Source organism: Neopsephotus bourkii, unplaced genomic scaffold, assembly GCF_033783945.1.
Source record: "Neopsephotus bourkii isolate Nb327-2 ecotype Australia unplaced genomic scaffold, CSIRO-AGI_Nbou_v1 NB_1052, whole genome shotgun sequence".
Taxonomy (NCBI): domain Eukaryota; kingdom Metazoa; phylum Chordata; class Aves; order Psittaciformes; family Psittacidae; genus Neopsephotus; species Neopsephotus bourkii.
The window spans coordinates 3,673-1,033,817 of NW_026901541.1; the positions used below are offsets into that span (position 1 = coordinate 3,673).

At 40.7% G+C, this 1,030,145-nt stretch overlaps 12 protein-coding genes and 1 long non-coding RNA gene across 47 annotated transcripts; 8 read left to right on the top strand and 5 right to left on the bottom strand.

Annotated features, from left to right (window-relative positions):
• Positions 1-1,286: 1,286 nt before the first annotated feature.
• Positions 1,287-69,041, bottom strand: UBAC2 (UBA domain containing 2). Its single transcript, XM_061361054.1, has 7 exons — positions 68,844-69,041; positions 59,806-59,933; positions 57,389-57,508; positions 56,852-56,958; positions 12,803-12,926; positions 10,929-10,976; positions 1,287-1,597 (listed from the first exon to the last, which is right to left on the bottom strand). Exons 1-7 carry the CDS (start codon positions 68,872-68,874, stop codon positions 1,331-1,333), a joined length of 825 nt encoding a protein of 274 aa, XP_061217038.1. The 5' UTR covers positions 68,875-69,041; the 3' UTR covers positions 1,287-1,330.
• GPR183 (G protein-coupled receptor 183) lies at positions 22,084-32,592 on the top strand. The gene is made up of 2 exons (XM_061361051.1): positions 22,084-22,212; positions 29,645-32,592. The coding sequence occupies exons 1-2, from the start codon at positions 22,172-22,174 to the stop codon at positions 30,747-30,749; spliced, it is 1,146 nt and encodes a 381-aa protein (XP_061217035.1). The 5' UTR covers positions 22,084-22,171; the 3' UTR covers positions 30,750-32,592.
• GPR18 (G protein-coupled receptor 18) lies at positions 50,909-55,677 on the top strand. The gene is made up of 2 exons (XM_061361052.1): positions 50,909-51,066; positions 54,393-55,677. The coding sequence occupies exon 2, from the start codon at positions 54,437-54,439 to the stop codon at positions 55,400-55,402; it is 966 nt and encodes a 321-aa protein (XP_061217036.1). The 5' UTR covers positions 50,909-51,066; positions 54,393-54,436; the 3' UTR covers positions 55,403-55,677.
• Positions 69,042-101,637: 32,596 nt separating the features above from the next.
• DOCK9 (dedicator of cytokinesis 9) lies at positions 101,638-215,112 on the top strand. Of its 19 annotated transcripts, XM_061361074.1 has the most exons (55): positions 101,638-101,899; positions 136,049-136,165; positions 140,624-140,713; positions 142,315-142,397; positions 143,519-143,588; positions 147,552-147,647; positions 148,433-148,567; positions 150,048-150,222; positions 151,489-151,556; positions 154,966-155,040; positions 155,137-155,277; positions 155,662-155,859; positions 155,997-156,119; positions 158,873-158,955; positions 159,401-159,523; positions 161,551-161,630; positions 161,712-161,899; positions 162,016-162,081; positions 163,019-163,111; positions 163,390-163,513; positions 163,886-164,007; positions 165,373-165,459; positions 166,099-166,188; positions 169,178-169,293; positions 169,422-169,491; positions 169,591-169,716; positions 169,839-169,910; positions 174,485-174,631; positions 175,300-175,383; positions 176,013-176,124; positions 179,376-179,554; positions 180,270-180,386; positions 181,201-181,321; positions 182,178-182,311; positions 185,332-185,446; positions 186,934-187,000; positions 189,097-189,144; positions 191,039-191,106; positions 195,311-195,426; positions 196,952-197,089; positions 197,384-197,566; positions 198,208-198,321; positions 198,460-198,675; positions 200,409-200,466; positions 201,242-201,348; positions 205,627-205,749; positions 206,150-206,263; positions 206,526-206,531; positions 206,924-206,959; positions 207,773-207,919; positions 210,114-210,324; positions 210,755-210,945; positions 211,880-211,980; positions 212,143-212,281; positions 213,880-215,112. In XM_061361074.1, exons 1-55 carry the CDS (start codon positions 101,786-101,788, stop codon positions 214,000-214,002), a joined length of 6,240 nt encoding a protein of 2,079 aa, XP_061217058.1. In that variant the 5' UTR covers positions 101,638-101,785; the 3' UTR covers positions 214,003-215,112. The 19 variants fall into 19 exon arrangements, with proteins under 19 accessions (XP_061217058.1, XP_061217040.1, XP_061217046.1 ...); XM_061361056.1 differs by lacking the exons at positions 206,526-206,531; positions 206,924-206,959 and adding an exon at positions 182,945-183,118 and having other exon boundaries at positions 190,970-191,106; XM_061361055.1 differs by lacking the exons at positions 101,638-101,899; positions 206,526-206,531; positions 206,924-206,959 and adding exons at positions 117,558-118,159; positions 182,945-183,118 and having other exon boundaries at positions 190,970-191,106.
• A 19,398-nt stretch (positions 215,113-234,510) lies between these two features.
• On the top strand, positions 234,511-260,674 carry SLC15A1 (solute carrier family 15 member 1). The gene is made up of 23 exons (XM_061361121.1): positions 234,511-234,533; positions 237,807-237,829; positions 240,586-240,670; positions 240,759-240,900; positions 243,684-243,803; positions 243,984-244,083; positions 244,320-244,410; positions 246,341-246,424; positions 247,024-247,106; positions 248,220-248,306; positions 249,309-249,398; positions 250,659-250,703; positions 250,820-250,852; positions 250,980-251,068; positions 252,235-252,316; positions 253,761-253,886; positions 255,312-255,461; positions 255,889-255,938; positions 256,527-256,634; positions 256,762-256,858; positions 257,424-257,570; positions 258,404-258,511; positions 259,823-260,674. Exons 1-23 carry the CDS (start codon positions 234,530-234,532, stop codon positions 260,009-260,011), a joined length of 2,133 nt encoding a protein of 710 aa, XP_061217105.1. The 5' UTR covers positions 234,511-234,529; the 3' UTR covers positions 260,012-260,674.
• A 15,952-nt stretch (positions 260,675-276,626) lies between these two features.
• Positions 276,627-328,466, top strand: STK24 (serine/threonine kinase 24). 4 transcript variants are annotated; one of them, XM_061361092.1, is made up of 11 exons: positions 276,627-277,210; positions 291,223-291,453; positions 315,550-315,606; positions 316,841-316,949; positions 317,063-317,220; positions 321,194-321,379; positions 321,645-321,790; positions 323,977-324,100; positions 324,979-325,047; positions 326,846-326,982; positions 327,387-328,466. In XM_061361092.1, exons 1-11 carry the CDS (start codon positions 276,968-276,970, stop codon positions 327,421-327,423), a joined length of 1,497 nt encoding a protein of 498 aa, XP_061217076.1. In that variant the 5' UTR covers positions 276,627-276,967; the 3' UTR covers positions 327,424-328,466. The 4 variants fall into 4 exon arrangements, with proteins under 4 accessions (XP_061217076.1, XP_061217078.1, XP_061217079.1 ...); XM_061361094.1 differs by lacking the exon at positions 276,627-277,210 and adding an exon at positions 277,373-277,720; XM_061361095.1 differs by lacking the exon at positions 276,627-277,210 and adding an exon at positions 303,787-303,924 and having other exon boundaries at positions 291,254-291,271.
• Positions 328,467-334,157: 5,691 nt separating this feature from the next.
• FARP1 (FERM, ARH/RhoGEF and pleckstrin domain protein 1) lies at positions 334,158-554,728 on the bottom strand. 6 transcript variants are annotated; one of them, XM_061361089.1, is made up of 27 exons: positions 554,402-554,728; positions 512,306-512,501; positions 409,345-409,449; positions 400,310-400,352; positions 399,304-399,382; positions 397,623-397,720; positions 393,220-393,334; positions 391,868-392,015; positions 389,245-389,340; positions 388,580-388,743; positions 386,997-387,065; positions 386,183-386,258; positions 383,794-384,034; positions 369,808-369,998; positions 367,672-367,761; positions 365,389-365,522; positions 352,924-353,005; positions 349,970-350,207; positions 347,517-347,647; positions 344,657-344,725; positions 342,699-342,788; positions 341,531-341,613; positions 340,865-340,977; positions 340,215-340,378; positions 337,656-337,763; positions 336,223-336,374; positions 334,158-335,117 (listed from the first exon to the last, which is right to left on the bottom strand). In XM_061361089.1, exons 2-27 carry the CDS (start codon positions 512,474-512,476, stop codon positions 335,036-335,038), a joined length of 3,132 nt encoding a protein of 1,043 aa, XP_061217073.1. In that variant the 5' UTR covers positions 512,477-512,501; positions 554,402-554,728; the 3' UTR covers positions 334,158-335,035. The 6 variants fall into 6 exon arrangements, with proteins under 6 accessions (XP_061217073.1, XP_061217072.1, XP_061217071.1 ...); XM_061361088.1 differs by lacking the exon at positions 554,402-554,728 and adding an exon at positions 541,288-541,374 and having other exon boundaries at positions 369,808-369,995; positions 386,195-386,258; XM_061361087.1 differs by lacking the exon at positions 554,402-554,728 and adding an exon at positions 541,288-541,373 and having other exon boundaries at positions 386,195-386,258.
• Positions 554,729-572,119: 17,391 nt separating this feature from the next.
• On the bottom strand, positions 572,120-615,094 carry IPO5 (importin 5). The gene is made up of 26 exons (XM_061361075.1): positions 614,818-615,094; positions 610,147-610,227; positions 604,157-604,349; positions 603,558-603,660; positions 603,179-603,275; positions 601,982-602,086; positions 598,648-598,770; positions 598,436-598,556; positions 594,732-594,819; positions 591,161-591,267; positions 589,788-589,912; positions 589,612-589,701; positions 589,353-589,526; positions 588,926-589,144; positions 587,475-587,558; positions 586,551-586,683; positions 586,340-586,461; positions 585,725-585,821; positions 585,063-585,235; positions 584,517-584,628; positions 583,911-583,966; positions 580,069-580,191; positions 579,564-579,783; positions 576,723-576,951; positions 575,053-575,194; positions 572,120-572,265 (listed from the first exon to the last, which is right to left on the bottom strand). Exons 1-26 carry the CDS (start codon positions 615,082-615,084, stop codon positions 572,179-572,181), a joined length of 3,471 nt encoding a protein of 1,156 aa, XP_061217059.1. The 5' UTR covers positions 615,085-615,094; the 3' UTR covers positions 572,120-572,178.
• Positions 615,095-615,426: 332 nt separating this feature from the next.
• LOC133216433 (uncharacterized) lies at positions 615,427-622,557 on the top strand. The gene is made up of 3 exons (XR_009726635.1): positions 615,427-615,518; positions 619,028-619,179; positions 620,667-622,557. It is a non-coding gene; the product is annotated as an uncharacterized LOC133216433 (long non-coding RNA).
• A 118,045-nt stretch (positions 622,558-740,602) lies between these two features.
• On the bottom strand, positions 740,603-773,097 carry RAP2A (RAP2A, member of RAS oncogene family). The gene is made up of 2 exons (XM_061361111.1): positions 772,494-773,097; positions 740,603-744,597 (listed from the first exon to the last, which is right to left on the bottom strand). The coding sequence occupies exons 1-2, from the start codon at positions 772,805-772,807 to the stop codon at positions 744,360-744,362; spliced, it is 552 nt and encodes a 183-aa protein (XP_061217095.1). The 5' UTR covers positions 772,808-773,097; the 3' UTR covers positions 740,603-744,359.
• An 18,727-nt stretch (positions 773,098-791,824) lies between these two features.
• On the bottom strand, positions 791,825-888,160 carry MBNL2 (muscleblind like splicing regulator 2). Of its 9 annotated transcripts, none has more exons than XM_061361106.1 (9): positions 887,904-888,160; positions 828,465-828,629; positions 825,289-825,489; positions 823,851-824,114; positions 816,364-816,417; positions 815,534-815,684; positions 812,061-812,096; positions 810,587-810,681; positions 791,825-794,801 (listed from the first exon to the last, which is right to left on the bottom strand). In XM_061361106.1, exons 2-9 carry the CDS (start codon positions 828,516-828,518, stop codon positions 794,787-794,789), a joined length of 870 nt encoding a protein of 289 aa, XP_061217090.1. In that variant the 5' UTR covers positions 828,519-828,629; positions 887,904-888,160; the 3' UTR covers positions 791,825-794,786. The 9 variants fall into 9 exon arrangements, with proteins under 9 accessions (XP_061217090.1, XP_061217083.1, XP_061217085.1 ...); XM_061361099.1 differs by lacking the exon at positions 887,904-888,160 and adding an exon at positions 864,924-865,230; XM_061361101.1 differs by lacking the exons at positions 812,061-812,096; positions 887,904-888,160 and adding an exon at positions 864,924-865,230.
• A 79,133-nt stretch (positions 888,161-967,293) lies between these two features.
• Positions 967,294-972,825, top strand: LOC133216434 (2-oxoglutarate receptor 1-like). Its single transcript, XM_061361123.1, has 2 exons — positions 967,294-968,007; positions 970,714-972,825. Exons 1-2 carry the CDS (start codon positions 967,972-967,974, stop codon positions 971,758-971,760), a joined length of 1,083 nt encoding a protein of 360 aa, XP_061217107.1. The 5' UTR covers positions 967,294-967,971; the 3' UTR covers positions 971,761-972,825.
• A 19,225-nt stretch (positions 972,826-992,050) lies between these two features.
• Positions 992,051-993,510, top strand: LOC133216435 (2-oxoglutarate receptor 1-like). Its single transcript, XM_061361124.1, has one exon. The coding sequence runs from the start codon at positions 992,471-992,473 to the stop codon at positions 993,440-993,442; it is 972 nt and encodes a 323-aa protein (XP_061217108.1). The 5' UTR covers positions 992,051-992,470; the 3' UTR covers positions 993,443-993,510.
• The last annotated feature ends 36,635 nt before the right edge of the window (positions 993,511-1,030,145 follow it).

Consider the following 1,030,145-nt stretch of genomic DNA (forward strand, 5'->3'; position numbering starts at 1 on the left):
ACCCCTCCACCTCTAAGAACTTTATTTGAAGGCAAATATGAAAAAGTATTTTCCACTTTCATTGCTCCTAGCCTAAGAAAAGGAAGAGAAAAAAATGTCACCAACTCCTCTTTTATCATTTACTGTTCTGAACTTATTTACTGCTTTTTGCAATTAAAGGTATATTATAAAGATTGTCCTTCATAACTGGAAATGGCTTCTTCTTCCTAACTGAAGAAACCTGACTGCAGTCCTTCCAGCAGCTTGTAGCCCAAGAGTTCAAGTATTAAGTAATTTCTAGTTCAACTTTTATGTTAAAACTCATTAACATTCTAATGGGAACAGAGAGAAGTAGATTACGATCTTTCCACCTGAGGAACAATTTCATCAGTCTTAAAGGTTAAAAAAATCATGGAAAACGGAATTATGTTATCAGGGACTGGAAACAAAGATCCATACTCCAGTTGCTGTCTTTATGCCATCACACCTCTAATTCTGGCAACAATAACTGTTAACATAGCTATACCTACTTGCACTACAGTACCTTGAACACAACAAGAACCTGTGCATCAGGACAGAGCTGCATTTCAGGCAGAGAAAACTCAGTAAAGACCTCAAACTGCTATGCTGTAATTAAATTATGAGCAATATATGTTCACATAAAGCTATGCAAGGCCTACGTTGTCTGCTAGGTTTGATAAAGTAGTAATACATTTAAGACACAGGAGAAAGTAACTTGAGACACCTTGTTTTACTGCAAAGTATGTGAATATCTGCATTTGCTGGTTTGACTAAACCGGAGAAAATAAAAGGCTCTGCTGTTCTATTCAATAAGGAAATAAACCAAGAGTATTAAAAGTGGCGAAGTCAAAACAAACAGAAAGTCGGTTGACCTTTGTAGGAAAGCTACAGAATTTAATTTCTGCATCTGCTTAAAAAACAAGCCTTGATCAAAGTACATCTGCAAACAGAAGAGTTTTGTAGACAATTTTCAACCTCTCTGACATGGTTACTAACAATACAAATATTCAGAAGAGTCAGAAGCATTTTGATTTCCTAACTTTCCCCAATGGCTCTTACTAAAGACTACTGAAAGGCAATCACTTTACCCTTCAGCCTCTTTTTTGGTGAAAGAATGCCAGAAGTACTGTTATCCTCACAGGATTGTCTAACATTCTGCTTACATCTTGTGAAGCAGTTTTAACATACACATATACAATGACTATTAGCAGTACAACAGTGTATGACCGACTGATGGAGGAGAATAAAGAAATACATTCTTTTTAAGAAACAGGAACCACAAAAGATACATGAACCAAAAATGCATTTTTCTGATAACTTAGTACAATCCTTACAGAACATGTATCAATACCTGCTGCTGCCTTTGCCTCCTCATTTGGGCAACTTGAGACATCATGATTTGACGATCCAGTAACTCCATTCTCTGCTGCCTCTGGATGTCAACTGTTGCTCCCATTCCCACACGAACTTCATTTGTTGGTTCCGCAGATGAGAAGATTGGTTCAAGAGTCCAAGAAAATATCTTTGCTACCCAGCTGGGCACACAAAGAATTCTATGAACTTTTAATACACTACTATTGTAACAAATCCCAGAAACCTAAAATGAAAAATGAAATGTTAAAAAAAAAAAAACAAAATCAAAACAACAACAACAAGAAAAAAAACCATCACAAAACCAAAAAGCTTAAATACACCAAATTTACTTTGTATTTCGCTGCAGATAGCAGTTGGTCTTTCTGTTTCTAAAGCACTCATTATTGCGTTTACCCAGAGTTCTCAGACAAGAATCAGAGAAAGAATAGGGGATTTCTTTACCTCCAACTTCCCCACAACTACAGATTATTACTTCTAAAAATCTGTGTACTGCACTGCCAGTGACTCAGAAAGCTGCCTGGGGTTTTTTGTTTGCTTCAGAATTTGAGCCCAAACCAAGCAACCCTTTCTCAAAGAGGTCAAAATTCAAACAAAATTTTCATTTCTAGTAAAGGAACTTGTCCGGGTACGCTGCATGCTGACCTGAGAAGATTGAGGCTACCCTTAAGGATGCTGAAGCATTGTAAACAATGCTTCCTAAAAAGCTGACCCCTTTTTTGGCTGCTGCCCTCAGCACCTAAGTCTCCCCTTCGAGTAAGAACAAAATCAAACCAGCAGATTTGAAGGTAAATTTAAGAGTATGCGCAAACTTATTCCAAAAGGATCCCATCTACCTTCTAGGAGACAAAAAAATATTCAAACCCCAGTTCATTAAAAAATGACATCGAAAAGGCCAGTTCTTGTGATGCCCTTCTCCCACCTGTAAAAAAAAATACCCATTTCCTGTGTTCACATTCACGCTTGCCTTGGGGCTTGATTTTATCTCAGATTCAGAAATCCATGTGCCCCATAAATGATACACAGTTCCTACTCAGCCATCATTTTAAATCCCATTACAAAGCCCTACCACTTGAGCCCAAAATGGTCCAGCAGGAAGGACAAAGCTCTTGCACAAACTCTCTGCATTCTCCTTTACGTCACGCTTCAGTACTTGTGACTATTTATTGTCTGTTATGCCCCACGAATTATGCTATGACAACAGAGTGAAAAGAACAGGAAGAGACATGAACCCCCCCCCCCCCCAAATCTGTAATCATACCTAAGCAATGCAATTATGCTAGAACAAATGCAGAAACTACATCTGGGCTGCTTATTGGAGGATATGCATTTTTATCTCACTTTTGCATAAACATACCTGCTGCATATACAAAGGGAGCCAGTGTAGGAAAATTGTATTTTCTTTGGGAAGAGGACATTCTTTGGGAGGGGGATAGTTTTCAGATTATTTACAAGGTTATTGTTAATTATCTAGGGAGATAATTAGACTTTTAGGAAAAATATATTCTGCTTTGGCAAACACTAATTTTCATTTTATTCTACTTTCATTTTTATGACTGCTGTCAGTCATAAAGGTGTAAGACCAAACACCATTCTAAAATGAGAGAGAACAGTTTTAAATTGCCCTTAACCCCCTCAATCTTTCCTTGCTATGAGGAAGGAGGTTAATAGGATAGGATAAGAGGAAGGCCACAAACTCTCGCATCATAGTGAAGGCTGCCTTCAACAAAAATTTTCTGTACTCAAAGAAAGGTCCTCATTGGACTCCAGAATGACAGGACACTGTAACAGAAGCTGCTTTGTGACCTCAGAAATTCTTTCCTCAGCTCCAGTGAAACTGTTCCAGATGACTGTAAGCCCATGACAAAAACTTGTGCACATCAACTGGGAAATAAGAATTAAATTACCAAACAGCAAGAGGAGGAAAATTCCTATCACTTCTGCCATTTATCTACTTTTGGTATGTAGTACTTGAGGTATCTATCTAGCAAGAAGGTCCCTTGGAAGCTAACCAGTAGGTTGCAATGGGGTTATATAAATAAGTTCTTCACTCATGAAAACCTAGCTTGTAGGGCTACCATACCAGGAATATAATTTTTTTTGGAAGCAAGCATTACTGAACCAGGTTGCAAATATTATGTATATATTTAATCTGATGATTTATTTCTTAGATGCAAAATGCGTAAGCAGCAACAGAACTGACAAATTATCTTCCTTCCTCCCATCTCATGTTGTTAGGCTGAGCCAGATCTCTCCTTCGGTCCCACATTCCTGGTTGCAGAGGTGTTAACCAGGCAGGGAAAACTGCCTGTTACAGAAACAAAATACCTTGTCCAACATCACACCAGCATTCTTTCACTTCTTCCAAATGCCCCTCCCAGCTACTGATCTCTGCTCATTCATATCAACTACCATACATTGTTGAGGTCTAATGATTTCAAGGCACCTTAAATCCTGAACGGGTTCAAAAAGTCACAAGAACAAAACAAAGCAAGTGGTGATAGGAAAATCTACATCTCCCTGAATGTATGACAAATCTTGACACGTGTCTGAACACACTAACCACAAACATAATCAGTCTCTTATCAACTCAAGATAGAAAATACAACAGATAGCAAACAGCATGTCTTTACTATCAGTACTTTGGGACTTGTTTGCCTCAGAAGGGGAAGTGTACTGCACGCACCCACTAATAGCGGCATCAGTAAAAGCACTCTCATATATTTTTAAGTAGAGACAGCTAGTCATAGCATCATAGAATCATGTAAGTTAGAAAAGACTCTTAAGATCATAAAGTCCAACTGTTAATGTAATGCTGCCAAGTCCACCACTAAACCATGCTCCTAAGCCTCACATCTACACGTCTTTTAAGTATCACTAGGGGTGGTGACTCCACCACTTCCCTGGGCAGCCTGTTCCAGTACTTGACAACCCTTTTGGGGAAGAATTATTTCCTAATTTCCAATCTTAATCTCCCCTGGCACAACTTGAAGCCATTGCCTCCTGTACTATTTGGACAAGACGCCCACCTTGTTACAACCTCCTTTCAGGTAGCTGTAGAGAGCAAGTAATTCCAGAGTATTTGCTCAGAAGAAGAGGCTTTATAAGGCTAAAAGTTCATGGACATTGCTAAAATGAAGAACGGTGCTTAGCACGGCATGTGAGACACATGGCTCCCATCTGCCTTCCTAGCTTTACTAAGCTCACTGGAGTAGCATGCCTGGTCTATAGTCAATGTACCAGTAGGCTGTCTTCTCTCTCCTTCCTGCTCCTCAACAGCACACTTGTGTCTTGGCCCCTCCTTGTTCTGCCTGAGACAGAAATTCACTGCATAACCCAAGTCTGTGGACTTCAGTCCTCACAAAGAAGGAAGTTGGTAAGTCTGACAATATAAAGTTCACAGTAAAATCTAAAACAAAAAGCACCTGGTGAGAGAACAAGACAAAGCTGTGGCATTAGCAGAAGTGTATCTTCTACATCTTCTACTGCCAAGAAACTTACTTTGGATCAGTAATTGTTCAGAAAAATGGTGTGAGACAGCAATACTTCGTAAGTATAAATGGATGGAAGGACAGACTCACTGGTGAACAGCAGCAAGTACACATGGCAATCCACCTTCTTATCTCCATATAGAACCATACAATAGTTAGGGTTGGAAAGGAACTTAAGATCATCTAGTTTCAACCCCACACCATTTAGGATTTCAGGGCCACTCCTCTTCCTCTCTCTCCCTTGATTTCCTACTCCAATTATAAAACTATTAGATGGAAGCATATGAAACCTTAAATGCTGTGCTCAGTTATAAGAGATTTTCAAGAAGTTTTATCTAGTGAGGAAGAGATACCAATTTGCATATTTTCAATAACTGAGAATGAGGACACTTGTAGTTAAAATGTATCTTGTGATTCAGTCTGGTTTAGTGCCATACACTCATCTTAATGTCAACTGTTTCCAAAGAACTTCCTCTTCAGTTGGTTCATATGCAGAACTTCATATATAATTTTAAAAACACCCAAGCTTTGACAAAGTATAACATAACTTTTTACACCTTTTTATTTTTTACAGACATGTAGTGAATTTCTAGTGTTTAAGAAAGTAAACAAACTTTGTTTATTCAATGAAGGTGATCTCAGGATATCCCAATTTAGCACTGTACATCAATCAGATTGAAGGGCTACTTCCCCATACAGATGAACCTCCAGAGCATTTTAGGCTCTGAAGGGTTACCACAGAAAGATGTTGCAGTTGATTACATTGTTAAAATGGAGAATTATTGGCTGACAACACAAAATGCATTTAGTTATCATAACCTACAACCTCATCCACCATATTGTATGAAGCACAATGCTAAGCAGAGAAAATGGAGCACACTGGAAATTGGCATAGGGCAGAAAAACTGTGCTTGCAATTTTTCAGTTTCTTAACTTATCCTACTAGTAGTAATCTTGGCTTACTACTGGTCCTTCACATGGAATTTCCTAACCTCTTCCCTCCCCTGTATGAAGCCAAAAACTCCATCCCCTTCCCTCATATCCCTCTGAAGTTGTACACGTTTCAGAAAAAGGAAGCACCTGTAGTTTCTCTTTTGCATTAGGTAAACCTAACACAGAAGCTCTCCAGTATTTTACATGACAAAGATATATGCTCCATTACTGAAATATCTAAAATCACCGTACTTGATTAAAGCTAAAAAAGGGAATCAAACGGGAGAAACAGTAGACAGATCGGTGCAGACAATGATGTTGAAAATTATTTTGCCTAATGGTTAGAACTTGACTGAAAATACTTAATTTGTTTTGAGTAATTTAAGCATATTAATCACATGTATTCAAGACTGCTATTTTTCAGAGAGCAACAAATTGAAAACAAAGAGCTTTTTATACCTACTTTATCTGCTTTATCCTTAGTATGTTCTGAATGCTATAAAACTAGACTCAAAACAAGGGGTTAAAGCTTGTGTCTAGATTCTGTATTTTACCTTGATTAGAGAAACACATTTGTCAAGAGAGAACTTGTGAAAACCACCCACCAAATAAAACCGTTGCATATGTTATTTTCAACTTGTACTTATAACCTGCAATATAACACAACAGATTGTTACGCTTGAGTTTCCTCTGCGGAAACAGTCACTAAGAGTATAAACACCCTTTTGTATTAGTTAGCTTGACAGAAAAATAAGATCATAATAATGATAAACTAATTATATTTCCTTTCAAGTTGACCAGGCTCATAAATCTCCCAGATACCTTGGATTTTTTTTCCTTCAGGGTCCACCAATGCTATCTTCATTGGTCAGGTGCAATCCTTACCAGATCTCACGCATTCTTTGTGTTCAAGCTGCCATTTCAGCACATATCTTCTTAACTTGTACTTCTGACCTAAGGATAGGCTCCTCAGGTCTCTGCTAGAGTTCTGCAGGTGATTGTCATTACACTGTTAACCAAACCTCTTTACATAAAAAGTAATGATTGGACTTATCTGCCCCAACGTACACATCTGTAATTTAAAAGCCTACTTGCGAGCTGGTTATTTAAAGTTGCTTTCAGAGTTAACAGCAAGGAACAGGCACTGTTAAGATGCAATTCATCCTATGGCAGATTATCTCCAAAGGACAGACACAGCTGAATTACTCTGAAAGATTCCCTCTCTAAACAATGGCAACAATGCAACCATGATGGTGTACATGTACAGGCTAGAAATACTTCATAGAAGCTATCTACCTATTACTGAACCAGTTGGCACAGTTGACAAGGTAGACCAAATTCTGGGCACAGAACCTTTCCTCAGATCTGAGGGAGAAACTGAAAACTTAGGAGTGAAATACAAACTGAAAAGTAAAATCCATTTATCTATAGTATCTTGGAAGCCAAAGATAGAAAAGAGAAAGTACCTTATATGACACATTATTACCCTCTATCCTCCTTTCCCACTACTTTCTCCTTCTAGAATTGGAATTATCTGCATCTCCCTTGATCCAAAACAATTAGAACTTCCTTCCACCTTAACGTTTCCTCTGCGCCATATGGATCAACCACTTTCCTCCTCAGATGCTTTAGCTGATGCAGGAGTAAATGTCATCTTAGTTATAATGTGTTTACATGTAGCCACCTAGACAGGAGCAAGGTGTCTAAACATCCACCACAGATGGGGTTAAGTCAATACAGTCAGTAGAATGTAGAGACAACTCATCTCAAAATTAAGTTACCTACAGTCACTCAACTGCATACTGACCATTCAAACTCAGTATATTAGACTTTCTTCTGTGTCACCAAAGCACTACCACAAGACATTTAACTAGATGTAAGTAGACTTACCTGAATCACCATATATAATTACAGGATGACAAAGAATTCAAAGGATATCATACTTTGACATTGACCAAAGATCTGCATATGACTAAATGTGGATGCCTGGAGGATGTCCAGACTAACTGGTGAATGAGGGATGCATGGCAGTACATGTTTGTGGACGTAACTACATTAGTCAAATGGAAATAGATTGTGTGACTTTCATGATGTATCTGCATCTCTAATATGAAGTTTCCTAATTTTATGACATAAGCCCCAGCCGCCCAGTCATTAAACCAAATCTGGACTGTATGTAGCAAGTATTGTATATTCTTGGCAGAACGCAATAAACTAAATTAGCTTCAGAAATTATGGGAGTGACAACATCACAGGTTACTGATTACATTAGATTTGTGAATTCCTTCACAGTCTACTTCTTAAAGTCTCTCTTTCTTTGTAAATGAGCATCATGTATTTAAACAGCACATTTTACACAACATACCAGCAACTGAAATTACCAGGCCCATACTGACATACCAAATAATTGGGAGGTATTCTGGTTTTATGTAGAGAGTAAATAAGTTGCCTTTAAGAGTGTATCCCTATGTTGATTCAAAATTAGAGATAATTTGAAAACAAGAAGCTCAAGGCGGTACAATCCTGAGTTTGTCTACACCCTGCCTGGAATACACAGGGAAGTCTAAAAGCATTAGCAAAGATGAATAAGGAAATCAGCCTCAGCGCCACATCTTGTACCTGGAAAGTCAGATCCCAGATCCCATTTAGTCTAAGAGTGTTCATTACATGTTAAAATATGCATTGTGATTATTTAAATAAATCTAAACTCAGAACATGGTGAAGAGAAAGCGGAAACTGACAACAACCCAAACATCATGCCGGCATCACCCATTTTAATACTGACATAAGCAGAAGTGCAACGAAAGCTAAATTGCAGAACAGAATCATATATAGTCATATGAATGTCGAAGTGATATTTAGAGCTAAAAATACACACAGTGAAATGTCTAACAGGCAGTGAATGAGCTGACTTGGTGTTCATGCATTTACTCAGGCTTTTTGTACAAATACATGTGAATTACATTCCAAAAGATACAGTATGTTAGAAAATGTCAAGAGCAGTAAGAATTACAAAAATACATAGGCTGTTGGCATGATTTAACTTTAATTTGACAATCTATGTATTTCTGTAATTGTACGTATACATATATATACATATATATGGGGAAGAAATGTTTTACTCTAAGGGTGGTGAGACACTGGTATAGGTTGCCCAAAGAGGTGCTGAATACTCCACCCCTGGAAACATTCAGGGTCAGACTGGACTGGGTTGGACTGAGCAACCTGGTGTAGTTAGGGAAGTCCCAGCTCATGGCATGTGAGGGGCTAGATGATCTTTAAAGGTCCTTTCCAACCCAAACTATTCTATGATCTGTATGTTATCAAGTACCTACGCTTGTAGTGTTACAAGGTGCCTTTGTAGTGTTTCATATCCCTCTTCAGATTATTTAATATACTGTGAAACTTTACTCCTTTGTCAAGTTTTCTCAAAGGATGACAAACTATCATTTGTAACAGAGGAGGAAAAGAGACTTCTCATTCACAAAAGTCTGACAGATGTGCTGCGCAAAAAATGGCTGAAATTCATAACATGAACTTCTTTCCACACTGTAGCAGTTATTACAAAACCGTAAAGTGCAGCTTTTGCTGCAGAAAAGGAAATGAGACTGAAAACACATCACTGTGTTTGTAACAAATTTGTCATGAATTAAGTCTCTGATGATGACTTAACTCGTGCTGACTGAAGCAATATGAAAACTTCAAATGATAGAGAAAGCTCTATTTATTCCTATGGACTTATACCTATGTATACTATCAATCTGCTATTAAAAAAATAGGTCATTTATGAAGAAGAATCCTAAGAAAGTTGCATTATACAGCTAAATAAAACTGTACATTAAAAGGGTATTAAGATAGGAATTGCATAATATATTATAAAAAATATTTGAGCCATTCTTTAAAAGTCTGTATAACAAAGTACACATACAGCTCGTGCCACTAGGAAAGAGGGAGTTCAAACGCCTTTCCTTTTCTTTTCTTTCCTCTCTAACGAACACCTGTTCAAAAGGAAGGGCTATTAAAAGAGTCAGAAGATAACAGGAAGGGTACTGTGTTCAGAGGAAGTCACAGATCCGTAGGCAGGCACAGAAGCTTAAGCTGATCTCCATGAGAGAGAAATTTTGGCTTGTTAGCTGCACTGTTTTCACTGGTATTTATGGTATGACCAAACTGCTGAGCAGACTTCACTATTTACTGCTTTGTCACTCCTCTTAGCTATACTGCAAGCTCATAGAGTATTTTGGAACCGTCAATGTAAATGGTAAGACAGCAAACTACTGAGTTATAGCAGCAATACGTGACGCATCCACAGACATTTTCAGTCTGAGCTCACTGCAGATTCAAATTAGTAGGTTCTAAAATAGCAAGGGCACAATTTAAGTCCTTCTTCAGATTGCATCAACTATTCTTTGGAAGCAGTGGCACTTTCAGTGTTTGAAAGCAGACAGTATTTTGGGCTAAGAAATCAGAGCCTGAGCTCCTAATTTCTAAGTTTGTAAAATTTTAAAAGAGGCCGTCATATCTAACAATCTGGAGGATTCAGTACAATCTGTTTTAGCACGAAGTGGCTTCTGTACTAAGAACAGTGCTGGGAAGGAAAAAGACAGACCACACTAACTTTATCTGACTGGTGTGAAGAAAGTGATTTCACACCCTGACTGCTGTTATCACAGTGAGAAATGGCTATACTACAGATCTGCTAGAACAGCAAGACATGAAAAATCCTCACAGCACAGATGTTAAAAGCTGCTTTTGGGACTAAAAGCTTGAGACCTTTTGAAAATAAAAATAAATAAACAATAAGGTAAACATTTCTACCCTTTCCTCAATAGTCTCATTTATATTTGTGGGTCTCAAACTATAGCCATGGCAGCAAAACTAATTTTAGTGGGTCAGATAGCAGTGGCACCCTGCAAATATTAACCAGCTCATTTGTTTGTCTGTCAGTTTAACACCAGACAGACAGTGCTTTACACCTTCAGAAGCTAAAGACAAAAACCTTCTACTTACCATCACAAATAAAAAACATTACTCAGTAATTTCTATTCTTTGTGAGCCTAAAAATACTGCACTGATTGTACACATGGCAGAGTGTTTTAAGCAACTCATGGTTTTTAAAACAGCGAAACTTACCAGTCCACTTAAGGCTAATATCCAGATGTAGGAACCAGAGGTTAAGAGCTAAAAGACAAAAGCAGTGATTTAAAATTTTGATTTTACAAAGAACTACTCTGTTGCATATTATACAGCCTATGTACTTATCATGACAATGGGAGAAGTCAAAGACATTTATCTTGGTGAAAATTCAGTTTAACATTAAAAAAGGATGTATTCCAGAAGCAGCAGAAGTGGAAAAAATCACATGGATCCAACAATTGTTCTCCTTCTCCAGAACAATACATTTTATTTTCATATAGCATACTAAGTATAACAGGATGTCAGTTATAGGCTGCACAGAAAAACAACTCTGAAAGATAGACTGATGCAAAGGAAATGACTCAGCAGCAACAGGAGAAGAGCTCCAAGCAGGGCAGACAGTGCAAGTGAAGCTCTGAGATGTACAGTTACGGAGAAACTAAGCATAAGCATTAAAATTAAAGAAATAAAGGTCTCACCCAGTGACATATTTGTCAACATGAAATCACAGAAATAGGCTGGAGTGAATCCTGATGAGCGAACAGGGCAGCCCATTGTTTCTAGTAAAGTATGTGATTAATCACCTGGAGAAGGTTACTACTAACCTTACTACTAACCACAAAAATGGGCTGAAAATTAGACTGATACTGGTTACTAAAATAGTTCTGCATGATGCAAATTGAATCATGAGAACACCTGCCCTCTAGATTTCTGACGACAGAGTGACTTGAGATAATGGCACAGTTTACAAATGATCTTTCCCTTAGCCTCTGTGTGACGGCAGCAACGGTTGTATATGCAGCAGGGAAACGTGACCTGGGCTGGAGGTGGTGTGTGTATGAAAGCAAATGGCAAAGGAAATGATGGAGAAGAGCTCAGACAGCACCATGGCTTTCCCAAAGACTGGAATAATAGTGGTACTGATGTGTTTGGAAGAGATGAAAAAAGATTTATGAAAGATCAAGAAAATAAGGTGCTGGCAGAGAAGTTGAAGGTATCCAAAGGCTGAACAGCAAGAGTGATGAATGAAATGTACATATGGAGCACAACTCAATATTCTGAAACTGACCATTCATTCTAAAATACTCTCTACCAGACTTCACATAAACATGGTGCTTTCTGTTGCTAGTACTACAGCTATTTGTAAGTCCCTGGAATCTATAAAAATGAGTATACTTTCTCGTAAGTTTGCACATCTCCTGTTTCATAATTCAGTGTCTGACATGAGTGTCCATTCATTTCTAGGCTGCTGGAGGTTTTATTTTGAACAACTACTGCCTTTCTGTATCAATATAATACCTATATTTTCCATTCATATTTAACATAATACTACATGATATTGCTACACTCTATGTTACACTATTATAAATTATCTGTCGCATGGTAATGATTGGTATACAAATAATACTATTTTATATAAAAGTGGAATTCAGTCAAAACCTTTATTATTTACTGACAGTTTTACTGTATTTTATAGCTTTGTCTGTTTCCTCAGACAAGAGGAAAATAAATAAAATTAAGAAATAAAATAAGCAAATTAGAAAGGTGAAAGAGACATAAGCCTTAGCATCAGGTTCTGTTTTCATTTATTTTCATCTAGTTAATTTTGTTGACCCCAAGAAAAATAAACTGTAGGACTGCCTATTATGTTTTCCTGCACAAGACAATGAAGACAGAAGGCAATGGAAGAACTGCTCACCACTTTGGTATGTAGAAATGCAACACATGTTCTTCAATACTTCAGTTGATGGGACAGTCACTAGCTAAGCATATGCAGAATCATACATGTGGAAGCATCGAAATTCAGAGAGTAACATACAGAAATACAAACTACTACATTGGTAAGAACAATATGCAAGTACATACCATACCTGTAAACCCAGTATGTAGACCAGTGTCTTGTTTGTGATGGAAAAGTAGCCTAATACTTGTGTTACCTGCACTCTTGGAATGGAGGAATAAAATGGTACAAACAGTGCAAATACAGGACCCAAGCTGCAAAAAGAAAGACACAGATGGTTAATAAGAATGCTATCAGCAACAGTAGTGTAGAACAATCAAAAGTAATTAATCCTAAGTGCATAATAATTAAAATGTAACACCACCTTGCAAAAGAAAGTTCTTCCTTAAGAACCAATGATTAGATAACTTGCACCATTGAGAACAACAGATTTACGAGCAAATAAGAAGAACAGGTGACAAAAACTATCTGATTTCCAAATATTTACAACTGGAGGCAGCAGAGAAGGCAACAAATTTAGTCTAGTAGCAGACTGTCTCTATAAATTACAGCACACAAAAAGAACATCAGTGGTCTTCTGCATCAGATGAAACATCTTTAATTCAAATGCACAGATGCTAAGGATTATACCTTGCCCAAAAGGTTATGGAAATCGCTTCAAGTATGATATTAGCTCCTATTATTTACCTAGACTTAAGGTGCTAGAGGATTTCCAATAGACTGCAGTCTGTAAGATGAAAATTTCAACAGTTCGATTTAACTTTCCTTTGCCTATGGCCCTACAAATAACTTTCTTGAGGTCTTCACCGTAATCACAGCACAAGATGCATATCAAGTTCTGAAACCATCATTGGAAGCAGTTTCAGAGAATTTATGACTCAAGCACCTTTTAAAATGACCAAATACTTAGGTTGAAGTTGTGAACATAAACTAGGGCATTTCATCCATCTACTCAGATACAAAGCCTATGTTCCTCAGGATAAAACACCCAGAAAATGAACCCATGTATTAAAGCTGACAAGAAAGGCCACAGCAGAACCAATGGCAACGGCATGGACATGAGAGATTCTAGAAAAAAAAGATATTTCCTATGGTAGAGAAGGCAAAGGAAAAAAGGTCACTTTGGGTAGACACAACCTGCTCCACTGGTGGAGCTGCATTGGTGTCGACCTCCAGGCAGCAAGCTGCAGGCAGGGGAGGCTATCAGCAAAGTGCATGTCTCCCCAGCCAAATCCTTGCGTGCAGTTCCATGCTGTCTTGCATCTGACAGGCGTGGGAGGCTGCACTGGGTGATTTTTTACTGCTCGCTAGCTTATCAAAACTTTCAAGAGTTGCAGTTTCCACAGGCCACAGTTTACATCAAAGGGGTGTTATACTCGGTAGGTATTCTTCAAACTGCACGAACCAGACCCTAAATAATTTGATGTGTTCACTTGAAAATACATTTCCCTTCTGGAGGAACTACTGATAGGAGTAATACTATGTGAAACAGTGGTCTGAATATTAAGACTTACATTTCCTGAATAACTGCTAAATGCAACACCCGCAGCTATGAAAAAAACCACCCTTTCAAATATTATTTTTGCTCATTTAATAAGCTATGGCTTAAGAGCATCTTGTTATCATTTTTTACATATTTGAAGTTCAGCTTGCTGAAAAATGTCCTGTCTCAGAACTTAATACAGTGTAATTATAGAAACATTTTTAGTACCATCTGTTTAACAACAGTCAGATGCACTTTAATGTATAGAAAATGCTAACTCGGGAATTAATAAAAATGATCACTTTTGCACGTAATCCTTCTTACATAATCAATGAAATGTCTGTATGTCAAACATTACATATCTGCATAAATACACACAACATTCTTAAAATTAATTCAAATTACTTAAGTTGGGGGAGTCAATTGGCACCGCTGTAAGAGTGCAACAGACAAAATAATTTATCAGAAGTGCTTCCACTGTAGACAATATTCACTAAATCAGGTTTTATAATTGAAGAGAGAAAAAAAAAAAAAAGAAGAAAGGTATTTTCCCTTCTTAGAAAATTTCAAATTATCTCTTTCTATGCTTACCAAACAACCTGGAGGACTACCAAAATTGTGGCATGCCTTTCAGGTTTTATTCCTCCTGTGACAAACAGTGACTCAGACACAAACATTTCACATGCAAGACTGCACTCAATCATAAGATGGGAAAGTACAAAAAGGAATTTCCCATATTTGCAAGTGTATTTTAAAAGGAGATTAGAGAATTTTGAAAGGTTCCTTATATGTTAGTATTCACCATTAACGTCAACAGAGACCACAGAAAGCACCACCCCATTCAGAAGAGTGATCTGTGCAATTCAAAATCCAGTGCCTGACATCACTCAGTACCTGACAGTTCAGAGGAGCTAGAGGAAGCCTAGTGATGGACCTTTCCTCCTAAACCAGTAAGTTTCCAAGCACATCAGATATGCCTCTAAGGTTATCCCTTTTGGGTTTTTAGACAAGGTTCACATTTATTGTAAGTAGGTATTACCCAAATATCTATTCAGGAATCTTTTTAAAAACGTCAAACCTAGTGCCCTTCAAAATGCTTTGTGAAACTCATTGGTACAGGTGACTTCACTGTGTGAAAATTTATTCCAATTAATATTAAACTTTTGCCCCCAACTTTCATTATATAATTCTGTACTTCTACTTTGAAAATTTCAGTTCATTTTTTCTGTTGCCTTCAGAATTTTCTATGCATTACTCATGCCTTGTTTTTAATCTATATGGAGATGCAGGTCTGTCACAGAAGTTATCTATGTAACAATACTAGAATATGACTGACATAGTAAGGGACAACAAAAGGATGGCTAATGAAAATGTGGACCAACTGCCTGGTGGAAAAAGGGACGTAGTGACAGAAGACATGAGAAAAGCCAAAGTACTCGATGCTTTTTCCTACCTCAGTTTTCACTGGTTAGTTTTGCCCTCAGGCCTCCCGGGTCCCTGAGCTTCCTGTGGGACTGGAGCAACATCTACTGCAAAAGAGACAGCTAGAAAGCTCTTGAGCCTATCCGGCCATCGAGAAGTCAACAAGACAGGATGGGATGTACCTCAGGGCACTGAGGATGATGGCCAACATTGCTACTGAAACATTGTGGTGGTCAGGGCAGGTTCCTGATGACTGGAAAAATGCAAATGTCACACCCATCTTCAAGTAAGGCAAGAAGAGGATTCAGGTAGTCACAAGTCTCACCTCTGTCCCTGGGAAAGTTACAGAACAAATCTGGAAGTCACTGCCAGCCACATAATGGACAAGGTGATTGGTAATATCTTGGATGGATTTAGCTAGGATGACTCTGGTGCTGTGGTCAAGGAATGGGAAGGCAGCAAATGTTGTAACTTGTGGACTTTTGGATGGCCTTTGACTCAGCCTCCTCTTGTGCCCTTGGAAGAAAAACCAGGGAGATACGGACTGGATAAGCAGATCTGACGGAAACTGACTGCACTGTGTGACTCAAAGGGTTCTGACCAGCAGTACAAAGTCCAAGCAGCAGCCAGTTACTAGCAGCTCCCTTCAGGGATCTACACTCCAGCCAACACTATTTGTTGTCTTTATTAACAACCTGGATGATGGGACAGAGTGCACTTGCAGCACACTGATGAATGATATCAAATTGGAGGGAGCAGGACCACGTTCCTTGATGAGCTCGAGAAATGGACTGACAAACACCTTACGGAGTTCAACAAGAGCAACTGTGGAGTCTTCCACCTCGTTTGGAACAACCCTGTACAATAGTACAGTCTGGCTAGAAAACAAATTTGCAGACAAGGAGCTGGAAAATCCTTTGAATGTTAATCAGCAGTTCACCCTTGCAGAAAAGCTCAATTTTAAACAGGGATGCATTAACAAAAGCATAGTTATCAGGCCAAAAGAAGTGACTGCTCAGCACTTCTGAGCCTGAACCTCAATCACTGTCCACTTTTGGGCTCCTTGCTTCAACAGAGACATTTAAGAGTGAGTCCAGCTGTGGTAATGATGGCTCAGTACTGTACTAGGTTGCCTGGAGCTGGGACATCCATCCTCAGAGACACACAGCCCCACATGACACAAAGACATACTTTGAACCTAGTGTCAAACTAGATGACCAACAGAGGTCCTGTCAAACCTAAGCCACCCTATTAGTCTGTGAATAATCAAAGCCTTCTTCCTGAAGCTCATCATCACTGGTGGGATTTCTTTTCCTGTGTTTCACTAGACAGGTACAAATATCTGTCCATGTACTGTAAATAAAAGGACTGGTTCTTAGTTATGTTAATTAATTGTTTGGTAACATAGATTCAATGTCTACAAGTGCAAAACACTCTTTTTGAAGGACTATTTCAATTCTCTCTTCCCCTTCATTTTTTTATTCTCCTCTTGTTTTAATTTTTCCTTTCATTCCTTTTACTCTCCTTTCCTCGACTTTCTCTCCTTTTCCAGAGACCTTTGTCCTGGCCCTTTGTTTATTATACTATGAGAATATCAAGAACATCCTTTCAAGTGCCATGATTAACTTCTAGAAAATTGAGATGCCTGTGTGCAAAGAAAGGTAATAAACACAAATACTTGCTGTCTCTAAACTGAGTTCAGGCCCGCTTCATGTTTAGGAAGTTCATTTCAGTCATGCGGGTTAGAAAATAAAATGTTCAAACAAAACATAAAACTCTTAACTCTGAAAGATTAAATTCTAGAGTTTGAATACTCTCTATTGACACCATTTTCATCCCAAAGGTGTCCTGTAATAGCAGGCTCTACAACAGTGTTATTCTAATTTCGAAGAGCATGTTGATTTTCAACATTTGCAATGGAAAAGAAACACAGCAGACCAGATGGGAACATTCTACATCATGTGTCATAATGATACGGGTTTTGATAAGGAATAAAAACCACAAATGTGAAGAAACAATAACCTTGAAAAAATAAACCAGAGATGTAGAAACTACTGGCAGAGAAAGAATCAGGCTGAATACTTCTCGTAAGAGAAACATGCTACTTAAAGTTTAGAAGGGTAAATATTAAATGTAGATTAAAATAAAACATTTTAACATTAGTAAATATATGCACCAAATACACAAAAAATGGTTCTGAAATGTATGAACAAACGGCTAGAAAGCTTAAAGTTACTTCTGCAAAAATACCTGCTACTGTCATTCAAAGTTCTGCGGTACTAAACTTGCAGAAAGAGCCTGTATTTGATTCAGGATGACTCACTACACTTACTAACTGCGGTGCTGTATTTTTTCTTCATCTAAATTCTTCATAAAAACATTAACCTGACAAACTCACAACCATGTGGCTTTCTGACGAAAAAAATATCAGTTATAAAAGCAGCTGCAGAAAATACACAGCATGTAAACTGTGTTTGTAATTTAAATTACTGAATTACTTCAGAGCTCTGCGTTCCTGCAGGCTCATTGGACACTGCCGTATTACACTTACGTTGCCAGCCTTCATTCTGAAAATGGTAAACATTCTCAATAACATTCCTTAAAATCAGTTAAATCCCCACAACATGATCACCCTTGATAGGTGGGATTCTCTGGTCGATGGAGCCCAGGACTAAAAGGAACCATCTACTGCACGGAACCCTTTCACTACACATGAGCAGGACACCCCAGTACCCTGAAGCCTCTCAACAGCAGCAAAAGGATTAGGGTATGTTACCCATATTAATGTATATAACTGCCAATATTTCACAAGAATGCAGGAAGAAAGTGGAAAAAATAAGACAGAACAAAGTTGTGCATCTTAGAGGAAAGAAAGTTTCCTCCTGTCCATGGATAACTCAGCAGAATTACTGCAACTTTGGGTTCATTAAATACGAGACCAACCACTCACTTTACAATCACCTAATGAGTCAGACACCTACCTCTCCTAACAAAAAGCTTTAGTTTTTAGTACCAAGGCTATCCAACAATATATTCTTGTAAACTGCTCAGCTCCACTGTAAACCAGTTTCAAGTTCCTATCCCTTCCCATTGGTGAGTGAATCCAGACCTTTCCTCTTCTGTTGCTAGAATCTTTCTTCCAATTTCAGTTTTAATTTAATCATCAGTAATAAGATGCTAACATACGTTAGCTTTTTCTAAAAAGATTAATTAATCCTATCTCCCCTCAAACTCTGTTGTGCAAAGCTGGTTTATGGTACTTGACCATTTCCATTCTACCAGCCTGCTGCAATATAAAACATAAAATGTCTTTAGTCAGGCATTCACAACATACTGCCTTCAGGCAAGCAAGTACTGCAGACCGTCAAAGAATCATTTAGTTTATAGCATCTGAAGATGATTTTTCCTTTTTAATTTTAGGCCTCTGTCCTTTATTTAATATATGATTAGCATGCTGCCATTTATGTGAAGGCTGAAGTATGGATATACAGATGAAACCAATGGAGTGGTATAGGAACGGCTGGCCAAATCCTGCTCTACAAATGAGTAGACAACTCAGAAGGACAACTATTTATCCTTAACTGGTAAGTTATTAACATTTAGTAGGTGTTACAGAGCTAGTTACCCACACTCACCCACTGACAGTTGCTGCTCTGTAGCAAATGCCTGCAGCAAGTGATTGATGGTGACAGCTTACCAGGTAGTTTTTTGCTTTCATAACTGATCATATTAACCAAAGCAGAGAGGAGCTTTCACCTTTCTAAGAGGCAGGGGATTCCAGTGAATCCCATACTTTGCTAAATCTGGCACAGAAACTGGAGCTGGGCAGAAGACATATGAAGGCATGAGGAAACATTGCAGGGACTTAGACGGAAGAGTATTTTGTTGAGGACACACAGTTCAGCAGCTGTATTGAAATTTTTAGTGTCCTAAATTAATCTGCGATTAGGTGCTTAATTTATTCTTCTTCATCCAGATTAATGTAATACATTTTATTTGGCCTCTGCAGTTACCATGACTCACTGGTGAGTCATCATTTACTGTTCCTCTAACTCAAGCTGCTTGAGAAATCATGCTTGTCCACAAAAAAAAACCATACAGGATTCAGCTACAGGTTAGTTCTTGACACCTGACCTGTCTTTCAGGAAACCAAAGCAGTTCCTTTTGGAAAAACAGGCAGTTTTGCAGTTCAGAAAGAGGCTGGCTGGATTCATGTGCTGCTTGATCCACCTGTGTAATTCAGAAGTTATTTCTTCTGCTGGGTAAGTAGCTCTCTAGACATGAAATTTCAAAGCTAAACCCAGAACTCAGCTAGAGTAGGGACTAAGTAAGCAGACAGAAGATACACCAACACAGGCATCATAACATACTGGTCATAATATTAACTGCACATCTCTGAAAGTAACAAATTAGTATATTAATTTACATGTTACTCTCCTTGCCTGCCAAAGCAAAATAGTAACCTTTTGTACACAAATGGTAAACTCAAACATATATCACACCTGTTGATACACACCATTTCTTGATTTAAATGTTCAAATCAATCAGATACTGGAGAAACAGCAGCTGTGTAAGAATAGAAAACAAATAGCCAGATGAATAAATAGTGAGTGAAACACTGCAGCCTGTATCACTTAGCTTGAGCAATTAACATCACATCATGCTAGGCTGGATTGGTAGCTAATACATCAGTGTGACTCAAAGGGTATAGTCTAGTAATGTATCTTCATCAAAGGCAGGCAATATTTTATCAGATCAGAGCAGGAAACACATACTGGCATTATTTCATAAGGGTAAGACCATTTTGAAACAAACACTTCCTTTAATATGAAGCTGTGGTACTAATGTGAACCACCCTTGAGCGAAGACTACTACATGCTTGCATATCTCAAAATTTCCTATTTCTACTACTTTTTTTTGCTGCTGGTCGAGGAATCACATTGCAGTACTGCTTCATGTGTGTATGAAGCAAGTTCCCTGTGCAATTAACCTTCAATCTGTCTCTTATTCTCATTACTTCATTTAAAGAGATTCTACTCTGTGATGAAGCTGAATAGTTAAAAACTAATTCCAAAACAAGACAAGAAAAAGTCCAGAATACGACCAGGAAGTTCACTCAAAGGCTTTCTGAATCTGCTGTTAAAAAATAAATGCCCCATAAAAACTGAGGAGCTGAAATCCCTAGATTGAGCCCTTCAGATCCCTGCCATCTAAGGGACTCAAGCCATGTCTGCCCTGGGAGCTCAGCACAATAAAAATCAGTGTATAGGGCCAAGCAAATGCTCCAAGTAGGCACAAGAGGAGCTCACAAGGCTCTACTTCATTCTGTATAGCAAAATCATTTTCCATAAGACAAGGTACATTTAGTAAACTTTAGCTTTGTCATTAGATTTGCATTTAGGCTTTCTGATGAGATGGACACATTAGTCAAGACTGTATCCCTGCACACCTCCAACACTACAATATCAGCAAACACTTGTGCCGTGAGCACAACCCTAATGTTTCCAAAGAGGCATTCCACCGTCTGCATGGGTTGGACATGCCAAAAATAACACCATCGTGCCTACTTGCTGGTTCTTTAAAATCAGGCCACTAAATGAGGTCACTTCAAAGATAAAGTCCTTTGCAGTTATGAACTATCAGTATGAGGTTTTGGGGAAAATCCCAGGTAACTCTCAACCACAGCCTCTAACAGCAAGTGACAGGATTTTCCCCTCTATCGCTGATCTCCAAAACCCTCTTAACTGACACATATTTTAACTCTTAGATCTATGTCCTTTACTCAGAAACAAGGTTATTTCAAGTAACAACAGGTTACTTCACAGTTTGATATCCCATCCCTTCCTTATGCCCTAGCTTACCGTTCTTATCAAGATGATTTTATGGGAACAAGATTTGTGTTTAAAAAGCTTTTATTTTTAATGTATTTAGCTTTCATGTGTAGTATTATCCTTGTTCAAAATGCATTAAACAGCTTACAAAGGCACACAGCCTCATTAATCTCTCAAACCAACAGATTTCTTCAACTCCCTCATGTATTTGCAAAGGGCATTTCTGTAAAGCCTCATCATTATGATACTAAGTGTTGGGAATGTACATGGGCTGTACATGACATCTGCTTTTACACAGCATCTCAGTATGCCTCAGTTTTGAGGTTTTCTTGTGCTGTGTCAGATCTAATCAGTAAGAAGCAGTTTTAAAAGCGTGTAGTGATCCTACAGCTCTTTGCCACAAACTAAATTTAAGTTATTTTAAAATGCAAACAGCATGTAAACAAAATTTTCACTTGGGGACTTTAGTCCATAAACCTCTGGGTAAAGTCCCTTGTATGAAAGTCAGTAACGTGTAACTTCAGGGAGAAGACCGGAGGGCTGTTTCCAATTACTCTCTTTGAACTGACTAATTGTAAAAGGATTAAAAATAGATGCTTTCACATCCCATAAAACTGTAGGCAGCAAATCAACACCAGCATACAAACAAGGGGGTTTTTTTTAAGCACTTGAAAAAACCTACCCCTCCCACTGAAGAGATTCACGTAATCACTCTTGAAAACAATGTGCAAGGGCAAACTTTCGCAGTCAAGCCATCCTGTTAATGCCCTCAGCTGCTCAGAGGATCCAAGAAGCTACAGATATGTAAGTACAGAAAAGAATTAACTTTTATTTTCAATTATTTTTTTACTGAAGTATTTTAATGTAGTAGGAAGAATAAATGCTCTTTGGAGGGGAGAGACAAAGCTTGTGGAAGAAAAACCGTAATATTTAAGTTCAGGTATTAACATGCTGCCAGTTAATTTTAATTTAAAGGATCCGCTCACCCACAGCATCAACAAGTTATTTCTAGGCCTTTGTTATAATACAGCCTTTTGATGGTCACAGGGAAACATTTGATACTGCACTGGCTTTTAGCAATAGAGATTTAAATTATGCAGAAATAACTGCTGTACAAGTACTAAGGGAAGTGCTGCAGTTCTTAAGTCATTCACTGAACATCGCAAATACTTTAATAGTAGGAGAGAGCCTTAAAACAAATCCATACTCTGTTATTGCTTAGCTTCCTCTTTGTCTATGAAACAGATTTTATTTTCAGCTCAAGAACTCCTCAGTCACTCTTCTCATGTCTAAACATTGCAACAAAATATTTTAAGAATTCCATGTTTTATGAGCCAATTCCTTTTACCTTCTGACATGCACTGCTTTCAAAGTTTTTTAGAAGGAATTCTTTTTCTGAATCATAATCACCGAATATCTTTCTCCTTACCATTGATCCTCATGCCACAAATCTAAAGAAATACTACAAGTGATACGGTATTTATACCCCTTCCCAACTGAAAAGGATCAATTTTTCCTATTCTCCTGACAAAACAAGATAGGTGGTTCAACAGACAACAACTATCATTTATCTTAAAAAACAGAGATGGCACGCATGCCTTTGAGCACAGAACACATTTTAAGTGTGGAATAACATTTTCATGGCTCCTCCTGAAGATACAAGGGAGCTGAATACCTACCTGGCAAAGAGCTCAAATCTCATCCCTTTCTGTTTGAAAGACCAAAGACTATGTATACATGTGATGAATAATAAATTTATGATACAGTTCTGAAGTTATAATCCCCAAAATTAAAGACTGTACCTGTACATGTTCCATATCACCCAGAAAAAAATAGAAAAAAAGCCAACCAAAAAACATGTAAGAGGTGTGCATGTGTTCCAGTACTAAGATGTAAATTGTTACCTGACCCCTTTCTCCTTCCACTTGCAGAAATATAATTGGCAGTGGCTCAGGTTTTTATTTTGTTTATTTGCTGTATTTTAGGCTCCCTCCTTTTAACATTTAGTATACTTAGGCAAGTAAACTGAAGGGAGATTAATCGTCTCAGCATCAGCACAGCTCTTCACATTAACATGCATCTTTGGCAGAGATGATTTATGTTAGATAGCACACTTTTCATAAAATGCACCACAACTGGAAAAAGAGATCCAACAGATAAGAGCAAGATGCACATTTCAAACTCTTCAACTTCTTTAACCAGTTATGCAGCATTTCAACTCAACTTCTTCCATTTCACTTACTCTATTTTCTATTAGTCTTGAGTGCCAAATATAACCATCATAGAACTTTGCAAAACCTGTAGCAATAGACAAAAGCAGGGCCATGAAGATCCCACAGTGTTTGTATCTGCATATTCTGTTAAGCACTTAAAGAATATCATAATTATTCACAGCCATCATTAAGACAATTTCACTCATGAAATGCATACTTGGGATTCTTTGACACATGGCTTAACAAATTTGCCTTTAGTATTCCAACATATTTGTGTCTATACCAATAATCATAGAATCATAGAATGGTTTGGGTTGGAAGGGATTCAGACTCAGCAAATGGTTTGGTTTGGATTTGACCATTAAGACAATCTAGTTCCAAACCCTCTACCAAGGGCAGGGGCACCTCCCACTAGACCAGGTTGCTCCGAGCCCCATCCAACCTGGCCTTGAACACTTGAAAGAAAGAGTAAAAGCACCTGAGCACCTGCCTGGAAACTATCTCACCAAAATCAGTTGTGACTTGTGACCCAAGGATTTGGTCTTAAGGTCACCAGGCCTACTCATTGTCATTTAAAACAAAAAATTCAACAGCTTTTGAAAAGAAAAAAGTAAATTAACAAAATGCACTATAAGTGTTAAAGTATTAGAAAGACCATTCCTTTTAAATAATTTACATTCTATGCATATATAAACAGCATTATTCTCCAATACTGTTTGTTAAAGGAATATTGTCCATCTCAAAGGGACTAAACCATACTCTGTGTATGTCAGTGTAGTCAGTGTAGTCAGAATACTCTGTGTAGTCAGAGAGATCTTTCTAATGATCTGATATGCCTTTCCAAGAATTTAATTAGTATCCCTCTCAAAATAGGTACTGGGACAGATGGACCAAGGATTCATCTCTAAAGAATGAAAATTATGAAGAGAGACAGACAAATCACACATTAGATTACAAAACACAGTTAAGGCCTTCTACGTGTGCCTTGTTCTGCTGAAAACAGATGGTGCTCCTTCAGCAAAAGCAGGAGATGAGAACAAGAAAACTCATTTATAACATACAGAGAGAGCTTTGCATCACTGCTTGCACATAATCCAAACCTGTGTAATCTAAAATGGCAACACTGCAATTGCTGGCTCATAGCCTAAGTCTATGCTTGTTAATAGTTATATGCATGTAATGTTACAATACTACATATAAAGCTCATCATACATGAGCACCAATATGAAGCAGGATTTTGGATTATGTAGTACTTCCAGACTGGAGTTACCACAAACACTTTTTGCAGTGGTTCTTGTGTACTGCAGTATAATGAAAACAAATGAATAATGCTGGTCAAACATTTTCACAGAAAACCAGTCTCCTAAATCAACTTATTTTCCTTCTTTGATGAGATTATGGCATTGGTTTAGAAAGACACCTGCACAGATTTCAGACATGCTAGATTCTGTAAGCAGCTTGACATGGTACTGTGATTTTTCCCGAGTGGGTATTTTTTGAGTTGGAAAGGACTCAGATTCATACCCCTACTGCTGTGAAACACCAAGAAAGCACACAGGATAGATGAAAAGGTGCCTAAGTAACAAATCTCATAAGGTAATTGGATGAAGAAAACCTTTTTTTCCACTGGTGGTCAGAAAGCAGATACAATGCTAAGACTTCAAAACTGCAAGTGAGAGAACAATACAGAACAAGCTTCACCGGTTGTAAGCCCAGGCATAACATTAAAATTAATTTTAAACTCTCTGAGGCACAAGGTCTACCCAGGTAGAAGGAGAGAGCAATGGCCATGCCATTAGACTGGAGACATCCTAGGACACAGTAAATCCGAGAGGTACTCTGGGATCACAGTGAACTAACTTCACAAGTTCCCAGTGCAATGCCATACTATTCTATTTTGATAACCAATCAACTGAGCAGAAAAAGCAGGTAGTGAGTAAGCTTCCAGGCACACCGATACGAAAAGGCACCTGGAACCCCATTTCGTGTGTGGGACTAAGGTGGGGTTAGAACAGACATCACAGCACTTGTGGTGAGACATTTGAAAAGTTCACCTTAAATTGCCAAACCCACAAGACTGTATAAAGGGGAAAGGCTCAACAAAACCAGCAACTGCAGATTGATTTTAAACAAATTCAAATCAGACACCCACATTTTTTAACAGAGAGGTTGACTGACCAAAACAGTACAAATGGCTAATACGCTTTCCCTTCAGTTCTCCAACTCAAGACCAAACAGCATTTCAGAAAACATGCTTTAAATGAAAAGTCAGTAGAATCCATACACAAATAAACAAAACAACAACATAACTTGGATTATCCAGGAGGTCACATTAAATGAGTAAGTGGCCTGTGTCCTATCATGTATTTGCAGATTCAGGAAACATGAAAACCTGAACAACCTTCTTTACAATACAAAATAAAGGCAGGAATCTTAAATACCTCATGCCTTCAAATTTTGCCTCTATGCCAAAAACTGTAGCAATGTTTTCTAAATAATTAAATTGGTAAGGTAAATTAATTTCAAGTATATATTTCAAAACATCATTAATAAACTCAGAAAGCCACTGGGGAGGGTTATTTAATCCAACAACTTAGAAAAACAAACATTTTGTTATGGATTCTAGAGGCCAGCTTCAATGGTGCATGCGGATTAGGGATAGTAAATGTCCATGTTTTTGTAAGGTATTCAGGCACACAGCTCATTAAACCCAACTCCAGCTAGACTGAGATTTGGAGCAATATGGAGGTAACATTCTCCATTTTTCTTCCAAGAATGCAAAACCCACAGAAAGGAGGCAAAATGGGCCTGTTGTTGCTTCTTCAGAAACATTCCACGGAACATGTCATATGCTGTCTATATAACAAGCTGATCACTAAGGATTGCTGCCAAGAAATGAACAGTAGCCTGACACAAGGAATAGGGTTAAAGAAAAATAATAATCTTGACATACTTAATAGTCTAGACCGCTTTCAGGCAGAAGTTTTTTCAATCCAGTCCTGCTCAAGATTGGGAAGAAAAGGTGAAATACCTGCTGAGCTCAATGAAATTCATCCAACAGTAACAGCTCAGATATACAAAGAAGTTACCATAGCTTGGGTGATGCACATTAGGTTGTGAGTTGGTAGCAACTTTATTATCCGTTTGGGCCCCAAACCAGATAGAGTATTTCAGTGGGGGACGTGTTTTAAATTAAATATATTCAGGTAATGTAACACCTAGACACCACGGTGACTGCTCAAAATGCACAAAATTAGCTACATATAGAGAAAATAATAAGGTATTATAAAATGTGCTCCTTACATTAACAGTCAAAATATTTGGGGGATAACAGAGGATCAAAAAGAAGACTTTTCTCATCCAGGGCTGACTCCAACAGCAGGCAAAAGAGCCTGCTGACATCCCCTGTCAAGGAGCACAGCTTAGCAGACATGCATGCTGCCCTGGAAAGCCTATGAGCTACGGTCCTCCAGCTTGCTTCTTATCTGTGGCCAATTTGTCCTGCCATGGAACTGCTTCCCATGTATATCCACACTATCACTCTGGATAGACAAACTCAATCACACCTAAGACTCCTTCTCAATACAGCCATGGTTTTATGCAAGGGTGAATATCCTATTTTGAGCAACAAGTTCTAGGTTAATTTATTACATTAAAGATCTGACTCATAGTAACATGCATTCTACAACATTCTACTCTTGATGTAAAAAAAAAAATATATATATTTCACTGAAATTATGTAATTTTCCCTGAATCAGAGTTAAACAAGTTTGTACAATAATAAATATTGTACATTTTACAAGCATTTATAGAAAGACCTATGAATGGCTGTGACAATTACGCACATTATCTATGGACCGAAACTATTAAAACTTTACAATGAAAATAAAATTATGCAGTTAATATGCTGTAGCTAGTCACTGCAATAGACCTGTTTATAGTAAATCTTGGATTATTTCTTCCTCACATATGTTTAAGTTTAATTTTACCTAAATTTCAAGGAAGAAATGAGTAGAAGATAGATGTCATGCTGGGAGCGTGAACAAGTAGTCAGAAGCATTTAAATAAGAGAAACAAAACAAAATACCTCACTGACTTATCCAGGTGCCTACAGAAACCCACACCATTTTCTGCAAAAAAAGCAGTCTGTTACACTTATGTAAAGCAAGAGCCATTCCACGCACTTCTATAAGGGAAAAGCAAAACCTGGAGAAAAGTATACCAGAACTATCCTCAGGGTAATAACTACTGTATTAACCAATTGTCAAACACACTAACACCAAGAAACTGAGAACGATGCAGAAATAACTAATCTAAAATTACAGACATTCTTAAATCTGCACTAGGGCTGGACCTGCTATTTACCAGCTTAATTCCATTATTCAAACCACAAAACTCCCACTTCAGATTTGACTTCCAATGCTGAATGCAGTTTTTCCACCTCTCGACACATGGTACATCCTTTATAGGTTTCTAAGAATCAGAACACTGTACATCAGCCAGAAATCACCCGTCTTTCCTACTGCCTGTGCAACCACAGCAAACACAGGCTTAATATACTCTCTGGATGCTAATTTATTATTTCAACGTATGTAAGATAACTCATTTATATTAATATAACTCATTTATGTATTTTAGTACCCAACATCCACTATCTGCAGTTTTACTGTTTACAGAGGACCTTATTCAGCCCTACTAACCTAACCAGAAGCCTGATCAGACTGGTTTATAATACTGCATGTGCTGGAGATACATAAATTGTGAACCAGAAATAAGCAGGACAACCTCCTCAAAACATGAAAGAAGATACTAGACTTATAATGCTTTCAAATAAAAGGATAATTAATATTTTCTAAAATGCATAGCTTAAACCCCTTAAAATGGAGAGGCATTTTCCAGAAAGATTATTTTAAGGTAGAACAGGCAATGTTGTTACAGTTCGTAAGTATCATGTGTTGAAAGGCAGATCCTCAGAAATAACCTAGACATTTCAGTTAAAGGTACCAGACAGACTTAAAACTCAGGTTACGACAGCTTTTATCTCCAGACAGTATTCTACATTAAAGCAGAAGCAATCTTGTTCTGACTGCTGTTTTGATACATAAATGATGCCTAAAAGAGGCACCATTTTGCAGAACAGCTGCTAGAGAAGTAATGTTAGATGCCCCCTCCTTTCTGACGTTTATACTTAGACTATGCAATTGTCAGGTAACAACACACCACCTACAAGATGGAGTCCTTCCCATTTCTGAAATTCTGCTGGATCATTTTTAAGTCCCCTAAATCACTGACCCTCTGCAGCTCTTCCACGCTACTCCCGACTGTGTAGGTTAAGCAATTTCTAAAATCTACTAAATTGGCAATGTGTAAAATATTTCAGTGGGTTGTCTCTCTTTTGCAGAACCACTGAAGAGTGACTAAAATACTAGTCTTAAGAATTTATGCAACAATATTTGAATTAGCTTCCAAAAGCCAATCCTTAAAACTAGTATAAAACAAGCTGAATAATTATAATGCTGATACGATAACAATGCTGAAAAAAATCAGTTTCTCTAAACAAGTTAAACTGTGACAGTACGATTTGTTAGAAAGAAAAAATCCCTAAAAGTGAACTGAAATGTATTTAGAATGTCTGACCCTTGGGAACTTTGTATGACCCTTTATCACATGGTCTCTTCAGACACCTTTTTCTCCTGAGATTGCTTTTAACAGTTTCTCACCTTCCTGACCATCTATAAACTTCACTTTCCAAAAACATTACATCCCTAGTTTATTATTGTGCCTCCTGTCTGTTTTTTTTCAAGAGAGGAGAAATTGGGATCAAAACAGAAGAGCCATCTTTTTCTTTACTTTTTTTTTTTTTGGAAGAAGGCTTGAAAAGTATTTCATCATAATGAAGTTTCATTTCCGTTTTCTCCAATCTTGCTTTTTGCAACAGAAGTTGGCCATTGTTATGCAGAATAAATTTATCTACATTTATTACAAAATGATCCCTTTTCTCTTTTTTTCCTTTTTTATGTTAGGTCTACTGAGCTTCCTGGAACAACAGTGGTTACAGAAATGGACACTTTCACAGTTTCTCAGACAAGCAATTCCACTTGTGATTTATACGAGCACAAAGACACTGCACGGATACTACTGTCTGTCTTCTACAGCTCCATCTTAATTCTTGGGGTGCTTGGAAATGCCATTGCCCTCACTGTAATTTTTAAAAACAGAAAGAAGATCAACTCTACAACCCTCTATTCAACAAACCTCGTCTTCTCTGATCTCCTGTTCTGTATTGCCTTGCCCACAAGGATAGCCTACTATGCCCTGGGATTTCACTGGCCATTTGGAGAAGCATTATGTCGAATAACTGCTCTCTTGTTCTACGTCAACACTTATGCAGGTGTAAACTTTATGACATGTTTGAGCATTGACAGGTTTTTTGCTGTTGTCCACCCCTTCCGATACAAGATCAGAAGGATTAAATATGCCAAGGGCATTTGTGTCTTTATCTGGTTTCTTGTATTTAGTCAAACTTTCCCATTACTGATACAACCCATGTCACAGGAAGAAAAAGAAAGGACTACGTGTATGGAATATCCAAACTTTGAAAAAATAGCACATCTACCATTTATACTTCTTGCTGCCTGTTTAGTAGGGTACCTTATTCCCCTGGGGATTATACTATTCTGTTACTCTCAGATTAGCTGCAAACTGTTTCAAACAGCCAAGGAAAATCCTCTGACTGAAAAATCAGGGATAAACAAAAAAGCCATCAATACAATCATATTTGTAATTATAGTGTTCATCATCTGCTTTACCCCTTATCATGTTGCAATCATACAACACATGATTAAGAAGCTTCAGAAAGAACCCTCGTGTACTGAAAATAAAATTTTCCAGAAGTCCCTCCATTATACCGTGTTTCTGATGAATTTTAACTGCTGCCTAGATCCTTTCATCTATTTCTTTGCATGCAAAGGATACAAGAGAACTGTACTGAAAATACTGAGACGGCAAGTCAGTGTATCAATTTCAAGTGCTGTCAGGTCACACCACGAAGAAAGCTCACGTGACATGGGAGAAACACAAATGATGGTACTTGCAAAATCTTCCAATGGAAAGCTACCAGAAAAATAAAGCCTGTACTGCAGCGGAGCAAGCTGAAAAAAAATAGGGTAAAACCCACTGTAAAAACTGTTAGTGCTCCCTGTACAGCATCTTAAGTAAGATTCTGTTTCTCAGGATGTCAGGAAATCAAGGAGTGACGCTGGACTGGGAAAGAACTGTCACAGGACAGCAGGGAAACTCAGCATTATAATTTCCTAGCTGTATCATTTTGACTGATCTTATTTTTTCCAGGAAATATGCACTCCTGTGAATGTTCAAATTCCATACTGCACATATGTATGTCTGGATGTTACTAACTCAAGCAAAGACTCAATTCACAGTTTGGGTGTCTGAGGATGGTTTAAACACAAATAGCTTACAATTCAGACTGACTACAACCAGATCACCTGAAAATTGCAAGAGCTCTACCTGAGCTCCACTTACAGCAGTGGTTTTGTTACCCAAGTCACATAACCAACGGAAACCAAACTTTGAGATAAAATGGCCGATTTCTGTGTATGTCTGACTATCACAAATGCTTAAGTTGGAGGTGACACTGATCTTCTCGTATCTGGAGCACTGTCTTACTGGACAATTCACATAGATAACATTGTCAGATGTAATACATGAAAAATTAATGAGCTGCTTGGTTTTCTCCAACACTGAATATCTCCCATATGTTAAATCACTCATCTTTGCAAGGTGTATTATCTTTTTATTCCTTTTCCTTAAGGAGAACATTTCTTTTAGTATGTATTATAAAAAGTCTCTACTCTGGTTGTATATAAGTTATTTATAATCACAAAAGATAAGTTGAGGCAAGAGACTGTACTATGAAAACTGCTGTTTCAGTTAAAAGAGCAGTGATAAAGGGTTCTTCAGAACTTCTACTCAAGTCAGACATGGACACAAGACAAACTCTTTAGAAACAGAAATGTTCAGTTGAAGCCAACAAAAAGTAAATGAATGTGTTAATTCTGATGATGTGAGATGGTCACCTCTCAATAAATGAGAACAGCAGGGACCAGCTGGGAAAGAACAAGCTTTCTCATCACGCTTTCATACAGCATATCTGGGATCCCTTTGGGCACACTGAAATTGGGCCAAGAAAGACACCAAATGACTTAAACATATCCTGCTGAAATAGCCTCAATACCAATTGAGTATCCAGGATGCAAGCCCTGGGTTCCTGCTATCGTGCCCTTCCGTCACGTCTCCGTTTCCTTCCCTACATTATTGCTGGCCCTCTGTCTTTTCTTTTGATTTCTATCTTTATTTAATATGCCTTCACCTGCCAACACAACTTGGTAATTGCGCCATGAGGTTGTGATGGAAAAGGAAAATTAAAGAGTGCCTGGTAATTACTGGTAAAAGCTCTGCCAGATGTCAGAATAAATGTTATTTATTGCAGCTGTATCTCTCTGGCATCAAGGCTATACTGGAAGTCAAACAAACATAGTTACATTTGTCATCTTTGTGACTCCTTCCTTCCTCACATGTTGACCTCCGCCTACCTGCAAACATGGAAGGGTCATATCTGAACAGCAGTAAGGAAACATTCAATTAACAATTACTTTCTTATGGGAAAGAAAATGCAAAAGACCCTATATTTCATGCCACTTTGTCAAAATTCAGTTTCGAGTTAAAAAAGACACTATGCAGCTACAGGTAAACGATTTTTAACAGGAGTTAATTCTGTATGCTATATCAGTTCTGTTCTTGCCAGCTTTTTTAATAAACTATTTTTAAATATTATTTAAGAATTTGTTCCTATCAGACTAAGCAAATCATAACCTGATAAAGCCAAAGATAGACCATTCATTAATACCTAGAAGCTATAAAAATAAAAATACGTGTATTATTAACATCACAACAGTACAGGTTCATTTTATTTTACTAATGTCTGGGTTTTTTTAAAGTTTTGGTATGTGTTTCCTCTAACTGTGATTACAAAACCTGAAAGGCAAGAAGACTTTTCTACATACATATTACAGCACCACATAATGAAGATATCTATTCTCTTCCAAGAGGAAACAAAGTGAAGATCTGTATTGAAAATCTTTCTCCCCATTTTCTCAGATTAGCAATTCTGTTATTTTTAAACTTAGACATTCTTTCTAAATCACATCAACATTCTCGAACGTCTAACTTTACATCAAAACACTGCTCTGCTCTAATAAGCTTTAGAGTGTTGGTCCAGTTAGGTTTGAGAAAGGCTATTTTTTTCCCTCTTTATCTTAGTATTTCTCAAATGCTGAAGAAGCCAATAAAATAAAAGTTTTAAAGGCTAAGATAAGCTCCTGACAAGTGTCCTGAAGCCACAGACAGACAGTGACAATTTATAGCTGTGGCAGCTGATGCTACTGCTTCCCCTCACTACTTGTCAGCACAGGCTGACAGCTCATGCACACTCGTATCAATGAGGAGACTCTTTTACTGTGTGCTTATCTGAAACTGCCCAAAGTAGCAGTGGTGGTTTCAGCTGGCCTAGGACACTGCACTGAAGCTGTTTAGATAGCACCTGTCCTGTGTTCTTCTCCCAGCTGTGCAGCGGGGCTGGTGGCCATCAGCAGAGAGATGGTAACAAGCTGCTCTGCTGGAGCAAGGAAGAGCAGTAACGCTGAAAACTTAAAAGCTGTTCTCAAACGTCCGGTTTACTTCCAGATGCCCATTCCATTTATCCTTCTGACACTCTCCCCCCAGTACTGTTTGTTTGTTGGAATAGTTTTACAATGGCAGTTATCTGTAATGGCACACACCAGGTCTCTCTCCTCCTGCTGCACAGGCATGAATAAGGCGGATAGTATACACATACCTGGTATCTCTTTTCCTCTCCACCACTGAATATATATAATAGATGTGTCTGCCTTGAAAGACATAAGCATGCCATGCCATGCAACATGTGCCTGAATCAGTATTAGCTTTGCAGAAGAAAATAAGCTTTTGCTTTGGTAAAAGCTTTTGATGCATTCTAGGAAATGCCCCCTTCTAAGTGAAAGGCTGGGAAATGCTCATACAGATCTGCAGCTCACTTGACTCTTTTCACATATAAATAAAGCAGCTGACAAGTAGCAGCAGCTTCAAATGGCTTGATCATTACAAGGATCCGACTGAAGTTCTTTGGAGAAACTGGATCTCTATTTGGAAGGTGAAATCCAGTCAGGATCTTAAAAAGCTGTGCTTGTGATGAAACAATAGAATATCTTCACTCCAAAGTTCAGAGTGTAGGGCTAGGGCAGATGCTAAGAAGACTCCAACTAGACTACGTGTCCACTGCTGACATATCCGGTAGGGAATGTGACAGAGCACATAGAAATAAAAATGATGATTTACTGCCTTCACGTTTTCTTTTGATGCAAATGCAAAACTAAGGACTCAGATGTGTTCCTTCAGCCACCTTGGGCTTAAAGATATCAAAGCCTACCTGAAAGCGGTAACATGCTACCACAAATAACAGGATTCCTGGAGGCAGTTAATGACTTAAACCATCCTTCCATCCTCTTAAACCAGCAAGATCATTAGCATTAGGGGTCTGTATTTTTAAAACAGGTGTTGCATTAAAGACTAATGTTGTTCTGAAATTCAGAAGTTTTCAGGTATGCAGGGAATGAATAGACTCCAAGGAAAAAATCAGACAGCCTGCAACATAAGAAAAATAAATAGGGTGCAGCTGAACAGAAAGAGAAGCTTTGCCTTACATGACCAGTTTTGGGAGAAACTGAAAAGCAGCAATGTACTCTGTCCCTTCTATGCCCATGGTCTGTAGTACAGAACAGGGGAAGAACTTAAGAAAAACTAAGGTTTGTATCTTAGCAGTATCCCACTGTGCTGGCACAGCACAAAGTCAATGGACGTAAAGAATCACTAGAAAAATATCAAATAAATTGGAGTGAATTATTTCCTAATACATTCTTGGCCAAGTTGCAAGCTAAGGCTCTGGAACAAAACCACCTCAGGCAAGCTGCAATCCTTTTCTGAATTAAAACAGGAGAATTGCTGCTTGTGTAGTAAATGGTCATACATATTTCCTCAATTTTTTTCCCCTCAGAATACTCTCTTGGCTTCCTGCAATGTCTAACTTCAGACTTCCTGAGGCAGATGTCTCATGTCTGAACATTACAGTTCTCAACCAATTTGTCTTCCATCAGCCCATGTGGTCCCTTTTTGAACTCAAATTAAACGTCTGTGCTTGTAACACCCTGCAGTAAGAAGTTCCACAGACTAACTACTCATGGTGTCTGCAGCCATTTTCTTTAGCTTGTGACACCTGCTAGTTTCATTTGAAGCCCCCTGTTTCTTGTACCAGAAATGAGTGAACACAGCAACTGCCTATTTAATCTGTCCACATCACTCATGATTTTACACACCTGTGTTAAATCCCCTTCAAGTCATCTAGTCTTTTTTCCTATGAACAATCAGATCAAAGCTGTTCACCACTTTATCCAAATGATGGAGGAAGGAAAGAATGCAAGTACAAAGAATGGAAATCCAACTGTGATCGAGCTGGGCTGCAGAGCAGAACAAGTCATCTCTATACACAGGGAGATCAACAGCATACTGATCTCCTCTTCCTACCATAGGAGCATACAGCTAAGTCTCAAAAGTAGGATCTTGCCCCATGACTGCCAAATTTGCATTACCTCACTCAGATGCATTAAAGAAGAACAGGTTCTCAGTGGGCTTGAAAAATGAGCTCACAGGAACATCATGAAGTTCAGCAAGCCAAATGCAAAGTCCTGCATTGAAGATTGAATAACCCCACGCAACCCCACAGGCTAGTTACCACCTGGTTTGAAAGCAGGTTGGCAAAAAAATCCAGGTTCCTGGTGGACAACAAGTTAGATAGGAGTCAGTGCGACCTCATGGCCAAACATATACAGGACCACGTTCAAAAGAACGCTGAGGGAAGCAATCTTTCCCCTCTATTTGTGATATCATACCTGGAGTCCTGTACCCAGCTTTGGGCTTCCCAGTATAAGAAAGATACTGACACACTGGAACGAGTTCAGCAGAGGACCACCAAATATGATGACAGGATTACAGGAGGAGAGGCTGAGAGAGGTGAGATGGTTCAGCTTGTAGAGGGAAAACTGAGGAGTTGTTACTGCTGTCTCCAACTGCCCACTGGGGAGGCATACAGAAAAGATGGCAGCACCCAGTAACAGGCACAAGTTGCAGCAAGGAACAATTAAACATCAGGAAGCACTTTTTCATCATGAGCTTAGTCAGACATCAGCAAGGTTGCACAGAAAGCCTACGAAATCTCTACCCTTAGTGATACTTAAAACTTGACTGGACACAGCCCTGACTGAATTGGCACTACCAGGGTTGGACAACACGATCTCCAGAGGCTCCTTTCAATCTGCATCCTTCTACAATTAACAGATTTGGTCAAAACTTGTTAGACAAGATGCAACATGAAACTCACTGGCCTTGCAGGAAAGTTAGCAAATTATGTAACTTCAAAATCTTCTAGTGTATTCCTCTATTTAAGCCTTTATCAAAATGCTGTCATTAGCATCCTCCTAAAATAAAGAAAGGTCAAGACACAGCCTGTATTTCTTTCCAAAAAGCTGAATTCATTTTTCCTCACTGCAAAAATATGAGTTTATCCTCTTCCTCTTTTCTTTTCCTCAGTTGTGACATATGTTGTGCAAAGGGCTAAACTAAAAAAGCAAGTTTTGCACCTGTTCTGAAGGCAGCAACATTTGTGGTTATCCTAGCCCCTCCAGAAAAGTATACACTGTCTTATACCATGCACCACCAGAGCTGTGTTCCTCTCTCTAATAAGCTAGGCTTAGCAATTTCATCCTTCCTGTGGCATGTAATTTTCGAGGGAAGTTGTGGTCAGTTAACAGAAGACTCTCCGAGGCAGCCTACTTTAAATATAGCGATGCTGAAAACTGATTATTCTCAACTTACTAGCCTCCAAAGCAGCCAGATAGTGTTTTATCAGCAGCTGCTGGTATGAAGGGGCTAAGAACTTGATGAAACCTTAATATCACAGCCTCTAAGTGTGGAAAGTTACAGCAATTCTGTCTAGAAGTAATAAAGTTAGATTATTGTCCCCCATTGGACAGGAAGAGATGAAGCACCCTTGCCAGCTGCATGTGTGAGGCATTTTTGACAAAAAGAAACAGCTGAAGAATCCTGACAAGTTACCAGACTATAAAAGCAACTCTGGGGCAATTCTCTTTTTTTGCTCTTCAAAAAATAAATACAGGGACTTCACAATGCCAGTTATTCAAAACATCCCAAAAACCCATCAGAACCTTAGTCCTTCATTCACCCAGATGGAGGCAAACCAACTATTTTAAATGTGTCAGGGCTAGCTGCTAGGACAGGTACGTAGTAATGTTACTGATGCTAAAAGAAGGCTAGAGAGCAAAGCTTCACATCCATGTCCCCAAAATTTAATACAATCTCATGATCTCTCCTAGTTGCTTTACTCCAAACAAAAACTGACACAAATGATCAGACAGGACACCTGTAAAGAGGCTGCAAGAAGATAACACACTGTATGCCAGTATAAAATGTGTGACCTGGAAGAAAACATTTCAGTTCTGTGGAGAGAAAAAAAATACAAACAATCAAGTCATCTGAAATTAGTGACTTAACAGATTGTATTGTATTAATTTCACTAAACGAAGGATCTTTCCTCTTTAACTCTTAACTCACAAGCTAGAGCAAAAGCTCTAGGAAAAAAAAAAAAGAAAAAGGGAAATTTTAAAAAAAAGGAAAAAAAAGAGGAAAAAATGGGAAAAAAAGTAGTATTTCTCTTTAATTGGCTCTTCTAAGACTGAGCAAACCCTTATTACATCTTCTGTCAAAATAGCTATGATTAGCATTGTATAAAGATGGAGCTTGAATTCTGAATTACTTCCCAGAAATCTGATTCTAATGCTCTTTCACAGGGTGCCACTTTCTAGTCACCACCAGAAACAGGAAACACGTGTACCTCACTGACCACAGACACATTGGTGGAAGAAGGTTTTGCTACTCTCTTTTCATACTTTCATCCAATTTGAGAGGTCTAAGGAAGTAAGAAACACAATTTACTCTATATAACCTGACAATATAACTTGACTGCTCACAACAGGGCTCTTCCACACACAGGTGGATGACAGCTGTGGCCAAGTGGGAGGGGAAGAATGTCAGGGCATACCAGGAAGACACATGAACTGCAGAGCACTCGAGAACTATAAAGAAAATTTTACCTTAGTTATGTGACCTTTGCTTAGACAAGCAATACTTCTTTTATCAATAAGAAATCATAAAATCAGGAGTACTTTGAACCAAAATGCAGCTGCATAAGTAACCTTATCAATAATGATGTTTACCTACTGTAGTAGCCAGTGATGGATGACTACTCTGTGAATAGTGATTCAGAAACCACTAATGTGTGCCTCTGTAGTCTAGATACTGAATGATACTTAAGCAAGGCATATCTAATAAATAGTTTAATTAATCAATGTATGCATTATCTAATCAATAGTATAATTAATCAATGTATGCACAATCAATACATAATTACTCTGGGTAATAAATGCACATTCAATCTTAAGTATATGTACAGTGTATTGTTTCATTCATGTGAATTGTTATATGCAACAGTTCTTGGACTGCAGCTGTATTAAAGAGATAAGAAAGTGTATTGACCGAGAGTCTTGATTTGGTCAGTGACCGCAGATAGACTTCACATCCCAACTGCAATGCAGAGGTAAGTATCCAAATTATTGTGAAAATACAGCATTGTCCTATTTCAAAAACACCCTCAAAATCCTCAGCAAATCGTGATACCAGTTAAGAAATAGCTCATTATCCTTTTGTTATTATAGTCTGATGTCTCAGATGGCACAGCCTTGTATACAGGGCAGAGCTTGTGACTGTTCTTACAGTTACTAAAATCAGGGCTTGGTGTGATAAAACTGGACAACCCCAGGTCAGAGCTTATGGTCTCCTGCCCCATCTGCCCCCTTCCTCTAGCAAAGGCTACCAACTCTACAGAAAGCATGTTTTAACCTCAAGCACCCAAACCTGGGCTGAAGCAATGAACTGTGAATCCTGTGGTACAGAGGGATGAAAGAAGAAAGTCCCTTCCAGCTGTATGTTCCCATTGCTTTCCTCACTCTGGTGTTGGCATCCATCCACCCAGAAGTGAGCAGATTTAGAAACTTAAGCCAGTGGGAAGTGATTCCTGCAAAAATATATACATATGTATACATGTTTTAAATATTATTTTATCTCGCTATAACCACTGCCTGTAGGAAGTCAGATGACCTGCACTGCAAGTGGTAGATAGGAAAGTACAGGCTGGGGCCAAACACTTGGTCTGCAAACAGCAGCCTGTGCTTGAATTGGCTCAGCCCTACTATAAAATCGCACCTTCAGCAGGTGAAACAAAGCCACATGTTTATTCTTGTTGCCCTTTATGGAAGGCTGTGATAGAGTAGTGGAGAATACAGCTGGGGAAGCCACGTCTATGTTTTCAACTAGCATAGCTCTTTCCATCAGCAGAACACGTCAGAGCCCTCAGTTCAGATTACAGGTGCCTCAAGCTCCTTACACTGATCAAGTGTCACTTTGCATTTAAGAGTATTTTTTTTATCTACCATTATGCCATCTCTCCTGCCCCACATATTAAGATCTTCATAGTTCCCTCAAGATCTAGATTTAGGTTAGACATTAGGAAGAAGTTTTTTACTGTGATGGTGGTGAGGTACAAGAACAGGTTGCCCAGAGAAGTTGTGCCTGCCCCATCCCTGGCTGTGCTCAAGGCCAGGTTGGATGGGTCTTTGAGAAACCCGGACTAGTGGAAGGTATCCCTGCCCATGGCAGGGGATTGGAACTAGATGAGCTTTAAGGGCCCTTCCAACCCAAAGCATTCTATGCTTAATTCCAAGAATCTCAATACACTAGCTCTCATTTTCCGATCCTGTTCCCTTACTCTTAATTTTTTTTCCACAATCACTACTATATTAAGCAGGTATTATTTTATTTTAGTTTACTCATGCACATATTTGACCTAAGATCTTTTGGAGATCGGATAAATTATAACAGTCTGGAAGTGCATCATGTAAGCACTTAAGGGCAGACTTTTAGTTTAAGAGTACTGGTAAAGTGGACTGTCTACTCCCCTTGTTGATTGAACATTGTGTGGAAGGAGCAAAGCACACCCTGTCTCTTCCATCTGCCCATCTCACAACACAAATAAGGGGTTAAGAACAAGATGATGGAAATATGCATATAGATGGCACCTCCCAAGCTCCAGTTATAAGTACACAGTCCTTCTTTTCCTTTGAATGAATATTTGTATGAACATTCACTGGGATTAATGCAAACGCCTCTCTCAACTGCAGCCCAAAGAAGTTACTCGGAAGAATGAACACAGTGCTCAGGGTAAGAGATGGGACTGCACAACAGCTACTGCAAAAGCTGTCTCAGTCCTGTAGCCAAAGCACCACTTTCACTAAGGTGTAAATAAAACTCCAGGGTTTATTTCTGCAATGGAAACAGTCCTTAATGATCCCACTGTGGACAATAGGGCTTATGCCTTTGCACCCAGCTCCCTTGCTTCACAGCCTGCTGTTCACCCTGCCAGTCTGTACAGAGACAGCTACTGCACTGAAGAAAAAAGAAACATTACTGAATGACCTTTATAAATGTAAAAAAAAGAAAGTGTGTTTGATGTACAAGAGGTACAGAGATGCCCCAGTTCTAGAAATATGGGAGATCAGAAGAAACACCAGCAGGCTGATTTTCTGACAAGGGATGTAGGAATCTGGGATGAATTCTGAGGAGAATCCTAAAAAGAGAAGAGGGAAAGCACAAGATGTTAGAACAAGATGTTTCACCCACATGGACCTGAATCTTACACACTTCTGGAAGAACACACAGCTATCAAAATACTATCTTCATCGAAAGCTGAAAAAAGCTGGTGACCACTGGCTCAGAGCCATACTGTGAGGAAAGACAACACCAAATTAACCAAAAAAGGATATTAATAATATCCCACTGTGCAAAATGATCATTAACTGAAGGGAAAACAAACAAACAAAACTGGCTGTCTCGTCAAGCTACTGATAAAACTCACAGTAACAAGGGTCAGAAAAGCTCTCCACAAAAAAAACACAATTCATTGCTGAGTATCCCCCCCCACCACTTATTTTCTTAAGTGTACACACAAGCAAACACATTAACAAAATGAACAAAGTTTTAAAACACAGAAAGGTATTTTGTCTCACACCACAGAGAAAATGGGTTCACTTAAGAACTGCAAGAGAGTAAGTGTTTCTTCTCAACTGATGTTTCTCCTCGACTGGGTTTCTTACCAGGTTTTACTGGATGTACTTTACCAGTCCTAAAAGCTATGCCCAGTTTGGAACACAATGACAAAAAAGCTAAGAACCAGATGTGGGATGCCTGCATTGTTAGTTGAGATAGTCTTGAATGAAAGCTGCCTCTCAGATGGAGTGGTGCCATCACAACTAATCCATCTGCATCCTGACCAAACTCTTCGTATCGACAGAAAACTGGAAGAGGTGGCCTCATGTCTGACTGGCTCCGGAATAGAGGAAAACATTTTTGAAAATAGCTCTCGGAAATCATCTCAGGTTTCCTGCTCATGACACACCTGACTTAAGCACTCAAAATCCCATTCAGTAATATGCCAATACGTAAAGTTCCACCAAATGACTAACATCCCTAACCAAAGCAAGAGAGTGATGTGTCACTCTTCATGTCTGCATAATACACCACGGTACTGTCGGCTGTCACTGTTTGGGTAAGTTGAACCTTGATGGACAAAGCCCACACAGTCCAAAGCTACTGTATGTCTGGTACACAGACAAGGAAACTGAAGGTCTCTCTCTCCCTCCAAAGGTATTAGAGAAGGTTCCTGGCTCAGGTAATAGAAATCTGTGACTACAAAATCGGTAACGCTTGAAGACAAAAGGCTATAATCCTGTGGGTGCATGTCTTACCACCACTTTACACTCTCAAACTATGCCTACATGCAAGGTGAGCAGTGAGCAAAGCACCATGGATGGGCATACTGCCAAGCGTCTCACTGAAGCTACTCCACAAGTCCAGAGGGACATGGGGGCATACATCCCAGCCTAGATGAAGTGCCTTCTAAGCCTGGACAGGTATAGCCTGGAAACAATCAAACTCGTTTCTATGAGGGTCAGCTGATCCTTTTACAGTCTTCAAGAATCTAAACAGTAAAGAGCTTCCTAGCAGTTGTTAAGGATCTTGACACTTTATCTGGTAAGCTGCCATTTGCGAGACACTCTACAGAACCAAGCAAATGGGCAACTTCATTTAAGATGGGTGCTTACTTCAAGAGGCCCTTGAGACACACATAACCTCAGAAGTAGAACCTTATACTGAGAATGGTCCAATTTGTAATGGGGATGGCTTTTACTCAGCATTGAATAAATACATTTTCATTCCGCCAACTTCTTGCCTTGATAGAGTTGATACACTTGATCAGTAGTCATCCAGGAACCTGTTATGCTGTGAGCCTAAATTCAAATAGTTATGATTTCAGTTGGTTTTGAACACCATTAGTTTCATAGCCATTCCTACTTCATCCGAGAAATACTTTCTTCACAAAGTGAGCACTTCCTACATGAACTTGCAGCTCCTAGAACTTCACCTATTTCATGTTTCTGCTGTTAAGGAAGGGCAAAGAGAGGCACAGTACAGTATCAGCCACACAGAACCATTTGGATGGACAAGTTTGGCTATGTGATAACTGTTTGTGCTGGGGGGAGGTGGGCACCACATGCAAATAACAGCTTCAGCTTTTCCTACGAGCTTCTGACATCTGACCCTTCACTGTGCTATAAGTTTCCACATTCTCTCACAGAAACCCTGCTTCTCTCCACCCTTATGCTCCCACATATGTAGCACATCACCCAGTCCACACTTAAGCAACTCAAGGGCACTCTTCATTATGTGATGGGTTGCAGAGAGTCTTCACTCCCCGCTCCCTGCTGATTAAAGCACTAAATGATGATCTTTTATTAGGACCTGTGTTTCACATAAAGCTTGGACAGAACAGAGCCAAAGGATGGCAATTTATGATGACCCAGGATGCAAAGTACCTAAGGTATTTTTGACTCATTTATTACGACCTATTTTCATGGTAGAAACAGTAAGTTGGAACTAACTACCAAAACGCGGCTCGTATCTGCTGTTCAAGATTTTGAGTGCAATTCTGTAGAAGTCTAGTAATTGGCTACCCCTTGGTCTTCTTCTACAGTAAATATAATTCACTGTTTTTTCACTGAGCCATTTTTAAAGTACTTCTGAATTTTCAGTAAATAATAATAAAAAGATTTCTAGCCATAACTTACCTCATTATAATTAGCATATTGTAATGGACACCACAGCATGTCTTCAAAGGCTAAAGACTAGTAAAAAGAGGGTTTAATGTTCATCTTATTCATACAGTTTGGTTTACTTCATAATACTTGAAAAATTAAAATGCTTCCCACAATCTTTTTTTTTTCAAGACACCATTCTCCTTTTGATTCACGGCTGCAACTCTTCTTTTTCCAAAGAGGGCTCTGTAAGTATTCTGAGGCCCAAATTGTTCGGAGGAAATTGTTTAGCTTGTTCATGACAAAACAGAAACAAAATAGAAAGCTGTAGCAGAGAAGTGATTTCTTTGCAAAAATACTTCCCCATTAAGACCACCATATAACCCTTTTTCACAGCTACAGACCAAGGTGTCTGAAGCAAAGCGATGACTAAACAAAATGAGAGTATTCGGTAAGCATAAAATAAAAGCAAAGAGGAAATTTTAAAAGAAGGTCAACCAAAGAAATTTGCTATTCTGAATAGTCCTTTAACTCTGAAAAAGAGCCGTTCTAGTTTCTTAACTCTTTACTGAAGCAACCATGTTAAGTTTTTTTCTAACTATACGCACTGTCTTCTGTCTCATGCATACTTGCTTTTTAAAGTTTCAATCACTGCCTACTCAGAAAACCACTGAATTTACTGAATCAACTTCTGTCCATTACTTTTGTAAATCAAGAGGAGTTTCTTTAAAGCATCAGTCACTGCAAGACCTCCTTTGTGAAGTTACTCCATTACCCTCCTTCTCTTTGGCCTAGCACAGCAACCGTACACTCTTTATTTTGCAAAAAGACATGACAGAAACAGTACCTCCTCACATTAGTAACATCTCCAACTGCTTCAAAGAATTACCCATCCATTTTTCTTCCTTTTTCCTCTACCCCAATCAAATAGTTAACTACCCTACATATATGAGGAGAAGGAAGAGAGGTAGAGCATCACTGGAATGGAGGCAGTTCATTCCATGATGGAGAGGGAACATTTTATCCATTATATGAAAGGACATCAGATCCTTACAATAAAAATGTTGTAGAATCTATGCTCATAGCAGAAATTCTACAGACAGGAGACAAATGATGCTTCTAGGATGTAGTTACAGATTGTTTTTCTTCAGATCAAGTAACATGGGGCACTGCCAACAGCAACCCAATTTGGAAACAATAGCCAAAACTCATTTGTACAGAATTGTTTGGTACAGACATCTACAATTAGATGCAGGATTTCCTTTTAAATTCCAAAGGGACTTCCACATCCCTGTCTTCCTTTACTATGGCTGAACACGAGGAACAAACAAGGTCTTCCTACTTCCTGAAGGAGGAAGAGAAGGGCAAAAAACACAAGCTGCCAATAAAGGCAGAAAGAAAACCTAATTTTCTTAGGGTTGATCATCCCCACGTAGACTGAAAATAACTCTCAAGGGTCAACTATTAAGGTAAAAAGGAGGTCCCCTATTCCCACATAGGAAAGAAGGCATTGCTTATTTTCATGAAATAATTCAATCATAAAACTTTTAGAACACAAACACCCACTTCTTCAGAAGTGGTGAGAAAATTGTTGATGTTGTGTCTTATTTTGATAGAGCCATATGAGACAAATAAAACAACAACACTGGGAGGTAAGTAGCTTTTAAAACACAGGTTTGCTTAGTGTTTTATTTTAGATTTTATCCTTGTATTATATCATAAAGCCAGAAGAATGGTCAATGTTGCCTGCAGTCCTTTTCCTCTTTCCCCCACTAGGTGTCTTCTAGTTCTTCATTTTCTCAGGATAAATTGAAACTATACACAGTAAGGAAGTCTTTACTTACAACTCATTCTCAAAATTGTATCTTATTTTTCAAAAAGAAACACAAGGAGAGACCCATATGAAATGCAACTCCTTGAGCAACAATAGAATTGTCAGTTCTACAACCTTACAAATGATCAAAGCTGCCATGCCATATGGTACCTCCCATCCATAGGAGAGTCCAAGTGGTTTTCACTCTTCATAATCAGTTTTCCTGCACAATTGGAAATGAAGGTGTATAAAGGAATGATGCCATTATATCCATTTTCTGCTCTTCCAAAGATCTGTTGCTATGCTAGCTAAAGATCCGTAGATGGCAGCATTGATGCAGTAATTAATCTTCAACACAGCAGAGGTCAAAACACGTTTCACAAAACTTTATCGGCTAAGCCCAATTTTCAAATGTCAGAAATCTTAGCACCAGGCAGTAGAAGCATTGGGCCAGGAACTGTCAGGCAGTAAAGAGAAGCCATATCCAGGATCACTACTAAAAAATAACTACGTCAAGCACTCACCCAGTAACTATAGGTTAACTCAGTTTAGGCCCCATCACCTTTAAATAAATACCATCTAAACAGTAATGAACACTGTGAGCCACAGGTTGCTGGTATAGTTCTTCTGGTTACCTACATACGCTGTCAAATTAGAAAGAAGGCATACAGAGATGTCCAACATTCTGCTGCCTTTACTGTCCTTTTTTTCTCTACCTTGTTCAAAACAAGTTTTACACTCCCTCTCATTTCTGCTGTTTGAGTAAGTGCTACGGATTTGGTGGCCCATATCACCACACACCACACAGCTCAGTTACAAGCAAATAAAAGCAATGTCCCAGATGTTCTAGGACAAAAATTAAACACAGTGACAGGCAGTAAGCTTTGGAGGCAAAGGATGAAAGAGAATACGAGAAAAGGGTGGCAGAGATACAAGATACATTAAGTCCCAGCTCAGTTTCACTGGCCCATCCTCTTTTAAAGCCATCTTTACTACCATGGTCCCTGCACAAGGAAGACTGCTGCTTAAATTATTGAACTTAAATCTGCTCTGGCTGATTTTGCTAGGCTTCTTGACATGATAAAGCTCAGGGTTTTCAGCTCATTTCCTTTAAAGTGCATGTGTCTGCGTGTAAGCCACATTTTTCTTGCGGCTGAATAGTCAGAAAGTATAGAGTCCTTTGAGAGGACTCAGCTCTGTACAGTCAGTTTCTCTAACATAATCTACCCATAGCCAGCTTTTCTGTCTTGCCAGCTCACAGAATCAGCTGGCCTTATCCCAGCATTCAGGTGCACTAAGCATACTCACACCCAAATTCTCCTCCCATTCCCTCCAAGGACAGTGCTATGCCTACACACCAAGAAACCCTGCCCTGCAGAGTTCCTAACGAACCAGATTCACTGCTGTGTGGCTGGACCTGAGCTGCTTTGTCCCTGTTTGGATTATGCCAGCCCCTTTACCACCCTGAATGCTCCCTCTCGTGTCAGATCAGCTCCCGTGCAGTACACCAAGCTTCACAACTTCAACACATTATGTGTTTGTTAATCTGTGCCAGAGACAGGTAGCACAGGCTGAACAACATTAGAAGACTGTCACTTCATAGTAGCAAGCCACCTGCCAGGGCTGGGCAGCACAAACAGGAGCACAACACACACCAAAGTGCCCTTGAGTTTGAAGGACAGCACTTTCTCTAATTCAAATGCTTGCACAGCTCACTCTCATTTCAGGTACTTTTGATTAAACACTTCACTGGCACGCTAAAGCATATGTAGTAATCTTTAATTATTTCATTTCTGGTTACATATACTCAGGCTAGTAACTAAGCAGAAGTTGCTCAAACACCTCAATTCCAGAGAAGTCAAAATGGTTTTCCCTACTTCTGCACTTGACTTCATCAAAAGAATCTGAGTAGAAGCAGCTCCCAGTAAAGACATTTCTCTTGAAATATTAACTCTATCCCTGGGAGGCATACCAAGTTTCAGAACAGTACTCCTACACACCTGAGACTTTTAAGAGCAGTTTAATAGTAAAAATACCACGTACCACATACTCTGTAAGGAAAGAGTATTTGAAAAAGCTCTCCTAGAGACTTCCAAGCTGGAACAACTAACTCATTGCATAGCTCCTGACACTGCATGCAGATTTAAAAAAAGAAAAAAAAAAAAATGAGTACTCAAACAGGTTTCAAACAACCATGAAATATTAGCCATGAGAAATCTGCAAGTTTGGGGAAAGTAAAGCTGCTTCCCAACACAGCAGAACAGACACAGCAGTTTAAGTCTACCAAAGGCATTGTGGGTCCATCAAGCATGGAGCTGTGCTGGTATTTGCCATGAGCTAATAACAGACACATACATTCTGAGATTGCTGCTGCATAACAAACCACTGCCTTGCCTCTAGTCCACTATCCCACTCTCAGACATCTTAGAGATTCAACTTCCACCTCGACTGATTTTTGAAGTATTGCTTCTTTCAAAGGCTGATGCTGCTGAACAGCTGAACTGCAGGCCAGATACACTGTATATTTTTAGGGTATTTAGTGACAGACAGTGGGTCTGGCTGTACAAGAGAAGGAGGTGGGGAAAAAAAAAAAAAAGAAACATGGAATGTCAATTTCAATACTGATTTTTCCTTTAAAAGAAAAAAAATCAGGAACTCCTTCCTCAAACCATACTGAATTCTAACCCAATGAGAAAGCAAAATGTGACAGTGATTAGGACATGCCAGACCTAGCTAACTAGGCTGTAATTCTCTTAAGCTGCACTGTTTCCCATTCCTTCAGCTCTGCTGCATATAGCATTCACACTCACTCCCAGGTTGAGGAGTGGGAGAGGAGGGACAGCTATGCCATGACACAGCCTCTGAGTAACACACAAACGGCAAAACTGGAAACATCTCCAGTAAGTTTATGCATTCAGTGCCATGGCAACTTTTAACCAGTAGTCTATTCTTAAACCTTCATTATGGTACAACATCACATGGGAATAAAAAATGAAGCACAATTTCATCAAGGTTGAGAACAGTAATCCAAAACCGCATGTGAACTCACCCACAACAGCAAGCTGGTAAGTTAAACAAACTGGCACATGGGAGAGTTGCTTCCTGTACCACTGGTGCACTGAACCGTGCAAAAAGCTTCAGCTCTTTCTTTTCAATAGGTTCAAAACATCAAAAGTTCAAAACGAGAAAGAGAACACAAGCTCAAGCTTGCTTCTTACCAAACTGAAGCCAAGGGTGATCCTTCTCCCCCTCTGCCTGCAGAATTTCTCTATCAGCTGGACAAAGCTTATGTTAAATGGTAAAGGGCCAGGAAAAAAAGACTTTTCTGTATGAAAGACCCAGCAGTAGGTTACTCCTGCAAACCAACAGCACGAAGACAATCCTTTCAGTGTTGCACTTTCATGTCATTGCAGGTGATCAAGCTCATGTATTCTGAAGCTTACTGCAAGTTAATGAAGGCACTGTAACACACCACATGTGCACCCTGCCTTATCCTCAGACATGAAGTACATAGGCTTAGCTTTAAGTACTAAAAATGGCTTTAGAACAACATAACACAAACAGAATTATCTTCTTTACTCCAGAAACTTCAAAATAGCGAAAAAGACCCTGGAGGGAACTAAGCACTTATTTCAGTAAAAGCTGGAGCAGTGGAAGTAGTCACCCATCTGAGAGAAACCAATGCAACACACTCATCTCTAGCTGATAAAACAGTACAGAAGAAGAAAACAAAAATAGAGTCAGGTGCTTCCTACACCAGAAACCAAAGCAAGAGGGGAATGTGGCACAGCAGAGCGGTCCACTGCCTCTCACAAACCACAGGTACTGCAACTTTTCACTTTGGTGTTCACATCCAAATGTTTATTAACCCTGCAGCTGCAACCAGCCTGAGCTGCAGGAGGAGCACACATTGCTGGTGGTACAAAACATGTATTTTCAGAACACTGCTGCCAAACAGACCTGCTCCTCCATGCTCAGGGGGAGCCTTCCAGCCTGTCAGCAGCAGAGCAGTTTGGCAGCCTCCTCTCCGCCAGGCAGACTTGTGAAAAGCCTGAGTGAAAGCAGAACACGGAATGACATGTACATGCTAGGGCAAACCAGCTGGATGACTAACCTGCCAGTAAATTCAACAGAGCTGCTGCTATCCACCTGTGCAAACTGTTGAGCTGCAAGTGTGACTTGATTCCAGTTGCCCTCCTGAGGCACATCCTTCCTTCTAGGGTTAAGGCGTCAGCCACCCTCTTTGGACAAGATGAGACACAGATAAAATGTCACCCTTCTGATCCTCCCCCAAGAAGTCTGCAAGCCAAGAGGCAGTTCACAGCATGCAGCTTTCCTCAGCCTCAACATCTGCCTGGGTTCCATCCAAATCCAGTGTTACTTTTGCACTCTTTAGCTAACGGGGACACTGGCTATCTACTTGCTTGTATCGGTACATTTATAATATAGTTCATGTTGGAAGCAACCTTCAGGCTTCTGCACATTATTTTTCTCAAAATACAGTAGCCTTGCCTAGGAGAGGTCAGAAACCTAGTTATTGTCTTCTAGGAGCCACACACCCTTTTTTAAACCCTTTAAAAATATGCATGTCACTGAATTTCCGTATGTTTTCACTAAATTTGAAAACAGTATGACTGACTCATCCTGCTGAAGCATGCTCCAGAGTTGTTCTGTGAACGATAAAGCCACTGAAAGAGTTTTCAACACTGGTTACTCCTTAATCCTAAAATATTAAGTCCTTTTCAATAGACTTATATTTCTATTGGATGGTCTGGGTAGGATTTGCAGCTCATTCCATTTAAGGGGTTTCTGAATGATTAAAAAAATATTAAGTTTGGTATTAGTTTCCCTAAAAGGAAAGACCAAGTATATAAAGATATTATTATTCTACACACTGAAAACCATACCCAGGTCCTTCCCTATGATTACTTCACCCATCACACTGACCTATGCAAATAAGCTAAACACTATCACAAACCCACTCAGCTGAGATGAATTACATAACTCCAGCAGAGAGGGTATTTTTCCCAAAAGCTATCTTTAGCAGTAAGTAAGGATCACCTACCTACCTTACTTTTACAGTAACAAACCTGATCCTGGCTACATCTAACTGCAGGACTTTGTTGCTTCTGGCAACATGTGCATATCCTGGCAAATTCTTGACTGCATGCCAGGAGGAGAGTGAAGCACTGCTGCTCCCTTCCTCAGCACACATCTTTCTGGTTCATTTGGGAGGAAAAAAAGGAGGGCACAAAGTTGCCAAACTCTCTGTTATTGTGCTTCAATATCCCAAAGACTGCCAGTCAGAGACTTGGAGCTAGCAAGTGCTCTGCAGGGAATATGGAATGATCTCCTTCTCTGAATGGCTCTTTCAAATGTTGGATTTATTTTTGAGTTGACAAAGAGAAAATGTAGGAAATTACTCTCTTTTACCTATTAGCCTTTTGAATACTCTCATCCGACCAAAGATGTTTGTTGCAGTGACACTGTTCAGAGATTTTTCTCCATTTTAACAAAGGCTAAAACCTTTCTTCATACTGCATTTTTCTGCAAAACTCTTAAAATGGCATGTTATTATTTTAGACAGCAAATAACACAGAGAAACGTTGCTGTTGTATTAGTAAAATATGGTAAGTACAAGCATAAATGAAGCTGTGTATTCAAGCGAATCAAACTTCTCATTTCAAATGTAGCAAGTTTCTGTCACTTTCAGGCTGACTACTGTCCAAGGCAATATAAGTAAAATGGGGATTTCCACAAAACACAGACTATACAGAAATCACATTTACATTGTGCTGATTAGAAACATCTGCATAACTAAGATACGCATTCTTGTGGATACATTTGCATGTAAATGTTAACCAAAAATATGCTTTCATTACACCACAAACATTTAAAATTGTATTTTAAAAAGATGCATGGTACAACACCCCAGTTTGGTCACACTGGAAATATTATAAAAGCTTGTCTGTCAAAAGGTACTAGAAATATCAGTTCACAGACACCACACGTATGCAAAACACTCACTTTTAAGTATGGCCAATAGAAGAGCTTAGAACTGGCTAGACTACGTCATTGTTTCCTGCCTGTGAAGAGGACCTATTTTAGCTAAGTGAAGCTGATCAGAGAAGAGGAAGTCTAAACTTTCTACAGATTTGGGACTAGGAAAGGAGGGTCTCCGAAGAAACTCTGTACTGCACAAAAGGTCAGTAACATTCCCTTATCCTATGCTAACAAAGTGACTTGGATGTTTATGTAAATTGCTAAAATGGACTTCTATCTTCAGAAGCTGAACACAGGCATTAATTCTAGAACTTAGGAGATGATATTTAATTCTTTAAGGCACTTTCAAAGTATCAGCATTCTATCAATAACATTTGAAGCAAAACCATTGCATTTGGAAAAGCGTAGTACTGTAAATACTGTTGGTTGGGATTTTTAAAATAAACTTTAAAATATACAGTAACTAAAAGCATTGGTACCGGTACATTACCTCTAAAGGAAGGATGCTTGTTTTTATTAAACTAAAACTAGGAGAAGATCTTGTTGCTTGGTCTCTCTATTCTTCACTGAAAGCCATGTCTTCCTCAGGGAAATGTGAGCAAATATGAGGGTCAGCCAAAGCAAAAAAAGGGGATTGGGAACAGAGGTGCACACACATACTTTAGATGTTGTCACCACTGCTTAACTTGCCATGTAAATCTGGAGGAAAAGATTTAATTCTGGTTTTCTTCTGAAGGCCTTGGTTCTCATACACAGCACCTAGATGGGCTTCACAATCCACACTAGACATTCAGGACCTCAGCTATCATCAAAAAATTAAAACATATTGATAAAACATACAGACAAACATCAGAATTTCATTTAGAACTAGCACAGACTTCCAGAAAACAGTTACTCCAGGGGCTCTTCAGCAACTGCTTTAATCAATACCAGTAAGTAAGTGTTTCCATTATGAAAAACAGCAAATAGGGCAAAACTGTCCACCAAGAGACATCCAAACATCTACTTGGGCTAACCTGCAATGTATCAGCCTGAACTCCACTGATGAAAAAGCAGGATATTTGCATCCATGTATAAATGCAGACAGGTGACTACATGATTTACAAAAATCTCATTATTTCTTAGCTACATAAATGTTAAGCTTTAGATTCTTAAAAATTAAAACCTAGGAGAAATACCTAATTGTAACATTGAGATGCATTTAAACCTGTATAGTTTGGAAGCAACATCTTCACAAACTAAACAAAAAAATCCCCTTTTTGTTTCAGTAAGCCATTCTTTGCTATATCTCAAAACTGGCATAAACTTGAAATAACCATCAAACAAGGCATGAAACAGCAGATTTTCCTGATAGAAGTTCATGCCAGATTCAGCTTCCCCTCTTCCTGTCAACACTGGCTTGCTGGTTGTTCAGAAATAACTTAGTAACTACAAGTCCAAAGGAGAGAAGAATAAAAATAAAACGAAAACTCATGCTATTTATTAACATTCATCCATAAAAAGTGAATTCTTCCACCTATCCTATACGTGGCTACTCAATTCACCTGCTAGATCAGTCAGGATCTTGAGACAGGTAATCATGCACTATGTTATACACAATCACTGGCAAGAGAGAAAAACAAACAGAACAAAAGATAAAAAACACTTTAAAATGGATGTGTGCGTGCATGTTAAGCAATATTTGGACATCTTTATGCAACAGTTAATGGAAGTGGGGCAGTATGCCAGGCAATATTTCAACTGTGCTATAAGCATGGAATACAAAATTTTCTTTCAAGCATATGCCATCTACCTTTCATGTGGTCTGCTATTGCTCTTTAATTCTTTTACATTTATTGCTATTCACACAATGAGGTATTTTATTCATGCAGATGCCCTCCAAATGTTTTGTCAGTATTATATGCATACCTTTTCCCATACAAAACAAATTGTTACATTTCCTAGAGACCTCATCTGATCAGAAAACGCGTTTTTGTTTTGTACAGCTAAAAAAAAAATAACCTTTGAGATGAAAGTTCAGGGTTAGGTACTTGTATGCATTATTTTTTTTATATATCTGTAAACTGGGGGATTGTAAGAAAATCAGAAGTCCAAACATTGTATTGCAAGGCAAAAGCTAACCTGCAGAAAGATGTAATAGATCATACTGTAGTTAGCTACTTCATGGATAGTCTTCTCAAAAGCAGTTGATGATTGCCAGTGTCAAACCAGCATGCTATATTAATAAACACTGGTTCAATCCCCTACATATTCCTATACCACTGAAAAAAGTACATTTTTTCATTAAAGTACATTTTTTCAAAAAAGTACATTTTCACATTAAAGTGAAAGCATAAACAATAAGCTTTTGGGTTTTTTTTTAGTGCACTGTCAAGTTTTGGAGATAGAACACACATGAAGTATGCACTCTTCTGCTCTTAAGAACAGTTTTGGTGCCTGATACATATACAGAACTTACATGGCTGTCTGTCACAAGTGGGAAGATAAGACAAACAACTAACTCTTTCCTCCCCTTCACGAAGCTGCCACAGGGCTGGGTAAAAGGCCAAACAAGAGGAATCCTTCCATGCAAGGTCATGGAACTCTGACCACAGGAAGAGCCAGGAAAGCATGGGATGTAGGTTAACCAAGGCACCCATGCAAACATCAGGTAAGGTTTGCCATCCTCAAATGGCTCCAGAGTAAACCAGGGGATGATCTCGTTCAGCTCTCATTACCTGAGTTTGCATAATGACACTTCAGATGTCCAACTCCAACAATCACAAAGATGAGAGAAGCAACACAACTGTGCTTTGGAGCAGCTGGCTACCAGCCAGCAACTTATCCCCCCCCCAACAAATACTGTTCACACAGGGCATGGTCAGAGCCTGCACCACTTCCCATCTTTTTACTTTTTTAAATAGGAAGCCTATCATTATATTAATCTTAGTCATATGTCAGGTGGTTGGTTCGGATGACCTGGGATTAAATACTCTGTTAGAAGCTACGTAGCTATTAAGATAGCTTTTTAGTGTCTTTTATGAGCAACAGCATGTACCTATTCTTTTGGGAGCTAAGTAGTTCCTACACAGATAAAATGTGAAGTCAGTACTTCACTTTGCATATCCAAATGTCAGTACATGCGATGGTCTCTTATTTCTTTCCATAACTAGTTTTAGTCTTTAATTTTTCAACAGGGACAACTTGAAGAAGTACTTTCTTTAGAAAACAGCTCTCTTACCTCAATTACAGCTGTTTCAATCTAATCACTTACTGAAGCACACTTAAAGTAGCTGATCAATTTTGACTTTTTGATTCCTTATATAAGAAATATCTTAAGTAATTAAAATATTCCATTAAAACTACCATATGAATACTATTTCTCTTCCTTCATAGCACAATAATGTATTTGTAGTCAGAAAACACAACAAAGCTAGCACATTTTCACAGCTAAACAATACAATCTCATCACTAAACCCCACCCCACAACAATCTTCTTTGTTTTAAAGAAAGCTTTTATTTCACTATTCATATTTTATCTATTTGTAGGGTATTTATGGAGGGCAACAACTATTCCTAAACTCAACTGAAATATGAAGCCTGGAAATCACCACCCTGAAGAATACAGGATTGCATCACTGGTCTTCTACAGTTTTGTATTCATAGTGGGATTGTTGGTGAATGCCACTGCACTATGGGTTTTCAGCTGCACTACCAAGAAGAGAACAACTATAACTGTATACATGATGAATGTGGCATTACTTGACATAATTTTTATATTTTCCTTGCCTTTTCGGATAATCTACCATGGGAGAGAAATGTGGCCTTTTGGGGATACATTCTGTCGGATTATCAGCGCTTTCACTGTATTTTATCCAGCCATTGCTCTGTGGTTACTCACTTTTATAAGTGTAGACAGATTTATGGCTATTGTCCAGCCCAAACATATCAAAGAACTGAAAAATACAAAAAAAGCCATGCTAGCTTGCACTGGAATCTGGGTAATGACACTCGCAACAACGTCCCCATTGCTGTTTTTACAGTCTGATCCAGACAAACACTTTAACTTCACCACCTGCATGAAATCGCTGGATATCATCCATTTAAAGGAAGTAAATACATTGAACTTTTCTCGCTTGATTTTTTTCTTTTTGATTCCCTTGTTTATCATGATAGGGTGTTACCTAGTTATTATTTACAACTTCATTCACGGCAAGACTTCCAAACTGAAGCCTAAGGCCAAAGAGAGATCCATAAGAATTATAGTAACTCTGATTGCTCAAGTACTCATCTGCTTTGTACCCTTCCACATTTGCTTTGCCCTTCTGATGCTGCAACATGAAAATACAACTTACAACCCCTGGGCAGCCTTCACCACCTTCCTCATGAATCTCAGTACGTGCTTGGATGTTATATTGTACTATATTGTTTCTAAACAATTTCAGGCGAGAGTCATCAGTGTAATCCTCTATCGCAATTACCTTCGCAGTGTGCGCAGGAAAAGTTTTCGAACTGGAAGTGTAAGATCACTCAGTAATATGAACAGTGAACTGATATAAAAAGAGATTAAAAAAAAGTAAGGGGACTTTTATAATGTGAACAAGTGATTCTATTTCTGAATTGTAGCATTTTTGACTACACTGAAGAATGTTCTAGTGCCAGAAGTAACAGATATATTTGTTGCAACTTTTCATATTTGCTCAACTGCCTTTGCAAATCTGAAATAAATGAAAACCTTGTATAAGTGTTAAACTTTCCAATGCTTTTGTCATCTCAAAAGACTGTGAATATTGCCAGACATAACTATAATAAACCATACAACACTGAAAAATTATGATACAACACATACTTATCTTTTATATTTGCACAACCAAATGCTCCTGAAACTACTGTATATGCCACACTTCTAAAATTAGCTTCATTCTCTCTAGATCAGTGTTAGCATGACTCAGAGAGGAGCAGCCTGTTCCTGAAGGACTGCACCCCATGGAGGGGACCTACAGAGCTGATTACAACCGCCATTTCCCACCCCCTTGTGCTGCTGGCAGGGAGGAGGTAGAGAAATCATGAGTGAATTTGAGGCCAGGAAGAAGGAAGGGTTGGCTGAAGATGCTTTAAGATTTGGTTTTATTTCTAATTACCCTAATCTGATTTGATTGGTAATGAATTAAACTGATTTCACCAAGTCGAGCCTGTTTTGCCTGTGAGGGTAACCAGTGAGTGATGTCTCCCTGTCCAATTGGTGAGTGATCTCTCCCTGCCCTTATACCAATGCACAAGCCTTTTGTTACATGTTCTCTCCCCGGTCCAGCTGAGGAGGGCAGTGATACAGTGACTTTGGTGGGCACCTGGCATCCAGCCAGTGTAAACCCACCACAAAGAGACATACTAAAAACATAGAAAGAAAAGCATCTAATATGGTGTTTAATATTGAAACTCTCACTCCAAGAGCTTTTAGTATTACATCAGAGTGTGCAACACATGGAAACTCAAGTCTGTATGAAGCTCTAAGGTTCTACTGTAACATGGACATCTATCTCTTATTAAGCGTAGAAATCTCAACTATAGGTTATGCAAAACTGAACCACTGAACACCTTAAAGCTTTAAAAACTTCAGATGCAAACACTAAATGGAATAACATGCTCGAGTACTCCATTTTTAGAACACATACATACTACCAGTAGGAAATGCACACAGCTGCATATGTATGCAGTGCAAGCCCAGTCATGCTTCAATCATGCTGACAGTGGAAACGGGGATAAGAGAATGAAAAATTAATCATTATACAAATAAATTATAAATTAATTAACCACAGATCACAACTAGGAAACAAATGTTTGAACACATAATAGCTGCGCCAAGAAACTCTACACTGTCTTCAGAAGAGGATTAAATTTAATTTAAAGGGTTGCATGAAGAAAGTGGTTTGGGCTTTTTCATTAAAAATTGTGCAAAATAATCCCTTGAAACTATATCTAAAATAAGCAATACATTAGGAGCTACTTACAAACCAGAAGGCAAGCTGTTGATGGTGATGCCAAATATATACTGAGTGATTTCTACAAGAAGAAGATCAAACAAAGCTGAGAGCATCCAGGCACCCAGTAAAAAGGACTGAAAAGAAAAAAAGTTTAATTATAATTAATTCAAAAGTTTAAAAATAATGTATCTACAAATAAAAGAAAACCCAAGAAAACCACTACACTAGTTCATACAAGAAAAATAAAATATTTAGGACAACGCAATTCCACATCTAAGTCTAGATACCAACATGAAGAGTTAAAATTTGTTATCAAAATTAAATTCCATGGGTCTGGTAACTTTCAACTGATAACAGCTGCAAACTTTGATTAGGATAATACACTGACTAGAAGATATATCAACAAATTTATGGAAACCAAATATTCTTTAAAGCCCTTTAACATATATTTCTATGCAAAATGTTAGTAATAAACTGCAATATTAATCCAAGACTGCAAGATTCTAAACAGCGTAGAAAAAAGTTTCTGTTAACAAAAAATAATATTAAATAACTGTAACTTACTGAAAATTTTCTGCTGCCATATCTTCTCTCAAATATTCTAAAGTTGTAAATGAGCAGACTGCTGCAGAATGTGTCTTTCAAATCAAGACATATAGTTCTCCCACATACAAGTCTCCAAATCTAAAAGGTTAAAGATCACAATGTTAAGCCTCTCTTCCTTCAAAGAAATTTTTACAGAATCTGTGCTCAGAGAGAATGTAATACTGAAATCAGTTAAGAGAAATGCAGTGCATTTAAAGAGAGAAATAAAAAGAGTAGCATGTTATAGAATTCAAGAAGTCTTTAAAGTAAGAGGTTTACCTGTTAAAAATAAATCTACAATTCAAATGAAATCAAATACATTTACATGTCCATATTTTACATTTACAAATCCATATGGAAATTACGATCCTAGTAAACTGCAGAATTACATAAGAAAAAATGTTTTTGAAGCGGTCTCCAGACATCAACTAGTCTAGTGTACTGCTATAAGCAGATCTAATTAGGTCAGCTTGCCTGGGGCCATGTCAAGCTGAGTCTTGAACACCTACTAGGATGGAGATTCCACAACCTCTTTGGGCAACCTGTGCCTACATTTGAACACTCCATGGTTTAAAAAACTAAATCAAATCTAACATCTAGGCAGAATTTCCCATAAAAGATATAGGTCTAATGTAATCAAGATCTTCAATTTGCACAGAGCATCTTCACTGCTCTTCGGGGTCCCTTAATGGAGACAAAGATCTTTTCATTTTAGACAGTTCATATTTTGCCTTCCAAATCAAATGTACTCTTCTTCAACTGCATGCTTTATTTCCAATGCTTTCTAACGGTTTTAACTAGGGTTAATACGCAACACCCAAACTGTCTGTTCAGCCCCTGAAAAAAAGAATCCACTCAACTAACCCTGTAAATGAATTTACTCTAAACAGATTTTCTTTGCAGTGTTTTCATTTAAATATTAGCATCAGACAGGAGTTAAATGATCTGCTCTCTCTGATCTCAGAGGTACACAATTATATAATATATAGCTTACTCCAAAGGCTATGACAGTACATGAAATAACTTCAAGAAACAAAACATCCAAACCCACAAATTCTCTAAAGCACCACAATAGAAGTATCACAGCTTCTACAGAAATTCACAAATGTTTATGCTTAAAACACAGTAAAGACAGTTTATTTGAATAAAGCACAGCTACTACTGGCTTTCAGCAGATTAAACACATAGAGAGGAGTTTTCTAATGAAAAACTGCAAACCAAACAAATAAGCAAACAAACCCCAAACCCACTAGATTTCCATTTAAAACTTTGAATAGTTTCTCAGCTTTTCCTCCGGAAACAGTTGTCTGTAATATTTTTAAAAGGCAGATATTAATTTATGTATTCCTGCCGCACAGCATTAGCAAGACACTTGGAAAATATCATCAGCGCTCTTGCAGAGTTGTAATACACATTATTTTAACAAAGCTCTTGTTCTTGACAAGAAAAATCACAGACGGTGCAACACCAAAGTGTATCACTTTTAAGGCTTATAGGCTACAGTTGGCATCCTCAAAGACATTAAGTTGACTACATGCTTATTTTTTAATGTAACTGTAAAACATATGGAGTGAGATAATTAGAGGCATTTGTTGACCTCTCTGCTGAGCAGTAGATTGCCATTTCCAAAGCTGAAAAAAAACAACAAAAAACAACAAATCCCCACAAAACTTACCTAATCACTTCTAAGTGCATTATTTTGACAGTTACAATTTGAGGATTCTTAATCAAACTGAGAACAAAGCTATATAAAATGCACTACCTAGAAGATAAAGGATATCAGTTTGAAGTAGGAATGAGCAAAAAATGCCTGGCAAGATAATTAATTCAGCAGATAACTGAGCATAAGGAGCATGACAAACTCCCCCATAATTTAGAATCATCAAGTTAGAAGCAGCAGTTCTAATCAACAGGCAAATTTTAGTTTCCCATAGCTCACTAAAACAGAAGTTAGAAAGTGAAAGTTACAGCCAATGTTGTTAAAATCAAGCTTATAGAATCAGACTACCTGATCACAATAGCCCTCTTCAGCCTCAAAATCAAAGCATAATAAGATACTGACATTCATACCAAACTACTTTTATTATTACACAGCTGAAAACACCATTCACAGCAAGCTTCCAAATGCCAGTGGCTGGAAGGAAAAACAATACAAATCAATCATTTCCCAGACAGAAGAAAGAAGTGAAAAGCTATGTTGATTGTTTCGGATCACTTTTTCTCACTTCTTCTGAAAAGCAGCATATTGGGGTAAAATTCTAGAGAGCTAAGAACAAGCTGTTCTACAACAGTGAACAAAGGGAAAGAACCAGAGGAGAAACAGAGTGAGGAAGGGGGAATCACACAGAAAAGCACAGTTTGTAGTCTCTCTCCACACAAAATGAACTGACTCTTACCTGAAAATCCTCTTTTATAGCTTGTAGGTTATATGCAAAGAACTTCTGATAATGTTGGAAGAGCAGAGTCAAGAGAATCGAGATGGCACTTGGGACTAGTAACAGACTCTTCGACAAAGGTGCTTTATCTTAAAGACAAAAACCAACCAAACAAAAAAGCCATTTTAGAGAAAAGTCTCTCACATTTAAAAAGTAACATATTTAAACAGATGATTGAAAAATATAATAGCAGTGGTATCACCTGGACTTCTTATCTCAACAGCTTCTCAAGGTCTCAAAAACTTATAGGAAAAACACACCCACAAAAGGAAGTCATTAGTACTTATAATAATATTTAGTATATTAATGGCAGTTGAATGCTCATCATTTTGTTTTCAACATTCTCTCATGAAATTAATTGTTTGGCTATAATTAAACCTAAGCTCTCTGCCTACAGAGGTCATGCCCTCTTATGCAGCCCTCCTAAGGCCCAATCATGTTTTGGGAAATGAAACAATCTCTTCTTTGCAAAAGCAAAATACACACACATCTAGTAAAAATAAATACCTTTGTTTCCTTTGCATCAGGGGTTAAGATTAGCTTTGTTTTCTAGAGGCTATGAAAAGCAGGAATCACCTGAACAAATGTCCTGAACAAATCGACTTTCTCTTCACCACACTTGGATCCACCATTCAAGGAAACATATCTAAATTCATTTACATGATATTCATCTTCCTTCCATTCATTCATTACAATCATTAACAAAGAAATTAATAAAATCAGGACATCTGTGAAATCAGAACTTCTTTTCCCCTAGTAAATGACTTTCAGAAAGGACACTGAAGAAAGCAGCAGAGAACAGAGACATCTGCAGCATGCATTTACTAAAAACTGCCAAGTGGAACACCCAGCAGGACTGTAAACTGTTGATGAAGTTGACACAACAGAAACAAACTCCTGCCCAACAGTCCAAGCCAATACAGAAACTCTGAAATATTATTTCTTCTATGATTTTTCTCCTTTTCACACATGCAACCTGAATTGCATTTAATTCTTTCCCACACATTCCAGTTACAGCATGGAATCTGCTGATTTTCAGAAGATTATGAAATCCATGGCTCTGTTGTCACTGTTCTTGGATAACAAAAGGAGCAATAAGACTACTTTAAAAGTACTAATGGGAAGTAAAAAGCAGGCCAAAGGAAGAAAAACACTGCATTTAAAAAGTGTAATATAGGGAACACTTAGTACCTATCCAGATATACTCACTACACAAATGATTCCATCCACATCTGCTGCACATTTGAAGAATTAACTGCTAGAATAGGAAGATGGTAATAGGCACAATAGCCAAGATTTTAATAATGGCACAATCCCACTCAAAAATACAGTTCTTATTACATAATATACGCATATTCCTCATCCGACTACCAACCAATGACATCAAGAGCAGCTTTGATGGGCACTGTTAGCTGTTCTCAGCTCACACCACCCTGAAGTCTGCACTCTTCTGATGTTCTGATGGTTATACGAAAACAACCCTTCCTACATGAATCCTAACATAAACTTGTACTTAAAACTTTTCTTTCAGTCCACAACCGTGTATCTGAGTTCATTATTTACAGACACACCTTACTACATTTAAGCAATTAATGCCTTGAAGAACTATCCTTTTCCAGAAATTAGGCAGTCACCTGGATTGACATAGGTTGCTGTTACTCTGACAACCATAAGCTCTACATTTATGATTGGATTTTTTGTGAAAGTCATATCAAGAAGGCAGAAAGCCTGGCTAATTTTTCTTTTAATGCAAGAAAACTATCCACCTTTCAATTTAATATCTTTCTTTGGATATTTTTTCACTAAAAAAAATAAAATCTATAGTCTTTAGATATAAATTTTCTAAATTATTCATTCCTCTCATTTAGGTGGATGCTTCAAAAAAGTCTGAAGCCAGAGTACTGTAGAACACTGGCGTTAAAAATAAGCTAGAGCTGCCTGAAAGTTACTGTGCACACGATGCATATACGTGTTCACTGGAAACATCAGGAAATGCTCCCTAAGTTAACCTAACTCAGTTAAATTAAGATTCCTTCATGTGAAAAGGACAGTTTTATAATGAGACTAAAACAGATATTTGAAAGTACAGACAAAATCAGAACATTAGTAGCAGTTACCACAGTAGATGCTTCTGAGCCAAAATTTTATCAAACATGTTATTTTATTATCAAATACATTTCTGTTATTTCATGAGTTTAAATAGACTTTTTTTTCCAGAACACATCAATCCTATAATACTTTTCACATGAGGATCACATTACCAGAAAAAATATGACAAGCAAATCACTAGATTTCCATCTGTGACTATTTCTATACAGGTTTAATATTTAGATTTCACTGCAATTTTCATATAATTATTTTTACATTACAGGTAATACTTGAAATATGTTATCTTGTCAAGTTCATTCCTAATTTGAATGCATTCTAAAATAACCAATCAACAAAACCTAATATGTTTTCTCCAAAAGTGTGAACTTGCATTTTTATTATGAACCTCCTTTTAGCTTTCAGCTTAGATGCTTTAAACCTTGTTATAGAGGAAAAGTACTTATTTTTAATAATGTCATCAAGTGAAAAACCACAGAAGTAACTAATCCATTAATGTGACAGTCACCCCCAGAGATCATCATGTGAGTAACGGAAACTTCTACTCTCAAGTTTCTCAATGTGTCATCATGGTTGATGAGTTTATCCTTATCCAGTAAGCTCAGAAAGATAAACTCTTTCAGAGAAATAATGTACCTCCTGAAGTGTTTCTTTCCAAGTGTTTCACTGAACAATGTAGTAGCTTGCTTTATCCCTCTACAGCATATAGATCCTTATCAAGGGCTGCTGTCACCAGTGAAGAAGCAACCCTCCCGCTGCTGTGGAATCCCTTGATCAATAAGCCCAAAAATTACTAACAATCCCAAATACTGCACAGTCAGGCATTCTGACATCCAAGTCAAATTCCTTACTTGGAACATGAAGGTAATATCTAGAAAGAAAAATTCTAGTCCAATGGCTTTGCAACTGTGTGCAGAATGGAAATGTATACTACAACCTACTGGGCTATCAGTGCCTGCTGGTAGCAGCAACATTAATGTGCACAAGGAGGGCCTCTATACCACATAAAGAAAACAGAATGAAAGGATAAACTCTCATTTTGACCATGAAGAGTTAAAATATATAAAACACTATCTTCAGACCTTGGAATAAATTTGCAATGTACTCCTTAAGTGGCAATTCTTTCAAAGAACCGGCAGAAATAGCACTGGTGCTGCAACACACATACTTGAGCTTCCATCCTTAGATGAAAGATGAACAGAGAAATTTTGTAATAACCAGCTGAATATGCCATGCTGTGAAGAAGGCCAACAAACTAGCTTTCACTACAGGTCTTTGCTTTCCCTGATGCAACAGAGTTCTCCCCAAAACTGCCCTCATAAATTCACACGCAAGTGTCCCAACCACTTTGTGCTAACACTGCACAATGTGAAGCTGGTCCTAAAATGTGACAAGAATGAGAAAACCACCTTGAAGTCATAGAATCACAGTTTGGGTTGAAATGGACTTCAATGATCGTCTAGTTCCAAACCCCTTGGCATGGGCAGGGTCACTTTCCTCAAGACCAGGTTGCTCAAAGCTCCATCCAACCTGGCTCCACATTCCACCCCTGAACTCATTACAAAGCCCATAAATTCAGGGGAAGATGGCTTTAAACTGAAAGAGGGTAGATTTGGATTGGCTATTAGGTAGAAGTTCCTACTGTGAAGGTCCTGAGACACTGTAACAAGTTGCACAAAGATGCTCTGAAAGTGTTCAAGGCCAGGCTGGACCAGGCTTTGAGCAACCTGGTCTAGTGAAAGGTGTCCCTGCCCATGGGCTTCGAGCTAGATGATCTTTAAGGTCCCAACTTAAGTAATTTTATGATTCTTCCACAAGCTACTACTATTCTGGCTGACAGTACCACTTTCAGAGTGCAGAATGTTAAGGAAAGGATGTGTCCGTCTGTCACAAACGGAGAGGGAGGTTTACAGTAAACTGCTCAGGCAGCTGCAGCTTCAGAATCCACCACTACACTAAGGAGAAGAATATGAAAGTTGTGGTAGCAGCAACAGCTACAGTTTTTAAATTATTTCCTGTTCCCTGCCTGCTCACCACTCACAGGTGAAGAAAGATAGCAGATGAACATGTCAAAACAGGCAGTCAGACCAAGCTACTGTTTCAGAAGGGCTTTTCAGGCCACAACTTCACCCCCTGGACAGTTATTCCAGGCCTGAGACTCAAGTGTTGACTTGGGAGAGGACCCTGTTGCCAAAGCCAGCTGATGAGCAGTAGCTGAAAAGCTCAAATTAGTTCAGCACATTTTTGTGGGTGTCTCTACTGAGCTTATACCACACCTGCAGACAAAACATGCTGTGCAACAGCTTTTTCTAACATTGTCATCTGCATACTCCCCAAACCCAGCTGCTATGAGGCAGATACACCACTTTCAGACATTCAATAAACTGCTGGGGGCTACTGCTACAGTGGCATGAAACACGCATGAACCATTTTTAATGCTGATACACAAGATCTGTGAGTCTTTAAAGCCACAACTGACGCACATCTGAATGCACAGTACTTCCCAAATGCACTAATGGAATGTGCGTTTTAGGTGGTTGTTTCTCTCGCATGAAGCCATCATGCAGATATTCACCTACTTCATTCCAAAATCTGCCCAAGAACCTGCAGCAGGTTCACCAACAGTTACATTTCAAAATGACGTTTCAATACAGACTCTTGCTTACTATTTTCACTTCAGATGCAAGTTTGCTACAGATTAAATGGCAGCATGAAAACCTCCTCCTTGGAAATCTTGTTCGTCCTTTATTGTAATGGTTGATGAAACCAGATATGCAAATTGGAATTTAGTGACAAATTGGAAATTAGTGCTTCCAGTGTGTGCCTTTGGGAGATAGGAGCAATCTTACTAGACCTGAGGAGTAAAAGCTTGCCTGTATTATAACCACATGCTGAGTCCTGAACAGTAGCCAAGAACAAATGACAGCATGCCATGGAGGGAGGATGGTAAGAAATACAGACACACGTAATACTGCTTGAGGAATCTCGAAGACAGCAGAAGACTGTATGCAAACTGGCAGGGTGAAATTTAACCATATTATGTTTTTATAAAGTTTGCTCAATTCAGTGTAATTGGAAATAGATGATCTTAAGGTCCTTTGCAACCCTATTCTGTGACATGACTGCACCCTTTGGGAAAAACATGCAGTACAAGAGGACCCTGCAAAAGCAGTTGAATTCCTGCTTCCTGAAAATCTTACATAAAGTATTCTGTGTCAGGAAAGCAGCTCTTGCCCTGGGTCTAGGCACAGACTCAGGAACTCAGGAACCCTGTGTTCAGATTGTCACTTCATAGCATACTCTAGTGGTTAGCCATCATGATGCCAGCAAGTGAGTACAGTAAGAGTATCACCGCAGGAACGGAATTTTATCAAATGCTTATAAACATACTGCAGAAGCTAAGAGGTGAATAATGTTAGTATATATATCAAGAAAATTTATAAAGAAACCAACTATTATCATGCTTTAAATCTTTTTTTAAAAGGTGCTGGTAAGCAGTCAAAGCAGTTACCTATACATTTACTGTTTAGAAACCAAACCTAGGTCACAAACTACAGAAGAGTGAGATGCTACAAAAATAAAAGGGAAGGGAAAAAAAAGGAAGAAAATTTTTGTTTCTAAGAGGAACGTTTGAAAAGAAATAGAAAGTGAAACAGGTTGAAGTTAACAAATACACCCACCTGGTTGAGCAGCCTTTTCTTCCTCCCAACCACAGAGCATATTACCATACTACTATTCGTATACACTGCCAGGAATATCAGGTATGGCTACACCACACCACCACACAGAGATCCCCAACGCTCGCTTGAGATGATCTAGCTCTGCAACAGCAGCAGAATAGCCACATTTTTGTGGTGTTCAATGCATGGCTAATTGAACTGATGTGGCTATGCTGATCCCAGGACTCAAGCAAATATTTTGAACCAGGCTGCACTGTGGCATACTATGTACAAGTTAATTTGTTCTCCCATACAGTAGTGTTCTATTGTTATGCACAGAGGTCTGATATATTCAATACAGACTTGGTTTCTCCTCCAGTGGTACCACAAAGCATAAGCTTACATCCTTTTATTATTTTCCTGAGGCCCACATACAGCACAGTTCAGTCTTGTAGGTTATGCAAGCAGAGAAGCACAGTGTTCCCTTCTTGCCTTGGGGACCTGTAACAAATTGCTAGCACTGCACTACAAGGTTCACACACAGGTGAAAGCGTAAGTTGCATTAGCAGAAATGCTTGCACTGAAGTTCAAAGGACTCTACTCCATACTACTACAAGAAGTAGCTTGTGTGCAGTAGGCAAAATAGTCAAATATTTTCCAGATGTAGGAAGTGGCTTTAAAACATAGACTCAAATTTTACACACAAAAAAATACTGGGAGGGGATATTACAATGTCTGCAGAAAAGTTAGGTGCTGGTCTTACAGGTTTAAGTTGCTGGAAAGGCCTTGGTGTCTTATAAAAAAAGCCTTCTGTGTATCATTGTTGCTGGGTGAACAAGCACCAAACACAGCTAAGCAGTATTACAGTAAATCAAACAGCCAGCCCAGCATCAGTCTTCATGCACTCACACTAGCCTTTGCAGAACCACTGAAGTGTTTCAGCAGCATTCTTCTTAGGACTCAGGTTGCTGGCAGACTGCAACGCAAGAACCCATTCTGGGCTCAGCACCACAACTCACCTCTCAAGCCCTTCCTTCCCTTAAGGCAGGTGCTGCAGCATGCTTTCTGAACATGCTGCAATGCTGTTTCACAAGCCAACTCAACCTTCATTAACTGCCTAAACCACCAGATCCTGCATATCAGTGACTGAATCCTACAAACCTGCTGCTACTGCAGCAGATGCTTCAGCTACAGAGGTGGAAACAAAAGTATGAGGGCACATCTTACACTGCCAGACTGTGCACTAAATGAGCATATGTCACTGCCACTTAAAACTGTGCCTCTACTAGAGTTTGTCAGTGCACCTGAATCAGTCAAGTCTTACTGTGAAAAATCACTGTAGATCAAGAGGTAAGTACAGTAAGAGTGACAGGACAAGGGGTAATGTTTTTAAACTGAAAAAGGGTAGATTTAGATTAGATACTGGTGAAAAAAATTTCACTGTAAGGGTGGTGAGACACCGGAACAGGCTGCCCAGAGCAGCTGTGGATGTCGTATCCCTGGAAGTGTTCAAGGCTAGGTCGGATGAGGCTTTGCACAACCTGGTATAGTGGAAGGTGTTCCCATGGCAGAGGGGTTGAAACAAGATGATGTCTGAGGGTCTCTTCCAACCCAAACCATCCTGTGATTCTATGAGGAAAAAAAGTTAAAATATTTACTTTTTGAAGAATGGCGTCTTGCCTAGTTTATTCTCCTAGCACAAATATATTTCTTATGACTGCAATTTTCCACTCATGCTTCTGATGGACCTATTTTGGGAAAACTTTTCAATACTGACTGTCACTTTCCACCCATTCAGCCAAACAAGGTTATTTTCCTTCTTTCTCATAGAATTATACAGGCATATGGCACCAAAAGGCTGTTGTTCTATAGTACCTACTGTTGGGGTGAAAAAATGAAAAAAATCAGGAACTGTGACTCAAGTACAGTGCTAGCATCTGCAAAAATACTCTCCCCTCTTTAGATGCCTTACAGAGCTACAGCTACAACTAATACCCCTTCTGAAATGCCAGCTCTATTCATCCCTAGTCTGAGGTGCTTTCACACTCAGGTTTGGACTTTTGCGTGAAGCATGCAGTTAGTAAGCAAAGTTTTGACTTATCATTTGTCCCAGCCTGCTCTGAGGGCTGTAGAGCCAAAGTCCACAGTGCAGCTGGTTCGGTTCTTCATCGCCATCTCTAAAAGTGGCAGATTCTTTGTCCTGCAAGCAAGCTCAGAAGCAACCCTCCAAGCTTTCCAGGTTTGTTCAGGCAGCACTGGGATATGAAATGATTTATATGTGGTGAATGTAAACCTAAAGTTCAATACAGCTAGGAATGCATTTGTCCTTAAACCTGTCTCATCAATAAACTGGTTTAAACAATGATTTTCTTTTCACATAAAAAAAAAAGTTATATCTCTCTGATATGTACCTAGGCATGTAGAGCTGTATGTAGATGTGTATATGTATATGTAGATACATTTACCAAAAAACAGCTCTCTTAACACTAAGAGCTATTTCTCCTGTGCAATGCATACCTAGTCACGTAGATCTGTATGTGTGTAGACACATACATATACCCACACATACACGGCAGGAAGGTGGTCCTGGTACCACTATGTCCAGGCACAGCCCCTTGAATCACAGAATCATGGAATCAATTAGGTTGGAAAAAACCTTTAAGATCATCGAGATCAACCTTTACTCCAGCACTGCCAAGCCCATCACTAAACCATGTTACTAAGGGCCTCATCTACATGTACTCTGAACACTTCCAGGGACGGTGATTCTACCACTGCCCTGGGCAACCTGTTCCAATTCCTGACCACCCTCTCGGTGAAGGAATTTTTCCTAATATCTAATCTAAACCGTTATCTCTTACCCTATCACTTGTTACTTGGGAGACCTCCCCAAATTCTTGCCACCAGCCGGCCGGACGACGGAGCGCTGCCCGTAAAGCGGAGCCCTCAAAGGTCTCCTCCTGCTGCAGTACCGCCGGGGGCGGCTCCTCCTAGTGGGACACGCGGTAAACCCCGAGTTTAAAAGTGAAACATAGGGCAGGCGGCCTGTGACAGGAACGGGGAGAGGCTCCCCCGGGGGAGGCGGCAGCGGCAGCACCGCGCCCAGACTGGGCGCCCCTCCCCGGCAGCTCGACCCCGTCCCCGGCGGAGGGGGCCGGGCCACCCGCCGCGGGGGAGACGCCGACACACCCCTCACCGCCTCCCTCCCCCAGCTCCGTCCTCCCCGGTACTCACAGAGCCCGTTAGAGCCGGTGCTGGTGAACATGGCGGCAGGGCCCGTCCCAGCCTGGTTCAGCCGCGGCCGGCGCCGCTGGCCGAACCCCAGAGGCCGGGCAGACCCCGAGGAACCGCGCCGGGACGGGGACGGAGGCCGCGAGGGGACAAACGCAGTAGTCAGGCGAGCGGACGGCGCCCCCTGCCGGGCCCGCCGGGAGGCGCTCCGCTATCCTCCCGTCGCCTCATCGTCCCCCCCCACAGCCCGCCCCCTCGGCGGCCCCACTGTCACCTCACCTCAGCGCCGCAGGACGAAGCCTGTAGGAGACCATGTAGAGCGAATATATTCCCTTAATTAAGTGAAGGTAAGGCTGGGGCAGCTCCTGTGTGCCAGTCCCTGAGGCGGAGGGAAGGGTGCTTCAAAGCTGAGGTGTAGCTGGGCAGGGATGAAGTATGCTTTAGTTGACATGTATCATAGGTAATTGCTTCTATCCCTATAAATACTGTTTAAATGTGAAATTTGTAGGTGCCTAAGGGAAGGCTGACTCTTCATGCTGTGGAAAACTGGCACTCAAGGCTCACCCTAACTTTGGGAGTCTGTGAGGTAAGTGCCTGCTTAGGAGCTGTGAGTGAGTTGTCATTACAGCTAATGGGAATGTGGTCAATAACAGTAGAGTCTGCAGAGTTTCACATATGATTGTAGAATCGTAGAATCATAAAATCGTTTGGGTTGGGAGGGACCTTAAAGGTCATCCAGTAAAGTCATCCAGTTCCAACCCCCTGTGATAGGCAGGGACACCTTCCACTAGATCAGGTTGCTCAGAGCCCCATCCAACCTGGCCTTGAACACTGCCAGGGATTGGGCAGCCACAGCTTCTCTGGGCAACCTGTGCCAGGGCCTCACCACCCTCATGGTGAAGAATTTCCTCCTAATATATAACCTAAATATCCTCTCTTTCAGTTTAAAGCCATGCCTGCTTGTCCTGTAACTACATGCCCTTGTAAAAAGTCTCCCTCCAGATTTCTTGTAGGCCCCTTTTAGGCACTGGAAGGCTGCTATAAGGTCACCCCTGAGCCTTTTTCAGCCCACCTTTCTCAGGCTGTTTTCCTAGGAGAGGTGTTGCACCCCTCTGACCATTTTCATGGCTGCCTCTGGACTCATGCCAACAGGTCCACCTCCCCCTTGAGAGGCGGAGCAGCACTGAACGCAGCACTGCTGGTGGGGTCTCACAAGAGCGGAGGGGGAGAATCACCTCTCCCAGCCTGCTGGTCATGCTTATTTTGATGCAACCCGGCACACGGTTGGCTCTCTGGGTGACATCAAAAGGTGATACGATCAAATGAAGGTGCCTATAATGAAATTAATTGCTCTCTAGGCTCCCCCTACTGTACTGAACTGATCACCACCAGCTATAATGGTACATTAGACACCTAGCTCTCTACCAGTGTGGTAGACACCTAATACAAAGTGAGACAAATTCCCAGTTTCATACAGATGTGGTATAATAAGACTGAAATTATTCTGGCACCAAATTTTAATGATACTTTCAAGTCCATGTAGAAATCAGTTTACTGAAATAAGTCATGCTAGGAATTTAAAAGGTGATGATGGTTTGCTCTGCATCACAGATGTGAAGGTCAGGAAGAAGCAGGATGAGCAAATGTCACTCTGGAACTGGAAAATGTGACTTCTCAACAGGGCAACAAGTTTTAAACAGACATTCAATAGCAAAACAATTTTAAGCAAGTCATAAATTTCCTAGATTCTGTAGTTTTTTTTTAATGTACCACAAAAAATAAAATGCCTTTTAATATTTACGTTCAACTGCAACTATTACATAGCACATGTAAATGTGAAGATCCTGAATCTTTGTAACCAAAATCTCTTAACACTTCCAAGGGGACATAAGAAGACCATATGCTTGGGTCCACAAAGGCTTCAGCAAAGTTTAAGATGTCAGCATGTCATTTTAAAATGTTGAGCTCCCAGGACTGATTTCAGATTTGTGTCCCTCACTTGCTTTCCCTGAACACGGCCTGCAGTGAGGCAGGTAGGAATGGGATTCACAGTCACCTCACAGGCAGGAGATAGTCTAAACTTGCTAGAAGGGAGAAACAAAGAGATGGTGCATTAGAAATCCTCTCTCCCAAGCTGAGGTTTTTTGTCAGCAAAGAATCTCAGTTGGATTCACAGCACTAAACCCATCACGTACCATACCTTGTGCCTTTGGCTACAAACAACTGGCTTACTCTTCGCTGTTAAAGCCCAGCTGGAAGAAGTGATTTGCTACAAAAATTCTCTCTTTCAAATGCAAATGGCTCTGGCTGCTGTTGTTACACATGCAGATTCTCTCTTGCCAGTATGCTGAATATGCATAACTGTACATGTCACTGGCCACCCTCATTTATAAGGAAAGGGAAGGTAAATAATGAGGTGCAAAGCTTGTGTAAGCTTGCTCGGTGTGAAACCTCATTGGGAAAAGCTTGGGTGCCTCCTGAAGCCTTAGGATTAATTAATCACCATTTTGACTCACCTCCATTTAAAATAAGTAAGCCTTTTTGTGGATCTGGTGTTCATATAGGTGAGGATAAAACCTGAAAAGTTTTTCAGCATTGCCTGCATAATAGGCTTAGGATTGCTTGTTTGGTGCTGAAGATAAAGCTTGCTTTTATTTCTTTTCACAGTCACACAGAAAGGAGTGACAGAACAATCATTAATTTAGAGGTTTAGAGTCCTGATAACCAAGGCCTAGTGTTCTTGTTTTATAAGCTCAGTTTGGAAGATTTCCCTTGATTTATGTCCTACAAGGTAATCGCATTAGAGGGATTCTCCTCTGTAATGTTGAGTACTGGAATTGGATTGAAGTCAGAACCTCTGAACATAGTGGAGATTTATGCATATATTCTGCTGAATAAGGAGGCATTCAGGCAGACATTTAAGATCTTTTTTGAAAATAGCTTTGTGGACTTGTTATCACTTGTAATTGGCAGATACAGCAAAAACTGAATGAGTAGCAATAGTTGGCAAGATTCTCCAAACAACCTACCAAATTACTTGCAGATTTGTCAGTACTGCTGGGACACGAGCTGGCTCTGAATTCATTTGCCAATATCTCACTTAAGTCTACAAATATCTTACAGAGCCTATGAACCATCTAATGATATCCTTTGTTTAAAAAAAGATTAAATCATTTTTTTCTGGGATTAGATCAGGTGAGATGCACTGTGTGTTTCTGAGAAAACTACATGCCCCATGCTGCTAATCATGGTTTCCCATACTGATTGAATGGTAGAGGAAAAGCAGATTTTGCCCTCAGATACAGTGACAAGCAGAGAGGTTTTTATATCCCAACACCATCAGCATCAACTGGTAGCCTGTTGTAAGTATTACACAAATGATTTGCGTTATTGAAATATAGAGTGTTTGTCCATCTTGGAGTTAAATAAAATCATCAGTCCTCATGCTTGCCTTGGAACATATCCCAGAATAGGAATGCTAGCACTTATCTACTAATCCACTCAGAACAAGCTTAGAAGGCTTTGACACTGCTCAAATGTCAGCTTAAATATCTCCATTTGTTTATTACATCTAGTTAATGGGGTCAGTTTGGTATGTTCAAAATAGAGTTATTTAAACTTCCTGCTCAAAGGAAAATCCCAGGAGGCTGGAATTTATATTTCTCACTATTTTCTAACATGAGTAGGTTGCTTTCTTCTCTGAACTTGTGATGGTTTTGAACCACCTCTTAATTACTAATTAATCTCAAAATCAGGTGCTCCCCTGACATATTGAATGAAGGAGAGCATCAGAGTAAACCAGGGTGGAAACATAACACGTCACTAGGGAATTTTCTGGCTTAACTCTGTGCAGGTTAATGATTCTGCAAGTTAATGGCAGGTGGTCTGTCTCTTTGACATCCGGGGTTTCCATAGGATTCATAATAGTACCTGCAGTTACTACAGTTACCTGAAATATTAGCAGATACCTGAAAAGAGGTTAATGTTAAGCTTAATGATTTCAGTAACTTCTCCCTACAGTTTCCAACCCTTGTCTTCAGTTACTGTGAGGAAGAAAGCCATGCACCATACATGCTCTACAGAAGAGACCTCTGTGGCAGTGCGGCTTGCTGATAACAGCTTGCAGGAGAACAGGAGGAAGGGCAGGAGGCAGAAATTCACTGGGCTGAAATCAGACTGATTGGTTCTGTGCCTTTCCAAAATTAGACAGTTTCTCTCACTCCCCCAGAAGTGAATAAAGCTTCATACTGCAGCAGACCTGCTGTCCTCTTAAGCTGCAGTGGGCTCATTTATTACAGACTTGTTTAATTTTTAACTGCAGCTGGGACATACAGAACGTTTTCTAGATTAATTCTTTCCATGTGGACCAGGTAGGCTTACAGTTAATGTAAGGAGCAATGGCATGGCTAAAGGAGGAACTTTCAGGCATTTCTTAAGTTCTGAAGAGTGTGCAAAGGAAGGTAATCTAGTGGGAAAAATGGCAAGAGTACTGGGTTTTGTCTGGATTTTTTTCAGTTGATTTTGCATCACACTATTATAAAAAATATGAAGAGTGCTCAAAGTTTTCCATTTGTTACAGTTCTAGCCATTTTAATGAGATTTTTTGCAGAACTTTAAACTCCATGATAAACCTGAGCTCCATGTCGATGTCTAGTAAGACAGATATGTGGGTAACTACTGGTTCAATAACTCAAGTCACCAGCTGGTGGCCACCAGCAGCCACCAGCTCACACTGCATCTCCATTTGTCTCCATTTTGTCCCAGCAAGTCACCAGAAACATGCTGCATCTGCCACCTTTTGGATTCATGCCATGCCCCTCAAATGTAAGGGAGAGGAGAACAGTGATGAAGTGCATCCAGCATAGATGCATGGAGGAAGCACAAGAAGAGAAGTGCTTGCCTGGACCTATGGGGCAAACTTGCTTTCTTCATGCTGTGTCTTAATTGAAGATGCTCAGAGGGTTGGAGCACCTCTCCCATGAAGACAGACTGAGTGAGTTGTGGTTGTTCAGTGTGGAGAAGGCTCCGAGGAGACCTTAGAGCAGCTTCCAGTACCTAAAAGGGATCTACAAGAAATCTGGAGAGGGACTTTTTACAAGGGTAGGTAGTGACAGGACAAGGGGGAATGGATTCAAGCTGAAAGAAGGTAGATTTAGATTAGCTACTAGGAAGAAAATCTTTACTGTGAGGGTGGTGAGACACTGAAACAAGTTGCCCAGAGAAGTGGTGGCTGGAATTGTTAAAGGTCAGGTTGGATGAGGCTTTGAGCAACCTGGTCTAGTGGAAGGTGTTTCCATGGCAGGGGGGTGGAACTAGATGATCTTTAAGATCCCTTGCAATCCAAACTATTCTGTGATTCTATGATTTGTGGACTGAACATGCATACTGACAATTTTACACTGGAAGTCTTAACTATCACTTCTCTTTAAACAGTGAACTATGTAATCTTAAGCACGGACACGGACACCACATGCACCCACATTTTGGCATCTCTGTGTTCGGGGGGGGCACCAAACATGTGATTAGCAGCTTTGTCTCTGAATACTTGTAAACACTCCCTTAAGGATGTCCTCCTTAAATTCTGGGTCACAGAAGCCAGGCTATTTATTTCAATGAAGTTTGAGATCATGTGGAAAACAAGAGCATGCATGGTAGTGTAATCAGAAACTGGATCCTAATGTGAACGTATTAGGGAGATAAGTTTAAGATAGGCAAATTGATTCTGATGTTTCTTAATTGTTGATTTTTATCTCAGGTTTTACATTTAATGTTCTGTGTTCCATTTGACTTTAAGTGAGACCTCGTTCTTGTGAATTAGAAGTACACTGGCTGAGCAGCTGTCACTGGATTTTACAGACTCATCAGAAGGGTATTAATTTACTACAAGGTAAATTGCAAAACATCAAAAAGCATTATTAAAATTATGAGATTTAAACATAGTGCTCAGAATACCCAATTAAGGAATCCATTAGGAGGGGAAAATATGGATAGCATTGCATAATGCAACATACTTTGCACATTTGTACTCTTTTATGCTTATTAGACACCAAGCACTAGCCATCTATTTCAGACTGAATTTATGTCAAAGAGTACCTTTGTGATCCAGAATATATGATGAATTACCCACAATAACTTTCAGAGACGGCAGAAAACTTAAGTCTTTAAGAAGCAGAAAACAAGGTGCATTGTTCCATATAGGTATGGCTGTACTGAAATAGCCTGTTTGGAAAGTCAGATTTTAGAAGATATTTATAAGAGTACTCAAGGGATTTTTTTCCTCCCTGATACCTATCCATATTTCTCAGATTTCCTCCTCCTCTTGCTTCACATTGCTGTGTATGTCCACACAGTGCAAAGGTTATTAAACGCCCATATTTACACTCGGAGGCAAGTCTGTGTTTAAGACACTACATGGCCACCCACACCATGATGTTATCAGGCCTATAGCATAACACTGCTTAGAGATCAAAAAAAAAAAAAGTGTTTTAATCAGTTCTTCTCTCCAAATGTCATTATCTTCTTTGTATTTGATTTAAATTTGAGCATGAAGGAACAGTCTTATCTTTTTTTTTCCCTCACTCTAATTACCCATACCAGAGGATGTTTGTGTTCATATTATTTTAGTGAAATATAATGACCCTGCAGAGGAACCTGCAAAAAGTTAAAGTATGTTCACCCCAGAAACATACTTGAGTGATATTTGCAATAGAAGTATGTATGCCTCCAGGAAATAAGCATTCCCAGGGTTGCTGTTTTTCTGCCATAAATGTTAGTAATGGCAAAGTTAGGTGCCAAAAATATGTATCATACAAAAGTGTAAAAGTTTGCTGAGTTGTAACCTTTAAATTGCCATCAGAAAACTGCTTTTCATATCAGAAAGAGGAGCTATTGTAAAAAAAATAAAAATAAATCAGTGTATTAATAACTCACATTTAAACACAGTGGAGTTATCAGAAACACAAAAAGTACAGCTTATTGCAATTATTCTTGATCCTGTGCTGCATTTTTCCAGTGTGGGCCATTTTCTGTCTACAAGCACCTGCTGGAGACATTTCTAAACCTGAGGATTAGATCTAGTCTAAAACAGAAATATGAAGCTAATTAAATGCAAAAGCCAGCATTCTTACTGTTCCTTTAGCTCCCTTCTCTGCATGAAGTATTTCTTGTTTTTCTTGCTGAGCACAATTTAATATAGTTTAATATTGTTTTTAAATACTTCCAGTACTTTATAAATTGTGGTTGGGGGCACTACAAAAATCTGTGTTCTTGGAGCTGGTTGTAGCAGAAATTGCCACCTGAAATCTGTGGCAAAGAAATCTTCCTTGGCATGAAGATGATGTTCCGGACCTGCTCTCAACTGCTATTTTGGCTTCCTTGCCTCACCCAGGAGGTGGGATGGTGCCATTTTCTGGTTAGCCAGCATAACAGCAAGGGTGGTTTTACACTGAGCTCTCAGGGAAGACTTGCCTAGGGTGTTAAACCAGAGAAACAAGAGACAATGTTTTTGTGCCACTGTAATTATTGAAGCAAACCCCAAAATGCCTGAATAAAGAAGCTTCTGGGGGACTTTCCAGGCTAGCCTGGACTCCATGTCCTCATGATCTCAGGTGGTCTGGTGGTTTCTCTCCAACAAATATGGCTGCACCCAGGGGAAGTGAGACAGTAAGTGGGAATTCATTGGGAGAGGAGGAACTGGAAGGCCTTATTTGAAGGGGTGTGTAAACCACTACAATAATCTTTTCTATTGTCACACACACATGCTGGAGCTCTTGCCACAGACTTTTCCGGGGCATGGGCAACCGGCTGCACCAGGCATCTGGAGCCCAGTGACCTCTTACCTGCTCATTTACTGATCTGGCAGTTGTGCTAAAGGTTGTGTTAAGGCCATTTTTGGCACTTAAGTCAAGAAATAATGATGGAATACTAAATCAGCTCATACTAAAACTCAAGTTTATTAGCTTGTCCCTAAGTTAGCAAGCTTTTTTAAGCAGGAGGAAAATAAGTGAAGTCAATAAGCTCCTTCGTACATGCAAGATACGCATTTGCTGCAACATTTGTTCCTTAAATACATGTGTGGTCTCTATGTACATACAGTTATAAGTATATATTTACAACACAAGTCATGTTACACGTGTCAAAAAAGTATTAGTACAAATATTGGTTTAATTCATGAATACTGGACAGGACATTTGAACAGGACATTTGGACAGAGCAACTTGGTCTAGTGGAAGGTGCCCCTGCCCATGGTGAGGGGTTGGAACTAGATGAGCTTTAAGGTCCCTTCCAACCGAAACTGTTCTATGATTTTATGTCACTACTGTTGATTAATTTTATATATGAATGTATATTGAGAAGAAAGTATTTCCAGCCATTTTTCTAAGGGTTTGATTACAGATTTCAGTGTGGTTAGTGCTTCCACAACAGCATGGTTGGGGTCTCATTAACAAATCATTTGAACATATTATCCAGTCGATATGAGTGAGAACTTCGTATGTTTGCATATACAGGAGAAGCAGCTTGCGAGATGAATGCAGTGTCAGTGATCTTCCTTGCAACATATACATTTGGGGGCAAAAATTAGCCTAGGCTGCATTTCAATGTCACATAAACCCCAGAAACTATTTTTATCTGCAGGTTGCTGTGTAAAGAAATAGACACTATGTCCAGGAAAAGCACCAGTCTGTGGCTTAGGTACCTGCATTTGATGCAACACTTGAGATGTGTCAGTACATTACACTGTAAAACAGGAAAGAAAAACACTCCCACTGAAATAGAGCGTGTCGGCCTCAGATGATTTATGGCCTGATTCAAAGCGCCCTGAATTCAACAGTGTGAGTCCTGCTGTTTTTTCAGCAGGGTTTGGCTCAGATGGGTGCACTTTAAACTTCCAAACCACAGTCAGTACAGCAGTGAGCTAGGCCAGATGGAAAGTGTCCGTCACAGCCAGGATGATTCAGGGAGCAGATGGGCTCTGCAGCCCTCCTGCTTTGTTTTGAGAGGGGAGCGGGAGGACACATAGCTGATGTTGGGTGGGAGGCCACTGCTGCTCTGAGTGGGTGGTGAAGGCATGAAAGAAGATATTAAGGCAAGGAGAAAAAGAGCGAGGAAGGGAGTGGTCAGAGGGGAAGGCTGGGTGGAATGTGTGGAATTAGCACGGGGTGGAGCAAGAGACAGGGGAAAAACAGAGGCACGCTTGGGGTTATGCAACTTGGCAGGTCTTAAACCTGACACTGACAGAGGAGGAATCCATAAAAAGCTCTGAGGAGAAGATGTGGCAAGGGGATTGACAAGAAAGGTAACACCAATGGGATGGAGCCCAGGTGATCTGTGCATGGTAGAATGAGGACGTAAAAGAAAGAAAAAATGAAAGAGATAATGAGATAAAAAAAAGTAAAAGAAGAGTTGCTGAACTACCCTGAAGAATTCTCTTTGCCTTGTATGTTGTATCCATAGAGTTTCTTTTCTGTAAGTTCATGCAATGAAAGGATTTTCTGAGCTGCACTGTTTCAGGACTAGCTTTTCCTCTATCCTGGATATGCTAGTCCACATGTTCCACACAAGAGGTGCAAAAAGTGTCCTAACTCTATAAAATCCAAATGTTATAGGACCATCTGGGGGACCGTTGGGGGGGGGGCAACACACAGCAAAACCCTCCAAATGATGTGCAGGTAAATAACTTTTCTTGGGGGGTGCTTGTCAATAAATAGTACTTGAGCAAAAGATATTGCGCATAAGGAACCACAATACATACAATTCGTAATCTGTGAGATAAACTAAGGAGGTGCTGGGAGGCAGCTAAAGAGTTTGGGGTACTCTTCAGAGAAAAAAAACCACCACAGATAAAAAAGTAATTTTGTCTAATATCGACGCTTTTGTCATGGAAAGTGCTCAATGGAAACCTGAACTGATCATCAGGTGGCTCTTTCATAGCAGTCAGAAGTAATGACACATGCAAAAAGGCCCCATTAGCAGCTTCAGCATACAAGAATGAGCCCTTGCCTGCTACCAACTGAAAATGGGAAGGGATCTAATTGTGCTATGTTGGAACAAATCCCAGTAGAATTTAAACTTGATCACACAGACTTTGAACTAAAATTTGATGACTCACTAGTGTTTTTGCGATTACTACGAGCACTTTTCAGGAGGTTTCAAGGTTGTTTGCAAGTGAGAAGCTAATGCCTTCTAAACCTAGGGAGTACACAACCTGGCTTCTCCCTTCCCTGAAAGAAGCTCAAGGAAGAAAACGAGTAAATGGATCATTTCATTCACTGACATTGCGTAACCACCTATGGTAAGAATTTAGGGTGAGGCCTGAGAAACACTTTATCGAGATGGAAAATTGTAAAAGGTGTGTGTCTTTCATCACATATTTCTTCAGTTTGTCTTGCTGATATAGTAGCAACCAAGATGATCTTCTCAGACATAGCCATAATTAACAAAGTATTGGCCTGGATTCAAGATAAGAATGTTTCAGACCTTTAAGAACAGAACTGAGATCCAAATGGGTAGTAGATTACTCACTGCTGAAAGAAGACCTTCAAGGATTTAATTAGTGTGTGGAAAAAAATCAGGTAACTTTCACAGTGGGCAGAGGGAAATGTGGAGCTGGAGGATTCTCTCTTTTCCTGGGCTGTCACATCCAGCAGGAAAGCTGAATTCATGAGAACCAACAGACGATGCTGTCAAAACCCAGGCGCTAATGCTGTCTTGGCTAGACTGCAGCAATTATGAGCCCTCTGTCAGCACCCTGTCTGGCTTTCCCACGGGTCCGAGGAATGAAGGAGATTTGAATACATTTACAAATAACAATTTAGTCAAGACAGAAAAAAGAAGTATGTTTGAAAGGAACTCTAGATGTAAGCCTGTCTATTTGAGGCCGTGATTAAACCACAGATGTTCCTGTCTCCTACAAAGCTTTATGAACCAATAACTGTACCCTCTTAAATCACAGTGTACAAATGAACGTCTGGTCTTTTATTCACAGTATTATAAAAAAGGGGGTAGTCTGTCTGACAAATCACTTATGTGCCTAGGAATATTTGATGACATACATACTGCTTTCATAACCAAACTGTCTCCTGACCCAGCAAGGGATTATTTTGCCTCTTTCTTACGGTGAGAGTGCTCAAAATTTGATGGAGTGATTCCACATATTCCCACTGCCCAAGCATGAGGAAGCTGGCTCCTTCTATGGCTCTGCCACAATTTCTTTGCACAGGTATCTAGTCTTTCCATCAGCCATGCTGCTTCATGGCAAGAGAGGAGCCTAAATTATGTGGACTCAAGAATGAAAATGGAGGTGCAGCCTCATATGCTCATACCACTTGGACGCACACAACTCTCTGGGATCCAGATGGGATCCACCCAAGGGTACTGAAGGATCTGGTGGAAGTGCTCACTGAGCCGCTTTCCATCGCTTACCAGCAGCTTTGGCTAAATGGCGAGGTCTCAGCTGGCTTTAAGTTGGCAAATGTGATGCCCATTTACAAGAAGAGTTGGAAGGAGGATCCAGGCAACTCCAGGCTTGTCAGTCTGACCTCAGTGTTGGGGAAGGTTATGGAGGAGATCATCTTGAGTGCCATCATAGGACATGTACAGAACAACCAGGTGATCAGTCACAGTCAGCCTGGGTTTATGAAAGGCAGGTGCTGCTTGACTGACCTGGTCTTCTTCTATGACAGTGTGACCTACTTAGTGGATAAGGGTAGGAAGGCTCTACAGAGTGATGTGGAGAGGCTGCATAAATGGGCAGAGGCCAATGGTATGAGGTTCCAGGCTAAGTGCTGGGTCATGCACTTGGACCACAACAACCCCATGCAACACTATAGGCTTGTGGAAGAGTGGCTGGAAAGCTGACCAGTGGAAAAGGACCTGGGGGTGCTGATTGGTGTAGCTGAACATGAGCCAATTGTGCCCAGGCAACCAAGAAGGCCAACAGAATCCTGGCCTGTATCAGCAATAGCGTAGCCAGTGGAAATGTGGAAATGATCATCACCTGTGCTTGGCACTGCTGAGGCTGCACCTCAAATCTTGTGTTCAGTTCTGGGCCCCTCACTACAAGAAAGACATTGAGGTGCTGGAGCAGGTCCAGAAAAGGGCAATAAAGCTGCTGAAGGGTCTGGAGCACAAGTCTGATGAGGAACAGCTAAGGGAACTGGGGTGTTTAGTCTGGAGAAAAGGAGGCTCAGCAGAGACATTATCACCCTCTACAAATACCTGAAAGGAGGTTGTTGCAAGGTGGGGGTCAGTCTCTTCCCCAAGTATGAAGGAATAGGACAAGACGAAACAGTCTTAAGTTGTGCCAGAGGGGGTTTAGGTTGGCTATGAGGGAAAATGTCTTCTTCAAAAGGGCTGTCAAGCATTGGAACAGGCTGCCCAGGGAAGTGATGGAGTCACCATCCCTGGAGGTACTGTGTTGATGTGGCACTTAGGGACATGGTTTAGTGGTGGACTTGACAGTGCTAGGTTAACGGTTGAACTCAATGAGCTTAAAGGTCTTTTCCAAACTAAGTGATTCTATGAGTCTATGCTGTGTGACAAAAGTGCCAAGGACCAAATGCCTCATACACCCTCTTCCTATGTCAAGTGACCTTTCCTTAAGGCTTGTCTACATGCAGAAAGTCTTGTGCAATAGGTGTGAGACACAATTAGAGTTTTACAACTACTTATTATCTGCCCTTTGCGTGGACTTTCCTATTTGCAAGAAAAGCTATCTCAAGGTGTAGTGTAACCCAGCTCAGAATAGCTTGTGCACACAAAACACCAGAAAGAGACTCTGTCACTTGGTACACAGCATCTTTTTAGCACTTGTTTTTTCAGGCTTTTCCTTTATGTAAACATGTTTGGTGGAATTTTTCATAACCTGTGCTCACCAACCAGCAATATTTATTTCTCTCAGATACTTGTGGTCAACCTAACTAGAATGTATGCTACAGCGGTAGATGAACAGTCTCAAACACATGATTTATAGTCTCACTAGATCACTCATAAACAGAGAACGAGTTATACAGGGACTGAGAAAAAATAAATTCAATAATGACTGAATCAAGATCATGATGTCCATTTTAGGAAGGATTTTGAGGTCTTACATTAACTAAAGATTTGGTATTCTCCCAGATAAAAAAAAAGGGGGGGGATCAATTCTGCTCACTGTTTCAAAGGACCCTTCCTTAGAGGAGAAACAGTGCAGAAATCCCAGACAGCAGTTTTTTTAAGCCTCAAAACCAAGGTGCCAGGAAAAATGCCCTGTATGAAGGGGAATTGAAGCCTAACAATGTAGTATGTTGGGCATTATGCTAACAAATCAGCTCCTAGGTAGTGTTGTGGTATTAACAAGAATTATGGAGTACTCACTCACCTACTCCATTACATTCACCAATATTATCTCCTTGAGAAGCATGGCCTTATATGAGAGACATGCTAAGGTGCTGTACTGCTCAGCTATTTCCTCTTTCTCACACAGCCCCACACACCCCTGACCAGTGAATGCAGTGCTCAGAAGGGACTATTTCTGCACACCAGGTCAACACCTTGGATGGTTATATGGAAATTTCTCCTTGTCTGTAAACCCCATGACAAGGTTATGTGCTGACTTATTTCCTTTGTGTTTGACCATTCCTTGTTCAGACAAGTACTCAAAAATTATGCAAAAGGGAAGGTTTGATTCTTCTTTCACATTCCGGTGAAATGAGAATAAAATTACATATATACACACATGCATGTATATACACATATATATTCTACTCATCATGACTTATAGCCCTGGAGCACAGAATTATTTGTCTGGAGTACATGTATGAGCAAGTTGGTAGTGTGTGTTTCAGTAACTGCCTTTGCCAGTGTGCCTCAGCACTGGAGAAACTGCAAGATGAAAAGGTAACCTAGGTGTATTACAGCATCTTACAGTTCTGAGACTTACTATATTTTGTGGTCTTCTAACCCCAGGGACTGAAATCCAAGTATTTCCTAAGAATCCCTGTGTTGATTTTTCCAAAGGAAAAGCTTTGAGACCTTGACACTGTAAAGAAAGATTTTAAAAACATGATGCAAGTTTGCCACTTAATTATCTGTGGAGGCTGACTCCTGTGTTTTGGGAAATGCAATTTGCAGCATCATGTAGAGCCACCTCTGCCCTACTTCACCTATGCAACCACTTCTACCAAAAACCCAATTGTAAAACTGCTCTTACTTTGTAATAAGCTCTGCTCTCTGACACAGACTAGCTATGCAATGGATAGAACAGTGGTTCCGTTGTGTTTTCTTGAACTTCTTGAGCAAGACTACTGGTGATCTTAAAGCACAGATAGCCAATATGGTGCTTCTCTGGGGAGATCAGAAGAAGCCAGGGGCAGCAGGTCAGAAAGTGATTAACCTGGGGAAATGGATTGCACTTCTATACATTCAGAATAGTTGAAAGTGTACAAAACCTATTTGCTCAGATTTTATGTTCATATCTGTAGGTATTCTGGGGAGTATCATCTAGCATTGTCTTGGTGTGCACAGCCTCTTGTTGTTTGCCCCTTCTTCAACAGAGGTAGAAAGGCAAGAATACTTAGAAACAGTGAAGCAATTCAGATTGAATAAACTGTCAAAAGGATGAGGTATTTTTAAACAAACCGAGCAACACCATCTGATAAAATACTGCATGACTGGAATGGAGAGCAGAACTGATCAATGAAAAAGGAAATCAAGCTATGCAGCAGATTAACAAAGTTGGAGAAAGGTTTCTGTAACGTATAAGCAAGACTGCTTTCAGCACAGCCATTCTCTCTCCACCTGTCAAAATGGATTTCAGAGTCAAAAGTCTCACAAGTTTCATGGTTATGAGTTACAGGAAAAAATTGATGCAGATCCTTAGATGGATTAAGTTAATCTAGCTCTATTCATTCCATCCCTTGAACCCAAATCAGCTTGTTGCAGCTGAGGATCTGGTTTCTTCCTCCTCCACAACTGAGCACAGATACAGCTTCCTCTTACCACTTTATATAAAAGAATCTTGTAAAATGTGTGAGCTTTTTTTCTACTGTGTTAAAGTTCATTTTGTTTAAGCATACAGTTCTCTTGCTTGAACACAAATAATAAGCGCAGCTATAATTTTCTTTGTGACTAATTTGCCTTCATAGTTGTGGCTGATTAAATAGCTTTGCCTTACTTGGTTGGCAGAGAGGTAAGCACCTTTAAATATATTGTAATTGGGCTTTGATTTTTTTTTTTGTCTAGCCTTGTTAAAAGCGTAGTTAACACCTTTCTTGGAGCTGACTTCATGAACACACAAATGAAAAACTTCTCTGAGCTGTTTTGTAAAGCACAGCTAATTAATGCAGTTAAGTACAACTGAGTTAAGTAGGAGAATCACAGATTGTAAATAAAGATAAGAAAATTATAAGAGGTGTGACTGATACGTGTGTAATTACCTGCCTGGGAGACAGCCTGATCTGGAAGAACCAGAAGAGATTTGGGAGGCAGGAAATCCTGTGTTGCAATCCTCATTCCACCCATGACTCCTGCTGCTGTAGGGGAGTTGTCCTGCCTCTCCTTCCCCAAGTGGCAGTCACTCAATGAAAGAGTGATGTACGCATTTATTAATAGAATAGGCAAAGCATCAGAAACACTTAAAGTGTGATTTTGGTACCTGTGAATATCACACAGAACAGATACTGTCCCAGATTAAAATTTTCTTGCACCGTCCTCCATATCCTGTTCAGAAGTGAGGAAATAGAGACTTATCACTTCTCAGTAGTTCCTTCTTGAGACAAATCTGATTTTTGGTACTTAAGAGTTCTTTAGATTACACAGCAGATTGTTAGAAGGGAGTTATCACAGTAAGGTGCATGACCCTGAAGAGAGTGCTGCCAAAGGGCTGCTGATAGCACAGGATCAAGATTTTGTGTCTCCTTCAACCAGGAATAAGAAATCAGTGTCAATCCTAAAAAGATCACAACAACCACAAAAAAGGCTCAGTTATTGACAATTAATAAACGATAAATCTGATGTTATAACTCCACATTAATTCAGAATTGTACTCAAAAGCAATGTTTAGAAAAGGATCTCAAGTCCTGTTTTGTAACAAGTTACAGCTACAATAGGCAGAGGAAACAAAATCTGAAGATGGGGAAATCCGAGAGGAAGTAAACTGAGGGCTGAGTAAACACTAACCTTGCAGTCAGAGGGCAGACGTGAAATCCTAAAACGCGCACAGTCTTCTCCAGCGAGTGTTGCTGATCCAGATCCAGATGATTTAGACAGTGGAGATTCTAGTCATCTCAATATTCAAGTCCCCCTTTGTATGAGTCTCCTTACAAACACAGCTGGAACATCCATGTTTTCCCATGTGACACAGCAACTGCCAAATTGTAATACAGGCTTGTTTATATGGTCTCACTTAGTAAGATATAAGCTGTACATCTGAACTTATTTACCTACCTTGAGACTGCACAAATCACCTTTCTAACCTGTTTGAGTTTAGCATGGGTCTGGGGGGAGGATTCCTGCATGAGTTCCTTCCAGGTTATTGCCACCAAGGCACAGGCTTTTAGGGCAAAGAAAGAGGAGCAAACCCATTTCAGGATCCTCCTAGCATAGTCTGTAAATCTGTGTACTCTTTTCAGTGTATGTAATTCAAGAAATTCTTACCTCCACTCAATTAATGTAATTAATTTAGGCCGAGTCACCTCCCATACGTGCTAGACCATGGCATTGTGGCTTCTCTTGCCTCTATACCTCTGTAACATCCATTCACAAAGAAGTGTTGAATTTTCTGTTGGGGTGGATAACTACATCTCAGAAACAAATAAACTGACCTCTTTCATACTTCTCTGTTCTGAGTCATCGTCGAGCAAAAAAACCCACACCACTATTGTGAAGAACAGAAACTAAGAATATGTCTGAGAAGGATAGTTGAGTTGCACTTTGGTTCACTAGCACTGAATATGTCAGGAAATGCAGAGGATAAGCAGAGATGGTTCTGACCTTCATCTGGAAGGAAAAATCAGAGAGGTGCCAGTAAAATGTCAGGCTAATGAAAAGTATTTTGTGTTGTTTTGTTCCAAAATCTATTTCGCCTGGGTTCTTGGAAGATAATGACTATAACAATACTACAACTGCAGCAAAATGGAAACCAGCCAGGTCCTAGCTTTGTTTCTGCCAAGGAGCTGAAGCTCTTAATGCCTTTGATGCTGTTTCATGAAACCAGGCAGATGAATCATGAAAGAGTAGTACAGAATGTGAAAATGCAAAAATGAATTGAATCATAAAGAAAGCTGTTCTCATCACAAGGTAGGCAAAGTGGGTAAAACACTGGAGATGGTTGACTGATCTCAGACTGACTGTTTTGAATAGTTGGCTTGAATGAGGCAAGACTCTTTGGATCAAGAACATACGATTGGAAAGCTGGAAGACTTGGCTTAAATGTTAACAAAACAACTAGAATCTGTGAAACAGAGGAAGTCACCTAGCCCAGCTGGAAAGTACAAGAGGAAGGACAATAGCCTTGCAGAAGTGCCAACACAGAGATTTCAGAGCTCTCCAACAGAAAATCCCAGAAGCAGAAAGAAAAGTACGGCTCAAATTTTAAATCCTCTGGAAAAAATAAAACAATATTAAGGAGCTGTACACATTGTAATAAACAACATGAGCCAATACAATGTCTGGCATTGGGATGGTGGTGTAAAATCTGCACAGGATTACATCACTCTGCAGAAGCTTGCCAGCAGTAGCAGGTTGCTCACAGCAGGCTCTGAGGGATGACAGCAGCCCTGCCAGCTCAGAGGAATGCTTTGTACAAGCATGGGCTGCACAGCACACCAGGGGAACGAATGAGTGAGCGAAGCAAGGAGGGAAAGAAGGAAGCATTGTTGGGAGAACGAATGGGATATTTGCGCTCAGGTGTGCAAGCCAGCCTGATGCCAAAGGCCACTGGCGCTCGGGAAAATCTCCAGCAGTAGGAGGCTGGCAAAGCAAAATTCTGCCTAGCTTAGCTGAGCATTAGTAACAGGGTGCACTGTCTTCAGGAGAGTGATCTGGCAGAGACTGGGGCAGGACTATGGGATGGTTGCAAGGAATCTGAAGTCCCTCACTGTGAAACAAGGACTGCAAACACTGGAAGGCTTTAGGCCAGAGACTTAACAGTGTGTCTTTTGTTCTTTGCTGTTTGCTCTGTCTCTAGGTGAACTGGGAGCTGAGCTAGTTGAAGGGAAATGTTCAGTCACCTTAGTAAGATTCTGGCCACGGATTTCTGGAGAGAAGTATTTAACACAACCCGCTGCAGGTGGCTTTGCAAGCATCTGCAAAGCTGGGGGTGGGCAAGAGGGCTGGTATCCAGGGACTGAATCCAAAACTGGTACAAATATAGGATTACCTCTGGCAAGAGCAGAATGCGTACAAACCTGCCATGAGAAAGGTGCCTTTGTCAAGGTGTGTGAGGCTACAGAAACAGAGCCCAGTGTGTGACTGGCCAGGGCTGGGATTGCTGCAGACTGTACAGGGCCCCATGTAGTAGTAGCTACTACTTTCATAGTAGCTGGCCAGTCGTGGGGACTGTCAGCAAGCAGCTTCTGCATGTAAATAGATACACTGCAGACAGGCCATACCTCCACTATGGTATTTGCATTGCACATCCAAACTGTGCAGGTGCTGCACTGTGGCCACACTGGTTCTCCATTCTACTGTGCTCAGTTGTCCAGACTCGGTCTTCACGCATACTGTGTAGACAATCCACATAAGATACAAGGCCTTCACTACAGTGCCTCTAGGCTTCAAAACCTTTATGAGAGACATGAGTGCAAAGCTCAGCTCACACCATGTTCTTGGTGGTGAAAAATAAGAGGTTTTCATCTAGTTCTGGAATTTTCACTTTCTAGTGAAAGTCAAGGCTTGTTCCTCAGGAAGTGTAGTACTGTGAGGGGCTGTGAAAACTTAACAGATGCCACTCAGCCCACATCATGTCACCTTTCACTAGTTCTGGACTTTGGGGGGGGGGGTTAAAGTATGTTAGTGGAATGAATTTCAACAAAGGTTGCCTTTCTGGTAACTATTATGTTGTCTTGGAGGACAGAGAAGATCCAGGGTCGCATGACAGCATTTCAGCATGCAGTCTTTGCAATATTTCACTCAACCCAGCGTACCCCTATTTTCAGTTGTATTGAAGTTCCACTCCCTTCCATATCTTGACTTATTTTCCTACACTTTGCCTCACCCCAGAAAAATAGACTACAAGTACATTCTACAAGGGTTTTCAGTTGAGACAGAAGAAAAACGGTTCAAAGCTATTATATTTTATTATATTAAACATATTATATTAAATAGTCAGAAATATTATCATTTGGTACTATTCCCAGAAGGACAGAAGAGGAAACTTTAAGAGGTTAACCTTTGATAACCTGATGCCAAGCTGAGGCATTTTATGGCAGAGCCTCTAGGAGCACAGGCAGAACTCCATGTGCCCTTCCAGGTTTTGCCACCAGCCTGAATTTGTAAAGCAGGTGGGAGGACTCTTGACACCTACTTACCAGACATTAGTCCTTAGCAAAGACTCTCATGTCAGAAGCCAGTGCTGCTTTGGGAACATCCACAGTCTTTACTTGGCTATGTTATTCAAGGACAAACCATTAGATAACTGCATTACCACCAGGAACAGAACATTTCTGTTAACGTTTCCTCTTAATGGAGAAAAAAGTAGCGGTAACATTTTGAGAAATGACACCCACAGGAAGATGACAATCCCCATTTCTCTGCCAGTGCCACAGATTCCTGCAGCTATGGAATCCTTTACTGTAGGGGATGCCAAATGATGATTCAGTCTGTTCCATGTACTGGTATTGTTCAGGGTGGGAGTGGAAGCCCCAGCTAACACTGTCAGTGAGTTCACGTGCACCCCAAGAATGGAATCTGTGTGAGAGTTTTTGAGAAACCCACAGATGTTGCAAGAAAAATAAAATAACTTTTTCCTGACCACATCTGTATCCAGATGTGTTCAGCCTGGTTCTGTCCTCATGTTGCCTGAAACAAAATCATTTGTCCCATGAAGCGCTGTTTAAACTCATGCTATCCCAAGTACGACAGCAAACATTCTAAAAAAGAGTTATTTTCATTACTGTGACATGCCCTTGGACTCAGCTGCTGACAGAGTCAAGGACCTGACACCAGCCTGAGGGTGGGCTTTTTCTTTTCCCTTTTTACTATTTTAGTCACCTACAAGTATCTGAGCTGCAAGCCAAAGCAGATGCAATTATCTCAGCTGTCACTGGGAGGGAAGTGGCATTGAAAATAGATAGGATTCAGACCACAAAGCACTTTAAAGATCCAATTGCAACATGCTGATATACAAATAGTGACAAATAGGAAACCACTGCAACCTTTCAAGCATCAATGCAAAGCTTTCAGAGGGACTACCACCATTGTCAGCTATTTCATTCATACCTCTGAGTAGCATCTTACATAGAGTGTGCTGCAAAAACTCCTCAAAGCTGCATGTTCAGCTTTAATGAGAAAAGGAAATGGTAGGCAGAAATAAAGTAATTGAACTGCCACAGTTATGGCAACCCTAAGAGCAGCTGAATCAATGTGAAAAGTATATTATGGGTGACTTACAAATGGAAGAACATTACTGAGAAGGGCAAGGTTAGAAAATCACCATCAAAACTAGATGTAAAGGTGTAAGCAAATACTCAGACCGAAAGAAACTATCTTCACAGAGTTAAGAATATACTTAACTGGATTTCTAAAGCAGCTTACACTTAAACAGTTTTCCAGTATGAGTAGTAGCTGTTCTTAACAAAGCAGATGTTCTCTGACATTTTGTGTCAGCATCCTTTGTACGTAAAGCAATCTGTCTATGGAAACCAGGTTTTTTTTTAGAGATCGTAGGGCTTTTAATATGTAGAACAATTAAATAAAACATACATTTTGCTAATCTTTGTATATTTATAGGTGCCTGTATAGGTACCACAGCACATAATCTATAGCTAAAACAGTGCCTGAATGGCTAACTAATTTTATATTTGCAGATATAGTATCATTAAGTGAAATTAATTCTGCTAGAATTCTAATACCCTAACTTTGCATTATTTATGATTCTGACTATATTTTCCAATACATATTTTCATTTCAAGGGGGATTTTCAGGGACAAAGGTGCTTCTTGGTATGAGTAGAGCTGGCAACACTTTTAAAGTAGACTTTAATCATAATCAAATCAATGATTTTGCTAGACTTCTCTGGATATCATACGACATTTGATTTATTTATGTCATAGCTTGTAGGAATTTATTTTTACATGTTCTGTTCAAAACTGTAAGTTTAAGTCCCACTAAGAACCCGAATTAGTTATGAATAGAGATAAGTCACTCTCTGACAATTCCACTGAAAGATTATCAGCAACAAGTCATTATATAAACTCCCAAGTTTCATTTTACCAGCTGAATAATTGAAGTCCATGTAATATACTTCAGAACCTAGTGTTACCGAACTGTATAAAATCTGTTCAGAATCCACAGAATTCTATCAGTACAAATACTACCATAGATAATTTTCCTTCCTTTTTTCCCCCTCTCCTTTTGAAAAGCATATCAAATCCAGACATCTGATCTAAGGAACTCCAACAACTTCATGGCAATGATGTTTTGTACAAGCGTATTTCTAAGGTAGAAGAAGGTTTATTCCATTCTACATCTCTGAATGAAGAGTACAGTCAAATGCATTTGGAAGTGCCAAAGGAAATTACTACTTGAGAAGTGCTCAGATCAAAATCCTGGCTGCAGCTTGAGAGAGAATCTCACACAAGACAACTGGGGAGGAAAGTAAGGTATCTAAAAGGTGGTTATCCATAACCTAACAGTTGCATTATACTTTAGTGCTGATGGTCAGAAAGAGGTACCTCCAGGGAGCAATTCGTCTCACTCTAAGTTAAGTGGCTGAAATAGATCAAATGAACTGCCCTCTGGAGATATGTGTTGCTACCCTTTTAGTGGGGTTTAGGCAACTATTTAGGTGGTGAGATGTACCCAAACTTCAATGTCTGTGCTGTTTTGAAAACAGAAATGAGCCATTTAAGCCATTTTCCGAGAGGAAAATATTCACAATGAGAATGATCAGCCATTAGAATAATTTCCCCAGCATTGGACACTTTTAAGATTCAGCTGGACAGCACTGGGCCGTCTAGTTTAGACTGTGCTTCTGCCAAGAAAAGTTGGACTAGATGATCCTTGAGATCCCTTCCAACCTGGTATTCTGTGATTCCATGATGTAGTCCTTCACCATGTTGGAGCTGCACTCAATGCCTTTGGTGGGACCCCCAAAGTTACCAGAAATTTGCAGCAGTACCTCTTTATAACGTAGTGGAACCCCAAACAACCTGACACCCCATCTAATGTACATCTCCACGCTACTGCTGTAGCCAAAATGGTCTCTGTGCTTAAGGAAAGGTGACAGGGGCTAGAAATTCTGGCTGGAAATGACACACTGCAATGGGAACTGGTGGCAAAGGATAATTGGTGGGAATGGTGTTGCTATAGGGCAGCCCTAGAGCAGTGCTCAAGCCTGTTTTCAGGGAGCTAACCACTAGGTTTCCTTATCTTCTTTGGCTGCCAGAACAAAACAGTCTTTTGAGTGGAAAGGGACAGGCTCAGTTTTCTAGGACACCCGCTTATTCCACTCCTTAAACCAGTTATTCACCCTTTTCAGTCTAAACCAGTATAGACTTGTGGGAAAGGGAACAGTTAATTTTTGAAGGAGAAGGAACACAGGACAGTAGTTTTTCACAGACCTGATTAAAACAAAATTATATTATTTTCTTTTGATGAATTTGCTTTTTTAAGCTCATAGTTATAGGCACTATACCCATTTACCTTGGTTCACTGCAGCTTTATAACATCCCGTGTGATACACTTTAAAAAATGGACTAAAATCAGATTTCAGGTTCATTTTAAGAGTAAGTAAAATGTTTGGATTGCAAAACCTGCCTTTCTGTAGGCTGAATGCATTTCCGTGCTAGCAGCTTCCAGGAAACTCTTGGGTTACAATTACAAGAAGTTAAAACTGCAGCAGCAGAATTGTTAACTGGAAGTCAGAATTTCCTTTCCACCATTCCTCTTCTGTTTGGCCCTAACAGGCCAGCTTAAATACTTTGTTTCTTTTATTTTTCTATTACATTATTTTGGTATTTTTGTGGCTTTTTTTCCTTTCTAATCCTAACCTCTAATTCTTTGTTCTTAGGTCTGTTTTTTTTACCTTATACTGGATTATCTTCTTAGAGCAGCGTTTTCTAACAACCCTTCCCAGTTATAGGACTCTCTCCTTTAAATTTATTATGGATGTGTCCAATTCTTAAAACAGGTTAAAGACCTTTTTTTTTGTGTTCTTTTCCAGGCTTCCTAGTTACGTGGTCAGTAATACAAAGAAGAATGTAAGCTGGGAAGTCTGTGATAAGAACAATAAAAACAGCGTTTGCTCCAAGGAGCAAAACTGAAGCAGACTTCACAAACTATAGAAGAGAAGGAAAGAAGGTAATGCGTGTATTCAGTTGGACGCAGGGATTTTTCTTAAAACAGTAATTTAGACAAGTAACTACGTATGGAGATAACTAAAGCATAATAGAAAACCTGAAGAAAGAAATGGAAACGTGATTTAGAAAGGCTCAGCAAGCAGCACATCTAAAGATGATACTGCAAGACAGATGGTACCCTGAACAGATCTGTGCTCTGAAAACTCAGATGACCCCATTTCTTTAGATTACCATGCAAGGAGATGACCCTGAAAAAGTGAGAAAGTACAGGGTTGGAATGCTAGCTGAGTGAGCCCCAGGGACAGCAGACAGTTTGATCCTAGCTGTCTGTTATTTGAACACAGATCTGAAAGAAGATAAGGACAAAGATCCGCTTTTCACTGCCCAACATATTATAGACGTCTTTGCAAAATAAATGCAAAGCTTGTTGAAAGCAGTAGCAATTACATTTACTTGGATTTTACTCACTGTTATTTTAGGATTGAGCAACCATGCTGAGAAATGAAAACAAAAGTTACGTCAGAAGAAATGACACATAAGGCTTTGTGTTTACTTACTTATTTTTATATGTGTAAAATATAAAAATAACATGTATGTTTATATGGTTGGTTGTATAGGAAATGTGAGGTTTACAGACCATTTGTCACTGCTGCAGCCACTGGAATGTGGCAGCAAATTTGTGCCCTGTGTCTCCTTACAGCTGCTTTTTATATTTGGAGTATAAACATTGTTAGCTTCTGAAGGATTTATCAGTTTAGAGGACAGCTGTGGAGTGTTTAGGAGAGGACCTAAGGACAACATAGCTCCAAAATAAATACGTGTTTGGCTACTCCATCTTCTGACATGTGAGATACTTCTACAGAGAAAAGACTTCCAAGAAAGTAGACAGCCTTCCAGAGATCTCCTGCAATTACTTCCTCACTCAACACCACAGGCTTTGAAGGCTTCTTTCTGTGAATTTTTCTTCTCTAACAGAAAAAAAGAAGATATGTGGATGAATGAATGGATGGAATATGTACAATTAAAAAAACGTTCAAAACATTCCAGGAGACACACTTTTTCCATGAGAAAAAAGCCACATGAAAATTCCATGAAAAGTCACATTGTTTAATAAGCTCCTGGAAGGCTCTCAGTTGTTAGAGTTGCTACAGCTAACACCACACAGAACAGCATAGCTACAGCTTGCAAATAGACAAAAACCTGATCATTTTGTTGACAACTTATTTTGTTCACACATGCAGTTAAAATTAAATGTAAGGACTGTCTGGTAGTTTTTGGAAGACAGAAGAATAACATCTAAGCGATGGAAAACCTCTGTAGCAAGCAAGACCAGTTCTGAATGTAAATTTATTTTCCATTTGTGGATTTTTTTTTTTTTTACACAACATAAATACGTACAAAACAGTACATAAGGAAAACTCAGGAAATCATGCTTAATATGACCTTTTTGCCCCTTTGTCCTTACAAAGGAAGGCTGACAAATGCTCATGAGCTTCCCATCCAATAGGAGACAGTAGGCATCTTAAGCTGGTCTGTATGGATTCAGACACAGGGATCTTCCTCCAACACTCTTGTGCTTAACAGCTAAGAAAATTCCAACTGCCCTTCTAAGAAATCTGAGTTTTATCTGAGGGCACATTGGTCATATCTGAAAGTTTTAAAATAAATGTCAAAGTCTGTTGTATAGTCCAGGATCAATTATGACGTATTTATTTCTTGGAAAGGTGTCTGACTTTCGCCCTTTCATTCTGTAGTAGTCACAATCATTTCAGCATTCTATTTGACGATTTTCTTATTTACAGCACATCCACAAACTCACTCTTGCAGCTGTTCCTCATGTGATTATTTCTAGTAGTTGCATTGTGGTTACCCATATGAATAAGGCTTATTGTTGTGGTATACCATCAGAGGCTACAAATATGCAAAAATTATAAAGGGACAGGAAACTTTCAAACCCTTTAAATAATTTCTTCTGGGCTTGGACAAGCATTCTTTTGGGGTTTGCCTGGACTTTTGTTTCATTTTGTTTAAAGATTGCCCTGCAGCTATTTCACAAAGTTTAAAACTACCACTGATTTACTTTCAAGTCAGTTAATCACAGGAGAGCAAGCAGTTTCAAAATCTGTCAAACCCTTAGCCAGTAGAAATTAGCAATTATGCAGTTATTTTTATTAGCTGCATATTGCATAAAGATGTAAGCATCTGTACTTGTTATATTGTACAGATTATTTCATGACAGTATATGACATTTATTTGTGGTAGTGTAACTGCTATGATTATTTTGACTGACAGCCAGATGACTGGCAAGGAAGAAAACATAGTAACCAAAGTCGAGTATTTTTGAATATATATTTATTCTGGAGAAACAAGCTCCTAAATACATGACTGCAATGAATACTGGACAAGCATGCACTATAAAAAAAAATAAATTGTGTTTTCCTTTTCTTGTCAACAGCACATAGCAACAACTGTTTCCTAGTACCAGCAAAGATCTCTGCTGCATCAGTTACTCTGCCATGGAGGTTAGAACTATGAGCTTTTGGACTCACATACAGCGTAAACAATCACCACTTGATTGCTCTGCTGAATACAGCTCGTATCCTATTACTTATTTCCCATCTCGTGTCTTGGAACTGACTCTAAACTAAATCTAAAACAAGGAACGCTTATCCAAATTCTTTGTGTATGAAGAAGTTACCTACTCAGATGAAAAATGTGAGCTATGCCAAGTTAAGGGAATGAGCAGGCAAGTCAATAATGAGGGATTTGTAGTCATAAAGACTACTCTGCATTACAGTGTCTGCAGGAGACTTGTCAGTACTTTCATGTGCTAGGTTATGAGCCATTCTCTCCATGCTGCTCTTAGTTTCAAGTAGCTGGAGAGTCACAAATACAACCACTGTAAAAAATGTATTACTGGCTTGTGTAGTAAGGGATAATAATAAATATTGTACCTGAACACTGAAGAACTGAAGTACCAGAATAATTCTGTGCTTTTAATGGGAACATCTTTGACAACATCAAGAAAGACTGATTACAGATAAGAAATCCAGGAATCAGCATATGGTCTGGCTTAGGTGGAAATCTCTATCACTACTGAGCAGAAAAATCCTCTTCTAAAGGCTACAACAACCCTTAATGCTGATCATAAAAAAAAAAAGATGTGTCCCATGGTGTGCACTTAAGCAGCTGCTGGTGGTTATGACAGGGGGCATCTCTTAAGAGTACACAGCATTTCAGTGAAAACTGAGGAAATAAACATTTTAAATTGTAGAAGTTAAACTCATAATCATTTAATAATCTGAGTAAATTGGTACAAAATCTTATGCATCCGTTTTTCTTTTGTTAAATGTAGCCCTCATTACCTCAGTTTAACACAAATTGGCTAAATTGAGTTTAGACAAACCTAAATAATTGAAACCACAATCAGAGCAGCCACTCTGCATCAATTTACTATCATGTTTAAAAATCACACATTTGTTGTACTCCATTGAAAACAGAAGAAAATGATGTGGCATTCTGCTCACATTACATGACTGATTTCCTAAAAGATGTTACTAATATTCAGTGTTAGTTATAAGAATTTAACCATGAAGAAGGAATATTTTCCCAGAAGCCTGAATGAAACTGATTAATTCACTGATAAACTGAAAGAAGTGTCATAATTGTCTTATGAGTCAGTGGAAAAGGCAGGAAATGAATTATTCTGCATCCTCCCAAACTTGCATAGGAATTTATTTAAAGGGAACTACAATTACCCTAGTTGGAGTTTAGCCAGGGCATGAGAGGTAACACCCCTTCTGCTTTTAAGACAAAACCCACCCAAAACAACACAAAAAAAGCTATATTTATGCCATGCCTCAGTGCAGAAAAAGATTTAGTTGCTTATATTAATCCTGCAATACCTCTGCTCAACGTGAGAAGTATAAATGGAAGAATAAGCTTTTACAGTTGCAGCTGAATGGGAAGAAAGACCACAAAGCATTTACCTGGTCCTTCCTCAAGTTTCTATTGGCAAGGTTGCAATAATTAAGCCTAAAACAGTTACACTGAAACTGATGACATCATGCCTCAGAGCAGGTAATGCATGGAGTTTTATGAAGAGTGACATGCTGGAAGTTACTGAGAAACTTCCACTAAATGCTTCTGCCCTTCACCACATGACATACCCAGGTTTCCAGGTAAGGAATAAAATAATTTCCATTTATGAGCCAGGCACACATACACATGTATGCTCTTTCTTACTAATATAATCAAAATAAACAAGATTGAAGCAACTTATGGTGTATCTGCTCAGTGGAAATACCCATTTTCTCTAAATAGACAGTTTCAGGTATTTAAATTTAAAATGAATAAAGGACACCACCTGCTAAAAAGTTATGTCACCTTAAGAGTGCATACTGTGGATTTCATGGTGTATTATCAGTGTGGTATAATCAAACCAATCTGTAAATGTTTGCACATTCCTGTACATAAGCTTTGGCATACTGTTATATTCCACTGAGAAAATAATAAATAAATAAAAAGAACTAAAAGCTGCTATTCAGAAATATCTGTGTGCACTGTTTGCATAATATTAGGAAGGATAGATTAGCTGTGTCTGCAAAAAAGTCAGTCTTGGCCAGATGCAGAAAAACCATTCCATTACTCTTTACAGGCACTGGGAGAATTTTAAAAGGGATCTCAAATGAACCTACTTCAGCTCATCACTGAATGGGTTACTATTAATTTACCATTAACTTGGTTTTTAAAATTATACAGAACCAGTAGCTCTTTTTACATTAAAATGCTGATAGAATGTTATCAAAACTTTCAGAGTGCAAAACAAGGAATGTCCCTTATCTGGATTTTAAGATCCAGTTCCAAGTTATTTATTATCTGTAAAACCTCCATACTGTCTGTGTATTTAATACTTAGCACTTCCCCGCCTCCTCTGTTCTTTTAGCACCTATTGCAACCACATCATTTGTTATGATTTGGTGGCCATTGCTCACCTGCTCTTCACTGAACAGATTTGCAGGCCAGAAGGGTTATGATGATCACCAAGCTTGACCCCTATAGCAACATCAGCCAAGAAATTTTATAATGTGAACTTTGCTTTGAGTCCCTAATTTGAGGGATGACTTGAAGCACAAGATTTAAAAAATACACTGAATCCTAATCTAGAACTTGGGAGGAAAGAATTTAGTGGCTCCTCAAGGATATTATACCAAGCAACTCCTCCTGTGTCTAAAATAAAAGGATCTTGTGCTTATTTTAAATTAGTATAATTGTAGCTGCAAGTTAGTTGTTCTCACTGTCACCTCACCTGGCAGATTAAAGAGACTTAATATTTGAAATTTTCTTCTCTTGCAAATCCTAGTACTTTATGATCAAGCTTTTGTATGAGCTAAAGAGTTGGGGGGTTTTTAGTATCATAGCAAGGCAGATTTTCTTGGCTTTTCCAGTTTATTAGTTGTGTTAAAATACAATACCACTATTTTTGTGATAGATTGATAAATGCTATATATAACTTTATTACTCTTCTTAATATTCCTTTGCTTCCACATGCAAGATTTGTACCATAAGCATGAATCTTTGAGTTGTTCACACTATAATGCCTCTATAATTTGATTTAAAAAATTTTTTACTTAGATGCTTTTTTACTAATCTGTATTCAAATACACAATCCAGTAAGATCCATTCTACCTGCCCTGCAAAAAAAAGCAAGCTCTGCTTCAGTAGTAACATCTCTCTACATATATTTACAGATGCATCTATGATATTAATGATTATTTTACTGTGAGGGTGGTAAGGCACTGGAACAGGCTGCCCAGAGCAGTTGTGGCTGCCCCATCCCTGGCAGTGTTCCAGGCCAGTTTGGACAGGGTTTGGAGCAACCTGGCATAATGAAAGGTGTCCCTGCCCATGGCAGGGGTTTGGAACTAGATGATGTTTAAGGTCCCTTTCAACCCAAACCATTCTATGAGTCTATGATTTTATATTTTCTTTACATAAGTTAATAAAGATTATGAATAGGTTGGGGATACAATGAGGATTTGGTTTAATTTTGCTAAACAGGTCTCTCTTCAATGATGATTTTCAAGATAGAATTACTTTTCAGATCTGCTGGGTAATTTTTTTTTGTTTAGATAAATGTATGTTGCAAGTTTTGTATAAAAATATTTTTAAAGAGAATATTTGCACTAAACAGAATATGGCATAATGTCTTAATAGAAGATCAATATTATACATTTAGCTTTGCCAGGTGAAATGCTAATCCCATTAAAAAGCACCAAATTCCAACAATTCCAGGAAAACCTGCTGATACTAGAAATTCAGTAAATATTTAATTCCTATATGTGATTTACTTTCATGATTTTTCCAAAGGTTCTTGTCATGTTATTTTAGCTCAAATATCCTTTTGGTTTTCATTTCTCATGGCACCAAATCAGTTTCTTGCTTTCATTTCTGGAACAAACATACACAGGTTGATTATTACCATGAATGACTCAGAATTGCATAAAATTCCAGGCCATTACTTAGTTGGTCCTGAAAGTTTAAATGTCTTTTACCTTTACCTGTTGGTATTTAGCACCCTTACTAAGTAATGATTGAATAAAACATTTGCAATTATACCCATGCAGCATTACTGCATTATCCATGTTTCTATTAAATAAATTCTTTTATACATCATCTCTGTTACTGAAAAATGTATATGGGAAACCATACCACTGTCTAATTGTTTTCTTCCTTGATCCTGACATTTAAAAAGAAAATGTAGTGCCTTTGTCCTTTAGGCAATGAGCCAAGACTTTTCATTCATATATTTAGCTATTATTATTCATTCTCATTGTTTGACAACTGCTAGCTTACCATTTCTGCTTATCAGCTTCCAAGTTTTTCCTTTGATTTTACACAATATTATTTGTTGCTTTCATGTTCTTTCTTTAACTGAATGCATTCAGCTGAAGAGAAGCTTTGATGATCTTAAGGTCCTTTCAAACCCTAACTATTCTATGATTCTATGACTGTGGTAACATCATCTTATGGGCATCCTATACAGTCTTCCTAAATAAACTACCATTTACCTATTTGGTGTATTTTTCTTACACATACAGGTATCATTTAGAGTTTTCTCCAGGCTTGGAAAACTGTCCCTTTTCCAGCAAAGTTGCATAATATATATGGGAAATATTTATACACAGTAAATATGGTTAAATTGTCCCATTTTACATTCAAGCAACTATAAAATCAGTAGGCTAGACAATTTTTTTTTTTCGGCCAAAATTGTTGGAACTCAAAGCACCCGAATGCTCCAAAAATAACGTGTGATCTTATTTTAGAAAATGCTAATCTATTATTTATATAAAATGTAGGACATGTTTACTTGTGGAGGCTTGACATCTAGACATATCCTACAGATGAAGAGAAAAAAATAAAATATGACCCTAAGATACCTCATTCTACTTACTCCAGCTACATATTTACATTGCTACTCATCCAGCTCTGTGTTCAGACAATCTGTCTCACCAGTATCTAATTTTCTGACTTACTAGCCTAAACATTGATTCATAACCACACCAGGTCTTGGATTTGTGAAATCAGGAACTCTACTTTAATGAGCCTGATCAGCCCCTGTTCCTGCACATTCTTTCCCAAAGAAAGTATAAACTAATAGGAACACTCAAATTGTGACAGATGTCTAAAAGAGCCATAGTTCAACATTTAAGTAAATCAGGCTTTGATACAGGTCTGCAAAGTACCCGTTGAAAGATCCTTCATCAAAAAAAACTCCCCCCTTGTAAGCAACACATTTGTGTATTTGAACTTTTTAACCTCTGTCATTCTATAAGAATTGCCTTAATTATTTCGAATGTTATTAGTTACACATTTATCTGTGAAGCATCCAAAAAAAGCAGGCCTTTTCTCTGCCAGTCGTTTTTTGAGTACACCACCTCAGATACAATCACTTTGTGACCTTCTTTTTCCACCTGAAAACCATCCCCGCCTTGTCCACAGCACTCAGTTGCTCCCTCCACCAGTGGTAAACTATATTCAGTGTAGGAAAGTGGGTTTGGTTTATACGAAGGGATGCCTAAGAAGGTAAAGGCATACAAGCCCTAACGCTCTCAAATGCTCTTAAGCATTTAAAAGATTTAATCACAGAATCACCTGGGTTGGAAAAGTCCATCCGTTCCCCTAGCACTGCCAAGTCCAGCACTAAACCATGTCACTGAGGGCCTCATCTACACGGTTTTGAACACTCCTAGGGACAGTGATTCCACCAGTTCCCTGGGCATCCTGTTCCAATCCCTGAGCACCCTGTCTGTGAAGAATTTTTTCCTAATATCCAGTCTAAACCTCCCGTGGCACAGCTTGAGGCCGTTTCCTCTTGCCCTGTTACTTGTTACTTGAGAGACCAGCCACTTCCTTGCTCAATCCTCCTTTCAGGTATTTGTAGGCAGAGATAAGGCTCCCCCCAACGCAGTCATAAAGTGACTAATGCCTGCGCACCTTCGGAGACGGGCACTACATCTAACCAGTCTCTCAGAGGGGATTCACAGCAATTAAAAAAGCTACAGCCAGGTCCACTTTGATGCAACTCCACCTAAACCCAGAAGCCGTTTGTGAGAAGAAAACCGCACAAGGGGAGGGAAACTCTCTAAACTGAAGCCTCATTAGGACGTACGAGCAGCGCTACGGACACCGAACACACCAACCTTTCTAACTTCCTACTACACTACGGGACACACAGACGCATGTACGAGTGTGTACGTACAGGTGCAGGTACAAACACGAGCAGAAGCCGCCAGCACAGAGCCCGAGCAGACGGCACGGCCACCGCCGCTATTCCCGGGGCGTATTCCCGGCCCTCAAAGGCCACAGCGGCCACTCCGGCAGCGCTATGCCACCGACTCTTGTTGCTCGGAACCGCGTTCGCCGCCACACGCTGGGGTCCGGGGAAAGCACAGCTCCTCACCCCGGGACCCGCCACCAACACCCAGCCACGACCGCCGCCACAGCCACTACCTCTTTCCACAAGCCCCCCTGCGAGGGCGGGGCCTGCCCGGCAAAGGCGGCAACTTCCGGCTCCAACCGACCCCGCCCCTCACCTTGGCCTTCGGGTCCGAGCTAAGCCAATGAGGGAGGGGAGCCGCAGCCGGGCAGGTAACCAGAAGCCCAATCAGAAAAGCGCCTCGGGAACAGGTGGGGGCGGGGCTTCGGGGTGCCGCGCGCGCGGTCCCGCCCCGCCCCTTTCGGTCCCCTCGCTGCCGCGCCAATCGCCCTCCGCGGCGGCAGCGACTGCGGTGTGAGGGAGGAGGGGGGCGGTGCGCATCGGCTCCTCCGGGGGAGGGGCTGCCCGGCGGGAGCGGCACCGGCTGCGGCGGCCGCCGGCGGGGCTCGTGCCCTTCCCGCCTCCCGCCGCCGCGTGAGGGGCCGGCCGTGCCGGGAGGGCAGCGGGCGGCCATGGCCCTGGTGGCACCGGAGACTCGGAAGTTCACGCGGGCGCTGAGCAAGCCCGGCACGGCGGCCGAGTTGCGGCAGAGCGTCTCCGAGGTGGTGCGCGGCTCCGTCCTGCTGGTGAGTGCTGCGGCGGATCGTGAGCGGCCCGGGCGATGCTCCGGCCGCCTCTGCGGCCTCTTGAGGAGGGCTGGTTCTGGAGGGGGATACGGGCCCTTTGATCCCGCCCGTGTTGGGAGGGGGGGATCTCTGCGACGGCTGCGGGGCGGGTGCGGAGCGGTGCCGGTGCCGCCGCAGGCGGGGTGAGGACGCGCCCAGCGGCAGCGGCGCAGAGGGCGCCATGGGACGCTGCGCCCCGCGGGCACGGTTGGGCGCTCCTGTCCTCCCGCTGCAAACTTGTGTGGGGCGGGAGGCGGTGCGGGGCGGCGGGGCAAGCGGATCTCACCGGGAAGCGCCCGGCTCCCTCCCCTTGTCCTTCGGTCAGGCGAGGGGCCTGCGTGCCTCCCGGCTTCTCCACCTGTAGAGCGGGTACAGCTCTCGCCCCTGTGCAACTGAAGCGCTTCTGTCTTCTGTGCGTGTGAAAAGAGCGGTGCAGAAGTGATGTTTCATCTTACTACTGTCCCCACGCTTTACAGCTAAACCACGGGTTTGTTGGTTTTTTTTTTTGCTGCGTCCTACGGTATGAAAGATGAGTGCTGGCAAGTGTAATAGGGATGTTTGAATGCTATTTGTCACTGTGCTAGCACATGGAGGTTGATCTTGCCAGTTCACAGTCAGGCTTATTAATTTAATTGAAACTGATGAGAGTACATTTGTCTGAAGGTGTTAGTGAACTGAGGCAGCTGAGACAGAGGTATGGGTTTTGGCCTGGCTGTGCCCAGGTGACGACATCTTAAACAGCCTCAGCAAGATTCTTCTCTCTTGGGGCTCTAATTCATGGTATATGAATATATTCCATGTGGTTTTGTTATCTCCAAGGGGAATGTTTTAGTAAGTGCTTAACCCTGTGTAAGTAAAGACTTTCTGCTGCTGGGGTTCCTGATGCTGGAAGGTGATCTGTAGTTTGTTGTTCACCCTTGCTGTTGCTAAGTATGGGCTTCTCTAACTTTTTTAAACTGCTTGCCGGAAGACTGTTTGTCCTGTGGTAGTGATGTGTGTGAGAGTAACAAATGCTGTAGCTGTAATTCAGGGGCATTTCTATGTATATTTAGTCTTCTATTAGATACATTTTGTTTCCCACAGTTCTTTAATAAAACAGTAGCTCTAATGTTAAATTATTCTTTATTTAACTGTGGGATATGGAATATACAATAGAAGACTTAATACCCATAGTTCAGGGTCCACCTGAATACCACCAGTTTTCCACAAGACAGTAGTGCCTATGTGTGTAATGAACATCTAATATATGTTAGCAGTATTCCAGGGATCAAGTGTTTCTGAGGAATATATATATATATTTCATATTGAGGGAGCAGTAAAGGGATTTATGTATTTTCATGACACAAAGAAATGTTTCTTTTGCAGTAATTGGCGATTCTGCCCTCCCGCCTTCCACCCTTTAGATGGTTTTCTTCTTAGTTCACTTATGACTAATGTCACTGAGATGAGTTAGAACACTTCTGATTCTTTAACTCATGCAGGTTGACCAGAGACATGATAGGATGGTATTCACTAAAAAATCCAGGTATTTTTGCAGAATTTAAAGGAGATGAAAGAAGTGATGGTGTAAAGTAGTGTACTGTCTGAGTTTGGTTCTGGATAAGGTCTTCCATCACTATTTTAGAAAGCAAAAATAGTGACTTACCATTGATAGCACCTTCAGGTTCATGTCAGGGTTGTAATCTTTCTTTGTTAGCTTGATGCATGGAGTAAAACCCTCATCTCTCTTCCATGCAGACTTGTGCTGAAGTTCATCTTCCTGTTTCAGCCACATTTTGCCCCTGCTATTACGTCTTTCCTACTGTCATAAATGCTGTTCATTTTGTCACTGAACTCCCATGTTCCTGCTCACATGCTGTTTGTTCATGAATGCAAAGGCAAGTGATCACAGGTTTACCTTTACCTTCTTACTATTTCTTCCTCCTTTGAATGTGCTGTCAGTCTTTTTTTGAGCATTGTGATGTTTGGAATGAAAGTATCTGTTTAAAGGAAGAGTTTAGGTAGGATAGTATTTGGCTGTAAAATACTTCTAAAAACATATTTACTTCTATAAGCTTGACCTGTTTCTTAGCTGTTGGAGTGTCTGGGCTGTATTATCTGAAAGCTCTCAGACTGACCTAGTGAACATAGGATTCTTCCCAGTATTATAATAGTTGTGGAATACTCCAGCCAGGTGTATGGCTTTAAAGGTAAGAAGACCCACTTTCTTTCCTGAGCTGTCTCTCAAAGCTCTGATAGAGCATCTCCCCAGGATGTTTTTAACTGGGTCATCAACAAACTGTCTTGCTTAAAACATTGTTCAACACTGGTAACTAATGGGATCTGTCTGTCATTACTTGCTCATGAACAGATGCTGAGTTTTCCAATATTGAAAAAACACTGAAGCTGTTTTCCATTGGCTGGGCTTGAGGTGTAGAATTTTGGGGTAGGAAAGAATGAATTCAAACTAGCAGTTCTTGGTGGGTGATCTGTCCAGCTACTTACAACCAAATACCACTTCTGACTGTACATCTCTGCAGCACAATGTACTGGCTAGTGATGCAGATCATTCAGTCATTACTTGCAGTAGCAGATAAAAGTGAACTGCTAATACCTGTGAAGTGGTACAGATTCTCTAACTTGTATTTGTGGCTACTGTTTAACAGTGCCATTTATTTTTTTCCATCAACAGTGTATTGCTATACTTTAAAAAAACACCACCACAACCAAAATCATTCCCATCCTTAAATGAGGTTTATTAGATCATATTTCTAACTTCAGCTTGTCTTTTCTGCTGTATAAATGTTCTTAGGATCGTATGAAAGAGGACTGAAAGCAGCATGCCAGTAGGATGGCATGGTATATCTTACATTTTTGGGTTGCTCTATATTGCATCTGAAAGTCAGGGGTTTTCAGCCAACTGACAGGCTAAATAGGTTGGTTGAGTTGTAAAAAAACATTAAGCAGATGTGGTTAGTCAAGCTAGTTTTCATTACAGAATGAAGCAAGCTGTCTTGTCAGCATTTGACATCTCATATGTTCTTTCTGGTATTTAATTTGCTGAACCAACACGTACAGTTTGGTTGGCTGAACTTGAAACTTATTTAGCAATCAGCTTTCTACTGTGGTAAGGTGCATAATATATTACCTTGATTATTTGGGTTCAGGTTTTGCCATTTTCTGCTCAAAAGTAGCATCCTTGCTGAATATATAGCCTTGTGCATTGTTGATGTTGTTTGACTTCAGACCAGACACGTGACTTAATGTGATGCCTCTGGCCACCCAAATACATTTCTGTCAGGGGAGGAAGGCTGTGGGGATGACAATCCTGTTTCTTAAACCAGCAATCTTGCCCAGAGCAGTTTTCAGTGCAACTTTAGTATTACACATAATTTGAAGTGGTACCTTTAAGTGGTGGTAAGTTACTCAATGCATGTTGCAGTAGGACTTCAGGAAGAGTAGGTGTTGTCTTGGTGTGTTACTGATAAATTATCTCAGTGGCAAATCAATACGTTCTATCCTATATTAAATTAAGCTGACACTTAAGGATAATAAGCAGTTAAGAGAATGTTTGGCATGCCAGATTTGGTTTGCTTCTGCCTAGCTGTCAACAAAACATGCTTATTAAATATGCAGTTAATGAAAATGTTTATATATACCAAATCATGCATTAAAAGTTGTTTCCCTTATGTTGAAATTAACACTGTACAGAAGAAACTTAAGATATGGAAAAACAGGATGAAATCTGAGCGATTCATAGATTGTTCTGTGCAGTTCTCCTTCTTGATTTTACTTATAAAATAGGTTCAAATATTTGAAGGCTGATATCATGTCTTAATACATATCACATCTTGTGTTTTATGTGTTAACTTAAAGTACCTGATAGAGCTCTTGCCTTCAAAAAGTTGCAGAAATTCAGTTTTGCAGATGTGGAGGAAAATCAGTACATCTTAAAGACAGTGCTTGCATCTCCTAATGAGTCTTTGATCTCAAACTCACTGATCTTTTTTTTGTTAGGTTTGTTTGTTTGTTTGTTTAAAGAATACTTGTTCTTGATTTTTACACCGTGTCACCTTTGTCTTTCCAGTCCTGATCTCTGCTTTCTGTGAATCTCAAGTCCATGAAAAAAGATCAATAGGTGCGCTCTGTGCTATGTTTTTACAATGTTTTTACCGTAGTTTTTCCAAGAATATAGCTCCTGGAAGGACCATGTAGTATTCATTTTGGGCTGGTATTTTCCTTTCTGATTTGTGTATCCTTTCATATGCCCTGTGTACAGAGGGCTTGTGTGCTTTTCTGCAAAGTGGCTTCTCTGTGTACAATGAATGGAGTATTTGGAACCTCATTAACTATGAGATTTCTGTTGCAGTGTTTGTGTAGAAAGAGATAGTTGATGGCTTGCTTCAGGAAATTTAGGAATTCAAAAGTGGTATGTACTGCTGAAAGGATGAGGGGGGCTGGGATCTTTTATAGCTGATGCGTACAGAAAAACTGGAAACATGGATAAAGGTGAATTTTCTGTAAATGGAATGTGAAATTGTATGCATAAGGAATTTGGAAGAAGCAAATTGTGATGGATGGATGAGTGAAAGCAGGGATATGAGAACTGGCACTCAAGATTTGAAAGGAAGAATTGTTGCTGACAGTAAACGTCATCCTAACACATCTCACCTTGGAGGAACTCAGTGGGAATGGTAATGCTTACTCACTCTCTGAACTGTTGAACTTTACTTGGGGGAAGAAAAAACCTGATACTTAACCCTGAAGAAGTTACTTAGCTTATGGTATGTGCCACTTACCTTTCCTAAAGGAAATAAAAATTGGCAGAGAATAAGATCTTGTTGATGAAGCTGCTGGTTTTATTTTAGCAAAGTGCATATCAAAACCTTTTTGACTGTATACAAGATACTACTAAGAAAACTAGCTGTTATTTCTGGCAAGTTGATACTGCTAAGAAGGCTTACTCTGGGTATGACAGACATTTCTGTGGTTGTGAAGATTTGGAGGCTGGACTATAGTACTACAGTTTCTTTTAATAAATACCGTTAAACTTATTTGAATTTTAAATGTTCATCAGCTTCTGGTTCAGAAAGGGAATTTGAGGGGAAAAATGCGGAACAGCTGAATTTCTGTGTGAGCAAAATTACATTTAACCATTAAACAACATTAGATCATTTTTGTTCGTGGTACCTTATTTATTATTCTCTGGAACTTTTTCTGTCCTGCTAGATAACAATAATTATGTTTAAAATAGAGGAATAAATACTTTAAAAATAGTTGTTTCTAATACAGCAAATGTCAGGTATAGGGTGAAGCTGGGTGGTTTTTCAGTGTATGGTGGCAGTAGCTCATGCAGAGTGGAATAATACCACAGTATACCTTCTCTTTCCTCTCTTCCCCTGCTCATGCCCTTTAATACTCAATCAGGTTGACATATTTGTATCTCAATGGAAGCAGAACTCCTTGCATGTGAATTTAAACCTGAGAATTTCACAACTCCATGGTTGGTTTTTTTCCCATATTGAAGATCTTGGGCAATAAACTGAAACTGTATATCCTGCTTCAAGTCATTTGGCTGTGCTGCATTGTGCTTCTATGAAAATGTTTCAAAAGGGTCTGCAATTACTTATTTTGAAAACTAGACCTCTAATGCCAACTAGTTTTCCTGTTGCATAGGCGTAGATGTTCAAGTTACTTTTAAGTATATATGGTTGTTGGACTGAGTTGTCACTTGTGAGTAGTGTGTGCCTTAGATAACCATCAGATATATGCATGTATATGCAAGCTCAACAATTTGTGAATTCGGCAGTTTAACCAGAGATATGTATTTTTGAGGTAGTTGTAAGATTCTGCCAAATTTATGTGTGTTTAAAAAGAGTGATGAAAATTACTGACAAATCATCAAAGCAAATAGGGGAGTTCAGTTTTCCATATAGCAACAAACTTGATTGTGTCCTCCTGAGAAATGCATTGCCTATATTGCTTTTATTTAAGAACTTCTGTAACTGTTAGAGGTGATTTGGTGCCAGTGGTCTTTTATGGATATAAAGAAAAGGTGTAACATCTTCAGTGGTGTTGTCCAGGAAGCTCTTATTTAGACCTGAAATTTCTGATTGTGTTTGAAAACCTAACTAGTGGAGTGATCTTAAAAAGTATTATGTATTAAAAATGTACATAAAACTTGCTTCCTTAGCTAGTGGCTATTTTTGATTTTTGAGTGATTTCAAGTACTTAACTTAGATACTGAAGGCAAAACTCCTTCATCTGGAAGAGGGAAAAGACAAATTCATTCTCCCCCCCCCCCCCATCTTAGGTTGTCTGTGTCCATGAAAAGCATTAGTTATGCAAACCAAAAAAGGCATAAAGTTGCACAAGTAGGCCATGTATTACACAATGCCTCTCATGTAAATGTTTTTGAAATAAATTATATCTAAAAATGAGAAGATACTCTAATAATTATGACCATGTAACTTATTTTAGGCCTTCATTTAAAGGACAGATAGGTTTGTGCAGGCATGCTTACATTCTGTCTTAGTCCAGAGGCACTCATGTACTGGAGTATCTTAAATTTAATAATCTATGAAATAGTGGTAGGTAAAAAACCTACCTGGTTAATGTTATGGACAAGATTTTTCTGTACCAAGCAGAGGCCAGAATTTAATTGGTTCAATGGACTCTGCTTTGGAAAACAGTTTACTAAGACATCTAAAGGTGCTCAGAAAGTTGAGCAGAAGCTCTGAAGGGGGTTTTATAGAGAAAACTGTTCTGGAGCATAAATGTTTAATCAAAGAAATCCAGCATCCGTAGCTGCGGTTGTCTTGCTACAATCCCATTGTGATCTGTTGATGTGCAGGGGTGGGGAATGTGATTCTTTGTTAGTGTAAGGATGAAGTACTGTGTCTCTTAGAACAGTTTGTCATCTTCTCATTTGTGCCCAATGAATCAGATGTAAGAGGAGGAATGAGGAATCCAGATATTGTCTTCTATATTATCCTGCTGTGTCCAGAGATTGCTTCCTGGTTTGGAGACTCTGGCAGTTCAAGTGAGGGGAAAACGAGAAGAAATCAAAAGGCTTGGTTAAAACCTCTGTCCAGATCTGGCACCTCAGACTAGTGAAACCACTCCATTCCGAATAGTGCTTTATTTAAGTTAGTGGTAGTGGTGTTGCCTTGGGGCTGCTGGTAAATACCTGTAATGATGATGATTCAAAAAAAAACCCAACAACAACCCAGCCCCCCCCCGCCCGCCCCCCCCCCCAAAAAAAAACCACACCACCCCAAAACAGCAGGAGAGCTCTCTCCGAGGGAAGTGGTGCAGAGGGGTGCCATGGTTCTTTTACATAGTCACAGGCTGACTGAGGTTGGTCATCTGGTCCAACTTTTCTGTCAAGCAGGGCCACTTGTAACTGGTTGCCTCGGATCATGCCCAGGCTGGTTTTGACTATCGCCAAGGATGGAGATTCCACAGTCTCCTTGGGTAACCTGTGCCAGTGTTCAGTCATGCTCACAGTGAAAAAGTGTTTCCTGATGTTCAGAGGGAACCTCCTGTGTTTCAGATTGTGCCCATTGCCTCTTGACCTGTCACTGGGCACCAATGAGCAGAGCCTGGCTCTGTCTTCTTTAAACCCTTCCTTCAAGTATTTATATACATTGACAGGAGCTCCCTGAGTCTTCTCCAGGCTGAACAGTCCCAGCTCTCTCAGCCTTTCCTCATAGGAGGGATGCTCCAGTCCCCTCAACTTTGTGGCCTGTTGCTGGATCCTCTCCAGTACATCCATGGCTCTCTTGTGCTGGGGAGCCTAAAATCAGAGTCTTCTGTGTACTTGTTCTGTGAGGTGTTAGTTTGCTTTTTAAGAACAAAGTAATTTTAGCTCTGTGTGCTGAGGAAGCAAGCAGATCACAGTCTAATTCAGACTGGAGTACTTGCTGGTGCCAGTGTAAATCAAGGTCTTATCTGAAATTCTAGTTCTAAGCCTCTGGGCTCAGGTCAGGCTTTGGTTTGGGGCCCTCTCTGAGTAAGAAGGCCTATTCCTATTAAAAAAGCTAGAATTTCTTTCTGCTCACCAGCTGAAGGAAGGGATGTCAGGTGGCTTAAGAAGGAAATTGCAGCCCCTGGAATTGTAGTGCCAAAAAAGAACATGAAAGTTCTGGATCATTTTTCTATCTTGAGACAATGAGGAGGGAGAAGTCAGCTGGGGCTGAACATTTCCAAAGACTGTGATTCAGATTTTTCAGGCAAGGTTAGCTGTAAAGCAGACCTTGCTTTATTTGTCAATGCTGTTAGTTCTGTAAGAAATGTCAACTTTGTAACTCTGAGCAAATCAAGGAAACATGGTTTAGGATGTCTTTGTCTTTCTCCTAACTGCTTCTGTAGTACTGTTGAAAAGTTTCTTTTAGGGATGACATTAGGAAAGAAATCTAAAGCAACAAAACCATTCACTTCTCAAAGCGATACCTTGCTCTTCTAAACTTATTTGAAATTCTCAGGGACAAATGAGTTTGTGCATAAACAATGTTTCAGTCGCTACAAGTTGAAACTGAGTAGTCCCTTTTGAAGTTTCTTCTACGAAGAAATGTAGTTGTTCATGCAGTGGGAATATCAGGTGACCTCACATAAAATTAACTAAGCAATCAAAATGTGCTTTAAAACACAACTTTTCTGCAAACCCAAAGAAAACAAGAAAAACAAAGTTCCCCCAATGATTAGAAAAGAAAAAGTAAGATTTAAATTTAGTCACAACAAAGTTGAAAAGGAGTAATGCTGATCCAGAGATGCTAGAATACAGGGAAGGCTGTAATTTAGATCCATCGGTGTAAATAAATAATCCTTAGCTGCTGCATTGTGTACTTCTGGGAGCTTTTTGATACTCGGGTTTAACTATTGACTTAGAAAGAGGTGGCATCTTGACAGATACTGATCTAGGTTTGGAAATATGAAGCATGGGCTAAACTGCTTTTGTACTTTCAGGTACTCTGTGGGTGGGAAGGAGTTTGAATTCAGAGATAAGATGTATTTATATTTTTGCTAATATAAAACTGATTCCCCAACAAAGAGTGACTGTGCATTATACTCAGAATGGATAACAATTGCATAATTGTAAGTAGGGAAAGTATTCTGGTTACATCAGTGCAGGATGCAATACATAGCAATTTTTGTGTTACCATAAGTGAAATATAGTTAATTTCAGGAGCCTGTAATTCAATGTACCTGAGTTTGTAACCATTTAATTTGGTTTCAGCTTACAAGTCCAGAGCCTCCACTGCCTTTAGATGTTTTGACATTAAGATATGTGATCTTGCTACCTTAGTGGTTACCCAATGCACAGTGCTGGTCGTATGCTGAAAGGAGTACTGAAACATACATGAATAGAAAAAATAGGAGTTCCACAGAAACAGCTGGGTGTTTTCAGTGGGAGAGGCAAAGGCTGGTAAGATAGCTGTTGGTCTTATTTTAACAGGTTTGTGAAGAAATCAAAGTCAAAAGGAGATGCTGGCTAGCATTGTGCATTTTAACATGGTTTTAAGGTGATGGAAAGGTATTAACCCATTCTCCATTTTGATTGCATCACCAATGCTATTTTATGCTCTTTGCTTTTTTATGTTGTATAATGGTCTTTATATCCTTTGGTTTTATAAGTACTGTTCTTCCCACGGGTGCTGGTACTGATGGAGAATCTGCTTGCACATCTCTTCATGCCTTTCTAGGCTTGCGTATAGGCATGGTTGTGACTGTAGCCAGGCAACAAAATAATACAGAACTGAAGCTTTGTGAAAATAAGATTGAAAGTCACCTCATTTAGCCCATTCATCTCTTGCCCTCGTACAGTGATAAGTGGTATTTCAGACCTCTTTCTGCCAGGCATATTTGCACCCACTTGTACTGGCACTAACAGTTGTGCAATGTAAGTCATCTGATTTAGTAGGTGGTTTAGCTGAAAATCATATTTGCCTTTAAGGAATGTTCAAGGAGGCTTCACACTTAGTATTTGCTAGTCCAAGAGGGATTTTAAATTCGTGTTGGACCTCAAACGTCAGTGAGTTTAAAAAGATCATTCAGGTTAATGAAAAGATGACACACATCATAGGTATTTGAAGGATGTTATTCTAGTTTCCTTTCAGAAATCGTCTTGGGATTCTTGCTTGCCAGGCTTGTTATCACCGTGGAGTTATTTGCCTGGTATTGTATGTGGCCTCAGATGGCTCAGTAGTGTTGCAGCCACCGCATACATCATGATCCAGTAAGTTTTTCCTCTCATGAAATATGAGGTTTCTAACAGGGAAAAACCAAAACAAAACCTAAAAATCCCTGCTGTGTACAGTCTTGCTGGTAAAGTTCAGGGACAGTACTTCCAGCATAGTATTTTGGCAGCTAATGGTCTGCTGGAGGAGAAGTTGGAACTTGTTCCTGACTGAACTAGGAACAAAGGAAAGAAGGACCTGAAGCAGAATAAACTCTGTAGAGGTATTAAAAGTATGTATGAGCCCTGAAGTTTCTGCTGGTTTTCCCTGAACACAGTCAGGCAGTCAGGTTGCTCAAAACCTGGCTTTTAATATATGTTTGTTTTTTTTTAGTCTGCTGTACTGTTGAGCATTATTTATTCTGGCATGGTTTCATCAGGGTTTCTGAAATTAATATTCTATAAGTAGCAACTTCTTCTGTAGCTCTCTTAACCACAACAGAAATTTATTATTATTATTAACTTATCAGCTACTTAAAAGTCCAGAATAATCACTTCAAAAAGCTGAAAGTTATGTGACCACTAGATGGAGTTCAGTGAGCGTATTTCAATACTAGAAATCAGTGTTAGGGCTTGAAATGTAAAGGGCTAGCTGTTTTGTGTCTCATGCTTAACGATAAATGTTTATTTGTCCAAGTCAATCTAAACTGAACAACTTCCTAAAGTTCTTTGGGTTATTCTTGGTGCTCAAGTTGTACTTAAGTTGAACTTAAGGCACATGCTTTACTGGCAGCGCCCAGTGCTCAGCTATGGCTGAAAATGTATTGTTACTCATGTAAGAATGGATTTGAGAAGACTAACCTTTCTGCAGCTATCAAGTATGCAACCTAAAACTATTAGCTAAGATATTTAGCGTTTTGTAACTAGCAGGGTTTTAAATTCATGTGCATCTCTCCATCAGCACATGCATAATACCGTGCATGGAAGATGTGGAATGGCATGTCTTCAGTTGCATCATTTACACCTCCTCCTGATTTCTCTAAATGTATGACAGCATAACAGACACAAATATTCCCTTGTTTGTCAATTATAAGTCTTGCTTCAATTAGTGTGGGGTTTTCTTTTACTTTTGATATGGTCTTCAATATTAGGGGAATCTTACAAATGATCAACCACTGTAGTTTTCAGCCTGGTGGTATTTCTGACTTAGTATTTCTAATGTCACATTTTTGGTGACATTTTTGTTTTTGTCAGATGCAGATCTTTTCTTAGGGCATTGTTGAGTGTGCAGGTTCTCGGTCAAAATTACATAGGAATCCGAGCATGCTATTCTCAAGATGACCTCCTGGAGTAATCATACCAGCTTTCTCCTGAAGAACAGAATTTTCTCTTTCTCTGTCTCTGTGGTTAGTGTGTGGCTACCCTGTGTAATGCCACAGAATCATGAAAATGTACAGGTTGAAAGGAGAATCTCTGGAAGTCACCTACAGCAATCCCCTGCTCAAAATAGATCTGGTTAGAGCAGGTTGCTCAGAGACTATGCCAGTCTGGTTTTAATATCCACAGAGATGGAAAACACTTTAACCCCAGTAGCTGACAACCCTCATGGTTATGAAAAAAAAAATAATAAATATCCTTTTATGCAAATGGAATATTCTGTGTTTGTTGCCTCTTTTTCTATGACTCCGAGAAGAGTCTGGCTCTATCCTCTGTTTCCCATGAAGTGGTTGCAAATAGCAATAAGAGCTCCTTTAGCTTTCCCTTAAGGCTGAATTATCCAAGGTCTCTTAGATTTTTCTCATATCATATGCTGCCGCTCATAAACCATCATGATGGCTCTCCATTAGACGCAGTGCAATATGTCAATATCTTTTTTGTACTGAAAAGCCTACTCAGCATGTTCAACTTGCTGTCCAACAGGATGTCATTGTTGTCCACTCATTCAGACCACATCTGTCTAATTTGACTACAATAATGCTGAGGAAGACTGCCAGAAGCTTGTTTTATTAACATTATTCAATGTCTGTTGCTATCTCCTTGCACACAGAACCAAGGATCACAGAAGGCAAACAGGTTGGTCAGGCATAATTTGTCCTTGATGTCTACTTGGTACTAGCCTCTTATTCTTTATCTGTTGGGAAATGGCTTCCAGGAGGGTTTGCGTCATGATCTACATGGAGATTGGAGTGAATCTGATAAGCCTGTAGTTCGCTGTATCCTCCTTGCCATTCTGGAAAGTGGATATGAGGGTAACTCAGAATAATTCATATCCAGACACTCTACACTAGTTTCAATAAATCAAGTGCTGAAAAGTTTTAAGACAGAGTAGTAGTCATTGTTGTGGCCAAAAGCAGCTTCTGGACTAGTTCCTTCTTTCTGAAGAAATAAGGGTTCTTGAGAATTACCTGGCAAAGCTCTTCTTTGAAGTTTGCATGAAGCAATCATTGCAGAAGCAGTTATTGCAATAGGAACCAGCATTTTCTTCTTCCTCTTCTCTAGGAAGAATTAAGTGTTGTATATACACTTCTATTCCCTCTTACAGGGCTATTGGATCTTCAGTTCTTTGCTGCAGAATAGCTTTATCAAGCAGAAGTGAGTACCTTGGCTTTGATACATTATCATCATGTTGTTACAGCACTCCAAAGAGTTCTAGGCAATGTTGGTTTTAATCCTTTGGGCTGAGGAGGGTTTAGGCTTGCATCTATAGCTTTCTGTGCCAGTATACAGGCAGCTGCCAGATGGAAGGTAGTGCTCCACCTACAAATACTGTCACGTTTTTGTGAAAAGCTGAATTCAGTCAGGATGTGTTAAGATCTGTAAGGAACCAGCTGTTCGCTCCTGTCAAGATGGCAGCAGTTTGGGCATGTTAAATATCAAAGGGGACTTTGTACGTAAAAATGTAAGTACCTACTTTAAATGTTTTAAGAGATAAAGGGTATTTTTGTGGCTCTTACGCTAGGACCTAGATGCTTGAATCCTGCCTGAAGTATGCTCTCTTGCAGATATGGGCCTGTGTTTTATGAAATATTTTGCTTTAGAGAGGGCACGCCTGAAAAGAGAACGCTGATGTTTTGTGGTAACACATTTGATTGCAAGGCCTCCCTAGTTTCATCTGTATTCTCTCAACTGTTCCATTTCTACCTAGGTTTATCTAAGTTCTCATTTTGTTAATAAGAATTCTATAGCATCTCCTGAAGATTTTGTATCAATCCACGTAATGATTCCCTAAAGACTTCTACCTTCCTAAATGTTAACCAGTGTCAAACAGAAGCTTGTAAACATTCATTAGAACTGTACGATTTCAAGCACATGTGTTTACTTTGACCTTTCTCATAATATTAATATAAGCGTCTGGTTAAGTTCCTCCTCCCTGTGGATTCTTCCCACCCTTCATGTCCCATATTTATCTTCCAGGCTCTATTTGGAAGGCTTTTTATGTTATTGTTGTTACCATTATGTTGACCCAAGTAAGTTTCAGTTGCCTTTTCTAAAATGGTACAAAAATGTGAGACTAAATTGATTTGAGATATAGTTGGAATTAAATTTGCTCTTATTTGAGTTTGAATTAAATGCCTCCCACGGTCACTTCCAATCTGACTTAGGCTACAATTCTGTCAACATGTTTGTCTTTCCAAAGAAGATCTTTTTTGTCTACCTGTTCTTCAACATCCTACCCAGTGCTTTAAAAGTGAGGTCATTTTCTAGGTATTTGAAAGAACTGTCCAGTGCATGATAATTTGTTGTAACTACCTTTTTACTCATACTCTCCTAAGACGTAAGTTGCTTTTCTTTTTCCCCTTCTCGTAGAAACATTTCCTATTATGAAGTTGCTGAAATTGCATGGAAAACCACCTAAACAGTGCTTTCTTTTAATGATCTATTTACTTTTGGTATTTTGTTTGAAATCTGAACTTGGACAGGTGTCTGTAATTCTACATTCCATATGGGAATGAAGTGGGCTTCTGCGCTACAGACAGTTAATTTGAATTTATCTTTGGGAGGTGCCTTCTGTGGTAACTCCTATGACTGTTTTCCCCCATGTGTTTGCAAGGATGTCTTTATCCAGCATTAGTGGATTGAGCAGAACATTTCCTTCACTGACCTGCTGCTTGTTTTCCAAGAGGGTAGAAGTAGAGAGATAGAAGGTAGAAAGACATTGCTGTTCAACGTCCATGGTGATGTAAGAAGTATCTTTGCCCTTCAGAGTAGAATTTATGCCACGTTTTTCACCATTACCTTCTTTATTCTGTCCTCCTCCTCCTCCCCACCCCCCCCCCCCACAAAAAAGCTATTTCTTAGTAAGAGAACTGCCTCAACACAATTCTACTTCTTACAATATGTGGAATGTTCTAACTGCTGCCTTTGAGAGTATGGCACTGGCAGGAACTACTTGGATCACTGTCAAATATTGATTTTTTTTTTTAATTTCATTTTTCAAATCAATGTGAGTGCATGTTGTTATGTTGTATTTAAGGTAGAAACTTAATGAGAAGCATACTGAGATGTATTAACTAGCCAGTTGTTAGAGAAACATACAAATCTTAAATATTTCTCCTGAATGTCTCATTGTAACATGCAAGTATTTTCTTGAGATAGTTAGCTTGCATGGAGGCAAATGTGTAGCTGACATTAATCTGTTTATTCCCGCCTTTCATGCTTCACTTAAGTCCTTTTAATGTAGCTTGTTTTAACTCCACTGTGACAGTCTTGAGTTTTCAAGTTCACTCTTTCACCCAGTTTTACAATTTAGTAAGTAAATAAGTAAATACATCTCAGTGCTTTCAATTTAGCAGAAATATAAAACTGACCAGCAATCTCTGACAAAGTGATGCTGTTATGGTGTGGATCAGGACAGCTGGTTTTGCAATTTTTTTTGTCTTTAGAAGTAGTTTAAGAAACTTAACACTTCTCAGTGTCAGTTAAAGGTATTTACAGATATGTACAACAGATACCAGTATGTTATGTGGAGAAGAATCCTGTAGTAATAACTTCAGTCAGTACAGGTGTGATTCACTATAAATCCAACAAATTTATGTATTATAAACTTCAATTGGTATTTTTGTTCTAGATGTGGATGTTGATCTGAGGTAGATAGTCAGTTGTGTTCTTTTTTCCCCTTTTTAAATGACTATTGATTATTTGCAGTCAAGGACAAGATAAAGTTGGTTTCTGGCAGGTGGGAATTGACTGATCACTTTGCATGCGAGAAAGAAAGGAAAAAGTAAAGACAGCCTTAAGCTCCCTTGTGGTTTGCCTGAACTGCTGATAGCGTGCTGATAACACACAGATTTTATTGAAGTGGGTTTATACAACATGCTGACTTTTTTCTGTAGCTGCAGTGAGTTAAGAATTTTCTCCTCATATATTGAGCTTTCTGTCTTAAACACTAAAAAGCACATATAGGTCAAGCAAAGAAATGTTTGCCAGTACGAACTCTGTGCTAAGCATTCTGGGAGAGTGCTTTTCTTGCAGCAGATGAGAATTCTTTGTGGCTGGCAGCAGAAACTGCAGCAGTATCTTTGCAGTTTCCTTTCATCTTTCATTATGTTCTGAGGATCTCTGAAACATAGGAGCTCTTTCCCTGATCCCCTGGAATATCTTTTCATCTCTGTTGCGGAGCATAGCACATGCTGAGCACCTCCTATCCTCTACAGCTGAGGTATCTTTTGCTTTTCATCATCTGCGGCTGGATTTTTGGCAGTGTTTGGCTTAAGCAAATAGGATTACATTTCAGTAGCTGATGGTTTCTAGTCAACGATCACACTAAATGTCGGACGTAATGAAGATTCTACAAGGAAATATTTCTGTGAAGCCCAGGAAAATTATCCGAGTCGAGCAAAGGAAGAAGGCATTCTACAAATGCAATCAGGGCTGCTAGAAATGCAAAATTCAACAGATTTGGAATGGGTTGCACTACAAGTGTGGTTCTGTTTAAAGGCATTCGTACAGTTTTTGAGAGAAACTGTGGTTATATTTGCAAACAGCAAGGGGAAAACAATGCCCTTGAATACACAGCGTTCAGCTTGCCAAATGAAGATTCAGGAATATTGATTCATTCATCCCTGGTAAATACAAACTTGTTTCATTAACAATTTTGTCTGCTAATTGAAAGTTGAACTAAAACCAGGATGCTGTGTTTATTTAACATCTATGTACAGCCATGAATATGCTTTGTCCTGATTTTGTAGGATGTTAGTGCATGTATGTGGCATGTAATACACGTGTGCGTGCAGCTGTAATGTTAAAACTGAGGATTCATACTCGTGATACCATTTAGATTTGTACTGACAGCTCTGAAGAATTTGTGCTACATGAACAGGATTGTTATAGAAGATGGCCTGCTGTTAAATCTTTCTAAACATGCTTTTGGAATGTATTTGGCACTTGAGTTGAAGAACAACAGATGATTCCGTTATTTGGAAAAGCTGAGGAATGCATTGTTGGAAAACAGTAACATAGGATTTAAGGTTTATTTTTTTCAGATGAATTTGATTACATTTTTTCCCCTTTTTTCTCTGAAACTGTTCTATTTCTGTTTAACTTGCTGAAAGGGAGGCAGGAGCATTCTAGAAGAAAAAAATGGTTAAAGGGAGTAATAACTATTTTCTGAATCTGCTTTGCTCTTGAAGGCTTTTTTAGGTGTTGCCTGATGCAAAGAAAACAGGCTTTAAAGTGAGAGTGACATCTTTGTACCCCCAGGTTAATGACGCATTTGTGCGTCAGATGTATTGCATTTAGGCTTGAGGGGGTGGAATTGCAATACCTAATGTGCACTGCTTGCCTTAGAATTGGGCTAGCTAAGGTTTTAAATACTTATTTAAAATCATTTGGGGTTACTTGTTAATTGCTTTGTCACTAGCTAGCTAGTTCGAATAAGAGGGGTGTGGTACATGGAAATAGCTGGACAGCTTTTGACAAGCCTGTAGTGCCTGCTGGCGTACCCACGCTGTGCAACTGCATTTAGGGAAAGCCTTTAACAATTTCACTAAGCTTTCCTGTCTTTATGATGGTCAGGTCCTTTCTAGTTGAACTCAAATACAAGAAAATAAAGGTGCGTGTATGGATGTACCTGTATGTGTGTACATATATATATATATATATACACACGTGTGTGTGTCTGTGTATATATATATATATATGCACACACACACACATATATGCATGTTTATGTACATGGATACACATACATAAGCTTCCAGGAAAAAAAATTGAGAATAATCTGAACTGTCTTCAGATGCTTAAAATAACTTACAGTATGTTTATTATATCATGAAGTATTGCTTTTTCTTAGTATGTTTGATAATGAAATAAAATGGCTTCCTCTAGGTATTAGAAGCCTTTTTACACTGTTAGCCATTTTTTAAGTTAGCCTCATACAGATGGTTATTAGACATTTCTTAAACTCTGGACAATGAATACTTTCAGTAACTTTGTACTCCATTGGATTTAAGATCTAACACCTTTACTGGTCTGAAACCCTACATTTAGTTAGATGAGTGAATTAAGAAATACTTTATTTAAATATGTTTTTTTTTTCCTCTGTTTCATGTGGTATTGTTCCAGCAATAATTCCTTTGTAATTTAGCCATTTTGGCTTGCAAACTGGCAAGATTAAGCACAAAGCGTGCTTAGTAAGCACTTTACAACTGAAGTCCCACATCTGCCACTTAGGACTTTTTTTTTTTTTTCCCCAGCTCCAAAATTTCTAGATGCTTTTAAAGAATGATACTGTTTTTTTGTTTGTTTGTTTGTTTTGTTTGTTTTTTAATTTATTTCCTGTCTGGCTTTGTCAGCTTGGTTTAACTGGAAGTAGTGGATCAAGACAAGTTTCTTCCTGGGGTAAATACCTGAAGGTTAGTGTGGGAGAGTGCATGGAATTGAGAGGTCAGAATGTCTCATGCTTGTTACACAGTCTAGTGTAGAATCAGAATTTTACAAGTTAAGTGGGACTTCATTAAAAGGCCATACTCTTGATAACCAGAGCTGGCACTGGCTGTTGCTGTCTGAGGTTGGGGGAGCAGTTGCTACTGACTCACCCTGAAGAGTGGCAAGCAGGATTCTCTGAAAAGTGGGAAGAGTGGGAAAGATACTTTAGTCCTGGCAACAATGGCAAGTGATTTTGTGAAACTCTGTATACACAGAACTGTTAAATTACATAATTTTTGTACTCTTTGCTATAAAAGCTAATTTGGCCAGCTCTTCCTCCTCTGAAGGGGTGGCTTTCAGGAGGAGAAATCACCTTGCTTCTCACTGAGAAGCCATACAGGCAGGTGAAGACTTACAGGAATCCTCTGAAGAGAAACTGTATGGTCAAGACCAAAAAGGAGTGGCAATGTGTCACTTCCCTGTGTTTTCTTTTTCACCTGTTTGTCCTCTCTGAAACACATACTCGAGCTGCAACTTCTTACCTCTGCCTTTTTGGCTGTACCTGCTATGCGGTCTTTTTGGCTATTTTGGGTCAAGTATCTCCTGGTACAGAACTGTTATCAGAATACCACTGAATTTTCAGCCTTTTTGGCTGTACCTGCTATGTGGTCTTTTTGGCTGTTTTGGATCAAGTATCTCCTGGTACAGAACTGTTATCAGAACACCACTGAATTTCAGGGAGCCCTTTAACACAGTGAATACATTCCGCTTGCAAAATCGGTTCTGAAAACCTGTGAAAATTTCCTGTGATCAGAAAGCTCTTGGGAAGTAACTGTCATGGGAGGAAAAGTCTCCTGAGGAGAAATAAGGAAACAGAAGTGGTTGAGTTAGCATACTGTTTTCTTATTTAACCCTGTAATCCAGAGGTCAGGAGGTTATAGCTAAAGTCTAATTAAATATAATTAAAGATTTTATATTAAGCAGGCCTGCTTTTGATTGCTTGAAGGAAAGATAGAATGAAGCCTGGGTGAGAATGTCTTTTTGGAATAAAGCAGTTTATTTCTATCCATCTGATGTCATTCAAACTTGCAATAGAGATGCTGCATCTTATCTTTGGGAATGTTTCTAGCCTGTCACATACACTTTATCTTGCTAGAACACAGGATCTTCTAGAGTCTTTAGGTCCACATAGATAAAAATAAATGTTCTAGTAAAATGTCATGAATTTAGTTTGAGCAGTATTAAATGTTGCTTCAATATTAATGAAAATATGTTTTCCCTAAATGTCCACTAGGGCATATTTATTCTGTGCAAATACAACAAAACATTCTGTTTAATTTTGTAGTAAATTCAAGAATACGGTTTCAGAATACTAGCTTGTGTGCTTAATCAACATTACTTGGTTTGTTTTGTTTTTCCTATCTTATTAAATTCTCAAAGGGATATTATACATTATTTCTGCTGTGTTGTAGCATTTTAGAGTTAGGAGGGGTTTTTCTTGTAGCCTTTACTTTCACATTAAAATTCCATTTTTTGGGTAATCATTGTATAGCCAATGGCTATCAACAGTGAAATGTTACTGTACGGTTTTCAGCCTAAACCAGCTGTTTCAGATGGTAGACAAGGATGGAAAATGAGCAAGGAAGAATAATGTGGTAGATATAAAACAACATTGTTAAAGCTCTTGATAATAAGCCCCTTGAAGCATTTGAAGGAAAATGCTAGGTGAGTCTGCTAGCAATGCCAGTGGAGGAGCTAGAAAATTGTGAAGTAAGACAAGCTGGACTAAAGGACACTGACTTTGTTGTTGTTTTTTATTTTTGGACAAATATAACAAAAACAACTTGCTTTTTTCCCAGCTTGCAATGTTTTCTTCTCAGTTTGCTTCTAATGGCCTGTTCAACACTGCCATTTCTGTCATTGAACTTTAGAACCTTGTAGTTTGGTAAATCTAGTTAAGGTAGTTTTGTAGCTGTCAAGTGTGCAAGATGTGGCCTAATAATTTTAAGTAGCCATTTGATTTACTGCCTGATGGGAAAAGTAGCCTTAATTTGAGTAACTGTTACTTAATTTGTGCTTACACAATTTCTGAGAAGATATGCAGGGCATTTTGAAATAGTGGATGTCCAGCTTTTAATGGGATAGATTTATGTATTTGCTGGGAAAAGAACTACTAACTTTGTATTTTAGTAACTGCAGTTTCTTACTCCGTGTCACCTGTCAACTTGACAGCCATGTCACCATTAGGTGTTACTGAGGTGCTGTGTGACTGCTCTGTGCTGCTGGTGAGTCATTTGGTTTATTAATAAACTGTGAAACTGTGACATCTTCAAGATGGTGCATGCAGGAAGATTGACTAATGACAGCAGTGAGCTATGTCATTCTGGAAATAACTTCACAGGAGACACTCAAGTTCCAAATATTTTGATTTCAGAATAATAAATTATATGAGTGATTAAAAAAAAAAGGCTTCTGTTGATGTGATGTGTTGAAAAAAAACCTTTAAACATTCATTTATTTAAAGCCCTTATATTAAGGCCTGTTCTTGCTGTCTGAATTAACAAATTATTATCAACTTGTTTGTCTACTAAACTTTTCTACTTTAAATAAAGGAGGAATATATAAAAGAGTTCTAAGGAAGTAATTCTGCTGAGTAAGTGGAATTTATTTTGGCTTTTTTTTTTAATGGGCTTTAACAGCTTATGCAGCAATTCTCCAATGGGGTGCGGATAATTTGTATGGCTTAGTCTGTTATTTCACTCATAACTTGCTTCAGCTTGTAACTGTATTACAAGTGGCTTTTATTCATCAGCAACTGGATCATTGGACCTCATTAAGCCTCTTAATAAAGAAGAAACAGTCATGTATGAGAACAGCATCTAACTGTTGCATAGTTTTTCATGGGTCAGTGGAATGAGAGCAGTTCTTTTATCTCCTTTCATCTTACTGCTTTGGTTGAATAAAAACCTGGTGTCCTACATGCTGTCTTGTAGTTTGGCTAAATCTCCTGATGGTTTCTTACAGACTTTTTTTGTTGTGACCTTTAATTAGACTCCTTTGGGAAGAATGCTCAAATGTCCATCTCTAGGTTCCCTCTGCCGTCTCAGCAGGGGAAACAGCAGCACAAACTGACCAAATGTGTATTTCCTTTAGCAAATGTCCTTCTTGGAAAGATTCATGGGAGAGGAATATTAGACCTAGGTTGGTAGGCACTCAGTGCACTGGCATGCAAATGGTGAGATAAACCACCGTATCTTCAGGGGAAGAAATATTTAAGACTGAGGATAAAATCTGAGGGTAGTTGGTCAAATCAACATGCATAAGTCATTGCTCATCCTTGACAACATAGGTTGGATCAGCACAGAAAGATATCTGACCCCAAAAGTACAGCATTACGTTGCATACAGATAGAAAACGTTCTCTTTGAATGCAGCAGCAGGGAATCTTGGGGAAGCTAGATACCCAGCTTTGAAAGCAAACAGCACAACCTCAAGTAACCAAAAAACCGCCTCCAACAACTAAACAACCCCTTCCCCAAAAAACTTGAAAGCCTTACATGATCTTGAGGAATGAGAAGACATCTGTGGTAGAGAAGCTGCATGGGTAGTGCTTTCAAGACTGGACACACAGAAAGGAGGTTAACTTCTCTTCCTGATTAACACTTACTTCCACCTGCTTTAAGAACAGCTCAAAATACTCATCTGAATTATCTACAGTTTCAGGTGTTCTATTCTGTCGTGAAATGAAATGCAGTTAAAGCTGGGACCCAGCCTATAACTCTTGGAATGTTCTTGTTTCTTAGAACTCTGAATTGTGAAGTTCAAGACAGGTTTGTGTTCTAGTTTAGAGGCAAACCAAGATTGCTCTTACTTCAGTTTAAGGACAGAGGTGAATTAACAGTTTCCTCAAGGAGCAAATTGCGCCCTGATAAAGTCTTCTAAGATTGGTGTTACTCAGTGGGAAGACTCCTGCCTCAGGCTTGCTTGGCGCAGAACTGTTTCAGTTTGAGATATCTACAGATTTGGGGTTTTGACTTGTTTTTTGTATTTGGGTTGATGCTTGTGCTGTCCTGTTAGTTTCTGATAATTGTGAGGTATTGTCCAGCGAGGAAAAAAGCCATCTTTACTCTAGTACTGTTCTCACAGACTGTCAGTTTGCTTGTATGTGTCCTTTCTATAAGGAGATATGTCAGAACAATAATTAAATCCTGGAGCAAAAGTGTGGGTTTAATCTTGAAGTTTTTAATCCTGACTAAATTACACTGATTTGGTGGTTTTTTTTCTTCTTTTTCTTTCTTTCCCCTGGGACCATAAGGAAGTCAGGTTTTCTCTGGTAGCAGAAAGATGTCTGCTAAGATGGTATGAAATGAATTGGTCTCCAGCTAGTCAAGCAAGTGCAGCTTAAGTTAATACTTCATAGATAACAGTATGCAAAAGTATGACATGGACAAGATTTAAGTTAATCTGTATTTTGCTTAGCTCTGCTGTGATTTAAAACTTATTTTAGTTTAGACACTAAGAGTGTCCAGACTAAGGTCCTGTATCTTATCTGACAGATAGCAATGTCCTAGCTATTCCAGAGCATGCTTAATTCTTGCTTTACTGTGGAAAGTCAGTGCTGCCATGGAAATGGGAGCTACCGGCTGGCTGAGCCTTTCTCTTGAACTTGTGAATATATTCTTTCAGGGCAAGCACATATCTGTTGGTCACGTATGAAACTTGGCAGTATTAGGATGTATACCTGCAATGCTGGATCTTCCATTGACATGTGAGATGTTTTGTGCCTTTAATACAGCTGTAAGGCAGGCTGCCAAGTGTAGGAAGGCAGTGCTGGCACTAGAGTATCTTTTACTAATACAGAGGAGAGCCAGACGTATCGGCTTTCAATGGTGCTTGTCAGTCTGCTAAAGTGGGCCTGAATTTTCATATGAGGTACTGCCTTAAAACCCCAGCCCAAACCAAAACCCAATCAAAAACCCCACTCCACAAACCCCCAACAAAACAAAGCATCAAAACTTCTTCATTCATCCATCCTTCCAATTTTTGAAAGTTATTTGTCAAGAAATGCAGTAAGTTGCCAGGCAATTTAAAGAGCCACAAAGGAGTAAAGGTGTAGGGTTTTAAATTATGATGTCAAATCCTTGTTTTCACGTATACAGGACTTGCGAACCTACAGCAAGATTATTCCTTCTTCCCTTCCTACCCCCATTTGCTACAGGTTAAGCAACAGTTCTTTTGCTGTAACAGCTAAGAGACACAAGTTTGATGGTTGTAATTACAGCTGGTAGATTTAGTGAATGCTGATATTGGCCATTCAATGGAGTTTAGTGATATTGGTGCAGACTGTAAGTGGACCTTGGAGCAAAAGAAGTGCCATTAAACCAAACTGCTCAGTTTTTTTCTTGTTCCTACAGCAAACCTGGTTAGTTATCCTTTCTTCCATCAGAGTTCAGAGGAAATTCTCATATGCTGCCTGTTCCCTTGCTGTTGCTTACTCTTCATTATGTGGTATTGCGCATTTGAAGCAAGGTTTTGGAGTGAAAAGTGATTTGAAGGAATAAGAGTGTATATTGGGCACTTGTCTTTTGGGCAGCAAATTTGCTGAATGAATCACTGAGGCATGCTGGGAATACTGAGAACTTTTCTACCTATGTAATTTTGTAATTACATAGGTAATTCCTTAAGCGTACATGGTGCAAGAAGAGAGACAACTATTTGGCTATTGAAAGTAATATGAAAAGTACTGCTATTAAAAGTACCATGGGAAGTCCTTCAAGCCACTGTAAAAAGGTGAAATGTATTGTTTCCATAATGACCTGAGTTATTTTGCAGGCAGGTCCCTAATTAGGTAGCAATTTCCTGCGATTTTGGGATCCATGTTGGAAATGCAGTCAAATAACTTTTGTACAGGGACTTCTTTTTTATGTACATTGTTAACCTGTTGATCTTTATTCAGATAACTGCCTGATTTGATGCAGTAAATTATATCTTTTTTTCTTTAATTAAAGTTAAATGGTTTAAAACTCCAGGTCATGTAGCAAGATGGTGAATTTTCAGCCTGTGCTAACACTGTGTTTTTTCTTCTTTCAATTTTTGAATGACAATGCATTATTGGCAAAAACTTTAAATATACCTCTTTGTTAAAGTAGCTTACCTCTTTTGTGTGGTGCCTCGGTAAGCAGTTTCACATGTTTCTTTGTTGGTTTTAATTCACAAAAAGGAAAAAAAAGTATTTTTTTGAGAATTAAATTATTGAGATAATCACTAAGTTCTCAGCAGAAAATAAATGTTGAAAATACACATCAGTTTAGCAATTGAGGTCTATTTCACGCAGGATGTAGCTCCAGAAGTTTGTTGCTGTTAAATAAAAGAACCTGCTCTAAAGGTGTATGTTAATGAAATGCAAGCCACAAATTACATTAACCATTCAGTAGGAAGAAATAACTTCTATATCTTTAAGCGGACGTTATAAAAACATAGGCTTTTTTTTTGTGTGCGTCTCTCGTCATGTTTTGAAAAATAGGGAGAATGATGGGGAAAGAAAATCACATTTCTACTGAATTAAAGTAGTCCAGATGCATTCAAGAGAAGTACCTGACCAGGATAAAACAATGTTGCAGCTTGAAAGTCAAATTCTTTGTTAAATTAACCAGAGAAATGCTATTTAAAGTGTTTATTAGTGTGAGTGTTTGTAAGTGCCTAATAAGGTTGTGCGTTTCTGGCTGCAGTTAAGTATAATTGCAGCCCATCTCAATGAAAGAAATTCCTGTTTGGCAGCTGCATCCTCAAGTAATGATACAATGTAGTCTAAACTATTCTGAACTTCCGTTTTCTGCAAACAAAGGGGGCTGGTGCAAAATAAAAGTAAAGTGTAACTAAATGTTCTTGAACTATTGTCTACCTTGATTTACACAGGAAGATCTGGTTTTGTAAATTTGACTAAACTCCTAGTTTCCTTGTTAACTCTTCATAAAACTTTATAGAGTATGGTTTTCTATATTGTCTATATATTAAAGAGACTGCTTAAAAAGTAAATGCACTGAACTTGCTTTCCTAGAGAAAAAGACTGAAACTTAGTAAATCATTATTTTCTCTGATAGTTAATTTTGTTGTTTCTTTCAGTCCACTCATAAGACGTATGCTTGCATTGTGGATGGGATAGGCAAACTCTTCATCAGATTCAATGTCATGATTGCAGTAAGCTGAAATAACTGCCTTATGCAGGCATGAGAGCAGAGAGAAGGAGAAGAGAAAGGGATATTAACATCTTATGTTAGGTCTGAAAGGTAATAAACCTGTGCCTGAGTTTATGCCTTTTTAAAAACACTAGCAACTAAAGAAGTGTATTTGTGCTTCTCCACAGCTTGTTCTGCTTTCTGCAGATTAAGGTGACTTTCTGTTTTATTATAGAATAGGCAAAAATTCATGTCAGGTTAAATTTAGGATGTCATATATATTGAAGTGAGATAATTAACTGTCCAAAGAAATGGAGCAGAGTGGAGAATTGAATGAAGGTGGTGGCTTAGTTTTTGCAGCTGTCTTGTTGCCCTAGTGGACAGGGAGTCTAAAATAGGGATGTGCTTCCTTGGGGAGTTGCACTTTCTGTCAGATATATTTTTACTTGGTAAATGCAGCCGCTGAGGTTTGTGTGCTTTGAGGTTGCAACTCATCAGTGTAAAAAAGAAACAAACGGAAAACCAAAATACCCCTCTCAAAGCCTGGATGAAACTGCTTATCATAGTTCACTTTTTAGGAGGAATTTAGCATGCAGCCGTACGTTAGAACTACTGCATGGGGGAGCTAGGTCAGTCAAACCTTCAAAATTACCAAAATGTCAGCTAGATTGTTTGCAACATTGCTTTGTGCTACACTGAAGAATTGTACAGAAACGATCCTGTTCTTGTGAGACCCCACCTGCAGTACCGCATTCAGCTCTGGCATCCCAACACAAGACGGACATGGGCCTGTTGGAGTGAGTCCAGAGGGGCTCACAAAGGTGCTCAGAGGGCTGGAGCACCTCTCCTATGGCTGAGAGAGTTAAGCTTGTTCAGCCTGGAGAAGGATCAGGGGAGACCTCAGAGCAGCTTTTCAGTACCTTAAGGGGCCTACAGGAGATCTGGAAAGGGACCTTTTACAATGGCATGTAGTGACAGGACAAGGGTGAACGGGTTTAAGCTCAAAGCAGAGATTTTGATTAGACATTAGGAAAACATTCTTTACTCTAAGGATGTTGAGACACTGGCACAGGTTGTCCAGAGAAGTTGTGGCTGCCATGGGCTCAGAGCAACCTGGTCTAGTGGAAGATGTGTCCCCCTAGTTGCAGGGGGGTTGAAACTGGATGATCTTCTGAGGTCCCTTCCAACCCAAACCATTCCATGATTCTATAAAAAATTGCTGCCTCTTATTTTGCCAGTGTGTGTGTGCTGAACAGTGTCTGTAAATAATGCTATAGTACGAGAGTAGACTGGATTGTGGAAGCAAACTTGAAGCATGACTTGAGTTTATAAAGACAGGAGTGGAAGGTTCTAACCACCAAAGCATTGTGTAGTTTTTGAACCAAAATGTGCGAGGATTTTGTTGCATTGTCTTCTCAGGGTTTGGTTTTTGGTTTTTTTTTAAGGGTTCTGAGGAGCGAGGAGTGAGCTGATAATGGTGAGCATTAATAATGTGCAAGGCAGGAGTGAACTGGCTATAGCAAGGAAAAAGGCTGAGGGAGACTGTCAGTTTACTTGAGAGTTAAGTGCTTAAAAGTTGAAAGTATAAAGAGTTGGGGGGGGTATTTTTGAATTAGTACATTTGTAGAGTATATAAGAATTTTACTGTGAAGATAATTTTTTTGTTAAAGTAAACTTTTAATATGAATTTAGCACTAAGATTAAAAAGAGCATCCCCACCCTACCCCCCCAGAAGAGCAGCATACCTGTGTGATGCATTGATCCTCGAGAATGTACTTGCTTAGTGGCTGGTTGTTGATAGTACCTGAATAAGTGATACAAATGTTAAAAAAAGTAATGCTTAGGGTTTTATACTGCTAAAGAGGCCACATGTCAATAAGTGGGTAATTTTTACAATAAGAATATTTTGTAATACTGAAGCCTTAATTTTCTAAATGCTGTGAAAGACTATTGACTGTTTTATATGGTCATTTCAGAAATGCATCTTCTCTTTTGCATTTGACTCATAACCTTAAGGAATTAAAATGGATCCACCTTTTTTTTTTTTTTTTCCAGAGGAATACAACATGCTTAGGGGCTGGCCTTTGTCTGTCATACATTCCCAACCATGACAGATTTAGCAAACTGCAGCTGAGAAGTTAGACTAGTTTGTACTTTCTGCTGCTTGTGCCAGGGAAAAGGCTATTGTTTTCACTGGAGCACTGGGATGTTCATTACTTTGATTCCAAAAAGCATACGCGTTTGCTGCTGCTTGTATTTTCAGTCAAAGAATGCAGGCAAGAACAAACAGAAATCCCAAGAAAGAGCGTGCTGTAGATTCTCTGCAGTGCAAAGATGCAGGTCCTTCTGAAGTGGAAGCGGAGAGTCCGGTGGTAGTGCTGGTAAGAACTGTTTAAACAAGTTATCTCTTCTCTTTAGTAATTCCAGTTCTGTCTGCCAGTGGAAAACGGCTTTATCTGACACTAGTGAGAAGTTCCAGCATTTGTGAAGAAGGTGTGTTTAAGATTTAGGTTTGATTCTTTCTGTGTTGTCTGCCTTTTTAGTTAAGTTTTGCTGTTCTGTTTTACCAAATCCTTGGTTCTCTCTGGGAGTGACTTTGGCATTTGGTTTTCGTACTAGCTGCTTTTCAGTGTCTGTTCTATCTAGCATAGTTGTACAGCTCATTGGAGCTAGCATGAAAACTATTTACGCTGTAAAATACATTCTAGCACCTCTATTTTTTTAACTGCCAGCATATCTTTCAATTAAAATATATTTGAACTCTCTAAAGACTGTGTGTGTAACAGTTAAATTTTACTTAAATGTTCTAAGAACTGTCTAAATAATTCAGGTGTACTTCTGTTAAAGGATCTATTTTTCAATGCCTTAAATGCACATTATTTAGATATTTAAAGTAGCTTCCAGTGAGGGAAAAGGGAATTATTTCTGTATGTGGGGGAAGTAATTAAATAACAACTTTTTTGGGTTTGTTTTTGTTATTGCTACACACTTAGTTCTGTTGGAATTCTAATAGTACAGTGAGAGAACATAATAAGCAAGCTGTAATGAATCCACCAACTCTCTCAAGCTAGGACAATAAACTCTTTTCAAATAACAGAGGAGGATTGTTAAACTAATAACTTTTATATCAGTAGAAGGAAGTACTTTGATAGTTCTTACTAGAACTCCAGTTTTACTTAGTAGTATCTCAATTGCTTCATTAAAGGATGACTGTGTCCTCTTTATTCCTCTGGCTGTGGTTGAAGCTGGTGGGAGCTGGGATCCTCAAATTATGCTTCCCCCTTTTATTACACCTTCATGTTATGCATTTCAGAATCAAATTAAACCATTTTGTCTGTATTGAGTAATACACATCTGTAACTTTATGGGAATTGTTACTGATTATAGCTGAAAGTTTACATTTGTGTTAGTAAGACAGATTTTCTTTTCCTTTACACTGTTTTCTTTAGTCCTGTTCTATTCAGAGCAGTTGTTAGTGAAATGTGTTTTGGCTTTTTTTTTTTTTTTTTGTATGGGTGTGTTCTGATTTCTGGTCCAGATTTTCATCAGTACAATATGAGCTAATCTTATGTGTGCTTTCCTGCCTTTGGAATGTTTAACTTTATTTAGAACTGTTTTTATTCCCCCATGAATACTCAGAGAGGATATTAGTGTTTCTGCAGATACTTTGAGTACTGTGGTTGATCAGCAAGCACTGCACTTAAATAAAAACAAACCCAGCTGTAAAACATTACTGTGTTTAACTATAACCATTTATAAAGTACATCCTTATAATTTTCCAGGTGCTACTCCATTTCATGTTCACAGATTAATATACCCCCAGTATTTACCCTCCCTTTTTTTCATTTTCAGATGAAGAGGGTGTGCTAAAAGGTCAATATTTGAAGGGAAGAACATTTAGGTTCTACGTAGGTCACATTAAAAAAAAAAGTCTTCATTGTCATTTCAGTTGCTATTTTGGTCTTAATCTGTTACATATATAGGCAAGTGTATATATGGCATATAATTATAGACTGTATAATATCCATTATTGCATCTGCTTTTGTCTGGTTTATTGAGGAAAAATAGATGAAGGACACTTTCCATCAAGTGTACTGCCAGGTGCAAAGGAAAAAGTAGGGTGCTATGTTCCACTTTTAACACTGATGTTTGGATCCATTTTGATTTCATTCGGTGGAAAATAGATAGTGAAAATAGATATTTTCTCATTGGTATAGGGTGTACTGAGGTAATAAGACTGATAGTGTTGCTAGTTGGTGTAACAAATGTAAACAACAGAACTTCTTGAAATGTTATAATTGTATTGGATAGCAATCCTCAAAAACATTTGTAACAGGAGGCTTCTTGCTTACTCTAGTAATACTTTTCATCAGCTATTGCCTAAAACATGTTTGGGTGTAGATGTACCCCTTTTGTAAGGGTGTGAAAGACTTTTGAGTTTTCTTTATGGAGATGAGAAAGAATCAGCTGTCAGGACTTGAAGGAAGCAACAGGTTTTTGTGATACTCATTTAGTTCTTTTAAATGTAGTTCACAGTCTGCTTAGACTGTTGAGGGAACTGAGTATTTGTAGCTGTAAATACCCCATGTGATCCTAGAACAGTGTTCTAGTTTCATGGAGCACTGTGCCTGAGTTAACTTTTCCTGGAGAGGTGGGTAGGTTCACAAGAGGAGTCATCTGCTGTTTTCAGTGCCAGTGTGTATTACGTGTGTTCTCTTGTTTTCCTGCGATTTGAATTAGATGTGTCATAACTTTGCTTTTGAGGTTAGCAAGAAAGGAGAGCCCATGGAAAAAGCATTTAGATTTTCCACATGATGCCTCAAAACCTTACTTGGGATGAAATGCTGTTGTGCTAGCTGTTTTAGAAGTTACCAAATCAGTACACATGCTGTCTGGTTGCATTTTGGTGATCAGAAGTAGTACCTGCTTAGCAACTCAGATGTTTCTGGGAAGCTGGAACTTCTGGAGGCCATCTTTCTGCTTGGACACACACTGGCAGTGTAAAATGTAAGACAACTGAGCTGCTTCTCTGTCCAGCAGCACATTGCTCAAGTCTGATTCTAGTATTAGAAGCTTCTGTGCTGATAAGAGGACTTTATAGGACACAGCATGCTACTTTGGTAAAACAAATCACAGAGGAGGCTTAAAATTAAGTGCAGCTGCATCCATATTAACAACCTGAGGTAGATACTAGCAATACAGGTCTTATCAAAATGTTTAAGCTCTGAAGAGTGTTCTTGTGTTTAAATGGACCTTCACCATCAACAAAATACTTCTTATAAAGAAAAGCATAATGCTTTGTAATTTAGACTGCATTCACTGAGTTTTGGAAACCTCAGTTCTCTTCTGTCACAGCCCCTGAAGGCCTGGGTGAACAATAGAACAACACTGTTCAGGCTTTCAGGTTAAACTCGAGTGGGAAAAAAAGTTAATTACTGTTTTCTAAAAAAACCCAAAGAAACAGTGTACAAAAAAAGCCTTGTAACTGTCTGCTCCTGGTACTGGTTTGCTCTGTGTCTGTCGCCCCAATAAGCACTTCTGATCTGTTTCTGTAAGCATGAGAACAGGTGACTTAATGCATTTAATTCTTTCACGTTCTAGCGACTTAAAAGTTTTGGAGTTGTGAGTGAAAGCATGTTTTTGCTAAATGTATGCATAATGGTAGGGATTTTTACATAAGCCTATAGCAGCTTATTTGCTCCCACTGCCCCACAGTTTACATCACAAAGTTAACCATACCTAAGAAAGGGAATAATGAGTATTGTAATATTTAAGAACAAACTATAGGATAGGTATAATATTTGGATGGATTTTTAAGTTGAATAAAAGAATAACCCAACCTGGGCAGTTTGAGTTTATTGTGATTGTCGGATAATAAGATACAAGGAGTTGTTACCCATGTTTAGATTAAATAGTCATATTCTTTGTCTAAAGTGGGTCGCCTCATGCCAATGTTGAGAAATAGGTAATACCATATATTCATCAATTTATATGCTCTCTTGCTGCTAGTGCTTGTAGCTCCATTCTTCTCTTTATGGGCATTTGTTAATTTGCAGGTGCATGTACTTTTTCATAAGGTAAATGATGTTCTGTAACACAAGGCTAACAATACCCACTGTGCTTAACCTGACCATCCTTTGTTTTGTGAGTAAGCAACAGGAAGATAACATTTCTCTTAATTTAAACGTACAAGAAAAAAAGACTATATTATCTTTTTCTGTAATATATAATGTACACAGTCATTAAAATCCTGACTGAAAATTCCTTTCATCGGATGGCTTTTGACACGGCTTGTCCAAATATATAAACTGTGTTCTGGCAGTTTAAAATGGTTAGCATGTGGGTGTCATGATTGCTGTTTTGAAATGCTTCTTACTTCCGCAAGTTTCCATATCTGTAACACACCAGCAAAACCCAAAGTGATGCAGCAGATACTTTAATGTTTTATCTTTTTATAAATATGGCATTGGCCAGCTCGAGTGCTGGACCCCATGAAGCCCTATGCTCTTAGCATTTTCTTAGATATGGAAATAAAAATGTTGTTGTTTGCACGTTAATAGGAAAACTTGAGCCTTGTTTTAAAGACAGACTTAGTGCCTCTACACTTGCTTGTGCAGTTTTGACTGGGCTGAGTTTTATCTGTATCAGCTGGTCCATAAATCATATTCAATAACACCGTGACTACACAACGTCTTCTTTTATATTATGTTAAATAATAGACCGGAAAAGTATTTTTTTTTTTCTGAAGAAGAGCTTGAGAGAAATCTGCTTCCTTGTGCTGTTGTGGGTTTGGCCAACTGCCAGTATCAGTGTGCTGTTTATTGTTTTCTTTTTTCATATCTGATTCAAACTGATAAAACATCCTGTTCCCTTTGAATCTGACATACGACTTCAGAAAGACATGACTAATGCTTTGGAGAAACCTGAGGAGACAAATTCTTCATGAATTTTTACAGAAATTGTATTTCTGCAAATCAGATACTTTACTGATTAAATAGGAAATGCTGTCATTTTCTGGTACCACCAGCCACCTCTGTGTTCTGTTGACCTAGAGGAGAGGTGTATGTAAAGGACTTCAGCCCCAGACAGCTTTTGATTCTTTAAAAGCCTCAAACAAAGGAGGATTCCATTTTAATTTGTGTTTGCAGCATGTAAGCAAAATGTAAGCAAAGCACATTTCTGTTACGATTCTCTTTTGCCCATTTTATATTTGTGACTTTAGGATAGAGTTACAGTTTTGTGACTGCAGGATAGAGTAAGTTAAATGGTCCACTCACTTCAGCTGCAGATGACTCATGAAAACAAACTTAAGCCTTTTCTGATGGACGTTGGTGTAAGTTTTTGGCTTTGTGATAAGGCATGTTCATGAATGAGAGAAGATGATGTAGCAGCAGCTGTGGTTCAGGTGCTAAGCTCTCAAAATGTGTTGGTGTATAATATACAGTGACCTGAAGAGCCGTTCTCCATCTTCTCTGAGGAGAAAGATGACAAGCTCAGCATAAGCATTTTTCACTGTGGCTCCTAGCTGTATTGGTCTGTGCTGAGCATGTCCAGTGTGACTGTAAATAGTAGGCATTTTTTTTGACAAACCTACATTTCATTCATCATTTTTTTGTAGATTTGTTTTCCAGATTTTGCTCTTTTGGCCTTTTCAGTTGTTATGCTCTGTTATGTTCTTGCATCTTTCTTAACAGTAAAATTGGTGTGTAATGGATATGAAGGAATCTGAAGTAACTTCTGAATAGCCTGTGAACAAAGCTTGAGAACTTTGGTAATTTTCTCTAACTAAAGCTTTCTCATTCCTTGAAAAAACAGATATGTTTGATTGACTTTTGGGTTAAGAAAATGTTTCCTGTAATGTTTCTCATTAATACTATTAATATACTAATGATTGATAGCAGTTACTGCTAGATATAAAGATATTTCTTCTGTGTAGTACAGCTGGAACATGAAAGGTTATTAACGTAAGTTGTGCACAGATACATACAAATCAGATATTCTCTGATTACCTGTAATGATGGCATAATTTGGCCTTGATGCTGCTATTATGTTTAATGTATCTCTCTTGGAGATCAGTATCACTGATCTTAAGAAAGTATCAATTAGAAGGTCTCTTGTAATTGCTATGTGTGAAAACAGGAAAAGGTAATTTCATGTCTGATTCTGTGATGCTCAGTTTAAGCTGCAGGAAGTGCAAGCCTGATCATAACTTCAGTTCTGCATTAGTTTGCACTCTCGAGGCAGTGCTGCCTGATTGAGAGCTCTCTCTAGATGTGCTTTGCCAGCTGACCACTTAACAGAATGCTTGGCAGGGTGAAGGTTTTTCTCTGCCTGATTGTATACAGCCAGCTGTAATGCCTTGACAGTAGTATAAGCTTTAATGTTGAATCAGTGCATAATAACTGAAGAAAGCTACTTGAACAATTAAGAGGAAGCAGATGGCCTGTGGGAATTTTTATCAAACAGAGGAGGAATGTCAATTAGCCTACCCCTACTGCAGGCTACTACTGAATTAAAACAAAGCTCAGTCTTAGCTTTAAGCTAAGATTGTTTCAATCGCTGCTTTAATCCCAGATCGGAGCTTTCCGGGCAGTATAAAGCAAAGGTAACCACCAGTGTAAGAGACTAGTCGTTTCTTTCTATTTATTTTTTTTTTGGCAGTGAGAATGCATATGTGATTATTCTGATATGCTCTTAGTATGTTTTGTAAAATAGTTCTGTCTCTTCCTTCTGAACCAACTAGCATGCTTGTTTCTGTAATTATCAGTTGCACTTATCCATATGCCATAGTGTGACATAAAAGCTACATTTTGAGTACTGTATTCTGCCAATTTTTTAAGAGTAATTTCTGAAAATGAGTCAGCAATTGGAATTTTTCCTCAATATACCTGATTTTTTTTTATTTTCCCCCTAGGCAAAACCAAAGCTCATAGAACCAATAGACTATGAAAATGTCATCGTGCAGAGGAAAACACAGATTTTGAATGATGCTTTACGTGAGATGCTACTGTTCCCTTATGATGACTTTCAGGTAATTTAATCCCCTCCCCTCTCCCCCCCAGCACCTCCCCCCCCCCTTTTTTCTTTTCTGTGTGTGTGGCTTGTTTGTTTTTGTTGTAAAAGATTTTTAGCAGTAGCAATCATGAGATGATAACTTCCCATTTCTTTGTTTCTTAACTGTCTTTAACTACAAACCACCATCCCCCTACTCTTTGTCATGAGTCCCTTTACACTGCTCAGTTTATTCTATTGGGTTACATAGAAAGAAATAGGACAATTTCTTCATCTGTCCAGATTATGAGGTCTGTCTCTGCAACTCAGCAGTCTTACTGCATTTTGAAATAGGCAATCAGTCATTTTTAGACATTCCCGCCTCTTCCTGACCTAGGAAATAGTGTTAAGTTTGCTGAAAAAAAAAAAAACAAAACAAAAGCATCTGCTTTTTGTCATGCATTAATTCCTAAATTGATTTTCTCCCCATTATTAACAGTGAAGGGCATGAACCTTTTCAAATCAAAGCTGTTACTCTCAGCCACATGTTATCAGCCAAAATTGAGTTTTGGCAAAATACCCATTGCGTAACAGGGCTTTGACTTGATTAAGCCAGACTTCTTCAAAATTTGTTATCGTCTTGATGTATTTCTGTAAAATATACGTGTTTATCTAAATAAATAGTTTATTTAAGTACAGGTGGTTTTGAATCTTGTCATAGATCCAGTTAGAACAACGACCAAACATTTTACAGACTGGAGTTGCTGTAAATAGTGAGGAAAGTCTCTCGTACACATGCCCATACCTGCAGTCAGAGTATCTATATTTGAAAAGTATGCAGCCATCTGAGCTGCCTATAAATTAACTACTTCTGGGTACTGTATCATAGTTGAATACCTTAGAATTATTCTTTAGAAACCTACCTGAAAACTGATTATTTAGCCAAATAGTTGAAGCTAAGTTTATGTTTATAATGGGAAAAGTTGGTGATGAGTTGGTGTATTTCTACAGAAGGACATATAAAGTCCCATAAAAGTCATATGTTGAGTTTTTCATTAATTCCGTTTGTTCTATTAAGGTATTTACCTGAGTGCACCTGGACTCTGTTTTTAATACAGACTGTGTAGTTCATTTTCACTCATTCTTACAGGAATAACTACTAGTAGCCTTCCCACTCTGAGCTAGAATTTTTGGTTTTGCAAGCTGCAGATATTTAGAGAGTAGTTTAGGCTTCATGTGTTCTCAGCCACATGTGAAAGTGTGAAGGACTGCAAGTAAGACTCCTTATGAAAGGAAGTTGTACTGCCTATGAACATTATGTAATTATAATAGTGTTCAAATACTAGATCACTCATGATGATACCCTACACCAAGGTGTTGGCTTGGGCCTGAAGAGCTATCCCACCCAGATCCCCTTCTACAGTGTCACTCTTCAGTATCACAGATCAAGAGGTATCAAGGATACTTCTGCCAAGTATACTTCTCACCTAATTGACTGGTTCACTTACTGGGGGTCCTTCTGGTGAATAGCTCTGAGTTACCAATGGGGAAGAAACAATGGAGAAGAAGAAAACCTATCAAGAATATCCCCAGGCATTTTGTTTGAGCAGTCTGGGGGATGCCTCTTCTGCAACTCTTAAACTCATGCCTATATGAATGAAGGTAGTCCATAGTTATCAGTCTGCTCCTTTAAAGGGAATAACTGAATTATGTTTATAAATTGTAATGCCTTTTGTCATCCTTTGTTTGGATTCCATGGTCAGATTTACATCGTGGCTGTCATTAAAGTATGTATTACATCAGAGGACTTCCTTCAGGTAACCATAATTTTGGAGTAGTCAGATTTCCCGTTTCTTTATCCCTTATCACTGTAAGACCTGAACACACTTTCTGGTTTTCTCCTATATAGTGAGCTAGAGCATTTACAACTACCTGTATATGAGCTTTGAACAGACTATAGGTGGAAAGTCCTGCCATTGTGTAAAAACCTATTCAAGCCATTTTCTCTTATTCAGTTTTTATTTTCACAGTGTTTTTTTAAGTTAAATTCGTTGCCATCTCAAAAACCCTTGCCTAAAAGGGAAGCCAAGCCTTGTTAATTTATGGTCTCAGCAGTTCTGGGGTAATGGTACTTAATGACCTTAAAGGTCTTTTCCAATCTAGTTGATTCTATGATTCTATGAAGACATTAAGAGTAAGGCTATGAAGTTGCTAAGCCACTGTCCATCCTATTTGAAAAATCATGGCAGTCAGATGAAGCTCCTGAGACTGGAAAAAGGGAAATATAACCCCCATTTTCAAGAAGGGGAAAATGGATGACCCGGGGAACTACAGAGCAGTCAGTCTCACCTCTGTGCCTGACAGAATCTTGGAGCAGATTCTCCTGGAAGGCATGCTAAGGCACATGAAAAACAACAAGGTGCTTGGTGACAGCCAGCATGGCTTCACTAAGAGGAAGTCCTTCCTGACCTATTTGGTAGCTTTCTATGATGGGGCTACGGAACTGATGGACAGGGGTAGAGCTGTTGATGTCATCTGCCTGGACTTGTGCAAAGCGTTCGACACTGTCCCACACGACATCCTTGTCTCTAAATTGGAGAGACATCAATTTGATGGATCGACCACTCGGTGGATAAAGAACTGGCTGGATGTCCACATGCAAAGAGTTGTGGTCAATGGCTCTGTGTCCAGTTGGAGACTGGTAACGAGTGGTGTCCCTCAGGGATCTGTTTGGGTCTGATATTGTTCAACATCTTCGTTGCTGACATGGACAGTGGGATTGAGTGCGCCCTCAGCAAGTTTGCCGATGACACCAAGCTGTGTGGTGTCACACAAATTTGCTGATGACACCAAGCTGTGTGGCAAAAACTTGCCAGGTAAACCCAATGCAGTCTTGATAGAACTGAAGGTTGATTTTGTTGATTCACACTTCGCAGCATTGACTTCTGTATAAACTGTGACCTGGAAAAAAGACCCACAATAGCAACACATGTATACATTTATTCTAAATGCTTAAGTACACATTGTGCTAGGACTTCCCACTACAAAATATGTGGCTGTCTCTAGGCAGTTCTTTAGTGTCACCTACAAGCGTGTTTGCCTTAACAAGATCCCTGCCCATCTTGCTGTTACTTTGTTCTAAAGCATGGGGGAGGGGGAGTAACACGACTCAGCAAATTGCATGCCAGATTTTAACATTGGTGAAATACATTATTTTCTAACCTCAGAAACAGCCATTTGCTAAAACTATCAAGAATTTGAAAACAACTTCTAACCTGAGATAAGTAAAATGGGAAATTTAATTTCAAACAAGTTACGCATTCCCAGAATTTAAGTAATGCTAGGTCTCACTAGCAAACACAGCTTTGTGACAGAAAGACTGGAAATCCTAAACTGTCTCCATTACAGTCTGCACTGGTTGTGGACAGATTCGCTTTCCCTATTCCATCAGGTTTTGATTAGCAAGTACTCCTTGGCTGTGAGACTTGGTGAAATGTCCTTTCTGCTGTGACTTTCTTTGAAGTTTCAGCGCTTAGAGCTACAATCCTAAATACCTGGAATTTGCTCAGGAAGTAGTATAAATAAAAGAATCTGTAAATTGTATGCCTTAGTAGTGCATGTGAATCCTGGCTAGTGTTTAAAGCAGTCTTTCATAGGTTGACAGCACAGTAATTTAAAGCTTGGGGAGTTTTGCATTTAATCTTCTTTGAGAGCATGAGACAGTTTGTAGTTCCCGATGCTTCTGTAAATCACATGGTAGCTCAAATCCAGAGAGTTGAAACAGTTCAACCAGTGTAGCTGTGAAGAAAGTTTGTAGAGAAGACAATCCTTCCTGATTTTTCTCTTGGAATATGATGTAGAAATTTAAAGTAGCCCAGGGCTTGCTTCAGCACTGGTCTGAGAAGCAGAATTTCATGGTCAAAGAGAGATTTCCTGCTCTGTGGTAGCCTTTTGATGCCTCCCTGAACTCTGGCGTAAGATAGGAGTAAATTCTGACTTGATGGGCTGAAGCGTATACTTCAGTGATCTAGGCCTTCTTAGGAAATCATCAGTTTAATAGTGCAAGTCCTGTATTTTTGTTGCTGGCTGAGATCTGCAGGTGAAATACTCTTCTTATTATGGTGAGGGTTTGTTACTTTTCTTGAGTAATAGCTTTTATATGTAGTAATAACACTACCTTAATGCCTGTCTTCAAAATATTTGAGTTATGTTGTCAGGGTGGAATTATTTTGCCAGTGTTTTCTTGCCCGTGTTAATAAAACAGAGGAAAACACTTTTCTATGGCATCTCTTTCTTACTGATTCCAATCTTGCCCTTGGTGTGAAAAAACATGTTGCTGGCCTTTGGGTGAAAGCAAATCCTCATTAGTTCTGAAATAACGTATCACAGGATGTTTTCTGCTGAGCTTCTGTCTCAGTTATAGTGATATAACTGATGTTATAATGTGTCGTATTTCCTTTAATTGCAAGTTTCATTAGTTGTTTTTGTTGTTTTTCAGACAGCATTATTGAAGCGGCAGAGTCGATATGTTCGTTCAACAGTTCCTGAAAATGCAGAGAAGGAAGCTCAAAGCTTATTTGTAACTGAGGTAACATTGGAATTGTACTTGGCTCTGTGTAATAACAATATTGTACCTGAATTGTTTTTCTTCTACTTCACTTACCATTTAAGACACAGGGGAAAAACCCCTGAAAAATAATTAAATATTTATTGCTATTTACTTGTCAGTGACTTAAAGGGAAAATTCCTTGGAAAACCTAGTGTTTTTTCTATTGGTGGCTGGAAACGAAGTATTGCAGGATAGCTGTGAAGAATTTTGTTTATGTAGTTGGCTTTTGCAGATTCTTCTCCCCCACCTTCTTTATGCTTTTGGCTTTTCCAGATGAACGTGTGATTTCCATACATAATACTGGGAGCAATAGTGAATCTGGAATGAATCATTGTGATTTGTTTTTCCTGATAAAGTGTTTCACCTCAGTTCTTTATTTGTAATAATCTTACATGGTTTGCTGGAACAGAGGTATTCTTAACTGTAACACTTATAGAGGCCAAAATTCATTTTGACTGCTCAATCTGTATAATATATGTAGAAGAAACTTCTTCAAATCTGAAGTTTCTCACAACTACTGTCTTGTGTTGGCATTCTCTTGGTTCTGACTGTGATGTGTTAAAATTTTTGTCTTTTTTATATTATCTACTGGTTTTCTACTGACGTGCTTTAAGCTGATATCTTAAGATCTAAACCAAGTAAATGTCTTGTATGTCTTGTAATTCCAAGAAGACTGAAGGAGCTCCAAATAGCTGAATATACCTCAAACCTCAGAGTGATTTATCCACAATGATACATATCCTTAATACCTGACCTAAACAATTCTAAGATAAATATGAAGCAGGTAAACAAGGAGGGAGGAGTGTTGTTGGTAATTCATACAGTTTAATGAGTTTCTGTAGAAACAATAGCTTGGCAAATACTGATTTTCGTATTTTGAAATATAAAGAAAATATTTTGAATTAGTAGATATCATGTAACATATAAAATTTTGTATTATATGGTTTCTGGCAGCAGACGTTGTCAGTTTTATCTTACTTCAGTCAAAGCCAAGACAAATCAGTACTTTTATGTTGTAGCAATAAGGGTGGAGTAAAATGGTATTTCCTGTGATCTGGACCAGAGCATAATGACATAATTGCTTTTCAACAGCTGCAACCATGCAGTGTAAATTTAAATATTAATTTAATTGCACTAGAGGTATCAATATAAGGAAAAGATCTTTTTAGTTTCTGTGTAGCAGTACACATGAAATGGGGTATTTTATTTTCATAAGGTATCTGTATGTCATTGCTGACTTTCTAAAGGTTCAGTCATGTTTTCAGCTGCAGCGAAATGCTACTTCAACTTTTCAGACAAATGAAGATGGTTAATCCAGATGATGAGTTTATTCACCATTTTCTGGTTTTGTAATATACACATCTAGAAGATGTTAACATCCTACTGAAATATAACACTTGTTGCAAAAAGCTGTATTGCGCTAGAGTATTGCAAAAGAAGTACACAGAAGTTTCAGAGATCGACATTTAACCATTGTAGCTCATAAAAAGCCATATCTGAAGAGGTTTTTGTGTGTGTGTGTAGGGAATGCTGTTAATTCTCTTCCAAATAATATTGGTATTTGGTTTTCATTAAAACAGTGCATTAAAACCTACAATTCGGACTGGCATGTTGTTAACTATAGATACGAAGATTACTCAGGAGAGTTTCGACAGCTTCCAAAGTAAGTTATTTAGTGGTATAATAAAAGATTCTGCATTTGTGAAGGAACTTTAACTGTGTTTAATATAAATGTGTTTACAACAGAAGTGTATGAATACATGTAATATGTATGTTAAAGTATGTTATACCAGTGTTTAGTAGTCTGTAGAGATGATAAAGATTTTTTTTGGATAGAATTAATATGAATGAACTTTAGAGTGTAAGATCTTGTTAAACCATTTTCTGGAAAGATACTGTAATAATAAGTACTGCCTTATTAATAGACAGGTCAAACCAAGAAATTGTATGGTTGACAATGTGAAATGTAAACATGAAAACTAAAACAGGCTAATGTTTACATGAAACTAAAATGGTGATATCCTGTTTTTGTAGCTTCAAAGGCAGCTTTTGGAACTCCTTCTAGGAGGTTAGGTAATGGAACCTAACTGAGATGGTCAGAGCAAGTGTATGAACTCGTGCAGATTTTCACAGGATGATTCAAAGCAAAACCTAATCTACATCTTTTGCAGACTTTCTAAGCCATCTGCTAGAGAAATCTTTTCCAACATTTTAAAAATTTCATAGTGACATTATAGAGATTGGAGCCTTAACTTGAAATATCTGCGAGCAGTTGTATACTCTGAATCCCACAACTCTTGAATATCTGTATCTTCCCTACCTCTTCTCCTGCCTCTGTCAGTTAAGAAATAGCTTTCTTTCCCCATGAAAAATGCCGATATACTCACAGGTTTTGTAAAAGTCAGTACAAGGTTTTTATTACCAGAACAGAAATCAAGATAGTCAGTAGAAATTTAAGTAAACACATTGTTTTAAAAAGAGACAATGGTTCCAGGTATGAATTGTTGCTCCTAAGATACTAGGAGTGCAGTAAATGAGAAGGTAATAGGTTCTCTTCAGATACACAGGACAGTGAGAAGCAGAATAATAGAAAGACTCTGGGCAAATGTGCAAATTAGGTATATTGCTGGCAAAGAAATGCATTTCATGAAAAATACATGCTTTTACTCAGTTATTTGTGTGCTTTTTCCCCTTCAATTAAGATAACAAGTTCTTTTTTTTCATAGCTGTAAGGTATTTAACATCACAAAATTTCTAGTATTTTAGAAGCTTTTTCTTTCCTAGTAAAGGGACAAAATCGGAGAAGCTTCCAGTTCATTTATATGAAGTGGATGAAGAAGCAGATAAAGATGAGGTGAGATAACAGTAATTCCTTACTTTCTATTGCTTTCAGTAAAGAATGTTGTGTAAGGAGAGGTTACAAATTGGGATGAGTTTTGATATCAGTAAGTGAAAACAGAGATTAGCTTGAACAGCAAATACGGTTATTTTACTTCTCTCCTTTCTCCTTGTATTCTTGAGATCTGTCACGTGAGTAGAACAAGTTTTGGCAGATGGTGAAATTGAAGTTTTAGTACTTGATAAAAAATAGCTTTCATAAAATCTGTCATGTTTTACACTGCTTCTGTGTAGACGGGCATATAGATAGAAATGTTTCATGCAGTTTAATCACGAAGATGAGTAAAATCTTAGGTCAGTCTGTTCCAGCATGACAGTACACACACTTAAGCATATGTGACAATAGGATACAGTCACAAATTAGCTTGTCACAAATTTGAGTATAGGGTAAGAGATCCATCATGGAAACAAAAGGTAAAGTAATTGAATAAAACTCTAGGGTATTTTCTTTTTTGTCACTGGCTTAGGGAGACCAGAAATCATAGCCTCAAGCAATTTTCAAGTATGTTTCCAGTGTCAAAGACCTTTTTCAGTAACTGCTTCTGTTATTTTTGTGATTTAATTAATTTTTATCACACCCTGTTTCAAAACAGTGTTTGAATGCCAGTGTTTTCTTTTCTTATGAGTACTTGAACTCTTGCATCACAGAAAAGAATTAAAACAAAAAGCAACTGTTATTTTTTTTGTGGTTTTCACCTTTTGACAAGTTACTTTGCTTCTGAAGCACTGCTGCATATGAAATAGAAGTTTGTTACAAGTTTTTCTGGATTAAATGTGAAAAAGTAGTTTAGGGAGTGCATCTGAGTAGGTAGATTCCTGAACAGATAGTCTTAGGATACTGTTTCTTCAGCACTGTTATTAAACTGCACTGTGATATTCAGACAAATAATTTCATGCATCTGTATCCGCATCTTCCTATTTGCAAGATGGGAATAATTATGATTTCTATTATGCTGAAATTAAAAAGACTTGTCATTACGTAGTGTGACAACAATGTTTTAGAAAGCAGTTAAGCATCAGAAAAGAAGGTGATATGATAGACTAGGATTGGTCTAGGAAAAAGGCTTAAGGGTAGAGTTAGTTAAACACTGAAAAACTGTAGCTTGCCTGTTACCAGGTGCTGTGTGTTTTACTAGGAAGTATAAGTGGAGAGGACTTCCTGTTTCCTTCTACCCAGTTTCCTGTTAGAGTAGGCAGGACTGTGTTATCTTTTAGAGGTACAGTCACTGGAGAAGAGGTTTGCTGCTCTTTGAGGAACTTAAAATATAAATACAAGAGAAAAGCATATTAGGAAAAAAAGAAAGCTTATTGGGAATAGGGAACATACATACCACATAAATCCTTTCCTCAAGGGAAGCATTAATGCAAGAGGTTTTTCTTTCAAACATCAACATTTTTGTATGCCAAAAAGCATACATGCAAATCTTACACTAAAAGTTGTTTGGTCTTCATTTTGTTTAGCTTTTGTTTGTGATCGGGTTTTTTCTTTCTTTGGGTTTTTTTTGTTTTGTTTGCTTGTTTTTGTAAGAAAGCTGGTTTGTTAAGAGAATGATATAAAACAAAAGGCTACGAGTGATTAAAAATTGAAGGAAAACCAGATAACGATTAGTTTAATCTTGTATTGTTAAAAATGAGAGAATTACCTTTCCAAACCTAATCAGGCCATCAGGTTGTTGTTTGGAAATGGAATTTTTAACTCAGCCTGGTGTATGTGATCAAGATATGGAATTGTTTTTGTTGAAACAGTCGCTGTTGAAGTAAATTTTGGAGCTGAGTTTGTGGGAAAGATCATTAAAAAAAGTGAAGCACAGTGTGCAGCAGTAAAAATAAAAGTGAGGAAATTAACTTAGCAGTTGGAAACAGGAAATATGTTTTCAATGTAAAATTTGTGTGTTAACAACTGGGTTCTGGGTTCCTTTGTATTAACAGATGGTCAGCTGGAAATGTTCAGTAGTTTTTTGGCTCTGTAGGCAGGAATTCTGCCTGAGAGAAAGAAACGGTGTAACTAGAGACACTCAAATGGCAAGCAGGTTTTTTGTTAGAAAACCGCATGCAGCTCAACATAGTTGGGAAACAGTGCACTTCCAGGATGTGGGGTTGGGTAAAAGAGCCTTAATAGAGCTAAATCTTGTTAACACAGGTAATGAAGGAATTCTTGTCAGGTGATCCTATGTATGGTTTGTGAAACTACAGAAAAGCATTGGTTGTTTCATGCCATGTTTTGATGATAACTCGTCATCTACTCATCATCTTCCGCTCCTAAAGGTGGTTTTAAGCCATCTTTTCCTTGGGGATAACTCCCACCAGCAGAGTTGGAGAATTATAGTTGGAAATCCAGTGTGTTAAGTTGCTGTCTATGTATACTGTATAAGGAAAAATGTTGTCTAGTTAATAGAGCAGGGATGGGGGCTAATGACTTGAAAATGTGAAGCAAGTAGAGTGTATGGTTTGGACAGCAAGACTCACTGGGGCATGTGAAAATTTACTGTTTCTGTGCTTGTGCTTCTGGGGCATTATGTCAGATTCTCTGATAGTTGGTGACCATGTCATCCTTACTGGGCCTAACTTCCACAGTATCAAGCTGACTAGAATTTTGTAGGGAACAGATTGTTGCAGCTTTGGCCTTCTGTTTGCAGTTTATGGAAGTTCACATGTGCATATGAATATGCAAGCTAGACAGACTAAATAGGCTGTAGATAAACTAACTAGTAACATTTTACAGGATGTTCCTTGAATTAGTTCCAGAAATTTATTCATATTATTGCAAAATTTGGTTTTAATGTTCAGTTGTTGAACTAATGACTCTGTCCGTCACCATGTAATCATTTTTTGTTGTATGTTCTCTTAATAGCTGAGAAAAGGAGTTATAAAAAGTAGTTGAGGCACTTGAAGAAGTTTTTTGGTTTTGTCTTCAACTAGATACTCAGCTAATTTTGAATGTTTGGATAATAATTCATCAGGAATATTTCTACTCTAGATGGTTGAAAATCTTCCCACATGTTTAATTCATTAGGGGTGTTTTTTGTGTCAAAATGGGTTACATCAGCGAAAACAATGGTAAAGGCAGTTTGGTGCTATTCTAAAAGATTACTTGAAATGAGGACTTAATACTTATTCTGTGGCACTTACAAGTCTGACATTTTGTTTGGTTTTGATAGTAGAGTACTGCTTTTTGGTAGATGTTAACATCCTGTGGGTATTGATACAGGTACTGAGTTCCACCAGCTGGCATATGGAAGTGGTATGCCGGCAGTGTCAGTGGGTGTGATGCGTGATGCATGCATTGGATCTGCTGTTTGTGAACTTGCCATTACTGCCAAGTTTGGTCTTGCTCTCTATAGAAAGTTTCTGATTCTGAGCTCCAATTGAAAAATTCAAGGCTTAGTTCTCTGTAACTTCCTAAATAATGTTGTTGAAATACTGCATATAAAGCAAAATGGTTTGAGAAATCTCAATTGAAGTTTTGGATAAGCATGAGTTTACATTGTTCTTTTTGGTAATAGAAATTGGTAAAAAGTACTGGAAGATTAGAATATATGAAAAACTTAAAAAGTAAATGTAATAAACGTTTTGAGTTTTTCCACTTTCTGCTGTTTCAGTGGGATTTATCTTGACTAATATTCAGCTGTCTAGAAAGTGGATCATTCTGCTAGCCATAGAGAAAACCTATATAAGTGGCCAGGTTACCCATTAAAGGTTAGCAGTCTCATCCCTGATTTTAAAATAAAATAAATCAGAATTGCAAAGCTATAGAATTTTAGCAGGGATAATAGTGCATTATAGTCACTACATTATGAGCATAGCTATTCTGTCTTTTAAAAATGACTTCTGAAAATTTTGATAAATACAGCAGTTTCACACTGTGATGCAAAACTACTCTTCTACCTTCCACCCCATCTCCCTTTTTTTTTATCTGCAGGATGCAGCATCTCTTGGGTCTCAAAAGGGTGGAATAACAAAACAAGGATGGCTGTACAAAGGCAACATGAATAGTGCAATCAGTGTGACAATGAGAGTAAGTTTAAGCATGTCTTACGTGTGATAAAAACTGACCATTTTACCATGCCGCTGTGCCTTTGTGAAGTAAATTTTATGTGGATTACTTCTATAAAAAATAATAGTGTGGGATGAGAGAGGGAAGCTTGTATGTAATTTATATTTCTGAGATCTTAGTTTTCTTTTATTCTACTTAAATCAACAAAAGAAAATGTATCTGGTGGGAGAAGTCCAGTGTTTTAAAGATTTTTTTTTTTTTAACCTGGACCCTCTTTTGTTATTAGTTGAAATAACTTGCCCAGGGAAGTTGTGAATGCTCTGTCCCTGGCAGTGTTCAAGGCCAGGTTGGACAGAGCCTTGGGTGGCATGGTTTAGTGGGAGGTGTCCCTGCCCATGGCAGGGGGGTTGGAACTAGATGATCTTAAGGTCCTTTCCAGCCCTAACTATTCTGATTCTATGAAAAGGGACTATGTAATACAAGGTTTTATTTGTATTGCTTCTTTACTTAGAAACAAACAAGTTATTTTCATGGTTATCTCAACAAATATCTAATATTGTAGAGTCAGTTTTCAGTGGGTCAAAAATTCATTCAGTACAATGTTGCTGCGGGTTTTTAATTTAGTTTTTTCATTTGTTATAATTAATGATTTCTGATTTATTTTCTGAGAATACTGAATAGACTATGTGTAAATAAAAGCTTTTTTCTAAAACCTATTATGTAAATAGCACTTAAGGGTTTTGTAATGTGAAGCTGATTAATGCCAGTGTTGTAATTGTTTTTCTTTCCTCCTTTCTTTTCACAAGTCATTTAAAAGAAGATTTTTCCACTTAATCCAGCTTGGTGATGGATCCTATAACCTCAATTTCTACAAAGATGAAAAAATATCAAAAGAACCTAAAGGATCAATATTTCTAGACTCATGCATGGGAGTGGTTCAGGTAATTATAATTTTTCTGCCTGTTCTCTGGTTAATTCTGGTTTTGATAGAAAAGGATTTTTTTTTAAAAGACAGGTAACTTGTGTCAGATGTAGGTAAGTATCTACTCTGCAGAGGAACAATTAGACACTGCATTTTGCAGAAACAGTGAATGAATCTTTAAAGGGCAGGAGGCCGAGTTTTAAAAGTCTTTCTGAAAAGGAGAGAAATTACTGATTGATTTCAAGAATTTATCAAAAATATCAAACGAAGTATTAAGGCGAACACACACAAATCCCCGATCTTAAATCAGGACAATTAACAACAGCATAAAATTAAAATTTGTTTCTGTTACATTTTGTACTTACATGAGCTGTAAGATGTTTTTGCATAGCTTCTTGTGTGGGATTTTTGTTGTGGGAATTGTATCAAATTCAGTCACCCTTCCAGATGCTTTCATTTGACCTTTATAACACTGCTTTTATGTGCTTTTCTTTATTTTAAAAAGTTGAGGGCTTTGGTGAAATGTTTGTCAGTAGCAAGTGCCGAAGAAAAGATTATTTTTCTTTCCTTGTGATTCTGTTACGTATTTACAGTACAGCATGTAACTCTTCTGTTGGGCATAGTATACCTGGAAAAAACACCTGGGCTTTAGGGGTTTGTTAGCATGGGTACTTTAATGAAAATGTACTTCTTGTGTAATAGTGGGGGTTTTGTTTAGCATTAAATTGTTGGAAGATTTATGCAGAGAGATACAACAGCCTTACAGAGGATTATTTTTTTCCAAATATTGCAATGATGTTTTCGGATACACATTTAATAGGTACTTTGCATGGAAGGTCTTTAACTGTAATAAATGTAGTCATATTGCAAGTTCTATATGCAGATTTACGCAGATTGTTTTGCCTTAGGTGTACAATTCTGGCCAACTTTGATTTGTCTTTTTAGAACAAATCAGCAAAAAGTGTTGCAGACTTCATCTTGCACTTAAGATGTCTCTTTCCTTTTGTTCCTCAGCTTCCTCTGCTTTGGTGCCCCTCTCGCTGCTCATATGTACTGTCCATCTTCTGGCCCCTTTTGTTTCCCACTTAGATAGTGGGTTGTTTCTGGTTCTCAGCCTGTGGCTCTGTTACAGACCATTGTGGACAGACACTACACCATTAGTTTACATCATCAGAAAACACTGAGATTTTCAGAAGTTAGAAATGAAAGAGAGGCACTGGAAGAGAGCAAGCCCAGACACCAGTATCACAGGGCAGGCTACCCAGCTGGAAAGCAGTTGGCAGAAAAAGATGGGAAACTGGAAAATGTGCTTTTACCTTTCATACTTCCACTTGTTGCAGAGGTACAAATAACTTCAAAAGGTGAAATGTCAGAGAGAAAAAGTGTAATTATAATACACTTGTTCAAAATATCAAACTGTATATTTTTGCTAAGAGATCTGCAATACATGGACTACTTTGTGAGTAGGCAGTATATAAAGATCTTTCATTTTCCTACAGAACAATAAAGTCAGACGTTTCGCATTTGAGCTCAAGATGCAAGACAAGAGTAGTTACCTTTTAGCGGCAGATAGTGAACTTGAAATGGAAGAATGGATAAACACTCTGAACAAAATCCTCCAGCTTAACTTTGAGGCTGCAATGCAAGAAAAAAGAAATGGAGAGTCTCATGAAGGTAAGCAGGGTTTCTGTCAGTGCTCATAGTTATGTGACAACATTTACATGCATGCATTTGAAAAGAAAGGCTTCATTGCAGCTAAATGTTTTTGTTTTCTTTGGTCATAAAAATTACAGGCCTTTTCACTGTTTGAACTAATTAGGGTTTTGACCTTTTGGCATTAAAATAACACTGTTCTATATTGATTCCCATTGAATTAAGTCCAGAAGAGAACAAGACTGATCAGAAGTCTAGAAAAATAGAACTCACAACGAAAAATCAGGTCTGAAACAGTTCAAGGAAAAGAGAAAATTTACAAGGCACTTGCTTTGAAACATGTAACATGCTGCTCAAAATGGAATAATCTGTTATGTGATCACTGTAGGTAGAAGAATAAGAAATTGTGGTTGCAGTAAGGGGCTTTAAACTTAGATGTAACTCCCTTGACCACAAAATTTTCCCCAAAGTACTGAAATAGATTGTTTGAGTTTTGAGTCTTTTCTGTTGGAGCACTTTAAGAATGGGTATAGTAGCTATCTGTAATGTGATGTTAGTATAGTTTGGTGGCAAAAGGGTAGTCCAGTATTCCTCTTGTACATTTTTCCTCTTGACAGTGGATGGAGAGGGCAGCTGGTATGAAACCAAGTGTATCCAGAAGAACCTGAAAGATGTTATAGAAGGTTGTTCTGCTTATAAATAGCACGGTATACCAAAAGGGATCATTAGAGTTTAAAATGAGATATCACAGTCTTAGGCTAAGATTGCTGGAATTCAACAAGATGTTTGAAACAAAAGCAGACTGGAAAAAAGAGAAGCCTGTAGCTCTGTGAAAGACATTTTAGTCAGCAGTCCCCAGCTGACCTTAGAACCATAAGATGCTTATAGCTACCTGAATAGTTGCTTTGTAAGTCCAGTAAATCCAGGAGGGTAGAGCTGGGGACCTAAGGAACAGAGGGAACTTGTTTTGAAATCACTTGACAATGCATAGTGGAAAGAGTAATGTAAATTTGTGCATTGAGTATCCCCTTTCCCCAGACAGATATCAAAATTAATATTAAAGCTGTTTTTTAGGTAAGATTCAAAATAGCTGCTACTTTACCAATTTATGTAACTGGTCACTGCATCAGAGTTAAGTGATGGAGCTGTCTACAACCCGTTTATGTTAAGCATTGTCAATTTTTGAGGGGGTAGGGGTTAAAAAAAACTTAATCAGAAATACTTTTTGCTACAGAGTCTTGTGAGTAGTTTGGGGAGTTTATTATTTTTAATGTGTTTTTATTTCAGATGATGAACAAAGCAAACTGGAAAGCTCATCAAGTAGTTTTGATAACTACTATCCTGAAATTGCCAAGGTAATATATATTGTAAATACCAACTCAGGATATAAAGTACTAAACATAAGTTAAGACACATGAACTTTCAATAAAGGTAAGGTATTGGCTTCTAGCTACCAGTCAGTTTGTGGTGCTTTGAAAGCTTAGAAGCTCTTTTGTGTGTAGATGCGGTTATTGAGCTCCTTCATTTTCTGCTTTTAGAGGCAAACTAGCTACTGTCTTAAAGTTGCTTATATGAATCTTGACATGATGTTTAAAAGCAGCACGGTTTATATTTTATTAGTTTATTGTATTTTGCATCTTTTATATTGTTTTATTGCAGGCAGGTAAGTGCTAAAAGTATTTCTATAGAAATGTAGTTAATACTAAAGTCAGGTTTTATTGTCATAGTTAAAGTCCAGCAGAGTTTAATAGCATCTTAATAGAAATGATTCTATCTATTACAAAAGCTAACATATCAAAAGATCCAGTCAGAATAGATTGTCAGACTTTTAGCACCCAAATTGGTTGGCTGACTTAATTCCTTCTGTGACTGTTTTGTAATCAATTTAGCACATGTACACAAAAAGCTGTTATGTGATAATCTAACTTACAGTATTTGGAAATTAATTGGGATTGTGGTGCATGCAGTCAAGTTTTCCTTGTAAGTATGCTGTTTGATGCTTAAAGCTCTTCCATGAGGCTATGAAAATTTATTTCAGAAACAAATATAAAATTGGATGCTCTTATTGTATAGAATATTTTTCTTTCTTTATAGCCAGAGTTTTGCAATGTTTAGGTTCCACATGACTTCCAGAGGGGACTTTTATTTAGGGCTGCAGCACCTGCATACAGTTTTAGTACTACAACTGCTGCTTCCTGTTTCCGTAACCTTCTGGTCAAGAGGTTGTGGGTCAGCTCTTCAAGCTGGGTATTTTTCTAGCATGTTATTTTTCTCAGCTCTTTAAGCACTGGCTTTTTTAATTCCATGGTTAGAACCCATTTAAATTTCTGTTTCCTTCAAAATAACTTTTTTTGTTTTCCCGTTCTATTTCATCTTTACTAAACAGAATAATCTTTACTTTTCAAAATAATTTAATGTGCTTTTCTAGCCTTTTTTCCTTGTGAAGTACAGGGGAAAAATCTGACCATTTACATTAGTACACTGTGCCTTCACTGATTACTTTATATAAATGCCGGTTTTTATGAGGATTTTTTCATCCCGTGTTCTTTCTTGCACTGTCTTTTCAGCTGTGGTTTGGGTTTGGCTCTTTTTTTCCCAGTGGAAGACTTGCAAGTCATTGAGCCTTCTTTTAGAAGAGTTTATATCTGCTCTATTATTTTTCTTGGTTCTAGAAGGAGATTTTCACAATAGCTGACCTCATATCCGTATGAGGAGAGAGAAATTCCTTCAGGGGTGATTGTAGAGCACCTGACAATAGGGGAAAAAACAGTCTTCCTAGGAAAGGTTTAACCCTTGTGAGTACATCTCTAGGCCTTCATTTTTCTATCAACCAGTGTTAGTTTATAACATAAACTAAATACGATGGTATTGTGCTCTTCAGTGCACAGATGTGCACACATATATAGCTATCTGTCCGTCCTGCCTGCTTCATGTTTCTTATATCTCTAACTTATCTATAACTTAAGTACCAAGAGGGAACGCAGGAGGTTTGTTGGTTTGTTGTTTGTGTTTGTTTGGGTATTTTTTCAGTCTCAAGAGGAAAACAAACTAGACCTCTATCTTAAATAACTATGTGGCTGTCATGTAAGTGTGCTTAAATACCTCCTTAACCATTATGAGTCCAAGTATTCCTTGAGGTAGGAAAACGTGACTGTTTTTCAGATGAGGAAATGGAATTATAATCACTGCTGTGCTATAGACAGGGTTGATGACCACATACATTTTAAGTTCTTGACTTCTGACTGACTGCCCCTGCATATTCTTATCATCTCTTTAGCTCATAAACCACCATCTAAAACTATTCAAGATGCTTTAGCTGAAACAGTTTCTGTATTGTTCCTATGACAAGATCATCTTCCTCTTCAGTTCTTGCCAGTGAACATTCCCTTTCTAAAACATGCATGCAACCTTCGTGCCATCTTTAAACTTCTTCACGATTTAGTCTTGTATTTCTCAATCATACTGGCTGTTGAACAAGCAAAGTCTTGTCAATACTCTACTGATACCAAGTATCTGGGTCATGTCTTTCATAGCAACTCATGGTCTTTTCTCCTGTGTTAAAGATAACAAAGTAAAGTAAATGAAATCCATTAAGGCATCTGTACTCAAAATCACACCTCAGAAGTTTCTCCTTGTAATACATCCTTTAAGTCAAATAAAATACATTTTTTTTCTTTTAATAATATTATCAACCTAAAATAGAATTTTGAGCTGTTAAGAGTTGATTTTGGTTTGGTTTGTTTTTTTTTCTTTTTTTCTTGAGACAAAGTGGGAGCTTCTTTAGCCTCCAGATGTAGACAGTAGATCACTACCAGCCCATGGTCCATGATGAGAATTTTGGGTTGGTAACTTCTTTTAATATATACAGGCTGATCCAAAAATAGACAGCTGTCTGTAATGTAATACTTTGTATCCCTGTTTAGCCAGCTACTACTTTGGGAATGGCAACTCTCCTACCTGGGTAATTTTGATGCATGTATTATGTCTATTTGTCATGTTCTGTGACTTTAAAAATCATAGAATACTGTTTAAATCATACTTTTTGGGGTTTTTTTTGTTTGTTTTTTTTTTTTTTTTCAAAAGTAATGTGTGTGTAACATCAGTTTTCACATTTTTTTGTTCCGTTTTACTTTTGGTGTACTATTAATAGGTAGGTATCCACAGATCACAGGCAGGATCAGTGTACCTTCTACTCTGCTAGGTAACGTTTATATAGAGGGGTTTAACTTTTGGAAGTTTCAGGGGTTTCCATCTACCCACAGAAAAATGCTTCTTTGGCAGTAGAGTTCAAGAAGAGAAAAGGGAGAAAAAAAGAGAAAAAAGAAAATGAGCTATGATGGTGTTCCTTAATTTAGGTGTCCTGTTGTTTCCTGAGCAATCTCATGGTCTCAGGATAGCTCTGAGCATCAACCTACATTCATACTTCTTCTAAAGTAGTGTTATGAAAGTTACTATTTAAGGAGGCGAAGTGCTGTATGAGCTACACTGGAGTGTACTTCCCATAAGCTTGGAAGGTTACATGTTGCTGATGTAAGTTTTTGTGTTTCTAGGCCTGGAAATGCTTTTAGAGGAGAAGAGTCTTCTTTCACATTTTACTTGGACCCGATACAGCAATTTAATTTAAGGAGCTGAGTTAGGGAGAGAAGAATGCATGAATCAGAAACATGTAGAGCTTTGAACATCACAGAAAAAGGAATAAAATTGCAAGTTGCTTTGAAATAGTGTGATACTAAGGTTTGGTTTTTTTTTTCTAATTTTGAACAGAGTACCAGAGAAGCAGAAATCAAGTTGAAAAGTGAAAGCAGAGTTAAACTTTTTGCCTTGGATCCAGATGCACAGGTTAGAGTTTTTACAAGGAAGCATGTTATTTTATTTTATGTTGATCCTTTTGAGATAAAAACCCCTGACCTAAATTTTTCTTTTCTCTCTTTAAAGAAACTTGATTTTTCTGGTATTGAACCAGAAGTGAAGCCATTTGAAGAAAAATTTGGAAAAAAAATTCTTGTGAAGTGTAATGACTTATCTTTTAATTTGCAAAGCTGCGTTGCAGAAAATGAAGAAGGACCAACAACAAATGTAAATAATTCATCTAATTATTTTTTGTTAACATGATAATGAATGTCTTCATATTGTGTTGGCACTATTCTTAATGGCAGGAATTCCTTGCTATGATTGAGAAACTTACATTGTGGGCTTTTTTCTACTCCTTTATAATAAGAATAAGAATCTAAATCCAGTGAGGAGTAATTTGGCTACTAATCTTTACATTGTGTTGTAGAAGGTGGAATTTTTCTTTTACTATCTTTTTACATGCTGACAGTAGAGTGATGGACATGTGTACTCATCTTCCTTTCATGCACTTGTTACACATATGAATGTTAACTCATCTTCCCTTCATATACTTTTTACAGTAATGTCAGATGCCAGCAATGACGCTTGATTCTTCTTTTTAATGTGTAGGTAGAACCTTTCTTTGTCACATTATCATTATTTGATATTAAAAACAACCGGAAGATTTCAGCAGATTTCCATGTTGATTTGAACCACGCTTCAGTAAGGCACATGATACCCAATACATCTCAACAGATGGTGAATGGCAGTGGTGATAGCATACATGGAATTCAAGAGAATGAAACTGTATTACAATATCCAAAGCAGGTAAGAATGAGTAACCTAAAAAATTAGCAGGATTTTGGATCCAAGTAGAGAGTTCTCCTACATACTTTGTATGGCTTTCTGTTATGTGATGTAAAATGTGTGTGCGTTTTCCTTTTATTTTTCTCTCTTATTTCTAGGGAATATTCTCAGTCACATGTCCTCATACTGACATTTTCCTTGTGGCTAGAATAGAAAAAGTATTACAAGGAAGTATTGCACATTGTGCTGAACCATATATGAAAAGTTCAGATTCTTCAAAGGTATGTTACCTTCTGTGGTGTGTAAAAAGTGCTGGGGTGGGACAGGTTGATTTCACATCAGTAAATATCAACCAAAAGCGTAGTTCAGATAACTGGATGATTTGACTCGGTAAGTTGTATTATTACTAGTAATTTATCAATTGAAACATTATAGATAAAGTCTAACATATTATTGGGAAATATTTGTCTAACTTTTTATAATTGTGATGCAATTACAATTTTTTTAATGGGTTTAAACAAACTGATTTGACAAAAGAGTATTGGAATTCAAAGCTTGGAGAAGAGGTGACTGAGGGGTGACCTCATCAATGTTTACAAATATGTAAAGGGTGAGTGTCAGGATGATGGAGCTAGGTTTTTTTCAGTGATGTCCAGTGATAGGACAAGGGGCAATGGGTGTACACTGGAGCATAGGAGGTTCCATGTGAACATCAGGAAAAAATTCTTCACTGTGAGAGTGACAGAGCACTGGAACAGGTTGCCCAGGGGGGTTGTGGAGTCTCCTACGTTGGAGATATTCAGGGCCCGCCTGGACAAGTTCCTGTGTGATGTACTCTAGGTTACCCTGCTCTTGCAGGGGGGTTGGACCAGATGATCTTTTGAGGTCCCTTCCAACCCTTGGGATTCTGTGATTCTGTAATGTGAAAGTTGAGTTGAAAATTGTTGAACAATGAAACTTTTGATGTAGGTCACAAATTAACTGTATGTTTCTTAGTTAATTTGTCTTATTTACTGTATCATTGTTGCTGACTTCCTTTGTCTCACTTTTTGGTGACCACAGTTTACTGTGATGTTGTCTGCACTCTTGTGGGGTTTTTATCCTTCAGAATCATTGAGATCATTAAATCCCTATTTTAACGTTTAAAATGCTTGCAGATTTGGTGTAACTCCAGATCACTTTTGGAAATAAGCCACTGAAACATCCGAAGTTTGCAGGAGTCCAGGATGACATAACATTTGAATGTTTTCTGAAACATATCTAGAAAAAGCTTTGTCACTTGCTGCTTCTTGTTTGTAGCTGAAGAAAGTTTTAATGTGTTGACTTACAGTTGTGCTTAAATATGACCAGGATGGCAGGAGAAAATATTTTTGTAAGCGGTGTCAGCTACTATTAACATTCTTCCTGTTTTCAGCTAGTGAAAGCGAAGAAGGAATGGTTAACTTTCAGTCTCTGCAGAGGAACAGTGTTCTTTCCTACTGATTTAATGCTGGCTAAGATACACATAAAATAACTGTATTTTTCTCTTGGTCTTAATATAGATCAGACTACTGATTTGCTTTTCCAGGAATACTTGAGAATTTTTTTCAGTTATTGTTGGAAAACAGCAGCTTTGTATTTCAGGAGTCTGTTTTTGAAGTATATGCTGACTGTTCCTCAGTTAAAACAATCCTAAACTGAGTAACTGATTTTCGTGGTCTTAGGTCTGAGACACATGGGAAGGTTAAGTAAGCCCAAGTGTTCCCGAGTTTGACTCTGAGTGTTAGACTTCTGTCACTCTACACTACAGGAGTAGCCAACAGGAACATCTATGGCTATATTAACTTATGCTGTGCATTTCTGGTATTCATTTGTTTATAATTTTATACAGTTGAACACTTAGTTTGATTTTTTTTCCCCTCCTGCTCTTGTTCTTGGGGATTACAATGTCCTAAATTGAAACAACACAGTGGTGCACCTCTTTAGGCCTCCATGTGTGTCAGTACAATGAGCAAGTTCCAGTTCCCTAGAGAATTACAACTATGAACAATAAAAAAAAAAAAAACAATGAAAAACTGGAAGCAGCAAATTCTGTAGCCACAAGATCATTTGTTCTCCCCTTAAATATTGATTATGGTGAATTAGTGATCATTACTTGCCAAGGTTCTATGCTTCTGAGTGACATTTCCCCCTTTTTACAGAGAGTTGGTTCAAACAACACAATAAACAGCTCTTCGTAATCTCAACAGTATAGATCAGGGATAATATTCAGAATAAGATTCAGGGATAATATTCAGGTTTACCCCATGGGGCTTTTTTGACTCTGGCAAATAGTTTTGCTCTGTGTAGGCATATAAGAAAAGATGATTTCTGGAAAAGAGAAGGCCATTGCTCTGTCAGGAGGTTCTGCTTTAGATCAAGTGGTTCAGCTCTTGTGTTGAACGTCTCACACTAGTGGGTTTCTAGCTCTGTTACACATGTTAGTTCTGTGTAATGGAATTGTTTGTTCGCTTGGAAGGTAGCAAAACAAAAAAAATTAAAGTTTTAGTGAAAACAATGTTGCAATGTCCATACATGGAATTGTCCCTGTGATATTCATACAACTCGTCTGTGTGTACATATCATACAAGTATTGCAAAGTGTTTTACTGTTTACTCTGAAGGAATGTGTTCTGGTACATAGAGTGGGTGGTAAATAGGGAAGCAAGGGGGAAGGGGGCATTTTTATCTGGAGTCACAATTTTGTCTTTGATTTTTGCTCTTTTGTGTGGGATTTGTTTATAATATTTTTTCTTGCTTAATTAAATGTGTCATCAGGAGTGTTAAATGGGTTTGTGTTTTAAGCCATGAAATGCTGTCAAATCGGCAAGTCCTGCTTAACCTGACATGAATTGTTAACAGGTATTTTTGTTCCTTTAGCTCACATACTTAGGTTTGATCTTGTAAAGAAGATTTTTCCAGTTCACATCGGTGTCAACATGTGGGGCTTTCCTTGTGTACTAATGGTACAAAAAAGGTAGCTTTTAAAATGCGGCTATTTCTTATGTTCCTTGCAGGTTGCACAGAAAGTTTTGAAGAACGCTAAGCAGGCATGCCAGAGATTAGGTCAATATAGGATGCCTTTTGCCTGGGCAGCTAGGTAAGGACAGATGTTGCCAAGCTATATTTTTTCCTGACTTTTCTTTAACACTATTTTCTGCTTCTCATTTTTTGTAAAACTTCATGTGCTGTTTAAATTATTTCTTGTTTTATTTTACTTTTGACCAAAAATTTCTGACAATCAAATTTATACTTCAGCTTGGTAGTAGGGGATAAAAGTTATAAACATTAATTGTATTCTTATTCAAACAATTGAATATTGCCAACTGCTTTCTATTGTCAATAGTTTTTATTTTACTGTGAATCAAAGGGTTCACACTTGATTTGTTATACCAAGCTATTTATATGTTAAAACTCACCTTACAATGACAAGAGTAGTAAATGCCTAATATGAAGGGTGATGCAGTATGTTCTAATTTGTAGTAAAGAAATTTTCTGAAGTTAATTTCAACACTTTCAGCTGAAAGCAAGATTTTGACTTTCAGGACATTGTTTAAAGATGTCTCAGGAACCCTGGACAAAAATGCAAGATTTTCTCCTCTCTTCAGACAAGACAGTAATAAACTTTCAAATGAAGACATGCTGAAATTGTTAGCAGATTTCAGGAAGTAAGTCTAATTTCCCCACTTTAAAAACCAGAACCCTAACAAGTCACCTTTTTTGTTATGGTCTTGAACTGGAGCATCTGGTGTTTTGATAGATGTATTTGTATGTTTTTCATTTCAAATACAGAAGTTGTATAAATATTACCAAGACCTCCATACAAGTTCCGAATCTTTTCTTTGCAGTGTTTGGTGGCTATAAGCAGGACTGAAGTATTAAGCCATGTCTAACATGTAATAAGCATCATATCCTGAAGTAGCCCTATGTTAGGAGTTATGCTTGCACAACACAGTCTTCCAGTTCTCAAAGGAAAACAAGTGTGAACATCATATGTTCACTGACCTTGGACAGAAAACGCTAGCTCTCAGGGAAAGGGATTCCAGCCAGTATCCAGTCCACCTTTCTTGGGAGTGCATGTGGCTCAGGATGCTTAAATAACATTGGTCATTCTTTCTTACAAAGTATTCTTAAAGACTGCAACAGTTTGTGTTCAAGGCTTAAGAATCTCCTACTGACAGATGATCCTATTAACTAATAGTTTTAGTACCCTTTCTTATTAAGTAGGATCTTGACATGGTTTAAGTGCAGTCAGTAACCCACGGAGCCCGCTTGCTCACTCCCTCACTTTCTCCCCCCGGAGGGACGGGGAGGAGCAGCGGGATGGTCAGGTACAAGTCCACGGCCACATCTATCCTGCCCTGCTCCCAGAGTAACTAAAAACATCGGTGTTATCAGCACTGTTCCCAGGCTGAAAGTCAAAACCACAGTACTGCACCAGCTACTAAGAAGGAGAAAAAATGACTGCTACTGCTGAACCCAGGACAGTAATAAAATTATAGAGCAGTCTTTGCTGCTTTGCAAAAATATTTCCAATTCTGTTCTGGTACAGTTAGCTGGAGTTTTATTAATATGAATAATTGCTAATCGCAAAAAGCCTGGGCTATAGTTTATTTTATTCATGCTTACCAAATCTGATAGGAGATGAGGTTTGTAGCAGGCATTTTAATTCCATTTTAACAAGCTGGTTAAAGTTTCATTGGAGTTTACATAGCAGTGAAATAGCTGTCTACTGATACTCCTTGCCATAAACAGTATTATTGAAACTGAAACTAGTCTAGTAAATTAGCTTGCAACATCACTTTACTTTCTGAATTAAGGAAATGCTTTTGGTTATTTCAGCATCCTGCTTGTGGAATCATGTAGAGTATGTCACAGGAATTTTATTAGTATATTGTAATGTCTAAGGCTTAGCTATTGAAATTAGAATCTAAACTCCAATCAGAAAAAGTTGTTTGCTTCACAGCATGAGATTGCATTTTGGGAAAATACTGTGTCCACTTCCTCTGTAATAATTTAAAAAAAATTATGCTTCTGACTATCATTACTAATAAAAGGTTCTGCGTGCATGTGTTAACATGGAAAATACGCCTACTTCAAATTATACTTCTGAATTAGCTTCATGATAACATCTAAGAAATGTCATTGAAGGGTAGTTAATAGTAAATGTTTTTCAGGGTGAGTTATTACTTTAGAAAAAGGCTGAGGTAGGGAAAAAAGTTACTGAGTAGAAGACACATTTTGTTAACTTTCTGCTTTCTCTCCCCTTCTGCTCATCTCCTAAGTTTACTCCATTACCATACAGGCTTAGCACTGGCCATTGAGATTTTAAAAAGCTTTACTTAGATGTCCTCTCTTTGCTGCAAATTATAATGAGTTATTATGTGCTAACATACTTATCTTTAACAAAGTTTTCCATTTTGATTTAAAGAAAAACATGATGCTTTTTCTTAACCTTTTCCACACTTGTTAACAAAGCCATCCCCTTTTTTTTTTTTTAATCATAATTTAAAGAAGAAAAGCTGTGAATCTAGGCAAAAAGCCAGACCAGATCAGTCATCCACCCCCAAACTACCTTTCCTCTCATATTCCTATTTCAGGATATTACTTTTGCTTCTGTTTCCTATTTCTGTTTTCTCTGGCATCTGATAGTTTTGCATTTGGCCTGACTGAATTTTTTTTTTCCTTCCTATAGACCTGAAAAGATGGCCAAACTTCCTGTTATTTTAGGAAATCTGGATGTTACAATTGATAATGTGTCACCAGATTTTCCAAGTGAGTATTAATAAACACTGTTAAATAAGACATTCCGGCTTTTTCTCTTCAGTTTTTTATTGGGTTTTTATGTATTTTCAGATTATGTTAACTCATCATACATTCCCATGAAACAGTTTGAAAGCAGTACCAAGACAATAATAACTTTTGAGATAGAGGAATTTGTTCCTTGTATACCTAAACATACTCAGCCTTTCACCATCTACAACAATCATCTTTATGTTTATCCAAAGTACTTGAAATATGACAGTCAAAAGTCCTTTGCAAAGGTGAGTAGAGGAAAACTATATGTTCTTGTTTCTCAGGCTTAGTTAAGATTGTTTATATTTCTGTGATGATCCAAACAATTAACTGTTTGGGGTTTTGTTTTTTAATACTGCTTTAGGCTAGAAATATTGCAATATGCATTGAGTTCAAGGATTCTGATGAAGAGGATTCTTTGCCCTTAAAGGTCAGCCTTTCGATTTTTGTGACTGATAAAATAGTGAACAGTTAACTAAGTAACACAGTAGTATTGGATTAATTTATCTAGTTTGGGATGGCAGCTTTCTTCCTCCTTTGCATTTGGCATATGAGTAACTTCTAGATAACTTGCTTAGCTTTGATATGACAGATTTCTAAAGAAGCCTCAGAGCATTTAATTTCCTTATATCAATGAAAATTCCAAAAATAAACTTGTTGCAAACAAGGGTGGCTTATGCCTACTCCACAGGAAGAATTCTTTAAAATTATATTTTAAAGCTTCAGATCAACTGCAGAGTCGAGCTCTGTGTTTGTTTATGAGCTACCACAGTGTAGAAGAGGTGCCTGGAAGAAGAGAAATAGAAAAATACATAGGAAATCTGAGGTGAAATCATAGTGTCAGCATTACTGCACAGCAGGCAATCCACAGATCATGTGAGCCCCTGTCTGTGCAAAGGAGCCAAGTGAAATATTTTTCCAATATCTGAAGGGGGCCTATAAGGATGCCATGGAGGGACTCTTCATCAGGAATTGTAGCAATAAGACAAGGGGTGATGGGTTCAAACTTAAGCAGGGGAATTCAGGTTGGATATAAGGAAGAAGTTCTTTACTTTGAGGGTGGTGAGGCACTGGAATGGGTTGCCCAGGGAAGCTGTGAATGCTCCATCCCTGGCGGTGTTCAAGGCCAGGTTCAACAGAGTCTTGTGTGACATGGTTTAGTGTGAGCTTTCCCTGCCCATGGCAGGGGGGGGTTCGAAATAGATGATCTTAAGGTCCTTTCCAACCCTAACTGTTCTATGATTCTATAAACAGAAGGTTAAAATATTTCAAATTCTAGATGAAGTAGATTCTAAGCTGAGAGTGGAAAATGTTCACAGGTTTTTTGTTTTTTTTTTTTTTTTGTTCTTTCTTTTTTTGATTATTAGTGTATCTATGGTAGGCCAGGTGGACCAGTGTTTACTAGAAGTGCATTTGCTGCTGTTCTGCATCACCATCAAAATCCAGAGTTTTATGATGAGGTAAGCTGCCTTTCTAAGGTAATGTTTAATGATTTAAGTATTATGTTAGTTTCAAAAATACAATAAAAAATTTGAAGATTGCAGAATTCTTGATCATGATTTCAGTTAAATCAGCTTCCCTTTTCACTGAAGTACGTTTGTAAGTTTTGTGTATATAATTCTTGATTTTGCTTCAGATAACACATACTCTGGAATTGCTTTTTAAGTGTGAAATCAGTAAAGCACGTCACTGCTCTTGCTAAAGAGTTCTACAAAGGTTGTGATTTCTTGCCTTTCAGATTAAAATAGAATTACCCACTCAGTTACATGAAAAGCACCATTTGTTGTTCACCTTTTACCATGTCAGCTGTGATAATTCAAGCAAAGGGAGTACAAAGAAGAAAGATGTTGTTGAAACACAAGGTGTGTACACTAATGGTTTACTTTCAGTTATTACTGGAGAGATTTTGAGGTATGATTATACAGTAACCTGTGATTTTTGTGATCCAAATAATGCTTTCTAATTACGTTATCCTGACTGATTTCATTAATTATTTATTTTAATTCAAATGTTTCAAATGTTTTAAAATGGTTATCAAATATATGTTTTTTTTTCAAGCATGGTGACAATTGATTTGCCTTTGTAATGATTTCTAATTGTTTGAGTTCAAATCATTTGACCTTTACAGTAATGTTTTCTGGCTTATGAATTACATATCAGAAGTAAGAGTTTTGTAAGGGTTTATGTCCAGATTCATAACACACTTTAAACTACTTGCCTTTCATGTTCTGTAGTCGGGTATTCTTGGCTCCCTCTAATAAAGGATGGAAGAGTGGTGACCAATGAGCAAAACATCCCAGTGTCGGCAAATCTTCCATCAGGATATCTTAATTATCAAGAAGTGGGGGTTGGAAAGGTATGTTATATAAAATTAATATTAAAAAAAAAAATAAAGCCATGGAGAGAAGGTTTGAATGTAATTCCCCAGTCTGATAAGATTGAAGTAATTTTCTAGTAGATTTTTTTTCTTTTATAGTTGAAATGGAGTTCTTTGTAAAACTGACATCTAATTTAAAGGAAACAATCAAACACAAGCAGAAATGGAGACAAAACATGATTAAATTCTGACTGTTACAAGAATTTGAATCAACCTATCTGAATATAGTTTTTCATTTAGATTTTTAAGTACTTCTGTTATTTAACTGATGTGCTTGGGAAATGTTTAATTTTTTCTAGTAATAATTAACTAGAAGTTACAGTAATTTTAGAATATATTAAGCTTTTTTTTCAGTTTATGAAGATTTGCAAATAATCTGAAGTCCTGTACTAAATTTTTTTTAGCATTTCATGCTGTCTCCTTTCAGTAAGTCCTTTATTCCTGAAAAAGTCTTATTCTCACATCTTGATTTTTGTGATCTTTCTATTCCACGAGTGAAATTTGTGGTTGCACTTTTCAAAGCAGAAAGCTTGCAAAGTTGTAGTAATAAAAACGATACCAAGGAGGATATAAAACATAAAATGTGATAGGCAATTTGACTAAGAGAATGAAATGCAGAGATGAAATTGACTCATTTTGGAGGAAGAGGCCTAAAATCAGCAGCAAGAGGTGCTGCTCTCCTCCTGTTCTACCACCATTTCTTTTTTAAAATCTGCTGTAAGCTTTCCAACCATTGTCTCCTTCACGTCTCATCTTTTCACATTGTAGGTGTATTCTTTATGCCTCTGCTGTTTGTCTCTGCTCATGCCCACGGGTAGAAGGTTAGGACCAATATGACTAGTTGTAGATCTAGCAGTAAAATCTCTCCCTAACTGGTCAGGAAAGACAGCTGAGTGTTCCCATTCTTAGTTCTTTGGATATGGGATGGGAAGGAAGCACTGGCTGCTACCTGTTGGTAACCTCTGTTAAGGTTTAAACTCAGTCAGTATCTGTGGAAATTCTTATTTTTTCTTCTCAGAAAACTAGTAGACTTCTCTCTAGTCAGAAGTTTCTTTGCAGTTGTAGGTGAAACATGAAATCTGTGACTTATAGAAAAGCAGTTTTGTTAGCCAGTGAGGAAACCTCTGTGGGACTTACAAAAAAACCCAAAACATTTTAAGCTTCATAAGTGCTTTTGATAATACTGCCTGCATAATTTTCCTTTTTTTATGACTTTATTCATTGCATACATTTCTTCAACCTGTTTAAGAAAAATATAAAAATTGTTGTTTATGATTAAACAAATTGTTTTATTCTAGTATACTGCTACATTATTTTACTTTTCTTCTGCACATGTGCATGCAGCATTCCGGTCCTGAAATCAAATGGGTAGATGGGGGCAAGCAACTTTTGAAAATATCCACGCATCTGGTGTCAACCGTGTATACACAGGTGAGTTACGAAACAAATTAAATTAGAGAAGGTTTTAGGAATAATGTATGTTTGTTATATGTATATAGAATATATGGGAAATTTCTTAAAGTCAGTATGTTGATCTCTTACTTCTTTGTCTCTTGGATACTCTGCATGGTATCTCTTACATCAGCTGTGAAAAGCAACAGATCTTACATGGAAGCTGTTAAAAATGTGAGCCTTTTTTCTAACACTATCATCCATTCCAGTCTGAATTTCACTGTTAGATGAGAGGTCATAGTTGTCTGGAAGCTATCTACTGGTATGTCTACAAAGCAATGAGTCCTGTTATAGCTACTTATAAAATATATATTATAATTGGTTGGGATAATTAATGTTAAGTATACTATTTTCTGCATGTCAGTTGGTTTGAAACAAATACAGGTGGTGTTTTGTATTCAGAAATCACTGAAAATTTATTATGTGCATTGAAAAAATAAACATTACATGTAGACTAACTTAGTCTTTGGAATAGTGAACTTCAGTTATTTTTGAAAATTTAATCTGTGGGCACCTATATGGATTTCTACATATAACTATTTTTAATGTGTTCTGCTTTGGCTTATGGATAGCAACGTTGGATATGGTTTAATTTGTTGTTCTTTTTGTCTTTGACAGGACCAGCACTTGCATAATTTTTTTCAGTACTGTCAGAAAACTGAGTCTGGAGCTCATGCACTAGGAACTGATCTTGTGAAGTATCTTAAGGTATAAAATGGCAATGAATAACAGATCATTTATTTATTTATACTTATGCAAAACCTTAGAGCTTCAGACATTTTCTTGATCTCATTAATGGAATAATCAGTATAAGAAAGAGCAAAAAGATACTTCCTAGCTTAGGTAAATTTACATTTGCAGTGGAAGAGGAAACCGTGAGGAAATGAGACAGCATTGGTCAGCCTTAGGAGTGATAATTTTGAAACACTGATGGCTTATTTTGTCAAAATAACCAAATTGAGTTGCACAGGGGAATAGCAAGGAATGATGACTCCTGATTTTCAAAAATGTTTCTTAGGAGGTCATAATTGTCATGTTTACAGTTTTCTTTCAGGATTAGGTCAATAGAGTGCATGGTTTCCATAGCAATTTTGTCTTAACCAAGTGGGCTATATTTTTAATGTGAAGCCCAAAATTCAGTCACCTTAAAATCTATGTAAGGTATCACAAGTAACTGTTTTTTTGAGCACAACAGGATTTATAGTTGTAATTGAATACCATCAGTTAATAAAACTGGACTGTCTATTCAGGACATTTAAGTAAGAGCTTGACTATTACATGTGGCACACTTCTAAACTGGACTTGCTTTGGGACCCAGGTTATGTCAGAACCATGGCTCTGAGTCTCCTTCCTTGCCCCGAGATTTCTGTGATCAACTTTGATACAAAGCAGGACACGTTACATTAGCAGCAGAATAATGAATAAGTCTGTTTGGAAATAGGGTGTTGGTTTTTTTATTATTACCATTTTTTACTCACAGACCTGTTTCTCCATCTTCTATTTGTCCTTATCATTCTGAAATTTTGCAATCCTAAAACATGCTGGCAAAGCATATCATAATCATGCACCCCCTTAGAAGGTGTTCTGGCTATTGTAGCCTCACATCAAAAGGATAAAAGAAAGAACAAATAATTTTGTAGCTAAACTTCATCGTCCCCCATGGTTATTTAGAATGTGTCACTAGAGTTGCCTGTCACTTGGGTTTCTGCTACTGACATTCTTGTTTTGAGATGTCATTTCTCTGCGTTTCTCACTTGAACTGTTTCAAGTTCCTCGATGATTTTTTTAGATCTGGAGCCATCCTGATTTCCACTGCTTTCTGCTGCAGTAATTGTACCAGACAGTCCCCACTTAGATGACGCTAGCACTAAGCCTGGTAGTGTTTGGCTTTAGAAGTCATTACTCTGCAGTACTGAGGTCCTGCTGAAGCAAGAAACAGCTTATGTGCAGAATCCCTCCCTGTACCACACTTGCAAATCCTGTCATCGTTACACTTTTCAAAATGGTCTTTCTGTGTATATGTGAGAACCTCTTTACCTGTTGCTTCCTACTGTTTGTACTGGATTAACACATCATATTGTCTTTATTGCCTTCCTTCATGGTAACAGAAAACAAATGCTTTCTTCTATGTCAATTACAACTTATGGCTATTTTCAGTTGCATTTGGCCGAATTCCTGTCTAGCGTGGTCTCACAGTTCCCAAATACTTTTTACTACTCCTGTATTGAGAGGTTGCATCTGTGTGTCAGCTTATACCTACCTGTGCCAGATTTGGCAGCCTGAGTGCTAAATGCTCCTTAAAGATCAATTGTTTTAGCTCACTGATGACAGTTTGCCTGCAGGTTATGTTTATGGTACAATAACACATTTAAATACTTAGGATTTAATTTTCTTCACAGTCAGTGTGCTACTGGCAGAGGAACTTGGGTTGCTGAACTTCTCTTCTTTCTGCTCTTGCTCTCCCTAACAGGATTTTGTGAAAGCACCATCTGACACTTCTAATTAAAGGTTTTCTGAGACTCACCTGATTATGCTCTCCTTCATGTTTCATGAGTCCAAACATCACTTAGCATCTCATAAGTTGAGGAATCTGCTTGTAGTTACTTCCATTGCTGCCTGAGAGATCAAAGGGCACAGCTACTTCTGGCAGTCTGAGTCTAATTGAATACTCAAAGGCATCAGAAGTTGGGTCACAAGTCCACTTCAGAGTCCTACTTCAAACAGCACCTTTACCAAAAAATGTTTGCATCCTGGAAAGAAGTGTGAGCTGAAGTTCCACTTGCATGTTTACCCAATGCTCTGATATTCCAGGCTTATAGCAAAGATGCTGTAGCTTATGACTGATGTTTCCAAGAAGAATCACAGATCATGTAGGAAGGAAGACTATTTAAAGTTCTGAATAGTGTGAATGTGCATACAGGCAAACATTTAAGCACAAGACAGCTACCTAACACTAAACAGAAATGTTGAAATTTGTTGTCTATATGCATGTTCAGCAAATAGACACTTTTCTTGTCCAGCTTATTTTGTCCAATCGCCCTGCTCCAGGGGATTTTATGGCATAAAGCAATGTAGGATGAGATGCCATATACTGCCTTTTATGTCAAGGTGGTTATGTCTGTAAAATCTTTTGCATGTGGTGGAATGCAAAGGCATTTCATGAAGAAGCTGAGAGGTTAGTAATACGCTGTCTCCAATTTCCATCAGTAGGTAGTTAGGGATTTTAGTTCATTGTGGTTTTTAACATATTAGTTTGTTGTTTTGCAGTAACTACTGTAACTGGTATTGCACTTATCAAATGTAATCAACCTGTATGTTTTTGTGGAACTTCTGTTTGCTAAATGTCTGCACTGGTGGAGAAAATAGCAAGCTATACAAGGGTGTCAGTGTCTGGTTGCTGTGGTGTGCACATTACCTAGAATGCATTTCAATGGAAAAGTACAAATAACTATTTCTAAAATGCTTTGAATAAAACTTAATTTTTATCCCTAATTTACCCAAATGTAGAAAATATTTACCAAATATTTATGTTGGAAACTATTCTCAGTTGCTTCCTGTGCAGTATTTCTTCAGGAAGCAGTGCGAGTAGTGTGTAAGACTTTTTGGAAAAAGACTTGCCCTACATTTTATCATTGCAGAACTTGTGATTTAAATGCCATTGTTTTAAGGGAGTAACAGTATTACTGCTTTCTTTTAGAGCCTTCATGCTATGGAAGGCCATGTGATGATAGCTTTCCTGCCAACTGTTCTAAACCAGTTGTTTAGAGTTCTCACTAGAGCAACTCAAGAGGAAGTTGCAGTCAATGTGACAAGGTAAAGAATTTTAAGTGCTTTATAGAGTTTAAGTGGTGACTGGGTTATCACACAAATCTGTAACTGAGTAGCATTTTTGCTATTGCTGTCATAGCTTTTTTGTAGGCTTATTTCTGACTTCTGTTTAGGGTCATTATCCATATTGTTGCTCAGTGTCATGAAGAAGGCTTGGATAGCTACTTGAGATCTTATGTCAAGGTAGGTAAAAGTAATTTAAATGTTTCCTTTGTCTGTTTCTCTAAAAAGAGTAAATTTAGTTGCATCTGTTTAATTTCAATTCTGGTTTTCCTCCCTAAGTATGGTTATAAAGCTGAACCCTATGTTGCTTCTGAATATAAGACAGTACATGAAGAACTGACAAAGTCCATGACAACAATTTTAAAGCCATCTGCTGACTTTCTTACAAGCAACAAGCTGCTTAAGGTACGTATTGAACCATACTTTTTATTTTATATTCTTACCTGGTCATAACTGAAGAATAACTGCATTGAAATAGCAGTTGAATGCATGTGGCGATTTTACAGAATGTTTTCTTTTCTCTGCAGTATTCATGGTTTTTCTTTGAAGTTCTGATAAAATCAATGGCTCAGCATTTGATAGAAAACTCTAAAGTGAAGGTATGTCAACTTTTGCAAAAAAATGTTATTCTAAACAAAATTCGTGTAGTCTCTGCTTTCTCTAATCACATATTTTTATTGCATATTAGAAGAAAGAGTACTTTATACACATGGTTATGATTTATATATAATTACTTGATTTGTAAGAAAGGGGAGGAAAGATCAAAGCAGCAGGAGAAATCAACTGAAATAGTAGATAGGAAAACTAGAGGGCTAGATTCAACATTACTGTAAAAGATTAGAAACCCCTTAAAATCCATACAGCAGAGGTGTCTGTGTAAATCTGCAGATTCTAGTGAGATCTCTTAATAGTTATGGTACAGTGAGGCTAGAAGCAATAGGTAACACTGTGGACTTTGATGTAAGCATTACCTAGAAATATGTGGGCTTTTTCCTGAGCAGCACAATAGCTGTGATATAAAATGACTCTGAGAACAGTGAATTGCACACTTTGTAGAAATGGGAGGAATTCTATTTAATTAATTTTAAACAATCAGAATTCAATAAGGAAAAAATCTGTTACACACAGCTGTTCTTCCCATTCCTCTGGAATGCAGGAGAAGCTCAGTTAGTTTGTCAGGCTCCTCATTTAGTACCAAAATCAGTTGTGTATTTTAAGCTAAACCTCCCACCACCTCAGTCTGCCCAGCTGTGTTCTATTCTGACTTTGTTTTCTATGAGTAGCTAAAATAAGCAAAGAATGCCTGACTCCATCCTGTTATTTTGCATTTGAAGAGGGGAGCTCATGAAGGGCAGGTGGGAAGGGAGTTTGTGAGGGGCAGACATGAGGGGTGCTTGTGAGTGGAGGTCTTGAGGGGAGGTCATGATGGGAGCTCGTGAGGGGTGCTCATGAGGGTCTGGTGTGAGAGGAGCAGGTGCCAGGGGTAGTTGTGAGGGAAGCTTGTGAGGGGAGCTCGAGAGGGGCAGGTGTGAGGGGTGATTCTGAGGGGCAGTTTTGAGGTGAGAGGAGGGATGGGCATGAGGGTTGAGGGGGGATCATGAAAGGAGAGCAGGGCAGCCATGGGCCGTGAGGGTGGCCATGAGGGGAGATCTTAAGAGGAGATGAGGGGGTGGCTGTGAGGGGTAGGAGAAGCAGCCATAGAGAGTAGGCCACTATGGGAGGTAGAGGAGGGATGGCTGTGAGGGGAGATCATGAGGGGAGATGTTGAGGGGCGAGGAAGTGTGATGATGAGTGACTCTGAGTGGAGGACATGAATGACAGCCATGAGAGGAGATTCAGTTTGCCCTTAGCGATATGGATTAGTGGTGGACTTGGCAGTCCTGGGTAATGGTTGGACTCAATGATCTTAGAGGTCTTTTCCAACCTAGTTAATTCAATGTTTCTGATTCTGTGTTTCAAACTTTTGCTTGTAGTGTTGTGAGATGCTGGCTGTTGTGTTGACGTTTCATATAAGGAAAAGGATTTGTCTCCATTTAAATACAGAGTCACAAAATGGTCTGGGTGGGGAGGGATCTTAAAGATCATTTAGTTCCAACCCCCCTGCCATGGTCAGGGACACCTTCCACTAGACCAGGTTGCTCAAAGCCTCGTCCAACCTGGCCTTGGACACTGAGAACGATGCAGTTTTTCTAATTACAGAATGTGGTGCTTCTGGACAAGGTTTTCAAAACATTGTGTATGTGAAATTTGTATAGCTTGAGGAAGGTTTCTATTGGATTTGGTAGGTGATGCTCTGAAAACAACAGCATGCTGGTTTTGCTTGGCTAAACAAAGTTTATCTAATTTTTCTGATTTTAACAAACTTGCGGAAGTCCTCAGAAGTTAGGAAACACTGTATTGGTTTAAAAAAAAAACCTTCAAAGAAACCACTAACTTGCTGTCATGCAAACCCATTTCCTTAATTTAATTATTACTTCCTTACAATAGGAATTGTATTTTTAAATTGAGATCAGAAGATGAATTACAAAAACACAGTAGAATACAATATTTTTAAAGCATGAATCTGTAAGCAAACAAAAAACGAATGCAGTTTACTTTTCAGAAAGTGTTCATGTTTTCAGTATCCTTGCCAATGTAATCTACATCTCTTGTTTCATATGGCATACTACCATTGGGGAGCATTCACATTATTACTAGCTCTTAATATGTATTTTTTCCATTTTTTATAGTTATTTCTTTCCTCTACAAGTACTCTGCTGCCTCATTTGCTCAGAGCTAGTATGTCTTTACTGACCCATGTAATTCTAATAATAAATTAATATTTGGAAAGCCCCAGCAAGGAACAAGACTTTCATTTTAAGGAAAAGGAAGTTGGTAAGGAAATAATGTGTCAGTTACAGGTGCCTGAAACTGATTTTATTACCTGATGTTACAGAATTACAGTGTTAATTGGGGTAGGCATAACCATGATTATTACTCAGGAAGACCTCCGTCTCTTTAAGTCTAGGTGACCTAAGTAACTATAAGGGAAGGCACTGATTATTTTCTTCTGTCAGTAGTAAGAACCAGTAGCTGAATTCCAATGGCCTCAGGTTTGCTGTAATTGAAAGACTAAGCAGTTCATTTTGTGATTTACTGTATGCTATAAATTACATGCTATGGTCTTTTGTGGTCTTCTGAGATAGATTCCTAAGAGTTATTATAAGTACGCCTGGGTTTTTCATTAAAATGCACCAAAAGATGTAGGCAGGAGACAAATCAGTGTATGTTTATATTTCTGAAGACTGGTCTAGGAATTATGACCTTATTGAAGTGGCGTTGTGCATCCACTTGTTGCATCAAATTTTGTCTTATTATTTGGGGTTACATGATCATATAAATTTTGAAAAATTTGGTCATTTTAAGTAATCTTTCTGCCATACAAAATTTTTTAGGTAGGTTAAAAACTTATTTCATTTTAATAGCATAGTTGTAAACACACATTTTGTAGAAAGTACCAATTGGGAGTTTCAGGTTAATGTTTTTTTGTTGTTTTTTTTTAACAGTATCTTCAAAATCAACTCCCAAATACAAGAAATTCTTTTAACAGGCACCTTTAGATTCTAGTACTTTGCTGCATATCACCTTGAATTGCTGGTTTTTGTCATTCTTCCCTGCAATAACATGAAGTAAGGATAATAGCTTACAAACTACTGGAGTGATTTTTGTTGTTGCCTCCACATTTCATGTTAAAAAAGACATCTCCAGTTTTAGAACTAACCTCATTGTCATCTTACTTGTGACATGAAAGAAATATGAGCAGGGCTTACCTCTTGTTTGCATGTATCCTTGTTCCTGAGCATCGCTTCTTGGTTTACAAGCCCTTTTAATATCAAATAAAGTGTTTTGCTAGCTTTTTTCTGTCTTACTGGGTGAAGTAGTAAATGGAACATGCATTCAGGCATTTCCTACATAGGATATGTGATTAAAAGACGATTTTCTGGGTGCAGCAAAATTGTTTCTATAGCAAGAATTTTGTAATATTTTAAAAATTAATTCCTGTCCAACAAAGACTTAACTTACAAGAATATGACAGGACATTGACTGGCATACTCACCAACAAAATTTTTAATTTTTTATTGTTATGTCATAATGACATACTAATGACATGTGTTGATATTTATACAGGGATGTTTTTCAGTCTTAATATCTACTTTTTGAAAAATAGAGCTAGGGATTTTGGAGCACAGTTCAAACACAAAGAGCAAATGATGTAATCATAGATTTATGCAATGTCTTGACAATGACTTGTTCTGCCTAGGAATATTGCATTCAATGCTGTTAAAAAAAATATTAAGTAACAAAGTGTTCGGAGAACTTGGATGTTTTAATTTTCAGTTTTCGGAAAGAAAAGACATAGTGAGTGTACAGTTGAAACAGTTCTTGTCAGTATCAAGTTCTTGAGCTTCACATCACCAGTCATTAAGTCCCTTCAGACAAAACCCAGAATCTTTATTAAAGATTGTAAGATACAGGTAAATGTAAGAGGCTCTGCAGTGCCAAAAAGCTGAATATAGATGGTGAGTGGAAAGGAAAAATTGTGAATCTTCTAAGCCAATTGGCGAACTACCAAAAAACAAGGGAGACCAGTTCTAATTGTGGAAAATTAAAACCATAGAAAGTAAGATTCTGAACCTTGGGTTTTGGGGTGGGTTTGTTGTTTTTTTTTTTGTTAAGTCAGAATATAGGGTCTGATATGCAGTTACTATATGTGAACTAGATGATATCTTCTTTGGAAAGAAAAGTAGGTAATATGGAAGGATTCCTTTTTATTCATAGCTTCTGTCATCAGGTTTACTGCAGTCTAGAAAAATATTAATGCATTACACTTAGCTTTTATACATGTGTTTTTGTATAGTATTCAAAGGCTGCTTTGGTTGAAGCTTGGTTACAAATGTCAGTGCACGTAGTAATATTGTCTTTTAACCCAATGCTCTTTTTCCCCCTTCAGTCTAGAAAGTTTAGGAAAATCTTGTATCTAAAGGAAACGTTACTTTAAATAACAAATGAGAAAAATTGAAAACTTTGTCTCCCCTCTCCCTGTCAGGGTATCTGTGTCTAATCTAAATGAAATTTTCTAATCTATTTTAGTGTTATAAACCATATTAAGTATTGTATCTGAATTTGTTTCTAGCTGTTGCGAAACCAGAGATTTTCAGCTTCCTTCCACCATGCAGTTGAAACAGTTGTTAATATGCTGATGCCACACATCACTCAGAAGTACAGAGACAATCCAGAGGCTTCAAAGAATGCAAACCATAGCCTTGCTACCTTTATAAAAGTAGGTACACAAGCGACTTAGTCTCTCTGGTTACTTTTTTCAGTAATACTGCTTCTTCATGGATTTTAAAGAATCTTAAACCCAACTCATATAAAACTGAGTGCACATAATTCTTTATAAATATAATTCTATGTCCAAGTTAAAATGCACTGAATTATAATTTGCATCTTCTATAATGAGGAAGACCGTTGTTCAGAAGTTTGATAGTTTTAAAAATGAACTTACATTTTATCAAAAAGTGTATTTTGGGGTATTTTACTTTAGAATTATAATCTAGGTTATCTTCTCAAGTAGTGTTTTATTTGCATGTATTTTATATAGACAGACTTGCAGTGTCTTTCCTTTTTAAGCCAATAAGATCCAGTAGGGAGAAAAAAGGATGGGAAATATTTTCTTTTAAGGAGCTGCTAGTGGTATGTCATTTTTGTTTCTGTCAAGATAGAGGCATTTTCATTTGCAATTTGTTTACATTCTGCTGTCTTAAGGGAAAATTTTGTATTTGTATATGTATAAATTTATTTAGCTTCCTTGTTTTATTGTTTCTTATATTCAAACTGAAATACCAATAATGTGTTTAGAAGATAAACTTATTGAATACAAAAATATAATTGCTGAGCACTGCGACAGTACTAAATCGATTGTATCTTGGTTTTGCTTGGTTTTCTCAGAGGTGTTTTACTTTTATGGATAGAGGCTTTGTTTTCAAGCAGATCAATAACTACATCAGCTGCTTTGCCCCAGGAGATCCAAAGGTACTTAGTGTTTTTAAACAAACTATTTTTAGGAGTTGCCTCTTGATGCATGTGGGTAGAGTACTGCATTAACTCCTCAGACTTCTTCCCAGTTGCGTTAGAAATCCCTGTACTGTGCCTAGAGTGTGGGGTTTTTCCATCAAATCACTTTTCATATTTTGGTTTCCATCTTCAGGTGCAACTTCACCACCCTAGACTGTGTGTACTGTGAAAGGGGGGAGGGTGTGCAACGCTAAGCAGAAATTTTAAACATGAATGTGAGAAAGGCTAAAGTTGGAAGGGTTGATAATCTGCTAAATTTCTGTACATTTACTGTAGTGGTGAAAGCAAGTACCAGGTATTCAAAGACTTTCTTCTGTGGGTTCAAACTTTTCTTTTATCAATATGTAATGTCCTAGTAAACTTAAATAACTTCAGAGAATGGGAATAGTAAATAGAACTATATTGAGTTGTCAAGTATGAACTGTGCTGGAATTATTTTATACTGACATGTCGAACTTTGAGAGTTCTGTATCCCTCATACTGCAAGGATGAGGGAAATCACCCTGTTGTGTTAAAAAGCTGTTTTTAATGTGTTATTCCAATCACTGCATAAGATATTTAATTTATACCTTAAATTCTTTTTGCAGACTCTTTTTGAATTCAAATTTGAATTTCTCCGTGTAGTCTGCAATCATGAGCACTATATACCTTTGAATCTACCAATGCCATTTGGAAAAGGCAGAGTTCAGAGATACCAAGGTAAATTCTTCTGTAGTAGTATATGGTACATTTCTTAATTGTCATCTTTTTATTATTATAATTGTAGATATTGTAACTTAAGGTCTGTGAGATTTTGGAAACCTTGAAACTGTTAGATTAAAGCATAATGTTGTAATCATTTCATTTAAACTTAAAGGAATAGTTTACGTAGCAGAGTAATCTAGCCAAAGAATCTAGTCATTGAAAGATATATTGAACTACATCCTTGACTCCGCCTCCCTTTTCTGCTATGATTGTTTGCTTTTTTCATGAGTTAGCTTTTAATTCACTAGCTGCAGAAGCCTGCAACACTCCCATAGGTTTGGTGGTTTGGTGTAGTTTTTACTTCTTCTTTCATATACCTATTCAAATGAAAAGGGACTTCAAGAGGTCTATAGTGCAACCTCCTGTTCAGGTCACATCAGGCCTTCCCTTCTCCAGCTGGAACAAGCTCAGTTCCCTCAGTTTCTCCTGATAGGACATGTGCTCCAACCCTGTAACTACCTTGGTGGTCCTTTACTGAGCTCCTTCAATACAGGTTAGTCAAGCATGGTTTACCCTGGGCAAATCTGTCCTGACTGTTTGTGGTCACACTCTTCCTCTTTACTTGTTGAAAAATGGCTTCCAAGAGGACTTGCTCCAAGGACCAAAGGGAAGCCTGTAATTCCCTGAATTCTTCTTGCCCTTTTTTAAAGATATGTGCAATGTCTAGCTTCAGTCATCGCAGGGTCCCAATTACGGGATGCTCCTGATCGCTATGGCCTAACAAAGGTGAAAGTGAGCGATCTTCCAATGTTATCAGATAGCACTCTCAGTATCTCATCTGGTGCTGTGGATTTGCATGACTGGAGGTCTTGCAAGAGATCCCTGACCTGATCTTCATCCACTGTGGATATTTCTATTTCTTGAAGCTGGTCCTAGACTCTTAAGGCCTGAGTACCGTATCAGTGAAGGATTAGGTAATGAAGGTATGCAGCACTTCAGCCTTATCCAAGTCCACTGTCTTACCACAGTCCAGTGTCTTACCACAGTCTCCATTTAGTAAATATCCCTTGTTTTTCTTATTGAGGCTTTTAATGCTAATGTAATGGTACAAGCTGTTCTTTTTTCCTTTGATGTCTATTATAAGTTTCATCTATAGCTGAGCTTTGGCTTTTCTGACACTATTCCTGCATAGGACAACACCTCTATACTTGGTCAATGCTTCTATGTTCCTCCTGTTGCTTATTCTTGCTTCCACCTCTTGATTTTTTTTATTTTATTCTTTTTCTCCCCACTGGAGCTCAGTCAGGAATGCCCTCTTTAGCCCAGCTGGGCTCCTGATACCTCTAGCTTTGTGCCAAAACAAATAATATATTAACTATTGCATTTGTGGCTGTGAAGACCTTAATTTCTTCCAGGCATTGAACTATATCAGACATCAGTGAGCAGAGATGATGAAAGTGCTTTTAGAGGTGCAAGTAAACATGCCTAACATTTATAGTATTGTAGGTTATGTTATTTTTTTCTGAAATATTTATTCAGTAGACTGCTGGCTTAGTGAAGTTGAGTATAACTAATTAATGCTTTCACCATGGTGGTAGAACAAGATTTGGGACTAAGAGCTAGATGGCTGCATAGTACTTGTTTCTGTCTGTCTTTTCCAGCCTTTAGGAGTGTCTTTAATAATTGTGGCATTAAGTGTCTTTGATTCACTGCATGAATCTGTACATTCACTGCATTTCTGTACAAAAGGAACTATGAGTTGAAAAGAGCAAAACTAGAGAAAATAGTGTTTCTGATTACACAATAAAGAACAATTTAAAATGCTGCTCCCTGGTGTACTAGGAGTTTAGCCAGAAAAGGAAACCTTTATCAGGAGTGTTTCTGGCTCTGTTTTGCTGTCTCAGGCAAAAGAGATCTTGGATCAAGTGGTTGGCTCTTAAGTGCATCCTGTAGAATGTCTGTGCTGTCTTATCTATTTTTCTTTCTGAGTTAATGGATTCCCTTGCTGCAAGAGTTCTTTGAAAAATGGAAGTGCTTTGAGATTAGCATCTCTTTTTTGATCACTGCATTAAACAATGACAGTGAATGAGAAACTCTTGAATACCTCCTCAGCTGAAATCTGAAACTCATACGCATTCTAATAAGTAAGGCCTTCAAGCTGAAGTTGCTCTTAAGCTGTCATATATCCAGTACATAAATGAGCTGTATTATGTTATTACACAAAACCAGACTTCTAAAGGGGAACACTTTGACTTTGTTGTGTCAAATGTGCTGGGGTTTTGTATATGTCCATGTAATATTTAAATACTGTATGGGCCTTAGTAAAGATTTACAGTTAATTACAGTTAGAAATACTTTATAAAATAAAATTATATTGCAGTGGTTTAAACACAAATGTTAAAATATTCTTTAATTAAATTCTATTGCAATTAAAGCTGAATATATAAATATTCCTGCAAAATACAGTATTGTTTAATTGTAGCAAAGTTGCCGACTATATTATCATGAAGGTCAAATTTGCATAGATTCATATAAGTTATCTTGTTTAAATATTAATGTGTACTTTTGTGTTCTGATATATTGAGAAGAAATGGCTTAATTTGGACACCTGTGTTGCAAATGCAGTTTCTTTGTTACACTTCTATATACTGCAAGTTTTTGGGGGCCGTTGTCTTAAAGAATATCAATTAACAAAGATCACAGCTTTATAGTCTATATTCACAACAGATACATGTGTAAGATAACCAAGAAGGAACCTAAAAGTGCAGTACAGAATCTAAAACCTCTTAATCCATGTTTCACTTGCAGTCCTTCAAATTTACTAACCTGGGACTCAACCACAGACTGAAATTTAAATTTTATTTCCATCATACAACTAAATTCCTGAAAAATGGACAATGCAAAACCTTTATTCACTGAGTGTGTTTTCAGTGCCTGAATATAGATACAGAATTTGAATTTGGAGCTATTAAGATGCTGGTCAAGGTAAATTTAAAAGGAACACTTTTGAGTAATGGGCAGTGTTTAAAATATTTTTTTTTAATACTTATAATTTTCTCCAGCATCTTTTGATTGAATATACATACATCGTCATTGCCTGTTTAATAAATGCATCATTATGGTGAATTGGGCTAGGGATATATGAATAACTGTGATTACATATTATTGTCAGTAATGCTGGAAACGTTTTACTTCAGCCTTAAGTTAACTGATAAATTGACTTAAATAATACCATGCCTTACATTGAACTTGTACTTTACTTCCAGACCTTCACCTGGACTATTCATTAACTGATGAGTTCTGTAAAAATCACTTCTTAGTGGGTCTGCTTCTAAGGGAGGTGGGCAATGCATTACAAGAGTTCAGAGATGTGCGGCAGATTGCTATTAGTGTGCTGAAGAATTTGATGATAAAACATTCTTTTGATGATAGATACGCCTCCAGGGTAAGTGGATTGCTGTGCTATTTCTGTGCAGTCTGTGATGAAAATAAATATGGAAATTTTATCAGAACCAATTTGCAAATCACGTATTTTTACCAAAAGAAAGCACAAAGCACCTGTGAACATAATTACACGCGTTTATTACATTTTAGCACAATGTAATAAAACTGCTGTTCTTAAAGTAATCAGAGTTTTACAAATTTTTTTAGATCTTTTATTTTCAAGATAGATCTTGATATTTGGCAGCTGTCCTTTCATCATCTGTTATTCATAAAATGAGTATAAGAAAGCTACAAATGTTGAGTATATTTTTATTTTTTTTATTTTCTTGGCCTTTTTTAACATGAGTTGTGCTGTGGAGAAGCCATAAAATTTCAATAGAAGATATCATTAATTTATCAGGCTAGCCTAATATTAATTTACTTGGCTAGCCTTAACTAAAATCACATTAATTTTTAGCTAAAATCACATTAATTTAGAGGGTTTTTTCTGCATTATGTTGAAACTGTTAATTTACTGACCTTTTGTATATTAGACTGAAATACAGTGATTTGTGAAATACAGCTATTTGTGAACATATTGAATGTGGGGTCTGGTTTGGCAAATATTTATTAAATGCTCTTTTGGTTTTTTTGTAATTCAGGATTGAATAGCTTTAAAAAAATCATGAGTAAAAAATAAATCTGTAATTGTTAATGAACTGTTAAACTCTATTTAGAGTCACCAAGCAAGAATAGCCACTATGTATTTGCCGCTCTTTGGACTGCTCATAGAAAATGTTCAGCGGATCAATGTTAAAGATGTGTGTCCATTTCCTGTCAACCCTTCCAGCAATGTGAGTGACCATTTCTGTTTGATAGCTTGAATTATTTTCATTCTAACTTATGGGCAATGCGTGTATGGAGCCCTGCATGCTTTTGTCTGACAGAGATTCATAAGCTCCAGAATTCTGTGAGATTTTTCACCCTGCTTTTTCTGAGCTTAAAAGCTTAGTTAACCTTAGTTAACCTTTATGGTTTTGGTTGCAGTTTCTCTTGTCCAGCTAAGTTATGCCTAACATGATAATCAGCTAGTTTGGTCCTACATACAGGTTCCAGTGTCCTTATTGATCTCTGCTTATCTGAAGATTTCTGGAGAGCACTAGGGCACACAGATTGCCACAGCATCATTCTAATGCCACATGGTTATACTGCTATGTAACATCGTGCTTTTTTGGTATCTCTGGTGCATGTGCCTCTGTTTCAGTACAAACTGTAGACCACACAGGACTGGATCCGCTGCATCTTTTTGAGTGCTAAGAAGAGCAGACAAAGAAGCTGAAGAAACGGTGTATTGAAAATAAAAAATATCAGTTGTTTTTGCAATTTAACAGCCTTCCATTTGTATCCAATACCCATTTTTGATACAATTTCTGTGAGAGGAGTTTTCATTAAATTGTCTGATTTTTACTCAAAAGTCACTTATCCCTTGAGTCTGCCTGCCAGTTGGTGTCAACGGTTACCTCTGTTCTTGTAGATCCTTGCATATTTAATAGAAATCCAAATTTAAGAAAGAAATATGTAACAAATGCTGCTCTAGAAAATTAAGCATGTCACTAAGTCCATAATGTTGGAAAACAGTAATCACATTTTCCTCTCTTTTCCAAACAGAGTGCAAAAGATGAAGCCCTTAATTTGCCAACTGCAAGTCAGCTGGTAACACCGCAAAAATCAGGGAACACATTGGATAACAACCTTCCTAAGGATCTATTTGGTGTTATCTCTGGCATTGGTAAGCACTTTAAAATAAAATAATTTAAAAAGGAACTAGTTTCCTCTTTCACTTGTTATCAGAAATAATTGTTCTCCAATTTTGATTGCTTTCACATATATATTGAATATTACTGATGGTTTCATCAACAGAACCCTAATGCAATCAGCTGTTCAGTGTGGGTCAGAATTGATGACATGAAATCTTTCATTTGAGAATTTTTTGGTTTTGCTTTTCTATTTGAAACTAAAGCTATTTCCTGGAAAATGCTGCTTTTTCCCCTTTCACAGGTGATGTTTCCTGTCTTGCTGCAGAGAAATGGGAGACAAAGACTAGCCTTAAGTAATTATGGCAGAAGTGTCATAATCCACAATTTTATATATGATGTTAGAGACCACCTCTAAGTGGAGTGCTGCTGCTGCACATGTGTGGGCATCCTCCTGTTTCTTGTTTTAGTGTGTTTTACTGTTTCTGCTGTTTGCTGTGATTACTTGTGTCACTTTCTAGTCAGAAAAAAAAATACTAAAAATGGGGAAGGAGATTTTTTTTTTTTAAATACACATGCTTTGTCATGTAAGTGTGTATTGATTTCTCCATCTGGCTTTTACATCTGTGTGGATGTATTTGTACAGAAGCCTGGGTGTATATATGCAGTTGGGTTTTTTTTCAGAGATAGGCAGTAGATTAAGTGGATTGAGTGTATACATACATACTTTGCTGAAACTGTAGAATAAGTTTGTCTTCCTTAAAAGTAAATGGAATTAATTATTATATATACGTATATGGTGGCTTTAGAAGTCCAACTAAACAATGGTGTTACTTTTTTCAGTATATGTATTGTTTCAGATTTTTATATTGTTTGGAATTTTTGTTGTAGCTTCCCCATACACTGCATCAACGCCAAATGTTAATAGTGTGAGAAGTGCGGACTCAAGAGGCTCTCTTATAAGTACAGACTCAGGAAACAGTCTCCCAGACAGACAAAGCGACAAGAGCAATTCTCTTGACAAGGTAAAAAAAAACAACAAAAAACAAAAACCCGAAGTGCATTCCTGAAACTTTATCTTAATTCTCATTGGAGTTAATTTCCCTAATCTCCATTGGGAATGAGCTTTCTAGAGTAACTGTAGAGCAGTATCTTACGTAAGTTGTTCTTTTGCAAAATTATTATAGTATGAACTCTTTTTGCATTGCATTTAAGATGTTTTGTGGAAAATACAAGATTTTCAATGTAGAGACATATTGAGCAGTTGGGGGTTTTGTCAGAGAAAGGCACTAGATTAAGTGTATTGATTTGCACTGGGGAGAATTGAATTTCAGTTAGGATAGCTGGTTTGGTTTTGTGGAGACCTTCACTCCATCCTGTTCTATACACACTATGTGTAGCTTTCTTAACATGTTGAAAAAACAGTTGCTGTGCTTTCTCTGGGTAATTTATTTTGTGTTAGCTTAACTTTTCTAAATCATTTCATTTCAAAGCTGTTACAAATTAGGAGCTCTGGCTGCAGTAGCTTTGAGGTATTCAGTCATGTCTTTCTAGAGCTTGTGTTGATACTGATCACATTTAATTTTCTTAGATCTTGTTGTGCAAGTCACAACATGTTAACTTTTTCCCCTTGACTCTGACATGCCTTCGTGTGGCAGAGAGAGAAGCTTCTCAGAAGGCACTCTGCTCATGCTATGCGCCCTAATGGAGAAGAAGAAGAAAATTCTCACCCTGCAAAGAAAAACCGTGTTACTATGGATTTTTCACTTCTGACAATTCCAGCTTTGCCAGAGAACATTTTGCATGCTGCTTTCTCTCTTCAATTACAAGAAGTATTTGGTTTTTGTGCTTGGCATAGTTAAGCTTCTGAGTGAAGTGTGTGATCAGTAGTTTTGCCACTTCTTTGCAACAGTTGAATCTCAAGCCAAATATCTACAATGTAACCATGTCAAATCCCTTTAAATGACAAACCTGGAATGGTTCCTTTACATGATTTAATTTCAGCACAAAAATTCAATCAGCTTAAGTAGCAGCAGAATTTTGAGTCTTAGGGTCTTTAATATAAATAGAACTAGAAAATCTTCTTTGACATTGACAGAATAAAGCAATATTTTGTACATACACTGTTGCTAAATGGCAATGCTGTCATCTCTATTACTTAGTTGTCATGCTGTTAATTACTAATGTGTAGTGTTTTTACCAAGTAAAAGGGTTTTCAAAGGCATCATCATCCTTTGAAAATTCTACTCTGGTCTGCCGATTTTGGCAGTACAGGATTTATGTTTTGCATGCTGTTAATATTTTCCTTGAATAATACTTAATCCTGGCTTCTCATTTGTTGCTTCTCAAACTTTCTTTCTGGTAGATCAGTTGTTGAGTGCACGTTATCTTTGAGTTTTTGCTCATTGCTTGATATCATACCGAAGAGCCATGTTTTTGTTCTAATTTTCTTTCAGAATAATCTGTAAACTATACTTGTGGAATCAAAATTGGCTGGAAGCATATCAGTTTCTATATTAATATGTTCATACTTTATAGGGTTTTGATGTAATTTTAAACTAATCTTGGGGGTAGCTTATAGTCCTAGTTTTATCCATATATATGCTCAACTATTTTAGAGAGAATATTATCTAGCACTCTGGACAGTATCTGAAAGTCTAGGAAACGCAAATTCTGTTTCTACTCTGCCCCCCATTAATTACCTGCTCTATTTCAGTATCCATAAAGCTGTATAGTAGCACCTCCTTGTTCACCAGAGATATGTCAAATATAACAGTTTGCGAGGTCATTAGAATCTGCAATAATCAGGCTTATATAGGTGTCTGTCTCCCAAATTACAGTAAGTTCTTGCTAGGTGCTTGAGGTACTGGCACTTCTCATTTTGTTTGTGAAACCAAGTGCTTTTCTCCCTGTACACTACTTTTTAATTCTGATATGAAGGATTTTTTTCTAAAACTTCTATGTGTCCTTAAAATGGTCATGGAGCCAATATGATCCAGCATTCTTGCAGAAACCAGAGTTGCATTGGCTTAGCAGAAGACTTGCAAAAAACGTCTGGTTTGTTTTCCATTTCCTTAAGTGGCCTCATATTGGAAGTGAGAATCAGGCACTAAAAAGGGCATAATTTATGCTTTAAGTAAATATTTATATAGTATATCTGTGAAAGCCTCAGACTGAGGATTTTGTAACACCTGACTGTGTGGAAATTACTCTTTTGCAGATAAAGAGAAGTCTCTGCCTGAAGTTCAAGGTTTTGGGTTTTTTTGCTTGTTTGTGTGTTTGTTTTGTTGTGGTTTTTTTTGTAGCATGCATTTTTGAAATATCAGTTATGAGTTGGTTTTTTTTTCTTTTTGTACAGACTTCAGTACTGAGCATTGCTTATTAACTTCCCACACGCATAGGAATTGTATAAATGAATCAGGGAGAAAGATTTAAAAAAACAAAACCCAAACAACAAAACAACTTAATTTAGTTATTAGTTATTTTGAGGCAAGTGCAAGTTACTTACCCGTACTTAATCTTCCAGAATGCAGATTCTTACCATTCATGTACATTTTCCTTTCAGTTCTTACATCTTTATATGGAAAGAATATTGTAGAGGCAGGTCTGTCTCCAGCTCAGCATAAAGTCTCTTCAAAAGCCAAGGAGCATATGTGTATCATCTAACAGTAGCATTTATTTTTAAAGTATTTCATCTAAGCAGAAAGGGCATGCCTGATCTCTACAATGTGGGTATCTATGTATAATTAACTTCATTATTAATCATCATTAGGTGACTTTTCCTCTTACTCCTCCCTCAGGGAGGGGAGGGGGGCAAAAGAATCATACAAAGGAGGAAAAAAAAATAAACAAAGGTAAAGAGGCCTGATTTGGTATACTTCATGTGTGTAATGTGTGTTTTAGTGACCTGTCTCTACATGAAACATTTTTGTCTCCATTCTGAGATCCTTTTTCTGTTGCAGGAATTAATAAAGCAATTTAAAATGTTATAGTTTCTTATCAGTTTAAGAACTCTTCAACCAAAATATATCTCTTTTCTTGTCAGAATCATCAGAGCAGCACTTTAGGAAGCTCTGTAGTTCGATACGACAAACTTGACCAAGCAGAGATCAAAAGTCTGCTTATGTGTTTCCTTCATATTTTGAGAAATATGTCAGAAGGTATGTAATTCCACCTTTTTTTTTTTTTTCATAATTTTGAAATCATGTATTGGATTTATGCCTGTGATTTTAATACTTTTTCAAAATCAGCAGAATTTTTTGAGTTTAGGTGCCATGTTGTTTTGTGTTTTACAAATATGTGTGATCGATCAAATTAAACTTGAATTAAACTTTGTAAGCATTAAATGCATATTATTTCTTCAAAGTGTGAGGCTAACTAAAGGACTTGTTAAGAAATTGACTATTTGTGTTTGACTATACAGTCCGGTCTGGAAAATGGAGGTGAACAATAGTTCATTGGTCACTGGAATAGTCTTGGACTAGTCCATTCCTTCCATTCCCTATATGACATGAAGCCAAATTATTTTATCACTGTGTGTATTTCTGTTTCTAGAATGGGGATATTAATGCTTCTTCATTCTCCTGGGATGTTTGTGAGATGATCCATACTATCCTGGAGAAGGTTTACTATGTTTCATAGAACTCAATCATCCCTATCCATGATCAATATTTAAAAAAGAGGGCAAACCTCTTTTGTTGAAAGCATTGAACTTTTCAGTTTGTGCTAAACATATCAGAAGTAGTTAATTTGTTTTTGTGCCTATTTTGATAATAATTTCTAAATATCAAGTTTATGTGGTTCTTTAATTTATTACCTTGATTTATCAAGAATGAGAATTGAAAGGTTCATTTAGTATCCAGTCACACCATTACATTTATATGTAATTACATCAATATTATTTTACGTATTTTAATTGCAAAGAATAATAAAACTAAAAAATATAATTTTCACTATTTCACAGTTTGGAATATATAAAAATTGGTAAGAAATTCTAGGAAATCCAAGTTAAAACTTACATAAGCACAGTGGCATTTTTTTGGTCTCAGTACTCCTGGAAAATAACAAGTGTCTAATCAACTTTGCCACACACCTTTGTAATAATTTTGAATTTGTTAGCTAATTTTGAACATTTTTGGTGAAAGTGACTAGGTTTTGGCAGTGTAACTACAAGCTTTGTAAGAAATAGTCGCTTTTGAAATCTGTGCAAGTAAAGAAAATCTGAAACCTGCACTGAAAATGCATCTGTAGTAAAACATCGTAAATGAAAAAGAAGAAATAATAAATTCTAATTTTAAAAGATGTTGAGACCTATCTATAAAGCAAGTTATAGGACTAACACAGTATTCTGTAGTTTTACAGGTTTAGAACGTTGGAGTCTCTACTGACTACACAATTATTACTAATTGAAATATGAAATTGTATGGGAATATGGATTAATTAAAAGCTTTTTGTAGAAACTCATTTGGAGATTTGATACGTTCATTCGTATAATGAGCTTCAAGAGAAATTTTAAATTGTAATAATTACCTGTACCCCACAAGCCATTTTTAGATTATCTGAATCCTCATTATCTGAAAACTAAGAACTTAAGATTTTTGTGTGCTTGCTGCCTTTGTCTTGTTTTTAATATTTTTCATTTTCCTAGATGCATTGTTTACATATTGGAACAAGGCTACAAAATCTGAACTGATGGACTTTTTCACGATTACAGAGTAAGAGTTTTGTTGAGCTTGTCATAAAATCACACATTTCATTATGTTGTTAAAAACATGAGTTGGGATATAAATGTGTATTATATACATTTTTATTTATTTGTTTGAAAAAATCATGCCATCTTGGTCTATTTAGCAGTCCTCAACTTGAGGTGCACAATTGCATGTCTGTCTGATTGCATGATAGTTTCTGGAATTAGGCTAAACAGAAGTGATCTTGGAAAGTTCCTAAAGAGTGAGTAGTGCTCAGAATATTGCTATGCTCATAGAATAGGAGAGGAACCATCTTGTACCCTGTCTGCATCAAAAAGCATCTGGTAACATGAACTGGATGAAATTATATGGTTGCATATCAAAATTAGTTGAATTAAGTAACTTCAGAACCAAAGGGATATGAACCGTCCTCCTAGCATTCCCCTTGTGTCCTCTGCCATTCTGTAAAGAAAAAGATACGGGATAAGTCCATTATTTGTTATCAATGGCAGCACTCCATCCTTGTGCACACTTAACTTGTTTCTTCATAGAAATCGACTGGTACATAAGTAAAAAGTTAAGAAGGCACTGTTTGCTTGAAGTTGTGCACTACAGAAGCCCTTAAAGCTTACTTTGCTTATTTATAGAATCATAGAATAGTTAGGGTTGGAAAGGACCTTAAGATCATCCAGTTCCAACCCATCTGCCATGGGCAGGGACACCTCCCACTAAACCATGTCACCCAGGGCTCTGTCCAGCCTAGCCTTAAACAACACTAGGGATGGAGTGTTCACAACTTCCTTGGGCAACCCATTCCGGTGCCCGACCACCCTCATCACAGTAAAGCACTTCTTCCTTATATCTAATCTAAAGTTCCCCTGTTTAAGTTTGAACCCTTTACCCCTTGTCCTGCCACTACAGTCCCTAATGAAGAGTCCATCCCCAGCACCCTTATAGACCCCTTCAGATACTAGAAGGCTTCTATGAGGTCTCCACACACCCTTCTCTTCTCCAGGCTGAACAGCCGTAACTTTCTCAGCCTGTTTTCCTATGGGAGGTGCTCTAGTCCTCCATCACGAGGAGGTCTCGTGGTCCTCCTCTGGACTTGTTCCAACAGTTCCATGTCCTTTTTATGTTGAGGACACCAGAACTGTACACAGTACTCCAGGTGAGGTCTCATGAGAGCAGAGCAGAAGGGCACACTTCTTTTGATGCAGCCCAGGATGCGGTTGGAATTCTGGGCTGCGAGCGCACACTGCCGGCTCACATTCAGTTTCTCAACAGCCAACACCCCCAAAGTCCATCTCTGCAGGGCTGCTCTGACTTTCTTCTCTGCCCAGTCTGTAGCTGGGCCTGGGATTGCCCCAATCCAAGTGTAGGACCTTGCCTTTGGCTTGGTTAAACTTCATGAGGTTGGCATTGGGCCACCTCACAAGTGTGTCATGGTCTCTCTGGTTTCAGTGGTAGCTGAAGTAGCAGAAGCTCAATCAATGTGATATCAGTTATTAATTGTGTTATGGATTGATCTACTCAAGGTCTATTTTAGGAATGTTTTGTAGGTATTATTTCAACTCATCCTTTGAGTACATCTGGCATGATACTGATTGTACCAGAGATAGAACTGAACAAGTAAATGAGCCTACATAGTACACTCTCTAAAGCCTGAGCTGTAAAGTGTACAGCATCGGTGAGGAACAGTATTTTGCCATTAGATACTTACTTAAGGGCCAGATAGGATTGGTTTGTGATCAAATCAGTAGTCTCAAATTACTAATTATCAAAGAAGATTTACATCACAAAAGCAATATATGGAATAAAAAATAAGATTTCCATCTTGTTAGTGCAGTGGGTGATCTCACGTTTCCTTGGACAAGAACAGGAACAAGACTCGTAAAAGCCTACCTCTTCCAATTCTAGAAGTAGTTTGTCAATTCAATTAACCTGACTGATTTCAGAAGAGTTATATTTAGGTTTTTTTGGCTTGGGAACTGGAAGGGAATTTTAAAGGTGGGAGAAATAAAGAAGTTTTATGATGTAAGAGTTTAAAGTTAAATAATAGTTGAATAATTCCAATGTGCATAAATGTTAAAGAAATGCTTCTCTGACTTGTGTGTTCTCTGCAGAGTATGCTTACACCAGTTCCAGTACATGGGAAAACGATACATAGCCAGGTACTGTGTGGAATTTAAATTTCACTGTCTTGTTCACTAAGAATAATAGTGTGTACAATATGCCTTGAATCTCTTTATTACAAATACATTGCATGAGTAGAACAGTTATTGTGAAATGATACCTAACAGTTTGAAGTAAGGAACCGGTTACTATATAACAAATCTGTATCCTGTCTGAAAGGCTGGTATGTGTTTAAGAATGATGTGTGTTGTGTATATTATCAATTACTTGAAAATCCACCCCTTAAATGCTATCTTTTACAGCACGTTTTTCCTTGCATTAGGAAGAATTTTTATTATTTGTTTTGTTTATTCACTTGGCCATAAAATCATGCCCGTTGAAATGTTTTAGAAACTTTATATATAGTGTTTTTACTGACAGGTGACTGGTGAACATTCCAATGCTGCTGGTTTTCATTTTGAAGTTCAAAGTACCATTAGATAAGTGTATATTCCAAAGGCTGTTTAGGAGAAAATCTATGGGAGTCAGAAACGTGCACTAAATTATTTGAGTATCTTTGCTTTAATGTGGTTTTTAATGCAAAGTAGTTTTTTAAAAAAGATACAGCAACTTGTTTAGGCCTTACACTGTGGCTGATATAATAAACCTGTTATAATTAAACTTGTGAGGTTGAAATACTGGTTCTCTTGAACTCAGTGAGAAAGTCATTGCTGAATTCAGGTAGGAAAGCATTCTAACTAAAATGTTCACTGTTTTGTTAGTAATTTAAATTTAATAGCATTAAATATATATATTAATATAATAATGTAATAATTAATACCTCTTTGTACAGACAACAGACTTGACTGTCTCCTTCAAGATTTTTCAAGAAAAAAAATTTCTTCTCTGTTCACATACCCCAAAGGAAAAATTAAAGGCCAAAATAAATCTGACTTTCTTAAGGTTTTGATTGTAGCCTTTGTGTTTAAGTGTACTTCAAACTCTGGATGTATAGGAGTAAAATTTTCAGACTTTTTGTAAAAATTCTTCAAATTAGTTTGTAGAGCAGACTACAACACTTTCTTTTTTAGTCACTGATCACCTAGTCTGTGTACTTCATGTTACAATGAATAAAAAGCTATAGAAATCATCTGGTGTTCTGCAGAGAAATCGCATTTTCCTGGTAAAGGTAGCTTTCTGGTCTTTCACATTGTCATTACAGTGAAGTGTATCACAATCAATGCATGTATTTTTAAAATACACAAATGAGAGAGAATGGAAGGGAACAGGGAATTCTGTAATTCAAGCACTGGTTTTCATTTTTCATCAGCTCTGGTGGTGGTACTCAATAGGAAGTTAGCCTGTACTGATTGCTAACACAGATCACTTTTCTGTTTTCTTCACTTGGTTGCTGCAAGTTTAACAAAGTATATGGCTCTTCTCCCTTCCTGCTTGGGTAAGACGTACATAATACCTCAGTTAATTCCTGCACTCCTGTTGCATGTCTGCTTTCTAATTTTACCACTGTGTGTCCTAACTTTTTTCTCAAATTTTTACAATTAAAATAGAGGATTTGGTTCTGAGTTCTGAATATTTTCAGAATATTTATGTCCTCAAATACTTATATTTTCAAAAATTCTGAAGTAAATTTAGTATTTCAAGAGCAAGTGCTTGTGTGCTTTTGCTTTCATGCTTTGAACTTTTCAGAAAGAGTTTGCTGTGGTGCTTTTTTAAGCTACCTATTTTTGTTTTATAAATAAAACACTAAATAGGTTGCATTATAGTTCTTTCTCTAAAATTGCTTATGCTTAACTAACACTTCCTTTCTTGCTGCAGTTTGACATGTCTAACTTTTGCTTCTATCCCATTTCACCCATCTTGCAGGAACCAGGAGGGGTTGGGATCCATAGTTCATGATCGAAAATCTCAGACATTGCCTGTTTCCCGTAACAGAACAGGGATGATGCATGCCAGATTACAGCAGCTGAGCAGCCTGGATAACTCTCTCACTTTTAACCACAGTAAGTCTCATGACATGGTAACATTCATCATCCTTAACCAGTACCACAACACCAGAGACAGGTCCCAGAGCGACACCAGTGCACTTTGATGACTTTTATTGTTCTAGGTCAAAGGAATAACTGGATGGTCTGTTCCTTGCCGTATGATAGAACAGTCAGTGCTGACTGATGCCATAACATGGAGCATGGTTAACTAAAGCATATTTTCAAATTGTATTGGGGTTTTTTGTTGTTTGGAGTTTTTTTGGTTGTTTTGGTTTGGTTTTTGTTTTGGGGTGGTTTTTTGTTTTTTGGTTTGGTTTTTTTAAATTACATGCACCTCAACTTTGTGCTGCACATACTTAGAAAATTTACTTATCTTTTTTTATTTGCTTTAGTAAGATTTACTTTTGCCTCCCATTTGGTCTTAAAAATGATTGGTCTAAAATCATACGCACTCTGACCGTATCTCCATGTTTTGACATCCTCTAAGGAGAAATAAGTTTTTTTAGAATTTCTGCAGAGTTTGTGAAGCCCTTAACTTGGTTTGTCTGGAAGTGAAAAAGCGTCCAATAATGAAGTGATTTTTCTGTTTTCAGTGTGAGAAAGATATCAAGTATTCTTGGGATTTCTGTAGACAATGGTAAGATTTAATCAGGTTGAAGTCAGCTTGTATAAGACTGCTGTATTGAAAACTAAATCTGCTTCTGGCCTATCTTTTTAAACATGCTGCTCTTAAATTGCAAAATAAACTGTATGCCCATTATTCTGAAGCACCATTTTTCAATTTTCAGCTTCAAAACCCAATGAAACTGGTTGACTAATCCAGTAAAACACAACACTGATACTGAAAAGAATTATGTGCAGTAAAGCCATTATTTAACTGTATGTTCACTGTGTCCATTCTTTTATTTCCCAAAGCATATCTAACTATCCATTAAAATCTTTTAGCTCATCGTCCGTAATAAAAAGCAACTATTAGCCTAATGGCACCAGACTCACCAGATAGTGTAGTGAAAAACTGAAAAACAAAATATCCCACCAGACCTTTGTTTGTAAGTGCATTCTCATGCTGTTAAATAGAAGAAATGCAACTCTTTGAATTTAAAAATGTCAGAAAACTTTAGAAATGTGCAAAATGCTTTTTTCCTTGTAATCAGTCTGCTGCTGCTGCATCATGATAATTTCTAGATGTTTTTTGATAGCAAACAAAACAGCTTTTACGCTGTATGACAACATATTCAGTAAGGTAAAATACTTTGTAGATGAAGACTGTAAAAAAATAAATCTCTGGGAAATAAGTAACACTGCTATTCCTAGGCCCTGTGCAAAGAGATTTCATACTTTCAGAACTTCACAAAGTTTACTGACTTTTAGAAACAGTGAGCTGAAAGATTTTAATAAATGCATGCTTCTGTAAAAATAAACTTTCCATTCTTTCCCACCTGAAGGAAATGAACAAAGGAAGGTGTCTCATTCAGATAACTTTGCATAAAGTGATAATAGGGTGGGTTTTTTAATGTTGGGCATTTAATAAGTGTCAGAATATTACATCTTGTATTGACCGAGGTTTTACAAAGTGAAATTATGTTTCTGTAAAAACCATGTCAAATGTGAAATTGAAATTTTTTATCTTTGGTCTTGTTGTCTAATTTTTAGTTTTGTTTAGTTGTCAGTCTGCCTGTATCTTGGATCCAGAGTTGTTTTCAGAGCTTGAATAAAACTTGTAGGCATCATCACTGGGATACATACAGGAAGGATGTAACTGGTGGAAGTAGTTGCTTTACTTACTTCTAAAATCATGATTCTTTCCAATAATGTAACTTGTAAACTTAAAATTTCTCCCTTTCTAAACATTTGAACAAGGAATAGAATTGAAGTCATAGTGTGATATTTCATGTCTGAGGAATTTTTTGTGCCTAAGTATGAAAATAATAGGCCCTTTGTTCAAATTTCTAAAGCGTCTCAATACAAACTACAAGAATGTAGATTTATGTGTATTGCTTGGGTGGGAGGAGAGGAGGATGCTCAGTTGAATAGTGACATGCAAATGTAGTAAAATACAGGAGATATACCCTGATCTGTAATACCTGTATTTGATCATTGTCAAGCTTTAGTCATTAGATATTATCTCATTTTCAGTGTTCTTAAATAGTTCTAAATTCAGTTACTCTGCAGTAGTGTGAATGTGAGGGGGCACAATCATGTGTGTGTCCAGGCAGATAGAATCATAGAATAGTTAGGGTTGGAAAGGACCTTAAGATCATCAAGTTCCAACCCCCCTGCCATGGGCAGGGACACCTCGCTCTTCTTGTTCCAACAGTTCCATGTCCTTTTTATGTTGAGGACACCAGAACTGCACACAATACTCCAAGTGAGGTCTCACGAGAGCAGAGTAAAGGGGCAGGATCACCTCCTTCGACCTGCTGGTCATGCTCCTTTTGATGCAGCCCAGGATACGGTTGGCTTTCTGGGCTGCAAGCACACACTGCCAGCTCATGTTCATTTTCTTATCGACCAGCACCCCCAAGTCCTTCTCCACAGGGCTGCTCTGAATCTCTTCTGAGATTGTCCATACTATATGGGGTAATTTTAGTTCCATAGCTTTTTTTTTTTTTTTTTAAGTTACATGTGAAAAATAGATTCCACTATGTTAGTTATACATGAAGAATACAAAATCATTTTCTCTAGAATAGTAATGAATTGAACAAGAATAGTTTTTTATTATGTGCTTGGCAAAAGCACTCCTAAATCAGTCTTTTAACTCAATGGAAATGAGTGTTCCTTTACGCTTACGTCCTGCATAAAACTTCTAGCTCTAGTAATAGTGCAGAGTAATCCATATTACCTCTTTGTTCTAAATTATGTGAAGAAAAAAAAAATTGAACTCTGTGGAATTCTGTGCATTGACTACAGTTTTTACTTGGTGTTTATAATAAACTTCGCACCTCCTGAACTGGAAGAAGAAACTATTTCTTTAAGGAACATGTCCTCTGTCCTCAACACATTTCTCAAAATACTTGTCATCTTTTGGTGTCCTTAATGTTATTGAAACCACTAGCTAACTTAAGGATTTCAGGCTACCCAAAGGTGATTTTAATGAAGAAGGATTTCTCTTTTAATTTATTTAAGGAAAAGAACACTTCAGATAAAAGAGAATATGTGGCAAACAGTTGCTATTTGCTTTCAAATGCTGGTTGTTCCTCTCTGTCACTAGAGAGGTGAAAATGTAGTTAGATTGAAAGCACAAAGTAAATGGGAGGAGGAAGAGGTGGACACAGGGAGAACACACACACACACAAAAAGGAACAATTAAGTATACAGAAAGAATATATAAATCCAAAGAAACTGATGGTTATGGGTATGCATGCATATTTCAGCCAGGGAAGCAAGGAAGTGCAGAAGGAAGTGGCCAGGTGTCATTATGAAAGAATATATAATTTCTTCTGTTCTTTTTTTCATCTGTACAAGTTTGTCATGCTTGCCATTGATTTCGTAATGCCAGGTTGACTGTAGAACTAAAATACATACACAATCCAGACCAAATTTTTGTGAAGCAGCTAGGGCACATTTGTCAGTCTGGTTCTTAAAGATTAATGTTAGGGAATATAAATGGCATATCCTGCTTCAGTACAGCTTATAATATGTTTTTTAAATTATTTAAATACAGTATGCAGCTAGAAGCAATGCAATGTTTTTATTAAATATGGAGTTATTGCATGGTATTCTACAGAGCACAGATAATTATTTGGGTCCTCAGTTGCATATACGTACACAATTATATTCCTTCAATTCTTAGTGTTTTGTATTTTTACAATGGTGGACTTATGGTTGACTTTGAGATTCTTATAACATTGCTAACTTACCAACACACATTTTTAGCTGTAACTCCATTCTACTGCAATTCTTATTTTAAGATTATATGTGTGTGTATAACCTGTACATTTATATTTATATACACATATATATGAACATCAGACATTTACTGTTTAAACTGCTATTTAATGCTTTTATTGTTGAAATTAGTTCTTAATATATTTTATGATCTTTTGCAAATTATGTTAGAATAATCATATGCACTTGTGGATTCTTTTTCTGTATTGAGTACTAACTTCTGTCAGGCTTTTTACTTCTTAATCTTTCCCTAGTTTGGCAAGTCTTTTGGAAATAAGAAACATCTAAATTAGTATATCCAGCACTTACACTTCATTTGGAATTTCTGTAGGCTATGGCCATTCAGATGCAGATGTTCTTCACCAGTCTTTACTTGAAGCAAATATTGCCACTGAAGTTTGCCTTACGATTCTGGATACTCTGTCATTATTCACAATGGCTTTTAAGGTTTGTTCTTCTCTTACTGTTAATATCTCCCATAATTATCTTTTAGGAAAAAACTCAAATATTTTTAAAATTATATTTTATAGTCTAGTAATATAGCATTGTATTTTTAGCACTTCTAGCATTGTGCTTCATTACTGTGTCATGTAAAAGCTGTTAACCTCTTGCAGCAAAACGTTTTCACTTCACTTACTCATTACACACAGGCTTCTTACTGATCAGCAGTAACCTCTGCAAGCGTTTGTATCTTCATACACAGAGCTTGAAACTGTACTGAGTTACGGTCTGCAAGCCTCCTTCAATTTTTTAGTATTGAGGAATACCCAAAATGACTATGACTATCTGGAAGTTCTTTAGCATGGAGAATATTTTGCATCATCCTGAATAGAAAAGGGGACATCTGCAGTTACACACCTCTTCCATGTTTGAGAGAGCTTAAGACAAGCTACAAGAGTCCAGATCTGTAGTGGGCCTCAAGAATCTTATTTAAAAATCTGTTAAACTAGATTGTTTGAGTTAATATTGACGTAAAATTTACTTGAAACAGTAATGGAGCTGCCTTGCAGCATACCATTTGGATACTTGTATATATCAATGACATGGAAGAGTGGAGTGTGCAAAGGAGTTGCAGAAGGTGCAGGACCTAGTAGAATCATGTTGTAGGGCCAGTGGAGTCAAGAGGGAGCAAGATTTAACATGATCCTCTCAGTTCTGGACTCCCTTGACTGGATTGAGCAGTCCCTGGATTGATTAACCTATTATGATGTTTTGTAAGAGGAGAGACCTCACTGTTTCATCCTCTAGTCCCGTAGGAACCTATTGCATGTACTCAGTGGACAAAGGGAGAAAACAGGTCCTCAGAGCAAAACAGAAGTAATATGAGTTGATAAAAGGAGATGCACAGCCAGGACCTGTGCTAGAGAAATTGGAGGAGGCCAGATTTAAAAGAAAGCTTGGATGGAAGGCAGTTGATGATACAGAAATCAGGTGTGACCTTGTGTATTTTGTGCCTCAGAATGAGCTTTGGAATATTGATGCAGGTAAAACTCTGAAAAGTAACTAATATATTTGTTCTTAAGAGGCCTTTCAGTTTCAATTCTATTACAGTATTGAAAGATGGTTAGTGGTTTTGGGGGAGTTTGAGAGCATTGCTATCAGCAAATTCCACTGCTATGAGAAAATTCATCTGTGTGAGCTGCCAAATCCAGTGTAACCAAAGTGTGTTAGTACTTTGAGAGTGCTTCTCAAAGAACTGTTAATCGTAATTGATTTAATTAACAGCTGTTTCAAACAGTTGTGTTCTATTAGCCTATTTAGAAGCTGACTGTTTATAAGCAGTACTAATGAAATGTTAGAAATGTATAATTAAGGTATGGTATTAATCATCTTGGGCATACTGTGCAGATAGTTTATTGTTCTTACCATTTTTATTAAATACTTCCTTCTTTTGGATGATCTGTATGTTCTTAGAATAGTATAAATGTAACACTGAACAAAACTCTACATTCTCTCTTTCAATTTAATAAAGAATCAACTACTGACTGATCATGGGCATAATCCACTGATGAAGAAAGTATTTGATGTATACCTCTGCTTCCTTCAAAAGAATCAGTCTGAAACAGCACTGAAAAATGTCTTCATTGCTTTAAGGGCACTTATTTTTAAGGTAAGAAGTTTAAAAATAGTTAATCTTCAAGTATTTATCCATTTCTTTAGTCAACAATACATTATGCAAAAAATTAAGAACTAAAATACCAAATTAGTATTGGTTATTGAGGACTGATCTGATCCCAGCAGTGTCCTTTGAATTGCTGTAAAAGTCGTATTGTCTTGTGAACTACTATGTCTATTTTTTTCACCATTTGGGATTATTAATATATTTGTATTTTTCTTGATATCCTTATAAAGAACTGAAGCTAGTGTTAATGAATAATTTCTTTCTTTTCTACTTTTTCCTCAGTTTCCTTCTACATTTTATGAAGGTAGAGCTGATATGTGTTCTGCACTGTGCTATGAAATTCTGAAATACTGTAATTCCAAACTGAGTTCGATTCGTACTGAAGCATCACAGCTACTGTACTTCTTAATGAGAAATAATTTTGATTACACAGGGAAGAAGTCTTTTGTTAGGACACATCTGCAAGTTAGTATACGTCCTTTATTTTTCTCTTTTGGTTTTAAATATTGTATTTGTGGATGTGCAGAGGCAAAGCTCTGTCCAGTAAAGACATAAAAGAAATTATTTTGTGTTCAAGACTGGTACTATTCTAAGAGTAAAAAGGTGGCAATAAAAGCATGTTCAGTACAAGGAAATACAAACAATTTCATGGCCCTGTGTTTCACAGGAAATAATTTTTATTTGTCCTTTGCAGATGTTCTGTTTTGTAGATGTTAATTGTTGACTGGCATACCCTGTTGCATCTGAAAAAGGAAAAGAATGCAGTTACAATCAAGTTAAAGTCTAAAGTAAATCAAATACATAGAAAATTGTGTGTTCTGTCAAAGCTGGGAACAATAGTTTACTAGGTTTATGACCTCTGGCTAGTTCACTTGGCAGTCAGTCTTTAGAGCAGAGAATGCATGTGCATTAAACTTATACAAGCCTGTTTTTTCTTGCCTACATTATTGTACAAGTAACTTTGGAAAAAAAACCAAAACAAATATAATTGAACTGAAGACAGTCATCTTTCAATTAAAATTCCAGTTCCTTTGCAGTTACTTCATAGGTGCATCGCAAGGGTATTTCATTAAATATGCACTAACAAGACACTTGTTTATGTCAAGGTTATTATTTCAGTAAGCCAGTTGATTGCGGATGTTGTTGGAATTGGAGGAACTAGATTTCAGCAGTCCCTTTCCATCATCAACAATTGTGCCAATAATGACAGAATTATAAAGGTCTGGTTTTATTCTTCTTTCCATACTGTAAAAAGATGCTTGAAAACTCTATCATAGCATCTTTTGTAATTGTTTCAACTTTTTATTATTCAGATAATAGAAAAATATAGTAATTAACCTGACATCTCTGTGTTTTAGCACACTACATTCCCTTCTGATGTTAAGGATTTAACAAAACGTATTCGTACAGTACTGATGGCTACAGCTCAGATGAAAGAGCATGAGAATGATCCAGAAATGCTTGTAGACCTCCAGTACAGTTTGGCAAAGTCTTATGCTAGTACGCCTGAGCTAAGGAAGACATGGTTAGACAGCATGGCAAGGATCCATGTTAAAAACGGAGATCTGTCAGAGGTAAGAGAAAAAAAATCACACTAGTTTTAGCTTTCTAAAAGCTTCAGCTTATCTTTCTTGAAATTTAATGTACTGTATGTAGTTGTTAGTGTGTAATATAATAAGCACTTTTAATAATTTTTGAATTATTAGTAGATTAGTTTGAATGGCTGATAAGTTTATGCCCCACTCTGTTTGCTAATATAAAGTATATGTTTAACAACTGTAGCTGATACAGTGCTAAACCAGGAATGCTCAATGCAAATCATGGAAGACACAGACCTTCTATTTAGAAATATCCTTGTTATCAGTTGCTGAAACACTTCAAGCCACTCCTTAAATTTCTCTCTACTTGCCTTTACAGAATCAGCTTGATTCTGTCCCAGCTTATTAAGAAACTCCTTGTGTTCTTAAAATTGAGAAATCACAATTTTTTTTGTTTGGAAAAAAGTCATCTGATTTCACTGTGCTGTTAAAATATTTCTTTACACAACAACAGTTGGGAGTGGGGATTTTTATGTCTTGATGTAAGTATTTTGTCAGCATACAGAATGCATTTTGTCTCTTTCTGAAAGTTTGCTTCATCTGAAAGTAAATCACGTTACAAGACATCACTGAATTTCATAAACATGTCTGTTAAACTTAGAATCATGTAAATGAGTAAATCTCTTCAAGAAATAGTAGCTGCTATCTCACTCATGTCTTAGTACTACAATTCTTTTCTAGTATATGGTAGCAACACAGAAGACATATCCAAAATACTCTGTTACTAGCTTCTATTTTGAAGGAAGCAACTCTCACTCTCTCAGAAGAAAAGCTCTTGTAGTCCTCTTCCTTTTCAGGTCTGGTTTGTTGCTTGTTTGGTTTTGGTTGGGTTTTTTGGTTTTTTTTTTTCAAATTTGACTCTCTGACTGCAACTACATGAGGACCTCTGGAAATCACCAAGCCCAACCCCATAGAAAGTATGAATTAGAGAGAATTTTCAACACACACTTACTTTTTTCCTTCACCTCCATTTTCTGAAATTCTGCAACCTCCATATGTAAACTGTTCAACTGAGAATTACAGTTAGAGTTAACACTTTGCTGTAAGCCTAAAACTTTTTAGTAAAGGAAGAATCTTGTATCTTTATTTTTTTGTCCTTTCTGCGGAGAAAAAATATCAATGTCAATTTCATAAAGCATCTCAAATACTTGAAGACTGTGCTGTCCCTCTTCTCTTTCTTCTGTTTTCTGGACTACAGCAACCAAATTCCTTCAAATTCCATTCACTGGTGAAGCTTCTCCTTTTTTTCTTTTGCTGCTTTCAAATGGTTTGTCACCAGATTTTATTCCATTATTCTTGGTCTGGAGCAAAGAAAGACAAAACAGATTAGCAGAAGAACCATCAAAGGCTGAGTAGAATAATTAATAGATCTTTCGTTTCACATAACACTTAAAATATACCCCCTCAAAAAAAACCAACTTGTTTTTATTTTAGTTTGATGTTCCTACCTTGTAATTCATGATCCCTGGTCACTCAGGTTGTCCATGCTACACAATGCTCTGGTAAAGAGTGAGTGCTCTTGCACCGGTACTCTTTTGCATAAATGAGGTGGAGAATTCTTAAACCAATCACAGGACATCTCCTGCAAAGCAGCAAAAAGGAAAACCAAAGAAATTATCTCAGCCTGTGGCTCTTACATACCTTAGGTTTAATACTTCCATTATAATTATAATTGTAATTTACGAGATTGTTATATATTTCTGTTTTAGGCTGCAATGTGCTATGTCCACGTAGCAGCACTGGTTGCAGAATATCTCACACGAAAAGGTATGATTTTGAAATCTTACTATAATGTTTATATTTTTTTCAATACAGTTTAGGGTAAGCAATGGTTTCCCTGAGGAAGTTGTAGGCATTTAATTGTTATGAAGGAAAAAATTCTGATCTAACCAGATAGTATACTTATGTATTTAAGAGTATACTTGCATATCTAAGAGGCAGCATTTCAGATAAAGGGGAAGTAAAATTTTTAGGGAAAGAAAAAAACCCGCTTATTTTACACCAGAGCTGTGAACAGCTGAAGTCAGACCCTTGCCAAAGCAAACTCACCAGTGAATATTCTTGTTCCGCAAGTAATCTCTCACTGCATTTAGGAAAATCTGTCATTGCCAGAGAAGTCAAAATAAATTCATAGAAATTTTTAAATGCTGAGTCAGTGATAACAGTGTCCTATAAATGTTACTTCTTCTCAGTAATATAGAGAGTCAGACTTCTTTCTACCTGTGGTGTTTCCAGGAGCAAGAAAAATGCATTTGAGGTAGTCATTCAATAAAACCTTTGGTGGTCAGACTCGCATCTGGTCAGAAAGAATCTTTTTAGGAATGAGCTAGGAAACAAACATGCTTCTGTAGTATAGTGAAAATAAGTGTGAAATAAATATGTGTTTTTGTCGTATTTACTGGTTGCTTTTGAGGCTTTAATTAGTATGTGTAATGTTAAGTATTTTTAAATATGTCTTCTGCTTTATCCAGCATCACAAAATGGCCTAACATTATCCTGGTGGAGAAAAAATAACTTATCTATTTTGCTTTTTCTATGACAGGGATGTTTAGGCAAGGCTGCACTGCTTTCAGAGTAATCACGCCTAATATTGATGAAGAGGCTTCAATGATGGAGGATGTTGGAATGCAAGATGTTCACTTCAATGAAGTAAGTAAACATAATAGTGTTAGAAATGATGCACGTTGAAGTGCTGGCAGTTTTTTCCAAGTTTTCTGTTTCAGTCTGGAGGCTGGCTAATGTGATGGATATTACAATTATTTTCTTAGCTGCTCTTCTAATCCTAAAACTGAAATAGAATACTTCTGTGACCTGTCTCGGCTTTAGAGAATTTATTATATAGATTTATATTAAATAAAGCACTAGCGCATCATCTCAACACCACTACTGGAGTAAAAGTAAGCAAAATTTTCAAACTTAAACAGGGGATATTTAGGCTAGACATAAAGAAGAAATTGTTTACTGTGACAGTGGTGAGGTACTGGAACAGGTTGCCCAAGGAAGTTGTGGCTGCCCCATCCCTGGCAGCGTTCCAGGCCAGGTTGGACAGGGCCTTGAGCAACCTTGGCTAGTGTGAGGTGTCCCTGCCCATGGCAGGGGGGTTGGAACTAAATAATCTTTAAGGTCCTTTCCAACACTAACCATTTGTGATTCTGTAATTTCAAAAATAAGATTTTAAGCTAGTTGACAGGATGGACACTATTGTGGCTTATTAGAGTTAGTAAGATGGTTTTTTTTTGTTTTTTTTTTTTTGTTTGGGTTTTGGTTTTGGTTTGTTTTGGGTTTTTTTGTTTGGTTTGGGTTTTTTATTTTTCCCCTAAACTGACTTTGATTTAGAATGTTACTGCACCAGCAATCATGAAAATGTGTTTAGTGGTTTGTTATTGGTTTACGGTTTCCTTGAGCAAATCCACCGTAACAATGGAAATAGTTTAACCAACACCAGACTTACATCAGTGTTGATTTTTTTTCTGGCTTAAGTTTCTCTCCTTGTGTCTTCACTGATCCATCTGTGCTCTACAGTAAATTTTACTATTAAGAAGCCCGTGTAAAAAGAAAATGAATAATCTTTTTTCTGAAGAGCTACATCTGCACTATGTATTAGTCAGGATAGGTGGCAGAGGGAGGGACAGACTGCCTGTTTATATATACATATACATATACATATACATATACATATACATATATATATAATATATAATATATAATATATATATTTTGTTTTAGTTTGTTATATGGCAAAGGTGTATGACTATTATTTGACTCTGCAAATTGTGCCTATGCTAACAGATTTAGGAGGAACAGATGAAAGACTTGGGGATTTAAGCCTGGGTTTAGGCCTAGTGTACCTGTGTTTTACTCCTAAGTTCTGGTTGTGCTTTGTTCTGTAGTTTTAAGGCAAAATTTGTTGACTTGCCTTTTTCTGGGAAGGCAGAAATTGAAATTAACTTGAAATGATGAAATTCGGTGGTTTTTCTTTCCAAGGACACTCAATACCAGATAGCTTTGTTTGTTTGTTTTAATTTATGTGCTGTAGTCTTTAAACCACTGATTTTCCTGATCCAGCATGAAATTCAGTATGTTACTCAAAAAAAAAGTAAGCTGCTGTAAGTGAGCCAAGAGTTGGGTTACTAGTGACTAATGCTGATGGAAACTTTTGTTAGAAATTCTTGTCAGTATCTACCTGACAAGCCATTTGACAGGCATAAATTCTTTTTATTTTTAAATTGAAAGATATAAAAAAATATTCTTTTTCTCATTAGTCAGTGCCTGCAAAAGGAATATACTGCTTTGTCTGGGACATTGAACCCTACACAAATTTATTTCCATTTCTCGGTATTTCCATGGAATGAAAGTAAGCCAAGAGCGAAATTATAAGTCTGTGAGCCTGCAAAAGCATCAGACCTTGCCAAATTTAATTTTTCTCTGCATGCAACCCTTTTTAAACTTAACCATGTGGTACTCTGACTCACTGAGTATTGAAAAAAGTTGCTATTTCTCAGATAACTTCTTACAGTTTGCCCCAAGAAGAGTAATAATAGGGAAGAACTGTGTGGTTTTTAGTAGGCTAAAAATCATGGATAAATTTGCGTGACTAGTATTTTACAAAAGTACTTCAGAGCAGGTAGTCTAGTTGCTTCATGAATAGAAACATATTCATATATGGGCTGTTTCCTCAGTGTGTTCTTATGTGAGCAAAACTGTACTAGTCTGAAAAAAAGAAAATCATATTTTTTGAGCAGCACAAGTCAAATTCTTCTTGCAATACTAAAAAAACAAAAACGCCAAACTTCTGAGTGTCGGAAATAGGAAGGTAAAAGGCTGGAATCTGGTATCCTTTCCGTGCTAGACTTTGCTGTAAGCATTCTATCAGTGAGAGATCTGAGCTACGGCTAACAGGCCTGTGGCAGGTGCCAGTTTCCGTGCAGATGAAGTTTGGAAACAGTTTAATTCAGAGATTTTGGGTTTTTTCCCCAAATAAGTTTTGCCAGAATACAGCTACATCACAGATACTGAGTCAATCTCCACCTCCCTGTTTGGGTTTGGGGTTTTTTGGGGGTTTTTTTTTGTCTCTTATTTAGCTATGACTTTCCATGGGAGGATTTTCTCTAACTTGCAGATTGGTAAATGAAAGCGCTTCGAAGGTCACATGATATTGTAAGTGATCAACATCCAGTGTAATTCAGTATACCAAAGCACTTTATGAAAAGCAGAAATAGGTACTTACCCAAACACATAAGATGCCTGAAGTATGGTGGTTACAAATGAAACTCTGATTGGGTATATGGGGAAAAAACCCTTTTCCCATGAGAACGGATAAACACTGAGAAAAGTGGCCCAGAAATGTTGTGTCCTTTTCCTCCCTCCTATCACCTCTCCACACATCTTTTGCTTTTTATGTGTTTTTCGTGTATGCAAGCAAAATTTTGCTGCTTTCCTGTATTTGGATTCCCTCTGGTGTCTGAGTTAAGACTTGACGTAAAACAGAGTTTGTGGGTAGTCTTGAGGGCCAGCAGTGACACTGGGCTTTCTGTTGTCACCACCTAATCATTGAGGGTGGTGATATTGGGGAGTCTATACAGCCTAATAATGACTGGGGGAAAGGAAGAGATGTTTTGGGGACCATTGCAGCATATGGATAAGGGTAGCATTTTTCGGTCTCTTTGCAATCAGTATTAAAGTAGGCTTTTTCTTAGTAATCTGTTCATGCTGTCTCAGTCCCCTACCGAAGGGAGGAGGGCAATAAAATAGCACTGGATCCCTTCTAAGGATAATATGTTATTTCCAGCTTCTGGCTTCACCACTACAATGCAAGAATGGTACCAGAAAGTCTCAAGTAGAAATGTCATGTCTTCTGACACTCCTCAGTCTCAGACTTGGATTCTCTTGGAGGTTCTTGGAGCTCCAGACATGATTGAAGAGGACAGATTTATGATAGGGTTTGTGGAAGCAAATGAGCTTCTTCACAGAAATTCTTTTGCACTCAAACCATGACCAAGTATATGACAGCTTTCTCACAGGAGCTGTAACCTTTCTCTGGTATCTGTAACATTGTTTGTTGTAAATGAGTTAATGGACTTAGCCAAGTAATTTCAAATTTATGAAACCCAGAGGAAACTATTGTTATCTTAGTTTTGTGCTGACTGAAGCAGAAGAAATCATGGAAAATAAAGAATTATGACAAACTGAAGGGACTTTATAGTTATGATGTAACTGCTCTAATGCAGATTTCATGCTTCCATTCTAACATACTGAAAATCATAGTTCTTATTTAACCTTAAATGACTGGGGTTTTTGAAATAAGGATATTAGACTCAAACCTGACAAATCCAGGGTGGTTTCTTGCTTGTGACTCTGTTTTTGACCCTTCAGGACTTCTGAGCTTCTTTCACTTTATAGCTTAATCCTGGACCAATTATTCCAGATTCCACAGTTATATCTTAGTAGCTACTCTGAGTACAGATTTGGTATTGTATCCTTTTGTTTTATTGTTAATGTCATGTGATACTTTCCTTCAGAACTGTTAGTCAAGTGTTTGTATAGCTATCTTTTTAAAATTATGTTCTTTGTGCAAAACAAACAAAAAAAAAAACAAACCCACAACCCAAGGAAACAAACTTCGAAAAAAAAAACAAAAACAAACAACACCAAACCAAAAAAAAGCACCACAAAAAACCAACCAACCTGTTACAAGGTAAGACAAGGATCTCAAGTTAAGACCCACGGTCCTCACACAGGTGTCGTTTGTAGACCTAAGAGGTCAGAGGTATCTAGACGAAAAGAATATGAATGCAGACTCAAACCATTCTGTTTTGTTTTGAGGCAAGATCTCTCTTTTCATTGGAAAGAACTTTAGTTATGATTATTTGCTGTGCTTTTCATGAGTACTCAATACTTTTCCTTTTTCAAATGTGTATCCAAATCTAGGATGTGCTGATGGAATTGTTGGAGCAGTGTGCTGATGGACTCTGGAAGGCAGAACGCTACGAACTCATTGCCGACATATATAAACTTATAATTCCTATTTATGAAAAACGGAGAGATTTTGAGGTAGTAAATTCATCATAAGTAAATTCAAGTGAGGAAAAAAAAAGTCCTGATTTTTCTCTTCTTATCTGCATGATGCATTGGACATCACAGAACAAGAATATTTAAATTGTAAATGAAATATGAATGTGTTGAAATTTTTGTTTTAATTTTAAATAATTTTTTTTTTCCTTAAATAATTAAAAATCAATAGTGTGTTCTTCCACACAAGTTTTATATTATTGTATGTATTATTATATATTAATTTATATTATTCTATACAATAGGTTTGTATTCAAAACATTACTACTGTTCAATGAAATAATGGTTTTAGTTATTATTAACTACAAGGACGTAAGTTGTTGTTTTAAGATAGGAAAGTTCTAGTTTATTCCTTTACCCCATGACTGTTTCTTATTTTTAGAGGCTTGCTCATTTATATGACACTCTTCATCGAGCATACAGTAAAGTAACAGAAGTTATGCATACGGGCAGGAGACTGCTGGGAACTTATTTCAGGGTAGCATTCTTTGGACAGGTGAGTTTTGTTTGTTTCATTTGTAAAATAAATTCAGGTTCTTCTTACTGCATAGAGCAGACAGTGTTTACTCTTTCATCCTCTGTATTGACACCATGATATAAAAAGTACAAGAAATGTGTTCTGTAAGAAATAATTAAACACCATCTGTAATTGATTTTAAAACTTGCAGCAATACCCAATATAGTTTCTTTCTTCTTTTTCTCAGTAAATTTTTTGCCTTTTTTTCCTTTTTTTTTTTTCTTTGATTTACTACCTTAAGGCAGCGGTAAGTTTTCTATAATGTCAGTTCTTAGCAATGTATTGACTTAATGTCTGTAGTGCTACAGTGTGGTTTGCAAGGCTGCTTCTTAGATTGGTATGCATTAATGGCCATTGCGATTCAAAAAACAACATCAAGTTCCATTAGAGAACAAATCACTCTTTTTCTATGCATCAGTATTGCATGCTTTGAACAAAAGTTCTGGCTCTGTATTGGGCAGCTTCACATCCTCTAATATGTGTCTAGAATGCGTATGTATGGTATCACGCAGTATCAAGTATTACACTTTCTACATGCAATAGCCCAGTTGCTTATTGTTCAGCTGAGCATGGAGAATTGTAAAATGCTCTAAGCAGTATAACTTTACATGTATTCTGTTGTTTTTTATAACTTTATAGCAATACCAGTTTACAGACAGTGAAACAGATTCTGAGGTAATTACAGTAACTGCTTAAAAAGCAAGCAATGCAGTAAAAATTACTGCATTTCACTTCAGTTTGATGTGGGTATTTTTGTCAATCTAGCCTGTGTTTATACATGATATGTTGTGCTTTTCTATTTTGTCTGTTCTGTTTATGACAAAAATATTTGTTTTCTGGTTTCAAACATGAACTCTGACATGGCTTGTTGTTTTAAACCAATGACCTGTTTCACTTCCCATGTAATCTGTTTTGCTTTTAGTTGCGATTTTAAAACAAATGCTTTATGTAATAAAAAGAAAGAAGTATATGCCAATCCAGTACAACATATAATTAAGATAATTACAATTAAATTTCATTTTATATAATTTTTAATTACTACATAAAGAAAATTTCCAGAGTATTTTTATGTAAGCTGTTGCCAAAATACTCACTTGTGAATCAGATAGTCCTGTTAGGCAACACGATTTCTGTTTTGGCAAGTGAAACAGTGCTGAAAATTCACTTTTGAATAAAAGTGAAGAAAAGTTATCTCGAAGGCTTGGCACACCATAAAATTACAACAAAACTTTAAAATTGTAACTGTGTTTCCATTATCTTTCACTCATTCTGTAGTAGACAAGTACATTTTTCTGTTTGTTGTTTTGTCTGGGGTTTTATCCTCTTAGGAAACCTTTTTTACTTAGATTTTAATTTCTCTTTATTTATGTTTGCTTGAATTCTGGTGTTAAATGTTTATATTTGCTTTGAACCATGCACATTATGTTCATCTTAATCATTGTGCTATGTGTTTTTTCCCCAAGATTTTGATTACTTTGTTTTTTACAGGGATTCTTTGAGGATGAAGATGGAAAGGAATATATCTACAAAGAGCCCAAACTCACGCCTCTTTCAGAAATTTCCCAAAGACTTCAAAAACTCTACTCTGACAAATTTGGATCTGAAAATGTCAAAATGATTCAGGATTCTGGCAAAGTATGATCTTTATTCACTCTAAAAAATTCTAATATATTACTTCACTAATCCACTTGAAATGCTGTGGTTTCACTGTCTGTTACTTGACACATAAATACATGTGTTGAAAAACTCTACTGGTTGAAGTACATGAGAGAACTATTATCTCATAGTAAGTTTGCTTTTAAGAACAACCAAAAAGCTTCATTACCATAGTGTTACCTCTCAAAATAATAATTGCATTGTGAAACAAATTTGGATTATGATCATATTCTGTGTTACCTTTAACTGTATTTCTTGCCAGTTCACGCACAGTCACTCTTTGGAAGTTTTTCCCCTTTTCTGCCCCTCAATAGCAGTGTCCAAACTTTATTCTGAAGTAAGAAACAGGCACCTCTTCTGAGGAAAGCAGCAAAAGTAAATAACATTTTCATTCTGTATCACCTGTTCTTCTTATCCTTTGCTGTCTGTGAGCCTGTTCAATTTTATAAATGTTTAAGCTGTAGAAAAAATATTCTCACACAGAGTCATCTGGTTATATCTATATTTGTCATGGGAAATGCTTTCCTTTGTAATTGAAGGCTCCAAAACTGGTGAACTGAAGAGGGCTACAGTGTCCTGTATGCTGAGAAGAGCAAATACTGCACAAGATGCATTCATATATTCCTTTTATTCCCTTCCCCAGGCAATTTTTATCTTTTAGTTGGCTTCAGACTTTATGGTGATCTTTTCTTATAATTTCCTGTCTTCTATTCCTTGATTCCACCAGTAAGATCACAAAGTTCTGAGCTTCTTGACCTGAAAGTGCAGCAATGGTGGGCTTTTCAATACTGGAACTTTAAAAGAAGAGGAGGATGTAGACAAGGGCTAGATTTCATGCTGTGGATGGCGAGGGATTTACATTGTAATCTCAGTTTTTCACAGCTCTTCCAGTTTACTGAATTTTTTACAGTTAATTATAATGCATTTGTCAAAATCACCACTTAAGTTCCAGTCTAATCAACTTAAAAAAAAAAACTGATTAAAAAATAATTAAGCAGCATGTTCCAATGCAAAAAGGATAACAGCAGGGAGACCTTAGCTGTGTTCCCACTTCACTCCATGGCTTAACTGATGACTTCATGTGGGTATTATCCTTCACTATGAGGGGTGGTGAGGCACTGGAACAGGTTGCCCAGAGAAGTTGTGGCTGCCCCATCCCTAGCAGTGTTCAAGGCCAGGCTGGATGGGGCTTCGAGCAACCTGGTCTAGTGGAAGGTGTCCCTGCCCAGTGCAGGGGGTTGGAACTGGATGATCCCTATGGTCACTTCCATCCCAAACCATTCCGTCAGTCTATTTGTATTGTTTTTCCCACTTCGTTTATACAAGTGAAATGGCTCAGAGACAGACAGAGGTAATGTGAGTGTTTGACATGGGACTAAAATGGTAGGCAACAACTTTCAGAAAGATGCACAGGTTTAGGGTGCCTTCTTTATCCCATGGTTGGGGGAATTCACAAAATAAAATAAATCCTTGGTCCCTTTAGGCACCCTGTTTGGTGAAGACTTAGGAGGCCTTATCTGTTGGTACTGGAGACAGTTGCTCCTTTTGCCAAATTAAAGATCTGCTAGTTCATGAAGCCCTCACTCATCCAGTCCTAGAAGCAAAATGAACTGAATAGTGAAGCCTTCAATTTGCTCTGCTCTCACCACTGTATTCTTTGGGACCTTCACAGGGTGTCAGAATTGAGACAGGCAGGTTGGGAGGAGTGCCTTCTGGAGGTGATATCTGAACTATATATGATGTAGGGTTTTATTTTTAATTATTAATGGTTTTTTATCACTAGCAATTTTACATCTCCAGTCTACAATTGTATCAGCTTTATGGGAGACAGATATTTGTTTCTGAGTTTTCTCTACCTGTGCCTTCCACTATTAATCATGGGTATAACTTGGTAATATGTTTTTGTTTGTGGTTCTGCATACAGCAGTTATCAATGAGTATTTAAATAACATAACTAAAAAAAATCCACAGTATGTTGTAAAACGGCATTTTATGTTCCTTCCGAGTAGTTAGAGAGCAGATAAGTCCTGTGAGGGCATTCATGTTTCTTGTGTTTTCAATAATGTAAGGGTTAAGAGACCAAATTTAATTTGCAAAAGTTGTGTAACTTCAATTAAATCCACTTTAATCACGATTTCAGCTATTTGATTATTTTTTGTTACCATTTTTAAAGGTAAATCCTAAGGATTTAGATTCAAAATACGCATATATTCAAGTTACACATGTAATTCCATACTTTGAAGAAAAAGAGCTGCAAGAAAGAAAAACAGATTTTGAAAGGACTCATAACATTCGTCGCTTTATGTTTGAGATGCCTTTCACTCAAGCTGGTAAAAGACAAGGAGGAGTAGAAGAACAGTGTAAAAGGCGGACTATTTTAACAGGTACTGATTGAATGCAAATTTCCTTTAAAAGAAAACTTATTTTGGGGGGGAGGGTTGTACTTAATTCTTGATACTAATTTTCTCTATATGTTGTGTATTTTGTCAGGAAAAATCCTTTAGTAGATTTCACATGACTGTTGGAGGTGACAGTTGCAAAGTATACTAAAATACTGTTAAAAAAACTACCTTTTAAAATCAGTAGTTATTGGCAGTAATGTCGGTGATCTTTCTTTGCTGTAATCCATGTAAAGCTATGCATGTTTACATTTTCAATATTTTGTTTCCCTGTACATTTGGTAGTATTTCTGTTATACAGTATGTTATTAAATTGGGCAACTGATTACTTCAAAATGAGAATTTAGCATAAAATTCTGTCAAAACACACCTTATTGAAATACTTTAACTATATGAAACTTTTTTCCATCCATAGCTATACATTGTTTCCCATATGTGAAGAAGCGCATTCCAGTAATGTACCAGCACCACACTGATTTAAATCCAATTGAAGTAGCCATTGATGAAATGAGTAAAAAAGTTGCAGAACTGAGGCAGCTTTGCTCTTCAGCTGAAGTAGATATGATCAAATTGCAGCTGAAGCTACAAGGAAGTGTCAGTGTTCAGGTAAGACCATATGTTTGCCATCCAGCTTGAAATTCCACTTGCTTCTGTCCTTGAACAAGTGTGTAAGTAGTGTTTTATCATTTGTTTCTATTCTGTATATTCAAGAGTGTCCTAGATTAGAAATACCATCACTGTTTGCAGCTATTTTCAGAATAGAAAAAGCAACAAAAGTTTTTCAGGTTAATACTGATCAGGGACAACTACATTGAAAGGATTAAGATTCATCCCTGGAATTTACGGTGGTCTGAGTCACACCAGGTTTTGGTTTATAGTTGAAACTACCATACAGTGGTGACTTCCCATATGAGAATGAATGAGCACATTTTGCCTAGGTCTTTCACAGTAGGTTCAACATGGTCATTACTTTTGTATTTTGGTAAGATCCCTATGGAGGTGAAGAAGTGACAAAATATCGGAGTGGGGTATTAGCAGAAACTTTCACTGTCAAACATTTTTGTTTTGCCTAAGGCTAGCAAGAACTGAATGTGTTAAAAAGAAAAATCAATCAAAAATCATAAAGATTCAGCAAAATAATTTATATGAAGCAACTGTAGCCTATACAAATCAGTATGGTAAGAGTCTTAATTAACAAGTGGTAGGACAAGAGCTAATGGCCCCAGACTGCGCCAGGGGCGGTTTAGGCTGGATGTTAGAAAAAATTTCTTCACTGAAAAGGTGCTCAGGCATTGGAACAGGCTGCCCAGGGCAGTGGTGGAATCACCGTCCCTGGAAGTGTTCAAAAACCGTGCAGATGAGGCCATCAGTGGCACGGTTTAATGCTTCAACTCCAGCAGTTACCTTCTGAAATAAGTCTAGCTTTTTTGAAATCCATGTGTTCTCCTAAGACAAACAAATAAGACACCTGCAGTAGGTTTTATTGCTAAGACAGAATGTCAGCGAACTGACTTTATTTTGTAATTCTTATTCTTTTTAGGTTAATGCTGGTCCATTAGCGTATGCAAGAGCTTTCTTAGATGATACAAACACCAAAAGATATCCAGACAATAAAGTAAAGCTACTAAAGGAAGTTTTTAGGTATGTTTTTTGGGAAGGGGAATGACTTTATCAAGACTTAAAGAATTATTTTAACACTTTAGTGTTCTGACTGCCTTAAAAACATGCTGTAAGCTGGTATTTTGAATTAACCTTTTGGATTTTATATTCCTGATTGAGATCTTCTTTTATTATCTAAACCAGGCAATTTGTTGAAGCTTGTGGGCACGCTCTGGGTGTAAATGAACGACTTATAAAGGAAGATCAATTGGAATATCAAGAAGAAATGAAGGCCAACTACAGAGAAATGGCGAAAGAGCTTTCTGAAATAATGCATGAACAAGTATGTGCTGAAATTAATTTTACATACCAGCATTTAAAATGTAGCTGTAATGTGAACGCATGGGTAAAAGCGTATATAATGCTTTATGCAAAAGGGTCGTTTCAGGGGTTTTCTGTATTTTTGTCTAGTGGAGTATAAGCATATCATGGAATTGTGGAACATAATTTTTTTTCTGTTGGTGAATTTTCTGCCGATGCTTCATTAAGAAAGTAATTCCAGTTGGCACCAGCCTTTTTCTTTGTAGGAGAGGAAGACTACAGTAAAGACAAAACATTTAATGACAAGAATATATATGTTGTCTATATTTCATATGTGTTCATATTACAGGGGTCTCTATTGAGTGACCCAAAGACCTTAGTCTGTACTTCCTGGTAACTAAGGGGGATTTAATCTGCAAAGAGCCCTTTTTCTTTGTATTTTGGAGGTATGAGCTTTTACTTCTGCAACGGAGAGTTACCTATCTTTCGGGAGGTATTCCAACGTGTTTCACTATAGGCAAGCTGGACATATAGGGGAAGGAAAAACAGAGCTCTTATGGAGTGAGATGTAGGCCCTTGCATCTGGGATCTATGGTAGAAATGTTTCCTGACTTCAAAGGCAAATAAATTATTTCCAGGAGGACAGGAAGAGCTGAAGATTCATGCTTGATCCCTGCCTTCTTCATGTCTTTATTTATCTCATATTAATCACTTCAGGTTCCTTTTCTTTCCTCCACTCTTATTTGTATAATATTTTTCCCAGAGCTGTAGAGCGGCTCATGGTTCTTAACTCTTAATATCATGCGGTGTTCTTGGGGTATATTTTTTTTTCCAGATTAGATTGATCGCTCCCCTCATGGCTCAGAATCATGAGGTTATTCGCTGAAACCTTTAAAAATGTTACCTTTATGTGCTTGCCTGTTGCTGTATTTGGAAAAATAGCTTCTCACAATGCTTGTTCTAATGTCATTGAAGAAACCATTAGCTGTCTTATAAGAGCATGGGTTGTAAATAACTGCAAAATTTTTGTTATGGAAAATGCAGAAAAGAATCTAAATAGTTTTTTTTTCTTTTTTTCCTCCTCTGCTGCTTGCCAATATGATCAGATGGGATGGTAATTAGTTTTGTTTATTTCTGCTTTTAGTTTGTCTGAGCTTTGTAACATTCCTTTTTCCCCAGAATTTCTGATCTTAGCATCAGTAAATTTATAGCTGTTAAGAATGAAGTCTTTTTTGGTGCTCTGGTAGGTTTTCATAAGAAATGCTGAAATCATCCCTCTAAATTTAAAAAAAAAAAAGGAGGGGCAAAACCCAAGCCTGTTGTCATTGTTGAAACTCTTGAAAGTTAACACAAGAAATGAGAGAAGCTATCCAAGCTTCCTCTGCAGAGGAAAGTATAATACCTAAATTAGAACTGATATTGGAGAAATAACTAATGGCCTCCTAAATGTAGTAGAGAATGGCTGAAAAGAGTAACCATCCTCAGAAAGATGTCCCCTGCTCATGAGAACATCCTGGAAAGTTGAGTGGGTGAGAAGCAAGTTACAAAATTGGCTAGCTGTTTTATAAATGTTTGTGTCATTTTGCAATATTTTGGTAAATACGTGTTTTCCATTTTAAGATTACTCCTGTTGAAGAAAAGGCCAGCGTTATGCCGAATTCACTACACATTTTCAACGCCATAAGTGGAACTCCAACAAGCACAACAGTTCATGGGATGCCCAGTTCTTCTTCAGTTGCATGATTGTTTTGTAAAGGAAAGTCTGTTTGTTTTTTTTAAAGTATGAGGATTTGCTTCATTGATGTGCGAACTCAGGATGATTTGGAAGCTAAATGTTCGGCACGTGCAAGCTGTATAATCCATACGAATGTCTGAGCACACTTAGCAAATAGCAGTTACTGGTTAATAATCTTTTAGAGTAAGGGAGGCACACATATATATTTTTAAATCTTACTGGTAACATTTAAAAGTATTAACAATGTCACTGCAGAAGTGTGTGTTGGAAAACTATAAAGTTGAAGTTAATTTCTCTTTTGCATTAGAAAGTATTATCAAGATGAATTGCACATTACAAAAAAGTGTTGTGGGATGTAATTTTGCAGATGTAACGTTCAAGTGTTCTTTTTGTGTATGGCACATAGAGATTGATTCCAAGTACAAGAACTATTTTGAGGCTAGACAGAGACACTAGTTTTTTGGGTTTAATGGAACTGACAATAGTAGTTTTTGTACCATTTGGCAAATTGTTGTGCTTTATTTTATACCTTGTTGCATTTTGGAGGTATGTGAGCTTAGATCTTATTAAACAACTAAATACAACCAAAGGTCTGTATTAATGAACACTGACTTATACTAAAATATCAATAGTAGTAAATTGTTATGTACATATTGTTTGTTAATACAGTCCGTACAGTCTGTACATAAATGTATTACATTTCTAAGCATTTTTTAATATTCATACCAGCTGTTATCCTTCTGCTTTCAGTTTATTGTGAAAATCCGCTCATTCCAAGTATATGCAGACTTCACAGTTCATTATTCCTGTATATAAATAAGTGCAATATAAAGATGTATACAGTCTTTGCTATGTTAGGTTTATATGCAGTTATTAAAAGAAGAAAACTTTTTTGCCAAAGCAATGGAGTATGTAATTGGTAATCATGGTTACTGTGGTAAATGGTGGTATAATTTAAAGCTTTTTCCATGTTCTTATTCTTTTAAGACATTAATTTAGTAATTTTATATTTGGGGGAAATAAAGGTTTTTAATTTTATTTAACTGGAAGCACTGTTCTGCTGTAATTAAACATTCCGTACTACATCTATATTAAAAGGAAAAAGGTAGTTACTTTTCTCACTGTGTGCTCTGGTTTTTATTTTAGATGTGTCCCTGGAAGCTTGATAAGGAAAAAAAAAACAAACTGGCTTTTTGCAGCTTAAGTATGAGATAAGATGCAGGCACTTCTGGGGTTTATTTTGTGTTCCGTGTCAATGAAGGGAATTTGGTTATTAGTTAAGACATTGTTTTTGGATCCATCACATTTGACTCAAATTACATGTTGCAATAGCTAAAAATTGTTACTAACCAGTATAGTTAATATTTGGAAGTCTTTGAAACTTTACATCACATGACAGTAGAAATCATCTTTTCCTTATGATCTTCTGGAAGGTAGGTCTGTGGAGAGGAACCTGGGCTGTCCCTCTCCCTGTGCTCTTGTGACCAAGAAAGCCAATGGCATCCTGGGCCAGCAGGTCCAAGGAGGTGATTCTCCCTCTCTACTCAGCCTCGGTGAGGCCACGCCTGGAGTACCGTGTCCAGTTCTGGGCTCCCCAGTACAACAGAGAAATGGAGCTCCAATAGCAAGTCCAGCAAAGGCTACTAGAATGATTAAGGGTCTGGATCATCTCGTACATGAGGAAAGGCTGAGGAAAGCCTGCAGACGAAAAGGCTCAGGGGGATCTGATCAATATGTATAAGTACCTGAAGCGAGGGTGTCAAGAGGATGGGCCAGACTCTTCTTGGTGGTGCCAGGCAATGGAACTAGAGGCATTGAGCATAAACTAGAACACAGGAAGCTCCACCTGAACGTGAGGAACTTCTTTACTGTAAGGACGACTTAGCTTTGAAATAGTTGCCCAGAGAGGTTGCAGAGTCTCCTTCCAAGAGCCATCTGGACACAGTCCTGAGGAATGGGCTCTAGATAACCCTGCCTGAGCAGGAAGGTTGGACTTGGTGAGCTCTGGTGATCTCTTCCAACCTCAGCCATTCTGTGAATCTGTGATATGGTTTACTGTCATTTTCTGCAGGTAGCATGAAACTCATCTGTTGCCATTACTCATAGAAGGTTTTTCCAGAACAGCTTATCCTGGCAGTGGAAGCCTGGATAACTTTGCTTTGTCCAATTATATTTCTAGAAAAAAAAAATTCTGTTTGTGTAAAATCCTTTTCCTTAAAGGGAAAAAAAAAAACCAAACAAAAACAACCAACAACAAACCAAAAGCAACAACAAAAAAACCTAACCAAAAACTGGACAAATGCTTCCAAGGAGTGAACCCACCATGCTGTGTTAAAAGAAGTCCCTTTTCTCCCCTCTACCCTATACCCTTTTACTTTTTCGTTCATTTTTGGAAACAGGTGTAAAAATACTTTGTTATCTACCAATGTAGTCATTTTCAAGGTATTTCATTATTAGAAAAAGATGTCCTCTAGAGTTGTTTTGCGATATGAATAGGTCAGTATAAATATATTAATAGAAGTTGCAGCCATCATGGTGACTTCTTGCAATGACCCCATTTTTTCTAACTTGCCCTTTGCCCTGGGAGCAGAACTGACAGTTTCCTACAGTTGTACACCACCTTTTCCACAGAGACCTGACAAAATCATATGTGCTTACCAACCTATAAATGTAGTACGTATTTGTAATTCAGCATGTTATCTATGTGTGTTTACATACACCTACAGAAGTGTTAACTGTTGTCTTACTAAAAGTTGGCCTATGAAAAATAGTGAAATGTAGTTGATAGTTAATGATTATCATGTGTTTAAACCTAGATACTTTGTTTATAATCTGAGATGATGCATTTTTGTGAGAACACACACCCTCTAGTGTTCTGTTTTGATTTTACATATGCTAAGATTATAATTATTGGGGTTTACCTCTGAATAGTTCATTCTCTACCAGCCTCCCTTTTCTGCTGTTACTTCTGCAACATGTATGTTAAGGATCTAATATGGGTTATTTTATTTACAAAGACTTGGGCTTTGTAGTGGTTTTGGCTGGAATAAAGTTCCTTTTCTTCGCAGTAGGTGGCATGGGGCTATGTTTTGGATTCGTGCTGGAAAGTGTTGATAACCCGGGCATGTTTTGGCTGTTGCTGAGCAGTGCTTGCACAGTGTCAAGGCCTCTTCTGTTTCTCACCACCCCACCAGCAAGCAGGCTGGGGGGGGCGGGGGGGGATGACACGCACAAGGAGTTAAACCACAACAGTCCTTTTCGCCTTGCTGTGCAGGGTAGCACTTGTGTTTTGCCTGGGAGAACTATAAAAGCACTGGCCTTGAGCCTAATCTGGTGTTTGGGCCCTGCACGGTTACTGTCCCTGTAGTTAAGGTCTCATGAAGACTGTTAACCATTACACTTTTTCCCTTTTCTTCACCAAAAACCAATTGGTGGATGAAACAGAGAATGGCACCATCCCCTTCTTTTCCTGTGGGGTAGATGTTTTCTCCCGTTTTACAGTAACTCTTCAGTATCTTGAACATCCTCAGGCAACCAAAATACTTTCATGGCAAGAATGTTTCCAGCTTTTCCTAAAGTTAACCAACTGTTCAGGAATATCACACAGGGATATGTCCCACAGCAGCCATCTGGTTATGGGAAGCAAGGCACGTGGGAGACTATGGGTGCATAACAAATGTAACAATGATGTTATAAATATTTTTTAAAGTAATATTTAATGAAGTGGAAGGATTTCAAATAAAGCTGTATTTAGAAGAGCCTGGCTGTCAATGAAAATACCTAGTCTAGTAAGCCAATAAGTGTGTTTTCTGATACCCACTTTCATCTTTTTGTTTTCTTTGTGGGAAGACTCCAGTGAACAGAAGACGTGTAAGTCACCGTCTCTCAGAAGGCTCTCTGCTGAAGTTTGGCAAGACTGGAGTGCTATGTTTTTTGTGAACTGCTCAGATGAGGGGTCCCGGTGCTTCTTGGGCTAAGGGGAAGACATGGAAACTTCCGGCAGATAACAACTGATTTCAGTTCTCTCTCTGATATTTATAGAAGTGACCATTTTAACACCTTTAAAATATTTTGATGGTGGCTTTTGCCTTTCTCTGAAGTTTTATATATATCATATATATTATATATATGAATGTATAATAAGTTAGAATCATAGAATAGAATCATAGAATAGTTAGGGTTGGAAAGGACCTCAAGATCATCAAGCTCCAACCCCCCTGCCATGGGCAGGGACACCTCACTCTAAAGTTATTTAAAAGCCATTTAGTTTCTAAATATCTTTTGGTCTTGACACAATTTATATAGAGAGATTAGGCAGTGTTTCTCTTTCAAGCCAATAGTAGTAGATATTAGGGGATTTTTTATAGCATTTTCTGTTTGAGGAGGAGTTCTGTAATTTCTGCTCTTGATGCACAACTTGCAGTGCTTGCTTGGTTCTTTTTGAACTTTGTCTTTCTCTGTCCCATAAGATCCGTTGATACTGGGTACTGAAAGCACATGTAGCTTCTTGGGGTGGTGGATTTTGTATCTAGTGCTCTATAATCTTTCTATGTTTGTCACTGTGATATCAGACTCCAAAAAATGTGAACATTTGACTTGACAAGTTAAGATAGGGGACATGAAAATAGTGAACAAAATTGACAGAACTGCAACTGAGATTTTTAATACACAATAAATGTTCTTTTAAATGAGTTAGGTTTCCATTTAATGTTTGAAGAATTGGCATAAGGTTCAACCAGCTTTACACAGACACAACTTTCAAATTAATGAAAGGAGACATCAGGGTTTTTTTCAAATATATGAGGAAAACCAGATGTCTTCCACTCCAGAACAGACACCAGACCATACACAAAAAATTGCTGGTAACCGCTGAATAAGTGCGCTCGAGGTGGCTTTTAGGGTTTGGATAATGGGATCTGAAGCCTGGAAGGAACCTGAACAGATTTTGCTCTAGTCAACGCTGTTAGCACAACTACCAGGAGACCTGAAGCTGCTTGGTTGAGCTGTTGAGTAATGTGATTTTTTTTTAATGGCATGATCTGTAAATGGGAGAGATAAGAAGTTCCCAGGGACATACAGATAACTGTAGGAAAAGGCCCTTAGTGGAGCAGAACTGTCCAGTTCATTGCTCGTTCTGTAACTGAAAACTGCAAAGAAACCTTCGGGAGAGACAAGTCCACAGCTACATTTCATTTAATAAAGCTGTAGCAGCCACCTTAACCATAGGGATCAATAACAAGGCATGTAAGTGTGACGAACGCCTTTTATAATACATCTAATGAAATGAAAGAATTGTCAACATGACTATTTAGACTTTTAAAAGGCCTGTGAGAAGAAAGAACACCTCTGTTCCTCCATCAGCAGCCTGCTGAGGGTTTTGGGTTTTTTTCAGATGGCTTAAAACAATTTTTTCATCATCAGTGGTGATGAGTCCTAGTTCTGCACCCATAATTTGAAATAGCAGAATATTTTCTCATCACAGTGCATATAAATGCATAACAAAGCCTTGAAACAATTTATTTAACTATAGAGGAGGTGACATCCTACACTAAAACTGTTGCCTGTTCTGGAGGCACTGATAAGTCCAAACCACAGGAGCAGAAGTAGAAATGAGGGAGTGCACCGTCTGGTAAAGCCTGAGGCAGCAACATGTTGGCTGAGAGCTGTGTTGTTAAAGCTCAGGACTGGATGATTAACTTGCTGTGCACATCTGCCAGGGAAGATGACTCACAGCCAGTAGTAAAATATGCTTATCACAATAAGCTTGTATTAAACCACTGTAGCCAACAATACACAGCCAGCTTGGATTATAGGTTACTGTAATTAAATAATTGCCACACTGGATTTTGGTGCTTGTCCAGGAGCCAATGATCAAAACTTGAAACTATTTGTTACCAATTGGCAGAGGTAACCCTGCAATTACTTTTTACATTTTATTCCAAAAGAAGTGAATCTGTTTAGCTTGGTAATTAAATAAGTGGGTGGCAACCAGAAGCTTTGACTGGATGGTTCAAAGCTGTGACAGCAAGAGAGGAAACACTTCTGCTTTGTGACAAACTGAGGATAGCAATGAAATACACTTATAAATCGAATATTTAAGTGTTAAAAAGAGGAAATGGAAATCAAAGTGCAGACAATTGCTAAGGAATTTAGGATGTTGATTGGAACAATTTTCCTCAGGCGGATGAAGATATTAAGGTATTTTGCCAAAATACTTGCTAGCTGCAATAGCCTCATTACTAGTAGGTGGTCAAAGGTTAAACTGTGAAGCGTGGGTATGTTCAGAGTGGTTATGTTCTATTGTTAGAAACAGTAACCAAAATGTAGTGTGTGGTGTCCCTGCTCATGGCAGTACATAAGAGTTGACCAAAAGGTGCTGGCCTGCTAATATTCCTTCGAAAGAGATGTCTGAGCACAGGAATTTGGGAATAATGTTCACATTGTCCTGTTATTCAGAGAAAGCATGTGGGATGGTGATCTGCTGGTTGCCATGGTGCTGGTGTGAAACACCTCACTGGGAGGTCTATTAACAGAGAGGTAGAATAGGCTTACACAGAAAAGAGGTCTGGTCAAAGAGCTATACTCCTTTGCAGACTGTAGAGGCTATTTTGTAGTTCATTGACTGTGTGCAGTAGGAAATTAATGTGACAAAATTCAACTCGAGACCAGAAGGAAAGGGAAGGCAGCATTTATTTTAAACAAAACAAATCTCAGTCACTCACGTTGACTCATGAATTTCACCCAATCCTATTCTCACACCCATATGCTCATGAGCACCAAGAAGCCCATGTCCAAGCAGCCAGGCCAGGCAGGCTGAGATCCCCATGAAAGACAAGGAATGGTGGCTTTTGACTAAACATCGTGTCATGGTGGGTCTTCTTTCACAGTCAAAACCTTCTTCAGTGTGCTGGTTTTGGCTTGTATAGAGTTGATTTTCTTCACAGTAGCTGGCATGGGGCTATGTTTTGGATTTGTGCTGGCAATGGTGTTGATAGCACAGGGATGTTTAGCTGTTGCTGAGCAGTGCTTGCACAGAGTCAAGGCCTTTTCTGCCTCTCACCCCACCCCACCAGCGAGCAGGTTGGGGGTGCACAAGAGGCTGGGAGGGGACACAGCCAGGACAGCTGACCCCAACTGACCCAAGGGATATTCCACACCATATGGTGCCGTGGTCAGCATATACAGCTGGAGTGAGAGTGGTTGGCCAGGGCAGCAGTTACTCAGGGACTGGCTGGGTGTCTGTCAGGTGATGGTGTGCAATTAGGCTTTTGGCAGCAGTGGGGTTTTGGGGTTTGGGTTTTTTGTTATTTACTTTTTCTTTTCGGGGGTGGGGAGATGGATTATTTTGGCTTGGTTTCTGTTTTAATTAATAAACTATCTTTACCTCAACCCACGAGTTACCACATTTCTACTCTTCTGCTTCTCTCCCCTATCATACTGGGAGTGGGATGAGTCAGCAGCTGTGTGGGGCTGAGCTACTGGCCAGGGTTAAACCGTAACAGTCACCCCAGTATTTATAACCTTCAGCTATTACAATCTGATTTTCCATCATAACCTTGTTTACCTCTCCCCCCCCCCACCAAGATGTAGGGATGGTTGCTACCTGTTTTTTGTGTTTCCTCACTGGGCTATCTTCATGGCTACAGCCTTTCTTCCTGCTGGGATAACAAGCGGTGGACTGGCATACAATGTGTGCTGCAACCCTGCTGCCATCCTCCTGTTACTGGACCTAGGGTCTCCTGCTGTAGCATTACCGAGCTTAGGCCTCCTGCTCTTGATGTAAACACCATGTCTCTCAGTATTCACCAGTTTAACTGCTGTTAATCACATCCTTGGTTATCAATTCATGCTGTTCCTTCAATCCTTGCTTCTTCTCACGCTTTCATATAAATTATTCTCACTCGTATTTCATTCAAGCCATTCTTAACATTTCTGTTTCAGCGCCCTTCAGCACCACAAGTTAGTTCAATGTGAGTCGGCCATTATGGCCAGATGCTCAAATGCAGCCTGGCAAATGCCATTAGAAAAACAAATGGAGCTGCTTTCTAGAAGACTTTGCAAAAGTATTGGTGGTACTATTCAGCATTTTCACTGGTATTGCAGAAACAAGTGTTTTAAACAAACTGCCAATTTAAATTGCATGAAAACAAAGGTCGATCTCTTGATTTGATTTGCTCCAAACTAGGACTTTTAAACATAGTATGCTAGTGTTATCACCTACAAAGTCATACTTATAGGAACAAGAAATGGTGGTTCTATCCCCTACCCTACAGTGAAACCACTGTGAAACTACTCTGCTACTGGGTAGATACTGGGGCTGAGGTTTTAAAATGTTGACATGAAGAATTTATAAAAGATTCAGAAAAGCCTAGGTTTGAGGAACAGAGGAAATTCTTATATGGTAGGAGACCTGGGGGAGAGCATTTCAACTTACCAAGTAGAAAATTGGGAAGGGTGTACAATACAAGAGGATAGTGGATGCTGCAAGGCTTTTTTAATGTGGCTAAGGATGATAGAACAGAGATTGAATGCTGAAGCCAGGCAAATTCATTAATCAGGCTCTCGATTCAAATCAGGCTGTTAATCCCCATTAACCACTACATTGAACACTACTAATAGTGCTGAACTCCAAAGGTGTGGGTGCCTTCTGTCTGATATTCTTCACAGTAAGGGGGTGTTATTTATTTAATTACTTTTTTCAGGTATAGGAAACCTGTGGTACACAGCCCAAGCTCTGTGCATTAGTTCAGAGCAAATGGTCCTTGTTAGGTCTGAATGCTGTAGCCAGGATTTGAAAAAGTAGGAAATCACCAGAAACCTGGAGAGGGACTTTTTACAAGTGACAGGGACAAGAGGAAGTGACTTTAAACTGAAAGAGGAGAGATTCAGATTAGATATTAGGAAGAAGTTCTTTACTATGAGCGTGCTGAGGCACTGGCACAGGTTCCCCGGAGAAGCTGTGGCTGCCCCATCCCTGGCAGTGTTCAAGGCCAGGTTGGACGGGGCTTTGAGCAACCTGGTCTAGTGGAAGGTGTCCCTGCCCATGGCAGGGGGTTGGAACTGGATGAGCTTTAAAGTCCCTTCCAACCCAAACCATTCTGTGATTCTGTGACACAAGAAAGGAAAATCTTGAGTTAAGTTAGTGTCATCCAGCTTTGTGACCTTCCTTCAGGCCTAGCTCCTCCCTTACTGTAATCTTGATTCTTGAGAGCATCTTCACTAGGAGAGCTGAGCCACTAAATTAAAAAATGTTTTTATTTTATCATCTTTATTCCTTCTGTATGTCCTGATTACAAAATATGTCAGATGGCTGTAAAAAAAACCCCAAAACATATAGTTGCAACAATAGAAATTAAATAGCAGGTTAAAAAGTGTCTCTCACTTCATATGATTCCAACTTCACCCTGATAGAAAATGCAGCAACACCTGTTAGGAGGATGTGGCAATGGTTTCATAATGTACAACCATATTGCATAACAGCCAGAGTGAAAAATACATGTTTGATCTTGAGAATGGAAGAGATAAGCCAAGTGCAGTATATCCTTTCTGCCTGGACTGACCTTTCAACCTGAGTTTTGTGCCAGTTAATTTCAGCTGTTGGACTGCTGAGATACTGCTGGTGCTTGGTTCTGTCTGTACAATAGCGTACCTTAGATAAGGTCGCCCTTGTGGGATTCTGCTCACTGGTTTTTGTCCTCATCAGTCCTTCTGCAAGCCCCAGTCTCTGAATGCTCTTCTTTGGCTGTCCTCCTTTTTCTTCAGGTATCACAGTATCACAGTATCACAGTAGGTTAGAGATTGGAAGGGACCTCAAAAGATCATCTAGTCCAATCCCCCTGCCGGAGCAGGAACACCTAGATAAGGTTACACAGGAACGTGTCCAGGCGGGTTTTGAATGTCTCCAAAGAAGGAGATTCCACAACCTCCCTGGGCAGCCTGTTCCAGTGTTCCGTCACCCTCACTGAGAAGAAGTTTCTTCTCAGGTTTAAGTGGAACCTCTTGTGCTCCAATTTGTATCCATTACCCCTTGTCCTTTCATTGTTTGCCACTGAGAAGAGCCTGGCTCCATCCTCGTGACACTCCCCTTTATATATTTATATACACTAATAAGGTCACCCCTCAATCTCCTCTTCTCCAAACTATAGAGACCCAGCTCCCTCAGTCTTTCCTCATAAGGGAGATGCTCCACTCCCTTAATCATCTTAGTTGCCAGGTCCAGTGGCTTTGTTCTGGCCAAACAAATAATAGTCGATTTCCCTGAAAATAAGCCATTTAGCCAAAGCCCTGTGCTGTGTTCAGCTCCTCTTTTGTTTGTTTTCTGAGCCTGAATGTTCACTGCTGCTGTGACGGGTGCTTTTAGAAGATACTGGATTTCTTCTGTAGTAGGCCATGATTGCCCTGTGAAACATCTGTGGTCTCAGCTGAGTGCAATGAAACACCTTTTCTGGAAGGTTTTGCAAGGCTCCAGATAAGCTCAGCAAGGGTTACTGGTGGGAGTAACTCTTCAAGTCTTGGGCAGGTACCCACCATCAGCTGTTCTCAAGTTAACCATAAAGGAAAATTCAGTTTGAGTATTAACGAAACCAGCTATAGCAGAGAGGCCTCGTTGGGAGTCTGTGTTATCTGATAACAGACAGAAAAGGAAGTTGTTCTAATGGGACGCAAAACCAGGAACTGCTTGTTGTCTCCAGAACTGTAAGTGAATGAATGTGGGAGTGAGACAATGGTACCTTGTTCTTAGACCACGTTTCCTTTTAGAACATGTTCTCAAAAAGATAATGAAAATAATCTTTTTCAATATGAGGATGAATATATTTGTGGATACCTCCTATTGGGACACACCAATAAGTATCAGCAAGGTGGCAACAAATAAGCAACTTGATTTTATTAGAAAGGAGGTCACAAAGTACAAAGCTACCCCATACATATACCCTAATGAAACAGGTATCCCTGTTTCTTAAAGAGAAGATGCAGATAAATCTTTTCTGCTTGGACAGACTTGATTTTTCACTATAAACAAAAGACAGGTATTACTGCAGCAGTAGCAATACTTGGTAAAGAAAGCATTTCTTATCAGTACTACCTTCATAAAAAGGAGGGTTAATAGTGTAGTAAAAATTGGTGTTAATAAAGAACTGCTTTGTAATAACAGTATACAAGCTTAACTTACATGCTTTGAAGTTACATATAGAAGTTTAACTCCAGTCTTGAGCAGATAAATGTGGGCTCCGTTGTAGTACTTCCTTCATCTGAAGCATCTGCAATTCTAGAGGGATAAGCCTGGGTTAACTTCTGACACACAGACTGATCCTCAGCCACTCCAGTTCAAGTGATTTGTGTCGCTTATGCTGCATTTGTTTGCTGGAAGATGATTTTATAGCCTGATACTAAAATGCTCAAATGTCTTGTGGACTTTCCATAATAATGAGCGCTTCCATTTTAGGCTATTTCCTTATAGAGCTTTTACCTATAATTAGGAGTGTTTAAAAGAGCTTTGCTCTCAACCAGACATAATTGCTTGTTTATGTAAGAAAGCAGTATATTGCAGGCTAGTCTCTTCTGCATCCGTTTCCAAACAAACAAAAAAAACCTGAGTAATTCATTCTGCTTGTGTGCCCATTCCCTTTTAGGGTTTATTCTTTTTCTTTCTTTTCAACAAAGATGGCTGCTCTACATTGGGTTTGCATCCTGAGGGCCCGTTTCCATTATAGAGAACATTTTCTGTGTAGTGTATCTGTCATATAGTGTATCTTTTCAAAGAAAGATTTTCCTGTAGTATGTGTGTGGGATCACAGGACTTACAATGTGCTGACTCCATGATCTCACTATAAGAAGACTTAGACAATTCTGTATGCAAGGTATCATCATATTATACAGCATTTTTAGGGTAAAGAAGTAGAAAATTATCTGTGTGAAAATCTGATCAATATCTGCAAAAGTTTATAACTTCTGGTTTTATGAACGGAAAAAATAGGTTATTCACTGAAGTTTCAGTGGGTAAATAGACCCCTCACTACAAGAGATACTGAGTTGCTGGAGTGGGTCTAGAAAAGGGCAACAAAGCTTGTGAAGGGTCTGGAGCACAAGCTTCATGAAGAACAGCTGAGGGAACTGGGGTTTTTTAGTCTGGAGAAAAGGAGGCTCAGGGGGAATCTTATCACTCTCTACAACTACCTGAAAGGAGGATGGGAAGTGGAAGTGGTTGGTCTCTTCTCCCAAGTAACAAGCATTAGGACAAGAGGTAATGGCCTCAAGCTGCACCAGGGGAGGTTTAGACTGAATATTAGGGAAAATTTCTTCATCAAAAGGGTGGTCAGGCATTGGAGGCATTCTCCTTGAGAGGAGGAAGCAAAGAAGATTAAAGTCCCGCTGATGGAAAAGGACCCATCTACTAGCGTTTACTGTTCTTTAAAACATTAGTTCAGATGCAGCTATCAAAGATGTTTTCTGTCTAGAGCTGCTAGAAAGCGAGTCTTTTCGTTCACTCTTTGCAGGACAGCTTTCAGTACTGAAATTGCAGGCAATTTAATTACAGAATGAAAATCTCTGCATTCTGATGCTACTTCTCTGATAAGGACAGTGCTAGAAGGCGATGGACAATCCTTTTTGTCTTTCTTTAAGTCTTCTCAACTGTCTTTCATTCAGTTGTTGAGATGTCCAGGACAGAGATTGTTGCTTCTGACAAATTAAATATGTTCAACACATAGGAGTAACGTGTACTTAAAGAAACAGCTGGGTGCATTCCAACAAGGAGTGTATCCAGAGCAGGAAAAACTCCTGCCATTTGGAGTGGGCACCTGTTAAGCTCCCGGGTTTTGCTTTTGGTCTGACCTGAAATTATTCTAGACTCCCTGTGTTCCTACAGGGTGCATTTGAGAGGCTGTGCTTTCCCTCCCAATTCACACTCCAAAGCTTCCCCACAACCTTGTGTTAAGAAATAAATTAATCTGACTATAGTTATAACATTATCTGCAGGTAGAGGTTGCAGAGTCTGTTGGTACTTTCTGGGCCCTGAAAACTGTGTCCCCATGAAAACTATTGTTAAAATACCTAAAATGATCGCATTTCACTTCATCTTCAGGAGCGTGAATCTTTCCAGCAAAATTCTTCATGGTTTTCTAAAAAAACTTTTTCTTGTCATTAGGTAGGTTCCATGTAATTCTGGTTCCTCTTGAAGGCTGTCTCCTGCTTCTTGGAAAACTCATTACGCTGAGGGAAGCAGCGAGTAACCCAGCAGGACAACCTGACACGCAGGACTAGGTTATTTATGTGCTGTAGTTTCAGTTTATGAAACATGTTATGTAATTTCAGGTGGTTTATATACATGGCATTGTAACCTTACCTTTGTATTGAATGCATTTTACTCAGGTGTCTTTGCAAGAAGCAAAAAGCTGTTGCTGGTTTGTTTCTGATGTCGATTTTCGGTGAGGTTTTGTGGTTGGTTTTCTTCTTTCTTTTCAAAATCTCCCCCTCCCTTAAGGGGAAAATGGGTGGAGCTATTAGCAGGAAGTGTAAGCAGATCCAAGTAATAGCAAATACTGAGCTTTCTGAGCATGAGAAGGGAAGGGGGCACCCCTGTTTTAGAAGCTGAAAAAGGAAGTGATTGAGTTGTCTTGTGTTGCTTATGGGGAATCAAACACCCAAGAGAGTGCCAAGAACAAGAAAATGAGAACAGAACTGCACAGGCCAATAACAACATCTCTTTTCTTTTTTAATTTGGACAAGTATTAAAAAATCAGGAGGCCAAATAGAGAAGGGTAAAGGTGCTACTGGAAAAGGCCAAAGAGAAGCAGAGAGACAGGTAAGCCCTTAGGAATGCTGCAGTGTGCCCGTGATGCTTCTGTTGCTTCATGGGTGAATCCGTATTGTCCAGTGCCGTCTCAGTATTTCTTGTTGCCATAGACCAAACTCCATTTTGCAGGAGCTGGGGTCCAAATGAAGGCCTGAAAGTGCAAATGGCAGAGCAGGAAGGGTGAAAGGGATTTGTAGGCTGGGGATGCTTCACAACGGAAGATGATGGGGAGGGTTTGGGGTGGGTGTTCACAGATGATGAAGGACCTGGCATGATGAATTTCATTGATGCTGTAGCAACAAGAGGTTCTCTTTTTAAGCACCACTTACTCAGATTAGTGAGCTAGAGATGATCCTGTTACTCTCTTCGGGCCCTGTTCCCCTTCAGTGTGGGATCCCCACCACCTCTTCTAGCCCTTTCGTCCATTACACTGTTCCTTCCACCCAAACTTCCCTCCCACTGACCCCTTTAAACACAGTATGCTGCCATAATCCAGTTGAGCCCTGGGTGTTTGGATCTTTCCATAGTCACAAAACTGACCAAGATTTCTAAGATTAAATACAAAAACTCACTTTCTAGTGACTTCACAAGACAGTAGTGAAATAAATTAATCTATTGAAATTTATTTGCATATTAAATTCTGTCAGGTAATGCTGATAAAGTTTTCATTTAATCTGAATGAGATACAGTAGAACTATAAGCAATAGAAAGAAGGAAGCTTTGTAAACTATGGTGAAAATATCACTCTTCAGTTCCTAAATACTGGGTCAGTTTAACTCTAGTCTTTAAACGTGCTTGAGTCAAAGCAGAGATTGGTCAAGAGATGACACTTGAACATGCGTTGTGCAGTCAACAACGTGATTCATTTTGTAGGGCTGGTTGCACAAGCTGACAAGATAATCCAACCAGCCCTAGCAGCTGCTGTGCTGCTGACACTCAGAGATACTGTCCTTAGGAAAAAAGTGTAGTTAAATATAAAGTTAAGCACAGTTTGTCTGAAAACATAGAATCACAGAATAGTTAGGGTTGGAAAGGACCTTAAGATCATCAAGTTCCAACCTGCCTGCCATAGGCAGGGCACACAATGCAACAAAAAGCTAAAAGATTCACTCGAAAAGTCAGGTCTCATAACATGAATCTGAAGTTTCTGAAAGGCAATATCAGTGTGGAGGTACAAAGAAAACAAATTGGTGATGGAATGGTTAGATGGTTTCAATATGCTTTGAACAACATCCAGCAAACTTGCTGCATTGCCTTAGGAGAGAGAGGGTGATATTGTGGGTCAGGTAAATTCAAATGTAATATGAAGAAAGGCAGAGGTATGTAATTCAAAATAAAACTTCCACCACCCAATGAAAGGCCTGAATCTTTATTTATACCTTTGTTTTTATCTTTTCTTCTTTAATACAGTTACATGCTTCGAAGGTGTGTATTTCTCTGCAGTAGGAAGGAATACATAAAGTGTTTGAATTCTGTCCTATTTCCCCTACCAGCTGCCCTTAATACTTACACTAACTCTTCTGTTTGTCTACCCCACATACTTGCTGGGAGTGCCCTTTCTTGGCAGGCGAGAATCTCCCAGCCTCAGAGATGGATTGCACAAGGTCTGACAGTAACTCATCACCAAAACTAGGATTCCTCTGTGTGTTTCTGTTCCCCCAGTCTCATGGCCTGATGCGTTGCACAGGTACAACACAATGTGTGCACTCTGTATTTGACTGTGACGCATAGTACAAAGGTTAAGGCTGAAGGCTGGACCCACCAAGGCACTTCAAGGGAAGTCTGATCTCTAAGTCCAAAATCAAGATTTATAACACCTCCTTGCAACTGTCAGCTAACGCTGGTTTCCATACAGACCTGCGCTTCCAGAACTGAAGTTTTCTGTTAAATCAAGGCTTTGCTCTAAACACTGTCCCTTCAGATTCCCCAAGGGAGAAACTGTGGAGGAAAAGAGCAGCAAAGGTGTTGCCATGATGGAGATAGATACAAAGAGGAAGTGGACAATCCCAGCTCAGTGGGGACATTCCTTGCTTCTCCTGATGGATTGCATCTACTTTTGATAGATGTCTGTGTGAGGCTTCTTCCCCTTGCTGGTAATTCACCCTGTGCTCTCCTTGTCAATAAAAATACAAGTGAATGTAGCTGGCTCTACAGAGAATACAGTGTTATCAGAGTAAACAAACTGGAAATAAAACGCTCTGAATTATTGACCTCAAGTTATGTTTTCAACCAAAATAAAAAATCCAAGCCCACTTTTTTGGCAGAAGTAACTTTACATTATATTGTATACCATTAACTCGTTGGGTCTACCTCTGCTATGTTATCTTTGCATGTTGCTGCAGGCTCCGCTAAAGGAGCCAAAGGTTTTTGGCATCAGTCTGGGGCAGCTCCAGGTAAATACAGTTGATGTAGTAATTACTTTATTTATGTGCAAGTCTCTGTTCTAGCTCCTGCTTCCCCCTCCACCCACACCTTCAGTGTGTGTACAGACAGACCTGCCAGAGAACCCAAGTCCCTCCTGGGCCACAGAGCATGAACTCTTCCCCTTTTTCTGGGGAGGAATAGCTGCCAGATGCTGCAGAGCTGGGCTGGCAGGCTGGGTTGGTAGAAACTCCCCTTTCTCTGCACAGTTTAGCAAACTTCTGAAGTAGCAAGTCTATATGTTTTGGGGCCAAAGTTACTCTCTGCATGGAAATTGAACATCTCAAATACCAAACCTGGTGTCACTATGGAAATCCACAGCACCTGGCAGCCGCATTGCTGGTGGCTGAATGCGGTTGAACTGCTACAGACCTCTTCTCAGAGACCCCTGGTACCCTCCTTCCCTGTGGTGCCCATCTCTTCCCGACCGTCCCACCAGTCATTTGCTCCACTGGCAAACCATGTCTCCAAGAAATAAAATAAGACACATTGCAATGAGAAAGGTCACAGCAAACAAATCCTGTTTTCTTTGTTATTTGAACGTTCATGGATTTAGTGGGATGCTTCAGTTCCATCAGAAAGTGCAGGTCGTCTCTGGAAGCCTTTTGTATACACCAGTCAATTCACTAACCACCTTTTTTCTCAGATTCCCTATTTGGAACGTGGGGATAAACTTTTCTTGGAAGGATACATTGTCTTGGGAGAGGTAGTTACTGGAAATCACTAGCGCTTAGCTTCTACCATCGTGAAAGCCAAATAAGTTGTAGTTATAGAGCAAAATGCATTAATCTTTATTCTTAATGGAATTAATGCACTACCTAAATCAGTTTTCAGCATCCCACCCAATACTGGCTATTCTGCAACAAACTGCACACTGTTGCAGTTTCTATGCTTCTTATAATTTTTCCAACCTAAAATACTGAGTCAAAAACTTTAATTAAGATTTATAAAATACACATATTATAAACAAATAGTAATTTGTCTATGTGTACCTAAAGATACTTCCATCTTAATTCAGGCTACTATCCTTAAATAACAAATAGTTGTTATCAGCTATTTTATACTATGGATTGATGTCACCAGTGTCCCTGAAATGATTGTGTTCTTCCTACCTACAAAAGACAAGGAAACAATCCTACTGACTTCCCTACTTTAACTGAGTGATGTTTTGTGGCATTTAACTAATAACAGAGCAAGGTACCCAGCAATTAAATTTCCCACCCATAGAGCCTAACAGTTGGTGCTAGGATATGGTCTTGGTGTCGTGGTTTAAGCCCAGCCGGCAACCCAGAACCATGCAGTCTCTCTCTCACTCCCCCCGCTTTTCTCCTGCCCCCCCACTCCTGGAGGGATGGGAAGGAGAATCGAAAGAATGGGTTGAGATAAGAACAGCCCAGTAACTAAGGTATAACACAAACCACTACTGATGCCACCAATAATAATAATGATAAGGGAAATAACAAGGGAAGAGAATACAACTGCTCATCACCCACCGACCGATACCCAGCCCAACTCGAGCAGTAATCTAGCCCTTCTGGGTAACTGCCCCCAGTTTATATACTGGGCATGACGTGCTGTGGTATGGAATACCTCTTTGGTCAGTTTGGGTCAGGTGTCCTGTCTCTGCTTCCTCCCAGCTTCCCCTCCTCCCTGGCACAGCATGAGACTCACAAAGTCCTTGGTCAGAGTAAACATTACTGAGCAGCAACTAAAAACATCGGTGTTATCAGCGCTGTTCCCAGGCCGAAAGTCAAAACGCAGCACTGCACCAGCTACTAGGAAGGAGAAAAATGACTGCTACTGCTGAACCCAGGACACTTGGAATAATGTGAGGGTTTAATCTGCACAGTTTACAGAAATCACATACTAATGTACTTTCTAATCACCAGCTGTGGTTTATACTTAAGTATTTGAAGTTATGTTCCCCAAGTTCTCAATTGTACCTTGAAAATGCACTCTGGTGAGTTCAGAGCTTTGTAAAAGAAAGCAGCATTACACCTTCGTCTTCACTCACTGAATATTTGACAGTCCTGTTGTGTTCTGAGCTCTCCTAGAAACTGAGCCTCTCTAGGGAACTCAAGTCCTCTGAGAACAAATTCTGTCCCTCCAATGACTACAGCCACAAAATAGTCCCACAGAGGTCAACCTCATGGCATGGGCTTACTGAATGAAAGCAGATTCCAATCCATTGCAGAAGTAGCTGTGAAGCAATTGTGTGGACTTTTATCTCTCTCTGTTGGGCTAATTAAAACACTGGTACTCAGTAGGGTAAATTCCTTACTAGTACTGCTAGGAGATTTCTGGGTTTGAGGTTTTTTCATTTGTGGTTTAAGATAGATCTTGAATATTGAAAGGCAGCATGAGTGGAAGCCAGGATGACCCAACTAGTCCATTTATCTCAAGTTGCTGAGAAAATAAGTTTTATCTTAATTTCTGCTTCCCACTGTACACCTATAGGGAAAACATCAGAGGCCTACTCTTCATTTCCACCAAATGCATGGGGAAATAAAGCATAGAAGGTGTGCTTGGGAGCAACTTGGAATTCCCATTCAACACTGTTGTTTGCGCAAGAGGAAGAGACTGAATGTTCAGGGAAGAAATGTCACCTTTAATTTCCTATTTTAACAGCTCAGAAATGGTAGTAGTATCTAATTATTTCTGCACATGAATGAGCTGTCAGTGATTTCAGGATTCTCTGCTGCACTACAGACTCCTTGTTTTGCTGGAGTAACCATAATAGAGAAACGCAACACTGCCTGCACTGTGTGGCCATACATCTCACAGAGCAGTGACATATGACTGGCATCAGCTGTGGCAGTGCAGCTTATACAGCAAGATTTGTGTTTCTTACAGGAGTATGTGCTATAAATATAGCTATGACCACCAGCTTGTTCTTCACCTTAAGAATTTATTCATGAATCTTAACAGTCAAGAGTATGGGTAACTACTTAAGAGGTCCTTTGAGCACATTTCTCCCATATAGACACAGTTTAAGAAATCCAGGTTCCTCTATAGCTATGCATCTCAGGTCAGAGCAGCCTTCTTTAGCGCCTGAAGTGCTGACAGCAGATATTCCACATTGCAGTATATTGCAATGCCTGTTTGATTTGTACCTCAGAAGAAATCAACCTGTTTGACAGCTAGGTGATTGTGAAGCGCATGCTGTGGGAGATGCCATTGGATTGATTGCATAAAACATAGGCCAGTGTAACACAGTATCAGGAAGCCTTGAAAAAGGATTTTATTCTTCTTTTTCCTGGCAATATCTACTAGTATTTTGCTGTTTCCATTACCTGAGTACATTCAAGTCTTGCTATTGTGCAGCTTCCTGAATCTGCTTTCCTTGCTGGCCTTGTACTCTGGCCATTCTCATGCTAAACTTCTCATCCATTTCTTTCATCCATATGGTTCAATAAGGTGCATGCATGAAATATACATCGTATTGTATTGATCAGTCTTCTACCGGCTTGCCCTGTAGTTTGGAGGCACATATGGCATGCAGGAGAGATGGAAGTGGGCTATAGAAACATAGACTCGCAGAATGGGTTGGGTTGGAAGGTACCTTAAAGCTCACCCAGTTCCACCCCCCCCTGCCACAGGCAGGGACACCTTCCACTAGCCCAGGTTGCTCCAAGCCCTATCCAGCCTGGCCTTGAGCACTGCCAGGGATGGGGCAGGCACAGCTTCTCTGAGCACCTTCTCAGGAGCGCTGGTTCATGTTATACACAGGTTGGTCATCATCAGAAAGCAAGTATCAGCTGGCCAGCTTGTGCTTTCTCTTCTGTTTGGCAGCAACAGTCGGGAAAATCTCTGTCTCCCTGGCTCGAAAGGAAGGAAACGAGGCAGAAAGCCCCCCTCTGTACACGATGTAGCCAGCTTACTCAGTAAGTTTTGCATCACGCTGTTGACATCCAAGGGATGACGCGTGGCGTTCGCACTGCCGACAGCATCGCCCCTGCGCTTTCTCACAGCCACAGAAACAAAGCCCCGGGCAGAAAGTTCACTCCCCTGTGTACAAGCCGGAGGGGGAGAGGGCGGCGGCAGGGCTGGGACGGGCTGTCACACACACAGACCTCCCCCCCACCGGTGCAGCACGGCTCGAACCCGGCGGGTCAAGGGCGGGTGAGCCCCGAGCAGCTCCCCAGGAGATCAAACTCCCCCACGGCCGCCTCCAGCCACCTGCGCTGCCTGCCCGACACCGCCCCGGAGCAGCGGGGACGGGCGGGGCCCCCGGGCCGCCCTTAAAGCCTCTGCTGTCGGCAGTATTGTCCTTCTTTCCTTCCTTTCTGCTCCGGCTGCTCCGCCGGGACCGCGCCGCTGACATGGGTAGGGCTGGGGGGCGGGATGGGGCGGTGGTGGTGGTGGTGGGGAAACACGGGGATGTCGCCTCCCGGCTGGGCACCGACGGTTCCTTCAGCTGCCTTCTCTGACCCGGGTGGCTATGGGCAGCCCACGAGGAGCTTGTAGCATGAACAAGGGCTGCATTTGTATCATGGTGTGATGTCTGAGGGAATCTTCAGGTGCTTTGTGTCTCTCTGGGTCGTCCCCATCTATTGCTTCTTCATAGAATCATAGAACAGTTAGTGTCGGAAAGGACCTTAAGATCATCAAGTTACAAACCCCCTGCCATGGGCAGGGACACCTCACACTAAACCATGTCTGCTTTTTTCCTCTGGCAAGGCTGTAGTCAAGCTGGTATGAACCTGCCTTGAAGCCATAGTGAAAGCCAAGTAACTCTGCCTTAGCCTCTGCAAGCTCTCTGAGCTGAATGCTTAGCTGGTAAGCTTTGTCTTCAACTTTTAAGGCATGTGGAGTTTAAAACTCCTAGCTCAAGTTAAATGTGCTGTTAAATAACTGCTTTTTCACAAGTTGTTACCTAGGCTTGGTAAACCAGTGGTTTTGAAACACAGCTGGAAGATTCAGACAAGGGCAGAGCCCATTTAACTACTTAATCCTGAACACTTGTTGCTGTCTAACCCAGAACATAGAGCAGTAAAGGCAAAAATTATGCTTTTCTGTGTTGTAGTTCTGCATTACCCTTCACCAGACCCTTGGTCTTGCAGTGCCTGAGTGTGTTGGTGTACCTCTCGTAGCAAGCAGTTTCTCAGCTTGGGAAACTTTCTCTTGTTTAGGGGAGGAACCTGAGATGCCCAAAACATGAGCATTTTATCTTCGGCAAACAAATCTGTGCTCTGGGGATAGGCAGCTGGAGTGACGACCAGGCAGAGCTCAGCAGTGCCTCTGCCAGGTGGGACTCTGGGGTCTTACTGGAGCTGGGGAAATGGTGGCTCTGGGAAGAGGGAGAAACCTGTGTCATGTAATATCAGGTTTGCTGTGTTATAGGTTTGCTTTGATGGCTTTTGTGTCAGTGTCCTTCTGGAAGATCAAGGTGTGAAGCAGAGACTCTCGGAGTTACTTGTTCTGATGGGAGCAGCATTCCTGAATAGATGCTGTAAGGCTGCTCCAAGGAGCAGAGGAAACGGGCTTGGCTCTGCCATGCATCAGGTAGCAGGAGAGCAGGCTTGCTCTGGAGCCAGGAGCATCCCAGATGACAGTATGGGTGTGTACAGATCTAGCCTGGCCATAGACATGAGGTATTCCAGCCATCAATTTGCTATTATGGGATTGCATTGCCTTGCTCCATATGGCTGTCCTGGGATGTGGACCATGAGTCTCAGGAGCTGCAGCATCCCCCAGTGTCTCTGTGACTGCAGGGAATCAAGGTACTAGGAGCTGCTGGGGAAGGGCTCAGAGCCATAAGCCTTCCCCCATGTTGCCTGCAAGTGTGGTTAGGAGAGAGTGACCCACTGATAAATAACTACTGAGATTCAGTGCTCAAGCCAAGAATTGAGTGGCTTCTGTCTTTATATTGCTTTAAAAATATGTAACATCTTAAGGGACTACAAAGTGTGTGTTTGGAGCTTTGGTTTGAAAAATGCAAAGCTCTTCAGTGTTCTGTGGAATAATGTAACATTTCTGCTGATCATTATGCTTCTAACCTTGAAAGCTGCCTGACGGTGGAATTCCTCAGTCACTTCTGGTGCCTATGTTGACATGTTGGCTTTAATATCATTGGGAGTTTCCCGACTGTTGTTGTAAAAGGAGAACAGAGGAGTAAAGTCGAAATGGTTGAGAAATAAGAGTGTCTGTCTCTGGAGTCAGTCAATAATGTCTGAAAAAAATAGTGCCCCTTCTGGTAGGGTTTCTTGCAGAGGTGATGTTTTTCCTCTCTGGAAATGAAAACCCCAACCAAATACAAGTTCTTTGGTGCCTTTTTCTTAAGGCTTAGCTAACAGACAGGGCTGAGCTACTCTGCACACAGCTGGTGTTCTCTGCACACATGATGGAACACTGGCAGTAAGATGTATATATGCTTGGGAAGGCCACCAAGTGGAAATAATATAAAGGTAGTCTGTTAATGCTTTGGTATCTTTCAGAATATCTGCTCATATGAATTATGTAAGGAACATTACTGGTAACTTTAATGACTTGGATATCTGCATGTGCCCTGAACATCTGCATGTGCCCTGCAGTCACATGCACATCACTTGCTTGTTTTCTAGGAAAATACCTTCTTGAATGATCTGTATAATACTACTGTCCCTGATTTAAAGGTAGCTGTCCATGGCTGTGAAGGGAAGAATCAGATTAACTTAATAATAATTGAAAGTGCCTTTATTTAGTATTTTGTCAAACACTGGTGTTGGTGTCAGCTGTTTTCATCGGTTGTGAACTATGGACTAAATAGTGATCTTGGGAAACATATTTTTCTTGGAGATCTGTTATGGGCATGTTTCATCTGCAGAGAGGGATTTCAAAGTTCATGTCTTGTACTTGGTCTTATCTTAATGATAATGGCCTTGCTCATGTGGCTTTATAGGAAATGCTGACATCTACAATGTGGGCACGTGGCCTTTATATGAAATAATGCAAGCTCAGCCTTCGTGCCTGTCTCCTGAGTGAGCTCTGCGGGACACTGCTCAGAGAGCTGCTGGGGTAGCAAACCTGCCATGAGCAGCTGGAAGTGACTTCAGGATCTCCGTGGGACCCCTCTATGCTTTCAAGGCTTCCTAGGTTAATCTCCAGGTTATGGGAATGCCTGCTAACATGGATTACTCTGTTGGGTCATGTATTCAACCCTGCTTGAGACTGAGCTGTGGGAAGTTTGCCCTTTTTCAGGACTTGACATCCACCCCTGGCAGGGCATCTTGCGTCTTCTGTACTCGTGACTTGCCTTCAAGGTAACATCCCTGAGTGTAAATTGAAATAGGATTCATCTTCTCTGCATGGTAGGGTAGTCTACCACCACCTGGAATGGTGTGTGGTGAGCTTGGGCTTGTCAGTCCTGTTTGGGTGTATGTGAATCTGCCCAAGCTCTAAGAACCAGAAGGCCGTCAAGTGAAGTTTTTCCTAATAACCTTGTACAGTGAAAAGTCCCCTTTAACAAACTGAAAATGTGCTCATCCTGAACAGTACTGAGTTTGTTTTAGGACTTATTTTGATCTGAACTTTTCCCATGTCTTCCACTAGTTTTAAAAGAATGTTACTTAGTATTTTCTGTTAACTTGTGTTTGATTATTATTTTTTTTCCTTCCACAGCTGCTAAGAGCAAGGGCAAGTCGGTAAGTATTTCCTCTTATAAAAAGCTGCCATATTGTTTGGGCAACTTCAGCAGAGCACAAAATTTCGTTCATCCTATAAATGTTAAAGGTAACACCCACCATACCCACCATGAACACATAACCACCTGTACACATTAAAATAACAATGAATTATTGGCCAACGTGCACAAAGCAGCCTGGTTGTTTTTTGAATCCCAGCTAAGCATTAGTGTGTGCTCACCACCCTGGTAAAATGCCTGAAGAGCCTTTGCTGACTGAGCTGATTGGCTGTGAGGAGAAGGGTCCCTGGAGCCCATCCTTCATGTGGTTGAGCTGTCATCACTCGCTGACTCTCCCTTAGGACACTCAGATTGCAGTGTTAGCTCTTCCTCTTGAATCTTTGTACTGTTAATGATACCTCCCTCAGGAGCCCTATCTCTGCTTTTGCTTTTCTTATCTCCCAAGGTTTTACTCTGCAAACTTTCCCCACAGCTTAGTAGCTTCCTCAGCAGCCGAAGTCTAAGCTGTGCAGCAGGGTGGTGGCATCCCCAGGGCAGGGGGAGGTGAGAGAGCATTATAAAACGTGACCTTCAGGTTACCTCTTCAGTGGTGCATCCAGTGCTTCCTGGCCAATGAGGATCACAACAGAAAACGTTTTGATAAAATCGTGTATGTGCATATTTATAATGCAATAGAGGTTTAATAAGACAGCATATAATGCAGAACAAGAACAGTGTAGGTCATATAGTATCAGGACATAACTGCATGTTAACTTCTTGCTTGTAGCATCTTGGCAAAGCAGAAGGTGGTCTGTTCTTGGGGAAAGTCCTGTAGCTTTCTCCTGCATGTCCCCCTGTTCATGCTCAGCCCCAGTTGTGACTTGGGAGATGTTCACTGATTCAGGGCAGCCAGTAAAAAACCCACCAGTGGCTGCTTGGCATCTGAATGCAAGCAGTCTCTGCCAGACACATAAGTTCTAGCAGCTTAAAAACATAAACCCAACCTCAGTGGAAGCTTGTTACCTCCCAGATCAGCATGTAACACCCACTTAAAAAACCATTTGTGAAAATGGTGTAACACTGGGGAGGTTTGGGAGACCCCAAGGTCAGAAAGAGTTTAGTTAGGTTTTTGTGAACTTATGGTGGGGATGGGTCCCACCAACCTCTGCACCAGGGCTACCCTGTCACTTTATTTCTGTAGGCAGCCCAGATGTGAGAGAAGCTTTGTTCTGCTTCAGATGAGGACATTCTTTCTTCCCTAGTTGAGTTACACCCTATGACACTGGCAGAAACCAGTTGTGCAGTTTAGGTTACTGTGCTAGAGCCTAACCTGACATTAGGTGAAATCATACACCCAAAAGGTTTTCCAGCGGGTGCTGAGCCCAACTTTCATGATGTGGTTCTCCATCCATCTCCTTGGGAACCTGAACGTTTGCATGGCTTTGGGGGATGGTGCACAGACAGGGATGGGTAACAGTCCCCTGTATGATCTCTGTCCAACAAAATCTGTGTCCAAGTGGGGGTAGTCACCTACAGCTCCTGCTCTCTTCAGCTGAGGGAAGTAGGCACCTTCTAGTGAATTTTATCTAATGATGGGATACATGTGGATGGTCTCTCTGAAGAGACACCTCTTTCTGCTCAGAGGATGTAATAAATCCAGAGTGTCAAATTTCTGTTTAGTCCTTTAAGTTTGGTTGCTTTAAAACTAAATGATTCCCACCTGGCACTCACCTCAGCTGAAGGCAGGTTCACGTGGAATGAAAATTGGTTTAACTCCTGAACCCTCACAACATAAAGACAAACAATGCCTTTATTTTTTTTCTTGTCTGTTCTTAAGTTTCATAACTGTTTTATTTCTGGCATGTTCTGAGGCTTGTTAAAAATATCGTTTCTGTAACTTTCAGAATTAAACCCATAAAAAAGGTAAAAAGAGAGGATTATGTTCAATCTGCATTCCTAGTAGTTTTAATAGAAATGATATCATGTGTACATCCACTAAGAAAAGTAGAGAATCAGAAGTTAAAATTAAATTTCCAGTTATGCTCATGCCAGATCTGTACTTGATGTATGCTTTTACCCTTTGTCTCAATGGCAAAAGCCATGTCACAGGCTGCTTGGTGGTGACCATGGAGATGCCTATTGCAGCAGCTGGAGACTCAGTAAATAGAGCAGTCACTACCATGCCGTTTTGGATTAGCAGTAAAGTCAGTTCTATCAGCAAGTCTGAAGAAATGAAGGATTCTTCATCAAGCAGAGTATTTGTAAGAATAGGGAGCTTTCCAGAGAAAGCTGTTGGATAAAATGTTTAAATGCTTATTTGTCTCAACTGGAGGGATTTGATAATTTTCCAGGATTCTAAATGTGGTGTGCTATGGGGGTTTACATGGTGGGGGTTGTTTTTCTTGGGTTTGGGTTTTTATTTTCTAAAAACAGAGGAGTTCGGGTATTTTTAGGTACCAGTGAAGATTGTTCTAAGGATTAGGTGCTGAAGACTGCAAATGTGCACAATGAAATGCTTGAAGAGCAAATATGGCATTACTAAAGATCTCTTGCACTAGGCAGATGGGATATCTATGGAGGTTTGGGAGCCATGAGGGGAAAGCCAGAATTGTCTCTTGGCTCATGTAAATGAGTGTCATTCCACAGAAGTCCATGCACCCTCTTAACCCCTGAGTACTTACCCACTCCCACTGAGTCTGTATTGAGCTGTGAGCTGCAGTGAGAGATGCTAGCCTGTGTTGCACAGCTCTGAGTTTATGCTCTGTCTCTTGCTTCCAGCCAAGCTGCTTTGGCTACCCCTTGAGCATCTTCTTCATTGTTATCAATGAGTTCTGCGAGCGGTTCTCCTACTATGGCATGCGAGGTATGTCCCATGTCCTGTATCTGCTGACCATTACTTACTTAGCCCTGACTTTGGTTTGTAACCTGTTGTTTTGGTGTTCTTCCTGCAGCGGTGCTTGTTCTGTATTTCAAGTATTTCCTGCATTGGGATGACAACTTGTCTACAGCCATCTACCACACTTTCGTTGCTCTGTGCTACTTGATGCCGATCCTTGGAGCACTTATTGCAGACTCTTGGCTGGGAAAGTTTAAGTGAGTGCTTCCTCAGAAAACATCATGAAAACATACCTGAGATCAGTGTTACCTAAGCGCTTAAATAATCTAAAGCAGCAGCTCAGAACAGCTTCACAGCTGGTGTTGGCTCCTCCAGGATTGCTTCTGGGTTTTCTTTTCTTTCTTCAAAGGTTAAGGTTTTAATTGATTCAGGTCAGACCTGAAACTGTTCTATGAATTAACAACTGTTACAGTTCTGCTAATCACTTAAGGGCAGTAGCTTGCTCTCAGTTTTTCCTCTCATGTGGACAAAATTTAAGCTAAATTGAGGAAAGCATTCACTAAGTTGTGAAAATAGATACTGGTGATTGTAATTCCATTGGACTGCCCCTTTACTTGTTCCAGGTGGCTGATGAAGTAGTGAAATGCTGTGTTATCTGGTATTAAATGGGACTTTGAGTATGTTCTAAAATATTCTTTTATTTCAGTATTAACTTGACAGCTTAGTGGGAGGCTTTGCTGAGTTGCAGTTCCTTCTTTAAATGATGTATTCTGGGGTTTCATGTGTGCTGTTTGCTCAGGAAAGCAATTCTGAAGGTAGTGCTTTGAAACTTATACAGATTATTTCCAGCAGCCTGATCTTGCTCTACTTTACACTGTCATGATTCTAATAGTGTTTACTTTGCTAAAAAAGGCCCCATTAAGATTTTATGGAGCAATATGAGCCAGGCATGTTGGCTGACTTGTCAAAGGTCTCCCAGAGACTAGAGATGAAGCTGGCCGTGCAGTCAGTTTGCTGAAGGCTGCACCATATTCTGCTGTGTTGACACCCTCTGGGAGCCCAGGGCTGCGACCACTGTCAAGGGGTGCTTTCTGTAGCTGGTCTGATCAGGATGAACTCATTGCAAGTAGCTGGGTATCTTGCAGATTGCAGCCGAAATATATTGTGTGCTCAGTACTTGAGATGGTGTGGTTTATTTCTTTGATCTATTTTGGCTTTTAGCTGTTTTAGCAAGATGAAGCTTTGCAGACTTTGCATCCCTTCTCCTTCGGTACTTATGTATACCAGTGCTACAGCTGCAAGCCCCTCCCAACCAGACCCTTAACAGGAGGTCGGTAGGATGGCTCAGGACTTAAAACTAGAACTCTAAGCTTGATAAGAAAGAAACCATGCTTTTGGAAAAACATGGCTTTAATGTACAAATGCCCTAAAATACAGAAAGGTGCCATGAGGAAGGCTGAAGTGTTAATTTGTTCAAAAAACCAAAAAGTCTATAATGACCAGGGAAAAGGGAGGCTACCAAAGAACTCTTAAACACTCTTATAGGAGAGTCTCAAACCTTCCACAGTCCACGCACTTTATGCAATGTCTGCCAAGGAGCATGCTGGGACCTGATAACATATTGTTAAATGTGAAGTTCTTGGGGAAAATAGTGCAGAAATCACAATTATTGTACTTGGCTACCATCTTTGCAGTGCCAGTTGTGTAAGTGTTGTCTTCACAGCATGGCCATGAGCCTTGCGAATAACTCAGGATTCTCTCCTGGTCAGCTCAGGTTTAACTTCAATTGGAAACTTTCCCCAAACTTGTTAAGCAATCAAAGTAATTATATGGAAGTAGTATTAAAAACAAAACAAACCTTCAAATTTATTTACTAAATTCCAATAAATAGCAGATTCACTGTTGTACCACTTTAGCAAGTTAAAAACCTCTACAAAAGGAAGAGCATTTGAAGTCAGAGAAACCTTGTTCTAAAATGAGAAGAATTGGTCTTCTTACTTTTGTGTGATACTCATGGTGTGGGTGATGCTTTCTCTGTCCCTCTAGTATCAGGGTGCTCCAAGCTTGCTGTGAGGGTCTCTTAACTTTGTCAAATAGATTTGGATTGTTCTTGGTTCTTGAGCCTTGCCCTTCATTGTCATGGGCTGCACTGGGTTTGGGATGGCAAACTAGAGTTTTAAATCATTTTTTATCACTGCATCCTTTTTATCCTGTTTATTCTCCAAACTGGAGACCTGGGTCTGTGGCTTTCAAGCAGAGCTCCAAACAAGGAAGTGGATGAACATGGATTGAACTATAGTCATGTACTTAAGCTCCAACAAAGTTAAAACTGAACATGCTCTTACATACAAGAAAGAGGAATAGACCCTTAAAGGCATCGTGGTACGGGCTGGTGTTCTGTAATATTTTCCTAGGCTCCTCCTAGCAGAGGAAAATCAGGCTGAAACCCTGCATCCTGCATGCTTCACTGCTGCTCTCCAATTTGAGTTTCAAGATGTTGGTACACTTACAACTGAGAGAGTGGGGTAATAGAGTTGTTTTTCACAGCAGTATTTTGGGGGAGTTTCCATGTTTAAAGTAGATTTAAATTTTCATTTTTTATTCCTTGCAGCTAAAATATATTAAAATAATGTTTATACAGTCCTAAAATCATTGCAAATCATAATCCAATGTCAAAGAATAGTTCACTTGAACTTCACCATATATAAAATATGATAATGGCATTCTCAAGTTTGTTATTCAGAGGCAAACAGTGAAGATACTTAAATAGCTCCTGTGACCTGGTGATATCTAAAGAATCAGCTTGCCTTGTTTAATTAAACAAAGCTAGCCAAAGTATTAATAATAAAAAATAGAAAATAATTATTGTGAGGTGTGTGTACATTTATAGAGTAACTTGTGATAAGTTGAGTCTGTAAGTTGACTTATCTGTTACTTACGCTTCTTTATTAAGCATCTTTGCAATGAGCAGAAGTCTGTATTATTTGTGTGTGTAATTGTATTAACATATCTAAAAATGTATCTTCTCTCTGTACAACAGGACCATAGTCTCCCTGTCCATTGTCTATACGATTGGGCAGGCAGTCATATCTGTGAGCTCCATAAATGACCTGACAGATCACAACCGGGATGGCTCTCCTGATAATGTATCGGTGCACATGTGAGTCATCTTGTACATGTTGGGTTGGGTTTTTTTTTCCCCCAGGTTGATGAAGGGTGGTGTAACATGTCTCAAATTTAATGTAATTGAATTTCGGCTGTTTTGAAATCACTCTCTTATGTGCATTTTAAATAAGAAAGCAAAATGACATGTTTTTTCCTTTTTAATTCATTGTCTCAGTGCTCTGTCCATGATTGGCTTGATCCTGATTGCACTTGGTACTGGTGGGATCAAGCCTTGTGTGTCAGCTTTTGGTGGAGATCAGTTTGAAGACGATCAGGTAACAATGTCTTTCAGATTTTCAGTCATACAAATGCTGATGTTTGACTATTGCAATATTCTAATAATGCACATATTTAGAGACGTGCATTACTGTAGTGTTTCCTGAGTAGCTGAAGAAGGAGCTAGACAGGTATTCATCTTGGGAGTATGCAAACACAGATGCTGGTGGTTCAGTCTAGGCTGGTCAGTGTGGTTCTGGCTCAGACTTTCTAAACATCTCTGTTTTTACTGTAGGAAAAACAAAGAACCAGATTCTTCTCTATCTTTTATTTATCCATTAATGCTGGAAGTCTCATATCTACTATAGTCACCCCAATTCTCAGAGGTAAGGCCATACATTTGTTTGCAAAGTAGTTAAGTGTCAGTAAAGGATGAGTGTCGGGTTGCAGTCTACTTAAGTTTAAATGAACAGTCTGTTCTCTGACTCTTTGTGGAGTCATCTGGCACATAGTCTTCAAGTTTACATGTATGTCATCCAGCTTCTCGCAGGTGAGGTACTGTCAAAGACAAGCCGGCCTGAGATCTGAATTGCCTTTAAGGTTGGAAGTACTGGATCTGAAGAGGCATGCTGAAGTCATCAAATTGTATGCCTAATGCATGTTTTAATTCCATGGAGGTACAAATGTGGCACCTCTTCTTCCAATGCCTTTAAAAACCATCACACAAAGAGCTGTACTGTTTGCTTGGAAGAGAATAGGGAAGAGAACCCTCTACTCTGGAAGCAGAGGTTATTCTCAAGTGCACCCATGCAAAGTACCGAAGCATCTACGTGCATAGGAACACACTTATCCATATGGCAAGATATATAATTTTTCATACCATTAAAGGAGAAAGTTATTTTCTCTTCTGCTTATAATGAATAGCATGTTCCTAAATACAAAGCAAACAATTCACTTCTCCATATACATATGGATTTTTGTGGCAAGCTGGCACAGATGGTGCTGTGTGGATGTGCTTGGCAGGAGTCTGAGGAAGGCTGTTTTTCTCAAAAGAAAGACTCTCATGTGGGTTCTGGAATAACCCTAAAGCACTGAGCTGAAATTCAGGCCTTTGGATTTCTTGACTGGAGCAGATTGCATAGAAGGATTTTAGATACTTGCTTAATGCAAATCCTATTCTTTCCCCAAAATGAAAGGAGATATGGCACAACATGCATTTTGCTTCCATGCTAATACAGTGTGCAAACTACCTTGGAAAAATGAACAAATGCAGCTGAGGAACATGATACTATTATGCCATGTAAAGGTTTAACAGAAAGGCCGATGCAACTAAATCAAGACACTAATTAGCTGTAAGCTCATTGTTTTATTTTTTTTTTCCCAAAGCCAACTCCAATTTCCCTGTTAGAAGCAGTATGGGGGAAAAGATGGTAATTTTGTTTGGTCTTTTACTTTTCCATGTTAGTAGCTATAACCACACTCTTGGCATTGTTTCAGGAGGTATGCATGAAGTTTATAAAGTCAAATCACTGACTACTGCTGAGGTGGGTGGAGGGTGGTGTTTGAGCATCTTTTCAACAAGCTACATTTATTATGAGAGTCACATATTTATTTATGAACTTGTCCCAGAATTTTTGTAATAGAGTTCCTTTCTCACCAAGAGCATGCCCTTGACCGTTCTAGTAGGATTCCTCACTTCTCAGTGTAAAACTAAATGTAAATTTCCTATGAGGAAAGGCTGGGAGAGCTGGGATTGCTCAGCCTAGAGAAGAGGAGGCTTGGGGGGATTTCACGATGTATACAAATACTGGAAGGGAGGGTACAAAGAGGGAACAGCCACATTCTGCTCAGAGGTGCCCAGTGACAGGTCAAGAGGCAATATGCACAACCTGAAACACAGGAGGTTCCCTCTGAACATCAGGAAACACTTTTTCATTGTGAGGGTGACCAAGCACTGGCACAGGTTTCCCAGAGAGGTTGAGCCTCCATCCTTGGTGATACTCCAAACCAGCCTGGACATGGTCATGGGCAACCAGTTCCAGGTGGCCCTGCTTGAGCAGGGGGTTTAAACCAGTTGACCTCCAGAGGTCCCTTCCAACCTCAGACAGTCTGTGATTATTTTTCTTGTGATACAAGATTCCCCTTTTCTGTAATGAAAGATAAACTGGATACTGATCATCCACTCTGTCAATATTGTCAGTAGAAACTCCTCTCCTCCTGCTTCTGAGTTAACCAGAAATGCAAAGAACAGAAACACTCTGTAAAATACTGGCAGTGCTGACTGGGATTGTTACTTAAAGTTACTTTGCATTTCAGCTCAAAGTTGTGGCATTCATAGCAAACAACGCTGTTACCCACTAGCTTTTGGAGTTCCTGCTGCCCTTATGGCTGTCTCCTTGGGTAAGTGGAACTGTTTCCATCTTGGTCCTTCAGTTATAGATATGATCTTGGAATAATGGTCCTGAGCAGGTGCCCACATAGGGTGGGCCTCCAGCTCCTGATGACCCCATCTTGCCCAACAGAGGTCTGGTGGTGGCTGTGGGGGTTGGACTGTGTCCTGCCCTGCACATGGGAGGGTGAGGCTGGGGAATGTGCTGGGTGTGGGAGCTAAGGACACCTTGGTGAGTCCTGCAGATCGGGGAGAGCCTCACATGTCCCTGTGTGACACAAGCTGCAGCGTCCTGGACTCCTGAGAGGGAGCCCATAAAGCTGTCCTAATCTGGTACAGCAAGGCCAGAGCCAAGATCCTAAATGGTCCTTGTTTTGACAACACCTCAAGTAAGCTAATGTCTCACTGAGGACTTACCCTGAGAGTTTCCAGGTTTAGATGTTTGTCTTTAAATAGAAGCAATCTCTGGTGTTTTACTGCATGATAACATGCCAGTAGGCAATTTCATTGCTCTTAAATCAGGGTGGGAATAAGCCTTAAACCTCTTGACTGTTATGGTTTGATGCTATTTCCAATTAATCCTGAGTTGGTTTTGGTTTGTGTATTGTAGCTGTGTTTGTAATTGGAAGTGGAATGTACAAGAAAGTTCAGCCTCAAGGAAATGTAATGATTCAAGTTTTCAAATGCATTGGAGTGAGTATTACTTTTATTACCCCACATCCCGGCAGCAGTTTTAGAAACTGTTCAGTAAAGTTGCCCAAAGCAGGAATCTGTCATACTGTGGAGAAAGATTTATTATTTTTTACTTTTTTTTTTTCAATCTTATGGAAGGCTTCTTATTGACCAATTTAGACTGCCCTTTTATTTATCTGTATCCTGATTTGTATGTCAATTTAAACACAAAGGAAACAATGTAAGATGTCAGTGATATGTAAAAGCTTATCCCAACTTCTGGGAATCTTTGCTTCCTCATCTGTGCACCTTTATACAGCCCTGTAGGAAGAGATAAACATGCCTTGACCTGACTCAACAGCAGAGCTACAAAGTTTATCTTATCAGCAAAATTGTATTGCCTATGAAAAGAAAGCTATTTACAAGGTGGGGGTATACTGATCCCCACTATATTAGGGAGGATGGCAGGGTTATGTGTCAGTGCAAGCCTACAAGGAAGGGAGCTAAATCTGCACGTCCCAAGTTTTGCAGTGCCTCAGCATTTCTCACTTATGGGCTTCTTCATTCTCTGTGCAGATCTGGCAGTTTGTTACTTAGCTTGTCTTGTAAGCACTGTCATACCTAAATCTCTATAGGTGACTTTGGCCACTGCTTAGAGTCCTACCCTTAGGCTCTGCTCAGCCTCTGTTATTCCATGCAGAAAGTCTTATAAGTTCTTCAGGACTATATTTGTGTACATCCAATGTAAAGGTATGAGGAGCCTGTATCTAAAAGATGCAGTTTCTCATCATGAAATATACTCTCGGAGCCGTTCAGCTCTGAAAACATGTGCATATGACCTCCTACTTATTGTTCTATAAGTAAGTCTGAGGTAGGCAGGTCTTCAAGTTCCTAACAGCAGCCTGTGTTGACAGATATTACTGAGCTGTTTGGTTCATCTAATCCCAGCTGCACACTCCACTGGATATGCAGTGCAAAGCCTTAAAGGCAATATTCTCTTCAATGCTTAGAGCAATTAACAGAACTAAGTCACCTTTAGCACCCTCTAAACACTGGAAGCAGGAGTGTCACCTTTCATGACAAAACACCTTATAAATACTTGTAACACCATTAAACAAAACTCTGTCTCTACAGTTTGCAATCAAAAACAGGTTCCAGCATCGCAGCAAGGAGTTCCCCAAGAGAGAGCACTGGCTAGACTGGGCAAGTGAGAAATATGATGTAAGTATTCCATGAGCGCTCTTGTGCTGTGACACCCTCTGACCCTCAGCTTCTCTGCTGTCTGCTCTGATCCCTTGCAAATAGCTTTGAGCTGCTTGATCATTTATAAACTAATAGTCTGGCCAAACCGTGGTGCTCCCCTGGGATGTAGGTGATTGCCCCAGCTCTTGTGGAATAAAGTAGAGCTGTGTGAGTTGACTATCCCTGTGATCATTGGCTGCTCAGGGAAATCCAAGGGACATGAGGAAGAGACTGTTTCCTTTGTTGAACAAATACAAGCACAAATTAATTTTTGAGTTGGTAAAATAGCAAGGATTATCCTTGCCAGCTTTGTTTCTCTCAGTAAACTGGCTTCAGGTGCAAATATGCTGGTTTAATGACTGCAGAAGGGAAAAATGGGCATGGTGTTGATTATCATGGTTAATGTGCAGGGCCATAACACTTGGGATCAAACTGTGGGAGTATGCTTATGAATTTCAGAATAAACAGATAAACACTGCATCCCCCTGGCCTCAGTATAAGCTCCTTACCATGACTCTCAAAGCCTTGTGTCCCACGGTCCCCAACCACATCCCTTGCCTTCTACCTACACTGCCCTGTTGCCAGTAGTAGTACAAACCTGGGCTTGTCCCTTTCTTTTCCTTTGCCTAGATACATTTTTTATATGTGAAGTGTGTTCCTCGGTCACCTGTTGCCTAAATGAAGTAACACAGCAGCAAGTGCTTAATCTCATGCTGCCGTCAGTGCACATGCCAAGAGGCACAGGCCTCTGACATCCATGTCACCTTTAACCAGCAGCCCTTCCACATCCACCGCAGACCTTGTGCTTTTTACAAGCAAGCAGAACTAACCACAAACATACAAAGTTTAGAACATGGATAAACATAACATGATGTGTATTTACCTCTTCACTTGTTGCTGTGCTGCTAATAGCAGTTTGCAGCTGTTGTCTCTTATGTTTTTCTTGACCAATTCCTCTTGTGTAATTCTCATTTGCTGCAGAAACGGCTGATTGCTCAGACTAAGATGGTGTTGAAGGTGCTTTTCCTTTACATCCCTCTCCCCATGTTCTGGGCACTTTTTGACCAGCAGGTAAAGGAGAGATTGTTTGGCTTGGCAATTAGAGCTGTACCATGTCATTCTGTGTACTCTGAGGTCACCAGACATAAAAGATATCTATGGGAGGGTGGAAAAGAATTATTGGCAAATTCTTTAACCTGGTTCTAATATGAAGGGTTAGTTGTTGAATCATGTTAGTACAGAATGTTCTGCAGACAGGCGAAGAAACTCAGTTTACCTGGATATGCCCAGGACTGATGCAGTGACTGAGGCTTCTCCAGATCTTCTGTCAGCCAGGACTCAGAAGATGAAACAGTAATTTAAAGCTTTCTTAGTTCTAATGTTCCTTCCACTATCAGCTGTGAGGTGAAATGTAGGGTCCTAGTGTAAATGCTCTGGAGATTCAGGGCTGAAATGACTTGGATGCCAGTTTGCTTAAAACCACTCACATTTATTATAAATACCTTCCACCTTCAAGCACAAGTACAAGCCTGTAATTCCCATTCACTTGGTGGACTATATGCTTAAGACTCATCAAAGTAGGCTTTCATATTTAAGTATTGAACTATGGATTTAGGAAGGTGTTCTCTGAGAGCTTTATCCAAGTCAGACTGTAAAGAAGTTTGATCCAGACTGCCTTGAATGTGCTGCTTTAGTCTAGTACCAGTGAGCTGTAGCTACCCATGTGATCTATTACAAAAAGGCAACCCTGCTATGAAATTCAGAGGTAAATACTCATTACATGAGTAATGACCTGTATCTCTCAGTGCTACATTGTGGGTGGTTAAATGCTCTTGCCACAGATGCAGTGATGAATGTTCTGTCTCCCCCTGGGCTCAAGCTGAAAGTCAGCCCTGCTTGACCTGGCTATAGGCAGGTTTTCTGGGCAGAAGGCTCAGGGCAGGTCTAGCCCTGGCTTGGCCACTTGCTGCTGGGCTGTGTGAGGGAAGGATGGACATGTCAGTAGCATGGGGTTCTCGGGCAGTAGTAGGCACAAAGGCAGTTGGATGATCTCTGTGCACAGCACACTGCAGAGCTTGGTACAGGATGTCCCTGCAGTATCTCCAGCTAATCACTCCGTTTCATGAAACCAGGAACTGAAGTGAAATAGGCCCCAAGGATCACTTTGTTCAAATGTTTACGCTGCAGAATAAGAATACTGCTGTAGCAAGCTAGCTTTATTTCTTTGTTGTATTGCATGTCTTCCCCAGCACTTTAATAATGAAATAATTCAAGAAGAACTTTTCAAGGTTGATTTACCTGTGGCATTTAACATTCTCTTCTTTTGCTAAGGGGTCAAGATGGACACTGCAAGCCACAACAATGGATGGGAACTTTGTAGGTTACTTTTATTACTTTTTTTTTCTTGACTTTTACTTTTCAGATCAATTTTATTTTTTGTCATAATATTAAAAACCTTTTTCCTTTTTCTTTTTCTTTTTTTTTTCCATCAGGGATCCATTCAGATTCAGCCAGACCAAATGCAGGTACAGTAATCTTCTGTCTGCCAATTCTAAGTACTTCACAAAGATCTATATTTTTAATTGCCCTAAATATAAAAGGAACTTTGAAAAGTACTTAATTTTTTCCTCTTCTCATGTTTATCTTCAACAGACTGTGAATCCAATACTGATTATAATAATGGTGCCAGTTGTAGATGCTGTGATTTATCCTTTAATCAAGAAATGCAAGATCAATTTTACGTAAGTTGATGTACTTGCCTGACTTCAACAGAGGTTCATGTTGGTGATTTCTTCAAAACTGCTCTTCCAGCCCTAATGTAACAAGAGCAAGTATTCAGCTAAGGTGCATATAAAGTGGTGTTAATATTTTGAAGAAATGAAAACTGAAAGATATAGAAGTTGTGCATACAGGCACTGGAGACTAGAGGGAGAGAATCTAACAGCAAAGTAACAATACCTTGCAGTTAAGGGATTTCCAGTTAAGGGCAGAATGTTTTGATTGCAAGAGAGACACTGTTTAGTTTTCCACTTCCCCCGTGCCTACCCCTTCTCTCTGCTGAAGTACAAGAAGTAGGAATGAAGCACATGTCCTTAGCATGTGTCATGTCTCGGGTAGTTTTAAGTCCAAAAGAAGACGTTTCATCTTCAGCCCCAGTGAGGGGTCTGGCTCACTGGGTACTTCTAGGTGCAACTTCAAGGGCATGGCACATTATATCTAATGTTGGTCATGAAGTTGCTAGCATTTGCAAGTTAGGGAGGCAGAGGAGAAAACAGTTCTTAAACCAGTTTCTGTAGGGCTAAGATGTAATGCTGTCTTTTCATCTAATTATGAAAAATTTGGGGGGAGGAGGGGTGTTGTGCTGGGAACACTGTCATTCATTTGTGGACACTCTACATCTGACAAATGATGCCGTGAATCAAGTATCTACCTTGAACTTACCTTACAGCTTACCTGAATGTGAGTAGAATTCACCTAATTTAACATTAAATTTCCCTGACTTCTTTTGTTCAATATTTTAAGCATATTAATATAGACACAAGTTGCTATTCTTTTTTTAAAAGACAACTTCTTGCATTTGTCATTTTTTTAAAGCTAACAAATGTACTGGATTGGGTTTTCTCTTCCTGCAGTTCAGAATTTTCCAGAAACTTAATACTTACGTTCAGTCGATGTTTAAGCCCAGTAGATGCAGTTAAGATGCTGTTGGAAAGATGTATTTCCTGGTAGTGTAACTAGGAATTGAGAGGTACCCAGCTTAGTAGAACACTTCCTATAACAAAATCAGCCCTTCAAATGGTGATAACGTGCTAGTTGTTGCCATTTGAGTTTCCCCTCTGTGGAAAAAAGACAACTGCTGAAGCATTGAGTTAATGTCTTAACTCATGTATGTGTTTTGTTATACTAGGCCCCTGAGGAAGATCACTGTTGGTATGTTCCTTGCATCTTTGGCTTTTGTTGCTGCTGCCCTTGTGCAAGTGCAAATAGATGTAAGTCCAGACATATGCAAGTATTTGCTACTAATATTTACTTAATACAAAAAGAAGTGTGTTTAAAGGAAAATGAGCCAAGACTCCATAATTCAGAATGAAGCATAAGAGCACAGAAGTAGCGGAAGGGGAAATATTAATGTATATTGCAATATGTGACTAGCGTAATAAAACTAACTGGCTATGAACATGATCCATCATCTGTCATTAACATAAATCATGCATTAAAGGCAACCTCAGGTCTGTAAACTGACACTAAAGTCTGAAAACCAGCTGAAAATCCCCCTACCAGGGGGCTGCTTTGTATCTCTGTTTCTTCTCATATTTAGACTGGTGATGAAGTATACTAGTCTGGAAAGTATCAGTATAGCACAGGCAAAGATGATACCTGCTGAAGGCAGGACTCATCACACCTAACTTTCCTTGCTGCAGAGAGCTGTCATGGCTGAATCAGATGAAGGTTTCCCCTGTAGCTGGGGTGCCTCTGGGAGGTAATCCATTGCATTCCAAGATCCAGGTAGCTAGCTAGAGGTGCCTGTCTGTTCTCATGCATTTTCAAGGCTAGATGCTCAACTCTTAAATAACTTCAGTTAGAATAAGGGATTTTCTCCATAATGCCTGGGTATAGCAGCAAAGCAAGCTTTATATTCAACTCTTCCTCTTGAAGTTGGAAGTAAAGGGTCTGGCCTTCAACTGATGTAGACACATCCAGGCTGTCTTCCTTACTACCCTGTTCAGAAGGCCAGAGCTGAGCACACACATGTACTGGTGTTGACCAGGAGCTTCATCAAAGCTGGTAACTCCCTAATGATGCACTAGAATCTCCTGTAGAAAGGTAAAGATGGACCTGTTAACTGCTGTGTGATGTACCTAAAGAGACTGGAGCAAACAAAAGTATGGGAAGGGAGGAAAAGTTGAGACACAGCTCTTGCAGCTTTTGATGCTCTGCAGGAGCAGAAAGTATTTACTTTTAGATCTGGTTGGAAGCGGAACGTCCAAAAGTCCAGTTTCTCTGGGCTATCACGCCAGACAGTGTCCATACATGCTTCTGTCCAGTTCAACAGCATGAGGGCTAGGGGAAAATGCATTGGAACACAATACAAAGAAATTCAGGAACCCAGGCAGTCATAGGATGTGGGAAAAGCCTACTCCTTGAACAGCAGAATAGCCTGGTAATGGCAGCAGGCTGCAGGACATAATAGGAACCAGATCTGGCCATGAAGGCATTAGTGTGGATGAGAGAGTTTTTTTCCTGAAGCAGCCATAAGGCAGCTTGAGACCAGTTACAAATCCCATTATTCAAGTTGCATCCCTCTGACAATCACAGATCATCAGGCAGATGTTTATCTTCATCAGGAGGTAATTAAGATCACAGCCATTATAGTACTTTTTTCTATGTGACTTTGGATAGGGCACTGATTTTTCTTTTTTTTCTGTCCTACAGAAAACTCTTCCAGTTTTCCCTGCAGCTGGGCAATCCCAAATCAAAGTAATAAACCTAGGTACAGATAATGTAAGAGTTCGGTTTGAACCTCAGCTTCAGAATGTGACTGTAACACCTATGGAGTCAGTAAGTAAGGGGACATGGTGAATAGCAAGTAAAAAAATCCTCAAAAGAACTAATGGAGTAAGTCAAAGTGGTTCTTAATTAATGGTTCAAAATGGATTATTTTCTAGGGGGTTTTTATCTATTCATTGTAAAGATTGTGAAGAAGGAATTGTAACTATAGAGCATTATTCTAAGTAGTACTTGGTAAGAGTTTCTTTTCCCAAGAAACTTACTAGTGATTTTGAAATAACTGAAAATTTCACCTTTGCTATAAAGGTGCCACTTCTTAAGAGCATGAACACCCCTTTCTTCAGTAAAGTCCATTAAGCTCTAATAAGTCGCTGTTCCTACTGTGAGTGACCACTTACTTGAATAGGGAGACTTTGTGTGGCTACATTATATGTAAGCTTCAGATTTTGCTGTCAAAGAACTTTCTAGGTTCTACTACAGCAAAATGTTCATAATCCTATTGTCAACAAAATGTGATGGAGCTGATGGACATTATTAAAAGTGGATGTTAGGAAGGGTATTCTCTGATAGCCTGTTTCCATATAAGAAAACCTATTACGTCCTCTTCCAAATTAGCATCGCTGTGAAGAAAAGGCACCCAAATTGTATACTGATGTGGAATCGATATAACTATAGTGCATCTCTGAAAAGGAAGGGTGTGAAATGCTCCACTCCCTACTATAGATATCGCTGGTTTAACTCCAGCCACCAACTAAGTACCATGCAGATGCTCGCTCACTGCCTCACCCCCCCACTATGGGATGAGGAGGTGAATTAGAAAAAAGGTAAAACCTGTGGATTGAGAGAACAACAGTTTAATAATTGAAATAAAATATTATAATAATAATTGAAATGGGAGATGACAAAGATATAAAAAGAACCCAAGAAGAAGAGATGCACAATACCATCGCTCACCACCTGCTGACTGTTTGAAGTATTTTATGCTGATGAAATGTATTTCAAATATTTAAAACATGTCTTGGTAATAGTCATTCCTATTATGTTCAAAACAGTAAAGATACAGCTTGCATTTGCATCTTAGGAGGTGTTGTTATTCGTAAAATGCTGCATCGTAACTTACACTATTGCTGCCTCTGTAGCTAAACAGAATTTTACTTGATGGTAAACTTGAATTATCTGGAGCAAAAAACACACAGGAAAATCTAACAGCTATTCCATAATGCTTGTGGGAAGCTCATATTACTTTGAAGCTTGTATAATGACAGAAATCAATAAAAGAAAATAATGATCAAATGAAATTAGTGCTTGATGCAGAAAACCTAACTAAAATGAAAGTTAGGAGATGCCCACAATCGCTGGTGCTTCAGAAGTAACACGTGTAAACTTCTGATGCCCTGAAGTCTGTAACTCTCCCTCAAAAGTGTAGACAAATATGCAGTTGTATGGAAATTCACCACAATTCATTTGTTTTTGCAGACTGACTACATGACATTTGAGACTTCTCAGTTGCAATCACTAAACATAACTTCTGGAAACAAAACTAAGTATGAAATTATCACGTTCCCAGGGGGAAATCGTCACACTCTTGGAATTAAAGCTACTGCAACAGAAATTATTGCTAAATGGGTAAGTCTGCTTAATTCTGAAGATACACATTAATGCCCTAACAGCTTTCTGTGTGGAATGAGTGAAGCTGAAAGGATAAGCTCTGGGGTAGCTTTTGCCTTTGTCTTTTCTCTCTCCCCTTCTCTGCTGTACCAGTGAGACTGGTGAGCTGTAGAGAGAAAGGCAAGATGTTTTTATATTTATTTTTTTTAAGTAGTTTTAAAATTACCAACTTAAATATTTACCTTGATGATTACCCTTCGTTCACAGAGACATTAATGTGTAGTCATGTAGTGTTCCCTAGTAGATACGTATCCTAGTAGGATCCTAAAAGAGGTCTGAAATCTTGCTCTGAAGCCCCTGTTAATTCTCACTGCTATGTAATAGTGCATATTTAAACTGTTCACTGATGCCAACAAAGCATCTTGATAATGGTCTCTTCCACCAGCTGTTTGACAATGTCACATCAAAACCAGAAGAAGGAAATAATCTCATCAGGTAGAGTTTGTTTTGCTCTTAAGTTTTGGCAATAGTGTGACTGTCTCTTCAGTCAACCTCTTGGGTGGACTCCTCTTGCTCAACATAAATTTCTGTACTGTAGGAACTCTCCACTTGCTGAACACTTTGCTCAACGTGTAGGGGGTATAGGACCTTTTGGGGCACAATTCATCTAAGCTATCTTGCACATCTACTCTGGGGATAATTTAGCTAAACTTTAAATTGTATATTTTGCTTCATTGTCTAGACATGTTTTTGTAGACAAGAAGCACCTCCTTCTTATTCTTGGGTCAGAAATATCCTACTGCTTCTCTGCTTTTTTTCTACATCTTCCATTTGCAGATATGTTTATTACTGATTGTAATAGAGGCTTTCTTTTGATGTTCTCCTAAGCAAGTAGTGAGCTGATGTGGGTCTAGCTTGCTTTTTGCATTAGCCACACTTTAATGCTTTTGAAAGAACTCTGAGAAAAATGAAAGGGGAAGACTTGATGCTTGTTGTGCTGCCACTATGTAATTAAGAGTAAAACCTTTGTTCTTTGACTTGTGCATATTTTGTTTAGTATTTCATCACTCTTGCATTTTAAAGGTTCATAAACAATTTGCCTGATGATATCAACATCACTATGGAAGACACTTCTTTCGGAACAGTGATGTCTCTTTCTGCCAGTAATTATTCCTCCTTTTCAGGAGGAAGGTAAGCATTTTCCTTTACAGTAGTCTAACCACTTGTGCTTGGGAAAAGGACATAAAACTATTTTCATTTTAATGGTACACACAATTGTATATACCTGTGGTCTGAAATGTGGTTTTTTCTTTTTCAGAAAAGATAAAATTAAAGCTACTAGAAATTCAAGCACTTGTTCAGTTACTTCGAAGGTATTTGGATTTGGCAGTGCCTATACTATTATCATTAATGAGGTGAGCTGCCAGTGCTGTTGGATGTACAATACAAAATTATGTTTTGTGTCATTATTTCCTTATTAAAAAAAACCTAAACCAAACTCCACATGTAGAATTATCCTTCTTGCCCTTAATTTTACATATGATAGAATTCTGCTATATTAAACAGAACACAAAATCATTGTTTACTATAATTATGGGTATGATAATGATATAGTGCAAGAATTCATGTTCCTGATTACTCACGTGAAATCTTTAGACACTAAGGTTTTGCATGAAGTCTTCTGCAAAATAGCTACTACTTTATAACCAGGTATGCAGTACTTTGTATATAGTATTTATTGCCTAGAACTTTGTGTATTTATGTTTCTAGAGATTGTAGAATTGTAGAATGGTAGGGGTTGGAACCGACATTAAAGATCATCTAGTCCCAGTCCCCTTGCCACAGGCAGGGACACCTTCCACTAGATGGTGAGTTGATACAGAATTGCTAGATGACCTAGAACTAGTTGATATAGAACTGCCTAGAGTGCCTTTAGTATACAGACTTCCACTGTTTGTAATGTGCTGTCTTAATTTCCAGTGCACTAGTGATAACCTTGGCATATTGTATTCTGAAGATATAGCACCCAATACAGTCCATATGGCTTGGCAGATCCCTCAGTATTTTATTCTTACATGTGCCGAAGTAGTCTTCTCTGTCACTGGGCTGGAGTTTTCATACTCACAGGTAGGTTTTGCTCATCAGAACTCTTACTTTCCTAAGAGTCAGTACAAAGAAAGATCATCTATGCTGTGTTGGTTTTGGGTGGTAGTTCTGTATTGCTGCTTTCTTTGAATGGTTATGTCCTTTAGAGCTTTTAGCAGGACTATGGGCTGGTGCAAGTTGGCCTTCTTCCACTAGCATTCAGCATTTTCCATAAAGATATACTGAATTACATCATTTGAAGACTTGACTACCAGTCCCCAAATATTCTTTTCACATGCTGACTTTCCATTGAAAAGAACTGGAACTGTGCTGCTGCTGTAAAACCAAACTGGAGGGTACTTGAATGAGTACTGACACATTATTGCCATACCAATTTCCTCCACACAGTCTTTAGCAGCAGTTGAATTATGCACTCTTAATTCCTTGTCTTCCAACACCAGTTTTAGCTGTGTGTATTTCTTCCCTTAATTCTGAGTCTTTAAACTGCTGTGATGGGAACACTGTAACATGTGGCTTGCTAGGCAGTGGTGTGTACCTTGTGTTGGAGATGTAAAATGTGCTTGTTAGTTACTCAGCGTGTACAAAGTAAAAAGTGCTTATAGCTAGTACCAGTAACCTCTGTCTCCTCAAACCCTTCTCCCGGTGTGTTTTAGTTCTCTAGCAGCTTTTAATAAAAAATAAAACAAAAAATAAAAACTCCCACAAAACCTGAGCCAACCAAACAAAAAAAAAAAAAACCAAGAAATTCTCCTCCCCCAGAGAACCAGTGTCTACTATAATGCAAAGAATGCAATAAACATTAGAAAGTACAAGATAGCAACATGTGACTAAACCCTTGGGTCTTACTTCTATAGGCTCCATCTAACATGAAGGCAGTGCTGCAGGCAGGATGGCTGCTGACGGTGGCTGTCGGTAACATAATTGTCCTTATTGTGGCTGGAGCATCCAAACTCAGTGAGCAGGTAAGCACACAAACAAGTGGCACGCTATTATGTTACATTATGAGAAAAGTTTAGTCCAGGTGAGAGTCATGGCTGGTGTAATCTTCAACCACAACTTTTGAAATGGGAATTATGGTGGATTTGCATTTATAATTGGAATACAGGAGGTTAGTGTTAGCTACAAGAGTGTAACAGTTGTAGAATGAGTGCTTGACTGAATAGTCTCATTACAGTGTATAAGTAACAGAGTTATAAACCTTTAACTTTGCTTATAAACCAGTGTAAAAGACTGCAACAACAGAGTGGTACCTTGTCTCCTATAGCCTCTTCTAAAGTTTCTATAGAATTTTTTTCCCCAGCACTTCCTCCAAATGTGTACACATACACAAACCTCTAAACAACTCTAACAGATACTTCAGCAAAGGTTTCTACCTCTTTTTCTTGCTTGCTACTCTTAGCTCTTGTTCTGTCAGGCACCTTTGCTTGCAAGTAGCAGTTTCTAGCATCTCTAAAATAAATTGTTTCTCAGTGAGGAAAGGCTGTGAACTTCTGGGCTAAAATTCTAGATTGAGATTAAAACCTACCAAAACTCTGTTCATAACTAATGAACCTTCACCTGCATACCTCAGCCTTGCCATAGCCCATTTCTGGCTTTGTTGGTTTCAAACCTCTTTGGGGTGTGAAAGCTGGGGCTTACCAAGGGAAGAGCACTTGGACAAGACTTTCTCAGACTGCCAGTGTCACTCCCTAGTGAACAAAAAGGGGTATCTGAAAGAGGGAAGAGCCTGTTGTTGAAGTAAATGGGTCTGGCAGCCTTGGTTTCACCTAAAAACCAGGAAGAACATGAAAAAGCTGTTGAGGCTTTTCAGGTGGAGGTAGCATTTTGAAACCAGAGTTCCTGGTCTTCATCTCCACTCAGATGTGTGGTCAGGTGCAAGTTTTTACTGCTGACCTAAGTGGAACCAGGGTCACTGCCAGCCTGCTTTAAAATGAGATTATTCAACTAAAAGGAGGGGCTGAGTTTTCAGTCTTTTGGTCCATTCCCATGAATACCCCCTCCAGGAAGAGGCTATTGTAGAACTTCTTGGCATTCACAGAACTTCTGCCTCTTCAGTGAAGACAGAACTGCTGAAAAGGCTTCAGTTCTGAGTTGCTTTAGTACGTATTATATACATTTAATACTTAGCACTTCAAGCCATATGATACTTGTTATGTACGCTCAGTTTCACAGTGAATTAATTTCATTTGTAGCAGACAGTAAAATAGTGCAATTCTTTTGCGGAACTAACATTGGATAAATTATGTATTTTCTGTTGGTTTTATTTTTTGCAGTGGGCAGAGTATGTGCTGTTTGCTGCCTTGCTGTTGGCAGTTTGCGTCATTTTTGCTGTCATGGCTTATTTTTATACCTATACTGATCCAAATGAGGTTGAAGCCCAACTTGATGAGGAAGAAAAGGAACAAGTCAAAAAGGATCAACATATCTATGAAAACCAAGCTGAAGTTGTGTCTCGGATGTAAAAAGTGTATTGAAGGGTGTTTCAATTGTGGTGTCCCATTAACCATCACTGCCGTCAGGGGAATCAGGGTATCAGTAACACCTCTGGATAATGTCTCATGGGAGAGGTTAAGAAAAACTTTTAACTGAAGATGCAGCCTGCCTTAGGAAGCAAGAGAAAAAGATTATTCTCTCTTCTACTGAATACGGTATCCTGAAGAAACTCAAGCAGAATTTGCACTCAGTGTACCTCAAGCTTAAATATCACAGCACTGAAATACTGAAATTGCACTTGGCACTATTGGACGCTGTGAAAAGATGTATTTTTATACTGCATTTCAATTTTATATCACAAAAGAAACAAATATTAACATGAAATAGTAATTGAAGCTAAGCTGTTTGTATGATCCCTCTAGCCTCACTGTTACTTGAAAGAAGCAGGTCACATGTGCCTTAAATTCTTTTATACTTCTCTATGGTAATGGGAGCAAAGCTTTGGCATTGCTCAGATTAAAATGCTGTCTGTCTGCTCCACATGGCAGAAACTTGGATGTGCACTGTAATGTAATGTTTTATGTGCCTGTTAACTACCCATTTTAAATAATATTAATAAGGTGTCTACTCAGGTAAACAGACAAGGGCAAATGATGTTGGGAATAAGCAACAGCAATAAAACTTGTAACAACGATGGAAATGACGTATGAGTACGACTTACAATTGCATGTTAACAGAACTTGATACCACCTCTCATCTGTGCTCCATCACTTGAAGCTAATGGACCAGTATCAGTCTTCTCTATCTTAATATGCCTGTAACACTTATCAAATTTATAACAGGGAAGACTAAATTTTTCTGCTTAACAGGGTTCTGTAGCCCTGTGGACAATGTTACGGAATGCTAGTGGTCTTTGTATAGTTTTGGAAGCTGTGTTTGGATCCTGTTCTGGTTGCTGGCACTTAAACTTCTACGCATACAGCAAATAGAGTCACTCATCCATGAAAACAGTGTGAAATGGAGTTTAGTAAGGCAAGTCCAAGGTGCTCTTCACCTGCATCCCAGTTAGTCCTGTACCCTGTAGGCAGTAACCACTTTTGGTCTCTAAAGTCACCCAGGTAGAGCCTTTCCCATGCCTGTGTCTCTCCAGCCCATGGGGCTGAGGGTATCCTGCGACAGCCAACTGCTTCAGCAGGAGCTGGGTACCTGTCATCCTCTCAGGAGCTAAGGGGGTTTTGCACCAGCTTTAGTTGTGGTAGACTTAGACAGCCTTTCTCTTGCCATACAAAATAAACGGTCTCTTAACTGTATCCCTACAGGATAGTATCTTTTGTCTACTATTTTGCTCATACAAGGTGAAATGTTTATTTAGCATTTTAACTTTTCCTTTGGAATGCAGGTCATGTCTATTTTCCTGTCATAAGCTGTTGGAAGTTAGCACTTTAGCAAGCCCACTAACTTGTCTACCACTTGGATGAATGTGTTTTGTGGGTAGAAAGCCACTAATGCTGAATTAGATGGGAAAGCTTTCTGTCAAAGAGAAAACAAACTCCCCTGTCTTTTCAACCCCTCAAGGTAGTATGGGGACAGTCATATGTGAGACAACTTTTTTATCTCATTTTCAACTGGGATTGGAGTAACTACAGTTAAAATATCCATGTGCCTTCTCCAAAATTAGATGTGAAAAAAATCAGGGAGCCTTGTATAGACACCTGGGCAGCTCTTGTCAGCATTGATTTGATTCTGTCTAGAAGCTACGTGAAGGGAATTGGTCTTTGGGCTGCAATAAAGTGTTTTCAGTCCCTTAGTTTTGAGGAATAAAGAGGTAATTAAAATTAACTCTTAAATCTGACTTCTGAGTTTTAGATGTTGCTGTCTAGACTACCAGCCTGCTGAGAGGGTCTGTTGCATATCTTTTCCTGTTACAGAGAAGGCACCCTGATATAATTCAGACTAACAGTTGATCATTCTAAGCTCAGTTCTTGTTGAAAATAAGAACTTATTAAAAAGAAAAAACAAGGCAATAGTAGTGAATTATGGCAGCCTGTTCTAGCACTCAAATCTGCACTCATGTCTGGCCTGGTGGATGCAGAAAGGTGTATGTGTGCCTACTAATATTACAAATATACTGTTCAGCTTCCATGTTTTTCCTACTGTTGGTTAGCTCAACCTAATGACGCTTGACTTAAAACTGTTCATAGTCAGATTCTCTGAACTAAATCACTCCAGTCTCTGCCATTTGCTCTTCTTGAAAATGGGCCTACAAGCAGCACAATCCTTTCAAAGATGTCCTATAGTTTCAGGCAAATGTCTATACAAAGTTGGTCCTTTAAATTCCTGGAGCAATTGCAAGCCACCTATGCATACTGATACTCTACAGCTTACTTTTACATTTTTCATTCATACCTTGGACTTGATCAGAGTGTTGATGGTAAAATAACTGTATCGTGCCTTGAAGAGTGAAAGAGAGACAAATTATCCAAGGGGAAGTAACAACTGAAACCATCCTACTCCACTAGGAGGTGGTTCAGGGCAATCAGTGATCCCCAGCCTTGTTCAGTCATTGCTGTTACTCCTAGAGACACCACCACAGGACACAATTTTGTGGTGTTTAGCACAGAACAAAGCTAATGTTGAGAGCCTTCACTTCAGTAAATCTCCACTTTCCCATGCTCATTCCTAATCTGAGTCAAAACACTGTATAAACTACCTACTGCCTGGAGGTGTATAACCATTCTGTGGCACAGGGAGCTATCTGATCACACATGGGGGAGGCAGAGAAGAGGAAAATGAGCAAAACAGAACCTGTGTTTTTCAGAGAGTAGCTATGTGCTTACCTGAGTTGGTTCAAATCACAAGTACATTTTAAGAGGCTTATGTGAAGACCAGCGGCCACCTGCTATTGGCACTGACCCCACCACTTGGAAGCTCTCAGAAGGCATAGTTTTCCCTTGTGCAGCTTCCAGGACTGCGTTCTTGGGTAGCAACTGGGCTGGACGTAGCAAAGCCACTTGTGCTTTTGTAGAGGGTCTTCTTTAATGAGCTGCTGAGCCCAAAGCCTTTGGCAATGGGATGCCTTGTAGAAACTACGCCATCGTTTCCTTCATACTGACATACCCAACACTGATCTGGTGATCCAAACCAGTGTTACAGTTGTCACTGACCACATCCTAAAGGAATCCTATTTACTACAGATGCTAATTAGATAAGTTTACCTTTGCCAGCAGATGTACTGGAAAGAAAAAGCTGGCTTTCTCTGCAATGCCAAAATGGCCACAAGGCCTTCTGAAACACTCATAAGGAGGCTATCTGTGGTGAAAGTGGCTGCCTCTGCAATGCCATTGTTGTATTTCAGAGGTGATGGGGAAATAAAAATTGAAGCTGTGGAAGCTGCATATTTAGATAAAAAATGAATCAAAATTATGCAAGAGCTAGGCATGAAATAGAGAGAGGCACTTTCACAGCACTTGCTCCCAAGCTGCTGCAGCGCCTTCTGCGTTAGTGATAAATGAAACCTTCATGAAATTAAGATGTCCATTTATGTGAAACTGTTTTTGGCATCTTCTTGTGAGACTCAGCTGATGGCAGCGTATATCCTTGTCAAAGCGTCCTTCCATCAGAGCCCATTTAGGGCATTTTTACTCCCAGGTGAACACAGTCCTTACAGATGGGGAAAATATTTTATTCAAATCTGATAAACTTAAAAATAAATGAAAAAAAATATAAAAAAATCGATGCTCCTGAAGCCATCCCATGCTTGCTTGGTAGTAAACATTGGAAATGTCTTCTGCTTAGACGGCAGGCCTATTTTCTAAACAGAAAATGTTTCAAGTAAAGGTTAATTCAGTTGGCACATCTCCTTCAGGCTGGCACTTTACAGAGTTCCTGAGATCAATTCTATAACCACCTAACTGAATTCATGCTCTTGAATGCATTTTTACTGAAATCTGATCCCAAATGTGTGAGCGCAGGAGAGCAACACTGCTGCGTGACTTTACTAAAGTTAGCACTGTGTATGTCCCATGCTGGCAGGGCCTGGCTGAGTGCTGAACCTATGGTTCATGAACTATGGGGAGGTGGGAACTGCACTTGAGAAACTGAGTGTGGAAGTGAGGGTGGAGGAGAATACCGCAAGGCCCTCTATGTCAGCACCCTGGATTTCTGCTGCTCTGCAGGGAGCAGGAGTATGAGAGTGATGGTCATGCTATTCTCTGTTGCAGCAGGGCAAGATTTTACTGTCACAGGCCGTCACTTCCCAGTGTTTGGGATCAGGCCGCAGTCATTCACCATCCCATTCCTGGTTGAGCTATGGAAACCCTGGGGTTTGGGGTTGGTTTTTTGGTTTTGGCTCTTTATTTCATGCATTCATTGCAAGTGTGACTCATCACTTCTCTATTGCATCATCTTCAGAGCAGACGGCTGCCCCAGCACCCAGTGACTTTAGGCATGGTGCATACAGCTGATAAACTTGCTTCCTCCCCTACCTTACTGCTACCCTGGCAGTGGGAGGCAGCCCCAGGGGCCTGCTTTATGCCACCTGTTTCCAGCTCAGGGAGCCTGTCAGAACCAGGAGGAATCAGAGAAGCCCTGAGCCACATCCAACCTGCCTTGAGGCAGCTTGCAGAACAGGAGGGGTTTATTTGCTTTGCCCAGATAGAGCTTTTTGCAACGAAGCACCAGTCTGTAGCTACAGATTCTAGGTAATATTAACAGGGATAAAACACACCACCCTCTCCTATGCTTATTTAAGCCCTTTTTTCCCCAGCTCCATGCTCCTTGATCAGGCAAAGCTTCCTTCAGGTTCATCCCGAGGGTCATTTCCTACCACGAGGTGGCGGAAAAACACATCAGAGAGTCAGGAAAAGAAGAGGGGGATGCTCCCAGAACAGCCTCACGCATCTTCGCCTTAATGATTTTTCACTCGCAGTTATCACAAGCTTCAGGTTATCCTATGAAATACCTCGTGGATAGATCGGCATGGCCTTTGGAGACCGTAGGGCTGCTGTGTGTTCAGGAAAATGAAAATGTCTGAATGGGTTTAAGGGAGAGATGGTCCCTGGCTGGTGGAAGTCATTTCTGCTTGAAAACTTTCAAAAACTTGTTCAAACTGCAAAATCCTACATGGCATTATAAAAAGAGGCTTTAGTACTGAACAATAGCAAAGAACATGAATAAAACCAACTGTGTGCACCCAATGCTCTTCCTCTAAAAGATTATAAAATCACTGGGTTGCACTTCATTCAATTTAACTGCAGGACTTAAACCCCAGGCATGAAACCCTGCCCTAAGGAGCAAAGCCACAAACAGGTTTTGTAACTGAGCAAGTCAGTCAGACAAAGCAAAATTGGCTCCTGTGGGCACAGCAGACTCATCCCCAGAGAAAACGTCACCATGTTAAATGCAGGGATGGATGTATAGACACTTCAGCAGAAGATGATTTTTAAGTGGATGCAGACTTTGGGCTGATCTATGCACAGTCCTGACAGACTAAGCATGCAGTGATTTCAGATTCTTGCCTCATGGCTGACTTCTCGAGCTGTTAGTCTGTTGTACTACTGCCCAGTCCAGCCTCGGTCTTTAAAAAGAAAGCCGCAATCACCACAGTTGTTTGGAGCACCAGGTTTCTGAAATGGTGCTTTTTGTGGCCATGTCAGCTAGATACATTCCATCCACAGGGTCTTTTTATGAGGGCATGTAGTGATAGGGCAAGGGAGAATGTCTTTAAACCAAAAGAGGGGAGATTCAGATTAGACATTAGGAAGCAATTCTTCCCTGTGAGGGTGGTGAGGCACTGGCACAGGTTGCCCAGAGAAGCTGTGGCTGCCTCATCCCTGGTAGTGTTCAGGGCCAGGCTGGATGGGGCTTTGAGAACTTGATCTAGTGGAAGGTGTCCCTGCCCATGGCAGAGGGTTGGAACTGGATGATCTTTAATGTCCCTTTCAACCCAAAACATTTTGTTACTCCATGATTCTACGAGTCTGGTTTGCTGGAAGAGCATCTCATTCCTGAATGACATTGTTTGACGTCTCTCCTAAACACTGCTGTTTTTCCACACTGACACCTTCTCAAGCATATACTGAACAGGTGTGGAGCTATCCCACAAACTTTAGAGTGAAACTCAGAAATGCTTAGGAGAGAGCTTTGCATGTAGGGCAGTGGCTGCTGCTGTTGCAAGGGCTGAGAGGATTGTGAGCAGGGTCAGTATGGTCCCTCAGGCAACTGCTCTTGAGGAGGTCTTCAAAGCAGAAGAGATTTGCAGTGAGTTGTGACTGGGATGGGAGAACTTTGGGAGGCAGGACTGCTGAAACAGTTTGGGAAGGGCTGACATGGGAGAGTTTGAAATGCCAGGTGCCAAAGCTTTGGGATGGAAGGAGTTAGGAATGTCACTGAATGGCAACTCTCCAGACACATCTAACTAGGCCTTCAGGCCAGGGCCAAGGACCTGTGTGCAAGCAGTGCTGCATCCTGATCCTTACCCCTGGAGCTGCTTCCCCTTGCTCTGACTTCTACTGTGTCTGACCTATGGAAAGCAGAGGAAACTTCAGCTCAGGATGGCTGTAGTGAAGTGTGGTTTCCAGCTCAGATTAAGTTAGCATGAAATGGTGCCAGTGCTGAAGGAGTAGGTGGTTGCTGAGAGGGACAGTCCTTAGGCAGTTAAAACCCTTAATGACACTGTACCCTCATGCTCACATGAGCTGCTTGGAAGCCTGGAAATTTTAAAGGTGAACTGAAATGCTTTAAAACTAATCTCTACAGAAGTTGGTTAATCACCTGAATCATAAATACAAACACTTTCTGTGTGTAAAAATCACAGAAACACATACTTTGAAAGTGCTTCTTTCTTTAACAGACAGAACATAACTACACAGTCTTGTGTTTCTGCTGGAAGAATGACATAAAACACATGGTAAAAACTTGAGCTGTAATAAGGAACAGGTTAGAAACTTTAATATTCTTTCATAAATGCAAACACAGAACTGCATTACATTCTTTGAGAAAATTGCTCACAGAAATAAGTCAATGGCTGTAGTGTCAGCCTCTATAGAGGTGTGAAAGGAAGATGGGCTGAGGAGCCTATGAACTGCCTACAAACAGCAGAAATCCAAAGTCCAGTGGAATTGATGAGAATCTTTTCACTGATAGTGATATGCTTTGTCTGAGCCCCTCAGTGCACATAACTACAGCACCTTTCCATGCCTGATCCAGGCGGGTGGCATGTTGGCACTGGTGAGCTTTTCAGGAGAAGCGTGGGGAAGGTCATGGTTTGCACCAAGGGAGTTTGGGAGGAAGGTGCAGTTGGGGGCAGGATATATTCTAGATGAAAGAATGAGCAGAGCTGGGAGTAGATGTGTTAGACGGGGGCCATATTAAGAAACTACAACCTGATCCAGGAAGAACAGACTGTCCAGATGAGTTCTGCACACTCTGTGTAGCTGAAATTTGCATTTAGCCCAAGTAAGTCTGCACATGAAGTGTCTAGTGGGCTTGTCTCTGTATTTTGTGCTGTACGCAGAAGATAGAGATTCACTACAGATAATTCTTGGTACCAGATTCAGGGGCTTACCTGTGTATTTCTCACTTATGTCTCATCAGAAAATAAATGCAGGTTTGTGGCCTCCTGCAGTTCCCTCAGATTGCTTCTACCAGCAGCCACAGCACAGGCAAATCCCTCTGGTAACAGGAGACATTGGGATGGGAAGTCTGTGCAGCTCTGGTACTCTACTGCAGTGTTAATATGAGCTTACAGCCTGTAACTCCCCCTGTAAATTTACTTATGAGCAGGAAAGAATACCAGTGCTGATGTGGAGCAGTAAAACCCGCCCTTCCTTCCAAGTAAAGCATCAGGTATACACTATCTCGGTTGGAAGAAGAGATATGCTCAGTCCAAAATCCCCAGGAAATCTGCTGTCATAAAGAAGATGGAAGGAAAACTGAGCTGGCAACTGTAAATGTCGAAGGAGTGCGAGGCTTTGGGATCTTGCCAAAGGTCAGGTGCAAGTGGGAGGTTGTGGCAGATTTTTGTGAATGAAAGGAGGTCTGCAGGAGGAGGTGGAAGATGGCTGGAGTGTGTCAGAGCACCGTGGGCACTGGAGGAACTTACTGGGTAACTACATTTAGAAGGCTGTGGGATGGGAACGATGGGGAGTGTGGGAAGGCACATGCACAGGACCTGCATTTTTGTGGTGGCACAGTTATTACAGGCTGTAACTGTCCCACACACATATTTAGCGGGGATGATGGTAGGTTCAAATGTTAGAAAACAGCTTACAGCATGTAATTTATTTTCCTAATAGAAACCCTCATAAAATCACAAACTCACAGCCTTGGGGATATCTGTGATTTCAGGCTTTTCACTCTTGAGTGTTACATTTTGGGGCTGAGAAGGTTGTAGGGTAGTGTTCCTGAGTCCTGAGCTTCTGACCATACACAGCTCTGGGCTTAAAACATGGGCGGGAGCATTTATTGCTGCAAGCTGAGAAGGTGGATTTTGTGGTATGAAAGACCTGGAGCCACCATCCTACTCCATACAGGACATTCTGGATGGAGTTTCACCTTCGACTTCATCTGAGCTAACTGCAGGCTACCAGTGAACGAGATGTGCTGGACTCCCTCCCTACCTCACCCATTTTCCCTTGTTGCATGACACCTAAAGACTGCTGCCGCAGGAGACTAACCCAGCAGGATGTGAATGCGTTTCCTGTGTGATCAGTGAACTGATTCAAGCCACCATGTGGGCATGTGATTACTAATGCAAGGAAGGGAGCCAGGGCTGTGAGAAAGGAAGAGCAGGATCAGCACTTTGGCAGCAGACCGCAGTTAAATGGGATTAAGCGCAACATGAAGCTGTACCCTAAAAAACCTTCCACATCATAATGATTTTCATTTGCTACCAAAACCCTAGACTGACAGCTGAAACTTGTAGAAATCCACATGCTTTTGTGTTCAACTAATGAATGCAATACACTTTTACCAGTAGAAGAATTTTCACGTAGCTTCTGGCACATCACAAGATTAATGAAGGGTAAAATGGGATAACTCTTGAATTAAAATACTGAATAGTGCACTTGATTGTAAGACCACTACTTATCAGCTATCAGCTAGATATACTACAGCTTTTTCTGCAGGGACAACTGTAGCCTGCAAGCAACCATTTTAGATCTGTGATGACGTGCAATGTCTAGGGACACAGTTATAGGTTAGGGCATCATCATGATTACAGGGTCGCCCTTAATGGATCCATCTAGTCTGGAAGTTTTGCTAGTCTGCTGTTTACACAGACATTAATCTGAGATAAGAACTGATGTCTCTATTATAAAATGTGAAATGTGAGAAGAAGATAGGGAAGGTATGTTTTCTTCTGTTTGCATATGTTTGCTTGGTGTGACAAGGTGCTAAGAGAAAGGTTTATAAAAAGCAGGATTTAGTGAAATGATGCTCTTTGGGGGCAGAGGCACAGTGCAGTATAATCATCTCATGTTTCTTACTGAGCTCTAGGTCCCCATCTAATTTTAATTGCCTGCCTGGAATACTAAAATACTTTCAGGCACTTACATTCTGCTCATTATTAATAAAGGGTGTACAACCTTGAGACATTTCTTTCATATCCTGCCTCATCCCAGCTTATGCATTATGATTCTCAGTACTCCAAGAAAGTGAACTTTCTCCTCTAATATGAATCCCAAACCCTGCAATTTTTTATGAATGCTATGAAGTACATCACTGCAGAAAGTGAAATATATAGAGAACAGCATGTTTTATACAAACATAGCATGCTTCTTTGAGGAGCAGAATTTAACAGTTTTCCCTTCAGCATTTGTGAAACTTAAAGCAGAATGTCATTGTCTGAACTTCAAACTCTGCTTCTATAACAGAAACAACCATTTTCTGATGAGATCACTTCTTGAACCACAACTTAAATATACAGTTAAATCCAGCTGTAGAAAGAAATCTGTCCTTTTGAAGCTACATAAGCTTCCTCTGCTGGCATAAATACATTGCCACAGGGGTGGTTACCCATAGCCTGTTCAGGGGAAGAATGGCTCCATAATGAAATCTGTAGGGGGGACCCCTTTCAACAAAACAATTGAAACCCCAAATTTTCAAATTTTGGTGGAAACACAGAAACACAAATGTTTTTTAGGGGTATGATGCCCACATAGTTTGAAAGTTCACTAGGAACTAATCTTGTAGAGAAAACACAGATAAAGATAAGAAAAACATTAGTCCTCGACAACACAATGATTTTTTTTGTTATTAACAGGGAAATATGCATTTCTGCTTCGCCACAGTAGAATAATGTCAGAATGTGGGTATTGCAAATATTCTTAATGAGGACCTACAGAAAAGAAGCTTTCTGGACAAACTTTATGAACATGAAGTAGCTAAATCAGTGAATGAAAACCCACAGATACAATTATAGTTCATTTCTGCCCACTGAGTCATCCTGACTATGGGTTCTCATTTCAGATCAATGCCCAGCCCTTTCTGCTTTCCTTTGTGAGAGGTCTGCTCAAACAGGATTGTTCTTCCACGGATGAGCCAGGCTGTAGGAGAGGGGTGAGGAGAAGCCTCACACCAGGGCTCTGTTACCTCGTTGGCCTCCCAGGAGGGTCAAAGCTGCTCAAAGTTATCGGTGGCTAAGCTCTACATACTGTTCCAGCAGAAGGTGACTCCCTGGGCCTGTGGGGTTTAGCTGTTCACTTTTGGATAGCTCTCTTGCAGCCTGTACACCCAGCCTTGTAGCTTACAGATTCTACTGCACTGTTCCCTATCAGCCCTCTGTCACTGAATAAAATCCCTTCAGCTGTGTCCTGTTTAACCAAGAGGAAATTAGAACCCAAATAAAAATCTTCACTGACAGACACACAGCATTTCTACCCATTGTCTAATTCAGAAATTGCTGAACATATTTTTTTCTGAACTGTAGGTAGCTAAACCTTTAGCATGCAAATATATATTATTTAAGCCTTTAAAAAAGTTTCTAAATGGTAATATGCCAGTTCAGTCATGATAGTCCAGTTTAATCATTTCCTCATGTAAGTCAAAAGAATGGATTCTGATAGCTTGTTTCTTCTCATTCATTCTATTCCTGATGTCGATATAAAACCACATGAAAAGGGATGGGACTCAGCTGGCTATATGGGTAAGCTATTTGATTGTTTCAATGTTAACGTACTGTACATGAAGCTTAAAGCCTGACTTTCCATCTCTTGATTTTCATTACTCCTACTCTCCAGAGTTGTGCCATTTTTATTCTCTTCTAGTACTCTGATTTATCAAGACTTAATACTCTTTTTAATTTGTTCTAGTAAAGACCATAAAGTGACAATGGGAAGCTAGGAACGAGTTATTTCTAACATACTGCTGTTGTGCAAACAATTCTTCCATGAATTGGTCAATTTTTTAAATTTAAAAATATTATTTTTTTGCCCCCTACTACATCTCAGGGCAGTGACCTCTATTTGTGTTGTTACCTGCCTTTCTGTATTTTAAAGTTTCTGTCTGATAGCTCTTGTTATGAGAAAAAGTGTACAATCACTCCCTTGTCACCATCTACAGGCCATCCATGAGTTTACAGAACTCTACTATGCTCAAAAGTCTCTTTCCCAAGCTGAGGGGTCACAATGTCTATAATTTCTCCACCTACAGAATTTTTTGCCAGGTCTTTGAAAATAACAGTGTTCCCTCACCAATTCTTTATTCCTTTCTTAATAACTCCCAACGTAGTTTTATCTTTTGACTGTTTTGAACTCAGTGACAGCCAAGATTTCCTTCTTGGGTGGTAGGAACTCTGGTGTGTAAAGCTGAATTCTTTTCCCATATGCTTTCCTCCTGTACAGTTATCAATACTGAACTCCCATCTGCTGGTATGTCACTCAGCAGTCACTCATTCTGAGATTCTTCTGCAACTCCTTGTGCTTCAGTTTAGTTTTTACCTTGTGATACTTGGCAACATGAGTCTATTTCATCATTTCTCTTTAGTTGCTTTTCTAGGTCATTCATGGATATGTTAAGCAAGACTGGTCCCAGATGGATTCCTGTGACAGTCTACTGGTAACAGCCTCTCCTATGAAATGTTTTTATTTTTTTTCTTTCTTCTCTATCATCACTTACAGACAGATATGAGGACCTCCCTTTTTACCTCAGGAGCAGTTAAATTCTTTAAGGTCTGTTTGTGAAAAGCCTTGTTAAAGCTACTTTGCATTATATAATACAGGCAAGTGTCATACATTTCACATGTTGGTATTCAAAATGGAGCCTTAGTGGCAAACTGTTGAGAGTTTATTTCTGAGTACATCACACATCAGGCTATTAACAGGGTAGTTTAAAAAAAAGGATAAAACTAGGAACCTAATATATACAGCTAAGAGAAGAAATGACACATTTTCACATAGGTTGTTAAAAAGAATTTACTATGAAACCGGTAAGTCAAGAAAGCATAGAAAAAGGAAACAGGAAAGACAAGAGATAATGCTGGATAAAGATGGTAAGGAAGCTAGAAAAAAATCCAGTCACAAGCTGCGCAGTGAACAGTATGGCGCTGTGATGATTCAGTTAATTCTACAGCCATCAGGCCATGGATGGCAGGATACCCCTGCTGCCATGCAAGATGGACAAACTCAACCCTATCTGTGGGGAGTCTCCATAATCCCATTGCCACCTTACTTACAATACTACAGTATTGTCACATGTTCAGCCCTCTCATTCTTTTCTCTTCCCCAGGTAAATTTGGTGCCTGCTACTTATTCACTACTACATTTCTCACATGCTATATTTTGTGGATAAATGCCCCATTAGTTACAATCCACAGTGCTTTTTCTCTAGTGTGTTTATGTTAGTATAGGATTATTTACTTACATATGGCATATTAAAAATTCTGAAACAGCTTATTTGGAAGTTTCAATCTTAGCAAGGAAAATGTTTCTTTTCTTCAGGGGTAGTTTATGAACAGAAGTTCACAGTTATGCTATTATATTTTCCTTTTGTAACTTTTTTCTTATATAACTATCACAGCAGAAAATCTCTGCGTGTTCAAAGTATCATTTTAAATTAAAGCAAACCAGGCATTGAAAAGTCTACACATAAAATAAATTGAACCTCTGCATGCTGAAAACATCTGGCTTCAAAAAGATACAACAGAGAAATGTCTTAATGATAAGAACTGTTTATTTTTGAAGTCTTTGTCATTGGTAGCTTAGCATAACACGTAATCATTCTATTTTTAATAACAATTTCTGCAAGAGTAGCCTGAGAGATTAAAAACAGCCTTTTCTTTGAAGTATAATACACAAAATCCTCTTTTCTCAGGAAAAGTTCCGAAAATGAGAGAAAATTTGCAAGGCTTCTACTATTTTGTCTGTAAGAGCAGAGATGAAAATTACACTGAAAGATTAGCATTTACAGAACTAATAGCACACGCATTATTTTAAGATTACATTCAAAACCATTTTGGTATAAATTTCTTCAGGTCCAGGGGAGAAATTTGAAGGGTATCAGAACATAAGATACAGTACAAAATACAGAAGCTGACAGAAATTTGACATTCTAATATATTATTCTGACTTTGTTAAAACTTAACTTGGCCTGGTGTCTGGTATATGACACAGTTTTGAATCTGCTCCTTTGTTTTCCCACATTTAACAAGCTCATAAAGCTTATTCCACTGGCTCAAACGATCATTTTTAGGCAGTCTCTTGTTGAACATGTAATGCAGAACTTTGAAACCATGAGATGAAATAAATCCATGATCTTTATGCCATCAGTAATGGCATATGAGTGAGAAAAAGAGCTCACAGTGGCCCAGGGCTATGAGCTTACATGGGGAAAATTACATCAGACCAGCTAGACCATGGGAAGATTTTTATGTGCTGTGCACACATAAATTGTGTGACATCTACTTAAATAAGACAAAGGTTATGGTTTGGGACTTCTTATTATGTAGAAGAGAGAGGAAGAGAGCTTAGTTCTGAGGGTTATAATTAAATTGCCTAAATCACAGGACTATCTTTTTCTGTGGTATGATTCCTCCTCCTCATCTCCCAAACTAAATATAGAAAGGGAATTAGCAAGATAGAACATAAATAACTCTAGCAAATAAAGTATATGTTTCTTGTGGGAATTATTTAAGTCCCAAAGAATATACTCACAGACAGAAAATTACAGCTTTATACCTTTTGTAATGCAAAAGATAAAACTTAGTTTTATCTTGTTCAACATCTTCGTTGTTGACATGGACAGTGGGATTGAGTGTGCCCTCAGCAAGTTTGCCGATGACACCAAGCTGTGTGGTTTGGTTGATACGCTGGAGGGAAGGAATGCCATCCAGAGGGACCTTGACACACTTGTGAGGTGGGCTGATGCCAACCTTATGAAGTTTAACCATGCCAAGTACAAGGTCCTACACCTGGGTCGGAGCAATCCCAGGCACAACTACAGGCTGGGCAGAGAAGAGATTCAGAGCAGCCCTGTGGAGAAGGACTTGGGGGTGTTGGTCGATGAGAAAATGAACATGAGCTGGCCTCAAGTGTGCACTCACAGCCCAGAAAGCAAAGGGTATCCTGGGCTGCATCAAAAGGAGCGTGACCAGCAGGTCGAAGAAGGTGATCCTGCCCCTCTACTCTGCTCTCGTGAGACCTCACTTGGAGTATTGTGTGCAGTTCTGGTGTCCTCAGCATAAAAAGGACACGATTTTGTTGGAACAAGTCCAGAGGAGGACCACGAGGATGATCAGGGGACTGGAGCATCTCCTGTGTGAAAACAGGCTGAGAAAGTTGGGGCTGTTCAGCTTGGAGAAGAGAAGACTGCGTGGAGACCTCATAGCAGCCTTCCAGTATCTGAAGGGGGCCTATAAGGGTGCTGGGGAGGGACTCTTCATTAGGGACTGTAGTGACGGGACAAGGGGTAACAGATTAAAACTTAAACAGGGGAAGTTTAGATTTGATATAAGGAAGAAGTTCTTTACTGTGAGGGTGCTGAGGCACTGGAATGGGTTGCTCAGGGAAGCTGTGCATGTTCCATCCCTGGTGGTGTTCAAGGCCAGGTTGGAAAGAGCCTTGGGTGACATTGTTTAGTGGGAGGTGTTCCTGCCCATGGCATGAGGATTGGAACTAGATGATCTTAAGGTCCTTTCCAACCCTAACTATTCTATGATTCTATGATTCTATTATACTATGTATAACTGCAGAAAAAAAGTAAAGAAACTGATAAAGTTGGCATCATAATGACTATATAGAAAAGAGCAAAATAAAGCTGCACAGGCAAAGGTAAGCCTGACATTTTCTCAAGAAGGATTTTTAATATTACGTAAGGTAGGGAAAGCTCAATAGTGCTCATGGGACAAAGGAAAAGGTTGAATTTCTCTCTAGCAAGTGAAAAAAAAAGCTACTATGGACAGTGGAGCAGCCATTGAGATGCTAAAGCTCTACCTTTTTTAGCAAAAGACGACTAAAATTGCTTTAGAAAACAAATAGAAAGTTTTGATATGGGTTGTTGTGACTGTTTTTGTCTTTTGACTGAGGTAAAACTCAATGGAAAGCTTCAACATTTCTGAGAAAATTACATACCAGTGAACAGTAGGAACATTTTCATATTTCCTGAAGTTAAAACACCCATAATTGAAATTCCTTTCCAGCATTAAGGCAACTAGCAACTCCTTCATGAACAACTTCTCAAGGAATTCCAATGGTTCAATTTTCTACACAATTTTTACCCATGATCCTTTCTGTGTTTCACTGTACTCAAGAGCTGGTATATTTAATGCAATTTATAGGGGAAACAATCAATGTGTGAGTATGTAGACAAATAAGGCTGTTTGTTATCTAATTTTATTTGAGTTTGACTGAGTAGTAGAAATCTAGAGACATTTATGTTTCTACAGGTTTCAGGAAAACAAGACTGTGTAGCATTAGCTCAGACCATATTAGGTAAGAATACCATAACTATAGGAAAAACTTCAGTGGGAATTCTAACCAAGTATTATATACATATATATATATAAAAGACTATTTTACATTTCATAGAATGATAGAATAGTTTGGGTTGGAAAGGACTTTAACATCATCCAGTTCCATCCCCATGCCATGGGCAAGGGCATCTTCCACTAGACCAGGTTGCTCAAAGCCCCGTCCAACCTGGCCTTGAACACTGCCAGGGATGGGGCAGCCACAGCTTCTCTGGGCAACCTGTGCCAGTGGCTCACCACCCTCATAGTGAAGAATTTCTTCCTAATATCTAACCTAAATCCCCCTATGTAAGCTTAAACCCATTACTCCTTGTCCTATCACAACAGTCCCCGATGAAGAGTCCCTCTCTGGCATCCTTGTAGGCTCCCCTCTGCTTCTGGAAGGCTGCTGTGTTTCCTGCAGGTAAGATACTTGTACAAACTTTCTAGTGAATTACCTACCAAAAAGCAATTTATGCTGTGGTGGATGCTGAGCCCTTTCTTTAATGCAGTTAAAAAGATGGTAAACTGTTGTCCTGTGGGTCCCAGACCCACTGGCTGACAGACTTCAGTAATTGTAATACTCATGAGATTATGCAGCTTTTTTGTGGGTAAAAAAAGGTGAGAATCTTTAGCAGTCCATAGTGCATTGGAAATTGTGTGATGGAACTCTTTACTCTCATCTTAAATAAGCCAAGTAAAGGGAATACATCATTGTCAGGTTCTGGAGGGTTGTGCTTGGGCTCAGGGTTTCTCTTGTGTGTGGAAGACCTGCCTGCTGACCCATTCTTCTTCCATGGAGGAAGTGGTGTGGAAGCACGACTGTCATTTGGTTTGCTGCTTTTGCAACTTCAGACAGGAAGTCAAGTGCTTCCTGAAACCATATACCTCAGCACAGAGATAGCGTTACCCTGACCTTTCTTGGAGCGTCCAAGTGAAAGGGAGGCAGGAAAAGGACATACCACAGAATGTCTAGGGTTTCTGCCGTCTCGATCTACCGCCTCACCCCGGCTGTCTTCTTTTAAGCGAGCAGCCTCCGAGCCTGATGCTCGCCTGCTTCACCTGTGCTGCCTCACCGGCAGCCGGCAGGCCGCCCTTCGCCGGCGCGGCGGCAGAGGACAAGCGGCTCTTCAGCTGCGGGCTGGCTCCACCGAAACCGCGAAGGACGAGACACAGCAAATCCCACAAGGCCGCTGCCCGGGTGCCTGTGGCCCCGGGGACGATGCAAGCCCGGCGCAGGGGGACAGGAACCGCCAGAGCCGCTCAGGCCGGGTCTCCGTACCCCGCGGTAGGTACGGTCGGGGGGCGCTCTCGAACCCCTTCGTCCTCTCGCTCCCCTTCACCGTTAGGCGATGGCGGCGGGAGGGGGGACGACGAGGCGGGCACCGGGCGGGGCCGCGCGGGCAGGTACCCGGGTGGCAGGGGCGGGGCGGGCGCGCGCGCATGCTGCCGTAGCCCCCCCCAGGTTTGTCATCGTGTCGCCGGCCGGAGGAGGAAGAGGAAGGGGAGGGAGAGAGAGAGAATGCAAAAAGGGATGAAGCGCCTGCTGGCGTTTGCATCCGTGACGGGGGCCTGAGGAGCTCCGTGCTTGGGACGGCCCCTTTCCCACCACAGGCACCGTTCGCTCGGGGGAAGGGCTGTGTGTGAACGTGGAGATGAGCTAAGCCCTGTCCCCTGGAGCGGCCTGAGCAGACCGGGCTTCCTTCCTCCCTTTCTCCTTCCCTTCTCCTGCCCCTTCCCTGCCGCCGCCGCCGCCATGGCTCACTCCCCCGTGCAGACGGGCCTGCCGGGGATGCAGGTGAGGATCATCCCCTGGGCGAAGGGAGCGGCGAACCTCAAGGGCAGGACCTTCGCCGCCTCCCCCCGCGACTGAAGATGGGGGGAACGGTGTGATGGGGCGCTGAGCGAGCCGGTATCGGGATTCTCTGGGTTGGAGGGGGGACAAGGGGAGAGGGACTCGGCCCCGGGGTCTGGGTTGGGGGGCATGAGCGAGATCTCGTAACCCGTGGAAACGAACCGTGCTGTCAGCACTTCGCGTAATGCCTAAATAAGTCCCTCCGCCTGGTGAATCCTTCCTCTCTCCTTCCTCAGTATCCTGTTTTGCTGCGCGGCTGCGGAGCGGAGGGGTACGCGGTTTGTCTTCCCCTCCTCCCGTCCAGTAATTCTCGGTGTTTTAATTCGTGAAGCAAAGCGTGCCTTGATGGGAGACTCTCGGTGCCGTTATTTTGACGTGATTAAGGGGAACGTACGTAAAAACGGGGAATGAAAACGTTGACCTTCAGCGCATGCTGCAGTGCCCATCTCTGTGGTGCTGGCTAGTGGGAGTGATGTCTTGAGGTGGGCGTCCAGGGATTGTGTTTGGCTCCTGGGAGCCAAACCGGGAGTTGGTTAGTTGCTGTTGTTATACGTTGGAATTTGCTCGTTCTGTATTATAACTATATTTTGAAACAAGTGGTATGGCTTTCTGGTAACTGAGACGCCTTTTCTCCGCTTGTTTTTCTTAGTTCAGATGCAATCTACTGCCAGAGAAACATTAAGGTCACTGGTATCTGTGTGTTGTTATTCTAGTGTGTCCAACATCTTATTAGAAACTTCTCTGTCCCCACCTCCAAAAGGAAAACTTATTAACAGCAAGTAAAGTTTTTCTGAATTTATCTCCTGCATTGAAAATTTTTGTGCTTAATTTGGTTTAAGTATTGATTTACTCGGGTTTGTTTTTCCACGAGTCAAGATTCAAAGTCACGAATCTGTTTTCTTTACATAACCCGAGGATTTGAATTTAAAATGTTACATGCTTAGGCATAGCACGAATTCTATGCTCAGGCATAGTACTGGATGCCAAGTAGAGTACGTAGGCCCTCACTCTGAACTGATTAATTTATTGCTCTGCAGGTACTGCTGTTGAGTGCTCAAGTTCACCTTCCAAATGTGAGCAGTTTGCCAGTTGCCAGAGACATAGAATAAGGGTTTCTTGCTTTAGCTAGGGCTAGGTTAATGTTGCATTTTTTAATCCTTTTTAGGCATGTTAGAACCAAGATAATGACCTATTTACTTTAAAACAGAATCTGTAATGTTTTAGAATTAAGAAGTCAGATTTGTAGCTGCTCAGAAGTGAGAGGATAAAGATAATATGCAATATGCATATACTGCTTATGTGTGTCATTGCCTGATCTCTCTGAGGAGATGTGGTTTTTATTGACTTGATTTGTTATTTAGTTTGTGGTACTGTTAGCTGTACTAAACGGGTAGATATTCAGGGTTTTTGTTAGATCATATAATTTTAGAGTTTACTTCTAATTCTTTTTATTCAGGGCAGTGTTATTTTTCTTATGAATTTTTGTTGTTATTTTATGAGAGTTTCTCAAGTGTGAATTTTACCACTGTAAAAGCAAACAAATCCAAACAAACTTCAAAGTAAAGACTTGCTGATACGTAGAGGCATGTAATCTGTCATCAATGTCAATACTACTTGCTAATTTTCTGACCCTGGTTCAAGATGTCTATATCCATTTCCATTCTGTCAGAGTATATAGCAGTCTTTTGGTGGTCTGTTTTCAGTACATGATTCTCTGTGCTTGTACTTGCAGATAATGTTCAAAGAGGAAGGCACATACAATGTGTGACGTCTACTTATATAAGACAAAAGTTATGGTTTGGGACTTATAATGTAGAAGAGAGAGGAAGTTATAATGTAGAAGAGAGAGCTTAGTTCTCAGTGTTATAATTAAATTGCCTAAATCACGGGACTGTCTTTTTCTGTGGTGTGATCTCTCCTGCTCATCTACCAGCTTCTGCAACAAACTGTATAATCAGTGTCAGTGACAAGTTATGCAGCTTTTTTTCTACATTCTTTGCTGTACTTACACAAGAGAGCAGTCAGTATCCTAGCTGTGAACAAGAGTAACTTCTTGACCTCCAAAAATCACATGCAGGGACAAAGCTTTATTAATGCTGTTTGGTGTAAACCGAGTACTGTGTAAATAGAGCAGAGGAACGAAGGATTAATGTGTTTGTCTCTGAACAACATCTCTGATCGATGTTTGAAGAGTGGTGCATAAGAAGTGAGTGGGTAGAAAGTGAGCCAAAGGAATGAAAAACTGTGGAGGAAATGTAGGATGGTGCTGGAAGGTTGTCAAAACCTGAGATTTGCTGTCTGCTATGAAGTGGCCATGTTGTAACCTGAATAAAACTGAGCTGGGTTTTGACCTAAATTTCTATGCGTGCAGATAAGTTTGGACCCAGAGATTATGCTGTCCTTGGTTTTAAGGGCCCTGTGTAGGTACGTATTTGAGTGTGTGCCGTGAAGGTGCATCATTACTAAACTGAGATTATGTTGTCTTCCTTACTTGTGCTTTATAGAAGTTGTCCGGGGAAGATCCTTGTTTGTCTGTAATGCCTGAGATTTCTGCAAGGCTGGCTTGGAGTAAGTGTGTATGACCTTGATTTCCAGACTGGCCTGCGTTCCAAGGCTGTGATAAGCTTCTATAGCTTGTTTATGGAAGCTATACTTTAAATAATAAAGTACTGTGTTTATACATTTATAGTAAGTGTGCTTGGTGAACCATAACATGTTTTGGAGTATGTTGGACCAAAATGCTTGGGAAATGTAGGCTGGCAGAGAAAACCTTAGTGGATGAAGTTGCAGAGCGCAGTGCCGCAGTACATCGAGCTGTTGGATACCAGGCAGTAGCCAGTTTGAAGGTAACTTTTAACAATAGAATGCTAAAATAAATAGTGATTAAATGTCTTTCTTCTCTCTTTTCCCACTTAAAAAGTTTTGAGGTTAAGCTGTATCTGGTTTGCTTGTATTTTTCTTTGTTTCTGAAGTTTGAGAACCAGAAAACCAGTTAGATTGTGGGTGTGGGGATTTTTTTGTTTAGTTTTTCTGTAGTTTTCTTTTTTGTTTGTTAGGGTTTTTTTTTGTTTTGTCTTTTTCTGCTTGTTTGGTTTGGTTTGTTTTTTGTTTTTTTTTTGGCTTTTTTACCTTAGCTTTTCTATGTACTTCTAATTGTATGGCATAATTGTATGGAACAGTTTTTATTAACCTACTTTAAAATGAGCCCTATGTTGTGGTAAGACATAATGGTAAACAATAAGAATACTTTAAACTGCTATTGAGGAAATATAAATGGCTCCATCAGTTTCAGATCCTAGAGAAGTGAGAAAACCCCACAGGTGGTTTATCTCTGAGTTCCCTGTGTTCAGGTGATAAAGTAAATGCTACAGTTTAAAATGGATCTAAGTTTGACTTCTAGTTGTAATTCTAGGTGCTTCCACAGTAAAAGTAATTTCAGGTGAATAAGAGTTTCAAATACACTTCTGTGGCATAATGAACACGGGTACGGATTAGAAATAATTATTGTCACCTTTTCTCCTGTTTCAGTCTCCTAAACCAGGCAAGGAGAAGAACAGCTGAAAACACCAAACCCTTGCTCCTCCAAATGCCCTGAAGCCCTGAACTTTTTTGGTTTTGGGGTTTTTTTTGTTTGTTTGTTTGTTGGTTGGTTTTTTTCTTCCAAAATAATTATTTCCTGAGAAGCTTTATTTGTATTTTTAGGTGTGCCCATATATCAGCTTCATAAAATTCCAGAGGTACTTTAATCTTTTTTGGTCCAGAGAAGCTTGACCATGAGTATAGCAACTTCATTTTGACAAAGTTGCTAACTCACGCTGATGTGTTTGGGTTATGTGCCTAATTGAGTGTTGAGCCATGATCAATACAAGGTGATGACAGCATTCACAAGTTCATTTATGTGAAAAATCTCTTTGTTTTCCCAGTCTTGTTTTAAGCTTTAGTGTATTCATAGAATCAGAATAGTTAGGGTTGGAAAGGACCCTAAGTTCATCTAGTTCCAATCCCCTGCCATGGGCAGAGACACCTCACTCTAAAGCATATCACCCAAGGCCTCGTCCAACCTGGCTTTGAACACTGCCAGGGATGGAGCATTCACAACCTCCCTGGGCAGCCCATTAGAGTGCCTCACCACCCTAACAGGAAAGAATTTCTTCCTTATATCCAATCTAAACTTCCCCTGTTTAAGTTTTAACCCATTACCCCTTGTCCTATCACTACAGTCCCTAATGAAGAGTCCCTCCCCAGCGTCCCTATAGGCCCCCTTCAGATACTGGAAGGCTGCTATGAGGTCTCCACGCAGCCTTCTCTTCTCCAGGCTGAACAGCCTCAACTTACTCAGCCCATCCTCATATGGGAAGTGCTCCAGTCCCCTGATGATCCTCGTGGCCTTCCTCTGGACTTGTTCCAACAGATCCATGTCCTTTTTATGCTGAGGACACCAGAACTGCACACAGTACTCCAAGTGAGGTCTCACGAGAGCAGAATAAAGGGGCAGGATCACCTCCTTCAACCTGCTGGTCACTCTCCTTTTGATGCGGCCCAGGATACGGTTGGCTTTCCTTGCTTCTACTTTCTATAAGACACTTTTTTCATTTGAATTTTTCTCAGCAGCTCCTTGTCCATCCAAGGAGGTCTCCTGGCCCTCCTGCTGCACTTCCTTCTAGTTAGGATGCAACACTCCTGAGCTTGTAGCAGGTGATCCTTGAAGACCAACCAAGAATCTTGGGCCCCCCTTCCCTTTAGGGCTATATCCAATGGAACCTTACTAAGCAGGTTCCTGAAGAGGCCAAAGTCTGCTCTTTTGAAGTCTATGGCAGTGAGCTTGCTGCACACTCTTCTCACTGTCCTAAGGATCTCAAATTCAACTATCTCATGGTCGCTGCATCCAAGGCTGCCCTGGAGTGCCACATTTCCAAGGAGCCCTTCCCTGTTGGTGAGCACGAGGTCAAGCATGGCACCTCTCCTTGTCGGTTCCTCTATTGCTTGCAGAAGGAAGTTGTCTTCCACATAATCGAGGAACCTCCTGGATTGCTTGTGCCAGGCGTACCGTCATTCCAACAGATGTCAGGGTGGTTGAAGTCACCCATGAGAACGAGGGCCTGTGAGCGTGAGGCTTTTCCTATCTGCCTATAGAGTGCTTTATCCACAGATTCCTCTTGATCAGGTGGTCTGTAACATATCCCCACAGTAATGTCTCCCATCACTGTTTTCCCTTTAACCCTGACCCACAAACTCTCTGTTACCTGCTCATCTGTCCCCAGACAGAGTTCCATATTCTCCAGCCTATCCCTAACATAAAGGGCAACTCCCCCTCCACGCTTGCCAGGCCTGTCTTTAACCTGTCTGTAATCTTCCATTCCAACACTCCAGTCATAGGAGCCATCCCACCATGTTTCTGCAATGCCTATTATATCATACCCCCGTAGACGAGCACACATCTCTAATTCCTCTTGTTTGTTCCCCATGCTATGGGCATTTGTATAGAGGCATCTGAGCTGAGCTCCAAATGAAACCGGCTCTTTGGCTGGAGCAGCTGGCATATCTCTGCATTGCTCCGAGCACTTATTATAGGTGCTGGCAACTGACTGGGTGTGTTGGGATGGAATGATGGCCCCTCCCCCAACTCATCTAGTTTAAAGCCTCCTTGACCAGTCTGGCAAGTCTCCTACCAAAATGACCAGCTCCATCAGCCCCCGCTAGACCTGGCCTACAAACTTGGGTCCCATGTTCAAGACACCCAAACCCCTGACTGTGACACCACCCTTTTAACCGTTTATTAACCTGGCTAATCCTCCTAGCTTTTTTTAGGTCCTCCCCTGCATCCTGGAGAATAGATGAAAAGACTATCTGAGCTCCAGAGCCCTTAACCACCTCTCCCAGGGCTCTGTAGTCCTTCTTTATGTTCCCCAGGCTACTACTATCTATATCCCTAGCACTCACATGTATCACCAGAAGTGGGTAATAGTCTGTGGGACTTACTAGAGCAGGCAGCCTCTCTGCCACATCTCTGATCCGTGCCGCTGGTAGGCAACACACCTGCCTTGAGACCGGGTCAGGCCGACAGACAAGTGATTCTGTCCCTTTCAAAGCAGAATTTCCTACTATTACAACTCACCGCTTTTTCCTGGCAGCACCAGTACAGATCTTCTTTACTAGTGCACCAGCTGGCTGTTTCTGGCGCGAGCCCCCTGCAGGACAGCAAAGCGGTTCTGCATGGGGACAACAGATTTAGGAGGAAGCCCCTTTTAATTGTCCTTTTCCTCCTTTATTTGTTTTTTTTTGTCTGTTTGTTTGTTTGTTTTGTCACCAATTCCCAGCTTCGAAGGTTAACAACCTTCTTCTTTCCTCCATGCGCTACAGGGGAAGCTTGAGGACTCTGCACAGTTTGGGCCTGGAGCAAGCATTCTTGCTTCCTCTCAGCTACCCTGACATCTTGTAGCCTATTAATAGCTTCCCGCAGCTCAGTCACCTGCTGCAGGAGAACCTCCACCAGGGAGCACCCAGTGCAGTCCTGCCCATTGTGTACCTTTCCCTCACCAGACCAGTGCAGCCACTCCCTACACCCCGAAGTCTGCACTGCAGCCTCCCCTCTCATCGGCTCGCTCTGGGTGCCTACGGTGGCCACCGCCGGGGCAGCCAGAGCAGAGCTCCCAGACCAGGCCCTGGTCATAACGCGACTCCTCACCATCCGGCTCGCCTGCCCGCGCAAACTGCCTCGAGCCGCTCTGGTCACCACGCTCCCTGGGGCAGGTTTTTACCCAATCAGGGCTGGTGCCGCTCCTCCTGGCTCCGCCCCCTGTGAGTCCCTGCTCGCGTCAGCTGAGCTGCCGGCTCCTGGGCAGGTCCTGTCGAGGGCTTGAGGCTCCCTCGGTGGCTCTGCTCTTGTCGCTCTGAGTTGAGGCTCCTGGACGCTGATCTCCCCCGCTCCGGTGTTCAAGGCGTCCTCTCTCGAGCTACTCACCTCAGCAATTCATTATTTATTATTATTATTATTACCAGAAACCAAACTCCTGGATGTGCTCAGGATGTGTAGTTCCCAAATTAGATCAATGTAGTTTGCTTTTTTGAAGAGTTATATTGAACAGGCAGTCCTTTTTAGTGAAACTGGTTTCATAAGCCAATAAATGCTTTGTTTTTTAGAAGTATCTATGCATGGAATTGTTCCTTCTTAGTCGACAAGAGCAGATCTGAAAGAAACATTAAGGTTGCACAAGCATCGAACTCTTCCATGTGTTGATTCTACCTTGTTATAGAACTAAGAGCCTTCTGTGGTGTAACTCTATAGAAACTGAGGCATGAAACAGGGAAATTTTGGAAATACTTTTACTTCCCTATTGTTTTTGTAGTTGCACTCTTCAGCAGCTTCTTAAGAGACATACATTTGAATTTTATTGTCAGATGATAGAATGAGTGAAAGAAGAGATTCACCTCAAATTATTAGGTTGCTGTAGATCCTAAAACTCATTATTTTTCTTTTTTTTTGCTGAGTTAGTATTAATGAAGCATAAATTTCTAATGGATAGATCAACACAATCGGTTAAGCTGCTTGCCAGAATGGTGGGAATTTCCAGAAAGAGCCACTACTTTCTGTTTGGTCTTTTTTTGTTGTTGTTTTGTTGTGTTTTTTTTTTTTTTTTATCACTAGCTTAGATAATTAAGAATAATTTTTACCATGTTGGAACTTTTTAGCAAGTGGAAACAAGTGAGAGACATTCTAAAATATTTGGGTTTTTTTTTGGGGGGAGGGCTCTCTTCTTCAGTTGTCTTTCTCTTGGTGTCTAAAACCACTTTGGGTTTCACTGCTAGGCCATGTCTGCTGTTGTTTTCATTGTGTGCTCAAGGCATGGAGAGATTTTTCAGTTGCAGTCATTTACATTTTAAAAGTGTAATGCATGGAGGAGGGGAAGTCAGTTACAGGTTATGAAAGTTTTTAGTGATGTTATATTAAAAAGAAACTTGAGAAACTTAAGCATATTTAATTGGAATTTATTCTTTCTAACACAGGGGAAGTTCAAGTTAGATATAAATAAGAAGCTCTCTACTGTGAGGGTGATGAGGCACTGGAACAGGTTGCCTAAGCAAACTGTGAGTGCTCCATCCCTGGCAGTGTTCAAGGCCAGGCTGGACACAGCCTTGGGAAACACTGTCTGGTGTGAGGTGTTTTTGCCTATGGCAGGGAATTGGAACTAGATGATCTTAAGGTCCTTTCCAACCCTAACCATTCTATGATTCTGTAATTTCCTTATGGTAGTGTGTCTAATTACTGGAGATGGAAAATGAGAAATATGGAATGTGTGTATGTGAATAATAAAAAAGAACAATCATGTGCATTTTCTTTCGTATGTACAAATTCTCAGTGAAACAGCTAGATCTTAATTTTACACCTAGTTAATGCAGGTAAACACTTTCATTCTAGCTCTTGTACCTTTCATTATATGTTTTGCTGACTAGTCTTCTAAGAAGAAAAAAAATCAGTTGTTGCTATTCATGATAATTATGTCTATCCTAGTTCAGCTGATTTTACTTTATTATCAATAGATAAAATTAAGAGATAGCTCCCTTTGTTTCAAATTTTAAGGCTTCTTAAAATTTTCTTTCATTGTTTTATTTTTGTTTAGATAAGTCCAAGGCTATAAATCAAAATACTTCTAATATTTGGCTGCTCTTTGAAAATACAAGTAGGGCTTCATGCAATGCAATAAAGTTGAGCAATTTATTTTCTGCTTACTGCATCCATTTTATTTTAGTTTCCCCTCAATTGCAGGAAATGATCTTGTGTATTGTATCAGTTATTCAGATATGGTGTGTATGTGTTGCTGAAAGCAAAACCTTGTATACTTTTCAGAAAGGCGAGATGCTGGGTTGCAAACTCTAAAGCTTCTTGTTCATAGAGGAAGATTTTCCTGATGTGAAACCATCTTGTATGGGTGTTTTGTGGAGATGTGTTTTCTTTTTAATTTTTTTTTTTTTTTTTGCAGTACAGATTTGTGCTTTCTCTGCTGCCTCTTGTGCAACTCGCTCTGTGGGGGGAAAACCAAAAATAAAAGCTGCTTTATACTGGTCTGTGGTGAGGTGAATAGGCTTTGGATGATCTGCTTCAAAAGAGCAGACATAGAGAAATAAGAGCAAGTAAAATCAGTTGCCCAGATAAGCTTGAGAACTTTAATATAGATATGACTTGTAATTCTTGTAAGTTAAAGAGAAAAATAGGGATTTAACCCTTTCCTACAATATCTGGATGAATAACCCTTCATAAAAAGAGGTTAGAAATAAGAACTGGAATGAGATGCAGAAAAAGACTCAGTTAAAGCTGTATGTTAGGTCAGAATGGTTGTAGATAAAGTTTGATCTAACTAGTTTGAATTTCAGTAACACTTTCTGTTGAGCTGTACAAGCAGTTAGTGTAGATGAGATGAGTAGTATTCTCATCTACAGTTAGATAAGAATTAGAGATTCATAAAAATAAATGCATTGTAAGACCTGTGTAGCCCTTGCTATGAGGAGAGTACTAGAGAAGTGATACTAGAACAGATGATACTGCTGGTTTCTCCAGGATTGTTCTTGACGGTTGGTGACTGAGAATTGACCTTAGCATAAAAAAGGGCAATGCATGCTGACAAAATGTGCTGATGTATTGGACTATCTTTATTCTTATATGTGGGTGACAGTGATGTTAGATACTGAGAAGAGATAATTTTAAGTGCAGTATGTTTTTTCTGTCTGATTAAGGTCAAAAGTAATGAATCCAATGTGGAACAAGTACAGAGAAATTACCTAAGCTCCAGCTTATGGTGAAAAGAAAGGACTTTGGTCTGCATGGCTAGATGATCTGGAGACTGAGACAGGATGGTTGCAATTGGTGTTTGGAAATGTGAAAAAATATTCAAAACAAAACCCAAGCTAATTCAAGTGGTTATGGAAGCGGAAAGTTCTGTCATCATTCTATCTAAGTGTTCCAGAATTTGTTTTTGATTTGCCACAATGTATTCTGTGACACAGTTTGAAGGAAATATTTGAATAGTAGAGATCTATCTCCCTATCAAAACAGGTGATTAGCTTTATCCTTTTGCAGCAGATACTGCTGTTCTGTTCTGTGGTTTCTAGCAATGTTTGGTGTGCCCAGTTACATGAAGGCTCTTTTATTGGTTCCCTTTAATATTAGTAGGAAAAAGCTGTAGGCTAAGTGTAAAAGCTTGTGAAGAGTAAAGTCAGCAAAATTGTAGTAACACAATCTCTGGAAGACATTTTATCTATTCAGTCATATAGAGAGGATATTTATAAAGCTGTTTGTTTATTTTGGCTCTGTTGAAGTATTTACAAAAAGAAACAAAAATATGGAGAGAATCCTTTCCAGATGTGATCTTGGAAAAATGTACGGGAATTGGCTGCTCGTATCTATTCAAATTCAAGCAGTTCATTATGTATCTGAAGGCCTAATCTCTCCATTTTTTAAATAGAGCAGGTTATTAAAAAGAGTCCAACTGGCTGTTGTCATTAAACAAAGGTTGCCAGTAGTTTAAGGTTCTCACTTCAAACACGTGGCCTCCTGAGAAGAAAATTCAGACTTTCTTACAGGGCAAGAGACCTTATTCAGGAATGTCAGCTTTTAAATTTTAAAACTTTAGAAAATAATTTACAAAAGTTCTGATTTGGGAAGGAAAAGGGGTGGGTGTTTTTTTTTTTTATAGAAGAAGCGATTTCACAAGGAACTTGGAATAGGAGCTATTGGTAATAATTTTAATTATATTAATTCCAGCTGTTATTGAAAAATGAACATTTCAAAATGGCTGCAAAATTTTGATTGCAAAAAAAAAAAAAATCAAAGAGGAACAATTCCTCTCTGCTTCTCAAGAATTCCAGGAACCATTCTCTTCCTGCTTTTGTGGAATTATTAGCATGAAATATCTGGTACAGTGTTCTTTTGCATTGTTTTGTAAAACTGCAAAAGCCTAATATCGGACTCCCAAGATCCTGACACTGTAAAAATGAAGCTGTGAGGGATCTGAAAGTCTAAGGAAACTGTGGTGCCATGATGTAATTAACTTTAATATACAATTGTGATAGAGGTTTGAGGGGAAAAGGAACAATAGGGGGTGAATACATAAAGCCAACAGATCTCAAAGAGCTGCTGGCAAATAGCCTCTGTTTTTCTCCATATAAACAACTAAAGTACACTGTGACTTTGTCTTTGGAGGTGAAACACAGAATTCTTTTAGGCTGCTAAAACTGGGATTGGTTTGTGATTTACTCAAATGTTTTTGTAATGATGTAATGCTTAGATTCCTGTGGCTAGTGAATGGAACTAAAAGGCTTGTTTGGATTGATTAGGCATGCACAGCACTACAGCGTGTTACCTCAAACTGTTAACACAGTAGGTATGAAAACATAGACTGATAATTGTCTCCCACAAGGAAAAATACCTGATGCAAGTGTTAAGGTTATTTTTATTCATGAAGAACTCTCAGAGAAGACTGTTCTTAAATATTGACCAAAGAGCATTCTGTGGGGCATGAGGAGAATCACTACAGCATGATTTGGTCCCCAGTTTTGTTATTTCTTATAAATGTTGTCCTTAGAAGCATTGGTAAGGGCTACTCTGTGGCTAAAGGGTAACTACACTTTCTGGAAAACATGAAGTACCCTGGTCTGGTTTCCAAGTGGGATATACATTGGCATATTATGTATGTAATATTTAATAGTGTGTAATAGTGTGTAGTAGTATATAATTCTCATTACATTGAAATTAAAAGCTTCTTTGTGTGGAAAAGAGCTTGCATCTCCTGCTGTGTTCCTTTTAATGGTGAAAGAGTGCCGAAACCCAGTGTCCTTCTGTTTGTTTCCTGAAGCTGACTTTGGATAGATAAATGAATGTAAATTGGGGAAATTCTTGGGACTGGTGAAGTCCTGCATTATACTTGGAAGAGTATTTTTTCTTTGGACTGATCATGCCAGTGATCAGTTCCTGGGATGATCTGAAAACTGTATGTCTGATAGCTTTCTTTAAAGTATTAGAAACAATAGTGTACTCAAAATTTGCCCCATAGGATGGTAGAATCCAAACTGCTCCACAAACACACTGCCCAGAGAATTGGGTAGGTTTCTCGCAAAACTCCTAATTCAGCTGTGAAATTCAAATGCCACCAAACTAAAGTATCTTCTAGACTATCTTCCCCTAGGGGCAGCATGGGTTAATTATGTAGCCTTTGAGATGTGAGAGCAGAATTAGAAGTATAGGTGGGAGATGCTGTATAAGCTAAATTGAATTGTTAAAGAGAAAATGTTGGCTCAGTGCTTGCCAGTGGTAACTTAGAAATATTTATTCCCTGTCTTTATGCTTCTACAAGGTTTGGCTAAATATAAACTGTGTGGTTTTATGCTTATTTATGCATGAGCCTTTTTCTGTATCAACAATGTATTTTCACTTAGCACGAACCTTATCCTTTTAAGAACAATGACAAATCTTTTGAAGGGTTTGTTTTATTTCTTAAGGGAAAGAGTTGAAGTAATCTTATCCTATTTTTCTTCATTTTATGCCTATTCCCTCTACCTATGACTATTCCAGTTTAATTGTGATTTATATATATTTTTGTTAGCTATAATGGCTCCTTGGTGTTAGATTAAGAAGGTACACAGTGGAGCTTACCTTACATGCCCTGGAAGTGACAAGTCTAAGAGCATCAATATCTAACTGAGAACTTGACAGTGAAGAATAAACAAATGTGGCAAAACAATCCACCTAGGTCCTAGTCATACATTTAGCTGAGCCTTCACATTTTTCAGTGACTGTTCAAATCCAGTGACAAGACAGCTGGAAACCGGATGTTTTTAGGAGCGAACGAGTTTACCCAACTGAGAGAAGAATAAAAATAGAAATCCTGCTTGAGAAAACCTTGGGATCAGAAATTAGGAAGAAGCATGGCAGTTCATGCATGTAGTTTCTTAGTAGGAGAAAACTGAAGAGGTTTGCTTGCCACATCTATCAAAAGGAAACGGTAGTCTGCACACTGGCAAGTGGGAGGAAGATCCTTAAGAGGCTGAGATGTGAAAAATTCAAGACAGTAGGACCTGTGGGTTCTGGGGAACAGCTAATTTCAAGAGAAGAGGGTAGACAAAAAGTTTACTTTTATTGGTAGTGGTATTTGATATATTTTGGCTTTAATAGAAACTGAATCTTTGTTAAGGATCTTTCATTCTTCATGCCTGGGCATGGTTTTTGGCAAAGAAAAAAAACTTGAGGTAACAGCACTTTCTGATGCCAGATAAAACCCTGTCAGGGGGTGGTGTGACACTTGTACTATATATACGGGAATATAAGGGATGTAAGAAGAAGACATTAGTTGTGGAGATAGGAATATGTAGAATTTGAAGTATTTGTTGCCTTTAAAAATGTCACATTTTGTTTTAATGTTACAAATACTGAGTAACTTTTCTTTTGCTTTTAACAGACTCTGAAGGCAGATCCAGAAGAATTGTTTACAAAACTGGAGAAAATTGGTAAGGGTTCTTTTGGTGAAGTTTTTAAAGGAATTGACAATCGGACTCAGAAAGTGGTTGCTATAAAAATTATTGACCTGGAAGAGGCAGAAGATGAAATAGAAGACATCCAACAAGAAATCACAGTGCTGAGTCAGTGTGACAGTCCATACGTAACTAAATATTACGGATCCTATTTAAAGGTAAGATGCCTACAAATGGTAGTGGTTTGATTTTGTAAGTAATTCTTTCCCAAGTTATCCAGTCATGCCTGTTTTCATTGGCAAGGTTTCAGTCAGACCTCAGTTGAAGAAAATGTATTTTTGTCCTTTCAATTTTACAGAAAGAATGAGATACTGTATTTTGTGAATGTATTTTGTGAAGTATGTGACAGAACTTAATAGAAACAAAAGAAAAAAAGGCATGTGTCCTTTGCTGTTTCTGTACAAAAAGAAATTAAATAACATCTGTTAGTTAAGCTCTAGAGTAATCTGTTTATATTCTCTTAATATTAGGAGAATGTTACTCTAACTATTGTTTAAATTCAGAAAACATAACCTAAGTCTGCATTTGCTTTGAACTGTCAAAACCATTGAAAAACAATGTAGTATCAGCTGTTTTGTGAATCTCAAAGTTTTCATCAAGGCTTGATCAGTGGCAAAGCTTAGGTTGCTTTTCAAAGGAGAATGAACCGAGCCTTGATTTGAGTGATGTAAAAATAAATATCTAAAAGTTAATTTATTTGCACATTTGCAAACAGCACATTAGCTGTAAGTGAAGCTAATAGGAGTTTCCATTAACTGCCTTCTGAATCTGTTTCCCTTCCCTCCCCCTGCCGTATTATTTAATTTCAGGGCTCAGTTTTAAGGATGCTAGATAGATATGTATTGTGGTTTTTTTGTTTGTTTTTAATTGGATGGGTATAGTGATTTATTACATCTGGAGGGTATTGAAAATATCTGGAAGCTTTTGGTACTACTTTATTTCTTTGGTCAGACTGTCGCCATCTGGATAGCTCTTTCTGCTATGACAGTGAGATGGCAATCTAGATAAGAGATTGTTCTCATGATAGGGTTTGAAGTTACAAGTAACCTGAAAATATTTTAACTTTCAGTCTGCTTTTGCAGCAGCATTCTGTTCATCAGCAAATCCATGAAGGTTTTGAAAGGTTCCCTATTTTATCTCTGGATTTCTGAGATTGCCAGTTAGTTTCCAAGTTAAAAAAGGACTTTGTTTTTCTGAATCCAGGAGATGTATTAGTGAAAGGACGTATAGTTTTTCCTTTCTTTGTTGTGCTCTGAAACATTTTGTCTCTGAAGGCTTTGTGATTATCAGCACTGGACTTAGAAGTTTATAGCCTAGTTTTCAGAAGCATCAGGAAGCACATACTTGAGCACAGTAAATTGAATAAATTTTTCATCATGGCTTTTATTACTGCCTTTGAAATTTCTCAGTCTAGGTTGGTAGTTAAATATGGAAAAAAAGCAAAAGTGGATTTCTCTCATAGACTGTGTCTCTGCTTCAAATCTGTTCCTTTTAGAGGGGAAACAGTAAGAACTTGTAGGATAAGTGAAATAGAAAAAAGTTTAACGGGAAGGCCACTTGTTTTTAAAATGTATAATAGCAATATAATCTTAAAATCATAGAATAGGGTTTACACTTAAACAAGGGAAGTTCAGGTTAGATATGAGGAAGAAGTTCATTATTGTGAGGGTGGCAAGACACTGCATCAGGTTGCGCAAAGAAGTGGTAAATGCTCCAGCCCTGGCAGTGTTCAAGGCCGGGCTGGACAGAGCCTTGGGCAACAGGGTCTAGTCTGGGGCATCCTGCCCATGGCAGGGGGGTTGGAACTAGATGAACTTAAGGTCCTTTCCAGACCCATTCTATGATTCTAGGATAATATCATTGAAAAAGAGAATCCAGTGTCCAAATTTGAACTGAGTGAATGTGAACAAGTTGTGAACGTAGTATGGCAAATGTTGTTTTTCCTTATTGAAGGAGAGTGGTGACTGTAGGACTTGGTAGCATGTATGGGTTTGGCTGGATGGAAGTGATAGTGATATTTGTGATTATTGTGAGGAGGACCTTCTGAAAATGCTTGTGCCTTTCACATCCCTTCAGTCAAGTGCCTGTGAATTTTCCAATCTGTGTCAGTTTTCTGAGGTATTGCACTAACAGTGGCTGTGTAGGACTCATACTTCTGGTGAAAGTACAGCTCTTTATAGCTAGTAGAACGTACAGCTACTCATGTTTACTTATTACTTCAGTTCTTTGTGGATGTATGTTGTTTTGCAAGACACTTTGTACTACAGAACTTCTGCTCTTCAAAACAAAAAACTCGTTTCTTTATGCTGTTAAAAATTAATGTGTGCTGGTTATTAGGTCATGCTGAAGTGACAGAATCTTTGCCAGGGAAACATTTTGCAGGTCTCTTAGCTTTCTAAAGAGTTAGGTCTTGTGATTGGATAGTAATAATGTGTCATTATATATATACATATATATATACACTCACACTTAAAAGGGCAATATTAATGTTTAATTGGTTAATATTCTTGGCTAGGAATCTAGGTTTATTTCCTGCAGATCCTTGTTGTATTTGCAAGCCAGGACTGCCATAAGGGCCTGAGGGCTTCTGAGGACCTGACTGTTGTTTAACTCTTTCTGACAGTGTGATAATCCATCACCAAGAATGTTCAACAGATTAATTTTCCACATCCTGAGAGATAAGGAGGCATTATTTCTTCCATAATTGGACAGCTTAGCACTAATTACAAGAATGATATTTATATTTCCTCACAGAATGAACTTCTTTGAAGTAAGCAAGGGGGAAAATGGTAGGATCTTAGGTTATATTGCCAGCCACTGCAGTGATGATTGATTATTCTCTAAAGCCTGTGCAGTGTGATGTGTGCTGTCCATGTGTCTGGTGGATCTTAGATAGAAAAAAGTTTCTGTTTATAGAGAACTCTTATATTGATTTTCTTTACATATTTTTGGCAGACAAATAGCAATTCCAATAACAATTTCAATTGCTCTGATTTTTTTTTTTTTCTTTCTGGCTCTAGATCAGTCTTTTTCCCTAGGTTTCCTGCATATCCTTTTGTGAGCTGAAGAGGTGTCTGTTACTATGTGATAACTTTTCTGTACATATTCCCATGTCAGTTGTGAAGTAGGAGTATCTTTTATGAGACCTTTTTGGTATTTATTTGCTATAACAAGTTTCAAGGTGCTGGAAAAGAAAAATATCTCATTTGGGATACTGCAGGCCTGATGATTAATACTTCATGTCCCTTTTGAGAACAAGTTCATGTAATTGCTGAATACTTGCTCTGGTGTCCTTTAAAATAATTGTCAGGCTTTAGGAGGCATTCTGTATTTTCAGCAAAGGTGGTTAATAGGCATTGCCAAGAAGACGTTTGTATCTTTGAAGATCTTTTAGGTAGCCAGAATGTTTTGTGGTAGATTTATTTTTTCCTTTTTTTTTTTTTTTAAACACCTGAATCATCTGTCTCTGATAAATCTTTGTATTGTTCTTCATTCTTTGTTTTTTCATACCTGTTTCAATTAAGCTATGAGATTATACATACCTGTGTGTTAAGGGACATGTTGCTGGAAATGTTAGAATGCTTATATAATACTGCTGTACTTGCCTGAGGCCTCTCACTGTCTTCAGGTGATGTTCATGAGAACAGCTTGTCAAGCTCTTGGTGTCTACTCCATGATATGGAAGTACAACTTGAAATGAGCATTATCATTTGATGGGTTAATGCATTTACTTTATCCTAGAAATTTACATTAAAAAAAAAAAGAAATACTCTCAGTAGCTAAAAATTAGAGTGCTATACCCAAAAGCCGTGTAAATTTTTTTACACTAAAATTTTATGTATATCCTGACTTAATTAATTCAGAATTATTATTATTTTTTTTTTTTTAATTTTCAGAGACTAAGCCTTATCTATTACTGCTTTAACACAGTGTGTCTTGAATAAAAAACAGGTTATTGCTCACATAAATCAAGCCTTTCATTCCCTTTGGACTTCGTTCTTTGCAACTTTTGTTGAAGATGTGTGGGCAATTGCTGTGGTCAGAGCTAATTCAAATAGAGTAATGAGCAGTAGTGAAGTGAGTACCAATTTAGGAAGTTGAGGTTGTCATTCTGAATATAAATCAATTTGCAGAACATGTTTTTGTCAGAAACCCAAATAACTATATAAGACAGAAATGCAACTTCTCCTTTCTAAAGCCACATTTTTAAACATGACGCTCTCATGTTCTCATTCTATTGGGCCAAAGGACTTTTGTATACTGTAGGAGATAGTAAGTAGCCAGAATGTTACTCTTAAGGTATATTGCAGTGACATGGTTTATGTGGGTGCATATCTAGAGGAATTGCTCTTCCTTATCTGTGATGGTGTGTTAAAAACCTCTATCAGTGTTCCTTAATGAAGTAAGCTTAACAAAATAGGTAGTAACTCTGTTATCTCTGTGCTCTGAGAATCATCTTATCCATGCTGTCTTCCAAATGAAAGGTTTATCTGTTCCATCTGTGATCTGTTTAAATGCTTCATCGATAGGCGAATTAGAACTCTTTTCAGATCCTTACGAAATTTGTTAATGAAATTTCTCTGGATCTGTTTACTGCTTTAGGTTTTTAGGTAACAGCATCCAATGCCTCTTTTATAATGGAACAGGGATTCTTTGAGATTCTTCTTAGATTTTTTTTTTTTTTAATTATAAAATTATCTGAAGTCTTTTTCTGTCTCGTCTGAGTTTTGCCATTCTGTAACTCTTTAAAAAAAATACTGCTATGCTGCCTATTCCAAGAGGTTTTCTGTCTAGGAGCTTGTCAGCTCTTTTTGCATTTTTTTTTCTGCTTTACCAATTTTTCAAGAGCTTCATTAGACTTGGTTCTGAAGTTGTTACTCTTGTCCTCTTTAGGTCAAGCTGTTTGGAATCTGGTTTGTTTTAAAGTTTTGGGGTTTTTTTCCCAGTTTTGTTAATAAGTTTAATTACTGTTTTATTATAGCTTCATAACATTTTAATTTCTTTGATCTTTTATTACTATTTAGAAATAGATGAGGAAATTAATTTGTCTTTCAGTGGTTGAAGAACAAATTTCTTGGCTTTTTTATGTATATAAATGCCATGACATACATATGAAGAATAAAGGATCTTGACTTTTTGCATACATGTATATGTATGTCACTCAAAGCTGAGGTATATGGACAGAAGGTGAGATTAATGTGTTTTTTTAATGTATGCATACATTAAAGTCTTAAAATTCCCTTAGACTTCTATACATATGAATATAATGGTAGAGCAAATGTTCACTAAGTAGTTTCAACGCCCAATATAAGTAGCTACAAGTGATATTGTATTGAACTGGTATTGAGCTAGTCTTGTGCTTAGTAATATTTTTTAAAACACGTACTACATGTTTCTTCATCCTTCAGGTGTATTTTTCTAGCACGCTTTGTAGATTTTGGGATACCCGGTTTTGAACTATTTAAACTTCTTGACCCAATGAGAATCAGACATCTGGTTTATTTTCCCCAGTTTTTAACCAGACAACTTCCCATTATATAAAAGTATTTTAAGACTTCTTAAACAGAAAAAAAAAACCACCCAAAAGAAGCCACAATAGAAAGAAAGCAAACCCATCCCCCCTCCCCCTAAAAACCCCACCCAAACAACAAAAAGAAAACCAACAAAAAAACCAACCCCAACAAACTTAAGAAGTACTGATGGCAGTCAGTTTGTAAATAATAGCTGCTATAATTTTCATTTTAGTCTTTACACCTGTATGGGGTTTTATTTAATGCCTTGGATATAACATACATACTGCTGTAAGACAAGTTGCTATATAGACTGCAAACCCCCCAGAAAATAGCTTCTGGTTACATTTTATGAATGACACAACATATGCTAATGAAAAAAACCATGCCACTTCTATGAAGCTTGATTAACTGAGCCTGTAGAACAAAGAGTTCAGGTAAATGAAGTCTAGAAATAAAGATCTGGTTTTGAAAAGCAGTGATTCTGGAAGTAATCTGTGGTTTATTTTGGGTAATGAGACTTCTGTGTACATGGCATCAGTGAGACCATTCTTGGAATAATGCAGCCAGTTCACAGTGTGGCTGAAAAACTTTAAGGTATTTAGTAAAGAGCTTCAGAAACAGTTTAAGGTTTGGAAAGCCTGTATTCCAGAGAAATGCTGAAGTTTGGGCTTGATTTTGTTTATCTAAAGGAAGGTGTGGAAGTGACTCTGTGTATCTATGAAAGCTTTCCCATGTTTAAGTGCCGATAGTTTAGTCCTATTTTGGCCTAACAGATTAGAAAGCACAAGATGTAATTGCTGAGTGGTCAAGCTAAGCGAATTTCATCTGGCAATCATACACTTTTTTTTAAAGGGAAGATAGCTTAAATATTGGAAAAGTTTATATGAGGTGTATTTTATGTCACTTGCAGTTACTTTTCTTAAAATCGGTACTTGTTGAATTTAAAGAAGCCTAAGCTTGTGTGCTTTAGGACTCAAGGACTTTAATGTGGATATGTTGAATGTTCTTGCCACAGCAATCTAGGTGGTATAACTTTGAATGTGGGTGTTTATGACTTCAATAAGTTTTAAGTCTATGTTCTTTTGCTGTACAGGTTTAACTGGTTTCCTTTAACATTTATAAGCATCTCTGAACTGGTGTGACCTCAAATATATGCTGTGGGTCAGTCAGAAGTTAATGGACTTGATGCATTCTGTCCTCATTTGGTAGGCAGCCTGTGCAGGTTACGTCACGCTTGTCAGGATGGGACAGCAGAGCAGAGATTTTCCTGCTTAACATTAACTGCAACAGCATGGATTTTCAGCACAGGGAGAAGTGAAACAGTTTCTTGATGTCAAATCATTTGTGTTGTGTGCCCAGCCCCACAGCAGCAGCTAGTGCCCTTTCACACTTGATTTTCAGAAGCCACAGTCACTGAATTTTAAATGGGGGGTGGGTACACTTAACTGAAAAATAACCATAATTGTCTCTCATTTTGCCTACTACAGTTCTTGTCATAATTGTATTTTGTAAGGGGCTGAGATGATGGAGCGCCTTCTCTGTTCTCTTGACCTCAAAGCCAGCTGGAATTGACTTAACTCTGTAGGACGTCCTCCATCTGAATCAAGAGGGGACTTGGATTGTGAATTCCCTCTTCCGGTGATGGTATTGGGAACAAAATGGAGCACAGCTTCCTGTGAAGCTGTCTCTGTTAGGGTCTGCTTACTTTTCTTCTGAAGCCCCTGGTAACCTTCTCTGTTCTCATCAGGCAGGACTATATCCTTCAGAAGAGTTGAACAGGTGTTGCCTTCATTTGTCCATAGTCAATGTGAAACTGACTTCTGGCTGGACAGCCAAGAAAGAGGTAGCAAAAGAGTTTCTGTAATGGTTCTGGTAGGCTTTAAGATATAGTTTGTCTACTGTTTTAAAGAACAAGTTGAAAACTTCCCCGGATACAGACACTAAAGGCTATGAATAAGGCAAAGGCAGAAGGGTGTGAAGGAACCCATGAACGCCGTCTGTCTGTAGCCCAGGTGGTTTTGCTGTGAGGCCCTGATTTCATATTTAAAATAGTTTGGTCCCTTCATATTTCAGAAATGGCTACTTTGCAACTCTGAACCCTTGTTGCCCGTAGTTTTTACTACTTTTGACCTTTCTATCATAGTTCAACCCCAGCTGGCAACTAAGTACCACGCAGCTGTTTGCTCACTCATCCCCCCTCCCAAAGTGGGATGGGGAAGAGACTTGGAGAAAAAGTAAAACCCATGGGTTGAGATAAGACTAGTTCAATAATTAGAATAATATACAAAATACTACTAATAATAATGAAAAGGGAAATAACAAGGACAGACATACAAAAAAACCCAACCCGAAACCTAACAAACAACAGTGATACACAATGCCACTTCTTGCCACCTGCTGACTGATACCCAGCCTGACCCGAGCAGTGATTGGTGCTTCCTGGCCAACTCCCCCCAGTTTATATACTGGGCATCATGTGCTGTGGTATGGAATACTCTTTTGGCTACTTTGGGTCAGGTGTCCTGTCTTTGCTTCCTCCCGGCTTCTTGTGCTCCTCCTCACTGGCAGAGCATGAGACTGAAAAAGGCCTTAATTGGGGTAAGTGCTACTTAGCAACAACTAAAACATCAGTGTGTTACCAGCATTATTCTCAGACTAAAACCAAAACACAGCACTGTGCCAGCTACTAGGAAGAAAATTAACTCTATCCCAGTGGAAATCAGGACACTTGCCTAAGGTCATTTGTGGTGCTGTTAATGAGGATAGTCCCTTGTTTGCAGTGTCTTTATTCAAAGATATTGTACTGAATTGTAATTTTTAGAAACTTTTTATTTCACTACTTACCTTTAGCAGTCCAGTGATTATTACTACTTTCCGGAATCTGCATCATATAGTCCTGTTTTTCTAAATCTCTGGAAAAATCTACCTAGTAAGCAGTGGCAATTTCAAGATTTTTTCTGTTTGCCAGTGTAATCAGTTCTGCACTGTTAATCTTTTATGGCTAAATAATTTTACTGTACAAATGTATCAATGTTGGGAAGCATCACTAGTATATCTCAAGGAAAACAGAGTTTTTAATAACTGTATTTTGTGTTACCCGGTATTAAAGTACTTAACTGTCTCATGTTACTCTGATCTTGCTATAAGTCAAAATTCAGAAAACTCAGTCTAAAATATAATTTCTTGAAAATAACATCTCTGTGTTGTGCTTGTGATGGCCTTAAAAGCTGCCTCTGTACTGCTCTGGTTGCTGACTTTGGTATGGTATGAAATCCTCTGTGCATAATTTCACATGATGATACCTGCCTTTAGGCAGATCTGTCAGGTAGCTGCTGCTGAAATAGGCAACAACAGAATCCTGTTCCCCATCCCGATTTCATGTTCCTGCCATTTTACTTGCATTGGATCTGTTGACTGCAGAATGACTTGGATCACCTGGGAAGCAAGTTTTCCCCAATGTCTTCTCCTGCCCCTTCTCCAGAATAACCTGATTCTTGGAAAGAACAAACCCCAAACCCTTTCAAATTAGCCAGTTCAGACCTGTGGCTTCAGAATTGCTAGGTCTGGTACCAAAAAAAAAAAAGAAATAAAAGAAAAAAATAGAAAAAATGGTGGAATTGGGAGATTAGAAAGAGAGAAGGACCATGGGTTTTGGTAACAGTTTGCTTCTAGGTTAGCTGTAACGTGAGGACTTGTATTTAGTTTGGCCATTCAGATCAGGATGACATAGCATTGCTTTCTAGCAATACATAGTACTGTTTATGTCAAATGTCCTTCTGTGTGTTAACTGATACCCTTGGTGCTGTGGGGTACCTGAAAAGGGAGTACTGCTGTGACATCTAGGTGCAAGGATTTTTCTGCTGCTGCCTTGCCACAGCCCGCTTCTTCATCATTACTGGAGGGGCTGTTTAGACTCTCAGTTAAGGATGCGGGGAATTGTACACTGATGGCTTAGACCGGTCTAAAGCTTTTTGGGACCACACTGCCAGATTATTTTTATAAAACTCAATCAGCTAACAGTCCTGCTGAAAATAGTGCATGTGTGTGTCTATTTGTGCCCAGGTTTAGCTGAAGTAGTTCTTGGGCTGGTTCCCCATCTTGTTGCCCAAATAGGCTTCCTGAAACAAGGCTTTTCAGGTACAGTGTGACCAACGACATTGTCAGGTAGCTGCCAGTCTATTGATCTGATGTTCTCGTCAACATCTCAAACATTTGCTGTTTCAGTTGAAAACTCCTCTCTTTATATACCTCTGTCATAACCATGTTCTCTTACATAGTTTGTGTGATACCTTTATTGTGAACGCCAGGCAGTTTGTAATTGGTCAGTTAGCTTGCTTTTGCTTCAGTGTAGTTCCGCCATGGGTCTTTGGGTCAAATGAATTCTTCTAGGTCTTCACGTGGTCTGTATGGAGATAGTTGTACAAAAGCAGAAAAGTCACATCCTTTACACAAATAAGACAATATTATGGCATGTTACAGAGCATGTTAATAAACATATAAAAATGGTTGAATGTTGAACTCTCAGAAACTTTTTTGGAAACTCAAAAGTACTGAACTTCAAATGGAAAGTTCCATGGTGGATAGGTTTATGGACTGTATTTAGCTCTAAAGTATCACAGTTCCTTATTCAGGGGCCAGTTATTTCAGCTGAATTCTTAAGGTTTTTTCCATCTAATTTTTTCATTATACTACCTAATTTGTTAGCTGTTGCCTGACAGTTGGGATAAAAATAATCATTTGGAGATTTCTCCTTCTCTGTTTTCTTTAATAGTTCATTGAAAAAGCAATTTGTAAGAAGGAAACAAAAATATAGGGGAGGAAGACAGAATGGAAATGATGGATGTGAATAGAGGTGGTTTTAGCAGTAATTAGAGGTTAGAGAAGAGTTGTAAAGAGAAAAAGTGGAAAATAATAAGGGGTTTCTGGAAAAATTACGTGTTTTGCAAGGATTGAAGCAATGAGCTTGGCAGAAGTCTGAGTGGAAGGTCCTGGGTAGTTCTTGGGCTGATACATACAGCTTCAGTAGTAGTAAAAGTTTTGAAGGATTGGCTTGTGAATATCTTGTAAAGGAAGCAGTGGGATTTCATAGCAATGTCAATGCAAAAGGTGAAGGGAAAAGGAGTAAATATTTACAGGCTGCAGAGCAGGAATCTTGCAAACTATACACGAGTGGTGAAAAGGGATGAAACTGATGAGTGGATTCATATTTATGTGAAGAAGTAAATTTGAGTTCTACTTTTCCTTTGAATTTAATTTGATGTAATGGGTAAACAGGAACAGATACAAACATCAGAGCGGTTTGAGTTTTGGACAGTGGAGGTGGGGGGGTTCCTGTGCCTCATATTTTCTGTTGTAATTTTGTTTCTGGTGTAGAGAGGGGAGTGTAAATAATAAAACTCCTGAGTGTTACTGACGTGAACTACTCTAGTGAAATAAGCTCAGTGATTATTTTTGTTTCCAATTTCCCATTTTGGGACGTTGTACATTAATAACAATTTGATGTACCTCAGTAAAATTCAGTTCCATATGGATCTTTGCATATGGGTTACAGTTTTGTGTTTCTGGCCTTCTTAGTGACTCTGTGTAAGAGGTGAATAGACAAAATGATGGAATTGTTATAGAACTGTGTAAATCGCGCATTAATCTTTGTGTGCCTCTTTAAATGGACTGCCTGGTGTGTACCCTAACCCTAACCCTCCCCTACTCCCCACCCCCCCAAGGTAATGACTGGGTAGGCAATTATGAAGTAATTATTTGCCAGGTGGACAGGTGGGGGAATGACTATTATCAGCCCCACCAGGTATTAAATAAATTAAAGTTAAAAGAAAAATGGTTGTAAGGGACAGGTGTTTTGCTTTGTGGTTTTTTTTGGTTGGTTGGTTGGGGTTTTTTGTCTTGCTCTGCTTGGTTGTTGCAGTGAGAAAAGGGAAAATGGCTGTAGGTAGAGGGAAGAGGAAGAGTATTGACTCGTGTCCCCTTGGTGTTCCTAAGAAGCGGTTACCCACTCCTCTAGGATGTGAAATGTGTGTAGTTCTTCAGTTATATAAGTTTCTTGTGTTTACTAGCTGAAACTTGTTTTGCAGCCAATACGAGAAATAGGCATCTATTTACTTCTAGAGTAATATACTTTGGTAGGAGAGTTAAAAACCAAGACTGCCTATTAGTTTGAAACTTTAGGAAATCATATGCTTAGTATGACATGCCTAGGCTTGTGACAGCTGGGCTATAAAGATTCATTTCTGGGGCTGGATGGCATGTGTCCAGGAAATGTGCCAGAGAGGCTGTGGATATGGACACTGTTAGAGATGACTCACGCAAAGAAAAACATGGAGCTTGTGGCTCTAGCATGTTGGCATGCAAAGACAGAAGTCCGCTAAATGTTCTGCAGAAGGAATCTTTTATCAGTAGTGTGACAGAACTTTCATTGTTTGCTTGTTTGTTTGCTTTTTTTCCTAGCAAATGGCTCTGCAAGCTCTGTTATAACCAGGTTATGGCAAAAAGAATGCATTTGAGGATTGATTGTAGACTGCTGTGGTAATTGCAAGAGGTAATTGTTGAATAAGAACGACTGCTGCATTAGATTGTAGAATTCATTGACTAGTATATATACTTAGAAATGAAAATGTGATTATTTTTTCTTGAGATCTGAAGAAGGCAGGCATTTGAGTGTCATAAAATGATTCCAAAGGCAAATAGCTTTTTTTTTTTTTTATACATATATACATGTATAAAATACTGTATACTGAGGTGGTTCTACTTAGTCTGAAAAATCACACTGTCTGTGTTTTCTGTGGACTTGATAGCATCCAAACTGGAATGAACGATTCTTCTCTTTCCTTAGTCTCTGTTCTGCATTGGCTACCCAGCAGATGCATTTATTTTTTCCTTTGTGGTTGAACACATTAGATGGCTGACAAACCTTGATTAAAGGACATAAATGCGCCACATGCAAAACCACAATGATTTCTTTGATTGCAGGGACCTTTTGGCCAGCTTGCAGTAAGGACTTGTGTTTAGAAGAGAACCTTTGGGCTCATCTGTATCTCCCTCCCCTCAAAGGGATGGCAGCCCGAGGACAGCTAGCATTCATCCTGACGCCAAGAGACTTCAAAGGAGGTAAGCACCTCAGAAACGCTCCCCAGACAAAAAACATCTCATCAGTCCAGCACCCCAGTGTGGTCAGATTCTTTAGTAGAGTATTACCAGCTCCTACAGGCTTCTGTTCGTGGCTTCTTCATGAAAATATTTTGACAACTCTGTGAGGCCTCATCAGCTCCTTGCTGATGATCCCTTAAAATTCATGGAGTTGTCTGCTGCTGTCAGTCGTCCTTATCCATTTTAGTAAGAATGTGCCCCCACTGTAAGGGAAAAACATTTTTTCTGGGTTTGTACATAGACATGTTCTCCCATCCTTCCCCTATTTGGGTCTTCATGTTTTGGATGAGGTTTAGAAGAGCTTTTCTCAAGTCATGATCCTTAAGGTTAAAGGCTGAGGGGAAAACAACGAACCAATCAACCAACCTCATTCGCCAAAATACAAAGCCTGCTTTGCTCCACACAGTTTTAAAAGGATTAAAAAAACCCCACCCCCAGAAAAAAACAAAGACAAGCCAAGAAATCATCTCCAATTCCTTAATGTCCAGATGATTTCCACCTAATTCTTTGTGTGTCTAAACTTCTAGTGAGCATTATCCCAGGAAAGTTATGTAGGAACAAATTATTGCATTTCATTCTCCTGGAGAGAAATAAATCCTTAGGATGGCACACAGCTGCTCATGTCTTCTAAATACCTATGAAATGAATATTTAGTAGAAGGGAAATTTAAAATCAACAGAAGTTTACCTTGACATCAGAAGGATAAACACAAAAATCCCTTGTTAGCTTTTTGAATTTATTTATTTTTTTAATAAAATCAGGGTTTTCGGGGTGATTTCCACCCCTTTAAGCCATCTACCATCAGGTCAATGGTATAAACACTCAGCTGTAGATGTTTGGGGTTTTTTTGTGTTTTTTTTTGTTTGTTTGTTTGTTTTTCCTTATTGCAGTAAGCATTGTATGAGACAAAATAAGAATATGATTGAAATCATAAGGCAAAACTTTCTTGGGTTTTGTTATTTCTTTTTAATGGGAATCTTTGGGTGTGTAGTAGACCATTAGTAAATACGAATTATGTTTGCTGAATGTTTGGGGTTGTTTTGCTTGTTTTTTTGGGGGGTAGCTTTCTTGGGGTCATTTTTGGGAGGGGCCGGGGGAGGGGTGTTTTGTTGGTTGTTTGGGGGTTTTGTGTGGTTTTTTTTTTTTTTTTTCCCTTTCTACTGGTGTGGATTTGGAGAGCATGGCTGGCACTCGGATCACTTAACCTGTATCTGTTATTAAGTCCTGTCCTTGTTTTTTCCGTTTATGATGAGGGTATATTGTTTAGCTGTTAGACTTACTTAAACCCAAGTAAGAGTTTTTTGATTATGTAGGGTACTTTTAATAATTGCTGCCTTCTTCTTGGGCTCTACTATATAAATACAAAAGTTCTGTAGATTGTAACTTAAATATGTTAAGGTAGTAAAGAAGTGGATTGCCCTGTGAAATAATACCCCACCTAATTATACACTTACACAGCTTTGGAAGAGATTTACCTATGGATATTGTGAACAGCTTGCAGATCCCCCAGACCTAAAATATTTCAGGTCCTGGCTACGTGGATAGATTAAATTAGCTTGGGTTTGCTTGGTGTGTTGAAATGTTTAGTGGCTGTTGCTGGTTTTTACAGGCTTGAGGGTTTTTGTTCATCTCTATACTTGGTTTTGGTTCCCTTCCCTCTTTTCCCTTCCCTCCTTCAAATGCTGCTTTTATAGTAGTCAGTTTCCTTAGTTTAATTGGAAAATTTTCTTTTGCAGTCTTCTATGTAGTGTTGTTCAACTGTAGGTTTTTTTTTCTTTTCTATACTGACTTTCCACAATGTGTTGTTTCTATAGCCCTTCTTCTGGTGTTTAGAGACAAAATAAATACACAAATTCAAAGCAGGACACTTTTAGAAAGCCACAAATATTTTTCTTGGAATCATTCTAACACTTCAGTAGTACCTTGTAGAGATTAAAAAAAAAAATGGGCCAAAATGAGCAGTATCACACTCCAGTTTGTGTAAATCTTGCCAGGTTCGTTCTGTTCCTGTAAGACAAACTGTATCATAAATATAGTTTATTTTTATTAAAGGGTTGTCATCCCCTGTGAGCAGATGAGAAAGAAACAAAGGCACCTTTTATTTCTTTCCTTTTAGTGTTGGTGAAAGTGAAGATGGTTTTGTTCATTTGGTCTTATGTCTACTTCTCTAGGAATTCAGCAAGGAAGAATAGAAACATGGCAGGAAATTGCTAGAATGCTTTCTAGTCTAAAGTAAAATACCTGTTGGTGTACATAAATTCTGATAAAATGAGAGACCTAGCAGTAGGTGGGAAGTGTAGTGTTATTTGGAGGCTCTGAAATTCATCAAATAGTTAAAGAAATCCTTTCAAAAGTAAATGTAGTTATTGATTCATGCATTTTTCCTGGAGAGAATCAATTATTCAAAGCGATATTTTTTTCTCTTTGGAGCTTTTCATATTGATAGTGAAATTCAGTCAGTCATTTAAGAAGAAAAAAAAATTTTAAGTGTTTTCTTCAGTAGTCTGAAGGGTGATCTACTGCAGCATGGCTAGATTTTTGTTCATACTTCCTTGATGACTACGTTAACTTAATCTGTATTTCATAGCATCTGCTTTTGTTCTTCTTACACTCCAAAACCCCAAAGGAGGATATTAATTTCCAAGGTTAAAAATGGCTAATTCACTGCAGCTGTTGGTGTTCCAGTTACTTTTCACCTTTCTAAGACCACTGGACAGTACTTCAAGACTCTGTTCTAAAACATAGACTGTTTTTATGGTAGATGGGGGAGGGAGAGGACAATTTATCCAGAGGATATCTTTGTTGGCTGAGGCAACCTCGATGTCTTTAGTTTTGTCTCAGAAAATAGTTAACTCTTGTTCTTCAAAGCTAACAGTTGTTCCTCTGTACCATCTGATTTTCAGGTGTTCTGAAACAAGTGTCTTTAGGAAATACTAGTTTGTTTTTATTTAATGAAAGCTGTAATGACATAAACAACTTCCCCCTTTAAAAAATGCTACACCAATCTGCATAAGCTTGCGTTGTAGTAGTAGGTGGAAATAAATGGAAGAACATTAGTAGATGAATAGATTGTCAAAGAAAAGTTCACATCAAGGATTAACTGTGTGATAAACTCAAAATGCTTCCTAGGAACTGTTGAAATGATGGTGGCATACTTTATTCCTTGTAATGAGGCTGGAGAATTTTTTGTTCATCAGATATGGAATAATAGTAGTAGTAGTAGTAGTACTTACTGAGATTGTCTTTTAGAACAAACTGTACTCTCTTAGAAAGGTGGTGTGAATTTGCACTGAAAGATATATGCATATGTATATTTCCTGTCTTCTGTGAAGACAGTTCCTAAAGCTTGTAAAAACATAGACTTTCTTAATAGCTGTTAAACAGTCATAGGACCCTGAATATAGAGTGGTAAAATCAGTTTGTCCTTTCAATGGAAAGAGCTTGATTTTTTACTACTTACACTAACAGAATTAGGTACCCATGGTGTTCTGCAGTGTAAATAACTTTCCTTTGCGATTAGTAATTCTATCCTTTGTCACATCCTTTCCGTCTTTCAAATGTTATTATAGGACATTGAGCAGTCTAGCTGGCATCTGGATAGGCTGTTTGAAGTTTTGGGTGCATTGCTTACCTTTCCTGTCCAGAGATTGTGTACTGTAAAGAATGGAGTGAAAGCAGATAGCAGTGTGCTTGTCATTCTGCACTGTTGATACATGGCAGCACTGGACCTAGTTCTGATTAGATTGAAATAGAAGCAATAGTGCAAATAGATAATATTTATAACTAGACAAGAACTGATAGCATGAGGTAGGGCTGTATGTATTCCTTGCCAAATCCATGCATTTGCTGAATAACAGTAATAGCCACCTTGTACTATTAATACAACTTTTGGCAAAGGTTACCTGTTCCAATACTAATCTGTGTGTCTAAAAATTGAACAGTCAGCTAGCAACTGGAAAGTTTGGAGCTCCTGATGCATTTCAAGGATCTAACAGCAATACATCAACTCACAGGTGCCATCTCTTTAAAGTCTGAAGTAATTTTCTTGTATACGTAGTCATCTTTTATGAAAGCTTAAGCTCCGGGGAAAGGGCATTTAAAATAGTTTGGAGGTCTTGATACATGTTTTCAGACTCGGCAACATTTGGTGGTGGTGTGGAAAGGTTTGAGCTTGTCTAAGAGGTGCAGGAACCGCAAATACATAAATGCCATCTCCTGTCACTGCCTCAATGCATCATTTATGACATTGTACAAAACAGTCTTTTCTGATCAATCTGTACCTTACCTCTGCATATAAGTTCACAGATGTCCCTGCGAGTTAATAAATATTGAGGACTCAAATGCCATGGTGTGCCTGCTCTTCATTCAGTATAAGAAGACAGGGACGACTGTTATGACCTGATGTTGAAAGATAGTGAATGAATAAAATGGTGCCTGAAGCTGAACTTGAGGATTGTGAGGAAAGGAAAGCATTTTGAGGAATTGATACATGAGTGATCATATTCTTAAAGGTGCATTTCTCTTTGGTTAATAATTTCTTCCTCTTTTTTGTGAAGAGTGTCAGAGTGATAAATGTTTTCAGATTCATTTTGAACAGGTGGTTTTGTTCTGTCTACGGTGGTTTGCATAGCTTCTTTTGGGGCCCTTCTTTGTTGGGCCCTTGGTGAGAGACAGTCTTTGGTATGTATGATGTGATTCTGCCACCTGGTGGCTTCGGCTAGCAGCATGAGTTTCAGATGCATTAAACGCATAAACGTGAGGAAATCCTGGAGAGGAAGAAAAATCCTTCCACGAAAGGAAACCTGTGGGCAAGGTTGCTTAAAATAGCTATAGAAGACAAGTTCTGTGATGTTCCATCATGTTTTTGAAGTCTGTCATCCAAGTATCATTGTGCGAGTGTTTGGTTCTGGTTGCTACAGTGTCAAAACTTGCCTGTGTGTTAACAAAAGTTAACAAAAAACCAGATCCGGTGATGAATGGTAATGACCTATAGCAGAAACTACTGTAGCAGTAACATGGTGAGGTTACCCTGTTGCACATGTTGTCTATCTCAACCTTCTTTTAGTATGGTTTCTTATGCTGAAGAATCAGTATGATTATTAATATTAAAATTATACCAGTATTGAAATACAAGTTTGTTTTTTTTTCTGGCCTGTATTGCTTTGGCATATATATACCAATTAAATTGAATTTTTTATTAAACAAAATATCACATCACATTGTGCAATACATATCAATTTTGGAATTAGTATGTTCATTTCAAATTAGCTGAGGTTCTGTCCAAGGTGTTCTGTTTGTGGTTTTCAATACTGTAGGTTTTTCTACTAATCCAGAGGTGGTGAAATGTTTAGTATATAGATCAACTTAACGCTAGTTCTTTTGTGTTATTTCAGTCAAGTATGTTAATTTCTAGCTTGTGAATGCTGACAAAGTGTTTGTAAATATAAGTTCTAAGCGGAATTTGGGGATGGCTTGTTTACAGAAAGCCTTTTATATGTATTTGTAAAACCCCTCTTCTGCTGCTAATTGTGAACCATAAGTTTATGGTGGGAAATACCCTTTCTCACAATAAATTTAAGGTGGGGAATTCGCTTTCTCACAATAAGATGGGAGGATTTTATTTCCTTTAGAAATAAACGTGCTCACTGTTGTACTACTGTTTTCAAAGTGCATTAGTTCACTTCCTTGATTTCAGACCTTTAGGTAAATTTTAAATTACTGTACAGGTCACTTGGTGCTTTACTGCTAAGCCCTTCTAGTCCTTCTTTTTTATGGCTGTGTGTTATGCTTTCTCCTGCTACCTCTCCTTCAGTCAAGAAAGGTGATTTAAGAACATTTTAATCCATATATACAGTGGATTGACTGCTTTAGGTCAATCTTTTCTGTATAATATCACAGGGCTAAGAGATGTGTATGTTTGTCATGTTAAAAAATAAGTAAATAAAGATACATATAGGTCTGTCCATGTTTTAGATGTATAACTTTGTAAGGACTTATAAACAAACATTTTAATCTTGATTAGTTATTTCTGTATGTGACTTCTATGCTACTCCAATTTCAGTTACAATGTACTTCTGAGACTCTAGGGGAGTGTTTTGGTGGCTGGCCTTTTTTGTTCAGTGCATAGTCCTTCATTTATACATGTTAGGGAAAGTTCTTTACTTGCTGTAACTGTACTCTTTTACAAATACTTTTGTGGTATCACACTGACACTAATGTAAAATACTTCATTAGAGGTAAAGCTCATCTTGTAAGGCTTTTGTGTAGTTTCAGAGTTAAAACCAGATGTCAGATCTCAAGAAGAACAAACTGATTTGGAAAGGGTTTATGAAGACTCTACCTGTCTGTAACAGGAGCTTCTTCTGGTTTCCAAAGTTGTTCCTTTCCTCAGTTTTATGGCATGAGAGGAAATTCTCTTGTTCCTGCTGTGAAAAAGGAAATGTTCCCTGTGCCCTTATTAATGTGCTCATCTATGTTTATAAAGAAATAATAATCCTAAATTTAGATTGGTGACTCACCATGGCTTTGCTGTATTTGGAAGAAAAATCAGTGCTGTGTGGTGGCTGATGCTTAGAAGAAGAAAACTGGTCTTATTTCACATCTTATACTGGAGCACTGAATGTTGATAGTCTCAGTATGTAAGTGTAGTATCTTCTTGAAAATGTGATTATGTGTAATATGTAATTACTAATCTAGGTCATGGAAGAAAATTTAGTGCTTTCAGTGTTTTACTTGAGAGGGAAAGTGAGGAATATATAAAGAATGGGATAAGTACAAGGAAAAAAAAGAACTTGTGCAGATTTAAAAAGGAAAGTGGCAGTAGGTGTTAAGGAATGTGACACATGCCAGAGATACTTGGAAAGGAAGGACAGAAGGAGGCACCTCTCTCTGGTGATGCCAAAGTCAGTTGATAGTAGTGTTCTATTTGCCTTGTGCTGTTGTTAAAAGGCACTGTATTGTGCTTGTATGGCAAGGTTTTGGTAGCAGAGGGGCTACAAGGGCCCTTCTGGGCCTCCCCTTCTGGGAGAAGCTTCTAGAAGCTTCCTGTGTGTATGACAGAGCCAGTGCCATCTGGCTCCAAGATGGACCCGCCGCTAGTCAAGACTGAGCCTATCAGTGACAGTGGTAGTGCCTCTGGGATAATGTATTTAAGAAGGGTGGGAAACTACTGTGCAATAGCAGCTGCAGCTGGAGAGAGGAGCGAGAGCATGTGAGAAAAACATCCCTGCAGCCACCAAAGTTCAGTGCAAAAGGAGGAAGGAGGTGCTCCAGAGCGGATTCCCGTGCAGCCTGTGGTGCAGCCCTTGGTGAGGCAGGCTGTGCCCCTGCAGCCTGTGGAGGACCATGGTGGAGCCTCCACCTGCAGCCTGGGGAGGACCCCATACTGGAGCAGAGGGATGCCCAAAGGAGGTTGTGACCCATGGGAAGCCTGTGCTGGCGAAAGCTCCTGGCAGGACCTGTGTCCATGGAGAGAGGAGCCCTCGCTGGTGCAGGTGCTGGCAGCATATGTGACCCCATGAGGACCCATGCTGGAGAGTTCCCTGCTCCCACACTGGAGCGGTTACTGGAGAGCTGTAGCTTGTGGGAAGGATTCATATTGGAGAAGTTAATGGAGAATTGGCTTTACTTCTCATTACCCTACTATAATTTGATTAGAGTACTCGATTAGGTAATAAACTGTTTTCCCCAAGTCTGTTTTGCCCCTGAGAGTAATTGGTGGGTGATCTCTCCTTGTCCTATCTTGATCCATGAGCCTTTCATTATATTTTCTCTCCTGCATCCAGTTGAGGACAGGGAGTGATGGAGTAGATGTGGTGGGCACCTGGCATTCAGCCAGGGTCAACCCACCTGTTGTGGTTTAAACCCAGTCAGCCATAAATCATACAGTTGCTCTCTCACTCCCGCCACCCCCTTTTCTTCCCCCCCACTCCTGGAGGGATGGGAAGGAGAATCGAAAGGATGCAACTCCCACGGGTTGAGAGAAGGACAGCCCGGGAACTAAGGTATAGCACAGACCACTACTGCTACCACCAATGATAACAATGATAAGGGAAATAACAAGGGAAGAGAATACAACTGCTCACCACCTGCTGACCAATAATACCCAGCCCAACCGAGCACCAAGTGATACCTCGTCCAACTCCACAGTGATCCAGCCTTTCCAGGTAACTCCCCAGTTACATCCTGGGCATGACGTGCTGTGGTATGGAATACCTCTTTGGTCAGTTTGGGTCAGGTGTCCTGTCTCTGCTTCCTCCCAGCTTCCCCTCCTCCCTGTCAGAGCACGAGGCTCAGAAAGTCCTTGGCCAGACCAAAGATTTGAGCAGTAACTAAAAACATCAGTGTTATCAGCACTGTTCCCAGGCTGAAAGTCAAAAACACAGCACTGCACCAGCTACTAAGGAGGAGAAAAAATAACTGCTACTGCTGAACACACGACACCACCATAGGCATAAGGTAGAATATGTATTAAGCAAATAATTAAAACTGTCCAAAAGCATTTGTGTTTTCTTGCTAAGCAATGTATGCAGATTTTAAATTAAGAAAGCTAAGAAAAAAAAGTTCCAGCAAGAATTAGTTAATGGTGATAGTAAGTTTCATTAGAATAGCAATTACATCTGTTGAGATACTTCCTATGAATGATGTGAGTAATATTTCTCTGGCAAAGGGGAGGGGGAACCATAGGGAATTAAAAGTCACTTTGAATCTAGGGCTACAGATGTAAAGATGCCATAATTGTAATAGATTGCTATTACTTAGCTTCGTACTGGGATACAGTCCTTAACTGCATTTCCATACTTGTAAACCCAGCAATCCTATGTTTTAAAACAGGTCATTGGCTTTTATATTGTAAGTTCAGACATGTGGCTCCAAGCAATTACTGATGAAAGTTTCAGGAGCAAAGACTAAGCAGACCAAGAAAAGAATTAAAAGGATTATTGATGATCTTGAAAGACGATGACTTTGTATAATTTGTAGGTGTGGCATGATTGTATAGCTATGCAGTTAACATTATATTCTTAAATATTTCTCTTTAGATATTTTCTGCTGCCTCTAATTTCTAATTTTCAGCTGGAGAATTTAGTAGCTGGTTTTATGGAGAATTTCTCTTTTTGGACATTGTATCTTGAAATTATTAGCTCTTTAAATTCATGAGGTAGTCAAGATGATATAAAAGGGAAGATGCATCTCTTATTGACTTCTTGTCAAGGTTTTTTTTCTTCTGTTTTTGCAAGGATCGAGGGGTTTGTTTATCCTACCATATTCTTTCCCACTCAGGCATTTCATTGAAATAAAAAGTAGTGATACAGTTGACATGTTTATGTTTAAATTACTATTAAAATTTAATGTAAGTATTGCAGGCACATAAAATTTGAACATTAGGGGGATTTCTTGCAGCTTTGAAAGACCTTATCGGGCTGAAGCAAAGTACGTATGTGAAATTTTGGTCAAGTTAAGGAAGACTTCTGAAGATGAAAAGACTTTTGCTATAAGACACTTCTCAGAAGCATACTTATTCTGGAACATTAGGACCTGGATCCTTGAAGGGACAGTCAAAATCTGAGAAACTCAGCAGCAGAATAAGTATTTCAGTACTTTAAGGGACTCTCTCAAGATGGGCTGTAATTCTTGGAGTATCTGTGGTGTCTGCAGAGAGTAAGCTTTGTCAGATTGCTGTATTTAGATACTAAGATTATATTTTTAAATTACTTTTTCTCCCTAAAAATGCGTTCTGGCTCTTTTAAAATATTTTTAACAAGACTGTGTTTGTCAAATAGTATTAGTTTATTCCTGAAGAAAGGTATCTAAATTTAGCTGTATCTGTGTGTTAAAAATAGTGGCTGATGAAGAAACTCCAATCCAGGGTCTTAACTAAAAATAGTGATTTGTGTAACTGAAGGTAGGTGGGGAGGGCTGTGTGTATTTACCTGCACAAGGTGCATTCTGAGGCCAGATAGAAAAAGTTGTTCTGCAGTACATGTATCGCTTTTCTAAAAGCTTTACTCTGTCTTCATAGATAGGTATTCAGAGTCTTACATGCCCTTGCTGTGAGCTGTTATACTTACATGAAGTTTTATTTTGCAGGCTAATGAATATTGTTGCTGTTTGTGCTCCTTGCTCTGAGAAACTCCTGTATTTTTATGCTAGAAGTCTTGTGCATTTTTAGTACATAGAGTTAAAAATAACAAACTATAATACAACTTGATAATCATAAAAAACTAAACCAAAACACGCCATATGTTTGATGCAGCAGTCTTATATGAATATGTAACTGGTATATTTATGGCTTTGCATTAAAAGATGTTTCAAGGCTGGTACTACAAGGAAATATGGACTAGCTGCTCCTTGTGGAGTATTTGGGAATAACATGCTACAAACAGCAGAAAGAAAGGATTTGGGTCTGCTCTTTGTATATCTTATATTGTATATCTTGTGTATTATACGAATGTTTAACATGCTATTCCTTGAGAATATAGTAGCTTGTTTTTGTTGCTGTTTTTATTTTACTAGCTAAAGTTAGCAAATAGGTATAGTCACCTTAAATAATATTTATTGCTAGTTTGTTTCATCTTTCCTGAGCACAATTGTCTAAAATTCTGTACCATATATCAGATGAATAAGCATTAATGAAGAAATGTACTGGTATTCTTCCTTAGGTCAGAGACAATTGGCTGTTCAAGAAAATGAAACACAGAGGTGCAAAGAACAAATATAAAATTCAACCCACATGGGAGTCAGGCTTATTAAAAAATACATTTTGAAGCATCTGTACAAATAGAGATAACTGACAAAACTAAGACACTTTTTCTAAGGAAATGGCGTTTTATGTAACGTAATTATTACTTAGTATGTTGAATGTCTATAATTAAGAGGTTTTTAAATGTAAGTATATTCTCCTCCATCTTCATTGAGTGGCCCCCATCAGTCTCTTGTCTCAGAATACACTTCTGCAAACTGTACTAAGGAGTATGGTGAGAACACATAGGGGGATGGCTTTGGGGAGTTAATATGCTGGTGAACTCAGGCTCAGAATGCTTGCCCAGTTTAGCTGGTATAAAGGCAAGAGATTTCTTTCTGCTGCTTCACTCTTTGGTATGGATTGAAGAGATTTATTTTTTTCTTTTTTCCCCTGGATACTGCCTATATTCTTACATTATTATTATTGGTACAAAGAAGAGGTACCATGAAATGAGCTGGAGTGCGACATTAAGAGTATGCATCAATTATTTGGAAGTAACAAACTTCTAATCTGTGCTTTTACCCATTGGTAAATGTGAAGTAGTTTTCCTCTTCTTCATATAGAGGAGCAGAATTAAACTTTCTTGTACACAGACACACACACACACACACACACAGGTGTAAATAGCTTGTGACAGCCTAAATTAATTCCTGATCAGATGGGACTAAAAAAATAATCTATCTTCAAAATGTCTTTGGCTTTTTTGAGGAATAGTGAAACATTAGTGCTGTTTCAAAACTGGAGAGTCTTTCTTCAGTAAAAAGTGTTGAACAAGTCCCATTAACTTAAAAACATCATTCTTAAAAGAACTTACTACTTTTTTATTGTTGTTTTTTGTTTTTCAGGATACAAAATTATGGATAATAATGGAATATCTCGGTGGAGGCTCTGCCCTTGATCTAGTAAGTAAATTATGTATGGGTTTTGTTATTTTACCTCACTTAATTATTTTACTGTCTTTTATTTCTGGAAACTGTAATATATCATTTGATTATGGCAATGTTTGCTTCCAGTAAAGAAGAAAATGTATGTCAATGCCAGAAAAATGTTATTTCCATGAGACAAGACTGATTATTTGTATAGATGGAGCTAAGCAAGATAATATTGAAAACAGGATATAAACATCTAATCTTCAGTCAATCAGAGATCACTAGTGGCTGACAATAGTTTGGGGTATTTTTTCCGCTCTCTTAATTCTGCCACCACAACTCCTCTTAGTATGCATTTTAATGCATTTTCCCCCCACCCCATCCCTAGAGTCTCCCTGTTTGAAGTCTCATTGGACTCTAAATAGACAGAAACACAATTTAGTCTGGTATTAAACAACTGTGTTTCTAAGAAATAGGTGGAGCCATGGACTCCCTCAAGGGTAGACAGGCCTTACAGAGGGACCTGGATAGACCAGAGACCTGGGCGATCACCAGCTGTATGAAGTTCAGCAAGAGCAAGTGCCGCATTCTGCACCTGGGATGGATGGGGTTCCCAGTTTTGAATCGTAATTTTAAAAGCTCAGTGTAGGTTGTGTTTTCTGTGAGTGGATGCTGTTCATTCACTTTAACTACTAAGAAACCCTAAGCAAACCCCACTGCTCTATCAGCCTAGCAGTTTGCATTGTGGTTTAGAAGGTTTCACAAAATCCCATGCAGTACATAGTAATAGGATGTTATTGATATGGTACTTTATATGCCTCAGTTTCTTGAACAGACTTTGAGATTCGAGTCCATATAAGACCTGTAGAGTTGCACATCAAAGTTCAGTGTAATGTTAATAATCAGATTACAATATTGATGCTTTTCAAAGGCAGTGTGCATATCTGTGATGTGATCACAAAGCAATAACTTGAAACTGTGTCTTTATGGAGCTTTTAACAAACTTTGAAAAATGTTTTAGGTAAACAAAGTATTTATTTTCCAGTTGTTCATAAGACCACTTAGTTTAGAACTATGTCTTTTTAAAAAGAGCATTCTGGGTTGTATCTCATATTACCAAGTCAGCAGATTGGAATTTTTGAGGTATGACAGAAGGAGTAATTTCTTTTTATGGTCACAGTGTTATTTCTGTTCTCTGTTTTTCCTTTTTTCATATATATGTACACATATATATATATGTGTCTCAAATATCTCTTGTGTCTCCTAGTTAGAACCTGGCTCACTTGATGAAACCCAGATTGCTACAATATTGAGGGAAATACTCAAAGGACTTGATTACTTGCATTCAGAAAAGAAAATCCACAGAGATATTAAAGGTAAATAGTTTTTTGTTTGTATTGTAAGAATATTAGAAGAGCTTATGCAGTATAAACGAACACCCTTACAGTGTCAAATGTCTTAATTTCCTGTTTGCCCTTCTTTATTCCAGCTGCTAATGTACTGCTGTCTGAACAAGGAGAAGTAAAGCTAGCAGATTTTGGAGTAGCTGGACAGCTAACAGATACACAGATAAAGAGGAACACCTTTGTGGGAACACCATTTTGGATGGCACCTGAAGTAATAAAGCAATCAGCATATGATTCAAAGGTAAGGTATTTCAAGGCATGGCCAAAGTCCCTTCCTTTTTTAACTGGAGTTACATGGGTTGGTCTTCAGAATGTAGCTAAATGAGTTTGGCTGCATCTGGACAGGTGTATGTTTAGATGATACCTAGCAGCTAAAAGCTTTTGGTGAGAGAAGCTTTCCTGATTTGTATCCAAACCTTAAGTTTCCTAGTGTATTAAGCCTATCCAGATGGCAAGAAATGTTGACAAGTACATCCCGTCACCTTTTATCCCACCCTACAGATGAGTATTTTTGGTAGTTGTTTAAAAGTAGAGGAGAGAAAATATATACAAAATGTTCATATGTTTCCACTTGCTTTTAGAAAAAAATAGCAACATTGTTGAATATGGATTTGAGAGTGTGAAGGGGTTGTTTGAAAGTGGTGGTATTCAGCTGTGGAAGAATGTACTGTGTAGGGTCTGTGCTGCTCTATGACCATGTTCTCTTAGATATGCCATACAGGGAGGGTTTAATGTTTAATATCAAATTTACTTATTAGTAGATATTTACATTACACAGGATTTTGATTTAGCAGAGTGGTACAGCAGCATACTGAAATCACAGGACAAACATGGTATGTATTGTAATTTACAGTTGGATCACAGTAGGAATGTGATTACTGTTATGGGTCTCCATGTGCTTACCAGCGTGACACTTGGGTGTTCCCAGTTGTCAGGAAGGAGTAGATACACTGAAGACAACTGAAGCCTATTGTTCTGTCAAGTTTTTTTTTTACTTATTTGGGTTTTATACTTGTGTTATGGTGAGCTGCATAAACCCCTCCTTGCTGTCCCCTCCCCTCCCTTCCCTTTCCCTGACGCTGGTCTGACTCAGTAAGACATTGTTCTGCTGGTTATATGTGAAAGAGTGGGCTTCAAAGTCAGTCTAAATTTTACTCATTAGAATGGCAGTATTGCAGAAAATAGTAGCTATTGAATCACTTGCTGACTGTCCTGTGAACATGGATGAATAATTTTTGTTCAAGATTTGAAACTGCAGAAGTCACAACATGTGGTAAAACTTAATGATTATACAGTATCAGCACTTCTTAAGGTCATGCTTCTCCCTCCCTGTTTGGAGGACTAATTTGCACTTGTTCTGGAGTTCCATTGTCACAGACAAGTGCGTTCTAGAAATGCCTAGTTGGGTACACATGCAGTTGGTACTTATATCCCTGTTTGAGATCCTTTATCTCTGAAAGGAGAGGTTTCAGTTCTAGAGGAATCGGGGGGTTGGGGGTGGCGGTTATTTTTGATGCTTCCAGCAGGAATGGGCTTCCAAACCCCATCTTGGACTTCATGTTCAGCGTGCAGCTGGGGCGTGTTGGACTTTTTAGCTCAATTTTTGTTGAGGAAGGTCAGTAGCAGCAGAAAGCTACAAATATGGGCGGGGGGGGAATGATGTATATATATTTGTGTGTGCATGTGGATGTCTATGCACGTGTACACATACAAGTTTGATTTTTATATTTATATATACATATGCTCCATCTGTGGCTGAAAGTCTGACAGAAGAAAAAATCTATCCATTTGTTTTTTTAACACATTCCTCTTGAGAAACTGGAATTCAGAATAAATTGGGAATACTGATGCTCAGTTGTTAACAGACTCATCTTCACAGGTGACATTGTTCTTTCATAACCAAGAAAACCTTTCCTTCTAGAGGGAAGTAAATCACAATTATACTCAGACATCAGGAGAGCTTAGCTGATAATGCTGTTATTAAGATAAATGAAATTTAGAGCTCATATACATATGTAATCCTCTGTGCTCAGCGTGAGATGCCAGTTCTGTAATATGGGTTAACAAAACGTCATTTCATAAATTGGAAGGTATGTTAATTGTCTCAATTTTTTCCCCCATACTTTCTTACAAAATTAAGCAGCTAAGCTCTTAGCAATAGAATACTGTCTGAGCAAGGAAGGAGGAGCTGGCTTTTAGTCAGGCAATGTAGCTATGATAGTGGAGTGGTTGCAGCCTGTAGTCTTGTATGAGTTCATCAAAGATACCCTAGCATATCAACTAAGCAGACGCAGATAGATTAGGGGGACACTTTGTAAGGACAGCAGTGGTAAACAAAATCTCTCCTCTGTCCAGTACCTGGAAATAGATCTGTTTACAACATAAGGAGGTTCCAAATGCTCTGTTTGGGAGTAAAATCAGATACCTCACTTCACATCTTTTCTGTTTTCCTAAGTCTTGGTTCTGCCTTGACTTTGAAAGAAACAGAAAAACCCCAAACATTAATATTTTTAATTAATGTTTTGTCCTTTGGAACAGATATTTCTGTGATGATTTTATTTTCCTCTTTCTGATGGGTTTATTTATCCATTCTTTTGACCTTTCGATCTGTTATGTCAGCAAAGCATAGAGAATTCTGATGCATTACCTCACATTACCTCAGGCAGATTTGGCAATAAGACTTGGATCTAGGGAGACAGTTTTCTGTAAAAAGAGTAACACATTTTGATGATTAAAACCTATGAAACAAGTACATTTAAATATTATCTTCCCTAAAAGAAACCAATATGCATATTGTGGCATCAGTATCAATGTGAATCCAACTCCTCAACTAAATTAAATGGTGGCACTGGTTTCTGCTGCATGACTTGATTTGTCCCTCTAACTTGGCAGTGAGCCATTTGATCTGCATTCACATGTGCATGACTTGGAGTATTTTGATTTAGATCAGGCCTTCTTGGCCTACAGGACATGACTTACAGGAGAAGCGTATCAGGTGGAATAGTGCTGTCAATATTTCAGAAGCTACCTGGACCAAATACTTAACTGGTTGAAATCTTGGGTTGAAAATGGTGGATAACACTGTTCCAGACTGCATTTCTCTAGTCGGTGGATAAGAATGATGTATAAGACAGTGTTAAACCCCAGGAAAATTATATTCTAATGTATTAATTTCTGATAGTTGTACTAACTGATGCTTATTGAGGAAAATCTTGTGCATGTTATAGCATTTCCCTTTATGCCAATATTTGAGCTCTTGCCCCGTATTTACATAGCGTACTTGAATGAGGTGGATAAAAGGCTATTTATAATAACTCTAGCATTACTTTTTAAGAATATTTGTGTTTCGAGATCAGTTATAACTGCTGGTGCAGTTTTGCAAGTCTAGTAAGAATGAAAGGACTGCTTTATGCTGCAGAGTAAAAACAACCAAGGAACTCTGTACTGGTTAATCGCATAAATCAGGCCATGATAATAAGAACAATTTAGATACAAAATTATTTACAGTAAAGTTTTAAAATATGCCTTTGCAAGTGTGCTGGTTTTGGCTGGGATAGAGTTAATTTTCTTCACAGTAGTTGACATGGGGCTGTGTTTTGGATTTGTGCTGGCAATGGTGTTGATAGCACAGGGATGTTTTTAACTGTTGCTGAGCAGTGCTTGCACAGTGTCAAAGCCTTTTTTGCTCCTTACCCCACCCCACCAGCCAGCAGGCTGGGGGTGCACAAAGTGTTGGGAGGAGCCACAGCCAGGACTGCTGGCCCTAACTGACAGAAGGGGTATTCTGAACCTTGCCTTGGGTAATATGGTTTAGAGCAAGGTGTCCGTGCCCATGGCAGGGGGGTTGGAACTTGATGATCTTAAGGTCCTTTCCAACCCTAACTATTCTATGATTCTATGGCTTTGTGCTCAGCAATAAAACAGAGAAAGGTGGGCTGGGCAGTTACTGCTCACAGAATGGCTGGGCAGTGGGCAGTTGGTGATGAGCAGTTGTTTTTATTTGCATCACTTGTCTTTCTTGGGTCTTACTTCTCTCTCTATTGTTTTCCTTTTTGTTACACATTATATTATTATTACTACTGTTACTGTTTATGAAACTGTTCTTAACCCATGAGTTTCCTCACTTTTACACTTCCAGTTCTCTTTCCCCCATCCCACTGAGGGGAGAGCAAGTGATTCTCCAAACTAATCTTAAAAGCCTTTTTTTCTTACAGGCAGATATCTGGTCATTAGGCATAACAGCCATAGAACTTGCAAAAGGAGAGCCACCTCATTCAGAATTGCATCCAATGAAGGTTTTGTTCCTCATTCCGAAGAACAATCCCCCGACGCTGGAAGGGAACTTCAGTAAATCCCTCAAGGAATTTGTTGAGGCCTGCTTAAACAAGGACCCAAGCTTTGTGAGTTTCATCTGTTTGTCAGTGTATAGTAGGGAACCTGACTGGTTTACATGAATAAAAGGGAAAAACGCAGTTCACTTTTTCTAATATGGGGCAATGTATCAGCAGCGTTGTGGTTTGGTTTTTTTCTTTTTGTTTTTGATACCTTATTTAAAACCTTATTTCTGTCATGACAGAAACTTGGATTGCTGAATCTTTTTGTAGGGAGTCACTTGGCACTCTCAAGTGCAGTAAAGAAATATTATTTTGTTTTTCTCTTTCTAAGAGACCCACTGCAAAAGAGCTCTTAAAACACAAATTTATTTTACGCAACTCAAAGAAAACTTCCTATCTGACGGACCTTATCGATAGGCATAAGAGGTGGAAAGCTGAACAAAGTCACGACGACTCCAGTTCTGATGACTCGGATACGTAAGTCTGAGTTTTTAAAATATCCTTAGTAAATATAGGAGCCAAGTAGTTATTTCTAGCACATTTCTGTCTTTTGTTATTTACACATTTTCAGCTTAAGAGCCTTGGTGAACTAATGAAATCTTGATTTTGGTATTGCATGGGGTTTCATGCAAGTCACAGTCACTGAGAGCAATTCTGTCCCATATTCTATAATACCTTCTCTTTTATTTAGGGTCTAGGGTCCTTCCTAGACATAAGGCCAACTGTTCCTCCTGTTGTGCAGAAGGTGGGCCTTGCCCTGCATGGCCCAGCAGCAGTGTGCACATACACTGCGCTGTGTGTGCCAGTGGTCACCTAAGGAAGGGAGTTGTCTCTGTGGTGGCAGGTTGTCCCTCATGTTGGCTATCTCAGTAAAGAGGCAGAAGTGTATCCTTGCATATAAGAGGGAATTAGTGGACAGTGCTTCCCTGATAAATGGGGTTTTAGAGTACAAACCATATTACCTAGGTTTTTCAATGAGAGGTTTCTGGTGACCTTCTAGGAAGGTTGGGCAGTTGCAGCACATAGTCATGAAATGTCAAATTATTTTTTGAACAAGGAGAAATGTTGTAAATATTTCCAGATTTTTTCCTTTGCAATTTTCCCTTCTCTCCATCAAATTTTGATGGACATGTTCAATAGATTCATGTGCTTCCTTAGGAAACCAAGTTACAAATAATGACGATTTGGTTAACTTTTAACTTTATGGGTCTAAGAGTAATTTTTAAGACAGTGACCATCATCAGATTGCATACTTCTGAAAATCAAGTGAAGGGATTGCTACAGTTTACTCACAAGTGGGTTAAATTTCTCGTAATAAAGAAAACACAACTACTCTCTGCAGTTCCAGCCTGTGTGCTAATGGCAGGCATCAGCCTGGTCATGATTTCTTGGCTGCTATTACAGCTGTGTATTTGTCCTACATTAATAATGGCTTCATGCCTTCCAGTGGTCACAGTTTCAGCCCCAAACCATGTCTGAGTTGAAAGGTAAATTACTAGTCCTAAAACCGATTTCAGATCAGTTACTAACTGAACTTTGAGGTTGCAGTTCATGTTCTGTGGGATATTAGCTTTTATAGCTTGTCATAGGAGAGTAGTAGAACTAGAATGGTTATTAAGTGCTTATGAGGCAATTTAATACTATGTCTAAGCCTGCTTTCCCCCCCCTGTTTCCACAGCAGCTCTTGTATTAGGTATTACAAAAGAGTGAGTTGATTTGGCATGCTGGAATGCTAACTTTCCAAGCTGGTAAATATTTTTCTGTTGGATCAAGTTATTAGAGCTAATGTATACAAGAAAGGTACAGTGACAGCCAGAAGTTATGTGTGACTTCCAGCAGGAACCTTGGAGAGTTTTCTTACACTGAGTACATGCTTTTTGACTTGGTAGCTTTTTGTACAACCCTTTTAATTGGCAGTTTTCTTGCAGATCATTTTTAATTCACAGGTCAGACAGCAATGAGCTTAGAGAAGGGCATTTACGGTAATGAGAGGAGGAGAAATGTAATGCAGTGATTGATTAGTGTCAGCGTAAATGTTTCTGTTCTTTTAGCTTAGCATAAGTTACAGGAAAAAAACCTACTATGTTAGCCCCAAAATTGAGGCAAAAGATTAATTTTTTATGGTGATCTAGTTTAAAGCCATGACATACCTGTACTTTTTGGGGCATTTTTGGTTTTGTTGTGGGAAATTTACTGCTAATGGGCATGAACTCTCTTCCTCAAAGGTATTCTGAGCTAGAGTCTGCCCTTGATTTTTAGGCAAAAAAGGGAATTAAATCTTCTAATTTTAATCCCCTTCCCTAATGATTTGAGATACTCCGCTAAAGACAGTTTTCAGATAGCAATAGAACACTTCCTGTTAGTTGGTTTATGTAACTTGGGAAAATGCTTTAAATCTGTAACACCCCTTTTTTAACTTGAAGTTAATTTCACTTCTAGTGAAGTATCTTTGGTTGGGGTTTTGGTTTTTTGTTTGTTTTTCTGTTTTGTTTCCCCAAAAGACCAGTTACTTTTCATACTTGTCTTTATACTTACTGGCCTGTGCAATTGAATCCTGATTTTGGTCTTGACTGTAGTTTATATGTTTAGCGTGTATATTGAATGTAAACGGACGGTAAGGTGTAGGTAATAAAACATTTGTATTTGTTTTCCCCCCCTTGAAGTGAACAAGACGGCCAGGCTTCAGGTGGGAGTGATGCAGGAGAGTGGATCTTTACAATAAGGGAAAAGAACCCCAAGAATCTAGAGAATGGAGCAGCCCAACCTCTGGAGTTGCAAAGAAATAAGGTGCTCAAAATATTGACTATATTATACCGGGAAATAATTCTTGCTTTAATAATATAGTGAAGTGATTTTTATTTTACACCTTGAAAAGCGTTTAAATTGTAAAACTTTCAGAAGTTTTGTTAAAAGTGCATGTTTCTTTGGCAGTTGCCTTTCACAAAATGTTTTGAGTAAGTCCTGATGTTCGGGTGTTCTGTCAATGTGCCCTGTTTCTGTAGCTTGTGAAATGTTAGCACTGGAGGAAGAGAGGCTTTATTAAGAATACTTTATTCTTAAAATCTTCCTTTTGTAAAGTAAAGTTAAACCAGTGCAGTACAAAGATAGGGGTTTTGGGGAGGCCGTCTGGTCTCTTAGGAAAAAAGACTGCACCATAGCAAAAATAGGATGTGCATGTATCCAAAACCAAAATAACCAAACCTAAACCAACCATAAAAAACCCCAACAAAACCCACCAACAGGCCCCACAAAAAAAAACAACCCACAACCCAAAATAGACCACAAGCCAGACTAAGGGATGTTTAGGAGCTGCTCCATCGTATTTTCTGTAGCCTGTGTAACTAGGACAGGTGGTTGCTACCGCAGCTGTGAAAATTCTGTGTGTGTGCTCTTATCAGAACTGGAGAAGTACAAGGAAAATGCTGTACGATATGGGAGGATCCTAGTACATGTCAGCATGTCTGTGATTTAGTACCTGCTCAGTAGGATTGGGTGTATGGGTGTTAGGTTTTGTCTTTTCAGTGTTGAGCTTACATGTGTTTGAGGTGCTGTAGCCTCAGATAACTGTAGCATGTTGGAACTACTTTTTTATTTAATTAGTAACAATATAATGATGATGCTTTTCTCTAGAAATAAAATTGATCACAATTTTGTCTTCTTTAAAGGAAAAGGATATCTCAAAGAGGCCTCTGTCCCAGTGTCTGTCTGCAGTTATATCGCCTTTATTTGCAGAAGTAAGTTATTGCGTTAAAATTTAACAAGTCCAGGATTTATGTTTCTGAAAAATAGAAAAATACAATGAGTGACACCTAAGGTTTCTACAACCTGTTTGGAACATAATGTGTTACAGCTTTAGCTGTACCCTTTGCTTTCATGCATGCCTGCTGTTAAGGTCTTTGTTCTGCTTCTAATAGTACTTCATGTGCATGGTAGCAGCATCAACCGTGGTAGCCTAAAGCAATGACCACAAGAAATACTCAGTACAATAAAGCAATTAGAATTATTTAAAGGGGATGTCCTCTGTACTGGTTAGTCAGGCTCCAGTGTTAAGTCAGCCTGACATTCTCCTGCATAGAGTGGAGGAACACTTTAAATGGGGATATATTTTTTTTCTGGCATTCTCCATTGCAGTTCTTTATGTATTATCCACTTGATTCCCTCTGTTTGTGAATTTTCTTTCAATTCTCTACCCTTCCATCTTCTGCACATTTTTCTGGTTGCTATGTGTCTCCTTTAGGTCTTCCTTCTCCTTTTCCAATACCAAGCATGATACAGGTCCTGCACCCAGTGTCATCCACACTCCATCTTCTATTTTCATTCATTCTTTGTTTTTCATTTTCTCATTACCATGCCCTTTATTGCATTATTTCTAGAAATCCCTGCTCTGAGTTCTTCCTTCCCATGATATTACTAACTAATTGCTGTCAGTCTTTACCTTTCTTGCTTCCTATCTTTATTTTCAGTGTCATTCTTCTAATCGCCATTTGCTGATCCCTGTGAGTATATGATTACCCCAGCACTGTTGTAGCAACAGAAATATTTTTCACTACAGTCCTTATTCAAATTGTCATTTATTTTTATCTCTGTAACATGTAGAGGCTACAGAAGGTTTTTTCCTCACATACTTGTATCTTTTCATGCTGTATGAGAAGACTCTTGGTCTGGTATCTGCTGTTTAGTTCATACTTCAGACTGCTCTTCCATGCAGCTTCTGGAGGATAGCCACAACTTTCCCAAACTGTTCTGGAATTTTGTTTCAGGGTTTCCTTTTTCTTATGAGCATGGTCACTGTCTCTGCTCTCTGGGGGAAGCCTTATGTTACATTTTCAGTGTTCCATTTATTTAGCATTCAAACCACAGGTATCTGCACCATCAGGAATTATTGCAAGTTAGTGAGTTGCTCTATGGATCTCCTCAAGAAAGAACAAAGCTGCCCATTCAAGCTTTTTGTCATCATGGCGGTGTCAAAGCTATTGGCACAGAAAACCAACTACTCTCCCTAAGTAATCTTAGTGAGGCACTGAGACCTTCCCTCTCAGCCCTCAGTTCCTGGCTGACTGTGGGATCCTTTGCTTTGGGGGCTGGGGGGAAAATGAGAGTACTCGGGTTACCATGTTAATAGAGGTGATAGGGTGCATTTTCCATCACAAGTGCACCTGCAGTGTATACGTATAGGTGTAAAAGTATGTATACTATAGTGAGTATGTATAAGCAGCACATCTTGAAATTAAACAGCTACAGGTAAATAGTGCATGTAAATAGCGCATCTTTCTTGGAATACATTGTAATTTTTCAATTGAAAAGGATATGTGAATGATGGAATACTTGTGAAGATGAATGACGTCCTGATAATTACTGCAAGGACTAACTTCAGGGTGAAAAAGGCCTTCAGGATGTGAAGGTGTATAAAGAAAGTCAAATCCTGGCATTGTGAACACTGTTGGTCACTTCCTTACAAGGTTTTGCTTTATATTGTTTATAGAAATATTTATGAATCTGTTATTAATGTATCTCTTCCTGGTTTTCTTTCAGCTGAAAGAGAAGAGTGAAGTGTGTGGTGGTAACACAGATTCCATAGAAGAACTGAGAAAGGCTATTTATTTAGCTGAAGAGGCTTGTCCAGGCATTGCAGATAATTTGGTGTCGCACCTTGTGCAGAGGCTTCAGAGGTAATGAAATTATTTTCCTAAAGGTTACAGAAAAGTGCAGATTTGATTATGCAAATATTTGGCTAGTGTTAATTTGAAATAATTAATTTCTATTCAAAGAAAGTTAAGTGCTTGCTTCCACTATGAGGGTGGTGAGACACCGGCACAGGTTGCCCAGAGAAGCAGTGTTCAAGGCCAAGTTGGACAGGGCTTTGAGCAACCTGGTCTAGTGGAAGGTGTCCCTGCCCATGGCAGGGGGGTTGGCACCAGATCGTCTTCCAGGTCCCTTCTCACCCAAACCATTCTGTGGTTCTATGAGAAAGGCTGGAACTTCAGCAGCATAAAATGGAGTAACTTCTAGTTGCCGGTTGTTGCAGAACTCCTTTCTGAAAATCACATCAAGAACTATTTCTTTTCTCCTTCAGATACTCGCTAGCTGGAGGAAGTACTTCATCCTACTGACCCACTGTTCCCGATTTTTCTAAGACAACTGAAATTCCACAGTGTCTGCAGTGAAGGCGTACACCCTAATGTTGTTCTGCTCCTCTGTCATTGGAATGTCCTTTGGTGGCAGGACATTTCCTAAACATACAAGAGTGAGAAGGAAGTCTCTCGGATGGAGGCAGACCTTTTCATCAACTTAAAGCTATAATTTTTTAAAAAGTGTTAATGCACATATTCCAGGGAGGTGACTTTTTGTAAAATCTGAAATGTATATTTAGGTTTGTGATAGAGAAATTGAAGATATTGAGAAACCTCAGGTATCTTGCTTTAAGAATTCCACTGGGAGATGGCATACGTTGGAATTGTGTACAGATATGTATATAATGTCTTTTTTAACTGAAAGCCTTTCAACGTGGATAAGGAATCACTGTGTACAAAATGGTAAAGTGCTTTTGTAGATAATGTTAGTGGGGTAAATATTTGACAGGCCATAACTGAGTATTGCCTTGCCTTTATTACATGTACATTTTGAACTCTGTGATAAGTGACTCTTGGTTTGATTTTCGTATGTGAAGGATTTGCCATTGAAAGAGTTAATCCTGTATCATGGAACCTTCTACTAGTACCTCAGCAAAGACACAACTTCATTTCTCCAGTATTTCTTTCTTGATCTATATTCTGAGTGTGACTTTCTAATTATGGTACTATTTCTGGTTGTTTTAATTCACCTGGTCTCTCAACTTTAAGTTTAAATTACTGTTTTCCTAAAGAATAAGCTCTTTTAGTTCTTCAGTTTTAAATTGTGCCAATGCAAATTCTGAACACTGTCTATTGTTCAATTTTAGTAATAGGTGTTTGTGAAGCTTATAGTGAAATTCAGATACAATGTTTTTTTCACCTGACCATGTTTGAATGCTCATGCAAATGAACTATTACCTTCCTTTATTCTGAAACATTTCCATCAGATGTTGGCTCTGAGCTCTGAGACAGTGGCATGAATTTCATCCTCAGGCCTATTCTTATCATTAAAATGAATGTCTTGCAGTGTCAAAGAAAAATTATCCACAGACTCAGTATTCGGTCTTGCTGCCTAAATCTATGTGTCTCTTTACTGAAAGTGAGGGCTGTTGGACAGGAAGGCTGCAGAGCTGAGCCTGAGTGATTGGTGTATACCAGTGTCCTATTACTTGTCTCCCCAGAAAAAAGCCCAAATTTTGAGATTTCCACTGTTCTCAGTGCTCTTAGTAGCTGACTTAACATTTTATAATGACTGGAAGCAGTAACATTAGTGACATGCACCACTGATTGGGCAGCATTTTGGTTTTTCATGCTATTACTCTAGGTTCATCTTGGTTTTTTTCACCAAGGCTATATTCAGGTGCTGCTTATTCGTGTAGCTAGGAGAGCTCTTTTGCCTTGTTTTAATGAGGAAATCGATGATTTTATGTTTTGCATGACAGTGAAGTAACTTACCTGTTTAATTAAAAAAAATATATGAATTTTGGAACAGAAAGGATTACAGCTTTTTCAAAGTACAGGTACATCTACCTGCCTTGGTACGAAAAGACCCAGGTTATCTGAGCAGTCTGGAAGCTGGTGAGGTGTCCTTGCAGAACTTCGTATCACCCTCATTCTATGCATATCAATTGCCTTAATTATTAATGTAATAATTTCACAGTACGAGGACACTGGAGCTATGAATTTCTGACCTGGTTGAAACAAGTTTGAAGAAATGAGTGGACATACGCTTGTTCTCTAACCAGTGTTCTTACACACAAGATGGTTGCAAGCATAATGAGGTAGTGGTTTTCCTTTATGGCTGCATGGATTTAAGGTGCATTGAACAATGCCAAAGTCTGAGCAATGGTTTATAATTCCTCTTTTATTAATATCTTTAAATACGTTGGCTTGTGTGCTCTTAAACATTAAGGCTAGGCTTACCCTTGACGAAGCAAATCTAGCTCTGCTATTGCAAAATGCACCCCTGAATACAGTGCCATGGGAAACTTACCTGTGACCTCTCAGTAACAGAACATGCAGCCCTTCAGTAAATATGTGCTGTTACAGCATACAGAAACAAATTGATGTGTTTGTGTTTGAAATACAGATAGATTAACAGCAGCTTTTCTCCCGTCATCTGTTCATGTAAGGATTTTAAATTAAAGTGAGTGCACTTGGGGATGCACAGAGCTCAGAGATTTAGTGGGGAAATTAGATTTATGGTGCTGGCTGAAACCTCCAGAATTTCTCAATCAGAAAATTGAATGAAATTGCAAGGTATGCTCCTTTCGAACAATCATTTAAAAAGTTATACACACATTTATATTTTGAGTTGCATTTCAGTTGTGTTCCAGGACTGTATGCTGAGGAAATACTTCTTGTGGCAGAATTTGCATAGTGAACGTGTCCTTTGGTTTGGGAACTTAAGATGCATAAGAACTACAGCCAGGGCAATTGGCCAGAAGGCTGGGATGTTTAGGAAAAGACAAGACCTCATTCATGGTAGAGATGTGTATTTTTGTATGTGATATATAGGTTATTTAAATATAGACTATCTTAAACTGAGATTCACTGCAAAACAAGTGTGCTTTATCTTGAATGTAAAATTACAATCATTTGCTTTGGAAAGTATGGATGCTTTAAAAACCGGATCTGTATTGGTAACAGAAGGGGGGCTTTGTTTGAAAGAAGCTTGTCCTCCGTTTCTGAGAGAAAAAGCAGCGTGTTGATATTTTAAGAGGTTATCTTATGCTAAAATCATGTCTGTGTTATAATGTTGCACTGACGATTTTTCTGTGCAGGTAGTACTTCACTTAGTCTTGAATATACTAAGCGACAAGCTAGCCCTATTTATGCAAACATTTAAGTTAGTGGAACTGCGTATTTGTCAGGGATTTCAAGATTAGGCATTAAATAAACTCACTGTGTAAAGAAAACAAAATCAGTCATTTGAACTGAAGGCTTGCTTTTTGTAAGTATCAGATGTGTAATCTATTTTTTTAACTTAATTTTCCGTGCAGTTGCACTTTGTTGATCACCAGTTTACTAAAGGACGATGGCATGATCGCCGTCATTCTGAATGCTTTTGGTGTGCTAACAGAGCAGCTCTTCCTCAGAAGAGCCATGGTTCCTTTGCAGCTCAGAACGTTTTGTGTACATCCACATCAGTATGGGCAGATCAACCAGTTACTGCGGAATGATTTACCTGTGGTGTTGCACCCACATGGAACAGGGGGAAGGTAAGAGCGTGTGCATTGGCACTTACCTGCAAAGCAGTTACTACTGTGACTTCATTCCTCCTCTGGCCACTGGAACTCCTTCATCTGCCTCGACTTTCAGTGTGCTTGTGAAATGTTTAGCTCTTACTACTTCATGTGGCATTCTGTGGTTTCTTTTAAACATCATGCTATCAGTTTGTAACAGTTTTACATTAGCCTTACTTTTAAGGAAGTGTATTTTGCCTTCAAATATGTCACTGCAGGAACATTACCAGACTTGCTAAGCAGCATGGGGATAACACAAGGATCAGTACAATCGCAGGTTACTTTTCTGAGTTGCTGGGGAGGAGCTTGAAGTATAGCACAAACCTGCAAGCTTGCTCTTTAACTGTAGCTTGCAGATGTGTGAGCATCTGCAGTGGACAAAGTGTCTGCAATGGTTTCCTGCCTTCTTGGAAAGCATGATTACAGAGGACGATTCCAGTGTGTATGTGGTTTTCTGTAACATTGCTGTCTGTTTATAACTGTGTATTTAAGTTTTACTTTTGTCACTCTACACCAACATAATAAAACTTGTAAACTACGTGACCTAGAAATAAAGAAGGAAAAGTTTAATGGAATTTTGCCATCTGAGTGGTCAGTAAGATGAGATTTGGGGCTCTCCTCCCAGAAGGCTGTGCTCCTGTGGGGTTCTACCTCAGCTATTGTCCCTGTGTTGGTACTGGTAAGCAGAAAGGTGATAAATTGGTGATTAGGTTTTAGTTGTAATTTGTACAAGACAAAACTCCTGCATAAACTCAAATGCTTTCTGAACACTGAGAATGTTTTTTGCTGTTGGGATATTTAATAAGCTCATTTCTGACAGATGGTCTAATCATGTGGGAAGTTTAGTTCTTTTCTTGATTAAAGTGGATTTTTATCTCCACACGAGCGATTGCTAGTGTACTGTCTTGGTTAAATATGTGCAGCTCTGTATTACAGTTTGCCCTATAGCAAGACAGTGTGCATTTACAGAGGGCAGTGATTTAAAACCTGCTTTGTATTCCCCATCCTGCCAGCCCAGTGACACCGATGAAGAGCTTGCATCAAATTGCATTAATGGAACCCCAAATATTGCATCCATAAGTGCTCATGTAACCTGTGACAAACCATATGACAGCTGCACTCCTGTAATTACATTTCATTAACATCTGCTATTAAAAACCATGTGTGCTGTGGGTTTAACTCCACCAACTTTCCTGTGTCCCTGGTGGAGAGGTGGGGAGGGGCGTATCTGTGCTGTAGCAACTGCTGAGTCCCTGTATGGCCATCCCTATGGTTTGAGGGAGAAGACCACATAATTGGTCCTCTATAAAAAGGAAAAAATGCTCAAAATGGGGTTTTTCAGGTTGTGCTTGTCTCTGTTTTGCTCTTGGCTGTCAGAATAGTAGGATAGTGCACCTGGTTTTGCCTCTTTCCTTGCAAGCTCTTTTCTCTCTAGTCAAGAGACCTTTATCCAGATTCCTGCAATCACGGCAACTTTAGCTTTGCCTGCTCCCTTGCCTTTCAGTCTGCCATTTTCAGCAAGCTTCAGCTGAATTTACAAAGGCACTCACTTCTCAACAGTGTTTAGTTAAAATTTTGTGACAAGGTATAGTGATAAACAGTTGTGTCTTAATGGAGGTTAAGTTGGACAGCAAAGAAATGATGGAGCTGTTCAGTCTTGTGGAAGAAAATCCCCAGGAGCCCACTGTATGTGCTGCAACTTCCTAAGGTAATAAGGCTCCTGTTTTATTTGTTATTTGAAGAAGTAACTGGTTATTCATGGTGAGTAATAACAGCACCAAGAGTAAATCTTTTGGTGACCATTTTGAGGTTTTCCCACTGCTGCAACAGCAAAACTGTAGTCATGGCTGCTCCCCAGGGACACGCTGTCACCTGCCTTTCTTTGTGCCCCACTGGATGGGATGACCAGCAGCATGCTGTGAAATGGGGTTAGAAGCAACCGCTTAAGTCTGACAGCTTTCTAGTAAACTGCAAGTTTTATCTATACACATAGACTTCAACTGATTGTAAGATACGACTATCATCAAGAGAGTCGCCTTTATTCTCTTACTGTTCCCTTTCAGTTTGGAGTTAACCTTAGGAATAAAGAACTAGGAAATGCTGAAAAATGAGGGCAGTTCAACTGGTTCCATTAAAGAAGAAAAGGGATTACTCTGGTAGAGAAGGAAGAAGAAGATAATCTATCTTATTGAAAACTTCTTATTTTCTATAGGAAAAAAAACTAATACAAAAAGGTGAAACTCCTGGATCAGGTGCATCCTATGAAATTGCAGCCACAGACTACCTCTGCTCTCTGCCTGCGCAATACTGTCAGGTTGTTAATCTATCTCTGCTGTGAGCTGTCCCTGTCTCATCCCTATATAGCATCCTCTTCACCTTCCCAGTCAGTGCTGAAGTGCTCGTTCCTGGATGTTGTTGGTATGCTGAGGCTGTTGTATTCACTTGCTCTGGCCCTACAGAACAAGGTTGCAGCCTTGGAATGGACAAGATACTGGCACCTGACACCGGCACAAAAGGTCTTCAGATCTTTTTCTACCTACTTGCTAAGTTTGTCCTTCATGTCATAGACAGAGGTGATGCCAGAGGGTAGATGTGATCATTATATCAGTATTGATCAGGGGAAACAGCTAAGGAGAAGAGCAACCGCAACAAGTTACCTGTCCAGGAGTGGGAAGGTTTCCAAACAGCTAAAGGAAGTATGCAGAAATCCTCGTTTCCTTGTGCTGGGGAAGTTGGCCATGGGGTCTGCTGCTTGTCATAAGGGGTTAGGAGCCTTCCCTCTCCTTGGATGGGCGTCTGCATGTACCTTTGTTTGGGGGATATGAGGGACACAAAGAAGGTTTTGCTGTCTCGAAACAGGAAGAGTATGATCATATTGTGAGGTATTTTATTCCCTTTTGTTGCAAGCAAAGCTGTCAGCCATTTTATACATTGCACATCATAGCTAAGCCATTAACAAAGTGAAGAGCTAGATAAAGAGAAACTAGGGGTAGAATAGTACCAGCTTTTTTTTTCTCATATCCAGGCCACTCTGCCTAGCTCTGTCTCCTCAGAGGTTCTTAAGGGGGATAGGTGTATTTCCAGCATGTTGAACTTGCGTTCGTGGGAGTTTTAAATGACCCTCATGACAAAGTGTTTCTTTAAACATAAGGCAAAGCATCTAAGCATAGCAGACTTAGTGCTGCCAACCTTCTGAGAGGGGCAACAGCTTATCCAAACTAGGGTGTTACCCAGTGGTAAAGCTGGGTATGTGAAATGGGTGGAACTGCTGCTCTCTCTGCATACTGAGCATGTGAGAAGAGAGGGAGAGACTGAAACTCCAACCAGAAACTTACAAGTCACGCCAGGAGGTGTAGTAGGCAGGATAAGAACCTGGGGCTTCAGGCGTACCCCCAGCTGACAGCAACTGCATTACCAAAACACTCTCCAAATCACTCTCAAATAGCTGCAGGTCCCATAGCATATGGGTTTTCTTTCACACAAACAGCAGAATGTCACCACAGCCTTTAATTTCTTCTTGTACATACCATTCACAGTACATTATCAGCCCAAATAATATTGCACTGGAAGTTTTCATCTTGCAAGTAGTATTCACTTTTCAAAGCCCACAGATGAACAGTTTGGTCAACTTGCACCAAGAAAAGGGTTAGATAAGAATCCTATACTTTATTTATACCACATGGATTTGTAACCCCAAAGGGAGATGAGAGTGAGCTGTAAACTCTCTCAAACTTAACCTTGTTAAACATAGAAAATTAGTAATCCCTTGCTGATTAAATGTAGAAAGACTGGGGGAAAAGATGAAATCTGCAAGTTATCTATCTCATTCCTGTTAGACTGCTTGCTGTATATATAATTATATTCTATACTGTGAAAGTCCATCTACATTTAAAAACCCAGCAGTCTACAGATTAACATGGTAAAAAAAAATAATATATTTTTATGAAAAGAGAAGAAATAGCGTTTGCCTCAGAGGAGAAAGTGTTCAGATTGTGAAGTCATCTTTTCTTTTTGTTTTAGGTGCAATCTTTGAGGCAACAAAATGTCTTTTGGCATTTGGCACTCTAATAAGGACAATATTTTAATACTGGCACAAGCTAAAAACAGCACAGAATGACAAAATACAAGACATGAAACAAACCGCAGCCACTGGGATGGTGGTATGTTAGCCTGAATGTATGGAGAGCTTGCTTACTTAACAGTTTTGCTGAGGAATTGCAACGGTCTCTGCAAAACCACACTGATTCTTGTTTCTTTGCTTTTACCAAAGTGTAAGTTTTCCTAAGCCTGGAAGGAGACAAGAGTTTCAAATGTCCTCTAAAAAATCAGCAGCTGCTGGACAATCAATGTGGCGGCTTCTTTAGCCGTCAATAGGCGTGAGGCTCTTTATGACTCAGAGCTCGGGTGCGAGAGGCAGAGCTGGTGGCACTTCGGATCACTTCCATCCATCTGGGAGGAGGCAGGAGGAGACACAAGCAAAAGAATGGTCAATTCCTAAGGATAGATTTCTTAAAAGGTACAGTCTGCACTGCCAGTTGTACAGAGTTTTATTTCCTGTGCCTACAGAAGCATCTCTAATTCACTGCTAAGTCTAGCCAAAGGCAAGAGGATCTAGATCCAGGTGACTGACAAATGCATATACAAAAGGAAGTTTAAAACCCCCGAAATTCATGAACTTAGGGTTTTACTCATTCTGCAGACACCCAGTCTCCTTTACTTTTTTTCTGGATGGGCCAAGTGATGACCAGTCATGACCAACCACTCTGAATTCTAGAGTGAAAAAATGTCATTCAGCTGCAGTTCCTACTACTTTTTCCTAGAACTGAGAAGGGGCTTTTGTGCTTTTCCCTGTTCTACTCATTATCTCTTTCCCACAGTTTGCCTAATTTATACTTTTAAACTGATATGGCTAAAACTTCAAAATAGCTTTCTTCAATAAGAGATGACATTAAGATTTTTGACGTTAAATGTGTCATATAAAAGAGTTACATTAGTTCTCAGTAGGAACAACCTCAAACTGCCATTTAGGAGAAGCAAAATTTGGTTCCTGGCTTTCCATGCATCTGAAATTCAGTGGGAGGTATAAAAATTCCATGCTGAAGTGGCATAAACACATAGTAAGAGTTTTATTTCAGGTGTGGATTTTCCATTCAGTTGCACCAGAGGGAGTGAAGTTATTCTGAAGAGTCCTGTGATCTGTTTATGTGCTTGCTGAAGTGTGAGACACAGAGCCAACCTGATCCGTTTTGACTGGGTAATTCCTGTTTTATAGTGATTACTACACTAATCAGTAGTGTAGTAGACTGATTAGTGTGACACTAATCAGTCACAGCCACCACATCATCAAACCCAACCACTTGGTTCTAAAGTTGTCAGATTGAAAACGTCTTCTGAATTTTAAAGGGTTTTTTCCCTCATTGTTCTGAACTATGTGCCTGTATTACTGAATCAATTTACTCAAACTTCCATTCTACTTACCTTCTTTGGAATCTACTAACCATCTACTAACCTCCTGGAATTCTACCAACTTCCCTCTCACAGCAGACCGACTTACCTTTCAAATGTGTATTCACTTTCAGCCCTGAAGTAGTACACGTGGGACTTGAAATGTAGCTTGAACACATAATCTTTGTGAATGTTTTCAGATTCAGAAGGGATGGTAAGTGAATATCCCAATAAAGGAAGGCTGGCTAAAGGATGATTGTCCTGAAAAGAAATAATAAAAAACGTTCTATGGTAAATGCTCTTAAGTAAAGAGAGCCCGTAAAATGGAAGACACATACTCATTCGAAGTTCATAGTGTTTTTTCTCACATGCATGAAAAAATACCAACTTTATACAATCACACTGAGCTTAACTGTCTTGTAGTTTCAGCTTGCCTATCTTTATAGACCCTTCTCACAAGGATCTGCTGCAGGCTGATCCCATCACTATTTCCTCATGAGAAACTTGTCTGAAATCTTGACCATTCACTACTTTCAAGCTGACAAACATAAAGCCCCATCATTTGGCATCAGCAGGCACAGCACACATGTTCACTGGAACTGGGAAGTGAAAAATTTCTTCCTAATGTCTAATCTAAATCTTCCCTCTTTCAGTTTAAAGCCATTACCCCTTGTCCTATCCCTACATGCCCTTATAAAAAAAATCCATCCACAGCTTTCTTTTAGGCCCCCTTTAGGTACTGGAAGGTCTTCCCAGAGCTTTCTCCATGCTGAACAAGCCCAGCTCTCTCAGCCTGTCTCCATAGGAGAGGTGCTCCAGCCCTCTGAGCACCTTTGTGGGCTTTCTCTGGACTTGCTCCAACAGGTCCACATCTCTCTTGTGCTGGGGGCCCTGGAACTGCACACAGTATTGCAGGTGGGGCCTCATGAGAGTGGAAGCAGAGGGGGAGAATCTATTCCATGAGGTGTTTTTTTTTTAGTGCAGAAACTATCAGTAAGGATTTCTATAGCAATGAAAGTATGAGGTAGCAACTTGAATTATTTTGTGTTTATGTCCTCCTTGAATACAAAGCTTCAAATGTCCAGCAGATTACAGACTTTTGCAGTGGAATGTTTGCTAATATGGATTAATCATTGGCCACTGTTCTCTCTTGTTTGACTTAAGCGTCCATAATGGTAAACTAAATTGGTAAGTCACTATCAGGTCTTTAATTGTAATAATCTCAGAATCTCTATGCAAGCAAACTCTTGTTAAAATCCACACCACAGTTTCTGAGCAGCAGTGGTATCTGTTGTGCTTTTAGGGATGACACAGACTGTAACTGATGAAAGTTCCAGGGAAGAAGTATGTGTTCTTCAACTGCCAAGCAAGCAGATAGAGAAAAGGCTCTGCTCCACGGTCCACCCACTACTCAGCCATGACCAGTGCACCTGCTTCTCTCACCTACAGCACCCCTGACTGATGGATGCTTTTCTCTCCCTCCTTTTTGAAAACACAAAAGGTCTTTTCCAGCCCTCCACACACACTTGTGCAGTCTGTTACCTGGTGCGATTTATAGAAGAACATACAGAAGTTGGTGAACACCACCCAAAGCTTCTGCCACCCGTTGCTGTTCTTGAACTTCCTAAGGAGATTTCCAGACAGCTGGTTCTGAAACAGATCAGAAGGAGCCAAATAAAACAGTGAAGGGTACCTGCAGTTTGGCTATTGTAAGAAAAATTATCTGCCTTTATCTGGTTGTACGTGACCTTGTTGTATGTGAAAATGTCTTGGTTGAAGGGATATATATTTCTTCTGCATTGTTCTGAGTAGTATTTTATCTAATATATATTGTTTGTAGCTGGGTACTTCCAAAAACTTCAAGCTACTATACTCATTATTTTTGTTTTAATTGAGCTGGCTTTTCAGTATTACACTACTAAACATCACTCTTGTTATTCTAGTCTGTCTTTGCTCTTTTTAAAATGATACTTAGAATGGAAACAGAAAGTCTGACATGAGTTTGTGATGTAAAGGAAAATTATGACATACTTTAGAATCACAGATAGAGATTGAGCTCTCAGTACCCAGTGAGTTCACATGGTAACTTTTCAAAGATTTCAAAACCAAGGACTGTTAACCTTAGTCTTAGCTGAATTCTGGATGTTTTAAGAAAAAGGAGGAGGAAGCCGTAACCAAGTACAAGTATTTAACGGCTGGCTGACTCAACTCTCTCCACATTGTGACAATGAGAAGTCCAGTATCATTGTGCCTTGCAAATCAAGGGGAATTCTCAGTGAATTAATTCCTTCCCATTCCTTGCTGACTGTAAGGGCTCTCATGTGGATCAAAATAGCTGTTTACATCATTCTCTATATATAATGCAGAAGCTAACAACTTCATTTGTAAAGCTTAACAGTCAAAGTCTGGTGGTCCTGATGTACCTACTTCAAATGAAATATTCTTGAAAATGTTCTGTTTTCACCAGTCTTGGACATACAATAAAGCCTTTGCTTTAAAATCATCCCCTTCTCTGATATCTGGACTGGTGCCTCCTTGCCCTAAGTTACAGGCGTACTCCTTAGTTTTCTGTTACCTCATTACTCTGGAGGATATCATAAAAGGACACGCTTTGCATTCGGTACCAGCAGACATATGAAATGGGAACAGGCCGCTGATCACTGATCAGTCCAGCAGGTAGGGAAGTACAGTCACTGACAGAGAGAGGATCTTCTACCATGAGAGAGACAGAAAGGAGGGAGAGACACAAAGAAAATAAACGATAATGCTGAAGTGAGAGCCACCAACAGAATGATGTGAGCATGAGCGTAACCTGCCACGCATGGAACAGCAGTGGAGCTGAAGATGTTTTCACAGAACAATGTATGTCTCCGGGGTGTGTTTGGTCTTCGCTGCTTTGTTTGCATTCATTTGAGGAATGAAAATAAGGAACAATGAGCACTGATCTCAGACCAGAATATTTGCCTCACTAAATGTTTAATTGTTAGAATTGGTCACTGGTTTCTGTTTCATATCTGTTTATAATAAGCCCTCTGCTTTAGGGAAAAATATGAGACCTTGGTCCATGCTGAACTATTCCTCCCTTGCAGGACATCAGGGTACACAGAGCAGAAAGTCCACCTGCATGGGACTGACATCAGACTCTACAGTCAGCGTTTTCTAGTAGGGAATGATTTTCTCTGCCATATTTCAGCAACAAACTCTCCTTCTGTTTAGAAACCAAGGCAGTCACACAAACTATAAATATGTCTGTCCTTGCATCTCTACGTTCTGCATCAGTAATTCGTTTTCTCTAGGCCCATGGTAGCCTGATGTCTGAGGGCAGCCCAGTGAGCGCAAGTCCACTCTCAGTTTTAAGATTCCTTTTACCATTTCCATTTGTTGAGAACTGTGATAAAGTACTCAGAGCCCCCTGGAGACTCCCTTGAGTGAAGGAAGAACACCTAAGCTGGCTTACCACCTCATCCTATAACCTATACTGAATGGGAAGTCTTTAATTTTAATCTTTGAAAAGTCAAAGCCTGCATCTCGTCTGTTGAGTACAGAATTAAGGAATGCGTATCAAATTGGCTTAGCTGTGACTGGGGAGGGGAAAAAGGATTTTCATTTTGAGGTGGAAAACGCAAATAAAGAAAAAGCAGATGAGACTGAGCAATGAGACAAGGTTCCAGAAAAGATGGCTAGGTAAAGAAAGTATGTTTGTTAGTAATACATGTAAGTAAAACTGGCTGCAGCAGCTAAAGACAATATCCTTTCAGCTCAAGCAATGACTTAATGCCTCTATAACAGAGCATTAAGCAGTTCAACCTGCTTTAAATTTTAAAGGGCATCAGCATTGTTTTGGACAGTTACTTCTATGAAAATTACTGCTCTAACTGAAATTATGAAGATGCACTAAGGAGTGGATACGTGTTTCTTGACTGATGGTTTATGCCATCTTTTGCGGATAATTAAATAGATGTGCCTGGAACTTCCCCAGGAGGAGACAACGGAACAGGGAGGAGACAACGGAATAGTGCACTTATTAAGGAGGAGCAAAAAGGAAATTGTCATTCAAGAGCGAATCTGGAGCTGCAGTTCAGATCGTTCTGAGGTAGATACCTCCACAGCAATACTAAAGTCGATCATTGAAACACTGGTATTTCTGTGCCAGCAGACGTGCACCGTAGTGTTGCCACGGTGTGGTGACTGACGTTCGAGTGAGGTGCGGGATGCACTGAGGTCGTCCTCAGATTCCTGGTCTACAGTAGTTTCATCAGGAGACTCTATGAAATGCAGGGAAAAAGCATCTTTCTTCCTCTATGCAACAACATATATAATTGGAAAAAATAAACAAATCAATTCTGTCCACAATACTGTGAACTAAAACACACTTTTAAAAGTAATTTTGTGCAGATGTTAAATAGATCATATCTTTTTACGGGTTTCTGGTTTATGTGTTAGAATCAAAGGCTAGCTACCATGCTTTGTTGCTGCTTTTAATACCTTCCAAGGACAGGCACTGCCCAGATCTTGTTAAATAGTTCCTGGAATCTTTATGCTTAAGTCATTTCTCTATTCAGTGAAACTTTCTGCTAACATCAACAAGAACATTAAAATGGCACATATATAAATATATACATATATATAAAAATCAGCTCCAAATATATCAGTTTGACCTGTGGCCAGCATTTTTCACCATTTTACTTAGAAGCAATTACCAATCATACTTGATAAAAATGAACAAAGCCTCCTGTCCAGCATTTACTTACTGTTGTCAGGTGGGCTGCTAGCCAGTAACTCTGGAGCAGGGCCACTGCTTTTCTCTGCCAGGTCTATTGCCATCTGAATGTCTTCAGTCCACTTGTCCATTTCAGAGCGGGAACTAAAAATGAAAATTCAGGTTTTATTCAATTTCATACATGCTGGAAGCAAACACTAAAAACTAGTCACAATCTGAGCTTACTTTTATTTCAAATAAATGAATTACAGAATCATGGAATGGCTTGGGTTGGAAGGAACCTTAAAGATCATCCAGTTCCAACCCCCCTGCCATGGGCAGGGCCACCTTCCACTAGATCAGGTTGCTCAAAGCTCATCCAACCTGGCCTTGAACACTGGCAGGGATAGGGCAGCCACAGCTTCTCTGGGCAACCTGTGCCAGTGCCTCATCACCCTCACAGGGAAGAATTCAGACACAAAATGCTAGGCTTTTTCTCCTAATAACTTAGGTTTGGTTCTAACTTGCCCAGTTACCACTCTATTCTGCCCATTCACATTTTTTGTTTTTTAACAGGTGGCTTTCACAAAACAATACGCTTTTGAAACTGTTTTAAGAGAAAATCCAAACAAAATGCTGCCTCTGCTTTTTTACCTCTACCGCTGTGAAAGCTGGGGAGATACATGGTTTACACATGTATGTTTTCCTCTTGAATTACCTTGCAGCAACAACGATGGACTGGTGTTGACCTCGCAGTGTTAGACAATGAGGAACCCCCCATTCCTCTTCACTTTCTTCTATCTGAGATATAAAAGGCCAAATGCAGTCAGATTGCAGAAGTACATATTTCTTAAGGTGAAACAGTGAACTGAACAAGCTCTTGCCATTGGGGAAAACTAAGAGAAATGCTCATAAACAACAATTCTAAACGAGGTATTGCGAAAAAAAAAAGGGTGGCTTGAAGTTGGAAAAAAAGTAAGTTCTGCAATAACCTCTTACACCAAAAGCATGGCTTTGTCTGCTTAGTGTCCAAAACCAGAAGGAAATAGTGACGTTTTTATCAGAAGAGTGATTAATCATGCAAAAGGATATGTCAAATGCTGGACACTGCAGCATAACGCAGTTGTGTTGTGAACAAGTCCATGCCAAGTGGACTACCAATAGAGTGGATTTCTAGAAACCCTAGATAAAACTTGAAGCCTTGCAGGTGTTCAGAGTAGTTCAGTTGCAGCGGTAGTGATTACCTAACTCACTTCTCAGGAACACAGTACTGAGTAGAAACAAACCCATGAGAAGTTCCAATGAAAATCACGGGGGTGATTCAAGTGTTTTGAAACTAGCAAAAATATTTCTGAACTTGTGTAAGAAGAGGAGGTAACAAGGTGCTATTGGCTTCAGTTCACTGCTTCCCACAGGAATTGTAACAAGAGCTCCAACACATTGCTGCAGCTTTAAGGTACAGCGCTGAAAACACTAGGAAATGTTTTTTCCTGGAAACTAGACTGTCACTCCTATTTACTTGCATAGCACAGCGTGTCTATAAACAATTGTTGATGAAATATTTGTAAGAATCACAGACAAATTTGTGGTTTAAAAAGAACCCATCTCACAAGAAATTTGCATCATCAGGAAGCTGCCCCCACAAATGCCTTTTTTTCTCCACTTCTGCTAGATAATCACCTTTGTGTAGAATACTGCATGAACACACACCAAACCCAACACAGCCCCATCAGGCTCTGGAAAACGTAGGCACAACTCCTCTGAATCAGAGAACAGCCCCTTGGCTGCTGTTTTCAGTCCAGCAGAAATTCATCAAGCAATGCAGATGGGATGACGAATGGCCATTTATGCACATATCCCTTAAATTAAATTCTCATGATACTTACTGTCATGCCATACAGTGGGAGATGCCCATGGACTTTAAACTGATTTGATGCTGTCAGGCCTCTACTTGTGTACAACAAGATATCATTAAACTAAAAAGCAAGAATAAGCATTATCAGGATGATGTTGGCATGTACGTATGTAGAAAAAAAATATGGTGAATGAATGGTAAATATGGGAAAGCTTCTCAGTACTGGCTATTTATATGGCAGTCCTAATGCTTGAATCCAAACTATTGGCTTCCTCAATATTTCAGTAGCTAGGTTTAGCACCAGTAATTTCCTGCCTTCCTTCCCAGCTGGTCTCAGACACATTCCCACAATTTTCCACGATATCTTATGTTGCCTTCTAATGCTCCCTTCATGATCTTGGGGTCAGAACTAACAAGCCACAGCAGCAGTGAAACCAAGTAATAAGTTCTGCACTCTCCCACACTTTGAAGCTATGGAAGATAAGGGTGTTTCACCAATGTTTTCTTCTGATTTGTGTGGAAAGATAAGTAAGCACAACCGAGAGGTGTGCCCAACGCAATTTTGAAGTAAGTGGCTATCTGTTACTCCCCATATTCAGAAGGAGAGGTACAGATGGCTTTAGGTTAGAAATACCAAGGTGAAGAGACTTAGTATCTCAATTTGTAGAGCTTCCTGCATGTAACAGCAGTTGTCAAAAGCATGTCAAATGACCACCTGCATTTTGTTGCTATAAAATGAATGACATATTTCCACTGTGCCACCCGGGTCAAAGGATTTCTGTCTCAAACCAGACAGTTGCAGCAAGAAAATCACACTCTGTGGTGTGAAGCTGAGCTCTCACCACAGACATCTACAACCCAATAGCAGTAACTCTTAAGCTTTGTGGATCAGCCACTAGAGGGGGATTTAATTTTGCTAATGATTACACGTGCATTCAGAGTCCCAGAATACTGACCTGGGATTTTACCTCCAAAAAGATTCTGGTGCTTGAGACAGACCAAAGACCTTTTTGACAGCACAAGAAACTGACTTTAAATGTTTTATACAGGTATAATACAGAGGCATCATCTGGTAACAAGAATTGTGGTACGCAAGAAAATGTGCACCATATGCACTAGTCTTCTTCTTTAGTGCTTTTAAAAGCAGAGGATAATCCTACCCAGGTAGATTCAGCTGATCTATCTTTGGCTCATTTGAAAGATTAAATGTCAAACATCCTGTAAAGCCTAGCACACTCGCAAGCTGCTTCTACACACCCAGAGTCTTCACCTTCTGCATAAGAGAAGACAAGGAAGCATTTTCCTGGACTAGAACTGTAACCCTGGACTAAAAAAATCTATGCACTCAACTGGGCATCCCGCTGGTGCCCTGGCACCAAGGGCTCAGCAGCAGCAACAGGATGCAGAGCTTGGGAGCAAGCCAGCTGGCTGGGAAGAAGGAGGAATCACCTTTGCAGTTCTTGTGGATCAGAGACTGATCCACATAACCTGAAAATGGTGCAAGCGATGGTGGGAGGAGATCACCGTTCCTCACGTGAGAGCCGCAAAATGTATCTCCAGGTAAAGGCAGGTCCAACAACACACTGGGAGAGTTTGTGGGCTGAACCCTGGATACACTTGGTTCTGTAATGTGCCCTGAGAATGTGGATTATTGTTCATACCACCAGGAGCTACTCTTTATCTTCCTTTCTGGATATGATCGCTAACCCCGGTGCCACAATTTTATCATTATATTCACAGTGTCATATAAAAATTGCTTTATCTTCTTTAAGAAGCAGTTACACACAGAATATTAGGTTTGGACAGAAGTGTAAGTTCTTAACAACCAGCTACAAAGGTTGATTATAAATTAATATATAAACTTATGTTAACTTAAATAGGGCTGTTTAAAAATACTTGCTGTAATTCACTATTCAAGTCTACCAGTATGTCTAATAGTTGCTTGTAGTAACATTTAATTATGTAAAGAAAAACTGTCTTCTCGCTTACCAGAAAGAACATCCGTTGCTGTAAACCTTTTCCAGACAACTTACTGAGGCTGCCCAGTCGAATGAACTCCTGCGGGAAACGAATGCAAAACAAATATGTACCTTCAGAAATAAAGATTACCATTATTACTATGCAAACAGAAATATGACTACTTGGTCATGGGACTGACTTGACTATCAGTCACCAACACATTTTCTTTTCTCTATTATATGTGTTAAAAATCTTATTTATAGGACAATTTCTTTCGATTCGTAACTGTCTTTAGGATAAACTCCTCCACAGTCTTTCATTCACTTTCAGAAAATTCAGCTAAGCAAAATTTTCTTTACCTAACAGTGGTTCCTTCAGACAGCTCCTTCTTTCTGTTTTAAGCATTTTTTATGGTACAAATGATGTAAAAACTAACTATAAGTTGGCCTGTATGTTACTGCTTAGTCACTGGTAAGCTCCTGCTGTGTGTATGGCACACATAGCTCTTCACCGAGATGCAAAAATCAGCTACACAAATCAACATCACCATCAGGAACGAAGGAAATTTGTCTGGCAGTGTGAGTTGTGGCTACTATCCATGTCATATCATACAGTACATTAAATCAGATCAAACTGCTAAAGAATATTTAGCAATGGAATTACAGGAAAAGTAGCACATTTGAAACTTTCAAAATGCTGGATTTCCTGGGATTACTGTAAACCAGACTGCAACTCTCCCTTTCACTTACCTGAAACCCACCAAAATACCATTTTCCAGTCACTCTCTCCAGCTTCTGCCAATAGGTTTATATTTATTTATTACAGTCTTTCTAAGGTCATTCTACTTCTAATTGTGAATGTAAAAGTCATATAAAGCATGAGAATCACCTGCACCTTAGACATAAACTCTAAGATTAATCAGTTCAGAGAGACACTCTGGTCACCTTAGGGCTGCTGTGATGTGTTCTTCTACCTGCATTGTGTAAGGGCTAAGGGGTGGAAGGAGTGTCCTAGGTGGTTATCCCTATCTCACAGTAGGCTCATGTTATCAGAGCAGCCATTAGTAGCTGTTGCTGGCCACCAAATAATATTAATCTTGATTAAAATGTACATGGTACCACCTAATAGGCACTTGCAGGCTTAGCACCACCATGGCAAGTGCTGTGCAAAGACGTGAATCAAGAGCTGTAGGTCACTACAATCTGCAGGCACAATCGACCATGGGATGTATTAACATCCAATAGAGTAACCAGCTCACTGGCAGTGGAGACCCCACTCTGGGATAACTGGAAAAGGATGGTTACCTACAGCCTCCTTTAGGACAGATGAATCACCAGCCTGATGTGGGACTTCTCCTCTGAGATGTGAAATTCAGCCACCTTAGAGTAAACACAGCTGTGGATGATAGTGGCATTTGCCTGCCAGCCTGGCCTGCACTGGGGCAGGGACTTCACTTGGAGCCAGATAAGCTGCCAAAGGGCTGGAAGCAGCAACATCTTGGGCATGTGCCAGAGTATAGTGGCCAATGCTTTCTGCCTTGGCAGGCAAAGAACTTCTGCACCCCGCCTGCCTTCTTCTTGAACTTCCTATGACAAGAAGGCTTTAAATAGAACAGGGTAGCAGAAACACCCGATGACAGCATTTAATTTCATGTGATAGAGAGATGCACGGGCTGTGAAGAGCTTGCCAAGGAAGTGTCTGTGGATGACTGGAAGGAGTCATGAGCCATGACAGATTCTTGGGAGACAAGGAAGAGGCAAAGTGAGGGAGTGGGGAACGACCACAAATCCAGAAATGCCTGTGCCCGGCACTGCCTTCACAATGGCACATCAACTTCAAACCCCTTTTTTACACGTTTGAATCCTTAAATGAGCTGGACCCTAAAGAGCTCAGCAAGCTGTCTCCCTGCCACAACCCTACTGTGGAGCTAAACACGGACACAGCACAGCAAGCAGAGCAGCTATCCTGTGGGATCTACCAGGGCCAGATGGACATGCTACAGGGCAAGTTCAAGGGCTGCTGTATTTGCAGTTCAATGCAAAATTCTTCTTTTCCCAAGCTGTTTCCCAGAAATACATAAGGGGTGAGAACAGTCTAACAATGCATTTTACCCACCATTTCAGCTGCTGCAAGTACTGTTTTTGTTTATTACACACAAAAGTCAGGGAGTAGGGGGACATTACTTCAACAACAGACAACTCTCAGGTTTGCATGTACAGATACATGCACCTAGAAAAGTAAAAAAGGCTAAAATATTACACTGAGGCTTCTTATTTCTGAATTAAGCCTCTGTTTTTAAAAAAGCCTTGTCAAGTGAGAAGAAGATGTTGGTATTTTATAACATAATTAAAAGTGTTTACTTAAGGCAACACTGTCTCAAAAAGTACTGCTTAATGTTACAGGTAGATTAAACAGACTGCTTGTTCCTCAGGCCCTGAGTTTCAAAGCTAGGTATCATAAAAGGGCTGAATGTCCTCCAGAACGAGTATCTTTTCCTTTTATCTGCCATGCTCTAGCACTGAGGGTTGGAAAAAAACAAAAATTAAGGGCAGAAGGAAATCAGGAAAGGTGCAACTGCTCAAGCTTTGAACAATGTGATAAATATTACTTTTTTACCACCTGTGATGTAATAAGTGTTTGGAATTGCCTAAACCACCCAAATCTACACATAAGATAAACCTAATAAAATCAGTAAAATGGTAATAAAGATGATTGCTTCTTCCCACTTTAAAGGCTGCTGTTTTCTATGGCATTATGATGTTTACTGGTGAGGGAAAAAAGGTTAATATGAGGAAAGGCAGTTTCACAGCTGCTCCTAAAAAATAGGTTTCTAATATATACCTAATGCTTTGAAATTGTATCAGACCTTGACCATAACTCTGGTACTTACCCTTCCTGGGATCACCAGATTGTCTATGCCTATCAAGTCTTTCTTGAGTTCGTGCAGCTTCTGGAAGTTCTCCATCTTTATCATATTGCCATGGAGCTGAGCCACCATTTCAGAAACCTCAGCCAAAGCAGCTAGATTAGATGGACAAAACCATAAAATGCTTAACAAAAATTTACAAGACCATTCAAAAACAAAGATGGTTTTTGTCTGCAGCGCCCAGCTCATGAACCTCACCGTTCTTGTGTTGCCCTTCTCCTTCACAGTGTAAAGCTACTCAGCCTGACTGAAACCCACACAAACTCTGGACATCATCCTATGGAGTGGAGGGGAGAGGGTGGAGTGTTGTAATGAAGAGACCTATTTCCTCAACCAAAAGTCTGCTCTACTTTAGTCAGAGGAACTTTGTTAGGAATACTCCAGTCAATTAGGTGCAACAACAAACAGGTTCTCCTAAAGGGCATCTCCAATGAATCTACGGATCTTCTCTATGCTTGAAAAAATACTCATTTTCCCCCTGCTTGCAGCACACTGGCCCAGGTCCATATCTGAAAACTCCAGGAAATGAGCAGTGTCATTTATTGTATCATTTCAGATAGCAAACAGTAATTCTGGGGTTTGTCCTCAGTCCCAGCAATGAGAACAACTAAAAGAACTGCATTCTGCTGACTTGCATCACATTCTACTTCATACTCTCCAAAGACACTGCAAACAACAAGTGACCTAACACTTGGGAGTGACCTTCCTAAGGAAAATCTCCAATGTTGAAGGGGATTTTTGCTGTATGAAGAAGGATTGGGTAGGATACAGGAGGAAGCAGGCACTGTGAAGTCCCACTGTGGCAGCAGAAGCCAAATCCAGCACTCAGAAGACCAGAAATGGCAGAAGCCAAATTGGGTGCAGGCTGCTGCCGATCTGCTTCCTGTGTCTTTCTTGTATTTTTGCTGTGCCAACAATGCAGTAAGTCAGCTCAGAGAACTAAGCTGAAAATCACCATTTGATCTTTCGCAGGCAATCAGCTCAGGGACTTACTCCCTGCACCATCATGCATGTGAGCACCAACCTTGATACACCAGGATGGAAGGGCAGTCTTTGAATGAGCTAAACCCACTTTAATGACTGATTTTAGCACTAGGAAGAGCAGTTGGAGTCAGTTAAAAAACAGTCAAGGGAACAGTAACAGTGCTTTTTTCTGCCCTCTTACATCATTGCTCAGTGCACAGTTCATCCATCTGTTAGTGGGAGACCTGTGCTCTCTGGTGGGATTCAGATCCACATTTCCCTTTAACAGAAATCTGCAAACACCTTAGTAAGAGACTGACCCCACAGCAATGGTGTCTTTGAGTCACTCTGTCCTTCTCATGCTCTCTTATTTTCACCATCCATTTCAAAAGTGGAGCTGGAAATAAACCTTGATAGGCACTGCACTCTGTGGGGAGGTGGGATCAGAAACATCATCCTCATGACCTAGCCTTGGCTAAAAGAAATGCAGGCACTACTTGCTGCATTCCATAAGATCATTCAGGCTGTAGCTACATCCAGGCAAACATCCGCGTCACACAGCACTTCAGTGCCACAGACCTCTGTGGCACTTCCTATTGCTACAGGTCAAGTTACTTCTGCGCTTTGTGTATTGTCTGCTGTGGATCTCATCATACAGCATCTAAGGAAACTTAGGCAGCTAATACCTTACAGCTGAGAGCAGTCATATTGAGCTCTGCTCCCCGCCCAAGTGCTTCCATGGATGTGCACTGAGTGCTAGCTGCATAGATAACATACAGTTATCTTTAAATAGCAATAGGACTATATCTAGTAGTACTACAGTAGATAGCTTGCAATAGGGGTGAGGGACTGGGGTGAGAAAAGAGGAAAACAAATCATCAGAAAGAAACATCAGGCAGCAAGTTCAGGCTACAGGAGGAAAATTTCTTCACATTTAGAGAAAAACATGTTGGCAACTTTGAGTTCCTGAAACAAATCATGGGAATGGGAATAGAGAAAACTGTATGTCTGGAAAGAAAAGTGACAACACTTAAAGAAATAATAGCAGCCATACTGAGTCAGACCAAGGGCTCACCTGGGCCAATATTCTGTGTTCCTAGTGGATCTGTAGGGAAATCCAGAAACAAGACAAGCACATATGGTATGTTCCCTGCCCTCTCTCCCAACCCCTCAACTGTTTTCAGTTCGAGTAACTTCCTGAACTGCATGTCATTTCTGTTGTTTAATAACCCCCAGCAGATTTCTCTTCCAAGTACTTGTCCAGGCTGTGACATAACATGTATACGAGAGCAGTCTTAATCCTACCATTTCTGGTCTTCTGAGCGCTGGATTTTCAAACTCAATCTTCTTTCAATGTAGGCTTAAAAAAATATTATTTCATCCCACCAGGCACCTGTAATGGATTTGGATGCCATTCCCCAGCTCCAGGAATTGGAATCTTTTCTCTTACTTACCTCTTGAATCCCTGAAGTCTATGTGGTTTGGTGGGTAGTGTTTGCAAAGCCTCTCCATTATCTGCTTGTAGTGCATCAGCCTGTGTAAAGGCCTGAGAAGGAAGGTGTTGAGAGGCAAGTAGCACACTTTCTGTAGCTCAAAATCTCTGCAAAAGGTCTCCAGCTTGCGAGAGTTCTTGATCCCGTTCTCCAACTCCATTAAAATCTCATTGTGCTTCCACAGGTGAATTGCCAGTTGCTTACATGAACAAAGAAAAGAGCATGTGGTAGAGCTCTTAGCGATTACTGTGAGACATGACTCAGCTCAAACCCATTCCAATAAAAATCCAACTAGCACAGCATTTGGGATTTTGCAAAACAAATCACTGTACAACACAATGGCTCTGATATTCACTTGAAAGGCAGAAATGACATTACTCATTTAAGTGTACCCCCCATTCTCCCTGCATTCCCTGTAAAACAAAAGTATGTGAGCAAACAAAACTAAGTCTCACATCAGTAAGAAATCTAAAGGCAAGATGATGACAAGAACATAGCTCATGCAAGTAGGTGCAACAGGGAGGCAGCCAGACAATGTGAATACAGAGCTAAGAAACAAAATGCGATTTTCTAGGAGGATGAAGGGATTTGGGTGCCTCAGCTCATTTAGGTGCTTTTGGGGAACTGAGATTCAGGCAAATGGACTTCTAGCTCTGCTTCCCTGTTATTATTGAGAAGTTGCATCTCTTGGGAATCTGAACAAACCCAAAAATGGAGGCACTGTCTGAAAGAAATGTCAGATAGATCTTCGTCCTTGGATTACATTCTCTTCTGCTTAGTACAGTTTCAAAGATGATTGCACTGGCAGGAGGGGAGTTAAGCATGAACAAGTGAATTAGCTTTGCATGAAATAACTTCATTTAGGTCTCAGTGTCACAGGCATTCACAGGTCCTATTTAAAACAATTCAGCAGTGTGTTTTCTCATAATTATCATGGGGTCTTAATTTGTATTTTGCAAAAGGTAAACTGGTTCTTCAGGATGCACAGAGCTTCTCTGAGCAGCTAAATAAAGTCTCCTGTTACTAGGTGAAATATTAATGAGCAACAAAAAGAAACTGAATGTGTATGTTGAAAGGACTTGAGAAGAGAGTTTAGCTTAATGTAATGCTTGTGCTTTTTGACACATTTCCAATCAACTCCCTCTCTTCTGTGATTTGTGACTCCTTTACCAGAAACACACCTTCCCTACAGCCAAACTGATTCCTCCATAAAATGCATATTCATTTTATGAGCCTGTATCTCAGGCAAAGACACAGAAGACCCTCTAGACTGCTGCAGAGGCTACCCATTAATTACTTGCTCTTAACTTCTTTCCTATATTAATTAAATGAGCAGTGTCAGTTTTCAGACCTTTTAACAGGTCTCCAGATAAATATGCAGAGTTTTAACTATCTTCATTGTTTCCTGTGCAGTTCTTTAGGTCGAGATGGGTTTTGCCTCTTTTCTCTACATATCTGTGCTTGTAAGTGGTGGTGGATCTCAAAGCAAAGGCAGAAAATCCTCTAACAGGAAAGGGAGAGCGGCAAAGGGGAAAGCACATTGACAGGCCTCACTACCTTTAGAACAGTGCCACAGAAGGTCCTGCAGACAGTGAAGGACAGACAATTTAATGTTGTAAGGTACCAAAAGCAGAAGCAGAGTCTGTCAGAAGCTCTCCTGGATTCCCAAAACTGTTTGTGAAAAGTGGATACTTGTTGAGAGCAGGGATGGAGGTAGAAAAGTCCCCTCTGTGTTTCTTCTGATGCAACTGAACTATGTCTTGAGGGGAAAAGGCAGTTCCTGCTAAGTATACTGCAGAAAGGGTAAGACTGCCTTATTGCTGAGAAAGCTGTCTATGCTGAGGACTGTAAGTTAAGATTCCCATGTTCTCTTTTTCTGATTTGTTGTATATATGTGTGTATGACCTGCATGTCATTTAACTTCTCTGCATCCCTCTGTCCTCCTGAAAGATAAGCCTAGCACTAACGAACACCTCAGGAGAGCTGTAGAGATTAAACTGCCTTTTCCTCCAGCCAAGGACTCAAGGCCACTCCAGTTAACGCTAAAGTGGCAATCACCTAGGAAAGATTTACCAGATGGTTTCAAATGGGCTTTGAGATGCACGTGCCCAAGGTGCAGTGCCATGTTTTGCCACACACTGACCTGGATGCATAAGCTACATTACAATAAGTAAAGCTGTTATCCATCTGCATTGTAGAAGTCCGTAGAGTTTTCCCAGGTTCCTGTGCCTGCCTTCCAAGCTTTGTGTTCAGTAACACAGAGCATGAAAAATACTACTCCAGACAGACTAAGAAACAGATGCGAAGTCTGCAGAATGCTGGAATTAGATGATCTTAAGGTCCTTTCCAACCCTAACTATTCTATGATTCTATGATTTACGGTTCATATATGTTTCTTTGCTTTCAGATTTAAAGGGATCAAAGGCAATTATCCACATTTATTCAAATACTTTTCATCTACCTTGGCATGATAGTGCACAAATTCAAATTTCCCAAATCAAAACAATATCCAGATTACAGTCACTAACCCTGCAGTATCTTAACACTTATATTTGCATGAATAAGTAGGCACACTTGGCGTTTGAACAGTCTCTTCAGCCATATAAATTCCTCTTTCGCCTTCTTATTTGAAAGAAAAAAAGAACTGGAAATGAAATGTTCCTAAACTTTTGTGTTCGTTGTTCCTGTATTTGGAGAATGGAATGAGGAAAGAGGCTGGACAATTTAAAATCACCTTACAATTCTGAAATCTCAGGGCTCACCAAATGCTTGCTACTTCATCAAAGGGAACTTCTACTGCATAAGCCTTGATTACAATTGTCAAAGATCAGCAAAAGAGGCAACATCATATGAAAATTAAAAGCACACTGATGTTAATCCGTGTCGAAGCTTAATAGTTATAGGATCATTCCTACCTTCATACTCTGAATGTTCTTTAGCATAACATCTCCAATTCTTTGGTAATCTCCTTTAATGTGAGCATTAGAGCGGCCTTCCCTGTCAGCAACAGAAGTATCACATTTAGTCATGCAATAAACCTGCATAATCACTTACAAGCACAGAAAGGGACTCAATAACTCATTTCTTTTAAAATCCTGACCCCCATGCTCCTTTGCTGGGGAGTGTGTGAGGAATCTTCCTGATGAACATGTAATTCCCAGGTACAGGACACCTTTCACCCAGCCTGGCTTGCACTCCTGGCAACAGAGAGGGCAGGCATTTATCAGAAGAATTAGACTTTTAAAGACAGTTGTTAGTGTTTTTAAACACACCAGAGAAGGCTGGAAATGGCTGGAAGGAAAGGAAGACAGCAAAATGCCATGACAATATGTAGGCCTATGACAGAAAGGTAATCGTGTTTAGAAATGAGGACTGTGTCCCAGAACAGGACCCGCAGGTGCTCCTCCTCTGAAAAGCTTTCTGCTTGTACAAGGGAGGGTGGGATAAAAAAACCCAAATCCATCCAGCATCTGGGATTGACTCATAAATGTTGCATACTGGCAGGAATTTTCTTTCAGCGTGTCACTTCTGGTATTAAAAATGCAAACTGCTCCTTCCCACCCAGCCAGCTGCACTTGGGTGAGTGCTCCATTTTGGTGAAACCCAGCTCCTGATGAAAAAGATATTCCTGCTTCTAAACCCACGTGTGAGACAGGCAGGGATACCACACACTGACTGAATCTAAACATGTATCCTAGAAAACAGGAGTGAAAATCATGAACGTAAGAACCCACCAAAGATCTGTTCCAACCAAGTCAGGTTTTCAAAAGAAATTCACTACAGGGGTGTGGGGAGAAGCACTGTCCTGCTGCTCCTTCCAGTTTCTAATACTGCATCCAAGTTTCCTGCAGCGTGGCTTTTTACATGCTGCCCTTCAGCTCCCACATCAGCATTGGAATACAGATTCAGTCCTGATGTGAGCAACCGCAATTCAGCCAAGGAAATGCACTACCTTGGTAGTGGGTAGAAATAGAATGGAGCTGTAAATGAACCCAAGGTTAACAGAACCTTTGTTTTGGGTTTCACCCACTTGCAGTAGTTCACACTTTAAAGAAAATTCTATGTGTAATGAAGAGGTAAGTGGACAACCAGGTGGCAAATCTCTGCAATTTAGTCAGAGAGGTCCCACACTCAACAAATCACAGAGGATGCAGCTATGTTAGGAATACACGTTCACTGGTAAAACACATAGAATTTATTTCTTCTTTAAATATATATAATTTAAATCTATATTAATTACATTAATAGATGCATATTCAGAAATATATTTTCTTTTGTAGAGTTAAACATGGTTATGTCCACGCTGGACAATCTCTCTGCGTGCTTTTCTAACTGGGAAGTGTGGAGGGCACAACTTACAGACACTACACAGTAACATCTCCTATTTTATCCTTCAACAAAGAGACTCAGTTGATAAACAGGGATTGCTCCATGTTCATTTGAACACTATCCAGTTTCATAGGCTGTCTTTAATTATTTCCTATTGTGTTAAGTCTCCCAGGCATTCACATGCCTATTTAAACAAGAAAAATACAGTGCTCAAGATTTTTTAAGTGTTTTCTTTTTTAATGAACCCAAAGGTTACACTGGGGTGAGAAGTCGTTTTGTGTCAATGGTACTTTAATTAGCATCACCAGCTTTGCAAAAGCACTATATTATATAAACACTGCCATAGTTAAAGTGTGCCCCAAGAAATGTTCTATACTGCAAGGAACAGCAGAGGTATGTACAGACATTACAAGACTACCATCTCCACACAAACTAAGGATAAAAGTCCAATTTCTCTCTCTAGGAAGCCTCTGCCTGTCAAATCATCTCCTCTCTATGCTGCTCTCTGCCTTTCCCTTCCCCCATGTCCTACCCATTCAACAGCTCTCCCCACTGAGATTTCCTCTGAGAGGCTGTAAATAAAACTTCCCAGCCCTTAAAGCTCTGCTCAAAGTGGTGTGTATCAAAGTGCCCCCGACTGAAAACCGCAACCATTTGAGGTCCAAGGCAGTAGCACTGCACAGGCAGGGAGCAAGGGGAAGTCGCCCTCCACCCATGCAGCGAGTGTGCAGCATCTCATCCCAAACAGTTCACACTGTGCCACACAATCCCAGAAATGTCAAAGGCAGATGAACTTGTGCTACTTTCAGTAACAACGTAGTATTTGGTAATTATCTCTAGAAGAATTCTTGCTTTATGTGTTATTCTCTAACGCTTTGGCACTACCTGGACCCTTTTTTATGTCTCTACCTTTAATTTAATCTAATGGACTTCAGTTTGATACCTTTCTGATTTACTGACAAGATAAATATGTCATTACAGACTGATACTTCTAATCAGAAATTGCTATTCTGATCTCAAGGCTACAATACAGGTTGGCTTGAATACTTGTTGCTAATTTCTTTCCTACTAGCTGGCTACTCGATGGCTGACCACAAGCCTATTGAAGTCCTAGTGAGTGCTTCCATTGACCTTGTGAGCTTCAGCTAGTAATCAGTGCAGTTGCTCACTGAACAGTCAGGTCCTTATTTCCTAGAAGCTGCCCCCCTTTTCAGCACAGCCAGCACTGGCTTCTTGCATGGCATCATCACATCAGTCACACAAAAAGCATCAGAGACATTCCCCTTCGTTGGTTTAGGACACAGACTGGTCTGAAGGGTGTTTTTGAAACAGTCTGAGGGCTTTCAGATCTTCCTCTGCATCTTGGCAGAGTGACAAAGAGGGAGAGAAGGGGGTTCCTCAAAAGCAAGAGCCTCTCTCCAGCTGCTGGCTGAACAGTAAACTGCTGAACTGTTACCACAGCCCTCAGCCCAGGCCAGCAGAGATAACCTGTGCTGCAGGCAGATGCATACCACTGGAACAAATAAAACCATAGGAAAACCCAGAAATGTGATGGCTGAGTATTCCTCTTTGTTCCAGCCATTCTCCTTGCTTTGGTTATTTATCTCCATGCAAACACTGTCTGTTGCAACAGAGATGATTTTCCCACTGGGGATGGTGCATACGTATGTGGGCTGTGATGTGGAGCAGAGGAGCAAGGAAAGCTGAGGACAGGCATGAGGGAACATGATGACTTCACATCTGCCTCCTAAACCCCATCCTCCACTCTGCCCCAGTTCTCTGCTGGGACTCCATAGCAATCCCTACACTACACCGCCCTCTTCCCCAGCTACTCAATGGTGCAAATCGCAAGTTAACAAGAAGAAAAGAAACCCCAAGAAAAGAGCATCCAAGCACACAGAATATTAAAATAAAACCCAAACACACAACCCATCAGATGGTGTCTTACTGCTGCAACAGCCAGAAGCACAGCAGTGGAGAAGAGAGCTCTCCCTGTGTGTATGTTTGGAATAACAACACTCATTGCACTGGAGGGGGAAGAAGCTGCTCATTTGTTGTGCATTAATGGCTAAATTGTTCTTCTTACTCGTTGTTTCACAGGCACTGTTTGGACATGGTATCTACCTGCCAGTGACAAAGGACAGGGCTCAGGGACTAGGTTCTTACAGATTTTTATCAGGAGCTGATTATGACCTGACACTGAACACAGGATGTAGGAGCCGCCTTCCCCACACATAACGTGCCTTCATTGCACTGACAATACACAAAACACATAGGACAAACACTGCCCAAACTGCCCCCTTCATCCCTCTTCACCAGACATGCAGAACCAGCTGAGCAGTCAGTGCTCATGCATTTATGAAGTCAAAGATAAGGGCTGCTGCCTTGTTTATATGAACTGTTTATCGGAATGTTCTTCAGGACCACAGGTATCACAGTATGTTAGAGATTGGAAGGGACCTCAAAAGATCATCTAGTCCAATCCCCCTGCCGGAGCAGGAACACCTAGATAAGGTTACACAGGAACGTGTCCAGGCGGGTCTTGAATGTCTCCAAACAAGGAGATTCCACAACCTCCGCAGCCTCCAGTGTTCCGTCACCCTCACTGAGAAGAAGTTTCTTCTCAGGTTTAGTGGAACCTCTTGTGCTCCAATTTGTACCCATTACCCCTTGTCCTTTCATTGTTTGCCACTGAGAAGAGCCTGGCTCCATCCTCGTGACACTCCCCCTTTATATATTTATATACACTAATAAGGTCACCCCTCAATCTCCTCCAAACTATAGACCCAGCTCCCTCAGTCTTTCCTCATAAGGGAGATGTTCCACTCCCTTAATCATCTTAGTTGCCCTGCGTGGACTCTCTCCAGCAGGTCCCTGTCCTTTTAAACTGAGGGGCCCAGAACTGGACACAATATTCCAGATGAGGTCTCACCAGGGCGAGTAGAGGGGAAGGAGGACCTCTCTGACCTACTAACCACCCCCCTTCTAATACACCCAGGATGCCATTGGCCTTCTTGGCCACAAGGGCACAGTGTTGGCTCATGGTCACCCTGTCGTCCACCAGGACCCCCAGGTCCCTCTCCCCTACACTGCTCTCTAACAGGTCGTTCCCCACCTATATTGGAACCTGGGGTTGTTCCTGCCCAGATGCAGGACTCTACACTTTCCCTTGTTATATTTCATCAAGTTATTCCCCGCCCAGCTCTCCAGCCTGTCCAGGTCCCTCTGGATGGCAGCACAGCCTTCTGGCGTGTCGGCCACCCCTCCCAGCTTAGTGTCATCAGCAAACTTGCTGATAGTACACTCAATTCCCTCATCTAAATCGTTGATGAATATATTAAATAATATGGTCCCAGTACCGACCCTTGAGGCACTCCACTAGATACAGGCCTCCAACTAGACTCCGCCCCATAGACTACAACTCTCTGGCTTCTCTCCTTCAGCCAGTTCACAGTCCACCTCACTACCCGATCATCCAGACCACACTTCCTCAATTTGCGAGGATGCTGTGGGAGACGTGTCAAACGCTTTGCTGAAGTCGAGGTAGACCACATCCACGCTCTGCCATCATCCATCCACGTGTTATTTCCTCATAAAGGCTACGAGATTGGTCAAGCAGACTTCCCCTTGGTGAAGCCATGTTGACTGCCCCTCATAACCCTCTTATCCTTGATATGCCTTAAGATGGCACCAAGGATAAGGTGTTCCATCACTTTCCCAGGAATGGAGGTGAGGCTACCGGTCTATAGTTACCCGGGTCCTCCTTCTTGCCTTTTTGAAGACAGGAGTGACATTTGCTTTCCTCCAGTCCTCAGGCACCTCTCCTGTTTCCCAAGACTTGGTAAAGATGATGGAGAGCGGTCTAGCAATGACCTCCGCCAGTTCCTAGCACCCGCGGGTGCATCCCATCTGGACCCATGGATTTATGGATTCCAGATTGCTCAACTGGTCTTTAACCCATTCCTCATCGACTATGGCAGACCGCTCCGTTGACCTGACTTCATCGAGGTCTCAGCGGTACAGGGCTCTTCAGGACTGCCTCCGGCAGAGTAGACAGAGACAAAGAAGGCATTCAGTAACTGCCATCTCTGTATCTTCTGTCACCAGGGCACCCGTCCTGTTCATCAGCGGGCCTACATTGCCTCTGGTGTTAGTTTTACCTGCCATGTATTTGAAAAAGCTCTTTCTGCTGTCCTTGACCCCTCTCGCCAGCTTTAATTCCAAGGAGGCCTTAGTCATCCTAGCAGCTTTCCTACATCCTCTAGCAGCAGCCTTATATTCTTCCCAAGTGGCCAGCCCCTCCTTCTATGACCTGTAAACTCCCCTCTTCCACTTGAGCATACCGAGCAATTCCCTATTTAGCCACGCAGGTCTCCTGACCCTCTTCCTCGACTTCCTACGTGTCGGGATGCTCTGATCTTGAGCTCGGAAAAAGCAGTCCTTGAACGTCAACCAACTATCTTGGGCCCCTTTCCCTTCAAGCAGCCTAGCCCACGGGATTTCCCCTAGCAATCGCTTGAAGAGGCCAAAGTTTGCCCTGCTAAAGTCCAGGGTTGCGATTCTACTTGCTATTCTACTGACCCTACCACACAAGATCCTGAATTCTACCATCTCGTGGTCACTGCAACCAAGGCAGCCCTCAACCTTCACTCCTTCAACCAGACCCTCCTTGTTAGTGAGGATGAGATCCAGCAGCGCACCTCTCCTGGTTGGCTCATCCACCATTTGCATGAGGAAGTTATCATCCATACACTGGGGGAACCTCCTGGACTGCGGCTGGGTTGCCGAGTAGTCCTTCCAGCAAACATCAGGGAAGTTAAAATCCCCCACGACAACCACGGCCTGTGACTGTGAGGCCGCTCTCAGCTGCCTGTAGAAGGCCTCGTCGACTTCCTCACCCTGATCCGGTGGCCTGTAACAGACCCCCACAACAGTATCGCCCCTGCCAGCCTGCCCCTTAATTCTCACCCACAGACTCTCGACTCGCTCATCATCTGTCCCCGGACAGAACTCAACGCATTGTAGCTGCTCTCGCGCATAAAGAGCAACCCCACCACCCCGCCTGGCTGGCCTGTCTTTCCTGAAAAGGACATAGCCTTCCATGACTATATTCCAGTCATGTGAGCTGTAACTCAGGTACTACTTCCCAAACAAAAAATGGTTAATAAATCAACATTTTAGCTCATCCTCCTACACCTCTCTGCGTGCTTTTTATTACAGGTTTTAAAACTGGCTTCCATGAATCCTGATGAAGGCTTCTCCTTTCATATGCTAAGATCTAAGAGTTTTTTTCTTACAAATCACCAGCCACACATTTCTCAGCCACATCTGGTCATACTGAATAACAGCTTGCCTCAGAACTGACTGTGAACCGGGAGTCAAACTACTGGCTTTTCTGGGAGAAGATGAGCCTGACTGCATTTCTGCAACACACATAGTGCTTTTTCTTCCAAGCCCATGTATAAGGCACAAAATGCAGATTTGTACTAACTGATAGTGCTTCTTAAGGCAGAAATGACTATTCTGGCTTGCCGCAGCATTGCTCTCTGCAATGCTGAGTGGTCAACCAAGGAGGGAAACTTACAATTCTGCCATCTTCTGTCAGAATTTACAGAAACCAGTATGTAAATTTGTAATACAAACACTTAAAGGGGTGTGGGAAGATTAGCTCAATTATTTTTGGCTGGAAATGGTGTTTGGGGCCCAAATGAATAGCCTATTAAACAGCTTAGATAAATAAAGGAGTAAAACCTAAGTGACTTCTCAGATTCAACCAGCCAGATGCGAATGGAGCACATCACACTTTGCCTGCGCTGCCCACAGTGCATAATGTCCTTGCCTTAACATCTCTCAGGATATGGTGTCCTCAACATAAAAAGAACATGGAACTGTTGGAACAAATCCAGGGGAGACCGTGAGGATGATCAGGGGGCTGAAGCTCCTCCCCTGTGAAGACAGGCTGAGAAAGTTGGGCTTGTTCAGCCTGGAGGAGAGAAGGCTGCATGGAGACCTCATAGCAGCCTTCCAGGATCTGAAGGGGGCCTATAGGGATGCTGGGGAGGGACTCTTCATTAGGGACTGTACTGGTAGGACAAGGGGTAATGGGTTAAAACTTAAACAGGGGAAGTTTAGATTGGATATAAGGAAGAAATTCTCTATTGTAAAGGTGGTGAGGCAGTGGAATGGGTTGCCCAGGGAAGTCGTGCATGTTCCATCCCTGGTGGTGTTCAAGGCCAGGTTGGACAGAGCCCTGGGTGACATGGTTTAGTGTGAGGTGTCCCCACCCATGGCAGGAGGGTTGGAACTAGATGATCTTAAGGTCCTTTCCAACCCTAACTATTCTATGATTCTATGGGAAACAGGAGCTGAGATACGCCATTGCTGAGATATCCAGGACTAGGACCTGGATGCCTGTGTGCAGGACACAGCTCTCCTGGCACTTGCTAACAGAACAGCCTGATGTGCATTGTTCCCTGTCCCACATCAGGCAGCTTCCTGCTCTTTTCCCTCCTCCTCTCTTGCTGCTCAAGAGGGCAGAGCCCCATGCATGTCTGCATCCCCTAAAGTTTGCCCTTCCTCTCCTCAAACCCCAGGGCCTCTAATGGGGTATTTTCACTTGGTCCCTGGAACATGGACAGTCTTGTGTAGAAAGGGTTCAGCACAGCTGGGGTAACTGGAATGATCCATGGGCTGCTTCACTGGCCCTGCAACAGCACAACCCAGGTAGAAAACATTGCCCAGAGCAAGGTATGACTGATCTTAGGATACGTAATAAACCCACCAGGAATCTGCTCAGTTTCATGGCCAGAAAGAAACTCTAGCTGTGAAAAAAGCAGCAACTTTCTATATTCTGCAGTTAGCTACTGGTGTCAGCATCAATTCACATCTTGTTAAAAACTTTATCACTATGAACTAGACCAACATGTGATACTCTTAGGAAATGCAGTACTAAAGAGAAAAATGAGTGAATTGTGTAAAGAAACAAATTGGGCCTGCCAGGATCTATAACTGGGTCAAAAGGATACCAGCCCTTAAGATGTTCAGTAGCAAACAGCCTGCCTCTGACAGCAGATTCAAACAGTTCAGAGACCCTTGAGCAAGCCAGAAACGCTTTTAATAATGCACAAAACCTGAGCTTCTTTGAGCCAAATACTGAGCCTATAGATGTTTTAACAAATTCAAAGTGGAGAGCCACCTAACAATTGTAACGTGCAATCCTCCCCTGGCCTTGCTCTCTTCACAGCTCTTTGAGCTGCTTGGATCAGAGCTTCAATGTAATCGAAGTCCTGTATGAGCACCCAACACGTGAAGGTTTGAAACAAACCTTAGACAAACACACTGATGCAAGCAGGCTGAACTGCGCTTGAAGTTGATAAAACCCAGCATCCTACTTGCTAGGGCAACGCAGATGACTGGTTGTAGGAGGCTCTTCTCTGAAACAAGGTGCCACAGCACACCTGGGTAGCTAGGGGCTTTCCAGTAGCTTGATGAAGTCCACAGTCCTTTCATTGAAAGGCTCTTTTTTCACAGACTAGTAGAATGGTTTGGGTAGGAAGGGATCATTCAGTTCCAACCTCCCTGATGTAGGCAGGGACACCTTCCACTAGACCAGGTTGCTCAAAACCCTGTCCAACCTGGCCTTGAACACTTTTTTGTGGTGGGGGGGTTGGGTTTGGGGGGTTTTTGGGTTTTTGTGGGGTGGGTGGGGTGGGGGGGTTGTGGTTTTTTTGGGTTGGTGGGTTTGTGTTTTTGGTGTTTGTGGGGGGGTTGGTGTGTTTTTGGGTTTTTTTGTGTTGTGTTGTGTTACCAGGGATGGGGCAGCCGCAGCTTCTCTGGGCAACCTGTGCCAGGGCCTCACTACCCACAGAATGAAGAATTTCTTCCTTATATCTAATCTAAATCTCCCCCCTTTCAATTTAAAGGCATTCCCCCTTGTCCTATACCTACTTGCTCTTATGAAAAGTCCCTTACCAGCTTTATTGTGGGCCCATTTTAGGCACTGGAAGGCTGCTAGAAGGTTTCTGTAGAACATGCCACCCCCCTCTGACTAATGCAGAGCATGCTCATGTCTCGACACGCGCATCCCACCTTCCTTTCTGCTCCACTTGAAGAGAAATTTAGAAAAGCTGACATAAAGGGTCAGATTTAAACAATCCCGTTTGAACCCTGCCCATCCCTGCCTGCATCAGTGCTGCTGGCTCAGCCAGGCCAATGAGGAGCTATGCAGCTGACATAAGAGTCTGGGCAGTGCTCTGCACAGCAGTGACGAACACTGCCAAAGCCCACTGGCTTAAAACTACCCGCAGCCAAAGCCAAAGGCACAATCATGGCAATATGGACATTGAGCTAAGTGACCTTGACCACACTGCTGAAGATATTCCCTTCCCCACTGCCACTACCTGCTTCTTCTACATGCTGAGGGGCTGTTCATTTTTTGCCACTCACCACTTAAATTAAACAGTAATTTCTACAGGACAGATCTTATTGCCTGCAGCTTATCTTGGCATCTATGGCATTTTGCAAAGGCACCATCTCCAAAATAACACCAGCCAGCAAATCCACCTCTCTTCCTAAGGCAAGTATTCAAATCTTCCAGAACTTTACATAACAAACACCATCATCAATAGTGGTATTATGCTAGGTAAACTCCTGCTGTTGGTTGCAAACTGGATGCAGACCAGAGGGAGGAATGTGATTACTGTCAAGTGAATGAGAGCAGCCGTCAGAGAATTCCCAGTGGCTTTACATTAGCTGTGGAAGAACATGTAATAGCTGAGCTGACAAAGTCAGAATGAGGTGCCCAGCTGGGACAAAGTTACCTCAGCAGAATAATTTTGAACAAATTTGTATTGCAAAGTCACTTCACTGCAGATCAGCACTTCGTATCACAGGGTAACTGCAGTTTAAATATGGTATTAGGAGCCTTAAACTCAGGTTTACCACTCTGTGAAACCATAGCCTTAGGACAGAAGTAAAAGCTGGAGAACAAAAGGCTTACCCAGCCCTAAAAGAAGCTAACTGAAAAGGAGAAACAAAATAAATCCGTGGAAAGTCTAAAGCCTGAATATTCCTTTCCTTTCCTTTCCTTTCCTTTCCTTTCCTTTCCTTTCCTTTCCTTTCCTTTCCTTTCCTTTCCTTTCCTTTCCTTTCCTTTCCTTTCCTTTCCCCTTCTTTCCCCTTCCCTTCCCTTCCCTTCCCTTCCCTTCCCTTCCCTTCCCTTCCCTTCCCTTCCCTTCCCCTTCCCTTCCCTTCCCTTCCCTTCCCTTCCCTTCCCCTTCCCTTCCCTTCCCTTCCCTTCCCTTCCCTTCCCTTCCCTTCCCTTCCCTTCCCTTCCCTTCCCTTCCCTTCAGCTCCCCACACTTCCTACAATGCCACCTTTCCACAGCAGTCTGTTATTGCAGCATCTTCCAATTTTTGAAAAACATCGCACCTGGACAGAAGGTTGGCACCCACCTGTAGTGCTACCAGCAACCAGAAGGATATAGGGGAAATCTCTGTTTCAACATGTGCCCAAGCAATTAGTACCCAGATGACTCAATAGATTATACTGCTCTGATAGACAGCAGAACTTGGCCCTTTACTGACTGCATAATTATTTATTTTCTTATCACAAACCCTGAACGCCAACTAGTTGGGGATTATCCCTAACCAGTTGTTAATCCTACACCATGGCTGGAGAAACAACCACTATTTTATAACATTTGATAGTGCCTTATTGGAGTACCTGCAATAAATGTTCCTTACTGGAAAGCAACACCAGTAAAAATCCTGACTGGATTACACCAGTAGCAGCCCAGTGAAAAAAGGGGAATACTGGCAGAGTTGCTGTGCAGCACTCTGCCTTAAGAGTGACCTTATGTCGAGCATCAACCATGGACCCCCCTGCAGAGAATGTGAGCTCTAAGAGGCAGTATCATGTTCCCCTCGTCCCAGAAAATACCTGCTAATTCTGGAACTATGCAGGGTGGGTTTGGATAGCGCTAGTCTGCAATGTGTTGCGCTCTTATTCAATGATCATGCCCTTCACAGCACAAGAGCTGAACTCACACACTCTAAGACTGTGTTTTGCTTTTGTTTTGATTAATTAGTTAAAGAGGCATTAAACCGATTAGCACTCATCAGGACTGCCTGCTCTGCTTTCACATGGTTTTCCATTGTCACTTTTCTAACCACAAAGCAAAAGTTGGGCTCCCAGCACCAAAGATAAACTACCAAAAAAAAACATCTACACCCAGCAAGACAATGTAGTCCAGACAAGGTCTAGCCAGAGCAAGAAGAAGGCTTCTGTGCTGCCTCTGCTCAGATATCAGCGGTCAAATGAACTAAGAGTCCTCACAGAAAAGAATTACTCCATAGCTATTTCACAAAAATGCCATGTTTTACTGTCACTATTATGCTAAGGGTAGATAATTTTAAAGTCCAGTGCCCTCCTCCAACACTCTGTCAATTCGTAGAGTGCGCTGCAGACTGTGAGAGTGTCAAAAATATGGTGCCTGCAGAATGGTCTCTGAAAACCTACACCTATTTGACAGAATTCCTCTTTATCACTGGTAAGCCTGCTTGCAACATGTTTTTCAGAAGATCTGCCATATAGAAACATTGACATTTGGCAAAAGAAAGCTTCATCCAGAATTATTACCTCATTTGCATATGTCTGTACCCAAGATATCCAAACAACAGAGTTTGTCGAGTAAACACGAACAAAGCATGATTCAATATACCCAGTTTGTTAATAACTGTCCTGGGTTTAGCAGTAGCAGTCAATTTTTCTCCTTCTTGGTAGCTGGTGCAGCTCTGTGTTTTGACTTTCAGCCTGGGAACAGTGCTGATAACACTGATGTTTTTAGTTGTTGCTGAGTAATGTTTACCTTGACCAAGGACTTTTGCGAGTGAACGAGCTGTCTGGCTGGGTTTAAACTATGACAATAACCAACAGCTGTAACTTTCACAAACCTGCCACTACCATAGAGCACAACAAGATAGCCAAAAGGGAATGCAAAAACACTCAACTGCATGAAATAACACAGCTAAATAACAAACAACAGTCTTACCACAGAGCAAGTCTCTGCTCAATTTCCTTGAGAAAAACAGCGTGAAATTTGTGCAAAGGTTCAAAGTTGGAGAAAATGAGATTTTTCAGTGTTTCGGGCATGCAATCCTCTTGACTCACTGCACTCTGAAACCACTACAAACAAAAAAGAAGCAAAATTATCAGGGGGTGAAATGCAGCAGGTATGATAATTTGTTGTCTTTATACACCTAACCCAGTAAGGACCTCATTTAGCTGGTGCTAGGGATACAACCCAGGCTTCCCCTGGCACTCCTGCATGCTGAACTGGTAGTCCTATATGTGCTTAGTTATAAAAGAAACTCCCTTCCCCTTTGCCATCCCTCATCAAATCGTGAAAATTCTTTTCACGCCCAAACTGGTTGGTCAATACAAACTGAAGCTGCAAATGCTGTAGGTGCAAGAGAAAGTGCATTGCAACGCAACAAAAAATATGCTCTGCTTTTTGCTGAGTTCTGTCTGAAATCCCTTGCACAGGAGTAAACACTCAAGCCCCTGCTGCTGTGTGCAGCTAGAGAACATCATGAACTTTGCCCAGTGAACAAGTAGAAGGATGGTACTTTGCACTTGCAAGACAAGACAGTAGGAGCAGAAAATAGGAGCGTCAGTTCCAAACACTGTTAAGACTGCAGCAGGTTCCTGCTCAGTTTTGTTCCATGTTCTCTTTATTTCACCCTAAGAGACCTATGGGGGATGTAAAGCCATAGGACTAGGGGTCCTGCCGAAGTGGCAAAGTCTCTAATCTTCAACATGATAACACTACTACCTCCTGGCTGCCCTGAGGGATTCTATCTACAGTTGACTTCCAGCAGTGCCTAGAAGGCTGTTGTGACCATAGAAGGCTGTTACAGCAGTCTTGATTGGCACTGACTCAGATGGAGCTGATCCAGCCCTGAGATAAAGAGAGATCCCTCCCAAGCCTCCTTCTCTCTTGCTTTGTTTCTACACTGAGCAGAGCTGAGGTTGAAGAACTGCATGCTTACCAAGTCATGCATGACACTTGTTCCTTCTACCTTTTCTAATGACACTGGCTACTCTCAGTGGCCTTCTGGGCCAGCCATCTGTGGAGCACAGCTGGTGGACCTGGTGATTAGCGAAGAGCCACCTGTATGCCTCTTGGTGGCAGAGCAAATATAAATTTGCCTACCACAAGAATAAAGACCATGGTGGGAAATGAGGTTTAATTCTGAAGACCTAAAACTTTCTGTTTCTGCAGCCACTGAGGGAAACAGAAGACGAAAAAAGTGTATCTACTATTGAAACGGCAGCAGTGACCACCGTCCCACAGAACCTGTCCTTCTCCTTTGTTGCCCCAGCTTCACAGGAAGCCAAGGTAAACAAGCAGTGGGACCACAGCTGCCTGCAACAGTCATGCTGCTGTAGCCCACACTGGCTATATCCAAGCTGGCATCAGAGCAACTGCATCTGCCACGTGGGCTCCTGAAACAAATGAGAAGTTGGGAAGAAGGTGTCTGTGTTTCCCAGCTGGTATCAATGGAGTCTTCTCTGCAGCACGTCCTCTTTACCACAACACTCAGTGCAGGACATGGCCACGCACCTCACAGTTTCACACACTGGATTATTAAAGGGCTAGTTGATCTGGAGCTGGCAGCCCTGCTGAAATACCATGAGGGGTTTTGGATCCAGTGCCCTTTTACAGACAATTGTTATTTAAGGCCAAATCTTGCACACATTACACTTGGAAGTTAAACAAGACTATTGGTGTGTGTGCAAAGAAGACAACGTATTTGCCTTGGTGATTTTAACAATTGCACCCTGATCAGATGCTATGGATTAGTGACTCATTTAACAAACAGCTTCACTGACTGAAAAGTCAGAATCATTCAGACAGGTACTCCATAATATTTTATATTAAATGGAGAGCATTTAATCCAGCAGAAAAAATTTACATGTCACCCTAGAGAGCTACTTCAGTTTTAAGAGAAGTCATTGAAAACCCACAGGCATTTTTAGTAATTATGACCACAAAGTATGAGAGCAAGAAAAAAAATACCTCAGCTATGTCTCAAGTTCCTCAACCTAATATAGTTTTGTAGTGCATGTTACTAACCACAGTGCAAATCTCTACTCTCTGCTTTTTGTGTTATTTCCTCCTGAGAGCTGTACTCCTGTGCACTGCAGAGAGTACCTACAATGCAGAATATGAAAGTAGCATGGAACAGCTAAAATGTTAAATGGAGCAGATGAAATACTACTGCTGACTAGAGATTCACATGTTTCATGAGTAATGCTCAAGTAAACATACCGATGTGATGACTTCAAGGTCCTTCAGGTATGTTCGTTCTGTGGTTGCCGCTTCTTTAGCAATGAAGTAAGCTTTCTCAGTTGGGAATCTCTGCAAATTGCAAACACATTAGGTTCTCATCTGCTTTCACAAAGCTGCTTTCTGTAGGAAAAAAACTGCAGACAACAATTGCCAAGAGAGTTACAAACTAGTGACCCTTGCTTGTGGTTACTGTGACTCATGCTTGAATGCTCCTAAGCCCTGAAGCCCTGAAAACAATCCTTCATCGCAAACACAAGAGAACAAGCACTTTCTATGGGTTCTTGAAAGACTTTTTTTCTGCCAAGGTGATTGCTACAGGTCTGTGGTGCTGAGGTTCCTTTTAGGTTATTCCACACATCCAGAGCAGGATGTATTCTTAAGTTCACAAAGAAATCCTTTGCAGGATAAATAACCATTTGAATCAAATTTGACAAAATGCCAATAATTACTGTCTGATTATTATAAATTTCATCATCATTCATCATTCTGGATAAGAATCCACAGTAAAAATACTCTTAAAAAAGTAAAATCTGTAAGCTTTTCCCATTGTGGCTTGACAATAGTGGGAGAGGGTTAGGGTCTTAGGGTAAATTATAGATTTCAAATTTCAGGAAAAAAACAAAACTAAAACAACAAACCAAACAAAATCTTGTGTTACCCAAGAGGTAAAAGTCACAGAATCACAGACTCACAGAATACCAGGTTGGAAGGTACCTCGAGAATCATCTGGTCCAACCTTTCTAGGCAAAGCATGACCTAGACTGGACGTCCCAGCACCCTGTCCAGCTGAATCTTGCAAGTGGTCAGTGTTGGGGAATCCACCACTTCCCTGGGGAGATTATTCCAATGGCTGATTGTTCTCATTGTGAAAAATTGTCCTCTTGTGTTCAAGTGGCTTTGATCTCTTAATTCTAAAAGGTCAAAGGACCCCAACTGATCTGCTCTTTGTTGCTCAGGAAGCAGAGAGGAAGAGCAAAACACCCCTAGATCTTTTGCTTCTACATTTCCACCCTGAAGATCAATGATACAGAGGATGTGCTAGAAAGGGATGCAAAGTAGATTGTGGGTATTTCCTAGCCATTCCATAGGAATCATCATCAGCTGGTATACACAGCAGTCACTGCCTGTTGTAACTTCGACTGACATAAAGAATCATGAGGCCATTAACTGATTCTTGTTTATTTTTCTTTTCAAATTTCTCTCATATCTTGCTAACTCTGAACAGTGGGAAAAAGAGATCTTTCTTATGTATGCTCCCCTTTTCCAACAAAGCCATCTGAGTTCCTACCCTCTTCCTATTGAGATGCTCAGGCAACAGAAGGCCAAGATCAACCCCCTTGCCCGGCAGTACAGAGAAGCCAGCAGGCATCCAGAATAACCTGGCACAGACAGAATCATTTCTGTCTTCTAAAAGCAGTGCTGGATGTGATGCTCCCGTATGGCTTTGCTACAATGACAGGGCTGAGCCAACTCTTCCTGCTGAACACTTCAGGCTGTGGCTCAAAGAGAGCATTTTCAACTCCTATGATCAAATGCTCAAAGTGGTGGTCCCAGTAGAGACAGACTGTAAAGCCTGGGTTGGACACTTCTGCTCAACGCCCTGTCTTTTCCCTCTGTCACCTGGATATTTTCTCTCCAATAACACACTGTTTTGTTACGACAAACTACCAAACTCCACTCCTTAAAAACAAGCTGGATTTACAGCAGACCCTGTCAAAACATGCTTTAAAAGTTCCAAGCAATAGGACTGACCCAGATTTATCCTACGCTAAACTTAGGGACACAGAGTTACCTATCTATCTTCTCTCTCCTGCTTAAAAAGGAGCTGGGGCCCTAATTCCTTCACCTCTGCTCAGGAGAATGAATCCAGGGCACTGAGCCCTCAGCTAAAGCACTGCTGTGTTTCTGGCCTGACCTGCTCCAAACTGTGAATTTGGCCTCAGGAGCACAGGGATGCTCTTAGACACACCATGGCTAAGGACAACAGATACTAAGTCACCCAATTTGGTTTATCTGTGTGAATCCTATAGCTGCAGGGGTCTAGATATTAGTCACTTCAACCAACAGCAGTAGCCACAACACAACATGAAGAAGAAACCCAAGGCTCTGCCTTACCTTTCTCTTGACCTCTTCCTCATCGTCAGTCCTGATGCATGATGGGTCATTCAGCAAAGGGCTGATCAAGGGAGATGGCTGCTTGGCATCAGGGCTCAAGTTTGGAGATAAAGACATGTTTGCTACCGATGGGCCTCCTTGGGAATTGATGGAGAGCTCTGAAAGGTGAGGGCTGCCAGTCAGAGAACCTGCTAAAAAAAGGGTAAAAGAGAAATCAGTTAGGACAAGTTCTCTCTAGAAAGTACCAAAAGGAATTACAACCTTAAGTTGCAGTATGTGAAATTACACTAGCCATTAGGGTCCTCAAACTAGTTCAAATGAACTTGAAGCCAGAGAATGTGCATCCACTTGTATTAACCAAGGGACTGGAGCATTTGTTTTAGCTGATAAAACTGGCTGAAATTAGTGCCTCTGTAGGGAAGGGATCAAGGCATACATGACTGGCTGCAATATTTATTGCTAAACATCAAATTAGTATCAAAATTTTCACTACTGTAATCCACTCTATGAAAAAGAATAAATACAACAATAAGGGAGTCACTCTAGGAGTGCCATTCTTTCTAACAAAGTAGAACTGCAAGGACTCAGATCATTATTTCATATGGAGCTACAGGACACAAATTAGAACAAAATTATCTAATGGAAGTCTAGAGAAAAAGAAACTATGACTTTCTATAGCAGTGTTGCTGCTAAAACCAGTCTGATCTAACATGAAAGAAGAAAACTACTAGTTCCCCAGTTTCTACACACAACACAAGTATGTATATTATACCTTGTAGGTCTTTCCATGCTCCTCTGATTGTTTGGGATGGAAATGCTAGCATTACATTTACATAAGAAAAGCAATAGTTTTAATGCACAAAGAATTACATCTTCAGATTATCACAGATATAAAGTCCCATTTAATTTTGGATTAAAAATATTAAAGAATCAGACAATTAATTACACTTCCATGGATTTATATACACTACATAAAATATAACTGAAATTAGCATTTTGTCTTCTGGGAGGCAGCCAGACTACTGACTGCACAAAGGGAAGAGTTTGCCAAAAAATGCCCAATGCTTTCCCAGTTATCCCCTCCTCCAAACCTCTGAAAATCTAAACCTGTTTTAGAAGATGGATCTGTCATGTGGAAGAACGTTTACAGTCTGTAGCGTTTTGGCATCATACATCAAAATCCAACCCCCAAAAATGTGACAGGTTCCTGATTACCTCAGCTAATAGGCTGTCTAGGATTAAACGTAAACCACATACGTTGCCATATATAATTACAGTCACACACATTTTACTATTATGCGTTTATGCCCTCCCTAGATTATGATAAGTAAGTGTTCCTGCAGCTCCAACACAGCTGAGGTACTCTAGTATACATAGGCACCAATAAATGTAATTAGGCCAGTAATAAGACCTATTTATTTTATGGAAGAACTCAATAGTTATTCCTAGAACATGAATGCTTTCAAATTCCAAACCAGATCATGTTTATATATCATTCCTTTGAGAAAGAGAAGGAAAAAAAACAATACAGTTATCAGTTTATGTAATCATGACAGTTATGTAGCCTATTATAAATCAAAGTCAGAGCAGTACTTGTCTGAAATAAATGTCTGTATTACAGCTAGCAAGAAAGGATTTCCCAACAGTTTCACACTAAATCAATGTTCAGTGAAATCTGAGAAAATGCCACAGCTTGTTACACAAATGTCAATTTTATTGACACTAGCACACAACTGTATACAGTGTTTTCAAAAGAAATGGAATTCATCATTGAGAAATAGTGAAACAGATTAATAGCAAGGTTGTAAAGTTTAAAGTACTTAACTACATTACAAAAGACATAAGAAAAGTTGTATCACCTCAAACGTGGAAACAAAGAAATTCTGGCACTATGTCTGTCATATGACAGTGAATAAATGATTTGCACCTCTGTGAGAAGTTCACAGGCATTATAGTCTAGAAGTTAAGTAGCACCTATCTGTGATAGATAGATATAGATATATTGACATATCTATCTACCTATTTAATAATCCTAGATCTGACTTCTAATGTACTGGAATTTTTATCAGTACAACTCAAGTATTTCAAACTACAAAATATCAAATGGATGATGGATTAAAAAGATTTCCTAACCTACTCTTGGAAGACATGACTTGGGAAAAGTATAATGGAAAGTATCACAAAAAGTGTGCCTGGTGGCTTACAGCATTGAATATACACCCCACTGATTAAAGACTTGCACATCAATACATCACTGACATTCTCAAAGTTATTTTGCAGCAAGTTGAAATGCTACATCCTCCTTTCTGGTATCAATATGGACATGAGCAGTGACCAAAGCAAACCACCAGCACCTGCAAGCAAGCACTCAGTTAGACCCCATCTGCCAATATGCTGAACAAGTGAAAATTAAAGCTAGGTATAACCAAGCGGCCTCAAAATGCTGTTACATTAGTACATTCTAGGGTTGAATTACAACCTACATATCCAAAAAGATTAACACATTGGATGTTGTCCTGGTAAAGGTGGGAAAAAACATTCTGCTTTGAGAAAGTAAGTCAGGCAGAAATGAAAATGGAAGGTCTTCTCTCCCCCATCACAAATCAATCAGGACAAGTGTCATGCTGATGGGTCATAGCAATGCTGCAAAGTGACATTCTCTTTTTCATGGAGGAACAAATAACCTGCATTAACCAAATGGTCTTTTCTCAGAGTTTCATCTGACCTCCTGTCACGTAAGAGTATATTTATATATGCTCTACTCATCAATTACATACACTTCAGAATATAAGCAGAAGCAGAAGGGAGACCAATCTTATTTACAAGGTACTGAAATGTCTCGCATTTTACCCTAAAGGGTTCATTGACTGACAGACAATTATTAGCAATGTCAGTTGCCAGATTCAAGTGGTACTGCACAACACATTGGAGGCGTAAAAGGTCTGCAGCTAGTAACATGGAATTGTCATTGCTTGTACATGATTTTATTTAGTTTCAAACCTGGGCCATCTTTCAAATATAATGGAGCCAGCTATATACACACAAACCAAGAGACAAGTACAAAAGGATGTTTACCAAAGGATTGCTTAAGCACATGCTAAAATTATAACGTTGGTGGAGTGGGTAGGAACTAAGCACGTGCTTTAATTCTTATCTGAGTTTGGGATTAGGGAGGGAAACAAACAGTGGTTGATGACTGGCAAATAATGAGATACACTTTATCACAGTATGGCAGATTAGCCCATTAATGCCAAAGTACCTGGAGCAGTCCTTAGTTCCACTGAGCTAGTTTACTCTCCAGGCACTGGGAAAAGTGCTACAGCAGGTAAGGTGACAGAAAAAAGTAAACCTTGATTGAAAGCTAACTTGAAAAACAAAAAGAGAACAATGGCATTTTACATGGCCATGAAACTATGGGTTATTGTCCTACCTTTACACGTGCCTCATCCCTCTCCATCAACATACGTGTTCCATGTGCTAAGTAAAATGAATCCAGTGGCTAAAATCAAACACGTAATAGCTATGCCTCTGTCAAAACACACATTACAGTTACATGCTACAATTTGGTTGAGCGCTGAAGTGGGGCGCCCAGCCAGAGAGGGACAAGCTAAACTCTGTGCCTGGCTGGCCAACTATGATCCATCCCACTAGCACTATGTGCTTTACTCTAGGCTTGCACCATGCACAGATGTTAACCTATAGGAACCTGTGCTGAGGTCCGTGCCTACAGAGCCTTGGGCTGGCTGAGCGATACTGCTTTAAAACACAGCTAATACCAGGAAAAAAGAGTTCAAATCAGTACTTTCCTGTTGATGAAGAAAGTCAGTTCAAATCATAGGTAAACTGAATTGTCTCCTGCTTTGTTGATTACATTGACAGCATAAGATGATCTGAAATCCCTGTTGATGACTTTGATCTAACATGGGTGGGCTCCCCTCTTTGTCAGGAAGACAAATGGGACTCTGTATCCTGAAGATACTCCTCTTCTATGCCTTTTCTTCTGAAACTGCTGAATAACAAACTACAGACACTTAGTGTTCTGAATCTGCTTCAAAAGTTCCTATTCCCTACACAGTTTTAACAGTGAGGAAGAGTACAGCAGTGTTAAGATGCTCCTGGGTATGTTCCTCCTCTACGGAGTCCCAAGAAGTAAAAATGACTCAATTATTGGAACTGAGAGGAAGCATCAACCATTGCTGAAGATGACTGAGATTCTGCTGGAAAACTTTATGTACAGCTACAGTGTTCACTAACTCAACTGTTAAGGTTTATATTGCTCTTAAGGTTTATAGGTTTATTATTACAAATTTAAACATATTAAGAGCCAGAAAAGCACCTTTCCTAATACCTGGAATGCTGCAGGGCTTGCTCTCTCTTAAGCCTGCTCCACAACCTGCTCTGCAGTCAGGGGAAGCCTGTGACATCCAGATCCCCATTACTCTGCTTTAATGGCAGTGTTTTCTAAACTCCAGTCTGAAAGATGAAACCCAAGTTGTTGCCCTTTCATGTTTTGCATTACTGAGCATACCACTTATGAAGGCTCTTTAATAGGAAAGTATCTGACAGAGCTGCTGCTGCTGTGACCACACAAATTTAGCTTAATTTTCCATCGTCACAGTGGCTGCATGTCTCTAATTTCTATCTAAAAAGTTCTGGTCAGAGAAAGATGCATAGTACAAAATGACATGGGGGACAGACAGCACCAGATGAAGCGGCAGAAATTTTCATATGTACTTCACCAATGACTGAAGTACCTTAGATTGGAGAAGAGTTTAATAAGGGTGTCTATCCCTTCTCTCCCCAGCTGTGAACCAGGCACAGCTGTGCTGCTGAGCTAACATAGTTACTGGATGAAGATTCTGCATTGCTCTCCCACAATACAAGAACAAAATCCACTGACTGCCATGAAAGCTTGAGGGGGACTAGTTCATCAAGCTGCACTCTTCCCCATTATACAGAACAAGCTGGAGTGCTGGATACAGATTGTTAGAATTAAAGATCTTGAAAAGTAATTATACATCAGCCGTAAATATATGTACAAATACCCCTGTATGCAGTACCAAAGAATCTGAGGAAGAACGCAAATTAAAAACAACTCGGGAAGAGAGTTTCATGTCACACATAACCAGTAACTCTGCCTGGCTTGAAGAGGAACATGACTGGGAGAAAGGTTTGTATTTGACTTCACAGCTTCAAAAAGCATGCCTATGGCAGGAGTAGCAGGGATTTGGGAGAATGGTGCCCTCTCTCAATGAACCAATTCCCTCATATTTAGGACAAAGCATCAGCCAGCAAATGGACAGAACAATTAAACCAGTGACAGTTTTACAGCAAAATACCAGTTAGAATGAGTAAAAGCCTTCAGTACAGGTAAAACTAAAAATAATAATTAAAATTAATTCCATGCATACACAGTTAAACGGCTTGACATGCTTATAGTCTCATCAAGCTTGGTGTTGGTTTAGTAGCCAGCAACCTCCCCAGTTGGTAAAGGTCCATGCTTTATTGGTATACTGCAGTTTTAGACAGTGGTGAGTGTGAAATCAGACAGTAACTGCTGTTGGCCTACATCAGGGTATACTTGCATCTTAAGAACAAAGAGTGAACAGTACAGCCTGGGAAGAATACAAGGTCACTGGGCATCAATCCTTTGTCTAGCCTTGATCCTTCCAGACAGAAATAGAGCAACCTATAGGATTCCCTGATGCACCCAGAGCTAGGGCTGGTTTGCTTTTGTTTGTTTGCCTTTAAACCAACTTGACATAGTGCTACAAAAGAACTGAAAATGTTAAGCCCCCATGTAAGCTTACGCCACAGATACTGTCCATTTCATCAAGACATCTCCCCAAGACTGCAGTGATCCTGCTTACATGAGCTATGGCAGACGCCATCATCACTGGGTGCAGCCTTCATTAGGAAATGAAGGGCAATCCGGCTGTGCTCAATGGAGCTCAAATGCCCAGGAAAACAGACTTTCTTTCCCCCTCCCTCCACTCTTCTGCTCCTTAACAATGTGTTGTTTCTCAATTTGAGACTCACAACCTGGTGGGGGTTTTCTCCAGTTTTGAGGTGAGAAGTGCTCTATAAAACAGGATTACTGTAATAAGAGGAATTAGGTACTCCCAATACAAATAGGTATTTCTGCAGTAAAAGGACATTGAGACAGTGCTGCAAACAATGCAAGGAACAGAAGATACACCATGCTTTGAGGATAGACAGAACATTGAAAAGGCTTTTTCTCCCAGAGAGGTACATGCTGACAAAACAGTGCATACAATGAAACAAAAAATGTTTCTCTTTAAACGGTATTAAACAAATGACAAAAATGAGAATGAAGTCCCCAGCATTTTCAATTTTAAAAATTAATTTTAACTTTTGAGATTTATTTTAAAAAATCTATGCATGTGCACACATAGAAATCAGGAAAGGGCTGGATAAGTGAAACACTGCCAAGCTTATGAACTTTGTTAGTGGGCCCAAGTGAGTTTCTTAGCAGGAAAAGGGAAAAATATGGATTCAGCTAATCAAAGATTTTTAAGTGCTTTATGGAAAGGCAACAGTCATGAGCTCTACCATTCACTGAACTGAACAGAAAGACCTACCTCTGATCTTGCTGTAAACCATCAAAGGGAAAAAACTGTTTTCTTCTCAAAACAGGATTTGCAGCATTTTAAAGCAAGCATCTAATATAATTTTACAAGCCTGAAAGCCCTCGAATAAGAAAGCATTCATTTTCTTTCAACCTTCCATACTCAGTCCATGACAGATGTATCATTACTGTCTTTAGAATTAATTTTTACCAGTAGGAACTCTGGGTTTTTATGGCTCTCAGGAGCCAAAACTTTACCAAAACCCCATCAATTATACTTTAGAACTCTAATGATTGTAGAGCAAACTAAGTATTTTCCATCATGTCATGTAGATTCATGATTCTAAGGGCTTTACCCCCCTTACTGTAATAACACCATCTCTTATTGTGAAAAAACATGCCTGTGAATACACAGCTCAGCCAGGCACACAGGCTTTAAAGATCTCTCAACATTTAAAACAAAGTGCTCACTGCTTTTAATGACAGACAAGATAAAACAAGCTTATTCTACACGCTCCTTATAGACCACAGAATTAGAAGACAAAATATAAAGAACTGCTATATGTCACCCAAACAAGGCTTCTTATTCGTATAAAGCCTTTGAGTTTTAAGTAGAAATTCTGCATTTTAAAATGTCAATGGCACCACACAGCCTACCACACGGAGGAATGCAGAAGATGCCTTTGCTCAGGATCCACACGTTGCACAAGAATTATTTTCCTTATAAATGTAAGTAAATAAGATACATGCCCTTGCCTAGGCTTATTTCAGCAACTAAAGAAGTTACTGAAGTAGAGGAGGAAAGATTTTGTAAATTGATTTCCTAAGATTTAAACTTCCTTTCTAGAAGCTGACAGCATGGCCAAAACTGTCTTGTAAAGTAGCTTGACTGAAACCAGAGTCTGCTGCTACACACACTTGAGAAAGGCTACACATCACTCTAATCTTTGGTGCCTCCTGACATTAACACCGTGTATCAGACATGAAACCCCAAAACCTTCATCATCAAGTAGGAGACACCAACAAACAACTGGGTTTCTGACAAAAGGACTGCTGGCCTACCATTTGTGTCTCACAGCAGGGTAACAGAAGAAAGGTGTACATATAAAAAAACTGTTCCAGAAGATTCGCTTTCCTTCCTATATTTAGGGTCTCTCTTATTTGGTATGGAGAAAAGGATTGATCCCCTAAAAACATTACAAGTTGAATTGCAGCAATTAAAATTTCATTCTTAAGTCACCTCCGCCAGCAGCCTAATGCCTCACTATGACAAATAAGTCTCTTTAAACAAACATGGTATTTGACAGAATTCACAGATCAGAAACCCTTTCTTCTGCTGAAGAACTGTTCCAGAAATAGCCACAATTCATGCTAATTGCACATAAATCATACTGATGAGATCTGAATCACTGTTATCAATATTCAAAATCAGGTCTACTACCAGAGCTCAACTGACCAACACAGTTCTTGCTCTCCGTACCCTATGGAACTACTAGGGCTTTAAACTCTCAGGAAAAGGATGGAAAGCATGCTATGCCAAAGGGAACTGTAAATAAATATGGCTAGACATTTTCAGTGTGCTTAAGGTATTTCCTGTTCTCTTTTATTTTATCTTCCCAACCCTGGAGCCCTCCAGAAGAAACTTCAGTTATGGAGATAATATGTGTGTGTTTATTGTGGGACAGAAGACAACAGAATTGAAAACATTTCTGCTTCTTTAGCGAAGAAAACGAGAAGCTATAAACAGGTCTTAGATCTGTCTAACCCATTTTCCATTTGACTTTCTCTGGTCACCACCAAATAATTGCATGCGCATCTGTACATATAATTTGTACCTGCATAAGAGGCCAGATAAGAACTTCTGGTGTGAATGTTACCGCTTCAGAATGAACACAGCTGCTCCAACTAATAAAAGCTTCTCCAAAAACAACTGTGCAAACAGAAACCAGCCCTACAAATATTCAAGAAGGTCCTAAATAACTCTGGTGTAATAATACTCTTCTCACTAACTGAACTAATTTGCAAACCACTGTTTTTTCACTGTTTGCTAAGCCCTAATGATTAGGTTCAGCATTGCTAATGTTCCTGTCAAGAAAATTCTGTCTGATTTTGCATGCCCTTTAATCTTGAAGCAAACTGGTAGATTGATTTATTTTTTCAAATTATTATCATGCAACTCTGATAATGCTTGGGCAACATGGTCTAGTGTGAGGCGTCCCTGCCCCTGGCATTGGGGTTGGAATTAGATGATCTTAAGGTCCTTTCCAACCAGCCTATGATTCTGTGCTCATCTATTTACTCTACAACTGATCTCAACTCCCCTAGCTCCCACAATGTACACTCAAATACAGCAAACCTAAAAAGCTTCAGCTACATATTGACATTTTTTAGCTACAGAAATGTCTCTTCCAGTTTTTCTTCAATGTAATTTGTATATAGTGTGCACTGCAATGGTTAATGGGTTAACTAGGCACTAGGCATTTGCAGCACTCAGTACAATCATCTTCAGAGAACACCCCTCTCCATTATGCACAAGGAAAACAATGTAGTCTAGGCCATTCAGATATCAGTTACTCAAATCTCCATACCTGCAATATCCTATGTACTTCCTAGCTCCTACATCAACTTGCCACTATCCACATTTCCTTCACTTAGCCAAATTTATTGTCAAATTTTACATCTCAGGTCACTGAGGAAAACTAGTTTCTAGGAAAGGCTGATATGAAAAACAAAACCCCTCCAACAAGAAGATCCCAACAGGACATAGCAAGTTTGAGGTGCTGCTGGGTTGGAATAAACTTAGAATTGTCTGACACAACTTTTCTACTGTCATTGCAGAACATGACTGAAAGTTATCAGGTAGTTGGAATAGCAAAGAAAGAATCAAGAGTGCCTTTTATCCATAGACTAACTACACCTACACACTATCTTGGGACAAACCCATAAACTGCCTTTGCAACTAATTTCCACATTCATCCAACTGCATGGACAGAGTTGGCTCAGCACAACGATAAGCCATCTAGGCAGCCCACCAACAGGCTTCCTCCACATCCTCTGGGAAGACAGGAGGTGGGCAGCTCAGCACTACTCATCCACAGCAGACATAGCTGCTTGATCTTACTGGGATTCGGCTCCCTCATTTGTAGCAACTACTTAAGGATATCTGGGCATTGATGAGTATGGGATTTAAACATTAATTATTGAGAATAAAAGATTTAGAACAGTGAATCAGAAGTACTATCAGCCACACTCCAAAATCTACTGGAATTAGTGGGAGAATCAAATCTTTTACTTAGTCTATAACTACCTCTGTTACACTTGAGACACAGGTATGCTTAGACCACTGCTGTTGACCCGTGTATGTAGATTAATCAATGCTTGCAATGACTAAGTTGAATTGACTGGCTCCTCTTCCCATCTCATCGTTAGTTCATTGTGAACTATCTCATCTGTAGTCCTTCCCCAAAGGTTTCTGTTCTTTCCTGCAAGGTCTTTCTGTATTTGTCCTACAGAAACAAACTACCAGATGGGTTCTAAGGGACCTAATCCTATGTGAAAACATCAGTTTAAAACTGCTCTCACTTACAATTCTTGGCAAGCACTCAGACACGAACCACATGCCTGGTGGAGGAATTTGGCCCACAGATTGTTTTTAATTAAATACTTGTCAACTGATATTAGATGGAACTTCAGTGGCATAAGAATGCTGCAGAAATGATTCATCCTCAATGAAATTATTTCCTATGTAATTTACAAACTTCATTTCTTCAAACTGGAAGAATTTCACATGTGTTGAAACAACAACCACTTAAACAGTTAAAGTTGAAAAAATGCCAGATGACAGAAAACAGTGAGAGAAAAATCCTCGTATTTCATTTTTGAGGATAGTATTCAAACGGGAAAGTAATAAAAGCTATTGAGGTACTTCATTAGAAACTAGGCTAACTCCAGCTACCAGCAAGTCTGTTCTTGTAAAATTATAAATCCATTATTTTTGTAGGCATATGAGACAAAAAATCAGGCCTGAAAACAGTATCTGAAAGGATGCAAAATAGTAAACAACACTTTCATATTCACTTAAATCCAAACAATATGAAACCTATTCACTTTTCCTAAGTAGCAGAAACGACTGCAAATCCTTTTTGCTGAAAATCCATTATCTGAACTGTAATTTTACTGGTTAACAAAGCAATTAAACCATCTGTCCAGACTGTTAGTACTTTACTATACAACTACTGGTACTTTTGCTACACAGGCAGCAAAATAAACCCACAACCCAAATCAATAGAAGACTCATGCACCCACTCCCCAACCTCATGCTATCTGCCAATGCAGGCTTCAACTACTTATATTTCATCTTAAATATTGAGAAGTTCAAGGCAATTATTTTACAGCTGTACTAAATCCAAAACACAAACCATCTTCTTTTAGAATAACATACAAGTAAGCTTATTCCTAATTACCAATCTCGCTGTTCCTTGATTCATGCTTTAAACTACAGGAACAAACAAGAGCATTCCCTGTCACCGAAATATCACTGTCTAAAGAGATGCTTTACATCTTCCAGTTCAAAAATGAGGTATCTAATCTTTAAAAAACCTAACATGCTAAAGGAGATGAGCAGGTTAGAACTTATATTTACACAAAGTATATTTTACTGCAAAAAAGTAAGGTATACAACAAGACATGCCTAACTACTGTAGGTATCTTTTTAAATATCCTTCACTCAGATTAAACTCTTAAAGTGTGCATAGACCAAGGCAGTAGAAAAATCAAAAAGAAATCTTATTTTATTATTTTTGTAAAAAACAATCTTCAAAATTTTATATGTCCTAGATTTATGAATTCCTGTAACTTATTCATCAGTTCTTATGTGGGTAGACCATTATCGCTGCATGCATGCACCGTATGATGCAGATCACTGCAAGCAACCTGCATTTCAGTCAATGCTTTTGTTCATCACTTAAAATTCACAGATTTGGTTCCACTCCCCCACAAGAAAAATATATGAAAGTTGAAATTAAGGCCAGTGTTACAGAGAACATCTTGTCTCCCAGCTCTAATAACTGCAGGACACTTTCCATACAGGAGACCTTCTATCTGGATTTTCTTCATTAACTCAAGAAACTATAATCAGATTTTATTAGGATACAGCCTTAATTCTCAATACTTTGAGCACATGAATTTGAAGTTTATAGAGAATTATTCACTCTTTCTGCACATGGGCCAAAATCTCACTACGCTATGTACAGTAAAGCCTGGACCACAGTTAGTGCCATCTTTTTCTGTGTCAGGGGATGAAAAATTTATGAGGCGGCACTGTAAAAAAAAAATTTGCCTACGACAGACTAATTGGATCCTGTACAGAGAAAGACTTTTCATGATCAAAGAAAAAATAAAATTAAACAGCCACCATCTCCAAACCCCCACCAAAAATCGCCCACCACAAAACTTTGATGTCTCCATAATAATTTCACTGAAAGAATAAGGGAGGAGGAAAAATCCCTTGCAATTAATCTTTATACCACACTGACAAAGGGTATAAAGGATTGCTTTGCAAGTAATACTCATACCACTCTTTGTTAGAGCTATTTCAATCTAAGTGTTCTGTTCACTTGAATTATCTTTTTCATCTTGTTCTCTTTCTTGCCCAAGGAAGAGTCTGGAGTTTCAAAATCTCCATCACCAAATCAGCCTGTTGAACCCACTGAAGAAAAAGCTTATAATTGTTTTGTCATTGTTCCTGTATACATGCCTGATTTGTACCCTCAGTTCATCAGTTAAGATTATAAAACGGGTTATGAAGATGAGTAGACCAAACACATTCTTGCTGTGAAAAGATTTTCCAGTATATTTCAGGATTCCAACAAGACTTGGTCCTGAATATCGAGCTGCCTGCATTTGGCTGCAAGTTTTTAACTCTAACTCTGTTGAGGCACTCATTAGTTGTTCTCCTTATACAGGAGAGGAAAGAAAAAGTAACAGAAATACAAAAGAGCACAACGTACCTACTTAATTTCATTTTTGTTTGTTTTGTCAAAATAACTAGTCAAGTGTCAAAGTAGCTACAATATATACCTAAAATATGACTTCATACAAAGAATTGGTGAGTGTCTAAAGTCTTACAAAGGTACCTCAATGAGTAATAATTTTCCAGTCCTCCTGCCTTTCAGAGGAGATGTGTTTCTGTTAAGCTTCACTGAGACTTACTATTGTATGTCCAGCATCCCTTCCCTCTGGCTGGTCAGTATAATGATAAGTCTTTGAAATAGCCCATACACTGAAATTATTACGAGCCACTCTTCATGAACACCAGAAGATACAACCACTTTGAGCAATCACAGTATCCACTGGTCTTATACTCCCTGGTCCTTAGCAGCTGAACACCTGCACACCATCTTCATCACTGAGACGAACAGACACATCTTCCTCTACCTCCTCCTCAAGCTGAAGGCTTCCCAATGAATACTTATTTCTAGGCATGGGAGAGGAACTCAGCACAATGGGATTTCCAAACACCAGAGGGTGAGTGAAGGGGTTAATGATTTCTGAATCAGAATCACTTGATTCTGTCCCACTGCTGGTGGAGCCCTCCATCATCTGGACTGCAGCCATGTGATCCACCATGCCACTGCCATGCAGTGACTGTATGACTGGGCTATGCTTTGATTGTGCCCCAGCTGGCATACCATTGGCCATCATTTTGCCTTCTGGAAAAGACACCTTAGCCATCCCACTTCCTTTACAATACCTCTCTGATCTACACTCTTGTCCAGGGGTTGAGGATATCTGACTTAGGATAAATGGATCTGTAACTGATTTATTGCAGAGATCTGCTTTTTTCTGTGCACGAGACTGTTGAGAACCTGGAGAATATCTGCAATACCCATGGCAGCTGCCGTCATGGCTATCTTCCTCCCCAGTCCTCACCTTGCAGTCATGCCCATTTTCTGAGACATAACCCTGAGAGCCAGTTCTACTCAGGCTCATGTTAGGGCTTGACCCTTTGCTGCTGGGAGGCAATGGAGTGGCCAGTGGACTCCGACTCCCTGGCCCTCTAAACATTTCGTCAACCAGTGAGCTGTGTCTTGGCATCCTGGGGCTTCCCCCAGTGTAGAAGGAGATATTAGCTGGGTTATCATCATCAAGGTACTCTTCAGAGAGATACTGGGAAGACTTTAGAGAAGCTGAGGAATCCCTGTATCTAGTTCTATTGCAATTTTCATCTCTGTAGTGAATATAGGCACCACTGGTCAAATCACCCTCATAATTGTCATTTGTTTGGGAATATGACCGGGTTATTTGTCCTCTGAGCAGATCATACTCGCTATCTACATCACTGCAGTCAATGAAAGGAATGGAGGTGCTGCTGCCATGAGCAGCCCTGGAAGCTGGACCTGTGCTTGGTTGCTGTGATTGAGGTCTGTTCTGCTGCATCCTGTCCTTAGCAGCCTCCTCTTCTTCCTCCACTGTTGACACCACTGCTCCATCCACCTTTTTGCCTTCCTTTGGGCTCTTCTTTAAGGAATGGCTCTTGTGCTGTCCAGTGTCTTTTGGTGACGCTTTCATTTCCTTTCCTTGCCGGCAGCTCTGCACTGCTGCAGTATCATTATCGTCTCCATAGGCAAAGCTAGAGCTCTGGAAAGATAAAAAAAGGGAAGGCAAGGGGGAGACAAAGGGGGAAGGAAAGGGGGTAGGGAGAGGTTTGGGAGGGAAGAGAGTCAGAGGGAAAAGGGTACGTGTAATTACGCACCAGAATTTTGCATGGTACAACATAGGAATCTCTTGAAAGCAGAAGAGGTAACCCAAGCTTCAAAACAAATACAATTAAAAAAAAGAGGTCTCTGATCTTAAATAACAGAAAAATATATAAGCTAAGCAAGGGAAGGCAGACAATGTGGTGGTATTTGAGGTCCTTGTGTGCCCTAAGGCAGCCATCAACACTCTGGAGCATCAACCTGTTCACACTACTCTGAGGAGGTGGAGGTAAAGATAAACACATGAGACAAATTCTGCACAGCCTACTTATATACACTAAAAAAGCCATGTGTGGGCTTTTGAGCACCCCATATTCACTCCCTGGAGCATACCTGCCACTAGTTCATGGGCTGACTTTTCTGTATATATAAATATGTCGCATTTGGCCCTGTAGCTACGGTCTACCTACCTGAGCTTGTCTTTCTTATTTTAAAATGCTAACAGATAGTTCAAATGGGCTGCATTTGTAATAGAATTCTCTGAAGTTCTTAGATTTGCAGAAATGAGAGATACTCTGAACATCAAAAGGAAGCAATGCAATGAAGGTGAAGGTTCGGGTAGCATTCTTAGATACACTAACCTAGTAGCTTGATCCTGTCATTTAAGTTTTATCTAACATAAAGTTATGTCATTAAAGGTTTGCCTCAACAAACACAGATGAGCACAGAAAAATACTGGCAGGTGGAGGAACCCCAATATCCTAGTCAGGAAAATGGAGCTCCCTGACCTGGCTCCTCTGGATGCTGTCCCAGGAGAGCCATCACCCCATGGTCTGGGTATGTCTGGGATAGCAGCAACTGGAGAGACCACAGCAACAGACCTGGCTGGGTAGGTAGGTCAATGCGTAATTGTTAGTGAGCATTCAACTGGACTAGTTGGTAAGAAGCATAAGAGTTGGAAGCCATACACTGGAGCAGCTATAAGTCAGGCCAGCCAGATGCTGGAAAGACCATTGGGTCTGGGAGTCAATTACTAGTAATGTCTGAAGTCTGTACCAGCTATCGGAGAGATATCTTTTATGTGTTTTTCTCTGTGGCTGAGGTAACCGGGAACCTGAGAATCCAAGTGTCAGTTACTGGAGAGACTGTCTAAGATGAATTACTGGAGAAACCCATACATGTGTGCGTCTGTATGTCTGAGCAACAGTAATTGGAGTGGGGCTGTGAGCCTTGCAGGATTGTATGTCCAGCCACTGGGAGACCTAGGGATCCAGGGGCCACTACTGGATAGACGAGTGTCTAAGAGCAGTTGTGGGAAGGATCCATACTGTATATACCTATGCATATTTTTCACTAATGAACTTGCAACCTGATCAGCCAAAGAATGTAACAGGGTGAGGCTACTGGCACTGTTCTTGTGGGAGGTGCTGTTTTCTGTTTGCTTTTACGTATGTGACTGGCTTGTGTATATACACTGTATATTTGCATTTATGTGGGTGTCTATAGGGAATACATTCACAGCCTTACTACTAGCTGGACCTGGGAAAATGCAGCTGGTGCAACCTCGCTGCTGTTGGATTTGCAAACTCCTAATGCATAGCAGCTAATAACGTAAGACAAACACTTTAGGTATCTACCAGAGATAATGACTATAATGCTCAGAGCTGTAATTTTTCTAAGGAAATAATTCTTCTTCTCCCTGGCTAATACAACAAACACCTTGTCATGGACAACTAAGACTTCTCAGTGAAGGAAAAGAATTAAACTTTTCCCAGATACAATAACCAAATAGAACCCAGGACCCTAGCAATAACACTGCGGACTGCAGCTTTTTCAGATGGTCATTAGTACAGCTCAGATAAGCTCTGTATTTATATTTGTCTGGTTGTCTGGAAGTAACACTATTCCAGAGTGAAAATGAATCTGTCCTACTTGAAGAACCTAAAACTTATGACACCCAGGGCTCCTCGGCTCCCAGGTAAATGGTGAGCAGAAATCTATGCTCCTAGAAATTCAAAACCAGTAATCAGGGTAATCTAACAAGAAATGTCTAAAAGGCATAAGCCAGGGTTTCATCAACATCACTGACTTGTTTTGGCACCTCTGTATGCTGTTCTGAAGGCTGTGCATTCAGACTCCTGATGGACTGAATCTTGCTGTGTTTCCTGGAGATAAAATGAAAATCACGGTAAGAAGCCATTTCATTGCTTTTTTTCCCCCCTACAAATAGCAATCAAGAGAAATGCCTTTTAAAATTAAACCTCTCAATAGCAGCTTTCACGAAAGTTTGCTCCCAACCACATTAACATTCCTCCTTTTTGTAAAATTTCAATGCACTATGTGCTGCAAACACATCACTGTAAGAAAAGGGAGTGGCACTGAAGCAAAACCGGTCTATCATATGAACATGACTCATAAGCAAGGAACTGTTGTCACGGCCTTTGTGGCATCTTGGCCATTACTTTCAGTTCATCACGAAAAAGATGAGCTCAGACAGAACTGGCTCTATCAGGTTGGAAAATTTCCCTGGAGACTCTCACTTGAGGTTGGCTATGCCTATTTCTGTTACTTTCAGTATTATTATGAGCTGAATATCCCTGTTCCTATACATTAATGACAACCCACCAAAGAGAGTGCAAATCAATACAGGAAGAAGTTACCTGTGATGGTTAAGACATTCACTGCTGAAAAACACACTGAAAAATACTCACTTTAAGAAAACCATGGGTTATAACAACTGCCACCAAAATATTCAGGACCAAATCGGAATTGGACCAAACCAGCAAAGAAGGATTTGTTTTTTAAACTTGGTCTGGTGCCAAGATCTTAGAATATAACTACCTGGAAATTGTTACTTTTGTTTGATTAACAAAAAATTGAACAGGTTACTTATTTCCTCTCACCTTTCAAACTGCACTTTTTTGTGCCCTCCTTCTTTAACATAGTCAAGAACTTGCTTCTGAGTCCGACCACTGGAATTAAAACACAGAAATAAACACATATTTTTATCAACTTGCACATTACTTGCCTCTTTTTTTTTTTTTTCACTATGGAACTACTTTTGGATGCCATTTCAGAGCTGCTTAAATTCTGTTGTGTGCCCTTTATGGGGTACTACATTATTGGGAAGTCACCACAATAAAAAGCAAAGCAGGGTTTAAGTTTTCCTCTCATGGAAAAAAAAATATTCTTGAATCATTTTGGGTCAAATACCAGCCTTCCCTAGTATGAGTAAACCATGGAACCAAGATGAAAAGAGCAGAAATACATTTCATGACTCAGTTGCTACTACGAAAAATGTCAACTAAGCTTATACATATTTCCTGCAGAAATGTAGGCTAGAAATCCCTTTCACCCTTTTTGCTACAGGCTGTGAAAAAGTAGTGAGAAATCCCAGCAATTCTTATTGTGCAAAGTTATAAATTCCAAAGGAAACTGGGACCAGTAAAGGAAACCCACACCTTGAGAATGCTCAACAGAGAACCAAATTCCTCCCATTCATTAGAAGCTTTCAACCAACTGAATTACCATAAGGTCTGGAAAAAGTTACTGAATTTATTTAGCACAGACCACACTGAGTGGAAGACATAGCCAAAACCTGCTCTCTAAAGCAGAAGGTAAGTTGAATGGACCTACAGTCTTTTATTACTCAGGCAGACTCTAACACAGGTCCTCCCATCTTGATTAATTTACTTTGCAGGCAAGAAAAAAAGTGGAAAGAGAGACTGAATGGCTGTATCTGCTGCGTTCTTGTGCAAGACAACTGGAGTGTACAGCTTATCTCAGCAAAGAGGGTTTCTAGCTGTTCAGTTTATATCAGCTTTACAAACAAAATAAACTGTATGAATGAAAGGATTTCCCTCCTCCCCCCCCGCATATGCAATGCAATACAGTATCTACAATGAGGCTTCTGTCAGTGTAAGGAAAAAACCACATTAACCCAACTATTAAAAACTTTTCTACAGCTTTAACAACATCGCAGGTAGATTTGGTCTCAGCATAAGGGGTCATCTCACATGAATCCTTTGCAAGCATAAAGGTCTCACCATGAAGACAAGCCATTGTTTCTTACTGCACAGAAACGGGTTGACCACAGCAACATGCAATGGAAATAAAAATATCTACTCTCTTACACAGGAAAGATCCCATGCTAGAAGCAGAGGATCCAAAGTGTGCCAAAAAGTTGCCAGCTAGTGTTGTTTAGGACACACGTGGATTTTCTTATGTGAAAACAGCTGGAATCTATACACATTATATCATACCTCCAGAAAGCTACATTGCAACACCTAATACAAAATTAATGCAGGCTTTTTCCCTACAGTGTTCTTTGCACTGTTCTTGCTGAGAAGATGCAATGGAAAATATAAAGAAGCAAACTACAATGTAAATAAAGGAAGGTGAAAATAATAGGTTTAATCTTAGATCATTATGGATGTGATTTTGAAATGGGGAGGTAACAAAGGTGGAAGAAGAATGCAGTTCTTACCTGAACCTAAATGATGAACCTCTAGAAAAAAGAACAGGTTTAGGCTTTGGTTTAGGTTCCTCAAAAAGCCTGAAAAAGGCATGATGCTCCACACAGATCTTCCAGAAAGACTTGCAAAAATCTCTACTGGCCATAAGGAATTCCAGGGTGTCCTGGAATGAACTCTGCAAACAGATAGAACTTGCAATGTAAAGAAGCATGCAACATGTATTACAAAGATTTACACTGACACAGAGGTGCTATTCTACAAAAAAAATAAAGCTTTTTTCACTGCCCTTTAGGCTTAACAGGCCCCACCTTTCCCACTCTGAGACAACAATCTGACTGACAGCATCACAGCTATTGCTCTAACTTCCCTTCACTGACAAATATGACAGAGACAAAATTAATGGCAAGAGGTGGTTTACATGCTACAACTTAAGAACTGATAATATAGTACCAGAGTCACAGCCAGAAGACAAATCTGTGACATTCAGTTAACATTTCCTTTGCTAGAACTCTCACCTGAGATGCCAGGTTGATGCATACAGTACCAAGAGTGAACATAACAAATCAATTTAAATAAAGAAATCTTCTTGAGGTGACAAAACCATATGTTTGATCTGTGAGTAGAAAGTTACCAAATAACCTTTTGTCAACTTCATCAATTCTCGACAAGAACTTACATTCACATCAGGACGTAGTTTGATAAGGAAACGTTTCCTTTTGAAGCTCAGCTTTCGAACCTTAGCCCAGTTGAAGGCATTGATCTTGGTGTGACCCTAAAGAGAAAAAAGACAGCAGAGTTTAAGTATTCCAGATCTGAATGGAGAAACCTAAACCACTAGAGTAAATTTGTCATAAATAAATCTACTCACTTCACTTGAAATTGTTTTTTCTTATCATTCATTCTCTGATAACACAAACTATAAGGCAACTGGTGCTGTGAGTGGAAGCAGATACTTATAATTAAACTCTTGCACCTAGGACTAGGTATACTGAGTTGACTCAGTACCAACTGCACAAAACAGGGCGGTCCAGTTTTTGCCCAGATGATGTTCCACTATGCTGACTCCGATTTTCAGTGGACCAAGTTACTTCCCGGAGGTGCCTCCTCCTTTTACCAGCTACCGGGAATCCAAACACATAATGTGTCACCTCACTTTTGGGGGGGTAGATTTCCTCCCTCTTAGTCTTTCTACAGGGCAAAATAAACACCCTTTTAAATAATACTTAACTGAGGGAAATAGAGCAACCGAACTAGAAGTATTCTGAGCTTTTATCATAGGGAGCAATGGAAGTAAATGAAACTTAAATAAGTTGTCTCTAACGAGTCATAAAATGCTTTTCCCCAAAAAGCAATCAAAACCCTGAAGCAAACAGCAAGCCTGAAAGAAATTATCTTCAAAACAGTACAATTCCCAGACACTGCATCATTAGCCCATACCCCCCCCGAAGTCTCAATCTTACCTATGTTTAAAAGTATTTGATGTATTATTTTAAAATACTCATTAACAGCAGTTTGTTCAGTAAAGACTTAGTACAAACATGTTTACAGCGCAAAATTCTGAGAGCTACTATAGGATTGCTAAATGCAGAAACCCATGCTGATTTGGGTGCTGTCACCAGACGCCGTAGGAGTAATGACAGTGTGAAGATCTCTGCTAAGTCAACCTGCTGTCTAAGAATCCCATAATTAACCTCCCTTAGAATATTCAGCAGCACTGACACTGATTTCTAAATAAATGACAGGCTTTAAAATAAGTCTGACTACTGCTTATGTAATTTGTGAGTGAACCTTTACTTTTCTCCTAATGAGGTTTTCATAGTTCAGTATTTACCAGTTATATCCAAACTAAAGAGATGAACTTAAGGCTCTTGCCCTGTGAAGTGCTTAAAGGAAGCCTTAAGCTTACTGCCAGACACCAATTGCTGGACACATTCCAGCAGGTTAGAACCTGACTTCTTTTTTAGCATTCAGTCTTGGAGCTTGACCCAGCAAAACCTCAAGCATTTCTGAAAGTTCATAAAAGATGTGTTTTGAAAGTCCCTAACACATCAGGACATGGAGAGATGACTGAATTTTAGAGCTTTACCAATCAGGCCAGTGAGGTCTATGCTGTTTTATGTGAACATGTACTTTCAGATGAAAGACAGTCTCAATTTATAAGGCTTTGCAATTCAGTAATTCAGCTGATGAAAATACTGTGGGGGAGAAGGGGATGGGTGTGAACATACAATTAGTTATGTGCATTTCTAACATCACTGTGGTGTTCTGATGCTTCAGTTTTGGGGTTTTACTAGCTGCACATTTAGTTATTTGGGGCTTATATATATTTCTGGTTTTGTTGTTTTTTGTTTTTTTTAATGTCTATTTCAGAGCATCTGGGTCAGAGTATTCTGGGTTTGTTGCTGTTTTTCTTCATAAAAAGTCTCAGAGCACTTTATAAAGTTAGAAACATTAGTATTTTAACTACAGTCAAACAATTAAAATGAATAATCAATTACAAGTGTAAAATTGTGTATTTTAAAGAACAGTTAACTTTTTTTAACACAGAGTGAGGTAAATATGATTTTGGATGCTAGCAGACGCAATTCCATCTGAGGTGAAAGCGGTTTATACCAGCTGACTACCTGTACCTTCACAACTGTAAAAGCCCAATTTGTTACTTACCTAAAGGGAGCTGCAGAACAAGAATTTGATAAATCTACTAATGACGTTTCACAAACATTTGCTAGGCTGACTGGGGTAGGAGAGAAGAGGAAAGAAATCTAAGGAAAATACTTTGGATCTTTCAGGGAAAGAAGTAAGATTCATGTATTCAGCAAAAGTAGAATGGCCAAGACTGGTTAAGAAAATTGCAAAAACTCTGACAAAGTAATGCTGCAGAGATTATATTCACTATCTATGTCCTTCTCCATGTACTCCCATTGTCTGCTGTTTAAATTTGTCCCTGCTTCACATCCATTTAGTATGCACCACACCTGCAATACCTACCTTCTGGTATATGTAGGAGGTATCAGCATGACTAGCTTGCAAATTGTAAGCTATGGATCAGTTTGCATCTTGAACAGCACATTGTAGCCGTAAATGGAGTTTTACCCTGTGCAAGCAAATAAGGCAAGAGTCCCTGGAAGTGAAGTACCTAATGCAGCTATAAAAGGTTTAAGGTCATTGTTAGAAAAAATGTGGAAGTTCCTGAATTTTCCCAACCAAATTCTTTCAGACATGGCTCAGGTCCTAAATTCTCATCACTGTAAATATCTGTGCTTTATGAAGTACAAAGTCATGTCCTGAGCAGCTCTAACCTGAAACACGAGAATGCCTGTGTTGGCAACAGCCAGGTTGATTTTTGTCCCTTCCCTGTCCTTGGCTGGATGTAAGCGTATTCCATACATCTCCAGCCGGCGAGCAATCTCTAAAAGCTGGAAGTCTGACTCTGCTGGTGTCTGCCCCCTTGAGAAAGAAAACAGAGAAGACACACAAATCCATCACACATTTTAATAGAGATTAACAGGTCCTTCAGAGAACAAAGAGACATTTCATCAGAGAGACTGAAACCTGTCAGAGGTGTATGATCTGTATGGTTTTATTATGTTCCCAGAATTATATCAGCTAGAACAACAGCTTTATCTTAGTCTAAATCAGTATCAAAGAATCCACAGATTTTACAGTCTATTTGAAATTTTGAGTGCTCCAATTCTGAAGCATGTGATACAGCCAGATTTTGAACCATTAACTAACATAATTCACTACCTCTCTTTGTATTTCCCATCAGAAAAACATGCTGTATTCCTAAAAAATAATAATAATAAAAAAGTCAAAACAAAACAAAAAAACAGAAACATGTATGGACATTGCTCATTGTAAAAGTAAATGCAATACCAAAATTAAAACAGAAGACATTAAAACCTTAACATAAAAGTTGGGGACCATTGAGCACTAAATTAATCATGACAGAATTATGCAGAAGTTCTGATTATTACTGCTATAGAACTCCCTACCATTCGTATCTAATCCAATCTAGCTCAAAATGAAACTATTCAGGTCTTGAAAGTGTTCTCAACAGCATAAAACCCCTAACTGTTCTATGCCATATTTGTAATTCTTTTAACCATCTTCTTACCACTAGTCTTTTCTCCAGGCCTTAGGATACCGATGTGCATCATCATCTTGAATTCTATTCCCCTAAATCCCTAATCCTGCAAGCAGTATGTGCTTTTCCTGGAACTATTGCTAAACTCGCTCACTCATCTCTAGATGAGTGGTGAAAAAGATGGAAAGCTGAAAAGGCAACATTTGATGTCCTTGAAATAAAAAAGACTGTTTTCAGAAGTGCCTGGCTGATCAGTCATAATTTGCAATCATACCTGCATGCAGAAAATCAGCAGTGAAGCATTTTGTATGAAATAGACTGTAAAATCATGACATGCTTGAATGAATATTAAAATCAATTGCTCTTTAAACATCTTGTTATGATGATGAGAAAAAGGCAGAAGTAACCTTCAGGAAACTCATAGGCTTGAACATTTTTTAAGAAGCAACCTCTGAGAAACTCAAGAGGTCCATATCTCTTTTGCACTTATGATGTAGCACATATTTACAGTTAGAATTACTCTAAAGGAAAAGATGACCATTAACAAGAACAAAGAAGACTTACGTGTGGCTACGGTGAAATTCCATGATTTTGTCTTCTAGTGCTTCTTGCTGAGGTATATACTTGTTCTTTGCCAAGTGTTCACGATCTATGGTTTCATCAAAATCCCCAATCTCAGCTATGGAGAATTTTAAGAAATGTCTATTAAAACACTGTATTAAATCTCAATTATCTGTGCAATCCAAAAGGTGCAGACAGCTGGGAAGAGGACAAAGAATCAGTTTCTTGCAAGCTGTGTCATGGTTTTACAATTCAGATTCCCACTGAGTTATCTTCCAGACATTCCTCTCTTCTCCCGTTAGCATGTGATATGCAAAAGAAGCCCAAGGTTTCCTCCCATCTAATTAGCTGTTGGATGTCAACTGAAAAAATGAAGACATCACAGTGCCACCCTGACTTGTGTGCGGGATAAGTGTGGGGGTGACAGGGAGGACAGCACTAATTCAGCAGAACTCATCTGCCTCTGTCACACACATCATGGTGCTCAGGTGCCTTTCCGCGGAGCAGCCAAGCACAAGCTTACTCCCCAGGCCCATGCCCCATGCTGTAATCTTGGAGGGAAATCTGAAAGATGACTTTTGTTTGCTTGTTTGAACGCAGGCATGTATCCCACCTCATGGGGTTATGAAACATTCGTCTTCCTCTAATTTTGCAGCAGTTTGAGACACATTCTGTCTCCCTCCTCCTCAAAGTTGCTCCCATCTGCTGCAGTTATTCAGTACCGTGTGTGCAACAGTATGTCACACCCACCTTCCATTTTGCAGCCCATTGAGTGAGATTTCCTCGTTTTTGGGGGTTTGGGGAATGGGAAGGAGGCAGTTTATGTGTGGGTGCCAGATTACTATCTTGTTGCCTGCTATTCTTGGAATGCCTCTGAAAATCTTGCCATTAGCTTTTTTACTGAGCAGCCAGAGTAGCAGCTCCTGCCAGCAAACCTGCTGCAGTAGCAGCAATATCACTACAACAAAGGCTGCTACGTTAATAATGCCAGTGAAATTAAAATGCAGCACCCTCAAATTACATCCAGATTGCAGTCACATACATTGTGCAGTTGACCTAGTGTATCATGGACCCAAGCTCAGATATTTGCCTCAGTTCTGCTCACGTAAATGAACCCGTAATCCAATTCTGTCCAAAATAAGTTTGTTTAGAAAAAATAGATGTTTTAGATGATGTTTATCTGCAAATGTGGATGAGGAGGTAATAGCCTTGTGTAAGCAGGGAAGATGAGGACCAAAGCATCTATGAATGACAGAGCAAGTATCACAAATCTTTAGGATCTCCTTTTAACCCTAATTCAAATAAAAGACAAATTTCTCTTCTTTAATGAAGCTGTAAGCCTGTGTAGGTTTGCAACACCTCAAATAACATGAGTCTTGATTCTTTAAAATGCAGTTCATACTCTATACGTCCTTGTACATAGATGGATTTCAGCCACCTTCTGTAAGGCTTTCTTCAGAGCCAAGAGTACAGAAGCCTCTTACTTCACTTTTACATGGTTTCTATAATGCTCTCTGCATTTGTCAGCTGCAAATCCATTATCCAAATTGTCCTCCTGGCTTTCAAGTTACTTCTGAATTTGTTCTCTCTGACTTCATACTCAATTGCTTTTACTTGTCTCCTTAGCCCTCCTTTTCCCTATTAAGTGCCTTCCTACTAGCATTCCCCCTAAAATGAGAGGGAGTTGTATTTTGAACATTGTCAGCATCACTTACAACTCTTCTCTAAAATCTTCTCATGTGTTTTAACCAAAGACTGATTTTCATCGATGCTTTCTTTTCTCTTATTTACACGTGCATTGTATCATGCTGCATTCTGTCTGCATTAGCACTGATATGTCTAATGCTTTGTATTTCAGCTCTTTTAATCAGTCCATCTTCTTACTTCACATTCACATTACTGCATCATTTCCAGTATCAAAGTTTCCTCACACTTTTAATAATTTCTACAATGCTTTTAAGGTGTTTTTAAATAGCATGTTCCAAATATAAATTTTATTCTCTAATATAAATGCTAATTTAACAGAAACCTATTTGCTGTCATGTTTTCATATAAATAACAGTCTCTAGTATTGACATAAGCTTGCATACATAATATAAAGGTCTCCTGGAATCAGATATCTCCTATGGAAAACGCTGGTAGGCACAGCACTGATAAGACATACAATCCCTAACCTGCATTCTCAAGCTTTCCACTTTGGTATCATTACTCTTATCAGCTGTCTAGTTTTATTTCTGTTGCAGACAAACACATAATACGTGTGGGTTTGGTTTTTTTTTGCTACTGAATAATAATCTAGAGAGAAAATAAATATAAAAGACAGCCATGGGGGTGAGGTACATCTATAGATAACTCAGACCAGAGAAAATTTTCACAGACAAATGTTAATGAGACAAGAAGACAGATAAATGAATGAGAGAGCTGCAAACTTCTACCAGAGGTTTCTAGCAAACATTGTTACACAAAAAAAAGGGAGAAGGGAAAAATCATAAACAGCAAACAAAAGGTCCATCTTGCAGTCAGGAGATGGCAGATGCACCATGAGGCACAACATCCCTCTGCCCAAAATGGCAGTTCAGATTCTGTGAATACTCTCTCACTTCTGCATGACAAATCTCTCACCTCTCTCCTTCTGACAAAGGGAAAAAAATCTCATTTTTGAGTACAGAAGTCTCTTACCTTACTCACCCTATAACGAAAGTACTACTTGATTACTAAAATCCCAGTTCAGAATCACTCCGCATCTCCAGCTCAGAGGGGAAAGGGACAAAAAAATAGAAATATTTCAAATGCATCATGCCAGCAACTGAAGAGAATTATTTAATCCAACAGTATAATTCACCTCAGCAGCATAAAAGCAATGGTGGTGATTTGCCATTTTTGCACACTTTCGAAAGAAAGCGTCTTGCCAGTCTGCATAGATGTGTCTAGGGGAATGGCGAGGAGTATAATGGGGGAATTGAAAAAACACTGAGATATATTTGACTGCACAGAGGAGGGAAAGGGACAGTTTGTAAATGTGAAAGGACATCCTGTATTTTACTCTCTTACGCTGCTGCTTTAGAAAAACAAGTTAACAGTTGCTCTCTGAGCAGTTCAGACACCAGAGATGTAGGTGGTCCAGTGAAGAACTTCACTGAGTAAACAATAAAAGATAAGTAAGACATGAAAAAGGATCTAAGTAGAAATCATTCATATGAAGTATAAGAGCTCAAGAAAGGATAATCATGGAGCAATACCTCAAATGAAGAGAGGCACAAGCATTAGGGTGTCTTCTCCCCAGCACCTTTCCTTGGTGCACAGGCATTTAGTAGGAAAACTCACCCTGCTAGAATGCAATGTAACAAATGAAAATCAATTCTCCCCAAATGATCAAGACTTTTTTTCCTGAGGTGAAAGTAAGAACTAGCTTAACCAAGGAAAGAACCACCGTTGGCACGATAAACACTGTAACAGGATAAAATGAAAGACATTAAAAGCTCACTAGCCAAGAGTCTCAGTTTTAAAATGGTACGAGAAATACAGAATTTCAGAGAGGCTGTTGCACACCTTATAGTTTCATTACTCGGTCACACTGGGCAATGACGACCATGGCAAATAGAAAACTGTGCAATACCTGCCTTTCCAACAGCAATTGATGAGAAACTGCCATAACACTCAGAGTATAACAAACGTCTCTGTTGACTGTAATTTCCACACAACAGCATTTCAATGGAAATATGCAATACTGAATCACACAATGACCATTGAAAACAATGGTCTATTATGACCATTATGCAAGCTACTAAACGTTTTTTACTAACATTATAATCAAGATGAGTAACCATAAAATCCTGAAATGAAAAACATACATTGCCTTTCAAGTGATCTGAAAGCTAAAACAAGTTTTGATTTGGTTAAGAAAATTAATGTACAATTCCACTGAACAGTGTTATTGTGCATACTTTGCAATTAAAGAAAAAAAAAAGCTTAAAATCTGTTGGTTTTTACTTCCCTATCAGTTTCCTCTTAGGACTGTGATTCAGTCTGGCATTCTAAGCATGTTTGTTTACTACATTCTCTAGACAGCATACAGATTTCCAGGAATTTGACTGCTCTGCTGACATGATACAAAGTATAATTAAACAGGAATTTAGAAGAATTCAACCTGTTTGCCACTGCCTGCAAAGTTTGCTTTTTAAATGATCCTAGGCAGACTATCAAGTGCAGCGCCTTAAAAATGCAAGTCGTGTCTCCAGGAGCTCTTCATTATTTGAAAGAGTAAATTATCTGTATTTGAATGCCGTTATACAGAAACACATTCAAAGGTCCATATGGCTTGAACCTGTCCCTAGAGCAGCTACTAACAGCACATCCAACCAATCGTCCTGTTTATCCTGCTAGAAAGAAGAGAAAAGGGAACTTACACTGTACTATGTGTGAGATTAAGAGGGCAGTGCTGGTATCATTACATGTTAGCCTTCCCTGTGCCAGGTCCTGCTTCACTTGCAATGCAAATAGGTACCTGCGAAACCAAAGGGAACAAAGGATTACACAAAGCATAAGGGAAAGAGGGGAAAGTATTTCAACCCCAGCTCCTTTTTTGACTCCATGTTCCTTTAACTTCTTGGAATCTACAGAAGTGATCTGCATTTCCCAAGTTTAGAGGGTAAGTAAAGCATAACAGGTACTGTATTACAGCCATTGCAGTCTTACATGGTGGCTGCTTTGCAGAACCAAAGTATCTCTCTTTTTCTCTCTCTTTCCCTCCCTTGGAACCACACCAATGAGATATGACTGGAAGCAAATGTGACAGCTATTAAGTGCTCAGCAACCGCACGGCAAGTAGCACTAGATAATGGAGCTGCTTGTAACTACGAAGAAATGCCAGATAAACCAGTGATTTACAGTTATCAGTTAGTTCTTGCGGAATACAAGAACTCTACCACCTCTGCACTCACCTGGAAACAAGGAGCAAGGTCTTGATTAAACAACTCTACCTAGCTCTGGTACTTCTGCAGTCCCATTACCTGCACTGCCTATGCATCAGCCATTTTTAACACTGCCTCCATTTCAGCCACATAGGACAATTCTACATTAACAGTTTAAGTGCAGGGACAACAGGTCTGTAACATTATTTCAACATTTAAATTTCTTTAAGCTTCAACAGGAATTTAAATTGCTTAATTTCACTCAGCATACTAGTAGAAGAATATAGCACAAAAGTGTTGTATTCTCTACTTTTTCAAGTGATGAGGCTGTTCCCTGTGGATACGCTTTCACATCCTACACACTGCTCTGTACACATATTCGTTACCTACCATGCACATTTAAAATCTAACCAAGAAAGTCATTAGGATTCAGAGACACATCTTCAGGTGCAGAAAGCAATCAACAAAAATCATTTTACAGTTCACATACTAAGCAACTGTTACGTAGATTATCTATTTAGAAACAGAAATGTTCCATTACCAACATCAATCACATTGTGAGTTTTCATTCATCCATTTTATTGTTTTTACTTAGTCTTTCCAGTAAATATTCCCTGTTCCTACCCCACTCTTTCACTTTTCTCTGTCGAGGCCAGTGGGAGATATCAATAATTTCTTTTTTTTCCATTCTATTGCTTTATTACCAAAATAAAGCGAGACAGAGACAAACACAGAATATCACAGAGGTGGGCTTGTTCTTTATAAAGCAAGTCATACGAAGACCAGAGTTCTTTGTAAAACAGAACTTCCTTGTGTTGGAAGACTGAAACCAAAAACTAATACTCAAAATACTGAATCAGAATGGAAAATTGTAATTAAAACTAATAATATTACAGATCAGAAAAGAAGTTGAAAAATTGCAGTGAAGAAATACTGCATCAGAACAATGTTTCTCACCATAAAGGAAGGACCTATTCACAAGGAAGAACCTTAATAGATCCTTCATATACATACAGTATCAGGTTGGAAGGGACCTCAAGGTCTGAACTTGAAGCTAATACCAAAAGGCAGCCATTGGTGCTCTTCCAGTCAATCCTCACCCAGTCATTTCAAATTCCATGTTCTCCCTGTGTCCACTAGAGATTTAGTAAGAAAAAATAGCCATGTAGCTACTAACCTTGTCAGTTCCTCCTGCAGCTGAGCGTGGTCAGGTGGGAAGAATTTTACTACAAATTTTACAACAACATGCTTCGGTCCTATGGGAAATGTCAAAGGAAGTTAATGAACAGCAGTAATGTGCTGACCAAATTTTATTACACAGAATGATGTACAAAGGACGATTCTCGGAACCTGCAGTGCATACATACAAGCTGACCTCCTTTCTTTGTTATTCAGGTTATTTAGAGACTGCACAATAAAATTTACACAGATAAAAGAGTACCTTGGTTGTGGGATACTCTGGCAAAATGGACTCTGGTTTTAGTAATTACATCAGTTGATCCAATAAAATGCATGTGTCTATTTCCCTTGCTTCAGAACAGGAGGGAGCTAAATTACAATCTATTTTTCAAGTCCACTAGCAAATTACAATTCCTGTTTTAATAGCAGCACATTTGTTCTTACAAGTATGACCACAGACAGAACCAACAGATCTCTCTTTTGTGAAAAGGAGAGGCTCCAGATGATACACTCAGAAAATTATGACCAGAGAGTCACCTATGAAACCTTGATCTCAATGGCAAAGCTCAATAGATGAAGCTGGTTCCAAGTTCAGCAGGAATGTCCCTCACTGTTGTGATACATTTGCTAGCGCCTTCCCAGTAATTATGTCTTCCTGCTCCTTTTCTTTTATCCTTATTACCGCTAGCTGTTGACAGTGTATGCTTCCTCAAATACTTATTTTATTGCACTCTTTTTTCTCTACAAAATAGTTTCCTCCATTGCCACCACTACCTCTTAAACTGACTGGCTAAACCTCAGCCTCCTACTGGATCAGTCCCTTCATATGTTCATGTGGCACAATTTCACAGCACATCCAGTACATATTTTAAGGACAGACCAGAAATAAAAAATAAATAAATACATTTAGTGAAGAAAGTTGAGAAGATCCCAACTGATGGAGTCCTAATTTATTCAAGTACTCGCAGAATGACAAAAGTAAATGACAGCAAGGAAATACTTACTTCTAATCTGTTTCGTAACAGGCTTCAAAAGATCAAGCCACACCTGAAAACAAAAGAAGGTGGCGTTATCATCTCTGAACAAACTACCACTCACAGAGGAACATTTTTCATTGCACTGCTTAGATTACCAATTACTTATTTATTTTTTTCCAGTGTGGTCATCATTATTATGATGACCTCCCTAATTATACGTAGTGGGTATTCTCCCCAGAACTGTGGAAGACACTCAGGAAACAGCATTGTTAAGGAGCTGTCACTGTGGTACAACTTTTGAAGCAGCACAGATTCAGAAAGCTGGGGAACAGTGAGGAAATCTCTCCCTCACACGTCTCAGACACTGGGAACCAAACTAATTTTGTGGAAAGAACAACTGAAACAAGGAGTTTAGAGTAAGACAGTCCTGTACTGTTACTGTGGTCTTCACCCCAATTAATCTTGAGAAAGGCAAGTGAAAGGGGCTGGTGCTTGCTTTTGAGCTAAGAACACTGGACAAATGGATAAACAAGAAGGTGGCAACCTCCTGGTTTTGGGTGGCCAAGAGGAATCCCACTGTGAGGCTTAAGCATAAAGGTGGAGCTCCTTTGCTTAGCCAATAAAGTCTTACCACCACCACCTGGGGGAGGAATGTCCTCTCAGGTCAAGGGTGTGAGGCTCACAACAGTGTGAAGTGTGGGTGGGAAGAAGCTTACTTTTGGGCTGTGAAACATTCTTCTATAAAACTGGGAAGCTCAGGCCTAGGTTTTCTCCTGGGGGCAGTGCAATTTCTGCAGATAGTTTACTTTCATCCATTTCTTAATAACCCGGTTTTCAGGATGGCATGTGGGTTTCTTCTTCAGCTTTCAAAAGAGCAGCTATGGGTAGAAATACAGTTTTCAGAGCTCAAACCCCTGTTCTGAAGGACCCAAGGAAAATGTTATGGAAAGCCAAGGGACAAGTGCACATAAGGTAAAAGCTAGACTTGTAGAACCCAGAGAACTATGACAGTTCAGAATCCTCAGCTGGTAACTACCTATTGCTCAAGCTTTATATTTTGTTATCTCACTAAAAAGAGTATGTATGGAAATTAATACATCTTAGACCTTTAGTAATTTTAGATTATGCAGAGCCTGAAACACTCAAAATATTCACTACAGAAAATCACCTGTGAAACCAGGCAGGAACAGGCCTGTATTGCTATTATCACTGTCCAATGTTTGCTATTTTCATCATTACTAACGTAAGTGCTTCCAATTAGCAAAGACCTCACATTACTGCCCTTTCACACCCATGTTTCTCAATGGAATTCTTTTTATGTTTCTCAGCCTCTGCAGGTTTGTGGGTTTTTTTTCCTCCTGAAGGGTTAAAGAAACTTAGTTATCCAAGAATGAGAACACTGCTCTTATCAAACATCAAACTGGTTCTGATGCTTTCTGCCATTTCAGTAACTTAAAACTGAAAGTTCTGAAAGTTGACATGTACATAATCTGCAACGATGGTCAGGGACTTTGCCAAGTTTAATGGGAGAAAAAAAATTAATCTTGAATATGAAACAATCAGTTTATGGGAATAATGTATTTTACCTGGCACCAAAAAATAAAAATCTCTCTCTCCAAAGGGAGTTTATGATACAGCATGAGCACACAAATGACACAAGTCATTCCGTTCACTTTCTCAATCATCCTACAAGCAAGTAACAATATCTTTGACCAGACTACTGGATATCAGAAACAGAATCACAGAATCATAGGATAGTTTGGGTTGTAAGGAACCTTCAAAGGTCTTCTAGTCCAACCACCTTGCAATAAGGACCTTCAATGCAGACACCTCCAATGGGATCAGGTTGCCCAGAACCACATCCAGCCTGGCCTTGAATGTCTCCAGGGACAGTACATCCACCACCTCTCTGGCCAACCTGTGATTTACCACCTCCATTGTAAAACATTTCTTCCTCGCATCCCTCCTGAATCTCCCCTCTGTTAGTTTAAAACCATTAGCCCTCATCCTATTGCAACAGTCTTGTCTTCTCCAGGCTGAACAACCCCAACTCTCTCAGCCTTCCCTCACAGGAGAGGTGCTAGAGCCCTCTGATCATTTTTGTGGGCCTCCTCTGGACCCTCTCCAACAGGTCCATATCTTTCCTGTACTGACTCCAGAGCTGGATGCAGTACTCCAGATGGCGTCTCAGAAGAGCAAAGGAGACTTGCTGGCCACGTGTGGAGGAAGAGAGGGAGGGCAAAACAAAGACCTTACCATTATCACCAAACCTGAGCAATGAAAACTTACACATGTGTAACTCCCACACTGTATCTAAACATAGCCAATCTGAGACCAATTTATAAACTGGAAATTAAAAATAATGTGAGGATTCAATTAAGATTCATGTTTTCCATTTTCTGCGGAACTACAAAGGCTAGATTAATTTTTAAACAAAGTCTGGCATGCCCTCATAGTGACTGGATGTCAGCAGCTGGAGAACTGAGCAAACATCAAGTGTGATGAAACTCCATGAAACCCCAGGCTTGGCCACAATGCCTCATTTCTCCTTGTCCCAACAGGAAGTGCAGCCCTCAGACCCTCCGCGTTCATCTCCTATGCAGATTTTCTCTGCTACAAACACAGCACAGTTGAATGCATACAGCTGCCAACTGACATCAATACGTCAGATATGAGCTCTGGAGCCTTGCACGTTGAAACAAACACAGCTGAACTGTAAATACATGACTTCAGGTACATATGATTACATCCAAACAAATATGCTCTAAATATTTATTTTTCCTTTTACATTGCACTCTGCATTGGAAAAGCAGCTCATTCTCTTTAGATGATATGAATGCAAAATATACACGCCTGGTTTATTTCTCAGACACACCATTAACTGCAATTTTTTTTTAATTTGCACAGTGCTTGAGTTCTACATTATGGCCATTATGAAGCTCACAAAGTTTTAAATCCCACAGGCACATTCACCTCAACTGCATCATATAAACTCGTTACTATAATTTAAGTGTAAATATTACTCTCAGTGTTGCTTTGCATAGAAACAACGATTCACAGAATCACAGAATAGTTAGGGTTGTAAAGGACCTTAAGATGATTGTGTTCCAATCCCCCTGCCATGGGCAGGGACACCTCCCACTAAACCATGTCACCAAAGACCCCATCCAACCTGGCCTTGAACAGTGCCAGGGATGGGGATTTCACAACATCCCTGGGCAACCTATTCCAGTGCCTCACCACCCTTAGAGTAAAGAACTTCTTCATTATATCTAACCTAAACTTCCCCTGTTTAAGTTTGAACTTGTTATCCCTTGTTCTATCACTACAGTCCCTAATGAAGAGTCCCTCTCCAGCACCCTTGGAGGCCCCATTCAGACACTGGACGACCAACCACCTTGCTGTTCTTCATATGCCTTAGCATGCTTTCCAGGAGAATCTGCCCCAAGATTTTGCCAGGCACAGAGGTGAGACTGACTGGTCTGTAGTTCCCTGGATCTTACATATTCCCTTTCTCGAAAATGGGGGCTATATTTTCTTTTTTCCAGTCATCAGGAACTTCACCTGACTGCCATGATTTTTCAAATATGGACAGTAGCTTAGCAGAAGCTTAGCTTCATTTGCCAGCTCCTTCAGGATCCACAGATGAATTTCATTAGGTCCCATGGACTTGTGCACATTCACATTCTTAAGATGATCTCAAATGTGATCCTCTCCTACAGTGGGCCTAAAGCCTTCATTCTCACAGCCCCTCCCTGTGTGGGGTAAACCCCCAGACTAGACACATGAATGTTAATAAACACAAGGAAGTATCTAAACACCCTGTGTAACAAAAGCAGATTTCTTAAATTATTCCTCTTTACAAGAAGAAGACTTCTTTTTTCCAGGAAGAAAACCTCACCATAAACACCATAGTATCAAACGCCCCTTGGTGTACTGATAAGGAATGGTGAGGAAATCCTGTATGCTCTCTATGTTTCTGTGAAGTTCATGCAGAGGGAACCAAAACCCCTTTCTTTCACCTCTGCGATCGCAACAGTCAAATGACTGTATGTGGTATAAATGCCTTTATTGATACAATCTGAACACACAGATTAATTTACAGGGACACCCAGCAGCAGTGCCCAGTGTGTGGCCACCATGGGCAAACATATTCCCCTGGGCCTCCTGGGCACAGGCGCTGCCTCAGGGCCAGCAGCCCAAAGGCCTTTCTCTAAGGGATGCTGGGCAAAGGGGCAGCAGCAGCAGGGCTGCGGTGGGAAGGGCTGTGGAGGCCCCATCACCCCCGTGTCACAGGGCCACCACCCACCAACGCAGCATCGCAGTGCTCTGGAGCAGTGTAAGGCAGCATCCTTCCGGCTCCCACTGCCAGAGTACCCGGCGCTGCCACCAGGACAGAGCTGGAAGCCTGAAGGCACCCGAGGGGAATTCCTTAAGGCACCTGTGGAATTACTTGGAGGGGCAGAGGGTGGAAGACTGCCCGAAGCTGTGGGAAGTTTTCTTTCTTCAGTAAACTAAACTAACCTAAACTAACGTAACCCAACCTAACTTTACTTATAAATAAATAAAATACTCCTTCCACCTGTAACTTTTCTGATTTGTGTCTTTGAAAGTGTTTTTGGTGCTGAAAACCGCTTGGCATTTCAGGTAAATAATGGTCTCATACAAGTCATTGTGAGTGCAGGGAATGGAATGGAATGGGATGGGATGGAAAGGAACAGATGGAACAGCATAGCTCAGAACAGCTATGCTATGTTATGCATATAGTTCTGCATGACAAGCTCTGACTTAGGTCTGAGGGGCCATCTACAGTGCAGATACCAAAGGAGGCTAGTCCCAGGCACTGAGGCCTATGTAAACCCTCTGGACCCTGACAGAAGTAGACCTGTGATAGTAAAAATTCACTAAAAGAAGCTATATACAAAGACAAGGAAGCTTTAAGAAAAAGCATGAAATTGTAAGGTCAGCTAATTAATTAAGCAACTTTGTTACTGCTTGTCTAGGCCTAAGCCAATAGCGACTGCTTGTGTGCTAAAGATGTATACCCGTCAGGAGTACTTCGGTGGTTTGGGAAACTGCCATGAAAGTACTGCACATACTCCAAGAAAAAAGGTAAAAAGTTCAATCTAGAGGAAGACTTTGAGCCTTCATCCTCACGATCACCATCAACCACCATCAGAGGACAGCATGCATGCTCAAGGAGGAGTGGCAGAGTTCCAAGAAGTACCCTTCCTTTTCTCAGAAATCTTATCTGTATCTACTAACAGGAATTTGTGACAAGCTGGACAGTGAGTGCACGTGTTAGGAAGAGTGATACTCCACACGCCCATCACTGAATAAACATGTACTTAATAGTTATATTGACAATATATTGAGTTTCTTCATAGTGCTTTTCTCATCTGCACTCCTCATCTACTCTCCTTTAGACATGTATGGGGTGCCACAGGAGAGAGAATACTGGGCCAAATGGACTCCTGATGGAGCGCTGTTTTTCTCAGGCTCTTGTGTTTTGGTCTGTTTCTCCAAAAGAAACAACACAGGCATTTTTACAAACCAGGATTTGGGGGAGGGGTGGGGATGGGAGTGGGTGGAAATCACAAGGAAATGAGCAGGTCTTGCCCACATGAACAAGATTTGCAGCCACTCAGTTCAGGAGCATGTCCTGTTTCAGGCTGAGGGCTTGATCTTTGAGCTTCGCTGATGTCAGAGATGTGGTCCTTTGCTATGCCGTGGAAACCCAAACAAACTGGATGAACAGAGAAGAGTTTAACAAACCAGTTCACACGTGTTTTTCATAAATCTGTTCAGATGCTCAAATGATCCAGAGACAATCAACATCTCTCACCCCCATCAGAAGGCACAGGCCTCCTTCCCACAGAGTGCCACAGCCAATGCCTATGATGAGTCATGATACCCATTCAAGTCCATTCTGCTAGTGGGAAGAAATGTCATCCAGTATTTCCTCAGCATGTACTGTTATGGAAAGAAATAGGGAAAAAAAAATGGAAGTTGGAAGAGACCTACAATGATCAAGTTCAACTGCTTGACCACTACAGGGCTAGCCAAAAGGTAAAGCATGTTATTAAGGGTGCTGTCCAAATGCCTCTGAAACACTGATGGGCACAGGGCATTGGTCACCTCTCTAGGACAGCTGTTCCAGTGTTTGGCCACCCTCTAGGTAAAGAAATGCTTCCTAATGTCTAGTCTAAACCACCCCAGGTGCAGCTTTGAAGCATCCCCACATGTCCTATCAATGGATCCCAGCAAGAAGAGATCAGAACCTTCCTCTCCATTTCCCCTCCTCGGGAAGAGCTGTAGAGAGCAATGAGGTCCCCCCTCAGCCTTCTTTTCTCTGAACTAGACTAACCCAGTGTCCTCAGCTACTCCTCACAGAACATGACTTCCAACCCTGTCAACAAATTTGCTCCCCTCCTCTGGATGCATTCAAGGACCTTAATGTATCTTGTTCAATGGTGGGGCCTAGAACTGCACCCAGTACTCAAGGTGAGCCTGCACCAGTGCTGATTACAGCAGGACAATCACCTCTTCTTCCTATCTTGTGTTTTCTTTTGTTACCCGCTCCCAGCTTCCTGTATTAATATCCTCCTCCTCTTCTGTATGCGCTATGGTGGATGCTTGTGTTCCCTGCACAGTCTGGGCCTGGGCCAAGCTGTCCAGCTCCCTTTCAGCTCCCCTGACACCTTTCAGCTACAGACAGTGCCCGCAGCTCAGCCCCTCTTGCAGGAGGGCCTCCACCAGGGAGCACCGAGTGCAGCGCTGCCCATTGTGCACCCTCCCCTCAGGAGACCGGTGCAGGCCCTCTCTGCACCCCGCGCTCCGCCCTGCAGCCTCCCCTCCCACCGGCTCTGTCTGGTGCCGACGCTGCCACCGCCGGGGCAGCCAGAGCAGAGCTCCGGAACCGGGCCCTGGCCCTGACCCGAGCCCTCCCACTCCCGCTGCCCCCTCGCGCTGCCGTCGTCAACCGCCGCACCACGCCCTGACAGCTGCGCCATGCGCTGCTCCCGCGCTCCACGCTCAGGGCGGGGCCGTCCCTCCCGCCACCGCCCCCTGTGAGTCCCTGCTCGCCTCAGTGGAGCTGCGGCTCCTGGGCAAGGCCTGGGGGCTCCCTCTGTTCATAAGTGAGGCTCCTGCCTGCGGGGTTTCGCCTCGCTCCGGGGCTGGAGCCTCCTCTCTGGAGGTACCTCTGCAAATGATTCATAATCAGATCTGCTGTGGAATTTCTGTGAGTTGCTTTTAGGTGGTCAACAGCACTACTTCCACTGAATCTCACCAGGCTTGGGGCACAGCTGACTCGATGCGGGCAATACGTGGGCACCTTTTCAAAAGCAAAGACTGGAACCGCCAGCAGGAAGACGGACCGTCACTCTCAGATAATTGGCTGTATTTCCCTTTGCAACAGTAGGGGCCAGGTGAGTTTTACCATGCTCTATACATGGAGGCATTTTCCTTCAGGTCAAACTGGCAATAGCCTGAAGGCTTGCTTCATCAGAGCTATGGCTGACCCGCTGTGATTGTCTGGACATATTTCTAGCCAGTCCTTGCCACTGCGAGGGCCTCAGGCACTGGCAGCACCTCGGTCTCTCCTGTGTTCTGCCTGAAGCAAATAAACCATTTTGTTTTCACAAGACTGAAAATTGTTAGTTTACTTAAGGTTTCTGAGCAAAACACAGAGGGTCATCTATTTGACACTTAAATGACCTGTGAAGTACAGAAGGTTGATCAAATGACCTTCTCTGTTTTCTAGAAAACTAAAAAGGAACTGTATATACAAGAGACAAGAGGATTTGTTTCAGCTTTACATCCATTCATCCATCAGGAATGTCAGGCTGTCATTATTAACATGGCTACATGGGCCCTCTGTTGCAACAGTACTGTACAGTTGCCCTGTTTGAAGAATTACGTTAAGTTCTCAAGTTACCTAAAGCATTAGCCAAGGATATCTGGCAGAATGTGAAACTTTCTAGTAAAATGTGTTTCATGTAAATCCAGGAGCAAACTGTGAAGCAGATCACTTTTAAAGACCGATGCCCATGTTTTTACAATGTCTTCTTTAATTATAGTTAGCCTAAAACATTCTGACCATGAGTTTTTGGTTTTAGCGTCTATGTAAGCCTGTACTAAGGCATGGCAACTGATTACTGTGGCAGCAGATAAATTCTTTTCTTCCTTTTGTTAATAAATACTCCTTGCAGAAATTTATGTACATGGACAGAAAATAGATTCTTTTTAATTTATTTTTTTTTAATTCCCCAAAGTAATCTCTTTTATGTCAGCCAGGACACTGATGCAGAATTCACTAACAAACAAGAAATTCAGTACACACCCAAAGGTACTGGTCTAGCAATCCAGATGACTAGCACACATACCGCTGGGTCACACAGTAAGTCTAAGTAAAATAAACTTCATGAAAAAAAGCATTAGAGGCTGAGAAGTCATTAGCCTTCGGCTTTCTCTGCTACCTGATACTCTTTCCACCCTAGAAGTATTAGTGTAATGCCTGAATGTTTCTGGCAGCTCTTCTCAGAGTTGTGTCAGGACCAGAACACCTCTCAATTCTCCAAACAGGTCTTTCACCAGTTTGTGTTTTTTGATTTTGCCATCCTTTTTTTAATCTTACTGTATTTTATCTATCCATTTCCTTGCCCCATGGTGGTTTTTATGCAACTGTGTCACAATCATGGCAACTTCTCTGTCTGTGGAAAAGATTTTCACACTCTAAATTAAGCAGGACTGTAAAATCAGAGTTGAGATGCTGTAACAGTCTCGCCTTTGGCTTCTTTACAGCAACTGATTATGATAAAATGCTTTTCCAACTTGTGTCTGAATTGGCTGTTACTTTCAACAGAAATGAAATCTGACAGGAGTAATCAGGTTTTAAAAACACTTCTTCAACATTAGCAGGCAAGAATATTTTTTTTTAAGTCCTTTTTTCATGTGAAGATTGAGGATTAAACGTACTGTATAAGTAAGGAGCAGAATGAGAGAATAATACAGTGTGTATGTAGATGGAAACCAGATGAAAAATTAATCCTTTTACATACCATCATCTTTTTATGATCTGGAAATTCAAGGCCAAAATAGTCGCCTTCAACAAGGTTCAGGTGGTTGCAAACAGCATCATGCAAAACCTTCCCTGGAGCTCTTTGCTGGAGAAGAAAACAAAGACTAGGGTTACAAAGATGTTTTTAATTAGCGGCAGAAAAATTATTATGCTAAGAAATTGTCCAGCAAACAACACTGTCAGAACAGTTTGCAAAATCAGTGGATATTCCAACCATACCCACAGGGCAGCTGACAATTATTACATTAGTTTTAAAGCTACAGAAAACATTCATCCATCTCTCTGGATCGCACCTGAGAATCCATCTTTAGTGTATTTTTATATTTGAGGGAAAAATACCACAAAACAAAAGAGGTAGAAGAAGGGAACTTGTGATACAGTTTTCTTATGTCTGCCAAGGATAATTTCTAATGTGAGTTTTGCAAGGTAGCTATTTCATCCCATGGCCCTTCAAGCTATGTGAGGTGCTGCTATGTACATCTGCATATGACATACTAAAACCAAAATGTTCATTAACAGACCTATCATACAAAACACAAGGTACTGAGGGTTTGTTGAACACTGCATGATACAAGCTTAAGTCTTGGGTTCTTACTTCATATGGGCTTATCCCTAGCCTCCTGCTGTGAGGCACTGAGGCTGGTCAAAGCCCATCTGTGCTACCCTAGCAGAGTTGTTGGGTAATTTGGAGGAGTCAAGAGCAAGCATTTCCTTCCATACTAACTTCCAGACTGAAAGTCTTCCTTCTATAAAAACCAGATGTTCTTGTTCAATTATTAGCTCCCAGAGCTGCTGCTTTGCTGATCGTAAGGATTCATCTCATCAGCACGTCAATTAAATCCACACCTGCAGCAAATACTGTAAATTACAGCTCACCAGCAAGTCTTCAGCAAAATAATAGTGTTTCTGTATAAAAAAAAGCCAATCACTGAAATAAAATATTTTTGTTCCTTGGACAAACACACCTATTTTAACTCAAGAGGCCCTGAAACACAGATGCTCACTCACTTCAGAACAAATAATAATCCATTAAACTGCACAAACTCCACTGTTACAAGAAACACACCATATCCCAGACAAATGCTCTTGTACTCAGCCTACAGACTGGCCCTTTCCCTTTGTGCCCAGTAAATACTTACTAGAGCAAAATAAAACAGCAGTAACTGAGGGTAGAACAGAAAACCATTATAGGTGGGCAGTTCAGCCAGCCTGGCTCAGATCTGAGCCTGAGCCCAGGTCCTGATACTTCCAGGCAGTGCTTTGCACAAACAGGCTACTTGTGAGTGGGCAGCTGCTCAATCCCACCTCCTCCCAGATCCATCACTGCTCAGTTTGGTCTCTGTTTCACTGGGATACTAAAAAATAAATCCCCATTTTTTTTTCCACCTAGGGTAACACCTGGTTTTCAGCCACAACTTCAAGTACAAAGCATCTTTACAAAAGCAATTTATCTAACATTGTTTAATACGATTTGTCAAAAGTAACTGCCCAGTAGTGAGGCTTACACCAGAGATATTAAATGAATGATGTTTTCGTGGGGAAAGCATAGGATATACTTGCCACCACAGCAGTGCTGTCACTCAGGTGATGGAGGACACAATGACTGAATCCTTGATGCTGACTGGTTTTAAAAGTCAGAAGGGAAAGGCCAAGTTCATCTGCCCCGGAACTTGCTGAGCAGGTTTTTGCCCAACATACTTTCATTGCCTCTAACAGACCTATGCCACCGGGAAGCAATGCTCACTTAGATTATCTGTTTTATTAACTGTTTGAGGGGAGATTCAGGATGGAAGTGAGGAAGAAATATTTTACAATGAGGGAGGGTAAAAGACTGGCACAGGTTTCCCAAAGAGATGGTGGATGCACCATCGAGGCATTCAAGGCCAGGCTGGATGTGATTCTGGGCAACCTGATATCATTGAAGATGTCCCTGCTCGTTGCAGAGGGGTTGGACTAGATGACCTTTGAAGGTCCCTTTCAACCCAAACTATTCTATGATCCTACAATTTTATAATATTGTCAGAAAGCACATAAAGAACAATGGCAGACAGAAGTACTAATTTATTTATTTTTTTTAGCATTTGTCATAACCAACCTTGCAGTAACTAAGACAGTTCATAACAAAATGCTAAATAAGAGATACAGAGAAGAAGATAAGGAAAAAAAAAGACATCTATTTTTCTGTACTGAACATTTTTTATCTGACGCAATGCTATCTACAATAAATCTGAAGTGCAAATATATTTGAACACACTGACTTCATATTCTCCACCTTCATTAATCCAAAAGCATCCCCAGTGACCACCACCCAAGCTTTGCCAGCCATCACAACCTGTGTGTCAGTTGTAGCAGAAAACCTCCCACATTTTCCACTTCGTCTATCCCTGTATATAGGCACATCCAAACATACATCGTCTTTTAATGAAAGAGATTCCTGGTAAGTGCATTTCATTGGAGGCAAGAGAGTAACATTAAAAAGACATTAGATGGAATGTAATAATGGTATTAGTTTAGTGCTCTGAAAATACATCTATAAAGGATTTAGAAACTTCAGACAAATGCTCCTGTTCCCAGACTAGTCTCAGGCCTCCACAGTTTGGCTGAGGCTGTGGAAGGATGTATTTATCAGCCACCCTTTCAGCAAGATACTTGCTTTCATCCTCATGCACAAACAGAAAAATGGAAACGTGCCTATGCTTATGTATGTGTCTTACTAAAGTAACTGATGGATTCTACCTGACAAAGACCAAACTTCATCAATCCTCCCAGGAAAAAAAGGCGTACCTTGGAGCAGGGAGATTTTTGACTAACAGGAGAAAAGGCAGAGAGCCCACCAGTGTTACTACACTGCCCAAGGTTAGCTGAGGAGAGCAAGCCTGTCTGCTATCAGCCCATGAGTAAAAGCATCTGATTAAAACCTGCTAAGTGTTTTCATGGAGGTTTTTTTCTTACAGGCATTTAGACAATGGAACAGCAGTCTTGTAGCATTTATGTCACTCAGCATTTTCTCTGGAGTGTGCCTCAGTAACATGAAATGCTTCTTACTCAAGTATTAGTAAATAAGATCATTATTCCAAACTCAGCTTTGATCAGTCTACCTCAGAATAAAATCTGTCAGTTTATTCAAGTGAAACACTGTGCATATGAAATCTACTGAGATTCAGAGCCTGATGGCACTCCAGTCTTGCAGGACCAGAAGTACTACAACATCCACAAAAGCAGGAACTCTCAGGTCTCACAGAGATGTTGATTCAGTGCAGTTCCATGACATCCCTACTAAAAAATTTAAACACAATAAATTAAAATCTCTGTCTGCTGGGTATGGAAGCAAACCAGCAGTCATTCAGGGCACAGCAAATAGGAGCTGACAGAGGAAGCATTCAGGAATGAGTGCACCACACGGATGACATCATCTGTAGCCAGCAGTCGTGTCATGTGGTTACAAGGCCTATGAGGCCACACAAATTTTCCACAGAGCTTGGAAGGCATTTTTCAGCCATCAAGTATGGCCCTGCTGCCATACTTTAGACAACAAGTACTAGGCAAACTTGTCAGCTCGTGCCCCACAGCCCTGCGGCTGCATCCATCTTCCATGAGCTTGGCTGCTTTCCCTGCTTCACACTAGTACTGTTCTCATCCATGGGGGCTCCATGAGTCCCCCAGAATAGCTGTGCATTACATGACCATAACAAAAGCCTCATACACTGGACTGAAAAAGGCCAAATGTGAAAGACATTAGAAAGGAGAGCCAGAAGACCTATCTCTGCTCTCCCTGAGCATCATGGAATGAGAGCTCACATGAGGGAAGGAAAGAAGTGATCCCAGGGTGAAGATCAAAGGAAGAGGATGAGGCACAGAAGTGGGACATTGATATGGAAGCTGCCACAATGAAGGCTGATGGCAAGACTGTACCTCCAGATCATTTGCTACCACAGATGCCACTCTGTAAGGTAGTGAGAGAAAGGAAATGTGTGTACTGGTGCAATACAACTTGTAGCAACATTTGGAAGCTGGAAAGCAGCTGTAGTGGGTGGCGGTCCCCTGTCCCTGTTCCTCTTGACAATCAGGTTCTTTGTATGAGGAAATACCTCAGCTCCAGAGAGCAATTCTTTCTACCCCAAAAAAGCCACCTGAGCACATTGGAAATGAACTTGTCCTTAGCAGTACAGTTGTACTTTTTTAGTGTCAATGACAAAGAACCCAAACACCTGTGTTACAGGGTTCCTTTTAGGTGAGGTGGATCCCAGCCATCATGCCAGCAGGAAATTACTGTTATTCTTGCAAGGTGGTACTTAGTTACAAAAACCCCCCAACATTATAAATTTACTGCAGTGAAAGGAAGCTCACTGATTTCCAGCTACACATCCTTACTGCTTTATCCATTTTGAACTGGCCTTTCATTTAGCTCTGTGAAATCACATTTTAAAAGTCACTTTACATTTTCAGGCAACATCAAGCCACTAAGTTGTAAATTATGAATAATGCACATCACCATGTTTAGCTGCAAGCTGTGAAGGTACCTGGTCAAAGTAGCCTGCTTTACACATTATTCATTTGCTGTCTGCTCATTTTTTCAGCCCTACGCAATTCATCCTCCCTCTACTTTCACCAAAATCCAAAACAGTACGCTGCTTATGATATTCCAATACTAAATATTTTAACAGGTTCACCAGTTCTTTCATGTTCTAGCAATCAATAATCATTAAAAAAGAATCTACTTACTTGCTTAGGCCATTCTTTGGCACAAACTGCAATACAGAATTCTTTAAAAGGAGAAAGTGCACAGCAGTATCTGGAAGATGTCCAGGACACATTCCCCCACCTCCCAGTTCATTTAGCAATTATTTCACTAACCATTTACCAGGGGAAAAAAAAAAAAAAAGTACTACCTGTTTAGGATCAAATAGTGATACTACCATTTCCATCAATCCAAAAGTGAGATTTCAACTTTTGATTGAATGGTTTTTGTTTATTTTATTACATTTGCTTGTGCATTAGTAACAGCTAATAAGGACAGAGTCCCTTTATGTTCATCTAAAAGAAGGTGGTACATTCATCATTAACACCTGCCACAATATAAAGACAGCCATTTCTTCCACTAATGCCCTGTGTTCCCATCATATTCTGGGTGCTCAACAATGAGATGTCACAATTTGGTCATGCTAAATATTTTACAAATACTTATGAATTATACTGTGAAAAGTTTAAACACAAAGTTCAAGATTTTGTTTGTTCTTTTGTGGGTAATCATCCAGAAAGCCCCTCGTACTTCAGCTCAGTCGGATTCTCAAATTATTTTTATACTTCAGTTTAACAACTGCACTGAAATGACAGCGAAAACTTCATCCAGTGTTTTCATTACTATTTATGAAGTCAGATACAGTCGTAACCAATACTAAAAATAACCACTCCAAATTCTGAACAGCATAAATTTTCTCAGTAAATTAAAGCTGTTAAAAATTATATATGTATCTACAGCTTTGAAAGGGAAGAAAACCAACCAACAAGTGTTCATGATAGGCAACCTGTATGAAAATAACCTTAAAGATGATATTGAGCAACAGGGTTCTTAAACAAATAACCCTGCCAGAAATTTATACTTCAAAAGAGGCTTGAAAACTACTCACAGGAGAACAACGCTGTCAGCATCCAAAGACAAATTTCTGTTTCAAACAGTTCTCCTTTCTGGCGTAAAATGAAATGTATATTTCATATTTAGGAAAAGTCTATTGCTTGAAGGGTGGGATTAAACTCAAGAAGCAGTAGTCCAAGTGTTGTTGCTCTGGACCTAACATTGCCAAGACACTTGGAGTTCTTCTGCCCTTTTCCTCTTCTCCTCCCTTTTAAAGTGTAGGTGTTAATCCTATAGGAAGGATTAGATGACCATAAAAATAGCTTTAGACCATAAAGATAGCTCTCGCACCTGGGCTTACTAGTTTTTACTTTGCTGTTCAGCTTACACAGCGTAGTTAGGAAGTGTTGGAAGAAGTGTGATTCATCACCCCTACATACTAGGGCAAAGCAAAGAGAAGTGACACATTTAAACTGAGCAGCCACACTCTCCCACACTGCTTTTAAGTTTCCTGATCTCCACTTTGTGCCTCCAGCCACCAGGTATGCACCCAATTTGCAGGGAGGGTGTAGAAGAGGCAAATTTTCATGATAACCTAATGGCACCTCATTCCTTTGAAGATATTTTCCATGTGAATGTAGTTGAAAGCTCCACTCCTGGCACATATCCCACATGCTTTTGCACAGACTAAGCACATACCATCAAAGGCAGGATAGAGGCCAAATGCAGTAACAGAATAAGTCTCTTATACTGCCTTAAAAACAGGCGATTGATCATCTGCTGTGTATGTACAATAAGACTATTTAGTGCTCCTTTCTTTCAAGATTTTAGTGGACTGCTTTCCCACTTTATGCTCACCAAATAAGCTGAATTCCCTTTAATGCAGGCGCTTGCCTTCCATTATCTTTGATGTACAGTTTTATCCCTCAGTCGATTTTGATGGTGGTGTCTTTTTTTTAAACAGTGGGATTTACTTTAGGTGTGCTTTACTCCAAATACCTGCCCTTAAAATGAAACACAGCAGCAAAGTTACACTTTTTGCCCCCGCTTTTTAGCTGTGGCAAACCAGACGACTTCATAAATTACTATTTTAGGTATGCGATTACTAGCCAAAAATCAACACTGTAATTAACGAAGTGAAAATACACAGAGAAAGATTTTAATAACAGTCTCATTCCTTGGCATTTCTAGTATGGTCTCCAAAAGAAACTTGCCATTTTCTACATTTGAAGATACACAGATTTGTTATTGTAACCATGGATTTGGATTTCTGAGCATGACAAACTGGCTTATGTCAAAATATTTTCTAAAATAGGCAAAGGTAGCAGGATTGCTCTGCTAGACTTTAAACTCTCTTCCAGTGCCCCAAATCAATTAGTGGAAATACCCAGCAGTAAAATTCAGGTGAAAATTAAATATTTATCAGGAAAAGTAGTAACTAAACAATCTTCTTTAATTAACTATTAAACAGTGTGGAAGTTAAAAAATTAAAGTTGTCTAGGAAAGCTAATGCAAAGTTTTATGACAAGGCTATTTTCAGTAGTTCTTGGTTAAAACTTCTTACAGCAGAGTTAGATTAATACAAATTTCAGCTGCAGCAAATCCTCAGGTAGCTGTACATCTCCATAATTGCAAGTTCAGCAAAGCTGCTGGAACTGGAGGCTCTGCTTGGTCTCTTTTCACTAAGCTAATAAAATCATAGCTGTATAACGTAACGGGCAAATGCCACCCATGCTGTATTATATATGCTATTTCAGTGTGCAAGTCAGGAAATACAAAAGAAGAGATGACATGGGCACCCACAGATATGGGCCTTTCATTCCACAGACCAACCTGTCATCTTCACATGTAAAGATCCAATAATTTAATTTCCTTGCAGTTCTTACAAATGCAAACTGATATTAATACTGATTTTATTTCCCACCTTTAAATTTCTCGTTGATAAGAGTTTGCTACTGCAAAGCCAGCAGCAACCACCACAAAACTAGCAGAGCCCTTTGTAAAGAAGAAGAAAGGGGAAGAAAGGCAGATTCTTGTAGCTCAGAGAACTTCCTCCTCAGGTAGCTGTAGGGACAGAATCCTAAAGAAGAATTTATTTTGCACACCCATCCCACTGTCATCAATGCCAAGCAGCTAACACCACAAACCCTATAGACCAGAAAACATTCAGCCTTTGGTCACTAGTCAAAGTACCCATCTGTTTATTACAAAATGTTATTCATGGTGAAAAGCATTAACAAAACACTTCATGATTAGTTTCCCGGTTCACTGGTTCCTTTAGCTGTATTTACAGCATTTTAACTAGGTGACATCTAACCCTCAGTTAGAAAGTTCAGCTGACCTTTAACAGCCTTAACGTCTCTGTACTGATGAAAAAAAAATACATTTGACACATATGCACTTAAAAAACACTTTATCAACTTGAAAGGGATGCTCTGATCCCATCTGCTAATTAATTCAGCTGGAAAATTTCACTGTTATCTGCCTAACACTCCTCTAAAAATTGTCCTGATGAGGTCATTCATGCCTTCACATGAAATGCGCATGGTAATCTTGGTACCTCCCAAAAAGCCTCAAACTGCAACAACAGGTCACTGCACAAGCTAATCAGTCTTCCTGAAAAAATATCCAAACAACCCCAAACCTTGTTTCTTGTAGCACAGCCATTACTGCTAACTTTCTTCAGATACATGTAAAATACTTGTGGGAAACCAGTATTGGCAGAGCAAGACTTTTAAGTAACTGTTCAAGGCCGCAGAATTTCACACACCAGCCATTCAGTTCTTGGACACTTCCATCTGGAAGCTCTGCCAGAGCCACTGTTACTAGACCAAAATTACTTTCCTTGAACATTGTTTCAAATGCACAGTGTGGACAAGAAAAATGAGGCATTAAGAGAACGAGAACATTTACTAAAAATATGTCATCTTACTCCCTAAATTATCTCTGCAAATGCTGAGTCATCTCCACCTAATTTTATTAGTAAAACTAAAAAGTGGTTTGTGGCTGTTCCTTAATCCATTAGCAGAGTGAAGAGACCATTTTCCCCTTCTGAAGAGTATAATTGGCACAATGTATTGCAGCTTCAGGGCCTTGAGGCTGAATGGTGATGACTTGCAAGAACCAGTGCCAGCCCACCGTGAATTTCAGATCCTGGAGTAAGTTGCAGAGCAGATGCGTTAAGTGCTTGAGGTGCTTTCCTCATGACCTAAAACACTACTTTGCAAATCAGCACATAAGAAAAATAAGAAGGCAACACCACTTTTGCGCTACTTTGTGCTAAACCCAGGTGCATGCTAAAAAAGCTTCCCTGAAAAGCTATGTCTTGCTGAGAGGTGCAAGAAGGGAAGGAGTCACCCCAAAGCCATCACAACTATGACACCAAACCCCTTGGTAGAGACCCAGAGATGCCAGCAGGCACCTCTCTGGCAAAGGTTACCTCTGAATTATCTATGTTTAATTGGCAGCCAGGGGGGTAATTGGGCAGATGCCCCCATCTGGCAGCAGCTGCACATCCACCAGCAGCCTCTGCCTGCAGAGGTGTGCCTGATGGGCAAAGGCACAGCGACTGCAGCGGGATGCCTATAGCACAAGTCCAGCCTGTGCACTGTGGGCAACGGCTTTGGAAAACACATCACAAGGCTCATTTTCAGAAACTAGGAGTTTGATTCAAAGCTGATAGAACCTCATTTTTCAGGACGTTTTCTATATGGAAAGCTGTTTTAAGCTTAACTCTGGAAGCAAGTTTATATCTGTCAAATAAATGTTGATACTACTTCCCCTCCCTGTGAACAAAAAACTGAATGAGTTTAACCCTCAGTCTAGGCACTATTTAGCAGCACACTGTGCTCCTTGTTTCTTGGGAAGAGCTGCAACTGAGGCTCAAAACACTCATTAAAAATACCTCAGATTGAATTTCATAGCCCACAACTTTTGAAAAGGAATATAATGGCACCATTCAGTGCTTTCAGTGTAATGCAGCAGCGCAGCAGCCAGTGCGTAATTGGGGATGGAAACCCCAATCTCTGTGACACCCCCACCCCCTGCATCCCACTTCACCACTCCTCTCTGTTTCAAGGCAAAAATCATCTAACCACCTTCTCAAGCTCTTTTTTTCACACTGAGTAGTGCTTGAGAAGAAAATAAAATCGTTCTATTATCCTGAACATTTTCTTCTCCTGTTTTCTTTGCCTGCTCATTTTTTGTCATTATCTTTAGCCCTAAGCAAATACTACTAGAATGCAGCAGTAGGCAATTCTGAAGTCATCAGATACAAAAACAGAACCCTTATATGAGGCTGGAAACATGAGAATATGGAATGTTATGACTATACAGGAGTTACTAACCACAAAACCAGATTGAGCTGCGAAGTGTTTATTTACTGTTTTTATTTAGATATATTTTATCTTAGACATTATTCTAGTAAAAACCTTGGAAGAAATCATTTAAATGTATGAACTCTGAGACCTGAAAAAAACCCAAACCAACCAATAAACCCCAAACAAAAAAAAACCCCAAAACAACAAACACACAAAAATCAACCAACCAAATGAAAAAAAGAGAGATGTTCAGGCAAAATATTAAATCTTAAACCTAAAGCAAAATCAAATGTAACAGGAAAAAGCTTCTGATAATCCCTCTTTAGTCCTGCATCAGTCACAACATGACTATTTAGCTGAGCGCGAGCTGGTACCACCCAGGACTGTATGTATTTTACCTTTCACTTTACTAGAAGGAAAGCACGTTTTAACAATAGGATACAAAACTTTTTAAGACCAGACTGCCAACTTGAAAGGACATCCTTAGATGAAGCCTTTAGGCTGTGGCCACTGCTAACCTATAATGTACCCAGGTTACACCCTTGTCTTCAGCCAGGCTCCATCTGGATCTAGTGCTCCTATAGCCACAATGTGAGGCAGGATAAGGAAGGCAACCTTGAATGAAACTTGGAATGTCTTTAGGATCTGCTTGATACCAGCCTGTCTTGCAAAACTGATGTGGACCACCTAAGGAAAAGCTCGCTACAGCATTCTACAATTACTCCAGAGTGGATGTAACCCTCTATTTTATGTGTGAAATTGAAACAGAGATGGTCCTGAGTTCATGTCTCAGTGAATAAAAATCATACCCACAAAATGTCTCCATAGAACAGAAACATCCAAGTGCAAACCATAAGTCTCAAAGGCTATCTCCTCTTTTAAATATCCAAAAGGCAGAACTTTTGGGTTGGTTTTTTTGCCAGTCAAGTTCCCGATACTCATAAGCTTCTTATCATGCAAGGTCATGCAAGATCTGCCACCAACCTGACAGACTGAAAACACCTTGGTAACCTTTGTACCATGGATATATAGAGAACATATTCAACATTTCCCTAAGCAGCCTTAAAGGACCTTAAGACTGAATTCACAGGGAGCCTGAACTGTCTCTTAGACATGCAAAGAAAGATGCAGGAGAAAAAGTGAGAACCATCTATACACTTATGGGATTTGCAAGGGAAGGCACAAGCTCTCTGTTTTGTGCATCACTGTAAAGTACTCCCTTTGGTGGGACTCAAACCAGAGCTGAAAGAAGAGCAAGGGGAACTGGTGTAGTGGGCGTTAAAATAATGGATGCTTCTACCAACAGATTTCAGAGACACCTCATAATGATGCAGTCAATTCACATTTTCAAGAAAAGATAAAAAATAACCACCTCCCCTTTTAACAGAGCTGTGGTTTTCCAGAATGATCCTCAGGAGCTTTTCCACTCGTTCCTTGCAGTCTGTCTGCCACTTGCAGTCTCCTAACACTGCAGACACTTTGAACAACCCACCCATGAGTCATACTAGGTCAAAGATGAAACTGCCTCTGGATTGTGGAAGTCTGATGAATGGTTATGTTAGCAAACAACACATAACTGTAGCAATCATTGGGGAACACAAACAGAGGAGTGGTGCGGGTGTACGCTGGGAGAAACAGTGACTTAGCCTCCAGTCACTTCAAAATTCAAAGCTGCTGGGACTGCCCCATATATTAAATTTAGCATTAAATATAAAAGCAGCAGGCAGAGCAGAGATCTGCCTACACATTTGTGGCAAACGAGGAAAAGTAGGGATTTGTGCTTGTATCTCTGGGGCAGGGTGAAGTGGAGGGAAGAAAGGCCAGCAGCACCTTCTAAGGTGCACCTGATGTTTGTGAGCTGGGATAAAAGCCTCTCATCAGTCTTCAGACTGCTTCCTCCTGATTACAAACAAGGTTTTACTCTTACCTGTGTTGAACTGGGGACGTTCAACTTTCACCTATTTGCCATCACTTCTTCTGCATGTGTGTGTGCTGCCAGTGTGTACCTTACAGAATTGCCTGTACCTACAGCTTCTCCTTCATTGCTCATTTAACCATACAAAATGTTCAAACTAAGGAGATTCCTAAGAGATCTGCTTTCTGTCACTGAGAGAGAGGCCTCAAATATCAAAGGAAAAGCATCATCATGTTATCATCACAAGTACATTAACACAGTCTCTGAAATACAACTTTTATGGCTTCTATTTTGTTTTAACGTGCAATACTGTTTTCTTTTATACTCTGTTTAAAAACATGTGTTGTACAGACTTAGTTACTGTGATCTGGGCTTCGGACAGAATTGTTAAAACAAATCTTTAAGCACAGCAAAGTTAAAAGGCAAGTGAGCCACTTTACTGTTTTTTCTTAAGGTCAGAATACAGCAGTACTGTAATAGATACCACTTTGATACAAATGAGCTTTATCAGCAACAACAGGCTTCGTGGGAAACAAGCCTTCTCTGTTCAGGATACGTCAAAGTGAAGTCTTTGGGGATGTACTATCAAAAGTCAAACATCAGGCTGACACAATGTGACTTTTTTGACCACATTTTCAGTCTTAGGTTGAACTCCTTCAGAAATAAAAATTTTAATTCATTTAACCTTAAGAATAATGTGGTAAAGGAAAAGGATTTGATTTCACCTAATTGGCAGGAGTTTTTTCTCTTTGTGCTGAAAATCAAGTCCTTATGCGCTTAAGAGATGGCATGCATCTCATTTTAAATTTACATTTACAAATATGTTTTATTTCATGTTAATATTCAGGTAATTGCCAGATTCCTGAGCTATGCAAGAGCAATACTTCTATTTACAACACAACTGGATGCTACAAGTGATTATTACCTAGATGCCATTTCAGTATATCAATAAAGATTACCATGGAGTTACTATCTGTCAGGGGTTTAGCAGCTTGTCAGGAACAAACTTCTCCACCTTCTGATGTGCACACAACAATCTAAATTAATCCCACCTAACCCTAAGCATTTAGCTGACATGCCTAAGACAGAAGAGGAATTTTCGCAGATTCCTGTCTGAGCAGCAGAGGAGAAATAAGCACTTTCAAGGCTACCTGTCAGTCAGCCTAAAATCTGAATCATCTGGGAGGTGGCCCCTCTTCCTCCACTTTTTTATAAACTAGAGTAACTACAGCTGGCATAAATGTCTTGCTGAAAGACAGTTTTTCATGGATATATATTCTTTACAATATTTAAGTTTAAAAAGAAAAAAAAAAAAGAAACTTGTAGAAAATAAAAGATGTTCATGCTTATTTAGAACAGAATTTTGGCTCCTACAAGAAACCATTTCAGAAAATGACCAAAATAAAAGCAGATTGTTATCACTCCTTTCTTTGATGGGCTTCAAAACTCCCCAACAGAAAGCAATGGGAGAAACAACTATGCAAATCCACGTGCAAAGAGAGTGGACCATTTGCTGAAGGTGCCTCCATATGGATATCGAGCATGTGGAAGGATGGCTGCACTCTGAACAGCCAGAATTCAATGCCATCAGCTGTCGGTTACCTGAGAGCAGCTGTCTTTTCCCATCCAGGCACATAACCAAAATAGGCAGTGGGTTCCTACAAAACAACAGGACCCCACCTACCCAGCACTGCACTGGTGAGATCACATTTGCCAAAGCACTGAGAAGGACATCATCATTTTTTTCTAGAAGCAGTTTTAACAAGAGATAGAAATCTTATGATAAACCTCAGGTATGAACAGCTACTCCTGTTAAATGTCAGTTGTTCAAAAGACCACAAATATCTGGAGACAAAAGCCAGCAGAAAGTTGCTTAGAATTTACTACTGATCATCTATTATATTAATAACTCATCAGAATGTTGCTCCAATTTTTTTTTCCAAATTATAAGACTTTTTTTGTACCTAATATGAGACTTAATAAATATCCTTCATCTTTGCCTATTTAGAACATGTTTAGGTTATTCATGTTCTCACCAGCCCTCAAGTGAAGTTCTGGGCTAGCATATACACATACTTCAGTCATTGCCATCAAAACTGACTTGCTACCAGCTTCGTCTTTAGAAATTACCTTTCTCCATCATAATTTACTTAGAGAAGTCAGGCAACCCTGTCAGGCTCAGAATATATTTACATAGGGAAAGAACTTCAGCATACAGAAGACCACAATGGCATTGAACCAGTATTACTGCTTGCACACTTCCTTTACTGACCCTTTACTCATTTTTAAACATAATGTCTCCTAATGCTTGACAAAGAACACGCTGTGATTAAAACGGGGAGAGCCATAACCCTAATTTGGCATTAAGGAGCCAATATTATCAGCTCTTGCTTTTTTTACACTGTAAATATTTCTTCAATTGTTGATACCTTCATTTTAGCCTTCATCTCACTGCTACTCTTCTTCTCCCTCTGGATTAAGCAATCTTTAATATGGTATGCTTACTCCTCGTTATCATTAACATTCATGAGGTATTTTGTCTACTGTGCCATTAGGAAACAGGTAAGTGCTTACACAAAAGGTATTACACTTATTAACTGACATCATAAGTGTATTTTAAACAGTCTTCCCAAACTGAATTCAAAAGACCGAACTACTGAAGACAAACATTTCCCAATAAAAGATGTAATTCATACCCATTAAGCACCAACCAGCTATTTCAGGATATCCTGATCTTCAGTGAAATAGTTAAGGAAGGGTTTACATTTCTTTTTGAGCAATGCTGAATATATCTGGATACATTCCCTTGCTGGAGATTTATAATTAAGGTTAGCATTACACTGGGCAATTTTAAAAGCTTGAGAAATCACAAGATCTGTTGAGGTCATTTCTCTGACATCACATGTGGATCCAATAACGAACATAAAATTTCCACAGACCACATGTTTGCTGATGTGCAAAAAGCTATTAATCCTGAAAGCAGTGGAGACGTGAACTTGCCCCGCCAATTGCACTTTGACAAAAGCACGATCACCTCTCTTCCACTCCCCATAATTATGAGCATGAGAGGGCACTATAAAAATTCATTAAACTCCTCGTAACTGCTGGCGACAGTGTCCCCAAATTTTCCTAAATATGCTTTTAACTAAGGCAGTGAATGCATTAAAAGCAGCAGATTTCTGTCAGGGCTAGGCTGTGGGCTCATGCAGAGCGCTCCCACAGCTGCACCGGTGGCCACTGTGGAACTCACCCAACTTCAGCTGTCTAGAAATTATGTGTTTAGTCTAAGCTCATTGTCCAGACAAGAGAGAAGTCCATGCAGTCAGAGAAGAGAGAAGTACTGTGAGAGAAAATTAATCCCATCTGGAGACAGATGTGTCACACACCCAGGGTGAACTGCCTGCTGGGGCACCTCTCATTCCAACTGCGGGAGCCTTTCCCACTCCCTGTGAATCCAGTGTTCAAGCAACTAAAATCAAGTGAGATCAATCTTACTCTGAAACTTCAGCACAGGTAAGATTTTATTGCCTGGTACACTTTTTCCTTGCAATATTCCCATAAGCCTGAGATACAATACACATGGCATTTTTGCTCTGCGGGACAAAGGGCAAACAGAAGAAAGATAAATTCTTATAAAGCTGTATATTTGTTTTAAGCAAGATAAGTCTCAAAAGGGCTAAGAAGACAACAGCAGACAAAGCAGAAATAGAGTAGCATTGAGAATGTATTACGAAAAGAAGAGGTCCCCAAAGCTGACCTACTACAAAGGCTGAGTAACAGCAAAATCCTCCATTTTCTAAATCTGTTGCCCAATACTTACGAACCAGAACTAGAAACAAAATGTAAGTCACGTTGTTTTCTCACAGTAAAAATAACTGCTTCCATTCGGTATCATGTTGAGGCCTATATTGAAAAGGAGGTCCAGTAAATTAGTTACCTAAACAAGAACACTGAGCAGTTTTCTACATCTAGAGCTCTGATGAAACTCAAGACTCAACAACACAACATTCAATAGCACTATCTTGATCAAAAAGAAGGAACTCTGTCTTCTTTCATTCTTCAAGTGATGGTTTTAAGGAGATTCAGAGTCCAACAGTAACCTACTGAACAAGGATTAAATTTTGATGTAGCAGACCCATCCCATTAGGTGTTGAGTTCCTGTGCTGAGGCCCTGTATGTAAGTGGTGATGCTCTTCAGGAACTGAGCATCTTGCAAGGCCAGCTGGCTGGAATGGTTCACAGTATTTCCCAGAGCACATGTGACCCCACAGGCAAAAATTTTGCTAGCAGAAAATTGCTCAGCAACGGTCTTCAAGAGCAATGAAGAAACTCATTTAGGAAAAATGTAAATAAAGTGCTTTATGTGTAGGCTGATGCTTAAGGTCTTAAAATAGATGCCAAAGAATGGAACAACATGCCTGTCTACCAGCCATACTTTTCTAGGTATGAAGAGCTGGCATTATCAATTAAAAGAAACAGTTAAGTAACTGATATACTCAGTCTCTGATTCCAGTATCTCCACACTAATCGATCAATAGGTGATTTGGAATAATACAACTTCTAAAAGCCATTAGCTAGCTATATATTTATATAGTTATATTGAAAATACATGTATGCATGTGTTTTTTTCCTTCACTACTTTGAGTAATAGATTGAAAAATACCACACAGACAACACATGCAGTTATACAAGGAGCAATTTATAGCCCTTTTTTAATGACTGCGTTTGCCAAAGGTAAAGATCTGCTTACTGTGATTTCTAGCAATAGTATACTTTACTAAACAGCCAGTCTTGTATAAGAAAAAAATCCCAGCATAAAACATACACTAACCTTTTATGCTGCTGCTAAGTGGTTTGTGAAATCTGGTTTTGTGATTATATTCAAGATGTTTTGTGCAGTCACTATTAGCCAAATATCCTACAGAGGGGCAGGAGGCACCTTTAAAGTATTCACAATACACTTGAAATGCTACACTGTAAATCATGGTTCCAAGCATCACAGAAGTCCATACATCATAAGCAGATAAATAAGGAAAATCAAGCAAAACCAAGGCTTTGCTTTCTTTGTTAAGAATGTCTGAAGGTGGCCAAAGTTGACAATAAAAACAACCTACATATTCAGATTCATACAGCAGTATGTCTTTAATAAAACTGCACCTCTAAACTCTTATGTATTAATAGAAATAACACTCTAATAACATAATAACACAGTTGCATGCTATGATACCAACAATAATGCTTTAGAAAGAAAAATATCATTCACTGAAATTTTCAACAGGTGTCATAAAAAAGAGACGTGATCCTGCAGTTACACCAATCACTGTGATACTCTGTATAGATCATATACTAATATTTCTGATGGCTTTTACGTGGAAACAATAGGCACTACTCATATAGAATCACAAACCACTGCTACAACACCAAGTATTACATCTTCAAACTATCAATCATCTATACAAAGAGTGATGGAAAATTTCAACCAAAATACTGTGCTCCAACTTGCCTCCAGTACTTACCATTCTGCTTTACTTTTCTGAAGAGTTCCACTTCTATTAAAAAACAGCCCAAAAGTAGACACTGGTCCCTTACAATCATGCACCTTGAACCAGAAACTCTTCATGTCTTCACAATTTCTCATTAGTGATGCAAGAGGATGACTGAGTTGGAATCAATTTGTGAGTGGTTTTCAGCAAACAGTGGGTTGCTCACACTCAGCTACATGCTCTCCTCTCTTGTTTTCCTTTTTTGTAATAATTGCCCTGGTCAGTACACAGCTGGTTTTTAAACATGTGGTCTCTGGCCACAAAGGCAGGAGGTCACTTTGTCCATACCTGGAAGGCTAACCTAAGGTGGCTGTTGCAACCCCAGCTACTGCTCTTCCAACACACGAATGCCCATGAGACAGCACACACATGTGCTCACCAGTCAGGCTGGGGAAAGCCTGTGCCTGTGGCATCAATAGGTAAGGGGCACCAGCCTTCACATCAAAACTCTGCCCAGAAGTTACTTCCTGCTACTGCAAAGCTGTTTTGTGTCCTTAAACCAAGAACAAGCACGGGGAAGGCAAGAGGGTGAGGTTCCTAAGATCCACTGGGGCTTGATGGCAGCCCTCTCCTTGGAAATGCCCCCTATGATCTCACAAGGCCAGGGAAAGGGCCAAAAACATAACTGGAAATGGGTGTTGCACTTCACTTCTGATATGTGTATGTTTTACCTGTAGTCAATGTCATTATAGAAAGGCATATACTATCACAGACAAGCACATTTCAAAATCACACAGAGATAGAAGAGGCAGCTCCTCCCACCCCATAACCCTTTATTTGCAGTTAAAAGTTCATGTCCGGTAGAATAAAAATTAACCTCTATGTCAGGACTGAAACCATACATATTAGATTTCCTCAGCCTCAGAAGCCTATCTTATTGCTTTCTTGACCTTTGTTTATATGGTTAAAACAAACAATAAAACCCTCAACCTTTTAGCCAAGTACCATAACAAAGAGAGAGGACAGCTAAAGCAACAGCTGCTCTGAGTTGAACCAGAGTTTGCCTAATGTGTTTTCCTCTCAAAAATCTGAATGCCTGCAACAACAACAATAAAGCAACTTACTGTAGATTCCCCAGGAGGTGAACAGAAGTCCAAGCAGGAGCTCTGATGAGGAATGCGAGCTAATTTACACTGGTCAGTTTCTGAGCTACCTTCACTTTTTTTGTCTCACAAGAAGGTGAAGCCTAAAAGCAGAGCTCACCACAGGCGTGGCAATAAGCTTTCTAACTAATCCCTGGTGCCCAGACTTATGTAGGTGATAAATTATTTGAAGTGCTGCTGGGTTGTAAGTGGATGTCACCTTGCCGTCCTTTCCCACTTGGGCTGGCAAATCTCAATAGCAGAAGCACCTGAAACTCCTTTCTCTACAGGGTCTAGTGATTCCTACATACCACAGCCTCGTGAAAGTAATGATGTCCCTTCACTGAAAGTGGTGGGGAGAGAAGGAAGCATAAGTGCATTTCAGAGACCCATGCTGAACAAGAGCAGGGAGCTGAACACCAAACAAACTGTATTTGGTGGGAGGCAAAAGAAACAAAATAAAACCAAACATGAACAGTATATTTGAACATTCCTTAGTTTGCCACTCTGTCTTCAAAGCAGTGAGTATTTCAAGGAGGTTGATGTCCCAAAATAAGTTTAAAAAACCCTTGTACCTTTTTGAACAAAACTTCAAATGGACTGCTATTTCCATCCTCTATGGGCAATTCAAAATAGAAGAAACTCACCCAAAAGTAAAACAAATTCTTACAGAAATAATTCAAAATCTGGTAGCCAGTGAGACCAAGATATCCCAAATTAACATATTTCTGACAGAACCAGCAGGACGCTTCCAGAAATGCGGATGAAATCCAGCATGTGGAGCATGTACTACTGTCATTACATAGAGTGATAATCATCCAGAGAAACAAAGCAACACCCCTCCCCACTATTGTTACAGGGTTTTTTGTAAAAACTCAGCAAATCAGTTCCAGAAAATCTGGTACTGTGAACTGGCATGCAATTAACCTAGGTAGAGTCAAACTACACCAGACCGGTGAGCATGGAAAAGCATTCATTTATGTATTGAAATGAATTATCTGTGTAAGATATGACTCTCTAAAACCTTGCAATTACCATTTAGAAAAGTGGTAACACAAGCATCAACTGGTCATCTGGACTTGATGATCTTAAGGGTCTTTTCCAACCTGAATGATTCTATGATTATATTCTATTATCTTTCTTCATTTTGTCATTTTAAACTTGTGCCTTGAAAGTCTTTCACTGTGGGCATTTTATCTGCCAACCACTAGCAATCATAATCCTTTAGGAACCAGATTATCAAAAGGTTGTTTATTAACAGAGAACAAATAACCATGGAAAAGGTATCTCACAGTCAGGCATCTCACCTTCCTTAACCAAAACTGAATTTGAGCCACAGAGGTGAAAGTCTGAGATGGAAGTAAAAGTTTCCATCGAGCTAATCTAGAAACCTAACTGCAAAGAATCAGACATAATGTCCCGTATGTCCACAGACTTTGCTTTAAGTGCATCAAACAAGCCCAGGACACTGAAAAGTTCTAAAGGAAATCTTAGGCAATTGAAGTGCAGGTTTTCAGCATACAAATCACCACCAAGCACCCGAAAATGTCAGCAGAATTTTCTTGTTCTTAGTATACAAGTTTGACAAGTGTGTTCTCAAAGTAAGCCTGAAATTTGAGGTAATATAATCTGCAGTGATCAGCTGGGACAATCTCCAGAAAATGCCTATTCTGTGTGGGCATTTACATCATTTCCACTAACTTTCCATATATCACCAGTTAAACTAGTTACATACTACGTTAGACTATACCAACTAGGAGGTAAGCAGTATACTTTCCCCACTTTATTGTCATACTACCTACCATTAAATCACTTTGCATATTCACTTCTACCTAATCATTAGGATGAGCTGTTACTCAAAAGCATATGCATACTTTTGATTACACTGCGGTGTAACCTTATCTCATTCTAAACTATTCTACTTTTACTTTAAACGAGTCAACATCTAAGCATTACATATAAATACACAAAATCCCTAAAATTTGCTCACATCCAAGATGTGAAAGACAGGCCACTGTATACTGGGGATGGTTTACAAGCTTAAGATAGTTGGAGGCTATACTGATTTAGCACAGTTTCTGTCAGTTTGCAATGATGAAGATGATGTGACCACACCAGCTGGCTGTTGGGAAAGAGAGCAAATAGAGAAATAATACTCAAGAAACATTATACACTCATATCAGGGGAAGCACAATGTTCACACAAGAAGACGTGAGTATTACCCTGGCTATGAATAAGTTTAGACTAGGAATTAGATGAAATTTTATGACCAGTTGATTAATGAGGTTCTGTAAGAGTTTTCCATAGGAAATATACAGGGCAGTAAATGTACATACATTTAAGATGGAGTCAAAATAAATTTTGGATGGAACTCTATGATACAGCTGTTTGAAGTAAGAGAGGACCGTGCTCAGTAACCCAGAAAACCAAGTCCGATCCTATACTCCCAAAGATGACCTCAAGGAAGCAAGCAATGCCAACTCATAGAATCATAGAATCATAGAATAGTTAGGGTTGGAAAGGACCTTAAGATCATCAAGTTCCAACCCCCCCTGCCATGGGTGGGGACACCTCGCTCTAAACCATAGTACCCAAGGCCTTGTCTAACCTGGCCTTGAACACTGCCAGGGATGGAGCATTCACAGCTTCCTTGGGCAACCCATTCCAGTGCCTCACCACCCTCACAGGAAAGAATTTCCTCCTTATATCCAATCTAAACTTCCCCTGTTTAAGTTTTAACCCATTACCCCTTGTCCTATCACTACAGTCCCTAATGAAGAGTCCATCCAAAGCATCCCTATAGGCCCCCTTCAGATGCTGGAAGGCTGCTATGAGGTCTCCACGCAGCCTTCTCCTCTCCAGGCTGAACAGCCCCCAACTTTCTCAGCCTATCACAGTATCACAGTATGTTAGAGATTGGAAGGGACCTCAAAAGATCATCTAGTCCAATCCCCCTGCCGGAGCAGGAACACCTAGATAAGGTTATCTTCATATGGGAGGTGCTCCAGTCCCCTGATCATTCTGGTGGCCCTCCTCTGGACTTGTTCCAACAGATCCATGTCCTTTTTATGTTGAGGACACCAGAACTGGACACAATGCTCCAAGTGAGGTCTCATGAAAGCAGAATAAAGGGGCAGGATCACCTCCTTCGCCCTGCTGGTCATGCTCCTTTTGATGCAGCCCAGGATACGGTTGGCTTTCTGGGCTGCAAGCGAACACTGCCGGCTCATGTTCATTTTCTCATGAACCAACACCCCCAAGTCCTTCTCCGCAGGGCTGCTCTGAATCTCTTCCCTGCCCAGCCTGTAGCTGTGTCTGGGATTGCCCTGACCCAGGTGTAGGATCTTGCACTTGGCATGGTTAAACTTCATGAGGCTGGCATCAGCCCACCTCACAAGCATGTCAAGGTCCCTCTGGATGGCATTCCTTTCCTCCAGCGTATCAACCGAACCACACAGCTTGGTGTCATCGGCAAACTTGCTGAGGGCGTACTCAATCCCACTGGCCATGTCAGCGATGAAGATGTTAAACAAGACCGGTCCCAACACTGATCCCTGAGGGACACCACTCGCTACTGGTCTCCAAATGGACATTGAGCCATTGACCACAACTCTTTGTGTGCGGCCATCCAGCCAGTTCTTTATCCACCAAGTGGTCCATTCATCAAATTGATGTCTCTCCAATTTAGAGACAAGGATGTCATGTGGGACAGTGTTGAATGCTTTACACAAATCCACGTAGATGACACCAACTGCTCTACCGCTGTCCATCAGTTCTGTAGCCCCATCATAGAAGGCCACCAAATTGGTCAGACAGGATTTCCCCTTAGTGAAGCCATGCTGGCTGTCACCAAGCACCTTGTTGTTTTTCATGTGCCTTAGCATGCCTTCCAGGAGAATCTGCTCCAAGATTTTGCCAGGCACAGAGGTGAGACTGACTGGTCTGTAGTTCCCTGGGTCATCCATTTTCCCCTTCTTGAAAATGGGGGTTATATTTCCCTTTTTCCAGTCGTCGGGAACTTCACCTGACTGCCATGATTTTTCAAATATGATGGCCAGCGGCTTAGCAACTTCATTTGCCAGCTCCTTCAGGACCCACGGATGGATTTCATCAGGACCCATGACCTTGTGCACGTTCAGATTTTTAAGATGGTCTTGAACCAGATCCTCTCCTACAGTGGGCCCAAGGTCTTAATTCTTACAGTCCCTGCATCTGCCTTCCAAGACTTGGGTGGTGCAGTCAGAGCCTTTGCCAGTGAAGACCAAGGTAAAGAAATCAATCAGAACCTCAGCCTTCTCCAAATTCTGTGTAGATAGTTCTCCCGAGAGCTTCCTGAGGGGGCCTACGTTCTCCCTAGTCTGTTTTTTATTTGCTATGTACCTGTAGAATCCCTTCCTGTTATCCTTAATATCCCTAGCCAAGTTTAATTCTAACTGGGCCTTAGCTTTCCTAACCTGGTCCCTAGCTTCCCGGACAACATCCCTGTACTCTTCCCAGGCCGCCTGTCCTTGCTTCCACTTTCTATAAGACTCTTTTTTCATTTGAATTTTCCTCAGCAGCTCCTTATCCATCCAAGGAGGTCTCCTGGCCCTCCTGCTGCACTTCCTTCTAGTTGGGATGCAACACTCCTGAGCTTGTAGCAGGTGATCCTTGAAGACCAACCAAGAGTCTTGAGCCCCCCTGCCCTCTAGGGCTATATCCCATGGAACCTTACTAAGCAGGCTCCTGAAGAGGCCAAAGTCTGCTCTCTTGAAGTCTAGGGCAGTGAGCTTGCCGCACACTCTTCTCACTGCCCTAAGGATCTCAAATTCAACCATCTCATGATCGCTGCGTCCAAGGTTTCCCTGGAGTGCCACATTTCCAAGGAGCCCTTCCCTGTTGGTGAGCACGAGGTCAAGCATGGCACCTCTCCTTGTCGGTTCCTCTATTACTTGCAGAAGGAAGTTGTCTTCCACACAATCGAGGAACCTCCTGGATTTTGCCATGAGCATGGAATTTTTCTTCTTTAAGCCCCCATTACTGAGGTTGATGGGGAAATCTGTTTTAAATTTGAAGAGTGAATAAATAAACTGTTAGCCTGGGATTCGAGGAAAAATGCTTTTAAAATATGATCTCTACAAGCTCAAAAACCAGAAGGCAAATAAAAAGAACAAAACATCTGTTACTTCTTAAAATCTTATGGTTTCTAAGCCACTGGGGGCAGGGGGAAGCTGATTCATGATTTCTGAATGCTTAGGTTGACAATTCAAAGAAGTGAAGTGTGAAGGAGTCCAAAACTTAGCACACAAAAGCACTAAGATGCCTAAAAATGGAAGAGTCTAGATGCCTAATTTAAACACTCAACTTCCAAATGAGACTTCTTGAGCTCCACTGCTGCTGCCTTTGAGCAGGAAGCTGCTCTGAGCTTTGACCACAGCCCTCTCTGGTTGCTCAAGAGCACTCCCGCAGCCTGTTGCCCTGGCCACAGTGTTTTTTGTTTTTCAGATAGTTTGAAATCTTACCCCTTGGTTTTGTCCTGACTCATTGCCAGCCACAGTTCCTCCTCCTCTAGAAGCTGGTCATTTCTAAGCAAAAGTCAATGGACCTATTAAGAAAAACCTTTAAAAATGATGCTGATATATGAGGCAAACCATGGACTCGATCCTGTTACTAACAGACTTGTAAAACTACTCATTTTAAAAGCTCCAGCACTTCTCAGGTTTAGGATTGCTTCTTCATCTCAGTTTTTAAAAGACAACCTACCTCTCAAATGTTTACTCACATTGTTTCTGCATATCTGCACTCAAATGATACCAATGTACCACAGTAATATTAAAAATAATTACTTGTTACAATTATAAAATTAATTTTTATTATCACCAGCAGGCTTCTGAAAGCAACTGGTTCAACCTTCACGGCAGGATCAAACACAAGTATAAGGTAGAGGTAGTAAGGATGACTGAGAGTCCTCATTTGCTTTTCAAGAGTCTCAAGCACAGATGGCGGGTCACTGAAGAACTCCTTTCTCCCATTTGCTGTTCTGTCTGCAGTACTTCCATAGCTGCTGTGGCTCTCTGGTCTCATCCCTTCACATTTTTCTGATATTTTTCCAGCTTTAACTGCTCTGACACTTTACATCATCTGCTACCTTTGGCATGACACGTCAAAGAAGCAGGGATCTCTTTTCTAGGGTACAACATCAGGACACAGTTAGACCTTGCCACCACCTTGACAGCCTGAACAAAGGGCACTACTACACTAGCAGCAGCAAGCCCTGCATTATCTACTGATCCAAAGTGCTTTAACAGCTGATAAGATACCTGATGGGAAGTTCAAACCTCCAAACCTCTCTCTCATGACAATGAAATTATGGGTTGAATTTCATGCAATACAGGTGCCACACTGTAAGGTTTGCAGTCAACTCATATTTGGTGAGTTTGGAGGCACTTTGGACTTATATGTGCATAACTGCGTAAGCAAGCACCCCATTACTGTCCAAAGAGAATGTCTGTCTAAATAAGAACAGCAGGTCAGGTACTGACACCAAGCATAGGAACACATGTACTCCAAAAAGAAAAATCAGGTAAGATATTTCAAGCAGCTTTGATAAACAGAGGGAATTAGAAAATACCTTTAAGAAATGGGTTACATACAAGATAACACTTCAATGTGTCCATAGTGAAATAAGCAGCTCTCGTTCTATGCTTCTTTTCAAAGCTGCCAAACCATACCTAAACTCTTCCATCTTTTCCCTATCTTGTGTTAATAGGCAATATGTGTAAGGAGGTAATGAATATCAACCTCTAAACCCTTTCACAAATAACATTCCACTCGGGCACAACCCTGGGCTGTGATCTTCTTCATACCAACGCTAAGTACACTTTATATCAAATTCAGGTTTAGTGAGAAAATACATCCATAACCTCTGGAGCAGGGAGATGAGCTCTTGACTGCAACTGAAGCATTTTCGTCAGCAAGGCCCAGGGCCAAGCCCCCTAACCCTGCTCTCCCTGAGGCCACAAAACCACAGATGAGCATCTAAAAATCTGTTCTGCTGGCTGGTTGCAGCATCCCCAGTCAGCACAAGAAATGACACTTCACTAAAGTACTCTGCTCTTGCTGGTCAACATTTCACATGGCTAACTCCTGAATATTTATCCCTCTCCAGGTGCCTAATCCTCAGCAGGGCAAACCCAAAGCTTCTCAATGAATCTGTAATGCAAAGTTTTTACCTAGAGAAGCAGTAATGAACAGTATCATGTCCGTGAACATAAAGATTTACACATTTATGTTCACCTTTCAGCTCCCCTCTGTATTTTAGATCGTTATAAAAACAGAAAACAAGACTATTTTTCAAATTCTTGTTAGTTAGTGTTTGCTGCTCACTGCTTGTGCATTAGCAAAAGATGCCCATTAGGAACAGTCTGAGACATCTGTTTCCCTCAAGCACTGTGACTGCTATAGCAGAATTGCTGATTTGGACCTTGGAAGCAGTTTCTGACCTTGAATTTACATGAAAAGGTTAAATATTTTAGTGGTAACACAACAATGTTCTATGAGTAATTGTTTTCTATTACCCCAAGGGCCATGATTTTGTTTATAATTACTCAGAAATAACTTTTTCATAACATAAACTCTCTTACTTGAGCACATCTCTACAGCTGCATTAGCCTCTTGTGCCTGCAATCCAGAAGATGAGAATTTTCAAATCACTTTCTGTATTTTTTAAACATTGTTTCTGAATGCACAGTTGGAAGAACTTTACACAAGCAGAACCCCGTCTGTCCTCCTTCCGATCCAAACAGCAAACTACAATACAGCTAGTAGAAGAGATATCTGCTAACATCTTCAAGAAATCCTTAATCTATAATTAATGTCAACAACTGTTAAAGTCTGTAATTCTTGCATCTCACATTCATATTTTAAAGGTACAGTAGTTCTGAGACGCTGGGTATGGAGACAGTTTAAAAATTCATGAAATAGCATTATATTTAACAGCAATATAAATAGCATTGTTTTTCATAAGCTAGAAACTCATTTTTTCTCTAAAATTAAGTAAAAAATTCTTAAGCACTGCTTGCTAAAGTTACAATATCTAACCTTTGAGTTTTACTTCTCTGCTAATCTATGATTGTAATAGTTTCCTTGCTAGTGTTCCTCAACCCACCACAGGCACTGGATGATGCTGTGAATTAATCTTTCTCCATCAAACCTTATATCCAGTAACACATTGATGCACCATGAATTTTAAATGCATGCTATGACTTCCCAAGTCATGCCCACTCACTTTAAAAGGATGCAGTCACATTTAAAAGCAATCGGTTTAGTGCATTTCAATAAATATTCAACTTGCCACTGGCCACTCTTTCAAGCAATGGCAAGTAAAACCTACAGCTCACAAAAATGTTGCTTTGGTTATTAAACCATCACTTTTTCTCCACCTCATCAATTTTCTCCTGATCTCTGCTCAGAATTATGTTGTATATGTAAAATGTCTGCAACTCAAAGTTCTTCAGTAAAGTAATCTTTCTGTCCCTATATGAATCTGTCTACTTCCAATGAAGGCACTCGGATTTACTCACAATGCTTGCAGGACTCAAACTTCTTACAAGAATATCCTGTCACTGACCTCAGATCTCTCCTGCCATCAGTTAAGAGAAGGCAGACACTACAACTCTGCTATGGACAGGGATGCATGAGGAGAGGAATACTCAAATCTCAGTAAAATACAGCTTCTGCACTGAGGTAAGACACACAAAAGGAAAGCACTATATTCCAATAGAAGAGATATCAACATTGTAGCATTTGCTGTTAAACCATCAGAACTGGAAAAATCAACTGGATAAGGCCAGCAGCAGGAAGATTTTTTTACTCTTTAAAATACTCCATCAAAAAAATTTGGAGACAGCAACTCTAGGTAGGCACTATGACTAAGGGAGACTGGGGACAGATGAAAAGGGTCAAGTGTTAGCTTTTCAGTTTGGATTCAGTTTGAATGCAACCATGCTTGCAAGCAAATGCGTAACTAGCACGTACGCAAGCCGTAAAGCCTCCAAACACTCCTACATTTATTTGGATAACTTAAAATATTTTAAGTAGAGAGCACCTCAAAAACATGCCCTGTGCCATAGAAGTAGGTAGTGCCATCTACAGCTGTGTTTGCCAGGCTATTTCCATTGGTAAACACTGTTTTCAGTAACTTAAATTTTTGGTAGGTCATCTTCAACACTAAGTGGATTTTCTTAGGAAAGTTTCAACCCCAGCAGTTTAGGCAAACTACTATAAATGAGATGAGGGAAAAATCTACCTTTTCCTCATCTGAACCAGTCTTGTAAGTATTCCTTTGCAGAGGTTCAGCTGGTATCATGCTTCTAAGAAAGGGATTAAAATCTGAACGAGGAATAGCATGGAACCATGCCAGGAAGAAGCATACTGTTTTAGAAAGTGTAACTGATGGCATAATACACCTGTATCAGAACCTGAATAAGACTGCAGCCTAGGTCCTAGAATGTTCTTATGTTTGAAAGCTCAAGTTAACAACAGGAATATTCTTTGTTCCATTAAAAGTCATCTCAGTCACAGAGAAACTTGCATTAGTAATTCCCAACAGGGACTGCAGTCTGTTGGTATATCCTCTCCTGAACGCCCAGGAGAACTGTACTGGGATGCCCAACACCTGAACAGCTCCACACGACAACTGAAGATCTTTGTGGTAGACAGGCACTCTGAAATTGCTTCTAAAAGCAGAAAAAGACATGAGTTGAAAACTTCCTTATACAATCTGAACACAGAGAGTGCAGTGAACATCATTTCTTTAGCAATATGAGAAAAGAAGACCAAAGTTAACCTTAGCTGTACTGCAGATCAGACCAGGAGGTTTTCCCTTTGTATCCCCCAAGCCCTGTCAGCTCTTAGGCTAGTCTGAAGTCCTGAGGCTTGCTGACCCTGAGGAGAACACATTTTATAAAAAATGCCTTCCTGGGTTCATCTTCATTCAAATCTTCTGCTCCTCTGGACATCAAGAATATTAATTAAACATTATTTTCCTGACAGATTACATCCTGCCCTCAACTTGTAGAAATGTTAATGCTCTTCAGATAGGATTAAATCATCTAGTCGTTTCTTCAGAGTAAACCGATCAAGGTAGTATCTGCCTGCTGTTTGACCAAGATGAAACGATCTCTCAGGAGGAAGATGTTCCTCTCCCTTTGGCAAGATGGCATTCAAATCTGAAGGTGAAACCTTTTCCTGTGCTGAAATACATCTCAAGCATTGGCACTTGACAAGTGTACTCCATCAGAGGGAACAAAGAGCATTACTGACTGCATGCAGTTCATTGCTAGTACTTCTCTGAGAGCAAGCAATGATCATAACTTTGCAGACTCAGAAAATGTGATCCCCAGCACTGGCCTGTGGGGAAACAAAATGGCACACACTACTTGGCAGAACCAAAGCAAAGCAGAAAACGTAGAGGTTCTGAAATGGGCCTCAAGGTTTGCTGTGTTCTTACACCCATGCTGGCGGCAGCATCTCTGAGGAATAGCTGTATTTGTGGCCACTATTACCCCCAGCTTCTTCTCCAGACTGCCTCGATGCACAGTGCCTGTCCATGGTGCACCCAACTGGGCTTGCTGTATGTAACAAGCAAGCTTTCTTCAAATGAGTTGCCCTTTTAACCATGTTATACTGATTTCTTTCTGGTGAAAGAACCCTGCTGCCTTGTGGTGGGGTGACACCATCTGGTAGGTAAACCCCAAACTGGTCACTCTCACCTGAAGACAGGAAGAGATTTATTCATTTATTTCTTAGGCTAGTACTTGGAGTTAAAGATAGAAACATGCAGAGATATAAGACTGGTTTATGTATTAAACTCCCCTTGCTTTTGGAGCAAAGAACAATCTCCAGAAATCTGCAGTATCTTGTATTTGCTGGAAACACAGACCCATATTTCTCTTACATCAAAAGTCCTAAGAATAAGCAAGGTACAGGCCTGTTCAGTCTCATACTCATAGCACGAAAGCTGCAGTTGGCCTCCTGCAGCTCCCCAAGCCATGCTTTTTACACAACAGCAAAACCACGGTTTTCCTTCTTTTCTGCATGGCTGTAGTTTGGACTGTGGCTCCTTCACTGGAAGAGATGCTTTCCAAACAGCATACTCTGTGTTGCCATGTGAAGCTTTTCTTCTGCAATCTCAGTGTGCCCAACACCCTCCCCTGCCTTACTGTATGACTCTCTGACCTGGCTTCTCTCAAACTGCACTTTAGGCAAGTTCATCAGTCTGAAGGGACACTCCAGTGGAGCCCAGAAAAATAATTACAAGCATTCACTTATACTTCAGCTGTGTTTGAAGCACTGCTGCCAAAGTACAGCATCATGATATTTACCACACAAAACCAACTGCATATTCAACTGTGAAAATGTATGACATTTCTGCAGCATTACATGCTACTTCATGAAAGTACATATTTTGCTATGAAGACTGTACTTACAATGGATTCACAAGACATTTTTCCTCCTTTCCCTACTGTTAAAAAAAAAAAAAGGAAGAAAAAAAATCTGCAAAATCTTCATCAACACAAATTCAGCTGATAGGGACTGTAAATTGCTAAATAATCTGAGGACTGCATCTTCTTTCCCTGTTGTTTGTCAACCACACACAGCATAGTATCTGCTTGCACTTCTATTAATTCATCAAGAAAGCTACCACACAAGAGAAACAACTTTCCCATGTTGAAAGCTTGATCATCCATATTCTACAATTACAGGAGGAGGGAAACTGGCAAGGAGCGGCACTTATGATTCTTTGGGCACTGAGCCCTTAAGTGTTCACTAGCGAGCTTTGTGGTATTCAGAATCAAGGAAGCACTTACAGGTTTATTTTCCTTTCCCTTTCAGGCAATCACAGGGTCCCACCATGCCAAGAACAGAATCAGGCACAAGAAGAAAAATCTCATATTCACCTTTATCAATCTCCCATGAATCTTTCTAATGATAAATTTAGCATAACGAACGAGATTTACTTCTTATTCCTCACTCGGCTGTCAAGAGAAAAAAAATTACAGTTCCTGTCAAGTACCTCACTAAGATGTATGAAGGTCACTCAGGTAGGGTGCAAAGAAGCTCATATGCCATGTTATACAAGCAGAAATGAAGAAGATTGACTGGGAAGACTTCCGAGCCCCGATTATGCTGGACTTTTCCTCCCCATAAAAGTACTCAGTACTCCGTATGGCAAAGATGCATAAATATTTAACAAAATTTTGTGAACAGCACATCAGGAGCACTGAAATCTCACCTTCCTTTTGCCTCTGAAAAAAAGGAAGAAGTAACATGTTCCAGAAGGTCACCTGAGTTCATTTCCTTGTAATCTACACCTTTAAAATCAAGAGAATTCTGCTACATCGAATACAAAATTCAGAGTTCAGTCATACCCAGTTTAACCATTTCTTTCTCCATGCTGTTTGAAAAAAAAACACATTAAAATGCACTATTCATTTTAGGGACTGTAAAACGTTGCCAAACACCCCTACTGCCAGCACCCTGGTTCTCCCCTTTCTATCTCACCACCTGATCTCACAACAGCTCGTTAGAGAACCTTCCTCCAGGTTCCCTGGTAGAGGCTGGGAAGAGAGACACAAACACAAGGAAATTCTCCTTTATTATGGCTTAAATACACTTAAGATTGTTCGAGGGGTTGTTTTGAAACCGACACAATAAAAATCAGATTAAAGTAAGAATGAAGGGCTAGTTTAAAGAGACAATTTGGGGGAAATGGAGATGCATACTTTTCACAATTTAAAGCAGACAAGGCTTTTTCAGGTAAGCTCCAGGGATAAAAAGGAAAGTGAATGCCACACACCTGTGGCAAATACTTTCCTTCTGTGTGCTTTGATCAGTCTGCCGGCCTCCCTTGCTGCCCAGCAACTACCACTTCTTTTCTCCTTAATCAAGCCATCAGGGGACAGCTGCCAAGCCCCAGTTCCCCTTCTTCAGTCAAGGGCAGGCACTGCCATTCTCCAGGGGACATTTCTCTGGGCACATCTGCTCTCTGAAGGGACAAAATGACATACACATACACCAGCTTTGCATCCACTTGGTTTTTTTTCTGCTGCACTATTCTTTTGAAACTGGTAAATCGGCATTTTCCACTGCTCCTCAACACCTTCAGCTCTTCTGAAACAGCCGAGACAAAGCACATGGTCTTCCACCCCAGCTGAAAGCTTGGCATCCCCCTTTGGTAAAGTATACCAAGGCCACATCTGAAGTACTGCACCCAGTTCTGGGCTCCCCAGTACAAGAAAAACATGGAGGTGCTGGAGAGGGCCCAGCAGAGGGCCACAAAGGTGATCAGGGGTTTGGAGCATCTCTCTTAGGAGAGGTTGCAGGAGCTGGGGCTGTTTAGACTGGAGAAAACTGAGAGAGGATCTCATTATTATGTATCAGTATCTCAAAGGCAGGTGCCAAGAGGATGGTGCCAGACTTTTTGGTGGTGCCCAGCGTCAGGACAAGGAGCCGTGGGCATAACTAAAACACCTGAATTTTCACCTCACCATGAGGAAGAACTTCTTTACTGTGAGGGTGGCAGAGCACGGAGCAGGCTGCCCAGGAGGGCTGTGGAGCCTCCCTCTCTGAATACATTAAAAACCCACCTGGATGTGTTCCTGTGTGACCCAGTCTAGGTGGCCCTGCCCTGGCGGGGGGGTTGGACTGGACAATCTCTCCAGAGGTCCCTTCCATCCCTAAGGATTCTGTGATTTTCCCTTTCCCCTCAGCTGGCTGGAGCAAAGGCCCCGCAGACACAGTTAAATCAACAACCTGTGCTTACATGCTGTGACCAGCAGCAGCAGCTCCAACTCAAGGACAAGTCACACTTCTCACAACAGTAAGTTAGCAAAGATCAAAAGATGATAAAGAGTTTAACTTTGCCACACTTGTTCTTGCTCACTGAAGCTCATAAGAAGTTACTAAATTATTTATTTGAGAATAAAAAATACCCTTTACATCTGAAGGTGGTAAATGGCCTCATTTCCAATGCTGTTCATTCAATACCCTAATCAGCATCTCAGAGAAATGTATTTATTACCCATTTATTAAAATGAGGTTTCACAGATTTTCCTTCTCAGCTGAGTATTATTCCCACTATGGGGGATTAAGGCACTATTACCCTTTCTTTTCCCACCCTAAAAGCTCTTGCAATTCATTAAACTCCTTATAACTTAATTTGAAAACATAATCATACCTCTTAATTTTGTTCCATCTTTTTTCCCTTCCTGGTTTTACTGCACCTTCTTTCCAGCTAGTGTACCATATTTTTCTGAATGGCTTTGTATTTTCCATTACCCCTGTCCTCCACTACTGCTGCATCTTTTCCACAGCTTGTGCATTTCTATCAATACCGTGGTTTCTGCCCCTTTCTATGTGTTCCCTCTGCAGATCCACCAGGAGACTCTCCCCCACTTCCCCTCTCTTCCCCACATCTCAGCAGGCACAATCCTGATCCATTTGCACTTTCTGAGAAGCAGATAATGCAGGCAACCTAGTGGCTATTCCTACAAAGCAGGCAGCTCCCAGGCAGGATGTTTACCTCTCTCAAAAGCAGCTCTGTGCACATTCCCAGATGGTGTGGATGTCTGGAGGATAAGGTAGCAGAGTGCAGCGCTGACAAGCAGGGGCTGAAGCTTTTGGAAAATCCTGGACCAAAGGATGAGGCAGCACTAGGCCAACCAAAGGACCGCAGCAAGGACATCATATGGCAACAGAAAGATACAGTAAAGGCAAGCCATAAGATCACACAAATCCTGGACCACCCGAGACCTGTGGTGGCCCTCATGGACCTTTCCATGTGAACCCTTCCATGTTCACAACAGCTGAACTCACCAACTCATCCAGCATCACCCCAGCCTCACAGATGCCTTCTCCAGCTGTCTGAAGGAATGCTAAAATCAAGGGCCTAATGGCAATCTAGGTCAGGAGGGCTCTAAGGAAATCCAGTGTAACCTCTGCAAAAACACCACACTGTTCCTGGCAGTGATCTCCTCCACTTTTCTCCTCCTTGATTCTCTCAATAGATTCACACCCAGGTAAGTGAGAACACATACAGTCTTCCTCACACAGTATTTGCCCTTCAGAAACACTGAAAAATACCAGGACATCTACAAAAGAAGGGGTGTAAATTCATAGTTATCCACCATCCAAGATAGTAACAGAAGAAAGCAGCCATGCCTCTCCTCCTCACTTAAAGGAATCACTACAGGGATCCCCTCTGGTGAGCTCTGCCAACTCTTATCCTTTAAAACATATGTCCCAGTGATTTTCATAAAACTATAGAATCTGGAATCATGTACCTAATGCATTGATATTACATTTGGAAATAGAACAGAGTCTAACTTTCACGGTTTCATGGGAAAGATTAAAAGACCAATCCACACACAATCTAAAGATCTCCACAAAAACAGATAAAAAGGAAATTACTTTTCCAGCTTTTTAAGTTTTTAAAGCTTATTTTCCAATGTTTGAATATAGCAGTATCATGTCCTTGAACAGACCATGGGAACCCTGTCTTGCATGCCCTATGACATGCACATACCTGGTCAGGAGTTTCTCTCCACCAGTGCTCAATCATTCCATGTTCCCTACAAGCTCTCTGAAGAAAGAAAGGTCACTCTTTTCACATTTGCTGTAATTCACTCTAGATTTGTCTTCTGAAAAGGATAAGAGTAATAAAGCATGACATACCAGGCTCTTTCCTCACTATCCTCCTCCCACCCTGACTGACTTGCATGTTCTTCATCCATAAACGGATGCCTCTCTTTCACTTTGGGTAGGATCTTACATCTTGGTAAGAGTGAACAGGAAGCTTTCACATGGTGAAACAGAACAGAATTTCTTCCCTAGCCCTTTTCAAACACTGGTTGGACAAAAATGTTTTAGAACGTCCCCTGATTGCTCTTCCCCATAAAATGCACATCAGGTGCAAGCCAGCAGACTGGGAAAAGTCTTTGGTTATCCTACATTAGCTGCACCAGCTCTGAAACTTTCCAACACAATTCAATTTGAATTAAGCCTCAAGATTAAAACCAGTTTCATTGTGCCCTTCAGCACTTGGCCAAGATTTATGCAGAAGCAGAGATAGAGTGGGATGGCACCTTTCAGAATGAGACCTTACTAGGTTCAAACTTTGGTGAACCCTGTTCACATGAGCTAGGCTCAAGCAGCCCAGGAGCTGTGCTGAGACACAATAGCAGCACTGTGTTTTACAGTTCTTAAGCTCCTGTCCACATTTTATACTGCAGCCATTTGATTAATCTTTTGATTTCATAAAGGCATTTCAAAATCTAAGTACTGGACATACACAAGAGTTTACCACAGATCACCTATATATTGCATAATATAACATTATGAATCTGCATTATCTGTCATGGCAAAGTTCCTGCATAAACTCACTGCATATATGCTGGTTTTGATCCAACAAGGAAACAAAGTTAAATAGCCAGGCCAAAGAAAAACTGGGAAGCCTAAACAACACATCTTAAAATCAATAATTACCAAGTGAAACAGCTGCTGCCAAGAAAAGGCTGGGAGGGAGGGTGGCAGGATTCTTTCTTTCCTTGTCCTTTTTTTTATTAACAAGGAAAGAAAAAAACCCTGCTTAGAAAACTGACACCTACATGCAAACGCTGCTTCAAAGCTTTTCGCACAATCTCCCAGGGCAGAACAATAGCAGCTCTGTGCTCATAACCAGCTCAAGCTGTTCCAGGCAGGAAGAGGGTGCCCTCGCCTTTTACAACAAATGTAATTCTCTCTGATGCTTGGGTCAATGAAACTGGGCTCAAGCTCTTGCAAATTCATAGTCCCCAAAACAGGACAATGGGCAGCAAGGAGATGTACCTCCAGTGACAGTGCAGTTAGATGCTTTTAGCAACGTTTGCCTACCCTGGTCCTGCTCAGTTTCTCCAGTACTCAGGCTGGGAAAGAGGCAGAACCACATTTAGAGATAAGGCTGAATTTCAAACCACCCCCTGCTCCTCCAATGTCCTTACTGTGCCTGCAAGCGAGCAGAAGGGCAACAGGTACTCCTTTGTCTTGCTAAGAGGAAGGCATGGACCTGGCATGAGAACTGCCTACCTGTTATAATCCTATAAAAATCAGCTGTCTGCTGTCAGGTCTATTAAAAAAAAAACCTTGAAGTAGGCCAGAGGGTTGGCTTATTCCGTGCAGGCAGCTGGCACAGGATTTAACACACTGCTCACCACAGGCTGCCCCAAGGAGGACTAACCTAAATAAGAACTTATCAGATGCCCCAAGATCAGCATCGATCCATTCAGGACTTTAAGCACCACTCTTGAGCTCTGGGCTCATCTCAGCAACAGAAGTCAAAAAAATCAAACATGCTTCTGTGAAAACCAGTGTGTGTCAACCAGGAAAATAAAGAGGGCAGGGACAACAGCTACAGCAAAGAGCTGAAGGCATTTCTTGTGGTGAACCAGGCGAGCTGCTGTGGCTTCTGCCTGGTTTTATGGCATGACTGGAGAGGTGCTGGTTACCTGACTTGCATGTGGCCAACACTATCACACATCATCAAAATCATGCAAGCATCCCTCTGTGCACCTTGGCAAGTATATTCCCATCCCAGGACTTCTGGTGGAAAAAGGCCAGGGAGAAGACTGCAGGAGTCCATAGTGCCACAGCTATAAAAGTCTTCCAGGACTGTTCCTGTACTACAGTGTAAAGAGAACCGGTGAGAGAAACATACATTCAGAATATTTTTATACAACTTTTGCATTACTGTACAAGTAAAAGAGGTGTAACACTTAATACATGAGGGTCCATGACTTGCATGTTGAAATAGAAAAACTTGCTGAAGGGACAAAAATATCACCAAAATTCTTCTTCCCTAATCTGAAACCCTCAGGGGAACAGAAGAGCTAGGTCAAGTAAATGATTCTAGACACATACCTCTACATCCTGCAATGTAAGTGGAGAATTACAGAGTGACACGAACTGTGAATTACGGTGTGACACTGTCTATGGTAAGGGCTCCTTAAGGGATGTAAGTTTTGACTACCATTTACAGAAAGTGTAAAATGATACAGAAAAAGGGGAAAAAAAAAACCCAACCCCCCCCCCAAACCCCCAAACCAACAACAACAAAACCCAAACAAAAACAAACAAAAAACACCAACAGAAATAATAATGGTTTACCAGAAATATTCTGAAATTACCTCTTCGTCAAAAATCTTGACATCTTCTTTTAGTATGAAAGTAATGAAATCCACTGAATTTGTCACTAAATTTAAAACATTTGCTCCTGACTTACACTCATGCTGCCTACTCTCCATTGGGGTGCTCCTTGCCTCCATATCTCAGGAACAGCAACTGGCAGAAGGGGAAGCAATTCAGCTAAAAACCTAATGGAAAGAAGAAAAAACACCCCACAGGTTGGGCTGCCTGCCAAACGCTCGTGGCTTCTCAGGACAACTAAGCAAACAGCCCTGTTTCTGTTAGGACACCTGCAACAGCAGAAATGTTGTCAAATCCATAAACAGTTACTGACCTGCCAGAACAAATGTCATAAAACAAAATTAAGGCCCATCGTCCAGTTAAAAGGATTTCTGAGAGCAATTTACAATGGCAATCTATACGCTGTTACCCGGGGCAGTGTGTGATTAGCACTGCTCTGTCACAGCTGATCTGGCATCTTACAGTCCTCATCCTGCCTAGGGCTTTATGGGGTGGGGAGCACTTCCACAGGGGGAAGAACCTGTACTCCTGTTAATAAATACCAACTTCCATTTCAAACTCCAACTTCAAAGCGCTGCTTACATCTCCTCGGAAAGAAAAGCTGAGTGATTTCCCTTCAACCGTGCTCATCTGAGGCAAATTTTGCTATCAGTAAGTCAATGTGTAATTACAGTCATCCATCCATAAAAGCTGGGGGTTGAAAGAAAAAAAGGAACATGCCTTATTTCTCAGGCATTAAGTAGAGGACTGGGGATTTTCCAGGAATCCAGAAACCAGAATACAAGACCCATCGAAAACTTCTGGCTGTCATTTCTTCCAGTATGTGTCTGGATCATACATACACATGTGCACGGTACACCACAGCTTTAAACAGTAACAGGGAATTACCAGATCAAGATGACCTTCGCTTCAGTGCTTGCACCACGAGAGGCATGTCAAGTGGTGTGGTTTGGAGTGGGTTCCATTTTTTGGTCTACTTACTCAGGCAGGATCAGCTACTGGATAAACATCAGAGAGATGTTTATCACAGGGACTACTACCTCACTCCTTCAATGGAAAATCAGTTGCCTGAAAACACCAGCAGTTTAGGAAGCAAGACTTCCCTCTTCCTTTGCATTTTAGAGAACCATACCCCTGGCAAACAGTAGCCCTGCTGAAGGCTGATATCCTATTTAGCCAGCCCAGAAACCTGTAAGCAAACCACAAAGGTGAGTAATTAGCTTGTCAGTGTCAAAAAAATCCAAAGGCTACGACCCAGAGAAGATTTCCAGAGGAAGTGACTTCCCAGACATTTACATCACGTGCAGTCCACCGTCACAGCAAAAGCTGCAAAATAAAGGCTGTAAGGCTGAAGTGAGGGAAATTAAAATAAAGAAGAATAGTTTACAACAGAAGTGCCATGAAAAATGTGAGATAGAAGTTGGCCAAGTTTTAATAATTTGAATGTGATAAAGGTAATACTACAAATTATTATTTAACAGGTTGCCCAAAAAAGTGGTAAGTGCTCCAACCCTGGCAGTTCAAGGCCAGGTTGGATGGAGTCTTGGGTGACATGGTTTAGTGTGTGGTGCCCTTGCCCTTGGCAGGGGGGTTGGAACTAGATGATCTTAAGGTCCTTTCCAACCCAAACCATTCTATGATTATTCTGAATTTACCAACAGATAATAAAATCTTCCTATTTCTAAAAGTATTTTCTCTCAGCATGGTAAAAGAAAATATGTGGCCCACCAAGCAAACACCGAGTCATCCAGACTTCTCCAGACTGGAAAAGTGTTTGAGGATGATCTGTACAAAACGTGAAATTCAAGTACATTGATTGATCCCCTGCAGATTTCAACAAAAAAGAAGGGAAAAGCTGAACCAGGAAAGTGAAAACACCTTTATCTTGAATTGAAGAAGCAATTCAAACCAAGTACAAAATCTAATAAAAGCTATTAACAAAATAGAAGGTTTTGTTGTCCAATAGTGACAACAAATGCAAACAAACTGTAAAAGCAGAGCAGATTATTTTAACCATTCACCACATGGGAACTTCCCTAGCATCAGGGGTGAAGGAATATGTGCATCAATTAAATTTCCCCTTATGCTATCAGCCAAGAGCTTGTGATTTCTATTTTCACACAAATCAGAACTTTTCTAGCAGAGAATGTGAAGGAGTCATGACAAGAGAAAGATCAGAGGTACTGGCAGAAATGCAGCCAGAAGGAAAAGAAGATCTCAGAGGCAGATGAAGCAATGGTTGTAAACGGGTGGCATTCTCACCACCATCTCATCTGAAACAACTGCTTACAATTCAGTAATACCCAAACAGCATTCCTGGGAGAGGTGGTGGTATGGGAAAGCCATACACATCACTTCCTTGGCATCTTTTACACCCAATCTACCCTGTGTACGCTTGAAGGTGTTTTGGCTGCTCATCTGGGGAAAACAGTACAGTCTTTACATTAGGGCTCTTTTTAACCCTGCCCAGCATAGCCAGTAATAACAATATTATTTAAAAACCTTGGGTTTCACATAGACTTTGCAAAGTGCTTAGCTCTTTGAAGAGTAAAGTTCACTCACCGAGCCATACTAAGAAAAATAAGAAGCAGCTTAAGAGAATGTCAGCTTGCAAGCTTTAGTAATGCTTGCCGAAGCTGCCATAGGACAGCCTGTCCAGCACTGTAGTTGGGCTTTAAATATTCAAAGCTACATAATTCCAAAGGAAGACAAAATTCCAGGTATCAAACAGCATCGTATCTCAACTGTAAAACTTTCTTTCCTAACATGGAGTCTAGAAAGGACAAAGTAAAACATCCCCTCCAATACAGAAAATTGGTTCTTATCCAAGAGATGGGGTATCTGAGAGATCAAAAGGAAATCTCCCAACGTAAAACATGATCTGCAGACCATGCCACCAGGGCGTATGTAAGTAATGACTTCTTCTGCACACTTTGCATACAGAGAACAAGAACCTGTCCTCAGAAAAGTGTTCCACAGTAACTACATACACAAACTCCTTTACAAACCATGACCTGGAAGCTGAGCGAGGGGAGAGGGAACAACTTCAATACAGAAGTGGAAGAGGTAGCAATATTCTACACTTCCCTCCAAAAGAAACAAAAGCCACTGGAGTGAAGGGGTGGGAGATGGGAAATATTAAAACATGGTACACAGTGCTGGGAAAAGGTGAGAAAACCCTGCTGATTAAAGCCAGGCCCTTTGCAAGGGGCAGTGCAGCTCTCTTCTCCCACCACAACCATTTGAAGCAGTCATGCTATGAGGAGAATGTTTTCCACATCCCATTCCTGTTCTCACAAGCTCTGGGAAGTTCAGCAAACACTTAACTGCTCCAGGTAAACATAAAATAAAACTGATACAGGATTTGTTTGCTTTTTGCTCTGACCAGCAGCATCAATTAGCAGTGAAGTACAGAAATAGTTGGGCCACCTCTGTTTATTTTTCCATGTTAATTAGCAGTAGAGGTCAACACAAAAAATCTCTCATTAAGGATACAAACTCATGTGGTCTGACCCACTCTGGATGCAGTTATCTATGTGCTTTCACTGGTGACAAAAATCAATCTCTCCCCTCACATGCATGGCCCGTCACCATACTCCCCAGGCTGAGTCTCATAAAAAGAGGAGAATGCAGCTCACCCCAACCTCCCATGGAAAGGAGTAGGCTCATCCCAGCTGGCACCAGCCTAACTGAAAGGGACCTTATGGGCAGAAAAAGTGGGGAGGAATTAGTTTTTAGCCTGACCAATTCTCTGATCAATAGGAACAGCAACCAATTTACAGAATGTGCACACTGGTAACTGGCCCATGTAAATGAAGGGGAGAGAGGGGGAAAAATACCCAGAAGGGAACAAAAATAGCTCAAACAGGCTGCAGCACTAAATACTGCATCAGTTGCAAGCAATCATCAGTGGCTTGAATTCATACGGCACGCTTTCAGCCAGTGGGCATGATCTGCAGAAGTTTTGGAAATGTTTTGGGTTTGGCTTTTTTGTTAATTAGACCAAACGATACAGTTAGGGAGGATGACGGGAGAGAAAGCATGGCTTCCCTGCCTTGGTGGGGTGGCTGTGATAGCAGGGGCTAAACAGCAGGGGTGAGAGGGGTGGAAACATCAGTGGAACTGCAGCCTCACTCATTTTTCATGTGTGTATGTGACCTCAAGTCACAGCCTCAGATCTCAAACAAAAAAAAAGCCCTTCTTACACGGTCTTCTGCAAACCACCATAACCACACTGTTACAGTTTTGATGTAACAGTTCAACCCCTGTGCAACAAAATGATGTGGAATAGAACATAATCGAATCATAGAACAGTTTGGGTTGGAAGGGATCTTCAAAGCTCATCTAGTCCAACCCCCCTGCAATGAGCAGGGACATCCTCAACTAGATCCGCTTGCCCAGAAGTACATCCAGCCCGGTCCTGAATGTCTACAGGGATGGTTTATCCACCACCTATCTGGGCAACCTGCGCAGTGTTTTACTACCCTCATTGTAAAACATTTTTTCTTTACATCCAGCCTGAGTCTCCCCTCTTTTAGTTTAAAACCATCACCCCTTCATCCTATCACAACAGGCCCTGATAAAGAGTCTCAATGGCTCAATGCCCAGCTGGAGACCAGTAACGAGTGGTGTACCTCAGGGATCGGTGTTGGGACCGGTCTTGTTTAACATCTTTGTCGCTGACATGGACAATGGGATTGAGTGCGTCCTCAGCAAGTTTGCCAATGACACCAAGCTGTGTGGTTCCGTTGATACGCTGGAGGGAAGGAATGCCATCCAGAGGGACCTTGACATGATTGTGAGGTGGGCTGATGCCAACCTCATGAAGTTTAACCATGACAAGGGCAAGGTCCTACACCTGGGTGGGAGCAATTCCAGACACAGCTACAGGCTGGGCAGAGAAGAGATTCAGAGCAGCCCTGTGGAGAAGGTCTTGGGGGTGTTGGTCGATGAGAAAATGAACATGAGCCGGCTTCAGTGTGCGATTGCAGCCCAGAAAGCCAACCATATCCTGGGCTGCATCAAAAGGAGCGTGACCAGCAGGTTGAAGGAGGTGATCCTGCCCCTCTACTCTGCTCTCCTGAGACCTCACTTGGAGTATTGTGTGCAGTTCTGGTGTCCTCAACATAAAAAGTACAGGGAACTGTTGGAACAAGTCCAGAGGAGGGCCATGAGAATGATCAGGGGACTGGAGCACCTCCCGTATGAAGATCGGCTGAGAAAGTTGGGGCTGTTCAGCCTGGAGAAGAGAAGGCTGCGTGGAGACCCCATAGCAGCCTTCCAGTATCTGAAGGGGGCATATAGGGATGCTGGGGATGGACTCTTCATTAGGGACTGTGGTGATAGGACAAGGGGTAATGGGTTAAAACTTAAACAGGGGAAGATTAAATTGGATATAAGGAGGAAATTCTTTCCTGTTAGGGTGGTGAGGCACTGGAATAGGTTGCCTAGGGAGTTTGTGAATGCTCCATCCCTGGCTGTGTTCAAGGCCAGGTTGGATGAGGCCTTGAGTGACATGGTTTAGTGTGAGGTGTCCCTGCCCATGGCAGGAGGGTTGAAACTTGATGACCTTAAGGTCCTTTCCAACCCTAACTATTCTATGATTCTATGATTCTATCTTTCTTATAGGCCCCTTTTAAGTACTGAAAGGCCACAACAAGGACTCACCAGAGTCTTCTCTTCTCCAGGCTGAACAACCCCAACCCTCCCAGCTGCTCCTCATAGGAGAGGTGCTCCATCCTGATCATCTTTGTGGCCCTTCTCTGGACCCTCTCCAACAGGTCCATATCTTTCCTGTACTGAGGACTCTAGAGCTGGACACAGTACTCCCCGTGGGGTCTCACGGTTATATGATGCTACAAGGCACCAAAGCCCAGCAAAACTGTGCCTGGACTGTATGCCCATTAGCTTGTAGAAACTCAGGGCTGCAATGGTGCTAAAAATGCCGGCTATTCTACAGCATGACTCACCCACCAGCCACGCAAGGAGCTGGGCTCATTTGTGCTCCCACTCTCCTGGGGAGCAGGTTCCTGGCATATCCCAGCAATGTTTCTGCTCACAAGGTCAGAGCTGGCATACCAAACCAACGCGCACACCTCAAACCATACAGTAACCTAGGCCTGCTTTTCCAGTCCCTAGAACACCAGGTATTTTCACCTGTTCCTGCAAATCCCTACATGGCCTGCAGCTGACAAAGCATGTGGATCCCTTCACCTCCTCCCCCGGGCAGGGTCCTGCTTACAATACATATACTTACATATCATGTCTTGAATCTTCCACCAAGAGTGCAAATCCAAAGAGTAATTTGTTAAATATGTGCTTAAACTTACCAGGTATCGACTGCACTGGGGGATGCCGGCAAAAGGAATCATATTCCACCTAATGACCTTGTAACAGACTCACACGTTATCATTAACCTGTGGAGCCTTCATTAGGTCTTTAGACAATTTTCAGCAGCAGAGTAATCTGATATTAAAACAACCTAAATATACCTGATAAATTCTGATCCACTCTGGTGCGCTTGCTTACTGCTCTGCAGCTTCCATAGTATTGTTAAGGCATAGCCTTGCTTCACTCTTGTAAGGCTGCATATCACTCTCTGATAAAGTAATCTTTAGATTTATTCTAAGCACATTTTATTTGTGACTAGAACGAAAGTCAGCAGCTAAGCTAGCAAAAGATATATCACACCAGCTCTATAACTGATCCACTGGCTGAGCTCAAAGTCCTGCCTTCCACTTGGAATAACATAAGAGATGGTAAAAATCACTTGTAAATGTGCAGCAGAGCAGCAACTATCTAAATGCCAACTATGTGAGATTACCTGTACTACCAGTTATTTTCTGCTGAACAGTGTTTGCATGATCAGTTTTTACTGTTGCAGATCACGCTGGCATTGCTCTGACAGAAACCACTCAATGTGCAAGGGAATTCAACTCACCAGGAACATCTGAGAGGCTTTGCATGCTGTGTGTGTGGACCTAATGCACGCATTTCTACAAACCCTAGGATTTCTCTTGGTTTCTCATAGCTGCAAAAATACCACCACAGATAGTCAACCAAGGATATACCAGTGCAATGCCATGTTCCAGAGTCTGAGGTAAATTGAATGCTTTGAGACTTAGTTACGTTTTGTTAAGAAGCTACAGGATGGAATTACCCAAACACCAAGTATCACAGCTGCTGCTGTGCCAGCAACTTGGTCAAAACCTAACCAGTTGGGTGTTAGGTCCACCTAACACTGATAGCTGTGTGACAGAAGTAACAGCAGCCACAGTAAGTGGCAAGACACTGCTACAGGGGGAAGAACCTAGCATGCGAGTGAGAAGAAAACCAGAAGTCCTGCTGTCCCACTCAACAATAAGGAAACAGAGACAGCAGCTAGAGGGGAGTAGAGCTTCAAATTTATCAGAAGCCTACCAGAAGAGAAGGAAGATGCCATTTCACCATCATCTTCCAAATCTACCAGTATCTAACAGTTTCATTCTATGAAACTTCATAAATCTGAACTGCTGTTTTGCAGTATGTTATGTATGTATACTGTGGCATTAGAGCTGTATTGCCAAATAGAGTTCATAGAAGGGTGGGGAGCCTTTTTGAAACCATCAGATTATTAGGTTCTGATACATGAGTTGGGTGTAAAATAAGCAGGTGCTTGACATCAGATATTTTTGGGAAGTTCAGAAATATGTTTCCAAGGAAGACTTGCATTCACAGCAATAGAGTACTACTTTTAATGAACCAAGTAATTAGCAACTCAATAAAAAGGAGGGTATCCCTGAGTGTTCAACATCAAAAGCACTACATTCATTTGCAATTTAAAGGCCAGAATTGGCAAGATCCTGTGGACTCTCTGCTCCCATTTGGAGGCAGTGAAACTGAAGGGTGCATAACACCTTTCAGGGTGAGATCCAAAGGAAGAAGCATTCATCTGACTTACATTAGGATTTTACTTGGAGAAACACTTAAGCCTCAGAAATGACAGAAGGAAAACCAATACTGAATTCATTGCAGAACTCCTCATTTTCAGGAAAGGTGCTCTGGGAACATAAAGTGAAGTGCCATAAAAAAGCTCCTCTATTTCCAACATGCTGCTGTAAACTGCAAGTTCTTGTGGAATGAAAGGGAAATCTTGGAAGTTCTGAAGAACTATGAAGATTGTCTGCTGAGCTCCTACAGTTCAAATATAAATTACATACCTTATTACTGATGCGGGTCCATTATTAATTCCATCCACAAGATTCCATATGCTGATCTCTTTCAACTTCTGCTCTACCCTTTCCATTTTAATTCATGCAGACAGTGCCCACCTTTCCCAAGTTTCCAGAATGACCATTTTCATCATAGTATCCATGCAAAAAGCAAGTCAAAGACATATATTTTTAACTTCTTAATAAGCTAAAAACTTCACACCAGCAAGTCAGGACCCCTTCTCTCTGTTCGGAATACATATTTATATCTGACCTATTTTAACTGTGATTAAAATCAGACTGCAAAGTCTTACATGGCCTTACCTGTTTTGGGAGAAGCTTGGCACACCTTTCTGCACTATAAAAGGTAACAAAAAGTATATGAGTGCCTTGTATATCAACTCTGATCCTGATGTTGTGCAATGATCCTAATGATTCTAATGTTGTGGAATACCACCAGGAATATTTCTTCAATGTGGAAGTAAGATGCAAGTAGATACAGTCAGAAAAAACGTGAAGAATAGCGAAGCAACAATTCAGTCTTTGTACAAGCTCATGAAACAGTAAAAGAAGGAGCTAGGATGGTGCAGGTCAGCGGGTTCTCCATTACACCTTTCCACACTACAGGGAGGAACAAACCAGACGGCAGAAGTTTTATTTTAGAAGACTTTTACTGACAATTAGGGTACATCCTGTATTCCAAAAGGAAAGGGTCCAGCTTTTCAAAGAGTCAAATTGCCAGAAAGACGACCCAACAACACTTCAACTCTGAAAGGATTTGTCCTGTTTCCATCATTAGCATTCCACCCCTTCCTTCAAAGACCTCAGGGGTGGCAGAACAACTTGTGACACTCGCAGCCTGCCACTGAACTGCTAGGTTTGGATTCATGCCTTAGAGGATCAGGACTGGCATAACTGCAGCTTCACATTTATATTCAGTGGTACGTTGAAATTCAGTTGCAAACCTGGAATGTGTGATGAATGACCTATGCAGAGTCTACAGACCTCTCATTCCTTACAGTCTTCACCTTTACACTGAGTTATTGTTTGCATGGAGACCAGCAGTAATGAAAAAAAGCTTACAGAACAAGCTAGCGACATCAAGAATTTCTGTTATTGATTGGATATTTGTCCCCTCTTTTTTACCCTAGTTTCTGAAGCCAATCTATCTTGGTGAAGCCAATCTGACTTGGGATCTCACATGTCAGGTTGCCTGGCAAAGTTAATGGAAAAACTTATTTCCCATCGTGCAAACTTCATTGATTCCCCTCTGCTTCTCACAAGAACATCTGGAAAGCAGCACCATAGAAGAGATTTGCTCGAGGGTAGGAGGGCATGAGAAGGAAAAAATCCTTCTGAATATTTGTGCTATATTTAAACTCCAGACCAAAGCTAAGGCTTGGAGTGAAAGTGTCTCTGCTGTAGGAATGCAGAATTCCAAGCACTGAACAAGGATGTGCTAAGCTGTTCACAACATGCCTCTAAGCAATGGCATTACTGCAAGCTTGTAGAAATTGGAAGTACAGTGCCTGTATCTTCCATTGCAGTTGTTGAAGAGACAGAAAAAGAGGGAGCAAAAGAAAATTTCAACAGTGAACGGGGGGGGGGGGGGAATGGGGTCGTGGTGGAATCTCAATTTTCAGCATCTAAAGCTCAACTGTTTTGCAGAAATATCTCCTGAAAAGAAGGTGCAGGGAGAATGCTGTAAAATCAGAGCAACTGAGACAAAATTTCAGAAGAAGGTGTCTTGGCTTGGAATTCAAAATTCACATAAAATTGGAGCAGTATCAGAATCAACTGTCAGTGAAGGTGATGGGAGCTACAGATACTTAACCAAGTTGGGGAAGGAACACCTAGGACATGCTGTTGTATTAATTTTACTGTTTAGGTCCATAAATCTAGCAACTATGTTTTAAAAAATAAACTAGCTTAATTTTCTTAATACCATCTGACCCCAACATATTATATGTGCAAGGTGTTGTTTCCCTCCCACAGCCTAGCAGGAGCAAAGTGGCATATAGGAAGGGTCCAGACACATACAGGAGGACTGCACAGAAATCTGTCTTTCTGAGGAAACATTTCTAAGATGAGTAGTTGATGTAGCCAAATCCTGGTGGGGACTAGTCACTACATCTGAAGTCATTAATAAAAAAAAACTAAGTCATCAATAGAAGAACAAAAAGCTTCTCAGTCTGAACTGCCAGTGCTATACATAGCATTTGAGACTAACAGCAGCCTGTTCACATGAAATATAAAAGAAGTTAATGCAGCTTATTATGTGAATAGGTAGGAGCTACACTGACTCTCAGGGTTAAGGACCCTGTAGCAGTGAACCACTAACTTACCACTGGAGTTAATTGCCTGCATATTTTCCTGTATGATGGGGAGAGAGTGACTTTAGTCATTACCAGTTCAAGATAAAGATATGTCTATGTGACACCTACATGATACCCCAGCTAACTATGCTACCAGAAGAGATGTACCACTGGGAACACAGAGGTGTGGGCTGATGTTCTCTACTGAGGAGGATAAATCCTTTTTCACAGAATTCCCCACTGCCACAGTCATAGCGCTATTGCTATTTTCACATCTAACTAGGCTACACTATGCTGTCAGATGCAGCAGAGACATGCTCTTATTCATATCAAGATGACTATCCTTAGAGTAACACAAAAAGTATTTAAAAATGACAGATATCCTTCATGCACCAGAACTTACACTGTGGAAAGTGATAACAGCAGATTCTTCTACTTTCTTTTGCCTCTTGTGTTTTTCCAGTATTTCAACTGGTGGCTAATCTGTAGCACTGAGGTCAGAAGGCTTAATATGCAAGTTCGTAAGTACAGGCAGTGCTTCTAAAATGCATAATGGATAACGGGGGAATTCCAGGATAAAACTGTACAGTTTGAAACACCACACGTTCTTCTCCCTTTACTACTTTTTACATCAGCAAACAATGATTACAAAATTATGGTTACATCTTACACTTGGTGTATATTCGTTATAGCCCATTATTAATTTAAAAATTCTTTCTCTTCCTAATTTACAGGACTTTACTCTTGCCCAAACTTGTAAACACCTGATTACCTTCCAAATCAAAATCCTGGTTTCTACAATGACCCTAGTGGTGTCTACAGAATCACTCATTCACCTCCCTCTCTTGGACTTCAGCTGGTCTATTTTTACTGAAAGTAGAAAAGGGGACGAGTAAGAAAGTCAATTTTTCAGATACTGTGGTCAAGGCGAAAAGGGTTTACTGGACAGAAAGGCTGGAGCCTTGCTAAATTTTTGGGGCTTACAGGAGGAATTTCAATCATCTCTATAAGTTTGCCCAGGTTGAAACACAAACTGTCCTGGAAGACATATCCTGCTGGCTTAGTCCACTTCTACAGCTGGCTGAATAAGCCCTTCAGTGGTCATAAGACTGCAGTTTTCCAGTATATGAAAAGCTGACTACAAGGTGGCTTCTCCTCAGTCTCTAGGTACACTACACATGCAAATAATAGTTTTCATCTCACATCCACTTATACCGGCACATAAAGACTCAACAATGTTGATTAAGGTGGAAGTTCTTTACTGTGAGAGTGGTGAGGCACTGGACCAGGTTGCCCAGAGAAGCAGTAAATGCCCCATCCCTGTCAGTGTTCAAGGCCACATGTTGGATGGGGCTTTGAGCAACCTGGTCTACTGGAAGGTGCCTCTGCCCATGGCAGGGGGGTTGGAACTGGAGGATGTTAAGGTCCTTTCCAGCAATAACCATTCTATGATTACACTGGACAGTTTATACCATGGGATCTAACTTCTACTAGAATTTTCTTCCAGTGAACCACGTCTTTCAGAGCATTGCTAGGTGAGCCACACACTAAACTATTAGCAGTTTAAGTTTTCCTAGCGTATCAGAGTTTTAATTAAAACCTGCCTTTCTGCTCCTTCCTCCATTGGTAAGGTATATGCTATCTTACTGCAAAATCTAGTGACAGGAAATGAAAAAAGAACTTCTATTTGTTTTCTGTATGTAATGAGAGAGAAACCACAACTGCTATTCAAGATTATTACTGCAATAACAGGATGCAATGAATTAAGTTGGCTGCATTTTGTTCATTCTTTAAAAGTAACACCATTGACTAACTTACTACAGAGGTAACTAAATTACCATATTTATTTCCCTATTTAGTAAAATAAGTACTGGAACATATCGTGTCATTTATAGCTGGATTTCATGATGTTTAGAAATTTAAGGAAAGGATTCACCTATATGTGGAAGATTAGCTTGCATTAAGATTGGCCTGAGTTTAAAACACGTTAGTTATGAGTACTGAGTCAAAAAAACCCAGAATTCCTAAATGTCGCTAGATTAATAAGGGCCACCAAAAAATAAAAGCTAGAGAGATATCTGTTATTTTGTTAAAGTTTTCCTCTACACTTAGCTTCTCTAGAGCTGGAGAGGTTTATGAACGATGAAGGTGAACACGTCCTTGATATCCTCCTTGATCCAGCTTTAAAAACAGTGCACCAGAGCAGAGGCATCCCATTCTGCTTCAGAGATGTTTTTAACCTGGACCGTTGCACAGACAGGCTAACACATTTACATCTCAGACAGTGGAAAAAAAAATACATACAATACATAAAATGCTTCTGTGGCAAAGTCACAGGGGAGGCACCAATAAAACACAACCTCCTCCCTACCTCCCCTGCCAATGGAGAGGAAGTTAAACAAAACAAAAATATGTCAGCAATTTAGTGTCAAGTACCTGAAGCAGAAAGAATTTGGAATGGCTGCACCAAAACATACGCTTCCCCTCACCCTCAGATTTAACTGACCTTACTATTTTATGCATTTTTTTTTATTTGTTAACAATCTGCATGGGCCTGTATGATACCAAAAAGTCCATAGTAGGGTGCGATTTGACAGTACGCTGACATGCACACTGTACTGTGAGTAGGACACAGCAGTTTACCAAATCATCTTCTGACAAAGAAAAAAACATGTCCACCAAGAATGGTCTCCAAAACCAACAGCTAAAAGCAGTTTTCAGAGGGACAATCACCATCTGCTTCCAGCCAATATGGCCAACAATAATTCACATCATTCTGCAGACTGCGTAGACTCAGCTACTTTTACAGCATTCTGATTTTTTATTTGATTTTTTTTAAAGTGATGGATTTTGACTCATTTTGCCCCTCTAGTTTATCTTCTCTGAGATGTTCAAAGTTTGACAAAAAAGGGAAAGTGGAACAACATACATGGAATTAGAAAGGACCTACATATATGGAAGAATGGACATGAGAAGAAATACCACCACAGAGGTTTCAGCTGCCAAGCTTCTACCGTAGTACTTTCCTTTATTTCTCCTCTGCATGGTGAGCAGATGGATTCACACTTCAGTATCTTGTAGTTTAAAAATCAGTGTATCTCAGCTTAACTGAAATCTTGGAAGCAAGAAACCAATTAATTATTTTAAGCTTGCAGAAGCCAGACAACCCAGAGGAGTTCTGCCAAGCCAAGATGGAAGAGAATTTATGGATGTAATTGTGAACTTCTGATAAACTGACACTGGTTGGAAAAAGTATGGCTCATTTCAGAGTGATGGGAACAGGTTTCCAGCAAATTTAAGAAAAATTGTGATGGATGGCTGGAATAACATCCAGTTCCAGCTTCTTTCTACAGATGTCTCAAATCCTCAGTACCTCTGATCTTGCTGTTAAGTAATCCTTGTGCAACACTTAGGGCATGCTCACCTGCTGCTTGTACTTCAGCTGCACCCCAGCACTTTGTCTCCTTCACCGCAGTATAATGCTTCACACTGTGTTGTTTCCTCTATCACCATAACCCAAACATCACTTCGATGACCTCCCGTTTTCCACAGTGAGCTTTTTTTTTATCTCTTCCCTTTATTCACTCTTGCAGCTAACCATCTATCTTCTTCCAAGTTGTGCACCAAAACCAGCCACAACATTACAATGGTATGTCTCTAATGCTAAATACAGACGTAATACAACCTTACAAGACCTGCCTGGCATTTTCCTGGTGGTGGATCGATGGAGTACATTAGGTGTCATGATGGGTGAAGCTCCTCATCTGACTAGCAACCACAATCCTGCATCATGTCGCGTTGGCTTTTTGTTTTCTACAGACTGCAGTGGTGGTAAGGGTAACTCAGCATAGAAGCAACACAGCAGTAAAAAGCCTGCAGGAAGCCTGAAAGCAAGGGGTTTTCCCCAAGTTTTTGTCTGAAGTGTATGTAAACAGATTCTCAAGTTGAGAAATGAGCTGTCATTGCTTTCCCTCCTCCCACTACGCAGGTACACATATTGTTTCACACTGCACCCATTTAAAAAGGCATTTACCAACATCCCTGCTTACACACTACAGAGCGAAGACCCATGGAATGAGATAGCAGATTCCTGCAAAACAGTGGGCCAACTACTCTGCACTTTCTGTGCAACAGTAGGGACAACTGACCAACCAGTAGACAAAGCTAAAGATAAAACCAGTTTGATGATTTACAGATTCCCAAACCCAAACCTGATAAGGGCCCATAATGATTAACAGCCAGCCGCAACAGAATCGCAACGGTCTATAGTTCGGAAGTACTGAAAACACAGAGCTTCTTCAATGGAAGAGCACAGCAGTGAACAACAGCTACCACATGCTCAACTACAAGCAACTTGTGCAGAGACAGAAACCCCAAGTCCTCCCTCAATGGAGCTGGCTAATTACAGCTCATTTCTATTATCTGTGCTTTTGCAGTCCTTGCCTTTACCCTGTCAAGGAGATGAATTTGCTGATGTCAGGGCCTAAAATGCCCTTTTCTATCTTTTCCCTCATTTCATTTCATTCTGTTGTCGATCAGCTTCCCCTTTATAAAAGTCAGAAAATACAAAAATGTTTTGTAAAGAAAAAGCCAGGGGACTAAGCAATAATTTCCTTATGTAACTCTAGCATCACGAAACAAACTCCCCCTGAACTCCTGTTTATACATTTCAAACCTTTTCTGTGGGCTCTTCCTGAGATTGCTTCTGCACCTTCCCAGCAGGAGATTTAACTAATACCCATAGAAAGTGTGCTTTCATATGTTGTAGCCCCCAACAGTACTAGTCTCATCTGGAGCAGTTTAATGGTTGTGTTTCTCATGGGGAAGACATCAAAGGAGAGAGTTCACCTCTTGCAGGTACAAATTCCATACCTGTCAAAGCAGCTATTTTAGAAACTTACTCTTACAAACTACAAGCCTTTTGCAAGTTTATGCATCTTACACAGAGACAAGAGACATGAAATTCTGTGCATTAATGGAATGAAAATGCAGCTTCACAGAAGTCACTACTTGTAGGTCCTAACAGATAGAATTCACATAAAAAGTAAGGACATCAATATTACAGAGCTTTGGTTCTCTCCCTGTATATTACCGGCAGGCATCATGGGTTTGCTGCAATAGTATTTTTAAATGTTTAAGGCCCCATTGCCAAACTGCTTTTCTTTCTAGCAGTTTAGTCCAAGAAGAAAGCCTAAAAAATATTTGCTTTGTTTTTGCACAAAATAAAGATTTTCCTGTAAGCTATTTGGAACACTGATTTGTACCTGCAGACAAAAGCCTGTAACATACCATAATTCTATGTGTAATGGTGGTGCTGGTTTGCTCAATAAACTGTCCTCCTTATGAGTGTCCAGTTCAAACGTTAGTGGCACAGCTCCTGAAGAACGCCAGAATGGATGCCCTTTTTATATGGAGAAGTTAATGGGAAAAGGTATTGAAAAATAAACTGCATTGGAATGGCTCCTCTCCCTGCAGACACACTGATCTGAAATAAAAGTCACTTTATTCTGAAAATAATTATTTCCCTCACAAAGCTCAGCAGTAAATCTGGCCTTGGAAGAACTGACTCTTTTCAGCTCAGGACACAAAGAATCACAGAATATGAATTTCATGTAAATAACTCACTCAAAGAAAAACTAAAAAGTTGCTTGCCTTGGTAGACAGGCAGTAAAAATAAATAACAGCAAAAGGGCTGTTTTTTATCAAAACGTTGACCTGGACCGTAATTTGTGTTCTTCAACCAATGAGCCACTCAATCCTTTCAAGACTAATTTCTTTTCTGAAACCTTAGGAGGTTAAAGCCATATTTTAAATTTATCATATGATCAGAAGGTCTATAAAGAACTGGTCTAGTGGAAGGTGTCCCTGCCCATGACAGAGGTGTTGGAACTAGATGACCTTTAAGGTCCCTTCCAACTCAAACCATTCTATGATTCCATGAAGACTGATTTTGGTATGGTGGGCTTCTGAACAAGAGCTGTAAGTAGCCCCTTTCTGCTCCCTGCTGGACCACAAGTATGTGGGGACGAGGGCACAAGCCTCCTAGAACAGGTAGCTGGAGAACAGCTACAGTTTAGAACCGAGCAAGAACTGGAAAAAAAACTAAGTAGAAGCAGTTTACTGGCAACAAGTTACTAAAAACCCTGAAAAAAAGAGGAGTAAATGCTGGCTCCCTATGCACAGTCCATTCCTTGGGAGTCCTGTGAGGTTGCTCAGCAACATACCACAATTACTGTGGGTCAAGTCCTTGGGACATAATGTAGCCTATTGACTTTAATTCAACTACCTCTGGCACAAGGTACTGCCAAGCATGAGCAAGAAGGAAACACAAGCATTGCAGACTGGAGAGCTCTCAGAAGATGCTGAGAGGAAATTTCACAGTTTCCAAATGTTGTATCCAAACTGTTCTGATCTGCTCAATTCAAAATCTGTGTTCTACGGACAATCTTTGAAAGAAGTACTTTCAATTTAATAGGCAATCGAAACCCAAACTCTACTGATGCAGTGAGACATTTCTGAGTTCCAGTACTCGGATCCCTGCTACAGGTACTCTCTCAAAAAAAACAACCTAATGCCTGAGATCCTGGTGAAGCATTTTTAATAAAAATACCCTCCAGTCTGTCAGGCATCGTTGTTCATGATAAGCTTGACCAGAAAGTCACCTTCACCTCTTGTTCATAACTCAACCCTCCCATTCAGCTTAATACATTATTGGGAAACTTCACTCTAAGTCACAGCTTGAATACATCACACATGACTCTCCAACCTTTCAAGAAGACAGAACTGCTTTGAGATGTTTGTATGTGTATATATATATACATACACATATGCTTTTTTAGGAAACAACTTCTACGAATAGGAAATGAGACCTTGGGATGGCATAAAGTTCCACCAAGTGTTTGCCTTTCATATGCAAAACACACACTGTGCATGGTGCAAGCAGTAGCAGTCAACAATCCTTCTGCACAAGCCTTCCTGGAAGAGTCCCGAAAGTATTAGATTTACTAAAAGAGAAACATCATATAGGCTGGAGGAAAAGAGAACCCTTCAGAAAGCACTGTGTCTCACAGGAACTGCAGCATGACTCTTAACCCCAGGTTTGTATGGAATAGTAGTCCACCTACTGCAATCCAAGTATCACTGGGGGCTGGTCCCCCTCTGAGGAATCCTTAAGTGAATTTTAAACCTATTATTTTTATTACAAGTTCACTCTGAAATATGCAAAGTTTGTTAAATACCTTTGTTTGGGATGAAATCTGGGCTTGAAGTTCTCTGAACTACTCACAAGAATGATGGTCACAGAGGAAGCAAACTCACCACCTTACTGCATTAAACAATGCATGTAGTTGTGGGTTTAGGGCTTCTGATGGATACAGGTTTAAAACTGATGACTTAAAAGCTTAAGTAATCCTAGACTCTGCTATTTTACACTGGCATATGTAATAAAGATGCCCAGTGCAGTCCCCTGGACCTGATAGCACATGGGCACTGCACCCCAGCCTGCTTATCAACAGTAGTACACTGCCATATGGCTGCTCCCTACCAAACCTCAGTTAATTACTAAATGACATTTCATTTCTTTAATGGAGATGATTTTAGCAGAAACCAGTAGAAGCCACAGAGAAAACTCTGAGTATAAACTTATAGCAGGATGCACAGACACACAACTGTAAATGCACATATGTACAAGTGCAAACACACCTATTTCAGCCTTGCCCTGCAGGGAAGAGCCACAGACATGTAAAATGCAAACTTTGAAGCACAAATCAAGTGAAGAAAGCAGCATTCTGTTTGTATCATTATTAATACAGGCATCTAAATATCCAAACTAGTGTTTCTGGGAGGCTAGATTGCAGTTCTAAGTATACTCCTTTCAAAACATATTTGTGGTCTTTCTGTGAAGGCTAATGATAATTTTATCTCTTCTGAGCCTTGCAGTAATAAATGTTGACAGCCCCAGATGCCAGGTCCTTCGTGAGGGCATCTGTTTGTTTATTCAGGATTAAGTTAAACTACTTAGCCGCCATTACAGTAAATCCACCTCTCCTACAGAACTTCTTAAGAGTACTGAAGACAATAATGAAAAACCACATACTGTTGTGAGATCAATCACGTTCAGAAGGCTGAGAAATCTGTGACAATTTATTCTCTGCATGGAGGGGTGAGGAACAGACTGCACCAAACATCAAATGCTGCTTGAGTAACACAGAATCTCCTCCCCAAAAAAGGAAGAGAAAGGCAGTGTGAGCTGCTCTTTGTCTTGATTTCATCACATCGCACCTTGATACTGCAGCAGACTTTCAATGAGGGACAGTAAAGCTTGATCCTGCAGTCTTTCTCCAGCAAGGAAAGGGTTCAGATTACTAGGTAATTATGCTCAGTTACATGAAAAAAGGACTGGATGCCTCTTCCCCCCCCCCCCGAAGCAATTCACAATACACCTTTACCATCTTTCAATATTTTAATTTCCTCTTCCTTAAGGTTGCAAAGGGATGTTATGCTCTTACTGACAGGGACACAATTTGAGACTCCAAATTACCAGACACATAACACAGATGCCATTGCTTCACACTGGCAAAATATTCTCATATACCATATAAAACTCTAAAGCTGTCAGTGCATCAACATGTAGTAAGACTACAGGATACCTATTAAGTGGTCAAACAGCAAAGAATGCATTTGAAGAGGGGATTTTGAAGGCATGCTGCCCTGCAGTCTATTTAATTAATGAAAAACTCTGAAGATGGCAGAGTTAGCTTCCATTTTGCCATTTAAGGCAGCTGTAAGATTAGCCTTTAATTACTACACAATGGTGCAAAAGCATGAGACAGCTCCTGCTAACCAGCTGTTTCTGCAGCACAAGCAAAAACAATCTCTGGGTACACCTCAGAGTATCGGGGGGGCAGGAGTGAGTAACTGCATGCTACTGGGCTGGAGTGATTTTAATTGTACAAGTAGGATTTCGGAGGCTTTTATTCTCATGAATAGGCAATGGGATGTTTTATAGATACAGTAGCATTGGCTGCAGGATTAAGAGAAGTTGAGTTTGTTAAGACTGCAGCCTAAGACCTTGGCTGAGACACTCAGGGTCCCCTGACAGTATGGGTATCTCTCTGGATTACGGTCCTTGCCCTGTGCTACCAGTGTTTCTCCACTCTGAGCTGGAGCTGATGTGCAAAGGGTGGCTAGCAGCTTGTCATAACACCAAACACTCAGCTAGAAGTGGGTGGCAAGACCACCAGAGGCTGCATTGCTGTGGTTGGGAACTCAATCCTTAGCTCTCCATATCAAAAGGGAGAAGCTGCTACACTGATACTGCTCAGCGAGCAGCTAACAGCTAAAAACCTCCTGGGCTGCAAAGAGACTGAGCAGACTGTGTGCATCCTAAGGCAGAAGCTACATCAGCCCAATGTGATCGGTCCCCAGAGTAAGAGCTCTGCAGTGGGAAAACATAGGAAGCGGGCTGGGGACGGACTGACAGGAGACTCTCCGAGGTCAGGGCAGCAAGTGAACAGCTTCCTCTCCGCAAGATGCTACACAGCGCTTCCCCCACAAGTTCGGGGAGCAAAAAATGATTGCAGCAGGAAAAGCATATGACATTTGGTAACACAAGTTGACAAGTTCTCAGCAAGAATGAAACTTATTTTTTCCACTTTGTTTCTTTATATAAATAGTGTATGCTTTTTAATGTGAAAAAGACTGACAGTGCACAAAGCAGAAAATAGATAGTCATCTCCGTAAACCAGGATGGCTGTTATCAGATTGGCAACGTAAGAGGCCATTGTTTGAGCTAAAATTACCTCTCAGGTCTGGCAATATGCTCCATCAAAGGACACAGTGTCCCACTGCAAAGACACACTGCCTACATGGACATCCACTACAGGGCCCAGGAGACAAAGGTCCAGGAGAAGTGGAGACTGGACAAGGTTGGCTCATTCTCAAGAGGCTGGATTTGCACTCCAAACATGCAGCAAACATTCAGGAGAGAAAGAAATGCTGAATACTTCTGAATTTAACTATGCTCATGAAACACAGGTTGTTGACACCCTCCGATGTTCAGTCACCAAGTATGGCCTTGAAATACTTGGTGGTTGAAAGCTTGAATTACCTGCAAGCTTTTATTCCAACGAGTAAATGAGCATCAGTGAGGATGCCACCCACTATCCCTCTGATTTTCAAAGTACTACTCATTTTTCTACTGAAGGACAGGGAAGGTGGTTAGCACTTTCTGCATATCTAATCTGGTAATCACTTCTTTTTCTGCATCATTATTCATGACTTTTCCTGTAGGCCCAGAAAACTGTTTCTTTGGTACTTGTCTCACATACATTTTTGAATAGCACGTAATCTTCCCTGACACTTCCTTTGTCAGCCTAGCTTGACACACCCCCATCCACTGGAGTACCCAAGGTCTGCTGTAATACCACTGGAGTACCCAAGGTATGCCGTAATACACAAGGCCTACTGTTTCAGGATAAAAACAAAAGCTTAAACAACTTTATTTTGGTGAGTTTGCCTTTGAAGGAAGAACACTGGAAATTACATTTTAAAAGTAGATAATATCTAACCTGGCCTGAAAACAGCTGGCAAAAAAACTTATGACTCCTTAAGGACAACCTGAGAAAGAATTGTTGCTTATCCCACGCACTGATAGCTGGGCAATGGGAGCAATAGAAAATACACCAAGGAAAACCATTTCAAATACAGTTTGCAAAGCAGTACTGACAAACAGCATTATATGACCCATTTCTAGGCCAAGAGCCAGCAGTGGGCAGTGGACAGGGCAGAGCTAGGATCACCGTGACAGCAGCAAGAAGCAAAGATGGGATGGAAAGAACAGGATGCGCTGAAGAAACCTGGGAATCTGAGCTCCTAAAGGGATACTGCTACTGAGGGGATGTGAAGATGGGGGTGAGGGACTGCTGTCTGTGGGAATGGCAGCTATGGCTCACACACACGAACAGTTATCATTAATAACAGAAGGCTCCCAGGCACAAGTAAAATTTACTACATAAATCTCACGCACAGCAAAGTGTGTGTTCCTTATGCAGGGATCTTATGGATGCATTATGCCCTGCAGGGAGGCAAAAGGCAGACAGCTCTATAGAGGGGATCTAGTCTCATGGCAATTTAACCGATAAGTGCATTATTTGTGGCCAAAATGGTCATTATTCCTATTCCCATAGACTGAACAACAAGGAAGACAGAAAGATTTGCAATGAGGTGGTCACTCATCACACCTCTTGTTCATTACTTGTTTGGATTATGTCACACCACAGTTTTTAAATATACAATATTGTAGCACATGTTACACATAATTTTTTGTTATTCAGAATTTGTTAAGTTTTGGCAATAGAAAAGATAGAAAAAAGAAGTATGAATAAGTGGTTTATTGAAGATACCAGTGTAGGAAGTAACTTATTTAATGAGCACAATCAGCTCTGATTAGCAGCAGGCAGTAATGCTCATAGAAGTCACTGATTTCTTTCAATTAGCTTTATCTGAGATCCACAAAGCCTTAGTTTTTCCACGCAGGAAATGTAAGTATTTTACTCGGGTTTAAATCTGTTATCAATAAACTCTGTATTTACTGCAGCACATCTTCAGTAATTAAGTCTCTTAAAAGTTCTCTTTGTTCTGCTAGGGACTGAAAGCCAGTGAATGAGTTTTCATTTAAAGCATGAGGGGGAGGTGAGCAGAGGAGGAGAAAGATAACTTTTTGCTGAAGGTTAGGGGGGAGGATTAGGCAGAAATGGCTCAGGAGAAAGTCAGACACTGACTCAGAGCAATTGAACAGAGCTGGAGTGGGGCTCCTGGCACTGAAAGCACTGTCTGACAGCAGAAAACAACCTCAATCCCTCCTACTTCCACCATGCATTAAAGAAGGAAAATGGTAACAGCTTCTTCATCAGCACTTGAGAGATGTAGCAGTGAGAAATGCCTGGAAGAAGTCAGTGGTGAGGCTGCAGATGGCACACCAAAGGAGCAGCCAGCTCCACTGTCCCCTGTCCCCCTTCAAGCTGTGGACAAGCCTGCCTTTGCTCTTCTTCCCATGCATAAGAGCAAGGTGTACCCCTAGGCTTTGTGCTGCATCTTGCTTATGAAATCTTTCTTGCTCTGCAAATGAACAGCAGTCTGGTTTGAAGACAACTCATGGTTTCACAGTGTCAAAGAGCAGCACTGCCTGGTTGTGGGTTGGGACACCAGGAGAAGCGGTAGTTCCCCATGGCGTGGCAGAAGGACTGACATGGTGTCATGGGCCATGAGCAAGGACAGGCAGGCCTGGCAGTGCCCTCAGGGGCCTGGCACGCAGGCAGAAAGCAAGCACCCCTGACCTGCAGGGACAGCCAGGTCTACGAGATGGTGAGGCTGCAGAGCATGGCTCAGGTGGGGAGGGAAGAGCTACAGTATGCCTCCCAGCACCCGGAACATGCGCAAGGCTCGGGATGCTACTTGGGCTAACAAGGGCAGGACAGAGCGGCCCTGTAGCCACAGCAAACCAAGCCTGATGCTTCTCCAATTTGCACCCAAAGAGAATGGGTTGATTTTTAAAATTAAAAGTCAGCTGTATTCATTTCAGAACAACCTTTTCCCTGGCCCCGGATCCAGCAAGGCCTGTCTCTAACATCAGAGGCCTCTGCAACCCACACTAGTGGAAGGTGTCCCTGCCCATGGCAGGGGGTTGGAAATAGATGACCTATAGGTCCCTTCCAACGCAACCCATTCTTATGCTTCCATGATTTTATGGAGCTACGAACGTGGCCACATTTACAGACACGTGTTACCACATGCAGCACAGCACCAGCATTTAAGAAAGCTTGTGATATGAATACTACACTACATAATTATTTAAATATATAGTAAACCAGGTCTCGCATATGTAAGGAAACACTGTAGATGAAATACGCCTCCTTCCTGTCAAAGGTAGCAAATTTTCATGACTGATTTAAGATAATGCATTTAAAAGATGTGGTTTGCCGCATAAACAGAACATACCCATGGACAATGTAGTTTTTAACCGCCCAACATCTTTCCTCAGTTAATAGCAGGTCGAAGGACAAACTTTCCTGAATGTTAATGATGAGAAAAACTAACAGTCACTGTCCTGCCTCAAGATGTCCCCTCCTCCAGCTGGCCATGAAGCAAGCAGAAATTCCAGATCAGGAGGCGATTATTTATATACCTGTCTCCTTCTAATCTCTCCCCCTGCCAAACCTTAAGTTTGCTTCTGACTAAGTGTGAATTAATCCTGCCTGGAACACTCTAAACACTGTTCTATACCAAGGCCAATGCCAGTTTTTGCTTCAGTCAGGCTTGAGAGATTTTGTGCCCATATTCCTAGCAAATTTAATGTTATTGTGCTTGAGAGAAAACAATTCTTCAGTTTTGGGGTATGCTTTTTTTAAACGCACCACCACACTCCAACCAGAAGTCATATTCCTGCCTACTACAACCTGCTGTGCAAGTTAAAAATTCTTTCATGCTTTTAAAAAGACATTTTTTGTTACTAACCATTGAAAAAAACAAATTCACAAGTACAAGAAAATGCCATTTTTACTTTAGGCTCTGGCTCAGTTCTCCAAGAGAAAAGGATCTCACTAACAGGCATTCACTATCACATTTTCCCCCTCAAGTCATTTTTTTGGATAAACAACAACAAAAGTCACATAATCTACTGAGTAGATCTTATACTTTTGGATGAAATAAATGCTCCTTTTCTTGTGTAATGGATTAAGAAAGACTGAAAAAAAAAATCTCCTCTTAATTCGTTTCCCTTGTTGATTCAGAACAATTCTTCATTTCATGCGGAAAATGTTTCTCCAAGTGATCCAACTTCAGATCAGAACAAAGTATCATCTTTTCATCCAGCTCTTGAGAAAGGCTTCAGTATGTGCAGTAAGTAACATTGGAAACAAACAATACTTAGCCAACAGTGAGTCTGTTCCAACATAGGTTTTTAAAAAAAATCTAATTGGGGCTTTAATCTGAAAATAACTCTTTTTGACTGGTGGTTTTGCAGAAGAGAAACATCTCTTACACCTGTGAACATGAGGCATTCAAATGCTATTAAGTGATCTATACATAACATCAAGACACTGTAAATCACTGCTGAAATACCTACCTACTGCAGTTGCATCCCTGAGGAGCTATAACACACAACGTGCAGACAACAAGAGAGGCTGCTTATAAAGGGTGCAGTGTATCTTACTAGCATTGAGTAGAACTCCCAGAGGAATCCTCAAGCACAGACACAAAGCAAAGCTCATGAAGGCAGCCATTAAGTGAATCTAAATAATCAAGAGCTATGATCTGAGCAGGGCAATACAGGTGAGCAGTGCCAGACTACTCTGAATTAGCATTTTTAAAGACGGACAATAGAAGATGAAAGTTGCCCCCTGTGCTCAGCCCAGCAGAGCAGTGTGAATGCTTATAGGGCAGATGTGGATGATGATTTCCTGGGGTTGTATGGTCAAGTTGGACAAGACTTGGCCCATCAACAAAACAACTTGCCCAAAAGACAAAAAATGTCAGACCGACAGCAGCTGTAGGAACTGGTAGGCATCAGGCAGGAGCTAAGACAGACATAAACTTCAAAATACCACACTGGATCTGAAAAGGAAGCTCTCAAGAGATGGTAGGTACAGAGCACCCTTTGCTCTGTGACATGCCCAGTGACACCAGTCATGACACCAGTCACGACACCAGTCACCTCAAATAAATTATTTATATGAAAAAGGCAGGTAGTTTTGGGGGGGTTGTTTTTCAGTTATCTGAGGTAAATGCACATGTAGAGTCATATCTGGGACAATCCACAGACTGTGACAATTGCAATTTTCCCACGTTTCTACACACTTTTACCACAGGGCAGGAGCCACAAGCAGACACCTTCACTTCTACAGCGCAGATTCTTGTTCTAATACAAGCAGAACTGTCACTGCAGATTTCACCCTCCTCCCTAAAACCATCCAATCTAGTGGGCATGATCTGTGCCTCATTTACCGTGTCTAAAGATGGTAAATCTATTCAACCAACCCTACTTGCTAGAAAAATTATCATGATAACACAAACAGCTTTGCCTTGGAGCATCATTGCCATTCTTTCTTTTTCAGTGTTAAACAACTCAGTTGTGCTCCCGTTTGCCTCAATGGTGCTTCAGTATTCAGCTGCCAGTTTATGTAGGCTAACAACGTATGTGAAGGTCTTTCTAGCTTTTCAAGACAGGACCTACTGCTTTAGTGTGTATCAAAACCTGCAGCTAGACAAAGAAGTATAAAGAACTTAAGGGAAATGGAACAAATTTGCAATATATAAATCATGTGAAAACTGGCTTTCAATGAACTGAGTCAAGAGAGATTTAAATATAGACAGAATAAGGACCCTGCAGAGATACTGCATTATGCATATGAGTTTTGAATGAAATGGAAGAAAAGCTAATAAATGGATAGGAATAAGCAAAACTGAGAATGAGACTAAAGAGAGCCTGCAAGAAAGACTGGGGGAAAAAAAGGATGGTAACAGAACCTCTTTATTGTATTTTGTTTTTTGTCTAATGTCTGAAAATTAAATGCTCTGTAAGACAAGGCAGCAGAAGCAGAAAGGAAGCACATACACAAAGGCAGCAGATGCAGAAAGGCATTACTGGTAACTTAGTCCTTCCCCTCTACACTGCTAGCATTTGGTTCTTAAAAAAAAAAAAAAACAAAACAAAAACAAAAAACCAACCACCCCCCCCAAAAAAACAACAAAACTTTCATAATAACACAATTCTTTTCCCTTGTCAGGAATGAGCTGTAATGTCTGGAAATCTGGCTTTTAAACATCCCCTGACTAAGAGCACTTTGCTCAGTTTTGTGACCCTGTCCTCTGGTAAAGTAAGTCACATGCAAACAAGAACATAATGCTGAGTAATCAAAGCATTTAAGGTTGTTGTATGCAATCCCTTCCTTTCCGTGACAACCTATGCCTTTTGATTTTATCTCTATATTCTGTTTATTTCTATATCACTTCCTGATATGCTATAGGCTACCTCTTCCTCTTTTCGTGACTAGGTATAACAAAAGCAGCTGCTGGAAGCCTATTATCTAATTATCTTGTTAGATCCTGCAAGGACTGTGGTGCTCCTATAAGCAGATCACATGTGCTTTGGCCTCTCAGATCACTCTTTCTTATCTAGCACACAGAACATATTGTCATAAGTTCTCTAAACTAGAGGGTGTTCAAGTGAGTTTTCAGAAAAGCCTTTTGTCACTGTCATCACCTGGGTTGTTTTCAGCCAGAAGTTATCTTCCAATTCAGCTGTAGGGTTAGAATGCCTCACCTAGAGAGCAGGGCCAAGCCCTGTATCTCAGCAGTCCTTCCAGATGCCAGTGGCCTAATGACACCAGGATGAAACAGCTGGTTTCCAATGCTGGAGCTGACAAGGCATGTCCATTTCTACTGGTGGTCACTTGCTCCTGTGTCTTCAGCTTAGGTTCTTGCTATGAGCCTCAAGAGTCAGATTGCTCCAGATTACCATTTGAAAAGCACATCTGAATTTGGTCAGTGAACGCCTGTCAGAAGGCAGAAGGAAAACTGCACCCAGCACACAGTGGTGCTGCTCCTGCATGCATGGACAGAAAACAGAGAAGCAGTCCATATAGAAGAGTTGTCACTGGTGAAGAACTACTTATAATCATTCCAGGGTGCTCTGCCCCTGAAACTGTGACAACATGGGCAGCATGAATAACACACTCAGGGTCGTTACCAGATCGAACTGCTCTCCTATTGCTCTGCCAACTCCAGCTTGCTTTGCCATGGTGATATTCTTTGAATTACTGAACTAGATGAAGCTGAGCAGTGTAAGGTAGCTGAAAGAAACAGTCTTATCTCTAAACTCTATGAACATGCCAGGTCCTGGATTTCTTTTGAAATCAACTCCAAAAATAGTTCTAAAAACTCTGACTGCATTGAATCAGTTTCTAAAGCTCTAATCAGCAATTTATATTCTCTCCAGGAGGAAGAACTAAGGAACAGCAAGGGTGGGTTTTGGTTGGGGTTTTTTTTCCCAGAAAGCAATACAATGTGCTATTATTTTCTCCCTTCCATGTACCTCATCTACTTTCCAACGCAAAAGAATAAGCTTCAAACACTTCAAATGTATCTATTCAACCTTTATGTTGATTCTGTTCTTAATTTTCAGAAATACTTGGAAAATACTTCTGAAACATCCTGATGCAAATTCTGACCTGAACAGATCCTTGTTGCAGATAACAATAAAAATTACACTTTTGGACTGTGCTTCTCATGAAATAGAAGCTATTCTTAACTATTGCACTATATATAAGCTAATCTATATTTCAATACACCCTTCGTGTCCTGTCTGCCTGCTTCTAATAGGCTAGAAGAGAAGTACACAGTTGAAAGCATGATCCACTACGGCAAATCCTATCAACAGTCAATCCATTACAATGCCCTGCCTCTGACATGACCTGGCAGAGGAGAGCAAAGTCTTTAGTCAGTTCCCAGGTAGTTATGAACAACCAAGCCTGGGATCCAAGAGATCGCAGATTTCTTCTCAGCCTCCTTAATACAACTACTTTATACTCTGGTTCATTTCGACTAGATTTTGATTTTTATTACAATTACCTTATCAAACACAGCTAGATATGATGAAAAAATTACCTAGCTCTTAAAAAATGATCAGAGATACTTTATTTTGTATCTTCCTGTAGCAGCAAGTATTGTAATGGAAAAAACACCATCAAATTTGTCAGTTGAGCTTTTGATTGACTAAAGGATATTTTTAAAGCCTAGAAAAGAGGGTAAAGATTTGAATAATTACATTAAATGTAAGTAACAGCTATTGATAGCTTCAAAACTTCCTATTTATATTGCACTACTCTGCTAACTACCTCTCCAACTTCAGAGCAGCAGAAATCAGTACGAAGAAATGCAAAGGTGTCAAATATATGAGATGTATTTGTTAAAGAAATGCAATTCACTTCTAGATTATATTTATTTTTCAGCTTTGACAGTAGCTGTGGCCTTCAAATAGGAATTGTAGACCAAATTACAGCTTAGGCAAATGCATCAACAGAATTTCAGTGCAATGGATTCCATGCATATCAATACTGAAAATACACAAGGCTCCTTTGCGAACCAATGTAATGACGGTATGCTTAGACACTTAACCAGAGGAAGTGTCAAGCTCAGACCATTAAACTTCCACACTTGTCATCCTTCTTTCTGCTCATTTTTGTGTTAAGTGTTAATGTGTATAGCCTATGTACATTACTGACATGACGCCTAGCTTTGTGGCAAATGCACTGCTACTGTCAGTATACACTTAGCACTTGGTTCTCAGCAAGCCTTTAGATAACATTTTCTGCCCATGCACCTGTGAGTCAGTACACACAACTGTTGTTATACAGAACTGCCAATATATTTGCACATAACCATTATTTATCCTCTTGCAGTAATATTTATCTGACAAAAACATGAAAAATGCTTTTGTAAGTTCTACATGTAATCAAGCAGCCCAGGAAATACTCAGCGTATTCAATTTCCTTTAAGAAATAAAGTTGGTAATTTGATCAATGAACTCACAAACAGGCACTTCAATGTAAGTTTCAGTTAACTGAGCTTTCACAAGTGAATGGCAGGAGAATTTCTGTTATTAATACAATATGGAATTTTTTAAGACCCATTGGTAAGGAAAGTTGTTTTAAAGTGGCACAAGGCAAAAGCAAAAAGCCCAGACTCATCCCTTTAGTTTAAGCTATCATCTACATTGAAAAAGCCATTTTTGTGGAGCAGAAGTACATCTGACATAGGTTTGCACTAGCCAACAGTCTTCACATGGGACATTCTGATTTAACACTTTGTCTGATATTCCCCTGCTTTCCCATTTCTCCACAATAATCCTCCTATCCTGCCTGGTGCCCTCATTCCTTCTGCTACATTCAGTACTGTCAAGACTTGCAGCATGGCTGTACCAGACAGTAACCGTCAGGAACAAGTTTCATGGGTTTCTCTGAACTTAAACCCACAAACAGGACACGACTGAAAGCACAGCATACTGTATTTTTAAGATAGGAGAAAGAAGGAACAAAAGCAGTATGATAGCTATTAATTAACATTTCCTGCTCTTCTTATGCTCTATTCCACAGCTGAGCTCTTCATCCACACAGGCAATGAGGATCACAGCCTCTTCCCTCACCGCTCAGCCACTTGTCCTTTATCCCACTGGGTCCTGCCAGCCTACTGACTACAGCAGAAAGGGAAACCACAGCACATGGATGCAGAAGTGCTGCTCTAACCAAAACACAGCACCACAACAGCGGTCTGACCCTCTAACAGCCCATGCATAACCTCATTCTGAACTTTCAGCACCTGTGCCTCCCTTTCCTCTGGAAAAGCAGCCAGACACTTCCAGGTTAGGCAGTTGCCTCCCAAAGCTCTGCTACCTTGACCCTGCACCCCTTTCCTTTCTGCTGTTGCTGCTCTCCCAGGCAGGTCAGTAACAACCTCCAGGCCCAGCAGAAGGACAGTTAGATGGACAGGAAACCAGGAGAGACCTTCCAAGCAGAACTATATTCCAGCAATAAACAGTTCACTCAGCAAGTCATCCTATGCAATGGCAGAACAAACTCTTAGCGATTAGAGGACAAACAGCCAAGCCTACACCTCCCAGGCTCCTGGAGCCCACTTCTCACTAATCCTGAAATTTCAACATTGCAGATTAGCCTCACTCACTTTACAAAGATGACAGAAATTCTCTGGCTGGCAAAGCAATCCAGGAAACTGAGTCAGTTATAACAATAGCTGAAAGAGAAAGAAAGAGAAAAGGAGAGAAGGGGCATTATTATTGGGCTGGATTAAACCCTGATCTCTCTGGCAAAACAGCTTTGCTAGCACAACAAAATAAATAAGAGACTCTAGAAACTGGCACATCAAATCCATAGCTCCTAATATACTGTCACTACAAAAAATGACAAGCTTTTCCATAATACAAGCTCACAAATGACAGATCTTTACTGTAGACAAATGTGTAAAGCATGCTGTTTTGTTAATATTTTAGAGAATCTGTGTTTATACATAAGGTACACATAAAGGTCAATTAGGATAAATATCCCAAATATGACTGTAGAAATAAGCAGTAAAATAAAAGAACTAATAAAAACTCTGAATGCTTGAAACTATACATGCATTGGATTTTACTAATGTATATCAGCACTACAACCAGGAAATGCAGAATCAACTCTAGGTCAAAAAACATGACCCCATTTTCTGCATTCCAGCTGACTACTGCGTGATCTCTAAGTTTCTGTTAGAAATTATCCAGCTCCTCTTAGAGCTGAATGGATATACAAGCCGACTTAAGGCTTTTAAGCAGGGGTTTTCATTTGGCTTCTGAAAATTGAAGAGGTAATCAGCTTTAAAGAAGAGAAACTGAAACCAATTTTTGTTTTGTTTTTCTAGTTTGTTATAACCAACATCTGTGTTTCCTCTTCCTATTAACATGATTTATGCAAAGTAAACCAAAATTTACCAAACCAGATTGAAACACAGAGCACTTACCTACTATGGAAGCTTCTCTAAAAGCTTATCTGTAGTTAGACAGATAAATGCATACATGCTTAATACAGGAGAAGCAGACAGAAAAATGCAGTGTAACATTCTAGATCTCTGTCGCGCTTTTTGTTCATAGGTATTCATCTAACTATAAGGCAGTGAAAAGCCCAAGAACATCTTTTGGAGATTTAAAGCTGAACAGATTTTTCTGGTAACGCAGCTTATGAAACACAGTATCACAGCTGACAGGCATTTCAACAAGACTCATGTTCTGTATTTCACCATAAGCACAATTGCAGAGGCCACGTGATGATTCTTAGTCCTAATCCTCTCTCCATAGCAGCACGTGGAACTTAATTTGCTTTTCCATGTTCTTCTTTAACAAGTATCACACCTATTGACTCTTTACATGCTGAGCTTCTCAAGAATTGTTTACATATCAAGGAAAAGAAGGTGAACTCCTTTTGAAAAATTAAAATCTCTGCTTTATTTTAGTGCATAAATACTTTAAGTTCAGTCACTGAAGCCAGAGAACTGTCTTCTGGCAGTAAACTCTCTTGGCACAGCTTTTGCTAGGAAACTTTTTTAGAATCACCACCACTAGGCATAGTGTCTTTGAGAGCTAACTTCCAGAGATCAGCTCAGAGCTCGTCTCCACAATCACATTATCATTCATAACCAAAATTCTGAGTCTCATTTCTTCCCTTGTTCACAGTTTCCCCAAAAGAAATAAATCCTAACTTCATTTATATAGGAACTAGGGAGAAACAAAGCCCAACTTGTTTCTGAAGGACTTTGAGATCATTTGTTTAGTAGGTGCAAATTCTCCATATAAAAGCCTGTGTGCTGTGTCCAAGAATCCTCTCCCAACATGAAGAATAAGCTATATGTTTTTACAGGCTTCCAGGAATACGAATACTGTCCATACAATAACCTCCCTTGTTAAAGGCAAGCAGTTTTCAGAGCAATAAAACTGATGCCCTACAGACGTCTTGCTACATACACATTCTCCTCACTGCAAGAACACAGAGTCCTTGTCTGTAATCTCCACTCATCCTCCCAACTGTGATAATCCACAGCCTAAATACCCACTTCCCCACCCAGCCACAGCAACCTCAGCTCTCACTCACGTTCTCTCACCACCCCATGACTGAGAAGCACCACTTGAGTCCTGGCTAAACTGATTTCCTACCAAACCACACCCAGCACAAATGCTGAACATATCTTACACCTTTTCCCTTAGGTGGGGTAGTTATTTGTGTGCGCCTCCTCTACTAAACCAAAGCTATTAATACAACTTACCAAAGCTTAACAGCATCAGGCCACACTCCACCAAGTTGGGATAGTTGATTATTGGCTTCGAAAAGCTCAGTGGAAGACAGATGGATAGATACAGCCATCCTATAAACTTCCGTTCCTCAGGAAACCAGGCTAAAAATAGCTGATCTCAAAAACTCAGTGAACAAATCGAACTCAAATTAACATAAATACCAACTGGAATGTTAAAATGTGTTGGCTCTTAAATATTATCTTAAAAGAAATGTTGTCTCAAAGGGTCAAAATTAAAACTGTAATTACATATAGCAACAGAAAAGCATTAACTGACTTACAAGTCCACAACCAGAAAAGGTTATAGTCTAGGGTGACATCAGTGCAGATGAATGTACATTTATATGACGTGACTGAGCCGGGATGTTCAGTACTTCTGCTCATTAGCTTGTCGGAGTGGGTACAGAAAACATCCAGACTTCAGCTCCCTTTAAACAAAAGTGGGTGCTTTCTTATTTTATCACTGGCTTCCTAGATTTCCAGCTGGTTTTAAAACTTCCTTCAGTCCAAAATGTTAGAACCTATGACCTTCAACCATAACAAATTTTGGCAGAGATCCTTCAGAGTTATGCATGAGGCTGAATTTATATTAAACACAAAACATTTCACAGGCAAAGATGATCTGCGAGTTAATATTTGCCCAACATGGGGCCTCGTTTTCTTATTGACAGTGGATGACTCCAGATAACCCTCGAGATTCTTAGTGTGGGGAATACCAAACAGATCTTATGCAAACTGATGCTTCTTTGTGAAGACTTCTCATGGCAACGTTAGTACCTACTGCTTCCCGAACACACTAATTTCATCTCTCCTACTAGGATAATTTCAGATGAAGTAATTCTAGAATCCACATGCCAAAACTTTCTTTCCTTCTCCTGTCTCAAGAATAAAATAGAGCAAGCCTATGCAAAGTCCTTACAATCCCCTCCTCCAGGCACCTCATTAATTCTGATACTATTTCCTATCAAAACAAAATAATAAGCATATTGGTCTAAGTCTGATGAAACACTAATAGTCCTAACTTTCTACCAAGATGAGTAGAAAATTAGGACTTCAAATACTTCTTTCTATCCTAGTCATTTACAGCCAGTCCTCAGACAGACCAACACAAATCCAAAGTATCAGTAGGTATCCCGATCTGGACTGGCTAAGAGTGGGTCAGACCTGGGGTGTTCTGGATTAAAAAAAAACATTTCATGCTTTTGACTCGATAAATGCAATGTTTCCAAAATTTTCCTTTGCAAAATTTCCCATCTAATCAAATAGCTAGATAACTGAAAGTGAGAACTGCACACAAGCAAAACTCTAATATTACTGCTGAAGACTTCATGGATTCAGAGAATAATATTATGGGGAACTTGAGAAGAACTGTATTTCATATTAAATTAGGCTCCTCTGAGAATAAATATGCCTTTTCCCATCTTTTTCAGACTCAAGTAAACTGAACGCAACTTATTATCTAGAACTGATTTTCACAGGTTAGACATTCAAAGTGGGATCAACCCAACTGCGCTGAGGAAGGGAAAAAAAAGTGGTGAAGAAGCAGCTTTGTAATTCTGCTATGCTCCCCCATTAAAGTTAAGTTACAATAAAAATTGAGGAGAGTTTGGTTTGCGGCATCTTCAGCAAAGGAAGCACTGTAGTGCCTTTCTACCTGCTGAAAAGGAACCGCAGTTATAACTCAAGTGATTGTGTCTTGGAGAATCATAAAGAGTGAATTCTTCCAAAGAGTTTTAACAATTCACAGGGGAAAAGATAAAAATGCATTGTCCACTAGAAAGGAAAAGAGTGACTTGGAACATTATTTGGCACAGCTTAAACAATAGAAAGCAGAAAAGAAACTGCATAACATTGAAGATGACACTGGAGTAAACTGTATATTTTTAATCTAAATACATTCAACACATGGGAAAATCCTTATTGAACTATAAGCCACAGAAACATGTGTTTTGATTTAGTTTGTGTTGCAGCAAACAAACATGAAAGACCATTGCCTGTATTTTCCCCTGGGTTTATTTTTTTTTTTTTGAAAAGGAGTGCTGTTTATAACATTTGTGCTACAATCAGAGAATTACAGAATAACTTAGGTTGGATAGAAGCTCTGAAGATCATCTGGTTCAGCCGTCTTCCCACCCCATCAAAGCAAGGCCAACTTCAAAGTTAGATCCAATTTCAAAGATGGGTCGGGTTACTTAGGGCCCTGTTCAATTAAAGCTTTGAATATCTCCTCCAAAAATGGAGATATCACAGCCTGTCTGGGTGACCTGTTCTAGTGTTTGACTACCTTCACAGGGAAACAGCTTTTTCTCTGTCACAGTGATGTATCACTGACTCAGGTTCAACCTGTTGTTCACCAGGACACCCAGGGCCTTTTCTGCAAACCTGCTTTCCAGTTGGTCCATGCCCAGTTTGTACTGGCGTGCAGAGTTATTCCTCACAGGGGCAGGACTTTGCCTTTGATGAACTCCATGAGATTCCCATTGGCCCATTTCTTAAACTGTCAAAGTCCATCTAAATGGCAGCAAAAGCAATGGGTGTATTAAATACCACATCCAATTTTGGATCAGCTGCAGATCTGTTAAGGGCATGCCATACTCCATTATATCATCTGGTCAATGAGAAAATGAACACGAGCCGGCTTCAGTGTGCACTTGCAGCCCAGAAAGCCAACTGTATCCTGGGGTGCATCAAAAGGAGTGTGACCAGCAGGTCAAAGGAGGTTATCCTGAACCCTCTACTCTGCTCTTATGAGACCCTACCTGGAGTATTGTGTGCAGTTCTGGTGTCCTCAACATAAAAAGGACAGGGAACTGTTGGAACCCGTCCAGAGGAGGGCCACGAGGATGATCAGGGGGCTGAAGCACCTCCCATATGAAGAGAGGCTGAGAAAGTTGGGGTTGTTCAGCCTGGAGAAGAGAAGGCTGCATGAAGACCTCATAGCAGCCTTCCAGTATCTGAAGGGGGCCTACAGGGATACTGGGGAGGGGCTCTTCATTAGGGACTGTAGTGATAGGACAAGGGGTAATGGGTTCAAACTTAAACAGGGGAAGTTTAGATTGGATATAAGGAGGAAATTCTTTCCTGTGAGGGTGGTGAGGCACTGGGATGGGTTGCCCAGGGAGGTTGTGAATGCTCCATCCCTGGCAGTGTTCAAGGCCAGGTTGGACGAAGCCTTGGGTGAGATGGTTTAGTGTGAGGTGTCCCCACCCATGGCAGGGTGGTTGGAACTAGATGATCTTAAGGTCCTTTCCAACCCTAACTATTCTATGATTCTATATCTGATTAACGCATATTAAGGGCATGTCATACCCCATTATGCAGGTCTTTAAAAGTGATGTTCAGCAGGACTGATTTCAGTGTCAAACAGTGATTTGCCTCTAGCTGACCTTTGTGCTGCTGATCTTTGAGCACTTCTGAGCCCCAGCTTTCAGTCCTTCGAGTCCACCCTACCGTCGACTTACCTAACTCACACTTCACCAGTGTCTATGAGAACATTATGGGAGGCAGTATGAAAAAGTTGAGTTAAACATCATCTGTGACTTCCCGCTCATCCAACTTGTCAGTCATCTCACTGCAGAAGGCTATCACAGAACAGTTAAGGTTGGAAAGGACCTTAGGATCATCAAATTCCAAACCCCCTGCCATGGCCAGGGACACCTCACACTAAACCACGTCACTCAAGACTCCATCCAACCTGGCCTAGAACACTGCCAGAGGTGGAGCATGCACAACTTCTTTGGGTAACCTGTTCCAGTGCCTCACCACCCTCACAGTAAAGAACTTCTTTCTTACATCTAACCTAAACTTCCCTTGTTTAAGTTTGAACCCATTACCCCATGTCCTATCTGGTTGGTCCAGCTTAATTTCTCCTTTATAAATCCATGCTGACTACTCCGAATCACCTTCCTGCCCAGTTCAGAACTGTGGATTCCATTCTCTCTGCTGCTTAATTTGATTTGGGGGATGTGGGTTTTTTTTTTGGTGTTGGTGTTCTTTGGTGTTGGTGACATAAGGATGCATTAGCTAGTGCTTGTGAAACAGCAGAGTCAACCTGCTACCCAAAATGTGTGCCCCTCCATTCACAAATTTCAAGAGTCTCTGCTCTAGAACACTGTGATCAACAAAAAAGGGTTAACAGGCACAGCAAAACTTTTTCTCCAGCTCGCAACTCAGAACTAGTATCTCAGCACAACCAAAAAAATAACAATAAAATGTCTTAGCTTAAAATTCACTGAGACCTCTCTATTTATGTCGTATTTGCTGAGAACCAAGAAGATGAACAAGAACATGATTAAGATGATGCACAGCACCTCATAACTTAATTGAATTTCTGTAACTTCATGAACTGTTATTGTTGAAAAAAAAAATGCAGAGACAAATTCAGGGTCAGCCAAACACCCAGAATGAAAGGCACAGTGCATATTTTATAAAACCCGTACACTAACACATGAATTAAAATCATATCATTGTGTGAAAATATATGAAACTTCAGTAATAGGTGGAACAAACTTCTCATTTCTATCACCATACATCATCACTCTGTGCAGGCACTCTTTGAGAGTAGCGAGGCACTGGCACAGGTTGCCCAGAGAAGCTGCGGCTGCCCCATCCCTGGCAGTGCTCAAGGTCAGGCTGGATAGGGCTTTGAGCAACCTGGTCTAGTGGAAGGTGTCCCTGACTGTGGCAGGGGGTTGGAACTGGATGATTTTTAAGGTACCTTCCAACCCAAACCATTCTGTGATTCTATGATTTTCTTTGCTCTACATCACCCAGCAAGGGAGTAAAGAAAAAACAACCAGAATGTAATAGGATTTTGATCTACTTGCCTAAGAGGTACAGCGTAAACACTCACCATGTAATCAGGGTAGCTTTCCCATGCCAACCACTTCCAAAGTAGACACAATTCTGAACTCTGTAACAGTAACCTGAACTACTTCTCACCTACCATGTGGGAGGAAAAGAGTCAGCCCAGAAACAACTCCTTTCACAGGCAGAGGCAGAGAGATGCCATCACTTCTGGGACCCTTGACAAGATAGGGAAGGCACCTGAATGTTGCTTATGTGCTGCAAGTTTTTCAATTTGTAACTGTCACACATGCATTGCCAGAGAAGTCAGAGAAAGTTTAAACGCTCAAAGAAGGTACATTTTCATAAACATAATGCCAACAGGATTCTCGGGTCTTTCCAAGTGGATGTTTAAACTTTTGGGTTTGGCAAATCTGAGAATATTTCTGAAAATGTCGTTTCCCCCCCCCCCCCCCTTTAAACTTGTAACTTGAAGAAGCAACAACAAACTGCATTTTTTTTAATTACTGTGGTTTCCATTTTCCCTTTCTGCTTCCTTTTGCATGTGATTTTAATATATGAATGGTTTTAACAACTATTCAGTCCCAATGCCACAAGCTGCTCCGTGAGCAGCTATGCAGAATCCCACTGGCATCTGCCTGCCCAAGATCAGCTGCAGAACACGATCTTTGCTTAAATGATACTCATATGCCTTTCCTTAGATCCAAGGTCCTCATGTGGTTAACATACAATTAACAGGTAAAGAGTTCTCAAGGTTTTCTATTTCTTTCTTATGTTGAGCAGTGAAATCCAGGTGAACCTCTGGAAAAATATATTGCACAATACAGACACAGAGGGAACGAAATCCCTCGTGCAGTATGACATGGGAAAGTAATGACAGACTATACTGCTGACGTGTCCACAGTAGGAGTTTATTACTTTAAATCATACAAATCTCATGAACAAAACCTAAGCTTGAATGCTCATTATTATTCTAAGTTAACATTTAGAGTTGGAAGCCCTAAACGTGGCCTAAAATTCATACCAAACTCAGAAGAAGAGTAAGGCGGCTTGACCAATGGCACATTTTAATCAGTAAGTGGGCTCCTTACTGGAACTTTCATGGTTTGTTTTTTGGTTGGTTGAATAGGACCCTTCTGCTTTGCAAAGCCCATTGTATGGCTTGGGTTAGCATAATTCAGTTCTTATAAAAGCTTTCAGAAGCTGTTTGTTGGTGAGCAGTTACAAGAACACACAAAAAGCAGGGGCTGTATGCCTGCAGTTGCAGTTTACTCGGGGCTCAACATGTAAAAGTTTCCCTTCCTAAAGCATTTAGTTGGCAGGCTCAGCAAACGAGGAATCCAATGTGCTATTGAGTTGCTGCCATTACCAATATGGTGTTTAGCACAGACGGCTTGCTGAAAGGTTGGCAAGCCTCTGCACAAGAACCATGTTAGCTTTGAGCTCTGCCCATGGTGAAACCAGGGACATGCAAGCCTTTACACTGTCCTTCTGAATAGTAACTGAATTCCTTCTGCTCCACTGACTACAAGATACTGAGTATTAGCTGTGATTTTCTGTAGAGCGCTCTGACTCTGAGATGAACCTACTGTTTCTACTCCTGACAGCCATTCTAATAACACTACCCATACCAACTACTGGGTTCAGAAGACAAATCGCTCTGAACAGTCACTGAAACACTTTTCACTTATTTTACCAAGAAGACATACTGGTAAAGCAGATTTTCACTAAGAAGTAATACTTTCTCCACACAGCTTTCAGAGACAGTGTGGTGGAGGAGCATACAGTCACAGTTAAAACACACCCACTTTCATAGAATCATAGAATACTTAGTGTTGGAAAGGACCTTAAGATCATCAAATTCCAGCCCCCTGCCATAGGCAGGGACACCTCACACTAAACCATGTCACCCAAGGCCTCGTCCAACCTGGCCTTGAACACTGCCAGGGATGGAGCATCACAACCTCCCTGGGCAACCTATTCCAGTGCCTCACCACCCTTACAGTAAAGAATTTCTTCCTTATATCCAATCTAAACTTCCCCTGTTTAAGTTTTAACCCATTACCCCTTGTCCTATCACTACAGTCCCTAATGAAGTGTCTCCCCCCAGCACACCTATAGGCCCCCTTCAGATACTGGAAGGCTGCTATGAGGTCTCCACGCAGCCTTCTCCAGGCTGAACAGCCCCAACTTTCTCAGGCTGTCTTCATATGGGAGGTGCTCCAGTCCCCTGATCATTCTCGTGGCCCTCCTCTGGACTTGTTCCAACAGTTCCATGTCCTTTTTATGCAGAGGACACCAGAACTGCACACAATACTCCAGGTGAGGTCTCACAAGAGCAGAGTAAAGGGGCAGGATCACCTCCTTCGACCTCCTGGTCACGCTCCTTTTGATGCAGCCCAGGATACGGTTGGCTTTCTGGGCTGCAAACGCACACTGCCGGCTAATGCTCATTTTCTCATTGACCAACGCCCCCAAGTCCTGCTCCACAGGGCTGCTCTGAATCTCTTCTCTGCCCAGCCTGTAGCTGTGTCTGGGATTGCTCCCACCCAGGTGTAGGACCTTGCACTTGGCATGGTTAAACTTCATCAGCCCACCTCACAAGCGTGTCGAGGTCCCTCTGGATGGCATTCCTTCCCTCCAGCGTATCAACCGAACCACACAGCTTGGTGTCATCGGCAAACTTGCTGAGGGCGCACTCAATCCCACTGTCCATGTCAGCGATGAAGATGTTAAGACTGGTCTTAACACTGATCCCCGAGGGACACCACTCGCTACTGGTCTCCAGCTGGACACTGAGCCATTGACCACAACTCTTTGCATGCAGCCATCCAGCCAGTTCTTTATCCATCGAGTGGTCCATTTATCAAATTGACGTCTCTCCAATTTAGAGATGTCATGCGGGACAGTGTCAAACACAGTAACTTTCCTTTAATAACTTTTTTCGTTTTGTTTTCCTTTTTCCTTTTTTTTTATTTTAATGAGTTGGTAGTCTAAATTTTATAATCTCTTTTGCTGAAGGCTAAGAAGCTATAAGAAAATAATCCATTATCAGGTACAACCTTCTGGTAGCTTGCTGTAGCAACATTTTGCCCAGACACTGGCTATACTGGCTGACAAGTTCCTGTATCTAATGTGAAAGAAAGAAAACCAAAACAAATACAACCAGAAATGTCTAACTAGAATATTCTTACAGGTTTGTACCACGTAGAACAAAGATTACTTTGTATTTTAAAGTATTAAGAGTCTTTTCTGATGACAAGCTGTGAGAGCTCCAATTCAGATTGCATTTTTAAAGCAAATCTCATATCAAGTGATATTCTGGCCTTTGGGCACCACAGTCAGTTCATCTAATTAATAGGCTAAATTGATTTTTCTTCTTAAAAGGACACTTGTTTTGATTGATTTGGAAGAAAAAAAAAAGTGACATTGCTGACAGCATTAGTAGGGTGAAATTTTAGTTTTGGGAGAGAAACAACATGGTGGTGTACTAGAAAAAGCAGGGCTTTTTTATTGCTGTGTTGAATGCATTTTTACTTAGTACATCTGCTAAACTTTTTCATCAGTTAGAAGCTTTTCTAAGTCACAGTGGTGGCAGTAAAAGAGAACAACTCCAACAACAATGCAAGGATTCAGAACTGCTCCATTCACGCGTTGTTTCCTAGACAGGTGCACTGCAATGAAACGTTCACGTAATAGCCGCCAAAAAAAGATCAGAAAAGTGCTTTCCGCCTTGATATTTAGCTTCCTGATTAGAAACAAAATTAGACTTAGCTAATAAGAAGTAGGCCATTTAGCCTTTAATTGGTGTGCAAACAATTGATGTCTTTTACAGGGAGCTGCCTAGGGTCACTCCTCAGTTTCAGGAACACATATTTTTTCCCGGTCTGTTTTCCCTTCCCAAAGCATATGAATTAGCTAGAAAACAGTAAGAATACAGAAGCACTTATAAATACGGATTTCATAGATATCTATTAGAAAATATCTGTATTACTTCTTACACTTACAGAATTGTATCTTTATTTGAAGTCTACTGTGGAAGCCTTCCCCTGCCCCAGCCCCATCATGTATTTTGTTAAGTTGGAAGAAAACCAAAACTGACTGCGCTGAGTAACATAATTCTGCTCTGTGCATGTTTTATATTGTACTCCATTTTCAGACCTTTGTTTAGTATGTCCTGCATACACTCTCATGCATAAAAAGGGAAGATAGGGACTAGTGGCATTCCTGCAGAGACCAGAAGAATCAAAATGAACCTCGGGAATTGCAGAGAACATATTCATTTAAACTCATGCATACTCCCCGAGAAGTCACTTTACTAAATGTGACATCAGAAAAAGATGATGGCTACAGAACCACTTAAGGCAGTGTCTAACTTTACAGAACTTGTTCTAGCCAGGAGTGATGCTGCAGCTGTGCAAGGGGGCAGAGGGAAGGAAGGAGTAGACAAAGTAAGGAGCTCCTTACTTGTAACCTTCCCACTGAATGAGAAGGCCATGCCAGGGTCACGTTTGCCATTCAATACTGCCGACCTCCTGGGGAATGGGACTGAAGCTTGTGGACAGACAACGTGCTGATATAGTCCCATTTCCATCACCAAATGAACTTTCTCCATCCCTTCTGCCCTACAGCAGCCTCAGCTCTGGTCTCATTACACGTACTGTAACTAATCTAGCTCTCCTGATTATGGCCTTCCTTGTACATCAGACAATGCCAGGAAAATACAAAGAACAACTCCTCTATGCTCTTTTGCACCACACAGTTTTCAAGGCTGGTGTCAGCAGTAGCTGCACTACACCCATAGTAAGCCATCAGGAGCCCTGAGGGATGCCAACCAAGGATTGTGCCTCTTAATTCCACATCTTCTGTAGAAGAAACAACCATATCCTGGCAGCTAACTTCTGCACACACGCTCTCCACTAAGGGAGGGGACTAAGTCTCAGGCAGGGCACTAAGTCTAAGGCAGGGCAGGGTACTGTTCTTCATGGAGAGAAAATGCAGAGAGGCCCAAAATCAGCACAACTGAGAATCACTGAGGTTTGGCTGCTGTCAGAAGCACAAACAAATTAAACCTCTAATCTAATTATTTCTCTGACATATGTAGTTCTTTCCATTGCCACAATATAGACATATTCACTACAGAAATAACTGTTATTCTTAATAAAAGTTTCTTCTAAGGTACTTTCTCTGTTTATATGCTGTGGCATAAGAAAGCACCACCACCATTACGAAATCACTCCTGTGGAAATTATTTAATTCAAGGAAGACACAGCAGTAGGTGAATGAGCAACAAAGATACTGATTGCATTCAAATACAGCAATTTGCAGAAGGAAAACCAGAACACACTACAATGTTGTATAAATCAAATACATGTCAGACGTTCTCCATGAGATTACAGAAAGTCTGATGGGTATTCTCAAAGTCATTTGTACCATTTATCAACATGTATCTTGTACACGCATTGCAGGGAAAAAAGTCATCCTGGTGTTTCCATATCAAAACAATGATACAGTTTCCTTTCTCCTTACCACTTAAGAGAATAAAACTGCATGAGTTTTCCTCTTTGGTGTATATTGACTCAAGATAGAAGAGAATATCCTGATTGAGACTGATCTGGAAAACACATTTCAACATAGATGCTGCCCCTCAGACACAAGGGATTACAACAATATTCCTTGTACATATATTAGTCACTAGATAAGAAGAATTTGTAAAATCAATATAGCAAAGAAGAAATCAACAGAACACTTTCTAAAAAAGGTATTTTCTAATCCTCTAGCTATGCACACTCTTACTACTAAAAATGCTGAACTATCTGCACATATTCAAATTCACTGCCTGCATACTTCTTTGCAAACAAACTATGCAGTTATTTACTAACACTTCAGAAACTTCTGATTTCCAAGCATGTTGTCATCTTGAAAAAGGCAGGGTTTGTTTAGAGACTGGTACTAAAAATAATGCCCCCTAACCAGTGAATTCCCAGTACAAGTCTTCAAGAGGGAAGCAAGCCTAGTTTCAATGCAACCCCTCGCAAGAGAAAAAAAAATAAAATAAAAAAAAATAGGAGTCTGCTGTCACTATCATCCTAAATCCCATCTTGTCCAAAAATCAGAAACTGATCTCAGTGTTAGGAAGCGTATCACCCATATCCTACCAAAAGCAACCTCGGGAACAGGTACTTCTTGTAGCAGAGAGGCAGAGATTTCATGAGTCACAACTACCCAGTCCATTTAGTTGCTGTTTAGTTACAAGAATGGCTAAGTATTACAGCTAAGACTAGCATCATGGGGACATGCCTAACTGAGGCGTAATATAATCCTAAAGAATTTGCCAGTGGAGTTTTTAGTTGCCTTTATAATCTTCCAAGCTTGTCACTTTCTCCAGTTATTGCTATGAAATTTTCTCAGCCTGCACAAACACAAATCAAAGCTTGAGACAAAAAATTTACATTTCCCTTTAACCTTCAATCTTAGTGCAACAGAGGAGATAAAATGCAACTTCTGTTTGCAATTAAGTAAGCTTCCTCTTACAAGAAGCAACCCAGTTTGAAGAAAATATATTGGGTAAAGTGCTTAATATCCAACAGAAGCAAACTTAAAAACTTTTTAATTTCTTTGCTCCATGTAATATGCAGCTCAGGACTAAGCCCATTTCTTCCTTGAGCCAAGAATTTTGAATATTCATTGCAGAAGACACACATAAAAAGCACAACCCTGCTAAGTATGAATTTGCAGCTTAGTAACAGCCTTTGCAAGTTATCTATAAAGTCTCCACTCTCCTTCAAAAGGGGTTGTCTAAGATACTGTCTGGATATTTTGTGAGTTCTTATTGTTGGTGAAATGGGATCCACAGGATAAAAGAGCAATAAGTTGTTAGATTTTCATCTTCAGTGAAATTCTAAAAGTAAGTCAGATCTAAAAATCATGTATAGTATGCCTTAAGATACTCTAGTTACAGTATATTGTATAATTGTATTCCTTCATCCTGGTCACGCCTGAAATCATGAACAGAAATGAGGGAAATTCAAGCTGGAGTTTTCAACCATACAATGCTGTATTTCCCAACTGCATTTACTGAGTTTTCCCATCCTGCAGTTGCATTTTGCTGGCTTTTCACATCCAGTGGATAATAAAAGATGTAACCACAACCACCTGGTTACATATTCAAATTAATTCAATCCAGATATAAATAGCCTCAATGTAAAAACATGAATTCGTGTACTGCTGAGAATACAGTATCTTAGTTCACTGCTGGGATTAATTTCTTTTCAACAGACTGGTTGTCTGGAGAATACCCATAATGCAGTAAATGAAAACACGTGTGTTACTGCCAGCAGTGAGAATTCATGAAATTGTAACTGATAGATATGCAAAAACCAGAACCGTGGTGGGAAACCAATGGTTTGGCACTCACTGGAACAAGAATGATAAAAGATTCCCATTCGTGGCTCTCACTTAGAAATGAAATAAACTTTATCTTGTATGGAGATTAATCAGCAGGGTATTCCAGATACCAGAACCTGAAGATTCAGATTTTTGTGCAGCTGAAAAAAATGGACAGTATATAAACTATAAGGAAAACACTTCCCTGTCCCTTTAATATAAAGAAAAAGTATATCTCAGTGCTCAGAACATAAACACTTTGGGGCACTTTTGAAAATGACAGAAGCAGTCCAGTTTTACATTACCAAGTTCTACAGATACCTCAAAAGAATTACATTTGAAATTTTTAATACTTTTAACAGTAAATTATTCAGGTAGAGGGATACAGGATGCTTTATTAACACTTAACTTTGAATAACTTCTCTGACAGAAGCTGACTTATAGTCAGCTGCTTATAGTATCAAGTTATACAGATAATTTGCCTTGGCTCTGCAGTTTGGGTTCCTTTCCCTTATAAGGCACTTAAGTATGATCTCCATTTCCTAAGTTTGTGCATGCATATTTTTGACTGTCACAGTGCACCTGCCATTCAAGAATTTAGGTCTGAAAAAGACAGCAGGTACCAAAGTGAAACAGAAGAATGTGACTACAGTCAGAGAATGCAAAATCACACAATAGGTGCTGACGCCAGCTATGGTTCTGCTTGCATTCAAAATAGCAACTACTGCCTGCTTTAGTAGTTCAAGGTTAATGTGACAAAAATAATCAATGAAGTTAGTAACCTAGGACTTACTAAAATAGTTATTTGGAGAGTTTGCAACAAAACCCTTGGGCCTGGGCTACTCTGGAGACTTAGAAGAGAATTTCTGCAGTGAAGGGGCACTTAAATCCCTATATAGCACTACGTTCTTGCTGGCTGAGGGAAAAAGAAAACAAGAGAAAACATAAAGGCACATTAAACAGAGTGGATCTGATTAAATGTTATGATTAATCAGAGACAGTTTATTGAATAAAAGCTTCCCAAATAAATGGCACATGAGATAAACACAAGCTTAGTATGACTCTCGGGAACAAAGTCACAACCAAGCCTAAATATCTACTTATTAGATGGTTTTGCAGCTTATGAAGCCTCATCCCATGGGATTACACTAGATAGCCTTAACTGATAGAAATGAATGTAAATCCTTAATCTTTGAAAAAAGGACTGTGTTTAAATATCTGTAATGTCTCATATTAGAGAAAATGGTTATTTTGTTATTACTGCACTCAGTTCTGAGAAATCACTTTCTTCTTCCACAGTTGTTGCGCAAAACGCTTGTGTCACCCCTCAAATCATATCCCTTAATCTCTGTTCTTCTGCAAAGGATAAATGGAAGGAGAGACAGAGCAATTATCTCTCCTCTCCATAGATTACAAATCTATCCCTGACTTTAGCAAGTGTGTCTAACACCACTAGTTAGTGTATTCCAGGTTGTATGATATGTATTATTGATAAACTAAAAAAAGCAAATAATTTCCAATGCTAACCCATTTATGTCAGAATACATTTTGTAAAGCTTTTCATTTGTAATAGCAGGAACACTGAAAGCTGTGCTAGTTGAATTATCAACCTTCCTTCCAAGCAGTTTACAAATGCAAAACCTAACATTAATTTCTCCAATGACTAACATCAAGTCCTGTAACAAAACCACCGCTCAAAAGTGAAAACAGAAGACACCTTTAAGACACATAAGTCTGTAAAGACTACTGGTGGTAGTTCTGTTTTGTTTCAAAACGCATGCATGGCATCCGGTCCGCTGGTTCATGTGTCAAAGGTTTTACTATGGCGAGGGGTGAGGCGCTGGCACAGGTTGCCCAGAGAAGCTGTGGATACCCCATCCCTGGCAGTGCTCAAGGCCAGGTTGGACAGGGCTTTGAGCAACCTGGTCTAGTGGAAGGTGTCCCTGCCTGTGGCGTGGGGTTGGAACTGAATGATCTATAAGGCCCCTTACAATCCAAACCAGATTACCTAACTGTATGAGAAAAATTGGGCATTTTAATAATCTTCGGTTTTATTTTGCCTATTAACTACATTCTAGAAATGCAACCCACAGAGCTACATGTGTTGCAGAAGTCTATAGCAGAGCCACCACCCTCTCAAAAACAAGGAACGCTTTTAGCTCCTGTGCCCAGTGATGAATGAGTGCTTCTTCAGGTTTGTGTGTTCCTTCACCCCTGTGCAGAAACGAACAAAACAGAATAAGGCCAAGATTTTTCTCTCTGCTCTTGAACTTTTCCCATGTGGGTAGCTAGAGGCTGAGATAAACTGGCAACATTCCTCCTCTGCTTCAAGTAGCTGCCCTGTTGTGAGAAAGAGCCACTGCACAAAAGAAGAGACGGAACTGGGATTCCAGCTTTATTTCCTTTTTCAGCTGGAGACATTAGAAGTCTAACAACACACAGTCAAAAACAGGAGACATTTAAGTGCTCTCAGTGCTTGGACCAGAAGTACAAACAAGCAATTAATGATTCCCATTTTCCTCCAAATAAAACTAGAGGTCTGTGGGATTATTTTTTTTATTATCCTCTCTCCTTATATTCAGTTCTTCAATGTATGACTAATTCTTTAAAATGCTCCCCTTACAGTACATTACACACAGATTTCTCAGTAACAAAATAACTGATTAAATTTTGTAACCAAATATGTACTAGTTTTCTTGAAGTAAAACCAAAAAATAGCTTTTTAAATTAGATTTTTACAAAGTTGAATATACAATCAATATCCTACTGAACCGAGGACTTTATGATGCATTACCTGTTTCTGAGAGCACCGAAAGCTTGTGTTTTGAATATCCCCCCCTGTTACTGCAGATGTTTTCTTACAGCTGGGGTTTCAAACCTTATATTTATGCTAACATAAGATTAGGACTGTTACATATTCCTGCTTCCCTCTTCTCTCTTTCCCACATACACAGCTTTGAAGCCTCAAGCAGTTGTTAGTCTAAAAACAAGGGCTGAAATTTCATCAACTTGCTAAGAGAAACCTGAGCTGTATTCATTCCCTCTTCTCTGAACAACTGAAAAAGCACAATAAATTCCCAACTGTCCTCTCAACCTTTGCCCATGGAGCTCTAGTAGTAGCTGGAGCATGTTTGCAACCTGCAAAACAAATCTGCAAGCAAAGACTACACAGTATGCTTGACAAAGAGTCAAAGTTACTCTCAATGTCTCAGTAGTTACATCTACATTAGACACAAAGTATTCCTGTACTGTTAATTAATTCCAGCGTGACTGTGATTGCTGCTAACGGAAGTTAAGGAAAAACAAGCTTCAGATGGATGTACAACACAGCTCACCCACCTCTGTATGGTTCTGCTATTTTTGAGGCAGCTTGGTTATTTGCATCAAATGGTGCCAGATAATCTTCAGTCTTGCGAAGAGGACAAACAGTGACTAAGCGCTAAAACCAGCACCTATTGTTAACAACCTATAATCTTAAACCAGAGCCCTCACCACTTCCTTCATTAGCAGTCAAAAGTTTGTTTGTTTTTTTAACATCTGATTTACTGTGAATTTGCACAAAAGCATCAGAGCTTACTTTAATTTTGTCAGTTTGGGAGGGGACAGTAAAGTGATACCAGCATGTAAGGTTTTTTCCCAACTCTGGCCAAGATCAAAATAAAATTAGGGGAAAGCAATATAAAGCAATACTTCCTGCCTTCTGCAAGGTCAGACCAGATGACATGAATATTTAGTGATCTTCATAAACGGATCACTTGGGTCTTGGACATGGAGACCTAGTATGACTATGTATTCAAAGATTTATGCTATCTGAATGTGTATTTGTAATGGCTGGACCTCTATGACATGTTTGTTTCAAATACTTTGTGAGTACACAAAACTCCATCATCAAAAATCCATACAGGCGTCTGCACTTATTGCTGCTATCACCTTTACCTTCAATAGTTGTGAAAAAGCTGGAAGAAGGTCTGTTTCAAAATACAGTGGAGGTCACTGAACAGCGTCTACAAACACAGACCCCTGATCTGGTTTATCCCTTCCATCTATGTAACTCAGTAGGATTCCTTGATTACATTACTGAAAACATCTCCTGGACTACCAATTTCAGTGCTTAAATTAGTGAGGAACTTCACTTTATCAGTCAATGAAGCAGCCACACAGAGCTCGTTGGGACAGTTCACACAAGGAAGCAAGTAGGGAAGAACAGTCTGTAAATTAATGACCTAAAACTTTGTTTGTATCACATACTTGTACCTCAGCACATTTAGTCATCCACCCCCGAAATATGTATCTATTTCTGTGCTAACTGGTTGTGCCTTAAGGCTGTTTTCACCTTCTTACTTTTTGGAAATAGATGATCAACTGGATAGTATCTCAGGTTGTTTCAAAACTTGGCATAATGAAATGGTTAACCCTGTTCTAGTGCTCTCTGTTTTCTGAACTTGCCAATTATAATGTGAATTCCTTTCTTTTCAATTATCTTTCTTGGTAACCCACACTGACATCTTGACTTGAACTGTACTCATTAGGACAAGAAAGGACAGCCAGTCTCCAGACTCCAGATTCTGTAGAACTGCCACATCACTATTTTAATCGGTGAGTCTGCATGCTGTTCCAAGCAGGACAAATACTGGTGTAGTTAATTTACTTGTTTGGAACCTTTAAGTAAGCAGATTCTTAACCTACCTCAAACTGTGGAGGCTCTGGGGTGGTAATTACCTATATTAAAGTCAGCCCTTTACCACTTTCCAGTTGGTGGCCTGGGCAGACTTGAAATGCATGCTCTCTGCCTCATTTTTTTGGTTAACGGCCCACCTAGTTAAAATACTGCAAGAGTCTGTGCCTTCCCTCTTCCCCAGCAAGCTCAGCAGGCGCCCTGCCAACTCCTCCTTCTCAGTTGTGAGGGAGAACATGAACATCCTGCTGCAGCAGCCAGCTGGCTACCTTCTCCTGTCAAGGACTTAATATACTTCCATAAAGTATTCAGCTGTTGCTGGATGAGAGACAGAGTGCTCTATAGTTCCTTCTTCAAACAGCCCTTCTCCCTGACTAGCACAGACTGAATGGATGAAAGGACCATATGCAAAGGAACAGGAATGAGGGTGCAAACACAGCCTTCATTCTTTGGATAATCAAGAAGTCACCTGATTCATCTTAACCTTCAAGCTAAACATCTTCTCTCCAGAACAAAAGCTCACCAACAAAAGTTCATGCAAGCTTGAAAAACCTTCAAGCTACTTACAAGTTTTATTGACTTCTCATCATATTTAGCTCAAGCTTGGCTCAATAAAAGCTTTCTTGTACCAAGGATGAAATCGTTTCCACTCTCTTAAAACAAATTCAAGAAAATCAAACACTTCCAATTTTGTTTTAAACATTAACAGTCCCTTTCAATGTCTCCATCTCAAACACTGCATCACTGAAAAACTGGAAATGAAAGCACAGAGAATAGTAGGACTAGCTTTGCCAATTCTTACCTTACTTTCTCCATGGATTACAAAACACAGTCAAGACTGGAACTTCTGTTGCCACAGGAGCAGGAGGCCTACCTTGCTGGCAATTAGGAATTACCCTGTTGGTCCTTTCAGCCAAATGCTGGAAAACGTTGCCCAATTGCTCCTGCCTCACTTCCCTGCCTTTCTGGAGAAGATAGTGAGTACTACAGGAGACAGGCTACACCATTCTCCTTCTCCCCCTCTAAGGTTAGCGATCCCAGAGCAAACAATACTCGGCATCCTATGGCAGCTCTTGCCTGGGGAGCTTGCAAAAGGCCGCAATAGAAGCAGGAGCCCAGGAAATGAGAAGCTGAGGTCTGGAACGCACAAAAGGGGCCAGGAGAGCCGCAGTGCTCTTGTTGTGGTGTGAAGATGCAGGCAGCAGAGAGGCAATGAGCAGATGTGAAGCTAAGTAGAGGAACTTCAAGCAGCTAGGACAGGCAATTAGTTCCTGGAGGGAAATTCCCTAATCTTTCACTTAGGTTTCATTTCAATAGTCAAGCACCCATTGTTTTGGGATAACTGCAATGGCCTGTACTGATTTGGTAATTTAGGTATTTTTATTGTGGGTATTTTCTTCACTCAAACATATTCTAGGCCATTGTAATTTGCTTCTATATATTATTTAAAATACCATTCTCCTGACATCTACATTGATACTGAATATAATAAATTAACAGATCAGCCCCTTTCTGCCATTACAGAACATGGAGAGAAAAGAACAGGCAGTTATGCTACGGCTGCACATACAACTTTACATCTCTACACACCAATGTGCCTTAGCAGTATCTTAGCTACGGGTTTTAGTTCAAATTAATCATATTAATGTAAGAGAACTGCAATTTGCAGTAATTTTTAAAAGCCACATCATTAGCTCTCTGCTATGTGTAAACGTCTGATTGGAGGCAATTAAACAGAGGAGCGACTGAGAGATTCTGCTTTCAAGTCTGACACTGACTGCACTGTGCAGTCACTGCTAGTTTCCAGTGCTCTTCCTTTATGTGGCTATGTCATGCTGTGATGTTTAAAACATGAATGCACCAGACCACCAGCACTGCAAGTACACCCAAGGGGGGGGGGGGGGGGGAAATGAATTTGGTAAAGTTACAGAAACAATTCTTTCCCCCTTTCTCTTAATGTGCTTTCTTGCATTTGCAGCTTTAGATGTCCCTTTTCCTACCTATTCTATCCTTTCCCCATCACTCTCTTGCCTGCATTTGATCTGTCACCAAAGTAGATTTGCCCTCCCCTAAACAGACCCATCTCCTTCACCTACCACTCTACTAGTCAGTCAATAACCAAAGAGATTGTTTTTCACTGAGATGTAATTATGCCCAATAATAACAACTGGCCCATTTTTGTGATGTGGTTTAAATAGAATAGCTCAAATCTTACAAAGCAGAGATTAGGAAAACAGTTGATGTACCTCTAACATTATCTTCGAGAGAGTAAATGAAGGAGCTTCTTCACATAAGTAACAGCAAACTCGAACTTTCTGCCATAAAAAACTGTGGAGGTAGGAGGCTTGAAGGGGACTTTGGATGCCAGGAAATAACAAGAGAAAGACAGAGGAGCAAGCTCATGGGCCAGGGTGGGAGAAAAAAAATGTTAAGCCAGGAGGACTGCTAGCCTTATTCAGTAAGGCATTTATGTTCCCATGAAACGATTTTTCAGAGAGGGTAAGGGTACGCAGAAACAACACGGGAAGAAAACGAAGCTAACAAGCTTACTATCTGGCATGCTAGGAGAGCTGCTACATCTTCAGCTGTACCCCAGGACTATCCTTACAGTTACAAATAAAAGAGAATGAGGGAGCAACTCCAACCCCAATGATTAGAAACACATATACTGATTTGATGGTCGGGACAAGTCGTCACTCAAAGCTAGAATTACCTCAGAAAGATCTCCTTGGAACAGCCTAAATCACAGCCAGAAACGCAGCTAACAGCTAAGCATTGTGGAAAATCATGGACCTAGTGCTCCAGCTCACTCTCTGGTCCTCTTAGCTACCAGTAAAGGAATGCAAAAGAAACCCACTCCTGGACTAAAGCCTGAAAGTGAAGGCAAAAGCATTCCCCTTTACAGAGAGGGCTCCACTTGCTGCTACAAGTGCTCTTCAGGGCCAGAATACTGTGTACAATTGCGACAGATGAAGAAGAGGAAAAAATAGCTTATATGCTGAGATAACAGGGCTATATATACATACCCAAGCACTTCGTGTCCTAGTGCAGAGGTTTTCAGCCCATGGTAACAAGCACCCAGGAATCCATGAACCATTTCTACAAGTTCATTGATTGTATTGCCTTTCACATGAATGACCTTTTCAAAGGAATTTGCACCACCACAAGACAGCCTTACAGGGACTTCAAATGCCCCCAGATGAAAACAGCAGTAATTGGTAACACATGTTCACCTGGGAAATATCAGTGTGAGGATCTGATCTCTAAGAAGGACAAATGAATTACCTGCAAGCGGTGCTAAGACGTCTGCAGGAGAGGAAGACAAGTTATTTATCTTCAGAAATAATTGTAATTCACAATCAGATTAGGCAGTATCTCCTGTTAAATGAGCATTACCTGTTAAAACATTGTGTTAATATGAAATACAAAAAATCAAATGTTAACTCTTAAACTATCAACTGATTCAGATCTATTAGTTTGTGTTCATTATTTTAGTTATTTAATCCTTTCATGATATTTTACTGTCAGGTGACCAAGTTCCATTTTCAAGTAATTATTTCCCAGGCAGTGGCTAGTGAATTAATTCTGAGATTGCTGAAGGAATTAACTTTCAGTTTAACTGTCAGTAAAACATTACCATGGATGCTGAGGACTTGAGCTCTGGTGTTTTTTTCTTCCCCCCACAGCACCCTAAATAGAAGCAGCTCAAAGAGGAAAAGCACCTCACCAAATCCAAAATACATGCAACCAATTTACTTCACAGCTATACCTATACAGGAAATCAGTTATTTCAGTGCAACTAGCAACAACAGTGTTAAGTGACCCCTCAACGATTTGCTCCTTCAGCCCAAGGAAATGCTGAACCATTTCCTCAGTAACCTTTTTTCACTTCACCTGGTTAAACTGTGTGTATGTGATCCCTATAATGAAATGTAAGCATTATAGATCTGAAATGCTCTGCAAAGACGTGACCTTTCCACTGAAAGGCATATATCTGTTCAAAGTTACTTTTCCCATGGAATAGATACAAGAAGAAATGGCAAGGCCCAGACTCATGATAGTGAAACAAAGATTATCTGCTCCTAATTCTGTTTCTCTACAAGAGTAATCCAGTTTGACTTCACAGAAAAAAAAATATATTCAAAAACTTGTCTCTTCCACAGCTGGTGTGAATCCAAAAGGTTTTCAAGGGGATGGGAGGTGGTGTTGTCTCTTTTCGGGCAGCTGCAGTTATGAAAACCTCCCCTGTTCCCAAAGCCTGCTCTCCTACAGCTTTGTATTCGTACCTTGCTTTTCCTGAGATTGCCAAAGTCATGGAGCTGAACATGTTGTGACACCATCAACCATTTGAAGTGTCTGCTTTCTGCTTGAATCTTATTTTTAGAATCTTCCACAGCTTTTCAAAGCAGACAGACCCAAAGTTAGACTTTGACATGAAGTAAAAAAACTAAAGAAGAAAATCTGAAGGGTTTGATGATCTCTAGAACATAAGCAAGCTTATGACATGTGTCTCATTTATAAAATTACTACTGCCGTGTTTCTTTTATAAACCCACAGATACAGCTGCAAATGCCCATTTGCCACACAGAAACATAAAGCCTTCTACCTCAGACTTGCCAGTTGCAGGATTAAAAGTGACAGATTTTCAACTGGTAACTTTGAACTTCAACTAAAGCTCTAGAAGAACAAAGATGCTAAAACATAGCAGCCCTGAAATATTACAGTTACTGTTTCTTAGGAACCTTGAGCAATCTGGTCACTGCTGACCCTGCCTTGAGAGAAGAGTTGGTCCAGACTACCTCCAGAGACCCCTTCCAATTCAAGCGCTTCCAAGAAAAGTGTCTTCTTTTGCCAGTTGCTAGTGCTTGTCCCTAAGTGCAAAGGGGTTTCTGAACTCTAGAATATTTAACAGTATAAAACATCAAGCCACATTTATTTATGGTTACAGCATAAATGTGTGTGAATCCAACACCAGAAACTACTTGATACGGTCCTTTTATAATTCCTGTAATGCAACTTTTTATGTAAGGTTTGACAAAGCATTCTCTTTCACATCAGTTTACACGTATTAACTTAATTAATTCTGAAAAATCCCTTTTATTTCAATTCTGTTCACCAAAACTGTGGTATCTGAAATTAATTTCAATCAGTAGCGCTCTCAGAGGAGACCCCTGGATCACCATCACTGCATAATGTAACCCAGTTTATTTCCAGTAACTCCAGTCAACATAAAACAATGCACAGTAGTTAAGATCTGGCTTATCATAGAACCATACAATTGTTTGGGTTGGAAGGGATCTTAAAAGACCATCTGGTTCCAACCCCCCTGCCATGGGCAGGGACATCTTCCACTAGACCAGGTTGCCCAAAGCCGCATCCAACCTGCTCTTGAACACTGCCAGGGATGGGGCAGCCACAGCTTCTCTGGGCAACCTGTGCCAGGGCCTCACCACCCTCACAGTACAGATATTTTTCCTAATCTCTAAATCTAAATCTCCCCTCTGTCAGTTTAAAGCCATTACCCCTTGTCCTGCCACCACATGCCCCTGTCAAAAGTCCTCTCCAGATCTCTTGTAACCCCCTTTAACTACTGACAGGTTGTTATAAGGTCTCCCCAGAGCCTTCTCTTCTCCAGCTCAACTTTCTAAGCCTGTCTCCATAGCAGAGGTGCTCCAGCCCTCTGAGCCTCTTTGTGCCCCTCCTCTGGACTCACTCCAACTGGTCTATGTCCCCTTGCCTTTTGGGGGCCCCAGTGCTGAACACAGCACTGCAGGTGGGGTCTCATGAGAGCACAGTAGAGGGGCAGAATCACCTCCCTCAACCTGCTGGTCATGCTCCTTTTGAAACAGTCCAGGACACAGCTGGTGTTCTGTGCTACAAGAGCACACTGCTCAGAATGGGAAAGTGTTCCCCTAACTTACAGTCACTCCAGATCCAATATCAGCTGCTCTGATCAAATGTGCTCCTTGTAAAAGACCAGAAAGAGAGCTCTGTAACGAAGTATAATGAAGAGCTATACATCTTGTCCATGCAGAGAATACAAAGATGGATGTTTTCCAAGAAAGTTCAAAACTGAGAAGTTAGATGGGGGTGAGATGACAGAATAAAATTGAGCATCTGCACCAGGTAATGAAGCAATGAACTGTGAATTAGGAGCAAAAATGTCCCCTTTCATGCATGAAGAACTAGCCTCTGAATATTAAGCAACATCTACACAGAAATACTGTCCACTATCTACTAAATTGAGATTCTTACAAATAAATTCAGCAAGAAACTTATGTCATGTCATGAGAACAGGACCAGAATTATAATAGCAAGGCAAACTGAAGAAAGAAAACTGAAGAAAGGACTCCAGGTTCAACCAGAAAACCAGGTGAGAAGGTAGCAAAGAAAGAAATGAGAAGAGCACAGCTACAGGCTGGGCAGAGAAGAGATTCAGAGCAGCCGTGTGGAGGAGGACTTGGGGGTGCTGGTCGATGAGAAAATGAACATGAGCCGGCTTCAGTGTGCACTCACAGCCCAGAAACCAACCGTATCCTGGGCTGCATCAAAAGCAGTGTGACCAGCAGGTTGAAGGAGGTGATCCTGCCCCTCTACTCTGCTCTCGTGATACCTCACCTGGAGTATTGTGTGCAGTTCTGGTGTCCTCAACATAAAAAGGACATGGATCTGTTGGAACACGTCCAGACGAGGGGCACGAGGATGATCAGGGGACTGAAGCACCTCCCGTATGAAGATCGGCTGAGAAAGTTGGGGCTGTTCAGCCTGGAGAAGAGAAGGCTGTGTGGAGACCTCATAGCAGCCTTCCAGTATCTGAAGGGGGCCTATAGGGATGCTGGGAATGGACTCTTCATTAGGGACTGTTGTGACAGGACAAGGGGTAATGGGTTAAAACTTAAACAGGGGAAGTTTAGATTGGATATAAGGAAGAAATTCTTTACTGTAAGGGTGGTGAGGCACTGGAATAGGTTGCCCAGGGAGGTTGTGATGCTCCATCCCTGGCAGTGTTCAAGGCCAGGTTGGATGAGGCCTTGGGTGACATGGTTTAGTGTGAGGTGTCCCTGCCCATGGCAGGGGGGTTGGAACTTGATGATCTTAAGGTCCTTTCCAACCCTAACTATTCTAGGATGCTATGATTCTAACTCGCTGCTGCTGTGCGATGCATGAATATTTGCATCTGCCAATAGGACATCAAAAAACAAATTGGCAAAGAATCATAACTCACCGTTTGCTATGTATATTCTGGTAGCGTTATGTTTGTGCAATTTCTATCACTCATAGCCTTTTTGGGGGGGGATGGGGATAAGAAAAGGAGATATTGGAATCTACTTCTGCTGCTGCTGTTTATATTCACTGAGTTATCTGGTGCTTGAAGAATGCTTCATGTATCATCTTTTATTCAAGAATTGACATATTTATTCAAGAATGATTTTAACACACTAGTCGTAGTCAAATACGTGCAATGGCTTTGGCAGATGTTTTCAGCCATGCATTTTATATCATTTATGCATTGGCATACAAAAGGTAATCTTTAACTGTGTGTGCGGATTGTAACCGCAACCTTGTCTAGGCACCTCATCGGAGCAGTAAAGACATGATTACAGGTAAGCAGCCTACTCCTAAGTCATTCTGAAGGCTTTTAAACTTGGGAACTGGTGGAGCCCCTTTAGTACCAAGATTAGACAAAGACATACTGCTTTAATCACTTTACCCTAGTTGTAGGGTTTTTAGTTTATTTTAAGCTGGTCAAATTTCACTTCAAAACCACAAATTATCTTTGGTAAAATCTGAATAGATATCCCACTTGTAAAAGTTTGGGTATGGATGAGGATTTAACTATGCCATTGCAGAAAGCATCTCTAGTTCTGTCGTGCAGATGCAGCCTTTAATGGTGATGAGTGTTTTTTTCCCCATAGATTGCAACTTTTAATACAAAGACCTAATACTGTGCTGAGGAAGGAGACCATCATCAGAATGAAGTTGGTTGAAGGCTTAGGAGTTACACCCAGAACTCCTGAAGTGCTACTGTTTGTTTGGAGAATACCGATAGAAAGGAATTGAACCAGAAGTTTCAAAGGAGAGGCACAGAGGACAAGGAGGATAAGGAATGTAGGGTGGCATGTACTAGTGTCAAGCAAGAAAGGAACGAGAGATAACAACAAGAAAAACATGGAAGTGCTAAAATATGAACCAATCTAAAGTCATATTCGCAAACATTTTAAGGGTTGGAGGTATTCCTAACATTTCTCTCTCCCACCTCTGTGGCTGTGTATTTCCACATCAGCTTTATCCAAGTCTGAACCACTGCTAACATGACCCCTGACAAACACAGAATAACAAACATCCCAAGCCAAAAGGCAAAGCAAGGTTGGATGCAGAGAAAGGAATCATTAGCAGGCAAATTAACTTGGAGAGAAGTATTTCAACAGGTTGTGTTATCACCAGGCAAAAAACGTTAATACATGACCATATTCAACTGAGAATGAACTGAAAGAGAAATGAATGGACAATTTATAACATTTTACTATCCTTTTATCCTGTAGTGCTTAAGTCTTCCTTTACACAGATAGCTTTCCATTCTGTTCAAAATAATGGAGGAAAGCAACTGCAACTTTATTCCTCAATAAAGGTTCCTTCATTTTTCCAACAGGGGAGAGAACAAATTACAGAGAGATATGCTTTTACTTGCAATTTATGTTCTTGAAATTCACACTGTTCTGAATGGCCATTCATCACACTGTGTGACATAGTCACATAGCAATAGTGCTTTACATACGAGCCCAAGTTTTCTGTCGTTTGCCTAGCCATCTAAATGCCTGGAGTCTTACATGAGATTGTGCTCTTTGCAAAGCATAACACTTATGCTGCATTCCTTTAGCTATGGAAAACACACACATAATTCATGAGAAAGAGGAAGGCAGCTATACACTCCAAGAAGCTTATCCTGCTCATTTGCTCATTTTTTATGTCTTTCCAGAGCACATGGCCATAAGCAAGGACAACTGGTTTTCATACAGACCTTAAGGAAAGTAACTTAAGCTTGACCACCCTGTGCTGACAAAGAATGCGCTTAAGTAAATCACAGCATGCACGTTCACCACTGCAGCACAGCACCAACATACTCCACAGCATGCTTTATTCTGCAACTTCTCCGATACAACTAGGACAGAGAAAAGCAGCACTACAGCAGGTATAATTCAACCAGCCCAGCACATCAGCTAGACAGCACTGCCAGCCAACTATGGAGTGCAGGGAAGACTCATGTATCACTTTTGGCATGGTCAGAAGCTAAGAGGAAACAAAGGAATTTCTGTTGAACAAGTCAGGTGCCTGGATGATAAATGAAGTCTAAGCAATTGCCCTACACTCCCCTTAGAGGGATATACAAGCAACTCCAGAGAGCAATTAATCTCATCCTAAGATACGTGTTTGAGACAGGCATGATGAACAGCCTGTTGAAGGTACTATGTTTTCACCCTAACTATGAAAGAAAGAGTGATTATCTGAGGCTTTGGTATCAAGTTTTAAAATCTTTAAAGCCAGAAGGGATGAACCCCAGCCTCAGGGCAAAGGAAGGAAGCACACAGTTCAGCTCCTCTCCTTCCTCTGACCAGAGGCAGAACATCCCTCCCATTGACCCTGAAACAGGAAACACAGTCCTAGCAGAATCAGCCTCCACTTCTGACACCAGCTACCCATTCACCCATAAGTGTACACTTTAAAGAGGAGAGATAGCAAACACCTCCCACCATCCCATGGACAACTGCCATCTCCAAACAGGGTGGCCAAGAGGAACATCCCATGGCTGGGGACGGATCCCATGCTCCCCCCCCAGAGCATCAATCCAGTCTCAATAGTACTGTGCAAACCAACTTAAAGACAGACGTGGTTAGAATTAACAGCATGCTTTCACTGACCCCTTCAGCTAGGGCACCAGTGCTCAGAAATACTCACACACAGCCTCTTCATCCATGGCTGCTCTTCCCTGCGCCAGCTCTATCCTCTGCTTTGTACCAGCTCACCCACTGGTGCATGACTTGGTGAGTCAGCTGAACCATGAGAGGTGAAAAGGCGTTTTTTGAGAAGTCTTCCCTGATTACAAGTGAAGCTAATTCGTTCAAGGAAATTACACCCATTTCCCAGTTACCTTCAAATAACATCAATCCAGTCTGAAAACGCACTGGATCTGTTGGCGCTTAAGATTATATCCCCCACTTATTCTGTTCAGCCTACAGAACATTTTAACAAAGAAATCACCAGCTCAAGCTGCCTCAGGTTACAGAAGTTTGCTTGTGGATTATTCTCTACCCCATTTTGAAAAGCACATAGATCATTAACACAAGTCACTGAAGTTCCCTGTCTTTGAACAAGGACATTCTAATCATTTGTCAACATAAATCACAGTTTACTGGCTATCTACGACTAATCTTCTGCTGAGAAAAATGCAACTGATGTGTTTCAGAATTACAGGGTAAAAAAATGCTTTTCTTCTTGTAATTTCAGGAGATCTTGCAGGGTTGCTGTGACAATAATGAATATTTAAATGCCTGATATTCATTGGAAATAGTCTGACAGTGACAGCCAAATAATTTCAAGCACAGGAAGAAAAGAAAGTCTCAAACTGATGAGTAACTGACATTTGACCTCCTGTTCACTTCCTAAGCTGGAAAAAAATGGAATTTACATTGAAGTTGAAACTGGCTAAGAAGGCATAAACCACTGTTTCATGCTTCTGTATTGCCTTACTGTCTAATGCTCTTATAAAACTGTTTTATTCACTGGTTATAACTGCATATTGAGGAAAAGGGTAAATACCTAGGACAAAGCAATTATGGTAACCCATAAATGTTACAGAAAATAATTTAAACATTTATAAATCTGTGCCTGAAATGTCAAATTTAACAGAGTAACACAATGCTTGTGGAAATTTATAACAAAGCACATGTGATCTTTTTTATTAAGTATCAAGACTTCTTAATACTAAAGTTTTCCTGGCACTCTTACAACGTCCTAAAGTCAGTGGGGAGTCCATTTAATAGAAGGCATCTTCCCCACAAAGAGAATATGAGCCATCATTATATGGCTGCACACACAAACAAAACCAGCCAAACAAAAAAAGCCACCCAGAATGTTAGCCTTAGGGAACTGTGCCCCATCAGGATTATGAAGTCCTCTCTGAAAATCTGGGATTCAAGGCATGGAAATTCCCTGCCAAAGTACTACATCTGAACTCCCGTGGAAGACAAAATGCTGTAGACCAAGGCCATTTGGTCTTTCTTCTCAGATAACCTAAAGAGAAGGAAGCCTTTCTCTTCTGAGAGAAAAGCAAATTGAAATGAAATGCTTACAACTGATGTTTACTAAGGATTATACCCTCACCCTGCTTTCTATTAAGAGACTTCTGTTGCTTAAGAAACCTGGTGTTAATCCCTCAAAGTGGATGACTTTTTCCAACCCTGCATATTTCACAAAGCTTGAACACATTCAGAGGGAACGAAAGTTGACATAAGACACAAAACAGATGTTTAATGAACTTGAGTAATCTGACAGGCAGGTTTTGGGTCTTTCCAAAAGACTGCCACAAAAAGGAAGCAACTATTTTCTTACAGACACAATAAAGAGGACTTTGGTTTGGTTTTAATTAAAGAGACCAGATGCTAACTAGAAGAAGAATCCTTACCTCCTGTGATTTACTTTGATCTCACCTTTGATGCTAATGAGAAAGAAACAACTCTGACTTTCTATTTAGTATCAGCAGCTATCATTCTAGTCACATCAGTGTCAATACACCCAAAGAGCAGAACATGATCAGTGACAAGCAACATGTCAGTCAGGATTAAACCTGGTCTGAGTCACCAAATCATTCTACAGCATAGACACATGAGAATCAGTCATGTCTTCAGCATTACCTAGAAAGGAACACTCAGTCTTTCTGCTTAGAAGTTTCAAAGCAGATTATTTCTAGCACTGAAACAACTATAAAAGTAAATATAATATACATGGCCTATTCACTAAACATTAAACTGTTTTCTTTCCCAGAATAATCTGCAGTAGATGCAACCATCAGTTACTTTTACTGTTTCCTAAAAGCTGTTTTTCACTTAAACTATAGTTTGAATCTACAGAGGAGACTGTACTAGAACAAACATAAGAAAATCCCTAAGTTTTACTATGATTATATGGAATTGATCCATAGAAACACAGGTAGAAATAAAGCCAGAGCAAAATCAAGCAGAACTGTACATCTCCACCCTCTCTTGTATAGTACACAACTTCTATTTGGCCATGTTGGGTTTTGCAAGTCTTACAGTAGAGGTGTCTACCTTTCAAAATACCCAAGATCTATCTATACGATTATCCTTAGGTGTACAAGGGTGAAAAAATGTTCTTCCTCCTTCACATTAGTCATTTTAGCTAAAGCTGTTGCATTCTGACCTACCAGAATGGGACTGTATTTGCTCATTCTAGCACATAGTCATAACTCAGCCAAACACTAGCTAAAACAGACTGCTGTATTTTGGACATCTGCAGTCTTCAGTCAGCATTATTTTTTCAGTAAATACAGCCAAACTGGAAATTAGAAACAAAAAGCAAGACAAAAATCTCTTCCACACTTGCACAGGACCCTTCCACAAAGCTAACACATCACCAATGACTGCAAGTGTTGAATCATCATGAACCTTCAACTCATGGCCTTATTTTCAGGCACTAATCACCTACAACTGCAGCTGAAGCCAGCTCTTGTCTGAGAGTTCACATCAAGACTCAAACTAAAGGTACAGTCATAAAAAGCTGAATAACTTAAAAGGGGGAATCATATTCTTCACAATTTATCTCCTCACAGCAGAATAGATAAAAACGTGCTCAAAAAGATATTTGATGAATTTTATATTTTCCTTTTATGTTAAAGGCAGGAAATGCCAACTGAAAGTAATACAATCTTTTATTTTTCTGGAGAGCAGCAGTGCCTACCTTTCCCCCACCTCCTCAGGCATCTGTATTTGCTTGAAAAGAATCATGTGTAAAAGACCCAGGATCATCTATTCAAGCTTTCGCTGGCTTTCTGGAATACAGGAATGCTTGGAAATTCCACAATGAAACATTGTTTGTTAACAGCAAGCAGCATATAAAAATTTTCATATGTACCCTTCCTTTTACAATACTGCATTTGCAAAAGTTGATGAATAGGCCCTGCATTGTGATTCCCATTTTTCAAGTCTCCCATACAAACTCTCTCCATACACTTTATAGATTCCTTTCCAGGCAAAAAAATACCATCTACAGGCCCACATGAAGCCATGTGGATCTTTTTCTCTTTAGGCTTCTGAGAAGGTTATACAATGAGCCAAACACAGCACAATTATATAGCATCAAAACACTAACACAAATAGAATCAATTTTCCTTTTGAAGGACAAATGACACCAGAGCTACTTCACTTCTAAACAGCCCAAAGAGCAGCAGCACTGGGGAGGGGGAGGGAGCAAAAGTAGGTCATGTTTTTCTCCTGTTTTCTTACATACAGACCAGACACAGAAATCCAGAGGATTTTGCTCTAATAAAAACTATTCATCTGCATATGATGGGAGAGAAAAAAAAAGTAAAAAAAGTAAAGCTCAACACACAAAACCCAACAAACAAAAAATCTAACACACATCCTCCCCAACCAAAAACACAACCCCCACAAAACGAAACAAAACTAACCCCCCAAAACCACCACATAGATAAGAGCTTAACCCAGTTTTAGCTAAGGGAGATCCGGGTGCTGGTGAACCTGTAAGAGAAGTAATTGTAGGAGTACCAAGGAACAAGGACGAGACAGATGGTCAGTTCCAACTACTTGACTGCTTCCCCCATACTCAGGAAGAAGTCATACCTGTATCTGTTTTTATCTATTCTCAAACATCATAAACAAATTGTGAGGTGGGCTGATGCCAGCCTTATGAAGTTTAACCATGACAAGAGCAAGGTCCTACACCTGGGTCGGAGCAATCCCAGGCACAGCTACAGGCTGGGCAGAGAAGAGATTCAGAGCAGCCCTGCGGAGAAGGACTTGGGGGTGTTGGTCAATGAGAAAATGAACATGAGCCGGCTTCAGTGTGCGCTTGCAGCCCAGAAAGCCAACTGTATCCTGGGCTGCATCAAAAGGTGTGTGACCAGCAGGTCCAAGGAGGTGATCCTGCCCCTTTGCTCTCGTGAGACCTCACCTGGAGTACTGTGTGCAGTTCTGGTGTCCTTAACATAAAAAGGACATGGAACTGTTGGAACAAGTCCAGAGGAGGGCCATGAGGATGATCAGGGGCCTGGAGGACCTCCCATATGAAGATAGGCTGAGAAAGTTGGGGCTGTTCAGCCTGGAGAAGAGAAGGCTGCGTAGAGACCTCATAGCAGCCTTCCAGTATCTGAAGGGGGCCTGCCCATGGCAGGGGGGTTGGGACTTGATGATCTTAAGGTCCTTTCCAACCCTAACTATTCTATGATTCTATGATTCTATAAATGATAAACTGGCATGACTTAAACTTCATGCTGTCCTATAAGACACCATACAAGCAGCAACAAAACCACTCAAAGTTTGGCCCATTTGCTAACAGAGAAAAGATCATCCAGTAAAATTCCTGTAACTCTAGGAAACAGAAACCCTGCTCAGTTTATACTTCTATCTACTTCTATCTACTTCTATCTCAATTTAGACTTCTATCAGTTTATACTTCTATTTGGGAAGCTGTTTTGATAACCATGGCACCTCAAGTCTTGGAAAGAGTAGTTCAGACCTTCAACCACAAAAAAAGCCTTTAACTCTCCACTGGAAAGGAAGCTCACAGATGTGCTTAGGCATGTATGTTTAACGTCCTCTGCCCACAGCACACTTGCTGCTCCCAAAATATTTTGTTGAAATGGTGTCATTTTCTTTTTCTGTGTATATTGCACCCATCTGGCTAAAATGAGCAAGCTTATATATGGGAACATGGGTTTTCCAACATGAATAAACATCTCAATTTTGACGTATTAGAAGTTTTTCAGTTTTGTGAGATGGGACTATAAAAAATAACAAAAAATAACCTTTTAGAGCAGACTGACAATTATGTGTATTGCTCCATTTGACCATGCATACTTTAAAGATAAAAGGTTTTAGGAAGCTACACTAAGAGACTTATAATCTAAGCATCCTGCAAGTTTCACCACAAGTTCTGACTTTTAAATCAACTAGGTCTTCCTTGAATAGAGGTAGTTATGAAACAAAAGCCTCAGAAAATAATCATATCTCAGTGATGTGAAGAGAGAGTTATTTAAACCCAAGTCTTCCAGGTGTTCCTGAAGTCGGAAAACAAAAAGTAATGTTTATCTCTTCTAACACTGAAGAGCAAAATAATACTGTTTTCTCAAACTCCCAGAAGCAAAGCTGGAGTTATATGGATGCACTGCTTCCGCACATTACTTATGCTTGCTTCTAAACAATTTAATGATAGGCACCTGATCTCAAAGTGGTTCCTACTAAGTGTTTGTTAAATAGAATTATTAATTCTTATAAATTGTATGCCATTTCCCAAGTACAGTGAAGTGGCAGCTGTGGAGAGGGAAAAAAGCTTGTATCTGGGATAATAAGGATATTTGTACCCTATAAGATAAGCAGCACAACTTCCATTAGCATATGATAATTTAAAGTAGAACTACACTTTCGAACAGAGATGATTACCTAAAGACTGCTAATTTTAGTCTGTTTGCTGTGGATATTTGATATTCTGAAGAGCATAAAAGCATAATAAGTTGCTACATACATTAGCATTTAACTTGTTGACAGTTCGGTGCACACATACCTGCCTGTCCAGAGGACTTTCTATTACAACAAAATCTGAGATTGAACACATAGTTGTAATTGTGTCACAAACAGCAGGAGAGAGCTGTCCAAAAAGCATGTGCATGTACATAGACAAAACAGACAAATAAAACCTTATCAACAGGTAAATTTTTCTTTTCTTAAATGAGGATTTTCCTAATCAGAATTCCTTCATCTCTAATATAGGAATAACATTTCCAGTGATGACCATAAGTGTTTTCACAGATCACTATATGTGTAAGATCCATGTACCTCACTGGTAACCCTCCATTTCACAGAAGGAAAAAATGACCAAAGGAGGCACGGGAATTACCATAGCTACATAAAATTCAAGTTCCAAAGGATAAAATTTGAACTCAGGTTTCCAGTTTCCTATTCCCTGAACCCTGAGGACATTGAAAAATACACATTCCAGTACATTTTCATAACAGCAGCAATGTTAATTACTTAAGCATGACATGTTAAAATCGTCAGTGGTTACTAACAGCCAGATAGTGTAAAACAGAATTGGTCTCTGTATCAAAACTAACCCAAACTGAGGTGTCCCAAACCATGGCAGTGGGGTTGGAACTAGATGATCTTAAGGTCCTTTCCAACCCTAACGTTTCTATGATTCTGATCACACACACAAAAGCAGTAGTAACTCTGTTCCTTGGCAAGTACAAACCTAAATTAAATTCAGAGTGGTATAAAAAAACTTTAGATGAGATTGCTTTGATTCTTTGCTTGCACTCGATGTGTGTGAGAGCACTTGGTACCTATGAGAGTGACACAAATTAGAGAAGTTTCAAGTTTGATTTCAAGTTATTGGCCTAAGGACTTGCCAGAGGAAAAGAAAAAATTCTGTACCAATCTGTGGTTTACTGGATCAAGAGCAAACAGCATCCAAGAAATACATCAACTGTTCAGAAAGTAGAGGAAACCACTGATGTAATACTGGAATTAAAAACAAAACACTAAGAAATCACATCTCTTCTGAAGCTGTTCAAACAAATGGAATAAATAATTGCAATTTGCAGTTCACTGTTTAATGTTATTCTATTGCACCATCATCAATTTAACGCTCATATAACAGCCATTTTCTCCACAACATGAATTCAACAGCCAAGGGATCGCAGTTGAAATAAGATGTGAACTGGTTTGGAAACACGTGCTTTTAGAAACGCCTGAGTAATCTTTGGCCACCCCAAGCCCCACGTCCTTACCGGAATGTCAAAAGTTTCTTGTGTGTCATCCAGCATCTGAATTTTGATGGAGACGAGTTTTCCTGGAGGTGTCATAGGTGGTTTCTGTCCATGCTCCAAGGTACTGATCCCAGCATTTTCCTGAGCTCCTAACCGGGATCCTGCTGTTGGTCTCTGCTCTGTTTCACCCATGTTTAGAGAAACACGTTTCTTATATCTGATAAAAGAATAAGGGCAAAGAAAACCATATAAATAAGGGGGTTTGCACATAAGCACTATGGTATATATACTTACAGCTAATAAACCATATGATCATTAATATGAAGTAATAACCATTGTGATTTTATTCTTTTCAATGTCTCATATGAGGGCAAGAAAATCAGGCACCCTCTGTACTTAAGAAAAAAATAAAACACACAAGCTCATCACCTGCTGGTGGTAAGGCTGACAGACTGGGTATAGTACTGCACCATGGGAAAATACTCCTTTTCTCCTGGAAAAGGAAATGAGACCACACTGGAAACAGAGCATGACAGAACCCAGGTTTCAATGAATTATGCTAATTGTTATGTATTTATGAATGAGGAAGGAGAGGAAAGCAGTTGGCACAACTCATCGCTTGCCGGCCATCATTCCCTCCTGGCTATAATCAGCATTTTTTCCATTAGTCTTCCCAGCCTTCTCTGGCCCTTTGCAGCTGCCACCTTGCCTAAGGGTCTGCGATGCATGAAAGCAAAAGGGATACAAGATGACCCCAATAACATGGCCCAAATATTTTGTGTATTCTGGGGACCAGCGTTACTCTAGAACCCAGAGCCCAGCTTGATCCTACTGACAGGCCAAGGACCATGAGGATGTGCTACTGGGAAGGCCAAAAACTGGCCAGAGCAAAAAAACAGACTGGGAAAGGCACGGGAAATCCTATTTCCCACAGAGCCCTGTAAGTGGGAGGGTAACACCAAGGAACACACCTTCCTCACTGTGCTAGGGGAAGGCTACACCTGCACCAGCTCTCTGAATGTGGGTATCTGCTTCATACCCATGGAAAGCAACCTCAGAAACCAGGACGCTAATTTTGCTCCCATGCAACTTCTGGACCACATTATACAGGACATTTCTACTAAATTCTATCCTAAAACAGGAGCAGAGCTACAATGGTGGTCCAGTGTGATTTTTCATTAACTGGCACAAGTTTGAATCTTCTTTTTTAATTCAAGGACTATTAGTTTTACTTGTCAAACATTATACATCATACCAGAATTTTATTTCACTTCATCCCCCTGCCTTTTGACACTCTGGCTGGGTTTCTGATGAAACCCACTGCTACTGCCTATTTATCTTTCTTGGTAATCGCATTTTCATCCTGCATGACTTCGATATGCTGATCAATGACCATAAAAAAAATGAAAACAAACATGTAGCATACAGAAAGAATGGAAATTTAAACTTCCAGGTGAACAGAGGCACAAGAAGGAGTACTGCCAATCACTGACTGGCCTTAACTCTGAGGTTACAACTATTGAGAAGCCTATGGGAAAAGAAGGAAGCACAAGGTAGCCTATGTATTAGTGAATCCATCACCAGTTCTACAGTATACTGTAAAGAACAGTGCCAGGTGATAAGACACCAGTCCCCTCCTCAAAGACAGAATAAAAACAGTCCTGTCTTCAGCAGGATATACTGCTTAGTAGGCATCATTCTTCCATGTCCTGACTAATTTGTTCCCACAGTTTTTTTTACACATCAAGAAGCTTGGAGTAAAAAAATTTACACCACCACTTTGACTAAAAGAAGCGCTAGTTGAGAAGGAAGGGAATGAAAAATTAGGGATCACACACTTCTACATGTCAGCTCAACAGGCACAGTAAGTGCCAACAAGAAAGCTACAGTTGGAGCTAGGAACTCCAGAAGACACCAAGCTCTATATAACAAGGCTCCAGGCATATTTACAAATAAATCTGATTTTCCTGCATGTGAAGTACACAGGAACATTTAAAAAGGTAACACATGCACCCAGTCTGGAAGTGCCATTACACACAAAGATACTGAGCAATCTTCTTGTTAACTCCAAAGCTGTTTTAAGAGCTCTTCTGAAGTCACCACATCCCACAGACAGCATCAGCACAGCAGAAAGGACCCGTACAATTCCTACATTACTACAGCAGATTTTGGCTAGGTACTGACATTTAAAGCAAATGAAGAGGAAATCTGTTCTTTCCATTAAATCCTAAACATAGGAATCAATCCAATCAGTTCAAGGATACCATTAAATAATAACACAAGGAAATATTACAGAGCTTGAACCTTTCTATAAATGTTCTTCTTACTGGATGATGTAGTGGCCCACACACACATTTGGACAGGCCTATAAACTTAGTGAAACAAGGCAAAAAGACACAAATTTAGGAGCAAAAAACATCATGGAGGAAAGGTACAAGCCAAATCACTCCATATATACAGCTGAGAGTTTTTTTATTAACAGTTAGTAACATTGAAAATCTTGTAATTATATATATTTAACACACACATGCTTCCATTTGGAAGCAAAGATCTGAGAAGTACTGGACTCCCTCATCACATGCATCTGCTACTTAGAAAATTAAAAACAGACCTTTCCTTTTTTAATCTGTATGTATAAACATCAGCATGCTGCACTGGACATTATTTAAGTTGGGTTTTTTTCTGTATGACGCTAGTCTCACTGTGGTGCTGTCATAACAGCACAAAAGCTTTATTATGCCTTTGTATAAGAGGCCTTAAAAATTATTACAATTGCCCCATCTAAAATAATGCAGGGCATCAGTCAAGCTGCATACCTTTCTCCAAATCACTTTGAATCTAGAAGACAGTGAACTAAGGTCACAGAATGCAACAGAAGAGTATTAAGCAAATACTGGGCAAACCTGGGGGGATGAGGATACCTAACATCTGTCACATGAGGAGAAGGATCAAGTTTGGAAGAGGATGGAGAATTTTAAAGAGCCTCTAGTAGAAACAAAGTTGATTAATTGGGGAGGGTATTATCATAGAATCACAGAATGGTTTGGGTTGTAAAGTACCTTAAAGCCATCTGGCTCCAACCCCCCTGCCACGGCCAGGGACACCTTCCACTAGACCAGGTTGCTCAAAGCCCCATCCATCCTGGCCTTGAACGCTGACAGGGATGGGGCAGCCACAGCTTCTCTGGGCAACCTATGCCAGTGTCTCACCACCCTCATAATAAAGAGCTTCTTCATAATATCTAATTTAAATCTACTCTCTTATTAACAGAGAAGAAACAGCAGTGGCCACCAGATTCCAACGCATGCAGCCCTAAGCAAAACATAAATGAAAGTAGACAACCCGTACAGGAGCAATGGGAGCAGCAAATACAAAGGACTCATCTGAACACTGAAAATTATGAGTTTCTGCTTGTTCTTTTTGACAGCTGGTAAAATGCAGGCCAAGATCACATCTATCATTTCTGCTGCAGATCTGTGGGGTGGCAATGCCCTTCTCAGCAGTGCTGTAGCATCTGCAAAGATGCAGAGACACCATCTGCAGAGAGCTTACCTGCATTCTGACCTGTGTGAGAACAGAAGTTACCTGAGACAGCAGAGCTGCCAGTGGAAGAGCCTTGGCACTTTCTGCTCCTTCCCAGCTCCCACCCATCCAGTCCTGCCTGATGCTGTGCATTGACACTGTGCATTGACACTCTGCCTCCTTCAATGCACTGCTCTAACCCAAAAGAAAATGGTTCACTGTTTTGTTCTCTGCTGGATAAGCAAATTAGATTGGCCTCAGCAGCCTGGCAAACCCAAGGCCAGGGTGAGCTCAGCCCAGCTAGCTGCTGGCAGGCCACTAGACTGGCTCAAGCCATCTCACCTAACTGGCACACAAATCTACAACTGCTATTAGTTAGATTAGTAAACCTGTTCTTGTCCTAATCACATGTTAATAATCCTTTTACAGAGATACTAAATGCTTAGATGAAAATTTTAAGTTTCATAGATACTTATGCAGTAGCTGGATAAAGGGCATGATGTAGTTCAGCATAGAGCTGTTTTAGCCTTCCATGTTCAAAACAGGCAGATTTTATAGCATTGGAAAGGTTCAAGCCAATTAGAATTTCCACATATTTTTCTCTGGTAGGATGAAGAAAACAAACTGACTTAGTGTAAAGTGAACTAGGAGTATGAACAGCACTTTGGGAGGGAAGTGAGGAATGTGAAAAAGGGGTTACAAAAATTGCAAAGTACTGAGGAAAAGAGAAGCAATAATACACTGTTAGAAATGTGAGCAGAGCTCATGTTGGAATAGATACTAATCCTATTCGTTAACTGCTCTGCTCCTCTGAATCAGGCCATGAGGTCTGGACATTTGCTGCAAGAGGTTCCTAGAGACTCCTGTTATAAGGGAAGAACAGTTCCAGGTATTTAGGCTTTTTCCCCACTTCTTTTGCTTTGCTTAAACACATTTTCACAGCATGAAACAGAAGGCATCACACTGTTCACTGTATGCCTTTCAAAGGTGGGGAAGCCTCAGGCACAGTGGGGTGATGTGACTGGCCTGTAACGTCACTGAGAGAACCAGCTACAGAGCTAAAGCTGCATTCAGGGCCTCTCAGTTGCTGGCCCATGGTGTCCCAGATCATATGGAATGAAACATTTGAAAGAGATTACAAAGTAACTAATATAACACCAGCTGAGATGCCTCAAACTGACCCAATGGCTTACAAATGATCGTTAAGGTCTAGGAAGGCACCAGAGGACTACAAAGTAACAAATTCAGTCCAGATATTCCGAAGGATAATGAACATGAAGCAGCAAGGAGAAAGAAGGGCAATGCAGACAAACTTTTTGCACATGCTTTTAACTCTCAGCTTCTTGTAAAACTTTTGGAGAGCCTCAGCTGTAGAGAGGACTGCAGTGAATACTGTAGCTAACACTGCTGTCAAGTACTCATCTTCAATTCCAAGCACTTTCAGTTTTGCAGGAAAACATACTACTTGACAAACTAGAGTTAGCTTTAGAAATCACAGTAATTAAGTTATAAGGAAGACAGGGTAATATGCACAGGTCACATGAGGAGGGCAAGAGGAACATGAATTTCAGACTGAAACTAAATTCAGCCTGGAATGATGGGGAACAGACCAAGCACCAATGCAGTTCAGGCTTTTGTACTTTGTGAAGAGTTATCCCAGTTAATTTTCACAAGTCCATGGCAGAGGGTGTACAAAGCAAGTGCAGTGAAAACTTTCAAGTCAACTACAATCTGGTGAGTCTTTGGCAGTTTCTCATGGGAGAATATTAAAGATTTCTCAGAAAATCTTTTAGAAGTCTCATTTTCTTAAGGAACTACCAAAACCCACGAACAGCTGCCTCACTAACACAAAGTTTTCAGGGAGTTTGGAACTAGATGATCTTTAAGGTCCCTTTCTACCCAAACCATTCCGTGATTCTGTGCTTCATGTTACTCCTCACAGAACCTCATACACCCTTGACATTACCCAAAGGTCCTCACAAAGAAAGTAACACATTAGAAATCTGACATAAACCCAGAAGTTTTTCATTAGGCTAATGGACCAGCGTTTTTGTGAAGCAAAGAAATCTGACACCAAAAGCTCTTAACAGAAAAATAGCTCAAGTTTGGAGGCCAGTAGTACAGACACAGGTGCTGAGTGTCTGCTTCTCTGCCCGCACCCAGCAGACTAAACTTGGCTGCTCAGCCTCTAATGAACATGTTGCAGCTGAAGGTGGTTAATGGATTTGTGTTCAGACTCCTGTCTGCCCTTTCTGCTCACAAATGCAATATTCACATAGAGAAGGAAGCATTATAAAAAGCCAATTCTTCTGTACCATTGGGCTCTCTTCTGGAATTAGAAAAAAAAAAATTACCATTATAAATTATGGCTGCTTCATGAAGTCAAAATCAGGGAGGGTCTAGGTGAGGTATGGTCAAGAAGATCAGCATTAGCGGTTCATGTCTGGTCCCCTCTACAGTCAGTGGAGAACAGGATGAAGGGGGAGCTCCTTAACTGGGCTTCATTTCTAAACACACACTTATTTTCCCTGTCCCTAAAGACACAAAAATTAACCTCTTCAAACCTGCCTTCCCAAAAAACCACCATGGCTGACTACCTGTTGCAAGTCTCAGAACTGGATACCTTAGAATTCTGCAGGAATTTGCCCTCAATGAAGGCATCCATACATGGATGTGGACAACTCATCATTCTCTCATGAAAATAAAGATAGCCCATGAAGTTGCCCATCTTATTCAGACTCTGAAAATACCTAAATCACACAGTCTTACCCCTTAACCTGCTATGGTCATACAGATGGACAGACTAGGTACTCAGAGCTGTTAACACCAAAACAGCTAGAACATGAAACCAATGTAAAATTTAGGGACCTAAGCAATAAGTAACACAAAGCTTTAGGAACTCAAACTATTCAGTATGCTGATAATATAGCCTGAAATCTAGGATAATGAACATTTATGTGTGTGCAGACCAAAAAAACCTCTTGCAAGCCTATCAGTACAGCATTCAGAGGGCCTGCATTCATTACTGCTTCTACCTTTAGGGCCATTCACTACCAACTGGAGCTCATTTATCTTCATTGCATTCAGGTCCTCAAGCTGTCTGCAATTCTGTGGCACTAGCAGCTGTCCCAGATTCCAAGTCCTCTGCCAGATGTCAGCAAAGAGCAGTCCCATCCCGCACAAATCTGATGTATGCTATCTTTCTTCCTCAAACACATACCTGTCAGTAGATCTATCAGCAAGAGCAGTAATGGATTTTTGTATGCTTTTGCAATTGCCTCTGTGAAAATCCTCATCCTTTAAGCATAAGTACAAATTGTTCTGTGAATCAAACCAGTCTAAAAATATTTCTTTTTAACCCACAAAATTAAACTTATTTTTGATGACTGTCAGTGGTATTAAACAAGACAGTACACTTACTCATTCACTGTGTGCTATGTTTTCTGGACAACCTTGCATTAGAAACTTACTGCAGGTAAGGAACATTTCTTTTTCTTCCCTGCATCTTACACAAGCAAGCCAAGCCATCACATACATGTAAGTGAGCAATTAAATGAAGCCTTCATGTGCTCACCCTCTCAAAGGAACCCCTCAGAAACCTCTTCATACTAGTTACTCTTGGCACTGGTTGTGACCATTTCCCAGTCTCTAGGGACTTGTCTTCACTTGTAGCTTTGTACCACGATTAAGGCTACTTACACAAATCAGGAATACTAATACCCTCTTCAAACCAACACAGCCAATATTAAAGTTTCTTCTTCAAGTTTAAGTCAGCCAGCTTGAAGGTACTGTACAAACAGGTAATTCTGGCTATTCCTGGAAGGAAAATTAGTGTCTCATCTGCTAAGCCAAAGGGATGATTAGTTCCAAATACTCTATTAGTGACTCCCCCCTAAGAATTGTGTTTTCCCTTCAGACTCCCTTGCAGTCTGAGCAAAATAGGGAGCTCCTGGAGCCATGAATCCCTTAATAGTCCAGAGGGAGATATTTCTACACAAGCACTTTGCTATTAGACACTTAAAAGTTGAATTAAATATTGCCCAGCTGATTAGCATCTATTGTATCACCATTTAACTACTGGGTATTTGTTTATAACTCACTTGCACATGAAGTTTAACACAGTGTTTTAATTTGAAAATACTTTCCTGCTGCTTTCACAATTGAACAGACCACATCTTTTCTACAAAATTTCTGCTTTACCTTGGGGCAGAAGATGGATATTTCTTCTTTTCTGTGAAACTCACAACCTGCTGAGATGTTTCTCAACCTGTTGTCAAACTGCCTGCATAAGAAGTGATGCTTAAGAAGTTGTAAGCTACTAGTATCATATTCTTATATTCGATTTCATTGCTACCCCTTCCATTTTGCATAACCTGTTTTTGCCAATTCTGTCACTGTGACCTTTGAAAAAGTAAAACTCAACATGGTTGCACAAATGAAAAAAAAGTGCATTTAAAAGAAAATAAGCCACAGGAAAAAATAAATCAGTAGTGAGTGCACAAAATACACAAAGCCACCCAGCTTCCTCTACTGAGTCACCAGTCCTTTACTGATGATATAATGTGTTGTAGAAGTGACAAAGTACATGTTATAATTTTACAAAGACCTGAAGCATTTTGAACTTGAGATATAAAAGCATAGCCCAATGAGGCAAAAAGCTATTTCACATTATGGACAGCAAGACTGTGGAAGCTTTACTGCCACATGGCAAATGCTAGGAACATATAAGGAGAGTTTAGAAAAACCTCTCTCTTGCGTTTCTAGCCAACACAGGGTTTCTTGATCAAAACGGTCATCACCTGAGCCCACAGTTTGTCATTGGAAAACACAAGCAAGTGGGTAAGAACTTAAAGCGGTTTAGTGGTTCAATAGCAGTACAAATCACTGAAGTACAATTCTGAAGCCATTAAAAGCACTTTCCAAAACCCTTTCATGCCATCCCTCTGCATAAATAAAGCTGTTGCACCAGCTGGAGTGCTCTGGGCTCATTCACCCATACAACACCTCATGTGAAAGCCAAGCGGAATGTGCTTATAGTAGAAGAAAGTAATCTGATTTACTTCCAGATTTAACAGAATTCTGAATGGGATCCAGCAACTCATACCCAAGCCTCAAGCATAGCACAGACATTTTCCATGAAATAAAAACATGTCAAAAGAATAAATAACACATTACATTAATACTACTGTTCAGCAGTTGGGGGAAAATCTGATACAGTCCTGCTTTTGGAAAATAAAACAGCTCAGGGGAAACACTATTTCTCTGAACCAAGTATGAGTATATAGGAGAGGTATTCATGCTGACTAAATGCAAGCTGGCTCCTCATGAGAGCTCTCAAGCATCAGAGCCTAATTAAGGTGCTCAGTGGCCTTTTGGAGGAGAGGCCTTCTCCTCTCCTTGAGCATGCAGACCCCTAGCAGAAGGCCAAAATGCGGCAGTCAGCATGCAAAGACCACATTCTTTCTTTTGAGAGAGATCAGTTATGATTCCTGCATTATGGTATGTTGCACAAGTACGGAACAGACGCTGGTGAGGTTGCCACCACCCACACTGCGCTGCATGGAAGGGGTGGCCAGTGGCTTTAAACCGCAGAGGACAATGACAACGGTGTTCAGCATTATGCAGCCGGGAAAGATGCCTACCCAAACATGTTAAAGTGAAGCCAGAATGGCCTTGACTAGTTTCCTTTTGGCCAAAGCTTGTGATCAGACCGCCACAAAATTATTACATAGGTCTTCCACCAGGAAAAACGTACTTATGGTCACAGTTGTATGCTCAATATACAATCTACTATAAAGCCAGAAAAACATCCTGCAGGCTTTAAATATTTAAGCATCTGTTCCCCCCCAAAACCACAATTTCTTTCTAAGTTTGTAAAACTGCTTGGTATAACTGAATGTACAATATTATTATTTTTATTTATTCAGTGTTTCAACAGAAGCCTTTATTACACTTGACCAAGGACATACCACAGTAGGCAATGACACAGCTCCCTGTCAAAAATGCTCATACCATCAAGAAAAACATAAAAATACTTCATGTACTGCTGTTGAGCAAATGATTTAATAGATTCACTGTTCAACACCTTTGTTGGTGACATGGACTGTGGGATTGGATGCACCCTCAGCAAGTTTGCCAACAACACCAAGCTGTGACGCACTTGACGGGCTGGAGAGAAGGGATGCTATCCAGAGGGACCTTGATACGTTTAGGAGACATGGGCCAATGCCAGCCTCATGAAGGTCAACAAGGCCAAGTGCAAGGTCCTGGGTCGGGGCAATCCCAGGCACAGCTACAGGCTGGGTGGAGAAGAGATTTAGAGCAGCCCTGCAGAGAAGGACTTGGGGGTGCTGGTTGCTGAGAAGCTCAACGTGACCTAGCAATGTGTACTTGCAGCCCTACAGGGGCAACACGGATAGGACAAGGGTAATGGCTTTAAACTGAGAGGGTAGATTTAGATTAGATGGTAGGAAGAGATTCTTTACTGTGAGGGTGGTGAGACACTGGACCAGGTTGCCCAAAGAAGCTGTGGCTGCCCCATCCCTGGCAGTGTTCAAGGCCAGGTTGGACAGGACTTTGAGCAACCTGGTCTAGAGGAAGGTGTCCCTGCCTGTGTCAGGGGGGTTGGAACTGGATGATCTTGAAGGTCCCTTCCAACCCAAACCATTTTATAATTTGCATCCTGGTGGACTATTACAATAGGTCATGAGGCGTGATTGTGTAGTACCCAGATTCTAGTACCCTATAGTGTTTTAAAATAATGTCTTTATAGTATTTTAAAATAATGTATTTACTCTTCCTTAAAAAAAAAATTTTAAAAATTATAGCAAAATTTCCAAATTTGCTCAGGTTTCTACCCATTTCGCTTGGTGCGAATACTTGAACCTATAAAAGATCCATGGAGAAAGTCTACCTGTGCTGAATAGCATGGCCTAAATACTGTCTGCCCCTGTTTGTCTGACATCAGCTCTCCTGATTTTCCAAGATACAGTACTTTTCTGTCTTTAGATAATTGATAACACTGCCTTTATTCTGTGAACAGCCATCAGAGATACTGTGAGGCAGAGATACAAATATACTGCTGCCACAGGTAAGTCCTCATTTTATTTCTGGCTAACTAGAAGTATTATGTATGCTGCATAAAGACAGACTGGGCTCAGTTTTCATATAAGAGTTAGACCAAAAAGCTCTACTAGCTACTGTTGTACCTGCAAAATAAGCTGCTTTCCACACTGTAACTTACTTCACAGTGAAAACTGGCATAAAGTTACTCTAAAGCACAACAGTATTAGTGCAAGCTTTAGAAGCTGAACCTAGAGAAGGGCTTGCCTGCTTAAACACCCCATTGTCCCTTTATCAACAAACCTGTTTCAGTGCAGATTAGATCCCTGCAGCTTCTGTTGCATTTCAAAACTAATTACTCACCTGCTTAGAAATGTGAAAAAGCATTATCTGTGGAATCTGTACTTTTTATTACTAAAGGGGACGGTGGAAAACATCAGTTCTCTTGTTCTGTTCTCTTTCTTGCAGTGCTGCAAGGAGTGAAAGCAGAAATACTGCCAGACTGGCTAACTGGTCTGCACTGACCTCCTCAAAATATCATCGGAAGTAACACTCAAAACAGCCTTTACAATCCGAGCAGATGGAGAGGCTCAAGACTCAGTTCTTTTTGCAAAATTAAGATATCAAGACATAGAAGTTGTCAGAGAAAATCAAGCAGAAAGAGGGAAACAGTAAATAATACATTTCAAATCATTCAAAGTGATCACTGAAAGGTTTTCAAGAGTCCTTTCACTAAATACAAGTCTCACAGTAAAGCAGTACGCATGGTGCACTGCTGTACCAGGCAAAAAGGGAGACTGGGTATTGGATTGCTCTTCCTTCCCTTGGAGAACATCCTAGACTCCTCATATTCCTTTCTTGGCTCCAGAGTCTCAAGTATCTTTAGAACATGCTGAATCGGAAAGCAGCTTATGTACCGACATGCAGTAGTAGTACACAGCATACTCATGGCAGGCAATGACCTCTGAAGGGTAAATAACTAGTACTACCCTGGAGTTTTTCCTTGATGGGCATGCTCAAACGCTGCACACTTTACCGATGGCAACCCAGCATCTCCCCACAAAGCGAGCAAACACAGGCCAGCCTGGGAACAGAGGAGCCCAAGATGCCTTTCATTTCCATGGTTGCCCAAACTGGAGCGGTTCCAGGCCCTGGAGAGGAGGGAGCCTATCTTTCCTGCGCTGGCATGTCAGGGCAGCAAGGAAGCGGAAGGCGTGCATCTGGAGCACAGCAGGGATGAGCGCCAGACCCAAGGGAGGCAAAGGAGCAGACTGGAACAAGGGCCCGAAACAGGAGAGGAAGAGAGTGAAATGGGCAGGGAAGCAAGCCAAAGATTCTGAGACAGTACAGAAAACAAGGCAGGAAAAGGCAAAAGACAATTGCATGCAAGAGAGAAACTGGACAAGGATGATAATGGGGGGCTGGGCCAGACAAGGGATCCAGTCTCTGACAAGGAGTCTGGAAGGGAGAAGAAATTGCAAGTGAAACATAAGGGAATACGAAGCCAAGAACTGGAGACAGGCCCCAAAAAGTGCAGAAGGATTGTCAGGAAGGGCAAGACAAATGAGACAGAAGAAAAAAACTGCTTCTCACAGAGGACTAAGTCTGCTTTTTTCCAGTGGTAGGACCTGAAGACAACAGTCGTGTCCCACGTTTATGCACCAACTCAGGGGCTTCCCCCTCTCTCACCATGGACAACCACACGGAGCACAATGGTTTGCTACCATTCACATCTCACCCCAGTAACAGAACTCTCCAGCAAAGGATGTAAACTTCACAATGGCTCTGGTAGCTTTCATTGTCAAAGAGAATGGATTCTCATTTTTTCTCTAAATAAAAAGAAAAATTGCACACCTTATAGGAAGAGATAAGAATCAGAAATAGTTTCTGTTTAAGCATGCCATCAAACCACAAATTACCCTTTCCTATTCTTGGATATCATAACCTTCACTGACTTACCTCCTTGGCCCCACCAAAGACCACTCTTGTCTCTCACCGCACAGGGGAGCACAGCCAGTTACTGGGAAGGCACTCAGGATTTATTTTTCCCACCCTGTTCTATCCTTAAGACTTATTAACTACTTGTGCTCTGTTGTTAAGACAGAATTAACAACCATCTTTCTGTATAGCAGGTTGATAGTCTCTTAAAAAGTACTTACTCCAACTTCATGATACTCTTATGAGAGGAGGAGGCATCACATTACCCTGACTTCCTATATGGGGAATTACAGACAGAAAACCTGGGTCTTCAAGACACACAGATACTGACTCCACTGGGAATTTGGAGTCTAAATACCTTTATTGATCTAGGCCATACAGACTGAACTCCAAAGCAAACCCACTGATTCCGTATTCCCAGAATGAGACTCCTAGGGCTAAATTGTTCTTTGAGTATTTCACATCCCGCAGCTTTCCTTACACGTGATTACAGATCCTTTTACTACAGGCTGCATCCAGGAGCATGAGGCTTTCTGAACATTAGCTCATGGATCTCAAGATTATCAAGAGTTTAACTATTTTCTGGGTGTTTAAGTCGTTTCCTAACAACGAAGGGAACGCCATCAAAAATTGAATGCAGTTCCTTAGAAGCAGGAGACCATCAGCTCTCTTCAGCCACACTCCCCTTTCAGTATCTGCAAAGGGCAAGGAATAACACCTTTCTCACAGTCAGGATAATACACAACAGTGTGTAGCTGTAGAAGAGTTATTACACCAAACAAGATAGGGAGACAGAAAAAATGCAACTAATTAAAGACTGTGTCATAAGTCACAAAGAGGAAGAATTACACCTTTTCACTATGGACTGTCTGCTTTGTGACATTGATCATGTTCTTTAAATAGCACCTAATCTATAATGATACTTGAAGAATTAAGATGCATTGACTTCTTCAGTGAACTTTAAAGAAAGCAAATAACATGACTGGCACTACCTCAAGAGTCCAGAAAAGAGTATCCTTAATTTTTATAACTCCTGAATATGAATACTTCAATTCCTACAAGGTCTGCAAGTGAAGCATCTGTCTTCAAATAACACCTCATTATCCAGACAAAACAAATGGCATATCATTTGATGCTTTTGGCATTGCTTTCACCTCGCCCCCAATTTCTCTGCTCCTCCAGATGCACAGAGGAACCCAAGAGCTCTTCCATATACGCAACCCCCTATCTTTGCTTCTACCCATCCACCACCCCCAGATACGCATACACCCATCTCTGCATCTTCTTATGGAGGAGGTGAGCACTCATTCAAAGTTCTGGGTATATTTCAAGAGCATTCCCATGTGGAGCACACTGGTGCGCAGAGGAAGGAAGTGGCTGGAAGGGTTGGAGAGAATAAAAATGGATGCAAAATGACAGCATTTTGAAAGACAAGCATTGAATAGATGAGAGGGGAAAGAGATGGTCAACTACTGTGCACTGATGTAAAAATCGACCTGCATAATATTATGTAAATTTGTGCATAGAATATTTCCAGGGGTTTAAATCATTACCTCAGAAGGAAAGTCCACTTCAAGAAACATTTGCCAGGTATGGAAAGAAATAAATGAAAAGAAAAATGCTGATCCCCTCTAGCATCAGACAGGATTATATCATCATAGGGTCACTACCATGGCCAGGCTCTGCAGCCTGGGCTGGCCTGCATGAAGCAGACTGTGCTTCTCCTGAGGGAGCACACGACTGAATGCAGATGGTAGTCATCCTCTCGTTCCTGGGGGCCCCTAGGAACTCCTTCAGCTTCCATTTGGATATAAATACTGCAGAGTATCACACACACAGAAGAAAGCATAGGCACATGTTGCAGCAACTGAATGCAATGCAGCACGCAAGCAACAGAAAAGACTTCATAGCAAAACACCAAAAATTCAACTGCTAAGCTTTATCTGACCCTTCTACCCCTACATATACACACACTCCTAGATAAGGTGTAATCTCTCCTGAATAGCAGTCCTCCCTTAAGTTGTCCTACCCACAGTCCTATCTACCCCTCCTATACCACCTTCTTCCTAAATAAACAAATTTTATCCACATGGTGTATGGGAAAAGAAGCCATAACACTGATCAGTGCAGAAATATGGGAAAATTATAAAGTATTTACAACCAGTAAACAAGCCAAAAAAAGTGAAGGAAATAGCAATACTCTGCAGCCATTCACAGACGTCTCTGCACCCTGACATCACATCAGCCCTTCTCCATTTACTCCCCACAGAGCAAGATTAGGGCACCCTGACCACAAAAGCAGCAGCAGGAAGAAAGAAAAGACAGGGTCCCAGAAGCAGCACGTACAAATCAAGAACCTTACCGCAGCTTCTCTGGGGCACTCAGAGCCTTCGTCATGAAAAATGGACCTTGTTTGCCACACAATCTGCTAGCAGACCACACGGATTTTCCCTCCTTTCCAATTTAACCCAGAATGCTTTCCCTTTGCTCCAGAACCTGTCACTAAAACATGCCTGTTGATAAGTCAGCTGTTAGGCTATTTACTTGCTTTACAACATGCATACGCACAGGTGGAGCCTCAGGAGTTTCACACTGAATACAGGCCCAGTAACACAGTATCTCCCCCTTTTTTTAGTTTTTGGCCCATCAACTCAACAGGAAGCAATGCAGGAAATCCAAGGCACTGGTGTGATTCCAATCCATGCCCTTCCTGTCTGGGGAGAGAGATCTAAAAGCATCCGGAACTCCTGCTAACAGAAACAGTCAACACCTCTGTGGAAGGCAAGGAGGGGGGGAAATTCAACTACCCAACCCAAAGCTAAACATAGTTTAGCAGGTACATATCAGAAGAGACCATATTAACTGCCAAGCAGCATTCCACCTCCATTTTTCTGACATACACAAACAACACCGCAAATGGCAGGTTGCGAAGCCATGGCCAAGCAAGCTTTAAGCCAGCCAGCCAAGGCTGTGTGTAAGCTGCCATGCTGTCTCAGCGAGGATACTGAGAAGAGGAAGTAGTGGTCACCCGTGGCCTCCACCAGCTCCTTGCTGCTGCAGCTCAGGTGCTGTTGTACACAAAGCAGTAGTTTAAAACTTGTCCTGCTAGTTACAACCACAATCCTTATCCTGCTTGCAACATCCTAGTTGTGGTGTTGCAGGACACACAGTAAAGCAGCCAGTCTAACTCAGGAGGACAAAGCCTGCTCAGTCAGCAGCACAGGCTGCTAAAGGCACATCATTACGTACTCTATACTTTCCCACTGCCAAGCACAAGGCACTGTCAAGGTTTTTATTTTCCAAGGCATCCCCAGGATGTTCCCAGCTTGGACTATTGCACCGGTTTGTAATAAGGTACAGTAGCAGAACAGCACTACTCAAGTTGAAGAGACAGGAGAGCAGGAGGTAACAGCATTGACACACAAGCAGGGAAGTCACTCCCCAATGTATTAGATACTACAATAAACTTCCCTCTTTCAAACAAAACATCAAATAAATTTGCTTGACCTGTCAGTCAGTAAATCCATAACAACAAAAACATACAAACAGAAAAGGAAATACCAATTAGAGAGCTGGGGGAGGGAGAGAAGGGAAAAGAATATTCTTTCCTGTATCTATTTTTAGGCTATGTAAGGCTGTCTGAAACCATGGCAATGAACCTGCTATAAATCCCCTCACCAGCTCGATGTTTTGTTTCCTTATAGAAGAGGATAAATGAGTGCGTACTGTGGATTAAATGGTCTAAACCAGAAACGAATCAACTAGCAGGCTACTGGAAATGCATGTCAGTTATGAAAACTACTGGTTGAGAGAGGCAGGAGCAGCTGATTGCTTGCCAATCAACCATTCAACAATCTCATACCTAGGAAGAAACCATTCACAGCCCTAATCATAGAATCATGGAATGATTTGGGTGGGAAGGGACCTTAAGGATCATTCAGTTCCAACCTCCCTCCCATGGGCAGGGACACCTTCCACTAGACCAGGTTGCTCAAAGCCCCGTCCAACCTGACCTTGAACACTGCCAGGGATGGGTGAGCAACAACTTCTCTGGGCAACCTGTGCCAGTGCCTCACCACCCTCACAGTAAAGAAATTCTTCCTAATAACAATTTCTAAATTTACCCCCTTTCAGATTAAAGTCATTCCCCCTTGTCCAATCAGTACTTGCTCTTGTATAAAGAATCCCTCTCCAGCTTTCTTATAGGCACCCTTACAAACGAATTATTAGCCCCTGATAATAAACAGCATGGAAGTGGGATCAGCCTCCAGACTGCATCTTTCCCCCAACCACCATCAGCTCAGGGTGTATTTTGACATCAGCAGTTGCACTCTCAGTGCCCAGATCCACTGTTCGGTCTGGGCCTCCTTTCCTCCTCATCAGCAGAGCTGTTTGCTAGGTTGCTCTCCAAGCAGGCTGATGCTGGGATCCAGGCTCAAAGGAACAGGTACCAGGCACCTAAAAGCCATGATCACTTACCCAATTGCTTTGGCTAAGTGCACACAAAGTTTGCAAGGAATCTGAGAGCCTTCCCACACTGAGGGAGAGTTTCTGAAAAAGAATAGTGGGCTTGCGCTTACTGAAGCACAAACATTATTGCATGAAAGAAACAAAACCATAAATGTCTGATTAAGTTTTTATACATGCTATACACCTACACTCATATAATTACTATCAAAGAAAGAAAATATGTCAGGGTCCACAACTCCTTCCCAATACTGTAGGTAAAAATCTGGGTTTGTATTTAAATTGCTTTACAAGGGGAAAATACCTCCTTCACATTTATCCTACCCTATGGCTTAAATATGGGGTTATCCCATGCTATTTGATAGTGCATGAAGAATGACAGCAACCACCTGGTACAACTGTGGCTCAAAGATATTTGATTCACCTAATTTTTTCTAATACTTCTTATTAAAAAGAAGGTAAGGGAGAGAAGAAAACCAGATATTTTTTTTTTATTATTTATTTTTATGTATAATCCCTTGACTTGGGGAGGAACAACAAAAGAAACTGAGGGGAAAAAATACTTTAGCTCTTTTGCATTTAAGTAAGACTAAAATCTATTCACAGCTAAAAATTTAGAGGTTTCAATGTAAGCACCAACAATTTTAAAGAAATATTTCAGAGCTAGTAACTTACATTAACACCTCTACATCAACTGCTGAAATAACTCATTCTATATCCTTATATGCTTGGAGGCATCAAATTCATTCTGGTTTTTAATCCTCTGCCATGCACAGTAGATTGGCTGCAAGTATATGCTGCTTTGGAAGGCTGGAACCTCCTACAAAGCTCAGCTTTGCCTTCACAACAGCTTTGCTTGGTATGTGGGGGAGGAAGACAGAAAACATACCTATCTCAAGACAGTTAATTAGATTCCCAGCTCTTTAGAGATTGACATCCCAATTATATTTTGATTCTACAGGCTATAAAGTTTTTTACACTTGCATGTATCTGGAAGAAGGGGAGGGAGGAACATCTGTAAGTCTGTAAAACCGTTACTCAGCAACATCAAAAGAAAAAAAACACCAAATGCGAAGGTGAGAATGCTGAAAACATTAGAAAAAGGCATGTTTTCTTCTCTGCATGGACCACAGAAGACAGGTAGTCTCTTTTGCTCAGCACAGTTACAGCTCACACCCAGGCAGTATCAGCTTCCCGGCATTGCTAAGCAACACCACGCCACATTACCTCAAATTGATTCAAGGGAGGGAAGTTGATTCAGAAGCCATGGAAAAAGGCAGAAACTAGATAAAAATGGTTGCACAAACGTCACACACACAAGCCAGGATCTGGCTCAGCCAGAGCAAAAAGCAGTTAAGGAAAACTGTGGGATGGGCTCAAACACACGCACAAAACTGAACACGCAAACCAAAGCAGAATAAAAAATAGCCACATAAAGATAGAAGAAAGGGAAAGAAAAAAGGAAAGAAAACAGCACTGCGGTCTCACCTCAGGTATTGTGAGACCAGAACAATGAACTGCATCTTTCTTTCCAGGGAGTAAAAACCAGGCAAACAGCCAGAAAGTCATTAGAGACCTGAGAGCGTAAGTCTGACCCACATCAAAAACAGAACTTGCAGGCAACTGCGGATCTTTGTTACAAATATTGAAGATCAACTACAAAAAAGAATATGAAACAGTGAATTCTGAACTGCTTCAAAATCAAAATGCACATTAACTCTTCTGAACAATAAACATTTTCCCCTTAATTCTGATCCTAAATTCTATTAATGCATTACACATTTGAAGAGTTGTATTACAATCTTGTTATGAATATAATAATAATAAAAAAAGATCATCTGTGCAAGTTTATTTTAAATGAAACTGAAATTTGTTCTGAGTGATAAGAACTGGAAACAATTACATTCAACTATATTTTCCATGCAAATAACTAATCAATAAAAGCCTTTTTTTTATATATTTTTATATATATATACACACACACGCAATTAGTGCCATGGATTCTGGACCTGCTTAAGCCAACATAAACTAGGACTAAGCCAGAAAGAGGTGCTCCTCCATGGCCACATTTTCCTGCCTTCTGGCAGCCTGCTTCTTTCTAGCTCCTGTTTCACATATAGGAAACACTCAGGACAGCAACATGGGAGAAGGAAGGTCTGCTCTCCTACTCAGCAAGGCAGAGGGATAATGGAGACAAACTGGACACAACTATCCTGAAACTCAGGAAAATACAAGGGGTGTATGGGAGCAAGAAGGCTGTCAAAAACACAGCATCATTAGATCAGACTTTAGGACCAACAGCAGGCTACCAGAATTAGATGCTATTGACCCAGGAACCTTAAAGGCACTACAACATACAACCCCAGAACTACTAAGCATGCTGGCTAGCTTCCCTCTAAGACAAACAACAAATGAGATATAAAAAGCTGAGGGTGTGCTGCCAATTTCAATAAAAGGGCTCCAGGGAACTACAGGCTTGTAGCTATAGACTCCCTCATACACTAAGAATACCGATAGAAAGCGTAAGAACACATTAACAGATATGCAGATAAACATGAAACAGGAGTGTCATCATGGCATGGCTTCTTTTACAGCAAACTTTCCATGACATATATGAATAACTGCGATATGTACAATACACTGTGTGTGCTTGGATCTTTAACAAACCTTTGACAATCTCTCTCACCACAAGCTCTTAAAGAAATTGAACTGTCATGGAATAAGATGGAAGGTCCTTCTGTGAGTTAACAACTGGTTCAATGGGAAGAAATAAGACAGGAATAAAAAGCTGTGGTTTTGCATTTGTGCTACTCAACGTATTTACTATTTATGTGAAAAATGCTGCAAGCAGCAAGATATTAAAAGTTTTGTTGGTGATTACATTATCAGAAGATCTGCAGATAGATTTATTGGGTATTTATACACACACAACACAAAATAATAGCCAATATAGTGAATGCAAACACTGGAGCCACCACAGTTTAAGTGAAGTGAGGAAATACAGATGGCAAAGCTCAGTGCCAGTTAGGAGCACAAATGGAATGTTGGGAGTAAGCAAGTCAGGGATATGTAAGGCAACAGGGATTACCACTGTACCACTAGAAATCCTTGGTACAGCCTAGGGCTGCTCCGTGAGCAAGTTTCAGAGAAGAACACGACAGATACAGCAAAGAAAGGTTCAACGAGGGTTGCAACAATAACATGTCTGGAGCAGCTTTAACCAAAGGGGAACTAAACAAGCAAGTGCTTTTAGGTTAGATGGGAAGATAAAGAAGATGACAGACATAAAACCATGAATGGTATAGAGAAAGTAATAGGAAACCATGTCTTGGAATAAATGAATTGGGTGATATAGAATGAATTTATCAGGCAGCTTGATTGAAAACAAGAGGAAAAGGAGGTACTTTTTCCATACTACAATTAATTGCAGAACCCACTGTCACAGGATGTTGTGAGCAAAACTTTAGAACAGATTAACACATGGTTAGGTGTATTCATAAAAGAAAGTCTGGCAAGGACTGTTAAACAAAGGTGCAGACATGACTTTCTTGCTCAAAGTCCTTGAACTGCAGCCTGCCAAAAGCTTTGAGGAATTGCTGTCTTTACTTTTCCCCCCTAAGCATTACTACTGGTTATTATTAGAGGCAGGATGCTGGGCTAAACTAGACCTCTGGGTGGAAATACTAGGGCTAAATCCCAGGTTACAGGCCCAGGAATATTCAGCAAGATGTGCAGTGCTGGGAAGCCCCATCTTTTTGATGTCCACCTCCTAAAGCATTACATCCTCCACTCTCTCTCTGAGGGTTGCCCCAAGGCTGTGAGCAAACATTCATAAGCAGTACTTGCTGAAGCCACAATACAAAGATTTGCTTCCTCTTGGAGAGCTGTACTTGGTTAACGAAGTTCCTGTTACAAGAACACAGCTGTGCCACATGTTTCTAGACTGGATTAGGTGTGGCCAGCCTGCAATTTTGCCTGCATTAAACAATCAGATGTACTTACTTCTGTTGTGTGACCTGGTACTAAAAACCTCATTAGAGCGGAGTTATACAAGAGCTTATGTCACCCACTTTAGGTAGCTGAACTCAATTATGGTGCTGTGCTAGTGAATTTCAAAGTCATTTGAGAAGCTGCACAGTTTCTGAAAGGCAATTGTAAAAGGAGATGAGGAAGATGAAGGAGGAAGAAGAAGGAGGCCACTTCTGCAGGGATTCAGCTTCTGATCAGCAAGGGAAAGCATACAAATAGCATTAAATCTTCTTCTGCCTTCACGTCCCTGACCACTCACACAGCTCTCCTCCCAAGAACCTCCTAAAATGGCTGCAGGCAAACTACGAACCTGGGAAATGTCAAGAAAACAACCTCTTGATGAGATTTATGAGGCACTAGTGGATTTATGCAGCCACTCATAAGATGAGATGTATGCCCACTTGCACAGCCCTACCACCACATTATAAATACAATCATATTTGTGTGCAGCAGCTAACCTGCTGCATTTGTCACCTGTTGTTAAACATGCTTAAAGTTCCTTAAAGGTAACATACAAACTTTGGTCCTTTTTCATAAAATTAAGTGAGCTTTCCAGTGCAAAGTGAATTTGCAGTTCTCAGTATTGCCCGTTTTTAGGTTCAAGTACCTAGAAAATATTTAGAGGTTAGGTATGTTATTTCTGTTGGGAGAAAGCTGATAAAGCTGAAACCCAGAGAAAATCCTTCCCCTGGGAAGTAGGAATCAGTCATGTGAAAACTTCCAACTTGAAATCTCTTTCCAGATAGCAGCCAGCTCAACAAGATCTCTCTTGCCTCGTACACTCTCGCTCTGCTTCCACACACCACCTCTTAAATTTTTCTATCATGTTCTGCATGCGGGCACACAGAGTTCCACACAAAAAAGAAAGCAAAGCCAACCTCCCCACACTCCCAGGGTACAAAAATCGTCCCACACATCACAAACAAACCCCAACCAATAAACCAGTCTGTTCTAACACTGTACTGGACTCAGCTGCTATTTCAGCTGCCCCATAACTTCTACAGTGGGTGGTGGCTTTCCTGTTCTGCACAAATCAGTCAAAGCCACAGAGGCTGAGATCACCTTCATCAACTGTCCAGGCTTTCAGCCACAGTGCTGATCACACACACCTCCACATAAAAGCACAACGGGTTCCTACTGGCTCGTATGATAGGCTTGCAATGGAAGAGTTGCTCACATTTTCCTTCCTGCACCAAAGATAATACTAACAATAACTCTTAGCATGATATGAAATACATCTGAGCAGCTTGTTCAACAACAAAGTTCCGTCACTGACATGCCTTATGCTGTTGTGTGAAGAGGTCAACTCTTCCTTGAGATACTTGTCAGATGGCAGCAAGTCTGTTAGTGCTTATTTTATCATGTTCTTGAGCTTACTTGTCTCAGCTCACTGATTATCCCACAAATTTCAATACTGGCACTAAGATGACTGATTCGGTGACTCGCTCCTACTTCTCCACTGTGATTTCTAAACAGCACCACTTACCTTACCAAAGTGCAACTCCATCCAGAGCATCGGTATCACATAACTGCTGCCCTACCTCTTCTGATGGTGCTGTGCTCTCACAACACTCTGCCTTATCCACAGCTTCTGCAAAACCATAGAAGCATTTGGACTACAGCTCTAGTCTCATTCTTGGTAACTCTCTTCACATGCCTCTAAGCTCCCACTAATTCTGAGACAGTTTCTTAAATGAAAGCAACATCACTCTATTTTCAAATAGACAAAATTAGGCATGTCTCCATTAATGTTTTACTGGTACTACTCTGTAACCTACAGTGCTAGATACAGATAAGAATATATGACTCCAGATCGTTTAATAGCAGGTAATTTATTATTCTGGGGCCACTTTTAGCCAACCAGTAAAACTGGAGAGAGATTGGCCATTAGAAGTCCTGACCTGTACTTCCCTATAAACACCCAGAATCCTACTTTTACGGCAAGTAGAACAGACTCAGGAAAACCAGGCTTTGCTAGTATAATCAGTTGTTTAGTGCGAACAGAAGATATTTGAACACTATCTTATAAAAGGAAGAGGACAGATTTTTCCTCTCAGGACACAGGTCAGTATTACCTTGCTCCATGCTCTTATACTTTCAGCACTAATTCTTGCCCTTTTGGACTAAACATATAGTCAGAAATCAGCCTTAACCACTTCCTCCATATTACAGATCCTTTGAAGTTAATGTTAAGATATATTCATCTGTCCTGGGTTTTTTCAGCCCCTGAAATTCCTTTCATGTTTCCAGTTTCAGCAGCATATGATCCTGGTATTTTTCAAACAAACCTTGTGAAGGAATGGAAACAATGCTGCATCAAGCTTCATAGCTCTCTGCAAGACCTCCTCACCAGCATGAAACTTCGCTGTAACAGTCCACATTTTGCCCACTATCAGACATTCTTGGCATGTTGCTATTAATGTACTGCTGCCTGGAGGGAAGTATTTGGGAGTACTGCACCCCCTGCCCCCTCTCTATCTACAGCCTCTAGACTTTGCTCCTCTAAGCTGCGCAGACGGCTTGTGTCTCTCCAACCACCCAGCCTTTCCTGTATTCAGGTTCAATTTGCAAGCCCAACTGCTGTAGCAAAGAATGTTTTCTGGGGAAATTTGCTAAAACATTTTGGTAGCAGTAATACAACGTTCACTGTCATTAAAAGACATGATTTTTAATATGCTTCTTTGTGTTGCTCAGGAATCATTCAGAGTCAAGTAGTCAGACAATGAAGCCAACCAGCAACAGTGCTCTAACTGCTCAGCACAAGCCTTTGCGTTCAGTCTCGTAAAACCACTGTTAAGAAAAAAACCACTTTCTGAGACTATTGTTTCACCTTAACAGAAAGGTATTTAACTGCTCTGTCATTTAACCCAAATGGAAAGCTACCATCATTCCAGTTGTCTTTGGGAGGGTCTGTGACTACAAATCAAAGAATATCCTGGGAACCAATGCTACCAGTATGATTATCCCTTCTAGATCCAGCTGCAGAACAAGGAAGCACTTTAGTTATAATGTTAAAAGAGGACAGCAGGCGTATTTACACAAAGCAGCCAATTTCTGCTATCAAGTAGCATCTAGGTAGCATCCAAGCAAAAACTAAAAAAGTCTCAATAACGTAAAGTTAAGGCTTAGACGTAAACACAAGGGTAGCTGCTAGGCAAAGGGGGCGAGAAGGGGGCATAAAAAAACACTTCAGAACCCCATCACATTATCAAAGAGCATTTATCCTCCAACTTCACTAAGACTTGAAGGCAAAACAGCCTTGGACTACAAACAAAAATGGAACCTGAACAGTGGACTGAGCTGCTGCTCACTCCAACAAGGAAAGTTTAAGTATAGTCCCTTTCAAATTCTTTAAGCTTATTTGAGATTGAGTTTTCAGTCTTGCCTTCCTGAAGAAGTCTAGTATCACAGGGTAATGTAGCTATAGGTTCCAGGCATCCTCTGATCAGACTCACAGAAAAAGCTTTCCTAGTCTCTGCAAAGGAAAACACAGTTCAGAAGCAAGGCCTACTGTTGCTTATGTAAATGACATTTTGCTATAACAGGTTTTGAAATAAACTGTCTGCTCCCTTCCTCCAAAAGCTGAGGTTGTCACAGCAAGGAGACAAGTAGAAAATAAACATGCCCACAACAGCATGCAGATTTCAGGAACTGTGCTTTGGGAGGATCTGTTCGTACGTTATTTCATTCTCCCCCCAACATGTGAAATAGTAGGAACTTCAAGTTGACATGTGTAGGGGACAGAAATCTCACCTGAATACACAAGCAACCACGCACACAGTGGACTGCAGGGGAAAATGAGGTGAAAACCTCTTGGAGACAAGCCCCACTGAAAGTGTATCCAAGGCTCATACATCTTGCAAGATGCTGAACTTCCAGGACTAGGACTAGTAGCAGTAGCATCGCAAGGCTTGCTTGGAAAGAACTGGTTATTTTTCTGTAGCAAAGCACAACAGAAACAACCTAAAACCAAACACACCTAAAACCCAAACCAACAAAACAAAACTTCCTATGCATCTGTCTTACACCATTTAAGACAGATGAAATTATGCTGTAGTCTGCATCTTGGCAGTGTTCCTTTTGACTCATCTGCATGCTCTACTAAGACATGAAACTTGGCAGGGTGAGGGAGGGGGGAAGACAGTGTAAGACAATTTTTGAAGTATCAGAAAATGTTATGGTCCAAATGAAACAAGGATAAAGCACATGGCTTAGGTCATTATTGGAAAGTAAACACGCTAGTGAAAACAAAAACTTTACATTAAATTTACTTTTGCCATTTTCCTCTAGAAGTTAATTTCTATCAGTTGATACATCTCCAAGATTCACATGCATTTAAATATAGTCTTGACTTTACCCTGATACCCATTTTTCCATAGCCAGCAGGTTACATAATATTTACACACTTTTCTAAGTGTTATATAGTCTTGTTTGCATTTATAACTTTTACACCTTTTGGCTGAGAAAGTAGCAGTGGATTTGTTTCTTTATACTAAATTGCCAACTTTAACATGGCTTTCAATAAACTGAATTTGGAAGGAACTCAAACCACTAAGATGTCTTAGTAACCCTAAAAATGCATCAGAAAATAAAATTAATAATAATAATAATAAAGAAAAACAAACAAACAAACAAACAACCACACAAGCTTTACCACAAACAAGACTGCTGTTTGACATAGAATGATATATTTTACAACTGAGATAAAGATTTGGTGACCATAATTAATTCCTCTATTCATTAAGTCAAATTTACTGAAACACCAAGAAATTCTACGGAGTATCTAAAAAACACTAAGCCCATGAGATACCTAATTTGCATGATGCCTTCAGTGAGATATCTGGAGTTGTTTGTGTGCTTCAAGCTTTAATGCACATAATCCCAATTTTCTCCCATCTGATTATTTTGTTCACAGATTAAAAAGGACAAAGGAACAAGAAAAAGCTTTCCCACTTTCTGAGCTCCCAGATGAGTTCTCAGTCCTGAGTTTATTCAAAAAGAAAATATTCTCTGCTTCTGGTAGCTAAATTGAAAATTCACAATGCAAGAGCTTTTCTGCTTCCACCGAAAACTGAAAAGTACTTACACTTGGAAAAATGTAAAAAGCAGAACTTTATCCAGGGTAAAGACACTAAAATACAGATCTAAAACATTTAAAGGATAGCTCCCCTTCAGTTGCCTTGCATATTTTAGACTGTATACAGTAAATTACAATACAAAAGGCACATTGTTTGACCTACTTAATTTGATAAATCACTGATACCAACTGTTTTGTTGAACAACTAGAAGGTGCAGGTAAGGCCCTCCCAGAAGGTTCAAATTTAATTTGCCAGGTTTATTCCAAACAGGAAATTAAGAAAAAAAGAAAGCAAATCAAACCAAGATGTTTACATTATTTTTTAGCCATCCTGGTGTCAACCCGTGCATCATCCACAGCTTTGCTAATTCACAAGTTCTCTAACAAACACTGCAGCCATCTTACATTACAGATTTTAAACTTATGTTTCCAAGTTGTTTCAACCCTGAACAACTTCACTCAAAATCCTAGTGGAATACTAGCGTGACTGCTGCCAACATTCGGGATCTGATCGCTCATTACAATTCCGAGAAAGTAGATCCAACAAGTTCCAAATTTTCTTTTCTAGGTTCTCAGTGCTTTCATGGATTCCTGTTTCAGTTCTATCAGAACTCACACTGCCACTGCAGGGATGGCACAACCACCTCCAGCCTACCCCAGCAGAACCTGCAGGGTTTCATGGGGCTCCAAGGAACTGCACACAGAAACACGGCATGCAGCAATCACAAAAGCTGCGCTCTGCCTTGGTTAAGCCACAGAATAAGACCATAAATAAAGGTTTTGTGTTACAAGAGATTCCAAATCCATCTATGCAAAAATAGCCCAAAAGAACGTTGGAACACTTCAGAAAGAGGGATGTTTCCCCCTTGCTTTGGAGAGAAATCTTAATGGTTTCCATGTTTCTACATTTGGTTGTTCTGTAAGGTTACAAAAGCAAAAATATGGCTCAGTTTCTCTTTTCATACCAGTAGAAGCTAAATTTGAAATTCCACATAGGTAAACACGAAGCTTTCTGGCTCACTGTGCAGACAAGGATGCTCTCAGTGAGATGATTATCCAGGAATCAAGCACAGAAGAAGCAGGTGTTGGAGGAGAGACAGTCTACCTAATGAGAGGTACGGAAGCCCTTCTTCCTGCCCTCCAAGAAACACCACCTGGGATATTTCTGCCTGAAAAAAAGTGATGTTTCTACAGAAGTCAAGAAAAGGCTGTACAGAGGCACTTTGTATCAACTTTTCAAGTATTTACACAACAGCAATAGACATGAGGTAAGAGTGATACTAGCCACAAGCTTTAATTGACCAGCTAAGAGTAACACTTCAGGGGCAGGTATAAGCCTGGAAGGTGTGCAAGCAGCCCAGCTGCACACAGCAACTCACGAGTAGAAGGTTCACATCAGAAAGGACCGTAAGTCCTAGCTACAGTAAAATAAATAAATTTCCTAGACTTGCAACGATTTCGATAAGCTCTACTTGCTGTTAGAGATAACAGAATTCATTTTGCTCAGTACCTGTATCACAATCCCGAAAAGCTTCCAATACACTTAACCTTTGCAGAAGGGACTACAGGGGAAGAAACATAAAAAAATTAAAGGAAAAGGCCACGTGCAACATTACATGCAGGAACCCAGCAAGCCCTGATTCTCCCCTTCTCCCATTAAGATTTTCCCAGATCCCCTCCGGTATGCTTGGGAAAACCGCACTACTGTCAGCCCATGCAGCAAGGTCAGCAGGAGAATCCCATGGATAAACTGTTCTCCCTGACAGTTATCAGCTGGGTTCAAGGCCAAACCCTGCAGTTCCACCATTCACATTATCTCATGGGTTTGCTCTGATGGGTCCTGGGTTTCATCCCCATTTTACCAAGCCTACAGTTTTTCCTGTATCACTCCCTCAGAAAGCTCAGCCTCCAAGTGTACCACATTTCTTTGTCCAACAAGTCTAAATAAAACTGCTAAGAGGGAACGAGCAGACACAATCACAAACCTAACCAAGTACAGCTCTACTAACCATGTGTACAATATGGGAGACTTATGGCTCAGTTCTCATCTGTCTCAAGTGCTTAAGATGAGGAAATGGATAAACAACAACTACCTATGAAGTTGTTGGACCTTGTAAGTTAAGGTAAAAAAATGGTATTTTATTAATGAAAGCCAACATAATGAAGAAAGAAGTACAGGGGTGGCTATTAATTCCTTTTAAAGTCTTTGCCCCCACCCAATAAATTCTAAGCATGAAAAACAAGCAGGACAGCCAAATGCAATGTTGCTTTAAGGGAAATAGATCGCATGTTACCACAACCCTCACCTTGTGAAGTGGCTCTGACTTTTTTGCATGTTCTGCAAGAATAAGATACCCTGTAGGCAGTCTTCCTAATGGATGCATCCAGTGAGGGGCCTTCAAAGTTGTATTAATCTAATTAAAAAATAATGAAAATGAGTGGCTGTCTCTGTCAGCAAGCACAAGGTACTGCCAGGCAGCAGTGAACCTCTGTTAATGCTTGTAAGGCATAGCAGCACCTTACCGAATTCCTGTAGCAAAGTCAGACTTGATTGAAAGGGCTTAGAACAATCAGAAGTAAATAAAGGAACTCCTTATTAAAGCCAGTTTTTTTAAAAAAAGGGTGATACTTTAAAGCTTTTAAAGCCTAACATCTTACGGAACAGAATCCACGTTCCACTAACACTTTTGTTATTTCACTCCCCTTTTTTGTCTCTACCATACCCAAGAAATTCCATGATACACTTCTGCTATCATCCTTCAGCTCAAAAAACAGACATACTAACCAAAATAGGTCATCATGCCTTACTAACACAGATAAAATGACTAAGTGTATGGTAAAAAAAGGGAACCTTGAGGTTATTAGTCACAAACTGCTTTAGCTCAGCAGCAAAATAATGAGTAATTACATTCCCAGAAAACAATTTCTTGAAATTGTTGAAAATTCTTGAAATGTTGAAAATATTTCACAGAACATGTAAAATAGCAGCTAGAGAAGAATTACTGAAATTCTGACTGACCTGCTGGTGCAGCAGCCAGCTTACAGATGGCCTTTCTAGAAAGCTGACTGCCATAAAGACAAACCCCTGCACAGGGAGCTCTGCTGAAGAGCTCCGGCCGGCTGGTAACTTAACTCTCTGTACCAGAACTGGATGACCTAGAGGAGAATAAAAGCTTCCCAGGGAACCAAGGAGACTGCCCCAGCAGAGCAGCAACAGAATGAGCTGTTTGCAGAATAATGAAGTGTAGGAGCATGTAAGGGATGTGGTCTCGCAAGTTGAGTGGGCAGTTTAAACACTTAGGAAGAATTAGAACACTTCGACACAAGCCAGTTTAACAGCAGGAAGAATCTCCAACAGTAAGACTGTGAACTACAGAGCAGATTTATTTTTTTCTTTTAATGGAAGCAGTGGTATTTAACACATCGGAGAGAAGCCTGAATAAAAACATCAGTCCTTATAGGGAGCACCCTTGAATCAGATTATGGACGCAGAAAAGACTATTTAGGACCATCGCCAAGATTCTTACAAACACTAGCTCAAGCCTGTAGTTACCTAAAACTTGTCCTTCAGTCAATCACTGAAAATACAGCTCTGCAGGCAATGGAAACAACAGAAACTTCATCTTACAAATCAGTGAACAAGAATTGAAGCAGGTAATACCCAGGGTAATTATCAGTCAGAATATAAGGCCCTGTCCATTACAGGGGAAATGATGTGTGGTTTAGCTGTTCAAGGTGCCTAATCTGTTAACTGAAAAAGATACTGACGTGTAAATTCAAGGGGAAGAAGAATTTCTCTTAGTGGAGAAATTATTGAATTAATTAAATAAATCAGAGGCATTAATAGTCAGATTCTCTTAATCACTTATGACTGTCTCACAATCAGCATGTGGTTCTTAAAAGTTTCTTAATCATATGGTACATACACAAAGTGTATGTAGAACTTCTATGACAAAGAACAGAGTTTAAAACTCATTTTAAATTTGAATCTTGTGATGATCTGAAAGGAAATCTTTAGCTGACTGTATTCTGCCACAGGGGAGAAGGGAATAAAAGCCTCTAACAAATCCATCAAGATAACTGTCCAACACCAGACTTGCTATTTGCAGTCTAAATCACACCAATCATACACAAAATTCATTGCAGCATTTAAAGGCTTTATGCCAAAAAAAAATTTAGTTTTATTGGGCTATCAAAACCTGCAGATGAGCCTTCAAAGATCTGCATTCCTTCCTTACTGTTAAAAAAGCTGTGGGACTAATGATTAAAAAAAGTACTCCTGAAAATGTACATACTTACACTTTTGTTGAAGACGTAAATGAATAGCTAAAAAGTTCTGGGACTCTGTATCACCAATTGTTTTGGCTATAAGCGTACTGAAACTTTACATAACATAAACACTGTATTCTTCCATCACATTTATCTTGTCAATGAAAGAATAAATACAAATATCACAGATAAATACCACAGAGTGCTGTCACAGACAGTAACTGAAGAAGGAAAAAAAGTAAATATTGTACAAATAATCAATACTTCCAGGTTTGGAGAACACCAAATAATTCTTATGACCTGAAAACCTGATAAAAGTACCATCAGTAACATCTTAATTTAATTAAAGGAATGATTTGGACTGCAGACTTCCTGCCCTTTACTTCAAGAACAAAAGCCATATATTCACTAATTTCCAGTGATTACATACATTTCCCTAATCTCAGCCTTCCAACAGCAGCAGTTATTGTTGTGTTTTTCCTCACAAATTGTCAATAAAACTAAGACAAGTGGTTCCTCCCAGAAGTGCCAACAGCAGCACACATAGAATCATAAAATGATCTGGGTGTGAAGGGACTTTGGAGCCTATCCTCTTCCAACCCCCCTGCCATGGGCAGGGACACCTTCCACTAGACCAGGTTGCTCAAAGCCCCGTCCAACCTGGCCTTGGACACTGCTGGGGATGGGGCAGCCAAAGCTTCTCTGGGCAACCTATGCCAGTGCCTCACCACCCTCACAGGGACGAATTTTTTCCTAGTATCTAAACTAAATCTCCCCTCTTTCCATTTAAAGCCATTCTCCTTTGTCCTACCACTACAGACCCTTGTAAAATGTCCCTCTCCTATGTCCCCTATATGATGTACAGAAATAGAATCACAGAGCTCCCATTTACATCATGGTTTTCTTTCACCCCGAAGAAATTCAGCCTTATTAGTGAATCAGAAAAGAATGTACATACTGCTAAAATACTGAGAGTATACACACATGGGGATTTCGAGGAGGAGGAAGGAGGGGGAAATAAAGGGAAGACAAAAGAAACAGGCACAAAGAAATGGGTTACTGTTCTTCCCTCTAACATGAACTAATTGCATATTAGGTAAGGATAATCTCCCATGACATTCCAAAAGGTTTCAAAAAAGTGTTCAAAAGTCAAGACTTTTGCTTTTCAATTGTCCCCATCAAATCTTATTCCCCGAAGAAAATGGTCTGAAGCTGTCCCATAGCGCACACACTCTCCAACTTGGGGGTTAAGGATTCTAACTCTGCACAGTGTAGTATTGCATCAGGCATCACCAACACAGCCCTTGGAGATGAGCACTGTAACACAGCACATAAACAAGAAGTACAAACAACAGGCAATGATACAAGACCTTCTAAAAGCTATTCTGTCTATTCCAAATTAGCAGGGACAGGGTTTTAACACAACTGCATTCATTGTACTAACATACAAAGGACTCGTTTCACCTATGTTGCTGTGTGACTGTAAAAGTGGAGCTCTTCTCTCTTGGGGCTTTCAGAGCATCGTTCGGGGACAAGCCTGTCCCCGCTGCAACCACCCATTCCCAGTGACAGAGGAACCGCTCCAGCCACTGCACCAGGTATTATAAATCTTTCTTTACCAATCACAGAACTACAAGGTAGAGTCCTCAAAGCAAGCACCCATATCACTGCTACTCCTCTCTGCAGTTCCACACAGCACAAGGAATTTCAGTAAACCTCCTCAACAGGAGAACACAAAATAAACACTGTAAATTAAACAAAACAATGCTGATGATCTACTTGCAGTTACTTCCAATTGACTTGGAAGAACTCAAGCTTTAAACTTGGTAGATAAAAAAGGATCAGGCCTTACTGGAGGAATACCAAAGAAGGAGTTAGGAAACTTTCCTTGAAAAGTAACCAGACTAACTTGTCCTCCTGACAAAATTCCAATTAAATTTAGCCTGGAAGTCTAATGAAAAAAAATAGGTTATTCCAGGATTTGCCTAAGCAAGTTAATGTCTTGAATAAATTCACTCATTGGTTAATATACACACATACAAATCATAAATCGTTGCAACGTATTTTATTTCACAAAAGTCAGATACTGCCAAAAGACTCTGGGAAACTTTTACCCAGCTGATACTGTATACTCCAGCTCTTAGGCATTTCAGCCTTCTCCAAGTTGAGCCAAACTGTCACTTGATTGCAACAGGAAACATATGCACACTAGTGAAGTGGGGTCACTTACTGCAATTCACGTATTCTATGGGAAAACAAAAGTAGATATTCTATTTCACTCCTGTGAACTCCTCTGCAGAAAAATCCTGGAATTACTTGCAGATTTTAAAACATCTTCTTAGGTCCTGTTATACACTGTCAAGTTCAGTTTATAGTTAATTTTCAGATATTAGTTTCACTGGACTCAACCTACTTGCAAGGACCAGACCTATTGTTCTGATTAATTTTCTCTTCCATGTCTCCAACCCAAGTTTTCTTTGCCAAGCTGGAACCATTCTCAGATCACCATTCTCTTGAAACGAATTCTGCTCCAGGGTTAGTTCAGAACTGCCACAGATACAAGGCTTTTAAACTTCTAGAAGCATTTCACATTTTCCGGTAGACATTTATTAGATGCATAGCTACCATTTTCCTTTCACAGCACACATCCAAGCTTAAGCTCCAATCCTGGGGTGCATTTAAGTGGAAAGATATTTATCCAGGTTGGAGAGGGCATCTTGTTTTGATAAAAGCAGGCGGAAAAGCGTAATATAGACCCTTATTCAGGATTTTTTTTTCCATTGAGTTATGTCTACACTACAAGGAAAATTCTATGAGCTTTGTTCTAATCCTGCAGCAATAAATACCCTTGTATCACACTGATGTTGCAGAGAATCCAAAGATGAAGGGGCACACCTAGCTCTCCCTACTATTTTCTTTACGTGACACCAGGAAGGAAAATGTAGTTCTGTTGCCTACATCCACCTTTTGTGGTACATACTCAAAAGAGTTCACTATCTCTGCAGTCAACTACTTCAGCTTTAATTAGGTTCTTCTTTGTTTGTGTATTCTCATCACATCACCTATTCTCCACTTTAAATATTTCAAATAATAACATAAAATACGTATTTTCAAACATTACTCTCCCTCTTAAGGAAAAAAATGTTCAAGAAAATATTCAGTAGTTTTACCCACTTCCCAAAGAAATTTTACCAACAGATCTAAGGGGGTCAAAGCAACCCTAGCAAACAGCTGATTAAGAATAATACTGAATTCAGTTTTAATGCTTTCACATGTATACCTGAATTTTCCTGAATATACAGACTGCTGGATTTGATTTTCAGTTCCAGAAAAAGAAAATGCTTCTGAACTCCCATCTTCTCATTGTATGTACAGACACATACACACTACTCCATCACAATGGTGGTCTAATTTTTCAGTCATGCACTAGTAACATGCCCCTTTTAGTCCCTAGCTCTCCTCTGTCACGTAATTTCTCTTCATTCAGGAGGACAGAGATGACTCCTGTGTCGGGGTTTCTCAAGCAAACAGCTACAATCAAGAGTCATTTGCTCGTCCATTGCTTCAAATGATCCCTGAAGTGTTATTACGACTAGAAACTGTTCCAATGATTTATCTGGTGCCTTAGCCAGCAGCCACTGCACACAAAATTAAGGGAGAAATGTTCATGTTCAGAGTGTTGCCTGATTGATCATTTCTTGGTCCTTGATTTGCAGTTGAAAAGCTGGACAAATGGAGGTAAACTTCATGCAGATACACTGCTCTTGCACCATCACTTTGGTATTTCACTGGATAAAGGCATGCTACTTCATGGCTACAAGAAGCACCTCCAGGTTAACTGCAAAATTGCACTTGGTGTCAGTGTGGCCAAGGTTTTTAATAAAGATTACACTTTCTGGACAAGCTTCATTAGTGTTAGGTTTGTTTTCTCCCCACTAAGAGCCACTATGTAAATATGCTCACGTCTGGTGACCAACAGATCTAATAAAAATTGGTTTCCACCCAAATGTGCTACTTTTATCCCCTTCATGATGAAAATCCAGCTGCTGCACAGCTCACTCCACCACACACCTCCTGTACTGCCAGCCAACCCCTCTCTCCACACTGTCCTATTTATTCACTGCTAATTAGATGGCACAAGGCTGCATTTGCTTTAAGCAGCATCAATGCAACTGCCCAGCCAATACGTGTGCCAATGGGGCAGCTGAACAGGCAATGCAGATGACCTCCAGCAATAGCTGCAGGGACTTGAGTCTCTCCTCTATTAAGCACTTATGTTTTAATTAAGTTTCACTGTTTGCCCAACAGTTTACAGAGGTATAGGCAGAGAACAGTCAGAAACAAAGAGTCAGTGTTACCATTCAAGCCTTAATTGTAAATAATATGAAGGAACAACTTACCCCATAAAGTTACCACCAGAACCTCCCTTCCTACAGGTCCATTTAGAAATTCTTCTCTTAGAGGTTCACTTCTGACACACAGATTTTAGGCAAATGGATCCTTGGATCCTATGTTCTTGGAATTGTGCCGTTTCTGACTTATCTCGAAATTCAAATATTATTAGTAAACGCAGAGCTGTGAGCAGCACTTAATTAGAATGCCTTTTTAAAACCTTTTTTATATTCAAATGGCAGAGTCACTTGCCCTTCTCTTCACTGCAATACTATCACACCATCTGCTTTGTCTGTTTTATTTATTTATTTATTTGCTATGGAGGCAATGCCAGGGTATTTTCTGCTAGCTTCAGGTTCAATATTTATTGACTCCATTAGACTACATTCTAGGTATCTTTTCCTTTTCCCTTATTTTGTATTTCTTTTCATGTTTTCTAGTATTTTATTTTCCAGAGTACTGAAAATAATGCTCAACATTTCAAAGGACAAAGGGGACAAAAACGGCATTCTGCACCAAAACGTTGAACAATTTTTTTTTCCACATTACACCAGTTAATTCAGCTAAGCTGTAAAAAATGGTTAATGAACAATACAGGTTACAATGGCATAACCATAGAGTTGATCTTCCTACAGGCACATACTGATGCCTCTGCTTAAAAGGCAACATTGAATGTTTAATATGTTAAAGGTAAACATTAGTGGTTTCAGCTTTTACAAACACAATGCAAAACAGAGGTTTTCGGGAGGAATTTCCACAGAGATAAGATAGGAGCCAAGGTCTTCAATTAAAAGGATGGAAAACTACCTCCAAGGAGGTTAATCTTGCAGGTTCACACCAAGTTCAGCTTCTGTAATGCACCAAGACTACTTGCTAAACAAATACACTCTTAATTCTCTACAAGGTGCAGCAACTGAATCCCCCCCCCATTCTCCGTTTACTATTTGTCATATTGTTAGGGACCTCAATACTAACTGTTCCCTGGAAAGCAGCAAACTCCTGAGTGAAAACACAACTTCTGCAGATTCTTACTTCTATAAGAGCTTTGCCTTCCTTTTTAGCCTTGTTTGAGAAAATAACCTCAGGCAGGACAAACTAAACAAATCATACTTTTCTTTAATCTGAAAAAGACACTACTTATTACACACCACAGCAAGAGTTGGCCACAGACTTCTCACTTGTAACCACTGTTATTGCAATCATAAGACTGCAGAGAACTAACAAAATAAAACCAAACCAAATTCATTTCACTTTGATGGTAAGCCATAAGAAGCAACAAACTCCAGGATAACTGGAAAAGTGAGAGATGAACAGGAAAAAAATCCTCAGCTCCAAAAGACACCCCATTCTCTCTTCCCATAACCACAAGGAAGATCAGGGTGGCCAGGGAAATGCTCCAAGTCTGTCTGATACCTGCTGTGTTCCCAGAGACTGTGAATGACGTGAAGCCCTGCTCCAACTGAATAGATATCACCACATCCTCCTTTCCTTTTAAAATAAGTTTAAGATTTATTTTCACTTATTTACAAATGCAAGGGAAAACACCTCCTATATAAGTAGCATAAAAGTCTGCTCAGCATTCCTGACTCTCTTTGCACAAGAGTCTGTTTTAAACACACCTTGCAACGGAAAAAGGCAGCTACCAAAGACATACTTGCTATTTCTCATAATTTAATGGTACTCTTCCCCTCCCCTGAATTTCCAGGACAAAAATCAATGCCATACAAACCTGCTGAACAGGAAGCCTAATTATTCTAACATGTGCAACCGAAGCGATAGGGAGTTTCACAGTAAAACTGATAAGGAGAGACATAAAAGACTAATGAGCAGCCTGCCAGTGCCCCATTGCTGGGCTAGCAAAAGTCCCCGTGGAACACCTTTGGTATTGTTCAGTGTAGGCTGGGACATGGCCAAAAACAACACTCAGAGATGGAAGAAATGAACACATGATGTCTGCAGCTCAACTGCTTAATCCAGGCACTGAAAAAAATATTATTTGAAAGAGCATAACCAGCAGAAAAATGCACTATGCGGAGCAGAAAGAGCCAATTAAATGTACACAGGTTACTGAGCAGCGAGACCTTTTGTGCCACATTTGCTATTTGAATAAATTGAAAAATGTCTTCTTGACCTCTGCCTTCAGTGCAGGTGACTGAAAATAAGGGTCCTTCATGAAGGAGACGTAGTCGTTAGTATTATTCATGACCAGTGATCAAACAAGTGGTCCTGCAGTAATCAGGAATGAAAGACACAGAAAGGCTGATGCTGGCCAGCAGAAGTAGCAGCTCCAGACCAGAGAAGGAAGCACCCAATAATACCACTCTCTCCTATTACTGCTAGGTTTTCCAGGTTACCAGTAAGTCATCTTCTGGCCTATAAAAATTTGTGCCCTTCCCTAGCAGTGTTTTGTACAAGACAATGCAGGTATGTGAGAAGCTTCTCCCAGAAGCAGCATTCCTATTTCCTTTATGTATCCAAAGCCTACTCCCTCACTCAACAGCAGCTGTTTCAGGCAGGAATGGCTTGCTGCTAGTATCTCTGTTGAGAAAATCATTGCTTTTCTTCAGACAAAACTCTCCATGTGACACATCTGCAGCTGTAGAATTTCTGTAATATTTTGTGTATTGCACACACCTCTTATTCTAGAAATAGATGCCCTGGGGGGAGGAGAAGGTCTCTGGTTCCAAGACTTACTCTTTTCTGTCTTAACGTACCCAATGAGGGAGAGAGCTTGAAACAGCAATTTAAAGAGCCTTACAAGTCAGTAGAATCACACCTTAAATTGGAGTGTAATAGTCTCTTACAGTACTTTCATTGTGGCAAATTCAGTCACCCTGCAAGGTCAAACCATTACTTTGGCCCCCAGGTCAGCATATTTGCAAGGAAACTGGAATTGAAATCATCATTAGCATTACTATTCATTTGAGTAGTAACCTCCAGTAACAACGCCAAGGTAGCCAAAAACCTGATTTTAATGGCAAGCAGAAGAGTGCTGCATAGGCGAAGGATCACCAGGAAGTGAACCAAGAACACCGCCTCAGAGACACAGTCTCCCACCTCTCAGGGGGCTTTACCATTACACCCAATTTATGACCTGGGAAAGAAAACACAGTCTGGAAACACCATCCCTGCCTCACACTGAAATACCACCCAACCCCCCAGGTGTTCTTTGTGCCTAGTAACAAATGTGTATTGTACAGAAATCTACTGTAAACCTCAGTATGCAGATTTCATGGCTTCCTTCCTCCATTTTATACAGCGACACAAAACCAGGTTTTACTATACAGACTTTACTGCGTGACATTCGAGTGCACATCACAAAAATCACAGTTCCCTCCAAGATCAACAGAAAACAGAACTTTAGCACCTCTGTGAACTTCACCAGCACGACTTCATTTTGTTTGAGTACCAACTAACAGAGGCTCCATTCTTTTTTAAGCCCTTTCTGATAACCAAACATTAAAAATCATTTCCCGTATTTATAGTTCCAGACTCAAAAAAACCCCAAACAACTGTAGCTGCACACCCGGTTTCTCAAATCCCCCAGAAGGCATATCATATTTTCATTGCTCACAATATTTAATCAAGTCCACTTCATTACAGACAAGGCTAAAAAGCTCGTCATGCTGCAATTGATTACAAACAAGCCAGTGCCCACATCTGATAAAGACTGACCTAATTGTTCGATTCGCCTACATTTCTGCAGGCCAGATTTACTGACATTTTGCATAAATTCAAAGCTGACTGAGCCTCATGACCTTTTATACCTCTGTAATCAGTCTTCTGTGCCTTTACAACCAGAAAAGCAAGTTGTCCCTTTACTCTCCCTAATTCAGCAGACCATCTGTAAAGTATAAATTTCATCTACTCATGACCTACCAGTCAGAAAAGTACACAGAAAAGCAGAAAACACACAAACTGCAACCTTACAAAGTCATGAAATTAAGTCTGGAAAGGCCCTTTTAAGATAAACATGCCAACTACTAAAAGAAGAAACTAAAAAAGCAGGACAAGTTGGTGGACCCAAATTCAATAAACAGCATTTTTATCATGCTTTTCTCAAAAAGACTATATAAAATAAGGATATTCGCATAGACAAGCACCATGAAAAAATAGTGGAAAAAAAAACCAAACTAGAAACCAAAACCAGTAAGTTTTGTCCCCATCACTAATATCACAGCAGTATGAAAAGTATAATGCAAACATAGTGATTCTACCCTAGAACATAACCAAGATTGATAATACAGAGCTTTAACTGCAGAAAACATCCACTAGAACCTCATTTATGTATATAATCAGGCTTTGCAACCCAACCCTACAGCTGCAAAAAATACTTATAATTACGAACCTAAGTTTGAAAAGATAGGTCAGGTCGATTCCAGTGAAGTTCTGAATCCAGCTCCCCCCTGCAGTCAGCAAGACACAATCTGCATTCCCCCACGTGAAGCAGAGACAAGGTCAGAGCACTGACCCACACTTCAAATTCCAGTCTCGGAAAAGAGGGACGGACAACCATTAACAGCCAGTGAAGACACAACATTGTTCCCTGCGCAGTCTTCCTTCCACCTTGCAAAACCTGAGGGGACGTACACGCCTCACCAGCAACAGGCTCATGATCCTTTATCCCAGTGTCAGCCCTGGAATTTCTCTGCCCACCAGCCAACTTGTCACTGCAAACACTGTGAAAATAACATGGTCCCATGGACCATCTTCCCAGTCTCATGCCCTAACATTTCATGAGACACTGCAGTATTCAGTCCCTTTAGATTTAGAAACCTGTGCCCAAGAACAAGCTAAAGACTTAATGCAATGATATTTCAAACCAGAGCAGCATCTCTTTTGCACAGCTCCATCAGGAAGCATACATAATCTAAAAAGCTGCCAGCACTGGCAGCCTCGTATTCATCAGTGTCAAGAATTCTTCTATTTTTTAAAAAGAGCTGCTAATTTTCATCCTGTATGTATTTCTTCAGGAGAAGTTTGGATTTTTTCTTAAGTCAAATTAATCTAAAATCAGCAGGGAAAGTTTACTGAATAGCTCTTTAAATTCAGAATTCTTGATCTGAATTTTAATGCAGAACTACATCTCCTAAATCAAGTCTTTCTCTTTCATTTTTCAGACCATCACATTTCAGTGGTGTTTCCCCTCTGGTCATTTATCATCCACAATTTTCTTTCAGAAAGTTTGGTTACAAGTAGCATGCTTTAAAGTACTGACCACAAAATGACTAATGAACTGTGCCAACATGGGAGAGGATAAAAGATTTCCAATTTGAAGTCCAGCCATTAAATAGAAGTCAAGCTTTGCTGTTACACATTCAATCTCTTACCAACTTTTGACATTTTGACATTCCATGTTGCCATGTGTTACACATTCTGCTTGTTCGGTTTGTTCACAAAAATAGAAGCAAAAAAAAAAAAAGAAAAAAAACACAATTTAATTGCCTATATACAAGATATAACAAAAAAAAAAAAAAAAAAAAGCACAGAAATACAGCTTTCTAACCCCTTCCCATGATGCTCACTGTTGGCCCTACTGCCAATGATCCCCCTTCCACAGCTACATTTCATCTTCAGTCTGTAGGGATAAATGCATTTAGAGTGTGTTTGGGCTTATATAGCAACATCTCCGATTTCAAAAATAACCACTGTCATTCAACGTGTTATGCATAACCTCTCAACTTTGCTATTTGCAAAGAGCCTCTATCCAAACCTAGAGCAAACCATACCTGAGAGAATGAATTAGAAATCAAAAGCGTTAAGCAGGATCCTTGAGCCACTGAGCTGTTACACTTTGCTTGGCATCAGGCACTTCTGATACCAGGGAGGGCCTGTGCAAAGGGGGACGACAAGCTCTCACCTGGCTCCATTCACAGCATGCTCCTTATGCACGCAGTGCTTATCAGCGTGGTTGCAGGTCAGGGTAACTACAAGCCCCACACTGCAACGCGGCGGACACAGCACACCCATGGCTCCAGTCCTCGTCCTGATGTGTCACCCAGCGCAGAGTTTTGAGACCCCAGCAGGTTGGACACGTGAGGCATAGCTAAGAGGATTTTGTACTTTCTTGGTATGTGGGACCATTTCTGAAGGGCTTAGATCCACTCATTAGCTAGATACTGCAGTTCTTGCACAAAAAAAAAGTAGGGGAAGGGGATATCTTAATTCACAAGAACATTTGGGGCTTTTCTTGACTCCTTAGGAATTTTGTTTTTTGTTGATTTGATTCCAACATCAGCTGCCTGCTGTAAATACTTACTGGACGCAATACACGGAGTGTAAGTATCTGAGATACAGAGAGTGAAACAGCTGTGCGACACTGCTCCTTCAGAGCAATCATCTCGCTACTCTCTAGGGACAGATCTCTTTGAAGGAAGCCCTGGTAAGAAGGCTGTGACCGAAAAAGATACACTGCGCGTTTCATTTATTTCATGCCAAAACCGGCAACTTTATAACACAAGTGCACAGAATTTGTGTGTGCTTTAAGAAAAGCAGACGAATCACGAATGATAAGGCCCACTACACACGAGCTCCCACTCGGAAATTAACTTCTGTTTACTCAAAACTTTCCCCAGCGGTTCATGCCCGTTTGAGGCCTCTTAAACCCAAAAGCGGAGAACTTTCCCTCTCGGACAGGGGCAAAGCAATGTCTGAAGCGTCGAAGCAACCAGGCCAGAGCCGCCTCAGCGCACCCCTGAGCGGGAAGGCTGAGGGAGCACCGGGAGCCGCCAGCTCCGCCAAGGGAGTCCGGGGGGGGTGGGGGGCGGCTCTGGCCGCGGCCGAGCGGGCAGCCCACACACACCGCCACTGCTCGGGCCCTGCCCGGCCGTCCCGCCCTCCCCCGGCCGCCGTGGGGCCGAGCTGCCTTCGCACGCCCCCCGGAGCGGCACCTCCCCGCCAGCCTGAGCTAAACCTTCCCTCGGGACAGCGGGGACGTCCGCCCGTCCCTCCCTCTCTCCAACTCCGGCCGTCACCGAGCGTCCCCTCAGCGCTCCCGCCCCGGGGCGTCCCACCCGCCGCCGGGCAGCCGCCGCGGGGGGCCGGGTCCCAGCCAGGGGGGCGAAACAAAAGGCACCAAGTTGAGTGGCCGCCCTAGCCGTCCCGGGGGCAGCGGGGAGGGAAGGTGGTCTGTGAGTCTCCCTGCGGATTACCCTCGGTAATGGGATTACGCGGGGCTGAGCTGTCCGCCGGTTGTCACCGCCCGAGGAAGGGGGCGGTGGTGCCGGCCGCCGGCTCCCTCACGCCCTCCGGCGCCCCGCGGGCGGGTCCCGCCGCCTGCCCGCAGCCCACGCCGCGGTGCCCGGCGGGCGCCACCCGCTGCCGCTCCCGCCCGGCCCCATTGTTCACCGTGCCGCCCTTACCGTGCGCGGGGCTGGGGCTGCGCGGGCTCCCGCGGGCTCTCCTCGCTGCGGCTGGTGCAGGGACAGTCGCGCTTGGCCGCCGGAGGTCCGAGCCATTAAAAGCTCCGTGGGCAGGAGGAGGAGAAGGCGGCGGCAGGAGTGGTGGTGGCGGCGGCGGCGGGGGGAGGAGGAGGACAGCCGGGGGCTCGCAGAAGCAGGGTCGCCATGTCCGGCTTTGCAGCGGGGGGAGCCCACCGGGCCGGGCACTAAGGAGAAAGCGGACAGGCGGCTGCGGAGCTGGGGGTCCTACTGCCGCCAGCACACGGGGGGAGCGGGAACTGGACGCCGCTCTCCGCGCTGCCGCGGCTGCACCTCCCCTAACCCTGCCCCCTCCCGGAGGGGGAGCCGCCGGCGGGAGGAGGCGGCCGAGAGCCCCCTCCAGCGTTCACAGGCGGCGGCGGCTCTCCATGGCCGCTGCCGGCGGCTGAGGGAGCGGAGTACTCGCCTCGGCGGTGCAGCCCGTCGGGAGGAGGAGGAGCAGGAGCAGCAGCGACCACCGCCCTGCGGTGCTGGGGCTTCCAGGTACCCCGCTGCTCCTCCTTCTCCTGCCGGGCACCAGAAGGGGCGAGCGGCACTCAGGTAGCAGTCAGGGAAGGGTTAAAGCAGCGGCCCTGCAACACCCTCACGGGCCGCGGCTCCCGCCTAACCTGCTGTCCCGCTCTGTGGGTTTGGGGCCACCATCCGACCAGGTGCCCTGAGCGGCAGCCCGCAGGCAGGTTGTCCCCTGCTGCCCTTGGGGAGGGAGTTGGTTCACTCGCCAGAGCTGCGAGGCTGAGAAACTGGGCGGCTCGTCCGGGAGGAACCAGGACATCGCCTCAAGGGGTCTGTGCAAACCCATTAATAGCCCGGCCTCTCTGCTTTAGCAGGAGGCTGCAGGACTCCACGGAGGACAGATCGGTGTTTGATTCACAAAGAGGTATCCATTCCTCCACATTCCTCATACCCAAAGTGCTTGCCTGAGGCACAGAGAAACCAGGGGACTAGGTGTATGGGTAGTGCATACACTTTATGGTTACTAGTTAGCAATCTAGATTTTCTTCCTCATTAAACCACCACATACCTGTAAAATTTAACAGGTAGTGGCAGCCTGGGCTTCAAGAGCCATCTCGCCAAACAATCTCCACTGCAGTATGCAAGCAGAAAGGAGACCGCGGCTGGGGGTGTGCCTTTTCCAGACACCCTGCACGTCCCCTCAGAGAAGACATGGAGGTGTAGCCTAAAGGCTGTCACATCCTTCGGAGACCAGCACAGTTGTCTGCATACAGCGGCTTTCAAAACACCGCTGAGCATTTGCATAACTTAAGTGTTAGGGTGTGCATTCCGTTGAGCCTTTTCCAGCCTTTTACCCAATTGTTTTTCCAGGAAGAAGACAGGGTGGTACACACAGGTGAGTAGTGCAGAGAAGACACCTCCGATCTTTGAGGTTCTTTTGGTGACCCAGGAGGGAGCAGCAAACTAAACACGTATTTAAAGCAACCCCTCTGAGTATCTGTCATTTAAAGACCATTTGAGGATCCCACCTAACATCTCTGTATTTAATCACTTGGAGGAAAGAGAATGATATGTGAATGCTGTAACTACTTTTTTCTTCTTTTTTTTTTTTTTCACCTAAGCCTTGGCCTCACTCCGTCCGCAAAAGACAAATTCCTTTGCTGTCAACAGCAGTGCGTCTTTGCACAAACACCTCACTACAAATACCTCAGTGTATGCCAACCAGCCTTGTGAGATCAAGAGAATTTATCTTTGCTCAGCCCTGAAACCTGAGCAGAAATACATATGTTACTGACTGAAAGGCTGCAAATTGCCTTTAGCTGTCAATACTTCCTAAGATAGTAATTATTGTTACTTTTCCTCAGACTTCTTCCACACAAAATATGTGGTCTGCCTGTAGAAGATCAAAAAGAAAGATTAGGTTCTCATTCTGACAATATAGAATAGAATTAAGATAGAATAGAATATTTTAGTTGGAAAGGACCTACAATGACCGTCTAGTCCAACTGCCTGATCACATGAACTGTGGGTAATAACACTGACATAATAAACAAGACTGCCTTTTCCCAAACGCTTATTTTGCCAGCAGCTTTAACTCTGACTTAAGGTGCAGTTAGGGTTAGTGCAGAGCTGCAAGGGTCAGTTGTAGCATTTAGAATTTCCTGGTGCTTTTTATGTCGACTTCCAGATCACTAATGCCTCATTCACACATAACAAAAGAGTTGTTGTAATCTACGTCAGATGAGTGAGGTCATCTTCAATGTGTTCCAAGGCTGAGTGACCTTGAGACATTTCTCAGTACTGAACAGTAGTAACAGGTTGCCCTGCAGCTACTGGTCATTTATTACCGAGCTCCAAAGAGCAACAGTGCAATACTGTCTTGAATGGTATACTTACTGAAGCATCGAAGATGATATGTTGGTAATTTCTCCAAGAGCCATGGGCGAACTAGTGTGTGTTTGTTTAGTTAACTCTTTGATTCTTGCATCTTCTGAAGGTATCAAGGACAACTAGGGACTGGCATCTAAACAGACTTCTCTACTTCATCTTGATGTTTATCTACTTAGTCATGAAGTTATCTTTCACCCATCCATTTCCCCTGGTGCTCTCTACATTCTTAAGTAGTATTTTTTTCTCTAAAATATATTTCTCTCATGTAAATTACAAATAGCAGCAATTCTCACTCTTTGATGTGATTGCTAAGAAAAGCACTCGTCAGTGCTGTTAGCTTCCCGTAGTACGTAGGATTACATTTCCCCCTGTTGAATGAGATACGGGATTTATTGGGACATCAAGTGAACAAAAGAATTTGAGAGAACAGCATTTGTTTTGAAAAAGTCATTGAAATTAGAAAAATGGTCCTAGTTAGTTCGTGTTTCCGAAAGAAAACAGATAAGCTTTGTCTGCGTCCACTGGCAAAGAAGAGAAGAGCTGGAACTGGGTTTCAGATTAAGCAAGACCAAGCTGGCATGGTCATTCATTCCTGCCTGACCTGATAAGGGAGAACCCAAGGAAAGGAAAGGAAGGAGACAAATATGTTAAAAGGGTTCTGTCGTCTTGAGAGACTGCCTAGCTGTGCCTTCTGCCTTGTTCCCTATTAGGAAAGAGTTAGCAACAGCTACAATGGAATGCAAACATGGATCTCTGGAAAGCCTTCTCTTTTGCAACTCTCACATGCTGGGATGGATGATGTGCAGTTATTTTTCTATAAGGCATGCATGCTTGTGGGCAGCTGTGGCAGAGTACCTGCAAATCTGCATTTTCACCTGCCATGTGGTAACTTCTTTGTCTATCTGCGTGATTCATCAAACTAAATTACTGGATTCAAAACCCAAGCATGTAGATTAAGTTCTTTGGCCTGGTTTACACTAGGGTCAGACTAGTTTCTTCAGGGGTCCTTCTGGCCTTAAAAATCAATGCCTTTTTGTAAACTACTTTAAAATATGTGTTGAGTTCAAACGTTTTTCTATGTTTTATTACAGTGAGAAGCTAAGGTGCTGCCCTAATCAAAATCTCTATATTTCAGCTCTGTCTTTTGTCTAGTAATTCTTTTTCATAAAACCATCCACAGATGTTTTCCTGGAGCCTGAAATTTTGTTTCAAAGACCCTTTCAGCAAATACTTTTCTGATAGATTTATCAGCGTGTTCTTGTATAAATGTGGTTTAGGACTCAGTCTTGGAAACCTATGGCATTTGATTAGTCAGTTTTAGGCTCTTTCTCATATATCTTCATGTTACCTTGTGTTAATTTACCTGGTTTTGCTATTTTCAGTGCAAGAGCGTAAAAGAACTATCCATCCATTTTTTTTCAGGATCATTTCACTATCATTTTCATTACAGGTTTTGTAGCACACATGCATCTTGCCATTTCAGTGCCTATTTTTTCCAATATATTTTTACCCATGTCTTCCCAAAATATTATTACAGTCTTCAGTTGTTAATATTATCCTACCACTAGCTCTTCTGATAAGTTTAATGATGTTGAACTAATGTGTCTTACTTGCTTCCGCATCAGAATGCAATGTCAAACTATAGATAGAAGCTGTGGTAACTAACAATTTTCATAATCATAGACTGGTTTATTTTGGAAGAGACCTTGAGGACCATCTGGTTCCAATGCTCCTGCCATGGGCAGAGACACCTTCCACTAGACCAGGTTGTTCCAAGCCCTGTCCAGCCTGGCCTTGAACACTGCCAGGGATGGGGCAGCCAGCCTGTACCAGTGTCTCACCAATCTCGTAGTGAAGATAATACTAGCAGTGGACCATGTCTTAACTTCTGAGGAAAGAAAAGAAGGAAAAAAACAAACAAACATACAAAAAAAAAAAACCAGAAAATAAAAACCCCAAATAAATATTTAGCCAGGTAGCAAAGGAGTCCATTTCCATTCTCGACTTTAGGATTTTCATGTGAAAGAAACACTGTAAAGAAGCCATTTAAGCATTTAAAGCCAGCCATTTGACAGATTTTGTTTACTGCCCAAAGTGTCATATCATGAATTAAAAGAGAAGCTTTTAGTAGTGTATGTAAAAGGTTTTCCAAGCCCTTAAGAATTTATATAAAGAGAGCTTTTGTGTATCAAGCTGTTGGAAGAAGTTCCTCTACCTAACCTCTTAATACCATACATCACGTCTGTTACATGCTATCCTATTTACCTTGTATTGCCCAATGGATTTGCCTGTTTCAAAACTAATGCATTTGTTACGTTAGCTGCATATTCGTGCTAAGATGATCACCAATGCAGTGGTGAATAGATTAATCCTCCCTGAAACTTCAGAGTTAGAAGTTCGCTTGAAATTCCTAAACTATTTATACTCTTCAAAACTAGGTAGATTGCATGGGCTTATACTTGCTTCATGCTTGCTTCTTTTCTTCTGCTAATCCAAGGAGAAATAAATGCCTCATTTTTTAAATGGCACTGAGAATTCTGAAGGATTCATTAATGGAAAAAACTGCCAACTATTGCAATATAAATTAAAACATTAATAGTATTTTTATTCTTATTTATAAAATAATAACTTATTAGATTACAAATATCAGAACCTTCAAGAAAATAGGAACCAAAGAAAAATACAGAGGTTTGTATTTGGGTTTTTTTTTTAGCAAATCGAATATATTTTTGCTATTTATATTCAGGTTTCCTCTCCTACAATCCTTTTTGCCTTTTTTTCCCAATAGAAGAGAAAAAGAACACTGAATACGAGGACAAAATATGTATTTATGCCACTCTTTCCACCAGAAACAACGTACCTTTGCTGTCATGGCAAGGAGAGAGAAGTGATAATGGAAAGAGAAGATATTTATAGATATGAAAAGATTTCACATGTTGACTAACAAATCAAAATAACTAAAAAAGAGCTGCCTTCTTCACCAAGTGCAAGATGCAGCGTGTTGGGCAGGAATGAAAGCTCATCATCTCCTTGCTAAATGTGGCTTTTAGAAACCAACCAACCAACCAACCATGTTAATCTTTCAATACTACTTTTTGATAAGATAACCAAATATGTTGTTTGAAATAGAAATGTGCTGTTAAAATTCAGCATTCAGAGCAGAACTCCCGGCATTCTCCCAGTTCATTCTCTTTTAGGTTTTTTGTTGTTTTGGACAGAACAAACTGTTTATTTGTTAAGAAAAAAAAGGGACACTTTCCAGGAGGACAGTGCAATTAAATTAATGAAATTATTAGAAGACCATTTAACACTGCAATGAAGAAGAATTGTTTCAGTACCTGGACAAATATAAGTAAACATGGCTCTAATCTAGAGAACAATGCCATTTCTGCAGCCCCTCAGAACTTATACCATGGGTAAACACAGCTGAAAAGAGTCCCCTTGCAATTATGAAAATGAGAAGAATATGGATGGTTAAACATGGCTTCTAGCATTATCAGTCTTAAGGATTCTCATGAAATTCCATGATTTCCCTCTTGTTCTCTTCTTCTCTCCCCGCCCCAGCCAATATTTTTGCTGTGGCTTCCTGTGCAGGAATACATCTGGAACATATCAGTGTGTCTGAGTAAATCCTGGGCTCACCCCCACTTTTAAAGTGGTGGTGGGGGAACCTTATCCAGTGCTCTGTCACATTCAAGATCTCCCATGGGTCCTTTCTAACTTCGTGCTGGATGATAAACCTTTTGCCTTAATAATGGCCAGTTACAGTAGGTGGCTCAATTACTGTCTTCTCTATTGTCACGCTCTTCTGTTCTAATTTTTACAACATCTAAATCTGGCTGGAGGGAGCAACCATAAAACTTGTCAAAGCAAACATCAATCCAGCATGTGAGTTTGCTATTTCAGAATGCAGCCCCTGAAGTTAGCCCATTCCTAAATGTCAGACCAGAAGCTGGGTCTTCTAAGGGTGGTAATTTATTTGCTTCCAGCATGAGAAGTACAGCACAGTGAAAAGAAACAAGCTCATCTATTTTCTATCTGGGTTTATTATCATTAATTAAATTGCTTCTTCAAAAGGCAACTGTGAAACTTTCTACTCACAAACTGAAAGTTATTAAATAATTTACAGACACAATATTTCACTGTAGAAAGCTTAGCAGGATCTGCATACTTTACATTTAATAAAATCAAATAATCAAATTACTAGAAACTTGAAAAGCATTTATTTTTCTGCTTAACTTTTATCTACTCTGATTGTCGTCCTCAGAAACAAAATTCCAAAAATGAAAGAAAAATGACTGCTCTTAAAAGCAGAATTTAGACTAAAAAAATGCAAAGCATCATTTAATTTTGGTGATAAGAAAAGTAATTTACAACATCACAGTCTACTTTCAAACCAGGAAGGCACATTCTCTTCAAAGCTCAGGTAGATCAAGGGCATACTCCCATCAACTCGCTGACAATGACACACTTAACTGTGGGCCATGTTCTTCCCCAGCAAACACATTAGGAGGTCTATCACTATCAACACTCCTATTCAACCTGTTCTGTAACTGTAACAACTTGGGCTTTGAGTTTGAAGTGTAAGTGAGGAATCCTGTCCTATCCTGTGTCCTACATTCTGATGCTAAAAGATGTACAGGGAACAGATTTTGCTTAGTCTCTCCATTTTCTGAGATACAGGGTACAGGCAATGAGTTTTTCCCATGCCTAATTTTTTCCACCTAATATAATCATCCATAATTCATTACCATGGCTTCCAATTAGATAATTTTCTCACTTCACTCAAGAGAGGAAATTCCCTTATGTTTGTTATCACTAGTATTTTTTCTGTTTCCTCAGTTACTGGTCTGTGTGTCATGTAAGCCTGCATTCCCTTCAGCATTCTGGTGTTCCATAATATTTCAGTTTATTGTACAATTTTCTACTTTATAAATATTTTAAATATGTGATTCACTATTTGCTCTGACAATGAAACACAGAAAACAACAGGTTTTGGTTTATCAGTAATCTTTGGGACACATTTCTCCTTTAAAAGTATCTTAATTTTCTGTAGTGATCATTTGCCATTTGCAACTGAAGAGAAAGATAATCTTATTTTTTAAATATTAGGTTTCAAAATGAACAGGAGCTTAAAATATAACTGGATTGAAGTCACTCTGCTGAAATAGGACAGGCTTAACCAGAATAGTTCCCAGAAAACATCTTAAAGCAACCAGGAGTTTTAATAATAGTCTATATTAAATTTATCCAGCTCTTCATAATAAAGATGCCTATCATCTCATGCTTTTAAACCTGAAATGCAGTCTTTTCTTTGATATTGCCAGTTGCTTCACCACTGCCTGTTTAGTTTGTTCCCTGCAAGGTCTCTCTGCAGTTGTTGACAATACTGGGCATCGCACATCTGTGCTGTGCCCTATCTCCCTCTGGCACTGGGGAGGAAATCTTAATCCCTAGTTCCTGCTGTAAGATCTCCTCCTAAAGAGGCAGATCAGTAACAAAGGAGCTGCAGTGCTCGTAAAACTGCCCTAATATTAAAGTGGTTTAATCTTCTACTAGGGAAAGCCAGAGAGTCCCACTGCTTGGTGTTACTTTCTACTGCACTTTGATCCATTGTGTAACTCACTAAAATTCAGCATTTCAGATTTGCCACATTTGAATACATGAAAGATCCACAGGCTCCTTCAAAACGGTGCAGAGAAAGAAGTGACAGAACATTTTATTATGTATTTCTCCTTTGTCTTTTAGAATCCAGGTAACTATCAACAGTGCCAAGATAATGAAATAATTTTCCTTCTCAGGCCCCAGAGCGAGTGTCTCCATGAATGTTAGCACTGAGATACGTTTTACATGAAGTGATTCCTGTTCTAGTTGATCCCGTACAACCTGGGTGAAGAATTACTTATATCTCATAAAGCCCCGTGGATACACAGTGAGGAGATTCTGATTTGTATGAACAAAACTGGGGAGGGGAAAAGGAGGAGTGCTATAATGAAGGACGTGTACAAATGGCCAAGTGAAGCCTGATGAGAGCACCGGGTATCTGACAGGAGATAGAGTCAGGGAGCCTGAGGGAAAGAGTACAAAAAAAGGGACAAATGTAGAGCAATCCTTTCCTAACTGACTCTCCCAGCTTCTGACAGCTGACAAATTATGGGCTTCTTGAACAAGTATTTTCCTCAGGAGCACCTTGCTTATTAACCATTCATACACCTCCCCTTATAAACAATTGGTCTGATTTGGTTTTTACTTCCATTAGAAATTCATTTTATGCTTCAATCACAGCATCTGAAAAAATTACTTCTTACTTTCTTTTTTTTTAAAATACCCTAATACTTTATTTGGGCAGCATTTGATCTGTGTTAAAAGAAACAGTGAATTGTTCCCTATTCACCTACTCCCCTGCATTCACTGGTGTATAGATACCTCTCCTGCTTCCCTTGGACTTGCCATAGAATCACAGAATTGTCCATGTTGGAAGGGACCTTAAAACTCAGTCAGTTCCAACTCCATGGGCAGGGACACCTTCCACTAGACAGGTTGCTCAAAGCCACGTCCAACCTGGCCTTGAACACCGCCAGGGATGAGGCAGCCACAGCTTCTCTGGGTTTTTGCCACTTTTTTCCAGCCTGAAGGACCCTAACCCCTTTCGTTACACCTCAGCTGGCTGCACTGTGCACTTCTTACACTTCTGACCTCTTTCTCCACCTTTCCAGTTCTGCTACATCCCTTTTCTGGTACGGCATCAGGACTGCATTTGAGGTCCAGGCAGAGGGGCACACACAGTTGCACAGAACCGCCCTGGCAGTGGCAACTGCAGCGCCTGCAGCTCCACTGCCTCCTTAAGAAGGAAGAGAAATGGTTCCAGGGAAGACCAGCCTAGAGTCATTCAGCATTGCCCTTTTTCCAACCAAAGCGATCAATCTCTTCTACTATAGCTACAGCAACACCAGAGAAATTTAGCATTTTGAGGAAAATTGATTATGATGGTTTTAGATGACCTGATAGAACCTTACTTGTGCTTTCAAAGTTAGAGATGGTATTTCAGCATAAGGGCAAGAGAAAACAATTTAGGTGTCCACGTCTCTCAGTTTAGACACAAACTCCCATTGTTTTATTGCCAAGAAGTTAATTTGTTTGAATTTTCTTTGTTATTTTGTAAGAAAAAACATTAGCAGCTGTGTCAAAGAAATAAAATAGACCTACAGAACACAGCATCCAAAACCAGACCCTCTTTTCTATACCAATGAAAGGGACTTGAGTTACAGCAGAACACTAAAGACAACGTGGCTGAAAAGTTAGGCAGTACCAAAATTATCTCCTGCACTCATGTGAGGAGCTGTTAATTGCTTATTTAGAAAATAGGACTCACAGTGTGCAACTACTCAGAGTTCTGGTTTATGCTCAAGAGTGATGAAAGGAGTCCAGCTCCAGCAGCATGGAGGCCTGGGCTAGGCCATTTTATATATAGTTTGTTTGGGTTGTGAGGTTTTTTTTTGTTTGCTTGGTTTCTTTTCCCTATGGGTAATATATATTATGTGACAAGATATTAATAGCAATGAGGGCAAATGAAGACTCCATCTTCTCAGATTTCATATCCTTCCTCCCCCTCGATTAACCCTTTGTAACTTACCACTTGAAATGTGTTTTCTTATCACATTCTGCCACTTCCAGCAATGCCTTAAGCTTTTATTCATTTTAAGGATAGAAATTCTCACTTTTTGATGTTAATGCAGAGCCTCAGGAGCTCATACGCACGTTGGAACTGTCATTTCTTTTGCTCCCAGACTCACAGGCAACTCAAATGAAACTCGTTTCCTTCTTACCCTATGGATGAGGAGAGGTGGCAGGCCCCAGAGCTTGCCTCCATAGCAGCAAGGAGAAAGTTGCTGTGGCTGTCTCATTCGACAGCAAGATGTTTGTTTATGGGCATATTTATTATTCACACTGTTCAGTGATGGGAGAAACAGGGATAGCGGTAAGACCTGGTTAAGCCTCTATTGATTTAACACTCCCTTTTTGTTTCCTTTCTCTGGGGTTGCAGTAGGCAGTTCTTGAGACAAACTGCCTGCTCTGTGCACAGGTTTCCAGTAAACAGAAGTTACAGTTTAACACTCTGGCTAAGAGACTGTAAAGGAGCAACCTTCCCCACTGCTGGAGTATGGCTTTCTAATACTCAATTGTACCGTCTCCATCTACTGGCCGGAAGAAACTTCAGCTGGAGCACAGAACTGGTGATACAGACCTGCATCCACATCTTCACACTACAGACAAAACCTGGCAATTTGGGGGGTTGATTTTTATGGTTGGTTTGTGATTTTTTTTTTTTTTCCCAGGAATACCAACTCCTAAACAGAAAAAAAAAACCCTCTACAGTAAAAATATCTCTTGGCATTTTATTCTCAGATATTTTAAAATGGTGGTGTTGCACGATTTTACTTCAAGTAATTCAGGCAAGGTTAAATTCCCTGATTTGAGATCCTGTGTTACAATCATGTTTTACACTGATCTGCACCCAAAACATGACTTTTACTCCAGGCTTTTGCTGGTTGGAAGATTAACATTCGTTTTTAAGGTAGGATACAAATTGAATATTAAACCTTTTAATTCATTTAGATCATATCCTATCACAGTAAGATAGGATTTGATGTAATCCTATCCTGTTATTAGCATTAACAAAATGTTATTAAACAACATTTTGTTGCCAGCACATAGTACATACATGAAAAAACATACTTCAGATATATTTAAAAGTAACTGTTGCTAATTAGGAAAAAAAACAGTCACACATTTAATGCAGAAATAGTAAGCTGAAGAAATCCCTTTTCTTTTCCTCTTTCCTTCTTCCCCACCTGCAGAGGACACCAGCCATCTGCAAAAGGTGGCAAGCAGTGGAGTGGAGTTGGCAAAATGAGGGACAAGTAATCTGAGCAAAACTGGCTGAAGTTAAACTTGCCGTTCCATTCAGTTACCCCTAACTCTGGAATGCTTCCCTATGTACCCCAAGAACATCTGTGAACATGCACGTTTCCCACTTTTCTGGAAGAAAATTCCAGAATTCCATTATTCCAGCAACCATCTGGTGCCTCAGGAGAGCTTTGAGCCCTCCTCTGCTAGCAGCAACACCACATCCCTCAAAAAACTCCTAACCCCTTAAGGCATTCATTGCTTACTGTTACATTTTTATTCTCCATTGCTAAATAAGTGAAACTCAGCTACAAATACTTGTGTGCACCTGGTGTTATATTAGCACAAGTTATTCTTAAACCAAGCATGGCATGGTACCAATCCTAAACTGAGAAGACATTTAGATGCCACGGTTTAGCAGCTGCAGAAATTCCCTACATCTGAAGTGAAGTCATGGGCAGCCTCTGGAGTGGGAAAGCAAAGTCATAAAAATCAGAAGTGACTTGAACATACTAGGCCCAACCTTACCTTCTTGGAAACATACAGGGGAAATCACATCACTGGCGCAAACCAGAATCATAGAATCATAGAATAGTTAGGGTTGGAAAGGACTTTAAGATTATCAAGTTCCAACCCCCCTGCCATGGGCAGGGACACCTCGCTCTAAACCATATCACCCAAGGCTTTGTCCAACCTGGCCTTGAACACTGTCAGGGATGGAGCATTCACAGCTTCGTTGGGCAACCCATTCCAGTGCCTCACCACCCTAACAGGAAAGAATTTCCTCCTTACATCCAATCTAAACTTCCCCTGTTTAAGTGTCAACCCATTACCCCTTGTTCTGTCACTACAGTCCCTAATGAAGAGTCCATCCCCAGTATTCCTATAGCCCCCCTTAAGAGGCTGGAAGGCTGCTATGAGGTTTTTAATAGACTTTTCTTTTTAAAAAAGACATTTTGAAAGTGGACCATGATAGACTAGAGGTAGGAGAATATTTAACACTCAGCAATCAAGAGCACCAACAACTGCACAGTCTGCTAGACAAACCAGTGCTGGAAGTGACCCTGCAGGAAAAGTAACTTGCTTTCAGTGAAGTCAAGGATAAACTTGCTACATTTGAAATGATATAAAAGTGAAAAGGCATCTCAGAACCAAAGACATTTCCTAATACATTCTTGGTTAGTACCTTTAAATTAATCCATGGAAGTTTGCAATTTTTATTTTCCTATTTCAGAAAATAAACAAATTAAAACCACCATACCCAACACACCATGGACAAAAGCACTTGTTAGGTAATAAAAGCAAAATCTGGAACAGAAGCCAAGTAAATATTTACCGATTCCATAGTTGAAAGCTGTCATTAGCAGGATACATTAAAATCCAGATATGCATCCCAAAAATGCTGTGTAATCTCAGCTCTGGAAGAATGATTGGAAAGGATCTCACAGAAATTGTAGAAACAGTCTCCTTGGAGCAGAAATGGCCAGTCCTTGTCTCTGAACTAAAGAGATGAGTTTCACCCAACTCCAGCATTGTAAAAGCACTCAGAGATCATCATCCCAGGCTTCCACTCCCAGGCTGATTTTCTTGACAGAATAGCTGAGAGGCTATTTGGTTTATTCTCCACCAGATAATTAGAAAGATCAGAGTGAATGCTACGATCAAGACCTGTGAACTCATGAAGACCAAACATTGAGCCTCATGGGCTATGAAGGAACAAGACACTGCCTTTGAAAAGCAAATACACTGATATAGAAAAGTATTCTAAAACTCAAGGGACAAACGCAGCTTTCTACTGGAAAACCAACCATACTGTTACTGAGCTTAGCATTTTGTATTCAAAGATACAAACCACGCAGCTTTCTCATGTCTTCAATGGGTCTCCAGTCCTCACATCCCTCTTGCCTCAGAAAAGATGCTGTAGAAAACTAGACTTAACAGCTTCTAGGGCTACAGCAGTGGGTAGTGTCTCCTGAATGTGGCTCTTGTGACAGAGGAATTTAATTCAGTAGTGGCACAGAGGCACAAACTTATCGTACCTGTTAATAGTATGTTAGCCTGAGCCCAACATAACCCAGACAGAAATCTAACTTGATGACAAAAGGAGGTATCTATGGAGGTAGCTCACACCCTCCAGAAATGGGAGCAAACACGCCTCTAACTGGTGGTTAAATAGCAAGTAATTTACCTGTCAGTGTGGAACACCTCAAGAACTGGCAGAATCTCCTGGGGAGCTGATATAAGGAGGTGGTATCAGGGCTGAACTACTTTTACAGAATGGATTTTTGTTTTAATTGATCTATTTTAGGAGCAGGAAAAGGATACCAGTAAATCCAAGTGTTTGTGAGTAGTTACATTACAGAACAACAACTGAGACTGTTCAGTGAGCCACTGCACTGCCAGTAACAAACACCATCCCAAGAACCATCTGAGATACCAGCAATTTCTGTCAGCACCAACTCACACAGTAGTTGTGTTTGGTCTCAAACACTTCCTTATGACAAAACGTATCATCACCACCCATTTCCCTTCACCTAACAGGGCTGCAGACAAATATTTATGCATGAACTTCATGACAGACACCCAGTATCAGGTGAGATGAATCCCATTACTTTTATCCAGTATTGAGCCCATACCTCTGAAGTCTCAGCAGAGGTTAAGCTGTCCCAAGCGATGTTCTTTCTTGAAGCAATACAAATATCTTCATGATACTCAAAAAAGGGAAAGGACGTTTACTAGATAGAAACTTAGATCCTGTTTACAGCTTCCTGGAAAACAAATGCATTTCTTAGAATCTAAGAGACTATCAAGCCCCATACAAGTAAGTACAATTGACAAAGTTAGCAGACTAAGAGTGGACTGAATGACTAAATAACAAAGGCCAAGGCTGCTCCCCAAATACGCACAGTAAAATACCTACAAGTATAACAAAATGCAGGGTGGCATTCTTAACACCCTCATTGTATTTTGAAGACTCAATGTATGTGTATACATGTATACACAGAGCTGTTAGGAAATTCACCATCCTTCATTTCATCAAAAATCCTAGCTGTGCAATCCATCTTACTCTCATGCATATACTCCACACATGAGACTGAAGATTCTAGATGTGTGGAGAACAATGGACATTTGGTGTAACAACAACCATTCTATGCTGTGGAATACCAGCCTTTGCACTCAGCATTACTGTGAAGCCTCTGCAGAGACAAACCGATGACAGAATGCCACAGCTCTACATAAACCCAGTGTCATGAAGTCTGCAAGTCACTTCCTTGCAGAGAGTCTCGGGAAGATCTTGTAGACAAAGCCAGGCAAAGGAAACTAGACATTTATCTGCATATTTTAGTATCTCTCACAAGCAACCTAGAACTGCAAACAAAACACAAGTAGTTTCACCTTCAGAATGATACAAACAGGTGAGAGTCTAGATGGGAACTCACTTAAGCTCCAGGAGACGAGCTGGAAAGCAATGCTTGTGAATGCTGGTTACTACTGTATGCTTAAATAAGCAATATAACTGCAATTCTGGAACACTGGAAGTTTTCTAGTTGTGTTTCATGTTAAAAACTACTATTTCAAACACTTTTGTGTGGATGACTAGGTGGATTTGGTACCTCTTTGTTCAGCCAAGGCAGAGCACTCCTATTGTCTGTGATGCTCTACACTAGATTAGGTACATCTATTACCTAACACCATGGTAAAGCATTTTGATAAAGCATGGTTGGAGCTATACCCAGGAAAAGTGGTCAAAATAAAATCACAGAATGGTTTCCTGGTCCACAGGAAAGGACCTTAAAACTCATCCAGTTCCAACCCCATGGGCAGGGACACCTTCCACTAGATCAGGTTGCTCAAAGCCGGGTCCAACCTGGGCTTGAGCACTGCCAGGGATGGGGCAGCCACAGCTTCCCTTGGCACTTCCCTGTGCCAGTAGCTCACCACCCTCATAGCGAAGAATTTCTTCCCAATATCTGATCTAAATCTATCCTGTCAGTTTAAAGCCATGATGACCCTTCCCATATCCATACCAGAGTTAAATTCCTTCAGCTCCTTCCCCAGGATGACTTCTTAGATAAAGCTATTGTTCTATACTTTGGGCAACAGTACTTCAGTGCTGTGGAAGATGAAGAATGGTTGACTGCTTAAAAATCCTGTTCTGCATCAACTAAGGAACCTGAGAAGCTAAGATTATCAATTCAGAGAGCTTTTAAAGAAGTGGATGGGGAGGGCAGTGTTTCTGAAGCTTGCACAAGTTGAGAAAATGCTACAGAAGCTTTCACATTAATCCTGATCAAGTTTAATGAGGACAAGCAAGATGAGACCTCCAAGTATGCCCTGGAACAGATCTACCTATCAGGCTGGCACTGCAGCTCACTCACTGATAAAACCTCTTCTTTGGTAAAATGATTGTTAACAAGGTAAAAGCAACTGCGCGAAGTTGCCCCATGCCACCTCCAGCACACAGAGCAACCCCATCTCCTGGTTCATTGTTCTCATTCACTTGGACCGAAAGGAAGGAAAGAAGATTAAAGTTGGTCTGTAAAGAAAGCAATGCAAATGCTACTCTCTTGCATTACGGGGCCAAGGTTGATGCTAAATGTGCTACTATCTTCTCCATATTGCAGCAGTCCAAAGAAGGGGAAAGAGAGAAACTTTGAGTACAAAAAGCAAGCTGCAGGAAAAAATTGGCATGGTTTAGGCAGAAATTTAAAATAAATAATTCTTAAAAAAAAACCAAAGCCAAACACCATAAACAAGAGAGATGATATTATATAGCACAATTTTTGCAGTTGGAACCAGCGTTGAGGTAACTGACTTACTAGTTCTCTCACATTACCAGTATTTTACCCTTAACAGAGCATTCTCCAGATACATGAATACTTGGATTTCTGCAAATACAAGATTAACAATATTTAGCGAAGTAGAAACTGGGTATTTTGTTACACTGCTTGAGCTGCATCTAAGACTTCTGCATCAACCCCTACAGTGAAGGAAGTCTGTGTCGCAAACGTCTGGATATAATGGTGCCAGGCTGGTCTTGGTACCCCTCATTCTGTATTGGGTTTGGATTTTGAAACATTTTCTAAGGCAAAATTGATTTAGTAACTGAGGAATTTGTTACATGTAAAGTTTTAGCTTTTCTTGTTCAAAAGGAGGAAAATGTAACACCCTCTTTGAAAAGATTTTCATGTTTTAAAAGACTATTGAGATTGAAGAGCACTGCAGCAAACAACTGAAGGTTTTAAAACCCAATGCATGTAACTAACATCCTCAAAGTAACAAGTCTGAAACTTCAGAAACTTCACTCCCCTTCATAGAGTACGTGATTTCTCACACTTACTTTTGCTGCTTTGACAGCCGGTAAATATCACTCTTGCAGTACCAAAAAGACCTGGAGAGGTTTTTGCTTCTTTCAGGTCAAGCCATCAGCTTCAGGATTGTTTTAAACAAAACACAGGCTTCTGTAACAGTATCAGCGGCTACCAGATCACGTTGTACATTTGCAGCTGGAATAACACTACATTTTATAATGTACACCTTATGCAGTGAAATTGCATCTGAACACGAGAAACATCTTTAAGTCAAGATATGTAAATTTACTGTCATAAAAGGAATGCCATTAATTTTCCATTCTACACACTCAGGTGAAAAGTTTGTTAGAAACAAACAAAACCGCGTAAAATCTGTAAAGGCAATAATATACAAAGTTCCAAATATAAAATCATGACTTGTATAGTTTGTCACTTGCATCTTTTCACAAGAGGAAATTAAAAGAACCACACATCACTGAACTTCTACACAAGCTTCTTGTGTTTCAATGTCATTTATTGAGGAGTGAATGAGATACTGTCAGACATGCCAAAGAGACTTCACATTCAAGGGCTGGAAGCTGAACAGCTTTCCTCATTGAGTCACTGTTGTTTTGGGGATCTGAAAGTCCGATCAATGAGGTCTTCATGCTTGATGTTTGTCTTCAGTTTTTCATCTTCTGATCTACTAACTTGTTGGGCAGAAGGACATTTTCTACCCTACCAAGACTCACACTCCAATTAATACAATTAACACTAGATGTAGAGAAACGTTTATCTGTTATAACGTATGTCTACTGCTGGAAGTCTTAAAGCTGTTTCTTAATTCATTATGTCTAATGAGAAAATTCAACTTGTTTCCCTTTCACCATCATAGGGATGGCTTATACCGTTAGAAAAATACTCTTCAGTGCTATTGTAGGGTTTACAGGAAACATCTTCTGTGTTGTGGGATAGAAACAGATTTAAACACCGTTCTGAAAGAATGCTTCTTCTTGCTGCCACTGCCTGTAGGTTGCAGAAGAATGGCCTACACGCGCTACAGTTCGGTTTTACTCAAAAAAGAAACAAAAGAAACCTAAACAGTAGGGTAAACGTTTATTTGGAGTTAGTTTTCTTGCAGGTGATAATTAAGGCCCTTCAAGCAGAGTTCAGTAGCTCCTGTATGGCTGCCTGTTGATCTGCATTGAGCTGTGATATGCATTCTGTCCACAGTTGTCCAGATGTCTGGAAAACAAAATGGGAAGTTGCCTTTAAGCAGGCTGTCAAACTTCTAAGGCACACACTAACCTTTCACGTTTACAAATATATACACATATATGCCAAAAAGAACAGACTGAAATTTTCAGTCACACAATCCTACACATGCTTAACTAGAGAAGCTCTGAAATGCTAAACAGAGGTGAGCTCTGGTTAAACAGCAGTGGAGTAATTCATTGGAAACTCCTGGGAACTCCCTATAACTAAGTGGGTCAAATGACAATTGACACTCTTAAGTTAACCACAGCCTAAACCATTTGCTGCATTTTGCACACAAGTTGAAAGATCAACCCTCAGGCGAAACTGAACCATGTCTAAATGGAACAGTATCTTTTGGGCAGGTGCAACAGTTACATTCACAGGAAGGGAACGCTGTGATACCATCATGACAAGCTACACACACTACATGTGTATATGCAAAATGCCGCTGCCCACACATGGCATTACTCTTTTGGGAAAGGAATAGGTAAATTACTTCCCAGAGAGAACAGAACACGTGCAGTAGCATCCATCTGGGTAAGCAGAAACCCACACTTTGTTGCTCCTCAGTATAACTCATCTGTGTTACCATAGCCCTCAGCTGAGATGTTAGCTTTTAAAGTCACCATCACTCGGGACTGGTTCTAATGGTACCAGAAAATGCTGTAAATTAGAAAAGGCTGGGAAATAGGATTTATTCACTTATCAACAGAAGCTGGAAGCAACTGGCACCCTACTTTCTATAGAAGGATGATGATACGAAAAATTGCAGGTGACTGGCTGTAGGTTTTTAAATTAGCTTCTGTAATAGCAGTATACTTGAAGTAAACTAAGAAATACTTTAATTTATATTTGGCATATTTTACATTCAGCTCTACTGTAATTCCCTTTTCTCCCACACTTTTTAGGAAAAAAAAAAGTAAAAAATGAATTCACAGAATTCAAAAGAACTTGGAAACAAAGTCTTCAAGTTGGAGTCTGGGTTTTTAAACAGCATTAGGCATTTTAGACTCTACATGTGCAATGGATTACTGCAAAATCAAATGTGCTCTTCCAGCACTTCTGACACACATTTAAATTAATACTCTACTGAAATATTTCTGGCCTGAGAATACCTAAGCACGAGGACGAGTTTATGTTTCATTCCAGCTATGACTATAACGTTGCTCATGTCAGATGCTGGCAGTGGAAAAGCTTACTGAGATCATTAGAAAAAAGTCTGCTGGAACCTGGGAAGCAGCAGCAGCATCTGGCTGACTGTTAACAGCCTTTAAAGTTCCTACCATGGTATAAAACATTCACAGTGCTTAACCCAAGCCAAGGTACTATGTGTGAAGACAGAAAGGGTTGGTAACACTATACTAAAATTGTATTTAAAAAACAAAACAAAACAAAAAAACCCAAACCCATGACCTTTAAGATGCACAGTCTGAATGTAAATCATTCTCCCAGTGCAGAAGTCTTGTTTCCATATTAATGTTCCTACTATTCCTGGCCGAAAAAGGACTTTGCTATACACAACTGATCTCTACATGTATGGGCTACTGTATTGTTAAAAATCAACTAACCTTGAGCATTTAAGGTAAACAAATGCATTTGCATACCCTAATACAGAAGTTCCATACCCAAACTAAGCACTAACAGTACGGATTCATGTCTGTCAGTCAGAATCTAGAACAGCCACTCACATCACTTTCACTTTGGAACTTTGCTCGATTTCATTCTTTTTATGCCTTCAGAGTTTTAATAGGTCATTTTCTACCAGACATAACGGATCTCACAGGTTGACATACTCATCTAAGTGAATCCTTTCAAAAAATCAAGTATTCCTGAAGTTCTTGAACCTGAGTTTTGCCAAAGCATGCAAGGTAGAATGGACAACAATTGAACTGCTGCTGCTCCAAATCCTCTACATGTTTTTATCAGCTCTATGCTTGTGCTGTGATTTTCTTGCACTAAATCCAACACAGCACGGTATCAGCTGCTAGAAAGGAAAACATCCCAGCAGTAATCAGGACAGCTCACCAGGCACACTGCTTAATATCATTAGGTGCTGCAACTGTCAAGTGTGTCTACACGATAACATCTGGCCCGGGGTCAGATCTGCCTTATAAGCCCTATCACAAAACTGTAGAGAGGTGCTGCTTAAATACTTAAGACATCACCATCAGCCATCACTGTAAGTATCTGTTACAGCATAAAGGAAGCGAACCTTGAGGCAGCTCCCCAAACGTAGAAAAACATTGAACAGCTGCCTATATCTGTACTGGATTAAAGAGGGCAGTAGTAAAATTACTTGTGGCTTGCACTCATTCTCTAGCAAAACTCACAAGCCTCTACCGTATTACTAGGTCACCACAGGGTGCTGAGGACCCTTACAGGAACCATACACGTGTTGGATCAAATACCACCGTACAGTTCATTGATACAAGGATAGGCAGATTTCTTTCCAAATTTTAATTTCTGGCTCAGAAAACACAATGAAACAACCCCACAAACAATCTATACTGGCTAGTACGTTAACCATCTAGCTGCATGAATTTTCTGTTTGCTTTTAAATTAATAAGCTTCTGAAGTTTATCAAAAGAGATTCAAGCGCAAATGCTACCAAATTTTATCATCAATGGTTCAAGGAATGCCCAAGGATCTTCAAGATCAGTGGTTGAAGCACTATTCTTTAAGGAGGTAAGGCTCTCAAAACTTGTTTAACAGTTTGGTTACTTCTGAAAGCAGATTCCAAATGTTCCCTTCACACCTAAGCAAGCATTTACTTACCTGCACTTGGCGCACAACATTAGCCAACCGCTTGATACATGGATCTTCATGTTTAATAGCTTCATGAATTTCACCATCTGCTATTATACCAAATATTCTGGGAAGGTTGGAATTGTTGGGACCGAGGACAACTGGGTTGTTGCTGTTACAATCAAAATATAATACAAATAAATTAATGTGTAACTTTAAAAAAAGTAAGCATTTTCCATGTAAGTGGAGTGATTTTGAAATTTTTATCCTAAAGCTGCTTATTGACATTTAAGCTTCACACAGCTGAGTAAGTACACACAGCTTCATTGCCTGCTGACAGAATGTTCCCTCTCTGGTTAATATTTAACCAGCTGACTCTTTAATCGGCCCACACTTTATCAGGGAAAAGTTCTGAGCTGTACAGAATGGATGAGCTCCATGCAGGCAGAACTGTAAACAGCGTGACAGAAATACCCTGCCTAAAAGGGCTTGTTCCTCCCTCTCGTAGTGCTGCAAGGGGGAGGAGATTGTGTTACTGGCATGGGGAGAATCAGAGACTGCAGCTCTCTGCCAGTACTCACAGACAGCAAGCAAGCAGTTCTACTCCCTCTTCCCAGCCAAGTATTGGAGTAAAGAAGTTCTGGCAACCAGGGATCTGGGTGAAAAACACTACCTACTTCCAGCCCAGCTACCTACCACTGCTGGAATGCAGAAGCTGTGAATGTAGGACTGACGGAGATCCAGGGAAGTAACACTGCAAGGCTGAGCCATGTGCACAGAGCTGGGTACGGAAGTGTGCTAGTACTGCAATTCCCAAGTTCTACATACATCTGTATATGCATACGTGTCAGTATTATTACAGTGCCTCTACACAATAATCAGTCCAGGGATCTCAGTTGCTGCTACCACCTTGCCTTAATAAAGCATCAAGAGATACAAGGTATCCACATAGCAGAAAAGACTATAGGAAGTCTAAGTTACTTCTTTTCAATTTTTCTAAGATATAACGGGTGTCAGCCACAGCACGGCTCTCACATACTGTTTCAGAAGCTGACATTCTTCCACTCAATTATGAAGTGCAACTTGTACCCACACTGTAAGATTATCTTTTCTTCCTCCACTGACTTATTGGAGGGAGCACAAATCTAAAGAATAAGCTGTGGGACAAGATGCTTTCAGCAACAACTGAAATTATTATTACAAACTTAAGGGAGATTGCACTGTACCATGAATTTCTCTCTATTATTTCTCTACTTCATACTTTTTGTTGATACTAAAGCTTCTGGAAAGCAAAAAGGTACAAATCTACTTTAAAAGGTTATGAAAAGAAGGCTGCAAGGACATGTGTGCTGCTCTTAAGTAAAAAGGCTTGATCAGTAACGTTAATACGTAAACAAAATAACAAAAAATTTCCTGGAATTTTCTGTATAAGTTCCCAGCTGATAACTTTCTCATCACATACATAAAAGTAATCCCTGGCTGCTTTAATAAAGCCATACAGACATTAGTTAGGATAAGAACACTATTTAAAAAAAAACAAACCAGCAACAACATAGTGGGTCAGTTCTGACTTTCCAAATTCTCCTCCCTAAAGCATGTGCAAATTAACCTGGCAGTTTCTCAGATTTGGAAAAATGAATGCAAGGGAAGAATCTGCAAACAAGCTTACTTTCTGCATTGATGTCAAGACTTTGTCTTACCTCTCAATCAAGTCACACAGATAATTGAAAGTATAAACAGCTTCTTCTTTATCTTCATGAAGAGGAAGCCATGATAACCAGTGTGGCAGGACTTCTTCAACATTTACACAGTCAGGCTTGAACTTCATTATCTTTCCTACAGCTGAAATGCAGTTCTCTGTTGCATTGACATTCTCTTTGGTTTTGGCATCCGGTGACTGAATGACTCTCACCAGCAATGGAAGCGCCTCTAATTGTTAGATAAAACAAGAAGAAAGTTTATTGCACAATCAATTTTATGTTACGAACATCACAAATTCCACATGTATGTGGATTTTTTTTTGCAGCTAAAGCACTAAAATACAGTCATCCCAATGTCCCACTACTTCTAGACTTTCATTGCTCAAAAATCGTATGAAAAATGGATAGTTAAAGCTATGCAAGGAAACATTAGAAAACGGCTACTGCAGAAGTCTGGATCTGCTTTACAAGTTCACAAAAAAAGTAAGAACCTTCCTGTGTAAGTCTGATCTAAAAGACATTGTAGTTTATAGTAAAAAATTAGGTAGAAGCATTATTTTTTTTTAATCTAACAGGTTTTAGAAACACAGGACGATGAAAAGCACTGATGGAGTGACATTCACATTAATTTGGACTGTAGCGCATGTCTACACTGTATACCTGTACATCTAGTGCTTGTGCACACAGAGATATATAAAAATATGTATGTATGTACACATACACAACTCCCACCATTAAAAGGCGCACTGGGAAAACCTCATAGGAGAAATCTCATCTGGTGAACCCAATGGGCACAGTTTAGATGTAAAAGAAAAAAAAAAATCATCAGGGAAAATGCCAACCAAATTCCTTGCTAGGTTAATAACAGTTCCATTATTTTAGGTCATGCAGGTAGCCACAGGCACACTTAGTGACATGACAAGGGGTAACGGGTTCAAACTTAAACAGGGGAAGTTTAGATTGGAGGAAGCTCTTTACTGCAAGGATGGTGAGGCACTGGAATGGGTTGCCCAGGGAAGCTGTGAATGCTCCATCCCTGGTGGTGCTCAAGGCCAGGTTGGACAAAGCCTTGAGTGACATGGTTTAGTGTGAGGTGTCCTTGCCCATGGCAGGGGGGTTGGAATTAGATGATCTTAAGGTCCTTTCCAACCCTAACTATTCTATGATTCTAAGTGAAGATTAATGTCACAATTTTAGTTACTAGTATCTATGAGGACTTCAGAGCACTCTACATGCATTCAGGAACAATTGTACTTGTGTTCTTCTGCTAAAAATGCTAAAGCTATGAAATTCTCTATCAGCACAGAAAATAGGTTATAGAATTGTGCAGAAAGCACACTTCAAAATAACTCCAATTACTGAGAGTGAGACCTCACACTACTTCATTTGCATGAGTAAGTAACAGCTTCGCAGTTAAGAAATACACAATGACACTTGCTATATTAACTTCACTGAAATAGATTTGTGAAGAATTTAGCAGCTATGGAAAACAGGAATTAACCCTAAGCTAGACAAGGACACTTCTTTACAGAACTGCAACAACTTGGTCATCAGACCTGCTAGCTTGTGTACTGAATGCAGGATAACAATGCTGGACTTTTCTGCAAAGCCAAATTTGTATCACAGAAGTCTACTATGTCTACTATGAAATTCATTCATGTACATACATAAGAATTCAAAACACGTTTTAGGTGCCTGCTAATAAGCTGGATGCTGTAAACTAGAAATTTTTTTAATCTAAACATCAACTAAAGGAGAAGCCAAGTGTCCGAGTTTAATCAAAGCTTATTTATCCAAAGAAAAAGAATGAAGTTGTTACAAAGTTTAAGTGGGCCAAAGTGAAGTCTAATGAATGAAAATTAAGCTTAGACTTGAAGAGATGTTAAACTTCCCCAAAACTTCAAAAGCAGAACTGTCTCTAACCCACTAGTTTTAGGACAAGACATAAAAACCTTACAGAGAAGTTCACAAACTGTTTTTCTAGACAATTTTAAACGTTAATGCTCTTAATGGTTCACTGCAACGGTTCACCCCTGCTTTTTTCTTTTTCTGAAAGACACCTCATCTTGATTGTCACCTTGTGGCAGTTACATTTATCCCTATGACATGGTTCTTACTTTCTTATGTCATTTAATTCAGCTTCTGTTCAAGATTCCTGTGAAACACATATTTGAAACAGCTGACTAAATATTTGCTTTAAAAGTAAGAAAATCTTTTATAAGGGATGCTAGTTAGTGCACAAAATGAACTTTGTTGACTGGCAAGAGGAGTGCCAAGAAACAGCCATTTCTTTAAATTCCAGATGAAGTTTTAGAGAACCTCAAGACATTCAGAGAAAGCAATGTTTCTGATACGCATTATCATACTAATTTCATTTCTTAGTCACAGAAATCAGACTCCTTTTTATATAATGGGAAAGCAGAGTACCACATTAGTCATTAGTATTCTAGGCTACTGCTAATAGATGCTGTATAATTTTTACAGACATTGAAAGGGTTTTGCATTAATATGTAATCATATTAGTATTAATCAACAGAATTCAGAAACAGAAATGCTAGTACACAAAACACGATTAAAATCCCAAGGAATTCAGGGACTGCACTAATCACCACCAGTCTGCCACAGAGGTTACACTGGCAATCTACTTTGCTGCCACAGGGAAGAGACCTCATTAACCAGAAGGCCAGCAAATTTTAATTACTCTCCTCCCCAATCCCCAAATCCCACATTCAAGTAGTTTTATCATAGAATAGTTAGGGTTGGAAAGGACCTTAAGATCTTTTAGTTCCCACCCCCTGCCATAGGCAGGGACACCTCACCATAAACCATGCATGTACATACCTGTGCAAAAAGGACGATAGCTGTCTCCGCCAAATTGTGCCATAACTCCAACACCATAGGCAGCTGCTTGCCTAACCTCTGGGCTGTTGTCACATATTGACTGGAGCATTGGCCTCAGGAAGTATTCAGCGTACTTGAACGAGGAGGGGCTGCAGTGCTCGACAATATCGTCAAAAATGCATAGCCCCCACTGCCTGTCAGGCCACGGCCTATGTGGACACTGCATCAAAAACAGGTAATATTTAAGTCACCTTAAAACTGGCATTTCATACAGTCAGCAATTAGATCAACAGAACAATCACAGTAACAGTGGTCTGGTAATTCTGTTAAAATCCTCCTGGATTAAATTTAATCTTACAAACACACAATTTTCTGCTGTGATACTTTCAGCGATACCATAAACAAAACAAAATCCAGGTGAATATCTGATAAAACATACAAATTATCTACCAAGTTCTCTAAGATTCCAGGCCTATCAACACATTAGAGCAAGCCAGGTACTTACGATTAGGTTGACAATTAGTGGAAGTAGCCTTTCAAACCACGGGAGTACCTTCTCCTTGTAACTGCTGAATATTGAGTGCAAAATGTCCGATACTTTAGTCAAAACATAAACGTCATTGTCATCCTGATAAGGAAAGGATACAAGTCACATTAAGACTAATGATCTTAGAAATAGTGAAAGTCACATGAAATGCCAAGGTGTCTAAACTAAGGGAATGAAGTTCAATGATTTGGTTTTGTAAACCCAGTCTTCTAATGTCCACTATTTTTCAACTCTTGATCTAATGACAAAAAGATGGAACAGTTTGGGCTGGAAAGGACCTTAAAAATCATCCAGTTCCAATCCCCTGCCATGGGCAGGGACACATTCCACTACACCAGGTTGCTCAGAGCCCCATCCAACCTGGCTTGAACACTGCCAGGGAGGGAGCATCCACAACTTCTCTGGACATTCTGTGCCAGTCCTACCACCCTTAAAGAGCTTCTTCCTATTACCTGATCTAACTAAACCTCCCCTCTTTCAGTTTAAAGCCATTCCCTTTTGTCCTGTCACTACACACCCTTGTCAAAAGTCCCTCTCCAGATTTCTTGTTTGCCCCTTTAAGTACTAGAAGGCTGCTGTAAGGTCTCCCCAGAGCCTTCTCTTCTCCATGCTGAAAAAGCCCAACTCTCTCAGCCTGTCTTCACAGAAGAGGTGCTCCAGCCCTCTGAGTATCTTTGTGGCCCTCCTCTGGACCTTTCTCCAATAGGTCCATGTCCATCTTGCATTGGGGAGCCCCAGAACTCAACACATCACTGCAGGTGGGGTCTCATGAGAGCAGGGTAGAGGGAGAGAATCCTCTGCCTCAACCTGCTGGTCACACTCCTTTTGATGCAGCCCAGAACACAGTTGGCTTTCTGGGTGGCAAGCTCACAGTCCTGGCTTATGTGTCATTTTTCCATCAACCAATATCCACAAATCCTTCTCCACAGGGCTGCTCTTAATCCATTCACTCACCAGTCTGTACCAATACTGGGGATTGCCCTGAACCAGATTCAGGCCTCTGCATTTGGCCTTACTGAAGTTCACACCTGTCCACTCCTCATGCTTTTCAAGGCCCTTCTGGATGGCACTTATCCCTCAAGCACATTAACTGCACCAGCCAGCTTGGTGTCATCTGCAGACTTGCTCAGGGATTCCTCAATACCACTATCTACCTTGTTAATAAAGACATTGAACAGTACTGGTACCAGTAGAGACCCCTGAGGGACACCCCTTGTTACTGATCTCTATTTGGACATTGAGCTACTGAATGCAATTTTTTGGACATGGCCATCCAGTCACTCCCTTGTCCACCAGATAGTCCTTCCATCGAAGCTCTGTCTCTCCAATTTAGTAACAAGCATGTTCTGTGGGACAATGTCAAAGGCTTTACAGAAGTCGAGGCAGATGACATCAGTTGCTCCTTCTTAATCCACCAACACAGCCACTATCATTGTAGAAACCACCAGATTATTTGGGCATGATGTGCTCTCTGTGAAGCCGCATCAGCTGTCTCTAATCACCTCCCTGTCTTCCATGTGCCATGACAAAGCTTTCAGAAAAATCTGTTCCAAGATCTTACTGGGCACAGAATGAGTCTGACTGGCTGGTAGTTCTCAGAGTCCTCCTTTTTACCCTTCTTAAAAATGTAAGTCAATTGCTATTGTGTAGGATTTGAATGTTTGTTTCAGGGACAGAAAAATTCTATCATGATAAACACTGTCTTGTGCAAATTTACTGCTTCAGTGGGTTCCCTTTACAGAAGACAGAAAGTCCTTTTCCTCTTCTGTACCTTACAGATACTACAACAAGCTTTTATTGAAAAGTAAATGGGTAACTGCTTTTGTGACAGAAGATTGTAGCAAAAACGTAAGAAATACGAATCCTCTCCTCTTGATACTTCACTTCTCACCTTGCTCAATTATTGCATCAAACTGGTGAAGTAAAGATCCTTAGTTCAGATCCAGCTATCAATTCATATTATAGCTCCAAGTAAGGATTGTTCCTCAGACACACTTCCATTCGGAAAACCCTTTTTTGTTTTAAAGCAAGTTCTGCTATACTTTGTATGACTCTTTTAATCAGTTTATACTTTAAAAGGCAGGGGAACATAATACAGCTAGTTTCTGGTCCCTAGTGAGAAACTAGTAAGTATTTCTCATGTAACAGACACCTTCTCAGAACTGGATATTTAAAACCTTCCTGATCAGGCAACTTTTGCATTGTCAGGGCATAATTCAAGCAGTAACTCTGGAACATACACATGAACAAAAATAGAAAAAGAGAACTGCTACAGCACACTGCAAGGTCCACCTGGCCTCGTATTGCTTACTAATAGCCGATAACAGATGCTCAGGGGGAGAGCTTAGCATATGCCTTCTCTCTACCACATCAGCAGCTTAGCTATTGCCTAAGCTGGGGCTGTACCTGGATATCTTACAGAGATTACTGTTTGAATATTTTTTGTGACTTCTGTACTCCCTTATACTTCTGCTGCCTTGAGGTAAGGGCTACATAAACAAATTCTGGGACCTAAGATATATATCTGTTACCATATGTTAATTCAGTCTATATGGCAAATGACATTCTGGTCCCACTCCTATTTTCACAGGGTAATGCAGACATGTCTTCCTTGCAGTCTTAAAAAAAAATAAAAATAAAAAATCAGCAAGCTCAAATAGAAATTAAAGCATTTTTAAAATGCCTCGCAGCTCTGTGCAGAATATGGATTCAGCTTTTCTGAAACTGCTGCTTGCTAGCATTTTCTCTCATTATCAGTGCACAGTGACACATAAGAAAAAAACTGCTTAACTCACTGTCTACAAGAGTGAACAGTAAAGCAAACAAGAAAAAGAAAAAACAGAAAAGGCTCTTGGCTCAGAACTTGAGTTTTGTTATTTTTTTTTTATCCCAAGCAGTACGTAGGAACCAGAATTCTATCCTTTTGAATGCTGGCCTAATGCTCCCAAAGGAAAGGGGCTCTAGAACTGCTGTTATTTCTGAGAGTATTTACATATGGGTGCCTGATCTGTTAAGAAAGATACTGGAGTCTGTATTCAGGTTAAACTCATGCAAACAAGCTTCACAATTCAGCTTCACACCTGCACTGGGGCAAAAAAAACCCCAACTGTTCTAGTTCTTAAATTTACTGAGCATCCTTTGCATCTCTTGTCATAAGCAGCAGTCACTTATTATTCTTTATTACTCTTTCCATACCAATGACAATTTAATAGAACTACTCTATCTCTTCTACAGTCACCTCAACTTTAAATTAAAAAAGTCAGTCTGGCATCTTAGCAGGGAAGCATTCATTTTGGTATTCTCTCATAAGCAAACACATTATGTCAGCTATTCATTCTACTGTCCTCCTCTGATACTATTTTAGGTCTATTCTTTTTGAGACAGGCTCTTAACCTGACACATCAGAGGTATGCTCAAGGTCAAGAGCCACCTAGGTCATAAGGCACAAAGAAAAAGGAAGTCAGCAGGGCTAGGCTTTAGATAATCACTAAATAGCGTGCTGTAAAGTGCTGTATTAAAGTCATCTAAGAATTGTTTGAGAGGATTAAGAAAATTAAGAGCCATATCCTGAACTTGCTCCTTCAGTATACCAGACAAGGAAATGTTCTGTATTTTATAATTTAATCATGTAGTGTGACCTTCTTCTTACTGGAAGTTTTGAAGGAATATGGTAACATACATTCTTCCAGAAAGAAATAATTCTGCAGATGCTATGCTTTAACTGAGTAGCATAGCATATCCATGTAATGTAGTTCCATCCTGGTGCTCTGCAAGTGGAAAAGCTCCCCGAACAAACTTACCTCATCTTGTAATGACTCTTCAACTTGTTCATCGTAGTCTTCATCTTGTCTTTTCACTGAGTTAAAAAAAACAAATATTAAACCATTACATTTCTATATAAAAAGCCCGTGAAAGCAAAAAAAAAAAAAACCACAAAAAAAAACCCCCAACAAAACATTTAGAAAATAGGAAACAATAGCTGAAGATGTAACAGGAATTTTGTCTTTAAGGAGCTTCAAAGAGCTTTCACAGAGAAACGAGAAGTATAATGAGACAGATCAGTTTAGGAGTGCATGTAAAGCACATGAAATACAAATATACACAACCAGCTTGTCCACAAGGACAAGAAAAATACATAGAAATAAGAAGCTACCAGCACTGTCCTCCAAGTAAATCTGTCCATCAACTTCTGATTCAACTGCAGAATTTCTGCAAATGATGCCATCTTCATCCTCCCAGAGCTCACAAATGTAACTCACGGATTCTGTTGTTTCAAAGCCCAATTACCTTACATAAATATGCAAATTAAAGAAATCTGAACTAAGCTTCTTTTTGTGTTCAGCAGTTATTAGGAATTCTGCTTTAAAGAACAGCCATTATCCCATGTCAACAGGAGTTTGTGTTACCTTGTCTTAATTCTTGGTTTTTAAAGTGCTCTTCTAGTTTTCCTTTCAATATTCCTCCAAGTTCTTCAAAGTGTTCATTGTTAAGGCATCCATCTCCCATTACATCAATGCACTAGTGAAATAAAATGATCATTTTTTCAGCTTTAAGTTACATGAGCAGTTTCAATTAAATCTAAGCACACAATATTAACACATGCTCTGCTTTAAGTGATCATTAACAGAAATGATACTAATAGAACATTCATACTCTAATCAATGCCCTAATTATACAAGGCAGGCGTAATACCACTGCACATTCCATGCACAGAACTTCAGTGCTTTCTGTTTAAAAATTAATAAATCCAGTCATTATTTTAGGTTAATACTTTGGTATTTTGGTTCACACAACTAAGTTTTCAATCAGCTATAATATTTACAGTCAAGCCAAAATTCAGAGGAAGCTTTGCAATTAATTCTTCCAGCCATTTAAACGATCAAACTCATGTCCTTTCTTACTGTAAAAAGCTACGAACAGTAACACCACTAAATTTGTAAGGAAGAAGTTACCTTTGCAAAAGAATGCATTATTTCTGAGAGGACATCTGAATCTGGTTCTGTTCCAATGGCTTTGATGAGCGCATCACACATGAAGTGCCACATCTGTGTGAGGTACTCTGGCCCACGAACTCTAGCACATTCAAGAAGCAGGGGCATTGACTCTGCTGCTGCCACTCGAACACGTTTCATTATTAAGGAAATAAAACAATCAAGGCCAACATAAAGTGCTTAGAATTTAAGCACCCACCACCATAATGAAGTTATTAGATTTTTACCTGAAATCTATTTTTTAATTGTAGTGTATTTGATTTCTTAATTAGATACAGATTAAATACACAGAAAAATTAAACTTTAAGTTGTTTCAAGACTGTTTCAAGCCATGACAGAAAATCTATTCAAGTTCTCCTTCACTTTGTTGGCACAAACAGCACTTCCTATTACTTTCTTGTAAAATTATAGACATGTTTATTTAAAAAGAAACTAGGGGAAAAAGTAGGATACATTGCCTAAAATAGTGTGTAAAACAATGTTCTCTGAAACAATTTCTGCTATAAAGCAACAGAATTTTTTAACACTAACACTTTCAATATGTTTAGGAAAACAGTAAGCATGACTTTTGATTCTTCCAAATTAAGTTTCTGTTTTCACAGTAGAATCTGTTAATAGGATATCATCATGGAAATAGAACTTCAACAAAGGAACCATCAGCTTTACAACTTGTTCTGTGTACTCCACAAATCCTTCTTTTAGCTCTTTTGCATAGCAAACCTGAAAAAAAAGCATGGAAACACCACCTTTGAGTGAAAATACTGTTACAGATGTTTTCTCACCCATGTAATGGTGAGAAAAATTGTTAGAAGTTTTTTTTAATTTATTTTTTAAAAGCATGCAATAACCCATTTATTTACCCCCTCCACTGTGTTTTTTTAAGAAACTCTGATAGCACCGTAAGTTCTCATCTCAGTCTTAGAACATTTAAGCATTTTTCAAACCAAATTCAGAAACATCAGTATTCCCTGAGAGGATCTACTCTTCAACATTCCAAATTCTTTAGAAGTTTTGCTAACGAAAGGAAAACGATCTGTTTATCTTAAGAATTGAAGTTTCAAAATAAAGGAACTATTTTTAATCAAGCCAGCCACACACAATGAATTGTCTGAAATCTACTTGACATATCACATAAAGAAAAACAGAACTATTTCATTTGGTACTATAAAGAATATTTTTCCTCAGAGATTTTGGCTTCAAACTTGATTGTCCAGCAGTACCAAAACTCTATTACTCACCAGCATCTGGCATGCAGTTGCTTTTTCTTCAAGGCCTGCAGTTTTAATTCCAAAACTTTGCTGATCTCCTAGATTTACAAATTCCCAACCATCATCATCACTCATATTTTCCATATCTTGTGCTGTTATATACAAAGAGGAAAAATAAATATGTAAGTGCTACAAAATCATTTCAGTACCTTTTTCAAGCAAAACATGATTTTAAACCTACTGTCTAAAAGAGCTACTTCAGGTTTTATGGACGCAGTCTTCATTAAAGGTCCCATGACAACAGGAAGGTACTGCTGAAATTCCTTTCCAAGAATCTTGCACATTCTGGCCCATGCTGAGATCATGTAAGAAATCTGGAAGAGAAGAGTCAGAATTTTCATGTCCCACAGTTATTTAAAGGAATGCATAAAGGAAGAACATTATACAATAGGACTTTTAAAAAGAATTTGTCAGCAGTCCATAAAACTTATTTCAATGAGAAGAACTCATCCAATGTGCTATCCATATAAAAATGCATCTTCAAAAGACATGTCCCCAGTCTGTATTCGTAACAACGCATTAACAGTACCTCAAAGTCACTATATATGTAAAAATGTGACAGTATCAGATGTACTTGCAATGCAGCCATGACTGTCTTGAAAAGTAAACTTTCTTTTCTGAAACGAATCATTCCCTAAATTTAAGTGATACCACTGAGCCATATGCCTGAAAATAACAGAGCAAAAAAGAAAGCAGCACTGTGCTTTCAGGCGTATTTGTTTTCAAATGCACAAGTCAAAATAGCACTTCACTCATTAGAACAGCTGTCTAACAAGTCTTGTTGAACTATTTATATGGAGGTGACACCAAAGGAATAGGTCATACACGGCCAAAAAAAGTAGTTAGTAATAGACTAGGAATGATCACCCACACGCTGAAATTTCTTCAGCAAATACAGATCCTGGAAGTCTCATTTCCTAAACACATTTCTGTGAAAGAGTCTAAGGCCATCTTAGGGCAATCAATCCCAATTTATGTAAGACATGCTGAAAAATTAGCCTGAAGTTGTAATTGGGGAAGGGGGGGCGGGGGGTCAAAAACATCACATGTACAAAGAACACTTTTAATACTAACCAACAAGTTATGCACTGTAAGTTTAACATACCTGTGGATCATCATCTTCTAGATCACTGAAGTCTGTTTGTGTCTTCAATAACAGCTGCATTACATCTGATGCATCCTGCATAAACTAGATACAGGAAACAACTATATGTTTTTAAAGGCAAATTAAAAGGGTGCTTTTAGTACTTAAATGTACTTTTACACTAAAGTACTTTTTAGACTTAAATGATCACTTAAATTGTTTGGTGTTAAGTCCAGCACACTGCCAAGACACAAGTTAAAGCTAGAAATAGAGTCATAGAATAGTTAGGGTTGGAAAAGACCTTAAGATCATCTAGTTCCAACCCCCCTGCCATGGCCAGGGACACATCCCACTAATACATGCCACTCAAGAAAAAATGAAGACTGAAATGCAGGAAAAAAATGAAAACACAAGTTTTTTTTCTGGAAGCGTCACCAAGTCATTCTTGTCTTAAGCTTCACTATATATCTGTTCATACACTTGAAAGCAGAGGAGTATTTAAATAAAACATTACATAGATAAATACTAATACTCCAACAATTCTAACTTTCCCAGATACCCTTCTCACTATTTTGATGACTCCTTTATGGAACTGGGACAAAAGCTGATAGGATGAGCTACTTATGAGCTTGTAACGTTCTAGGTCACATCAGATGCCTCACTGATGTTACACCTACCTTCTTTTCACGCCCCACGTTCCCAGTAGCCCTCCAACAATAGTCATTAAAATTAATTATGTTTAAAATCTGTTTAAAATTTAGTTGCATGAATGGTAAGTGGTAGTGCTAAGTCAAAGGAAAGTGCTAGTAATTCTGGGAGGGGTTTTAGCATTTTTGTACTGTATACTTCGCATTATTTTACTTTGAAATGCTATTTTGTTTTCTTCACTCAGTAAGATGAAAGTGTGTAAACTGTAATGCAAACTTGCTATCAGAACACCACTTACACTGTCCTTCACAGCTGTTTCTCAGTATGTTTACAGAAGTATTTTTTAACCAAAAAATAAAAAAAATCCCCAAAGCTGCCAAATACGTCAAGCCTCATGACAAATGAGTACTTCTAGTTCTGTTACAAGCACATTTAAACTTTTCAGGCATCTGCACACAGAAACTATGCTGTTTCCTTCAAACTACATACATCTTACCAGCCATTCTGATACTGCCCAAATGAAACGATCCAGTATTTCTCTTAAGGCAAAAAGCCACCCCAAATGAAGAAAAAAATAAATGAGTGCTTTCAACACTGCTCAGTGTGAAAAGACTAACTCGGGCTGTAATATTTTCATGATTCTATTAGGAATTCGTGAATCTAAACAGCAAGTCGGTCACCTCAGAAATGAGAACAGGAAAACAAGCACAGAAATCAGCAACAACATAGCTGTATGCGTAACAAGTGGATATAGTAATTCAATGTTAACTCCGCAAAAAGGGGCATTTTAAAGTATTAGACCATTAGATAAGATCTAAGCTTACCTTTTCTTTACCAACAGCAAGACCAATTAGGCTGATGCATTCAATAGTTTTTCCTCGTAAAAGTCTTAATTCCTTCTGAACAGCATTCTCAACAATGTGTTTTAGAGAGGGCATAAATAAATCATAGTAGGGAACAAACTTCTCCTCTGCTGTATCTGCAACTGATGCAATTGAAGTCACAACTTGCTCCAAAACTAGCTTAGTGCCTTTCTGTATCAACTTGGAAAGAGGAAGAATAAAGTGTTATATTTCTACAGCACATTCTTTACTTAAAAGCATGCCAAATGTAAAAATCTGCTCTTGTATGTCCTAACATCTGCAACTACGTTGGTCCAACATCTGCTTATTTCAGAGGTCTTAATTCAGCTATACTTATTCCCTGTGACAAGCTCACCCTCCATGAAACAATTTGTTCAGTATACTATACCTCTTGTAATTTTATCACCATAGTGGAATGAAGATGCTTCACTAGATTATCCAAATACGGAATAAGCAGCGACTTAGGACAATCTTCAGTGAAGTTTATGAGTGCTGCAGCTGCGTGGGCTTGAACACGCTGGTTGCCTTGATCCTCCATGGTTTGCAGAAGAGCTGCTATCACCTAAAGGAGAAATGTGCATTTTCAGAAACTCAGTTTCTGAAGGGGACATACTTCTACTACTTCCTCCCCCCATCGCACTACTTACCTTCTCATGAAATTTCTTTTGAAAACCAGGTGCAAAGTCAGTTGCCATTTGTCCAATAGCATTACAAGCAGCGTATCTTACTCTTGGATGCTGAAAAAGTATTTCCCTCAAATAGTTAACAAGTAGTTATAAGAGAAATGAAAACATTTTGAAATTATTAATAAACTTATACTCACAGGATCCTGAAGGAACAGCAAAACGAAATTAACTATCTCATTTAAAATTCCTTCCATCTGTTGATGGCAACCTTCTCCAATGGCTGAGAGCGCCATCAAGCCAGCATGCCTGTATTTCCAGTCAGCTACAGAGGAGTAAAAATGAAAATAAATGTTATTCGTTTTGGAAACTAAAAAGACAAACCACCTTTTTGGGGGGCAACAGGAGGAAGAAGAATGAAGAACAGAAGTAGGAAGGAAAATTCATGCATCTACTTGATCTGTCAAATACTTTTCACTTTTCCTCATACATACTTCCAGAGATGCACAAAAATTTGAGTATTTAATCCAGGCCAAATCCAGACCTAGAAAAAAAAGAATTCTTAACTGCTGATACAAGTATGTACATAGTTCTAACACCTGGAACCAGCATGTTAAGTAAGCTAAGCAGGGAAGCATCAGGACAGGATTTCTTTTTCCCCTTCCTATATATATATATATATATATATATATACACACACACACACTTTTTTTATTATATCAAAGCAGCCTATGAGCCTGTGTCTTACTCTTTAGGTCAGGAGGGGAAAAAAGGCCTAGTGAAACAAATATCTGAATTTAAAACAAATAAATGATCAGTACTGAACTTTTCCTGCCATTTCCCCGAGACAGTTTAAGAACAGTAACATTCCATCTAGAGATGTAAGGTTTGCCCTGCCTCCAAGTCCTATTTGTCTACTCTTTCGGTTTTTTGTTGTTGGTTTTGGTGGTTCGTTTGGTTGGTTTTTTAAACAGAATCTCTGTGCTTCTGTGCACAGAACCATGGGGATTACAGGAAAGAAAATCAGAGGAACAAAGAGGTTTATCAAATTGTGGTAAACGCACATAATAATTTCTTTCCTGAAATAATGCAAGATTTCAACATTCCTGATTATTTATTGAATTCTTGGAATGAAGAACATGACAGTTCAGAACATGGGAATCCTGACAGTCAGACTTGTGTTTCATGAGGATGAAATAAAATATTTTGAGAGAAAGTACAGTGAAGAAGTAGTTTATTTTGCACTGAAGTTCACTGGATGTTCCTTGTCAAGCTTACTCTTGCTACTCTAACTGTATTACTATTAGCATGCATTCTGAACTTGAAATTAATGATTCTACAAAACAAAATGCAATTATATTTGGACCATCTGGCTACCCAATCCAAACCCAGTTGCTCTAAATTATTATTTCAGTAAACATTTGTGAGAAAAATGGTTCACAGCATTTAAAGCTGAAGTGTATAAAAGATACATCGAGCAGCTAAGCATAAAGACCTAAGGGTATCAAAGTTTCTGAAAAGGACAGAATTGTAAAAGAAAAAAAAAAAGAAAAAAGAAAATGTAGCTACTTACGATTCTGAAGCATCTGCATAATATGTTCTTTAATCATAGGTAAAACAAGTTTTCCTCCGAGGCCACATGCCATCCTGTCCAGTGCACTCTCACCAGCAACTGCATTGCTAAATATCAGTTACAGAAACATCAATGGTTTGATAACTACACAAAAAAAAAAAAAAGAGTCCAGCAGGGCACAGAATTGCCCTCTCCTGCAGTTCTAGTCTTCAAGACTTTTGCCATCTGAATACAGTAGAGCCTCTGTAAGTAAATAAAGTGTACCCAAACCTAAACGCATACACGCTTGTCACAAAACAGTTACTTACCCACTACTGAAACATCTTATTATTTGTAGCCTACTGATTAAGTCTAGTACCAAAGAAACTTAGGCCTTACAAGCACTGAAGATATGGACCAAATTTTGCAACAATTACACGTACCTAGAAAGCTGAAACCAAGTTTGCAATGAATTACACAATATTACTGGCCATCATCTTTTTGTCATGAGAATATGAACCCGTTCAGACATGCTGTGAATCAAGTGAACTAGTAGAATTCAAGCTTTGGCACATAAGAGACCTTTCTTGCACAGCTGCAGGATCAGTAGTCTAGAAGCATGTTCTCTTGCCAATGACTCAGGCAGAAAACATCAGTCCAGGTGAGGAATCTGTGACTCCCAGGCAGTTGCAGAACTGAGAATCAACTAACATTATCTTTGTGAAGTGATCTGTTCCACCCAATAAAATTATTCCCTACAGAAAAGCAAGAAGGTTTCCAGGATACAGCTAACTACTGGTACAGATATTACAGCCCATCCTAGACACCCATGCTGATGGAAAAGCTGAATAATAGTTCAGAAAGGGATGAATCTCCCTCTTCTTTCACGTATCAGTCAGCTGGGTGAGAAATAAAGGTCTTCAAATTATTATGCTTGAATCCCCAGCTCTCATTACAAACCATAAACAGTCTAGAAACTCAGATGCTGTGAACAGCAGTGTTTGTGCAAAGATACTGACAATATTGTAATTTTTCTTCTAATTATTCATGTTCAAATAAACAGACACATCACAAGGAGGGCAACAGAGGAGGGACACCCAGGTTTAGACTGGAGCTGAAGTTAATGGCACTAAAGTTAATGGCAACTTTTGTGTGAAATTTTATTCTTTGAGCTCTTTCCTCTCACCATGAATTCAGACGTTCAGTTTGAGGAAATAAAGATAGTCTATCTTAGAAAAATGACCACACACCTCTCTGCAACATTTGCAAGGCTTTTGCCAGAAAAAGAGGAAGCTGGATTAATCTTTTCCTCCTTTAGAATTTCACTGCTCTATGAAGTGAGAGCAACAAAAACCTGGAAATGCTAAAATATTCCCTGCAGCTTTTGTGTAGGCTGACTCACATCCCCCTTAGATCTGAACACACCCTAACTAGACTACAGCCTGATGATCATTTCAGGGACTGAACAGAAATTCCAGTCTTCTTAAGAAGCTACAAAGACTCAAGCACCCAAAGAGGTCAGTATGAACATCAGCTTATCAATAACTCTCTACAAAAGTGGGAAACACACAGCAACACGAGTGAGAAAAAACTACCACCACACACAGACATCACCGGAGACTAGCTGATGTCCAGTATTTTGTGTCTAAGCCTCAAGCTCTCCTATTACTTTGAGGTCCAAAGGAGCTACATTTCTCCTTCAGGCTAAGGCTGCCAAGCATTACTTGTTTTCTGATCTTTGCTCACTCTACTTGAAACTTGTAACAAACCAAACCAAACCAAAAAAAAGGGGGGGGGGAACTGTCACTCAAAAATCCATAGGCAGCCAACTTGTGTTTAGAAGCATTAAGTTACTCTGCCGACAATAAAGACAAATTGGCATGCCTCAAGTGGATGATTCAGAGCTCTTACTAAGCTGCTTAAGCAGGATGTCTGAATAAACTCCACACCCTGAAAGGCTTGATGAGGATTTGAACTTTAATAGTCTATTTCCTCTTGAAATTCAGCTGAATGCAAAGATTCAAATACCTGACAAACCTGAACACAGCAGTGTCTGACAGTTTTACCTGTATAGCAAAATTCCAAAGTTGAGGAAACTAAATCTGTTAAAAGGGTGAGAAGGGGAAGAAACAACAGCTTACTTTCAATTCCATAATCAACTGGAACAAAAACAAAACGGTATTCCAAGACAAGCAGAAATTAAGTGGGTTCTTCCATAAATTAGAATCATAGAATCATAGAATAGTTAGGGTTGGAAAGGACCTTAAGATCATCAAGTTCCAACCCCCCTGCCATGGGCAGGGACACCTTGCTCTAAACCATATTACCCAAGGCCTCGTCCAACCTAGCCTTGAACACCACCAGGGATGGAGCATTCACAACCTCCCTGCACAACCTATTCCAGTGCCTCACCACCCTAACAGGAAAGAATTTCCTCCTTATATCCAGTCTAAACTTCCCCTGTTTCAGTTTTAACCCATTACCCCTTGTCCTATCACTACAGTCCCTAATGAGTCCACCCCCAGCATCCCTAAATACCTATGCTTTGGTTTGTTAAGTGTCTTTACATGCCCGATATCTAGTAGAAGTCACTATGTGGCTCAGTGGTAAATCAATGTCTTTTCTACTGCCTATCTTCCTACGTGTTAGGAATAACACATACACTTCTCAATGTGTTCTGTGGCAAATTGTTTTAAAACACTGATTACGTCTGAGCCTTGAAGGAGCTGGCAGATGCGGGGAAAAAAAAAAAAAAAAAAAGCAGCACCTAGACTGGTAAATGAACATCCCTGTCTTTACAGAAGTCTGGAGATAGCTATCTCCTATGCATATTTCTGCTTCTATTTCATTCTGTGTTTGGTCAAGAGCAGATATAACAAGATGCTGTAGACAAATCACTGTAATGCTAGTGAAAATCTGGAGCAAGATACAAAGCATGCAGGAATAAGCAACTCAGAAAGATCAGATCATCTTTAGTAGATCTTTCCTGCCTAGGACACAGCAAGATAAACTTCTGCTAGCCATAGCAAGGGATTTAAAATAATAAAACCGTATTTTTGAGCTAGATGAAATCCAGCAAGGAATTCCGCTATGCATTCTTATGTTCTTTCAAAGGTCAGCAGCTTTTCTCTTTAACACCATCTTTTCAAGGGCACAGATACAGAAAAATATGAAGAGACTGGATGTAGATGATTAAACTGGTCAGCAGCTCTCAACTTTGGCTCCAGCTAACTTTACGATAAGCCCTCAATTTAAAGGGTTAAGAAGTGCTGACTTCTGAACTGAGCAACAGAAACAAGTCTGAAAAGTTAAAACAATGCAAAACAGCAGACAAAAAGCACATGCAACATGTACAAGTAAATTACAGCAATACACAAATACCAAAAGGATTTATTTGCTGAACAGTACCTAAATAGCCTACTTAAAACCTGTTTGAGAACAGCCAGATACACTGCTCGTGACCAAGGGTACAAAACTGGAAGTTATTTGAGTTAAGGAGAAAGTAATGCACTGCAGTTATTTGCATCTTGCACTTAAAATTTGTCTTTAGCACACAGTCTTGATAAAATATCCGAACTAGTTTTATAATTACCTGTCAAAATCATCATCTTCAAGCTCATCTGCATTTGCCCAGTCTTCATCTTCTTCCAAGTCAACCATCATTGCTAACATTTGAGGAACTAAGAAAAAAAACAAAACAAAAAAACCCCCAAAAATTTTAAGCTCAGGTTTTCTTAAAATAGGTGAGAAATATCTCAAATATGTTCTCAAATAACAAGCATAAGTTTTAAGTTCCCTCCTTTCAAAAAAATAATTGAAGAAAAAGAACTCTTTCTCCAGTAGCAGTCAAGTCTGTCAAACTGCATCAGCCACTAACTCACAATACATTTTCAGAAGAGTATTTTCAGAACATTCAAATCAAGAGAAAAAATGTTGAGTGTATTTCTTAAAGACCCAGAGCTCAATGCAAGATTTTTTTTAAATCATAAAGACTGCAAATGTAAATTACTTAATAAAGTCTAAGCTCCTTGAGAAAAGTTAAAAAATAGCATTATATGTTTTAAGAACTCAGATATACTTCATTCATTTTGCTGAAACTCTGACATCACCCTTCAAAAATTCACTTATGAAAGAGACTGTATTCATGAAAAATGATACTCAACCCTGACAGGATGTATTTTGTTAACTGTATGTACAGTGGTCAATTAGCATAAAGTTTTATAATAAGCTAATGGTTTAGAACTTGAGATTTCCCCCCATGCAATGTAAGATTTTGGTTTGCATCATGAAAGTATCTTACACATAATAATCCAGCAGTTTTTCTGCTCCTACCTCTGTGGATCGATTCTGTGCTCTTCTCACTGTAAGTCTTTGAAGAGGCCATTACACAATCTTTATCATAACATTCAACTACTATACAATAGGCAACACCTATTCTTCCAAGTTGTTCACACTAGAGGAAGAAGTGCAGTGATTTGTCTATTGTAAGCCTGCCTGTTCTTGTGCACTTCAGAAGCCCAAAAGGGGGAAAAGTACATACATCTTGCACTTTCAGAGCAAAGTACGGTGCTCTTAAGTATTCTTTATATTATACTTCCTGCTCATAGCATTTGTTTGAATTCAACATAATTTATGCAAAGAAGCTTTATTTTGCCCTGAAAATTAAAGTTTTCAGTCAAATACTCAACCTTTTGAGGTTTAAGAATCTTTTTAGGACAATCTACCACATACCTTGAAGGCAGGCATCATAGTTACCTGTCCTTTACAGCAACCTACCTCAAAAACTAGAAGAAGCATACAGTAATCCATGCTGCTGATGAGATAAACTGCAACTGATTAGGTATACTGCAAGAGGTGAATTTCCTAATAACCTTACCCTACCGTAACAATCCTAGGCAAACTCACCTCATTATACATCTGAACAAATGATAAACTTCTGATGACAGAAGAAAATACTGCTTACTGACAGCGCCATGGGGCAAGTATCAAGAAAAGATCAAATTATGGATTGATTAGCTTGATGTGGCTATGTGTCTTCAGCCAGAGATTATACCATGTATGCAGAAACCTTCAGAAAGTTTTTATATACGTACCAAGACAACTTAATGGACACTAACTCTCTAACATGATGCCCACATGTCAGAATTCTACTTATTTACTAGTCACTGAAAATAATTTCCTTCAAAAAAATAGAGTAGTACAGACCAGAAGCTTTTCAGACACAGACACTCATAAGCACATGCATGAAAATAATGCATTGTCACACCTGTGTAATATGGAAGTCAACCATCATCTACAACAATTGGTACGTGGCTCCAAAAAATGTCAGTGTTCATTGCTACTAACAAGCAGGGCCAAGAACAAACTGTCGTCCAAAGCTGCCTGGCCACCATTACATCTAGAACCTGCAAAAGCCTGTGAACATATTGGTTCTTCTTTATGTTTAATATGAATGTGGCTGCCTGTGAGTGCAGTTTCACAAAGAATTTTTTTAAATGTAAAGGTCTGCATTAGAGTCTTACTAAGCCCTCCAAGTCTAATTATTGCCAATATACAGATTGCATACAAAGAAGTTTGACTAAGCCTGTTTCTTATCACAGCATGCCATGACTGTTCATTTTCTGGAGACCAAGCAAAACTATAGCCAAAGATAGGCAGCAGCTTTCATTTCTAGGGAAAGAGCAATAAATCATTCTCCTATATTGAACACTGAGCTCAAGGAGCAAAGTTTCAACTCATGGAATTCCTGAGCAGACAACTGGTACATAGGATACAGCCTTACTACTAAATCACCATCATGTTCAGTAAAACCAGCATAAGATGACAGTTTTGCTTAAGACCCCGTTCTAGTTGTGAGGATCAAGTGATCTAGCAACTTCTTAGTTGAATGAAAAGAGAAATCATTTTAAACTAAGCCATAAAACCAAGGGAAAAGCAATTTTTTTTTGCTGCCTTTTAATCATTCTGAAAGTAACTGCTTTACTAGTTCTGCAAAATACGTCTTTCACCTAGTGATGCATTAATATTACAGAGCAATTTTACAATGGCTTACGTACCAAAGGCGTTTCATTCCTACATGGTACCTTATCTTAATACAGTATCTTAATACAAATGTTTCATGGCTGAACAGCAGCTAGCAACCCAATGTGAAAGTAACACATTCTAAAAAGAAATGAGGTACTTCACTACATTGCTTGATCAGATAAGAAGCTTGTAATCATTTGGGGACAGCAAGTGTCAAGTGTTAGCATTCCTAACAAGCCACAGGACAGAGCATAAAGAGCATTATAATCATTATCAAATTTCAAAATACATTGTAAAAGAATTCGTTCTTTACAAAACTATTCCACAAATAATCAAAACTTCTGATTAAGCCAAGCAGATCCAGTTTTCAACTTCCAGTTTCCATAAGTTTTTAAATTATTTTAATGGCATGTATACATACAACTTTCCCCAGCCTCAGCACACATGTGAAAAAAAACAAAAAAACCCCAACAACAAAAAATCTCCAACAAAACAAAACACTCAACAAAACAAACAACACCAAAAAAACAAACAATTGTCTTTACCCAAGTTTCAGAAAACAAGCAAGAATTTAGAACAATACAAGCAAGACAAGAAGGGAAAATAATCCTTCCAAACAGCAGGCTACACTGCCGTGTCAGTGATCTGTGTGCCCTGATCTACTCTCAAAAATGGTTTAAAAGGCACAGAAATATCACTATGCGCAGCATTGGTGCTGGGGCTGTCCAGAATATTTTAGTATCTCAGATAATAATGCACAATTAAAAAAAGTGCCTCTCCGAAGAATTTAAAATCCACATGTTAAATAGACTAATTATAGACTACCTCTATTTATATAAGCATCTGATTTTTAATTCACAGCTTTAACTCAATATCGAGGCTTAACATGCATGCTGAATTCCTTCAGCCTTCAGTTGCCAGCACCACAGAGTACCTGGCCTACATACCAAACTTCAGACATAGAACTTGAGAACTAAATGCACCTTTTCTTCAGTAAAAATTTCCAAAGCCAGCAGAAACACTTGGAAGTAGTGTTTTCCTTGGAAACACCTAATGAAGAGTCTACCGTATTGTTAGGTTTGCTGGTGGCTGCATAAGCACAGATTAATTTATGAAGTAATAAGAAGGGGTTTTCTCTATAAAACTCAGTTTCGTGTCACCTGAATTTAACAGCACCAGCAAAGTTAGACAGGGTTTTGCCACGAAGTGCAAAAGTCAGTTTAGCACCGTAAAGACAGAAATTGTTTCAAAGAGAATGAGTAAAATACTTACTGGCTTGTGCAACGATGTTGGTATGCCTCCTCAGCATAGCAGCAGCAGTTTCTGACAAGGTCACAATTACTTCAAGTGCCAACTGACGCTGCATGTTACTGAGACTGGCATCTGCACACAGCTACAATCCAGAAGATTAGAGCACATGATTACAACAGAAGTTCTGGGCCATAAAGAGTGATTTATTTAAAAACAAAACAAGCTAGCTTTACCTTCAGACTTAGTTGCAATGTAGGCTCTAACTGTGGTCGTAAATACTTGGGAACAGAATCTGCAATTTCTACAAGGGATTTCAGGACAGAATCGTCATTTTGGTAGCAGGAATCATTAACAGCCTATAAAGGGGTCAGATGAAGATAAGGTTAAATAAAAACAAATAATACTATGAATGGGACCGCTGTTCTAGAAGAAATTTGATTAAATGTGATTCATTAACATAGCCTCGCTTAGCATTAGTAACTAAAATAGTTGAAGCCTTATGCTGCGAGAATTGACCAAGAGTTTGATAAAATTAATGCTGCTAACAAAGAACTAGCTGAATCTGGCAGATACGAGCAGAATGAAGAAGATAAGGAATACAGAGACAATTCCAAGAGAATAAAGTAACGTCAGAAGGCCAGCCCAGCAACAGTGAAAACCAGTATGAAATCAAGAGATCACTGATAAGAATTAAGTGATTGAAGATGGTTGGCACATGTATAATTGAGAAGCGCGAACTGGGGTAGGAGTCTCTTCGCAGAGGCACCCAGCTAGAGCTGTAAGCTGAGAACTAATTAAAAAAAAAAACTAATTGGAAGCCTTCATTCAGACTCTACATTTTTCAGTCGACCCTAGGGTCAGAAAACACAAATCTGTAACAGCTACAAAGGGATAATATGCAGGGTTGAAAACGACAAGTTTTCTACAGTAAGTTATGGCTCACAATGTTATGTGCCATCAATTTTGGCCCATTATTAGTTTAAATCTAATACAGTAGACAGATACTCAAAGAGTTACGGTCACACATCAGAGGCACCAATATGCAAAACCACACGATGTTTTGACAAGCAAAATCCATTTTAAGTTAAGAAAAACTCCTCAAACTAACTGCTCAAAAGGAGGAAGATGAGTAACTTCTTTTTTATCCCCCTGTTACATGACAACAGCTTAGAATAGCTTAAGTTTACAAACACCTGACAACTCTGGAGAGCCACTGAATTAAAGCAGACCTTTCAGGCTTCACTCACAGGACACAGGAAAGAAAAAAAGAAATCAAGGTTTTTGCAAGTATCCTTCCTACACCCATAGCTACATTCTGAAAAGTAATTTAAAACTTACTTTTAAGTGATCAAGTTGATACTTTAGTACCAGAACTGCACAGCTTACTCAAGGGTGTTAAAACTCTTCTAGAAGTAGCACACAAAACGCAAAACTCCAAAGAAAAAAAAAAACAAACCCAAAAAAACCCCCCCCCAAAACCAACTCAGTCTTTAAACAGACTTTTGGGCTTTTGAGACGAACTTTCATTAACTAAGTGATGTTTTCCTGATATAGAAACATCTGTTGAAGAGTTACATGTTTTTCTTAATACTTGAGTCTAGGATCCAACACTTTGATAATGTCACTCAAACAGCCCACACTTTCAACACAGTAGCAGCATTTTCTAGTATCAGAAATGTTTTGTGAGGGGAAAATAAATTTATCTTGGTTAAGGCCTTTTGTACTAATAATTACCACTCGTCCTCTGATTTTGGAAGAGAATAATGTAATCCTTACTAGAAGTTCCTGTAAAACTCTGTATTTTATCCCCATTTCACCTTTCACAGTTTTTTAAAGCAATACTAGGTTTCTGAGGAAAGAAGTTCAAAGTGCACAGTGAACCCTAAAAGGCAGAAGCACTTTTCTGTAGTATCAGACCCTAGCAACCACAGAAGTAAGCTGAAGTTCCAGCTTTTACCTCCACTACAAGATAAATCTCTTGCATCTAAAAGTTCCAAGTATTAGTACTGAAAGTTCAATTTTCACCATAACCATCACATATTTTACTGAAAGGACTGAATTGCCAAGTCAGACTTTTAGCTTTTTTACCCTGCCAATATTTCAAAATTAACTTCAACAGCAACAAAAAAAGCATCCAACTGTTTCCAAAGGTCACTCACCACTATTCTAGCACATCCCATCTCCTATTTATAAACTCAGATCTTCATATCAATCTTGCATTACCACAGCCAGAAAATCTAGTCCTTCTTGCAATAAGTACTTTAAAAAGACAGACTTCATAGCACAGTTCTGCACTGTGTACTCGCAAAATGAAGCTTGAAAATGCAAGCCAAGTGCATGTGTTTTTACAGCCTAAAATAGTAGCACTGAAACTTACAGGACACAAAGTGGGCTACCAGTCTGAAGTCTAAAAACAGCATACTATTCAATTGCCAAACATAAAGACAAATGGCATGCCCACCCCAAACCGTGCTTCACTCCCACTCATGCAGCACTCAGTAGCCAAAGTCCTCTCAACCAGCTACAATTTTTGAACAATGCAATTGTTATTGCCAAAGTCACAGACAGGGACTAACCACCAAAAAGTGACCACAGTATCAAAATACTTCTTGTACACACTACAGAACATTTTCAAGTTCAGCTAATTTTAATAAATTCCCCTCAGTCTGCATTCAAGATCAAGTAGAATTCCATCAATTGCAGAAGCCAGCAAACCTGGCACAGTATTTTTTCAGCTTGCCATAAAGCACACACAGACAAGCTCTACAGCTCACACTGTCAACAGGGACCTGCTGTACTGACTATAGCAAGCAGTCAGTCTTTAACTTGAATTCAGCCTAATTTAAAATTGTCAAAAGCTCACTACCACTGTTATCACAGGTACTTGGTTATTCTGACTTTTTCTTGATACACAAAGAGAACAGGATTGTGAAACTGTTGTCATTCGGCCCTCAAACCATTTCCATCTCTAGTTTGGCTTACAATAAGCTTCCCCCTGAGAGTAAACAATTTTATATTAGAATTCCAAGTTTGCTCAAATTCATCCATCCTAAAAAAGATCTAATCCAGCTTCAGAAATGGTATGAAGCTTAAAATGGCATTTTGTTTGCCATTTCCCAGTTTATCAAACTACAAAGATCATTTGTCTAGACTCTTGTTTTTACTCTAACAATCTTTGTTCAGAAAATTCTACACTGTCCCCTAAACTGAACAGATACAGGATATTATGGGTCAATGAATTACCCAAATACTGATTACTTGAAGTCTCATGGTTAATTTAAAAACTGTAAGACTTTGAGGTAGTTAACTCAAAATACCTAGGTAACACTGTGTAAATTAATCAGCATTAAACTATGTACCTTAAAACACTATCAACTAGGTTGTATTTACGAGATTCCATATCAGTTTCCAGTTTATCTTGCTGGTGGACTGAAGCCAGGCTAGTTAAGATAGTTAATCCAGTCTCAACAAAAATTCATATGCTACACAAATTTGCAGATCAGTAATTTGTTTGGATACAGTCAGACAGTAATAAGCATATTAAGCGTTATTTGTGTGGTTTCTTACCTGCAAGATTCCAGGTAGCAAGTCTGCAAAATGTTTAAGCAGGGGAAGATTGTGCTCATTAGCAAGTACAAATGCAGCTGCAGCTCTAGCAGACAGAGTCTTGATCTAGAAGACAGGATTAGAGAAAAAAACATGAAGACCTGGTAATGAAACATGCCTTTATCTTCTTCTAATATTAGGCCTATTCTTTGACTACATTTTGTATTATCATTTCCCTTTTACACTTTCCTAATAGATATATCAATTAGTTTTTAACATGGATTTTATATCTTGCTTCCAATTAAGGTAAAGCAGTCATGAAGATCTTCAGGATGTCTTATATGATATAAAAATGTTCATCACATTATGAGGTGGCAAGTATTCCCTAGTTTTATTTGCATTCGGTTTTTGGTTTGGTTTGGGGTTTTTTTTTGGTTTTTTTTTGGTGGCAAAAACTATTGTTTTCAACTTCCCTCCCTATTTCAAATGTGTATGCAAGTGTCAAAGTCCCATTTTTCATGAAGTGTGATCCAAGTGTTCAAAACAAGCTTCTTTAAAGACATGACTTGTGGTACTTTAGAAAATGTTACTCAGTTGACTTTCAAAGGTCAGAAAAAATAATCCATGGGGGAGCAACAAACTGAACCCACATACCACAGCAGGGTTTCCTATCCTTGCCCAGCATTTTCCACAAGAGAAACATTTTCAAAGTACAATTTTTCACACAAATCAACAAATCTGAAGCCTTCCAGAAGAGGCTTGCTAATATAACCTTACAGGGAAACACAAACAGTTCAAGGAGCTGTCGCATATTCGGTTTTGAGACATACCATGTATGGATACTACGTGTGGAGATACTACGTGTTTATACTGTTAAGCACAAGGGCCAGAAAGAAAGCTTAACAAGGAACTTCTGACCCCTCAATGTTGCTAGCTAAAACCCCTGCCTCTGCTTTGGCCCACTATAATTAGGTTTCTCAAAGCATAACTACTAGGGAAGAATCTGGGCCTAAGCAGTGCAGATAGAAGCTAGCCAGTTAGCTTTAAGACCATAAAAAGGCTTGACCCTTTTGGTTTGCAGTAGGCATAATCAAAACTCCATCACTTTCAGGTAATGCCATTCTCTGGTTGAAATCTGTGGTTTAATCTTCATATTTGAGACTACTATACAAAGTTCCTATGCTCAGGACATAGTAGGAAAACAAGCAAAGGTCTTACTGATGGATGCTCTTGATCTTGCATACACTGAACCAGCATTCTCTTAATGACCTCCAAATAGTGTTGCTGCTGATTGCCAAAAACCCCCGGAAAATTCCTAAGGATAAGACAAGACAAAAACATTAATAAAAATTCACAGTTTTAACCTTATTTTAAGCTTATCCATTGTTTAAGCTACAGATCACGTACCTTAAACACACTACTGTACGTGTAAGAGTTAAGTAAACCAAAATACCTCAGAATAAATGAAAAAAACATGATTTATTGTTAAAAATTAAATACATGATTGCTTGTTAATTCAGTTGTGGCAGTTTTTCTTACATTTTTACAGCCATGATTTCTCTAACCTGCAAAGATGTAGCAAAGCCTGAAGGCTTACCAGAAAATATGTAGAGCAGCCTCACGCAGACCCACATTCTGAGAGCTGACAGAATCAAATAAGAATTTCAGAACTTCTGGCCACTGGTTGTTGCCATCTTCATCTACATGAAACAACAAAATTTTAGGATAAGCAAATTTAAAGAGTGGTTAGATCTCAACTGTAGGGCAACCAGTCATCACTACTGGAGTTAATTAAAAAAAAACCCCAAACCCTGATCTGAAGATGTCCCCAAGTCACAGCGTCAAGAAGCACTCAGGAACAGATGATGAGCTCTATTTACTGTTACATAACAGGCCTTCAAGAAAGAAACTGATGCAGATGTTCAGCATGACATTCACGAGAATTTAAACAAAATTGGATTTCTAAATCTTAATAGAATCTCACCTAAACTCAAGCCATTTAAAGCACAGAGTTAAGGAACCTTACTTTTACCTTATCAAGGATAATGTGAACAAGTATTAGGTTTTATTTTAAACCATGAAATCAGTTAGTACATCATGCGCAAATGTCTACAGAAGACCAGAGAACAAGAGATAAAAATATAGCTACTCTCAATACATAGACGTTTTACCACAATACCAGCTTATATAAAGTACCTATTAAATTCCTGGCCAATTCAGCAACTATGTCACAGATTTTTTTTCTCATGCTGGACTGTGTTTCCAACTGAATAATCAACAGCAATCCACTTTTGATAGAGGTCTGATCATCAGGTGAAAGAGCTGGATAAACTTCTTCAAAAGCAGAGGACAAAAGACGACGTAGAAGGACAGCTGCCATTTGTCTAGCCTATTGAATAAGAAAAGTATGTTAAAAGTGTTTTGATATGATAATCCTGATCTTATTGAGAAAGATGCCAAACATCATGCTTCCCAATGACCAGTTTTCTCTGTGTAGACTTGTTTGGTGAATGAAGTACCTCTCAAGCAACAACAGGTGACAATTACAATACTAAGTAAAAACACAGTAAAGAAGCATGACCTCATGATCATGTTTCTGACAATTACAGCTCTTCAAAGAAATAATCATTAAATCCATTGATATACTCAGTTTTTTTCAGAGATGAACCTTGGACATATTTTGTGGCAAGGTAAGGATATATTTGCACTATTGAAAGATAGTTTGAAGCATGACGTCTTTCTATCTTAAATGACCTGCTGAGATAATTATAATCCAGATGGGTTTTTCTGGATTAACAAGTGACTTAATGGGACGGACTTGTCAGAAAATTAGCCTGTAAACACTCCTTCACTTTCTCAACCAAACTCCAAGTTATACTTTTGCAAATAAAACTTTACTCTGACACAACCCAAACACCCCCCCAAAAAAAAACCAAACAACAAAAAACCCCAAAATCAAAACTTTCAGCCATTTGCAGACCTATGACAAAACAATTTTCTTCAAACTTCAATAAGCGTAGGAACCTCAATACCACATGACAATCTTCTATGCTTCTTGCTCGCATAAAGCAACTCTACAACAGTGTAACTTACATATCTGTATTTATTTACAAATACACAAGAATCAGAAGCAAAAAGCATGGCTGGGTAATTTAAAATGAATAGAGCAACACATGCAGTAAAGGCAAAGACACATGAAGCACTGAATAACTTCATAAATAGGATGGTTCAGTAATCAGTGTTTCTAGAAAGACAAATTAAAAACCATCCACAAACTTCTGAAGTTTAACATATATAACAAAACCTTACACATGTTAAATCCTCACAAAAAAACCCCAAAACACTCCAATGTAACATGCACTCTTATTTTTCTGCCAAGATATCCTTATTTAATGTGTACTTAAACAAAAAAGTTTCATTTATAACAACCTGTGGAATTAAAAAGTATTCAGTGACCAGCAGAACTTACAAAGTCTGATTTCCAAAGATCTCTCGACTACACTGCTACAGCATAATCTACAGATGAGAACACAAACTGCCTCTAATTCTCAGCTTCTAATGTACCCTGCAAAAACTGGGTATCACTAGAACATCCCCCAAGATACCACTCCTTTTTATGTTCCACAGTCTTGAAACTCACTGTGCTTTCTTCCAATCTAGCCAGCTCTCTCCTATCCTGCTAAAGAGTAGTGTACGCAAAGACAAAGCACCTCTACACTAGCTGAAGGGAAGGACTAGAACTGGACTATACCCTAGATCATTTCTTATCTCCTTAACAGCTCCAGTGTGGACCAAAGCCACTATGTACACAGGATTAGTAGATCTAAGACAGATGAACAAAGAGGATCACAGTCACCAGTTGTGCAGTAGTTCCCATTGTAAGCCAAAGTTCTCCAGGAACAGGTCATCACATGGGGAATGTGACTTAGGAGGGAGAAAGATTTTTTCTCCGCTGCCTCTGGGAATCCCACTAACAATGTATCCAAGCACCTTAAGGGCAACACAATATAATGGAGTCTTTCCTTCTCCCATCTCTGGAAGCACTGATATTGTGAAAAATTAAATTTCTCCTTGTTAGTATGGTGAGCTTACACAGGAAAAACCTTGAATGTAGAGCAAGTTTGCTGGGACTAAACAAGGCAAAAATTTCAATGCAGTGTCTTCCCTTAATCAGGGCATTGTGTTTCTGTGCATAATGTCCAACATCTGATAATGACCAAAACTTCACATTATATTTATTCCTTTCCTGAAGTAATTAATAGGTGGCCAGACAGAGAATAAAGCTTAAGCTCATAAAGCACACAAAGATAAGAGCTCCCCCTCTGAAGAATTAAAAGTATTAGAAGACTGATTGCAAAGTAAAAACACAAGTAACAAGGCATATAGAAAGACCCAAGGCCAGCATTATATAAATTAGGTCCTCGTTATAGCTACTAGCTTAGAAAAGAATTCCCCAATTCCCTAAAGCAAATTCAAATGTTTGAAGGAGTGACAAAGAAACAATTGACTTCTAATAATAAATGGCATATTTTCCTGAGCAGATATCCACCTATATATGAAAATAACCACTGCTAATTTAGTTATGATGAACATGGCTGGATTAATGTCAGCTCTGAGGCTGTTTACTCTGCTTTAAGGAAGAAAGTATGTATTTTTCACACGCACCAAAAGCTCTTTCGTATTTAATTATTGCAAGATATGTACCCAAACAAGCATTTTAAAATTCTGTAGCTTAGTAGCTATAGCTTTAATGAGAACAAGAACAATATAAAGTGTACATCCCAAAAGAGGAACTTCCAATGAAGCATAAAAAAAGCAGAATTTTCTCCTACCACTGGGTTCTTCTGCATCTCTAAATTACTGAGGTGCTCGCATACAGTTGGAATGTTGAAGTTACTAACATAAGTAGTCGTAATTCTCAAATTTCAACATACCACTTCTTATTAATAGAATTTAGTGCTATAAAAATGTTCTAGGGTTTTACAGATGATGGAACCAAGGCACAAAAAGACAACCAACTTGCAGGGCAAGCGCAAGAATTATGAACAGAAATCTGGGACACCATACTCTCCACTGGCATTCAAAGTGTCCAGGTAATCCCACATACTTTGCAAGCAAAAGACTATCTTGTGTACTACAGTCACTGATTTTATTTTAGGTCCTCAAGGAGGAAAACATGCATGGATGGAAGCAATCAATATTTAGGACACAGTCCAAAGATGGATTTGCACAACCTCATTTAGGGATCCAGCCCCACGCAGAATTCAAAGCACGCAGTGTCTAACGTCCTGCATACTTGAAGGCAGAACTTTGGTGCCTCCAAAGTGCATGGGCTGCCTGCCTTCCCCTCCAAATGCTGAACAGGAAGCTGCCCACAGCAGTAGTTTTCAGATTAAGAAATGCAACCCCTTCATGTGACAATACAGAGAGGAGGAAGGGAAAGGTCAGAGCCCTCTAAGAGAGCTGCGAGTACAGCAGAAACACAGTTTTACACAGCACTTGTTACTGTATTTCACAGGGCTCAAAACTAGTCAACTGAAAATTAGGACACAATTTAAAACTGCCAAACTAGAGTTAACTGGGAAGAAAATATATGCAAGAGAAAATGCAGAACTTCTGTTCCTTTCGAAGATTTAGGCGGTAAATCAAAACTGCAAAGGAACAGCCTCTAACACATGAGAAGCATCCTAAGAATAAAAATCAGCAAATACAAATTGTGAATATGTACCATCTTTCTCCACAACCTTTTAAAATGCAGTTGCATAGGAAGAAGTAGAATCCTAACTTTGTAACAGTGTTCATAAAGTTGGAAACCTGGGCTCAAGCCCCTCTTCCGCCAGAGTTGTACAAATTATCTGTCACAGAAGTGTTCTCACTGCTAAATCAGACACTCCCCTCCACTTCTGTGAAGAGTGTTACCCTGCTATCAGGAAAATATGAAATGAGAAGAAAGGGAAAAGGTAATTATTTCCACAGTTTCAGTATCTGGTTAGGAGAAAACCTGTTATACAGTTAGTTTTAAAAGAGTTATTTCTGATCTAGCTTAATATTATTTTTTTTCCAATATCAAATGCAAGGGGTCCCGGAAGTAGGATCTGAATCCCTGTTTCTCTATTTAAATGCCAAAGCTACTAGGTTGCAGAGTCAGGATTCCCCCAGCTGCTGTCCAAATAGTCCTATGAATCTTGTATTCTCTACAACCCATCCCAGGATGGAGTACTTTCTTCAGCCTGATTTTCTTGTGAGGGGGTAAAGCAATACAGAGGTTTCAGGATTAAGAAGGATCTGAACTCAGCTTCCCCCATTGTCTGGGCAAGGGATCTTTAAAAGTTCTAAGGCTTCTTCCAGCAGCCTGTGTTTAGTGGTGTCTGTACATTCAGCATGCTCAGAGGCCACATAACAGGCCCAAAGCCTTATCCCCTGACGACATATGCACTATTCTTCCCAACATCTGGATTTACATAAAACATGTGCCGACACAAAACCATACCTGTTGACAGCAGCACCATACTGAACACAGAGAATGATTTCCTGCATGCTTATATGCAATGCTTAGCTGTAGCATAGCGATGACTTCACTAGACGGCTCTATTTAGGTACTATGCTTTTGGATTTACAGGGAAGAGAGGTTGTTTGCAGGTTTTATTTGGATATTTATCAGGATATTTTTTGAGTCCAACACCTAGTGTCTTCTTGAGTTATGAGCCAACATGTAAACTTCTTTGATTTATCCATTGGTGGACTTAAATGAAGTTATTCTACAAATGTTAACCTCTGATGTCTCGTTAAGAGTAACTTCTACAGGTGAAAAGTTCCTTTGCACTTGAGTTAAGCTGGAATCCAACTCATTGGCCAGATTCTGAATAAGTTGTAGATTGGGCTATTTCCTTAGCTGATATAATGGGAATAAAACAAATACATGAAACGAATATTTATTTACACAAGCATGAGTTGTCAACTCAGACTTCCCACATATATTCAAAACAGAAGCACATGCAATGCAGCTATGACTTCAAGGCACAGTTATCTGATTATCATGTATGACATTCTGATGAAAAAAGGGCAGTGGCAGATCTTACTTTTTTATGGCAAATTTAAATACAGGAGAAACTAAATAGCCTTTTACTGTTTGAAACCCCTCACAGGGGCAGGAAGGAAAACTACACAGCTCTTATGCAACCAGTTGCTAGTATAATATTAAAGGATTATGTTAGAAGAACATTACTTTGCAGGTAGATAAAGCATCAGTATTAGTAAGCTGATACTTACTGAGCACTAAAAAGCAAACAGCATCTACCTCTAAATCGAATACCATCTAAGAGAAGAGACAGTTATCCAGAGAGAAACAGCACATTTACACGCTCCTGAAGAGTACTGTTCATAAATTCTATATGCTACATCTTTCTGATGTTTTCAAATCTAGAGTTTTACTGGACAACAGATGTTTGAACTTTTAAATGACTCAAGCTTGTAATATCTTGAAAGTTTAGTAGTTCTTCAACTCCACATTTCCAAGTGAACAATAGTTTTACTAATAAGTACTATACCTGATTGCAAAGTATGCTAGCTTTTACAAAATAAAGGAATAACTAAAAGGTACACTTACTGTATGCCCACAGAAAAACTGCATATAGTGCTTAAACTGATCTCCATTCATTCTGTAACACTGCTTGACGACTTATGAGCACATCCTCCCCAAACAGGACAAAATACAAAAGCCATCTGCAAAACAACTGCTACCTTATTCCCCCGCCCAGTTCTCATTTCAGAAGCACAAGATGCATCAGATTATACCCCAGTTTAACACATTGAGGCACAAGACCCCAAAATGCAAAATATTCCTCAACTGCAACTTGAAGGAACAGCACAGTATCAGTCATACATTAGTTACTCATTTTAAGGAAAGAAACCATGAAAAACACAACCAGAAAACAATGGGCATCTAAGCAGATATTTATGAAAGACTACATCTGAAGCTAAGTATCCTCCATCAAAAAGTCTCAGCTACTAAACTTGACGTGCACCAACTAGATGAGCGGTTCCTCTACAAATGTAAATTAAGATGATTCAGTTAATGCCCAGCTTGTTTATTTATCCCCAAATGACCAGCACTGATCTCTTGCCCCGCTTTTTCAAATTCTCTTGAAAAAAAAATAATGCAAGATTCAAAGATTATTGAGACATACCTCCTCAGCAGCAGCAGTATTCCTGATTGCTTGTAGGAGAAATGTGATCTTAGATTGACCTGGAATATTCTCATATGTCTCCTGCATAAAAAGAGATGCAGCTTATTGTAAACAATTACTAGAAAGCATGTGTTAAACACTAACATGAATTGACTTTCCTTTTAAAACAACTTTACAACAGTTAATAGAACATAACATAGAAAAAAAATAAACCTAACAAAATTATCTGTCCTGTTTTAAAATCACAAGTAAAGTTTTAGCTACCTAATAAGACCTGACACATTGGAATGCTCTGTATATGCACTACTGGCCACTGAAAAGATGAGTTAAGAAACAGAATCACAAAATGGTTTGGGTTAGAAAGTATCTTAAGATCACCTAGTTCCAGCCCTCCTGCTCTGAGCAGGGACCCCTCTCACTAGACCATGTCACTCAAGCCCTGTCCAGTGTGGCCTTAAACACTGCCAGGGATGGAGCATTCACAACTTCCTTGGAAAGCCTGTTCCAGTGTCTCACCACTCTCACAGTAAAGGATTTCCTCCTTACATTCAGTCTGAATCTCCCGTTTAAATTTGAAGTACAACATATGAGGAAGACACATCCTCCTGAGAAACCATCGTAGCTTCTATCACATAGAAGCATTAAGACCTTTGGAAGCCTGAAACTGAACTAAGACCAACAGGTTAATAAACACTGACAAAAGTATAGGCCAAAAAAAGTGTTTAGCTCTTTTTTTGAACCCTTTACAGCCTTTGCATTTGTCATGTGGCAGTCACACATCTCAACTATATATCTGGAATAAGAACTTTACATTTCTAAATTACTGCCGGAATTTCAGAGTGACTATTTACTCTTCTTACAGAAACCCTCTTAATAAAATGGGAAGTTTAATGAGAAGTTTAGTTACACTGTCTTACACACTTCTGCTGTGCAGTACACTTGCTGTGGCTTTGTAAATTAGATTGTTATTTAGAAACTAGAGTGAACGCATGCAAAATACCTTTTCCTACCCAAAACATGGCATGTGTGAGCATCTTAAAACTATAAATACTTGTTTCTAATATACAAAGCCTATGTGGGTAACAGCAAGCTGAAGAGCAACCACTTGAAACATTCAGAAATAGTTCTACAGTTACTGACTCTGAAAGAGTTATTTTTTGTGAATACAGTTTTGAAGATAAATTACTCCACCCTCCAAATATTCACTATCCCAGCCTCCAGGAACAAGCCTACTATAATTTAGTCAGTTCCATGCCTGCCTACTTCACATTCTTACCATTTTAGCAGCTCTTTCAAACATTCTAGCAAATTTACACACCCTGCAAATATACCTGCTTCTTTCAGTAAAGCGGTTTCCCCATCACACACTTAATATTAAACATCATCTTCTTCCATCTTCTGTCCCTGTTTCCTAGTAGGCCTTGTTCATGGAGTCAGTTCTTACTTCATATTCCCTGTAGTTACTAATGTATGCTCATAGTCCACGAGATTCTGAATCCCCAATGAATCTCTGCATTTAATCTAATCATTTCATGAAGACTGCAAAATTAAATGAGGTTTAGGGTCAGAACAGAAAATCTTCTCAGCTTCACCATTTCCATGAATGTATGTATTTATATTGTACTATTATCTACAGATATAAAGACATACAGAGAAATAAGGAGGTTTCTTAAAGGCCCAGCATGGACCTGAAGCTACGATTTTGTGGACAACTGAAGCACTGTAAAAGCTGGCTTCTCTTATGCCAATTTTGGTAATAGCGAAATTCTATTTTGAGTTGTTTAGACTCACTACAAATGGCAGAAAGCTATCCATTTGTTCACCGACATGATTCTGTCAGTTCAGTAAACCAGATTCAGAGATGTTAAAGAGCACTAGGGCACGGTAGGCAAAAGGAACACATGGCCAAGACCAGAAACTCCCCCATGTGCTGGTGGAGAACTACATTGCCGACTTCTCCCACCTTACTACCACCCTTGGCTACAACCCTAACCATGTACCTGGATCCTGCCACATCTTCACTCTATTCTTTTAGCTATTAGTTCCCCAGCTACCTTATCCAGAGGTACAAGTTTCTCACACAGCATGACCAACTTTCCAAATACATGCAAGCAAATATCTATTATCTACTCTTAGTACTCATGTTATTCTAAACTTGAGAAATGTATATTAAAGAGCATAAAATCACCAAGACAAAAGTTTCTTTACTAGAAGGTAAGAGAAAGACAGGCTTTTAAAGTGAACAAAGTTCCAGTATTTTTAATGGGAGATAATATTAATTAACCAGGTTTCAGCAAGCTGGTCAGAATAAGTTATGAGCGTGCTAACACATACATAGCTCCATATACATAAATACTTAAATAAAAGCAGGTTTTAGGTGACTGGACTTTCCTTCCCCAAAATTTTTTCTTTTTACAGCTTTCACTACATGCCCACTCAAACAGGGTATGACTCTATACGTCCATTAAGTCTAGTGCTCAACAGAACATCCCTCATCCGTTTCAGTGACCAGACCTACTAGAAATAACCCAAGTCTGTCTCCTTCAGTTCCTGTCCATCCATTGCTCTTTATCAGTGGCTTTCATTAGACACAAATTAAAACCCATTATTCAATCTACCTGCAGTGATTTGAATCCCTGTGGTATTCAAAATTGCTTTCCAACAGTAAGTACACTATAAAAAAACCGAACAGACTACACAGATGCTTAAGATCAAATGAGTATGATTTTAACAAGCAGACTGCTCTTCACAGTTGACGAATGAGAGACAACCGGCATAATCTGAAAAAAAAGCAGGTTCAGACTGGGTAGAGTTTCAGACCCTTTGCACTAAGAAGCCAATCAAGCAGGAGCGGGTTGCTCAGAGAGCTTGTGCAGCCTCCATTCTTGGAGGTTTCCAAGACCCAGCGGGACAAAGCCTCAAGTGACCTGGTCTGACCTGATAGCTGACACTGCTTTGAGCAGGAGATTTGCACTGCAGACCTCCTGAGGACCCTTCCACTCTGAATGGTCCTAAACCATAAAATGATTTGCAATACACCTTGAACATATGCAAAAAACAATGTCAGATTCAGTGTAGCTAAATAAGTAAAAGTTACACTACTCGCTTGTATACAAAAACAATGTACTTGAAAAGTCTGGTAATCTATCATGACAATTAAGTTTTCTTATTCTAACTGACCACAGTGCATATGCAGCTACAAAGATAAAAACCCTCCAAACTCTATTCCAAGCAGGTTTCTGACCAGCTGTAAGAATCTAGATTTCAGATTTCTTTTCCAAGAATGTTTTCTTTCACAGACATTATGACATAGCTAATAAATTTACTTCGTCATGATTTTAATAAAGTCCAGAAAGTTAAAAGAAATGTTCTTCTGTTACATGCTGCCAGCTGAGAAGAGAAAGAAACTCAGCTCCCAGGGAATGGCCTCTGTTATAGTTCTATGTTCAGGAATGTGGAAATAATTCTTGCTGCTTCTCTAGAAAGTATCTGTGGTAATCGATATTTAACTTTGCTAGCTTTCTACAAATGTATGTCTCCCCTCCTTCTCATTCCCAAATTATATTTTGGACATTTTCACTGCACCATCAGAAACAACGCTTTTTATTCTTCACCAAACAATGCACTGAACTCTGCTGACCGCTGAAGTGATGAGAGTGATAAAAGACCCGATGCAGCCATGCAGTGGGAATTCATGCTAAACCTAGACGCTAGTATTTAATTCAATGGGAGATTCCCCACTAGGCTTGACAATGGAGTCTTAAGCATGACAGAGAGAAAGAATTAACGTGGCTTAGCCATCACAAAGCATTTCAGCTGAAATAACACATCTGAAAAGTTCTGCTGATAACAGAGAAGCTCAGTATATTGAAAACGCTTATTTTGGTGAAATATTTCTTAGCTGACGAAACACTTGAATACACGTAAGTTCAAAACCAAGCTATCGGCTGGCAACAGAAGAAAACCTCAGCGGGCCGGGGGAAGGCTGCGGCCCCGCTCTTGCCCCAGCCGGGGACAGGCCCCCGGGGTAGCACAAACCCTCTGCGAGGGCCGCTTCGGGAAGCGGCTACACGTGCAGCCGCCGGCCGGGGCCAGGCCGAGTGCTTCGATCACGCTCCTCCGAGCTCCGCACCCACGGAGGGCAGACACCCCACTCACCCCTCCCGAGCCAGCGAGGGCCGGCCCCGCTACCCGTCTGACCTCCCCTTCCCGGCAGAGCCGGGGCTGCGCTCAGCCACGCCGGCCAGCCAGGACAGAGCCAGCCTAGGCCCTGTCTCGCCATGGGAAATCGCTGGAAGCAGCCCCCAGGGCCCTGCACCGCGAGGAGCGCGGGGCCGGAGCGACCGGGCGGTGCCAGACACGCCGGAGGAGGGGGAGCGAGACCCCTCAGGCCCTCACGCGCGCCAGCGGTCAGAGCACTCGCCAACGACCGCAACAGCCCCCGGTGAGAAGAATCGCCCAGCTGCTCCCCGGAGAGCCGGCGTCAACGGACGGTGGCAGGCCCGGGCCGCCCCAGCAGCAGCTGGTGCCGCTGCTCACACGTGGGGCTCTGCCGGCCCCGCCGCCTCCCTACCCCCCTCCGCCCGTAAACCTTCTCCCTCCCTCCGATAAGGTCCGGAGGTCTGACAGGCCGGCTTGTCGGCCAGGGCCGTCGCGAGGCGCAGCCATTACCTCAGCCTGCTTGCGGACCGCATTGTCTGGACTGAGCAGGTTACCCAGGAGAAGGTAGAACTGCTCCTGCTCCGCCGCCGCCATTGCTGCGAAAGGAAAAGAGAGAGAGGGAGGCCGGCCGGGCGGGGACAGGGAGGCGGGGAGGGGGAATGCCAGCCCCCCCGCCCGCCGACTGAGAGGGAGAGAGGGCGGAACCACCGCCACGCTCCGCTCCCGGCTCTCCGCCCTGGGGCTGGCTGCGCCGGCCGTGCTCGCGAGCCCGCCCATTGGCTGCGGCGCACGGAGCCTCGCCCGATTCGCTGGCCTTCCCAGTGACGTCCTGGAGACTCAGGGCCGGGGTCGGGAGAGGGGGAGTGGAGAGTGACTGTACAACCGTCCCTGAATGGCCGTTCGTCTCCTCTTGCCTCATTGGTACACCTGCGGCACGGAGGCGGGAAATGCGGCGAAAGGCATTCTCATTGGTGGGTGGCTGTGGCAATCTCGGCAGGATTGGTCAGAGGCGCGGTCAGGCGGCGTGGGCAAGGAGGGGTTGTGCCGGGATTGCCGAGCTGGGGCAGGGCTGTGGGGGAAGGGAGGGAAAGCGCGGGAGATCGTAAGGCGTCTGCCGCCGCCACGCCACGCCCCTTTCCCGCTCCTCCTCGCTGAAGTGCGGTGACCCGGCGCCGTGACCCACCCGGACCAGGGCTGCGGGGCGGCAGTGCGTGGGGTGTGTGAGGTGGTCTTGGGTTCGCGGGAGAAACCGTTCACCACACATCACACATTAAAATCACAGAATCAGCTAGGTTGGAAGACCTTTAAGTTGAAGTGTTAACCCAGCACTGCCAAGCCCAGCACTAAACCTGTCACCGAGGGCCTCATCTACACGGTTTTTGAACACTTCCAAGGACGGTGACTCCACCACTGCCCTGGGCAGCCTGTTCCAATGCCTGAGCACCCTCTTTGTGAAGAATTTTTTCCCAGTATCTAATCTAAACCTCCCTTGGTGCAGCTTGAGGCCATTACCTCTTGTCATATCACTTGTTACTTGGAAGATCGACCTCCACGTCACTACAACCTCCTTTCAGGTAGCTGTAGTGCACTAAGGTCCTCCCTGAGCCTTCTCCACACCAAAGATCCCCAGTTTCCTCAGCCATGCCTCGTAAGGCTTGTCTCTCACAACACTTGTGGAAAAGATGTGTGATATGAGGAGTTTCACTGATACATTCAAGTAGCAGGTGCATGTATGGGTCCAAGGCATAAAGATGTGGGATACAACCCTTTTATATATGTATACAGGCATAGGTTCATATGGGTCTACATCAAGCTCTGCTTTCAATGAGTCCAACACCCCTCACATACCTCCACATCTGTTTCCACGCTCGTGTGATTTGGTCGAAGCCACATCAGTTCTCAAACAGCAGTCCGCAGCACGCTATGTTCAGGAATTCCAAGTATACGACTGAAAAGCTAATTAGCATTCTCTGCTCACACAGAGTCGCAGGTTCACAGTGTGCATGGTGAGAGGCTCTGAACCTCCCCCGCTCACTGGTTGAGGCCTTTCTGCCTCGAGGGCTACTAACTCGGAGCGCTCCGTACCGTGTGGCTGCGAGGCAGTGACTGGCCGCATGTGGTGCCGTCGGGGTAGGCACTACCGCTGGGGCGTGGCCGGGGGACGCAAGCGCTCTGGGAGAGGGAGGGAGCAGCCAGTGAGCTGGTGGGAGACCGAAGTGGCTTCTTGCTTGGGTTGAGGATTGCAGGCAGAGCTAGAGCATGGTTTTAAGCTGACTGAAAGCTCGGAAGGACCAAAAGTGGAGATGAATGACGAAAGCAAGCGTCCTTTTTAATGTGAAGTGCTCTTCTGGAAATGCCCTCAGATGCCAGCTGTGTGGATTAGGTGTTTACAGCTTGTCACATGTTCTGGAGGGCCTTTTGGATGGGATCTTGAAATAAGCACAACTTCCCTGCTTTTCTGTCACCTGTGGTTTGTATGAACTTTAATGACATTGCTGTATGCTTTCCCTGTGTAAACAAATAAATGTATTTGCTTTCATCTTAACTTGTCTTAACGGTGATTTCACCATAAATCTGTAGTAGGATTGCGAGCTAAAGAATGCAGTAGCTGGTAGGGGTTGGAGAGAGAATGTAAACCGTCAGATGCAGAAGACTGTTTTTTTGCTCATGCTGTTTTTTCCATCTGTAATTGTGAGGAATGGGTTGTTACATAAAAACTGTCTCTGAGAAACAAATAGGCAAATGGAATCAGTAATTTACCAAAAACCTAAAAAACAGTTGCAAAATAGACTTTCGAGTACCAGTGTTGAAAGTCAAAGTCAGAGCTCCCTTGGAAAGGGAAGGCAGGAGCAACCTGATGCAATTTGTTAGAGCAAGCCTAGCAAGAGTGTCTCTTTATGTATGTGTGTTTCCATTCCTCTGTTTATAATGATTATAAAACTTGGGTTGTATAATGCTCTAGGAGTGCATTTGAATACATGTCACCCTGGAATTCAAGACATTGAAGCAAGCATCTTCAGCAGGTTTGAGAAGAGCCTGCTGGTTAACCCACCAGATCAATGCTGCTCTGCTTCAAATCCTAAGAGTTTGATGAAAACAGATTAAAAAGTTCACTTAGGTAAAAAGTAATTAAGTAGTAGTCATTGAAATGGCTAATGACCTTAATGACAAGACACGTGTCAGTCATTAAGCTGCCCATTAAGCTTCCCATGCAAGTTAGACCCTACAGATTTGAAAAGCTGCTGCATCTGTAAAGAAGCTTTGAACAATATGTACACCTGGGAAGAGGGGTCCCAGGCTTCCCCCAATGCTGAATTGACTCGCTGGATGTCAAATATCCTTTGGAGGGCATCAGACTCAGGGAATTTTGCTCCATCCAGAAAGCAGAATCTTTAGGAGCTTCAACATAAATCTGGGAGCAGTTTCTGACCAGGTATACCTCATAGAGTTCATACTAACCTTACCAGAGACCACCAAAGAGTGCAGATAAGTAACTACTGGAACAGGGCTCTTCCTAATGCTCATTTTACTGAAGAGTGGTAAAGTGGAAGGAGACAAGGTTTTTGAGGGATTACAGATAATAATACAGTGAGACTGTTCTTGCTGTATCATAAGACAAGGCAGGTAATTTACTGGACAGCGTGAGTGGTATCAAGGTTTACAACCTGCCCAACTTCATTAATGTGCACATGCAAATCTTGAAGGTTTGTATTCATCATTTGAGTTCAATACAACACCATATGATTTTGGTAATCTAGGAGACACTTTTGAAACAAGTGTTTGTAGATCTGCATAATTTGATGTATTGACAGCACAGAGGTTGGGAAGAATCCAAACCTCGTGGTGTTTGTATTGAAAAATCTGGATAAAGTATGAAAATATAAATCAGTTTTAGTCAATAACAGCAAAAGATGGTACGGAGAGATGTAACGACTCTTAAGATATTAAGATAAAGGCACAGGGGATTACCTTGTACCAGAAAAACACACAAAAAAATTGGTCATTCTTAGAACTGAATTCAATATTATAGAATTCAATTATTATTGAAGATTTATAGATAGCTTCAGTGGTATTGTTGCTTTTATTAGGGCAGTTTGTCAAAAGCATCCAGCTGACAAGTTGGTCTGAGCACAGCCTTGTCACAAAGGCTTTGATCAGGGTAAAGAAACCCTCTGACCCTCCCTGTGTTAGCCTAGACTACAGTAAAATGCTCGAACAACCTGCTAGTGCTTGGGATGCAAGTCCGTGGATGACACTTTTCTTGGCATGAAAAGGGAACATTGCTTTTAAAAACAGGTGCAAACATGAACAGAATTACTCCAAAATGAGTACATCACCATTGTGTTGGTTATTAGATGAAACACCATTTCCTCAATCACAAATTCAGGGTTCCCAGGGAATAAGTAGCAGTGAGATTTTTGTCAATGTCTCATAATATCCATAGCAAATGTCCTTTATCCCTAGAGGGCAAAACTTGACAACCTTAAAATGAATTCAGTATGAAAGAATGTGGTTTTGAATGAGTGAATGTTGGCAGGTCTGATTACATATTTATTTTTTTGGCAAGACTCTGCGCTCAAAGCATCTTGCCAGGCTGCACAAGAATAGGCAGATTCACAACAGTTTTCACACATTTCTATTTGTCAGCCAATATCGTTTTTATTGTATAGGGCACTTTATAAATACACAGAAAGAAAATAAAGTGATATTTTTTTCAGAGGCAATGAGCAAGGTACTGTGAAATACCTGCTGAGCTCCTGCCAAAAATTTTGCTTTTCCTACTGAAAAAGTTGAAAGCTGCCTGCTGTATCAAGATGGTAACTTAACAGCCTCCTTGCTGTCAGCTGTACTTCAGGTTTGACGTTTCATCAGGTATTATTCAGAACTAATGCAAAATCATGAACACCACTGTGGGAATGCACTACTACTATATCTAGGTCAGCTTGCCAGAATTCAAGATTCAGCTGTATTTCTTGCTCCTCCCTGAACTGATTCTGCCATACTGTTGCACAACTTCATTTCTCCTTCCAGCTTCTCTATGCGTGGGAGAAAAGAGGTTGCCAAATAGTAAAAATTCAACCCGTTTTGCTATACTGATAGAAAACCAAACTTTTCAGCAGGAATCAATTTTGCAATTGTTTATGCATTAAACAGAGCATTAATTGGTTTGGCATATTATTTGGCTTATAATTGAGAAGTCTATTGGAAGGAAGCATGTTCTGTAGGCACAGAATTATAACACAGTACATTGCCAAATTACTAAGATTTACATGCCCAAATATGTGTTGAATGTATGATTTCATTTATTCTCTGGTTTGTCTCATAAATCACTTGCTATTTTTTTGCAGATAATATATTACATTTGGCACACCTTTCTGAAAGTTCAGCTAAATATATTGCATTTGGCACACCTTTCTGAAAGTTCAGCTGCTGTTAAGCTGTTTCAACGCACCTCTGAAAGAATGTCTTCAGATCTTCAGGTTAAAGAAAATGTCAATTTAAAATTTTAAAGGTCCAGTATTAACAAGTGATTAATTGTTTGGAATTGTGACTCATTGTGAGAAACTGTTTAATGATCCATATGGGGGGGAAAAATACATGAAATTCAGTCAGTCATAATCATTTGTAAACAGATGGAAGGACATATGGACACAAGACAGGTAGAAAATTAGTTGTGATTTGGTCAAGCAATAGAGTGGCAAGACCACCAATGTACTTTTGGGTTGCTCTATCAGAAGCATGGCTTCCTGGAGTGATGATCATTGCTGTGGAAGCATCACCTCATGTGATCAGAGGAAAGTAGCAAACACCAGTGCAGACTGCAAGTTGTGGATGTGGTATTTCCATTCCCTTTGATGAAAATTGGATGTGCTTATCACAGGAAGGACTTTAACCTAGAATTAGGGACTGGGAGGATGCATTTAAAAGGAAAAGCTAGAAGAGTTAATGAGCAATTACCATGATAGATATTACAAACACAAATTACGCTGTTGAGAGTTATATCAAGTATTACATATCTTTACACATAGGCTAAATTAAAGGAAAAAATCCTTTGCCTATATTTTTGGAAGTTTTTCCTTGAACTTTATTGACCATATGCAGTCACGTATGTGAGTAACTGTGCTGTAATGTTGAGAAAAGTTCTGAAATGTATTTGCATGGAAATGTTTGTGTTAGTATTTAACACATTCTTAGCGCTTAGCTTTGTAAACTTAAATACTTTTCTAAACTATTATTAAAGGAAAAGCAAAAAATCTATTACATGAGGTTAAGATAGGACATTGTAAGGGTATGGTCTTCCCTCTGGCCTGGCTTTCCAGTGTTTCCAGTATTTGAACCTATCTCTGTCTACTCTTCAGGTACTATTCATTGGTTCCAGCTGTTAACCTGGACAAAGCCACCTCGAATGTGCTCTTGCAGAATAAAAATCCAGCTCAACAGCAGCCTATGCAAGTCTCCCTCTGATCAACATTTTTGAGAAATTTCCTTGAAAAAGACATAAAAAGCCTCTATTCAGCATATATGAACTGTGACTTCTTTTAGAGGTTGAACAGTATTTTGAAAGTGTGCTATGTTAAAATGGCTTTTTTTTTCAGAGGCAGCTTATGTCAAATAATTGCATTAAAAAATTCCCCAGCACAAATTTCAAGGCCTTCCAAGCAGGCCTATCTCAAACTAAAACTTGTACAAATTTGTTAATGAGGGCAAGCCAAAATAGTGTCTTTTAGCCCCGTTCTTTGAAATGCCTAAATGTTCTGCATGAAGTCAAAACAAAAGTGATTGACACAAACATGGAAAATTTTAGTACATGTTGTAGAAAAAGAGGTACCAGCTGAGTTTTAATCATGCTTTAATTACCTTTTCATTTATATGTAGTTGTGTCATCTCAATTCCAATGCCTTCCAGCCATTAAATTCCATTCTTGCCTGTGGTTCCTAGGCTTTCTTAGATGTATAGTATGAAGTGGCATTGGTTCCACTCAGTTGTTCTTCATTATCCGTTAGAAACTGAAAGTTGTTCCCAAAGAAAAATGAAGGTCAAATTGTTTAATTAAAAGAAGACTTGATTTTTATTTTTTAAACAGAGATGGAGACCGAGAGCAGCCTGCAAGACATTTTGAGCTCCAAAGAGTTTCAGTTTAATCTAGTTTAGATTTAATTTAGTTTTAATTGCCCTGAATACCAAACTTATCTTACAAGTCTAGAAAATACTTGATTTTAGTTCTTGTCTCTTCTAGCTTCCTAACATTACATTTCTCTAGCTCTCTTTCATCAAATAAATCTCACATGAGCTCTCTGTAGTTCAGGTATTTGTATTCCTCGTGCTTTCATTGAATTTATTTATTTGGCATCTGTGATTCTCTTTTATGCCTAAGATAGGGCACAATATTTGTCACTTCAGCCAAACTGAAAAGATACTATCAGAACTTGAACTTGCAAATATTGTTGGATCCTGTGTGCTATTTGGGAAGAAATGTATGGTATCTCCTCTCTCTTCTAATGGTTGTTTCTGTCCTTTATAGATTATGACATCTCCACCAGTCCCACCTGAAAACGTTATTAATTGTATTTTTTTAAGAAAAGCATTTCTGGTATCTCTTTGTTGTGCTGTACACCTTAATTAGCCTAAAATGTCAAGGTGCCAAGATGTTAGTTTGCATGTCAATTGCTCTTTACTACTGTAGCAGAAAAAAATAAAATTCAGTTTCTACAGCAACAAGAGTATGATTTTAGTAGTATTTACTTGTTGTATGGTTCTAACATTTACATTTTTAATATAATATGTAAATAAGTGTAAATAATACAACAGTTGGGCTTTTCTAACCAATGTGTTGAAGGGCTGCATTTCTGAAAATGCGTGTTGGACCTTTCTTTGTATGGTTCAGTAAAACATACTCCCTTTTGCTTGCCTTCTTTCAGGGGAGGAAATCGAAAAGGATAATGCAAACCATAAAAGATTTGCACACTATCATCCATTGCAAAGGGTGATGTGTCAATGGTACTTTGCCATGGAGGTATTTTTTTGTAAAAAGAAGATGAAAGACATACAGATGTTTGATGAAACTGTTAATGAAAAAGAATGATGCTTGAAACAGTTGATAAAACAACTGCCAAAGGGGAATGTCCTATTGATGGATGGTTTGTCTCTTTCAAGTAAGCTATATTGCAGGTAATAAATACTGGCAAACAGTAATGGCCATCTAAACAAAAGGTTTAGAAGCCACCATACCTCTGATAACCTTAGCAGCAAGATTTGACACAATCTCATTATAGGTAAATAAAGATCTTTCAGGGAAGATCACATTTATCTAAGTAATTTTTTTTTTGTGGGACAGGGTATTTAAATTCTGATACTTTTGGTAAATAAAGTATAATTAAATTTTTATTATTCCTAAAATCCATCTATGGCAATGGTCAAATAAAATGTTTGGGGAAAAAAAAAAAAAGTTGAATATGTTTTTTCTTTAGGATTAATGTAGGAAAATGGAGTTAAAATTATCTCCAGGGAAACATCATAAATTTGCAGAATCCCCTGCAGTTTTTTTCTTGTTTTTCTTTTTCCTCAAATTACCTTTTTTTTTTTTTTTAAAGTCTTGCTGATACAAATACTTCAATAATGTAGGGACAGACACGTTCTGTTGTTCTTAAATATTCTCAAAGGAAATCAATGACACACTGGACCAGGAAATCTTTGCCCAGATTTTTCCCCTTAGGCATGTAATGCAATATAAAGAAAAAATCTATTGGAAAAATGGGGGTGTGATGGTTTACCTCTGTGTTTTCTGTGCTTGTTATTTGGATACTGGACATGTTTCGGTCACTGTTTTGTCTGCTGTGGTTAAAGTTTCAAGTGCTGGATGTGTTATGATTGTAGAAGCCTTCCTAGGCAACCCATGTGTACCTTGGAAAGCAGGTTGTTTGGGAAAAGGGACAAAAAAGGAAACATTTGTATGACTCTTGCTGTATTTGGCCTCCTTTGGTGCCGTAGTAATAAGTAAATGTGCTTTCCTTGGGAGGACATAATTCTGCTTTGCAAAATAACAAGAAAGATCAAGGAGAAAAAAACCAATAGTGAGTATCCTTGGGAAAATTCAGTGAAAGAGGTTCCAGGTGAAAACTTAGAATTCTATTATGTTTCCTCCTGTGAGTCTGAAAGTCTCATTCCTGCCTTCTCCCCTGCATGCTTTGCCCCTGTGTGGCAGAGCATATCTCCTTATGCTGGGCACATCATCCTCTAATATCAAGCATATGCCACATGGCCATCTGAAATATCTATCAATGGGTGATGCCAAAGCATCTGAGATAGTAAACTGGTGGCCTTAGGGCAGATGCCTTTCTCCAGCCATTAAAAATAGAAGTTTGAGAGTTCCTTCCAACCTTTTGATTTCCTATGAAATGTCTGGGTTTGCTTCCCATTACAGAGAGGGTGCTGGTTTAGAAGGATTTTAAGCTGGAGTCAGTATGGCAGCTTTTGTTCTTAATTTTTAACATAATGAGTTCTTTGCTTATCATTGAAAAATATATCACCTGGAGATTATCCTGAAGTTATTTCCCAGAAGGAAACGTGCTTTCCCCAAAACAGATTAGGAATTCAAATGGACCTCTGCTTATCCTCAATCATCATAGAGTCATAGTATCATATAATAGTTTGGTTTGGAAGGGACCTTCAGAGGTCTTCTGCTCCAACCCCCTTCAATGAGCAGATATATAATGAACTAGGTATTAGGCAAGAAACCAGCATGCTGATGCAACAGCATCCTATTTAGTATGTAATGCTTCCCAGGCAGCCAGCAGCTCTGTCTTGGTTATACTGATGAGTGCTCCCACATGTCTCAGAAGTCATTTACATGCTGCAGTGCGAGTTGTCTGATGAAAGCAGCTGTTTGCGAAGTGTATGTTTCAAGAACTTTAAAATGGTTAGATCTAGAAAAGTGTGAGGGTCCAGGGGGAAGAAAAGTATTTTCTTGCTAAATCGAGGACTGCAAGATTTGTTGTGATAGATAATAGTTTGATTTCCAGGTAAAACACAGTCTAATCCCTGTGATAGCAGCAAACAGCTTTGAAGATGCAACAGGCAAGGTGTGGCTGCTTTGCCTAAGAGCACACATCTTGATGTTTTAAGTTTAAGAGAAAACTTTTGCCTGTGATTTGTCTTGAGTATTAGCCCATTTTAAAAAATATGCACAGCCTGTAGGACCAACATCCATCTGGATTCAGGTGATTACACTCTGACGGCCATCAGCATTGCCTTAGAGACATGCAGCATACTCAGCAGGAGCAGCTTCCATGCTATGGCTTGGTTCATCTCTGCTTCTAGACATCTTATGCTGTGTAAGATTTATTTCCATGCCAAAGCCACTCAAGAGTCTGTACAGCCATCTCATTATTCCCTCCAGCAATGTCACCACCTTCGTCAAAGTGCCTGTGATTGTCATCAGTTTGTCTGCTTTTTTGCAGTGCACGGCTGGTCTGATGGCAACTGGCCTCCTTCATGGTTGGCAGCAGGCTTTGGGAGCTCACAGAGAGAAATTCTGCATCATCCTGGAAGTGCATATGCATGCAGAGGGTCTGTGTTATCATGTTATCTGTGGGGAATGCTGTACCTTGCACAGCTAGAGATGCAGGCACAAGCTGCTATTGCCTGAGGGCCTTCATGATAGGGAGGAACAACTTTCCTGCTAAGCACAGAAAGATTCAACATCAAAGGTCTGGAAAAGGGCTTTTTTTTTTTTGGTTGGTTGGTTGGGTTTTTTGTTGTTGTTTTTTTTTTTTTGTGTGTGTGTGTGTTTGTTTTTTTTTGTGGAATGAACCCCAAACAATGATTTTGCACAACTGGAAAGTCTTCCAGTAAAACACTATAATCTGTGCACATATCCATGCCACACGTGAAAATCGTGCTGAGCAATTACCAGTGTATGTACTGCTTTGAGGTAAACTAAACAGCATGAAAAACATGCATGCATCTTCTGAGGGTGGTAGTGGATAATGGACAGTGTGTCAGGTGTTCAAAACTCTTGGGATCAGGATTGCTCCTCTGCACAGATATCCCCTGCCAGATCCACTTTATGTATTGCATTGACTGATGGTTGCTTTATTTGCCAAAAGAAGTACCAGTTTTATTTGCTGAATGTAATATGTAAATCTCTCTGTTTGGCATCATCAGTTTATTGGTCATGGTTTTACTAGCTTGCATGGATTGCTTGCTGCTTTGTTATGCTGCAAGAAAACTTTTTAATATGACTACCACTTCTTATTTCTTCACATTAAGTGGACAACAAATAGTGGTCAAATAAACAGTGTCATTCAATGCATGTAGTTGCACTAAGACAAATGTATTTTCAATGAACTGGAGATTGGTAGTTCTTTACAAAAAAGAAAATTAGTCATCTTAACTATCAAAATGCTATCTGAAAAAGTAAAAACAATTGCAGGCAGCTGTAATGGTAAAAGTAGAAATAGAAACAGGAATAGGATAGACTAGACTAGAGTAGACTAGACTGGACTATTTCAGTTGGAAGGGACCTACAGTGATCATTCAACTTGTCCAACTGCCTGACCGCTTCAGAGCTGACCAAAAGTTAAAGAATGCTGCTAAGGGCATTGTCCAAATGATCCTTAAACTCTGATAGGTTTGGGGAATCAGCCATCTCTCTAGGAAGGCTGTTCCAGTGTTTGACCACCCTCTAAGTAAAGAAATGCTTCCTCATGTCCAGTCTAAACCTTTCCCGATGCAGCTTTGAACCATTCCCACACATCCTACCACTTTGTACAAGGGAGAAGAGATCAGTACCTCCCTCTTCACTTTCCCCCCTCAGGAAGCTGTAGAGAGCAATGAGGTTGCCTCTCAGCCTCCTTATCTCCAAGCTAGACAAGCCCAAAGTCCTTAGTTGCTCCTTGCAGGACATTCCTTCCAGCCCTCTCACAAGCTTTGTTACCCTCCTCTGAACACATTCAAGAACCTTCACATACCTACTGCTGCAGTGCCCTTCTTGTTCCCTTTCCATGTTAATCCTTTCTGTACTTTCTGTGTGGCAGATCTCCCCATGAGGATCTGTTTGGTATTTAATTACTACAGGGTCCATACTTACTCAAAGAGCAGTAGCTGCCACCAAAGGGCAGTTCATTTTAACTGGCACTTTGATTAACCCAGGGAGCTCCTCTCTTCCTCTTTTTGTTGACAAAGCCCAGGATGATGCTTATTTCCAGGGTAGGTACACCATTTACATGGGGTGGGTCTAGATCCTCTGTCACATCCAATAGAGATGAGAGAAGGAGGTCTGCTTTCCTCCCTGCTTGCTGGCACTACCAACAGCTCTGTGACTTTCAAGAGTTGGTAGACTGGGAAGCCCTGCATGTGGAGGATTTGCCAAGGTCCTTACTCTGGCTGGGCAGCTGGAGGTGTGGCTGACCAAAGTCATGTATGCTTCTCTCTACGCTAGAAATTACAGAAATCCCACAGAGGGGTACAGTGCTGCAGAAATCAATATGTAAACCACATAAAGTGAGCAGTGTTGCTGGTGCATGTCTTTATATGAAATGCAGCAGAGGAGTCTGCTTTGACATCAGTTTGAGAAGTAGTCTGATAAAGTTGGCTCTATTGAAGTAACCACATTAAATGCTAAGAACTCCCATCTGCACAACAGGTTTGGTGTGGGTTCCTAGAAAGGGAGAAAGATGTCCTGCTGAGCACGCTCTTCTGTATTCTCTGTGGATTGAGATGCAAGTAATTGTGGTTACATGCTAAGGACCTTTTCCAAAACTCTCCTCTCCCTTTCTTTTCCAGTGAAGCAGGTTTCCTGGAATAAGCACATCATGGAAACAAATGACTTTGGTATCTACTGCATGGCTGGGCAAAGGACAACAGGAGGAGAATATATCATGAATATATCAATGTTCTACTTACCTTTTCTGTGTATCTCCATTAAATGAAAGACTGAGTCATAGTTTCCTCTGGCATCTAAGTCATGAAAAGGGGGAAAAGATACTTTCTGAGATTTCAGGGATCATAGGACCCTTTTCAGTGGTGGAAGAAACACTCCAATCTCCAAATGCTTACTTTAATCCTGTGAGAAAGAAGCAGCAACCCAGAGAACATCACATGAGGTACCAATTTGCTTCTGCATCAGCAACTACTAACCAGAATAAAGAGCTCTCTGCCAGCAGGTAAGGCCGGTTCATGGCAGTATGTGCTTACTGTTTCATTTACACTGTTGCAGGCACATCCCACAGAAGAATGAATAGGGCCAGATGTACATTTATTTCTGACAGAAAGGTATGTATGTTTTACATACATCAGCCATGCAGGAGTCCCACTGACTTCCCAGGAGACCAGAGAAGTTCAGTCTGTTGCAGAACTAGTTGCACTTTGTTTCCACTGTGAAATTAAATATAAAGAATTATCCTCAACAGTGCTTAAAATGTAATATGAACATATATTGAAATTAGGAAGTCCTTCTAACAGGCTTTCAGATCAGCCATTTACCCTGAGTTTCACATTATTTTTCCCAACACTAAGAACAGTTTTCTTTTGCTGTGTTCTGTTTTAAAAATGTCTTCTGTAACATAAAAATGAAATGTGCGTGTCCTCAAAGTTCATGTAAATGTTTGCTTCCATAAGTTTGGTACTTATGTACATTTATTTCATGGGTAAAACTACAATTTAAAGTGCTCCTTGTACTGTATCTCTACTTACTGTCATAATAGAATCCTCAAAGTAGCCAGTCACCAGAAGCATCTCTGTTCTGAATGCTTTTTAAATAATACAGCTTTGAAGTGTTTATTTTCAGAGCCATTTCAAAATGTCAAGAGAAAAGTTATTCTATCACGTTAGCTATAGTAGATAAAATACATAGCTCTATTTCCCTGTTATTTGGATGGTTTTATCGGATATATTTTGCAATATTCCTTTTAATTGGAATATCTGCTTATTCTTCATGAGAATTACTGTATGCCTCACCCCGTAATTTTCAAAGTGATATGTATTAGTGTTTTGTTGCCTGGGGCTATGATGCTGAAAATCCTTTGAATTTCTTCCTTTAAGAGAGGAAAGAGATCACCAGAGGCATTTCCTCTGAGTGCAAATAAACGGAATTAGTAACCAAACTGAGTAAAGTTTAAAAATGTAAATAGTATTAAAAGTGAATGATGTCCGACTGCATAAAAATCATACTTGTAAATAGAGTATTTTAGCTGTCCATTAAGATTCTTTTCTTCTTTGCCTGCTGTTTGTTTAAAGCAGCTGAGAGTAAGAATCTGTGAGATTAAATGCAGTTTGGATTACTCTCAACTGTTAAAAAAAGAAGATAGGTCAAATCAGAGGCAGCCGTCATCCTGCCGGAGATGACAGCCCCTGATTCTGCTCTTTGCTCCAATTAGACAGACGCAGCCTGGATAACTGCTGGGGAGTGATTTGGGATGTCAAAGCCTATGGTCTAATGAAATGCCTAAAGCAGGTTTTGTGACTGCTTGGTGTTGCATTTGTGATTTATTCAGAGGCACTGCAAATGCAAAATGAATATTGAAAGCAAACTGGTTGGCTATGGAAGTGCTTCCTAACTATTTCAGCTCTGGAGTCCCCAATGTAAAAAAGATGTGAACCTGCTTGAGTGAGTCCAGAGGAGGACCGTGAAGACAATTGGAAGGCTGGAGCACCTCTGCTATGACGACTGGCTGAGGAAGTTGGGCTTGTTCAGCCTGAGGAAGAGAGCTCTGGGGAGACCTTAGAGCAGCTTCCAGCACATAAAGGGGGCCAGCAAAAAATCTGGAGAGGTACTTCTTGAAAGGGCATGTAGGGATAAGACAAAGGGGAATGGTTTCAAACTGACAGAGGGTAGATTTAGATTAGACATTAGGAAGAAATTATTCACTCTGAGGGTAGTGAGACACTGGAACAAGTTGCCCAGAGAAGCTGTGGCTGCCCCATCCCTGGAAGTGCACAGGCTGGACAGGGCTTTGAGCACCCTTGTGCAGTGGAAGGTGTCCCTGCCCATGGCAGGGGGGTTGAAACCAGATGATCTTTAAGGTGCTTTCAAACTACAACTATTCTGTGATTCTGTTTAAAATATTGAATCACAATTCAATTAGGAAGGGCTCTCTCAAGACCATCTAGTCCAATAGGGTGCTCAAAGCAAGACTGTCTTCCAAGTTAGACCATGTGGCTGATGTGTAAATAAATACGTATGAACATGGGCCATGGGAGAATTAGCTTCTCTGTTTCCACTGGGTGGAAACAGGCCTGGACTAGGAAAAATAAAGGTTTTATAAACTAACATGAACATTTAAAGCTTATCTGGTAAAAAATGCCTTATTTTCATAAAGGTCTGTATGCCTGTTCTACACTGGTCTTTTTGCTACCACTGTAATGCTACATCCCCTAATGAAACACATCCTCGGTGAAGAAGCTTCCTCTGGGATGGTGCCAGCATACACTGCATTCTCCGTCCTACTAACTGTCCTCCACAGTCCCCAAGCATGCTGTGTCTCTGTCAATCACCCTGATTATAATTTTGAACTCCACTGCACAGAAGTCACAATGTCCTAGAAGCGGCTGCTGCCACCCTTAAAAATGGCTAATTATGGAAGTGCCCCTTTTCCCATTAGCTTACCGCTTCAAGCAGAAAGCACAGAAATTAGGCTAAAATATAAAGCAGGGGAGGGGATTCTGGGTTGTTCCTTGGGAAAAGGATCGTAGAGGGGCAAAGAAAAGGGATCAGGGAATCCTGCAGCACTTGAGGGCATGGGGGGGAAATGGTGTGGAGGGCCACGGGTCTTGTGCGTGGCTTGAGGCCATATGCAGTGTGCCTATGGGTGGAGGGTCCTAGGTCATTTGGACTGAGTGCTGAGGCGCAAGCTCACAAGTGCACCCAGTGTACCACTTGAAGGCATGCTTTCAAACTTTCCTTCTTCTGATTTCATTGAAATCAGCTGCATTTTCAGCCTAAATTTTTAATCGTCAAAATGTTATGCAGGGAACTGGCTGTCCTCAGAGCTCAGAGAAGATATTTTAGCAGCTTCACTTCAGACTCTATCCTGAACTCTGTGTAAACAATTTCCTAATGTAAAGAAAACCTTCATCTTAAGGGCTCAAACTGTTTCAATGACATCCTGCTAGTAACTCCTGGTCCAAAGAAACTGATTTTGTGCTGCAGGCAGTTCTGTGGCTCCAAACTTTGTGCAGCAGTACAGTCTGATGGAAGCAAACACTTGAGGAAATGGTTGCAGAAGAATTTCCTTACCATAAAGAGAAATTTCCATATAGCAAAGATAAATTTCTGTGTCACAAAGAGACTCCCCTTTTGACTTGGAGCTGGCAGAGCAGCTTTATATTACCTTACCACAGGTCAGCTGTCATGGGTGTGCAGCCAGGGAAGCGAGGCGCAGCAGGGTGTGCGTCATCCCTACTATTTTTGACTGCAGAAGTACCTGCTGGTGTCCCAGCCTGGATAAATTTATGTTAGGACCTCCTGGAGTTGGCAGGCAGTGCAACCACTGCATTGTTTTGCCTTGCACTGAATCCCCTCCCCAGGCACTTGGCCATCCAGGACCTGGCTTGGATACTGCCCAGCTGCGTAGCCTTGGCTCGGGCTGCCACTGGAAGCACTGACCTGAGAGTGAAATCATGCAACATAAGGAAGGCAAAACTGCAGATGGAAGTAGGGCTGTGGAGAGCAATTCAGGAGGCAAAAAGAGCTACATGGAAAAGTACATAATCCCAAAGGAAAACCACAGTGAGGAGAACAGGAGGAGGAGTCAACAGAAGGGAACAGCAGGGTTGACCCTTCCCCACCTGCCTGGTAGATGCTGGGTCAGCAAAGGCTCCTTAGGGGCATTATCAGAGTGGGGAGCATACTGATACCTGGTAACTCATTAAACCCCAGCTATCTTTGTGTGTATACACCAAGAAATGGCTGCTTGGTGAATCTTCAGCTAAGCTGTGTGTACGTTGCTGGCAGAGCCTCTTGGCACATAGTGAGAGCTAGCTGGGTAAGGTGACCCAGGGAGAGCTGGCTGTACCCTGAAGAATGGCAAAAAGAGTCCACAAATACATGTGACACTAGATATCATTTTCAGCTCTTTCTAAAGGCTAACATATAGTGAAACACAAGTCTGTTGTGCCTGGCAGCCACGGGACTTGAAAGAAAACACTGATGATGTCCACTGGAGAACTCTTCCCAAAGTAGGGCTGGACTTTCAAGGCTCAAGCAAGAACTGAGATGCATTTAAAGCCAAGTGGAAAAAGCTGGTCATGAAAAAACACAAGTGGGCTTTGTGTGACAAAAACTGCATGATTTCCAGGTGTATAAAAATCATTGTGAAATGTATCTGAAGAATATTTATATAGATATGCAGTGTTCTCAATATTATTAAGGACAAAAGCATTAACAATAGGTGATAGGGCTGAGCAATATTATTCAAGGCATCTCCTTGAAAATGCATCAGCTAGATATGTAAGTTTCAAAAAAAGAAATAATTCTTTCAATTTTAATGTTGACTGAAAAATGGAAAAAGTTGCATTCTGAGTAGGAATCAAAGTGTTCTCTTATAAATTATCAGTACTTTACGGAAGGCTTCAATAAAATTCAGTGTGGCTCCCATAGCTTGTAGCTATAGAGACCTATGAATGGCTGAAGTAATTCTCTATTGACAGAATGATTCCTTTTCAGTGACCAGCTGAGAAAATAGGCTTTTTCACTTTCTCTAGTGGTACTACATAAAGATTAACTAGAAAATTATGTTCCACTCCCACCTAGTGGCAAGTGAAACATGCACAGTATAATTATTCATTTATTCATTTATTTATTTATTTATTATTTATTTATTTTAGTGGCTCTTACTAGAAATGGTTGCATGGAGAAAATGGTTTTACTGCAGCTTTGCTTGTGGCAGCCATCTGCTCTGAGTTGCTTAAAAAATGCATACAAACAACTTTTAGCTTAAAGTAAACCTACTTTAGTCAGTAAAAATTAAAACAAAACCACAATTTTATACCTGTAATTAGATATTGTACCTGTAACTAGATACTTTTTAAGTACCTTGTGCAAAAGTTAAGACAAAATAGCAGGAATCACATGCTATTTTAGAGTCTTTTCTGTTTGAAAATTACTTTGAATTCTGACCCTGTCCTAAAGCTTATTTCTTGCCTTTGTTTGTATGTTTTTAAATTTGCAGATTTCCATCAGCCAACAGGGTATAGTGCTATGTCTAAGACAGCTCTGCAGAAACAGGTTTTCATTCCGTTTCTCTTAATTTTGCTCTTGCTCATAATTTAATCTGTAGTTTACTTATACGAATTCCCTTTTCCAAGTGCAGCTACATGACATCTGCTATTTCTCCTCTAGGCACTGAAGGAAACTATTTTAGATTCATATTTGTCCTTGACAAATCCACATTGACTGTAATTTACCTGCTTGTTGTATAGATGCTTAAAGATTTGTTTGTTTCAGTTATTTGGGGGAACTTAAGACAACTAGCTGCCTTTCTGTATTTGCTACCGGTTCTGTCTCCTTTTAAACCTAAGTGCCACAGTCTGCCTTTCAAGTTTTACAGAAACTCATCTGTTCTCCAAGTGTGCTCAAAGATTGCTAATGTCAGTTTGTCTAATCCACTAGGGTAGTATTCATGAGGCCTGGCTGATTTAAAAAAAAACACCTTTTTTTCCATTTAAATGCTTTCTCGCCTGTCTTTTCTTTATTCTAAACAGTGATTTGTCACTCTTTTTGGTTCAGTAGCTAATTGATTTCTGCTTTTGTGTGAAAACAAATACAGAAAGGCGTTTGGTCTTTCCTGGTGTTGTCTGCCAATAGATTGTCTTTCCAATCCAGCAACAGATTGATATTTTTCTTGGTCATTTTCTTGCTACTTGATATCCCCACAGATCGTTTCCTTGTTACCTCTGAAATCCTTCATCTGCTTGCATCTCTTTTTTTTTCTCTTTTTCCTGGGTATTACTAATTTTCCTATAATTTTATATGCTCTTATTTTATATACAACCCAGTCAATCTGACCTAGTTTCTATGGCTGTGGGCTTATTTCCTGCGTTTGATATCATTGGAAAGACCATAATGGGTTGCCCAGGGAAGCTGTGAATGCTCCATCTCTCGTGGTGTTCAAGGCCAGGTTGGAGAGAGCCTTGGGTGACATGGTGGGCAGGGGGTTGGAACTTGATGATCTTAAGGTCCTTTCCAACTCTTACTATTTTATGATTCTATGATTCTATAAGATAGCTAAATTTATTTCCCATTGCAGCTCCAGGCCTTCTTCTGCATTGGGAAAACTGTCACTTGCAAAACTAGAATCTGTACCCTGACAAGGTTTCCAAGAGCCGTTTTTCTCTTTATAGTTGAGACCCATGAGATTTTATCTGTGAGTTCTCTGTGCTTATTGAAGCCTGCCACCTGTGAATTCTCTGTGCTTGTTGAAGTCTGCCTTCCTGAAATCTCTGCTTCATGACCTTCTTCTGCCTCTTCCCTTCTTAGGGAACGTGAGCATTATCTTTGCACAAATAGTTTTGCGGTCTGAATCACTTTCTGTCTCTGGTAAGCATAAAATCTACAAGTCGTCTCTAGCTGCTTCTTGCACCCTCTTAAAAAACAAAGCATCTCAAGAGCTATGTGCAACTGTGTTCTTTTTCCAACAATTTGGGGTTAATTGAACACCTTCACTGCTGCTGACTCTTGAATAGTTGCATGCAATCCTGGCTTGCGTCAGACTCATCTACTTTGGTGACCAAGAGTCACTTAACTCCTGATGGCAGCATTCTTCCTGACATCTGTTTTCATCAAAGTTTGCTAAAAAAGCCTTTCTCTCTGCAACATTTTCTCTCCTTTTCCAGAACTATCTATGCAATTTGTATTAACATATGATTTTCCTATAAATCAAATCATGGATGATAATACTGGTATAACCCATAATAGGGGATAATTGCATTGATACGAAGATTCCTTTAACTGATGGGATTTAGTTTTCTTCCCTTGTGGGAAGCATTTGTAATGGTGTGACTGTTCCGTGCTAGTGAGGCAGAACTGCTCTAAGCTTGTGGTTGTGACTAAAGGTATGCAAAATTGGTGTGTTTTAGAGGCCTATACTTTCTTCATATCTTTTTAAAGCATCAAAAGTGCAACTTAACCAATTCCCACACACTACAGTTTAGTTTTGTATCCAGGATTCTGCAGCACAGTCATTGAAATTTAAAAGCCACCTACTCATTAACTGAAATTAACATCAAGGATAAATTAAATGAAATTAGGATGGCTGTAGTGACATTGCTGATTGATATATTGTATTCAGTAAAACCCTCTATTTTTCTCTTCATTAAACTCAGAAGAATCTCAGATCTACCCTATCCCACTTCCAAGAGTCCAGGTATTTTGATGTAGAGCTCACGGTGATTTTGACACAGCATATACAGGCATTAATTGTAATTTATTTTACTCATCTTATGCTCCCAGTGTATGCTTCATCTAGTATACAAATAGACCATTCACATTATTCAAATGATCAACATCCTTGGATAATATCCCTTTTAAGATTTTATTCCATTCCTTTTCCTATATGTTACACGGAAGTTTTAAAGTGTTGGTGAGGTGGGAGAGAAACATACTGTTAGGTGGATGGATAGTAATTCTTATCTTTCCTGAAATTAAAATCTTTCATTTTCTCAGATGATTATTTGTATTATTCAGACTATATTGAAGATTAAGTTCAATTCAGATATAGGCACTTGAAAAAGATAATGCAAAGAATTTCTAAACCTTCATTTGCGTTTCCAGATAGATATGGAGTCAGTGCAGTTGAGGAGAACATCCAAGTTTTGGCTTGAAGGCATTGGCTTTCTAGTATTTTAATAGGCAAGCTGTTCAGTAAACAGAAGAGAGCTCTGTAATTCCTCAAGAAGTCTTTGGAGGGATTTAAGCCCTATATTCGGTTTACAAATACTTCTCGCTGTGCATATTGATATTCTTGCTTTTTAGACTGTTGATATTCTTGCTTTTTAGACTGTTGAAAGTCAGCTATTTGATACCTAAAATGCCTTCCCTTCCCAAAGAGTTATTCCTCCTTATTTTTCTTGACTTCATCCTTATCTACAGTAAACAATGGTATCACATATAATGGATTACGGTCTATTTCATCAAGAGAAAAAGATTTTTTAAATCTGAATATCCAATTTCCTCAAACTAGCTAAAGAAAGGAGAAATAAGAAAAAAGACAAAAAAGAAAACCAGAAAAACTTTCTTCAAAAGACTGACTATATTGTGTCAGTAGGACTGCCTCCAATTGTGCATTGAGTGAAATTATCAGTAAAGTAAGATGAAATGAAAAGCCAATCCACTACAGAAAAGTGAGATTTCAGAAGCTACCAGTAATCCTCTAGAAATTCACTTAATGCAGCAGATCCTTTGGAGGCAAACCCTTTCTCTGCTTCCTTTCCTAAGCTGGAATATATGACCTAGCATGTGAAAAATCTTCCATAACATGGGTTATCATATTTAAGAGCCATAATGTATTTTATATAGTCAAGATTAGCTTTCACTGGGTTTACTGGTGGATCTTGGGAGGTCATTTGCAGCTGTTCTTTACATCTTGGATCTGAACTCTGCTGAACACCATTGTCACTCTGCATTGTGGTAGTAGAACATCTTGGCTTTGGCCATAGGGATACATGTGTGGTATGGAAACCTCCAAACCTTCTCCTAGACTCCTGGGAAGAGGATCAAAATGTTACTTTCCTTTAATCTGAAACTTCTGTTTTAACAAAAGGCCCAGAATTTATCTGCAAGTTGTAGACATGCCAAAATTTATCCTAAAGTGGAAACCAGCAGCAGCCCGTGTCCTTCCCAGTTTCATGCATCTGCTTTAAGAACTGTTGTTTTTAAAACAGCATGGAAGTCAATGCATTAAATGAATTCTGCTATGTGCTTTGTTGTGTGGAGCAGAAGGAATATTAAATGATGGAAAACAGGTGTGAAATACGTTCTGCAAATACACTGGAGATACTTGGGAGGTCTATCAGCATTTCTTAGAAGAAAAAAAACCCAACATCTTCAGGTCTTGATAATTAAATGAAATGGTTTGTTTTGCCAGTTCCCCATGTGGCATGAATTGTGAGAGATTTTTAAAGTAATTTCAGTCAGAAACGATACTGAGGTCTTGAAAAAAATTGTATGAAAGCAAACGACATAGAAACACTGTCATAGGCCGTGAGAATCACCTTTTTTTTTTAATACAGAAGGATTTTAGGGTCAATAGATCTTGATTTTCTGTAAAACACTTGAATCTAGGATTCAGAAAAACAACAAAACTATTTGGGTGTTTTTTCTTTTAATGAAGTTGCTGAAGAAAGCTAGATTTCCCAGAGGTAAATTAAGATGGGGAATACAGTTAGGTCCTACGCAGCTCCTCACTAATAAAACTGAAAAACTACAGTGGTTCATTTTGGGTGTTAATTGAGAGACACATCAGATTTTTTCAGATATTTCTAGTAATAGTATTTCTGTTATTTCTAGCTTTGTCCAGTATTGAAGTGAAAATAGAGGATCCCGCAATAATAAATGAGGTAAGAACACATATAAACATTTTCAGATGACACTGTCTAGTTATTCTGCTTGGGAATAAGGCTTACTAGGTGCTTAGACGACTATTGGATTTTGGGAAAGAAACCTTGAGTTGTCTCTGCTTTCACATCAGTCAAATACAGTGCAGCCAGATGGAAGAAAACAAACCATTTCCTTTTTTTTTTTTCCATTGAATCATTTAGGATGGGTGTAGGTGCCTGGGCTAACATTGGCTGACTCAGCTCCAAATTTGCTAATGGGTGAGATTTGCTGAGGTTAGTGGCAGGTAACAGACAGTAGGATGCAAATGAGATCCTAATTCAAGACTGAGAAACTCCAGAGAACTCAAAATCACAGTGAGTGTGGTTCTGATGATGCCCATTATTTCTATGCAACTGGATCCATGGATATGACTCTAATATCAAACTACTAGTTTATAAAGCACTATAGCATTTTTGTTGCTGTTATTATTATTACTAATTATTAACGTTACAAACAAAAATTCATGACACTACTGAGATGCAGATGTGAAATGTGATGTGAAGGTTGCAACTGCTTCAGGGTTAGTAAGCAAAAGCCATGATGCAATATGGAGAGTGGTTACTTAACACTGATGAAATTATTTTTTAAAGTTGGATACAAAACTCTTATATAGAGGGTGAAAAAAGAAACCCAAAACAGATGGAATTTATCAGCATTTAAAATATCTGTAGTATAGAAACAAAATTTGCTGTTGATATAAAGGCATTCTGGGTATAGGGGAGAACTAGCCAATGTTTTCTGAGTTCCTAAATGACTTCCCCAATTACTTTCCAAGCAGCAGGGGAAATAAGATAAAGTGGAAGAGTACCGGGCATTTACAAAACAGAAATTCATAGTAGAGGTCCCTATAAGCTGTGAATGCATCAGCTGGAAATGACAGAACTGTACAAGAACTTTCTGAATTAGTTGACTGAAGGCTGTGTATGAGGATGATGGGAAAATGGGGAGACAATGAAGATGAAAATTTGATATTGGAGCCAGTCAAGCAAAGTATTTCCAGCAGTGATGAAGTAACGTGCCAGTGGTGATACTCCGGCGGTGCCTCTGCACCCCTGTGTGCAAATCTGGTTGCCTGTGTTCAAGATAGTATTGAATGACCCACTCTCCTGTTTCATAAGAAGAAAAGGAGAAAGTGTTGTTTGCTCAGTTTGCTTAAACAACCTGAGAGAGAAAAGGAGCAAAAGTGGTTTGAAAATTTGTATTTGGAGAGTATTACCTTTGTTATACTGCCAGCAGGGAAGGGCAGTGCTGAGGGTTTACCAGGATCAGCCCTTGGTGTGTTTTCACTCCATCCTTTTACTAATGACTTGAATGAGGAAATAAGATGTGCTTATTAGATTCACCAGTGACTGAAACCTGAGAGAAAATGCTATGCTGGTGGTTGGAGAAACAGTTTGGAAAACAGGCAATCCATGGTGCTGTGGGTTTGTTTCACATATCTTTATCTGCCCTGCAGATCATGTGAGCATGCCCTTCCTCTTCTCCCCTCTGCTCTCTCTGTAAGGTTCTGTTTCCCCTCATCAAGTATTATTTCCCATCTCTGCTCTGCACTGGCGTTGGTTCTTCCTCCTGTTCCTCATTCTGAAGGGCAGTGGGCAATAGGGCAAGTAGGCAATAGCCCTGAGCTAGCCCAGGTGTATGTGCCAGCTGGAAAGCCAGGCAAAATGAATGCCCTGTGAGCTCACACTGTATGTAGCCCTACCCTCAGCAGAGGCTTTGATTTCCACTTTTTCCCTCTACCTGGTCATGGATTTTTACACAGCTTGGAAAAACTTAATACCTTTACAGCTTTATCAATTAGATCAGAGAGGCAAATGAGTTCCAATAAGATTAAAGGAAATAATAACAAATATCAGGTAAACAGATAACTCAGCTGTCTAAATATGTATGTTTTGTATTCTCAGGAGTCAGGTGGAAAATAGGAAGCAGTTCTATTTGCAGTAATTCTCCAAGTGAGATAGGGAATAATTGCCATACAACAGCTCCTTAGAAAATTATACGGGAGCTAAAGCAGATCCCAACATGATCATGATACAAAAAACTCAGACATCATATTAGTACATATATGAAAAGGAATATAGTATTTCAAAGTTCTCAGCATAGTAAGGTCTTGGTTGCAGTACTGCATCTGTTCTTAGACTCCACAGCTCACAGTAATGTGGGCCAGCTGGAAACAGCCCAGAACGGTGAGATGTCTCAAAAGTGTGATTTAGGAGAAAAAATCGAAATAATTATGTATGATTTAATTTATTAAAAAAAAAAAAAAAAAAAAAGAAAGCAAGAGGGAAGCATGCCAACGGTTTTTAAAGGCTGCTTGTAAAAGGAAGTTTTCCAGGCAGGTTTCCATGTCTGTAGTGGACGGGACAGGAAGAAATGGACCTATTTTCTCAAGACAGGATTATGCAAATTAAACATTAAAAAAAGAATATTTAGGCACTCTATTCCAGGCTCTACTGACTATTACTGAGGGCCTTAAGCTGCTGCTAGACAAGTATTTTTCAGGGATGATATAGATGTATACTGATGATCCCACCATGGGTTGGGGAAATGGCTTACATAGCTTCTTGAATTTCTTCTAGCTTTATTGTTGTAAGACTCCGTATTTGATCTCTTTGAATACATAGGAAAGAAGAAGAATTATTTACATTAACAAACAATATTGACATAAAAGCCTGTGAATTCTGGCTATGCACCAATTATTTTGGAAATTAGAAGAAAACTTCTAACCAGCCAGGAACAGTTTTCGCTAGGAAACGCAAATCTAACTGACTCCAATCAGGAACGTGATCAGTTTAGGAAGGTATGCTGCATTTTTTCTTCTGATTCCAGGGGACTTGGCTCAAAGATACAGAAAGACCATTCTGGTAATCTTACATATGCATGATCTTTGCTTCCCAAAAGAAGGGGAATGCTTTAAGCCGACAGGAGTGCTGCTATGGCATTCAACTTGTGAATAAGGCAAGTGAATCTGACTCACAGTGGTGTGCAAACTCACTTCTCCTTTTAATGTGCTTCTTAGTACATTCTTTTACAAAGCCTTATTTTAACAGCTTTTATCCTTTTATTATGTTCCGTTTCAATATCTAAGGTTTTATAATCATTGCAATAACAGTGAAGCATCACGAACACTGGATGGTGGCATTGCAGAATGAACGAGGCATGCAAAACAAGCAGCTTCTATTTATACACGCAGATAACCCAGTAATAAAGGAAAAGAATTGCAGAGAAAAATGTTTGTAAAATACTTTCTATATAATTTGCTTTTGGAAAAGGAGTTGTAACTACCACATAAGCTCACCCAATAGTTTAGATTTTCTCTTCAGTAAAAAGATGCAGTATAATTTCTAGCATTTGTTCTCACAGAATAATCCTTAATTATTTAGCTGTAAGAATACAATTTATCCAACAAACAGCACAGGGCAGATAGAGATTTTATAATGGAATTAATCCTGCAGGAAGGAAAGGCAGAAATATATTTGTTGCAGGCTTCTTTCATTTTCTTTATTGTGGTTGTTTTTTCACTTAGCTCTCCAAGGGTGAGAAGAAATATGAGTTCCTAGCTATTCAGATGGGATACCCGTGCTCTGTGGCCTCATGTCAGCCTAGGAGGTAGTGGGATACCTGCAAGTTAGGGGCAGGTGATATTTATGACTGTTCTTTCAAAGAGTCTCTCTGATATGATAAAATATTTTTTACTGTTTTAGCTGAAAAAAAAGTGCAAGGGTCCCTTATGGTAGAACCAGAGTCAAAGCTGGCAAGAGCTGCCAGGTTTTTCTTTGTATTGTCCATTTTGCACATGCGAGTAAACTTTCAAGTGCTTCCAATTGGTCCTTTGTAGGTGTATATAGCAGACACCTGTTGATACAGATAGGAGTTTTTACTCTCTCAAATATCACCTTCTCAGCTCACTCCAGGACACCAGTCCAAGACCCAAGAAGGGCTGTCTCAGATCGACCTCCATTCATACTGCAAAAGACAGTATGGACCTTCCCACTCTAGGTCTGGCCACCTCTGCTGGAGGACACCATCTTCCACCTCTACCAACACAGGCACAGACCACGTACTTGTAGCATGATAAGGGCATCACTCTGACCCTGTGATGAGACCCAGGGCAAGAGTGGCACTGGATGGATATAGCTGGTCAGCTTTTTTGGGGTGAGGAATGAGCAGGGTGGACACAGCACTTCTACACCACTTGGCCTGGACTTTGTGTCAGCGGACATAGCGCTGCAAATATGCCTATGAGGTATTGTCAGGTGCTGGGTAGATTTTCAAGGCTGTCATTTGTTGTCAAAGGCATCCACAGAAGCAGTTAGGCTGTATTTAGGCTTTTAAGTCCTTTTATAGGTCTGCCCCTACTGTCTGTTTTACTAGTTTTGAAGCTGTCTCTTTTCTGCTTGTGGCATAGCAAATGACTAACTTGCTTTCTACTTTAAATGGGCCTAAGCCCTTGGGACAAAAATTTATCAGTAATATGCAAAACTATATTTCAAGATCCAACCTGTTGAAAAATTAATCACTATTGCTTTGAATGACTTTAAAATGTTTAATCCAAAGGAACCAATGAATCTAACTCCTGAATACCCCTGTCTTGAATGAAATTCAAGCTCAGACTTTGGATGAAGACAGTGCAGAGAAACAATGCAAGAGAGAGAAGATGCAAGTCCTGGCTAGCTTAAACTACCCTGAAATTAAATGATTGTGCATTTTGAAGACCAGACTTGTGTCTGACAATGAGAAAGTAGACATTAAATGCACAGTTTGATTGATTTGGCTTAGGATACTGCTGAGAGACACTAGATGGCACCTTCTGTTTGCTACGTGAGTGGGGCCAGAAATAGGGCCCATCTAAGTGCTGGTGAAAGCTGACAATTATTTTTGAAGCAACTGGTGCATCCATATGGATCCTTTCTGACGAAGGAGACAAAAATAACCTGGTGCTTGATATCCAGAAAAACGGGGAGGACAGAGTACCTCTTAACTACCTTTTTTATTCTTTTTTATCTTCTCTGCACTGTAGCTGGTGGGGCATTGAGACACTCCATGTAGTTAAAGAACAGGCTGGGAATGGTTGTGTTCATAATGCGTTTTAAGGAAATGGGTTTGGGGAAAGCCGGACACAATGCAGGCAGCTAGGGTAGGGTCACAGTGTGAAAGTGCAATGTATGAACATGTAGCACTGTCCACCTGCCTCGTTGCAGGTATCTAGTGTCGTATAGGGGTGCCATAAAGGATTTCATATGAAGTCCAGCCACTGCTGCTGGAAGACATGGGTTATACCTGCTCAGCCTCTGGGTCTGCGTCTGAGTTGTCTCTGCATCAGGTGAATAACTCCGCTGAACTCCCATCAAAGGTGTTGAAAACAGTGAATCAAGGCAGGGGAGTTGCTCACCTTACATAAGCACAGACACCCATCAGCCCAAACTCTCTTCACTCTCCAGTGACTGTACTGTCTAGATCGCTGTTGACCAGCCACCCAGAACTGGGTAGACACCTGAATTTGGATGACTGCAAAAGGAGGTGAGCCCCACACCTAGTGAGCAAGTGTGCTTTGTATTTGTCTCCTGCTGAACTTACACTCATGTAAATTGATGACCCCTAATGGTGAGCAGAGTGTGGGATGTATAGCCTAATGACTCTAGCAAGGGATCATGAGGAGCCAGCCAGTGATCACCAGTTCTGTTTGCCAGTGACGTGAATGAACATAAATGTAACACTACAAATGGCACCCTTGTAGTACGAAAATATAGTCCAAGACAAAGCTATTTTTAATTAATCAGTGCTGAGAATTCTCTGACTGTTCTCCCCAGCAAGTTTGTACAGGCATGTATTTATTTTAGAAAGAATTTTACTAAACAGTTTTGGAAAAATCTGCCCTGAGCTAATTGTGCAATTTCTGCTCTGTGTTTATCACGGTGCAACCCCTCATTCTCATCTTTCCCAAACAGGGGGATCATGACTGCTGTTTTGCAGGGCTTCTCAGACACAGACTACTTTGACTGCCTCAATCATCACACCAGTGCCTTGACATCAAAAGTCCTCATCTGGTTGACGGTTAATGCAAAAGTATCTGCAGAACCCCTGTTCCCCACAGAGCAGATAACACAAGCCATGAAACATCTCCTTTGCCCACTGGAAACGAGCCTTACCTTTAGCACAAAAGCTGAACTACTAGAAATTCAATGAAAGATCACAGTGAAAGGTCACAATGAAAGGTCTTTTCCAAAGAAAAGAACAAGGAAAGACGTAGGTCTAGAGCTCGTATGTAGGTCTACAGCCAGTGACTTGGACTGCTACAATGGGAGCTGGTTTGTAAGGAATAACAACATGCTGGGGCCTGGGCTACATCAGTATTACAGAGAAAGGAAATGACCCTCTTCCCCAGTGGTGCTGTCACTTTGACCTGGGAGGAAATTCCTTCCTCATGATCTGTCCAAGCCTGAGCTGATCATTAAGACACACAAACAAGCTTGCTAGAGCTTTTCAGTACTTTCAGTGTACGCTGCCTGTCATCTTGTTCCTGAAGCTAGACCATGTCTCCTGCTTTGAAGGGAGAAGGAAAAAAACCCTAGGAAGCCAAGTTATTCATCAGGTAGAGAAAAAAACACCTTCATGCCCACTGTAAGCAACTAGTAGAAACTCTGAAAAAAGGATCTAATTAAAACCAGTGTAAAAATCATGCAAATTTACCCTGCCAAAAACCAGCCATTCTGTCTCCTTATAGAGCCCTTACAATTCCTGTATTCAGTCCTACAATCTCCATCTGATGTGCATTAAGTCTAAATAAAATAAATCTACTACATTACCTTTATTGAAGAAGCTGCCTATTTTTCAGAGAAAAAAATGATTAAAGCTTCACTATTACAATAAAAAATTAGATTTTTCTCATTAGGAAAGAGATCCAAACCTGGCCATATAGTTGCCTACAATATATATGTCTACATGTGAACTAGGAGTGTAACTTCTTATAGCCAGTCAAGATCTAGGGCTGGATTCAGTGGCCTGCATGTAGGCATCTGGTGGCATTTGAGATGCCCTTTGGTATCTGAGATTTCTGATTTGGACTGACAGATACAGCACAGGATCTTTCTCCTTCCAGAGGCTGTTCAGGATACCTTAAATGGCACTGAATGCCTGTCTTTAGACAACTCTGTCAGGCCCTTAGTCAGTACAAGGGAAGCCAGAGAGCTATTCAGCTCACCCTAATCTCACCAATATATTGTTATCTTGATAGGTCTCCAGGCTCCACTGACTATATTGACTGACTATAATGGCCTGTGGACATTTAGCTCACATGTAGGTGCCTACACATGGACACCACCCCTAGCTTGTGCGCATTTGCTGGATCAGATCATAAGAAGGTGTATAGTCTATCGGTGCTGTGGTCCAGGTGGAGGGGAGAGACCTGCCTTCCCATTCCCTCACTACGGTTAATGCACAGGCCCATCTGTGATCCATCGCTAGAATTATGCTCATACTTAAGGAGCAAAAAAGAGTCATATCTGTGATCTGTTGTAGGTCTGAGCTAATGATTACAATATTGATGAAATATGAGGGCACTGGTAGGATTTCTCAGGCTAGATGTCTTGCATTTGTAGAACTCATTCAGATGGGTATAAATGCTTAATAGCTGTTTGCCTCACTGAAGCAGGAGTGCATACGTCCTCCATTGCAGACAGGACTTCAAAACTACTGTTATGCACAGAGGATTTGGAACAAGTGACACTTCAGTCACCATATTTTGGATTGTAACTTTGATTCTACAGGAACAAAACAACACCCTTAGTGTCTTGTGATCCTGTCTCACTTCACAGAACCTTTTAAATCTCTCCATTCACACACCCATACATCTCATTTTATGCCTTTTGCCATCTTTTAATCTTTTGCTACCTGTCTTAGTACATACAAACAGAGGACATGGAGCAAAATGAGATGCTGCATGGAGAAGTGAATATTCAGAAGGCTTGCACCAGTGCTTGTCATCTCCATCTGTTAAAAGTGTAATCAAGGTTATCATCTCCAGAGAACCAAAACTCCCTCTATATGGTTCTGTAGCTGAGGGGAGCATCTGAAGGACCACACTCAGGAGATATCCCCTGACAAAGCCCAGCCTAACCAGTGGTTTCAGCACAGGAAAGTGTGTATGTGATGGGAGCAGCAGGCAGGGAGACTTGCACATGGAACAGAGGGCTCCTTTGCTAATGGCAAGCTAAAATGGCTCAGCTTTGACACTGCACGTCTACACAGAGACCTCTTAACTGCTTGGACTAACCTGGTTGTGGCCTTCTGTACTTGTTGTAATTTAAATCAAATGCTGCCGTGCTCAGGGCAGCCCACTCCCCATTACAGGCTCACAGAGGCTGCACAGTGCAAGAACCATAGGATGTGCCTTCATCCACTCAGGTGCAAATTTAATCAAGCAGTGAAATAATGATAAAATCTTTCATTTAGGGCAACAAAATGTGGGTGCAAGGCATTTTGCTGGTGAAATCTTGGGGTAAGGAGAACATTCCTTGTACAAGGGACTGCTGTTAAGATTTTTATTACAATATTTCATAAGAAATCTTTCACTAACAACTTCTTTTTATTTCTTTTGGATCTCAGATATTCATATGCAGATAAGTAAAAAACCAGAAGATTTTTCCCCGAACAAGGCAGGGTTACAACAGTTGTCTGCAATGAATTAAGAAATGCACTGGGTTTGTGACTAGAGCATGGTAATTTCAGAGCACAAGGCAAGTTTTTTATTACTTATCATCTGTAACCTAAACAAAGTAGCTTTAACTATAGCAAAGATTATCAAGCTGAATCATCAAGCTAAAAAGGTGAATTTTTACTGTTGTTCTTTTCTGCATCAGCATTTCATTTTTTATTCTATACAAGTGCAACAGGTAGAAACATCCCCTGGCCACAGGTCCCCCACCTGCTCTGCTCTGCAGACACACTGAGCAAGCTCTTGGTTTCTCAGCCGTTTGAACTGCAGTTCTTGACGCGCAGTTCACTTGGCATCCTCTCTTTAGTAAGTAAATGTGGCTAAAGAGCCCACTGAATAATTTATTGTGTTTTCAGTACCTGACTGGGCAGTCCAATTAATATTTAGTGAAAATCATATTCCTGACTTTAAAAGGCAGGATATTGGCAGGGAATGAATGGCTGTGGTCAGCAAGGACCACAGGTCTTTTGCAGGTGCTTAACAAACATGTCAGCAGGAGGTGGCTGGTCCCTCCTAGAGTTTGAATGGATGGGGAGCTACTGGTGGTAGACATTAAGACAAGCAATGAAGTTCAGATGCTTGTGGCACACTGGTGGGTCTTGAGTCTGACCGACTGAGACCCAATGTGTGCCACAGGACATTTGCACAGCAAAGGTGCACAGCAAAGATGGGATGAATGGGATGTCTATCTCTGACAAGGCAAGCTGCTTTATCTTACACACTTGTTTCCCTTTTCTTTGGTAAAGAAAAGCAAAAAGGGATGAAATAGGAGTGGAAAATTTACACCTGAAGAGGAGGGTGATGGATGGGAATGTGTCTGCAGTGCTCAGTCTGGCCTTTGGGTTCTGGAAGCCTTCTTGTGACCCAGCTTTCAGTCCTGGTGCTTTCCTTCATTATCTCCTTGCTTCTTATTTTGCATTTTATGTTGAAGATACATTGTACCTGTGTACCTGTGTGAAGGACTAAAATCTGTGTTTCCAGTAGATGATAAATTAGCAGAAGTGGGTTGCATTGCAGTTTAATATTTTAGGAACTTGATTAATCAACTTGCAGTCAGTAGATGAGCACCAGAATAATATTTCAATGAGATATCAAAAGATGACCTGGAATTGCCTCTGGTTTCCTAAAATTCTCAAGCTTCTGCTGTTGAAAATTATAATAACAGGTTTTTTAATCATGTCTCATACTTTTAGAAAAAGAATCATTAAGAGAAAGATATTGAAAAGCAGGTATTAAGGGAAAAAGGCAATCCACCAGTTTCTGCAATGGGAAACTGTGTCTCACTAATCTATTAGCATTTTTTTGATTCTGTCAGTAATAAAATGTGAAAATGGAAAGCAGTGTAAAATAAAGAATAAAAATAATGTATTTTAATTTTCAAAAAGGGGTTGAAAACTTACCTCAGAATAAAGTGTAAAAACATCACTAGCTTCTGTTCAGAAAAGCAATGTATTTTCTGGGAGCAAAAGCCAAGAAATAGGAAATAAAGAATCAGAGGAATCCATTTCCATCACAGCAAAAGAGTAAGAGCAGAGTATTGATGTTTTGATCTCTTGAATTATATTTTTGGAGTCTGTCACCAGTGGGTAAGTTTGGCTGAAGCTCTGGAGAACTGAACAAGGGTGAACAAAATGACAGGTGGAGCTCAATGTCAACAGATGCAAAATAATATTAATTGGAGAGGAAAACATGATTTAAACATTAACCTTACACTGTTCTGCCTGTGTAAAAGGACTTGGATATGGTGGTGAAGAGCTGTGTGTAGCTACAGTCCAAGGAACAAACCAACATTGGTGGTAAAGGTAATGAAAAGAATACATTGTTTTTTATGTAGTCAGGGCTGACTCTGGGGGGAAGACCATGTGCAGGTCTGGGTGCTCATACTCTCAGGTGCAACATAGATCTATGTCAGCTTCAGCTCGGGGTGATGGGACTGATTTGGAACATGTAAAAATATTAAGCAGAAACCATATTTTAAAAGGTTGAGATCATTTGCCTTTGAAACAAGGAGAAGAGGGAGTATGATTGCAATACATAAAACAGCAGATGATCTGGGAAAGTGAGCTTGGGAGCACAAGAATAAGGGCAAATCAATGGTTTAGACAAAGGCAAATGCAGTTAATTGGAATTAGGTAATTTCTAATTTGGATAATACACTATTTATGTGGCTTTCACTCCCCCAACATGGGACCAAACATCTGGGCTTATCCACTTTTTCAGTCAATGAGTCTTTTAGAGGAAAATTGCGAAATGATAGAAGGGAATCTTGTTGCCACAGAAGAAATAATTAGACCATAAGAATTACTAATCCAGAGTTGTATTTACCATTAATACTCTATCAAATGTTGATTGTGTGACTGAACTGCAAGGTAAAAGAGCAGCTGTAACCACTACCCAACAATATAAACAAGGTCATCATTGCCATGAAAGAAAACATGAAATGACTGAAAACAGTCCAAAGGTGTTTTCATTTTAAGTGAAGAAACTGAGCAGTTTTTATAACGATAGTTTTGAACAGTTTTCCTAATTTTCTGGTACAAATGTGATTTAAAAAAATCAGCATCTGTTACAATATTTGTGTGCAGAGAGAAACATTCCAAAGATTCAGAAGTTACTTGTGCACATTTAATTTGAACCTTCATACATTTTGGAAACAGCATCATTTTGCTTGATATGAACATTCCTGCCAAGTATATCCACACGAAATATCTGCTTTCTGCTATCCAGTAGTCTCCATTCAACTTTCTTCATTGTTGTCATGGCAATAAGACTGGTTTTGACACTGCCATTAATGAACTCTGAGTGTGAGAAAGGTCTTTCTCCAACAAAGAGTGACACCACCACAAAGCAAATTAAATTGCTCTGACAACATATCTATTGAGAGTGAGTTCACATGTCACTGGAGCTTTTAGGATCTTATTGATGACTTTGTGTCTGCCAAAAGTCATAAAGTACTGTTGTTGTAACAGGTTTATGTTTATAGACAGCATTTGCCTGCGTTGTTTGATCACCCTAATGCTGATATATTCTGTCATTTTACCTTGCTGGTTGTATTCACTACTGCTCCTCTGTCAGTGAATTAATGAAGGTTTGTGTGTCAGTAATCATTTCTTATCTCCAAAATGGTGTAATGTATATGCCATAAACACATAACTAGGTGACAATTGATTACACTACAGTTAAGTGATAAGAGGAGTTGACAGTAGTAGTTGTGGATCACAAAATAGACACGGGCCAGCACATTCTTCTCTGTGACAAAAGCGGAAATAAATGTGTCCCAAATCAGGTGGTATGGCCTTTCACAGTCACTTTGCTGCCTGTTCATAGCACTTGCAGAAGATGTGAAAGATATTGAGAAGTCGTTTTTAAAAATACTATACATTGATGTGCATGGTGCTTTACATTGAAAGATCATCCTGGTCTAAGTGGCTCACTGATTCTAAACCTGTAGCACTGTCAGCTCAGAGCTACTCAGCTGCATAGAAATATGTGAATTTTACTTTCTCTGAATTAGGGGGATGAAAAATAAGTCTGCATCTTTATTACTTCTAGAAAACAGAGGGAGTGAGGTGAGCTGCAACAGACACCCTGACTTCCTGTGGTCACTCCTGGCAATGGCAAGGGGTGGGGTGAAAGTGATGGACGCTGTAGGTTTGGATAAGGGGATCTTTCTCCCATACCAGCTTCCTCACAAGAGGCTGCAGGAGACACTGACTTTCCAGGACACTATATTTCCAGGTTTTATTATACTGTGTAGACAGCTGGATCTATCTGGTTTTTACACACATGGCACCCTTTTGTCTTAAGCAACTGCATACCTCTGCTTGGGGCCAGCCTTCCTTGTAGATAGTCACCATTCCCACAGACCATACCTACAAGCCAAAAAGAGAAACCTTATCTTGCCCTGGTAGAGAGCACAAAGACTTTCTGTGCATTAACTACTGCACAACTGTGCAAGAGCTTCAGGCCTTTGTGGCTATAGGTCTTGTCTGCTATAAACTAGCTTGACCAAAACATCACCATGCAAAACTTTTTCTTTCTTAGTCAGGGGGAATAATTAGTAAAACTGTAGGAAAATGTAAACCCAGGGGTACTTCTGAGGAGATTACTGGATAGTAGGGTACATGGAGCCAGACATGACTTTTGGCAGCAGCAAAGTCATTATAAGATCCTGAAAGATCCAGTGACATGTAAACTCACTCTGAATAAATATGCTGTCACAGCAAGTCTTGGTGTCCTAAGTCCCTGTTACTGGGGGACCCACAGGTACTTGGATGGACAAACAGCTGATTTCGGTTTGTTATGGCATAGCTATAACAAACATTTGGACAATGCCCTTAAAAACATGCTTCAACTTTTGGTCAGCCCTGAAGGAGTCAGGCAGTTGGACTAGATGATCACTGTAGGTCCCTTCTAAATGAAATATCCTATCCTATCCTATCCTATCCTATCCTATCCTATCCAATCCTATCCTCTTATTCTAGCTGAGCATGGGCTATTCTGTGGGGGGGAAACAGTATTCTAGAGCTAATCTAAAGTGCAGTCTTGCATCTTAGAGAGTTTTGAGTTATACCCTAATGGGGCAAAAGACAGAAACCTCTGCTACTGTTGTCCAGGCTTCACCACCACTGCAGGCATTACAGCTATGAGTGAGTCATGTGCTGAGGTGTTAGGGTAGCTAAAAGGGCTGGGGAAGCACATGGGAGTGATATGGATAGTTGTCTGTGATAATTATGTGGACTGCTACCCACTGCTGGGCAGTGTAGACAAAAGGCATCAACCATGGATTAACCTGGGAGATGTTACAAATATTAAAGCATCCTTTACCAGCAAATAGTTTTCCATATCCTTTTCAAGCATATTTCTGCTCTTCCATTATCTACTCCCACATGAAAGAACACCCATTTTGCAGTCCTCATTATTCCAGCTCCAACAAATCTGCCAAGGTTTATCAGAGAAGGGTCAGATGTGTAGATGTCCTACTGCTTCATCCTTCTTCAGCCATATTGTGCAGAACCTCCAGAAGTTTCCATGTTCTGTCTTAAAGCAGCTTCATGGTACTGCAACTGGTGCTGGAGAAACATTACAAACAGTGGAGCGACGGATCCAAGGTGTTGTGTAACCAAGAGCAAGCTGCTCAGCTTTACTGAGCTTTACTCAGTAAAAGTCTGGATAGAAGCAACACTGCACTGATGACTAGATACTGCACCTGAAAATTCATTTCATTCGAATATCTAATGCAGTGTACCTTATGTGGGCTTATGGGTGGATCTCAAAGGGATTTAAATACCCTTTGGTGCATTTCTATAACTTTATCTTTACAAAAAAGGGGTAGATAAAGACTGCACAGTATCTAACTAAATAATGTCATTGCAGGCATCAAGAATAAATTCCCATTGTTAAAGAAATATCATGACTCATAACTAGAGTTACTTTTCATTATTTGCTTAAGGGCTGGAGAGTACAAAAATATATTCATGACACACTTCAAATTCCTGTTGCTTATTCATTTTATTTCTGATTGAACACACCAACCTCAATAAAACTATGCTAATATTTTCCACTGGAACTCATCTGCCCTCAGTCTTTGTGTGTGTCTGACACTGCTGGTAACCCCCATTTCAAAAAATAAGCACATTACCAACACACACGGGAGGAGGCATTCGAAAGCTCATCTTTGTCTTTGGATTGGGTCTTCGAGTCAGACTGCTTTACTCATACAGAGACTCACTCATTATAATGTCCTTGCAAAAACTGCTAAAATGCTCTGCCATGTGCTTCTTATGTAAGTAAGGCTCCATTTAATAACTTGGTTCTACCTTGAGTGCAAGTGGTGAAATTCAGCTTGAAAAATGGTGAGAGAAGACAAAGCACATCCTGTAGTACTGGTAGCAAAAGGTGGTTTTGCTCTCAGGATCCATTTTAACAGCAAGCCCACCCTTATGCTAGTTTGCTGTTTCTTTGGCAGGTGAAAAATATTTAAACTGGACAGTAAATAATAAACATTTTTTTGCTGTTTTCTCCATGGGGACCACATCCGTTATTTATGAAAGGAGTGGCTTTTTGCAAATTTGACCAAATTTATACCTCTGAATTCATCAGAAGAACAGAGAAAAAAGGAAAAAGATCATGCAAGAAAACATGAAGTTTTTTCTTGAAGCCTCAAATATTATAGAATCATAGAATCGTAGAATAGTTAGGGTTGGAAAGGACCTTAAGATCATCAAATTCCAGCCCCCTGCTGTAGGCAGGGACACCTCACACTAAACCGTGTCACCCAAGGCTCTCTCCAACCTGGCCTTGAACATTACCAGGGATGGAGCATTCACAACTTCCCTGGGCAACCCATTCCAGTGCCTCACCACCCTAACAGGAAAGAATTTCCTCCTTATATCCAATCTAAACTTCCCCTATTTAAGTTTGAACCCGTTACCCCTTGTCCTATCACTACAGTCTCTAATGAAGAGTCCATGCCCAGCATCCCTATAGGCCCCCTTCAGATACTGGAAGGCTGCTATGAGGTCTCCACGCAGCCTTCTCTTCTCCAGGCTGAACAGCCCCAACTTTCTCATCCTGTCTTCATATGGGAGGTGCTCCAGTCCCCTGATCATCCTCATGGCCCTCCTCTGGACTTGTTCCAACAGATCCATGTCCTTTTTATGTTGAGGACACCAGAACTGCACACAGTACTCCAAGTGAGGTCTCAGGAGAGCAGAGTAGAGGGGCAGGATCACCTCCTTCGACCTGCTGGTCATGCTCCTTTTGATGCAGCCCAGGATACGGTTGGCTTTCTGGGTTGCGAGCGCACACTGAAGCCGCCTCATGTTCATTTCCCCATCAACCAGCACCCCCAAGTCCTTCTCCGCAGGGTATGACATTGTACAAGCTTATCTTTCAATAGAATGGTGAAATAAATTAAAATGAGACAAGGTGATCCATGTATTTCCTACTATCAGGACTTCAGCAGTGAAGGTTCAAGTGAGCAGGTAATGGAAATTGACAATCCCATAGGAAAAGATTCTGGGTCTGCTGGAGATAACAAGCTAGATATTAGGTGATGATGTACTGCTGCTCAAGGGTGAATATCCTACCCATATATCTAAACAAGATCATAGCCTGCAAGATGTGTGAAATAATCCTCCCCTCAGGACTGGAAAGGCCTCAGAGGTGCCCAGTTTATGGGATATATGAGATATCTGGGAACTACATGTCTAGAAGCCTCATGGTCTCACAAGGATCCAGTGTAGACAGTGCAGAGGAGAGGAATGGGCAAGGGCAGGATTTCAGAGAACATGAAGTAGTCTCTTTCAGCTCAGAGCTGAAAAGGCTGCGTGGGCATGTGGTAGACCCCTGCGCTACCTCAAAGGGTACAGCAGAAAGAAGAAGGGTTTCACAGCTCAGGGCAGGTTTGGAGCATGCTCTCTCCCTAGAGCTGAAGGAGCCAAGGGAAAAGCCCCTGTTGTATGTAGCCTACTTTACCTGGAAAAATTGCTTTGGTTTCTGTCATATAGACCTCTGGGCATTTATACTGTGGAATGCCTGAGAATGTGACAGGAGAGGGCCCGTGTTGCCTCTTGGATGTCCCCAGGTCTGACAGGGGAATGACAATACATGGCTCAGTCTTCCAAGGTGCATCTGTCATGCCTTTGCCCACTCTATCCTCCTGAACAGCCCATCACAGGTATGGTTCCTTATTTTTTTTTTTGTTTTCAGGTGTTATGGGCAATGTAAGCCTGGTGCAGAAATGTACCCATTAACTTAGATACCTATTTTTCTAAGATTTTTTATCCATCATTATAGCTTACTTAGCCTATTTTTTTTTATCATTATTTTTAAAGGTAGTGGGGATTCACCTGTGATGAAAACGTCAAATCTCCAGCTCCAGGACTTGGAAATTCTGCATCTGAAGTCCTGTAGATGCTGTATCTTGCATGCTTCATTTGAGTTCTCCTGCTGACTTCAATCTGAATGGTACCAAACCTCAACTCAGTAAGTAGGACACTCAGAAGTGCAAGTTCACTCTTATTCAATAGAAGTCTCACCTTACGCTAAGCTACATTCTATGCTTGAGAACTTTGTTGAATATGAGAAAATTTTGGAACTGACATCTTCTCAGAAACAGCCTCTTGGCTACAGAGAAACAAATTGCTTTATGTGTTCACTCTATTTTTGTCTCCCTCATTTAAGCTTCGGTTTGTTTCTTTGTATGCCCTTAGGTTTGAGCCTTTTGTGATAGGGATCATTTCTGATGGAAGGTGTCTTGCAAAGAGCTACTAAAGGTGCACAGCAGTGCAAGTGCAACAGCAGCAATAGCTTTAAATAAAGGCAGTGAAAGGACTTTTTATCCTGCTTTAAAAACATGTCTTAAAAATAGAAAAGAATGGGAGATTGACCAGTTAATGAGAAAGGGCAAACTGTTAATCATATCTTTCAAATTATTTTTAATACTTTAACAAAAACCTGTCTTGAATAAGAAAATATGAGTATGTGCGATTAGGAAGTAATGTAAATCTCCTAAATAAAGACCTGGGTTGAAAGAAACAGGTATGATATGAGTCAGAAAGATTCAATTTATGCAAATCAGCAAGAGCAGATTATAGCATCCTAAATTGTAAATGGAAGTACTTAATGAGTTTATTGAATCCTTAAATTATTTCTGAGCTGTTCTGGTGAGTCGGGAAAGTAATGAGCACTGGGCAAGAATGTGGGAGTTGTCTACAAGTGTCTGTGAGGTGGAGGCTGCTGTGCTGCTAGTAGTCACACAGGTAGTGGATCTGCTAATTTCTTTGGAGTTTATCTTTTTTAAGTGGTCTCTCATTTTCCCATAGGCAGGGATAAAATTAGTGGGGACACTGAGGCAGGATCTCTTTAAGAAGGGAGCCTGAAACTCTTAAACCCCAAACCTTTGAGGAGACATGGCTTCACGGGTGTTCACGTGTGAAAGGAAGGGTTTGCGGGCACAGCTGGACCACTGAGAGATGTGAAAAAGCCCTCTTGGGCTCCTTCCCTAAACCAGTATCTTAAATACCAAGCCAGTGCCAACAGGAGGTTGCTTTTGTAGGTTTGTGAGGCAATGCATTGCACCTCTTGTTCCCATGTACCATCTGCCATCAGCACAGGCATTGGAAGGTAGAAGGGACATGTGTGACAGGTCACAGGCACAATCTGCTTTTAAACAAAATCTTTTGTGGCAAGTTTTAAAAGCAGAAACTCTTGGGCGATGCCAGTTGCTTTGATCGAACTTCTACAGGCAGGACAGTAAGAAAGAGGGCAAAACGCTCTTCCCCATCAGAGTAGTCAATGTCCCTTTATTTAGGCTGGCATACTATTCTTTATTGCTAAAGTCTGTACTCATGAAGGCTGACTAATGATATGGTTTTAATTCATTATATTAGTGATAGTGACTAATGTCGTTTTGCATGTCATCAGGGAATTAAATACAATCCACTTAATACACACAAGAAACTCCACTATAAAATTGTGTTTGTGATTGTTGCTGATGACAAATGTTGGCTTCTAGTGTCAGACAAATCCGAGGGCTTCCTGGAGGCCTGCCTATTCCCTTGAAATACCCAATTAATTAACATTTTGCCTACAATAAGCAGTTCACGAAAGTAAGCCTCAGACAGGCATTACTGTTTGTGTTAAATAAATTACTGTTCCTCCTTTGTACCTCACTGTGTTATGGAAATAAATCTGCATGAGCCTCTTTTCAGAGTGGTATTCTCTATAAAGTCTGTTAATGTGAAAGCTCCTAAAATCAAGGAGAAAGATAGTCGGAAATGTGGGTGCTGAACACAACAAAATGCACCATCAGTGTTCATTCTGATATTGATTGGTGTCAGAGGACTGGAGCCCTCAAAGAGATTTGTTGTTCTTTGGGATTAGACAAGGGTTCTCCCCCCCCCCCCCCCCCCCCGAAATATTGGCTTTTTCACTTCCTTGGTATTTACAGAATTACTATGTGATTTTGGCTTCACTGCAGTACAAGTACTTGCTCTGGGGTAGGTCTGCCTGACCTGAGTGGGGTATGGAGTGAATCCTAGGATCTGGCATGAAGTCCAAGTGGGACTTCATCTGCCACTCCTCTGCCACTGAAGAAGTAGTGGCTATTTGTGAATTTCATGCAGACATTTGCTCTGACTAGCAGATCTGACCTTCCCACCATATTAGATGTTGATCTGAAGGAACATGTTCCACTTAAGATTGGATCAGACCAAAAGTCTTTTGGGAAGAAATAGGAATTTCTTTATTAAAAAGGGACCTGCTGTGGAAGGGTTGGAAGAAGAGGCCTCAGCTGCAACTGTGCAACTTGAGCTAACTGATCAAATACCAGATAGTATCTGACAAACTTATTTCCTGTCAGATAAAATGCCTCTTTACCCAGAACTGAACATACTCAACATTCAGCAGTGTACACTGCTGTGTAGAGGAATATCTGTGCAATGCTCACTGTTACCTGGATTCCTGAGTGGGAAATGTTTACTTCGTACAGGAGCATGTGGCAAAGGGAGACATTCTCTGGCCCAGCTCCTGTCATCCTCCATTTGAACACAGGGAAGAGTCCCAGGGAGCTCCTGAAAGGGGTTTGGGACAAGATAATAAAATCATAGAATGGTTAGGGTTGATGACCCTATCCTGCTCTTGAGCCAACCAGAGTACTGAGCTATGGGGGTTGTGCAAGCAGTGATTTGGTTTCAGAAAATAATGTGATTCACAAAGCAAGCACTCTCTGGACCGTGTTTCTTGGAAAAATGTAGACAAAGTTTTCCCTATTCTGTTTCCAGCTACTGGGTCCCAGGAAAGGGAAAAGGCTTTTCCAGATGTTCACTAATAGACATCTAGGAGTCTGACACCTCACTCCACAAGCCAGTGATCCGCTCCACTTCTAACAAGGGAAACAGACTGTGTTAAATGGGGAGTCAGACCAGATACCTATAATGAGACTGTTCTCTTCATTATTCTTATTATTCATTATTTTGAATGAATGAATGATTATATAAGATTTGTATACTCATCTCCTCATCATAAATTATTTAAGTCCAGAAATTAAATCTACTTTTTTATGGAAGCAAAACCAATGTAGAAATTCATATTTTGCATTTCAGAATTCCCTTGCACTTTGAGTTCTTAAAAATCTATTTTCTCCTGATATTTGTAAATGCCCTTTTTATTTCCCTTCACTTCTTTAGACAGAGCTAACGGCCCTTTTTTGGCTCTCTGTATCCTGGCATACTTATAACTGACTCTGCACATTCTAGATGTGTTGCTATTCTCCTCCCTTCATTCCCACTCCATCTTTTTCCTTTAAGTTCATGGTTAAAGGTAACCTCTGGGCAGCTACCTGCATTGCACATTAACGAATTCCTGTCCTTTAGCAGGGGTACTGTAGGGCCAAGCTCGAGTGTGGCTCCTCATTTTAAATCCCTAGTTTACATTCTTGTTCTGTTCTTCTCTATCACTCGGAGCGTTAGTTGCAAGGAGGCTTTTGTTTGAGCCTGGGCAGCTGCCTCCTGGCAGGGAGAGTTTTGAGCGGCTGACCTGCTTGTGCTCATTGCTTGGTTAAAAAACTTCTGTATTCATATGGGTGGAACCAGAGGGAAAACAGCTTTGGCTCCAAAAGCATCCTCAAAGAGTTCAGGATTGTTCTTCACCTCAGTCAGAAAATACAGCAAAACAACAACGGAAGAGCTTTCTCAGATGTGAATCCTGTACTACTCCGTATCCAGGCACAGCCAGCGTGTTCTTGCGCCAGTAAAACGCACTCACAGTGCATTTACGGAGTGCAGCTGATGTGAATCTGTAGAGGGGGGTCTTCCATTAGGTCCTGGGGAAGAAGGAACCCCCGACTGTGTGTGCTGTGAACCTGACTCCATCAGCCCTGGGCCCCCCTCTGCCTGGTGCTGCTGGGGAGCAGACCTGCCAGGGGAGAGCATTTCTGAAACAGGATTTGTTATTTTCTGCTTTTTCCTGAAGGTTTAAGCAGCAGCACTTTTTTGCATGAATCGCAGCAGACCAAAAGCTGTCTGTTGAACATGGGGTGATGACTGCTGCAGTGCTCACCATGCTTCCTGAACAACTAACTCCACAGTGCTTTGTCACTCTGAACCTCCTCCTATGATGGCCTGTGGCAAACGGAAGGAGATGCCTGTCATAAGCTTCCCTCTCTTAAGGCACCTCAGAAAGCAGCATAATGATTTTAGTAACATCAGACCAGTGTGAAGATTTTGCCATCAGGAGGTATATCAAAATGGTATCCAACAGCCCAGAATAGATAAGAGTGTCGCTGTAGTGCAATAAAAAACCCCACCTTATCCTCTGTAGTTCTGTATATTGTGTGCATGCTTGGTTTCCTTGGAGCCCAGAAATCTGATGTTAAAAAGACGTCACATAGGCATGTGTGTGCTTCTGTTTCAAACTACTTATTCACATCAGAAATAAAATGTGCTTTGGAAAGATTTATTCTCATTAAAAGAAATAAGTTTTATTGGGAGAAAAAGCTGTGTTTGGCAGCCCGCAACATTTGATTGCTGTAATGGTAGTGACGGCAGTAATCTATTTTTTTGCCTTGCTGGTAAATGGAAGTATCCAGCAAAGATAAAAGGTTACCAGCTGGGATAACTATCCTCTAATTAGTACTGCAGGTTTTTTTGGGAATTTAGAAATAATGTGGTGCAGCCTCTTAAATCTGTTATAAATAAGACCAAGTAGGAACAAGCAAAGTACTCAACATCTGAACCGCAGCACCTAATCTGAGAGGGCTGATCAGCCATTCAGAGCAAAATACTGCTAGATTTCATTGTGTTGGTAAGAGAAGAAGCTTGTTCTGAGAGCCACCACTCAAAATACCAATCCAGTCTTGAGCTTCTTACTTGCATCAGGTGCTCCTGAGCTGGTTGGCCAGGTACACGGCCAGTATAGCCCTAGAGCGCAGAGGAACCAAAGCTAATATTCACTTAGGTAAGTCAAGGACTGGTAACAGGTTAGGTATAGGAGGAGGGAGAACCAACAGTCTTGGTTGATTCTCCCAAATATGGCTTAATTTTGTCAAGAGTTTTACTTAACAAACTACAAATTATGAAGACTAAGGAAGAACAAAAAATCCCACAGGGGAGCATCACTGCTCTGGGAGAGATGACAAGAAAAAAAGAATAATTTAAACCTAACTGTGGACTGAAAACCGTGGCAGCTCAGAAGCCGTTCAAAGACAGATCAGATGTGTCTGCCTTGGGGGAGGAAAGTCTAGGAACAGCGACAGCTTCAGTGATCTGATTTCAATGTCTGTTGGAGCCCACCCTGGCTATTGGTGCTAATAAATCACACAGTCGCCTCAGCCCATGTCCCCTGTGAGCTGTTGCCAATATTTTGATATTGAATGCTTACAACTTTTCCAATGCAATCAGCTGGTGACAGAAGCTGAGAGCCCAAGGGTAACTGTTCTCAGAAAGGAGACATAGGGGAATGGGGACAGTTTTTGCACTGTCATCAACCAGTTGGCTGGGCAGACATGCTTAAATGTGTGGGAAACCTAACAGATATATTCCAGAAGCCACCTTGACTAGCAGCATAGACAAGGAGGACCAGGGTTTCAGAAGGTTTCACGCTCATCTCCTTCTTTATTAATCTCTTCCTTTGCCTCCACACATTTTTCTGTGATGTTCTTGCAGTTGAGGGCAGTTTGGCCCATGCAACATCAGCAACGCTTCTGGAGGACTAAGTAAAAGTCACTGCTGGGCAAGGCAGTTGAGTGACTTTCAGGGCAGGGTGAACTGCCCAAATGTCATTTCTAGCCTGGACAGCTTCCTCATACTTTTGGGGATCAAAGGGTGCAACTTAGCTCTTTGCAGCACAACTGCAGCCCAAAAAGCTTGTGATTGCCCTCCTATTGCTTCAGCTCAAAGTCAGCAAAGGACACACAGGAGCCCTGCAGGGTGACAGACCTTGAAGGCATGAAGAGGCTGCAGCTATGGCTTGGTTTCCTCCTTGCATGCTTGTAAAACCGTGAAGAACAAGACCTGCAGCTGCTGGAAATTTGCTATGCTTCACACATATTTGGGGAGCAAAGATCAGTCTGCAAAAAACCCCTTGAGATTGCTTGTCATCAAACCATACCCCTGAGTGCTAATCAGAGCATCCTCTTTTAAATGCCTCAGTCTGCTATTTTTAGGCAATAAAAAGATGTTGCCTTTGGTCAGACAGGAAAAACACCTCTGAAAAATCAGTGTGGCAAAGAGGGGGGATTCTTGGCTCCATGTTTAAGCTGGCAGTTCTCAAAATTTTGTCAAATGTGAGCCCTTTAGCAAGTGGGATAGCAGGTTGTTACCTGTGTTATTAAATATGCTGGGCCTTGGAGGACAAAGGGGTCTTGAAACATATTCTATTTATGGGTTTCTTGCAATGTCTTAATAGTGGGATTGTCTACCAAGCAGAATAACACCACTCACGCCTCAGAAGTCCATGCCCCTCATGTTTTCAGATAGGCCAGGTGGCATCACAGTTCCAAGAACTCCCTTTTCCTGTTTTTCACCTTCCATCCTCAGGGAATGGAAAGCACTGGTGCAGATGTGACATAAACACACAGAATTATCCACCCAGCAGCTCTTATGCAGTCAATGTCCACCCCACCCTTGTGAAATGATATTCAAACAGGAACAAATATAATGCGCAGGAATCCCAAGAGATCCAAAATCACCAAGGGATGGGGAAAGGTAGAGAAAATGGACCATTTCAAAGCCTGTGAGCAATCTTTATGCAGAGTGAAAGGCATGTCTTCCTTAGGACACTCAGTTCAGATTTCTTCTTATGCCAGTGTTGTTACAGAAAGCTGAGCAGTTTAAGAACTCTAAACAATTTAGGATTACAAGGGTACAGTGATTCTGTGATTGACACCCTTAAATCAATCAAAGAATTTACTGACATTTAGACCCCACTGCATAACAACAGGCTGATGTGGTTTCTGCCCATGGTGCTGTTTATTGAGGAGAGATAGGCTTTTGGTACTTTTCTGGGACAGTGTCAGTATGAATACGACCCGTATGGAGAACACATTACTGTCCCAGGATGAATGGTTTGAATTGTCTTTGTCTGAAACTGGCCCCAGTATCCAGGAAATTAGAGTCCTTGACTACTCATGTGGCAGAGAGAGTCAAGCCCACATTGTGCTGATATGTAATATCAATTGCTGTATAAGAGTCTACTAAAGCAGTAGTTTTTGACAGTCATATTGCACAGAATGGTTGTGCTCAGCTCCTGTACTTCGTAGAATCATGGAATCATAGAAGTAGAGAATGGTTTGGGTTGGAAGGGACCTTAAAGCTCATCCAGCTCCAACCCCCCTGCCACAGGCAGGGACACCTTCCACTAGACCAGGTTGCTCAAGCCCCATCCGACCTGGCTTTGAACACTGCCAAGGATGGGGCAGCCACAGCTGCTCTGGGCAACCTGTGCCAGTGCCTCACCACTCTCACAGGGGAGAACTTCTTCCTAATATCTAAGATAAATCTTCCCTCTTCTAGTCAACTGCTCCTAATGCACCCCAGGCTATCCCTGCTGGTGTGCATGCAATAGGGTTTTCATGTGTTTAAGAGAAAAAGGGAAGCGGCAGCAGCAGCAGCCATCACCACCTGTCCTGCAGGGCTTGAGACCTTTGTGGACAGTTTCCTGAAGCAGGGGAAACTGGTCTTGCATGAAGTTCACAGAGCCAATCTTGAATGGATCTTCCTGATGCTTTAGGAGACGCTGGGTGTTTTTCTCTTTTAACCACCCCGGTCAGAAGTTTAATATTTCCTTTTTGGCCCTAAAAAGTCAAAAAAAAAAAAAAAAAAAAAAAAAGAAAAACAGAAAGAGAGAACACTGTATCTATGACCCAAAGCAGGGCAGCCTGGCTGTTACTGTGATTGACTGCAGTGAAGGATCTGATCCAAATTTTGGAAATGACTTTTTCTGGCCAAGCTATGGGATAGCTGAGGCTTTACTTTTGATATATTTTAAATAATAAATCAATCATAACAAATAATTTTGTGACTTCCTACTTCAAAATAGTATTCATAAACAGCGGATGTCTGTCCACTATGACACATTCATTTCTTACTTGGACCAATAGAAATAAGCTCTCATGAGACCCCACTTGGAGTACTGTACAACAGTACAACGTAAGAAGGACATGGAGCTGTTGGAGCAAGTCCAGAGGAGGGCCATGAGGATGACTGGGTGCTGGAGCAACTTCCGTATGAAAAGAGGCTGAGATAGTGCCTTCCAGTATCTGAAGGGGACCTACAAATATGCCGAAGAGGGACTCTTCATTAGGGACTGTAGTGATAGGACAAGGGGTAACGGGTTCAGACTTAAACAGGGTAAATTCAGATTAGATATAAGGAAGAAATTCTTTCCTGTTAGGGTGGTGAGGCACTGGAATGGGTTGCCCAGGGAGGTTGTGAATGCTCCATCCCTGTTGGTGTTCAAGGCCTGGTTGGACAGAGCCTTGGGTGACATGGTTTAGTGTGAGATGTCCCTGCCCTTGGCAGGGGGGTTGGAACTAGATGATCTTAAGGTCCTTTCCAACCTTAGCTATTCTGTGATTCTATGATTTTAAGATGAACTTGACAGGCAAACCCTTGCTATTGGTGTCTTTGGCAAGCAGGACCTTCAGGTACTGAAGTTAGCAAAGCAGAAGCTATCTGTCATCAAGACTTTCTGTACTGCAACTTTTGTATGTTTAGCCTCATATTAGGAGACCATATTCCACACAGAGCTTAATGTCGTATCTGTAGAATACAGGCCATATTTGGGAATTTCTGACGTTCCTGTGGTTTGTTGTGCTTTTCCAGTGAAGTGTAATATTGCTGGGATGATGGGCATCTCTGCAAAAAAGGACTTATCTTTGCAAATGTAAATCATACCCCTGCACTGAAGTCCCATGTCCAATTTCTGCTCTGTCTTTGATATCGGTCAGGTTACTGTTGTCTTTCTGAACATGGTGCCCTCATATAAAGTTATATATATGTGTGTAATTTTAATCATACACTGCTACATTTATTTATTTATGCAACTTAGAACAATAGTTTGACTGACATGTAGGGTATTTTGGAACTTGATATTTATAGCTGAAAATAAACAAGTGAGAGCACTCACCAAAAAGTACAGTCTCTTTTGACATGAGCTTCTTGTGCTATAAGCCATTCTAGAACAGTCATAATTTACTCCTTCCCTTATTGCTGCCTGTACTCAATACACTATTAAAATATTTATGGTGACTCAGTTACAGTGTTACTGTTAAAATCTACTTCATATAAATGCATCACCTGCAGAAGTTTAAAACTAGTAAAAGTAAAAGGAGTACCACCATTACCATAGCTTAACCAAAGCGTTAACTTCATGCCCAAGGCAGAAGATTAAATCTCACTCTTCTATATTTAGAAGAATAAAATTGGGATTCTACCCACTCCAACCTTGATTTCTTCTTGTGTTTTGCCATTAAGTGGAACAAATTTGAAAAGTGTTGCTTTGAACTAGACTTCAAGCAAATGCACTGTTCAGACTCCTAGTGTTTGGGGATACTTCTGACAGTGTTCCAACAAGTTATCTACAATCGTTTTTATCTATGAGTCTGCTCTGCTAACTGCAACCTAAGGAAATAATTTCCTAATTTACCCATTTTCATTTACAAAACCATGTATTTTGGATGCGCCTCTGTACTGTTCATTAGTGCATATTTTTCTTTATCATACCCTCATATCTTTCTTGTTTTGTCCTTTGTCATGTACAGCAGAATGACACGTTTTGTTCTCTTCATGTAATGTGTTTCTCATTCACTGCAAGTATGGACTTGCTTGTCCATTCAGAATCAATTCTCACCTGATCAACAGGAGATTAACCAATGTTACATGTTTGTTTCACTGTTGGAAGAGACATCCATGATCTAATTTCCTACTACAATTGTTTAAATTGACATTATTATATTAAATGGCACAGGGGTGGTTGTGCTCTCAAAGATTTTCAGTATAAACATTAATGCTTGTTTCCAAGTGTTAGTTAGAGATTAAGCAGAGAGCAAGAAGTTTAATTTCTTGCTAAGGCTCCCCTAGAAAGAAGTGGCAGAAAGAAGGCTAAAATGCAGGATTTTAAAATGGTGCAATATTTGTATGACAGAGAAAGGAGCTGCAGTGCAATAGTGCCTGCCAAAATCCTCTATCCTTTAACACATGGGCACGTGTGCAGGTGGATGTTTCCATACACATATATAGTGATGCCCAAATCTCCCTTGCACAGCATGCTGCAATACAGCTTCTGCGTCACAAAAAAAATAAGAAGCACAGTATGACTGCCAGGATGCTGTAGGTATTTTTGGCATGTTGACTTGCTGTGATTTGCTTTATTTTGCTGCTTTTTTAATGGGAGGGGTGGCAGGGGCATCTTTTACACAGTAAAGCCCAACAGTTCATCGCACTGTTATGTAGAAGGAAAAGATACTGTGCATTGCTGGAGTGCAGCCAACTCTCAAGTCAAGATTAGCATCCTGGAAACAGCAAACATTGGCAGCTGCGTACTCCTGAATCCAGTAGCTCTGTGCGAAGCTGGCAGTATGCACTCAGGCGCTGCTTACATCACTGAACAAGGCCCATATGCTGGCCTTGAAGTCAAATGGTATGGCAAACTGTGTGTCTTTGCTACCGATGGAGAGCTTTCACAGTATGGGCTCTCTCTTGAGAGCCCATACCTGGGCTTCATCTGGGAGACTGCTGATTTTCAGGGGTTGAAGCAGAGGCTGGCAAGTGAGTCAGCAAGCAGTACAGGGGATGGAAAGCAAGTTGCCAAGCCCATGCTTATCCCATCTCTTTTACTAGCATAGGTGCAAACAGGGAAAAACAGTGCCAAGAGTTATTGGATTTGACCTACTGCAACCCAGCTTGGAGCTGAATGGGATAGGTTGCTTTGCTGTAAGGCAGGCTCCAGATTTCTCTTCCAAGGGTTCATACAGCCTCTGTTTGTCCTGGAGCTATACTTTGCTGCATGACCCTCATCTGCAGTGGGATGTGAGTGTAATGTGTGTATCACCTCCCTGTTCCTGAAAAGTGGCATCCACCACCTCTGTGCCACAGGGAAACGCTGCGGTGAAAACATCTGCCCTGGTTCTTTTTGAGCAGGATGGGTGCAGACCTGGTTTGTGCAGAGACATCCCACTGTTTCCCAAGCCTAGGAGGCCAGAGGCTGAGCAAATGGTGAAAATCACAAAATCACAGAATCACAGAATGGTTTGGGTTGAAAAGAACCCTAAAGATCATTCAGTTCCAATGCCCTGCCATCGGCAGGGACACCTTCTGCTAGACCAGGATGCTCAAAGCCCCATCCAGTGTGGCATAGCCAGGTTGGCTGAAATAAGAAATAAAAATGAAAGAAATAAAAATGGCAGCAGTGAAAAGCTCAGTTTTGTGAAGTACTGAGTTACCACTCCCAGCATGGCCCTCACAGAGATGGAGAGGCTTAAGAGCCATGTAATAGGCTGGTTTTTGTGTAAGTGAATCCTAAGCTTAGGAAACAACATAAAGCAAAGACTGTGAGTAAAGATTTTGTTCAGAGCAAGAGAAAATATCTGCTGATAGGTAGTCATTGTCAAATTAAATGATCCTTAAGAAAAGCCTACGTATTGTACTCTCTCCTGTCTGTTGTACTCGGCCTATATTGTCAAATGCACTTGACTGCTTTATTTTATCAAAGCAAACTGGAATCAGGATTTCTGAAAAATTTACATTCAGACTTACTGGCTTTGTCAGCTGAACACTCATTACACTTCCTCAAATTTATGTAAAGGATATATAATGCATGGAGTTTGCGATCGATCAACAGAGCAACAATGACACAGCAGCAAAGAGAAAATCCTTCCTACATGCTGGATAAAGGCCACTATATTTTAAGAAGTCTTGCTATGGCAAAAGTGATGCAAAAAGATAGGAACAGCTGTGAGGAAAAATAAAGGACCAGCTTGATTTGGTTTGCTTTGAAAGTAGTCTGCTGGGCTTTTACTGTCAATTGGGGAACAGGTCTGAAGTCAGGGCTAGCTGTACAAGGATGCCAGGGATTAGCAGGGCTCCTTTCTGATCCCCATGCATTTCTTCTCCACAGGAACCAATTGGCAAGGAGGGGAAATATGTGGGTCTGACAGGCACCTAGTGATACCTTTGGGGCTGACCCAGCCTTGGCCAAAAAAGAGCAGGGAGAAGGAGAAGAAGCTGCTGCAAAAAAGCTGAAACATCTCATACAAAAGTCTGTACAGGAGAAGATTTACAAGATGTTTTTCAGAACCAGGGAACACATTAGCTTTCACTCAAATACTCTGAATGCAATGAAAATTATCCTGTTTTCTTGACTCATCTGCACTTTCCTCTGCAGCAGAATGAAGCTTTCAGTGGGAAAAAAGCAAAACCCACTTTATAAAATGCCAAGTTATTAAAGCACTATTACCTTTTAAAAAGGCTTTTACCGATTAAGCTTTGCACCTAAAAAGCCTAACATTTGTATTGAAAGAGTCATTGAATCCATACAAATGCATCCCATGGTAAAACTTGTTATAAACCTCAGCTCAACAACTGAAGAAAGTAGGTACACATGTAGCATCTTTTGGACTATTTCTGAACATAATTCAGGTATGGTAAATAGTCTATTTACAAAAATGGATTTTATTGAAAAAAACATTACTGTGTAATTCTATGACCCAAATAGCATAACAAAAGTTATAAATATTCATCGTCATGACAAAAAGACAAAATTCAACACCATTTCACCATATAGGAAATTCAAACTATTTAAATTTATAGAATTAAGCCCTTACGTTTTCAAAACAGTTTTCAGAAACATCACAAGGGAACCTGTGCATTCATTCAGGTAGGGAACAGAAAGGAAATTCATCTTTAGGTATGTGACAACACTGTTTCCTGCATGGCTGGTGTCTGTTGTGCTTAGGAATGGCTGCCTACATCAATTCAGAGCTACTCTGGAGCCTTGCATGAATGCGTAGCTGCATTAGTATGTCTAGATGAAATTTTGGTTACAGTTCACTAATAGTACTTAATCACTCTTTTGCAAAATAGGAAGATGTTCTCTGAACTAAAAGACAACACAGACAACTCTGACTCAGTCTCATTGAAAAATACCAAGTCATTTATGTCTGCTTTTTTGCTTCAAATCTGATTCAAGTTGATAGCAGAACACTTTGCTCCTGGTTATCATGGCAACTCAGGTGAAGAGGTTTCATCTTGTATCTCCAGTCCCATCATCATGAAGGGGACAAGGTGACTAGCAGCTACCTACCATCATAGGAGTCACAATGTCCATCTCTGCCTCCTAGTGAGGAAGTGCTTTGTGTTTGCCAACAACTAGCGTGTCAACAGATGATAGATGGTTTTCAAAGTTTCAGATGAGGTCTTCCCCCCCCCCCCCCCCCCAAAATACTGGCAAAATGCCACAGGCGCTTAAAAGAAGACATAAACAAAAGGGAGTTGTTGCTGATTCACATGCTAGGAAAATCAGCATAATGTAAATTTGAAAACTAGATACTCTGCTATCAAAGGCTATAATTTAAAACATTATTAAATTCATTGATGTGACTTTTTCAGTACAAAATTGCAGTCTGGTTTATATCAGATTAGAAATTTAATACATCTGCTGTTAAGTATCTAGAAAGCATTGCATAACTTTCATCCATGAAGAACAGAGCCAGAGTAAAAGCACTGGAAGATGAAGGGAAACCTGCTACAGGGGTGTTGCGTGGCAACTGAAAGCTTGGCTCTGCCAGTCGGTGGCAGTTTAAACTTTGTACTTTAAACTCTATGGTAGGGAAATGAGTCATTAAAGTGGATATCAGATGGATGACTCTTAATTTCTGAAATACAGCTGAAGCACCGCTGTACACAAAAGCTTGCTTACGAAAACATCTCTTCTTGAGCACAAGCGCTCTTTGTGAAGAGCTGGAGATTAACAAAAATGAAAAAGCCTGGTGCACCTTAGTTAGAAAAAGCCCATTTCTCTTTTTCCCTAACCACAAATGACCAAACATGCAGTCCTGTTTAGACCTCACACAACATTCAATCTGACCTTCATTTTAGAGAAATAATACCTTTTCTGTTTGGAGAAAAATATATACTGAATAAAATTGCTTGGCCCCAAAATGATGTTTGTTTTTTGTTTCTCCCTACTTGTTCTGGTAATCAGCCTGTCCCACAGAAGACAAAAGATTAGTTACATATGTATTTATTAATTTTTTTCCACAAAAGTTGCATAGACTACAGTGTGCTAGTGCTTGTAAACATCTTTTCCAGTGGCCGATCCATTTTCACGGAAGACATAGACAAGCAAGATAGAAAGGACTTTTAAATTACTTGCTACTCACTTCTTTTGCTACTAACAATCAAAATCTGGGAGCTGCATTATATTTTCCACGTACCCCCTGGTTGGGTCCATGGTTGCAGGAGGGCTGAGACCTGCTGGGCTGGGAAGGTCAGTCATCCTGTGGCAGGTCTGTGGACAGATGGGTTTTTCCTACATGAGGGAAATTTGGGCAAATCCCTGCTGAGAGGAAGTTGTGCAGAGGTGGCTGGCTTTCAGGTCCTCCTCTAAGATTTGAAAATGTTTCTTATATAACAGTGAGGACTATTAAAACAAAGACTAAGACATAGTCATTACTGTGGAGAAGAAAAGATCAGTTGTGTCCTTTCTATGGCTTTTATCATGGTATTTGCTGTATGATTTCAGTGCTGAGCTTCTGAAGTCTTATGGTTTGTGAAAACTGTATTTATGTTAACATTTCTGGACACAGCACATATCCAGAGGCAAACCTGTGTGTACCTGGAGTACAGGTTAGGCAAGTGTAGGGCTTTGCTTTAGCCATAGACATTCCAGAGATGCTCCTGCAGACATATGGTCTGTTCTATTTTAATTCCAAAAGCTTTAATTTGCTGAACTCCCAAGGTTGAAGTTGGTTGGGGGAGCTAAAGACCAAGCAGCATGTTGAGAGAAAGGCCTGGTGAGATGGTGTGGGGTATTTTGTTGAAGGTAGACATGGAGGTGGTGGCAGAGAGCTCAGAAGAGCCTGGGAGATTAAGGTGTGAATATAGTGAAAGAAAAAAAAAATGTAAAAAAAATTGCATTTTATTTACTGGTTAAGCCATTTGTAAAGTTGAAATGTTTATAAATGTTCACACGGTATCATCTTAAATTTCAAATGTGGCAGACCTGTGACTGCCTTTTCAGTTTGCTTCCTAACACCTCCTAAAATTTCACATTTCACAAATGACTTTGCTTTCAGAAATCTCCAGTCTAAAATGTTCACACATACTGTAGAAAGTGTGGGTCCATGCCAGGCTTTCACCAATATCTTTACCATGAGAAAGCCATGAATTTGTGCAAGAGCTGGGAGGCAAGTTCTTGCAAACAGGGACAGTGGAATGTGTGCTGCATCTTCACTTAGGAAGACTGAGAAATTAAGCCCAGCAATGAAGGGGCTGCTCTGGTAGCTGTGGCTTGTCCTGTGTCCATGGGGCTTGGGCACTGAAGCCATTGAGATGCCTTTGAGACTCCTTCCTTGTGATGCTTAGGTATGAGTGTAGGAAACCTGCATGCTTTGGATCTTGGCTGCCTTCTTGAAATGAAATCTTCTGCATTGATTTAGTAGATTGAAATCATTCTAATGAAACAGCATTCTTGTGAAGTTTTTGCCACTAAAAAGAGTTCTAAAAATAAAACAGTCTCCAGTGCTGTGTACTCTGGTGCTGTGTGTGTTTAACTTCAGTGCCAAATGTAGTATCACTGAACGCAGAGATCATATTCTTCAGGTAAAGGTCTGTGTGTGTTACTCAGTTGTGCTTTCGCCTGAGGCCATTTTCTCATATTAACACAAAGTAACTGATCAGCAATGGTCTTGTTTTAAATCATTTTAGATTTAATATTCAATTACATTTTAAAAAATAACACCATCATGAATCTGAAACAGCATAAGTTTGATTTTAATCACAAATCTGCTTTTAAGTAAATAGTTGCAATCTGGCATTTGTAAAAGCTTGAGAGTAGCTTTAACAGTGGAAATATTTCATGTGATTTTTCTTCTTTTTTTTTTTTTTGGCAGCTTTTCACAGATTTAAAAGACAAATAATTCCCCTAGCAGCAGAATTTCCTACAGACTTGTGTTCCTTCTTGTTTCAGCTATTCCTCTGCAATACTGCAGCTCTCCGTCATGTCTCCTATGGTGCTGCTGCTTGGCAAGAATCAGCAAATGCTGTCACCAGCCAGGAGCAGTGTGCCTGCAGCTTGGGCTGCTGGCTGCTGCCAGATGATATATAATGTGTGAATTTGGACTGCTTTTCTGCAGTGGGAACACTGATTTGGGTACCTCTTTTGCCTGGCCATGGGAATCCTCAGAACCTATAGGAACTCAGTAATCCTTGGCTCCTTCCCATTTGATCGAAAAGCCGAATGGGTTTAAGGAAAAACTGGCAGACATGTAATGTGATTGCCTAAAGCTCATTTCCTTAAGACAGGAAGCTAACAAAGATCTAGTGGTTTAAGCTATTCCTTTGGAAGCAGGGAGTATTAACTATGGAAGACAAGAGGGTGAAAAAGGGTTACGTGTTCTATTTAATTTGCCTAGAAAGAAGAGGAGAAAAATGAGGAGAAAGGTGGAAAAATCAAGTAAACTTGAAGGGCTGAGGCTGTGGAGTAGAGTGTCACTAGACAGCTGAAAGGATAGAAAATTTGGGATAACAAATAGCAAAGGGGAAAGAAAAAAGACCTGTGCCTGTAGAGGAGTATGGTGGAGAGGTTTGGTCTATCTTTCATCCCTCCAGGGTTTTCCCGCTGTTGATGTTCAGAGAAATCCCACATGCCTCCTTGAACACAGAGGCAGTCTGGGGATGTGGAATGGACAAAAAAAGGGTTACTGTCATCCTTTGAGCCTTGTTGGTCCAGGCAAGGCTGTTTTGACAGGCACCTGTGAACTTCCCAGTGATCCCATTTGGTTTACTTGTTTTCTCTCTCCAAAATAAACAGTCCAGTCCTGTTTGTTCTTCCCCCACTGGCCCCCACTTGGTAATTTTAGGCCATTATTTAGTAATTGTGGCCTTAGTCAGTAACCCTGAAGGGCTGTGAATCTTCTCTATTCCCACTGTCTTCTGATGGCCTTCACCCAAGAAGAGTTCCCAATACATCCTTTTCCCAGTACGTGATATCTGGAAGTTTCTGCTGTTGTTTTATTAGTTTAGCCCCAGGTGGAGGGGCTTCTCCCCTTCCACCGCTCTCAGCATCTGGCAGTTTCTCGTTTTGCTATTGCTGGAACGCATGGCATAGAGGAGAAGGGTGAGGGGATCTAACTGCTGCCCTCTGCAGCTGGGAGGGGAACTATGGCGACGATGGAGCTCGGCTCCTCTGAGAGGTGCACAGCAAAAGGTGAATGGGAAACCGTCATGGGTTGTACCAGAGGAAATGCTGGCTGGAAAGGAAAAAAAATCTTCCAAAAAGGATAGTGCAGCATGGAAACAGGCTGCCCAGAGCAGTGGTGGATCTTCCCTCCATGGAGTAATTCACCATTTGAAGGGGCAAGTCCCTAAGCAACCTGATTTATTTTGTAGTAGGTTTTGCTGTCCTGTTTAGCTGGCCAGCTAGCCAGGCAGTCAAAGTATCCTCCTCTGGGCTTGCAATAAGCAGATTTGCTTGTCTTCTGTAATTAGGATTTGAAAAGTAGTTTTACCTCAGGCAGTATAACAGTGACAGTTGTCATGTAGAGAAGTGTGTTGTCTAAAAGAGACATCCATATAAACAGAGAATCACAGACTTTTTGCAGCTCCAGTTTGCTATCAGAACACAAAAACCCACATCACTGCTGATTTACACAACACGGTTTTTCACTGGGCACATGTAAAATAAATATCAAATCTCCTAACCTTCAAAGCAGCAAACAATCCTTAGTCTGAGCCCCGTGGGGCCCCACAGTTTGTCACACATGCCAAGAAGATCAGGCAGGTGAAGGCTTGGGATTCAGCTGAGCAGTGAACTGGGTGAGAAACAGGCTCATCAGTGAAAGAGAGAGTTGATTAGGGAATGAATCACTTAGGGGAGAAAGTTGTGCAGTTAAACTGATAAATCTGGCAGCAAAACAAAAAGCAGAAAGAGAGAATGAATGCACCAATCAATCAATAAAGCGGGGAATCAATTGTCTAGTTAATAAGATAGTTAATTATGCAGAACAGAGCAGGCAAGGCAGTGTATTTGGTCAGTTGGGCTCCAGCAAATCTCTTCCAGTATATTTCAGTTACTGCATCATTTACTTTGACTAATTTTTGGTAACATGAGTCCCAGATGTTTGACCTCTGAATTAGTATTCTCCTTTCTGTAGTAATCTTTAAAGACAGTAGCTGTTTCTAGACTGTTATGTTCTTTCAGAAAAGCAATAACTAGCTCATGAGCTGGGAGAACTGGTATTCTGCAAAATTTTGTTAAAAAGCAATATTTAGCAGCATATTCTTATTTCTTATATTTCTTATTTCAGTATTTTATATTCTATTTATGTTATATTATAAATTATATTTTACATTATATTCCAGTTTATTATTTTATCTTAGGGAAGGTATATATTCTACTTTATGTTACTATGGTATTTATCTGTCTTTCCACTGTCAACACAAATGTGCTAAGTGCTTTCCAAACTAAAATACATAATTCTTCCCTCAAAATAGTTTCTATTCTGAAAGTAACCACTTTCAGAACACTTCATCATGTTGTTGAAATAGCCCTCTTTGTTTTCTCCCCATTGTACAACATGGGTAAAGAACTGGCAATTGAGTGTCCTTGCATCCTGAAGTGATACAATACAGTGTAACGCAGGAGGCAAGGAAATACATGAATCAGTTGCCTTGTAGAAGACAGAGATGTTGGATTTTCAGAAACTGTCTGAAGCTGGGGTTATACCCATGTGGATAGTATCTTTGTCTAGGATCTGCCTGCAGTATCTATCAGGAGCACTTTTATTGTACTGTTATGATCAGCTTCCATATAGTATAGCTGCAAGACGGGTCAGCTTTGGACAAGGTCCAGTAATTGGCTCTATGCCTTTGATGTGAGTCTGACTTGGTCTTCGCTGTTGAATCTGAACATCAGTATACCTGGAAGGCATCTAAACCCCCTCTTTTCTTCTGAAGTTCCCCAAACCCCTTAAGCTGTGCCTCTGGTCATGTCCACATCTGCCCACCACTAGAAAGAGCTAAGCTGTGTCACACCTGAGCTTCGAAGAGGTCCATAATTAAGCTTTCCTTGTCAAAGTCCACAGGGGTCCTTCTTCCAGGCCAGTCACTCACCCCAGAATTCAGGTCTGCAGAAAATGCAGTTCAGATTGTTGCTCTCTGTGTTCAGATCAGTAGTCGTGGTGTGATGTCCATCTGCATCCAACAACTGTTCAGTGTAAAATACAGAAAAAATCCTGTCAGCAAGCTTCTGTGGGTGGTTTTTGATACAGTTTTTAAGATGTTCCTTAGGGGTGAAGATGAAAAGGTTGAAGATTAGGAGGCTATTTTTGAAAATCATTACTGGCAACTAGATAGTCCTGTCTTGTATATGTGAATTCAATCTGGTTTGCAGGGCTTATTTGCCTTCACTTGCATAGTTTCCAGGGACATTAAGTGGCACAAGTTTATGTTCTGAGAGGTACATACTAAGGGACCTTTATCTATTGTTTCTGGAGGGTTTTACATTTACTGCCTTCTCCTGATATTGCTCTATCCAGGAAAACTAAGTTTGTTTATCCTTTGTCCTTCTAATATTGGAACAATCTTGTTGCAAAGCTCCAGCTGACTTCTGTTCTGTTTAGGGAGTAAATATGGTCATCTCTTCCTGAAACTTGAGGCAGCTGTAAATGCTTATTAATCTATTCGTTACATCTAGTTGTCCATCAGATGTGGACTGAAATGTTTTTGAGCAGCTCATCTTGTGGTTTTACTGAAGATTTCCCTTTGCCTTTTTATATAATATGATACTGTTTTGATGGGAACACCTTCCGTGGAGGCAGTAATTTTTGGGAGGAAGTTGGGTCAAAGCACTGTACAGAAAACCAAATAACGTTCTCTGCTACTCTAATTCTTTTTAACTCCATTGGCTCCTGCATAAGAAGTCTCTTTGCTAAAGTGTCAAACACTTTGAAATTATTAAACTCATATTAAGACTTCCATAAAAATTACAGTGGCTGTACTTGAATCCTTCCAGTATTGTATGTGACAGGTCTGAGACTGCCTACAGCATGCTGTCAGATGCTTACACATGTGGAACGCGCTGGGTAATTGTTTCATGTCTCCTTCCATGAGATGATCTACCTAAAGGGAAAAGTGTTTTTACTCTTAGGAGACGGGGATTTCTTATCTTCTAGCTCAGGAAGTCAGTGTTTGGGGCTTTAAGCTTTTTATTGTGGTTAATTCCTCCTAGTCATATTTAGAGGACTGAAAGACTTGTAAGACTTGCAAACACAGTCAGTAAGCCCAATTTCTCATGCATGGTAGAAATACTCTAAAGAGGAGCTTGAAGTAATCCACAAATACATTGTGTGGAACAGTGAGGAGCATTATGGGCTTTATCTGGGTCATATGCAATATTCTCTTCAGTCACTGTCACTTATTTAGAAGCACATAAGAACATGCAGAAATATAAAGTAGTGCAAAAGCACACTGGCAACTTAATCAGAACAAGGTTTATTACAGTAGAATTCCAATCTATAAAGAACTGCTTGGTAATATCAGCTTCCTGTTAATCCCATAACAGCCAGATAATGGTGAAATTTTGATTTATTCACTGATTTACTCTTCGCTAGATTGAAATAATGGAGTAAAATGAGCCCATTTAGACTGGTTCTTAAATTGAATGCTCTTAATTGCATTTGAAAGAATAGGCCTTAATGCATTTGAGTATCCCAATGACCCTGTTAATTTATGCAATTCATTAACTGTTTGGGAAAGGAGACTACCTTACATGTAGTTTTGTCTTAAAAACCTAGAATATATTTTTCATATAGTCTACACATGATTCTGTACTAAAGTTATTGCACATGTAAAATCTTCAATTTTACTTCAATTCTAGCAGTTGTCCGTGTAAGCTTGTACTAGAACAGCTGAATTACTTTATTATATTTCCATTTAATTATTGAATTAGAATTCTGAAATTTCCACATACTCATTTTGGGTCACAGAATTCAGCATGGGAGGGAATCCCAGATTACACATTCCATTAGAAATTATCAAAAGGCCATCTGTCTGTCTTAATGGGTTTCAATCATTCAAGAGCCTGAGGATATTTAGGCAGGGAAGGAGAACCTGCAGTAAAAAGCTGAACAAGTCACTTACAAGTCTTGAATGTTTATACAGGGGTAGAAGCTGATTGTAACTTTGCAAGAATCTCCTGCTCCACTGAATGGTTTTTACCCTCTTAGTTTCAGAGGATCACCTTTAAAGAGATGTCTCTACAGAGACTCAGTGAGTTCCTGTTCCTCAAAGCTCCTGCCTATACTCCTGGCTATTGAAATAAAGCAAATGAAGGAGACAGGCTGGTGCTGGGGATTTGAGCACTGCTTCCAGTCAGTGGATCCTCTCCATGCCTTCATTCCACTATGGCCATACTGCCAGTCAGGCACCATTTTAAATGAGATATCTGTGTTAAACTCCTCTGTGTATGTTTACATCATGGTCTATTTTTGCATACAGCTGGACATTACCATACTGATACTGTGTGCAGCTGCAAATGAGAGTAATTGAGAGCAGGAGTCTACATCCCAACAGCCTGAAGCTGTACCCACCAGATCTATCTGTTGGGTGTTCCCAAAACTGAAAAACACAAACCAGCTCAATGTCTTCAACTGGATGGGTCTCAACCATTACTGTTTTCCTGCCTTTTTGTATTTGAACATGAAATTTCTAGGTTTTTCAGAGTTGAATTAATTTATGGTTATTTGTATGCCTAGCCTCAAATTTATGCAGCACTCTTGTCCTGATACATGCATGAAACAAGTCCTAGAAAACATAATCTTTCAAGGTAAAATGTAATGCTTAACACCCATGCGATTAAAAGAGCTTTTAGAATGGGCTTTGTATGTTGATAATTTTGGCTTCTTACCCAAATAAGGAATATGTTTTTAAATCATGAGGCAACAATTATAATAACAGAATCTGACACTCTGCTTAGCACTTCTGGAGTCTTCTAAGAGAATCTGGGAGAGGAGCAATAGATGGTTTATCAAACTTTTTGCAGAAAACACTTTAGAAAGAAACTACAGGAAGGACAGCAAAGAGGCCTGTAAAGCTAGTGGCATCGTAACTGCTTCTAGCTTTTCTTCTTCTTGAGCTCATGGAATCTGTGGAAAAGAAGTGCAAGACTAGATGTTGGGTGAGTGAGGAAAGGCAGTGGATGCATCTCTCCAGCTCTAGGTTAGGCTGAAAAATATTGAGATTCATCAGATTTTGTCAGTCGATATATCTAAGGACAAAAAGCAAGAACAGTGGGAATAGACAGTGGCAAGCTCAGGTTTGCAGTAGTTGAGGAGAAACCACCAACCCCACAAGAGCAGCCTGCCTGATGGGCTCCACTAGGGATACAGGATGCTTTATTCCCTTGAGATCAACCACTATAAACACTCTTAAGAGTATATGAATTGTGGTAATGGTTGGCTGTCCTCCCTTTGAGGATCTTTTGACCCACCTTGATGTCCTGTGAAGTGTGCTGCTTGTCAGGCACCCAAGCCCAACGTGCTCATTGTTAAATCTTGAACTCTTTGCTGCAAATTAATATAAAAACTTGCTATGATAATCACAGAGTAGCTGAGCTTGGAAAGACCCTCTGAAGGTCATTTGGTCCAACTCCCCTGCTCAAACAGGGCCACTTAGAGCTGGTTGCCCAAGGACTGTGTCCAGGCAAGGACCATGTCTCCAAGGATGGAGACTCTACAACCTCTCTGGGCAATCTGCAACAGTGCTCGGTCACCTTCACAGTGAAAGAGTGTTTCCTGATGTTCAGAGGGAATCTCTTGTGATTCAGGTTTTGCTCATTGTCTCTTGTCTTGCCACTGGGCACCACTGGAAAAAGCCTGGGTCTGTCCTCTTTGCAACCTTCCTTCAGGCATTTATATAACATTGATGAGATCCTCATGAGCCTTTTCTTCTCCAGCCTGAACAGTCCCAGCTCCCTCAGCCTCTCCTCTTTTATACTGAGGATCTCAGAACTGGACCAAATACTTCAGATGTGGCTTCACCAGTGCTGAAGAGAAAGGAAGAATCACTTCCCTTGATTTGCTGGCAAAGTGCCTAATGCATCCCAGGATATTACTTGTCTTCTTTGCCACAAGAGCACATCACTAGCTTATGTTCAATTCTGTGGTCACAAGGACACTGTGGTCCTTCTCTGCAAAGCTGCTTTCCAGCCAGTTGATTTCCAGTATTCACTGCTGCCTGGGGTTGTTCCTCTCCAGCTGCAAGACTTCACACTTCCCCTTGTTGAATTTGATGGGGTTCCACATGTTTTTCCAGCCTGTTGATGTCCTTCTGGATAGACCAGTGTATCAAACACTCCTACCAGTTTTGTATCCTCAGGAAACTTGCTGAGCGTGCACTCTATCAAACCATCCAGGTCATTAATGAAGATGTTGAACAGAATTGATAGAATATTGACCCTGGGGTACACTGCTATTTAAAGGCTTCTAACTAGACTTGATACTACTGATCACAGCACTCTGGGCCTGTTAAGCCAGTTTTCAACCCATTTCACTCTTCATCCAGCCCATATGACAACAGCTTGTCTATGAGGATGTTATTAGAGATAGTGTCAAGAGCCTTGCTAAAGTCAAGGCAGGCAATATTCTGTTCTCCCCTCATTTACCAAGCCAGTCAATTCACCTTAGAAGGCTATCAAGTTGGTCAAGTGTGACTTGCCTTTGTGAATTCATGACTGCTCTTAATATCCTTGATGTCTTTCATGGACCTGGAAATTACTTCCAGGTTTACTTGTTCCATCATAGTACCAGGGATTGAGGTTCGGTTCGGTGCCCTGTTGTACTGTTGTTCCTCCTTTTGCCATTTTTAAAGAGAGGAGAGATAACAACAAAGGGACAGGACATAGGATAGATGTTTCCAAATTCCTGGTATCTGATGAAGTTCACCATAGTGTATTTAGAGACCACTAGCAGTTCAGGAGCTGATAGTGGTATAGTTGAGAGCATCTGGAAAATGAATGAGGCCCTAGAAAACCAGGATTTGGCAAATTTAGCACTTAATTTTAAAAAGATGGCACCAGTTAGTTTAACCTCAGGTCCTAAAAACTACTGGAAAAAAATACTAAAATGGTTGTTGGGCACTTGGAATGTACAAGAAAGGTAAAATTGTTAAGAACAACTCATGTGGAACCAATCTAATCTTTTCTGACAGGGATGGTTGATAGGAGGAATCAGTACTTGTCATCTCTCGACTTTTGTGGACCTATTACACTTGACATCCTCATATGGAAGCTAGAAAACTCAGTTTTGAAAAAAAACTGTAGCAGAGAGATGTACAAAAATGCACTGTTTTAGGAATAAATACAAACTGTTTGCTCTAAAGATGCCTAATAATGGCCAGCTGAGCTACCTCCTCTACAAAAATACCTCCTCTGCAAGAACTACCTCAGAACCTACCCCCATCGCAGACTTTTCTTTTGCCGTTCAAACTAGCATCTCAGGCTGTTACTTTCTGTCATTCTCATGGATGCCTTCTTGATCAAGGTCAAGAAGGCCCGAAAGAGTTCTATACTGCTTTGACACTGTGGAAAATGCAACTAAATTGCTTGCAGGTCATGCTCTTATCCTGGGCAACAGTTCTGATTTCAGCCACATTCTAGATCTTTCTGAGTATGATGCCCACAATCTAGTCATTCTGTTTACCTGCTTATTTTAAATCTTTGGCCATACGCTTGTTGGAATCAGTGCATGTCTTGATTTCTGAATCACCACCTCTCTGGCTTTGACAAATATGTGTGTCTTGTCCTCCAAGTATTCATCTAAAATGGTGTTGCAAAGACAATTTCACAGAATCCCAGAATGGCTGAGGTTGGAAGGGACCTCTGAGGGTCATTTGATCCAGTCCCTCTGCTCAAGAAAGGCCATCTATACCTGGTTGCCCAGCACTACCTTCAGACAGCTTTTGAGTATGCCCAAGGAGGAAGTCTGATTTCCTGCTCTGACACTTTGATGTTGGCAGTGTCTGTAGATGTTAATTGGCTTTCTGTTTTCACTGTGTCACATAATAAAGAAACTGTCCCTTTTTTAAGGCTTTTCAAGGTCTATCCTCGCCTGACATACCTCTCACACACTATCACCTCCTATGGGCCTATGGTGCAAGCCTCAAACCTCAGCCTTGAACATTTTGAAGAAGAGCATCTTTGTGGAGTGTGTGGGCAGATATCCCTCAAATTAGGAAAAAAATCCCTGCAGATATGGGCTAAGGCACTGGGACCTGTTCTTGAAAAAGAGAAGGAGATAATTAGGCAATGTTGCTGATAGGCAGAAAAGTGAGTCAGAAAAGAAGACTTCTATGGAATAAGAGCAAATTTGCTGGAATGTGACTCTGTGGGGGACATGAGTGGAAAGGAGAATGGAGTCCCAGCTGAAACCATGCTCTAAAGAGCCTTGTGGTTCATGTGAGCCACAGTTTACTTTCTTATCTTACTTTTCCGCCTCAGGATTGAAGTCTGCTCTCCAAACGTAGATGGAAAACTGAAATTCAGGACAACTTTTGGAGCCACGTGTCACACCTTCCCAGTTTGCTATCATCTCCTCCTCCGAATGCTCTGTCTTGCCACTGTTGAAAATATTATTTATAGTGAGCTTGCTTGTGTGATGAAACCACTGTTTGTCAGGCATATCAATATCACTGCACTGAAAAGCAGATGTGAACTAAATTTCTGGACAGTAGTCTTGGGATTTCATAGAGGCATAGTTAAATATATCTTGTCACATGGCCTATTTGAGCCAAGGGTGAGAGTGTAGAAAGGATTATGATTTTTATCTTGCAAGGTAAGGACTGCAAATAATAGCACTACTGCATATTGCAAAACCTTCCCTTCCACAAAGAAGACCCTTTGAATACTTTGAATACATAGCTACACAAAGGCTGTGCCAGGAAATTCACACTGGGCACCAACTGCCAAAGCATGGGGGCTGTCCTGCCTTAGCAGCCTCCAGAGAAACATCTCTACCAGTCCTCTCCATTGCCTGAGCCCTCATCCCAGGCTTAGGTGTGGGTGACTAAGACCCATGGTAACACTTTGTCTTGTTTACTCCATGGGAAAACTTCTACAAACAACGCTAAGCTTCCCCTTAGGTCAGTTTTCCAAGGATATATAAGCCACCCTCCACAGCTTCTTCTTCCTAACCCCAAGGTGGTCCTTTGGATTGCTTTCAGCTCCTTCATACCCCATGACATCACACTCCTACTGCTTCCTCAGCAGCCTAGTGCCTCCAGTCCAGGACTGCCTTTCAGACCCCTTGCCATTGCTGTGTCCCACTATACTCAGTGGCTGTTCCCAAAGACAGACAAGCATCCAGCCCAGTTGTAGCCGAATTTATCACTGGAAAGCAGAATGGCTCTTGCCCTCATTTGATGTAAGTGGCTGTTTCCCAGTGGCTCTCTTCCAGTCCCCAGCACACCAGGAACATACACAGAGTGGCCCCTTGCTTTCCAGAAGAGGACCCTAAAATCCATGTGGTCTCTGATTCTCCAGCCCTTGCTTTCTTTCCAGCAAAGCTGGCATGAGACTGCAGATTTTGATAAGGCAGTGGTAGCATAAGATGGCACATGATGACTTTGTCCATGAGGCTGTGTATGCCTAAAAGTGAGCCTGGAGACAATTTCCAAGGACACCATTCCTGTCCTTCAAGAACCCTTCTTACTGAGCCTTACCTCAAAGCCGTAGGACCCCGAGCCCTTGCAACTCAGCCCTATCTCATCCCTCCTTAAGAAACACCTTTGAATTGTATATCCAGAAACTTCTTGGTTCCTCTGGGATGCGGCTCCTTGGGATAGTCTTCCTGCCTTCCAGAGCTTTTCTGTTCCTCAAGCCTGGATCTGAGTGTAGCCAGATTCTTGTACCCATCATCTCCTGAAGGAGTATATGTGTCCCAGATTTCTGCCCAGGAACCATGTGGCACTCTGCAGAGGTCCCTGGGAAGCAGTGGTGTTTTGAATGGGGACACTGAAAAGTGGACCCCAGTGGGGAGAGGGAACCAGTATAACCATTTGGTATCACAGGAGAGGTTTTGGGAGGATCTTTCCTGATGTGATGGCTGAGCTGAATGGAATACCTCTCCTCTTCTGCATGAAAGAGGCTTGTACCTTGTGGCTGACTGAGGTTTGGGCCTTTTCTTATCTAATCCAGTTATGAACATGAAGCAAAAGTTAGTAATAAAGCTGAAGAGAAATGGAAACGGGTATCACAGTGGCCACTTAGTTTCTCAGGGAAGAAAAGGGGAACAATATGGAAAAGGCTTGTAGAGCATAACCTACTGGTAGGGTTAATTCAAGTATAAGGTGGCTGGTGAGATTAATGGTGCTTTTTGAAAAGCTTTCCCAAAACCCGGCTTTCTGCAGTGAAGGTAGAACTCTTCCTAGTGTGTTTTTCTGCCTTGAATTTATAACTGTCATAGCCTGGATTCAGTCTTACTCCACCCACTAGCCAGCAGTGTTCAGTCCCCTAGAACTTGCTATGCTAGTCCCCTTTAGTTTAATAATAAATAACAGTGTTTATTGGAGCAAGATGTGGCTGGCTGCTGGTAATGTCATATCCAGTTTGTACAAATCTGCCAGGGAAGCATGGAAGTTCTCCTCATGTAAATTAATTGTCTGCACTCCCACGGCTGCATGCCAGATAAGGAAGTCTTGTTTAAAAGAAAAGTAGACGAGTGAGCTTTCTATGTGGTGGCACAGAGAAGAGACAAGAGGTCACCAAATAATTTATTTCATGTAAGTCCCTTTGTCTTTCTTGTTCTTGATCTCTTGCATTTTGCGGGGGTTTTTTATTTGTTACAAAAAAACTTTTTTCCTTTGGAATTCCCACATGATGCTGGGGGATTCCCACAGGCACTCCCACAGATACAGGCTTTGTCCAAAGGACACAGGGATCCCCATCATGTGGCACAGAGCAGACCACGATACTGCACTGAAGCAAGCATGAGCTACGCAGCAGGAACCCTTAAACTGGAGGTAAGGGGTGAGCTGACAGTTACATGTATAGCACATCACAAGACATGCATAGGCTGCCTTTGGGAAGGAACCACTCTACAGCATCCTGTTCCTCCTGTGCCCTATGGTCTTTTTTGACCTTGTCTGTCCTTATAGACAGACTTCTCTACTGCTTCTACAGGATGGAGGACCTTTCAGGGGTGAGGAAAAATGTTCTTGCTTTGTTTATAACTAACATCTCCATCAAGCTTTCTGCAGATCGTCACTGCCTGTGTAATACCAATGAATTATTAACATGTTTAGACCTGTAGATATGTGTGAGTAACATATCTAAGCATGGAAATTTGGACGGGCTTTATTTTTAAGCAGATCTGCAGAGACCAAATGGCTGGCACTCCTCAAAACCTTCACCCTTGTTGATCTCTTTGGGTCAGGGAGCAAGTCACTGTCTGCACCCTGGCTGCAAACACAGCTCAGGCTCTTATGAAGGCTTGAGGAGTTTTTCAGTCCATCCCCTTATTGAATACTTAACCTAACAAGAATTATTCAGACTGAGCTGGCCCCTGCAGGGAAGAGGTCTGAGAGGGTGAGGACTGCTTTCCTGGAGAGGTGCTGCTGAAACCCCCTGCATAGGGACAGGGAGAGTGATAATGGGTTTAGCAGAAGGAACCAGAGGACAACTGTAGGAATAAAGGGCAGACAGAGAACAGAAGGGAAAACAAGGGAAGGTTTTAGATGCCCAGAACTCCTGCCCTTCACTTACCTGAATGGCTCCTCTGGGTGATTATTTTAACCAGGACCTTTGGGCAGCAACTGCCAAGTACAAATCCTTTTTGTTGCATGCTTAATTGAATTGAAAATTAATAATGGACCAGCTCTGGCACTCAACTGGCCTTTTGTTGCCAATGCTCAAAAAGGAAACAGATAACAGCTTAAGGACAAACAGTTTTCCCAGCTCTTTGATATTTCTCAGAGCCGTGTCACCAGATGGGAGAAGTGGCGGCACTGTATGGTGTAAAATGTTGAGAAAGCCTTAAAGAATCACAGGCTGGATATAGATCCAATTATGCTCAGAATGGTCCCCAGAGTCCAGGACTAGGAAGTGTAATTCTAGCACACCACACCAAACTGTGAGCTCGCCTGAGAAGGAAATACCAATGGAAAAATATTAAATTTTAAAAATCACATTTCCAAGATACTAAGGCAATCCAGGAGGGAAGAGAGGGCTTGGGAACAGTGTGTTATAGGGAGTTCATGTCTGTAAGGGAGCCATGCTAATGATTTCCCGGTGGGTGGAACTGGAGAGGAAGTCTTATCTCCAGACTCCTCAGAGATAGTCAGTGGGAAACCACCGGCTCCAAAGCTAATTTTTCTGACTGACTAATGAAAGTGCAGAAGTCACAGATATGGTATGTGTTATGTGTCAATATAGTTTTCACCAAGCCTGAATCATAAGTGCATTAAGTCAGGCAGAAAACCTTGTAGGGAATGCAAGGATAATGACAAAAATAATTGGAGAAGAAATAAAAGATGCAATCCAAGGAGTCACCCAACCATCTGAAATCCTACTGTATTTAATTTTCCTCCAAGAGAAGTGTTCTGTTCTGGCAGACAGACACAGATACTTCATTGGTTGAAGTAAACCAGCATGGCTCTTCTGAAGCCAGCAAAGCCATACTGATTGATTCATATTCCTTGATGGTTCCTGCTTGAAAATTCATTATTATAACAAATACTATAAAACTCCAGGTTTGTCACTGGAGGACAGTCTATGGGGATGACAGAAAGGAATCATCCTTCCTGCTTGAGCAGAGCTATTACTCAAGTGGGAAACTGTCTTCTTGCAGGATACGATGCCACGGTATTATGAGGAACAGCAGTAGGGGCAACAATCCTGGAAACCAGTCGAGTGGCCGAAAAGCAGGAATACCTGGCAGCTGGAAATGCTAAGCAAGAAGGAATGGCAAAAAAAAGGAGGGCTTGTAAACAGGACAAATGTGTGAGTGTTTTACTGGCTGTATGCTCTCTGTCAAAGAACTGCATGGACGGATGTCTACCACAGATCTATCAAAGGGAAGTTGAGTAGTCTTCATGGAGTCTGCGTGAGGAGCACTGTAAAGCCCCATACTCACCTGGAGAAGGGAGTGAATGACTAAATACTTCCTTTAAGGTCTGTTCTAGGTTGGAATAGGAAGGTTGACTGGAGACTGAGGCTTCTTAGGAAGAGAACTGACTTTCATTCATGGCCTTGGTTTCAGAGGTATGGTTTCAGGTGTATGGTTTGGGAATGCTATGTCCTTGGTACCAGCAGGGGCTTACCACGCTCCAGAGTCCTACAAGTTACCAGCAATCTAGTAACCATGTCCTGATACACAACCTGTTTCTCTTAATAGGGCCTTTCTTTTCACAAACAGGGTTCAATTCTTCTTTTCTCTCATTGTGTGAGTGGGGACTGTTAGAAAGTGTCATCTTTATGCATTTATTATATGCCACAGGAGGTTGCTTTATACTGTAGTACAATTGCACACAATGGAGGGAATACAGAAGCTAAGCAAGCAAAATCACACAGGAATCCACAGCGCTTGCCTTTGCTGTGGTAAACACACACACTAAAACCAACATGCTCATAAACAACATTATTTGCTATTCAAAAGATCTCCCAAGCCACTTCCATCAGCTATACAAGGCTGGGGGAGGAGAATCTGCTCTTTTCTTCCAAGACATATAGCAGATGGCTCATGTTTTATGAATGGAGAAGACACCACATGTACTTATACATATACACACACAGTAATACATGGGCACATGCCCAAGCTTAAATAACGTCTTAGTCCAAAGCATTATTGTATCACGTGCTTTTTGATAGGGAATTTGCTTTGGTTGCTCTTCTCAAACTTTGGCAAGCTGTTTTTATCATGTCTTTTCCCTTGCTATTGTAGCAGTAGCGATCACATTACTTACCTGAAAGTCTGTCTTCTGAAAAATTGATCCCTGCTCAGCCAAAACTGCCCCCACCCCTTTCTTTATGTGCCTGTAAGAATTTGTTCACATTTTTAAAAGCAGAGAAGAAACTGTAGCCTGTGACTGGATGATGAGACTACGGCAGTCATGATTTTTGACACGGATGGCCTTTGTTTTCCCACCTGTAAAATGCAAAATTTCCTTTGCTTTGCTGCAAGACCAGATTTCCCATCTTCAATTAAGTGCTTGGAATGGGAGAGAAGTGCAGAGAGGTAAATTAGCCTGGTCAAAAGAAGTATGCCCTAGTGTGGCCAGACTGATCGAAGTAGCTGAGGCTGCATATGTATTTTGAGACAGTGCTGGGCTTTGCAACCAGACCCTTTGTACTACAGGATTTCCCCTGAAAGTGTGGAACACCTGGAGGTTATCTGCCCAGCTGGCTGACTACCAGACTTAACTGAACATACTCTTCAGTTTAATTGTCTTTGCTGCAACAAGCACTTTACTAAATGCAGAAATACAACGATATCAGAAAGTTATACACCCCCAAAGGCAGAATTCTCACTGTTCATTAACTGCAGACTTCTTACATACATTTCTGTGAACAGCACTGCTGTAATATGGATTGTATATTCAAGACTGAAAATGAAGCCGGAATCCTTGGAGAGCCTGAGAGTGACTCAGCCAGTGTAAAGGATTTGTTACATTGTCCTGAGGATATGACAGTAATTTACACTAATGGGCGGGATGACAGTGATCCACATCCCTCAGACTCTACTGAGACAATCCATGTTACATCCCTACTGGACGTATCCCCCCAGAGGAGGTCTGTGAGAGAGATAATGATAGTCCTAGTATCTGAATCTGTAGCAAGCTGCCACAAGCCCAAAAGAAATCTATAGATGCTTCCTTTACAAATCCTTCTATCAAACTGGATCTGCGGGTGGAAGAGAACAAGGAGCTGGATTGTGATCCGGAAGATGCGACTTTGGGCTGACTGTGGGAACAGCCTTGAACACTGTTTTCCCCAGGGTTAAAAGGGCAAACTTGTGGGGAAGGCACCTTCCTGCCCCTGGAGCCCTTCCCTGCAGGATGCCCCATGTTGGGCATAGCAGACCCAGCTTTTGGCTCAAAGCGTCTCTGGTGACTGCTGCTCTGCAGCATGGCTGGTAGTCAGCTCCTTTGAAGGCTCACCCTGGCAGCCAGCTCACATTTTGTCCCAATTTTCCTGGGTTTCAACATCCTTACCCTTCCACAGAAATATCAGAAGCAGCAGGGAGCTTTTCTCCCCACCAGCTGACTTTTCAGTTTTGCTCTTTTCACAAGGGCTTCTCCTTGGAGCTCCCCAGCAAGACTCCAGAAAACTCCCAAATAAACCATTTATATAAATAACTTCTTTCCCACTGGCCTTAAAGCCACATGCTGGGCATTCACTTATACAGCAGTATGGCCATGGCCTCAGTTACCTAACTGAGGGCCTCCACAGTCAGCCATAAAGATTAACATAAGGTCTGGGAATCCCATCTCGGCCACTGTGCTGTTCCTAACCTCACAGTGTGTGTGTGTGCGTGTGTATATATATATATATATACACACATATGTATACATATATACATGTGTATACATATATATACATGTATATACGTATGTATATGTATATATATACACGCACACTGTGCATATATACACACATATATATATGCAGGTATATATGTATATTTGTGTGTGTTTGATATTTGTACAGCCAGGGCATACAGAATGCATCTAGTCTTTCTAAAACATAGGCAGAGCAGTTTTTATCCCCAAATTACTTTGTTGTGATAATGCTTTGTTTAGGGTGCAAATTCATCCTGAACAACTCAGTGGCATGATGACAGGATGCACTCGGCTGTTCACTTTTGAGGATGAAAAGCCTCAGGAGACATCAATCAAGCTTTCCTAGTGACTTTCCTCTAACATCCATCTTTCGTATTTTTGTGCATGTTCAAAATGCACTGGGTTTGAAAACAGAAAACTTGCAAAGCCAAAGCTATACAATACTATATCAAATAAAAGTATGCCTCCAGCTGTAATTAATAACTAAAGAGTTTACACAGGCTTTATACCAATGTACGTGTGTGTGTGTGTGGAGGTTTTAGACCCAGTGTACACAGGAGAAAACTGGGCCTTGCCAGAAGGGAAGTAAAAGGGAGATATGTGCTCTACCAGAGTCTTCATTGTGCAGTATGTGGGAAGAAAAAAAGGGAGATTTGATCCAAGGCTGGTGAAGATGTTGATGTTCATTAACTAAACGAGTGACATAGTATCTCTTTCTCCATGTTTTTAATTCTAGCAGAAAGTTTATTTCCCATACATTATTAAATGCAATAGCCCGAGTCTGTGTGAGTGAGGCCTCTGACATCCTTACTTACCAGCTAGTTTTGAGGAGTGCCTGCCTTCCTCTATTTCTGTAATTTAGCTTCCTATCTGAGGCTTGTGTAGCCCTCTTGAGAGTTAACCTCCTCCACTGGCATAGCTCTCAGGGTCACTGAAATACATAAGCTTTCCCACCACCTCTAGATGCTCCCCCCTGGGAAGTGGCATCATACATATATATATGTATATATAGTATAGACCTGTAAAACTTGGGAACTCTGAGGAGGCAACAGCCTCCATGACCTTACAGGCACAGAGGATGTGATGTAAGTGGGAACTTCCCATGAAAGTTTGCTGCAAGATTTGTCCCATGTGATTACATGCCATGATTATATACATTAAAGTGTTCAGAGTTTAAAATGCACTCCAGATGCCTTTTCCTGCCCTTTCCTCCCACTCAGCTTGACTTTTCCCCTGTTGATTGATTCTCTCTCTTAGTTTATATTCTGAGATTCAGTATTTTGCTTACTTACCAGATCAGCCTTTTTCAGCACACCAAAAGCTGCTCTGCAAGCCTGGGGAAATGCAACATCATATGCTGAGAAGCTACAATATACCAGGACAGGATGAGCAATCAGAGTGTGAGTGTTCAGCTGTACTCAGCGTCAGACAAAGCTCTGGGTTTTGTCAAGTCAGCGGGAGTTTTCCCAACAGTCCTAAAAGAACAGAATCAGGCCAGTGTTGGGAAGTACTGACAAATTCAATCTATCAAAAAACTAGAAATTATTCCTTCTGTTATGATTTGGACTTTTTTTTTTTCACTTTTTTTGACATTTCCTAACCCATTAAAATTTTAGGGTGCTTTTGGTCCCAGGTCTCCTACTTTATTTGCCTTTTAACCCTCCGTTTCTCTGGCTGCTTAGTAATAGGTAAACACCACAAAGATCCAAAGATACCCTCACCACTTTTTTTGCTGTCTGTCTGCAGACAGCAAAAGGTGTGAGCCACTGCAGCTCACACCTTTCCCACTCTCCATAGGAGAGAGCAGCATGATCTTGTCTTTTAAAGAAGAGCTCACAAAGATGGCTTTCTAAGCACGCATGTAAATATGAAGGAAGGAAGCAACTTGGGATGTCACCCAAAGAGGAGCAATAGTTATGAACAATCTTGAATGCAGAACAAACTATGATCCCATTAGTTACAGCATTTTGGTTTCCTCCCATCGTAGCTTTCAGTGCCACCGGGATTCCAAGCAACTTTTGGGATCTCTGGGCTTCCTTTAGCTCTGGGAGCTAAAACCAATGGGCAATTTTATGGGACCTGCACCACACATGCAGAATGGAGGAAAAAAGCATTACATCAAAATATCCAAGAGGGTATGCAGGGAAATGCTGATACGAGGAAGGAGGAGGGCTGGCAGGAAGCTCCCTTTCCAGGGCAATCGCAAAAAAACCCCATAGGACACTATTTTGTTTGGTTCATTCAAAGAGTTCTTTCTATATCTATTTATTTACCCATTAAAAAGAATCATATTACTAGTGTCAGTGATGTACATGGTTACACAACAGATGTACTAAGATAAAAGAGAGTTTCTTCTGATGCTTTAAAATATGAGCTATATACATATTCCTGGCCTCAAATACAGCTGACTGACTGTAGATACCACATATAAAGCATCACCTGCCAAGGAACAGAGCACATGAGAGAGCTGATTTACCTGCCTTGTCCTGCCTGTCCTGCCATTCCTCAGCCAGCGGTGAGCGCTCCTCTAAGCTCTGCCTATGGGCCCGAAGCAGCAATACAGCTTACTGGGACAGTAGAACAAAGTAAATACAATCTGCATTGCATGGGACAAAAGGAAATCCAAAATCATCAAGCCTGATCTCCACCTGTCCTAGGTCCCATGCTTTTCCTTGCCATTTTAGCCCCACTTGTTATTGCTGCAACATTATTTTTCTGCTCTTTCTGTCTCAGTTCTTTGCTCCTGCACAGACAGTGTATCCCCCTGTTCCAGCTTTGTTTTCTGTAGGCTAAGAAAAAACACGGTATTAATTACTTCACTTTCACAAAATATTCTTTATATATGTATTCTTAATATATTCTTTATAGATAACCTTCCCAATAGTCTTTTTTAGTTCATATTCATCTTTCTTGCACACATATCTTTTACTGTCCACAGTAGTACAGGTGATATCTCATTGATGCTTAATGCAGTGGCATTAATACTTCTCCATTTCTGCTAGACATACTAATGTTTAAGGATTGCATTTGCATTTTTCACAGTCTCATCAAATTGGTAACCTATCATGATCAGGATGATAACTAATACTATCAGGTCTTCCTTTGTCCTTTCTACATAGTCCCCTGATTTATAGCAGAAAATCTTGTTATTTGTCTGAATGACATTACTTCTACCTTTCAAACGTTTGCATGTAATTCTTTTTCTCTTATGGGAGTCTGCAAAATCATTCATTTCCCCCCCCTATGATATTTAAACCGTTGTACCTCAGTGTCTTCAGCACATTTCAATAGTACAGCCTCACTTTGCACTGAATTTTTTTGTAAAAACATTAAATAAGTTTAGTCTCGGGACTGAACCTGGAAAAACTCTGCACATGACCTCCCTCCAGCCAACAGCTCTCTTTCACTGGCTTCATCTTATTTTTATCTGCTCTCTTCTACTCTACATTTCCTGTGCCAGTGCTGATCATTGCTAATGGTTTCCAATGCAACAAATTACCATCAGCTTTATAGAAAAATAGGTATATCTCTTTAGTCTGGAAAACCAATCCTATCAAGAAAAGATATCATGTAGAATATACCTTTGATAAACCTGTGGGCTTTCTAATCTTGTTTTTCATTCTTCTCCATATTTGCTGTTTTTCTTACATTTGAAGTGTAATCTAAAGCCTTATTTGAGAACACAGCAATTATTTGTCAGAGTTACTTAGGCTAGAGTGATGATCCACCATAGCACAGATTATATTCCCATTTTCTTAGAAAATGTGGCATGAAAGGCCCCATTTTCTACTCTCTATTCCAGCAGCATCACCCTTGAATGTAAAAAAGTCCTGAAGACCCTTGCTACTGGGTCTGCAGTTACATACCCATATTCTTTCTGGACAACGGGCTCCATCCCAGGCACTCTGTCCTTTATGACCTGGCAGAGACTCCTTCCACTAGGGGAAGTTGCTCAAAGCCCTATCCAATCTAAAAATTGCCAGAGATGGGGCCACCACAGCTTCTCTGGGCAACCTGTGCCAGTGCCTTACCACCCTCACAGTGAAGAATTTCCTAACAATCTAATCTTAGTCTGCCCTCTCCCATATGCCTCATCTCTTCTCAGATAAACTGTATGTTTTCCCCCATGTTTAATTCAGAAGCTCCCATGCCTCTCTGCACCATGAGAGAAGCTGACCTGCAAAGCCCTGCCGTCCTGATACCTTCTGACAGAGTCAGTACAAGGCTGGGCATGGGCATCTTTGGACACCTTGGTTTAAATGGCAGGGTGTTAGTGCCTATACCCCATTGTAAGCAATGGAGATCTAGTAATACAGCCAAAGAAGTCCAGAGATCTCTTCAGGTCCTCCTAATGATAATACTTAAGGCTCACCTGAATTGCCTTGACACAGGTCTCTAGGGACATTTGAGATGCACAAAATATCCCACACAGCCTCTGGCTACCAGCCCAGCAGTACGTAGTACTGAACTATGATAGATGTTGCACAATTCAAAGGAAAAGTAGCAGGAGAAAGGAGTAAACAGGGAGCAAGTATCCAAATATTAGAATTTACAGAATATTTTTCTGCTAACGAGGAAAATGAACTTTATACCTTTGCTCTCCAGAGTATTTTTTTTTGGTTTTTTTTGTAAGCCCGAAAGTGATTATTTGTGTAGCTGATCTGATCCCTCAGGATTCTTTCCTGTTAGGGTAGTGAGGCACTGGAATAGGTTGCCCAAGGTGTTTGTGAATGCTTCATCCCTGGCAGTGTTCAAGGCTAGGTTGGACGAGGCCTTGGGTAATATGGTTTAGAGCGAGGTGTCCCTGCCCATGGCAGGGGGGTTGGAACTTGATGATCTTAAGGTCCTTTCCAACCCTAACTATTCTATGATTCTATGATTTCTCAGGATATTACAGGAATACGGATGGTTTGTGATGTTTCCACAAGGTCATGCTGCACTATGCTTATGTGTTCTCTTCTCTTACTTCTGAGATCAACCGTCAAGAGCTCTGTATGTTTTACCAATGGAATGCTTAGAGTCACTGCTTCTTATGTACCTGTATCTCCCACCCATTCAGCATCAGGGGAAGATGAAATAAAGGTCCTGAAATGCAGCTAGTAGTAGTATGTTAACTTGACTTAAATATTTTGTAATTAATATCTTGTTTGTTTGGTTGGTTTTGCAATTTGTTGTTCTCCTGGATTTTTACACAGATCTGAGCATCACTCTTTATGGCCACATCAGAACAATTGAGATTTGTAGAATTAAAATGGCATACTACTGACTGAAAACTTGTCAGATTTTGACAAATAAGGTTTCTGGTCCAAAGAACAAGGATCTCCTGTACCAAAACTCTTGTAATAAGCCATCATAGCACATCCTACTCTCTTCCCAAGGAAAGCAGAGGCTCTTTCAGCCTCCTGGCAGAGCTGTTGATGTGTGTTTACACTGGCCACTCTCTGCTGGGGCTGGAGGCAGAAGAAATCGGGAAATGTTTTGTGACTACGGAAGAAATAATGGGATGTGGAGAAAGTAGGAAGGTCTGTAGGTCTATAGTGCCATAGGGTTTCTGCTTTTTGGCTTCAGAGCAGGTCTTGAGCTGGCTGAGGGCCAGACCAGAGTGATTTCTATGTACCTGAAACCAACCTGTTCTGGATCTCCACAGTAAATGCAGAGGACTGAATAACTGAATGTGCAAAGGGCTTCTTCCCTTTACCAGCTATGAAGAGAGCCAAGTGCTAACTCTACCTTCATAACACTTAATACATTGATTAAAGCTTATTATGGCATGAGGACAGATCTGAGGAAATAGAGTAGGCCTATCTAGTTACAAAATAGGGATAGGATTACAGTGTTCTTGCATATTACTCAGAAAATGGCAAGATTTCCTTTCAGATGACATGCACTTTTTTACCCTAAAGATAAACATATGTTAAAGTCAGTGATGAAGAGAAACAGAAAACACTATCAAGGTAACCTTTTATAGGTAGATATCATACTTTATATTGGGGTATTGAGTATTCATTCTACCTGCCAGCCTTGCATTTCCTTCCCTATATCCTCAGACTATCAGTGCTATAAGCGCATCTCTAATATACTAATGCTAATGTATTCATCTATGCAGGGTTTTTTTAGGATTTATTTTCTCGATTAGGAGAAAGGGGGTTCTATTTCAGCTTCAGTTTGGAGAAAATTTGCAACAACCCAGATCCCATACGTGAATTCTGAATTATTTATTTTTTAATTACTAAAACTGACTAAATCTTCTTAATAGTATTTTTTTATCTCTTCAAGTTGGAAACCATTCTATTCCTGATTAATTCATACTGCCACGTGAGTCCTAGAGCTATGCAGATAAGCTGAATGCACCACACCACAGTAACTGTGTTGTAAACCTAAGGGTATTCATGAGCTTTTCAAGTGAATGCACATTCATACATGAACTAGGCAACACACAGTGAATGAGCTACATTATGTGAATGTGCTCAACAGCTGAAAAATGTACTATGTCATGGTTTTCAGCTTCATGGAGTGAGCAGCTGAATTTGATGGTGACACTGAAAGATTGTTCTTCTGTGTGACTCTGTTTCACTGGCCTGACAATGCCTTCTTCTTTGTGAATCCTTCACACCTGTAGATGTGCAACGCTAACAAAGGTCTTATTCTGGCAGTCAGCAAAATCCAAACTATTAGCATGCCAGAGTAAATGCAGCAATTTTTCTGATGTCGATGCTGTTTACAGCACTCATTATATGTTGAGGAACGGCATTAGACTGATACATTCTTTGAAAGCTCAGTTCCAAGTTTTTATGTCAGAAAAATATTCATGTTGGGTTCGATAGGGTTTCAAGAAAATGATAGAAGATGTACGATTCCTAGGCTGTAACACTGCAAACTTGAAGGCAAATAGAATGGTAACCGTATTCCCCCTTAGGCCACTTTGTACTAAATTCTTTATAAGATAAATAAACAAGCCCCTAAATAAATATTACAGATTTCTCAGGAAATATAAGGTGACATTCACAAGTCAAAACACAGGAAATCCCTGCAGACTTTAACCACACATCTTCTAATTGATATACCCCCAAATAAATATTAAAACCAAACCCAGAAATGACATTCTCCTTGCTGCTTGAGATCTACACTGAGCTGTCAGAATATTAAGGCAGTCTGTACCCAGGTTGTTTATAAAGAGAATAGTGTCTGTTACTAAGCTAAAGGAAAAAGGGAAATAACAATCTGCCTGAAAGCATGAGGCTTGCTTCTTATTAACCAAGTTTTGCTGTGATCCCCAGTTTAACTCTAAATCAGGGTTTCAAAAGGGAAAGGGAAATAAATCATTCCACATAGAAGAAAAACTAGCCCAAGTTTATACTGCAGTAGAAATGCCAACACCTTCTTGGAGCTCATTTTTAGCAATAATTATGCTTGAAAATGCCACTGACAAACCATAAATCTTCAAACCTGCATTGCCCCAGAAATATGCAAGAATTTCTTTAAAACCTTTAGAAGTCAGGACTGAAATATGGGGCCAACATACAAATTCAGCTGAGATGCCGAAGCATGTTGCTGCTTATATGTTGATAAAAGATGGGTTCTAGGTTCTTGTTTGGGACTGGGTCATGTAGTCCAAACACACAAAAAAATCAAGATATGCTTGATTCAGCATACAGCAGTTATCTCAGGTAGTGACCTAGCTTGATAGCTAGGCTGTTAAATTCCTCTCTGTGTGATCAGTGACGCAGCCCAAGACCTGAAATGTCAAATGAAATAACACATGATTCAGAACAGCTTCTGGAAGGGCCCAGCCAAAAAGAGCGGAGAAGCTGGAAGAGGCCATGCAAGGACAAAAGAAAAGCATTTCTGACTGCTGCCTGTTCAGACAAACCCAGGTTGAAAGGACTGCATGTTTCTTGAAGTTGTATGGATTTTTTTGTATTATATCAACATTTTCCTTTTAATTACACAAATACATAGAGGAAGAGTATTGGCTAAATCAAACATGTAAAATGACTGTGCTCTGGGTGCCCTTTCAGATACACCACGGAAGAAGATTCGAATTCTGCAGCATTGGTAAAGTATATACCTAAAGTGTCATCTCATTTAATGGAAATGGTTTGTGAGGTACCAACATTTTAAGTGTCTGTGTCATCTGGCCACCATACCATCCCTGCTGAGCTGGACATATCTAAAGGGGCACAAAGAACTGGAAACAGCCTTCTCTGTGCAAATCTTGCTTCCATTTCTTGGACTGTGCTACAGGACTATGGGCTGAGGAACATACCTGTGAAACGCCTTTTCTCCACTTCCAGAATTCACCTTAAGGCAATATACTTTATTTATCTCTTCAAACTGTCAAGTTTGAGTTCTAAATAATCCTTTTCAGGGTACAAGCACATGGAAATCATCATGACAGCTTTTAAAGCTCTTTGAAAGGTGATGTTTGCTGCCATTTTTCTCCTTCCTCCTTTAAGTGCTAGTTACCAAGTGGAGCCCTTTTATTTGGCAAAGGCATTATCTGTAGTATGTTGGAAGAGACTTTGAACTAAAATTGGTAGGAATAAAAGCAAGGACAGCCTAGTAGTGTCATTTACTTAAAATAGATAGAGGCATTTTATATCTAAATATCTGTGACCAGGGCACTTTGCAATGCCATAAAGCAAAGATGAAGTGCAATGCAAACTTGAAAATTTCACTTTCCTAAAACTTACTGCCATAAGAGCACAGTCAGTATGTGACAGTGGGTAAAGAAGATGGTGAGGGAGGGGAAAGTATGAAGGATTAGCATTGGAAGCATAATTAAAGACGTCATTAACATGAATCTTAAAACATCAGTTTTGTGATTCCTAAAAGTGGGCTGCAGGTCTCTGAAAGGTAGACTCAGACACAGGCACAGTGAAAAGGTGTTGAAAACCTGAGAGACTCCTTTTAGGGATTCTGCCTAAGTAAGTTGGGTAGGTGGTAGGGCATGAGCCCAGGAGATGTGCAACCCTCTGCTCTGCACCCATCTGAGCAGAACGTGAAAATAACCTCATTCAAAAGAATCTTTGCTAAACTCTTGCTTAAATGCTCTGTTGGAGGCCTTCTCTGTCCAGCTGTGGCTCACTGAAGTCAGAGCTGTTAAAACCAAACATGCAAAGCACTGTTGAGTCCTTGCTGGGGCAAACACAGGGTGACACCAGACCTGCTACAAGATGCTAATGGTCACAAGAGCATGCACAGCTCAGAGACACGAGCATATTGTATCATGAGGGATGTCAATGAATCCCATGAAAAAAGGACATCATCAGGTGTCCAAAAACGTGGTGCAATTCACAGGGAAATGAGAACATGGACTGATTTTCCTGTACAAAAGAAACGATCAGAAGTCTTTCTTGCAATTAAATAAAAATGGCTTCTTGTCATTTGTTCTTGCACTGTTAAAGGAGCAGGAAAGAAGTGAACAGCAAGCAAGGAGAATCACAGAATGGCTGAGGTTGGACAGACCACAGGAGCTCATCTAGTCCAACCTCTCTGCTCAGGCCTGGTCACCTACAGGACATTACTCAAAACTGTGTCCATATAGCTCTTGAATATCGTCATGGAAGGAGACTCCACAACCTCTCTGGCAACTATTTCAAAGCCTGGACACCCTTACAGTAAAGAAGTTGCTCCTCATGTTCAGGTGGAACTTCCTGTGTTCTAGTTTATGCCCACTGCCTCTTGTCCTATTGCCTGGTACCACAGGCACCAGAAGAGTCTGGCCCTATCCTCTTGACACCACTTAGTATACTTAATGATCAGATCCCCCCTGAGCTTGCTCTTCTCAAGGCTGAAGAGGTCCAGCTCTCTCAGCCTTTCCTCATGAGAGATGCTCAGTACCCTCGATCATTCCATCAGCCCTTTGCTGGACTTGTTCCAGGAGCTCCATTTCTCTTGTACTAGAGAGCCCAGAGCTGGACACAGTACTCTAGATGAGAAAGACAAGGGGAGAAGGCTGTCCCTTATTAGAGGCAGAAAAAGAAGAGCAAGATAAGACCACAGAGAAGCAATCCCCCCTCAGCAGTCTCAGCCCAAGGTATTATAATTTCCACTGTGTGCTGGACTAGAGCCCTCAGGACGAATCCTTGTAAAATCAAACCTCATTCATGTTTCTCTGGAGTATCAGGGAACCAGGCATCTAAACCTGACCCTGGCATTGAGCTGCTCAGAATGCTAGAGTTGCTGCTGGTGATCTTCTGAGCCTCTGCTCCTCTATTCTGCTTCCTCTGCCCTTTGGGCCTGAAAGGTTTTGGGGCAGGCACCCCTGGACTCTGTGTTTGTGCAGGGTGTGGGGCATGGCAGGCACCCCTGCTTCAGTCCTACATTTTTGTCTCCTCTGGGTGTTGTTGGAGGAATGTAAGGCAAGATGGGCAGAACAGAAAAGTAATGAGAAAGAACTATGGTGGCCCAACTTGTTTAAATGTCAGGAATCTTCAGGTACATTATGTATTCAACTTATTGTTGGCTTTATGGTCAGGATCCAATTTTGCCTTAACGAAAATAAAGGAAAGTGCCAAAGTTCAGAGGCTATGCAAATGAAGATTAATACACACTCTTAAAATGGTTATTTAACATTTTTATTGCTTTAAAACTATGCTTTTTGATTTTGAACATTTTCAGGATTATTAGCTCTGCTCAGTTTTAATACAAGAAATTTATACATATGAAACAGAAAGACAAGCATGCAAAAATTATTGTAGGAAGTGCATTGCAGAGTGATGATTGTATATACATGCTGAAAGACTCCATATATTTAAAGACAATCATTTTGGGGATAATGATGACTGAGTCATCATCACATACTGTGTGTCTGTGCGTGTCAAAATAAGAGTAATAAATGTAGTCATAAGGCCAATCTGTGTGCCTGAGTAATGAGGAGGCTGAAGAAGACCTAATAGATGGAATAATCATGGCTGGGAGGGCTGCTTGTTATGATAATATGTGGTTTGCTTAATGAGGGACGGGCGCAATAAAGCAGTTGAGATATTGCACTGTATATTATAAACCAAGAGACAAGGATGGCCAAAGATGGTATGAAGGCAGATTTCAAATAGCTTATGGTATATACTCAGTGCCTCATAGAGAGGCAAGTTAGAACTAGCAAGGTGACAGGCCATCTTTCCTCCTGGAGTGTTAGCATCTGTGTCTTTTGCAAAGCATGGCCAGCACACTTCATCTTCAGTGCGGAAAAAGGAAATGGGCCTTGGCACACTACAGTTAAGAAGCTGCTGATGATAGCCACAAGCTGCTGGTGGGACAAAGATAAGTTTTGCTCATGAATAAAGGGATAAGTGACCCTCCAGTGCAGCTGTTGGTGTTCCTGCACCAAAAGAGGGTTAGAGTCAAACAATGAATTTCCAATTCTAAAATGCAAAATAGTTTTGGAAAGGTGATACTTTGCTTGCAGGCATTTCAGTGAAAGTTTATGCCATCAACTTCAGGAGATAAAGCATTTCTTCTACAGACATTTGTGAATCAAAAAAGCTCTAATATTGAGCAATGGCTTAACATGGATATTGTCAATTATGAAATAAATGACCTGCCTTGAACTTCTCACTTAACGGAAATGATGAACCATGTTGTAACTCCATCAGTAATTTTCCCTGTGTAGATAAACAACTCCCGTATTGATTTCAGTCTTTATTTTGGACCAGACATAAGAGTCTCATGCTGATTTAGTGTTTTTTTCTCAGTTGGATATGTTAATAACTGAAATATTATGAAAGTACTATAATTTAATCAACATCAAATGCATGAGAATTCCTCAATATCCATCATCAGTAATAGGTTATCATTACCCATTAGTTATCACACTACTATCACAAGTAACTAGTGAAGAATGAGTGATTTGGAACAATCTATCTTGCCCAGTTTCCTATGCTGTGCAAGAAAGAAATTACATTAGACACCAGTTTGATAACTGCTGGACCGTTCGCATGGTCTGGGTTGCTGAAGGGTCAAATCATGGAACAGGTCATTATCTTCATTGAGTTCCCTTTAACATTTCTCCCAACAGGGACTAGATTAATAGCTGAGAGCTGTCACAGGGAGCTGACATGGACATCCCCCTCACTCTGTCCTCCATCCACAGTCTCTCACAGCTTCGAATGGATAATCACACCTTAAAGACAGGTTTTGTGTGCACTTAAGGCCAGCTACGTACCCTTCCATTGTTGCCTTTACTTGAATGGGGCTGTTAATGAAACTGAAGATCTGCTGAGGTGTCTGCAGGGCTAGGCACCTAATGAACAGAATTCTTAATGGGCCATAAATCCAATCAAGATTTTCATACCGTGTAAGCAAGCAGCGCAGTTTGTGGAAAACAAGAGCCTCCCTGAAAGCTACTGTTATGCAAACATCATCACACTCGGGGCATACATTAAAGCAGCCCTGGAATTGCAGCTTTTTGGCTTTACACAGAAAATAAAATGAGATCAAAACAGGAGGGAATAATACTGGTTGATTTGCAAGATAAAGATTAATAAAAGAACTCATTGTATGCTTTACACAGAAATTTTATGGTTATTTTGCTGTAAATTTTTCTGGAAGACCTTTTTTCAACTTTCTGCACCAGAACGATGATTCATTCATACAAAAAGGGTATATGAGAGGCACAATATTTAGTTCATTCAGGCTCTCTGAAAGAGAGAGGCTTTACTGAGATCAGCCGTTGTTCAGAAAGGGAATTAGTTTTATTAGCAGTGTGTCATTCCCTGTGCGCCTTATGCATCTATCAGCTTCCTCGTTTTATCTTTTTCAATTTGTCAGCGCTGGAGTGGTTTTGGATTCTTGGTATGAATAAAACCCAGTGTCTGCTTCCTATACTCTCACCCCAGGGGTGGTATTTCCTTCTGACCAAGGACACAGCACCCTCATAAAAAGAAAGGGATCACACACACGCAAAAGCAATGTTGTGTTTCCAGGATGTCAGTGTTACCAACTGATTTAAGCAGAAAAATCTTCCTGCCTCATCCTTCGCTGTACCTTTATGTGTTGTTCTTTGCACTGAACTAGCTCAGGAGCTTTTCCTGGACCTTTTGTTTTCCCTGTTAAAGGGCATGTGCATGTTGCTAGAATTAATTCTCACATTTGGGAGACCATTTGCTACAAAGCTAGCCTTTATTATGTGCAAATCCTGGTAGGATCACATGAAGCATGGGGGTGTCTCCCTGGTCCCTGGCAAGCAGACACAGGCAGCCACAGCCAGCCTGCCCTGATCAAGCTCCCAGACAGCTGGAGTGGGAGGACAAGAGGCCCTGTCTCCTCACAAAGGATGTTGCTGCCGTATCACTGGTGCCCAAAATAGGCTGCAAGCAGAATTTAGGTATCTCAGTTTAAGTAAACAAGCAAGCCAGCCTTTGCTGCCTCAGGGGCATGATTCTATCAGCACTGAGTTATAGGTGACAGAGTTCTGTATTGCACCAAAATATATATCAAGCACGTGTAATAATTTGGTTTTTACTCTTACAAATTAAAAGTCCAGTGGGAACTGCTAGTGACCATCTCTCTGACAGGCTGCATATGGCAGACCATAAGTTCTCTTCAAATTAATTGGTTCAAGGGCATCTGCTCTATAAAAATCCAGTTGATTTTAAAATTTCCAGTACTGTAGGAACCATCAAGGTAAGAAGACTCAGAAAACCCCACATGCGTAATGATTTGTGCCCTGTTTCTCATCTGAAGTTTTCTATTTTCAGCTCCAGGCCGTTGCCTGGTTAAGGTTTTCTTTGCAGTAGGAAGAGGCTTCAAGCTCTTGTTCTATAGTTACAGACAGTGATCATATTTCTTCCTTCTTCCTAAGTAAAACTGATAATGACCTTGGATCATTTTGTTATTTGTATGTTTTTCCTATCATATTCTTTGTTTTGGGGCTTTTTTTCTGAACTCTCTCTCTCTAAGTCCTTCCTAACCAGGGTGCAGGTAATAGAAAATCAACATTGGCAATGGTCATGCATGATGTGGGGATGATGGATGTACCCTCCTCCTCCTTCTCCTGCTGCTCCTCCTGGAGCCTGTCCTAGTTCTACAGCCTCTGATCACAGCTTGTTCAGACCTGCTGGTGCAGTGTGGACTACTGAACAGCAGCAGGCATATTTCATGATGCAAAGGTCTTTTTGGTATCTCAGATCAAGTTCCATAACTGCAACCTATGTTCTGCAGTTACAGGTTTTCAGTTTCGTATTTGGTTGTGTTAAAGTGCCCACGGGTTTCTTGTGCAGTGCTAGTACATGATTTGCCACTTTATAGTTTCTCAGTCATGATTTCTTTCCCCTCTTCTCTCTCCCCATTTATTTTTCCTCTCCCCAAATCACTGATTAAAATGTTCAGCAGAAAAAAAGAATTAGAAATTGATCTTTGTGGGACCTCCTTAGAAGCCAATCCACTCCTGAATAATTCCCTATTTACACATGCCTTTAGGGAACTGTCAAACAGCTTTGAATCCATACTGCTTGGAGAACAGCATCAATTTTGACACTGTTCACGCTCCAGTGGAAAGGAGCACGTTTCAGAACTGCCATATTTGACCAGAACAAAGTTGAATCTCGAGCGGTATTTTGAGTTTTAACGGGATTCAAATAGCAGACAGCTGGCTGGTCATCTCAGCCTGTTCCAGCTTAATATTTCCACGTTGTTTTTGAAAAGGAAAGGCAGACCTCTGCGGTGATGTGTTGCCAATCTTTTATGTCAGAGGTCATATAAAATGTTCCCAGCTTGGTGTGATAAATCTTAATTAGCCTTTGTAAGAAAGAGAGTAAAAGGGCTACAGAATCTTTTAATATGTTTTAACTCTTTTTGTGCTTTCCTGTAATACAAGACAAAGTATGGCAAACAAGCCTGTCTTAAATATAATGCAAACACCTGTAAGTCTGCTCCTGGTAAATAAATATGCTGAGAATATTTGCAGAGCCCAATTTGTGCACTGGCAAATGGGATTTTGGGAAAAGAGCTGCCAAATGATTTCTTCAAAGAGGTTCTCTTTCAGTCTGCTGGACCCTTTGTACACCCTGAGGCATTCCAGCTACAAGCCCTATCTACTCTGGAAGCAACTGGGATGCACTCCAGAAACCAACCTTTCCTGGGTGGCAGAGAACCATATAGGGGGAACTATATACTGTATACTTCCCAAAGTCTCCCCTGGGTTTAAGGTAACATGAACAGCTCAGGGTGCCACCTCCCTCTGTGAAAACAAGCAGTGGGAGAGAGCAGGCAGATGGGAAATGGGAGAAGTTTCTAGACAGGGCTCTAGCCATGGCAGAGTAGAATGCCCTGGGTACCACCCAGATCTTCCAGTGCAAGTAGTTTCTCAGTGCTGGGAGAAAGCGGCTACATGATGGGGGGGGGGGGGGTTATGTTGTCAAATGACATCCTGTGATGCATCACTGGGTTAGCTGAAACCACTCTCAGGGACAAGGGGAAAGGTACTTGGCATGAAAAGAAACCTGGTTCTCACTGTTTCAGCCTGTAAATATTGTGACTGAGGATGTATCTGCTAAAATGAGCTATTTTTTTTTTGATGTGAGATAACACTAATAGGTGGAAGCAGCAGGTATGTCTGCAAACCCAGCCTGAGGGTCCTGTACTTAACTGAGTGACTCCAAACTGAGTGGAAGAAGATGTCTTGCTTGGGCTGACATAGTCTAGCTGTCATTTATGAGAATTATTTCTACCTTGAAGCATAATAATCCATAAATGATTTATACGAAGAACCAACAACAACAGATTTTCCCTGGGAACGGAGGATGCAAAGGCAGTGTAAACTTCTTGAAAACAAGTCAATAAGACACACACAAACCCCAAGGCATACAAATTTCAGCATCTAGACCTAGACATGTGCAAGCTGATCAGGTCTTTCCTTTCTCAGACAAATCACCATTTGACATCACCTATCTTTATTTTGTAATTGTAGGACTGATGGTCACTAACCTTGGCATGCTGGAATAATTATGTAAAAGGAAAACTAATCCCCTCTAAACCTGTGGGAAGTAATGAAGGAAGTTTTCTATCAAATGTCCGCTTTTCAGGATGGACAGCAAAATCAAGTACATGAAATAGAGTAGCTGAACGTGCCTCATTTTTCATGGTTTTTGTAAAAAATAAATACCCTTGATCTTTCCTGTGAGAACACAGCCTGGTTCATCTGTGGAACAGATTACTATGCAGTTGCAGCTACCAAAAGAAAAAAGTATATAAAAATTGCCTATTGCTCACCTATAATGGACAAAACTGCTCTTTGCAGCAAGTAAGAATGAATTTGACACGCTGCTCATACGTACAAGGTTTTTCTGCTGCTTGCCCATCCCACGCGCTAGATACGTGTATGTCAGTTGTGCTTACGTCATGTCAAGAGCCTTAATGACTGACTCATTTTTACACTGCATGTGGCAAATGTAGGCTGGACTTCGGAGCCAGGGAAGAGGAAGAATGGCTGCAGGGAAGCAGGCACCAGGAAGGAGGCGGGATGAGCAAGGTTCACCCCATCCAGCTCTGCTTGGAGGCATAAGTAGCTACAGTATTAATGTCTAGTTGTGAATATAAAGTCAGACAGATCAAACCTTTTCATTTACACAGCTTTGAAATAACAACAGGGGCTAGTTAGCTTGTCCATGGTGGGCTCTAATGAAATCATCATGAGGTACCAACCTCCTGACTCTTCCGTGCATCTGTTGCACATCTAATGTGGCTTTGCTGTGTGGTCACCATACTTGGGTATCCAGAGGGCAAGGACAGGCATCCTTCCTGCAGCCATATAGAAGGTGCCATCTCAGCAGAGGCTGGACACAGCTTCTTCTCACCTTTTTGCTAATGCACCTCAGCCCATGCTGCAAGAAGCTTGTTTTCAGGAGGAGGAGACGGACATCCCTGCTCAGCTTCTGGCTTCTCTCCTGCAGCAGCAGCAGTATCAATTAATATCAGCAAAGATGCCAGTTAATTACTGGTGGTAGGCCAGAGGACATTGACACCTTTCCTTTGCATGTCCTCTTGAGAACAAATTAATCCCAGGAGGATCAACCAACTGTGCGGCAGATGGCTGCAGCTTTCCCTGCTGCTCACCTTGTCTGGGGATGACCTGGCCTCTCGGCAGTGCCCGCCCTGGAGTCCAACCACCTTCACAGCCTGCACAGAATTTGGGACGAGACGTTCATTTATCAGATTTTATTTTTTTTGGAGATGTAGGAAGCAATGATAAACACTCATGCCACAGCTATACTGTGCCAAAACCAATCTGCCAGGGTGTGAATTCTTTCAAGTGTAATTTCTAAATAGTTCACTAGATGAATTTGAAGTCATCATATGCTGGTGCTGCTGCCTGCTTTACGATATGCAAATATTATTTCAAATAAAGCTATGATAGCACCTCATTCATCTATATTGATTACACAACTGAGACACTAAACGCAGTCTGTGAATACTGGGAGCCATTCTAAGCTTTGCCATGGACTTTGCCATGCCAATTTCTTTGGACATTCACCTTAGCTCTAGACTTAGATGTCTTCTACTCAAAGTTCATCTTGTTGGCTCCTCCTAAGCTGACAGAGATGGTGATGCTCTCACATTGCTCAGGTAAGCAGACACTTATAAGAAGATGAATTGCCCTGTGACAGTCCTGTGAGAGGCCTCTGTAACTGGTGTTTTTCATTTCTCCCAGGATGTGTTCCCTGTATTTTTGTTAGACTACAGGTTCTTGATGGTGATATATGGGATGTGGACAGAGACTCGTACAGTAGAGCTCTGCTCCTCTTGAGCCATTCTGTACATCTTTGTGGCAGAAGCAAGGACCAAGCTCAGTTTCAAAGTGTCCTAAACAACTGTTGGTGAAATATTAGGTCTGAAACGATCTGAAATACAGCTTGTTTCCATAGACTTTTTACTACACTTTACATGCAGCCAGCTACGGAGAAAGAAGTCTTCACTAGGTGTAGTTTTGTCAACAGTGAGCAGCCGGGTTGCTCTGGCTCTAGTGCATGTACCACCACTAATGGCTCATTGGGTTCAGTGGGAGCTGAGCAAAGGCCGGCACTAGCTGTACCTTCCTACCACATCATGCCCAAACATGGGTGTTTTGAAGAACAGTGATCTCACCCTTCAACTGCTTTGAAAGTTTCAGGGCCTAGCAAACTTTAACTGCAGCAGCTCTACTTCTCAGATTAAGAAATCTTGAAACTTCTTTTATTTGTGTCTCCAAGAGCAAGGATTTATTATAATGCAGAACTTTCCTATTTTCGTAATAGGTCTCAGCCCAGCTTTCCCACAGAAGAGGGTTGCATTTCTGTGGGTTTTGTTTCTACATTTTGCTTGAAAAGAGGCTTGATTGCTGGGGCACAGGTGGGTGCCGTGGGGGCACAACACTTTCCAGCTGGGGCTGGCATGCAAATCTCACCAGGGTGGCAGGTTTCAATGCTTTAAAAATCTAAAAGAAGGAGAAACCCAGCTAATTCCATGCTAGAAGCACAGGCTTAAGATCAGGCACCAGTTATAACTTGCTTGTTAATTCATGTTCACAGAGGAAAGTCCTTTTATATGGGTAAGCTATACTTAACTGCTCCACTTCATAGAACCAGGAGTCAAGAAGCTCTCCCACTGGCTGGCATGGACGTAGGCTCACCAGCTTTAATGTGCTTCAGACCATCTTTCACTTATTCTCACTTGGCTGGTCTGAGCTAACTGCCCCAGGTGAGGGCTAAGAGTAATGCAAGCATCTCACAATCTGTTTCGCACATGGTGAGGCTACATCTCTTTCTGCAGGCTTGTGTCTTCAAAGGCAAAGAGCTAAGAGAAGTGAAACTGAAATGAAATAGTCACTGTTGAAACTTTGCTTTCCTTTGCCTTTGCTTTCCAATATGTCTAGACTTTGTAGTCTTGAATAACCTCCTGAAAAAGTGGTCCAGTCCTCAAAGATGAAGGTCAGCAGCGCTGATTAGTTCCTGACAGGCAGAGCAGTAGAAAACAGTCCGTATGGTCTCACCACAGTCACCTGGGGATCATACCCTGTTTGGGTAGAGCATTCACAGGCACTCGTGTCTATCAGCCAGGTAAGTGGTGAGCTCTGCTTCCTTAACATGTCTTGGTTCTGCTCAGGCAACAGGTTGAGAAATTAAGGGAGCACCAGAAGAAACTGCATGCAAGCCAATGCCTAAGGTGTCCTTTGCTTGCTGCAATAATTAACCAACCGTAAAGGATGTTTCTGTGGTGACAACATCACACAAAATTAGGAGTTGGAGCTTGAGATGGGTTTAAAATGATGAGGAAGAAGCTGTAATTTTAAAAACAGCTGTTCTGCCTCAGTGCAGGAGGTGGAAAAGCTTTGATGCTTCTGCTCTTCACTCACTTTTGAGTGTGATGAAAGTAGGAATCACATACCTGGCATAAACAGCAAATATTTCTAAAAATGCCTGTCTCATTCTGCATCCAACCACTTCTCTCTGTCCCTGGGCCTCCTAAGTACAACATTTTTTCTGTGGCTGGAAAGCTGATACAGATGAACTGCTGCTGAGTGGATAATGGCAGATGTATTAGTCTCTGAGCTATTGGCAGCCAAATTATGACTTGACCCAAAGTACCTGAAAAGATCAGGCCAAGTTTTTCCTTACTTCCATCTGGATGCAACTACTTGGTTGCAGAAAAATTTAATCAATGAAGACAGCAGCAGCACAAAAGGTGCCATGTGCGATCAGATTGAACTGCTGTCTGGAAGGGACAGGCTGTGGGAATCACTGCTTTTACAGTATCACGACCACACCAAATGCAAAAATTCAGTTTGGACCCACCCCAGATCAAAATTCTGGACAAATATAAAGGATTTCTCAAAACAAATCAAATACTGCACTCAACCCAAAAATGTTGTTTTGTTTTGTTGTTTTTTTTTTAACTCATTTTCTCATCAGAGCAATGTGTTGGGCTTGTAACACTAGGATAGGGTGATGGAAATGTCATCTTCACCAGTCTGGTGGAATGGTAGGAGGTTGCAGATAGACTGATGTTCTGACCTGGGGTAAAATCTTAAACAACAGAAGACAATGTAAGTCATGTCTGATCTCAGAAGCATGGCCGGACTCCAGGAGCACCTCCCTGTCTTGCATGGTTTTCTGACTGCCTGTTACACAAATTTCCTCAAGTTCCCTCTCAAGCAGCAAGTGCTTCCAAGCAGCAAGTGAACGCACAGATAATTAGTCTGGCTGAAATGGTATTTTTCATTGTCAAAATCTTGTTCCAGGCAAAGACATCATTCAAAAGCGATACCAGGTATGAAGCAGAAGTCTGCCTGTCTGTACCATACAGAGGTAATAGTGCCTAAAAAATGACTCTAGGGGCATACTATTTCTGCCTTCCCCCAGCCTTTGGCGTGATTAGCTATTGTCAGTTCTATAGTGTTTTCATCTAAGAACTGCAGAACCTCTTTGTAGCAAAGACAAATGTATATTGTATTTCTCTAGCTAAAAAGAGATGAAGTTGCCAATTTATAATGTTGAATTGCAGCTTCAGCTGAGTTTGGTGGTTTGCAGAGCTTAATCCCCTTTATTTGCAGTTTTATTCAGTGTGGCTGCTTCTTTCTGAGCAAATTTTTCAAATGACCCTTGGAAGATGGGGAATAATTTTCTGCCTTTGACAGATTTGATCTCTTACCATTTTTTAACTAGGGATTTGGAGATGTAATTATTTTAGCCCTCTTTTAATTTTAAAATTAAACTTGTATTTATGTTATCAATAAAAGGACTAATGAGTTTCTCAGAGGGAAAGCTCTGCAATGAAATAACAGGAATGTATAGTAAGAACACAGCCTTAGAGCTGGTTTGGGAGGAGCTGTCTTTGAGCCAATTCTAAGATCAAGATTGTTGCCGTGTTCATTTTTGGAAGCCTCCTCCATTAATTTTTCATTTGTGTGTTCGTTAGACTGAAAACCCACAAAGTGCAGCTGTTAATTACCATCAATGGCCTGGTTTTGAATTCTTTTCTTTTTCAGACTAAGTTGATAATTCAGCTAAGTATCTGAATGGCTGAGGCTGCTTAATACCAGCCTGCTACATTGCCTTTCTTTTCTTCTCTTGAAGGCCTTTGTGAAGTGAAGCAAGGGCACACACACAGATTATCCTTATCTTTCCTTGTTGGTGAGATGCCAGCTTCCCCATTGATGTCTATAGTATTTTTGCAGTGGGATGTTGGGGCACAACAGAATGTTTTTTAACAGAAAAAAAAAAGAAAATCTTCAATTTCACACGAAGCAGATTTAAAACAGTTGGTTCAGGCAGTGGATTAAAATGGTCTTTCCTGCCTGTGATTTTGCCAACACTTCTGCTGGTCAGTTTTCAAGGACAGCGATGCAGCAGATATGGGCCTGGTTCCCATTCTTCAAAAAATATAGTAGGACAAGAGGCTTTCCTCTACAGAAAGAAGCTAAAAGCTGATACAGAGCTATTTTAATGTCATAGCTTTCAGGTTTCAATCACCGTTGAAGGACAGTAATAGCTTGTGCTGAGAGTTATCATTTTTTTAGTTTTTTATTTTAAAGATAGGGAGCCCCAAATGTGTAACAAAAGGTCTTGTGACAGAAGTGATGCAAACATAACCTGATCTTCTCTGTCAGCTCTTGAGACAAGACTTCACAAGGAAGGACTGGGGGTGAACGAGATGGAACCCAGTGCTGCACTCAGACAGCAACAGCTGTGGCAGCTCGCTAGGCACATCTCAAAGACAACTGACCCTCCGTTCACATCAAAGTATGGATCTCAGAGTTTGCAGACTTGCTTCAAGACCCCACAGCTCCAACATATACAAAAGTGGAGCTCTGACGGCCAGTGATGCCCATCTCCACATCCCACCATGGCTGCAGCCACTATACAAGGCACTCTGCAAAGGTGACATGACACTTTTGTTCCCTGACCATGCTCTGATTCAAGTGCTCATGTTTTGGGTGGAGGTCACTCATGTCCCAGGTTTTTGTTTTCCTCCACCCCAACACTCCAGATGCAGCTTCCACTGTAACTGGGCTCTTGTCTTTCTCCCTCCTATGGTGGCTGTTTTGCAGAGGCAGTAGGAATGGTTTCCGAACATGCAGAGAACTGAAGGTTGCTCCTGATTGAGACACAAAATAAGCCTGTTGTTAATTCGCTCTGCTGTGTAGTTACCCATATTTGGTATTTTTTAAATGACTAGTTGAAAGTTCCGCAAAATTGAAATAAAATTGGCTTGCCAATGAAAATCAGAGAGATGCGAGAGCTGTGACCTTGATAAAGTTTTCCATTTTTAAATGTTTCTGGTACGATATATTTATGCTTAGTTGCAAGCAGTGCCTAGGAAAGGGTTCCATGAAACCACCAGGCATCAGCAAGCAGATAAACCAACATTTTGATATTTTGTGCTTATGTAGCCCACAACATCCAGAGATCATGAAACACCTCAGTTTTCAAATTATGCTTGTTCCATGGATTAGAAGAGAAAGGGGGAAGCTCTATGTCCTCTGGTAATGTGCTAGAAGTTAGTGAGAGCATTTTTTTTTTTGCATTATTTTATCACACTTTAAATCTGCATGGTGGTTTTCCCCCAAAACAATATGATAATTTTGGTAGATTTCTGCACTGACAGCCACAACAAAAAAAGACATGGAGGAATTTGCCGTACTTCTTCTGTGTAAAAGGTATCGTGCCTGAACACGTCAATGGTTATTTTTAATGTCTCAGTTCTGACACAGCGCTCGTTGAAAGACATCTCCTGCAGCGTGCTCAGCACCCACGCTCCTCTCCCTGGCTGTGGGTGCCGATGGAGGTGGTGTGTTTGCCACCGGAGGTGTGGGTGCCAATGGAGGTATGGGTGCCAGAGCAGCCAGTCTCTGGTCACCCACAGGTCCTTGCAGCTCCACAGATGTGCCAGCCATCTGGAGGTGGGAGAAAAGCAGAGGCTGGGACAGTCTGTCAAAGCAGGTTACACTGGGGTCAGTCACAAGGGCACACCTTTGGATTTACGGTATTGTCCAAGGTTGCTAATATATAGCTACATACATCAATAAATACAGGCAACGAGCTTGTGTTGATGGGCATATTCTCATCAGGTTTTTATTTTTATTATTTTCTTCTGAACAGAAGTTACATCTCATAAAGCCTTGCATTTTGCTAGCCTGGTTATGTTTCCAGCATGGGTCGTTACCAAATCACTGCATTGCCATCAACATGCCTGAAATACTTTGCTTGCTTCAGTTACATTTCTCTTGAGCCCTGACTGGCTGTGTATGCCAGATAACTGAAGATGTGCCTGGAGCTCTGCTTTAAGAGCAGAGTTAAGTAAGTCATATTGTGTAGGCTGAGGTGTTCTAGCTTCTGCATACTATTCCTCATGCCTTACAGTCCTTGGAGTCACCTTGCTGCCTTACTCCACAGATTTTTTAAGTAAGTGCTGCAGTGCTGTTTGTTACTAAGTGGAGAGCAAGACTGAACACTGCTTTAAGGAGAAGGTTGCTTCAGCTCTGGAGTAGCAGCATCCAGATCCTATTTAGATGTTTTCTTCTGGTCTCCTGTCTTCAACTGCAGTTATGCAGATAGGAGCTGTTTACTTATTTTGCATGGCTCCCAAATGTCATTTAAGCATTATTAACAGGAGGGTTACTACCTCCCAAATTTCTAATTAAGGTCTTCCCTTCAGTCTATTAGCAATGCTTTTGTGGACACATTCTTTAATTAGTTCTGACTTTCTGACTCCAGTGCAAAGTAGTTTTTAAGTACTGTCTGCAATGCCCACGAGTGGTGAGTCAACCTATTAAAATTAAAAATCAATTTTAGTTTCACCAAATGAACCGAGCGCTATTTCATCTTATTTTCATTACCATAGCATCTGAGAGTCTGGGTGGTGACAAGAACTTTACAAGCAGAAAGCAAAGATAAGCCACCTCACCAGACCCCAGGCAAGGGAGGGTCTGTGCCTCCATGACCCTGTCAGAGCCTTGTCCCAAGCCATGGAGGGAATGTGCAATGGGAGGAGATACAAAATGGGCACTACACACTTGGCAGGACGGGGATGCTGAAGGCCCTTGGTTTTGATGTCTGCCCTGACATGGGTGCTGACAATGGGTCTACCTACCAGTAGTTCTGGGGGAAGGAGAGCCCACAGACACTCCCCCTCTCAGTTATGCTGCCCTGCAGAAGCATCCTGTTTGCTCACAGCCCTGGGAAAAACATGTCTTAGAAACTTTATGCAGCAAACCCTTCAAAATAGTGGCTCACCCTAAGATCCGGCCATGCTCAGCTGTGTCCATATTTACCATATGAGAGCACACTCATGCCTTCAGTGCCTAGACATCCAGCCTGGGTCCAGTTGTGCCATGGCTCCTATCCTGCGTGCAACAGGAGCTACCAAAAGCCATTCTCACTCTTGCCTCCACCTCCTCCTGATGCTCTTGTACTCTTTCAAGGGAGATAAACTGGCAGAAGACTTCCCTTGTGCTAGTTGAGGACAAGGGCAGGGACACATCTGAGCCTGGGCCAAGGTAGGAAAAGAAAACACCGTTGTTCCTTGCAGTGGCTGTTAGTATTTCATTGACTATGTAATGTTGAACAACACATGGGCACCAGCATGTCCAGAAAGGCTGGAGAGGGAAGGATACCCATCCAGAAAAGGAAAAGGATGGCTCCCCTGGCAGTTAGGTGGAGGTTCACATCTAGATTTACAGCACTCAAACGGGGAAAATTTTGAGGCACAAAGCCAAGGCTGGGCCTTTTCTTCATGCTGCTATGACTGGCTGAACACTGATTCAGGGATCTGCTCAAAGCCGCTTGCAAGATCAAGGCCTCTCTTTGTAGCCTGTTTGGACCAAAGATGGTCTCTTTATAAAATATTTCACATTCCTGCAAGTGCTGAAAACAGAGAAAATGATTCCAGCCCACTGAAATGTTCATGTGAAAACTTTGTTGGCTTAGTCCTGGTATTCACCTTTGTGCTCAGGCTTGATTTTCTAAGTGTGTGCATGATTATTAATGTATTCATTAACAGTATTTCCCATGGTGTCAAACAACTCTAAATAGATATCAGAACAGAGTTCCAATTGAATCAATGTGCACAAAAGCTGCAAAAATATCTGCAAAGAACAGGTCAAGAGGAGTCTAATGAGGGGGCGTGTTTTGAAAGAGATTCATTTATCATTCTAGGGATATCTTTCTAAGTTTAAAAAAAACACAGTCCTGATTGATTCTGTATTAACTAGAACTAAGGATGAGTTAACTTTTTGTTGTTTAGAATGTAAGGGTTGCATTGTGCATATCATTAAAACGTACCAGAGCACACCAGGTGCTCTTTGAAAATAGTAAGTTATTCACAAATATCGACATTGTTTGTCATCATTTTGTACTTGATTAGATAGTCCACAACCATCTAGAACAACAGAACAAAAAAGTATGGTCTATATTGTTTTCTGGACCATGACCATATTCTCCAAGTATTTTTGTTTTCAATAAGTAACATCTGGGTTAAAAAATATGTAATACCAAATTATGAATTGCTGGGAAAGAAGGTTTAATTCCAGGGCCTTTACTGTCATTTTGGCTGCATGCTTTTTCTAGGATCAGGGCCAGCAAGCAAGGAGGACTTTCAGAGCTCAATTAATGGATTGGAAGAGGGTACAAAGAGGAAGAGTTTAAATGCATTTGGCATTGGAAAACATTTTGGGTGAAAGAGCCTGAAGCTGGGGCTGACTAGGCTTAAGATAAAAATACGTGCTCCAAGGATAATTGAACAATGGGATAGGCTGCCCAGACAGGTTGTGGAGTCTCCATCTATGGAGTCTTCCAACACCCAATAGGACAAAGTAATGTGATCTGATGACAGTGCTGACCTTGCTCTGAAGGACCAAGTCACTCAGACAGGAAGGGACCTTGGGAGGTGTTTTGTCCAACCTCCTGCTTTAAGTGGATGGGTCTACCACAGCCCGAAGTGCAAGTGGTCTCATAGCAAAACCCTCAGTCCCAGATACCTCACACTGTCAGTCCAGAGTTTGCAAAATCCAGCCGCCTCAGAACAACACAAAGCTCATGACCAGGGCAGAGGATCTTCATCCCTCACCAAGCCAGTATCTGCACATGACAAGAGGAGTACAAGCTGCCTTTCTGCAGCGCCTGTGAGCTCCATTGCTCCTGTACCCCTACATAAAAGGGGCTGGACTCTAGAAGTGACCCTGTGACCAAAGAGCCTGCTCATAGAGACCATTAACCTCCCAGAAATGGTGAGACATAGCCTCCAGAGAGGTACAGAAGCAGATGAGAGGGCTGAGAAGTCTGTACTGGTGTCTGTACCTCTCTGGAGCTGCCTCCCTTGGTTGGAGGACCCATCCCTGGGCTCAGAGTCTCTAGTGCTGGTTCTAGCTCTGCCCCTTTTTCCTTGGTTTGCTTTCATGGTCTAGCACCTGCATTGCTGGGGCCCCCTCTAAGATTTATTGTCATCTAGGAGCCCCAAAAGCTGATGCCAGTGCAGGATCACCCTTGATGGCTGGGCCCTCAAAGCCTTCTGTCTTTCTCATTCTGAAGAGACAGTGTCTTTACATGCCAGCAGTGAAAACAGCAACAGATCCTTGGTCTGGAGGTGCCTGAAATCACCAGTCACCAGGAAGATATTTGGGGACCACTTCCTACTCCTGTCTTCTCAGCATACTAAGGTGGCTTCAAGGGGTGGGCTAGATGGGGCTCTGCTCAGACCTTGTGCAGCCCTTCTGTTCTTCAACAAGGGTGAAAGCACACCACATATGCTGGGTGTCTGGACTTAGAGGTGTCACACTGCCCAGTCCAGCGGAGGGATGACCACCGGCATCCTGATGGACACCAGCATAGCTGCAGCCAAGACTTGGCTCAGCACACATGAAACAAGGCCCTGTGGGGAAGGGGAAAGACCTCCCCACCACCTCCCCTGCCTCCCGCTAGCCGCTCAGCTCAGGGCTGCAGCTGGTTACTCAAGCGTGGGTCACAGGGAGGGTTTTATTGCATCTCAAAAGAGAAAGCCTGATTTCCTCATGTCTCCAGTGGAATATTCTGCCCGTTTTGCAAATCCTTTGGCAGCATTACTCATTTATGACTATCGGCAATGCTTTTCCAGGCCTCCCTTCACAGCCAGTAACTAGGTGAAAAAAAATCATGCCATAACAGAGATGGCTTGTGTTTCTAAATCACGAACATAGGCATTGTGTTATCTTAACAGCTATCATCTTTATTTTTAGGGTATTTAATCAATTGAGATGCTTTCAGATATATTCTAGTCAGACCAGCTTGCTCTAACTCACCTCCCAATTCTGGTTGCCATGGCATAACAATGATTTCTCTTTTAGCTAAAAATAAACTGTCAGCAACAAATGTATTAGCCACAGAAAAGAAAAAGAACCTAAAACAACAAACCACCATGAAAACAAAGCTCCTCCCTGTGCACCAATTCATGTTACCCCACCCAGCTGTTGCTTGGGCATCAGTTGTACAAGGCCCTGGATGGATGGTCTCCACATTCCCTTTCCTTTTCGCACAAGGATTAAATTATATTCCGGCTAATGAAAGGCAGCCAACTGCCTAAAACATTGGGGAAAAAAAATTAAATTGCAGTAAAATCAAGTGCCATAGGACACACTGCCTGTTCTCTATCAGGCAGGACTGCCTGTCCTCAAAGCCCCTGCAGCTCCCAGCTCTGTCGGGAGAAATCTTTTTCTTGGTATAGATCCAAGCATGGGAGAAAAACTTCCCTCCCTAAAGAGGCTGATGACAGAGAGAGCTGGGGCATGGGGTGCTCTTTCCCCAAGGCAGAAGCCAGCCTCAGCCGCACATCTGCCCAGCGATGTGCACCTTGGCAAGGCAGCAAGGGGATGGATTAATACCACAGTAGTCCAGCACAAGGCACTTCATCCTTCCTAGGGAAAAATTCCCTCATTCGCAGCTACGTGTTTTGCTCCAAAATAAGTGGTATGTCACATATTTAACAACAAATTCAAGTGAATGAAAATCGAAAGAGGAGCAAGTCACCTATGAGCATCTCCACGTGATTTGTAAGTGTTAATGTAGAGGTGCAGTAGGCTACTGCAATGCTCAGCTTTAAAAACTAATCATAGAATCATAGAACAGTTAGGGTTGGAAAGGACCTTAAGATCAACCAGTTCCAACTCCCCTGCCATGGGCAGGGACACCTCACACTAAACCATGTCACTCAAGGCTCTGTCCAGCCTGGTCTTGAACACTGCCAGGATGGAGAATACAACCTCCCTGGGCAACCCATTCCAGTGCCTCACCACCCTAACAGGAAATAATTTCCTCCTTATATCTAATCTAAACTTCCCCTGTTTAAGTTCTAACCTGTTACCCCTTGTTGGCAGGGAGGTGTTTTCTTTCACTTTTGATTACAAAACCCTCTTCCTTTTCCTTGCAGTCTTACTGTGCCCACTCTGCAGCAGGAAAAGGGCAAGTCTGGCCAGGTTTGTCCTGCCCTACTCTGGTGCCTTTTGGCCCAAATGAGTGGTAGCATTCTCAGAGAGCCCTGGAAAGAAATGCTTCAGCCATGAAAGCCCTAGCATGGATGCACAAACGTGCAGAGGAGAGCCCACAGCTTGCTCTGCTCCTTGCTATGACAACTGCTGTTGGGCAGTCCCAGTGAGCACAGGGCAAAACGGCAACATGGGCATTTTTGCAGTTCAATTACAGAAACAAGATCAAAGCAAAGAAAAACAACTTCTCTCCATGAGTTTGTAAAGATGACCGGGCTCTCAACCAAATTGGCCGTGTTTGCCAAGTCCCTACATTTGCTGGTCCTCATACTCCTGTTTTAGACTGCCTCTGAGGCATCCTTGCAGGGATAGTTGCCTGTTTTTGTAAATACAGTAAATAAAGGAGGGAGAGGAGGGAGTCCTGCCCCAAAGTGTGACTGGGACTGTCTGGCTCATGTCCACACAGCAAAGCTCTCTGGCCTGTGTCTCTGCTAGAGTAGCTGCCTTGTGTCTCTGCTAGATTGCTATCATCAGCACCCTACAGTTAACTACGTACATGTACATACGTATGTATGTATATTTTATATAAAATATACCTATGCTGTTGCTGTCATTTTTGTAGCTGCTTTAAGAGCAGAAAGGTTAGTGGCTTTACAAATGGTCACTTGTGAACTTGCCTCCTCAACTCCCACAGTGACAGCCAGCAGGTTAATGCTGATGGCCCTATGGTCAAAGCCCAGCAGGTCTAGGGCAAGGAAAACTGTCCTCCAAGGCATGTGGGTCAAGGCTGGAAAGTTCAGCAGGTGTTTCTCAGCCTGCAGCAAAGGCATATGGTCCCAACATGCTTGCAGTGGGTACCCAGACCCTCTCTGACAAAAACAGATGGAGCATGGGAGTTACCTGTAATTGGCAGCTCTTTTAATTTGAGAAGGGCCCTGGGGCTCCCCACTGGTGTGAGATGTGAGCACAGTGGCTAACTGGCCTGGCAGGCTCACCAGCTGAGCTCCTTGTTTTGCCTGTTGCTAGTTCTAGCATTGTAATAAAACCTCCTCTCCTCTACCTGTGGGAAAAGTGAAGCATTGCCAGAACAGAGCTGGCCTGAGATCCCGTCCCAAATTTGTACTTTGTGTTCACACAAGCCAGGCCCTCACTTTCCTACTGATCTTCCTAAAACATGGCCCTCAGGCTTGGAGCTTGTATGCAGGTAAGAACTAAGGCATTGAGGCAGCCACCTTATTTCTGCAGCCTTTGGGCATCTGTTTTTCCCACTCCCACTCAGCTCTCATTTGAGAGAACAAGGCTGTGCTTCATAGGTGGATGGATGGATCAATGTCTCAGGCACTGTCACTCATCACATCATAGTTGGGGTAGCAGCACCACTCGTGACCTGGGAACCTGCAGGTCTGGAAAAGCTGTCCAGAGACACACTCACTGTTCCTTCCTCCCCTGGCCCTCAGGCTTTGATGAACAGATAAGGTTCATACTATCTCCTGTCCTCACTACTGACAACAGCCACTGCAAAGAAATCAACCTCGTTACTGCTACTGATGGGCTGTTTGAACATTGCTTTTCTGCAGTTAACACTGTCCAGCCTCCCCCTTCTCATGTCTTATCATCACAGGCTTGAAGGAAGGGAAGAGCACAGTGGATGATTTCCATGTGTGTTGTACTGCTGGGCTTGCAGTGGAGGGACTCTGATGCCGAGTGAAGATGATAAGCAAGCTGGAGTGAACGCAGGTGCCTGGGGAGCCTCACTGCATTTCTTGTGGCAGACCCATGCAAATGCCACCACTCCTTGGGGGCATGAGCCCTTCCACACAGCCTCTTCCTCTTCTTGGGTGCAGAAGGGTGAGAAGATGATGGGTCTGTGGGTAGCTCTCAAGAGGTGGCAGAGGGGCTGTGGGTCTATCGCTGCCTCCTCCCTGAGGGCCTGGCTCCTGCAGAGGGTGGGCACCAGCCCAGTTGCAGGGAAATCCCTGGCAGGGCTGGTGAATCTTGAAATCGCTTTGGGGAAAGACTGTGAAAAAATGCAGATGCATTTTCTGCCCGTTCTCATCAGAGCTGCCTGCGCTGGCCTTATGGAAATGCTCCTCTGCTGCTCCACTTGAGCTTCCATTCTTCCTTGGAGCTCACATCCTTTCCTCTTTTGCTTCATAAGGTCAGTCTGTAGTTTAACAGCAGCTTTAAAATCCCTGTTGAGGTATCTAATGGTTTTCCTAGAGCATCTTCCCTATCTTTTATTACAGTTTGCACATCTTAACTGTATTTTCTTTTGGAGTATCTATCCGTCTCCTATTGATTACAGAAGCTCCTTTCCCCCTGAAATTATTCCTAGTTCATCATCTTGGAAACCAGCTGTTTTCCAGATCCACCTTTAATGGGTGAGATAATTTCTCTTTGCGGTGCCCCAAATCTGAGTTTCAAGAACAAAAATCCTTCTGTTGCTTGTCAGCGTTGTCATTGTTTGGGCTTTATTTATATTGTTTCTTACTACCTTTCCCACAAAGAGAGACTAAACCATCTCTGATGCACTGCCTGTCATTGCCATCAACTATCTGGCATGATCATTAGTTTCACTGAAGCCAGAGGGATTTCACTGCATTCAGCTAATGTGAGTGTGTGTGTTTGCAGGCTTGAGAACAGAAAAAGAAGTCAATATCAAAAAAGCTTTGATAATTTATGGGTATAGACTGACATCCCACCAATATAATCCCTGTGGGTGGGTGAAACAAATTGCCACTGGTCTGAAATGGAATCATGCAAGCTAAAATAGCCCCATGCTGCTTCACTCTGAACTGCTTGGCAGTTTTTGCTGTCATCTGATCGGCAGACCTAAACCAGCAAGGGTGCCTCAAGACGCAGCATGTTTATGGCCAAAAGAGCCTTCTGAGCTGTTTAGCAAATGCAGAGAGAATAAAGGGTTAAAGCCCAAGAACTATTTTTATTTGATTTTATCTAAAAAACTCATCCTGGTTACTTTGTCTGGAAACATGGCAGTGAGTAGGAAGAAGGCATACGCTGGTGCACGCTTGGTGCTCACAGCAGTGAGTACATTACAATCATATTACTCTAAGGTCAAAGAGATAGTAAATGTGTGCGAGAATCTCACATCAGCTTCATAAGGGCTTAAAAATCACAGGATTTTAATGACCTTCTCCTCCTGTGAGCCACTTGCTTAGTCACTGAATTGTTTTCCTGTTCCTCAGACGTCATCCAGGAATGGAAGAGACTGTGCTGGCCCCTGTTTGAATGGGCAGTGCGTGCTGCTGTCCCCTGGGCAAAGGAAGGAACACTTCCCGATGACCAGCAAGTGTTTTAATTTCTGCATCAAGGCTGAGGGCCCTGCTCACTCCTGGGCACATTAAACATCTGCACAGCGGTGTCTTTCAGTGCCTGGCCGTGGGAATCACCGAACCGCACCTGAAAGTTGGCTCATCATTCGACTCTGTTGCCAGATCGCTGCCTGAGGGATGTGTGGCAGCCAGGGGAGGGAAAGGTGAAGGGTTTTCCATCGGTGTTTTCCATCAGGTCTGCATGTTTGCAGGATGACTTTGCTACATTGGTCAGTGTGGGTCTGGTTGGGTGCCAAGGATACTTCTTGGAGGGGCTGAACATCACCCCAGGACAGTCAGAGGCTGGCATAGAGACATCATACTTGAGTGAAATACCAGATTTTGGGCTGTTTGCCAGTGGCCTGAAATACTGAGTTTTATCTGATTGCCCATGCTGCTTTTCTTCCTCTGGTGTCATTCAAAGGCCTGTACTTCTATACAGTTCAGTAAGGGAGATGCTTTCTTTAGCTTAACACTGTCCTTTGTAAAATCATATCCAGAACAGATATCTAATGAGGTCAGGCAAAACACAAGTGTATTCATGTGCTTAGATGTCTATGACTCACTCTGACCGTTCATGATACAGCCCTTGCTAAGGGTGTGACTGCTTAAAACTACAGGCACTGTGCATTGTGTCTATTTATAGGTAAATATAAGTAAGCATATTCATATGTATGTGTGTGTGTACATATACATGAAATAAATATAAAAGGTGCATAAATCTGCATTTCCATAAAACAAATCTATACAAAACTAAACCAAATATATATGAAGTTGGAGTTTGATAGCATCACAGTCAAATGGATTGTAACTCGCCTGCAAAAGTACATGTTGCTGTCTGTTGGCACTGTGTGTAGTTTGACTGTCATTTAGATGGTTTTGTGCATGCACATAGCTGCCAAAGTAAGAAAATTGCTGCTTTCTTTGTGTAAAAGTAAAAAATACAAAATGGGGCATGGTCTAATGACCTTGCACAGGACACTTGGGACCCAGGGCACCTGCCTCAGCCACAGTCACTCTTCTGCACCAGAAAATGTTCTTTCTGAAGGACCAACAACCTCTCGGGAGACACCAGTACTGCCTGTTTGTCTCCCCATGTGCCTTACAGGTGACAGAAGGCATGGAGACAGCCCTCTCCAGCAAAGGCCAGGGCTGTGGTTGACATTGGTGTGGTGGGAAGACAACATGGGAACAATTCTGAAATGAACCAATTCAGAAATCTCTGCGAGAGCATCCAGAATGTTAGGGAACCATCTTAGCTATGGATTGTTAGTGCTTACCTGTCCCAAGGAAATCTGCTGTGGGGCAGAACAGCCCTTCTTTACCCAGCCTGCTCACAGGGGATATAAATCTCCCTACTCCTCTGGTGAGAGTCCAAATTTCCAACTTTTACAGATTCCAAGATTTTTAACATTGTTTTAATTCCAGATAGAACTGAGCTTGAAGCTTCCCCATAGACCACATTTCTGGTGGAAAAAGAATCACTTCAGGCTCAGAAAAAAAAAGATTTTAATTTATAGCTGGGGTCTTTTTAATCAGGAAAAGATTTTGGAACATTTATTGAGAAAATACATATCAGAAAATGCCTCTTTCTCTACACATCCCCATATTAAAAAAAAATACATTAGGAGGCAACATCTCAAGCTGCTCAAAATGTTTAGGTTTTGGTTTTCCTCCCACCATTTAAAAAAAATAAGTTACTATGTTCTAAGTTAATATTCTGGATTTAATAAAATGCTTTCAGGAAGAAAATACCCAATTGGGATGATCCTCACTTGGCTTTGGCTGATAAAGGCCTCCATAGAGGTTTGCTCCCATGGGACCCCCTAACTGTCACCTCCTTCAGCTCCGTGCAGAGCAGGCAGCCGCCAGAGCATCAGTGAGGATGAAGTGACTGCAGCTTCTCTACCAGGTCTGACCTCAAGCTACAGCTGTCCTTGCACCTGCAAGGGAAGTAAATGCTGGCCTTGCTGCTCCCTCGAATGATGGGGCTGGCCAGGCATGGAGCTGGGGGACAGTTTTTACAGGTCAAAAGGTAACAGAACTGTCCTATAACACAGGCACCTTGAGCAGCACCCCAGCTTTGGCAAGCAGTTCAGACAAGTGTTATCCCCAGAGCGCATTCAGCATCAGTGTAACAAGGGTCTGCTGTTAAATTAAAGCAGTAAAAGCACAAAAAACCTTGAAGGAGGTCAGCAAGTCGGAAATGCTGTGTCTAGAGTAAGGAAAGGAAGTGAAGGGATACAGGAAAGCCATCCCTCTGAGAGATTCCTTCCAGCTGTCCAGATGTACTTGAGGAACCATTGTGTGTGTTGAGGGAGACAGAGATGCCTGCAGGAGACTTCATTCTGAGACCATGGGTCAGTCCAAAAGAAAGGTGGGTTGTGGAAACAGCCACAACAATACTTTCTAGACTTTTTCCATTTCATTTTTCTTGACCTTATATAGCTTATCTTTATAAGTAGAATTAATGCAGGACTAAGCCCTTAATTCTTTGCATACCTATTGGTTGCAGTGCTGTTGTCCATGGGGGAATTTTAGAAGGGCTAGGATAGAGGCACGGAGCTCAGAAATAATTGACTAACAGTTAACATCACACAGCTAATTTCAGTCTGCACTTTGTTGAACAAGGGCCAAAGTATTTCAGCAGTAATGTGCAATGAGATGTGGGACAGTCAGGAAGATCAGCCCCACAGAAGCTCTGTGATGTACCAGTAGACTCTCTACATCTGTGTCAGGCTGTAAATACCATTTTCAGGCCAGACTTTCTTGTGAATAGTACTAAGACACCTTGCAGTGTCATTGGTCTCACAGGAGACCAAAAAGGGGAAGCGTTTATAAAGCTACAAAATGAAGTTCAGCAAAATTTCCATGTTAAAACAATAAATCTCCTTAAATGTCATCTGCCAGTGGCCTCTGAAAAAGGAACAAGAAAAATCACTCTTCACACTGAAAAGAAGGAAATAGTTGCTAAAATTTATGCCAGGCTTGCCTAAAACATCCATATATTTTTCATGCTGGCAAGCACCAAGACTGGGTATATCAACAAAGCTGTTCAAAACTGAGTTACTTAACACCAAAAATAAAGGCCCCTGACTGTAGAACAAGGCTCAGCCCTTCCTGTATGAGCTTGAGACTGTACAGCTGCATGTTTGCTACAAATTCAGGTCCAGGCTTCAAGTACCTTTGCTCTTCAAAAAATTGCCCTTGAGATGGGTGTTTTTACAAGGTTTGAAGTAGTGTTTTTGTGCTTACCCACCAGCTCAAAATATCCATGGGCTTTCTGACCAAAGTGCTTCATGACGCTGTATTCTCCAAGCCCACATTTACTGGAGTAAGGGAGCTGCTCACTTGCACAAAGTGACATGCTTGGATCACAGTAAAGGCAGTCAAAGTGTCCTCTCTCGTCCCCCTCAGTTACTCATCCCTGGCAATGCCTGGCTGCCTCCCTGGAGCAAGGTGTGTGCCACCACCACCCTCCTGCCCTGCCACCAAGGCAGAGTCCAGAGTCAGGCAACAAGTTTGCTCCTACATTTACAACAAGTAACCTGTAGTTATCCCACAGATCTGTGGACACTGAGGCAGTAAGACTGTCATCTGGCTACTTTTTGTTGGCCTATGCTACATTTCAGCCTCACTTTCTGACATGTCTTCAATTATTTGTTCACACAAAAAAAATTGGTTTACTGGGTTGTAAACTGATGAGATTGGACTAATGAATGCGTAAACAGCTTGATCATTCCCTCCCCTCCATTTCTCACAGTAGCTGGGTTCCCATGTTACGGTATCTGTCTCTGATTTGATAGATCTGAAATCTTTGCTATCAGACTGGCAATTTCATGGGCCAGTTCCCTCAGCACTGGGGATGGAGATTATCTGGTCTTTCTAGCTGGAATATATTAAACTCTGAGTTTAGCTTCAATCTGTAGTGGGGTAATTTCCATTTCTCTGAACATTTCCATTAGTCATCCTGGCTCTGACCCTGCAGTCTAGATAATTGTTCTTATTGAATTGCAGAGGCAAGCTAGTCTCTTATTTTTTTGAGACCTAAATAAATTGTTACTCCTTTGAACCTGAGCTGGAAGCTGAACGTCAGGATCTCACAGATAATTTCATTTAGGGGGTGTAAATGAACAGGAGGCACTGAGTGGTTCTGAAACAGTTTTGTTTCCTTGCTCGCAGGAATGTGTGAAGTCCAGAACGAAAGGCTCTGATGGGTTCCTGCCTGCCTGGCCCAGGCCAGATGGATGATGCTGGAGTTGCCAAGCCCAGGCAGGGCTTCCTACAGAGCTGGGTCACTGTGGCCACCCCACCAGCAGCCAACTGCAATGCTTCTGGTCACAAGCACTCAGGCTCCCCCACAACATTATGTGGAGAAAATTTGCTTGCTCTTTATCCTTAATCGAAAGGTTATGCTGCTGATTTCAACATGAGTTAAGCAACCTGGTAACCTCAGTTTCTGTCTGATCCCTCCCTCGCTACAGGCCACTTCTTCTTGCCTTGGTTGTTCACAGCATTTTCACATTGTTAAATGCTTCTAAAGGGATGCAATGGCTACAGGGGTCTCTGCTATTTCTTTTTTTTCCTTTGCAAGGTCTAACCAGACCCATGTGGGGTTATTGCTCAAATTAGCCATAGACAAACGCATGGTCTCCTTCTATGCACTTTCCTTTTGCCTTTCTTGGTCTCTACTCACAAGAACATTTATGATATGATGTGTCCTGTTAAGCCTGGGGTCTTTCCCTGCCCTTTTCTCTCCTTGCCTGGGATAGGGAGAGGGACGACACATGTTTTCTCTGTCCCGGATCCCTGAGGAAGTGCAACTATTCCATTTCAATGTTATTATCAATAACTTGTAAGAATTTGTTGATTATTTACTGTGAACTAATCAAGCAGAAAAGTGGATTACCTACATAAATTCACTTTAATTTAGCTTTTACTGCGGTTTAATTCTTCAACAGTTATTTGCTGAACTTGAAGATTGATAACTTCACCCTGTGAGCAAACCTTTGTGTATTACTCATTACTGTAGGTGCCACTGGCTTTTCTGGTTTAAGGCTATTGAGGCAGTTGTAGACAGAGGACAAAGCATCTTAACTCATCTGTCCTGGCTTCTGGCTGTAGCTGGAAGTGTTGAGACAGCAGCACTACTGATTCTTGTTGGGATCACATGAAGAGTTGTACCTCTTGGGTTGACCAGTAATAACCTTGGCAGAAAGAAGTGATCCAAGGAGAGCAGGAACAAACATGATTGGCGTGATGATGTGGAAACAAACCTTCAGGGCAAAAGGCTTTTGCAGACATAGATTGAGGTGTTTGAGTAATCATAGCCCCCGGTAGCTGACTGTTTCCCCTCAAAATGGGTCACCTAAGTATGCACATCTAAATAGAGGTGACTAAGGACAAACAAGGTATGTACATCCCACTGTGGTTAACGGAGCTTGAAGAATGATTCAGATGACCAGATTTAGGTGTCCAATGGAAGGTGAGAGGAATACATTTAGGAGTCCACCTGCTGACACTGAACTCCACCTTTGATGATGGATAAACACCTTCACCACCTCCAAAGGTTTGCTACATAACTATGCCCATAAACCCAGGCACTTTGTAAGCAGGTGAAGGCTTTTCTGCAAGGTCAGTCACATACCCAGTCAAAGCTAATTGCTGCCCTCAACCACACACACACTTTCCCATCCTTCCTTGGGCCAACGAAGCTACCACTGCCCAGCCCCACTCTCCACCACATGTCCCTCATGGTAAAGCTGGAGAAAGACCAGCAACCCCTCCTCTTGTGCCCCATATGTTGTCCCACAGCTGGGGCGGGTCAGTGCAATGGTTAGGTGGCAAACACTGTGTCTGGGAAATACTCATTGTTTCTTTTATATTACCTCTGCTGTTCAGTATCTGGGGAGAGAGCATGTGTTAGGATGGGGTTGGCATCTGTGTAAACCTGTGGCCCTGTTTCTTCTGTCTATTAGCTAGGGGAGAGTGGCTGAGTGCTGCTTCTCCTTTCACCCACCTAAGCTGCAAGGTAGGTGCACTTTCCTTGCTCTTACTGCCACCTCCAATAGCTGTTTCAAAACCCACTTTCTGAAACTCAGGAGTAAAAATATATCCTTCCTTTCCAAACACAGGTAGGTTTTGCTTGCTGAGGCAAAGGCTTGCAGTGCCTTTCTTTCTGCACTGCAGCACCAGCAAATATGTCTCACAGGAACTTTTATTGCTGGTACAGACATTCAGGCATCTATTTGCTCCAAGATATGAACACAGAGACTTATTTCCACAGCTTAACCTGTTTAACCTTGTTTGTCTACTAACAAATCCCATTTAAGTGCTGTTCTTTTTATTTTGGTTGCTGTTGCACAGAAAATGTTCATCAGGAAAGAAGACTCTGCTCATGCCAGAGCTTACTGAAACTAAATATGCCTGGGGTTTGGGTTTCACTTCTATTCATTGCAAAGAGGCCCAAATCACTCACAGGGCTCCTCATTTCTGTCACTGGGCCTGCAGATGATGCCCTCTGGGTAATGCTGGCTAGAAGCTTGGGGCTTCCCATCCTATTCCAGAACACCTGGCAGGGGTGCAGCAGCAACACCAGGGAAGAATGGCAGTGGGGAGGAGTTTGGTGTCCCTGGGCACATTCATTCATCTGGCAGGTTGTCCTGGGGCCACGTGGGGACAAGGATAGCCAGGAATGGCCCATGCACCAGCCAGTTCACGCTGCTGCATTGGGTGCCAAACAAGACCACACGTCATGTGTCCCCATGGGAGACATCCATCCCAAGGGGGAGTATGTGACTGGCATGTTACCATTTTCATGTGTACGTTAAACAGCACTGACTGCAGATTAACAGTCTTTTAGCCTGCATTAGAGTATTATCATTGAATAACTGAGCACAGTGTGAAAATTGCCAGTGATGGCAGGCCAATTTAAGGATGAAAATAAGTGCCCTTTGAAGCAGGATATCCACAGCTTCATCTTCTGCAAGCTGATGTCTCTCCCAGGTAGCCCAACCTGGGCAGATAACCACACTGAGCAAACAGAAGTCAAAATGCTTTCAGCAAGTGCTGAGGAAGACAAAGAAAAGATCAGGATTGTTTAACTGAGCAGGGACTCTTGGCAGCATGTTCTAAGCACCACCAGCATGTCCAGTCCTGGAGCTGCACCACACTGAGTGTGGTGCCCCAATGGCAGGAACTGGGATTTGTCCCTGCTGATGTAGATAGCTGTGTAAGTCATGATGCTTCAGCCAGCTCCGTGCCATGAAACCACTCTGGGCACAGGAGCTTGTGCTTCTGGAAGCATGTGGTGGGGTGGGACCAAGAGCTGTTCTGTATCCCACATGGGCACTGAGGATTTCAGGTGGCTCTGCACAGAGCATCTTAGGCAAAAGGGGTTGGGGGCAGCATGTTCCCCAGGAGTGCACATCACGCTCATGCAAGGCAAAAAAGGGGGTGGAGGGCAGAGGCAGGGGAGAAAGGAAACAGCTGCCTCATGCATAAAAAGATTTGCCAAGCTCCCATGGTTAGATTTAATAGCTGGGTGCTGCAAGCCCAGGAGAACAATGTAATTTATGTCATTACTGCTAAAAAGCTGGTTTGATGGCGAAGGCTTCATTTGAGTTGCCTAAAATGTTTAACAAAGAGGAAAGTGAAAACAAACATGAACGCTGTAATAAAAATGATGAGGATTTTGGGGAGACTGCCAGGCACATTTTTCCCATGGTACAAAGCTCTCTCCTGGAAAGCAGCTCATTTGGTCTATTTTAACTCTAAGACATGAAGCTGGAGTTAGAGGTAGAAGGAAATAATTAGGTTTTGCTTTAACTACATAAGTTGCTGGAACAGTAGTTAAGTCACCCTGTTGTGTTTGAATAGCAGAAGCAATGGTGTGCTTTTTTTCATTCAGAATTTACTTCTTCTTGAAAAATGTCTTTTTAAGCATCTTTTTAAAGAATTTTGGGGATGAGAATGGAAGGAGACAGAATGGGTCCAAAGGGAGGAGATTAGGGTGTTTGTGGTACACCCAGCTTTTTTATTGGTACATTGAATACGACAATCATGTCCTTGCGGGAGCAAAAGCAACGTGTGTGGCTAACCCTGCTGTTTCGCCTCTTTCTGTACATGGTGCTATTTTTAATGCATCACCTTGTCCTGCGTGGAATGGAACAGGGTGGGAGCCTGAGATAAAAAAGTGCACTCAGCAAAGCTGCTGCTTCATGAAGCCACCACCACACCACATCCTATAATTGTGGGTGATATGAGGCCGTATGGTGCTGGGTACCCCCAGTTCTCTCCCCTTGCCTTGGCAAATGCCACTGTGTGCTGCAGGATGAAGTGCAGCTCACAGGAAATTAATTTGAGGGTTATTTTGGCAATGCATTGAAGCTGGTCTCCCTTGACCGCCTGCTTGTCCTCTGTCAGTACAATACACTGAAGGACTCACACAGCCTCCTAGTGAAAACTGAGGCAGGATGAGCCTCTGACTTACCATTTGGGCTGAAACACTTCTCCAGGGTGTTCTTGCCTTAAGCAGCCAGCTGGGTTGGCTGCCATCCTAGCCAGCATCCTCCAGCAGCATCACTTGGGGTGGCAGTGCTTAAAATACTGACATCAGGGATTCACTACAAAGCTCCCCATCCTGCTAAGAAGCAGGATGTGCCTGTATTTGCCCACCATGGCCTGTTCCCAGTGCTGCTGACCCTTTCACCACAGACGTACATGCTCCTTGCACCATTCTCCACTCTCACCATAAAGCCCTTTTCCCTTCCACAGCCATAGACAACCAACCCAGGGGGACATTCGAGATGACAGTCAGCCCACCTTCATCCAGCAAGGCTGATCTTTGCTTGCTGTCATGCACAGCCGTCTGGGTGGGAATGATTTTGCAATGGAACTGCTACCAGGCTGTTCAGATTATCTGCTCCAGCGCTTTGAGGGACAGCTGGTAAAGCAAACAGTAACAATCCAGAGAAATTATCTTTATTTGCCTGTAAGCACAGCATCCTAATTTGAGACTCAAATGAGCCTCTTTTATTTGACATGCAAGGTCAGCATTGCCTTTTGCATATGGCACGCATTAGACTAAGTCTCAGCCAGGCAGAGTGTCTCTACCAAGAAGCTGTGTTTAAAACTTAGATGCATGTTGCTGCTCTTGTCAGAGCTCAGATTACAGAATGGCTAGCAGAGAGCTTTCCCATTTCATGTGTGCAAGTACTTGAATATTTTAGATGAGTTTCAAGAGCACATTATTTTTCTTGATCTAGGACTTGTTTGCTCCTTGTACGTACAGTAGTGGTCACCAATTTCCCACCAGCTTTAAGGGTCCAAGATGAGGGATATGTATCCGACCTGGTTTTCATGATGCTGTACATCCCATTTCCTCTCCTTTTCCCCCTTATGTAGCTAATGCTACATGGCAGTTTCTTACAGTGAGAAATATGGCCTGTGTTGAGAAAGCCAAATCCGCAGACTCTGAAGATTTCTGATTTAAGGGTTTACCATTGGTTTGCTATGCCTGTCTCTGCACAGGTGCATGTTTTGCTGAATCATTCTCCTCTGACTCTGTCACCTAAGGGAAACAGGGAGGCAGGAGAGAAATGCTGCAGGCAGGACACGCAGGCAGCACTGAACATAAGTGTCGTGGGCTCTCAGCAATGCACCATTACATGGGATCTCCACAGTGGTGGGGCATTTGTGTCAGGGCACCCCAGAAAACCTCTGCCCTCTGGCTCAGCTGCCCCTGCCTGAGCATCACTGAGGATGCTGCCCAGCTGTGAGGGCTGTGTGTGTGAGGACAGACATGGTGCACACAGCCAGCACTGCACCAACCTGCTCACAAGAAACTTCTCTTTCACTCAGCAGCCCTGCAGTCTCTGGCTGGCTCCTCTATGGAGGTTTCCAGCAAGGAGATGGCTTTGGCACTGGAGCCCGCTTGGAGCGAGTGCTGCATGGAGATCTGACTCAGATGCTCAGGTTGCCAGATACCCACCAGCTGGCAGAGTATTTCAATCATTAATAATCACAGGATTAAATGCAAAGCATCAACCATGTCTCCAGCATGAGCCAGGGCTCTCAAACTTACTGCTTCTGAAAACAAGTTGCTTTTCCTTTAAAGGATCTAGATCCAGCATGTATAGTGCTGCAGGAAGGACCTTTACTCTCCTTCAGGTTTTGTCTATCACATTCACACCAAAGCTGTACTGTCACTGTCACTGGGTGGGGAGGTCACCAGAAAGGGCCAGCATCAGTATATGAAGTACATTTGACTGACTCCTCTGGACCACCCCATCCGAGGCAGAGCATTTGACACACTTTGTCTTTTCCCCTGTTTCCAGCAGTAGCTACTGAAATTTCAAGTCATTGTTTGGGTGGCTCTGGAGTATTATGACTGTTGCCGTGGTTTTATTCCTCTCCATCACTATGCATTTAACTGCTACATCCATTTAAGCTCCATCAATTTCTTGACTGTGGTTATCACGTGCAATAAATTCCACTGCCTTGTATTTATGCTGTGTTCAGATATTTTCCTTTTTGGTGTTGCTAGGAGAAGGTGCATGGACCCTGTTGGATCTACATTTGCTGTACAACTCACCAACTGCCACATCTTCACCTCTTAGTCTCATTGCATTAGTCTCATCTCTAACTCAAACAACTCTCATTTTTTCACTGCTGGCTGCGTAAGTTTTGTGTATCACCAATCCTTCTTCTTGTCTCTGTCTCGCTTTGCCATTTCTGATGTATGCTATGGAACAGCGTGCTAATAATGCTCTACAGTATTTCAAGTGGGGGTATAAAAAATTTATAAAGAAGTTTAGCAGTTTGTCTGTTTTCAGATTTGCTGTCTTTTTTGAGGCCAGGTTACTGAACACAACCAAGTGCAATGATGCCTGGACCAAAGTGACTTGAATTGGTCTAAGGACATACAGCCCGTATATGCTGAAAACTTTCAAATCATCCCTTGCCATGTGCATCTCAAAAAGGATTTCCACCCAACATTGTTCTGTGTATCTGGTTTTCCCAGTTAGCATCAGAGCCCCCTCCAGCCTTCCCCGGTATTCAGGAAGTGAGTTGTATATTTTGCTACCAGCCAGTTCTTCCTCCGCACTGCTGTTCCAGGTCGTTAACAGCTTTATTAATCACTGCTGCCAGTTTGGAAGGAGAGCATACCCGATTCTTCACCTCTCACTGCATTAAAGTGAATCATTTTCCCCTCTTCCTTTGTCTCCTGTTTCAGTTGACAATCAGAAACATCTTTTGCCCTCTCTTGCCATTTTGGTGCCTTGAGTACCTTTACTAAGTGCATTGGAATGACAGGTTGGACAGTGCCAGCAAGCTCTTCTGCCAGATGGTTTTTGCTGACCATGTCCCAGAGTTGTTAGTACTCAAGAGGGCCTCAGCAGGCAGATGGTAGGAAGATAAACTCTTTAGCAGGTTCCCGGGATGTCAGTAGGATGGCATTTCATTGAAGTGCTTGAGTGTATTCCCCATTCGGTACTAGCAGTACTATTTCCTGTGCTTACAGCTAGGCAAACAGGCTGACAGCCAACCTTGAAGACTTGGTGATCACTTGGTCTGTGTTCATGAATGTCCAGGGTAGCTCCATATGGGATAATGCTCCATACTTCCTATTCCATGACCACGGAAGAGGCTCGCAGGGAGGAGGGCAGCCTGGAAAGGCATATGGCACATCTGATACCGAGAAGGACAACCAGCAGTAGGGTACACAAAGCCATAAATTTTAAATGCCTGCAGAATAGGCACTGGAAGTGAATTTCAAATTCATGTCAAACACTGGCAAAAGGAAGTTGCTTCCATAAGCCATGCTTAATCAGGGAACAGATACACCCTGTGACCTTGCATCCCATCAACGCCTCAGTGCCGTGAATCTCAATTAGCACTGGCAATGCTCACAGCAAACATTAAACGAGCATCTCCTGGGCTGGAAGAACTCATTCAGAAGCTGATGGGTGGAGAAAGGAGAGAGCATGTTGACACTAAAACTTATCACCCATCTAAATGGGAGAGAGTGACAGAATCTGTGAGGGCTTCAGTGAAAGCTGCTTTTAGCTTGAAAATATGAGGAGAAAAAGAACGTAATGAAATAAAAAGCCCGGATCCTGACACCCACTCAAGGACACCCCTGCTGACTCCATTTGAAGGAGGACAAACAGGGAGGCTGTGTTTTACTTCTTCCAGTTTCTAAACGTTATCACCTGTGTGATAGGTGGTGAGCGCAGGTTTTGCGTGTGGCCTCAGAGGAGCTTATACCCACTCCCTTTTCTGAAAAATGAAGGTCTCTCTTCACTGGTTAGCAGGAAATGAAGAAGAGGAAAGTGGAGTATTGTGTGTGATTATGGTATCTCTAACATAAAAAGGACATGGAACTGCTGGAACAAGTCCAGAGGAGGGCCATGAGGATGATCAGGGGACTGGAGCACCTCCTGTATGAAGACCGGCTGAGAAAGTTGGGGCTGTTCAGCCTGGAGAGAAGGCGGCCCTATGGAGACCTCATAGCAGCTTTCCAGTATCTGAAGGGAGCCTACAATGATGACAGAGAGGGACTCTTCGTCAGGGACTGTAGTGATGGGACAAGGGGTAACGGGTTTAAACTTGAACAGGAGAAGTTTAGATTGGATATAAGGAGGAATTTCTTTACTGTGAGGGTGGTGAGGCACTGGAATGGGCTGCCTAAGGAAGCAGTAAATGCTCCATCACTGGCAGTGTTCAAGGCCAGGCTGGATGGAGCTTTGAGCAGCCTGGTCTAGTGAAAGGTGCCCCTGCTTGCCCACACCAGCCAGCTGGGATCTCACATCTTTTCTGGGGTTTCCTCCCCTTTATCTTCTCCATTCAGGCCAGGGCAAAACCCTTCCTCAGCAGGGTCAGCTCTGTCACACCAGGACTGGCTTGACAGTATCCAAACTCTCTGACTGCTACATCTGGGAGGATGCTTTTGCACCTACCTTCCTTCATCTTGCCCAACTCAAAGGTGCACTGGTCTGATAGATTTGTTTGGGTTTTTTTCTTGGAGGACATATCAGGCAAACTGATTTTACGAAGTGCCAGCTGACCTCAGCCTGAAAATCCTGGGGTTTGGGGTTTTTTTCTATTTCTTTTTCTAGCGGCTCTCAAAAAGTGTTTCCCTATAGGTACGTGCCAGTGAAAACTGCCTGATTGAATCACCTCACAAGGACCCTTCTGAGCAGTTCCCAGACAGAGGCAATTTTGATGGTGAGAAGAGGCATTTCCACTATAGCTTTTGGTGTCCTTAGGAAAGAAAGAGCATTTATAGGGCTTTTTCTTTTTGGTGGATTTAATTGGATTGCCATCGTGTCTGTGGTGGAAGTTCATACGCTGACTTCTCTCCTGTAGCTGTTTTCTTACTGCTCCCTCTCCAGCTGCATATTTCCCGATCAGCAAAAGCAGTTACTATTATTACAAGCTTTTCTTCACATTTCTCCTGCGTTTTGCACGACAACTGAAGTCTTTTTGTGGAACCACTCCTACCTCAGTCTATTCAGGGTACCCCATGCCCTTATAAGCCTGAGTCCACCACATTTATTGCTTCAACAACTGGTTGTAAGAAGATGTGCATCCCTGGGTAAGGGCTGAGGAGTCCCCAGAGAGGCTCACCATTCATCACCATGCTGCCAAACATACCAACGAGCTTGCTTTTAACGTATGTTGCCTCTGAGATCGCAAAGCATCACTCCACTTTTTTTATTTGCTCCACATTTAAGGATCAGGAAAAGCATTCAGCATCTAGAACCAAGATAGGAGCAGGAGTTCCCTCCTCACTTCCTTCTTTCCCATCCACCACACCAGAACTTGCAGACCCCCATCCAGAGGCACCTTATATTCCCTCTGACCATTATAGTTCTGAGCAGAAATGTGCTGTTACATAAAAATGTATCCTTCTCAGTTTATAACAGCTCTTTCAAAATAATTCCTGCCAACTCACTATGCTGGACCTCCTGTTTCCCTGGCATCACAAAGACCAGCTCTATTCAGGCTGTCTTCTTCCAGGAGATTCCCCATTTGAGAGCTTTAAATGCTTTTCGTCTCTTTTGCCAGAGTGCTAAAAGGACTGGAATAGAGCTTATATTTACCCAGAAGATTTTTATAAGTACAAGACCTATAGAGCTACTGCTTACTTCATCAGGGTTTTTAAACAAGGGAAGAAGAAAATAGAAGCCCCAAGTTTTTATAACAAATGGAAATCATACAAACTTTATTTCTTTGGGTATATTGATGCACTTAGAAGCAGAGTAGTTCTGAAACCAATGTTTTTTCAAGTTCCTTTATTTTCTGAGTTTAATTTTTATTGTTGTTTATTGTTATTGCAGAGTAGTAGCTCTGAGACAGGAGTCTGGGGATCCATTGTGGCCTGGAGTGCTCCTATGGGCAAATAACTGTCTCCACAGCTTCCTTTCCATAAGAGTGAAATGAGGATATAAGGCATGCATTTTACACTAAAGTTTAAAGATCATTGCCTGAGAGCATGATTTAAATATAGACTATAAATTCAACAAAAAGAAGCCAAATAATCTCTTTTCTTTTTTTAAACAAATTTCAACACAGGAGATTTTTAGACCATTAAAAGAGTTAGACCATTGGAAGAGTGGGCTAACAAGGACCTTATGAAGTTCAACAAGGACAAGTGCAAGGTCTTGCACTTGGATAAACACAAAGAGTGCAGCACCCACCGGGATCCATGAGGCTGGGGAGCAGCTCTGTGGAAAGGGAACTGGGGGGTCTTGGTGGACACAAGCTCAATCCGAGTGAACAGTGTGCAGCTGTTTGAATGGAAGCCAGCACTTGGAATGTTGGGTTACATCTACAAGGGCATCACCAGCAGAGAGGAAGACACATCATCCCACTCTACTCAGCCAATGTCAGGTCACACCTGGAATACTGTGTTCAGTTTTGGTCCCTGCTATGCAAAAAAGATGTGGACAGGCTGGAAAGGGTCCAGAGAAGAGCCACAGGGACGATCAAAGGACTGGAAGGCCTTCTGCATGAGGAAAGGTTTGTTCAGCCTGGAGACAACAAGGCCCAGGGAAGACCTTATCACCTTTATTTAAAGAGTGGCTAGAAAGAAGATGGAGACTCTCTTTTTACAAGAAGTCACATGAAATAGACATGGAGTAACGGGCACAAGTTATTTCTGGGGTAATTCTGGTTGAACATGAGAGGAGAATTCTTCCCAGTGAGAGCAATCAGACACTGGAATAATCTCCCCAGGGAAGTGATGAATTCCCCAGCACTGGACACTTCAGAGATTCAGCTGGACAAAGTGCTGGGACCTCTTGTATACAGCATGCTTTTGCCTTGAAAGGTTGGGCCAGATGATCACTGAGGTCCCTTCCAGACTGGTATTCTGTGAGGCTATGATTAAAACAAAAGGCTGCTGAAAAAGGTTACATGTTTGCCTGGAAAAATTACCAGTAAAGGTTCTGCTAAATATCAGCAGAGGAAAAGGTTTCTTATTCCCGGACTTGAACAGGGCACGTCTACAAAGGTGTCTCTCTGCTGCAACAGGAAAAAGCTGTGAAAGACAGGTCATTTGAGATCTCCTGGGGTCCTGAGATTAACTCACCTTTGAGACACTCAGCTGATGGAAAAGCAAGTGTTCATCCTTTCCAAAGTCTTTTTACAATAGCTGTGAAGAAGAAAGAAATCGTAAAAGTCAGTCTTAGCTGGAAATTACCTTTCCTTTAACTCAGGATCAACTATTACCTTCTTCAAAACACTGAACAGACATTACCAGGGTATTTTATTTTTACAGATTTTTAAGGTAGGCTTTCAAAAGCCTGCTTTACCATCAGCATCTGAGTGGGACTGGCAGAACTTTTTAAATGTTGTTGTTGTACGGTAATTACTAGATGAGGAGCATTCCCATGTTTCACTCAATATTAATTTGGCTCTTCCATAGGAGCCTCAGAAACCCTCTGGTCTCCATGACTGTTCAGTTAACTACAAGAAAAACTCTTGCTCTGCAATCTTATTTAGGTTCTTCATTCAGTATTGAATGTTTTGCCAGTAACAGCAGTAAGTTGTAGCTATTGAGAGACAGGCAGGTAAGAAATACCCCTTCCTTTGAAGAATCTCAGATGTGCTAGTAGAGAGACATTCAGGCAGAGGGAAAACATCCTATGTGCTACCTTGACTTATTCTATCACCTCCTGCCCCTTCGGTGGCTTGCTGGTGGCCATGTCCTATTTGCATGCCCTAAACATCTCTGAGAACTCTGCATCTCACCCTATGTGCCTCTCTAGAGAGGGTCCCTTGCAATAGCAATATACCTTTTGCAGCACCAGGACACTTCAGCTCTGGCTTGGACGCGGGGCAGGTGTGCCAAGGGCCAGGGCCTGAGCCACCTTACAAGGTGGCATGGTCTGTCTGCAGCTTCACTGCAGGCAGCAAAACGTGGGTTTTGTTAAGGCTGTGTTCAGGATGGTGTGCAGGAAGCACACCCTGGAGAAAGCCAGCTAGATATGTGACCACAGTGCAGCATCGTGGGCATTTCATAGCACTAGAAGCCAACACAAGCAGGACATCACATTCTTTGCTCTTGGTGCAACTCAGTGAAATGAATGCATCCAAACATCATAACAAATCTGCAGCATGGATGGTGGATTATATCACCAATTCACCTTTGGCAGTGTGTTTATCTCGGCCAGTACAGCTATTTCAGCAATCAGGCAATGGCAAGAGTTTTTATGGAGTCTGTTCACACAAATCCAGGAAAATGGGAGGTCTGCTCTAAGGGGATTAGAGAGGATCCCTGCTTAATCAGCCTAAGAGGGCTGATCTTGAAGATGATTTCTCAGAGCAAAAAAAAAGCTACTAAGTGATCTGTGGGTCGGTCAATTAATGCACATATCAGATGATGTGACAGCACCAGTTAAGACTTTTGACCCACAAGAAATCCAGTAGCAGAGATATCTGGGATCACACTGACACAGAGCTGGTCAGGAGGAAGCAAAGGCAATATTCCCCTCACAGAGTGGCAGAGCAACAACGCTGAAGTCACAGAGGCTCAATTAGCCCAGCTTATCTGGAAACATCCTCAGTGTTGTGTATACTGGGCAGGGGAAGTATTCAGCATGCTCCGGGTGTGCAGCTCCTGACCAACACCTTGGTGAGAAGGACTTTCGTCTGCGATAGACAGAGCCTGAAGGTTGTTTTTAAAGGAAAATGAAGGTTTAGGGGCAGTTACATGATCAGCCAAAGTAGCTGCGTGTTTCTAAGCATCCTGAGTGCCAGCTGTGGTCTGCAGGGAAGCTTTGCTAAAGGTGACTTCAGCAGCTGCTGCAGAGCTAACCTGGCTTTCTCAGTGCTCACAGCACCATTGCTGGAGCATGCTGCTGCTCATCACCAAGCGTGCAACATACAATGTGGCAGACACTGTTCATCCAAGCACTTCCTTACAGGGAGACCTGCATGAGTAGAGAAGTGAACATTCTTTTTTTCTTGAACTTTTCTTATCGTTATCACCATTGAGCCCAGAGTGATAACCTGCTTCCATCACCAATTTATACTTTACCAGAGACCTGTAGGGATTATTTTAACATTGCCATCCCAAATCAGGGAGCAGTCAGAGCCCTCCCCCACCCCCAAGTGTCCCCTTTCCCCTCCTTTTATTTGCATTTATCAGTTTTTGGATATATAAAAGTAAAAAATAGCAGCTGAAAGTTTTGTTTAGCTGTTGGAGTTACTGAAATGAGAAAACCTGAATCGGGCTTGTATTGTTTTCTGGCTGGTTTTCTTGGGTTTCAGGGTTTGGCACTGTTTGTTTGCTTGCTTGTTTAAACCTCCTAGACAAACACGCTAACATCTGGAACAACTGTACAATTTTAATGAGGAGGCAGCACTACAAACTTTTGGTAATTTCTTGGAAAACTTTGCCATTTACAGGCAAGCAAGCCAAGTTTATCATCTTAGTCATACACAGGTCTGTATATTTCTGAGTCAGAACATCTCCTGAGAGCAGAGGATAAGTGGCTTCTGCCATGAACTATTGATTCGGGAGCACAGCGTAGCTGACATGTGCAAAGCCAAGACAAATTTGACAAAAATAAAAAATGAAAAGAAAGGGGGAAGAATCTCCCATCCTACATGAAACAAGTTGTTCAGCTTTTTTTGACATGGAAAACAACACGTGAGAACAGGATGCTCACCCAACAGCAACTGGTGAAGAGCCATGTACCTTGATGAGCAGGAAATCTTCCTTGTCACTATCCTTCCCCCATACTGACAAACATCAAGTTTTTACCAGGGTATGTTTCTGGACAAACCAATGAGCTCTGAAGCCAGAGCTGCTTTGTCCTGATGGGGAGAAAACAGTGATTATTACTCTTCAGATTTCTTGTAACCATGAACAGTGACCCAGAAAATGAGTGATTTGCTTTAGATCTGAAGTAGAGATGAGAGCCCCCTCCTCACCGTCATCTTATACAGCTTTCCTTCAGTTGCATGCTGTCCTTCTGGATTAAGGATAGCTACCTGATAGGGTAACAGTCATTTTACATAGAGATTAGGGATTATCTCAGTAAATTATCATGCATTTTACACAGAGCATGAAGAGGGGAACCAGTAGACAATATGCTGTAAATGCATATCTACACTTCATGGTCTCTGACTGAGTAAGCACGGTCCCAGAAATAACCACGAATACCACCTTCATCAAGAAAAGAGTGCTTGAGTTCACTGAATAAAGAGGTGCCAACTCTTACAAAGACTTCTGGAAAGCGCTGAATCTTGTCAGCCAAATCTTTCCCTGAAAAAATAGGCAGAACTAAAAGAGCTTTTTGCTATCTGCCTGCATCTTCAAACACAAAGCTAAATATCAAATCAGTACTGCCTCTGACTCACTTTCAGGGCTGCCTTCTCCAAAACAAATTTACAATAGAGCCATACATGAAAAATGTAAACTATTTAAAAAGCAGTTAGAGAAATATACAAGGCTGAAAAGAATACTACCCTGTTACAGCAGCATCAGATACAGCTCTCGAGGCTTCATAGAGAATTTGAGAAGTGCCTTAATTCATATTGCATCAAGAGTCCTCATCCATTTACTGCCTATCAATAGGATGCTTATGTGTCATTCGTTTTGCTTTGCAGAATCCAGCCTTCTTCGGATTAATCAATTATTTGTGTTCCTGTAATTAAAATCTCAGCAAATACTCTAAAGGTCAACTTCTTATTGCCTTACTTAAAGATGGAAAGACTTCAAAGTAAAATTACGCTAACACCTTTGGAAAGCTCTTCTTGTGTCATTGTGCCGGCCATGAGCCATCAGGCAGGTTACAGACCTCCGCCTCCAATTCTGCTCCTAGGTGACTTACTGTCAGCAAAGTCTATTTCTATTTCTTCAAAAAGATACAATAAGATCTAAGGTTGGAAATCTTCCCTGCTGAACAGTCTCATCCTACTCTTTCCTACTGTTTCTCAGCTCCTACACAGTGTGTAAATAAATATGTATATATGCACAAGGGCTGCGCCTTGAACCCAGCAGTTACCACACATGAACTATGAAGGGCTGACAGCATATCCAGTGGTAACTGAAGAGTTTGAATGCAGATCTCCATCCCTCTTCATACAGGATAAACCATTTTCCAGAGGCTTAGAACTTGGCCAAGTTGAGATCTATGTCCTGAGCTAATGGCTTTATAAAGACAATTTCTTAGTGGTTCAAACCAGAAAGGTGCCAGGTCTTAACAGAATGTTTTCCAGGATTTAGCACATGCAGGTTAATGCATCTGCCTTTGTTTTCCCCTTAGAAACAGCTGACCCATTAAAAAAAAGAAGAGAACACACAACCCACCCCCAAATCTGGGACAAATTGATCACCCTGAGAAAACTGAAGCTCTACTAGGTATAGTTTGGAAAGCAGTAAATAAACCACCTTGCCTCATGTTGGAAAGTGGCAGGCACTTTTATTTAATTTGATTATCTATTCCATCTGCAAGAACAGAGTGTGAATAGTAAAGAGAGGACTATGCAATAACCAAAAGAGCTATAACGTAGAGCATATTCTCAGCTGCAGGATGAAAGCATGCTTTGTATTTCCAAACTGTGTTGTACAACTGGAAAGCCAAGGTGCCATGTCCCACATATTTGGGGATGGCATCTCTTGGTTATTAAACTGTACAAGGATTCTAAATGAAGAAAAACAAAACAAAACAAAACAAAATCCCCCCAAAACCCCAAAGTACTCAGAACTTTTCACTTCAACATCTCAGGAAACAACTTTGTACTTTTTTCAATTAAAAGAAATGTAGAAGGCTACTCATGAGATCCAGTTCTCTGACTTACTAACTTTAAAAGATAACAGTATTCCTACTCAAAAATGCTTGATCTTGGTCTGAGATAGAATGCTGTATTTCTCCCATCCAACACATCTACCTATGTATTTTTCTTCAACAATCTTTTAGTTTAATATTTTTGCCCCTTTACCCAGGTTCATCCATATTCCACTCCCCTCCTGCAAGCTGACCACCTCACTCTTCCATCCTCCAGTGAGATTCCTATGTGGCTGGCTGACCTTGCAACCCATAATAAGACGAGCAGACAGGTATGTTATTCTGTTGTCTGCCTATGTGGGCACTGCACCGTGAAGAGTTTGAAATAAATTCTCAGTGCTCCCTGAACTATTTAATATTCCAGTCAAGCCAAAATGTGTGCTTGAAAGTATACAGAAAAAAAACCCCAGTTCCAGCAGAGTGGGATGAAGATTTGCTGTTAGCAATTCCAGTATTGTGTGGTGCCTGGTTCACAGCAACATAGCTTTTCCTTCCACCCACTTGCAATCCATCCTGTAAATGCAACCCACTGTCTGAATGTCGCTCGGTGTGGGCTCTGCCTGCTCTGCGCATCGGGCAAAGCTTCCAGTCCTCGCTTCCAAGCTGGGTTGGTTTTGCTGGGCACATAGGCATAAAATGTAGTAAATCTTGCACAGATGCAACTCTGAATACAGTTACGTAGCCCAGCCAATGAGGCTGTGCTTTTATGGTCACTTTTCAAGTAGAAGTGCCATTTGAAAATATTAAAAGACCACATTATGAGTGTAATTGTAAGAGCAGAGTCAAAACAAGGAAGACATTTTAAATGTTATATTAACTTGGTACTTTTCACCTCCAATGCGAGAGGGTAAGAAAAACGTGTTGACCATCAGACAAAGCCCAAGTAACAACCAGAGTCAAACTCCAGATATGTTTACACAGGCATTAACTGACCTCCCTATGAAGAAAGATGAGAAACCTGCAGCTCAAAACATGGGCAAATTCTGTGACAGATAAACAGAAAAGGTCTTTCTGTGGATTTTATGGCAAAACAGTAATAACGTATAACATGTATCTACATGCTTTTTTTTAAATAAAGCTTTCTCAGAAAGTTAATGAATTTCCTTTTGTTTCCTACAAAAGAAGGGGGTGGGGAGGGGACACACAACAGAAAGCATTTATTAAGAGTACAATATTCAAAGTTTTCTAGTTGTTATTTGAAAACAGAGTGTCCCACACTGACAGTTCGGGGCTTTTTGAACTGTTCAAAACAGCCCGGTGAATTCCTGTTGTTCCTCTATAGGGATCTTCTCAGGCAAAACAAAAGGCTATTACTAAATTAATAGGACTGCAAGAACCCATCAGCACAAGTTTCCCCGGAACTGGTTTACAGAATGAATGGACAAATCAAAACCATAAAATTACCAGTATGTGTCAGCCTTCTACATTATCTATAGAACTAGGAGCTTTTAAGATGTGCCAGCCTCAGGCTTCTTGTCCCTTATGGCATGTGTGACATGAAAACAACTGACTACCAAGCAACTATCATTACTGAAAACAGGGTATTTTAGGGATACTGGCATGACTAAAATGTAACTGCTGATCAGTGCCAATTAGCCAGAATAATCCTGTTAGCATTAGCTCAACTGTTCATTTGTAAATCTCTGCAACCCTAATTGTATTTGAAGTTCTTTCTAACACTAACTCCTTTTGTATAGTGGTGAAAGCCTGCAAAACACTCATCAACTGAACAGCTGATAGAACAAGCAATCCTTTCTTAACCCTTTGCAAACTCAACCTTATAAAAGTAGTTCTGCATATCAACTATATGCATATACTGACTAAATTTGTACATCATTTTATTACACTTTACAATAAGCACTATTCTCTTGCCATATTTTATCCCTCTAAGTAACCAACCAAAAATAACCCTTTGCTATGGCTCTTTATCAAGCTTATACTTTAAATCATAACATTTATTCACCCATGAAAAATAAAGAGTGTTTGATTTTAACATATTGTTATTTAATTTGTACAAGAAGAGCATTTTGGCAAAAAATCATGGCTGAGCTGCAAATAGCTGACAGTGATGTTTGAATTCACTGGGTAGCCCTCATCAGCTTTGGATGAGCTTTTTGATCAAAACAAAATGGAAAATACAAGAAAGATGCAAGGGAGATTTCATTAAATAAATTTATTTGTTAAAATAATTTAACTCCAAATACAACTGCTGAGTTTGCATTGAGTTCTATGTACAATTCTTGGTTTATCTGAAACATCAAGGTTTAAACAACTGACATTGTTACAAAACAAACTGTTGCCCCACTTTAAGTTGCCAGTTGTATTAGAGCTCGACAATTAACTGTGAAATACATTAATTCACCCCTAGGAAACTCCAAATCAACAGCGTTAAGCCTGATTCCAGAACCCACTTCAGTCTTCCTTCAAACCCTGATCAAGAATTAACAGATGCACAACAATGCAGATAAAAGCCTCCTGCAGTTGTCAAACATTTGCTTTTGTTGTGGAGTTTCATAATTAAAGCCTAACCAGTGCTTTGACAGCACACTGGTAAAAATAAAATAAAAGAAAATAAAAAACAAACATGCACAAAACCCCCCAACCAAATGGCTGACATCTTTAGGCAACATTCTATACAGGAAAGCAAATACCAGTAGTTTTCCCACAGAAAAGTAATGGCAACTGTAGCACTGGGATTAGGGAGAGGCTAGAACCAGAATAGAAAATGTCACCAAAATGTTTCTTGGTGCTCTGAAGGGGAGGTGGGGGGACAGACACAATTGGAAAAAAACCCAAAAACCAAAATCCAATGCAATTATGTTTTATACTCTTGATCTGATTCTGGTTTGTTCACTTTGACTAGTTTTTGTGTATTTTTAAGGGAAAGAGGAAACAGTTGCTCTCACTATCATAGCTTAAAAGAATAAAAGTTGCAACTTTAAAAAAAACCAAACCAACAAAACTGCAGAAATGCTGTCTTTGTAGAAAAGTACAAGAACAGCCAAAGGAAAAGTGGGTCTTTGGAACAAATCATAACATTTTTAAGGCATGTTATAAGAAACTTTCAAATACTAGAATTGGTAATCCTATCAGGGTACAAACTACACTATGACCCAAGATCAATGTCTCCTGCAGGGTGGCCATGCAGCGGCCGCATGGTTCCCTCACCTCCCTTCCTGCTACCCCTGTCATTTGAAAAATCTCTGTTGAGTGCAACTGTCATTGATTCAAGCTCCACTATCTTCACATTAGTGGAAATACAAATAGTGCATAACTACTTCCTCGGAACTATACAGTGAAAAACAACACTTAGGCTTCCCCCCCCCGCCACGTTGTGTGGTAGCTTACATACAGCTGATGCTTTTGGAAATGTAAGAGCATAATGAGGGAACAAGACTGGGAGATATTTTCATTAATATTTTCTGTTAAAAATTCACTGTGCATTTTCCCCTATATTAAAAGCCCATCTGTTTTGTATTATGAACTTCATGTTAGGCTGCTCATATTGTACTTCATGCCATTTTCTTGGTGGATGAACAATCTGTGAGGTAAGATTTTAACATCTCTGTAAATAACATTGCATAACACGTACTTCCAACTCAGTTTCAAATTTAGGTTTGGTAGGGGTTTGTTTTGGTTTTTTTGAGTGCTTATGCAGTGATCTCACACTGACAAGCTGTTTTACAGATAGGTTGTTCTGCTCAATAAACCCTTTCCCAATCTAGATACTATGAAAATTGAAATATCATTAATTGAACATCTTGCATCTTGCTTAAGCATGGTGGCTCACGCAATGGGCGGGCAGGGGGGTAAGAGAACATTCATACCATCTAGTTTAGGCATATTAGTTGTGTGAATTGGAGGACCAAAGTTAAAAGCCTAAGTTTGCTATACTGTCAATGGAAAGAGGTAGGTGCCTCTAGGAGGGCGATTCAGAGCACCCAAAATGGGCATTCAGATGCCAGAAATAAACAGTGTGCCTATCTCCCGAAGAGAACAAAGTACAGTAACAAAAGCTCGGCAAGGTAGATGGGAAACGGGCTACATTTACGTTCTAGTAAGGCTTAATGTTTTGTGACATCTAATGCCCTTCAATACATTGGTTATGGAAAGGTCTTGAAAGATTAAGGGCAGAGATGGCCAGTTCTCTTCCATGAATATGATTTCCTTTAGTTACCATCCAATGAACTATAATTCAAAATGTTAAGGACATTTATGTATGGAGAACTGCAAAGCGCTTTGTACTCAAGTTTCCTTTGTAGCAGATGAGAGCGTTTTAGGAAGTTCTGCAGATAGAGGCAAAACTCTCGAACCTAACTCCAATTACAGCATTTCTAAGGGCCATATACACACACACATACACACTCAACACACACACACACACCCCAGCACCCCTGTTTTCACTCATTTAAACACAAGGAACTACACTGTTACTGCACAAGATTGAAAAACTAATAAACACATGGTGTTATTTAGACTACAGGCTCAGTGACTCTGTATTTTTATGGCCAATTTTACCCATAAAAGAACCAGCTCAAGACAATCTCTCCAGCATTTAAAATCTAAACATTGTGATTGAAAACGTTTCTATACTTTGATTGTAAGACTTCGGAATAGGTATTTCTGTGCCATTAGTCATGCAAATGATAAATACTTCACTGCTATGAAACTAGCAAGTCAGAGCTCGAGCATCCTTTCAAAATAAAATATTTGCTCCCACCACTTAACACACCAATAATTGGGGCAACCTTTGAATAGTGTGTCAGGCAATTAAAGAGCCATTTCCACACTCACCTAAGGAATTACAACTGTAACTATTTCACCTCTGAACCAAAAGATTTCACATGGTTATTCAATTTAAGTTTTCATCCTTAAAGCTATCAAATAGCAAACTTGATTTTCAAAGCTTAGTTGGGGATCACACCAGAGAATGTAGCCCTTGAAGGCAAGAAAAACCGTTTTCTTCAACAAACTTAAAAATGCAGGATGTTCATACTGTCCCACGAGGTTTCTGCAGAAGGGAACATATGGATGCAACATGGCTTAATTTTCCTTACAAGATGGTACTAGTTATTCTATTAAAGTGTTCCTTGTTAGTAAGGCTCAGCAATTTTTTTTCATCACAGTTGCTTCCTCCTGGTTCAGTAAAGTGATAAATAAAGATGCTTCCTGCTTTGTAAACAGAGGGTTTGTTTGGCTTTTTGCAGACCAAAACCTGAAGCGATCCTCCATTTTTGAGCAGCAAAATGAAAGATTTAAAACATTCCAATGCCAGACTGTTTCTTCACCCGTCATTGTTTTCGGATCTTGCCTCTCATTTCACACACTGATTCAATGTTTTCCATTTCAAGATGTGGGATAAAGTGTAGAAATAATAGCATTGATTTTGAAAACAATCCAAACTATATAGGTCTCTGGTAGCCTCTTAACACTGTCAGAAGTTCTGGTGAAATCAACGTATTTGACTGAACAAACTTGGCCACAAGTGACAGCGCATGTCCTGAAGCATGGCGATGAGATGCTGAAAGACTTGGTTCTCCTTCCACGCTTATACTAGCTGGGAACGGTCTTCAGAGATATTCTCTTCATTGTTTTTGTTCCAAAAGTTTTCCAGCTTCAAAAATAGCTGCTGTCTGAGATGGCAACACGTGTACTTTTGACTGGAATGACCCTGTAGATCAACTGGCTGTGCCATAAAATTGCAGGTGCTCAAAGGGAAAAACGGGTGAGATGTGGTCATTTAACCCAATTATATTCAGAGTCAGTGATTGACTTCCAATGCTCAGCTCTGAGTTAATGTTGCTACTTCACTACAGATGTATTTCAAGTGACCCACAAACCAGGAAGTGAAGTAGACAGTTTTACCACCTTACAAAATTTCTGCAAATTAAGTCCAGGTTAGGTCATTTTTAATGCTATTGTATATTACATGCAGAACAGCATGGATCATCTTTGTCTGGCTGTGCTGCATAGTTCATTTGTCTAACGATTTCCGCAAAGAGCTCATCCACCATTGTTTTACTTTTAGCAGAGGTCTCCATAAAGGGGCAGCCCCATTCTTCAGCTAAGGCTCTGCCTTCACTCAATGATACTTCTCTCTCACTTTCCAGGTCCACTTTATTACCAACCAGAATTACTGGCACCTTCTCATACCTAGAGTTTAAAAACAAGAACACAAAAACAGCAATAATTATATTTTTAAAATGGCAATATTTTAAATGTAAACGTCCATTTGCAAATAGTACAGACCCAACAGGAAAGAGACATTTGGATAATCTGAAAATTTGACGTTGAAAACATACTTTGTAAATGTAACATTGCAGCAATTTGTGCACATCTCTTTCCCCCCCAGAGATTTGTTAAAGTTCTAAGCAATGCTCCCTCCTCTGAATTTTCTTCCCTAACAGAAAATCTGCCAGGAATGCTTCCCCAGTACAAAATCCAAGGAATCTAGTAATATTTTCCATGTTCGCAACCTCAGGGTCTAAGAACAAGATGGATGTCCAGCTCTCCCTTTAACATTACATCCTCCTCCCTGAACAGGTATCATGCTGTATTTCCTGCTTGTGAGAAGGATGCACCATTGTCCCTTTCAAGGGTAATTTGTTTAATATATCTGGAACTCATATTAGCAACAAAAGGGAAAAAAACAAAGAGCCAGTAAATTAATTTGAAATTTCAGGAAATGTAGCCCGCTTCCAGGTACTGTATATATGACAGCATTGTTATATAAAAATATGTATAAGCTAATATAGAATACACAATTGACCCTAGCTGATACTGAATATACAACTGTCCATTGTAGCATTCACATCGTTATGCCGGTTAAATAATCTGGAGAAAAAAAAAAACGTTGCAGGCAATATTATCCCAGTTCTTCATAATCAACTTGACAGCACAGTAGATCACATAAGCTATGAGAGAATTTATTACTTTGCACCTCCTTGTGAAGGCATTCTTGCCAATTTGTTTTGAAGTTAAAATGCCTGCCTTCCTTTCCCCAACCCCATCCTAACAAGCATAAACCCTTCTTCAGACATGGAACTAAATAAGTGTTCAGTCAGGTTTTAAATTTACATATTTGCCATAGCAAAGAAGAAAACACTGGGCCTATTTCCAAAACACTCTTACACAGGTTTTCTGATGAAAGTAACGAGGACTGACAAAAAAACCTGATTATGGCTTTTAGCACTTAAACTAAACTAAGATCTAAGAGAAACAAGATGGTTCACTCTCCATTTAAACCTGATTTTCTACTTCATATTAGCTTACTAGTACTGCTTTGGGTCAAATCGGTTAAGATGAAGCTGCGGACAGACAACAGTCATTGCTGACAACTGCAGCAGTTGGGGATGTCACTGTCCTTAAGCTTTCATTACTCCTTCACCCCTACACCCACCCTCCCTGACTTCCAGGCAGGGCAGCAGAGCAGAGCTGGTGCATATGCCTCAGCTGGTTGAAGGAAACATCCATCAGCTTGCCACAACCTACCAGCCATGATAAACTCAACTGTTGAGTTTTCCTGCACTGGAACAGAGAACCTACATGTTCCTGTCTGCTCCTCTGCAAGGAGAGTGGGATTCCACAGAGTCAGAAAGGGTAAAAGGGCAGGAACTTCTCAGACTACCTCAGCAACTCTTACACCACCACAGCAGTATAAAAAGTTGGTCCAACCATGTCATAAGAGGCAGCTGAAATTTTAAACTTCATTACGTCTCTTTGATAACTATGAGAATGACATTTAATCCACAGTCCAGGGCTGTGGTCAATAACTGTAGAGAATTCCCTTCTCTCTCACAATTTATCCTATCCTTGTTTACCATCTGAAGAGACACAATACATTTCTTACTCTGTGGATACACAGTATTTAGCACAATGATTCCTTTGGAACTCTTACAAGAGCTAAGCTGCCATTAAGTACTAAAATACACACAAGCATCTTGAAGTCTGTCCTCCCGCGTTTCAACACACGATAGCATAGTTTTTAATTACATAAGATGGATGGCATTCAAGAGATAAGACAGCAATCCAATATTTCTTTTTATCTTTGCTGTTCAGATTGCATGTGTCCTATTGTATTTGCTGTACAGCATTAAAAAAACCTTCAATAAAAGTGCAGTCAGGTACATCTTCCCTGCATCAGGTTAAGAAAGCTAAAGCCCTGGTAGAATTAAATCTGGCCAAGGACATCAAGGGCAACAAGAAAAACTTCCACAGGTGCATCAGTGATAAAAGCAAGATAAAGGGAAACAGTGGGTCATCTCTGGAAGGAAACAGGCGATCTGGCTATCTGGGATATGGAGATGGCTGAGGTACTCAGTGACTTTTTTGCCTTGGTCTTCACCAGCAAGTGCTCCTCCAGGCACAGAAAGAAAGACAGGGACTGGAAGAATGAACTGTAGGATAAGACCAAGTTCAAGAACATCTAAGGAACCAGAAGTTCATGGGACCTGATGAGATGCATCTGCAGGTCCTGAGGGAACTGGTAGATGAAGTAGCTTAGCCACTATCCATCCTATTTGAGAAATGATGGCAGTCCAGTGAAGTTTGCGATGACACCAAGCTGTGTGGTTCAGCTGATACGCTGGAGGGAAGGAATGCCATCCAGAGGGACCTCGACACACTTGTGAGGTGGGCTGATGCCAACCTCATAAAGTTTAACCATGACAAGTGCAAGGTCCTACACCTGGGTCGGAGCAATCCCAGGCACAGCTACAGGCTGGGCAGAGAAGAGATTCAGAGCAGCCCTGCGGGGAAGGACTTGGGGGTGCTGGTTGATGAGAAAATGAACATGAGCCGGCTTCAGTGTGCGCTTGCAGCCCAGAAAGCCAACCGTATCCTGGGCTGCGTCAAAAGGAGTGTGACCAGCAGGTCAAAGGAGGTGATCCTGCCCCTTTATTCTGCTCTCCTGAGACCTTACTTGGAGTATTGTGTGCAGTTCTGGTGTCCTCAACATAAACAGGACATGGATCTGTTGGAACAAGTCCAGAGGAGGGCCACGAAGATGATCACGGGACTGGAGGACCTCCTGTATGAAGACAGGCTGAGAAAGTTGGGGCTGTTCAGCCTGGAGAAGAGAAGGCTGTGTGGAGACCTCATAGCAGCCTTCCAGTATCTGAAGGGGTCCTATAGGGATACTGGGGAGGGACTCTTCATTAGGGACTGTAGCGACAGGACAAGGGGTAATGGGGTAAAACTTAAACAGGGGAAGTTTAGATTGGATATCAGGAGGAAACTCTATCCTGTTAGGGTGGTGAGGCACTGGCATGGGTTGCCCAAGGAAGCTGTGAATGCTCCATCCCTGACAGTGTTCAAGGCCAGGTTGGACAAAGCCTTGGGTGATATGGTTTAGAGCAAGGTGTCCCTGCCCATGGCAGGGGGGTTGAAACTTGATGATCTTAAGGTCCTTTCCAACCCTAACTATTCTATGAGTCTAAGTTCCCACTGACTGGAAAAGGAGAAACATAAAGGGAGGAATGCACACTTGTTGCAGATTTACAGCTAGTTCCACTGATACATTCAGGTGCTTTAAAAGGTTTAGGAACCCTAGGAAAGCTGAGCAACTTCATGTCAGAAGATATTATGAGTACTCAGTAGCTGGAAAATGGAGCTGTTAAAATAGTGAAGTTTCATACTGCAGAACAAAAGAATAAGGATAGATATGAAAAGTCTAATTTAATTTATTTGCACAGCACCACCTAGGTACTATTAGGTAGAGAAGATAGAAGGATTCTTCCGTATTCAATTTTCTTGCTTTTGCCTTTTGCATTTACCTTATTCCCTATCTAACTTGATCACCTAAAATGAGATGAGAATCCTACATTCATCTTACAATCCAGATTTGTCCAATAACCACTTCACAACACCAAATTTTGTAAGAAAAAGTTTCTGCAAAACTTTTATGATGTCATCAAATATCTGGTATTTTGATATTCTCCAGCCTATCAAGGTCGCACTGAATGTCAGTTGAGTAATCAACTTTACATAAAACTCCTTTTTTATACATGTATATTGTGTGTGACAAATATTTTAGATTTTAATGGAAAAGTATATATACTTATGTTTGCATAATATGTACGTAATATGCACAGAAACCGTCTATAATATACACACACACAGAGTCATGCATTTTTTCTTTTTACATAGAAAAGTCAGTATCCGTTATCCATAATAATGGAGGTTGGAACACGGCAAATAATGGGAAAGCAGTCCATGGATACTGAGCAGAAGATTAGCTTCAGTACAGGCTTATGAGCTCCAGTTCAGTATCAGTCCTGACAGACCCAAGCAAGTAGGGAAGAGTCAGACCATGCACCTGTGTATTGAATTCTCCAAATACCAAGATGATGATTCATTGACTGCATGTTGAACAGCGCCACACATGAACTAAAAAGTCTTCACAGAAACTATATGGTTACATGTAGTGGCTCCAGCCTCTGCTTGCCTTCTTCATTCAAGAATCCTTAAGGGTCTCCACACTGTACTTCTGGTACACTGTGGAAACCCTAGCTTTGAACTAAATAAAGATCTACAGGTTCTGAAGTCCAAGCTGGCTCTCTACCCTTTACCTCCCAACACTGCAGAATCTCTTGCTTCAGTTGGTATCCTGGGCAAATTTATCTCTGATGAGTACAAGAGAGATCCCTGGCTCAACATGCTCCCTACCACACTTGCTGATCTTGCTGGAGGCAACTTTTGCCTGTTCCTGGAGGCTCCACTTGCTATTTGCAGAGCTTTGTATTGGCCAGATGCTGGCACACCCATCACTGAGGTGGTGTGCGGCAGCACAGGCCCGCAGTGGGAAAGGGTGATTTCTCAGATGTGAGATTAGAAAGTTCTAATGAAATCTGAAGGGTAGAAGGCTTTTCACAGGCTTTTCATCCTGTTGAATTTCAGTGACCCAAGAAGAAATAACTTCTTTACAAAGGAAAAGAGCCACCTTGCAATGCCCAATCAGCAGTACAAAACCCTTCCACACAACCACAAGAAAATCAAATCCAGGAATTCATAAGTCCCTCTGAAAGCTTCAAGTAGGATCTAACCTGCACACATATACTTTTAGCAGAGCAAAAGAAATAAGACCACACCACCTATACTAAAATCCTGAAAAGCCAGATTGCTGCTGCTATCACAGAACATGTGAGAGGGCAGCTCAATTACATGCGGGAGCTGGGCAGAGGTCTTGCCTTTGAGTGCAGCCCATTTTCCCCTGCCTCACCCCTTAGCACTGGAGAAGTGGCACAGCTCTGCTCCTTGTTCCTCGACCACGAAAATCCAATTTGCTTAGTACTGCTGAAAAGCTTTGAGCAGCACTGATCATCCCTAATGAAAAGCATGATGGCCACCTGAAAATGGGAACTCTTGCCTGTTTCATCTGTATCATTGCAGCACGGGATGTATTCTAGGGCGAGCATCATAGCAGAGGCTGTAAGAAATATACTCAAATGCAGCATAGGAGGGCTTGACTTTTCAAGACCTCTTCAGAAACAGATTTTTGTTTGCAGAATGAATTTAAAGAACAAGGACTTCACTCTGTTTCAACAATCTCACTATCTTAAGCTCCAATATGACAGAGAGCAGTGGCAATTCCTGAAGAGATAACACAACTGCAGTCACAGCCCCATGAAAGACACTCGTGCAGAGTCAAATACCATTATACCTAGGATATCACTGCTGGCAAGATACACTTATTTCTCTATAAAAGATAACTAGCATGTATTTTACAGTCCCACATAACTCTTCCGTGCTAAGAACCACTTTTAATGAGCTTCTGGGACCATCAGACCACAGCAAAACCCTCAGTCTTCCCAAGGATGGACATCATAGCCACACAAAATCAATAAATACACACTTTAAATGTTTTATGTGGCCCAGCTATACACCACTGACCACACAGTGACAGCTTATATATTTTACCTTACATCACACAGCACATACAACATCCACATTTCTGTTTAGATTAATATGCATACCTTGAATAACAGCTTAAAACATTTAGAAAGCCTCAAGATGAATGGTATGTAAATGACTTTCAGAGATTTTTTTCTTTTACCTCCCATTTTTTTCCTACCTCCAATCTTATTCAGAGAAAGAAAACATGGGCAGTACCTGACATCACATTGAATCTCTTTTACAAGGTACTTTTCAGATTTGTGGTTGGAGCTGTCATTGGATAAAAACAAAGATGATGTGCAGTGAAAATATAATAAAAGTGAAGAATAAGAGAGTAAGAATTAAAAACATGTGGACCAAAGCTAATAAACTGATCTGATTCACTTTAACTGCGCTAGAGATTACCCAGCACCCCTAACGTGGAGGAAGAAAAGTGTGCCGGAGCAGTACAAGAGAAGACATTAAAACTTTAAATGGGTTCCTGCTTTCTAGCTTTACATTCTGCTAAGTGTTGCATCTTTCCTAGGTTTTTTACCTGAGTTTCATATCAGAGGCAAATATGTTCAACCAAAATGCAGAAATTTGCTGAATAATAAAACCAAATTAAGACAAAAAAAATCCCACATATACTCTTAAAGACTATTTCTTATAACTACCCTCTGTCCTGAAGAAGTTTATGGAAAGATGCATGATTTCTATCTTTACATGTTAAATACTGGGGACACTGAAATGCATCTACCCATGATAACTACTGCTAATCATCAAAAAGGATCTCTAGTACTAAGCCACCTTTATCATCTTCTACTTCTTTTAAGTGTATTTCTGGCAATTTCATAGTATTTCAAAATGGAAAATGATTTACGGGATGAAGATATTAGGGACAATGATGATGCAAATAATATCAGAGAGCCAGTAAAAATAATTATGCTTAATTTTAGACTTACAAAAAAAATTGTGGTGAGAATCCTGCCAAAATACACAGTAAAAGAATTCTGGGCAATATGAACTAAAGTACCAGAAATGGCAGTTAAATCAATTAGATTGTTTACAAATTCATACATAAATATTACTAAACATTTTGTAACGTAACTGCAAAGTTTGATTGTCTACAGTAAAATCTGTCAGAATTTGAACTAGAAGTTTCCTCATCTAGAGAAAGGACATCTTCCAAGTTGTTCCATCAAGACTTTTTCTTATCCTGTTCACACAGTTCTTTGGACATTTACTACAGAATCCTCAATAGTTAAAAACTCACATTGGCTCCAGAAGTTCCCTAGACAGTTGGTGTACACTAGCCTGATCCTGAGCCTCTCAAACACTAGGGTGACAGGAAGCAAGACCACAGAATTGTCAAGGGGAAAACAATCTTAACGTTTTGTTGAAAGCTTCAAAATCTTGAACGAAAGCAGCAGGAGAAATATAAATGTACTTCTAAAGCGATTTCCACCTCAAGAAATTCAGCCACAGAAGACATTTCACTTTTTCCAAACTCAGCTACTTTGTATTTTGGTTGCTTTAAAAATTTTAACATTGAGTTAAATCAACAGCAGGGGCTCAGTCTGCAGAGCTCTCTTTTTTCCATGGAGTCCTGCAATGAAGATGCACCTGTATCTCTATAAATATATGGAATGTGTCAGGAGATAGATATGCAAACCTAAAAATAAGTAGGTTTCTGTAAGTTTGAGCACTTTGCTCTCTAATGAAAATTATTACAGATTCTCAGGCAAATCCATACAGAACAGCTGTAAACCCCCATCATTCTGATGCAAACAAGTAATTCCAGTTTATTAATTAATTGCATTTAATATTCAGTTTTGTAAGCTATATTGTGTGAGGATTTCATTACTTTAGCAACAACTCCCAAGTGAAAAAAAAAAAAAAGTAGTCTTAAAATAATTTTTATAAATGAGAGGTTGTTAAAGAGCTTATTGGAAGTCCCACTGCAATTAGGCAGCTGAGTCATGAATTAGCTTGCTATGAAGAACAGTGCATAGCCTAATTGCATGACTAGGGATCTAACATTTTATTCTAGGCTTTGACATGAACTATAGCCTTTGGGAAACAAACTCTTCAGATGGATAGGCTGAGGTATATAAAGTCAGGATAAACATACTTACTCATATGACAGAAAATTAAATAATAATTGTAAAACAACTTGAAGACTAATATTCGACTAATAAATAAGCACCACACCGTATAACTTTTCAGGAGGCTTCAGAAATTATCTCTGTTCTTATACATGAAACTTTCTGGAAATAACCACCTCAAGTTAAATAAAATACTTTAAAATCCTGTGGTTGTTACAGTCAGATTACACTTCCCAATTTGATTTCAAGGTCTAGGAAAAGCCTCAACCGATGTCTGTTCTGCTCAAATTGTTTTGCAGGCTCACCCTTGGTGCTGTGCTTGTAAGAGATTAGAAGAAATAGTTCTCTTCCAAACAAAAGCCCAAGAAACAAGAACAACAAAACCCAAGGTAACAACACACTATATATGTTTATTTCCCAACTGTTACTACAAGTACTTTCAACCAAAGCACTTAAACACATCTAGGCAGCTTACAGCCAAGACCTTCCAATGGACAAGAATGGTGGACAGTAGTCCCCAGTACACATACTGAAAAGCCATCTACTAAACCTACATTCCTTTGCTGCAACAGAAGCAACAGAAAGATGCATTTCATTTCTGTATGAAGGACACTAAAGAACTTTCTAAGTAATTTCCAATCACTTCAGAGAGAAACCCTTATCTGTAGAGGAACTTCCCCACCTAAGACCTCCAGGGAATTCAAATAACTATAAACTCCTTCCATGTGTTCAGGCTGCTTCTGCAAGTCGATATAGCCTATCTTCAGCTCTGCCACCATCTTGCATGATAAAACAGCAGAAACACCCACAAATTCAATTGCCTGGCAACATGCTCTATGGGAGAAGAGTTCAGTATTCACTAAAGGGAACTCCTAAAGAAAAATCTCTGATCATTAAGGGAAACCTTTTCTCATCAAGTTTGCAGAGCTCCATGAACGTTTAATTTCAAGGGACATGGTTTATCATTTCCTCTCTAAGTAAAGCTTTGGCATAGGAAGTGCCAGGCAAACAGGACTTTTGAGTGCTGGGGCTGACAACAAGTAGTCTACGATAGGAATAACAGCAGTTCTCATCTACTGGCATTTTGGATGCTTAAAAGCCTTCACAAACAAGAGGTTAGCTTTCATCTTAAACAGGACACCTCTCCCTAGTATCTATCTACCATTAAAATTCATACCTGACACAGTTTATTACCAAGTTTAAGTTTAGTACCTAAGTAACTACTCAATATCTACCTCTTTGCAGCAGGCTTGCTCTGAGCACATCCAAACAATATTTTTGATATTTTAATCCTTGGGTTCCCTCTCTATGCCAATCAAAATTCTTGTTTTATATAATCAAGCATTAACATCATCTTGCTACAACCCCAAAGTGCTTATCTCATTTAGCAATTTACAAAACACTGGGATTTTCAAATAAACTATACTAAGGAGCAGAAAATTCTTAAGAAGCAATAACCACACATTTCAATTTTATATAAAATGCAAGTGTTTTACCTGACATTTTCCATCATGACTAACTCTCTTGTTTCTAAAAAGCAATATATACTCATATCTATACTCAGTTCACACTGAAAGAATTCTTGCTGTCAAGAAAACTTGACATGTCAAGAAAATCATCAACAGATTAGGAGGTACAGTATGGGTGCTTAAGTTCAAGGTTCTTGCTCAAAATTCCCAGATGCTAAAGCCAAGCATCTAATTTTTAGAAAATTGCTGCTACTAGCTGTAGGAATGGCTCAACATCTTAAAAGCAGGCTTCATATTTAATTGAAAAAATTATTCTTAATGACTGTATTAGTTTTCTGACCTTAAATATTTAAGCCATATGCCATGCTAATATACTCATTCCAATATAATAAGCATGACTGGATATGTCAAGGTTTTCAGTACCTACCAAATGTACAAGACATGGAAGACACTAAAATTAGAGACTACCATTTATCTTCTATTCATAATTTAAAGTCTTAGATAATTCTCTAAAATGACCATTTTTTTCAGACACAACCATTCATAATTAAACTTCATCTTCCGACACCTTGCGGAAAACACATTAAACATCAGAGAGGAGCGCTGACATGCAATTTAAGAGATGTGGATTCAGTTCCATACCCTGTTACAGACTACCTGTGCAATTTCTAGCAAGTCCCTTGAACTCTGTACCTCTGTTCTCCATCTGAAGAAAACAAGTTGTCAGCTTTAGCTTCTGAAAGCCTATGGCATGTAAACACATCAACAGCAATAGAGGCAACCTGAACATCAAAAGATGCACTAGCAACTTTGCTTGCTTTTCAAGAGAAAAAAAACCTGCATTCTACCGCTATTCTTAGCAGTAGGCTATGTAGCACCACAAAACTTCAGGTTTTCTTTACAAGTCTTGAGAACAGATACATCAGGGTAGATTTTGCACCAACATCAAGCTTGCCAGCGGAAAGAATAAAGCTATTGGACTAGGTGTGCCTTGGACCAGCAGCAAGAACACCAACTTAGTGGACAAAGCCAAGGCTGATTCTTCAACACCACTGGCTTGAGCAAAAACTGCAAGGGTTCACAATATCTTAAACATATGCTGACACTGAGGGATTTCTCCTTGTTCTTGCTTCTCTGTCAGAACTTGTAAAAGGTCAAAAAGCCTACCTATTCTGATGACGTGTGCAAAGGCAATGAAAAATGCAGATACCTATTAAAAGCAATATAAGCCTCTTGTACGCCATACAGCAAGTCTATATGCAAACCTTTAGATGAGTTACTATAGTACTTCAAATATACTGTAAACTTTCTGCACAAGGAAGCACTGACAAAGATGAGGGAGGAGAAGGAAGGAGACCAAACAGATTGGTACCAATTCAGGTATATCAGTTTATGCTTTGTAGCTGGGTTAAAGAAAAATCTTCGAGACAAAGATAAAATATAATATATGAAGCAGCATCCAGCCCTTCTATAAAGCAAAGACTCTGGGAAGTAATTTATCAGATCAATGGTAGGTCTAGTTTCTTACAGATTTGGTCAATGCTGATATCAAGAGCTCTAGTTTTTCCTTCTGCCTGCAACTCTTCCCCTTGCCATTCTCCGGTCTATAATTAGGGCTGAGCACATACCAGAGTTTCCTCCACAACTACAGCACTGACAGGGTGTCCTTCCCACAACAATTCACATACAATTTACTCATTATTCAGATTTCCAGACATTGAATCACAGAGCCACTGGGGCAGGAAAGGACCTTGGGAAGTCTCTAGTTCAATATGCTGCTCAGAGCAGGGTCAGCCAGGAGATCTCAGCCAGCTTGCTCAGGGCCATGTACACTCTTGAAAACCTCCAAAGACAGACCTTCTACAACCTCTTTGGAAACTTGCTTTAGTGTTTAGTTAGCTTTGCTACAGAATTCAAAGCTTACTGGTAGGTAATAGAGGAAGATGAGACAAGCAGATGACTGAGCTGCATAAGGCTTGTTTCCATAGAAAATGGGCTGAGAAACAAATGCCAAAGCTATACAAATATTTATAGCCATTTATATAGAGGAACTGATAGTCATACTTACAGGACTCAAGATAGGCATATATGCTAGAACTCTGAAAGCAAAGTGAATTAACCAGATTTTACAGAATTAACTAAAGTTCAAGCAGAAGTTAATGACAACTTCAATCTCTTTATCCTGTATCTTTAAACTATAGAAAAATACTCAACTAGCAAAAATACTCAAATGCATATGCATTTTAAAAGGGCCAGAAGACTATAGTCCTGTGAGGTACTATTTTACTCTTCAAAGTGAATATGCTCTTATATTCCTTTAAACAATTCATAATCACTGATAAAAATCCCACTGCAAAACTTAAACAATTCTAATAGGATTTTCTCTAGCTCATTAAAATCACACTTTCACAGTCTTCAAGAATAGGCCTTAGAATTAATTCAAAACCTTCTTAGTAGCATCACCTGTTTCCAGAGGATTAGAGTTCAGTAAGGATCTTGTCATGCTGTCCAGTCAACTACACCGAAAGCAACAGTTTCTCTTCCACATTAAGGTAAGAACCTTCTCACTCCGTGAAGTCAAAGCTGATGACTTTCAGCACTACCCAGATCCAGCCTCTGAAAACATGGGCAAGCCTTTGAAAACGTAGGCAAGTCTGGATCACAAAATTCACCTGTGATAATTTGACTGCCACCATCTGATCTGCAGAATCAAGCATTACATATGCCTATAACCTACATTTCCATAGTGGTTTTTAGTTAGTTACTTTTTAAAGAATTTGACCTTTTGCAATGAATCCACCTTCAGGTCACTAAAATTCCAGGAAAAGTAAAATAAAAATAATGGCATTAAGAGACGAACAACCTGGCATAAATTTCTGCTCTCTCATCAGTCCCCAAGTAGAAGCTAAGTCAGGTAGATACCATAGTTTATATGATATTGCATAGCATGAAGAGAATTTGTGTGTCTAGTAGAAAGCAGACACTTCGTTGTTGCCGTAGTAACCAAAGAGGAATACAGCTTAATGTCCTTCAAGCTAATAAAAATATCCTACAATGCATACAAGAAAACTGCAAAAAATGCTCTGTTGAGACTGATTTTCCTCACAACAGTATGATTAGGTTATTACTCTGGATATTTTTCAGAAGATAGAAAATTTTACAGAAACTACGCAAGTGGCCATACTGCTACAGTGAAACAATTTAGGAGAAAATAGTACAAGTTTTATAGTTTCCTTTTACTTCAGAAGTAGCATTATGACTCCATAACCTTTTGACTGTAGTCAAGCCCTCTTGCCAATACAAAATTTGTCACCAAGAAAGAAAAAAACCAGACATGAATCTGAAGGCCTTGACTAGTTTCATCAGCAGATGCTCTAAAAGCCTCTTCACTCCTGCTGAGTTTCTACCAGAACATTTGACTTTCAACTTTAGAAAGAAAAACATTCTGTCATGACTTCAGAAAGATGGTGGCCCTTATCTTAGAGGATAATTTATCTAATTAATGTAAGTCTGGTTTAAATAACTGGAATGCCTGAATAAACAGAGCACCAAGGTTTTCTTTTCCACAGTTTTCAGAAGTGACCTCTATCTTTGACAATACAACTTCGTAACTCTAGCAATTTGATTCAAAAAAAGCACATTGACTAGGTTAAGTGAAACTTTCCGTATCTGAAGATGAATATACAAGAATAAGAGCTTCCAAAATCATGTGGGGGTTTTGTTATTTGTTTTGGGGTTTTTTGTTAAGTTTTGGTTCAACTTTATAAAATACTGCCTCTCAGCATACTACCTCTATGTGGTGGATATAAAGTATGACTTACTGATAAACTCTCCTCTATGTTGAGAATAAGCTTCAAAAATAGTTTTCTTAGGAGCTGTTTCTTTTTTTTCCATTCTTCCTGTAATAAGACATTTGTCAATTAAACAACAGCACACTACTTCATTCTAAATCAGCATCCAGAATATATTCAAAGACTTGAAACTAATGTTTACCCATATTTGTATCCAGAACTTTCCTAGTAAAAACTTGTTTATAAAATTACATCAAATATGGAGTATCTAGCTCATAAAACAGTAAAGTCTAAGCATTTTATTCTTCCTCACATGTGTATATACGTCTCAAATCTAACATTTGAGTAACTCTTGAAATGAAGTCTGCTAGAATGAGGAAATCTGATATATTCATCGTCTCAGATGTTGAGCTATTTATATGTTAACTATTGTACAAATGTTAATTTCTTTGGGTCTAGTCTAGGCTAAAAAAGCTCCCTTTTCCCAGAAGAATTTTACTAAGCTGTTTGACAGCCATGTTATTGCCTACAAAGATATTTTGTAACATTCAGTCATCTTGAAGTCCATTTTATCTTGCTCAACTCACCTTAACCCTATCAGCTATTAGGCCATGCCTGCACCAGCAAGGCCACCCTCTGGGACTCCATCACCACACAGCTACCTACACCACTGCAACTCTGGGATTTTAAGTCACCTGGCTGCTTTGGCCAGTGTCAAAGCTGTGCCAGCAATGGAGGGGGTGCACCAGGTCAGAGCCCAAGGCTCCTGGCTGTCAGCTTCCCTACAGCACTGAAGCACCTCTGTGCTGGCTGTATGCTGGCTGATAACCTGTGTCACCCAAAGAGATGGCTACTTAGGTGAACTGATGGAAAGGATAGGCTTTGCTATCAGACTGAAAAAGCAATGAGCGCATGCATATGAGAGAGGCAAAGAGAGAGAAAAAGAATGAAAACCTTCACAGGAGGCTATTTTACTTACTGTCATTATTTCTCAGAAGGGGATAAAACAAATAAGCCAGGCCAACCTAAATAATTTCTTCAAGATGTTGCAAATTCCCACATGGGCACCAATTTTAATATTGCTTAAATTAGGCAGGAAACAAATAATGTGGCTTCATATTGGTTTAACCAGACTTGTTCAGAAAGTAGCTTAGTGACAAAATTTTCATATGTGGACAAAGCCTATTTTAAATAGAAGATGACTGCTAAACCTTGTGAAATCCACATCTTGGTTTTTTGTCCTGACCCCACAGGCTGGAGGACTGAAAAACTCCTCTGTACATATATGCATATATGTACATTTTAACTGTCTCTCAGTAAACTTAAAGTGGCAGCATTTAGGTAGGTAACAGCTTGACACCTTAGATGCTAAACTATTAAATACATTATTATGAGAAACAAAATACTACCACAATATTTAAATGTCTGTTTGACACGTTCCAGGTACAGAAAGGATGACAATTTGTATATGTAACCCTCAAAAGTGACAGTAATAATGATAAGAAAGTATTTGAGAAAGTTGGATTTCTTTCAAGAAAGAGCCTATATGTAAAGGTACCGCATACCTTAGTGTCCATTATACCTTCTTCATTGAATCACTAATTGCTAACTAGAATTTCCTGAAATTGTCCACTAATTATTTTTTCCACATTAAGTTGTCCTATGCAGAAAGGCCATTTCAATTAATATGAAGGTGTGTGCGTGGGTGTGAAGCCCAGACTGTTCCCAGTCCTTTTAATCTAACCACATTTCTTGCTGACAGACAGAAAGTCTTTCAAAAGGAAGGCGTTTTGATCATCTCTGGGAGAGGAATGTAGACTTCAATTACCAGTCCAATTATCCCAGCTAGGAAGGCAATACAATTGTTTAATTTTAGAGTAATAAGGGACTTTCAAGGTGTGCCTTCTCAGCTTTCTTCCAAGTTTGAGCTTTCCATTGTCCCTTTCTGGCAGATGAAGCCACCATGATGGCAGTCACTACTTCTGAATAAAACCATCTGGAGGAGAATTCAGCATACACGAAATTCAATGATTTCAGACGTTCAGGTTATTTGTTTTCTGTCTTCAATATGCTCATCTCAAGTTAAAAAAGGATGCGGTTTTGGATATTTTAGCCAAATACAGTTTATGAGGGTTAGAACAAGACAAACAATATCCTGCAATAAACAGCAAATGGTACTGAATGACCCAAGGTCTTGAGAAACCATGGAAAGAATAGAGAGTAAACTTTGTTTTCCAAATCCAATTTTCTTTGGTATGTTGAGTCTACAAGGTAGCAACTCTTCCCTGAGGTAAAAACTTTGTAACTAGAGGTTTGGTTTTTTTTCCCTCAATGTGTCCCTATCAAGCCTAGGAATATGCCAGTAAATCCTGCACCACGCAGTACGCAGGCCACCCTTCTTCCCTCTTTCTTATGCTCCAGAGCAGTCTGGATTTCTTAAGTTCAAGCATCCTGACCCTAGCTTTCCTCAAACCTTGGTAGGTAGAAATGGAATTATTTTTATTGATTTGTTACAAAAGGAGTAAGGGGAAGCAGTCAGGAGAAACCACTTTTCCGTCATCAGATCAGACTATCATGATGTTTATCTTGAGCTTCTCATGATAAAGTTTTCAGATAGATAATGGTTATTTTGAACATATCTGCTACAGGCCAGTAGTGTGACTGAGGGTTCATATTGTCTGCAAGTACCAGTCATTTCCTTCCCCTGAGAAAGGACCCTGATTCTAGTTAAACATTCATATTGTGTCCTGTCTGTACACCATTACAGCTGCCCAGTAGCTGAAATCTTGGTAATTACTAACATAGCTGAGAGTGTAAATCAAAGAGATGGGAAGAACAGTAGCTTTGGTCCATCGGGAGGCTGTTCAAGGACTACATTTCCTCACTATGGCTCCTAAACCCACACTTGCATAGATGCAAAGCAATTCCAGCAATCCTCCAATTACATGGATAGTTAAGAATCTGAGGCACCGGGCCTGGTGGCAGCAGGACTACTTCCACAATAATGCCAGACCTTTAAGAAAAAACTGGTACTCCTAGTACTAATAGGAACAGCATTCCTTGCCAACAGTTGCTGACAGACTCATCTGATGCGTAGCAAGCATTTGACTTTGAACAATATGAAATCTGGGTACAGAAAGCACTAGAAATAAACAGGTTACAAGGTCTGGCTGAAAACTGTTAGATGGTAAACAGACTCACCAGAAATTTGCAGCGGCTACATATTTTATGATAGTGACACTTCAGTAAGTAACAGAGGTTACATAATCCCAAATGGAAGAACTATCATGTATATACAGTGCCAGAGCAGAAGCAAGATATTGGATATACATTCGCACATTCAGGCAAAACTCTCATCTGATCCATAATACAATCTCGAAAGGCAGCAGAGGATTCTTCAAGCCTAATCCCATGAAAAACAGCCATTCACCACATCAACAGACAGCCTAGCTTCTCCTGAATTTGAATAAAATTTGGGAATATCTGGATTGAGTGAAGTTCCAGAATGCGCCATAATGCCTAAATTTTCTGGAACATCAGAGGATCAAGGAGCAGAGGGCTACCAATTCTATCACATGGCCAACCTGTAACAAATACTGGAGAAGCAGATGATACGAAGACAGCCTGCTGAGCAACTGCAGCTTTTAATGTTAAGTGAGGCTGCAGACATTCAAACTGCAGAGTTTGGGGAAACACAGAATAGATGCCTATGAAGACTAATTAGTCAAGTTATTCACATTTGATATTTAACATTATATCTCTATGGACTCTCAGAAGGCTATCTTCATATCATCTGCTCATCCACTTTTTTCCTGGGAAAGAGTCTATCATCCCTCAGAAAACTGTCTGCACAAAGACAGCCACCTAAGCAGATTCTACTCCAAATACAATGCTATACTCAGCAACGTAATACAACCTGTGCATAGAACTCTTTTTAAAGAAAGGAGACATCTGAAGTACAAGAACTGCCAAGCCCACGCTGTGGACCACCAAGTCTGTTGTCTAGTCAGTATTCTGTACTAAGAAGATCCATACAAAGGCATTCAGAAATTCACTGCTCACAATGTAAGGAATGCAACTCATGTGAAAAGCAGGAGGTAAAGAGAGACAAACATTCTGATGGCAAATATTTCAGATGCAAAACTGGGGTAGGTAAATATACTGGGACTCCAGAAGAATTTAGGGAGCCACGTTCAAGAGACTTCTCCACAATATTTCTGTACACCCACTTAATTTCTTGACAGGCCACATCCATCTAAAGATTTTTTGTCAAAACAAGGTAGCTGTCTGAAGGCCTTCAGCTGTGCAAACCCAGCTGAGCCATATACTGGAATCACAACAGGGTCACACACCTAAGATCTCCTGGGATTTATAGATGAGGCACTCGAGCAGCCATGTCCCTTGATTGACCTAATTCACTAAACATTCCTCTGTAAATCTAGTAACACAGTAACAGTAAGATAATGACACACACAACCGATACCACTTCCAAGGAAGTCATGGGAATAAAAGCAAGTAGTGGCAATGCTGTTTCTCACTTCTAACATGGCAGTACAGCGATTACAGCACTGATCAAGGAGGTGGAAGACCTGTATCATACACCTTTTTTTAGTCATAGGAGTTTCACATCTGCTTTTCCCAGGAGACTGCTCCAGCCACTAAACTACAAGTGAGGTTGAGAAAATACTCTTCAGTCTTCCTGCTGAAGATGAGCCACTATGAAGACAAAATACATGAAAGCAAATTCACAAGTCCCAAGGGAACAAGAATAGAAAAAGGTCAGTTGTACATGCTGAAGAAAGATACTAGCAACAGAAATCCAGGAATTTCTTAGGACTGTCAAAAGTCACCACAAAAATGCAACCTCAATACCCCATATATTGAAATGTCACCAGAATACTCCCCTAGTCCAAGTGACCACAGAAAGGTCAGCTGTTGCTTCATAATGACACAATTGCTTCTATTCCTCCCCCATTCTTTTAGAATTTAAGAGCTTTGATCAGTGAGAAGGCCGGCCTCTCAAGAGAACAGATTCTACATATACAAGGAGACAGCTCAAGTGGTTTGCTGCAACAGGACTACACACCTCAGAGCAAAGCAGACTCCCAAAGATCTGACTGAAAAGAAAAACTAAGCTATTTTGCAAGACCCATTTCTCATGTATTTCTCAATAAAATGCAAGAAAAAGAGAAGGCTGACACTGGGAGGAGTGGGCAGGGGAACAGCATCTCCTCCAGTGCACTGCATTTTCCAAAGATCAGTGCCAGGATCCCCTGCTTTGGACAGCAACCTGCACATTTGGTACAAAACCAAAGCAAATCTCTGCTACCCCCAAACCTCCAGTGTATACTGAGGAGGTCATCTGTTAAAGATCCCAAGCAGATCAAACAGGTTTAAGTGGTACTACGTTGACCCCTCCACATGCATTCTCCTCGCCAAACCTAACGCCACATCCAAATGAATTCATTCCAAATTACTGTTCAGATTTTGATTGTGGACTGCAGCATTAACCCAGCAGAAGGTGACTCATGCTTCTCTCTTCCAGGCATTGTAGGGAGTAACCTGCATGTCAGCTACTAAAAATCTAACTGCTTCTGAGACAAGCAGAGCAGATGCCTTCTTTAAACTGCAAGATGGCAAGCCTGATTTGATCAGAGACTGAGAAGAGCTCAAGCCATTTAGATTTTTTTGGATGGGGGGCATGGGAGGTGTATGAAAGGCATCTGACAAAATGCTCCAGAAGAAATAGATCAAGGTGACCATCTTCTGTGCTCCAAACTGTTTTCAAAAAGAAAATGAATTCCTGAAGTTATTAAATACAAAAAAAAAGCAGAAAAAAACCCACCAAACCACAACTAACCCATGAAAAACACAAAATACCATCACTCAACTGGTTTTCAGCAGAAAAGGGGCAAATTTTAAAAATGAAATCTAAAACATGGGAAGAAAAATTCAAAAGAAAAACAGCTCTTGAGAAAAGACCTAATTTAATATTTCTAGATAGATCGTACAAATTTCATGGGTTTTTCAAAAGAAAAAACCCAACACATTCCGTTTATTTGCATATTTATGCAATATTTCAAGTAAGATTTTGTACTGTAGTTAAAACGATGTTATAGCAATGTGGGAAACTGTAATCAAATCCAACCAGATAAAATAGGCTGATCAGTACTGGCTTATCCTCTATACTGTAAAACACATCATGAGTAAAAGCAAAATTTGTTTGTCACAGCAAGCACACATATGGTCCAGAGGCAGTCTTTGTCAATATTTCTTGAAAGCACCTTTTTTTGGAATTAATCAGAAATCCAGGACCAAAGCTCTTCTTCACAACATTCAAAGCACTTAAGTTCAACACTCCTTCCAATTCATTTCCAGTTCAAATTAAATTGTACTTGAGTTGATACTCACATGGGAATCTCAAACACTATTAATCTTTTAGTTAATCTGGCTATGTGTTAAACAGAACAATAAATAACAGGAAATCACCAAATCATTCTATCAAGTAAAAGTTGTATTTTATTTTACCCAGATCGGTACCCTAAGCTGTTACATTCTAATATTTAAAATGTTTAATGCTTGCCTCATTACCCTGACTTTTTGCAAAAATTAACAATATTTTCAAAGTTGTTAAAGCTCCATCTACATGACACAAGCAACATTTCAAAACAAGCTAATCAACTCTAAAAACACTTAATCTTTTGTCCTTCACCTGATCTTTCACCTAGTCCAGGTACAATTAAGACAAGAACTGAAATGTTGTCACAATTGCATTTTTAAAGGGTACAGCACCAAACGACTGAGCGAACCCTATGACATTAATGTTGAGAAAGGATAACATGTTCATATCGTACCTTTAATTCTCTTGTCTAGACTAGGATTTAAGACAACACAGCTGTTAAAATGCAATCCATTAACAAAGAAAGTGTCCGAGTTGCACTCATCATTGTGCTTAGACTATACTGTTCGCCCTAGTGCAGCAAAAACTGAATACTAGCTGTGTATTGGAAACCTCTGGAAAACAAAAAGAAAACAGCAAACCCAAAACCACCAAAGTAAAACAGACCAGCAGGAAGCTAATGAATAACAGAACATGAAGAAGCAGATAGCCATAGTTCTTTTTACCTTAACAATCACATAAATTGTAAATCTTTGTGCAAGTTACTATGTGCCAGGATAATTTAGCACTGCAGTCCCAATTGCTTCCCTATTCTCTCTCAAAACGTTATCATCGCATACCACCTACACAATTTACAAGGAGGAAAAAGAAGAAGAAGAAGAAGAAGAAAAAAAACCCCACGTTTGAGCAACACTTGCAATTATTGCAGGAACGGAAATAATCAGTAACCCCAGGTTTGCTCTTAGGTGCAAGAAATAAAAACTTGACACTGAATTGATAAGGGGAAGACTACATGTAATGATTTTTTTTTGGAGAGCCACCCATTCAGACATTTCAAATTTTCATCTAAAAACTTCCAAATGCCAAAGAATGTGTATTTTTGAATTTTAGGTCCAAAAAGTATGCCCGCTAACACAAAAGTTTTAACTAAACATACTGTTAGCCAGAAGGTTTTATGTATGGCCAAACAACAAAATTTGTCTTTACCCATATACTATCCAACTGAAGAGCAGAGAATCATGGTTATTTTGAGATGAAAGTTACTGCCAACTGTGTTGGCTACAAAAATCAGTATTTAAAGAATTATTGTCCTCTAGGCAAAACAGAAATTCAAAGGCAAAACAAAAATTCCAATGAGCAATGATTTTTTTTTATAAAATTTTCCAAACAGTCATTGCAAAAATCTGTGTCAAAATAGCTTAATGAAGAGCAAGATAGAAAACATTCAACCCCAAGCATCAATGATGTATTATTGTACTAAACGATGAAAGCCATTAAAGTCACTGTTACATATTTGGTCTTTAACACATTAAATAGCATTTTTATAACACAGACATTATCAAGCAATGCTGCGCAATTCAAAACGTGTTTAAGAAGTCTTGCCACACATTATTCTACTACTTCATTATTGTAGCTATCCATATTTATTCACACACCACTACAACAACATGAGCTACAGCAGTAATTAAGACCTTAGAAGAGATGATGCAAGCATCATAAAAAGATATAGATGTGCTCTACTCTAAACTATCACAATCTAACCTAAACATGCATACAGAAGGAGCTTGCCTACCTGACTTTCCCAATAAAAGCCCAAAGAATACCTAAAAGCAGGAGGGGATAAAAGATTTGTTTTCAGTGCACACATAAGGAAACTATCATGTCACTTTACCTTACAAAGAAAAAATAAACAAATCTTAGAAAATAATACCTATGCAATTATCTGGGGTGAGGGGTGGAGGGCAGAGGGAGCAGCCAAAACCTGTCATGGTTACAAGCACTGTCTCAAGTTATCATGGTTTCCCCAGAAGTAATTCAAAGCAACATGAATATTTCAGATTATCAAGAAAGTATATGTGTGTGTATGTGTGTGTGTGCAAGAGTCAAAAGAACTCTGAAAGCATGAAATTTAATTCAAAAGCTTCTGCAGGAAAACATTAAAGTAGTGTGTTCCAAAGATGCATGAGCACCTTGAAATATCCAAGTTTAAGTCTAAACTAAGCAACTTCAAAATGATCCTCTATAACTTCAAATTGCATGCTGTCAGAGACATGTTTTAGAGTATGTATGAATTCCTCAGTTGAATCAAGAAACCTATAATTTTGTCTGACAGAATTAGTTTATTAATTTCAAATTAAAACAAAGGTTGATTTGCAAAAGAAAAAGATCTAAACTCCATATAGCCAGAAAGAAGTGCTGGGAAGTTATTTTAAAAGCATGAGAAAATAGAGAAAAACTAAAAATCTGAATTTAAAACTAAATAAATTTTACAGTAATGTCCTGTATCTGTAAACTTGTACTCTAATACAGACACTATTACAGTCTCTGTACCAAGTCCCCAATAAGACATAAGAGATGGCCATACAGCTGAAGGTTCTGATGTTATGTACAGACAGGGTCAATTTGATATGACTGACTATTTGTGTTTACCGCTTCTTTAGATCTTCATACCACTACAGATCTTAAAATTCTATCCAGGTTCTTACAGTTTCTCAGAAATATGTACAAGTGTTTGATGGGATTTAAGATATGCTAATCTGTTCTTCCAATAAAATGCTAAATATCACCTGACAGGCGCACAAGAGTGGCTGATAGCTTGGCCAGGCATCCTATAGAGAATGGGGACCATGCTTATTACTTGCTCTGCCTTTTTCATGTAAAGATGAGTACTCTAATCAGCCCACTACACTGAGATTATTGCAAGAAAAACTCTTGCTAAGAAAGACTTCAGGATTTCAGCCTGTTCTTATTTCTATCATCTCCACACAGTCAGCACCTATGAAAGTCCTTATACATTTGTCAAGCTTTACATACTGTATTTCAGAAGGAATAGGATTTTCCAAGTTTCATTTCTACCAAACCCTTAGGTATTTCTTCCTGGAAGGCTGGAGCTATGTTTGTGGTTATAGCAGTGTTTATGAGGAATTCTCTAGAAAGTCAGAAAAATTAGAAAAATATTTATGGAAAATAAAGATGAGAAATATAGAGAATTACAGAAATCTTCTAAATTCAACCATGCTTAAAGAGGACTTATGATCTTTGAGTAAAAAACAGACTTAATTTCCATAGCACTTGGAAAGCAACATTTTCAAACTACATATTTGTGCAAATTTGTAATTTCACGTATATTTTTTCAGACTTAATCACCATTAAGTCACTAAATATGTCAATTAGCACTACTGAAGATGCCGATTTCACAATTAGTACATTTCAATAATTATATCTCTTGTATGTTTTAAATTACCATACAGAATCCCTAGACTGGGAGGCAGGCTCTCACCCTGATAACAAACACCACCATAAAGAACATTCTCAATTCTGAAACACATTCCTGTGATGTTTCTTAGCAATATACCTGTATCATTTAGTCTGCATTTTCAGGCAGTCTAAATTAATAAATGCTCTGGTCTTTGCTTTCCAGAAAAAGAGCAACAGATTAATAAAAAGGCTTTTTTGTTCTTTCACTATTGGAAATAAAATAGTACTTTTGAGAAATGCTTTACGCAGAATCTGTTAAGAGCCTCCAAAACATTAATACAACATTCCTGTCTTTAAAGCACCGGTCAGACATCTAGAGAAACTATTGCAAGTGATAAGCTCCAAAAATTTTGAGTTCTTTTTTATTTCTGTGCTTTAGTTTGCTGTTCAAATTGAAAAAATTTCTTCTCTTTCATGGGGTTCTACTAAAAATATGTATATAAAAGCCTAGAGGAAAGATTGAGAAAACACATTATTGAAGGCTTCATAAGTACCTAGAATACATATCTAACAAGGTTTAAACATACCTTCATGGAAGACAAATATTGGCAAAGTCATATCCAAATTTAAAATTCAATATATGATAAATAACAGCAGATTCTCTTCAGAGAACTTTCTGATCATACAAAAGACAAATACAAAACCGTTACCCAACTCCTTTGTCCACCAAAAAAAAAAAAACCACCAAAAAACCCCACAAAAAATTACACTGCTTAGCCTATATATTCACTACTTATTTCTAAATCTTGATACCTAAGTGAGGTGTACCAGTTCCAATCTGTTTCATCTGACAGTTTCTGCTCTTCTTCCACTGCAGATCTTCACTTGCATGGGCTGCTCAGTTTAGCCTTGCCCTCCCAAATAAAAGGTTTCTCCAGAAAACAGCTCATTCTGCAACTACAGCGAGTTATGTCTGCAGCATAAACAGACTGTTTTTGGCTGCCAAGCTTGCAAATCCATTTTTGAGGGAAAGAAGGTCCCAGAGTTGCAGCACCTACAAAAGCACAGGTAACATCTTTTGCATAACTTCTCACCAGGAGGCAGTAAAGCAGCAGCTGATTCCTTTTATCCTTCTTGTATACAGAAAGTAAGAAGCACTCTTCAAAGCTACCACATAAAAAATATTACGCTTACTTACACCCCATCTTCCCAACAGCACAAACCCCCAGCATTTGCAAGAACCAGAGGAAACAAGGCTTAATAGACATATTTGGCAAAAGTAGGATCCAGAAATTTGTGCCAGGTGCCCAAAACCCCAAGATCATGGGGCCTGGAACACTTCATTTCACAAAAGCAGTCAATTGGATAGTGATTAGGAGCTCCCAAAATGCTTACTTAGCTACCATCATCAGTAGTAACACCTTCAAACAAGCACAGAGACACTCAGGTTCCTGAACCCAGAGACCAATCCTATACTTTCATCTTCATTCTGTGCAACTCATCACCCTACATCCGGACACAACCCCTCTGTCCTCCTATTTGTGATTACAGTCCTCATCCAGCAAAACAAGACATCCACAGCTTCACAGGCACATCCCCCTTCATCTGTTTCCTGGTCCCCACATCCTGATACCAAAGCACAAGTTTCAGAAAAGCAGGCCTAACTGCAAGCACTGCAAGAACAGCTGATTGCAAAAGAGATTCCTTTGTACAACACGAGCTATAGCGAAGTAACTTCTTCAGAAGAAACTATTATAAGACACAGCATCTGGAGGAGGAGGAATAGCAGCTGTGATTTTTGCACCACCGTGATCCTTCATCTAATGCCAGCAGCATTCTGCACAGTGGGAGACTGTCCCAGCGTACAGTGAGCACTTAGGAAATCTTTTCCTTCTCACTGTGTCTAGGCAGAGCTATTGGGTGTGTACCCATCTGCTCAGAACTGACAGGGCTCCTTCACTGAAGGCAAAGCACCTAGACTCAGAAAGACCTAGACAAAAATATTTTATTTACTTTAAAAATAAGAGTATGGTTTACATTTAAACCACTTCCCAGGAAAGTACTTTAATTACCTGTTTAAAATCTATAGAGGCATCCTCCACTCTTGATAAAGCTGTGCACCATGACTGAAAGGGATGCAAGGTTCCCACGCTACACAGTACACAAGGAAGATTTACTACATAGTTTTGCCATAACAGCCTTCTCTGTAAACTGGGAGACCTGGATTTCAGTCCCTTTCTGAGTCTATTTATGCATTTTTTTAATATTAAACAGATATTTAATGAGAACAGAAATACACTGGCAAGAATGACTTGAGCCTCTTCTAACCACTAAGCTTCAGAGTTAAGTAAGGTCCACTTATTTCCTCCCTTTCGTTTATGAAGATGTCATTTGTTCCTGTAAACTCAACTTCACCAGGTGGAGTGAAGGATTCCCTTAGCTTAGTCTGGCCTGGTATGTGGTGGTTAGATCAGGGAAGCAGAAGACTCAAGTGTGCTGGAGAAGACGCAAGCCTCTTCCTGAAGAAGGAAATTTACCTGTCTTTTCTACTTCATGGGAGAGTAATTAAAATTACTCTCTAATTATGTAGTAACACAAGGATTTATTCATTAAGAAAAAAAAAATAAATTTCAAGCATAACACAAAGTGCAGAGATACCTGACAGTCAAGAGACCTAGCCAATTGGCTTTCCAAAACAATGAAAGTTCAGAGATTTTTAGATCATGGTTTTGTACCAATGCAAGCATACAGTTGTTATTTTCAGGCACATCTCATCCAAAATCCCCAAGTAAACAGGACTATGATTATTTTTCCTCTCAATATGGATTAAATGTATTTGTGTAACTATAAATTATAATTTAGAAGTCTTTGCACACGTATAAATCTTTAAATATGCATTGTTCCAGTTTAACTGGTAAAAAGGATGCAATCTTAAATCAGCAGCACATTGTCTTACACCACCTGCAAACTTCAGTTCCAAAATGTAACTACAACACAACAACCCACAAATACAAGATGAGGCGAGTTGAAAAGGAAAAATCCAGTACACTTTCTGAAACTACACCTTTTTAATATTGCAAGTCAACAGCATATCCATTTCAATTGCAACTCAGGACTTGTTAATATTTTCAAGATTTCAGGTGCTACATTGTGAAAGACAGATAAGCCATGTTTTAATCCTGCATTTCACTAAAGAACCAAGCCAAAAGTTAAAGCCTTGCAGAAGCAGCATTTAGACCCACTGTCAGCAGTGCTGAGCCAGTATAACTATGGAAGTACAAGTTGCTTTCTATTCTGCTTCACCTAGTTACAGCTTGTCAGCTGGGGTCTCAATGCAGATGTTCCACTGCAAGGCACGATGCTAGCTGCAAAAGCCATAGCTAAGCATTCATAAAGTAAATTAATTTATATCACTGATTTAATACAGGGAAACCAAAAGCATTTACTACTGATTAAGGTCTACCCTAACTACTTGGAGAAAAAATAAAAGAGTTCTTCTATAAGGTATGTGTGAATAATAAGGATCATGAAGATACTATGGAAAACGCATTTTCCACAATAAATTCAATTCCACTACAATTCAAAATAACTTCATTACATTGGGATTTGAAAATCCCCAGTGAAAAAGTTGGGACATGCATTAAGAAACACCTACTACAAAAGAGTTGCAAGTATCTAAAAATATCATCGCTTTGTCTCCTCCCTCCCCTTTCTCCAACTTGCCCTCCTCCCCAGTTTCAAAATACATCTTCCCCAGGCCTTGGGTCTGGAATGGTAGTTTCTGCAAACAGACCATGCCAACCATATGATTAGCCATTATCACGTTTTATGCTCCACTCTACATTAAGATGCAAATCCAACAGCTGTGGTCCAACTTAGTTATTTACAAGGGTTCCCCTTACAGATGTCCAAGCCAAAGCTGCAACCAGTTCTGCGACATAATTACAACCTCTCTCCACAGGCAATAACAGATCTCTGTCTGCGATGATGTGGCCAGCGGCATTTTCTCATCCAGGCTATGGTTCAAACGGTTGCTATGATTTCAAATAGTACGTCTACCCTTATTTTAGCATGACTGGCTGCATTTCAGCTGCTGACATCTAACTGATTCACGCATATCTAAACAACATAGTGGTTATAAAAACAAACTGACAGTATACACCGGTGTTTCACCATTGTGGATTCACTCATGACAGAGTGGCTGGCAGCACGACCATAGGAAATTAAGAGAAACACTAGCATATATATAAGGCCTAACGCTCACAGCCATCATGTCTTTAGCCAGACTCTTGCGTTCTGCACTTTTAAAAGGAGTGGGAAGTTCACAGAGGTACCTATGAAGGGATCTGAAAAGGTAAATCTCTACCTGCCGTTAGAGACATGTGCCGCACGAAAACACCCAGGTGCTTCCCTTGCAAATCAGCTACGGCACGTCCATTAAGAAAGTACAGTCGAGGGCAGACCCGATGTAATACTGGGGGAAGTGCTTTTCCGCCGCGGGTTACAGCCATGGCACAAACTGCCGCCTGCCTGCCTGTGCTCAGCCTGTCTGCCATATTTCTCGGAGGAGCACCCCAAACTTACCGCGCAGTAAACGCGAACGGGGGATGGGAGAACGGGTGGAAGGAGGGTGAGCAGCGAAAACCGCCAGAGCCCCCTGCCCCCGCTCCGCTACCCCTGCAGGACGTAGCCCGAGGAAGCCCGGCGCTGGAAGAGAAGCACCGGAGGGGGTCCCACCACCCAGGGGCAGCTCCAGGGAAGGAGGGAGGTGAGGGAAGGAAACCGCGGGGCAGGCACCTGAGCGGGCGGCGGGCAGGGCGTGGGCAGCCCCCGGGCCGGAGATCCGGGCCCTGCGGGGCTGCCCGGCGCGGGAGAGAAGGGAACGGAGAGGGGGACAGGCGGCCCGCAGGCCCCACTGGGCCGGGCTGGGCCGGGCCGCAGGTGGGCGTCGGGCGCGGCCGGCGGAGGAGCGAGAGGCCGGCAGGCAAGTCACCTCTTGACGCGGATGATCTGGTCGCGCATGGGTCGGATATCCTGGAAGCTCTGCTGGTTGACCAAGCTGTAGACGAGGATGAAGCCCTGCCCGTTCTTGATGTAGAGGTCCCGCATGGAGGCGAACTGCTCGGTGCCGGCTGTGTCCAGGATCTCCAGGACGGAGGGGGAGGCGTCCACCTCGATCTCCTTGCGGTAGAAGTCCTCGATGGTGGGGTCGTACTTCTCGATGAAGGTACCGGTCACAAACTGCACCGTGAGCGCCGACTTCCCCACCCCACCCGAGCCCAGCACCACCACCTTGTACTCGCGCATCCTCCCGCCGCCACCGCCGCCAGCGCGGACGGAGTCCCCGTCCGTCCGACCCGCACCTGCTGACGGCCCCTCCTCACCCCCCCGCCATGGGCCGCCCCACCCTGCCCGCCGCCGCTGCCGCCAACCCCCGCTCCGCTCCCGCCCGGCGGATGCTGCCGGCCGCGGCGGCTGCTGGGCGGTGCTGCCCGCGGCGGGGCCGCGCTCACGGGCTGCGGCGCGGCTGAGGTGGGGCGCGGACCACGCCCCCTCCTGCCCCTGTCGCCACAGCAACAACCAACCGGCCGGCGCGTGGAGGGGCCCCGCGGAGGAAGAAAGAGCAGGGAGGCGGGAGGGCGGTGTCTCGTCACGTGGCACCTCCCCCGCCGGGAGGGGGGAGGATGGAAGGAGCCGGCGAACCGGCGGGCGGAAGCCGTCTCACGTGACTACGACGGGCGCAGCTGACTCGTTTGGCGGCGGCGGCCCCGCCTCTCGCCCGGCGCTGTTGCCGTGGAGACAACGGCCCGCCCCCGCCCCGCAGCCTGCTCCTCGGGCCAGCTGCGCCACACGCGCTTCCCGCAGGGCCAATCAGCGGCTGCGCAGTGGTCACGCGGCTGGCGGGATGAACCAATGAAAACGCTGGCTGGGGAAGAGCGGGGTTGCGTAGGTTGTCAGCGGCCCCGAGGCCGGAAGTGTCTGTCAGGGGCCCGTGGTGCCGGGACTCTGTGCAGGGGCAGCTGCGGCCGGCTCGGTGCTGGGGCTTGGGAGCGGCATGTGGCCCGAATGGAAGCTGGTGTCGCACCGTCGAAGGGGGGTTGCAGGGCGGTAGGGTGATGCGGCGGCGCTGCCCCCTGTCTCGGTAGGTGGCAGGAGTGCGGGAGGGGGGGAGAGGCTTTTCCTAGCCGCCCAAGTTGAAATCCCGTGCAGGCTCCCCGGTGCTCTGGGGGAGGGTGCTTTGTCGTGGTAAGTGCTTGCTGGTTTAAACGTGGCATTTCTCCGGCGGCTGGAGGTGTCCCCGGAGGCCCCGAGGCTAACACCATGTTACTCCCACTGTCTTGTACAAAAGTAATAGGGATTCATAAAATCCAACGCACCGATCCTGTGAGTGTGTCCTTTGAGTGCACTGCTATCGTCGTGCTGGTCCGGGCTTGCTTGGGATGTAGCTAGGTTCTTGTTACTAATGAGTGCTACCCCCTCATCCCTCTCTGATAAAGGGCCAAGAAAATGGTGGTACAGTTTGGGAAAAATACTCTATTTAAACAGTAACAAAAATGAAGATGATTGATGAGATGACAGTAACATTTTCTCGTGGGAACCGGTAGTGCTCTGGAAAGATGCACATTTGTATGCTCCTCCATAATCCTTTTTTTGATTTTTCATTTTTTAAATTTCTCAGACATCACTGGTTAAAATGATCTGATGTAAGGAGAAAAGATTTTCTTTCTATTAGAGGCTTAAGTTTCAGTCAGAGCCATTTGTTTGCTGACCAGTTACTCTCTGAAAGCTGTCAGGAAAGGAGCTCACTCCTGGGGCTGCTTATTCCTATTCTGCTGTTCTTGCCTTTGTGTTGTCATGTCTTCATTTTAAGTAAGGCCTAAGGTGTCAGCATGCTTTCCAGGAAGGCCCAGTTCTGGTCTGCTTCCTTGTTGACTTGTTTTCAGGTTTTCAGAGCTCACTCGGAGCTTTTGGGTGGCAAACATATTTCTGGGTTTTTGGAGCACATTTGCTCTCTCTCTGAGTCTTCGGTGGAATGCTTGCCATGTGCAGTGTTTTAAGCTTTCTAGTGTTTTGCTTGGGCATCCTGTTTGGTTTTTCCTCTGCGTGTTTTTAGTGCCCACAGCACTGGTCTGTCTACAAGGAAGACTGTTATACACTGGCCTCTTATAGTGCCTGTGTAGTCCAAAAACCACTGAAGCAAAATGAGAACGCAACACATATCTGTAAATATATTGAATACCAAAGGCAAACATGGATTTTTTAAATTACTTTTTTTTTTTTTTTTACAGGACTGTGAGAATCCATTTGTAAATGTTGCAGGGCCTGGTTAATCTAGCCAGAAGTGAGCAATGATTTCAATGAATAATCTCATTTCTGTAGGTGACTTGGCACCTTCAAGTAATAGAAATTAGCCTACAAGAACGTGTAATAGCACAAAATGCAAGATACTGCATGTGTGAATTAATAAGTATTTGTAGCATAAATCCAGGACCCCTTCAGCAAGTAATGGGAAAATACTTGGCTTCATTAGTCAATGCTGAAAGGAAGCTGCTAGTTCAATGCAGTTGGGGAGAAAACAAATGTGACTGTGTTGTGCACACAGTCAATCTTCTGGGTGACTAGTGAGAATATACTGTGTCCAGTTCTGATAAACCATGTCCAGGAAAGAGGAACTTGTACAGAAATACACCCAGGATGGTTACTGAAAAAAGGGCAAAGCTTATCTACAAGAATACATTAGAAATATTTGTCTGATTAACCTAGGAAAAGCAAAGGCAGAGGAGGGTTGGGAGTAACGAGTAAGGCAGGGTAGAGTTAAGCTTAAGTGAATAAGCATTTAAGATAATGAACAATGTTGATAGAAGAGCATGGATTTAAACTGATTATAATCTAGATAGAAAACTAAGAGCTATCTCAGAGGGCTGAGGGCTTTGCCGTCGATTAAAACCAGTGAATGATAAACATGTGTAACAGGCTTCAAATTGTATTGTGCTTCAGAACAGGAAGATGATCTATACAAGATAGATTTGTGATCTGTGTTGAAGTGAGGAGATTTGGGCCTCCTTTATTACTCTTCCTGAGACTGGAACAATCTCCTGATGTTCAATACTCCTCAGAAAGAGAGCTGCTTATTTGCGATGAGGATGATGATTAGAGTGAGAAGGCAACAGTTCAGGAAGTGAAAACAGAAGTGTTCACACTAGAAAGATTTACACCATGTGTTCATTCTCATAGATTACTGAGTTTGCTGCGCAGCAACGTGGTTTTTCTCTTAATAAGGATAGTGGAGTGATGCGTGCACGGACTAAAGAAACATGTAGAAACCCAAAATATAGAGGGACAGTATGGAAGGAGCATGGAGGATGGAAAAGGCAGAATGGGCAACTGAGGGGAGGTAATGGATGCCTTGAATGGATGACTATTCCCAAGGATCTCAGATAGTTTGTTGTGAGGCTGAACACCTTCCCATTGCTCCGTTTTTCTAGCCTTCACCCTTGGTTGATTTTGATTCACCTGGGGAGAACAGCAACATTGAAAATTTAGCTAATAAGTGCCTGTACGTTCAGCCCTAAAATCAAATACAGTATCAGTTATGTGGAGTTATTTATAATGAGATGGAAAACATAGAGCTGTTTAGGTGCTGCCAGTCTTTCTTTTATGCATGCTGCTTATATTTTTGCTGTCCTTTACCAAAGGGGAGGGGGGGGAAGAGAGAACGAAGGAAATCTCATGGAAGAGAAACTTCCTGCCACAAAAGATCAAGCTGGGCAAGGCTTACCAGGCAACTATCTCAGCCTACAGCATGCTTTCCCATCACAATTTTCCTCTTCAGCTTCTGAAAGGAGACTCAGGAGGCATCCAGTCCCTCTGTGTTGTACAGCTGGGTTTTGCCGGCTGCCTAGGATTCAGAAACTTTGGTTTAGTAGCTCACTTCTCAAGTCTTTTTTATGTCTTATATCAAATTACTCTATTTCAAATTTCAGTAGCCTGTGGCTAACCACGCTCTTTTATGATGAAGTTTCTCAATAAATATAGATTTATTTTTTTTTATCATATGCAGAAACCACCATACTGTTTCATATTTTTTTTTTTTTTTTGCTAGCTGCTGTTGCATCTGACTACACATTAGGGCATGAAAGAGAAACAAGGTCTCTGGTATCTGTTTTAATTCCAAAGCCAGGGTTTTCTAATTCTTCAGTAGTAACAGTACCAGTGGCAAGCTGTAAACTGGAGTAATATGAAAAATGGGAAATCCATAAACCCATAGCCCACTCCCCCTGAGAGCTGAAGATGGTATCCTGATGCTGAAGCACAAAGGAACGTGTGAAGTAGAATCGGTCTACTCTGCAAACTGTTCTAGTGTATATTTGATTTACCTGGTCAAGAGATTTTTTTAAGTGCATGTTAGTAGAACATCAGTGATTTCATGTCCTTGCTTACTGTCATATTTTTACATTTGGGCTTTTAGTGCCATTCTTTCAGCACATGGATTGCTCCTAAGCATGTGTCATTACAGTATTTTAGGAAGTGTAGGAAGTGTTAAGGATTGAGATTATGTTTAGTCTTAAATATTACTTGCTATATTAATTATGCTATTAGAACTGTCCATAAGGGTGTTATCAAATTCAGGATACAACTAACTGGAGTGAAAAGTGGCTGACTTCTCTTAAGCTATCCTTGGCATTTTCAGATGATTACACTGTTAATTTCCCTTTCATCCCATTGGAAATATTGTCCTTTTTTTATTTTACTGACTGCAAATTTGTAGGGGTTTGACATCTTTGTTCATTAAGACAGCAGCTTTCTAGAAGAGTGCAAGAACCGCCTGAGTGCACTTGCAAAGGGGAAGGAGGTTGGACCTCCTCTATCCTGTTTGGTAGTGGTTAGGTAGCAGCTTTGGTAGTCCAAGAGCCTGACCAGTGGCAGCAAGGTATAGGAGGTATGCTTAGCACAGTTGAGTGCATGGGGCTGGATCTCAGCTGATCCGCTGAGTGTAGCAAGTGAGCCAGTGATCAGCATTGCCATGCTTTAGTTCTGGTACCTGGTTTTGGGAAGAAATTCACAAAGTTGGTGTGGTAAGTGGTAGGAAATTCTTGGCAAAATTGAGACTTTAGCGCTTGGATTTCCAGCAGTCAAGCATGCTGAGCTGAGAGATCTTAAAACAGCTGATCAGAAACGTATGGGCAGATTTTTTCTCTTCAGGTTAAATTGCTTATAGCATTCATTTAAGCATGTTTAGAGTTAGAGAGCCAAAATGGTCTCTTGCACTTCCTGTGACTGCATAGGGGTGTAAGCAGACCCTGCTTGCTGTGTTAGCTTCCCTACTCTGCCCAGAGCTACACCGCCTTTCTCCCCATGACCTCTGTGCTGGGCCATTTCAGCTCCCTGAATTTTTAGAAAGTGAATCCAGACTAGAAATGCAAATTGATTTATAATTGCTACCTGCCACTCAGCCATGGAAGAGGAACAGAGTTAACACCACCCTCAGCTTAAAACAGTTTAAACCCCCACCTGTTTCTTCCCAAGAGACTGTTTTGTGCTGTGAAGGAAAACAAACTAGATTAAATTCCAGCAGAACGAGATTCAATTAATGTGTTTTACCCTACAACTAGAGAGGGCAACAAGTGTGAACACAATTACTGTGGCTCCACCAATAGATACTCATTAAATTGCCATACCTGCCACTCTCAATTGTGTACTCCAGTCTCCACGGTCTGCCTTTTTTTGTTTTTTACAGTTTGAAAGAGATGGAGGCAGTAGGACAAGGCATACTGCAGTCTTCTCTCAGTCATAATTTAATTTTCTAACCAGAAAGGAGCATTAAGGCTTCAGTCCCATGGGTTTATTTCAGAGCATGGCCAGTTTGATAGCTCTGCAAATCAGGACAGCTTTCTGCTGTTATCATCTCATGGATGTTCTTTCCAGACATTGGGAATTAACGATTCAAAGGAAGGGGATCACTTGTTGAGGGCTAGGGCTGATGTTTTCTAACTACTTTATGCAATCAGATAGCCATCCCTGTCACATAATAAGGTCATCGTGTTTAATTGAAGATGGTGGTTAAATTTAAAAAGAGTAATTGCTCCTGGCCCCTCTTTTTATGATGAGTGAAAATTTGACCAAACCATTCCCCAAAGCACAAAGAAATCTAAGTGAAAATATTACAGTTTAGTTTGTGACCTGATATTTTTTTTTTAATAGATTTTAGCGTAGTTTTGGTGGACTTCTGCTGATGGGTTATGGCACTTCACAAGAAATTATTTTTTTGCTTCCCATAAAAGCAAAGAGGAAACCTTGGTGTTATTAATTTTCATGCAAAGCTTCCATTGCATGTCTAAATTTTGTGAGAAATACTCATATGCCAATAAAGTTAAATAGCTGTCATTCAGATGTAGGTTCGAAAGAGGGAAAGTTAGTTTCAGGATAAAAAGGAAACATAGCAAAATAAACTAAACCCAGCCAATTTATTATTCCATTTGACTCTTTCTTTCTCCTCATGATGTGCAAAAATAAATCAATTCAGTTGCAAGACTTAGTAGAAAATGAAGATAATGATAGTCTGGTTTTATTAAGGTACAAAAGTCTTGCAGTATCTCTCACAAGTCACATAGCCACTTCTTTTTTTTTTTTTTCCCTGAGTCAAACTTAAAGCAAGTTTAACTCCTTTTTAATAACCAGAGTATAATCATCAGGGACTTGTATTTTGTAGGTGTCAATAAAACTTTAATATTACAGTTACAATAATATTTTCTTTTTACATTGTTATTTTGAGCAATATATTCAGAACCAAATTAAATTGTAAGATGCCTTAATTGCTGTGAGTTACACTGTAAATTAAAATAAGATTTCTAATACTGTTTTCACATTTCTTCTATATGCATTTTCTTGAAAGGGACAGCATTTAATCTTCATCTCGTGTAATCAAATCGTAACTTAGATCAGTTCAATTCAGTACGTGTCCTAAAACTGAGGATGCATCTTTTTGATGCCTTTCCAAATGGACACATTTGCTCTGGGTGTTTGGGTTTTGATCAGCTCTAGGCTGTGGAGCTGGTTGCTCTGCAGAGTCTCCAGACCAAACAGCGAAAGACCCCTGAAAAATCCCTGAAGAGGCAGGTTTTAAGGGCAGACTACAGAGAGAGAGTTTCAGTGGGGCTGGCCGTTGCTTGAGGGATGTGAGATGCCCCAAAAATCTCAGCAGCCAATTTATCAGTCAGTGCTGGCCCATCTCCATACACAAGTAGCTGGACAAGTGTACCCAGCTCAAGCACGGGCCCGTGCTCCCTCCCTCAGTGAACAGATTTAGATAGGAGGTAATTTGGGGATATGGGTGTGGGGAGGCAGGTCTCACCTGTAGAGTCACTTCTTTGTTTCTACCTGAAGGTCTTCTTCTGGAGTTGCCACTTCTGGGAGCTTCTTAAGCCCAACCTCTAATTAGCAGAACAGGAAGTTTTAACTAAAAGCTTCAGAATCATGAGTTTTATGTATGATCTTTATCAACATAGGAGTTGCTAACCACTGGCCTTCAAAGATAAACATTAAAAACTTGAAAATCAAGAGGGTTTGCATCCCCACACTGATCATTGGGTTTGCCTTTTGGTCTTTAGATATTATTGCTTCATTTCACTGCTTCTTCATACATTAAACATGTGTTTTGTTTTGTTTAGGTGTTTTTTAACAGAAGCCAAAAAAGTCTCATGTTCTTGATCCCAGTAGCTGGTGCTTTGAAAAGACCCAATATCATAAATTTGTGATAAAATCAGAAGTTTTGGCAACAGTGACTATGGATAAATAAAAAATAGCTGATTAATCAATCTGAGCCTGGAAAAAAGATTCATGCAAGGGAAACTCAAAAAGGAACTGAGTTAGTGAGGTGTATGGCACTCTCATACTTCTTATTTAGGTCTTCAGTGCTGTACATGAATGCAACCTGTGACTGCTGCTTTCAAGCAAACTTTCAGAGCTGTGTTATGTGGGAAGCTTATCCAACAAGCACAAAACATGTATATGCTACTTTGAAGAAGAGCCATAGCTCATTTGCTTGAGGAAAATAATACAAAGAGTTAGCTCCAGTCTCTCTTTGTGTACCCTCTTGGGATATCAGTGGTGGCTGACACAACTGTAGGTAGATTGTTGCAAGATAATTGGGGAGCAGTTCAGAACACACCAAATCTATACTATTAGATTTTCCAGAATGATTCAGGAACTTTCATATGGACCTGATCCCGCTGCACAGAATGGCAGTCTGTATTGGGCTAACTGCATGTTTTCTGGACCATGGCAATGCAGCCTGTTGTGTGTGTCTGGGAAGGGAGGGAATAAATGTGTGTCCCTGCTCCCCACAGGCCTATACTTCTTTTGGAGGTGTGTGTGTACATTAGCTGTGGTTACATATGTAACCACATGGAGGAAATACATAGAGTAAATATGTTTCTGTCAGATAACATTGTATCTTTCTTTGCACAGAGGAATATAAAAGCAACAAAAGTTCCTGGTCAGTGTGGTCCTGACAAGTGCTCTTAACCTTACAAATCAGCCACCACCTATCTAGTTAAGGACTAGCTTTTCATAAAATACTCTTACAAACAAAGGATTATTGAATGGTTGAAATTATTAAAAGTGTGCTAGAAAAAAAAAGGTGGTGTATTTTAAAAAGTGGTAATTCAATTTGCATATGTTGTCTAAGTGTCTGTGTATGTAAATAGGCTCAAACCCCCCTGAGTTTTATTTAAACGCAGTCATGATCAAGAACTTTTTAGTGAGTGGTTAATTCTTGCCTCTTTGGGCAAGAAATAATATTTTTTCATATTCTAAGTCAAGTAGCTGTCCAGAAAAAAAGGATAATATAGTTAACACAGACACACACACACAAACCCTATTTACAAATCAAAAACAAAGCTGCATATTTTGGTTAAACAGGCTATTTGCAACTCTCTTTGCACTCTTTCATTTCATTTATTTTGGTATTTTAGCTAGTGCCTAAGAAATGGATTGTCTCTGGTGCTGATACCCTGTCACACAAAGCCACTTAATAGAGAAAGAAACATCTATTTAACAACATATAAAGGAAATTAAAGAGCAAGAACAGTATTTTCTATGGCCTTGAAAACCTTCAGCCAGAGTCAGCTGCTATAAGATGGCATAAACTGTAATACCTTAAAGCTGTGTTGGTTTATGTGACCAGAGGAGATGACCTCTCTGGGATTTGCGGACCACTGTGTAAACACCAGAGCTTTCAACCTGCCAAGGATAAAGTAAATAATGCTTTTGGTCTAGTCCTGGCTCCATGCTCACATGTTGCTCCTTGATTTAAACAGCATCATGTGAAGCAGCAGAGCGGAGATGGGAGCCTTCAGCAGCTCTGCACTTCTCCCTTCCCCGACCCCTGAGTGCTGCCATTCTCATCTTGCAGATGGGGGAACTCATGAAGAGGGAAGCGGTCTCCTCACTGCCATGCTTGAAATGCACTTTTAGTCAAAAGAGGCAGTGGCAGAGCTTTCCAGTACTAAGTGAGGGGCAAACCCTCCTCCTGGGGAACCCTTGGCAGGGCAAGAACACAAACAGCATTCATGTCCTCCAGAGGCTAAAACTGAAGGGAGAAGCTGCTGCTCTTGCAGTGCTGCAGCACTCCCTTTGTGCTCACACAGGTGCTTCATCCATGTGAGGGCAAAACAAATTAAATGATAGGCCCCCACAGGCTCTACCTGTGCAGTTGTGCCCATCTGCAATGTGTGGATAGATGGACACACAGGGACAAAAGTGGGAAGCTAAATTGTTCCGAATGTAAATGCCTGAAGAATGGGATTTTTAAATAGTTTTTCCCCTGAGATAAAGGAGGCAGTGATGAAAAACCTGGGGACCTGAGGACTGGGAAAAGGTGCCAATCTGAGCTTTATCCAGAAGACAAAGGCAGTGGTGTGTGAGGTGCCAGGGATGCCCCCAGCGGTGCAGCACAGAGCAGTTCCCTGCAGCAGGTGCAGCAGGTTTGCTGTACCAGCAGACATAGCTGCAGGCTGTTGTCATCATAAACCTCCAGCTATTTTCATCAGAACAAATGCAAAATTAACCCCTGGACGACTGCAAAATGCTCTAAGAGGGTATAGGGCTTTTCCTAACATGGAAAAGCTGCATCAGTCCGAGCCCTGTGTCTTATTCTGTGTGGAGAAGGCATGTGTAGGGATGCCAGGAAGGGCTGAGGAGCTTTTGCTGGGTGGCTTGGTTGGAGCTGGGTGACCAGCTGAAGATGTGAGCAGGTGCCATCAATAGCAAAGGGAAGCTCAGGGCAGAAACAGGCAGGCATATTGCAGGCAAGCTTAGTCTTACCTCAGCCACCTCCAAGGTGTGTAGGTGCCCCATGGCAGCTAATCAAGTTCCCAGGTGATTTAGAAATAGCCTCAGGCTCCTCATGAGGCTGAAGCTGAGGAGTCTCCCTCAGATCTGGCTGGACCTGTAAAACCCATCTGCTCCCCTGGGTCCCTCACAAGTGTGTTTTCCAAGTGTGACGGATATAGGCATTTCTACATTTGTCTTTGCACGTGCTCTATCCAATTCTGCCGTGTTTTGCAAAAAGGAAACATGGCAGAAGGGGATGGCTCCAGGGCAGCCAGGGCTGGAATCCACCAGAGGTTTGGCAGAAGAAATCCCAACTAGGAGAAGCCAACAGGACTTACTGCAGAGGCCACAGACTTTTCTTCTTCATACTTAACTAGCTTCTCAGATGGGTCTTGCTACTGCTGACACCCCTGGTTTGTGCCAGAGTCCTCTCATTTGGGCCTTCCTCTTGCCTCCAGCTCCGCTAGGATGCTGTAGGATGTTTGTTCCTGTAGTAAATCTGTAAACCTGGCTGGTGGACAGAGCTGCTCTTGCTCACTCATACACCTGAGGAGACCTTCTATGGTTCGTTCACAGCCGACCTGGTTATGCATGTGCTGATTGCCACAGACAGACACCATGGGATCCTGAAAAAAAATCATTACCTTTAAAAAGATGTGAGATGTTTGCTTCCATTTCCAACAGCCAGGGTACGTTTCACTGCAGAGCAGCTGGCCACAGCTCCTGCAGAGCACTAGCACATGGCAGTCTCCATAAATCCACGCAGTAGCTTATCCTAATACCTTGTTCCAAGTAACCCAGCCCAAATTTACTCCTTTTAGCTCTAGTAATAAGTTTCTAACCCCAGCAAAGCCCAGCTGCTGCAGGTCTTGCTGCTGAGGAGCCCCACCACAAACTCCAGCTGGTTCAATGTGCATTAGCCCTGTTAACCTTTTGACACCATGATGCTATACCACACATTTCTGGATGTTTCCATCACGGACTGAACTAAATCCAAGCTCTACAAATACCACATCTTATCAGGGCCATTTTCTTGATCAGTTTTGTTGCAAATTGGCTCAAGTGTATGGATTCCTGGAGCATGAAGCCACATCCAGCTATGTTTCAGAAAGCAGCCGAAAATTAAAGGAGAGGCAGCTGTATCTCTGCAGTATTCCTGAGGTAATAATAGTAACAATAAGGGGAAGTAAAATAGGGCAGTTACATTTCATTGTGATATTTTTTTAAAAGTAAGGATTTAGTTGAATATAAAATGATCATTGATTTTAGGCACTTGATGGACTAATGTTTGATTCTAACGGAGACATTTTCTGAGGAAAGCAGAAAGAGAGCCGTGTCAGGAGGAAACAACCCTCACTTTGTATAGAGAGAGGCTGCTGTGTAGAGCTGCCAGAGTCCTTTATATAAGTAGGAATAATTATATTGCACAGAAAACTTGGATTTGAAAGCAGTTCCTCTGATAATTACTCCTGAAGAAGAATGTATCTGCTGCATTCGCTGAAGGCTGAAGGCTCGCCGTGTATCGGAGAGGATCATCTGCGTTATGGCTAAAATTAAAGCAAAGGGAGAGGAAACAAACAAGAAAGGACATAAAAGTCCCAAATGCCAGGTTAAAAAAAGGAAAGTCCTTTCCACCAAGGAGCAGTGAAACATCTTTTAGAGTGAACATCTGATGTAGATGGAGATGAGAGGCAAATAAGAGAATAATTATACTGTGCTTGGTTTCCACTTGAAAAGGAATCCCTAGCTCTTTGCAGTATGATATCCCCTCACAGTTCTACACCTTGTGCTTTCCATTGGGTTTTCACCATACCCACGAGCTCTCAGCTAAACCTTTCATGTGAACAGCATTCACTGTGAAAGACTGGAAAATGTTTCTGGCTGAATAATTGTAAGCAGAGAGCTGTTTCTGCTGCTGAAGCAGGGTTTGTTTGCAGTCAGCCTGGATTGCAGCCTGTCTTCTCTGTCTTCTCCCTGACCTTCAAAGGCTGGACAGAGCAGGCAGGGCACTGCCTTCATAGAAGTCAGATCCTCGCTAGGGAGGTTTAGACCACTCTACCTTCCACCCAGGGCAAATCCATAGTTAAATGACAATTTAAATGCTTGTGGTTTCCTGCTTTAGTTACGAAAATTAAGGCCATCTGGTCAGTCCCACTGGAACTGACTCTCACACAAGCTTTTGTGAGCTCACAAGGAACTTCTCTGCCTGGCTTTTAATCTGGATCCAAGGGTTTCTTAAGGAAGACCAGCAGAATCAATGGGAAAAGATAAAATACAAGCTCAGGAGGATTGCTACAAGCTCAAGAGTGTTGCATCCCAACTAGAAGGAAGTGTAGCAGGAAGGCCAGGAGACCTCCTTGGATGGATAAGGAGTTGCTGAGGAAACTTAGAGGGAAAGAGGCTTATAAAAGGTGGAAGTGTGAACAGGCGGCCTGGGAAGAATACGGGGATGTTGTCCAGGAAGCTAGGGACCAGGTTAGGAAAGCTAAGGCCCAGTTAGAATTAAACTTGGCTAGGGATGTGAAAGATAAAAGGAAAGGATTCTATAGGTATGTTGTGAATAAAAGACAGACTAGGGACAAAGTGAGCCCTCCAGAAGCTATCAGAACTGGCTATCCTGGATTTGGAGAAGGCTGAGGTTCTTAATGACTTCTTTGCCTCAGTCTTCACTGGCAAATGCTCTGACCATACCACCCAAGTCTTGGAAGGCAGATGCAGGGACTGTGAGAATGAAGACCTTGGGCCCACTGTAGGAGAGGAACTGGTTCGAGACCATCTCAAGAACCTGAACATGCACAGGTCCATGGGACCTGATGAAATCCATCTGCAGGTCCTGGAGGAGCTGGCAAATGAAGTTGCTAAGCCACTGTCCATCATATTTGAAAAACCATGGCAGTCAGGTGAAGTTCCCAGCGACTGGATAAAGGGAAATATAACCCCCATTATCAAGAAGGGGAAAATGGATGACCCGGGGAATTACAGACCAGTCAGTCTCACCTCTGTGCCTGGCAAAATCTTGGAGCACATTCTCCTGGAAGGCATGCTAAGGTGCATGAAAATCAACAAGGTGCTTGGTGACAGCCAGCATGGCTTCACTAAGGGGAAATCCTGCCTGACCAATTTGGTGGCCTTCTATGATGGGGCTACAGAGCTGATGGACAGGGGCAGAGCAGCTGATGTCATCTACCTGGATTTGTGTAAAGAGTTCGACACTGTCCCGCACGACATCCTTGTCTCTAAATTGGAGAGACATCAATTTGATGGATGGACCACTCGGTGGATAAAGAACTGGCTGGATGGCTGCACACAAAGAGTTGTGGTCAATGGCTCAATGTCCGTCTGGAGACCAGTAACGAGTGGTGTCCCTCAGGGATCGGTGTTGGGACCAGTCTTGTTTAACATCTTCGTCGCTGACATGGACAGTGGGATTGAGTGCGCCCTCAGCAAGTTTGCCGATGACACCAAGCTGTGTGGTTCGGTTGATACGCTGGAGGGAAGGAATGCCATCCAGAGGGACCTTGACACGCTTGTGAGGTGGGCTGATGCCAGCCTCATGAAGTTTAACCATGCCAAGTGCAAGGTCCTACACCTGTGTTGGAGCAATTCCAGACACAGCTACAGGCTGGGCAGAGAAGAGATTCAGAGCAGCCCTGAGGAGAAGGACTTGGGGGTTTTGATTGATGAGAAAATGAACATGAGCTGGCTTCAGTCTGTGCTCGCAGCCCAGAAAGCCAACTATCCTGGGCTGCAACAAAAGGAGTGTGACCAGCAGGTCGAAGGAAGTGATCCTGCCCCTCTACTCTGCTCTCCTGAGACCTCACTTGGAGTATTGTGTGCAGTTCTGGTGTCCTCAACATAAAAAGGACATGGAACTGTTGGAACAGGTCCAGAGGAGGGCCACGAGGGTGATCAGCGGACTGGAGCATCTCCTGTATGAAGACAGGCTGAGAAAGTTGGGGCTGTTCAGCCTGGAGAAGAGAAGGCTGCGTGGAGACCTCATTGCAGCCTTCCAGTATCTGAAGGGGGCCTATAGGGATACCGGGGAGGGACTCTTCATTAGGGACTGTAGTGATAGGACAAGGGGTAATGGGTTAAAACTTAAACAGGGGAAGGTCAGGTTACATACAATGAAGAAGTGGTGAGGCACTGGAATGGGTTTCCCAAGGAAGTTGTGAATTCTCCATCCCTGGCGGTGCTCAAGACCAGGTTGGACAGAGCCTTGGGTGACGTGGTTTAGTGTGAGGTGTCCCTGCCCATGGTGGAGGGGTTGGAATGACATCATCCTCAGGTCCTTTCCCACCCTAACTATTCTATGATTCTAAAAGCCTCTCTGCACAGATTAAAACAGGACTGGCTAATACTTCTTGTAAGTCAGAAGAGGACATTTTCCCCCTGAAGTTTCTCTAAGCAGTAAAGGATTCATATTAATGTGCACATGTAGCAGTGGGGAATGTTATTTGATTACTGCAGAACTGGTCATTTACAAATCATCTCACATTTCAGGCAGCATGCTCCATCTCTGCTGGCAAGAGAAATCAATTCATTCCAAGAGATGGGCCTAAATGATATGTTAAAGCGCTGCAATGGTGCAAAGATCGAGATGTGCTTCTCAACCACATGATGGTAAAAAAACCTACATCATTTCTAGCATGAAAGGAAGAAAAGAGGAACATGATGTTTTAGAAAACAACCACCCTCAGATAAAAATAAAGGCACAGAAGCTGACAGGCAGCATGGGGTTCCTGTGGTGCGTATGTGCTTAAAAGAGAAGCTCATGTGAATGACAGAACAAGAAGGATCTGACGCTCTGGGGGCAGGAATTGGCATGCACAGCACCTTGCTGTGTGCCCCAACTTCATGGAGTGGGTCACCTTAGGCATCTCTATAGGCAGCCAGGCTGGAAAGGCTCCAGAAGAGGCAATCCTGCCTACAAATTGAATGTTCTTGCCCTCTGGCAAAGCCTCCCTCTCTCTTACCATTTGCTTATAACAGGAAGCCTGAGGCTGGATGCAAAAGGCCTGATTTTTGTGTGGCAAAAGCATACTTCTCTTCTGCCTGCATACAGAAAAGGATGCTCAGAAGAAAACTAGTGCCACTGTTTAGGCAATCCATATAAATACCGGCAAATAGAGTGGCTGCAAGCGAGAAAGTGTAGAGTTGTCTGACAAGCTGATGTAGTAAGTTTTCATATAGAATCATAGAATAGTTAGGATTGGAAAGGACCTTAAGACCATCCAGTTCCACCCCCCCTGCCATGGGCAGGGACACCTTCCACTAGACCAGGTTGCTCAAAGCCCCATCCAACCTGGCCTTGAACACTGCTGGGGATGGGGCAGCCACAGCTTCTGTGGGCAACCTGTGCCAGGGCCTCACCAGTCTTACAGTGAAGAATTTCATTGTAAGAAGCTGTGGCTGTCGCATCCCTGGAAGCTTTCAAAGTCAGGTTAGATGGAGTTTTGGGCAACCTGGTCTAATGTTAGGCATTGCTGCCTGTGGCAGGGGGGGTGGAAATGTATGATCTTTAAGGTCCCTTCCAACCCAAACCATTCTGTGATTCTCTGACCTCAGATGCCTGCATGAGGCTGACAGGCTTAAGATAGGCATCCAGGCCCGTGCTCCTCCATAGCAAGAGCTTTAGGCCAAGCAGGCACCCTGCAGTGTCTGAAATGATACCTGACATCCCTGGGGAGAAAGCTGGATCCCACCCTAACAGCTTTCCAAGTGTGAAATGCTTGCTCCAAGTCCTGAGCTGTGCTGTCAGCTCCCAACTTCAGCACCTCTGAATGTGCTCTGCTGGCATTCAGTGTGGTGACTACAACCATAAAACAAGGAAACAAAACCATGTCCTCCCTGTAGCCCTCTATGAAAAGGAGAGGCATTCATGGCAAACGTAAACACAGCTCAGGTTTAATGCAGGAACTCCTCTGTGTGACCAGTCCTGGGAGCTGCTCCTACAAGGTGAACCTCACACTATTGTGGTCACCCTTGTCACCACCACATCCTCTGAGGAACCACCCACCATGCAGGCTACACCCTGACTGTTTTGTGGCAATTAGACTGAGGAGGACACTCACCTGAATTTGTTTCCCTTACAAGTAGTATCCAAATCCAGCTCTTTGAAGATGAGAGGAACAGGGCGTCTTTCCTGTAGTGATTTTCCTAAATCATAAAGCCAAGTGTATATTCCTCACTCTGTAAGAAGCTTTGGAGGAAATAATTTAACAACACAACATTGCATGAGCAGATCATACTAATATATTCCTCTCGCATTTCTTAGTGGTTTCCTCCCCTGCTACAACAGAAGGTATTTTCAGGTAATGAAATGTACTCTACTTTTTACAATTTCTATAGTTTCTATAATTACAAAATTAGAAGAGTAAAAATTTAGAAGCTGTTTCCCTGATTTATTCACTCACAGATAATCTATATATCCTACACCTATCACTATTTGCTCCAATACATTACACACCAGCAATAATAACTGCTTTAAAGCAACAGCTAAGATGGTACTGCCCTCACATACACATTCAGTCCACCATTAAAAATCATCTTGACCATGCAAAAAGCCTCCAGAACTGTCCATTATGTGGCATTAAAAAGGCAGGTTAGTCAACAAAAGGCTTGGCTAGAGAAACGATTGCAGGCATAAAGAGCACAGTATGCATATGATAGGAGGCCAAGGAAGGTTTTCAGCAATTCCTGGTAAAGCATTTTTTGGGTCCCTTGAATTCATGCAACAAGTGCCACCAGCAGAACACTGGTCAGTGTGGGCAGACTGCCTGCCCACAGTGCCAGGGAGCTATGCCCTAAAGTCTTTTTTCCAGCATCAGTCCGAGTACAGAAGTGTTGAGGTCTTCTAGGCTCTTTCCTGGAGTGAAATAACTCTTCCTGAAAACCCAGCTGTTCTTTCGGCCACTTGCTCACCAGATACTCCCAAAATGCAGCATAAACAAGGCTGAACCAGTTTTGGTTTCCTTTGCTGTATGCAGACATGCAGTGCTATCCCAGCAGGCTCTGATGCCTCAAATGTCACGTCCCCTTTTGTTTCATGCTATTAACTCCAGTGGGCTGCAAGAAGAAAAACAACCCAGCCCTCAGATTACTTCAGACTTTTGAACTAAAACCCAAGTGAAACATACTGAAAAGAATAATTATGCCTTATGGTCATGGCTACACCATGTGGGGCCAGTGATGATGCTCAAGAGAAACACTTTGAATGTGGACCTGGAAGGTCTGCTCTAGACAAGGCTGATGTTCAGCAAGGTGATGCTGCTGCTGCATCGCTTGGCCTGGGGCGAGGGACTTTGGCACCAAAGCTATGGTCACTGTCTGTCCATGAGGACATGCTTGGTGAGGGTAATGCCAAAGGTTGCTAAAGCCCCTTTCCTAGAAGTATCTTGCTTCTTTTTGGAAACACATTATCTGGAGGGGGTACGCTCCACACACAGGGGTGTACATAGACCTCCAGTTTGGTGCTGCTCCTAAAAGTTCACAGCTCGCACAAGCACTTCTCCACTGCCAAAGAAGTGGCAAAGTTGACAAGAAACAAAGCAGCTTTTACACAAGAAAATCAACATGTCCTGACTCTTCTTGGCAGCTGACAACTGTCCAGGGTGGGGTTTAACACAAAAAGTGTGAGCAGACAGGGTGTTCGCTCCTGAATGATTTGGAGTTGAATCATCTGCTGCTTCTGCTCTACTGTGCTCTTGCAGCCCTCTAATGCCCCACTCCTTCTCTGTCCCTGCAAGTCATCCTTGTATCTCCTCTCCATCCCACATGCTCATTCTCAGCAGGCTTCTGGCTCAGTGCGTTTGGGTTATGTCCAAATTGACTGGTTGACCTGGTGCTTTTCCACATCACTTGTGACCTTGGACTCCTTTTTCAGCCCTGTGCTGATAAAATATACACAACTTCATGACACAAACTCTTCTCGATTGTGCAGGAATTGTTATTTCTTTTCTTTAAAGTCTTTTAACAAAAAGAGATCAGAGAAGATGGTGTGAAGAAACCATGGAACTGCAAGACAGACATTTAAATCCCTCCTCTATCAGTGGCTTGCTGTGTGAACTCTGCCCTTGGGCATGCAAATCCTCTGCAATGCTGTTCTCCCCAGAGGAACTAGTTGATAACCGGGAGTATCTGTTGTTATAATATACTCTGAGATGCAGGCAAGAAAGCAAGATGCAGAGGATGCGCTGGCAAATAAACCCCCAACAGTTAGGCATTTGTGAGCCACACTGCTGAGATAACCACTGCCTGCCTGCACCCCAGCATGCACAAGGAAGCGGAGAGTGCATGAAAGGACTGTCTGGGGATAAAGCCATGCAGTGTGGTATCCTCAGCACGTGTCTTCAGCAGGAGAAGTGTATGTGCTTCTTCATATAGCATCTGCATGTGCCCTGCATCTGGGGACTGCCCTAAAGGATTTGTTACTTGACTCTGCAATTAAGAAAAAAGAAAAATAACTAAACTAAACTAAAATAATAAAATAAAAGTAAAAGTAAACAAAAAATCAAAATAAAACAAAGCAAAGCAGAACAAAAACCGGACCAAACAAAATGAAATAACATAAAGCAAAATAAACCAAACCAAACTAAAAATAGAATAAAACAAAATAAAGCAAAGTAAACCAAACTGAACTAAAAGAAAACAAAGCAAATACAAAGCTAAACAAAAAAAGAGTAAAATTAAATAAAAAATAAAACTAAATCAAATAAAACAAGATAAAGCAAAGCAAACCAAATATAATAAAATACCCCCCCAAAACCCAAAATGAAATAAAATTAAGCAAAGCAAAACAAAAAAACAAACTAAAAAATAAAACCAAAAAACCCCAACAACAAAACCCACAATAAAAATAAACCAAAGTAGAATAAAATTTAAAAAATATATACTTTTTCAAGACTCCTCCACTTTCCTTTGACTATTCTGTTATCCCAGGCCCTTCCTCCAAGAGCCACGCCACAAGAAAGAATGGTCCCGACTCCGCTCTCATTTTAAAATGCTTCTTTTTATTTCAGTGGTTGTACATTGGGTGAATGAATTTAACGTCACAACAGAAATAGAATGGCTATTTAACAGACCACTAGTAGTTATATGCTGGAAAAGAGTGACTGGAGGGGTTTCTTTTAACTGTTTACCGAAATATTCATTGTATGTGTCGTCAATTATGCTGGATGAGAGAGGCAAACAAAAAGGTATTTTGGTGAGGTGCTGTACATCCTTTGAAGAAAATAAACACTGAGACATCTCAGTCACTTGAAACCGTGTCCCAGCTACAGTATTCACGGTCTCCATGTTGGCCCATCTCATGGTTCTTTTAGGGGAGTTCTATTTGTTGTTTTTTTGTCTTTTTTTTTAATTAAACAAAGCATTTAAAATTTAATCAGTTTCATTAGACTTTTTTCTTAAAATATAAACAAAGTTTTGGCAAATAATATTTATACAGAAAAATAGTTTTAGATCTTCCCAAATTTTGAAATAGTCTATAAAATTACTTTATAAATAAATAAAATGCAGAATCTGTTGTACACGTATTTGCACATCTCTGTAATTGCCTCCTTACTGTTAGCATAGGTCTGTACTTGTACAGTTTTCAGGAATATTACAAAGTCATAAAGTCGGAAAGTGGATCTCTTATTAAAAAATACATTTTCTCTTTTTGTGTCAGTTTGTCTGGATGAAAGACCTGATGTATCTGAAGCTTCATCATCCATGGGCAAAAAATAGGAGTCTTGGATTAATTGTAAAAAACATAGAATAACAGTTATTTTGAAACATAAAAAGTTCACACAAAACAATGTCCTGGAGAGTTATCTACATAAAATATTTAAACAACATGGATAATTTACCATTTAGTATTATACAATAAGCTACCCAAATGCCTAAATTAACTATTATAAAAAAATAAAAACAACTTTGACAGATATAGGCAAGTTGCAGTGTCAACTACCTAGTTATAATGACTGAGAAAGTCTACAAATATTAGTGTTTTAATAGTATATAATGGTGATACCTTAACTGCTAAAGTAACGAGTTAAGATACATTATTTTTCCACAAATTAAACTAATGCAACGTTACAAGCACTATGTTAATTTTACAATCGAATTGTGATTATTTTTTCGTTCAGATGATCAAATCTCCAGCTTTATATATAAATAGAGAGTAATTAGACATCGGACAAACAAGATTTAGCCTGGAAAAGAATTTCCTCGACAAATAATTATATGGTTAGTGCCTTCAGTCGTTCCGAACAGGCAGTGCTGCCAAAGTTTAAAATAGTTTACAATCAATCTGAAGAGGTTAAGTTAAAATACTGCAATCACTAATAATGTCCACATAGAAAACTTATGCTGCAAACAATTATACATAATATCCACTTATAACAGCTGTCCTGTTTTCTTTTTTTTAAACAATAATTTAAAAACTATGTCATTTATGAGATACATGTGCAACATATAAAATGTGAAATATGAAATATTTGGTACAATAGTGCTTGAAACAAATTTCAAATCAAACAAATGAAATTTTAATTATACATATATAATTACCTTGTGAATCAACAAAGTATTTAAAAAAGTAAACAACATTAAAATCTGCTTCATCCATATATATGTATATATGTATGTATGTATATATAACATGTATATAATTGTATTAAAGATATCTTCATACTTTTGTGACATAAAATATGTTTTTAAAGAAAAACAAAAGAACTATTTTTTTCTCCACTCTAATCTGGTTACAATCTTATAATCCAATAAAAAAAATGCAAATACAGCAACGATTTATTAAACTGAATCTCATTCTACATTCTTAGTGTTCAGTTAATAGTCTAGATTAAAGTCACTGATGACGCTTCAGTGACTCAACTGAATTTTCATTAAATTAGAGTATCATACAATCTTCATCTACAGCCTTCTTTTTCGCCTTCTCTTTTGTTAGTTTGGTCTTGTGTGTGTGTGTGTGTGTGTGTGTGTGTGAGTGTTTGATTATACACTTCTACAAGTTACTTCGTAACAGCTTGGATCTTTTTGGTTAACCTGACTATGAGTTTGACAGATTACTCGCTTCTGGTGACATTTGACTGTTGGCATCAGGCTCACTTTCATCAAGTCTGATGTGACAAAATTTAGGCACTTCTGCAAAGTCTCTTTTAAAAACATTATAAATATACTCATAAAATAATATTTTCAAGACTTTGTTCTTTTGGGGATTGAAAGGGGTATGAAGTTCATACTGTGCAAATTTTTTAATTTTCTTCTGCTATTCTGCTATGACTCAAATGCAACTTCTCCATACAAGTCAAACACCAACCATGTGCATCTAAATTGTGCTTTACTTTGGACTTCTGGCTAAAGATATTCAGATTGGCGGGGTGATGTGCAGGACACTGGGCTGTGTTTCACTTCCTCTCTCTTGGAATTGACTCGCTGGGGGAGCAAAACCAAGAGGGTTTTTAAGCGAGAAGGAAAACCCCAATCGTAGTCTGGGTGAAAATTAAACCTGCAACTGGGGTAAGTTTTTAGCCAATGCAACTTCATTATTGCTGAGCTCGAAAGATTCATAAACACCGAATCTCACGAGACTAACTTAACTGGACCATTTCCATTAGGTATAGTTATGGAGAAAAGACAGTATTTGCAAGAATTAAACTATGCTTAGAAAATCTTTAAAACTAAATGTTACCCTTTATGTCTTGAAACATCACAGCTGGTATCAGGTAGTTAACTATTTTAGGTTGGAGTATAGTAAGCATACCATATTTAATATTCATATATGACATAGCAGCACTAGCTTTTTTGAGTTTGTGATTTGTCCATAAGAACAAATTCTTGACTTAGCATGCAGTTTGTGGCAACTCTAGAGAGGAGGAGATGGGATAGTATGTACAGTAGCCGTGCTTGGCCGTCCGCAGGGAGGCTTCGTGACACTCTGTTCCACTCCTGCTGGCTATTTCAGGATTATCTGTTAAGAGAAAGGAAAGCATGATCACCCTTTTAGGTGATGTGGGGAGAGCAGTTCACCCAGATGGCCAGTGTTGGACTAACTAAGCTTGGGTGCAGCTCATATCAGAGAGCATCCCAAACGGGACAGCATTCCGTATCCTCACACTGCCTGAGAAACATCTGAGCTTCACAAACCTAGTCGTCTTTCTCCCACACAGACATCCCTGTGTGTGTGAGAGCACACAAAGAGGGAATTTTGTGTGTCAAAATACTGGAGATGGCACCAAAGCCAAAAAGGAAGGGGCTGGCTGTAGATGGGGTGTGCCTTCCCCAGTGCCCCAGCTGTCAGCAGAGGGGAAAGCAGCCCTGCACCTCCCGAGGAAGCTCAAAAGCACATTGGTACCTGCTGCAAGTCCCCAGCTCCACCCTGCTCCTACAAAGGCAGGAGTGACCAGGGGAAACGGTGGAGGCCAGGGGAAATGCCACTAACAAGCAAAAAAGATGCTGTGGGCTGGGTGTTTTCAAGAAGCTGGAGTGCCTTTTCAATGCACTTTTACAGCTGCTTATTTCCTAAAAAAACTACCTGCAGGTCAGCGAACTTGAGAGGTTTTTTCACACTTCTTTATGTCAGGGGATCCAGGGGGATGATGATAGTGGTACCTGTGTGCACTACCTGTGCTGCTTTACCTTCACAGTGTCTGAAACTGAGGGTGAAGCAACCGCTTTACAGATGCAAACTCTGTGCCTCCAGTACTGTGAAGGCTAGATGCACAATGTGCCCGGCAACAGACTCAACCTGCTCACAGCACTGGAAAACAGTCCAGGTTTCCACATTTGCTGGTGAAAGTGATGTTGAAAGCCAGAGGTGCAATGTTCTTTCTATCACACCACTGCTAAACTGTGCTCCAGACTTGAGCGCAAGTCGAGGAATTAGAGTGCATCGCTTGCTCTTCCTGTTTAATTTGGCACTCGACATATTTTTAAGCTGTGTTTGTAGGTGGTATACAAGACAGTCATGACAGCACTTTGACCTACTTGTGTATTACAAAGCTAGACCGCAGCTTAATGCAATATTTATTTTAAAAGGAAAAAAAAAAATAGGTGATTTGAAAGTAACTGCAGCAACATACTACCTCTGACATACAGCTTGCCAAAAAGAAACACGGTCGCCTTCTGTAGAAGGTGCTTGTTCTAGCCCCGTGCCCAGCCACCTCACACATACCTCACAATCAGAGATGTACACAGCTATCAGCGCCCTGACCCCACCTAACTTGCCAGCATGCCAAAGAGTCAGCTTTGATTACCATCAGCACTGCCAATCTGGTGACACGCGAGGCCCCACTGTAGTGGCACTGTACAAACACCTGCTGCTCCAGAGGGCTTAACTTCTAAATACATCATGCATACAAGAAGGACATATATTTTTAATGAACTTCCACCCATTGTGAGTTTGTTAGCTTATCGCCTATCTTCTGTTTCCTATTGAAATAACAAAGAAATAGCTTTGCTGGAATAATAAAGCCCTGCCTGTGATAACCCTGGTGCATCTACAGCACGGTGATGTGACAACATGTATAAAGAACGTAGCTGAGCTGAAAGTAAGAAGTGACCAAGATTATCAGGACTGATATTTTTAGCATGTTACAACCCAACATGGCAATGTAATTAATAAAGCAGCTTTAGCTGTAATAGGTTAGCTATAATCACACAAGTGTATTTAAGGAATCCTAAGGTCTGTGTTAATGGGACACAACCTGAAATCTACTTGGTGTAAAAACCCCAGAATTTCAGACACTGCAGCTGCCTAGATCATCTGTCAACTTTTGAGGGGATAGATTTGCATTTTTCCGATAGGTATTTTCTCCCTGTACAGGTAGACAGGTTAGAATCATAGAATAGTTTGGGTTGAAAGGAACCTTCATAGCTCATCTAGTCCAAACCCAAAGCAATGAGCAGGGACATCTTTAACTAGATCAGGTTGCCCAGAAGCACCATCCAACCTGGCTTTGAATGTCTCCAGGGACAGTTCATCCACCACCTCTCTGGCCAACCTGTGCCAGTATTTTACTACCCTCACTGTAAACACATTTTTCCTTCACATCCAGCCTGAATCTCCCCTCCTTTAGTTTAAAACCATCACCCCTTATCCTATTGCAACAGGCCCTGATACAAAGTCTTTCCCCATCTTTCCTACAGGCCCTGTTTAAGAAGTGAAACATCACAATAAGGTCTCTCTGGAGCCTTCTCCATGCTGAACAACCCCAACTCTCTCAGCCTTTCCTCATAGGAGAAGTGCTCCATTCCTCTGATCATCTCTGTGGCCCTTCTCTGGTGGGATGTCGCCAGGGCACAGTAGTGGGGCAGAATCACCTCCTTGGACAGATTACTGCCCCTTATGTCAAGATGTCTTAAAGGTCAAACAGCCTCATGTTCCCAATTCCCCCAAACTGTGTGACAGAGAAGCAGAGGGCATCATCTCAGGCTGTTTCCCGGGAAAAGGGTAGGACCATTCTTGGCACTTGGATTAACCCCAGTGCAACTCACCCTGCAGCATACCAGGCAGGATGAAGGGGCCCTGGTCAGCGCGAAAGAGCAGGGACTGCTTCTGTGCCATCCTCTGGCAAGTGGCAGAGCCCAGGTAAGGACTTCCACTGCCCTGTGCCTATTCCTGCCATTTCTCCCCTCCTCTTGAAACTCGGGAAGCAGGGAAGACAATGTAAACACTTTCCTTTTGTGCACAAGCATGTCCTGTTTACGTGGCTGTGGGTGCAGAAGGAGCAGCTGGAGCTCTCCCCACCGTGCTTCTTGTACTGCAGTGGCTATGGAACTGGCTTGCTCCCACCACATCGTCCTCACCACCGCTCGTGCAGGGGATGTAACTAGGGCATGTTGCACCCTGGCTATTTCTAGTACACGTAGGAGGCCTCCTAGGAAAGAAACCTCAAGTCTCTCCTTCAGAACAAGCCTCTCCAGTGGGAAGATGCAGAAATGAGGAGCTACATGTTTTTTTTAACCTTAGCCACAAAGTGTTAAACGTATCCTGTAGTCTTTAATTATATGTTCACACCCTGTTTCTCAAAAGATATCACAACTCTGCCATACACATGTATCAGCTTCTGCAACTTTTTTCACTGTGTCTGACAGAGGAACATAAAATGCTGCACTACTTTACATGGAAAACACACTGTGAACGTCTTCTGTTTAATCTACAAACGAAGTAATAAACTGCGATGGAAGATGGAGGCTATCTGAGTCTGCATCACTGCTAATTGCTCCACTGCATGCCTGCATGCTGAAAAAGAAGCTGTGCAGAACATACCAAGGAACATTCCCGCAAACACTTCTACAGAGTTTGCGCAACCTCGTTACTTGTAAATAGGTCCAACATCCTTCATGTTCACTACTGTGTGAAGAACTGTATCTCAAATATATGACTTCCCATATTCGCAGTGGTACTATTATATCATTACACTTCACAGCAACTTGATATAATGTATTGACATCTTTACCATAGTATATATACACATAAAAACCCCCTGAAACATGAGACAATACAATGAATGTGCATTGTCCCATGTACAAAGGTCTACAGGTCAAGCACGGGAAAGCATTTTCTCATGCTCTCTATGAATAAGATCCACAGGTGTGGATACAGACATGCCAGAAAACATACCTTCTGCTGCTGTAGTAAGAAAGCTAATAAGAACACTATTCCTAGCATAAGCAGAATGGCCTGGCACTTACAGTTGAAATGCACAGATGTGATGACAGTACAGGGCATTTTTTCAAAGCTATCACAGACATAGGATACCTTCTCCATTGCTTTCTTGTTTGGTACCTGTTCAAAGTGCCAGAAAGCAGGCTACCCTTTAGACTAAAATCACTAAAATTGTGCCAGTGCTAGTTACTAGACCTCACTGAAACCAGTAACACATAGAGTGAACCTTTATTTCTGCAAATTACTTTCTAATTGCCAAGAAGCATTTGCTCTTTTGAATTTTCAGCTCTTTAGGGGTGACATGTTCAGCTCCCAAATTCCAAGACTTTCCCTCTTTTCTATCAGAGCATGGCTCTTTACCCTCAGGACCTCTGAATGACCACAGTGGTCATTAAGACCCTTGCTGTGCAACACAGAACATGCCTAAATTCAGCCAGGATTGCTTCTGAGGGTGATCAGTTCTGCAGTGTCATCCATGGGAATGACAACCAAGAGAGATGATACTGCCAATTGTGTCAGCTTCTCACCAAACTACTGACCCATGGCACACAGCAGACAAATCGACATCAGCCTGGGATTTCCTCAGACCCAGCAAAGATGGCTGCAACCAATTATTGTCTAAAGACTTAAAAAGAAAAACTGAGAATCTCTTTTAAATTAACAACATGGAAATTCCACTTCTGTGAGCTCTTTATCTGTCACCCACATTACTATGTGCACTGCTTTACTTGATACAGTTCACAGATTTAACCAGCTTACCTAGAATCATGACTGTGAATTAAGAATTTCAAGAACCCTCTCTGGCTTAAGGTTTTCTATTTTGAAGCTACAACTCACGAAGCTTCTTTATTCTCCCTGTGTTAAATTCTGTTTCCAATTTCAGATTTATAGTACAATGATGAATACAGAAAATCCACCATTCTGCAAGAATTCAGTGTACATGAACTCTTGTTCAACTAACGACCTGTCACAGTGGATCAGCTGGAAAACATGACTTTGCATCTACCCCTGACATGTTTTTCTTCTGGAAGTTTAGAAATAACTTCTCCCAGTTACATTTTGCTCTATCAGCACTAATACATTTTAAGGGAGCACCAAGATCATACTTGACCCCCACATGGCGAAGCACTTATCCCTCCAAACTGAACTCACATGTATTACACATTTTAGGCTGCTCAGCCTTTCATTTTAAGAGCAATGTAGTCATAGGGGTTTCTTGTAGACAAGATTCATCTCAGATGATTACAGATGTGTGCACCTCAGCTGGTCACCTTATTTTACATATTCCTAGCCTACCTCAGGCAACTGATTTTACATGAGAGAGATTATCAGCTCACGATGCTCTTTTCCCCTCCACCAGATACAACGGTCTGCAGCAAACAGTTCACACCGAGGTATTTCACTTTTAGCCACCTGTGTCAGGGCAGATGAATCTTCCCACAGTGACACTTTCTATTTTCATGTTTTTCACAGAGTAGCAGACTGGTCAGATATATCTAGGGTATACACTGAAAATGACAGATATTTTCAGACAGCCGGCTCATATCAGGCTGTCTCATAACTTCTCCTGCTTTCTAAAAATAAAGCTAACACTAAGTATTTCTTCCCTTTGACATGAAACTCAAGACTATTTATATTTCCCTGTGCTTTTGGGAAATGCCTCCAACTCTTTATTTTTCATTTTCTCTCAGAATGCTCTTTTGTGGCATGTGCCTTATTCTTTCAAATAAATCAGTCTTCTATTTATTTTTTTTTAATCAAAAGTGGAAAAGGATGAATAAATATTCAGATGTTTACTGAGGGTAATCGCTATCATATCAGTTATGCTTGGTCTTACTTAACTATTACATAGCCTTACAGCTGGACTTTTTCGCCTCCTATTTCTCCATAGCCTCAGCAGCAGCACCTTCACACAGCACCAACCTGAGCTTCCGATTTCCCACTGACATTCCCCAAGGGATGGGATTTGCCCTGTCCTCCATTGGCCAACAGCTGAGCCAGCTCCAACTCTTGCTTGCATTAGAAGCAGCCTGCCTGCTCCCAGTGCTCAGGGTGGAAAGGTGCTTGGGTACACATGCCTCATCTGTCCCACCTTAGCTGTTGTCCTGCCCCCTCTCTTGTAATCTCCCACTGGAAGTTCCTTCCTGACCTACTGTCTGCACTACATTGCAGGCATTGTCACTGCCACAAGAGCCTCCCTTCCTTGTCTTTACTATATACATTTGCACATTCATGCACACATCTAACCTCAGGCCTGACTCTTCACTCATCTGTCCCTTTCCACTTTCAAAATCCATGGTCACCATTCTGCACTCCTGTAAAACTAGTGTCAAATCTAGCATCTTTCTGCAAGGTCATCTGCAAACACTGGAAAGAAAAAAAACTGAATAAACGGATCTGCAAACAAAATCTAACAGAACTACTAATAGGGTTGAAGGGACCTGCCGAAAGCAATTTGTTACCCCTGCTGTCACTGCTGAACACTTCACTGCTTTTCATAAACACACTGAGCTCCACCTTGTGTCACTGGTTGCTGCTACTCCTCTCACTGGCCAGAAATCTCATTCTTATTTCCAGCATAGTATGATTTAGTGTAAACATTCTTCATTTTTCTTACTAACTTCACTAACTTCTCCCCAATTCAGGGGTGAAGGAGGATTTTTATCTTATTGCTTCTCCATTAACCCAATGTATCCCCAGTATGTCTAGTGCATTCATCAATAAGGTGACCTCTGATTTGTACATAAGGGTGAGATGTCTAGGTCACAGATGATCTCCTTGGTTGCCTGCCCCATACAGAGACTAATACAATGGCATCAGGTTTCTGAAGGCTGGAGGTCCTATTTGCTTAGCTTTCTCATAGCCCATTCCTTGACATGATAACTCTGCTGCCCTGCTCCATTCTCTTTTCTCTCTTAAATCTGAGTGTGCTCAGTTCTGCCTGTCCCATGTGTTGGTATTATGCCTCTGTAAATGGCTAAGGGCCAGATGTCCATGCTGAAGTGGACACATCTGCTGGCACATTTTCACTCTATCAGGTCCAGCCTGTTGGCCAACAGGGTGTCATAAAGCTGACAAAGACCATGTCTGAATACAGCTCTTCATGATGATCTAAAGAAAAGATCAAGGCAACTATGGGATCTCAAAGGCTCAAGGGTTCAAGAGCATCATTCTTATTTAATATTCACAAGGTCCTGAAAGAGAATCCAAAGCCATTTGTGCTGCCAACTCCTTAGCATACTTATGAGCTTCAGTAGGTGTTTATTCAAGTAATAATATATAATGCTTAAGTTAAATTTAATAGGTATTTACTCACTCTGAAGAAATAGGACTAGTTGTATTAAAAATGAAAGCATGACTTTATTTATTCTTCTTTAAAGTAATAAATAATGCAGTACTAAAACCTGATCCTAATACACTCTAATATATTCTACCCAAATCTATTTTTAACTAATCGCACAGGCTGCAGACAGACTACACAGAAATGACTGAAATACTACTGCTGTAGTATTTTAGGAGTGCCCATACAGTGACTGTTTCGAACAGCCATTCAATTCCACCTTTCAGCAGGTCTGAGCTACAGCAATCATCTGTGTTTTTCATGTCTCCTACTTTCAGGTCACTTTCACTCTCTTCTTGAATTTTAGAAACTGCCAGAATTGACATGTGCAGAAGAACTGAGAGCGCAAAGGACTGAAAGGCCAATCCTGTATTACCTGTGAAAGTGCCCATGTACCTGTTGCAGAGGTATTGGCCTCCAAATCTGTATTTTCTTAGGTGTCCTCACTTAGCATTGTTTTTTCTTTTAACATGCCCTGCTTTGTATTTTCCTCTTACACATCATGCCTGTCCAAACCGAACAAGATGAGGGTGCCACTACACTTCCAAAACCTGCTGCTCCAGTTCAGACTCCCTTCCAAGCAAGAGGTGGTCCACTAACAGTCAGAACTTAAACACAGAAAGGTACCAAATTTATGCTCATCAAGGTTACTCATCAGACATCACTGTGTCAGTTGTATAAAACTGACTGTGCTTATAACTTCTCTGAGGAAATCTTAATGCTCCTGACTTTTGACTTCTTACCATTTCCTGAATTTTCTTATCTGAATGTTCCCATATAGAGAGACATACATACCACTGTGAGCCACTGCAGATAATATTGCACCAAAAATGAAGTCAGTTTAAGTTAATAAATCTCTGCCTCAAGCCAAAAGTCACAACAGGTACAAGAAACAAGCAACCTTAAAATCATCTAGTTCTAACCCCTCCCTGTCAAGGGCAAGGACACCTCACACTAAACCATATCACCCAAGGCCTCGTCCAACCTGGCCTTGAACACTACCAGGGATGGAGACTTCACAGTTTCCCTGGGCAACCCATTCCAGTGCCTCACCACCCTCACGGTAAAGAATTTCCTCCTTATATCCAATCTAAACTTCCCCTGTTTAACTTTGAACCCGTTACCCCTTGTCCTATCACTACAGTCCCTAATGAAGAGTCCCTCCCCAGCATCCCTGTAGGCCCCCTTCAGATACTGGAAGGCTGCTATGAGGTCTCCACGCAGCCTTCTCTTCTCCAGGCTCAACAGCCCCATCACAGACTGAGATAAAAATATGGTATTCCTTTAATTCAAGGGAAAATAGCTGGAGAAACTAGAGATGTCCACATGCAAATTATTTCAAAGAACAGAATTCCAAACAAGTACATCTGGAGCTCTGCACTACACTATATTTTTAAGATTTTATGATGGAAAAACCCAGACTCACATGAGCTGTGTGTATACGCTAAGCACAATGAAGCCAACTCAGTTTTCCCAAAATGCCTACAAAATGAGCTGACCCCAGGAAAACATTCCTATGTTTAAATAATACATATGTCCCAAAAGACTTCTACTCAACTTGTCAAAGTATGGTTTGTTGAATAATTGAAAGCAAGAGCACAGTAAGAAGTTATATCACATCAAACATAAATACGATTTTTTTTTAATTTCAATGATATGAATGGTAAAATTGTCTATAACAGGAAAGAGAAATATATCTCGATTTTTGTTATGCAAAAGAAGTGTTTGCCTTTGCTTACTTCTCGTTATGTGATACTGCCATCTAGCAGGCTACCAGAGGAACTCATGTTTCAGTCTTTGCCGGGGCAGCAGTGTGTGAGGGGAGAATGTCCAAAAAGCTACCCTAAACAGACTTCTTCCCACTGGCTTCTTGTATATGAGCATATGATCTAAAACTCTGTATGCAAGCGTCCCATAAGTCTTCCTCATCTACAGAGAAGCAACGTGCTATTTTAAGAGACCAAAATAAATGTTACTAGAAGTAAAATAAAGGTTTGGTTAGTTTGCATGGGAATTCCTTTACATTTCCCAGGGTAACCTTTTGTTTTGTCATCTTTGCTGCCTTGCAGTTAACAAAAACAAAGTTTTGCCATGTATTTTGTAACATCAGTTGTTTCAAGGCAATTCAAAGGGTATTTCTTTGATACTGCTTAAGAAGTGTTGTGGGCTTTAAGACTGGGTTTAAGACTCCCTTTCTTGAGCCTGCAAACTGTAATTCAGTGTCTTCAGAAAAGATAACTACTGAAGTGAGTGAGAATTGTGATTCTTGGGTGTCCAGCATGAAAGAGGCAGCAAGCAATTTAAATTTGCTATTCAAAATTCCTTTTCTAGAGGAATGGCTCTTCATGATCAAGGATTGTTTAGGTTAATTTTTCCAGCCTGATGCAGGTACAAGGCAAGATATCCAGTCCTGCATCCCACATGTCAAGGCTTGCTGTTACCTCTGTGTGGAGCAGCCTGGTACCATACATGCCCTCACTAGATGCCCAACACTGTTATGCCCAGGGCTTGCTCTCTGCAAGCAGTCCTGCAATAATGTGGCTGAGAATGGAACCTGTTCCTCCATCTCCATTTTTTTTTAACTTTTTCATGTTGGATTCATGTTGCTAGAACAGATTTTATATAGAAGTATTTAACTTGGGACATTATGGAATTTTTAGACCAAAACTTTCAGTCAAAAAAAAAAAAAAAGGGCAAAAATTGGTTAGATAGTTACCATTCACAGCAGAAGTGTTTTTCCACCTGTTCCCCTATTCCCTTACTAATGGCAATCAAAGCTTGTCAAATCATTAACAAGAATTTTGCACAGATTCTTATTTGCAAGTTTGTTGTATACTGGCACTAAAGATGTAAATAACATTAGTTTCCCCTTTCCACCTTCCTTCTCAAAAGCTTGCTTGTAAACAACAAAAAGGCTGTTTCCTACTACTAGATTTTCCAATTCCTTTTGTCTGTATATTGCTACTGTTCTCTCCAATTACAATTCAGCAGGTTTCCACAAGGAAGAGAGGGAACATGGAGACAGAAAAAGTCTTGTCAGCAGTGCGGAGGACAACCCTCTACCCTGCCAGAAGGCTCCCTGGGGCTAGGTGGGTAGCCTGAGAGGAAGCCCTGCCTGGGGACGCTATTTGCAAGTGGGAGCTATTGGCACTTCTACTACATAGAGAAATCAGCTTGAGTAGGTGCCACATGACATTGCAGTCTAAGGAGAATCTGCCTCCTTTGGGAGTGGTGGCTGCCTCTGTGGGCACCTTGGCAAGGAGAGGTGCTCTGTTGCTGCACGTCTGGCTCCTCTCCCTCCCGAGGGAGCTGTCACGCTCAGCGTCTCACATCCCCATTAAACATTTGGTAGGTTTGTATTTTATGCTCTGTTAACTACTTTTTGGATTCCAGAGCAAATATTTTAATTGTCCTTTTCTTTGTGGCACTCAAATGTAACATAACTATTTTTATTTTCCCTTCATTGTATTTTTGCAGATTTTGACAAAACTGAAGGCTACTGAATGATTTCATAATTAATATCTGTGCAATCGTCACCTAATTTAGTGCTAATGCTGATGCATAACTTAAAACAGCTGTGCTAGATAATCACAAGCCTTAGCATGAGAAAGCCTGTTGATCTTCTATTTCTTTTCAGACAGTGCCTATGAGTATTCAGTTTTTCTACTGGATCTGCCTTTTCATTTTTCCCTCTTGGTTAACGGTCATATAACCAGTAGAATAATGTTGTCAATAAATAACATCTTCAACCAAAGTTACTACTAGTCATCCAGGTGCCGGTTCAGAAGCATGCAGATTCGTCTGTAGGTCCTGTATTGCATCTGCCAAGCTTGTCAAAATGTCCTGGATAACCCAGACATCCAAGGTTATCTTAGGACAATCTTAATCATCAGTAGACGTATGTTTAGGCAACTGAACCAAGTCCTGTGTGACTTTCTGTGCCAGACTATTCTCTAGACTTCATCTGACTGTGCTGATGACCTTCACAGTCTACAATAGGCACTTAAATTTCTAGCTTACATACAGACACCCATACTCAGACATCAACATTTTTGTGGCTTAATTTTGGGCAGGTGTTGGCATTATTCAAAATTGAAATTCAGTCCCAGAATTCAGAAAAACACCTCTCATATAATGTTATGATAGAATATCCCATGCACTGATCCTCTGTTAAACCATCTCTGGAGTGTGGGGTAGAGGAAATAGCTGCTCTCTGCATCTTCAGTTAACGTGAACATCGTCAGCTCCTAGTGGGTTCTATATAATATTGCCCCAAGTTTCTAATCCTGTATTTACTTATAAAGAAAATATAAAATAAAGAGAAACAATCTTCCAAAATAATTTTCCTTAAGATCTATGACTTTGATTTCATCCTGAAATTACAGCAGTGCACAGCCTAAAGAAAACCAATAAATACTGCTCTGCTCCTCTACAACTATCTGAAAGGAGGTTGCAGTGAGGTAGGGGTCAGTGTCTTTTACCAAGTAACAAGCAATAGCGTTAGAGCAACTTGAGGCCTCAAGTTGTGCCAGGGAAAGTTTAGACTGGGTATCAGGAAAAAAAAATCACCTAAAGGGCTGTCAAGCATTGGCACAGGCTGCCCAGGGAAGAGATGGAGTCACCATCCCTGGGGGTATTTAAAAGACATGGAGATGTGGCACTTAGGGACATGGTTTAATGGTGCACTGGGCAGTGCTGGGTTAACAGTTGGACTCCATGATCTTAAGGGTCTTTTCCAGCCTAAACAATTCTGTGATTCTACCTGTGAGTGACACTGAGCCGGTAACAGCCTCCTTGCTTGCTCAAGTACTGCCAGACCACTAGCTGCAGGAATAATAATTAAAAGCCTTGATAAAGATCTCTGAAGCAACTATTGACAGGCAATGACTGTATTAATATTTCAAGATGTTCTACACACCTCTGCACACATATGTGCACTAGAGGGAGCCAGGACCAAACTGTCCACAGGCATGCTCTGACATTGCTTCCACCATTGATTGTTTCACACTACTTGGAACTTTGCTGGTTCCATCCTGCAAGAAAATGGTGTCAGTATCCCCAAACAGCAACTGAAGTTCATTAGGGACCTAACCCTGAAGCGAGGTTAAACAGCTATGGCATCCAGCCCTATTCCGCTGGGAATAGCTGGAGCAGTTGTGAAGGGGGGCACAGGAAAATTGGGAAGTATCTCTTGCCTCTGACTGGTCATGCTCCCAGACTTGCCATGTACCTTTGAAAGACCACCTGCCTTTCACTGGAAAACTCAAGCTTCAACTCCCCTCCTCCATCCTGTCCCATCACAGCCTGGCAGCTAGAAGAAGTGGGGACACCTTCTCACAAGACGCCAGCTCTTGTATCAACTGAATCAGTCTTTAATAAGCATTTGGAAAACAGGGTTTGCTAAAGCACTTCTGCTCCATCTTATTTTCACTGCACTGAGCCAAAGTGGTTCTGCTCCCCTCTGATGTACACCGCAAGAAAATTACTTTGGGTTTAAAACCTAACTTCTGTAAGACAAGAAAAGCAATAGACTTCCAATTTTCCATATATTCTTAACTGGTGTCACTGCATAAATGTACTGTGGTATAGCCTTTAACCCTACACAATCTTCTCATGTACATTGAACACACAACACATACAGTTGCTGGGCAAGTGTGACTGGCTGTGCGTGTGTGTCAATGCAGGCACATTCTGAGCTGTTACATTATTTTTAGTAAGAAAGGACATACAGAAGACATGAGACATCCTTCACCTTTTTTCAAGATATAAGCTGACAGCACACACTAAATAATTCAGTGGACCCAACAGGGTTGTTAGGTTTTTTTAGCCATCAGCCGAGACTCCATAACTTTCGGGATGCTGACTTCTCCTTCTGCTGGTGCTTCAAGGGCACCGGCATCATCACACTAAACCCAAGGAAGTCCAGCAATCTTTCCCCAGGCCAGAGTACCAGGCCAAGTGATATTGAGCTAAATTACTAAGCCCTGCTACAAGTTTATTTTCATGCCTGGCACTGTGAGAAGAAGCTGCAGGAGCTGAAATGGGATGGGCTGAAGGCTGCAGGTTGATTAACAACACTGGGAAGAGGAAACCATATCCCACAGATACGTAAAGCAACGTGGCACAGGCTAAGAAAGGACATTTCATTTAGATGGGAATAAAAGTCCTTTTTTGAAATACAAAGGAGAATTTAAATCCATACAAAAGGACACAAACAAAGAACGTTATGACCATGAATAAAATCTTAACTCATGTTAATTATCTGTTCCTTCTGTGTTTCTTGGGCTAAAAAAATACTGATAGGTAGGACCACAAAATTATGGGGCTTTTTCCAGCGTTGTAGCTTTGCCTCCAACTTTTACGAGGCTGTAAATAGCAATCTTGGACATTTGCCCCTTACAAAGAAGAAGTGACTACTACCACTTTCACTACTTCCAAATAAACAGTTTTACAGTAACTTTTAAAGATTTGCAATGACTAACACAACGACAGGTGTGAGAAGAAAAAGACAGGGATGGCACACACTACAGAAGCCAATGGGAAAAGCTGCCAGGGTGGGACTCATCTCCTCATGCAGTGGTGCAGAGCTTTCCTACATAGATATGCTCTTTCCACAGGCAAGAGAAAGAGGCAGAACCTTCCAGGGCAATTCATCCTGCCCTAAGATGGACTTTGGGAAAACCAAACGAACAGAATGCCGAACTTTAAACAAGTGGAAACCCATCCCCATGTTAAATTATCCTTTAATTTCAGCATGGAGCTATGTGTATACAGACAGAGAGATACGTGTGACTAAATAAATACAGACAGACACTTTCCACAATTTCTGTTAAATTTAAAATGCCCTAATCCTCCAATGCAAACAAAATCTGTAGTGGGAAAGGAGGGGTTTTGCCTGTTATCCTGCTAGATGAGAAAGCACATTAAAGCACACCTACGTCTCCCCGGTGGCACCAGCTACTCATGTGAATGTATTCCTATTAACTAAAGAAAACAAAGACTGATTAGTGGTCCTTTTGTAGGTGTATGGGTATTTATTCTACTCCAGCCACAACCAGCCCTTCTGGCACTCAGAGGTGCAGGTGGTGGCGCTGCCCTGGCTGCATTCCCGTGCTGGAGAGGGACCCCAGGTGACCCCCTCCCCTTTTCTCATAGTCCCTTGACATCTTCAAGCCCCTTGGGGAACACAAAACTGCACTGATACCACCAAATAATTTGCTGCTGCAGACACTGCTGTGGGAAGGACAGTGAAACACAACATTTGCCTGCTGCACTCCCCTCCTCGTCCCACGCAGGTTTTCACTAAAACAAGCTAGCTCGCAGAAAATAACGCAGAAAATGACAACCCTCTTGATGAAAATGCTAGCAGCACAAACACCACAATGCTGGCAAACAACCCTTTAAAAAAATAGAGAAAAGGGACTGGTTTGTGTTTCTTTAAGGAAGTAGGGTGTATTTCAGAGGTAGTATATTTTTCCAAATTATTATAAACTCTTGTGGCAACTTCTATTTTCCTATGGGATACTTACATAGTTTGGGGACCAACAGTAAAAAAAATAATCGACTGGTATAATATTATTAAGCAAAATATTTTCATTGATTTCTTTGTAATTTCTTGGCAGGTGGAGGAGAATAAATCAAGGGGCGAGCATTTCTACCAAGTCTGCACCAGCTTGTTGGTCTGGGCAGGAGCAACATGAGGGAAGAAGATGGGAACACAGCCCTCTGCTTTCCCTCCACAAGCAAATCTGCTTGATTCCTCCTCAGTCTGACCTCTAAAAACCTGGGAAAACAGTTCTCAAGTGGAAGTGCCCGAGCACAGTGGCAAAGTAACAGAAAAGCCAGAGTGACCCAACTGCTGTCCAAACCCCTCTCCTACCAGGTGCTGGGCACATTGGGATGGGAATCTCAGCAACCCCAATGGAGAAGTCAAAGCTACACACTCTGAGCTGCAAATAGATACCCCTCTCTAGGAATCAGGCCCTATAGGAGGGAGGAGAAAACTCTACCAAAATGAAAACTGCCATTAACATAACAAAACACGTAAGAAAAGGAGAAGGTATTTTCTTCCCTAGCCTGCCTCTGTCAATAACTCTAGGTGTTCTTTGTAAGAGCATCCTTCCTTAGGGAAATATAACTCTCATGTTAAAGATACACATTCAAACATAAAGCAGACATAACTATCTTGAGTGCTGTTTTGATCACTAGCATTTACTGTTTTGATCACTGATTTACAAAAAATCATTCAGTTTTGTTTCTATTTTTTATTTTCATCTGCCTTGTCCTGCTTGTGATTTTAGACAGCTTCCATGCTTGCAAGTTAGTCACTTCCACACACCACATGGAAAAGGCTACATTAAGACACCTGAACATTATAAACCTGCAATGATCTTCCTTTTGAACTTAGGAGTTAATAACAGACTTCTGAAAGTAGTCCAGTACTATGGTGATTCTAACTCCAGCTGGGTTAATTACACAATAATTAGGTACAAACATCGCAACACAAAACACAGCTACATCATTATTTGCAACAAATGTTAACTCTAAATAAGTGCAACCTGTCCCACAAACACTTGCTATAAACGACTTAAAAATAAAAAGTAAAATTTGATGGGGTAAACACAGAAAGAAAAAAAAAATTCTCCTGGAGAATTTTTTTTGTTTAAAAAAAAGAAATTAAAATAAAAATCTCAGCACTCATTTAGAGTTTGGGATCTTGTGAAAGAAAGCTTTAAAAGGAGCAAACCTGATTTGCTGTGGCTGTTGCGGCGAAGGGAACACTTGTTGCAGGAGTTGTTGCTGCAGAGACAGTGGCGGCCGTAGCGTTGTGCATCATGGGTACTTTCAGGAGGGGAACCATGGAAGCAATGAACAGGAGGGTGCAGCATTATGGTAAGAGAAGTGGTATTTTTGGCATGGTGAATATCAAGAGCGGCAAGCCATCGTCATGGGTTAAACCGGCAGATGGCATGCAATCACAGTGCAAAGCGAGAAAGCGTGGCGGAGAAATAAAAAAAAAAGGGAAAATAGCTTATTACAAGTACAATTAAAGGAAGGCTGTCAACACAATCGGCGATTCCCAGAAAAAAAAAGAGCAAGGACCATTGAAACAGCGGGTGTTATCTCTAAGAAGATTACTTGTGCAAATGAGGTCTCCACCAAACTAGCCCGTTACTAAAAACTGTTACATGGGCAATTTGTTTTCTCCCCGTATCAGTATAAAGCGCTCCATACTACAATTCTAAACAAATCCCATACTGGTTTGCACTGGGAAGAAAAACATTGATAAATCTTTATCTTAATTTTTAAGCACAATTAAAAAATGAATTAATGTATCTTCATTTTGAAGTAAGCCAGATACTCACTGTCTTCCTTTATAATCCAATTACGTGTTTTTTTCTATTACCGCTGCAAAACTGTTTGTCTTTATCAGAGTTAAATTACCATCTGCCTTAAGGCAAAAACTGGGAGAAGGTTAATAATAATTTTCCTGATTTAAATACTACTTTGTTCAATCTAGAAAAGCAAGGTCAGTTCGGTGAAAGTCGCTGCTTTTGCTCATTTTAAGAATGAGTTTGTGGAAGAATTACTAACTTGACGTTTTAAAGGCTTGATACTTCAACTGCTTATCTGTCCCACAAAAAATATAAATCACTGGGATAGAGCTATAGAGGAAAGATTAGCTTTCAATCTTACAGGCTACTGCACTGGACTTCCACTTTTTATGCCCCAAATGTTAATTCCAAGCTGTAAATATATTTAAAGGAGCGAGATTCAGATCATGGGTTTCAATAGAACATTTGTGTATCAAAGTAGACATTTCTGGGAAACGCTGATAAAACTTTCTAACACACAGCAAAAAGGAGAAATAGGCACACCACTATGAAACTTTTAAACACTGATGAAATTTGCTGGCTTTTTCCAGTATTTTATGATTTTATAGTACTAGACAATATAAAGTATAAATAAAAGTTTGAAAACTGAAAAGCAGACTTGAATTCATGGTATTACGCTTTTGCAGTGTAGTTGTTATAGCAGGTGATATCACATCTAAACTGCAGCTTTCATCTACAAAGCTAGACACTCTGCAAAGTCAACCAAAAAGACAAGCGAACCTTTAATTCTAGTAAGTGGCTAATCCTTGCCTAGAATTTTTGGAACAAGTGAATATACATCATATACAGTATAAAAAGAGATCAATAAAGAAATTGGGAACCTACCAATACTGGTAGCGGGTGTCATGCACAAAACTGACCCTGCGTGTCATGCAATGATAGGTGAAAAAAGTGAATAAAGGGAAGAAACAGGTTAGCTGTTTAGAGTTAACATTCAAAGTGAGATTCAAGCATAACCACAGAGAAGTAAGTTAGTTAAATGAAACTGTAAGGTCATTCATAGTTTTGCTTTAACACAAAAAGGGTGATTATGTTCTTACTAAACTCCTGGGTATACTGTGTGCCTTTTGGCATGTTTCTATGTATATATAAGATACTTCATTAACTTTTCCATTTAGTGCTTTTATCCTTTCACTTAGTATTTTTGCAGCACCAGTTTTTTGTTTACAGAAATATTGTTGGTTGAGTATCATGTTATTTGGGAATTTTAGAACTTACTGCATAATTCAAATGTCTCAACTGTTGCACAGATCAATCAACTGTTTGATGTACACCAAAGAAAGGTGTTAAAATGGAATTAGCTGATACTGTTCTGAAGGGGCTTTGCTGAGTTCGCATCTGATGTTAATACACTCTTTCTTAACACAACACCAGAGGTGAAGAGGTGCTCCTGACCAAAGAAAACACTACTTGACAATTACCCAAGCTGAACACCTCAAAGTGTGTAACATTACAGCAAAACACTCCCAGTGCACCTCAGAGATGCTCTGGAAGGACTGCTAGCCTGCCACACAGTTCCGGTTTGATGCCTAGTCAACCTTTAACCTTTCTAGGAAGACCAAATGAGAAAACGCAGTATATTTTAAAGGTAGGCAGATAATGAGACTAGTCCCAGGTACTTGCCTATTTGATACAAAGTTAAATATGCTTCCTGTATTCTGGTGAGGCACTGGAACAGGTTGCCCAAGAAGCTCTGGCTGCCCCATCCCTGGAAGCGTTGGATGCGGCTTTGAGCAACCTGGTCTAGGGGAAGGTGTCCCTGCCTGTGTCAGGGGGGTTGGAACTAGATGATCTTTAAAGTCCTCTCCAATCCAAACTGTTCTATGATTCTACAATTTCTGCTTCATTGCTATCGCAGACCCTTATCAGCCCATAGCAGTAGCAGTGCAACTATGAATGACCTTACCCAAGAACAGTCCCCAGAGAATAAACAGCGTTCCTCCTCTAGAGGCTACAGAAATACTAACAAACAGCAATGGGAAGAGAAAAAAGATCTGCTGTTTTCAAGATCATTCACCAAACAATAAGGAAAAGGTGACAAAGCAATCAAACTGATGTAAAACAAACAAAGTGCAGAACTTTGGAGGTAAGCCATGCTAAGTCAAGCCCCACACTTTTTATTAGAAGAGCAAGTGGTTAAGAAAGCAGAGAAGTTATATAAAACAATTAAGTTTTATATATATTCCAGCAGCAAAACTTTTTTAAAATTTAACAACACACACGCACACACAAGGAACACATCTGAAAATTGTACCAGTTCAGAAAATATCACATAATCATTTAAAATCCAACAGATAACGTCATGCATTGCTCCACAGACCTAGGTGGCATGACAGCCCTTACACTCACCAAATCCAACCTGCCCAGGACATGTAGGACTATGAGATGTAACACCTTTACAAAAAGCTCATGACACCCACTCACACAGAGGGGGTTCCCCTTTCCTAACCTCCTCCCATACCCCACTCCTCTAACATCCTTTATAGGCCCTATGGCATTGCGAAGGGCCAGGGAGTTCAGCTCTTTGAGGAAGGTTTTCTACTCTGGGCGTGGGCTCCATCTGCTAAGTTAGCTCTCTGTATCTTCTTTCTTCATGCACTTGTGTTGGGGCTTGCAAACAACATGGCCCTTAAGGTTTTGTTCCAAGATCCACCCTTCCTACCATCAGAAATTTGTAATATAAAACTATAATTACAACCACTGATCGGTTGGAAAGAGTAATTGACAATAAAAAGCACAAAGAATGAGCTACTTAAGGAAGCATGAGCACTCCAAAAGTCTGGAAAATATCCAAATGCTGTTTCACTTAAAAGGGTTTACTGTATTTTCCATAGTTAATTTTAAAACCTTGGTAATTGCACATAATAGCGATAAGCTCTGAAAGGGAGTGAGTGCTTAAGAGAAGGAATAATGCATATCATACTGCAAATTCTTAGGGCTACAAAGTAAAACAAATTTGAGGAAATCTCTGTATGTTTGTAAGCACAGGGCAGTCTTCCATTCATGTCCAAATAGGCAGTCTCACAATTAAATCCTTTTTTTCAAACACTCCCATAAATGCCAGTTTGTTTTCTGCCTCAGATATTCTGGTGCACCAAAGTGCTAAAAATATGGCATGCTATAACTTACTATTATAAATACAGGGGCAGGCTCCAAGGTTGTTACTCAGGCCTTACAGAAAAATTCCATGAAGTCAAAGCCATCTGTGTTTGTTTTTATCTTTAAAAACATATGGGAATGCTGATAGATCTGGAAATCATCGTGTGTTGCGTTTCATTCCCTGTTTAACCGACATTATTTCTATAAACTAAAATAACATCGCTGAAATGTCAAGCGCATTTGCAAACACATAGTTTTAAATGATTCTGGAAGTTCACACTTGATAACATTCTGATACTAAAATATGGAATTTGTTAATTATAAATGAAAGCACAGAATTCATCAGGCAGGATATTTCGGAAGTTTGGAGTTGGGGTGACTGGCAGAATTTAGAGGATTATGCTGTTACTGTTTACACGAGCACCTAGCACATTCTTTCTCTCACCACGTTAAAGAGAAGCCCTGCCACCAGCCACCATGCAGTTCTAGCCATTTCTGAATGCTCTGATTTTTACAAAGTTCTGAGCAGTGAAATGCAAATTACGTCCACTCCCCTCCAGATCACCCCTATGAAGAATTATGACCCCGGCTATTAGGCACAAATGCTAGGAAAAGTGCTGGTGGCGGTCCAAAATGAAAACCATAAAAACGCATCTGATGCCTCAAAGCCTTTCAGTGCAGCTGCAGGGAGCAACGTGCTTTGTCAGTGCTTCCACACAGGTACAGGCTGGAAGGTTCTGGCTGGTGCTCCCATTTTTGCAGATGGGGTAACCCCAACAGCTGCAGAACAGCACCCATTGAAGCAGGAGGATATGCCTCGGCCACCGCACATTTCCCATGGCATCCCTGAAACATGATGCTTTTCCCAGTGTTTTTGTTAATGGAATTTGGCACTCTCATCTCCTAGGAGAGCACTTGCAGGTAAAAGTCAGAATACAGCCAATTTCAGGTGGGAAAAAAGGGGCGACTCTGGACAATGATGAATGAGGCTATAAATGTGGAAAGTAGCCTAGCGTCATGTTGAAATTGCTGCTTGAATTCTCGTACTTTGCAGGAGGAATTAAACCAATGTGTAAATACCTGTGCAGACTTCACCTCAAGTAGGCAGGGAGCATAATAAAACCTTGTGTTAAGTGCAAATGCCTGGCACGGAGGCTACCTAAGGAACACAAAATTGGTTCAATGTAGGTACAACATACCTGTCGGGATAAACGCATGTTGCTGCAACTGAGCATTGGCAAGAGCCTGTTGATAGTGCAAGACACTGGGATTGAAAACGGCACTGGCACCATTGCTTTTTTCAAGTGCTTGTCTCTTTGGTAAAGGGTGAAGAACACCAGGAGGAAAGGCCTGTAAATAAGGAATTTAGTTAAAATGGCATAGTTTTTAAGGTGGTGTCCGTAACACGTACATAAATACAAAAAATTATTATTTTTTTAAAGCAGCTAAAGATGCCTTGCCATGCATATTAACTCCAAGCACAGCAATGTAAAATGAGTGAAATTTTGTTATTGATAGCAAAAGCATGGTACTATTAACCTAAAACTGTAGCAGCACAACTACTGAAAAGAAAGGCCTTTAAAGCAACGAAAATGGCATTGCCTTTAAACAGGTTTTCAAATATTACAGGGAGAAAAAACCACTTGTGTTTCATTGCCAAGTATTTTTGCTTTTTAAAATTTAAATATCGCTTCCTATTATTATATAGATTAATGGATTACGTTAAGCATTTTCAATTACAGAAGCAGTTTTATCTCAATTCGACTTTTCATGAGAGGATATTTAAAAAAATGAAACTGTGTTAGGAACCAAACTAAATTGTCTGCGTTTATTACATATGAGAATGAGATGGATAAATAGAGCTTCTGGTAAATTAACAAGTACGTGAAATCATTTCCAGTTGATGTTCAAAAAGTAAAGCGATACGAATTTCATTAGTTGCTTCTCTGAAAAAAAAAATAAATAAAATAATATAAAAAGAAATTAAACAAAAGCTACATGCAAAGCAAAAGGTGAAAGGTCAAAGTACCAGGTCTACAGTTGCTTCGAGAGGTCGCTTCATTGCTTTGGCAGTCGACTGAGTCTTTTAATAACAGGCAGCGAGCACATGATGGCAGTGGGCCAATGGGATTCAAGCGAATTAACATACAGGTAAACAGCAAGCAGAGGTGCATCATGGGAACGGCATTGCATTTGTGGATAGGTGAGAAGGAAAAAAATATTCTGAATGCAATATACAACATACAAAACACTAGGCATGCACAACAACAAAAATGTCTTCTAAAGAAATGAATATTACATTTCGAATTAGTACCGAAGCAAAAATGCATCTACTATACCTTAGTTAAAAGCATATAAGAGAGTAAAATATAGATGTTTGAAATTCAGGAAAGTTGAGTAAAACAGCAGCTTGCAGACACTATTAAGCATCGTATAAACACTTCACAGAGAGGCAGAAAGTTTTAAGGATAAGCTTATAAGAATTCCTGATAAGTTAGTTCAGTCATATTTTAAATCAGGAAAAATCAATTTGAAAGGCTACATTTTCAAATACAAAGCACTAGTGGAAGTTGTAATGCATTACAAAGGTTATTAATATCAGTGCTTGCAAGGTGAGGGTCTTCTAATTGGAAGAAGTGTAATCATTCAATAGCTTTGGGCTTCAAAATGAATGAGGTTCTCCATTTTCAATACAAAGCAGAATAAATAGTATCACACTAACTTATCATGAATTCCTTTCCCCCCCTACAGCTGGGTCATTTTTGTAGATTTTTTTTTTTCCTTGGAACTTACCACATTATATTGAGAGGGAAAAAAGTATTTCAGAATTTTAAACCTATTTTTCTAAATTTTGCTACAACCTTCAGGAGCAGGGAGTAAAAATACTGCTTCCAGTTCATAAGCAAACATTAATGTATGAGTTATGATACTAGTGCACCATTATTATTTTTTTCTAATAAAGTATTTAGGCATAATACATAAGCATTTACATTTATGTATACTTCCATAGTTAAGATCAAACTTATGGCTGATAGGACGGCATTCTGTAAATAAGCTTCTCATATGAAATATTACTTTCTAGCTTTATAGTGTAAATAATTCTTACAAACCTTTAGAAAGGAAAGATTTACTTAGAAATCAGAATTTTTACTTCTGTTTTTTAAACACAGGCTGGTATTTAGCTCTTTTCAGGATATGCAGATTATGTCTACCTTGACATCAATATGTGGAAACAGGGAGCAAAAGTGAAAAAACTCAGAAGAGAGGATAAGGCACAAAATGCCTACAAATGTCTCATGGTCACATCACAGCATTAGCTAGTACGAACTGGGAATTTATTTTGCTGGATAGCCCTCACCTTATCTATTCCTTTTTCCTGTCTCTGTGGCACCTACATTCCATGAGGCTTCCCACTGCCCTACCCATCTCTCTTTCAGCACATTTCTGGATTACTTAACCTGGTCTATAGGATCTGTTCATCTGCCTGGGTCTGACACTTGGACATAATAATAAACACCTGGTGTGAAGAGGATCTGGAGAGCCTTGTATTTATTTGGGGTGCTGTGCAGCCAACATGTGGGTACCTGCCATGGGTACCCCCATGGAGGACATCACACCATCAGCACAAGGCATAGACTTAGATCCACTCTGCATCCACCACAGATGAAAATCTACATGGAGGTGAAGCATTACAACTCAATGCAGCATTGTGCCATGATCAAGTCCACAAATTAAACATCAGTAAGTTTCAGTTATTTACCTATCTTATCCAAATGCAGATCTTATCTGATCTCATTTGTTCACTTATGATCTCTTTTTATGATTGCCTTGCTCCCCTTCTTCTCCATGCTCTTCTTAACCTCACCTATTTCAAACCTTTTTGCTGGCTTTCCCCTCACCTTGCACAGAAAGGTCAGTCTCATAGTTTTCCCAAACTGAAGCCTTTAACTTGATAGGTTTCAATAACTCGATAGGTTTTAGTGGGAGGCTACTTGTCAACTTTGTTTCCATGTAGCCTCCCACTTCCATCACACTTTCAGACCAACTGTCCATTTTTCTCCCCCATCTTCTCTTTTTTTTTTTTCATTTTGTCCTGATAGAAAAACCTCCTTTATCTCTTTCTGTCCCATCAGGTTATCTCCTTCTCAACATTTGATTTCCTACAACCAAAAAATCAATAGCTACAGACTGAGAGGAAAAGGCTACACAAAGAAAATTAAGACAGTAATACAAATGATCAGACATACGGTGGCACAGTATTTGTCTGCCATATGTGACATCAGTACACTCGTGTCTCCTGGAATACAAACAAGATCCACACAGCAGAGGCCAGCAGGGATGTGCAAGGAGCTCCTGACTAAACTCAAACACAAGAAGGGGAGCATGTAAGAGGTGGAAGTAGGGACGGTTGGCCTGGGAGGAACAGCGACACACCCTGAGCATGTAGGGATGGGTTAGGAGAGCCAAAGATCACACAAAGTTGGATCTGGCAAGGGATGTGAAGGACAGCAAGAAGGGCTTCTTCAAGTGTATCAGCAACAAAAGAAAGACAAGGGAAAACGTGTGCCTGATGCTGAATGGGGCAGGCGACCTGGTGACACAGGACATGGAGAAGGCTTAGGTACTGAACATCACCTCCACCTCTTTACTGCTAAGACTGGCCTTCAGGCCACTGGGAGACCAGCAGGAAAGTCTGAAGCGAAAAAGATTTACCCTCAGAGGGTAAAGAACATCTAAACAAAATGGATGTACACAAACCCATAATCTGACAGGATGCACTGATGGGTGCTGAGAGATCTGGCCAATGTCACTGGAAGGCCAGTCTTCATTATCTTTGAAAGGTCTCTATGACTGGGGCAGGGGGTCCTAAACATTTCAAGAAAGTAAATTACACTCCTATCTTCAAAAAGGGCAGGAAGGAAGGTCTGAGGAATGACAGGTTGGTCAGCCTCATTTCAGTCCCTGGAAAAGCAATTGATCAAAGCCTCCTGAAAACAATCTCCAAACACATAGAATCATAGAATAGTTAGGGTTGGAAAGGACGTTAAGATCATCTAGTTACAACACCCCTGCCATGGGCAGGGACACCTCCCACTAAACCATGTCACCCAAGGCTTTGTCCAACCTGGCCTTGAACACTGCCAGGGATGGAGCATTCACAGCTTCCCTGGGCAACCCATTCCAGTGCCTCACCACCCTCACAGTAAAGAATTTCTTCCTTACATCCAATCCAAACTTCCCCTGTTTAAGTTTTAACCCGTTACCCCTTGTCCTATTACTACAGTCCCTAATGAAGAGTCCCTCCCCAACATGAAAGCCAAGAAGGTGATGGAAAGGAGTCAGTACAGATTTATGACAGAGAAGCTGTGTTTAAGCAACCTGAGAGCTTTCTACAATGAGACTGGCTTGGGGAGAGCAATGGATGTTGTTTCTCTTGACTTCAGAAAGGTTTTCCACAGTCTCACATTTCATCCTCACAGACAAACTTATTTAGTATGGCTAAATGGGAAATAGCGAGGCGGACTGAAACTTGGTTCAACTTCCTGACTCAAGGGGTGGTGATCAGCAACACAAAGTCCAGATGGAGGCCAGTCACTAGTGATGCAAAACTTAAGAGGACTGCTTCATACGCAAGATAGATGTCCTGCCACTCAAAGGGACCTGGAAAGGTTGGAGAAACAGGCACAGAAGAACCTCACGAAGTTTAACAAAGGGAAATACCAAGCCCTGCACCTGGGAAGGAACAACCCCATGCACCAGTACATCCTGGGGGCCACAAAGTTTCAACAGAAAAGGCCTTCAAGATCCTGGTGGACACCAGGAACTGAACACAGGCCAGCAATATGCACTCACAGCAAAGGCAGCTGACAACATCCCAGCCTGCATCACCAGCAGGTCGAGGGAGGTTATCCTTCCCCTCTACTCATCATTAGTGAGGCAACATATGGAGAGTAATGCTCAGGTTTGGGCACCCCAGTACAAGAAAGACGTGGACATACTAGAAAAAAGTCCTATAAAAAGGCCCAAAGATGATTAAGGATCTGGAGCACCTCTTCTGTGAGGAAAGGCTTGGAGAATTGTGACTGATCAGCCTGGAGAAGCAAAGATGGAGAGGGATCTCATCAGTGTATATAAATAACCTGATGAGGGAGTAAAGAGAAGATGAGAGAGGTCGATGAGAAAACGAACATGAGCCAGCGGTGTGCACTTGCAGCCCAGAAAGCCAACTGTATCCTGGGCTGCATCAAAAGGAGTGTGACCAGCAGGTTGAAGAAAGTGATCCTGCCCCTCTACTCTGCTCTCCTGAGACCTCACTTGGAGTATTCTGTGCAGTTCTGGTGTCCTCAGCATAAAAAGGACATGGATCTGTTGGAACAAGTCCAGAGGAGGGCCATGAGAATGATCAGGGGACTGGAGCACCTCCCATATGAAGATCGGCTGAGAAAGTTGGGGTTGTTGAGCCTGGAGAAGAGAAGGCTGCGTGGAGACCTCATAGCAGCCTTCCAGTATCTGAAGGGGGCCTATAAGGGTGCTGGGGAGGGACTCTTCATTAGGGACTGTAGTGACAGGACAAGGGGTAATGGGTTCAAACTTAAACAGGTGAAGTTTAGATTGGATATAAGGAGGAAGTTCTTTCCTGTTAGGGTGGTGAGGCACTGGAATTGGTTGCCCAAGGAGGTTGTGAATGCTCCATCCCTGGCAGTGTTCAAGACCAGGTTGGATGAGGCCTTGGGTGATACGGTTTAGTGTGAGACATCCCTGCCCATGGCAGGGGGATTGAAACTTGATGATCTTAAGGTCCTTTCCAACCCTACCTATTCTATGATTCTATGAAGATGGAGCCAGACTCCTCTCAGCAGTGTCCAATGACAGCGCAAGAGGCAATGGGGACAAATGTAAATACAAGAAATTCGACATAAATTAAGATTTTTATTCTTTTTGTTTATTGTAAAAATGATTTAACCATGGAGTAGGTTGTCAGGAGAAGTTGTGGAGTCTCCACCCTTGGAGACTTTCAAAAGCCAATTAGGCACATCCTGGGCATCTGTTCCAGCTCACCCTGCTTGAACAGCGGGATTGGACTAGGTGATCTCCAGAGACACCTTCCAACACCAACTATGAATTCCCATTTTAATTTAGGCTGTACATTCTTTAGTGACTTTTTATGCTGTCTGATGAACCATATGAATATTTGGAACTCCCCAAGTGTAATGACAAATGAAACTGTTTCCTAATGCACTTCACATTCAAGCTGCATGGTCTACAACCTCTTTCATAGCGTCTTTCTCCTTTGTTTTTACTTCAAATGATTAGGCCACCTAAGTTAGCCAAGTAAAAATTCATGAACTTCAGTGTACAGAAATACAGACAGGGACTTTTTTGCAAGGTCCTAGACTGCAGGATTCATTGACCTTCAGTGGTCTTAGGAGCTTTGCCTACAGTACTCTAACCCTATCTGCAGTGTTCACCTGTATGAGCACCCCCTGGACCACAGCAATGCAGCCAGCTCCCCCAGGAAGAAAACCTCTCAGCCACAATTTAAACCTGGGAGCATCCTGCAAAGTGAACCTTACAAGTAAGTGTTTGCATTTCTGCCTTACTTTTCCTCTCTACATCCAACTGAGTATCCTTGGTTGTTCTTGTGTGGCCTTGCAGGCATGTGTCTTTTCTACCACTTTTCTGTTGTTATTGCTAGTCCAGTGATTTTTCCTTCACTCTTATCTGATGGTTTCAAATCTATATTAAACACAAATAATTGGATTGTAAAGAACCTTTTCTCTTTGGTGGCAATATGCCATTAAAGTATTTTTTACACATTTTTCTGGAAAAAAAGTTACCTTGAATTACAGATCCTTGCCTTCGACTGTGACACTACGATCCTAACTTTTAAATTCTGTATGTTCCAAACATACTTAATCTTGCTTTCAGCTAATACAACTCCAATTATGGCTTATTAAAAATCACAGGATACGTATCCAAACATTACTGAAATGCAAAACCATGATTTCCCTCATCTCTCTCCTTTCTTCCTTAGTATACTGCCTAGAAATACTACATTCTCTAAATGGATAAAAAAAATTGCCCAGTAGAAGTTAATTAGAATAAAACCCCAATCTCCTTTGCTTTAATTTCCAGACAGTATTCAATTTATACAAACATAGGAAGGTTTAACTAAAAATCACCCAATTCGAAACAGAGCTTGGGGATACTGTAAGAGAAAGCACATTAAAACTTAAGAAATGTTCTTCTGTTTGCTGGTTTACTTTCTTGCATAACTTACCCTTTGTCCCTCAAAAGTCTCCCCTTTGCTAATTTGCTACATACAATAGCTTGGGATAGTTATATACTGTACTGTATTGTGTTTCTGGTAGGCTTTTTACCCAGAGAATAACTGTATTGTCTGTAACTATTGTATGCACTGCCCACAAGTCCACAAACCACATCTGCTTAATTATTCGTCCACTGCCAGCAATGAGGACAATGACTCTGTGATTTGCTGCCAGCAAAATTTTATCTCCCAAGTCAGATCCTGCATGCTTGATTTATTGAACTTTACCAATACAATCTTTAAATTTATCAGCTTTCCTGGTAGCAACAGTAAGAGAGGTCCAATACTGGTAAACAGATAGGCTGACCTGTCCTAACAGTTTCAAGTGAGAGCTTAAAACATCTGAAAATAGAAAGCCCTCAGTCTCTTTACTTCTGACTGTAGTTACTAGGTTTTTCCTTAATGTTTCCCATTTTAGTTTACGACTTTAAAACCCTGTGATTCAAATAACTTGCTTCTGATAGTGGAAGAAGCAAGAAAAGTCTCTAAGCTGAAAATTCATCTAACTAAAGTTGGAAAAGATATAGGCAACAACTTTTAGTCAGCAGGAATAGATGTGCATCTACAGAGGGCACTTCTTTCTCATCCTGAGACAGGCACTAATGGTAGATCAGATGAATGTGCTGTTTTTTCTCCACTACCTGAAAAGTGAGACCAAGTTGGATAGGGCAGGCTCAGACATCTGACTGACATCTGAGGTGAGGTGAATTGAATCTTAATACAGGTTTCTTCTCTACTACCTATCTCTGAGGCAAAAGCTCTCTCTTTGTTTTGTTCCTTTTTTTCCAAATTTCCACATGGGTATCTGTCATAAAAGAGCTAAACCAGCATACGTGCCCCTGTTTTCTAGAGGACATCGAAGATTAATAGTTTTGTTTCTGTTTGGAAGTGCTGAAGATAAATCTAACAATCCTAATCAAGGCAGAGAACAGAAGTGGTATAGAGTGTCATTTGCTTCACTGTCTTAGATAGAAATACAGCATAAAATAAGGGCATAAATCAAAGAGTGCTTCTTCCCATCAAGCAATAGTAATAATTTTATAAAATATTAACTTTCACAAAAAAAAAAAAAAGAAAAAGGAGGCGAAAGAGAAAAGAAAGTATAAGCAAACAGCATTAAATTGAAGCAAAATAGGCATCAAAGAGCATCTGTCAAAGAAAAGGCAGCCATATATGCCAGCACTTACCATCACAGTCGCAGCTGCTGCAGCTGCCTGGGCTGCCACTGCAGCCTGGTTGGCTTGGTGTTGCGCCGCTTTGATTTTGGCCTGCAAATGTGCAGGAGGGTGAAAATACTTGCATTTCTCCCTCATGCAACGACCTTTTATGTAATCCATACACACGGTTACGGTGTTGTCGTTTGTGTCAATCATTGTGCTGTCTGCTGGATGCGCAAAGCGACAATCAGTCTCTCCACGTGCACAGTTTCCCCGCTGGAACTCCCTGCACACCTACATGCAAAACAACACGCGTTGCAGGGGAAGAGCCTGGTGCAATGGGAAAGAGCAGGGAGACCCCTGTGCCCTCAAAAGACAGACCTACCCCCATTCCCTGCTTAGGTCAAGTTTTTCCATGAATTCAATTTAATAAACCCTCCATCTTCTTCTGTGAGAGAGAAATGCATCTATTTCACCCTTATGTGCTTGCTTCCTCAGGTAACTCTGTGGTACCACAGCTAAATGAACTTGACATGCAACAGAAGCATTCCCAAATGCCTCTCCCTCTTCCTGTCTAGAAAACACCTGAGAAGGATGCTTACTGAGGTAACTGCCCCTGCAAAACTAGCTGGGAATCACAAAATATTCAATCCCTTTCTGACTATACTTTATGGTCTTGCAGCTCCACTGGTAGGGAAGGAGTTCCTCTTGCTGAGACCCAGGGAAGATATGCATCAGATGCATTGTATTTTTTATGGAGTCTACAAACAAAATGATGGAGAGCATCCTTAAAAATTATTTCCAAAACCAGGCAGAATGAACACGCTCATTTTTCTAAGAAGAAACGTGCTCTAGACACTGCTGCTTAGGCTTTTGGGAAAACACATTTATTCTTGCAGCAGCTATTTGGCCTTCTCATGTACTTGGATCACAGATGCTACTGAGCCAAGCCATGTGGAGATCCATCAACACCAGAGAGGCTATGCATGTAGCTGGCTCCAGTCTGCTGCTTGGTTAGTAACATTCAACACCTCCATTTGTAGCTTGAGGCTGAAGGGCTATACCATTGCCCTAATATCCATCCACAATCCTATAAAATTCCCTTAATATCAATGTGTAAAACCCAGGACAGAATTAGCACTGCAATAAAAATGTGCTTGTTAGATATTTCATCAAGGCATAACTTTATGGGCATGTATACTCTAGGTATATTGGAGATGATAAACTTTATGAAAGATGAAAATTTGTGTTGATGTCCACGTATTGATTTTGAGCAAATGCACTACCTTAAAAATAACTGTTTAATTACCCCTGGCTGCAAGTGTAGAAATCCTTCCTGGTTACAAGGTCTTTATTTGTAGCAACTAAATTTAAGCATGGTTTCTAAACCAATAGAGTTGGTCCCTCCAGGTTCTTTAACACAGCCTAACAGAGGATGTATTTCTAGTCATCATGGTGTCTACAGTACCTCCAGTTTATCAGTCCTGAGAAGTTTCTGGGTAGCAGTTGAACCGGGGACTGAAACCGGTGGACTTCCAGGAACAATGACAGGCGGCGTGGGTAGGATCTCAGTCGGGACTAAGCCAACTCCTGGTGTAACTGGCGTTAGGTAAGGAGCAAAGCTAATAGCCGTATTCGTTCCTATTGTGGGACCCACTGGAAATGTGGGCTGCAAAAGGAAAACACAGACCAAGATGAAGAGCTCACCAGTCACCTTTTGCATGTTCTTTCTGGCACTGATTCATTTTCTTAATGAAAAGATTTCAAACAGCTGCCAAAACACACAACATTCTCTCTTCTTTTAATCATGTTACATATTCCAGCAGCATATGAAGAACCGCCTTTGTAGCTCTGTTACTGGAAAAGAGGCTGCTGATGCAAAGGAAGCTGTACTTTGAACCTGAATCTCTATGGAGATCCAGCTTACATTGCAGGTTTATTTACACATCTAAGAGTGGAAATAACATAGACTTTATTGCTTTTTCTCAATAACCATTTTTCTTGGGAAAACAGGCTATTTCTCAAAGTACCAGATTTCACAGGTGAAGCATTATTAACTATATTAAAGACATATTTCTAATAAGAGTATATATAACAAGCTATTTGTCATGTAACTTCTATCTGTTTGCATGCTGTATTTTGCCACCTCCTGCAATTATACGTTACTTTGGCTCACACATCGAAAAACCTCACCTTTGCAAATGTTTGTTTGCTCAGCTGTCACCAGTGGCAAGCAGAATAAATATTATAATCTCAGCTGGACACAATATTTAGAAAGGAATTATTCAGTCTTAGCTAGAGTTCATCTTATGAAAAAAATTGATTGGAAGGAATGATACGGGTCTATAAATCTGTTTCATGACTTCCTACAGCAAGTCAGTGAAGTCATGACTAGAAGAAAGGGCACTTGTGTGATGCTAAAACACAGCACCAAGGCAGAATGGTGGGTTTGTTCCCACCAGCTCCATGGGGGGGTGGAGGAAGAACATCACCATGGTCAGATCTGGAAAGTACTTTAGTTCTGCAAGAGTTGATGTTTACCCCAGAGAGCAAAGCTGTAATTATAAATGAGGAAAAATTATGAAGTAAAACAGGACACATCTCAGATTAGCTTTGTCAGAAATTAAGTTCCCAAATAAGCCGGCAGCTAGAAATGAACCACACAACAGCAGAACACTATGGAAAGACTTAAAAACACTTAAAGGAGGAGGAGTATCTTTCTCATCAAGGTGGCTTGAATGGACTCTGTTGGCAAAAGGAAAAAAGCCATGCACGGTATATAGAAAATAGCAAAGAGAAAGCGTAGGAGTTAGAACATTTATTTCTGGGTTGGTTTTTTTTTTTATTTATTTTTTCATTTGGGACCTATTATTAATTATAAATGAATGCCACTTAGTACCAAGAAGATGCTTTGAGCAGCAGATTAGCCAGAACACCCAACTGTATGGAAATGGCATCTACCTGCCCTAGAGAGTTAAAAAATGAATGTTGCCCTGTTTTTATCAGAGATCAAAACTGCTTGATATCAAACAGCCCAATTCATATATAAAGTATGAGCTAAATACTTTAGAGGGTATAATGAGCATTTATATGAAACAACGGTTCAACTATGTTGAGGACAATATGTGTTATGTAAAATATAAATAACAGCTTTGTATCACATATAATTTTAAGAACAAAACCACATGCCAAATGACTTCTGTGGAATTTTCTTTCACTTTTTATCCATTTCGTCAAGGCTGAGTCATCTTAATCTGGCAGTTTATGTGAGACAGAGAAACAAAATACGGCACTTTTATCACAGCAGTCAGTACAGAAGGCATTACGTCAATGAAATTGTAAACTTCAAATGATGACATGAGTGACTAGAAAAAAGTATTAATTCTGCCACTTCAATTTTTCTTATCCTACTAAGAAGTGGAATTTATTACTTCATCAAAAAGTTTTCTGGTGAAAACTCAAGCAGTAAAACCCCAGGAAATATGAAAACACATTATGCCAGTATACCAAGATACATTTTGATGAACATGTACCAGAAATCCAGGGACTACTGACACCCAGTTTTTGTTCATGCCTCCCTTCTTAACAGCAGATGTTTCAAATATAAAAACACATTTGAAAGAGGCACCTGGGGTGAGCTTCCTGTTACCAAATACAGATGTCTTTCTCTGAGATGCTTACACTTGGCTCCTGTGATAGCCCATGGAAAGACAAAGGCACTTAAAAGCCCAAACAATATAATCTGAATGCAGATGTCTGAAACAAGTCAAGCAAATAGTAACAGAATTGCCTATGGCTTTTGATAAAATGTAAATGGACCATGGAAGCCCTACACAGAAGTTGATGCCAAGACTCCAGATGCCTCAAGTTAGAGAAAGAAATCCCACTCCAGTGAGATACCTTAGATTAGGCATTCAGATTGAGAAAACATCATTAGTAGCCATGTGTGAAAAGTCTAATTCAGATTACTTGCCTAACCATGCTTTTGAAGCCTGCCACAGTGAGGAACTCAACTGCAAGGGCAGTCCAGAGCAACGATCATCTTAATGTGTATCCAAAGGTGCTGCTCATATATGCAAGACCAGTTTTATGTCACCTGCTTTTGAAGTGTCCTAGGCACCATACGCATTACCTTAAGATAAAATGCTGAGTTTGTAAAGTGCACGCACCAGCAATTCTCTGGTAAGTAAGAAAATGCTACCCTGAATAATGACCTTTTTTCTTGGTCCTGGGATTAAATACTGTTTTAAACCAGTCAAACCCACAGACTCCTACTTACATCGTTTACTAGCAAAGTATTATTACGATGCAAATTTTCACTTCCAGAAGGATTATAGGTAAAAACCTTGCTAATCTGGACTAAACCTGATATGAACTGAATGAAGGAAAACAAAAAACCCAACAAAACAAAAGAAGAAAAAAATGCAAATTTTTCTGGGATAAAAAAATGTATCAAATCTACAGCAGCACTTTATTACATCTTCAAATGCAAAATATAAATCAACATATCTCTAGGATCTCAGCAATTCTTTAAGTCAACAGAATGGGGACTATTTTTATTGACATTAGAGAACTTTTGCAGGTCAATATAGTGTTGTACTTCCACTTTACTTACCATTAACACCATCAGAGAAATACACTTACCACTGGCTGTAGTGGTGTCCCTGGAAACATGAACTGCATTTGCTGGGCGAGCATTGCTGCTGCAGTTTTTTGTTGGATTAAGTTGTTTCTGCCATTAATTTCCAGTTGAGTTTTTAAATGTGTTGGTGGATGAAGATACTTGCAGTTCTCCCTTGTACAACGACCCTGGAAAAAGAAGTCAAGCTGATTGGTCTGCTGCTTTTGATGATGGTTTAATGCCTTCAAGCAAAATATTACACCATAAACTAAGCAAGAACTAATGAAATACAGGGTGTTTCCTGGGAACTGTGTAGCAGGCTGGGAGGAGCTGATGGCCTTGAGCTCTGCCTCAGCCCACTACTTCTGACTGATCATTAAGGCTATTAGCGTGAAAGAAAAAAAGGAGAGATTTTGAAACAGCACTGTCATTGTTAAGTACAGATCACTGCCATCACCCTGAGTATTACCCAGGCTGCCCAAACTATATCTCATGGTATCTTGGTTAGAGTACCTGGTGTTACGATAACATAGATGTTTTTTATAATAACATTACATTATGAATAACAAATTTATTTTATTTTTAATATCAGAGAATCATAGAATGGTTTGGGTTGGAAGAGTCCTTAAAGATCATCTAGTTCCAACCCCCCTGCCGTGGGTAGAGACACCTTCCACCAGGTCTTCCAATTTATTTGTGTGTGACATGTATTTATACAGTGTCCCCAAAATAATTCCGCAAGACCCTGCCCAATTATTTTTTTAACTGCAAAAATTAAAACCTTCTTTAAGCAAAAGGCAACTTTTAAGTACATTATATTAAAAAATAATTCTGTGTTCATGGCAGTAGGGATCTAAAGTGGCTACTCTCTGCTTTTGTTCTCTCATACATTCACCCTTATTCCAATTCACTGCCTTCTGGCTTCCTGTTTTTATTACATCAGCATAACTTTGAATTATTTCCATTCAAGTATAGCAGAACAAAAGTCAAGCTAGTACTTTTGCAGCCTAAATTTAGAAGCAGCGCATGGAGCTGAATCTCCTAAGCAAAAGGAGAGCTCTGGGATCAACCTGAAAGCAGGAATTCTTAGGCTATTATGAGACAATAAAAGACAATAAAAATATGGGTGGGTAGTCACCTCTGACGTGGCTTGTGCTGGAGGAAATGGACACGGAGTACACCTCTACAAGCACTGCATGCTGACCAAAATGTAGGTAAAGTAGCATAAGACACACCAGTACGTTTTCTCCCAGAAAGGGAAATTGTAAGGTGCACCAGCAGGTTGTGCAGCTGCAAGGCAGGACCTGCTGAGATCAGAGGCTCCTTGATGACACAGCTCACAAACAGACATTAAATTTTAAGAGCTGTGACCAGAGGTCCTACAGCATTAGTCAAGCTGCATTTGACACACTCAACTTGTAGAAGGTAAGCTTCAAAATTGAGACATTTTTAAAATGTGCTTTTTAAGCTTTCCATTCACTGGTATAAGGGCTTTACAGTCTAAGCCAAAGAAGGAATATCCCCCTATAGCCAAGAAAACATTAAGATCCCTATTCAAGAACATCACAGTGTACACATGTACACTGACTCTGTGTATGCATACACACTGCTACAAAATCTTCAGTATGCTTCAAATACCCCAGAACAACAGTGTTCACATCATACTTTTTACTCAGACATCAAAACACCGCCGATTCTGCCTCTAACCTGCAATGAGGATATTAACTACATATGCAGGAGTGAGTTAAAACACATTCAGGAAGGTTCTCCTGCACTGAGGCAAATGTGAAGACAAACAGCTACTTCCACACTATTAAACTGCTGAGAACAGCTCTTTGTGAACTGTGCCTAGAGCATGCTAAATGGCAGAGGCCAGAAGAATTCAAGAAAGCTAAAAAATTAAGAAAAAAACACCGGTCTCATCTCTCAGGAGCAGTGCTTGGTGCTGTTTCTATCTGCTAGTATAGATGCAGCCGTTCTCAGGACATCATGCCTTCGCTCTGACTTCCACTGTGCGAGTCACTAATGCTGCCTCGTTCAATGAAGTACACAAAATGAATGTTACTTCATCAGCTGGCATGAGCAGAACCAGAAATAGTCATGATTTGATGGACAGAGAAGATGGCTGGCTTTTCTACTTAGGGAGAACCAAGGCCACCATCACCTTCATAATGTTAAATTGGAGAATGCTCAGCACAGGCAATGAGCACTTGCTTTTGTTTTGGCTGATGAGGCAAACTGCTTAAGACGTTTTTAACTGAGATCTATTTAACCTTAGTCTATTTTGCATATGAATGGTTCATACAGCAAACCTGAAAATTAAAACAACAAAATAAAAAGGAACTACCTAGTGGAAGTCTCAACCTATGGAAACAAAAGTGCTCCTCTGGTAAGGATGGAGAGCAGCTCTCAACCACAGTGGCTTTTGAAGTACCTTCAGCCTGAAGAGTACCTTCAGCCAGCCCTCCACAATGAAAGCACATGGCCAATACTTACCATCACTGCAAGCTCTGCAGAGCGACCCACAGTGCACAAAAGACTGGTTATGTCAGAAAACTTTTCAAAATAGTCCAACCATACAAAAATGTACTGTCCTCCTGAACTTACTCGTGTCTGTGCCTCCTTTACTAGTTTTCTGAGCTCCTGTTTAGCAGTGAACATGCTGTAAAAGAGCTGTGTGGCCCTGTCATGCTCCTATAGAAAGCGCTGTAAACAGATCAAGCCTTGTTGAAATTAAATGACCCAAAATAAACTCTGGTGGAATGAGAACTGAAAATAGTCAGCAGATTAATCCAGCCCTTGCTACCACAATTACATAAATTCTGAGACCAGCTTTCATTGTTTGGACCTACAATGGTGGCAAGAAAATGCCTATAAGCAACTTTTCATTCCTTTTTTAACAAATGCCCCAAGTCCCTGTGAACTCCTGGCGAGATTCGTTTCAGAGAGGAACTGGTCTGATTCCCAACTACTGACCATTGTAAAGAGCAGTAATTCAAACTCATAGTGTCATCTCAGTCAAATGGGACCCTGGATTTTTTTCTTTGTTTATTAAAAAGCCAAATACGAAGTCTAACTGAGATAACAGCACATATCAACCGAGCAGCAGAACGGGCACGCAACACACAGGGGTATTCAACATGTTGGCTCGGTAACCATCTACGTAACAGCCCACTTTGGATTCCTGAAAAAGCTACTGTATTAGCAGGGCACCTCATAACAAATTCAGAGACAAAATTGAGTGCTTTAACTTTAAGATGCATCAGTACCAAGCCTCTGAAGCAAGGCTTGTTTCTTTACAGCTCTTTAAACCCCAGCTGTTCAGGAGCTGCTCCACAGACATTCAGTCCCCCCGGCGCACAGCAGCACAAACTCTGTCAGCTGGATGAGGCAGGCAGCATGGAAAATAATTGTTCCACACAACTTTTAACCTGCTCCCCCATATGAGTCAGAGTCCTGAAACTGAAGGCGCAGACAGACTGGTTTGAATCTTGGTCCCCAGAAACTCCTGTCACCCATGAAGTGGAAGTTACCAACAAGCACATCATAAGTTGCTGTGTACTTCCCATGCGAGCTCTCCCCAAAAAATCGCTTTCAATGAGCAGTGTCCTTATCTGCAATGGATAGTAAAGACAAACGGACATCAGATTAAATTCCCAGCACTCTGTTATTCCCCCCATCCTGCAAGGATGGTACCTACCTCTGACCTTTCATTTCTCTGCTTTTGTCCTCTACAGCTAGCCTACCCTAACGCATAGGGCGGGTAATGGAAGGTTTTAGCAGAGAACGACTTTTCTACTGCTAATTATCCAGACTGGGAACATGCTGTGTCTTGCATCTGGGGTATGCCACAGGCTTCATTCCAGTAAAGAAGTGGGAGAGGGAAAATGTGCACCAAGGACCTGGCAACTCATACGACTCCAGTGCCCATCACCCAAGCACAGCAACAAGAGGCCCCACTTCTGCAGGGGTCTTGGAAACTGCTGCCTGAATGGCTTACTATCAAAATCACATCTCTTAACAAGCAATGTCACACCGACTTTTTTTTTTAAATCAGTAGATTTCCCTATTAAGAACAGTGCCTAAAACGAATGGCACAAGACAGCCCACAGATGGGAATATATTAAAAAAACTTAGGTATATGCTAAAAATGATTATTTTAAAACAAGCAAAATGAGGAAAATGCAGAAGTAACACCCCATAACTTTGCATATTAAAATATTAAGAGCCCATTTCCTGCCTACAAGTTGTACAGCCACATCTCTGCCTTGTATATTTTACAAACCTACAGCTTTCTTCAGTATTGTAATGTTGCCCTAAGAGTAACAACAATAATAATTCATCCAGGCCAAGGCTGGGAATTGCTTATGCATTATGATGAGTTTGCTTTCACTTAATAAAATTATTTTCCACAAAAATAAGATGTTTGAATAATAATTAAAAGAAGGCAAAATAATGGGTTTTTTTTAATCTCTTAAACTGAGAATTAACTAATGCATCCACAAACATTTCTCTCAGGTACTGAATTCTGCTTTTAAGGTGGGGGTTCATAGATATTAGAATCACAGAATGACAGAACCATTTAGGCTAGAAAAGACCTTTATGATCATCAAGTCCAACCATTATCTCAGGATAGCCAAGTCCTCCACTAAACCATGTCACTGAGGGCCTCATCAAAAGAGTTTTTTGAACACTTCCAGGGACAGCAATTCCACCACTGCCCTGGGCAGCCTGTTCCAATGCCTGAGCACCCTTTCAGTGAAGAAATTTTCCCTAATATCCAATCTGAACCTCCCCTGGAGCAGCTTGAGGCTGTTACCTCTTGTTCTATCACTTGTTACTTGGGAGAAGAGTCCTTCCATTTACTGTATTCAATCAAAACCCTTGCAGGCCTGCCCATGCTACACAGTTTGGTTTGCTGTTGCTTTCAATACATACAAAGCCAGAATCTCACAGGTTTATTACCAGGCCACCACAACAGACAGCAGGCCATGGGTACACCATGTATCCCTCACAAAGTCAAGTCTCAGCTTCCCATCTACCTGTTTCTACAGAAGGTCACTGATTCATCAAGTCCTAGCTTTTCAAGCTTTCCCATTAAAGGAGCACATCCCAAAAGTCACATGTCAAGATAGAAAGAGACAGATTAGGGAAGGAGTTTTCAGAGTGCTGTTAAGCAGGAGAAATGGGAAGGTCACTTTCTTCAAATCCTAGGAATGAGTTCTTAGCATTTTTATCATAAGTCTCACTGTTAAATGTAACAGCTCGAGTCTATACAGGCAATCCAAAACTGCTGTAAAACACTTTTCTGCAGCATAATGTGGTGGGGTTGCTGTTTGGGATTTTATTTCTGCAAAAGGAGAGGATAATTCAAGTTGGAAGAGACCTCAAGAGGTCCTCAGTCCAACCCACTCAGAGCAGGGTCAGCCTTGGGGTCAGACTGGTTGCTCCAGACAGGTCTTGGATACCTCCAGAGCTGGAGCCTGCAGAGCCTCTGTGAGCAATGTAATCGACTGCTTGACTGTCCTGTCAGTGAAGATGATTTTCCTTATACTCAGTCTCAACCTATCTAGTTTTGGCTTACACCAGCTGCCTCATGTCCTCCCACCATGCACTGCTGTGAGGAGCTGGGCTGCACCTTTAGACAACCTTCTTGTCCTTGAAGGCTGCTCTTACAGGAGGAGCATCAGCATGCAACATCGTCATGTCGTCTTCTGTTAGCGTGCCTGTCTCAGGTTTGTACCCTGAGGGACACATGTTATGTTTTTTTAAACCATGCCAGCTAAATTAAGACTCCTTCTATGCTTTACCTCATCCCTTGGGAAGGCAGCAGCCATGGTTACCTGCTTTACCAGAGCAGCAGTGTTATCTATCACCAAACTGATCATATTATTTATATTTTCTTTAAATAGTCAAAATGGGGAAAGTCCAGCTTGAAGCTAAGCATACAAATCCAAAGTTAATTGATGTGATTTATTGATACTATTACTGGGAAATAACAGAGCCCCTTCTCACAGCATAGCTTAACATCTAACTCCCAACTTCCTTCTGTACCCCGCCTCCCTCCATCCTTCTCCCCCAGAACACCCTCCCACCTCTCCTAAGTATAGACCAGGAAACAACTCACATGATAAATATAACTTCCTCAAGCTGTGCATGACCTAAAGGGCCAGCCAAGATGCGCACGTGGCCAACAGACCATGCTCCAGAGCGGCTCCGTGCGCGCTCCAGCCTCTTCCTTAACTTGGTAGTAACTTGGATCTCTCTCTTCTACCCAGACACTGGTTTTTGCATAACAAGTAAGAACTTTGCGATATATCTTTGAGATGTCTGCTTCTAGCAACTTTGCTTGAAATGGGCCAGGGTTTTCAAAAGTTATTAGGGTGTGAGGATGATGCTGGCAAAAATATGGACAGTGGAATTATGCACAACCTGTTTCCTTAAGAAAACAGGCTAAAACTAACAAATGCAGATGAAACTGTATGATCCCTCGGGATTAAACATACTGTCTTCTAGAACAAAAAAAATATAAAAAATAAGGTACATGTCTTTTAGAAAGCAACTGAGCAACTGGTTCTACGAGGGCAAAAAGATTTCCTGGTTTCCTGCTAAAAGACTCTGAGATCTAAACATCTGCTGGAGTTAGAAAAGATACACCCCAAACCCTGTATTTTTAAAAGAGTAGTAATCACTTGATGCCACAGCCACCTCTCTTACTGGGCAAAAAAAAACAATAAGAAAATGCAATTTTCTGTATTATACAGCTTTAGCAAACTTGAACATGCATGTAAAATCAGATCACATTTTAATAAACTAATGCACTTGCAACTGTATGCATGCTGGTTGGCTATACATCACCTGCTTGGTATTATTAGGTACCTGGAGGTATTACATACTGTTCAAACCTTGGCAGAGTAAGAGCTAGCACAGGCCACTGCCTGGGGCGGTGGCAGCACACAGCAAGAATAGCCACAGAGACAGCAGAGTCAGCAGCTGTGGAGGTACCTAAGCTGTAAATAATCCTCGGGAAGAGTTTCCGGCAAGAGCAAAAACTGTATCTTCTCCTTCAGGATTCATTCTCAGTAACCTCTCAGCAACATCTGGTTGGGAACGTGTGTGGCCTCACCCAATCAATTTAACAATTTCACCATTGCATAAAACAGGAGCTTCTAAATTCCAATAATCCCAGGCTCCCTGGGGCTAAAAATAGACCCAGTCAATAGGAGGGCAGGGTATTTTGAGGTACTTAAGCTTCTGCTCCTGTGCATAGACAGCCACACTAGCTCTACCACCCCCAAACATCCAGGTCACATGTTATTTTTCAAGTGCAGAAATAGCAAAAAGGAAAAAAAACAAAAATAAAGAAAACACCAACTGTCTATTCATATGCAGATAGGGATGGTTCCTCTTGCTCTACAGGGCTTGCATTTACGTATTTTTATATATATTTTGGTACATGAGAGCTCAACCACCAGCACTTTAAAGGGAAGGAAAAGCACCACGATTCAGTTTGAACTGAGTAAAAAGTATTTTCCATCTAGTATCACAATGAGGGAATTCAATTTTCCTATGCAGAAAGTAAAAAACAGATACCTCCATTAAAGTATTCCCTTTGCACTTGTTGTGAGCATGTACCATCTCACACAATCTGTAGGACTACACATGCCCACAGTTAAGCATATGTGCAAGGACTTAAGGGATTTAGTTAAGCCTCAAGAATGACTAGTCATAGATTTTTAAAAATGTAACTTAGCATTTTATTTCTTCCTTAAGGTATACAAAGAAGCTTCAAACGTTTTTTAAATTTTGCATAATTTGACATGTAGAGTATGTTGACTTGCAAATATGAATGCTTAGGAAAACACGATTCCTTTAGCCTAAGCAGTATTGCATCTAATTTATAGAAAAAAAAAAAAAAACGGAGATCAGAGTAAGATCCCTTATCCTGAAAATGAGACATACTTGAAGTGTTTGTGAAAAAAAGAAAAATAATTTCAAAAGGATCAAACTGTACTAATAAGATAAATATTAAGCTTTTGATGGAGAGCTCAAATGCCTCAACCTTCACTTGTTGCCAGACAGCACAAAGACCTAAGTGAAAAAATGTATTTAAGAAAACAAGCATCTCCTGTATTTCAACTGTTGGATCTGTTTTCCTGGGGGCAAAAAACCCAAAACCAGACACCAAAAAACAAACAAAAGCCACCAACAAAACCAACTTAAAAACTCGGCTGAGAAATTAATTCTGTATTTCTAAAGCCACCTTGCAAGTCCACCCACCCAAGCCAGTGAGGGTGCATACATATTTATATGCACCTACGCACTTCCGTTTCAAGAGAAAATAGAAAGCAAATTCACTTTCTTACTTTAAAGTAGGAAAGAAATAGAAGGCAAACAATTCTCAGGTGACTTCTGCTTGATTCATTTCCCAACAGCCTAAGAGAGCCCATTAGCTGCTCTTCTAATGATTTCAATTATTTGTAAGAAACTAAAAGCTGGTAAAATACAAACGATAATTTTATTCATAAAGTTAGAGAACAAGAACTGCCTGTAACTGACATAAAAAATAGAAAAATCTTGAAGAAAAATGGAAGCCTTACAAAAAGATGGAGTGTTGAAATGATGTCAGTCTTAACACTAAAGACTTAATAGGAGATATTTATTTAAATGGAAAAAGGCCAAATGTTCTAGTGAAGAGTACATTTGCAATGCACAAAGAGCTCAGAGTCTCTCAAGATGCTCTTTCAAACAAATGTTGAGAAGGATGGCTGTAGAGAATGGTTTAATAATTTGCCTTACAATATCAAGGGAAGTGTACTTAATACTAAATTGCTCAGAAGCGAAAGAACTCAAGCAGGTATTACAGATGCTGGAAAAAAAAGGACACTTAGGAAATTTTAAGTCATTTGACAAATATCCTTGAAATGCCTCTAACAAATAAGACAATAAACATTCAGACAAAGAAACAACAATTTAAACCAGCATCCATTTATTTTATTTTTGTGTTTACTGCCTTGAAAATAATTTGAGAATAATAGGAAAATAAAGATTATTTCTTCTCCAATTACATAGCTCCTTTTTCCTTTTCTATTTCCCTTCCTCACTGGCACTCAAAACCTAAACCAGTTATTTATACTTAGATTCATGTTTGCCTACCAGCATTGATCAGCACATCACAAGCAACTGTAAACAACCCTTGATATAAATCTTCCCTCTAATGCACAAAGGCAAGTTCCATGGAACAAGAGGCAGTGTAGGGGAAGAACCTTATGGAAAAAACCTGAAGAAAGCAGAGGAGAGTATGATCTCGCTTAGTTAAAATCCTTCAAATGTCTCATTTCTATTACATAGGTGGGGAGACTCTTCACAGGATGCCTTGTGCAGGCTCTAATCAACATACAGTTCCTCCCATGGAAGGTCTAAATGCAGCCATGCAACTCAAGATAGGCTGCAGTAGGAAAGCGGTGATTGAAGCCCTCCAACTCTGCCTGTTCAGAGCAGCCAATGTATTTGCAGGTTCCTGTTACAGAAAAAAATGTATAAAACCTTTATGGAGTCTCACAATACAGCATTACATACAGCTAACTGATGGCTGGGCAGCTTTAATGCACCCACTCATCACAAGGACAGAGTGGTTTTGTCAAAGTCAGAAGAGAGCTGTGTAAATTGCAGGTGGGACCACACAGTAACTCTAGGTGACATGGATTTTCTGCTGGTAAACAACCTACTCCACTATTAACTTTAACTCAACTAAACTGTAAAAGAAGGTAAGGGCTTAGAAAGGGGCAATTTTCTTCAACATTTCTCAGTATCTCAAGATCAGGCAAAAATAGCCATTTCAAAAGTAATGCCAGTATTGGAAGGTAAGTTGTTTGACTGCATGGCACCTGGCAAGAGAAAAGGCAACAGCAGTGTAGCAGAACAGCAGAAAACCAAGCAAGAATACGGGCATGGCCTGGTGCCACTTCCTGACATACCTCCTTCCTCCTCTCCTTTACAATTCCCATAAAAGCCTCAAGCACATGTATTCTGACTTTAATGCAAGTTTGCTCATACAAACAGGACTGAGATCAAACTCCCTTGTTTTGGAAACACCCGTTTGCAGTGAAAAGGTAGGCAGAACTGACAGTCAAGCCCTGAGACACCTTATTTCTCTCAGGGGCTTGTGAAGGAAAGACACAATGGCACAGCATATGGACTACACCCTCCAACATCCACACCACTTGTCTTCCATTGTAACCTGGTTAAAAAAGAAAGAGTGACAAGTGAGGACAAGTCTTTGCTACTAGGATGCCTGTGACGCCAAACGGTGAGCAGCCCAGTAAGGACCAGGAAACAGGCTGGTATGCTGACCATAGTTCTCTCAACAACACAGCAGGAATACCAACATGCCTCACAAAAAGACATAAAAGCAGTTATATGGCATCAAAAAGGAGCAGAAGACACGCCTTGGCAGTGAGGAGCCTGGATGAGCAGATCAGAAGGAAATAGGAAGAGAGCACTCTAAAACTGGCCCTGTTAGCCTCTTCAGCGAGTCACCTTCCCAAGGGAGCCCTGAGAAGATGTTTCATTTGAGAGTGGCAGTGAATCAAGAGATTCAGGAAAGGCTCATTACTTGCAAGAGTCCCACAATATGGGAAAGATCATCAGCATAATGTAGCAAGTTCCTTATGTGCCGAGGGACCCCACTGTTGTGTTATGGAGAAGGACAGACCTAACGAACTAGGAGCAAGCAAGGACACACTTTGGCTACTGGCGTGTCAAATCCCCCCACTCTCAAGGTGGATGCCCAGACACCATGAACTGCTGAGAAGTTCATAGGAGTGACCTGATCTGCTGCTGGCAAGTCCCTCTGCCACTCTTCGCAGCATCCTTTCACCCTGGCCAGGCCACTTTGCACTCAAATGACACATCAGGGCTACTAGTCTATGTGTGGCTTGCTAGGCCTCTTCTCTGTTGGGAATCGCACGCTTTCTTGGCCAACTGCTTTACATACAAAAGGAAAAGCAAGGGCCGAGTTAAACACACAAACTGCTAAGGACACCTCACGTAATTGCAGAAGTGGAAAGTGCGCTGCCTAGTCCTTCTGCAGGGGAGGAGTGTTTACTCACCCTCAGCGCAGTGCTGGAACCACAGCTGCATTATTAATAAATCATGGCCTTCAATCCTGGGATAAGCCGGCGAGGGCTGGAGTCTGACACCAGCTCTCAACTCACCAGGAAGTTCTTGAAAACATACAGAAACTTCCTGGCAGCTTAGAAACTCCATTTATTTGAAGCTGCACTGAAAAGCACAAATTCAAAAATGGCTCCCTAAAAAGAAAACATATTTACATTTTCGAAGGAGAATCACACATAAAATTCCTGATACTCTCTATAACCAAATGAGGAGTGGGAAACAAATTATCGGGATGAAAAGACATTGTACCATTGTAGGACCACCTACAGACAGCAACCAAGCATGCCCAACCTGAAAAGAGAAAGGTAAGCAGGAACCTTTCTAGCCTTTTCTATACTCAGCCCATGCTCCTCCTCTTTTGGGAATTGTTTTCTTAACATCAGTGATACGTTTCAGTTTCTATCTTTTCTTGCAGCCCAACACACCTCAGATTACCTTCTTCAGGCAATGGGGAAACCAGTGCTAGTAGCAGGATGGGCAGTGAGACCCCTGCACCGAAGGAGCAGAATATGAGTTATCAGTGTGAAATACTCAAGAGAATCAACAAATGAGATCACCTTTAGAAACTCAGGGGAAGGAGGAGGGTGGCAAGAGGTCCAGAAATTCAAGAAAGAACAAAGAATGAAGCCCAGCCATCCAAGTACGCTGCCAAAACCCCTTTTCTTTTTGCTGAAGGGCTATCTGCCCCTCTTCACCTGGTATTAGGAAGCTTCTAGAAGATCTAGCAAAAATAGCAAAAAGTATAATGCAGTGACATTTATCTCAAATGGTAGCTTACTGAATTAGGCAGTTAAATCACAGTTATGAGAGAAGATAAGACACACTGGGATGTCTTATTACCCTCCTTGAATACTATATTCAACTAAGTACTGGAATACGTGATTGTGGTCTTGAAAGTGCTTATACATTCTCAACACTGTGTTGAAGGAGCAGATAATTATTATGTTTGTTGAGACAGATTCAGCACTGACTAAATAGAATTCTAGGTTAATTTCTAATTAAAATAGTGCCTCTAGGTTTTCCAAGGCATATATCCTTGACTTCCAGGGGAATGCACACATTGGATTCCCCACCATTTATTATACTGCAACAACATTGTCAGTGTATTCTGATGTCCATGGCACCTGTCTTCACCAGTGCTTTGAGTAGATGCACTGATATCAACCTCAATTGCATGACTGCATCTACTATTTTACTCAGCCCTCTTTCCCAAATAGTATATAGGCAGCTGAATGGTATTTCTTAGCCAGTGGGGTAGTAGCAGAGTAGAACTCTAATGCATGCTCATCTAACTCCTTGCCTGAATGCAAGATACTTCCTTTTGGGTTTATCCATAGGGCTGGCTCTATAGGAACACATTAGGAATGGATCTGCTAAAATTATTAATGGATTTCTCAGTCTTCTTGTGAGACTAGACACCATTACTTCCACTCTGCACAGAATAAACTGAGACCAAATACCATTAAAGGGCTGAGAAGCGCCTGCAGTTTTCAGCTGCAGATCTCTGCCCTCCTTCCATTTTGCTGTGGAAAGAGGCATGGCACATGCAGATGGTCCACTAGACTCCTACTGCTTGTCCCACCTGTCCTTTGATCACCTACAGCATTCACAGAATCACAGCTCTAACATCCCCTGCCATGGGCAGGGACACCTTCCCCTAACCAGGTTGCTCAACAAGTGCCAGTGCCTCACCACTCTCACAGGAAAGAATTTCTTCCTAATACCTGATCTAAATCTATCCTCTTTCAGCCTAAATCCATCCCCCCCTTTCTCCTATCACTACAGACCCATGTAAAAAGTCCCTCTCCAGATTTCTTATAGGCCCCCTTTAGGTACTAAAAGGCTTCTGTAAGGTTTCCCCAAAGCCTTCTCTTCTCCAGGCTGAACAAGCCCAACTCCCTCAGCCTGTCTTCATAGCAGAAGTGCTTCAGCCCTCTGATCATCTTTGTGATTCTCCTCTGGACTCGCCTGAGCAGGTTGAGGATCCCAAAGCTGGCACAGCACTGTCGGAAGGGGGCTCATGACAGCAGAGTAGAGGGGCAGGATCACCTCCTTTGACCTGCTGGATACACTTCTTTTGATGCAGCCCAGCATATTGTTGGCTTTCTGGGCTACAAGCACACACTGCTGGGTCACATTGAGCTTCTTGTCTACCAACACCCCCAGGTCCTTCTCCTCAATCCATTCCAGTCATGGAAGAGCACCGCCCCTTCCCCACTCCCAGCACCAGCATGTGACATCAGACGGAGCAAACACAAAGAGCAGTGTGCTCGGTCCTTGGTCTAAAGCCAGCCCAAAGTGCACAAGTCTGTCCGATCTGCACACCAGCCTCTGCCAGCCATGCATCGATGGTGAGTTTTCACACTTCCAAAATGACCAAATGTGGGTGAAATCTCACAAAAGCAGCATAAGGCAAATTACAGATGTCAGAGCAACCTTCTACTGCTAGATCTCAAGGTTCAGCTGTGAACAATGAAAAAACAACTTTAGCATTGAACGAGTTTTAAGAAACAAGAAGGAAAAACAAGGTATTTATGTCTCAGCTATTTCTCAAAAATGCTTGAAGTGTTTAACTGAAAACTTTAAATAAACACTCTGAGTCAGTCACTCGTATGTTTCAGCCCAGATAAATGCATTTTGAGAGACTTAGAAACCACAGAAAAGGAGGATATTATTGGCAAGTGGTGGCCAAGATTAAATCCAGGTGATGATTATGGCACACTGTTGGTAATAAAACACTCATACGTGCCTCATCAACGCACCCAACCAAAGGCTAATGATTGCAGGAACTCCAAGCCCGTAATGTGTACAAAATGGAAAAGTATTTAAAAACAATGACAGTAAACAAAACATTGAGTAACATTAAAAAAGAAATCTGATGAACCATTTGTCCAGAAATATTTTAATGCAAGTAGTCATTACACATCCTGGCTGATGAACTCTGCAGACACTAAGAGTTACTGAACAGCCTTTTGGAGAACATAATGCCTACAAGCATCTAAACATGATTTTAAGGCAAGCCATGTACTAGAGTACCAAGACTTCCCAGTGCCATAGCAAAGCCCTAATGATTTATACAGAAAGAAAAAAAGCCATGACCATTTGACTTGAACAACAATGACTTCTCTGATTTCTTCGTTTTGAAGACGATACCTTCCCACCCTAACTTTTAGCAGGTAAAAGAAGTTCATCAAGTATTGACAGGCTACCATGAGATCTATTATAAAATGTGCAAACCCGCTTGGACAAAGGAACCACATTTGTGACTTCTTCTTCCTTCCCCTTAAAGTTTCTACAGGAGACTAGCAGGCTCCCCTGCAACAGTGACAAACTAAACTGCTTTCAGTGTCTATCTCCTGAAAGCCTTCACAAGTTTGGCACCATTCTCATCTGTTTCTCTGGAGAAACTAACAGAGGGTCTGAAACAGTGTTCTGCAAACAGGAACCAAAGGACCACTTAATTTATGACTTTCCTTTGTGGGTAAAGTGTTTTCCCTGCCTGCTCCTTATCTGAGCAGCAGTCACAAGATGGAGATTCCCATCAAACATCTCTTTGTCAAATGCTTCCCTTTGTTTGAGTGCCAAGGAGGAGGAGGCAGGATGTGGTCAGAAGCCAAGGGCACAGTCAAGGCTTCCAATACTGCTTTTTACTCCAAAAGTGGCAACAACAACCAAGTGAGAAACTCCAGGTGAAGACTGCACCACCTGCAGCTGACAGACATTTTTCCCTCTCTGCTCCCAGGCAGAGAACTTTCCTCTCTGGAGCAGCAAGGAGAAGAAAACCACAACCACGAAGTCCCCAACACTGGACACAGATTCTGAGAAGGTATCTGGATCACCACCTCACCTGGCAACATGGCTTAATCACGTCTTTATCATTCCCAGGAGAATCATTACTCACAGCTATATGGCAGGACTTTGGTTTAAATATTCTTTATAAATGTCAAAAGGCTGAGGAACGTATTAAAACTAAAATTCCACAAAACAAACCAAAGTTTTATGGAAAAAAATAAAAAAGTATAATGATCTCATGCTTTTCACAAGACTGGCTCTTTCACAGCCAGGAAGCATGAAGTATTTGTTTCTATTTTCTATTTTTATTTGTCTGATATGCACATCACAAAGGGATTACAATTGTTGTGGCACATCAAATTCAATTTGAAGAGCATTCAGGTTAAAATGTAGTATGGCACATAATGTTAATCATAATTGAAACAATCTTGACTCAGATTTTCCAAAAAGCCTTTGTAATTGCAGACAGTCTGGAAAAGTATTTAAATGACCAAATGAGTGGGGTTTTTTTTCCTATCCTGCTGCTTTTCAGTGAAGAAAAATTGTGATGGATGAGTACCATTCATCAGGAGAAACAGTCAAAATATGACTGACTAACCAGCATCTAGACAGGGTTTAACCAACTCCCTTGTTTAATCACTGGGGATTCAGTGTCTGGATGGAGGGCAGGTGGGAGGGAGTTTAGATGATTCTATGAATTTAACACTAACATGTTAAAAAACATTTTAAAACATTTTAACCAGCCTCTAGTACTTAGGAATATTCATCATGTGTTCCCAGCCCAGCAGAGAGAGAGATTCTCTCAGCCAACAGAGACTGCACAAATGCTTGCCTATGTAGCACTAAAGCTATTTTGCCATATTAGCATGACAGAGACTAGAGTTTTCTTTGTCAAATGTAATGGAAAATCATGCCTAAAAGATACAGCTCCTGATACAAGCTGCCATTTACCTCCTACCACTCATTCACAAGACAGCCTGCAAAATACCTCTCTTCAGGCTATTAAATCCATATGCTACACTACTTAGTAAATAAATAAAAAAATAAAAGCAGAATGAAAGATCTACTTTTGAAGATGTTTTCACAATTTCAGGCCAGTCTTGGGGCAAGTAAGCTGCTCTGTAGGGGTAAGTATCAGGGTACCAACAAACACAGTATGGGAACCTAAAACTCATTAGGAATCCTTTGGAAGACCTATGAGTCAGAGGGAGCACCTTCCTATGAGGGCAAAGCTCTGACCCTGGGCACTGCTAACTAGATCACAAGCACATGGGTAAAAGATGCAGGAGTCTGGAAGGACTGCACTCATCTCCTCTCATTGGTAGGCAAGCCACACGCTATAGGATATTATTATACAGCCAGACCAACCACATAGAAAAAGTGAGATTTTTATAAAGGTACCTCTATACCACTAATGACAGGGCCTCTGATGCAAAATTACTTTGGGGATGAGTTAATAGGAATGCACTCCAAGCACTTAATTATTAGCTTTACAATTACTTAGTTCCATTTGTTTTCATAGATTTCTAGACACCTTAAAAGCAGACTGATTAGAAGAATCTTGTCTTCCTACAGTAGATCATGTCAAATACAGTAAATAATCTCAATCTTCCTTGGCAAGTAACTTCAGTAGAAAGGAAGAAACTGTCAATGTGGAAAACGTCTTTTAATGAATTTTAAATTGACATTAAGACTACAGCAGCGTTGTTAACACTTATACCCTTCAGTAGATGTCACAGGGATTTTTATTTATTTTAATTTACCATCCCACACTGAAAGCCCAGTGTTCCATCAGCAAGTATTTATCCAAGTTCTTCTCTGCAATGATTGTCCCACACTTTCTGTGAATAGAGAATGCCAAACTAGCTTTAAATGTCAACTCTGCTTTAAGAAGAAAATCATTGAATTTTCAAGGTATCACAGCCTCAATAGAAGGTTCGTCATGTGTACAGCCACCCACCACAATGTAGACCATGCTTTATTAACTTTCCCATGCTATAATCCTGAGAGCAGTGAAATAAAGAGACAGCAAAGAATGGGATGCATGCCCAAAGGATTCCCTTGGCTGGTTGCATTTAGCAAATGAAGTGTTCAGTTTTAACTAGTTAAGGAACATTTGATTAGCATATCATAGCAAAACCAAAGAAAAGGTAAGAGCTATGAAAAACCTTTTCAAACATCAAACAGAAATGAAACAAGCTTATAAAACCGAGTTGCCTGCAAGCTAAAAATTTCTGGAATGCACTGGGGGAAGCAAAGGAGAATCCCACAACAAAGGAGACCGCAAAAGCCAACCCAGTTTAACAAGTGGAATTACCAGTTCCGAGACTGCAGGGAAACAATGCAAAAACACCATCAAGTCTGATACAAAGTACTTTTCTTAGCATTTAACAAAACCCCCAACATAAAGGCCAACATAAAGGCCACCAATCACTAGGTAATTAAATATGGCTTTTTGGAAACACAAAGCCTTACACAGAGTTGTTAATTACTCACAGAGTACTGGAATTAATGAGGAACTGAAGGTCTCTCAGTGTAAAGCTGAACAATTTCAGATACATCTGATCACAGTTGGAAAATGTTAAGCTATTTAAGTACCAGACAACAATTTACATATCATCAAACAGCTGGCTGCCAATTTATCATGCACTTCTTGCAGACATGCAAAGAGCAGATAACTTATGAAGACCTCTAAAACATGATACTAATAATTTAAATCTACCTTTTATGCTTGCTATTAAAAACAAACTCACATATGCACTAGACCCTAGATGTACGACAAAGTATTTTTTAGGTATCTCTGACTACAGCTACGAGGACAATGACAAACCTGCTGTGATGGGAATGGGATGATTATCACTGCTCTCCAGCACTCTAAAAACCTCCACAAACTCCCTTATGCTGTAGGGGAGTATGGGCAACCAAGCATTCACCAATCTGGGAATGAGAAAGTAATTTTGCAATGTTTTTCCATGTCTGTGCATGGCCCAAGCAGGTATCATGGCTCATGAATCCAAGCAGTGAGCTGTCTACGGAGGCCAGCAAAGTCCCTCACTATTGGACATCACGTGGTACTCCACAACAATATTCAATTCCCCAAGTTCCCATTGCCTCTTCCCACATGGACAAAGGGATTACTAGAGTGGCTCTGAGTACCTGCACTGGGAGGTGTGAGATTGCTGGTGCTGCCTACAACCCAATGCCCACCTCTGAGGACCCAGCAGAAAAGACAGCAAAGGACTCTATCCAAAACAACCCAATATCCCTCACTTTAATGCTGGCAGATCCCACAAAACATGGGGTGGGCCAGCCTGAGCTTGTGTGTTCAAATAATTAGCTATACAGAAGCACCTATTTTAATGGTCCTCAGATAAACATCATCTTTTGTTTGGAAAGGTAACATATATACAAAGCAAACTGTATCAAGTCTTTCCTTCTGTTCATGTTCATGAATAGATTAGGGACTGATGCTAATATTCCTACATCTCTTTAGCTGCCCTATAGTTAGAAAAAGTAAATTCATATTCCAGCAGTTTTTCTTTGTTTAAACCTGAAATAAAAATACATGTTGGCACTCCTTAAAATGAAGCTGCTTCAAGGCCAGCGGAGTCTGATAAAAATATATAACCTACTGCCTAGTTTGTCATCGATAGAGAAGTGAAAACTGCTATTCCAAGTACCACTCAGGAAGTATTTAGGACAGATATTCAGCCAACTTCAACTAACTCCTGGGCAACAAGTCAACAAAGCCCAGTATCTATAAATGCTCTGACATTTTATAAGGTAAGAGTCAGGGTTTTCTAAATTTCTAGCTCCTTTTAAAAATATAAGAAAGAATGTCCAGGTAGGAGGTGAATGCATCAAAGAACAAATTAAAGAAAACACTCACTAAATGAAAAACACTAACCTTAGAGAAAATAAATCAGACTAATTGTGCATTTAGTTACAAAATCAGTTCTGACGATTAAATGGATTAAAGTACAATCTAATCTTGATGTCCAAATGCAGAAATTGGTTGGAAAGCCTGTGAACACAAATCCTAATACCAAGAAAACTTTTACCTTTAGCATGTGGTAAAGGTAAAATGGCAATGTGAACAGATAAAATCAATGCCCAGGAACCTTAAAAGACCTCAGCCTGAGGCTGTCTTTGTAAGACCATCTTCATTAGTCCAGTGTCATTAATAACATTATTTCTATGACTCCCAGCCATGTCTGGGCTCACTGTAGCACAGCACAAACCTGTTACTGACTCTAGAGGCATATAAATTAAGAACACACACAAAAAATAACATTATAATGCAACACAGCTCACATTTCTATGTCTGCTTCTTAAAAAAAAACAAAAACAAAACCAAACCAAAACCCAAAACAACACTGATTTTTCATTATTATACATATTGAAAGGAAAAAATAAGGATCAAAACTAATGTTATAACAGTTTCAAAAAGAATGTGAGAAAGGTTGTCGTTGTGGCCCCTTAAAGTTTTGCTAAACTCAGTATTAATAAAACATTACCATCCACAGTTTCGATAAAGTATTATGGAATTTGGAGCCCCCCTCTCCCCAGTTCTCTCCTTTTCCCTTTCCTGAGCAGTGGGAACAACAGCTACCAAGACTCGGGCAGATTTTGCTCCCCTCTGGCACCCCTTCTTTCCCTCCAGAGTGCGAGCTGGGGTAGTTCCCCTCTTCTCCTGCTTCTCTTCTCCTCTTCAAACATCCAGCCTTTCTGCAAGTGACAAACTTCACTGCAAAATACACTTACAGCCTCTGCACTCAGCAGAAGGTTACAATTAGGAACACTTTTGTAATTACTTAGATGAGCTGTTGTACACCTCTGAATTTGTCTTCATATTCTCAAGAGCAAACCGCAGACTCCATTTACTCAAGAGCCATTGCAGCTGCATACAAGTAAATAAATAAAAATTACTTTTTCTGACAAATGATTCAGCTTTTAAGAAAATAGAACCAGCTGTACTGTGTTAGACCAAGGTCCATCCAGGCCAGTATCCTGTTTCCAAAAGCAGTCAGCAGCAGATGCCTAGGGAGTAGTATAAGAACAAGGAAACCATTTAATGATATATATCGAAAATATTTTTCACATATCCTTGATGGAAAACAGAGATGGAATTTTGACAGAAAAGGAAAAAAAGGCAAAAGAAAACAGAGTCCAACACACACACCCTTTGCAAAAGCATGAAACATTCCTTTCAAAATAAAAAGAGAACGGAGGGAAAGATTAATCTTACAGACGCCCTTTTTTTCTTTCATTTTTATTTAAGAAGCAAGAAAAACCCAGATTCTCACTTGCTATTCACAGAAACAGCCTAAACACACACTGATGCACATCACTGGCCAGATAATTTTTAAAAACCCTTATGTGTGTCAATGGCTTTTTGAAAGAGTCCTCATGGAAACCTACAGGTAGGGATCCATGACATGGTATCACAGCTGAGAGCTCCCAAAGTATTTAAATTAATGGATTTTTATAAATACAGCTTCAAAAAGTATATGCCTCAGAGAGCAAGCCTGTTCCACTTAACGCCCCGGACAGGGGAACAACCATTAAGGCACCATACTGGAAATAGACAAAAAAAGCTGCACTCTAGGAAAGTACAGAAAATGTGGGGACAATGAAGTGCCCATGAAATCAACTGGAGGTTTACAACTGGCTTAGTTGGACATGGGATCAGTCCCAGGAGAAGTCATCCATGGGGTCATAGACTGGAGGGGCTATAAAGTCACAGATGCAGAAACTAACTGCTTTGATTACATTGTTAAGCTTCATATCTCCAGGATACCAAATCTGTGTTTTTTAGAAGTTCCAGATAAGCTAATGAAACAGCCGATGACTCAAGCTCATTTGGCAATGGGAAGATAAAAGAATCAGGGTATGACAGAAGATTAAAACCTTGAAACCCAGAGAATGAGAACCAGTATGAAATAACAAAGTATTCGTAGCCAGCAACATGAACCTCCCCACACCAGTGCAGACACAGACAGGAAGGTGTTCAGCTGTAACCTGGGGATGGAGCTGGCCCTGTCAGAAGAGAACAGAGTGGATGCTTTAATCAAATGCTGATTGATGATGGAGATACTGGTGTGACTCTGGAAAAGGCAATCACAGCCCCAAGGATGTATCAACCAAGCACCGTCTAAGAAAGGCAGCAAGCTGTTGTGGCAAGCCAATTCTTCTCTTGTGGTGAATGTCTACTAGCAATGCTGTGCGCGCTTCTGGTCACCAACATCCAAATAAGATGGATTTGGCCTAGAGCAGGCACAAGTGAAGGCTCCCAAGGTGACTCAAAGAAAGGGAAGCCTGACTTACAAGCAGAGAAATAGAGCATGGTGGGGTTTTTTGGCTGAGTAAAACAAAGGCTGAGAAGGGGTATGCCTATTTCCACTGAACATCCCAGGAGAAGTTTGGGTGGCAGGTAAAGGTAACAGGAAGGAGGAATGGTTTGCTTCAGCTGCAGAATAACAGTGACATTTAGCTGGAGGAAGGGAGGTAAACTGGCAGTGAATAAATCCATGCTGGAATGAGAAGAATGCACATGGAAAGTGAAGCTATAGGAAAGTCTTCTGATAGAAGCACAAAAATACCCTTCCAAAAAACTCTACCCACGTTCAATATGGAGATTAGTAAATAACTTTAGTGAGTAGATGACGTGGCTGCCCGTGATAAAGAACTCTCTTGCAGCACAAATCATCACTTGTAACCCACTCTCTGCAGCACAGCACCAGGCTTTGGGTGCGGCTGCGACGTGGCTAGGGGATGTCTCTCACTCAAGGGACTTCTCATGCAACCTGTCTCCACTCCAGGGAGCCCGAACTTAAACATCCAAGCCAACAGCTCAAAAGAAGAGACCTGACTCTAATATGTAACTAAATAAAATGGAAGCATGTCCCCTTCACATTCTTTAGGGAAGAGAAAGGATGTTGAAGTTACCATATTTATATTAATAAATTACGTTTAGCTATTTGAACTCTGCTCTTAACCACACACAGTGCGCGCCTAAGAAATGTAAAGCCAAAAAATAATAAACTGATTAATTCTAATAATAATCCTCCAGATGTCATATCAGAAAGTTTCAGTCCCCCCTTCAGATCACTTAAGGTCTTTTTTCATTCTTCTGTCTATAGTTGCACAGCAAATTTTTATTCCATACATTAACACTGTTCTCCAAGCCAGTCTGAATTAAACAACCAAGCCAGAGAACATGCAGTAATATCTAAACAGAGTCATAACAGCACTGACATTCCTATAATCTCTGTATCTGGTGTGTTTTCATCACCATACCAGAAAACGCATTGTTTAGAGAAAAGGTTGCTGTGTGCAACAGCAGCACACAGTTCTGCTCGCAGCTTTTCCTCTTCTAGATGCCCGTTTTATTATTAGAAAAGTCACTGAAAAAGCAGTGCAGCCTTTTCCAAACTGTGTTGTCTTCTCTGTGTCTCCTCCTGGCATTCATAGGGATGCAGGGCAACAGCATCTACTACTGGGTTCTGTTCCCTTACCTGTGTCATCCTTTCTTCATTTGAGTTCCTCTACTCACGTCTCCTTTCAAGCAATAAAGCAGTCTCGGATCACAAGCACACTGGTATCAACAAAACCTGGGAGGTCCAGGAGTTAATTAACTTCTGTAAAACTGATCCAAAACCTATCATTTCTTTATGGCAGCTAAAAAAGCTACGCGTTTATTAATTTATTGTGCTACTTTTCCATTTGATGTTTCCACATCTCTATCAATCGTTAAGTCAATCTGCTAAACAGAATTTGGCCATGTATACAGATACGTTACAAATTAATTGACCTTCGCTCACTACTTAATTAGCCAGTGACAGTATTTCTCATTTCACATAAAAAACTTCCTGGCTACTTTCACACCCCTGATTCTCACATTCATCACTGAGATGCACAGCTGCTTTATAGCAAATCAAAGCACACCAAGATACAATTGACACAGATCACAAAGGAACTTCTTGCAACATCCAGGACTGAAAGGCAAATAACTAATTAGAAAGAACAGCCTTATTCAATTATCTAATAATAAACTCCCTTCCTCATTAAACACATTACATATACTGTAACAGCTGGCATGCTGATATATCTGATGAAGGAAAATCTGCTTATAGTATTGTTGCTGCTTTAGGGAAAGCTGGCTAAATCTGTTTGGGTTTTGGTGCTTTTTTTTTTTTTTATAGTAGTACTTGTTTAATAGATCATCTATGTATGGAACAATGGGGGTCTTAATTACACTGCAAAAATGCCAAGTTTGGGGGAAGAAGGAAAGAGCAAACATCTCTTAGGCCAGCCTCGAGTAAAGCCAAAAAGCAGCTTCCTCTTACATCAGGATACAGGAAGAGCCTTGTAGGCTGCTATCCTGAAAACAAAATTGATGCTCAGGACAAAACGGCACATGGTTCTTACATAAAACACAGTCACCTCTGCTTCCAGGACAGTTTCGTTTATTTCATCAAGTGGCTACCTAAAGAAAAAAAAAGGCCTCAAGAAACCTAGCAGCAAAGATGGTAACTGCAAACTCCCTCCTTCCAGAGACCTAACCATATCCTTACACCTTCTGTTGCTCTCTCTTAATGCCTTTTATAATGTCTGTGGTGCTTTCTGTAGAACAGCCAGCTTCAGTAAGGGATGTCACCTTCCCCACCTGTCATCCAGGATCCTTTCACTGCTTTGCACACCCATCTAAAATAAGAGATAAACCTGCACTCCTAATGGAAATTTCCTTTTCCTTGAAGAAAAAGAAGTAAAGGGAAGCACCAATGTCTCGTTAAGCTAAATCTGCTATTTGAAAAGATTAAAAAATGAAAGTATCATGAAAACTACACCTAACAAGTGAGCAGAGGCTAAGGGTAAGAGGGAATGACTGCAAGCAACCCTCTGCTATTGCTCTACTCAGCACAAAGACTACTACTATCATTAAATGGGTAGTGCTGCAAGCACCAGCACAAAGAAAGGCAGGAGCTTTACACATTTCATTGCACACCCGAAAACCTGGGTTCTTTGTGGTTAACTGAGTTTTAAGGATGTCGTATTACCTTCACTCTCTGAGAAGCTCTTCTTTCATTCGGGAGGGCTTATAAGTCTCTCTCTCCGCTATTTGGCTGCCTGTTTACAAAACTTGTAGCAACTTTTTCATCCTTGAGACTATGACCTCTTTGTCAAACTTGGCTGACAATCCAGTGGGTTTGCAACTTAGTGGGGGAGGAAGGAAAGAGAGACAGCCTGACTCCGTAAGTCTCATTTCCTCAAGAATCCAGGATAAAAACAATTACAGCCAGAAGGTTCAATTAGAGAAAGGGAACTGTAGACTTTCCTGCACTTCCAACAGAAACCTAATGCATACTAATCAGCTAGCACTGCTCTTACTGAAGTAATGAGTTTTGCAGCAAATTAATATTTGTATTGATTTATACTGAGGACTGTTGCAGGCTGGAACATCAACAGCATCAATGTGTGCAGCATGAAGCATAAAATCACTTACCAGCACCATAGTTTGCAGATGCTCGCAGTATGTCTGTAGCTATACCCACACACCTCCACCTCTGCACATGCGAAGCCTTCGCCTTCATTTTTAATAACCCTGACAGATACTGGATGACCAGTGCTATGAAATACACAGATAAAGTGAAATGCATTTGGGAAGTAGCCTGCATTTTCCTAAGTAACAAGTGATAGGCCTCAGGCTGCGCCAGGGGAGGTTTAGACTGGATATTAGGAAGAATTTCTTCACAGAGAGGGTTAACAGGCATTGGAACAGGCTGCCCAGGGAATCACCATCCCTGGAAGTATTTACAAAACATGTAGATGAGGCCCTCAGTGACATGGTTTAGTGCTGGACTTGGCAGTCCCAGGGTAACGGTTGGACTTGATGATCTTAAAGGTCTTTTTCCAACCTAGCTGAATCTATGATTTGTGACATTCATTATTATCTACTATTTTAGGAAAATCACCATTAAGATACTCCTTAAAAAGAAGGTGTTTTTTTTTCCCATTTTGTATCAGAAACCAACTACGGGCATATTTGATGGCACTTGACATATGTTCATCTGCAAATGAAGCAATAGAGAATTATTCTCCAGACAAATGGGATTTCTTTGTTGTCACTTTCACAGTTTTCAAATGCATAGACCATATTCTGATTAATTTCTACCTTTAAAATCTTCATGAGGAGGTAGCTATCGTTGCTATTCAATTTAAATTTGCAAAAGGTTGTCCATCCTTTTATTTTTAAATAGACTGAGTTCCCTGTCATAACATCCTTCTGCTTAGAAAGATTTTCTTTCTTGTCATAAATAGCAAAAGATGAGCCCGGTTAGGTGGGTCACGACTATTTCAAATTAAGGAATGAATGAATGATCTGTTAGCATTACTATTGGTGAACTATAAAGTACAATCTGAAAATGTTCACCCCCTTCTTGGTCTCTGCAAGGGCATTGTTCTACTACAGGAGACAGTTTCTTCTGGTTTTGGTCTATATGCCAACTTTCCTTTCTCCTTTCAATCAGGTCATCACTGTGGCAGATGCATCGTCTGCCTTTTTACTCAAGGCAGCTGACGTCAGAGTCTCCTGTTAATACAAGAGCTAAAGCTGCCTCCCAAGAAAGGCTTCACTCTGTTGCCATAGAGAAGTCAGCAGGACCATTTGGAGCACCCTGGGACATACAGGGCCTCTGCATGGTGCCAACAGAATGACATGCGCCTCTGACATGTCACTGGAAAGCCATCAAGATCACCCTAGGGCATCTCAAACAGTATCAGATGCCTCTGTTTGGGTAAATGAATCAAGCCCAAAGACTGCAGCAAATAAATACGTATTAACTTTAAAGTGACTTCCCTATATTACATCTAGCTTAAAAAGTTGGCTCTTGTTGAGTTTTCTACTTGGCTGCAGGTGAGAGCTAGGGGTTTTACAACAGCAATGGAGCTTGGTCTAGTTTCTGACATGCTGGGTTTTATTTTTTGGCTCACCGTGAGCCAACAGAGAAGGTCCTAGCAGCTCAGCTTCTGAATCACAGCTGAACTGTTCTCAGAGCCACTATGTATCTTTAGAGGTGTCACCAGACTGACACTAGGTAAGCTCCTCTCCTGGTAACATGCGAGATAGTACATGAACCCATTCAGTCAGAGGTACAGCTTCCCTGCAGAGTGCTCTAGGCCCAAATGCAATTTCAAACAAAAGCAAACAAATCAACTTTTCACAAAGTTTAAAAGGTATCTGGCCTAAGGGCAGTGAGGTGGCAGCAGCACACCTGATGGGATGCTAGCCCAGGCCATTCTTGCAGCAGCCACTATACTGTGTACCACAGATCCCCTCTTGTTCAAATCAGAACAACCTACAGGAGGAAGCAAGAGCTGAGAACCTGTAATGCCTCATGAAAAAGGGTAGGTTATCTCTCAGTTGTAAGTGTGGAACTGAACAGTGCCACAGTGCCGTGGACCAGTGTGTGAGATGCAGGGTTACAGCTGCCCGCAGGCAGCAGGAGGGCTCTGTTGGCCCTCATCAAGTGCACACAAGGGTGCTACACCCCAGCTGCTATCTATCACACATTTTAATGTCTATCACACATTTTAATGCAGCTTTCCACTGATTGTTTACTTCTTCCATTTTTACCATGCGATGATTTGTCTTTCCAAGTGCTAGGACTATCTGACTTCTGAGGTGTTTTTCACAACACCTTGCCATGCAGCTCATTGACAAAGCACATGAGAAGAAAGGTTTTTTCCCTATTATTAATTTCTTCTTTGTTGTGGTAAAGACCTTGCAAGAATCTAATGCTGAGTTGCAGAGCATGCTCACAGCCACAAGAAACATATCAATGTGGCAGAAAACAGATGATTATGATTTCCTCTTGCATTTCAGTTGTGGAATGGGTACCTCACAGCAGGCTTTCAATGAAATGTTCCAACATCTCTAAACCCACAATAGCCTTCCTTTTATTGTAGTGGGTTTCCAATACAATCCACCTCCTCAAAAACAAGGTGCCAGTTTTCATATGAGGAGATACGAGCTCGAAGAGGCGTATGGTTATCAAACAGACTTGCAAATAAACTCCTCAATCCTTGTTGTGTTTGGTTTTTTTAGATTTAAAGTATCTTTCCAGTGCTGGGATAACCGGGACTAACAGGAACCTGGGTCTTGTCTCTGCTAGGCTTTTACATTAGGAAGCAACCTGCATTTGAGCACAACCCTGTCTTTTGTATTGATGATGCAAACAGTAACAGCTTGGGAAGAACAGCTGACGCCTGAGCTGAGAGAAAGCTACATAGACAGGGCCAAGGGAGCCTGTAATGAAAGAGGAACCACCTGCCAGAAAAATAAAGGAGTAGGTGGGGAGACCTGGAGAGAGCAAGCCTGTGGGAACAGTGAGTGACCTCAGTTAATGGGGAGCGTGGGGGAGGAGTGGGCAGCGAGCAATTGCTCTTGTGTTCAAAATCCTAGTGACGGGATGAGTCAGAGACTCTGATTGAATCTTCCCTTCACTACACCCACAGACTGGTTATTACAAAGCTCAGGGGAGCATGGGTTGGTGCAGCAACAAAAACTAGACAGTGAATTGATATATGATGCACCCCCAAGTGCCCAAAAATCTGAAGAACAGCTACCAAACACCATACTCTTTTCACTTAAGGTTTCCTGTAGCTCTAACTAGCCTGCCTAGCTGCTGTTCTTCATCTAATAGGACTTACACTGATAACACAGTGACAACTGCACCTGAGATGAACAGGTACAGCAAAATACCTGGGAATGCTCTTTGCGAGTCTCCACTGGCACTTCTAGAAGCACCAAGGTTAACTCAGTCCAGCAAGATCACTGCCCAAGAACTACTAAATGCTCTTTTAGTCTCTCAGGACAACACAATTCAGTGAATAACAAGATATATTTACATTACATCCTTCAGTGACTGCTGAAGTAACTGCTTTTTCTTTCAACCATTTCTGCTCCTAGTGCTCACCCTCCTCCTCAGGCCAGGGGCCAGGCGACCTGCTTAGCAAGTTCTACCACACCGAAACCAGCAGTGAAAACTGCTGGTAAACACCCACTTGCTCACATCAGGCGATCCTAATGGACCAAAGGAGGCAGAAGCTGTTGGAACAGCTCTCCCGCTTGCGCAAGGCATCCACTCTGACCAATGAAATGCTTTGCCACTAAACCATGCAATTGGGAAGAGGAGCTTTCCCGCATCTTTAGAAGGAAGCAGGGTCTGGATAGCTTAAATGATCAAGTGCCCAAACAGGGTCTTCTTTGAGAATCAAGTTAAAACAAAGCATGCAGGTTTAAAATATGACAGGGCAGGTGCCGACAGCGGATAGCAGTGACAGCCAGAGCAGCCTCATGCTCTCAGTGCTGCTGCTGAGAGAGCCAAAGGAGGAAACAAAACAGGGCCTGAAGGAGGCACCCAGCTTTTCTACAACAATGAACTGCTTCAACTTCTCTGCTTTTCATAGGTTCAGTTTCAGGGCAGAGACACTGGCAGCAGGTTAGGACTTGCTTCTTAAGGCTGACTTGACATCTGTGCCCCTCTGCTGCAGAGTCCAGCCCAGTCTCAGCTGTGCCTTCAGACTTTGCTCCAACACAGCTGAGAAATATCCCTCTCAAAAGAGGGATGAATCCTAGCAAGTAGCATGGCCCCCTCTGCAGTGAGCAAGCATCCACAGCTTTCATTTACTTATGGAAAAGCAGAGTAGTGTGTAATACAACAATTAAAGGCTTATTTCATAAAGACTTTCTTCTTACCAGTTTAAGCCAAGCTCATAGATTTTTAAGGGTGCCTGCTGTGGGACATGGATGTCCACATTCAGCTAGCTGGTTTTTAACCCTGCCTTCCTTCTAACCCTTCTGAGCCACAAGGGCTCAAACAGGGACAGTTCCATGAACAGACGAAGAGGGAGGCAAACAGAAAAAAGGAAGTGATAAAGGAACTCGTGCCTACTGAGAGGACTACGGGTGAACACTTGAAAATAGAGGTTTTTTGCAGAAAACACACAAGAACAGGTGACTGACAACACAGAGAACACCAAGTCCCTAAACTCATAGATGGCAGTGATCTTCAGAAAGATATTCCCCTTTCTTAAACCCCACTGTATCTCAATTTATGCTAGATGTTGCTGCCGAAATTCATACTTTCATCTTATGTTTAATGCAGTTCTTCCCTTTCCTTTGGATCAATTCAAAGAAGTCACATGGCTATATAGTCAGTCAAACAGAAATAAAACAGGGGAGCTAGCTGTGATAGGACATAGAACTGGATGTAACCATCTCTTTTTAGCAACAGCTCACAGTTGCACAGGTTGGGTATAAGGTGAAATATTGTCTCAGGAAATAAGGGTGGCATAATTTCACGCAGCATCTGACGTCTAGCACTTTATTCTGAGCCAAAAAATTCCCATAGCCTGAAAAAGTAGGGCCTTCAGGAATCATACCTGTCCTGGGAATGTATTTTCACAGAGTACATTTAATACACCAAGTCTTCTCTCAAGTGATTTCCTCTGAACTCATAGGAGAGAAACATGCCATTTCCAGAGAGAAGCCAGTGGAAAAAACCCACTCAAATTAATCCGTAACACAATTTACAGGAGATTCTCTTCTGCCTTCCCAATACAAGAACTGGGGATGGGATGAGGAGGATTGAAAATGAACAGAAGTGGGTTTCCATGCTGTATGTAACAAAGTTGTGGAAGTCCTTACTGTGGCATGCTGTGGGTACCGGAGGTGTACACAGTTCAGAAAGCAGTGGGACAAATCCAGGGGACAGATGGTCATGGAGAGCCATTAAGTACAACTTTATCATGCCTGGCTCTCAATGTCCCAGAGGAGCATACCACTAGGAGTCAGGAGAGCACTCCAGGAAGCCACTGCATGTTTGCACAACACAGAATCAACTAAATTGGAAAAAGACCATTAAGATCATCAAGTCCAGCCTTTACCCCACCTCCTAAATATCCACTACTGCCCATATAGGGTTCACTGGGCTAAACGTGGCTTTGATCTGAGCCAGCATGGCCACTCCTGTTCTGAATGCCGGAGGAACCTACAGAGTTAATTCTCAGTCATCTAAAACTGGCATTGATTGCCACCACTTCTTCATGCCCACACTTCACAGCATCTCAGACACAGGAAAGCTTCTGCCAGGTGGTGTTTTCAGACTACCTGTAAGCTTTCTGGACTTTGTAAAAAAATAAAAATATAACAAAAAATGAAAGGACAATAGGTGAAAAACTGAAGCTGCAGCTGAACCTATTGCTCTTCAGGAAGAGTGAGGTGGGAATCATCCCCCACCTGAACAATTGCAGCTTGCAACCTCCACATCCCTAAAACCCACAACTACTGAAAAGAGCAGCCTATACACACCCCATCCTGCTGAAATTGGGACACTGTGCAGCAAAGCAGGCAAAACTCATGGGCCCAGAAGGAATAAGCCATTCTGTCACCCAAGAGAAATGAGCTTGCCTGTTTCAGTCATTCTTCCCCACTAGCTGTAGGCACAGCCCTTGACCTCACCTTGAATTTGAACAGTGTCACACCATGTAACTGGGAGATGGGCAGAAATTCAGCCAGCTAGGACACTAGAAACACCCATTTAAATGCTTCCTAGTACAGACAAAATTAGCCAATCCCCTGTACATATGGTGCTCATCTACAGTGTCCAGATAGCCTCACCTGCCAAGTGAGAGCAGGTATCACCTACTTCAAAGTATGGGATGATCCTGAACCGTTGACATTTGTAAAACATTTACTCACAAAAGAATCACAGGAAGGCAAATGACTACCTATTGCATTCCAACTCTGAGCTCACTCTCTTACAAATAGCCTGTTCACTTTAAAGACTTCTGTTTCCTTTTTCTAAATGAAGCTGAGGCCATCTTAAACAGATACTTTTCAGTTCCAGGTATTTTAACTAAGTGGATATTCCTAAATCTATTTTTTTTTCCTGGAACCTTTTTAACTTGGTAAACAGGTCTCTGTGTACAGCTTTCAATAACCTTTTATTCTGTAGTGCCAAATAAGACCAGATAGGCGTATTCTCACGAGGCTTTCATGAAAATACAAATGAACAGTTCACACTAGTCTGCTGGCTCAATAGAGAGTTGAAAGTGTTTAGACACTAGTAAATAGATAAAAGAATACAGGAAAAGCTGTCTGTATTCCTAAAGATGCTTTAATTTTCTTGTTACAACCATAAAACTTGCAATGTCAGTATCTTCAAGACACTTCCTCTGCTATCTTGTGTTAGCTTAGACAACATATCCTTCTAGTAGCTGACCTGCAAAAAGGGTATAAATCTGAGCTGAGAAATAACACCAGATTTTAAAACCCAGACTCGTGTGAAAACATAAGAGTCAACTCCCAGCAAAATGCACATGACCATATTCTCTTATCTGCCAAGCTTTTCCCCTCTCCCACTCCTAAACACCACCATCCATTTTAATGTTTCAGATGTTTTCAGTTCCGGCTCAAATACAGCCAAGTGTTGTGTGTTCTTGTCCCAGGCACTATGTATTAATTAGTATTATTTTGAAAGGATTTTGCTCTTTATTACCACCAGGGCAAGAAAGCCTTGAAAACAGGTTTGCTTATAGTGTCCAAAGTGGAGGGAGGGATCTCTATGTGATCTGTTAAGTGCTCTATATCCATGTTCTTCACTTTTAAGTAAAGCAACTTGTACCCAGCAAGAAGTATAAAAATATAAATGGAGCAGTTCCTGAAATCCAGACTTCCTAGTTACACAGGCCTCTTCACAGACCCTTCCCATTGCACAAACACTGCAGCATCCAAAGGAGAGCCTATAAAGGCTCTGAAAAGGCTTCAGGAGGGTTTAAGGAAGCAGACAAGGCTCTGGTAGTGCTACTTCAGCATCCTCCATCTTCCTGCCCGCTGTCAGGGCTCTGGGCCTTGCCATGGAAGTACCCCTTTGTTCACCTCGGGCACAGTCAACCAGATTAGCTTGGAGACGCTCCCATCACATTAAGCTCAGAAGGCACTTGGCCAGTAGAGTTTTGGGTGTGCCCACATGGCTGCACTGGCTGACTGAGTCATAGGGGCTTTTGCTGGAAGGAGCCCTGCTGCTGGAGGTGATGTTATGACCAGCTAACGGACGTACATCTGGCAAACTGCTACCTCCATCACCGTCCATCGGGTACACAGGGATCCACCTACACCCTCCTAACGCCCCAAAAATGCCCTCTTCAGGACAGAACAGGCTTAATCCTTCATGAGAGAGTGAGAAACAAACACTGAGCTGCATCTCAGGAGCGCATGCGGCAGAACCTGGCTTGAAATCAGCAAGTTTCTGGCCTGAATCTGAACCAGGCTCATTAGTCTTTAGCTATTTCTGTCTAGCCTGGAGCATGTCACAGATGAAAGATATTCAGAGCCCAGACAGTCTTCAACAGAGAGCATTTTGGCTCCTGAAAACTGTAATCAGTCCAACAGTTGCTGTTGCAACTTTTGCTGGGTTTAAAGTCAAGTTTTGCAAGGACAGGTATTCAGAGCCAAAAATCCCCTTTGAGTTAAAGGCAAACAGCATTTGTCAAATTCTGTTGACCTTTTTCTTGGAACCAACAGACCTACAAAGATACTTCTTTAATACAGGAAAACTTGGATTCTGATGCAATCGTATTACTCCAGAAGCCTGGCCTAAGGCCACAGCACCATCACCAGCAGAAAGTGACACAGTGCCATGCAGCCCCTCTCCCTTCTGTTAACAGCAACTACAACTAACACCTAGGTTTAACCACAATCAATTTCAAAACGTGGTACACAGCACCATCACAAAGACAGTGGTGGGAACATGGAAGACATGGCACAGCATGGAGGCAAGTGTCCCTGGCTGGGATTATTTTCTTCAGTCCCAATTATTTCCTTCAGTTCCAATTTCTTTCAGTCAGTTTTTACCAGTTTAGAACAACCCTGAGGCTACAGGCAAGTCAGTGTGAAGATGCTTCGGGTCACACAATCACAGGATGGTTGGATTTGGAAGGTCTTCTGGGTGTCATCTGGTCCAAACCCCTGCTCAAGCAGAGCCACACACAGCCAACTGCCCAAGGACTGTGTCCAGATGGTTTGTTAGTATCTGAGAATGGAGACTCTACCACAACCTCTGGGCAACCTGTGCCAGTGTCACTCCCCAGCTCTCTCAGCCACTCCTCATAGGAGAGATGATCCAGACCTTGTGTCATCTCTCTGGCCCTTTGCTGGACTCTGTCCCATACCTCCATACTGGTGCTCCAGCAGCCTGATCCAGGTGTCACATACCGATACCATGCTCCTCGCCTGCCCCAGAAATCTGGAAAGAAGGCAGCATGCAGGAAAGCGCATGTACCTTCCCAAAACAGGGGCTCTTTTGATTGATGAGCATGTAAAGGAAAGCCTGTCTCAGAGCACTGTATCTTGTGTTTGACTGACTCCTTAAGGAGCAGCTATAACTACCAGGCACCACCTAAATGTAACACATACCTCAATCTGAGACTACAGAAATTCCCTGTCTTATTTGGGTAGGAAGATGTTTATTCAAAAAGACTCAATATATTTGTTCTAAGTTATTTTTACAGCAGGTACACCTAACCAAGGCAGTTAAACACTAAGTCTCCAAAGCTCTAGATATTATGTAAATAAACTCTAAATAATTGGTTGCATTTAAGAGCCATTCAGTGTTCAGCAAGGAAAATAACTCAAGTTTTTTTAATTACAGTCTGATTTTATCTATAGTTCTAGACTGTTCTGTTTATTTACATGCAAAGTTACCTTGCCAAGTGCCAAAGCCTTGTTCTGAAACTGTATGATTAACACCAGTATTTCCGAAAACTACACATCAAGTGGATTTATGTGACTAATGACTTAAGTCCCTCAACCAGTAGTATAAGCAAACTGAGCTCACCAGGCATGTTCTTACTGTACATTGTTTACAAGCAAATTGTGAGTGCCCCATCCCTAGCGGTGTTCAAGGCCAGCATGGACAGGGCTTTGAGCAACCTGGTCTAGTGGAACATGACCTTGCCCATGGGAGGGGCTTGGAACTGGGTGATCTTAAGGTCCTTTCCAACCCAAGCCAGTCTGATTTGATATACAGCAATTTACAAACAGTCTTTTGAATAACAGAGATAATGGTTGCGAGGATATCAAATGATAGAGCCAGGAGCTATGCACTTGTGGTCCCAACAGTTTTTATGCATTGCGGGGTCAGGCAGCATAGTAAAATACATGGGTGCACCTCATGCTCAGCAGTGAGGAGCTGCAATGGAAGACATTGTTGTGCATTATTGGGCCTCCCTCTGCCTGCACCAGGGTTGGTGGAAAGAAATCTGTACCTCCACGTGTACCTGCTTCAGGCCACACTCTGGCTTCTTGGTATAATCCCATCTTTACTACCAGCAATTTAACCCAACAAACTGAACTAGAAGACACAAGATGGGAAGCCTAGGTGTATGCTGTCTTCTGCCTCCTAGAAAGAGGGTGATGACAGCAAGCAGGATGGAGCACCACTGCTTTAGCCTCCACAGCTGGGCTGGAATGAGCTGGACCCCTGGGAGCAGATGCCCTTCCACACTAGAACAAAACACTCCTGCTTGCTTTGACTACATTTCTTACATGGTTTTGAACTTCTCTCCACTGACAACCACCATTGTTGCTCAGTAAATTATCCACAGCAATCCCTCAGGATTTCTCTTCACGGTATTATTAGCTTAGGCTGTGACTCCAGTTTTGATCCATGGGTCATAGCTATCCCTCCACAGAAGTCTCCAGCTCGAATAGCCGGCACCTCCGCTGCAAGCACCCTATGCTGCCAGGGAGCATGATGCTGCCTCGGGCAGCAAGGACAGGCACAGAGCTGCTTCAGCCAGAATGATTCAGCAGCAGCAGCTCCTCTTGCACTGTAAACCACTGCTCTGCCAGCCCATGGGTGAGTGAGCCCTGCTGGCCACCTCCTGCCTCACAGCCCCAAGACTTTACAATAGTTAAAACATGTATTAAAAAACCTCTCCTGACTTGCCTGCTTTTTGTAACAGCAGATTATTGCCCATTTGCTGCAGACACTAGCCTGCTTGCTCTTAAAAGAAAAAAAATAAATTAAAATTATCCCATTGGCAGGCAACCAATACACAAGAACATTTACAAAGAAGCTGTTACACTTTATTGAGCAGTAATCCATGGATTAAGGTCATTAACAGCACTCAGTGACATCCTGCCATGACTCCAAAGGTGCTGTTCTGGTTTGCAGAACATACAGAACACAACAGCTCCCCCAAAAAAAACATTTTTCCTGAGTCACTTTCTTCTAAATCCTCCAAAGAAGAGAATTGAGAAAAGCCCAGAAGAAAGATGCCTAGTACAATATCCTGCATGCATAAAAAAAAAACCTCCAAACAAACAAACCCCCCCAAAAACTAAAAAAACAAAAAAACCCACCAAACAACAAAAAACCAAAACCAAACCCAAAAGCCAAACCAAAATCCAAAACCAAACAAACCAACAAGTTATAATGAAAATAAATTAACATGGTCAAATAACACTGAATTTTCTTCTCATTCACACTGATGTTTTCACAGTAAGGGAGTTTTTGGTGACAGACCAGAATTTTCATCTACAGAGCTAAATTTAAAAAGCAGGCCAAGGCATTCTCCCATGGCCAAAAGACAAAACCACATTTAAAACTTTCACAGTAAAATCTGAAATGCTCAATTTCGTTCTTTAATTATTTACATGAAATGAGCTTTTCCCTTCTGTCAACGCAAGAACACAAATGTATCATCACAGAAGACACTGTGTACTCCCCAAATCCCAAGGGATCATTAATCTTCTATGCAGTACACAAAGTATTTTCACAGAACTTTTAAAATAGTTTTGTAAAGCAAGCCTGATGTCATTAGGAAGTTAGAAGTAGCTGATGGCCTAATAACACAATTGCTAAACATCCTCTAAAGGACAGTATCCCTTTACTCTGTTCTAAACTTACTCCGCTATCTACTCTATCCATACATGTAATTATCAATGCTACTAAGTTATCTGAGAGTCCACAATATCAAGGGTAAACAACCCGTTTTGTCAAAATTTAAGTAATAGACTTTTTTCACTTCTTGATTTAAACAAAAGAATCTGCACTCTTTCCATATGATTTGCTTCATTAAGACTCTGGTAATGGCTTAGTACTGAGCCACCATGGATTTTCATTTGCCATGAAACAATGATATTTCATGAAATGCACTTAGGAGAATACAATTGCTTCAGCAGCTGTAAGCAATCCTGTGTCCCACAGTCACATCAGTTTTTGTAAACAACATTGACACTGGAAAAGAAGATCCTTAGAAAGAAATCTTTTAACAGCTTCAATAAATAAAAGTTACAACAAACAACATTTGTATTAATATGCACTTACCAAGAAAAAATAAATCCCTTTCTGATTAACCTGATTTAGTTGCAACTCATCATTTCACATTTACTTTCAGCACAATGTAACTGCATTTGCACTACATACGCAATCTTTTTCTCTTACCTTTAAGGAATCAAAGCAGGCAATAACTCTTCCATTTTCAACCTGGCAACTTTTAGGGGGGTGTGCAAATTTGCATTCTTCATCAGAGCGTGAACAAGTTCCCCTCTGAAACTGCCTGCACACTTCTAATGTTAGCCATTTTGTATCTCTTACGGGAGCAACATTCAAAGCCATGATGAAAAGCTGATTTTGAAATTGCTGGCAAGTGAATAATGCTGAAGAAATTTCCAAAACTAATGGCAAAGGGAAGGGAGAGAAAAAGGAGGGGGGAAAAAAAAAAAGGAAAAAAAAGGGAGAAAAAATAATTTCAATTCCAATTGAAAAGAAAGTTAAATAAACCAACAAAAAACGTGGGGGAAGATTAACAATGTCCAACACACACAGAGCAGAATAAACAGAGAAAGTTTATCAGCAAGCAGTCACTCATCAATCATTAAGTCCCACTTGTAGACTTTTGGCTGGGAAAAAACATGCTCAGTCACATTTCTGTCTGTAAAACACATGGGCTTGTTGATTGTATCACAGATGTACCAGTTTTAAGCCAAGGTCTTTCAATGCAATGGCACTCCTTGATAGTAGTTCTTTGACGGCTGCTTGCTGGTATTGATTACACATGAAAAGCAGTGCAGTCATTTGTTCATGTTCTGGGAATAACAATAATTATTCTTCTTCTTTTTCTGCTTTCAGTTTTCCATCAACTCATTGGCAAATGGAGACAGCTGAGGTATCTTCCACCAGTTGTAAGGTGAAGGCAAAGTCTGGCTCTCAAAGACGGGATTTTGAGAACACTGGTGTAGCAGTCCTCGTTCATAGAAGTGACTTGACAAAGGCACTTTTTAAGTCACTGACCTGACAAGACAAATAAAGTATCAGTTCACGTGTAACTCATTCAAATCAACATTACGAAACCTATCATCCCTTTTTATCAGATCTTATAAACATACTGCCAATGTCACTTTTACTTCTTTTTTCCAAAGAAAATCAGCCTCCCTCGTGAAGTTACACATGACAAGGGAATAACCAGCTGAAACACGTACGCAGTAATATTCTAGGCAGCAATCCAAAAGTTGGGAATGATTTAAATAGATGAATGTGGCAGACAAAATAATTAGGCATGCTGGTTGTGAAACAATTCAATCTAATGTGCTTAGTCTCCAAAACAATACACAAGAACCCGTTTCCATTAATTTATCGTTTGTCCCTTTAGATTGTGTTACTACATTATAAGCTGTCGCTTGTTATTTGTTCTTCCTTAGAAATAAGGATAATAGAACTCTGTTCATATTTTTTGTCTCTCTCCCTAATTCTCAAGGGAAAACCACCAAAACAAAGAAATTGTCACTCAAAAATTACAGGGGAAAAAAAACCCTTCCACATACAGAAAATAGAGTTAGTTTCCCTGTTAAGCTAAAGGCTGTTTTACAAAGGCTTCTATGAAAGGGATCACCACTAACTCATCATCATCTAACGAGTTATTTCAAATATGAAGCAGTGTTTATATCAGTTTTTCTCTGATTAAATTAGCTTTCATGTACCTTTACAAATAGATGATTCAGCATCAAAATCGAAAGACTTAAATACAGAATTTAAGCTATTTATGGACTATAAAATACTTAGGATATTTTACAGATAAGCAAATCTGAAAATCAAAGGGTTAGCTACTATAAATATTTTTTAATGAATTACTGTATTTTATACACAGACAGGGAAAGCCGGACATGATGTTTCCTTCTATTCAGCTTCAAAGGAAGAAACTTTCACTTTGCAAATACCAGTCAGAAACAGGTGATGGACTATTTCTGTGCAAGAATAAAGAAAGGGAGAAGGACTGGAATAAATGAGGTTTTAAAACACATCAATAAAAACAGCTCTAAAAACAGCCAGCTTTCCCATGCCAGAATAATTACCATTCTGTGCTTGGATTCATCTGATTTAATTGAAGTCAGGTTTGTTAGTAATGTGAGTAAGAATTACTCCCACACAGTTTCAGGAACAGATCCCAGGTCTGACTTCCAAGTCTTCACATCAAAAGGCTTTTCTATTACTTCGTTATGCTACCAGAAGGGGTTTTACTACGTGACCGATACCTGCACCAAAATTGCTACTGCTAAAAGACAATGCAATTCTAATTGCTCAAAAATTTAGTTTCAAGTCCAACATGCAGTAAGATGGGTCTGGATGATACTTGACTTTACCTGGTCATCAAGAATGAGTTGTAAGAGAATTAGTACATTTTTAAACAATTCTACGTAATTGCAGTACAGTACAGTACATGAACTAAGTATTCTTCAGATGAAATACTCTATCAATGTTTTTCCACAGCACCAAGAAGAGTTAGGTTAAGCTGAGAACATAGAATAAATTGAGAAAATACTTAAAACTGATGAAAAGGAAGAAGAGGGAGAAAGATGAGGAGAGCCTCCCCGCAACAGCTTGTTTACTGATAGCTTGTTGGGCTGATGACTTAGCTGGCTAAATGTGCAGGAGGAAATATTCTCGCTAGAGCCATCCATTCCAATTCAGAAATGCCAGTAATGGTTTTCAGTAATAGATGTAAGAGACAGATGGAAATTTGGGGAAAAGGGTAAATGTTATACCACACACTGCTGAGAAGTCACAAGTAGTAATACTCTCCTGGGCTGCATACTACTAAACTTGACAAAGTTGTTTCTCGAGTAGTAGGTGTTAAGCCTAAAGAAAACCAGATTATCACACATGGCAAAGCAAACAGCACAAAGTTTATAAATGGCAGTAGCCATGGTTTAAAAAAGTGAACAATAATCACATACGAAGTTTAGTGAAACTGCAGCGAGAACACCAAAAAGCACCAAGGAGGGTGGAGGGGGCAGGCAGAGGGTAGAAGAGGAGTGAAATACAGCATCATCATACTTCCTATCTTCTTACTACATGAGCATTTTCTGAAGAAAGGGAAACATAAAAAGTTAGTCTCACAAGTCCACATCTTGTCAAAAATAACAACACTATTTGGTTTCTTGATAGCAAATGAATGCTCCAGCAGTTTCTACTCCTGCAGTCTTAGGAGAGACAGAGCTGAGACCTTTCTGAAGAAGGCCATGCCTTCAGGAGGAGGCAGGTGCAAACATGGTGGAGACAGGAGAATTTGGAGTGCTTCATCCCCATCATTTACATGCCCGTGTGTTCATGACCACATACAGGCACATGCCGTACCTCCTCTGCCCATCACCTGCACCAGGAAGGTGAAGGAAGAGATGCCACCTGGAAAGCCTGAATGTAAGAGGGAAAACAAACTGGGGGGGGGGGGGAATTATGGGAGAAACCAAAGGAAGTAGAGTTTGAGATATCTAGGTGCTCCTGCTCCGGCAGGGGGATTGGACTAGGTGATCTTTTGAGGTCCCTTCCAGTCTCTAACATACTGTGATACTGTGATATGAGGAAAGAGCTCAAGAGAAGGAGAAGACAGGAGTGGAAGACAGGAAAGTGAAATGGCTGGTTGCAGAAAATGAAGGATGAGAGAGACTTCATGGGAAATGAGGAAAAACATGGGCATGGAATCAAAATGGAGAGAGGATATGAACACTGGGGGAAAAAGGCATGAAGGAATTTTAGAAGGAAAGCAGAAGAGACTATGATTACAGGGGAAAATCCAGTGGTTTGGGTAAACAGAGGGAAGTAAATGAGGGAAAGAAACATGGGTTTTACAGAAGTACAATAATAAAAAATGCCTCCAAGGCCACAGGCCATTACTAACATCACAGGACACCCTGACCTTCTGTGTTGCAAAACCCACTCACCCACCATATGGAGAACACCAGGGCCTCCAGCAAACGCGAACTCTACTCTTCTTTCCATTGCTTCTAACTTCTATTTGTGTCCCAATGTACCAGCCAGTTGGCTGTCCTGCCAAAACCAACAGTCTAGAGCCCTCGGCACCACCGAGGTCCCAGATCATGGCAGAAGGCTTGCTTTTTCATTTGCTTGGGGGTTTCATTTTGTTGTTTTGTTATTGATGACTCCAGATTATGCCTACACACCCCAAAAACTACCAAAACTTACAAACTGCAACCTAAAGAAACTACCAAAACTTACACATTGACAACTGAGATTCAAAATATTGTTGCTGAAGAAAGCCCTCAACATAGTAAGTATAAAAGAACTAATGTAAGAGTTGTGGTGTCGGGGTCTTTGTTTTGTTTTTCAACTATTGCTGTTTATTTGCAGTCTCTCAGCCACTTGGATCAATGGAATTGATCCAGAATACACATCTAAAAATGTTTTCACATGCACAGTGAACTAAATTCACAAACTTGTGTTTGTAAAAACTATTTAACTTTAAACCTCTCTTTTCAGATAAGCACCACTTCCCTTTTGTGGAAAGCCAGCACAACATGGAGGAAGAGGAGGTTTTTGCCAATTCCATGTTCTCCTGAGAGAGCTGGAAAGAGCCTGTGGTAGGCTTCAGATCTTCTTTCTGTTCAAAACCACAAAATAATTTTTACTTTTCCAAGAGAAAAAAAAATCCCAGTAAAAAAATCCTTTTAATTATTAAACAAGGCAAAGCACACAGGCACTCAGAGCTCCCAGAAAAGGTTCTCATTCTGAGGAATACTAGGCACACAGCATCTCTGGGAGCTGCAAGCGAGCACAAAGCCCTGTCCTATTATAAACCAGCTGGATCTCTCAGCTGGAAAATAGAAACTCTTGCTCTGTACAAAATATGTGCTGCTTTCATACAGTAGCTTCACTTGTCAAACAGATTATGTGGCAATGGATTATGTCGTATCTGTTTAATGGAGAAGCTGAGACTTCCTGGACATGTATGTATGCTTCAGTAGATAACGTGCAGTAACAAGTGAAGAACTCATCCTCAAAAAGTTAACTCTGCAGGTAATGACTTCCAGTAAGGCAGCACAGTCCTTTACATGGTCCCAACACAGTTCTCTAGTGGAACCACTAAGTTAACTTAAAAGGCATTAAAACACCATTTTACATTACTCTTAGAGAATTAAACACTCTGTATTATTCATCACTTTAAAATCTTCAGTAAGAAATGTCAAGACAGGCTCAGTTTGTTGATCCTACTGTCAAAGTTTATCAACATGATCCACATATTTCCTCTATGTATATGCCAGAAACTCAAGAATTAAAAAGTTTGAAAAACAGAGGGGATGTGCTAAATGTACTTAGCTTTACCAATTTGATCAGTTACAATAGTGTTTTAAAAATAAGGCATTAAAAAAGAAAAATAAACCCCCAAAGACTACCTATGCTCTGGAAGCAGGGTATTCCTCCTTCAGATCACTAGCAGGGCAGAAGCCTGTTGACTGTCGGAATAGATTGCTGCCCAAATTCAGGTAAACACCTGAACTCCAGCAGAAAAAAAACTCACCTTCAGGACAAATCTACAGTTACCAAAACGGATCTGCTGGATACCCTAATGCCAAGAGAATGTCTTGAGAACTCAGTTTTTAACCCCAGCATGCACAGAATCATAGAATAGTTAGGGTTGGAAAGAACCTTAAGATCATCAAGTTCCAACCCCCCTGCCATGAGCAGGGACACCTCGCTCTAAACCACAGTACCCAAGGCCTCATCCAACCTAGCCTTGAACACTGCCAGGGATGAAGCATTCACAGCCTCCCTGGACAACCTATTCCAGTGCCTCACCACCCTAACAGGAAAGAATTTCCTCCTTATATCCAATCTAAACTTCCCCTGTTTAAGTTTGAACCCATTACCCCTTGTCCTGTCACTACAGTCCCTAATGAAGAGTCCATCCCCACATCCCTATATGCCCCCTTCAGATACTGGAAGGCTGCTATGAGGTCTCCACGCAGCCTTCTCTTCTCCAGGATGAACAGCACCAACTTTCTCAGCCGATCTTCATATGGGAGGTGCTCCAGTCCCCTGATCATTCTCGTGGCCCTCCTCTGGACTTGTTCCAACAGTTCCATGTCCTTTTTATGTTGAGGACACCAGAACTGCATACGATACTCCAAGTGAGGTCTCACGAGAGCAGAATAAAGGGTCAGGATCACCTCCTTCGATCTGCTGGTCACGCTCCTTTTGATGCAGCCCAGGATACGGTTGGCTTTCTGGGCTGCAAGCGCACACTGCTGGCTCATGTTCATTTTCTCATCGACCAATACCCCCAAGTCCTTCTCCGCAGGGCTGCTCTGAATTTCTTCTCTGCCCAGCCTGTAGCTGTGATTGGGATTGCTTCGACCCAGGTGTAGGACCTTGCACTTGGCATGGTTAAACTTCATGAGGTTGGCATCAGCCCACCTCACAAGCATGTCAAGGTCCCTCTGGATGGCATTCCTTCCCTCCAGCGTATCAACCGAACCACACAGCTTGGTGGCATCGGCAAACTTGCTGAGGGCACACTCAATCCCACTGTCCATGTCAGCGATGAAGATGTTAAACAAGACCGATCCCAACACTGATCCCTGAGGGACACCACTCGTAACTGGTCTCCAGCCGGACATTGAGCCATTGACCACAACTCTTTGTGTGCGGCCATCCAGCCAGTTCTTTATCCACCGAGTGGTCCATTCATCAAATTGATGTCTCTCCAATTTAGAGACAAGGATGTCATGTGGGACAGTGTCAAATGCTTTACACAAGTCCAGGTAGATGACATCAACTGCTTTACTGCTGTCCATCAGTTCTGTAGCCCCATCATAGAAGGCCACCAAACTGGTTAGGCAGGATTTCCGACAGCTTATCTAAACATGGGAACACCTTCAAGAGGACCAAACTCACATCTCTAACCCCAGGAAAATGGAACTGCCAAATTCTAAGCCCTGACCCAAAGCAGGCTGCTGCTACAACTTTTATATGCTCACATGTAAACACAAATTCATAATGCTCTCTTCCAGAAAATCATGTCCATAGTCTTAAATTCACAGCAGGAATCTTTTAACTAAGCAACAAAACAACGACCCTGCAGTAGACACCAGGCACAAAGAATTTCAAGTTGAAATTTTAAGCTCTGTCTGGAAGCTGTAAGCGGCGGGAAACAAGCTCTCTACCCTTTGACACAGTTAACTATAAGCATCACTGTTTCACACTCCACAATGAAAGTTCACAAACTAGCAACATCTTATCCACATTACCTTAGCTCAGATTCTCATGTCGCTCCTATTTGTCCAGGAGACAAACTGCTCCATAAGAAATAATACCTCCAGTTTAGCCATTCCCTTCAACCTGTACTTAATAGTTTTGAGTTAGTGATTTTATCTAGAACAGACAATGTGGGATAAAATACAACCACTTCCAGATATCCCAGACCATCCAAACAGAAGGATTAACCGAAGTGCCCCACCCTACAGATGCATCTTCAGCCTACTGACAAGCACTGTGTTTCTTCAAAAAAGCTGCCACTCCTTCAGCATCTGACCACATTTGCAAAGGAAACTTTGCAGCTGCTATGTTTACAGCCAAAACCCATTGGAAATATTCTCTGTGTAAGCTTTACACATAGGGATTCTTCTATAACCAGATCAAGTTAACTACCTTGAACATTCACAGTGGAAAATTTAAAGACTGACAGCTACTGAACCCATACCCTTAAGGCCAGGAAAAAGCATCCAAATCCCACTAAGTCATACCTCTTAGGAGACATTGGCAGCTGCTTCAGTCCAAAAGATGGAGGGACTTTGCTTCAGCTCTTCAACTAAACCTCATTGTTACATTCTTTTAAATGTCATTTTTTCCCCATTGTTTGTGCTTTAAATAGCATTCAAGGCCTCCAAACTGAAGAGATGCTGCACACCAAAGGACCATCATGACTTCACAAGCACACTCCAGCATCGCTTTCAATTCCAGCTACTTGCCATTTCCATGACTCCCCCGCGCACTGCTTTCTCTTGCCCTCCCCCAGACTCCCTGCTGAGGAACCAAGGCTACATCTTAATCCTAGGCTAAAGCTGGAAACCAGTGCCTCACGCCTGATGGAGTAAAGAGCAGAGCAGGCATGACAGGGTATGACAGCACAGACTGCACCTGCTCTCCCTCCCCACCACCCCACCTGCAGCAGATCTGGCTCCTCCCTGCCAGTTCCTGTAATTAAATGGAAGCTATGCCCCACAGGATGTGCTCCCTGTCCCCACAGAGCGAGGCTGACTCTCAGTCATCACATACTAATTTAAGCCTGATTGCGCAAAATCCGCTGCTAAGATCCTAGAGCATCTTATGTCAGAATATGCAAATGTGAATTTAAAAAAGCAATTTTACAAATAATGTGACAGTCGGCACGCTTGTTAATCACATCTCAATAAATTACGTTCTTCAAGAGACTGTTGTGTGGTGAATAGGCTTTTCTCACTCCATCAGCCAACCAGATTAGGAAACAGGGCCAGAAGGTGGTGGGACAGCACAGAGGTAACATTCACCCAGTGAGTACTATGCCAGTTTCGTATACTTCTCTTGAGCCAATTTCTAACATTCATATTACTGATATGTAACCTAATACTAGATATTGAATAAGACCGGGTAACACAGAATCACAGAACAATTAGGGCTGGAAAGAACCTTAAGATCATCTAGTTCCAACACCCCTGCCATGGGATGGGACACCTTACCCTAGATGGTCACCCAAGGCTCTGTCCAACCTGGCCTTGAACACTGCCAGAGATGGAGCATTTACCACTTCTTTGGGCAATCTCTTCCAGTGCCTCACAGAAGAGTTTAGTAATGTCTTTGTATAGTTCAGTAAAATGACAGCATTAAAACCAGAACCAGGCATCTGGCTCTTTTCAGAACTACTGTGAAGTCACAAAAAATAGTATTCCCTATATTCAAGAAACAAGGAAAAAAAAGACTTCCATGAAACATTATTTGTTCCTTGATTGCAAATATGAAGGGAAAACCTTTCTGCTATCACAACATTTAAAAAAACCCCACAATTATAGCAAATGCATTTTCTTCTACATATTTCAAATTGAATTTTCAAACATTTATTTAATTATTTTAAGGAGTTCTTTCCACTTTCAGATGTTAAGTAGCTTCCATTTGGCAGCAAGCAAACCAGCATTGCTCAAAAGAGAAGCCAGAACTGCCCTAACAGAAAAGCAACCCACTAAGTTGACCAGGTAGCTGGGAGCCAAAAGGACTAAAATTCTAATCTCAGTTCCTGCATTAATTTGACCTAAACTCAGGTGAAGTCAAAAGTGCCCCAACTTACAAAAGAACCATTATTTATTTTATTTGCTTGACTTGGAGATAACTGTTGCAACATATCTCCTTTCCTGTTATACACCAGAGATGAACACTTGTCAGCTGTAATTCAGATGAACTCAGAGTCAATCCTATTTTATTAAGGCAAGAGAAGTCCAGGGACAGGTTAGAAAACATTGGTCTGTTTTATTTAAACTGAGCATGACCTCCACATATCAATTTTGCTAAATGAGCCATATTCCCCTTGTCAAGATCACTAGTGTGCCACGTTCAGGCTCTTTAGCATGTCCCACACTACCTACAGTATGGCAATGAGCTTCTTATTAAAACCTGCCAGTTTACTTCAAAGTGGGCTTTACAACATAATAACGTTAATGTCCTTTGTCCTGAGGGAAGCAGGTGAGGAGGAAGGTGTACCTGACTGCTAAACAACAGCTTAGGACACATCCACCACATCCACTGTACTACTTTGCTAATGGACCATGAAATATTTCTCCTGAACTTTACGTCTGTAGATGACTGGAGCCCACAGGAGTATCTTCTAATATGAAGTGCTTCAGAAGTTATGCTCATAAAACCAGTCTCATGCTTCAGTTAAAACACAATTGTAGAAAACAGTTTTTCTTCTTCAAGCAAAATCCTCCCCTTGGAACGATATTCATTCCACTCAACCTTCTCTTCCTTTCTTGGTTTATACCTTCTCTCACCACCTGTAACTGAAACACTTCTTGCTTCTAAGTCCAAAGAATCCTGATTTTATCCTCTTAAGCATATGAATTTCATACAGAAAATTCTGCTCCCACCTTGACAGGAGGGCAAAAGCAATTTCTGTTTCTGTGCCTTCTGTGTTATCATCCCCAGCAGCAATGACGTTATCACTTGGCCTATTGTGGAAACAAATGTTTTGCTTTTGGCAGAGAGCACCATGTAACACCTATTAATCAAACCAAATTACCCAGGGAACGGTACCCCAGTGCACTAGAGGCTTGTACTCGCACCCAGCTGCAGACACGCATTGTATTTATTTTATTTTTTTCTTTAGGACTGTAAAAATATTTATAGAAAAGTGTGCTTTATGTACTGTGAAATTTTTATAGACTGGCATGGAGGGAATGCATGATCAAACAACTGTTCTCACCAGCCAAAGGACCGGCAACATGCTGTTACATAGGAGCATGACTTAAAAGAGCCCAGGCTGTTGTCAATTTTCTATTTACTCTGGTTTCCTACTAAGCTAAGAAGGCATAACTCTTACTGACACATTTGTGTGACAAACAGCATCCTTCTGTACTGAAAGACAAGGATAGGTCTCAATAAACCATGTAAATTAAGATATGCTGAATTTGCAAGCTGAAACCATGTTGAAGCCTGACAACAGCTTTATTAATAATATACTCAAATATACTCAAATAATATACTCAAAAAATTACCCAGCTCTGGGAAGTTGCATGGCACATCCAAAGTTCCCAAGGCAAGGGCAGCAAGAGCACTACCTATGCTATTAACTCCATTCGCCTCTTAATCACTATACTTTTTTTGCTGCACAAATTCCATGCACAAAATCCAAGGAGCACTGCTGTTCTGGGTAAAATACTTGCATTTCTGTGCTGTTTTCTCCATTCGCATTTTACCTGAGAGCAGGATACCAAAGTACACAGGGATGACTTTAGCAGGTCAGCCAAAGTGTCCATCTCACTCAATATCCAGTCTCCAATGATGGTCAAGACCAGATGTCTACAGAGAAGTGCAAAATCAGGGCAGGCAGAACATGATAATTCCCATGAATCTTCTCCCAGCAACCTGCAGCTGATGTCTTAATAGGTCTCTCTCGATTTTCCTTCCATGGATTTGCCCAATCCCTTTTTGAATGCTGTTCTGTCAAAACTGTCTTTCATCATGTGTGTGGCAAGTAGGGTACCAAGAGGGAGCCTGGCTGGTTTTCATTACTGTTGACAAAAGCCTGGACTCTCTGGAGAGAAACATGGATATGCAAGGAAACACTTCAGGACTTTGGAGATTTACAAAAATTTGAAAACAGCAAATGGAGCTGGGGAGTAAGATGATTGATTACAAACCTCCTTAGGTAAATCTGGGTTGTTACTGGGTTTTTTATTACCTCTGAATGGGTTAAACGTGAACTGAGAATGTGCCTGTTCATCCTAGCAAAAAGGGGAGCTTGGAGAAAAGCACTTTTAAAACCTACAAGAAGAGGAAGAAATACCAAGACCCCTTCTTCTGCACCCCAAGTTGCATCACCTAAGACCATTCCCAGAAGCAATCCTTTCTTAGCAATGCAACAGAGAAGGAGGAAAACTCAAGAGCATGTCCAAAGAAGCCCAAGTGAGGCACTCCAATTGCATTCTGCCAGTCCTGAAGCATTTCACAACCATCTCAACACATTTTGGAAGCAGCAACTCATAATAATGGGAATATGCTTTCAACAGGGAAAGGAAGAAACCTCTATAGTGTCTTTACTTCTCAGAGGGTTGCCCAAGCAAGCCTTCATTAGCAGCCATTTTATTGCAAGGATTCAATTCTCCCTTCTCTCTCCATTAGTACCATGAACATAACATGCAACAACAGTTTTATTTACTTCCAAACCTACAGAAATCCTCATGAAGCCGAACATATGCAAGTGCTTTAGTTCTTACGTATCTCATGGGACATAACGCAAAGCCAGATTAAGCATCTCTGTCGGAACACTTTATGTCTTACAGGAGATAAAAAGGTGGATCAGCCACTTAAATTGAAAGTCACCTATGGTACAGCAGATTGCTATCAAGTACTTCAAAGGCAATTTAAATATTTTTTTAATAATGTTTTTATGCTAACATTCAGACAGCATATGTTTTGTATAACAAACTGAAATCTTTCACTAAAACCCATTTTTTCCAAAAGCCTCTTCTCAGTCAAATAGAAACCAGTAACAGCCCTAGAGGAGAAGAAAAGGTAGTATTCAACAGGTTATTGGTCTCTCCTAAAGGTAAGTTGCCTTTTTGTGTTTGAACAGAGAGATTGCTTCCTGCCTTATTATCTTTGGTCCTTCAAGGCAAGTAAAGAAAATGTCCAATCAAGCTCAATGTGAGGATGTCAGTAAATTACTCTCTTCTCAAAATTCGTGCCATTTATTTGTCCACAAAACAAAATGAAACAAAACAAAACAAAACAAAACCACAACAAAAACCAAAACAAACAACAAAACAACATTTAAAGCTTCAGAGGTTTGACAATACAGAACAGAATCTATTATCCCTGGAATAAAATAAATCTGCATTTACTGAGCCACTATTCTGTTGTCAAATAGGTATCATGAGTTCAAAAAGAGAACACTTTTCCTGTAAAACTGTTTTTGCAACTGGTGTCAGAGAAACAAAGAGAAGCTTTTCTCATCTTTTACTTGCAGGTTCTGGTGAATTTCTGGAGATCTTGAAAACTTCTACTTAATCCCAAGGCAAATAATGGAGTTAGAACTGGAAGAAGCACACAGGAACTGTCTGCAGATGCTGCCTACCAGAGCAAACATTTTTTTTCTGGTCCCTAGGATGAGGAGTTTTAGTTTGGGTGTGAAGTACTGCTCCTGACCTTCCTTTTTGCTTGAACACTGATTAAGAAGCACTGACCCAATAAAAATGGGTCATATGGATCTGTTGTTTTAAATTTGCGTAACATGTCTCCCTCTGTCCAAAAAGCTCACCACCACTGGAGGTAAGTTACTTTTTAACCCAGTTTCAGTTTGGAAACTAAATTTTCTTTTTTTTTTTTCCCAAGTAACAGGAGACAAAGTATTTAACACACAGATATGATGCGCAAGAACAAACCCAGAAAGTTTATTTGCCTGCAATACTTACTTCTCTGCCATGTGCATAGTTCAGTTGTCTGCAACAGTAAAAGGGGACATAAACTACATTCAGATTTCTGGAAGGAAAAAAAACACAAACCTGCCAGTATCTTGGAAAAGCAACTTTAATGTACAGAACCTTCCTTTTCATTTCTGTTAAAGTTGAAAAGAGAATGGATTCAGGCAGCATTAATCCAGCACTCCTAGGTCCCAGAGCCAGGCATGTCCCTGTCTTAAATAAAAATATTTTCTCAATCTTTAAAGGACATCCCTCTCTATGTTAACTCAGCCACTTAATACAGAAAGAGAACAAGAGGAGGGTAAAAAAATAATAAAAAATCTCTCCTATTTTCCTGAAGCTAATTTCAGCATCTCAATTACTTCTCTGAATGAAAGGTAAAAATGCTGAGGGGTGGAGAAAGAAGTATTTTAGCAATACAGAAACAATTCCATCTTGAGACTTTATTTTCATATGGTTGAATCACTTACAGTAACTTAAATATTATAATGGATAAGCAGTTATTCCAGAATACAATGTAAATTGTGTTTCAATAGAGAAGTTGAAAAAGAGTTCTTTCATCCTTTAACACAAAGAATTGCCACACCTTTGCAGTGAAAACTTATTTCCCAGAAATGTTTTGACAAAGCACTTTTCCAGACCTTCCTCTACCATCTCTGCTTACCTGTAACTGCAGAGATTTCTCCCTCCTGCTGGGGACATCAGTACTGTGAAGCACAGCTCGGTGTCCACCAGCACCTCCAAAGCGATGGATATGCTTGTGACATTGAGTAGAACTGGCTTTTGGCAAAAGAGAGTTTTCTGCTTACGTTGCAGCAGAAAATTTGGACTGGTTAAAATAAGTCTTGACAGTTTTGTCCTTTTCAAAGGTTTAATTCATTTGTTGCACTTCAAGCTTACTCCCAAATGGGTATTTAAAGCCACATTTTGTTTTGCACCATATGATTTATATTGCCTTGCACAACTTCTATGTTAAATCATAATTCAAAATTTTCCTTTAGCCCTTCATAAGTCTTACCTTCATAGACAGCACTGTCTTTGTAACACAGAAAATTTGACATTATCTTTCAAAGCCAATAAATAGCACAAAATATAGTTTGTATTTGGTCAAATAAATAACATCAACATAACATTCAAGGATAAAAATGTATCAACATAAAGAGTAGACTGCTGCTGTTACGCTTACACACATTTCTATTCCAAAAATCAACTTTGCAAGTTTTTGTGTTGAATGTGCCTCATTTTAATGCAGTATCTGCTTGGCTTGTAAATAAGAGATTTTGTATCTTCTAACCTCCGGCTTACATACATAGCCCTGACACTTGATAAGTCCTCTTTCCATTTCACAGAACATTTCCAGGACAAAGCAGGTAAGGCAAAAATCAAATCAGACCAGAATAAAACCCCAAACAAATTAACGAACTCTCTCTCCAGCAAAATTATCCCCTCCAGTAATCATCTGCTACTTTATGAGCTGCAAAGTATACATTACCAATATTTGGCTTTCACAGAGATACCCACTTTATTACAATGCATAGGCTCTTCAACTTGAAAACCTACTTGAAAGGCTCTTCTCCACATTTATTCCTCTGCCCATCATCTGAAATAGGAGTAACCATGGTACCACTTTATAGCAACTGAACAGAACTGCCTGTCTGCTACCAAAAAAAAAAAAAAAGTGCTGTTATGCGCTGAAAAGACAGAAAAGGGAGAGACTAAAAAGATGCAGTGGTATTCTAGTTTTATGCTTTTAGGATTCGTTTTGGGGAAAGAAATTTACATATTAAAAGAGTTGGGAGTTCTTAAATTTAATTATTATGGTTCTGTAAATTTGGATTGAAACCCACAATTTAAGGTCCCACTTTTTTTTTTGGCTTCGCTATTGCCCAACATTCACCACAAAAAAGATACAGAAAGAACAGCCCTGCTGATGCACAAGGCACGACTAAATTTCATAACAGCAGCATTGGAGTCAATAGAGCCACACAAATAAAGTTTTGTACTTTAAAATCAGAAAAGTAGAAACTTGCCTGCTGTGCCTACAGTCCTATTTCAGGGCATCCGTTTTTAGCTTCCAGTGAAGCACTCCAGAAATGAAAATCAGCACATTTACCTTTCTCCCCAGTAAAAAGTATGCTGAAATTTTGGCATCTACAGGCCAAGAGGGTTGAGATACAGGTAGTTATCTTTACCAAAGTAGACCAGTACAACTAAGTGTGTTTTAATTTAATTCCTCTAACAAACAAAAAAAGCAAAGAATCCTCAAGCTTAAGGACTCACTACACAATCCTGCTGCAGCACAGATACCTCTCACCCATTTCACTGGAAGGCTGAAAACATCAAGTGCATTTCACAAAGCTTTATCACCTACAAGTATGTTTACAAGGAATTGTCATTTTTTATTAAGGAGTACAATTCTGACAACTGTAGAGAAGAACAAGAAAACACAAATCCTGAAAGCTCAAAAATAAGCAAAATGAAAGCAAATTAACCATGTCACCTTTTTAACCTGATGATTTTTGTGGGACCTAGTTCTCATGATGATGTCAGTCTTACGAATGTTGAAAGACATTTGATTTAAAATGGTAGCTAAAAGTGCTAAGCATTTGCAGATGATATGCAGACTGAAGTCAGACCAGAAGTTCATGGTCAACCACTTCTACAAAAGCCCCTGAACCAAGCAAAAATCACATTGCTAAAGATCATGCTTTTACTTTAAATATTCTACTGTAATTTTCACAGTGAAGTTTGGCAACAGAGTTTTCATCCTCTGCTTTGCAACACAACCACAAACAATAAAAGGCAGTTTGCAGTTAACATGAAATTTCTGCAAAGTCGCATCTGAAGCCAACTGTAAAGAGTTACAAAAGGTTCTCATGATAATGAGTACACTGGACGATAAAATGATACAACAGTTTAACACAAAGGCAAAATAATGCAGATGAAGGAAAGAACTGAAAAGTAATAGTACATATACAACACTAGGATCAAACAAGACATTACTACAGAGGAAAGATCTTGTGGACATTATGGGAAATTCGACGAAAACTGCAGCAAAATACTCGGCAGCTGATGGAGTATAAGGCAAGCAGAAGATCTGGCAGTATTAAAGAAAACCAGAAAAGGATTATGCTACTATGTGTTGTCATGAAGCATGTAACTCTTGAGTGATAAATCAAGTTCAGAGCCACTCCATCTCAGAGATTACTGCAGAGCTAGGAAAGAGGAGGAGAACAGCAACAGCACCAACAGTGCTACAAAAGGGCAGATATACATGAAAAGGCCACAGTGATGCTTTTGACCACAGAAAGAATATGACATTCATACAGATGGATGATGAGGACCCCTAAACTTTGATTAGGAGGCAAGGGGGACTCAGTGAATTACCACCTAGGAAACCATACAAAAGAAAGCTCTATTGTTGCATATGACAAACAGCTAGAGTGTGAAATTAAGTGACAGGTGATGTACTGAAGGTCAAAAATATAAACAAGTAAAAAATATTTTTTCAACTTAATCGGGTTATTTAAATAGTCATTAGAACCACTGACGGCTACTAAATTCAGTGGTTGAGAAGGAAAGCCCTCCTCAGAGAGCTTCCCACCTCTGGCGACTAACAGCTAGAGTCATGCGCCAGTCAAGGCATGTACTGCTGTCCTCAGCTTACCCTTTTGCCTTCTCCAGCTCAGGACTGCAACTCCTTACAAGCAGCCTAGCTCTGCAGCCAGAGTTGGCTATGGATCTTTAGGGACATGCTGATCCTCAAGTTCTCCCATAAGAAACTCAACACTTCCATCTCCTATTTCAAACACATGGATTTCAGAGATGGTGAACTCATTCCCCCTATCTTCGGGCACTTAAACATGCACTGGCAACCAAAAAGCTCAACCTCTGGTGTCCTCATGCCAAAGGGGAAACAGGCATCTCCGAAGGACAATGCAGAATGTGAAGGCATGGCTTAATCTCCTGGGGGCATCAGAAAGCCACCAACCTAACTGGACAGAGACATGCACACAAGGACCACCAGATCACACAAGGAACTGTGCCACCTGCTCCGCACTCCAGAGGGATGATTTACCAATTTGGGAATGTAAGAAAAAAAACAAAAAACCATTGCAGAAACACATGTTCATTCTCAGGACTCACTCCCTTGCCCTTCAGTGATTGTGTCCTGCTCAAGAGAACAGGGAAAGAAGGGGGGCAAAAGGACAGTGGGGAAAAAAGAGAGGAGAGGGACTGGATACCTCATGTCTAACACAAGTTTGCAACCACGTCTCTCCACAGGTGAGGTCTGGAAGATGGATTTAGCCCCAGCTCTCCAAATTCTCCCCTTGAGGTGGATGTTGTGGCTTCTTACCACTTAGGACTTTTTACACCAAGGATTAAGCTGCTGGTTTGTCTCCCCCCTGGTGTTTCCGCTTCAAAGAGCTGCTACTGTGGATACCAAAGCCTTTGAAAGTGGCCTCACTGCAAAGTCATGAGCATTAAATGAGGTCCTTTTTTTTTTTTTTAAGGAAAAAAAAAAAAAAAAGAAAAGCACCGGTTTTATAAACACATCGGTGCAACCACTTCCAAAGCCTTTCATGCCTGCTCCACCATGGCACAGAAAGAAAATCTTAGAGTTTTTTGGCTCCTCCTGCCCCCTTAACATTATGGCAATAAAGCAACCTAGCCCCAAAGTATCCCCCGACATTAGCAGAGGGGAACTAAAACATGCACAGGAATTGTGAAGAAATCCATGCAAAGCTCAAAGTTTTTAAAGGCAAGCTCCTTTTAAAGAGCTCCAGGACAGCGGCGCGCCGTGCTGCCGGAGCATGTTCAGCATGCCAATAAGGACTGCAGCACTGCAATCTCTAGCACAAGCAGCCCACACACCAGCATCCTCCTCTGCAAAAGTCTCTTGCCAGCCAGAGGACATGCCCCAGGCCTCAGCGCTTTCGGGAGATAAAGGTGGAAGCCAGCACTGGTTTCCTAATGTCAGGCAGAGGCTGTAGCTGGGGATGCTGTGGCATGCGTGAACAGTCATCAGGGAAATCCCATACATGTTATTGCAGCCTTTAAAATAAATAAAAAAGTGAGGCAGTGGTGAAGTCCTGAATCATTAATCAGGCACAGAGGTATGCTCCTGCCTGTCCCACTGGAAGCACAGCCAAAGCTGTTTGCTGACAACCAATGCAGCTGTATGCTTGAAATTCCCATGCAGCTGCTGGGAACAGCACTACAGAAAACCATCCGAAAAGTGGGAAAGAGTACCCCAAAAACATAAAAATGGACTAAATCTAGGCTTTGATATCCTACAAGGTGGCTACTTCCCCCCACCTTAATGTCAGGAGGAGGTCTCCCACAGAGTGCTGTCGGAGGAAAGCATTAAAGCTCTTCTTAATAAGCCCATCATGCTGAAACCCAGCACTGAAAAAAAAATCATGCTTCTGAGTGCTTGAAAATAGGGAAATCCTGCCACCCCGCAGTTTACTATTAGTTTTAGACTAAGTTCAGAACACTGCCCGTAACACCTATGAAGTGCAAAAATCATGCCCAGTTCAGGAAACGGCAAAGGCCTGAGCCACTCAGTATACCTGAAGCATATGTAACAGAACATGAGGGGGGGAAGAGAGGTGTTAAGAGAGGGAGAGAAACAAAACCCCCACAACATAAAAATCCTCAAAAAAGCAGGGAAAAAATGTATTCAGCCTGGATAAGAGAGAATGCTAGAGTGTTAAATAAAACAATATTTGATAAACCTCTCTCCTATAAATGATCACAAAAAAAACCCAAGAAAACAGTGAAAAGTAGTCTTCAGAATTCACAAGGAGAGGAAAAAAAGAAAAAAAAAAGAAGTAATTTTACCAGAGTCCTAGATCCATAAAGCTACAGAGGGAAAACATTTCTGTATTCTTCCTTACTTGTATTCTCTAATCCTGTCTATTGTCAGAGGTGCTGTACTCCCTGCAGGAAGCAAGATTTTACAGCACATGAACCTCCAGACCGACCCTGTCTCTATTTATGAGTTCATCAATGTGCAGCAACTAGATCTTCCTGAAACACTGCTTATCATCCACTCAGAAACTGATTTTAAAAAACATATTGACCTAAACTAAAAAAAAACACCTCATAAGCTCTGATATGAACCATCTGTTCCTATGTCTTGATGCGTACCTTCATGCAACTGCTCTACTAAATCCCTCCTACTGTCTTTATTAGCTGTTGTTTACAGCTGAGCTGTAACATACAAAGTTTAAGGTATTGATTACAAGCCCACCAGGTCTTTTTGCCAGACTTACGGCTCCAGGAATCCTACAGGTCTTCTGCAGAAGCAGCCAGCTGCACACTGGCAGTTCTCAACAGCTTCAGTAACCACCAGTAGCACACAGTCCCCCACGTAATTAGTATTTCTTCGTGTTAGTTTTAAGGATTCTGCATTTAATCTCCTGTTGGGTATGCTCTTTAATTTTCACAGTCCCAAGGATTTTCCTTTTTTAGTGTGCCCAAAATACTGAACTAAGGACTTTGTCTCACCAGCATGGTCAGAGGGAGAGCTCGGTGTCCTAACAGCCTTATTAAAAAGAATAATTAAAAAAAAGAAATGGGGAGATTATGAAGTTGGCAGGTTCTAGAACGGGTCTGCACGATTTATTTCGCCTCATGCACCCTCTACCCCAAATATAGCCAAAAAGTTTGTTTTTAAAAGACTTCGGACTTCATGTATCAATAACCAACTGCTGTCACTGCATTTGCTAATAATGTATAAGAAGATTAGTTTAATTAGCCAAGCAGTTAATGCTACTATTATTTGATTTAGTTGTCAGCACTGACAGCCTCTTGAAATGAGTTTGCTTTTCCTCAGGCTGTAATTTCAGCCTGATTACAGACCAGTTACATAGCTCTAGCTCACACTAGTTGACCATAAACACATTGTATTAAATATAATATACCAAATTAGTTTCACAATCAAATGATGGAAAGGCTTAATTTAAAAAATGCATAGCAATAAATTATAAAACAATTATTTTATCCTCGTTTTGTAGCTTTTGTAACAGCTACATTCACAAAAAATGGGGTAAAAGAACTTGGCTTTAAAAAAAAATAAATTTCTTCCCTGAAAGAAAAGCAAAATAATTCCTTAAAGTCAGAAAATTTTTAGTAACTTTGGAGAACAAGGTATCATGAGTAGCTATTATGTGAAATTTAAATCCTAGCAATGTGTCTAACTAATGATTTAGGAAATTAAAACCATATGTGCAATCATTAATGAAGAATTTCATTTGAACACTAAAGTCTTTTTCTCATCTCTTAGTACTATAAAACCTGAACATTTTACAGAGCTTTTTACAAATAAACACAGTACAGGTTATTCCAGACATACTTGTGAGCAACAGAGAAGAACATTCATTCACATCAGAGATGAGTTACTAGACTCGAGTGCCTGAAATCCTACATAACATTAAGAGCTATTTTTCTCAGCACCACACAATTATCTTAGATTTCTATAAAATGTAGGCTTACAAATGAAGAATTTGATTTGACTTTATAAGCACTCTATAATCAAACACTGTACTTCAGGACCTGTAACTTATTAGAAAATCCTACCTTAGGAAAATGAAGAAACTAATTCTAAGCAGCAATTATTCCTTGAAAACAGACTGCATACAGCAAGATGTTATCACACTAATAGCTCTGATGAAATCCACAGAGCAATTAAGTAGAGAAGATACTACTAAATGAAAAGAGGTACCAAAATCTGGTCCAAAATACTTCTATTAGCTATTATTTACATAAAAATGTAATTGCAGAATATTTACTGCCACCTCTGCCCCCCCAAGATGAAAGCCCACTTACCTGTATGTATAAAGTAGTAGTATAAATACACCTTGAGCAAGAAACATTTTTTAAAATGCTTCGATTGTCAATAGCTTGTATCAAACTGTTTGATTAAGTGATGAATGCAAATTTCACTTTGGCAGTCAGGCATAATAAGGATAATTGTAAACACTGCAATCTCCAAGGTACAAAAATCAGCCACTTTAATTATCTGAGAGTCTCAAAACACAAGACTGAAAAGTTTTCTCCAAAAGCTCTGCATGAAAATGGTTTTACTTGAAAAAATTAAAAATTCAGCTCACATTTTATAGCTTGAAAAAGATTATTTGACTTGCTTCTAATTACCAATCTTTGCCTTGCTTGCCTAACACGCTCTGCACACAAACAGCCCATTTAAACATCAGTGCAGACAGACAAACATACATATCGATACCCTGTGGATTTTTAATAATAGTAATGCTCTATAGCCTGACACGTTACCCCACTTCGAAATTCTCAGAAGACACAAAATTGACTTTACCTAGAAGAGTACAGGGTTTAAAAATATCTGGTTCAGGAACTGAAGATATGTCAACAACCTAACTGCAGGTCTTCAAGTATTTAGCCAGGGCACAGAGAAGTTAAATCAACCTCCTCTGAAGCAGAGTCAGCTGCGAGGAGCCCAAAGGTGACATCAGGAATTTTGGGCCCATGTCCTGCCCTTCTCTTTGGAAAAGGGAGGGCAGGGGTAGACAGTTGGTCTAGAAGGGCCTATTTAATGCAATACTTCTAAAACTAGTGCAACTTGTTCCTAAAATAGGTGAAAAAAAAAAGCCACCTTAAAACTCCCCCCAACCACTGAAAGCTTTCCTAGGCAGTAAGAAGTACTTTTCTCTAATTTCTTCTTTAAGAAATTGATCTTTAGTCTTCCACTTGATTTTTCTACTGACATCCTATTTGAATACAAATGTCTATATGCAGTGTTCATGGCTATTACGGGAGAAATACATTGATAACATTTTTTGCTGTTTATTTGAAGGGAAAAAAAATTAAACCCCCTACATTATATACTCTATATAAAACATTGCTGCTATAACATAATTGAAGACAGCAAACTAATTCAGGCCAGTAATTGGGTGGGATCCTGAAAGTACTGAGCAGTCTAAAAGTTGATGGGGCTTCAGCACATCACAGGATGAGGCAATGGTTCTCAGATCCCTCCGCAATATGACGGTAAAGCTTGCTTCCCATCTAACAAGTAACAACTGCTCTAGTCTTCCAGAATTTTGCATATTTTTGTCCAAATAACCCTTTTCCTTCTCTCCACAGCATTTTACATAAATCTTCTCCATTCCTTTCTGAGGCTCCTCCTCCACAAGAAAGTTGATGTGCCTCAGCACAGTGAAATCATTGCTCTAAAAGCCAGCCTGCTCATTAAGTTATACTGCTAGCTGTGTGTTCTCTCATTAAAAATGTATAATGATCAGATAATTGCAGCACATATTATTAACCTTGTTTTCATGTACAGGTTCTCTTTTGCTGCCAAGACAAAGACCTGGAAAGGGCAGGGGAAATGCTCAAATAAACTACAATACAAAAAACTCTCCCAGCTTGCCTTCAAGAGCACAAGGAATCACAGTGCAGTTAAAAATGCTCACACTTTTTATAACAGGGCAAAATATTGTAATCTCACTGTATGGCTCCTACAAGTCTAAGACAAGGAGTCCTGGCTTCAGTTAAAGCCTCCGACAGGGAATTACATAGCTCAGCCAGTCTAATTCACCTAAATCTTCAAACATAGCTGCTATAAACTTCACGGATTTCCAGGTTGACTCCTTCTCTTTCTGAAAGCTAGGAAGCACCACCAGACAACAACCCAGCTAGATATCCAATTAGGGTAACAGCACTTCTGAAACACACTGACCTATTTCTTTTTTTACTTGCATTAATATGCGTATACTCACATTCTATTTCTGACAAGAGCTATTTATGTTGGAAATTAATTCCCTTTGAAACCAAGTTACCATAAAATCCACTTACTGGACACAAACAGAATATATTCACCGGAGAAACATCATTTCCCTGACTCCCCCAAGCAACACAGACAGGATGCAGCATACTGCAGCAAACTCTTCAAACATTCAATAAAAGACAGCGATCCTCCTACCTTGTTTAGCCCTGTCTATTCGGCACATTTCCAACGGGAACAGGAACATCTGATATAAACAAACAGCCGTATCTTTCCCATCACCTCATGGCAAGTCATTCTCAAATGAAACGATAAGCAGCCTGTAATTTTCCCCTTCCACCCCCACTCAGAAAGCCTTGTGCCTTATCTGGGGATTTTTCCTCAGATGATGAAGCAAAGACACAGCCTAAACTCTGTTGCTGAAAGACTGCAGCCCTTCCTTCTCCCAGAGCCCTCCCAGCATATGGCAGCCAATCACACCCAGCTTCGTCAGCCCTGTGCTCTCAAACCAATCCTAACGGGATGATTGACACAGCAACACAGCACTTCCAATGTGTAAAAACAATGCATCCATACTGATGAACCAGGAATTTCCCTCACGCAGGGAAGGAGTTTTACCAGTGAGGTAAAGCGATACCTCCATGAAATAACACGCAGCAAAAGCAAACAACTCCCCTCCCCTCCACTGCAACAGCAGCTACACCATGTCTTCTTATACAAGGATTTTCAAAGCTTTGCTAATTGTAAACGCATGCACAAACAAGGTTTCCAGAACTGCGGAACTGCAGGGATGCCATTCTGCTTGTAGAGGTGAGCAGTGCACCATAAACCAAACAAACTAGCTCTTATTTTTAACACGTAGCCAAAACACACTCCAATTCAGGCAGCAATATTTTAATGCTGCATAATCTTACGAGCAGTATTTTGCATTTAAAAGCAACACATGCATAATGTCTTTCCGAATATTCGAGACTCGTTGTTAGGGACTGCAGGTATGGGATGCTTCTCGACAAAAACATAATCTCTACAATGGTGTTTTAATATGCTTGGCAGACAAATCACATCAGCAGCATCTAAACTGCGGTTCGGGTGGTTAGCTTACCACTAATACTCATTTGTATCAAGGCTCTAGCATGAGGACTATATACCAATTGCAATTTCAAGTCAAACTGTAGGCACCTTGATATGCTTGGTACTCAAGGTCTGCTGCCAGGCAGTTCTCCCCACAGATTTTGCTGAAGTTTTCTCAAAGAGGAGAACAAGCAGGCAAGGATTATTGAGAGAGTTGCAAATTAGAAAAGTATCAAAAAGCAGGTTAAGCTGAAAGTCAATCTTTGCCCAGACAAGGGTAACGACTGCAGTACAATGCTACTTCAGACAGCATTTATGCAACTTAAGCCATTACAGTAAAAATAAAACAAAACAAACAAAACCCACAAAAAAAAAAAAAGCGTAAAATGTGTTTAAAATGCCACTAAAAGTTTAGAAATATGAATAGACAAGAGGAAAACAAAGCTCTCATTCACTGGCAGCTCTGTCCCAAGGCCCCATTGTTTCCTATGGGCTGTTTTGCATATTATAAACACGGCTTCCCAAAAATCTATTATGCCTGTATGCCACAAGCAAAAACTCTCCTTTGGGCTCCACCATCTCCCACCAGTTTGTTAAAAACCTTCTCTCCCTAGCACAGCTGAAATGTGCTCCTACCAGCCAGCCCTTACTCCCTGCTCAATCACCCCCTCCACTCTGCTCTATTCTGGCCCATATACATATATATATATATCTATATGTGTGTGTGTGTGTGTATAGATATAAAACCCAACCAAAACCCCAAATAATTGATTCTGATGGGTCCTGAAAGACCTCAAGGACAGGGGTGGTAATACCATCCATTACTAAGATGACCAGCTGGTATTTTCCACATCCTTTTGACTTTGCCAGTCTTGAGCTGCCTGTGTTAAAAATTTTCCATGCTGGGCATCTGCTGCAGGATTTATTTACTTTTCTGCCAAAACACAGTTTGCCCATTTCTCAGATAGCCAAGACAAAAACATGTTGCTCTGCTACTCTTGTAACTCACTCACCGGGGAGCTCTGGCTCCCCTGGCCATGTCAGGGCAGTCTGAAATTCAGCAGAGTGCCGATCCCTTGCTTTTCCAGTTGTTTTCCGTTGCTAAATCAAGGCTATGTTGTTTTGCTACACTTATGAAAATATTTTCCTACTGAGAAAGCTTTAAAACCTGCTCACACCATCGCTCTGATTCTTTTCCTGATACCTACAGTGCAAACCTCAGAAAACGTTCTGCAATAAGAATCCACTGCCTCCTCCAGCCACCCGTCCGTATGTGGCTGGAAAAGCACCAGCCCCACAGTGCGACTGAGCATGTAATGGGCTCAAGTTACAGGAGATTAGCAGGATTTCCCCTGTAACTGCTGCTCCCATCTGCCAGAGACCAGACATTGGAGCTGACAGCAGGAAGACAACCTTGCCTGTTGCTCTCATGACCCTTCAGCTAGTGCCCCATGGACATGCAGGAGACAAGCTCTCAAGAGCACACAGCAAAGTGGGTGTGAGAAAGGTCATGTGGACCAAAACGGGACATGAAGCTGAGCAGAAGAGGAAGAGAGAGCGATGAGAGGGAAAGGGAGGAAGAGACACAAGAACCAGAGTCTGGAAATCCTGGGTCTGCTTGAGCAGAAGGCTACAACAAGGAAGATGATGGTGCCCAAGCCTGACAAGGAGCTGGGGGCATTAAGCAGCACAGCCACCACCAGTCAACAGGAGCCAGCCACCCTCCACATGGACAACGTCCATGTTCATACGGCAACAGAAGCCAAGAGCTCTTGTCATCCGTTAGTTTGCTTCTAGAGATGGAGGAAACTTCCAGGTTACCTCAAAAACAATCCAAATAAAAACCAGACAACACTAAAACCCCCAACAAAAGCACCACAAACAACACAAACCCATGACAGGTTGCCAACATAACCCCTCAATAGGCAAGGGTTCAGCACTGGCTGCACAACCACATTTCAGCACCACCACTTCACAGCACATACACCAGTGTTCAACCACTGCAGAGCTTCAATTGCAGTCAGGCAGGGTTGAGGTGTTCCCAGGTATCATTCCTAGGATTCTTGAATTCTGAACACAAAACTGTCACTCATGCAGCCCACCCAGCTCCTCATGTGGATTATTGCCTTTTAGTTCCTCCCTTGCCAAAGGATCAGAAGCCACTCAACTCAATAGGGCATGCTGAAAATAAATCACATCACGTTTGTGAACCCTTCAGTCAGGCCCCATCAAAAAGCTCAATAGAAAATGTACAATCTTTCTCAAAAATGGCACTCAAGTCGTGTGCAACAAATAAGGCATGAGTTCATGGACTGAAGAAAATGATTTCAAAAACACCTGCTCCGTACTGTGAGATGTGCCCATGTGCCCATTCATTTTTCACATCAGTTACAAAGAAAAAGGCCAGGATTTCAGTTTTCAGGCCAACTTCTGTAATCATATTATATATTTAATTTCAAAATGACATTCTCTTAGAGAGAGAGCTGAGGAATTCAGATGTTAAGCACAACAAAGAATAACAAATAAAGGTAAATTCCCAACTCAGAAAATGCCATCTGCTCTGCTTGACATAGTCCTTTAATAAATGAATCAAGGGGGAAATGCTGCTAAAGGTGGCTATTACAGACAATTTTCTGATAAAACTTTGGGAGAAAAGTAGACTATTTTGGAAGTAATAAAGAGGAAGAGAACTGGAACACACAGAACCTGCACAGCCATTTTTTCCTTCTTAGCTCTTGAATTACAGTGATTAAGTCTAATCCGAGAAACAACAAAATGTCTCAATTTAAAGGGAGTTTTGCAAGAAGCATGGGATATCTATAATACTAACATTGAAGGCACCAAGCAACTTATGTGACATTTAGTATAGCAGAAATATGATTTTGAGCCTTGTGTAGATGACCTATGGCAACAGAAACATTCTGGCAAGTTCAGCAATGGCAAGCAGAACTTTGAAACTATTTTCTATGTCACTAGTAGATTTCTCTCATAGTAACTTTTGCTGCTACTAGCAAAATTCAGCTTTGGTAGTTATGGTCTGAACAACAGCATAAAGAAAAGAATAGGTGGCTGCCAAGATTTTAAAACTAGGCATCTAGACCTATTCATGCATAATACCACTGATGCCAGCCTTTGCAAAATACCTCACTCTCAATTAGGGCTGAAGCGATGGTGGAAATCATTGTTAAGTTACAAAAGTAAAGAGTAATGCCAAAATGCAAGTTACTAACTGAAAGCAGGTATGCTGTACCGAAAGGACACGTTATCAGAAGAACTTTAAGTACAGGATTTCAACTGTTTTAACTTCCTAGCATCCAGACATCCCAACATCTCCCTAACCAAGGAAAACTGGAGACTGACTGTGCACAGACATGAAAACAGACTATTTTCATCATATATGCTGAAATATGAAAACACACCACTGAAGCAAGCACATATTCAAGTTACATGTTAAGATTCAACCTTACCAAAATTAAGGTGGCTTCTGGCGGCTTTCCAAATCCCCTCTCCTTCCGCTGGTTGCACAAGGAATTTAAGCCATGTCTAAATTGTGAGATCCAAACACATGGGTTCACATACACATGCAGTCTGCATCCTGACTTTATTTTGGGATAACACCAATTCCCCATCAGGATGAAAACTAAGTACATATACTCCATGCCTTCCCACAGGGTGGTCCCAGTTGGGAAGGGTGCTGAAGGCACCAGGCAGAGCAGAGCTGCCAGTACACTCTAACCAGGCTTTGTATAGCTGAACATTTGAGATACGTATCCTGGGTGCCGTGGAGAGCTGAGCTGCCTCTGGATGGTAGCCTTATGCACTTAGCTTGAAATACATTTCACCAAATATAAACAACCACATCTCACTGAGTCACTCTACTCCCCCTCTCTCTTTATAGCCACTGAAGAGAAATAGGCATTTGTGGGCTGTGATTCATCCTATCCCAAAGTAGCTATTCTAAGAGATTCCATCATATCCTAAAAGCATCTATGTGTCTCTCTGTTGGTTACCTGAGATGATCACTCTTAGGCTACTTCTATCATGTCTTTCATTAAACATGTAAGAAGCTTAATTAGGAACACAAAAATTTAGACCCTTAAGTTGCATGCATTGGATAGCACTTTCACTTTTCAGACTCATTTTAAATAACTGAAGACATTAACATACAGCTAAAGAACACCTGTATTTTGACAATGTACAGTTGCAGCTTAGGTGCAAATCAGCTTGGCATAAGCACGTTTCAGATATGTTGCTATATAAGCTACATAAGCTTGTTCTCTAAGCTATGCTGAACATGTCCCAGGTTTTTTTTCCTGACTGAACATCAGTGTTGCACTCACTCACGCTTTCTTCCTCTGAACAACTGATTGACACCAAATTGACCTAAGAGGAGTTGGCCTGGGCTCCTCCTCCTGATTTTCTTTTTGGTTTGGGAGGGGAGCTTTTCTGTGGGGAAGGAAGATTGATAAAACAACCAATATCTTGTTGACTCTGTCTATATAATCTACGTAATATAAACTGGCAAAATAATAAGCTAGGTAAAATAAACTGCCAAACAGCCTATATCGCCTTACTCGTACAACACTTACGCAAAAGTGGTGGGTTGTTTGGTTTGTTTTTTTTTTTCAGGAAAGTGATCCTATTTTATTTCATGACAGCTGGGGGAAAAAAAAAAAAAAGAAAAAAGCTGCCTGCAGTTTGCTGATCTGAAATACCAAATCACAGAAGTATTAAACCATTAACATTTAAATTTTTGGCACCTGGACATTTAGTGCCTTCTTAGATGCCCTAGGGAATTCCTGTTGACCTCCAGTGGCCACTACTGGGAAGACTGGGCTACTGTTATGTCTCGGCTTATATCTGCAAGCCCCATGCAGATGTCCAGATATAAAACTGTTTAGTGTCATTTTAGATGTCATATATATAGGTATCTGTCTCTGTCCAAAAATGTAAACCATTTCATTGATACATATCAGAATAGATCTTCCCAACTCTTCCAGCAGAATGTATAAGGGTTACATACAAACCAAAATCCTTTATCTTAACTGCTGAACCCTACTCAGAATAGATGTTTTAAGATCACAAGGAATCATAGGGTAAAAGCACAAGCACTATTTAAGCCAGGAACATACATCATAAATTCAGGATAAATCCTCTTTGCTAACTGAGTTCATGTTGCCCTATATTGTTCAGCATCTACCATAACCAGCGAATTATCTGATGGAAAACTCCCAAGCCTCTCACTCCAGCCGAAATAAACACCAAATGTTTCAGCCTTCATAAAAATTTATTTTCAATGTACGTGGTTATGAAGAATACTTTCCAAATGTGTCAAATTAAGAAGAAAGCCAGTGTTGTGACCTTTAGTCTTTAATACCCATTTGGAAACAATGAGAAGGTGCAAACTGACACTATTCACTAATGCCTGAATTATCTTTAGTAGACCCCTGTGTATTGGGAAGTTCTTCCACTGCTGATAAAAACATGCTCCTTCCTCCTCAGAGCCCTCCATGACTAATTTCCTCCATAGCCATTGTTCTGGCCTCAGATTTGGAGTGGCTCCTATTCAAACCCACAACAGGAGGAAACCATTTGATAAATCACCTTTTCAGAGACCCTACTAGCCTCAGCCACAATTACGTGGGCATAGGAAAACCCTCTTGTGTTTCAGGGAGCATAGGTGGAGGATGCATATACTAAATACTACCCTTTATCCTGAGAATTTGCTAGCTTCTCCCAACCTCCAACCTACCAGGAAGCAAGATTTGTCCTCTAAAAAGTTCCTAAATTATCAAAAATAACACTTCACATAACTACATGAGAAAAATATTCTAATGACATTTTCTGCAGGTAAAACAAGGTGGCTTTTTTTTTATCTCCTATGAAGCTTCAGTTAGCAGCCTCTAATGCATCTGAGATCCTGCATATAATTCAGGCAACAGCTGCAAATAATATACCTTCAGTGATGTAACGAGGACTCTAGTTACCCTTTGAATCCAAAAGTTCTGTTTCATTACTCCATTATAAACCCAAAAGAAAAATTACGCCACTGAAACTAAGCTACATTTTGAATTTTTCCCATCTTCAATTAGCACAAAAATAAATCAAGGCAGTCTAACTCATTAAAATTATCCTGTTGGTTTTGCACACATACAGGTGTAAAACACCCCATTGCTATTTAACAGGTGATGCTAGCTCCCGTTTCCCTGCAAGCTGCCACTTAACAGCCCAAGTCTGTACGGTAGATGCTCAGGGGCATGCAGCAAAATCAGCAAGCAATCTCTACTGTAAGCAGAGCAAATAGGCTCCAGGAGACTTCGCAGAAAATGAGAGCCAATTGGATAATTTTTGTTTTTTAAAATCAGCAGGAGCAGGATGCAATTCCTCACCCTTTTAGAGCAATTAATAACCTGCACATGTAAGAGCAGAGGACTCCATACAATTAACAAAGCATTTCTTTGGCAAGGAGGGAAGGCCTAGAGTATGTAAGTACAGGGTTTTATTTCTTTCTGTGAAGTATAGATGATAGGTAGGAGAAAGCTATGCCAAATGAACTGCTGGCAAGCAGCTAGTCTTTTGGTTTGCAGGGAGCTCTGTTTTGTGAAGCGTATGAGTTTGTGTTCACATAGGCAAGCTTTTCCTTAAACATCACTTACATGCATTCAAACAGTTAGGAGTTTTGCACCAAATTTCCATTTTCACCTCAAAAGACATCATTTTGTTTCGGTTCACTCTCCAGTTACTGTGAAGTGCCAGGAATGCTTTTATTTGTATAATGTTTTTAAACAGTGCAGGTGGATCTTTGCCCAATTACCCAGATACATAATATTATATACATGATCCATGAACTTTCTTTTTTGCCAATGTCATGTAACAGAAACCAAAAAAATAAGTAGCTGTATACACAGGAAGAAAGAAGAACAGTTTTCATGCAGGAAAAATAAGCAAATGAGAGTAACGAAGAGCAAACACCAAGGTCCTCTAACATAAGCACTAAGTGTGGGATAAAATGGCATCCAAAAGCCTGATCTCTGCCAACAGCATGTTTCAAGCAGCACATATCAAGATATAATCCTGCCACCTCAGAAATTAAGTACATATCAGAAAAAAATGCCTCAAAAATCAAAACACATAGAGGACTTCATTCACTAATGGTGCAAAGATAAAACAGAAAATTTTATTTGCAGGAAAAAAGTTCTTAAGCAAGCAGCATCCAGCTTTCTAACATTCTTCTGTACTTTTCTCTGACTCTCCTCTTCCTCTGCCTCCTCCCCTCCCCACACAAAAAGCATTATAAAATTGACAAAGCCATTCATTTAGTTATTTCCCTTCATACAACTCTAATAATGAAAAACATAAGCACTAATACATATTAATATAACCAAACTAAGTCTTTGGCTTCCTTAAATGCAGTACTAGGCAAAGGGGACTGCAGAGGAAAAGCACAATATGAAGGTTATGCAGACCTTTTGCTGTGGAGTATTTAGTATTATGCCCTTAAAATATAAAGCAAATTTTACTCAGTCCACCTGCCTTCTTGGTGACTTCATCCCCTGAAGCCATCTTTGGCAGCCCAACAAAGAGGGGGTTTCCTTTTGCGGCAGTATTAACCATCTGCCACTTCCCTCTGGGCTGCGTGAGACCAAAAGCAACCTGTTGACAAAAATAACCTGCAGGCCCTCAGGTCATAAACACTTAGGCCAACAATACCAATTTTGGTACTGGTCATCAAAGCATTATTGTATGAGCTACAGTAGATGTACTGAGGTCTATGACATTAAATTAAGTTTACCAACAAGCATCAACAGTAGCTGGCCAGCTCAGTTCAAAATTGTCTATAGAACTCTATATTCTGGAGGTTATCTGAGCCTAGAAACCTTGGAAGAAACCTCTGGAGGTTACCTAGTCAAACTTCAGATTCAAAACAAGACTATCACCAATAGTATATCAGATCAGTCGTGGCTTGGCCTTGATGAGCCCCGAAAAGCTCTTAGGATAGACACTAGCTTCTCAGGATGACCTGCTGCAGTGCTGCACTACTTTCCTAGGAAGAAGATTTTCCCCAAAACCCAACCTGAATCTCCAAAGCAACAATTTGCTGGCATTGTCTCTTGCTGCCATCTGGCACTACTAAGTAGAGTCTGGCCCTGTAAACTTCATAACCACCCTCTAGTAGCTGTAAAAAGCTGCTGTATGGACCCTTGGCCTCCTTTTCAACCAATTAAAGAAGCCCAACTCCCTCAACCTAGACCCCTATTCATAATATAGCTCTTCATGGGATCTGGGCACAGCAACAGCACTTCAGACGAACTACAAGTACCACCTCTGACAAAAACAGCGACTGTGTGCTCAGTTTCCCAGTGACGAACCAAAAAGACACGTAGTTTTATCTCTTCCCTTTACTGTTGGCAGCATATATAAAGGACTATCACTCAGGTATTTTGTATTTGCTTCTTTTCATTCTTCTTTGAACTGCTGACAAAAGGACAGGTTAAGGCTCTGGATCCTGTACAGAAAGGCCAGCAGAATTTTAGGCCTTAGCTTCTCTCAGATATTCTGCATACCAAATACACTTCCATTTTATGAAGATACCTATGACCAAGCCACCTAACAACAAAAATATTAAGTTACTAGTGATTACTCTGCAGAAGAGTTCTTTATAGATCCCTCATAACCAAAAATTTAATGTGGACACTTTCAATTACGGCCACCTCCAAGGTTTTCTTTTTGAGACAACATAACTGTAAGTGCATTGGCAGCTCAAAAAAGAAACAAAACCAAAAGCAATCACCACCAACACAAAAAAAAAAAAAAAAAAAAAAAAAAAACAACCCCAACCTTTAAGGATATCCCATCAATTCTGCTCCTTTTCAGTCTATTATGCACAAAGCAACAAATAACTATGAACACAATGACAAAATCCTGCCTAAGTAACCAAAGTGGAACTACAGCAGTTTCACTGCCCCGATTTAGAAAACTCATCATCTCAATCCTAAAAAGCCTTCTGAACAGTTCCACACAGACTGACATCTCCCCCCTTTTCAGTTTGGTTCTAGCAGCAGGCTCCACCAGGAACACAGCAGCAGCAAGGACCAGCTCTAGCAGGTTTGGCACTGCCTGGTACCATGTAAGAAAAAGTGATTTGATCATCTTTGAAACTTGTAAAGAAGAATGAGGTAAGCTCTCTAGAAAGCAAGAACAATGCTGTAATAATCCTGCTGTCAGCCCTGGGGCCATCACCACAATTCAGATGACCAAGCTGCTCTGCTGCTTCATGAGGGAGGAGTGTTGAGCTCCACCCAACTCCAGCCTCCAATTATTGCCACACTAGTAGTTCAAGAGGCCTCTTTATAGCTCGGAAAAGCATATTGATTTTCCTTCCCTCTTCTAATTCACAATAGCGAGAACACGTTATTTCAAGGAAATGAGTGACTGAGACCACTAACAACACCTCCTTCTGCTGGAATGTGTCTTAATCTTTCCATTATGGCTATTACACCCTCACCCTTTCACTTATCCCTCTGGATTTATACCCAGGTCTAACCATTCCCAGGTTTCAACAGCTTGCACCTCCCAGGGAGAATCACAGAATGACTCCCATGCCTCTCCCACAGCACCCAGTAATTTGAATAGCACAGCCCTTTTCACCTGCCATCATATAAACTGGAACGGGCTGTTCAAGGAATTAGGAAAAGAACCAGAGAAATTGGATACCTTCTAATAGCTGCAAGTAGCAGGAGAAATACAAACAGGAAGCAAAGAGCATAAAGCATTATGAAATTAAGTGAATGAATTGAGTAACGCAAGACCCACCTCTAACTACCAACACGCAATACACAATCCCAAGAGTGAAATACCTGATATGCATTGCATCACCCAAAGCTGTCCAGATGAGCTCTAAATCCCACATTTCCCCTCCCCCCGCCCCCCATGATACAAAGTCGAAGACGCAAGCACAAGCAGATGGCAGGAAGCACTTGGTTCACCTGTTCTGCAAACATGATATCTAAGGTGCCCCTAGTAAGGCATCTTTATTAAACCTCATTAATCTGAAAAGCTAAAGCTAACATTTATTCACTCAAAGACTGCAATAAAGAAACAGCTTTAGGAAGGTTAGCACTAATTCCTTGTAACAGAAGGTAGCAAAATATTCCATAATGATAAATCCTGGGAATTTCAACGGATATGTCAGAAAGGCTGAACATGCTGAAGTTCCAAAACCTCGTATTTTCATGTTTCGTTTGGAAAGCCGGTTTCCTTATAGTCCCCTCAGGAATTTCACAGGGCAGCTCCAGTCCAACCTGCAAGTTGGTTGTATTTTTGACCTGACGTTTGGCAGTGAAGTTGAAAATTAAGGCTATCACAACACTACTGCTGTTACAGAAAAAGTATCACCTTGTTCCAGCAACTGAAAGAATGTCCAGTTTCCCAGGAACTAAAGAAAGCCTCAGTAGAGCAAAGATGAAGAAACTCCAAAGTCTTTCAGAGCTCACAAATGGCCAGCAGGACAAAGGTCCAGAGCTCACAGAACCCCACACTAGCAATAATCAATGACTGCTCCAAGAAACACACCATAAAACTACTTTGATGTTTTCAATGTCTCCCCATACACACTAACAGAAATTCTATATTTGAGAATGACAAATGCTGAAGTAATTAATGCATCAAAGCCTATGCTAAGGCCTTCAATGCTCAGGGCCTACAATGTTCACATAGACATACTGCACTGCAAAGAAATACTCTACTTCATTAAAACCTTGTGCTCTGGAAAGCCCTCTTGGGTAACAAAAATGCACATCACCCATACCCACCAACAGCCTACACAACACAAGCTGAGCACATTTAGATACCCCCGTACCTTAAGAGTAACCTACTCAACCTAAGACAGTTGTTTTCTCTGAGACTGGTGAACTCAACCCATGCTCCTTGTAGTCTTAAATGAGTAACAACATATTCAGAAGTTTCGTTCCTCCTTGAAAACAGTCCTCCCACCGTTGAAGAAACATGCCATGGATATACCATCCCAAGCCATAAGTGGCTTGTGCCTAATCTCCCATTCCTGAAAAAAGTCAGTAACAAAGCCAACTACTGGCTCATTTAAATTAATGTAATGCTATAGATCAGGGCCATCAAGTTAAACAGAGGACATGGACCTTCCTATACTTAAAATTATCGCCCTTCAGAGGAGGTGTGGGCTGATACATACTCAACCTGCCAGACCTCCTTTTTGACACCACCAGGCATGAAATGTTTGTCTCTTCCCCAGGGGGTAAGGACAGCTTACAAGGGCCCACAAAAATATGAACAGTCTGGGTCCTTCCTTTATAAACTAGGAGCAATGAGGAAACAAGCAGCAGTACAATCCAGCTGCAGTGGGAAGCTACTCCCACATCACTCAATCCTCCCTCTGTAGGGAGCTACAAAGCTCGATTCCCTCCACACTACTTTCTACCATCAGCATCAAACCACCAGGTGAACCAGTCAGAAACAGTCTCAAATTCTCTCAATGTGGAGACACAACAGACCTATTTATCCTTCAGCCTGAGCAGCTGCAGCACCACCAAAACAAGGAGTAGCTGAAATTAAACCTAAACCTGGAATTCGGTGGTGAGAAGACTGTCAAGAGCTTGCAGCCACAGACAGACCCTGGTTTTGTGCTTTGAGAAACATGATCCCAACTGGTCATAGGTCAGAAGTATTTCTGGACTTTATACTTTCATACTGAAACATTACTCAATAACAGCGTTGCTGTATCAGCTCTATCTAGGCAGTGTCCTTCATCTCCAGTATGCTGCAAGCAGCTCGTGAAACCTTCCAGTACAGGAAATCTGATTACTCCAGAATGTGCTCTCCCAGTAATACAGCTGCATGCCACCATCCTCCAATCTTCCAGGCTGCATCCCCACAGTGCTCAAACACCCACCCACAATCTTACAGCTCTCTGTGGCCCCAATCCAGAGCAGCAGAAGGGCTGCCTTGGGCTCTGCAGAGGAACAGTCCCAACCATCATCACCATCCAATGCTGGTGTACAGCTGCAAGTCAAGATAAACTGTTGAGTTATTCAATGCCTTAAGCTCTCAAGAGGTCTATTCTTCCTTCATACCTGCAGTTGACTGAGCCATACCAACTGCACTTTAATTCCAACTTTAGCTGACTGTTTCAATACTGTGTTTCTCTGAAGCTGTAAAAAAATTGATTATGTCAAACCCAGTTATCACAAATAATCCAACCACAACGATCAAGACAGGAAAAAGCACTGGGGAAGCAGCAACAGCAGAAAAGAAAGAGATTATTTTTGTTTTTGAAGGTTTATTCACCAGAAATAAGTGACTTGAAGCTGAAAAGCATTTTTGATCAACACTCTTCCTTTCACTTAAATGACATTTTAATGAACACTTTCTAACTAGCTCTACTTACGTAAAGTTGCAAATGAACGTGGGAGAACACTGAAGAAAGGTAATGGGGGTAGGGGAAGAAAATGTCATCAGGCATTTTATTTCTTGTATGCCTCTGAGAAAATAAATAATAATTTGTCTGGGGAAAAATGATGCAGCAAAGATCTGATTGATAAAAGACATCTGGAAAGGAGCAATAAGTAAACAGAAAGAGTCTGAATTATGATAAAGGGGCATGAAGAAAGACACAGTGATATCTGGAAGCCAGTTAGGTTACTTTGTTTTTCTGCAAAGATGAAGGTAGCGTGTTCACATCTTCCCTGAGTACTTCAGCCCCAGAGAGCTAACAATAAACTGCCAGGAAAAAAAATTACAGAAGAGCAGTAAATGTGATTGCAGGACTGGCTGGAGCCATGTGAAGAGAGATTTCTACCCTGATTACTGACAGTATGAAAATACTTCTTCGATAACAGGTTTAAAATGGTTCATCTTTCTTAATTTCTGGTTTTACTGACAGGTTGGACAAAATTCTGAAATCTTCCAGTAGAATCATGTTAAGACCTTTGAGGGCCTATTAAAAGTGGGGGAAAGAAAGCAATATAAAAGCAGGCTGTTCATTTACCTAGCACGGCATGAGAACATGCCAAACCTAAATAAATTAGGCTGTACAATTTTACTCAGCACTGGAAGAAGTAAAACAATCCTGCAGTGTTGCCGAGATTCCAAGAGCTACCCAGAGGACAGCGCAAAAACATATAGCACCATCAAGCAGCAATGGGAATACCAATTTAATATGCTTTTACTTCTTCCTGCCATAAATTGCTAACAGTACTTTTTCCAGTGTCATATAATCAAGCATTCAATCCAAGAAAAAGCAAGACTAAGGAAGTTCCAGAAATGGCAGTCACACACCACTGGTGGCAGGATTCACATATCTTTTGCTACGGTAGGTGTACCCCAGTTTAAGAATCCCTAGGTTAGTAAAAAAAAAAAAAAAAAAAAAAGTCTATTTAGCACCACACACTACAATTCTACAGACTCTACAACCAGCAGAAAACAGAGCAGCTGTAGTGGAAGAGATGAAGATTTCACCCACCAAATGTTAGCTGCAAGTAGACTTTTTTTTTAATCATCTTATGACAACTGTTATTCTGTAAACGCCAAATTTACAAAAATGATGCTCAAATGAAGATTTCAACATCACAATCCCAGGCATACCAAAGCCAAAGATGTGAGATTTTGGCAGGTTTGCTCATGTCTAAAACCAGGCCATTTCTCCAGAGAGAGGGCCCTAAATGATAAAGGGGATAAAGTTTCAGAGAGAAACTATGTTGAGGTAACACACTCATGTCATCCACCCACCGATGTGCACAGCGCGGAAGTACCACTCCGGTAGTGACAGCAGGTATACCACAACAAAACATCCCAACTCTTCGACTACAGGAAAACATTACTGTACAGCCACTGTCCTACAAGTTACTTTGGACAGAGAGGCCAGCACTAGTGCTCATCACCACTGTAGCCCACTGCTATTCCAAATTTCACCTGCATGTGGATAAGCCACAGCACACACCAGCAAATACGGCAAGTGCCAAAGAGTGAATGCGCTTCAACTCAAAGCTCCAGCCCAATGCTGGAGTTTTGTTCCTCAGATCTCCAACTATCAACACCAGCTGGCACCCCACCACCTTATCATAGGAGGGAGAAACCGCAGGGTGTGGGGGTTCATGAACCCAGGGTTCATACCCCCAATAAAAGCACAAGAGGTTGATGCTACACAGAAGGCCCTTGTCCATAGTGAGAACTACATGCCTTCTAGCAGCAGTATCAACTGTACTGGATGTATGTAAATAGCATTAATGCCAAATACAAATTAGGAGTTAGCATCACTGATGCCGCAGCAACTCAAAAACTGCGTGAAAGTTTCTGCTAGTCCTTGATGACTTCACAGCACTTCCTAAAAAAGTTTAAATATTCATCCATAAGGCCTGCCACAGGTACCTTTTCCATCTGCACAGTGTGGTATGTGCACAAATGAAGGGGAAACAGATAACAGACAGCTAAATCTGTGCTTATTTACCGAGGTACGAAAACCTCGTTAAAATCATAAGCATTGGGCCAAGTCACATGTTTAAAATTAATCACACTTCCGCTACTACCTACAAGTCAACACTGCTTTAAAAATCTACAAGTCTGAACAAGATACGTCAGCATGACATGATCACTTAAGTATATTAATCCCACATGGATATCCTCTGCAGCTGAATTAAAGGCACACAAGTTGCTCTGTGCTACTGTTCAAATACATATTCAGCAACATTACTGTTGCCTGTTCCCCTCCCAGCAGAAAAGCAAATACACCTAAGAGAAAACAAAACATCTGGAAACAGAAGCCTACAGGCAGTGTTCTCGTGGCTCAAAAAATGTGTATATATTCCAGGCATACAGAGATAAACATACATGTACGTACATACAAAGAATAAATATACAGGGTTTCTACACAAAAGTGATAGTGAGAAAAACGTTTTGGGTTTCGTGGTTGCGGTTTTTTTTCTTCCTTCAGTAATACAAATGCTTAATTTGTGACAGGTTTTCCCTCCTGCCATGCTCACCTTCACGGGTGGCAATCCCGAACCTGCCCAGCACTATTCCCTGCTGACCACAGCGAGCCGCGGCCGCAGCGCTGGAGGGCATAAAGAAGGAGACGATTTAGGGGAAGCCGAAGGGGTGGCCCCAGCCCCCAAGAGCCCTTTTCCTTTTCCTTCCAGAAGTAACAAAAACTTAGGGCTCCCGCTCGCTGCCGCTCCCCGCAAGCGCGCCGTGCCAAACGCTGAGTTAACAGACCCATAAATCACTGCTGAACCAGATGCAGCGGGCAGGCAGCAGCGCCCGTCCCGCCCCGTCGGCGGCTCCCGTGCAGAACCGAAAGGGAAACGGGCGGCGGGGGCATGGGAGACTAGCACAAGTACCGGGCTCGGGGCTCCTTCCCGGGGCGACTGTGGCGGCAGGAGGAGGAGAGGCCGAGGCGGGCCCCTCTGTCCCCAGGTGCAGCGGGACAGACAGCGGCTCTGCTGGGCGCGCCCGGGCGGCCGCTCCCCGCGCAGGGAGGGGGCGCGGGCCGGCGCCGGGCTCCCCCGGGGCCGCTGGCACCGCCGCCGCGACTCCTCCCCGGGGCGGCGGAGAAACCCAACTCTCGTCGCCGCGCACCCGCAACGTCCCCCGCGGTGGGGTGGGGGGGAGAAGGACGGACACGGAGGCACGGAAGCGCCGCGGCACCACAGCGTGGGGGCCAGGCGGCGGGGGCGAAGGCAGTTGCCTTACCTCAGAGCGGGGCTGGGTGGGGAGAGCACCCGCTTCTACCACCCGAGCGGAGACAGCTCCGAGCAGCAGCTTGTCACCTCTCCCACCGCGGCGCCAGCAGCGGCTCCTCGCGTCGGGGCGGTCCGGCCCCTCCCTGTCGGAGCCGAGCGCCGCGGCGCACCGCCCCGGGGCGGGGACGGGCCCGCCCCCCGCAGCCCGCACCGCCCCCCGCAGCCCGCACCGCCCCCCGCAGCCCGCACCGCCCCCCGCGCCCGCATGGACCGGGGCCGAGCGTTTCCTTCGGAAAACAGCGACGTTGGTGGGAGAGTGGCTGAAATACTGAGAGGGAGGTTTCCACAAACAAATGCTGTTGTTCTGGCTCCTCTTTACTGCAGGGACCGTAAAGTGTCACCGTTAGTGTGAGCGATTTTCTGGAGGAAACAAACAGGTTTGGCCCCCAAAGCTCATTCTCAGATTTTGGCCCGAATTCGTGAAATTTCTTGTCGTTCGCAGGCAAACAAGGGCTCTCCCCTCACCCACAGCACCCAGGAGGCCGCTCTCCCTGGAGCAAGGGATTGCACCTTTTCCTCAAAACCACGGAGTATCTCCAGAGAGGGAGAGCTGCAATGGCTCCTGGTTTGCCCCCAGCCCACCAAACTGTGCTTGTGCTCTGCCATCCAAAGCTCAAGGTGGGGTTCAGTGGAGCTGTGCCCGGTCAACCAAGGCCAGCAGCATCCTGGCTTGTAACAGCAATAGTGTGGCCAGCAGGGCCAGGACAGTGATTGTCCTCCTGTGCTTGGCACTGGTGAGGCTGCGCCTTGAATCCTCTGTTCAGTGCTGGGCCCCTCACTACAGGAGAGACATTGAGGTGCTGGAGCAGGTCCAGAAAAGGGCAACAAACCTGCTGAAAGATCTGGAAAACAAGTCCTGTGGGGAACAGCTGAGGTAACTGGGGTGTTCAGTCTGGAGAAGGATCACGGGGGACCTTACTACTTTCTACAACGACCTGAAAGGATAGAGGAAGGAGGTCTGGCCTCTTCTCCCATGTAACAAATGCTCAGACAAGAGGTAGTGGCCTCAAGTTGCTCCAGGGGAGGTTTAGTTTGGATATTAGGAAGGCATTGGAGCAGGCTGCCCAGGGGCAGTGGTGAAATCACCATCCCTGCAAGTGTTCAAAAGCCTTTTTGATGAGGCCTTTAATGACATGGTTTAGTGGTGGTGCTGGCAGTCCTGCAGTAATAGTTGGACTTGATGATCTTAAAGGTCTTTTCCCACCTAGTTGACTCTACGACTCTGTATTGGGGCACTGTTGACTCTGGCTGTGAACCCACAAACTAACTCCTGTTCTGTGGGCTGAAAGGGCTAAAGCTTCATATGACAAACTCCACTATTCCTTTCCCAGGCAGTTCAGGTCCCTGAGCAGGCTCTCCAGAAAGGCAGCAAGGAGATGGTCAAGCCTGGGCAGGAGCCGGACCACAGCTGCCTCAGCCCAAGTGGATCTGAACTGCTGCACCATCCCAATGTAAAGGCAGGGGGAGGAAGTAAATCAGAAAGAATCTGCACTTCAATTTCAACTAAATTTCTTTTGTCTATCCTTGAAGTCTTTCGCAAGAATCAGTAACTGAACTGCTACTGCAAAACATGTTACATTTTGAGAAAGAAAGTGAGCCTGTCAACTTAGCCACCTGCTTCGGTGTTCGGAGGCTGAGAGAGAGACAAAAAAAAAAATCCTTTTTTAAAGTAATAAGCAGAGTAATGAACCAATATTTTAAGGCAAACTGGAAACTAGTTTTAACCTGTTTGAGATGACCCCATGAATAAAAGCAACCAGGAGCAGCAACAGCATCACATCTGCCCATTCCTTCTCTCTGTACGATTTTGGCCTTGGTGAATGGCAGTTCTGTGAAGGAAGAGAAATGAGATTGTAATTTTTTTCTCTCAGCACATTGGTTTTTAATCTTCATTAAACGACAGAAAGCAGAAGTGAAAGAGTTGTTGCTAAATATGCAGAAAGCCTCAACAGTACATCCCATCAATAAGACACTCAGTACACAGCTGATATCATAAAATGCAGGATCTCCTGAGGCCTTCTATTAGGCATCTACTCACAGCAAAGCAGGATTAAACATATTGCAGGCCAAATCCAACATGTTTTTTTACTCTGCTTTTAAAAACATCGAGTGAAGCGCTTGTTCTCTTCAGGCATCTTCCTGTGCCTGTTACCTGTTTTTGCACAAGTCCCTCTTTCTGCAAATTAACCCAGCTAAATTTTGCCTTCTTCTTGTGATTCAATCATTCTAAGTAGAAATGAGAAGAACTGTAATTCTTCATTAATGATGACTAACATACAGTGTATTTGCCAATAAATCCCTCAGTGGGATTTGATCTTGTTGCAATGGCAACTTCTTGTTGACTCACCGAGTATAAATTTTCGTGCTTTCCTAAGTACCTACCCAGCACTTGCCCTCATCTTGTTCCTTTTGCATACTCTTCACCAATAGAGAGTATTCTTTAGCAGCAAGAGTTTACCAGTGTACATTCTGAAGTGGCTTATTTTTATTAGAACATGGATAATTAGTTTTACATTTTTCTTTTAAAACTAATTTTTAAATAAGTTTAATGGGGCTTAGTTAATATTTTCCTATTTTGAAAGGTGCAGCTAGAAGTTTGATGAGAAAGCAAGACAAAGTTATACCATTAACTCTTTAATATTTGCAGGGGGTTGGGTTTTTTTTTCTCTTATTTGTGTTATTACTTTTTAGTAATAACATACCACAAAGACTGTCGCTCTCTTACCATTAAAACGAAGTGTATGAATAGGGCCATTCATATTTTACAAAATGTTATTCTGAAGTTTTGTGTATACTTACAGCCAATCTGTCAAATCGTTTAACAGATTATGAACGCCATTCTTCTGGTCTTCACCCTCCACTCCCGTGATCTACTACAGAGGCTTGTCCTGAGGCCACCAGCCACGTCCCCTGCCTAGAGCTAGGAGCATCATATGAGCTGAGCTAGCCTGTAGGCTGTGCCAGCAGACATCAATTTTCCACCAGCAGCCATCCCCCGCCCAGTGGTGCCCTCATGTGTCTCCACACGTGAATTTCAAACATTGGGATTTGTTCGACTTTTTCTCTGAAGCCTTAAATCATTCCGGGAATTTCATGTAAGGGAAGATGTATGGAATGAAGTAACTTGAGCCCATAGTGGCATAAGCTGTGCTTTTAATTGAATAATAGTAGGTACTAAGAAAATCTAACAACCTAGTTTAGATCATGGCAAACTCCTAAGCTCAGACATGTATTCTCTTTGCCCATTAATTTTCAAGGCTATCATTAGAAGAAATCTTACAAACGACCCTTTTTGGTATCTATATATTCCTATGCTGCAGCAAGAGAAAGTTGGCATAATTTCACTGATGTTATGCCTGTCTACACAGGTAAGATTAAATTGTTATTTCAAAGGCAGTCAAGTCAGTTCAACTGTTTCATTTTTTAGAACAACAGAAAAATTCAGTGGAGTATGAAGATTTCCTATATGTGGGCACCTATATGTACATAGAAAGGCCATTAGGATTCATAGTCAGTGCTATAAATCATTCTTTTCTTTCTTTTTTTCAATATATCTATACATGTACATCATAAGGAGAAAACATGAAACAACTTATGAACTCATGCAAAATAATTGAACAAATATTTTATTAATTAATGCTGGAACATTAGGTTTCAGAAACAATTCACCCAGTCTGTGCAATGCCATCATCCAAGGAAACTAAATCTGCAAGCTGCTGCTTCTGCAGAAGTTTTGCAATGCCTTTTTTCATGTATGCAACATTAAATTTTTCATATTATGATTCTGGCATCTGACCCATCTGTTCAAGATGCATTTTGGAAATAATACTTCAGATACATTCACAGTACATTTATTAGGAAGTTTTGCAAACCTTCATTATTTCAGCACTTAAGGCCATAGTGGATCAATAGATTACAGACAACCATGTGCCATGTGCTATTAAATTTTCTCAAGACAGAGCCACAGAAAGCCAGCCCAATGACTTTGTCACTCCTTTTCAGCAGTCACAGCAGCAGCTTTCTTACTCCACAGCAGATTGAGCTTTGCATGCTATACTCAGAGAAAAGGAGAAACTAAGGTTGACCAAGGACCTGGCAGGGGCTGGCTGCTTTATTCATCTGTGTCTTATCTCAGGATGATCCTAAGAGAAAACCCATGCCCTGTGCTCCAAAGGAAGATAGGATACCCCTGACTTGGAAGCAGGTTTTTTTTGCATTTATGAATGTGTTGAACACTTTGACACTTTGTGTGAAAAAGCCATAGCAGACAAGCATCTGAGAAGGAAGGTTCTCCACATGATTTCATAAAATGAGAAAATGAGGTTTTCCCCACTGTTGTTCCAGCTCCAGGAGAAGCTGATTTCCAGTGTGTGTCAGAGGAAGAAAACCCTCTACCACAAAATACAGTTGGGCTATTGTTCATCAGAAAGGAACCTTTCCTTACTGCGGCAGCCAACCAGCTGAAGTCCAGACATAGAAGCTTTTAATGCATTCGTTGTCTTAATTAAGAGCTGTAAATGTAATGAACATGCTCATGATGATACAGTACTCACATCCTCCACCAGGATTGCAGAAACATCTCTGTACTACTACGTATGACTCTTCTTTGACCCTACGGCCAAGTGACACAGTGTGTGTTGCATGCACATGGCCCAATAAAGCCAGCCACTTTTGTGCTGCCTAGTGTGCACAGTTGTTCCCTGATCTTAGGGGGTGGTGGTATCTGTTTGCTCATTCAGTATCATCTGAAAGCATGTTAGCTGTTGTGTAACTACATTATGTGTTAGGTAGTCATTAAACAGTATAGACCAACGCAAATTGCCAGTGCTGAGCTTATAATCTTGCCATGTAACCTCATGGAGTCTTCAATCATGGCAGTACTATGACTATCTATCCTGAAACTAGGCTAAACTGCATGTGTGGAGAAGAATTTTGATTAGGTTTCACCCACTTTTAGTAAGTGTGAGTCCTCCACCTTCCCAGACAACCTATTCGGACAGTTACGTTTGCTGCTAGCAGGCGGTCTCCCATTTCAAGTTTGTTTTTAGCCAACTTCAAACTTCCAGCCATCGAATAGCATTATACCTTTGAAGTCCAGGTTGAAAAGTCAACCCTGATTGAGCCCTCTCTTCTGCCTGTCAGTTTAATTCTTGTCAGTCTTTGATAAACCACACGTGCTGTATTTTTCAAGACTCACATGGTAAAACTCTTTCTGACCCCAAGTCTCCTACCCCACAGATACAGCTAATGTTGTCAGATCTCATGTGTAATACATTTTATTTGGCCCTTTTAATTTGCCTTCTGTTGACTGTGACTCTCAATGAGATGATTCAGTCCCACTGAAAAAGTAGAACATGCTCTCCAATATTTACTATCATCTGCAAACTTTCCCTTACGTTTTATGTTAGATCACTGATAAAAGTATTAGGCGGGAAAAAAAAGAGAAAAAGATAACAACAAACAATGAAAAACCCTGAACAACTAATTTCTGTGAAAAAAGCTTTATCACAATCCTTTTCTTTGTTTATGTCTTTTCATTAACAGTGATATCTGAAGATCAACCACTGAGTCAGTTCTTAATCTGTGTAATGTTAATTTCACATAATGGAAATTCTTTTCTATCAAAGTGTTATTGTGGATTGACTAAAAAGCTTTGAAGGAATCAATGGCTGTTATGTGAGCACAGTCATCTTTAGCACTTAAGAGTTATACGTATTTTTCAAAGCAAGCTAAGGAATACAGACACCATCCCAGTCAAAAAAAAGCTATCTACCTTCTGGGATGCCCTGTTGACTGATCTTAATTGTATTTCAACCTCTAATTTTTGTTAATAAGATCCCAAATTGGCAATCTCTTTGCCATGGTTACCAATGAAATCATTAATTATTCAATAGGTCCTTTCAAGCCTTTCAAAACTGACACAGTTTTGACATTACACTTCTGGAATTACCCATGACCTAGGGAAATGTTTTATTAGCAGCTGAAGACAGGTACTCATCTGACTCTGTTAAGACTGAAGTTTAATTTGAACTTGAAGCAAGCAGATCCTGGCCTGCTTGCTTTCTTGCAGGCAGTATTTATTCTTTTTGCCTCTTTCTTGTGTGGATACATAATCCCTTTGCTCTAAATACCGAACAGAAATCTCTTGTACTGTGTACCTACTGCACTTCACGTGTAATTGATGAAGGATTCTTCCTTTCTTTTCCTCCTAATGCTTATTAAAAGTGACCCTTTACTGTATTTAATACAGTTGCCCACTAGTACTCCAGGAAGTAACTTTTTTATCTTGTTATTTTAATACCTGTCATTAATTTCTTTGTTTCCCACCTGAGTTTTTATAGGTTGATTTTATATTTTATTTCATTTTTTAACCAGGGTGGCTTTCTGCCCAGTAGAAGCTGTACATGCTCATGAAATCATGCCTATCTACATATCCAGCTATCTTTGAACAACTGGCAGTTTCTCCTAACACTTCCTACTTCAAAGATATGTTCTCTGTCCATTATGCTGACAATTAGTCTAAACTTTGGGTAGTTAGCTCCTCTTGGAGTTTCATGGATGAATATTGTGCTGTCATTACATGTTTATGCAAATGGAGTTTAATCAGATTCTAATCAGAAATACATAAACAACAGAGTAATTTTTAGAGTTACAATTAAATATTGTCAAGAGAAGGTCTGATAATGAATCATTACCTTTGGGAGCAGGGCATACTGCATTAAGAAGCTGTAGAAAGAAAATAACCCTTCTCCTCGAAATTTGTAATTTCTTTTGTTCTGTACAAACTATCCAGCAAACATTACATAGGTCAAATTATTTGGTGGTATGTATTTTCCATCTTGGTGTTTTATATGTAGTTCATAAGCTTTAGCATAAACCGATTTGTCATTAGGTAAGACCCAAATGTTTTGACAACTCATATATAGAACATATTTCATGTGGTTTACCCTATAGCTTTTTAAGGCTAGTAGAGACCAAAGTAATAATCCAATCAGACCTGCATTAAAAGAGGAGCTACAGCTAGGCCATATCCCCCCAAATTCACAATGTCAAGAGGTCAGATGTTGCACCAGTTATTTCTACTGCTATGACACTGTCTAAATCAGGACAGAATTGTTAACACTGCAGATGCTCATCTGCTAAGGAAACTGTATTTTTAAAATACTCTTTCTGATTTTATACAAAACTCCATAATGTATCGTTTTCTACACACGCTTTTAAAGATACCAATTTTGTACCCAAATGTAACCAAACTGTGTAACTCTGTAAAAAGATAGCACACACATAAAACTAACTGTTGTTAGTTCCCAAACAGAGAAGTTTTCTCAGACACATTAGTAAGTCCATACTTTACAGTTTCACCTACATCTATTTAATAATTTACAGGGCAGGAGCTGCATCACTAAATTCTGTTTCAACAAAGTACTTAACTTTAAGCATTTGTTTAAGTTCATTGCTATTTGTCAGGCCACTTAAGTATGTCTTGAAGTTCCAGTGGAGCCTTGGTATGTTTAAATGGTTTGCTGAATAGAGGTGTGTTTAAATACACATGTTCAGGTTTTTCTTCTGAAATAGAGACTTATTCTGCAATTTAATACACACTTCCGGTGTGTCTCCTACTAAATGTCTAAGAATGATAGGTGTTTAAGAACTTCAATTTTAAAATTACTTATGAAAAATATGGACATATTATTTATTATATATCCTTGAAAATACAGAGCAAGGTATTGAAATAGCTACTGTTTATAAACTATAGTAAATTTTTAAAATGTGCAAATGACCCTTACAGGGATATGCTCAATGAATACTTAACAGATCCCTAAAGCTACTGGCACAACTTCACAGAAGTTATGCCAGAGTTTTATACCTATGCAGCACTGCTGAAAATGGATAATGTTTAAATAATTCATTCCTTCTACGTGCAATGCATTGGCAAGCTTAGGTGCCCTCCTAGCTACCTGAGCCTCAGTTATGAAAAACAGTTGAGAATTTCTGGAAGTACACAGGTAAAAAGATGCAAAACTAATGTAATCATGGAGTCATAGAATCGTTTAGGTTGGAAAAGACCCTTGAGATAATTGAATCCAACCATTACACTACCACTGCTAAGTCCACCACTACGCCGTGTGCCTAAGTGCCACATCAACACATCTTTCAAGTACCTCCAGGGATGGTGAATCCATCACTACCCTGGGCAGCCTGGTCCAATGCTTACAACCCTTTTGGGGAAGGGATTTTTCCAAATATACGGTCTAAACCTCCCCTGGTACAACTTGAAGCCATTTCCTCTAGTCCTATCTCTTGTTCCTTGGGAGAAGAGACCAACACCCAGATATTAAACCAGAAAGTTATTAAAAGAAAAAATATAGATATTAAACAGAAGTGGCCCCAGTACTGAGCCCTGGGAAGCACCACTTGAGACCACCTGCCAACTGGATTTGACTCCATTTACCACCACTCTTTGGGCTGGCCCATCCAGCCGTTTTTACCCAGCAAACAGTACACACATCCAAGACATGAGCAGTTTCTCCAGAAGAATACTGTAGGAAATAGTGTCAAAGGCTTTACTAAAGTCCAGGTAGACAACATCCACAGCCTTTCACTCACTCACTAACTGGTCACCTTGTCATAGGAGACCAGGTCAGTTAAGCAGGACCTGCCTCTCATAAACCCATGCTGACTGGGACTGATCACCTGGTTATCCTGTACATGTCCCGTGATGGCACTCAAGATGATCCCATAACCTTCCCCAGCACTGAGGTCAGACTGACAGCTCACCAGATCCTCCTTCCAGCCCTTCTCATATATGGGTGTCACATCTGCTAATCTCCAGTCAGCTGGGACCTCCTTGGTTAGCCAGGACTTCTGGTAAGTGATGGGAAGTGGCTCAGTGAGAACTTCCAACAACTCCCTCAGCACCCTTTTGTGGATCTCATCCAGCCCCATAGACTTGTGTGCATCTAGGTCATGTAGCAGGTCACTGACCATTTCCCCTTAGATTATGGTGGCTCCATTCTGCTCCCCATCCCTGTCTTCCAGCTCAGGGCACTGAGTACCTAGCGAACAACTGCATAACCTCACAACATGATTTTATGAAGTGAGTTGCATAAATTCTGGCATAAAAAATGAGTGTTGAAAACAAGAGACATCTAATTCCTTTAGATTAAAAAAAAAATCTATTTAAAATTAAAAAAAAAATTTGAAAAAAAAAAAAGTACAATAGAATTATCCCAACTGCAATGAAGCAGGTTCACAACCAGGCAATACTGAGTTCAAATTGCCATCTGAGCTGGGCATTGCCACACACTTGGTGCAGCCACAAAGCAAAAGCTCAGAGAGGGCAGCCAGGAGCTGTAGATGAGACAATCATATCGGGCAAGCCTGGCAGAACATGGAACTGGAACTGAGCAAAACCAGGATTTTTATTTCCAAATCAATAGAGAGAGAAACACAAAGTGAAATTGCAGATGGGAAAGTGATACATGCTTTTACATCTACATAATTCACCACTAATGTATGATTCATATCAACACTTTCTTGTGGATAAATCCAACACTGCACTATGAAGATGCATCTGTAGGTTAACTAATAGGGTATCTGGCACTGAATAAGGAAACCTTGTGCTTGTTTTTCCATCTTGTACTGATGTTCCATATGGAATAAAACTCTGATTTGGCAGCATCCTATTCCTAATTGTGATTTGGCTAGTCTGGACTGAATTTGCAGCATGTAGGGTGTAAGTGGTGTTTTAAGTATGTTGAATGTATGCTTTTATACTTCAGTGGTTGTCTATACTGTGTTTTACAAGTCTGAAAAGGAATACATGTTGCGTGTAATCTCCATTATTTTAGCTTGGCCTTTTCTCTATGATTTCTTGTTATTTATTTATTATTATTTTTTTAACCAGCTTGACTCAAAAAGATCTTAACAGTGGAAGTCCTCTGCCTACCCAGGTTAGAGTCTTCTTTATTTTAAAAACTTAACTAGAGCTTTATTTGAAAAAAAACCCAGACAACTAAGCTTTAAAAAATGAAGCTATGAAGCCTGTTTCGAGTGGAAGCATTTGGAAACATGGTACTCCACCAGTGAAAGTTCAGTTATGATTTGTGATGCTAGAAGTTATATTAGATTGTATATAAATATACAATATAAATTCATCTTACCTACTCTTATGGATAAAAACCCCATCTTTAAAAGTATGGTTATTTTATAGCAGCAAATCTTAAGGAGGCTCTGTAGGGTTTAAATTATATAAGAATATTTCCGTTAATTTTTGAGGCATTTTAAATTGGATTGTGAAATCTGGGTGCAGCTGAAACTTGCAACTGTGTGAATTCCTAGATAATATCAAAGGTCAGCAGGATTTAGCCCATCTTATTTGTTATTTTACCTACCATTATCTACCTTTAAATGTACCATTGCTGGGGTACTTGAGTTGTCTGCAAATCAAATTCAAAGTTAAGAGTGGCACCAGAATACAAAGTAAGTGTGGCACCATAGGAAAAATGAACCAGGCAAAATGGAAATGAAACCACTGGATAATTTAAAAAGTGTACTGTGTATAAATTGAGCGGGTTTCAAAACTATTTCTGTTACTGATCTCTGTAATAAATTTGGAAAACCAGAGGATTGCACAGAATAATTAACTCAGTGGAAATCTCAGGTTTGGGTTTCAGAGCTCAGTGACTGATGTAATCTTTTCTACCCCAACCAAACTTGGGGTAGTAAAGTAAAACAGTAATTTTGAATATTCAATAACATCTTTTTGCTGCGTGATCAATGCTTCACAGCTCTTTGCTTCTTCAAAGTGCAACATAAGTGCTAGGAATTCAATATGATGTTAGGCTAAAGTTTAATAGTCTAGAATTATATTAATTTAAAAGAATGCTATCAAGTTAGCGATTACCTTAAAGTAAGTCCTCTTATTTGTGTTATTGATTAGAACTAGCTATGTTTTCTTCTAAGACTCAGTGCTCTGCCCACCTATACAGGCCTTTAAACAAAGATGGACCCTTTAAACACCAGCCCTAAATGGCTTAATTTCTATTACTCTTTCCCTGCCTGAGCCATTATAGGGTTTGTATACTTCGTACCAATACTGCAATGTAAATGAAGTTCCCATACCTTTAAAAAGGCAAAGGCTCATGCCTTAACTGGCACTGAACTTGATTCTTTATAATGAATACATATTAACAGATTATCTGTCACAACATCCTTTTTTTTTTTTTTTTTTTTTTATTTACTTCCCTGTCTTTTAATTCTGGAAGTATCTCTGTATGCCAGAGGTTTTTCCTACTTGCTCCCATTGAGCCTCCATTAAATACACTAAACATTAGTGGTAAGTATTACTGTTTTGAAATGCATCTTATGTATAGGTTTCCTGAGATGGTGCCTCATATGTCAAGGAGAAAAGGCAGCAACAGCACATTTCCCCTTAGGACAAGACATAAAGGCTGCCTGGATCATGGCCAGACAGCCTTGGCACACACAACACAGGCATATATTCTCAGTCCATCAGGCTGCCTGGGCTCAAGAGCAGTCTAAGCAAAAGGAAGACTTTATTTCTAGGCCCTGCAATGTAGCTAACAAGCAATGCACTAATTCAGATCCAGACAGCATGGAAAACATTATATTTTTGAGAAAACATGACTTCTCCAGGGGGAAGATGAATGGGGGTGACAGAGACTCTGAAAGAAAAGGGTTTTGTCCACATCCCAAAACTGAGCTGTCTTAAGAATGTAAACTGAATCTGTTCCTTTCCTGTATCCAAAGATGGCCACCTCAGTAATCAGCTGAGACAAAAATGTGTGGAGGTTGTTTGTTAAAGAAAATAATTTCTAAGCAGCACTTTACTCGATTTTCTAACAACTTTCAACTTGCTTTTAGAAGGCTCTTTTCTCAACCCTATCATGATAGCATGACAATGAGAGGTTGACCCAGGAGATACAGAAACGCCTGATTCCAGTGAAAGGGGAGGAATGCTATGAAATTCTACACCTATCCATGAAAGGGACTGAGGCCTAATGCTTAAAAGCATACACACATTTGCTCTTTTAAAACACACACCACTGCTTTACTGTATTTTATAAAATAATTGCATTGTAATTAAGATAGCATCTGAGAATTGGCTCAGAATTCCTAGTTTCCCTCTAATCGGCATCTGTATCTTTCATCTTCATACATGTACCTTGGATATCTTCTGAATTATTTATAATACCTACTTTCTAGATGACAAAGAGGGATATCTGTGTGGTTCTTCATGCATTTGTTGGCCTGCTGTATTTTTTATTCCAAAACACAGGATCAGAATTTTTTGTCCCTTTTTACTTACAGCAATCTGTACAAGATCATCAGCGCCATTTCCTCCTTGTATTTAAAACCCCATCCAAAGACTCTTGCTGATAATCTTTTGAATAGTATTGAAAGCAGCACTTACATAGCTGTGTGTTTCCACTCTTGCAGATAACGCTGAAGACCCTTATGTGCATTTTGCAGCTGTGCGCCAGCACTGTAATATTTCCAGCAGATCCTTCAACACTCGTCACACACACACATGTGGAGAAAATGTCCCATTAATATTCTCAATTCTTTATAATGGTGGTTTGGAAAAACAGAGAAATGGATGCCTACAACCATTTCAGCTTCCTGAAGAGACATGTAAATGAAGCCTGTTGTACAAGTTCTTATTTCTCATCAGTTATACCCAGAAACAACAGAGAAAGGGATAGAGTTGGACACATCATTTTATTATGCTGAAGTTCCTTACAAGAGGAGCTGTGATACCACAGTGTTCTTCAAATTTTCTTCTGGAGCATGTGAAATGGCAATGAGCAGTGACTGATATTGCACTTTCATTATTTACAACTCTTTAACAGGCAGACTTAAATTATTCTTTTAGTTACTATGGTAATCTTGGAGACCTTTGCAGCCTCCAGCTTTTCTGAGTAAGGAATGAACTGTTGCTTCAAAGCACTTTCAATATTGCTACAGAGGATTATTTATGATGCTGCTTTTCTTTTTTTTTTTTTTAATCTTTCTCTTTTTCATTCATTTGGCTTGTAACACATTAGATTGCTGTCATCTGGAGCGGTGACTTCAATATAGCAATTCTGGCACCAGATCTGTAGACAGCATAGGTTAAAGATGCTCAGACTTTTATCCTCATGTGTAATGATGTAAACCTAGATTTGATTTGTCCCACATCAGATCATAACGTTATTTCAGATTAATAAAATATGAAGTAAAAATTTGGAATTTGTTTTATTATAACGTTTCATGGACTTGTTTTTTATGTCTTTATCAGAAGATTTACATTGGATGTAAGATTTAAGTTGCTCTTACTTGGGCTTTTTTTCTGTTGAGACTTAGAAGTGTTTACAACTACTACCTCTGAATTTCACTCAATAGTACTAAGCATTGCTAAACTGCTTTAAAATACAAGTCTGTTATGCAGCGTTCATGCAACCTGTATGCAAATAAATAGATATTTAGACAGAATAGCTATGAAAGGTGTTGGCCTAAGAGAGCCCTGAGATCTTAACTTGCAGAGAACGATGTGATACTGAATAGTGCCGTCCTCTAGGTTTGCCCACCCTCAAAACGGAAGTGGCAGTGGCTTAAGAAGGCATTTCTGTCTCTCTGCTCCTCCATTTGCTTACTGTTCAGATATCTGAGTTATTTGTTAGGTCTGGTGGAAGTGTGGTGGAGAGTTTTGTGATACACCCATCTGTCTTTAAGGAAGTCAGCCTGACATCTCCTCAACTGTTTTAGGAACTGGTCATCCCAATGATAACAGCTTTCAGTCATTACTGACCTGGATTTGATTTAAAACATAGACCAAAGGATTAGCTTTAAACTTGATTTATAGTTGATTTTTTCTTTTTTTGAGTGTCAATGTATATAATTTGTATTCCTTTCATCCACAACTCCCAGCATGGATCAGAAATCATAATTTCAATTAAAATATGTGTTTTGAAATTTTCTTCTGCTGCATTTTCCCCAAGTTTGTAAAGGTAAAGGCACTTGAGTATTCAAGAGGCTCTGTATTGGAATAACTTTTTTATGCAATTTCCTGTATTCTACAAAAATATAACATAACTTTCAAGTCTGTGTAAGCAATCACACTGTGGTGGTAGCCACCACGTCAGGACTTCTAATAGCTTGTTTCTCCAGCATTTAAATCCATTATCTATGCAGCATCACAGCATAAGTAAACTTCATATTGATAAAATTCATGCTTCTTTTCCAGAGGAAGCCACTGAAATAAAACACTTGGATTTTCCCACCTTATTATAGCCCATTTTTCACTCTTCAGTTAGTTTTGCGCTCTCTTTCAGGAGAAGGCATACTGAATGACACCGGGTTTTGAACTGTACATGAATTCTACACATGTTGCTCATCTGAAGGAAATGTTGAAGGAGTGATCAAATATGATTAGAAAATTAATTAGGCTGTGTCTATGTTGACATTTTGGCTTGGACCCTTAAAGCAGTTTTGAATAAAATTCCCCAGTTGTTCACACTTATTGCACATTGTTGTGTAAAAAGAATGTTTTTTTTATATACAAACTAGGTTTCTTTTGGAGAAGTTGAATCTCAAGCACTATACCAGGTGCTCACCAAATGTGCTCCGTCCCCATGCAAAGATCCTAACCACAATGCCCAAATCAAACATCAGACCGTTTCTAACTGCATGTGTGCCAGAGACATTTGGTCCAGAGCACCACGTTAGACTTACTCTGAGTCAAAACTTCAGACCTCATTTATTGAGGATTTAGAAGGCTCAACATCTAACAGCAGATCTATTGACCCACTCCTAATGCATCAAATTGCTGGACAACATGCACACAGCCTCTGTTTTCTCTGCATGTGTAGGACAGCTACAGCTAGAAATGGAGGGACGTGCCTGCATGATTTTTGCAAACCATTGTGCAAACACATGTGCTGAGACAGCCATTGCTGTGGTTGACTAAATCACAGCTACTATACCTTGTTATGAGATATGCCAATGGCTGCACTAACACAGCTACATGGCTACTGTGCAGCTCAGTATGCAGACCAGCTTGTGCCTGTTCACCAAAGACTGTGTGACCATCCTCAGGGTACTGCTCCACATGTGCTGGACATAATTTTGCACAGAGCTTCTTTAAGAGCAGGAAGATCACCCAAAGACACTGCTCCCAAGCCTGGGGCCTGTTCCGTTGCCCCTCAGAGGAATGTTCTAATGATGGCATGCAAAATTATACAACACTATCAGATTTCAGCCAAATCGGACCATAGGTCATGTAGAACACAGAGATGTCTGGAAAACAGATGCTCCTCATAGCTCTGGTTATCTAAATGCATGTGGTTGATTGCCTTTTTCACATTAATGAATGGAAATCATAGGAAGCCTTCAGGTAAGAGATTAAAATAGTCATGGCTGCAGTAGGTCCAAGAGGTCCAGAGATGTTTTGCAAATACACTTGAAAATGCAACAGCTCTGTCAATATACATAATGTTCCCCTTACTGTTGTTGATGAGACATCCAGAATAAAATTCCGAGGCTTATTTTTAAGCCTATTTGTGGATTATTTCCAGCAAGTCTGTTTTACAAAACAATCCTAACAAAAAGCACACGGTATAGCTCTTTAAAGTAATATATTTCCTATTCCTCCTTTTCATAGGTACTTTATAGTCCAGCTGTCTGATCACATAAAAGGAAAACCACTCATTGCTGAGAACTGCCTTTCATACGAAATGGCATAACTCAATACTTTTCAGATAGGTAGGGAAATGAATCTTTTCTCATTAAAAAATATATTAAAAAATCTGCTTGCATTTCACTCTTTTCTCTTTATCAACTAAAGCAGAGATGAGCAAATGTCCAACATATGCTCAGTATTTCAGCTAAAAATCCACCTGTGTATTTGAAAAAGGCAAACTTCAAACAGGCCAGAAGACAGTTTCTGTCTTGTGACATAACTTCCAAGGACACTTACCAGAGCACCCACTTGCATGGCCAAAAAAAGTTTTAGTAAGCAGAAATGGAAGTTCAAGCATACCTTTAAGTGCTAAATTCTAATGCCCAGCATTAAATGCTTGGCTGTCTCTACAGCCACCATGCAGAAGATCTTTGCTTTCTCTAACTTCCAGTTAGTTCTACTTCTTGCATGTACTGATCTCTCCCTGTTTTATCAGACACAGATACACTGTTAAGACTAAAATCTGTAACAGCCTGTTCAAAAAATAGCATTATTCCTGCAGGATAGAAAGGCCTGGATAGTCAAGAAGCAAAATTTGCTACTATGAGTTTTATTCCTGAAGAGCAAATGAGGGAGAAGTCAAGAAATTATTAATCTCCCTTAAAAGATAAACTCTGAAAGAAACATTGAAATGCTTTCTGGCATTTTGCAGAATTTCATTTTCATAAAGTTGATTTTACTGCTTAAAACCTCAGGTAAATAAAAGGAAGGAAAAGCTTAAGTTTGTATCTCCTGACTGTCCCAGACCAAGACAAGTAATCTTCATTGTTTTAGAGATACTCACTGAAGGTGTTGTCACTAGCCAGACATTCAAAGCCATCGTGTGGTTAAGGCATTTTAAGGAGATGTACAGATATATAAATGTCACTGAGGCATGTTAAGATCTACAGAAGCAGAAGATAGTTTGCTCCAGTGCAACTCAAGAGTGAAAAAAGAGTTAGCTGTGGGTAAAAAAAAGGGCCTTTTGTCCTCAGCATTTCTTCAAACACACTTGCTGCATGAATGTATGCACTCTCTTGCTGCTTTTGAAAATGACTCTTAAATCAGCCAAGATAGTCCTATTGGAGTCAAGCAAAAATTAGTACCACCTAGTCCTAATGTGACCTCAGCTGCAGTCCCATGTACTGCTCTGCCCACCCACGGTTAAAAGAGAGGAGTTGAAATTCCGGTGGTTGCCAATAATATTCAGATAATCCACGGAATGGAAAGCTTGTTTTACAAGAGGAAACTAAAAGGCTTTGGATTGCTTAGTCTAGCAAAAGGGTGACTGTGGGGGAATATGATTCATGTCATGTGCTTGGGCTTGTTCCAAACTGTGTGAATTCTAAACAGCAGGCCAGTACACATGTGCTAGCTGGCTAATGGGCACGCCAAACAGATCAAAGTCATGCTGGAGCCTCTCCAGCCGTGTCCAGCTAATGTGGCTGCCTACCTAGCAAACCTTTAAATTCCTTAAAACTCCTGAAAACTTAATATCTGAACTTTCAATCCCTTTGACAAATTCACCTGAACCTGAGGCACGGCTTCAAAAGATCCTGAGTCTAGAGCAGACTGAAACGAACCAGCTGACAGGTAGAGAGACAGAATCAATAGTTTCTTAGGACAGCAGCAGTGGACACCTTATTAAAAATGCACAGTGAAAGTAAACATGTCTTAAACAGGGAAACAGTGGTAAAACAGAGAGGTAAGGGAAGAGCAAAAGATATTTGCATGTGTTGAATAAGCCAAGAACAAAACCAGCTCTTCTCCAACCTCGATGAGCAGGAGCAGTGTACTAAATTTTGAGCTTCTCCATTAACAAAGATAGACTGTAGGTAGGAGCAACTACATAAAGGATACAATAAACAGCATGCTGTATTATTATTTCAGCATGAAACAATCATAGTTTGAGGAATTGCACTAAGGGGAAAAAAATCAGCAATGTGGTCAGTGAATCCGTCTGCTGACTATAGGTGCTACATTTTAGATTTAAACATTTATTTTACGGTAACTGTTTTCACCAAGGTACCTATATAAAGAGATGGGTGTCTCTAAAGATCTCTACTCCTTCGCTTCTTATAAAACCTCTGCCCTTACTTTCGGAGTGGTGATTCAACAGGCATCTAAACTTGAGGTACAAGTCAAATATCTACAATGAGTGGATTGAACGATTCTTACAGTGAAGGATGTTCTTAAGTGCTATTTTTTTGAATCAATACATCAATACCTTACTGACTGCAAGAAAGCACTTACTATCATTATATTTTACACACGTGCTGTGACCAACGCTGTTTCTTGGTCCCCAGCATTGTAAAGTGTAGATCTCTCCCACGTACATTCAACATTTCAACATCCCACTGAAACATTTCAGTGTAGCTAAGGAGCTGGCTTGGAAGGCTGATGGAATGATCAAATAGATTTAACTTTCGGCTGCTGTCATTCATAAGTTCTACAATAAAGTGTTGTTTTTTCCTCCCTTACATGTTATGAGGGAATTAAATTCTTTTTCAGTCACATTTACTTACAGGAAGCAAGACAAAAGTTTACCACCCCACAGATTGCAAGGACTTGTCATGGATTAAATTCTATTTGAAATACTCATTGTTGTCTTGTACTTAGGCTTATAATCAGTTAAGACCCATTGATGACACTTTCTGCTGGTGGCCAGGGCTTAATTAGCAATAGGCATTGATTGCAACAGCTGATCAGTAACTTACAGATAGATTTACTTAGGGGAGTGAAGACAATTAGCAATGGTAGAAGATTTTGTAAGTGTGAGAGTTGGAGGGGGTCCTGTACCACCTGCAGCAGAACTGACAAGAGGGGTGGCTTCTATGTAATTTGTGAGAAGCAACATGGCTTCTGAGATATGCAACCACAGCAGAGAAGAACTGAAAATAAAGAAAGAGCTCAAGCAATCCCATGTCTTTTGTGGTCAGCTACAAGAAGTGCTGCATCACATGAGTCAGCACGGTGATGAATGCAGCACACCAGGTGGCTAAGAGACACCTTCCTCCAAATTACTGAAGATGTTAGCTTCTCTGCATTCCCACCACCAAGGGCAGTGCATGCAAAAAGACCGAAATCCAGATGCTGGCCTTTTCTGGAAATCCAGAAATCTTATGGATTTCTACCAGAAAACACAAGAGAGTAACAGCTAACATACTATGTTCATACCTCCATGAAGAGACCATATGGAGATTCAGAATTGCAGCCTGACAGTTTTTGCAGAGGTAGGGGCTTCTTTTCAACAAAATCCTAACTCCTAAAAAAAAAAATAAAATAATAGAATGAAAAGGAAAAAAAAACATAGAAAAAAAGAAACCCCAGCCTTTTCTCTTCTCTTTTTATTCAGCCCACTGGTATAGAGATGAGCCTTGCATTTTATTCTGTGCTGTTTTGCAGTCTAGCTCTCCACAGGAAGCTTTGTCTAATCTAACAACTGCCGCAGACTGACTCCAGGCCAGTAACTGGATCTGAACAAGAAGACCAGTGCGTTGCTGTGAAAAGCCCCACTGAACTGTACCAATTTTCAGGATCAGGTCTACATAGCGCCATAATTAAGGAACAGTTCAAGTGAACAAGATGTATTTCAAGGAATGTAATGTGTTTAGTACTTACCATATCCTGGCACTTGTCATTAGGTAGTGCGCCAAAACCCACGATCTTGGCACATGGACTGGATGATCCAATATAAGAAAACCTTTCATTTATAACATCTGCAACAATGTCTCCATTCCAGGCGTTCATGACAATGATCCTTACTTGCTGTATTGTGGATTAGCCATCCAAGTGATATCCTTTCCAAGTATTAGCAGACAGAATAATAACAGCTCATCATTGTAGCTGGCAGCAAGCATAAACAATAGGAGACATTAATTATCACCCTTTTGGTTTACACCAGCAGAAACCACCATTAAAAGAAAAAGAAAAAACCCTAAGTACAAGAAAACTCTTCACTATCAGAGCTTTATTTCCTACCAAAAAGTGCCCTAAAAAGGAAAAAAAAACCCCAGAACAAAACCCAACAATTGAGATTGTGCCACATTTGGATTTTTTGTTTGTTTGTTTTTTAGCGAAGTACACAGCAATCTGGAAAAATATTTTTGCTCTGCCTATTGGCCACATTCGAAACTGTGATGTGTAATGTGCAAAGAACAAAAGGGGTGGTGATCTGAGATGTGCTGGTAGAAAGTGAGCACAGGAAGAAGGAAAGGATTTACTCAGATTAAGCGTTTACCTATATATTAGTAGTGACTCTGCGATACTAGTCTCAGTAAACTGGGACAAAAGGTTAGATCTCACAAAGCATAAAATACAGCTTCCACTTCTGTTAAAACACCCCAAAGAATTTGCCATGTTATCTTTCGCTTGGTGTGACAGTAGACTCTTCTTTATCTTAATTGCATTTTCTCATTTTCATTATTACATTAATATATCTGCTTTTTATGCTGCAAAGATTTGGGGCATTATTGCAGGGAAGGCTTTCAAAAGTGTAGTGATTTTTACTATCAAATCAATTCATGGCAGTCGAAGCAGTGTTACAATCATCAAAAGCCTAAGGTTCTATATCTGTATCATGCTTCCCAACTTTATTACTATTTCTATGATTAGACAATTTTTGTCAAGGTTTTAGAAAAGGTAATAATAAGATCACATTAGCTCTAAAGTCTCCCTCAGAAAGATATGCATTAGGGAATCTTCTCTCAAAAGGAGACACGATTAAAGCCGAGATTATAAGAATATACTAAAAACATTTAAAAATGATTGGGCTAGAATTGAACTTGAGCCATGTAATGTGACTTTACTCTGGAGATCTTTCAATACCAAACCTGCATCTTGAAATAATCCTGCAGTAATTCTGTTCTAGCAGTTCTATCTGGTTTAGATTTGACATTTGTAATACTGAAGATGCCCGAACAGAGGTGTTTGATACGAAGGCTGCATAGAAGCAGTCAGGAAAGAACATGTATTAAAACCAAAATCTTTTATCCCACTGATCTGACAGTGATCCAGTTGACCCGTCACAGTACAAACAAATTGCTGCTATACCACATCAGCTTTTCCAAACCCGACCTATGTGATTTATTGGATTGTGTGCTTGTGAGCTCATCCTCCAGGTTTTGAAGGCTAATAATTCTTCATACACCTACTGTTGGAAGTTTCTAATAGCCTCTGCTATTCATATGACATTTTAAATATGCCAAACCTGTTCAATTTGATTTTTAATGCAGCACCCAGATCTGCTTTTAAACAATATCTCATATTAACATTTGGATGAAAGTTCTTCATTTCTCCCTTCTGTTGGGATTCCAGGGTAGAAAATCTGGAGCACAGAGAAGCACACAGAGCAGATCCCCCTGCAGCAGGGGCTTCAGCAGTAGTGTTCAGGTTGGACATCATCAGTCTGTTGGCTGTAAACAGATACTTCTGCTCAAAGCTTGTTCTAACATGAGTAAGTCAAAGAGTGCTTAACAGTTTAAGATAGCACTGCCACTGAAAGAAGGGGTCCCCAGATTCCTCCACACTCCACAGCTCATTCCCACCTCTGCACTACTGCTGCCCTTTTGTGGGCACAGCTGCTTCTACAGCTACATGCTCAGTCAGACAGGAGATTGGGTCAGGCCCTGTGTTAGCTTTTAGCCTGGTCTGTTCCCCAGTCTAGTTCATGGCGTAACCACGCAAACATGTATGACTCTGTAAAGCAGGGAGTGAGCAGCTGGGGACTAGTGAAAGCTTATTCTGGCTTCAAGTGTTCCTCAAACGACAGACTTGGTTATGAGCCACACATGCAGTGATGGCTACTCAAGCTGGTCAAGTCCTGAAAAGACCCCTAGGAGCATCAGAGGGACTTACCCTAGTGAGGTAAACAAATAGCACAATGTCAGACTAAACTCAATGCCACTAGGTAACGCACGTGTGAAGGGAAACTTGGAAGCATTTGGGACTCTTATTCAGAGGTACACGTGCTTACCACTGGGGACAGCTCAAGTGAAAGCCTTTCTTCAATACGCAACTGTATGCAGAAACAAAACCTGGCATTAAATTGCCTGAGAGCAGCTCTGAGAAAAATACCAAAAAATGCTGCTTACCTATTGTATTAAAAGAAAACAGGTAGCAGAAGTGATGGCACCATCTGTCAAGAGATCACAGAAACAGAGGTTGTGGATATTGAAAGGAAGTCAACAGGAATGATTAGAAGTACAGAAAACCCTTGCACAAATACATTGAAGTGATTGCGGTTGTTCATGTCACAAAGCAGACACTTAAAAGAGAGAATGATAATAGTATTTAAAGTAAGGAATGGTACAGGCAAAGTAGATTAGCAGCTTTGTTGAGACAGCTTTGTTCCCTGGCTCAACACAAGACTACGGAGACATTCAGTGAAATTGTAAGGTAGCAAATGAAAAACTGCTGAAAAATAACACTTTTTAGAACAATATGTAATTAGAGGACATGGTGCTGATGCACGTGGAGGGTCTATGGCATAATTTGAGGTTGCTTACCCCTCAGTGAAAGAACAAGCTATTTAACATGCAGTGAAAGGCAAAAAAGCATGAAGCTAGGCAGTTACTATAGAGCAACACTGATTACCACCAGCACTTACCCACGCTAGCTTGCTATCTGTCCTGACTTGTAGCCATCCACATTTTGTCTTGCTGAGGGGTTCATAATTCAACAAACAGCAAGGCTCCCATGTTCTGAATAGTACGGGAGGTTTCTGTTCAAAGGAAGTCAAATACATTCACTTTATGTGATTAGTTTGCAAACACAGAATCACATAGAAGGGGATTTCCTAGAAAAGAGTGGTGTGCAGAGGGACTTTCACTGCAGATGGAAGAGATTCATCACCACAGAATATGTCTGTTCTGTTTCAGAAGAGATAAACTGTCATGTCTAAAGACACAGGCCAATTTCATCCATGACACTCAGTATGGAGGGGACAACTCCTGTTTTCCCACCGTTGGGCAAGCAGTGAAGACTGATACATGAAGTCAAAAATAAATCATTTTGGGAAAAAGATCTAAGGCTTTATTTGTCAGAATTAAATAAAAAATCTGAACATTTTCCCCACTTCATGGGAAAAAAAAGGCAAAATTTCAAAGCACATTGGTGACAAGTGACATTATGCTGTCACCTGCTAAAGACAAATGACTTGCTGAACACAACTACTCTGGATGCTACTATATTTCACCAGTAGGATTTTGGCTCCCATCATCTCTTACCATCAAAACACATGTTCATGGGACTGTGGTTTAGCATTACAGCAGTGAGCTTTCCCTGAGAAGGGTTTTGCTGCACATACTTGTGCACACTGGTCCCCCATTGCTGTAATGGTGGGGATGGTGGCCCTCTCCACCACCACATACCACTCCACAGATGCCACAGAGCTGAGTGCTGGGAGGTCACCCAGTCCTTATGAGACACTGGAACAGGTTGCCCAGAAAAGTTGTGAATGTTCCATCTCTGGAAGTGTTCAAGGACAGCCTGGACAGGGCTTGGAGAAACCTGGTCTAGTGGAAGGTGTCCCTCCACATGGCAGGGAGGTTGGAGCTGGGTGATCTTAGGGTCCTTTCCAATCCAAACCATTCTGTGATTATATGATTCTGTAAGTGTACTAGGCCCCAAAACCCTAAGTAAAATTATAATGCTGCCACTTATAGTACAGGTAGAGAAGAGAAAGCCATGGGATACAGTTGAGGTACAACTAAAAATAAGAGATAAGTTTATTTGGGTTTCTTAAAGCTAACAACCCCTTTGAAAGAAAGAAAACCGAGTTGCTATAATTTTTGTCGCATATTTACTACCATTTTTATTATTTATTTTTTTTAGGAGAAAGCAGTGACCCAAAGAAGCCAGAACAATTATGATGGTTTCTCCCACTTTCAGGTCTTTCTCTGTCCTGTCAGCTCTGCCCTTGTCCTCTAAAACTATTTTCTTCTTTGACGAGCTAGCTCTTCCAAGTTCTTCTCCTCAGTGTACTCTGCTGATTCCTCCTGCAGCGATGGAGGTCACTCTTCCTCCTGCCTTCCCCAACACTGATTTATGGTATCAGCTCCTTTGCTTCCTTTTTGAATTACCCACTACTATCTCCTTATGCAGCACAGCCTTATGTACACTATTACCTCCTCTCTTCCTTAGCGCAATTTTTCATTTTAATAATGTTATTGTTCTTTTCTGTTAAGTGGCTGTGTTTTGAGGTCGGGCCTAGGAAGGAGCAGAATTACTCAGTCTAGTTATGGTCAGATTTTTTCCTTCCTGTGATGTAATTTTGAATATATATTTTCTGGCTTCTCCCATTTTCTTTGTGAGGGATACAACAGCTCTGTGGTAATTTTACATATATATGTATCTATATATCTATATATCAGTCTTGTAAGTATTGAAGCATCTTTGTTTTTATTAGGGCTTCAATAGGGCTGAAAACACTGGAGGGTCTGAGTATGGTTATTAGCATAATCACACCCAGATGATTTGATTTTATTTTGGTAGCAGTTTGTTGACACTCTGTGAGAACACAAACAGAAGACAAGACAACCATTTATCAAAGTCCTTGCAATTTGATACAGAGAACAGCAACTGTCCATAGAAGGTTAGGACCTATTTGTCGAAGGGCTCAAGAAATCATTTTTGACTAGCAAGGTCAGAAACTCTAGGAAATGAACCAGAAAACAGTCTAAATTTTCAAGGACATTTTCCTGGAGGGCTGCAGAAGACTGTGGAAGAGTGCATTCTAGGGGGTTTATGATGGCAAAGCTTTGGAAAACTAGGTACCTGTGTAGTCCTTATAGTGTCTGGGGAAGGATTTAGAATCCTTCTAAATTATCCTTTCCCTTGACTGTTGAAATTTGCTTTAATCTCTGAAGGATGCTTTTATAAAACAATCTTGTGTTCACAGACTGCTAAGGGGAAGAATTATATCCAGACAGCCAGTGTGTTTGGTACACAAGGGGATAGAAGAATTACAGAACTGCCACCATGAAGTTGTCAGACCTCACACTTGGGGGGGCATACCCAGACAGAAGAGGCAGCTCGCCTGGTACTAATGGTGTCTGCGCCAAGAACTGTTAAGGTTTCTTGAGGTCGTGGAAATGCTGGCAAGAGAACTGAACAGTAGTACCTCTATATTTGCTGAGTGAAAAGACAGGAGGAGAGCAAGACAGTAGTAAATCAGAACGACCTATTTGTAAATGTAGATGTCATCACATTCATGACCTCTACAGCTTTTGTTAAGTAAGATGAGCTATATAAAAGTACTCAAAATTGATCTTATTCTAGGCAAGTTTTTCTCTGAGGGAAGCTGAAGTACTGTTTAGGCTCCTAACCTCAGTGTATGTCCTGTGACGGTTTTGAAGGAGAGCTACAATAAGCCAGTGAAACCAAGCAGAAAATATTGGACATAAATGAGAAAGATAAAAAGAAAACCAGTGTTTGTCCACATAGCTAAAATAAACCAACACCTTTCACTAGCTGAAAAAAAACCTGCTTGTATGTCAACAGAAGCACAAGGTTCAGAGTTCACCAAAGGAACCAAAGCAGAGACAAATGTTAAACTGCCTAACTTTTTAATGTCAACACAACTCGGATTCAATAAATAAGTATGAGACTGACCTAATGAGACAGATGATAATGATATTTCAGGTTTGGTGGTTCTAAATAATAACACTGGAAGAATGCAGCCAAGACTGGAGACAAGAAGGTTATTTTTAGAAGCACTAATAGTAGGGCAGTGATTAGAAGTAAGGATGCTTTTCTCAGGTAATGATTATTTTAACGACTGAATGTAATTCCCAACATTTTGAGACAAGACTGTGCCAGAAGTTAGGACCAAAAGCATATACAGGAATACACCTCTACTAAGAGAGAAGCAAATAACTGCTTTTTAGCATGAGGAAAAAGAAAAAGCAATGTCTGCTATGAGATTTTCTATAATGTAATTAAGAACCATCCATCTGCTCCTTTGGACAGGGAAAAAAGAAAGAACCCCAGAAGGAGGATAGAAACTTAAAGCCAGGACATACAAAGGAAGAGACCAGCACTAGCAGGTAATGAGGGATGAAGAAGGACACTTCATTAGGGCCATGGCCAGACAGTGTCTAGAGGATGCAGAAAGTTCTTGACCTAGGTTTTTACTCCCAAGCAGGTCTGCAAGAGTAGGGGAACAAGTCCATGCCAATGTCAATCCACTAGCTCATCATACAGGCCTTGACTTACAAGTAATCCTAAATGATGTAGCTGTGTTGTAACATGGTGAAATTCCACTCACATGATTGAGACTCTGGTCTTGAGTCTCATACACTTTTTGTGGAAAGATAATGCCATCGGAGGGTTTTATTTGGAGGAAAGAGAACCCAGAAAAATACTGGCCTGCACCTCAAAAAGAAATCCTATGGAACGAAAGACTGCTTCTATGTGGCATTTTCTTCTAGGCTTTCAGTGAATATATAGAGATTTTGGACTCACTAGAGACTTTGTAAAAAATCAACAATGCAGTGATCAATATTTTTGAAGAGACATTAAAACTGTCTTGATGTGTCTGGCATCCTTGGTTTATTGAATTTAATATGAGGTTCAAACTAATCCGTCGATATTTTGTGATCTGCCATTTACAGCTATTAAACCCTTAAATGTATTCATCAGTGGAAACATTAATGGTGACTGGTACTGCTAAAAGTTGGGTATTGCAATGGGATTACTTCTGAAAAATAAATTATTTTGACCCCAATAAATGTAAAATATTGCTGGGTTTTTAGTAATACCCATTGGGATGCAGAAAAGCATTCCTGTTGGTATGCTAAACTGTTCTGTGATCAATATGAGAACACGAGACCAGATAAATAAAACTGTCCATGTAATTAATGTATCCTCTTCTCCTAGAGTATTGCACTGCTTTTCTGTACCTCTGAACTTCTGTGTTCCCACTGCACTGCTGGAGCCATTTCACATTTTTATCATCTGCTATTTTGTTCTGCCTTCTCCCTTGTCATTGTTTTGTAGTGTGGCAGGGACAAAGGTAGAGAGAAATAATGTGCGTTTGTCAAATGGTTGTGACTCCAGGGAAAAAACCCCAAACCCACTAACCAAAATGAATACACTAGCTCTTATCTGTGACCCACTGTGAGAGCAACAGGAAGGAGACAGTGAGCTACCAACAGCCTTGTCTACATCGTATTCACAAACTGTGTAGACAACGCCCCTACTGATAAGGTTTAGTGGTGGCCATGGCAGTGCTGGGGTAAAGGTTGGACTTGATGATCTGAAAGGTCTTTTCCAACCTGGTTGATCCTATGATTCTCTACATCTATTTAACCCACCTGTGCAGCCCATCAAAATCCAAAGCACTTTTTGATACAGAATCCTAGGTCTTCTAACAGCTCATCCTGTGCAAAATTACATTTGCCAACCAAAATATGCATGTATCTTCCCTTCCCCCTTGCTTTTCCACTGACATTCCTTTGCCTGCGTATTTTCTCATCTACAGGCTGGTAAATCAGTAAGCGTGCCTGCATTACTCAGCACATCTACTCCTGAAAGCAACGCCCCTTCATGACATTATATTTTGGGGGTTTTGAACAACCAAATCAGTGAAAATTCACAGATTATCAGAAGTGTCATCTCCAAAACAGCTGATTTCCAGTGCCCATTTTATCAGAGGAAATGGCCATGCTTTAATGGAGGTGAAATGGCCATGTTTTAATGGAGGTGAAATGGCCAAGTCCAATTAGACCATTGGTACTCCTGGATGAAATAGCCCTGCCATGTTCAGCAGTTATCTATAAATTTACCTAATTCTCAGTGTAAATTGTACTGTGATATTGATTTGCATCACTTTGACCCACTGGGAGCAATGATAGCTGATGACTGCATATAGCTTGCAGTAGCTTTGTGGAAAGAAACGTATTGAAGAAAATCCTCTACAAGTAATGCAGATGAAATTTGGTTTCGTGTGCCCAAAACCCCAGGGTGTATTTTCAGCATCTACTGTGCAGAGATAATGCCCCTCTCCAGAAGAGAAGGACTGGCTGCTCTGTGGGGCTGGGGTGATGGGACTGGAGGTGGCTCCCCAGGCTGGGTGGGTGGTAGGGCAGGCCCTTGCCAGCTAGGGCTGTCCCCTAACACCATCCATGAGCAGGGCACCTGGGGGCAGCCCCAGCCCTGGGCACTGGACACCTCCCTGGGGATGGGCCAAGCCTGGGATGGGACCTTGTCTCATCATGTCCCAAGTAGCAGCTGCCTTGGTGAAAATCCTAGCATCAGGGGGTTGAACAAACAGAGGCAGTACCAGGTTTTCCAGACTTCACTACTGGGAATTCTTATGAATTCAGAAACATCCTAGGATAAATACATTACTTAAACTCCTTTCAAAGCAGCTGCTTTAAAAGCTCTCTTATATATCTATAAATAAGTGTATATCCTGCGTTTAACATGAAAGTGTTTACTAGCCTCTGAAACAAAGGCCACTAGAGTTCTGAAAACACAGGAAATTTGCTGCTGAAAGTACTTTGTCAATTCCTAGTACAAGGAATATATATAGGATGTCTTCAAAGGTTAAACAGCTATATTTAAAGTAATTTGGACAGATTCATGATTGCTGGGAGTGTTCTGAAAGCCCTGGGCATGGTGAAAGCTAGAATGTTGCCTTTCTTAGAGGCTGGAAGACATCTGAATTCAGTCCTTCCTCATCTATGCATTTATTTTTATAATTATGGTATCAGAGAAAGAGACTCTTGGGGAGGACACAGGTGCTGTTTTGAAAAGATTGCTTCTAATCTGGGAGTGAAGGTAGGGGAAGTTTCTGTCAGAGGGCTTCCCAACTCACTGAATGGATGACAAAAAACATAAGTGAAGAAGATAGAAAATACTGAAGTATTATACATTGCATAGTTCCTTTGTCCAATGTCCCATGAAGTGAAAACAAATACTCTTTGGGTTTTGCTTCTGAATCACTAGATTTGCAGAGCACAAATCGTGAACTGCTTCTCCTGCAGGAATGAGAGGCAGTTGTATATGTAACTGTGTAAACAGTGTGTACACAAGTGCATAAACAATCCATACCTCCTTCTCCACAGGCACATTCTCTCCAGGTTTTTCTATTATGCTGAATGTGCAGTGTGGTAGTTGTTGTACAAGTTCTAAAGATCAAAAGGGTTTGAACTAGACAGTGCCAGACCAGGCACTAATTTGCTCCACCATGGAGCAAAAATACGTTTCTCCATCACTTACTATGAGGAATGGGTAAAGGAAGCTTCATTCTTCCTTCTCTTTGAAGACCCAACTTTGGTTTACTGAAAGAGAGCAGAATTTCACCCTAGGTCTCCTGGAAATTCTAGTTCATTATCCGAGTCACTTCCTGCCATACACCAGACTCAGAGAAGTTCACACCATCTAGTTGAAGGCATCTAAATGAGGTGCCACCATTGAAAGCTTAGTCACCTGTGGTTCCTGTAGGGAAAGTGGAGGAAGACAGCCCTCTAGAGGTGTCTGTTTTGCCCTATGGATATATCAATTCCTTTCTGGAGATACCATTATAGGAAATATTAAGAGTCTGCATTCTTTTTCAAGTATTTCAGTTAAGTAGCTAAAATGTGAGAACATTTTCCCGAAGCTCTCAAACAGAAATTCCCTCCCTGGGATTTTTGTTATCCACACCTTTGAACTATTGCTTTAAGATGTTTTAAGTCACTGCCCAGGGTCCTCATAGATTTTATTGCAGGCTGTGGACTTACATGTCCGGTTCTCAGCATCCTGTCTTCATCTACAACTTCAGGATTCCTGAACTGAACAAATGAGGAAGCCTTCCTGCCCAGATCAGGGCAATGTGTGGACAAAGGTGCTGTTAAGCACCCAAAGCTCATTATAAGGTTTTCTAGGGCAAGGACAAGGGAACAGTGGTATTAAAAAGTGTATTATTCTGGAAGGCTTTTGTTTATTCCATATTCTCTATGACTCTTTCTTGTTTACAGGCATCTACATAATGAATATGAATTTTATTTAATAATGAGAATAAATTTTAGTTCTGTTTCCTATGTTAGCAACAGCAAATGGCTAGGGTTTGGTATTCCTTGTGCCGACAGTGAATCCCACAGAACAATATAGATCCTAAAAGGCCAGATTAAATTAATTTGAGGCTCATCTTGCCCTAATGGAGCGGTACAAGATGGCAAGAGTGAGATTTAGGTCTACAAAAAGACTGAAAAGGAAAAGAGGAATAATAATGTTTGTAAATCATACCTCGAAGACTTAGTAAGCTTTTTCTTTCTGCATGGACCTAACTTGAAAGCCTTTTAATGAAAGTTAGGCTGCATGGCACATATGGCATGTGGGAAAAGTACTCTGAAAGTTTTGATAAAGTAATAAAAGCTTCAAAGAAACGTACAAGTGCAAAACATCGCCAGACTGTTGCTTAGTCTGGGAAGGAAATAGTGATTGAGGGTATTGCCATGGCCTGACTGTACGTAAGTGCTTGCTTTAACATTGAGTGCTGTAGATGAGTGCTGGGGACTGATGCAGCTCTGCCTCAAGTTCAGGAAAACATTCCACTGTCTTCAGTGAAAACTGGACTGAGGCCTTGATTCTGAGATAAGAGGACGGTCTTTCACACCCATGGTAAAAAGGCAGGCTGAGTTGTAATCAACTTGACTTTATTTTTCCTTCTTGTGGTTTTTTCACTTTGTACATGCCCTTGCAGGCTTTTATCTATTCTAGGAATCCCATGAGACAAAAACATTCATGCTGATTTTGTGGAATGGACTGAGAAGTTTCAAGAGGCTGTCTGAGAAGTACTTTATGCTGCTGGCTGAAATCTGAAATACAGTTCTACAAGAGAATAGGGAATTAGGATAAGGGAAAAAAAAAGAATTATACAAGAAACAAAAACATGGCAAAAGCAAGAAAAAACACATTTACTTCACATTTTATTCTCTGCAGAGAGAAGGAAGAATTAGAATTCTACTTGGATATCTTCAATTGAAAGGCATGGAAGTAAGAGATTGGAAACAGATACTGATGGCTCTAAATAATCACTTTTCTAGAAAGGGAATAGAAAGTTCATCCTGTAACGCACCTACTTAGAAAACTGCATAGCTAAAGTCACCAGTGTTTCAAGAGGAACCTCATTATATGTTTGTCACTTAAGAAAGAAATCCCTTATATGCAAAGCTTAAACAAAATAAAACAAAAAACCAACCAAACAAACCCCAAAACAACCAAACAAAAAAAAAGAAAATAAGAAAATATAAACTCTGAATTTTATTTATCCACTCTTTCCTGAAGGTTTCCATCACAGCAACATCTGAGCATCCATGGATGCCAGCCAGACCTTCAAAATATCCACAGAACTTGCTAGAGTTTCTCTTATTTTTTTCTTAATGTATGTTATTATTTTCTATCACATCTTAGTTCAGACTGGAAATTAACTTCTTCTTCAGGTGTTTGGGTGGTTTGGTTTTTTTTCCACTTTCTATTGGTATATATGGACTGCATTGGGAAAGAAGAAAAAGTAGTAGGATAAAAATGAGTGGTATTGATTTTTATTTGATTAAATCAAACAGCAAAAAGTATGAATTTGGGTGGAAGAAGTAGTCTGTTATTCAGTTTCTGGGTGAGATTAACTGCTAAGTAATACTAAAGCTTGCACAATGGTCTAGAAAAACTGCTATCAGACTAAAAGGATAATAAAATGTTTTGGACAGAAATCTAAACAATGATGAATAATGAATATCTAGTGATCTATAGTCCTGACAAAAGTTTTTCTTTGAGGCTATGTGTTAGAATTACATGCACTTACACATGCTCAAAATACTGCAGTGCTCAGCATGATTTATGTAATTGATAAAATGCCTCATAGTAGCACAGAAATAGAATTGCATCAGGTGCACAACAAACAGACATGCCTCTCTGAAAAAACTCAAGGAAGCCAACTGGAATGGGAGCCAATGAGAGCTGATGATCGACATGTATTTGGAAGGCAGCCAGAATGCCTCAACCTTCTTCAGTCACAACTATCTAAACTCAGATTCAGATAATCCTAGTGATGGCTCTGTTATCAGGTGAGAGTAAGAGGGCTAATTTTCTCATTTCTTGTGACTGTCATCATTTGCTCTTCCTAGTACAGCATCGTCTTTCAAACGTATATCAGCGTCTTTCAAAGAGGCAGACAACTCTAAACGAAACCCAGACATTCCTTCTCAATATTCTTTTTGCAAAGCCAAGGAAAATATCTTTGAATATTAAGCTTCAAGTTCTAGATTTTAATGCAGATGTTCTAGACATAGAAGTAAAGATTGAGAAATTTTAACTTACCAGATGGAAAAAAATTCATGCAACTGTTCTTTAAGAAATAAGTCTGTGTGGCAAGGGTAGTCATCAATATAATGTCAAACTATGGTTAGTGGTAAAAAACAGGAGGACAGGATAAACCTATCAGGTGAGAAATAACAATTTCCCAGAATCTAAATCTATCATTAGAGTAACTAAGATTCATCAAAGTCAAAATTCTGCTGATGTAAAGTTATCACTGTGTAAAAGTTTTAAGGGAGGAAGTAAGTGTCCTGTGCATTAGCTGTGAAGAAAATGTACTATTTGGTCAATTTGATATATTGGCTTTCAGGATTTATTAATGCTAAAAGCATTTCCTGATAAACAACTTGGGTAGGAAGGTACTTTATAGTGGGCACAAAGTACTGCATAGGACAGGACTGGAGAGGACTGTCAAATTGGAAGAGAAAATACAAGAACAAACAAGCAGATCTGGAATTGACAGAGGAAAAATAGCAATCAAAGGTTTTATGTGAGCAGAGGAAAAAGTTTGGGGACCGTAGGTGAAGCGTAGGAATCGGATAGCAGAGGAGGTGGCTCTCACGGAAGTACCTTAACCATGATATGGTGATTTTGCCTTGAAAACAGATTGTGGGTGTTGAGAGAGAAGGTTAGGAAAAAACAGAAAAAATTCACAAGGAGAGGACTTGCACAAAACAGGTGCAGTGAGACTGGTAATGCCCAAAGCAAACATCGTTCATAGACAAGCTGTTGGTGTGGGTTTCAGTTGATGTGTTGTGTTGGCTGCGAGAAAGGTATCAAAATGGAGACCCATTTAATGATGTAGATGAAACTGTTATAGCGGTACTTTTGTTGATTAGCATTTTAATGAGTCATAATAAAATATAATATGCGGATGTAATCTGTGCACAAATGCTTGAGGAAATGAAAGACTGACTAACAACCATTGCATAATTTCAGCATCGAGAAGTTATTGCCCAATTCAGATATCAAAACCATGCAAACATAGATGCCCTGGCCCTACTAGGTTAATGATCAATTTGTTCTATTGCTATTTCAAACATCAAGCAACACAGGCAATAATATTTCTGATTTGGCTATTTAACCTTTATTCCAGTAATTTCTCTTCTGGATGAAATGAAGCCTAGAGCTAAAGCAATCTAATTGAGAATAAGGGTCTTCACCTAATTCTATGACTAGGCAAGGGCCCTCACATAATATATCTGGCAATATTTTCCCTTAAATCAGTATTTCCAGGATGAAAAAGTCTATTCCATAGACCTTTAATTCCTAATTTATTGAACATAGCCATTCCCAAATCCTGTGTTCCTTTTGAACAACAGGTAGTAAAGCTGAGTAGTATTTTTTGCCATATTTTTTTTGGTAAGAAAATGCCAATTTACTGAAAATTCAGTGGTGTCTGGATTCTGACCACAGCACAGAGACCCCCAGCTGAAGTTGTCAGGTCAGCTCCTAAGAACAACAAAACCATCCTGATTAAAAGAAGGGAACTTTTAAAATAATCCCCCCCCCTTTTTTTCTCTCACAATATTTGATTTGTGTGCTTCATCAGAGTAGAAATGGTTTTGAAATCAGTTTTCCCTACAGTTGGAAAGGGTTCTTTCTTACATTAATTTTCTTGCACAAGGGTATTTAATGTTCCCAAGAATAACATGAAGAGAAGAGAATACAAAGCATCAAATTAGGGAACAGATAGTTGAGTAAATAGGGAATTTAAGACAAGGAGGCATTAAGCACACTCCTCTTACTTCAGGAGTGAGTCCTTTTCAAGGACAAGGGAAAAACAAAATGTACAATTCAGCTCCATGGCTGTAGGTGTGACATTTTAATAGCTGGCACGCTGCCTGTTTCTGATGCAGTCGTTCAAATAGGCAGATGCTGGATTGGATAAATGGAAGGGCATGTAAGGACACGGAGTCCAGTGCCTCACTGCATTTATTACCACAATATTTCACCAACTACAGAATGTGGGAAGAAGATTTGCTGGATGTTAACAGAGGGTTTATAATGACAACCTGAGGTGGAGGGTTTTGCTGTGATTTATAGAAACGAAAGTCACAGAACAACTGAAACTATTCTACAACCAAGTCATCTTGTAATATTTACTGGTGGGAAGCCTCTCTCCCCAACTATCAGCTCAAATTTAAATCACGGAAGTGATTTATGTTCTCACACAGGTCACCTTATACTAGCTCATTCTTTACTAACAGGTGTTTTAAAGCGTGCACACTTTCATTATTTACACAAAAGCCAAACAGTCTTTTTTTCCTGACTGGGTATGATGAATGGTGTGGCTGATTAGAGACCCCAGGCCTCTATTTCCATGTTCCATGTCACCCTATAACACTGAACTGGTAAAGCCTGGCAATCAGGAGACTGATGATAAGAAAGCTCACCATTTTAGAGTGGAAAGGTGTCAGATTTTCTTTCTTGTTTATTATGTTTTAGAGCTGACATTAACTTTTGTCTCACCCAAGCCACTGGAGATACGATATTTCTTTAAGAAATGGAAGACACTTTCTGGATATGATTCTTCATACAAATTTGTTTGAATGCATTTGAAAAGCAAAGCTAATTTTGACCCAGTGTGTATTCTGTCAGTCTTTGGCGGCAGCACACCACATGTTTTATGTATGTACGATGTTACTGTTATTAAAAAACGTCTCAAAAGTTCTAACCATATCACCTGTTTTCTAATGCTCAGATTTGCAGAGCTGCAGAGCACCTGCTTGCACTGGAGCAAACTATGGTCACGAAGGGTACAATACCAGCCGCCCAGGTATGCAAAACAGCTCCTTAGAAAGTATATCCTGACATATCTGCTGCTGCTGCGAATAACGTCACAGGTGCCCATGAGTCAGCACTGCAGTCCATCCTTTTTTAACACACAGACCGAACCAAAAACTTCCTTGAGAAAATAACACGGCGTGCAGCCGCGGCTGCGGTGTGCGATGGGATCCTCCTGGTGGCTTGCAGAATGACTTAAAAAATGTTTATTTGCCCATGCAAATGATTTTCGGTGGGGTTTTGCCCCCTTTTTTTGGGGGTGTAGGAGTGTGAGTAATGACTGCTCTCTGCTAGTTGAAGCCGAGGCTGGCAGCGCTATGGAAACGGGGCTGCAGGAAGGGCGGAGGGGAAAAATCGCTTAGCAACTGGAAGCTTTCAGACAGGGGAGGCGGGTTTAAAGCACAGCAATGTTTAAAAAAAAAAAAACAAACAAACCACAAAACCAAAAAAAAACCCCACAAAACCACAAAAAAAGGAAATAAAATAAAAAAAAAAGAAAATAAAAATGAAACAAACCAAAAAGGATCAAAAAAAATCCACCCACAGTTGCTGCCATGAGAAAAGATGAATTCAAATCTAGATCAGAAGAGTTCAAGGTTTAGAAGAAAAAGGGGGGGGGGGGAAAGCATGACAAAGCCAATTAAAAATGAGATAACAGTTGGGGGGGGGGAGTAGAAATATTTCACATTGATATCCTAGATGCAAGAAGCTTCATCAACACAAACAATAGCCGTAAACTAGCTCAGACTATTCCCTGTCAGAACCCAATACTATTCTGCAGAGCAGAGCTCCACAGGCATCATCGCCCTTGATCCCTGAGCTTTGGCCAGGAGTCCAGAAGGGCCCAGTGGTCACAGCCCCAAGCCCCTGCACAGCCCCTGGCTCCTGTGGGCTTCTGGCACCCAGAGCCCGCTGGCAGAGGGGCTGGTGCTCCTTGGGGAGCTGGAAGGAACAGTGCCCGTGCAGTCTTGCTTTTGCTCGGTATTATTTATAGGCTTCCTCTGGCATGATAAGGACTCTATGGGCAAGAAAGAAAAAAAAAAACAAAAAGAAAAGTTATGCAATATGCCAATTCACATTTTAGTAATAATTTTCCAGAGATGTTTTTCCAGTGCTCCAGGCACCCTAACACTTCATTAATGCTACAGTAAAATCTAGGCAACATTACATTAATCACTCCGGTGGGAACCCAGCCAGTCAGGCACCTCTTTTTCAGTCCTCCATCCTCAGCCTTCTCTAAGCACTGTCTCAAACAGACGTCTTTCACTGCATGCTTGGAAAGTTGCCCAATTTGAGCTATTTTGGACTAACAAAGAGACAATTTCATCCAAAGACACAGAACCCCCACAGAGTTGCTGCCCTCCCCCTCTCTAGATTAATGGGGGTTGGGTGTTTCTACTGACCATTGCCCAGGCAGGAAAACGTGAAAGAAGAGACTGTGTTGGCCTAACCTTGCCTTTTAAAGCCAATGTAGAGACTGACAGGGAGCTAATTCATATCTGCAGGTACAAGGAGTCAGACCCTTCCATAGTGCAGGGTCTAGCGACAAAGCTGTGACATTCTGCTCCCACCACAGGGTTTGGTTTTGCTGTTGGCCTTTTTTAAAGCACAGAAATCAGTTTACTATTGGAAAACCCTGACCAAGCACAAATCAGAATAGACGCTGGGAATGTGTCAGTCTGGTCAAATATCAGCTTAGTCAAGTCGCAGGCAGGTTGGCAAGCGGATAGGGATGGCATAATTTTTTTCCCAAGCAAGCAACCCAACTGGCAGCCAGCACAAGGACCTTGCCCAAGCTCCTGGCTGCCCTTGCGCCCTGGCCAGCCCCAGCAGCAGCAGGTCCTGTCCTGCCTGCCTGCTATTTCAGACCCTGCAGCGGCCAGCTGCTGACAGGCAGCCAGCTCTCTGGCTGCAGCCTTGTCACCTCCCTGGCTTCACAGCCCCTGCGTGAACCACTGTGTTTTAGGGCTCATAATGCTATGGGTTTTTTGTGTTCACGTTTACCGGCGGCATTGTCTCCCCAGTAGATAATGCTGACTAAAATGATACTTTACAAAGGCACAAAGGAGTCAGCTTGTGACTGATACACAATACTGGTTAACAAGACGCATACAATGGTGGTATTAGTGGGAGGAAAGAAAAGCTCAACTTTCTATCAGTCATAGGTTCATTAGAAAGTAAAGAGTTTTTAGCAGGCAGAAAGCTCTTTACATATATGAAAATGGTACCAACTTGAGAAAAAAGCGAAACAAAACAAAACTAATAGAGGAAAAATTAATCTTGCTTTAATGCTGGTGGAACTAACTCAGATGTCTTCCCTCAAGTAACCTTTCTTAATAGAATTCTGAAATATGTACACTTAAAGAACAAGATCTGTGAAAACCCCATTTTATTTCATTAAAAATGCCCTCAAAGCATCTTTCATATGCATTGGCCAGAGGCTGATACCATCAACCTGAAGCAACTAATAAAAGCTTCTCAACTTACACAAAATAAAGTGAAAGGTATGTTATCTTTTCCTTTTGTCTTTTCTAATGTTCTCCTAGAGTTTAGGGAGGTCTTCAGTCACAAAATGTGAGAAGGAGGCATACAGAAAGCTTTAAACCCTCCAGTCACACACAGAGAGAAGAGGGTAATTGTTGCAAACAGTCTGCAAATCTTTCTCCGGAAGAAATTCAGTGTTACTTGGGTTTAGAAGTCCGAGAGCCATACCAGCATGCCCTGATAGCTAGGTGTTTATTTCATCTCTCTTTTTCTGACAGCTTTGTGCTCATCAGATGAGCAGTCAGAGCCTCCAGCACAAGCCCAGTAGTCCTGCTCCATTATTGCTGTACAGCATTTTTAGCTGTGTAAAAACCTTATTGCAGTTCTGTTTATCTTGGAGCAGGAAGGGCAAAATGTAACCCATCTCACTCACGTGATCATACAACTCAAATAGCCGTAGATTTTACATTGCCCATGGAATAACGAAGCACACTCAGTCTAGGACACAAGAATCCTGATACAACTGTGAATATGTTGAGTCACTCCTCTCTCTACACTCTCATTCAGCCCTCCACTTGAAAAAGTCCCAAAGATAGGAAATTCTGGTATTAAAAACATTAGTGTAAGACATACGAATATTGTGAAGTGCATGGGCACTATCATTTACTGGACTGCTAGCTGCCAGTGACACCAGTGAGCTACCAGATTAAGCTAAATAAGCTCTAGGGGTTAGGTTTGCCTTGCTTTGGATACCAGATATTGCAGCAAGTAACGTATCTGTTGGTAAGGACAAGCAAATTACTTATTTTTTTGTTAAATGATAACTTCTTGGAAAAGATAGTGGTAGGATCTAATTTTAATGTGATTCTTGCCATTTATTTTCTGTAACAATATTCTAACTTATATATTCCCCTAGAAGACAGATAAAAACAAAAGTATGGAAAAATGAATGTGTTACATGCGACTGCAGATTGTTGTAACAGATGCAAAAGCAAGCTGTATTTGCTCAGACCACCTGTTTTCTTTGCTAAATTTTGAGTTATTTCACCTTGCAAGTTTAACAGTCTTCACCAGAAGTTTCTTGCACCACAAAAAGACTGCCCGTTTTCTGCTTCTACATGCAGGGGCACTTTGTTGTTACGATTATCATCCCTGAGAAAGCCTGTGAAGACAAATGCATTGCCCTAGTACCATCTAGTGGAGGGAATGCTGGAGAGACATTTAAATGAAAGGAGAAGACCTTCTTTAAAGTGAGAGCCGAACTCATCAGGGCAGTGTCAGTTCTTCGAGGAATGAAGATACAAGAACAAGAAATAGTTGTCTTCAAACTGTTCAGAGACTTTTTCGAGGCTCTCTCTCCCCGAGTTCCACAGAGATTAGTAAACTACCTAGGACTGCAATGCCTTTTAACAATACAGACCATCAAGCTTAAGAATATTGTGAAATTTTACTCTGTTTTCTGAAGAAATTTATAGGCAAACCACATGTCAGTGATGCCACCTGTTTCTTATTTGACAGCAACCATCTGGACAGCAAATACTCTAAAGGCAAGAAAGTCATTGCAGTCTGCAAGGCAAGATAGCTGTAATTTAAATGCCCAAATGTCAACCCCAATATGAAGAAATATATGCAGCCCAAGAGAGGGATGCATAAAATGGAAAGCATGCCTACAGTAATAAGCCTTGCTTTAGGGGAAACAATGATTAAATATGTAATGTATGGACTTGAATGTCCTGCTACTCACCCTCTTTCTCTTTGCAATGGCCACTAGACAATGGAGAAAGCCTTTCCAGAAATTAAACCAGCTTAGAGGTTGAGCAGGCAAAGCAATAGCAGCCAAAAGCCAAGTGGACACACCTCATTATCTCATTCTTTCACACCCTCAGACAGCAGTGAAGTAAACAGCCCATGCTTGCAGCTCAAATTCAGATGACTTCTGGCCACTGGTTTCTAATCTGACTCTCTCCTTCCCCTCATCTTCCTCCTCAGTGTCCCATCAGTCTTGTGTTTACCTTCACCTCTTTATTTCCTTCTATACAACTACAAGAAATATGGAGATGGACTTTTTACAAGGGCATGTAGTGACAGGACAAGGGCAAATGGCGTTAAAAGAGGATAGATTTAGTTTAAATGTTAGGAATAAGTTCTTTACTGTGAGGATGGTGAGACACTGGCACAGGTTGCCCAGAGAAGCTGTGGCTGCCCCATCCCTGGAAGTGTTCAAGGCCAGGCTGGAGCGGGCTTTCAGCAACCTGGTCTAGTGGATGGTGTCCGGGGCCATGGCAGGGGGTTTGCAACTAGATGACCTTTAAGGTCCTTTCCGACCCATTCTATGATTATCATCTTGTAATTATCATCTTACTTGGCTCCTAAAGTTTAAAATAAAATTAACAGAAAAAAATCACCCCACCCTCCCCGAAAAAAATAATAAAAATAGGAAGAGTACTAGAAGAGTTAAGTCCTGTATCTCATTGTAGCAGGACAGTGCTCTGAACAAGTAAGAATAAAATTCAATAGAAAGAGTAGGGCAGTAAGGCAAGAATAGGAAAAACATTAGAAATTGAAGCATGTAATTTGCTTTTAGAAGGTGGAGTACTGATCCAGGCGGAATAAAAAAGGGGTGATTTTTAGTGCTGCTTGAGTAGCTGGCAGTCCTCCCATCTTCAGACTGAATGCTAATTTTTAAACTATGTAAAGTGCCTCCTAGGGTCACAGAGCATATCTGGAAATGAGACCCAGGGGATGTAGAACAGGCTTCAGTGATGGGCACTACACGAGGCAAGTGCCTCAAGGTAGCAGTGAGGCAAACAACCAACCCTTTATTTTGCATTCTTTAAGTTCCTTATAACAGTAGCGGCCACACTGCAGTGATCAAGAGAAGAATTACCAGTGACAAAATGATGATGAAATTACTATCAGACAATGAGGTACGCATTCACTATAGTCGTAGTCCCTAGCCCCTAGCTGTTGCATACATTAGTTACGATTAGCATCCAATTAGTGTCCAAGATATTTTGGAATCAAACTTGGGTATCTGGTGCTTTCATCAGGAGATGGAGTAGGTCTTTCCCATATAATTCTCCCAGACACAGGTATCATAAACCTGAGACTGTTATCTCTGTGGCTGTGGCCTATGCTTCATCCTGCTGAGAAAGCCCCACCTGACACCTACAGCAGACCCTCAGAAGACTTTAACTAGGCCTCCAGCTCCTTCAGCACCAGCAGGGAGTGTGCCTTCAGTGGCAAGCTCCACGTCAGAGGACCTTGAGGGACAAGCCCAAGCCAACATCCCCAGTACTCTCGGTAGAATATGATGATGCTAAAAACCCAGTGTGGTTATCTAGACCAAAATACTCCCTGTACATGCATCTCACACATTAAATATGTGGCTTTGTATGGGAACATTCAGCTAGATTGGTGCCTCTGCAAAACGTATCCCAAGACCTGCTTAGAGAGGTCTAGAGCAGATGGCATGGCAAGTCGACACTACAAGCCTAAGTGAGATGGCATGATCATGCTATCAATGATACTAACTGTGCAGCCATGCAATATCCCTAAGGCTTAGTCTGCAAGAGAAGGGGAGGGATGTGCTGAAGTAAGCACAGGCAAAGCGAATGGAGGTAAAGAGCAGGAAGAGCCCATCTGTCTCTGCCATGTGATGAATTCCATAGCTGAGTTCCATAGCACTTCCCTGCCGTGTCTGTAGGTTGCACTGCCAACTGAATGGAGAGCCTTATGCTATTTCTAGTGTCATGCTGGGAAAAAGAGAGGACATTCAAGATCCATAATAGAGCTTTGGCTAGGTTTACTGAGCGACTGCTGGCATGCACTGTGCTGCTCATTGGCAAGATCTGGGAATGCTACCAAAAGCCCTCTGCTCCCTGGGAATTGCCTTTACTGGTCTGGAAACTGCTGAAGAGTGTCCTGCATGAGAAGTCTGCTTCCTTGTCCTAACATGAGTGACTGCATCTGGCAGGAGGAAAACACAGTGTTCCTGCAGGAGCCTGAAATCCCAGGCAGCTCTGCCCAGAGTTGATATAAAAGGTGTCTCCCCTGTCTTGGTGTTTTCCCTGCCTCTGTTCCTCTGTCCTGAGAAAGGAGCAAAGAGAGTTTGTGCCAGACAGCATGCAACGGCCTCCTCAGTCAAACCAGTCCCTTTAGGATCCTGTCCTGCAAGTGCTGGCCTCTGACTGAAACAGCACCTGGAAGGCTCTCTGTGCTTGAAAGTGAAAAATGACATGTTGTGCAATGTTATCCTCTTGCCTGAGAGAGATTATGGTGTATTTATCTTAGCCTACATAGTTAGCACTCTCAGCTCATGGTTTCCCAGCGTTTGAAACGTTGGGCTTTTGGGCAGCTGGCTCATTATGTTATTCCAGAAAAAGCCAGTAGTAGAAACATGGGCAATGTTTTGCCACTTCTTAAGCTCCTTGGACACCGAAATAGACAGCTTACTGTGGTGTGCTGTATACCACAGTAAGCTGCATTGTATCCCCAGTTCATGCCAACGGAGGATAGACTTCTCTGCTGAGCTTCTGGCTCTTGCCAATGCCTGGGCTCAGTTCTGCAAGCTAATCCACTCCAGGACAGCATGGACAAGACTGCATGAAGTGTAGTTTCTTCCATTCTAACACAATCTTTCAATGTTATCCCAGCAGGTTTCACACTCTCAGACATGCTGTACACATATGGAGCCTCATGTTACAAAGCCACCATTCTGGCAAGCTGCAGCACAGGTGGTACATAACTTCAGACGTCCTGAACTGAGCAAAAACACATGAAAAGAAACATTTTTCCTCTGGACCACATAGGCACCACATGGGATGAGGGAAGTCCTAGGGCAAGAGCTATGTAGCATGGATCTGTCTGTGCTTACCACTTGGTCTTACCACTTGGTCTTGGCACTGAGAATTAGCTCTTGGCTTTCTTCTGTTTAGAGGTGTAGCCACAGGGGTCTCAGTAACCTTCTCCAGCCCTATCACAGCTACAGTTGTGATAATGTAGTATTATTATTCATAATATAGCTCAAACTTAGAAAATCATTGTAAAATTAAGCCATCTTCCATAGGTACACATTCATACTCTTTGAAGGATGTGGTTCAGCATTTCTGAATAATAGTTTCATGTTGGTTTAGATCCATATCCTGCGTCAATAAATACATTCTAGGCCAAAGAAAACATTCTTATTTCTTCTATATTTTGTTTTTATATTAGAGGAGATTGCATGTTGCCTTTTTCTTGTTAAGAAAAAGTGTAATGTGGTGTGCATACGGCTATGATATAGATGTTGCATTTAGAATTACCAGAAAGATCAAATTTATGAGGTATTTCAAAAGCTCTTAATCTGAAATAATAAATCAAACATCATGGGTCCAACAGTGTTGTCTTTGTACTGTAGCAGCCAGAGTGAAATTAATTCATAAAAGTAGAGCCAGAAGAATTTTGCCAAATACCTATTTACCTTAAGGAAGAGTTAAAAAAAGGAATAAATTAATGATACTTTGGGAAGACATCAGGTTGATAGCATGAAATGCCCCTAACCAATAGTAAAAATCTACTGAGCTAAATGGATGCCATCTGTGTATTCTGGCATTTGGTGACATAAACAGCTTTTGATATATTTGGACTCAGAAGCAAAACTAGAACTGTAAAGCTTCCAGAAATCATAAAAAAGAAAAAAGGAGCATGAATTCACACTTTTCAGCAACTTATATTTCACACTTGTAACCCAAACTTTGTTCCTTGACTTTATGACAGAAACAAGAAGAGGGACTACAGTTACAACAGCCAAAAAATGTCATTGACAAGGATTAAAGAAAGAAACAGGAGAAGATGGCTACAAGAGGCTCAGTGCCAGAATATAGCCCAATAGACAGCCATGGTATGGATCCAGGCTGCGATGGGCTTGCCTGAGTCTAGGTCATCTCTATTACAACTGAACAGTAGCATTGTAACATAAAAAACATGTCTTTCATCATAGTTGTTTGCATTTGAAATGTAAGCTTGTAGTAACTTTTGATTGACCCGAGAACCACCTGAAACTACCAGAGTAATACGTATATTACCTATCTCAACTGAATGTAGTCTATAACGCTGATGTTAATGTAGATGCTTGGTAGGAGGTGGAAGTATTTGGGCTTTAAAATAAAGAGAAGCCAGGAACTGGGATTTCCTTGCTGTCCAGTTGTCTGCTCTTCAACAGCACCAGACCTTTTCTCAAGTACACATGGGGGTTGTGAAGACTGGCAGTGCCTGTAACCTGCCTGGATCTCAGTGCTGTCTGAACCACTAGACACTTCTTTCCTTTGGGCTGGTAGGAGTTAGGTGGTGATAGATGGTGATGGACCCAGCCATAATCAAGCGTGAGCTGCAGAGCAATGGAGGTCAGATGGCATAAGTTATGAAAGCAGAAGTAGGTCTGTCTCAGATAGGTATCTAGACATAGATGAGATGTGTTACACTCATGGGTGCTTTTTTAAAACACAAATGAGATTTTATACAAAGCACCAGAGAAAACATTTAAAAATTTTACAATGTTGATTATCAGTGGTTTTGGAGGTAAAGAACAATTATTAGATCCACAGAGGAAATCAGGCACTAGACTGCTCTGTTTTCCACTGAATACCTAACATAAAACGCTTTAATGCTCACTGCAGATGAACTGGGATCCAGGCTGCTATTATACCAGATAATTGCCAAGGAAGCAACTGGCTTCAGTTTCCGAAAAGTGAATGCAAGTTGTAGCACCGTGAATGACACAGTGAAGGAGCCCGCAATGAAAACCTGATTTATGGCAACTCAGTGTTAGCGGCAGACATCGTCTTCCTGCTTTGCATTGATTTGGGTTGGAAAGTCCTAAGCAAGAGAGGCAATCTGTCCAAAAGTCTTCAAATATTGGATATTTTAGGTACTAAATTATAAAAAAAGGTTTTACAAGATATTTTGTGAAAATATTGACTGCCCTAAAACTCATTAAAACCCCAGTGTTGTGTACCCTCTATGCTGAATAAACCACATAGTAATTTATGAACTTTGCACTGAAGTCGTAAATGTAAATATTGACATAGTGGCTGTGCTATACTTCATATATGACTATGAAACATTTATCTTGGGAAAAACAATCCTTCAAAGCTTAAACCTTGGTCCTGCATGTTTTTTGGTCTTTTTTTCCACTGAATTTGCTAAGAAGTCAGTTGGACACTGCAGGCAAGGGGACAGACGTAATTTCTCGTTTGCCCCCTGAAAAGATTTTATGGGGACATTGAAAATATGAAATGCTTTGTTGAATTATTGGCACTAATGTCTTTTTAGGAGCATAGAGAGAACATGACAGTCTAGAGAACTTTCATCAAAAAGGGACCCCATAAACAACTGCCGTGCAGGGGATTTAGTAAGTACAATACTGTTTAAACAGATAATTTAAAAGTGAAGTAGTGCCCTACACATTCAAAAGGATTGTTTTCTTTCTTACCTTCTTGTTTCCAAAAAGGACCTTCTCAAAATGTGGTTTATAATGTATCATGCAAAGTATTCTAATAGAATAGCTGAGATGGATTGCTCTTCATCTGAAAATTAAAGGGCCCCACCACCATCATCATAAATGCTGCATTACCTTTGAGGTTTTGCAGTCTTTTAAGGTCACCTCTCTTTAAATTTGAAAATGCTTGCTCACATTCAAGTCTTCCTGCCAGGATGACTCAATTCATTAACTTGCACTTATATGGATGGCTATTTTACTGTTTCTTTAACTGAACTTTTATGCTGCCTGCCTGCTGTGTCCTGAGTGCTACGAGCACTTCAGAAAGTAGGTGCATGCTGTGAAGGCAGCTCTCTCTGTAAATAATGTTCCAATTAATAAGACAATTATACAGCACTGCAGTACTTTATTGGTGTTCTCTATTACTGCAGTGTTAGAGCACAATAGTTAAGTTAGCATCAACATTTTCATGTAAGCCCTTCTCTCCAGTAGCTTAGATTTAGAAATTCCTATCACTGAAAATTCAGCATAGTGAAGAAGCAGAAAGGAATGCATTTTACAGTGTTTTATATAAAATTGTTTATAGATTACACAAGTAACATTAAAATGAGAAGAGGGGATTTGGTTTAGAGTCTTTTTATATGAAATGCTTTCTACTTTATGGGTTGCAGGACTAAAACCAGAATGGAAATATATCTTCAGTTACATTTTAAAATGTCTACTATAACCCTCCAAAGGCATTTTAAAGTGAAATTTTACAGGTCATTAGTCTGTTATATGAATGGGCCCTGGAATGACTGTAGATTGGAATTTCTCATGTCCAGACGCAACCTGTAAAGACCTGGGTAGAATTTAGCTGCCAAATACAAAACATTCTGCACACGCACAAATACACATCCCCCCTGCACTGAGCTGCTGTGTCATTCTGGGGATGCCTGGGGTCTACAACCGCTTTGCTCTTTTAAAGTTCCCCAAATGTCTTGGTTTGTGTTTCTGGACACAGAAATTGTTTCTGTCTAAACTGTTCGGTACCTGTATCATGTCTTAGCCCCAAAGAGATGCAAGATGTAGTGGCTTGTTTTCCCTCTGGGTCCCAACACTCCAACTGAGTCTCAGACCATCCCCTCAAGAGTAATGATGCCCTAAAGGGCTATCAAAATCCCTCTACTGCTTTCTTTGAAAACATATGAGAAGATGATTTTGTCTTTTTCCCATATGACAGCTTTCTCATCAAATAGTCAGAGAACAATGGAAGAAGGAGGATGTCCAGCGTGAGGACAAGAAATAAATGAAAAGAGAAAGCAGGAAGAGCAGACCTTACAGCCCAGTGGTGAGAACATATATGGTAGGCAACAGTCCCGGGTCTCCACATTGATTGCAGATGCAGTCTTCCATCAGGTTGACCTGTACCTGAGTGCATTAATATATACACAGATATAATTGGCAAAAATGTTATAAGAATCCTATGAAATATATTTTAGGTGTAATCAACATTAAAATTACTACTTTACATAATGCCACCATCATTGTTCCATGCTTCTGTTGCAGTTCATCCAGCCATTGCGAACATTTTAATTCCGTAAAATGTGGATTGTCTCCCTTGTATATTTGTGCAAATCCCAGTGCATTGGAGGTCTTACACTCAGCTGGGATCCTTCAGCTCTGTGATAATATTTAATAAGTATCACATTTGCCTGTCTTGTGCACACATGTGGTTATGCATTTTTCAGATTATCGGTTTGAAAATCCTGCTCCTTTCTATCCTTATCAGCTCTCATCATTGCAAGGGTTTTTTTTTCCATTACTTAGATTTTCCAGTATAAAATACAGAATACACACTTTTCTAGTCTATTTAATGTTAAATCCACTGGGGAAATACCTGTCCTCAGCACCATTTACCTGATAGAGTGAACCTAACCATCAGCCAAGCCACATGAATTTGCACTATTGTTGTCAAAGGATGACAAAAAAATATAGCTGTGCCTTCATTCTCTACTTAGAAGCCTTCCAAGGTCAGCTACTAAACCAAGCTGTGACCTTCCCTCCAAATTCATCTGGTCTCAGTTTAGGTGTCTGTGGTGAGGGGGTCCACAGTTGAGATGGGTGTCTTATTTCCCATTGTACCCAAAACCGGCCTGATCAGTTAGTTAAGTAACTGGTGTTTCAAGCTCAAGTGGAGTTGCTCACTATAGGATGAGGTGACTGCAGCCTATACACTGCTGACTGTATTGCCCAGTTTTCCATCCCCTATGAAGATAACCTGGTTTATTTGTTCAGCTGTACTGAGGTAAAGCCACTTGTGACTTCAGTGTTCCTGCAGGCTGCAGAGCAGGAGCAGACTGGAAAACCACGTTCTCACAGGTGTATATTTATTCAGGTATTTAAATTGGATCAATACGGTGAAATCTTGAGGAGAGAAAAAGAGCTGTATTTATTGCAGATATGAGAAACCAGAGAAGTTGAAGAACTAGCAAATCTAGCTAAGCTACTGACAACAACTCTCATGGCACTGTGTGGCAAGCAAGGTCCAGAAGAGTGAAAACCAAAAAGCTGTTATTTCCCTGTGTTGCAGAGAAGGTTTTTGCTATCAGCCACACTGAACTTCACTGAAGTTCGTCATGTTTCAGTACCTGGAAGCCCATCTCAGGATATCTGTGCTACAACACCTGTGGGCTGCATTGTACTTACCTGCAACTTCATACTAATAGTTTAGTCTGAATAGCGTATTTACATTACTTGCACGTTTCAGAGATGATAGCCCATGAACCTGGCACAGCACAGATAAGAATATAAGCAAAAGTAGAAACCATTTCCATCGTCTGGGCAAAAGAGCAACGCTAAGCACAACACAGCCACGCTGCTTGCAGGGTGTTTTGCCTGCCACCTTTTTTCCCCCCAGCTCTGGCAGGACTGTTGCCAACACAGCACGAGGCCTTGGGTAGCACTTATGTTCTTGCTCATTTTAATCAAGTGCAAAATAATGCCACATTTGGGAAGACAAAGTGTGTTAGTTGAAACACGACTTTGTGAGGCTACACGTGAAGGTGTGTCAATGGACAGTGAGAACTGGTAGTGATAGAATAAGGGAAAACATGTGCCATTTGCAGATTGTTGCTAAAGAATTTATCCTACCCATGCCTGCAAAATATAAATAAAGGGGTTTGTTAGACTTTATGATGTTGCAGGTGTTCCTTCTGTTGGGTGCCCAATAGAGTGTAAAGGATGTGCACCAGTTTCAGTACGGCCTGAAGCAGAGGAAAAGTGTTTGTTGAGAGGAAAAGGAGAAAGCACAACAAGCAGGAGACACAAATAGACCTCAGTAATGTGATCTTTCTCCACTGGAAACTTTCCTCCTCCTCATACATCGCCTATTCTCATTGCTGTTCAAGCAAAGGTAAGGAATGCTTCTGGAGGAAGTAAGGTTTCTCCTTCATGGGGGTTGTAGGAAGGCGTGGAGGCACCTGGAGGGGGAGAATTTTCCACATGTATATGGCCATGGGGAAGAGGGTGATGGAGAGGAAGATGTGCCCAGGAGCCAGGCTCTCCTGCAGGCCTTTGGCAGAGATGAATGTCCTTGCTCTAGATTTTATGTGAAAAAAGTTGTGAGAGGTAGAGCAAGTTCGGGAAGACCCAGCTTCCACCCCTGACTTCCTCTCCACCAGGAGCCATCGGGGAGCAACAATGGCTCTGTCCTTGTCACACTAAGCCCCTGCTGTCCTGCCAACAGGGCACTAATGACTAATGACTAATGATATCTATCCCTGGAAGCCAGGGCTCAAACACTATTTTGGGTGCCAACCATCACAGTAATTTTACAGAGGGGTGTCACACTCAGATCCCAATGCCTGTTATGGAGATTGATGTGGCTGGAAGTGCTGAGCAGAATGGCTATTTTTGTGCTATTCCTCTTACACAGCTGAACAGCTGGCTCTGTGCTCTGACAGCCACCAAGGAAAGTCCAGCATGACTGAAGAGCAAGAGAACAGTGCACAAGACAAATGCTGCACGAGATATTGCCATGCCCCAGTGAGGTTGCCAAGATCCTTGAATTCCTTTTGGTAGTGTACAACAGAAGCAATAGAAGCACGAGAAATAGTAAGAGAACCAAGACTTACATGTCTACTTTATAAAAATATATGTGTGTATTTTAAATAGCTTACTGTTAGGTTCCTCCACGCTCCACGCTTTAGGTTTTTCTGTGACATTACTTTTTCATTTCAGTGTTATAGTATTATTCTGGAAGTGCTTACTATGAAATCTATAAAGTCATACAAGCTTTTTGAAGAAAGCTCTTCCGATGATATGAGCTGTAAAGAGAGATTGTCATTTTAGATCACTTGTGTGATTACTCTCCAGTGTTTTCCTTTGCACAGGTTTACCTTTAAGCCAAAGACTTTGCTAAGAATGCAAGCCAAAATGAGGGTGAAGATTGATTACAGCAAAGTTATTTATAACAATCATAAAATTGTCTTATCAAGTGACAGCATTTTCCTGTGGTAATAGACAATTTTTTCTTTGTTCAGAAAAGCTAATTTGTATATAAAAAAATTCATGCTGACAAGTGAAGCATAACAGTTGATATGTGCAAGATGACTTGCTTCCCAAGGTTTGGCGCATTTACTGCAGCTCTGAAAGCTCAGACAAACTGTTTACATGCCTAACCAGTGGCCCAAATGTAAGATGTTTGCAAACCTCATAATGTTTTCAGCAGCTAAATTTCAGGCTGTTGAAAACCATTAGTAATGCACCACAATAACTGGTTAAAAGAAAAACATACTGTTCAAACAAATCTCCATTAAACTGTCATCTTTATTTTCATACTTCTTTTACTGCTGTCATGGGGATTTGTGTGGTTTTTTTCTCCATTTTCTTCATCTATCCATTAGTAAGAGGTACAGAGTGACTCCCCAAATGGACTTTTTCATGGTTTGAAGTGTACATAAATTGAGCTCTGTGCACAGAACATGAAAATAACACATGGTGGTGCCCCTTTAGTTTGCAATTAAGAAATGAAGAGTCGTAAAGCAAGTTCAGCTACAGCTGCTGCAAATATCACAATGATAATTTATGTCTGCTTCTTGCTCATAGGCAAATGACCCTCATCTGGGCCAAATAAACTCTAACGATTCTGGCCTGTACATTTACAGCAAATAAATGTCAAGGTGGAAGAATAGGAAGTTTATTAGCATCATAACAAAGCTTTCAGTATTTAAACCATAAATGGAAACAAAATGTCAGAAAAATGCTAAGCAGGCTGTCAGAGGAGTACTTTTTAAAGGCCAGGGAAGGACCCTTTCCCTTTCTCCTGTGTGGTAATGGTATCCCATTACCTCCTCCCCACAAGACATGGAGTAAGGTGTTGGGGCTTCCCCACTGAAAAAGTCAGTCATGTCTCACAGGAGAGATGATCAGGGTGGTGATGGGTGGCAGGGCTGTTCTGCAAGGCAGGAAGGCAGAGTTTGGCTGGTGAGAGAGGGAGGAAACCCAGCCCTTCTCCCAGGTTCCCAGCAAAATACAAGGGGTGAGTGACACAATCACTAGTGGCAGCAAGGAAAAAGCCAGTGTTACACAAGGAAGCAAAGATCTTCCCCGTGAAGGTGGTTAAGCATTGAAGCTGTTTTCCAATAAAGGTAGTGGATCCGTGGAGATTTCTAGAATTCAGTGGTGTTCATTAATCCAGTTGTCTGTACAATGTGAGGGACACCAGCAGCACCATGGCCTTCTGCTCTGCACTTTGCACCTAGCTGTATATGTTTAGAGATGTTGTTTAAAAATACTGTGCCCTATAGCAGCATGACTCTGCTAAATATTTCTGGTGTCAAGCTGGCCTTAGCCACCTATGCCTCTGCAGTGCCTACTGAAAAGTCAGGCTATGAAGGTCAGAATATCCTATAACTGCGTAGCATCCGTGATGCCTTTTAGCTCCTGCCAAGTCACTTGCTCGTGACCGTAGGGGGAAACAAATGCTTGCCCTTGGCAGCCGTGTGGCTTTTGCTATGCTACAGTATTAATCACATGCTAGGCATAGCGTCACATACAACAGGCTTTTCTTCATCCACTCTGGCTTCATGGTAGCTCTTCTGCAGGTCTCTTCCCAGTCTTAACACTCCTTTCAGTACCTATCTCACTTCAGGAAATATTTAGCATAGTACTAACTCTACCTTTTCATTTTCTTGTGTGAAACTTCAGTCTGATTTTTAACAGATAAATTAGGGGTGTCATATTAGCAGCTCTAAGTTACTTTATTAGTATTCCAGAATACACAGAATATACAGAAGCAAAAAATCTAGGCTGCATCAGGACAGCATTTCTTTTTTTCACCCCTTTGGTGGGCAAAATGTCAGTGTTTTCTGTGTAGGCTAAGGTTTGGTGACCAAGGTCAATGATTAAAAACAGCTGAGAATGTATTTTTGGAAAGCAGTCTTTCTACCTTGAAAATATTGCGGCATAAGCAGCACACTTGAAAGCATTTTAAAGTGTGATACATACAGTTCACAGAGTGTAAGAAAGGCATGATACTATAATGTTGGGAATGTCAGTTGTCATTGACAGATATGGAACCGGGCAAGAATTTATCAGTGATATGAAAGGACTGATCGAAAGAATCCAGTTGTCACCATTAAAAGGTCATCTACGCCTTAAAAGACAGCAAGTGACCAAAGAGTGTTCCAACTACAGTTAATTCCATCCCATTCCATTCGTAACATTTTCTTGACTTTCGTAACATGTTCTTGACTTTCTTTGCAAATTCCAGTCTTGGTCCTTAGGAAAGGGAAGCTGAAGCAGAAATGTTAGACAAGCTTTGAGCAGAGAAAGTACTGGAAAAAATACCTCTTCTGTCATGAATATATATACATATACACATATATTGTATGTACACATCTTACTGATTTTTCTAAACAACTATTTAGGCAAGTGATTGGGGAAGGATACTGAAATTTGGCCAGAATACAGCCAAAAAGAGGGCCTTTCAGCACTCTGGTGTACATCATCTTAGTTCATAGTAAAGTGAAGTAAGATTTTTTTAGATCCTTTTTTAAAAAAGTGGGGTTTATTTTTTTTATTGTTTTTCTAGTACAGTGCATAATTCGCTTTGCATAGGCTAACCATGCATTAGCCCTAAGGCCCCAGTACACATGTGCGTGTGCCTCACTGTATAGCTTACTGCTTCAGCTGTCAACACTCAGCGAGGTATTGTAGAGAAGTACAGGCTTCTGTAGCTGCTAGCAGGTAAGGCAAGGCTGATTGCAAATGTAAAAGTAAGCTCTCACATTCATATCAGTAGGAACACAAACAGTTACAAAGAGAGAGGAAAAAAACCAAAACTCTTTCCAGCAATTATTTTAATGTCCTGTTTTCGCTTCGAGCTCCTAGCAATGAAAGATACCGTGGGAATTATTATTGTTAGACTGGGGTAACATTTTACTGAGAAAACAGTCAACATGGCAAAAAAAGTGGGTTTGGTTTTCCCCCAGCCAAGACTCATTTTCTAATTTTTTTAATCTGGAATCGGTGCGGGGTGGAATGGGAAGCTATGGTCATAAGCACTGGGGACAAGTTTCTGCCACCCCCTGCCTGGGCAACCAGCAAGCTACAGCACTGACTTCGAAAGTGGGGAAACTGGGTTTACCTTCTGGTAGTGCCAGAACGGTTTTAAACCCAAACATCATAGTTCTCAGAAGCATGCTGTACCCTCATTATTGTAAGACACAGAGGATGGAGGAGGGAAAATGCCCTTACACCCTGTTGTTGGTGGCATAAGACCTTCAGTAAGCAAGTGTACAGCAACACAAGAAAGAGCAGCCAGCCTTCCCAAGGGAGTAGCTACACTTTTTCCTTGCTTTCCCAAAAGCTTCTTGTATCTTGCACTTGGGCCACAACACCACCATGCAATGCTACAGGCTTGGAGAAGAGTGGCTGGAAAGGCAGTAGGTTCTATGATTCTATGGCTTAGTGGTGGACTTGGCAGTGTTGGGTTTACAGCTGCACTACATGATTTTAAGGGTCTTTTCCAACCTAAATGATTCTACGATTCTATGACTTTTTAACAACATGGAGTTGTACCACAGGAGACACTGGCAACCAGCCAGCTTTGGAAATATCATTCAGGTAAGCTGAGGAGGGCGAATATAACTCTGCCTTAAGACAGCCAGTTGTGCTCTCCTGTTGAATTTTTCTGTCCAAGGGAACCACCTTGTTAGAAAGTGTCTAAAATGCTCTTTATTATGGATTTGTGGTGATGTTTGATCAGTTTTATGCATTCAATGCTGAAGTAAAAGAGAAGAAGAAAATACTTGTAATGAGATGGAGCTGGTGCTACTGGCATTGCTGATATCCAAGGCAAAGTGGGTCTTCAGCAAGTCAGTCCCAGGGCCTTTTTGCAGCCTGCAGGAACCCTCTTCCAGGGGAGAGGTTTACCTTCATGATGGAGATCTTACAGTATCCCACCACCTCTCAGGACAGGTCATGACTTTTACCTTAGCACTTCAGCTGCACAGCACTTGAGGATGAGCTTCACTGAAGCATGGTGAAGGAAAGGACAGACACCCTCACTGTGGTGCTGTTGAGTGGAAAGTCATTGCAAGCAGGAGATGGCACAGCTGAGCTGTTTGCAATAGTCGTGACTGCTGAAGAGCTGCTTTATGTTCCATGTTAATAGCATTGAAAGGACCACAAAGCTCAGGAATATTGTCCTTCAGCATGGTAAATGTGTGTATAGCTACTGGATGGTGTTTATAGAAGCATTACAGCCCAGTATAATAGCTCTGTTTCAAGAAATATAAAAGAGAACACCCTGGCACGATGTTTTAGAATCACGTATTCGATTCAAAATATGTCTACAAAGCCCAATTTTGCTGTCCTACCACACTTCTACTCACAGTAAGTGTGAGGCCAGCATGTCTCATGCATCTTTTTTTGCCTGACAGCTATGTGGCTGCGCAGTGAGCTGATAATCAAAGGCTTTACTTCAGAGCACCCATATTTTTTCTGATAACTCCATAAAAATGTATAATAAACATAAACTTTACAGAAATAATTCATGGTGGAGCCTATGCCTCCAGAGCAGGGGTTTGGGTGTTTTGCATTTTCTTTTTCAAGGATGAAGACATTACCACCTAGTGGAAAGGCTTCAGAATATAGCACACCTGGTGTCGAATCTTGGATTGAAAATCAGGTATCCTAAGTTTCCATGCTTGACATGGCAGGTATGATGAAAAAACAAGCGCAAGGTGAGAAGTAGCTTTAATTGTGAATGCAAACAGGCAGCAAAATGCTGCATGTATGTGTGTGTTGTGGGTGAATGTCTGAAATTCTCAAGCCAAAGCCTGCCATGTGCCAGCTGTAACTGGAATGTGCTGGTTATAGATTTTCATCCGACCTGATCTGAATTGAGCATGGCACATCTTGAATCCTCCGATTAACAAACAGACATGAGACAAACCTGGCAGTTAGGAGGCTGATCACGTTGTGCTTCTGCACACAGACTATTTAGACCAAGAAACTAGGCCCAGGGTGCTGCAAAGAAGACTTGGTGCTGGTGAGAGAGGTTCCCAAAATGAAATATCAGTCTTAGAAAGAAGAAAGGAGCTTGGCAAAAAGAAAGCCTTGCCTGTAGGAATAATGCTGCAGTGGGGGAAGATGCAGGAGACCAGACTGCTTGTGGCCCATAATGTCTGAGACTGTTAATGAAGAGCAGCAGCCCAGCATGAACCAACCTGACTTTCTACTTGACCGTCCTGGGCCAGCAGCAACCTCCCTGCTGAAGGTGGATGGCGAGACCTTGCGATTGTGCTGGGTTCAGCAAGGAAGTGGGTGTCTCAGAAAGTAGAGTAAACCTCTTGTCTCTTAAAACCTTTTGGTTCTTATATAAACCCCAGTTATACAGAGCCACTGCAGGCTGTTGTTCACTGTGTCTCACTCATGACAGCACCCTATTCACAAATGATCCTTTTCAGCCAAAACAATTCCCAAACCATATAAATGGCTGGATCCATGCGGTTTCCCTTCATGTTACCTAAACCCCTTAGTTTAATTATACAGTTGCCAATGATTATATTTTTTTTTTTCCTCCTGACCCACTACCGTCCTCTTGCATTAATCTCCTAGATGGCTGTGACTTGCTTTTATAAAAGAAGCTGTACATTGTCTGCCTCTGGAGAAATCCAAGAACTGACAGCCTGGCACACATCCCTGTCACTGTCTTCACTAGCGTAATTAGGAACACTGCTAATTTGATAAGCCTTAGGTTTTTCAAAGATTATTCTAAAAACAAGCATTTAATGCTTGACTGAGATCTCTGTTGGAGTGGGTGTAGAGTGGATTTCAGAAGGAAAGGAGGCTGTGGCAGATGTGTATTAGTGAAGAACCTCACCTTCAGCATCTCTTTAAAGTGATGTCCCGGGTGTGTAATTTCTTCATTCTGCCTCACTCTTGAAAGCACATATCCACAGCAGACATTAATAATAAAGACAATTGGTGTGATTTTTTGTAAACACCTTCTGGTCCTGTACAGTGAAACTCCAGGGACCCAGACACAACTGGAAGCATTTATGTAGTTGTTATAGCAAAACAATCATGGGGTTTGGGTTTTTTTCTGATAGGAAAATTACCTCACATGAAAAGTCTTTAAAATTGTCACTATTTGAGAGAGACATGGATTTTGACAGGAGACCAGCAGCCAGAACTCTGTCAGAAGTCAGAAATAACTGTGATTTCCACACACTGATAAAAAGTAAAGTTTACTGTGAAATACAGTGAGAACTGCCACCCATGCGACAGCAACTAAGATTTCTCCCCAGGGAACCTGCTTCTTCCTTACCAGGAAAACAAAGACCAAATAGCACAGGTGCTCCCACAGGTTGCAACTTTGCAGGCATTTTTACCCCTGCCCAGGCACTGGTCCAGTCCCCCAAGGGACTCAAAGAGACTCTGAACACACTATGTAAAAAACAAGCAAGGAACGGTGACACACACAATTAAGGTATGTTTTTCTCTGCAGCCTTTTGAAAGCTTCAGCCCTCAGTGGTTGGCAGATAACACGTGAGGTGGTTGCAGAGCTGCCAGAGAGCTGTTGAGCAGAAAGGGATGCAGACTTTGCCTGCATGGCCCAGGCTGGCTGCCTTCTCCTGCAGATACTATATATCTATTGGATACTACTGCAGATATTGGAGTGGGTTTGGTTTGTTCTTCACTCATAAAATGGATGGCCAGGAAATTCTCTTTCAGCCCATCACTACTTAAATTTACTATTAGGTTTCCACTGGCTTATGTATCAAAATGACAAGTTTGTGGTAAGATGGGCAGTTCTGCATGATTTAGAAGGTTCCCAACACATGTCAAACAGAGAAAAAGAAATGAAACACCAAAAAAACACAAAACCAAACAACAAAACAAAAAAAAAACCCCACAGGAATGTATTTTTCTTTAAGGATTCAATATACCTTTCTTTAGGGATTCAGAACAAGGTGCAGATACAACAGCTGGCCTAGGAAGAAGGCTCTGAGGATACCTCATAGTAGCCTTTTCAATACTTAAAGAGCCAGGTTGGGTGAGGTTTTGAGGACCCTGATCTAGTGGAAGGTGTTCCATGCAGGTGCCCATCGCAGCGGGTTGGAATCAGATGAGCTTTAAGGTCCCTTCCAACCCAAACCATTCTGTGATTTTATAAGAGCTATGGTTTTCTCTGTAGACATCTCTATCTGAAACCAAAGTTTTCACTCACTAGCAGTTATGATCAGCCGGGTTTTTGCCCCTCCCCATGCACACTTACAAAGACCCTATCCTTTCAGTGAAGAAACCGATCTCTATACGTTGGGCAAGAGTGACATCTACTGTCCGTCACCACCACCAGCCGCCCCAGAGCTGAAGATCCACCAGCCAGCCCCCATCGCTGTCCCGCTAAGGTCCTCCGGCAGCTGCCCCGCGATCTTCCCGAGTTATAAGGGCACGATGGAGGCAGCCACTGTGCATTTCTGCCCCTCAGGCCTTCAGTCCATGTTGTCAATTAAAACGAATGAGAGTAGATTAGTAAATACTATCAAATCACACAAACTTCTCATTGATGAACAAAAAGGAAGTTTGGAGTTGAAAGTACAAAAGCTAGGACATGCACCGAACAAAGCAGTACTACTAGCAGTTCAAACCAATGAATCAAGAAGGTGGGGGCTCTCAAGAACTGGAGATACGTAATCAGAAAAGCAAACTCTTTCCTATTTTGAAGAGGAGAATCTGGGTGTGAAACCAAACTCAAATCAAATATGCCACTTGGACAAAACAGAATTGGGGTTTTTTTTTATGTTGAAACCAGATTACAACCAAATCTGTGAACACAAATCTCAGAGCTTCCCCAGCAAGACCTGTGTGCACTCCCACCCTTGTTCCAGAGTGAAATACCACAATGCAGGCCTGAAAAAGAGCACTCCTACTAAGCAGAAGCTTGACAAATTTTTATCCAAAATCAGGTTAAGCAAATAAGTAATTTCAGGATATAAATTTCTGTTTAAATCCAGGCTGCTTTCTGCATGTGAATGCTGGTGGTAACCAAGCATATGCACACATATGCACACATATACCTATGCACACAGCCTTACATATCAAAATTCTGTGTATGAAAAAAACAGTGTATAAAGGACTGCACAATCGTGAGGCCTAATAAAGTAGGAAAACAAAGCTATTTCAGCTTCAGTTTTGCAGTGTTCAAGACTCCTGAGAAACAGGGATTGGACAGACAAGCCTGGGTGGTAAGTGGGAGTTTCTAGCTGTGGTAAGGAATGGATGAAGTCTAGGATAGCTTTGCTATATCATGATTTACCTTTCCTGAAGCAATGGGATATTTAGAAACTTCTTTGTCTTGAAATGGTGGCTGTTTGTTCGTACCCTTTACTTTTACATCTTGCAGACTTCAAAAGATTGTAAGGTCCTGGAATCAAGCAGGTTGGAAGGGACATCGGGAGGCCTCCAATTGCCTGCTCAGAGCAGGTTTGGCACTAATTTCAGGCCAGATTTCTCAGGGCTGTGTCCAGCTAGGACTTGAAAATCCCCAGGGATGGCACCTGCACGGCCTCTCCAGGTGGCCTGTTCTACCACCTGCCTGTCTTGATGGAGAAAAGTTTTTACTTGCCATGCACTTCCCACAAAACTTGCCTGGATGATATTTTAGTTTTTAACTGAAAAAAGACAGCAACAGAGGGAATAAGGGAAAACACAGGCCTTTGTGAACACCAACTGGCCCATGGGCAAGGGAAGAATGCGCAAACGCCAGCAGACTGGCTCAGGCACTGCTCAGGACCAAGAAATGTTTGACAAGAGGTGACTGTCACACCTAGATCTGTACTGCCATCTACTTTTCCACTAAGCACACTCAGTGTTTGGCGACTGGTGTTTGTGCTGGGTAAGGGTGTTATATGCAAGATCTTTATTCTCATCATCCAATGAAAGGACACAAGGACAAAAGTAGTCCGTGGTAGTGTCTGCTTTTTGTCCAAGCTAGCCTTCACATATTGTGAGAGGGGCTTCCTGAACTTCAATTTCCTCCCTTCCCAGTGAGATCCATGCTTCAGTTCCCTGCCTATCTGCTGGTCACCTCTGTCTCCTTCTTGCCTTTCCTCATTCATGCTGTCCTTAACTACTATGAGCTGGGCATGTAAGTAACTCACACTGCAAACCCAATAAAAGGAAGGGGAATGAGGAAATAACTTTGAAGGACTCAGCTGAGCTTCAAAAAGACCCATCAGTAACACCCACCCTCATCAGAACTCACACCCTGAAAGATAAGAGAAACCTTCAGCAGGTTGTAGGACAAACAAGGCAGGAGGATTTTCTCAATGCTGTATCAGAGATAGATAGAAAAAAAATGTCAAACTCTTGAAAGCTGAATTGAAAGCAGAGAATAAAACCAAGAAGAATGAACTTCTAGTCAAGACACAGGCTGTGGGCCCCTGGGTGTGATATATGATAACCAATCCCTGAAATACATGTTCTGCAGTAGTTGCCTAATTTGCCATAGCACTACAATCCCACTGAACCTGAAGTACTACAAATAAAACATACCAAAGACTAATGTACCAACTGCATATCTTCTTGTGCAAGAGCCCATGGGTATTTTCAGCATTCTCCAATTATGTTGTTGTTTTTATCCACTTCAATAAACAATTACAAAACATGGGAAAATAAGCTGTAAATAGACACATGTCTTCAGAATGTACACATCTGTCTTTCAGAGCTGCCATGCACAGGAAAGGTGGGCATCTATTCAGGTCCTGCAGGTACACCAGCACTCCCCTGGGGACAAAGGTGTAATACCAAGAGAAAAAACAGAGGCATTGGCATCACATTTTAGCAGTCTGAGTTTCCGGCTGAGCACTGGAAGGAAGTAGTGCAGGAAAGGGAATGAATGGCCAGAAGAACGCATGGTCTAGATGCTTCAGTGATGAAAACTGCCGAGCTGCCAACTCCCATGGAACAACTGCACCCTGTGAATACTACACAGAATCAAAGGAAAAGGAAAGTGTTCCTAAAGGAGAAACTGGGGGTGTGAATGAAGACGTATGCATGCTTTGTGCATGTTTTAAATCACCTTGATGACAATCAGTGAATACATTTCAGTGGCAGGCCTTTAAAACGCCTCCACTGCATGTATAAAAACTGTCATGTTCTAACCAACAAGGCAAATGGGAGGAAAAATAATGGGTTGGAGCAACCCAGATGCTATCATAAGATATCCTAAGCTACCAAACTCATCGGGAAGAAGTACTAAAGGTGACAGGATTATAATTTTTAAATACTTCCACAAAAAGGTAAGAGCCATGCTAAATGGGCTTCTCTCTCCTTATAGCAGAGACACGTATCAAGAAGTTGAAAGGGTGGAAGCACAAACTAGAGTCATATTAAGTCTAAGGACATGATTTCAACTGCGGGCATGATTCATCTTTGGAACAGGCTATCAAAGGAATAAGGATTCTCTTCAAATCAAGATTTTCTCCAATTAAAAAAAAATGAAAGGAATAAAAAAAAAAAAAAAGCCAAAACTGGCACTGAATACAAGTTACTGGGAATTCTGAGCTAAATCCTATGGCTTGAGTGTACAAGACCTTGGGGATACAACCCTTTACCCTTTAGACTGGGTTTTCTAGAGGTCCTTCCCTTTTAATCTCTCTTCCAAAGTTGCATCATGGTATCATCTCATGCTGTTCTGTGACTGTGCCAATATTTTTGCAAAAGAAACTCAATGTTGGTTTAAAAATTCCAAAGCCAAAGAATTTGCCATATTAAAAGGGGGGATTTGTTTTAATAGCTACTAAACAGCTGCCAGCCTGGATTGGCATAACTAGAGCTATGCTGTTGCCAGAAGTCTCTTCCCATGGATGTGACCATGGCCATCATCCGTTCCTGCTTAAATCTGTTCTCAAATAAACTAACCAGAGAGATTTCCTAAAGCCTCAAAAGTCTTTCAAGGCATGTGACAACACCTCCCAGTACTCTAATTCATTCCTGAAGCTATTTTTCACCTCCTCACAATTTATCAAATTCTTTTCCTGAACTGCAAACACCAAGCCTGAGATGACATATTCAAGTAATAATCTTGTTTTAATATAATTTGAATTATAATGGCAGAGCAATATCCATTCTTACTCAAAAATACCATACCAGAGCAGACAAATACCAAACAATTCATAAAAAGAACCAAAACAAACAAAAAAAACCCACAAAAAATGAGCAATAAATTTTATATCCTTTATAGATTTGACAGGAACTTACAAACAAAACGCAGAAAAATCTTCACTTATGTTTGCAGGGATAAACTGGCACTTCTGAGAGCATCAGCTTCACACCCCTGGTCTGTCCATGACTCTCCACATGCCCTTTGCAAAGGTGATTTTGCAGATTGTCCGTTTTCCATGATGCAGAGTACTGAAATTAAGACTATCTGGTAGCTAGTCACACAGTAAAAAGTGGTTTCAACTCTTTCTCTAAAGAATGGTGGCTTGTATTAGCTGTTACTCAGGGATATGTTGGCAGCTGCCAGTTTGTTTCTGAATATTTGTATTTAGAAGTCCAAAAGTAATGTTCACATACAAGGAAGCCAAACTTACACCACAAAGAGTTAAGGAGAACAGATTGCGTATGACCAGTAAGCTGAAAGTCATTCATGTAAAGATGGCAAATAATGAAAACATCAGGTGAAGAAACAGGACAGACATTTTAAAAGATATATTTACTAAATAATTTGAGTCTGATTCACCATTACATTACACAGTACGTAATTGCTCATGTTTCCAAGTTCACATCTCTTATCATTATGAGAAAGTAAATAATAGCTTCAAATGAGAGCTGAAATTAACTTCAGTGTTGGAAAACATTCAAGTTCTTTCCAGCCTCATCTAAACATTTCCCTCTCAAGATAATAACTTTCCTATCTGTTCATAAAAGTTTGTAAATATTTAATTTAAAATCAAATCTGGAATGCTTATGTTTTTGAAAGTGTTTTCTTCAGGGGGAAAGAAATAGGAAAAGAAAAAGAGAAGCATGCAACTCCTGTAAAGATCACCACATTGAAACAAGGTCAAAGTCAATGGAGCACAGTTAGTCAAGAGCCAAAACCTGTTGAAAAGCAAGAGGGAGGGAAGATTAAGCAAAATGTGTAAATAGTGGCTCAGCTAGCACCATACACAGGAAAGCTGAGTCAACCCATAAAATCTTTAACTTTCACACCATAATTACCCTGGCACCTTTGGATAAGCCCATGCTTCTCAATTCAGTGTGCAAAGCAAGTAAAATACCTGTTGTAGGGCAACCCACAAGGTGTCTGTGCCCTTCTTCCCTCTCCAAAAAGAGAGGAGATTCCTGCTGGTTGGCCACCACATTTAAGGAAGTACTGGTCTGTCTTCCACTTTATTACTTGGATATTAAGGGACTTCAAAATGCTGGAGGGAAGGGATGCCACCCAGAGCAACCTCAACATGCTTGAGAGGTGGCCAATGCCAAACTCATGAAGTTCAATAAAGCCAAGTGCAAGGTCCTGCACCTGGGTTTGGGCAATCCCAAGCACAAGCACAGGTTGGGTGGAGACTGGATTGAGAACAGCCCTGAGAAGCACTTAGGGTGCTGGTTCACACTCAACATGACCCAGCAATGTGCAAACACAGCCCAGAAATCCAACCTTTTTCTGGGCTGCATGGTGACCAGCAGGTCAGGGAGGTGATTCTCCCCCTCTACTCCACTCTTGAGACCCAACCTGCAGTGCTGTGTTCAGGTCTGGAACCCCCAGCACAAGAAGGATGTGGACCTGTTTGAGAGGGTCCAGAGGAGGGACATGAAGATGATCAGAGGGCTGGGACACCTCTTCTATGAAGACAGGCTGAGAGAGTTGGGCTTGTTCAGCCTGGAGAAGAGAAGGCTCCAAGGAGACCTTAGAGCAGCCTTCCAGTACCTAAAGGGGGCCTACAAAAAATCTGGAGAGGGACATCTTACAAGGGTCTGTAGTGATAAGACAAGGCAGGAAATGATTTAAGATGAAAGAGGGTAGATTTAGATCAGATATTGTGTAGAAGTTATTTACTGTGAGGGTGGTGAGGCACTGGCACAGGTTGTCCAGAGAAGCTGTGGATGCCCCATCCCTGGCAGTGTTCAAGGCCAGGTTGGACAGGGCTTTGAGCAACCTGGTCTAGTGGAAGGTGTCCCTGCCGACGGCAGGAGGGTTGGAACTGGATGAGCTTTAAGCTCCCTTCTCACCCAAACCGTTCTATGATTCTGTATTTTCTTCATTCCTTTGACCTCTGCACAAATCACTTCAGGAGAAATGAGTATTGCCCATGTAATACGGTCAGGATGGTTTGTGCATCAGCCAATTCCCCTCTCCAGGAAAGCCCTTGTCCAGCCAGGTTGACCTAACAAGCACATGGTTTTAGATACTATCCCAGCCACAAGACCCTGCTTGTGCCCTGACTGTGCAATTCTTGCTCTTCTCAAAGTCAGGTCCCTCCCTGCAGAAATGGCAGCTGATCCCACCAACCTCCCAGTTTGGAGCTCTTGGGTACCTTCGCCCTCCTTGGGATGCAAGTGGTTGATTGTGGCTCCTAGCATCCACCAAGCCCTCTGCAGTGCAGTTTCTGCCAATTCAAAACACTGCTCACTCCTCACCTCTCTCCCCATCTTCCACCTTTCCCATAGTGTGCGCTGGCACTCAGGGAACATATTCCTTCAGGCAAACACTGCAGTGGTGCTGCTTATCCCTGCCTGAGTGCTGCTGACCTTCCTCTCTCACTGAAGGCTGGAAGCACCTGTAACAAACCATTCCAGCCAAATGGTACCGGTTACAGGCAGTCCCAACCGACTTTGTGAGTGACATAGGGCAGGTCCCCACATCCCATGCAGGTGACAGGCCAGACAGAAGATAACTGACAGCAGCACGGCCCCTCCACGGGGGACGTAACAGCCAGCCTGCAAGTAGGCAAGAGGAGTCAGAGCTGCTCTTGCTCAGCACCAAGGAGCCCAGACTGCATTTGTGTGGCAGAGACCTAGGAACAGAGGCAGAGCATTTCCCCAACCTGCTAGATAGCCTGGGCTGATTGCTCTGGCTTTCCTAGAGAGTCTCACTGCACAAACCTGTGGAATTTAAAGGCAAACTCTGCCAGCTGGAGTAGGGTATGTAAGGAACAGGCTATGAAGAGGAAAGAAGACAACACCAAGGATTTACAGGTAAAATGCATATTTTGATTTAAAGATGTGAACTTAGAGGCAGGGCAAAGTGGAGAGAGTTGAGCAAAGGGTTACAGGATGATGCAAGCATAGAACAAATAAAACTTACCTGGGATGCATTCAATACTCAAGTTAAATGCACATACTCTTTCCACATGGAGACACATCCTGAATTATAAAGGGTAAGGGAAGGAGGTCTCATATCTTCATCTCTAAATATATCATTTGTGTCTCTTAAATCTGAGCCAGTGGAAGAGTCAAACACTGTGAGCCAAATCCTATTTAATTTATTCAGCAACACATCTGTGTGAAATATGGTCCAATTACAGGCATTAGGTTACTTTGCCACGGCTGCAGCCATTTGGCTTTTATTTCCAGCAGGCTCTAATTAAATTATCACAATGCAGGAGCAGACAAGTTTCCCTTATACGTGACTGCAATTAAAGACATGCAATCACAACATTTTTTAAAGTGAGTTCAATCAATTGGTTACAGTAAAGAATACCATGTAATAGAGCAGTGACTCCACCATTAAGACTGCAAGAGGGTTTCTATTTCAATATTCTAGTTCCCTTTTATTATGAGTTCTGCTCCTGGATAATTTATTTAAAGTTCATTAAGTGTCTACAGCATATATCATTTACCCTCAGCTTGGGCTGCAGAAGTCCCATTATGGCCAATTACTTAGTGTGATAAAATCTGCCACAGTACAAACTCTGCCTTAATTAGATTTAAGTTTCTTCTAAATTCTATTTGTAATTCAGACAGCAGAATAATAAGCAAACAACGAAGAATTGTTCTCTCCTTTCTTTAGTCCCTGTGGTAACCTGTTAGGTTGTATGCAATCTCAGGGCAGTGTAGAACCAAGACCCAACACCCCTGTGCTTTTCTTACAGTATTTCTCCCCACTTCCCAATGCAGGGCTTGGGGGGTGGCCTGGCCTGTGAGTGAGTTCCTTGACCCAAATACAGCCCTAGCCTCACCCATAGCAAAGGAGATGGCTCTGAAAGCACCTCATAGCATGTGTCTCTCTATAGAGTGCTGAGTGCCACTGCCATGTTCTTCCATCATCATAGGTATTTGCTCTCCAGCCCCTATAGCTTTGCTGCAGCAGCACACTGGCTGGTGGAATAAAAGCTGATGACAGCCCTACAAAACCACAAAGGAAGTGATGTGGGGAGCAGCACCCAGCCATGCCCTTCAGCTTTCTTAATAGCTATGCACTGTAAACACTGAGGCGTGCACAGCACTGGTGCTTCCAGAGTCAGACAGCAAGCTATAACCTGATACTGCAGGATGGGGCCTTTGCTGTTAGCTGGGTTAACCATTAGCCACACCAGATGCTTCAAGTTTGTTTGGGGATACCATAGTACCACTGTATTACCTCTTTACTGAATTATAGCCACTGGATTTACTCAAGCCATCCCCTGTACCATCTCCAGCCATGAAAAGAGGTTTGAAGCTGTTTTGCTCTTTAAAAACAAATGCCAGTGTTTGGCATGCATCTCCTCAAGCTCCAGCTTCAGTTTTCAAAGCATTTTAAATATGTTTGAACCAAATGTTCTACACAAATCTGATTTCAAATCCTGCAACCTGTCTCTGTGTAATCCCACAACTGAGTGAGGGTAGAAGCTATATCAAGAAAATTCAGAGTAGAACAGGAAATAGAAGTGGTGATTCAGTAGGATCCATTTTAACAGATCCAGATTACAGTAATTTGAGGACGGGACCATCCTGTGAGAAGTTATATTCCTATGGAAAAAAAATGTGCTAGATACTTATTAATTTTTTTTCCATCAAAACGTTTGCTCCACTTTAAAAAGAAAGGTGGCATTCACACAAATGCATGCGCTGCATGCCATGTTAGTGGGTTTTTTTGCCATGTGCTTCACTGGCCCCATATTTTCTGTTGTAGAGACTATATACTGGGCTACCTTTACTTCCCTTGAATCCTGCTCAACTCCCACATTAAAGCATGCAACTGGCTGCTTTGTAAAGTTGGATGCATTTATTCTCATCTTTCAGAAAACTTCTACCACTAATGTCAATGCAAACCACCATTTTACAGGGTGAGAAATTTACATAGCAGCTAATGACAAGCCTAAAAATAACCTATTTCTTTGCAACATCAATCTTGTTAGTGAACTAAAAGAATGAAGTATTCCTCTATCAGTTGTTTCCAAGGAGCAAGGAGAAAAATGTGAACTGACTCCAGTATCAAAAAGAATATGAAAACATTTCAATATCTGCCTTGTTTTCCACTTAACTGACAAGGCTGCAAGTAACTTTCACGGAGAGTTACGTTCTGGACATTCCTCTCTGTAATTTTGGTCAGTAGCACAACATGACTGTCTTGACTCCTTATGAGAGCAGAAAGTGAACTTTATATATCAGGGGGCACACATCACACACTGTAGGGCTGGGAATCCCTTATATTACAGCCTCACTGTGTCTGTGCAGACCCTTCCCTGAAAATATGCATTTTAAAATAAATTTGTACCTATCTCTACCTAGATTTGATAAAAGGCCGCTAGCTCAGGATCAATTCCCATCAAAGCAGCAAGACCTTTCCTTATTCAATAAAAGGACTTTAATAGTGGCACTAATGGGAAGTTAAAAGAAAAGATCTGGTTATTAGTTGTTTTTAATGACCTATGAGAAGGTCTTACCTGCCAGAGAACACTAAACATTTTTCTCTTTCTTAAGCACCAAGGGAAAAACATGAATGCAACAAATGACAACTTAGCCAACCCCACCACCTGGCAGCATGCTGAAGGTGATTTTCTCAACTGCACTGATGTGCAAGTTGGTCTGAAGACTTTGTACCTCCCCATTATGTACAGCATTACCTTCCTGGTGGGCTTCCCAGGAAACGTCATTGCAATTTGTGTTTACAGCTTCAAGATGAGACCTTGGAAGAGCAGCACCATAATCATACTGAACCTTGCACTCACAGACCTGCTTTACCTCACCAGCCTGCCCTTCCTGATACACTACTATGCCAATGGGGAGCACTGGATCTTTGGTAACTTCATGTGCAGGTTCATCCGCTTTGGCTTCCACTTCAATTTGTACAGCAGCATCCTCTTCCTTACCTGTTTCAGTGTCCTCCGCTATGTTGTGATTGTCCACCCTATGAAGTTCTTCCACATCCAGAGGAAGCGGTGGACAGCAGTGGCTTGTGCAGCCATTTGGGTGATCTCACTGGCAGTTGTCATCCCCATCAACTTCTTAATCTCTTCAAAAGAGGAACAAAACAGATCCTTATGCCTTGACCTTACCAGCTCTGAAAACCTGGGCACAATCAGGTGGTATATCTGGCTGCTGACCAGCCTGGGCTTCTTCTTGCCCTTGCTGACTGTGACTTTGTGCTATGTGCTCATTATTTACACCTTGGTTACTGGGCCCCACACACGGGCTTGCTACAAACTAAAGGCTCGCAGACTTGCCATTGTCCTCTTGGTGGTCTTCTATGTGTGCTTCCTCCCCTTCCACATCTTCCGTGTGGCTCGGGTTGAACTACGGTTGTGTCCATTCAGCTGTCACATGGAGAAACAAATCCACTCTGCTTATATCATCTCTCGGCCACTGGCTGCACTCAACACATGTGGAAACCTCCTGCTTTATGTCGTGATTGGAGGTAACTTCCAACAGGCCATGCTCTCTCTTTCAAGATGTAAGTGGAACAAATACATCCAGCAGACGGGGAGCAACAACTACCTGACCAAGTCAGAAATCACATTAAAATTATGAGATAATCCCTTGAAGAAAATCCCAGGCTTTGGTGCTGTAAGGTCCTGGAAAGGCAGGTGTGTTGATATGGTAGCAAGAATTGCAACTGGCTTCCTCTCCCTCCTGTAGAACACTTCTCCAAAAGGGAGCAGGTTTATATATACCTCTATTAGCAACCAAAGAAAGAGGAGTGAAAAGATTAGTAAGCCTCCTTGAAGGTGAAATCTAAAACCAACCAGCCCAACTGTTTCCAAAATAATCTGGGAAACAAAGGGTGCTCTCACTCCAGGCTTTGCATTTGCTTACAGAAACATGGAGAGCTTAGTACAGACACGAGAACAACTTCCATTGATTTCATTGTTGTCACTGATGTACTGCTTTGTTTATCATAGCCAGAGCAAAACACAGCAGATACTGTCACGGTTGCTGAAACCCTGAATTACCTAGAAGGCACCTAGATAAATCATCTCTTTTCAAATTAGATGGACCTGATGTACTTCAGCATAGGGCACTAATGAACTGAATGGTGAAACCTCAGAGGTGGCCTAGGGGAGAATGAGAAGAGTACCAGAGGAGAACATACATGGTGAATACAAGAAGGCATAGATACATATATACTCTTTCTCAATATGTATATATTCTACTCTGTTCTCATGAGACCCCACCTGCAGTACTGCATTAAGCTCCGGAGCCCCCAACACAAGAGGGACACGGATCTGTTGTAGCAAGACCAGAGGAGGCCACAAGGATGCTCAGAGGACTGGAGCACCTCTCCTATGAAGACACACAGAGAAAGTTGGTCTTGATCAGCATGGAGAAGAGAAGGCTCCGGGGAGACCTTAGAGCAGCTTCCAGTACCTAAAGGTGCCTACAAGAAATCTGTAGAGGGACTTTTTTACAAAAGCATATAGAGATGGGATGGGGTGGGGGGAATGGATTTAAGATGAAAGAGGGTAGGTTTAGATTGGACATAAGGAAAAAGCTCTTCACAATGTGGGTGGTGAGACACTGGAACAAGTTGCCCAGAGAAGCTGTGGCTGTTCTGTCCTTGGAAGTGTTCAAGACCAGGTTGGATGGGGTTTTAAGGAGCCAGGTCTAGTTGAAGGTGTTGGAATTAGATGGTCTTCAAGGTCCCTTCCAACCCAAACCATTCTATGATTGTAGGATTCTATAATATGTATTTATGTATATAGAAGTGTGTGTGTATATATATATATGCAAAAAATGGAGAAATAATAAATCAACAGTCACATTAATGTCCATCTCAGAAAAATACTGAAACAGACAATCAGATTATGTCTATAGAAGATGAATACAGATGAGTACCAGACACTATGGATCTATCCATACATATGATCCCAGATCAGTCTGATTTCCTACTACAACAAATTAACAGGCTTGTAGATGAACTCCAGAAGAAGATTTGACACTGTCTGAGATAGCACGCTTGTGTGTATGCTAAGGAAACAGTCTGGAAGAAACTATTTTTGCTGGTGCTCAGAGTGGAGATGATTTACTGTCAGAGTAGGGGGAGTCACTGAGCTGAGGTTTCACCAGTGTGCCCTGCATTTGGCAATATTCAGTGTTTTCATTAACAAATTGGAAAATGAAATAAAGTCTGGTTATTATATTTCCAGATGACATGAAGCTGAGAGGACAAAATTAAGTTGACAAATGGCAACTACGGTCTCAAAAACCACAGGATGCTATTAGACAGTGACAGGTTCAAAGTTCTGTGTTTAAGTAGGAGTAATGAACTGTGTAAACACAAAAGGAGAAAAGAAAAACCTATTTAGGAAGCAGTTCAGCAGATAAAGAGATGCAGTTACTGTGAATCACAGGCCGGACAGGAGCTGACAGTTCCAGTGAGCTGACAGTTTCTGCTATGGTGAAAACTGCAGATGCAATGCTGTGATATATGAATAAGAGTATAATGTGTAAGATTTGTGTAGCAGCCCTTACACCCTTTGCAGTGTTGTTACTCTCCCAGTGGGAGAATTGTGTCCAGCCTTGGAGATTGCCCATCAGGAAAGACACAGATGAGAAGAGCGTGACAAGAGCACTCAGTGAAACGTCCCAAGGGGAAGGAACTCGACAGAAAACCAAATGGTGTTCAGACCCCTCAAGGATGGATGTCAGGAAGGACTTTCTTTCAGGACAGGTGATGATACCCTGGTAAAGACAAGAAGCGTCTCCACCACCACATGTCTCCAGAAGCAGGCTAGCCAGACACTGAGCAAGAGGGACACAAGCCTGCCTGGCCTCTGGAGGTCCCTTTTGGCCTCTGCAATTAGGCATACATGGTCGGCAACACTGGTGATAGTAAAACAAGCTGGAAGCATCACCAGCACCAGAGCTCATCCTGCCACACTGCTACAGGTCTTGGGAGCCTTGGGCAAGCACCTTCCACTGGTTAGCACTGTGCTCAGCATACACAGGCACTTAAGTAGGACAAACGATGACAGCATAGTGTTTAACATGTTTTGTGGGTATTTAAAATACTTTATTTGGTAAAGCCCAATCATCAGATACACCTTTCAGAAGCAGTGCCACAGGCCTTTTGACATGTTTTCTACTTTAGATTGTCCTTTTCTCCATTGTTGTCAAAGTAGGAATTTTCCCGGTGACCACTAGATGGTGATCGACCATGGTCAAGCTACCTGGTTTCACATACGCATGGTTGATTCAAACCAACAAGTTACACAAACGCACAAGACAATTCACATGAAATAAATCTTTTCTGATACAGACTCATTGACAACTCTTCAACATGGGCAAAAATTACAGATACACTACACAAATTCTCTTCCTTTTCTACATAAGTAAAAGCACAAGAAGTGTCTTACCTCTTACGCATACACATCTGAAGGAGTGGATTAAAAATTAATCTGTTTTTCCTCTCTCAGAGCATTTTTTAATTCTTGCTCTCAGAAGCATTTCAGTCTCAACCCTGAGCCGAGCTTATCACACATGAGCAGAAGCTCTTCAATACAACTACACATACAATATAAAATGGAGCAGCTAAGGGTAAAAAGTGGAAATGGAAGTGTTCAAAGCTTTTCCCCTCTAACATTGACAGTCCCACAGTTTCAGTGACAGGGAGAAGGGGGACCTTTTTGCCTCCTCCTACTCTCTTTCCTTAACATAGGTGTTCTTTGGTTGCCTTTTTTCTGTCTCACCTGCTCATCCACCACCTCTCTTCTTTCAGTTTGGGCTAAATTAGCTGATTTTAAAGTGCTAAAGTAGATTAGGGGATGCTCCTGGGAGCCATTGTTTGCTGGTGGGGCAAAAACCTCCAGAAGGGCAGTCACATCTTCCAGTAGCTCTGGAGAAGGAGAAAAGGTCAACCTCAATGCAGGCATTTTGAAGCGGACTGCTCAGGTTCTCTGCAGGACTAAGAGATCATTATCTCATGCAACTCATTCCTTTCACTTACTGTGAAGCTCGATAGCTTCTATTTTTAGCAGCTGTTCGGTTTACTGCTGAAACAAGGATAAGTGTTTCAATTGCAGTAAACAGGAGACACTTTCCAAGCTCTGTACACAGTGTGACAACACAGCTACATAAATGACTACACTACTGCAGGCTAATTCACACCATAGTTATACTCCAGTAACCAAGCTTCTGTCAAAAGTCTCTGGTAGGTCTGTCTGCAAGGACAGTCACGTTGACTCAAGTACCCACCAGCAAGCTGCTCTCTGCCTGTGACCATAGAGGGACCAACAGAATAACTTTGCAAGGTAAACCTCTCGAGAGGTTGTCGACTGCTAATACTAAAGTTGAAATTCTGTAGTCATGTCGAACCTTATTCTTCATAGTGACTCATGTACTGCCACAGATTGCAGCAGAGCTATTTTCTACCCTTAATTGTCTGGGAAGGCAAGCAGCAATTTTCTTCCTTTTCTCCCTAAATCACGTGTCCCCTTATGCAGTGAAAGTAAAAGGCCTTCCTTGTACTCAAAACATCCCAGAAAGCAAAAAGACTGACTGTAATGTTCTGCATCAAAAACATTTCACAAAATCTGTCCTAATCTGGCTGCATCTAGCTGTCTTTTAAGTGATTATGTGTCGTACTTAAGACCTAAGAAGTGAGTGTAAAGGAGACTGCATGTAGCATCCAAATGAATAGCTTGGTAAACAGCTAGTAGAGAGAAAGGCTAAAATAGCTTGAGATACTCTTACAAGATCTGTGTTGGATATTGATGTGAGACAAGGCTGCAATTATATCCAAATGTAATGGTATGCACAGTTGGAATGCTGCTGCTTTAGCTGGACAGTGTAACTACAGTAGTGATCCACCACATGAAGTGGAGGGTATTGCCAGCCTCACTACTGAGTCATTTAGACCTCAGATTGATGTTGCCATTTTGTTGATAAGGCTAAGCAAACAATAAACTTTGAATGACTGCTTCCATCTGTCTATTTTCTATCCTGAAAAAACAGGTTGAGTGAAACTAAATTTTAAAGCAGCAAAAAACCCAATGAACACATCGCTATTCAACTCCTACCAGCTCCAAACCATATTTGCTTTTCCCTGCTAGCAGAAAAGGAAAAGAGACATAAAGGAAAATACTTTGTGTGTTCCCTTGAATCTTCCTTATGTTTTGCAACAGTAGAGGCATTCAAAGGTGCCAGTTGATGCCACTTCAATGTAAAGGCCACATAATTAAGCCTAGGAGGGAAAAAAATATGTTTACCCTAAAGAAAATATATTTCAAGGCCTGTTTTCTGAATAGTGACTGGAAAAGAGAAGGACTTTTGACTATGGTGTTTTGCTGAATTGATGCCCTGGCCTACAAGCTACCGCAATGGACAGCAAAGTGAGTTGGATGCCCCCTAAAGTAGGAGAAAAAAAAATACATCCCTGCTTTTAATCAGATCTGTGTTTTGGGGCCCAGAAGGAGACAAAGTAAAGTTGGTAATCACTGACCTACATGTCTTTCCAAAATAAAATTTAAAGCTGAAATGCTTATTTTTTAAAGCACACAGAGGGAAAATTATTTGCTGCAGGCAAGTTTAATCTGGAGTATGTTTGATTCAGCATTGCTAGAGCCTTAAAAGGCATTTGAATTGGAAGGTATTTTATCATCTAAGATCTTTCTTCAGTTTCTTTGCTCCCAAAAATGGTTGATATCACTGATTTCTAAACCAAATCAGAAAGATTTGCCCTGAGAGCAGTTGCCCTGAAGCTACAGTACTGGTGATGCTCTCCACTCTTACAAAGAAAGAAAGGTTCTGAGATTTTGTTGTGAAAAGATGTTTTCCAGATTACATTATGAATTTCCTTTTACTTTGTAAAACAGTGAAAGAAGATAAGGTGAAGAAGAAAGAAATACAACTTTGTGCATAGACAGACAATGCCATGCTGAATCCCATAAAGTAAGGTAGCATGCTCCCTGCTATCCAGTCTAGCAAACCTGATAGCAGGTTGCTCAGTCCTTCCCTCCTGCTTCAGTGCATCCAGCCTGTTCCTCAAGACCCATCAGCTTTTTCTGAAAACTGTAACAAAATTCATTCTGTCCCCTCTCATGGTTCTGCTAAAATCCCTACGGCTCCTGTTAACCCCAGTCAGCACAAGCTAGCTGGGTGCATCCTAGGGCACTTTCAAGACAATTCCTGTGTGTCTGGTGGAATCCGTATTCTGTCGGTGGACCTGTGGCAAGGTTTTTTGGTATTACCACAAATTACCCCGTGATATTCTCACATCTCTCCTTCACCTTTCAAGGACTTTCATGGTGTCAGCTACTGTGCAAAGTAATGCCCCAGACCTGCAGCTGACAGGGCTAGAAAACACCTCCTTCCTTGAGGTGCCTCAAAGGGCATCCAAGGTAAAAACTCCTGCTCTGTTCTTGTTACAGAGCTGTTACAGTTAAGAAGGGCAAAAAAAAGAAGGTGAGTTGGCACAAAGCAGGGAAGCATTATGGGGGGATTTATTTCCAGCCCCAAATAATCCCAAAGGGACAATTTTCTACTGAGAGAGCCAGGCTGGCCCAATCACTTACGGCCTCAGCAATAATGAAGAAGGGCTAGCATACAATGGCATACAAATGCATTGTGCAGCACTTTCCAGCAATAAATCTTTTTGAAAATTCCCTTTTCCACTTGCTTCAGGATGCTTTTTATGAACGGGAAGTTATCTTCGCAGACAAGGCAGCAGCACCTGCCTACAGCAGTTTCCTCACATTTCCCTTTCTGCTAGTAAACTGCTTGGAGATATTTATATATCACCCCTATTTTACAGGTGATGAAACTGAGGCACAGTGGAGTTAAGTGACTTGCCTCTGGTCACAAAGCAAATTAGCAGCCAAGCAGGGAAGAGATCAGTTTCCAGCCCCAGAGCTTTTACAAAGTGCATTTTAGGCTTAGGGTGAGGTTTTCAAGGGAATCTTGACTGCTCAGTTGTGGCACTTCAGTAATAAAAGCTGAGTTAGAGCAGTGTCTGCACTACTCAGCCCTGGTTCATCCCCAGTGCTGTACCCTGCATCTCTGAAAGGAGCACTTCTGTTTTCCTGCTGAGAAGGTTTTGAGGGACCAGCTCATTATCACCAGCTATTTGGCTATCTTTGTGTGTGATCTCAGCTGAAAGCCAGTAGTTAGCTGTATTCATCCCCTTTAGAGGTTTGTATCAAGTATTTCTTAATTTGCAGATTAACAAGAAATACTAGCAGCATACAGGGAAATCTTTCAGACTGAAATGTGTGCATCGCACCACCCATTGGGAAGTTACCCTCCATGGGGTGCAAATGTCAGAAATAGGTTCCATATACAGCGAGTTGCCTTTACCCAACGGGTAGGTACGACTCCTCACCATGTACATATGAAGATGCCAGAAGTGCACAGGGGTTCAGCTAACATGCCTCAGAGATGGGGCCAGTCCCATTCCCAGTACACCCTAATTCAGACCCAGCAGCCCCTGTTCTGCCTTCAGATGTTGATGTAGCACTTTTCTTCTAGTGGCAGAAAAGCTAATGGAGTGAAGATGCAGATTTATTATACAACTGCTAAATTTCCATCCTCACTTTGACTCAGCATGATTAATACAGCCATAGTTACTTACCAGAGCTAAATATTTGGCCAACAAACACCAGTGAAAATCTAAATCTGTCCCTCTACCAGAACAAAATCCTAGCAACATAGCCCACATCCTTTTTCCCAAAATGTAAATCTGAGTCTCACTAAAGAAGTGTAAGAACAGGAATAAGGCATCTTTTGCTGGAAATACCACAGTAATCCTGCAGTAATTTCAGGCTGTGCCCAAGGGGCTCCAGCTTCCGTACTCCCGCAGCTGGACTCTGCAGCTGCTATAATACAAATTGCCACTAGAGAGCAGACAAAACTCTTCCAATAAAAGTATCATCCTGGAAAAGCGTTAAGTATGCGGGAAAGCAGGGTCTGATTTGGAAGAGGAGGTCTGCGCTGGAGAAGCAGCAGGGAGTAGGAAAAAGAAGAACAAAATGATGCTCATACCATCTGCGAGAGCAAGGTGGGAGCACTGATCCAACTTTCTCTAAAGAAATACGATATCTGGTTTATACTTTTAAATCAAAAAATGGCTAGAGAGACTATGTGGTTATAAACATGTAAATCCTAAATTAAACACAGCTAATCTTGCCCCTATGGATGTTATCTTAGAGTGATAGAAGCCAATTAAGTATATTAAACTCTTAGAAAGGACAAATACAGGGAACTGGAGTTTATCCACTCTAGGGCAACAGTGAATTCATCCTCTTCTGACCGATGAAACTTTGAACGGTGTTTTTATCTGTTTTATTACTGACCACCCTACTGTTGCAGGAAATAATGGCTTGCATTTTCTTCTTGATGAAATGCAGACAGGTTTCTCTGAACCTTGATGCAGGAGTGGAAAGTATGGCTATAGGCACCAACACAGAATCATAGAATCACAGAATCAACTAAGATGCAAAGTCCTTTCAGATCATCAAGTCCAACCATTACCAAATGGCTGCCAAATCCAGCACTAAATCATGTAACTGAGGGCCTCATCTACGCAGTTTTTAAACACTTGCAGGGACGGTGATTCCACCACTGCCCTGGGCAGCCTGTTCCACTGCCTGCCCACCCTCTCTGTGAAGAGATTTTTCCTAATACCCAATCTAAACCTTGCTTGATGTTGTTTGAGGCCATTACCTCTTGTCCCCTCACTTGTTACTTGGGAGAAGATACTGACCCCCACCTCTCTACAGCCTCTTTTCAGGTAGCTGTAGAGAGCGATAAGGTCTTCCCGAACCTTCTGTTCTCCAGACTAAACATGTCTTCCTCTTCTTCCCTGAAGGAGCAGATCCTTCTCCAGGTAAGCCTGACTGTCTCAGGTTGCTCCCCACATTGCAGATAAGGCACAGGGAAAAGATTTTCTCATCATATATCAGAATTCTCCAAGGCAGGCTTTCACACTGGTTCAATAAGCCCAATGCTAGGGAAGCCAAAGCAATTCAGAGTTTATTTCTTAACCTAGTTCCAGATCTATGAAGATGGCCTAAGACCCAGAAGCATCACCTGTGCAAGCTAAATGCCATTTTTGAACACTGAGCAAGGATGTGGTTCAATCTTCTTAAATGTAACTTGTTTGTGCTGTAACAGAGGTAAGAATTGAAGCAGGCCCATCGAAGAAGCACGGCTCTCAGCTGCATTCCTGCAGCTGGGACACCTCCCACAGCTAGGATAATTAAAGGCTGAATTAATTTCATTTTGGAAGGCCAGTATGACAATGTTTGCTACCACAAACCTATGATATCTTGTTTCCCCTCTAAATAGAGGTGGGATTTGGAAAAGAGGCAATGCTCCTCTGTTCTGGACGGGTCCCATATGCTGGTCCCACATGGTGGTGTGGGTGGTAATGACTCTCTCTCCAGTCAAGTGAGTCAATGAAACTGAGTGAGACATGGCACTACAGGCAGTAGTCTCTACAGCTGTCACATCAAAAGATAAATAGGAGGTGTGCCGAGAGAAGGATTATATTTGTGGCCCTTAATGAGCCAAAGAGAGGAGCCCTTCAGGCAGTGGCATGTGTTTTCACTGCATTAAAGCATGTGAATCCATTGCAAAGGGATTTTCACAGCACAATATTGGGACTGAAGGAATAAGCATCAGTCCTGAAGTACAGCCACAACAAATGATGTTAAATTATATGTTCTCTATCTGATTTGTACTGTAAAGTGTGAATAATAGCTCTATCTGGACACTAATATGGCCTAAGGAAAGGTACCTGGAATTTGGTGCAGGGCTGCATTTGGTGTCCGCTAGACTATTTTTCCACCCTGTAGCTATCAATACCTCTACCACCTGCCCTTGCCACGGTAACTACTAAAATGCTTCAAGTGATGTAGATCTCATGCAAAATCTCCTGACTTCATCAATCTGAAAGAAAAAAAAAAGTAATATTTGATTAAAGAAAGAGCTATTGTTATACAAAAGTCTTTGACAGCAGGTGAAAAGTAGCAAATCTCTTTTGCAGGGATTCAAGAAGCTGGATTTGGTAAAGAACAGATGGATCTCAGCAGCTGTGCTCTTTCATCAATTAGTTGCCTCAGGGGGGCAGTTCACGTTAAATTTTGTGCAAAAAACCACCCCATTCTTGCATGAACTAAAGGTATTTAAATATAGAGACATGACCTTTATTCTAGGACCCTCTTACCTATTTGCTTTTGAGGTCTTTGGAGAAACTGGATGCCATTCCATCAGTTTAAGAAATTTTAAACCATACCCCTGGCTTCAGCTGTACAGTAACTCCTTCTTGTTGCTGCCTTTCTGGGGTCCATGAAATGCATCATCTCATCAACACCTGTTACAACCCTAAACCAGAAAGGCTCCCAAGGAGGATGAGCTGGAGATACCAGAGGGTGAAATACCACACTAAGCAGCTTCTGAACCAGGTCTTCAAAGAAAGAATAAACTATATCACTGCTGAACCCCTCTTTCTATTACTTGCACATCCTTTTCTGGTAGAGAATCTTTTGATAGCATTTTTGGTTCTTTGAGAAGTATGGAGGGGGTTCAGCAGAACTGCTACCTTGGGACTTCCAGAGGGAGGATCCAGGGAACTCCAGGCTTGTCAGTCTGACCTCAGTGCTGGGGAAGGTTATGGAGGAGATCATCTTGTGTGCCATCACAGGACATGTACAGAACAACCAGGTGATCAGTCACGGTCAGCATGGGTTTAGGAGAGGCAGGTCCTGCTAGACTGACCTGATGTCCTTATGACAAAGTGACCTGCTTAGTGGAGGGAAAGGCTATGGACTCCATAATCTTAAATGCCTTTTCCAACATAAATGATTCTATGTTTGTCCTCTACTCTGGCACACATGATAGTTTACCACTACTTAGCAAAAATATCAGCAAGTTACCCTTGCTGTGCTGGAGACTTCAGCTCAATCCAGTTGCTGCCATGTTAATCCTGAGGGTTATCTGTTACCAACACTTGAGGGAGAGAATTAAGAAAAATTGCCCTGCCCAAGATGAAAGAGATCAATTTCTTCCCTGAATTATTTCTGACTTCTCTGTATCCAGTTTATTTGGGAAGAAATCAGACATGCTGATTTCAGCTAATCAAGAAATCGCTAACAGAATGCTAATTGCTGAATCAATGGAATCAAAATGCTTCATATGGATGCCTTGAATCTATCAAAAATGTTTATACAAACCAAGCAGGCCACACGTAGGCTAGCCAGCCAGCTAGCCAAGCAGTCCCACACGGAGAACAGGGAAGATGGTGATGGCAGGATGTAAAGGGCTGCTGCGTCATCAATCGGGATGGTGCAGCATCATCCAGCTCCTTTCTTGTGATGTTCCTCTCTGAAATTCTTTGGGAGGGGGACACTAGAGTCACAAAAATTGGTATTTTGCTTCTTTTCTCAGATTTTGCACAAACACCGGTGCTTGTGGAGGTAGTGGCTGAGCTGCTGCTCCAGGCACAGATAATACTGATGGGAGTTTCTAGGATAGAAGTGCAAGGCCCAGCTCTAAGATGTTTAGCATGACAAAATTTTCCATCCAATTCCAGATTATGCAGTGAGCTCACCCTTATTATATTTAATAGTGAACTGGGCAATGGAGTAGAAAGTATACCCTTTAAGCATGTAGATGACAAGTGAGGGGACTGCCGGCATGCTGGCAGATGGCATTCGATTCCAAGCAATTTACAGCAATTGGAGAAATGTTCTGAAAAAGAAAAATAGAATGCAATACAATGAGCACAAATGCAAAATTTGTGTATGTAGGAAAGTAATCAAAACCCCACAAATCTGGACTATCTGTTTTGGCAGCAGTACTGCAGTAAAGAACCAAAGGGCTACACAGATCACAAGCTGAACATCAGTCAAATATGTTGTGCTGTTGTGAAAAGGGCAAACAGTACAATGGGACACAGAAACAAGAGCACAGACTGCCAGGCAGTATGAGTAACCCTTCTGCTTTGATAATGTGTTTCTGACACTGCACTTCAAGGAGGGGGACCTGCTGGACAGGAAGCAGAACAGAGGTTCAGGGAAAAACAAAAACAAGAAAGAAAAGTTTGTTTAACTGAGAGCTGTTCCATTTAGGAGAAACACCACTGAAGGAAAGATGATGGTCCCACAGGTGACCTGTATCCAAAAAACAGAATGCCCCTGGCTAGGAGCAGATGGGAAGATGCTGGACATGCAGCAGCATGTAGAGGAAGAGTAGTTTGGTAGAAAAAAAGTTTTAGAAAGATTTGGAAAGCATCTGCTGGGACTGCCAAGGATATGACTCTGTCTGGGGCAGGAGATGCACATCCTGCAGAGTTTCCTTCTAGCCCACCTCCTGCAATGTTGTGGGCAACCCCCCTTTGAATCATGACAGAGGATTTCAGGAGAGACAAGCATCTCACTGTGTGCACTGAAATAATCCCTCAGCAGGGAGATGACTGTGCTCAGCTGGTTGCAGTGATGGTCCCACAAAAGCCAGTGGATTAGATATTCTGCTGGGGTGGATTAACTCAGCTTCAAATCCAGTGGCAATGCACCACCTTACACCTCCTTAAAATACAGTGTGCAAAATCTGGTGCAAAAGCCTGGTTAGCAATTCCCTCCTCAGGCTGCAGTAGGCCATCAATCATGCCAATAAGCAGCAGGAAATTTGTATGTTGACAAAATGCAGAGTAGTTGATAAAACATCTGGCTTGACCGCAAACAGCCTGAACGAGCAGGGCTTTGTATTTGTTACATCCTTTATCACACTGTATAATTTCATTTTATAGCCAACTATTAAACTATTCCCTTTTAAAAAATAAAGAGCAGAGGTCAAGCACACAGAGCTTCCTCTAACAGTCCTGAGAAGTGTAATCTTCTCTCCCATGGCTATGTGATTTCTTCCCTGTTTCCCTACTATTGCAAACTTTGATAAACACTGACAGTATTTAGAATAGGGAGTGCCAGCTCTGAGAGAAATTACACGAATACACTACATCATTGTTTTGTAACCCTGGGCTTACAGAGCATTTGCTTGTGAAAGTAGCCAGGTAAACTGTTTTCTAACGCTCTGCTTGGGTAGAGGGAGTGAAATGCCTGCCCTCAGCTTTTGCTTTACGAGGTATTTGCCTAGTAAATACTAGTCTTAATATTTACTATTGAATATCCTATTCAAAGGTACTGCTCCAGCAGAAGCCAGTTCCACTGCAGATGGCGGCAACATGTTACTTTCTGCATTATGTGACTCTAATTTTCCAATGCTCAATAATTTTTGCATTTGGACTACATAAGTCAATGCAGTCAGTCCACTGCTTTGTCTTCAAGATGACAGAATGACACTCACATTTAATGAAGCGCTGATGTTTTAGCAGAAACTTGTGTCTTGATGGAGACAAAGATGATGTATCAGCTTACAGCAGAGATCCCTAGCTGCCCCAGGTGTGATGGGTAAGCCCAATGCTGTGTTAGTTCAAGTCCTGCAAACCTCAGAGGGAAAAGATCTGACCAAAGACCAGGAGCAGCCCTGAAGCTCTTGGCGCAAGGTAGCATAGAAAAGCAAAGGAAGAGAAAGCCCAGGCAGGGAAGAGCACCTCCCTTTCATATATTTGATTTAGATGAGTATAGAATAGCCAGAGGAAAAAGGTTAAATTAAAAAAAAAATAAATATATATATAAATTCCACAGGCTCAGTTTGCATAATTATCTCTTATAAGGCTATTTCAACTATCTGTGCCTCCACCCAATCTGAATAGTTGGAGAGCCATTTAATTGCCTGAGAATAATAACACTTAGCATTTAAGCATCATTTAAAGAGCACAAGACTTTTTAAAACAACAGAGAAGCTACATGAACCTCTGGGTGAGGGTGGCAGAGCAGCCTTGGCAAAGGGGAGTGCAGAGGGAGCTGCCTATGTGCTGCCATGCTTGTGGAGGGGTTTCTCTCCAGGAAGGATGGAATAGGAATAATTTGGGATGAGGAGCCTGAACACTTTCTCTGTTTGCTTAGCTTTCTTCCTGAAAGCAAGAGGTTGCCCCCAAAAAATACAAGATATTTGCAGTCAAGTGGTGATTTGCTGAGCATTTCTTTGAGGGTTTCTAGTTCTGTCTATTTTGTCACTGTGGTCAAGCAACATCCTAATTTCACTTCAACTGATAATTATTCCTGCTTATTCCTTTATGATAGTAAAATTCCACCTGATAATTACCTTACCTTATCAGAAACAAGCCTTGGTAATGCAAACAACTAATTTACCAGTTTATAACTTTAGTGACTGTGTGAAGAAAAACATAAAAGAAATAAGGTTGGGAGGAAAATGATGCTTTTAAAATATGAAGTGTACCTTACGTAGCTGAGCTCCCTTTCATCTCCTTCTTGTGGCCCCCTTTGCTGCAGACCCACTGAGAAAGGCTAATTTCCAAAGCAGAGGAGGAATTTTGGCAGGTGGGAGCTGGGCAGGGAGGGATGAGGGATGCAGGTGGGAGCAAGTGGCATCGGGATGGTAGTGGCAGGACTGCAGAGACCAGTGCAGTAACAAAGGGACCCAGTGTCCTTCTGCCAAGAGTCAGGCATTAGTTAAGGGCTCGTGTTAGCTGAAGGAATGGCATCTGGAGAATGGAAAGGCCCATCTTGGAGTGTGTATATTCAATTCATGTGTAGAGGGCTGTGACGGTATAAGTCACTTTCTGAAGACAAAGCTTTATTAGAGTGGCCTAAGGCAAAGGGCAGGTGCCACAGCACTCTGCAAGCAAATTACAAGAGCAAGGGCACCACAATAGTATATATCATCAATGACTGAAAACTTGCTTATAAGCTGGAGGCCACATTAACAGCACCCTTTGCTGAATCCTGTACAGGCACATTACTGGGAGCCAAGAAGGCTGCTTGTCCGAAATTGGAAAAAAAAACCAAAATAACAAGGCAGCAAATTGGTCCTCTCTGTTTTCAGACAGCCTGAGCTGGCTCATTTTCAGGAAATGCCCCATTACCTAAAACAATTACAACTGTTGTCACATCTCTGATGAGTTTAGTTTGGCTTTTAGTGTCTGCTGGGAAACCTTTAACTGGTGCAGCTGCTGTGTTTAAGGCCACTTCATAGCTGGGTGCTCCTGCAGTGTTTTTTAGTCACAAGTTTATGGTCTTGCCAGCGCTCTACCACCTGAGCATACCCTGGTTTTGAGCAGGCAAATTGTCCCACTGCCTTTTGTCTCTTCACTCCCTATAGGGCAACTCACCTTCTGACAGTTCAGCGATCATCTAAGGGCTGCAGTATATTTTATCTTCTATGTCCTGTAGTCGATGAGCACCAATTCAGTTTGAGGACTAGTATTAACCATAAAATAGTACCTCAGATCTGTACAGGCTTTTTGGAACTGCATCACACTACTTCTGCTCAGCTGCACCGGCAGCAGCTCTGTTTATATTCCAGATTATATATGCAATTTTCCTAAGGTAAAATATTCCTTTCCAGAAGTTTTCATTAACAGTCTCTATCACCTGCATAATTGGATAGCAGCATTAAACAGTGATTAATTTAGAGTTACCATGCATTTAGGGATTAAAAACGCTGTCCTTACCATTTTGTCTCAGGGGAGAAATAGAAAGGGAGAGCCAGAGCTGATTTCCCCACGTGATGAAGATGCACAGTATCATTCTCAACAGAATAGCATCTCCTGACCATGGTCTGATAACAACTGTAATTAGGTATTCAATCACACACAGAGGAAGATCAACCAAACAAATGTATGTCTGCTAAAGGAAATAACCCATGGAAAGATTATATGTTTGCTGAACTAAAAGTAAAACATATAATGAAAGCTCTTAACACTCTGGAGCTTAGCCCTTGTCCAAGAAACTGCCTGTTTTCTTGCATAATTATAAATCAGAGCTATTCTTGCTGTTTCTACTGCACTGCACTGGGTGCTGTCACATCTGAAGGTCTGACTCTGAAAGGATTCTTTCACTCATGCCCTTGGATTTTAGGCCAGGTTTTATTAGACAAGAATGGCCGCTGCACTGGAGAAGCAGTTTGTGGACCCTCATGCCTATGAGTCCTAATTATAGTCAAGTTCATCAGTGATGCCGAGACACCACAAAAAGCCCTGCCACGACTTCTTCTGCTCCAGTGCCCACAAAGGCTAACAGACAGCCCATTTGGAGGAAAGAGACATTGTAGGAAAAAGATATTGTTTTCAATAAGCCACAAATAATAATAGAAATATTGGACTTTGTTCTCCACATCTGTATTTTAGACTGTAAGTTTTTGAAGCAGATTGTCTGGTCCAGGTGTGTGAACTCATCTGTCATCCTGCATATCCTCTTCACCCTGCCATCACAGATGGAAAAACACAATACGAAAAGATGATCCTACCTGCGTCATGCACTCTGTGATAACTGACCCAGCCTATAGTACAAAGCTTTAAGAGGAAATATTGAATTAATAATCCTGCCACCAAATCATTCCAGTTTCCTTTCCATACAGTGACTAATAGCAATATTTATATACACACATGAACTCTGTCAGATTTTATAATGGCTGCTTCAGGAAATGCACAAATAGCTAGCCTTTTGCTGTTGGATTACAAGTCTTTGCAATTCTTATCAATGCTCATCAAATTAGAGAAAATGACAGCCCATCTGACAAATCAATCCCGCCTGCCTGGAAGACTGTTGAAACAAGATTTGAGTGCTGTCTCTAGGGGGGAGCACTGTTGGAGACTAGCTTCAGCTGAGGGTGCTGTTTGCCAATAATGGTAAGAGAAATACCACTCCACAGCAGAAACTCACATGCAGCCTTGCTGCCAGCTTGAACAAGTCTGCCTCCGCTGTCCTTGTCCCTGGTCAGTCCCTGCCACTGCAGCCCAGACATCCATGAAAGGAGCCATAGCCCCTCATCAAAGTGCAGAAAATTAACCCAAGAATAAGAAAACTATTTTCATGAGCTAACTTACCCAACACATCCCGTGATTGCACAAGCACTTGGGCTATGAAATACATGGTTTAGGATGAGAGGAGGGAGGTGGTGCTGCCAACTCTTTCAACAGCAGCCTGCAATTAGAGTCACTTAAGCCAGCTGTGAAACTACATCAGATTTTGATTTTCCTCCAATGCTTGTGGATGGGAGCAGGGCAAGGGTAGCCTTAAAGCACAAAAGAAAGCATGTTTTTGGTAAGGATCAGATTGGTCTAGCTATAGGCAGACTTAAAAGGTCCATGGGCATGAGGTGGAGAAACTAGTGGTAAAGAGAAAAGGACCATAGACTCCAGAGTTGAAAGTCACACTGCAGGATCAGCCTTTATTCACAGAGATCCTACATGATGGCAGGCAAGCATCTGAAATCAGATATTTGCAAGGCACTTGGTAGTTTACTGATAATTTCCCAAGTGCCTGACACAAGCCCCAGCACCAGTCACACGGCCGAAAACAAAGCCAATGTTTCCAAAGGTCTATGTGCAATGAGGAATCTCTGAAACCCTGGTGAAGGGTGCAGGGAGGCCAGCAGAGGCAGGGGCCATGAGGGCTCTACAGCTGATGATGAGAAAAGGTTTAGGAAAGCTAAGGCATATGGCTCGGTCTCCCTGCAGAGCAGCTCTGCATAAATGACCTTCCATTAGACACCCTCTCCTGAAATTGGTCTGAAAATGGAAGTTTTATTTTCTTTTCTGTCCAGAGTCAGATACTCAGAGGTGACCCCAATGCCTGCTCAAGACCCCAGTGCCCCAAATCCCTGGCAGTTCTGGGCCATGGTGCGGGGAGGACCCATTTTTTGTTCACATCAGGCACCGCCACCACTAAGGAAGGATAAATACCAGTCACTGAAGCACAGGTTTTCTATTGCTTAGGGGTATAATGGATTAAGTAGTGGATGCATTAAATGATCCCTAACTATAATTAGCTCCCTCTGTGCTTGTAACACTACAGCCTCATACAAATGGTTTCTAATGACACATGCAGTGTCTAGGAACAGGGTAATAGCTATCTAAATAGTTGCTGATCCCAGAGCAATCCAAGACAGTGTATTTTACAATTATTGAGAAACTTTGGACATTTTTTAAAACTGCTCTAGGCATTGACCTAGAGAAAAGCTTGGTCAGATGAGACCAGAGATGATGCCTTTCCCCTAATGGCAACAGACAGATAATGTTCTAGTTGCCAGATATTACTGCTGCCCCAGTCTTGATTATCCCTGTTACCAGTGTTTCTCTGAGTACAATTAGCAAAACAGATAGCCTTCTCCCAGCTCATGCCTACGGTACAGACACTCACAGAGAGTCAAGACACCTTCCAAAAAAATATTGTTATCTGTGTGGTTCTCAGTTATGTATGTTAACTACGCTAACATAAGCAATGTTCAGAAATGAAAGATTATTCATTTAATACTGGATCATAAGTATCATCAGTGAATAAGACCTATAAAATGTACCATGGCCAAAAGGCTGCTGGCCACACTGGGCAGCTGGGCTTAGGGATTGAAGCCTGCTGTTTCAAAATTCAGCATATTATGACTTTTTTTACTTTTTGAATAATAATCTCCTTTGATCTTGTTCATTGAGCTGAGGATGATGATGACACTTTTATTCAAGAACAGTCCTTTGGTTCAAGAAATATGGAAAATCACAGCTCTTGTGAATCATGAAGCCCAGAAGCAGAGACCCAAAAGAAGACACGTTTGCAACTTCAGCTACCCCAGTAACAAACAGCCAACTCTAATTGTAGGTGTTCTATTCACCAAAAGTGACAGAAAGTATGCCACAGTTCCTCAAAAGCATATCATGCCAAAGGAAACCATCATTGCTTGCATGAGATGAAAACTGTACTTCGTTGGTTTTAATGAAGGCAGTATATCAAAACATTTTTCACCTGACCTTGAAATGGCAACATGCCTGATTCACTTTGGTGATCAGGTTCCACTTCACAGGAAATGGAGAACAAATTTAATTTTCTCTTTTATAAACACATGCACACACACATACACACTAATTTAAATGTGATCTCCTGTGATTTGAATACTACAGGTCTAGCTCAGCATGCAGAACTGCATCTGCTCACTGAAGGCAAGACAGCATGAATGACAGAGGGCAAAAGAGATCACGTTCAGCCACCCAGGTCTAAGAGCTGATACTGAGCCACTAACTGAGGTTTTCTACCAGTCTCCTAATTTACGGGCGCATGCAGTCTTAGTCTGCAGGGAGTGAATGTATATGGCTGCATAGCCATTTAAAAAACCTGCTTCACTGTAAAGAAGACATAAATACATTCCATTTGTAGTGCTCTTTGCTCAAAGCAATATCAAAGGGAGAAGCAGAATTTCATGTTTTCAGGTAAGCAATATTTCTCCATTTTTGGTTTGGAGGGTTCAAGATTTCAGTGGAGAACTGATCAGCAGTGCAAGAAACCTAAACATGATGAATCAAATACTCTAGATTTTTTTTCTAACTTTACTTGAAATATACCAGTGAGAGGCATAAAAATGGATGACAGCAGTATCACCAAACAGCAGAAAAGCAGAGAAGAGTGAAAACTCATGAATGTCACTAGATTTTGTGAATGTGTATCTGGATTTGTTTAAAACAAGCTTCATGGCCTTTACGTAACGCATCTTTAACTGTAAAGCCGCTATACCAGAGCTAATAGTTGTGTTAAAAGGCATCAGTGTTTTAACCAAATTACAGGCAGATTGTTCAAATTTCTCTCTGAAGTGCTTGAGAGTAACAAAGTGATACCCATCTTTCTGACTGGTTATAATCAAACAATTCCTGTTGTGTCCCAGTTTTCATGATTGGCTTTGTCAAGGAAAATTTGTCATTTCTACCAGACACTGGGATAATGAAGAAATACCCATATAGGTAACATGCTAAATGCTCTTAACAGAATCAGATAAAAAATGAATTCTATACACAGGGTTTCCAGAACTGCAATAAAAGCTATAATTATGTCTTTTTGTTGCTTTGTTTTCTTTTGTTTTTTCTAATGTGATGACTTCATCTGGATGTTCAATGTAACACTGACTGAGTTTAAAGACTGTGTTTCTGGCACGAAGAAAAGGGTTTTGGTGTTGATAGTACCCTGTCTAGCACTTTATGAAGTCACTGAAAAATATTTTCTCACATGGAATTGGTTAGGATCTGGAGGAGTAGTGGTCACCTAAGATGTTGAAGACATACAGTGGCATGTCTCATGCCTCACTTGAGGCATCCAGGTCTGAACCAGTCACCTCAGGCTGCTTTTGTCGTCAGTGGAAAGAAATAGGTATGCCTCCAAAAAAGTAAATAATTTTTCATAGAAACCTCACATATGGGAAGATATATTATGTCCTGGAGGATCCTACCTCTCTCCCTTGATGATGAAGAGGGGCTTTAAAGAGGGGCCTAGGATGACTGGCTTCACTTTAAGCATCTAACTTTCTGATATCTGAAGTTATATAAGATGATTTTTATCCTTGCTTACCACTGTTTCAGGTTAAAGCACTACCAAGAAAGGTTGTATCTTGAACTCACTGTGAATAGATTCAAATTGGCTATGGTAGATAAGAAACCATTTCAAAGACAAGTCTATCTGGCTCCAGTTCACACAGAATGGGAAGCAAAATCAGTGCTTTCACTCAATATCTGTGCTTTCCATCTTCACTCTGCACTTTCAGTAGCAGTCTTTAAAAGCTTAGCTGGACCTTTTTTTCTTGTTTTTAATAGCTTTATACTCTGATGACTCCAAGAGAGCAACCTCATATTTATGGAATGAGCCTTGATTGTCAGGTTATTGGAACATCAGGTCCTGAGATCTGTATTTGAACCTGCCATCTTTCGGTTTTCATGAAACAAGAACAGCACCTCTGGTTTCATGAGCACAAAAAAATGATTAGCTCAGATTAATGTAGATAAGATATGGGTACAGTTCTACTACTGTCTAAAAAGCTAAGACTAATTCGCAGTCTTGCAAAATCTTGCCCAAAATCTCTCTAGGTCTATAAATATGTGCTTTCTACTCCTGCAGATTTCCAGATAAGCAGTAATTGTCTTCTTCAAGGTAGGAGTTTAAATAAATCAAGAGAAGAAAAATAATTATCAAAATAAAAAATAAAGGAGAGAGGAGGGTGAAGTTAAACTTTTCAGTGGGGTTACCTAGGTCAGACCTGGGTATGCTGGCAAATCCCCATTTTTACTCTATTATGCCTTGTCAAACATATACATTTGCTCCAGCAGCAAATGATGTAACTGAATGCATTTGTCCCAACAAATCAATTAAAACTAAACACCTGATTTTTTTTGTAAAGCTTTAAGAAGATCTCTGCAAACATGGCATCTGAAAGCACCAGCAATTTTACTACTCAATCAGGCCACACAGACCCATTTACAACCTGCAAGAATGAAGATTTCTCAGAAGGGAAATACTATCTCACTGTCTTTTACAGCCTAATCTTTGTACTGTGCTTCCCGGCGAACATCGTCACAATTTTTGTTTACTTTGCCAAGATGAGGCCCTGGAAAAGCAGCACCATCATTATGTTCAACCTGGCTATCACTGACTTACTATATTTAGCCACACTTCCTTTCTTTATACACTACTCTGTTAATGGAAATAACTGGATTTTTGGAGACTTCATGTGCAAGTTTATTCACTTTGGTTTCAACTTCAACATGTACAGTGGTATTATCTTCCTTAGCTGCTTCAGCATCTTACGCTTTTTCGTAGTTGTCTACCCAATTAAATTCTTTTTTGTTAAAAAACGGAGATGGGCAGTGGTGACTTCCGTAGTTGTTTGGATGATTTCCCTGGCCACCATCAGCCCCTTGGGCATCTTGATTGCCACAAGGCATGCGCAGAACAAGACAATCTGTCCTGACCTCTCTGCTGCTGCGGATCTTCAAACTAGTCGATGGTATAACTGGCTGCTGATGTTTGCCTTCCTATTGCCCTTGCTTACTGTGACTCTGTGTTACACGCTCATTATTTACACCTTAGCCACTGGGCCACACACACAGGCTTTCTACAAACAGAAGGCTCGCAGACTTGCCATTGTCATCTTAGTGCTCTTCTATGCATGCTTCCTCCCCTTCCACGTCTTTCGAGGAATTCGCCTGGAGGTCCGAGCACGACCGGTTAGCTGCCACTTGAATAACTTGATCCATGATATGTATAATATTGTTAAACCTTTAGCAGCATTAAACACCATTGCAAACTTACTGCTCTACGTAGTGACAGTAGACAACTTCCAGAAAGCAGTCCTCTCCCTCCTCAAGTTACTGAGAAACAGGTATTTGAAGTAGAACAGATTGATGCCATAAAAGTTACGGAGGAAGTGTCCAAACCTGCCCTCAACTAGCCAGGTACAACCTCCCTGCCATCAGGGTACTCAGATTAACCCTTCCAATGCCAAAGGGGGTTTAATCTGTTCTGTGTTTTGAGTTACAAATTGATCATCAAAGATAAAACTTATAAGATAAAAAGCTTTAAATAAAATACTAAAAAATTAAATGTGAAACTTCTCAGAATTTTTTCTGCATTTGCCTCCTGAATCCTTGATGTCTCTTTTGGAGAATGCACAATAGTTCTAGAAGAAATATTTGCTTATTTGTGGCTGATACAGATTCAGGGTGTGATTAATTTAATTTAATTTTAGAAACTTAGAAGATAAGTGTCTAGTTTAAGCTGGGTGCCTGCCTTTGACTCATTTCCTAAGCAATGGAGATGGATAATCTATGATTCTGTAAGACCCTCCAGAGGGTTCATCACTCTTGTCTTAGACCTGTGGGAGGTTCAACTCACCTCCCTGGAGACATTCTCAGGGTAGGTGTATGCATATAAGCTAGTCACCCCATCCTCCTTGTACAATTTCCCAATATAGTTGAGAGAAACAAGCAGGTTTAGAGTGTAATTCATGTAATTATGCTTCATGCCTACATTTGGACAAGACGAATCATGACCTAGAAGTGCCTTTTTCTCTCCATGGACCTTAAAAGGTAAGTAGATCAGACACGGATGCAAACGTTCATGCCTGTTACATAGCTGAGGCCCTGCTCGAGTACAGAGTGCAATGGAACACTCTCCAAAGGTGTCTAAAAGAGGGGCTTACGCAGTAAGATCCTGTTAAGCACTTCCAGCGATCACCTAAAGATTAATGGTACAATAATACAAGACTACTCCTATAAGTGTTTTTCCATATGAGTAGCTGTGATTTCTGGATTAACTGTAGTCTAGACGTGAGAAGTGAATGAATGCATAAATGTGCCATATCCACAGAATCATAGAATAGTTTGGGTGGGAAGGAAACTTCAAAGGTCATCTGGTGCAACGCCCCTGCAATAAGCAGGGCCATTTTCAACTGTTCCAGGTTGCTCAAAGCCCCATCCCACCTGACCTTGAATGTTTCCTTGGGTGGGGCAACTACCACCTCTCAGGGCAACCTACTCCAGTGTTTCACCATTCTCATTGTAAAAAATTCTTCCATATATCTAGTCTGAATCAACTTTCCTTTGATTTGAAACCATTACCCCTTGTCCTATCACAACAGGTCCTCCTGTATCTCCATCTCTCTTATAAGACCCCTTTAAGTACTGAAAGGCCATAACCAGGCCCCTGGAGCCTTCTCTTCTCCAGGCTGAACAACCACAGCTCCCTCAGCCTTTCCCCACAGAAGAAGTGCTCCTGTGAGTAAAACGCAGACATGGACCTGCTCCAACAGGTCCATGTCTGTCTTTTACTGAGGACTTCAGAGCTGGATGCACTACTGCAGGTGGGGTCTCACCAGAGCAGAGCAGAGGGGCAGAATCACCTCCCTTGACCTACTGGTCACACTTCTTTTTATGCAGCCCAGGATATGGTTGACTTTCTGGGTATGAGTATACATTGTTGCATCATGTTCGCTCTTTCATCCACCAGTACTGCCAAGTCCTTCTCTGCAACCCACAGACAATACAAAGTCATTTTTGCCTGTTTCTTTATTCATTGAATCTCTGTTTGGTCACATCAGGCAGCATCATGACAGTGGCAGATTGTCAGACATTGCCTGTTAGTAATGTGGGGCTTGGGGACTTTGCAACTGTGCCAGTGGAGAAGAAGACATAACTAGTTTTGCCTCACCAGGTGTTCAACACATGCATCTCATTTGATCCCCACCTCCAACAAAAAAGAAATACCTGTTTTTAGGATGATTAAAGATCCCAGCAGACAGTCCAAGATTACCTAAGCAAACAGCCTGTACTTACTACAGACCTCGATGAGTGTCACGTGTGGGAGTGCATAAGGGACAATGAAATGGGAAGGGGAAGAAACCCCATCTCAACTTCCATGAGACTCTCATCTTCTCTGAACTAATATGACACCAATCCTCCTCCCCTCCTCCACTCCTCCCCCCCATTTCTTTGCTTTTTTCATATTACTTTTTTCTCTGGCAGCCTGTGCTCTGGGATACCTCTGCAGACTCCACAAGGAACTGGAGTTAAGGCTTAAACACATCTGCAAGGAGGGAAGGTTTTGCACAGAGACTTTGTGGAGTAGCCCACAAAACCAACTCAGCTGGTGACATTTGGTTTAGAAGTGTAACCACACAAGGATGCACATTAAAAATGTTCTTTAGTCTTGCAGCAGCAGTGGAGAAGAACTTCTGCCAATTTGTCAGCTGTGTCTATTCCCAAGGGGTAAACCTGAACCTCAGTTAAACATACCATTACTTATTTATTATTTAAGCACTTTATTTAAAAACTATGACTGCCAGTAACCTTTCTTTTTATATATGTACAAATCCAATGCAAATAGCTGTCTAGAATATCCCCACAGATCCATCAGCAGATTTCCACTTTATAAATCCACCTAACCAAACATCAACCTCAGTGGCTGCTAATGGTTTGTATATGCAAACCCTGAGGAACGGAGACAAGGATGACTTAACTTGCAAGCACATGCACTAGGCTGAGATCATGAAACAGGGGTTCAGGCATTAGCTGCAAATTATGCTGAAATTTCGAATCTGCTATCTAAAGCCTTCCCAAACTTCTGTGACTTCTTGGGCCAACATCACAGGGATGGTAAAAACACCAAAATACCATGGATTTGTATAGTAGAAGGAAATTAGGGTGTTAGGTGTTTCTGAATTTTATGTAAATCTGCCAATGGAGGTACAGTGGACAATCTCACCAGTTTGTATCTTTTGTTCTACTGTTACATACCACAGCCACAAAGAAGGTGTAGTTGCTACTGCTTTTCAAAAGTGACTGGAGCAAGCTTAAACCATCTGAGCTTAAACCACAACAGAAAGCAGTCAGTTTAAGTTCCACTCCTAGTCACTTGGGAGATTCCTCATGAGAGATACAGAAATATGGGAGCAACAGAAAGGCCAAATGGCTGCATTTGTATCACTGTGTTTCTCCTCCACCATCCACAGCAGGATTGAACTGAGTACATCAGCAGTGGTGATCCGGCTCATCCCAATACCAGCAGGGCTGACAACTAATATAAACACAGAGGTGCAAAACTTCTCCAAGAGTCACCAGTGCAAATCAAGCCTCCTTGTCTTCAGCAAACACAAGTGCCTGATTTTCAGGCTGGCTCCTTGGCTCCAGAGAGGACTGGGGGCTCAGGGATGTCCCCATGCCTTGCTTTTCTTGTCACCTCCATCCTGCTCTCAAGGCAACCTCTCTCCTTCCCTGCCCAGCTGCAGCCGTATATTGGAGTTGAGGGCCTGGACCTTATGCACAAGATGTTCTGGGAGAGAGTGTTTGTGGAAGGATGACACACAGACCCAGGAAAAGCAACACATAGGGATGTACCAGAGCTTGCTACTCCTCAGAAGTTCCAAACTGATCTTCCTTGTACCTGCCCTTCCTTTTATATATGATGGAGAAACAAGCCTGTAAGTTCAGAAAGAAGTCCAACAACAGGAAAATCTTTTCCTCACATGAGTCTCGGGAATGATTCCTAGCAAATGTGCAAGTGGAAAAATGGGCTGATTTATGCCATGGGGAGTCTTCTCTGGGAGGGGAAAATATTGCTGTGCAGCTCAGGAGAGGTCAGAGACATCAATGCCACCCATCAGCCCAAGAAGGAGGGATAATCTGGCTGTGAGCCCAGTACAGAGCCATGTTGGTGCTGCTGATTCACAATAAATCAGTGCCAGGCAAGTCCAAATACTTGTCCTGGAGCTGACTGACCCTCCCATTTAACCAGAGAGAGTCAATTATTTCCCCTGACACATTTTATCCTTTTAAAATTACAAGCGCTTTGGGGCAGAAGTCTAAGTGAGTATTTGCACAGCAGGATCTGAACCCTGAATGGGCCCTCCTGGCATTATGAAAATCCAGTCAAGGGCTTCAGGCATAAAAATGTAAACAATGTTGCTACTTATCATTTGTGCATATAGAAACACATAAACACGCATATGCAGATAAACAGGCATAGGGAAGCAGCCCCTAATGCAAAAATACAACTCTTAAAATAACAGAACTATGCTGCGTTTACGCCTCTTCCTTCATATTCATTTATATTCCTTTGTATCTAAATGAATATACATTTTACTTGTTCCTTTTCTTTCCTGGAATTTGACACTGGGGACAGAAGTTGGCTGAAAAGAAATCACTTTTCAGGACAAAAAGCAATAGCTACAAAAGTAACCGCAGCAATGTACAAAATCTTCTGAAGCAGTTTTCAAAAGTTTTATACTTTCAGACATAATTTTCTGCTATATATAAATTAATAAGATTTTACTACTGATTCAAAGACCAGTCTCTAAGGATGCTGTTTTATTTATATTTAATATCAGTAGCACCTGGCTATTCAGCTTCTTTTACTTTTTTGCCATGGAAACAACCTGTATTTGCCTGTGTGATAAATGATAATGTTCTGTACTAAAATGGATTTGGATGTGTATTTAAGGGTAGGCTATTCAAGTCTGGGGCATTTGTTTGTGTAAATTTTGATGCAAATTTATATGTCAAACATTACATTAAGCTGTTTCACCCTCTTAAGGTGACCAGTTTTGCCCCATGTACTATGAAGGAACTGTTTTTTTCTCCTCTGAAAAGAATGAAAGTGTCTGTCATCCTTTTTTGTTTTCTTTTAAATTTTCTTCTTAGCAGTCATTCTGGGTAAAATTTCCTCAACTAACTTCAAATAACATATAGGCCTGGCACTGAGATAGCTATATGGAGTGTTTTTATAGTCAGCAGGGAGAAATGGGAGTTGAAGGGTCCAATTAATCCACCTCCTAAGGTGGAACAGATGAACTTTGCCGTAGAAGTGCCTGTACAGGGAGTCAGTGGTGTCCACACACTGGACTTCAAGGCTGAAGCTTTCGCATGGTGAATCTGCTCCTCTGCATCTCACCTGTAGGCTGATTGTTGTTTCTATATGAGAAGCTTGGCAACAAAAAGAAGTGCAGGTTTTGATATTCTGACAAGTTTTCAAGTATATCTGCAGGGCACTTCAGTGATTTTTTTACAATGATGTTTTCTGGATCAGCATTATCTTCAGGTAACCCAGTTTAAGAAGTATGGATTATATTCATGTGCCTTGCTGAATGGGAGGCTACAGTTATGCAGAAAAGAGGAATACTGTATGTCTCCTCTAGATGTATTTTATATATTAAGATAATATATAAGAGAACACATGGAACTGTGAAGAAGTAAAAATAAGTGTAAAAACTTTTAAGGACAAGACCCAGCCCAAATATATGGTACATGATAGTTGCCCCAAGTTCTTCCCCCATAACCAGTCCTCAGGGAGGATTCCACCCTCCCTTGCATACACACACAGGGAATGACACCCCATTTAAGGGGTTGATTCACTTGTGCAAGCCAGTGCTGGTAGGACTCTGCTGCATGGGGGAGTGCAGGGAGGGCCAAGGGAGGGGACTGCGCTAGTGTTTAGGTTTGGGAGTCACAGATTGGCAAGAATGGAATTGGGAAAAAAGAAAGAGCCTGGTCAGTTACAAGGAAAATGCAGAAGAATTTAGCTTACAGGATTTGGACATGTATGAGAAGTTATGAGTGGAAAATAAATAAAATAGGCAGGCAGACATCACAAGGGAAGAAGAGAAAGGCTGGTGTGTCCACATAGGTACACACACAGTTAAGAGCCAGAGAAGCAGTTCAGAGGGGTTGTAAAACCCACACAACCACCCCCCCAAAAACCAAACACAACTCATTCTTAATACTTAGTAATCTCTAAGCTACACGTGTGGTTAAAAACTGACACAGTTGAAAATTTGTCTCAGTTGCACCCAAGCAATGTCCACATCAAAGGACACAATACAAAAATATCCTCAATTTACACAAGGATAATGCAATGTAATGGCTTACACAAACATTTTGATATGAACACAGAGGAGAGAGCTATGGAAGGATGGATGTGACTTATTCCTCTGTCATGAAGCCTTCACTGTCTTGTTGATCAAACTGTTTTTACACTGCCTGTAAATGTCCATGTCCACATTACCTTTATCCTTTAAAATTTACAGACACATGACTATCAACCACAGCAACAAATCAGAAGAAGGTTAGAAAGCCTCATCTACTCACAAGATCCATTTTCAAATAATCTGCCTTAGCTCTTCATAATCTAAGTTTATTCAGACACCCAAAAGGGCTCATAAATACAAGTCATTCTGATAAATCTTCCCATCTTGCTTACAGTGCTGTCTCCCTAAAAGTGTTGTGCTTTTCCGCCACCCTGGGGATCCACGTGAGATCACAAACTGGAGAGACCCCCTCTGCAATCCAACACAGCAGATTGTTGGGTTTATTGCAACTGTGCATGTAAATCCATGCTCAAGATGGGACCTAATGTCTGCCTACAGCTCACAGGGTGGAAAATCAGTGGCCAAAATGTTAAGTCCCTCCATGAGAAAGGCATGTACCCTTGAAGATGGGGAGAAAAGGCTCTCTTTATCCATCCACAGCTCTGACCCATCGTTTAAGCTCATCCATTTACTTGGTCCTGCTTCCAGTTAGTGGAAGGTGGTAGGAATGTCTGAAGGGATTTGTTTCCTCCTAAGCTAGCTGGCATAAAGCATCCATGGAGCCTCATTTCCAGGCACCTGGACATTCACAGGTTATAGGTCTGCATGCAGACAACACCAGGGAATCAGAGAATGGTCTGTGTTGGAAGGTGCCTTCAAAGATCATCTAGTCCAACATCTTTCAGTAGATCAGGATGATCAGAATTCCATACCTGACCTTGAACACTTCCAGGGATGGGACATCCAGATCCTTCTCTGGACAACCTGTTGCAGTGTATTATTCATACAGGGAAGCTAAACTGGACGTGACTACATCACACTCAAAGCATACAGAAAAGCTCAGCCCTTGGGCTTAATCCGGTGAGACCAAAGGCATTTCAGCCTATCTTTTGCAAACAGGCATAGCTCACAGTCCATACAGGGGAACAGGGTCTGCAGTGTCACCCTGCCATTCCCAGCTGCTGTGACAGACACCAGCCAGCTCCCTACCTGATTCCTTATCTGTCCCCCCAAAATGTCATGGGGAACCTCTTCTTCTTCCTGGAACCCCTTATTTTCAGGTTTGCCTTCATTAATTGCTTGCACACCGCATAATCCATTTTGCTTCTATTTTAACATGAAGATTTACATATTACCCATCTTTCATTTCTGAGGCAGTGATCATTTGTCACAAAGTATGTATCTCTATAAATACAACCATGTGATTGTCACACTGAGGTGTCTGGTAGAGGGTTTTCCAACACAGACTAATGACACAGGGGCTAACTGGGGCCACCACTGACTGCTCTTGCCTCATCACTAAGACGGTTATTTGAGTATAACTACTGACTTGGCGGCAAGGTCAATGGAAAAGGACCAGAGCAGTGATGAATACTGATCTAGGAGAGTTCCCAGCTTGTACCAATATAATTCAACTCTTCAAGCAGCTTCATCAGGACTTGTTCCTTGCATATGCTTTGCAATCACCAGCAGCAGTGGTTATCAGAAGATGTGCTTCTCAGGCATGTGGAAAGTACCATGCCAAAAGCACCCCTTGGAGCAAGAGAGTTTATTTACTTTATTCTGGGAGGACAAATGGTTTGTTAAATCTGGCTGCAGCTGTCATAGGGTAATTAACGTGTGACTGTTAATTATCTGTGATTATCTGTTAATTATTGTAATTATCTGTGACTGTTATTTGAATAAGTACCTTCATCTGCCCCCCAAATTGCACACCAGTTACCTAGATTTGTCACCAAAAGATAAATGAATCCTATCTTCAAATTCATGTTTCATATGCTACCCTAGAAAACCAAATGCTAAGCTTAATTAGCTCCTGGACTAATTGCTTAATTTTATTAAAAAAAATAATTATATCCTCTAAAGAATTCCTAACCAAGCATCTGGAAGACTACTGTTCATCTGAAAGGTACTAATAAGCCACCAGCAGCAGGTAAGTAAACAACAGATATGGTGCCTGGGCACACAGCCTCCCTCTGGTACGACACCAGAGTCCACACGCTTACTTACTGCAACAGGGAGTGTTCTTTTTCCAGTAAGAAATGGACTTGAAGGTTGACAAAAGGTCCAATAAACACATTCTGAAACTAAATATTGGGTTCACTGATATGGACTCAAATCACAGAATCATAGGTTAGGGCTGGAAAGGACATTATGATCATCTAGTTCCAAGCCCCCTGCCATGGGCAGGGACACCTCACACTAAGCCATGTCACCCAAGGCCAAGGCTCTGTCCGACCTGGCCTTGAACACTGCCATGGATGGAGCATTCACGACTTCTTTGGGCAACCCATTCCAGTGCCTCACCACCCTCACAGTAAAGAACTTCCTCCTTATATACAATCTAGAATTCCCCTGTTTAGGTTTGAAACTGTACTGTTTGTCCTATCACTACAGTCTCAGATAAAGAGTCCCTCTCCAGCATCCTTGTAGGCCCCCTTCAGATACTATGAGGTCTCCATGCAGCTTTCTGTTCTCCAGGCTTAACAGCCCCAACTTTCTCGGACTGTCTTCATACAGGAGGTGCTCCAGTCCCCTGATCATCCTCATGGCCTCCTCTGGCCATGAGTTCCATGTCCTTTTTAAAATTGAGGACACCAGAACTGTACACAATACTCCAAGTGAGGTCTCATGAGGGCAGAGTAGAGGGGCAAGATCAATTCCTTTGACCTGCTGGAACCCACCCTTCTGACTCTACCTTTTCCCCACGGCCCTGCTCTTCCCCCACCTAGGGAGGTCACTATTCCTTGATCGCTTTCTTCTGGAACCCACCCTTCCCTTTTGGTACCAACTCGGGACACCGTGTGAATTGGCATCAAGCTGTCCCTTCACAGCTTCTCCTGTTCCTGCCTCCAATTACTACAGCTTTTGCAACAGCATCGCTGCTGCAGTTCCCTGCAGCGTGTCTCCCTTTGCCTTGCCTGCAACTCTGGGGTTTCAAACTGGTGTCCTCGGCACAAGCCCTCCATTGCACTTACCAGTGCTGCTGTGATGTGAGGATTTATTTGCACTACCCCAGCAGATAGGTAGAGAGAGGCAGAGATGTAGATAAAGATGCAGAGATACAGAGATAAAGCTGATATACCTATAGATAGAGAAGGGCATGTTTCTGCTTGGGTATATTGTTTTTTCCTTGTTGTTTCCAAGAGGGGATTATGCTCACTTTGTACCGGAACTGGGCAGAGGGAGCAGCATTTTCTACTGTTGTATGTGAAAAACATAGGTGTTTTGCCTGAAAGAACACTTTGTTCAGACACAAAGATTTCCTCATTTCAGACAGGAACCCAGCTGGAGCTGTCTTCTGCAACCTACACCGGCATTGCCAGTAACAAACTCGGCGACCTTCCCTTTCCCCACTGACAGCCTACTCAAGAAATAAGCCTATGGGAGAGAGACCAGCAGTCATTCTGCGTTTCAAGAATTTGAGCAAACGGGCTGGGGAGATGTGTTGCCAATCTCTAAATCTCTGCCCTCTATACAGTACCCTCACGTGATACTTAGCTGATATTTTTAAAACTGAGTCAGTTACTTGTTCTTCCTGAGTGTTGTAGGGAAAAACTGCTCAGTCCACACGGTTTAAGCTGAACCAGAATCAAAACACTTTCTTGCGCTATCAAAAACATGGAATTAGACAGCAGTCAGTGAAGTGTTGCATTCAAGTAGGAATACAAGAGGTAAACCCCCAGACTAGCCACATGAATAATAAACACAGGCAAATACCTAAACACTCTGTGTAACAAACACAGAAGAGATTTCTCAAATTCTTCTTCTTTCCAAGAAGAAGGCCTCACCATAAGCAGCGTAGCAGCAAATGCCTCTTGGTGTAACGATAAGGAACAGTGAGGAACTCCTGCATGCTCTCTACGTTTCTGCAGAGTTCATACAGAGGGAACCAAAACCCCTTTCTTTCACCTCTGGGATGGCAACAGTCAAATGACTGTACGTGGTATAAATGCCTTTGTTGATGCAGTCTGAACACACAGATTAATTTACAGGGACACCCAGCAGCAGTGCCCAGTGTGTGGCTCCCATGGGCAGGGACATGCCTGGGGCCTCCTGGGCACAGCACAGCCTCAGGGCCAGCAGCCCAAAGGCCTTTCTCCAAGGGATGCTGGGCAAAGGGGCAGCAGCAGCAGGGCTGCAGTGGGCAGGGCTGCAGAGGCCCCATCACCCCCGTGTCACAGGGCCACCACCCACCAACACAGCATCACAGTGCTCTGGGGCAGCATAAGGCAGCATCCTCCTGGCTCCCACTGCCAGAGTACCCGGCGCTGCCACCAGGACAGAGCTGAAGCCTGAAGGCACCTGAGAGGAATTCCTTGAGGCACCCGTGGAATTACTTGGAGGGGCAGAGGGTGGAAGACTGCCCGAAGGTGCGGGAGGTTCTCTGCTGCAATTCCAGCTCCTGGAGGGGCCACCCTTGCAGCTCATTGGATGGATGGAAATCCTGCTTCAGGCTGTGGGGAGATCTCCGCCCTCATCTTCTGGGGAGATAGTGGCAGCAGCCATAAGGAATAGGGTCCGCAGACAGCACAGTGCCCTCCCCCAGTGCTTTGGAGCTCCCACAGCCAGGCATAGGAAGGATTCTTGCCCCCAGGGTTGATCAGGCCAGGGTCACTTTGCTGTTCTTGGAAGCCCCTGAGATGGTTCCAGGTGGAGGCAGAAAAGGCAGTGCCAGTGTCCCCCAAGAGCCATAACCAGCCCATGGACCAGGAGCAGGTCTTGCTCAGGTGCTCAGGGAGTAGCCGATCGCCAGCACTGGGGTCAGGAAGGAATTTTCCCCCGGGACAGATTGGCACTGGTCCCCGGGGGTTTTTTGCCTTCCTCTGAGCACTGAGCGTGACCATTTGCCAGGGCTCCTCGGTGCATTCCGTCCTGGTTATTGCCTGGTGCTCATGCTCCACGAAGGTGGCCCTTGTGTCCTGCAGCTGGGGTGGGAAGAGCTTTTTTGCCCCCAGGTGAACTAGCAAGTGTCCCCGGGGTTTTTTGCCTTCCCCCGCAGCCGAGCACAGCCCCTTCACGGGGCTCCTTTGGGTTATTGTGGCCCAAAGGCAGTGGCTCGTGCTCCACGCAGCTGGCCCTCGTGCCCCGCATCAGGGGGGAGGCAGAGTTCTGGACTCCCAGGGTGGCCCCAGCGTGGCCCCGGGATTGTTGCCTGTCCTCTGTGGCATTGAGCACCACCCCTTGTCAGGTCTTCCCCGGCCCATTCTGGCTGGGTTCTTGCACTGCTCACGCACCACCACAGCACCGCTCTGACAGATTTAGGAAAAGAAAATACAACCTAAACTAGACTAGGCTAAAATCAACTAAACTAAACTAAGTTAAACTAACCTAAGATAAAGTAAAAATAGGATAAATAGCTTTACTTATAAATAAATAAAATACTCTTTCCACCTGCAACTTTTCTGATTTGTGTATCTGCAAGGGTTTTTTGGTGCTGAAACCCCCTTGGCACTTGAGGTAAATGATGGTTCCATTGTATAATCCATTGTGAGTGGTGGGAATGGAATGTAATAGAAGGGAAGGGAACGGAACAGAACGGAACAGAATAGTCAGAACAGCTATGATATGTCATGGGTATCATTCTGCAGGACAAGCTCTGATGTAGTTCTGAGGGTCTATCTGCAGTGCAGGTCCCAAGGGAGGCTGGTCCCGGGCTTTGAGGTCTATGCACCAGCACCGATTAAAACAGGAGAATCACCTCTTCCTGGTTTTGTTGGTTTGTGGTTGTTTTTTTTTTTCTTTTGTTACCAGCTCCCAGCTTCCTGTATTAATGCCCTCCTCCTTTCCTGTATGCGCTCTGGTGGACGTTTGTGTCCCCTGCACAGTCTGGGCCTGGGCCAAGCTGTCTAGCTCCCTTTCAGCTCCCCTGACACCTTTCAGCTACAGACAGTGCCCGCAGCTCAGCCCCTCTTGCAGGAGGGCCTCCACCAGGGAGCACCGAGTGCAGCGCTGCCCATTGTGCACCCTCCCCTCAGGAGACCGGTGCAGGCCCTCTCTGCACCCCGCGCTATGCCCTGCAGCCTCCCCTCCCACCGGCTCTGTCTGGTGCCGACGCTGCCACCGCCGGGGCAGCCAGAGCAGAGCTCCGGAACCGGAACCGGGCCCTGGCCCTGACCCGAGCCCTCCCACTCCCGCCCGCTGCCCCCTCGCGCTGCCGGCGCCCCGCTCAGGGCGGGGCCGTCCCTCCTGCTTCCGCCCCCTGTGAGTCCCTGCTCGCCTCAGCGGAGCTGCGGTTCCCGGGCAAGGCCTGGCGGGGGCTGGGGGCTCCCTCGAGGGTTCTGGCCGCTCAGAGCTGAGGCTCCTGCTCGAGGGATTCTCCTGGCTCCAGGACTGGAGGCTCCCCTCTGGGGCTGCTCCCCTCGGCACCGCTGAGCCTGGCAGAGTCTTGAAGCAGATTCTTCTGAAAAGCAGCTGAGGGACAGGAAAAGCAACGAGGTGCTTGGTGACAGCCAGCGTGGCTGAAGGTGCAGTCCTTGGCTGAAAGATGGGAACTATCTTAAATAAATTACTTAAGGAATTAAGAAGCAAACAGCAAAATATCCCCAGCTTCAGCTCCTCTGCCAGTCTGCTCCTCTCATTCTGTTTCTCTTCCTGTGCTTTTCCTTCTCATGCCACAAATACTTAAAACATTCATTTAGCCCAAATACTGGAGAATTGGAGCACAAATACATGAGCAGGAACACTGCTATTTTTTTTGGTCAGTAATTCAGTTCCTTGGATCATCAGGATAAACTACACAGTCTTGGAGAGTATTCATCCACTTGGGAATTGGATTACAGTCTCATAAACCAACACAGCATGCCTATTACCACCTAAATAAAGCTGCCACCATTCTGGAACAAATAGGTGGAAGTAGTCAGTCAGTGAGTATCTACAGTTGAAGCAAAGAATAATAAACTGGCATACAGTTCTTAAGAAATTCTTCACAAGGAGGCAGATTTAGTGCCCTGAGAGCTAGGCTTTTACACACACAAAAACATACACCCATCTTTTTTATCACTGCCTTATCTGAAGCACTGAGGGCGCTGTAAGGGAGGGATCCAGGTGCAGCACTTTCTGAATAGCTGATGATGACAATGCATCCACTGTATTATTCTCTCTCACAAGAGGATACCTGAGAAGCTTCTCAGCATTTATGAGCTAGAAAAGGAGGTGGGTTTGTGGCAGCTGCCCAAGATTGTACTTGGCTCAATAGAAAATCCTGGCCTGGTGAAAGATAAGTTCTCCCACAGTGTCAGCTGGACCCTGCTCAGACTCCACTGCTGAGCCACTGAACAAGTCAGTTTAACTTCTTTGCAGATGTATAAAGGGGGATAGGTTCATCTTTGCAAAAATCTGTGGGCAGGCCCCTGTGGACAGTGATGTGTAAGTGTGATGTGCTATCACTGTTTTTTCTCCTGTGGGTAGGGGTATGAAATCATTCACCCCGTAGTACCCATGAGGGACCACACATTTGGAAAAGAAACATGCACAACCCATTTAAAAGGGCTTTTAACTAAAAAGACCAGCTCTTTTCTTTCCTGGAAGTGCTCACACAGCTCTTTCACAAGAAGCATCAGTTAAGACCTTCTTTCAGGACCGTGTCACCTTGGAAAAACAGTATCATTTAAAGCCTAACATTAGCTTACAAGCTCGTATCCCCAGCATCTAAGAGCTTGGGAAGAGGCAGGCTTCCCTCACAAGGACCAGCCTGGCCAGTGCGCAGACACCAATAGGGCACACGTCTGCTCCTGCCTCCCCTCTTGCCCTTTCCCTGCTCCCAGCTTTTTAGTCCTGCTGCTTGCCTTGTGCCAGTGAGTGACAGACTCCCTGTGAGACACTTTTCTGCACATAATTGCAGAAAACTGCCTTAGGAAAAGCCCCACCTGTGTAGTTTTCTGCTGTTGGAGTCACTGCAGAAAGCAGTTCACCCAGGAGTTTGAATAACAGCCAAGTCTGTACAAGCTGGTAGGAAGTATAGGGAGAGGAACAGAGACACATAGGGGAGCAGGGAAAGGGCTAAAGCCTCCTCCTATCAGCATAAAAAAGCAAAGAGGAACCATGAAATTGGCCCCTCGGCCTGCAGAGAGGGATGTGAGTGAGCTCAGGCAGTCCCCAAGCAAAGGATGGGGATTTCTGCTGTATACAAGGTGGTGTTACTCATGCCTGGTCACTCTGGTACCTTGGATCAGTACCAGACAGCAGTGTCCAGTTTGGGTGCCCACACTTCAAATGGATGTTAAATGTAGGTTTCAAAAGAGTTATAGGAGCAAACATACTGAAAAATTCCTGATGTTCAACCTGTTTGCCTTAACAAAGAAGAGGCTATGTTGGTTAGTTCCATTTTAGGTGTAGCTTCATGATGAAATCACTGCTAATAGAAATCTATTTAATCCAACAAACAAATGAATAGCAAGCACAGCTTCTGGGCAGGAAACTAAATAGGTCGATTCCCCAGTACTTGAGGTGTTTAAATCAAGGCTGGGTGCCTTCTTAAAGGCCATGTCATTGCTCAACAAGAAGTTACAGGCTTGATGCAGCACTCTTTTGATTCAGTTTTACAGTGTGTAATACACAGCCCCTTCTTGCCTTTAGAATTTCTGGAGGACCAAAATCACCAACAGAAGGTGGGTCCTGTTGTTGCTCCGGTGTGTCCCCTGGGCTCCTACGAAGCAGGCTGCACATGCACCAGTTTGCACCCAGCTTTACTCCCCAGCAGTGTGAGAGAATTACATACCCTTTACACTGGTACACCTAAGGAGCTGCCTGGGCAGCCATGCATGCTGTTGCCACTGCTGGGGAGAGGAAAAGAGTGGGTATGGAAAAAGCCAGTACTGCCAAAGCACAAGAAGATGGAAACCATGCCATGGAGCCGTTCTCCCACGGTACACACCATGAAAATCTCCAGCAGGAACAACAACCTCTCTCTTTCCCAGCATATCCAAACACGTCCCATACTGCAGCCAGAATGGTGACTGTCCTTCAGTGCTTTGTACTCGAGTCTCTCCAGCTGGCATACCTGAGGATTGATGATACTTTCAGTGTTAAAGTAGTATTCAAGGTGTTTGAGCAAGCAGGGGCAGTTGGCAGGTTGCTATTTGCTAAAAAGTGTAAGTGATGTCCTGGTACAAGTTAGTGGCCAGCAGTCCCCAGCTGCCAAAGGGGCTGTGGGAGCAGCCTTAGAGAATAGGTGTGAGACCCTAATAGCAAGCCCCATTCCACATATACTTTCTACTCCGTGCTGCAAAGGGGGGACCAGCAGCAGGCGGGCCCCCCCCCCCAGCCTAGAGGCCACCCTGCCCTCTCACCCTCTTCATCCATCCCAACAAAGCCCAAGTAAATTGTTGGGGTTTTTTCCAGATGTCTAGTAACACTTCTCCATACTTATCCCCATCCTATTTTGAGCATCCTGTTAAGAACAACCTGGTCTAGTGGAACATGTTCCCTGCCCATGGCAGGGGGGTTGGAACTAGATGATCTTAAGGTCTTTTCCAACCCTAACTATTCTATGATTCTATGATTTTAAGACCCAATGTGCTTGCAGCTTTTAACATGGCCATAACAAATGTCAGCAGTATGTTGCCTTTTCTAAATCATGTCTGCTGCCTGACAGATGAACCTGTGACAGCATTGTGGGGTATTATGACACCCAGTGGTCACTCAGGTAAATCAGTGCTTCTTTCCAAGATCCCTCTTCCCAGTTTAAGGCTCCAAAAAGGTGCAGGAGTGACCACATCTTCTTTTGTGCTGGAGCAATGTGAACACATGGTCAGCTTCCAGCGATAATGCTGTACTCCAAGCAAGCAGATCTCAGCTCATTCCAAAACCTGTTTGTTCATAAACAAATAGCCAGCAAGGCAATAATTTGTTAATTAGCTATCTGCTAATCATAATCAGGAGATAGAGATGCTGTCTGAGAACACTGACAGAAATAGACTGATGTTCCCCATAAGTACACTAACTCTGGAAGGTTTCTCTCTTTTCCCTCTCTGTCTAGCGCTAGCACAAGCAGAGAGACAAAGGGAGCAGAATTCTACCAGGGCTTAGCAGCAACAGCAAGCAGGACCCAGTACAGTTGCTTCCTGGAGCAACTGGAGTGACTGATCTCAACTTCCATGGCTAATTTTGGGGAAGGTGTTGGTGCTTTATTGAGTGTAAATGCAAGTAGAACAATTGAAATCCAAACTTAGAAGCAGTGATACCAGGATCGAGATACACTTAGTTTTCCCCAAGGAGAGCCAGTGATATAACCAGAAATATTACTCACTGTTTCTCAGATGAATTGTTCTTTCAGAGCCTGCACGGTGGCGGTTGCTTTCTTGAGTGCTGAATTCACTCCACTCCCACTCATGTCAGCTTGGCTCACAGCTGATCTTAACTGGTTTAGCCCAAATTGCCTTTTTCTCCCCTTGTGAGTGCTCTTGCTAGGGAGCCTTCCTGAAAAGCACACCAAGAACGAGATTGCTCAGGTTTACAAGACACTGGGAGAAAATGAAGTAGGAGCAACAAGGTAGCTGCTCCACGTTGAACATCACAGTAATAATTGGCCTGCCAAGGAGCCCTGACTTTCTCAGCACCTTGAGGATGATGGGCTCTTCAAACGCCTCTTTCTGGAACTGAAATAATTCTGTAGTCTTAGTGTACTGTTTTTGTTTTTTGTATAAGTTTCATTAAAGGACAGATACTGAAGAACAACTGTAATCATGCAACTGGAAAAATACCCAAAGACAAAGCTTTCATTTAAACAAGTTCTTAATTTTGATACAAAGCTACTATTCCTTTATGCTACAAAAGTCAGTGCTATGAAGTTACCACTTCTGTATGTTCAGATATCCCTTGTCTACATGGCACATCACTGAGCCCAAACTATCGCTTTTCTTTAATCTCACTGCTGTCTGCATTTATTAACCCTCCACCTCCAGGTTGCGCCAACTGCTAGGACACAGCTTGAAATCCTCTGATTCCCTGAGATCAGAGGATCCTTTGCAAGAAAAAACTGTCTCTCATCCACACATCAAAAGCAATGGTATGGAGCAATGGCGAAACTTAGGTGGAGAGGTTGGGTAGTCACTGGGAATGTAACCCAATGCTGGAGCTAGCATACCTTGCTCACAGGCCTTGAGGGGAAGATGTGGTGCCCTAAGCATCTCAGTTTCCAGCAGAGGAAGAACCGGGCTGCTGTAAAGACATCCAGAGGTTGATCCAGTCCAAGAGGAAATACTGTGCACCTCTGTCCTCTTACAATCTGGTTTGCCTATGCATTTTTTAAGCAGAGGCACCTAATGCGGCAGGGCCACCTGCTTTAGATAACATAGTATGGACAGCTAAGTAGTTCTAAGTTTCCCAAGAGGAGGGGAGGGGAAGCTTGGCTTTCTCAGTTTTAAAAGTGCCAGTGGCCACGAGGTGTCCTGTCCCCTTGCCCCAGGGATGTTTTGGAGAGAGGGGCGCACACATTCCATGAAACTGGACACTGCTCATGCTGCCTGCTCGTCCAGAGGGGTGGCTGCTGGGGCATGTGTGTGGCACCAGATCCCCACTGAACTGGAGGTGGTCCTAGCAGGAGGGACCACTGGGCTCCAGAGGAGGGCACGGCACCCAGGCTAAGCATTGGCTCACTTCTGCATCTGTTCTTCTTGTTTGCATTTCCCTTCAGCCTGGTGCACCAGGCTTCAGGCAACTGTGCTGCTTGGTGAGCAGCTCAGATGCCTCTGCTTCAGAAGCTTCTGATGAGCCAGAAGACAAATGGCTGGGGGAGTGGGAAGAAGCTTCTGCTGTCCAATTCTAAATTGCAATTGCAAGGTTGTCAGCCTCTAATCCCTATTTAGGCAGACTGGCTCCCATCTTTAATAAGAGGAGGTGCAGAAGAGCTGCTTTAACTGTCTCTCATCCATGTCTAACTGTGAGGTTTTTTAGCCCACTGCAGTGCAAAGTCAGAGGTTAACGGGGATTTATGCTAAAGTTACTGATATTGCATGGAGAAGTCCTGGAATCAGTGGCTGTATGGCTACTGCAGAAAGCCAAAGGGTTTAAGAAGCTGTCCCTGTCCAACTGTAAAGTTCCTCCTTCCTCCTCGCAATGCGAATATTCAGCTTCTGTTTCAGCACATCAACAACAAAACCATGTTTGTTTAAACTCTGTGACTGTGGCCAGGAGAGGAGCTTTTGCACAATTAAGCTCAGAGATGGTTTAAGTGCTTTAGTGCCTCCTTGCCATCAGTGGCTGCCTCCCAGCTGAGACACAGGGTCTGGATGTCTGTTAATTTGGATACATCAGTTAGAGGCTGAGAGCTCTGCTGGGCCAGATCCCAGCCCCCATGTGTCATGCAGATATAACTATAGCTGTGTTTCTGGCATTTGTGGTGAAGAAGTACATTTAACATTGAAAAAAACAGGTTAAATTTTATACACACTATTTCCAGCAAGGCTCTCTTGGTAATGAGTAACATTTACCCAATGAGAGTGCCTGATATTCCTCCAAATCTGAGGAGACCTGCACTTGAGCTAAAATTAAAAGCTGGTGAAGTTAATGGTTGGGTCACTTTTAAAATGATAATTTAGAAAATAAATCAGTGTTAGGGGAACTGCTAGAAGAATTTGGGAGAAAAAGTTATGCTATAAAGAGTACATTACAATACTTAAAAGGTTACCTTGGTCACCTTAAATGAGGGAATCTTTCAGGTTTACGTCCCATCAGCATTAAGCTGGTGGCATATGAGCTGGTAGGACGCAGGCATAAGCCTGATTTCCGGGGAGAGGTGGGAAGGAGGAAAGCCCATCGTGCATTTTGCTGGGTGAAAATCTGTGGATGGAACTCCCAGAGCATGTCAGAGTTTGCAGCAGCATGCTGCTGGAGTAGGCAAGGGATCGGGACCAGGGACCTCCAGGTCCCCTCACCTCAGGCAACAGCATCCCCTCCACAAGCAGCCCATAAGTGTTCTTAGAAGATACCTCCTAAGCTGATTTCCTTCTGGCATATTATCTCCCTCTGTGATGGTATGCCTGTTTATCAAAAGCACAGACTGCTTTCTAAATCCTTCCTAACTCACTGCAAGCAGCTCCACCTGATGTCTCGGCCCTTCACCCACCAGCTGCACCCAACCAGCCCCCCTCTCCCCGCTCAAGGATATAAGGGCTGCTTGTTTTTTTTCTTCATTTAAACAAGCTTTTGCTAAGAAGAGGTATCTGAGGCATGCATATACTGTTCTGTAAGCCTTTACCTCCCACACTTCCCTCTTTCCTTAAACCAAGCTGTTAATAAGAATGCAGATTACTGTAGCCAGAATTTATAGCAAGAATTTGCAGGAGCCAAATATAAATTTAAAGAAGTGGCAGCAGCATGATCAAACCACAGCTCTGCTCAGAAAGGTTTCTGCAGTGTATATTTTCCACAGTTTACCTATCGCAGCTTATAGCCATAGATACAGTTTTAAATGAGTAGGCCTGTTTTTAAAGATTTCCTGAGTTACAAGCATCAGAGACAGCATTTCATATCTCAGGACCTTTAAGTCTGCAGTAGCTGTGAAGTGCCAATATGACTATCGCATGTAAATGGCAAAAAAGGAAAAGTCCTACTGAAAATGATGAATGGAAGTTCACCTCCATATAGCTGCTGTTTGGGAAAGAATTGGATAACTGGGTGTCCCCCCGAAATGGCAAGTACAAGGTGGAAATACAGAAAAAATGCCTTTTCTTCTTCATAAAGAAAAAAGTTTGATCAGGGTTTGGAAGATATGCTCTGGTTGGTCTTGCCTGCTTTGGGGGGTCACAGCCCCCCAGCCTCTCACTGGGGACATGGGGTGGGATGATAGGGAGCTGTCTGAAAAGTGAACAGGCAGGTACAGAAGTGGGGAACAGCCTTGTGTGCACACATATGCATCATAGGCACCAAGTACTGCAGATAGTGTGAGACCACAACAGGTTTAGGACACGGAGTTAGCAGCAGTGCAAGCTGAGCTGGTGCTTGGTTGCTTCATGAACCTTCAGTCACCTCTGCCCCTTCCGCTCCTGAAAAAAAACCCAAAACTTCTCTTTTCCTCACCCTTTACCTGCTTGGACTCGTGTTGGCACAAGTCTTGTCAGTGGTGGTAATCAGGCTGGTGCCCAGGATGCTTGTGGGGCTCTATGGAACCTGAATCACTTACTGGGAGGGGTGTCCAGAGGCAGCTGTAGAGGCTCGGGGCTCAGTCAGAGGAAAAGCTCCACAACCACCACTGCATGTCCGTCAGTTGGTGCCATTACCTCCTTCCCACTTGGTGCATGAGGTGCAGCACAGAGTAAAACATGTCACCTCAGCTAGTGCTAACCCCAAGGTGAGGAAGGATTTATGCACAGCACCAAGTCCACTATGCATGCTCATTCCGCCTCGTGCTGAAACCTTTTCTGGGATCACTTCAGCTCAGCTTTTCCTCCTCACCTTGACAGTGAGTGGGAGCCGTGGACCAACATGCACCATCCCAGAGAACTACTGCACAGCTTGGCCGGGTGGGAGCATCCTGTGGTTTGGTTTCATTTCAGTGGAAAATATCACAGAAAGTATCTTTCAATGATGCTTTGCCAGAACTACATCTCCAAAGATACCTTCCTGAGTCAGTGAGTTACCTATGTGTGACTTAAGTGCCCACATACCCCTCCTGCCTTTGACTAAACCTCCTGCCAGCTGCTGGCTTCTGGGTTTGAGCTGCTGCTGTTGTATCCCTGCAGTACTCATTCCCAGGTGCATGCCCTGCCTTCTCTTGTATGATGCTGCACTGCAGGCTTGTAGGCATTTTCCTTTGTAAAGTTTTTACAATTTGCACCCAGCATAAAAAACTTACAATTAGACACATTTTAAAGGTGCAGTTTGGCCTAAGTACATTAGTCTCAGCTAAGTGCAATACTACTTTTTCAAAAAGCAGTAACCCATCACCGAAAGGCTTTTCCATTAGAAGCACTTATGCTACTTGTGCATATTTAATACAAAATTGCCAGTGAGTAAAATGACCATTACATCTCTCAATTAAATTGACATATGCAGGTTGTGCAGATCTCCTATCACCTTTGTATCCTCATTCACTGCTCACTACTAACCTCCGTTACACAGAGCCTCTCCTGATGGTTTTCCCTATAGCGAACAACAGGGAAGAACACCCCAACACCCTCTGACTCCTACACCATATGTCATTTAACACATGTGCCCCTGTTCAGGTTGGGAAAGCCATGGACAATGTAAGTGATGACAGCAAATGAAAGTAAATACTTACTAGACATGTTTCCGAGAGATGGTGAGTTTTGTATTGTTGCAGTCTCACACTTCATAGCTAAAAAAGCATGAGGCATGACAGTGCATTTATTATTTATAGATCCGTTTCAGTCAGGGGATGACAATGCTTGCAAAGGCAGGGAAGATGAAGCATGTTCACTGTTGAGTTCATTGATAGGATGTTTTAACAGTCTGTGACGTTAAAAATCAACAGCCTGCCAATGGCTTTCTGCCATACCACCAGGCCCTCCTGATAGGAGACAGGGTGACTGGTCTCAGCAGGGAGGTCCTCAGACAGGGTGCAGATGGCAGGGTGAGTTCCTGGGAGCAGGGGAGCAAACGGAGAGAGTGCTCGACAAGCGAAGAGCAGCTATGTGAAGGGCCCTGCCACCACAGACACTTTTCTGCTTTATCACGTACTCTGTGGAAATCTGAGCTCCTGAAATGCAGCAGCCTCACTATGCTCTAGTCAAACTTCTTGTTTCTGGTCAGAGAGATGCCCATCAGCTGAAGGAAGCTGGCTTTACACATTTCTTTATAAAACTCTTACGGTGTTATGACCCAGATTCCTTCATCTACACTACTCTTTGTACCTGTTGCTAAGCTTCAGAGCAGAAACTCCAGGGAGGAATGGGAATCTTTGCCCTCCAATGCTGTCCTCTTCAAAACAGGCACCCACCCAGTGTGATGAACATACCTATCTTTTGTGGGATTTTTCCCCAAGTTGTGCATAACTCCCACCAGCTGTTCAAGCTCTAGGGCAAACACCTCTGGTGTCTCCCAACCTGCTGTCTACCAGCCCTGTTATCTCAGACTGGGCAAATCTGTGAGCTGTTTCCTGTGGGGGAATGGAGGATGCAGGTGGCTACATGAGTGGTCTAAAGCAGGCCAGGTCCAAACTGGTGTTGTTGCCTTGTTAATGTTCTTGCTAGCACAGGTCTGACCTGCCTTTCTCCTAGACACTGCCTGAGGGTAGTTTAGGGGCTGGCACAGTCCAGGGGCAGCTCTATAGGTATGTAGTGGATAAAAAGCAGACTAGGGACAACGTAGGTGCCCTCCAGAAGCTATCGGGAGAACTGGCTACACAGGATTTGGAGAAGGCTGAGGTTCTGAATGACTTCTTTGCCTCAGTCTTCACTGGCAAAGGCTCTGACCGCACCACCCAAGTGTTGGAAGGCAGATGCGGGGACTGTGAGAATGAAGGCCTTGGGCCCACTGTAGGAGAGGAATTGGTTCGAGACCATCTTAAAAACCTGAACTTACACAAGTCCATGGGTACTGATGAAATCCATCCGTGGGTCCTGAAGGAGCTGGCAAATGAAGTTGCTAAGCCGCTGGCAATCATACTTGAAAAATCATGGTGGTCAGGTGAAGTTCAAGACGACTGGAAAAAGGGAAATATAACCCCTATTTTCAATGATCTAGGGAATTACAGACCAGTCAGTCTCACCTCTGTGCCTGGCAATATCTTTGAGCAGATTCTCCTGGAAGGCATGCTAAGGCACATGAAAATCAACAAGGTGCTTGGTGACAGCCAGCATGGCTTCACTAAGGGGAAATCCTGCTTGACCAATTTGGTGGCCTTCTATGATGGGGCTACAGAACTGATGGACAGGCGTAGAGCAGTTTATGTCATCTACCGGGACTTGTGCAAAGTGTTTGACACTGTCCCACATGACATCCTTGTCTCTAAATTGGAGAGACATCAATTTGATGGATGGACCACTCGGTGGATAAAGAACTGGCTGGATGGCCGCACACAAAGAGTTGTGGTAAACGGCTCAATGCCTGGCTGGAGACCAGTTACAAGTGGTGTCCCTCAGAGATCAATGTTGGGACCAGTCTTGTTCAACATCTTTGTTGATGGCATGGCCAGGGGGATTGAGTGTGTCCTCAGCAAGTTTGCCAATGACACCAAGCTGTGTGGTTCAGTTGATACACTGGAGGGAAGGAATGCCATCCAGAGGGACCTTGACACACTTGTGACGTGGGCTGATGCCAACCTCATGAAGTTTAACCATGACAAGTGCAAGGTCCTACACCTGGGTCGGAGCAATCCCAGGCACAGCTACAGGCTGGGCAGAGAAGAGATTCAGGGCAGCCCTGAGGAGAAGGACTTGGGGGTGCTGGTCGATGATAAAATGAACATGAGCCGGCTTCAGTGTGCGCTTGCAGACCAGAAAGCCAACCGTATCTTGTGCTGTATCAAAAGGAGCATGACCAGCAGGGCGAAGGAGGTGATCCTGCCCCTTTATTCCGCTCTCGTGAGACCTCACTTGGAGTATTGTGTGCAGTTCTCATGTCCTCAACATAAAAAGGACACGGAACTGTTGGAACAAGTGCAGAGGGGGCCACGAGGATGATCAGGGGACTGGAACACCTCCCATACGAAGACAGGCTGAGAAAGTTGGGGCTGCTCAGTCTGGAGAAGAGAAGGCTGCGTGGAGACCTCATAGCATCCTTCCAGTATCTGAAGGGGGCCTATAAGGATGCTGGGGATGGACACTTCATTAGGGACTGTAGTGGTAGGACAAGGGGTAATGGGCTAAAACTTAAACAGGTAAAGTTTAGATTGGGTATAAGGAAGAAATTCTTTCCTGTTAGGGTGATGAGGCACTGGAATGGGTTGTCCAGGGAGGTTGTGAATGCTCCATCCCTGGCAGTGTTCAAGGCCATGTTGAACAAAGCCTTGGGTGAGATGGTTTAGTGTGAGGTGTCCCTGCCCATGGCAGGGGGGCTGGAACTAGATGATCTTAAGGTCCTTTCCAACCCTAACTATTCTATGATTCTAACAGGTTGCACAAGTAAAGTCAGCCTGGTTTTGGAGGAGGAAACAGTGTCTGACCATGCAGCTGGGCAACCCAGTCTCCTGCAGGTCCAAAGTGCAAGCCATGGTGCAGGCATTATTTGTGCAACCCCTGCCCACCCATCCTTCTCTCGTGGCACCATCTCATGTCCTGCTGCAAACAGAGCTTCAACCCTCCAAGCTGGGACCTTCCCTTACAAAAATGTACCTGCCATTACCTATGTTTAATGGGAATTCCTGCTCACACTATAAATTCAGACATCTGTCAGGACTTTGCAGGACCATTTTAATGTGCTCCCACAAAGCAGCTGCAGCAGACGCAGGAACTGAATCATCCCCCAAATGACATTTCATTATAGCATGCTGGAGAGCCTGTAATGCCATGCGTGAGACACATTCAAGATCTGGCCACAGAGGAAGACCTATGAGCTACAGTGAGTAGATAACTGCTGTGCAAATGAAAACAGTAATAGCCCATTCCTATACCTCAGACATCCTAAACTACCTCCTAGACAAAGTGCTTTTGTAAGACGAACTATACATCAAGCCCTGAGCCCTGGGTTTGAAGCACAGATAAATAGGGAAGGGAGAGCAACTTCTCCCTCGCCTTGTCAGAAATCATCAGCAAGAAAATGCCACCTTGTTCACTCACGCAAGGCTCTGGCACTAGGAAAGGCCTTTTTGGCTTTTCGGTGATGTATATTCCACAACAAAATAGACTATGTGTGTTTATGTTGACCAGTGCCTTGAACACCTAATGACATGGAAGGCAGGGCATCCTAGGTCTGAACTTGCTATTCTGTGGAACAGTTCTCCTTCAAAGGGCTTTTCTGTCTTCAGACTTATGCTCCCTAAACCCATGATGTTTATTATTTCTAAAACCATGATGTTTATTATTTCTTAAGACAAGCCATATTGATTACAGGATCTAAAGAATTCAACTTGCCATAGTTTTCCCGGAAACCTCCTTGATATTCATTACCTTCTTGGCAGATTGCATGAATCTGAATGCTGATTTACAGGGTAGAGCTTAAAACCAGCGTGATATACCTAGCCAGTTGGAGAACAGGACAAAAGGTCTCATTTCCAGTTTTATTGAAAGGAAGCCTTAAATGCTCTGTTTTATTACAGCAGTTCTGATAAGGGCCATGTTATGCTAAATAACAGCTTCTGTATTAACCCAAGTATAAATTTGGGAGGTACTAAACCTAATGTGGCTTCCACAAAACAGAATCTAAAGTAAGCTATGTAGACAAAAAAACCCCAAACGAACAAACAAAAGCCACATCTTACTTTACCATCCTGTCCTCACCCCCACAACCCTGGCTATTTCTGACAGACTCCTCTGAATCCAGTTTTCTCCCCACGCAGTCCTCCTTCCAGCCACCCTGTCATCAGAGTCATTAGATGCTGGACCTCTTAAAGCAGGAGATGCAGTGCCATTGTACTGGACCTGCTTGGCCAAGACCTTTCTCAGGACTGAGGATGGACTCGTGTCCTCCTTCAAAGCTATTATTTAGCTTGTGGTTTAGGTTCAGCCAGAAGCAGGCTACAGAGCTGTGGTCTCACACATGTTTTTTGTGTCTCAGCAGGGACCAGAGATGGTGACTGGAACAGATGGTTCCATGTTGTAAATCAGCACCTAGAGTAAAATATGCAAACATAAGATTATTCAGACCTTAATGTTTGGTAGGGGAGGGGGACTCAAGTCTCTTCATATTCAAACTGATCCTCATGGAAAGGAATGCTAGTGTTTTCCCTGCCATTTTTGAGGTCTATCTCATGTTAGACTGATCCACCTGCAGGCTTCGATCTTGTGTTTGCTAGTGCTTAAGTCACATCCTTGGAAATGGAGATCTCTGAATGTTCAAGTGTGAGAGCTGCATACCGAACACCAAACTTGAAACAGCAGCTTGTGTGTAAGGAAATATGTCTGTTTGTGCTGGATGATTTATTTTAACTTGAAAGTAAACCAAGATTAAAAGTAAGATCTCTGTGGCAAAAAGAACATGAGGTCCAAAACAAAACCCCCTCCACATGGAGATGAATTGAAGAGGGCAATCAATTAAATTCACATTTTCCAGGAAACTCAGGTACCCAAACTTATTCTTTGTTGAGACGAGCATCTAATAGGCTATCATCTCCTTCACAATCCCTCAGCACAGCTGAAAATGGTGTGGAGAAGGTTGCTTACCTGCTATCACCAACCTCCTCCCTGCCCATCTTCATCATTTCAAACCACCTGTTTCAGGGCTCAATGTTACAGGTCCCACTGGAGCCTTCTGCGCTCCCCACCAACTCCTAACTCAGCAATGTAAGTGCCACTCTAGGAGCTGAGTGCCAACTTTTAGGTATTTCAGTGTGGATACCACAAACCCTTTTGTGTCAGTGGATGGTAGTTACAGAAATATTCTGCATTTGACCTGGCACACTGCCTTGGCATTGGCCTTTCCACCAGAGTTCTACTCCTGTATGTTAAGGGTACAAAAGTCTACAGAGAAACCAGTGACACATCTCTCAGTCACGTAATGATAGCCATTAAAAGTCCTACAAATGAAATACTGATTTTCATCTCCTGTACAGGTGAGATTTTATTTATTATAAAAATAATGTAAAAGAAACTCTGCCACAGCATCTTTCTCAAGAAAGCATCCGAAGCTTACTGCAAACTTAAGCAGGAGAGATTTAGGCTAAATATTAATTAGAAATTTTTCACTATGATGGTGGTAAGGCACTGGCACAGGTTGCCCAAGGAAGATGTGGATGCCCCATCCCTGGCAGTGTTCAAGGCCAGGTTGGATGGGGCTCTGAGCAACCTGGTCTAATGGAAGTTGTCCCTGCCCATGGAGGGGGTTTGGAACTGAATGATCTTAAGATCCTTTCCAACCCAAACCATTCTGTGATTCTATGAAATAAAGACATTCTGCAAAATCTTTACATATTTTACTTGAGTTTTTCTGTAACCCTGTGTTGGAGTAGCCATGCTAACACCCAGATGGCTTTCTCTGTGTCAGGTTAATTTGCCTTCTGCATGAGATATTGTGACCATGAGCCACCCAAACTGCTGTAACTGTTCCCAAGGGGGTGACATCCCATGTGCAATGTCCCACCAGCCCCCTGTGTGACAAAGAGGCTAGTAATGGATGAGAGTCTCCTCTGTCTACACAATTGCAGAAGATTAGCAGTATCCAAACAGAAAAGATAAACTTTGGGAGTTTGCCAGAGACTTAAACAATTAATAAACTTAATTGCTTTCCCTCCTCACTGAGATCCCAGTATTGTCAGAAGGACATCAAGGATTTATCTTTGTTAATTTACTTCTTCTTCAAATGACAACTGCAGCTTGACTAAAGCAGTCAGCCTCACACTAATTTATTTGTTCAGTGAGTACCATTCAGTTCCCCACAGAAGTTACCAAATTAAAAATTGTCAGATTCTGTAATGGCCTGACCTTTTTAATCTGGAAAAGTTCAAAGTCTGGCCTACTGGGTCTGAAAAGAAAACTGCCAAGAGCAGCTGCTCATGCTGGAGCATCAGTGTAAATGTTCCAACAGGTGAATAATCACTGGGAGAGCTTGGCAAAGTATCTTGCAAGTGGAGCAAGAAGACAAAGTGTCATGTGTAGAGTAAATTAAAAAGGAAATACCATTTTAGTGATACCTCCTTGGGAGAAGACAGAGCTCAGGTATCAATCTAATCAAACCCAGACTCTGGAAGTTAATGTATTCTATACTCTGGATTAAAAAAAGGGGAATAACCAAAAATCCAAGCATGCTTGAACAGCAGCTATTAACTGTCCCTCGCCTGCTTTTCCTTTTTCATCAATGTTCTTATTCACCAGCTATCTTTAGCAAATTTAGGCTTTTGTAACACTCAGAGCCATTGTGGTACGGTCAATACAAGTGTATCCTTGGAGACCAGCAGGGTCTGTGCTTGTTGTGTTCTCACTGCGAGATGCTGCTGGAAGAGATACCCTGAATCTTCGCACTCCCCTTGTTCCCTCGTGTCAGGTACTTAAGCAACCACAGAGGAAGTGGGGGTCAGTTTAAGCCCCTTTTCGAGGTCTTCCAGTGTTTGCCATCTACCTGGTGGCCACACAATTGCTGGCAGTAAATAATTGCAGGTAAAGATGGGGACTGTCTAAAGCAGTGTGCTAAGAGGCAGATCTTGGGCTGTTTGCTGTCAGTTGCTCTGATGTGGATTTGATGGAAGGGTCTCAGGAACAGATGACTTCTGATGTGAACTTACTGATACATTGCAGCTTATATTTTGTTAATGGTTTTCCCATTAATGACAAAGATTAAAAACAACAGCTGATAAATCCTTGTCCAGAGGAAAGGTTGGAGCTCTCTCAAGCAGGCAGGGAACGGAGCAAATCTGAGGGAGGAATTCATGCCGTGTTTTCTGCAATGATGGGGTTAATGCACACAGCTCCTTGGGATTTATCTCACATCTTTGATGAACAGAGAGAAAAAGATGCTGTCTCTCTTGCCTTTTCTAAGTCCCTGATAAGTTTCTCAGGGACTAAAGATTTTCTTTTGGCCTCCTGGCATGACAGTTACCACAGAGTTTAAATAGTAATTACTCCATGGGATGCTCTCGGCATCGACAAAGAACAGCTTTGGTCCCTTGGATATTATTTTTTTTAATCAGAGATTCAGTCATTTTACTAATATCTAAGAGGCAAAGTTGAAAATTACATGACCATGCCCTCTAATTACACTATTTCTGGTAGCAGTGGGGGGCTTCCCAGGTTTAAGTATTTGAACAAAGATTTCAGGGTGTTTAATAATTTTTGCTACAAAAAGGAGGGCACTGAGAATAGAGAATCAGCAGAGAACTTAGTGACTAATTACAGCCTAGGAAATACCATTCCTGGTCCCTGAGATTACTCTGTTTTGATTACTGCACTTCAGGACCACATTGCTGGCTCTACAGACCTCTCTGAAAACATTTTTCCAGTGGAATTAGGATGTCAGTAATTGATGTCACCAGGCCTCCAGCAATTCCTGCTGTCTACCTCGCTTTTTTTCTCTGCATGGTTCAAAATACTCAATACAGTTAGCTTTTGCTTACTGTGAACACTTTCTTCATGAAAAGTCTGATTTTGTCTGCCTCCTATACATTTGACCTGGTGTCTTGCATGTCGCTGTTGGCTTCCCTTCTTCCTGCCTTGTGTCACTGGAGCTTCCTCCCCAAAAGCAGGTCCAGACCCTTTCTGCTCCCTCCATTGGGACTGTCTCAACTGATGAACTGTAAAGTCAAATGAGAAAGTGAATGGCTTGCAGGGAAGGTCCATGGTAAGTGCATGCATGCGAATGACACATGGCCTAAGGAAGATTTTAGCGTGCAGGGAAGAACAAGACATCCCTGTGGTGTACCTTTCTTTCCATCAACGAAGCTGCGTAGGGGTAGACATCTGATGTGGTCTCAGGTCTTATTTTAATTCTGAGGTTCTGGTGTTATATTGGGGTATACTTCAAAAATCTCCAAGGGACTCCCCTGAGGGGTGGTGCACAAGCACAATGTGTGTGGTTTATTCCATGCTGCATCCCTCACCCACTGTACTGAGACCTCTCCATTGAGGGGTGAGAAGGTACTTGTGGTTTCAGGCAGGTTGTGTTGCTCAGTGCTAATTAACAGTCTTGAATTAACTCTCCACTGAGATGCAAAGTCAGATATGATGTTGCAGACCTTAAAACATCTGTCAGCTTGAGTTCCCTTGCATGGGGTTTTGGTGAGAGCCGGAGCAGCGCATTATATGCATGAAGCAACCATAACCCCAAATTCCCACTGGGCAGAAGGAACCCCTTGACCCTCCAACCCCATCCCAGAGTCACCCTGCACCTGTGGGCAGGCAGCTTTTCCTGCCTGCTTTAAGAGAGAGTGTATCAATACTCACTATGTATGTACAGCCTTGGTGTGGAAATGCATCTTCTCATAGTGCTATATTATTTATAGGCTAGGCCAAACACTGGGATATTGAAGTAAGGCTACGAGAGGTTTTCAGTTTCAGAAGCAGCTCATAAATAAGAAGTTAAGTTTTATATTTTAAGAAGAAATGTTAAAAGTTCTTGTCCTTGAGTCTTACAGGGAAAAGCTGCACAAAATACGCTCCACAATACTGCCAAAATCTATTAACCTGATTCTTCCAGCTCACCTCTGTTGTAAACCAACTTGAGCCAGGGTTGTCCTGCCAGCAGAGGGGGAGCCAGGTGGCTGCTGCCTCTGTTATGGACAGGGCAAAATAAGAGGGATAATTTCACTTAAAAAGTCACCTATCTCCCTCTGCAACAGCCATCTCTTGCTCACCTCCATTTCCTGCCACTCTCCAGTAACTGACCATAAAGAGGAAGATGTCCACCTAACTTCCAGATGCTGCTTTCCTTCTCCTAATCTGGGATTTCTAGGGGATGGGTTTATGAAACCAGCATTTGCTCATGATGAAGGCTGCCTTGTTTCCAGCAAGAGAGGATTTGGGATTGTTTACCTCGGAATGGCTGTGGTATCCTTGAACACCAACCCTGGGTCATCTGCACACTCCTGGAGGAAAAAACACCACAAACTGGACTGTAGCAACATGTCTTCGTTGATAATACCTTTTATGGCTTCTAGAGTGGGTGCCTCTTCACTCATGTCTCCCTGCTGCAGACATCCAGAGAAGTAAACGAGCCTGAATTCTTGCATGCTATTGAAATATAAGCATTAAATCATTGTAATTATACCTTTCTGGCAGCTGCTAGGGTGGCAAGTTTGATTTCTGAGCTTCCAAACCAAAACACAATTGATGAGATTTTTGCAGAACTAAAAGCACCCCCCCTTCTTCTTGACAATCTCTGCATGTAGCTCAGCCTTGCTTCCTACTGCGTGTAAATAATAATGTTGCTATCAATGCATTTTTGCTACAATTTCTAAATGCAGTTGGAGCAAATTAAATCAGAAAAGGAAGTTGTAGCACTTCACATTTTTCCATATACGGTTTCATGCTGTGTTATACACAGTGTTCATCACATTCTCTGTACCTTATTTTCTGTGAGATATCTGAAATTCTTTGTCTTATCTGATTTATGATTTAAGATTTTGACCTTTTCAGCTTCCTGTAATTTCACTGCCAGCTCACTCAATATGCCTTTGTTTATAGCCTTACAGCAGAGAGACCAAGTGAAGATCGGAGCTGCTTATGTGCTTTAAAGACAGACATTCTGTTTGCCAGAATTCTTGTATGAAAGAAGGAAGCAGTGACATAATTTCAAAAGCTTTTAAAGAACCTGAGAATACAGATGAGAAAGGGGATTAAACACCCTTCCAGCATGACTTTCTACTAAAAGAACGGACCGAAAAGCAATACCTTTCTGTTAATGGCAACCTGTGTGAAAAGCAATTTCAACACTGATAAAACCTGATTTTTCAGCTCCATGGCGAGAGCAGCAGAATGGCAGCATACATCTCAGCACTTTCATCAAAATACTTGGGAAGGCGAATGAAGCCTTTATATCTGCTACTGGGATGCTGTGTCAGCTTGCCTCAAGTTCTGCTCCCCCGCTGTGAGGAAGGTTGCAGAAGGAGCTCCGGGGACACTAATCTGTGCTGGAGACTAGCTGCTAAATATATTATGGGTACTAGAGACAAGGGCTGAGTGTGAATTGCAGAGGACCCTGGTGACACAGAGTGACGGCAATAAAATGACAGATGAAATTCAGCTTAGATAAATCTAAAATGAGGCACATGGGGGGAAAACACCCAATCTTGTCTTTCCATACACTAAGCTGAGTTCTGTGTTGACTATTGCTGCTTGGAAATGAGATCTTGACATTAGAATAAATAATTTTATAGAAATGTCAGATTTGTGCTCAGAACTAGTCAGAAAATTTCAAAATTGAATTCTAGTAAGTATTATGAAAGGAATAGTAAACAACATGAAAAACATCACTTGTATTCACCATATGTATGAGCTTGTGCATTGAGCACTGCGGGCAGCCCTGGTCCTCCTGTCTCCAAGGAAAGATGCAGCAGAATGAGAAATGCTGCAGGCAAGCTCAGCCAGCATAATCAAAGACGTGACACTTGCTGAAGTCTTATGCTCTTCTGCCTGGTACAGGCAGAGATGAAAGAGAGACAAATGATAGAGAACTATGAAATCAGGAGTTGCATGAAGATGGGCAGGGACTTGTTCAGTGTATCTTCCAGGATAAGAATTAGGCATGCTTAAATGAAACTGGAAGGTGTCTAACTCTAAACAATCAAAAAAAGGTAGTTTCCTGTTTTGTTCATGAAACTTCCGTCATAGTTCAGCTAAAAGATTACAGAAGTTAATACTTAAGTTCAAGGAGCAACTGGGTAAATTAAAAATAAAAAAAAAAAAAGAAAAAAAGATGACAAAAAGCCCTGTTAAATTTAGAGATGATAAATTTGGTCAAGAAGTCCTTGACGTGAAAATGACTGGCAGCTAGGAGACAACTGATCATATATATATGCTTTCCTGCTCTTACAAAAAGCCTGTGGGCCCACTACCAGAGAGAGAATGCTGGTCTAGTTGTCCTTAGTTCAGCTCTAAAAATCTCTATTTTCAATGTAAATCTTAATTGTTTTTTGTTCATAGGCTATTGTTGGCAGAGAGAGATGAGCAAGGGAGATTTCTCAGTTACATTAAAGAGGTTACTGTAACCTTGGGTTCATCCAGTGGGCATAGCATCAAATGAGATTAGAGTCTACAGATACAATTCATCCTCTTCAGATTTCTTCAGTTTCCCTCCCTTTGTAGTACAGAGAAATAAAGAGGCAGATCAGTATGTCTTGGTTTAGGTAGGTGTCCTGGTTTAGGAGATGAATCACCCTCTGCTGGTGCCCACGTTTCCCAAGCCTGGGGACCATGTGACTCTCAACAAGAGTGCATATTTTGCCCAGGAGTACCAGAAATACGTATTTCTTACATATTCATTCCTTCAGACACTTATTCCATTTTGTGATTTACTTAAGTAGGTTTCAATGCGGCATAAACAATGTTGACTGATAAATTCTGCTTGGAGTTTATCAAGATGCTTCTTTGAAACAAAATCTGGCAAAGACAAACCTGGCTCAGACCCAGGAGAAGTTTAAATGCAGCCCATGATCTGCTGAGCTAGCTGCCCAGTTGATCCAAATAGAAGATGAAACATCCTGTGATCATTTATCTAAACCTTTCTTAAACTGCAACTCAATTTATTTGCCTTTTAATTCTCACAAATACATAGCTGAGTAAAACCATGGTTGTACAATTTAGATGGTCAGTGCTGAGGCCACAGCCTGAAGACTTGGTCACCACATGACTCACTACACCTGGTCGTGGTGTAGTGAGGTGGCCACAGCTCCCATATAACCCATCAGTTACTGGTTTTCTGTGTGTGTGTGGAGAGGAGAAATGCTTGGAGGGGGCAAAGATATCCCTATGCCCCCACCTCCTCCATCCATATTGAGCTGGGCGGCAGAAGCTGAGATAGCCACGGGAACTAAGTGCTTATGTGAGCATATCAGAAGTCAGTGACTCACAAAGTGAGAAAGCAAAGAAAACTCTGAGACCAGCTAAGGTCTAAAGAAGCTAACCTGAGACAGGGACTTGCTCCATGACTTGCAAAAGCAGCTTGAGCAGAGGAAATGATTTGCTGGAAGAGGCATTAGTCCCCAAGAGGGCATTGACGCAAATCCTACAGCATGCCTAAGAATGGTGGGGAACTGGGGAAGGAATTTAATATGCCTTATTCTACCTTCATGTCTGAAATGAGTTGTGTCTTACAATGTTCTGCATACACATTTGCTACCACCAGCAAGCATTTAAGGAGTAGAGACAGAACAGAAAGCTCACAAAGCTCCATCTTTTGGATGGTCACTGTCAAGCTAGCAAGCCATTGCTGAGCTTTTGGCAATACTGCAGATGAAGAAAAGCTCCTCCTCTCAGCAGTTTGTGCTGGAGAGAGGACCATTACTCTGTATCTGGTCCTTACATAAAAATATCCCCCCAAACCAAAGGCAGATGCATGGCTGGGCTCTCTCAGACTGGTCATCCAAACCATGTGAGTCTAGCATGTAGAAGTCAATCCCGCAAACGGCCATCAGCAGCATTTTGACAGGTACCATGTGTGTGCACAAGTGGGCATACAGACCCAAGCATACACACACATATTAACCCCACTGCTCCCCAGTATCATACCTGGAGCCATGCAGCATTAAATTATTCCAGAATGTTCATGCTTTGTTGGCAGTAACGATCTCTTTGCTGAAACCCTCTCCTGACCATGCATCTGCAGACCAGTCAGTTTGAAATGTTAATTATAATAAAGATAAGGTTTTATTTTGGTCTGTTGGTGATGGATTTAATCGGGGTTGTTTTGGTTTTCCTATTTAACATGCAACCATTGATTAGCATGCATATTCCTGCATCCTCTTAGTCAGAAACATTTTCACTTCTGTAGCTGTGACACTGCCATAAGCATCACTAGTTGCAGATTTCCAGCCTCAGAGGTGAAGCAGCAAACCTTATGCTAAATTCACTGTAGACAAAGGGAGACATTGATTGTTATCTGTGTGGCTTGTTTGTCTCTTGTGTGTCATGCTATGGAAGTGAAATTCCAGAGGGACTGCTGGGTGACCTGGCCTGTTTTTGGCAGAGCACAGGTGGTTTCATATGACTCTGCAGACCCTGCCTCAAGACCCCTCAAGATACTGGGCCTGAGGATACATTAAACACTCAGTACGAAGATTTCCGTGTAAGACAGAAATCACCAAAACAGACTGCCAATTATTTCCTTGAAATCTGCATACCTAAACAGATTTTTCACGGGACCTCCACACCCACACTTGCTTTTTGCAGTGGGTGTCTTTTTGGCCCTCCGATGTTCACATGTCTCCTCCCTTCTCTCCTATTTCTTTACTACCTCACTCATTCCAGTGGTTTCAATCACCATCTTTGTAGAGGAGGGTTCCTACATCAGCTATCTCAGTCCTTAATTTTTCCTCTCTGGTCTTTGTCGCATTTTCAAATATCTCTAGAGCTATCCACTTGGAAGTCTTATTTCCATTTTAAGCACGGTCTTTCCAAAAGTGAAGTGCTGCCCCCTCATCCTCTGGGACAGATGATGCTCTACCATCTTTAAAGTACATTTAGGGATTGTTTCCCCCTGATTATGAACAGAGAAGGAAGGGAGCCATTTCTGGGGTGAGATTGTTCTTACCCTATTGTAAATTGCTAAAGCAGGACAGCTGCTTGTGCCCTAAAAGCACATTTGCTTCCACTACCCGTAAGGAGATCTCCAGCGGTTGCATGAGGGGGCTGGCTGCCATCTGACCACTACATTATGTGAAAGGAGTCTCGGTATGTCTCACAATGAAGTGCTGAGCTGCTTACCCAGGTGGCCAAACTCCTCCAGCAAAACGCTTGTCTGAGCAGGGCAGGCCTTACTTATTCTTGCCATTGTGTTTTCAGTACTCTCTGCTTTTACAGGACAGATTAAGATTTATGAGTCACTGACTTACCTCCATGTTGTCTAATCTCACTTTTTCATGTTCAGAAGTTTAGGGCATACTCACAAATTTCTTAGGAAATGCTGAAAGGTGTCTCTTCAGGTAGCCTCTGCAGGTAAAATAGAAATTAATGTGAATGAAATCTGAAAAAGCAAAGCCTTTCTCCAGCCATACGCAATACAGCACAGCAGTGCTGAGTCTCACTCTTGCTTTTAACTGTGGCATAAACTGCACATTACAGTACAACTTTATGATGTATTCTTGAAATGTAACCATGTATGTGGAAAAAAATTATGTCTTCTGGTGGCAAAATCCATTTCTCTTTCTGCTATACAGTAATATTTATCAGCAATACAGACATTCATTTCATTTACCATCTTGCTGCCCCCAGTTTCGTAACTGCTTTCACCAGCGTGCAGGACCCAGAAATGCAACAACATTCAGTTTGCTCATCCATCACTCACACTGCCCTGCAGTTCATTTCATACTGTGCTCACAACTGGTGATGATGATGAACTCTGAGCTTGCAGGCCAGCTCAAGTGATGCCCCCTGATACTACAAACACTGTGAGAGCTATTTGAATGCCTTACCATAAGTCTTGAGAGAAGAGACTGTTGTCTGGAGATCTGCAGGTATGGAGACATCTGCACAGGGTTTATGTATATGAAGCATCTATTCCGAGATCTCCATCCTTCTGGAGCAGCAGCTGAAGGTCAGGTGGGCAATTTCAGGGCACCATGTACAGCACTGGATGATTCTGTTCAGCAGCCTGACAGCCCCCTCACGGAAGAAATTCTTCATAATATCCAGTCTAAACCTCCCCTGGCACAGCTTGAGGCCGTTACCTCTTGTCCTATCACTTGTTACTTGGGAGAAGAGACCAACACCCACCTCACTACAACCTCCTTTCAGGTTGTTGTAGAGAATGATAAGGTTCCCCCTGAGCCTGCTCTTCTCCAGACTAAACCACCCCAGTTCCCTCAGCTGTTCCTTCCAGGACTT

Coding starts and splice junctions, on each gene's coding strand:
- GPR183 (XM_061361051.1), top strand. CDS start 22,172: ATGCCCTCAGCTGCTCAGAGGATCCAAGAAGCTACAGATAT. Junction 22,213..29,644: donor ATCCAAGAAGCTACAGATAT/GTAAGTACAGAA, acceptor TTTTTATGTTAG/GTCTACTGAGCTTCCTGGAA.
- LOC133216435 (XM_061361124.1), top strand. CDS start 992,471: ATGGCATCTGAAAGCACCAGCAATTTTACTACTCAATCAGGCCACACA.
- SLC15A1 (XM_061361121.1), top strand. Junction 244,084..244,319: donor ATCAGTTTGAAGACGATCAG/GTAACAATGTCT, acceptor TTTTTACTGTAG/GAAAAACAAAGAACCAGATT. Junction 255,462..255,888: donor CAGAAATTATTGCTAAATGG/GTAAGTCTGCTT, acceptor CTCTTCCACCAG/CTGTTTGACAATGTCACATC.
- UBAC2 (XM_061361054.1), bottom strand. CDS start 68,874: ATGTTCACCAGCACCGGCTCTAACGGGCTCT. Junction 59,934..68,843: donor CACCGGCTCTAACGGGCTCT/GTGAGTACCGGG, acceptor TTTGTCTTTAAG/ATAAAGCACCTTTGTCGAAG. Junction 57,509..59,805: donor CTATAAAAGAGGATTTTCAG/GTAAGAGTCAGT, acceptor TTAACCTTTTAG/ATTTGGAGACTTGTATGTGG.
- STK24 (XM_061361092.1), top strand. CDS start 276,968: ATGCTCGCCTGCTTCACCTGTGCTGCCTCACCGGCAGCCGGCAGGCCG. Junction 317,221..321,193: donor AATCAGCATATGATTCAAAG/GTAAGGTATTTC, acceptor TTTTTCTTACAG/GCAGATATCTGGTCATTAGG. Junction 325,048..326,845: donor TATCGCCTTTATTTGCAGAA/GTAAGTTATTGC, acceptor GTTTTCTTTCAG/CTGAAAGAGAAGAGTGAAGT.
- GPR18 (XM_061361052.1), top strand. CDS start 54,437: ATGAAGCCTGGAAATCACCACCCTGAAGAATACAGGATTGCATCACTG.
- RAP2A (XM_061361111.1), bottom strand. CDS start 772,807: ATGCGCGAGTACAAGGTGGTGGTGCTGGGCTCGGGTGGGGTGGGGAAG. Junction 744,598..772,493: donor CAGATCATCCGCGTCAAGAG/GTGACTTGCCTG, acceptor TTTAAACTCTAG/GTATGAGAAGGTGCCAGTAA.
- DOCK9 (XM_061361055.1), top strand. CDS start 117,998: ATGGGTTGCACTACAAGTGTGGTTCTGTTTAAAGGCATTCGTACAGTT. Junction 147,648..148,432: donor CAATCAGTGTGACAATGAGA/GTAAGTTTAAGC, acceptor TCTTTTCACAAG/TCATTTAAAAGAAGATTTTT. Junction 163,514..163,885: donor AGATGTTGTTGAAACACAAG/GTGTGTACACTA, acceptor CATGTTCTGTAG/TCGGGTATTCTTGGCTCCCT.
- FARP1 (XM_061361085.1), bottom strand. CDS start 541,355: ATGTTCTGTGAAATATTTTCAACATTTCAAGAATTTTCAACAATTTCA. Junction 392,016..393,219: donor GAATTTCACCGTAGCCACAC/GTAAGTCTTCTT, acceptor TTCTTTCTCAAG/GGGGCAGACACCAGCAGAGT. Junction 344,726..347,516: donor ATCTGGTGATCCCAGGAAGG/GTAAGTACCAGA, acceptor CGTTTCCCGCAG/GAGTTCATTCGACTGGGCAG.
- LOC133216434 (XM_061361123.1), top strand. CDS start 967,972: ATGAAGAGGAAAGAAGACAACACCAAGGATTTACAG. Junction 968,008..970,713: donor ACAACACCAAGGATTTACAG/GTAAAATGCATA, acceptor CTCTTTCTTAAG/CACCAAGGGAAAAACATGAA.
- IPO5 (XM_061361075.1), bottom strand. CDS start 615,084: ATGGGCGGGCTCGCGAGCACGGCCGGCGCAGCCAGCCCCAGGGCGGAG. Junction 604,350..610,146: donor ATACTGCTGCTGCTGAGGAG/GTATGTCTCAAT, acceptor CTTATTCAATAG/GCTAGACAAATGGCAGCTGT. Junction 598,771..601,981: donor TGCTACCTGGAATCTTGCAG/GTAAGAAACCAC, acceptor ACCCCTTTATAG/GCTGTTAATGATTCCTGCTA.
- MBNL2 (XM_061361107.1), bottom strand. CDS start 865,097: ATGGCTTTGAATGTTGCTCCCGTAAGAGATACAAAATGGCTAACATTA. Junction 828,630..864,923: donor CCTGCTTTGATTCCTTAAAG/GTAAGAGAAAAA, acceptor TTCTTTTTCCAG/GGTCGTTGTACAAGGGAGAA. Junction 815,685..816,363: donor TCGAAGCAACTGTAGACCTG/GTACTTTGACCT, acceptor CCTTATTTACAG/GCCTTTCCTCCTGGTGTTCT.